This window comes from Phyllobates terribilis, unplaced genomic scaffold, assembly GCF_046119375.1.
Source record: "Phyllobates terribilis strain yellow unplaced genomic scaffold, ASM4611937v1 Scaffold_4__5_contigs__length_816908805, whole genome shotgun sequence".
In the NCBI taxonomy this organism is placed as follows: domain Eukaryota; kingdom Metazoa; phylum Chordata; class Amphibia; order Anura; family Dendrobatidae; genus Phyllobates; species Phyllobates terribilis.
In genome coordinates this window covers 545,128,845-546,275,092 of record NW_027362764.1, presented here as the reverse complement: position 1 = coordinate 546,275,092, position 1,146,248 = coordinate 545,128,845, and the positions used below count along the sequence as shown (strand labels likewise).

At 42.4% G+C, this 1,146,248-nt stretch overlaps 1 protein-coding gene across 1 annotated transcript; it reads left to right on the top strand.

The window, feature by feature from the left end:
• Nucleotides 1-292,437: 292,437 nt before the first annotated feature.
• Nucleotides 292,438-1,038,567, top strand: DOK6 (docking protein 6). The gene is given in 9 exon segments (XM_073676947.1): nt 292,438-292,763; nt 507,415-507,522; nt 556,041-556,155; nt 672,870-672,989; nt 701,084-701,273; nt 787,210-787,348; nt 944,711-944,828; nt 1,038,375-1,038,508; nt 1,038,511-1,038,567. Coding segments are annotated over 9 exon segments (1,047 nt in total). The 5' UTR covers nt 292,438-292,697.
• The last annotated feature ends 107,681 nt before the right edge of the window (nt 1,038,568-1,146,248 follow it).

The window sequence follows — 1,146,248 nt, the reverse complement described above, 5'->3', positions numbered from 1 at the left end:
GATCACTCTATTTGTAATGACTCTATATAATATGAGTTTCACTTTTTGTATTGAAGAACTGAAATAAATTAACTTTTTGATGATATTCTAATTTAGTGAGATGCACCTGTTATGATCTGCTACAGGGACTAAGGAAAGACAGGAGAACTGTCCCTACAATAGAACTAAACTAGATCCCTACGATGTAACGGGGAACCTGATCCTGCGATCAGACCCGCTAAAGATCTCGGCTAGTCTGAACGAAGACCTATAGATGTGAGGGAGGGATCCCTACAAGAACTAGGGACTGAGATAAGTTGGACACCTCCTAGCAGAAATAGTAGCAGTCAAAGACAAACACACAACAAAAAGCATAGAGGTCAGAAGACCTAGCAAAACTAACAGAGAACGGCAACAGAGCACCAAGCTAGCTCAAGAGTAGTAAATACAATGAAGTCCAGCAAGACCAGGAGGGCGGAGCCGGATTAAATAGGCAAAAATGGTCATGTGACCAGCAAACTAAAAAAAAACTAACAGGAGAGTTCTAACAGCACCTGTATGTATACCCCCCCACGGGTAAATGTTTTTCAGCCCATGCACTTAGTGCATGGGCATTACCAGTCTATGAGACCCACTCCTTAATAATGGAAAATATTTTTTTTTACAGAAGCCCTTCACTACATCTCTTCAAATTGTTATTTGACTGCGTCCTAATTTTTGGCAGCCCTTGAACTTGCTGCATACACAATAACAGTATAGGAGAACCACTCCTAAATAATGGGAAGGCCAATTCAAATCGATTCTATATTCTACAATATTAACTCTTCTATATTCTACAATATTAACTCTTATCTGAACTTTGTGTACGGGTGAGCTATCGCACTATGGATAGCATATTACACGCATCCAGACAGGGATTATTGCTTTACACTCTTGCTGCTGCAAACAAAAAAAAACAAAAAATCTATTCCCTATTGATACTGCTGTTAGCTGCTTTTAGAATAGGGACATGTGCTAGGTATCATCAGCTGTAAATGAGTTCATATTTTGGTTGCATACATATCTTTCACAGTGCATAACTTGATTGATTTTTTTCCATGCACTCGTTGAGTGATTCATATTTTTTAATGGTGATCTGCAATTAGAAATTGATGAAAGCAGGCAGGGTTGCTTTCGTTCCTTCACAATTTGGTGGTGCAACGTACCAAAAAAACCTCTTTGGAGCCGGTTAAATTCTATTTTTTATTGTACCATATTACCTCTCTTATCTGAGATTCGTGTACGGGTGACCTATAGCAGTTGGGATAGCGTCTTACAGGCATCTAGTCAGGAATTATTGTATTATATTCCCTATTGATAACGCTGTTAGCTGCTTTTAGAATAGGGACAGGTGCTAGATGGTGCCATCAACTGGAAAGGAGTGTTCATTCTGGTCACATACATATCTTCCACAGTGCATAACTTGATTGATGTTTTCTATGCACTTATTGACCAGTTCATAATTTTTACGGTGATCTGTACTCCGAAATTAATCAAAGTTGACAGAAATTCATCGACGTTGGCTGAAATTTTCCAAATTTGACAAAAATTAATCAAACTTAAAAAAAAATTACTGATTTAATGTGTCCATTTGCAGTTTCTCTGTAACTTTGGTATGTAAGAGGTAGTGGTGGGAGACTTGATGCTACTGGAGCTGGAATTGCCACTTCAGAACTCTCCAGTGCTTTGTTTCCATCCATTTCTGGGTGCTTCTTGAATTATGTTTGGGGGTCATTGTCCTACTGGAAGAACTATGACCTAGTATGCAAAGCCAGCTTTATGACACTGGACCCTATATTATGAACCAAAATCCTTAGGGAATCTTCATATTTCATGATGCCTTCCACACAATCAAGGCACTCTGTGCAGAGTCCGCAAAACAACCCCTAAATATCTTTGAACCTCCACCATATTTGAGTAGAAGTACTGTGTTCTTTTATTTGTAAGCCACATTCCATTTACAGTAAACAGTTGAATCATGTGCATTACCAAAAAGCTCTATCTTGGTCTCATCTGTCCCCAAGATACCTGCTGGCCCTGTAAAAATAGTGGAGGCTGCCTGTTGGCACTCTATAATTTGTGAGGGCCGCTTGCTGGACATCCAAATTTCAAACTTTACAGAATATATACGAACAGGAAAATTTGGCCACCTCAGATGGATACGTTATATTGCAGTAGCAATGTACGAATATGCAAAGCATGCTTAGGCTGATGGCCCTCTAACAATACTAAGGGCCGTCTGATGGCCCTGTAAAAATAGGCTTTGTGACTGTCAGAGTTCCTCTTTCATAAATAAAACAGGATGTATCTTATCATGTCTCACACACCACATGGCCAGATAAGGTAGTAAAATGTTAAAATTACATTTACTGATGAATGTATTTTTCACCGATAAAAGCAAAGCAAAAGTGCAAAAACGCATCAAAAGCACTACGTGTGAACATAGCCCAAGGTGTGGAGGAGCATTTTTGTTTTTGGTTATTTATTTTGCCTTATATACAAGTAATTACCTTGGAAAGAATATTTCCTAGCATTTTTTCTACGAATTCCATTTTAGCTTCATTTTTGTATGTTATTGTCAGTCCGTAAAAGTGACGTAATACTTTGACAACGTTGTTTACTGCAGTGACCTGGGATTCAGTGATGCTTTCAGGGGTCTCCTCATGCTGTTCTTATGTCATTTCAGCACTGCTTCCATCGATGTCACCAATTTTTACGCTCCCTCCAGACCTCAAGGGGGACCTCCGGAAAAATGCTCAGGTTTCCCATTGACTTACAACGGGCTCGTTACTCGAGTCGAGCACCCGAGCATTACGATTTACTCGACCCAAGCATTTTAGTGCTCGTTCATCACTAATGATGACCCATGTGGAAATTGTTCATGTTTACTTGCAGATAGGTTGTTATTGGTCAGTGTGCTATCTATGGTCCGTGTGGTAAATCGCTTGTGTGCATATAGATTGTTATTGAACAGTGTGCTGTCTTTTGTGTATGTAAGCTGCACAATGACTGAAAATACGCTGGTCTGAATGAGCCCTAAAGAGTGTCAAAACATATAATAGACGCACATAAGAAATTTGGGGCACGTCATTCATATAATTTTTTTGCACAATTTGCAATAAAATTGTGAAACTTTTTGGTTATTCTCCTAGATTTAAGCTAGGGCTGCATAACAACATGTGACACTGAGATCACGGTGTCACATTAAGACATCGCATCTCATGAGTCCTGTAGTGTCGCATTGCGACCTGCAACGTATTGCAAGTGAGACAAAGTCTGAAATGTTTCCCGATGGGCTAGAATGTCTGATGCAAGAGACTTATAATTACGGCTTGCATGCAATATAGGTTTGTTGTTTTTTGTTTTTTTTTATACAGTAAAATCCCAGCTCTAAAGTAGTCGTACAAGTGCAAGTTGTATGTTCTCCCCGTGTTTTTGTGGGTTTCCTCCCACATTCCAAAGACATACTGATGGAGAATTTAGATTGTGAGCCCCAGTGGTGACAGCAATGGTAATGTATGTTTAGCGCTGCGGCATATGATGGCGCTGTATAAGTAGGCATAATAAATAACTAAGTTGCAAATACTGTAAGTTGAACAATTCTTTTGAGAATTGCTGCTGTGCAACACAACGCCCCTTTTTTTTCTTTTTGACACACAACTTTCAATGAATAGGTACGTTCAGGTGCTGAAAATCACTGCAGTCCCCAATACTGGGTGTTTGGTAAAATTGCATAAGGTGCAGGCACTGGCATGTACTCCAGACTGATAGTGATTTTACTGAAACAGATATGTATGCTGAAATTGAAAACTTGCCAGACTAGTTTCTCACTAGGGAGGATTCATAATACAGTTTCATTGCTCTCATTTATATACAGTAATTACAGATAATCCAAGATAATTATTGTAAGATCGTACAGCTGAATATTAAAGAAGCCCTCCCATGAACTTTTTTCCCTCTAAACGTGTGTACATTTAGAGTGGTTTGCAAAAGTATTCACCCCCTTGGCATTTTTCATGTTTTGCTACCTCACCACCCGGAATTTCACAGTTTTTTTTTGAGGGTTTGCATCAATTCATGTAAAGAACATGCCTACAACTGTGAACGTTTGGTTTTCTTTTTTTTTGTAAAGCAAACACCAAATAGGACAAAATAACTGAAAACTTCAGTGTGCATAACTATTCACCTCCCTAAAATCAGTATTTTGTAGAGCCTCCTTTTGCTGCAATAACAGCTGCAAGTCCATTTAATGATAATGGATTTGATGGTGCTCCGGGGGATCATTAGAGATTGGGATATTTTTTTATAACCCAACCCTGACTTGTACTTCTCAACAACTTTGTCCCTGACTTGTTTGGAGCTCTCCTTGGTCTTCATGGTGTTGTTTGGTTAGTGGTGTCTCTTGCTTAACCCCTTAAAACCGCCGATACGCATTAAAACGTCAGTTGTTAAGGGCCCGTATTCCCTCATCGTCGTACCTGTCGCACCGACCCGATAGCTTATTCTGTATGGTGACCTGCGCAAAAATAAAAATAAGAACTATTCTTGTATTGCTGTCTATTTGTTCATTTTGTCTCCCAAAAATCTGAATAAGGCTCGGCACACATTTATCCTGCTTTCACCGCTGAGCGCTTACACCGGGGTTTCCATGTAAATTCTCCGAAACTGCGATTTAGACAAAACCCCGGAACCACTCACATATGAGGCAGATGAAGTCACTTTGGAGTGGTCTGTGTTCCCGCGGTGTCCCATTATTTTTGATGTCTTTTTAGAGCACAGGTGTTGGCTGTAACGGGTCTGGGAGGCGGAACCTCTGAGCAACTATACAAGGGGGCGGTTCCTTGTAAGGAAGCGGGTGGCTCCCAGGGAAGACGGGCAGGTAATCACGGCAAGTGACAGGGACAGTCTCTGGGTAGAAGGGCAGGTAGTCACGGCAAGTGACAGGGACAGTCTCTGGGTAGAAGGGCAGGTAGTCACGGCAAGTGACAGGGACAGTCTCTGGGTAGAAGGGCAGGTAGTCACAGCAAGTGACAGGGACAGTCTCTGGGTAGAAGGACGGGTACTCACGGCAAGTGACAGGGACAGTCTCTGGACAGGCAGGTGGTCACGGCTAGTGATGGCAGAGCCTCCAGGTAGGCTAGCAGGCAGGTAGCAGGTGAGCGCTCCTAGGTGAGCAGGCGAGAGTCTCTGGACAGGCAGGTGGTCACTGCAAGTGACGGCGGAGCCTCCAGGTAGGCTAGCAGGCAGGTAGCAGATGAGCGCTCCCAGGTGAGCAGACAAGAGTCTCTGGACAGGCAGGTGGTCACGGCAAGTGACGACGGAGCCTCCAGGTAGGCTAGCAGGCAGGTAGCAGACGAGCGCTCCCAGGTGAGCGGGCAGGCTGGTCCATAGACAGACTGACAGGTGTCGGAAGGCAGACCGTCGGACCGCAGGCTTGCAAGCAGGTAAACGGATATCTGGCAGGTATCAAGCAGGAATCTGGCAGGTGACTGGCAGGTAACAGGCAGGAATCTGGCAGGTGACTGGCAGGTAACTGGAAACAGGACCTGAGGGCTGAAGCAGAGTGAAGGCTTTGCAACAACATTGCTCGGGCACCTCCATTTTGGAGGAGGTGCCTTATATATGGTGAAGTCCTCCGGCCATTGGCCGGGGACTCCTTAGGACGGCGCGCGCGGCCCCTTTAAGAGAGGGGGACGGCGCGCGCGCCCTAAGCACCGTGGCCGGGAAGCAGCGTGCGCTGCCAGCAGAGCGGGAGGAAGACGCCGGGCACAGAGCGGAGAGGTGAGGGAAACAGCGTCCCTGCCTAGCAGGAGGCAGGGACACCGACGCTACATTGGCAACCTCAGTTCTGTGCACGCCTAAAAAGATGGATATGACTCACCCCCTGGGCCAGTGCTGTAGTGCGGCGCGCGTGCGCGCGGGGGATACCCGGAGCCGGATCCGATGGGGGTAGTAGTCTTCGTGTGGCGGTGACCCGGTCCGCGCCCAGGGTGGTCAAACTAAGTGGCAGTTATTGGTATGATGGTATTAGTGTCCGACTACGCCACCCGTTGAATGCGGTTATGAAACCGCCGCTGCAGGGCAGACCGCTGAGGCCGGTGGTATAGGTGTGCAGCAATGTTGATATAACCCCCAACGGGAGAGGTATGGCCTCAGGGCAGCGGATGTGGGTGATGTTGGGAGTGATGGTGTGGATGTCCCAGCACTAACGGTGCAACAAGGAAGCACGGAGACGCGATGGTACAGTTCAGGGCCTTTACTGATGGTACAAGGCAAATTCTCCCGGGAGTACTGGCTAGTAGTTGGGGCCTGGTTAGTCTGCGAGTAAGCCGGAGTTCCCCTGGCCAGGTGGAGTTGTAGGCCTTCCCGTTAGTCTGTACCCTTCCTGGCTACCCTGCTTTCAGCGGTTACAAGTAGCCCACGTCCCTGGATATACCGTGTGGTGCTCACCCGTATGGCTGGTGACCTGGGGCCTCCTGTTAGCCTCCGCTCCGGGATGGCGGTGCTGGTCCCTTCGTTGTGACTGAGCCTCCGGGCTTTTATGGCCAGAGGATCTGGAATCCCCTGCCGGATGGATTCTGCTGCTGGGTATATCTTAGTCCCCACAGCCTCGGACTCCTGTGTCCGGTTTTAGTACCTTCTCCCAGGGCAAGCTCTGCACAGCTCCAGCCCCTGGCGCTTCTCCTTGGCTCCTACAGAGCTCCTGATGTCTATCTGTCCCTGTTTCTGCGTGTCCAGACCAGACTCCGTCTCTGTCTGGAACTCCTCTCTCTAACCCTGCCTCAGCCCCAGTTTTTGTAGGGGAAGTTCTTCCCCTCCCAGGACTGGGCAGGAGGTGTGGCATGCTTAGGATTCCTGCCCAGGAGACCTCCCACCTGCTCACAGACGTAATACTGCTATTACTGTGGAAACCAGACACCTGGGGTGCCACAGATACCAACGGAGCAGACGCCAAATGGACTCCAAAGTAAATTCGACTGCCTCATTATGGTGAGTGGTTCCGTTGGGGGTTTTTGTCTGAACCGCATTTTTGTGGAATTTACACAGAGACACCGACGTAAGTGCTCAGCGCAGAACACAAGAATGTGATCCCAGCCTTATACTGAAAGCGATCAAAAAATGTTATATACTCCAAAATGTTACTAAAAATAAGCCTAATTTATCTTGCACAAAACCAGCCCCCACTCAGGTCCGTCATCTGTCGCTAGAACTATAAGGGGTTCATGATAGAACAAAAACTCTAGAAAAGCAACAGCCCCCCCTCAAATAAAATCCAGTGAGTTCCCAAATACCCCACTGTGCCTAAACCGCTTTAAGCGGCCACATGTTTGGCATTATTGTAGTGAATAGAGAGTATTTAACAATTTACAGGGTGTGTGTCGTCAAAAGCACAAGCCTGGCACAATGTATTGGGGCTCTACAATATATGGGGGTTCTATACTGTATGGGAGCACAATGTATGGGCACTAAATTGGCATATTTGCAATTCTCCAGAAAAAAAGCCTGGCATGGATGTTACAAAATAGTCACTGCAGCCGTAGATTAATTAAGAGGTGCAATTTCTATAATAAGGTCATTTTTTTTCTGTTGTTCGGGGCTTTGCAAATGTCGCCAACAAACTATTCTACCAAAATCTGTGCTCCAAAAGCCAAATAACGCTCCTTCCTTCTCAGCCCTGATGTGTGGCCTAACACTAATTTCTGACGACATATGGGGCATCACTGTGTTCGTGAGAAATTGAGCAATAAATTATGCTGTCCAGTTTCACATATTAGGCCTTGTGTGCCTGACAAATTTTCAGCAAATACAAAAATTAAATTTTTTACCACTAAAATGTCATATTTCCACTTTTCAATGTTATAAAATTCTGTGAGGCACCTATGCATTCAAAATACTCGCTACATCCCTAGATGAATTCCTTAGTCAGTGAAGTTTCCAATGTAGGGTCACCTTGGGGGGTTCTGCTGTTCTGGTACCTCAAGGGCTCAGCCAATGGAACCCACAATCTATTCAAACAAAATCTTCGTTCTAAAAGCCAAGTAGTACTCAAGCAGTAGTGTACAACCACATATGGGGTACTGCCACATTCGGGAGAAATTGCATGAAAAATTATAGCGTTCATTCTTTCCCATTACCCCTAGTGTAAATTATAAAAACAGTATTTTAGTGGAAAAAAATATTTTTTGTTCTCACATCTAAATGTTATAAAGTTTTGTGATTTATCTGTAGGTTAAAAATGCTCAGTATACCCCTAGATGAATTAATTTAGTGGTCTAGTTTCCAAAATGGGGTCATTTGTGGGGAGTTTCCACAGTTTAAGCACATCAGGGGCTCTCCAAACACGACATGATGCCCGCAGACCATTCCATCAAAGTATGTGTTCCAAAACGGCACTTCTTCCTTTCCGAGCCCTGCCGTGCACCCAAACAGTAGTTTCCCCCCACATATGGGGTATTGGCACACTCAGGAGAAATTTCACAACAAATTTTGGGTTCCATTTTCTCCTATTAGACTTGTGAAAATAAAATATTTGGGGCTAAAAGTAAATTTTTGTGACAAAAATTTGATATTTTATTTTCACGTCTATAGAAAAGGGCCTATATGACAAAACTGCACCCCTCAGAGTCCACAAAGCCACATTCAAAAAGTTTATTAATCCTTCAAGTGCTTCACAGGAACTAAAGCAATGTGGAATAAAAAAAATTAGCATTTTACTTTTTTTTCTCAAAAAAACAGCCCCAATTTCTTTATTTTCAAAAGGGTAACAGGAGAAAATGTACTCCAAAATTTGTTGTGCTATTTCTCCTGGGTGCACCAATACCCCATATATGGGGGAAAACTACTTTTGGGCGCATGGCTTGGAAGGGAAGGAGCACAGTTTGACTTTTTGAATGCAAAAATTGCTGGAATCAAGAGACCTTGATGTGCCTAAACAGTGAAAAACCCCTCACAAGTGACCTCATTTTGAAAACTAGACCACTCAAGGAATTTATCTAGATGTGTGATGAGCACTTTGAACTCCCACGGGCTTCACAGAAGTATATAACGTAGAGCCGAAAAATAATCGCATCTTTTTCCCACAAAAATGTATTTTCAGACCCAAATTTTTTATTTTCGCAAGGGGTTGATGATAAAATGTACCATAAAATTTGTTGTGCAATTACTCCTGAGTACGCAGATACCCCATATGTTTGGTAATACTGCTGTTTGGGCTCTTGGAAAGAAAGGAACACCATCTGACTTTTTGAAAGCAAAAATGGCTGGAATGGAGAGCGGATGTCATGTCGTGTTTGCAGAGCCCCTGAGGTGCCTAAACAGTGGAAACCCCCCACAAGTGATCACATTTTGGAAGCTACATTCCTCAAGTAATTTATCTAGATGTGTGGTGAGCACCTTCAAGCTGCAGGTGCTTCACAGAATTTTATAATGTTAAGCAGTGAAAATGAAAAGACATTTTTTCCCTCACAAAAAATGTTACTTTAGCGCCAATATTTTCATTTTCACAGTTGTAACAGGAGAAAATGAACCCAAAAATTTCTTGTTCAATTATTCCTTAGTACGCTGATACCCCATATGTGGTGAAAAACTACTGTTTGGGCACATGGCAGGGCTCGGAAGGAAGGAGCACCATTTGAATTTTGGAACACAAAATTAGCTGGAATCCATAGCAGATGCCATGTTGTGTTTGCAGAGCCCTGATGTGCCTAAACAGTAGAAACCCCCTGCAAGTGACCCCACTTTGGAAACTACACCCCTCAAGGAACTTCTCTAGATGTGTGGTGAGCACCCTGAACCCCCAGATGTTTCACAGAAGTTTATAACGTAGCGCCATGAAAATAAAAAAATCTAACTTTTTGCACAAAAATGATCTTTTAGCCCCAAATTTTTTATTTTCACAAGGGTAAGAGGAGAAAATGGATGCCAAAAACTGTTGTGCAATTTCACCCTGAGTAGGCCGATACCCCATATGTGGGGAAAATACACTGTTTGGTCATATGGCAGGGTTCAGAAGGGAAGGAGCACTATATGACTTTTTGAACGCAAAATTGGATGGAATCGAGAGCGGAGGCCATGTTGCGTTTGGGGAGCCCATGATGCACCTAAATAGTGGAAACTCCCCACAAGTGACCCCATTTTGGAAACTAGACCCCCTCAAGGATTTTATCAAGGGGTATAGTGAACATTTTGAACCCAGAGGTATGACACACAATTTGATAACATTAGGTCATATTGAATACGTTTTCATTAGTCTTGAGCACAAGTGCTTGCTACTTGAGTTTGCATCAGGTACTCGGGTATGCATCATGTATCGCGAGTGCTCAAGTGACATTCTCGAGTCCCTGCCCCTCATGTTTCACGGTTGTTAGACACCCAAAAAAACATGCGGGGATCGCTTGTGCATGGCAGGCAATCCCTGCAAGATTTTTTTGTCTCTATAACAGCCGTGAAACATATGGTGCGGAGACTCGAGCATGTCACTTGAGCACCCGCGATACTCGGTGCATACCCGAGCACCCGATGCAAACTCAAGTAGCGAGCACTTGCGCTCAACACTAGTCACCACATCGTCATATTTTTTTTCTTTTTTCTTTTTGAAAAAATAACCCCAACAGAACCCTAACCCTAACCATAATACAACCCAAACCCTAATACAACCCCAACCCTAATACAACCCCAACTCTAGCACAACCCCAACCCTAGCACAACCCTAACCCTAGCACAACCCTAACACAACCCAAACCGTAGAGTTTATTTTTTACGCCATTCCTCGTGCGGTATAAGTGATTAGACGACTTTATTCTTCGGGTTGGTGCAATTACAGCGATACCAAATTCATATCGGGTTTATATGTTTGGCAGCTGTCACACACTAAAAGACCCTTTTTTTTTGCAAAGACTAGTTTTTGCAACAATTTTTCCATATTTTAGCTGACAGAGTCATGTGAGGGCTTGTTTCTTGCGGGACAAGTTGACGTTTTTATTGGTACCATTTTCGGGCAAATTACATTTTTTGATCGCTTTCTATTCCAATTTTTGGGAGGCAGAATAAACAAAAAACAACAATTCAGGAATTGTTGTTTTTTTTTTTTTTTATGCCATTCTGCATATGGTAAAATTGATAAGGCAGCATTATTCTTTGGGTCAGTACGTTTACACCAATACTACATTTATATCGTTTTTTATGTTTTGGCGCTTTTACACAATAAAAACTATTTTATAGAAAAATATTTCATTTTGTATCGCTTTATTCTGAGAGCTATAACTTTTTCATTTTTCGGCTGACGGAGCTGTATGGCGGCTTGTTTTTTGTGTGACAAGATGACGTTTTCAGCTGTACCATTTTTATTTACATTTGTCTTTTTGATCGCGTTTTATTCCATTTTTTGCTTTGTGGTATGATGATAAAGCATCGTTTTTTTGCTTTGTTTTTTATTTATTTTTTTACCGTGTTCACTAAAGGGGTTAAGTAGTGGGACATTTGTATAGGTCAGGTTGTTCCGGACCCGGCGATACCAAATTTGCGTACTTTTATTGTTTTTTTTTTTTCATAATAATATTTATTTATGGCTACAGTATATTTTGTTTCTTTGTGGATTATTTTTTCATTTTTTTTTTTCACTTTCTGACACTTTCTTTACTTTTACACTTTGTCTCACTATGGGACTTTCATTTTTTGCAAGCTGATCTCTTGCATAGCATAGAGATTTTGCAGCATCTCTATGCTATGCTGCCTTTCAGCCCTGTACAGGCACAAGTTACTTTGATCGTGCACTGCGCATGATCAAAGTAACTACCTGATGCCTGGTGATCCAGACGTCGTCATGATGTCACCATGGCAATGACCAGGACCCAGTAGACACAGCACAGGACCCCGGAAACAAAGTAAGAGGCACCAGCTTACTTCCCCTTGCTCCTGGAATGCTGCGATCGGCTTCTATCACAGCATTTCAGGGGTTAATGTGCCAGGAGTGGTGCGTGACCGTTCCTGGCACATAGCACCGGGTGTCAGCTGTGAGAATCAGCTGACACCCGGCGGCGATCGCCCCGCACAGCTTCTGTGCGGGCTCGATGGCATTATGCGTAATAGTATGTACCTGGTCCAATAGGCCCAGGGCACAGGGATGTACTATTGCTGAAAATGTCATAAAGGGGTTAACAAGCTAATATCTTTGCAACATAGATGTGAAAGTAAAAAATAAAAGTGTGCGTATCACCGGAAGTGCAGAAGACGTCTCGTATACAGTGCATCCTCTGCACTTTTGGAATTTAGCAATAAATACACAAATGCTGGTGGGTTGGAGGGCACGGGGGACCTGTCAGCTTCCCTTTGAAGGGCTGTGTACATGTGTAGTATCAGCGTCTCTGCCCCCTGACAGGCAGAGACGCCGTCCCACTTACCGCCGCGCTCCCTGCCCGGCGTCCTCCGGCGCTCCTGCCTCTGTTGCTGCTGGCTCCCTCCCTCTTAAAGGGGCCGCGCACGCTGTCCTAAGGAGTCCCCGGCCAATGGCCGGAGGACCTCTCATATAAAAGGCACCTCCTCCAAAATGGAGGTGCCCGTGCAAGGTTGTAGCTTTGTGTGCAACTCTGCTTCAGCCCTCTGGTCCAGTCCGCCAGCCTGACTACCAGTCCTGTCCGCCAGCCTGACTACCAGTCCTGTCCGCCAGCCTGATTACCAGTCCAGCCTGACTACCAGTCCAGTCCGCCAGCCTGACTACCAGTCCAGTCCGCCAGCCTGACTACCAGTCCAGTCCGCCAGCCTGACTACCAGTCCAGTCTGCCAGCCTGACTACCAGTCCTGTCCGCCAGCCTGACTACCAGTCCAGCCTGCCAGCCTGGCTACCAGTCCTGTCCGCCAGCTTCTCTGCTCTCCAGCTCGACGGTCTGTCTACAGTCCAGTCCGCCAGTCTGTCTAGGGGTCCTACCCGCCTGCTTACCTGGAAGCACATGCCTGTTACCTGCGCTGCCTACCAGCCAGTATACCTGGAGGCTCCTGCTTGTTACCTGCCGTGCCGACCTGTCAGCCTACCTGGAGGCTCCTGCTTGTTACCTGCTGTGTCTGCCAGTCTGTCTACCCGGATCACCCGTCTGCCTGCCCGCTCATCTGCTGTACCCGTCAGTCCCTGCCTTCTGTCCCGTGGGAGTCACCTGCTCTCATGCAAGGTTGGTCCCCAGAGTAGCACCTGGTCACTCTGCTCGGTCCTTCCCTGGTCACGGAGTCGATTGAGCCGCCGTACGACCTTGGTCGGTCCGAGATGATACCTAGTTACGCCCCTCTGATCCCTCCTTGCACCGCAGCATAGAGGTTCCACCATCCGGATCCGTAACAGTCTGCACGGGCCATGGAACCCGGTGGCCCCCAGGCCCCTTCGCTTGCTGACCTGTACCAGGAGGTTTCTCGTCAGAAATCCCAACAGGAAACCATCCTGACCTACCTGCGGTCTGTCAACTCTCGCCTGGACACGCTGTCTGTCCCACCTGTGTCCGCCTCAAGTCGAGCGACACCCTCTCCGGCAGAGCCGCTGCCTACCAATACCATGGCATCCAGCCTAGGACCCAGGCTCTCTGCGCCTCCTCGTTTTGGAGGTGACCCGTCCTATGTCGGGGCTTTCTGAACCAGTGCACACTGCACTTTGAACTTCTGCCACATCAGTTTCCCTCCGACCGGGCCAAGGTGGCATTCGTCATGTCTCACCTCACCGGTGAAGCATTGGAATGGCTAAACCCTCTATGGGAGAGAGGGGATTCCCTGGTGTCCGATCTTCTGGCTTTCCTCACTGCCTTCCAGAAGGTCTTCGATGAACTGGGACGAAGAATTTCTACTGCCTCCTCATTGCTCCATCTCCGCCAAGGGAGTCTCACCGTGGCGCCGTACCCTCGCTTCTGAGCTTAACTGGGACAACGAGGACCTGGTGTCCACCTTCTGGGTAGGCCTTTCCGGTCGGATTAAGGACGAGTTAGCCGGCCGGGACATTCCTACCACCCTGGATGACCTGGTGTCACTAGCAACCCGGATTGACATCCGTTTCCTAGAACGTGCTAAGGAGACTACCCGGTTAGAGAAGATTTCCTCGTCTTGCTCCTGTTTTCCAGAAACCGGCTTCCCAATCAGCAACTCCCCGGGCACTCTCGCCCGAACCTATGCAGATCGACCAGACCAAGATGGTCAAGTCTCGCCAAGAAACACGCCGAGCCGAGGGGAGCTGCTTCTACTGTGGTAGTAGGGAGCACCTGATCCGTTCCTGCCCGGTGAAGCCGGGAAACTCCAGTGTCTAAGACCGCTCGGAGAGATCGTCCTAGGCAAGAGTAAATCCTCTCCGTTCTTGACTTTGTCCGTCTCTATCTCCTGTGGAGAGAACCGCTTCTTTGAGACCGCCCATGTGGACTCCTGAGCCGCTTGGATTCTCATTTCCCAGTACCTTGTACAGAAATTTCATATTCCTGCCAAATCTCTGGCTGAACCATTGGCAGTCGCTTCCGTGGATGGAAGACTCCTTCCGGTGACCATCTTGCTCGTCACAGAGCCCTTAACCCTGCAGGTGGGAATGCTGCACTCAGAAAGGATCTCCTTCCATGTGCTTTCCGGATTCTCTAACCCTCTTTTGCTAGGTCTACCCTGGCTACAGAGACATACACCCATTCTGAGCTGGCAATCCGGTGAGGTGCTCCATTGGGGGCAGGATTGCCATAAGACCTGTCTGGTTCCGGTTTGCCCTTCTCGACTTCCATCTACTTTGACTAATTTACCCGGACTACCGGCACCTTACTGGTCCTATGCTGATGTCTTCGACAAGAAGGAGGCAGAGACACTGCCACCTCATAGGCCATATGACTGCCCTATCGACCTGATACCCGGTGCCACCCCACCCCGTGGGCGTATTTACCCGTTGTCGTTGGCCGAAACCCGGGCCATGTCAGAGTACACCGAAGAAAAGCTGGCTAGGGGATTCATCCGGAAATCTTCCTTCCCGGCTGGAGCCGGATTTTTCGTCGTAAAAAAGAAAGGCGGTTCACTACGCCCATGTATCGATTATAGAGGTCTCAACCAAATCACTATCAAAAACAAATACCCCCTGCCACTCTTCTCTGAGCTGTTCGACCGCCTTAAAGGCGCGAAGATCTTCACCAAGCTCGATCTTCGTGGGGCGTATAACTTGGTCCGGATCCGCCAAGGAGACGAGTGGAAGACGGCATTCAATACCCGGGACGGTCACTATGAATACCGTGTGATGCCCTTTGGCCTCTGTAATGCTCCCGCCATCTTCCAAGAATTAGTTAACAACATCTTCCGTGACCTCTTATATTCTTGCGTGGTGGTGTACCTGGACGACATCTTGGACTTCTCTCCGGATCTTCCCACACATCGGAGGGATGTTTGTCAGGTCCTGCTTAGGCTCAGGCAGAATCACCTTTATGCAAAATTTGAGAAGTGCCTCTTCGAGCAGACCTCCCTTCCGTTCCTGGGCTATATTATCTCTAAGACTGGTCTACGGATGGACCCCGAGAAGGTCTCTGACGTCTTAAAGTGGCCCCACCCGGAGGGGTTGAAGGCGATTCAGCAATTCCTGGGCTTAGCCAATTATTACCGTCTCTTCATTCCACATTTCTCTTCCCGGACTGCTCACATCTCTGCACTCACCCAAAAGGGAGCAAATCCTAAGGAATGGCCGTCCAAAGCGGAGGAGGCCTTCCTTTCCTTAAAACAAGCCTTCTCTTCCGCCCCTGTGCTGCACCATCCAGATAGCAACAAACAGTTCTTTCTGGAGGTTGATGCTTCCTCTTCCGGAGCCCGAGCAGTGCTCACCCAGAAATCTCCATCCGGGAGAATGGTAACCTGCGGCTTCTTCTCCAAACTCTTCTCCTCGTCTGAGCGCAACTACTCCATAGGAGACTGAGAACTGCTAGCCATCAAATTGGCGCTGGAGGAGTGGCGTTACCTGCTCAAGGGGACTCTGCACCCAGTGGTCATCTATACTGACCACAAAAACATCCGCGTCAGGCCCGGTGGTCTTTGTTCTTCGCCCACTTCAATTTGACCCTACATTACCGCCCGGCGGACAAGAACGTTAAAGTCGACGCCTTGTCCCGATCCTTCCTGTCGTCCGATCAAGAGGAGTAGCCTATGCATATTATCGATCCCTCCAAAGTGATGAATGTGGCCCCCTTGGACCTTTCTCGTCTCCCACCCGGTAAGACGTTTGAAGCGGTTCCGGATCGTAAGAAGGTTCTTCACTGGGGTCATTCATCCAAACTAGCCGGCCATGCTGGCCAGAAGAAGACCTTCCTGCTCATTACTAGTGTTGAGCCACCCCCGTAGTGTTCGAGTTCGGTTCGGTTCGTCGAACACCCGTGTGTTCGCCGAACTGTTCGTCGAACTGTTCGTCGAACACCTTCGAACACCGTTAAAACCAATGGCAGGCAAACAAAAACACATAGAAACACATAGAAAACACATTCAAAGGTGTCCAAAAGCTGACAAACTGCTCAGAAGACACAACTAACACATGGAAAAGTGACAAGTACATATAGTCATGCGAAAAGAAAAGAGGTGGAGGAGTAAAAGGAGGGGGAGACACAGATATAGGCATGTCATACCCTTCTAAAATCCAAAAAGTGAGAAGCCGACACGGCCAGTCCGTTCCTGCCTGTGCCACCTCTGTGTCGCCGGGTTTGTGCCAGAGCCGCGGTGGACCCTGACGGCCAGCCCCCCTATCCCAATACTGGTGCCTGTCCGCCGGTGGGTCGAGGCCCCCCACGGTGGGGGGGGGAGTAACATCTGCAGAAGAAAGACCATCATCCAGCCAAACTAAGATGTCGACTTCTTTTCGTGGACAATGTGATACGATCCCATTCTTACGGACACGCCCATCGCTACAAATTCTAGATGAGGCACAAAAACAGCAGGTGCTTCAACGGATATCAAGTGCTCCTTCAAGTGGGCTCTCCATCACCTCAATTTCAACATCACAAATACTCCAGTCCTCAGAGGTGTCACCCCAATCGCACTTGCTTCCTCACAGCTCCCAAGTCTCCAGCTGCCTGTCTGAGTATGGGGTAACACAGATGGCTGAGTCTGCCCAGCTGTTTACTCATACTATAGCCTGGGAAACGGAGGTCTGCTCCAGAGCTTCTGTTAATCCAGATGAGGAAATGATCTGATCCGATGCCCAAAATCTTTATAAGTTGGATCCAGGACCAGATGAAGAAGGTTCTGAGCATAATGTAGACCCTTGTTCCCAAACTGTAACTCCTGTTGGTGGAGACAATGATGAAGACGATGATGAGACTCAAATACCTGATTGGAGCGACAACTTGACTTTTCGGTCAGGGCAGGAAGAGGTTGGCTCTGAGGGCGACGGGTGTGATAACACACAGGGTGATGATGACGAGGTTGGAGATCCCACTTACTGTCAACCCACAGTCAGACAGTCGATGAGGTCAGCAGAGGAGGTGGAGGAGGATGTGACTAGCCCTGGGGATGGGGATGACTCGGTACCCGGGCATTTGCCTGGCCTTGGGGATGTCGCGGTGGTCGGCTCCCTGGCCCGTACCCTGGGGTCTCTCTTTAAAAGGGTGGATAATTGTTAATTTTATAAGAGTTCATGACGCCACCTGTGGTATCTGGTGACAAGCACCAGCGCTGCAGCAGTCCACTGAGGCCGGTGATAAGGCAGCTCGATGGTATAGCTCCCCACAGGTGGAGCTAGGTCTCAGGGCAGCGTATGCAGGGGGAATGCAGGACAGGCGAGACCCAGCTGGGTCAGAGCAAGAACGGGAACGGACACGGTAGTCACTTCAGTACCTTTTACTGGTGGAAATTCAGGCACATCCGGGAGCACTGTAGGGTGAAGGGTGCATATCAGGATCCTCCCCAATGAGCGGGTGTAAGGCCTCCTGTTTCTTGCCTCCGCGTAGTAAGTTTCTGACCTGCCTGGAGCTAGGCCTAACTTTGTCTCTGTCCTGCGCTGGCTGACCTTGTGGTAGGGCCTTCTCTTGGAGTTCACGCTCCCAGTATGCGGGGCCTAAGCGTCTCCTGGCTTTGTTACATATCAGCACCTTAGCGATCCTGGGACTTGTAGTTCTCCAGGAATTCCGGTTATGCCTTACTGGGTCATAGAGATACCGGTAAGCTCGGATCCTGTGTCCGGTAAATGCTTCGGGGTGAGCTGGTTAAGCTCCTCTGCCCCTTATGTACTAACTCGCCACTCGCCTTCGGCCTACTCGGGCCCTCACTAGGCTATACACACTAACCGCAGCTTGCCGCGCTTCACTGATCTTACGGCACCGGCACACCTTAAGCTCTATCTGGGCTCCCTGAATCTAGCAAGCAGGAGCCTCGTGCTCCACTGCTGAACTATTAACTGCGTTCTCTAGACTAGACTGAGCTCCACTGCAGACTGACCTCTCTTAGGCTTCTCTACTGCAGGAACTCTTCAGAGGAACTGAACTGCCTAGCTCCACCTTCCCTATTTATATCCCTAACGGGCTCCCTCTGCTGGTCTGAGGTGGAAGGTGGAGATGTGTGAATGTTTATGGGGGCCTCTTGTGGAGGATTCCATCAATGCACTCTTGTAGGATCTGTGATACCAAGCGCAGCGGGGCATCACAGATGCTATTGACGACGAGGTTAGGTTGCGCCTTCCTGAACAGAGACGGAGTACTGGAAGCACGTCAACAACTGCATCCTCAACCACAACTCTGCCTCTGACCACAAGTCGTAGTGGCTCTTCAGGTCACATGGGCTCTAAGCCTTGCATAGCCTGGGCATTTATTCAGATCGATAAGGATGACCCAACTCGTGTTATCTGTAATATTTGTCAGCAAAAGCTAAGTAGAGGCCAAAAAATACATAGTTTGAGTACTTCATGCATGTACCGTCACATGGATATGAAGCATAAGTTGCAGTGGGAAGCTCACTGTGCTACAATGCGGCCTAGCCGGCTGGGCCAACCACCGTCTGCCCCATCTTGTGCATCCGCAGCCTCTTCATCCTCTGTGACTGGGGGGACAGCAGTCACACATGTTTTTGGACGCAGACCTGCCACCTCTTTACACGCAACAGCCAGTGTGATTGGCAGGTCGTCAGTTCATTGGGAAGTGGAAACACTTGCTAGTGTTGAGCGCTCTCCGACATCGAGAGCACCACCTTTGGATCAAGGCAACCTAACATGTCCGCCTGCATCTTCCTCACAGACCGGCAGTTGCCGGGGACACCCTACTCAACACCGTCTAAGCACAACAGCCAGCCCTCGGTCCCTCAGATGTGGAAAAGTAAAAGACCATTTCCTCCTAGCCATGAGAAAGCTAAGAGGTTGAATTTCACCATCTGCAAGCTGTTGGCTACAGAAATGCTGCCTTTCCACCTGGAGGACACAGAGGATTTTCAAGACCTTATGTCCGTCACAGTGCCCCAGTACCAGATGCCCAGTCGGCACTACTTCTCAAAGAAAGGTGTGCCTGCGCTCCACTAGCATGTCGCACACAACATCACCGCTTCTTTGAGAAACTCTGTGTGTGACAGGGTGCACTTCACCACAGACACTTGGACGAGAAGGCATGGACAGGGGCGTTACATGTCGCTGACTGGGCACTGGGTAACTATGGTGACAGCAGGACAAGGGGCTGCTGTCCAAGTCTTACCGTCCCCACGAGTTGTGTGTTAATCCTCTTTATCTCGAACTTCCTCCACTGCTTCTGCCTCCTCAACCTCCTCTCGGTCCTCCACCTGCACCCAAAGCCTGTCTGGTAATGCCACTTGCTTTCTAACTGCGCAGAAGGAATCCTGCACACCTCCTTACTATGCTGGCAGCAGGGCTCAACGCATCAGTGTTTACTTTGAAATGTCTGGGAAATGTGAGTCACACAGCTGAGGAGTTTTGGTCAGCTCTGGAGACCCAGTTTCATGAAAGGTTGTCTCCACTGGACCTGCAACCAGGGAAGGCCATGTGCGACAATGCTGCAAACCTGGGTGCGGCACTTCGCCGGGGCAATGTTACACACGTGCCTTGTATGGCTCACGTGTTGAACCTGGTTGTCCAGCAATTTTTAGCCCACTATCCCGGACTAGATGGCCTTCTGCAGAGTGCACGGTCGCTGTGTGCTCACTTCCGCCGTTCGCATCCCGCAGTTCAACGACTTACATCTCTACAGAAGTCCAATATTTTTTCAGAGCTAGATGCAGACAAAAAATTATTTTGAATTTGCAACCTGAAGGAGGTCAGTATAGATGGACTAATAGAGAAAGTCCCACACACTGCTAGAAGCCCAATATTTTTTCAGAGGTAGATGCAGAAAAAAATATATTCAGTTTGCAACCTGATGGAGGTCTGTATAGATGGATTAATAGAACAAGTCCCACACACAGCTAGAAGCCCAATATTTTTTCAGAGGTAGATGCAGAAAAAAATATATTCAGTTTGCAACCTGATGGAGGTCTGTATAGATGGATTAATAGAACAAGTCCCACACACAGCTAGAAGCCCAATATTTTTTCAGAGGTAGATGCAGAAAAAAATATATTCAGTTTGCAACCTGATGGAGGTCAGTATAGATGGACTAATACAACAAGTCCCACACACAGCTAGAAGCCCAATATTTTTTCAGAGGTAGATGCAGAAAAAAATATATTCAGTTTGCAACCTGATGGAGGTCTGTATAGAGGGATTAATAGAACAAGTCCCACACACAGCTAGAAGCCCAAATATTTTTTCAGAGGTAGATGCAGATAAAAATTATTTTTAATTTGCAACCTGATGGAGGTCAGTATAGATGGACTAATAGAGAAAGTCCCACACACTGCTAGAAGGCCAAATATTTTTTCAGAGCTAGATGCAGATAAAAATTATATTCAATTTGCAACCTGATGGAGGTCAGTATAGATGGACTAATAGAACAAGTCCCACACACAGCTAGAAGCCCAAATATTTTTTCAGAGGTACTGTAGATGCAGATAAAAATTATTTTTAATTTGCAACCTGATGGAGGTCAGTATAGATGGACTAATACAACAAGTCCCACACACAGCTAGAAGCCCAATATTTTTTCAGAGTTAGATGCAGACAAAAAAATATTTTGAATTTGCAACCTGATGGAGGTCAGTATAGATGGACTAATAGAGAAAGTCCCACACACTGCTAGAAGGCCAAATATTTTTTCAGAGCTAGATGCAGAAAAAAATTATATTCAGTTTGCAACCTGATGGAGGTCAGTATAGATGGACTAATAGAGAAAGTCCCACACACTGCTAGAAGGCCACATATTTTTTCAGAGGTAGATGCAGAAAAAAATGTATTCAGTTTGCAACCTGATGGAGGTCTTTATAGATGGATTAATAGAACAAGTCCCACACACAGCTAGAAGCCCAATATTTTTTCAGAGGTAGATGCAGAAAAAAATATATTCAGTTTGCAACCTGATGGAGGTCAGTATAGATGGACTAATACAACAAGTCCCACACACAGCTAGAAGCCCAATATTTTTTCAGAGGTAGATGCAGAAAAAAATATATTCAGTTTGCAACCTGATGGAGGTCTGTATAGATGGATTAATAGAACAAGTCCCACACACAGCTAGAAGCCCAAATATTTTTTCAGAGGTACTGTAGATGCAGATAAAAATTATTTTTAATTTGCAACCTGATGGAGGTCAGTATAGATGGACTAATAGAGAAAGTCCCACACACTGCTAGAAGGCCAAATATTTTTTCAGAGCTAGATGCAGAAAAAAATTATATTCAGTTTGCAACCTGATGGAGGTCAGTATAGATGGACTAATAGAGAAAGTCCCACACACTGCTAGAAGGCCACATATTTTTTCAGAGGTAGATGCAGAAAAAAATGTATTCAGTTTGCAACCTGATGGAGGTCTTTATAGATGGATTAATAGAACAAGTCCCACACACAGCTAGAAGCCCAATATTTTTTCAGAGGTAGATGCAGAAAAAAATATATTCAGTTTGCAACCTGATGGAGGTCAGTATAGATGGACTAATACAACAAGTCCCACACACAGCTAGAAGCCCAATATTTTTTCAGAGGTAGATGCAGAAAAAAATATATTCAGTTTGCAACCTGATGGAGGTCTGTATAGATGGATTAATAGAACAAGTCCCACACACAGCTAGAAGCCCAAATATTTTTTCAGAGGTACTGTAGATGCAGATAAAAATTATTTTTAATTTGCAACCTGATGGAGGTCAGTATAGATGGACTAATAGAGAAAGTCCCACACACTGCTAGAAGGCCAAATATTTTTTCAGAGCTAGATGCAGATAAAAATTATATTCAATTTGCAACCTGATGGAGGTCAGTATAGATGGACTAATAGAACAAGTCCCACACACAGCTAGAAGCCCAAATATTTTTTCAGAGGTACTGTAGATGCAGATAAAAATTATTTTTAATTTGCAACCTGATGGAGGTCAGTATAGATGGACTAATACAACAAGTCCCACACACAGCTAGAAGCCCAATATTTTTTCAGAGGTAGATGCAGAAAAAAATATATTCAGTTTGCAACCTGATGGAGGTCTGTATAGATGGATTAATAGAACAAGTCCCACACACAGCTAGAAGCCCAATATTTTTTCAGAGGTAGATGCAGAAAAAAATATATTCAGTTTGCAACCTGATGGAGGTCAGTATAGATGGACTAATACAACAAGTCCCACACACAGCTAGAAGCCCAATATTTTTTCAGAGCTAGATGCAGAAAAAAATTATATTCAATTTGCAACCTGATGGAGGTCAGTATAGATGGACTAATAGAATGATGCTATGCCCAAAAGATTTTACTTCACTAGGTGCAGTAAAAAAATTGGTATTCTATACACAGGTGGTATATCTTGCAACACAGATAGGCTACTCCACTGACTAACACACTCTACAATAGGCCAAAAAGGATTAGCTTTGCTAGATTCAGCCAAATGCTGTGAAAAAAAACTTGCACAGCACTGGCACAGACCTGCCTGGCAAAAACTGATAGGAACTGATGTAACCTAGTCCTGAAAAGGACTCCAATTACAATTAGTCTTTACTCCCACAACCTATCTATTTAAGAGCACAGACCTGCCTGATAAAAGTCATAGGAAATGCTGTAACCTAGTCCTTAAAAGGACTGCAATCACAACTATTCCCTACTCCCAAGCTATCTGTAGATTTGTGCGAAAATTGGCTTGGTATAGCGCACACAGCAACAGCGGTGCCGTCTAACACGCAGCTGCAGCAGTGAGAAAATGGTGGCGACGGGGAAAATGGCTTGGTCTTATAGGGCAAGGACATGTGACATACACTGCCAATGACACATGCCCTTGCTTGTGTGAAAAAAAGCACTTCACTCCGTGTGTGCGCTGCTGATAGGCTGACAGATTGCACCTCCCCACTGTAAATGCGGGAAAGAGAAAAAAAAATGGAGATCTTCATTGTTCCTGCAGAGATCCATCCCCTGCCCCTCCCCCCACCCCGCTGTACACTCAAACTGCGTATTAACATTAATTTTCATCATTACTGAGAAAAAATCCAGTTATGATTTTGGTGCACGAACAGTTATCGAACATAACCTCGAACAGCCGAATTTTTCTCAAATTGTTTGTGTTCGCCGAACGGCTCCAACACCGCCCAAAACAGCTCGAATTTGAGATTGGCGAACAGTTCGAGTAGAACAACGCTCATCTCTACTCATTACCCGGCATTACTGGTGGCCTACCCTGTGCCAGGATGTGGTAGACTTCGTCACGGCCTGTTCGTCCTGTGCTCGCAATAAAGTTCCCAGCCATCTTCCAGCCGGCCGTCTCCTGCCTCTTCCCGTACCTGCTGCCCCATGGAAACACATTGCTATGGACTTTATTACTGATCTCCCTGTTTCTGCCAGTTGTACGGTCATTTGGGTGGTCCCTGAGAGCTTTTCTAAAATGGCCCACTTCATCCCTCTGCCTGATCTCCCGTCTGCATCTGTGCTGGCTAAGGATTTCATCCATCACATTTTCGTCTCCACGCCCTACCCTTCCACATAGTGTCTGATCGAGGGGTCCAGTTCACTTCGCGCTTCTGGAGAGCTACGTGTAAACTGCTGGATGTCACCCTGAATTTTTCCTCTGCTTACCATCCGCAGTACAATGGCCAAGTGGAACGTATCAACCAGATCCTTACCAGCTACCTCCGGCACTTCGTCAACGCTCACCATACCGATTGGGTGGAGCTCCTACCATGAGCCGAGTTCTCCTACAACAACCATGAGAACGAATCTTCTTCCAAGTCCCCGTTCTTTGTGATCTACGGTCAACATCCCCGGATTCCGTTTCCCGTTTCCGCTGCTGTGGACAACCCTACCGCGGAATCTCTGGTCAGCGAATTTTCTACCATTTGGGAGGACACTATGTCTGCACTTCTTCAATCCTCTGAGCGGATGAAGAAACATGCTGATAAGAGATGTCTGGATCTGCCTCACTTCCGTCTGGGAGACAAGGTTTGGCTCTCCTCCAAACATGTTTGTCTCAAAATACCCTCCTATAAGTTGGGTCCATGGTTCATTGGCCCATTTGAAGTCCTCCAGCGAATCAACCCAGTAGCTTACAAGTTAAAACTCCCGGCCACCTTACGGATTCCCAACTCCTTTCACGTATCTCTCCTCAAATCAGTTGTGCTTAATTCTTTTTCCGACAATCCAGGTACCTCCCCAGCTCTGGTCTCCGCTGAGGATGTCTATGAGGTAGAGAACATTCTGGCCACCAAGAGGATAAGAGGAAATACCTTATTTCTGGTGGATTGGAAGGGGTTTGGCCCAGAGGAGAGAACTTGGGAACCCAGGGAGAACATCCACGCCCCGCTTCTCCTTAAAAAATTTCTTTCAGGCCTAAAAAAGAGGGGGCGTAAAGGGGGGGTACTGTAGTATCGGCGTCTCTGCCACCTGAAAGGCAGAGACGCCATCCCACTTACTGCCGCGCTCCCTGCCCAGCGTCCTCCATTGCTGCCGGCGTGCGCAGCATCCTGGGCACTGTGCTTAGGGCGCGCACGTGCTCCCTCCCTCTTAAAGGGGCCGCGCGCGCCATCCTAAGGAGTCCCCAGCCAATGGAATGGCCGGAGGACCTCTCATATAAAAGACACCTCCTCCAAAATGGAGGTGCCCGTGCAAGGTTGTAGCTTTGTGTGTAACTCTGCTTCAGCCCTCAGGTCCAGTCCGCCAGCCTAACTACCAGTCCTGTCCGCCAGCCTGACTACCAGTCCAGTCCGCCAGCCTGACTACCAGTCCAGTCCGCCAGCCTGACTACCAATCCTGTCCACCAGCTTCTCTGCTCTCTATCCCGACGGTCTGTCTACAGTCCAGTCCGCCAGTCTGTCTAGGGGTCCTACCCTCCTGCTTACCTGGAAGCACCTGCCTGTTACCTGCGCTGCCTACCAGCCAGCCTACCTGGAGGCTCCTGCTTGTTACCTGCCGTGCCGACCTGTCAGCCTACCTGGAGGCTCCTGCTTGTTACCTGCTGTGTCTGCCAGTCTGTCTACCCGGATCACCCGTCTGCCTGCCTGCCGTGCTCATCTGCTGTACCGGTCAGTCCCTGCCTTCTGTCCCATGGGAGTCACCTGCTCTCATACAAGGTCGGTCCCCAGAGTAGCACCTGGTCCGTCTGCTCGGTCCTTCCCTGGTCACAGAGTCTATTGAGCCGCCGTACGACCTTGGTCGGTCCGAGTTGATACCTAGTTACGCCCCTCTGGTCCCTCCTTGCACTGCAGCACAGAGGTTCCACCACCCGGATCCGTAACAGCTTTTTGCTCCAGGTACATTATAGGGGTTTTCTATCCGGGGCTAAACTTTCGGCAAACAGCTTGATGAACACCATTTAATAATCAAACTGTTAGGCTGTGTGCATTTTTTTTTGTCCAACTGTTTTTGGTGCATTTTCGTTGCATTTTTTCCACACGGAATTGGGCCAAAATGCTAGAGAATACTTCTGCCAGCTAATAAAATGAGAATCCTGAAGTGCTGTACACATGATCAGGAATTTTCCTTTGAGTATTTGCAGTGCATTTAAATCTACAGCATGTCAATTCTTTGTGCGTTTTTGCAGCTTTTTTCACCCATTGACTTCAATTGAGTCAAAAACGCAGGGAAAAACATATTTGCGGACTTTTGCTGCATATATGACTGGCTCAGTTGAAGTCAATGGGTCAAAAACATGGTAAAAACGCACAAAGAATTGACCGTGGGTCACAGGCCTTGTCTGATGAGAAACTACTCCTCCCATCAACCTTCGGCTGCTGCCGCTGATAAGAGTGAGAGCAGGCACTGCTGATGGGAGATGTCATCAATCGGCGCCTTTGTTCACATTGAAAAAAAATATACTCACCTCTCCGCCGTAATCATGAGTGTCTCACGGTGATCCGATTACCCGATTGCACTCTGTACACTGACAGGACCACGATAGCTCCCGGCAGTGTATAGCGCTGAGCTGCCGGGAGAGAGGTCGCTTGAGTTCATCAGCTGATGAGCTCCTGTGACCTCACTTGTTGCAGTGCCACTGCATGAAAAAATTCTCACGCAGTGATGGTGCCATAAGTGAGGTCGCCGAGGCTCATCAGCTTATTGAACTCCGGTGACCTCTCTCCCTGCAGCTCAGCACTATACACTGACACAGGAGTGATTACACTCCTGTCAGTGTATAGCCTGCTGTCCTCTAGAACAGTTACATCAGTGATTGCTGATGTGACTGCTCTAGAACTGACCCAGATCTTTGAGGGACACTCTGGATTATTTCTTCACATTGAACAAGTGAGGGATATGGTTGTTTTTTATATTTGCATATTTATTGCTTTTTACAGGTGACAATAGCTTCAAATGGAATGAGCGTGAGGTGAGTATTTTTGTTTATTATTTTCTGGGGTTTTTTGCGGGGACATTGGCTTCAGGGGATTAGGCATTAGGTGAGTGTACTGTGTTTTTTATTTTAAATAAATTATTAAATCCGTGTGGACTTTTATTTCAAATACAGGAATTTTTTCAGGTCGTATGTTTATTTCATAATCTTTACTACGGGGGTAGTAATAGGGGTGTCTTACAGACTTCCTCCATTGCTAATCTGGGCTTCATGTCATCTGCCAATACAAGGCTGACATGAACCCCAACCCTATTACCCCACTTGCCACCGCAACAGGACATGTGGAAAGAGCAAGGCTAAGCGTCAGATTTGGCGCATCTTATGGGGACGCTGATGGCTGATAGTATTAGCCTCGAAGGGGGCTGTCTGTTTAGCCTTAGCTGGTTAGATTTTATAGGGGGGGCCTACATCAATTTTTTTTCAGTGGTCCCCCTGTAATCTAGCCTGAAAACTCTAAGCAAACAGTTGTGGGCTGTTATTAATAGCCAGGGAATATCTTTGGCTATTGGCCTCTTTCCCTGTCTAGTAATATCAGCCCCCAGTGGTTGGATTTCCCTCTGCTGGTTATGAAAATGACGCAGGAGCCCATGTCATTTTTTTATTTAATCCTTCATTTTATTTCATTTTTTAGAAATCCCATGCCCATTTTGCTTGTTTTTGAAGCTGCATAAACTCACCCGCAGCATGTCAATTTCTGTAGCAGAGGCGCTAGTCTCCGCTGCAGATTTTGATTGATTGAGATGTCATTACAGGCGGTGGATCCGCATGTACTGGCAAAATAAGTGCAACGTTAGAATGCAGCATTTTCCATGCAGTGAAAATACTCTGCATCCAAAACGCTGCGAGCTGTTATTAATAGCCAGAGAACATGTTGGCCTAATGGCCCCTTCCTAGGCTTAAAATAAAATTCCTCAGCTGCCCCACAAATGGCAATTCATATTTGAATGGGATTAGGGGTAATGGGATAAGGTCTTGCTGTCACCAAGCCTTAGCTTTAGTAATGAAGAAGTATCAGCCAGACACCCTCATTACTAAACCTATAAGTAAGGTGTTAAATAAACGCACACACCGAGAATAAAACACTTTTTTTAAATAAAACAGACACATTATTTAATCATTTAAATTAACTAATATACACAATCCAGATCTGATGATAATCCAAGGGTTAAAGTGATGTCCCACATTTCTTTTTTCAAATATCTTTATTTAGCTCCAAAAAAGATTCATTGCTGTACAAAAGCGCATGGAAAAATGTGGCAAAAATGCATGTTTTTTCTGCAGCATTTTCGCTACCAAGAGATGCAGAAACCTTGCAGAAATTTCTGCAATCAAATACTCAACGTACACACACATAGTCTTAAGGTTAAGGTATCCAAGCCAGTTTGAACATTAGTCATTTGAGCACAGCTATGCAATTTTAATACTTATAATAATAATAATCTTTAATTTTATATAGCGCCAACATATTCTGCAGCTCTTTACATGCATTATCATTGCTATCCCCATTGGGGCTCACAATCTAAATTCCCTATCAGTATGTCTTTGGATACTTGTGGTTATATGCCAGATAGAATATCAACTGCTGTCAATAGAACATTGACAGAAGCAGATAAAAAACTGCATGTGACCTCAAGTATATAAATATACAAATACATACTTGCAATCTTGTAATGACCACCGAACTGGCTAGTAGAGACAAATCATAAAAGTGCGTATATTACAGCGTTAGTACTCGGCAAGGTGCACTGGTTGCCTAAAGTTCGCCCTATGTGGAAAAACCCTTTAAATAGAACCTGCCATGTAAAAAATGCTATTAATCTGCACATATGGGGCTAATCTGCAAGTTAATTGTGTTCTGAAGCTGCCCATTTTTTACATGATATGTTTCTTTTAAATAAAGGTGTTGTCAAAAGCCTTATTCCAGGCCTGCACAGCAAAGGATTTGCAGTGGCCTGCAGAGCTGTCTGGGAGATGCCCCTCCCTCCTGTATTCAAATGTATTCACTTCTGAAAGACGCAAATACATTTGATCAATTGAGCTCTGGGACTGGGGCAGAGGAGCACTCGTCAACACCCACCTTGACATGCATTGGTGTAATGAGGTTAGCACGCTGCTGATGTCATCACACTGCTGCTGGCACCACAGAGGCATCATCAGAGATGTTGGGCCCAGTAAGAGCTCCATGGAGGAGCTGAAGATGAAACGTATGATCATTTTAGATGACGGGGCCAAAGGATTGTGGTTACGCCAGGGCACTTTATTGGATGAAGGGGTTTGTGAAAGGGGGCAAATTATAGCGATGGGGAAGTGGGTGGGGGCCTTTATGCAGAGGGGCAATATAAGGGGAATATTATAGAAAGGGGTAGTTTAGGGGGATATTTTGGAGAGGGTCAATGTGTGTGTGAGGTGATATTATGGAGAGGAGCAGTGTGTGTGGGGGACAGTATGGAGAGGGGCAGTGTGTGTGTGTGTCGGGTGATATTATGGAGAGGTTTATATTATGGAGGGGGGCAGTATGGGGGCATATCATGGAGAGGAGCAGTGTGAAGGGGGATATTTTGTGCAAGAAACACAGTGAGGGACAATTATGTATTCAGGGCCACAGCATGGGAGATATTTTTATTTATCGGGCAGTATAATACTTTTATTTTGAAGACAGAGAGGTCTGGAGAGATAAGCTTGAAACCGCATCATGGTGTCTGTACTACATGGAGACAAAAGGGATGGGAACAACTCCAATCAGATATCACCTATAACTTACCTGGATGTAAATATTTATATGTGATCCTTCCTACATCTCATCAGCGCTGTGGTTCCTGTCCTGTATGGTCCACAGCCAGATGTTGGCTGTTAACAACAACTTCTAGCATCTCTCTACTATTGTTAAAGATATACTGAGAGTTATAGGTTCAAGCAATGCACTTATATATATGGGGCTGACCTGATGTTACATTTGAACTCTGTACTATGCTTGGTGCTGTATACATGTAATAAAGGTGGTTCTTGTACTGTATTCACATACTGACAGTGGTGCTGGCCCTACATTCAGGTACTGACAGTGTTTCTGGCACTGCATTCAGGTACTGATGGTGGTTCTTGCGCTGCATTCATATACTGACGGTGGTCCTGGCCTTACATTCAGGTACTGATGGTGTTTCTGGAACTGCATTCAGGTACCGATGGTGGTTCTGGCTCTGCATTCATGTACTGATGATGGTTCTGACACTGCATTCATGGACTGACGATGGTCTTGGTGCTGCATTCATGTACTGATGATGGTTCTGGCACTGCACTCATGTACTGCTGTAGTTCTGGTGCTGCATTTATGTACTGGTGATGGACCTGAGGCTGCATTCATTTACTGACCGTGGTTCTGGTGCTGCATTCCTGTACTGATGATGGCTCTGGTGCCGCACTTATGTCCTGACAGTAGTTCTGATCTTCTACACATGTAGCAATCCATAAAGTGCTTCATGGCTGTGTTACAACTTAATCTCAAATCTCTACATTTTTAATAATTTTATGAAGTGGATTTGGTGAAATTTAAGTTAGTGTGTATTGACACAGAATTTTTTTGGGAGCTAAAACTTAGCAGAAACTCTCCAAATCCTCCTCAAATGCTTGAAACTAGGTGCTGGTGATGTATTAATATACTGATTGTGGTTCTTTTTTTGTGACCCTTGGGATTGGTTCAGCATGGTAATGTGGGACATGGACCAAAAAATGTTTTGCACCCTTTCCTTATTCAGAAGCCAGTATTTGGCATTCTTGTGCTGTCAGTTTTTATCACTGGCAGCACACTGACACATATTGTGCAATACAGTTCACATGTCACTTCCCTCTGTCGCTTCTTTTTTTCTAGCTGTATTTCCATTTATTTCTATGGGACGCTAAAAACGGGAGAAAAAAAATAAGTTACAAAATGTTACAAAATGAAAAATGGTACTAAAAAAAAAAATCACGGACGCCTTACATTTTTTTTTACAAACAGGGAAAAAAGTGCTTTTTTTTTACAGACTGTCCTGGAATTTATTGGCAGCCCTGCTGCTATATTTCCAAGTATGGCTTAAAATTTGGTGCAAATGCAGTTCAACACAGGAAAAAAGCAAATTTTTTACTTTGCACCGAATTCATTCATTGTGTGCGTCATTTTGATGAATTTGGTGCCTTAAATGGCAATATATGCCACAAGACATAAAAGGAAAGTGAATTAAAAACTCACAAATGATTAATCGGGGCATTTGTTTTGTCACATATTATTTTGTGAATAAGATGCTAAACTGGGAGAGCCATAATCAAACCTTGTGCTACAGTGACCTCATGTGGAAAGATCTGAGAAGACATAGTAAAGATTTATTAATGCATAATATAACATGCAAGTTACTAAAGCATTATTACCAAGTTTAACCCCGCAAGGACAAAACTTTTTTTTATGTTTCAGACACATTGTCTAATTTTAAACCATTGGCGTATCATCTGCCATAAGTTAATGATTGGTTGGAGTCTAATTTCCCAGATTCATTTTGATCCTGAGGATTGTGAGACTGCATCACTATTTCAGGCATGGATACTCTTCCTAGTTTTCTCCATACAGGTGCTCCTGGCCACATTGCAAGAAACTGCAGCTAACTGCCGTCAATGGAACTGGACCATATTACAATTCCCTGCACAGTAAAATGGACCGGCGTCTATTACATTGCATAAGTATGCTCTAATGAGTACACACATAAGGTAGATCTGCGGATCTTTGTTTAGGTCATATCAAAGGAGATGTCAGCCCCAGTGATAATACTGATGGGACTGCCATTAATTCCACAGCGCTTTACAGACATCACCATCATAGTCCCCATTGAGGCTCACAATCTAGATTCCCTATCAGTATGTCTTTGGAGTGTGGAAGGAAACCGGACAATCTGGAGAAAACCCACGCAAACATGGGGAGAACATACAAACTCCTTGCAGATGTTGTCCTCGGTGGGATTTGAACCCACGACCTCAGAGTTGTAAGGCTAAAGTGATAACCACTGAGCCACCATATTTGACTGCTTTCCATGATGTACATTTTCATCATTGGTTTAGAACCAGTTAATATTTTTTTTGTTACTGTAGATCACACTTCAACTCCCTTCAACTATCCGCTTTTTCAACAGATGTGTTGGGACATGATTTGGTGGCACTTACGAATATGTAAGTATGACAGGTTCTCCTTTGTGAAATGCTGAAGAATTGTTAGTGCAGCCTTCCTCAGTCTAAGGCCACGGCCCCACTATCAGTATTTGGTCAGTATTTTTTCTCAGGGGTGGGAGCCAAAAGCAGGTGAGGAACAATCAGAGAGAAAATATAATAGAAACAAGTCACCAATTCTGCATTTATCACCCACTCCTGGTTTTGGCTCCCACTCCTGAGAAAAAATATTGACCAAATACTGATAGTGGGGCCACGGCCTAATACAACTCTCCAGTTGCCAGAGGAAGGGGAGACTGGTAAAAAGAAATCATACTGAGGTAGATACCATGGAGAGGGAGGAGATATAAATTTAAAAAAAGAAAGTCAAATGAATATAAGCACAAATCCAGAAATTAAGAAAATATAATAAAAACGTCTGTCCAAAAGTCATTTGAAAAGTTATAGGTAGGTGTTACCGTGTTATGGAGAGATCTGTGTTGTGCTGATTTCTTTTTACCTGACTCCCCTTCCTCTGGCTTTTCCTATATTTTACCCAACATAGAACAATAGAATACATAAATAGAAAGACATAAAAAGCAAGGAAAAAATAAACAATACACTCTCCCTCGTTCACCAATTTATTCCCAAAAACATTGCAACGCAGCTCCGATATAGTCCAGTGTTCCTTGAATCCGGTGCCGGTGACTGTGAATAGCAAGAACGATACTGCTATTCACATGCGCCGGGTACTAACGTCACCGCTATTCAGAGTTGCTGGCTCCCGCTGCTCTCCGCGAAACGCTGTGGCCTTGAACAGCGGTGACGTCAGTAACTACACCACTCATCAGAGTTGCTGCATCTCATAGATGGCAGTGTGAATCGGCGACTCCTATGAGCGGTGTAGTTACTGACGCCACTGCTGTTCAGAGCCGCAGAGTCTCGCGGAGCACAGCGGGTGCCAGCAACTCTTATTAGCAGTGACGTCAGTACCACGTGCCTGTGAATAGCAGTATCATTCCTTCTATTCTCAGTCGTTAGCATCGGATTCACCGCGGGTCACAAGGGTCAGCTGATGAGACTACTCCCATCAGCCGACGCCTGCTTTCACTGTAAACAGCGAGCACAGGTGCTGCTGATGGGAGCAGTAGCCTCATCAGCTGACGCCTGTGACCCGCGGTAAGATTTTTACCGCGGGTCACAGCCATAGCTGCGGAATCACTGGGCACACATGAATTGGCCAATTTATGCACCTCGTTTTTTGTAAGTACAGCTTACTGAGTAATAATACAGTTTGCATCCAATGTTTTCATTGTTTTTATGTATTTAGGCCCTTACAGAGTGCTGCTGCTCTTTTTTTATATACAGTGAGGGAAATAATTATTTGATCCCTTGCTGTTTTTGTAAATTTTCCCACTGACAAAGACATGAACAGTCTATAATTTTAAGAGTAGGTTAATTTTAACATTGAGAAATAGAATATCAAAAAAAAAATCAAGAAAATCACATTGTATAAATTAGATAAATTTATTTGCATTTTACAGTGAGAAATAAGTATTTGATTCCTCTGGCAAACAACACTTAATACTTGGTGGCAAAATCCTTGTTGGCAAGCACAGCAGTCAGATATTTTTTGTAGTTGATGATGAGGGTTGCGCACATGTCAGGGGGAATTTTGGTCCACTCCTCTTTGCAGATCATCTCTAAATCATTAACATATTGAGGCTGTCGCTTGGCAACTCGGAGCTTCAACTCCCTCCATAAGTTTTTTATGGGATTAAGGTCTGGAGACTGGCTGGGCCACTCCATGACCTTAATGTGTGTAGCATCGGCGTCTCTGCCCCCTGACAGGCAGAGACACTGTCCCCCTTAACGCCGCGCTCCTGGCCCGGTGTCTTCCGGTTCTCCTGCTGCTGCCGGTGCGTGCAGCTTCCCGGGCACTGTGCTTAGGGCGCACGCGCTCCCTCCCTCTTAAAGGGGCCTTGCGCGCCGTCCTAAGGAGTCCTCGGCCAATTGCCGCAGGACTTCTCATATAAAATGCACCTCCTCCAAAATGGAGGTGCCCGTGCAAGGTTGTAGCTCTGTGTTCTAACTCTGCTTCAGCCCTCAGGTCCCGCTGCTAGTCTGACTACCAGTCCAGTCCACCAGCTTGACTACCAGTCCAGTCTGCCACCTGACTACCAGTCCAGTCCGCCAGCCTGACTACCAGTCCAGTCCGCCAGCCTGACTACCAGTCCGCCAGCCTGACCACCAGTCCAGTCCGCCAGCCTGACTACCAGTCCTGCCCGACAGTCTGCTCACGGTCCAAACCCGCCAGTCTGTCTATGGGCCAGGCTTGCCTGCCCGGAGAACGTACCAGTTACCTGCCGTGCCTACCAGCCAGCCTACCTAGAGGCTCCTGCCAGTTACCCGTAGTGTCTGCCTGTCCGTCTACCCGGATCACCCGTCAGCCTGCCTGCCGTGCTCATCTGCTGTACCGGTCAGTCCCTGCCTTCTGACCCGTGGGAGTCACCTGCTCTCATACAAGGACTGGTTAAGAGTAGCACCTGGTCCCTCTGCTCCGTCCTTCCCTGGTTCACGGAGTTGATTGAGCCGCCGTGCGACCTTGGTCAGTCCGAGTTGATACCTAGTTATGCCCCTCTGGTCCCTCCTTGCACCTCAGCACAGAGGTTCCACCACCCGGATATGTAACAGTTTGCACGGGCCATGGAACCCGGTGGCCCCCAGGCTACTTTGCTTGCTGACCTGTACCAGGAGGTTTCTCGTCAGAGATCCCAACAGGAAACCATCCTGACCTACCTGCGGTCTGTCAACTCTCGCCTGGACACGCTGTCCGTCCCACCTGTGTCCGCCTCGAGCCGAGCGGCACCCGCTCTGGCGGCGCCTCTGCCTACCAGTGCCACGGCATCCAGCTCTGGACCCCGGCTCTCTGCGCCTCCTCGTTTTGGGGGTGACCCCGTTTTATGTCGGCGTTTTCTGAACCAGTGCACGCTGCACTTTGAACTACTGGCACATCAGTTTCCCTCCGACCGGGCCAAGGTGGCGTTCATCATGTCTCACCTCACCGGGGAAGCATTGGCATGGCTAAACCCTCTATGGGAGAGAGGGGATCCCCTGGTGTCTGATCTTCCGGCTTTCCTCACTGCCTTCCGGAGGGTCTTCGATGAGCCCAGACGAAGGACTTCTACTGCCTCCTCATTGCTCCGTCTCCGCCAAGGGAGTCTCACCGTGGGTCAGTATGCCATACAGTTCCATACCCTCGCATCTGAGCTTGTCTGGAACAACGAGGTCCTGGTGTCCACCTTCTGGGAGGGTCTTTCCGGACGGATCAAGGATGAGCTAGCCGACCGGGACATTCCTACCACCCTGGATGACCTGGCGTCACTAGCTACCCGGATTGACATCCGTTTCCTGGAACAAGCTAAGGAGACTACCCAGGAGAGAAGATTTCCTCGTCTTGCTCCTGTTTTCCAGAAACCTGCCTCCCAACCTGCAACTCCCCAGCACGCTCACCCGAACCCATGCAGATCAACCAGACCAAGATGGTCAAGTCTCGCCAAGATTCACGCCGAGCCGAGGGGAGCTGTTTCTACTGTGGTAGTAAGGAGCATCTGATCTGTTCCTGTCCGGTGAAGCCGGGAAACTCCAGTGTCTAGGACCACTCGGAGAGGTTGTCCTAGGCAAGAGTAAATCGTCTCCATCCTTGACTCTATTCATTTCTATTTCCTGTGGAGAGACCCACTTTTTTGAAACCGCCCACCTGGATTCTGGAGCCACTGGGAATCTCATTTCTCAGTCCCTTGTAGAGAAGTATCAGATTCCCAGCAAACCTCTGGCTGAACCATTGGCAGTCGCTTCCGTGGATGGAAGACTCCTTCCGGTGACCATCTTGCTCGTCACAGAGCCTGGAACCCTTCAGGTGGGAATGCTGCACTCGGAGAGGATCTCCTTCCATGTGCTATCCGGACTCTCTCACTTCCTTTTGCTAGGTCTACTCTGGCTACAGAGACATAAACCCGTTCTGAATTGGCGGTCCGGTGAGGTGCTCCATTGGGGGCAGGATTGCCATGAGATCTGCCTGGTTCCGGTTCGCCCAGCTTGACCTCCGCCTACTCCGGCTAATTTACCTGGTCTACCGGCACCTTACTGGTCCTATGCAGATGTCTTCGACCAGAAGGAAGCAGAGACACTGCCACCTCATAGGCCATATGATTGCCCTATCGACCTGGCACCCGGTGCCTCCCCACCCCGTGGGCGTATCTATCCCTTGTCGCTATCCGAAACCCTGGCCATGTCTGAGTATATCGAAGAAAATCTGGCTAGGGGATTCATCCAGAAATCTCTTTCCCCTGCCAGAGCAGGATTCTTCTTCGTAAAAAAGAAAGACGGTTCACTACGCCCCTGTATCGATTATAGGGGACTCAACCAGATTACTATCAAAAACAAATACCCCCAGCCATTCATCTCAGAGCTGTTCGACCGCTGTAAAGGCGCGAAGATCTTCACCAAGCTCAATTTTCGTGTGGCGTATAACTTGGTCCGGATCCGCCAAGGAGACGAGTGGAAGACGGCATTCAATACCCGGGACGGCCACTATGAATACCGTGTGATGCCCCTCGGTTTCTGTAATGCTCCAGCCATCTTCCAAGAACTAGTTAACAACATCTTCCGTGACCTCCTATATTCATGCGTGGTGGTGTACCTGGACGACATCTTGGTCTTCTCTCCGGATCTACCCACACACCGGAGGGATGTTCGTCAGGTCCAGCTTAGGCTCAGGCAGAACCACCTATACGCAAAATTTGAGAAATGCCTCTTCGAGCAGACCTCTCTTCCGTTCCTGGGCTATATTGTCTCTAAGACTGGTCTACGGATGGACCCATCGAATGTCTCTGCCGTCTTAAAGTGGCCCCGACCGGAGGGGTTGAAGGCGATTCAGCGATTCCTGGGCTTCACTAACTATTACCGCCTGTTCATCCCACATTTCTCTTCCCGGACTGCACCCTTCTCTGCGCTCACCCATAAGGGAGCAAATCCTAAGGAATGGACGTCCAAAGCGGAGGAGGCCTTCCTCTCCTTAAAACAAGCCTTCTCTTTTGCCCGGTGCTGCACCGTCCGGATTGCAACAAACAGTTCTTTCTGGAGGTTGATGCTTCCTCTTCTAGAGCCGGAGCAGTGCTCACCCAGAAATCTCCGTCCAGGAGCATGGGAACCTCGGCTTCTTCTCCAAGCTCTTCGCCTCGTCCGAGCGCAACTACTCCATAGGAGACCGAGAACTGCTAGCCATCAAATTGGCGCTGGAGGAGTGGCGTTACCTGCTAGAGGGGGCTCTGCACCCAGTGGTCATCTACACTGACCACAAAAATCTGGCATATCTACAAAATGCCCAAAGACTTAATCCGTGTCAGGCCCGGTGGTCTTTGTTCTTCGCCCTCTTCAACTTTATCCTACATTACTGGCCTGTGGAAAAGAACGTTAAAGCCGACGCTTTGTCCCGATCCTTCCTGTCTTCCGATCAAGAGGAGTAGCCTATGCATATTATCAATCCCTCCAAAGTGATGAATGTGGCTCCCTTGGACCTGTCTCGTCTCCCACCCGGTAAGACATTTGTAGTGGTTCCGGGGTTCGTAAGGAGGTTCTTCACTGGGGTCATTCATCTATATTAGCCGGCCATGCTGGTCAGAGGAAGACCTTCCTGTTCATTACCCGGCATTACTGGTGGCCTCCCTGCGCAAGGATGTTGTAGACTTCGTCATGGCCTGTTCATCCTGTGCCCGCAACAAGGTTCCCAGACATCTTCCAGCCAACCGTCTCCTGCCTCTTCCCGTACCTGCTGCCCCGTGGAAACACATTGCTATGGACTTTATTACTGATCTCCCTGTTTCTGCCGGTTGTACTGTCATTTGGGTGGTCGCTGACCGCTTTTCTAAAATGGCCCACTTTATCCCTCTGCCTGGTCTCCCGTCTACATCTGTGCTGGCTAAGGATTTCATCCATCACATCTTTCGTCTCCACTGCCTACCCCTCCACATTGTGTCTGATCAAGGGGTCCAGTTCACTTTGCGCTTCTGGAGAGCTACGTGTAAACTGCTGGATGTCTCCCTGGATTTCTCCTCTGCTTATCATCCTCAGTCCTATGACCAAGTGGAATATATCAATCAGATCCTTACCAGCTTCCTCCGGCATTTCGTCAACGCTCACCATACCGATTGGGTAGAGCTCCTACCATGGACCGAGTTCTCCTATAACAACCATGAGAGCGAATCTTCTTCCAAGTCCCCGTTCTTTGTGGTCTCCGGTCAACACCCCCGGATTCCGTTTCCCGTCTCCGCTTCAGTGGACAATCCTGCCGCGGAGTCTCTGGTCAGCGAATTTTCCACTATTTGGGAGGACACTTGGTCCGCACTTCTTCAATCCTCCTAGCGGATGAAGAGACATGCCGACAAGAGACGTCTGGACCCACCTTAATTCCGTCCAGGAGACAAGGTTTGGCTCTCCTCCAAACATGTTCGTCTCAAAATACCCTCCTACAAGCTGGGTCCACGGTTCATCGGTCCATTTGAAGTCCCCAAGCAAATCAATCCAGTGGCCTACAAGTTAAAACTCCCGGCCACCTTACGGATTCCCAACTCCTTCCACGTATCTCTCCTCAAACCAGTTGTTCTTAATTCTTTTTCCAGTCTCCGCTGAGGACGTCTATGAGGTAGAGAACATTCTGGCCACCAAGAGGGTAAGAGGAGAAACCTTTTTTTCTGGTGGATTGGAAGGGATTTGGCCCAGAGGAGAGAACTTGGGAACCTAGGGAGAACATCCATGCCCCGCTTCTTCTTAAAAAATTTCTTTCAGGCCTGAAAAAGAGGGGGCGTAAAGGGGGGTGGTACTGTAGCATCGGTGTCTCTGCCCCCTGACAGGCAGAGACGCCGTCCCCCTTACCGCCGCACTCCTGGCCCGGCGTCTTCCGGCTCTCCTGCTGCTGCTGCCGGCGCGTGCAGCTTCCCGGGCACTGTGCTTAGGGCACGCGCGCGCTCCCTCCCTCTTAAAGGGACGGTGCACCCCATCCTAAGTAGTCCTCGGCCAATGGCCAGAGGACTTCTCATATAAAAGGCATCTCCTCCAAAATGGAGGTGCCCATGCAAGGTTGTAGCCCTGTGTTCTAACTCTGCTGCAGCCCTCAGGTCCCGCTGCTTGTCAGACTACCAGTCCAGTCCACCAGCTTGACTACCACTCCAGTCCGCCAACCTGACTACCAGTCCAGTCCGCCAGCCTGACTACCAGTCCAGTCCGCCAGCCTGACTACCAGTCCAGTCTGCCAGCCTGACTACTAGTCCAGTCCGCCAGCCTGACTACTAGTACAGTCCGCCAGCCTGACTACTAGTCCAGTCTGCCAGCCTGACTACCAGTCCTGTCCGCCAGCCTGACTACCAGTCCTGCTCGACAGTCTGCTCACTGTCCAAACCCGCCAGTCTGTCTATGGGCCAGGCTTGCCTGCCCAGAGAACGTACCAGTTACCTGCCGTGTCTACCAGCCAGCCTACCTGGAGGCTCCTGCTTGTTACCTGCCGTGCCTACCGAACAGCCTACCTGGAGGCTACTGCCACTTACCCGTGGTGTCTGCTAGTCCGTCTACCCGGATCACCCGTCAGCCTTGCTGCTGTGCTCATCTGCTTTACTGGTCAGTCCCTGCCTTCTGACCCGTGGGAGTCACCTGCTCTCATACAAGGACTGGTCCAGAGTAGCACCTGGTCCCTCTGCTCGGTCCTTCCCTGGTTCACGGAGTCGATTAAGCCGCCGTGCGACCTTGGTCAGTCCGAGTTGATACCTAGTTACGCCCCTCTGGTCCCTCCTTGTACCTCAGCACAGAGGTTCCACCACCCGGATCCGTAACAATGTGCTTCTTTTTGAGCCACTCCTTTGTTGCCTTGGGTGTATGTCTTGGGTCATTGTTTTGCTGGAAGACCCAGCCACGACCCATTTTTAATGTCCTGGTTGAGGGACTCAGGATTTTACAGTACATGGCTCCATCCATTCTCCCATTGATGCAGTGATGTAGTCCTGTGCCCTTAGCAGAGAAACATCCTCAAAACATAATGTTTCCACCTCCATGCTTGACTGTGGGGATGGTGTTCTTTGGGTCATAGGCAGCATTTCTCTTCCTTCAAACACGGCGAGTTGAGTTAATGCCAAAGAGCTAAATTTTTATCTCATCTGACCACAGCATCTTCTCCCAATAACTCATAGAATCTTCCAAGTGTTCATTGGCAGACTTCAGACGGGCCTGCACGTGTCTTCTTGAGCAGTGGGACCTTGCAGGCACTGCAGGATTTTAAACCTTTAAGGCGTAATGTGTTACCAATAGTTTTCTTGGTGACTGTGGTCTCAGCTGCCTTGAGATCATTAACAAGTTTGCCCCGTGTAGTTTTAGGCTGATCTCTCACCTCTCACCTTCTTCATGATCAAGGATACCCCACGAGGTGAGATATTGCACCAACACTTGTCTCCTTCTCACCCAGCGTCGCAATTATGGTTTTGTAGCCCATTCCAGCTTTGTCCAGGTCTATAATCTTGCCCCTGACATCCTTAGAAAGCTCTTTGGTCTTGGCCATGTTGCCAAGGTTAGAGTCTGACTGATTAATTGAGTCTGTGGACTGGAGTCTTTTATACAGGTGACTACATAAGACTGCTGTCTTTACTGCAGGTAACTAGTTGATTAGGAGCGTCTAACTGGTCTGTAGGAGCCTGAACTCAAAATGGTTTGTAGGGGATCAAATACTTATTTCTTACTGCAAAATGCAAATAAATGTATCTAATTTATACAATGTGATTTTCTTGATTTTTTTGGGATATTCTATATCTCAATGTTAAAATTAACCAACCCTTAAAATTATAGACTATTCATGTTTTTGTCAATGGACAAACTTACAAAAACAGCAAGGGATCAAAAACTTTTTTTCCTTCACTGTATATTGTGCAGTTTCTGCAGCTGTCACCTGTTCGCACTTAGGATGTGCTGGTCAGATTTTTTAATATATATTACTATAGGAGCTTGTAACTGCCTCCTGTCTGACCTTGCACTCCTTCCATTAACCAGCAGGTGATGTATAACCAGATCTACCAGCCCATTTAAATTGTAAGCGTTTTACCCAGAAGTGACATGTTTTTTCCAAAGTTGTAGGCTTGTAGCCCAAGAGAGGCATGTAGCGTAGAGCAGGACCCATCAGACAGGAGGTCACCTTGCTGCGGTTGATGGGCACACATGAATTGGCTAATTTATGCGCTAAGAACCTTCGTTTTTTGTAAGTACAGCTTACTGAGTAATAATACTGTTTGGATCCAATGTTTTCATTGTTTTTATGTATATTGGCCCTTACAGAGTGCTGCTGCGCTTTATTTATATATATTGTGCAGTTTCTGCAGTTGGCACCTGTTCACACTTAGGAGGTGCGGGTCAGGTTTTTTACTATAGATAGGTATATGGATAGATAGATAGATGGAAAGTGGATAGATAGATGGATAGATAGATTTATGGATAGATATACAGATAAACAGAAACATGTGAGTGTGATATATAATCTGTGTTTTGTGTTTGTAGCTTACTGTACATGTAATTTATTAATAAATGATTACATTTCATAAAACAATGGCGTAGGATCCCCTAAATTTTATTAACCTGCAGAGGGAAAGTGGACAGCTAGGGCTGATGTTTATAATCTGGGAAGAGAGTAATACCCATGGGGCTTCCCAGGCTATTAATATCAGCTCACAGCTGTATACTTAACCTTTATTGGTTATTAAAATGCGGGACCGTGCCAAAAAATTGATGTGGGCCCCCCTATTAATAACCAGCAAAGGCTAGGCAGACAGCTGCTGGCTGATATTAATAGCCTAGAAAGGGGCCATGGATATTGGCCTCCTCCGAGTCTAAAAACATCAGCTCTCAGCCGTCCCAGAAATGGCGCATCCATAAGATGCAGAGTTTACCTGTGCTGCCTGACAGGCTGAACGCTAGCATCATGCCAGCGTTCAAACACAAATGGATTATTATTACTGCGTCTCTCTTTGTAAGTCTTTTCCTTCTACCATTACCCGTGTGAGTGTGCGAACACATTCATAACATTATAGCCAGCCCATTTAGTGTGCTGGAGCGTCAACATGGATCTGGTTAACACCTTGGCCGCTCAACTACGGGCTTTGTCCCTGGAGGTGACGTGTATCAGGAACCAACAGCAGCAAGCACATTTTACCGCTATAAAGGTCTCAGGTCATCAGAATGATGTAATAGAACCCAAAGTAAAATTGCCAGATTGTTTCAATGGCAACAGAAGTAAGTTTTCTATCTTTTCTGCCTCATGTAAATTATACTTTTGCATATGTTTAGTATCCTTTGGGTCTGAGAGTCAACAAATAGCCATTATTTTGTCTTTACTTTGTGGAGATCCTCAGGCTCGGCTATTTTCTTTGGCTGAGGATTCCCCTGTCTTGTCCTCTTTTGAGGCATTTTTCTCGGCTCTTGGTCTCATTTTTGATGACTGACAAAGTCACTGTGGCTGAATCCAAGATCTGTAAGTTGGTTTTGGAAGGTCGCAGAACTGAGGACTACTGCTCTGAGTTTAGCCGCTGGGCAGTGGAGACCTCCTGGAACGACCCACTTTTCGGAGTCAGTTTTGTCAGGGACTTTCGGATCAGATTAAGAACATGATGGCTTACAGTCTCTGTCCGCAGTCTTTGGAGGAAGCTATGACTCTCACTGTTCGTTTAGATAGACATCGGAGAGATAAACACACATTGAAAGGTGTTTCAGTGGCGTCTCCTCTGTTAGTTGAAGCTGGTGAACTTATGCAAATTGGTGCTTGCAGAGATCAGAGAGGGTACAGAACTCGGAGCATTAGCTCGTTTTTGTTTATATTATATTTTGGTCAGTCTGGTCATATCATGGTTCAATGTTTCAAATATAATAATGAATTTCTAAAGAAAAAAGAAAAGGAGACTCTGATGTGTAATAATGCTGATTCCAAGAGTCTGAGATTGTCTCTTGTACAAGCATTTGTTTTTTTCTTACAGGTGTACCTGAAGACTAAATTTGATTTTATTTTTATACCTGCATTTGTGGATTAAGGTTCTGACCTGAATCTTATTGCTCATGACTTCACTATAAAATGTGGTTATGATGTCTATACTCTCAGCTTTCCCATCCATGTTTCGGTGAAGCCATGTTATTTTGAAAGTCGAGAATGTATATATGAAGGTAGAAGTGTTACACACTGAATCCATTTCATTTATGTTTTTTCCTTCCTTACCTGCAAAATTAGTGTTATGCTTGCCATGGTTAATTAAGCACTACCCTACTATCAATCGCCTGGTGAGAGTACCATTAACAACGTCAAATGCTGGTGACTTCTGGTGGCATGGTGGCCCCTCATAGAAGGAGGTACTGTCATGGCTCAGTTTCGGGACTCTATCAGATGATGTTTTGCTATCTGTTTTTTTTCCCTCTTTGATGAGCCACAGACGGATTCGTCTTTGTCCAAATACTGATAGTTCTTTCATCCTTGCTTTCCTTTTCTTGGTTTGCTTCACTTCAGTTATTTTCCATTTTCTCTTTTGGTTCTGTCCTATCACATTTTCAGATGGGAGTTATATAATCACCTCTCACTGACTTTCTTTGCTGGCTATACTATGTAGATGTTGCTAGGAGTTCCAGCTCCTCAACTAGGGATTATCTTGCTTGATTAACCCCAGTTACTTTTATTGTAGCCTGTGTTACATGACTGTTGTTTGATGTCCCGGGACTAGGGGCTCCTTCCCTATCCCTAAATTTAGGGGCACCCTAGCTATCCCTGCTCCCAAGATTACTTCTAATGGTGAAAATGCCGGACCACGTACCTTGCTGAGCTCCTGAATCAGCCATTATCTGTCCCCTCTACTACCCAGAGAAGTGGGGAGTAGTTGTATATACAGTACAGACCAAAAGTTTGGACACACCTTCTCATTTAAAGATTTTTCTGTATTTTCATGCCTATGAAAATTGTACATTCACACTGAAGGCATCAAAACTATGAATTAACACATGTGGAATTATATAGTTAACAAAAAGTGTGAAACAACTGAAAATATGTCTTATATTCTAGGTTCTTCAAAGTAGCCACCTTTTGCTTTGATGACTGCTTTGCACACTCTTGGCATTCTCTTGATGAGCTTCAAGAGGTAGTCACCGGAAATGGTTTTCACTTCACAGGTGTGCCCTGTCAGGTTTAATAAGTGGGATTTCTTGCCTTATAAATGGGGTTGGGGCCATCAGTTGTGTTGTACAGAAGTCTGGTGGATACACAGCTGATAGTCCCACTGAATAGACTGTTAGAATTTGTATTATGGCAAGAAAAAGCAGATAAGTAAAGAAAAACGAGTGGCCATCATTACTTTAAGAAATGAAGGTCAGTCAGTCTGAAAAATTGGGAAAATTTTGAAAGTGTCCCCAAGTGCAGTTGCAAAAACCATCAAGCGCTACAAAGAAATTGTCTCACATGAGGACCGCCCCAGGAAAGGAAGACCAAGAGTCACCTCTGCTTCTGAGGATAAGTTTATCCGAGTCACCAGCCTCAGAAATCGCAGGTTAACAGCAGCTCAGATTAGAGACCAGGTCAATGCCACACAGAGTTCTAGCAGCAGACACATCTCTTCAACAACTGTTAAGAGAAGACTTTGTGCAGCAGGCCTTCATGGTAAAATAGCCGCTAGGAAACCACTGCTAAGGACAGGCAACAAGCAGAAGAGACTTGTTTGGGCTAAAGAACACAAGGATTGGACATTAGACCAGTGGAAATCTGTGCTTTGGTCTGATGAGTCCAAATTTGAGATCTTTGGTTCCAACCACCGTGTCTTTGTGCGACGCAGAAAAGGTGAACGGATGGACTCTACATGCCTGGTTCCCACCGTGAAGCATGGAGGAGGAGTTATGATGGTGTGGGGGTGATTTGCTGGTGACACTGTTGGGGATTTATTCAAAATTGAAGGCATACTGAACCAGCATGGCTACCACAGCATCTTGCAGCGGCATGCTATTCCATCCGATTTGCGTTTAGTTGGACCATCATTTATTTTTCAACAGGACAATGACCTCAAACACACCTCCAGGCTGTGTAAGGGCTATTTGACCAATAAGGGAAGTGATGGGGTGCTACACCAGATGACCTGGCCTCCACAGTCACCAGACCTGATCCCAATTGAGATGGTTTGGGGTTAGCTGGAACGCAGAGTGAAGGCAAAAGGGCCAAAAAGTGCTAAGTATCTCTGGGAACTCCTTCAAGATTGTTGGAAGACCATTTCTGGTGACTACCTCTTGAAGCTCATCAAGAGAATGCCAAGAGTGTGCACAGCAGTCATCAAAGCAAAAGGTGGCTACTTTGAAGAACCTAGAATATAAGACATATTTTCAGTTGTTTCACAGTTTTTTGTTAAGTATATAATTCTACATGTGTTAATTCATAGTTTTGATGCCTTCAGTGTGAATGTACAATTTTCATAGTCAGCACCCTCTCATCCCGACGCGCGTTTCGCCTCACTTTTTCCAGGGGCGTGTCAGGGTGAGGGGCCGCTGCCTAGATATGCACCACTGTGTCCAATAGGGGGATCACTTTCCTCCTTACGTCATGACGTGTCAGCGCATGACGCGTCCACCAAGCCTCACTGTGAAAAGGAGCTTCCCAGATGTGCGCCATGACCAGCATGTGTGGGACGCCTGCGGTCAGGGTGGGCGCACCCCAGGAAGCACTTCATATAAAGAGGAGACCCTAACATTGTAATATAACATGATTGTGACTGAAATCAAATATATGAGAAGCCTAAATATGCTGATAATCAAGGACTATGCTGCCAATATTAAATACAATGTCATCAGCCAATTCATGCATAGATGCAAGTGTGATAAAGTGTGATTAGTTCCTATTATCAAGAAAATATGCTGCTCATATATATCCATCCAGTGCTATATGTAAAAAGGTGCTAGTAGTGCCTACAAGCAATATATAAGATTTTAATCTAAATATGCAAATATGTATAAGTGATTAACAATAATCAATACCAAAAAATACTATTGAAAAATCTCTAAAATGCTATGTGTCAAAATAACCTGTAGTGCTTAAGTAAGTATTGTAAGGCGGCGGTGTTCACACCGTGCAGTAACGGAGGCAGTGACCCAAGCAAGTCCATCATTAACAGAAAGTCCTCCGGTTCGCAGCTCGGTTAACAGAAGTCCATACACAATGGTTGCCGGGGGCAACGCCCGTGCCGGGCCGCTCAGAGCCTGACGGATGCAGAGCCTTCCCAGGCATGGGTTCAGCTATAAAGAGTCCCGCTGCTATGCTCCAAGCAGGTTCTAACACAGAACACCACTTATAGTGCAGGGCTTTTAAAGGACCTGTGGCAAGAGCCACTGGAAAACCCGGGTTGGAGGAAGGAGGCCGCCCCACTGCCTTCCTGTAGCCTCCTTCAAGAAATGAAGGCCCTGCCGGGTTTTACTTAATCTGCCTTGGCCTGATAGCCTGACCAGGTCAATGCTCACCTTCATTCCTGCATTGCAGTCGCAGGTGAGTTTGTGACTGCAATGCACTCCAATGGATTTATTAGGTCTCTGTACACATTCTGGGGGATATATAACTTCCCTTGTATACGATCCCCATCACTGCCTCACATATCCCCCCCTTCTGTTCAAACTTGTGGGGTTGAACATTTGACACCATACAGGGTGCCCGGTACAGGGCATCCGCGTTTGCCTGCGACTTCCCAGGGCGATGTTCTACAGAGAAACTGAAATTTTGCAGTGACAGGAACCACCTGGTGACTCGCGCATTCCTCTCCTTGGCAATTCTCATCCATACCAAGGGTGAGTGGTCCATCGCCAAGCGGAACTGACGCCCGAGAAAATAATAACGTAGCGATTCCAAGGCCCATTTAATAGCCAAACACTCCTTCTCTACCACGCTATAGTTTTTCTCTGCCGGGACAAGTTTTCTACTCAAGTAGCTGACCGGGTGCTCTTCGCCACTCACTTTTTGTGACAATACCGCCCCTAGGCCTACTTCCGAGGCATCTATCTGTACAATGAAGGTTTCCTTGAAGTTGGGGCTGATGAGGACCAGCTGTCCACACAGGGCCAACTTCATGGACTGAAAGGCTTCTTCTGCCTGAGGGTTCCACCGAACCATTACCGATTTTTTCCCTTTCAAGAGATTGGTCAGGGCCGCCATTCTCCCAGCTAAATTAGGTATAAACCGGCGGCAATACTCAAGGATGCCAAGGAACGCCCTCACCTGCTTTGTCCTTGACGGTTTAGGCCAATTTTTTATGGCCTCAACTTTATTGATTTGGGGCTTGATAACTCCTCAGCGAATCACATACCCCAAATATTGGGCTTCCTCTAGCCCTATCGCACATTTTTTGGGGTTTGCCATTAACCCCGCGGCTCTAATAGAATCCAGCACTGCTTGAACCTGGGATAGATGCGTATGCCAGTCGGTGCTAAAGATGATAATATCATCTAGATACGCGGACGCGTACTCCTGAAGAGGCTTGAGCACTATGTCCATCAACCTCTGGAGTGTAGTCGGGACCCCATGTAACCCAAAAGGTAAGACCACATAGTGATATAGACCCTCCGGATTTATGAAGGCGGTCTTTTCCTTCGCCGATTTCGTGAGAGGTACCTTCCAGTAACCCTTGGTGAGTTCGAGCATGGTAAAGTACTGGGCCTGCCCCAGTCTCTCAATCAGCTCATCCACTCTGGGCATTGGATAAAGGTCAAACTTCGCCACTTCATTTAGTTTTCGGAAATCCGTCTGGTTTCGGAATCAGTATGATGGGGCTAGCCCACTCACTTCATGATTCCTCGATGACGCCTAACTGGAGCATCTGTTTTACCTCAGCCGTGATGGCTTGCCTCCAGGCTTCGGGTACGGACTCAAGCGCACCCTTACCCCAGGTTCGGTGAAAATGTCATGTTGGAGAACTGTAGTCCTACCCGGTAGCTCTGAGAATACGTCGGTATTCTGCTGCACCAATGAGCGAGCCTCCCGTCGCTGCTGTTTAGTGAGAGCCTCACTTATCCTGACCTCTCCCCCGGATGCATCCCTGGCTGAAGGTAAAGAACTCTCTGATGATATGTTCGGAGTGACATCTGTAACAAAACACTCTCGATCTTTCCAAGGTTTTAACTGGCTTACATGATAAAACTGCTCAGGTTTCCTCCTTCTGGGCTGATACACCCGGTAATTTACCTCCCCCACCTTTTCTCGAACCTCATATGGCCCTTGCCACTTGGCAAGCCGCGATCCGATCCTGCATACTAGCCACGTGTTCAATTATACTCCTATGTGGAGTCTGCTCTTGTTCCCACGTCTCTTTGGCTACGTCCAACAGACCCCTAGGGAGTCTGCCGTACAATAACTCAAAGGGAGAGAACCCTGTGGAAGCCTTGACAGCATTCACGGACGGCGAACATCAAATAGGGTAGCAACATGTCCCAATCCTTTTCCGTCCTTAGAAACCACCTTTTTTAACATGGACTTGGGGGTTTTATTGAACCGTTCTACTAGCTTGTCAGTTTGAGGGTGGTACACCGAGGTGCGCAACTGTTTAATTTTTAGCAGTTTGCACAGTTCCCTTGTCACTTTGGACATAAAAGGGGTCCCCTGATCCGTCAGGATCTCTTTAGGTAGTCCAAAGTGACAGAACATGGCAATCAGCTCCCGTGCAATCAGTTTTGCCGAGGTGTGGCGTAGCGGTATAGCCTCCGGGTACCAGGTGGCATAGTCGATGACCACCAGTATATGTTGGTGGCCACTAGAGATGAGCGGTGTTCGACTCGAACTGTTCGCCAATCTCAAATTCGAGCTGTTTTGGGCGGTATTCGAGTCGTTCGACGAACTCGAACGATTTGCAAAAAATTCGGCTGTTCTAGGTTATGTTCAATAACTGTTTGTGCACCAAAAGCGTAACTGGATTTTTTCACAGTAATACTGTTAATCAATGTTAATAGACAGTTTCAGTGTAGAGTAGGTGGGGGGAGGGGCAGGGGATGGATCTCTGCAGAAATAATGCCGATCTCCATTTTTTTTTCTTTCCCGCATTTACAGTGGGGCGGTGCAGTCTGTCAGCCTATCATCAGCGCACACATGCAACGAAGTGCTTTTTTTTCACACAAGCAAGGGCATGTGTCATTGGCTGTGTATGTCACATGTCCTTGCCCTATAAGACCCAGCCATTTTCCCTGTCGCCACCATTTTCTCACTGCTGCAGCTGAGTGTTAGATGGCACCGCTGCTGCTGTGGGCGCTATACAGTATAACTGTGTGAATTGCGAGCGAATTTCCAGTTACATAGAGAGATAGGTTTAGGGAGTAGGGACTAGTTCTAATTGCAGCCCTTTTGAGGGCTAGGTTACAGCAGTTCATAGCACTTTTTGCCAGGCAGGTCTGTGCCAGTGCTGTGCAAGTGTTTTTCACAGCATTTGGCGAAATGTAGCTCAGCCAATCCTTTTGGGCCTGTAGCAGTGTCTGTTAGTCATTGGAGTAGCCTATCTGTGTTGCAAGTTACACCACCTGTGTATCTAATACCAATTTTTTACTGCATCTAAGCCAGCCAATCCTTTTGGGCCTGTAGCAGTGTCTGGTAGTCATTGGAGTAGCCTATCTGTGTTGCAAGTTACACCACCTGTGTATCTAATAACAATTTTTTACTGCATCTAACCCAGAAAATCGTTTTGGGCCTTGTAGCAGTGTCTCGTAATCAGCGGAGTAGCCCACCTGTGAAGGAAGCTACACCGCCTGTGTATCTAATTCTAATTTTTTACTGCATCTAACCCAGGAAATCTTTTTGGGCCTAGTAGCAGTGTCTGGTAGTCAGTGGAGTAGCCCACCTGTGAAGGAAGCTACACCGCCTGTGTATCTAATTCTATTTTTTTACTGCATCTAACCCAGGAAATCCTTTTGGACCTAGTAGCTGTGTCTGGTAGTCAGTGGAGTAGCCCTTCTGAAGCAAGCTACACCACCTGTGTATCTAATAACAATTTTTTACAGCATCTAACCCAGTAAATCCTTTTGGGCATAGTGGCAGTGTCTCGTAGTCAGCAGAGTAGCCCAGCTGTGAAGGAAGCTACACTGCCTGTGTATCTAATTCTAAATTTTTACTGCATCAAACCCAGGAAATCCTTTTGGGCCTAGTAGCAGTGTCTGGTAGTCAGTGGAGTAGCCCATCTGAAGCAAGCTACACCACCTGTGTATCTAATAACAATTTTTACTGCATCTAACCCAGTAAATCCTTTTGGGCATAGTAGCAGTGTCTCATAGTCAGCGGAGTAGTCCACCTGTGAAGGAAGCTACACCGCTGTAACATACCTGGCGGCATTCTTGCATAGGGCACCATCTCCCACTATGCAAGATTGCAAACTTGTTCATCAGTCCAGTCTGCTAGCCTGGCTTCTTTCCATGCTGTCTGTTTGTCTCTGTTCTGACTGCTTAGGGCGGCGGCCCGGTCACTTCCTGTTTCTTGTAGCTGCTGTGGGCACACCCCTAATGCGTCCTCAGCCTATTGCTGTCAGTCACTGGATATTTAAACCAGCTTCACTTGGTAGCTGATGCCTGAGCAACGCTTTCATTCAGTGTGCCTCTTGACTCTGAATGTGCCAGGTCCTGTTCTGTTCTTGTCTGTTTCCACCACTCTGGGGACTGTATTCCCAGACTGGCTCCTGTATCTCCTTCAGTAGCAGTTCCTGTCTGAACTGTATCCTAGTCTGTTCGTCCCGCCTTCTAGGGCCCGCATACCTAGACCTGTTGTCTGTGTTTTCTTGCCTGTCTGTCCGCCTTCCTGAAGGCTGTATTTCCAGGCCAGTCTGAACACGCTCCTAGCCTGTTCGTTCTGCCTTTTCTGGGGGCCGCATACCCAGACTCTCTCCTGTATCTCGCTGCAGTGTCAGTTTCTGTCTGAACACTCAGTTCCTGTCTGAACACTCTCCTAGCCTGTTTCCTGTTTCTCTCTATGTCCGTACCTTCCCTTTTTCTGCAGAGTCTGAACCTGCACCTAACTCCTACTCTTTGTCGCTGTACTTCCGTTTGTGAGTTTAGAGTCCACTCGCTACTTCATTGCAAGTATCTTGTGTGTATCTGGTTCTGCCTTTCCCTTCCAGTCTGTTCCGTGTGAACAGAGCCCTGTCCCCTCTGCTCTGCCTTTGCTCACCCCTCCAGCGGTTCTTGCCTGCTCTGCCTTGCTCACCGCTCCGGCGGTTCTTGCCTGCTCTGCCTTGCTCACCGCTCCGGCGGTTCTTGCCTGTTCTGCCTTGCTCACCGCTCCGGCGGTTCTTGCCTGCTATGCCTTGCTCACCGCTCCGGCGGTTCTTGCCTGCTCTGCCTTGCACACCGCTCCGGCGGTTCTTGCCTGCTCTGCCTTGCTCACCGCTCCGGCAGTTCTTGCCTGCTCTGCCTTTGCTCACTGCTCCAGGCGGTCTCGCTCTGCTCTGCCTTTGCTCACCGCTCCAGGCGGTCTCGCTCTGCTCTGCCTTTGCTCACCACTCCAGGCGGTCTCGCTCTGCTCTGCCTTTGCTCTCCGCTCCAGGCGGTCTCGCTCTGCTCTGCCTTTGCTCACCACTCCAGGCGGTCTTGATCGGCTCTGCCTTTGCTCTCCGCTCCGGGCGGTCTCGCTCGGCTCTGCCTTTGCTCTCCGCTCCAGGCGGTCTCGCTCTTCTCTGCCTTTGCTCACCGCTCCAGGCGGTCTCGCTCTGCTCTTGCCTTTGCTCACCGCTCCAGGCAGTCTCGCTCTGCTCTGCCTTTGCTCACCGCTCCAGGCTGTCTCGCTCTGCTCTGCCTTTGCTCACCGCTCCAGGCGGTCTCGCTCTGCTCTGCCTTTGCTTACCGCTCCGGCGGTCTCGCTCTGCTCTGCTTGTCTACCGCATCTGCGGTTCTGTTTCTGAGTCCCAGTCTGTACTGGACCTTATCCAGCCTGTGCTCCAACCTGCTAGTGCCTCCCTGTCGGCACTCCAGCCATGCTTGCCAGTACTCCCTGCCTGCATACCAGTCGTGGTTACCAGTGCCCGCCTGTTTGCATACCTGCCGTGCCTACCTATACCCACCAGTCAGTGTGCCAGCCTAACCTGCCTGTTCCTGTATTCTCCGGTGTGGGTCAACAGCCGTGTCCGGGGTCTGTCCTGGAGTAGCACCTGGTCCCTCTGCTCGGTTCCTCCCTGGTGCACTGGCGTCGTTAGCCGTCGTGCGACCTTGGTCGGATCGGGTAGATACTTAGTTACGCCCCTCCAGGCACTCTCCAGTACATGGTCCAGTGGGATCACTAAACACGCACACGCCAGTCAGTCCGGGCGTGTGCATAACAACCGCCTGTGTATCTAATTCTAATTTTTTACTGCATCTAAACAAGGAAATCTTTTTGGGCCTAGTAGCAGTGTTTGGTAGTCAGCGGAGTAGCCCACCTGTGAAGGAAGCTACACCGCCTGTGTATCTAATTCTAATTTTTTACTGCATCTAACCCAGGAAATCCTTTTGGACCAAGTAGAAGTGTCTGGTAGTCAGTGGAGTAGCCCATCTGAAGCAAGCTACACTACCTGTGTATCTAATTCTAATTTTTTACTGCATCTAACCCAGTAAATCCTTTTGGGCATAGTAGCAGTGTCTGGTAGTCAGCGGAGTAGCCCACCTGTGAAGGAAGCTACACCGCCTGTGTATCTAATTCAAATTTTTTACTGCATCTAACCCAGGAAATCTTTTTGGGCCTAGTAGCAGTGTCTGGTAGTCAGCCGAGTAGCCCACCTGTGAAGGAAGCTACACCGCCTGTGTATCTAATTCAAATTTTTTACTGCATCTAACCCAGGAAATCCTTTTGGGCCTAGTAGCAGTGTCTCGTATTCATTGGAGTAGCCCAGCTGTGAAGCAAGCTACACCGCCTGTATCATGGATATGGTGTCATGATATGAAATTCCCTGTTTAATTCCTGCTCTGTCTTTCCTGGTTCTGTGTATATGTAACTTCTATGCGTGCACCGTTGCCCTGGGACGTGGTGCGCATGCGCCGGCCTCCCCGCTGTTGGGCGCGCCTCCGGCTGTCTGTATGACGTCCGCGCACGGTCGGGCACCTCCGCTCTTTGAGCGGCGTGCCCGCGCGTGCGCAATGGTGTCTTGACGGCCTGGGGGCGTGGTCTGGCGCGGGTTACGGCGGGCGCATGCGCCTGCTTCGCGTCGCTAGGGCACCAGTGCACGCCCCCATCACACATGTGACCGGTCACGTGATCGCTCACGTGACCGGCGCTAATGATTCAAAAAGAGCGCCTGCTTCCCATTATTTTCACTGCCCCTTGAGAAAGCGGCCGTAGTCGCCGCGAAACGCGCGTCGGGGACGCACTTGGTTTGTCCCAAAGCCCACTGACTGCCCACCACCACCCCTGGTAAGAACAACATCTCCCCCACTGCCAATTTGAGTGACATGCCCGTTCTGGCTCTTTATGTTAATATGCCTAAGAGGTCACTCTCCCCTCCTTTCATTTTGTAGGAGTGGGAGATTGGGGGAAGGGAGGGAATATGTGGAGATGCTTTTCTATCTGTCCAACTCTATAGTTTATATTAACATGCACGCTGCACCTTAATTGATGAGTCTGTCTTTGATGCTTGTTCTCTTTTTTCAGTATACTATAGTGCGTCACTAGGTGTTCAGTTTAACGACAGCTCTTCAATTTTGATATTCCATTGAGATAAATTATTGGCCTATTATTTATGCAATTTTCACTGTATTGGTTGAAAATCTTAGGTGCAGCGGTCTTTCTACTCTTATGGAAAAATCCTTTTTTCCAGTCATAAGAGTTGTGTCTATTTTTGATTAAGCATCTAATATTGAGGCAGGTCTATTTGGGCTTATGTGGATATTTCATTGTCCACCTTGCTTTTCACTTGCTCTTTATTAATTTCCTTTTGTTTTTTGATTACAACACTTGTCTTAACTGATTGTTAATAAAATATGTGTCTTTTTTTAAAAAAACATGATGACTCTGTTTTTCTCCTAGTAAAAAAAACCGCCTGTGTATCTAATAAAATTGTTTTACCGCATCTAAGTCAGCCAATCCTTTTGGGCTAGTACCACAGTTTGGCCACTCAGCTCTGCTCGGTTTCCATCCATCGTTTTTTGTGCAAACAGCTACAGAGTTGCCAATTAGTTAACCACCAAAATGAGTGGCAAAAGGCCTGCTGCTGGTGGAAAGGGGAATAGGTGTGTTGGAAAGGGAAAAAAAGGTTGTGACTGTGGGGTAGGTGGTAAAGCTACAGTAACATCAGCAGAAGAAAGACCATCTTCCAGCCAAACTAAGATGTCTACTTCTTTTCGTGGACAATGTGATATGATCCCTTTCTTACGGACACGCCCATCGCTACAAATTGCAGATGAGGCACAACAGCAGCAGGTGCTTCAACGGATATCAAGTGCTCCTTCAAGTGGGCTCTCCTCTAACTCAACTTCAACATCACAAATACTCCAGTCCTCAGAGGTGTCACCCCAATCGCACTTGCTTCCTCACAGCTCCCAAGTCTCCAGCTCCCCGTCTGAGTATGGTGTAACACAGATGGTTGAGTCTGCAGAGCTGTTTACTCATACAATAGCCTGGGAATCAGAGGTCTGCTCCAGAGCTTCTGTGAATCCAGATGAGCAAATGATCTGCACTGATGCCCAGAATATTTATGAGTCAGATCCAGGCCCAGATGAAGAAGGTTCTGAGCATAATATAGACCCTCGTTCCCAAACTGTAACTCCTGTTGGTGGAGACAATGAGGAAGACGATGATGAGACTCAGATACCTGATTGGAGCGACAACTTGACTTTTCGGTCAGCGCAGGAAGAGGTTGGCTCTGAGGACGACGGGTGTGATAACACACAGGGTGATGATGATGAGGTTGGAGATCCCACTTACTGTCAACCCACAGTCAGCCAGTCGATGAGGTCAGCAGAGGAGGTGGAGGAGGATGCTAGTGACGACGAGGTTAGGTTGCGCCTTCCTGGACAGAGACGGAGTACTGGAAGCACGTCAACAACTGCATCCTCAACCACAACTTTGCCTCTGACCACAAGTCGTGGTGGCTCTTCAGGTCGCATGGGCTCTAAGCCTTGCATAGCCTGGGAATTTTTTGAGATCGCAAAGGATGACCCAACTCATGTTATCTGTAACATTTGTCACCAAAAGCTAAGTAGAGGCCAAAAAATCCATAGTTTGAGTACTTCATGCATGGATATGAAGCATAAGTTGCAGTGGGAAGCTCACTGTGCTACAATGCGGCCTAGCGGGCCAGGCCAACCACCGTCTGCCCCATCTTGTGCATCCACGGCCTCTTCATCCTCTGTGACTGGGGGGACAGCAGTCACACATGTTTTTGGACGCAGACCTGCCACCTCTTTACCCGCATCAGCCAGTGTGATTGGCAGGTCATCAGTTCATTTGGAAGTGAAAACACCTGCTGGTGTTGAGCGCTCTCCGACATCGATAGCACCACCTTTGGATCAAGGCAACATAACATGTCTGCCTGCATCTTCAACACAGACGGGCAGTTTGCCGTGGACACCCTACTCAACCCCGTCTAAGCACAACAGCCAGCCCTCGGTCCCTCAGATGTGGACAAGTAAAAGACCATTTCCTCCTAGCCATGACAAAGCTAAGAGGTTGAATTTCACCATCTGCTGCCCTTCTGCCTGGTGGACACAGAGGATTTTCGAGACCTTATGTCCATCGCAGTGCCCCAGTACCAGATGCCCAGTCGACACTACTTCTCAAAGAAAGCTGTGCCTGTGCTACACCAGCATGTCGCACACAACATCACCGCTTCCTTGAGAAACTCTGTGTGTGACAGGGTGCATTTCACCACAGACACTTGGACGAATAGGCATGGACAGGGGCGTTACATGTCGCTGACTGGGCACTGGGTAACTATGGTGACAGCAGGACAAGGGGCTGCTGTCCAAGTCTTGCCGTCCCCACGAGTTGTGCGTCAATCCTCTTTATCTAGAAGTTCCTCCGCTGCTTCTGCCTCCTCAACCTCCTCTCGGTCCTCCACCTGCACTCAAAGCCTGTCTTGTAATGCCATCCTCGTTCTAACTGCGCAGAAGGAATCCTGCACACCTCCTTACTATGCTGGCAGTAGGGCTCAATGGCATCAGGCGGTGTTTACTTTGAAATGTCTGGGAAATGTGAGTCACACAGCTGAGGAGTTGTGGTCAGCTCTGGAGACCGAGTTTCATGAATAGTTGTCTCCACTGAACCTGCAGCCAGGGAAGGCCGTGTGCGACAATGCTGCAAACCTGGGTGCGGCCCTTCGCCGGGGCAATGTCACACACGTGCCTTGTATGGCTCACGTGTTGAACCTGGTTGTCCAGCAATTTTTAGCCTACTATCCCAGACTAGATGGCCTTCTGCAGAGGGCACGGTCGCTGTGTGCTCACTTCCACCGTTCGCATCCCGCAGCTCAATGACTTACATCTTTACAGAAGTCGTTGGGCCTGCCAGTTCACCGGCTGAAATGCGATGTGCCGACACGATGGAATTCAACTCTGCACATGTTGCAGCACCGACGAGCCCTGGTGCAATACGTTATGACGTATAGCCTGGACCAACGAGATCCAGAGGTGGGGCAAATCATGCTGCAGGAGTGGTCTCAGATCAGGGACCTATGCACCCTTCTGCACAGTTTTGAAATGGCGACAAAGATGTTTAGTGCTGACGATGCCATTATCAACATGACTATTCCGGTCATTTACATGCTGGAGCACACTTTAAACAGTATTCGGAGTCAGGTGGTGGGACAAGAGGAGGGGGAGGAAGTACAGGAGGAGTTGTATGCGAAAGGGATAACATCTCAAAGGTCCAGACGGTCAGCAGCACCAAGGCGGCAGGCATGTGAGGGTGGGGGAGAGGGATTAACGAGGGCGCATGTAGCAGCCAAACTGTTGAGGAAGGTGCAGGAGCCGAGGAAGAAGTGGAGGACGAACTGGCGATGGGCATGGAAGACTCATCAGATGAGGGAGACCTTGATTACATTTCTGTTGTGCGACTTTGGGGGGAGAGGGCAGAGAAAGGAAGCATGATTCTTATCTCGCCGCCAACACAACAAGGACTTGGTCCTCCTGGATGCGCAAGACACATGAGTGCCTTCTTGCTGAACTACCTGCAACATGACCCTCGGATTGTCAGAATTCAAAGTAATCCTGACTACTGGGTTGCCACACTCTTAGATTCCCGGTACAAAAGTAAATTTGCCTAAATAATTCCTGCCATAGAAAGGGATTCACGCATGCAGGAGTATCAGCAGATGCTGTTATAGAATCTTACATCTGCTTTTCCACAAAACACCAGTGGTGCACGTAGTGAATCTCACAGTTCTAACTTGCCAACCGTGGGACTGTCGAGTCTTCATCACTCAAACCGTAACAGTAACACCGTATCTGCTGGTAACAGGAATTTTGTGGAATCATTTCACCAATTTTTTAGACCATCCTTTGCAAGGCCACAGGAGACAAGAAGTCTGACACATAGTCAACGCCTAGAGAGAATGATACAGGAGTATCTCCAAGTGAACATCGAAGCCATGACTGTGTCACTGGACCCTTGCTCATTTTGGGCTTCCAATCTGGAAAAATTTCCTGAGCTCGCCACTCACGCCTTGGAGATCTTGTCGTGCCCAGCAGCCAGCGTTCTCTCTGAATGAGTGTTCAGCGCTGCTGGTGGTGTGCTGACAGATAAGCGCACGCGGCTGTCCACTGAGAATGTAGACAGACTCACGTTCATAAAGATGAACAAATCATGGATCCACAAGGACTTTTCTGCCCCTGTGTCATCCTGGGGAGACTAAATAAAAGCTTGAGGATTTTGGAAAATCAACTCACCAACCATTTTAAGCAACTCTGGGGCAATTGATGCCACTTAAGTGGTGTCTGTGCCACAATTTTTGGAAAAAATGGAGACTCTTTTTGGAGTCCCCTTGCGGTGTTTTACATGATGTTGGCATCATCAATTCCAGGTGGGTCGGGTTGCCCCCCCCCCTTTAACTGTAAGAAACTACATACACTATGGCTTGGGGTAACACAGATGGTTGAGTCTGCAGAGCTGTTTACTCATACTATAGCCTGGGAATCAGAGGTCTGCTCCAACACTTCAGTGTCTGCTAGTCAGCGTAGTAGCCCAGCTGTGAAGCAAGCTACACCGCCTGTGTATCTATTAACAATTTTTTACTGCATCTAACCCAGCCAATCATTTTGGGCTAGTAGCAGTGTCTCATAATCAGCGGAGTAGCCCATCTGAAGCAATCTACACCACCGGTGTATCTAATAACAATTTTTTACTGCATCTAACCCAGGAAATCCTTTTGGGCTAGTAGCAGCGTCTCGTAGTCAGCGAAGTAGCCCATCTGAAGCAAGATACACCACCTTTGTATCTAATAACAATTTTTAACTGCATCTAGTCCAGGCAATACTTTGGGCCTAGTAGCAGTGTCTGCTAGTCAGCGGAGTAGCCCAGCTGTTAAGCAAGCTACACAGCCTGTGGATCTAATTACAAATTTTTAACTGCATCTAGCCCAGGCAATACTTTGGGCCTAGTAGCAGTGTCTGCTAGTCAACGGAGTTGCCCAGCTGTTAAGCAAGCTACGCCGCCTGTAGATCTAATTACAAATTTTTAACTGCATCTAGCCCAGGCAATACTTTGGGCCTAGTAGCAGTGTCTGCTAGTCAGCAGAGTAGCCCAGCTGTTAAGCAAGCTACACCACCTGTGCTTTGGACACTTCATTTTTTCGAAGGAAACGCTTCGGGACACTCAGTCAAGAGCATCGGGGAGGCGCCCCAAGGCAAAGGGGCTGGGACTGGCGGTAGCACGCCTTGCGGCAGACTGCCAAGCTCAATCCTTTTAAAAGCTTTTTAACTGCAGCAGCTTTAGTGAACGCTATTGGAGCTGGAATTACCGCGGCTGCTGACACCAGACTTGCCCTCCAATAGATCCTTGTAAAAGGATTTAAAGTGTACTCATTCAAATTACAGAGCCAATTGAAATTACAGAGCTTAGACCTGCCTCCACCACGGGGGATCTCGACCCACCAGCGGACAGGCACCAGTATTGGGAGAGGGGGGCTGGCCGTCAGGGTCCACCGCGGCTCTGGCACAAACCCGGCGACACGGAGGTCGCACGGGCAGGAACAGCCTGGCCGTGTCGGCTTCGCACTCCAGCGTAGTCCCTCTGTCTGCTATCGCCCGTAACCTCAATGGGATGCCCAAGCGGCTTTTCTTCCCAGGGCTGTTCCCTGCCCAGCAGGAACGTGGGGGGAGCTCAGGTCAGCCTTCCACCGTACTCCCTTACCTCCCTCGCCCTCTTTCCTTCTTCCATTCTCCATCTAACCCCTCGGCTCTGTGGTGTCCACTCTCCCTCCAGCTCTCTCCTTCTCGCAGGTGGACTACCACGTGTATTCACACTGTGGTGAATCTTTTGGGCCCAGGCATAAGAAGTCGTCGAGGTAATGGATATTATGTGCCCCCTTAGGAAGCAATTAAACGCCTCAGATAGTGAGCAGGATATGGAGCATCTCATGGGCAAACAGCGATCTATATAGTATGCTCCTTCCCAGAAGCAGCCCAATAGGCGGACACTATTCGGAGGCACAGGTAGTAAGTAACCAGAAAGCCCCCTCAATGTCTGTTTTGGCCATTAGGGTGTCTTGTCAAAGGAGGTACAGTATATACTACTGTACTTGGTTCCACGTCAATGTTGTCGTTTACTGACCTGCCCCTTGGATATGACAAATTGTGGGTTAGTCCGAATGTATTGGGTTCCATTTTTGGCACAACTCCCAATGGGGATACCACTACGTCTTGTAAGGAAAGTGTTCTGAATGGAACCGCCATTCTACCTAAAGATATTTATTTTTTTAATTTTCTTTTCACGACGTCTGGGTGTTGGTAGGCTGATTTTAGATTTTTACTCCAGCCTTTCTTGATTTTAGAAGGGCATGACATGCCTATATCTGTGTCTCCTCCTCCTTTTACTCCTCCACCTGTCTTCTTTTCGCATGACTATATGTACTTGTCACTTTTCCATGTGATAGTTGTGTCTTCTGAGCAGTTTGTCAGCTTTTTGACACCTTTGAAGGTGTTTTATATGTGTTTTCTATGTGTTTCTATGTGTATTTGTTTGCCTGCCATTGGTTTTAACGGTGTTCGACGGTGTTTGATGGTGTTCGACGAACCATTCGGCGAACATGCCAGTGTTCGACAAACCGAACCCGAACACTGCGGGGTTGGCTCAACACTAGTGGCCACGAGCGGATTTTAAAATGGGCCCTACCAAGTCCTTTGCAATCCGTTCAAAAGGTACCTCTATCACTGGCAGGGGTACCAATGGGCTACGGAAACTTGCGGTGGGTGTGGTCAACTGACACTCGGGGCAGGATTCGCAGTACTTTTAGACCTCCGCGTAAATCCCCGGCCAAAAGAACCGCTGCAAGATTCGCTCTTGCGTCTTTTAACCCCTAAGTGTCTTCCCAGCAGGTGTGTGTGTGCCAACTCCAGAACCGCCCAACGGTACGACTGAGGTACCACTAACTGTTCCACGACCTCGTCCCTGATTTTGTCTACCCTGTAGAGCAACTCACCGTTGACTACCATGCGTGGAAATACAGTATCTACACCGGCCTGTTAAGCTACGCCATTTACCTCTAACACCCTTTCCCGTGCCCGAGTCAGAGTGGGATCTTGTAGCTGAGCTGTCCCTAACGTTTCCCGGGACACTTCCAGCTCGGGGATCGATGGGGTCTCCTCGACCTCTCCTGCCAGCACCTCTAGGGGAAACCTATCGGGGTCACACTCTGTCCCTAGGTTGGACACTCCTGCGACAGGTACCCCTGACTCGGGTTCGTCAAGTACAGTGCCTGTAATACATTTTACTGGGGGAGAGTGGGGGAGAGTGGATTTTGTTTTTCCACAGAGTCCAGAACAGGGGCAAGTCTCTCCCCAACACAGTCCCATAGGGAAGAGTTTTTACTACCCCCACCACATGTTTTATGTCTCCACATGGCGTGGACAAACTACCTCCGCAGTTGGGTACTCTCGGAGGTCCCCATGGATACACACAACCTCGACTGTCCGTCCACTGGGGTTGTCTCCTGCCACCAGCGACCCATGTACCAAAGTCACTAGTCTCCCCGAGTCTAAGAGGGCCTCTGTTGGGTACCCTTTAACCAGTACCTGGCACAGTTGAGGTTCACTGTCCGAGGGGTCAGCACTTGCAGACGGTCTGGGCGTACATTGAGACCCAGCGGTTATACCCGCAGTCCATGCATTCTGTAGTCAGGGGGCAGTTAGCAACCACATGTCCCGGCCCCTGACACCACCAGCACCTAATGGTTCAGGTACTGTTAGGTCTTATGACTGTTTGGGAGGGAACCGGTCTCCTGCCCCTCTCATTCTGGGGTACCCCTTCAGCACGGGTACAGTGCTGACTGTCCTCAGCAGAGGGACGCGACCCCTTTCCATGTTCCTGGGCTGGCAGGGTCGGCGTGACAGCCGCGAGGGGGCAGAGTTCCGGATAAAGTCCTGAGTGGCTGAGTGGCGCTCGATCAGGCTGACCACCTGGTCGAGTGTGCCGGGGTCCCCTTGCCCCACCCAATGTTGGATAGCTGCTGGCAGATTCCTCACCAGCCGGTCAACCACTACCCTCTCCACCATCTTGGCTGGAGACAAAGTCTCAGGCTGGAGCCACCTCTTTACCACCTCTTTACCATAAGCGTGAGACCGGGCAGGTCGGGTCTCCACATAGGCCGATGAAAATACACGCTGAGCCCTCACGTATGTATTGACCCCTAGTCGGGCAAGTATCTCACCTTTGAGCCTCTGGTAGTCCTGGGCGTCCTCCCGACTGAGATCGAAGTAGGCCTTTTGGGCATCGCCGACCAGAAACGGAGCCTCCACTTCTGCCCACTGGCCGGCCGGTAGGTTTTCCCTCTCTGCTGTGCGCTCATAAATGGTCAGGAAGGCTTCCACGTCGTCCTCCGGTCCCATCTTCCTCAATGCTGAGCGAACCTTGTCCCGGGCCTCTCGACGTTCCGGGGCTGGTGCCGTCGGCGTCTCCTGCAGGGCTGTGAGTTGCTGCACGATCAGCTCATTGGTGTGCTGCTGCTGCTTGAGCTGCTCCTGCTTGAACTTCTCCTGCTGCTGCCGCTGCGTGAGGACCAATTGCCTTAACAGCTCCTCCATTTTGTCCGCGAGGTTAGGCTGAAAGGTGGCCGGCTGGATTGTGGTCATGCAGCTGCCGGTGGGGTATGCCTCAGTAACTTTGCCCACATTCTCCACCAAGCTGTAAAGCAGCGGTGATCACACCGTGCAGTAACTGAGGCAGTGACCCAAGCAAGTCCAACATTAGCAACTTTTATTTCAGCAACTCACGGGTTAACAGAAAGTCCTCCAGTTCGCAGCCTCGTTAACAGAAGTCCATACACAATGGTTGCCGGGGGCAACCGCCGTGCCGGACCACTCAGAGCCTGGCGGGTGCAGAGCCTTCCCAGGCATGGGTTCAGCTATACAGAGTCCCGCTGAGCTTTCCTGCTATGCTCCTAGCAGGTTCCAACACAGAACACCACTAATCCTTAGTGCAGGGTTTTTAAAGGACCTGTGGCAAGAGCCACTGGAAAACCCGGGTTGGAGGAAGGAGGCCGCCCCACTGCCTTCCTGTAGTCTCCTTCAAGAAATAAAGGCCCTGCCAGGTTTTGCTTAATCTGCCTTAGCCAGATAGACTAACCAGGTCAATGCTCACCTTCGTTCCTGCATTGCAGCCGCAGGTGAGTTTGTGACTGCAATGCACTCCAATGGATTTAATAAGTCTCTGTACACATTCTGGGGGATATATAACGTCACTCGTATACGATCCCGGTCACTACCTCACAGTATACATATCCATGCATCCAGTGCTATACATAAAAACGTGCTAGTAGTGCATGCAAGCAATATATGTATGTTGATCTTAATATGCAAATATGTACAAGTGATTAAAAATAATCAATACCAATAAATACTATTCAAAAATCTCTAAAGTGCCATGTGTCAAAATAGCCTAAAGTGCTTAAATAAGTATACATATTCATATAACACTGCATGCATACGTATATGTACCAAAACCCCGAAGGGATAGGAAAAAAAGGGAAGAGTCAATCCCAATAAACATCCCCAACTAGAAACTAAGTCAATGACATGAATATTATTCAATACTTAAATATCTATGTGTGAAGACCCATTGGATGCAAACCATGGGAGAACGCTAACCAATGTAATCTACAATTACCAAACTAATCACTAAAGAGGGAACTTCCCTTAAAGACATATCATAAATCTCCGAATAATAGATCCGTTACAATACAAGATTTCTCATTCTGTAACGTCCATCCAGCATTGCCAAAGGAGAATAGGACCCAAACTGCAAATAAACAAAAAATACAATTACTAAAAGCATTAAAATATTATACAACCAGCGACTAATACCCCACTTAATAAAAAATGCTTGTCATACCCATTAATTTCACAAATTCTTACAAAAATGCTCCAAATCCCAAGTTTTCGTTCAATCCCTGTGGATTGAGTGTACCTAATCGGAAAATCCACTTACTCTCGAGTTGGGCTAAACATTTGCCCACGTCACCACCCCTCGTGCCCAGGTTCATCTGATCTATGGCTTTGGTCCTAAACCCTGATAGATTACAGTCATGATTGAATTTGAATTGCTTCAGTATCGTCTTCAATGTTGAAAGATCCTGTACATCTTTTGCCTTCTCAATATCGCTCACATGCTCTCTGACCCTGACTTTAATTTCTCTTGTAGTGAGACCGATGTAGACTTTAGAGAAAGGACATGTAGCATGGTAGACGACTCTCTTAGAAGCACAATTTAACAATTTCCTGATGTCAAATGTTTTTGAACCATCAAAGTTTCCAAAAGTTTTAGTTTAAACCAGGAACTGACCTATGTGGATTCCTCTGATGGTGGCTCTAGTATGAGATGAATCAGCTCGAAGCAGGGAGTTAGTGGCAGTGGGATTTTAGAAGACCTTGGTATGCATATTCCCATCTTCTGACATATGGATCTTGATGTCTAGGAAGTCAAGTGCTCTGCCAGATTTAAAGGTAAGTTTAATGTTCAAATTTATTTTGATTTAATTTATCCAATCAACCATTGCAATTCACCTTCTGAACCTTCCCAGACAAACCGTAAGTCGTCAATATACAGCATCCAGTGATGCACTTTCTCCATCTCCCCTATATCTTCTTCTTGAAATATTTTTCACTCCCATGCACCCAAAAACAGGTTGGCATATGAAGGGGCACATGATGCTCCCATTGCCGTACCTTGCTTTTGCAAATAAATATTTTTATGAAAGGTAAACACATTATGGTATAGAATAAATTTCAAAAGAGTGAGAATAAGATCTGCCAATTGGGGGTCTGTATTGCTGGTTTTCAAAAACCAACTCACTGCTCTGAGACCATCTTCATGTCTGATAGAGGTGTATAGTGACTCCACATCCATGGTCACCATCACCATATGATCAGTCAGATGTAGTTGATCCAGCCATTGTAAAGCGGCTGTTGTATTCTTAAAATAATAAGGATGGTAAGGTACAGAACAGTGGTTTCAGGAAATGGTCGACTACATCTGAAATAATGTCACAGAGACTCCCATTGCCTGCCACAATCGGCTGTCCCGGAGGGTGAAAGGTATCCTTATGCAATTTAGGGATCAAGTAAAAAGTGGGTAAATGTGGACGAAACTTGACGATCTTATCCAGCATTTTTTCGGAGATAATTCCGTCCTGGGGAGCTTTCTCCAGGATGTCAATTAACTCCCACTGATAAGATGGTAAGGGGTTGCATGAGAGTTTTTTGTAACATTTGGTATAGTTTAACAATTCAGGCTGCGTGCCCACTGTGCTTTTTTCAAGCATTTTTGCCGCGGAATTTCCGCAGCGAAAACACTTAAAAAATGCTTGGTAATACGTGTCCCATGGTCCCCAATGATAATACACATGTGCTGTGCACATGCTGCGGAAATTTCCGCTGCGGATTATCATTGCGGAAAAATCCGCAGCATGTCCATTATTTTTGCGGAAACGCAGCGTAATTGCCATCATTGACTTGCATTGAATCACTTAATATCCACATGACTACATGTGCACATGTGGATATTAAGCGTTTCAATGTGCGGATGGTACCTGCGTCTGGAGAAGAGGAGACTCTCATCCAGACCCGGGTACCATAGTACCTGTTAAAAAAATGAATTTAAAATAAAAAATATATATTATGCTCACCTTCTGATGGCCCCCGATCTCCTGTACGGTGTGTCCTGGCTCCCCGGCGGCCCTTGATGGTGTAAAAGGACCTTCCATGACATCATTTAGTCATGTGACAGGTCACACGACCACTGACTTCGGCGCTCGCGTGACCTGTCACATGACTAAATGATGTCATGGAAGGTCCTTTTACACCACCACGAGCCGCCCTAGACACCGGACGCACCAGAGGGAAGACCGGGGGCCATCAGAAGGTGAGTATAATGTTTTTTTTTTATTTTTTACTATTTTTATTCTTTTTTTAGCTATTAACTTGGTCACACTATATAAATCCTTACCGGTTGCATTGATATATATAGTGTGACCAAGTTGTCAAGCACTTTTCCAAGTGATACTAAAATTGCTTGGAAAAGCGCTTGATAACCCGCATGCAAAAATGCATGCAAAAACACTTGACAAACGCTTATACCTGGCAGGAAAAATGCATATAAAATCCGCATGCGTTTTTCCTGCCAGGGAGATGCAGAAAAAATCCGGAGCATTTCTGCTTCGTGGGCACTAGGCCTCATAGGCTTTTTTCTCATATTTCTCTATGGGCCATACCACTAGATTACTTCCCTTATCTGCCAGTTTAAATACAACATCATTCAACTATTTGAGTTCCTGTAGAGCCATTCTTTCCTTATGATTGAAATTGGATGGACCTGACTATTCCTTTGCTAATGTCTCTATTTTAGCTGTGACGAGTTTTGTAAAAACTTCTACTGCTGGACATAGACTAATTGCAGGAAATTTATTAGACTTGGAAAATAAATGCATTGGGATGCCACTGACCTCCATAGGTTTACTTTCATCCTCAAGTGATTGTAGGATTTCCAAGGCCTTCATCCCTTCCATAGAAAGAGGATCTACATCAGTTTTTTGGTTTGAAGTGCAATCTCTTCAGAATTTATTTTCTCGCAAAGAGATGAGCGTCCTTCACCGACGTGAATGCATCTATGCCACATGATGGAGAAAAGGTTAAACCCCGTTCATGAAACTCTAATTGTGTGTCTGATATGGTGTGAGATGATAAATTCACTACCTTGTATGGGTCTTTGCTTCTTTTATTCCTTTGGGTTTTTGAAAACATCTCCGGAAATTTCTTCTTATTTCCGTTTCCACTTCTCAAATGAAAGTCCCTAGTACCGTCTATATCTCTAACCGATGTACTACTCTCGGCTCTGGATGTCCCTGAGGTTTCTGCAGAATTCCTCGATCTCGGCTGTTGCACTGTAGATTTCCTATTTTGATTTTGCCACTGATAAATTTTGTTATAATCCAAAACATCTCTCAGATATTTCTTCAATTTCATTTGACTTACATCATTTTCCCATTTGTCCAAGTCCTTTTCAATATCCTTTAATCATTTTTCCTTCTGATCCCCAATAGCCTCCTTATTCAATGATTTTTGTAGACAATCAGTCTCCTTTAAAGATATAGTGTTTTTCTCAATTATTACCTGCAAAACTTCAAGGGAGCAGGTGGTGGTGGCCGCCATCCATCTTTTAAGGAGGTCATCCTGATCCAGGTCGAAGGTGGGAAACAGCTGGATCCTCAATCTCCTGGGGATAATTTTTTGACTGAACTAATTTTCCAAAGACATTCTATTCCACCACAGTCTAGTTTCTTCTGAGCGCGCTGATATCCCACATGTGGTGAGAAACCTCTGTTTGAACAAATGGTACCGCTCAGAAGGGAAGGAGCACCATTTGAATTTTGGAACACAAATTTGATTGAAATAGATTGCAGGCACCATGTTGCATTTGCACGGCACCTAAGGTGCCTAAACTTCAGGAACCCCCACAAGTGACCCAATTTTTGGTATTACACCCTTCAAGGATTTTATCCAGGGGTATAGCAAGCATTTTGAACTCACGGGTATTACAGAGAATTTGATAACATTAGGTGGTCATATTGCAAATTTTCTTTTTTTTTTCACAAAAATGTTGCTTTACCCCTAAATTTTTCATTTTTGCAAGAGGTAACATGAAAACGTGTCAGCAAAATTTGTTACCCACTTTTTTCTGAGTGTGACCATACACCACTTGTAGTCAAAAAGTTATTTTTGGACACATGAAAGGGTTCGGAAGGGAAGAATCGACGTTTAGTATTTGGAATGTACAGTAAATTTGGCTGGAATAGATTGCAAACAACATGTCTCATTTGCAGAGCTCCTGAGGTACCAAAACAGCAGAAACCCCTAAAAGTGACCCCATTTTGGAAACTAGCCCATCAAGAAATTCATCTAGGGGTGTTTGAGCTATTTGAGCTTGTAGGTGCTTCCCAGAACTTTTAAAATGTGGATGTGAAATTTATCATTTTCACAATGGATAAAAGGAAAAAACGGACCCCATAATTTGTTACAGAATTTCTCCCAAACACGAAGATACCCCATTTGTGGTTAAAAATTGTTGTTTGGGCACATGGCAGGGCTCTGAAAGTAAAGAGCACTATTTGATTTTTGGAGCATAGATTTATCTGGAATAGATTGTGAATGCCATGTCAAATTTGCAGAGCCCGTGACATACCAAAACAACAGAAACTCCCCACAATTGACCCCTCAAGGAATTAAACTAGGGGTCTACTAAGCATTTTTAACCTACGGGTGATTCACAAAACTTTAAAACATTTAGATGGGAAAACAAAAAATTCCATTTTCCTGTTTTAGCACTAAATTTATAATTTCCACGAGGGGTAATAGAAGAAAATGTACCCTATAATTTGTTATGTAATTTTTACTGAATGTGATAGTACCCTATGTGTGGTTGTACACTACTGTTTGAGCACACGGCAGGAATTGGAAAGGAAGGGGCGCTAATTGGCTTTTAGAATGCAGATTTCATTCGAACAGATTGTGGGCTCCATTAGCCGAGCCCCTGAGGTGCCAAAACAGCAGAAACCCTCCACAAGTGACCCTCTTTTGGAAACTAGGAACAAGGAAACTAGGAACAAGGAATTCATCAATGGGTGTTCTGAGCATTTTTAACCTACAGGTGATTCACAAAACTTTATAACATTTAGATGTGAAAACCAAAAATTACATTTTTTCCACTAAAATACTGTTTTAGCACCAAATTTATAATTTCCACGAGAGGTAATAGGAGAAAATGGAACCTATAATTTGTTATGCAATGTCTACTGAATGTTTTACCATATGTGACGGAACAATACTGTTTGAGCACACAGCAGGAATTGGATGAGAAGGAGGGCTACTTGGATTTCCGAAATCAGATTCTGTTTGAATAGATTTTGGGCTCCATTAGCCGAGCCGATGAAGTGTCAGATCAGTAGAAATCCCCATAAGTGAAACTTCACTACTTAAGGAATTCATCTAGCGGTTTAGTGAGCATTTTTAACCCACAGGTGCCTCACAGAATTTTAGAACATTGGGACGTGGAAATATAACATTTTATTGGTAAAAATATAATTTTTTCACTTGTTGCTAATTTGTCACTTACACCAGGGTTTATAGATGAAACTGGACCCCACAATTTTTTGCGCAATTTCTTCTGAGGTGATGCCCCATTTGTCATCAGAAACTATTGTTTAGCTACACCGCTGAGAAGGAAGGAGTGTCATTTGGCTTTGGTAGCTCTAAAATAGTTTGCGGGCCAAATTTGTAGAGCCCCTATGGTGCCAGAACAGCAGGAAAAAAAGTGACCCCATTGTATAAAGTGCACCGCTCAATGAATTCATCTACTGCTGCAGTGACTATTTTCTAACGCTATGCTTTTTTTCTGGAGAATTGACAAATATGCCAGTTTAGTGCCCATACATTGTGCCCCCATACAGTGTGGTGCCCCCATACATTGTAGTGCCCCCAAACATTGTGCCCAGGTGGGCTTCTGGAGCACACACCCTGTAAATTGTTAAGTACAATCTCTCCACTACAATAATGCCAAACATGTGACAGCTACTGCGGTTTAGGCACAGTGTGGCTCAGAAGGAGGGGGCATTTGGATTTCGGAGCACAGATTTCACTAGATTTTATTTGAAGGGGTGCGAGCTGTGTCTCTTTTCAAGAGTCTTTGTTCAACCAATTACACAGGAACTTCCTATATTCTCAGAGACAGATTATGCACCTGAGTGGGGACAGGTTTTGTGCAGGATAAGTTAGGGTTTTTATTGGTAACATTTTGAAGTACATAACATATTTGGGTTGCTTCCAGAATAAGTCCTGGATCAAATTCTCATTTTCCACATTGAGCACTTACATTTGGGTTTTTGTATAAATCCCTCAAAAATGCGATTCAAATGACACCCCCGATGGAACCACCCACCATAATGAGGATGGAGAGGCTTTGGACTCAGTTTGCCATCTGTTCTGATGGTGTCCATCTTTTTAGACATTCACAGAATGGTAGTCAACTATACTTGTGCTCTTAAAAGACACCTAAATTGATGTTACACTACCGGAACAGAGACCAAATGGAGTTAAAATTGACTCCATCAGCCTCATTATAGAGAGTGCTTCTGTCGGGTTTTGTATGATTCGCGGTTTTTGGGATTTACACGGAAACCGCGGCATAAGCACTCAGCGGAGAGCACAGGATAAATGCGAGTCCAGACCTATTCTGATTTTTGGGAGGCAGAATTAACAAATAGACAAAAGTACAAGAATAGCACTTTTTTTTGCGTGGCTCACTATGTGATATAAGTTATTGTATGACTTTATTTTTCGGGTCTGTACGATTACAGCGATACCAGATTTATATAGTTTTTTTATGTTTTGCTAATATCACACACCAAAAATGCTTTTTTGCCGCCATATTCTGAGAGCTTTAACTTTTTTTTTTCACTTTGAATTATGTGCAGTCTCCTGAGGGATATGTGCAGCAGAAAAAGCACATCCTATGTGATGTATTTACACCTTCCTCAGTGTATACTATATGATGCATACAGCAGCCTCAATTTTTCCTATGTGATGTATGTATATAATCCTCAGTGTCTCCTATGTGATGTACACACCAGCCTCAGTGTCTCTTCTGTGATATATATACAGCAGTCTCAGTGTTTCCTATGTGATATATCTACAGCAACCTAAGTATCTACAATGTGATCTATACACCAGTCTGTGTCTATTTGATGTATTTCACACTGTCTATGTCTCCTATGTGTTTATATATAGCAGCCTCAGTGTCTCCTATGTGATGTATGTATATAAGTCTCTGTGACTCCTATGTGATGTATACACCAGTCTTAATGTCTCCTATGGGATGTATAAAGTAGTCTCAGTGTCTCCTATGTGATTTATATAAAGCAGCCTCAGTGTTCCCTATGTCATGCATATATACAGCAGTCTCAGTGTCTGCTATCTGATGTATACACCAGTCTGTGTCTTCTATGCAATGTATACCGGTGTTGGTGTCTCCTATGTGATGTATATACAGCAGTCTCTGTGTCTCCTATCTGATGTATAAATATCAGTCTCAGTGTCTCCTGTGTGATGTATATACAACAGCCTCAGTATTTCCTATGTGCTATATATACAGCAACCTCTGTGTCTAGTATATACCAGTCACAGTGTCTCCAATGTGATGCATATACAGCAGTGTTGGTGTCTCCTATGTGTTGCATATACAGCAGTCTCAGTATCCTATGTGATGTATATACAGTAGTTTCAATATCTCCCATGTGTCTTCTATGCGATGTATTCCAATTATTTGTAATATATATACAGTACAGACCAAAAGTTTGGACACACCTTCTCATTTAAAGATTTTTCTGTATTTTCATAACTATGAAAATTGTACATTCACACTGAAGGCATCAAAACTATGAATTAACACATGTAGAATTATATACTTAACAAAAAAGTGTGAAACAACTGAAAATATGTCTTATATTCTAGGTTCTTCAAAGTAGTCACCTTTTGCTTTGATGACTGCTTTGCACACTCTTGGCATTCTCTTGATGAGCTTCAAGACGTAGTCACCGGAAATGGTCTTCCAACAATCCTGAAGGAGTTCCCAGAGATGCTTAGCACTTGTTAGCCCTTTTGCCTTCACTCTGCGGTCCAGCTCACCCCAAACCATCTCGATTGGGTTCAGGTCTGTGGAGGCCAGGTCATCTGGCGTAGCACCCCATCACTCTCCCTCTTGATCAAATAGTCCTTACACAGCCTGGAGGTGTGTTTGGGGGTCATTGTCATGTTGAAAAATAAATGATGGTCCAACTAAACGCAAACCGGATGGAATAACATGCCGCTGCAAGATGCTGTGGTAGCCATGCTGGTTCAGTATGCCTTCAATTTTGAATAAATCCCCAACAGTGTCACCAGCAAAGCACCCCCACACCATCACACCTCCCTCTCCATGCTTCACGGTGGGAACCAGGCATGTAGAGTCCATCCGTTCACCTTTTCTGCATCGCACAGAGACACGGTGGTTGGAACCAAAGATCTCAAATTTGGACTCATCAGACCAAAGCACAGATTTCCACTGGTCTAATGTCCATTCCTTGTGTTCTTTAGCCCAAACAAGTCTCTTCTGCTTGTTGCCTGTCCATAGCAGTGGTTTCCTAGCAGCTATTTTACCATGAAGGCCTGCTGCACAAAGTCTCCTCCTAACAGTTGTTGCAGAGATGTGTCTGCTGCTAGAACTCTGTGTGGTATTGACCTGGTCTCTAATCTGAGCCGCTGTTAACCTGCGATTTCTGAGGCTGGTGACTAGTGTTGAGCCACCCCCGTAGTGTTCGAGTTCGGTTCGGTTCGTCGAACACCCGTGTGTTCGCTGAACTGTTCGTCGAACTGTTCGTCGAACACCTTCGAACACCATTAAAACCAATGGCAGGCAAACAAAAACACATAGAAACACATAGAAAACACCTTCAAAGGTGTCCAAAAGCTGACAAACTGCTCAGAAGACATAACTAACACATGGAAAAGTGACAAGTACATATAGTCATGCGAAAATAAAAGAGGTGGAGGAGTAAAAGGAGGGGGAGACACAGATATAGGCATGTCATGCCCTTCTAAAATCCAAAAAGTGAGAAGCCGACACGGCCAGTCCGCTCCTGCCCGTGCCACCTCCGTGTCGCCGGGTTTGTGCCAGAGCCACGGTGAACCCTGACGGCCAGCCCCCCTCTCCCAATACTGGTGTCTGTCCGCTGGTGGGTCGAGCGAGCCCCCCTGTGGTGGAGGCAGCTCTAAGCTTTTTAATTTAAATTGTCTCTCTAATTTGAATGAATACACTTTAAATCCATTTACAAGGATCTATTGGAGGGCAAGTCTCATGCCAGCAGCCGCGTAATTCCAGCTCCAGTAGCGTCCACTAAAGCTGCTGCAGTTAAAAAGCTTTTATAAGGATCGAGCTCGGCTGTCCACCGCAAGGCATCCTAGTGCCAGTCCCAGCCCCTATGCCTTGGGGTGCCTCCTGATGCTCTTCACTAAGTATCCCGTGGTCCCGAAGCATTTCCTTTGAAAAAATTAAGTGTCCAAACTACAGGTGGTGTAGCTTGCTTAACAGCCGAGATAATCCGCTGACTAGCAGACACTGCTACTAGGCACAAAGTATTTCCTGGGCTAGATGCAGTTAAAAATTTGTAAGTAGATACTCTTGTTGGATGCTGAGAAAGCATTCCATAGAGTCTCCTGGCACGCCATATATGATTCTCTTAAAAAGCTTGGGGTAGGGGTCTAGGGGACCCTTTTATAGCCAAAATCACGGCCCTGTATCGCAATACGTCACCTAGGCTGAAGATAAATGGAACTGTAGCACCCTGAGGGCTCGGTTGCTACAGACGTATTGCACCTCACCCAGAGGTGTGATATCTCACTCTAAGGTAAGGATGGAGTGTGGATCAGGACCCGACACCTGCATGCATTACACCACATTGCCATGGGGCAGGGCGACCAATATGCCCCTGAGATGGGCACGACAGTCCCTGTCCCTGGCTGGAGTGGGGGGAGGGAACACTGAGGAAGGGGAACCCTGTAGTGCAGGAGCAGGGAGGAAGCAGTTCCTGGGTGCATTGAGAAGGGAGTATAAAAGGTGGGCACCAACTTAGTTCAGTGCAGAGAAGTCTGAGCAGAAGTGGCAGGGAGCAGGGGCTCTGCATGAGCTCTGCTCCAGAGGCGGGCCTAGTAACAGAGGCCCAGGCCTGGAAGAGGGAGAAGGAAGGAAGAGGAGCGGAGAAGGCTCCAGGAACGAGGAATGAAGGGATCCCAGGGGTGCGGACGGGCGAGTCGCCACCGTACGCCCGAATCCACCTGCGTGGAGGGGTCAGGCCAAAGGGGGAGACCGGTCCCCGAACTAGTGGAGGCAGGAAACGACCCTCAGCTAGAAACCGGAGGCTCTGACATTTTATGTGGCGCAGCCCCTCGCTACACCCGCTAGGAAGGCACCACATAGGGTCAGGGAAACTGGCGCCAAGTTTACCAAGAGGAGGCCCGAGGCAGCCGGACAGAAGTGTTGGTAAGAAAGGCCAGACAAAGGACACACAAAGGGGGTCCTGTGAAGTGCTCCAAAGTTATCTGGGAGTTGTCTGAGCCCCTCACCTGGTGAGCACAGTACGACGTGGGCAGCCGTTACCTGCAGACGTGGTCTGGATAATAAGAACTGTGAGTAAAGGCCCTGGACTGCATCACTGACTCCGTGTCGTTACTGCTGCTGCCCTGCACCATCACACCCCATCCTCCGCATACACTGCCCTGAGGCTATACTCCTCCCGTGGGGAGTTATGCTACGCTCTGCTGCACCCACAACACCAGCCTCAGCGGTTCACTCTGACCGCAATCCACGGGTGGCGTAGTCGGACATTTAAACATCAAAACCACATAAATAGTTCCGCCACTGGTTTGACCGCCCTGAGCCACGGAACCGGGTCGCCGCCACGAAGACTACAACCACCAGCATCCACCAAAAAGGGTCCGGCTCCGGGTGTCCCAAGGCCCAGGGGGTGCGTCAGAACATTTTCATCACCTTTCACAATCACCAATGGGACAAGGCAGTGATGTCCTCTGTCCCCTCTCTTATACATCCTAGTGACGGAGCACCTGCTCTCATCAATTCGCCATAACCCCAATATTAGGTGGATTGAGGTGGGAGGCACCGAGTACAAGTGCTCTCTATTTGCTGATGATGTCCTAGTATATATCACTCAATCACATATATCCATCCATGCTGTTATGGCTGAAATAGATCACTTTGTTACATGGTAAAATTTTAAAATCAATGCAGCGAAGTCTGAGGCCCTCGATGTCTCCCTCCCCAAATCCATATAGGATTCCATCCAGTCCAACTTTCCCTTTGCCTGGCCCTCACAGGGTATCAAATACTTAGGAATTCCTATTCATAGAGACCTCTCCCATCTATGTTATCTTAATTTTGGGCCCTTTATTGAACAACTCCATACAGACCATGGTTGGCAAGTTAGAACTGTAAGATTCACTACGTGAACCACTGGTGTTTTGTGGAAAAGCACATGTACACTGCGTTCCAAATTATTATGCAAAAAGTGTTTAGGAGTGATAAGGGAAGAATTTGTTTGTTTGTCAGTTAAACTCATTGATGGTGATGTGTGTCAGGGCTCTTTATATCACTGTAAGCAATTGCAGACACCTGTGCTAATTAGTTTGGCAGGTGTGTCCAATGAAAGGCAAGACTACTTAAGAAGGCTCTCTCACATTATTAAGCAGCCTACATTTTCTGCCAAAATGGGAAAGAAAAAGGATGTGTCGGCTGCTGAGAAGCAACAAATTGTGGAGTGTTTAGGTCAAGGCATGACTACAATCAACATTGTGCGATGATCAGGATGAAGTGTCTTGGCAATCAAGAAGTATGTAGCTGATTCACAGTACACACGTGTGCGTGCTGATAAGGGCAAATTGAGGACTCTTTCCTACAGGCAATTACGTCAGGTTGAAAGAGCAGCGGCAAAAAAGCCTTGTCATAGCAGCATACAAGTTTTTGAAGCTGCTTGTGCCTCCAACGTCCCCCGAACAACAAGATGCAGGGTCCTTCAGAGGTTTGCAGCTGTGCATGCGCCATCCTGTCGACCTCCTCTATCCACTTCACACAAGCAGAAACGGCTCCAGTGGGCCAAACATTACATGAAGACTGATTTCAAAACTGTTTTGTTCACGGATGAGTGCCGTGCAGCACTCGATGGTCCAGATGGATGGAGTGGAGCATGGCTGGTTGATGGACACCCCACGCAAACACGGCTACAGCGCCAAGAAGGAGGAGGTGGAGTAATGTTTTGGGCTGGAATCATGGGGAGAGAGATTGTCGGCCCCTTTAGGATCCCTGAAGGCGCTAAAGATGAACTCCATAATGTATGTGGATTTTCTCAAACAGCACTTCCTGCCATGGTTCAAGAAGAAGAACCGTGTATTTCACAGCAAGATCATTTTTCTGCATGATAATGCACCATCTCATGCTGCACATAAAACATCTGCATCTCTGGCTGATATGGGCATAAAAGGGGACAAACTTATGGTGTGACCCCCATGCTCCCCTGACCTCTACCCCATTCAGAACCTTTGGAGCATCATTAAAAGGAGTGTCTATGATGGCGGGAGGCAGTTCACATCTAAGCAACAGCTCTGGGAGGGTATTCTGTCCTCATGCAAAACAATTGAAGCAGAAACCATCCAAAACCTGACAAATTCAATGGACGAGAGAGTTCAGAAGCTCCTTTCGAACAAGGGGTCCTATGTGAAAATGTAACATCACCTAGAATAAAGTTTTGAGTTGAAAACTGTTTGATTTCAGTTTCTAACAACCTGCTAATGCTTATAATTTCAAAAATGACCATTTTTTTGGTCTTTATTAAAATGAAAAGGTTGATCGAAAAGTTTGGGGGATCTAAGAGTGTGGCAACCCAGTAGTCATGATTAGTGTTGAGCCACCCCCGTAGTGTTCGAGTTCGGTTCGGTTCGTCGAACACCCGTGTGTTCGCCGAACTGTTCGTCGAACTGTTCGTCGAACACCTTCGAACACCGTTAAAACCAATGGCAGGCAAACAAAAACACATAGAAACACATAGAAAACACCTTCAAAGGTGTCCAAAAGCTGACAAACTGCTCAGAAGACACAACTAACACATGGAAAAGTGACAAGTACATATAGTCATGCGAAAAGAAAAGAGGTGGAGGAGTAAAAGGAGGGGGAGACACAGATATAGGCATGTCATGCCCTTCTAAAATCCAAAAAGTGAGAAGCCGAGACGGCCAGTCCGCTCCTGCCCGTGCCACCTCCGTGTCGCCGGGTTTGTGCCAGAGCCGCGGTGAACCCTGACGGCCAGCCCCCCTCTCCCAATACTGGTGCCTGTCCGCTGGTGGGTCGAGAGAGCCCCCCTGTGGTGGAGGCAGCTCTAAGCTTTTTAATTTAAATTGTCCCTCTAATTTGAATGAATACACTTTAAATCCATTTACAAGGATCTATTGGAGGGCAAGTCTCATGCCAGCAGCCGCGTAATTCCAGCTCCAGTAGCGTCCACTAAAGCTGCTGCAGTTAAAAAGCTTTTATAAGGATCGAGCTCGGCTGTCCACCGCAAGGCATCCTAGTGCCAGTCCCAGCCCCTATGCCTTGGGGTGCCTCCTGATGCTCTTCACTAAGTATCCCGTGGTCCCGAAGCATTTCCTTTGAAAAAATTAAGTGTCCAAACTACAGGTGGTATAGCTTGCTTAACAGCCGGGATAATCCGCTGACTAGCAGACACTGCTACTAGGCACAAAGTATTTCCTGGGCTAGATGCAGTTAAAAATTTGTAAGTAGATACTCTCATTGGATGCTGAGAAAGCATTCCATAGAGTCTCCTGGCACGCCATATATGATTCTCTTAAAAAGCTTGGGGTAGGGGTCTAGGGGACCCTTTTATAGCCAAAATCACGGCCCTGTATCACAATACGTCACCTAGGCTGAAGATAAATGGAACTGTAGCACCGAGGGCTCGGTTGCTACAGACGTATTGCACCTCACCCAGAGGTGTGATATCTCACTCTCAGATAAGGATGGAGTGTGGATCAGGACCCGACACCTGCATGCATTACACCACATTGCCGTGGGGCAGGGCGACCAATATGCCCCTGAGATGGGCACGACAGTCCCTGTCCCTGGCTGGAGTGGGGGGAGGGAACACTGAGGAAGGGGAACCCTGCAGTGCAGGAGCAGGGAGGAAGCAGTTCCTGGGTGCATTGAGAAGGGAGTATAAAAGGTGGGCACCATCTTAGTTCAGTGCAGAGAAGTCTGAGCAGAAGTGGCAGGGAGCAGGGGCTCTGCATGAGCTCTGCTCCGGAGGCGGGCCTAGTAACAGAGGCCCAGGCCTGCAAGAGGGAGAAGGAAGGAAGAGGAGCGGAGAAGGCTCCAGGAACGAGGAATGAAGGGATCCCAGGGGTGCGGACGGGCGAGTCGCCACCGCACGCCCGAATCCACCTGCGTGGAGGGGTCAGGCCAAAGGGGGAGACCGGTCCCCGAACTAGTGGAGGCAGGAAACGACCCTCAGCTAGAAACCGGAGGCTCTGACATTTTATGTGGCGCAGCCCCTTGCTCCACCCGCTAGGAAGGCACCACATAGGGTCAGGGAAACTGGCGCCAAGTTTACCAAGAGGAGGCCCGAGGCAGCCGGACAGAAGTGTTGGTAAGAAAGGCCAGACAAAGGACACACAAAGGGGGTCCTGTGAAGCGCTCCAAAGTTATCTGGGAGTTGTCTGAGGCCCTCACCTGGTGAGCACAGTACGACGTGGGCAGCCGTTACCTGCAGACGTGGTCTGGATAATAAGAACTGTGAGTAAAGGCCCTGAACTGCATCACTGACTCCGTGTCGTTACTGCTGCTGCCCTGCACCATCACCCCCATCCTCCGCATACACTGCCCTGAGGCTATACTCCTCCCGTGGGGAGTTATGCTACGCTCTGCTGCACCCACAACACCAGCCTTAGCGGTCTGCCCTGTAGCGGCGGTTCACTCTGACCGCAATCCACGGGTGGCGTAGTCGGACATTTAAACATCAAAACCACATAAATAGTTCCGCCACTGGTTTGACCGCCCTGAGCCACGGAACCGGATCGCCGCCACGAAGACTACAACCACCAGCATCCACCAAAAAGGGTCCGGCTCCGGGTGTCCCAAGGCCCAGGGGGTGCGTCAGAACATTTTCATCACCTTTCACAATCACCAATGGGACAAGGCAGGGATGTCCTCTGTCCCCTCTCTTATACATCCTAGTGACGGAGCACCTGCTCTCATCAATTCGCCATAACCCCAATATTAGGTGGATTGAGGTGGGAGGCACCGAGTACAAGTGCTCTCTATTTGCTGATGATGTCCTAGTATATATCACTCAATCACATATATCCATCCCTGCTGTTATGGCTGAAATAGATCACTTTGTTACATGGTAAAATTTTAAAATCAATGCAGCGAAGTCTGAGGCCCTCGATGTCTCCCTCCCTAAATCCATATAGGATTCCATCCAGTCCAACTTTCCCTTTGCCTGGCCCTCACAGGGTATCAAATACTTAGGAATTCCTATTCATAGAGACCTCTCCCATCTATGTTATCTTAATTTTGGGCCCTTTATTGAACAATTCCATACAGACCACGGTTGGCAAGTTAGAACTGTAAGATTCACTACGTGAACCACTGGTGTTTTGTGGAAAAGCACATGTACACCGCGTTCCAAATTATTATGCAAAAAGTGTTTAGGAGTGATAAGGGAAGAATTTGTTTGTTTGTCAGTTAAACTCATTGATGGTGATGTGTGTCAGGGCTCTTTATATCACTGTAAGCAATTGCAGACACCTGTGCTAATTAGTTTGGCAGGTGTGTCCAATGAAAGGCAAGACTACTTAAGAAGGCTCTCTCACATTATTAAGCAGCCTACATTTTCTGCCAAAATGGGAAAGAAAAAGGATGTGTCGGCTGCTGAGAAGCAACAAATTGTGGAGTGTTTAGGTCAAGGCATGACTACAATCAACATTGTGCGATGATCAGGATGAAGTGTCTTGGCAATCAAGAAGTATGTAGCTGATTCACAGTACACACGTGTGCGTGCTGATAAGGGCAAATTGAGGACTCTTTCCTACAGGCAATTACGTCAGTTTGAAAGAGCAGCGGCAAAAAAGCCTTGTCATAGCAGCAGACAAGTTTTTGAAGCTGCTTGTGCCTCCAACGTCCCCCGAACAACAAGATGCAGGGTCCTTCAGAGGTTTGCAGCTGTGCATACGCCATCCTGTCGACCTCCTCTATCCACTTCACACAAGCAGAAATGGCTCCAGTGGGCCAAACATTACATGAAGACTGATTTCAAAACTGTTTTGTTCACGGATGAGTGCCGTGCAGCGCTCGATGGTCCAGATGAATGGAGTGGAGGATGGCTGGTTGATGGACACCCCACGCAAACACGGCTACAGCGCCAACAAGGAGGAGGTGGAGTAATGTTTTGGGCTGGAATCATGGGGAGAGAGATTGTCGGCCCCTTTAGGATCCCTGAAGGCGCTAAAGATGAACTCCATAATGTATGTGGATTTTCTCAAACAGCACTTCCTGCCATGGTTCAAGAAGAAGAACCGTGTATTTCACAGCAAGATCATTTTTCTGCATGATAATGCACCATCTCATGCTGCACATAAAACATCTGCATCTCTGGCTGATATGGGCATAAAAGGGGACAAACTTATGGTGTGACCCCCATGCTCCCCTGACCTCTACCCCATTCAGAACCTTTGGAGCATCATTAAAAGGAGTGTCTATGATGGCGGGAGGCAGTTCACATCTAAGCAACAGCTCTGGGAGGGTATTCTGTCCTCATGCAAAACAATTGAAGCAGAAACCATCCAAAACCTGACAAATTCAATGGACGAGAGAGTTCAGAAGCTCCTTTCGAACAAGGGGTCCTATGTGAAAATGTAACATCACCTAGAATAAAGTTTTGAGTTGAAAACTGTTTGATTTCAGTTTCTAACAACCTGCTAATGCTTATAATTTCAAAAATGACCATTTTTTTGGTCTTTATTAAAATGAAAAGGTTGATCGAAAAGTTTGGGGGATCTAAGAGTGTGGCAACCCAGTAGTCATGATTACTTCGAATTCTGACAATATGAGGGTCATGCTGCAGGTAGTGCAGCAAGAAGGCACTTATGTGTCTTGCGCATCTCGGAGCCCCAAAATTATTTTCCGGGCTAGATGCAGCTAAAAGTTATTTTTAATTTTAAATCTGGTGAAGCTTATTATAGATGGCCTAATAGGATCAGTGCTGCACACTGCTACAAAGCCCAAATTATTTTCCAGTCAAGATACAGATAAACATGATTAGTAATTTGAAAGCTTAAAACGGTTGGTAGGGTGATTTTAACCAATCATCAAGCTTTTACTCTCCCCAGGATGACACAGGGGTAGAAAAGTCGTTTCGGATCCATGATTTGTTCATCTTTATGAACGTGAGTCTGTCTACATTATCAGTGGAGAGCCGCGTGCGCTTATCTGTCAGCACAGCACCAGCAGCGCTGAACACACGTTCAGACAGAACGCTGGCTGCGGGGCATGACAAGATCTCCAAGGCGTAAGTGGCTAGCTCCGGCCATTTATCCAGATTGGAAGCCCAAAAAGAGCAAGGGTCCAGTGACACAGTCGTGGCTTCAATGTTTACTTGGAGATACTCCTGTACCATCGTCTCTAGGCGTTGACTATGTGTCAGACTTCTTGTCTCCTGTGGCCTTGCAAAGGATGGGCTAAAAAAGTGGTGAAATGATTCCGCAAAATTGATGTTACCAGCAGATACTGTGGTTCTGTTACGGTTTGAGTGCTCAACACTTGACGGTCCCACGGTTGGCAAGTTGGAACTGTGAGATTCACTACGTGCACCACTGGTATTTTGTGGAAAAGCACATGTAAGATTCTGCAACAGTCTCTGCTGATACTCCTGCATGCGTGCATCCCTTTCTATGGCAGGAATAATTTCTGCAAATTTACTTTTGTACCGGGGATCTAACAGTGTGGCAACCCAGTAGTCAGGATTATTTCTAATTCTCACAATTCGAGGGTCATGTTGCAGGTAGTGCAGCAAGAAGGCACTCATGTGTGTTGCGCATCCAGGAGCACCAAGTCCCTGTTGTGTTGGTGGCGAGGTAACAATCATGCTTCCTTCCTCTGTCCTCTCCCCCCAACCTCGCACAACAGAAATGTGATCAAGGTCTCCCTCATCTGATGAGTCTTCCATCAGTTCGTCCTCCACTTCTTCCTGGGCTCCTGCACCTTCCTCACTAGTTTGGCTGCTACCATGCGCCCTGGTTAAACCATCTCCCCCACCCTCACATGCCTGCCGCCTTGGTGCTGCCGACCGTCTGGACCTTGCAGATGTTAGCCCTTCCGCATACAACTCCTCCTCCTCTACTTCCTCCACCTCCTCTTGTGCCACCACCTGACTCCGAATTCTGTTTAACATGTGCTCCAGCATGTAAATCACCGGAATAGTCATGCTGATAATGGCATCGTCAGCACTAAACATCTTCGTCGCCATTTCAAAACTGTGCAGAAGGGTGCATAGGTCCCTGATCTGAGACCACTCCTCCAGCGTGATTTGCCCCACCTCTGAATCTCGTTGGCCCAGGCTATACGTCAGAACGTATTGCACCAGGGCTTGTCGGTGCTGCCACAGTCGCTGCAACATGTGCAGAGTTGAATTCCACCGGGTAGGCACATCGCATTTTAGCCGGTGAAGTGGCAGGCCCAACGACTTCTGTAGAGATGTAAGTCGCTGAGCTGCGGGATGCGAACGGCGGAAGTGAGCACACAGCGACCGTGCCCTCTGCAGAAGGCCATCTAGTCTGGGATAGTGGGCTAAAAATTGCTGGACAACCAGGTTCAACACGTGAGCCATACAAGGCACGTGTGTGACATTGCCCCGGCGAAGGGCCGCACCCAGGTTTGCAGCATTGTCGCACACGGCCTTCCCTGGTTTCAGGTCCAGTGGAGACAACCATTCATGAAATTGGTTCTCCAGAGCTGACCACAACTCCTCAGCTGTGTGACTCACATTTCCCAGACATTTCAATGTAAAAACCGCCTGATGACGTTGAGCCCTACTGCCAGCATAGTAAGGAGGTGTGCAGGATCCCTTCTGCGCAGTTAGAAAGCTTGTGGCATGACCAGACAGGCTTTGGGTGCAGGTGGAAGACCGAGAGGAGGTTGAGGAGGCAGAAGAAGTGGAGGAATTTTGACATAAAGAGGAATGACGCACAACTCGTGGGGACGGCAAGACTTGGACAGCAGCCCCTTGTCCTGCTGTCACCATAGTTACCCAGTGCCCAGTCAGCGACATGTAACACCCCTGTCCATGCCTACTCGTCCAAGTGTCTGTGGTGAAATGCACCCTGTCACACACAGAGTTTCTCAAAGAAGCGGTGATGTTGTGTGCGACATGCTGGTGGAGCGCAGGCACACCTTTCTTTGAGAAGTAGTGCCGACTGGGCATCTGGTACTGGGGCACTGCGACGGACATAAGGTCTCGAAAATCCTCTGTGTCCACCAGGCGGAAAGGCAGCATCACTAGCATCTTCCTCCACCTCCTCTGCTGACCTCATCTCTTGGCTGACTGTGGGTTGACAGTAAGTGGGATCTCCGACCTCATCATCATCACCCTGTGCGTTATCACACCCGTCGTCCTCAGAGCCAACCTGTTCCTGCCCTGACAAAAAACTAAAGTTGTCGCTCCAATCAGGTATTTGAGTCTTATCATCGTCTTCCTCATTGTCTCCACCAACAGGAGTTACAGTTTGGGAATGAGGGTCTACATTATGGTCAGAACCTTCTGCGTCTGGTCCTGGATCCGACTCATAAAGATTCTGGGCATCAGTGCAGATCATTTCCTCGTCTGGATTCACAGAAGCGCTGGAGTCGACCTCTGATTCCCAGGCTATAGTATGAGTAAACAGCTCTGCAGACTCAACCATCTGTTCTACCTCATACTCAGATGGGCAGCTGGAGATTTGGGAGCTGTGAGGAAGCAAGTGCGATTTGGGTGACACCTTTGAGGACTGGAGTATTTGTGATGTTGAAGTTGATGTGGAGGAGAGCCCACTTAAAGGAGCACTTGATATCCGTTGAAGCACCTGCTGTTTTTGTGCCTCATCTGGAATTTGTAGCGATTGGCGTGGCCGTAAGAAAGGGATCTTATCACATTGTCCGCTAAAAGAAGTAGACATTTTAGTTTGGCTGGAAGATGGTCTTTCTTCTGCAGATGTTACTGTTGCTTTAACACCTACCCCACGGACACAACCTTTTTTCCCCTTCCCAACACGCCTATTCCCCTTTCCACCAGCAGCAGGCCTTTTTCCACTCATTTTGGTGGTTAACTAATTCACAACTCTGGAGTTGTTTGCACAAAAAAACAATGGATGGTAACCGAGCAGAGCTGAGTGGCCAAACTGTGGTATTAGGCCAAAACTATTGGCTGGGTTAGATGCAGAAAAAAATTATTTTGAATTTGCAACCTGATGGAGGTCAGTATAGATGGATTAATAGAACAAGACCCACACACAGCTAGAAGCCCAATATTTTTTCAGAGGTAGATGCAGGAAAAAAATATATTCAGTTTGCAACCTGATGGCGGTCAGTATAGATGGACTAATACAACAAGTCCCACACACAGCTAGAAGCCCAAATATTTTTTCAGAGGTACTGTAGATGCAGATAAAAATTAGTTTTAATTTGCAACCTGATGGAGGTCAGTATAGATGGACTAATAGAGAAAGTCCGACACACTACTAGAAGGCCAAATATTTTTTCAGAGGTAGATGCAGAAAAAAATATATTCAGTTTGCAACCTGATGGAGGTCAGTATAGATGGACTAATAGAGAAAGTCTGACACACTACTAGAAGGCCAAATATTTTTTCAGAGCTAGATGCAGAAAAAAATTATATTCAGTTTGCAACCTGATGGAGGTCAGTATAGATGGATTAATAGAACAAGACCCACACACAGCTAGAAGCCCAATATTTTTTCAGAGGTAGATGCAGAAAAAAATATATTCAGTTTGCAACCTGATGGAGGTCAGTATAGATGGACTAATACAACAAGTCCCACACACAGCTAGAAGCCCAATATTTTTTCAGAGGTAGATGCAGAAAAAAATATATTCAGTTTGCAACCTGATGGAGGTCAGTATAGATGGACTAATACAACAAGTCCCACACACAGCTAGAAGCCCAAATATTTTTTCAGAGGTACTGTAGATGCAGATAATAATTAGTTTTAATTTACAACCTGATGCAGGTCAGTATAGATGGACTAATAGAGAAAGTCCGACACACTACTAGAAGGCCAAATATTTTTTCAGAGCTAGATGCAGAAAAAAATTATATTCAGTTTGCAACCTGATGGAGGTCAGTATAGATGGACTAATAGAGAAAGTCCGACACACTACTAGAAGGCCAAATATTTTTTCAGAGCTAGATGCAGAAAAAAATTATATTCAGTTTGCAACCTGATGGAGGTCAGTATAAATGGATTAATAGAACAAGACCGACACACAGCTAGAAGCCCAATATTTTTTCAGAGGTAGATGCAGAAAAAAATATATTCAGTTTGCAACCTGATGGAGGTCAGTATAGATGGACTAATAGAGAAAGTCCGACACACTACTAGAAGGCCAAATATTTTTTCAGAGATAGATGCAGAAAAAAATTATATTCAGTTTGCAACCTGATGGAGGTCAGTATAGATGGATTAATAGAACAAGACCCACACACAGTTAGAAGCCCAATATTTTTTCAGAGGTAGATGCAGAAAAAAATATATTCAGTTTGCAACCTGATGGAGGTCAGTATAGATGGACTAATACAACAAGTCCCACACACAGCTAGAAGCCCAATATTTTTTCAGAGGTAGATGCAGAAAAAAATATATTCAGTTTGCAACCTGATGGAGGTCAGTATAGATGGACTAATACAACAAGTCCCACACACAGCTAGAAGCCCAAATATTTTTTCAGAGGTACTGTAGATGCAGATAAATATTAGTTTTAATTTGCAACCTGATGGAGGTCAGTATAGATGGACTAATAGAGAAAGTCCGACACACTACTAGAAGGCCAAATATTTTTTCAGAGCTAGATGCAGAAAAAAATTATATTCAGTTTGCAACCTGATGGAGGTCAGTATAGATGGACTAATAGAGAAAGTCCGACACACTACTAGAAGGCCAAATATTTTTTCAGAGCTAGATGCAGAAAAAAATTATATTCAGTTTGCAACCTGATGGAGGTCAGTATAGATGGATTAATAGAACAAGACCCACACACAGCTAGAAGCCCAATATTTTTTCAGAGGTAGATGCAGAAAAAAATATATTCAGTTTGCAACCTGATGGAGGTCAGTATAGATGGACTAATAGAGAAAGTCCGACACACTACTAGAAGGCCAAATATTTTTTCAGAGCTAGATGCAGAAAAAAATTATATTCAGTTTGCAACCTGATGGAGGTCAGTATAGATGGATTAATAGAACAAGACCCACACACAGCTAGAAGCCCAAATATTTTTTCAGAGGTACTGTAGATGCAGATAAAAATTAGTTTTAATTTGCAACCTGATGGAGGTCAGTATAGATGGACTAATAGAGAAAGTCCGACACACTACTAGAAGGCCAAATATTTTTTCAGAGCTAGATGCAGAAAAAAATTATATTCAGTTTGCAACCTGATGGAGGTCAGTATAGATGGACTAATAGAGAAAGTCCGACACACTACTAGAAGGCCAAATATTTTTTCAGAGCTAGATGCAGAAAAAAATTATATTCAGTTTGCAACCTGATGGAGGTCAGTATAGATGGATTAATAGAACAAGACCCACACACAGCTAGAAGCCCAATATTTTTTCAGAGGTAGATGCAGAAAAAAATATATTCAGTTTGCAACCTGATGGAGGTCAGTATAGATGGACTAATACAACAAGTCTCACACACAGCTAGAAGCCCAATATTTTTTCAGAGGTAGATGCAGAAAAAAATATATTCAGTTTGCAACCTGATGGAGGTCAGTATAGATGGACTAATACAACAAGTCCCACACACAGCTAGAAGCCCAAATATTTTTTCAGAGGTACTGTAGATGCAGATAAAAATTAGTTTTAATTTGCAACCTGATGGAGGTCAGTATAGATGGACTAATAGAGAAAGTCCGACACACTACTAGAAGGCCAAATATTTTTTCAGAGCTAGATGCAGAAAAAAATTATATTCAGTTTGCAACCTGATGGAGGTCAGTATAGATGGATTAATAGAACAAGACCCACACACAGCTAGAAGCCCAATATTTTTTCAGAGGTAGATGCAGAAAAAAATATATTCAGTTTGCAACCTGATGGAGGTCAGTATAGATGGACTAAAACAACAAGTCCCACACACAGCTAGAAGCCCAATATTTTTTCAGAGGTAGATGCAGAAAAAAATATATTCAGTTTGCAACCTGATGGAGGTCAGTATAGATGGACTAATACAACAAGTCCCACACACAGCTAGAAGCCCAAATATTTTTTCAGAGGTACTGTAGATGCAGATAAAAATTAGTTTTAATTTGCAACCTGATGGAGGTCAGTATAGATGGACTAATAGAGAAAGTCCGACACACTACTAGAAGGCCAAATATTTTTTCAGAGCTAGATGCAGAAAAAAATTATATTCAGTTTGCAACCTGATGGAGGTCAGTATAGATGGATTAATAGAACAAGACCCACACACAGCTAGAAGCCCAATATTTTTTCAGAGGTAGATGCAGAAAAAAATATATTCAGTTTGCAACTTGATGGAGGTCAGTATAGATGGACTAATACAACAAGTCCCACACACAGCTAGAACCCCAATATTTTTTCAGAGGTAGATGCAGAAAAAAATATATTCAGTTTGCAACCTGATGGAGGTCAGTATAGATGGACTAATACAACAAGTCCCACACACAGCTAGAAGCCCAAATATTTTTTCAGAGGTACTGTAGATGCAGATAAAAATTAGTTTTAATTTGCAACCTGATGGAGGTCAGTATAGATGGACTAATAGAGAAAGTCCGACACACTACTAGAAGGCCAAATATTTTTTCAGAGCTAGATGCAGAAAAAAATTATATTCAGTTTGCAACCTGATGGAGGTCAGTATAGATGGACTAATAGAGAAAGTCCGACACACTACTAGAAGGCCAAATATTTTTTCAGAGCTAGATGCAGAAAAAAATTATATTCAGTTTGCAACCTGATGGAGGTTAGTATAGATGGATTAATAGAACAAGACCCACACACAGCTAGAAGCCCAATATTTTTTCAGAGGTAGATGCAGGAAAAAAATATATTCAGTTTGCAACCTGATGGAGGTCAGTATAGATGGACTAATACAACAAGTCCCACACACAGGTAGAAGCCCAAATATTTTTTCAGAGGTACTGTAGATGCAGATAAAAATTAGTTTTAATTTGCAACCTGATGGAGGTCAGTATAGATGGACTAATAGAATGATGCTATGCCCAAAAGATTTTACTTCACTAGGTGCAGTAAAAAAATTGGTATTCTATACACAGGTGGTATATCTTGCAACACAGATAGGCTACTCCACTGACTAACACACTCTGCAATAGGCCAAAAAGGATTAGCTTTGCTAGATTCAGCCAAATGCTGTGAAAAAAACTTGCACAGCACTGGCACAGACCTGCCTGGCAAAAACTGATAGGAACTAATGTAACCTAGTCCTGAAAAGGACTCCAATTACAATTAGTCTTTACTCCCACAACCTATCTATTTAAGAGCACAGACCTCCCTGATAAAAGTCGTAGGAAATGCTGTAAACTAGTCCTTAAAAGGACTGCAATCACAACTATTCCCTACTCCCAAGCTATCTGTATATTTGTGCGAAAATTGGCTTGAAATTAACAAGGTATAGCGCACACAGCAACAGCGGTGCCGTCTAACACGCAGCTGCAGCAGTGAGAAAATGGTGGCGACGGGGAAAATGGCTTGGTCTTATAGGGCAAGGACATGTGACATACACTGCCAATGACACATGCCCTTGCTTGTGTGAAAAAAAGCACTTCGCTCCGTGTGTGCGCTGCTGATAGGCTGACAGATTGCACCTCCCCACTGCAAATGCGGGAAAGAGAAAAAAAAATGGAGATCTTCATTGTTCCTGCAGAGATCCATCCCCTGCCCCTCCCCCCACCCCGCTGTACACTCAAACTGCGTATTAACATTAATTTTCATCATTACTGAGAAAAAATCCAGTTATGATTTTGGTGCACGAACAGTTATCGAACATAACCTCGAACAGCCGAAGTTTTCTCAAATTGTTCGTGTTCGCCGAACGGCTCGAACACCGCCCAAAACAGCTCGAATTTGAGATTGGCGAACAGTTCGAGTAGAACAACGCTCATCTCTACTGGTGACTCGAATAAACTTATCCTCAGAAGCAGAGGTGACTCTTGGTCTTCCTTTCCTGGGGCGGTCCTCATGTGAGCAAGTTTCTTTGTAGTGCTTGATGGTTTTTGAAACTGCACTTGGGGACACTTTCAAAGTTTTCCCAATTTTTTGGACTGACTGACCTTCATTTCTTAAAGTAATGATGGCCACTCGTTTTTCTTTACTTAGCTGCTTTTTTCTTGCCATAATACAAATTCTAACAGTCTATTCAGTAGGACTATCAGCTGTGTACCCACCTGACTTCTGCACCACACAACTGATGGTCCCAACCCCATTTATAAGGCAAGAAATCCCACTTATTAAACCTGACAGGGTACACCTGTGAAGTGAAAACCATTTCCGGTGACTACCTCTTGAAGCTCATCAAGAGAATGCCAAGAGTGTGCAAAGCAGTCATCAAAGCAAAAGGTGGCTACTTTGAAGAACCAAGAATATAAGACATATTTTCAGTTGTTTCACACTTTTTTGTTAAGTATATAATTCCACATGTGTTAATTCATAGTTTTGAATCCTTCAGTGTGAATGTACAATTTTCAAAGTTATGAAAATACAGAAAAATCTTTAAATGAGAAGGTGTGTCCAAACTTTTGGTCTGTACTGTATAAACAGCAATCTCAGTGTCTCCTGTGTGATGTATATACAGCAGTATTAGTGTCTCCTATGTGATGTATATGTAACAGTTTCCGTGTTTCCTGTGTGATATATATACAGCAACCTAAGTGTCTACAATATGATGTATATACCAATCTGTGTCCTCTATGTGATGTATTCCACAGTCTCAGTGTCTCCTATGTGTTTATATACAGTAACCTCAGTGTATCCCATGTAATGTATGTATATGATCCTTAGGATCTCATATGTGTTGTATGTTCTGTGTCTCTTAAGTGATGTATATAATAGTATCAGTATCTCCTATGTGATGTATACAGTAGTCTCAGTGTCTCCTATGTGGTTTATCTACAGCAGCCACATTGTATCCTATGTGATGTATATGCAGCAGTGTCAGTGTTTCCTATGTGATATATATATACAATAATATAAGTGTTTACAATGTGATGTATACACCAGTTTGTGTCTTTCCTGCGATGTATTCCACAGTCTCAGTGTCTCCTATGTGACATAAATGCAGCAGTCTCAGAGTATCCTGTGTGATGTAGAACCAGAGAACAACAGGAGATATATCCAAAATAATATAATTATAATACTTTTTTAAATGCCGTGCCACAAGAAGTAGTAATGGCATAAACTATAACAGCTTTTAAAAAAGGTCTGGATGATTTCCTTAGTACAAATAATATTGTAGGTTATTGTTAAATTAGAGACAAAATGTATAATTGGTAGAGAAAGGTTGAACTTGATGGACCTAGGTCTTTTTTCAACCTATTTAACTATGTAAATATTGTGATACAAATAGTGATGAGCGACACTAAAATGCTTGGGTACTCGTTGCTTGGGTCGAGCAAATTGGAATGCTCGAGTGCTCGGTCCGAGTAACGAGCCCAATGTAAGTCTATGGGAAACTTGAGCATTTTTCCGGCGCCCCCCCCCCGGTGGTCTGTAGAGGGCCTAAAAATTGCCCAAATCGATAGGAACAGTGCTCAAATGACATGGGAACAGCATGGGGAAGACCTTTTTTGATGCTTTTTTGCACTTTTGCATTGCTTTCAACGGTGAAAAATACATTCACTGGTAAATGTCATTTTAACATTTTACTACCTTATCTTGCCATGTGGTGTGTGAGACATGATCAGGCACATCCTTTTTCATTTCTGAAGGAGAGACTCTGAAAGTCACAAACACTATTTTTATAGGGCCATCAGGCGGCCCTTAGTATTCTTAAATCACCAGCAGTCGGCTATGCTTTGTTGTTCCGATTATTAAAGAGAGGGTCTCCTATACTGTTATTGGGTATGCAGTGACGGCAAGGGCTGCCAAAAATTTGGACGCACCCCAATACCCCTTGAAGAGACATAGATGAGGGCATCAGTAAAAAAAAATGTTCCCATTATAAAGGAGTGGGTCTCCTATAGTGGTAATTCCCATACAGTGACTGCAAGGGCTGGGAACATTTGGGAAAAACCTCAATAACAATTTAAAGACACATAGAGGTGGGTCACAGTAACATCATGTTCCCATTAGAAAGGAGTGGGTCTGCTATACAGTTATAGGGTATGCAGTTAGTCTAACAGCTGCCAAAATTTAGGAAAAACCCCAATACCAATTTAAAGACACATAGAGCTGGGCCACAGTAATGACATGTTCCCATTAGAAAGGAGCGGGTTTGCTATACAGTTATAGGTTATGTAGTGAGTCCAACGGCTGCCAAAAATTTAGGAAAAACACCTATTCCAATTTGAAGACACATAGAGCTGGGCCATAGAAATGACATGTTCCCATTAGAAAGGAGTGGGTCTCCCATACTTTTATTGCATATGCAGTGACTGCAACGGCTTCAAAAAATTTGGAGGAACTCCAATGCCCCTTGCAAGAGACGTAGAGGTCAGCGAGCCTCCTGAAAACAATGTTCCCATTATTAGGAAGTGTGTCTCCCATACTGTTTGCCTATGCAGTGAATGCAACAGCTGCCAAAAATTTGGAGGAACTCCAATGCCCCTTGCAAGAGACGTAGAGGTTGAAGAGCCTCATGAAAACAATGTTTCCATTATTAGGAAGTGGGTCTCCCATACGGTTTGCCTATGCAGTGAATGCAACGGCTGCCAAAAATTTGGAGGAACTCCAATACCCCTTGCAAGATACATAGATATGATGATATGGTAAATATTGTGGTGATATGGTGGTGGAGGAGGAGGAGAAGATCAAGAGCAAATAAACAAAATCAGGAAGCGTAAACCCATGTCTGGGTGTGAAGACAGAGGTGCATGGGAATAGAGTTAGACCTCCCCCCAAAAAATACACTATATTTGAATTTATGTTACGCTGCTATCATTCGGTGGTGTTGAGAAGTCTGGCCCAATCCGACCCTTGTTCATTTTTATGAGTCAGCCTGTCTGCATTTTCAGTTGACAGGCGAATACACCTATTGGTTATAATTCCACCAGAGGCACTAAAAACCCGCTCTGACAAAACGCTAGTGGCAGGGCAGGCCAGTACCTTCAAAGCGTAGGAAGCCAGTTGATGTCACATGTCCAGCTTGGATACCCAATAATTATAAGGCACAGAGGAATCATGGAGGATGTTGGTACAGTCAGCAAGGTACTCCCTCAGCATCTTCCAAAACTTTTCCCTCCTTGGGAGAGTACCCCATGCCTCAGGGCCTGTGCGATGGGAGGGTCTGAGAAAACTGTCCCAGAACTTTAACAGTGTTCCCCTGCCTCTGCTGGATTGCATTTGTGTCTCTCTCGCCTGTACTCCTTGGCTGTCCAACGAACTTTGACCTCTGCCGCCAGCGTTTTCAGATGGGATTTTTTTTAATAATTCCGCAACAAGGTCATTCTGGTACTGCCCCATTTTATTGGGTCTGTCCGGCGTGGGAATAAGACACAGAAAGTTCTCATTGTAGCGTGGAAAACGCCTCCCGAAGAAGCTAGGCGAAACGTGCGCGTCAGGGCAGGAAGCAGGAGCCTCCATGGTGGTGCGTGCTACATAATACAGGTGGATATTTATTACTAATTGGGCTCCCTCCTTTTATTTTACCTCCACACAATACTCTAACAACTTAGTGAGCACAAACTTTGTGGACGGTTGTGGTTATATGTTGCCTTTGTGATCCATGCTGAGGTTAATAATCGTCATAGCAACTTTTGGATACCTATACTAAATGCTGTCAGCCTTATACTCTATTAGAGCTATTAGACTTGGAACTGTCATATTCTCTTTATTCTAGTTATTATGATGAAATGTTAGGTTGAATTATGTATGTGCCTTTATTGCACTCAAGCACCTTATTCATCTTTAATACTATATTGTATGCTGTCAGTTGCATTCAATTGTGATATAAGATGACATCCCAGCATTGGATTCTTTTGGCTGATAATTGAAAGATATTTTTTATGACCCTATGTAATAATTTTGCTATATTCACCATCACGCTTTGTGTATATGAAAAAAGGCTTTGTTTTTGTCTTTCCTTATTCTGGTATCCTTTTCCTTTTAACTGTTTTTATTATGTTTAAAATAAAGGATTAATTTTAACATACCTTCTTTAGTTACTTCTCTTTTTTACTTGGTGACTACTGTTCACCGTGTAAAGTTTTGTGTATAATTGTAATTGGAAGTACAATCAAATTTTGAGATATACTGTATATATGGACCTTTTTTGTTAAATTTGTAAAATAAACTCAGCCATGAGTGCCAGACTGCTAATAGGCAAGACTTCCGTGTCCTCATCAAGAGGATGACTGACCATGCTCTCATCCTCATCCTCCTCCTCCTCACTGTCCTCAGGCCATCCACGCTGAACAGATAGTATGACAGTTGTGCAGGTAGTACCGTTTATAGCGTAGGAAACTAGCTTCTGTTCTTCCTCCTCCTCCTCCTCTTCCTCATTGTCACCCAATCCACTTTGGGATGAGATGAGGCTGGGCTGTGTGTAATCACCCTGTATGGTTCCTTGCTCCATCTCATCATGCTCTGCCTGTAATGCATCCTCTTTAATTGTGAGCAGAGAGCGTTTCAAAAGACAGAGAAGCTGCATGGGAACGCTAATTATGGCATCATTGCCACTCACCATCTTGGTGGAGTCCTCAAAGTTTTGGAGGATGGTACAGATGTCTGACATCCATGTCCACTCCTGAAGTCTTATGTGTGGAGTCTGACCTGAATACCAATGGCCTTGTTGATGCTGGTAGTAACCAAATGCCCTCTTCTGCTCACAAATCCTTCCCAACATCTGCAATGTAGAGTTTCAACGTGTGGGGACATCGCACACCAGTCGATGAGCTGGAAGCATGCAAACGCTGCTGAAGCATGGCAAGGGCAATGGAAGCTGTTGCTGACTTTCTAACATAGGCACACACGTGGCGTACTTTGACAAGCAGATCCGGCAGCTCCGGGTAGGTTTTGAGAAACCGCTGAACCACGAGGTTAAGCACTTGGTCCAGGCATAGTATGTGAGTGAGCTTGCCTCGCCTCAGAGCCGCCACCAGGTTCCGGTCATTGTCACATATGACCATGCCTGGCTGTAGGGTCAGCGGTGTCAGCCACAGATCTGATTGCTCTTTCAGAGCTATCCACAACTCTTCAGCTTTGTGCGGTTTGTCACCTAAGTATATTAGCTTAAGCACAGCCTGTTGCTGCTTGTCAGAGGCAGTACTGCAGTGATTCCAGCCTCTGACTGATGTGGTCATTTCGGAGATGTAGGCTGAAGAGGAGGAGGAGAAGGTGTAGGAGCTGTAGAACGTGGGGGCAACTCTGATTCACCCAGGGCCCGCATCCTCGGCGTCGGGAGGACGTGTTATGTCCCAAGGTCCGACAGGGTCCTGGCTTCCACTATATTAACCCAGTGTGCCGTCAGCGATATGTACCGTTCCTGCCCACAAGCACTTGTCCACGTGTCCGTGGTTAGGTGGACTTTCCCAGTAACTGCATTGTTTAGGGCACGGCTAATGTTGTGGGACACATGCTCGTGTAATGCGGGGACGGTACAGCAGGAAAAATAGTGGAGGCTGGGGACCGAGTACCGAGGGACAGCCACCACCATCAGAAAGCTTCCGTCTCCACGAATCTAAAATGCAACATTTTGAGCGTAAGTATTCGCAAAATGTGTGAATTTAGTAGTATGGCCTGTGGGGCTTTGGCTGCATATTTTCACTTGCATTCCAAGGGACATCTGAACGCTACGCTAGGACAAGGTTGTGGACGTGCTTGCTGATGGTGCTAGATGAGAGTGCGCAATGACACGTTAAGGGCGGGAGGCATATTTGCATGCACCATTGACAGGGGATTGGCGTGCACTCAAAACAGCAGAAGAAGCAGTGGTGTCACCCGCAGACACTGTTTCTGGACCCTGGGTTCGGCCCACTTAGTCGGATTCTTTGCTGCCATGTGCCTGATCATGCTGGTGGTGGTCAGGCTGCTAGTTTTTCTACCCCTGCTGATGCTGGCCTGGCAGGTGGTGCAAATGGCCTTTTTGGGGTTATATGCAGAGTCTTTAAAAAACAACCAGTCTCAGGAAGACCTAACAGTTTTACATGCAACTTCCGTCATGTTGGTATTACGGGAAACGCTTTCCTGCCTTGTGTCTGTGGCCACCACACTGCTTCTTCTTGCCTGCTTTGGTGCTATGCCTCCCCCCCCCTGTGTGCTACTGTCCTCGGTCTGCATGTCCCCCATCCAGGTTGGGTCAGTTACTATATCATCCACCACCTCGTTTTCCACTTCCGCACCCTGGTCCTCCTCCTGACTTTCTGTAAATTGTGTCTCCTCATCATCATCCACCTCTTGCGACAGTAATTTCACTTTCCCACCGTTGCCTTCATGTGACCGTGGCTGCTCAAATATTTGGGCATCGCTACGCGCGCCGTTCTCTTCTTGACTCGCTTGAAGCTGGCCCGGCGAGAGGCCCAAATCTACAAATGGAAAAGTGAACAGTCCAAGTGTGGGATCAGTTGTCTATGGGGCACTCAGCATGGTGGGAGGAAGGAGGATTAGGGTGAGGAATATGCGGTCCAGACTCACTGCTACTGAAACTTGACCGTATGGAAGACAGGGTGGTGGTAGTGGTGGCAAAGTGACAGGAAGCATTATCTGCTATCCAACCAACAACCTTTTGACACTGCTCTGTGTTCAATAGTGGTGTGCTGCAGTCCCCAATAATTGGGACAGGAAGGTCGAGCGACAAGATGTGGGTGTTTGTTGTGACACAATTTCAGCTTGACCACGGCCACGTCCTCGGCCTCTACATGCACCATCATGTCCACTTCCCAGTCCCTTGCCACGCACCTTGCCCATTTTAAATTGAGGACAATATTTTCCACGTTCAGTAGAAATGGCTGATTTTGGAACGCTGTTATATGTGATACGTCTCACAGAGAACTACGGTTTTAAATAGCGGGCCTGTAGTTTACTAATACTATTCTTCACAGAGACCTAGTGTGAATAGCTTGACCAACATACTGCAATGAAATGGAAGGCAGAAATGGCTGATTTTGGAACTCTGTTATATGTGATACGTGTGACAGAGAACCCCGGTTTTAAATAGCAGGCCTGTAGTTTACTAATACTATTATTTACAGAGACCTGGTGTGAATAACTTGACCGACACACGGCAACAAAATGGAAAAGGAGGCCAATATTTTCCACGTTCAGTTCAAATTTCTGGATTTATCGCTGTAATATGGAATAGATCTGGCTGTATTCTGCAGTGCTAACAAACAAATGGAGCAGGAAAATTGTGTGCTCTGGATTGCTTTTTAAGGAAATAACCAGGATTACGATAAAAAAAAAATTGCCCTGGTCCCTGATACCTGGGGCTATGTCTACAAATATTTGTAAGAACAGCAGCAGCAGGAACGTGCTATGGACCCTCTTCCACTATATGCACTGCAGTCTGCCACATACACTGCCTGCCTGCCTAACTCCTGCTATCACCACTGAATATATACAGCTGGATTAGTCCTCAGAAGGACTGTTAGTTCAGATACACACACACATATATATATATATATATATATATATGTCGTGGAATACTTATACTAACTATAAACAAGCAAATCTCTCCCTGACTCAGCAGTAGCTCTCCCTACTCTGCCTGTTTACTATGTAGACTGTGACGAGCATAGTGGCACCAGGTCTTATATAGACCTGATGACGCTGTGCGGCCAGTCAATCACTGTAATGCCCACAACAAACATGGCTATGGCATTACAGTGCATGGCAAGAAGTCCCTGAATGTTCATTGGCTCTCTAAGCAACATGCAGAACATGCAGGACGGGGACCCAAGCTCCCGCCCCAGCAACCTGGAAATACTCGCTGAGCACCGTGATGCTCGGGCGAGTACCGAGCAGTGGCGACCACGTTCGCTCATCACTAGATACAAACTATGTAAATATGGTGATACAAAAAGTTGTATATAATGACAAAATCTAAATAAAAAACAAAATAGACACTCACAGGAGATAGGGGATACTGTAAAAGAAAATTTTGTTATGGTAATCCAAAGGACATATAGAAAGTGCTGGTGCCTCATATTATCACTCAATTAGAGTTGACAAATGTATAAGTATAATATTAAATGTTAAGTACATATATTGTGACGGAAGGTGTAAATAACAATACTGCTGGCTTCCAATATACCAGTTTAAAACAAACAATGAAAAGTGGTCTAAAAGTGCAATACTTATTGCTATAATAGCATTAGTTCATAAATAGCAACGTCTCCAAAAGCTCATAATAGCTGCTAGCAAAAGAATTCCATATGAAATGTAGAGGCAAAAGAAGTTCAAAGTATAAGACCTGTGATCTTACGCTTCACAGTTTTATATAATATAGGTGTGCTCCAAAATAGCTACAAAGTGTTTCACAGTCAATTCCAATTGGAGTAATATATATAAAAAATAACTTTTATTCAATATTTCTAAAATTTTTCAAAATCCGTAACAAATTTCCTAAATTTATCCTAAAAATTGGACTATTGTATATAGTTTTAATTTTTCACTGGCTTCCCATTAGTATGTATTATCTTATTTGGAGGCCTAGGATCAGCTAGAATATAAATTCAAGGGAGTCTCTTTTTATGTGTATATGTAAAGCTCCCTTTTTTTAAATTTACCTACTAGCTATTGCATGTTATGCCATCTCATTTTGCCTCGTAATAAGTCTGAAGTCTAATTGTGGCATTAGTATTCGATTTGCTATATCTTATGCTATTGTCTTCAGAATGGCTTTGTAGCCCTGCGGACATGCACAGGTGCAGTGCTAGTGTCTCCTAGTCTAGGAGTTTTGTGCTGAGATAGCCTAACTGGTGGTTTCTTATAGTCCTATATGCTGTCGAAATTCATACTCAGCCCATCATTTTTGTATGAGACTGTTATGATCATCAGGGGCTCACAGTCTATGATATTGCTTAGTGTGATAGTGCGATGATTTTATAATAAACCTATCGGCAGGGTTGCCAGCCGTGTCTGGCGGCTAAACCGGCGAGTCTTTATAGGAGAGTTAGTACCACCTCTTGCGTGCCTCCTCCTTCTGTTATCCAATCAGATGGCTAAGGTGTGCTGGAGGCGTATCATGTTGTAATCATATGACTATACGAAGGCTCGTCTCATTTATCCAATAGAATCTCTTTCTTCTCACAGGGCTGTCTTGACTGCACTGCGATCTCGCAGTATTGATAACATCCTTTATACATAGGAGAGAGACTGGTGTATCAAATTGTTTCTTCTAGAGTGGTCTCTGTAGGTTTATTACAATGTAAACTGGTAGTTGTTATTATTTTATCGTGGTTTGTCGTTTATTTTATTTATAGACAGATATGCCTGTTTCATGTGTTACCTCATCCCACTTAAACCCAGATGGGTATAATCTTCTTCTTGATACAATAAATTTTATTTGGTTGTGTCAATGTGTCCACATTGGTGAACATTTTTTCATGATTAGTTTTGTTTGGTTATGTCGATGTTTCCATATTGGTAAGCATTAGGATGACTTCCACTCTGGTTGTAACACTGTATCTAGTTATATGATATTAATGTATATATGTTAATGAGCCTTTGAGTAGATGCTTTATAATGTAAAGCAAAGGAAGAAATTCTAGTGGGACTTACCCTGTTATTATCAAGATTCAATGTATTCAAAAGATCATTTAGTTACTTTAAAGCATAATAACTTTGATAGTAATTATGGTACTAGAGGACGCTGGTTTAATAGTTATATGGATCGATATCCATTATGAAGAACATGAACTGGATTCTAATTATTATGTTATCAAAATTTTTTTTAGGTACACAGAGGGTAGAGAGGTTTCATACTGGGTGGAGATTTCATTCTGTGTCAATGAAACATGAGAAGGACAATGTTTCATTAATACCATGGGTTATAAGATTTAATCCTATGGATCCATCTACTTTCTTTCTGAAGCAGAAGTTGGTCCCAATTACCTCCTCTCGGGGGGGGGCATACTACTTTGATGGCTTGAAAGTGAAGGGAGAATATTTTCGAGGTATGTTTCTCAAGCATGTCTCGACAGAGTTGTGTCCTCCTTACGTCTAACATAGCCAATGTGGTCCAGTATCTGTCTCCTGAACTCTCTTTTTGTTTTGCCGATGTAGTTCATCGGGCATTGGCAAGTTGCCATGTAGACTACTCCTTGTGTCTTACAGTTTGCGAATTCGCGATTTTTAAATTCTTGTTTGGTTATGGCGCTAACAAATTTCTTACTTTTGCAGATATATTTACAGGCTTTGCAGCCACCACGTTTGTAGGTACCCTTGGTGTTGCTGCTTAGCCACGTTTTTTAGCCGTATTGTCCTCCACAAAGTGGCTACGCACAAGGTGGTCTCTTAGGTTCCTACCCCTTCTGTATGTTACTCTGGGTCTCTCAGGGATCACATCTTGTAGATCTTTGTCTGATCTCAAAATAGCCCAAAGATCATGGAGTATGTTCATCACTCCTTGGTTTCGATTATCGTAGGTTCCTATTAGGTGGATCTCGTTATTTTGCTGTTCTCTTGCTTTAGGGTTCAGTAGAGAATTTCTGTCTCTTGTAAGAGTGTGAAAAGCCTCGCCTAGTACCTTTTTTGGGTATCCCTTTTGTAGGAAGCATTGTTGTAATTCTCTCGATTTGACCATGTATTCATTTATCGTTGAGCAATTTCTCCTTAAGCGTATATATTGGCTTTTTGGAATTCCTCTAGGTAGAGGAGCCGGATGATAACTCTGCCAGGATAGTAGTCCATTTGTGGCTGTCGGTTTCCGAAACAATGTTGTGGTCAGTTGACCTTGGTTGGTAGTAGTGTTGAGCGAGCATGCTCGACACTGCTCGGTACTCGCCCGAGCATCACGCTACTCGGGATGTTCGGCGAGCACCGAGCATTTCCCGGTTACTCGGGTGGGAGCTCGGGTTTCCGCCCTGCATGTTTGGCGCTCTTTACAGAGCCAATGAACATGCAGGGATTGCCAGCCAGTCACTGTAATGCCGCAGCCATGTTGTTTGTGGGCATTACAGTGATTGGCTGGCCGCACAGCGTCACCTCGAGTATTTAAAACCGGGCGCCGACATCTTGGACACAGTTGCTCTGGATTAGACAGTGTAGGGACAGCGCTGCAGAGCTAGGGAGAGATTTATCCTGTGAAATAGTTAGTGTAGGGTCTGTAAAGGCTGCCAGATCAAACAAACAGTCCTTCTCAGGTCTAATATCCATCCCAGATATCAGGCAGACAGGCAGGCTGTATAGGAGACGCAGTGGGGTTATACCAGCAAACGCTGCATTACAGTCCTGTGTGCTCCTGTTTCTGAAATTGCTGGACTTAGCTCCAGGTCTCGGGGGCCAGGAAAAATCCTTTTTTTTCATCTAAATCCTCTTTTTTTTTTCCTCCTTCACACTGTACAAATACCCGTCTTATTAACCTATTGGTGTCCCCCCCCAAAAAAAAAAGTGTGTCTCTGATTTTTCAAACACAAATATATCTGTTGAAAAGAGTCTGGAATAGGCCACAGAAACAGAAGTGTGGTTTTGCAGTTCCAAAGGTGAAATCTCTGTATTATCGAGTTTTGTGCCTTTTGTATCTAAAAAAAACTGTTTGAATGTGTCGCTCACTGTTCAGCCACAAATATATATATATATTTTAAAAAGTCTGGTATACACCAGTAAATTATAACTGTGGTTTTGCTGTTCCATGGTAAAAAATCTCTATTATCCTGCTTTTGGCATTTTTTGCCGTTAAAAACAAATAATAGTGTCTCCTGATTGTTCAGACACAAATATATCTGTTGAAAATAGTCTGGTGTAGGCCTGGGAAATACAAGTGTGGTTTTGCAGTTCCACGGGTCAAATCTCTGTATTATCCTGCTTTTCGCAATTTTGGGCCGTGCCGTAAAAAATAAATAATAGTGTCTCCTGATTGTTCAGACACAAATATGTCTGTTGAAAATAGTCTGGTATACACCAGTAAATTATAACTGTGGTTTTGCTGTTCCACGGTAAAAAATCTCTATTATCCTGCTTTTGGCATTTTTTGCCTTAAAAAAATAAATAATAGTGTCTCCTGATTGTTCAGACACAAATATATCTGTTGAAAATAGTCTGGTATACACCAGTAAATTATAACTGTGGTTTTGCTGTTCCACGGTAAAAAATCTCTATTATCCTGCTTTTGGCATTTTTTGCCGTAAAAAATAAATAATAGTGTCTCCTGATTGTTCAGACACAAATATATCTGTTGAAAATAGTCTGGTGTAGGCCCGAGAAATACAAGTGTGGTTTTGCAGTTCCACAGTTCAAACCTCTGTATTATTCACTTTTGGACCATTTGTATCTAAAAAAACAGTTTGAGTGTGTCGCTCACTGTTCAGCCGCAAATATATATATTTAAAAAAGTCTGGTATACATACACCAGTAAATTATAACTGTGGTTTTGCTGTTCCACGGTAAAAAATCTCTATTATTCAGCTTTTGGTATTTTTTCCGTAAAGAAAACAGTAATATTTTCTCCCTGATTGTTCAGATTGTTTAAAAGAGTCGGGTGTAGGCCAGAGAAATAGAACTGTGGTTTTCCTCTTCCACAGTTCTAATCTACTTTTTATTACCCTTTTTCCATTGATAGTGCGAGTGTAAGCTATTTTACTTCCTTTACAATGGGCAAGGCGCGTGGCAAGGGACGTGGAAGTGGACGTTCTGGTGATGGTGCGTGCAGAGGACGGGGCCGTGGCCAAGGTGAAAATGTGCCACAACCAACAGCCACATCTTCTCGCTCCCACTTCTTGACCGAATTACTAGGGAAGCACAGAACAACACCAGTATTGCGAACTGATCAGTGTGAACAGGTTATTAATTGGATAGCAGATAATACTTCCAGTTACCTGGGCACCACCACCTCCGGCCTGTCTTCCACACGGTCGACTCTTAGTAGCCGTGAGTCTCGACCGCATACTCCTCCTCACCCTGATGCTCCTTCCTCCCACCATGCCGAGTGTCGTCAGACAGCAACTCATCCCACACTTGGACACTCTGAAGAGCTGTTCACTGGTCCATTTCCAGATTTGTGCCCCTCGCCTGCTCCGCTTGAAGTGGTGGAAGAGGAGATCCCATGTAGCGATGCACATATATTTGAACAGCCACAGCCACAGGAAGTCGACGCTGGCAATTTGTCACAAGAGGTGGACGATGACGAGACACAATTGCCAGGAAGTGAGGAGGAGGATCGTGGTGCGCAAGTGGAAAAGGAGGAGGTGGTGGATGATCTAGTAACTGACCCAACATGAAAGGAGGACATGCAGAGTGAGGCCAGCAGCACACAGGGGGAGGGAAGCAGAGTACCCCAACAGGCAGGAAGAAGCAGTGTGGTGGCCGCAGACAGAAGGCGGGCAAACATTCCCCGTAACACCAACACGAGGGATGTTGCCAGTACAAGCGGTAGGTCTTCCAGAGTCTGGAATTTTTTTAAAGACTCTGCTGATAACCGAAAAAAGGCCATTTGTACTACCTGCCATGCCAGCATCAGCAGGGGTGACAAAACTACCAGCCTGACCACCACCAGCATGATCAGGCACATGGTAGCAAAGCACCAGACTTTGTGGGGCGAACCCCATGGTCCATGACCAGTGTCAGCGGGTGTCACCACTGCTTCTTCCGCTGTTGTGCGTGCAATAGAACCCCCTGTTGTGTGTGCAAGGCAATCCCCTGTCCATACTGCATGCAAAGATGCCCCCTCCTCTCAGTCTTCACTTGTTATGGCAGTTTCTCAAGAAACAGCATCAACGTCCACGTTCCACCGCAGCGTTCAATTGTCCATATCCCAGACCTTTGAACAAAAGCGGAAAATTGCAGCTAACGCCCCACAGGCCGCAGTCCTAAATTCGCACATTTCACGACTGCTTGCGTTGGAAATGCTGCCTTTTAGGCTGGTGGAGACGGAATCCTTCCGCAACCTTATGGGGGTGGCCGTCCCTCGGTACTCGGTCCCCAGCCGACACTATTTTGTCCAGTTTGCCATCCCCACACTACACAAGCACGTGTGCCAAAACATCAGCCGTGCCCTCAACAACGCAGTTACTGGGAGAGTCCACCTGACAACGGACACGTGGAAAAGTGCTTGTGGCCAGGGACGTTACATCTCCCTTACTGCACACTGGGTAAAGATAGTGGAAGCCGGGACCCAGTCGGACCTTGGGACGGAACACATCCTCCCTACACCGAGGATTGCGGGCCCTATGTCAGTCAGAGTTGCCCCCACAGTGTACAGCTCCAGCGTGTCATCCTCCTCCTCCTCCTCATGTTCAGCCTCCATCTCAGATATCACCACATCAGTTACAAGCTGGAAGCACTGCAGTACGGCCTCCGCCAAGTGGCAACATTTTGTGCTGAAACTCATAAGCTTAGTTGAGAAACCTCACACTGCTTGTGAGTTGTGGACAGCTGTGAAAGAGCAGGCAGAACTGTGGCTGAGACCGCTGAACCTACATCCAGGCATGGTCGTGTGTGACAATGGCCGTAACCTGGTGGTGGCTCTGAGGTGAGGCGAGATCACACACGTACCATACCTGGCTCATGTGCTTAACCTCTTGGTTCAACGGTTTCTTAAATTGTACTCCGAGTTGCCAGATCTGCTTGTCAAAGCACGCCGCCTGTCAGCTCATTTTCGCAAGTCGGCTACAGCTTCCGCCACCCTTGCTGTGTTGCAGCAGCGTTTGCAGCTTCCGTCACACCGACTGGTGTGTGATGTCCCCACACGTTGGAACTCTACCCTCCACATGTTGCAAAGGATTTGTGAGCTGAAGAGAGCAGTTGTGGAGTACCAGCTGCAACAAGGTCGTCGACATTCAGGTCAGACTCCACACATAAGACCTCAGCAGTGAACCTGGATGTCTGACATCTGTACCATCTTGACAAACTTTGAGGAGTCCACCCAGATGGTGAGTGGCGATGATGCCATCATTAGCGTCAGCATTCCACTTGTCTGTCTTTTGCAACGCTCTCTGCAGAGAATTAAAGAGGAGGCATTGCAGCCAGAGTATGATGAGATGGATCAAGAAGCCGTAGCGGTCGATTAAACACAGCCCAGCCTCATCTCATCCCAACGTGCATTGGTGGACAATGAGGGAGAGGAGGAGGAGGAGGAGGAAGAAGAACAGGAGCTTGTGTCATGCGCTGTAGACGGTAGTACCTGTACAACTGTCATACCGTCGGTTCAGCTTGTGTGGCCTGAGGACAGGGGGGAGGAGGAGGAGGAGGAGGAGAGCATGGTCAGTCGTCATCTTGGTGAGGACACGGAAGTCTTGCCCGTTACTAGTCTGGCACGCATGGCTGACTTTATGTTACGCTGCCTTAACCGTGACCCTCGCGTTGTCAAAATGTTGGGTGACAGTCATTACTGGTTGGTGACACTTTTAGACCCCCACTACAAGGAGAACTTTCACTCTCTTATTCCTGAGGTGGAGAGTTCTACAAAAATGGGGCAGTACCAGAAAGTTCCCATCTGAACACGCTAGCGGCAGAGGTCACAGTTCGTTGACCAACCAAGGAGTACAAGCGAGAGAGAGGCAACTCCAATCCAGCAGAGGCAGGGGAACACTGTCAATGTTCTGGGACAGTTTTCTGAGACCCGCCCAGCTTACAGGCCCTGAGGCGCGGGGTACTCTCACAAGGAGTGGAAAGTTTCAAAAGATGGTGAGGGAGTACCTTGCCGACCGTACCAGCATCCTCCGTGATTCCTCTGTGCCTTTTAATTATTGGGTATCCAAGCTGGACACTTGGAATGAACTCGCTTGGTACACCTTGGAGGTCCTGGCCTGCCCTGCCGCTAGCGTGTTATCGGAGCGTGTTTTTAGTGCCGCTGGGGGAATTATAACTGATAAGCGCACTTGCCTGTCAACTGACAATGCTGACAAGCTGACCCTTATCAAAATGAACAAGGGCTGGATTGGGCCAGACTTCTCATCACCACCAAATGACAGCAGAGTAACATAAAGTCAAATCCACTGTGTTTTTTCGGGAGGTGTATTCACATGTGCCGCTTCACACCCACACATGGATATACGCTTCCTAATTTCGGCTGTTTTATGTTCTTCTCTTTATCCTCAGCCTCCACCACCACTATACCACCAGGGTGACCGTGGTCCGTGTTGCCATTATTGAGAGTTCCTCCGTCCTTATTTTTGTCAGCTTTTGCTTGGAAGGCATAAGCAAAGACTGTGGGAGACCCACTTCCCAATAATGGGAATAATGTTTGGAATATGCTGTACTGTATGGCTCTTGTAAGGGGCATTAAAACTGTCTTATTAAGCTACTGCAACCTCCACGTCTCTTCTGAGGAGCATTAAAAGCATCTTGTTAAGCTACTGGGACCTCCACGTCTCTTCTGAGGGGCATTAAAAGCGTCTTGTTATACCACTCTGACCTCCACGTCTCCTCTGAGGGCCATTAAAAGCATCTTGTTATACCACTCTGACCTCCATGTCTCTTCTGAGGGGCATTAAAACGGTCTTGTTAAGCTACTGGGACCTCCACGACTCTTCGAACGGGCATTGCATTTCCTCATAATTTTTGGCTGCTTTTTCAAGGGGCATTAAAACCGTCTTGTTAAGCTTCTGTGACCTCCACGTCTCTTCCGAGGGGCATTGAAATGTTGTTTTTAATTACCTCTAACATCCACGACTCTTCCAACGGGCATTGCATTTCCTCCTAATTTTAGTCAGCTTTTGCTTTTCAATGCAAAGGCGAAAACTAACGGAGACCCACTCCCCAATAATGGGTAGAAGGTTTTTAGTACGCTGTAATCCACGTCTGTTTCAAGGGGCTTTGCAGTTCCTCATAATTTTTGGAAAGCCTTCCATTCACTGCTTAGGCCAACAGTGTACAGGAGACCCAGTTGCTATAAATGGAAAAAATGGTTTAGTTAAGGCCCTCTGACCTCCATGTCACTTCCAAGGGGCATTGGAGTGCCTCGAAATGTTTGGTAGGCATTGCACTCACTGTATGCCCTATAACTGTGTAGCAGAACCGCTCCTTTTGTTACAGAAACATATCCTACAAGACATGTGTGGTTGACTGGCCTGATATTGAAGTGAATGGTCCCTGTTCCTCCTGCTCTTTCTCCTTTGCCACCACCTCATCCATCATTTATCACCTGAAGCTTTGTTTTAATAGGAGTCATAGAACTGGGATAGTAGCAGCAAAAAAACATCCAGCAAACCTCATAGGAGGTAGGATATGCGCCAAAACGCAGACCACCTAAGGCCTAGTCGCTACTACATACATGTGCTTGCATTCCAAGAAAACAAAGCAGATGCTAACTTCTATCATCATCATGCTCCTCACCTTGGCACTCTCAACTCCCCTGATGGAGAAGCCAGGGCACACAGGAGGAGTCTGGTTCTCTGGTGGGCTCGTCCAATGCTGCGCTAACGCAGGCCAGTCTAAGAAAAGTGTGTGGGTCAGTAACAGGAGAAATCGGGGCGGCTGGGGACCGTTTTGGACACCCGGCCGCCCCCAGGTGGCTGGGGACCGTGTGTGGACACCCGGCTGTGTGGCGGCTGGGAACCGAGTGTGGACACCCGGCCGCCCCCTGGCGGATGGGGACCGAGCGTAGACACCTGGCCGCCGGGCGGCTGGAGACTGAGTATGGATACCTCGCTGCCGAAGCAGCCATGAGGTAGTGGCCAGCTTCGGCCTCCTCAAAAGTAAAAGGCCCCACTTCAAGTGCAAGCTACTAGTATGGTATTGCAGCCTGCGGGTGGGTGGGTGGTTGGCTGCATATTTGCGCTTGCATTGCAAGGAATGGGGGAGGTACAATTGAACACTGCCCTGGGACAAGGACTTGCACGGGGATAGTTGCAAGTCTGCATCTTCTGATGCGGCAAGGATCACTTCTGATGGGCACACTTTTAGGCAGTGACCTGGGAGTCAGAGATGCTTCCAGGGGTCTTCCCCATGCTGTCCCCATGTCTTTTCAGCACTGTATGCATGTGTCACACAGCACATGGCCTGATAAGGTTGTAAAATGTTAAAATGACATTTCCCGGTGAATGCATTTGTCACAGTTGAAAGCAATACAAAAGTGCAAAAACGCATAAAAAATGCTACTTGTGAACATAGCCCAAGGAGTGGAGGAGTTTTTTTGTTTTTGGTTATTTATTTTACCTTGTACACAAGTCTTTACCCTGGAAAAGAAATTCCTTAACATATTTCACAGGAAAAAAGTTTCATTTTCGTTTTTGAACGTTTTATTATGAGCCTGTAAAAGTGGCTTAATACCTCTGACCACGTTGTTGATAACAGTGACCTGGGGGTCAGAAATGCTTCCTGGGGCGATCCCCATGCTGTCCCCATGTCATTTGAGCACAGTCACTATCGTTTTGGGCACTTGTTAGGCTTTTAAAAGACTGCCGGGGGTGCCGCCGCAAAAATGCTCGGATCTCCCATAGAATAACATTGGGCTCGTTGCTCGGGTCGAGCACCCGAGTATCACGGCAAGCTCCGCCCAAGCTTCGAGCACCCGAGCATTTTAGTGCTCGCTCAACACTAGTTGGTAGCTGTTATTGTGATGTCAAGAAAGTTCAGGCTGTGTTTTTGGATCTCACTGGTAAAATACAAGCCTAACTGGTTCTGATTGAGGCAATTAATAAATTCCTTGAACCTAATTTCTGTGTCTGTCCATAGGATAAAGATGTCATCAATATACCTCGCCCATAATAATATGGGCGAGGTATATTGGTCCATCTGTTCTGAGAACACTATTTGGTTTTCCCACCAACCTAGATAGAGGTTTGCGAAACTAGACGCACAGGGACTGCTCATGGCAGTCCCAAGTTGCTGGTGGTAAAAGTGGCCTCCTAAGGTAAAGATATTTTTGGTCAGGATGAATTTGAGTAATTTGATAATAAGGATGTTGTGTTCATGATATTGTATACCTCTTGTATTCAAGAAAGATTTGACTGTTTTGCATCCTAAATCATGGGGGATAGAGCTGTAAAGCTGTTCTACATCGAGGCTTGCCAATAAGGTCCCTGATGGAATTTCTAGGTCTTCCAGTTTTTTAAGATGTCCATTGTATCTTTTACGTGAGAAGGTAAACTGGTTACAAAATTTTTTAAGATTTTTTCTACATAAATGCTGATGTTTTGGGTTATACTCCTTATTCCTTGAACTATTGGACGTCCTTTTAAATTTTGTAATTCTTTATTTACTTTAGGAACTCCATAGAACATCGGTGTCTATTGATGTTCAATTATTAGGAATTCATGTTCCTTTCTGTCTATGAGGCCCTTTATTCTTGCCTCGGCTAGGATGTTTTTCAGTTCTTCCTGGTGTACATGTATTTAATTATGATCAATTTTACGATAACATTTTTTCTCTTTAAGGATGTTGAGACGCATTGTTTTATATGTCTAGGTGTCCATGATAACCAGGTTGCCTCCTTTGTTGGCCTGTTTTATTGTAATTTGCTTATCTGATGTTAGTGATTGAAGGGCTTTAAGGGTGTCGGGGCTCAGATTTTTCTCTAGTCCATATTCATATTTTTGTTGGTCTAGATGTTCTAATCTCTGTGTGGCTAATTCAACAAAGAGATCTATGTATGTGGTTTCAACATGTGGTGGGTTCTTCGAACTTTTCTTTTTAAGGTTTGTGAAGGGACCTTTTCCTTCTTCTTTTTGTCCTTCCTTTGATAATTGTACAAGTGTATCAAATATATCTCGGTCTTCCTCCTCAATATTGAGGGCCATACATTGCTGTCTATTGTAATTTTTATAGAATTTTTTCCATTTAAATTTACATGCATAGAGGTTCACATCTTTGATCCAATCAAAAGCATTGTATCATCTGGTTGGTACAAATGATAGACCTTGGGATAGTAGGAGTTCTTCCTCTTTTGTTAGTTGATGGGATGACAAGTTAATCATGTTATTCGGATTCTCCATATCCTGATTTATCTCTTGGTATATCTGGTTTGAATTTTGTAGTCTAATCGTATTGGGTGTTCTTGATCTAAAAAACCCCTGTTTGTTCCCTGGGTATTTCTTGCTCTCTGATATCTACCTCGATTAGACGTTTATATGAGACTCTATAACAGGGGGGATTGGGTCTCTGGTATTGGTACACTTGTCCTGATGTCTCACCTTCTGATGATGAAATCTCTGATTGGCTTTCTTTACTTTGGTTATAGTTAAAATTATAAGCGGTTTTATCTATAAATTGGGCTAGGTCACGCTTAAACTGGTTATGTTTTCTTTCTTTTATTGAGATTTGTTGTTTCTCTATTCACTCTAAAATTAGTGAAACAGTCAAAAAGGAGTGTAAAAGATAAAGTAGTTAAAAAAATTAGAAATTAAGTCGTGTAAGGGAGAGTGTAGTGAATGTATCCAATGTGAGAAAAGTAAAGTAACTGTGAACATGAAAAAAAAGAATGTGAAAAATTATAAGTGATTGATATGCGAGCCAATTTGAATGGGCATATGTATGTTGCAAAGAAAACCTATATATACAATAGAGACCAAAAGTTTGGACACACCTTCTCATTTAAAGATTTTTCTGTATTTTCATGACTATGAAAATTGTACATTCACACTGAAGGCATCAAAACTATGAATTAACACATGTGGAATTATATACTTAACAAAAAAGTGTGAAACAACTGAAAATATGTCTTATATTCTAGGTTCTTCAAAGTAGCCACCTTTTGCTTTGATGACTGCTTTGCACACTCTTGGGATTCTCTTGATGAGCTTCAAGAGGTAGTCACCGGAAATGGTCTTCCAACAATCTTGAAGGAGTTCCCAGAGATGCTTAGCACTTGATGGCCCTTTTACCTTCACTCTGTGGTCCTGCTCATCGAAAACCATCTCGATTGGGTTCCGGTCTGGTGACTGTGGAGGCCAGGTCATCTGGCGTAGCACCCCATCACTCTCCTTCTTGGTCAAATAGCCCTTACACAGCCTGGAGGTGTGTTTGGGGTCATTGTACTGTTGAAAAATAAATGATGGTCCAATTAAACGCAAACCGGATGGAATAGCATGCCGCTGCAAGATGCTGTGGTAGCCTTGCTGGTTCAGTATGCCTTCAATTTTGAATAAATCCCCAACAGTGTCACCAGCAAAGCACCCGCACACCATCACACCTCCTCTTCCATGCTTCACGGTGGGAACCAGGCATGTAGAGTCCATCCGTTCACCTTTTCTGCGTCGCACAAAGACACGGTGGTTGGAACCAAAGATCTCAAATTTGGACTCATCAGACCAAAGCACAGATTTCCACTGGTCTAATGTCCATTCCTTGTGTTCTTTAGCCCAAACAAGTCTCTTCTGCTTGTTGCCTGTCCTTAGCAGTGGTTTCCAAGCAGCTATTTTAACATGAAGGCATGCTGCACAAAGTCTCCTCTTAACAGTTGTTGTAGAAATGTGTCTGCTGCTAGAACTCTGTGTGGCATTGACCTGGTCTCTAATTTGAGCTGCTGCGATTTCTGAGGCTGGTGACTCGGATAAACTTATCCTCAGAAGCAGAGGTGACTCTTGGTCTTCCTTTCCTGGGGCGGTCCTCATGTGAGCCAGTTTCTTTGTAGCGCTTGATGATTTCTGCAACTGCACTTGGGGACACTTTCAAAGTTTGCCCAATTTTTCAGACTGACTGACCTTCATTTCTTAAAGTAATGATGGCCACTCGTTTTTCTTTACTTAGCTGCTTTTTTCTTGCCATAATACAAATTCTAACAGTCTATTCAGTAGGACTATCAGCTGTGTACCAACCAGACTTCTGCATAACACAACTGATGGTCCCAACCCCATTTATAAGGCAAGAAATCCCACTTATTAAACCTGACAGGGCACACCTGTGAAGTGAAAACCATTTCCGGTGACTACCTCTTGAATCTCATCAAGAGAATGCCAAGAGTGTGCAAAGCAGTCATCAATGCAAAAGGTGGCTACTTTGAAGAACCTAGAATATAAGACATCTTTTCAGTTGTTTCACACTTTTTTGTTAAGTATATAATTCCACATGTGTTAATTCATAGTTTTAATGCCTTCAGTGAATGTACAATTTTCATAGTCATGAAAATACAGAAAAATCTTTAAATGTGAAGGTGTGTCCAAACTTTTGGTCTGTACTGTGCATATGATAACCACAAAAGTAATATGAATACATAAATAAAATGTAGAGCACCGCAATGCAATATGAGGAAGCGTATACTGATCAAATCATAATATATTAGTTATAAAACAATATGGGTTTTCAAAAATCAAATAAAAATACAAAAAGAAATAGATATGATCATCATACAAAGTTAGCATGTGTTCAAAAGAAAATTTCTTTGAGGACTATCAATAATTCCAGAAAGCTAAAATTGGAAAGAAGGATGGAATGAAATACATGAAATAAAATTATGTTTCTATAAATATACATATTAAAATTCACTCTGATTTGTTTATGAAGTTGAAGAGCAAACTCAGAGAACTCATCAGTCTATGAGTGGTTTATACAGTAGCTGATAGATGCATTCAGGCCAGTAGGTGACAGTTTTAAGAAGAACTATCCATTTCATCTCCCTCTTGAGGAGAGCTTTCTTGACATCACCACCATGTAAAGTATACTGTATGACTTTATTGATTCCACGTATATGAAATCCTTTTGGATTACAGCGGTGGGATTCATAGAAATGTCTCAGCATGGGGTGTAATTTACTGAAGTCTTTTTCTTTTGATGCAGCAGTATATGTTTCTTTATATTGTATTGTGGTACTCTACATTCTATTTCTATATTCATATTACTTTTGTGGCTATAATACAGTGGGGAAAAAAAGTATTTAGTCAGCCACCAACTGTACAAGTTCTCCCGCTTAAAAAGATATGAGAGGCCTGTAATTGACATCATAGGTAGACCTCAACTATGAGAGACAAAATGAGAAAACAAATCCTGAAAATCACATTGTCTGATTTGGAAAGAAATTTTTTTCAAATTTTGGTGGAAAATAAATATTTGGTCAGTTACAAACAAGCAAAATTTCTGGCTCTCACAGACCTGTAACTTCTTCTTTAAGAGGCTCCTTTGTCCTCCACTCATTACCTGTAGTACTGGCACCTCTTTTGAACTTGTTGTCAGTATAAAAGACACCTGTCTGCAACCTCAAAGAGTCGGCGCTCATAGCTCAGGAGCATTTCTGCTACACATAGGTGATCTGCTCATCACCTCTATGTAGCAGAGGCGATCAGAAAAGTGCTGCTTCTTGTCTCCTATGGAGACTATAGAAGCATGCAAAAAGTGAAAAAAAAATGTTATTAAAAATATTAAAAAAAAATTAAAAAAATTAAAAAGTTTAAATCACCCACCTTTTGCCCCATTCAAAATAAAATAATAAAACAAAAACCCACTTACACATATTTGGTATTGCCACGTTCAGAATCGCCCAATCTATCAATATAAAAAAATAATTAATCCGATTGGTAAATGGTGTAACGAGAAAAAAATTCTAAATGCAAGAATTACGATTTTTGGTTGCCGCAACATTGCAATAAAATGCAATAACGGGCGATAAAAACATCAGATCTATGCCAAAATGGTATCAGTAAAAACTTCAGCTCAGCGTGCAAAAAATAAGTTCTCACCCGGCCCCAGATCCCGATAAATGGAGACGCTACGGGACTTGGAAAATGGCGCTTTTTTTTTTTTTAAGCAAACTTTGGAATTTTTTTTCACCACTTAAATAGAAAAAGAACCTATACAGGTTTGGTATCTACAAACTCGTAATGACCTGGAGAATAAGAATGGCAGGTCAGTTTGAGCATTCAGTGAACGTGGTAAACCAAATTTTTAAAAAAACATCTGTGGTATTGCACTTTTTTTGCAATTTTGCCGCTCTTGGAATTTTTTTCCTGTTTTCCTGTACATGATATGGTAAAACCAGTAATGTAATTCAAAAGTACAACTCATCCCGCAAAAAATAAGCCCTCACACGGCCATATTGACCAAAAAATAAAAACGCTGTGGCTCTGGTAACAAGGGGAGCAAAAAACGAAAATGCAAAAACGGAAGATCCCAGGGTCCTTAAGGGGTTACGTTTTTTTTGCTCCGTGAACATGATTTGCGACTGTTTGACAGCTTTAATACATGTGAGGAATACCTGTTTTTCCAGCATTCCTACATGTATTAAAGCTGTCAAACAGTTGCAAATCATGTTCACGGAGCGACGAAAACTTAACCCCCGAGCACGCTGAAGATAATAGGTGCTCACCCAAGCATACTCGTAAATCTCAAGCAAAGAGCATGCTCGATCATCACTAGTGGCTGGGCCTTTCAGCATGACAATGATCTCAAGCACACTGCCAGGGCCACGAAGGAGTGGCTTCGTAAGAAGCATTTCAAGGTCCTGGAGTGGCCTTGCCTGTCTCCAGATCTAAACCCTATAGAAAACCTTTGGAGGGAGTTGAAAGTCCGTGTTGCCCAGTGACAGCCCCAAAACATCACTTCTCTAGAGGATATCTGCATGGAGGAATGGACCATCATACCAGCAACAGTGTGTGCCAACGTTGTGAAGACTTACAGAAAACGTTTGACCTCTGTCATTGCCAACAAAGGATATATAACAAAGTATTGAGTTGAACTTTTGTAATTGACCAAATACTCATTTTCCACCAAAATTTGAAAAAAAATTATTTCCAAATCAGACAATGTGATTTTCAGGATTTGTTTTCTCATTTTGTCTCTCATAGTTGAGGTCTACTTATGATGTCAATTACAGGCCTCTCTCATCTTTTTAAGTGGGAGAACTTGCACAATTGGTTGTTGACTAAATACTTTTTTTCCCCACTGTATGTATATATAGGTATTCTTTGCAATATGTACATATCAACTCATTGAGTGATAGATAACATTAGTCACTAGCACTTTCTATATGTCCTTTAACATCGTAACAAACTTTTACCGTAACAAAAAAATGTTTTACTGTGTCCACCATCAGGTCCGGCTCCAGGTTTTTCTGGGCCCCGGGCGAAAGAGTCTCAGTGGACCCTTTTAACACATACACGATTCATGATGCACAGATACGGCGGATAAATATATATATATAGTACACAGGGCCCAGCCTGCCACCTCATCCTTCACATATGCAGACACGCGCACGCACACACGGTACGCAGACACATGCACGCACACACGGTACGCAGACATGCACACAGGGTACGCAGACACACGCACGCACGGTACGCAGACACACGCACACACACGGTACGCAGACACACGCACACACACGGTACGCAGACACACGCACACACACGGTACGCAGACACACGCACACACACGGTACGCAGACACACGCACACACACGGTACGCAGACATGCACACACACGGTACGCAGATATGCACAAAAGGTACGCAGACACACGCACGCACACACGGTACACAGATACAGTCATATGAAAAAGTTTGGGCACCCCTATTAATCTTAAGCTTAATGTTTTATAAAAATTGGTGTTTTTGCAACAGCTATTTCAGTTTGATATATGTAATAACTGTTGGATACAGTAATGTTTCTGCCTTGAAATGAGGTTTATTGTACTAACAGAAAATGTGCAATCTGCATTCAAACAAAATTTGACAGGTGCATAAGTATGGGCACCTCACCAGAAAAGTGACATTAATATTTAGTAGATCCTCCTTTTGCAAAAATAACAGCCTCTAGTCGCTTCCTGTAGCTTTTAATGAGTTCCTGGATCCTGGATGAAGGTATTTTTGACCATTCCTCTTTACAAAACAATTCCAGTTCAGTTAAGTTTGATGGTCGCCGAGCATGGACAGCCTCTTCAAATGATCCCACAGATGTTCAATGATATTCAGGTCTGGGGACTGGGATGGCCATTCCAGAACATTGTAATTGTTCCTCTGCATGAATGCCTGAGTAGATTTGGAGCGGTGTTTTGGATCATTGTCTTGCTGAAAGATCCATCCACTGCGTAACTTCAACTTTATCACTGATTCTTGAACACTATTGCCAAGAATCTGCTGATACTGAGTGGAATCCATGCGTCCCTCAACTTTAACAAGATTCCCAGTGCCGGCATTGACCACACAGCCCCAAAGCATGATGGAACCTCCACCAAATTTTACTGTGGGTAGCAAGTGTTTTTCGTGGAATGCTGTGTTTTTTTGCCACCATGCATAACGCCTTTTTGTATGACCAAACAACTCAATCTTGGTTTCATCAGTCCACAGGACCTTCTTCCAAAATGAAATAGGCTTCTTCAAATGTGCTTTTGCATACCTCAGCCGACTCTGTTTGTGCGTACTTGCAGAAACGGCTTCTTTCGCATCACTCTCCCATACAGCTTCTCCTTGTGCAAAGTGCGTTGTATAGTTGACCGATGCACAGTGACACCATCTGCAGCAAGTTGATGCTGCAGCTCTCTGGAGGTGGTCTGAGGATTGTCCTTGACTGATCTCACCATTCTTCTTCTCTGCCTTTCTGATGTTTTTCTTGTCCTGACACTTCTGGCCTTAACAAGAACTGTCCCTATGTTCTTCCATTTCCTTACTATGTTCCTCACAGTGGAAACTGACAGGTTAAATCTCTGAGACAGCTTTTTGTATCCTTCCCCTGAACAACTATGTTGAATAATCTTTGTTTTCAGATCATTTGACAGTTGTTTTGAGGAGCCCATGATGCCACTCTTCAGAGGAGATTCAAACAGGAGAACAACTTGCAAGAGGCCACTTTAAGTAGCTTTTCTCATGATTGCATACACCTGGCTATAAAGTTCAAAGCTCAATGAGGTTACAAAACCAAAAAAGTGCTTTAGTAAGTCAGTAAAAAGTAGGCAGGAGTATTTAAAACAAGAAAATGATAAGGGTGCCCATACTTATGCACCGGTCAAATTTTGTTTGAATGCAGATTGCACATTTTCTGTTAGCACAATAAACCTCATTTCAAGGCAGAAACATTACTGTGTCCAACAGTTATTACATATATCAAACTGAAATAGCTGTTGCAAAAACACCAATTTTTATAAAACATTAAGCTTAAGATTAATAGGGGTGCCCAAACTTTTTCATATGACTGTATGTACACATACAGACAAACACATATTTTTACACAAATTCTTAAAGACATATATAAAACAGACAAATATATATACACAGTCATACACACTGACATTCACATACATGCACTCACACAGACCCATTACAAGTATTTTTAATATGGAGATTGGGGAAGCCCCACTCACCTGTCCCCGGTCCAGCAGCTCCTCAGGTATGGGGCAGTGCAGGGCCCCCGGCGTGTCACAGACTTCATGGCCCTGGACCATCAGAGGGGCCCACTTGCGGTCGGGTCCGGGCCGCTCCCCCCCCATCTGTGCAGAACCTCCGCTCCGACGGTGTTTGATGGCACTCCCCCAGACATGGCTGCGCGCTGTGCGACTGTGTCTGCTAGTAATGACGCGGCAGGGGCGACACACAAGCAAAATTAAAGGTGCAGTGCCGTCGACCCTGCCATGTCATTACTAGCAGACACAGCCTGACAGCGCGCGGCCATTTCTGGGACTGGGGGAGTGCCGGCAATCAAGCAGCGCCTGCATCACTGAACAGGTGCCGAAGATGCGGCCATGGCCCCGACAGTGAGTGGGCGGGTGGGTGTGTGGGCCCGGCCCCGACAGTGAGTGGGCGGGCGGGTGTGTGAGCCCGGCCCCGACAGTGAGTGGGCAGGTGGGTGTGTGGGCCCGGCCCCGACAGTGAGTGGGCGGGCGGGTGTGTGAGCCCGGCCCCGACAGTGAGTGGGCGGGTGGGTGTGTGGGCCCGGCCCCGACAGTGAGTGAGTGGGCGGGCGGGCGGGTGTTTGGGCCGGGCCCCGACAGTGAGTGGGCGGCTGGGCCCCTCTGATTTTCCAGGGCCCCGGCACTTGCCCGGGTACGCCGGGTGCTGACGCCGGCCCTGTCCACCATCTCCTGTGAGTGTCTCTTTTGTTTTTTTATTTTTTATATATACTTTGTCATTATTCTCATTATCAACTTTTTGTATCACCATATTTAATAAAGTATTATAATTATTATATTATTATGGCAATATCTCCTGTTGTTCTCTGGTAGGGCAATAGGGTATTTTTTTGGTATCTGATGTATATAAAGCAGTCTAAGTGTCTCCTATGTATTGTATATACAACAATCTCATTATCTCCTATGTGAGGTACACAGCAGTCTTGGTGTTTTCTATATGATGTATATACAGAAATCTCAGTGCCTCCTATGTAATGTATAAACAGCAGCTTCCGTGTCTCCTATGTGATGTATATACAACAGCTTCTGTGTCTACAATGTGGCGCGTTAAACCCACAAACTTAAATGTTTTGTAACAAGTATTTGTGAAGTGTAAACAAAATAATACATGGCTTTCTAAAAATTTTAATGATATAAATCTGAAAATTATGACATTCATTTGTATTTACTCCCCTGGAGTCAATACTTTGCAGGACCACCTTTTGCTGCAATTACTGCTGCAAATCTTTTGGGATTTTCCTCTACCATCTTTGCACTTTGTCACAATTCCACCACTCAGTGTCCTAAGGATGCTGCGAGTGACAGTTCAGTCACCCTATAGGATCAAGGCCATGCAGGGCTGTCAGTCTTCTGAGTGACAGCCCAGTCATCCAATCTGAGGCAGGGGCATGCTGGGCTGTCAGTATTGTGAATGAAAGCCCAGCTGTCCAATCTGGCCAAGCTTGTGGGTTTCCTCCAGGTGTCACCCATTCAGGATGATATACTTGGCTATTTAGCTGGCTGGCAATGAACATAACAATGCTAGTTGTAGCCTTGCTCTGTGGCGTGTTTGCTCTTTGCTCTGTGTTATGAATTTCTGATCTTTGTTGCTGGACCTTGGTTTTGCCTTTTGACTATTCGATATGCCTTTACTTAGTAACGTAGGTTGAATAAAGACCTAGGTCCATCAAGTTCAACCTTTCTCACCCAATTGTACTCCCTACACTAACACTACACTAACTTACTGGGACTAGGCCTCACAAATGTATTATTACCATTTTTATTAATACTGCACTATTACAATTACAAATGAACCATTTTATAGTTTTTTTATTAGTTTTATTTTTGTATTACTCTTATGATTCTAATAATGGTATTAGTAAAATCTCTATACCTAAATCTGTTCATCCAGACTACCCTTTTTCCTTTGACAAACTCTGACCATAGGTACCTGACCCTGGACTTTGCCTCTGACTATCTGCTTGTGTTATCACTTTGTCTTTGACGTAACCTCCTGGCTTTTGACCTCGGACTCTGTGACTTCCTCGCTTCGCAGCTTGTCCGTCAGAAGTGACTCAGCATCACATGCACTTCTAGAGGGTGAAATGTTTGCCCGTTTTTCTTTGCAAATTAACTGTAGCCCAGTGATATTGGATGGAGAGCATCTGTGAACAGCAATTTTCAAGTCTTGCCACAGATTTTCAATGGAATTTAAGTCTGAACTTTGACTTGGCCATTCAAACACATGGATATGCTTTGATATAAACCATTCCATTGTAGCTCTCTCAGTATGTTTAGGGTCGTTGTCCAGCTGGAAGATGAATCTATGCCTCAGTCTCAAGTCTTTTGCAGCATTTAGCACCATCCACCTTATCATGAACTCTGACCAGCTTCCCTGTCCCTGAATAAAAGCATTCCCACAGTATGATGTCACCACCTTCATGTTTGACGGTGGGGGTGGGGTTTTCAGGCTGATGTGCAGTGCTAGTTTTCCACCACTTATAGCATTTGCGCTTAACCCAAAAAGTTTTACTTTGGTCTTATCTTACCAAAACACCTTCTTCCACATACTAGTTGTGTCCACTACATGGCTTTTAGCAAATTGCAAACAGAACTGCTTATGGCTTGCTTTCAAAAATGTTTTTCTTTCCGTGACATTTCCATGAAGTCCAGATTTGTGGAGTATTTGACTAATAGCTGTTCTATGGACAAATTTTCCCACCAAAGCTGGTGATCTCTGCAGCCCTTCTAGAGTGACCATGGGCCTCTTGGCTGCATTTTTAATCATTCCTCTGCTTGCCAATTTAGGTGGACAGCCATGTCTTGGTAGGTTTGCAGTTGTGCCATTTTTCGACGATGGCTTGAACAGTGCTATGTGAGATGTTCAGAGCTTGGGCTATATGTTATCACATAACCCTACTTTACTCTCCTCCACAACTTTATCTCTGACCTTTCTGGTGTGTTCCTTGGTTTTCATGATGCTAATTGATCTCTAATGTACTCAAACCTCTGAGGCCTTCACTGAGAATAAATTACACACATTTGGACGTACATATGCACATCACAATTTTCAGATATATATATTTAAAATAAATAGAAAATTATCTATCATTTCCTTTATACTTCATAAATGCTTGCTACTTTGTGTTTGGTATATCTCTCAAAAACGTCAATAAAAAACATTTAAAGAGTAACTGTCATTTTAATTTGTATTTCATAAACCAATAGTACACTTAAAAATATTCAACTTTGTAATATATCTTATCAGATAAATCTGCTTCTTTCTCTGCCAGAATTGATCAGTCATTATCAAAATTCTCAATTCTGAGGTTAAATCTGTATCAAGTGAAGACAGACTTTACCATTACTGAGATAGGAGATAAGAGCTGCAACTGATAAGATTTTATCTAGTGCTCGCCAGGTCCGGACCTAAGCGTGAATGAGTTTGTGTGGGGTTGTCTACCAGGAATATAAGATTGTGGGTTTCGGCATCGAAGGTGGACGCCCCTAGGCTGGTTCATTCTTTCCATGCCTCACATCCAGAGAAACCTGGTCCTGAGTGTCCAGAAACCACTCGTAGAAGGGGGGGTATAGTCACGGGTGTATCATGTTTGACAGACAGTCATTCTGGATCCGGCTGCGGAAGGTCGCTGCGCTTAGCTTTGCAGACACCTTCTTGATCTTTTTATCATCCTTCTCTCACTAGGACCCAGCGGTGATCTCCACCTTCTGCTGCTAATTAACACACCCTTGCTTGGTCTTTAATAAAAAAACCCTCAGTGTCTCCAGAGAGTTGCTGGTGATAAAAGCATATTCCTCTGTTCAAGCCTGGAGTTCTAGCCGTTGGCTAGTTTCTTCTTGGATTTCCTTGGTGGATTGTAGTCTTGATCTCTCTGGTGTCTTCTCAAAGCTAAGTGTTTCCCCTTGCCTGTTTGCCTTGTTTGTCTTTAGTTGCAGTGGGGCTGACTCCCTCCCTACCTAGGGCCTACCTAGGGCCTTGCTCTAGGGTCAGCCAGGGATTAGGTATCCTGCTCGGCGATAGGTGCGGAACCTATTTAGGGATGGTAGGGGAGTCAGGGTGTTGTAAGATCTGCCTAGGGGTCTCCACTCTCCCTTTCCCTAGTTGTTGGGCTTCCCATCATCGTACACTGGGTCCTTCCCATGCCTAGCATGACAACAGCAGTCTCAGTGTATCCTATGTGAAGTATGTACATCAGTCTCGGTGTTCTATGTCATGTGCTGTATATACAGCAGGCTCAGTGTATCCAATGAGATGTGTATATATACAGCAGTATGAATGTCTCCTATGTGATGTATAAACAGCAGTCTCGGTTTCTTCCCTGTGATGTATACTGCCACCCACTTCTTGAGTTCTATAAACGTTAAGTTGGTGATGAATTTCCCACTTTAAAAGGAACCTATGAGGTCCCCCATGCCCTCTAGCCAAGCAGCATTTACCTATGTATGAGTAAATTACCTACCTAACCAGCCCTGTATAACGTTATTGAGCGAAAACTAGGTATAAAAAAAGCATTTATAATGTCCCTGTTTTCTATGCTAACTAGGGCTTTGACTAGTTGATGGGGCTTTAGTTGCCCCAGACTAGTCAGCCCTCTTTCCCCTGTGGGCATGATAACATAATTTGAACGAGCGGCGTCATCGCTGCTCATGCACTGCGCATGACCAGAAGCCATATCTGTACTCCTGGATATGTGCAGTGCGCCTCTGAAGCTGGGAAGTGTACACCTTGCTTCAGAGATGCAGTGACGCTGCCGGAATGAGCAGTGTGCATGCGCAACATTTGCATATATGAAATATGCATCTGTGTTCGGAACAACTTACTGCTGTGAGCAATTATTTGCAAAACTTACCATTGCAAAGAGTTGACTATGCTCAAGACTAACCGATGCAAATGTGGAAAAGCAGTTGCAAGTAGCATCCTAAATACCACCTAACATTGCACGCCTTACAAAAAAAAGAAGTTCCAATCATCACATCAGGTGTGAATTATTTAAGTGTTTGACCAAATAAAGTAAGATCATTTTTAAGCTGATCATTTTGTTTGGCCCGCAAATGATATTATAAATATCCAAATGGCCCTTGGTAGAAAAAAGGCTCCCCGCCCCTGGTTTAAATACATGTATTTATTATTCACTCCTTTGTTGTGGTAGTCTATATTCAGTTTGTATGTACAGTACAGTGGTATTTGAAAATTTGTGAACTCTTCAGAATTTTTCATATTTCTTTCTAAATTTGACCTAAAGCTACAAAAGATTTTAACAAGTCCTAAAAGTAGATAAAGAGAATCAAATTATACATATGAGTCAAAAATATTAGACTTTGTCATTTTCTTATTTTGGAAAATGATCCACTATTACATGTCTCTGAATGGCAAAAGTGTGTGAACCTTTAGGATTAGAGGATAATTTAAAAGTGAAATTAGAGTTTAGTGCTTTTAAATTATCTTATTTACATACATTTGCCACTCACAAACGTGATAATGGATCATTTTCCTCAATAAGGAACTGCCAAAGTTAAATATTTTTTAGTCATTTGTGGGATTTGGTTCTCTTTTTCGACTTTTTTGGACTTGTATGAAATTCTGATGTAGTTTTTAGGCAAATTTATGCAGAAATATGAAAAATGTTGAAGGGTCATTAAATTTCAAGCACCACTGTATATGTAAATATTGTATTCATGCAGTCTTCATCCACAGGCTAGCTAAAAGTCTGTATGCATTAATTGAACTGGAGAAAGCTTGATGAAATATCTCTTAATAATAACATTAAGTATATATTTTTTAAAATTCTAGAGGGTCATGTCTTTTTGGAGGACACCTTAATGTAACCGTTCCTAAGTGTAGTACTGTACGTTGATGCTAATAACAATAAATTGAGATGCCTTGAAATATTTTCCTGTCGAAAAATCCACAGAGTTAAAATTCTTCAACGGAAGAAAGTAAAGAAAATGTTTAGGAGAGGAAAAGCATCAGGCTCAGCTGCATCTAGTGCTTTCTGCTCTGCTTGCCCATCTGCTGTCCGGCATATTCTGCTGTACTGGTCTTCGCTGATCTATGTGCTGTCAACTTCAGTTCTTCTTCATCATCACCTCTGGTCTGTGCTTCTCACCCTCACTTAGCAACTGACCTCTTTGTGAAACCCACAGACCACTTTTACATTATTCTAGTTGTCACCCTAGACATGTCAAGAAATCTCTCCCTAAATCACAACAGGCAAGGGTAAATCGGATTGTCTCAGATGTGACTCTAAAAACGGTTTGTCTGAAAGAAATGGGGGATAAATTTATTGCCAGGGGTTACCCACCTTTGATAGCTTCACCCACCGATATTCAGACGATTCGCAGCTCTAAGACTGAGAGGATGGTATTTGTCAATACATTTCATCCATATCAAACATTAATTCATAACATCATTAGAGGGCACTGACCATTATTGGGATGTTCTTACCCCAAGAACAAAGAATTTCAGCAACCCATTTTGCTTTGTCATAAAATACCATCCAACCTACGCAATAAATTGGTATGGGCCGACATTGGTGGCCTTACAAGGGACATATGTCAGACTACACTGGCGACACCATGCATGGGCAATTTCCCATGCCTTGGTTGTCGCCAATGCTCTAATATGATTAAAGGCAATTTTTTTACCCATCCGATGTCCGGTAAAAAAAATCCTATTAAAAGTTTTTTCACATGTGAGTCTACATATGTTATATATCTTATCAAGTGTCCGTGCGGTCACGGATATGTGGGTGAGACCACCCGGCATATCCGGGAGCGCATCAGCAAACATAAATCTACGATCCGCTGAAAGTACACTTTATTACCAATTCCTTACCATTTTATTTCTCATCAACATACTATTGCCCAGTTGAGATATCAGGTCATTGATGATGTGCCTGTCGATAGAAAGGGAGGTGATAGGATTGGTAAATTAAAGGAACGTGAGACGTTCTGGATTTACACACTTAAAACACTAGAACCTCATGGACTTAATCGGGAATATGAGGTTCACATATGAATACTTGTGTTCGGAAATCCAGGAAACCATCCTATGAGCCTCTTTTTCTGAACATAAACCATTATTTGCAATATGATATTATATAATATCTATAATGTATTATTCCAATGCTTGATCTTTCATTTATTATTTATCATTCATTCAGTATTTAATAGTTTCCATCCTGTTCATTATTATATATATTAATCATGTAATCAATATTTATTTTTATATTTACCTTCCTCTTCCCTCTTTTACTTACCCTAGATATTCTTAAACTCACCTTCCTATCACTAATTTGTTCTTTTCTTTTTCAGACATTACAAAGTTAGATCAACATTGTCCCTATTATATTCACAGTCTTGCTGTTTAATCATGTATCCTGGTCATTTGAATTATGGGTGCTGCTAATATAGTAGTTCACTAGTGATGAGCAAGCATGCTCGCTACTGCTCGGCGCTCGCCGAGTATTTCCGGGTTGCTCGGGCGGGAGCTCGGGTCCCCTCCCTGCATGTTTGGCGCTCTTTAGAGAGCCAATGAACATGCAGGGATTGCCTACCATGCAATGTAATGCCGTAGCCATGTTGGTTGTGGGCATTACAGTGATAGGCTGGCCGCACAGCGTCATCAGGTCTATATCAGACCTGGCGCCGCCATGCTCGTCACAGTCATTCCGGATCAGACAGTGTAGGGAGAGCTGCTGCTGCATTAGGGAGAGATTTGATTGTGTATTAGGTAGTGTAGGGAGAAGTACCATACATTACACATATCCATCTTAACAAACAGTCCTTCTGAGGACTAATCCATCTGCAGAGATATCAGGCAGGCAGGGTGTATAGGCAGCCAGTGTATATAGCAGACTGCAGTGCATATAGCACAAGAGGCTCCATTCCTATTCTGCCTTCTGCTGCTGTTAGATATTTCTATACAAAGGCCCAGGTCTCAGGGGCCAGGAATACATTTCTTTGGATCTTAATCCTCATTATTTGCTTAAAAAGCAATCCAGAGAACACCTTTTTTCTGCGCCATTCGATTGTTGGCACTGCAGAATACAGCCAGGTCCTTTCCATATTAGAGCTCTAGAAATCCAGCTATTAAAAACTGTGTTTTCTCTGTCGCACGGATCACATATACGTTGTCAGAAAATACTGCCATTTCTGGCCTCCATTAAAAAATTCCTTTAGTGTGTCAGTGAAGCAATTCACCGCAGTTTGCTGTTCAAACTACTTACCTACAGGCCAGGTATTTAAAACTGTGTTTTCTCCATCGCACGGATCACATATACGCTGTCAGAAAATACTGCCATTTCTGGCCTCCATTAAAAATTTCCTTTAGTGTGTCAGTGAAGCAATTCACCGCAGTTTGCTGTTCAAACTACTTACCTACAGGCCAGGTATTTAAAACTCTGTTTTCTCCATCACACGGATCACATATACGTTGTCAGAAAATACTGCCATTTCTGACCTCCATTAAAAATTTCCTTTAGTGTGTCAGTGAAGCAATTCACTGCATTTTGCTGCTCAAACTACTTACCTACAGGCCAGGTATTTAAAACTCTGTTTTCTACATCACACGGATCACATATACGTTGTCAGAAAATGCTGCCATTTCTGGCCTCCATTAAAAATTTCATTTAGTGTGTCAGTGAAGCAATTCACCGCAGTTTCCTGGTCAAACTACTTACCTACAGGCCAGGTATTTAAAACTCTGTTTTCTCCATCACATGGATCACATATAAGTTTGCTCCAAACTCAGTCATTTGTAGTGAGCGTGGAAGATACTATCCTCCATTTAAAATGGGCAAGGCACCTGGCAAGGGACGGGGAACTGGACGTGATGGTAATGGTGCATGCAGAGGCCTCCTGAAAACAATGTTCCCATTATTAGGAAGTGGGTCTCCCATAGTGTTGGCCTATGCAGTGAATGCAAGGGCTGCCAAAAATTGTGAGGCATTCCAATGCTCCTTGGAAAAAACACGGAGGAGGGCCTCATGAAAAAATTTTCCCATTAGAGAGGAGCGGATCTCCTATACTTGTAATGCCCATGCACTAAGTGTATGGGCTGACAAACATTTACCCCTGGGGGGTATACATGAACATACTGCATAAAAAATTTTTTTTTATGGGCATCATAAACACTCTTTAAAAAAATTATGTGGGTGTTACATCACCGACCACACTCACCCTGGTGATATGGTGGTGGATGATTATGAAGAGAAGGTGGAGGACAAGAGCAAATAGCCAAAATCAGGAAGCGTATACCCATGTGTGGGTGTGGAAAGGTGCATGGGAATACACCTCCCAAAAAAAGACACTGGATTTGAGTTTGTTACGCTGCTATCATTCGGTGGTGTTGAGAGGTCTGGCCCAATCCAGTCCTTGTTCATTTTTATAAGAGTCAGCCTGTCAGCATTTTCAGTTGACAGGCGGATACGCTTATCAGTTATAATTCCACCAGCGGCACTAAAAACCCGCTCTGATAAAACGTTAGCGGCAGGGCACGTCAGGACCTCCAAGGGTTAGAGATCCAGTCCATTCCATGTGTTCAGCTTGGATACTCAATAATTATAAGGCACAGAGGAATCATGGAGGACGTTGGTACGTTCGGCAAGATACTCCCTCAGCATCTTCCCAAACTTTGCACTCCTTGTGAGTGTACCCCGTGCCTCAGGGCCTGTGCGATGGGAGCGGCTGAGAAAACTCTCCCATAACTTTGACAGTGTTCCCCTGCCTCAGCTGGATTGGAGTTGTGTCTCTCTTGCCTGTACTCCTTGGTTGTCCAACGAACTGTGACCTCTGCCACCAGCGTTTTCAGATAGGAATTTTTTTAATAGTTCCGCACCAAGGGCCTTCTGGTACTGCCCCATTTTTGAAGACCTGTCTGCTTCAGCAATAAGAAATAGAAAGTTCTCCTTGTAGCGTGGGTCTAGAAGTGTCACCAATCAGTAATGACTGTCACCCAAAATTTTGAGAATGCAAGGGTCACGGGAAAGGCAGAGTAACATAAACTCAGCCATGCATGCCAGACTGCTAATAGGCAAGACTTATGTGTCCTCACCAAGAGGACGACTGACCATTCTCTCCTCCTCCTCCCTGTCCTCAGGCCATTCACGCTGAACAGACGGTATGACAGTTGTGCAGGTAGTACCGTCTATAGCGCATGAAACTAGCTCCTGTTCTTCCTCCTCTTCTTCCTCATTGTCACCCAGTCCACGTTGGGATGAGATGAGGCTTGGCTGTGTGCAATCACCCTGTATTGTTCCTTGCTCCATCTCATCGTGCTCCTCCTGCAATGCATCCTCTTTGATTGTGAGCAAAGAGCGATTCAGATGACAGAGAAGCGGGATGGTGACACTAATTATGGCATCGTCGCTCACCATCTTGGTGGAGTCTTCAAAGTTTTGGAGGATGGTACATATGTCTGACATCCATGTCCACTCCTGAGGTCTTAGGTGTGGAGTCTGAACTGAATACTAACAGCCTTGTTGATGCTGGTAGTCAACAACTGCCCTCTTCTGCTCACAAATCCTTCCCAAAAACTGTAGTGTAGAGTTCCAGTGTGTGGGGACATCACATACCAGTCTGTGAGCTGGAAGCTGCAAACGCTGCTGAAGCACGGCATGGGCAGCTGTTGCTGTAGCTGACTTCCTAAAATGGGCACACAGGTGGCGTACTTTAACAAGCAGATCCCGCAGCTCCGGGTAGGTTTAGAGAAACCTCTGAACCACGAGGTTAAGCACATGGGCCTGGCATGGTAAATGTGTGATGAAGTCATTAAATTTTACTGAATAATCAAAAAACACCCAAAAACCACAAATCATTATACACAACATATACATATGTATACATAAACACAGAACAGTTTAAAAAGCAACAAGGTGTATGCAGCATAAGATATAAATAGTATGCAGGACACAGGTGAGGAGCATCAGGTCAGTAATCTTAATCAAAAGTACATATCACTGAGCCACTTCAATAGAAAAAAAGCACAGCAGTAAAATTATGTCATTATAAAGTGCTAATGCAAATTTAGAAAAAAAATTATATTTAGAAGTGACTCAATGCCTTACATGTCACTATAAAGTGCAAATGCAAATTCAGGATATAAATAATTTCAAGTGACTCAGTGCTTAAACAAATATTAGGTCACTGGCCAAACAAAATGCAAATAATGCAAATATGAATTTGTTCAGGTCAGAGTGTCTTTAGTGTTTAGGCAAATATTGATTCTATGGCCAGACAACAAAATAGATGAATAATCTTATCAAAGTGGCATGGTGTTAGTGTCCGCTTAACAGGTAATTAAATCTCAATAGAGCTATACATGGTCACAGCAAGAATTCCTCTATACATATAAAGTGCAATGCACATAAAGTAACAAAGTAGAACAATAGCTCATAACCATGGATATTGCATCACAAGCATCACATGAAATACCTGGATTCATGCTGCAAACACCAGGTGTATTGAAAATACACAGTCCAACGCACGTTTCACAAGTATGCTTCCTCAGGGAGTGATGTTAGGTTCTGGTGTGTGTAGTCCCTTATATACCTTGTAAGGATCATGTGACCTTTGGCCACAGATGCATCCTATCGGGCGCATGATTACATCCTGCCGCAATGGCCGCGCATCCATCACGGGTCCAGCTGCGACGTCACAGAAAGGCGCAATCGCGCCGCCCATGACGCCACGTGCCGGGCGCGCGACAGTACGCGCGTGCACGGCGGAAGGAGGACATGCGCACGCATCCTGGAGCCATATTGCTGAAGGGCAAATAAGAGGGCAAGCCCACATAACAGTAGAACAGGACATATACGTATTCAGAAAAAAAAAAAACCTTTTTTATTTTGCTATTTTTCTCCCCTTTTCTTTCTCACTCTCAATTGACAACCAGTAGCCCAAATTCAAGGCCCATTGTTAATGCATACATAAACAATAAAAATACAAATATCACCAAAATGTCCCATCCAAGGATATGTGCACAATACAACACATCCACAATAATGATATAGAGCCCGTCAAGCAAGGCATAGCCAGGGTTATCCCAGTGTTCATGGAGGCAATGGATATCCAATAGGTGGTATTTTCAATGTACTATCATCAAATAACAATCCATAATACAAGGATATAGATACAGTTGGAAAGCCATTAAAAAGATATGGCCACAAGTCCAAACCACACTGCTGGAGAAAAGAGATATGCATTAGACACACACACTAACAATTATAAATAAACCAGTTAAAATACATATGTATATTGAAATACTAAGGACAATACAAGAATATATATTTAAACAAACACACATATGTATATACACATAAAATTACCTATATAAATGCAACATATATATTAAAAATTATTATATATAAAAAATAATCTATATAAAAAAAGGGGTTCAGAGAGGCAGCAGCACAGGGACTAACCAATCCATTATAAATAGCTAGAAAAGACCCATTGATCATTAAGGCCATGTGGCTTCATAGTTCTGAGTGTCGTTATCCAACGACACTCCCTTTGTGCCAACTTGTTCATAAGATTTCCACCACGGACACCCATATGGACGACATCAATGCCTCGGACCCGCATTTCTATAGTCCCCAGTGGGTGATGGCTACGATAATGGGCAGGTATTGTTTTGAATTTAGTGATATCCTCCCTATGGGTGCCATCCTGGCCCAGTAGTCTCGCAGATTTAATATCCCTTATGTGTTCCTGTATCCGGACACGTAATTGTCTAGAGGTGAGTCCAATATAGACTAGGACATATGAGGTGGTAAATAACGGCTGTAGTTTTGCAATTTATAGAGTGAACAATCTTGAATGTTCGGGTACCAACAGAATTTGAAAATTCATCAGTTTTGACCATAAAACCTTTTGTTCAAACGTGCCAAGTTGTGGTGGAATAGTAGAACCTTGGAACAATATGTCCAGTGCAAGCTCATACCGCGGGGTCTCCGCGGGCAAATTTTCTCCTCATTCCCTGTTGAAGACTGTGGCTTTATACAGAAATGGGAGGAGACTTGTTACACTTGTTCCCAAACCTTTTTACAATTACTTTTTGCCTGTGATCATAAGAATTTGGAGCTGATAGAGGGACAGATATGGCCACTGCAGGAGAAACTGAAGGAAAATTTATCCTCAGTGGAATTGATGTCTTTTGAGGAGGACCTTAATAGTAATTTCACCAAATGGGAACAGGACCTCCAGAAAATTAAATTGAATAAATTTCAGCGTGATCAGGCGGATTACCAAACCCAAAGAGTGTATAAATGGAATATACGTCGTAATCAATCATGCTCTAACTCTGTGAGCTCCACATCAAGCAATTCCTCACAAAAATCTACTGATACTCCGGTTGTATCTAGGGATTTATCATTCAATCCTAAACGCTACAATACCCGCCAGATGACTTTTGGACAGAGATTTAACAGCAGGGATCAGGATTTTAAGCAGAATGATGATCTTAAGGTAATTAATTTATCTGATATAAAATTATCCCCTGATCAGATGTTTGTTTTATCCTTGGGACTATCTTTTTGCCCCACGGTAGCCTTCGATACCTTTTCCGCCATTAAGGATGTATTCTTGTTTGCACGTAAACTTCTTTTAAAGAAATTTCATAACAAAAAAATTTATGGATACTCCTTTTTCAACAGAGACAGAACTGGAAGAGCTCCGGATATTAGAGGAATTGCTACTTGAGCAAGTTGAACCATCGGGAAGTAAGTTTCCTGACTTTATTAAAAAAAAGTCGACAAGCTTTCCTCCCCTGACACTTAACTCCTCATTGGAGATTTTTGTCAGAATGGTGGTAAATGAATTATATCAGCTTTCTATTAAAAAATACATTTAATAATCTCACAGGCCCTCAATGACGAGCCTTATTCGAATTATCTAAGATGAAGCAAGTGGTGATTAAACCCGCTGATAAAGGCGGTAACGTCGTTGTGTGGCCTGTGGAAGACTATGAGAAGGAAGTTTTAAGCAGTTAAATGATATGGCATGTTATCAGAGGTTAGACTCTGACCCTACCACCACTTTTCAAAAGCAACTTTTCTCACTATTGGATGTGGCCCTGGATCGGGGTTGTATTACAAAAACTATATGGGAGGGTTTGCCTACACTACATCCTGAATCATAGAATGGTAGAGTTGGAGGGGACCTCCTGGGTCATCTGGTCCAATCTCCTGCTCAAAGCAGGATTCACTAAATCATCTCAGACAGATATCTGTCCTGCCTCTGTTTGAAGACGTTCATTGAAGGGGAACTCACCACCTCTCGTGGCAGCCTGTTCCACTCATTGATCACCCTAACTGTCAAAAAGTTACTTCTAATATCTAATCTGTGTCTCCTCCCATTCAGTTTCATCCCATTGCTTCTAGTCTTTCCTTGTGCAAATGAGAATAAAGATGATCCTTCTACAATGTGACAGCCCTTGAGATATTTGTAGACAGCTATTAAGTCTCCTCTCAGTCTTCTTTTTTGCAAGCTAAACATTCCCAAATCCTGTAACCATTCCTCATAGGACATGGTTTGCAGACCGGTCACCATTCTGGTCGCTCTTCTCTGAACTTGCTCCAGTTTGTCTATGTCTTTTTTAAAATGTGGTGCCCAAAATTGGACGCAGTATTCCAGATGAGGTCTGACCAAAGAGGAGTAAAGTCCGATAATGACTTCACGTGATCTAGACTGTATGCTTCTGTTAATACATCCCAGAATTGTATTTGCCTTTTTTGCTGCAGCATCACACTGTTGACTCATGTTCAGTCTATGATCTATTAGTATACCTAAGTCTTTTTCACATGTACTGTTGCTTAGCTCTATTCCTCCCATTTTGTATATGCTTTTTTCATTTTTATTGCCCAGATGTAGTACCTGTTGTTGTTTTTATTGCCTGTTGTTGTTTTGATTGCCCAGATGTTGTGCCAATGATATATTTTTTGCCCACGATTCATAAGAATCTATACAATCCGCTCGGGAGGCCCATAGTTTCTGGTTGTGGTGGCTTATGTGAGGCAACCTGCAGATTTCTGGATTTTTACTTAAAACCATGTGTCTTTGAATTGCCATCATATATTAAAGACTCAGGGGATGTCCTACAGCGATTACAGGGAATTACATTTGAACAGGACATGTACTTGGTCAGTGGAGATGTTGAATCTCTTTACACCTGTATAAATCATCATCATGGTCTGGCGGCAGTTAAATTCTTTTTAACTAACAAAGGTAAGGATGCCGGACTCCAAGAACTAATCTTGGAATTACTGGAATTCGTGTTGACTCGGAACTACTTTACCTTTAAGGATCGTTATTATCTTCAGCGTCGAGGTGTGGCAATGGGGGCGACTTGTTCCCCCTCATATGCCAATCTCTTTATGGGCTTGTGGGAACGGAACCATATGTTGCCCTATCTTTCTAAAATATCTGGCCCATCTGTCATCAGTTGGATGCACTTTATAGATGACGTCCTCTTTATTTTGCAGGGTGAGAGGACTGAGTTGGATCAGTTTCTTAAACATCTTAACCCCAATGATTGGAATGTTAAGCTTGCCTTTAATATCACTAGGGATAGGATTGATTTTTTGGATCTACTAATTACTATTGACCAATGTGGAACTATCCACAGTAGCATTCATTGGAAGGACACGAGTACTAATTCAATATTGCATGCTAGTTCGGCACATCCTTTGCATACTATTAGAGCTATCCCCAAGGGACAATTTCTAAGAGCCCGCCGCATTTGTGACTCAGATGGTGAATTTGAAGTTCAAGCCAGAATTTTAACTTCTAGATTTTTACGTCGGGGCTATGATATGGGTGTTATTGATCGTGGGTACCAACAGGTTAAGGGTATGAATCGGAATGCTCTTATCGATAGAAAGCCCACACGTAAGGAGGACTCTAAATTGAGGATCATAACCAACTATCATAGTAGGTGGAGGGACATGACGGCTATACTCAATCATTTTTGGCCTATTTTAAAACAGGATCCTGAGCTCTCAAATTTGATTGAGGATAGATCTCTGATTACAGCGAGAAGGAGTAAAACAATTGGCCAGACCATAACACACAGCCATTACATAGCCCCAGTATCTAAATTTATTTTTGGGTCCGAGGGACCTAGGTTGGGCTCTCAACCATGTGGGGCTTGTAGTATTTGTGGTTTTATGGTCAAAACTGATGAATTTTCAAATTCTGTTGGTACCCGAACATTCAAGATTGTTCACTCTATAAATTGCAAAACTACAGCCGTTATTTACCACCTCACATGTCCCTGTGGCCTAGTCTATATTGGACTCATCTCTAGACAATTACGTGTCCGGATGCAGGAACACACAAGGGATATTAAATCTGCGAGACTATTGGGCCAGGATGGCACCCATAGGGAGGATATCACTAAATTGAAAACAATACCTGCCCATTATCGTAGCCATCACCCACTGGGGACTATAGAAATGCAGGTCCGGGGCATTGATGTCATCCATATGGGTGTCCATGGTGGACATCTTAAGAACAAGTAGGCACAGAGGGAGTGTCGTTGGATAACGACACTCAGAACTATGAAGCCACATGGGCTTAATGATCAATGGGGCTTGTCTAGCTATTTATAATGGATTGGTTGGTCCCTGTGCTGCTGCCTCTCTGAACCTCTTTTTTTATATATAATATTTTTTATATATAATAATTTTTAGATGACATCAATGCCCCGGACCTGCATTTCTATAGTCCCCAGTGGGTGATGGCTACGATAATGGGCAAGTATTGTTTTCACTTTAGTGATATCCTCCCTATGGGTGCCATCCTGGCTCCAGGATGCGTGCGCATGTCCTCCTTCTGCCGTGCTCGTGCGTACTGTCGCGCCTTTTTGTGACGTCACGGCTGGACCCGTGATGGATACGCGGCCATTGCGGCAGGATGTAATCATGCACCCGATAGGAAGCATCTGTGGCAAAGGGTCACATGATCCTTACAAGGTATATAAGGGACTACACACACCAGAACCTAACATCACTCCCTGAGGAAACATACTTGTGAAACGTGCGTTGGAGTGTGGATTTTCATTACTCCTGGTGTTTGCAGCATGAATCCAGGTATTTCATGTGATGCTTGTGATGCAATATCCATGGTTATGAGCTATTGTTCTACTTTGTTACTTTATGTGCATTGCACTTTATATGTATAGAGGAATTCATGCTGTGACCATGTATAGCTCTATTGAGATTTAATTACCTGTTAAGCGGACACTAACACCATGCCACTTTGATATGATTATTCATCTATTTTGTTGTCTGGCCATAGAATCAATATTTGCCTAAACACTAAAGACACTCTGACCTGAACAAATTCGTATTTGCATTATTTGCATTTTGTTTGGCCAGTGACGTAATATTTGTTTAAGCACTGAGTCACTTGAAATTATTTAGATCCTGAATTTGCATTTGCACTTTATAGTGACATGTAAGGCATTGAGTCACTTCTAACTATAATTTTTTTTTCTAAATTTGCATTTGCACTTTAGAATGCCATAATTTTACTGCTGTGCTTTTTTTCTATTGAAGTGGCTCAGTGCTATGTACTTTTGATTAAGATCACTGACCTGATGTTCCTCACCTGTGTCCTGCATACTATTTATATCTTATGCTGCATACACCTTGTTGCTTTTTAAACTGTTCTGTGTTTATGTATACATATGTATATGTCGTGTATTATGATTTATGTTTTTTGGGTGTTTTTTGATTATTCAATTAAATATAATGACTTCTTTGCACGATATAAACTTATCTTGTCTGAGCAATTTTTAGATTTAGAATTCGTTGCATCTTTGCTTGGATTTTTGCCCTTGATGACAGTATAAAAAATATGAGATGATTTGGGTTTGCAATCCTGCTATGTTTGGTAATAATGGTAAATGTGTGAGCTCGCTTCACCTCAGAGCCGCCACCAGGTTCCGGCCATTGTCACACATGTCCATACCTAGCTGTAGGTTCAGCTGTGTCAGCTACAGATCTGCCTGCTCTTTCAAAGCTGTCCACAACTCTTCAGCATTGTGCGTTATGTCATCTAAGCATATTAGCTTCAGCATAGCCTGTTGCCGCTTGGAAGAGGCAGTGCTGCACTGCTTCCAGCTTGTCACTGATGTGGTCATTTCAGAGATGGTGGCTGAAGAGGAGGAGGCTGAGGAGGATGAGGTGCAGGATCTGTAGACTGTGGGGGCAACCCTGATTGACCTAGGACCCAAAATCCTCAGCATCGGGAGGATGTGTTCCGTCCCAAGGTCTGACTGGGTCCCGGCTTCCACTATGTTAACCCAGTGTGCCGTCAGCGAGATGTACCGTCCCAGCCCACAAGCATTTGTTCATGTGTCCGTGGTTAGGTGGATTTTCCCAGTACCTGCATTGTTGAGGGCATGGCAAATATTATGAAACACGTGTTTGTGTAATGCGGAGACGACACACCGGGAGAAATAGTGGCGGCTGGGGACTGAGTACCGAGGGACAGCTGCCGCCATCAGCTGGCAGAAAGCTTCCATCTCCACGAGCCTAAAAGGCAACATTTCGAGCACAAGCAGTCGCGAAATGTGGGAATTTAGTAGTGTGGTCTGTGGGACATTGGCTGCATATTTGCGTTTGCGTTCCAAGGACTGGGGTATGGACAATTGAATGCTGTGCTGGGACAAGGACATGCTTGCTGATGGTGCTAGTTGAGAGTGTGCAATGAGAGGTGCAGGGCAGGAGGCATCTTTGCATGCACTGGGGTTTGGCTTGCAATCACAACAGCGGAAGAAGCAGTGGTTTCACCCACAGTCACTGTTCCTGGACCCTGGGGTTTGGGTGCTTTGCTGACATGTGCCTGATCATGCTGGTGGTGGTCAGGCTGGTAGTTTTTCTACCCCTGCTCATGCTGGCCTGGCAGGTGGTGCAAATGGCCTTTTTGGGGTTATTGGCAGAGTCTTTGAAAAACAACCAGACTCGGGAAGACCTAACAGTTGTACTGGCAACTTCCGTCGCGTTGGTGTTATGGGGAACGGTTGCCCGCCTTCTGTGTGCGGCCACCACAATGCTTCTTCCTGCCTGTTGGGGTGCTCTACCTCCCTCCCCCTGTGTGCTGCTGTCCTTGCTCTGCATGTCCTCCTGCCACGTTGGGTCAGTTACTATATCATCAACCACTTTGTCTTCCACTTCCGCACTCTGGTCCGCCTCCTGACTTTCTGGCAATTGTGTCTCATCATCGCCCATCTCTTGTGACAATTTCCATTCGTCGCCTTTGTATGACCGTGGCTGCTCAAATATTTGGGCATCGCTACATGCTATCTCCACTTGCCCCGCTTCAAGTGGACCAGGCGAGAGGCCCGAATCTATAAATGGAAAAGTGAACAGCTCTTCGGAGTGTCCAAGTGTGGGATCAGTTGTCTCTGGGCACTCGGCATGGTGGGAGAAAGGATGGTCAGGGTGAGGAATAGGCAGTCCAGACTCACAGCGACTGAGACTTGACTGTGTGGAAGAAAGGGTGGTGGTGGTTGCTAAGTGACTGGAAACATTATCTGCTTTCCAACCATTAACCTTTTCACACTGCTCTATGTTCAATAGTGGTGTTCTGCGGTCCTCTATTAATTGTGACAGGAAGGTCGAGCGACAAGATGTGGGTGTTTGTTGTGGCACAATTTTAGCTTGCCCATGGCCTCGGCCTCTGCATGCACCATCACCATCATGTCCAGTTCCCCATCCCTTGCCACGCACCTTGCCCATTTTAAATGGAGGACAATATCTTCCACGCTCACTACAAATGGCTGAATTTGAAGTGAACTTATATGTGATCCGTGTGACGGACAAACCACAGTTTTAAATACCTGGCCTGTAGGTAACTATTTTGAACAGCAAACTGGTGTCAATAAGTTCGCTGACACAACTGCAACAAAATTTCAATGGAGGCCAGAAATGGCAATATTTTCAGCGCAATTATATGTGATCCGTGTGACGGACAAACCACAGTTTTAAGTAGCTGGCCTGTAGGTAACTATTTTTAACAGCGCCGACCTCATGTCAATATGTTCACTGACACAATGAAACAAAATTTCAATGGAGGCCAGAAAGGGAAATATTTTCAGCGCAATTATATGTGATCCATGTGACGGACAAGCCACAGTATTAAATAGCGGGCCTGTAGGTAACTATTTTTAACAGTGTCGACCTCGTGTCAATAATTTCACTGACACACTGCAACAAAATTTCAATGGAGGCCAGAAAAGGTAATATTTTCAGCGCAATTATATGTGATCCGTGTGAGGGACAAACCACAGTTTTGAATAGCTGGCCTGTAGGTAACTCTTTTTAACAGCGCCAACCTTGTGTCAATAAGTTCGCTGACACACTGCAGCAAAATTTAAATGGAGGACAGAAAAGACAATATTTTCATGCCAATTATATGTGATCCGTGTGACGGACAAACCACATTTTTAATTAGCTGGCCTGTAGGTAACTATTTTTAACAGCGCCGACCTCATGTCAATAAGTTTGCCAACACAATGCAACAAAATTTCAATGGAGGCCAGAAAAGTCAATATTTTCAGATTATATGTGATCCGTGTGACGGACAAACCACAGTTTTAAATACTTGGCCTGTAGGTAACTATTTTTAACAGCGCCGACCTTGTGTCAATAAGTTCACTGACACACTGCCTCAAAATTTCATGGACCCTATTGCTATGTGCACTGCAGTCTGCTATATACCATACCTGCCTAGCACTGATACCTCTGCAGCTGGATTAGTCCTCAGAAGGACAGTTAGTTGAGATGGATATGTAGAGAATCTTGTACAATACCTAAACTAACTAATAAACAACCAAATCTCTCCCTAGCTCAGCAGCACCTCTTCCTACACTGCCTGATTCCGGAGTAGACTGAGACAAGCATGGTGGCGCCAGGTCTGATATAGACCTGATGATGCTGTGCGGCCAGCCAATCACTGTAATGCGACAACCAACATGGCTGCGGCATTACAGTGTATGGCAGACAATCCCTGCATGTTGATTGGCGCTCTAAAGAGCGCCAAACATGCAGGGAGGGGATCCGAGCTTCCGCCGAGCAACCCCGGAAATACTCTGCGAGCGCCAAGCATCTCGAGCAGTGAGTTGCTTGGACGAGCACAAAGCAGTAGCGAGCATGCTCGCTCATGACTAACAGTGACCTGCCAGTGGATTCTTGACGATTATTATTAATGACAAATTCTGCCAGTGGTAGGTAGGATGCCCAATTCTCCTGATTTTCGGAAACAAAACACCTCAGGTAGGTCTCCAAATTCTGATTGACACTCTCGGTCTGTCCATTCAACTGAGGGTGGAAGGCAGAGGAAAAGGACAGCTGTACCCCCAGTCGAGAACAGAATGCCTTCCAGAACTTGGAAACAAACTTGGTCACTCCAATCTGACACCACATCGGAGGGAATCCTGTGAAGCTTCACAATCTCATTTATAAACACCTGAGCAAGTGTCTTGGCATTTGGAAGTGCAGGCAATGTGACAAAATTATCTATTTTACTGAACCTATCTACTGCCACCAAAACCACCATTGTGCCTGCAGAAACTGGTAGTTCAGTAATAAAATGCATGAACAAGTGTGTCCATGGCCTACTAGGGATAGGTAGTGGAAGTAAAAGACGAGACGGACAGGTATGCAAAACCTTAGAATGCGCACAAATACTGCAAGCAGCTACGTGTTCAATTACATCCCGATGCAACCCCAGCCACCAAAAACGATGAGAGAGGAGGTCCGCGGTTGCCTTACCACCTGGATGCCCAGCAAGCACAAAGTTATGATGTTCCTTAATAACTTTGCGCCGCAAATTTGATAGTACAAATAACTTTCCTGAAGGGCAGGAGGCAGTGGCGTCCCCCTGTGCCTCCAACACCTCACCCTCCAGTTCAGGATAAAGTGCCGAAATGACTACCCCTTTCTGTTTTATCAGAGCAGGGTTCTCATGGTCACCACCACCAGGGAAGCTCCGGGACAAAGCATCAGCCTTGACTATTTTGACCCATGGACGAAAAGTAACAACAAAATTGAACATAGTAAAAAACAGGGACCAACTGGCTTGCCTAGAGTTGAGACATTCCATTTGTAATCTGTTGCCCATCTACGGAATTCCGAACTGTACGTTTCCACTGACCGATTCCCCAGCTGAAGATGACGTAGCCTAGACTGAGCCAAGGCGACTTGGTCAGGGTCATCATAGATGAGGGCCAGAGTACCGAAAAACCCCTCCACAGACTGGAGACAAACCGAGTCCTGCAGTAACAAAAAAACGTCCATGACTGAGGATCTCCCTGTAATAGAGAGATCACAATACCAACCACTTGCTCCTCATTTCTGGAGGAATAGGGATGAAGTTTAAAGTACTGTACAGTTTTCAGGCCTCCTTGAATACAAAAAACTTGTCCCTACCTCCAGAAGACCTGTCCGGGAGGGCAACTTTGAGTTCAGGCTGGACAGGCCTAACTTGGCGACCTGTAACTGCTGAAGTTGCTGCTGTACCTCTCCGCGGAGGTCATTCACCTCCAGAGACAGCCTGTGCAGCCACTCTGCAAGCTCTACAACTAAACCCATACAAAGGGAGAAAGGAAAAAAAGGTCCACGTCCAAAAACACACAGAGAGAAAAAAAACAAAATGTCAGTTTTTTTTTTCTTTTTCCTTTTCAAAACGTGCTCGGCCAGCGATAATGTCACACAGGCTCTTTACCAATATTGGCTCTTTATCAATCGCCGCACGCATGCCCCGCCCTGACTTTCCCTGTCGTATGGCTAAGGCTAGGGAAGGGATCAGATGAGCACTAGTCGATCTCTACAAAACTCTATAGACAACAAGGGTTGACAAACAGGGGGGATTGCTTAGCTTTAGATGACTCCAGCCAAATGTGCACACAGCCTCAAGCCGTAGTAGTAATAAATATCGCCGGCACCTTCCTCTCAGACACACCAGGTATTTATACACTCGGGCCAGGGAGCTAATTAGCCAGAGGGAGGTAGCCACTGGGTCCTAGAGATAGCCAGCATCTAAGAAGATGTCTGTAATGCCAAACGTAGAGATCTCCTGCAACCAACTGCAGGGCGACTGTCTGTCACCTCTGACACACCCAAGACACCCTGTTTCTAAAATTGAATGTTTCCAAAACTGAACTCCTTGTGTTTTCTTCCTCTACCTACCTAAACCCGATATTGCCCTTACTGCGTGTGACTTAACCATAATTCCCAAGCAGCACGTTCTCTGCCTTAGGGTTATATATGACTCAGATATTTTTTACTCCCTATATTCGATCACTCACTCGTTTATGTCACCTGCACCTCAAAAACATTGCAAGAATTCAACCTTTTCTTACCGTTAACTCTGCAAAAACTTTTCCTGTCATTCTTATTCATTCTCATCTGGACCATTGCAACTGTCTATTAAATTGGTCTCCCTCTTACAAAAACCTTGCCTCTCAATCTATCCTGAGTGCAGCATCCACGGTCATATTTCTGTCCATCTGCTACATCGATGCCTCCACCCTGTGCCAGTCATTCCACTGGTTATCTATCCGCAACAGAGTACTGTACAACATAAAGTTATCACTCTAATCCACAAAGCTCCCCACAGTGCTGCTCCATCCTACATCTCCTCACTCATCTTTGTCTACCACCCTGTGCTCCTTTCCACTATTGACCTAAGACCACGGTCCCACTATCAGTATTCGGTCAGTATTTTTTCTCAGGAGTGGGTGATAAATGCATAATTGGTGACTTGTTTCTATTATACCTTTTCTCTGATTGTTCCTCACCTGGTTTTGGCTCCCACTCCTGAGAAAAATTACTGACCGAATACTGATCAAATACTGATAGTGGGGCCGTGATGTAAGATTGGCATCCTTTCTAATTTAAACCTCCCATCCCCATCTCCAAGACTTCTCTCTCTCACCAGTTCACAATATCAACTAACCAGACCATCCAGTTAACTATCAGTATCCACAGTTTTAAGTGTGCTCTAAAAACACATTTCCTTACACTGACCTATCAGATGCCCTCCCTAATCTAACTATTGCCTGTTCAACTTTTCTTACTTCTCTTCAGAATCTGGTTCCTCCTATCATCTGTTATCACACCCTCCATGCACTCAGTTGCACTTTTTATCTGTACTTGTGCAGATACTGACTGTTAACTAATTCGTAAAGCTTTATTTGAATTCCCTTATTTAATATATTGTTGGATGGACCCTACACTACACATACTTTTTTACCTTTTGTGTCGACTCCTATTTCCTAATGGATTGTGAGCTTGTAAGCATGATCCTCACTTTTAATATTTGTTTAATTATGTATTATTCTGTAATGTCTTATTTTGTTTGTACATATCCCCTCTGAATTGTAAAGTACTATGGATAGAAATAAAAATTCTTCTTCTTCTTCATCTTATTATTATTATGTAGTAATATTATTTATTATGTATTTACAAAATAATCCACCAGGTGGTGCTCATGAGCTACTAAGCATGCAGAGAATGCTTCCATGCATTTAATAATCATATATTTTTTTCCACTTTGCTGCATAAATGCTATTGGAGATTACAATTTTTAAACACAACTAAGCTGCTGAAAAAACGATGATCTACTTCCATTTTGTCCTTTTGTTCAGTCAATAAAAAAATACAGATTTCCATCAGTTTCTGAGAAACTAATTCAAATATCTCAACAAATATGACCACATTTTCTGTAGTCACTTTTTGCAACTATAGCCCCAGCAAAAAAACAAGAAAAATTCCAATGTTTGTTTAGTAAGTAAATATAATTACAAAATCTGGTATGTTGCTGTAAACTATGACTGTAAACAATTGTGATTTATTTCTTCTTGGTTTTATACTGTGGTCAAATATGTTACTGTGGACACCTGTATAAGTCCCATCAGTACATTTCTGAGAGTTGTCTTTTACATTAAAGCGCACCTGTCAGCAGGATTGTGCTTAGTAAACTACATACACTGTCAGGTGGGCGCCGTTACACTGAGTAAAATGATACCTTTGATGATGAAATCCGTCCAGTGGTTCTTTCAGAATCTTCATTTTAATTTCTGCCATAATGATATGCTCGTGCTCTGGTACTCTCATTATGTATTTATGTATTCCTATCTGTGGCTTGTGACAGGTCACTGTGCTTTCAGTGACCTGCCTACTATTTTACATACTGACTTTGTAATTTCTGTGTCACATTGAACATAGCCTATCATAGTTTTACTGGGAATCCTTCCATAAAGGTCTTATTTAGACGCTAGTGATTTGTCTCACATGAAAAGAAATGGTCTGATTTTTTTCTGTTTTTGTCTGCGGTGTTTCATCACTGATTTTCTCTTTTGAAAAAAAAAAAAATTTTTAAAGCTTCTATACATTGCAATGTTAATCACAGACTGCAAATGAACTGCACACGAATGACAATGTGTGCTGTCCAAGATTTTTCCCATGGATTGTATGGGTAATTTTGATATGTGAACACAAGGGCCACAAATATGCAAAAACTTGTGAACAGCTCCATAGATTATATTGGGTATACACTGTGTTCCAAATTATTATGCAAATAATATTTTCTCAGATTTTCCCAAATGACCTATATGAATTGCAGTCATTGTAATTTTCCAGTCAAATAACAATTAGAGTACAATTGAAAGGTTTTTGTACAAACTGCCTATGATAACAGTATATTTTTTAAAAAATAAAAAGCTCAAACTGCTCTCAAAATGCATGTTCCAAATTATTATGCACAGCAGAGTTTTCAACCTTTTCATTTTAATAAAGAACAAAAAAATGGTCATTTTTGAAATTATAAGCATTAGCAGGTTATTACAAACTGAAATCAAACAGTTTTCAACTCAAAACTTTATTCTAGGTGATGTTACATTTTCACATAGGACCCCTTGTTCGAAAGGAGCTTCTGAACTCTCTCGTCCATTGAATTTGTCAGGTTTTGGATGGTTTCTACTTCAATTGTTTTGCATGAGGACAGAATACCCTCCCAGAGCTGTTGCTTAGATGTGAACTGCCTCCCGCCATCATAGACTCTCCTTTTGATGATGCTCCAGAGGTTCTCAATGGGGTTGAGGTCAGGGGAGCATGGGTGCCACACCATAAGTTTGTCCCCTTTTATGCCCATAGCAGCCAGAGATGCAGATGTGTTATGTGCAGCATGAGATGCTTATAATTTCAAAAATGACCATTTTTTTGTTCTTTATTAAAATGAAAAGGTTGAAAACTCTGCTGTGCATAATAATTTGGAACATGCATTTTGAGTGCAGTTTGAGTTTTTTTAAAATATACTGTTATCATAGGCAGTTTGTACAAAAACCTTTCAATTGTACTCTAATAGTTATTTGACTGGAAAATTACAATGACTGCAATTCATATAGGTAATTTGGGAAAATCTGAGAAAATATTATTTGCATAATAATTTGGAACACAGTGTATTCTCTATCTGTGAAAAATTCCCCTTTAGATAGCCTGTCAGTAGCCTCTCGCCTAGCCAAATCAGACTTCCTGCAATGCACTGATGATGGGCAAACACCCTGAAACACAGCCATGTGCTAAGGATTATTAACCCCTTTTTGACGTGAGGCATAATAATACGTCTCTGTGACCTGGACCTTAATGACCAGGTACGTATTATTATGCCTCACAGATCGAGCCCGCACAGCTTCTGTGCGGGCGTGATCGCCGCTGGGTGTCAGCTGATTTTGACAGCTGACACCCAGTACTCTGTGCCCAGAGCAGTCCTGCACCGCTCCCGGCTCATTAATCCCCGAAATGCTGCTATCGAAGCCGATCAAAGCATTTCCGGGGCAGGCACGGTTAATGAAAGTCCCATAGTAAGGCAAAATGTAAAAGTGAAAGAAAGTGAAAATATATATATTTTTTAAATATTTGAAAAGAATGAAAAAATAATCCCCAAAAAATAAAAGCATACTGTACCCATAAATAAATAATATTATGAAAAAAAAAAAAACAATAAAAGTACACATATTTGGTATTGCCACGTCCAGAATGACCTGACCTATAAAACTGTAACTGTGTGTAAAAGGTGTGTAAAAGCGCCAAACATAAAAAAAGATATAACTAGTATTGCTGTAAATGCTGTAAACGCTGCCAATGGCCGGCGTTCATAGGAGATCATGATTTCTACTACTCCCCGCTATGTGTAGGAGAGGATGATTGCAGCTTCAAGTCTCCTAAGGGGACTATTGAAGCCAGTAAAAAGTTAAAAAAATATTTTTAAAAATATGAAAAAAATAAAAAACACAAAAGTTTAAATCACCCACTTTTTGCCCCATTCAAAATAAAATAATTAAAAGAATAATAAAAAATACACATATTTGCTATCGCTGCGTTCAGAAATGTCCAAAACATTAAGTAAATTAATTCAATCTGTAAATGGCGTAACGAAAAAAAAAATTGAAATGCTAGAATTAAGTTTTTTTGGCCGCCGTAACAGTGCCATAAAAAGCAATAACAGGTGATCGAAACATCGTATCTACCCCAAAATGGAATCAATAAAAACATCAGCAAAGTAAGCCATCTCTCAGCTCCAGATCTGCTTTTTTTCTTACAAACTTTGGATTTGTTTTTACCACTTAAATAAAAAATAATCTATACATGTATGGTATCTGTCGTGTATTACACAAATATGCAGTGGGTATGTAATAGTGCTAAAAAGGAGGTGCATATCAACAATTAAATTAATCAGATTACACTGAGAAACAAACAAGGCCAGTGTATGTATGGTATTGTAAAAAATTGCTTCACACAAAATCCAACATAAGTAAGGCTTGTGACATTTAAGGATCTATAAGTATGTGACAAGAGTCCTACACAATAGTAAGAACTAGAAAGGGTTGTAGAAAATCATAAGGAAAAAAGTATCTCAATAAACCAGAAGTGATAAACTATGGGTGTGTATAAATATATGTTTAGATGTATGGGATACAAATATGTATCGATGATGTAGTCACATTAGTAAAGTGCATGTGCAAAGAAGTTCATAATGATTGTTGGAAAGAATTTAACTAAGGAAGAGCAAACCTGAACTGTAAAGTTCGGGGTTCACTGAGATCCGAAAACAGACTTTTTACTGGAAGTCCGGTTTACTGTTTAGGTTCGGTGCTGAATAAAGTTTGTTGAAAGGCTGCAGCTCACAGGCAACACTGGAGCGTGACTGGGGGGATAAAGAGTACCCAGACCATTCACCTTCCACCGAAAACAGCTTGTCATTGCCTCTGGGAAGCCTGGCACACATGAGCTAATACATGCTTCTGTGCCTGCGCAATGACCGTCTAGTTACCCAGATTGTTACCACTGCTGATTACAGGGTGGCCACCATGCTAGATTCCCTCTACAAGGACAACGTGCCATCATTATTTCTGTCTCTGATGTGGGATTTCAAAATGTGTGAATACAAGCGAACGCTGGTAGAGGCACTACTGATGGCATTGCCTACTGACAGCAGTTGCTCAGTGGAAAAACAAGGAAGCGGAGGAAGTCGCCAACCCAGCTGAGGCACCACCACCACCTCGGAAAGCAGGGTCAAAATGTGAAAAAATCTTTTCTCAGCATGCTACAACATTCAGCACCACCATCTGATACAGTCCATACTCCGGATTCTCAACTTAGGCAACCTCCTCCTCCTCTTGAACCTCCACCTCCTGGTTCTAGATTTTTTTTTTCTATAAGTTAGGTCTCTCTAAAAAAACAACAACACAAAAACAGTACAACCAAAAAGAAGTATTGTATATTTGATTGTAAATTCCTTAATATGCATGTAAAATATCTCCAAAACAACACAGAAAGGGATTTAGCCATATAAATATACTTTAATGAAAAAATATTATTCACAAGAGATACTCAAATATAAATAATGGGGGTGAGGACAGGGTATGGTTGGTAAACCCTGCAAAGAGACTTGCATCCCCTATATGGCACTCAATGAGTAATGAGTGTCAGCATAATCTGCCAGCCAAATAATATGGAAAAAGTAAAAAAGGACAGGTATTTGTGTATATATATATCTCATGACCTGTTGTACAAATATCCAGACACAGACCCAACCATAGGACTCTAAGTCAATAGACCATAGAAAAATACTCCATGTAAAAAATTCTCCATGGGAAAGATGAATAACCTAGTAATAGGGGTATAATTATACTACAATAGACTGTTGTCTGAATAGATAAACCAGGGAAGCTAATCAGTTAGACTATGGACTGTGAGTGCAGTGGGAACACATACACACCGCACCATCAGTTCAATGTTGATGATATTAAGTCTCCATTACCTTGAGTCATGCTGGAAAGATATATGGCGGCGTGGGAAGAGATTCTGGGGATGTGCAGCAGCCTCGATGTGCGTTTCGCTGGGAACGGCTTCGTCAAGAGGCGTGGCTATCTTGAGGGGGGGAACACCTTATATATGTGAGTGTGCCAATCAGAACCTCCATAGCGCTCCACCCCGGCGATGACGCAGGCCCACACGTGCCGCACGTGACAGGAAGGAGAAGCATGTTATTCATTCCTTCACCGAGGCATCGCAGTGAGTCCAGGACGCCGCCGGAGTAAGAGCACGCATGCGCGGGTGCGTGTCTAGATAAGTAGAAAGTCACTCTAAAAAGTTTAAATGAAGGTGACAGAGTGCTGCGAAATAGATTGTGCTGTGCAGGCACATGGAATGGCCACTTCACTGTGCTGCAGCAGTCCGCATACTCACATACACTGTAGAGGCAGCATGAAAATATTATAGATGGAGGAATTAAGTATGCTGCCATTTATTCCACATGTGATGGCAGCATATAAGATATTCTTACAGAAAATTATAAACATTGCAATATAGATAGGTACCATCATTGCTAAATAATTAAATAAGGTATATCAAAGACAGCAGGATTTATAATTCGCAGTGAGGGCCATTTGAAGTGACCTACAGCCAACAGGGATAAGTATCCAAATATGTCTCTTAATGAATTATGGTTGCTTGCTGGCCAATAGTAGTCCAAAGTGCCAGCTCTGTACATTGGTCCTTCCGGAGACATTATAGTAATCTTCGAGGTCATCACCCGGGAGGTGTTTCTTCTGTCATAATAATCTTTAAAGACGTCATTAGGGAGATGTTTCTTCTATCATTGTAGTCCCTGAGGTCATCATCCAGGGGATATTACTACTGTTTTTGTACTCTCTGAGATCATCAATGGACCAGACAAGTGATCTGGTAGATAACTGCTTCAGTATCACAGGTAATATGATGGACAATCCGAAAGGATTTCTCTCCGTTGGAGTTACAAAAGTGGGACGCTCTTGGGAAATATTTGCACACCGAACATTTACCACATGAGTAACTACCCCAGGGGGGACCTCTGCTCCCAAATAAATATGAACTTTTTGGTGGAATATAGTGACTATTTGTTAACATGTCACTTAATGTATTCGATTTCCGCCAAGTCATGGCTGGTCGTTTGGGAAGCTGACATCTAAGATCTTTATCGGTCATTAGAACTGGCCAATGTCTGGTCAAGATTTTTTCAATGTCTATCCTGTTACTATTGAATGTTGTTATAAATCTGGGGCTTGAGTTTTCTGATGACTCCCCTCTTCTGGATCTCAGATTATTAGCAAGAAGACTTTATCTATTCGTGTTTTTGGCCCGAACAAATGCTCTGTTGATGTCACGAATATTATAGCCTCTATTAAGAAATCTCTTAGAGAAGTCTTTTGCTTGCTTTTTAAATCTATCATTACTCGAGCATATGTGGCGGGCTCTGAGGTACTGGCCAATGGGAATTGAACTTTTCAGTTTTGGAGGGTGAGACGAGGTGAAATGTAATAGGGAGTTGGTGGAAGTCTCCTTACGAAAAATATCCATGTCAATCCTTCCATCTTCCAGTCTGGAGATGAGTAGGTCAAGGAAATCAATTTGGGACTTACTGTATTTATACGTCAGTTTGATGTTTAATTTGTTATAGTTAAGATGGTATAGGAACTTGTCTAGGTGCGACGTGGAGCCCTGCCAGATAAACAGCACGTCATCAATATAACGTGACCAGGAGATGACCAATTCGTGACCGGGTGTCTCAAGGACCGTATCCCTTTCCCACAGCCCCAGGAAAAGAGTAGCGTATGACGGCGCACAAGATGCTCCCATCGCTGTCCCCTGGAGCTGTAGGAAGGGCAGGTTCTTGAATACGGAAAAATGATGTGTTAGAATGAATTCAAGAAGTTTCAAAATAAAATCAATAAGTATTGGTTCCAAATTGGTCATCTCCAAGAAGTATCTGGCTGCTGTAATGCCGTGACTGTGCTGTATTGATAAGTAAAGGGACTCCAAGTCGCAAGTGACAAGCCACATGTCCGCTTCTAAGACAATGCCATCAAGCTTCCTAAGGACATCTGTCGTATGCTTTACGAACAACGGAAGTGTTTCTATGCATTGTTTCAGAAAGAAGTCCACAAATTGACTGACTTTTTGGATGATGGAGTTGAATCATCTGCCATTACCCCTAAAATGAAGGAGGCCCTCTTACCTAAATTTCCTGCGATTCCCACTTTCTATCTACTCCCCAAGGTTCACGAGGACCCCCTCTGCCCACCTGGTAGACCCATTGTCTCCGGCATAGGGGGTCTTTGTGAACCTGCATGTCAATTTATGGACTGAAACAATGTGTAGAAACTCTTCCGTCGTTCGTAAAGGATACTTACCTAGACACGCTCTCTCGCATGCGCGCTCTTACTCCGGCAGCGTCCTTGACTCACTGTGGATTATGCTGACACTCATTACTCATTGAGTGCCATATAGGGGATGCAAGTCTCTTTGCAGGGTTTACCAACCATACGCTGCCCTCACCCCCATTATTTATATTTGAGTATTTCTTGTGAATAATATTCATACAATAAAGTATATTTATATGGCTAAATCCCTTTCTGTGTTGCTTTGGAGATATTTTACATGCATAGTAAGGAATTTACAATCAAATATATAGAGGTTCTCTCTTTGATTTATAACTTTTCTCTCCAATACTTCTTTTTGGTTTTGTTGTCTTTATAGGGATTACAGACCATATATTGCATGGTCGGTTTATAGGTTTTTAACATAAAAACAGTGTTGGATACCTTCTCACCTGCCTCTTTCACCTACACTGCCACGTCCAACTCTATCTCCTCCTCCATTTGGACCTCCACCTCTGGATTCTAGATTATTATTATTTTTAATTTTACGTTCCTTTAACCACTTCGCACCAGAGTCTATTTTTGCCTTCGTGACCGGGCCAATTTTTTCAATTCTGACCACTGTCACTTTATGAAGTAATTACTCTGGAACACTTCAACGGATCCCCCTGATTCTGAGAATGTTTTTTCATGACATATTGTACTTCATGATAGTAGTAAAATTTCTTTGATATCACTTGTGAAAAAATTGGAAATTTGGCGAAAATTTTGAAAATTTTGCAATTTTCAAACTTTGAATTTTCATGCCCTTAAATCAGAGAGATATGTCACACAAAATAGTTAATAAATAACATTTCCCACATGTCTACTTTACATCAGCACAATTTTGAAACCAAAATTTTTTTTTGTTAGGGAGCTATAAGGGTTAAAAGTTGACCAGCGATTTCTCATTTTTCCAACAAAATTTACAAAAACCTTTTTTTAGGGACCACATCATATTTGAAGTCACTTTGAGGGGTCTTTATGAAAGAAAATACCCAAAAGTGACACCATTCTAAAAACGGCACCCCTCAAGGTGCTCAAAACCACATTCAAGAAGTTTATTAACCTTTCAGGTGCTTCACAGGAATTTTTGGAATGTGGAAGAAAAAAATTAACATTTAACTTTTTTCACAAAAATGTTAATTTAGACCCAATTTTTTTTATTTTCACGGGGGTAACAGGGAAAAATGGACCCCAACATTTTTTGAGCAATTTCTCTTGAGCGCGCTGATTCCCCATTTGTGAGGGAAAACCACTGTTTGGGTGCACTGCAGGGTTCGGAAGGGAAGGAGCGCCATTAGACTTTTTGAATGTAAAATTTGTTTGAATAATTAGCAGACGCCATGTTGCGTTTGGAGAGCTCCTGATGTTCCTAAACAGTGGAAACCCCCCACAAGTGACACCATTTTGGAAACTAGACTCCTTAGGGAACTTATCTAGATGTGTGATGAGCACCTTGAACCCCAAGGTGCTTCACATAAGTTTATAATATTGAGCTGTAAAAATAAAATTTTCACATTTTTCCCACAAAAACGTTTTTCATCCCTTAATTTTGAATTATCATAAGGGTAATAGGATAAATTGCACCATTAAATTTGTTGTTCAATTTCTTCTGAACACGCTGATACCCCATATGTGGAGGCAAACCACTGTTTGGGCGCACGGCAGGGTTTGAAAGGGAAGGAGTGCCATTTCACTTTTTGAATGTAAAATTTGTTTGAATAATTAGCTGACGCCATGTTGCATTTGGGGAGCCCCTGATGTGCCTAAACAGTGGAAACCCCCCACAAGTGACACCATTTTGGAAACTAGACCCCTTAGGGAACTTATCTAGATGTGTGGTGAGCACCTTGAACCCCAAGGTGCTTCACAGAAGTTTATAATAATGAGCTGTAAAAATAAAATTTTCACATTTTTCCCACAAAAACGTTTTTTATCCCTTAATTTTGCATTATCATAAGGATAACAGGAGAAATTGTACCATCAAATTTGTTGTGCAATTTCTCCTGAACACGCCGATACCCCATATGTGGAGGCAAACCACTGTTTGGGCGCACGGCAGGGTTTGAAAGGGAAGGAGCGCCATTTGACTTTTTGAATGTAAAATTTGTTTGAATAATTAGCGGACACCATGTTGCATTTGGGGAACCCCTGATGTGCCTAAACAGTGGAAACCCCCCACAAGTGACACCATTTTGGAAACTAGACCCCTTAGGGAACTTATCTAGATGTGTGCTGAGCACCTTGAACCCCAAGGTGCTTCACAGAAGTTTATAATATTGAGCTGTAAAAATAAAATTTTCACATTTTTCCCACAAAAACGTTTTTCATCCCTTAATTTTGCATTATCATAAGGGTAATAGGATAAATTGCATGATGAAATTTGTTGTGCAAATTCTTCTGAACACGCTGATACCCCATATGTGGAGGCAAACCACTGTTTGGGCGCACGGCAGGGTTTGAAAGGGAAGGAGCGCCATTTGACTTTTTGAATGTAAAATTTGTTTGAATAATTAGCTGATGCCATGTTGCATTTGGGGAGCCCCTGATGTGCCTAAACAGTGGAAACCCCCCACAAGTGACACCATTTTGGAAACTAGACCCCTTAGGGAACTTATCTAGATGTGTGGTGAGCACCTTGAACCCCAAGGTGCTTCACAGAAGTTTATAATAATGAGCTGTAAAAATAAAATTTTCACATTTTTCCCACAAAAATGTTTTTCATCCCTTAATTTTGCATTATCATAAGGGTAATAGGATAAATTGCACCATGAAATTTGTTGTGCAATTTCTCCTGAACACGCCGATACCCCATATGTGGAGGCAAACCACTGTTTGGGGGCACGGCAGGGTTTGAAAGGGAAGGAGCACCATTTGACTTTTTGAATGTAAAATTTGTTTGACTAATTAGCAGGCGCCATGTCGCATTTGGGGAACCCCTGATGTGCCTAAACAGTGGAAACCCTCCACAAATGACACCGTTTTGGAAACTAGACCCCTTAGGGAACTTATCTAGATGTGTGGTGAGCACCTTGAACCCCAAGGTGCTTCACAGAAGTTTATAATAATGAGCTGTAAAAATAAAATTTTCACATTTTCCCACAAAAACGTTTTTCATCCCTTAATTTTGCATTATCATAAGGATAACAGGAGAAATTGCACCATCAAATTTGTTGTGCAATTTCTCCTGAACACGCCGATACCCCATATGTGGAGGCAAACCACTGTTTGGGCGCACGGCAGGGTTTGAAAGGGAAGGAGCGCCATTTGACTTTTTGAATGTAAAATTTGTTTGAATAATTAGCGGACACCATGTTGCATTTGGGGAACCCCTGATGTGCCTAAACAGTGGAAACCCCCTACAAGTGACACCATTTTGGAAACTAGACCCCTTAGGGAACTTATCTAGATGTGTGCTGAGCACCTTGAACCCCAAGGTGCTTCACAGAAGTTTATAATATTGAGCTGTAAAAATAAAATTTTCAGATTTTTCCCACAAAAACGTTTTTCATCCCTTAAATTTGCATTATCATAAGGGTAATAGGATAAATTGCACCATGAAATTTGTTGTGCAATTTCTTCTGAACACGCTGATACCCCATATGTGGAGGCAAACCACTGTTTGGGCGCACGGCAGGGTTTGAAAGGGAAGGAGCGCCATTTGACTTTTTGAATGTAAAATTTGTTTGAATAATTAGCTGATGCCATGTTGCATTTGGGGAGCCGCTGATGTGCCTAAACAGTGGAAACCCCCCACAAGTGACACCATTTTGGAAACTAGACCCCTTAGGGAACTTATCTAGATGTGTGATGAGCACCTTGAACCCCAAGGTGCTTCACAGAAGTTTATAATAATGAGCTGTAAAAATAAAATTTTCATATTTTTCCCACAAAAACGTTTTTCATCCCTTAATTTTGCATTATCATAAGGATAACAGGAGAAATTGCACCATCAAATTTGTTGTGCAATTTCTCCTGAACACGCTGATACCCCATATGTGGAGGCAAACCACTGTTTGGGCGCACGGCAGGGTTTGAAAGGGAAGGAGCGCCATTTGACTTTTTGAATGTAAAATTTGTTTGAATAATTAGCGGACACCATGTTGCATTTGGGGAACCCCTGATGTGCCTAAACAGTGGAAACCCCCCACAAGTGACACCATTTTGGAAACTAGACCCCTTAGGGAACTTATCTAGATGTGTGGTGAGCACCTTGCACCCCCAGCTGCTTCACAGAAGTTTATAATATTGAGCCGTAAAAATAAAATTTTCACATTTTTCCCACAAAAAATGTTTTTCATTCCCTAATTTTGCATTATCATAAGGGTAACAGGAGAAATTGCACCGTGAAATTTGTTGTGCAATTTGTTCTGAACACACAGATAACCCATATGTGGAGGCAAACCACTGTTTGGGCGCACGGCAGGGTTTGAATGGGAAGGAGCGCCATTTGACTTTTTGAATGTAAAATTTGTTTGAATAATTAACGGACGCCATGATGCATTTGGGGAGCCCCTGATGTGCCTAAACAATGTAAACCCCCCACAAGTGACACCATTTTGGAATCTAGACCCCTTAGGTAACTTATCTAGATGTGTGGTGAGCACCTTGAACCCCAAGGTGCTTCACAGAAGTTTATAATAATGAGCTGTAAAAATAAAATTTTCACATTTTTCCCACAAAAACGTTTTTCATCCCTTAATTTTGCATTATCATATGGGTAATAAGATAAATTGCAGCATGAAATTTGTTGTGCAATTTCTCCTGAACACGCCGATACCCCATATGTGGAGGTCAACCACTGTTTGGGCGCACGGCAGGGTTTGAAAGGGAAGGAGCGCCATTTGACTTTTTGAATGTAAAATTTGTTTGAATAATTAGCGGATGCATTGTTGCATTTGGGGTGCCCCTGATGTGCCTAAACAGTGGAAACCCCCCACAAGTGACAACATTTTGGAAACTAGACCCCTTAGGGAACTTATCTAGATGTGTGCTGAGCACCTTGAACCCCAAGGTGCTTCACAGAAGTTTATAATATTGAGCTGTAAAAATAAAATTTTCACATTTTTCCCACAAAAACGTTTTTCATCCCTTAATTTTGCATTATCATAAGGGTAATAGGATAAATTGCACCATTACATTTGTTGTGCAATTTCTTCTGAACACGCTGATACCCCATATGTGGAGGCAAACCACTGTTTGTGCACACGGCAGGGTTTGAAAGGGAAGGAGCGCCATTTGACTTTTTGAATGTAAAATTTGTTTGAATAATTAGCGGACACCATGTTGCATTTGGGGAACCCCTGATGTGCCTAAACAGTGGAAACCCCCCACAAGTGACACCATTTTGGAAACTAGACCCCTTAGGGAACTTATCTAGATGTGTGCTGAGCACCTTGAACCCCAAGGTGCTTCACAGAAGTTTATAATATTGAGCTGTAAAAATAAAATTTTCAGATTTTTCCCACAAAAACGTTTTTCATCCCTTAATTTTGCATTATCATAAGGGTAATAGGATAAATTGCACCATGAAATTTGTTGTGCAATTTCTTCTGAACACGCTGATACCCCATATGTGGAGGCAAACCACTGTTTGGGCGCACGGCAGGGTTTGAAAGGGAAGGAGCGCCATTTGACTTTTTGAATGTAAAATTTGTTTGAATAATTAGCTGATGCCATGTTGCATTTGGGGAGCCCCTGATGTGCCTAAACAGTGGAAACCCCCCACAAGTGACACCATTTTGGAAACTAGACCCCTTAGGGAACTTATCTAGATGTGTGGTGAGCACCTTGAACCCCAAGGTGCTTCACAGAAGTTTATAATAATGAGCTGTAAAAATAAAATTTTCATATTTTTCCCACAAAAACGTTTTTCATCCCTTAATTTTGCATTATCATAAGGATAACAGGAGAAATTGCACCATCAAATTTGTTGTGCAATTTCTCCTGAACACGCTGATACCCCATATGTGGAGGCAAACCACTGTTTGGGCGCACGGCAGGGTTTGAAAGGGAAGGTGCGCCATTTGACTTTTTGAATGTAAAATTTGTTTGAATAATTAGCGGACACCATGTTGCATTTGGGGAACCCCTGATGTGCCTAAACAGTGGAAACCCCCCACAAGTGACACCATTTTGGAAACTAGACCCCTTAGGGAACTTATCTAGATGTGTGGTGAGCACCTTGCACCCCCAGCTGCTTCACAGAAGTTTATAATATTGAGCCGTAAAAATAAAATTTTCACATTTTTCCCACAAAAAATGTTTTTCATTCCCTAATTTTGCATTATCATAAGGGTAACAGGGGAAATTGCACCGTGAAATTTGTTGTGCAATTTGTTCTGAACACACTGATACCCCATATGTGGAGGCAAACCACTGTTTGGGCGCACGGCAGGGTTTGAATGGGAAGGAGCGCCATTTGACTTTTTGAATGTAAAATTTGTTTGAATAATTAACGGACGCCATGATGCATTTGGGGAGCCCCTGATGTGCCTAAACAATGGAAACCCCCCACAAGTGACATCATTTTGGAATCTAGACCCCTTAGGTAACTTATCTAGATGTGTGGTGAGCACCTTGAACCCCAAGGTGCTTCACATAAGTTTATAATAATGAGCTGTAAAAATAAAATTTTCACATTTTTCCCACAAAAATGTTTTTCATCCCTTAATTTTGCATTATCATATGGGTAATAAGATAAATTGCAGCATGAAATTTGTTGTGCAATTTCTCTTGAACACGCCGATACCCCATATGTGGAGGTCAACCACTGTTTGGGCGCACGGCAGGGTTTGAAAGGGAAGGAGTGCCATTTGACTTTTTGAATGTAAAATTTGTTTGAATAATTAGCAGATGCATTGTTGCATTTGGGGTGCCCCTGATGTGCCTAAACAGTGGAAACCCCCCACAAGTGACAACATTTTGGAAACTAGACCCCTTAGGGAACTTATCTAGATGTGTGCTGAGCACCTTGAACCCCAAGGTGCTTCACAGAAGTTTATAATATTGAGCTGTAAAAATAAAATTTTCACATTTTTCCCACAAAAACGTTTTTCATCCCTTAATTTTGCATTATCATAAGGGTAATAGGATAAATTGCACCATTAAGTTTGTTGTGCAATTTCTTCTGAACACGCTGATACCCCATATGTGGAGGCAAACCACTGTTTGTGCGCACGGCAGGGTTTGAAAGGGAAGGAGCGCCATTTGACTTTTTGAATGTAAAATTTGTTTGAATAATTAGCTGACGCCATGTTGCATTTGGGGAGCCCCTGATGTGCCTAAACAGTGGAAACCCCCCACAAGTGACACCATTTTGGAAACTAGACCCCTTAGGGATCTTATCTAGATGTGTGGTGAGCACATTGAACCCCAAGGTGCTTCACAGAAGTTTATAATAATGAGCTGTAAAAATAAAATTTTCACATTTTTCCCACAAAAACGTTTTTCATCCCTTAATTTTGCATTATCATAAGGATAACAGGAGAAATTGCACCATCAAATTTGTTGTGCAATTTCTCCTGAACACGCTGATACCCCATATGTGGAGGCAAACCACTGTTTGGGCGCACAGCAGGGTTTGAAAGGGAAGGAGCGCCATTTGACTTTTTGAATGTAAAATTTGTTTGAATAATTAACGGACACCATGTTGCATTTGGGGAACCCCTGATGTGCCTAAACAGTGGAAACCCCCCACAAGTGACACCATTTTGGAAACTAGACCCCTTAGGGAACTTATCTAGATGTGTGCCGAGCACCTTGAACCCCAAGGTGCTTCACAGTAGTTTATAATATTGAGCTGTAAAAATAAAATTTTCACATTTTTCCCATAAAAACGTTTTTCATCCCTTAATTTTGCATTATCATAAGGGTAATAGGATAAATTGCACCATCAAATTTGTTGTGCAATTTCTCCTGAACACGCAGATACCCCATATGTGGAGGCAAACCACTGTTTGGGCGCACGGCAGGGTTTGAAAGGGATGGAGCGCCATTTGACTTTTTGAATGTAAAATTTGTTTGACTAATTAGCAGACGGCATGTCGCATTTGGGGAGCCCCTAATGTGCCTAAACAGTGGAAACCTCCCACAAGTGCCACCATTTTGGAAACTAGACCCCTTTGGGAACTTATCTAGATGTGTGGTGAGCACCTTGCACCCCCAGCTGCTTCACAGAAGTTTATAATATTGAGCCATAAAAATAAAATTTTCACATTTTTCCCACAAAAAATGTTTTTCATTCCCTAATTTTGCATTATCATAAGGGTAACAGGAGAAATTGCACCATGAAATTTGTTGTGCAATTTGTTCTGAACACACAGATAACCCATATGTGGAGGCAAACCACTGTTTGGGCGCACGGCAGGGTTTGAATGGGAAGGAGCGCCATTTGACTTTTTGAATGTAAAATTTGTTTGAATAATTAGCGGACGCCATGATGCATTTGGGGAGCCCCTGATGTGCCTAAACAATGGAAACCCCCCAAAAGTGACACCATTTTGGAATCTAGACCCCTTAGGTAACTTATCTAGATGTGTGGTGAGCACCTTGAACCCCAAGGTGCTTCACAGAAGTTTATAATAATGAGCTGTAAAAATAAAATTTTCACATTTTTCCCACAAAAATGTTTTTCATCCCTTAATTTTGCATTATCATAAGGGTAATAAGATAAATTGCAGCATGAAATTTGTTGCGCAATTTCTCTTGAACACGCCGATACCCCATATGTGAAGGTCAACCACTGTTTGGGCGCACGGCAGGGTTTGAAAGGGAAGGAGCGCCATTTGACTTTTTGAATGTAAAATTTGTTTGAATAATTAGCGGATGCATTGTTGCATTTGGGGTGCCCCTGATGTGCCTAAACAGTGGAAACCCCCCACAAGTGACACCATTTTTGAAACTAGACCCCTTAGGGAACTTATCTAGATGTGTGGTGAGCACCTTGAACCCCAAGGTGCTTCACAGAAGTTTATAATATTGAGCTGTAAAAATAAAATTTTCACATTTTTCCCACAAAAACGTTTTTCATCCCTTAATTTTGCATTATCATAAGGGTAATAGGATAAATTGCACCATGAAGTTTGTTGTGCCATTTCTTCTGAACACGCCGATACCCCATATGTGGAGGCAAACCACTGTTTGGGCGCACGGCAGGGTTTGAAAGGGAAGGAGCGCCATTTGACTTTTTGAATGTAAAATTTGTTTGACTAATTAGCAGACGCCATGTCGCATTTGGGGAGCCCCTAATGTGCCTAAATAGTGGAAACCCCCCACAAGTCACACCATTTTGGAAACTAGACCCCTTAGGGAACTTATCTAGATGTGTGTTGAGCACCTTGCACCCCCAGCTGCTTCACAGAAGTTTATAATATTGAGCCATAAAAATAAAATTTTCACATTTTTCCCACAAAAAATGTTTTTCATTCCCTAATTTTGAATTATCATAAGGGTAACAGGAGAATTTGCACCATGAAATTTGTTGTGCAATTTCTCCTGAGTACGCCGATACCCCATTTGTGGGGGAAAACCACTGCTTTGGTGTACGGCAGGGTTCGGAAGAGAAAGGAGCGCTATGTTGTCTGGGATAGGTTGCAGACACCATGTCACATTTGAAGAGTCGCTGACATGCCGAAACAGCAGAAACCCCCACAAGTGACCCCATTTTGTAAATTACACCTCTCAAGGAATTCATCTAGGGAAGTAGTGAGTATTTTTTAATTTTTAAATTTATACCATTGAGCAGTGAATAAAGCATAATTATATTTTTACCACAAAAAAATGTTTTACCCTCAGATTTTACATTTTCACACAGGGCAATGGGTAAAAATGGTGCCGAAATGTGTCACGCAATTTCTTCTAAAAGTGGCAATACCCCATATGTGGCTGTATCGTACCGCTCAGCCATACGGCGAGATCTGGGGGGGACCGAGTGCTATTTGACAATTGGAGAACAAATTATTGTAGAATAGGTATTTGGATTTGGGAGCACAACATTTTCTGAATTTCTTTTGGGGGGCAAGGGCCATTTCGCTTTTCCAGAGCCTTTCTGCTACCAGTAACATGGAAGTCCCTTATATTTTTAACAGATGACAGACCTGAGTGGGGACTAGCTTTTTTTGAGGACTGAGTTGAAGCTTTTATTGGGAACATTTTACGTAACATTTATCCGGCGCTCTAGGCTGAGCACTTACATCGGGGTTTCCATCTAAATTTCCAAGTGATGTAATTCAGATGAAACCCCTGCGGGATCCATTCACTATAATGAGGCAGCAGAGTTACTCTGGACTCCGTCTGGCCTCTGTTTAGCGGTGTCCTTTTTTTCAGAAGTGCACAAAACTGTGGCCAACTGCACTTTTATGCATGCCTAAAAAAACTGACACCGTGGGATCACAGACCAGACGGCATCTACAGTGGCCTATATCTGCCTCATTACAGGGAATCTTCCGTCATGGGTTCCGTCTGAATCACGTATTTCAGAGATTTACACGGAAACTCTGATGTAAGCGCTTAGCGCAGAGCACAGGATAAATGTGGGCAGAGCCTTACTGCGATCTTTGGGAGACATAATAAACAAATCAGTAGCAGGTGAAGAATTGGTTTTATTTATTTTTTACGCCGTTCCTCGTGTGATATAACTGATTAGATTACTTTATTCTTCGGGTCGGTGCGATTACAGAGATACCAGATTTATATCAGGTTTTTATGACTGACAGCTGTCACACACTAAGAGACGCTTTTATTTGCAAAATCTAGTTTGAGAGCTATAATTTTTCCATATTTTGGCCGACAGAGTCATGTGATGGCTTTTTTTTTGCGGGACAAGTTGAAATTTTTATTGGTACCATTTTTGGGTACACAACATTTTTTGATCGCTTTCTATTCCGTTTTTTGGGAGGTAAAATTAACAAAAACCAACAATTCAGGAATTGTTTTTTGAGGGTTTTTTTTATGCCGTTCTGCGTGTGGTAAAAGTGATCAGGCAGCGTTATTCTTCGGGTCAGTACGTTTACAGCGATTCTACACTTACTGTATATTTTTTTTATGTTTTGGCGCTTTTACACAATAAAACAATTTTATAGAAAAAATATTTTTTTTGCATTTCTTTATTCTGAGCGCTATAACTTTTTTATTTTTCGGCTGATGGAGCTGTATGGCGGCTTTTTTTTTTTGCGGAACAAGATGACATTTTCAGTGGTACCATTTTTATTTCCATTTTGCTTTTTGATCGCATTTTTTTCCCCTTTTTGTTTGGCGATATGATGAAAAATCATATTTTTTTGCTCCGTTTTTTATTTATTTTTATTACGGTGTGCACAGAAGGAGTTAATTAGTGTGACAGTTTTATAGATCGGATTGTTTCGGACGCGGCGATACCAAATATGTTTACTTTTTTTGGTTTTGCATAAATATACGGATTTATTGGTTTAATATTTTATTTATTTATTTTTATTTATTTTGTGATTTTTTTTAACAGTTTAGAAACATTTTTTTTTACTTTTTTTTTACATTTTTACTTAGTCCCTGTATGGGACATTAATTTTTATTTTTCTGATCACTGATCTCATGTAATGTAATAGACATGTATTACATTACATGAGATCTTTGATGATTGTTTCACAGTCAGTGTGTCCTGCCAGGCTTCAGCTGCAGGCTGAGCCAAGCAGGACACCATATATGGCAGATCTGGAGGTGGTCATGTGACCTCCAGCTGCCATAGCAACATCAGGTCCTTGAAGGTATCAGGGGTCATCGGAGAGGTAAGTATACGACCCCCTCTACTCTCACTATATTCTATATGCCGCGATCACTATAGATCGCGGCATATAGAACATAGCAAAGGGTTAACATCATTGGGACCTGATCCAATCAGGTCCCGATCATGTCCCCTATCAGAACTAACGCTCTGCACCGGAATCGCAGCGCTTGCAGGACCCTGGGGGTCCTGAGCGCTGCGGGACCACCCACCATTTTTAAATGTCGGCGCTGCAGAGCCCAGACAGCGTGGACGTTTATCTACAGTGGGCTGTCGGGAACCGGTTAAGTCAGTTCCCTAAAAAAAAAAGACAACCCCCCTCACAAAATCAGTGTTGGAGACCTTCCCCCCATGCCTCTTCTGCCTACTCCGCCACGTCCATCTCCACCTACTCCACCTCCTCCACTTCAACCTCCGCCTCCTGGTTCAAGATTATTATTTAATTTTTTTAGTCTTTGTTATTTTAAGTAATTTCTTTATTCATATTTGTTTGCAGGGCAATTATCCCCATTTGCCTTCCTTTTGCAGCCACTTAGCCCTTATTATGACCATTTTACAGTGATTTTAAAGCACCAAAGCTCGGGTCCTCATTGACTTTTATTGGGTTCGGATTCAAATTTGGATGCTGAACCGAAATGTGAACTATAGTCAGCTGAACCCAATAAACCCATACATCCACGGGTCCGCTCATTCCTAAAAATAACCCATAATAAAGTGCATGTGTAAGATGTTCACCTAAATCATAGTTGATGAAACAGAGTAATAACACAGCTGTAGTTAGAACCACAGTAAAATAAACTATTGTTTACGTAATGAGTGGATGGTCCAGCGTGCAATGACATGTGCCCAACCCTACGTGCATTTTCAGCATACCTCATCAGGGGGTATGCTGAAAGGGCACACTTTCTAAGCGATTGTGTTCTCATTTCTGTTGCACTCCACAGCGTAATCCATACTCTAAGTCCCAGCAACTTTGTGCATGCTAGAAAAAAGTCATATTGAATAAAATCCCCCAACAATTTTTGCACATTACTGGACTGTACATAATAAATCAAGATTTTCTTTGACATTAGAGTGCTGTATTGTTTCTACAAGCCATTTCAGCTGTGTCAGCACTGGTCCTCCCGAGGTTTGCATGAGTTTATGTCATGCGATATCTGCAGTCACTCAGTAGCCACTTCACTGACCCCTCCTTCGGATGTAATTGACATCTGGAAGGTATGAGAGAGCAGTGTAGCTCTGACTTCCTCTAGCTGTCAGAAGGTGGTGTCATTGCAGTGGCCACTGATTGGCTGAAGGGATTGCATGACGTAATGTCATGTGAGCCTCAGGAGAACCAGTTCCATCACCACTGGAACTGCACCGTCACCGGAGGTATTTTTACATTGTAATTGAGAAGTGGTTGTCTGAGTAGTGGACAACCCCTTTAAGAAAAGAAAAAACACATGGCGCAATTGCAGCGATTTTATTGCATAAAATATGTAGAAAATTACAGAGCCAGCAAAATCAATGAGATTTCTGAAATCTCATGTTCACACTGCTTTATTTCCATGCTTATTTGGAGCCCTTCTGTTTATTTGCCAAAACGAAGTATATCGACTGTTTTGGTGTTTTTGCAGCATTTTGCACACATTCAAATGTCTAAAAAAGGCAAGAAAACACAACTAAAACCCATCAAATAACAATGAAAAATGCATGTAATATACACAATGAATTTCCTGCCAAAACCTGCATTTTTCATGCAGAAAAAAAAACGCTGCAAAAAACGCCCTGTGAACAAACTTTTATGGGTATCTCACATACTTATAGATATGACGATAGTTATTCATTTACTTTTGCTTAAATGGAAATAAATATTTTATGGGTTTACTTCCTGTACATGGTTGTCCTTATTAATGTGCTGAATGAAAGTCACAGATTCTTTACTGACTGAATTATAAGAATTTAGAATATCAAAGATTATTGCAACAAAATGAGAGATCTTGGTCTCTGACAAATATGGCTTATATAATCTAACAAGAAGAATGCAGCCATACAGAGCAAGATGAAATTTTTCAGCTATGTAATAGAAGAGAATTTTCATCCCAGTCGGAATCATTTCCCTAATGTATTGTCATTCTCCATATGTTGTAATAGAAAAAAGGGATATTGCGAACATTTCTTGGGAAATTATTCATTCTGACATTTTCTGAATAGGGAAGGTAATGAAAACACATTACTATACTTTGTGATAGCAATATAGCGCAATAAATACACTATACGATGCCCCATAATTTTGAAATTCACTGCATAAAACCAAATAACTAAAACTCTATTGGTGAACTGGTATCTTTGATTAATTAAGTGGTGTCATGGAAGAAAATTAAGTGATAAAAAGCATTTCAACATACTCTACCCTTCAAGTCTTTAAAGTTGAGAAAGCTCAAGGGCAGAAGCCTCAACAGAATTAAGATTCAATTAATGTAATAATTACTCAAATCACTTGTCTGAAACACTTTTTGTCATCTCTAGAAGTTTTTGAACCGTTTTCTGTGATTTATTAATGCTGCTAGACATTTATTTTCAACTAAGCTAGTACAAAAAGAATGCAAAAGTATGTTAATGTTCAGGAATATATACACTGTAATTAGGAGATTTTCAGACATTTTATAAAATATTAAATTGTGTTCAAGTGCCACCTATAACGCAGCTGGCTAAGAGTGACGTGGAGATATGGTCTCTTGTTCTCATTCAAAGAGAAATCCATTATCTGTCTAAAATATGGAACCTGATTCATTTTTAAGTCACTATTTTTGTTTTGTGTTACCCATTAATGTTTTCAATTCTTCAAATTCGCAGACATGGTTCATGAATTTTGCGAAAAATAAAAAATGCTAGCTATTTTTGTCTTTAACTGTTTTGGATCCGCTAAAATATTGCAACATTTACTGAAAAAATAATTCACACATACTGTATGCCAAAAGTATTGGCAACCTTGAAGTTGTTCCAGAAAATGAAGTATTTCTCCCATGAAATTATTGCAATTACCCATGTTTTGTTATACACATGTTATTTTCTTTAGTGTATTTGCAAAAAATCAAAGAAAAAAAGGCAAATTGGACATAATTTCGCACAAAACACCAAAAATGGGCCGGACAAAATTTTTGGCACCTTTCGAAAATTGTTGGTAAACAACTTTGTTTCAAGCATGTGATGCTCGTTCAAACTCACCTGTGGCAAGTAACAGGTGTGTGCAACATGAAAATCACACCTGAAACCAGATAAAAGGGGGAGAACTTGACTCAATCTTTGCATTGTGTGTCTGTGTGTGACACTAAGCTTGGACAACAAAAACAAAAGAGAACTGTCTACAGACTTGAGAACCAAAATTGTTGAAAAATATAAATAATCTCAAGGTTACAAGTCCATCTCCAAAGATATTGATGTTCCTTTTTCTACAGTGCACACCATAATCAAGAAGCTTATAACTTATAGCACTGTAGCTAATCTCCCTGGACATGGACGGCAGGTGAAAAATTGATGAAAGGTTGTAATGCAGGATAGTCCGGATGGTGGATAGCAGCCCCAATCAAGTTCTAAAGAAACTCAAGCTGTCCTGCAGGCTCAGGGTGCATCAGTGTCAGCACGATCTATCCATTGGCATTTGAACAAAATGAAACACTATAGCAGAAGACCCAGGAGGACCCCCCCCACTGATGATACAGACACATAAAAAAGCTGCCATTTGCCGAAATGTACGTGAATAAGCCAAAGTTCTTCTGGGAAAATGTCTTGCGGACAGATGAAACCAAGATAGAGCTCTTTTATAAAGCACGTCATTCTACTGTTTACCAAAAATGGAACGAGGCCTACAAAGAAGAGAACACAGTACCTACAGTCAAATTTGGTGGAGGTTCAAAGATGTTTTGGGGTTGTTTTGCTGTCTCTGGCACTGGCTTTTTTTCATTTCATAACTGTCATTATCCAAATTCTGATACACTGGCCTTTCCCTGGGTGTTCCTTAATTCTTTCCTTATTTATTTTAGATTTCGGTCTAATATTTCTTGGGCATTTTTTTCCCTTTTTCCTTTTCGATTTTCAATTGGAGCTCATGCATTTGGGTCCTAAGATTGCCATACGTTATGGCTGTGATAATATTGATTTTCTCATTGGTTATTACAGGCACATTTTGCGCTTGAATATGACCACTAATGCTTGAATAAAGTGATTTTCCACTTGGCAACTATATACATGAGCTTAATGTATGTTAAAATATATGTATATTATTTACAGTTTGATTATTTTTTCCATGGCCACTATTAAATACAGTCTATATTCTTTGTTAAACAAATAACCTTGATACAGACGATTATCCGAATCGAAACGTTCCCTTGGTTGCTATCAATACATGGTCATTTATTTGGAATAAAACTTGATATTTGCATCATACTTAGTCATTCTTCAACTTATTAGTGCCGAAGGTTTTTTTCTGATATCATTTGACTGTGTGGACCTGGAGCAGTTTGCAAAAGAAAAGTGGTCCAAATTTCCAGTTGAGAAGTGTAAGAAGCTTGTTATTGGTTATAGGAAGCAATTGATTGCAGTTATTTATTCCAAAAGGTATGTAACCTAATACTAAGCTGAGAGTGCCTGTAATTTTGTCAGCCCATTTTTGGGGTTTTGTGTGAAATTATGTCCAATTTGCCTTTTTTCTCTTTTTTTTTGTGTTGTTCCTATACACACAAAGGAAATAAACATGTGTATAACAAAACATGTGTCACTGCAGTAATTTTCTGGAAGCCAACACTTTTGGTCATGACTGTATATAAAATAACACCAGGGGAGGACTTCTAGTACATTTGTGCAAAAATGTTGTGACATTTTAAAAAAGTATCAATTGATGAATTAGCCAAGAACATTTGGAAATTCCAATACCCACAATGACTAATATTTACCCCTTTACCCCCGAAGGTGGTTTGCACGTTAATGACCAGGCCAATTTTTACAATTCTGGCCACTGTCACTTTATGAGGTAACAACTGTGGAACGCTTCAACGTATTCCCCTGATTCGGAGATTGTTTTTTGTGACATATTGTACTTCATGATAGTGGTAAAATGTATTCAATATCACTAGCGTTTATTTGTGAAAAAAACTGAAATTTGGCAAAAATTTTGAAAATTTCACAATTTTGAAAATTTTAATTTTCATGTCCATAAATCAGAGAGATATGTCATACAAAATAGTTAATAAATAACATTTCCCACATGTCTACTTTATATCAGCACAATTTTGGAACCAAATTTTTTTTGGTTAGGAAGTTATAAGGGTTAAAAGTCGATCAGAGATATCTAATTTTTCCAACAAAATATAGAAAACCATTTTTTAGGGACTACATCACATTTGAAGTGACTTTGAGGGACCTTTATGACAGAAAATACCCAAAAGTGACACCATTCTAAAAACTGCACCCCTCACGGTGCTCAAAATCACATTCAAGAAGTTTATTAACCCTTCAGGTGCTTCACAGGAATTGTTGGAATGTGGAAGAAAAAAATGAACATTTAACTTTTTTCACAAAAATGTTATTTTAGACCCACATTTTTTTATTTTCGCAACGGTAACAGGAAAAAATGGACTCCATAATTTGTTGTGCAATTTATCTTGAGCACGCCAATACCCCAAATGTGGGGGAAAACCACTGTTTGGGCACACGGCAGGGTTCGGAAGGGAAGGAGTGCCATTTGACTTTTTGAATGTAAAATTTGCTTGAATAATAAGCGGACATCATGTTGTGTTTTGGGAGCCCCTGATGTGCCTAAACAGTGGAAACTGCCCACAACTGACCCCATTTTGGAAACTAAACCCCTCAAGGAACTTATCTAGACATGTGGTGAGCACCCTGAACCCCCAAGTGCTTCACAGAAGCTTATAACACAGAGCCGTGAAAATAAAAAAATCAAACTTTTTCCACAAAAATGATCTTTTAGCCCCAAATTTTTTATTTTCACGAGGGTAAGAGGAGAAAATGGACCCCAAGAATGTTGTACAATTTCTCCTGAGAATGCAGATACCCCATATGTGGGGAAAAATCACTGTTTGGTGCATGGCAGGGTCCAGTAGGGAAGGATCACAGTGTGACTTTTTGAACGCAAAATTGTCTGGAATCGAGAGCGTATGCCGCGTCACATTTGGAGTGCCCCTGATGCACCTAAACAGTGGAAACTGCCCACAAGTGACAACATTTTGGAAACTAGACCCCTCAAGGATTTTATCAAGAGGTATAGAACCCAGAGGTATGACACAGAATTTGATAACATTAGGTCATCATATTGAATAAGTTGTCATTAGTCTTGAGCGCAAGTGCTCGCTATTTGAGTTTGCATCGGGTACTTGGGTATGCACCATGTATCGCGGGTGCTCTAGTGGCATGCTTTAGTCCCTGCCCCGCATGTTTCACGGTTATTAAACACCCCAAAAAAATGCTTGGAATGGCATTCCCGTGTGTTTTTTTGGCTGTATAACAGATACGAAAAATATGGTGCGGAGACTCGAGCATTTCACTCGAGCGCCCACGATACTCGGTGCATACCCAAGCACCCGATGCTAACTCAAGTAGCGAGCACTTACGCTCAACACTAGTCGCCATATAGTCATCATTTTTTTTGTTTACTTTTGAAAAAACCCCAACCCCAACACAACCCTAACACAACCCAACACTAACCCTAATCCTAACCCTAATCCTGACCCTAGCACAACCCTAACCCTAGCACAACACTAACCCTAACCCTATAGTTTATTTTTTACATCGTACCTCATGCAATATAAGTGATTAGATGACTTTATTCTTATAGTCAGTGCGATTACAGCAATACCAGATTCATATGGGGTTTTTGTGTTTGGCAGCTGTCACACACTAAAATACTCTTTTTTTGCAAATATGAGTTTTTGCGATCATTTTTCCATATTTCGGCTGACACATGTAAGGGCTTGTATTTTGCGGGACAATTTGAAATTTTTATTGGTACCATTTTCGGGCACGTGACATTTTTTGATCGCTTTCTAGTCTGATTTTTGGGGAGGCAGAATAAAAAAAAAACAATTCAGGAAATATTTTTTTTTTTATTCCGTTCCGCATGTGGTAAAATTGATATGGTAGCTTTATTTTTTGGGTCAGTATGTTTACAGCGATACTACATTTATATTTTTTTATGTTTTGGCTCTTTTACACAATAAAAACTATTTTATAGAAAAATGAATTTTTTGCATCGCTTTATTCTGAGAGCTATTACTTTTTTATTTTTCTGCTGATGGAGCTGCATGGCAGCTTGTTTTTTGCGAGACAAGATGACGTTTTCAGCGTTACCATTTTTATCTACATTTGTCTCTTTGATCGCGTTTTATTCCATTTTTTGCTTGGCGGTATGATGAGAAAGCATAGTTTTTTGCTTTGTTTTTTATTTTTACCGTGTTCACTAAAGGGGTTAACTAGTGGGACTGGTCGTTCCGGACGCGATACCAAATATGTGTACTTTTATTTTTTATTTTTTTCATAATAATATTTATTTATGGGCACAGTATATTTTTATTTTTTTGGGATTATTTTTTTTTTTTTTTAAATATATTTACAATTTTTTTTTCTTTTTTTTTTCACTTTCTGACACTTTTTTTTTCCCTTTTATGCTTTTTCCCACTATGGGATTTTCATTTTTTGCAGGCTGATTGCCTGCATAGCATAGAGATGCAGCAGCATCCCTATACTATGCAGGCTGTTAGCTCTGCACTGGCACACGTTAGATAGATTGTGCACTGCGGATGATCTATCTAACTTCCTGATGCCTGCTGACCCGGATGTCGTCATGACGACATCGTGTCACCATGGCAACGATCGGGACCCTGCGCATACAGCGTGGTGTCTCCAATCCAAGGTAAGAGGGGCGCTCTTACCTCTACTTGCCCCGAAAATGCTGCAATCAACTTCGCAGCACTCCGGGGGTTAATGTGCCAGGGCGTAATAATACGTACCTGGTCAATAAGGCCCAGAGCGCAGGTATGTATTATTATGCCCCATGTCAGAATGGGGTTAAAAAACCAACAATAAACCAGAAAATACATATTAAAAAATGGTGAAAAAAATGACAAAAGCTAAACAGGATAGGCCCAAGTGCAATAGTAAATCATTCCCTTTGTTTTACAACACCAAGACCTTATTGCTTCCTCCTGAATTATTACCAGAGATCCTGGATTCATTGCTTAGTTCGTGCCATGCGGAGCTAAAAGCATAACCTTTGTTTTATTTAGAAGCGAAACAGTGTAATGATATACCCTATTAGAGAAATCTGCTTTTCTTCTTTGCCAAATTGCTGGCAAAAAAGCTTTGAAAAGTCACAAAAAATATGATTTCTGTCGTGCTCACTCCATTCTTGCCCCATAATGGGTAGAGCTGGGGTAGGACTGGGATGGGACAAGGCGTCAAATTCATGACAAGCATTGTCATCCACTATGCCACAAATCTTACTGCAGCAGAAACTGGAGTAAGATTTATGGTGAGGCGCACGTAGAGGTGCAGGCCACTACATGCCTCATCTGATGCACCTCTTAATGAATCACAATTGTCCACTCTAACACCTCCCCTCAGCCAGACTGGCGAAAGAATCCCCGGTCTTGATTAATAGAGACCCGTGTGTAGTAAATCTTTCAGAGATTAATCTCCATAAACATAGAAGAGTAACAACAAACACATTGTCATGTTGCAAAGCCAAAAGTCATAACAATCTTTCAAATCAAACTTTACAAATGAAGAATTTACTATTTAAGATTTTCCAACCTGTCATCTGATACTGTCATTTATTTAACAGATTTCAAACATAAATCTCAGTAAATGGTAGAATGTTCCAAGTATTGCATAATAGATTAAAAAGCAAATATCAACACTTTTATTTTCCCTGACAGTACAGGTGATTTTAGTGTTTCTAACGTTCACTCCCATTAATATAATCCCTCTAAGCTCTTTACTTGAAGATTTAAAGCCATAAAGAAGAAAGAATCCTAGGGGATATACTGCACAGACCAAGGATTCTTTAGCCGGATGGTTTTAATGAAATATCCAAAATTATTTTACAATTACTCATTTATATTATCTATTAAACATCACCCTCTACCTCAACCCCTCCCTCCTTTATAAATTTTCTTATGATTTTTTCTTTCATCTGCTTGCTTTTTCATATATTCGAGTTAGATTCTGAAATACTCAGTGGTCAGTGGTCATCTTTCCTGGTTCAACATGTATTGCTCTATGGTATAGATCATCTGCTATGGCTCCACTAAACCACAGGTCTGGATGAACAGCAAGGACCTGCGTTGGTGAAGTTAGATATATAGGAGAAAGATAATCTGAACCACACATGATAGAACACAGCTGGATATGCACCTGGAATGGCATGGAGCAGTGGAGCTGGATATGCTAGATGTCTTGTGGAACACTGCAGAACAGTAGAGCTGGATATGCTAGATGTCATGTGGAACAGTAGAACTGGAAATGCTAGATGTCACGTGGAACAGTGTGGAACAGTAGAGCTGGATATGCTAGATGTCATATGGAACAGTGTGGAACAGTAGAGTTGGATATGCTAGACGTTATGTGGAACAGTGTGGAACAGTAGAACTGGATATGCTAGATGTCATGTGGAACAGTAGAACTGGATATGCTAGACGTCACGTGGAACAGTGTGGAACAGTAGAGCTGGATATGCTAGATGTCATATGGAACAGTGTGGAACAGTAGAGTTGGATATGCTAGACGTTATGTGGAACAGTGTGGAACAGTAGAACTGGATATGCTAGATGTCATGTGGAACAGTAGAACTGGATATGCTAGACGTCACGTGGAACAGTGTGGAACTGTAGAGCTGGATATGCTAGATGTCACGTGGAACAGTGTGGAACAGTAGAGCTGGATATGCTAGATGTCATATGGAACAGTGTGGAACAGTAGAGTTGGATATGCTAGACGTTATGTGGAACAGTGTGGAACAGTAGAACTGGATATGCTAGATGTCATGTGGAACAGTAGAACTGGATATGCTAGACGTCACGTGGAACAGTGTGGAACTGTAGAGCTGGATATGCTAGATGTCACATGGAACAGGGTGGAACAGTAGAGTTGGATATGCTAGACGTCAAGTGGAACAGTGTGGAACAGAAAACCTGGATATGCTAGACGTAACGTGGAACAGTGTGGAACAGTAGAGCTGGATATGCTAGACGTCACGTGGAACTGTGTGGAACAGTAGAGCTGGATATGCATGACACTGTGTACAATAGTTTAGCTTGACCCTTGTCTTCTTCTGTAGGAATCAAAGTTTGCTATTCCTGGTCATGAGAATATGATATCAACTAGTCAGGCCAGTCATTGCTCCAAGTTTCCCAATGCACAAGCTAACATTGGGTTATGTTATCACATTCTAAATGACCTCTACGTAATTTGATATGTCCTGCACATAAAACAGTAATTATACTGTTACCTTTTTATGTATTTTTATGCAGCTTCCACAGGATTGTCTTTTATATTATATAATGATTGTATTTTAGCCTTGGTGGCTATAGTAGGAAACACCGTTTGATAGATTTTTGTACATTTATCAAAATGTAGAATTTTTATTTTGTATTTTTTATTTATAATCATTGTCAGAATCCTATTAGTTATTGATGTATAAATTGTCATGAAGTCTGAATGCTGTAGTTTGTTGAATCCATCTCATGTGTCCTTGACGACTTTGCTCTGAAACTCCATTTGCAGCATTTTATTGTTTGAATTTCACACGTCTTATTGTCTCATGGAAATTAAACCCTGTAGGTAGTTCTAACCCCTGGCAGACAACAGATATTGTCAGGAGAAGTGGCGTGCATCACTAATTAAAAAAAAAAAGTTAACTGTGACAACATTTCATACAACCGGCACAATAGAGAAATGTGAGAAAACTGAATAAGGGAAAAATTGCATTCATTGCTCATAGCGACCAATCACAACACATTTTTCATTTTTGAGAGCAGTGAATGCAAGCTTTACTAATTAAATACTGATTACTAGGTATAATCAACAAACAGTTTTCTTGTTAATTATAATAAATATTCTCCTTTGTTATCTCTCTCCTATTAATGCATTACAACTTTGACAACCTTACTAACCTCTTCATGACCAAGCGATTTTCCATTTTTTACACTTTCATTTTATTTTTCCCTTTCTTCCAAGAGCTATCATTTTTTATTTTTCTGTTAATATAGCTATTTAAGGGCTTATTCTTTGTGTCATGACTTGTAGTTACGAATGATTTCATTCATTTTATCATATAATGAACTGACAAACAGGAAAAAAATCCACAATTCTAGTATTTTTGGGGGGGTTTGTTTGTACAGCATTTGTTGGATGGTAAAACTAACCTGGAAATATGATTCTCAACGTCAGTATAATTGTGGCAATACCAAATTTCTAATAGTTTATTTTATACTTCTATGGTTAGAAAAAGAAATTGAACTTTGTAAAAAAAAGAGTTTGGTTTGTTTTGCCATTTTCTGAAACCTTTGCCTTTTTATTTTAATTTTTTTACGAACCTGTAGGCTGAATTAATGTTATTATTGATCCCATTAGGAAGTTTTGACAATTTTTTTTTTCTAGTTTTTTGGGGGAAGTGCGCCGAATTGTATTGGTAATTTTGTTGCGTCCATTTTGTGGGTTTTTGACATTTAGCATTTAAAGAAGCACTCCCATCAAAGTTCCCATCCTCTTAATATATTGCAATCATCATATTATTAAGCACTGTGTACTTGCAATTGCTAATTTTGCCTTTCTACTCAGCTACTTCTTCTCTTTTATCTGCTCTTTGTAGAAACTGGAAGTCTCTTTTCCCTGCAAAAAGCATTCCCCTCTTCAACTCCTGACCCAGCTGCTCACTCATCCCTCCCTGTCAGGGACTTTTGTAGCAACTCATGAGTCATGCAGGGAAAATGTATCTCCTGTTACTACATAGAGCTTAGAAGGATTCAGCTAGTCAATTTTTAATCATGTGATTTCATAGACCTAATGGAAAAGAGAAGAATTAGCTGGGTCGAAGGGCAAAATGAGCAATTGAAAGTATTCAGTGCTATATAATATGATGATTTAATGTATTAAGAGTATAAACATTTTAAAGGGAGTGCTTCTTTAACAAAATACACGTATAACAATTTAAATAATTTGATAGATCTATTTTTAATGCATTAATTCAAAACATGTTCATTTACTTATTTTTTTAATTCTTTCTTCTGAGGCAGGTTTTATTAAACCTTTATACATTTTTAATATTCATTGAAATTTTTTAAAACTGTTTAGTTTATTTTTTAGTCCCCCAAAATGTAAAATATAGTATAATTGATGCCAACTGAGCTTTAAAGGAGGAACGGGACCTCAGCTTTTGTGACAACTCACTGGAACCTGTTGCTAGAGTGGAAGGGTGGCTGGAGGGCCCTGGAGATTTAAAGCAGCATCTAATTGGTTAAACAGCATCAATCAGATGCTGCTTTTAGGGGAAGATTTTGGTTTTATGACACAGTTGGCATCTGCCCAGTCGGAAGCATGCTCAGCTCTTGAGCTCGCTACATATGCATGCACACTGACTGTAATATACAGTTACGTCAGAGTGCACAAAGAGGTTAAACCTTTGCAAAATTGTTTCTTTTATAAGCTTTAATGGTAACAACATTCTTCTTATTCCAGCCAAGAAAAATATTTTGTTTGGTTGTTTTCTTAAATTTAGGAATTGACTATATGTTTGAACTTAATAAGATGCCTGTCATCGTGATGCTGAAAGGCATTATACACTGTAATACTAAAGTACTGCAGTGTTTCATAAGAGTGATCAAGCTGATAAATGTTAAAGCCCACAGGTAGGACTAAATAAAAAATAGAAATAATAAAAGAAAGAATGCTTTATTATGTCAAACATGAAAAACACTGCATATATTTTAGAATGCTGGTTTTCGTAGAAACCTCACCTAAATAAATATTGTGCTGTTTAACCAACACAGTGAAAACAGTAAGAAAAATCAATGGCAAAATAATAGTTTTTTTGTAACATGGTAAAATGGAATTGGCTGTAGAATAAGGTTATTGCTACACAGTGATACTAATCATGTAAGCAAAAATATTTGTGCAGGTTTCAGTCACTTTAATACGGCTATAAAAAACTATCAAGTTTCAATCAACTTGTTTTAAAGTCAGAACATAGCAACACAAATTTTTTTTTATGCAAAAGTAGTAAAACATTCAATTTGTTATCATTGTAATCATACTGTACAATAAAAGTATCATATCATTTGTAGTACATGATGAACGTCATAAAAACTAACACCAAAAATCAAAACTCAATTGATTGGAGAATTGTTTTTTATATATACCTTAAAATGTTTTAACTTTTTACAGCCAGATGTTTTATTAAATGCTATAGGAAAACAATGCTTTTCAGTGGCAAAGATAACAAAGTATGATAAGGCACCAAATATGCACTATGTCAACAAACATTTTCTTCAGGAACATTGTATCTTCAGGAGCTTTTATGATATCCCATTCTAAATCATAGATATTAATATGGAGTTAGTTCCCCTTTACAGGTAAAACAGCTACCACTCTTCTAGTTAGGCTTTCAACAAGATTTTGAAGTTTGTCTTAGGATATTTATGCAAGTAGTGGGAGGAGATGAGTGGTAGTCTGTGCTGCTAATGCAATTCATGAAATCCCGAAGATGCTGTACAGTATTGACCATGTAGTTTATTTTCAACTTGTTTCGAAATTGAACCAACTTCATCAGGAGTACCACAATATTATACAGTTTATTCTGAGAGCATTTCGAAGTTGGATCAACTTATTCATCAGGAGGACCAGAATTTTCTATAGTAATATTCTGGTTTCCTGATGAAGAAGTTGATCCAACTTCGAAATGCTTTGAGAATAAACCGCATGGTCAATCCTGTACGTCTTCTGGATTTCTTGAATTACATCAGCAACTCAGACTACCATTCCTATTCTGCCACTACTTGATTTATATGGCAGGATCTACTGACCTGAGGGTACTGTAGGAGCTGTCACTCCATGATTCCTTAGTTGTGGGTTGAATGACCCCAAAAGGTGAGCAGTTATTTACCCCTCACCTATACAAATTTTTCCATCAAATAAGACCCCATTGCTATGGTGTTCCCCTCTTTCTTTGAGAATATGTATGCTCATTCGTCCATAAGAACATTTGTAAAGTAAGACACCAATGTTTTTGTTCATCCCAAAGATGTTCAATCGGGTGAGTGCAAGGTTATGTGTAGGCCAATCTGGCTCTTCTACACCAAACTCACCCAACCATTTCTTTATGGATCTTGCTTCATACATTGGGGTAAAATCACAAAAGAATAGAAAAAGACGTTCCCCAAACTGTTCCCACAAACTTGGAAGAATACAATTGTCTTAAAAGGAATCTGTTAGCAGGTTTTTGCTATGTAATCGGAGGACAGCAAGAAGTAGATTTTAAAACACAGATTGCAACAATGTGTTACATGTCAGGATGTGTGCTGTTGTATACTTACATTGAAGGTTTTATCAGCTTGGGATTATCATTGTATTGACTACATCAGCTACAGCAGTGCATACTTGCTAGTACGAATCCACTCCCCCTATGATAAGCACCTCACTGTCTATAGACAATGTAAATACAGAACCTGGTAGGCGGGGTTATCTTTCTCAGCTCTGATGCATTTCTAAATCTAAGAACTCTGATTGTGTCAGAACTGCTGCACCCATAAACTAAGTAATACATCATTGGATTTAGGGTCTCTTTGCCTGCATCATGCTGCTCTCAGATGAGGTAAGACAAACCTGGTCACAGATTCCCTTTAAATGTCTTGGTATGCTGACCGACTAAAATTATATTTTTATTTCACTGGAACTAAGGGGCTTCTACCAACCCCTGGCAAAAAAAATCCCATAGCATTATTCCTTTTCAACTAAACTTCACAATTAGCACAATGCAGTCAGGCAGGTAAGGTTCTACTGACATTCACCAAGCCCAAACTCATCCATCAGACCATCAGATAGAGAAGCGAAATTTGTCACTCTACACAACACATTCCCATTGCTTAAGGGTCAAGGACCGGCATGTTTTACACCACTCCATCTGACGCCTCTCATTTTGTTTTGTGATGTAAGGCTTGCATGCAGCTGCTTGACCTTGGAAACCATACTATTTAGCTCCTAGTGCCCATTTTTTTCATTTTTTTTTAATAATAGAGAAGGTTTGTAACTCTGAAGTTATTCAGTCATCAGGGTGTTAGTGACTTTTATGTACTATGCGCCTCAGCACTTGGTGACCCCGCTGTTTATGTTAGAACCCTCCTGTTTGTTTTTTCCATCTTGTGTTTTGCTGTCACGTGACCATCTGCCTATTTATTCCAGCTCTGCCCTTTTGGCTCTGCTGGACTTCAGTGCTGTTTGACTGTTTTGCTAGCCAGGTGCTTCTGTGCCTATCTTTGTCAGTTTGCTTGGTCCTTCTGGGACCTCTAGTACCTTTTTGTCAGTTTATCTTTTTGTGTTCTGCAACAACCTTCTCTGTTCAGGAGGTGTCCCATTTTTGTTCCAGTCCTTAGTTCTTTTAGGGACCCCTTCCTTTATGCTATAGGTCTTCGTTCAGAATAGCCAAGGACTAAGGCGGGTCTGTTCGCAAGGAACAGGCAGCCCGCTACATCATAGGGACTCAGCTTAGTCTTACTGTAGGGATAGCTTTACTCTTTCTTTCCTTAGTACTTGTTGCAGATCATAACAGTAAGTCCAGCCCCCCCCCAAAAAAAAACTAAAAGGAAAGAAATTCAGGGATCAGTATGGCTTCCATCCAGGATTTGGCTCGATGCTTGCAGGGGTTGACTCTGGAGGTGGCCGAGCTCCAGCAACACGTGAGTAGCTGTTCCGGAGCGCATTTTGTAGAACCCAAGGTAGGACTGCCTGATGTTTTTTGTGGTAAACAGCAAGATTTTTTTTCCTTTAAAAATGCTTGTTTGTTATTTTTTTGATTGAGACCAAGGTCCTCTGGGAATGAATAACAGCGCATTGGTTTTATTATGTCACTTTTGAGCAATGAACCACAAGGGTGGGCCTTTTATCTCCAACCTAATGATCCATGCTTAAGGTCGGTAGAAGAATTTTTTTCTGCTATGGGTCTATTATATGATAATCCTGATCGAATTTCATCTGCTGAGGCAGAACTCAGGCGTTTGAATCAGGGGTCAGGTGATGTTGAAAATTATTGCACACACTTTAGAAGATGGGCTTCAGAAGTCAAATGGAATGATCCTGCTCTGAAATGTCTATTTCTTGCTGGTCTGAGTGAAAGGGTTAAGAATTTGCTAATTGCATTCCCCACACCTGAGACTCTGCAGGATGCCATGCAATTAGCTGTTTGTGTGGATAAGAGGCTGAGATCTAGGCAGAATGAGGTAAAGACTCCTGTAATGCCAGATCCTAGTCCCCAGAATATCTGCTCAGAAGGCGGAGAACCGATGGAGGTTGGGGCGATGTCGCTCCGCTCTCAGGAAAGAGACCGGAGGTTCACCGAGGGATTGTGTCTTTATTGTGGTAAAGCTGACCATTTGATTAACTATTTTAAGCTTCATTTAAGTAAAGAAAAAAAAAAGGTCAGGTATGCTCATATAGCTCGTTTACGCTCTGCAGGAGTATTTCTTTTAGGAAGTACTACTTTGCAGGATATTTGATTGAATTTCAGGTATTTGTGGATTGTGGTTCAACACTTAATGTGATTGATAAAGGGTTTTTGGAAAAACTTACATTGAAATCCAAACCTTTGTCATCACCTATTTCTGTGATTTCAACTGATAACACTCCCTTGAAATGTATTACTCACAAGGTTGCTGCATTTCCCCTCGCTATCAATGGACTTCACTAAGAAATTTTGGACTTGGTTGTATTAAATAATTTACCCTCTCCGGTCATTCTAGGATTGCCTTGGTTAAAACTGCACAATCCTTTGCTGGACTGGTCTACTAATATGATTAAGTCTTGGAGTCCGAAGTGCTATGATAAATGTTGTAATGGTCGCATTGCGGCTGTGGAAAAAGGTGAATTACCTGTACCTATTCAAGATTTTTGGAGGGTTTTTTCGGAGGAGGAGTTGCAAGTTTTGCCTCCTCATAGGCATTATGATTGCGCCATTGAGTTTGTTTCGGGAGCTACTCTTCCCAAGAGTTGCTTGTTTAATCTGACTATCCCTAAAAGAAAGGCCTTGGAGGTCACATTAGACCTTCTAAGTCGCCTGTGGCAGTTGAATTTTTCTTTGTTAAAAAAAAGGACGGAGGTTTATGTCCATGTCTGGATTTTCGTGAAATTAATAAGATTACTATAGGCAATTCCTACCCATTGCCGTTAATTCCTGACTTGTTTAACCAGTTAGTGGGGGCTAAGTGGTTCTCTAAGATTGATCTCCAGGGGGCATACAATTTGTTACAAGTGAAGGAGGATGATGAATGGAAAACTGCTTTTAACACTCCGGTAGGTCATTTTGAGAATCTGGTGATGCCTTTTGGTCTTACCAATGCACCTGCATTTTTTCAGAACCTTATTAATGACATCCTGAGACCTTTTATTGGTAAGAATGTGGTTGTGTATTTAGATGACATTTTGATTTATTCGCCAGATCTGGAGTCCCATTGGCAGAGTGTGCGTTAAGTTTTGCAGTTATTGAGTGATAATTCACTCATTGCTAAGCTGGAGAAATGTGAGTTTTATGTGCAGAAAATTAGGTTTTTGGGCTACATTGTCTCCAGCGAGGGCTTTGAGATGGACCCTGTGAAGGTTCAGGCTGTGCAGGAATGGCCTAGGCCTATTGGTTTGAAATCTATACAGAGATTTTTGGATTTTGCCATTTATTACAGGAAATTCATTAAGAATTTTTCTGTAATTGTTAAGCCTCTAACCGATCTCACCAGGAAAGGTTTGAATATGGTCCAGTGGCCTACTGAGGCCATTAAAGCATTTAAGTATCTCAAAGAGAGGTACAGTTCTGCCCCTATCCTTATGCAGCCTGATGAGACCAAGCCTTATGTGGTCGAGGTCGATGCTTCATCGGTGGGGGATGGAGCAGTTTTTCCTCAGGAGAACAGGGATGGCTTCCTTGTGCCTTCTTTTCGAAAAAAAATTCGGAAACGGAACTGAATTATGATGTTGGAAATCTTGAGTTCCTGGCTATTAAACTCGCGTTTGAACATTGGCGTCATTTTTTTGAAGGCGCTAGATTTCCTATTCTGGTTTTCACAGATCATAAGAATTTGATCTATCTGGATGCTGCCAAGCGCTTGAATGCATGTCAAGCTAGGTGGGCACTTTTTTTTCTCGGTTTCATTTTTCTGTTACCTGTATCCCTGGTACTAAGAATGTTAAAGCCGATGCTTTATCTCGCAGCTTCTCTCCTACGGTCGGTGCCGAGGAGGAGGCGAGCATTTTACAGAAAGGAGTTGTGGTGGTGGCATTGGACTCCGTTTTGCAGAATGGGATTCTGAAAGCTCAAGATGATGCTCCATCTAACACTCCCCATGGGAGGTTGTTCGTGCCTAGAACCTTTATGAGAGATTTGTTTGTGTCATGAGTCTCGGTTGGCAGGTCATCCAGGAATTTCTGAGACTAAGAGACTTATTAGTCGCAGTTTTTGGTGGCCTGGATGGCAGAAAGAAGTCATCAAGTGGGTGCATTAATGTACTGTGTGTGCTAGGTCAAAGGCTTCACATACTCCTGCTGCGGGGTTGCTTTGCCCTCTGGAGGTTCCTAGTGCACCTTGGACACATCTCACAATGGATTTTATTACTGATCTGCCTGTGTCCGAGGGTTTCACTGTCATCTGGGTGGTCGTGGACTGTTTTAGTAAGATGTGTCATTTGGTTCCATTCATTAAGTTTCCCTGCGCCAAGACACTCGCTAAGGCGTTTGTTAAGGAGATTGTCAAGCTTCATGGTGTTCCCACGGATATTCTATCTGATAGAGGACCTCAGTTTGTGGCTCGCTTTTGGCGTGCTTTTTGTGACAGGTTGGGAGTCCATTTGTCATTTTCATCTGGGTATCATCCTGAGTCTAATTGACAGACTGAAAGAAAGAATCAGGATGTAGAACAGTTTTTGCGTTGTTTTGTGGCGGACAATCAAGAGGTGTGGTCTGAGTTTCTGCCTCTCGCAGAATTTGCTCTTAACAATCATACATCCTCCTCAGCTGGGTATTCTCCTTTTTTTTGTTGTACTGGGAGACATCCGTCTTTTGGTTCGTTCTCCAAATTGGGGTCGGCGGTGCCGGAGGAGGAGAATTTTTCCGGTGATTTGTAGAGAGTTTGGACTAATGTATGTTGCAACCTTCAAGAAATCCAAGAAGTATTTTGACAGGAAATGTAAAGAGGTTTTGTTTACTGTGGGTGACATGGTTTGGGTGTCCTCAAGGAACTTGCGGTTGAGGATTCCCTCTAAAAAACTGGGTCCTAACTTTGTGGGTCCATTTAAAGTGCTTCAGGTTGTTAACCCGTCTGCGGTTAGGTTGGATGTCCTTACTTCTTGGAAGATTAATCCTGTGTTTCATGTTTCTTTGTTGAAAAAGGCGGATGTATCAGATAGGGATGCCACTGTCACAGTTCCTCCTGTGGTGGAAGATGGCGAATATGAAATTTCTCGTATCTTGAATTCTAGATGGCATAGAGTACAGTATATCATCTCCTGGAAGGGTTTTGGTCCCGAAGATAATTCCTGGGTAAGGGCGGATGATGTCTCTGCTCCTAGGCTTGTTAGAGCTTTCCACAAGAGGTTTCCGGATAGGCCTGGGCCTGGAGGATCCGGAGGATCCTCATAAAAGAGGGGGTACTGTTAGAACCCTGCTTTTTGATTTTTCCATCTTGTGTTTTGCGGTCACGTGACCATCTGCCTATTTATTCCAGCTCCTCCCTTTTGGCTGTGCTGGACTTCAGTGTTGTTTGACTGTTTTGCTAGCCAGGTGCTTCTGTGCCTATCTTTGTCAGTTTGCTTGGTCCTTCTGGGACCTCTTGTACCTTTTTGTCAGTTTATCTTTTTGTGTTCTGCAACAACCTTCTCTGTTCAGGAGGTGTTCCATTTTTGTTCCAGTCCTTAGTTCTTTTAGGGATCCCTTCCTTTATGCTATAGGTCTTCGTTCAGACTAGCTGAGGACTAAGGAACAGGCAAGGAACAGGCAGCCCGCTACATCGTAGGGATTCAGCTTAGTCTTACTGTAGGGATAGCTTTCCTCTTTCTTTCCTTAGTACTTGTTGCAGATCATAACAGTTTAATTGTACTAGGCTTAACTTTACCATACTTGAATTCAGTGAGCTCTTTAGAGCCCATTCTTTCAAAAATGTCTGTAAAGGCAGTCGGTAGTTATCTATGACTATAAAACTGAATGAACAACCTGAATTCAATGATTAAGAGGTCTTTCTTAATACTTTTGTTATTTATTTTATTTGCTTATATAGCGCTAATATTTCCTCAGTGCTTTAAAGACATTTTTCATCACTGTCCCCATGGTGACTCACAATTAGTGTTGAGCCACCCCCATAGTGTTCGGGTTCGGTTCGGTTCGTCGAACACCGGGATGTTCGAGGAACTGTTCGTCGAACTGTTCGTCGAACACCTTAGAACACCGTCGAACACCGTTAAAACCAATGGCAGGCAAACAAAAACACATAGAAAACACCTTCAAAGGTGTCCAAAAGCTGACAAACTGCTCAGAAGACACTCTCTTTAAAAAAGCCGGCCGGCAATTCAGCAGCGGCATACACCGGTACCCGACAATTTAGACAAGAAGGAATAGAGCATCACACATAGATTAGATAGATAGAAACATATCAGTCACACATATAAGAAGCACAGTGACAGTGTTGGTTACTGCACTTGTCATTTAGTGTAAAGGATTTATTAAAAAAAATATTAGTGTTTTCATGCACCGTCTCTTTAAAAAAGCCGGCCGGCAATTCAGCATCTGTACCCGACAATTTAGAACAGAAAGAATAGAGCTTCACACATAGATTAGATAGATAGAAACATGTCAGTCACATATATAATAAGTACAGTGACAGTGTTGGTTACTGTACTTGTCATTTAGTGTTAAAATAAAGGATTTATTAAAAAAAAAATTAGCGTGGGGTTCCCCGTAATTTTAGTCTCTAGCGGAGGTTAAGCAGACGGCTGGGGCAGATGTTTGAAGCCTGGGAAGGGGGTAATACCCACGGAGCTTCCCAGGCTACTAATATCAGCCCCCAGCTGAATACCTAGCCTTTACTAGCTATTAAAATGGGGGACCCCCCAAAAAAATGACGTGGGGTCCCCCCTAATTTAATAGCTAGCAAAGGCTAGGCAGACAGCTGGGGGCTGATATTAATAGCCCAGGAAGGGTGCCATGAATATTGGCCCCCTCCCAGGCTAGAAACACCAGCCGTCAGCCGCCCCAGAAATGGCGCATCCATAGGATGCGCCAATTCTGGCACTTAGCCTCGCTCTTCCCACTGCCCTGTAGCGGTGGCAGTGGGGTAATAGGGTTGGGGTTGATGTCAGCTTATAATGCCAGCTGACATCAAGCCCAGGTTAGTAATGGAGAGGCGTCTATAAGACACCCCCATTACTAACCCCATAGTGAAAGTTAAAAGAAAACACAACACCCAGAATAAAGTCCTTTAATTGAAATAAACACACAATTCTTTATTGTTCTAAATTAAACCATACTTACCATCACGCCCATTCCAGCTGAAGCCAACGATCTCCTGCAATAAAAGAAAAATAATAAAGCAACCTCATCCTTACCTTTCGATGGTTCCCAGGACAGCTCCAGCTCTGCTACATCGAGATGACAGGCTGGACCGCAGCAGAACGCTGCCATCCAGCCTGTCAACCCGCAGACACTGAGAAGAACAGGCTTACTTCGCTCCTCAGTGTCTCGCTGTGACGGCATCCAGATGAGCCGAGGTCATGTCCAATGAACTCGGCTCACCTCATGCACGTCACTGACAGCGTGGAAAAATTCTCCTGCACTCAGCGCTTCAGCGTGGGAGAATTCTCACGCTGAAGCGCTGAGTGCAGGAGAATTTTCCCACGCTGTCAGTGACGTGCATGAGGTGAGCTGAGATCATTGGACATGAACTCACCTCATGCACGTCACTGACAGCGTGGGAAAGTTCTCACGCTGAAGCCCTGAGTGCAGGAGAATTCTCCCACGCTGTCAGTGACGTGCATGAGGTGAGCTCATGTCCAATGAACTCAGCTCACCTCATGCATGTCACTGACAGCGTGGGAAAATTCTCCTCCACTCAGCGCTTCAGCGTGAGAATTTTCCCACGCTGTCAGTGACGTGCATGAGGTGAGTTCATGTCCAATGATCTCAGCTCACCTCATGCACGTCACTTACAGCGTGGGAGAATTCTCACGCTGAAGCGCTGAGTGCAGGAGAATTTTCCCACGCTGTCAGTGACGTGCATGAGGTGAGCTGAGTTCATTGGACATGAGCTCACCTCATGCACGTCACTGACAGCGTGGGAGAATTCTCCTGCACTCAGCGCTTCAGCGTGAGAATTTTCCCACGCTGTCAGTGACGTGCATGAGGTGAGCCGAGCTCATTGGACATGACCTCGGCTCATCTGGATGCCGTCACAGCGAGAAACTGAGGAGCGCAAGCATGCCAGCGCTTCTCAGTGCCTGCGGGATGACAGGCTGGATGGCAGCGTTCTGCTGCGGTCTAGCCAGTCATCTCGATGTAGCAGAGCTGAAGCTGTCGTGGGAACCATGGAAAGGTAAGGATGATGTTGGTTTATTATTTTTCTTTTATTTCAGGAGATCGTTGGCTTCAGCTGGAATAGGCGTGATGGTAAGTATGGTTTAATTTAGAACAATAAAGAATTGTGTGTTTATTTCAATTAAAGGACTTTATTCTGGGTGTTGTGTTTTTTTTTAACTTTGACTACGGGGTTAGTAATGGGGGTGTCTTATAGACGCCTCTCCATTACTAACCTGGGCTTGATGTCAGCTGGCATTATAAGCTGACATCAACCCCAGCCCTATTACCCCACTGCCACCGCTACAGGGCAGTGGGAAGAGCGAGGCTAAGTGCCAGAATTGGCGCATCCTATGGATGCGCCATTTCTGGGGCGGCTGACGGCTGGTGTTTCTAGCCTGGGAGGGGGCCAATATTCATGGCACCCTTCCTGGGCTATTAATATCAGCCCCCAGCTGTCTGCCTAGCCTTTGCTAGCTATTAAAATAGGGGGGACCCCACGTCATTTTTTTGGGGGGTCCCCCATTTTAATAGCTAGTAAAGGCTAGGTATTCAGCTGGGGGCTGATATTAGTAGCCTGGGAAGCTCCGTGGGTATTACCCCCTTCCCAGGCTTCAAACATCTGCCCCAGCCGTCTGCTTAACCTCCGCTAGAGCCTAAAATTAAGGGGAACCCCACGCCAATTTTTTTTAAAATAAATCCTTTATTTTAACACTAAATGACAAGTACAGTAATCAACACTATCACTGTACTTATTATATATGTGACTGACATGTTTCTATCTATCTAATCTATGTGTGATGCTCTATTCCTTCCATTCTAAATTGTCGGGTACCGCTGCTGAATTGCCGGCCGGCTTTTTAAAAGAGACGGTGCATGAAAACACTATTATTTTTTTAAATAAATCCTTTACACTAAATGACAAGTACAGTAAGCAACACTGTCACTGTACTTCATATATATGTGACTGACATGTTTCTATCTATCTAATCTATGTGTGAAGCTCTATTCTTTCGGTTCTAAATTGTCGGGTACCGGTGTACACCGCTGCTGAATTGCCGGCTTTTCATGTTTCACTGTGATCACAGTTCCCATCGATTTGGGCAATCACTCTAATGCCACAACCACCATGGCTGTGGCATTACAGTGAGTGGCAGACAATCCCTGCATGATTGGTGCTCTAAATAGCGCCAGACATGCAGGACATGCTTTTGGTGCACGAACAGTTATCGAACATAACCTCGAACAGCCGAATTTTTTGCAAATCGTTCGGGTTCATTGAACAACTCGAACACCGCCCAAAACAGCTCGAATTTGAGATTGGCGAACAGTTCTAGTCGAACACCGCTCATCTCTACTCACAATCTAAATTCCCTTTGAGACATACATAAGACATGTATTCCTGTCAATGACTTGAGTATATTTATTTTATATGCTTATATTAAGATCCACAACTGTTATGATCTGCTACAGGGACTAAGGAAAGACAAGAGAACTGTCCCTACAATAGAACTAAACTAGATCCCTACGATGTAACGGGGAACCTGATCCTGCGATCAGACCCGCTAAAGTCCTCGGCTAGTCTGAACGAAGACCTATAGATGTGAGGGAGGGATCCCTACAAGAACTAGGGACTGGGATAAGTTGGACACCTCCTAGCAGAAATAGTAGCAGTCAAAGACAAACACACAACAAAAAGCATAGAGGTCAGAAGACCTAGCAAAACTAACAGAGAACGGCAACAGAGCACCAAGCTAGCTCAAGAGTAGTAAATACAATGAAGTCCAGCAAGACCAGGAGGGCGGAGTCGGATTAAATAGGCAAAAATGGTCATGTGACCAGCAAACCCTTCCAAGCGACGAGATACTGCAAACTCCCTCTATACCGTCTGGAATTTATGATGCGGGAAATTTCATATTCCCCGTCCTCCACCACCGGAGGAACAGTGGCAGAGGCGTCACCATCAGACACATCAGCTTTTTTCAACAGAGAAACATGAAACACTGGGTTAATCTTCCAGGACGTAGGAACCTCCAACCTAACAGCAGATTGGTTAACTATCTGAAGCACCTTAAAGGGCCCTACGAACTTGGGACCCAATTTTTTAGAAGGAATCCTCAATCGCAGATTCTTAGAGGACAACCAAACCATGTCACCGACCCCCACCGAAGAAGCATCAACCTCAACCAAAAACGGCTTAGTCACATCAGGCTGCATAAGGATGGGAGCAGAGGTGAGCCTCTCCTTTAGAAACACAAAAGCTTCAATGGCCTCAGAAGTCCACTGAACCGCATTAGCACCTTTCCTGGTGAGATCGGTCAGCGGTTTGACAATAATAGAAATTTTTTTTATGAATTTTCTGTAATAATTGGCGAAACCCAAAAACCTCTGTATCGATTTCAAACCAATAGGCCTAGGCCATTCCTGCACAGCTTGAACTTTAACCGGGTCCATCTCAAAACCTTCACTGGAGATAATGTAGCCCAAAAAACTAATTCTCTGTACAGCGAACTCACATTTCTCCAGCTTAGCAAAAAGCGAATTGTCCATTAATAACTGTAATACCTCACGTACGCTCCGCCAATGAGACTCCAGATCAGGCGAATAAATCAGAATGTCATCCAAATACACAACCACATTTTTGCCGATTAAAGGTCTCAGGATGTCATTAATAAGATTCTGAAAAAATGCTGGAGCATTTGTAAGACCAAAAGGCATAACCAGATTCTCAAAATGACCCACAGGAGTGTTAAAAGCAGTCTTCCATTCATCACCCTCCTTCATGCGCAACAAATTGTATGCCCCCCGGAGATCAATTTTAGAGAACCACTTGGCCCCCACTAACTGGTTAAATAAATCAGGAATCAATGGCAGTGGGTAAGGATTGCGTACAGTAATTTTATTAAACTCACGAAAGTCCAGACAAGGACGTAAACCGCCATCTTTTTTTTTTACAAAAAAAAAATCCAACAGCCACAGGAGACTTGGAAGGCCTAATGTGACCGGCGGCCAAGCTTGTCTGTATGTATTCCTCCAAAGCCTTTCTCTCAGGAATAGTAAGATTAAATAAACGACTTTTAGGAAGAGTCGCTCCAGGGACAAATTCAATGGTACAATCATAGTCTCTATGGGGAGGCAAAATTTGTGACTCCTCCTCAGAAAAAACTCTCCAAAAATACTGAATAGGTACAGGCAATTCCCCTTTATCCACAGCAGCAATATGTCCGTTACAACACTTGTCATAACACTTGGGGCTCCAGGACTTAATTTCATTGGTAGACCAATCCAGTACAGGATTGTGCAATTTTAACCAGGGTAACCCCAATATTACTGGAGAAGGCAAATTATCCAATACCACCAAATCCAAATTTTCTTGGTGAATACCATTAATAGTGAGGGGAAATTCACAGACCTTATGAGTAACACTCTTCAAGGGAGAGCCATCAACAGAAACCACAGCAATAGGGGATGACAAAGTTTTAGGTTCTAATCTAAGTTTTTCCAAGAATCCCCCATCAATCACATTCAGAGTAGAACCACAATCCACAAATACCCGAAATTCAATTAATTCATCCTGAGCAGCAGTAGTGGCAGATAGGAATACTCCCTTAGAATTTAAACAGGCAATACGGGCATAACTGACCATTTTTTTTTCTTTCTTCATACGAAGCACACATTTCTTAATAAAATGACCAGAATTTCCGCAATAGAAGCACAAGCCTTCAGAAAGCCTGCGATCTTTTTTCTGAGAGCGGGGTGCCATCGCCCCAATCTCCATCGGCTCTCCATTGTCAGCACAGACCCTCTCAAGACTCGGAGCTGACATAGCAGAGGATTTGCTCTCATTAACCCTTGCACGCAGTCTCCTGTCCACCCGTATAGCTAATTGCATAGCCTCCTGCAAGTTTCCAGGTGTGGGATAAGCAATCAGTAAATCCTTAACCCTTTCACCTAGCCCTGCAAGAAACAAGCTTTTCAAAGCTGAATCGTTCCACCCCACCTGGGCAGACCACCGACGGAAGTGAGAACAATATTTTTCCACATTACCTGATCCCTGCCTCAAACGTCTCAATTCAGACTCAGCAGATGAGACACGATCAGGATCATCATACAACAAACCCAAAGCAGAAAAAAAACTATCCACTGATCTAAAGCACGGATCACTAGGTTGGAGAGAGAAGGCCCATCCCTGAGGATCTTTGCGCAAAAGTGACATTATGAACCCTATGCACTGTGATTCATCACCAGAGGATCCGGGTCTCAAACGAAAATACAATAAACAAGCATTTTTAAAAGAAAAAAAATCTTGTTGTTCGGCAAAAAATAAATCAGGAAGACGTACCTTTGGTTCCACAAAATGTGCTCCAGAACAGCTACTCACGTGTTTCTGGAGCTTGGCCACCTCCAGAGAGAGTCGCTGCAAGCGTTGAGCCAAATCTTGAACCGAGACCATGATGGAAAACTGGAGGTCTTTCCTTAGAAAAAATTTTTTTTTTTTTTTTTTTTCCTTTTAGGGCTGGACTTACTGTTATGATCTGCTACAGGGACTAAGGAAAGACAGGAGAACTGTCCCTACAATAGAACTAAACTAGATCCCTACGATGTAACGGGGAACCTGATCCTGCGATCAGACCCGCTAAAGTCCTCGGCTAGTCTGAATGAAGACCTATAGATGTGAGGGAGGGATCCCTACAAGAACTAGGGACTGGGATAAGTTGGACACCTCCTAGCAGAAATAGTAACAGTCAAAGACAAACACACAACAAAAAGCATAGAGGTCAGAAGACCTAGCAAAACTAACAGAGAACGGCAACAGAGCACCAAGCTAGCTCAAGAGTAGTAAATACAATGAAGTCCAGCAAGACCAGGAGGGCGGAGTCGGATTAAATAGGCAAAAATGGTCATGTGACCAGCAAACTAAAAAAAACCTAACAGGAGAGTTCTAACAGTACCCCCTCTTCTAAGAGGATCCTCCGGATCCCCTAGGCCCAGGCTTACCAGGAAACCTCCTGTGAAACACTCTGACAAGTCTGGAAGCAGAATCATCATCCGCCCTCACCCATGAGTTATCCTCTGGTCCGAAACCCTTCCAAGTGACGAGATACTGCAAACTCCCTCTATACCGTCTAGAATTTAGGATGCGGGAAATTTCATATTCCCCGTCCTCCACCACCGGAGGAACAGTGGCAGAGGCGTCACCATCAGACACATCAGCTTTTTTCAACAGAGAAACATGAAACACTGGGTTAATCTTCCAGGACGTAGGAACCTCCAACCTAACAGCAGATTGGTTAACTATCTGAAGCACCTTAAAGGGCCCTACGAACTTGGGACCCAATTTTTTAGAAGGAATCCTCAATCGCAGATTCTTAGAGGACAACCAAACCATGTCACCGACCCCCACCGAAGAAGCATCAACCTCAACCAAAAACGGCTTAGTCACATCAGGCTGCATAAGGATGGGAGCAGAGGTGAACCTCTCCTTTAGAAACACAAAAGCTTCAATGGCCTCAGAAGTCCACTGAACCACATTAGCACCTTTCCTGGTGAGATCGGTCAGCGGTTTGACAATAATAGAAATTTTTTTTATGAATTTTCTGTAATAATTGGCGAAACCCAAAAACCTCTATATCGATTTCAAACCAATAGGCCTAGGCCATTCCTGCACAGCTTGAACTTTAACCGGGTCCATCTCAAAACCTTCACTGGAGATAATGTAGCCCAAAAAACTAATTCTCTGTACAGCGAACTCACATTTCTCCAGCTTAGCAAAAAGCGAATTGTCCATTAATAACTGTAATACCTCACGTACGCTCCGCCAATGAGACTCCAGATCAGGCGAATAAATCAGAATGTCATCCAAATACACAACCACATTTTTGCCGATTAAAGGTCTCAGGATGTCATTAATAAGATTCTGAAAAAATGCTGGAGCATTTGTAAGACCAAAAGGCATAACCAGATTCTCAAAATGACCCACAGGAGTGTTAAAAGCAGTCTTCCATTCATCACCCTCTTTCATGCGCAACAAATTGTATGCCCCCTGGAGATCAATTTTAGAGAACCACTTGGCCCCCACTAACTGGTTAAATAAATCAGGAATCAATGGCAGTGGGTAAGGATTGCGTACAGTAATTTTATTAATCTCACGAAAGTCCAGACAAGGACGTAAACTGCCATCTTTTTTTTTTACAAAAAAAAAATCCAACAGCCACAGGAGACTTGGAAGGCCTAATGTGACCAGCGGCCAAGCTTGTCTGTATGTATTCCTCCAAAGCCTTTCTCTCAGGAATAGTAAGATTAAATAAACGACTTTTAGGAAGAGTCGCTCCAGGGACAAATTCAATGGTACATTCATAGTCTGTATGGGGAGGCAAAATTTGTGACTCCTCCTCAGAAAAAACTCTCCAAAAATCCTGAATAGGTACAGGCAATTCCCCTTTATCCACAGCAGCAATACGTCCGTTACAACACTTGTCATAACACTTAGGGCTCCAGGACTTAATTTCATTGGTAGACCAATCCAGTACAGGATTGTGCAATTTTAACCAGGGTAACCCCAATATTACTGGAGAAGACAAATTATCCAATACCACCAAATCCAAATTTTCTTGGTGAATACCATTAATAGTGAGGGGAAATTCACAGACCTTATGAGTAACACTCTTCAAGGGAGAGCCATCAACAGAAACCACAGCAATAGGGGATGACAAAGTTTTAGGTTCTAATCTAAGTTTTTCCAAGAATCCCCCATCAATCACATTCAGAGTAGAACCACAATCCACAAATACCCGAAATTCAATTAATTCATCCTGAGCAGCAGTAGTGGCAGATAGGAATACTCCCTTAGAATTTAAACAGGCAATACGGGCATAACTGACCATTTTTTTTTCTTTCTTCATACGAAGCACACAATTCTTAATAAAATGACCAGAATTTCCGCAATAGAAGCACAAGCCTTCAGAAAGCCTGCGATCTTTTTCCTGAGAGCGGGGTGCCATCGCCCCAATCTCCATCGGCTCTCCATTGTCAGCACAGACCCTCTCAAGACTCGGAGCTGACATAGCAGAGGATTTGCTCTCATTAACCCTTGCACGCAGTCTCCTGTCCACCCGTATAGCTAATTGCATAGCCTCCTGCAAGTTTCCAGGTGTGGGATAAGCAATCAGTAAATCCTTAACCCTTTCACCTAGCCCTGCAAGAAACAAGCTTTTCAAAGCTGAATCGTTCCACCCCACCTGGGCAGACCACCGACGGAAGTGAGAACAATATTTTTCCACATTACCTGATCCCTGCCTCAAACGTCTCAATTCAGACTCAGCAGATGAGACACGATCAGGATCATCATACAACAAACCCAAAGCAGAAAAAAAACTATCCACTGATCTAAAGCACGGATCACTAGGTTGGAGAGAGAAGGCCCATCCCTGAGGATCTTTGCGCAAAAGTGACATTATGAACCCTATGCGCTGTGATTCATCACCAGAGGATCCGGGTCTCAAACGAAAATACAATAAACAAGCATTTTTAAAAGAAAAAAAATCTTGTTGTTCGGCAAAAAATAAATCAGGAAGACGTACCTTTGGTTCCACAAAATGTGCTCCAGAACAGCTACTCACGTGTTGTTGGAGCTTGGCCACCTCCAGAGAGAGTCCCTGCAAGCGTTGAGCCAAATCTTGAACCGAGACCATGATGGAAAACTGGAGGTCTTTCCTTTGAAAAAATTTTTTTTTTTTTTTTTTTTTTCCTTTTAGGGCTGGACTTACTGTTATGATCTGCTACAGGGACTAAGGAAAGACAGGAGAACTGTCCCTACAATAGAACTAAACTAGATCCCTACGATGTAACGGGGAACCTGATCCTGCGATCAGACCCACTAAAGTCCTCGGCTAGTCTGAACGAAGACCTATAGATGTGAGGGAGGGATCCCTACAAGAACTAGGGACTGGGATAAGTTGGACACCTCCTAGCAGAAATAGTAGCAGTCAAAGACAAACACACAACAAAAAGCATAGAGGTCAGAAGACCTAGCAAAACTAACAGAGAACGGCAACAGAGCACCAAGCTAGCTCAAGAGTAGTAAATACAATGAAGTCCAGCAAGACCAGGAGGGCGGAGTCAGATTAAATAGGCAAAAATGTTCATGTGACCAGCAAACTAAAAAAAACCTAACAGGAGAGTTCTAACAACAACGCTCTGCAGACATTATCATCACTGTTCTCATTGGAATGCACAATCTAAGTTTCTTATCAGTATGTGTTTGGATTATGGGAAGAAACTGGTGAATCCAGAGGAAACCGAGGCAAACACAAGGGAGAACATTTAAACTCCTTGCAGATGTTGTCCTTGGTGGGAATTGAACCCAGGACCCCAGCGTTGCAAAGCAACAATGTTAACCACTGAGCCACCATCCTGCCACACGTGTTATCAGACACTATGATAAGTGCTGGACACTGATGACACTTTTTACAAATGTTTAAAACCACTAATAAATAGTCTGAGCGAAGGAGTTTTTCTATGACAGTGATATTTTGATAATTGCTGAATTTTGCAGCTCACATTACTAAAATTTGATCTCGAAGGGACTACTGATTTAGACATGTGCCTGACATATTCCAAATTGACTATTCAAGCCCTGAAGGTATGTGGAAGTATTAACTTGTGCGCTGGGAGCTTATACGTTTAGGTAAGTTCACAGGCTCCGTATGTCCAAGTTCTCTTATCTGCAGCATAGAAATACAGACTGAGTTTGGTATAGAAATTAGATTTTTTTTGGTACAGAAATGATTTGTGTTTTATCCCTTACCCTTCTTTTATTCAAAATCTGTCCTATAGTAATGATCCGCTTCAAAGAGGTTAACAAGCTTCAGATAAAACTAATATTTTATTTATATCTAATTGTTATATTCTTAGTGCATACATGTTTTTGCTAGGCATAAACTAAATAGACAAGGATAATTTAGGATTTGGCAGATTTGAATTGTCAATCATTTAATGAAATTAGTAATAATGCCATGTGGACATATGCCAGGTAACAGGTTTATGTGAACCACTCACAACTGATGAAACAATTGATATTATAAAACAAAATATCTCTATCTTTTCTCTCAGGATGATCCTGAATTCTTACAGATTACTACTGTCAGGCAATAGAATAAAGAGAGAATAATTGAAACAAGAAATTGTTAGGTTTTGTAAATTTCTAAAAATCTAAAGAGTTAATAATATAGAATCAATAATACATCTCACCTACAGTATGTACTCTGGACATTTTAAGATTTATACTTATAGGAAATCTGTCAGAATTATTTTAGTCCAAACACCACAACCACTAGTTTTACTCTTGAACTTTAATAAAATATCCTTATTAGCCAAACAATAAACTGTTTTTTTAAGAAAATCTCAGCATGATCCATATACTAGTTCCTTTTTTTTTGCAGTCAAGGAAGTGGAGATATTCAGGAGAGCAGTCAGGCTACCTGTGCCCTTATCCTGCCTATTCTGGCTTGATTGATGTCCATTAGTACAGGGTGGGTCATCCCAAGCCATCTGAACACCTTGTATTCAAGAAAATTTATCATGCCAGACTGTAATGGGTTACTATGTGAGAGTATTTGCATTTTTAAAGAGTAACTGTCGTAATAATTTTTAGCGCATAATTCAAAAGTGGATATGAAAAAAAGCAATTTTGCAATACATCTAATCTGAGAATATTGCTTCTTTCTACTCCTTGACTGGCCGTTCACTCATAATTCATGGGTAAAATCAGTGAAGTCAGACTTTCCCATTACTGAGATAAGAGATGACAGTTGATGCTTTAAAATTCCATGGCGAGAGGGGAGCTAGAGGCCGACACTGACATTCTGCTGTAAGTTCTCCTGAAAAGACCGTTATAGTTCTCCATGGACGCTAATGAGCATCAACTATAATCTCCTATCTCAGTAATGGGAAAATCTGTTTTCACTGAAAACAGGTTTTACCCATGAATTGAGAATTTTGAGAATGAATGACCAGTCTATGGGGATAAATAAACAGATTTCTGTAATAATATACTGTATACAGTACAGACCAAAAGTTTGGACACACCTTCTCATTTAAAGATTTTTCTGTATTTTCATGACTTTGAAAATTGTACATTCACATTGAAGGCATCGAAACTATGAATTAACACATGTGGAATTATATACTTAACAAAAAAGTGTGAAACAACTGAAAATATGTCTTATATTCTAGGTTCTTCAAAGTAGCCACCTTTTGCTTTGATGACTGCTTTGCACACTCTTGGCATTCTCTTGATGAGCTTCAAGAGGTAGTCACCGGAAATGGTCTTCCAACAATCTTGAAGGAGTTCCCAGAGATGCTTAGCACTTGTTGGCCCTTTTGCCTTCACTCTGCCTGAGGTCCAGCTCACCCCAATCCATCTCGATTGGGTTCAGGTCTGGTGACTGTGGAGGCCAGGTCATCTGGCGTAGCACCCCATCACTCTCCTTCTTGGTCAAATAGCCCTTACACAGCCTGGAGGTGTGTTTGGGGTCCTTGTCCTGTTGAAAAATAAATGATGGTCCAACTAAACGCAAACCGAATGGAATAGCATGCCACTGCAAGATGCTGTGGTAGCCATGCTGGTTCAGTATGCCTTCAATTTTTAATAAATCCCCAACAGTGTCACCAGCAAAGCACCCACCTCACCCTTACACCTCCTCCTCCATGCTTCACGGTGGGAACCCGGCATGTAGAGTCCATCTGTTCACCTTTTCTGCGTCGCCCAAAGACATTGTGGTTGGAACCAAAGATCTCAAATTTGGACTCATCAGACCAAAGCACAGATTTCCACTGTTCTAATGTCCATTCCTTGTGCTCTTTAGCCCAAACAAGTCTCTTCTGCTTGTTGCCTGTCCTTAGCAGTGGTTTCCTAGCAGCTATTTTACCATGAAGGTCTGCTGCACAAAGTCTCCTCTTAACAGTTGTTGTAGAGATGTGTCTGCTGCTAGAACTCTGTGTGGCATTGACCTGGTCTCTAATCTGAGCTGCTGTTAACCTGCGATTTCTGAGGCTGGTGACTCGGATAAACTTATCCTCAGAAGCAGAGGTGACTCTTGGTCTTCCTTTCCAGGGGCGGTCCTCATGTGAGCCAGTTTCTTTGTAGCGCTTGATGGTTTTTGCAACTGCACTTGGGGACACATTCAATGTTTGCCCAATTTTTCGGACTGACTGACCTTAATTTCTTAAAGTGATGATGGCCACTCGTTTTTCTTTACTTAGCTGCTTTTTTTTTGCCATAATACAAATTCTAACAGTCTATTCAGTAGGACTATCAGCTGTGTATCCACCTGACTTCTACACAACACAACTGATGGTCCCAACCCCATTTATAAGGCAAGAAATCCCACTTATTAAACCTGACAGGGCCCACCTGTGAAGTGAAAAACATTTCCGGTAACTACCTCTTGAAGCTCATCAAGAGAATGCCAAGAGTGTGCAAAGCAGACATCAAAGCAAAAGATGGCTACTTTGAAGAACCTAGAATATAAGACATATTTTCAGTTGTTTCACACTTTTTTGTTAAGTATATAATTCCACATGTATTAATTCATAGTTTTGATGCCTTCAGTGTGAATGTACAATTTTCATAGTCATGAAATACAGAAAAATCTTTAAATGAGGTGTGTCCAAACTTTTGGTCTCTACTGTATATTGTACAGTTTGATATTTACATGTTTTGGCACTCTCAACAATTAGAAACATCCCCCCTTAAACTCTATCTCAGATGCCTCTCACCTCGCCAAACCAGATCTCCTGCTTTACACTGATGAGGAGCAAACACCCACATTCCCTGTTCACAGCTGAGACAGCCACAGAATATGAGATCGGGTGGGACTACAACCACAGACACCTATGGCTAGGGGCTGCTATATTTGCATTATGAAAGTGTCATACTCAGACAGTGTCATGCTTAAACAGTACATTTTCTTTCATTTAAAAAAAAGATTATGTAAGTCATAATTATTAAAACAAAAATAAATAGCATGACACATTCCCTTTACGGAAAGGGATATTAGATCTGTGTGTTTGCACCACTTTTCCTCTCCTGTATGCTAAGTGTAAAGTCAGGGCCAAAAGTGTTGAGACTAACACAACTATCTATCTCTGATTGTGTGTCGAGGAAACAGGTGTGCTCTTTTAGTCATCCACTGGTTTGTCAATTAAACTCTCACCTGGTCAAGTTGCTGGGGGTGTTTTTGCTGCCATCGAGGGCCGACGTCAGCACCCAGCGCACCCGGGCAACTTCCGTGGTCCTGAGCAAGCGGGTGTCACGCAAGGTGTGGGAAAAACTTAGTGCAACACAAAGGGAAGAGGGAAAGGGAGCCCAGACTCTAGGGAAAGGGGGGAAAGTGGAGACCACCTAGGTTGATCTAGCGTCATCCTGTCTTCCCTAATGTCCTTGTATTGGCTCTTCACCAATCGCCGCATGTGTGCCTCGCCCTAATTTTCCCTGGCATATGGCTATGGTTAGGGAAGGGAGGAGATGAGCACTAGTCGATCTCCACTAAACACTATAGACAACAGGGGTGGACAAACAGGGGGAAATTTATTAGCTTTAGATGAACTCCAGACAAATGCGCACACGTCCTCAAGTTCTCGAGAGGACGAAGTACTGCTCTTGCTAAAGCTTTCACAAATAGTAATGAATATCGCCAGTACCTCCCTCTGAAACATAGCAGATATTTATACACCCAGGCAGGGTGTTAAGTAGCCATAGGGAGGTAGCCGCTGGGTCCTAGAGACAGCCTCTAAGAAGATGTCTGTAATGCCAAATGTAGATATCTCCTGCAACCAACTGCAGGGCGACTGTCTGTCACCTCTGTTACTCCCTTGACAGCAGGGGGTGGCCCATTTGCCATCGGGGACCCCAGCATGCTATGGGGCCCATGAGTCGGGGGAGCCCAGTGCCAGCGCCCGTGTGTGGGCCCCCCCATTTGCTCAGGGCCCCAGTACTTGCAATACTTACCTCTCCCTGTTCCTCCGCAACTTTGGCGTCTTCTGACACTCTGACGTCTCAGGTCAGAGGGCCCGATAACATCACTACAGTGCGCCATCTGCTCTGAGCGTCACAGTGCAGAGAGCCAGAAGACTGCGATGCTGGGGAGTCTGCAGCAGAGCAGCGGCCAGTGAGGAGAGGTCAGTATTTGATTTTTTACATTTTTTAGGAATGTAGCAATATATGGGTCCCCCACGGCATGGAGCATTTTATGGGACCTATACTGCATGAAGCATTATATGGGACCCATACTGCATGGAGCCTTATATGGGACCCATACTGCATGGAGCATTATATGGGGCCCATACTGCATGGAGCATTATATTGGACCCAGGCTGCATGGAGCATTATATGGGGCTCATACTGCATGGAGCATTATATGGGGTCCAGTATTCTGTATGAAACATTATATGGGGCCCATTATCCTGTATTTAGCATTATATGTGGCCCATTATTCTGTATGGCGCATTATATGGGGTCCATATTTCTGTGTGGAGCCGTTTATGGTGCCCATTCTGTATGGAGCATTATATGGGGTCCATTATTTTGTATGGAGCATTATATGGGGTCCATTTTTCTGTATGAAGCATTATATGGGGCTCATTATACTGTATGGAGCATTATATGGGGTTCATTATTCTGTATGAAGCATTATATGGGGCTCATTATACTGTATGGAGCTTTATATGGGATCCATTATTCTGTATGGAGCAATATATGGGGACCATAATACTGTATGGAGGACTATGTGGTGCCCATAATACTGTATGGAGGACTATGTAGTGCCCATAATACTGTATGGATAACTATACTGTCCAGTCTAAAATGAAAAGTTTTGAATCCCCCCAGGGCACACACTGCGCGCTGCGAGGATTCACCGGTTTCTGAGCTATTGTAGGATTTACAATAGATATCACTCATGTAATGGAAAAAGTAAGTGAAATCTTTGGCATTGTACTATACCTATGTTTCTCTTCATCATGAATCTTGGTATGTGTTAAAGGGGCCCACTGAGACTCTTTCGCCCAGGGCCCATTAAAACCTGGAGCCGGCCCTGCCAGACACCATTACTTTTCATAGAAAGTGGTGTCCATTCTTTGCTCTCACATGCAGAACACAGGCTGCTCTCTCGATTTTCTTTTAGATCTCCAAAGTGCATTGCACATTGAACGCGTGGAGCAGCAACTATGCACAATGACAATGCATGAGTTTATTGGCCCACTAGGTGAATGTTTAGAGCTGCAGGGAAGCACCACTACAACTGGGACTGGTGGTGAAGCCTTTGTGACTGGGAATGCCAAGATGTAGTTATCTGTATCCTTCTACACTTTTTCTGGATCCCCAACAGGCACAGGGCACAACACTGATTTTACCCACTGCCCAAATTCGCACTAAACGTGCTTCCATGGCCTACAGCGTCTCCAGACTCATCTCCCATAGAGCACATCTGGGATGTCGTTGGTTGGTAATTGCAGCAGGATCTGCCAGAACAAGATCTGGGTGATTTGTGTGCCCAAGTGCATTCAGTGTGGCAGAACAATCCTCAGACAACCATCAATAACCATATTGATAGCATGTCATAGCGTATTAGTGCGTATATTTCTGCATTTCTTCATACTTGATACTGAATAAATCGAGATGTTTTGAAAATGTTTTCATTTTTAAGAATTGCATATCATTATAATCTCTATCAATTCTGCGATTTTCAGTTTCCAAATGAGTTATTGTTTTTTAATTGAAATTTAAAAATTACTTTCAATTTCTGATATGTGTGAAATGCTGTATCCTGAATAAAATATGGCTATAGGAGATTTCCAAATGATTGCATTCTTGTTTACTTTACATTTTACACAGCATCCCAAATGTTTTGGAATTGAGTTTGTGGAACATTTTTATTGTATTTTTATTTTTAGAACGACTTCTAATTGTAATTTCTTCAATATTGCAATGTTACAAGAAATTGTTAGAGGGGTTGTCCACTTCTAGGACAACCCCTTCTTGATCTGAATGTTTTGACCCGGTAAAATAAAAACACCTATACTCACCTCAGGTGTCAGCGCTATTCCAGCGGTGTCGGCACTCGCTTTCCTGGGGCTCATGTGAGGTTTTTACGTTACGTGAGCCCGGCGCCCAATCAGCGCTGGCGTCGCTGTCCCGCTTTCGGACATATAAGTAATCAAGAGGAAGTTGGAGGTGCTGCTGGCACCTATACGGTGAGTATAGGTGTTTTTATTGTAAAAGGGCCAAACATTCAGATCGAGAAGCGGTTATCCTAGTAGTGGACAACCCCTTTCATTTAAATATATTATTGTAATAATTGGTTTAATACCACTGTGTGTATATATACAGTAGTACTACTAACCAAAGCTCACTGCATAGAATGTGTGAAATGTATGAGAATACATACATATATTATTGCCCCCTAATTTGACAGTGATCATATATTGCCAGTACTTTGTCCTTTACGATAGTTATTTATTTAAGTCATTACCTATGTTCTCCTTACGAATTGTCATTTTGATTACTTTGTCCTACACAACAGTTCATACAATAAATATTTTAGAAGAAATGGATTCTTTGGAGCTGTAACTTGTTAAGTATTCATGTATGCTTTGTAAAGTTCAATAATCAATTTGTATTTGCCTCACATCTATTAGAAGCCCAGGAAAGCTTATATTGTTGTAAAGAGAACTCAGGATGTCTAGCATGACAGCACAAGACATATTACGGTTCAGCAGAGCATCAACTGGTAAACGCTGTTATTCTGTGAATTATAACTTAGGGAATTCAACTATATGTGGATAGACGTTTCTTCTCAAGTTCACTTCAATTTGTTGACTGTTAGGTTCAGTAAAGTGATTCTCGGATAAAAATCCTGTCTTAGAAGCTGAAAAAGAAGTAAAAATAACTTCTGATAAAACAGTGAATAATTTGCAAAGACCCCCATTGACAATATGATAATGCCCAGAGCTACAGATGTAATCAAATGTATGGATTATGATGATAAAAAAGAAACTGTTTATTAAATGTGATATTTTTGCAGAAGTCTTTTATATGAAATAAACCAAAGTAGAAAAAAATCCTTGAATTTTCAATGCCATAATCTTCTCCAACTTTAAAGGAACTGCCATTGCAGTCTGAAATTCAGAAAAGCAAGTTGTTTAGACTTGATCTCCTCCTTCTGAAAGTTGTTATTGATCTTTGATCACTAGAGATGAGTAAATCGCTTCGAGGAAGATTTAACTTCATCAAAAATTTGTATTTCTTAGAAATATTAATACTCACCTCTCTCTGGCCCTCATCTTATCTTGCTTCATCATTTGAGTCCGCTTTTATTCACAGACTTCAGGTCTTCTACACACTCAAGAACTGACTAGTTCTCAGGTGAGGCCTTTGGGTGCTTGAGGCACTGAGGACACGATGGAACCCTTGGTGAGAAGAAGATGGCATCCAGTATTCAATTTTTTACTATACTCTGGGTTCAGAGAGACCCCAGAGCATAGTAAGACACATTCAATTCACATCAAATAAATTCAAAGCAAATCAAAGTTTCTGTCCAAATTCAAACGATCTTCCAAATTTTAATTTACATAGTAGCATAGTAACCTAGTTTTTAAGGTTGAAGAAAGACTAAGTCCATCTAGTTCAACCCATAGCCTAACATGTTGATCCAGAGGAAGGCAAAAAAAAACCCTTATGGCAAACACTAAGCTCCACATTGGGGAAAAAAATTCCTTCCTGATTCCATACAGCAATCAGACTAGTTCCCTGGATAAATGCCCTTTCAAGGAATCTAGTATTTATAACCTGTAATATTATACTTTTCAAGAAAGGCATCCAGGCCCTTCTTAAATTTTAGTACTGAATCACTCATTACAACATCACGCGGCAGAGAGTTCCATAGTCTCACTGCTCTTACAGTAAAGAATCCCCGTCTGTGATCATTGAAGATGCCCCCTTGTCCCCGTCTCAGGCCTCAGAGTAAAAATATCAGTAGAAAGGTCTTTGTACTGTCCCCTCTTATATTTGTACATAGTAATAAGATCAACCCTAAGCCTTCGTTTTTCCAAACTAAATAACCCCAAGTGTAATTGACACGGCCCCTGGGCCGTGGAGTACTCGGTAGCCGGGCCGGTCGATGCTGGGGATGTCACAGTGGCAGTGAACAGGTCCGTGACCCAGGGCAATCAATTAAAAGGGAAAAGTAAAAGGGGAATAAAGTTTTTAGTGATAATGTTCGTGAAGTCACCTGTGGTATGTGGCTGTATGGGGCTGCCGCTGCGGTGCAGATCCTCTGGAGCTGATGGTGACGCAGCACAATTGGTTCAGCTCTCCACAGGCAGAGCTTAGCTCCAGGGCGGGATATAGTGATGCTATGAGGTAGATGTTGCTGGTGCGGTGTAGTGCAGATGATGGCGCAGATAATGACCAGTCCACAGCTTAATGGCGGTTTCCTCTTATCTTTACTTGCGGTTTGTTAAGCAGACCGGGGCATGGGTACTAGCTGGCTGGTAGTATAGGTCCGGGCGGCCTGGAAGCAAGTTGGGAATCCACCTCGCCAGGTGAAGTTGTAGGCCTTCCCTCTGCGCTAATCTCTTTGGCCCTGCTGCTTGTAGCTATGCTGTGACCCTCACCCCTGAGTAAAACATCTTTTTCCTCACCCGTATGGCAGGCAGCTCGGGCCTTCCTTAAGTGGCGGTGCTGGGCCCTATGGTGCTGCTGTGTCGCTGGGCATCTGATGGGGCCAGGAGACCTGCAGTCTCCTGCCCTCCGGATTCTGCTACTGGCCTTCAGTGCCCCACAACCTCAGACTCTGGTGTCCGGTTCTTCTGCGCTTCTCTCCTCTGGGGTGAGTTTGTACACAGCTCCCTTCCTCAGGTCCTTCCTCGTCGCTCTCCTGTCTTCAACTCCTCTCAACTCACTCTTACTAACCCCGCCTCCAGATTCCAGTTGCTAAGGGGAGGAGCTCTCCTTTCTGGTCTGGAGCCAGGAAAGTGTTGTATGCTGGTAAACCTCATTAGGGAACCCCTCCTTGCTTCCAGGCATGGCATCACCCCTTGTGAGGGAGGCAATGCCACTGTGGCAACCGGACCCCTGGGGTGTCACATTCCCCCCTAGTTAAATTCAGTACTCCCGGACTGAGGACACCTTTTTGAATTAACAATTAACAACAATAATTATTCTCATTACTAAAAATTTACAAAGTCTCAAAAAGCAAAAATCACAAAAACCCAACAAAAATTTGTAGCAGTCATTGCAGCGCTTAGTCTTTACACCACTATCCGGGAATTGTCTTTTTTCTGGATACCTGGAGATTGGTTGGTGGGAACCGCCTCAACCCACTTTGTGTATCGTCCCTGGGCGTGGCTTCTGGGTACTCTGTTGGTGGGCCTGGTTTTCGGCCACGTCTGCAGTTTATTTTCAAGGTCAACACTTAACTTTATTCAACATTGTCCCGACCACACCTAGTCCTGTGGTCCATTTGTCCATAAATTTAATAACCACATATATTCAGGATTACTTAACGGTTGCAACTATATAACATAAACTATTATTTTACTACTTCTTAGTCCCTATAACGGGCAGGGAGCTGACCTATGGTACTATGAGTTGATCTACACAGTACATTTGTTGTCAATGACCCACTTGGGTCTCTAGTGTCTACCGCTGGTGTGGTGGGCTCAGTGTGGACTACACTACGGTTAGTCTGAGGTAACACTGGTAGGCTTGGTAGTCTTCTACGAACTCTTTGACTCACCATGGGTATGACAGATTCTCCGCTAGCAGGGGGTAGATTCACTTGTTCCACTGCTGATGAAGCATCTCTTTCGGGGGCCGACTGGTCTCTCTGCTGTTCTAGAGTCTCTGTGGCTCCTGGTAAGGCTACTTGTGGAAAGGTCAGGACAGGTACCTTGATTGCTTTGTTCACCTGCATCCAAGTCCGTGGAAATTCTCCAAGGATGGTTTGAACCGTTTCTTCCACCTTTTCTGTGTGCTGGGGGCTGTTTTGGTCTTCTTCTTTGTGTCTCAACTGATCAGGGCATATCTTCAGGTGGTCTCTTGAGACTGCCGCTGAAGTTTCTCCTCCATCTTTACTGATGAGGCATACATTGGTGTTGTCAAAATTTGAAGGTAAGACGGTGTATGGCTCAACCTCCCACTGATCATCTAATTTGTGAACTCGTCTTTTCTTTTTGAGTACCTGTTCTCCAGGTGACAATGGAACTGCAGGTGCTTGCTGATTATAAGTAATTTCCTGCCTCTGTCTCGCCTGGGACAAACTTCTCTCCACACATTCTTGCACCTTGCGGTATTGTTGCTGCCGCTCCGTATCCCAGTCTGCATCTGGTGATGTCGTCTCAGGTGTTAAAACTCCCATGTCTAAGTCAATGGGTAACTTGCCAGGTCTTGCTCTCATCAGGTAAGCGGGTGTACAGTTGGTGGAGTTCACCAGGATATGGTTATATAGGTCCACCAAATTTGGTAACTTCTCTGGCCACAGGCTACGTTCTTCAAGGGGCAATGTCTTCAGCAGGTCTATTATCACCAGGTTCATTTTCTCGCACAACCCGTTGGTCTGGGGATGTTACAGCTTGCCCTCGTCCTTCCACAACTGTTGGGTCTCCTGTGGAGCATCTGGATCAGGGTGCGAGTCAGCTTGTGCCAGCAACTTCTTTACTAGGTGGACAGCTGGGTCCCTATCCTGCGTCTCTGCCCATCCATGGTGGGGCCATGGTTTAAACGTGGCCTCTCTGTTGGCGGAGCGCTTGTCCCTCACACAGTGGGAGCACTGGGTCACCCCGTGACGATGGGAAGCCGGTAGGTCTATCTCCTCCAGCTCTTCCGGGTCTTCTCCCCCATCTGGCAAGTTGGGCATCCTGGACAGGGCATCAGCATTAGTGTTTTTATGCCCCGCCCGATACTTGATGGTAACTTGAAAGGTAATGCGCCCCCCATGGTAAATGGGGGTGCAATACCTTTTAGCCTTTTGCACTCCGGGCCGGGCCAGACTTCCCCTGACTAATGGGTAAGGTCACTCACTCATGAGTGCGCAATACCTTCTAGCCTTTTGCACTCCGGGCCGGGCCAGACTTCCCCTGACTAATGGGTAAGGTCACTCACTCATGAACTCTTTAGGATTATTTGGGGCACAATTATTATAACGAGACAAAAGATGTTCTACAAAAATGTATTATATAAATCTCTGTTCATGTTTGCCCCATATCCTAGATTTGCTGGTAATGTGATGACCAAACTTTTGGTCATTTAGATCTGTACCCGGAATGTTAATTTCATTACCACTTTTGTCCATCATGTTTATTTCTTTGTGATTTTTAATCAATTTTTTCAATAAAAACGTGTATACTTTTAAAAAAAAGAGATACTCCTTTATTTCTCCTGTTTGATATATTGATGGTAAACTCGTAGTTGGACAGTCGAGCCATCCTTCATTGTTCTAGGGCACCAAGCTTCGCAGCCTCCAGGTGCATCAGCGGGTTGTTGTCTGTGAAGAATGTAAATCTGGAGGAGGCGAGGTAGTGTTTGAAGTGCTCTGTTACAGCCCAGACTATGGCTAAAAAGTCCAACTTAAAGGAACTATAGTTTTCAGGGTTCCTTTCCGTGGGCCGGAGCTTCCTGCTGGCATAGGCAATCACTCTCTCTCTGCCCTGCTGTACCTGGGACAGCACCGCTCCCAATCCCACATTGCTGGCATTCGTATGGAGTATAAAGGGTTAGCCATAGTCGGGGTAGACCAGGACTTCGTATCCCGTAAGAGCCACTTTCAGTCGAGTGAAGGATTCTTCTTCTGTTTTACTCCACTTGAACGGAGGAATCGAGTTCTTGGCCTTCTTGGACTGGCCCACTAAGAGGTCCTGCATGGGTGCCGCTATATTGGAGAAACCCTTGATGAATCTCCTGTAGTAGCCTACCAGCCTGAGAAACTGCCGAACTTCCTTGATAGTGGAGGGTCTTGGCCAGTCCTTGATCACGGTGACTTTTTCAGGGTCTGGTGCTACACCTTCGGGACTTACCACATAACCTAGGTACTTCCTGCCTCTGCCACGGGAACCTGCTAATACCCACTGGTGAGATCCAAAGTGGAGAAATAGTTAGCGGATCTTAGTGCAATTCTGGGTAATTGGTAGGCGTCCTTATGTGTAATGCGGTTAATCTGCCTATATTCAACACACATCCTCATTGTACCATCTTTCTTTCTAACGAGGACTAATGGAGCTGCCCAGGGGCTACAACTATCTCTAATCACCCCAGCCTCCTTCATCTCCCGTAACATTCCTTTGGCACATTGATAGTGAGCTGGAGGTACAGGCCGGTACTAGTGTTGAGCGAGTATGTTCTATTAACCCTTTCGCCGAGTATGCTAGGGCCGAGCTCCGAGTAGTTACAGCTGCTCGGTGATATGTTTGAATCGTTCCTGTGTGCATGATTTGCGACTATATTACAGTTTTATTACATGTGAGGAATGTCTATTTCTTACACATTCCTCACATGTAATAAAGCTGTCAAACAGTTGCAAATCATGCACATGGGAGCGATTCAACCATATCACCGAGCAGCTGTAAATACTCGGAGCTCGGCCCGAGCATACTCGGACAGAACATCCTCGCTCAACCCTAGCCAGTACCTCTCTTTAATGGGCGGATGGTCTTCTGTGGGGATATGATGTTGGACCCCTTTTACCTGCCCAAAGTCTAGTGGGCGTTTGCTTAAGACTCGCTCATATTCTTGGACCACCCAGTACACCCCATGCTTTTGGTGCAAAGGGGTGGAGTCAGTGCCTACTTGTAGCTTTTGACACCAATCCTCCATCTGCCCCTTGGAGTCGGTTTGGACGGAGGCAAGGGTACCACTGCATTTATTGCATTATTACTGACAGTGAACAGCTTAGCAAGGGTGGCATACCAGGGTAAATAGACCTCTTTCTCCCCACAATTCAGGATGCATATCGGTACTCTCCCCTTGCGGACATCAAACACCCCACTGACCATCAAGATGGTGGGCCTACTATCAGAGTACATGTGTTCTACCAGGGCCTGATAATCTTGACCCCTGAGACCGATTGCTGCCAGATACCATATTAACATTTCACTCCTAGGGGGCATTGCAATGGGGAATGGATCACTCATTCTGACACCGCCGACTTCTCCTCCAGACAGCTCTACCTGTTGTCTTTGCATCAGGGCTTTGATCTCCTTCTGCAGAACTCGCTGCTGACTGGAACTGGCAGTCTCTGCGACCTGTTGCAACAAAACAATAATTTCCCCAAGACAATTCTCTATCACATTGGTGCCTATAGTTATCATAGGTTGGCTTTCTCGGCGAAAAAATATCAACAATAATCATCCCTTGTGATAGCAATTCTACTTTGCCAACCTTTATGGTCTCCTCTTTATACCCCACCTGAGGCAAGGGCTGACCATTGCTGGCAAAGATGTTAATAGGTTCATCTGGACTTTGGGTAATATCTGAATCAGTCCAGTATCATTTGAAAAGGATATATGGCATCGTTGTCACCTGGGAACCAGTGTCCAGCAATGCGTTCATCGGGATGCCATCAAGCATGACAAGTAGGACCGGTCGTCCTCCCATGTACTTGTCTCGCCAGCTTTGTGGGCCTGGTCGTCTTACTCCTGGGGGTTGGCCCTCTGCCCCAGGGGTTGCTCTTTTTAAAATGCAGAATCTTGCGAGGTGCCCCTCCTTTTGACAGCGGCGACAGATGGGTTGTCTGTTCTAGTCGTAGTGATCGCTGTTTCTCCCTCTGGTCGGTGGAATTCTTCTCTGCCATCGCCACGGGACGTCATCTGGACTGGAAGCCCGCTTGATCCTTTCGTTTGGAGACACTTGGATGGCCTGCACAGGTTTGGTCAATGTAGCCACACATTTGGTCAGTTCCTGGACCTGAAGGCGTAGGTTTGCAGATGGGTCATTATCTAGGGTCTGCCCGTCAGCCTCCCCAGGTGCCGAGGAAAAGGACACCACCTCCTGTGGTATGTGATAGCTTGGCGCCGGAGGGGTGCAGTGCCACTTGGGATTGATTCTCGCAGCACCCGGATGGCCTGGTCTTTAAATTGCACAAAGTCCAGATCAGGGTTTTGCAGAGCCATAATGCGCAGCTGTGTCCGGTGAGCGTTAGACAGGAGCCCCTCAATAAATTGTTCGGTTAGCAATCTGTCCTCATCTCGCACACTGTTGGGGTCTACCTGTTTAATGGCCCGCCGCGCCTCCTGCAGGTTTAGAGCATAGTCCCGTACACTGTCCTGCACCCTTTGTTTGCACCCGTAGAACTTCATTTTAATCTCTGCTGCAGTGCGGGTGTCAAAGGTATCCTTTAGCCTGGCCAGAATTTGCTTAGCAGTGCTTTTGTCCCTGCCCGGCCAGGACTTCACCTCCCTTTGGGCTGCACTGATTTGGCTGGCCTATAAAGATGCTAACTTTCTGCTTCTCAGACAGGGGGTACACGCGGAACAAACTGCGCAGTCTCTCCTCAAAGTCGCTCAGGGTGTGCGACTCTCCTGAGTACGGGGGCAACCACGCCGCCCCTGGTATATATGGCATTGATAACGGCATTACAGTGGCAGCGGCCGCCTCCGCGGCTGAATCTTCTCTCAGGTTAGGCATCTTCCTCCCCCCTAGTGAACCCCAGCCAGGTCCTGGGTCTCGGCTGACGTACCAGTATGCTGCTCTGCCGGTGAGAGGGATCTCTTACCCGGCGGTTCCGGATCGGGGCCTCCTGCTTCCCCTCGGCTGATGGCAAATGACGTGATAATACAGTTCAGCAAAGTCTATGGCACACAGTACCCGGTTATACCTGGCTTCATTTATCCTGTTTGTGACGCCAAGTTTGATGCGTCCCCTGGGCCGTGAGGTACTCGGTAGCCGGGGCAGTCGGTGCTGGGGATGTCACAGTGGCAGTGACCCGGTCCGTGACCCAGTGCAGTCAATTAAAGGGGAAAAGTAAAGGGGGAATAAAGTTTTTAGAGATAATGTTCGTGACGCCACCTGTGGTATGTGGCTATATGGGGCCGCCGCTGCGGTGCAGATCCTCTGGAGCTGATGGTGACGCAGCAGAGTTGGTTCAGCTCTCCACAGGCGGAGCTTAGCTCCAGGGCAGGATATAGTGATGCTATGAGGTAGATGTTGTTGGTGCGGTGTAGTGCAGGTGATGGTGCAGATAATGACCAGTCCACAGCTTAATGTCGGTTTCCTCTTATCTTTACTTGCGGTTTGTTAAGCAGACCAGGACATGGGTACTAGCTGATAGTAGAGGTCCTGGCGGCCTGGAAGCAAGTTGGGAATCCACCTCGCCAGGTGAAGTTGTAGGCCTTCCCTCTGCGCTAATCTCTTTGGCCCTGCTGCTTGTAGCTATGCTGCGACCCTCGTCCCTGAGTAAAACGTCTTTTTCCTCACCCGTATGGCAGGCAGCTCGGGCCTTCCTTAAGTGTCGCTCCCACGTGGCGATGCTGGGCCTTATGGTGCTGCTGTGCCGCTGGGCGTCTGATGGGGCCAGGAGACCTGCAGTCTCCTGCCCTCCAGATTCTGCTGCTGGGCCTTCCAGTATCCGGTTCTTCTGCGCTTCTCTCCTCTGGGGTGAGCTTGTACAAAGCTCCCTTCCCCAGGTCCTTCCTCCTCGCTCTCCTGTCTTCAACTCCTCTCAACTCACTCTTACTAACCCCGGCTCCAGATTCCAGTTGCTAAGGGGAGGAGCTCCACTTTCTGGTCTGGAGCCAGGAAAGTGTTGTGTGCTGGTAAACCTCATTAGGGACCCCTCCTTGCTTCCAGGCATGGTATCACCCCTTGTGAGGGAGGCAATGCCACTATGACAACCGGACCCCTGGAGTGCCACATAATAACCTGTGTTGGTATTGCAGACCCCCTAGTCCTCTAATAACCTTGGTCTCCCTTCTATGCACCCACTCTAGTTCAGCTATGTCTTTCTCATACACCGGAGACCAGAACTGTACTCAGTATTCTAAGTGTGGTCGCTCTAGTGACTTGTATAGAGGTAAAATTATGTTCTCCTCATGAGCATTTATGCCTCTTTTAATGCATCCCATTATTTTATTTGCCTTTGCAGCAGTTGCCTGACACTGGCCACCAAATGTCAGCATGTCGTCCACCAATACACCCAGGTCTTTTTCAGTGACAGTTAGGCAGATTTACTCATGATTAGTGATTACCGAATTGCATTTAATTATTAGTTGCAAACTACAAAACCTTATTGTCTAACAATCAGAGGAAAAGTATAATAGAAACACGTCACCACTTGTGCATTTTTCACCTACTCGTGATTTTGACTTACAAATACTGATGTAAAATTCTGACCAAATACTGAACATGTGAATGTGGCCTAAGGCTAATGTCACACCAGCGTATTTTCTCTCATCCGAGAGAATAAGCCCAATTATTCTAATCAGACTGAGTGTGGTCACAGTGTGATCCGATTTTCTCGAATGAGGAGATGATGGAAAAACAAATTCTCCGTCTTCTCCATTCTTTCAATCGGTGCAAATATTTTCTGTCCGAGTGCGATCCGACAAAACACTGGATCGCACTCGGACCAATGTTATACTACGGGGCCATGCATAGCTTTGGAAAAAATTGCAGCATGACCTAGTGGATCCGATTATCGTATCACACTAGGACATGCAAGTCAATGAATCCATGTAAAATATCGGACTCAAATCGGATGACATATAAGTGTCGTCCGATTTTCAAGCACTGACACAATGGAGAAGATGGAGACTTTTTTTATACATCTCATCTGAGAAAGTAATATCACATCAGAGTTTGATAAGAGTGTGATTAGTATAATCGTCTTGATTCTCTCAGATGAGAGAAAATAAGCTGGTGTGCCTTACATGCACATTTGCTACATTGTTAAAGCCCGTGTGGGATCCTATCTTTCAATGCAGACACATGATGAAGAACCACCTTCTTCCCTACGCTGATCACTGACAGGTTAACGATCCCTAAGTGCATTGCGCAAGAAGCTGACATACTCTAATAGTATCTAGAGAATATCAGAAGCTATGAAATTTCATGCAGCACTCATAAATAGTTCAGAAAAGGGGAATACAAGAAATGACAAAGTCACTCCTCTTCTCAGCCTCATTGCATTAAGCTATGGTTTCTCAGTCCTGGGCAACTCCTTTAAAATGTATGGATGCCATAGAGGTGGGATGAAACAAATGACAATGTTGGTGAGTTAGCATTACATGTGCAAATGAATTGATGGAGTGCTTCTTTAATATTCCCCATATTATCTGAGCTATCAGCCACAATGAGAACATAATAATTCTCTGCCATAGAGCGGATTTTGCTTACCTACATAGAAATGTATTATAGGAACAATGTATATTGTATAAACACCGTGTAAAGGAAAATGGTGTCTTATTATCCCTGATAAACATGTTATGTAGCCTTGATATGCACGATTATTTTTGTGCTGATAATATGAAATGGCAGCTCACCCAAATTGCTTTTTCTTAAGCAAATGCATAATTGAAGATGCTACAAATATAAAACAGTCATTATCACTGTCATCAGCGAACTCTTATATACGCAAAAGATATTCTTGCTTATTTCATCAAATGTTAATATTAGATTTGTGAAGATTCCCGCTCTGTGTTCAGCATGGCTTATCTGGGCTTTCCTATTCTGACATTTAATGTTACATTCCTCTCATTTAAAAATGTAAAATGGAAAGTTACCAAGTGCGGCAACTATTTGCAAAAATGATTCTATTTACATACATTTCAACGGAAATGCAGACCTTGCTTGTAAGTTTGCAAATCTTAAGAAATATGTACTTGTATATAGTCTTAATTTTTTGTTTTAGTACTTTTGTTGAATAAAAATGTTTTATTGAAAAAAAATGTTTTATTAAAAAAAAAAGTTTATGCTCAAAATCATTAAAGAGCTTGTTTTTTTTGTGGAATGAGTTGTAGTTTTCTTTTTGTCATTTTGGAGTATATATAATTTATTGTTTCACTTGATAATATTTTATAAGAAGAATGGCAAAAATAGCAAATCCTCTTTTTTATTGCTTAGTTTTACACCATCTTATTTCTCTACAGGATTATGTACAGGACAGGCCCTAGTATTTAGGGATAACTAGGATGTGTTAGGACCAGCCTTGTGCAATATAGGGTGCCAACCTCTGCTGCTAGGCAGGGTCAGAATTAGGGTCCAATAGTGGTTTTAGGGTCTGATGGGGCCTCCTTAGCACTAATTTTCGATATCATACCCCAATTCATTTCTAGAATTGTTCTCTTTTTACAAGGAAATTTGTGGCAATTGATTTTATACTAGGTGTTTTCTAGTATTTTTATCTTCTATTCTCAAATGATAGAGTCCCCTGTTTGATAACTGTTATGCATCTTGTTATGCACATTGTCCTTATTATCGTAACTGTTTTTTTAGTGCATATCTAATAAAATTTTGTGTTTAAAAGGAACCTGTCAGGTAATTTTTTTTAGTACGATACTAATAGTATCCTGAAATAGGGCTTGGGCAGCCCTTTCAGAATATATAACATTTATTGATGTAGCTTCTCCTGTTTTCTTGCTGTAAGCTCCAGACAATTCACAGTTGTGCGCTGGCTAGTCCGGGATATGTAAGTCAAAAGAAAATATGCACCCCTACCCATGCCCATAATCCCTCCCATCCCTCTGCGCCAACGTCAGTGATAGTAAAAATCTTGCGCATGCAAAATGCCTCCCTGGTTCTGGGCATGCGGGGTTTCATTAATTCCTATATTGTCATTTACTATCACTGACGCCGCTGCAGAGGCATGGGAGGGATTATGGGCATGGGTAGGGTGCATATTTACTTTTGATTTACATACGCTTGACTAGCCGACACGCAACTGTGAATTGTCCTGAGCATACAACAAGAAAACAGCAGACGGTACAGCAATAAATGTTAAATGTTACATATTCTGAAAGGGCTCCCCAAATGCTATTTCAGGATACTATTAGTATCCTATGAAATAATCACCTGACAGATTCCCTTTAATCAGTATATATTAGTGAACTTATTTCTCTACGGGTCTAGGAGACTTGTTAGGGCCTTTGCAGTAATGGAAAGTTGTTGTCACCCCCGATCACATTGTGGGAGCTTTATGGGCTAACAGATGGAGTCCCCTCTCAATTTTGAATTCCTTAGATGTAGGAGTTGTATTGATCGTGTCACTCAAGTGGTTTAAAAGTTGTTTGTTGAGGGGAGCTATTGGCTGAATATAAAGCCAGCACCTGCTCCACATGGCATGGCCATAGCTTTAATATCTGTGCTGCCCACTGTCCTATTGAGGTAAGCAATTAGAACATAATAGTCATTCATGTCCCTCATTTTCACATTTTAATGTGGATTCATACTGATCTGATCCATGAACAACTTGACCACTTCATTTTAAGCTACACCCTGGGCTCACATTTCTAAATTTCTGTGCAAAGAGGCTCCATTTATTAAATGGCTATTAAGTGTATTTGACCAAAACAATCCCATAGGCCCCTAATGTGTTAAAATATTCCAAAATAGCGTAGACTGCCCTATTAAAAATCTGATGTAAGGAGCTGTTAACCTCCATATCCAACTACTCTAGGTAGTACTGCCTCCCTGTCTCTTTGTGCCAAGCCATGTTGCAGTCTCTCTCATTTATTTACATAGCATTAAGCCATAAAACAGTCTGGTGGCTAAGGTTATAAATTGGAAAAAATAATATTTCAAGTAAAGTGGATTTTACAATAGATTGGATATCTATATTCAGCTATTTTGAGAATAAACCAGGGTTGTGGCTGGATGGCTCATAGATAAACATGATACATAATAAATAACCAGTTAAAATACAGGACAGCACAGTGAGAAGAGGTATCTTTAGTATGTTTTCGAGTTGTTAGTATCCTTTCTGATGGGTTCATATGGATAATGTATATTAAATTGTAACTCAATCCATTAACCATCTAATTGCTTTCTATGTTTTCTGCCCAAACTCTACCTTTGTGCTGTGTTTATTTTCAGCCTCATACACTACCTGACTTCCAGTAATTTTTTTGGACATCAATATGAAAAATTAATAATGCAAAAATGATGTAAGCATACTTATCAAATGTTTTTGATTTGTTCCTTTTTAACCATTTTCACCGCTTTTGGATTTTCTGATTGTATATGTTATCAAGCATTTTTTTCAATCAATGCAAAAATGTCTCTTTTTGATGAACAGATATAAATACGGTTTGGTCGAAAGTACATTTGTAATCAAAATGTGTGAAGTTAATGTTTCCTCGTGTCTGCAGTTACCTTTATCTAATATCTGCATTTCACAGCATGAAGGTCACAATCTACAAAATTGAAAATCTCTGCAAGCCTTGCAGGGGGAACTAGTACTCATCTGTCCTGGAGGCAAAAGTTGTTCCCAAGTAAAAAGAAAAAGGAATAAATGAACAATAACCACAAAATGAATTATCATTAAATAAAGCCTGATTCCTTGACTATTACATGTCCAATATTAATATTTTACAAAGATTCTGCCTGTGGATTATAAGCAACTATAAGATATGCATGTCTATAATAATATAGTTAATTATAATTATAATAATTATATCCCTTTAAAAATGTACCTTTATTATGAAATATTTAAAATATACCAATGATGCTGTGTCTTGTATCTGATGCCACATCTTCTTAGAGCCTCTTGAGGAACCATATGACAGAGGGGAAACGCTTAGAGGCAATACACAGCAAGAGATCCAGATGAGTAGTTTTATATAATAGGATTGCTTGCTATATTTCATATATGCCCTTTTTTAGATTATGTAGTTATACCTGAGATTATTCCTATTGACTACTGAAATAACCTTATTAATTATTTGCCTACACTGAGCCCTTGGGCTACTATACTATCTTGAGAATTATTTAGTATGTAGTAGGACCAGACAGGGTCAGCCATCGCTGAGTGGGGCACCATTGACCATATCATTAGGGTTCCAACCTCCGCAGTTAGGTAGGGCTGTAATCTAGAGCCTTGTAGGGAAAGATACAGGTTTACCTGTGGGCATATTTTACAAATCTTTATCATCTGTGGTTATATCCATATGTTTATATTACATCACATATGCAAGGTATATCTAATTATCAATTTTTTTGTTGGTTTGGTATATTTTAAATAATTCATAATAAAGATTAATTTTTAAAGGGTTATAGTTCTTTGTAAGCTGACTTGCCTGACATGCCGGTATAAGGAGACTTATACAGTAGGCCATGTAATGCTCCTCTGGAAAGTTAAATATGCAAATTGCCTCTTCAGAGAGGAAGAGGACTAGAACTCCTGCTACTTCCAATAGGTGGCGCTAGAGTTCTAGTCCTCTTCCTCTCTAAAGAGGCAATTTGGATAGTTACTAATTAAAACCCACCAAAATAATTGCCAAGCTTACTAATTGTTTTTTCTTTCTAATCTGTTTGAAACAGCATAATAATATTGTGTAATAGACTGATACCTACTGCTAAGAGTTGACCAATTTTGAAAAAAAAGTGATGTAAAATAGTTTTATTGTAACTTATTTTATCTCAGTTTGGAAAAATTGGACCTATGTATCAAAACTACATGGTTTTAGTGTTAAGTAGAAAATCAAATATATGTAGTAGAAAAATAGATATTAATGATAAGCGAATTTGCAGTCTGCTTGCATTTGGACAAGAAATTCAATTTGTTGAATTTATTCTATGTAAATCAAATGTTCCTTATTATTATTCCATAAATGTGCCTTATTATTTTGCTCTGGAGTCTCTGAATACCCTAGAACATAATAAATGAAGAGTGAAAAATACACAATACTCACCTCACCACCCACTTATCTCACTACCACAGCTTCCACTTTCTGTCTGGTCCTCTATGCAGCTCCCTTTGTCCTTTTTTTTTACTTCTTCACTTCTTTATGGAACTTCTGGCACTGAAGGCTCAAAGAAAGCTGTGAGGAAGATTGGACAGGGGCTGTGGAAGGAAAACAGATACATTTTTTTTTCATGCCGGTCCAAGCCCTCTATAAATCAGCAAATGGTAGCTGGTCAGTTGACGTCTTGTTGAATTAACTTGAAACCAATCAGAAAAATTCAGGATTCTAGAGGATCTAAATTTTTGGTAAAATACAAGGCAAATTCAATTGTTTTCTAAATGATCTAGTCGATATAAGTTGTCCTACAGTGCCATATTTCAGTGAGACAACTTGGATACGTAAGGTCTGCTATAGCTGTAAGTAAATGCTCATACACAAGGGTTTGTGGTCCAAAAGTACTGAGCCGTAATAGGATGGTAATAGCAGTGCATGCACCTCTATCTGTACCACTGTAAGCCTCCCTTCTTAGATGGGGTTTATTGCTGATGAAATGTGTACGAATCTCACAATCATGGCCTACACCATCTGACGCTATATACAAAGATATTGTCCACTGCTTCTATGAAGGAATAATTTCATACATACCATCCATATGGTCTCCATGCACTACCATACAAATCTAAGGAATCAGCGTAGCTCAGAAGCAATGAGGTTTCTAGAGTTTGAACCCCCACATATCATTATGTAATGACATAACAAAGCAATCACTTTATGAGATGGGAGTACGCCTTTCAGGGTATTTCTTAGTAAACATGGTTGTAAAATTTGCAGAACTGTATTTTGTACTTGAATAAATTGACAATTATTTCTCTATACCCATGATCATAAAAACCAAAGTGGTCTTGAATATTATTTGACCTCACAGTTTGTACAAGTAATAATTTATCACTTTATCTATTTATCCAAGAAAATATAAGGTAAACTGCCTTAGAAATACACAATTCACTTTCACTGACAAGGGCTAAAATTGAAATTTTATTTATACAAAATCAAGAACCATTTCAAATCAATGAACAATGTAATTGTGATTTATGGAAAACCAATTGTCCATCCAGCAGTGTAAGCATCATATGCGCCATCTCAGCATTCTGAGAGGGAATGGAAAAAACGTCACCCACCACACATATTTTACAATATAGTTGGTAAATTGATAGGAACATAATGACTATGTGCCCCACTAAAGAGCAGTATTATGACAGCTATTATTATATTCTTGACTGCAGAGTGTATTCAACTTTGTTCTCAATTCACTGACTCATCCAAGATTAATAATATAAAAATGTGCATCCACGTTAGCAAGTGTGAGAAGATAACTTTATTATTTCAGCTATTTGATATTGTTCTTTCTTCTTTAGTGAGTAAATCATATTTCATGTACTTTGTTATAAATTTCTTGTAGTGACGTGATTCACAATGCTCTATTAATACGTCTTATACTTTATGTACCGGAACTGTCTCAGAATAGATGTGTCCTTAGTGCTCATAGCAACAAGAGTTTTTCAGTTCAATTTAGGAAAGAAAAGCTGAACTCTGGTTGATAAAAGCAATAAGACCCCTTTTTGCAGTTAGACAAGTTTTGTTAATCTGACCATGTAATGGAAAAGTCAACACTACGGACTTTAATATAAGTTGATACAAGTATAGTTGAGGTAGTGCAATATAAAAAATACTAAGTGACTAAGTTGTATTTTGGCCAGCCTTGCACACTATAAAAGCTGATTTAGTACTGCAGCTATTGGTATAACTATTGAGCGCCTCTCCCGTTTCAGGGTGTCAGGTTGCTAGATTAACTAACTCACCATGTTTAGCTCCAGTGATGGCTCCATCTGGCATCCATGTTGGGCTGGTTCCCGTTGCTGGCTGCTTTGGGTTACCATTGCAATTGGCATTCATTGATGTTACTGGTCCTGGTGGCCTCTGGTCATTGAGCATCAACTTGCTGATTTAAAGAGAACCTTTCACTTTAGATAATGCTATTAATCTGCAGATATAGGGTTAATCTGCAGGTTAATAGCATTATGAACTTGGCCAGCCAACAGTAAAGCTGGCATGGCTACTGTTACAGCTGACAGCACTGTGAGCAGTAGCTGTAAGCACTCCCTGGCACTTTGACTGACAGCCTGCTCTGCAGTGCAACAGTGCAAAACTGTCTGTCAGTCAAAGTGACTGGATAGACTTACATCTGTTGCCACTGTGCACTTACTGAGTAATTATTGTACTTGCCCTGGGCACACCTGTACAACAGAAAGCTGGCGGATCCCAGGAGGAATAAAGTTAATTTTCACCCACAAGCAGCAGTTTGAGTATGCTGGTCAGGCACCTTTCTAACGCTATTAACCCACAGATTACATACAGATTAATAGCATTATCTAACATGACTAGTTTGCTTTACTTACATTCCCATGTTGATATTTTTCTGTTTCTACAGCTAATTGTGACCATGACTTTTTCACTGGATTTCTCTTCTTTCTTATTGCCGCGTATCACCTGTTGTCATAATTCAGGTTTTGACCCCTGGTAGTCCTCCAGCTACAAAGTAGCATGCATGTGTTCTACACACATAGAAGAATCAGCACGCCACCTCTGAAGACGTGTAGGCACTTGACTTGGTGCAAGAAGATATATACGCTGGGATGGTCACCAGGGACTATGAAGAGTAGGAAAAATACATGAAAATCTCCAGTATCTGATGAGTTCAGAAACAGTTCAACTTTATTTCAATATTAGACATGCTGTGTACATATCCAAACCTTTAATCATGCATTTCTGATGGTTCTTAGTCATAGCTAATTAGTCTCACAGACACAAAACTGATTGAAAGCAGAAGTTAAATAAACATCAGGAGATTGAAATTAAATCCTCAACATATAAATAATATGACCTGAATTCATTATATGGGCAAAATACAAAAGAAGTCAGTTTTTAGGCTCAAGCCTTGTGGTGACCTGGCATATCATGTGAGGATCCAAAGGTTTCATAGGTAAGTAAAATGTCACATAAAATGCCACATGTCAGATTTGAAAAATAGGGCTGCATGCTAAGGTCCCAAATAGGCTGCATCATTAATGGAGTAAAAAAATAAAAACTCATTAAGTTTGCATACTTAGCAGATGATATTAAGTAAAGGGAGTGTGTTTATACAAGAGTATCATGTATTTTTATATGATAAAATGTGAAACTAGATAAGATAGTGTACTCTATGTACAGGTAGGTGCATCTCACTAAATTAGAATATCATCAAAAAATTAATTTATTTAAGTTCGTCAATAGAAAAAGTGAAACTCATATTATATAGAGTCATTACAAACAGAGCGATCTATTTCATGTGTTTATTTCTGTTAATGTTGATGATTATGGCTTACAGCCAATGAAAACACAAGAGTCATTATCTCAGTAAATTAAAATAATTAACAAAAACCACCTACAAAAGCTTCCTGAGCATTTATAAAGGTCCCTTAGTCTGTTTCAGTAGGCTCCACAATCATGGGTAAGACTGCCGACTTGACAGATGTCCAGAAGGCAAACATTGACACATTCCACAAGGTCCCAGAGTTCCAAGACCAAAGTCAGCGCAGCCGTCTACCAGGAAATTTTAGACCACTTCATGCTTCCCTCTGCCGACAAGCTTTTTGGAGATGGAAATTTCATTCTCTAGCAGGACTTGGCATCTGTCCACACTGCCAAAAGTACCAATTCCTGGTTTAAAAGCAACAGTATCACTGTGCTTGATTGGCCAGCAAACTTGCCTAACCTTAACCCCATTGAGGATCTATAGGGTATTGTCAAGAGGAAGATGAGACACCAGACCCAACAATGCAGACGAGCTGAAGGCTGCTATCAAAACAACCTGGGCTTCCATAACACCTCAACAGTGCCACAGGCTGATCACTTCCATGCCACGCCATAATGATGCAGTAATTGATGCAAAAGGACCCCCGACCAAGTATTGAGTGCATTTACTGAACATACATTTCAGTAGGCCAACATTTCGAATTTTAAAAACATTTTTCAAGCTGTTGTTATAAAGTATTCTAATTTACTGAGATTATGACTTTTGTGTTTTCATTGGCTGTGAGCCATAATCATCAACATTAACAGAAATAAACACTTGAAATGGATCACTCTGTTTGTAATGACTCTATATAATTTACGAGTTTCACTTTTTGTATTGAAGAACTGAAATAAACTTTTTAATTTAGTGAGATGCACCTGTACATATAGCAACAATGCATAGGTTGGTATAATGCAACCAAGTGCCTGCAAGTACCTCCACCAGAAAAAGGTAACAATATAAAATAAATGAAGCTCAGGGATCAATTTCTAGAAGACATCCACTGATTAGCCATAGGGAAACATGCTTTAAGTACAATCTCCCTGATAAATTATAGCAAAGTAAGTTCCAGTGACTAATGTAAGTGAGGTACCAACTGATATAGTTGACACGTTTCAAAGGAGATGCAGTCCTTCTTCAGGGCACACCCTGAAGAAGAAGGACTGTGTTTCCTTCAAAGTATGTCAGTTTTGTGGCTGCACCAAGGTCCCATAGCCCTTTTGGCAGTGACGTCACACTTCACACTCCCCCCCTTCCCGCTCGTGCTGCAGCTCAGCAACAACGCTTCTGGCCGAAGCGTGCCACCATCTTAAACATCTCCTAACAGGCACAGGAGAGGGGCATACATGGGAGGATGCTCCCGCAATGAACCTACCTTTGAACAAGACCTTGCTCCATTCACAATGCTAAATTGGAAGCTGTACGACTAATACCAGAAAGTACCTCACATCAGTCACTGGAACTTACTTTGCTATACTTTATCAGGAAGATCGTACTGAAAACATTTCTCCCTGTGGCTAACCAGGGGAAATCTTCTGGAAATTGACCCCCTGAGCTTCATTTATTTTGGGAACACGTTACCTTTTTCTGGAGGAGGTACTATTAGCCACTTGGTTGAACTATACAAACATATGCATTGTTGCTATATATACATACAGTACACTTGTATCTCATTTGGTTTCACATTTTATTGTGCATAATTGTCTTTCATAGTGCAGTAGTGAATAGTGATGAGCGAATTTGTTCGAAATCCGATCTTACAACTTAAATTCGACACCTATATGGCACATTCGGATTCGTGATTGGAAAGGCGAGCAAATTTCGTTCGGCGAATAAATGCGGGAACGTGATTAGGGGGCAACTACAGCGCTTTGAACAGTTTGGCTAGCATAGTGCCTGTTTATGATGAGCGAGGGGACATGTTAGATGAGTGGAGGGTCAGGGGAAAGCTCAGAACAGGTCAGATCAGCGGCGTGCTTGTAATTTTTTTTTTCCTGTAGGCTGTAACTTTAAGTCAGGAAAGTGCAGCTAGCCAATCAGAGCACAGGAAGCATCCACACTGTCCAGACACAAGGGCTTCTGCCATTGGCTGCTGAAATCACATGTCCTCTCTATATAGACAGCGGACATGGTCCCTTAGCGCCATTTAATGCATGTCTCTGCAGTCAGGCAGTTCTGCTCAGTGTGCCCCCGTGTAATGAGAGATTTTAACTAGATAGATGGGCACTTTTGTGGAAGTCAAATAGTGGAGATTAGTCCTGTGCTTTGTACCTGTCAAATCGATGTTGCAGCACATTTTTTTTTCTTATGCAATTACTAAGATTCTGACAGAAAGAGCAGGGCCCATGCCATAGAAGTGTGTTGTGCACCGGTTGTATTGTGCTCCATGCACAAGTATGCGTTAAATCTATTTGTTCAAATGCTAATGTGATAAACCAAGCAAGCCCTTGAAGCCCACCTTTTTATTTTGTGGGGTTGAAATTGAGCTGCATGCAGACTCTGCAGAGCTTCTCAGTGCAGAGCAGTGCAGAGTACAAAAACCTTTTATTTTTTCATTGGCTAATGTGAAAAGTGCAAGCTATAGTAACCCACTTTGTCATTTTTTGGTAGTTGAAATTAAGTTGTATGCACAGTAAAAAAATGTTTTTTCTCTTGCTAGCCACAGTCCAGCAAAGATTGTTTTATGTCGCAAACGTGATACACTGTGCTAAAAGCCACCTACTATTTTAGTGGCGTTAAAGTTCACCTGATTTCAGAGTTAAAAAAATGATTTTATATTCCAAAGAATATTTTTTTCTGTGGCAAACATGATACACTCGGCTATAAGTCAGCTGCTACGTTAGTGGCAGTGAACTTCAGCTGTTTTCAGAGTAAAAAACATTTTTTTCTGTAGCTAGCCACAGTCAACCAAAGATTGTTTTGTGTCACAAACGTGATACACTCTGCTAAAAGCCGCCTACTATTTTAGTGGTGTTGAAGTTCAGTGGTTTTTCAGAGTAAAAAAATAGATTTTTTTTCTGTGGCAAATGTGTTAGTGGTGGTGAACTTCAGCTGTTTTCAGAGCTATAGCAACCCACTTTGTCATTTTTTGGTAGGTGAAATTCAGTTGTATGCACAGTAAAAAAAAAATATTTTTTTCTCTTGCTAGCCACAGTCCAGCAAAGATTGTTTTGTGTCGCAAACGTGTTACACTCTGCTAAAAGCCATCTACTATATTTGTGGCATTGAAGTTCAGCTGTTTTCAGAGTAAAAAAAAATGTTTTTTTCACCTGCTAGGCAGAGTCCAAAAAATATTTTTTTCTGTGGCAAACTTGATACACTCTGCTATAAGTCAGCTACTACATTAGTGACAGTGAACTTCAGCTGTTTTCAGAGTAAAAAATATATTTTTTCTCTTGCTAGCCACAGTCCACCAAAGATTGTTTTGAGTCGCAAACGTGATATAGTCTGCTAAAAGCCACCTACTATTTTAGTGGTGTTGAAGTTCAGCTGTTTTCAGAGTAAAAAAATAGATTTTTTCTCTTGCTAGGCAGAGTCCAAAGAATAATTTTTTCTGTCGCAAACGTGTTACACTCTGCTATAAGCCACCTAGTCCTTTAGTGGCAGTGAAATTCAGCTGTATGCAGAGCTTATGCAGAATAAAAAAATCTATTTTTTGCTGTTCCTAATGTGATACAGCAGGCTAGCTCTGAGTTTAAAATACTTTGGAGAATATCTCATGTTATACAGGCTTCATCCACACTAAAAAAATACTTTGTTCGGTTCCTAACGTTATACAGCTGGGGACATCTCAGTTTGAAATTGTTCATAGCATATCTCCTATGTTAGACAGGTCTCATCCACACTAAAAAAATACTTTCTTCTGTTTCTAATATGATACAGTAGGGGACATCTCAGTTTGAAATTGTTCATAGCATATCTCCTATGTTATACAGGCCTCATCCACACTAAAAAGAATACTCTCTTCTGTTACTAACATCATACACTAGGGGACATCTCAGGGTGCCAAGGGAGGGTGGTTCACTGCGATTGAGGGGGGTTGATGATACCAGAAAAAACGTTAGTGAAGGTGCAAGAGGCGAGGAACAAATGGAAGAGGAAGAGGTGATGGGCGAGCAACAGTCAGAAGATGAAGAGGATAATCATCCCCTCTCTGTTGTCTGTGTTTGGCAGAAAGAGACAGAGGAAACAATCATCAGAGTTACCCAGCCACCAACACAGCATGGGCTTGAACCTCATGGAAGAGCCCGACATATGAGTGCCTTCTTGCTGCACTATCTGCAACATGATCCCCGTTTACTTATGATTCGAAATAGTGCTGACTACTTAGTTGCCACTCTATTACATCCACATTACAAGAGTAAATTTTTCCAGATGCTTCCCACCCTGGAAAGGGACCCACGAATGCTGGAGTATCAAAACACGCTTTTACACAACCTTAAGATAGGTTTTCCCCAAGACAGCAGTGAGACACGCAGAGTGCATCACAGCTCTACACTTCCAACCTCCGGCACGTCAATTGGTCAATGCCAAAATATTAGCAGTAGCGTAAGTGGCAGAAGCAATTTCTATGAGTCCTTTCACATATTTTAGACCACCAGCACAACAGAGTACAAGTTTGACATGTGGTGAATGACTGGAGAGGATGGTGCACTCCTGATTGAGTCTCCATCTACTGGGTTTGCTATAGGGGAAGAGGTTTTGGTCTCCATTAAACTACTTCTACTCTGGTGAAATTGATGCCACTTTGGTGGTGTTAGGCCCTAATTTAGGGAAATGTGAACTGTCTCCATCTACTGAGTGGTCAGTATTGGAAGAGGTGGCGTTTCTATTTATACAATTTCTACTGTACTGAAATTGATGCCACTTTGCTGGTGTCTGCCACAAATTTTTGGAAATGTGGGGAATCCTGATTGGGTCTCAATCTATTGGGTTGGCTGTAGTGGAAGTGGTGTCGGGCCCCATTATACTACTTATACTTTAGTTAAATTGATGCCACTTTGGTGGTTTTAGGCCCTAATTTATTAAAATGTGAACACTCCTGATTGGGCCTCCATTTATTGGGTTGGCTGTAGTGGAAGAGGTGTCATTCCTAATTCTACAATTTGCACTGTACTGAAATTGATGCCATTATGCTGGTGTCTGCCACTAAATTTTGGAAATGTGGGAATCCTGATAGAGTCTCCATCTACTGGGTTGGCTCTAGGGGAAGAGGTGTCATTCCTAATTCTACAATTTCTACTGTACTGAAATTGATGCCACTTTGCAGGGGTCTGCCACAAAATTTTGTAAATTTGTGGAATCCTGTTTATCCCGTTTGCCACAGAAAAAAATATTTTTTGGTCTCGGCCTAGCAAGAGAAAAAATCTATTGTTTTACATCTACTGGGTTGGCTGTAGGGGAAGAGGTGTCGTTTCTAATTCTACAGTTTCTACTGTACTGAAATTGATGCCACTTTGCTGGTGTCTGCCACTAATTTTTGGAAATGTGGGGAATTCTGATTGGACCTCAATCCATTGGGTTGGGTCTGGAAGAGGTATTGGTCTCAATAGTTATACTTTAGTGAAATTATTTTTTTGGTGCAGATAATGTTCTCCACACAGGGGTACCCAGAAATGATAAACTGATTTTTTTTTTCTTACTACTGGTATATAAAGGAGGCTTAAAATTCTTTGTTGCAAATATTGTTCTCAATACAGGGGAAAAAAATAGGGTCCACGCAGCTTCTTGATGTTTGTCAGCAGACATTAAGTAAACCCCCGGGGGGGATGATCCTGAGAAGGGCAAGAAGAGGAGGAGGGTGACTCTCAGGTCAAGGAATGGGATAACACATTGGATGATGATGAGGTTGTAGATCCCACTTGGTGTGAACCCAGAGGCATGCAGCTGAGTAGAGGAGGTGAAGGAGGAGAAAAACAAGGAGGTGATGCAACCGCGACGAGCACTACATCCTTTGCCACAACCGTGGCAGTGACCAGCACCAGTCGCGGGTCTGCAGCTCGCAGGGGTAGCAAGGGTTGTCTAGCCTGGGCCTTTTTTGACACTGCAAAGGATGAGTCAACTCACCTTATCTGGCAACTTTTCAAGAAAAAACTCAGTAGAGGGAAAAAGGGCATAATTTGACTACCACATGCATGAACCTTCACATGCACAATCAACATGCATTACTCTGGCAATCTCACTGCAATAAAATGCGGACCTCAACAACCATCATCCGCCCCATCAACCGCATCTGCTGCTTATTCCTTCTCCTCTGTTACCATGCCAAGTATTGTCACACAGGTCTCCCATCGCAGAACCTCCGGTTCTTTATCCGCTCCAGTCAGGCTGAGTGAGAGCCCGCAAGCTGTAATGGAAGTGGACATGCCTGCTGTTTTTGACCAATCTCAGAAAACGAGAGCACCACAACTTTATCAATCCATCGTAACATCTCACTCACAGTCCAGCAGCTTGTCCGTTTCACCGTACTCCACCCTTTCTCAGCAGAGCAGCCAGCCCTCTGTCCCGTAGTTGTGGTCAGAGAGCAGTTGTTGAGTACCAGCTTTAACACACCTGTCGAAATTCAGGTCAGCCTCTGCACATAAGAGCTTATGAGTGGGCATGGATGTTTGAAATCAGTGATGTCCTCCAAAACTTTGAGGACTCCACCAAGATGGTGAGTGGCAATGACACCATTTTTAGCATAACCATCCTGCACCTCTGTCTTCTGAAATACTCGCTGCTCACAGCTAAAGAGGAAGCATTGCAGGCAGAATAAGGAACTATACAGGGTGATACTACACAGCCCAACCTCATCTCATCCCAATGTGGATTGGGTGATAATGGGGAGGAGGAGGAGGAGAACATGGACAGTCGTCTTTTTGGTGAGGACAGGGAAGTCTTGGCTGTCTTTGAAGTCTTGATACCCCTCTTTCAGTGTGTGGAAAAGCTGTATGAGTTTTGCTTAATTATTACCTTGAGGGCCTAAACCATGGCTTTGCTTATGCAAGTTATTTCTCAAAACACATTGCAGATCAGGACATTGCCCAAATCTGTAGTCATGAAATTCAAGGCGCAAAAAAAGATCTTTGTGTGTCAAAGCACCACCGAGAAGTGTGACTTGATGTTGGATGGACTATCATTGCTTATGGAACAAGCTCCATTAGAGGACTAGAAATGACAGCCGGAGTGGATACGGTTTCCCTTTATTACAGTCCTTTCACTGAGCTAAAGAATATGGCTGAGGTCAAATACAACTGTCACTGAGAAGCAGTGTAAGACTGAAGAACATTGAGTTCACGAGAGGATTTGATTCAGAGGGCCCACCTTTCTCCCCCGCTCAAGATCCCCTTAGCAGCTGCAAGGTTTGTGCTATGAACTCTCCAGAAGGAGAAACCAGGGCCCACCAGAGGAGTCTCCGGTTCTCTGGTGGGCCCGTTCAACCCTGCCGAGAAGCAGCCCTGGCTAAGAAAAGTCTGTGTGAAAGCTCCCGGACACTCTATGGCTGCTTTTTTACTGTGGACTGGCTCCAGCAATCTATAAGATTGAAACCTATAAGTTCCCTTCACTGGCTCCCAATTGGCCAGTGTATCCAGTTCAAAGTACTAACACAGATGTACACAGCCATCCATAACCTTTCTTCTCTGTACATCTCTGAACTAATCTCCCGATATAGTCCCTTACGTAATCGTCGGTCCACCCAAGACCTCCTTCTCTCCTCCACACTTATTTGTTCCGCACCCAATCGCCTCTTCTACAAAATATCTCCCATTGTCTGGAATTCTGTGCCTCAACACGTCCGATTAGCCACCACATTCGGGTCCTTCACATGGAACCTTAAAACTCATCTCTTCAAGACAGCCTACAGCCCGCCATTGCCTCGCTGCCACCTCAACACCACCAGACCTAAAACAACTCCACAACCTACTATTTCTTGTGTCTTCAGCTCCTTTGTGAGAAACTAATGTTTGGACAGCCAGTGTACCAAATAAAATTCCTGAGGTATGGAAATTGTGGACGGCTTTGCTTCAGGTACTGGGTGCTAATACTAAACCATGGCATGCCATTCACTGGATTTCCTGGCTGGTTGGAGACAAGCTCATTCCCACAGAAAAGTACCAGCAAGCTAAGGAGATGGTGGCCTCTATCATCATGAAGGAGTTTGCTCATTATCTAGTAGTCTGGCTTTTATACTAAAGATCCTGCTCATTTTTATAGTTTTAAGTGAGCACATAGAGACCATGGTTTCTGCAGTAGCACATCCAGGCCAGGATAGTGGCGGGGAAATTGCTGTACCATCATGTTGAGGATGCGATCCATGCAAGGCACGTGTCTGAGGTTGCCCCGGCATAGGGCCACCACCAGGTTTGCACGTTATCGCACACGGCCTTCCCTTGCTCCAGGTTCAGTGGTGACAGCCATTGCTGAAACTATATATATATATTGACTATGTGATATTTCAGTTTTTCTTTTTTAATAAATTTGCAGAAATTTCTACATTTCTGTTTTTTCTTCAGTCAAGATGGGGTGCAGAGTGTACTTTAATGAGAAAAAAAATTTACTTTTTAGAATTTACCAAATGGCTGCAATGAAACAAAGAATGAAAAATTTAAAGGGGTCTGAATACTTTCCGTACCCACTGTATTAATTTTAACATTGCCTGATTGCAGTGAGCCCTGGCTGCGCAGTACGGAGGTGTGGGGGATTCTCTATGTACTGTTGGAACGTGTGTCTCATTAAGGCAGCGGTTGAGGGTGCAGGTGGAGGCCCTAGAGGAGGTGGAGGAGGCAGAAGCACTGGAGGAAGTGTTATATACAGAGGTTTGCCCTGCAAACCTTGGGGATTCCAACACTTGCTGTCGAGTGACACCTTGGTGTCTAGTAGTTTAGTTCTCCATCCCCTGGTGTGTAGTAGTTTAGTTCTCCAACCATAACTGTTTAGTAGGCTAGTTTTCCAACCCCTGTTATCTTATTAGTTTAGTTTTCCAATCTATGTTTTCTATTAGTTTAGTTCTCCATGTTCTGGTGTGTTTCATTCTCCAACCTTAGCTGTTTAGTCGTTTAGTTCTCCAACACCTGTTGCCTATTAGTTTGGTTCTCCATCTTCTGGTGTGTAGTAGTTTAGTTCTCGAACCCTAGCTGTTAACTAGTTTCGTTTTTCAACCCCTGTTGTATATTAGTTTAGTTCTCCACTTTCCGGTATGTATTTATTTCGTTCTCCAACCCATCCATGCCCACCACCAGGAGTTAACGTCTGGTGATGAGGGTTTGGATTCTTCTCAAACCCTACTTCGTTCGGGCCCACAACAACTGAAAAAAATTTTGGCCATTGCTATACATGCTTTCCCCCTCTTGATACTGTGAAGCTTTGGATCAGACGTCTGATGCCCCTGAATAAAATGTGTGAACAGCTCTGCAGACTCGCCTATCTGTGTTTCCCCACAGTCAGTTGGGCGGTTGGAGAGTTGTGACATGGGTGAAAACAAGGGTAATTGTGGTGCCACCTCTGAGGACTGTAGTGTGTGTGATGTTAAGGTGGAGGAAGAGGAGCAGAGTCCACTAGATGTAGTGCTTGTCATTTACTGGAACACATGTTCTTCCTGCCCCTCATCTACAAGGCATACCGCTGTGCGACTGCCAAAGAAAGGGAGTGGAGTCCAGTAACAGAAGTTTTCAAAATGCTGCACAATAGCTCACTGCAGCAAAACAAACCTACTTCTCATCGCTCATATCATACATGTCTCACAACCCTAACCAGCTATTCAGTACTTTCAATCTGGCTTCCGACTGCACCATTCCACTGAAACGGCCTGACTAAAGTCACCAACGACCTACTAACTACAAAATCCAAGCAACACTACTCTGTCCTCCTCCTCCTCCTAGACCTGTAATCTTCCTTCAACACAGTAGACCATTCCCTCTTACTACACACTCATCTCTCGGCATCACAGACTTGGCCCTGTCTTGGATCTTTTCAAACCTAACTGACAGGACATTCAGTGTCTCCCGCTCACACATCACCTCCTCATCTCATCCCCTATGTGTCGGTGTCCCCCAAAATTCAGTTCTAGGACCGCTGCTCTTCTCCATCTACACCTTTGGCCTGGGACAGCTCATAGTCTCACTGCTTTCAGTATCACCTCTATGCTGATGACACACAGATCTACCTCTCTGGACCTGATATCACCTACTTAATAGCCAGAATCCATCCCACAATGTGTATCCTCTATTTCATCTTTCTTCTGTGCTAGATTTGTAAAAATTAACATGGATTAAACCAAATGCATCATCTTTTCACCATCTCATTCACCCCCCCAACTGACCTATCCATCAAAGTGAATGGCTGTCCACTCTCCCCAGTCCCGCAAGCTTGCCTCTGATCTGTCCTTCAAACGTCAGATTCAAGCCCTTTCCACCTGCTGCTGACTCCAACGCCAAAGTATCTCTGGGATCCACACATTTCTCAACCATCAATCTAAAAAAAAAAACAGTGCACGCCCTCATAATCTCCTGCCTTGACTACTACAAGCTCCTGCTCTGTGGTCTCCCTTCTACCACTCTCGCACCCTTCCAATCTATCATAAACTGTGCTGGACGATTAATCCACCTGTCACCCCACTATTCCCAGGTTTCTCCCCTCTGTCAATCATTCCCTGTGCTGGCTCCATGTTGCCCATAGACTCCAGTTGAAAAGCCTAACTTTGGCATACCAAACCATTGAAAACCTGTCTCCTGCATACATGTGTGACCTAGTCTCCCTGTACTAGATACCTGCATGCAACCTCACATCCTTCCAAGATCTCCTTCTCTACTTCCCTCTTATATCTTCTTGTCACAATCGCATATAAGATTTGTCCCGTGCGTCTCACCTACTGTGTAACGCTGTACCCCAACACATCAGACTGTTGCCTACCATGAAAACTTTGAAAAGGAAGCTGAAGACCCACTTCTTGTGACAAGTGTACAATCTGAGGTAAGCCTCGCTCCAGCATACCAGTGCACGACTAGCTGTACCCTGACCTACTGTATCCTCACCCATCCCTTGTAGATTGTTTGTGCGCCCTCATGGGCAGAGTCCTCTCTTCTCTTGTACCAGTTGGTGACCCCTTTTCACATGTAAAGTGCCACGGAATAAATGTCGCTGTAAGAGTAATAATAATTATAGTACTTTGTACTCTGGGTCAATTGATGGCACTTTCCAGGTGTCTACCCCTAAATGTATGTGTTTTGGCAGCTTATGGGCCCATTTGAAGGTGTTGTATATGCATTTTTGTTGTCCCCCCATTGAATCCTATGGCGTTTTGAAATGTTCGATGAACATTCAACGAATAAATTCGGCAAATGTCTAAATATTTGGCAAACATTTCCGAACCGAACATTGAAATGTTCACTCATCTCTAGTAGTGAATTCTGTTATCACTTCTTATTCACCTTGTTGCTAGATTAGCACACAGAACCTGCTTCACTACTAGCAGCTTTGTTACCCCAGCACTTAGTTAATGTGTTACATATTATATAAAAATAAAATAAATTACAGTACAGACCAAAAGTTTGGACACACCTTCTCATTTAAAGATTTTTCTGTATTTTCAAGACTATGAAAATTGTACATTCACACTGAAGGCATCAAAGCTATGAATTAACACATGTGGAATTATATACTTATCAAAAAAGTGTGAAACAACTGAAAATATGTCTTATATTCTAGGTTCTTCAAAGTAGCCACCTTTTGCTTTGATGACTGCTTTGCACACTCTTGGCATTCTCTTGATGAGCTTCAAGAGATAGTCACTGGAAATGGTCTTCCAACAATCTTGAAGGAGTTCCCAGAGATGCTTAGCACTTGTTGGCCCTTATGCCTTCACTCTGAGGTCCAGCTCACCCCAAACCATCTCGATTGGGTTCAGGTCTGGTGACTGTGGAGGCCAGGTCATCTGGCGTAGCACCCCATCACTCTCCTTCTTGGTCAAATAGCCCTTACACAGCCTGGAGGTGTGTTTGGGGTCATTGTTCTGTTGAAAAATAAATGATGGTCCAACTAAACGCAAACCGGATGGAATAGCATGCCGCTGCAAGATGCTGTGGTAGCCATGCTGGTTCAGTATGCCTTCAATTTTGAATAAATCGCCAACAATGTCACCAGCAAAGCACCCCCACACCATCACACTTACTCCTCCATGCTTCACGGTGGGAACCAGACATGTAGAGTCCATCCGTTCACCTTTTCTGCGTCGCACAAAGACACGGTGGTTGGAACCAAAGATCTCAAATTTGGACTCATCAGACCAAAGCACAGATTTACACTGGTCTAATGTCCATTCCTTGTGTTCTTTCACCCAAACAAGCCTTTTCTGCTTGTTGCCTGTCCTTAGCAGTGGTTTCCTAGCAGCTATTTTACCATGAAGGCCTGCTGCACAAAGTCTCCTCTTAACAGTTGTTGTAGAGATGTGTCTGCTGCTAGAACTCTGTGTGGCATTGACCTGGTCTCTAATCTGAGCTGCTGTTAACCTGTGATTTCTGAGGCTGGTGACTCGGATAAACTTATCCTCAGAAGCAGAGGTGGCTATTGGTATTCCTTTCTTGGGGCGGTCCTCATGTGAGCCAGTTTCTTTGTAGCGCTTGATGATTTTTGCAACTGCACTTGGGGACACTTTCAAAGTTTGCCCAATTTTTTTGGACTGACTGACCTTCATTTCTTAAAGTAATGATGGCCACTCGTTTTTCTTTACTTAGCTGCTTTTTTCATGCCATAATACAAATTCTAATAGTTTATTCAGTAGGACTATCAGCTCTGTATCCACCAGACTTCTGCACAACACAACTGATGGTCCCAACCCCATTTATAAAGCAAGAAATCCCACTTATTAAACCTGACAGGGCACACCTGTGAAGTGAAAACCATTTTCAGTGACTACCTCTTGAAGATCATCAAGAGAATGCCAAGAGTGTGCAAAGCAGTCATCAAAGCAAAAGGTGGATACTTTGAAGAACCTAGAATATAAGACATATTTTCAGTTGTTTCACACTTTTTTGTTAAGTATATAATTCCACATGTGTTAATTCATAGTTTTGATGCCTTCAGTGTGAATGTACAATTTTCAAAGTCATGAAAATACAGAAGAATCTTTAAATGAGAAGGTGTGTCCAAACTTTTGGTCTGTAATGTATATACACTGCTCAAAAAAAGTAATGAAACACTTAAACAGCAGAATATAACTCCAAGTAAACCAAACTTCTGTGAAATCAAACAGTCCACTTAGGAAGCAACACTGATTGACAATCAATATCACAAGCTATTGTGCAAATGGAATAGACCATAGATGGAAATTATTGGCAATTATCAAGACACACTCAATAAAGGAGTGGTTCTGCAGGTGGGGACCACAGACCACATCTCTGTACCAATGCTTTCTGGCTGATGTTTTGGTCACTTTTGAATGTTGGTTGTGCTTTCACACTCGTGGTAGCATGAGACAGACTCTACAACCCACAGAAGTTGCTCAGGTAGTGCAGCTCATCCAGGATGGCACATCAATGCAAGCTGTGGCAAGAATGTTTGCTGTGTCTGTTAGCGTAGTGTCCAGAGGCTGGAGGCACTACCAGGAGACAGGCCAGTACACCAGGAGATGTGGATGGGGCCATAGGAGGGCAACAACCCAGCAGCAGGACCGCTACCTCTGCCTTTGTGCACAGAGGAACAGGAGGAGCACTGCCAGAGCCCTGCAAAATGTCCTCCAGCAGGCCACAAATGTGCATGTGTCTGTTAGAACCCTCCTGTTAGTTTTTGCCATCTTGTGTTTTGCGGTCACGTGACCATCTGCCTATATATTCCAGCTCCGCCCTTCTGGCTTTGCTGGACTTCTGTGTTTTTTGCCTGTCTCTCTAGCCAGGTGCTTCGGTGCCTATCTCTGTCTAGTTCGCTTGGTCCTCTTGGACCTCTAGTACTTTTTGTCTGTTTGTCTTTTGCTCTGCAACAACTTCTCTTAGGAGGTGTCCCTTTTTTGTCCCAGTCCTTAGTTCTTTTAGGGACCCCTCCCTTTATTCTATAGGTCTCCGTTCAGACTAGCCGAGGACGAAGGCAGGTCTGTTCACAAGGAACAGACTGCCCGCTACATCGTAGGGATTCAGCTTAGTCTTACTGTAGGGACAGCCTTCCCCTTTCTTTCCTTAGTTTATGTTGCAGATCATAACAGTAAGTCCAGCCCAAAAAAAACTAAAAGGAAAGAAATTCGGGGATCAGTATGGTTTCCATCCAGGATTTAGCTCAACACCTGCAGGGATTGTCTCTGGAGGTGGCCGAGCTTCAGCAACATGTGAGTAGCTGTCCTGGAGCGCATTTTGTCGAACAAAAGGTAGGACTGCCTGATGTTTTTTATGGTAAACAGCAAGACTTTTTTTCCTTTAAAAATGCTTGTTTGTTATATTTTCGTTTGAGACCAAGGTCCTCTGGGAATGAATCACAGCGCATTGGTTTTATTATGTCACTTTTGCGCAATGAACCACAGGGGTGGGCCTTTTCTCTCCAACCTAATGATCCGTGTTTAAGTTCTGTTTAAGAATTTTTTTCTGCTATGGGGCTATTATATGACGATCCTGATCGAATCTCATCTGCTGAATCAGAACTTAGACGTTTGAATCAGGGGTCAGATGATGTTGAAATTTATTGCACACACTTCAGGAGATGGGCCTCAGACGTTAAATGGAATGATTCGGCGCTGAAATGTTTATTTCTTGCTGGTCTGAGTGAAAGGGTTAAGGATTTGATAATTGCATTCCCTGCACCTGAGACTCTGCAGGAAGCTATGCAGTTAGCTGTTCGTGTGGACAGGAGAATAAGGTCCAGGGTCAATGATGTAAAAACTCCTGTAACTTCAGGTCCTAGTTTCCAGAAAATCTGCTCTGACAGCGGAGAACCAATGGAGGTTGGGGCGATGTCACTCCGCTCTCAAGAAAGAGATCGGAGATTCGCCGAAGGTTTGTGTCTTTATTGTGGTAAAGCTGATCATTTGATTAAGTATTGTGAGCGTCGTTTAACTTAAGAAAAAAAAAAGGTCAGTTACGCCCGTATAGCTTGTTTACGCTCTGCAGGAGTGTTCCTTTCTGGGAGTACAGCTCTGCAGGGAGATTTGATTGAATTTCAGGTATTTGTGGATTGTAGTTCAACACTTAATGTGATTGATAAAGGGTTTTTGGAAAAACTTAAATTGAAATCCAAACTTTTGTCATCTCCTATTTCTGTGGTTGCAATTGATAACACTCCTTTGAAATGTATAACTCACAAAACTGCTGAATTTCCTCTCACTATCAATGGTGTTCACCAAGAAATTTTGGACTTGGTTGTTTTGGATAATTTGCCCTCTCCAGTTGTTCTAGGATTGCCTTGGTTAAAACTGCACAATCTTTTATTGGAGTGGTCTACTAATGTGATTAAGTCTTGGAGTCCGAAGTGCTATGATAAATGTTGTAATGGTTGCATTGGGGCTGTGGAAAAAGGGGAATTACCAGTACCTATTCAAGATTTTTGGAGGGTTTTTTCGGAGGAGGAGTCGCAAGTTTTACCTCCTCATAGGGATTATGATTGCGTCATTGAGTTTGTTCCAGGTGCTACTCTTCCCAAAAGTCGCTTGTTTAATCTGACTATCCCTGAAAGAAAGGCCTTGGAGGAGTACATAGAGACTACCCTGGCTGCTGGTCACATTAGACCTTCTAAGTCGCCTGTGGCAGTCGGATTCTTCTTTTTTAAAAAAAAGGACGGCGGTTTGCGTCCATGTCTGGATTTTCGTGAAATTAATAAGATTACTGTACGCAATTCCTACCCATTGCCCTTAATTCCTGACTTGTTTAACCAGTTAGTGGGAGCCAAGTGGTTCTCAAAAATTGATCTCCGATGGGCATACAATTTGTTACGTGTGAAGGAGGGTGATGAATGGAAAACTGCTTTTAACTCTCCGGTAGGTCATTTTGAGAATCTGGTGATGCCTTTCGTTCTTACCAATGCACCTGCATTTTTTCAGAACCTTATTAATGACATCCTGAGACCTTTGATTGGTAAGAATGTGGTTGTGTATTTGGATGACATTTTGATTTTTTCACCAGATCTAGAGTCCCATTGGCAGAGTGTACGTGAAGTTTTGCAGTTATTGAATGATAATTCACTGTTTGCTAAGCTGGAGAAATGTGAGTTCGCTGTGCAGAAAATTTGTTTTTTGGGCTACATTGTCTCCAGCGAGGGCTTTGAGATGGACCCTGTGAAGGTTCAGGCTGTGCAGGAATGGCCTGGGCCTGTTGGTTTGAAATCTATACAGAGATTTTTGGGTTTTGCCAATTATTATAGGAAATTCATTAAGAATTTTTCTGTAATTGTTAAACTTCTAACCGATCTCACCAGGAAAGGTGCGAATACGGCCCAGTGGACTACTGAGGCCATTGAAGAGTTTGAGTATCTCAAAGAGAGGTTCAGTTCTGCCCCTATCCTTATGCAGCCTGGTGAGACCAAGCCTTTTTTGGTCGAGGTCGATGCTTCATCAGTGGGGGTCGGAGCAGTTTTGTCTCAAGAGAACGAGGGTGGAGTACATCCTTGTGCCTTCTTTTCGAAAAAATTTTCGGAAACCGAACTGAATTATGATGTTGGAAATCGGGAGCTGCTGCCTATTAAACTTACTTTTGAACACTCGCGTCATTTTTAGGAAGGCGCAAGATTTCCTATTCAGGTTTTCACAGATCACAAGAATTTGATCTATCTGGATGCTGCCAAGCGCTTGAATGCCCGTCAAGCTAGGTGGGCACTTTTTTTTTCTCGGTTTCATTTTTCTGTTACCTATATCCCTGGTACTAAGAATGTTAAAGCCAATGTTTTATCTCGCAGCTTCTCTCCTACGGTCGGTGCCGAGGAGAAGGAGAGCATTTTGCAGAAAGGAGTTGTGGTGGCGGCATTGGACTCTGATTTGGAGAATGGGATTCTGAATGCTCAAGATGATGCTCCATCTAACACTCCCCATGGGAGGTTGTTCATGCCTAGAGCCTTTAGGAGAGATTTGTTTGTGGAGTGTCATGAGTCTCGGTTGGCAGGTCATCCAGGAGTTTTGGAGACTAAGAGACTTATCAGTCGCAGTTTTTGGTGGCCTGGATGGCAGAAGGAAGTCATCAAGTGGGTGCGTCAGTGTACTGTGTGTGCTAGGTCAAAGACTTCACATACTCCTGCTCCTGGGTTGCTTTGCCCTCTGGAGGTTCCTCATAGAAGAGGGGGTACTGTTAGAACCCTCCTGTTAGTTTTTGCTATCTTGTGTTTTGCGGTCACGTGACCAGCTGCCTATATATTCCAGCTCCGCCCTACTGGCTTTGCTGGACTTCAGTGTTTTTTGCCTGTCTCTCTAGCCAGGTGCTTTGGTGCCTATCTCTGTCTAGTTCGCTTGTTCCTCTGGGACCTCTAGTACTTTTTGTCTGTTAGGAGGTGTCCCTTTTTTGTCCCAGTCCTTAGTTCTTTTAGGGACACCTCCCTTTATTCTAAAGGTCTCCATTCAGACTAGCCGAGGACAAAGGTGGGTCTGTTCACAAGGAACAGGCTGCCTACTACATCGTAGGGATTCAGCTTAGTTTTACTGTAGGGACAGCCTTCCCCTTTCTTTCCTTAGTTTATGTTGCCGATCATAACAGTGTCTGCACCAACGGTTAGAAACCGACTCCATGAGGGTGGTATGAGGGCCCGACGTCCACAGATGGGGGTTCTGCTCACAGCCCAACACCACTTGGCATTTGCGACAGAACACCAGGATTGGCAAAGTCGCCACTGGCGCCCTGTGCTCTTCACAGATGAAAGCAGGTTCACACTGAGCACATGTGACAGACATGACAGAGTGTGGAGACGCCGTGGAGAGCGAACTGCTGCCCGCAACATCCTTCATCATGACTGGTTTGGCAGTGGGTTAGTGGGTTAGTGGGTTAGTAATGGTGTGGGGTGGCATTTCTTTGGAGGGCCGCACAGCCCTCCTTGTGCTCGCCAGAGGTAGCCTGACTGCTATTAGGTACCGAGATGAGATCCTCAGACCCCTTGTGAGACCATATGCTGGTGCGGTTGGCCCTGGGTTCCTCCTAATGCTGGACAATGCCAGACCTCATGTGGCTGGAGTGTGTCAGCAGTTCCTGCAAGATGAAGGCATTGAAGCTATGGACTGGCCTGCCCATTCCTCAGACCTGAATCCAAATGAGCACATCTGGGACATCATGTCTCAGTCCATCCACCAATGTCACGTTGCACCACAGACTGTCCAGGAGTTGGCGGATGCTTTAGTCCAGGTCTGGAAGGAAATCCCACAGGGACCATCCGCAACCTCATCAGGAGCATGTCCAGGCATTGTAGGGAGGTCATATAGGCACAAGGAGGCCACACACAATGCAGAGCCTCATTTTGACTTGTTTTAAGGACATTACATCAAAGTTGGATCAGCCTGTAGTGTGTTTTTCCACATTAATTTTGGGGGTGACTCCAAATCCATGCCTCCATTGGTTAATAAATTTAATTTTCATTGATGATTTTTGTGTGATTTTGTTGTCAGCACATTGAGCTTTGTACAGAACAAAGTATTCAAAGAGAATATTTAGTTCATTCAGATCTAGGATGTGTTATTTGAGTGTTCCCTTTATTTTTTTGAGCAGTGTATATGTTTGTGTGTGTATAAATAATCTTGCAATTTTCACACTTTCCATGAGGCTTAATATCAGATTTATACTTCTTGTTCTGTACATTTGACTTTTTGGCAATCTTATCATCAGAGACAGGGATTGCAATGAAAGATAACACATCTGTACAGTAAATAACAGAAGATCCACCATTCATAATGTGATGGTCACAGCCCACCTCATCCTCCATCCTTCTCGATTACATTTTCCCAGATTAGTGGTCACAGCTCACCTCATCCTCCATCCTTCTCATTTACCTTTTCCCAGGTTAGTGGTCACAGCTCACCTCACCCTCCATCCTTCACACTGACCTTTTCCCAGATTAGAGCATGCTCTGAAAACACTTCTATACAAACAAATGAGGTCTGATTCAGTATATAGCTTTAAATCCCCATTTGAAGAACAGGAAGCAGAAGTTTAATATACCTAGTGACCAGGATGAAAAATGAAAAACTTTTTTTTTTACAATGTTATGAAAATTGAAAAAAAAGATCACATTATTTGTAAAAAGGCATTTAACCTAAAAGAATAAGTTATTGTCTATTGAAATATTCTTTTTCAGATGTTGCTCTTTTGTGTACACAGCGTTAACCTTTTTTGGAGGACGTAAATTTATTTACTTTGTTTAAGTGGTCCCTAAAGTTCAATCATTACATCTGTTGCCAATCAATGATTATTCTGGGTGTGTTTTCTAAGAATCCAACTGGGAAAGTCCATACCGCCTAGCAGGAGTTAAAAGAGAAGACTGGGGAAATTCCTTAAACTCCACCATCCCAGTCCACCCAGTGCTAAACCCATTGCAGCTTAAAGAAGCACTCCCATCAAAGTTGAAAACCTCATATTATATAGCACTGTCTACTTACAATTGCTTATTTTGCCTTTCTACCCAGTTAATTCTTCTGTTTTCCATTATGCTTGTGATATCACGTGATTAAAAACTGACTAACTGAACCCTTTGAAGCGCTATATAGAAATATGAGGTCAATTTTCCTTGTAGGAGTCATGAGTGACTGCAAAAGTCCTTGACGGGGAGAGGAGGGAGGAGGGAGCAGCTGGGTCAGGAGTTGAAAAGGGGAATGATTTGTTCAGGGAAAAGAGACTTTATGTTTCTACATAGAGCAGAGAAAAGAGAAGAATTAACTGGGTAGAAAGGAAAAATGAGAAATTGTAAGTACACAGAGCCATGTAATATGATCATTACAGTATACTAAGAGGATAAAAACTTTGATGGGCGTGATTATTTAATGGATCATCTGATCTAACGTATTAATAAATGTAATAATATCATAAAGAAAAATATATCATAAAGCATACAATATACAAAGTTTGCATAGCTTGAAAAATCACAGTGATATCATGTCTATTACCTAAACTTCATAATAATAGTAGTCTCTTTAGTAATATTATTTCAAATACAATTGAAAATATACAGTATGTAAGTGGTTCATTTTCTGCTGGATGGAAAATACTGTTCATTATTATTGATTATTACAATATAAAAAGATACCTATTGTAGAATCCAAAGTGTCAACAGTCAATCTCTACATGTGTCACAGCTGTCGAACAGCCGTGACACTTGCAGCCGCGGCGACAGTGAAACAAATGCCGAGCACGCCAAAATATTCGGCGCGCACCCAAGCATGCTCGCCGAAAGGGTTAATGAAACATATTCGATCATCAGTACTAGGGATCATTACAAAGGTTTTAGATAGCTAGCTGATCGGGGTTCAACTTTAGTTTGCCCCATTAAGTGGCTAAATGAAGGCATCCATACCATTCACTTTAAAGGGGTAGTCTGGTCACAAGTCTGCAGTCACTCTATGTAGTGCCGGCCCCTGGATTGGCGGTTATGTGAACTCTAGAATGCGATATGCTTACTCCCGGTCACATTCTGACTAGACTATAGTATTTCCAGCCTTGCTCAATATACTTGCTTTGAATGAGGCTGGAAACAGTCCAGTCAGAATGTGACCGGGAGTATGCATATGGCATACTTGCAGTCACATAACCACTGATCCCGACACCGAAGAACCATCACAGCACGTAGTGCACACATTGTGAGGATTCACATGTCTATAATCACACAGAGTGACTGCAGACTTGTAGTTTGACATCGGAAAACCTCTTTAAAGGGACTGAGTAAACAGAACAGGTCACTTCTTGCTGTAGAGTCTAAGGTTAAGTGCACACGATGTGTTTTTGATGTGTTTTCACGTTTTTTTGAGGCGGAAATGCTGCAAAAACGCTTGTTAATAGGTCTGCCAGCTATAGCAATGCTAATCCTGATGTGCTGTGCACATGATGCGGAAATTTCTGCTCAGGATTAGCATTGCTGAAAAAAACACACCATGACCATTATGCCAAGCGTTTCCGGAGCATTTCCCGCCCATTGATTTTAATTGAGACGCAGCAAATCAGCAAGTATAATATCTCTACTTGCGGATTTGCTGCTTTTCAATTAAAGCCAATGAGCGGGAAACACTCTGGAAATGTGGTGTGGGTGGTACCCGGGTCGGGAAAGGAGGACTACTGCTCCTCTCATCCGACCACCACTCCCGCTGATAACAGCGAGAGCGGTGCTGCTGAGGAGAACAGTAGTTCTCAGCAGAGACGGGAACCACCCGCAGTTAAAAATAGAAAAAAAAAAGTAAAAAATAAAATAAAAAACCTTCAAACTCACCTGTCCGGCGGCCCCCGGTGTCCTCCTGGTCCCCGTTGGTGGTGTTCTCCTCCCTGCGGCCAACGGTATACTGCTGGGAGCGCGCTTGCTCCCAGCAGTCTGCTGCGCAGCCTGGATCTGCGGTGACGTCAGCGATCAGCTGATTGGTCACGTGGTTGATCAGCTGATGCTCGCATGACCTCACCCTGGGAACATTCCCAAGAATGTTCCCAGGGTGGTAAGCTCACCGGGGCTGATCAGCTAATCTTCAGCAGATCAACCCCAGTGACCTCACTCCTGCACAGCAATGTGCACTGACAGGAGTGATTTTACACTCATTGTCAGTATACATTGCTGTCTTCTACAGCAGTGACATCAGTGATTGCTGATGTCACTGCTGTAGAAGTGACCCGGATCGTCGTGGGATAATCGTTGGTGGTATGTGGACTGCATCATTGATGGTGGACAGGTGATTAATATGGTTGTTTGTTTTTTACTTTTTTTCCAGAAGATCGAGGGCTTCGCGGATCCAGTACAATAAAAAATTTTTAAAAAACCGTGTGTTTTTTATTTCATTAAAATACTTTATTCTGGCTGGGTCTTTTATTGAAAAAGCGGCGACAACTTTACTACGTGGTTAGTAATGGGGGCGTCTTATAGACGCCCTCCATTACTAACCTGGGCTTCACGTCAGCCACCAATACAAGGCTAACGTGAACCACAACCCCATTACCCCTCTCGCCACCGCTACAGGGCAGTGGGAAAAGCAGAGGCTAAGCACCAGATTTGGCGCATCTTATGGATGCGTCATTTCTGGAACTGCTGAGGGGTGTTATTATTAGCCACGGAGGGGGCTAGTATCCATGGCCCCTTCCCTGGCTATTAATATCTGCCCACAGCTATCTAGTTTAGCCTTGGCTGGTTAGATTTTATATGGTTACCCCACGTCAATTATTTTCTGTAATCTAGCCAGTACAGGCTAAACAAACAGCTGTGGGCTGATATTAATAGCCAGGGAATATTTTTGGCTAGTGGCTAGTGGCCCCTTCCTCGGCTACTAATATCAGCCCCCACAGTTGGCTGTCCCTCTGCTGGTTATAAAAATGATGCGGGAGCCCACGCCACTTTTTTTTAATTTTAGGCTCTGTGCCCACGATCCGGATGTAGCTGCGCTTTGGACGCATATTTTTTGCTGAGTCCAAAACATTCTATTGAACACAGGTAAATCCACATGTGTTCACTGAACCATGCGGATTTATTGCATTCAATACATTCTAGTGGTTACATTTCTGTTGCAGAGACTATGACTCCCCAAGAGAGTTTGACATAATGCGGTCTTGAAAGACGCGCCGCATGTCAGTGTCCACGGGTGATCCGCAGCCTCATATGCATGCATAGCAGACATGGGATTTCTAGGGATCCCATCCACTATACTGTAACATCTGGATGCTGCAGATTTAACGCTGTATAAACACGCAGCGTTAAACCTGCAGTGGCTCCTGATCGTGGCCACGTACCCAAACTCACCCGCAGCATGTCAATTTCTGTAGTGGACACGCTAGTCTCCGCTGCAGATTTTGACTGATTGAAGTGTGATTACACCACGTGCAGAATTATTAGGCAAATGCTTTTTTTGATCACTTTGATACTTTTTATACATGTTGTCCTACTCCAAGCTGCATAGGCTTGAGAGCCAACTACCAATTAAGTAAATCTGGTGATGTGCATCTCTGTAATGAGGAGGGGTGTTAACTAATGACATCAACACCCTATATAAGGTGTGCTTAATTATTAGGCAACTTCCTTTCCTTTGGCAAAATGGGTCAGAAGAGAGATTTGACGGGCTCTGAAAAGTCCAAAATTGTGAGATGTCTTGCAGAGGGATGCAGCAGTCTTGAAATTTCTAAACTTTTGAAGCATGATCACTGAACAATCAAGCTTTTCATGGCAAATAGCCAACAGGGTCGCAAGAAGCGTGTTGGCCAGAAAAGGCGCAAAATAACTGCTCATGAATTGAGGAAAATCAAGCGTGAAGCTGCCATGATGCCATTCGCCACCAGTTTTGCCATATTTCAGAGCTGCAACGTTACTGGAGTATCAAAAAGCACAAGGTGTGCGATACTCAGGGACATGGCCAAGGTAAAGAAGGCTGAAAAACAACCACCTTTGAACAAGAAACATAGGATAAAACATCAAGAATGGGCCAAGAAATATCTTAAGACTGATTTTTCAAAGGTTTTATGGACTGATGAAATGAGAGTGACTCTTGATGGGCCAGATGGATGGGCCAGAGTCTGGATCAGTAAAGGGCAGAGAGCTCCACTCCGACTCAGACGCCAGCAAGGTGGAGGTGGGGTACTGGTATGGGCTGGTATCATCAAAGATGAACTTGTGGGACCTTTTCGGGTTGAGGATGGAGTGAAGCTCAACTCCCAGACCTACTGCCAGTTTCTGGAAGACAACTTCTTCAAGCAGTGGTACAGGAAGAAGTTGGTATCATTCAAGAAAAACATGATTTTCATGCAGGACAATGCTCCATCACATGCATCCAACTACTCCACAGCGTGGCTGGCCAGTAAAGGTCTAAAAGAAGAAAAAATAATGACTTGGCCCCCTTGTTCACCTGATCTGAACCCCATAGAGAACCTGTGGTCCATCATAAAATGTGAGATTTACAGGGAGGGAAAACAGTACACCTCTCGGAGCAGTGTCTGGGAGGCTGTGGTGGCTGCTGCACGCAATGTCGATCGAAAACAGATCAAGCAACTGACAGAATCTATGGATGGAAGGCTGCTGAGTGTCATCCTAAAGAAAGGTGGCTTTATTGATGACTAATTTTTTTGTTTTTTGTGTTTGCATGTCAGAAATGTTTATTTTTAAATTTTGTGCACTGATATTAGTTTACCTGGTGAAAATAAACAAGTGAGATGGGATTATATTTGGTTTTTATTAAGTTGCCTAATAATTCTGCACAGTAACAGTTACATGCACAAACAGATATTCTCCTAAGATAGCCAAATCTAAAAAAAAAAACACTCCAACTTCCACAAATATTAAGCTTGGATATTAATGAGTCTTTTGGGTTGATTGAGAACATAGTTGTTGATCAATAATAAAAATATTCCTCTAAAATACAACTTGCCTAATAATTCTGCACACAGTGTATATGTGGTCGATTCACATATACCTATAACAAAAGTGCGACATTAGAACACCGCGTTTTGGACTGAAAAAAAATGAGCTGCGTCCTAAGCGCTGCTTGTTGCTGATCGGGGGGACATAGCTTCTAACGAACCAGCTGTGAGCTGTTAATAATGGCCAGGGACCGTGTTTGCATAGTGGCACCTTCCTAGACTAAAAATACCAGCTCACAGCTGCTGCATAAATTACATGAATAGAAGTGCTAATGAAGATTGGGTGTATGGGACTAGCTGACACCTAGCTCTTTTGTTTGGTGATGACAAGGTGTCAATCAGACCTTTTCATGACCAAAACTAATTAAAGTAAAGTAAAGAGTTAAACACACAGACACAGAGCAAACACTTTATTTGAAATACGACAGACACATTCTTTAACCCTAGAAGGCATGACCATAAAAATCTACAACTTCACATACCTGGGGCCTTTTAGGCCTGTGTGCAAATAACATGGAATAACTCAAACAAATATGACAAACAACTATATACCTGAGGAATACCTAGAGTTTCAAAATTCTAACTAAAGTAATCTTGCAGAAAATAGAAAGCAATTAACAGGGCGGGCCTGCGAGGCCCCAGGTATGCGTTCTAGGGTTAATCATTTAGATTAAACAATATACTCACCCCAGTTCTAATGGTAATCCAAGGCTTTAAGCAATGTCCCACCAAATACCTTCATTTAGATCCAAAAAGCATTCATTGATGTACAAAAACGCTTCAAAAACCGCATGCAAAAAACGCATCAAAAACGCCCAATGTTTTTCCTGCCAAGTTGATGCCGAAACGCTCAGGAAACTTCTAAAAAAAATCAAAAATCAAAAATCGTGCGCACATAGCCTCAGAGCCCAATCCACTTTGATGGCTAATGCAAAGGTCTGGAAAAAACTCCTTCACCTTTTAAACCACCCTAGAGAACCAGGAATATATTTATAAACCCCTAAACATCCTATACTACCAGGAAACTTATTTACTATTGCTAGCTTGCAAGATACAGAGGTGTCAATTCACCCTTCAGTCCATCTACAGTAGATTGAAGTGCAATGATTCACTACAATCCTATTAACTTGGCATTCATTGGAACCTAGGAATGACAGTTCAAGACCAGCAGGATTGAATTATCAATTGATGGGAGCAGAAGGATCGTGTACATTTTTTGTTATTTCCATTTGTGGATGTTATTAGTTTGTTACAGATATTATTTGATTGGTTACTTATGCCACTTTTTATAAATATGGAAAATTGCCTTTTTTTGTTTTCTATTTGTTAGTTGTGCAACTACTTTTCAAGTAAATATATTTGCTCACTAGTTTTTGCCAGATTTTGGCTGTTGACATTGTTTTCATTTAGAAATATATTTATGGACTTTGCTTTATAGAATTTATTTTAAACTTGGGAATAGAGACGGCAAAGTAAACCATAGCAACCAATCATTTGATAACTGACATTTTTCTTTGCAGTTTTCTGTGTTTTAGCTTCATAAATGTCTCCAATTTCAGTTGTTTTGCTTGATGTGCTTGTTGCCTCAGTATTTATATTTATGCGTTTATGATGTGAATGCAGTACCAAATATTTCTGTGTTTCCAGGGCATGCCTGAAATTATATTAATCTTATAAAATTTGTTTCCAGAAAAAAAAAAACATTCTGATGTATAAGTAAATAAACAATCTGATAGAAGGCTTCATACTTAAGACTAGATTTATTAAAAAATGTTTACACTGAAAAGCTGAACAACAAAATAATTTGGAATAAGGGAATAACTTTAATAATAACCCCTACCATAACATTATGAAAGCTACCTTTAGCAGTTGGAACCATACGATAAAACAGGAGTGCAGCTGGGGTAATAAAAATCTCTATAGCTTTTCTTCCTATTATCAGTCAATGGAATATTTTATAGCAGCTTTCAGTCTTTGTCCCATTGTAAAGCAGTAGTCTGTAGTCCACTGATTGATTTCTTGGAGAAAAGCTCGTATAGACCACTTATTTGCTGTGGGACCAATTGTATTGTTTATGTGAACCAGTTCTGAGTTTATTCTTCTGAATCACAGCACCACTCCAGAATCCTCAAATATTTAGCAAATAAATGAGGGTGAACAGTGTTCATCTATTAAAGGTTTTGTCTATGGACTGTTCCTGGTTTTGTACCAAAACTATGTTTCATTTAATAGATGTGCATTGCAGTACTTCACATAATGCCAGTGGCAAGAGTGGCGCTTTTTTTTTAAAAAAAGCAGGTCATTTTTTCTAATGCTGGACACCTCTTTTTACAATTAACACAGAGGAATGTGGCAGAGCTAATTGCTTTTCCAATATACAGTACAGACCAAAAGTTTGGACACACCTTCTAATTTAAAGATTTTTCTGTATTTTCATGACTATGAAAATTGTACATTCACACTGAAGGCATCAAAACTATGAATTAACACATGTCGAATTATATACTTAACGAAAAAGTGTGAAACAACTGAAAATATGTCTTATATTCTAGGTTCTTCAAAGTAGCCACCTTTTGCTTTGATGACTGCTTTGCACACTTTTGGCATTCTCTTGATGAGCTTCAAGAGGTAGTCACCGGAAATGGTTTTCACTTCACAGGTGTGCCTTGTCAGGTTTAATAAGTGGGATTTCTTGCCTTATAAATGGGGTTGGGACCATCAGTTGTGTTGTGCAGAAGTCAGGTGTATACACAGCTGATTGTCCTACTGAATAGACTGTTAGCTGCTTTTTTCTTGTCATAATACAAATTCTAAGTAAAGAAAAATGAGTGGCCATCATTACTTTAAGAAATTAAGGTCAGTCAGTGGGAAAAATTGGGAAAACTTTGAAAGTGTCCCCAAGTTCAGTTGCAAAAGCCATCAAGTGCTACAAAGAAACTGGCTCACATGAGTACCACCCCAGGAAAGGAAGACCAAGAGTCACCTCTGCTTCTGAGGATAAGTTTATCCGAGTCACCAGCCTCAGAAATCGCAGGTTAACAGCAGCTCAGATTAGAGACCAGGTCAATGCCACACAGAGTTCTAGCAGCAGACACATCTCTACAGCAACTGTTAAGAGGAGACTTTGTGCAGCAGGCTTTCATGGTAAAATAGCTGCTAGGAAACCACTGCTAAGGACAGGCAACAAGCAGAAGAGACTTGTTTCGGTTAAAGAACACAAGGAGTGGACATTGGACCAGTGGAAGTATGTTCTTTGTCTGATGAGTCCAAATTTGAGATCTTTGGTCCCAACCACCGTGTCTTTGTGCGACGCAGAAAAGGTGAACGGATGGACTCTACATGCCTGGTTCCCACCGTGAAGCATGGAGGAGGAGGTGTGATGGTGTGGGGTGCTTTTCTGGTGACACTGTTGGGGATTTATTCAAAATTGAAGGCATACTGAACCAGCATGGCTACCACAGCATCTTGCAGCAGCATGCTATTCCATCCGGTTTGCGTTTAGTTGGACCATTATTTATTTTTCAACAGGACAATTACCCCAAACACACCTCCAGGCTGTGTAAGGGCTCTTTGACCAAGAAGGAGAATGATATGGTGCTACGCCAGATGACCTGGCCTCCACAGTCACCAGACCTGAACCCAATCGAGATGGTTTGGGGGTGAGCTGGACCGCAGAGTGAAGGCAAAAGGGCCAACAAGTGCTAAGCATATCTGGGAACTCCAAGATTGTTGGAAGACCATTTCTGGTGAAAACCTCTTGAAGCTCATCAAGAGAATGGCAAGAGTGTGCAAAGCAGTCATCAAAGCAAAAGGTGGCTACTTTGAAGAACCTAGAATATAAGACATATTTTCAGTTGTTTCACACTTTTTTATTAAGTATATAATTCCACATGTGTTAATTCATAGTTTTGATGCCTTCAGTGTGAATGTACAATTCTCATAGTCATGAAAATACAGAAAAATCTTTAAATGAGAAGGTGTGTCCAAACTTTTGGTCTGTACTGTACTTTAGTTAAAAAGCCCCTGTTGTTCCCTCTCTACTCTCTATAACAGATTTTTTTTTTTACTTTCTTCCGGTTTGATGACATTTCTTTTAAGAGTCCCCAGTACAGGCTGGCATACTCAAATGAGATGTCATCAAGGGCAGAGGCTGCAATCACTGACGCAGCCTCTGCCCCCACTCTGAAATGAAGTGTCATCAGCAACATCCATTTCATGAGCTGAGTTAGAGCTCTTTCATACGTCCGTGTTTCCAGTACATGTGGTGGCAGTTTCCACTCGTACTTGAGACACTGACACACATTAACTCATTAAAATGAATGGGTCTGTTTACATGTCAGTGTGTTTCCACAGACCGTGTGTCTGTGTGCTCCACACGCTGACATTTCAGTTTTTTTGCGGATGCACGGTCCTCAAAACATCCCACACGAATGACATCTGTGTGTCATCCGTGTTACATGTACCGGCGCCTGGGAATCAGTGCTACAGTTAGCGCTGTTCCCAAGCATGGGGTGCTGAACACTGCCCTCATCATGGTTCCCTGCCGGTGTTGCGATCAGCACCAGCAGGGAAAATGATGAGGGTAGTAGTAGTCTGCTTCCGCAGTGTCCCTGTGTAAAAATAAGAATAAAATAATAAAATCCTTATACTCACCTCTCTGAAAATGTCCCCCGCTGTAATCATCTGACCGCTGATGCCGAGGAGACGGGGAGAATATGCGGCTCCGGAGCTGCGATCACTGAGTGACAGCGAGAGCAGACTACTACTACCCTCATCATTGTCCCTGCTGGTGCTGATTGCAGCGCCAGCAGGGAACTATGATGAGGGCAGCGTTCAGCACCCCACGCTTGGAACAGCGCTAACTGTAGTGCTGATTCCCAGGTGCCGGTCCATGTGATCCTGATGTGGCACACAGGCGGCACAAGATTGCCACATGTGGGACACGGATATCTCTGGTACCGCTTTTTCGGGTCCTGAAAATATATGGAAGTGTGAAATCAGCCTTAGTCTCAGCTCTACTGAGCATGTGACAGTTGTCAATTAGAATATATGCTTAGTGTGAGTTCACTGTACGACATTCCTTTTCAATGCACAGTGACAGTGCACTCCCTCGCAGTCTCTGATGAGAAGTTACAAGCCAGCAAGAGCAAGTACTGTCAGTGCGCATTGTAAGGTGAGACCTGCTGTATATTGTTCTTTTTGTATACCTCTCGACCATGCAAAGAAAATAATCAGCTATTTTATCATACTATGGTGGTGAATGCCAATTTACTTCTTGATATGTTACAGTTGCACTCTCTTAAATATTGTGCACCACACGTGTGATTTCCACCCCATGTATTTATCCTTTTTATAGAAATAGTGCCGACCTTTTTTTTCTATCATATGAACTTGCTGTGAATACAGCTCTGGGGTGAGATAAAACACCTACTGGAAAACTGCAACTCGATCTGTTTGTTTCTGTTCATCTGTTCCTCTATACACCTTTCCTTTCCCCTCTCCATAGATTTCAAGAGACAGCTGTAATCTGATAGTTCAATAAGCTGGTAGTCCATATTGTTTTAAAATAGACAAATTTTAGTAAGTAAACTTTTAGTTAGTAAACCTTGTAACTTTGGTGACTTGATACCAGATATTTGGATACTGTCTTATCTAGGGTAGTTTTTCTCTGCATATTCTAATATACCCCCTCCAAAGTAATGTAGACCTCTGTCATTAATTTATAAGGAATTCATTTTTTGGATCATTTACAAACCATCTTCAAGAGCCCAACCCATTACTTAAGGTTCATTTGAAGGCATGTTGACCTCTAACAAAGCATGTTTCCCTCCAACTCCAGCCACGGGCAAAATAATTTGTAACTTTCAGGAACAAGATCTGTCTATGCTGAACTCTTAGAAGCCAATTCACCAAACAGTTTTTTGCCACAAATCTTGCATGAAACTATTTGAAACATGAGAATATTTTTATTCAACTCATAGTTGCTAAAAAAATGTTGCAACTTTTTCTGTCTTTACACAAGCCTTGCCCGCTTTTTCAAAAGTGGGTAGGGCTTAGTGGGAAAGGGATGTGGCCAAGCAAGTCCAACAAATTTAACATAACTTACACCACAAAAGCTTGGTGTAAATTATAAAGAAAGGGACTCTAGAATTGTGTCTATGTTTAGCAGTGTATCTTAATGCTGGGGTGCTGGGATCTAACCCGGACAAGTACAACATCTTTAAATAGGGATGGGGAGACCCATGGATGCTCGGGTCTGTAGGGTTCGGCTGAACGTTATAAAAAAGTGTTTAGCAGTGCAGACTAATGCAGGGGTTCTGGGATATAACTCAGGCAAGGACAACATCTGTAAATAGGGATGGGTGGACCCATGGATGTTATAAAAAAAGTTTGGTTCGGTACCAGAATTGTACCCGAACTCGATCCCGAACCTGGACCCCATTCAAATGAATCATGCTATCATCTTGGTGACAGCACGGAAAACACCATCTCTGATCAGCGGTAACCATATTGATGTTACCGCCGGTCACAGTGTTGTGAGCCAGCAGCTGGTCAGGCATCGGCTGATGAGTACTACTCTCATCAGCGTATGCATGGTCTCGCTGATAGCAGAGAGAGCAGGCAATGCTGATGAGAGTATTCACCAGCTGGCACCTGTGCATAGTAATAAAGATGTCAGTGTGATATGTAATTAGTGCAGTGCACGTGTTGCTTACCGTACATGCATTTAGCTAATAAATAAATAAAAGAAAAAAATGGCGTGAGGTCCCCCTTATTTTTAATACCCAGCTGAGGGAAAGCAGACAGCTGGAGGCTGGTGTTATGATTTTGGGAATGGGGCAATAAACATGTAGCTTCCCAGGCTATTAATATCAGCTCCCAGCTGTCTGTATAGCCTTTACTGGTTATTAAAAAGGGGAACCCCCCAAAAAATGATGTGGAGTCCCCCCTATTTTTAATAACCAGCAAAGGCTAATCAGACAGCTGCAGGCTGATATTAATAGGCTGGGAATGGATATTGGTCCCCTCCCAGACTAATAACAATAGCCCTCAGTTGTCCCAAAAATGGCGCATCCATTAGATGCGCCAATTCTGGTACTTAACCTCGGCTCTTCTCGCTTGCCCAGGTGCACCTCTCCATTACTTACCTCTGGGCTTGATATCAGCTGACATTGCAAAGCTGACATCAACCCCAAAATATTACCCCACTTGCCAATGCACCAGACCAAGCAGAAAGAGCTGGACAAAGCACCAGAATTGGTGCATCTAAAGGATGCGCCATTTCTAAGGAGGCTGAGGGCTGATGTTATTAGTCTGGAAGGGGACCAATATCCATGGCCCCTTCCCAGCCTATTAATATCAGCCCGCAGCTGTCTGCTTTAGCTTGTCTGATTATCAAAAATGGGGGGACCAAATGCCTTTTTTTTATTATTTATTTAAACAATTTAAAAAACCGGCATGGGGACCCCTCTATTTTTGATAACCAGCAAAGATAAAGCAGACAGCTGAGGGCTGCAGCCCATAGCTGTCGGCTTTACCTGTGCTTGTTATCATAAACAATGGAGACCCCAACCAAATCTTTTTTTTTACACAGTTCTCTGGCCAATCATTGCCATGCCACTACTTGACATGGCTGTCATGGGGCTGGAAGTGCCCACACAGGAAAAGCTTGTTGATTGGCTGCACTGCAGCCCTTCAACAAGTTTTGTTCCGACTGCTGAACCCAATCTGCAACACGGACTTCCGGGAGAAGTCCATGTTCAGGGTCCGTGCACGGGCACTAAGTTTCTGGTATGGATCTGAACTTTACCGTTCAGATTCGCCCATCACTATCTGTAAATAGTTTGTATTTTCTCTCTGTGTTTGTGTGGGTTTCCTCTGGGATCTCTGGTTTCCTTCCACACTCCGAACGACATACTGATAGGAAATTTAAATTGTGAGCTCCAATGGGTACAATGCTGCTAATGTCTGTAAAGTACTGTGGATCTCAGTAGTACTATATAAGCAAGTAAAATAAATAAACTCTAGTCCTTGACCGGAATGCATTTCTTATGCTGGTGCACAGCCTCTTAATGAATTTGCCAAAACTTACTAAAGTCAACTTTTCATCAAAACTGGCATACAAAAAGCCAGTTTTGATGAATTGGCCCCAAAGTATAGTTATGATCTGGCATTGTTCCTATTATCATATAGATTTGTTAATTCAGGAACCTTTCTTAGGCCTCATTTAATTGTCAGTTTTTATGACGTACGAGAAAAACGAACCAAGTATCATCAGTGATTTTCATCAGAGTTTCATCTAGTTTTCATCTAAGTGGCATTAGAGTTTAGTCAGAGTTTCTTCAGTGTTTTTCCACTGATGAGAACAAATAAAAGGTTCTCTGCCTTCTCCTATCTCAATCAATGAAAAACAGACAGCACACGGATGGCATCCAAGTGCTGTCTGATTTTTTCACGGATTCATAGACTTTCATAGCTGAGTTTGATCCGACCACTCGGTCTGCAAAAAATCACTGCCATGTTAACAGCCGCATAGGCTATAATAGACTATAACAGGTGTGGTTTAAAAAAAGCAGGTGTTAAATAAAACACAATATGCTTTTAACTTTCCAGGTTCTGTATTCATCAGAGTGTCCTTCGAGTTTTTTCCAAGTTTGGTCAAAGTTTCCATCAGTTTTTCTTGGCTGAGAAAATAAAAGTTTTTCTACCTAAAAGATGTTCCTCTCCCTATAGACAGTATATGGATGGCTTCTGAATGCCCTTATTTTTTACACAGACCTATAGACTTGCATTGCAGATTTAGAGAAGACACTAAGCCCGCAGAAAAAAAAAACAGACATGTGAAAAGCCTCATACACCATACTAGATATGAGCTCTGGACATTTGAATGAAACTTTAGGCTAATATTATGCCATTTTGTTCATAAGGACTGTTTGAAACAATGTGCTATATGTATGCCCCAAATGTATACATCTCTATATTTTTTATGTAGTATTGAAAAGATAGTAGTGAAACGAGTAGTATTGAAAAGATATTTAATATAGTTGAAGCAAAGTTAAACAAATACATACCATAAAGCTTCATTTACACTTGTGTAGTTAGATCATAATTAGTGATGAGCGAGCATGCTCGCTATTGCTCGGTGCTCGCCCGAGCATCTCACTGCTCGAGATGCTCGGCGCTCACCGAGTATTTCCGTGGTTGCTCGGCGGGAGCTCGGGTCTCCTCCCTGCATGTTTGGCGCTCTATACAGACCCAATGAACATGCAGGGATTGCGTGCCACTCACTGTAATGCCGTAGCCATGTTGGTTGTGGCATTACAGTGATTGGCTGGCCGCACAGCGTCATCAGGTCTATATCAGACCTGGTGCCGCCATGCTCGTCACAGTCACTCTGGAATCAGACAGTGTACGGAGAGTTGCTGCTGAGCTAGGGAGAGATTTGCTTGTTTCTAGTTAGTGTAGGTGTACCAAACTATATTAGAGACACATATCGATCTCAACAAACAGTCATTTGCTTATTGGCACTGCAGAATACAGCCAGGCCCTTTCCATGTTGCAGTGCTAAAAATCCAGCTATATAAAACTCTGGTTTGTCCGTCTCATGGATCACATATAATTGCGCTGAAAATACTGCCATTTCTGGCCTCCATTAAAAATTTGTTTCAGTGTGTCAGTGAAGCAATTGACACCAGTTTGCTGTTCAAAATAGCTACCTACAGGCCAGCTATTTAAAACTGTGTTTTCTCTTTCACACAAATCACATATGTTTTCAGAAAATACGGCCATTTCTTACCTCCACTAATAATTTGTTTCAGTGTGTCAGTGAAGCAATTGACACCAGTTTGCTGTTCAAAATAATTACCTACAGGCCAGGTATATAAAACTGTGGTTTGTCCGTCACACGGATCACATATACGTTTTCAGAAAATATTGCCATTTCTGACCTCCATTAAAAATTTGTTTCAGTGTGCCAGTGAAGCAATTGACACCAGTTTGCTGTTCAAAATAGTTACCTACAGGAAAGGCATTTAAAACTGTGTTTTCTCCTTCACACGGATCACATATCTGTTTTCAGAAAATATTGCCATTTCTGACCTCCATTAATAATTAGTTTCAGTGTGTCAGTGAAGCAATTGACACCAGTTTGCAGTTCAAAATAATTACCTACAGGCCAGGTATTTAAAACTGTGGTTTGTCCGTCACACGGATCACATATACGTTTTCAGAAAATATGGCCATTTCTCACCTCCATTAAAAATTTATTTCAGTGTGTCAGTAAAGCAATTGACACCAGTTTGTTGTTCAAAATAGTTACCTACAGGCCAGGTATTTAAAACTGTGGTTTGTCCATCACACAGATCACATATAAGTTTGCTCCAAATTCAGTCATTTGTAGTGAGCATGGAAGATATTGTCCTCCATTTAAAATGGGTAAGGCACTTGGCAAGGGACAGGGAATTGGGCGTGATGGTGATGCTGCATGCAGATGCTGAGGCCGTGGGTAATCTGAAATTGTGCCACAACAAACACCCACATCTTCTCACTCGACCTTCCTGTCCCAATTAATAGGGGAATGCAGAACACCACTATTGAACACAGAGCAGTGTGAAAAGGTTATTGGTTGGATAGCAGATAATGCTTCCAGTCACTTAGCCACCACCACCACCACCACCTTGTCTTCCACACAGTTAAGTCTTAGTAGCTGTGAGTCTGGACCGCATATTCCTCACCCTGAACCTCCTTCCTCCCACCATGCAGAGTGTCCAGAGACAATTGATCCCACACTTGGACACTCTGAAGAGTTGTTAACTTTTCCATTTATAGATTCGGGCCTCTCGCCCGGTCCACTTGAAGTGGGTCAAGAGGTGATTGCATGTAGCGATGCCCAAATATTTGAGCAGCCACGGTCACACAAAGGCGACGGTGGGAAAGTGTCACAAGAGGTGGACGATGATGAGACACAATTGCCAGAAAGTCAGGAGGAGGACCAGAGCGCGGAAGTGGAAGACAAGGTGGTGGATGATATAGTAACTGATCCAACCTGGCAGTAGGACATGCAGAGCGAGGAGAGCAGCACACAGGGGGAGGGAGGCAGCGCACCCCAACAGGCAGGAAGAAGCAGTATGGTGGCCGCAGAAAGAAGGCAGGCAACCATTCCCCGTAACACCAACATGAATGAAGTTGCCAGTACAACTGTTAGGTCTTCCCGAGTCTTGTTGTTTTTTAAAGACTGCCGATAACCCCAAAAAGGCCATTTGCACCACCTGCCAGGCCAGCATCAGCAGGGGTGGCAAAACGACCAACCTGACCACCACCAGCATGATCAGGCACATGGCAGCAAAGTACCCGACTTAGTGGGCCGAACCCCAGGGTACAGGAACAGAGTCTGCGGGTGGCACCACTGCTTCTTCCGCTGTTCTGCATGCAAGCCAATCCCCTGTCCATGGTGCATGCAAAGATGTCTCCTGAACCTGTCATTGCACACTCTCAAGTAGCAGCATCAGGAAGCACGTCCATGTCCTTTTCCCAGCGCAGCACTCAGTTGTCTATACCCCAGTCCTTGGAACACAAGCGCAAATACGCAGCCTACGCCCCACAGGCCACACTACTAAATTCCCACATTTCGTGACTGCTTGCGCTAGAAATGTTGCCTTTTAGGCTCGTGGAGACGGAAGCATTCCGCAACCTTATGGCGGTGTCCGTTCCTCGATACTCAGTCCCCAGCCGCCACTATTTCTCCCGGTATGCCGTCCACGCATTACACAAGCATGTGTCCCAAAACATTAGCCATGCCCTCAACAACGCAGTTACTGGGAAAGTCCACCTAACCACGGATACGTGGACAAGTGCTTGTGGGCAGGGACGGTACATCTCGCTGATGGCACACTGGGTTAACATAGTGGAAGACGGGACCCAATCGGACCTTGGGGCGGAACACATCCTCCCAATGACAAGGATCGCGGGCCCTAGGTCAATCAGGTTTGCCCCCACAGTCTACAGCTCCTGCACCTCATCCTCCTCAGCCTCCTCCTCCTCTTCAGCCTCCATCTCCGAAATGACCACATCAGTCACAAGCTGGAAGCACTGCAGCACTGCCTTGGCCAAGCGGCATCAGGCTGTATTGAAGCTAATATGCTTAGGTGACAAACCGCACAATGCTGAAGAGTTGTGAACAGCTCTGAGAGAGCAGGCAGATCTGTGGCTCACACCGCTGAACCTACAGCAATGCATGGTCATGTGTGACAATGGCCGGAACCTGGTGGCGGCTCTGAGGTGAGGCGAGCTCACACACATACCATGCCTGGCCCATGTGCTTAACCTCGTGGTTCAGCGATTTCTCAAATCCTACCCAGAGCTGCTGGATCTGTTTGTCAAGATACGCCGCCTGTGTGCCCATTTTAAAAAGTCAGCTACAGCTTCAGCCGCCCTTGTCGTGCTTCAGCAGCGTCTGCTGTTTCCGGCTCACAGACTGGTGTGTGATGTCCCCACGTGTTGGAACTCTACACTGCAGATGTTTGGGTGGATTTGTGAGCTGAAGAGGGCAGTTGTTGAGTACCAGCATCAACAAGGTATTCAGTTCAGACTCCACACGTAAGACCTCAGGAATGGACATGGATGTCAGACATATGTACCATCCTCCTAAACTTTGAGGACTCCACCAAGATGGTGTGCGGCGATGACAACATAATTAGCATCACCACCCCGCTTCTCTGTCTTCTGAAAAGCTCTCTGCTCACAATCAAAGAGGATGCATTGCAGAAGGAGCACGATGAGATGGAGCAAGGAACCATACAGGGTGATTCCACACAGCCCAGCCTCATCTCATCCCAACGTGGATTGGGTGACAATGAGGAAGAGGAGGAGGAGGAGGAAGAACAGGAGCTAGTTTCATGCGCTATAGACGGTACTACCTGCACAACTGTCATAAAGTCTGTTCAGCGTGGATGGCCTGTGGACAGAGAGGAGGGGGAGAGCATGGTCACTCGTCCTCTTGGTGAGGACACAGAAGTCTTGCCTGTTAGCAGTCTGGCATGCATGATTGAGTTTATGTTACGCTGCCTTTCCCATGACCTTCGCGTTCTCAAAATTTTGGGCGACAGTCATTACTGGTTGGTGACACTTCTAGACCCATGCTACAAGGAGAACTTTATATCTCTTATTCCTGAGGCGGACAGGTCTACAAAAATGGGGCGGTACCAGAAGGCCCTTGTTGTGGAACTACTAAAAAATTCCCATTTGAAAACGCTGGCAGCAGAGGTCACAGTTCGTTGGACAACCAAGGAGTACAGGCGAGAGAAACACAACTCCAATATAGCAGAGGCAGGGGAACACTGTCAAAGTTCTGGGAGAATTTTCTCAGCCCCTCCCATCGCACAAACCCTGAGGCGCGGGGTACTTTCACAAGGAGTGCAAAGTTTGGGAAGATGCTGAGGGAGTACCTTGCCAACCGTACCAACATCCTCCGTGATTCCTCTGTGCCTTATAATTATTGGGTATCCTAGGTGGATACGTGGAATGAACTGGCTCTCTGCGCCTTGGAGGTCCTGGCCTGTCGCTAATGTTTATCAGAGTGGGTTTTTAGTGCCGCTGGTGGAATTATAACTAATAAGCGCATCCGCCTGTCAACTGAAAATGCTGACAGGCTGACTCTTACAAAAATGAACAAGGGATGGATTGGGCCAGACTTCTCAACACCACCGAATGATAGCAGCGTAACATAAACTCAAATACAGTGTCTTTTTTTGGAAGGTGTATTCCCATGCACCTTTTCACACCCACACATGGGTATACGCTTCCTGATCTTCGCTATTTGCTCTTGTCCTCCTCCTTCTCCTCATCCTCATCCTCCATCACCATATCACCAGGATGACCGTGGTCTGTGATGCAACACCCACCTAATTTTTTAAAGGGCGTTTATGATGCCCGTAAAAAAATTTTTTATACAGTATGTTCATGTATATCCCCAAGGGGTAAATGTTTTTCAGCCCACACACTTAGTACATGGGCATTACAAGTATAGGAGACCCGCTCCTTTCTAATGGGAACATTTTTTATTAGTCCCAATAAGTCTCTTCCAAGGGGCATTGGAGTGTCTCCCAATTTTTGGCAGCCCTTGCATTCATTGCATAGGCCAACACTATGGGAGACCCACTTCCTAATAATGGGAACATTTTTTCATGAGACCCTCTCCTTTCTAATGGGAATTTGTCATTACTGTGGCCCTGCTCTATGTGTCTTTAAATTGCTAGTGGGGTTTTTCCTAAATTTGGTCAGCCATTGGACTCACTAAATACCCTATAACTGTATAGCAGACCCTCTCCTTTCTAATGAGAACATATCATACTCATTACTGTGGCCCTGCTCTATGTGTCTTTAAATTGTTAGAGGGGTTTTTCCTAAATTTGGTCAGCCGTTGGACTCACTGCATACCCTGTAACTGTATAGCAGACTCTCTCCTTTCCAATGGGAACATGTCGTACTCCTTACTGTGGCCCTGCTCTATGTGTCTTTAAATTGTTAGTGGGGTTTTTCCTAAATTTGGTCAGCCGTTGGACTCACTGCATACTCTATAACTGTATATCAGACCCTCTCCTTTCTAATGGGAATATGTCGTACTCGTTACTGTTGCCATGCTCTATGTTTCTTTAAATTCTTAGTGTGGTTTTTCCTAAATTTGGTCAGCCATTGGACTCACTGCATACCCTATAACTGTATAGCAGACTCTATCCTTTCTATTAGGAACATGTTGTACTCGTTACTGTGGTCCTGCTCTATGTGTCTTTAAATTCTTAGTTGAGTTTTTCCTAAATTTGGTCAGCCGTTGGACTCACTGCATACCCTATTACTATATAGCAGACCCTCTCCTTTCTAATGGGAACATGTCGTACTCGTTACTGTGGCCCTGCTATATGTGACTTTAAATTCTTAGTGGGGTTTTTCCTAAATTTGGTCAGACGTTGGACTCACTGCGTACCCTATAACTGTATATCAGACTCTCTCCTTTCCAATGGGAACATGTCGTACTCGTTACTATGGCCCTGCTCTATGTGTCTTTAAATTTTCAGTGGGGTTTTTCCTAAATTTGATCACCCATTGGACTCACTGCATATCCTATAACTGTATAGCAGACCCTCTTCTTTCCTCCTTTCTAATGGGAACATGTCGTACTCGTTACTGTGGCCTTGCTCTATGTGTCTTTAAATTCTTAGTGGAGTTTTTCCTAAATTGTGTCACATGGCCAGATAAGGTTGTAAAATGTTAAAATGACATTTCCCAGTGAATACATTTGTCTTGGTTGAAAGCAATGCAAAAGGTTATTTATTTTTCCGTATATACAAGTCATTACCCTGGGAAGGATGTTCTATAAGGATGTTCTTTAACGTGTTTCCCAGGAAAATCCATTTTGGTTTTATTTTTGTATGTTTTATTGTGAGTCCATAAAAGTGGCATAATACCTCTGACAACGTTGTTGATAACAGTGACTTGGAAGTCAGAAATGCTTCCAGGGGTCTTCCCCATGCTGTTCTCATGTCATTTGAGCACTGTTCCCTTCGATTTGGGCAATTTTTAGGCCCTCTGCAGACCGCTAAGGGGAGCCGCCTGAAAAATACTCGAGTTTCCCATAGACTTACAGTACAGACCAAAAGTTTGGACACACCTTCTCATTTAAAGATTTTTCTGTATTTTCATGACTTTGAAAATTGTACATTCACACTGAAGGCATCAAAACTATGAATTAACACATGTGGAATTATATACTTAACAAAAAAGTGTGAAACAACTGAAAATATGTCTTATATTCTTGGTTCTTCAAAGTAGCCATCTTTTGCTTTGATGACTGCTTTGCACACTCTTGGCATTCTCTTTATGAGCTTCAAGAGGTAGTCACTGGAAATGGTTTTCACTTCATAGGTGTGCCCTGTCAGGTTTAATAAGTGGGATTTCTTGCCTTATAAATGGGGTTGGGACCATCAGTTGTGTTGTGCAGAAGTCTGGTGGATACACAGCTGATAGTCCTACTAAATAGACTGTTAGAATTTGTATTATGGCAAGAAAAAAGCAGCTAAGTAAGGAAAAACGAGTGGCCATCATTACTTTAAGAAATGAAGGTCAGTCAGTCCGGGCAAACTTTGAAAGTGTCCCCAAGTGCAGTTGCAAAAACCATCAAGCGCTACAAAAAAACTGGCTCACATGAGGACCGCCCCAGGAAAGGAAGACCAAGAGTCACCTCTGCTTCTGAGGATAAGTTTATCTGAATCACCAGCCTCAGAAATCAGGTTAACAGCAGCTCAGATTAGAGATCAGGTCAATGCCACACAGAGTTCTAGCAGCAGACACATCTCTACAACAACTGTTAAGAGGAGACTTTGTGCAGCAGGCCTTCATGGTAAAATAGCTGCTAGGAAACCACTGCTAAGGACAGGCAACAAGCAGAAGAGACTTGTTTGGGCTAAAGAACACAAGGAATGAACATTAGACCAGTGGAAATCTGTGCTTTGGTCTGATGAGTCCAAGTTTGAGATCTATGGTTCCAACCACTGTGTCTTCGTGCGACGCAGAAAAGGTGAACGGATGGACTCTACATGCCTGGTTCCCACCATGAAGCATGGAGGAGGAGGTGTGATGGTGTGGGGGTGCTTTGCTCGTGACACTGTTGGGGATTTATTCAAAATTGAAGGCATACTGAACCAGCATGGCTACCACAGCATCTTGCAGCGGCATGCTATTCCATCCGGTTTGCGTTTAGTTGGACCATCATTTATTTTTCAACAGGACAATGACCCCAAACACACCTCCAGGCTGTGTAAGGGCTATTTGACCAAGAAAGAGAGTGATGGGGTGCTACACCAGATGACCTGGCCTCCACAGTCACCAGACCTGAACCCAATCGAGATGGTTTGGGGTGCGCTGGACCGCAGAGTGAAGGCAAAAGGGCCAACAAGTGCTAAGCATCTCTGGGAACTCCTTCAAGATTGTTGGAAGACCATTTCCGGTGACTACCTCTTGAAGCTCATCAAGAGAATGCCAAGAGTGTGCAAAGCAGTCATCAAAGCAAAAGGTGGCTACTTTGAAGAACCTAGAATATAAGACATATTTTCAGTTGTTTCACACTTTTTTGTTAAGTATATAATTCCACATGTGTTACTTCATCGTTTTGATGCCTTCAGTGTGAATGTTCAATTTTCATAGTCATGAAAATACAGAAAAATCTTTAAATGAGAAGGTGTGTCCAAACTTTTGGTCTGTACTGTACATTGGGCTCGTTGCTCAGGTCAAGCACCCGAGTATTCCAATTTGCTCGATCCGAGCATTGAGCACTCGAGCATTTTTGTGCTCGCCCATCACTAGTCAGAATTTGATTCAGTATTGGCAAGAAATAAAATATAATGATTGAAAACTAATTTGAAATGTTTACCCATTAGACTGTGTTCAGGCTACACTTTAAAAATCATTGGCATTGAACAGGGCTGGACTGGGACTAAAATTCAGCCCTGGAATTTGAACGTACACAGGCCCACTTGTCGAATGGTGAATGTGTAATATCTTTGTGCACCTGTATGTGAAGTGACGTGAGTGTAACACGACTATATAACATGGTCATGGCTGCGTCCAGTGTTACAGCTCAGTCCTATTTATTGCTCTTAGTTGCAGGACCTGGCAAAACTGAGCTCTCCATAGTGCTGCTGCCTCTTCATATAACTAATGGGCAGCGATGCCAAGAGTCAGATACCCACTGAGCTAATATTTATTTATTTATTTATTTTACTCACTTATATAGCGCCATTAATTCCACAGCTCTTTACAGACATTATCGGCACTGTCCTCTTTGGGGCTCACAATCTACTTTTTCCTATCAGTCTTTGGAGTGTGGGAGGAAACCGGAGAACCCAGAGGAAACCCACAGGGAGAACATACAAACTCCTTGCAGATGTTGTCCTTGGTGGGGTTTCAACCCACCACCCTAGCACTGCAAAGCAACAGTGCTAACCCCTGAGCCACCAAAAATCTCTACAAAGACCAAGATCTATATTACTGCCATAGGGTGACCATATAGTGGTAGATATCAGTCCTACAGAAATAATAAGAGATTACAGCACTGTTACAGATGATGACTAATAGGTGACTTTCTTTCTGATGGAGTTGTTCACCTTTCCCATCTTTTCCTTTTGGCCCTTTCTGACATGACAACTTCTCCAGCCAGGACCCAGCTGCATAGATTACAACAAAGACACATTTGACTTTTCAAATTTCCAGCACTATCCACATCTATTCCCAAACTGCACAAACTCCTTATCCTACTGATACCCCAATGCTAAGCGGCTGCCGCCAACCTCTATTACTGCACCTGCTGTGTGGTATAATAACGTTTGCTCTTACTGCCCCACATAATAATGCCCATCACTATGCCCCTTACATAGTAAAAATGCCTCCTTTGTGTCCTCTAGATGGTAAAATTTCCCCCTAGAATATATTAAAGAAGTTGTCCACTACTTTTTCATTGATGCCCTATCCACAGGATAGGGCATCAATGTATGATCTGCCCCGCCTTTGGCACCACTGCCAATCAGCTGCTATCGGTGCCGGAGGCGGGATTGGGATTGGGATTTTTTCAGAAGTAAAGAAAAAAGATCCTTAAGATAGGGCATCAATGTATGATCGGCCGGGGTCATGCACGTGGCACCCCCCCCGATCAGCTGTTATCAGTGCCGGCGGCCGCCGGCCGGAAGTGCTCACCTGCCTCCTATTCAATTGAATGGGAGGCAGATCTGCAATACACCGTGGCGGCCACTACCACTTGACGGTGGAGCCCCGCAGGTGAGCACTTCCGGCCGGCGGCTGCCGGCACTGATAACAGCTGATCGGGGGGGGGGGGTGCCGCATGCATGACCCCGGCCGATCATAAATTGATGCCCTATCTTAAGGATTTTTTTCTTTACTTCTGAAAAAATCCCAACTCAACCCTATTACAACCCCAACCCTACCCTTAGCCAAACCCTAACTCTAGCCCAACTCTTGCCCAACTCTAACCCTAGCCTAACCCTAACCCTAGCCTAACCCTAACCTAACCCTAGCTTAACCCTAACCCTAGCACAACCCTAACCCTAGCACAGCCCTTACCCTAGCACAACCCTAACCCTAGCCCAACCCTACCCATAGCCCAACCCTACCCATAGCCCAACCCTACCCCAACCCTACCCCAACCCTAAACCTAGCTCAACCTAACCCTAGCCCAACCCTAACCCTAGCCCAACCCTAACTCTAGGCCAACCCTAACTCTAGCCCAACCCTAACCCTAGCACAACCCTAACCCTAACCCTAGCACAACCCTAACCCTAAAGTTTATTTTTTACAAATTTATTCTTCAGGTCGGTGCAATTACAGCGATGTCAGATTCATATCGGGTTTTTATGATTGACAGCTGTCACACACTAAAAAACCCTTTTTTTTGCAAAGACTAGTTTTTGCATCGCCATATTTTGGAGCTATAATTTTTCCATATTTCGGCTGACAGAGTCATGTGATGGCTTGTTTTTTGCTGGACAAGTTGATGTTTTTATTGGTACCATTTTTGGACACGTGACTTTTTTGATCGCTTTCTATTCCGATTTTTGGATGGCAGAATAAACAAAAACCAACAATTCAGGAATTGTTTTTTTTTTGTTTTTTTTTATGTCGTTCTGTGTGTGGTAAAATTGATAAGGCAGCTTTATTCTTCGGGTCAATAAGTTTACAGCGGAACCACATTTATATTTTTTTATGTTTTGGCGCTTTTACACAATAAAAACTATTTTATAGAAAAAAGAATTGTTTTTGCATCACTATTCTGAGAGCTATAATTTTTTTATTTTTCGGCCGTTGGAGCTTTATGGTGGCTTGTTTTCTGAGGGACAAGATGACATTTTCAGCGGTTCCATTTTTATTTTCATTCGTCTGTTTGAGCGTGTTTTATTCCATTTTTTGTTTGGTGGTATGATGATAAAGCATCGTTTTATATTTCGTTTTTTCTTTTTTTTTTTACTGTGTTCACTAAAGTGGTTAACTAGTGGGACAGTTGTATAGGTCAGATCATTCCGGATGCAGCGATACCAAATATGTGTACTTTTATTGGTTTATTTATTTATTTTCATAACATTATTTATTTATGGGTACAGTATGTATATATATATATATTTTTTTTTTTTTTCATTTTTTAAAATATTTTTAAATTTTTTTTTATTTTTTTTTCACTTTCTGACATTTTTATTACTTTTACACTTTGTCCCTATATGGGACTTTCACTTTTTGCAGCCTGATCGGCTGTATAGCACAGGAATACAGAACCATGCCTTTGCTATGCAGCCTGTCAGCGCTGCACAGGGAGAAGTTACTTTGGTCGCGCATTGCGCATGACCAAAGCAAGTTCCTGCCTCCTGATGACCCGTATGTTGTCATCATGACATCGGGTCACCATGGCAACATCCAGGACCGGACTCAAACGCCATGGGACACCGGCAGAGAAGGTAAGCATCACGCTTACCTCATCTTGCCACTGGAATGCTGCGATATTTTGGGGGTTATTGTGCATGGAGCGGTGCGGGACCGCTCCCTGCACATAGCACCGGGTGTCAGCTGTGACAATCAGCTGACACCCAGCGGCAATCTCGCCCACACCGCCTGTGTGCGGTCGAAATCGCCAAGGCGTACTAATACGTATCAGGCCCATAAGGCCCAGAAATGGGTTAAAGAGAAGGATAGCAGAATATTTATCTAGCATCAGCACCAAAAATAGCATCTACTCTGGGGCATCTAAGCACTTTGTGTGTGTTCACAATTGTGACCTTACACATTTTGCATTTTTTGGGTTAGAAAAAAATGGAAAATCCAAAATGTGGTGGCAATTGGCAAAAATATCTTCCGATTAGGGAGGCATGTTAGATATTACGTCTCGATACAAAATGCCCTGCAGGTATGAACTTTAGAAACGATTTTATATATATTGATTTGCATATATTGTAAGTCCCCTTTTCTGTTGGTCTCTGTCTGCACAGCTGCTACATGCCTAATGAGATTTTTTCTTGTATTTGATTGGTTCAACTTCTTTATATATACTCACCTTTATTGTCTATCCAACATGCTATGACTAAGTGCGCAACAATCGTGCCAGAAACGCGTTAGATGTTTTTAATTCTTGTTTTAATGTGACCTAATAAACTTTTGCATTTTACCTGGGTGGAGTGTCGACTTCAATACCTCTTCCTCCTCTCCTACGTTTCTGTGCTCACCAAGTGGGACCGTCACCCTCCAGTGATTTACTTCTACCTCAGCTCGAATGAAGATCCTCCTCAGCTCCCTGATCCTCTCTTCTGCCAACTACTAGTTTGGTAAAACACTGTTCTAAACAGAGTACACACTGAAATGTTACATACATATTAGCAAATCAACATTTCTAATGGAAATGTAAGCGCTCTGGTTTAAACAAAAGTAGGTATAAAAAAAAACCTCACAATGGTAGATAATAGTAGAGAGGTCAAGGAGAGAAGGATTGGCTTTTACTAATCAGGTTTGGAATGTATCCACTCTTCTTGATAATCACTGTATTTATTGTCTACGCTATGTGGGAGTCTGATTGAATCATTGCAAATAAAAGTAGAGACTGTGAAGATCAGATATTCATAATCAGGCAAAGCATTTAAGTTGTTTGGAACTGAACGGAGAAACAAGGTCAGACAGCAAAAAAAAAAAAAAAAAAAAAAGGAAAGGAAAACAAAAGAAATGCAGCAACAAGACTTTAACCGCGTTTACATTGAAAGATAATTGTGTGTTCTTATGTAGGAATACTTTTTTCACAATTATCTTGCTGTGTAAACGAGAAAAACTCTTGTCATCGGATGAAATGATCTGTTGCGCAGCATAAAAGATCAATGTTCTCAGCATTGAATGATTATGTAAGCAAGACTCACACTGCAGAGAACAGTTGCAACTTATATGCACTGAACGATCTACTACAGATCGCTAGGTGTGCATGGTTTACTGTGGTATGCCTGTGTAAACTGGCTACTAAGCGAGTACCGATCAGAAAATATTTACCAATCGGTAGTCATTAAGTGCCACTGGTCGGTACCTGTATACGGACCCCGATTCTAGAAATAACTCTAGTTTTGTGAGTTCTAGTAAATCTGTGCAAGATAAAATGCCAGGCATGCAAAAACAATATTTAAGCCCAGTTCATTAGCAAAAATTTCCATGTAGGCTGGTTAGACACTTTTTAGACTAAGAAACTCATGTTCAGTTTTGTAAATTTTTGCTGAGCCGAAATAGATCAATGTATACGTTTTGTATGGGTGGTCCATATCTTTTTCTACAGCTATAGTATTTTGCATGGTCTTTCCCCTCCTTTTTTGTTTTACTTGGTACCAGCACTCCTCCTATTTGGCCCAGGTGTTTTAATTATTAGGAGACTGCAAGAGGGGTTCTGTATATTTTGGTTGTCAGCTTTTAGTGTGAGACCTTGTAGAAGTTGAGTTTTTTAGATCTGTTCACTTTGTGCTGATGCTGTGTTGGTGGACATTGTTGCTGTGTTGATGGGCCTCTGGGGTAATGTGACCTTAACCCATGGGGGCTTTGTCTTGCAGCATGGGTGCGGTGGGGCATCAGGTTGCTTCTCCTGATAGTGTACCATTATTTCAGCGGAGGTCGGCGCATAGTGTCACACCTTCAAGGTCATGGACCTACTGATAGGTTTGCCATGGCGTGGCAGTGGGATTCAAACAGTCTCATTAGATTGCAAAACTAAGAACCTTGTGTTCAGTTTTGTAAAATTTTGCCTAGCTGTAATAGATATGGTATACTTTATAGCCATTCCACAGCCAAGATGAGCTGGTGATGTGCTGTCTAGTCTACCTTAGTGATGTGTGTATCCGTGTGCTCCTACGCCTTCATCATGTGCGTCTGTGTCAGTAGAGGTATTTGGGTTTTAAATAGCTCGCTGCAATTACCACCAGACCGGAAGTGTGTCATTAGGCACTCCCCTGGAAGTTGCATCATCGTAGGGTGACGTGGCAGGGTGGAATAGGTTTGAGGTGCACTGTGGGACGTAGGGCTGCATTGTAAAGCGCCGCAAGGATCAGTTGGCCCTAGTAAGCTCCTGTCAAGTGTATCCATAGGTAAACATAGGTAAACAATGCTATGTACTTTGACAAAAGGCCTGCGCATGTGTCACAATTAGTGTTGAGCCACCCCCATAGTGTTCGGGTTCGGTTCGGTTCGTCGAACACCGGGATGTTCGTGGAACTGTTCGTCGAACACCTTAGAACACTGTCAAACACCGTCGAACACCGTTAAAACCAATGGCAGGCAAATAAAAACACATAGAAAACACCATCAAAGGTGTCCAAAAGCTGACAAACTGCTCAGAAGACATCTCTTTAAAAAAGCCGGCCGGCAATTCAGCATCGGTACCCGACAATTTTGAACAGAAAGAATAGAGCATCACACATAGATTAGATAGATAGAAACATGTCAGTCACATATATAAGAAGTACAGTGACAATGTTGGTTACTGTACTTGTCATTTAGTGTTAAAGGATTTATTAAAAAAAATAATAGTGTTTTCATGCACCGTCTCTTTAAAAAAGCCGGCCGGCAATTCAGCATCTGTACCCGACAATTTAGAACAGAAAGAATAGAGCATCACACATAAATTAGATAGATAGAAACATGTCAGACACATATATAATAAGTACAGTGATAGTGAAGATTACTGTACTTGTCATTTAGTGTTAAAATAAAGGATTTATTTTTAAAAAAATTGTAGTCTCTAGCGGAGGTTAAGCAGACGGCTGGGGAAGATGTTTGAAGCCTTGGAAGAGGGTAATACCCACGGAGCTTCCCAGGCTACTAATATCAGCCCTCAGCTGAATACCTAGCCTTTACTAGCTATTAAAATGGGGGACCCCCAAAAAAGTGATGTGGGGTCCCCCCTATTTTAATAGCTAGCAAAGGCAGACAGCTGGGGGGCTGATATTAATAGCCCAGGAAGGGTGCCATGAATATTGGCCCCCTCCCAGGCTAGAAACACCAGCCGTCAGTCGCCCCAGAAATGTCGCATCCATAGGATGCGCCAATTCTGGCACTTAGCCTCACTCTTCCCACTGCTCTGTAGCGGTGGCAGTGGGGTAATAGGGCTGGGGTTGATGTCAGCTTATAATGCCAGCTGACATCAAGCCCAGGTTAGTAATGGAGAGGCATCTATAAGACACCCCCATTACTAACCCCATAGTCAAAGTTAAAAAAATCCACAAACACCCAGAATAAAGTCCTTTAATTGAAATAAACACACAATTCTTTAATGTTCTAAATTAAACCATACTTACCATCACGCCCATTCCAGCTGAAGCCAATGTCTTCAGCAATAAAAGTAAAATAATAAACCAACATCATCCTTACCTTTCCATGGTTCCCAGGACGGCTCCAGCTCTGCTACATCGAGATGACAGGCTGGATCGCAGCCGAAAGCTGCCATCCAGCTTGCCATGCCGCAGACACTGAGAAGCGCAGGCATGCTTACGCTCCTCAGTGTCTGGCTGTGACGGCATCCAGATGAGCCGAGTGCATGTTCAATGAACTCAGCTCACCTCATGCACGTCACTGACAGCGTGGGAGAATTCTCCTGCACATGCGGTGAGCGTGAGAGAATTCTCCTGCGCTCGCGGCAAGCGCAAGCGCAGGAGAATATTTTTTTTAATAAATCATTTAACACTATATGACAAGTACAGTAACCAACACTGTCACTGTACTTCTTATATATGTGACTGACATGTTTTTATCTATCTAATCGATGTGTGATGCTCTAATCTTTCTGTTCTAAATTGTCGGGTACCGGTGTATGCCGCTGATGAATTGCCGGCTTTTCATGTTTCACTGTGAGCACTGTTCCCATCAATTTGGGCATGGCTGTGGCATTACAGTGAGTGGCAGACAATCCCTGCATGATGTGAAAAAATCCAGTTACGCTTTTGGTGCACGAACAGTTATCGAACATAACCTCGAACAGCCAAATTTTTTCAAATCGTTCACGTACGTCGAGCGACTAGAACACCGACCAAAACAGCTCGAATTTGAGATTGGCGAACAGTTCGAGTCGAACACCGCTCATCTCTAGTCACAATCTGCTACTGTCAGTAAACAGTATATATGGGAGATGTCAGCAGGTAAACTAGGGGGGAGGTTGTTAGGTAAACATGGATAAACAATACTAAGTATATTGCAAACAGGCCTGTGCATGTGTCACATTCTGTTACTGTGGTAAATATATATGGGAGATGTCAGTGGGTAACTAGTAACTACTAGTAACCATCCTCCATGACTGCCTTTGGCTCCATGGATGGAGCTTCCCTACCTTGCTCTTATTTGAAATTATGATTTTAATTGTTTGAAGGACAGTTTGAGCTTGTAGGACACTCTTTGGAATAGAATAGAATAAAACAAGGATCCCCAACCTGTGGCTCGGAAGCCACATACAGCTTGCAGGACCATGATGTGTGGCTCGTGGCTGTCTGCCAGCTTGATGCATTAGCACCAGGTCTAGCAAACAGCTATGTAGAGAAAGTCTTCAGATAGTGACTTTTGTGAGTAGCCCCATACAGTAGAGCAGATCTGAGGTGCTTTAACCCCTTAGTGACCGGGCCAATTTTTTTAAATCTGACCAGTGTCACTTTATGTAGCAATAAGTCTGAAATACTTCAACAAATCCCAGTGACTTTGAGACTGTTTTTTCGTGGCACATTATACTTTATAATAATGGTAAATTTAGGTTGATATGTTTTGCGTTTATTCATAAGAGTATCAGAAATTTGACAAAAAAAAAAAAAATTGCAATTTTCAAACTTTGAATGATTATCCCTTTAATCCCAGTAGTCATACCACACGAAAACATTAATAAATAACATTTCCCTCATGTCTGCTTTACATCAGCACCATTTGTAAAGTGTTGTTTTATTTTGTTAGCATTTTAGAAGGTTTAAAAACGTAGAAGTAATTTTTTATTTTTTAAAGTAAATGTACAAAACTTATATTCATAGGGAACTATTCAGTTTTTAAGTGATTTTGAGGGTCCTATATATTGGAAACCACCAAAAAGTGATACTATTTTAAAAACCGCAACCCTCAATGTATTCAAAATTGCTTTCAGGTAGTTGATTAACCCTTCAAGTGTTTTTCAGGAATTAATTATTTATGGGGCCGTGCACGTCAGATTTTTTCCTCAGACTGAGCTGGTCCGAGGAAAGAATGGCAGCATGCCCGAGGTTCATCTGATATTCAGATCATACTTGGCCATGCAAGTCAATGAGTTTGTAGAAAAAAAAATAAGACTTCACTTGGATGACATCTGACTGTGGTCCGGTTTTCACAGACTTATAGAATAGAGAATATGGAGAATTTTATTTTTCCATCTTCTCCATTTATGAGAAAATCAGATCACAGACTGATCAAAGTTTGATCAGAGTAAGATTAGCATCCAATTTTCTCGGATGAGAGAAAATATGGTTGTGTGCCTAGCCTTAGCATCTTGTGTTGTGGTCTTCTCGTACTCTATACTGTGAAGTATAGAGAGAATGTGACTTTTTTAACTGCTTCAGTATTCAGAAACCCTAAAGCATTTAAAAGTAGTTACATTACTTTGACATTGCTGTGCATTTTGTTAATTTTATGGGGTACTTTAGCATTTTTTCAGGGTCCTTCGGGCCTATGTGCAAATAGAAAATAGCTTCACTACTTGCAAAAAAAAATTACTAACCAGCAGAGACACACTATATGGTTTCTGATTATCTTTTAATTGGGCTGTGTTCACACAATGCAGCAGAATTGCGTTAAAATAAACCCCCGCAACGAATGAACTTAGCTTTAGGTCTCATTCAGGAGTCTAAAAGTCATGTAAGTTTTCTGTGTTTTTCACAGATAGAATACTTGCTATAATCTATGGGGCTGTTCACATATCTGTGTTTTTTTTTCAGAATGAGTAGTCCACACAAAATCATGGCAATGTGTCCTTTTTTTAACCGAGTCACAGATCAAAGTTGCTCAAACAGGTCTATGAATCCTTGAACGTCACTGACAGCACATGCATGCCATCAGAGTGTCATCCATGATTAAAGCACCACTCAAGCATTTTTTTATTTTACCGCTGGAGAGGTGTCACTAATGTAAGTTCCTTGCCCCCTGTTTTATACTTAACAGTCATCTGTTCTCGGCACCACCCTGGTTGGTCTCCAGCAGTTTATGACCTGCCGGTCCGCTGCAGTGTTTGCTGGGTGATTCGGAAGTCACTACTCAATGTAAGTCTATGAGAGCCAGTACGAGGCCAGAACAAGGCTCTCATAGACTTACAATGGGAGCTTGTGGCTGTTACCTCTGACTTCTGGTCAGTCAGAAGCTGAAATCTCAATATGGTGGACCGAGACCAAGACACCATGCTTGCCAATGAAAGTGCAGCTGGAGAGGCTGTGTCAGAGGGGGTGAGCCAGGTTTTGGTGATGCCAAGGAAGGAAGGTTTGTTATTAATGAAAAGATCATGGATGTATGAAAGTTTGTTGCAGACAGAGCGAGCATTCCATTGAGCTCCTGTTAATGGTGTTTGGGAAGAGGGAACTGGGCAGATGGGTATAAGGTTAGAAGGGTTATGTAAATTTGTGGTAGATCGTGGATAGGTGGTAGAAATGACTGTAGGGATGTGGTGAGGAGGACCAGAATTTGGGGAGTTATCGCCAGCAGTGAGGAGGAGCAGAGAAAGTATTAGCAGCTGGGAGCAGGAGAGGGCATGAGGTGGCTGTCTGTGTTTGGAGACACTGGATTGTATGTTGGGGAACAGATCTGAGGAGCAGGTGAGATGATGCTAAGGATGGAGGGAGAGATAACAAGTTCCTTACTAGGTGTAGGGATTAGGGGAGTTTCTAAAAAGTGAAGTATTATGGGGGTGAGAGTGATAACAAACAGAAACAGTGTTTACAGTGACTATGTATCCAGTTACCTTCAGTTACCTTCTGGTTCAATTTTGGTATAATTCATATTTGTACACTTAAGCAATAAGACACTTAAGACCATGGACGCAGACTAAAGTCTATGCAGACAAGTAACTCACAATATATTTGCTACAAAATGAATTCAGGTGTGAATAGAGGGGAGTGGTCTGTGTTCATCTTGATCAGCTGATTAAGGCTGAGCCAGATGCAGGATATTTAAGGCGGAATAAACAAGGAGGTCATAAATAAAAGTGGTAAGTGGGGGTAGAGCAGGGGGTAGTTGAAAAACATGCACAAGTGATTGCAAGGAGGAGAGGTAGGGAAAATCAGGGTGGAAAAGCTGAGTGACATACTAAGTGAATGCAAGGAGCAGAGGTAGGGGAAATCAGGATGGAAAAGCTGAGTGACGTACTTGTAGGAAGAATAGATAAATAGATATGCTGATTACAGTGTGATGGTGGCAGATGACAAGGTACAGTCTGTATACATCATATTAAATTCTGGCATAATTCATATTTAAAATGTGCATGGCCCATGTGTTTGTATTCAATTAATTTTGTTTCTTGCTTTTGCAAGATCGGGGAGGTCTCCACCCCTCCCTTGTGGGCCATGCACATAAAATGCCGTCCTCTGCAGCGTGTCCACATGGACATTAGCTGTTAGATCTTCTCATATAGGTACCATACATATGATCAGTTTTTAAATACATCAGATAGGGACTGCTCTGATCTGGGTTACCTTGACGTTGGTAGAGCGGCTTAGTATATATTTTTTGCAAAAAACGTGTCAACTAAATACCCTGTTTTTTATCACCTTTTTACTAGCACTTGCTGTTTACTGTTACTTCTTTTACAACAGAGTATTTTTATATGTTTGTTTTACTGTGTCTTTGTGTGTTTCAGTCTTTTGGTGGTGTGAACACTGTCCTACAGACTTGTTCACTGTGTGCATGGCCCATGTGTTTGTATTCAATTTTCATTTTGTTTCTTGCGTTTGCAAGATCAGGGAGGTCTTTAAAATAGTAGGCAGGTCACTGAATGCACAGTAACCTGTCAGAAGGCAGATATATGAATACATAAGCAGAGCACCAGTTAAAGCCCCTCCCCAAAGACCCGTCCCGAAGCACGAGCATCTCATTATGGCAGAACTGAAAATAAAGATTATAAAAGAACCACTGGATGGATTTCATCAACAAAGGTATCATTTTACTCATTGTAACGGCGCCCACCTGACAGTGTATGTAGTTTACTAAGTACAATCCGGCTGACAGGTGCGCTTTACGTGATGAGACACTTAAGGCGACGGACGCAGACTGTGTAACCTATTAATATGGGCATACAGGTTATAGAATGGTTAAAATAGTCATACCTGTATGCCCATATCTGCGGTGTTGTTGGGGAGAAATCCCCTTTTCTTCCTTCGTGGCAATGAGTTCTTCCAGACACCACACGCCCCAGAGCCTGGAAGAAAATTCGGCCTCTGTTCTTCATTAGCGTACCAGCCTCCTTCCATCACCTTCCAATTCTGGAACTTGACGTGACATCACCAGATATCATAGGCAGCTGCAGTCGGGGGTCATGTGATGGGGATAAGTGGACAGCGATAGCGCCACTCACAGGCACATTTGGAAGCACAAGGTATTTGAAGAAAGCCTTGTTTCCAAAGTTTAAATCGATCTGCCCACTACACATTGTAGTGGACAACCTCTTTAACTTAGGGTAGGCTGGGGCGCAATTTACCTAATCTGCCTAAGGCACCAAAATACATTCCCTTTAAAGTGGTTTTCCCATTAACAAAAGTTAATTTGAATTAATGGCTGTGTCTGACCTTGTACGAAACATGGTCTAAGCATACCACAGCTCCTGGGCAGGGGAATAAGGAAAAGAGTATACAGACATTACAGTAAGGGATCGCAGAGGATTCATTTTGTGACGTAAAATATTGTTTAAAAACAGTCAGTGACATTTTTTACCTCACAAAATGAATCCTCTGCGATCTCCTGCTGTAATGTCTGTATTGTCTTTTGCTTCCTCCCCTGCCGAGGAGCTGTGGTATGTTCCGTACACGGTCAGACACAGACAATTATTAAAATGAACTTTTGTTCATGGAAAAACCCCTTTAAGTTTTGTTAGCTCTTTAAAATGATCCATTTTTTTTGCAAATGTTTGTAAAGGCAGATTGCAAGGATTGGTGCTTGATTTTAACTACCCATGTCAAGGCGTCTGAATGAAAAAACTGAATTTTATCATTAAAATGTATGTCCCCATACTTTCAACTATATGGGGTATGTTGAAGAAGCTAGTCTTTACACATGGCTTTACAATATAGTTCTAGTAAGTATTGTCTTAGCAGTACAACTTTATATAACAAAATCCAGATAAGATTTCTACATATTCCTTTATGTTCCTGGGGAGGGAGGGGATTGGTTTTATTGATAGATTCAAAAGATTGTCCAAATTTTTTTTTTCCGCAGACTTGTAGATGTTAAAAATAACAAACTCAACTCTACAAATCTTTCCCACTCCACTGCCGGCGTTGGCAACTTGATTTTTTATTTTTTTACAACTTTTCAATAAATCATGGAAACTCAACTTTTTTATGGACACATATGATTGTAATAAATTGTGATACATGTCTCCATGCCGTAATTCTGATAATTCTGAAATGAAGACAAATAGCTGCATTCACTGTGAACTGTAAAAGGGTGATAAATACAATAAAAAAAATCTGTACAAGTCTCTCCAGCTTCAAGAAAATCATGGACGCACCAATTTTTTTTCATGGACAGGGGGAAAAAAAGTGTCCTATATTTCCGGACTGTCCTGGAACTTATGGATGGTTAGCAACCCTGTCCACTGCTCCAGTCTTTATTGATAGACTGCCATTGAGACATCATGACTACAAGCAAAGAAAGTGCTAAAGCCAATCACTGGGCTCAGCAACTTGTGCTGTCTACATCACCAGAGTCACTGAAGTCAGTGATTGTCTGCAGCGGTCATGTGGACTGCAGTGCTGTCGGCAGCAGGGGAAACATAGTATAGTTGAGTTTTTTTTATTTATAACAGCTAGAGCCCTATAGCAATATAATAGATCCTGGGCAACTTCTTGTAAATAATAATACTAATAATAATAATAACAATAATAATAATACATTTCCATAAGACAACATGTAAACTTATCATGATGAAAAAAATATATGATTCCTCTCTGCTGCATCTGTGTATCTGCTGTTAAAGATTCTCACTTGGCATTCAAAGTCCTGAGTCATTGATGGAATCCAATTTAAGATAAACTGAGTTCTGGTATGTGATTTTAGCTCCTCTTCATTATCCATGTTTTTAGACTCTGCTTCAACATTCTTTATCACTGAGATATAATTGAAGGAAGGCATTTATTTGAAAAGTCATATATTGTGCAAATGCAATCTAAAAAGAAATGTTAATAATAACGTGTGCCAGAAAAATATCAAAGTAAATGACTATGTTTATCTAAACAAATGATCTAAAACATGCAGCATGAAGGCACAGTATGCATACAATACAATACAGTAAAGCTATTTTACGTACAAATGTTACTTCATGGAAATATTATAGAATTCTCTGCCAAGTCATACTTTGAAATTGTTGAAATACATATAAATGTAGTTTGGGTAATCTTTCAACCTTTTCTTGCCTCTCCAGGAGCTCTTCATCCATAATCATCAAGTCCTGCTGCAAAGTTTGCCAGATGTGCAGGCTTTAATATCCTCACTAGGTTCTTGCATTTGCTTTGGGCTGTCATGACAAAGTTCTGTGCTGTATAATTTACTTTATTCTTATCTTTTAAATGTTATTCCCAAAATCACAATGTGGTCTTATAATAATGTGCACATATATTTATTTATTTGTTAATATAATTGCTTTTAAAATCTTCCCCATTTTGCACATACTGTATCACCTGTAAGGATGACCCTCTGTTTGCCCTCCAGTTGCAATTAGCAGTAGCATAGCTACTGGGGGGCAGAGGGTGCCATCGCCCCGGGCCCCACGCTCATAGGCGCCCACCCTGAGCTACTCTACCCTTAGCTGTATCGGCACACGCAGCTCACTGATACAGTTAAGCCCCATACAGTGGCGAACCTCCTCTATCATTCTTCCTCAACATCTGACGTCTCAGCGCAGTGAGCGCGATTACGTCATTACATGGCGCCTGCTGAGCTAAGATGTACGGCGCTTCAGAACACTCACTGCAGAGACCGGAGCAGCAAGGGAACGAGGAGGAGAAGTATTGTAATTTTTTTTTAAAATTGTGGTGGCCTTAACACTGTAAGAAGGACAATGTGGAGTGCATTATACTGTACGGGGCACTATGGGTAGTGTATTATACTGTATGGAGGACTATGGGGAGTGCATTATACTGTATGGGGGACTATGGGGAGTGCATTATACTGTATGAGGGACTATGGGGAATGCATTATACTGTATGGAGGACTATGGGGAGTGCATTATACTGTATCGGGACTATGGGGAGTGCATTATACTCTATGGAGAACTATGGGGAGTGCAGTATACTGTATAGAGGACTTTGGGGAGTGCATTATACTGTATGAGAGACTATGGGGAATGCATTATACGGTATGGAGGACTATGGGCAGTGCAGTATACTGTATGGAGGACTATGGAGAGAGTATTATACTGTATTGGGGACTATGCAGAGTGCAGTATACTGTATGGGGGACTATGGGGAGCACAGTATACTGTAAAGATGACTATGGGGAGAGCAGTATATTGCATGGAGGACTAAGGGGAATGCAGTATACTATATGGAGGACTATGAGGAGTGCTGTATCCTATATGGAGGACTATGGGGAGTGCAATATACTGTATGGAGGACTATGGGAAGTGTATTTTACTGTATGGAGCACTATTGAAGGCAATGTGGTGCCCAATGTACTATATGGAGGGCTATGTCAGGTCCATTATACTATATGGAAGATTATGTGGGGGCTATTATAATATTTGAAGGGCTATGTGGAAGCCTTTATACTTTATGGAGGGCTATGTGGGGGGCAATTATACTGTATGCAGGCAGTTATACAGTGTGAGTGTTCGTATAGGGTCCATCATATTTGTTGAGGGTTGTGTGGGGGCAATTATACTGTTTGGAGGGATAGTGTGGGCCATTATACAGTGTGGACCCATTATACTGCATAGAGGCCAATTATACTGCATGGAGGACTGTGTGGTGGTCACAGTTGGGGGATCATACTGTGTTGGGGAATATACAGCATGAGACGGGGCATTATCATGCATGAAAATGATCTTGCTGCGGAATGCACGGTTCTTCTTCTTGAACCATAGCAGGAAGTGCTGTTTGAGAAACTCAACATACATTATGGAGTTCATCTTTACCCCTTCAGGGATCCTAAAAAGGCTGACAATCTCTCTCCCCATTATTCCAGCCCAAAACATTACTCCACCTCCTCCTTGTTGGCGCCGTAGCCGTGTTTGCATGGGGTGTCCATCAACCAGCCATCCTCCACTCCATCCATCTGGACCATCGAGATCATTTCATGCATGATAATGCCCCGTCTCATGCTGCACATAACACATCTGCATCTCTGGCTGCTGTGGGCATAAAAGGGGGCAAACTTATGGTGTGGCCCCCATGCTCCCCTGACCTCAACCCCATTGAGAACCTCTGGAGCATCATCAAAAGGAGTGTCTATGATGGCGGGAGGCAGTTCACATCTAAGCAACAGCTCTGGGAGGGTATTCTGTCCTCATGCAAAATAATTGAAGCAGAAACCATCCAAAACCTGACAAATTCAATGAATGAGAGTGTTCAGAAGCTCCTTTCGAACACGGGGTCCTATGTGCAAATGTTACATCACCTAGAATAAAGTTTTGAGTTGAAAACTGTTTGATTTCAGTTTGTAATAACCTGCTAATGCTTATAATTTCAAAAATGACCATTTTTTTGTTCTTTATTAAAATGAAAAGGTTAAAAACTCTGCTGTGCATAATAATTTGGAACATGCATTTTGAGTGCAGTTTGAGTGTTTTATTTTTTTTTAAATATACTGTTATCATAGGTAGTTTGTACAAAAACCTTTCAATTGTACTCTAATAGTTATTTGACTGGAAAATTACAATGACTGCAATTCATATAGGTTATTTGGGAAAAAATGAGAAAATATTATTTGCATAATAATTTGGAACACAGTGTATGTAAACTGATTAAGAGGAGCTAACATCTTTACAAATTTCAACTGAAGGGGTACCTTCCAACGTTTCATAAATTAGAGGTTTCCTGACTTTGTAAACCATAGTCTTTTTTTGTAACGGATTGACCTTGTTCTTGTCTACAGAGATCTTTCTTCTCATGGATAGCTTGTATGCACTGTCTTACAGTGCCTCCAGGAGATTTTGCTCTACATAAGCCTAGAGAAATTCTGTTTTGAAATCAAATCGCTATTTATACAAATTATACCAATCTTATTACAAAAGTGGAACCCCTGAAAAAGGTTTCCACAGTTGCAGAATCCTTAAGGCTGTGTGCCCACTATGCGTTTTTTAAGCGTTTCAGCAGCGGCAATTCTGCCGCAGAAACGCTTAAAAAACTCTTGGTAGAAAGTTTGCAATGTTCCCCAATGATAATCCGCATGTGCTGTGCACATACTGCGGAAATTTTCACTGCAGATTATCATTGCGGAAAAATCCGCAGCACTACCAATTATTTTGCGTAATCGTGGCGTTTTTGCCGCCATTGACTTGCATTGAATCGCTTAATATCCGCATAACTACATGTGCACATGCGGATATTAAGCAATTCAATGTGCGGATGGTACCCAGATCTGGAGAAGAGGAGACTCTCCTCCAGACCCGGATACCATAAGTACCTGTAAAAAAAAAAGAATTTAAAATAAAAAAATACATTATACTCACCTTCTGATGGCCCCCGGTCTTCTTAGTGATGCGTCCTGGCTCCCCGGCGGCTCGCGATGATCTAAAAGGACCTTCCATGACGTCATTTAGTCATGTGACGGGTCACGCGACCACTGATGTCGGCGGTCGTGTGACCTGTCACATGACTAAATGATGTCATGGAATGTCCTTTTACACCACCGCAAGACACCAGGGAGACTGGACGCATTGGATAAGGAGACCGGGGGCCATTGAAAGGTGAGTATAATGTTTTTTTTTTATTTTTTACCATTTTTATTCTTTTTTTTAACTAACTTGATCACACTATATAAAATTCATGCCGGTTGCATGGATTTATATAGTGTGACCAAGTTGTCAAGCACTTTTCCCAGTGATGCTAAACATGTGCAAAATGCGTGACAAACGCTTGTCCCTGGCTGAAAAAACGCATGTAAAATCCGCATGCGTTTTTTCTGCCAAGGAGATGCAGAAACGCTCAGGAAAAATCCGGAGCATTTGTGCATCGTGAGCACATAGCCTAATTCTAATTCTGCCTCAATGAAGCTTGATGTAGGCATGAGCAAACCATTTTCTAATTCTTGACCAATGCTTTATTTTGGCTTATATACTGTATGTTTATCTTTTTGTAATGTATCAGTAAGCCTTCCAGAATCAACTTACCTTCCATTTTGTAAAAGTGACAGGTCTTCTTGCTGTTCTGTTCTGCAGAACCATGATTATGGCTTAAGAAACCTCTCGGAACCCTAGTTAGGAAACACTGCTCTATACAGATTCTAAGAATGTAGGGCTTCAACAAGCTTATATTTAGGTTGAAAAAATTGGTTGATGCATCGCTCAGTTCTTTTGATGAATCCAAATACTTCTTGGAAGATCCCAAACACATCATGTAACCCTAGTGTATACTAGCCCAGTTGGGAATTTCTTCTTTTCATCCACCTGAGTGATCTTTATGTCATCTCCCCTGTAAACTAGGGTTCCTTGCTGGACCCATTCTTTTTAGTTATAAGGGCATAGCTATAGACTATACACCCTATATTTTTTTGAACGATACTACTGAGAGCCTTTTTGGAGAGAAGATATGATGGACTTTGGATCGGTCTGTTCCGCTATTCAAGTTTAATGTACGTTTCTAATATATTACACTAATCTAATACTAACCAAATACTAAGGCTGAGTTCACACGATGCGTTTTTAATGCGTTTCCGCGGCGTTTTTGCAGTTGCGTAAACACCGCGGAAACGCATGAAAAACGCATGGTAGAAGGGCAGCAATGTTCCCCAATTGAAATCCGCATGTGCTGTGCCCATGATGCGGATTTTTCCGCAGCGTAAACGCTGTGCTCAAAAATCCGCAGCATGTCAATTAATTTTTCGGAAACGCTGCTTTTTTGGCGCCATTGACTTGCATTAGACCGCATGGAATCCGCATCACTGTATATGTTGATGCGCTTTTCATGCGGTCTAATGTGCGGATGGTACCCGGGTGTGGATGAGAGGATTCTCATCCAGACCCAGGTACCATTAAAAAAAAAAGAATAAAATAAAAAATATATATATATACTTACCTTCTGACGGCCCGCGCAGCGCTCCTGCTTGGTTCCCCGCACATCGCGGTTGAATGAAGAAAGACCTTCGCTGACGTCAGAGTCATGTGACGGGTCACGTGACGCTGACGTCGGCAGGTCCTTCAGTCTTCACTGCCGGTAGCCGGGACCGAGCGAAGCAGGACACCAGGGGCCATCAGAGGGTAAAGTATATATTTATTTTTTTATTTTTTGACATTCACACACTATATAAATCCATGCCGGCTGCATGGATTTATATAGTCTGAAGTTGACAAGCACTTTCCAAGTGATGCTAAAATCGCTTGGGAAGCGCTTGTCAACCCGCATGCGGAAATGAAAGTGAAGACCGCTTCATTTCCGCATGTCCCTGGCAGGAAACCGCATGTACAATCCGCATGCGTTTTTTCCTGCCAGGGAGATGCAGAAATGCTCAGGAAAAAATCCTGAGCATTTCTGCATCGTGTGCACATACCCTAACTCGACAACCTACTATATACTATTATAAAACAGCATTTCAAGGATTCTGCCACAATACAATTTTACCAATACTTGGAACATAAAAATTAGGGGAGCAAACAAAAATTCTGCAGTATACATAGTAGAATTGCTTTTTTTATCAAACCCTACTGCAGTAATATTTCATCAATGGTAACTTAAAGGGAATCTGTCTCCAGATGTTTGCTACCCCATCTGAGAGCAGCATGATATAGGGCCAGAGATCCTGATTCCAGCAATGTATCACTTACTGGGCTGCTTGCTGCAGTTTTGATAAAATCACTGTTTTAACCTCTGTAGATCTAATAGCACTCTCAATGCTGATCTCTGTATAATCCCGCCCATACCGAATGTTGAGCTCTGTATATCCAAGCACACACTGAATTTTGAGCTCTGTATGATCCCGCCCACACTGAATGCTGAGCTCTGTATAACCAAAGGTTAAGAAAGACAGCACACATAGGGCTTTATCTGTATAAAAGTAAATACCAGGTCCCACAATCAGTCTGACTCACCTTCTGAGGTTGTGTGAGTCACAACCAACTGTGAAGCACCTGTCAGATGGCCGCTGCAGGAGACCCTGCTGATCAGTAAACAAATGAGAGGAGATAAGAAGCCGGGCTGATCCTCCGCGCTGGTCTAGAGACACACAAGGATTAATGGTGAACCAAAACTTTCTTTATTCCATGGCCTACTCGTTTCGTGGCTACACTGCCACTTCCTCAGGGCTCTGAGGAAGTGGCAGTGTAGCCACGAAATGCGTAGGCCATGGAATAAAGAAAGCTTTGGTTCATCATTAATCCTTGTGTGTCTCTGGACCAGTGCGGAGGATCAGCCCGGCTTCTTATCTCCTCTCATTTGTTCTCTGTATAACCAAGCACGCACTGAATATTGAGCCCTGTATAATCCTGCCCACACTGAATGCTGAGCTCTGTATAACCAAGCACATACTGAATATTGAGCATTGTATCACCCCAATCCAAACACAAAATGCTGAGCTCTGTGTAACCAAGCAAACAATGAATGCTGAGCTCTTTATAACCAAGCACACACTGAATGTTGAGCTCTGTATAATCCCACCCAAACTGAATGCTGAGCTCTGCATAACCAAGTACACACTGAATGTTGAGCTCTGCATAATCCCACCCAAACTAAATGCTGAGCTCTGTATAACCAAGTACACACTGAATGTTGAGCTCTGCATAATCCCACCCAAACTAAATGCTGAGCTCTGTATAACCAAATACACACTGAATATTGAGCTCTGTCTAACCCCGCCTTCACTGAACGCTAAGCTCTGTGTTAACAGCTTTTTCTATATGTGTCACCCAGGGGGATATAGGGGACTCGGTACCCGGGCCTTTTTACCTTGCTTAGAATGTCACGGCAGTCGGCTCTCGGGCCCGTACTCTGGGGTCTCTCTTGAAAAAGGGGTTTTTAGTGTACAGTTTGTTTCGTGACGCCACCTGTGGTTTCCTGTAACGGTTACCGGCGCTGCTGCAGACCTCCGGGGGTGATGAGATGGCAGCTGGGATGTTTCTGCTCCCCACAGGCGGAGCAGACCTCCGGGGCAGGGTTGATGGAAGGGATGCAGGTGAGAGATGGCCAGGTCAGGGGGAATGATGGACACGCACACAGGGGATTCGCTTCAGTACCTTTACTGGTGTAATGGTAGGTATGGTCCAGGGTACTTGCTAGGAAGGGTGCACTTCAGGACTTCTACCCAGTGAGCGGGTATAAGGCCTCCTGATCCATGTCTCCCTCTCTCTAAGCTTCTAGCCAGCCTGGAACTTGGCCTAGCTTCTGTGGTGTGTTGCTCTCTCACCTGACCGCTTGGTAGTAGGACCTTTCTTTGGCAACCACTATCCCTGGACGCCGGGGCCTTCGTGGTTAATAGTCCTGTTATTGCTGGTAGCTTCAGGATGACCAGGGGTCTGGAAGCCTCCTGGTATGCCAGTAGTCCCTACTAGGTATAGTGGACCCTGTAGGAGTGGACCCGGTGTCCGGTTTGTGTCTTGGGGTGAGCCTATAATGATCCTCTGCCCCCAATTCCTCTCTCCTCTCCTCTTTGCCTCCGGCCACAGTTGGGGCCCTCAATACGGCAGCAGACATGCTGCATCTTCACTGCTCTCAGTGGCAGAACACTCTCCTCAGACTCAACTCTCTGACTGAACTGCCTGGCTCCACCCTCCCTATATATATCCCTAACAGGGCTCCCTCTGGTGGTCTGAGGTGGAAGGGTGGAGGTGTTTGTTTGTAATGAGGGCCTCTTGTGGAGAAGTCCGTCCATGCACCCTTTTGTGTCCTGTGGTACCTGTGAACAGCAGGGTGCCACATATACACTGTACATAGGCCGAAAGCTGTCAACCAATGATTTTATCAAAACTGCAACAAGCAGACCATCGCTGGAATCTACATTATGCTGCTCTCGGAGTAGGTCTTAAAAACCTGGTGACAGATTGCCTTTAACAGACTATAATATTATCACATAGTGGGTGTTACATTGCTATATGGACACAACGTCACTGTGTCCTACAGCCATTGGAGGATGCAGTCATGTGACATATTACTCTGAGAGCAACATCAATGTGTTCTAATTAGAGATGAGCGTTGTTCTACTCGAACTGTTCGCCAATCTCAAATTCGAGCTGTTTTGGGCGGTGTTCGAGCCGTTCGGCGAACACGAACAATTTGAGAAAAATTCGGCTGTTCGAGGTTATGTTCGATAACTGTTCGTGCACCAAAATCATAACTGGATTTTTTCTCAGTAATGATGAAAATTAATGTTAATACGCAGTTTGAGTGTACAGCGGGGTGGGGGGAGGGGCAGGGGATGGATCTCTGCAGGAACAATGAAGATCTCCATTTTTTTTTCTCTTTCCCGCATTTACAGTGGGGAGGTGCAATCTGTCAGCCTATCAGCAGCGCACACACGGAGCGAAGTGCTTTTTTTCACACAAGCAAGGGCATGTGTCATTGGCAGTGTATGTCACATGTCCTTGCCCTATAAGACCAAGCCATTTTCCCCGTCGCCACCATTTTCTCACTGCTGCAGCTGCGTGTTAGACGGCACCGCTGTTGCTGTGTGCACTATACCTTGTTAATTTCAAGCCAATTTTCGCACAAATATACAGATAGCTTGGGAGTAGGGAATAGTTGTGATTGCAGTCCTTTTAAGGACTAGGTTACAGCATTTCCTACGACTTTTATCAGGCAGGTCTGTGCTCTTAAATAGATAGGTTGTGGGAGTAAAGACTAATTGTAATTGGAGTCCTTTTCAGGACTAGGTTACATCAGTTCCTATCAGTTTTTGCCAGGCAGGTCTGTGCCAGTGCTGTGCAAGTTTTTTTCACAGCATTTGGCTGAATCTAGCAAAGCTAATCCTTTTTGGCCTATTGCAGAGTGTGTTAGTCAGTGGAGTAGCCTATCTGTGTTGCAAGATATACCACCTGTGTATAGAATACCAATTTTTTTACTGCACCTAGTGAAGTAAAATCTTTTGGGCATAGCATCATTCTATTAGTCCATCTATACTGACCTCCATCAGGTTGCAAACTGAATCTAATTTTTTTCTGCATCTAGCTCTGAAAAAATATTTGGCCTTCTAGCAGTGTGTCGGACTTTCTCTATTAGTCCATCTATACTGACCTCCATCAGGTTGCAAATTCAAAATAATTTTTATCTGCATCTACAGTACCTCTGAAAAAATATTTGGCCTTCTAGCTGTGTGTGGGACTTGTTGTATTAGTCCATCTATACTGACCTCCATCAGGTTGCAAACTGAATATATTTTTTTCTGCATCTACCTCTGAAAAAATATTGGGCTTCTAGCTGTGTGTGGGTCTTGTTCTATTAATCCATCTATACAGACCTCCATCAGGTTGCAAACTGAATATAATTTTTTTCTGCATCTAGCTCTGAAAAAATATTTGGCCTTCTAGCAGTGTGTCGGACTTTCTCTATTAGTCCATCTATACTGACCTCCATCAGGTTGCAAATTCAAAATAATTTTTATCTGCATCTACAGTACCTCTGAAAAAATATTTGGCCTTCTAGCTGTGTGTGGGACTTGTTGTATTAGTCCATCTATACTGACCTCCATCAGGTTGCAAACTGAATATATTTTTTTCTGCATCTACCTCTGAAAAAATATTGGGCTTCTAGCTGTGTGTGGGTCTTGTTCTATTAATCTATCTATACAGACCTCCATCAGGTTGCAAACTGAATATAATTTTTTTCTGCATCTAGCTCTGAAAAAATATTTGGCCTTCTAGCAGTGTGTCGGACTTTCTCTATTAGTCCATCTATACTGACCTCCATCAGGTTGCAAATTCAAAATAATTTTTATCTGCATCTACAGTACCTCTGAAAAAATATTTGGGCTTCTAGCTGTGTGTGGGACTTGTTTTATTAGTCCATCTATACTGACCTCCATCAGGTTGCAAACTGAATATATTTTTTTCTGCATCTACCTCTGAAAAAATATTGGGCTTCTAGCTGTGTGTGGGACTTGTTGTATTAGTCCATCTATACTGACCTCCATCAGGTTGCAAACTGAATATATTTTTTTCTGCATCTACCTCTGAAAAAATATTGGGCTTCTAGCTGTGTGTGGGACTTGTTGTATTAGTCCATCTATACTGACCTCCATCAGGTTGCAAACTGAATATAATTTTTTTCTGCATCTAGCTCTGAAAAAATATTTGGCCTTCTAGTAGTGTGTTGGACTTTCTCTATTAGTCCATCTATACTGACCTCCATCAGGTTGCAAATTAAAAATAATTTTTATCTGCATCTACAGTACCTATGAAAAAATATTTGGCCTTCTAGCAGTGTGTCGGACTTTCTCAATTAGTCCATCTATACTGACCTCCATCAGGTTGCAAATTCAAAATAATTTTTATCTGCATCTACAGTACCTCTGAAAAAATATTTGGGCTTCTAGCTGTGTGTGGGACTTGTTGTATTAGTCCATCTATACTGACCTCCATCAGGTTGCAAACTGAATATATTTTTTTCTGCATCTACCTCTGAAAAAATATTGGGCTTCTAGCTGTGTGTGGGACTTGTTGTATTAGTCCATCTATACTGACCTCCATCAGGTTGCAAACTGAATATATTTTTTCTGCATCTACCTCTGAAAAAATATTGGGCTTCTAGCTGTGTGTGGGACTTGTTGTATTAGTCCATCTATACTGACCTTCATCAGGTTGCAAACTGAATATATTTTTTTCTGCATCTACCTCTGAAAAAATATTGGGCTTCTAGCTGTGTGTGGGACTTGTTGTATTAGTCCATCTATACTGACCTCCATCAGGTTGCAAATTGAATATAATTTTTTTCTGCATCTAACCCAGCCAATAGTTTTGGCCTAATACCACAGTTTGGCCACTCAGCTCTGCTCGGTTACCATCCATTGTTTTTTTGTGCAAACAACTCCAGAGTTGTGAATTAGTTAACCACCAAAATGAGTGGAAAAAGGCCTGCTGCTGGTGGAAAGGGGAATAGGCGTGTTGGGAAGGGGAAAAAAGGTTGTGTCCGTGGGGTAGGTGTTAAAGCAACAGTAACATCTGCAGAAGAAAGACCATCTTCCAGCCAAACTAAAATGTCTACTTCTTTTAGCGGACAATGTGATAAGATCCCTTTCTTACGGCCACGCCAATCGCTACAAATTCCAGATGAGGCACAAAAACAGCAGGTGCTTCAACGGATATCAAGTGCTCCTTTAAGTGGGCTCTCCTCCACATCAACTTCAACATCACAAATACTCCAGTCCTCAAAGGTGTCACCCAAATCGCACTTGCTTCCTCACAGCTCCCAAATCTCCAGCTGCCCGTCTGAGTATGAGGTAGAACAGATGGTTGAGTCTGCAGAGCTGTTTACTCATACTATAGCCTGGGAATCAGAGGTCGACTCCAGCGCTTCTGTGAATCCAGACGAGGAAATGATCTGCACTGATGCCCAGAATCTTTATGAGTCGGATCCAGGACCAGACGCAGAAGGTTCTGACCATAATGTAGACCCTCATTCCCAAACTGTAACTCCCGTTGGTGGAGACAATGAGGAAGACGATGATAAGACTCAAATACCTGATTGGAGCGACAACTTTAGTTTTTTGTCAGGGCAGGAACAGGTTGGCTCTGAGGACGACGGGTGTGATAACACACAGGGTGATGATGATGAGGTTGGAGATCCCACTTACTGTCAACCCACAGTCAGCCAAGAGATGAGGTCAGCAGAGGAGGTGGAGGAAGATGCTAGTGACGACGAGGTCAGGTTGCGCCTTCCTGGACAGAGACGTAGTACTGGAAGCACGTCAACAACTGCATCCTCAAACACAACTCTGCCTCTCACCACAAGTCGTGGTGGCTCTTCAGGTCGCATGGGTGCTAAGCCTTGCATAGCCTGGGCATTTTTTCAGATCGATAAAGATGACCCAACTCGTGTTATCTGTAACATTTGTCAGCAAAAGCAAAGTAGAGGCCAAAAAATACATAGTTTGAGTACTTCATGCATGAACCGGCACATGGACATGAAGCATAAGTTGCAGTGGGAAGCTCAGTATGCTACAATGCGGCCTAGCCGGCCGGGCCAACCACCGTCTGCCATATCTTGTGCATCCGCGGCCTCTTCATCCTCTGTGACTGGGGGGACAGCAGTCACACCTGTTTTGGGGCGCAGACCTGCCACCTCTTTACCCGCAACAGCCAGCGTGATTGGCAGGTCATCATTTTCTTTGGAGGTGGTAACAGCAGCTGGTGTTGAGTGCTGTCCGACATCGATAGCACCACCTTTGGATCAAGGCAACCTAACATGTCTGCCTGCATCTTCCTCACAGACCGGCAGTTTGCCGGGGACACCCTTATCAACCCCGTCTAAGCACAATAGCCAGCCCTCGGTCCCTCAGATGTGGACAAGTAAAAGACCATTTCCTCCTAGCCATGAGAAAGCTAAGAGGTTGAATTTCACCATCTGCAAGCTCTTGGCTACAGAAATGCTGCCTTTCCGCCTGGTGGACACAGAGGATTTTCGAGACCTTATGTCCGTCGCAGTGCCCCAGTACCAGATGCCCAGTCGGCACTACTTCTCAAAGAAAGGTGTGCCTGCGCTCCACCAGCATGTCGCACACAACATCACCGCTTCTTTGAGAAACTCTGTGTGTGACAGGGTGCATTTCACCACAGACACTTGGACGAGTAGGCATGGACAGGGGCGTTACATGTCGCTGACTGGGCACTGGGTAACTATGGTGACAGCAGGACAAGGGGCTGCTGTCCAAGTCTTGCCGTCCCCACGAGTTGTGCGTCAATCCTCTTTATGTCAAAGTTCCTCCACTGCTTCTGCCTCCTCAACCTCCTCTCGGTCTTCCACCTGCACCCAAAGCCTGTCTGGTCATGCCACAAGCTTTCTAACTGCGCAGAAGGGATCCTGCACACCTCCTTACTATGCTGGCAGTAGGGCTCAACGTCATCAGGCGGTTTTTACTTTGAAATGTCTGGGAAATGTGAGTCACACAGCTGAGGAGTTGTGGTCAGCTCTGGAGAACCAATTTCATGAATGGTTGTCTCCACTGGACCTGAAACCAGGGAAGGCCGTGTGCGACAATGCTGCAAACCTGGGTGCGGCCCTTCGCCGGGGCAATGTCACACACGTGCCTTGTATGGCTCACGTGTTGAACCTGGTTGTCCAGCAATTTTTAGCCCACTATCCCAGACTAGATGGCCTTCTGCAGAGGGCACGGTCGCTGTGTGCTCACTTCCGCCGTTCGCATCCCACAGCTCAGCGACTTACATCTCTACAGAAGTCGTTGGGCCTGCCACTTCACCGGCTAAAATGCGATGTGCCTACCCGGTGGAATTCAACTCTGCACATGTTGCAGCGACTGTGGCAGCACCGACAAGCCCTGGTGCAATACGTTCTGACGTATAGCCTGGGCCAACGAGATTCAGAGGTGGGACAAATCACGCTGGAGGAGTGGTCTCAGATCAGGGACCTATGCACCCTTCTGCACAGTTTTGAAATGGCGACGAAGATGTTTAGTGCTGACGATGCCATTATCAGCATGACTATTCCGGTGATTTACATGCTGGAGCACATGTTAAACAGAATTCGGAGTCAGGTGGTGGCACAAGAGGAGGTGGAGGAAGTAGAGGAGGAGGAGTTGTATGCGGAAGGGCTAACATCTGCAAGGTCCAGACGGTCGGCAGCACCAAGGCGGCAGGCATGTGAGGGTGGGGGAGATGGTTTTACCAGGGCGCATGGTAGCAGCCAAACTAGTGAGGAAGGTGCAGGAGCCCAGGAAGAAGTGGAGGACGAACTGATGGAAGACTCATCAGATGAGGGAGACCTTGATCACATTTCTGTTGTGCGAGGTTGGGGGGAGAGGACAGAGGAAGGAAGCATGATTGTTACCTCGCCACCAACACAACAGGGACTTGGTGCTCCTGGATGCGCAACACACATGAGTGCCTTCTTGCTGCACTACCTGCAACATGACCCTCGAATTGTGAGAATTAGAAATAATCCTGACTACTGGGTTGCCACACTGTTAGATCCCCGGTACAAAAGTAAATTTGCAGAAATTATTCCTGCCATAGAAAGGGATGCACGCATGCAGGAGTATCAGCAGAGACTGTTGCAGAATCTTACATGTGCTTTTCCACAAAATACCAGTGGTGCACGTAGTGAATCTCACAGTTCCAACTTGCCAACCGTGGGACCGTCAAGTGTTCAGCACTCAAACCGTAACAGAACCACAGTATCTGCTGGTAACATCAATTTTGCGGAATCATTTCACCACTTTTTTAGCCCATCCTTTGCAAGGCCACAGGAGACAAGAAGTCTGACACATAGTCAACGCCTAGAGACGATGGTACAGGAGTATCTCCAAGTAAACATTGAAGCCACAACTGTGTCACTGGACCCTTGCTCTTTTTGGGCTTCCAATCTGGATAAATGGCCGGAGCTAGCCACTTACGCCTTGGAGATCTTGTCATGCCCCGCAGCCAGCGTTCTGTCTGAACGTGTGTTCAGCGCTGCTGGTGGTGTGCTGACAGATAAGCGCACGCGGCTCTCCACTGATAATGTAGACAGACTCACGTTCATAAAGATGAACAAATCATGGATCCGAAACGACTTTTCTACCCCTGTGTCATCCTGGGGAGAGTAAAAGCTTGATGATTGGTTAAAATCACCCTACCAACCGTTTTAAGCTTTCAAATTACTAATCATGTTTATCTGTATCTTGACTGGAAAATAATTTGGGCTTTGTAGCAGTGTGCAGCACTGATCCTATTAGGCCATCTATAATAAGCTCCACCAGATTTAAAATTAAAAATAATTTTTAGCTGCATCTAGCCCGGAAAATAATTTTGGGGCTCCGAGATGCGCAAGACACATAAGTGCCTTCTTGCTGCACTACCTGCAGCATGACCCTCATATTGTCAGAATTCGAAGTAATCATGACTACTGGGTTGCCACACTCTTAGATCCCCCAAACTTTTCGATCAACCTTTTCATTTTAATAAAGACCAAAAAAATGGTCATTTTTGAAATTATAAGCATTAGCAGGTTGTTAGAAACTGAAATCAAACAGTTTTCAACTCAAAACTTTATTGTAGGTGATGTTACATTTTCACATAGGACCCCTTGTTCGAAAGGAGCTTCTGAACTCTCTCATCCATTGAATTTGTCAGGTTTTGGATGGTTTCTGCTTCAATTGTTTTGCATGAGGACAGAATACCCTCCCAGAGCTGTTGCTTAGATGTCAACTGCCTCCCGCCATCATAGACACTCCTTTTAATGATGCTCCAAAGGTTCTGAATGGGGTAGAGGTCAGGGGAGCATGGGGGTCACACCATAAGTTTGTCCCCTTTTATGCCCATATCAGCCAGAGATGCAGATGTTTTATGTGCAGCATGAGATGGTGCATTATCATGCAGAAAAATGATCTTGCTGTGAAATACACGGTTCTTCTTCTTGAACCATGGCAGGAAATCCACATACATTATGGAGTTCATCTTTAGTGCCTTCAGGGATCCTAAAGGGGCCGACAATCTCTCTCCCCATGATTCCAGCCCAAAACATTACTCCACCTCCTCCTTGTTGGCGCTGTAGCCGTGTTTGCGTGGGGTGTCCATCAACCAGCCATCCTCCACTCCATCCATCTGGACCATCGAGCGCTGCACGGCACTCATCCGTGAACAAAACAGTTTTGAAATCAGTCTTCATGTAATGTTTGGCCCACTGGAGCCGTTTCTGCTTGTGTGAAGTGGATAGAGGAGGTCGACAGGATGGCGTATGCACAGCTGCAAACCTCTGAAGGACCCTGCATCTTGTTGTTCGGGGGACGTTGGAGGCACCAGCAGCTTCAAAAACTTGTCTGCTGCTATGACAAGGCTTTCTTGCCGCTGCTCTTTTAACCTGACGTAATTGCCTGTAGGAAAGAGTCCTCAATTTGCCCTAATCAGCACGCACACGTGTGTACTGTGAATCAGCTACATACTTCTTGATTGCCAAGACACTTCATCCTGATCATCGCACAATGTTGATTGTAGTCATGCCTTGACCTAAACACTCCACAATTTGTTGCTTCTCAGCAGCCGACACATCCTTTTTCTTTCCCATTTTGGCAGAAAATGTAGGCTGCTTAATAATGTGAGAGAGCCTTCTTAAGTAGTCTTGCCTTTCATTGGACACACCTGCCAAACTAATTAGCACAGGTGTCTGCAATTGCTTACAGTGATATAAAGAGCCCTGACACACATCACCATCAATGAGTTTAACTGACAAACAAACAAATTCTTCCCTTATCACTCCTCAACACTTTTTGCATAATAATTTGGAACGCAGTGTACATGTGCTTTTCCACAAAACACCAGTGGTTCACGTAGTGAATCTTACAGTTCTAACTTGCCAACCGTGGTCTGTATGGAATTGTTCAATAAAGGGCCCAAAATTAAGATAACATAGATGGGAGAGGTCTCTATGAATAGGAATTCGTAAGTATTTGATACCCTGTGAGGGCCAGGCAAAGGGAAAGTTGGACTGGATGGAATCCTATATGGATTTGGGGAGGGAGACATCGAGGGCCTCAGACTTCGCTGCATTGATTTTAAAATTTTACCATGTAACAAAGTGATCTATTTCAGCCATAACAGCAGGGATGGATATATGTGATTGAGTGATATATACTAGGACATCATCAGCAAATAGAGAGCACTTGTACTCGGTGCCTCCCACCTCAATCCACCTAATATTGGGGTTATGGCGAATTGATGAGAGCAGGTGCTCCGTCACTAGGATGTATAAGAGAGGGGACAGAGGACATCCCTGCCTTGTCCCATTGGTGATTGTGAAAGGTGATGAAAATGTTCTGATGCACCCCCTGGGCCTTGGGACACCCGGAGCCGGACCCATTTTGGTGGATGCTGGTGGTTGTAGTCTTCGTGGCGGCGACCCGGTTCCGTGGCTCAGGGCGGTCAAACCAGTGGCGGAACTATTTATGTGGTTTTGATGTTTAAATGTCCGACTACGCCACCCGTGGATTGCGGTCAGAGTGAACCGCCGCTACAGGGCAGACCGCTGAGGCTGGTGTTGTAGGTGCAGCAGAGCGTAGCATAACTCCCCACGGGAGGAGTATAGCCTCAGGGCAGTGTATGCGGAGGATGGGGGTGATGGTGCAGGGCAGCAGCAGTAATGACACGGAGTCAGTGATGCAGTCCAGGGCCTTTACTCACAGTTCTTATTATCCAGACCACGTCTGCAGGTAACGGCTGCCCACGTCGTACTGTGCTCACCAGGTGAGGGGCTCAGACAACTCCCAGATAACTTTGGAGCACTTCACAGGACCCCCTTTGTGTGTCCTTTGTCTGGCCTTTCTTACCAACACTTCTGTCCGGCTGCCTCGGGCCTCCTCTTGGTAAACTTGGCGCCAGTTTCCCTGACCCTATGTGGTGCCTTCCTAGCGGGTGTAGCGAGGGGCTGCGCCACATAAAATGTCAGAGCCTCCGGTTTCTAGCTGAGGGTCGTTTCCTGCCTCCACTAGTTCGGGGACCGGTCTCCTCCTTTGGCCTGACCCCTCCACGCAGGTGGATTCGGGCGTGCGGTGGCGACTCGCCCGTCCGCACCCCTGGGATCCCTTCATTCCTCGTTCCTGGAGCCTTCTCCGCTCCTCTTCCTTCCTTCTCCCTCTTCCAGGCCTGGGCCTCTGTTACTAGGCCCGCCTCCGGAGCAGAGCTCATGCAGAGCCCCTGCTCCCTGCCACTTCTGCTCAGACTTCTCTGCACTGAGCTAAGATGGTGCCCACCTTTTATACTCCCTTCTCAATGCACCCAGGAACTGCTTCCTCCCTGCTCCTGCACTACAGGGTTCCCCTTCCTCAGTGTTCCCTCCCCCCACTCCAGCCAGGGACAGGGACTGTCGTGCCCATCTCAGGGGCATATTGGTCGCCCTGCCCCACGGCAATGTGGTGTAATGCATGCAGGTGTCGGGTCCTGATCCACACTCCATCCTTACCTGAGAGTGAGATATCACACCTCTGGGTGAGGTGCAATACGTCTGTAGCAACCGATCCCTCAGGGTGCTACAGTTCCATTTATCTTCAGCCTAGGTGACGTATTGCGATACAGGGCCGTGATTTTGGCTATAAAAGGGTCCCCTAGACCCCTACCCCAAGCTTTTTAAAAGAATCATATATGGCGTGCCAGGAGACTCTATGGAATGCTTTCTCAGCATCCAACGAGAGTATCTAATTACAAATTTTTAACTGCATCTAGCCCAGGAAATACTTTGTGCCTAGTAGCAGTGTCTGCTAGTCAGCGGATTATCCCGGCTGTTAAGCAAGCTACACCACCTGTAGTTTAGACACTTAATTTTTTCAAAGGAAATGCTTCGGAACCATGGGATACTTAGTGAAGAGCATCAGGAGGCACCCCAAGGCATAGGGGCTGGGACTGGCAGTAGGATGCCTTGCGGTGGACAGCCGAGCTCGATCCTTATAAAAGCTTTTTAACTGCAGCAGCTTTAGTGGACGCTACTGGAGCTGGAATTACCGCGGCTGCTGGCATGAGACTTGCCCTCCAATAGATCCTTGTAAATGGATTTAAAGTGTATTCATTCAAATTAGAGAGACAATTTAAATTAAAAAGCTTAGAGCTGCCTCCACCACAGGGGGGCTCGCTCGACCCACCAGCGGACAGGCACCAGTATTGGGAGAGGGGGGCTGGCCGTCAGGGTTCACCGCGGCTCTGGCACAAACCCGGCGACACGGAGGTGGCACGGGCAGGAGCGGACTGGCCGTGTCGGCTTCTCACTTTTTGGATTTTAGAAGGGCATGACATGCCTATATCTGTGTTTCCCCTTCCTTTTACTCCTCCACCTCTTTTATTTTCGCATGACTATATGTACTTGTCACTTTTCCATGTGTTAGTTATGTCTTCTGAGCAGTTTGTCAGCTTTTGGACACCTTTGAAGGTGTTTTCTATGTGTTTCTATGTGTTTTTGTTTGCCTGCCATTGGTTTTAACGGTGTTCGAAGGTGTTCGACGAACAGTTCGGCGAACACACGGGTGTTCGACGAACCGAACCGAACTCGAACACTATGGGGGTGGCTCAACACTAGTTCTAATGACCACAGTAGACAAAGGGAGAAAAATGGAAGGAAACCGAAGATTAATTAGAATAGTAATTAGATTACATATTTTTTTATTTTTCTACTTTGTAAATGTTGCTGGATTTTCTGAAAAATAAAGAATATCTTTAAATAAACTGAAACCTTGATTAAATCATTGGAATCAAGTACGAGTCTGTAATAACAAAAGTCCCATTTTATAATGTCAATTAATAACAGTCACGATTAGTGTTACAAACTTATCAACATATTTGAGTGATAACTATTCCAGATATTCCCATTTATTCTTTTTTTTACTCTGCTTCTCTGTATTAAATGAGTGATATGATGAGCTGCATGCGTGTAATTGTGGAAGCAGTCACAGGATAATATGGGCTACGTTATTATATAGCAGATTATACTGTGTTACAAAGAATTGCCATCCCTGCAACAATGAAAGCAAAGAATATATAATGGAAGTTGTTATGAAAATATCTTATTCACATTCAATTAAGAAATGCGCCTTGCATTGCTCACAATAGGCTTTTCTTGCCTTTTCTAGATAATCACCTATTTTACATTGCCTTGTTTTTTGCAATTTGGATATTCAGTAAAGCATGCTTGGGGGAGAGGAGGGGGCTGAGCGCTGACACTGAGTGGCTGCCTTTGCAGAGAGCTCCTGCTGTTGGGCACATAGACACAGAGACAGCTCAGCTAGTCTAAGGCTGGACTCCTTACCACAGCCATCCTGTCATCTATTGCTGCTGCTACTGCTGCTGTTGTTGCCGCCTTGTCAAACACTTGCAGAAGCTTGGGGAGGGTGTATGACACAATCTGTAATCCAGCTAAAGAGACTGAGCAAGCAGGAGTACTTAGGGGAAGCAAACACTATTCACTATGGCATCCAACTTCAATGATATTGTAAAGCAAGGCTATGTAAAAATCAGAAGCAAAAAGCTTGGGGTAAGTGACAATTCCACACTATATGCTTTTTTTTTTGCTGCTTTTTTTGCTGGATTGTGCTGTATAGTTTTGTGTGACAAGCAGCTACTGTACTATCTTTAGCTATTTCAGTGTATACTGTATATTCCTCAGGGAGGAATGAGAAGGAGTGGATGATTTGTGTACAGCAGTATTGAGATCATCTGCATTTATCCAGCAATTGCTCTGATATCCATGGGGGGCAGAAAAGAAGACGTTCCCCGCTTGTTGTGAATGTAGATCTGGCTTCACTTGCTATGTATGGAGCGCTGTAACATTGCCCCTAAGTCTCAGATTGCATCCTAATGTCAAGCACAACCAACTGATTATCTGGTTTGGATTCAGAGGAATAACCTTGCCAGACACTTCTGTAGCTTTGCACTGTGTTGCTGTGGACATCAGTTCCTGAGTGGATTAAGCACAGTCTGAGGAATGTACCCACATGGGAGTTCTGTACAGTGGATAACAGAGTGCGATTTGTTACCTTGCATTGTGAGGATTAACTGATGAAAAGAGTGGATTAACATTGGAAAAAGTAGAAAGGATGCAGAATATTAAAATTGATTTGAAGATTTATATGATTGATCATTGAGTTGAATGTTGTAACGTGTTCGCCATCACCCCCAACTGCTTCCCCCAACCCACTTCATATTTGTCTGATCCTCAAAGTAATACACATCACTGATTATGTATGGGAATGATGCTATGAAGAAAGAAGGAAAGGATATATATATATGTATATATTTATATATTTATGTATAAGTGTGTGTATGTTATATATATACATATATATATATATATATATATATATATATATATATATATAAACCATAAACACACACACTTATACACACATAGCCTTTCAGTTGTTGTTTATTGTGATAGGTTATGAATAAAGTAGGAGAGAATATATATGTGTAGATATATATGTATGTATATATATAGTTATATATATATATATATATATATATATATATTTATATATACACACACATAACACATATACTTTTACACCCATGTTGTTTCTTAGTTGTGGTTTATTGTGATATGCCATGAATAAAGTAGGAGAGAATATATATGTGTAGATATATATATATATATATACATATATATATATATGTACACACATATGCTTATACACACATATATTGTTTTTGTACTCCTTGATTATTCTGATAATCTAATGACCAAGTATTGTGTACAACCTGTCTGCTTCTGTTATAGTCATTGACTTAGCCCATAAACAATGGATGAGGGATGAACATGTTTTTCTGAAGTGAAAAGGTAGACACTAATGCTTTGATGGTTATCTTATCTTGGGCACATGGCTGAATGATTTAACATCAGAGTTGGACTGTATGATGCCAACAGACAGGCAACAGCAGGCTGGAGGCATAGTCTAGCACCTGCGTTATCTAGAGAACTCCTGTCAAATAATGAATCGAGTCCCCAAACTGTGTCAGATAAGCCAGAGTCACTCAGAATATGAAAATTCCTCAAGTAGCTTGGATCTTAACGGGATCTCTTATCACTAAAATGAATGATTTTAGCAGTGACTTGGGGACTTGTCATACTGTACAAACTGCCCATCTATGGGGTTTTTTTTGTGTTCTTTTGGGTTTGGTTTGTTGCCTGAGCTGCTCATGTTGTCTATGCTCACTGATTTATACTTTTATTAAGAACTCCTTTCTAAGATTGATGCTAGACTTTGGGTTTAATATAACAATTGGAAACCAGTATACTATCCACAAATATTTATTTTGATCATTAATCACAGTTAATCATCTTTAATTATGTGGTTCTACTTAGAATACAAATATTAAATCCTCAGCATGAAAAATAAATGTAATAAATGCAAACAGACAGTTGAAGAAAGATTTATGAATGTGAGCGTTGAGGTAGCTTGGAAGATGTGTCAGCTACAGCCAATGCAGTATGTTCATGATCATAGACCTTGATTCTAACAATGCCTTTTTTCTTTGCTTTTGGACACGTTCAAGTGAGATATGTGCTTGATTTATTGCTGAGTTTACTCATTAACTTTTGACTGTTTTGCTTCGTTTTGCTCTATATTTTGGGACTTGTTCAATAAACTCTAAAAATGTTTTCAATTTTTGACCTTTATCTATAACGTCATAGGTGAACCATATTTTCTGCAGCAATTAGAGCAAGGTCCTTGTTCTTTGTGTCTTTTCATTGTGTATCATAAGGAAAAATAAAAGCATTGCATAAGAATGGAAAACATATAGAAAGTGCAGTTGATACTGTGTACTGGCTGAGAAGAGTTTCTTCTACTTTCATACTTAACATTGTGTGCTTCTCATAAAATACTGTTCCTAATCTCCATTTCCTTCAGTGAAGAATTATATGTTTAATTAATGATAATCTGCGAATAAACGAAACCAATGGTGTAATAAAATTGTGTTAATGTGGAAACCTGATTAAATGTTTTTAACTGTTATTATGTAGAATCAATAATGTCCTAATCTGAAATAATGAACCCATGAGTGGCTCTGATGAATTGCTCATCCGTTCAGTTTCCATTGGTGGCCAACTTTTGGTCCACTATGCACTGTTTCATCACTGTAGAAGAATAAGATTTATCACTGATAATACAGAAAACTATTCTACCAATATGCAAAGTACCTGAGCGCAATTTTTCTATGTGTTCCTATTGATTTTTGCAAATATTTCCAAAAGAGGAAAGCCAACTGAAGAAAGAGATATTGCTCACTGTGAAAAACTAGCAAAATGTAATTAGGCAACTCAATTCTTGCACAGTAAAATATTAATAGTACTATTTTTTTTCCGTAACTAGTACAAATAATGCCATGATAATGTGATGTGTCTTAAATTTTTATTATTCAAGAGATTAATTTTTAAGACAAGCTAATCTAAGCAGAAGATTTTATGCTATGTCATACCAAGGAATGTAGGTGGCTAATGACATTTTAAATGTCAACGGGGCAATAAAAAGTCCTATAAGCTGAAGGCTTTTAATTAGCCCCAGACAGATATTCCTCCATTGAGACAGATGTGCTTTTTCTTACCATGTGCCTGTGAGCAATGCAGGCTGGAGATATACTGACCTATTGTAACACGTTAGATGGAAACTACATTACTGGATTCAGTGCTGTAAAATCAACTGTGGAGTACACTCAGGGAGGAGCTGATGACAGAATGAAGTGCATTATTTCATCTCCTGTGAAAATCAGTGACTCACAGGCTTTATTGTTATAGGGATGAAGCCTTTTTTTTCTTTATGTCTTCCTTAATAGAAAAGATCACCCAGGTTACAAAAAATGGATTTAGCATCAGGACTCTACAGTGCTCAGCGTGTAGGCTTAATGATGCCTTCTGTGTAACTTTTGAAGCTGTTTTGTCCATTTCAAATTATGTGGGATTTCCCATCTACGATTTGGAGTCAAGTAAAAAAACTTACAAAAAAAAAGCCACATAGACTTTACTTTTTCATCCTAAATAGGTGTTTCCGTGAGAACATTAGGGCTTATGACTGTTAAAGAAGGATATCCCCACGTTATGAGCCAGGGGGAAAATCTACTAACACGCAGAGGCTCGCTTTCTGGTATACGTGAGCCACTCTCTATATGTATGTACTACTGTACATTCCCTTACATAAGGCCTCGGGGATGGATGCATGGAAGTAGACCACTACTATGACCATGGCATTCGGATTACTTGCCTTCTAATATATCCTTTGGCCAAAGCTCTGAACACCATGGTATTGTGTCTGTTGAATCTTAAGTTTACAGAAAATCTTCCAGTTGAAGTCAATGAAACTGCTAGTACATGTGTGTTATAGTCTGACTAACTTCAATTGGAAATCCTGATTTTGCATCCAGATAAAAATAATTCCAAGCTTAAAATAAAAGGGCAAGATGCCCAATGGGACCATTCTGTCTTAAGAGAGGGGGAAAAACATTTAAAGAAGGTATCTCACACACAATGTAAATAGGGAGAAAAACACATAATCCTTCTTGAGATGTGAAAATTACTCCAGGAATGAAGCAGTGCCAGTGCAGGAGAGCTGGTGAAGACAGCAGTATCCTAGACACACAGGCCTCAAATTCATCATGCATTACTGGGAAGGGCTCATCCACAAAGGGCCAAACTAGGCTGTAAACAGCATTACAGTCCTGCTCATCGTTATTGGCACCCATGAAGTTTATGAACATAATGTGGAATATCTCTTGAAAACAATGAATAAAGTGAGACAGTTTTTTTTGTATAGAGCACTCGTGTTAAATACAAAAGAGCAATTGATAAACAATAATTTTAAACAAAAACAATGGAAGCAAAAATAGAAAAACCTAAAGCCTGCTGTTTCATTGGTATTGGTACCCTTTACATTAATTTAGTATGGAAACACATTTTGACTCACCTGTGGTAAATCACAAAACAGATTCACCTGTGATTGTCGGTGCCCATGTGACATGAATTATCCAATGACCTCAGTGTTTTAAAAAGCCACATGGTAGGCTCTGTTCCTTTGTCACAATGATGAAGAAAAAGTAGCTGTCTGAGGACATCACAAGTTGTATTATTAGCAAACACCAGACTTCCAAAGGTTATAAGGCCATCGCTAAAGACCTTGGTATACCAGTTTCAGCAGTGCGCAATGTTATTAAGAACTTTGCCAAGCATGGAACTGTCAAGAACCTCTCTGGGCGTGGGGGATAGAGGAAAATTGACAAGAGATGTCTTCGAAGGTTGGTGCGAATGGTGGAAAAGACACTGCATCAAACATTCAAAGACCTGAAGGCCAACCTGGAACAGTCTAAGGTCATGGTTTCAACAAGTACCATACGACGCACACTAATCCAAGCAGAGCTTTATGGGCAAAGGCCAAGGAAGAAACCATTGCTGAAGAAAACACATGAAAAAGAACAACTGATCTTTGCCAAAAAGTACCTTGACAAATCACAATCCTTCTGGGAAAATGTTCTGTGGACAGATGAAACAAAAATAAAGCTTTTTTGCAAAGCAACAGTTTATTTACAGACTGGGCAATGATGCTTGATGCTTTTAAGGAAAATAGCACCTTACCAACAGTTAAACATGGTGGAGGATCCATAATGCTCTGTGGGTTGCTTTGCTGCTTCTGGTACTAGCGGCCTTGACCTTATCACAACAAATCATGAAATCAGAGGATTATCAAGAGAGTTTAGAGTGAAATGTCATACCCAGCGTAAGAAAACTTGGTTTCTGAAAATTTTGTACAGTCTATGAAAAAACTGAAGGGGTGCCAATAATGGTGAGCAGCACTGTATGGGGTCAGAAAACAAATTAAAGAATGGCGATAACAGACTGAAATGTAGTGAAACTGTTTTTTTTTTAACTAAAGGTAGCAACTAATATTTTTCCCATGTCAAAGGTGTCCATTGTTCTTCATGATGGTCTTTTGGCATCATTATCTTATTAAATAAATCTTTCTTATTGGAAATCTTTTTTATCAAAACTCCAATAATTTATTTATTCAAGTATTTATCATGTCTGTATTACTGTGTTCAAAAGGTTTTACAAATCTAGCATCAGTCAATGTAGTTATATAGGCAGACATATTGTTTCTTATATTTAATATAGGGTTAATAATGAAAACGTGTCCAACCTTTCGATTTACATTTTCTTACATATTTACATTCACATCAACATTTATACTTTGAAAATTAGAGAAAATATATCTGCAATACAGTGGAAAAACATAACTCTGACATAGAGCTTACAAAAATCAATATGAAAATAATACAAGCACAATATGAACACAAATAAAGACATACAGTACAGACCAAAAGTTTGGACACACCTTCTCATTTAAAGATTTTTCTGTATTTTCATGACTATGAAAATTGTACATTCACACTGAAGGCATCAAAACTATGCATCAAGAGAATGCCAAGAGTGTGCAAAGCAGTTATCAAAGCAAAAGGTGGCTACTTTGAAAAACCTAGAATATAAGACATATTTTCAGTTGTTTCACACTTTTTTGGTAAGTATATAATTCCACATGTGTTAATTCATAGTTTTGATGCCTTCAGTGTGAATGTACAATTTTCATAGTTGTGAAAATACAGAAAAATCTTTAAATGAGAAGGTGTGTCCAAACTTTTCGTCTGTACTGTAGATGCTGACAATACAATCTACTGTATAATACTGCAGGTCTGCAATTAACACAATATTTCACAGTAGTCTAATTGAAATAATGTAAATGAAGCCATCATTAAAGAGCAACTCTTAGGCTCCATGTACATACAAGGGCCCTTAATTCTGTTTTTCCATCCGGTGTTTTCTATGCAATTGTTTTCTTAACTGGTACTCTAAACAAGTTCAGGCAGAAGTCCAAGGAAGCTTTGTTTGATGCAACATTTTTTCGATTCAGCTCTTGGACAGGACTTTGGAAAACATTAGGCTGCCATATTGGTGTTGTATGGTGTCAGGTTGTCATGTTTGGGGTGTATTTAAAAAAAATCTTGAAAACTTTCAGTTTCACACTCATCATTAAGCCTATTTTTAGAATGAAACTTCCTGTTCTATAAAAATCACTTTTCACTAGTGTCATTATCAGCAAAGGCAAGATTTTCATGACAACATCTACACATAGAAGACACAAGATCCACTATTCACAATAAGTGAAGTTTATGGCTCATCTCCTCCCCCTCTCTCTGCACAGTGACCTCTGCACAGATCACAGACCATGCCTAGAAAACTCCCCCATAGATGCCAGTGAACATATTGAGCTTTCTTTATTCCTATGGTCGATGTGGCGAATGTAAAGCATATAACAGAGTGCAAGAGCTCAGGCAAGATGGTCAACATTTTTCTCAAATTTAACCACAAGGGATATGTCACTCTTGACATTACATGCATCACACAACACCCACTACACATATAGGTAGAGGGAAAATAGAGTATAGACAATTAAGGGCTACGGGGACACTACTCTCTCCTGTAAGTTAATCACCAGTTTGAGAAAGACTGAATTGTAACCTCCCTCTTGATAGTAATTTTTGCCACGGCTAGAACCACACATTTATACATTATACTTTGAGATATGTGAATCGTTCAGTCTGTGTCACAATGGATAGTGGGATATCATCAGCTTATATACGGCTTTGTAACCATTATAGCTGCTAGCACTAGACACCTTTTGTCTGTTGTTTTACATTTTTGTAAGGTCCGTTTCAGCAGATGGCACTGGACACTTTATCAATAGCTGCACTTTATGAGAAAGGAACTTTGATTTTGTGATTGATTAAATATATGCTCTAAACTCAGCAATAATATAAATTTACTGGTGTTGACTGATCCTATAGGATTGAGACCTGTACATAAACCCTGGTGCTGAACATTTTCCTCCTGCTTAATTTTAAATATATTTCTTTTTTAATGGATTAAATAAAGGAAAAAAATGTTTTAAAAATATGAATTGTCTATACTCTATTTTCCCTCTACCTATATGTGTAGAAGATGGTCAACATTACAGATCTGCTTTTACAGATTATAGAATAAGAAATTTTCAATCAGAAAAAAAAGCTATATTTATTATTATTATTATTATTTATTATTATAGCGCCATTTATTCAATGGTGCTTTACATGTGAAAAGGGGTATACATAGCAAAAATAATTACAATAATAATGAACAAAAACGAGTCATGACTGGTACAGGAGGAGAGAGGACCCTGCCCACGAGGGCTTACAGTCTATTTTTTTTTATTCATGTTAAAAAATGTGGGTGGTACACTCCATTTTTAGAAGTAGTAACACTTTTTAAATACCATATTAAGGAGTAACAAAAAAATGGTCGTTATTCAGATATTTATTCTCACTCTGGTGAACAGGCAGCCGATTGATTTCATTGACCACATTGTAATGCTCTAGATGACCTGTGAATGCATTACAAGGGGATTACATACTTACTGCTGTGTTTTATTACAAATTAAAGATGATCAATGAGGGTCCTAACAATGGGACAAAGTTATTTTGTTTGTAATGGTTCACCACAGGTTAGAATTTTTTCTGCTTTACGGTTACCAGCTTTATATTGTAATAAATTATCAGAACTTTTATCATGATTTTATAATGTACTCTACTTCATGGGCAAATTGCATGGGTAAAAATAATGTCTCTTAATAAGCAATGTGAAACAACATCCCTTAAAAAAAAGATATAGCAAACCATTTAATACATTTTTTCAAGTAAAAATCAAATCAAGATTTTCAATGTAAACTAGATATTGGCCATCAGTACATTAGATTTCTATATATGTTCAATGCATTTATGGATGAAGAGCTATCGAATAGATGGAATTTATAGGATGTGTTTGTCAGTGTAAAAGATTTTAAAATTAATCTATTGCAGTGTTTTCCAATCCTAGCTTTTTGTACATGTAAATATATTTTCAATTTCAATTTTACGTCTTGTAAATAAGTTATTAAACATTATTGTAGATTTATTCAGACACAGGCATCATAAGCCTAAGTATTTAAATATTAATGGCATGCATAATGTAAAGTCACATTAACACCTTATCACACAAAACTCAAAAAATAACGGTTTGGCATGCGGTTTATCTGAAGCGTTTTAAATATTTAATTTATACAAATCTAGTGAAATTATTATGTGTATAAGTACATATGTTCCAAACTTCATTTTCTGACTTCAGAACTTGAAATAATCTTTTTATTTTGAATTTACACATTGCTGTTTTCATTGTTCATCTAAGGTCATTTTCACATGTCACTGCCTTCAATAAATAACTTAAAACCTTCTCTTCAAGTAAAAATATCACAGTCAATATATACAAGATTAAAACTTAGTTTTAATAACTAATGATAAAGATCTGTCCATACCAAAAAAGATCTGCAATATGTGATATTAATTGCCACTAGAGATTAGTAAGCCAGTTCAATGTGAATTGAATTCAAATTGAATTTTATGAAAATTGCAGGTATCAGTGAATTTGAATAATCTGCAATTTAAGTTGCATGAATTGTCAGATGTTGCTAAAGACTGCATCAGCCACAGAAGACTCACATGACCTTGGGTGTGCCGCGTGGGGCTTCCACTTGTAGCTATTGTTATGCACACGCCCGGACTGACTGGCGTGTGCGTAAGAAGTGGTTCCACTGGACCATGAACCGGAGAGTGCCTGGAGGGGCATGACTAAGTATCTGGCCGATCCGACCAAGATGGCACGACGGCATACGACGCCAGTGCATCAGGGAGTAACCGGGCAGAGGGACCAGGTGCTACTCCAGGTCAAACTCCGGACACGGGGGTTGACCCACACAGGGATTACTGGAACAGGCAGGTTAGGCTGGCACAGACTGGTGGATATAAGCGAACACGGCAGGTATGCAGATGGGTGGATACAGGCGAATATGCAGGCAGGGAGGTACTGGCCGAAAGGACGGGCTGGAGCACAGAGAGGACAAGAAGACCCAGTACAGACTGGGTCACAGAAACAGAACCGCAGATGCGGTAGCCAAACACAGCAGAGAGGGAACGCCCGAAGCGGTGGGCAAGAGCAGAGCAGGACGGGACTGCTGGAGCAGCGAGCACAAGCAGAGCAGGACAGGACTGCCGGAGCAGCGAGCAGATGCAGAGCAAGACGGGGCTGCCGGAGCAGCGAGCAGAAGCAGAGCAGGACAGGACTGTTGGAGCGGCAAGCAAGGCAAGAGCAGAGTGGAAACCGCAAGAGCGGTAAACAAGGCAGGAGCAGAGCGGAAACCGCAGAGCGGCTTAGAAGGCCGCAGCAGAGCGGAAACCGCAGAGCGGCAAACAAGGCAGGAGCAGAGCGGAAACCGCAGAGCGGTAAACAAGGCAGGAGCAGAGCGGAAACCGCAGAGCGGCTAAGAAGGCCGCAGCAGAGCGGAAACCGCAGAGCGGCAAACAAGGCAGGAGCAGAGCGGAAACCGCAGAGCGGTAAACAAGGCAGGAGCAGAGTGGAAACCGCAGAGCGGTAAACAAGGCAGGAGCAGAGCGGAAACCGCAGAGCGGTAAACAAGGCAGGAGCAGAGCGGAAACCGCAGAGCGGTAAACAAGGCAGGAGCAGAGCGGAAACCGCAGGAGCGGCAAGCTAAGCAGGAGCAGAGCGGAAACCGCAGAGCGGCTAAGAAGGCAGGAGCAGAGCGGAAACCGCAGAGCGGCAAACAAGGCAGGAGCAGAGCGGAAACCGCAGAGCGGCGAACAAGGCAGGAGCAGAGCGGAAACCGCAGAGCAGCAGACAAGGCAGGAGCAGAGCGGAAACCGCAGAGCGGCAGACAAGGCAGGGGGATAGGACTCTGTTCACAAAGAACAGACGGAGAAGGAAAGGCAGAACCAGAAGCACACACAGTACTTACAAAGAAGTAGCGAGCGTACACTAAATTCACAACAGAGGTACAGAGACGACGAGAAGGAATTTAGGAGCAAGTTCAGACTCTGCAGAAAGACGCAGAAAACAGACAAAGAGGGAAAAGGGAGAAAAGGCAAAAGTAGAAACGAGGCACAGACAACTAGGAACCGAGGAACGGGAACAAATACAGCAAGGCTGGGACACAAACAGGACTTTGTTCAGACGGGAACAGATACCGCAAGGCACAGACAACTGGAAACAGAGAAACGGGAACAAATACAGCAAGGCTGGGACACAAACAGGACTCTGTTCAGACGGGAACAGATACCGCAAGGCACAGACAGGCAGATCTAGGAATACAGCCCCTAGAAGGCGAAAGAACAGGCAAGAAGCGTGTTCACAAGAACAGACCACAGTTCAGACACAGAACTGGAGAACAGGCAGGAAAACAGGATAGGACCTGGCACGTCAGAGACAAAAAGCCGACTGACAGGACACAATGCTCAGGCGCCATCTTGAGGAAGAAGGTGGTATAAATACCCAAAGATGGACAGTAATAGGCTGAAGGTGCAACAGAGGCGTGTCCGCAGCAGGTACAAGAAACAGGAAGTTCAGCGGGCGTCGCCCTATACAGCCAAAACAGACAAACAGACAGCAAGGAGGGAAGCCAGAGAGACATTCTGGACTGGAGATCAAGTGCGCGCTCTTGCACAGTGGGAGATGGACCACCATGCAAGGACGCCGCCAGGTATGTTACAGCTATCACATCATATGGTCTGGCACAACCAGTCAAAAGGGAGTATTATCGCCTGTATAAAAGCCGAGTTGGAGAATTCAGCAGCCATTTTAGAGTGATTTAGGATAGTAAGAGTATTTTAGAGATCACAGCTCAGCAATAGAGATAGGAAGAGAAAGACTACACAGGATAGCATCATGTTTGGAAAGGGGGTTGAATTTTGTAAAAAAAAATTGGAAAAAATGTTTAAAAGCTGTAGACATTTAACTGTGTTAAATGTCTATTTCTGCACACCTGTTTTACTAGTATAATTTGACAACCGTACATACAACACCTATTCTGCATCTTGCTGTCCCATTTTGCTTTCTGTATGTCTATCTATCTACCCACCTAGCATTTTTTGTTATGTTATTTTTAGTAAGGCTTGACTAATTAGAGTTGAAGAGATTGTCAAAATGTAATTATAGTGTTGTATGAAAGGTAAAAAAAAGAATATCTTGGATAAGAATGCGGAAGCCGCTAGCAGCAGTAGAAGCACAATCAGTGGCACCAACCATCCAGACAGTAGTACTACCAAACGCAGGTCATGGTTAGCATGATTTGACTCTGTCAAGTGTATTAGTGGGGAGGAAGTGGAGAGCTTTATAGAGTACATAGTACATCACTCACTTCAGTCACAGCAAGATGTGACCTCTGACAGTGTCACCGTCAGTTTGAGTCAATGTTCTGTAAAAAAGTTGAGTAAAATGTTCTGTCTTCATGATTACAAATGACTAAGAGGTATCATTTTTTAGCCATATGTTAATTTTAAAAAACATGGAATGTCTGTCAATGGGCTGATATTTTTATGATTGTTGGTTACTACAGGCTTACTATCTATCTATGGAGAGGTCACTTTGAGATTACTAAGACTTTGTTTGGGTTTAAGAGCTTGAAAAAAGTTGGATGCAGTACTAGAAGACCTCAGAATGTTATGCACATCTTTTCTGGGCAATTGGAGTGTTGCGATTTGTAGCAAATTAATTTACTACTAAAGATGTGCCGATTGATCAGCATAAAATTAAGTTAGAGTCGAATTTCCTGAAGCTCACAGTTAAATACAAATTTAAATGCTTTGTGATTTGATTTGCGGATTGCAAAAAAAAATTAAAAAACTTGACCGGCACCATTTTCCCCACTGCTGAAGCATCAGAGAGCAGGCAAATGTATTTTTGTGTGGCCGCATCGGCCTCTCCATATTGCCCCACAGCTATAACATTTTACAATTATTATACCTTGTATAGTGGTGTCATTACCTGGGTGTTGGCAGCGGATCATTTAGGATACTCTCAAAGTGTGTTGACAACAGAACAAAGCTTTAATTAGCTATAAACAGGTATAGATATGATAGGCTGTGTGGAATCAGGAATATACATATCTTAAGTGTCTCTGTGAGGCATCAGCAGGCTGCTTCTCCTCTCATGCACAGACACAGGAAACTGAACACAGTCACATGTTTTTTTCTGTGGGTGAGCCTCGGGGATTTTTTTTTTTTAACTTTATAGACAATACGCAAACCTAGCAATAGAACATTTACATACACAGGAATGGAGTTGTTGCACTAAACATATTCCAACACCCCCACTCAACAACTACTTATCCTGTTAGTCCCAATGTGGTTCTGAAGTCCTCAAACTTGGCTCTTGGCAATGGTTTTGTCATACCATCAGCTAACATCTTGTCAGACTCGCAATAAACAATCTGTAGTACACCACGTTCTACTAAGTCACGTAAGTTGTTATGTTTAACGTTGATGTGTTTAGTCCGTGCACTAATCTTCTCACTGCTGGCAAGTTTAATACATCCTTGGTTGGCCTCATAGATAACTGTTGGCTGAGCTAGTGGCTTTCCGAAATCTTCCAAAAGTTGTTTCAACCAAATAACTTCTTGACTTGCATAAGCAGCTGACACATATTCTGCTTCTGTAGAAGACAATGCGACTGACACTTGTTTTCTGCTGGACCAAGAAATTGAATTTTCTCCTAACTTGAACAAGTAACCACTTGTTGAATTCTGATCACTTGTATCTCCAACCATGACTGTGGCTGTGGCTCAGGAAGTGTTCTGACCATATAATAAAGGCATCGAGCTGGGATACCTTTGTTTGGTCTTTCTGATCTCCTGACTGGAGGTTGACTTGGTTCTTCCGTTTCTTTCTTGCTGGCTTCAGAGCTTATCCAGACTTCAGTGTTTTCTTTTTCAGTGTCTGCGTTTGGTGATTGAGATTCTTGTTCTTGTTTCTTGGCTTGAATGACTGGTGTAACTTCATGGAATTTGAGCGAAACTGAGTTCTCATCAATCACTACATCTCTGCTGATTGTTACTGTGTTGGTCTCTGGGTGCAAGATTCTGTATCCCTTTTGAGTTTCGCTATGGCCCACCAGGACTCCTTGCTTTGCATGGGATTCCCACGTGTAACGTTTTTCTTTGGGAACATACACAAACGTTTTTCTTCCAAATATCCTTAGGTGCTTCAAGTTAGGCTTCTCACAGTTCCATAGCTCATATGGAGTTTTATTTGTGGCTTTACCTGGCAGTCTGTTTTGAAGATAGCAAGTCGTCGTGATGGCTTCTCCCCAATACGTTGTAGGTAGATTCGCATCAAACAACTTACTTCTTCCACTTTCACAGAGAGTGCGGTGCTTTCTCTCTGCAATGCCATTCTGTTCTGGGTTGTATGCGATGGTAGTCTGGAACACGATTCCATTCTTTTTCAAAATGGTTTGCACCTTACCACTTGTATATTCAGTCCCATTATCTGCATGCAGGGCTTTTGGCATTCTTCCAAATTTGTTAAATACTATGGCAAGATATTCTTCAAGTTTCTGTGGAACTTCATCCTTACTGTGAAGCAGGTAGGCGACTGTATATCTGGAGTAGTCATCAATAAATGTGAGAAAATATCTCTTCTTGCTTGGAGTTTGAACACTCATTGGACCACAAACATCTGTGTGTATCAAATCCAGTGGCTGTGCAGATCTATTTTTATTACTATTTATTATTATAGCACCATTTATTCCATGGCACTTTACATGTGAAGAAGGGGTATACATACAAGAACAATTACAATAATCTTGAACACAATGTGACGGCGACTGGTACAGGAGGAGCGAGGACCCTGCCCGTGAGGGCTCACAGTCTACAAGGGATGGGCGAGGATACAGTAGGTGAGGGTAGAGCTGGTCGTGCAGCGGTATTGGTGGAGTGGTGGTTACTGCAGGTTGTAGGCTTGTCGGAAGAGGTGGGTCTTCAGGCTCTTTTTGAAGGTTTCCATGGTTGACAAGAGTCTGATGTGTTGGGGTAGAGAGTTCCAGAGTAGGGGGGAAGCATGGGAGAAATCTTGTATGCGATTGTGGGAGGAGGAGATTAGAGGGGAGTAGAGAATGAGATCTTGTGAGGATTGGAGGTTGCGTGCGGGTATGTAGTGGGAGACTAGGTCAGAGATATATGGAGGAGACAGGTTGTGAATGGCTTTGTATGTCATGGTTAGGGTTTTGAACTGGAGTCTCTGGGCAATGGGGAGCCAGTGAAGAGATTGACAGAGAGGAGAGGCCAGGGAATAGCGAGGGGACAGGTGGATTAGGCGGGCAGCAGAGTTTAGGATGGATTGGAGGGGTGCGAGAGTGTTGGAAGGGAGGCCACAGAGCAGGAGGTGGCAGTAGTCAAGGCAGGAGATGATGAGGGCGTGCACTAGTGTTTTTACAGATTCATGGTTGAGGAATGTGCGGATCCGGGAGATATTTTTGAGTTGGAGTCGGCAGGAAGTGGAAAGGGCTTGGATATGTGGTTTGAAGGAGAGTTCAGAGTCCAGGGTTACCCCAAGGCAGCGAGCCTGAGGTACTGGGGAGAGTGGGCAGCCATTGACTATGATGGATAGGTCAGTTGGGGGGGTTGAATGAGATGGCAGAAAGATGACGAATTCTGTTTTGTTCATGTTAAGTTTTAGAAATCTAGCAGAGAAGAAGGATGAAATAGCAGATAGACATTGTGGGATTTTGGTTAGTAAGGAGGTGATATCGGGTCCAGAGAGGTAGATCTGTGTGTCATCAGCATAGAGGTGATAATGAAAGCCATGAGACTCTATGAGCTGTCCCAGGCCTAAGGTGTAGATGGAGAAGATCAGGGGTCCTAGAATTGAACCTTGGGGGACACCGACAGATAGGGGGCGAGATGAAGAGGTGGTCTGTGAGTGAGAGACACTGAATGTCCTGTCTGTTAGGCATGGAGAGATCCAGGATAGGACCAAGTCTGTGATGCCAAGAGATGAGAGAGTTTGTAGTAAGAGGGAATGGTCCACTGTGTCGAAGGCAGATGACAGGTCTAGGAGGAGGAGGACAGAGTAGCGTCGCTTAGATTTGGCGGTTAGTAGGTCGTTGGTGACTTTAGTCAGTGCAGTTTCAGTAGAATGGTGCAGTCGGAAACCAGATTGTAGGCGGTCGAAGAGGGAGCAGGAGGAGAGGTGGGAAGACAGCTCAGAATGGACGTGTTGTTCCAGTAGTTTTAAGGCATAGGGGAGAAGTGATATGGGGAGATAGCTAGACAGAGAGGATGGGTCAAGGGAGGGCTTTTTGAGGATTGATGTGATTGAGGCATGTTTGAAGCATGAGGGGAAGACACCAGTTATTAGTAACAGGTTGAAGAGGTGGGCTAGGGGTGGGATGAAGATAGTGGTAAGGTTTGGGATGAGGTGGGACAGGTTTGGGTCAAGTTTACAGGTGGTGAGGTGTGATTTGGAGAGTAAAGAGGAAAGTTGATCTTCCGTAATGGTGGAGAATCTGGTTTTGGAGGAGGAGGGTTGAGTAGGTGTGGGGAGGGGCTGTGGGGGCTTTAGGCAAAAGATTTGTCTGATGTCAATCTTCTGCTTAAAGAATGAGTCAAAGTCTTCGGATGAAATAAGAGGAGAGGGAGGAGGCACTGGGGGACGGAGGAGAGAATTGAAGGTGCTGCATAGATGTTTGGGGTTGTGAGACAGGGAGGATATGAGAGATGAGAAGAATGTTTTTTTTGCTGCAGTGAGTGTGGACTTGAAGGTAGTGAGGGACTGTTTGAATGCGATGAAGTGCTCATTGGAGTGGGACCTTTTCCATCTACGCTCAGCAACCCTGGAGGCCTGTCGCAGTTCTTTAGTTAGGCTGGTGTGCCAGGGTTGTCTGTTGATTGTGCGAGCTTTGGTATGTGTGAGGGGGGCGACTGAATCGAGAGCTGCAGCTGTTGTGGTGTTGTATAAAGTGGCAGCAACATCTGCATCATGTAAGGAACTAATGTCTGTAAGTGGGAGAAGGGATTCAGAGAGTGAGTGTAGGTCAAGGTGTTTGAGATTTCTGCGAGGGTATGCAAGTTTGTGGAGTGGGGATTGTTGCCCTGGAGAGGAGAGGGTAGAGAATGTAAGTAGGTTGTGGTCAGAGAGAGGGAGAGGTTAGTTAGAGAGGTTAGATAGGGAACAGAGGCGGGTGAAGATGAGGTCCAGCGTGTGGCCGTCTTTGTGGGTGGGTGTGGAAGACCACTGGGTAAGACCGAAGGAGGAAGTGAGGGATAGAAGCTTAGAGGCAGCTGAGAGGGAAGTGTCAATGGGGATGTTGAAGTCGCCCATGAGGATAGTGGGGATGTCAATGGAGAGGAAATGAAGTAGCCAAGTGGTGAAGTGATCAAAGAAAGTGGTGGCTGATCCTGGGGGGGCGGTAGATGACAGCCAGTTGGAGATTGGAGGGGGAGTAGATGCGCACGCTGTGCACTTCAAAAGAGGGGAGAGTAATTGAGGGTGGCAGTGGGATATGGGTGAAGGAGCAGTTATCTGAGAGGAGGAAACCTATTCCTCCACCATGCTTGCTGGTGGGGCGGGGGGTATGGGAGAGGTGGAATCCCACGTACGAAAGTGCAGCAGGAGAGGCCGTGTTGGAGGGGGTGAGCCAGGTTTCAGTGATGCCGAGGAAGGAAAGCTTTTTACTGATGAAAAGATTGTGAATATAGGAAAGTTTGTTGCAGACAGAGCGAGCGTTCCATAGAGCTCCTGTTAGGGGGACTGGGGAAACGGGGGCTGGGCGGATGGGTATAAGGTTAGAAGGGTTACGAGAGTTTGGGATCGATCATGGGTAGGAGGTGGAAGTGACTGTGGGGATGTGGTGAGGAGGGCCGGGATGTTGAGAGATGTTGCCGGCAGTGAGGAGGAGCAGAGAAATCGTTAGTAGGTGGGAGCAGGAGAGGGCATGAGGTGGCTGTCTGTGTTTGGAGGCAAAGGATTGTATGTTGAGGAATAGCTCTGAGGAGGAGGTGAGATGCATGGGGAGAATGGAGGGAGAGATGAAGAATTCGTTACCAGGTGTAGGGATTAGGGGTGGTTGGAAAATGTGAAGGATTAAGGGGGTGATAGTGAAAACAAAGACAAACATTGTTTACTGTGACTTAGTATCCAGTTACCTTCAGTTCACTTCAGTTCCAATTCAGGATTAATTCATGTTTCTCACACTTCAGCTAATGGTAACACTTAACCCTGCTGTTCTGTTCGCATTTACTATACACTTGTAGTGTTCCGGGTCACTATGACCCGGCTTATTAAACCTTGATTTTAGACACTAACTCAATTTTTTTATACTTTTTGATTACTAGACTGTTTGTGAACATGTTTGGTAGTAAAAAAAAAGAAAAATGAAATAGAAATCTTTTTTTTTTTTTTTTATTCAGAAAAAACAGAGCAATGAGCAAAACGAAAATAGAAAACTACACATATTTTGTAAAAAAAAAAAAAAAAAAAAACAATCAAATCAAACATTTTGTGAAAAAAAATTAAGGATAATAATCATTACAATGTGAATATATTTACATGATCATATAAATTTACGGATTCTTGCATGAAAAACAATACACATGTTTTTTGCATAGAAATGTTTTACAGCCAGAACATGTTATACTCGTCTTGCTGTCACAAGTAGAAGGGCAATAGCTGCATCTTTTTCTTTTGATGCCGGAAGAGGCCATGGGGGTAGAAGCGCTTGTGGAGGACATGGCTTCACTGTCCTGGGCATGTTGATGGATGCTTTGTACCAGGCCTGCTGCTGCTTCTGTTCTTGGTGTAACTTTTCTGTTCTCAATATAAGGTCTAACCAGTGACTTCCCCAGTTCTTCTATAAATAGTCTTCTTTTATGGAGTTTGTTGGGGTTCCAATTGGGATTGATTTCCCTCCACAACACAAAAGAATTATAGGCTGACAAATCCAGAATGTTGTAAAAGAGAATCATTGGCCACCGATTTGATTTTCTTTTGCAGGAATATGTACCAATGAGTTGGTCTAATGTGTCTACACCACCTTTGGTTGCATTGTAGTCCAAGATCATATTTGGTTTTCTATCTTCCCGTGTACTTACTTCATTATCATGGTGGTTAGTACTCATTAGTATGACGTTTTTATTTTTTTTTGGCACATAAACAACAACTGTTGTATTTGGAGTAAAGTAAAACATAGAGCTATGTAAACTTCTTTTCCCCAAAATACCTTGTGGTAGTTCAGGCTTGTTTCTTCTGATCGTACCCAACATGGTAAGTTGTCGCTTTAGTAACATTTGCCCTAGTTGGTATGAAGTAAAAAAATTATCACAAGTTACATTTTGACCTTTGAGACCATTCGTCAAATCAAGGACAACTCTCATCCCCTGATTTTTTTCAACTCTTTGTCCTGGTGTTTTGCCAGAATACACCTGTGCATTATAAAGGTAAGAGCTTGTGCTGTCACATAATGCCCATATTTTTATCCCGTACTTGCCGAGTTGCTTGGTATATACTGACGAAATGGGCACCTACCACAAAATGAAACTAGTTGCTCATCAACGGTTACTGCTTCCCCAACATTGTACAAATGTCTGTGCTAGCATATGTGTACTGATAAGAGCAGAAGATAAGAACCCATCTGAAAACAAGCAGATAAGCCAGGAAGACAGACTTACTAAGCAAAAAAAAAATTATTTGCAAGACTTTACAGCTCAGCTTTACAAAAAAAAACGTCTTAGACAGCGCGTTCTGAGCAGTCCGTTCTGCACATAATATACACGTGTAGTGCACACCTAGTGATCTCTCCGGATGCACTCTACATTTTAGAATAGACTGTGCACCAAAAATAATCAATATAAAGCCATTTTTATGGTGCGCAGATCTCAATGCATACCCCCGGTAGAGCACGTGTACGACCCCATTGAAATAATTTAGGAAAAAAATCAATTGATATACAATAGTAGATGCAATAAATAGACCCAACTGAGGTTATAACTCCTTTATTTCACGGAAAATATGGCCTCACAGCTGTAAAAAACGATGTTGGGTCACTATGACCCGAACACAACAAGTGTAACTTTTTGAGTGTAGCAAAAAGTAAACGAAAAAAAAAAAAAAAATACTCATAGGTAGGTCCCCCCAAATGAGGAAAAGTCAAGGAGTCTCAATTTTTAGAGACTTACAGAAAAAAATCTACAGGGCCGCAAAAAGTCTGTTCGGGTCACTATGACCCGAACAGAACAGCAGGGTTAAGGTAATGGACACAGACTAAAGTCTGACACAGACTCCTGGCCCACAATATATTTGTAACAGAATGCATTCAGCTGTGAACTAGAGGGGAGTGGTCTGTGCTCATCTTGATCAGCTGATTAAGGCTGAACCAGATGCTGGATAGTCAAAGGCTAAGTAAACAAGGTCATTAATGAAAGTGGGGGGTAGCTGGTGTAACTTGAAGAACGTACCATTAGTAAATAGGAGCAGAGAGGTATAGAGAAGTCGGCATGGTAATCAGGATGGGAAAGTTGGGTCATGTACCTTGGGTAAATAGGAGCAGAGTGGTATAGAGAAGTCGGCATGGAAATCAGATGGGAAAGTTGTGTCACGTACCATTAGTAAATAGGAGCAGAAAGGTATAGAGGAGTCGGCATGGAAATCAGGATCGGAAAGTTGGGTCACGTACCATTAGTAAATAGGAGCAGAGAGGTATAGAGAAGTCGGCATGGAAATCAGGATGGGAAAGTTGGGTCACGTACCATTAGTAAATAGGAGCAGAGAGGTATAGAGAAGTCGGCATGGAAATCAGGATGGGAAAGTTGGGTCACGTACCTGTAAGAGGAATGGATAAACAGAGATGCTGATTAGAGTGCGGTGGTGGCAGGTAAGGTACAGTCTGCATGCATCATATTATTCAGGATTAATTCATGTTTCTCACACTTCAGCTAATGGCCACACTTAAGGTAATGGACACAGACTAAAGTCTGACACAGACTCCTGGCCCACAATATATTTGTAACAGAATGCATTCAGCTGGTGCTTACTTTAGGAAAGGATTTTCTGGACATTTTCCCTTTAAGACAGCTAGTGCACTTCATCATTTGACTACATTGCTTGATTTTCACACCATTTGCAAGGTGACCTAGCTTCCTTATTACTTCTGGGTCTCTGTGCCCAAGACGTCTGTGCCATATATGGATACTTTTCTTATGCAGATCTTGTCTAGCACTGTACACTCTTTCTTTGCATTTTAGCTGATAACGTTCATTTTGGATTTTTCCTTCTGCAAGAGTGTGACCCTTCTTTGATATAATGCAGCTGATGTCTTTAAAAGTAACTACATTCCCTTTTTGCGTAAGCTTCTTTACTGAAAGAAGATTGCTTTCAAGACTGGGAGCATAAAGAACATCCTTTACTGGGATCTTTCTGCTTTGTGCTGAGGAAACTGGACAGTGGAGGTAGCCGTCTCCTACTCCTTCTGAAGTCATATATTGACCATTAGCTAAGATGACCTTTTATGACTTGCTTTCATCAAGGTCAGTGAAGAAATCCTTGTTATTCGTCATATGGCTGCTAGCACAAGAGTCTATACACCACATATGCTTTGCAGATGAGCCTGTACTGGTATTAAATGCAGTTTCAACACATGCAGACTTTTCCTCTACAGCTGTTTTCACATTTTGATCACTGTTCTGCTTTTTAAGCTGACTCATTCTTGCTTTCCAAATTCTTCAGTCTGCTTTAAGGTGGCTGAGCATTCTACAGACAAAACGTACACGAGTTTCCCTTAGATTGCTCTTATTTTTAGGAAAGTCCTGCGTCTTTAATGCTGTTTCTGCTCTAGATTCATTACTGCTGCTTACATTGTGTGTTTTTCGCTTGAATTCATCTACAAGCTTGCCTTTAACATATTCTAGTGTGAGCTCATCATTTGGCCATGCATCTAGTGCAGTGACAAGTGTGGCATAACTTTCTGGAGACCACTTAATAGTAGTGCAGCAGCATGAAAGTCTTTAATTTCTTTCCCAATGCCCTTGAGATGCTTCAAAATCTCTAGGGTGTTTCTTATATAGTCCTGCATATTCTGCCCATCACTTAGCTTAGACTGATACAGTTTTCTCATGAGATAAAGCTGATTGCTGAGATTTGATCTTTCATGCACTTTCTGTAATTCATCCCACATCTCTTTTGCAGTTGCACATTTGCATATATGCACGATCTGATCATCATCTACACTGAGGGAGATAGTGCTTTGTGCTTTCTGATCCTTCTCTAGCCAATCATCTGTTAATGGATGCGGCACTTGTTCCTTCGTATATTTCCTCGTACCTTCTCTTATGAGCAGCATTTTCACCTTAAATTTCGAAGATTGATAATTCTGATTAGTGAGACTTTGCACTGAGAACTTGCAGTGATCCCTGCTTGTGGACATCTTCTCTGTTGCTCTGTGCTGCTTTTGCATTGCACTTCTGTTGCTGTATTACTCTTCTGTGTCACTCCTGGGGTTCTGTGTCATGCTGGAGTTCTGTGTCACGCTGGAGTTCTGTGTCACGCTGGGCCCATAAACTGTTGGCAGCGGATCTTTCAGGATACTCTCAAAGCGTGTTGACAACAGAACAAATCTTTAATTAGCTATAAACAGGTACAGATATGATAGGCTTTGTGGAACCAGGAATATCTTAAGTGTCTCTGTGCAGCATCAGCAGGCTGCTTCTCCTCTCATGCACAGACACAGGAAACTGAACACAGTCACATGGTCTTTTCTGTGTGTAAGCCTCTGGGAGTTTTTTTTTAACTTTATAGACAATACACAAACCTAGCAATAGAACATTAACATACGCAGGAATTGAGTTGTTGCACTAAACATATTCCAACGCTGGGCCTCACAGATCAGCAGTTCCCAGTGCATCACAGTTTGTACAGTAGAGTTGTTTTCCATCTCCAGAGGCTCTCTGTAAGTCTCTCTTTTGTAGATTGTAACCTCTTATGGTCAGCGGGGTACTTTCCTTATCTATTTTTCCTGTAGAGTGTCTATGCTCTTTTGTGGGTTTCTCTCTCCTCTCCCCCACGTGTATTTTCTGCGAAATTACAAGCTCTTCAGTATTGAGATTTCCACAAATTTATTCGCTGCAAATCGAGTTTTTGGGGAAAATTTGTCAAAGTCAGTAACTTCGAATTTCAAAAGATCCACTCATCTCTATTCACTATGGATCAAATTTTTGGGGAATTTGTTGCAACTGGTAAATTCGAACTTCAAATGAGTTGATCTTCCCTAATCACCACCGAAACAAAAATGACACTGTTACAACTTCTAAGGAAATTTAAAAAATATGTAGTAAATATTTTATAGGGTTAGATACCAGAACGTACAGTAGCATATCACATTATCTATGATGCTCTGTACCCTCTTATTTATTTAAAACGAACTGGAAGATGGCTCCAGATGCTATTTATAGAGATGAGCGGTGTTCGACTCAAACTGTTCGCCAATCTCAAATTCAAGCTGTTTTGGGCGGTGTTCGAGCCGTTCGGTGAACACGAACAATTTGAAAAAAATTCGGCTATTCGAGGTTATGTTCGATAACTGTTCGTGCACCAAAATCATAACTGGATTTTTTCTCAGTAATGCTGAAAATTAATGTTAATACGCAGTTTGAATGTACAGCGGGGCGGGGGGAGGGGCAGGGGATGGATCTCTGCATAAATAATGAAGATCTCCATTTTTTTTTCTCTTTCCCGCATTTACAGTGGGGAGGTGCAATCTGTCAGCCTATCAGCAGCGCACACACGGAGCGAACTGCTTTTTTCCACACAAGCAAGGGCATGTGTCTTTGGCAGTGTATGTCACATGTCCTTGCCCTATAAGACCCAGCCATTTTCCCCGTCGCCACCATTTTCTCACTGCTGCAGCTGCGTGTTACACGGCACCGCTGTTGCTGTGTGCGCTATACTTTGTTAATTTCAAGCCAATTTTCACACAAATCTACAGATAGCTTGGGAGTAGGGAATAGTTGTGATTGCAGTCCTTTTAAGGACTAGGTTTCATCATTTCCTATGACTTTTATCAGACAGGTCTGTGCTCTTAAATAGATAGGTTGGGAGTAAAGACTAATTGTAATTGCAGTCCTTTTCAGGGCTAGATTACATCAGTTCCTATCACTTTTATCAGGCAGGTCTGTGCTCTTAAATAGATAGGTTGGGAGTAAAGACTAATTGTGATTGCAGTCCTTTTGAGGGCTAGGTTACATCAGTTCCTATCACTTTTTGCCAGGCAGGTCTGTTTTAGTGCTGTGCAAGTTTTTTTCACAGCATTTGGCTAAATCTAGCAAAGCAAATCCTTTTTGGCCTCTTGCAGTGTGTGTTAGTCAGTGGAGTAGCCTATCTGTGTTGCAAGCTACACCACCTGTGTATAGAATACCAATTTTTTTACTGCACCTAGTGAAGTAAAACTTTTTGGGCATAGCATCATTCTATTAGTCCATCTATACTAACCTCCACCAGGTTGCAAATTCAAAATAATTTTTATCTGCATCTAGCTCTGAAAAAATTATTTCGGCTTGTAGCAGTGTGTGGGACTTGTTCTATTAGTCCATCTATACTAACCTCCACCAGGTTGCAAATTCAAAATAATTTTTATCTGCATCTAGCTCTGAAAAAATATTTGGGTTTCGGCTTGTAGCAGTGTGTGTGTTACTTGTTCTATTAGTCCATCTATACTAACCTCCACCAGGTTGCAAATTCAAAATAATTTTTATCTGCTTGTAGCTCTGAAAAAATATTTGTGCTTCGGCATGTAGCATTGTGTGGGACTTGTTCTATTAGTCCATCCATACTAACCTCCACCAGGTTGCAAATTCAAAATAATTTTTATCTGCATCTAGCTATGAAAAAATATTTGGGCTTCAGCTTGTAGCAGTGTGTGGGACTTGTTCTATTAGCCCATCTATACTAACCTCCACCAGGTTGCAAATTCAAAATAATTTTTATCTTCATCTAGCTCTGAAAAAATATTTGGGCTTCGGCTTGTAGCAGTGTGTGGGACTTCTTCTATTAGTCCATCTATACTAACCTTCACCAGGTTGCAAATTCAAAATAATTTTTATCTGCATCTAGCTCTGAAAAAATATTTGGGCTTTGGCTTGTAGCAGTGTGTGGGACTTGTTCTATTATTCCATCTATACTAACCTCCACCAGGTTGCAAATTCAAAATAATTTTTATCTGCATCTAGCTCTGAAAAAATATTTGGGCTTCAGCTTGTAGCAGTGTGTGGGACTTGTTCTATTAGTTCATCTATACTAACCTCCACCAGGTTGCAAATTTAAAATAATTTTTAGCTGCATCTTGCCTGTAAACTAATTTTGGGCCTATTAGCTGTGTGTGGTACTCATTCTATTAGGCCATCTATACTAAGCTCCACCAGCTTTCAAATTACTAATAATTTTTAGCTGCATCTTGCTTGGAAATTTTTTTTGGGCATAATAGCAGTGTGTGGTACTCATTGTATTAGGCCATCTATACCAAGCTCCACCAACTTTGAAATTAATAATAATTTTTAGCTGCATCTAGCCCGGAAAATTTTTTTTCTTCTCAATAGTGGTAGCAATAGAAATATGGGGCGCACTCCTGGCTAACAAAAATATATGCTTCATAACAAAAAACACCAGCATAGCGCACTGCATTAATAAGATGGCATCATCGTTTCTCCCATCTACGCCGGCTAGAATTCCTGTGCCTAAAACACAATGCATGGGTCCGCGATAGCCACGATGCTGAGGGGTCTAAAGCTGCTGCTAACGCTTTATCACAATTCAATTGGCAGATTTTCACAGAGCTCCTCCCCAACGCCCACCCATTTGGCAACAGTTGCCCACCCTCCCTATGGGATCTAGTGGCGAATAGTTGATGCCATTAATCAGAGCGTCAGTTGCCCCGTCAACGTGGCAAGCATACGGTAAGGCATGGGAAGAGTAGACACGACTAGTAGCAGACAGACGGGTTGACCAATGTGAACAAGCCAGATTACAAGTAACCATAGAATTTCTCCACCAGCTAATGATGAGGGGCATATCAGGGGCATCAGCGCAGCGGTGTCTGACCGGAGTAGCATTTCACTTCCAGCTACTGAATTGGGGAGATGTGACAAAGAAATTCAACATCAGACAATCCATAAAAGGGTGGAAAAGGGGTCAGCCAAGTCAAGAGTGTAGACGTCCCATCCCGTGTCACTAAAACTGATTTCTCACATCATATCCCTAACACCATTAACATGACACTCACGATTTGAAGCAACACTACTGTCTACTCCATTTCGCCTTCTTCGGGGCGCTATGCATAAGCGAATTAGTACCTCAATCCAAAATTACCACCAGTGTAGGCTTATTACACCAGGACGTAGTCATAGCCAATAATGCAATACGTCTACGCATACGCCAATCGAAAACGGTTCCAGCGGGCAGGGGCACTTGGGTACTTCTACAACCCACAAACGGTACACTGAGTTGGGTAACAATAGTAAAAACATATATAACCATCAGATCACAAAGTAATTTCTTCCTATCACACATTGATGGAACGCCATTATCAAGATACCAGTTCCAAGCTATATTTAATAAATGCATAACATCGGCAGGGAACCACCCCAAAGATTACGGGACACACTCATAGGCGCGGCCACGGAAGCAGCAAGAGCAGGTCTGTCAGAAACGGAAGTTCAGAAGATAGGGAGATGGGGATCCACGTGTTTGGCGAGATACATAAGACCGGACTTGTTATCCTAACGTGGTTTGTTTCTTTTACAGGTGACGCTAAGCCAATAGTGTGGGTGATAGGCCACTCGCATATACATTGTGCAGAAAAAAGGGCGAAAGTCCGCCCAGGTGGGAGGAAATTAGAGTTTCATAACACATATTTCAACTGGAGAGGTATTAGAGTCCTGCTATGGCCACAGGTACTAATGGAGGTAATCAAGGTAGGGAGAGAGGCAAGAAGTCCAGTCATCTTAGTTATACAGGCCCGGGGAAACGACCTAGGTCATCACAAGAGCGCATAACTAATGGCAATAATGAAACTAGACACTGAGCGCTTCAGAGAATTTTTCACAAAACTAACTATAGTATGGTCAGAGATTGTGCCGATAGCAGTATGGCAAGGTGCACGAGACATCACGGTCATCGAACGGACAAGGCGGGTAATAAATATTCGGATGGCAAAATTTAGAAGAGACAGAGGCGGTGTAGTGATACAACACCGACAACTGGAAGGAGATAAAGCAGGCCTCATACGGCCCGACGGTGTTCACTTAATGGATATTGGACAGAACATATTCCTGTCAGGACTCCAGGATGGAGTGGAACAAGCGTTAAGAGTGATGGATGGGGGTCAGAGTCCTGCATACGAGTACGCAGGATCCTCCGTGGCCTGGAAATAGAAAGGACATGTTGGAGAGTTACACTTGTTGGCCAACTTGCCGGTGTGGAGACCCAGGGCATGCTGCAACAAGCTGAATTATTTTAGAAATAAAATGCCTTTCTAATGGAATGAGTATAAAGAGTTAATAAAGCTGTGACCGATCCTCACCCATCCAGTTGTAAGAGTTACATTATTGTATTGTCAAGGAAAGGGGGGCAGTAGGGGGGCTGAGCGTCAGGGTTTGGTTGGGGGTCCCCACAGTCTGCCTAGGCTAGATGCATTTAAAAATTCTTATTAGATACACAGGCGGTGCAGCTTGCGTCGCAGCTGGGCTACTACGCCAAAAGTATTGCCTAGGCTAGATGCTACGCTGACTAGCAGACACTGAAGCTTTGGAGCAGACCTCTGAGTAAACAGCTCTTCAGACTCAACCATCTGTGTTACCCCAAGCCATAGTGTATGTAGTTTCTTACAGTTAAAAGGGGGGGGAGCGACCCAACCCACCTGGAATTGACGATGCCAACGTCACGTAAAACACAGCAAGGAGACTCCAAAAAGAGTCTCCATTTTTTCCAAAAATTGTGGCACAGACACCACTTAAGTGGCATCAATTGCCCCAGAGTTGCTTAAAACGGTTGGTGAGGTGATTTTACCAAATCCTCAAGCTTTTAGTCTCCCCAGGATGACACAGGGGTAGAAAAGTCCTTGCGGATCCATGATTTGTTCATCTTTATGAACGTGAGTCTGTCTACATTCTCAGTGGACAGCCGCGTGCGCTTTTCTGTCAGCACACCACCAGCAGCGCTGATCACACGTTCAGAGAGAACGCTGGCTGCAGGGCATGACAAGATCTCCAAGGCGTGAGTGGCGAGCTCCTGCCATTTTTCCAGATTGGAAGCCCAAAATGAGCAAGGGTCCAGTGACACAGTCATAGCTTTGATGTTTACTTGGAGATACTCCTGTACCATCCTCTCTAGGCGTTGACTATGTGTCAGACTTCTTGTCTCCTGTGGCCTTGCAAAGGATGGTCTAAAAAAGTGGTGAAATGATTCCACAAAATTGCTGTTACCAGCAGATACTGTGTTACTGTTATGGTTTGAGTGATGAAGATTGGACAGTCCCACGGTTTGCAAGTTAGAATTGTGAGATTCACTACGTGCACCACTGGTGTTTTGTGGAAAAGCACATGTAAGATTCTGCAACAGCCTCTGCAGATACTCCTGCATGCATGAATCCCTTTCTGTGGCAGGAATTATTTCGGCAAATTTACTTTTGTACCGGGGATCTAAGTGTGGCAACCCAGTAGTCGGGATTACTTCGAATTCTGACAATCCGAGGGTCATGTTGCAGGTAGTGCAGCAAGAAGGCACTCATGTGTCTTGCGCATCCAGGAGGACCAAGTCCTTTTTGTGTTGGTAGCGAGGTAAGAATCATGCTTCCTTCCTCTGCCCTCTCCCCCCAACCTCGCACAACAGAAATATGATCAAGGTCTCCCTCATCTGATGAGTCTTACATGCCCATCGCCAGTTCATCCTCCACTTCTTCCTCGGCTCCGGCACCTTCCTCAACAGTTTGGCTGCTACCATGCACCCTGGTTAATCCCTCTCCCCCACCCTCCCATGCCTGCCGCCTTGGTGCTGCCGACCGTCTGGACCTTGGAGATGTTATCCCTTCCGCATACGACTCCTCCTCCTCTACTTCCTCCACCTCCTCTTGTCCCACCACCTGACTGTGAATTCTGTTTAACATGTGCTTCAGCATGTAAATCACAAGAATAGTCATGCTGATAATGGCATCGTCGTCAGCACTAAACATCTTCGTCGCCATTTCAAAACTGTGCAGACCGGTGTGTGGCGCCCCTGAGAGTTCAGTCGCCACAGAGGTACTGCATCTCACCCAGAGGTGTGGTATCTCACCCTCAGGTAAGGAAGGTGTATGGCTTGGGACCCTAACACCTGCATCCAACACATACCCGCAGTGGGGGTAGGGCGAGATTGCTCCTAAGGGAGAGCACAGTCCCAGGTCCCTAGCTGGTGGCAGGGTCCTATGTAGTGGGTGTGGGTGGAGAAAGCAGCTTAGGGGAGCACATGACAGGGAGAGTATAAATAGGAAGCCATCTTAGAAAGAGCAAGCCAGTCAGAGGAGGAGAAGTGACAGGAGCAGAGGCTCTGCATGAGCTCTGCTCCGGAGGTGGGCCTAGCCTGGAAGGCCCAGGACTGAAGGAGAGAAGAGAGGAGTGGGAGCAGGAAGGCTCCAGGAACCGAAGGGACCCTAGGGGTACGGGCCGTGCAGAAGGCCACCCGTACGCCCGCTGATACCAGGAGGTAGAGGGGTCAGGCCAGATAAGGGGAACCGGTCCCTCAACTAGCAGAGAAACAGCAAGGCTCAACTAGAAACCAGAGGCTGCAGCATTTCATGTACTGCAGGCCAAAGTCCACACCAGTCTCACTAAGAAGGTAGCCACATAGAACCCAGGGGATGGAACATACGTCGCCCGCCAAGGCCCGAGGATACCGGATAGAAGTGTCACTGGGTGTGAGGTGCAGGGAGAAGGCCAGAGAAAGGACACACAGAAGGGGGTCCTGTTAAGTACTCCGGAGCTATCTGGGGGTGGACTGAGCCCCTCACTGAGTACGCACAGCACGACGGAGGAGAGGTTGCCGTCACAGTGACTACAACCCCCAGCGTCTACCGGCCCGGCTCCGGGTACCCCACGGCCCAGGGGCGCGTCAACTTCATAGGTCGCTGATCTGAGACCACTCCTGCAGCGTGATTTGCCCCACCTCTGGATCTCGTTGGCCCAGGCTATGCAACATGTGCAGAGTTGAATTCCACCATGTCGGCACATCGCAATTCAGCCGGAGAACAGGCAGGCCCAACGACTTCTGTAGAGATGTAAGTCGTTGATCTGCGGGATTCGAACGGCGGAAGTGAGCATACAGCGACCGTGCCCATTGCAGAAGGCCATATAGTCCGGGATAGTGGGCTAAAAATTGCTGGACAACCAGGTTCAACACGTGAGCCATACAAGGCACGTGTGTGACATTGCCCCGTCGAAGGGCCGCACCCAGGTTTGCAGCATTGTCGCACACGGCCTTCCCTGGTTTCAGGTCCAGTGGAGACAACCATTCATGAAACTGGGTCTCCCGAGCTGACCACAACTTCTCAGCTGTGACATTTCAAACTAAAGACCGCCTGATGCCATTGAGCCCTGCTGCCAGCATAGTAAGGAGGTGTGCAGGATTCCTTCTGCGCAGTTAGAAAGCGGGTGGCATTACCAAACAGACTTTGGGCGCAGGTGGAGGACCGAGAGGAGATTGAGGAGGCAGAAGCTGTGGAGGAACTTCTAGATAAAGAGGATTGATGTACAACTCGTGGGGACGGCAAGACTTGGACAGCAGCCCCCTGTCCTGCTGTCACCATAGTTACCCAGTGCTCAGTCAGCGACATGTAACACCCCTGTCCATGCTTACTCGCCCAAGTGTCTGTGGTGAAATGCACCCTGTCACACACAGAGTTTCTCAAAGAAGCGGTGATGTTGTGTGCGACATGCTGGTGGAGCGCAGGCACACCTTTCTTTGAGAAGTAGTGCCGACTGGGCATCTGGTACTGGGACATAAGGTTTCGAAAATCCTCTGTGTCCACCAGGCGGAAAGGCAGCATTTCTGTAGCCAACAGCTTGCAGGTGGTGAAATTCAACCTCTTAGCTTTGTCATGGCTAGGAGTAAATGGTCTTTTACTTGTCCACATCTTAGGGACCGAGGGCTGGCTGTTGTGCTTAGACGGGGTTGAGTAGGGTGTCCCCGGCAAACTTGCCGGTCTGTGAGGAAGATGCAAGCGGAAAAGTTAGGTTGCCTTGATCCAAAGCTGGTGCTCTCGATGTCGGAGAGCGCTCAACACCGGCTGGTGTTTCCACTTCCAAATGAAATGATGACCTGCCAATCACACTGGCTGTTGCGGGTAAAGAGGTGGCAGGTATGCATCCAAAAACATGTGTGACTGCTGTCCCCCCAGTCACAGAGGATGAAGAGGCCGCGGATGCACAAGATGGGGCAGACGGTGGTTGGCACGGCCCGCTAGGCCGCATTGTAGCACAGTCAGCTTCCCACTGCAACTTATGCTTCATATCCATGTGACGGTTCATGCATGAAGTACTCAAACTATGGATTTTTTGGCCTCTACTTAGCTTTTGGTGACAAATATTACAGATAACACGAGTTGGGTCATCCTTATCGATCTGAAAAAATACCTAGGCTATGCAAGGCTTAGAGCCCATGCGACCTGAAGAGCCACTACGACTTGAGGTCAGAGGCAGAGTTTTGGTTGAGGATGCAGTTGTTGACGTGCTTCCAGTACTCCGTCTCTGTCCAGGAAGGCGCAACCTAACCTCATCGTCAATAGCATGTGTGACGCCCAGCTGCACTTGGTATCACAGATCCTAGAAGAGTACATTGATGGAATCCTCCACAAGAGGCCCCCATAAACATTCACACATGTCCACCTTCCACCTCAGACCAGCAGATGGAGCCCGTTAGGGATATAAATAGGGAAGGTGGAGCTAGGCAGTTCAGTTCCTCTGAAGAGTTCCTGCAGTAGAGAAGCCTAAGAGAGGTCAGTCTGCAGTGGAGCTCAGTCTAGTCTAGAGAACTCAGTTAATAGTTCAGCAGTGGAGCACGAGGCTCCTGTTATCTAGATTCAGGGAGTCCAGTTAGAGCTTAAGATGTGCCGGCGCCATAACATCGGTGAAGCACGGCAAGTTGCCGTTAGTGTGTATAGCCTAGTGAGGGCCCGAGTAGGCCGAAGGCGAGTGGAGAGTTAGTACAAAGGGGGCAGAGGAGCTTAACCAGCTCACCCCGAAGCATTTACTGGTCACCGGATCCGAGCTTACCGGGATCTCTATGACCCAGTAAGGCATAACCAGAATCCCTGGAGAACTACAAGTCCCAGTATCGCTAAGGTGCTGATACGTAACAGAGCCAGGAGACGCTTACGCCCCTCATACTGGGAGCGTGAACTCCAAGACAAGGCCCTACCACAAGGTCAGCCAGCGCAGGACAGAGACAAAGTTAGGCCTAGCTCCAGGCAGGTCAGAAACTTACTACGCAGAGGCAAGAAACAGGAGGCCCTACACCCGCTCATTGGGGAGGATCCTGATATGCACCCTTCACCCTACAGTGCTCCGGGATGTGCCTGAATTTCCACCAGTAAAAGGTACTGAAGTAACTACCGTGTCCGTTCCCGTACTTGCTCTGACCCAGCTGGGTCTCGCCTGTCCTGCATTCCCCCTGCATACGCCTTTCTGAGGCCTAGCTCCACCTGTGGGGAGCTATACCATCGAGCTGCCTTATCACGGGCCTCAGTGGACTACTGCAGCGCTGGTGCTTCTCACCAGATACCACAGGTGGCGTCTCGAACTCTTATAAAATTAACAATTATCCACCCTTTTAAAGACTGACCCCAGGGTACGGGCCCGGGAGCCGACCACCGCGACATCCCAAAGGCCAGGCAAAGGCCTGGGTACCGAGTCATCCCCATCCCCTGGGCTAGTCACATCCTCCTCCACCTCCTCTGCTGACCTCATCGACTGGCTGACTGTGGGTTGACAGTAAGTGGGATCTCCAACCTCGTCATCATCACCCTGTGTGTTCTCACACCTGTCGTCCTCAGAGCCAACCTCTTCCTGCCCTGACCGAAAAGTCAAGTTGTCGCTCCAATCAGGTATTTGAGTCTCATCATCGTCTTCATCATTGTCTCCACCAACAGGAGTTACAGTTTGGGAACGAGGGTCTACATTATGCTCAGAACCTTCTTCATCTGGTCCTGGATCCGACTCATAAAGATTCTGGGCATCAGTGCAGATCATTTCCTCGTCTGGATTCACAGAAGCTCTGGAGCAGACCTCCATTTCCCAGGCTATAGTGCAGACTCAACCATCTGTGTTACCCCATGCTCAGACGGGCAGCTGGAGACTTGGGAGCTGTGAGAAAGCAAGTGCGATTGGGGTGACATCTCTGAGGACTGGAGTATTTGTGATGTTGAAGTTGAGGTGGAGGAGAGCCCACTTGAAGGAGCACTTGATATACATTGAAGCACCTGCTGTTTTTGTGCCTCATCTAGAATTTGTAGCGATGGGCGTGTCCGTAAGAAAGGGATCGTATCACATTGTCCACGAAAAGAAGTAGACATCTTAGTTTGGCTGGAAGATGGTCTTTCTTCTGCAGATGTTACTCCTCCCACCACGGGGGGGCTTGACCCACCAGCTGAGAGGCACCAGTATTGAGAGAGGGGGGCTGGCCGTCAGGGTCCACCACAGCTTTGGCACAAACCCGGCGACACGGAGGTCGGACGGGCAGGAACGGACTGGCCTTGTCGGATTCGCACTTTTTTGGTTTTAGGAGGGCATGACATGCCTATATCTGTATCTCCCCCTCCTTTTACTCCTCCACCTCTTTTCTTTTCGCATGACTATATGTACTTGTCACTTTTCCATGTGTTAGTTGTGTCTTCTGAGCAGTTTGTCTGCTTTTGGACACCTTTGAAGGTGTTTTCTATGTGTTTCTATGTGTTTTTGTTTGCCTGCCATTGGTTTTAATGTTGTTCTACGGTGTTCGACGAACAGTTCGGCGAACATACGGGTGTTCGATGAACCGAACCGAACTCGAACACTATGGGGGTGTGTCACCACTAGCTGTTTACTATTGTAGTTCTATCATTTTTTTTTCTGATTTTCCATTTTGCTGTCTGCATTCCATATCTGAAGTGCTTGGAAGAGCATGTGACAGACGTTTTCTTCTCATAACTAGCAATGTAAGCACTGTAAGCACTTGGCAGCTGGTGCTATGGGTGGAGCATGCTTGTCTTGTGTAATTGAAAAAGGGAGACCGCGTATGTGCAATCATATTGCACAGAGTGCATGCATTGCTATAGAATCATAACTATATTCTACTGAGAATGCTCCATCTGGGAATAATAGTACTGCTGAGGGATATCTCCAATAGCATGGTGAACTTTTGATTTGCATAAAGTATTTTAAGTGGTTATAGTAGATAAATGGGTTCTGTTATATGTTGAACTAAATAGATATGTTTAGTTTCAACGTTAAACCTTCAAAGCTTTGAAATAATTAGATTTGCACACATAATGTCACAAATAGAATACATCAAGTCAAGTCTATGAACCCGGAATTACCCCTTTATTGAAACAGATGCTAATTCTACATATCAATTCAGCATATTATTTTTTGGTGTTTACATATTCCTCAACTAACATACTGAAAAAGCAAGCTTATTGTATGAAAAAATATCTCTGGCCCCATTGAGATGTTCCTGTATCGCGATCTGAGTATGAACCACGATGCACGGTTTAGCCGCAGGTCTCCTGACCCAAAATTGACAACCTCATTGGTATATATGAGGCTTTCAAGTTTGGATCAGAAGAGCCATGGCAGGTTCATGCATCGCTTTCCAGACTCAAACCATGTTTCACAGCAATCTAAATGAGGCCTAGAAGCAACCTGGTAGCCCCTAATTACAAATTGAAGCTCACGATTTAGAACCTAACTCGTTTGGCTAGTGACCAGCAAGCCACAAATCTGTTTGTGACTATTTGTGGAGTTAATTTTAAGTGTTTTTAGGATCTTCCTTTCTGAGTATATTATAATAGAACTTTTGAATTATCCATAGTCTGTCGAGACTGTACTATCCTTGTTCACAATTCAGCAGGGAGTTGTTTTGAAGACCTTGGATTAGAGATGATCCTGTGTTTCGTACCACCCCGTTATAGCACACAGAAACAGCTGGTATGAACAGTGAGGAGGTTTGCACTAAAGCAGACTTATTGATCTTTCTCCATTTGGTTTATACCCCCAGTAAAAGGTGGTGAGTGAAATATCTCCAAAAAAATGATATGGACTCGCTTTCCAGAGAAGTGTAGCGCGGGGATTTATTAATGTGTTTGTATGTTTGAATATTTGTGACCGCTTTATATTTTAACCAAAAGATCTTTGTTTGGATTCCGTGTAAATTGTACCAAAAGTTACTTTTTAATTCTGTTTTTTATATTTGAAAAATTATTTAATGCCTCATTCCAACATTTATGTATCACGATCTGAGTATGAACGGTGATGCAGAGACTAACTGCAGGTCTCCTAACCCAAAATTGACAACCTCATAGGCATATATGAGGTACTCAAGTTTGTTTCAGTAGTCCCGCAGCCGGTTCGTGCATCGCAGTTCATACCCAAAGCATGTTTAACAAATTTCTAAATGAGGCTTAAAAGCAAGAATAACCTTGTAGCCCCTAACTACCAATCAAACTTTAGGAATTACTACTTAACCAGTTCGGAAAACATGATTATTTAAATTTATTAAAATGGAAATGTTTATTGAAAATTTTAATGATTCTCTCAAAGCTTAGTAAACACATTTATGCAATTCTGCTGTTATAGTCCTTAATATCCAATTTCTGAAATGTGTAATTTACTTAATGGAAGATTTTGAAAGTTTGTTACACATCAAAACCATTGTGACCTTGAAAAGATAGTAATTGAGCATATTCCACTAACCAGCAGTGGTGGCAATCAAGAAGAATACATTTTACAGACACGATGAATAGTTAAAACTTATTGTTTAGTATGTAATAATTGCAATCATTATTCATGATTTTCAATTGCTTCATTCTGTCAAAAGTTTTAGATATGCTTTGTAATTTATTTTTCCATTTTTGTTTTCCTCTATATTTGACCTAAAGGACTTCCAGGGTTAAAATCAAAACTTATTTAAAGGTGTATATGGCATAACTTACGCCATATATAACATTATAACATTATTATATTATTTGTAACATAGCATAAAAAGTCCTACTATTCTCCAGCAAAGCTGATCCACTTGGTAACAAATTGTACATTACTGCCACTCTTGCAACTGTATACAATTTTTCATTAAACTTCAACAATCTTTGTATAAACCAATAGTACAACAGAATATAATAAACGTAATGTATCTCAAAAGAGAATTTGCTTCTTTCTTCACTTATGAGGCATGCTTCCTGATTCATCATTTACTCTAAAAAACCAGCTCAAATGAGTGTTGCTCAAGACAAGATAGACTTCTAGCACAATGTAATATCGGATTACACATCATGTTCAAGTATGTAAAAGATGGAGAAAGAATAGAGCAAGAGGCAAAGAAACAGATCATGCAGATTCTAGCTAGTTTATCCCAATGTTGGATTCACAGCTATACTGCTCAGTACTGCTGTATAATTTCCTCCATGTCTTTGTTGCTCCTGTCTGTGTGCTACTAAAGGGAAAAGAGCAATGATCCCTCTTTCTGTGGGTTTAATCTATGGAAGAAAGCATAGCAACTAGTCTCCTCCCACTGGCTCAGAGAAATTTCAAACAGATATCGAGCCTGCTGAGGGGAAAACTGGTGAAAAATGTCGATTACGAGTCATATAATGACCAGCAATAGTGTTATTCCTCAGGTAGACACACAAAAACTTATTCTGAAAAATTACTTGAAAGTATAGTTCACTTTAAAACGCACCTGTCAGCAGTATTGTGCTCAGTAAACTACATACACTGTCAGGTGGGCGACATTACACTGATTAAAATGATACCTTCGTTGATGAAATCCGTCCTGTGGTTCTTGTGTAATCTTTACTTTCTGTTTAGAGATAATGATATGCTCGTGCTTCGGGGAGGAACTGTGGGGTGTCGCCCACCTGACAGTGTATGTAATTTACTGAGCACAATCCTGCTGACAGGTGCGCTTTAAGTTATGCCACATGCAGCTTAAAATTATTTAGACTGCTTAATTTGAAATCTGTAAGGTGACTAAAGGAAATGAACTAACCATTTTTCAGGTGGCGTCCACTTGGAAGCTGTTACTATTTTATAATTAAAATTAAAAAAATGACACAAGTAGGAAAAAGTTGCCGCAAAAATGACTACAAAGACGGCAAAGGACACACTTCGGGAAGCCCGCCTCCCACAACATCGGTTTCCTGAAGCGTCCTCTGCTTCAAAAACTATGCGGGTGCGCCATCATATGTAACACTTTGTGTACACATTCCCTAACAATGCAGGTCAAATATTTATTTTGTATTTTGGTGTCTTTCAGTTTCTATTTATTTGTGATAATTTTACGCTTTTCTGCAAAAAAAATTGTTTTAACCCATGCCTACAATATATTCCAAATTAATTTTTTTAAGTATAGTTTTGATGCAGGGAATCTGTTTTGTCAAACTGCTATATTTCAGTTGTGTGCTTGTTCTGAGTCATCATAGAATTATAGAATTAGCCATAATAAGTACCGTTGTTCCAAATTTCATATGAAGCAGGCATATGAAGGTCTCTACTTTTTGATCCATGTGGAATCAGACAGAAAAGTGCTATGTCTGATTAGATGCCGCAATATTTAGAAATTTGTGCTTCCAATGTAGAATACCTTCATAACTTCCTGTCGCGATACTGTAGCAACTCACTCGTGAAAACTGCAACTGACCTTGCCAGTTCCTGTGCAGACTAGAGACCTGACCCCACAGTCCCTAGTAGTTCCTACGTGAGCTGAGATAGCCCTAACCACAGACTAGTCGATGGCAGCTTGGACCTATGCTGCCTGAAAGGATTTTGAGCACTTCACTTTCCTCCTAAAGAATGTGAGGCCAAAGCAGAGAGTAAATTACCTACAGAAGGGAAAGTGTGCTGAAATAGAAAGAGATCCTAGAGTGAGTAAAACAAACCACAAAATACAAAATAAAGGATTAAATATGTACTGTTAGAAAATAGGCCACCTACTTCCTAAAAAGAAACAGAAGATAGGTGCAGGGTAAAGAACATAAACAGCAAAGATGTAAACCGTAGCTGTTTTTTCACTAATTGGCTTAAAATAAAGCAGTATGGCTGGACATCTAAATGAGACTATCACCAGCAGGAAATACCAGCAGAGGGAACAAGTATATAAAGCCGCACCCAAAAGGAGATAGGGAAGACAAATGAGTAAATGAAAACACCTGTTATCCTAAAAATACTGAAGCAAGAGTAACAAGCTAAACACTGGGAGAAAAGGTGTATCTGCTGAGGCTCAGCAGAGAAGCCGACCACAAAGCACAGACTCAAGGGTTCAAACCCAGACACATGACACTTCCTTCTTGGAGGCTTAGATCTCCCCATCATGGAACCATAAGAATTCTGCATGCTATTATATATGGTGATTGTTAGATGTCCTGTTATGTGCATGAAGGCTAAAACTGGCCATCTTAGTTAATTATTGACATGTAATGATGTGTTGTATATTTACTATGTGATTGATAAATTACAAAAGGTGCGAATACAATGTCCCTATTTCTGCAATCAATCCAGTGTATTAGGATTTTTTTCTTTGGTAACATGCTGATAGCTGAATCTAGGCAGCAGATTCAATTGTCAGGTACCTGTTATTTGTTTCCTTATTAAGGTGTAATGGATACTCGAGCGTCTTCTCATTATTACTAGAAACACATCTATCAAAGAAGATGGTACATGTTTAGAATTCAGAAACTGACACCGTGGATATTGCTTTGGTTTCTCTAAGGTGAAAAGAAATGGAAAATGTTTAATGGTTTTAAAATTTTATAGTTTACTTTGCTACATGAAATGGAGGAATTTATGCCATGTGGAGAGTAAATTCTTTTGAGATTCATAAGATTTTATCAGTATTTCCTAGATATTGATTGGTTATTTTTTTCTGCTATCAATTAGTATTAGAGTTTTGTAATTTAGTAATTTGATTTGAAATAGTAATATGGTTTATATGCACTGAATTTTTAGATATTCACTAAATACAGTGAATTTGAACAATTTGCATTTCGCTTCACATGAAATACCAAAAATGTGTCACATGACCGGGTGCGGCTGGGCTTCCCTTTAATGCCTTTCTGTTTTCACATCGCATAGTTCCTGGCAGTGCTATACTAACATGACCTGTATAAAAGCAGAAGCAGGAAATGTAATAACCATTTGAACTTAGCCATATAAATAGGGAAATAAAACCATAAAACTCTGAAGAGACTGTGCAGATATTGTATTTTACAGCCCAGGATTAAAGAACTTTTACCATGCGTTAAATCATAATAGTATACGTTGAGGTCATTTTGATATTACTAAAGCCGTGTTTGTGTTAAAGAGCTTGAAAGGGGTTGACTACAGTCCTAAAAGACTTTAGCCTGTCATACATGCCTTTTAAAGACAGATGGAATCTTTTCAATTTTGGGAAAAATTTAGCAAAGCTCTTAAATTCAAATTTCAAAAGTTTCACTCATCTTCAATATTTATTCATGTACAGATTCTCTCAGTTTCATGCGTAAAAAAGAACAGCCACATGTACTATCAAAAAATAGGGCTAGCTCCATCAGGTAAGATACAGAATATGGTATATATCGCTTTCCAGTGAAGCTTTAACATCCAGCCTGCTAACTGAATTTCTGGACTTTTCACACTATGAATTGTAACACTTTTGTAATTATTTTAAACTTATTTATTAGAGGGATTGTCTATTACTTAACAACCCATTTTGTTAAGTAATGGACAATCCCTTTTGAATGTCCTCAACGTGATGGAAAAATAAAAATATAGATACTAGACTCCCGGATTGGTGCTGTTTCCCATCGGTCTACTGGTATCAGTTTATATTATTCTGATTGGCTGCAGCCTTTACATTTGATCCGAGCCGAATAAGCACTGTAACACTGTTATGTATAGTTAAGGAGAAACATGTTTTTAATTGATCTTATCTAATTAATTGATTTAAACAATTTGTGTCTATTAATTTGTAGAACAAAGCACAGAGGGAAAGAGAATGGTATTTCTTAATCCCCAAAAGACACAAAACTACCTCACTGCTATTGACCAATAGAAGCAAAAATTTGAGTTTCTAAAGATTATTATTAGTAAATGTTAAAAGATAACCAATTTATTAAAAATATGTCATCCATCCAAAAGATGACTAAACAAAACACACATATAAGCAGAAAAATATGAACTCCCTGTTTGGGAGAACAAAGGGCTGACAATGCTCAGTCCAGAAAAAATGGTCCCTAGGTATGGTGGACCTGATAATGATCAGCCTGCAATCAGTGATCTGTGAAAAATAAGACTCACTCGAGAGATATAACTAGTCACAAGCAAACATAATAGCCATAAAATGGGAAAATAAAGTAACAATCTCTCTCATTCTATTATTCAGCTGGAGTTGTCATATAGCGGTCCACATTCAAATGGCTCCTGTTGCCAACCTCAAAACGGTCGTGGTGTCAACACTATGGGTCCCTAGTCACATACACTGACCCTGGTCAGCCCTGGAGACTCCTGCCCTGGCAAGGGCAGTCCACAACTGACCCTTATGTCCTGAGTGGTCCTGGACACCCTCTACGTGCCTCCTGACGTGTATCCTCATTTAAGATCCATCAGCTGAGAAAGCACTCATCAGCTCATCAAAAATACCAAGGCTACCACTCTCTCCTGGGAATGTGTATAGAAAGTGGCCACTCAGGACTCTATGGCCACTCAAGAACGAACAGAAGTAGCAGATGCAAACATGTGCTAATTTAAAGGATGTGGTATGCATATACTATATGCTTACATGGCTAAAAATTGGGGGAATTTATTAATATTGGCTTACTTTACTGAGGTCATAATAAAAAGCATGCTGAGGTAAGATGCTCATACTTTACTGATTTATTAAGAGGCATATGCCATAGTAGAGTTGCAACATAATTTCTGCCATAAATTATAGTAAATCTGTCTTTGCACATGGCCCCATCCATTTTGCTAAGCTTTATCTACTTTTTATCTACTTTTTTTATTTCTTTCAGAAAGTGCGGAGAGGAATGAAAAAAAAAGAAATAATAAATTATTGTGTAAACATGGTGTTCTCCATTATTTGTAACTTTTCACGCTAGATATCTGGCATAACCTTAATAATAAAGCCTCCTGAGTGTTTTCCATAGTGTTTATGGTGACTGACTGACTGTAGTTTCAATCTTTAGTGACAGTAAATAAAGAAAATCTGAAATACCGTGCAAACTAAAAGACCCAATGCACATGAGATGAAACCCATTGACTTTCAAGGACAAGCCAAATATCTAATGAGTACAGGGATTTTCCGACTCATCCCCATTGGCAGATTTGGCGGTAAAAAGGGTCGAGGAACATGCCCATTCCATGTAATTTCCTAAGAGATAATAGGTGACTGGAAACTTTTTACTCCCCTTCCCCCTGTTGATAAAACATGCATGCTCTACCTTGATAGGTATATATATGTATAGGGGATTAAGAGGAATAGCTGACAGCCAAATGAGAGCTTGGCCAGTAGTTATCCAATGCATATGACTAGACTTTTAGAATGTGACTACTCATGAAGAGAAGTAAAGACCCATGAGGAGAGGTTGCCAATCAGGCAAAAAACAGGCAAAACATTTGCTTGTTGGATAGTGATAATTTTTAAGCAAGCTTAAAAATGATCATTCTCAGCAGCACATCGCCCTGTGTAAGCAGGATATGTGCTGCCGAGAACAATGATATTCTATGCGCACAGAACCATAGTATTAAGAATTATTCTGATATCATAGATATGTGGTCAGCCTGTCTAAACAGACCACTTAATGACCCTCGATCAGCTTGCATGTAGCTGATCAGCAGTCACTAAACGTCCGCTATTAACTTGTCTAAACGCGCTCTTAGAGTTATCATCTATGTCGTAGGCATTTTCTAAAATGAATTACTTCTTGTTCTTGTTCTTTTTATTGCATGCTTTATATAACACAAAGGAGGTGATAATTATTCTAAATAAATGCTTAAACCACTATAAATACAGAATAAAAGTGGATGAAGAGCAGAATTATGTAGATTATATACCTGAAATAAATTAAAATCTATTCTTCATTTTGCCTGCATCTAATGAAACATCTCATGGTCCTTTTTTATAATATATTGCTATTCACTGGTAATGCCATTATTGTGTTAATTATAAGGAAATGCAAATATAGCCGCCCAGTTTAAGGTTATTCTTCTTAAAGTAATGTATTTAGTAAAGATCTTGTCTGTGGGGATTTTCAAGATAATGGCCTTGTTTCAAGCTAGAATTTTCCTGTGCATTAGTCCAGTGTGATTAAGAGTATAATGAGGCAACGTTTGGCTGGTGAGCACATTATCCCCGGAGGATTATTACAGCACCAATGTCTTACTGCAGTCTTTTTAACTATGCAACATGCTCGCCACAACTATACAAGGTGAAAAGAACAAGCAGAATGAAACCTTGTTTTCTGGGCATAACTAGTCATTTACTAACGTTTTTAAGTAATAATAACTTAGACTTGAAGATTACTTTCAAGATACGAGCATTTACATGTTCAGATCAATCCTGATGACAAAATAGATATCCTAAAGCAGGCATTAAATATAGAGATGTGATGAGAAAATATACTGTTAAATTGGATTTAAAGGTTATAAATCCATTGCAGAATTGGTCTGAAGAAATGAAAGGAAATGCTTTGTTTATCAGGTCATATTCTTGCTAACCTAGATGACCATTAACATTTGTTTTGTGGAAGCATAATCTTGTTATTTTGTATATATGTTATGTAATATCTAATAATTTGATCTCAGTGTCCATGACCCATTTGAAATGGAATTATCTTGCAAGGGAACAAAGGATCGAGCATTATGAAATGTAATGCACGAGCTAATGATAATACGATAAGCATGCGATAATCAACTGATTGGTCAGAATCGGCTGGTGTAGCCGACTTTTATCTACTGTGTTCAGCAAGCTTTAACTACGTGGATAATTTTTGAAAATGATTTATGCTGTTAATGAACATTGAGTTGCACTTGTGCTACACTGCGCCAAAGACTGAACATATTTATATACAGTTTCATAGCGAACTGGGATTTCTGGGAAACTGCAGCAGAAATCCAGTTTTGTAATGTTGTAGTAGTGCCCACAATTGCAGGTTAGTTCACTGCTGCAAAAATTGCTTGAAATTTCACCTTTTGTATTGCCAATTATCAATGATGTATCCACACCTTACATTGACATGCTGTAGATCAAAAATGTAGTAAAGCAAGGATAATCCAGCCTATTGTACTTGCAATTTTCTTTAGTAAAGAAAAAAACCAAAGGTAAAAACATAAGCAAATACCATGCAATAAATGAATAAGCAGCAATAGTGCATGAAAATAATATAGGGTACTTAGTTAACATAATTTTGATCAGAAGAATGCAAAAGCCATCCCACCTCGTCATGGTGACCCTATTCGGGACGGTCCTAACTCTAATATTTAAAACCCTGACATGCATGTGGATAAGGGCTGAGAAGGACTGAGCCCGGCTAGTAAACACACCGACATGGGGAACCACATGAATATAATGTCCAGTTCAAAGAAAAGGCAGGTCATACCTTTATATGCACATGGTGCAAACATAACCATAAAACATAAGGAAATGAACTGGGATAAGTAAATATTTTACATTGGATGACTGTGCATGATAAAAGGGGCTGCAGCACCTGAAACGCGTAGATGCCAGGTGCTTTGTCGTGCTTTGTAAAATAAATGAGTAAAGAAGATTGCAAGTCTGTTGGGATGGATTATCTTTCCTTTACTACAGTCTTCTCGTGCCTAGGCTGAGCCACCATCTGTGCTCCAGACTGCATGGGAACACCTTCACAGTGAGCTGGAAAACCCCCTTTTTTTAGATGACAAATTTGCAGTGCCAGTTCATTTCCACTGCAGATTCTCTTCAAAACTATGTAGATGAGATTTTGTAAGATCACTGACACAATACTGCCCCTTTAATATGTAGCCCATTTTTCTTATTTTACACATGTCATATACCTTAAAACTCCCAGAATTGATCAACTGTCTTTGAAATTGGCGTGGGACATGCTAGCTTAGTGATTCACCATATCTCATACAGCCTGTTTTCTCTTTTTAGCTCATACATATGAAATATGATTGCCAGATGTTGTTCTGTCTGAAAAATAGATAACTGTATTGTGGATTATGTTTCTGTGTATGAGATGTCATTGCTTTGATTATTTTCTGCTACTCATCCAAGTGTAGTAAAAAGAAAGGTATTTCTACAGTATGTAACAAGCATTATTCAAAGAATTAGGAGAATTAGACCATTTTAATATAGCCACATGCATGAGGCTTATGACTAAGTGAGAGATAACCATGTATTTATGCCAACCACAGGAGTATGGGACTCTGGAAACAGATGTACTCGGATGACTCTGTGATAGTTGGAGGTATTGGGAAGGACCAGGATGAAGAGGAATATAGAAGGGTGGTTGCGGACTTTGTAGTATGGTGCCAGGCTAACCATATAGAACTAAATGTTAAGAAAACCAGGGAGTTGGTGATGAGCTATGGAAGGTGCAAGAAGGTATGCCTACCTGTTACCATTGACGGTCAGGATGTGGAGATGGTGGACAGTTTCAAATATTTGGGGGTTTACCTGGATAGCAAGCTAGACTGGATGTGCCACATGGAGAAGGTCTACAAGAAGGGGATGAGTAGATTGTACTTCCTAAGGAAGTTAAGGTCTTTTAATGTGTGTGGCAAAATGCTTGAGGTGTTCTACCAATCCATTGTGGCTAGTGCCACCTTTGCGGCAATAATTTGCTGGGGTAACAGTGTGCGTGTTGCTGACGCCAACAAGCTCAACAAACTTATAAAGAAGGCTAGCGCGACAGTGGGCCTACAGCTTGGTACTTTTGAAGAGGTGGTAGAGGATAGGATTAAGAAGAAGTGCAGAGCTATAATGGGCAACAACACACACCCGCTTTATGAACTGTTTGCGAAACAGAAGAGCACATTCAGCAATCGCCTAATACAACTAAGGTGTAAAAAGGAAAAATACAGGAGATCGTTTGTTCCAGCAGCTATGGGGGTGTTTAACAAATTTCTGAAAAGCAATGTCTAAAGCATTCCAAATGTTATGTTATCATATGTGTCATGTTCGAGATCTGTGTTCTGCTGCTGTGATACCGCAATTTCCTCCGGGATAAGGCTGTGTGCCCACGTAGCATTTTTCAAGCGTATATGCTGCGGAATTTCCGCAGCGTAAACGCTTGAAAAACGCATGTATATCCGCACCCCATGGTCCCCAATGGGATTCCGCAAGTTCTATGCACATGCTGCGGATTTTTCCGCAGCATTTATGCCGCGTTCAAAAATCCGCAGCATGTCATTTAATTTTGCGTTTCCGCAAGCGGAATTGCCTTTGTCCAATGCATAAAAAACGCAAGGCAATTCCGCATGTGGAAAACGCGTGATAAACGCGCGAAAAATGCGCGATAAACGCGTGCGGAATTCCGCATGCGTTTTTCCGGGAGAGGACTTGCATTTATGCAGCAGAAATTTTCTGCTTCATAAATGCAACGTGGGCACATAGCCTTAATAAAGTATATCTTATCTTATCTTATCTTATGAGCTAGCTGCTAAATGCTGTTCCTATAACTCCAACAGAAGGAATTATGGAAACATTGTGGCACAGCCCCCTTGGTTGTTTTCAGAGTCATAGTCACTTGTTACATAAACACAGTAATTCTTGTCCCAACCATAAAAGGTTGAGGTGAGATAACTTTTCTTTTGGTGCAACTATTTAGTGATATAATCTAAACTAATTTCGAACATTCTTGGATTTAAAATTCCCTAACGTTCTCAAACAATACTATCTAGCTTTTCTACTTTTTTCACCTACTTGTTGATGACGCTTTGTTTGAGAATTCAAGTATGTGCTGGGATACTGAAACGAAGCATCATCAGGGGCCAGAAAGGCTGCAATCACTGCTGCAGCCTCTGCCCCTTCCCTGAAACTAAACGTTATCAGTGACACTTATTTCAGGGGTGGGACTAGTCTATCTCTGTGTGCTGTGCACTGTGTGATGTACACAATGACAGCACACATTCTGTTGCGGGCTCAGATCAGCAGAGTGGTGTCAGAATACCCAGCGTGCAGGAACCAGTGACATCACCTGCATGGGCAGCGCAGGTCTCTGCACACCAGGTATTGTGACACCGCTCTGTTGCCTGTTCATCACTGCTGATTTGAGAAGGCAAAATAGTGTGCGCTGTGATTGTGCACATCGCAAAATGCACAGTATGTAGGAACAGAGGAGAGACAGCTCTGCCCTTGAAACGAGCATCACTGGTGACACCTCATTTCAGGGAGGGGGCAGAGGCTGCGGCAGTGAGTGCAGCCTCTGTCCCCTGATGACGCTTTGTTTGAGTATCCCAGCATGCACTGGGATTCTCAAATGAAGCGTCATCAGAAAGGAAGTAGGAGAAAAAAAAAGTAGAAAAGCAGTTGGATAGTGTAATTAGGGAACAATAAGGAATTTTTAATGCAAGAACAGTATATTAGAAATTAGTTTAGATTATTGCACTAAATAAATAGGGATTTAGAATGAAATTTACTTTGACTTCAGACTGCCTCTTTAAGGAATCCAGACCTACTATTAAGCCTAGGGACAAAAGAACACTTAAGTAATAAGGTACGAGTACCCAATTATTATTCAAAATATTACTTATGACAAGCACTTACTTTCATTGCAGTTCAGTGTCCAATAATTCTTTAACTAAAAGAATATATGACTGATAACATTTTTTTAGTACAAGACTAATTTCTAATATACAGTAAATACATGCACCATTTTACTTCTACTGTTGTAAATATGCAAAAAATCTATCATCATGTGTTAGTGAGTGTTAGTATGTGCTATGAGGATTTTAGGAAAGCTAAGTGGTTACTTGATTTGTAGTTTATATACAATGTGAGTTATTACTTCTGGACTGCCCAGCATCTTAAAATGATAGGCTAATCTGCAAAGACATATTAGAAGATCATTGCATAATTAGCAGCTTCACAGAAATTGTGCAGCTGCAGAAGAGGGGAATTGATTTTTAGAGATGACTGTACTCCCTATAGAGAAGGCAGAAATGGTTTACCACCATTTCTACCTTCTAGATTGCTGTATACACAGCACAGAATGAGCCCAGTGTATACAGTTTAAGAAATACCAAAAGCACTCGTTCTTCCCATCTTAGTGATCATGTGATTGCCGGCTGTAGCAGAGGCAAATCCAGGAAACCAGAATCAGCGCTACAGTGTAGACAGGAGGCGGAACTTCGAAATCACCAATGTAAAAAAATGTACAAAAAAATGATGGCTCTCCGAAGAATAGAAGGAATAAACGAAAACATAGGACTGAAAATTGGCTGCAGCTGGAAGGGGTTAAAGCTCTTTTAAAGAGCACTATATATCTATTAATATACTTACCTTGTAATGTCTCCACATCCTGTTCCGTCCAGATGTGTCCGGATCCCAGAATTCCAAGTGGCGGAAGTTCATTGACCGCCATATTGGGACACCCAAGTGATGGGTGTCTCAATATGGAAACCGCTGGTGGTACCAGCCTCTTGCTCGGTACCACCAGCGGAACACCGTTGCACCACACACACACACACACACTGTATATGCCGTACGCACCACACACACAAACACACTGTATACACCGTACACACCATACACACACACTGTATATGCCGTATGCACCACACACACACAAACACACACTGTATACGCCATACGCATGACACACACACTGTATATGCCGTACGCACCATACACACACACTCACACATTGTATACACACCACAGACACACTGTATACGCCGTATGCATCACACACATCGGGAGTTTGCCAACACACTACGTACGGCATGCACTCGGTGGATAGAAGGACTGAGGGCTCGGGAAGCAGAACATGTAATGGATATAATCATGCTGGAACAATTTATGTCAAAGCTCCCAGGTAATTTAAAAGAATGGGTGGCAGAGAGAAAACCACTCAGCCTGGATGAGGCTGCAAGATTCGCTGATGATTGGTCTGCTAATCGACCAGGGCAACGTGGAACTACAGCCCCAGTGAGTCGGGAACAGGAGCTTACAGGGAGGCCATTGAAACCCATGGACGGGCCAGAGGAGGAATGGCAGGGAGTTCGGACTTCACAAAGAAGGGGAGGTTGCCCAAGCCCCCAAGTACGGCCCGTGTTGTGGCGAGGAAGGCTTAACTGCCATAACTATGGACGCATGGGGCATTTTGCCAGGGAATGCTGGGAGCGTTCTAGCCCACATCACAACCTAGGATGAGGATTGGTGTGCCACTGGGCAAATGTCATAACCCAAAGCCAAAGACCAGTTCTTAATGCTTCAGCCGAGAGGGAGCGGCACTATCTGCAGACTAACCACCCACCTGTGGTGAGTAATACACAAAATACAATAACTGCTACCATGAAGGAATGTGACCTGGGGGAGGGAAATGACATCAGGGAGGAGGGCCAGGGACTTTGGGACCCTGGTTCTACCATCACTCTGGTCAGCCCAGGTATTGTCCCCCCAGAACACTATTTATCTGGCCGCCAAGTGACCATCCCCCTAACTGGGTGTGAGCACTCTGGGGTTGGTCGCAATGGATACAAGTTTGGTTCTCATTGGGCACTTGTGGAGTTTCCCAGAACAAACTGGGGATCGGGGGGGGGCGGGATATGGAGGACCCCGCGGAAAGGACAGACCCCTGATCCAGTGAAATAAATACAGAGTCCTTGTCTCTGGGCTTCCCCCATCGGGAAGTTGGCAGGATCTGAAAGACCATATGAGAGAAGCTGGAGATGTCTATTACACTGAGGTATACCAGGGTGTAATGGGGACTGTGGAGTATATTCGCAAGGATGGCATGGAATATGCTTTGAGGAAACTGGATGATACAAAGTTTCGTTCTCATAAAGGCGAGACCTCTTACATTCTTGTGCGTGCTGAAAAAGTGGGGGAGGTATGTGAGGAGCAGCCCTCTTTCTAAAGACTATGATACTTTTCCAGCAACGGACCACCATTTTTGTTAATATTAGTATTGTGTTTTATTAGTGATTTACTTGTTATGTTTTATATAGTTCTGCTAACTTGTCAGTATGTGCACTAGATTCACTTGTAAAATGTCCAGCATTCCACTAATCTGTATCTCAGGAGTATCTAACCATTGTTCCAATAGCCAATAATCTCGTTATGTGTGTGTAGATTGTAGACACAGTGGAGCCGTCACCACAGGGGGTCTTACATGCAGTCTCAGATGAAGGCTTCTAGAATATTCTTCCTTGTTTAGCGAACAGTGAATGTTTAAGGGGCAGGGTGTGATCATTTCTGACCTGGGAGGGGACTGGGCCCAGTGGAAGAAAGAACAGACATGTTTTAGGAGAGTTGGGTGGAAGGATTGAAGGAAGAGGATCATGGACTGGGGCTACAGACTGTACTGGCTGGAGATATACAAAATCTGTGGGCCAACCAAAAGTTGGGAGACAGTGAGTATGGTCTTATGCAAAGCCAGTGGAACTACTGAACTCAGATTGGGAATTTGAGTACTGAGAGAACTGTTTTTGACCATTTACCTGGAATTGCTTATTACCATGGCTGTGATCAATAAAATATTGTTGCATCGTTAATCTGCCTAGGTGATTACTTACAACCCACAACCTCGGATCTTTACAGTATGCATGACACACACACACACTGTATACGCCGTACGCATGATACACACACACACTGTATACACCGTACGCACTACACACACACACTGTATACGCCATATGCACGACACACACACACACTGTATACGCCGTACGCAAGACACACACACACTGTATACGCCGTATGCACCACACACACTGTATACGCCGTATGCACCACACACACTGTATACGCCGTACACACCACACACACACTGTATACTCTATACGCACCACACACACACGCACACACACTGTATAGGCCCTACGCACGACACGCACACACACACTGTATATGCCATACGCACCACACACACACTGTATACGCTGTACACACCAAAACCACACACACTGTATACGCCATACGCACCACACACACACACTGTATACGCCGTACGCACCACACACACACACTGTACACACTGTATGCACAACACACACACACTGTATACGCCGTACGCACGACACACACACACTGTATACGCCGTACGCACCACACATACACACTGTATACGCCGCACACACCAAAAACACACACACTGAATACGCCGTACACACCACACACACACACTGTATACGCCGTACGCACCACACACACACTGTATACGCTGTACAAACCACACACACACACTGTATAGGCCATACGCACCACACACACATGCACACACACTGTATACGACGTACGCACCACAAACACACACACTGAATACGCCGTACGCACCACACACACACACTATATACACCGTACACACCACACACACACGCACTGTATACGCCGTGTGTCGGGGTATGGGCAGAGCAAGAAGAGACCACCGGATTAAGAACGATCCAATGGGGTTTATTAAGGCGGGCAGCATACCAAATAAAAATCCATGTTATTCCTAGGGTCCATAATAAGTCCACAATCACCAACGGGCGTGAGGTCTTGCCGCAGCTAAGAGCCCCCACTCTTCTTCCTCCAGAGATCTCCCAACACAACACTGGTCACGCATAAGTCCATTGTCTTGGGCTACCGGGAACAGCCCAAGGGTAGGGGAGGAGAGGTTTCCCCCCTCCTAGTCGATGGTTTAGTCCATGGCATGGCTCCGATGTGTCTATAAAAATGTGTACTGTGAGTTCTCCCCCTGCTTAAGAGAACAATGTGGAGTCCTCTAGCGGTGTTGACACAAGCCCAAGTTAAATTATGGTTGAGGAACAAAGATCTGGGAAAGGCCATGGGTACTTACATCACATCATGACATTTTATACAGAAATGCAGGACAGGGAAAACTATGTACCATGACAATTCCTTCCCCTCCAATTTTGTGTACGTACGAGGGACCTCTACAGGTCGCTTGTTAAGTACACACAGGCAGGCCTGACCGGACTCAGGGCTCCTCCTGCCTGGACAGTCAATCTGCATTTTGGTGTTGGCTGCCTCTTCTATACTGTACTGTAAAGTTATAGGGCTGCAGAGCCAGGCTCCATCGTAGTAAGCATCCATTGTCCCCAGAGGCTCTGTTCAGCCAAGTGAGGGGATTGTGATCAGTAACCACAGTGAATTCTCATCCATACAGATACGGCTTTAGTTTCCGGAGGGCCCACACTATAGCCAGACATTCTTTTTCCACAGTTGCATAGGCCACTTCTCGGTCCAGCAGTTTCCTGCTGAGGTAGGCGACGGGGTGTTCGTCCCCCACTGCATTCACCTGGCTGAGTACAGCTCCCAATCCATAAGCAGAGGCGTCCGTCTGCACAATGAATCGCCTCTTGTAGTCCGAAGCAGCCAGAACAGGGTCACAGACCAGGGCGTCCTTCAGCCGGTTAAAAGCCTCCTCACAGGCTGGAGTCCAGATTACCAGCCTGGGCATCGTTTTCTTGGTCAGGTCGGTAAGAGGCTTGGCCACAGTGCTAAAATGAGAAACAAATTTTCGGTAGTAGCTAGCAGTGCCCAAAAAGCCATAACTTGTTTCTTAGTTTGGGGTACAGGCCAGTCTCTAATAGCCTGGATTTTTGCAGGTTCTGGACGGAGCTTCCCTCCCCCTACTCTATGCCCTATGTACTGGACTTCACCCATCCCCAATTGACATTTATCGGGTCGAATGGTTAGGCCAGCTGCAAGAATCAGGTCAAGAATAACGGCTACTTGATTCAGATGTTCCTCCCACGTCTGGCTGAAGACGGCGATATCATCTAAGTAGGCACAAGCAAAGTCCCCACATCCCCGGAGGATCTGATCTACCATTCTCTGGAAGGTTGCCAGGGCATTTTTCATTCCAAAAGGCATGCTTAGAAATTCATACAGACCAAAGGGGGTCATAAAAGCGGACCGTCCTCTCCCTTCCTCTGTCAGAGGAATTTGCCAGTAGCCCTTACTGAGATCTAAGGTAGTGACATATCGAGATCCAGCCATTCGGTCTAGAAGTTCGTCAATACGGGGCATTGGGTAAGGATCACTGACAGTATGGTCATTAAGACGTCTGTAGTCCACACAAAATCGAGTACTCCCATCCTTCTTTGGTACTAACACCACAGGAGAGGCCCAAGGGCTATGAGTGGACTGGATTACCCCCAGCTGTAACATCTCCTCTAGTTCGTGCTGCATGGTGTTTCGAACTGATTCAGGTACCCGGTAAGGAGGCTGTTCTATGGGACTGACACCCTGAGTGTCTACATGATGTTGGGTGATGGTGGTTCGACCTGGTTGAGATGAGAAAGCAGCCCGTCTCTGTTGAAGCAATCCCAGCATCTGGTCTTTCTGTAAGGGGTCCAGGTGATCTCCCAGAGGAACCTGTTCCACAGTGGACGGGGCTCTCGTGGCTTCCACGAGATCCGGTAGGGAGTCCTCTTCCTCGGGACCATCTTCTGAAGCTAGCAGACAGCTTGCTATCATTGGAAGGTTTCGGTCGTGGTATTCCTTAATCATATTCACATGGACAGTCTTTTGTCTTAGTCCCTGATCATCTAGAGCAAGAAGGTAATTGGTGTCATTTAGTTTCTTGAGAACCCGGAAGGGACCCTCCCACGTGGTCTGCAGTTTATTTTGTGGATGGAGAATAATTATTAAGACCTGTTGTCCTTCTGCAAACTCCCGATAGCGTGCTTTACGGTCATACTAGGTCTTCTGTCGGGTTTGAGCCATATGCACATGACTCTGGGCAAAACTACCAAGTTGAGCCACGGTTTCTCGCAGCTTTAGGACATAAGGGACAACAGGGGCTTCTGTATCTTCAACTTGTCCCGCCCAGTATTCATTGAGTAGAGTTAAGGGTCCTCGGACATTTCTTCAATATAGGAGTTCAAAGTGGGAAAACCTGGTGGACTCCTGAGGAACTTCCCGATAGGCAAACAAGAGATGGGGCAGGTACTTCTCCCAGTCTGAATCTCTGTCCGTGAAGGCCCTCAGAATATTCTTCAGAGTGCCGTTAAATCGTTCACAAAGTCCATTTGTTTGTGGATGATACGGTGTCGTTCGAATCGCTCGTACTCCACAGGTGCGCCACAGACACTGGACTAGTTCTGACATGAACTGGGAGCCTTGGTCCGACAAGATCTCACTGGGAAATCCTACTCTGGTGAAAATGGTAACCAGGGCCTCGGCCACCTTGGCTGCAGAAATACTGGACAAGGCCACAGCTTCCGGATATCGGGTGGCGTAGTCCACAACAGTGAGAATGTACTGCTTTCCTGATCTACTTGGCTTAGCTAGAGGCCCAATGACAGCTACTCTTTGAAATGGCTCTTCTATGATAGGGAGTGGTTGCAGAGGGGCCTTTGTGTGATCTCCGGGTCGCCCTCTACGCTGACATATATCGCATGTTCGGCAGAAATACGCCACTGCCTGAGAAATCCCTGGCCAATAGAAGGTTTGAGTCAATCGTCTCTCGGTGCGGGTTTTGCCTTGATGGCAAGCAGTAGGGATTTCATGAGCAAGGTGTAGTAGGGGAATCCTGTATTTCTGAGGAACAATCATCTGTTTGTTACAAGTCCAGGGCTTATCTGGGGAGGCAGCATTGGTAACCCTATACAAAAGTCCATTTTCTCGGATAATCCTTTCCCTGTTCTCCCCTAACTGCCCTGTCTCAGCTCGTGCTCTAAAACTAGCTAGGGTGGGGTCAGTATCGACCTCTTGTCGAAACTGAACTCTATCCCAGGTATCACTCACATTGTCCCCACAAGAAGAATCACTCACCGGCGGTGTCGGCGGTTCTGGTGGCCTCATTTCCATGGATGAGTTGTATGCGTCCCCATCTGCTGCTCTCTTGGCTTGACTTCTGGTTACCGCACCGACGAAGTGGCAATGCAGATGTCCCACATCATTTCCTAAAAGAACGTCTGCGGGGAGGCCGCTCATCACACCGACCACGCATCGTTTTGCCCCAAAGCCATAATCCAGGGTCACCCTCGCTTTTGGAATATATCTCTGGGTGCCTCCAGCCAATTCAATGGCAATTCCTGGTCCCTTTTGAATTGCTTCTGGCTGAAGTACGCCGGGATCGGCTATTGTGAGAAAAGCCCCAGTGTCATGGAAGCCGACAACCTTTTGGCCATCCAGCACGACCTCCTGTAGATATTTGTGCTGACGGTCAGAAGAACAGGTGGCTGGGGCTCGCACCCCATAGACTCCTGGTATGGGAGCCAGGGTGTCAGAGTCACTTGGCAAGTTGTCAGGGACTGAATCCAGCTCTTCTCCTGGTGAGGGTGTCTGTAGATAATGAACCGGCAAAGGCGGTCTGTAGCTGTCCTGCCTCCGAACACCTGGACATTGGAATTGCAGATGCCCAGGCTGCCCACATCTAAAACATCTGCGCTCTGGGACTCTTCCTCCACGTCGTAGTCCCGAAGGGGGAGCAGGATTAATGCGAGGCACTGTCACACGACGGTCACCATGAGTGGATGGTCTATTGGGATGGTGAGTATGGGAGGCCGAAGGACCAGGGGCCGCCATCGTCGAGGGGCTGGTAGTTCTTTTCTCACTGAGTAGTAGTTTTTCTATTGAGGCTTGATGGTGAGAGCCTCATCCGCTAGAGCTGCAGCTTCCTCCACCGTGGCTGGTCTCCTTTCACGCACCCATTCTCGGATCTCAGCGGGACACTTGAAGTAAAACTGCTCTTTCAAGATGACCTGGAGGAAGGCCCCCCAAGTTAAGGATCATATAAGTGTCTGGGGTCACAGCGTATTGTTCCAGAATAGTCCGTTTAATGTCTGCATACTCACAGTCCCCCCGAGGGTCCATAGCTCTATAGGCTGCGGCAGCTCCACCCTCTAAGAGCCCCACCAGATGTCGGACTCGCTCCCTTTCTGGGACTTCCATTAATCGACACTGATGCTCAAAGTCCTGGAAGAAGCCCTCAATGTCACCTGCAGCCTCCTGGAATGGCTTGAAATCTTTGCGGGACACTCTGGGGAGTTCCCTCATGGTGGGTGCTGGGGTTACAGTCTGTCTGGCTCTTCTAGCTGCTTCCAAAGCTATCTGCCTCTCCAGCAATGCCATCTCCTTAGCTCCTCGCATGACCTCCATCTTATAGTCTATGGAGACCTCCTCTCCCATCATTGCCATCTCCTCCTCGTACCACACAGCCCACTGTCTTTTTTGGGTATTTACCTCTGCCTGTCACCTTTCCTCCATTGGCCGTGGAGGTGCTTCCTCAGCGTCCTCTTGCAGGTGAACTCCTTCCAAAGCCTCAGTTAGCTGCTCCTTTGAGAGTCCCTTGTAGCTGACCCCAGTTCATGGGCCTTTGTTTGTAAGCTCATCACAGTCCAGTTCTTGAACTCTGAGGCTCTGGTTCCAGCAGTTGATGGGCCGTTGTCCTCCATTCCTTCTGCTCTGATCCCACCGCTGCCAACCAGTTTGTGACGGGGTATGCGGCAGAGCAAGAAGAGACCACCGGACTAGGAATGATCCAACGTGGTTTATTAAGGCGGGCAGCATACCAAATCACAAATCCATGTTATTCCTAAGGTCCATAATAAGTCCACAATCACCAACGGGCGTGAGGTCTTGCCGCAGCTTAGAGCCTCCACTCTTCTTCCTCCAGAGATCTCCCAACACAACACTGGTCACGCATAAGTCCATTGTCTTGGGCTACCGGGAACGGCCCAAGGGTAGGGGAGGAGAGGTTTCCCCCCTCCTAGTCGATGGTTTAGTCCATGGCATGGCTCCGATGTGTCTATAAAGATGTGTACTGTGAGTTCTCCCCCTGCTTAAGAGAACAATGGGGAGTCCTCTAGCGGTGTTGACACAAACCCAAGTTAAATTATGGTTGAGGAACAAAGATCTGGGAAAGGCCATGGGTACTTACATCACATCATGACATTTTATACAGAAATGCAGGACAGGGAAAACTATGTACCATGACGCGCCGTACAAACCACACACACACACTGTATAGGCCGTACGCACCACACACACATGCACACACACTGTTTGCGCCATACGCTCCACAAACACACACACTGTATACGCTGTACGCACCACACACACTCACTGTATAAGCCATACGCACCACACACACACACTGTAAACACCGTACGCAACACACATGCACACTGTACACGCCATACGGACCACACACACATTGTATACGCCGTACACACCACACACACACACACTGTATATGTCGTACGCATGACACACACACACTGTATACGCTGTGCCCATCACACACACACACACATACACACATTGTATATGCCATACGCACCACACACACACACACACAATGTATATGCCATACGCACCACACACACACACTGTATACGCCTTACGTACCACACACACAAACACTGCATACACCATACGCACCACACACACACTGTATACGCCGTATGCACCACACACATTGTATACGCCGTACGCACCACACACTGTGTACGCCGTACGCACCACACACAAACTGTATACGCCGTATGCACGGCACACACACACTGTATACGCAGTACGCACCACATACACACACATTGTATACGCCATACACACCACACACACACTGTATACGCCTTATGCACGACACACACACTGTATATGCCGAATGCACCACACACACACTGTATACGCCGTACGCACCACACACTGACACACACACACACTGTATACGCCATATGCGAGACACATACACACACTGTATACGTCATACGCACGACACACACTGTATACGCCGTACGCACCACACACACACGCACACACACTGTATACGCCGTACGCACGACACAAACACACACACTGTATACGCCGTAAGCACCACACACACTGTATACGCCGTACACAACAAAAACACACACACTGTATACGCCGTACGCACCACACACACACTGTATACGCCGCACGCACCACACACACACACTGTACACGCCGTATGCACGACACACACACACACTGTATATGCCGTACGCACGACACACACACACTGTATATGCCGTACGCACCACACACACACTGTATACGCAATTGTCATGGTACATAGTTTTCCCTGTCCTGCATTTCTGTATAAATTGTCATGATGTGATGTAAGTACCCATGCCCTTTCCCAGATCTTTTTTCTCAACCATAATTTAACTTGGGTTTGTGTCAACACCGCTAGAGGACTCCCCATTGTTCTCTTAAGCGGGGGGGGAGAACTCACAGTACACATCTTTATAGACACATCGGAGCCATGCCATGGACTAAACCATCGACTAGGAGGGGGGAAACATCTCCTCCTCTACCCTTGGGCTGTTCCCGGTAGCCCAAGACAATGGACTTATGCGTGACCAGTGTTGTGTTGGGAGATCTCTGGAGGAAGAAGAGTGGGGGCTCTTAGCTGCGGCAAGACCTCACGCCCGTCGGTGATTGTGGACTTATTATGGACCTTAGGAATAACATGGATTTGTGATTTGGTATGCTGCCTGCCTTAATAAACCCCGTTGGATCGTTCTTAGACCGGTGGTCTCTTCTTGCTCTGCCGCATACCCCGTCACAAACTGGTTGGCAGCGGTGGGATCAGAGCAGAAGGAATGGAGGACAATGGCCCATCAACTGCTGGAACCAGAGCCTCAGAGTAGAAGAACTGGACTGTGGTGAGCTTACAAACAAAGGCCCGTGAACTGGGGTCAGCTACAAGGGACTCTCAAAGGAGCAGCTAGCATTCTTTGGAAGGAGTTCGCCTGCAAGAGGACGCTGAGGAAGCACCTCCACTGCCAATGGAGGAAAGGCGACAGGCAGAGGTAAATACCCCAAAAAGTCAGTGGGCTGTGTGGTACGAGGAGGAGTTGGCAATGATGGGAGAGGAGGTCTCCATAGACTATAAGATGGAGGTCATGCGAGGAGCTAAGGAGATGGCATTGCTGGAGAGGCAGATAGCTTTGGAAGCAGCTAGAAGTGCCAGACAGACTGTAACCCCAGCACCCACCATGAGGGAACTCCCAAGAGTGTCCCGCAAAGATTTCAAGCCATTCCAGGAGGCTGCAGGTGACATTGAGGGCTTCTTCCAGGACTTTGAGCATCAGTGTCGATTAATGGAAGTCCCAGAAAGGGAGCGAGTCCGACACCTGGTGGGGCTCTTAGAGGGTGGAGCTGCCGCAGCCTATAGAGCTATGGACCCTCGGGGGGACTGTGAGTATGCAGACATTAAACGGACTATTCTGGAACACTACGCTGTGACCCCAGACACATATAGGACCCAGTTTTGTACTTTGGCCTGTGATGAGTAGGTGTCCTTCAAGATGTATGCCCACAGACTCAAACAAATATGTCATCGCTGGCTGGAGGGAGAGTAGGCCTTAACTTGGGGGGCCTTCCTCCAGGTCATCTTGAAAGAGCAGTTTTACTTCAAGTGTCCCGCTGAGATCCGAGAATGGGTGCGTGAAAGGAGACCAGCCACGGTGGAGGAAGCTGCAGCTCTAGCGGATGAGGCTCTCACCATCAAGCCTCAATGGAAAAAACTACTACTCAGTGAGAAAAGAACTACCAGCCCCCCGACGATGGCGGTCCCTGGTCCTTTGGCCTTCCATACTCACCATCCCAGTAGACCATCCACTCATGGTGACCTTCGTGTGACTGTGCCTCGCATTACTCATGCTCCGCCTTCGGGACTACGACTTGAAGGAAGAGTCCCAGAGCGCAGATGTTATAGATGTGGGCAGCCTGGGCATCTGCAATTCCAATGTCCAGGTGTTCGGAGGCAGGACAGCTACAGACCGCCTTTGCCGGTTCATTATCTACAGACACCCTCACCAGGAGAAGAGCTGGATTCAGTCCCTGACGACTTGCCAAGTGACTCCGATACCCTGGCTCCCATACTAGGAGTCTATGGGGTGCGAGCCCCAGCCACCTGTTCTTCTGACCATCAGCACAAACATCTACAGGAGGTCGTGCTGGATGGCCAAAAGGTTGTCGGCTTCCGTGACACTGGGGCTTTTCTCACCATAGCCGATCCCCGCGTACTTCAGCCAGAAGCAATTCAAAATTGACCAGGAATTGCCATTGAATTGGCTGGAGGCACCCAGAGATAAATTCCAAGAGCGAGGGTGACCCTGGATTATGGCTTTGGGGCAAAACAATGCGTGGTCGGTGTGATGAGCGGCCTCCCCGCAGACGTTCTTTTAGGAAATGATGTGGGACATCTGCATTGCCACTTCGTCGGTGCGGTAACCAGAAGTCAAGCCAAGAGAGCAGCAGATGGGGACTCATACAACTAATCCATGGAAATGAGGCCACCAGAACCGCCGACACCGCCGGTGAGTGATTCTTCTTGTGGGGACAATGTGAATGATACCTGGGATAGAGTTCAGTTTCGACAAGAGGTTGATACTGACCCCACCCTAGCTAGTTTTAGAGCACGAGCTGAGACAGGGCAGTTAGGGGAGAACAGGGAAAGGATTATCCGAGAAAATGGACTTTTGTATAGGGTTACCAATGCTGCCTCCCCAGATAAGCCCTGGACTTGTAACAAACAGATGATTGTTCCTCAGAAATACAGGATTCCCCTACTACACCTTGCTCATGAAATCCCTACTGCTTGCCATCAAGGCAAAACCCGCACCGAGAGACGATTGACTCAAACCTTCTATTGGCCAGGGATTTCTCAGGCAGTGGCGCATTTCTGCCAAACTTGCGATATATGTCAGCGTAGAGGGCGAACCGGAGATCACCCAAAGGCCCCTCTGCAACCACTCCCTATCATAGAAGAGCCATTTCAAAGAGTAGCTGTCGATATCATTGGGCCTTTAGCTAAGCCAAGTAGATCAGGAAAGCAGTACATTCTCACTGTTGTGGACTACGCCACCCGATATCCGGAAGCTGTGGTCTTGTCCAGTATTTCTGCAGCCAAGGTGGCCGAGGCCCTGGTTACCATTTTCACCAGAGTAGGATTTCCCAGTGAGATCTTGTCGGACCAAGGCTCCCAGTTCATGTCAGAACTAGTCCAGTGTCTGTGGCACACCTGTGGAGTACGAGCGATTCAAACGACACCGTATCATCCACAAACAAATGAACTTTGCGAACTATTTAACGGCACTCTGAAGAATATGCTGAGGGCCTTCACAGACAGAGATTCAGACTGGGAGAAGTACCTGCCCCATCTCTTGTTTGCCTATCGGAAAGTTCCTCAGGAGTCCACCGGGTTTTCCCCCTTTGAACTCCTCTATGGAAGAAAGGTTCGAGGACCCTTAACTCTGCTCAATGAATACTGGGCGGGGCAAGTTGAAGATACAGGAGCCCCTGTTGTCCCTTATGTCCTAAAGCTGTGAGAAACCCTGGCTCAACTTGCTAATTTCGCCCAGAGTCATGTGCATATGGCTCAAACCCGACAGAAGACCTGGTATGACCTTAAAGCACGCTATCGGGAGTTTGTAGAAGGACAACCGGTCTTAATGATTATTCCCCATCCACAAAAAAAACTGCAGACCACGTGGGAGGGTCCCTTCCGGGTTCTCAAGAAACTAAATGACACCAATTACCTTCTTGCTGTAGATGATCAGGGACTAAGACAAAAGACTGTCCATGTGAATATGATTAAGGAATACCACGACCGGAACCTTCCAATGATAGCAAGCTGTCGGCTAGCTTCAGAAGACGGTCCCGAGGAAGAGGACTCCCTACCGGATCTCGTGGAAGCCACGAGAGCCCCGTCCACTGTGGAACAGGTTCCTCTGGGAGATCACCTGGACCCCTTACAGAAAGACCAGATGCTGGGAGTGCATCAACAGAGACGGGCTGCTTTCTCATCTCAACCAGGTCGAACCACCGTCACCCAACATCATGTAGACACTCAGGGTATCCGTCCCATACAACAGGCTCCTTACCGGGTACCTGAATCAGTTTGAAACACCATGCAGCACGAACTAGAGGAGATGTTACAGCTGGGGGTAATCCAGGCCTCTCATAGCCCTTGGGCCTCTCCTGTGGTGTTAGTACCAAAGAAGGATTGGAGTACTCGATTTTGTGTGGACTACAGACGACTTAATGACCATACTGTCAGTGATCCTTACCCAATGCCTCGTATTGACGAACTTCTAGACCGAATGGCTGGATCCCGATATGTCACTACCTTAGATCTCAGTAAGGGCTACTGGCAAATTCCTCTGACGGAGGAAGGGAGAGGACGGTCCGCTTTTATAACCCCCTTTTGTCTGTATGAATTTCTAAGCATGCCTTTTGGAATGAAAAAGGCCGTCTTCAGCCAGACGTGGGAGGAACATCTGAATCAAGTAGCCGTTATTCTTGACCTGATTCTTGCAGCCGGCCTAACCATTCGACCTGATAAATGTCAATTGGGGATGGGGGAAGTCCAGTACATAGGGCTTAGAGTAGGGGGAGGGAAACTCCGTCCAGAACCTGCAAAAATCCAGGCTATTAGAGACTGGCCTGTACCCCAAACTAAGAAACAAGTTATGGCTTTTTTGGGCACTGCTAGCTACTACCGAAAATTTGTTTCTCATTTTAGCACTGTGGCCAAGCCTCTTACCGACCTGACCAAGAAAATGATGCCCAGGCTGGTAATCTGGACTCCAGCCTGTGAGGAGGCTTTTAACCGGCTGAAGGACGCCCTGGTCTGTGACCCTGTTCTGGCTGCTCCGGACTACAAGAGGTGATTCATTGTGCAGACGGACGCCTCTGCTTATGGATTGGGAGCTGTACTCAGCCAGGTGAATGCAGCGGGGGACGAGCACCCCGTCGCCTACCTCAGCAGGAAACTGCTGGACCGAGAAGTGGCCTATGCAACTGTGGAAAAAGAATGTCTGGCTATAGTGTGGGTCCTCCGGAAACTAAAGCCGTATCTGTATGGACGAGAATTCACTGTGGTTACTGATCACAATCCCCTCACTTGGCTGAACAGAGCCTCTGGGGACAATGGACGCTTACTACGATGGAGCCTGGCTCTGCAGCCCTATAACTTTACAGTACAGTATAGAAGAGGCAGCCAACACCAAAATGCAGATTGACTGTCCAGGCAGGAGGAGCCCTGAGTCCGGTCAGCCCTGCCTGTGTGTACTTAACAAGCGACCTGTAGAGGTCCCTCGTACGTACACAAAATTGGACCGGAAGGAATTGTCATGGTACATAGTTTTCCCTGTCTTGCATTTCTGTATAAATTGTCATGATGTGATGTAAGTACCCATGCCCTTTCCCAGATCTTTGTTCCTCAACCATCTTTTAACTTGGGCTTGTGTCAACAGCGCTAGAGGACTCCCCATTGTTCTCTTAAGCAGGGGGAGAACTCACAGTACACATCTTTATAGACACATCGGAGCCATGCCATGGACTAAACCATCGACTAGGAGGGGGGAAACCTCTCCTCCCCTACCCTTGGGCTGTTCCCAGTAGCCTAAGACAATGGACTTATGCGTGACCAGTGTTGTGTTGGGAGATCTCTGGAGGAAGAAGAGTGGGGGCTCTTAGCTGCGGCAAGACCTCACGCCCGTTGGTGATTGTGGACTTATTATGGACCTTAGGAATAACATGTATTTGTGATTTGGTATGCTGCCTGCCTTAATAAACCCCGTTGGATCGTTCTTAGTCCGGTGGTCTCTTCTTGCTCTGCCGCATACCCCGTCACAGCCGTACACACCACACACACACTGTATACGCCGTACGCACCACACACACACATGCACACACACTGTATATGCCGTATGCACCACACACACACACACATACTGTATTCGCTGTACACATCACAAACACACACACTGCATACGCCGTACACACCTCACACACACACACACACTGTAATCGCCGTATCTACCACACACACACTGTAAACGCCACACGCATGACACACACATCCTGTATATGCCGTGCACACCACACACACAAATACACTGTATACGCCATGCGCATCACACACACACAGTATACGCCGTATGCACCACACACACTGTATACGCCATACGCACCACACACACACTGTATATGCGGTACACACACTGTATGCGCCATACGCACCACACACACACTGTATACGCCATGCGCACCACACACACACACACACACACACTGTATACGCTGTACGCATCACACACACACATACACACACTGCATACAACGGATGCACCAAACACACACACACTGTATATGTCGTACGCACCACACACACACACACACACACTGTATATGCCATACGCACCAAAACACACACACTGTATACGCCACACGCACCACCCTCACACTGTATACGCCGTACGCACCACACACACTGTATACGCTGTATGCACGACACATACACACTGTATACGCCGTACGCAGCACACACACACTGTATATGCCGTACGCACCACACACACACACACTGTAGACGCCGGACGCACCACACACACACACTGTATACGCCATACGCACCACACACACACACTGTAGACGCCGTATGCACCACACACACACACTGTATACACCGTACGCATGACACACACATACACTGTATACGCCGTACGCACCACACATACACACTGTATACGCCGTACACACCACACACACACACTGTATATGCCATACGCACCACACACATACTGTAGACGCTGTATGCACCACACACACACACTGCATACGCTGTACGCACCACACACACACACACACACACTGTATACGCCATACACACACTGTATGCGCCATATGCACCACACACACACAGTATGCACCACACACACACACTGTATACGCCATACGCACCACACACACTGTATACGCCGTATGCACCACACGCACACACACACTGTATACCCCTTATGCATGACACACACACACTGTAAACGCCATATGCAGCACATACACACTGTTTATGCTGTACACACCACACACACACACTGTATATGCCATACACTCCACAGACACACACACTGTAGACGCCGTATGCACCACACACACTGCATACGCTGTACGCACCACACACACACTGTATATGCCATACACACACTGTATACGCCAAACGCAGCACACACACACTGTATACGCAGTACGCACCACACACACACACACACTGTATACGCCGTACGCACCACACACACTGTATACGCCGTATGCACCACACACACTGTATACGCCATATGCACCACACACACACTGCATACGCCGTATGCACCACACACACTGTATACGCCGTACACACTGTATACACCATACGCACCACGCACACACTGTATACGCCGCACGCACCACACACACACTGTATACGCCGTACGCACCACACACACACACTGTAGACGTCATAGACACCACACACACTGTATACGCCGTACGCACCACACACATTGTATACGCCGTATGCATGACATACACATACACACTGTAAACTCCGTACGCACAACACACACACACTGTATACACCGTATGCACGACACACACACACTGTATATGCCGTACACACCACACACACACACACTGTATATGTCGTATGCGCCACACATACACAGACACTGTATACGCCATACGCGCCACACACACACTCTGTATACGCCATACGCACCACACACACACAGACTGTATACGCCATACGCACCACACACGCACTGTATACCCCGTACGCACCACCACGCACACACTGTGTATACGCCGTACGCGCCACACACACTCTGTATACGCCATACGCACCACCACACACACACTGTATTCGCCATACGCACCACACACACACACTCTGTGTACGCCGTACTCACCACACACACGCTGTATATGCTGTACGCACCACCACACACACACTGTATACGCCATACGCACCACACACACACACACACTCTGTATACGCCATACATGCGTTTTGTCCTTATGTGGATACAATGTAAATGAAAGCACCTTTGTCATAAATTTTTCCATGTTAATAAAATGTTACCGTTACCTACTTTGCTTTCATTTTAACACAGGGGGAGGGGTGAGTGCACATAGGGGGACACACATTGGGGAGACACTCAAACAAGAGAACACATGGAGGAAGAAGACAGCACAGTGGTGGAGAGAGAGAGCAGACAAGGGGGAGATCACATGGGGTACACAGGTCAAAGAAGAGAGTACAGACGGGAGAAGTCAGCACATGGGGGAAAGAGAGCGTGGATAGGTGGGTGAACTGAGCACATGGAGGGGAGAGATTCTCAACGCTGCAAAGCCTGCCCCTATCGTGACATTACCGCCCTCCCAATGCGATAGCATCGGGCCTCCATCTAGTATATATATATTTATATATATACAGTGGTTGCCAAAAGTATTGGCACCCCTGCAATTCTGTCAGATAATACTCAGTTTCTTCCTGAAAATGATTGCAATCACAAATTCTTTGGTATTATTATCTTCATTTAATTTGCTTGCAAGGAAAAAACACAAAAGAGAATGAAGCAAAAATCAAATCATTGATCATTTCACACAAAACTCCAAAAATGGGCCAGACCAAAGTATTGGCACCCTCAGCCTAATACTTGGTTGCACAACCTTTAGCCCAAAAAACTGCGAACAACCGCTTCCGGTAACAATCAATGAGTTTATTACAATGCTCTGCTGGAATTGTAGACCATTCTTCTTTGGCAAACTGCTCCAGGTCCCTGATATTTGAAGGGTGCCTTCTCCAAACTGCCATTTTGAGATCTCTCCACAGGTGTTCTATGGGATTCAGGTCTGGACTCATTGCTGGCCACCTTAGAAGTCTCCAGTGCTTTCTCTCAAACCATTTTATAGTGCTTTGGAAGTGTGTTTTGGGTCATTGTCCTGCTGGAAGACCCATGACCTCTGAGGGAGACCCAGCTTTCTCACACTGGGCCCTACATTATGCTGCAAAATTTGTTGGTAGTCTTCAGACTCCATAATGCCATGCACACGGTCAAGCAGTCCAGTGCCAGAGGCAGCAAAGCAACCCCAAAACATCAGGGAACCTCCGCCATGTTTGACTGTAGGGACCGTGTTCTTTTCTTTGAATGCCTCTTTTTTTTCCTGTACACTCTATGTTGATGCTTTTTCCCAAAAAGCTCTACTTTTGTCTCATCTGACCAGAGAACATTCTTCCAAAACGTTTTAGGCTTTCTCAGGTAAGTTTTAGCAAACTCCAGCCTGGCTTTTTTATGTCTCGGGGTAAGAAGTGGAGTCTTCCTGGGTATCCTACCATACATTCCCTTTTCATTCAGACACCGACGGATAGTACAGGTTGACACTGCTGTACCCTCGGACTGCAGGGCAGCTTGAACGTGTTTGGATGTTAGTCGAGGTTCTTTATCCACCATCCGCACAATCTTGCGTTGAAATCTCTCGTCAATTTTTCTTTTCCGCCCACATCTAGGGCGGTTCGCCACAGTGCCATGGGCTTTAAACTTCTTGATGACACTGCGCACGGAAGACACAGGAACATTCAGGTCTTTGGAGATGGACTTGTAGCCTTGAGATTGCTCATGCTTCCTCACAATTTGGTTTCTCAAGTCCTCAGACAGTTCTTTGGTCTTTCTTTTCTCCATGCTCAATGTGGTACACACAAGGACACAGGACAGAGGTTGAGTCAACTTTAATCCATGTTAACTGGCTGCAAGTGTGATTTAGTTATTGCCAACACCTGTTAGGTGCCACAGGTAAGTTACAGGTGCTGTTAGTTACACGAATTAGAGAAGCATCACATGATTTTTCAAACAGTGCCAATATTTTGTCCACCCCCTTTTTTAGGTTTGGTGTGGAATTATATCCAATTTGGCTTTAGGACAATTCTTTTTGTGTTTTTTCATTGAAGACAAATTAAATGAAGATAGTAATACCAAAGAATTTGTGATTGCAATCATTTTCAGGAAGAAAGAGTATTTTCTGACAGAATTGCAGGGGTGCCAATACTTTTGGCCACCACTGTATATAAATATCTTTGGTTTCTCTAAAAGTTGACCATACTTGAGGACCCTTTAAGGGAGGTATTAAGACGATGTGGGGCTAAAAGATTATCTGCCATTACTCATGGTGTGGCTTCAGTAATTCTGATAAAGGAACCATTGTATTGTCATTTAGCGGTGTGACATTACAGGATTCCTTTGTTATTTTGCATTCTTTGTTCAGTGATTCTTGACTGAAAATCTGATTCAATTATAATTTATGTTGTTTATTAGCAAATTACACTCCTCAACATTGAAATTGTAATACCAAGAAGGAAAAGTAATGGAATAAATGTAAATTGTAGGATTGATAGACATGTTATTGAAATGCAAATGATGAAACAGAGGAAACAACTTTTTAAAAACTTCTTAATTTATTCAGTATCAAGAATGTTCACCACATTCAAACATGCCGTACACACAAACACACACACACATCTTGGCTGCTATCAATGAGGTTATTAATGATTGTCTGAGGAATGTTTGCCACATTGAATGCTCTTGTTCACGTAAATCATCAAGATCCGCTTCTTGCAGCTCCTTATGCAACTGCCGACCAAAGATGTTGTAGATGTGCTCAATAGGAAACAAGTCTGGAGACACTGCAGGTCAAGGTAGTATGTTTAGTCCACGTAGGCTGCTTACAGTAGCACAAGCAACATGCAGACTGGTGTTATCGTGTTGAAAAATGGTTCCTTGGACACTTTGTAAAACAGCCATATTGCGATTGGGACAGAGAGTCTCAACAATCTCCAAATAAGTTGGATTTTCTGTTACTGGTCTCATGTCACATGCGACTCACTTGCCTACAACTACAACTTGCATACGCTACTCTGTGATTTAGTGTTTGATTTACAGCAAACTCATAGCTCTAAAGTAGTCACAGACAAGTTGTGCAAAGTTTTTAATCACAGGATGTATCTGAGAACACACATTAGTCATGTAGGCCTTACTGTGCTAATTGTCTCTGCAGAACTGATAACTTCACAATATATTCTAATGAATGTGCTTCGGTAATGAAATTTAGTTGGTAAGCATCAACACTCCCGGCTGTCACGGATTTGCTGATAGATTAGACCACTCCTGTATAGTAGACCACATCTTAAATCATGTATGTCCTTCGAAATATTTGCCTGATTCTCTAAAAAAAGCAAACAGAGATTTCTTTGTGTACAATATATACATACAGTAAGTTCCCAATCTATGATCCTGAGATTACACAGTTCGAAGGACTTGTTTAAACGCTGTGTTTTTGCCGCTTTTTTCCACTTGTTTTTCAAGGTTAAAAAAAACGCTTCACTTCAAAGTACCAGGAAAGCAAATGAGATTTCCGAAATCTCATGCACACGGTGCGTATTTATTTGTGGGTTTGAATCAAAGTACTTTTTTTTCAAATCTACAGCATGTCGATTTTTTCAGCGTTTTTCACCCATTGAATGGGAAAATACACAAGTAAAAACGCGTCAAAAATGCAAATTATTTTATGCAGCATTTTTTGCTGCCAACACTCTGGTTTTTGGTGCAGAAAAATCTGCTGCAAATACTCAACATGTGCACATACCCTAATATTCTCATCCCAACTATATATGTATCAGGCACTGGCTGCATAATTTCAGCCATATACGTATGTTTAACTCTAAAGTGCTATGCAGTTTCAAAGAAAAAAATAGTTTAAAAGCCATCTGCTACCAAGCCGCATAAGCGACGAGTCGGACAGCTGGGTCTCTGGCAGCTTCTCCCTGCCCCCTGGCAGTGACTGACAGGTCTCTTCCTGCATGTACATGTATCGAGAAGCCTGTCGCTACAGAGCAGCGAGTTTGGAGAAGCAACTTGGGACCTGCTTGCCCGACTAGGCTCTCATGTGGTCCACATGCATCAACTATCAGAGTTCTCTTTAAGTCATGATATGTGTATGTGACTAATATGGCCTCATAAACTATGCTAGGTCCATACCTATATTTTTCTGGCAAACAATTATTGAAGATATCAGAAAAATTGGTATAAAGCTTTATAAAGATAATGCTGATGCTTAACTCCATTCTTCTTTTCCATGGAATCATAACGGAAAATTGGAGAAAATTTTCTGCACCTGGTGCCTCCCTGGGTGTCATTCATTTCTGCAGTTCTCTTACATGAAATAAACAAATGATTAAGACAATTCTTATAACAATACATAAGTGTTTCCATTGAATTATTAAATAATCAATGCTACATGCCCAAATCTAGAGAACACTTTCAAAAGCAATAGTCACACGAAGTACTGTAAATAGTTATATTTCTTTGCTAAAGGGAGCTAGGTTGTCAGACAACGTACTATATACCTTGCCATAACAGTAATGTTCTTTTGCAACGGTTAAAAATTCTCAGTGAATGGGAATATGATAGCTACAGGGAAAGTTATTACAGTGTGTAAACATTTGTTAGTACCTGTTTTATAGTAGAGCTATCATTTACATATGGTATTTCAGCAAGGCTGTGTGCTGAAAGGCGAAAATGCATCATAGATGTAGTGAATACATGTAAATGTAATTGACTAGATCCCTCGTTATCATTTTTAATTAAGCTAATGTGTAGGACAAGACAAGATACTTTTTCCTTCTAGATGTTACATTGCACCAGACTGTAAAATGATTAACTGTAAGTCTCTTACTAAGATAAAATAAATATTACCGAGACTAATTAAGAAAAAATTCTGAACCCACGAAACATGGTAATTACATAATGAAAAATGCCAAATCGTGTTGAATGAGAAATAATTACAGAGCATGGGCCTCTATTTAAAGGAAATGATGCATCATAAAGCTTTTGTTATGAGATGCGCTTTTCATTTTCAACAAGAAAACAAGTGACATAACTGTTAAAGTACATTTTCTATAATGTGTAGAGGAAACTGATACATACCTAAGTTTTATCCACAAGATTATGGAAATATGGAGGATACTGTGGAGGTTTTTGGAGACTTTTTCGGATTTGTTTTATATTCACACATGGTGAATTAGTTGCACAAATTTATGTGACTAAAAAATCTATTCTAGCCATCTAAATGCTATTGCAGGTGGTAGCTCGTGGATTTCTGCAAGCCCCATTCCAATGAATGAGAAAGTAACAGAAATTTCTGCAGCAAAATTGCTCCACATGAATGTGAATATATCTTTGTTAGTGTTATAGTCATAATAAAATAATGAATAGGCACAGGGAAACTGAACAGAACAGATACACCGAACAATACATAGTACACAGCTGTAATCCTATCAAGCTTTATGTTTTTAAGGGAGTCTGTCAGCAGAAATTGACTGTTCTGACTAGCCATACGTGCACGGTGCATCCATCATGTAGCCAAGTAATTCAGTGCAATCCAAACTAGTTCCTTTCCATCTATATCCATCTTTCTCTGGATCCTGTAAATTAAAGGCTACAAATTAAGAAAGATGTGTCAGAGATAGGTGGAAAACAAGGGCATGGGATGGTGTACTAAACTGCTTAGCCACACCAAGGGTGCACCAAGCACCTGTTCTTGCTTTGAAGAGTCAGTTTGTGTTGACAGACTCTCTTTAATTCATCCATTATAAAGACAAAACATTTGGCTGCAAAAGACTCACCAGTGATAACCCTGACAGACCACCAGCTAGAGATAATACAATAATTAGTTTTTTTTTTCATGTGCTGCCAAAACTGTTGAGTATTCTAATATGCACAGAATATTCTATAAGTAAAACCCGTTCAAATAGCTGATTGGCGATCAAGTGAACAGTTGGACCACTACTACTTGAATATTGATGGCTTTTCCTAAGGACAGGATTTCAATATTGTGCTCCAGAAAAACCCTTTAAAGAAATATAAAAAGAAAAATCTATGCACTGAGGGAGACTTTGGCAAAACATTGTCATAAAAGACTTGCACCACATGTAATATATGTTTTATTCATTTGTCTGACATACTCAATAATGGAGCATGACTTCACAGAATATGGAATTTTGGAAAGTAGAGCATGGGAAAAATTGTGCCATAATTTGGGAAAAGTTTCTTGCACAAAGTAAGACAACTAATAGCTGGTGTAAACTTATAGCATACAGGGTAAAAATGCACCAAATGCAGTAGTGGCCGCTGTGGCCCGTAAGTATGGAAGGAGAGGGTCCGGCAATGGGCCCTACCCTGCCCAGCATCACAACTCTCACTTTCACCCAGGATGCAAATACTATAGAATACAGATGATGGAACAGGGGGCCATCAGTTCCCTGTTCAACTATTCACTCTGATATCTGAGACTCAGATAGATGGGATGATGTCAATATATCATGACTGCTGTGTAGAGCTATAGACCACATGCTATAGTGCCCAGAGCAGGAAATGGGATGTTATTTGAATAGCTTTCTTTTTCTTTTTAGTGAGTACTTGAATAGGGATGTAATTCTGTGTTTAGTGGTATACTTTGGGGGCCATCATACTCTCTGGATGTGGGGGGCATCATAAAGTGTGGGAAGCATTGGTGGTCATCAAATGTGTGAGGGGGACTATGGAGAGGGATTGATTAGTTTAAGATTAGTTTATGATTACAATAAGTAAATCTGCCCCAATGTGCTAGGGCTTGCATGCATGGCACAAGGCTTATAATTTTGGTTGGATCTCTGTATTATGCAGTGCCTCATAAGACACTGCACTAGGCAAAGTACAGTGTTCCTTTAAATGAAACCATCACATTCTTAAAATGCATGTATATGTACAACGTTGACCAAGATTTTACAGGTAATATAGATAATAATACCAAAAGACAGATGACATATAACAACAATGTATAGAAGATTCACATAGCAAGTTTATTAGCAAAAATGAATAAGGGTAGGAACAGGCAAGAGGAATACCCAACAGAAGGTGGTTCCCAAGGTAAGTATATTAGGTAAATTATGAATAATATAACAGTACATCAATACATAATACTCAACTACTGCACTATTGCATCACAGGTGACATGGAGAAGACATGAGGACATAAAGTCTAGCTGAAAAATACAGATTTCAACAATAAAGTGCAAAGTGCTAAAAATTTAGTCTAGCAGAACCATTTTTAACATCCTAAAATATATCAGCAATAGGTACCATATCCACAGAGTCATATGTATAACAAAGTGCAGTAGAAAGGTAGTTAATAGTGTTGAGCCACCCCCGTAGTGTTCGAGTTCGGTTCGGTTCGTCGAACACCCGTGTGTTCGTCGAACTGTTCGTCGAACACCTTCGAACACCGTTAAAACCAATGGCAGGCAAACAAAAACACATAGAAACACATAGAAAACACCTTCAAAGGTGTCCAAAAGCTGACAAACTGCTCAGAAGACATAACTAACACATGGAAAAGTGACAAGTACATATAGTCATGCGAAAATAAAAGAGGTGGAGGAGTAAAAGGAGGGGGAGACACAGATATAGGCATGTCATGCCCTTCTAAAATCCAAAAAGTGAGAAGCCGACACGGCCAGTCCGCTCCTGCCCGTGCCACCTCCGTGTCGCCGGGTTTGTGCCAGAGCCGCGGTGAACCCTGACGGCCAGCCCCCCTCTCCCAATACTGGTGCCTGTCCGCTGGTGGGTCGAGCGAGCCCCCCTGTGGTGGAGGCAGCTCTAAGCTTTTTAATTTAAATTGTCTCTCTAATTTGAATGAATACACTTTAAATCCATTTACAAGGATCTATTGGAGGGCAAGTCTCATGCCAGCAGCCGCGGTAATTCCAGCTCCAGTAGCGTTCACTAAAGCTGCTGCAGTTAAAAAGCTTTTATAAGGATCGAGCTCGGCTGTCCACCGCAAGGCATCCTACTGCCAGTCCCAGCCCCTATGCCTTGGGGTGCCTCCTGATGCTCTTCACTAAGTATCCCATGGTCCCGAAGCATTTCCTTTGAAAAAATTAAGTGTCTAAACTACAGGTGGTGCAGCTTGCTTAACAGCCGGGATAATCCGCTTACTAGCAGACACTGCTACTAGGCACAAAGTATTTCCTGGGCTAGATGCAGTTAAAAATTTGTAATTATATACTCTCGTTGGATGCTGAGAAAGCATTCCATAGAGTCTCCTGGCACGCCATATATGATTCTCTTAAAAAGCTTGGGGTAGGGGTCTAGGGCAGGGTTCCCCAACTCCAGTCCTCAAGGCCCACCAACAGGTCATGTTTTCAGGATTTCCTTAGTATTGCACAGGTGATGGAATTATTGCCTGTGCAGCTGATACAATTATCACCTTGGCCATACTGAGGAAATCCTGAAAACATGGCCTGTTGGTGGGCCTTGAGGACTGGAGTTGGGGAACCCTGGTCTAGGGGACCCTTTTATAGCCAAAATCACGGCCCTGTATCGCAATACGTCACCTAGGCTGAAGATAAATGGAACTGTAGCACCCTGAGGGCTCGGTTGCTAAAGACGTATTGCACCTCACCCAGAGGTGTGATATCTCACTCTCAGGTAAGGATGGAGTGTGGATCAGGACCCGACACCTGCATGCATTACACCACATTGCCGTGGGGCAGGGCGACCAATATGCCCCTGAGATGGGCACGACAGTCCCTGTCCCTGGCTGGAGTGGGGGGAGGGAACACTGAGGAAGGGGAACCCTGTAGTGCAGGAGCAGGGAGGAAGCAGTTCCTGGGTGCATTGAGAAGGGAGTATAAAAGGTGGGCACCATCTTAGTTCAGTGCAGAGAAGTCTGAGCAGAAGTGGCAGGGAGCAGGGGCTCTGCATGAGCTCTGCTCCGGAGGCGGGCCTAGTAACAGAGGCCCAGGCCTGGAAGAGGGAGAAGGAAGGAAGAGGAGCGGAGAAGGCTCCAGGAACGAGGAATGAAGGGATCCCAGGGGTGCGGACGGGCGAGTCGCCACCGCACGCCCGAATCCACCTGCGTGGAGGGGTCAGGCCAAAGGGGGAGACCGGTCCCCGAACTAGTGGAGGCAGGAAACGACCCTCAGCTAGAAACCGGAGGCTCTGACATTTTATGTGGCGCAGCCCCTCGCTACACCCGCTAGGAAGGCACCACATAGGGTCAGGGAAACTGGCGCCAAGTTTACCAAGAGGAGGCCCGAGGCAGCCGGACAGAAGTGTTGGTAAGAAAGGCCAGACAAAGGACACACAAAGGGGGTCCTGTGAAGTGCTCCAAAGTTATCTGGGAGTTGTCTGAGCCCCTCACCTGGTGAGCACAGTACGACGTGGGCAGCCGTTACCTGCAGACGTGGTCTGGATAATAAGAACTGTGAGTAAAGGCCCTGAACTGCATCACTGACTCCGTGTCGTTACTGCTGCTGCCCTGCACCATCACCCCCATCCTCCACATACACTGCCCTGAGGCTATACTCCTCCCGTGGGGAGTTATGCTACGCTCTGCTGCACCCACAACACCAGCCTCAGTGGTCTGCCCTGTAGCGGCGGTTCACTCTGACCGCAATCCACGGGTGGCGTAGTCGGACATTTAAACATGAAAACCACATAAATAGTTCCGCCACTGGTTTGACCGCCCTGAGCCACGGAACTGGGTCGCCGCCACGAAGACTACAACCACCAGCATCCACCAGCATCCACCAAAAAGGGTCCGGCTCCGGGTGTCCCAAGGCCCAGGGGGTGCGTCAGAACATTTTCATCACCTTTCACAATCACCAATGGGACAAGGCAGTGATGTCCTCTGTCCCCTCTCTTATACATCCTAGTGACGGAGCACCTGCTCTCATCAATTCGCCATAACCCCAATATTAGGTGGATTGAGGTGGGAGGCACCGAGTACAAGTGCTCTCTATTTGCTGATGATGTCCTAGTATATATCACTCAATCACATATATCCATCCATGCTGTTATGGCTGAAATAGATCACTTTGTTACATGGTAAAATTTTAAAATCAATGCAGCGAAGTCTGAGGCCCTCGATGTCTCCCTCCCCAAATCCATATAGGATTCCATCCAGTCCAACTTTCCCTTTGCCTGGCCCTCACAGGGTATCAAATACTTAGGAATTCCTATTCATAGAGACCTCTCCCATCTATGTTATCTTAATTTTGGGCCCTTTATTGAACAACTCCATACAGACCACGGTTGGCAAGTTAGAACTGTAAGATTCACTACGTGAACCACTGGTGTTTTGTGGAAAAGCACATGTACACTGCGTTCCAAATTATTATACAAAAAGTGTTTAGGAGTGATAAGGGAAGAATTTGTTTGTTTGTCAGTTAAACTCATTGATGGTGATGTATGTCAGGGCTCTTTATATCACTGTAAGCAATTGCAGACACCTGTGCTAATTAGTTTGGCAGGTGTGTCCAATGAAAGGCAAGACTACTTAAGAAGGCTCTCTCACATTATTAAGCAGCCTACATTTTCTGCCAAAATGGGAAAGAAAAAGGATGTGTCGGCTGCTGAGAAGCAACAAATTGTGGAGTGTTTAGGTCAAGGCATGACTACAATCAACATTGTGCGATGATCAGGATGAAGTGTCTTGGCAATCAAGAAGTATGTAGCTGATTCACAGTACACACGTGTGCGTGCTGATAAGGGCAAATTGAGGACTCTTTCCTACAGGCAATTACGTCAGGTTGAAAGAGCAGCGGCAAAAAAGCCTTGTCATAGCAGCAGACAAGTTTTTGAAGCTGCTTGTGCCTCCAACGTCCCCCGAACAACAAGATGCAGGGTCCTTCAGAGGTTTGCAGCTGTGCATGCGCCATCCTGTCGACCTCCTCTATCCACTTCACACAAGCAGAAACGGCTCCAGTGGGCCAAACATTACATGAAGACTGATTTCAAAACTGTTTTGTTCACGGATGAGTGCCGTGCAGCGCTCGATGGTCCAGATGGATGGAGTGGAGGATGGCTGGTTGATGGACACCCCACGCAAACACGGCTACAGCGCCAACAAGGAGGAGGTGGAGTAATGTTTTGGGCTGGAATCATGGGGAGAGAGATTGTCGGCCCCTTTAGGATCCCTGAAGGCGCTAAAGATGAATTCCATAATGTATGTGGATTTTCTCAAACAGCACTTCCTGCCATGGTTCAAGAAGAAGAACCGTGTATTTCACAGCAAGATCAGTTTTCTGCATGATAATGCACCATCTCATGCTGCACATAAAACATCTGCATCTCTGGCTGATATGGGCATAAAAGGGGACAAACTTATGGTGTGACCCCCATGCTCCCCTGACCTCTACCCCATTCAGAACCTTTGGAGCATCATTAAAAGGAGTGTCTATGATGGTGGGAGGCAGTTCACATCTAAGCAACAGCTCTGGGAGGGTATTCTGTCCTCATGCAAAACAATTGAAGCAGAAACCATCCAAAACCTGACAAATTCAATGGACGAGAGAGTTCAGAAGCTCCTTTCGAACAAGGGGTCCTATGTGAAAATGTAACATCACCTAGAATAAAGTTTTGAGTTGAAAACTGTTTGATTTCAGTTTCTAACAACCTGCTAATGCTTATAATTTCAAAAATGACCATTTTTTTGGTCTTTATTAAAATGAAAAGGTTGATCGAAAAGTTTGGGGGATCTAAGAGTGTGGCAACCCAGTAGTCATGATTACTTCGAATTCTGACAATATGAGGGTCATGCTGCAGGTAGTGCAGCAAGAAGGCACTTATGTGCCTTGCGCATCTCGGAGCCCCAAAATTATTTTCCGGGCTAGATGCAGCTAAAAATTATTTTTAATTTTAAATCTGGTGAAGCTTTAGTATAGATGGCCTAATAGGATCAGTGCTGCACACTGCTACAAAGCCCAAATTATTTTCCAGTCAAGATACAGATAAACATGATTAGTAATTTGAAAGCTTAAAACGGTTGGTAGGGTGATTTTAACCAATCATCAAGCTTTTACTCTCCCCAGGATGACACAGGGGTAGAAAAGTCGTTTCGGATCCATGATTTGTTCATCTTTATGAACGTGAGTCTGTCTACATTATCAGTGGAGAGCCGCGTGCGCTTATCTGTCAGCACACCACCAGCAGCGCTGAACACACGTTCAGACAGAACGCTGGCTGCGGGGCATGACAAGATCTCCAAGGCGTAAGTGGCTAGCTCCGGCCATTTATCCAGATTGGAAGCCTAAAAAGAGCAAGGGTCCAGTGACACAGTCGTGGCTTCAATGTTTACTTGGAGATACTCCTGTACCATCGTCTCTAGGCGTTGACTATGTGTCAGACTTCTTGTCTCCTGTGGCCTTGCAAAGGATGGGCTAAAAAAGTGGTGAAATGATTCCGCAAAATTGATGTTACCAGCAGATACTGTGGTTCTGTCACGGTTTGAGTGCTGAACACTTGACGGTCCCACGGTTGGCAAGTTGGAACTGTGAGATTCACTACGTGCACCACTGGTATTTTGTGGAAAAGCACATGTAAGATTCTGCAACAGTCTCTGCTGATACTCCTGCATGCGTGCATCCCTTTCTATGGCAGGAATAATTTCTGCAAATTTACTTTTGTACCGGGGATCTAACAGTGTGGCAACCCAGTAGTCAGGATTATTTCTAATTCTCACAATTCGAGGGTCATGTTGCAGGTAGTGCAGCAAGAAGGCACTCATGTGTGTTGCGCATCCAGGAGCACCAAGTCCCTGTTGTGTTGGTGGCGAGGTAACAATCATGCTTCCTTCCTCTGTCCTCTCCCCCCAACCTCGCACAACAGAAATGTGATCAAGGTCTCCCTCATCTGATGAGTCTTCCATCAGTTCGTCCTCCACTTCTTCCTGGGCTCCTGCACCTTCCTCACTAGTTTGGCTGCTACCATGCGCCCTGGTAAAACCATCTCCCCCACCCTCACATGCCTGCCGCCTTGGTGCTGCCGACCGTCTGGACCTTGCAGATGTTAGCCCTTCCGCATACAACTCCTCCTCCTCTACTTCCTCCACCTCCTCTTGTGCCACCACCTGACTCCGAATTCTGTTTAACATGTGCTCCAGCATGTAAATCACCGGAATAGTCATGCTGATAATGGCATCGTCAGCACTAAACATCTTCGTCGCCATTTCAAAACTGTGCAGAAGGGTGCATAGGTCCCTGATCTGAGACCACTCCTCCAGCGTGATTTGCCCCACCTCTGAATCTCGTTGGCCCAGGCTATACGTCAGAACGTATTGCACCAGGGCTTGTCGGTGCTGCCACAGTCGCTGCAACATGTGCAGAGTTGAATTCCACCGGGTAGGCACATCGCATTTTAGCCGGTGAAGTGGCAGGCCCAACGACTTCTGTAGAGATGTAAGTCGCTGAGCTGCGGGATGCGAACGGCGGAAGTGAGCACACAGCGACCGTGCCCTCTGCAGAAGGCCATCTAGTCTGGGATAGTGGGCTAAAAATTGCTGGACAACCAGGTTCAACACGTGAGCCATACAAGGCACGTGTGTGACATTGCCCCGGCGAAGGGCCGCACCCAGGTTTGCAGCATTGTCGCACACGGCCTTCCCTGGTTTCAGGTCCAGTGGAGACAACCATTCATGAAATTGGTTCTCCAGAGCTGACCACAACTCCTCAGCTGTGTGACTCACATTTCCCAGACATTTCAATGTAAAAACCGCCTGATGACGTTGAGCCCTACTGCCAGCATAGTAAGGAGGTGTGCAGGATCCCTTCTGCGCAGTTAGAAAGCTTGTGGCATGACCAGACAGGCTTTGGGTGCAGGTGGAAGACCGAGAGGAGGTTGAGGAGGCAGAAGCAGTGGTGGAACTTTGACATAAAGAGGATTGACGCACAACTCGTGGGGACGGCAAGACTTGGACAGCAGCCCCTTGTCCTGCTGTCACCATAGTTACCCAGTGCCCAGTCAGCGACATGTAATGCCCCTGTCCATGCCTACTCGTCCAAGTGTCTGTGGTGAAATGCACCCTGTCACACACAGAGTTTCTCAAAGAAGCGGTGATGTTGTGTGCGACATGCTGGTGGAGCGCAGGCACACCTTTCTTTGAGAAGTAGTGCCGACTGGGCATCTGGTACTGGGGCACTGCGACGGACATAAGGTCTCGAAAATCCTCTGTGTCCACCAGGCGGAAAGGCAGCATTTCTGTAGCCAAGAGCTTGCAGATGGTGAAATTCAACCTCTTAGCTTTCTCATGGCTAGGAGGAAATGGTCTTTTACTTGTCCACATCTGGCTATTGTGCTTAGACGGGGTTGATAAGGGTGTCCCCGGCAAACTGCCGGTCTGTGAGGAAGATGCAGGCGGACATGTTAGGTTGCCTTGATCCAAAGGTGGTGCTATCGATGTCGGACAGCGCTCAAGACCAGCTGGTGTTACCACCTCCAAAGAAAATGATGACCTGCCAATCACGCTGGCTGTTGCGGGTAAAGAGGTGGCAGGTCTGCGCCCCAAAACAGGTGTGACTGCTGTCCCCCCAGTCACAGAGGATGAAGAGGCCGCGGATGCACAAGATATGGCAGACGGTGGTTGGCCCGGCCGGCTAGACCGCATTGTAGCACACTGAGCTTCCCACTGCAACTTATGCTTCATGTCCATGTGCCGGTTCATGCATGAAGTACTCAAACTATGTATTTTTTGGCCTCTACTTAGCTTTTGCTGACAAATGTTACAGATAACACGAGTTGGGTCATCTTTATCGATCTGAAAAAATGCCCAGGCTATGCAAGGCTTAGCACCCATGCGACCTGAAGAGCCACCACGACTTGTGGTGAGAGGCAGAGTTGTGTTTGAGGATGCAGTTGTTGACGTGCTTCCAGTACTACGTCTCTGTCCAGGAAGGCGCAACCTGACCTCGTCGTCACTAGCATCTTCCTCCACCTCCTCTGCTGACCTCATCTCTTGGCTGACTGTGGGTTGACAGTAAGTGGGATCTCCGACCTCATCATCATCACCCTGTGCGTTATCACACCCGTCGTCCTCAGAGCCAACCTGTTCCTGCCCTGACAAAAAACTAAAGTTGTCGCTCCAATCAGGTATTTGAGTCTTATCATCGTCTTCCTCATTGTCTCCACCAACAGGAGTTACAGTTTGGGAATGAGGGTCTACATTATGGTCAGAACCTTCTGCGTCTGGTCCTGGATCCGACTCATAAAGATTCTGGGCATCAGTGCAGATCATTTCCTCGTCTGGATTCACAGAAGCGCTGGAGTCGACCTCTGATTCCCAGGCTATAGTATGAGTAAACAGCTCTGCAGACTCAACCATCTGTTCTACCTCATACTCAGACGGGCAGCTGGAGATTTGGGAGCTGTGAGGAAGCAAGTGCGATTTGGGTGACACCTTTGAGGACTGGAGTATTTGTGATGTTGAAGTTGATGTGGAGGAGAGCCCACTTAAAGGAGCACTTGATATCCGTTGAAGCACCTGCTGTTTTTGTGCCACATCTGGAATTTGTAGCGATTGACGTGGCCGTAAGAAAGGGATCTTATCACATTGTCCGCTAAAAGAAGTAGACATTTTAGTTTGGCTGGAAGATGGTCTTTCTTCTGCACCTACCCCACGGACACAACTTTTTTCCCCTTCCCAACACGCCTATTCCCCTTTCCACCAGCAGCAGGCCTTTTTCCACTCATTTTGGTGGTTAACTAATTCACAACTCTGGAGTTGTTTGCACAAAAAAACAATGGATGGTAACCGAGCAGAGCTGAGTGGCCAAACTGTGGTATTAGGCCAAAACTATTGGCTGGGTTAGATGCAGAAAAAAATTATTTTTAATTTGCAACCTGATGGAGGTCAGTATAGATGGACTAATAGACCAAGTCCCACACACCGCTAGAAGCCCAAATATTTTTTCAGAGCTAGATGCAGAAATTTTTTTTATTCAATTTGCAACCTGATGGAGGTCAGTATAGATGGACTAATAGACCAAGTCCCACACACTGCTAGAAGCCCAAATATTTTTTCAGAGCTAGATGCAGAAAAAAATTATTTTTAATTTGCAACCTGATGGAGGTCAGTATAGATGGACTAATAGACCAAGTCCCACACACTGCTAGAAGCCCAAATATTTTTTCAGAGCTAGATGCAGAAAAAAATTATTTTTAATTTGCAACCTGATGGAGGTCAGTATAGATGGACTAATAGAACAAGTCCCACACGCTGCTAGAAGCCCAAATATTTTTTCAGAGATAAATGAAGAAAAAAATTATTTTTAATTTGCAACCTGATGGAGGTCAGTATAGATGGACTAATAGACCAAGTCCCACACACTGCTAGAAGCCCAAATATTTTTTCAGAGCTAGATGCAGAAAAAAATTATTTTTAATTTGCAACCTGATGGAGGTCAGTATAGATGGACTAATAGACCAAGTCCCACACACTGCTAGAAGCCCAAATATTTTTTCAGAGCTAGATGCAGAAAAAAATTATTTTTAATTTGCAACCTGATGGAGGTCAGTATAGATGGACTAACAGACCAAGTCCCACACGCTGCTAGAAGCCCAAATATTTTTTCAGAGATAAATGAAGAAAAAAATTATTTTTAATTTGCAACCTGATGGAGGTCAGTATAGATGGACTAATAGACCAAGTCCCACACACTGCTAGAAGCCCAAATATTTTTTCAGAGCTAGATGCAGAAAAAAATTATTTTTAATTTGCAACCTGATGGAGGTCAGTATAGATGGACTAATAGACCAAGTCCCACACACCGCTAGAAGCCCAAATATTTTTTCAGAGCTAGATGCAGAAAAAAATTATATTCAATTTGCAACCTGCTGGAGGTCAGTATAGAAGGACTAATAGAACAAGTCCCACACACTGCTAGAAGCCCAAATATTTTTTCAGAGCTAAATGAAGAAAAAAATTATTTTTAATTTGCAACCTGATGGAGGTCAGTATAGATGGACTAATAGACCAAGTCCCACACACTGCTAGAAGCCCAAATATTTTTTCAGAGCTAGATGCAGAAAAAAATTATATTCAGTTTGCAACCTGATGGAGGTCAGTATAGATGGACTAATAGAATGATGCTATGCCCAAAAGATTTTACTTCACTAGGTGCAGTAAAAAAATTGGTATTCTATACACAGGTGGTATATCTTGCAACACAGATAGGCTACTCCACTGACTAACACACTCTGCAATAGGCCAAAAAGGATTAGCTTTGCTAGATTCAGCCAAATGCTGTGAAAAAAACTTGCACAGCACTGGCACAGACCTGCCTGGCAAAAACTGATAGGAACTCATGTAACCTAGTCCTGAAAAGGACTCCAATTACAATTAGTCTTTACTCCCACAATCTATCTATTTAAGAGCACAGACCTGCCTGATAAAAGTCGTAGGAAATGCTGTAACCTAGTCCTTAAAAGGACTGCAATCACAACTATTCCCTACTCCCAAGCTATCTGTATATTTGTGCGAAAATTGGCTTGAAATTAACAAGGTATAGCACACACAGCAACAGCGGTGCCGTCTAACACGCAGCTGCAGCAGTGAGAAAATGGTGGCGATGGGGAAAATGGCTTGGTCTTATAGGGCAAGGACATGTGACATACACTGCCAATCACACATGCCCTTGCTTGTGTGAAAAAAAGCACTTCGCTCCGTGTGTGCGCTGCTGATAGGCTGACAGATTGCACCTCCCCACTGCAAATGCGGGAAAGAGAAAAAAAAATGGAGATCTTCATTGTTCCTGCAGAGATCCATCCCCTGCCCCTCCCCCCACCCCGCTGTACACTCAAACTGCGTATTAACATTAATTTTCATCATTACTGAGAAAAAATCCAGTTATGATTTTGGTGCACGAACAGTTATCGAACATAACCTCGAACAGCCGAATTTTTCTCAAATTGTTCGTGTTCGCCGACCGGCTCGAACACCGCCCAAAACAGCTCGAATTTGAGATTGGCGAACAGTTCGAGTAGAACAACGCTCATCTCTAGTAGTTAACCAGTCAAGAAATGAAAAACAATACTAACCCCAATGAGCCACCGCTCATCCAATGCGCGTTTCGCAGTATGCTTTGACGAGGATTTTACAGTGTTCCTTTAAATGATACCATCACATGCTTAAAAATGCATATATATATACAGTGCCTACAAGTAGTATTCAACCCCCTGCAGATTTAGCTGGTTTGATAAGATGCAAATAAGTTAGAGCCTTCAAACTGCAAACGAGAGTAGGTTTTATGAACAGAAGCATAAATCTTACAAACCAAAAAGTTATGTTGCTCAGTTGAATTTTATTAAATTTTAAACATAAAAGTGTGGGTCAATTATTATTCAACCCCTATGTTTAATATTTTGTGGAATAACCCTTGTTTGCAATTGCAGCTAATAATCGTCTTTTATAAGACCTGATCAGGCCGGCACAGGTCTGTGGAGTTATCTTGGCCCACTCCTCCATGCAGATCTTCTACAGGTTATCTAGGTTCTTTGAGTGTCTTATGTGGACTGTAGTCTTGAGCTCCTTCCACAAGTTTTCAATTGGGTTAAGGTCAGGAGACTGACTAGGCCACTCCAACACCTTGACTTTTTCCCTCTTGAACCAGGCCTTGGTTTTCTTGGCTGTGTGCTTTGGGTCGTTGTCTTGTTGGAAGATGAAATTACGACCCATCTTAAGATCCTTGATGGAGGAGCGGAGGTTCTTGGCCAAAATCTTCAGGTAGGCCGTGCTATCCATCTTCCCATGGATGCGGACCAGATGGCCAGGCCCCTTGGCAGAGAAACAGCCCCACAGCATGATGCTGCCACCACCATGCTTGACTGTAGGGATGGTATTCTTGGGGTCGTATGCAGTGCCATCCAGTCTCCAAACGTCACGTGTGTGGTTGGCACCAAAGATCTCGATCTTGGTCTCATCAGACCATAGAACCTTGAACCAGTCTGTCTCAGAGTCCTCCAAGTGATCATGAGCAAACTGTAGACGAGCCTTGACATGACGCTTTGAAAGTAAAGGTACCTTACGGGCTCGTCTGGAACGGAGACCATTGCGGTGGAGTACGTTACTTATGGTATTGACTGAAACCAATGTCCCCACTGCCATGAGATCTTCCCGGAGCTCCTTCCTTGTTGTCCTTGGGTTAGCCTTGACTCTTCGGACAAGCCTGGCCTCGGCACGGGAGGACACTTTCAAAGGCTGTCCTGGCCGTGGAAGGCTAACAGTAGTTCCATAAGCCTTCCACTTACGGATGATGCTCCCAACAGTAGAGACAGGTAGGCCCAACTCCTTGGAAAGGGTTTTGTACCCCTTGCAAGCCTTGTGACCCTCCACGATCTTGTCTCTGATGGCCTTGGAATGCTCCTTTGTCTTTCCCATGTTGACCATGTCTGAGTGCTGTTCACAAGTTTGGGGAGGGTCTTAAATAGTCAGAAAAGGCTGGCAAAAGAGATCTTTAATCCACACATGTGAAGCTCATTATTCTTGGTGCCTGAACTACTTCTTAATACTTTAGGGGGACCAAACAGAATTCTTGTGGTTTGAGGGGTTGAATAATAAATGACACTCTGAATTAACTTTTAACGTTTTAAAAAAAAAAAAAAAAAAAAAATTTGCTGCAGTGCATTTCCCACTTCCAGGCTGATCTACAGTACAAATGTCACAATGCCAAGTTAATTCCGCATGTGTCAACCAGCTAAATCTGCAGGGGGTTGAATACTACTTGTAGGCACTGTATATACACATCGTTGACCAAGATTTTACAGGTAATATAGATATTATAGCATGGTAAGTAACCTTGTAACTACATTATAATACTTATTAATCTGAATTACAGCTTTAATTACAGCCCAGAGCTGTATTCCCAGTTCTGCTGGATGTTATTGGAATTGATTAGCCGGCTTATGAACTAACCCTGTAGTTTAGTTGAGAGTTTGTAATAGAGTGGGAGAGTTAATTTCTAGTATATTAAATTATGTCACAGAAACGAGTTTGTAATGACTATCTAGAGTGCAAATTACCAGACAAAGAATAAGCTAAGGATCATGTAAGATTTCAGCTCTGTAGCATAAAGAAAAAGATAAATCGAACAATGTAATATTTCTTTTTAAACTTATAATTTATATGTACAAAATATGTAGATATATTTCAAAGATAAAGAAAGGATTCTTACCGGAACTAGTTAAGCCAAAAAAACAATAAACTACACAAATAGACTCTACTAAATGTAATTAATTTTAAGTAAGATCTTATGTCATGTACTTCTAATGTTCTTATTAAAATATAATATTATATTAAAGGACACACGATATACATCACTCTGTGTAAGCAGATTCTCAGATAGGATACCACTCCATAAATATAATATAAACAAAGGGAATCTGGCACTCCAGATAAATAATGAGAGGATATAAATACTGTATTTGTAATACCATCCAAAAAGTAACGTTTCGGTCTTGAATTTCAGACCTTCATCAGACAGATTGAATAATTGTATGGAGAAAGCAATGTAAGGCGCGGTATTACTGTATTAGTAATGGGAGAATGCCCCCAAATGATTGATATCAAGAGGGAAGGACAGTATAGCATAAGTGACAGTCCTAGGAGAGGAGGAGAGCTGATAGAAGGGTTTGTAATGTGACACAGCTAAACGCAGCTGTGCTGCCCCTTCTCTCACAGGGACATTATCTGAAAATCATTAGTGATCTGTGATTTCTAATCATGCACAGGTTACACCAGGAGATCAGAGTTATCTGCCATATATCCCACAGACTGAGAAACCTGTTTTAAGCTATTGTGGGGTGCTTTCTTCTTTCCTTTCAGTGTTGCTGCCTGCTTATGGTCAACATCAAAGAAGTACACTCCCCCAGTGAAAACTATCTGATAACACCACTTGGACTTAAAAAAAGTTAACTCATTAGGATCCAAATACTTTATCTGCCAACGATTCCACAATGTAGAGGCGAAATTATATAAAAAACATATTTTATGCCACTAAGCTAACACTATTACATTGAGTGTTCAGTTCAACATGTAAAAATTAGTGAAAGGTCCTCTTTAAGTAGTGACTGAATGAAATCTATATGGCCTATTCATCTTCATAGATACAGTAATAAAAAAAAACACCCATGTAATAAAGAAATAATAGATGCTACAAACCCTTATAGTAAACAAAGCTACTATAACAACTCACAAAGAAAAAAAGTTAGCTATAAAAAGTCGGTCATGCATACTGAATAACAAATAATATAGTTTATTAGCTGAATCAGTACAAATAATCTGAGGAATTTACATTTGTGGTGATACGCATGGGTTTACCAGATACCCCTTCATTCTCCTTTAGCTTTTTTGTAGCATTCACTTTGATAATATTAATATATTTTTTTTATATTCATTTATTATTATATTCATATATTTTATTTGGTTTATATATTATTTTGGACCTTCATATATTCCACAGATTTTCTTTACACTTGGCACATTTCACAGTATGTTATATGCTGTATTTTCTATGCTAACATGGTGCCATGTTACATAATGAGAGAGGGGGGTCATTTTTACTTCAACACTTATCATGTTTTGCTAAGTCTTGTGTTTAGTTTTATGCTACTATGCAGTTTTTAACATTTTTATACAATTTTTGCCACATAACGTAATTGCATTCATTAACCTATTAAACTGTATTGTTATTAATTTATTCATGCAACGGCCCACTTTATATAGCTTTTTTCTTTTGTTTGTGTTTTTTCATAGCTAGAGTTACAGTCTTGATTTATATCAGAATTATAAGTTTGAATCACATTGTTAACTGTTTCCAAATTAGTTGGACATGTCAATAGCTTAAGTTTGGATATAAGAAGAAACCAAGAATAGTGGGCACAGCAATAATATATGAGAACGGTGCCACTGATCTGTGCCGAAAAAACTATTTATAAGGATAGAAAAGCTGCACAGATAAAAAAATAGTGCACAACCATATAAGGACAATAATTAAAAAATGTTTTCTTAATAACAAATCGACATAGGCAAACAATTAAACATATAAAAATATATACAAGTAAAATAGGGGTCCTTCTTTTAAGATGCCCTATCTATGAGCCAGAATGCAGAGGACTCTGAACTCTTGGAGAAATAGTCTCTGATTTGTTATGTGTAACGAGGCATGATGGGAATTATATTTTGCAATATTTTGCAATATCTACATTTTATATTTTCATGTGACTTAAAGAGTCACCGATGTTGAATTTTTTATTACATAAATCAATAGTACACATGTAAAATAAGAAACTTTGTAATATATCTTATCAGAAAAATTGCTTCTTTCTCCACCAGGACTGTTCATTCATTCTCCAAATTCTCAATTCACAAGTAAAATCTGTATGCAATGAAGACTGATTTTTACATTTTTGAGACAGAAGATGGCAGTTGCTGTTCAGAAAATTCAGGAGAGGAGGGAGGAGGAAGAGGAGGGAGGAGCTCAAGGAAGAATTCCTCCCTCCTACCACCTTTTTGCAAACATAGAAACTAGAACCTTATCATTAGTAATTGTCAGCTCAGTAATGGGAAAGTCTGACTTCACTGTATACAGATTTTTCCCTTGAATTGAGAATTTTGAGAATGACTGATCAGTCCAGAAGGAGAATGAATGATCAGTACTGGTGGCGAAAGAAGCAGATTTCTCTGATAAGATATTTTACAAAGTTGTTTATTTTCACATGTACTATTGATTTATGAAATAAAATGTAAAACAACGGTTAATCTTTATTGCTGATACTATTTTGATGAAACTGGCAGAAGTGTGACTACAGCAGATATATCATTTATAGTGTCAGGTAGATGCTTTCATCAGGATATTATTTTAACTTTAACACTAAGTATTTAATTAATTAAAATGAAATTACATATAGATATGCCAAGTTTTGCAAAACTGTATGCAAATATTCCATGATTTTGGACTTTCTCCTTATCAGTTTTCTTCAATTGCTTCATAGCATCTATTAAGTGGTGCATTGATTTCCTGTAGAGTGTGAGTCATGCTGAACTGTTCAGTTCATCTACAAGGCACTTGTTACTGAGTCATTACATATACTAAATGTCAACTGTAATTGTGTTGCTTTTTTATCACCAAAATATTTAATTAAATGATTTGCAGCTTTATCAAATAAGGTCCTACACAAATTATTAATGCTCATTGTATGCAAGCAACCTATTAATTGCAATGCATTCAGCTATAGTTAAATTGGTCTTCTAAAAAATTAGTTGTGTACTGGATAATGGTAATATTGCTGTTGATAATCAAATCACGTCCTATTTAATTGTAATTATTAAATTGTAACTATAATTATTTAAAAAAATGTGTATATTTTTTTTAAGAAGCAAAACATAAATAAATATATATAAATTTGGTATCGTCATAACCTTACTTGCTCACAGATCAAATTTAAGAGGTGCTTTTTACTTCACAGAAGGCAAAGTAAAAAAAATGAAAAGAAGACTATGACTTTCTATTGGACCTGTATTCTACACGGTCTCAGGCAATAGCTGTGCTCCTACCATTTAAGCTGCACTCTTAACCCCTTCAGGCCATAGCTATTTTCCATTTTTTCATTTTTTGTTTTCCCTCCCCCTCTTCCAGAAGCCATAACTTTTTTTTATCCTATTAATATAGCCATATGAGAACTTGTTTTTTGTGGGACAAGTTGTATTTTTCAATTACATCATTCATTTTATCATGTGATAAACTAGAAAGTGAGGAAAAAAATCCAAGTGGGTTAAAATTGCAAAATAAGTGCAATTTCAAAATCGATTTTTGTTTTTTTTATTTATCATGATCACTACATGGTAAAACTGACCTGGCAATATGATTCTCCAGATCTGTACGAGTACGCAGATACTAAACAAGCATAGTTTTTTGTTATCAAAGTGTTGAAAACATTTTTGGAAATTCGGAAAAAAAATTACTTGTGTTGCCATTTTCTGAGACTGGTAACGTTTTCATTTTTCGGGATATGAGGCTTTGTGAGGGCTTATATTTGGCTCACTGAGCAGATGTTTTTAAGGTTACAATTTTGGGTTAGTTGCGATGTGTTGATCGCCTCTTATAGCATTTTATTGCAATGTTGCGGTGGCCAAAAAAACATAATTCTGGCATTTTGTTTTTTTTTCTCATTACACCATTCACTGATTGGATTAATTTATTTTATATTTTGATAGATCGGACTTTTACAAATGCAGCAACAAGAATTATGTATCTATTTTTAATTTTTTTTTATTTTTAATGGGCAAAACTGGGGGTGATTTGACCTTTTTTCTGCAGATTTTTAAAAACATTTTTTTACTATTCACTGTATTTAATAGTCCCCTTAAAGGAACCAAAGCTGTGATCATCTGATCACTTGTGCTGTACTTAACAGTAAAATCACGATCTCCTATGAACGCTGGCCTTGGGCTGGCATTCACAGGAGGATAATATTGACCGGTACGGGGATCATGACAGCCCATCAGGGCGCCCTTGATATGGAATATGGAGGTGGAATGACGTGCCCCTATGCCAGCACATGCTAAATACTGCTGTCAAAGATTGACAAGGGGATTTAACAGGTTAACAGCCGCTGGCAGAGGTCCACTATACCCGCGGCTGATAAAGCCTCATGATGCCTGATTAAATCAGCCGTCATGTGCAGAGAAAGATGAGCGCTCGGCTTGCGAGCCCTTATCAAAGTCAAGGAATCGGCATATGATGTACCGGTACGTCATGTGTCGGTTAGGCGTTAAAAGAAGTCTTTGAGTGGTCAATGGAGGTTTCAGCCCCTGATCCTCCACCGAACGGCACAGAATTTAGGAGCCTATAACATAAAATTATTCAAAAGTTTAACTTTGTGACGCTGAGTCACTACTCACGGACAAGCTGTGAAGTGCAGAAGTCAAGGAGTTCAAGGTCAAAAGCCAGGATGGTACGTCAAAGAGAAAGGGATAAGACAAACTTATAGTCAATGGCGAAGTCCGGGGTCAGGTAAATAAAGTTAAGCGAGTAGTCAAAAGAAAAATCCAAGGTCTGGCAACAAAGAACAGAAAATCAAAACACAGAGCAAACACACCATAGACATGGCTACAACTTGCCAGCCAGCTAAATAGCCAGATAATCACCCTGAATGAGTGATACCTAGAGAAAACCTCTCAGGCTCAGCCAGATTTGACCGCTGAACTGTCATTTGCAATACTGTCAGCCCAGCACGCCCCTGGACGACTGGGCAGTCACTCATATTACTGACAGCCCAGCTTGCTCTTGATCCTGTAAGGCAGCTGAGCTGTCTTTTGACAGCGTCCTTAGGGCACTGTGAGTGGTGGAATCGTGACACTTTAAAAATTTCAGTCTTATCGGAGGGCCAGTTTCAAGCACTGTGATGCAGGAACAGATAATTATGAAAATACATACTGAATTATATAATGAAAGTGCAGAATAAAACACACTCTTGGAGTTTGATAGCTGTCACCTGAAAAAAATACTTAAGTCATTGCCATACAGCCAAATAATGAGAGATTGGAGGATTGTTGATCTTAATAACAGGATGAATATGTCTATGAATGTGATGATTCTGAATTTTATAGAATGGTTAACTCCAAAATCTCTGTAGTGCCAGCGTCTCTGCCTTCTGCCTGACAGAGACACCGATCCCCTTCTGCCGCGGCCCCGGTCCTGCATCCACCGTTCCTCCTTCTGTCTCCCACGCTGTGTCTGCCCGTGGTGCACGCACCGTGTGCAGATCCCTGGGCACTGTGCTTAGGGCACGCATGCTCCCTGATTCATAAAGGGCCCGGTCGCACTGTCCTAAAATGTCCTTGGCCAATGGCCAGAGGACGTCCTCTATTTAAGGCACCTCCCCCAAAATGGAGGTGCCTGTGCAATGTTGAAGTTTGTTTGTTAAACGCTCTTTCCAGCCCTCAGGTCTCAGTGCTGTCCACCAGCCTGTCTAATAACCATGCCCGCCAGCCTGTCTATCAGCCGTGCCCGCCAACCTGTCTATAAGCCATGCCCCCCAGCCTGTCTATCAGCCATACCCGCCAGCCTGTCTATCAGCCATGCCTGCCAGCCTGTCTATCAGCCGTGCCTGCCTGCCTGTCCATCAAGCCGTACTCACCAGCCTGCCTGCCAGTCGAGTCTGCCTACCTGCTTACCAGCCGTGCCCTGCTGTGCTTGACAGCATCAGTCCCAGAGTAGCACCTGGCCCTCCTTCCCGGTCCCTCCTTGGTTCATGGAGTCGACTAATCCACCGTATAGCCAAGGTTGGTCCGAGTAGGTCCCTAGTTACACCCCTCTGGCCCCTCCTTGTATCACGGCATAGCGGTTTCACCACCCGGCATCATAACAGTTTGCAAAGGCCATGGAATCCAGTGGCTCCCAGGCTTCTTTGGTCTTGGACTTTTACCAAGAGGTCTCTCGCCAGAGATTGTAACAGGATACAATCCTGTCCTTCCTGCGGACTGTACACTCCCATCTGGATGCACTGTCCACCCCAGCTGTGCCCGCCTCTACCCAAGCAGTACCTGCTACGGCGACATCTCAATTCAGTGGCAGTGTTGTACCCGGCTTCGAATCCCGACTGTCCGCTTCTCCGTGTTTTGGCGGTGATCCTGCTCTATGTTGGGCCTTTGTAAATCAGTGCACGCTACACTTTGAGATCCTGGCTCATCAGTTTGCTTCTGATTGGGCTAAAGTGGCTTTCATTATGTCTCATCTCACAGGAGAGGCATTGGCGTGGCTCAATCCCCTGTGGGAAAGGGGGACCCCCTGGTGCCTGATCTCCAGGCTTTCCTTGCGGCCTTCATGAGGGTTTTCAATGAGCCCAAACCGACGTCCCAACTGCCTCCTCTCTCCGTCTGTGCCAGGGGAACCTCACAGTGGGCCAGTACGCTGTACGTTTCCCCACCCTCTCGTCTGAACTCGCCTGCAATAACAAGGCTCTGGTGGCTACCTTTTGGGAAGGCCTTTCTGGGCGGATCAAAGATGAACTGGCCGGTCGTGACATACCCACCTCTCTGAATGACCTGGTGTCTTTGGCCACGCGGATTGACATCAGGTTCCAGGAGCGTTCCAAGGAGGTGGCCCGTGAGAGAAGACCTGTACACTTAGAACCTACTTTTCAAAGACCGGTCTCGCAATAAGCCTCTGCCTCGGCATCCACACCTGAAGCTATGCAAGTTGACCAGGTGACGATGGTCAAAACTCGCCAGGAGATCTGCCGCACTGAAGGAAGATGCTTTAATTGTGGCAGTTCAGAGCATGTAATCCGTTCCTGTCCTGAGAGGCCGGGAAACTTCAGAACCAAGGATCACTTGGAGAGGTCATCCTGGGCAAGAATCTTTCCCCTCCATCCTTGACGCTGTCAGTAGCCATATCCTGCGGCAACTTCCATTTTGTCAAAACTGCCTATATGGATTCCGGTGCTGTTGGGGACCTCATCCAACAAGCCATTGTACAGCGGTACCAGATCCCTATCCAGCATCTCCTGGATCTGTTGCTGGTTTCTTCGGTGGATGGAAGACCACTTGCCGAGTCCATTCTGTTCATCACCTAGCCGGTGGTTCTTCAGATAGGAATGCTGCACTCAGAGAAAATCTTCTTCTATGTGCTGTCCAGTCTCTCCTATCCCCTATTGTTAGGTCTGCCATGGTTATAGAGACACGAGCCGGTCTTGAATTGGAGTTCGGGAGAAGTGCTCCACTGGGGTCAGGAGTGTCACAAAACCTGCCTTGTTTTCTGTTCGTCCTGTTCGAACTACTTCCACTCCATCTAATCTACCTGGCTTGCCGGCACCCTAGTGGTCTTACGTGGATGTCTTTGACGAGAAGAAGACTGAGACACTACCTCCTCAGTGGAGGTCAGGGAAAAACTGTAAATGTGTCAAGGCTCATAGCCCAATGCTATGCAAATATATTCTGATCGTTTGTTTAGACAATGCATTTCAAACTCTGGCCTGTGGGCCAAATCTGGTCTGCAATTTGGTCTGCAGTATAAGTGTATTTTGCCAAAGACACCGGGCGGGCCCCCATCCTGGATGCCAATACAGTTAAAAGCAATGATGAAAGAGAGAGCCATCAGCTGACGCTCCCTCCGCCATCATTCTCCCTCTCCATCTGACATCTCATTGCAGCAGGCGCGATGATGTCACCATGATACGTCCACTCTGTCGAGCAGTTCAGAGGTTCAGAGCACTCTCTGCCGAGATCGGCGCAATGGAGGACTGGGAAAAGTTGAGTATTTATTTATTTGTTTAATGTGGGTCCATTATACAGTATGGAAGACTATGTGGGGGCTCTCATACTGTATGGAAGGCAATGCAGGGCCCATTATACTGTATGGAGGACTATATGGGGCCCATTATATTGTATAGAGGACTATGTGGAGCCCATTATACTATGTGGAGGACTATTTGGGGCCATTACACTATATGAATGGCAATGCAGGGGTCTTTATACTGTATGTAAGGGAATGCAGGGCTCACTGTATTGTATGGAGGACTATGTGAGCCTATTATTCTGTATGTAAGGCAATGCAGGGCCCATTATACTGTATGGAGCACTATGTGGTGCCATTATACAGTATGGAAGGCAATGCCTGGTCCATTATACTGTGTGAAGGAGTATGTGGGACCCATTATTCTGTATGGAAGACAATGCAGGGTCCATTATACTGTATGAAGGACTATGTGGGGCTCTGATACTGTATGGAAGGCAATGCATGGCCCATTATACTGTATGGAGGACTAAATGGGGCCCATTATACTTTATGGAGGACTATGTTTGTCCATTATACTGTGTGGAAGGCAATGCAGGGTCCAAAATATACTGTATGAAGGACTATGTGGGGCCATTATACTGTATGGAAGGCAATGCCGGGCCTATTATACTGTGTGGAGGAATATGTGGGGTAATTTTACTGTATGAAGGACTATGTGGGGCCATTATACTGTATGTAAGGCAATGCAGGGCCCATTATACTGTGTGGAGGACTATGTGGGGCCATTTTACTGTGTGGAGGACTATGCGGGACCCATTTTACTGTGTTGATGGGTACAGTAGTGTCTTCATACCGTGCATGTTGTGGAATTCACTATGGAGGTATCTTACTGTGTTTGGCGGGCACTTTCATTGGCATCTTACTTTATTATCTGTGCTATGTGAACCAGGCAGAGAAAAAATACCCAATAAAATTTAACTTTTAATAATTACCATTAAAAGTATACATAAGAGTCCAAATGGGACAAAACATAACTAAACATATCAATAAAAACATCATATGGGGGAGGGATAGTAAGGGTAACAAAATGTACAATCAGGCTTACCCTATATAGCCCTTATGGGATGGATTACCCTACCTAACAGCGGAGTGTTTTCACCCTAACTATATGGATTGGTGTCCCCACTCCATGGAGGCTGTCCCTCACCTGTCCCTAAATCTCCCTAAGCAGACACACAGATAGAAAGCATCATGCGTATTGACCAAAATCAAAATACAATCATGTCAAAATTGACATGCTGAATATCACACAGCATTTATGTTAGTAGGGGAAGAAATGCAAAAACAAAGGGAAATATATCCCATAATTATTGTCAATGGGATAAAAGCTAGCCCCCGGACTCTAATATATATATAAGTGGGAGCCACACAAAAATCACTCACAAGATCCTAAATAATTAAAAAAAAAAACAAACATTGGTTAAAGACAAAAAGTAATATACTTATCTGGTCTCTAGTCCGTCTAAAGGTCCCAGCAGATGCCTTGGATGATAATTCTTTAGGCCCCTCAATAAGTTGCTGTATAGTCCCACACAAAAATATAGATTCACAATTGTGGACTTCACAAAGAATTTTCAGTCAAAACGGGCACCCACTTTCTTGATCCCTCAAAATGGTATAAACCTATCAACGAATAGTGAAACGAGCATATCCTACTTTAAATAATAGACCTGGTACGACGACAGATATTTCCTCTTCAGATCTGGAGTCCTCTGATACTGAGCGTGCTCCAAAAGAAATTTTTAGATCATTCAATAGATCAAGGGGATGAGGAACAAGGGGCTCCAATAGAAGATGGCAAAACAGGGAATATTGGGTCAGGGACCATCCTATTCCTCATCTCCGTCTATGGGTTTACCTTCTACTTCAACTCCCTCTTTTTTAGAGAACAGGGATGCTCGCTACCATCTGCGAGAAAGAACTGTGAATTACAATCGATAGGGAAAGAGAGAATACCACTTAGGCCCAGTACCAGTCCTGATAGTAGTGTTATAAATTTGTCCTCACATACCCTCACAGGGATTGAAAGAAGAGTTCTAGGGACAGGTTTGTCTGGTTCCTTCAGACGGACTAGAGACCAGATAAGTATATTACTTTTTGTCTTTGACCAATGTTTGTTTATTTTGTTTAATTATTTGAGTTCTTGTGAGTGATTTTTGTGTGGCTCCCATTTATATATATACTAGAGTCGGGGGGCTAGCTTTGATCCCATTGACAATAATTATGAGATATACTTCCCTTTGTTTTTGAATTTCTTCCCCTACTAACATAAATGCTGTGTGATATTCAGCATGTCAATTTTGACATGATTGTATTTTGATTTTGGTCAATACGTATGATGCTATCTATCTGTGTGTCTGCTTAGGGAGATTTAGGGACAGGTGAGGGACAGCCTCCATGGAGCGGGGACACCAATCCATATAGTTAGGGTGAAAACACTCCGCTGTTAGGTAGGGTAATCCATCCCATAAGGGCTATATAGGGTAAGCCTGATTGTACATTTTGTTACCCTTACTATCCCTCCCCCATATGATGTTTTTGTTGATATGTTTAGTTATGTTTTGTCCCATTTGGACTATTAAGCATACTTTTAATGGTAATTATTAAAAGTTCAATTTTATTGGGTATTTTTTCTCTGCCTTGTTCACATAATTTGTATACCCACCTTTTTGCCAACTTGGTTTGGCTTGGTTTTTCTTGGTTTTTCTACTTTTATTATCTGTGCTACCCAAGGTTTTTATTTTTTGCTATTACATATTCAAATTAGGTCATATGCTTTTACTGCTGTTACATTACATATTTTATTATTCCAGTATGCCCAATTTGTCATTAGGTGTTTATTTTTTTCCAAGATCTATTACCGTATTTTGCGGATTATATGACACACCAGTTTATAAGATGCACTCTCTCTCCACCACGTGTATTTTCCAAGCAATTACAAGCTTTCCAGAATTGAAATTTGTGCAAATTTATTAGCCGCAAATCAATTTTTGGGGGAATATTTGGCAATGTTGGCAAATTCAAATTTCAAAAGATGTGTTCTTCTTTAGTGACAGTCATACGATAGTGGCTATGTTTGTCTAGCTCTGGTTTTGCCTATGTACCAGGTGAGTCATCTATCGATTATACATATATATAGAAATATATAAATATATATATATCTATATATCACAATAATGAATGAAAGATTGATTAGATAAATAGATAGATAGTTAGATAGATAGATCTCATGTAGGACTTGATTTTAATTTCTCTATTGACAGCATGCAGGTGATACCATCAAGTTTCATTTTTGTATTGTAGGGGACTATAACATACATGTACCTTTTCATCATGAGTTACAATTTTTGTTAATAAATACGCCCCAGACAGAATAATTTTAAATAAAAAAAAGAAAACCGGAGTCTAAATGGTTACACATCTGCTATGCTACCCAATTTAAGTCTATGGAACTGATGGCAAAACTGAGTACAGTACTCATATATTGCTATAAGTCCCATAGACAATAGCAAATAAAATGGTGGGCCATGTGTGACCACTGCTACATTTATACACCTTTTGAATGGCGCATAGAAACCCCCATTTTAGTCATCTCTGGAGGTCATAGCCATGGGGCTCCAAGCTTTCATACATATATCAAGCATTCTGTGGATAAATGATATTTCTTTTGTGGGATAACGTTTTAAAAGCATTTGTCATGTTAGGTTTTAGTATGGGTCCTGTGTAAGTTTATATTCATAGACCTGAGCAGCCGAAATGAATAATGGTGAAATCTTCTCTATTAGTTTTAAACTGAGATTCACCTTCTTTACACAGTGTTTGCTAATATAATTTCTCTGGGATAACACATTTACCATAGTTAAAATAATGGCCTGGTAGCATTCATTTCATGCCTTCAAGAAAGCCTTTATACTTTGAGCTAAGTTAAATGTATCCAAAAGAAATATGATATAGCTAAACTAGATTATCATGCTTCCTGCCTGGTATGAGTTTCTATAAAAATGGTTCACTTGTTTCCACCAATCCTATCAAGCAAGTGATAATTACATTATTTTATAGTAATAAATGATTCTGCCTGCGGAAAACCTGTGTACTGTGTATTTTGTATAAAGAAAAAATGAACATTTTGCTTGTAGTTTGCTACATTTTTCTGGACTAAGTGTCCTATTATTAAAATCCAAATTTGTGATATTCACATATACAGAATGTAAAATTGTAAGCAGTAAATAAATAGCACAATTGTAGCAGCTAAAATAAAAATAGAAAAGTAGAGCAGTCATTCCTTCTTAAATTGCAACACTTTTCTGCCTTTAAAAAAAAATAGAAATAATTACATGACAGCCAAAAAAAAAAGATAGGCTCAAATGCACATATTATAAGCCCCCTATATTTGATATATAAGATTTAACCTGAAAAGTAGGACCAAAGCAGGACTTTGCTCAATTTGTAGCAATCAGTGTGAATCAGTGATTAGTTTGAATTAAATTATGCAGAATCACAAAATCAGATATATGAAAATAGAGACCTACAAGTAAAAGACTGCCAAATTTTACTATGCATGTATCTCATTTTTCACACCGTCTCCAACTAGAGTCCATGTACTTTGAACTTAGATTGTAACATATAAGATATCAGTGCATTAAACATCTTATATGTCATTTCTCTGTGGTAGTTGCCATTAGACACTTTGCCCTTACAGGTCATAGCTCAGTGTTAATTTGTGACCAACACTTCCAAACCCAAGTTTTATTTCTCAATAGAAAATAAATTGTGTTTGGTGGTTAGACAAGGTTATATCATTTGGTTAGACAATACGATATAGTCACTGAATATTTAATCATTCAGTAGGTTAAAGTGAATAATTAAAAGGAAAGAGCTGAGTAGAAAGGGAAGGTAACGTCCATCTCTGCAAGTGAAAACAATCCCGTTGGGAATCTATAAAATTCCGTATGAAGATGGTGACATTTCATAATAAACCCTTCACTAGGCATTAACTTCATTTTCTTAATGCCACAAATTTCTCATCAGCACAGGTCAATATCCAGTGCACTGAACTATGACTCTTAACTAAAGATGGGAAAATTGATTCACAGGAGCCTGGTCCATCTGCCAAGTCAGTAATTTGTGACCACTGGACAGGAGACACGCAAATCTCTTTACCTCCTCATGTTTCCTGCTCTTTTTTGGATTAGCTGGCGCAATGTCATTACTGCAGTTTGACACACATGGCATCATACCCACCCAGCTAATCAAAAGAAGAGTCGGAAATACTGGGATGTATGGAGATTAGCATGTGTCTGCCATCCAGCGATCACAAAGTACTGACCTGGCCAATAGACTGGTGTCCTGAAAATCAATTTCCCCATGCTTAATTTTAAGCCCTTCCTGGTTAGGCAATGTAAATTAATGAGCTAATACTCTTTTATCAAAGATCCATTAAAGGGGTTGCCCACTACTGTGACAAACCTGTCTCATTAAGCACGTTTGCCCCCAGTAAAATAGCATCACTCATACTCATCTCCGGTGCCTGTGTCATATCAGTGGTGTCGGCACTCGCTCTCCTGGTGTTCACGTCACACTGTTATATCTCGCGATCCTTGTGCCCTTTCAGCTGCTGACTTTTCATTTTCTCATGATGTTTGATTTGTCTGAAGGCAGAAAAGGTGAAGCCAGTGCTGATTGAGCGCAGGTATCTTGTGACATACCAATGTGACGCAATCCTCGTGAGAGCAAGTGCCGACACCGCTGTAACGGCACTGGCACCGGAGGTGAGTAAAAGTGTTGTTATTTTTACTGGGGGCAAACATATTGATTGAGACGGGGTTGTCCTAGCAGTGGACAATCTCTTTAATATTCATGCTGGGATTGATAATACTTCACACAGTAATTTTTGCTACATTGGGTTCTTACATTGAAAACCTGGTCCTCTAGAGTGAAATGGAACTAAAATAATCAGTTAAATGGATTGCTGTCATTAGCAAAGAAGACATACAGCCTTTGTTTATTGCTTTTGCCTGAGACCACATTGTAAAATAAAATAGTGAATAAATAAATATTAGAGATAATCACATTTTTTGAAAATCAAATTTGCCAGTTTCGACAATTCTTTCCCAAAAAATTGATTTGCAGGAAATCATTTTGCTACAAATTGAGATACTGCAAAACCTCCAATTGCCTTGTGTAGCACCCTGAGCTTTCCTTAGACTGCATCCAACTCCATTCAATCTTTTTAAGACAAACACAGCCTTATTAATGTCAAAGTGAACTTACCATTGAAACAGATGGTAAATCGGTAGAAACAATAGATGACTGAAAATTTGTGGCTTCATGTGAATTCAAACATTTTGAGATTAGATTTGCGGTTCACAAAAAAATAGCTTGCCTGACACCATTTCTCACATTTCTGAAGTATTAGAGAGCAGGCTAATGTCATTTTGTGTTGTTGTGCAGGCCTCCCCATAAGATTCTGCTGCTATGACATCTTATGGATTTTATTACTTTATACAGTGGTTGTCAGTACTTGGGCCATCAAAAATCAGTGGTTCCCAGTGGAGCACATCTACAGAGTCAACAGATAAGTCTCTCTATCTTATAGAGTGTAAACTTTTATGGTCAGCAGTGTTCTCTTTGTCTGCTGTATAGTGTAATCTCTTAATATCAGCAGGGTTCTCTCTCTATTTTATGTTTTGTATTTTTTTTATTCTTTTTATCTATTTTATTTTTGTAGAGTGTAAACTATTATGGTTAGCAGGGTACACTCCCACCTGTAGTGTATTAGCTCTTATGATCGACTGGGTTCTCTCTTTCTCTCATGTAGAGTGTAAGCTCTTATGGTCAACAGGGTCCTCTCTCTCTCCTCTTCCCCATGTGTATTTTCCAAGTTATTTTAAACTTTCAAGTATTGAGATCAGCCCAGATTTATTTGTTGCAAATCAAATTTTGGTGGAAAATTCAGTGAAATTTGAATTTCAAAAGATCTGTTTATCACTAGTAGTAACTAGTGATGAGCGAGCATGCTCGTTACTCAAGATTTACGAGCATGCTCGGGTGTTTTCCGATTATCTTTAGCGTGCATGCTCTCCGAAAGGGTTAACATAACATGCTCGCTCGTCAGTAGTAATAACCAATACCCATTTAATAAGACAGTGCACTGGCAGACTTTTCATGTTTTTAAAATTAAAAATGTTCCAGAAATGTGCAGAACACTGACTCAATTTACAGTGTCGCAGTCACAGGTAACATTATCCTACTGTAACTGAGATAAATGATGTTTGTTATATTCCATGTCACCCTTTGCTTACTGCCCACTTATACAGTTCCCGAAGGAATAAGAGGCAAATTTCAACTACACTTAGTTAAGCTTTGCCAAAAGGTATGTAACAAAAAATGCTAGGTAAGTAGGTAGGGGAACATAAAACTAAATGTGTCAGGAGGTCACAATAGATGTGGTGTATACATTTATCAAATTAGACTAGTAGAATAGACATACTCTGTTAAATATCTAATTTTTTTTACCATTATTTTAATTTTTTAAAACAAAACTTCACCCCGTTCCCAAAATGAAATAATAGGAAATGCCAGGTAGGTACATGTGGAAAAAGTCAGCACCTGCAACAGGACACTGGATTTGTGTTGCATGTATAGATGTCAAATTTGATTGGTAAAATGGATGTGCAAAAAGCAATTGTGTGCAACATGCAAATTCTGTGAAGTACACAGTTACAGTTACATTTCAGGATTTTGGGAAACATTTTTTTGTATTAAAAAACCTTGTACAGTTGCTTGCAATTACACTGTATCTGCCTGACGCTGATTTCAGATTTTTTTTCCACAAAAAATATTGAGCTGTCTTACTGCCACTTTCTATTGCCTTAAAAATAAAGAAAAAAGTATAATTATAGTTCAAATGCAGTAGGCTCTAAGTTTGGCCCTACTGCTGGCTCCAGGATTTTGCTATTTAATCTGAGAACAGCATAATATAAGGGCAGATAACCTAATTACAGGGATCTGTCACTATTGTGTGTGGCTATTTTTTGTAGTGTCAATACAAAAGTATTTTATCAGCAGGAGATTATCACTGTCTGACTAGGTATCACGTGCAGACCAGTCAGGTTAATCTGTGTAACCCTGCCCCCACCATTGATTGGCGGCTTGCTGACAATATACAGTATGCACAGGAAGCTGCCAGTCAGGTATGCCAGGTAAGTCTTAGCTTTGCTATATCTACGTCAAACAAAATAGGGATTTTATCAAAACTACACCAAGATGTGCAGTAAGTGATACATACATGGAATCAGGCTCTCTGATTATGTGGCTATCAAATTCCTTAGCAATAACCTGCTGACACATTCCCTTTATTAACTATATCTCTTTTCCTGACAATTCAATCTCCATATGAATATGTCTGTGGCTCAAAAACATAGGAGGGGGAGGGGAGGAAGCAAAAAAGTATGCAGACATTACAGCATGGGATCACAGCTAATTCTTTCTTTGAGGTAAAACATTTTTCAAAACAGACAGTGAAATGTTTTATCTCACAAAAAGAATTGGCTGTTATCCACCGCTGTACTGTCTGTATACTTTTTTTTGTCCTACCCTGCCCGGGAACTGTAGTATGATCAGACCATGTTCCTGTATGGTCAGACACAGCCATTACACAGTACACAGCAGGGGCACATTTATAAGATTATCTCACCACAGGGACATTTTTTTAAACATATCCAATTGTGGAACTTATTATTCTATTGAGTAAAATCAACTTTAAAATTAACTTTGTTCATGGGAAAACCCCTTTAAAGTTAGTATGTAAGTGTATTATCCCACCCTAGTTAAATTCTACTGTTTACAATGATTGCAAGGCAGAATAGCACACTTCTTATGAATAAGCTAGACTCATGTTAGATTTTGGAGAAACCCTTTAAACCTGGACCTTAACTAGGACATAATAATAAGCTGACAGTTTGGCTTCAAGGCAATACATTTTCAGATTTCACTGTAAACTTAGAGTCTATAGTAAGATAGCCTTATATTGGCTTGAATATACAGTATAACATATATCAACCATACAATACCTAACCTACATTGACCAAACAAATCATTAGAAGACTCAAAGGAAGGTTGTCAAATGGATGATTCTGTTAAACAGGATAGCCGTAAACATTTTATTCATAGACTGTTTTTCATACATATACAGTAAAGTGTAATATATAAGAATATATTATTTTAACCCCTTTCCAACATGGTGCGCAAAAGTACGCACCATGTCTGCATTCCCTGTTCAGCACGGGCTCCGGCGCTGAGCCCTCACTGAACTGGGCACATGTCAGCTTATTTATACAGCTGACATGTGAACGCAACAGCCGCGGGTGGAATCGCGATCCACCTGCAGCTGTTAACTAGTTAAATGCCACTGTCAATCTCTGACAGCGGCATTTAACAGCGCTGTGCCGGAAGTGCAATACTTACCCTGCCCATCGTTGACCTTGATCGTGGATCGGCATGACAACCAGGGGTCTGCAGCAGACCCCTGTGGTTGTCATGTCCATATTTCAATGAGCGCCGCCCAGTGGTCGGCACTCATAGCAAGCGAGTAGATCTGTTACATACAGGTGGTCTGCTCATCGCCTGTATGTAGCAGAGCCGATCAGGCAACTTCAGCTTATTGTCTCCTATGGAGACTATTGAAGCATGCAAAAAGTAAAAAAAGAATGTTTTTAAAAAAAGAAAAAAATATGTATAAAAGTTTCAATCTTTTGCCCCATTTAAAATAAAAAAAACATACACATATTTGGTATCACCGTGTTCAGAATTGCAAATCTATCAATATAAAAAAATAATTAATCCGATAGGTAAACGGCATAACGAGAAAAAAATTCTAAACGCCAGACTTATGCTTTTTTGTTCGCTGAAACATTGCAATAAAATCCAATAACGGGCGATCAAAACATCGGATCTACCACAAAATGGTATCAATAAAAATGTCATCTCGGTGCGCAAAAAATAAGCCCAAACCCAGGACCAGATCTCAAAAAATGCAGACGCTATGGGTCTCGGAAAATGGCGCCTTTTTTTTTTTTTTTTTTTTTAGCAAACGTTGGATTTTTTTTTTACCACTTAAATAAATAATAACCTGTACATGTTTGGTATCTACGAACTCGTGATGACCTGGAGAATAAGAATGGCAGGTCAGTTGTAGCATTCAGTGAATGTGGTAAAAAAAAAAAAACAACAACTGTGGTATTACACTTTTTTCGCAATTTCACCGCACTTGGAATTTTTTCCCGTTTTCCAGTACGCAATATGGTAAAATCAGTGATTTTGTTCAAAAGTAAACTAGTCCCGCAAACAATAAGATCTCACACTGCCATGTTAACAGAAAAATAAAAAAGTTCTGGCTCTGGGAACAATGGGAGCAAAAAACAAAAAAGCAAGAACGGAAAATACTCCTGTCATGAAGGGGTTAAAAACTGAATTTAATTATTTTTCTTTCATATTTTTTGTTGTGCATTTTGTTATATATGCACTATGTTTTCTTTGTATTCTATAATTATGTATTCTATAATTATAATTCTGGCGTGCATTTGGAATGAAAAATAAATAAATTTATGCCGCTGAATACCAAAATATTTTTAAATAAATTGTACAAATTGTACCACAGATGGCAAATGTATTAATTAACTTGACAGAAAAATGAAGAACTACAGTGTTGCAGGAATAAATGCACAATCTATGGTCAACATGCACAAGCAAGCACCATAATTATCACTTAGAAGCCCCGTGAAGCTGTTGAACATAAAACATGAAAATGACTGACAAAAGATTGCTCTTATTTTTATGTATTTTGGGGCATAATTATTTGCATAGGTGACATCAAAGCATTTTAAATTTAAATGATTGTACCCTTGATAATATCCTTCGTTACATATAAATACCTGCAGTATGATGATCGTCCATGAAATAACTTCCTTTCGAAAACATGTATGGAGCCATAATATATCACTCATAAATATCTGTAAGGTCCAGTGGTACTTCTGTTTGCTTTTGATTTGATAAAGGAATCCTGTATGAATCCAATGCTAGAGATGAGCGAATCGTTCTAAATTCAAGATTGCCGAATTCTCCCCAAAAATTCAATGCTCGGTAACTTAATTTGAGTGGATTTCAATACTGGAAAGCTTGTAATTGCCCAAAAAATACACGTAGGAGAGATAGAAAAAACTTTGCTGACCATAAGTGCTTACCCTTTTCAGGGAAGAAAGACAGGACCCCACTGACCATTAAGAGTTTACACTCTACGGAAGACAGAGCCTTACCCAGTGACTCTGGCAATAGAAAATGATTTTGTTGTATAAACTGTGCCCCACTGTGATCCACTGATTTCTGTTGTCCCAGGTACAAGTTATGATAATCCATAAGCTGTCATACCTGCATGGGATTAAGGGAAAGCCTGTCTAACAATGCAAAATTATGTTTGCCTGCTCTCTGATGCTTCAACAGTGTGGAAAATAATTCCAGGCAAGTTTTTTAAAAAAATTTACCAATAAGGAATTGAATCTCAAAGCATTCTAATTCCCATGTAACCAAAAACTTGATTCTCCGTGGATTGATCTGCTTATCTCTATCCAATAGAAAAAAAAATGTTATTAAGCTGTATAACAAAGCTTTTCTTCACTAGATGCTTTCCATTTAAGCAATAATACTTCCATAATATTTCCATAATACAGTACTGTAGCTACTGTAGTTATGATATGTCATCACAGAGTCTTCTGCCTCCATAGTAGAGAGGTAGAAAACAAAACTTGGCACTCTAGAGATCATGTGATATGCATTTTATTTGTACCAATCACCGACAGCATCATTTAACATGGCCGGGCTGGAAGAGCATCACTAATCCCACCCATTCGCGCCCATGTCACATGACCTTGGGTTTCCCATGGGTTGGCATGACAACCCGGGGTCTGCAGGAGAGCCCTGCGGTTGTCATTGCCAGGAAGCTATGAGCACCGCCCAGCAGTCAGCGATCTTAACAAGTTAGCCCTGGTGTGTGTAGCACAGGCAATCAGATGATTGCAGCTTCTAGTCTCCCATGTAGACTATTGCATAATGTGAACAGCAGATTCATCAATGACTTGCTGTTAATATGAAAGGGTGATGTTTCTGCTGTACTGCAGTGACATAACTAGGTTAGCCAAGAAAGGGGAATATTTTGCACTCATTAGCACTCCTAGTATTTGCAGGTAATATTTCTGATCAAATTAAAAAATATATATATGCTGAATTAAGAACAAAACAACTTGTTAAATGTATTGTTTGATATCTGAAGAATAATTGCTGTACAGGTTCATATGAAATTCAACTGCTCTGAGGGCTATATCCAGGTGAATAGATGTATAAAGGGAAATATGTCGCCACTGAGTCAACTAAACGATTGTTCTCATTTGATTTTAATGAAATCCCTAAAAACAGTAAATGTGGTAACCTGGTACTCTACTAAACAAAGGTTGCAACATAAAATCTAACCAACTTCTTAATTTTTCACAGAATGAACCTATTCCAGAAACTATGGATCTCATTTGTAAAGAATGGACCCCCTTATGTATTTTGGGTAAAGTGTGTAAGATGGGGGTGACAGGGTGAACAACAGTGATAAATTATTTTTCTTTTCTGGTGAAAATACCCAGAGGAAACCCATCATCCACCAATGAAACCAAATCACTCTAGAATTTAAAACCAGGATTTCAGGGTAGAGACAGATAAGTTTACATAACGGAAAGCATCAATTTAATGTGTGAATAGTAAATTTGACTGTCAAGAACCGCTACTGGTCTTCCTTTTTCCGCCTTTTTAATTATAATGTCCTGACCATTCATCAATTTCCACAAAGCTTTTCTTTGCTTGTAGGCTAAATTTAAATGATAATGGTCTTCAATGGATTCTTCCAATATAAGTTTCTCAATTGGTGCATATTAGAGATAATATGTATATTGCTCAATGGCTAGCACCTACTGGTGGAAATCTAGGTTAAGTCGTTCGACATAGATAAATACTTGAAGAGAGAAAAAATACGACCATATCAACCCAAGGCAAATATAAAAATTAACTTTTATTCATAAATAGTATAAAAAGTTACTTCATAATCAATATAAGGCACAGTACAGAAATGCAGAAAAACACATATCATGTAGGATTACCATCTCACTAAAGGGACGATCCGGTCCACATAAGGGACACTAGTAATAACCACTATGGTACAATTATAGTCAAAGTATGACGGCTAGGAAAATTCAATTAAATAGATTTATGTTGACAGAGTCTATACCAGACAAGTATAAAGGTAGTTAAGTACAGGTAAGTAAGAAGCAAGTGCTGCATTATATAAGGGAGAATTACCTGGGCCACAAGCTGTGATGTCAGGGTACCCTCACGTGGACCGCTCGCCCACCCCAACGCACGTTTCGGCGTTTGCCTTCAGGGGGCAAACGCCGAAACGTGCGTTGGGGTGGGCGAGCGGTTCACGTGAGGGTACCCTGACATCACAGCTTGTGGCCCAGGTAATTCTCCCTTATATAATGCAGCACTTGCTTCTTACTTACCTGTACTTAACTACCTTTATACTTGTCTGGTATAGACTCTGTCAACATAAATCTATTTAATTGAATTTTCCTAGCCGTCATACTTTGACTATAATTGTACCATAGTGGCTATTACTAGTGTCCCTTATGTGGCATTCGGTATGATGAATGTATATCTTAGCTGCTGGTATATGGCATCCTGACAGTATAGATTATGAGTCTCCTATGAGGTATTTCCAAGTATTTGATACTACTTGTGGTATGCACTACTATATGAACATTACCATGGGTATTGTACCTTGGCCATTTGATAGTCCTCTTTATTGGTATGTCATATGAAGGACTACATATATGCTTTTTTGCTGTGGTGTCTCGGCCCCCTTTCACTTGTGGACCGGATCGTCCCTTTAGTGAGATGGTCATCCTACATGATATGTGTTTTTCTGCATTTCTGTACTGTGCCTTATATTGATTATGAAGTAACTTTTTATACTATTTATGAATAAAAGTTAATTTTTATATTTGCCTTGGGTTGATATGGTCGTATTTTTTCTCTCTTCAAGTATTTTTCAATGGATTCTTGTAGTATTTTTAACTCATCTTCGATTAATTTCTGAAAAATATCCATAGAATCAGTTCTGGACACAATGGGATGAAGAGATAGATGAGAGGTTTTGAAATTTGATGGTTCTCTGACAGTTTCAAACAAGGACTCCTCCTCATTGGACAGTTGAATAAGAGTGGTTAATGAGACTTGTTCCTGAAAACTTTGTTCCACAAATGAATAAGGTGTTATGCCTGTGTGCTTGTTGTCCTTGTTTGAGGAAGGGTCATCAGTCCCAATAACATGTCTTTTTAATGTGAGCCCTTTGACAAATTTATTAATATCAAATAAAGTAGAGAAATCAAAATCTTTCGGCAATGAGAAACCCAATCCCAAAGATAATAATTAATTTTGTTTCAGCGTAATTGTTACATAGTTACATAGTTACATAGTTTATAAGGCCGAAAAAAGACAAGCGTCCATCCAGTTCAGCCTATTTCTTGTGCACTGCAGCTATTCCGCTATTCCTATACCATGCGGTATAGGCCAATTTACATCATTGAGGAAAAATTCACTTCCCGACACCAATCTGGCAGTCAGATTAAATCCCTGGATTAATTAACTAAGCATAAAATGTAATTTTATTGTTCTCAAGAAAGGCGTCCAGGCCTCTCTTGAACTCTTTAAGTGAGTTGGACATCACCACTTCCTCTCCCAGAGAGTTCCAGAGTCTCACGGCTCTGACCGTAAAGAATCCCCTTCTATGCTGGTGCAGGAACCTCCTTTCCTCCAGACGCATAGTGTGCCCCCTCGTCTTTGTCACCATCCTTGGTATAAACAGGTAATGGGAGAGATCTCTGTACTGCCCCCTGATGTATTTATACATGTTTATGAGGTCTCCCCTAAGCCTTCTCTTTTCCAACATAAATAGGCCTAATTTTGACAACCTCTCTGGGTATTCTAGTCCCTCCATTCCCTTTATTACCTTAGTCGCCCTCCTTTGTACCCTCTCTAGCTCCAATATGTCTTTCCTGAGAACCGGAGCCCAGAACTGTGCACAATATTCTAAGTGCGGCCTTACCAGCGCTTTATACAGAGGAAGAACAATGTTCTCATCATATGCCCCTATTCCTCTTCTGATGCATGCCATGACTCTATTTGCCCTCGCAGCTGCTGCCTGACACTGGGCACTCCAATTTAATTTGCTATTAACCAAGACGCCCAGGTCCTTCTCCATGTCAGATTTCCCCAACGGTTTCCCATTTAATATGTATGGGTGACTGCTGTTTTTCTTTCCCATGTGCATGACCTTACATTTATCGACATTGAACCCCATTTGCCATTTTTTGGCCCAACTCCCCAATTTATCTAAATCCTCCTGTAGCTGTGCCCTATCCTCATCTGTATTAACTACTTTACAAAGTTTAGTATCATCTGCAAATATTGCTATTCTACTATGCAACCCTTCCACTAGATGATTAATAAATATATTAAATAATATAGGGCCCAAGACAGACCCTTGAGGCACCCCGCTAGTAACCCTGACACACCCTGAGCTTACTCCATTGATAACCACCCTCTGCTTTCTATCACTCAGCCAGCTATTTACCCACTTGCACACATTATACCCCAGACCAAGCATTCTCATTTTATATACCAACCTTTTGTGTGGCACGGTATCAAACGCTTTGGAGAAGTCAAGGTATACAACATCCACTGACTCTCCCCGGTCCAGCTGTGAGCTCACCTCCTCGTAGAAGGCGATCAGGTTTGTTTGGCAGGATCGATCCCTCATGAATCCATGTTGATATGGAGTTAGACAGTTATTATCATTAAGATATTCTACAATAGCATCTCTAAGAAATCCTTCAAACAATTTACCCACAACAGACGTTAAGCTGACTGGTCTATAGTTCCCAGGGTCACTTTTAGACCCCTTTTTGAATATTGGTACCACATTTGCTTGGCGCCAGTCTAGTGGGACAGTCCCTGTCCATAAAGAGTGCTTGAATATAAGATACAGCGGTCTGTCTATCACATTACTTAATTCTCTTAGTACCCGGGGGTGTATGTCATCTGGGCCTGGTGACTTGTCTATTTTGATATTATTTAGGTGTTTCTGAACTTCCTCCTGGGTTAGGTGGGTGATATTTAGCGGAGGGTTTACTTTATCAAATTGCAGTTGAAGATAAATTTTCAACATCTAAATATGACTACTATGTGTGCAGTTTTTCTCCTCCTAAAGCACTTTTTGACAGTTTAGATTTATAACTTTTGCTCTTGTTGAAAGATTGGTGCATTTCTGAGTTATCAGTATCACTAGTAATGCCTGATATCTCATTCTGAGGAATAAAAAGTGACATGTTGTAAACCCTTATGGGGTTCACGAGTGTTCCCGGTCTTCAAAATAGATTTAGAACTGTGAAAGCTTTGTTTGTACTTGTGCCAAGTGTAAACAGTGTTATTGGCGTAATCTTGGCTTTCTTTTTGGAACTTTGACTTTTTAGTAGATATAATATGTTTTCCCATTGCGTACACTATCTCTCATTCTTTTGGATCAAAAGATCATAATTGTCCAAATTTTTATATTCTTGCAGAAAGTTTGTTGAATATCATCTTGCATTTGTTTAATCTTGATGCCCTCATATTTAAACAGAAGTTGCATGAGTTTTGAGGACGCGTCTTATAATATGGAATTCCATACATCCATAAACTCATCGGAATAAATGTTGGTGGGTGTGTTTTGCAACCTTAGTCCGCTTGGGATCATAGACTTGTCAACATAATGTTTTAAGGTTGTCATGTCCAAACAAATTTTTGTTTCCAAGATTAAAAATTTCTCCAAATATTGAATTTTGTCATTTAAATCTGTATTGCCACGACTATGTGTTGCATCCATGTTGAAAATTTGCGCTATAGGATCTTGTCTTGAATTGGTGATCAAGAAATCCATCGTGACAAAATGAGAAAAAATATATAGTATATAAAACTCAATACTGTATGGGAATAGTCATCTTACAAAACCTTCTGAGGTGTGCACGAAACAGGTAGGAAAATTACAATAAAACATAAAATGTGATCCAGCTCAACTATCCAGGAAGGAATTGCTCACTTAGAATGAGAATGTAAGCAAACAGTAGCATGCAATGGGTTGGAGCTGCTTTTTGTATGATAAATGCTGCTAAAAATCAAGTCACTAATAGAGACAGAAAAACAACATATTAAAACAATCTAAAAATATGCTGGTCAGTTTAACTACACTTTTCAGCCTAGAATTTTATCACATAAAAGACATTATTTTACATTATATTCCCATTTTACAACATTGATAAAATTCTGGATGCTATTATTAAAATATTTTATAAAATCAATTAAAAAAAAAGCATATAGTTTGGGGCACATGTTATCTTTAAGTTATTTTGAAAGTGAAAGAAAGAACACCTGGTTATATGAGATTTTATTTTAAATGTGGACATAGAATTTGCATTGTTTGCACTTTTTCAGATGTAGAAAATATGTTTAGATCCACCGCTAGCAATACAAAGTATAAAATGAAGTCCAATATCAATTGTAACTCAACTTATGTTATTTAATCACCTGTGTTAGCTGTGTGATTCAATATATAGGGTGTACTGCATGTCCTCTAAAAGTGAGAATTAGGAGACATGTTTCAGGCAGAAATAATACTAATTCTAGCTTACAGTTTGAAAACAGTTTTTTATAAGCATAATCGAGAAAAATCAAGTTTTCATTTTATGAGTATCGAAAGGGTTAAAGTCTCCAGCAGAGGAGGAGAAACATATGCGGTAAAGGCCTCATTCACACGTTCATGTATTAAAACGTAAGTGAAAAAATGGTACGGTACTGGTGTCATCAGGGTTTTGGATCAGTGTGTCATCAGTATGTTATTCATGTGTCTATTTTTACCATCAGTGTGTCATCAGTGTTTTTCACGGTTGGATAAATCACAAAGCTTCGCCTATCCTTTGCAATGTTAAATATGAACAGCATACAGATGAAACTTGGATGCCGTCCATAAGTTACACTTGTTTTTCACGGACACATAGATTTGCATTGACACTTTTCACCCTTGATATAAGAGAAAAATGAACATGTGAATAGCACCATAAATTACAATGGCCACAAGTTCTATCCATGAAAAAAGTGGATTGAACACGTACGTGCAACATGGATGTCTGAATGAGGTCTAAAACGGGAAGCTTTTTGAATTTTCTTCCTGTGTCCCAGTAGATTTGAATCAGAAACCTCATAGGGTTTATCATCATTATTATATGGATCTACAATATTGTTCTTGCACGGGGATGATGTCAGATGGCTATTCTCCAGCTTTATTTCACCTCTTGTCAACAAAGCAGCACCTTCTCTTCCATTCTGCTCTGTCGAGGGGACATCACTGCAAACATCATGCTGATTGACAGCCAGCTCCCCATAATAAGGCAATGGGGAGCGATCTAAGTCTGCATGCTATTGACAGAGACATCCCATCAACAAATCAGAATGGAGAAGACGCTGCTCTGTTGATGTGACGTCAGAGGCAGCTGCAGAATCCTCAGTAGGAGCGATCTGTGACTGCTCTGAGCTGGCAAAGATCAGTGTATATAGGGCTAAAAACCACCTACCTGTGTTTCTTAGCCCAATATGCTAAATAATATAAGTCCCAGATAACCCCTTTAACTTTTGTTGTGCATATCTTTTTTGTACAAATATCTGAAGTGTTAATGCTTTTAATTAGTGTGTTGATTTTAATTATTGCTCCTGCCCCAAATGGTGGCTGGATCAATTTTCTTGTATATATAAGGATGTTGTTTTTGTACATAATTTTGCCTTGATTAATACCTTACTGTCGAAACATGTTGTTGGTTTATCTACTGAATAGACGCTGTTGGTAATGTTCATGCTCTGTTAATAAATGTTGCATTTTGTTTCAAGTCTACACAATAAGTGCTGAAGAGTGTTTTTGTTATAGCAGAATAGGTGCAAACAAAGTCATCTTGTTTTTTGTAACTTTAATTTAATTTACAATTAACTGTATAATCTGTCAAAATTGTATTCACTGTACATTGTCTGTGAAATATTGTCAAGTATTAAAAACATAACGAGCGACTGAAATGAGGCCAAGCAGATGATGTATTTTGGTTTGAAACTTCAATATACATTTTCTGTATTTTCATCAAGCTTGGCATTGTATCGATGTGGACTTTTTTCAAATATGCATTTCCAGCTTAGGTACATTCTGCGTAATCTTTTTGATGAGGGATTGTATAAACCTCGAAGCTAAGAATAGCAAATCCAGAATAAAAGCTTTTCATCCCCTTAAATAACAGATCTCTTGAGAGCTCAAACAAATTTCAGATCAGAGTCAAACAAATGGTAACACTAAAAGACAATTTTCTAAGATTTGTACACATTATAGATTTCTCCATCTGTGACATCTTCATCATGGATGAGTGTTCCAATTTTGAAGCTATTGTAACCCTGCAGAATTTAATTTATTACATAGGAATAGTTGTGGAATTATGAAAATCACAGGATCAATAAATATGTTAATAATATGCAAATGATGAAGAAGTCGAAACAATTTTTTTAAAATTCTCAATTTATTCCTTGTCAAGTATAAGAGCTACACACAGAAAAACATACACTTATACGCCTTGGCTGCTATCAATGACATTATTAATGGTTGTCTGTAGAATATTCTGCCTTGCTAAATGCACTTGGGCATGCAAATGGACATCTTGAATGTGTTTGATGTGAGACATAACAGGCAATATATCACATTTAGGCCACACAAGCTTTTCATAGTAGCACAAGTAACATGCAGCCTGGTGTCATTTTGAAAAATGGTCTCTGGGACTCTTTGGAAAAATGGCAGTACATCAGTTTCCACGAACAAATCAATGTAATGCCAAGGGGTAGTGAATCTGAATTGAAGATTAGAGGAGTCCAGCTACCATCACATTATGTCATCCCAAGCTATAATCCCAGGAGTTGGACTGGTGTGACTTTTTCAATATAGACATCTTCATAATATTACCCAAGTACTTTCAGATTTGAATAATGGCTCATAGTGATCCATTCTGTAGTGCAAGGGATATTAGATGTCACATGGCAAGCCTAAGGCTTCAAATAATATCTTACCATCCATTGGTGCTCTTTTGGTCAGAATGTGTGCTCATGATTTTATTGCTTTTTGACTGCTGACTTTTTTGACCTGTGATGATTTTCAGCCATTGACTGCCTGGGGACAATGTAGCATTGTTTAGACAGCGCTGCATGTGGTATGTAGCCGGAGCTGGTTCCTAGATATGCATGTTTGCATGGACACGCCTCCTGGCTGGAGTGAGGACGGTTACCGCACGATAGTTTTGCCGGGTCCCCACACCTTCCCATCGTGTGGGCAGTACCTACCCCACATGATGCGGTCACTCCTTCTTTATGCATCATCTGGTTTGCGCGCGCCTTGTGACGCGTGCACTGGATGTATCGCTTGCGTGTCACGGCCGGCACTTGCGTTCCACATACCAGATGTGAGGTAGCCGGAACCGGAAGTGATGCGTCCGCGTGATTAGGGAGCGTGGGCAGATATAAAAAGGATGACAGGATCATCTGGAAAGTGCGCCGCCTGTGTGATCGGCCTGGCAACAGACACCAAGGATCGTATAGATGACACCCCTTTCTCCCCTGACGAGCTACTGAGGTGATGAAACGCTTTGGGAGTGGTGTTCCATATGTGGATGGTGGCCGAAGAGGTGCCGATGCCCCACTATAGTGAGCTGTCCTGCTAAGGAAGCGTGAACCAACACCGTGTATGGTGAGGCTGTTCCAATATTATATTAAGTTTGAACCCTCACAACAAATGACTGGTCGTCAGATATGTTGCACGCTTATTGAGATGTGTTATTGACAGCTCTACTATTTTTCTTGCCACTGTCTTGTTAAGTATACAGGTGGGATACATTTGGTTTTTACGCCATATAAATTCCTGTTTATAACTAGTACATATTTATGATAGGTAGTTTTGCTTTACTACCACTGACAGGCATTGACTGGATTTTAGGTCCTAGTGACGTTTTATATCTTTTTTACCTATATATTCATTAAAGGTTATGTTTTAACCTCTCTCACTACTTTACTTGCTTCATAATATCTACACAAACCATAATTTGCCCGACACTGGGAAATGAGCCAGACAGGTGTTCCATTGACCTCATGCCACTTCATTGAAAGGCTATCATGGTGCAGAGCAAGACGGCAATGGAGGTTTGTCCTCTTCAGTAATGATTCCTGGTTTTGTCTTGGATGTAATAATAGGCTGAGATTAGTCTGGAGACCATGTTGGCAATGCTAGACAGAGGCCTTTTTGAGGGAACATGAAAGTTTACCATGACCCATTTTCATCATGGCAACACTAGGCTGCATGTTTCTTGTGATATTCTGAACATCCTGCATGACCTAAATGTGCTACCAAGGCCTGCAGTGTCTTTTTTCCCATCGAGCACGTGTCTGATGTCATTGTCAGCAGTTGGAAGGGAGGTGCCAGCAGTGGATTTTCAAAATTCCACAACTTTTCATTCTTGTCTGCAATTTCGTTTTTGAGTATTGATCCATAGATACTATACTTTTAAATAGTGTATATTACAAAATGTTCACTATATAGTAGACAAAAGTATTGGCACAGAATTGTTAATCGCTGAATGTAGGCTTTTCAATCAATCCCATAGCCAGAGTAAATAAAATCAACCACCTAGCCATGGATAACCCTTTAGAAACATTTGTGAAAGAATGGGTTGTTGGAAAGAGCTCACTGACTTCTAGTGTGTACTGTAATAGAATGCCACAGTTGTATCAAGTCAGTTAGTGAAATGTCATACTTTCGAAATGTTCCATCATCCAAAGTCATTAACAACTAATTCTTGAAGTTATAGACCACATAAAGTTACACAATGAGGTCACTGAGTGCACTTTGCCCCTGAGGAAGCCAAATTTCTGGTGAAGATAAGTGGGTCCTTTCCACACTATCTTATCATTACTTAATATGCAGGTCCTCTACAACATGCCTTGGCTTTTACTAATGGTACATACATTAGGATTAGCTATTAGGTTGAGCTGGCAGTATATTATGTTTGTTCATTGTTTATATTTATTTATTATTTATTGTAATGCCAGGTTGTTTCCTACTATTATATACTATACCATCACTATTTGAATATTAGGGCATGTTCTCATCTTTCTTTATGTTTGATATATTGATTATCATTATCCTGTTTTGATTAGATAGGGTGGGCTAAAATTCTATTATGTGCTTGTCCGGTCAGTATTTCATAGCTATTGAGCTATTTTCTTTTCTTTAATGTTTTGGCTTGCCTAAGTGCTCAATAAAAAAAAATTAATATTTATAGATGATCCCTGTTTTGGCATAATTCTTTTTCTTGCTGTTTGTCACTGAGTGCTCAGGCACTTAGTGCTGAAAAGTCACTAACGCTCTGCTGACTCAATAACTGCAGTTCTACCAAACCTCCTCTAGCATTAAGATCAGCTTAGAAATTGTTCACAAAGAACTTCATGGTATAGTTTTCCATGACCAATCAGCTGCATCACCAAGCACTATGCCATGTGTTTGATGTAGTAAGCTATGCAGGTGGAAACATATTTTGTGGAGTGATGAATCACGCTTCTGTATCTGGCAGTCTGACTGCACAGTGGGGTTGTTTTTCAGAGGTTGGCATAGACCCTTAGCTCCACTGAAGAAAATTTCCTTCTTATGGAACTGAACAGTTGTATGATCTTGGACAATGGTATGCTTCCAACTTTGTGGGAACAGGTTTGGGTTGTCCCTTTTTTGCTCAAGCACTGCTGTGTCCTAGTGGCACAAAATAAAGTCGATGAAGTCATGCTTGGATAAGTTTGGTGTGGAATTACGTGACTGGCCACATGGAACCCTGACCTCAACCCCATGAAACACGTTGAGATTGCAAATTCAAGCCCTGAAGTCCAGCATCAGTGTTTCACCTCATGAATACTCTTCTGAAAAAAATTCCTACAGATACACTTCTAAATCTTGTAGAAAGCCTTCCTAGCAGAGTTAAAGCTGTTATAACTAGAAAGGGTGAATCAACTCTATACTATTGCCTATGAATTTGGAATGGAATGTCCTAAGAGCTCATATAGGAGAGCTTTTGTCCACAATGTACTGGTTTTTACAGTCCATATTATAAATTGTGATTTTACTCAGCATTCCGTATGGCATGAATTATTTTTAGCCTTTATATTAATATACGTATGGATTTCAATTTAAACTTTATGTGAGCTTAGAGCTGATAATCAATGAACTATCGCTTTCTAAATTCTCTGGAGTTTCTTTTTCATTTACCATTTCATTTTATATTGCCATTGTCAAGCAAGGCTTGGTAGAAAAAAAAAAGAAATAATAAAGCATCTGGCCCGACTGATATCCATTAATGTATGCTAAAGAAATGGAGGTCTATAATTGATTCATTCTCAGCCAGATATGCTCTCTAGTGCTGAAGTATGGCTGATGTTATACTATATTTAAGAACGGTAAAAAGCTGTGAAATATTATTTGGTGTTGTGAAATAGTATTTGTCACTTAGTATAGATTCTTTTTTAATCTTTAAATACAGTGTCATTTTCAACCAAGGAAGACCAAGTAACAGATTTTGAATGTTTGCTGTATGAACTTAGATTCATCTAATTAATTAAAGCCATTTTGAACCATTAGTATACAATGAATTTTAAGATTAAAATGAAGCCATCACTACACAATTTCTGCATTAAACAGATTTTCTAATCAGGAGTTAGATATCTTGTCCTTCCTAGCATCTGAAAATTTATGGAGACACAAGATCATTTTTTTATTTAGAAGGGGCCAAGAGGCAATATATAAGACATGCATGGCTAACCTCAAGCCCAGTATGGCCATGTTGTCCCAATTATAGTTTAACCCTAGAACGCATACCTGGGGCCTCGCAGGCCCGCCCTGTTAATTGTTTTCTATTTTCTGAAACATTACTTTAGTTCGAATTTTGAAACTCTAGGTATTCCTCAGGTATATAGTTGTTTGTCATTTTTGTTTGAGTTATTCCATGTTATTTGCACACGGGCCTAAAAGGCCCCAGGTATGTGAAAAAGTCGATTTTTATGGTCATGCGTTCTAGGGTTAATGTTTTAATAGAAGCAAAGCTTTATTCAGCTTCCAGTACCTTGGAAATCTCTTATATGTTGTATGTCTGCTCGTATGTTGCATGTTAGTAGATTAATGAGCCAGGATAAAGGAAGAGATGTGGTGCAGAGAACACACAATGGGTCACTTTTATTGCTGAGACTAACTGATGATATTTCTAACTTATGACACATTTGTTATATTTTTGCTAACAAAAAAAAAACCTGTGACTTCCTACTCTATTACTACGTTTCATTTTCTGGAATATAAACCTTTTTATGGCAAGTTATGAAAGGTACCACATTTATGAAAGGTACATTTGTGCTGCAAGAATATAAAAATTGTCTAAAGGAAGGTCATCTTTATCTGACCCTAACTCTTTAAGGTTATGTGGTATTATTTGTTGTTGTTAATTTCCATTCACATTGATTGTGTATATTTTCTATACTTATCTTAGTGCAATTTGTTAACATCAAAGAATGGAGTGAAATAGATTAAATCTGTGCTGTTGGTGAACGATTAAGGAAAAGGAGTCAGAAATTCAGGAATGTGGTTTATTAGTCAATGCGTTTTGAAGTGTCGTACTTTTTCATCAGGACAAAATCATTTAAAAATGTGAAGGCTAGGTATTAGTTGGATTGTCTGGGGAAGTGCATTCCAAAAAACTGGCGCAACACAAGAGAAGTCTAGGAGATGGAGGTGGGAGGTTTCCATTATGGAAGATGTTAGTCTTAGATCAGTTGCGGAGCAGAGAACACAGGTATGGTGATAGTCAGAGATGAGGGAGGAGATATAGGAGTTTGAACCATTCAAGGCAATTGCAATATCAGGTATAAAAATAGCGAGAACACTGAGTCCAAGCTACTTAATAAAAATATAATTTTATTACATACTCAATTAAAAAACACATATAAGGCAAGTCATAGAAGTACTAGTGAAGAAAAAGAATCCCAGTATTAGGGCTTGGAGTTCCATGAATTAACAAGAAACAAATTGGGAAAATAATAGTTTCATAATGGATTCCATGCTCTGTTATTATGTAATGAACAAAAAAGGTCTAAAAGTAGATAAGCACTGTTTATATGCTTGCTTAAGGGAAGATGAAACCATGAAGAAGATCGATAATATCAATAGTTAAACGTGCTTACTGTACCATGAGATTAGTGTCACATTCCAGTACCACACCAATACCAATGTATAGTAGAGTATTTTCTTATTTGATAGAGTTGCTACAGAATTGGGCATAAGTAGTAATATTAGAGTTTATAAATGATGATGTTCAACTAGAACTTTTTCTATATAATATCAGGTATGAGTTGGTTACTAGAGGGAGGACACATGAGAAGTTCAGTTTTGGAGAGATTTCGTTTCTGATAGAGTGAAGACATGATGTTAGAGACAGTGGACAGACAATCCCTGGTATTTTGTATTAAGGTAGGGGTAATGTCAGGAGAAGAGGTATATAATTGGGTATCATCAGCATAGAGATGTTACTGGAAACCAAATCTGCCGATGATTTATCCAATAGAGGCAGTATATAGGGAGAAAAAGAGGGGGTCTAGGACTGAGCTTTGAGGAACCCCAATGTTGAGGGGAAGATTAGAAGAGTAAGAGCCGGCAAAAGATACAATGAAGGAGCGATCAGATAGGTAGGAGGAGAATCAAGAGAGAATAGTGTCCTTGAGGCTGGTAGAGGGGAGCATCGTAAGAAGGAGCTGGTGGTCCACTGTGTCAAATACTGCAGAGAGATCCAGGAGAATCAGCAGGGAGTAGTGGCCATTAGAGTTCGCTGTTAGTAGGTCTTTAAAGACTTTAGTAAGGGTAGTTTCAATGGAGTGTAAAGAGCAGAAACCAGATTGTAAAGGGTCAAAAAAGGAGTGATCTTAAAGAAAGTGGATTAGTCGAGAGTGGATTAAGCGTTCCAGGAATCTAGAAATTAAATGGAGATTAGAGACAGTTCTGTAGTTAGCAGGGTCGTTTGTAATATAGGACATGATTCCTTGATATTCTGGTGGCTCTTGCAATCTGGTTTTCAATTGTTTCCACAGTACGCAAATCTTTTCATGGTCAAGCTTGAAAGTTACTTTTAGTCCTTATGTCCCATCAGGCCTCTGGCCAACTACCATTACATTAACAATAATTTAATCATCTGGACGGAGTCTGAGCAACAGCTTAAGACGTTCCATCAACACTTTAATCAATTTCATCCCACAATCAAGTTAACACTCCACTACTCCTATACTGAAATTAACTTTTTTTACAGCATCATTAAGCTACAGAACAATGAATTAGAGACATCCCTGTATCAGAAGCCAATTGACCATCCAACATACCTTAAATGGGACAGTTTCCATCCAAAATACTTAAATAACTCTATTTTCTACAGCCAAGCCATCAGATACAATCGAATAAGTTCCAACCTATGGACAAATACCTTGGTGGCCTCAGAAAGACCTTTTTGAACCAGAGCTACCATCCAAGAACAATTGAAAACCAGATTGCAAGAGCCACCAGAATATCAAGGAATCATCTCCTACATTACAAAACTAAACAAGAAAGCAACCGGGTGCCTCAGGTAGTCACCTACAATCCAAATCTGGAGGTGCTAAGGGGAGCTGCATGGAAACTACAACCTTTATTACAAAAAGATGCCCAATTACAATCTATATTTCCAGATGCCCCAATTCGTTGTTTTAGGCAGTCCCCAAATCTCTGAAGCATCATTGTCAGAAGCTCCCTGGCCTCTCTAACAGCTACATGAACCTTCCCCTGCAACCATGTAAAACATGTCCATTTATAATAACCACTGACAAGATAAATATCCCCAACTTACATCAGGACCACAAGATCCCAGGTACTTTCAGCTACATCACATCTAATGTAGTGTACTTAATTATATGTGCCAACTGTCCAATTGGGGGTCTGTATGTAGGGGAAGCAGGGCAAAACTTAGAAGAATATTGAATTCTCATCATCACAGAATTAAATAAAAAAGAATAGATCTACCTGTGGCCAAACATTTTTGTATCCCTGATCACAGCATCATGGACATGAAATCACTTGCATTAAAAGGTAACTTCAAATTTCAGAGACAGAAAAATTTGGGAGTACAAACTTATGACAACCTTTGACACACACTCAATGCAGGAATGAATGTATCACATGGATTTTTGTCTTTCTGCGAGGGTCAGTCAATTAGTAATGCCTCCTATTTATTTTCTCCTTAAATAAGGTAGTTATGTTAAATATTCGAATTTGGCACAATTCCTCAAACCTTCTTCTCCAATCCACAGCAATTGCAACTTCCTGCACCAACAGGTGGCAGGACTGTATCCGTTTGCAAAATGGCTGATATCGATGTTCGTATTAGACAATGTTCTGTGATTGAATTCTTGCATGCAGAAGGTGAAACGCCCATTCGAATTCATGAGAGGCTGAAAAATGTGTATGGTGATGCAACAGTGGATGTCAGTACTGTTAGACGATGGGTTCGTCGCTGTAACACAGCTGAAGGGCCATCACCGTTGGCTGACAAAATGCGGAGTGGCAGGCCAGTAACCGCAGTGACTCCAAGCAACATTCAGCGAGTCGATGACATCATTCGTGGTGACCGCCGGGTGACTGCAGATGAATTGTGTGGCATTATCTGCCTCAGTAAAGGCAGTGTGATGAAAATTATTGGAAAAATGGAATACAGAAAAGTTTGTGCACAGTGGGTCCCAAGAATGCTTTTTACCATGCTGGAATACATGCCCTTGTTAAACGGTGGACCAAGACTATGTAAATGGATGCAGATTATATTGAAAAGTGACAAATTAATTGTTAATGTTGTGGTTTTCAACCTATGTAATTGCATTTGAATTTCTTGCCAATTAAAGGAGAAAAAAAATAGGAGGCATTACTTATTGACTGACCCTCGTACATCAGCTTCTTAGACCATTTGGGGGCATCACAATCATGAACCAGACTTCAACCACAGGACAATAAAACTTTAACATTCCTTATCTATGAATGACTGTTCCAATATTTACAGCCACAAATGCTTCTCCCTCTCCCATACTGATAGTTCTGTTTCATGTCACTTGTCTTATCTATTGCATCATTCCTGTGTCCTGTTGTGTATAAATATGGGACTCTTCAGATTTTGTGTTATTCTATTCCTGACGAAGAAACCTGAGTAGTCTCGAAAGCTTGCAATTTGTTACCATCTTCTCAGTTAGCCACTAACAGGTATCAACCACTGGAGATTCTCAAATTTTAATGTTTTTCTATCTACTGGCTAACACGGAAAAAAGATATATATTTTTTCTGTATCATAATGATAATAAGAAATACATTTTTCAAAACATTCAGTTTGTCACTGAACAATATAACCTTGTTGTCAATTGACATTTAACCCTAGAACGCGCAACCATAGAAATCTACACTTTCACATACCTGGGGCCTTTTAGGCCTGTGTGCAAATAACATGGAGTAACTCAAATAGAAATACTTTTCAAAGTTTATTTGAGATGTGAATATTTCAAAACATTATAATTATGTGCATAAAACCAAAAAAAGTAATTACACCGGCTTAAAACGCCCAATATATGCATTCTATATAATTCTTCATATATATATAACGATTTTTTTGTCTAAAAGTTTTTTACATAAAAGTTGTAGCAAACATGGTGCAAGAATATTTCTTTTCTAAAACTTTCCTTTTCAACTTTACTGATTACCCCAACAATTTTCACATATAATTTTTTCGGAAGAATGTTCCTTGCAGACATTTTGTCCACAAGTAGTACAGAAACGCTCAGATTTCCTTTCCTTCGTTGCTGGACATATATAACAGCACTTTCTTTTTTTTCTCTTGGCTCTGGATGTTCCTGAAAATGTATACCACATCGGATCATAACTTCCGTAATTTCCCTTGGCAAGCATTTCGTGTTGCTTCGCTCCATCATGGTAGGCATCAAAAGTTCATAGCAAAGTTCCATCAAGAATAGATGTCTCTTGTCCTTCCTGTTGGCATGGAATTCTGGATGAGTTTCACTATAAACAATATAGCAATTGAGGGCTGACACATCAAGGATATTATAAAAAATGACTACAGGCCAACGTTTTGTCTGCCTCTTGCACAAATACTCTCCAATCATTTCATCCATCTTGTCCACACCTCCTTTTGTTGTATTATAATGCAGTATGATTTAAGGTTTCTGTTTCCTGTCATCGGTGTCAATACTTCCATCATGATGCATTGTACTCAGTAATATCACGGATTTTTCTTTCTTTGCTTTATAAGATACCATTGTCGCTTGATTGCAGAAACCAAAGACACTCTCATAAAGTGGTCGCTTGGGATTGTGCTTCATGATTAGAGGAATTTTGCAGCGGTTTGGCCTCATAGTACCAACAAAAAATTTGCCCAGTTCCAGATTGGTAAAGTAGTTGTCCATTGTTATATTTTTTCCAGAATTGAAAATTGGTACTGCAAGTTTTTTTACTATGTCAGAACATAGGTCTTTCTGGACAGGAGCATCAGCTTCTTTGCCACAGTAAATCAGACCATTCATGCCATAATAGCTTGTAGAATCACACATCCAGAAAATTTTTATGCCATACTTGGCAGGTTTACGGGGCATATACTGAATGAATTTGCAACATCCCCTAAAGGCAAGAAGTTGCTCATCCACTGTCACATTGTCATTAGAATGGTAAAGCTTTGTACAGTTTTTGATGAAAAGATTCCAGATGTAGCTACAGTAATAGGGGCTAATTTATCTGTTTCCAACCTCACAGGACGAGTTCTCTAATCTTCAAAATGAAGGCTTCTCCGAATATTCTCAAATCTATTGACTGACATTGTAGCTTTGTAGTATGGCTCTGAAAAAGGGTTCAGAAATAATTCTCTGATTGGAACATCGTACGATTTTGTACACCCTACCAGAAGAGTAACGGCAATACAACCATATAGTTCCTCTTTTGGTATATTTTTCCATGTTTTTTTTCTTCCTGAAGTAATATGTTTTCCTTCTAAGTAACAGTACAGACAAAAAGACTAAGGATCACATGTAAACCAAGTACAGGCCTAAAAGGCCCCAGTTATGTGAATATGGGGTAGTCCCAAAAAAGAGTTGTTTTACCGAAATGCCTATGACATAAAAATATATGAACAACTGGAACTTACTAACAACTATATACCTGAGGAATAGCTAGAGTTTCAAAATTCTAACTAAAGTAATCTTTCAGAAAATAGAAAACAAGTAACCTAGCAGGCCTGCGAGGCCCCTGGTTTGCGTTCTAGGGTTAAAGAAATTCAGAATAAAGAGAACCAACAAGCAGAGACTTTATATGTTAAGGATACTTCACAATAAGACTAGTTAAGCTGTAGGGTACACTAGCTCTAAAGACAATAACAAAAAAAAATATTTTGAAGAAATACTTAAATGGAATCTATCAGTAAGATCAACCCTCCGAACTCAGCTATATGGGAATTTTAAATAAATCCTGGAGACAGATTGTCAAGAAGATCTATGTCTGACCCATAGATCTCAACAGAAAATGTACATATTAAGAAACATATGGATTACTCTGGAATAAAACATCGGATCACAGATATCAAGGTGCTAGGAATCATGGTTCTATGCTCTTATCTTGGAATGGAGCAGATCCGGTACTATATTACTCTGGTCCCAGACAACGCCATTGTCCTGACACTGGAGGCGGAGCTACTACACATGCAGGGACACTGTCCCAATCTTATGGAGCATCTCATGCTTGTGTTGTAGGATGGGAGAAGATGTGGGATACTGTGTCTTTCATTGATTTTCCTGGTAGCCAGGCAACACAGGACACTGCTGTGTCTGGTACTAGGCAGTGGTGGGATTTTTTCCATTCTGCTGTGTTAGCTAGCAGGGAGAGACTGTCTGAGGAAGATTGGGAGGTATTCAACACCTGATAATTAGGCGGGCTATTTAATCCTGTACCCTGCTCAGTCCATTGCTGTTTATTGCAGTTCATATGTGTTGTGATGGTGAGTGGTGCTAGCATTAGTGTTGCTATCTTTTCAGGGGTTTTCTCATTTTCTCTTCTGGTTACACTTCCTGCGTCTCTTGCAGAGGTACTCACTTGGTCCTTGACTAGGCACCAGACGCCAGGTGTCCGGCAACAGTAGGCCTGGGAAGAGCTCTGCCAAAGTGCCCCTTCCATTTACTGGGAGCTGGGTGAAGAGGATTCCTTGCCCTCAAGGGCTTGCCTAGCTGGACAGCTTGCGCCAAGTGCATCTGTGGATGTGCCTTTGCTGGTTTGGTTCCAGTCTTGCTCGATCTCTCTGCGTAGCGCATAACACAATGTATCATTTATTCATTTTTCTATGGCCTACATGCTCGTATAGCTTGCTTAAGAGGTTTATTCCTACTGCCAGATTCCCTTTAATGCAGAATATTATGTTTAATAGGTTTGACAGTTATAATTTATTGGAAAAAAGTATGGAGTGGCAATGTGTTTCATTGCAGTGTAAGCTATAGTAAACTCATTCTAATGACAGTAGCATCACCCTTAATGCACTAAATGCACTTGGCTAAAGGTAAAGATACAATACTTCCAACCAGAATGCAGCAATAAAGGCTCTTCTTCTGTGCCAGACACATTGCTATCTATGACACTATAGATCCAAGTTATAAACTCACTGTACCGTAATGTACAGGAAGTGACTTATTAGTAGGAAGTCAGTGATTACTCATATGCATCTACCTTTTACTGTGCCAAATTACTGCACAAATGCTAAGTATCTTAAAAGTGTGTAGCAAATGGTGCAAGCAAGAAACACAGATTTAGACATTATGTTTTCTCCTCATTTTAAACATTTGCCCTAATGTAATTGTTACCTTAATTTTTTTAGTTATATCACAAATCCACTATAGGTTTTTTTGGGCAATTAAACCTTCATTTTCCATAAATTGTTGAAAGCTTTAGTTTTTAGATATAGTTTTTATTACTTTCAAATGATCAAAGACAACTAGTCTCAGCTTTTAAATAAAGCTATTAGAAATATACTAAATTTGGTCTTTCTGCTATAGTTGAGATATGCTATGTACTTAGTCCATTTTCTATGATTGAGTTTTAACAGTAAATTATTGAAATTTACATGCTTTGTTATTCTTTCTCCAAAGACTGATTATTATAAAATGACAAGAGTTGTAGAGAATTAATGTAAGCTAAAGGAAAATGATAAAACTGGCCCCTACTGTACTGAAAAATTGACAACCACAGACAAATAACTATAAAGTTGCTTGCACGTGATGTGCCTAGAATGCTTACAAATTTTTAGTCATGCATATAACTATTATTTAGAATAATTAATTGGCTCCTTTTTTTCTGCAATGTTTTTATGTTTCTACCATTGGGGTCTACTATGTGAAATTATGACTTTTCTACAATATATTTCACATTTTTTGACTTGTGAAGAAAGAGTGGATAATTTAGAAATGTTATTTTCTTGAATGTGTTTTGGACACCAAGTTTATATCCAGTTACTAAGCAACTACTGTGGGAGAATGTCCTAATGAGCTCCAACCACTCTATTTAAGATTGTAAGTCACTTGAATTCCATAAACAGTATATTAGTGTTTTCATTATTTATTAAAACTTCATATGTACATAGCAAGCAATGAGTTTTTCTACATTCCATATGTCAATCCATGTGAAATGTAGCGAACTGTGAAATTGAATGGTTTCTGCTTCTTCAAGTAAATGCTGTAAAGCTCTACTATGTCTAGAAGAACATGAACATTTTTTTTAATTATTTGTCTTGAAATTACATGAAGGAATCATGAAATATATGTATATAGATTAGAAATCTTTAATAGACTGGAGTATGCTGAAAGATGCTTTGTGTAGTAACCAATGGAATACAAACATTGTGAACTTTGAGATTGTAAAAGAGTCTGTTCTCTTTGTGTGTGTGTGTTATTTTGATACATTAAGCTGGATGGTTACACAAAAGAATAAGGGCTCACAGTTTGTTGGCTACACTTAAAAGCTGGAGCATAGAACTTGGTGTTCACCAGCAGCAGGAACAGTATTGTGACAAAGTTTACAATGTATCTTTCAACTGGTAAATAGTAAGTTGGCTCAGTCACTGTCTCAGGTCAAAATAAGTCAGAGCATGGCACTTCCGGTAGGTTGGTGCTCAAGTAGAATCCTATACCATTAGTCAGTACTCAAAAACGTGGCACTCGCTTGTGATTCCAAAGGATGATATTTTATTTGTGAAAACAATCCAGAATACAAGAGATATTTCAGTCTGTAATGTTGACCTTTGTCAGTCTTCGGATTCCTTCAGAATTACTGTGCTCTCTCCACATAGCGGTGGACACCGCACTACTCTCCAAGTGTTGCGTAAGCAGTAATTCTGAAACAATCTTCAGACTGATGACGGTCGACATTACAGACCGAAAAATCTCTTATTTTCTGGATTGTTTTCACAAATAAAATATCATCCTTTTGAATCACAAGCGAGTGCAAAGTTTTTGAGTATTGTCTCAGATCAGACTCCTAAAGTAGGGTATCTCAGCTTGTACTGGCCCATGATACAGACAATAGGAGGGAAATGGTTTGAAACAAACCACTTGTGATCACTGCACCGTGCCCACTAGTAACAGCAGTCCAGTGCAGGTTGGCAACATGGTTGGTGATCTAAAATTGTCCCATATGAATCTCAGGATATTTACTACTCTTAGCAGTCCCAACTCCAAACCCAAATTCCTCTTATTGCTACTTACTTAGTCTGTGAAATACTTTGCATAATATACTTACTCGTTGATTATCTGGCTGCATTACTATGATGTGCACTAATATGACTTCTTGTATATTATAGATTTACCTAGAGCAGAGTCTGAGCAGCAAATCGCTTCTGACATAGTCATATTGTGTTCCCATCACATGACTACATTCACACATCCGTGTGAGTGTTATCATCAAGAGAAATGGAACAATTTTTTTCTGAGGTGTCATCCTAATTGCATCCAAGTTGCTTCTGTCTTTTTCTCCACTCCTTATTTTCACTGAAGTTGTGTGATTGCTTCCAATCCAATAAAAGACCCCTAGAAGGCCAAATGTTATAATCAAGTCATTATCATAAAGTAAAGTCAACAGCATAGGTGGTCTGAAAGAGGGTGGTGCACGCCTCTAAGGACTTGATCCAACAGTCACCAAAAGTCAAAAACTATGGAGAGTGAGGTAACACATCCAGTGAATTGAACCTTTTGTCACTTTTTTTCACCCATGAGACAATTCAGCTCCAAATCTTTATCATATTTATGAGCAACAGATCCATGAGATGCTAATGTAAAACAGAAGTAAATCGGAAGTAATGTGCTTGCACAGCCTATCTCTATGAATTCTTCAAAATGTCAGCAACAAGTGTATAATTTTGATAGGCCCAGAAAAAAAATCAAGTAAAAATGTAAGTATTGGGGCAAAATAAAAATAAAGATGGTGTGCAAGAGATAATTTTATTACATTTTTATGCAAACATGTTTGATCATTTTTGTGTTTATGAATTCATAACACCACAATTAAAATAAAGAAATACAAATATTAATATCAAAACAACAACAAAACTCTACAAAGTGAGCAACATGTATAATAATTATTAAACTGTATTGGTACAATTAATTTCCAAGTAATGGTGACATTTTTTGTTCAGTGTAAATTAGTAATGATGAATTTGATTTGATGTGAATCAAATTTGAGTAGAATTTTATGACGTTCACAGGTCCCAGCGATTTCAAACAATTTGCAATTTGATTTATGCAAATTGTAAAAAAAAGCCTACAGAATTTTTACTTTTTACAAAAGATTGCATCAGTCACAGAAGGCTGACACGACCTCAGGCATGACCAATCAAGAGGGACTATCATAGCTTGTATAAAAACCTAGCCAGGGTATACTGCAGCTATATTAGAGTGATTTTTGGATAGTGAGAAAATGTGGGAGCTCATAGCTCAGCGATAAAGGCGGGAGGATAGATAGCAGCTTACACAGAGAGAAAAAGTACATACTGAAAACTATTAAAATAAAACCCACTTGGACTTAAAGTGTCCCCAGTGCATTGTTAGTGATGCAATGTTATTTTCATTAAAAACGGCACTGTAATGATTTTGAAAAAGCGCTTCATATAGATTGATTGTACCTGCTCATTTAGTCATAGGGGTGTGCTTCATTTTCAGTTCAGTCTCCGGGCGTCACCACCCACTCAATTTGATTGATTTCCCTGGTTGCGCCGACGTCACTGGAATCCTCTGTAAAATCCGTGAAGACGCAATTGCGCAATGTCGAGTGGTGAGCTGCGCTTGCACAGTGTGTAGCGTGGAGCCAGCTGCGCTTACGCAGTGTTGAGCGGAGAGCCAAGCTTACACTAAGTCAATTGGGGAGCCGGCTCTGGTGTTAAATACAACCCAGTAAGTTATTCATCTATGAAATTAGGGTCTTTTCCATTATATCATGGTACTTTCAGATCACATAGCAAAAACCTTCAGACAGATTCCTTTTAGGACTGTTTCTGACTAGACTTCTCCGAACAATAGATTGGTGTTGCTCGGTCACACTGATTGCTGCTCTTTCTGAGCTGATGTGATGGCACTGCTGGACATATTCTGATTCTGAATTGAAATAAGCATCTGCTGCTCTAGGTTTCCTTGGCCAATCACTACGGCCCTCAACATTGCCCATTTCTTGGTGTCCTCAATGCTGAGAAATACAACTGTATACTTATCCAACATGCAATACTATCAAGGAGGCATTTAAATTCATTCTGAAGTAAAACAATGAATCTGAGCATATAGCCAATGTAAATAAAAACTATCTTCAGCACAGAGAAGAACAAGGGATTCTGGAATGATGATATGGACCCTAAAAAACACTTTCTATCTAGGATTACATCAAGAGACAGGAGGATTTGTGCAAGCCTACATCCACAGACAATCTATGGTTAGTTCTCCAAGATGTTTGGAACAACTTCCCTGCCGAGTTCCTTTAAAAAATACGTGCAAGTTTATCTAGAAGATTTTGATGCGTTGATGCATTTTTAAATGCAAAGGGTGGTCACACCAACTATTGATTTGATTTAGATTTCTCTTTTTTTCATTCATGTTCCATTTTGCAAATTGATAAAAATAATCTATTAGCATTTCTATTTTTTAAATAATTCTTACTTTGTAGCATTTTTTCCATACTTGGCCAAAGATATTGCTTAGTACTCTATACAATAATAAAAGGTATAAATAGTTGACATAAGTCCATTTGGCATACCCAAATATTATCACAATTGATGGCGATATAAATACATGTAAATATCGACAGCAACATGTATAATATATAAGCTTGCCTGGCACATAGCTCTCAAGAGAGTCGTTCATGATGATACTCTTTATTGGTTTGAGGAAACTCCTCTCCAATGATTTTTCTGATCAATTGTTTATTAGTGAGATGAAAAATTGTTCAGTGTAAACATGTCATTACTAATCTAAAATTTCTAAAACTGAATTGCGGCTTATGTGATTAGTGCACAGTGCTCGGCTCTGTATGGGATGATCAAGGTTATACGAGACTACATACTGCTCTTGCTTGACCTCTATGAAATCTGATTCTGTAAAAGTGTAAAACTATAGTACACGTAGCTACATGTCCAAGTGAATACAGCTTCTAATTCTGTAAATAACTTTGTGAATTAATTCCATGATTATTTTTAAAATTGTTTCTCATTGTGAGTAAATTTAAACACTCCTGTAATACACAAGATAACAAATATAGTAATATAATTAAAAGTTGCACAACGTTCATTTTTACAATGAGTAAGGTTTATAAGAACAAATCAAAAATCTTCTAAAGTCCCTAAACAATAGGGTTTGGCCTAATGCAGATCAGTCTTATCATGGATCTAAAAAGAAACCAGGACAAACAAGATAACTAAAATCTGAAGTATCCAACAACTTTTTAAATCCAGTGTTAAATTATTATATTTTGAGGATTTTTTTGTATTTTAAAGGCAATTTGTCAGGATTTTATGTTAAATATATTTTGATGTTTTTTTAGTTTTTACCATATCACTCTTGATAGTAAATATAAGAAATCTTGCAATTTTCACACTTCTGGTTTCTTTAAACAGCCATATGGACTTAAGCAGCAGTAGACTGACTCTTGCAGAGGTGCTTTTAATGAGTATGCCCAGGGCAAAGAACATTGTGACTGTCAATAATTATGAATGGTGAATTCTGTATGATCTAATGTATATAGAAGTGTTAGCTGTCAATGTAATCTTGCCTGTGACAATAATTGGACAGCTGAACAGCCTTCTGCAAAGAACAAGAAGTGAGTGTAGTATTAGGCTTAGTGGCCAGTGTGAATATTGCATGATTTTTGTATTTTTTTATATAGATTGTGGTAAGGACAATAATCAAAATTAAAATACATTTAAGAAAAAATCCTGATGTCAAGACTTCATAATGTTATGATGGCACATTCCTTTTAAGTCCTTGACACTCTCAGACCCAACTCGACTGCTTATCTTATTCTAATTTCCAGCTTTCGTTTTGCAGCTGAGCAGAATGGAGGACTATCCATTTTAGTAGACTTTAGATTCTCAGCGAGTTGACAAACTCAATGTGCAGGTAATGATCATTGTATTGACTGACACAGAAACAACCACTGAATTTATTTACAGTGAAATTGTTAATATTATAATGTAAAGTTTTTTTAGGTAGCTACAATTTAAAGAAAAGTAAATAAGGTTTTTTTTTTAACAATTGTGGGTGATAACAAATATAATGTATATACTCGATTATAAGCCGACCTGAGTATAAGCCGAGGCACCTAATTTTACCAGAAAAAAAAGGGAAAACTTATTGACTCGAGTATAAGCCTAGGGTGGGAAATGCAGCAGCTACTGGTAAATTTCCCCATCCAGGTACGCATTGCCCCCTCATCACAAATCCTGGTATGCTGCGCCCCCTCATCCCAAAGCCTAGTATCTATTGCCCCCTCATCCCCAATCCTGGTATGCATGGCGCCATCATCCCCAATCTTAGTATGCTTGGCCCCCAATCCCAAATCCTGGTATGCATGGTCCCCTCATCCCCAATCCTGGTATGCATGGTGCCCTCATCCCCAATCCTGGTATGCATGGTCCCCTCATCCCAAATCCTGATATGCATGGTCCCCTCATCCCCAATCTTGGTATGCATCATCCCCTCATCCCTAATCCTGGTATGCATGGCCCCCTCATCACCAATCCTAGTTTGCATGGCCCCCTCATCCCCAATCCTGGTATGCATGCTCCCCATCCTGGTGAGAATTGCCCCGATCCTTGTATGCATGGCCCCCTCACCCTCAATCCTAGTATGCATGGCCCCTCATCCCCAATCCTGATATGTATGGCTCCCTTATCCTGGTCTACATGGCCCCCCATCACTGCACACATGAAAAAACAATAAACACTTCTGCTCACCTTCATTCATCCCCTCTACTCCAGCGCTGTGTCCTGTCTGCCAGCAGCTCATGTCAGCATCTGAGCAGCGCATGATGTCACAGCCATGCGCCCTCAGATGCTGAGGTGAGCCACTAGGATATTCACTCCTCTCTACGCCGGGACTATGGGCATGAAAATGCATTTTCTTTAATAGTGTGTACTGTCAATCGCAGCCGCGGCTCGGCGATCCTCTGTGCCCGCTATTAAAAAAATGAATATTCACTCCCATGGGCATGGAGAAGGGTGAATATTCATTCATCTTTAGCAGCAGGCACATGTACTAGCTGCAGCAGTGGCTACTGCGTGTACCCCACACCGCTGCAGCCGCAACCTCCCCCATCACTATCCACCACCGGAATGTATATACGTAAGTATACAACCGAGTACAAGCAGAAGGGAGCTTTTCAGCACAAAAAATGTGCTGAAAAAGTAGGCTTATACCCGAGTATATACGGTAATTAAAGTCACCTTATAGAGTTTGTTTACTTTTGGCAATCCCTTATTGTTGGAAGTGTCCTTTGCCAAACAGCTCAATGATCAACTGCAATCTGTATTGAAATCAGGCAATGTCTAATTTCTCTGCAGAACCACATAGGGAATTTTAAGCAGTATAACCATGCAGAAAAAATGACATGTTTGTCATATTTGTGTGTTTAATGCTGATCATCACCAATCCTATTGATCAAGAGATTTGTGACCACTCTCTACTCCTGCCAATAGATTAGGCTCCTAAGCAAAAGATCTTCACCTTTATTAATTAATATTTTTTAATAGAGTATGTTAAAATATGTTACTAAGCTAACAAACTAGACGGCAACATCATAATAAAAATTGACATTTTTTACTTAATTGTTAGTAGTGGCTTTATCAAATCCAAGTTTTTTCAGATTATGTCAAATTTAGTTGTTATATATTTATAGAATTCAATAAATACTTCCTAAATATTAACTATTTATTTTTAGAAGTGTTTGATATTTTGTTATGCTTAAGGCTGGGTGCATATGACAGTTTATTCTATTTTCATCCAGAAAAAATGGACAATTTTTATCCAAATTGTCATCCCTATTCTAACCATATCAAATACATTTCTCAGCTTTCGATTTTTTACATCCATGTGACATTTGTATGGCAAATTTCCAGGATAAATATGTATGCAGTTTTCAATATTAATAATTTCAATGTATGCATAAAAATTGGATGCACTACTGATAATTCTTATGGGATTCTTTTTTTTGCATCCTTAGACTTAAATGGGCGAGTCTTTCAATAACATTCGTCTGTGCGCTGACCATGTGCTATCTAATTTTAATACAGACAGTACATATACAGTGGTGTGAAAAGTGTTTGCCCCTTCCTGATTTCTTATTCTTTTACATGTTTGTCACACTTAAATGTTTCAGATCACAAAACAAATTTAACCCCTTAGTGATGGAGCCAATTATGTCCTTAATGACCAGCCCAAATTTTACAATTCTTACCACTATCATTTTATAAGGTAATAACTCAGGAATGCTCCAACAGATCCCACTGAATTTGAGAATGTTATATCATGATATATTGTACTTCATGATACTAGTAAAATTTCTTTGATATAACTTGCGTTTATTTGTGAAAAAAATGGAAATTTTGGGAAAATTTAAAAAATGTTGCTATTTTCAAACTTTGAATTCTTATGCCCTTAAATCAGTGAGTTATGTCATACAAAATAGTTAATAAATAGCATTTCCCACATGTATACTTTACATCAGAACAATTTTTTAAATTTTTTTTTTTTATTTAGGAAGTTATAAGGGTTAAAAGTTGACCAGCGATTTCTCATTTTCCAAACAAAATTTACAAAACCATCTTTTTAGGGACCACATCACATTTGAAGTGACTTTGAGAGGTCTATATGACAGAAAATACCCAAAAGTGACACCATTCTAAAAACTGCACCTCTCAAGGTGCTCAAAACTACATTGAATAAGTTTATTAATCCTTCACATGCTTCACAGGAATTGAAGCAAAGTGGAAGGAAAAAATGAACATTTAACTTTTTTTCACAAAAATTTTACTTCAGACCCAATGTTTTTATTTTCACAAGTGTCACAAGGGAAAATAGACAACAGAATTTGTTGATAAATTTCTCCTGAGTATGCTGATACCCAATATGTGGGGGAAAACCACTGTTTTGGCGCACGGCAGGGCTTAGAACGGAAGGAGAACCATTTGACTTTTTGAACGCAAAATTGGCTGGAATCGAGTGCGGGTGCCATGTTGTGTTTTCAGAGCCCCTGATGTGCCTAAACAGTGGAATCCCCCACAAGAAACCTCATTTTGGAAACTACACCCCTCAAGGATTTTATCCAGGGGTATTGTGAGCATTTTGAACTCACAGGTATGACACAGAATTTGATAACATTAGGTCATCATATTGAAAAAAGGTCATTTTTTCACAAAAATCTTGCTTTAGCCCCAAATTTTTCACTTTTTCCAGATGTAACACAAAAAAGTGGACCCCACAATTTGTTACCCACTTTCTTACGAGCATGGCAATACCCCATATGTAGTCAAAAATTCCTTTTTGGACAAAAGACAGAGCTCAGAGCAGATGGAGTAATATTTGAATTTTGGAACACAAATTTGGCTGAAAGTGACGGCGGGCACCATGACCCATTTGCCAGGTCCCTAAGGTGCCTAAATAGCAGAAACCCCCACAACTGACCCCATTTTGGAAACTACACCCCTCAAGGATTTTATAATGAGGATTTAGAACCCAAAGGTACTACACATTTGATAACACTAGGTCGTCATATTGAATATGTTGTCATTAGTGTTGACCGCAAGTGCTTGCTGTTCAAGTTTGCATCGGGTGTACGATAATGCACTGAATATCGTGGGTACTCAAGTGAGATGCTCGCGTCTCCACCCCACATGTTTTGCGGCTGTTAGCCAAAAAAATAACATGTTGGGATTGCCTGCCATACCCTAATCCTAATACAACCCTAACCTTAATACAACCCTAACACAACCCTAACCCTAATACAACCCTAATCCAAACACAACCCTAACCCTAACACAACCCTAACCCTAACACAACCCTAATCCAAATACAACCCTAACCCTACCACAACCCTAATCCTAACACAACCCTAACACTAACACAACCCTAGCACAACCCTAAACCCAACCATAACTGCCGAAAATGAAAACATTTTTTTTGATCACTGTGATATCACAGATCAATGTGATATCACAGTGATCAACAGGAACCAATAGAAAAAAACGATCTGCCGTTGCCGGGTACTGGCTGGCAGATCTTGCCGGGTGCACTGCGCATGCGCCCACCATTTTTTTTTACAGGAAGATGAAACGAGATCTGGGGGATGGAGGAGGAGAGCCTGGGGATGGCAGAGGTACCAGAGGGACTCAGAGGGGCATAGTTTCTCTCTCCTCTGACATGATATACAACCGCAGCATTTTTTTTTCTTCTACTTGTTTGGCGATCACGTGATCAGGGATGGAGGAGGGCCCTGGGATGGCGGAGGTATGATGATGTATATCATGTCAGAAGAAAGAAATGATTGTAACCGGCAATTTTTTTGTTTTTTACTTGATCGCTGCTACTCATTGAATAGCGGCGATCATGTGATTGGGGGCCAGAAAAACTGCCATGATCTTGTTCTCCAGGGTCTCAGCTACAGCCTTATTCCTCAGCGCCGTGAAAGAGCGGTGCTGAGGCATAAGTACCCTTAACTGCTGATGTGAAAATGCATTACAGCAGTTGTTAAGGGTTAAATATTAGACAAAGATAGCCCAAGTAAACACAAAATGCAGTTCTTAAATGAAGGTATTTATTATTAAGGGGAAAAGAAATCTAAACTTACAGGGCCCTGTGTGAAAAAGTGATTGCCCCCCCACCCCCCAAAAGAAACAAAAGTTAACTGTGGTTTATTACATCTTTGGGAAGCTGAGTTCAATTTCCCTAGCCACACGTAAACCTGATTATTGCCGCACCTGTTCTCAATCAATAAATCACTTAAATAGGACCTGCCTGACAAAGTAAAGTAGACTGAAAGATCCTCAAAAGCTAGACATCATGCTGCGATCCAAAGAAATTCAGGAACAAATGAGAAACAAAGTAATTGAGATCTATCAGTCTGGAAAAGGTTATAAAGCCATTTCTAAAGCAAGCTTTGGGACTCTCGCAAACCACAGTGAGAGTCATTACTTATAAACGGTGAAAATATGGAACAGTGGCAAACCTTACCAGGTGTGGCCGGCCTACCAAAATTACCCCAAGAGCGCAGCAACTACTCATTCAAGAAGTCACAAAAGACCCCACAACAACATCCAAAGAACTGCAGGCCTCACTTGCCTCAGTTAAGATCAGGGTTCATGGCTACCCCATAAGAAAGAGACTGGGAAAAAATAGCATGCATGGCAGAGTTCCAAGATGAAAACCAATACTGAGCAAAAATAACATAAAGGCTTGTCTCAGTTTTGCTAGAAAACATCTTGATGATCGCCTAGACTTTTGGGAGAATACTCTGTGGACTAACGAGGCAAAAGTTGAACTTTTTGGAAGGTGTATGTCCCATTACATGTGGCATACAAGTAACACAGCATTTCAGAAAAGGAACATCATACCAACAGTAAAATATGTTGGTGGTAGTGTGATGGTCTGGGGCAGTTTTGCTGCTTCAGGACCTGGAAGACTTGCTGTGGTAAATGGAACCATAAATTATGCTGTCTACCAAAAAATCCTGAAGGAGAATGTCAGGCCATCTTTTCGTGACCTCAAGCTGAAGCGCACTTGGGTTATGCAGCAGGACAATGATTCAAAAGTTTACAGTATATAATGTCAGAATCCCCTAATTTTCTAAGTTACAGTGGCATGTAAAAATTTGGGCACTCCTGGTCAAAATTACTGTTATTGTGAACAGTAAAGCAAGTTGAAGATGAAATGATCCCTAAAAGACCTAAAGTTAAAGATGACACATGTCCTTTGTATTTTAAGCAAAAAATATATATTTGTCATTTTTTTACATTTTAAAAATTGCAAAAAGAAAATGAGGATTCTTGGAGATTTGTGTGCTCAGATAACTTTGACCAATGTTTCAGACCTTAATTAGCCTGTTAGGGTTATGGCTTGTTCACTATCATTGTTAGGAAACGCCAGGTGATGCAAATTTTCCAGCTTTCTAAAAACCCAGCCTCCTCTAACCTTGTTCCTAAAAACAGAAGCAATGGGTTTTTCTAAGCATCCTAGCACTCTGAAAATGAAAATGGTAAAGGCCCACAAAGCAGGATAAGGTTATAAGAAGATAGAAGATAAGTTGCCCTTTCCTCAGTTCGAAATGTAATTAAGAAATGGCAGTTAACAGGAACAGTAGAGGTTAACATAAGGTCTGGAAGGCCAAGCAAAATTTCAGTGAGAGTTGCTCGTAGGATTGCTGGAGAGGCAAATCAGAATCCTCCGCTTGACTGCAAAAGACCTTCAGAAAGATTTAGCGGAGTCTAAACTTGTGGTATTTTGTTCTACTGTTCAAAGACTCTTGCACAAATATATCCTTCATGGAAAAGTCATCAGAAGAAAACCTGCCCTGCGTCCTGACCATAAAACTCAGCGTCAGAAGTATGCAAAAGAACATCTAAACAAACTTATGCATTTTGCAAAGAAGTCCTGTGGAATGATAAGGCTGCAGTATAATTTTTTGGCCACAATGATCAAAGATATGTGTGGAGGAAAAGGGGTACAGAATTTCAGTTAAATAACATCTCTCCAACCATTAAGCATGGGGGTGGATCGATTGTACTTTGGGGTTGCATTGCAGCCAATGGCACGGGGAACATTTCATGTGTAGAGGAAAGAATGAATTCAATGAAATTTCAAAAAATTCTCGATGCAAACATAACACCATCTGTAAAAAAAAGCTGAAGTTGAAAAGAGGATGCCTTCAATAGACTAGCTCAAAAGGAGCAAGCTGAAGGTTTTACAGTGGCCTCACAGTTCCCTGATCTGAACATCATTGAAAATCTATGGCTAAACCTCAAAATAGCTGTGCATGCAAGACGACCCAAGAATCTCACAGAACTGGAAGAATTTACCAAGCAATAATGAAAGACTCTTGGCTGGCCACAAAAAGTGTTTACAAGTTGTGATACTTTCAAAAGATGGTGCTACTAGGTATTAACCATGCTGGGTGCCCAAACTTTTGCATCAGCCCATTTTCCTTTTTGTAATTTTTAAAATGTAAAAGATGAAAATATATATTTTTCTTTTTGCCTAAAACTCAAAGAAAATAGGTCATCTTTAACTTTAGGCCTTTAAGAGATCATTTTATCTTCAACTTGCTTAACTGTTGACAATAACAGCAATTTTGACCATGGGTGCCCAAACTTTCACATGCCACTGTATCCACGTTATAAAACTGATCTCTGAAAACAAGGTCATTAATCATATAATAGATTTTACTGTAAATTATAAGTTACAGACTTGATGTCAAAATTATACACTAATTATACTACTCATTGCTCTGTTTATTACCATTTCTGTAAATGTCAGCTTATTACTGAAGTGTCATGAACCTTTTGTGTTATAAAATTACAGAGTTTTATAAAATCACCATTGACTTCTCATTGCACAGTTATTGATATCTTATTAAACCTCCAGTATTTTATTTTTCTTAATAAATTACTTGTATGTAGCCAGAGGACTCACAACAAAAGGCAAATACTATGGTTTTCACTTTCCATGACCTGACTTGTCATAAATAATATTTAATAAATACAATGTACAATAAGTTATGTTGCATTTGTTGTGAAACGCCCTTAATTTTTACTAAATTAGCAAATCCACTGAATTCTATTTAGAACCTTATTAGTAACTGAAATAGGGCAATCACTAACCATAGCCTAATTATTAGTGCCCTATGGTTCTTATCATACTTCATTTTCTCTATTTCAGGAACCTGCAGGAGCATCAAGTCAATCAAGTAGGAGGTAAGATTGGTTACCGTTTGAGGTGCCATTCTGATCATGATGTTGTTCTGCCTCCAACAATGGAAATTATTCTTGAGAATGAATAAATAGTCAAAAAGTTTAAATAGAATATATAAATATATAACTAGCCAAAATAATTTAGGTGTACGAGGACATGAATAGAGTTTCATGCTGGCAAAATAATAATTTTTAAATCATACGTGGCTCCTTTCCTTAGATAAAAATATCTAAAAAGTCACTAAATCCCAAGCCAAAGCAAAATTCAAAATGGAAAACGGCATAGCGATGCATGTTAGGTAACATTTGAATCTCTCTGTATTAAGAATAAAATGGTTTTGGGGAAAAAACAATTACCTTGATGCCTTATATCTGATACACTTTATGGCATAAATTCCAGTATTGCAAATCCCCATGTCAAGACATTTAACTTTTCAGAAATGCCTACTTTTGGGTGGTGTTTGCATAAATTCTGTCCCTTTTGTGGTCTAGTCATCTGGATTTTCCAAACAAAGTTAGATATGTTGATCTAAGGTTGTATTGTCATGAAGCAAGGCTAGATATACGTATCATATTTCTTGCAGATTTTCAATGCAGACCAGACAAAGAAATTTACAACAAAGTACAATACAATATATAAGTATATGAATTGTGGTTTAAAAATCAAATCCATATGTGACAAAAAAATCAAGTGCATTTTAGGGCTAATATTTAATACATTTGTTTCAAAATTTTCAGCAACAGATTTACTGTATCAATTTGCATTTCGTTATAATACCTACAGATGTTACAGTGATTTTACAACCAAATCTCAGCACAAAAACTCAGCTGCATCTGAATCCAGCCTCATAGCTGAACATTAAATTAATCCTGTGATTCAATTATGAAAGACCACATATTTATGAAACCACAAAGCAGAGACAATAAGATAAATGTTACAGAATTCTTTCAATTATATTCATAATCAAAATTAATTTATCTTGTCATTGTGTGAAAATAAAACGTCAGTACGTATTTAGTAAAATATTCATAATAACATACTGTATTCTAAATTAAAAAAAATGTTTTCAGTAGAAATTAGAAATTCATTTAAGAGAAAACTATTGAAGCTAAATAGAACAGTAACCTGAATATTAACTCCTTAGTGACAAAGACAATTTTGACCTTAATTACCAAGCCCAATTTTTAAAATCTGATCACTTTATGTGGTAATAACTCTGGAATGCTTCAAATAGCCAGTGATTCTGAGATTGCTTTTTCATGGCACATTGTTCTTTATAAAATTCTAAATGGATTCGCACGGACTAAATGCTGTGCTCAGAATGAAAGGATATCATATGTAAAATATATACCTTCGGCACAATGAAAGAATACCTTGACAAGCAGGTATGCACTAACTATTCCACATGATCTGTGAGCACCGAGTACTTGCCAAGATAACCTTGATAAAGGCAATAGCCAAAATGTTGGATTTTCTTGTTTCTTTGGGTCGCTCTGAATAAACATTTTTTGACATCAAATAAATTCTCTTTCATTGTGCCGAAGGTATATATTTTACATTGTACTTTATGTTATTGGTAAATTTAGATCGATATGTTTAGCATTTATTTGAGAAAATATTGGAATTTTGGCAAAAGGAATTGAGAAATTATCAGTTTTCAAACTTTCAATCTTTATATCTTTAAACCAGTTAGTCATGCTGCACAAAATAATTAATAAATACCATCTTCCATATCTCTACTTTACATCTGCATCATTTTTTAAACGTCATTTTATTTTGTTAGGATGTTAGAAGGGTTAAAATTTAGCAGCATTTTCTCAAGAAATTTACAAAACCTGTCTCTTTAGGGACCTATTTAAATTCAAATGAACTTTGAGCAGTCTATAAATTGGAAACTCACCAAAAGTGACACCATTTTAAAACCGCACCCTTCAAATACTTGAAAACTGCTGTTAAGACATTTTGTTGATCCTTCAGGTGCTACACAGGAATTAATGCAAAGTCAAATAAAAAAAAATTGTAATAGTTTCTCTAAAATGTTGCTTTAGCCCCAAACTTTTCACTTTTAAAAGAGAAAGTATGAGAAAATGGACCCCTCAATTTGCTAGCCAGTTAATTCTGAGCACGTTGATACCCACCATGTGGTCAGAAACCTCTGTTTGGGCAAATGGCAGGGCTCAAAAAGGATGAAGAGACATTTGGTTCTTGGAGTGTAAATTTGGCTGGAATGAATTTCAGACATTATTTACAGAACTAGTGAGGTACCAAAATAGCAAAAAACCCACAAGTGACCCCATTTTGGAAACTAGACCCATGAAGAAAATCATCTAGGGATGTGTTGAGTATTTTTAACCCACATGTGCTTCACAGAACCTTTTAAAATATGTATGTCAAAACAAAAATCATGTTTTTTTGGCTAAAATGTTGCTTTAGCCTGAAATTTGTAATTTTCACAAAGGATAATAGGAGAAAATGGACCCCATAATTTGTTACGCAATTTCTCCCTAGCGAGATGATACCTCATCTAAAACTGCTGTTTGGGCACATGGCCCAAACATGCCAAAACAGTAGAAGCCCCCAAATCTGACCCCGTTTGGGAAATTGAACCCCTCAAGGAATACATCTAGTGGTGTACTGAGCATTTTTAAGCTACAGGTGATTCACAAAACTTTATAACATTTAGATGTAAAAACAAGAAAAATTTAATTCCCCAATAAAATACTGTTTTAGCACCAAATTTATCATTTGCATGAGGGGTAATAGAAGAAAATGGACCCTATAACTTGTTATGCAATTTCTCCTAAACACAGTGATACCCTATATGCGGTGAAAAATAAATGTTTGTGCACATGGCAAAACTCATAAAGCAAAGAGCACTATTTAATTTTTGAAACGCAAATTTGGACACCATGTTGTAATGGCAAAGCTCCTGAGGTGCTAAAAAAGCAAAAAGCAGAAACACCCACAAGTGACCCCATTTGGCAAACTAAACCCCATAAGGAATTCATCTATTGGTATGGTGACCATTTTTAACATTGGGCCATCAAAACAACTTTACCAAGGGGTAAAAGGAGAAAATTGCAGAATAATTTGTTAAGCAATTGTTATCGAATGTGGCAGTAGCCCATACAGTATGTGGTTGTACACTTCTGTTAGAGCACATGGCAGGGATTGGATGGGAAGAAGCGCTACTTGGCTTTTAGAATGCAGATTCTGTTTAATTAAATTGCGGGCTTCATTAGCCGAGCCCCTGAGGTGCCAAATCAGCAGAAAACTTAAGGAATTCATGTAGGGGTGTAGTGAGCATTTTGAACCCACAGATGCCTCACAGAATTTTATAACATTGGAATTCGAAAATATAACATTTTAGCGGTAAAAATGTATTTTTTTTTAGCTGCAGATTTGTCAGTTACATAAGGATTAATAGGTGAAACTGGACCCCACAATTTATTTTGTAATTTCTTTCAAACACGGTGATGCCTTTTATGTTTTCAGAAGCTACTGTTTGGCCATACGACAAGACTGAGAAAGAAGGAGCGCTATTTGGCTTTTGGAGCACAGATTTTGCTAGAATAGTTTGCAGGCAATATTCGCAGAGCCCTGAGGTGCCAGGACAGCAGACAAACCTTAAATGTGACCCCATTGCAGAAATTGCACCTCTCAATGAATTCATCTACAGCTGCAGTGACTATATTGTAACATCCATGCCGTGCTATTTTTCTGGAGAATTGCAAATATGTCAGTTTAGTTCCCATACATTATATCCAGCTTGTGGTTCTAGCAACATGTGACCTGTAAATTTTAAATTAAGCTCTCCCCACTACAATAATGTCAAATACATGACCGCTTACTTCGGTGTAGGCACAGTGGGGCTCAAAGGATAAGGGGCATTTGGATTTGGGAGCACAGATTTCATTGGAATTTATTTGAGGTGTTGGGAGCCATGTCATTTTTCCAGAGTCTTTGTTCTACCAGTAACATAGTAGCCTCCACCAGTTCCACCAGTCAGTAGCCTCTAAACTGCTGTCACTTGCTTCATCTTTTGGACTTACTCAGTGGTTCTCGGCAGCCACCCACACTGACGGACATACATTAGACCTTATCTTCACCCTTCTCTGCTCCCTATCTAACTTCACAACCTCCCCTCTCCCACTATCTGACCACCATCTACTCACTTTCTCATCCCTGTCCTCTTTTCCTGTCACCCATGTCCAGCAACAAGCACACCACCGCAAACCTTGCACTTCTAGACACTCACACACTCTGACTCTATTTTACCACTAACATCCACATCTTCACTCCATGACACAGACAGCACCACTTTCTTCTACATTGCCACTCTTGCATCTGCTATTGATGCAGTCACCCCTCTCATGCATGGCAGAGCGCGACGAGTCAATTGACCACCCTGGCTCAATAACCTCACTAAAAAGCTTTGGCAAGTGTCCAGAATTGCGGAGCGGTGTTGGAAGAAACCACATTCACATGATGACTTCACTGTATTCAAACAAGCAAGACTCACTTTCAAATCAGCCCTCACCTCTGCTAAACAAGCCTACTTCACAACTCTTGTATCTTCCTTATCCTACAATCCCAAACAGTTATTCAACACTTTTAACTCCCTCCTCCGCCCTCCACTGCCCCCTCTGATCCCCCTCATCTCTACTGAGGACTTTGCCACACACTTCATAAATAAGATCGACCAAACAAGGCAAATATTTATTGTTCAACCACCACAATCCCTTTGTATTCCAGACCAATACCCTTCCCCTATAACCGCCCTCTCCAACATCACTGAAGGAAAGCTTACTCGCCTCCTCCCCAAATCACACCTCACCACTTGTGCACTCGACCCCATCCCATCCCACCTCCTCCCCAACCTCGCTACCACACTTATCCCGGCCCTAACCCACCACTTCAACCTATCACTAACCTCTGGTACCTTCCCTTCTGCTTTCAAACATGCCAAAATCATGCCTATCCTCAAAAGCCATCCCTCGACCCGACCGCTATGTCAAGCTATCGCCCCATATCGCTTCTCCCATTTGCTTCCAAACTCTTTGAGCAGTATGTTCATGCTAATCTTTCCTCCCATCTCTCATCTAACTCTCTCTTTGACAATCTACAATCTGGTTTACGTGCCCATCATTCCACTGAAACTCCCCTGACCAAAATTACTAATGACCTACTTACAGCCAAAGCTAACAGACAATTTTGTATACTCCTCCTTCTAGACCTGTCCTCTGCCTTTGACACAATTGACCACTGCCTCCTACTACAGATACTCTCTTCCTTTGGCGTCAAAGACTTTGCCCTATCCTGGATTTCCTCATATCTTTCCAACCACACATTTAGCGTCTCCCACTCCCACACTACCTCCTCATCCCACCCTCTCTCTGTTGGAGTCCCTCAAGACTCTGCCCTAGGACCCCTACTCTTCTCCATCTATAACCTTGGCCTGGGACAGCTCCTAAATTCCCATGGCTTCCAGTACCACCTATACGCTGATGACACTCAGATTTACCTCTATGGCCCAGACGTCACCTCTCTGCTGTCCAGAATCCCAGCGTGCCTATCAGCCATATCCTCCTTCTTCTCCTCTCGCTTCCTCAAGCTCAATGTAGACAAAACTGAACTCATCATTTTTCCTCCATCTCGTGTACCTTCCCCACCTGATCTTTCTATCACAATAAATGACATCACTCTTTCCCCTATACCGGAAATCCGCTACCTTGGAGTAACCCTTGACTCTGCCCTGTCCTTCAAACCCCACATCCAAGCTCTTGCCACATCCTGTCGCCTCCAGCTCAAAATTATTTCCAGAATCCATCCTTTCCTCAACCCTCAATCTACTAAACTGCTTGTGCATGCCCTCATCATCTCCCGCCTCGACTACTGCAACACCCTCCTCTGTGGCCTACTTGCTAACACTCTTGCACCCATGAGTTAAGTCCATCCTTAACTCTGCTGTGTGACTAGTTCATCTCTTGTCTCGCTACTCCTCTGCTACCCCCCTTTGCAAATTCCTTCACTGGCTCCCATTTGCCCAGCGTATCCAGTTCAAACTACTAACACCTACAAAGCCATCCATAACCTTTCTCCTCCGTACATCTCGGAACTAATCTCCTGATATATTCCCTCACGTAATCTCTGGTCCTCTCAAGACCTCCTTCTCTCTTCTACACTTATTTGTTCCTCACCAAATCACCTCCAAGACTTCTCCCGAGTATCCCCTATCCTCTGGAATTCTGTGCCCCAACACGTCCGACTATCCACCACACTCGGATCCTTCAGACGGAAGATGAAAACCCATCTCTTCAAGAAATTCTACAGCCTGCCATGACCCCGCTGCCTCCTCAACACCACTGGAGCTGCTGCCTTACCAACACCAGACCTGGAGCTGCTGCAACCCCCCACCTACTGTCTCCTTCCCCATCATCCTGTAGAATGTAAGCCCGCAAGGGCAGGGTCCTCTTCCCTCTGTACAAGTCTATCATTGTTTATTTGTTACTGTAAGTGATATCTTTATTTTGTATGTAACCCCTTCTCATGTACAGCACCATGGAATCAATCGCGCTATATAAATAAATAATAATAATAACAACGTGGGAACACCCTATATTCCAAAGACAGACGACGAGTCTGAGTGAGGACCAGTTTTGTGCTGGATAAGTTAGGGTTTTTATTGGTAACATTTTGGGATACATAACATTTTTTAAGCACTTTCAAGACTGAGATCACATTCTTGTGTTCTACGTGGAGCATTTACGATGGGGTTTCCATGAAATCCTACAAAAATGCAATTCAGGTAAAACCCCCAATGTAACCACTCACTTTAATAATGCAGATAAAGACTGGCACTCCGTTTGGCATCTGTTCCGGTGGTGTCCATTTTTTTAAGCATGCACAGAACTGTGGTCGATAGCACTTGTGCTCTAAAAAGATGCCTAAAATGATGTGACACTGCCCGAACCGAGACCACATGGAGTCCAAAGTGAGTCCATTTGCCTCATTATAGGAAATGTTTTTGTCAGGGTTTTTGTCTGAATCACGGCTTTGATTTTAGTTATTAAAAGCATGCAGGGTTCTCTTTTAATTCCATACATTTTAAAGCGATGATACTTCACATATGCAACCTGCTTGCACCTTGTAAGCAGGTAACACAATAAAGGAAATCCTCTCATTATTAAAATTAGGCTTTTAATTCATCCAGTTAAAAAACAACTATATTTACCACAATATATAACAAAAATATGCACTTAATAAATGCTACTTGTAGGGATTCATGAAATCAAACACTCAAGCTATTAACTAAATAGTAATAAAAATAATATTTTAATACTATGTGAAATTAGTGATAGGATTAGGTTAAAGGATCTGGGAATGTTTAGCTTGCAAAAAATATGACTAAGAGGAGACTTAATTGCTGTCTACAAATATCTGAAGGGCTGTCACAGTGTAGATGTATCATCCTTATTCTTATTTGCACATGGAAACACGAGAAGCAATGGAATGAAACTGAATGGGAGAAGATACAGATTAGATATTAGAAAAAACTTTTTAACAGTGAGGGTGATCAATGAGTGGAACCGGCTGCCACGAGAGGTGGTGAGTTCTCCTTCAATGGAAGTCTTCAAACAGAGGCTGGACAGACATCTGTCTGAGATGGTTCAGTGAATCCAGCATTGAGCAGGGGGTTGGACACGATCACCCTGGAGGTCCCTTCCAACTCTAACATTCTAGAATTCTATGATTATTTTCCTATGGTAGTTTGCTTATTTGATTAGTTTGTCAAAATGCATGCATATAATACAGCTACGATTTCAAATTATTATTCTATTTTATTTTCTATAGTAGTCTTCTGTAAAAAAAATATGTAAAAATCAGATGACACTCATAAGCAACATCTTACTATTAGTCTCCCATTATACAGTTATCATGAATAATAGTAAGCAAAAGAAAATCCATTAAGAAAATGTAATAATAACAATAAAAGAAATTCTATACAGTATTAGAGTAACTTTTTATTATGTTTTATTCATGAAATGATCTATTCATGGACTGTTTTTTATTCTTTAACTTTTTATTTTTTTATGTATTCTTGTAAGAATCAATAACATTGTTACTTAAAAAGATTAGTTCTAAGGATCTAATAGATATTTCTATCATTATAATAATATCTTGCTTTGATGAATTTTTCTACCAACCTGATTGAGAGCATTGTTGTTGACGTTCTCTCAGAAATATCTATTATAGATAATTATGGTTACAATTGTACAAATAAAAGCAAAATGTGATGATAATTGTGAAAATTGCACATTTAATTATATCAACATGAATGTTGAAGTATCGAATACTAAGTAAAATATAAATTTTTTTTGCTAAATGACTTCTTCTAATTTTATTCCCATTATATATCAGAATAAATTGTTTTACTAATTTACTAACAATAAAGCTCTCATAATACTACTAGAATATTACGATGGAAAAACTGGATCTGATAAGGATTGAATAGTTTCCTATTTCACTATCATTATGGTTCATTCATTTTTACTGGAAAATTTAAGGAAAATATATAATGCATAGATGAAGTAGAAGGAATGGCAAGTAAGAACAAACCCAGCAATTTGAGACATATCTAAAATGAGAAAGAGAAAAAACTGCACTCACCATCCCTTAAAATTAGTCTTTTAATGCTTCAATTAGAAGATATAAAAACTGGTAGCAGGGCAATGCAGGTAGAGTGTGGACTATGGCTGTTTTCACAAAACTCCTTCAGGACCAGTAGAAGTGTTGGAATAACGCTACCTGCATTCCCATGCTACCAATTTTTATGTCTTCTAAGTGAACCAATAAAGGACTCATTTTAAGTGATGGTGAGTGCTGCTTTTTCTCTTTCTCATTTTGGATATGTGACTAACTTCATAGAGCAGAGCACCACAATATCCCTCTTGACCAAGTAGTGTGCTCTAGATATATTTCTACACAGTACCTCATTGTGGTAGTGCCACATAACTCCTTTTTGTATCAAACAATTTGTGATACAATTCATGTGAATCACCGAAACAATGGTCTCATCCATTTTAGAATTGAACAAAATTACATCATATTTTATAAATAAAAATCTGAAATCAGTACATTTCAGAGACAATGTGTTTGCTTATCACAAGTGAATGTACAGAGTTTTTGCATTTCTGGTGCACTCCTTTTTATGAAGAGGGATATTTGTTTTTTTTAAACTACAAAAAAAAGTCCATATATTTAATAGCTATCAACTTTACAAAGTGTGTGTGTTTTCTTTTTAGAGATCTGTTTATCTAGTCAAATTTTATATATGTACACACCACATCAATACTGTGATGTGTTGAAGGTGCTGGGTTTTTGGATGTGTACTTACCTAGCATTTTGTATTATGTCATTTTTGGGAAGGGTGTTTAATATTGTAAAAAGAATAAAAAATAGAGACATTTAACTGTGCATATGTTTTTGCGCATCTGTTTTACTTATTTGTCCTTTGACAGTGACATCATCAGTCTGAGTCAGTGTTTTGCAAAGAACATTCTGCCTGATCACAAGTGACTAAGAGGAATAATTTTTGGACCAATGTTTATTTAAAAAACATGAAGAGTCTGTCAGTGCACTGTGTTAGTGGATGGGCAGTTAGTTACTATTGGGTTACCATCTGTTTCTATGGTGAAGTCACTTTGACATTATTAAGGCTGTGTTTGGTTAAAAAGCTTGAATGGGTTTGGATACAGTCCTAAGAGACATCAAAGTGTTACATCTTTTCAATTGGAGACTTTGCAGCATTATCTTCAGAGGAAATAGATTTGCTGTCAATCATTTTTTTAAAATCATCGAACCTGATAAATTCAAATTATAAAACATTTAATCACCTCTCGTGCCAGCCAAAATGTTTTGCATTGTATGATACATTTTCTGACATCCTTTAGAAATTCTTTTCTTATAGTCTTGGTCAAGGTTTGAATATTTCACCTGGCTTAAAGATTTCTATTTTTTGCCATTTTATAGGTTATTCTAATGGATTATTAAAAAGGTATGCATTAATCTTCTTCTCTACTATATGATGACAAATTATTAAATAGGTGTACTGCTCTACTATCTGATCCTTCTTCCTATACTATAGTTTTTTTTACATTTATTACATAATTTGTAGTGGTCATCATCTTTAGATATATTTACTAATGCCATTGTATTTTGATAAAATCATAAAATACTAAAATTCATCAAAAATATATACTGCAAATATGAACATTGAAAAGTTAGTTCCAATATTCCGGAATTTTTTATAATATTGCTTTATAAGTGTGTCTCCTACAAGAAATGTAAAGGTCACAACACTTAAATCAGCAGCAGATGGACAGCATTGTAGCAAAGGCAAGCAAACAGTGTTGGAGACCTTTGCCTAGTATCAGGGGAATATATTCTGATGGCTATGGCCTGTGCACACGTTGCAGATTAGTCATAGATTTGTCACATTTTTTTGATGCCAGCAAAGTGAATGAGAAACCAGAATTCTCATGCACAAATTGCTTATTTTTGACTTGCAGATTTGGAACAGGTGTAAATCTGCAGTACATCAATTCTATCAGCATTTTTGCTGCAGATTCGCTTATTGGTGAAAACTGCACCAAAAACTCATGCAAAAAAAGCATCAAAAATGCGCCTATATAACACAGTGTTTTTCCTGCTAAGTGGTGCAGAAATTTTTGCACCAATACTTAATGGGTGCACATACCCTATGTTTCTCATCAAATGATGTAAGTTATTGGTGGAAGACGTGGCTAGATCAACTTTGGAGTGCTTTAATGAAACTTCTTTGCCTGACTATGCATTGATTAAAGTACCATATATATGGAAACTATTAAAAAAATGTATGCAACATTTGCGTAAAATAGTAATAAATAATAAAATATTGTAAGATTTTAAAATATACAACAGTTTCTATGTAAAAAAAATTATATTCATAAACCACGTGATATCAATAAAAGGGTTAATGACTAATCAAGCTTGAGTAAAACATATCGATATAAGTTTTTTTAATTTTTATTTATATACTTGATAGATTGTAGTAAACCTAGAATCTGATACATATTTAGTTCATGTAACTGAATGAACCAAAATGCCTTCTCAAAATACTTTTTACATTCAAATGTAATGCTACATTTTATTCTTCTGATCATATTAATTTATTCACATGAATGTTCAGATTATTCCCTTCCTTTGAGATCAAAACTCTCATCTCATCTCCATAAATGATCTGAGGCATAATTATTTCCTCACAGCGCCATCTGATATGATTGGTTTTATGTTTCTGTTCCTACTCATTTCCAAGCTAAAAAAAACAAATAGATGTAAATGAAATATAGTCAGAAAATATGTGATATGATGCTTGTTATATATGTATCATAATACCCAATAAAAATATACTTACCTTTATTTGTAAAAGTAATAAAAAATGATTATAGTTAGATAACTTAATCCATGGGTATACATCTTATCTTTTAGTTTTCTTTTTTCAATGAATCCTTTTTGTATCGAGTTCAATAAGAGTGTGAGTTTACTATGACAAGAAAAGCCTAAAAGTGAAAATGTTGTAATTTATTTTTTCATTTCTTGAGTGTACATACAGTATAGATGATATCTATATGGTTACATTTTCTTTCTTTATAATATATTAAATGGACATTTATTATATATGTCTTTGTTAACAATTATGATGTACAAGTTCTTAAGCTCAATATTTACAAAAGCATTATCCATCTTATCTAAAGAATAATCACTTAAGCCTACCTCATCCTTAACGAAGAATGTAAATGTTATATGTCAACTTAGATACAAAACATGGATAGATATGTAACTTTTTAGCAAGAAATAATATGGAACAAAGTTCTAAAAACTTATCAGAGAAGTGTGCTAAATGCAAGAATACCATATATAATATCTGGAGGTTTACAAAACAATCTCAGGTGAATCAGCCGTAAAAACTGTACAAGATGGTGATTATATCTTAAGTAAAAACCCTTCAGCACTCCTCAACTGGAGCATTATTCTGTTAACAACCGAATAGAGCTCTAATAGGTTTTATAAAAGGGCTCATTGATTCCTTTAAAAGACTTTTGCCAATGGTCATTAACTATAAAATAGAGGCAACATACCTTCTCCAGAATTTCCAGAATCACAGGCAATAGTATTATACTTTTTAAAAAAAATTTAATTTCTTCTTTTTATAAAAAAAAATACTTTTACTCATCAGCATTATGAAGTAAGAATTCTGTTTAAAAAAGCCATTGCAAAAACAGTAATCTAAAGTATCTATCTCGTTTTCTTTGCCTTACAAGAATTTTTTTTCTATAGTGTATTATAAATTTTGTATTATTTTCAGTTATTCTTTTGGTTATCAGTGGGAAAAATAAAATCCCAACCTTCAACACAGTATATATAACAGCAAACGGCGTGAATCACAGCAGTGGTAAAGCCATTAGGAACCTTTTGCACAGGTGTTAACATAAGTGATAATGACATAGTATCACACCAGCTTGCCTGTAATCTACAGCTTTTGCTCATATTGATTTTTCTGTATTGATTTTCTTAGCCCTCTTTCCACCACACTCTTTTTTTTATTTACTTGTTTCCTATTGTGTTCCATTTATGTAGTGATAATTGATATCAGAAATTGGAACAGATTGTTGTATTAACCAGTTTGGTACATTGTTTCTTACCTGTGATAGGAAAATACTTATCCTTGTAACACTATACAATTAATATTTAATTGCTTAGGTTTTTATCATTTTAGAATATCTGTTAGTATGTTCTTATTCAATTCCTGTTTTTCAATAAACAAGTAGGTTTTGCCTCTTGTTTCCATAATAATCAGTGCATATATCCATAAATACCAGTGGGTAAGATTGACAGATGTTGCTAATGACATATTCTAGAAGCATGACAGCTTCAGGCAAAGTCTTCTCCAGAGCGTATTGCAAATATTCTTACGTTTTAATAGCTTTTCAACACTGATGGTCAAATAGAAACAGTATGTGTATGAGAAAGTGTTTTAGGTTGAAGACGTTATATAAGCTAGTGAAAATACCTACAACGGTTCCTTAAAAAAAATCTTTATCTATTGTTTTGCCTTATCTATTATTTCATTTTGACATATCCACTTGTCACTTGGCCATGACATACTGCAAATGATGGCTTCACTTGTTTCTCAAATCAGCATTGACATTACATCCCACTGACCTTCAAACATGCAGCTTCTTCGGCAGTCAATTCTCTGCATGAGTTCCCATTGAAAAGAAATGAATGAAACATGGTTTAGTAATGCTACCTCTTTCCTAATGTGTAGGTAATCTGAAATGTCAATCATGACCTTTCTATAATCAGTAGTATCCAGGAACAGATAAAAAAAATATAGTTGTGACTTGTTGTAACAAAAAAATAAATAAATAGGAAGAGATAAAAATACAATCATAGTAACTTTTTGTAAAAAAAATAACTATTATTTAATGTGTTCTATAAAAAATAAAATTCATTATATGTGGATGGAAATACTGTATTTAATTATTAAATTAGTGTTTCATATTAAGTTAGTGTTTAGTAAATTTAGAGGGTTGGTCCGGTACCTAAAATCTCCTTTCAAAATGTCCAGTGTCATCACAGTGTCTTTAACAGTTCGAAGCAATGGTGGCAGAGATAGAAACCCCAGCTTACTGTGATGTCCCATTTGAGACTCTTCTCAAAACATCAAGGGAAGTGAAGTAAAAAAAACACATTTAAGGATTAGCTAGATAGGGAGAAGTGTTGAGTATTGCATAATAAAGCTAATTACAAAAGTGGTTAGGGTGTAAGGACAGATATTTAGAAAGGTCATTTTAGGTACTGGACCACCCCTTTAAGGAGGCTGGCCATTTATAGGTAAACTTCCATAAAATCAGTTTAATTAATATTCCTATTGTTATTAGTTATTATTCCCTTTTTATAGATTCAAAACAGTGAAGCCTAAATATTAAATTGAATAACCTTTGTGTATGGTCTAAAAGTACTTAAAAAGTACTAAAAACAAGTTAAAATGTCATTAAGTTCAGGAGATGACCAATAGTAGATTTACAGTGAGGTCACAAAAGTTTAACTGGTCACTTACTTCCAATGATCCATACCAGTGCCACTTTGATTCTAAGCATATAAGGCTATAGTTCTACTGTAAAACTAATGCCAGGCTAATATGCCTACATGTCATCATAAAAAGTGTATATATTCACACGTTCTACTAATAGGATCTGTTATGTTTCAGTTGTATTGAATTTTCTTGAAAACCTTAAACTAAAGTCTCCTACTTTTCTAATGTGTATTAGTTTAAAATATTTAAAATCAGATACTGATCCATATTCTTTTTATACCTATTAATTTGTTTTTTTGATTGTAGATTTTTATTATTTTAATAACAGTACATGATTATGGCGGTGATCATCTTATCTAAGCTTCCATTAAATGTTACAACTGTACTATATAAGAATCCATAGTCTGGAGGTGACTCTATGGCTTCTATGGGAGACTGTACCCTTTGATCTACGTAGAGATCATTGTGCAGAGAGGGGAAGGCAGTGACCAGTCACCATTACCTATTATAAATAGTGCGATATCTAAGTGTTGTCTTTTATTGAACTTCTGCCTGTATTGTTAATTAGATTACTCACTGTTTAAAAGGGATCTTTACAGATCAGGAAATAGCTGAATATTAGGCTTAAAGGCCAAAGTGAAAATTGCAAGGTTTTACATTTACTTTTAATATAGTGATATGAAAAATAAAAGAAATCACAAAAATTGTGAACAAAAATTGAAAACATTAATTGAAACAATAAGTCATTTTCTGATTACATATTTCCTTCAAGAGAAAACTGTGTCCTTTCACTTTCAGAATGGGTTGACACTTGAGTATGAAGTATAAAGATAACAAGGTCTTTGTCCAGCAATTCCAGAAGGTTAAAAATGAAATCATTGTTTTAAAAAAGTTTAAAATCCAGTAGAAGAAGGGAAAAATAGGAGAAAAGTATTAAAAATGCATAGACAGGTGACTCGTTTCGAACCACGTGTGTTCTTAATCATAGCCTGTTTCAATGATATGAGTTAAATCACCGGACTGGATTTTAAAAAAATGTTGAGATGCTCCTTACAGGGATCGTTTTGAAGCTTTATTGTGTGGCTGGACACCATAGATATATTCTGACATGTGTATTTTCTTAGTTTTCTATTAGTGCTACCAATATATTTTTAAGTAGCTTTTATATGCCTGGCAATTTATGGCATAAAAAACAGACAGCATAGCCAGAACAATAGACAGAATTTTTAGAAAATAGCAAAAGGCAATGGTACTCACCAGCCAAGGTTTCAAGAAAAACTGCACACCAGGACACGGCCGGCCCCCTTTTGTTAGAAGGAGGTAACACAGGTGCAGAATGCTGATGAACAATCGCCCTCACCCACTCTCACTGGAGGGGCGATTGCCCAGCACCAAAACTGCACATAGATGAAACTTGCAGGAGGGTGCAATTCACACACTCGCGGCACCGTGCCTAGCCACCATCCTATTACACGCCCCTACTATTCGACTAGGCGGGATGCCCGGCACCCTATCCGTGCATCGCAGAGTTGTGAAGCCCCAACTCACAAGGTCACCATTACAATTTATGGCATAAACAACATGCGCTGTATTGCAATTTATAAAGGAATTAATGTTATGGGTTTTATTAGTTGCATAGTATTTTATTTGCTTATATTTTTTTATATGCTTACTTATAGCACAAAGTGATAGGACTTTAAACATGCATGGTTTACAGCCAAGTGATCTTCCTCATGACTTGTATCATGATGTGCCACTTGAATAATCAAATAAAATACTATACAACTAATAAAACTTATTACATCAATTGCTTTATAAATTGCAACACAACACATGTCGTTTATGCCATTAATAACCATGCACATAACAAACATTATATAGATAGAACTACTTGAAAATTAAAAAAGTAACACATCAGAACACTTATTTCTAAATATTTGACTAACTTCAATAAAATTAACTTTATGGTATACAATTTTTTACAATATATCTATAAAATGTAATTGTGTACATTTTATGAAATAGTACATATTTAACCAAAACTGTTAGCACAATTAATATTTCTAAATATAATATTACACTTCTAAGCTTCAAGTAAGCAATTACATTCATCAGTGTGGTACAATACAAAAATAACAACTTTATTAGCATAATTGCATACATGAGAAATAAATGCCTGCATTTTTCAGCTAGTATACTTGTGAACTAATTCAAGTGGAACAGATAACATCTATTTTACCTAATTTTCTTTTCTATTAACTCATGCTATTCAATTATGTCTCCAATTAGAATTTGTGTTCAATAATTAGTTGAAGGATCTTAATATACAAAAATTGTATATAGTATGAATGGCTGTTTGAATGGTCTTACTAGGAATCATCATAACACAACCTATAAATGTCCAAACACCGGCAGGAGAAATAGCCAATGGCTGCCATATTTGACTCAGGACTATTAAACTAAACCAAAGTTAATTTTGGAAAAGCAAAGTATATAGTAATTGATCTAACCTTTTTTTGTATATTGTACTAACAATCAAATAATTCCAGGTTCAATTTTCTGATAGGAGTAAGAAATGTAAAATAAAACTGAAAAAATGTCAAGGGTTGAAAAAAATATGATATACAAAACTTTAAATTACCCACTTTTATGATATGTTAAATAAAAATTAATAAATGAAATAAACTAATTTGATATTGTCACATATTTAACTGTTGTAATTATTACTGCCAGGGTTGGAAAAATGTATTCAAATGGTATTGAATTCCACAAAAATCTGTATTTTCTGTTTGCTGGATTTGAAACGGGTTCAGAGCCATCAGGGGATTCTGTGGTCTGCCATTCTGGGCCAGCCAGGACTGATGCTGCTCAGCATTTTCATCTGTCCCAACACCTAGCTGGTGCACAAGATGGATGAGTTGTTTCCTGGGTCTTTATCCCTAGCAACATGAAGTGTAGGTTGAGGAGGGAAACAGGGCTGCTACAGCCTAAGTCCAGGATTCTCTGCACTGAGCATGCCCGTGACATGGCAGACCGTGATTGGTGGTTTGGGAGTCACCTGATCCGGTGACCTGGCGCCGCCTGATTGGCCGCGGTTGACGTCACCAATGGTGCGATGGTGGGCAGGGCTTAGTCTTTAAAAAGCCAGCCTACAAACATGGCAGCGCGCTCTGATCATTGAGCAGTGATGCTGTTGTGTGGACGCTTGGTCGTTTGAGCTCCACGAGTGCTATAGTTGAAATAGGCAGGTTTAGTGGAAATAGGCAGGTTAGTGGAAATAGGCAGGTAGTTTGGTCTGACAGTCTGGCTCTTTCAAGGGGGTCGCCATACACCCCAAGCAGTCTGCAGACGGCGTATTCCCGGTACCGCCTGTGAGCCACGTGGAGCGGTTCTCCTCAGTCCGGTAGCACGCCGGCTGAGAGCACGTATACCCGGCGTGTATCACACATGCATCCTAGTGCCAACAGCGTAGTCCCTGTGTAGTTAACAGGGCTACAGCTACATCCCGGTTGCACATCTCCCGTGCAGTTAACGGAGATTGAGCAAACCGCTATACCCGTTCCCGCAGTCCCTGTTTACTTAACAGGGCTACGGCTACTTCCCCGGTCGCACATCTTCCGTGCAGTTAATGGAGATTGAGCAAACCACTATACCCGTTCCCATGTGCAGTAACACGGAAGGGTTTATCATTTAAGTTGGTTGTCTTCCTTCTCACTCGGAAGGTGTTCGGCAGCGGTCCACAAGGCTGCATTGCGGACCCCGGGGTCGGTTGCGTTCCATTATAATAAAGTTGTTTGCAACCGTCCCCTTAACACTCTGGAATGCAGATTATTTGTCATTTGTCCAATGCTAAATTTAGCAAGATGGTAGCCGCAGACTGCCATTTTTCTAAACGATAGAGTGCCTGCAGAAGGTTAAAAAATATTAACAAATGAATATCTCACCTTTCTGCCACTTCCACTGCACGCTCTCCCACGTACGGCCTCATCAATTCTGCTTACCTCCACTGCACACTGATACCCAGGACCTCTTCATACTAGGCCGGGAATGCTGACCATAACCAGGCGTGAGACATCTGCGCATGCGCTTCTTAATGTTACGGTGATGACATGCCACAATTTTACATTGGGCACTCTAGGCTATGATTTTAACTGCTTTTAGGCCTGGGACATCTTTGTGCTTGCACATCATAAGGTCATAATGACATTGTGATGCTAGGACGTGGATCACGATGGGCACTTTAGGCCAGGATTTCTGACTTGATTATGCCGGAAAGTCTCAGCCAAGTGTAAAGATGTCCAGGGTTTCAGCACATAAGAAGTGGCACTGAGGAACGACGGTGGACAGCGAGCAGTGGAGGTAAGCTGTAAGGTGAGTATTAGTTTTTTTTTTCTGCATCTTATGTTTATTATGCTCTAGACCCCAGACCATAATATGGGTCATTCATTATTTGGAGAATAACTTTACTGCTAATTGAATTTACTGGTAAAATCTGGCAGATTTGGCAAAATCAAATCTCATCAGACCGTCTCATCTCTGATTACTTCATTAATTATACTGAATGAATAATGCAATAATTTCTTTTCCTGAACACCTTATGAATTAAATGGTACCAAGAAAAACTTTAATAAAGATCTGGGGTTGTCCAGCTCGATTCAAATGAGTTAAAATTAGTGTTTTATTTCAAACATTTAAAATACATAGAGTGGTGAAAGGGTACTGATCATCAACGCATTTCAAACACTATATGCATTCTTAATCATGATATCACTTTATGTATTTCATCATGGTAAAGAGCACACATAGCGTTTGAAATGCATTGATGATCAGTATCCATCTACACTCTTCTAAACATTTTGAATGTTTGAAATAAAGTGCTAATTTTAACCCTTTTGAATTAAGCTGGACAGCCCTCCTCTTTTTTCAATCGATCACAGCCTTGTGTCAACCTCTGCTCCAGGTTGGAAACATAGGTGAGCTGGTGATTTCCTTTTTCACCTATGAAATCTACATTTTACCCTACAAAAAACAAGCAACTAGTTCCATTGATGGAAATGCAAAAGAATGTCCCCAAATATGGCGACTCAAATATTATTCTTAGAAATTTTTTATTCTTTACATTAGTAAAACATTTAAAAAAGTTATAGATTTTGTATAACTCCAATCATAATAACCCACATAAATTTGTCAATTTTTGATGCTCACGGAATGCCGACAAAACAAATACCAAAATACAATGGAAGCATTGCTGGTTTTTTTTCCATTCCAGAAAACAAAGAATACCATTAAAAAATAAAGCTTATTCCAGAAGCTCTCATATGGCTAGATTGAAGGGGAAAAAAATGGTCAAGGCGCCAAGGGGCTTTAAGAATTTGCACTCTTACTAATCTTCTTTTTATTCCAAAATGGAAATAAATTCTAGAAAAGGGAACAAATTAAACCATTGCAAAGAAAAGTGTTTATAATAGTACGAAGAAGAAAGCCTAAAAAAGTCTATAGAGTACAACTATAAGAATTTTCCATTGTTTCTTAAAAAAAAAAAGTTGGTAAAAATAAATAAAATCTTTCTAAAATCTTTCCTGCATGTTGAGCTTTCACTGGCCCCATAACCCATACAACTGTGGATATTTTTTTTTTTGGGTTGTATTACAGATCAAACATTTTTGATATGTAGTCACAGATAATTTTAAATCATCCCATCCAAAGATAATCAAACACTTAAACTTCCAGACTGTTTTGTAGTTTCTCTGTCAATAAGATGTGAACGTAATAGTTTCTAGAAAATGTGTCTCCTCCTATTACAGGACACTTCATTTCACAGTTCAGATTAAGCAGCTATTAAGCATATTGCTGCACACTGTTCACCTTAACACAAAGCAATATGACATATCATGTAATAGTAAAAGATGGATCCTCCTATCCCTATTAACATGCATTCCAATTATAGTACAAAGGATCTGACTCCAGTCATTATATATTAGTTGTAAAATAGGAAGCGCAATAAAGAATTCTAATATCTTCTTTTTCACTGCGAAAATGAGAAATTGTGACAAACATATACAATGAAAAAGCATGTATACTCAAAATTTAGTTAAAGTGATGCTGATGATGAACAGAAGTATTTTTGGAATAGATAAATATGGATATATGGGTATGTGCTCAGCTCCCTATAGATACCATTGTGATTTACACAATATGGCATTTTATATAATAATATGTTTGTATATAACTTGTATACTAAATTTGGACTTAGAAGTAATTATGAAGGAATACTAAGTTTTCTTTATCTCTTTGCTTTTTTTTTCATCCAACAGTTGTATTTGCTTTTAAGTGGTGCCGCTTAGCTGATTGTTACTGTGTTCCCAAGTCATTCTATGATTTGTTATTTCTAAAGTCAATATAATGTGTACTGTATGGAATGAATCAATGCTATTGTTGCACATACAGGTATTTAAAACTACATTTATTAACAATAAAAGTATAACAATCTGCTATTTAAGTTACTACCATGCCAGCTTATTGGAAGCTTTCTGTGATTTACATCAATCATACATGTCTTCAAGTATTTTACATAATGTTTTGTATATTAAAGGGAAACTATCATTAGATTCATGCTTCCTGAACCACCAGCAGCCTTGTTGCACAATTATAAACCTATAAACGACTTGGAAGATTAGCGCCAGTATAATAAAACATGGAGTTTTTATTGACATATATTTAAAATACAACATAAAATACATAAAAAGTGGGAAGGAAACTAGAACAGAAAAGAACTACACAAGCCAGTTATATCATGATATTTCCACCATATCATGATATAACTGGCTTGTGTAGTTCTTTTCTGTTCTAGTTTTCTTCCCACTTTTTACGTATTTTATGTTGTATTTTAAATATTTGTCAATAAAAACTCCATGTTTTATTATACTGGCGCTAATCTTCCAAGTCGTTTATAGGTTTATATTGCTTAATATGGAAGTGCTCTTGAAATGTTTGGGCTAAAAATTTTTTTGGGATTATTGTTGCACAATTGTAGCCAGGTATGTTTTGCACAATGTGGTATGTTAGAGAAAAAATAGTTGAAAATCTGACCAGGAATGATAGGGAGAGACCAGATTAGTCCAATGATGTTCCAGACCGGCTTCTCACCATCCCACTCAAGGTTATTGACTAGTCTTTCCCTATGTACACACTTGGAAGAAATATGTCAGGTTCTCTTTACCCTGACAGCCTGACAGATGATACATGCTGCCCGAACCACAGACAGCATATATCAGGTCTTAGCTGCATGATTTCAGCCAGGTACATTTCACTCTGAAACACTTTGGCGTTTCAGACAAAAACATAATTTTAAAGCCGCTGGGGACCAAGTCACATGGAAAACTTGTCAGGGAGGTGGATCCTAAGTGGCTTCTTACTGCCTACATCCCCAGTGTCTCTCCTATAAATGCATGTAGAAAGAAACCTTATCTCCTATGCAGCTCTGTCACCGGCGGCTTTAAAGTATGTTTTTCACTGACATGTCATAACATTTCAGAGTCAAAAATACCTGGCTAAAATCATGCAGCCAGTGCCTGACACATACACCCTGTGGTTCGGGCAGCATGCATCAGCTGTCAGGTTCCCTTAAAGCAAAGAGGATACTTCTTTTTATGCTGTTCATGAAATTGTTAGTAAAAATATTGAAAGAACTGGGCATAAGACACATTGTTAGCTAGGATGTTTAGACTTACCATTATTACAAATGTTCCCCGGATAAACTATGGCATTAGGTCTTATTATCGGAGACTGGAACAGTTGCCTTGTTTGACATGTACGTATGGCGTTTACAAAATGTGATGTCTTGCTCTTCTTATGTAACAGGCATGTAATGTCACCTTTACCCACAGTTACAAAGTAAGTAGCAGAAGTAGATGATTCAGGTATGACCCAGCTGGTAGTCCCATAAGACTCAATTATTATATAACCCTAACTGTACCAGTACTGGTAGTCAGTATTCTTTAGTCGAGACAGTTGTTTGCAATGTCAGACAATACATGTGATTGTTGGAAGGTTTAAATATATTTTTTTTGCTTATTGAATATAAAATCTATTTAAAAGAGTTTATGATATTCAAAGGTCTCTGTAACTTCAAAGCTAAGCTTTATCTAAGAGTACTAAGTACTTGTCATATTTTTCAAAATACAAATGAATGAGTATGTACTGTGGCAATAATTCCTGTCCATTTTTACAAAGCACTCAAACAAATTATATCAGTGTTGAAAATGTTATATATAAGATAGTTACATAGTTTTGATTATAAAACTGGTTAAATAGACATAGATAGATAGATAGATAGAGAGATACAATAGATAGATAGATAATGATGCTGATTATAATAAACATATTTGATACATATTAAAGAAGCACTCCCATAAACGTTTTTATCCTGTTAATATATTGCAGTCATCATATTACATATCACTGTGGTCTTACAATTGTTCATTTTGCCCTTCTACCCAGTTAATTCTTTTCTTTTTCATTAGGTCTGTGACATCACATAATTAAAAAGCTCTGGAGAGGGACAGAAACGCACATAAAATCGGGCAATAGTGTCTGATAAGGGATAGGTATAATCGATGGTTGCACTTACCTAAGGGTGTTGTGCGCAGGCACAACACCTATAAAAGGCTTGGGAAGCTGCTGCTGTTGTTCCGTGGCTGGAGGAAAGGTTCTTCCAGAGGTATAATGACTGAAATGGAAACTGACACATTTAGGTGGGCTGCGCTGCAGGAATGAAGAGTCTTGGGATTCAAAATGGTTTTTAATTAATACCAATGCATTTCTGTTCCAGAAGAGCACCTTTCTCAAGGTATAAAAACCCAGTGAAAGTGTTGGTATTAATAAAAACCCTTTTAGAATCCCAAGGCTCTTCATTCCCACAGCTCAGCCCGCCTAAAAGTGCCACCTTCCATTTTTGACATCACATGATTAAAAACAGACTAACTGATTCCTTCTAAGCTCTTTGAAGAAATAAGAAGTCTCTTTTTCCTGCATGAGTCAGCACTCTCTTCAACTCCAACTCAGCTGCTCCTCCCCCTGCCAGGGACTTTGCAGTGAGGACTCATGTAGGGAAAAGAGACTTCCTCCTTCTACAAAGAGCTTAAAAGGATCCAGCTAGTCAGTTTTTAATCATGTGATGTCATAGACCTAATGGAAAAGAGAACAATTAACTCAGTGGAAGGGTAAAATGAGCAATTTTAAGTACACAGTGCTATATAATATGATGACTGCAATATATTAAGAAGATAACAATTTTGATGACAGTGCTTCTTTAAATTTTGAATAATTAAAATATTTGTGAAAAGATCGTGCTTAACAAATGAAATCAAATAGTCGAAGGTAGTATGTCAGAACAAACCAACTGTTCAAACCAAGCACAGCACTTTGCATATGACATAGTCCTAATAAAAATTGCATCTTTAGTGATCAAATCTGTTTTTTGCATTTGCCAGAAATTTTTCATTATACAAATATGCCAATAAGCTGCTCAGTACTGCCTTGATATGGCATTGCTCCCTTGGTTTCCATCTATCTCCTCCCTCCTCTAGATCTTGCAAAGTGAGAGCTGTCAACCAAAGAAGAGATGCAGAAATAGATGCAAAACAAATAGCTTTGAAGGTGCACTGAACTGCTCAGACAATTTCTACCTTATTAACAAATCTGAATAAAAACCTATTTGGACAATATGGACCCTAACATTTTACTAGGCATACATACCCTAAAAGGCATTAAGCTTAGTTTGAACAGTACTTTTCTGGCTTACATACTCCCTTTAAAATATTTTTTGGAAAAACAACATTGATGAATAATTAAAAAAAGAGGTCAGCAATAAAAAGTGCTGGTCCACAACATCTCCAAACCCTCTATAAATTCTAAGGTGTGATTGTAGAAGGATTACGTTACTTGAACCTTTCTGTGGCAGTATCCGCATCTATTATTCATGGCTAGCCGCAATTGGATTATTGAATTACGTGTCACCTTACTTAGCACTGGAGACAAGAAAGGAAATGTTTTTCTTTAACTGCACATTATAATGCTCAAGGGTGAGCATTCAAAATAAAGAGCAAATTTAAGTTTCTTTTTCATCACAGTTTTAGCATTTAACTTTTGGCTGAGCGACACAAAACAGTCTAAGTAGCGAGAATATCCATGTGATTTGACTGTGCCAAGGAGACCAAACTCATCCAGGATGCAATGCAAATACTCAATTTAACACTGACACACTTTGCAGAAGGTTAAATGAACTAAAATTGTCATGACCCATCAATAATTTTATGTATAACAGTTGGCCCTGGATTTTCATTTGAGCCACTTATGAACACGTAGTAAAAAGAAAGGATCTAATTATGACCATGACATTTGAGAAAGCTGCGGATGCTGAAACACATTCAGCATTTATTCTACATGCAGCCATTGTTGAAAAATAATAGGTTTAAAAATGATTTTTTTTTTCTCTCAAAGGGTTTAGTAACCGCAGCTCAAAGTCTCATTTGAAACCGTAAATACTGTTTAGAAGTACATTCATTTATTATAATGTTGACATCAAACTGCATTGTGTCTTGACAGACTACAATAGCTTACAATATACAGTGATTTCTTTACATATTACATACATTCTAGTAGTGTATTTATCACATAGCCGATAATGTCTGCTAAATGCATTTATGTGTATAACTCGTAAAGAGAACATGTCAGCAAGTTCATGGTGCCCTAACAACAGGCAATATGAAATATATGCAGGCACTTTCATTACAAAGAACTAAGTTTTTGCTTTCAAATTATGAGACATTTCAGGCAAAATATAGACCCACCAGAATTCTGATGTAAGTTGCATTTAGTCAATTTAGATGTATTCCTAAAAAAGGACAGATGTGGGCACCTTATGAGACATTTTGGCAAAGTGTCTAGAAATGGAGAGAAGGCTATTAAGAGCCTACAAATGCTTTAGAAATATGTACCAGTTTTGGGGAACAAATTAGTGACCTGAATTAAAGTAAGAAAAAGTAACTTAACAGAAAGTGGACGTATGCTTGCCTCTCTTCATCCACCTCTATAACTCAGAGCTCCTATAGCAGTGAACTGAGAGAAAAAGACAAATGCGGCCACCTCCTCTATCAGTGCAGCTGGGGCACCAGTCAGAATTGAGGAGAAGATAGGCACAAGTAGCAGTAGTAGTTCAAAGCAAAATTATGACAAAATGTATTTATTTAGTGAACTAAATACCTCTAACTTGTGGAATTTCAAACACATGTATAAGTAACTTAATTTAACATGTTAAGGACTCAATCTACTTTGGTACTGAACTACTTGTGGGCTGCCCATTGATTATAACTGTCTGGGCTGTCCACACTTTACTCTGCAGTGATGTTCTTCCTGATTGCTGTGTACTCAGAACTGAAAAAGCATTTTGTAAGCAAATTAGGAAGCACTTACAGTGCACCATCCTCTGGACTCAGAGTGTAAGGAGACTGCAGAAGCTTCCAGGTCCCAGGGTCTACTCTGTCAACTCTGCTGTGTAGGCTGGAGGTGAAATTTCTCCTGCAACTAGGACTCTTACACAGATATCACTGATCGAGGACCTAAAGACTCAAAAAACTCCACTAATCAAACAAAAATTTCACTGACTGCGGTGGAATCCCCAATAACAATTAAACTTTTATTTATAATGGTTAAAATTCCCAATATCCACTGTACCCAACTTGCAGTCTATCTGCTCTACACCATTACGTGTCTGAAACAGATACTGATATGAAGCTTACACTTCACATATGAATTGTCTACATGATTATTATTTGCATAGGGTCACGATATTAACAGGCCATAGCCTTTCATATACTATTATACAAGGGACACCTTCCTGCTATATAGCTTATTACTGATATATCTCGTAAAATGTTGTAACAAATTACTAACGCAAAAAATACCATTTGTGGTTCTCAAAATTGCACTCTGCCCTAATTTATTTACAGAAACTATCACTGCCACATATTACAGATAGTTATAATTATATCCCTATATAACTCTAGACAGCCAGTTATAGGTGCAAAGTCTCCTGCTATTGCAACTTGCCCATAATTAAAATAAGCTACTTACTTCATAATGCCTAATCCCATACACTTTCAATCAATCCCCAATCAAGTATATTTTCTGGGACTTGATCAGATATCACCCTAAACAATTCAAATAATAAACTGCTTTAAGGCCTTCATTTATTAACCCCTTAACAGCATTAGACGTACTAATATGCATCTGTGCCCTGGGACTTAAGAGCTAGACCCGTATTAGTACGTCATCGCGATCGCGCGTGCACACAGGCTGTGCGGGCGCGATCGCCCCCGGGTGTCAGCTGATTGTCACAGCTGACACCCAGGGCCATGTGCAGGGAGCGGTCCCGCACCGCTCCTGGCACATTAACCCTAGCAATGCTGCGATCGAAGTCGATCGCAGTCGATCGCAGCACTGCGGTGGCAAGGGGAGGTGATCGCAGATACTCACCTCCTCTTCCTGCCTCCAGCTCTGTCTGCCGTGGCTTCCAGGATGTTGCCATGATGACCCGATGTCGTCATGACAACATACCGGTCACCAGACAGCAGGAAGATTTTTTGGACATGCGCAGTGCATCTCCAAAATATCTTCTCCCTGTCCAGCGCTGACAGCCTGCATGGCACAGGGATGGTGCTGCATTCCTGTGCCATGCAGGCGATCAGAGAAAAAAAAGTGAAAGTCCCATAGTGGGACAAAGTAAAAAAGTATAAAAACTGTCAGAAAGTGAAAAAAAAAATAAAAAAAAATTGTAAAAATATAAAAAAAAAAAGAAAAAAAAGAATCCACCAAAAATAAAAATATAATGTACCCATCAATAAATATTATTATAAAGAAAAACAAAAAAAACAATAAAAGTACACATATTTGGTATTGCCACGTCCGGAACGACCAGACCTATAAAACTGTCCCACTAGTTAACCCCTTCAGTGAACACGGTAAAAAATAAAAAATAAAAAACGAAGCAATAAACAATGCTTTATCTCCATACTGCCAAACAAAAAATAACACGTGATCAAAAAGACGAATATAAATAAATATGGTACCGCTGAAAACATCATCTCGTCCCGCAAAAAACAAGCCACCATACAGCTCCATCAGCCAAAAAATAAAAAAGTTATAGCTCTCAGAATCAAGTTATGCTAAAAAATATTTTTTTCTATAAAATTGCTTTTATTATGTAAAAGTGCAAAACATAGAAAAACTATATAAATGTGGTACCACTGTAAACGTACTGACCCGAAGAATAAAGCAGCCTTATCAATTTTACCACACGCGGAACAGAATAAAAAAAAACAAAAAAAAACAATTCCTGAATTGTTGGTTTTTGTTTATTCTGCCTCCCAAAAATCGGAATAGAAAGCGATCAAAAAATGTCACGTGCCTGAAAATGGCACCAATAACAACGTCAACTCATCTTGCAAAAAACAAGCCATCACAAGACTGTCTGCCAAAATCTGGAAAAATTATACCTCTCAAAATATGGTGATAAAAAAACTAGATTTTACAAAAAATGCGTCTTTTAGTGTGTGACAGCTGTCAGTCATAAAAACCCCATATGATTCTGGTATCGCTGTAGTCTCACCGACCCGAAGAATAAGGTCGTCTAATCACTTATACCGCAAGAGGAACGGCGTAAAAAATAAACTCTCGGGTTAGGGTTGGGCTAGGGTTAGGGCTGGGTTTGGTGTTAGGGTTGTGATGGGGTTGGGATTTTTTTCAAAAGTAAGAAAAAAAGATGACGATATGGCGACTAGTGTTGAGCGCAAGTGCTCGCTACTTAAGTTTGCATTGGGTGCTCTGGTATGCATTGAGTATCGTGGGTATTTGAGTGACAAGCTCGAGTCTCCGCCCCATATGCTTCACGGCCAAAAAAACATTGCGGGGATTGCCTGCCATGCACGAGTGATCCCCGCATGGTTTTTTTTGGGTGTCTAATAACCGTGAAATATGCAGGGCAGGGACTCGAGCATGTCACTCGAGCACATGCAGTACATGGTGCATACCTGAGTACCCGATGCAAACTCAAGTAGCGAGCACTTGCGCTCAAGACTAATGACAACTTATTCAGTATGATGACCTAATGTTATCAAATTCTGTGTCGTATCTCTGGGTTCAAAATGTTCACTATACCCCTTAATAAAATCCTTGAGGGGTCTAGTTTCCAAAATGGGGTCACTTGTGGGGGAGCTCCACTGTTTAGGCACAGCAGGGGCTCTCCAAACGCGACATGGTGTCCGCTAACAAATTGGAACCATGTCACGTTTGGAGAGCCCCTGTGTGCCTAAACATTGGAGCTCCCCCACAAGTGACCCCATTTTGGAAACTAGACCCCTCAAGGCACCTATCTAGATGCATAGTGAGCACTTGGAACCCCCAGGTGCTTCACAAATTGATTCGTAAAAATGAAAAAGTGGAAAAAAAATACTTTTTCATTTTTACGAATCAATTTGTGAAGCACCTGGGGGTTCCAAGTACTCACTATGCATCTAGATAGGTGCCTTGGGGGGTCTAGTTTCCAAAATGGGGTCACTTGTGGGGGAGCTCCAATGTTTAGGCACATCAGGGGCTCTCCAAACGCAACATGGCGTCCGCTAATTATTCAAGCAAATTTTACAATCAAAAAGTCAAATGGCGCTCCTTCCCTTCCGAGCCCTGCCGTGCACCCAAACAGTTTTTTTTCCCCACATATGGGGTATTTGCGTGCCCAGGGGAAATTGCACAACAAATTTTGGGGTCCATTTTTTCTTATTACCCCTGTGAAAATAAAAAAAATTGGGTCAAAGTAACATTTTTGTGAAAAAAGTTAAATGTTCATTTTTTCTTCCACATTCAAAAAATTCCTGTGAAGCACCTGAAGGGTTAATAAAGTTCTTGAATGTGGTTTTGAGTACCTTGAGGGGTGCAGTTTTTAGAATGGTGTCAATTTTGGGTATTTTCTGTCATAAAGACCTCTCAAATTGACTTCAAATGTGATGTGGTCCCTAAAAAATGGTTTTGTAAATTTTGTTGGAAAAATGAGAAATCGCTGGTCAACTTTTAACCCTTATTGTTCCCTAACAAAAAAAAATTTTGGTTCCAAAAGTGTGCTGATGTAAAGTACACATGTGGGAAATGTTATTTATTAAGTATTTTGGGGGCATAAAAGGGCATAAAAATTCAAATTTTGAAAATTAGAAAATTTTCAAAATTTTTGCCAAATTTCTGTTTTTTCACAAATATATGCAAGTGATATCAAAGAAATTTTTACCAAAATCATGAAGTACAATATGTCACGAAAAAACAATCTCAGAATCAGGGGGATCCGTTGAAGCGTTCCAGAGTAATTACCTCATAAAGTGACAGTGGTCAGAATTGTAAAAATTGACCTGGTCATTAACGTGCAAACCACCCTCGGGGGTTAAGGGGTTAAAAATACTCCTTATCTCTCAGCATTTCTATATGATCACATTTGTAGCTATTGTTGAGCTGTTAATGAGACACTATTTCAACCCACATCTTAGACACACTAGATCTACAGGCTTAGGAATGTCAGTTGTTCACACTCCCTCATATCCTCTATTTAACCTTCATTTAACCCTCGATGCATTTCACTCATGTATTCTCACAGGCACATCAGGAGGTTTGTATATGATCAAGTTACAGTGATTTGTGCTGTAACAATAGTGACACATGCTCTGGAACTCATTACTCCTGGCCTGCATGGGAGGACTATTACACAGCCATAATTACAGGAAAATTAAGTAATACATATAAAACATTAATTTGCTCAAATGCCCCTCAAAGGTCTGTGGCGATACAATGTGTAAAACAAACTAAAAAAAATAAATAAATAAAAAAGCAAGAATAAAAATGAAACATAACAAAACTAAACTAAAAGAACAAAAAAAGAAACACCTCCAGTCCGAATCATTGTTTATGGCACTGACACTATTGAAAAAAAATATGTTGAATATACAAAAATAATTTCCATGGAAGGAAGATTTTTTTTCAGCAGTCCTTTTTGGTCATACAAAAAAAAATAAGATAAATTGAAAAACAGACATATATTTCTTATTTTTATTTATATTTTCCACCAAATATTAGAAAAAAAATCTAGAAATATAATATAAATTAAGCACCTCATATGCTAAAAAGGAGATGAAAAGATAATTAGAATATCCAAATTCAAAAACTTTTTGAAACTATTAACAGTGCATAAAACGTGAAAATGTGCTTGGTCAAGAATAGAGGAAAATGTCCTGAACTAGTTAAAAAGGTTGCCTGGGCAAAAAGAGAACATTTCCAGGGGCTTGGAGTTATAGATTAATAACAAGCTAAGTGATTCTCATCTACTGACACCCATCTTGATCCAGCTCAGGCCCCTCTGTGGTCTGTACTAATAAAGGAAGAGGAGCCGTCACCGCTCCTCTGTGGCATGTGAATGGCTGCAGCAATCCGGTGACTTGAGTAGCACGTCATCATTAAAATATGCTGTGACGAGCATCAGGAGAGCTGGCTCCACATCGGTTTCTATTTTATCCCACTTAATTTTGCTTATTTATTTTTTAAGAGTTCACTATTATGCATAAATAATGTGTATTTTGTTGTCTTTATTTTTGTAATGGGAAAATTGAATATCATTTCTAAGATACATATTAGAATTAGGAGGAGAGTGAAATAGCTGGTGAAAAGGTACTGGTTTCTAATTGCAGCAAATAAACTCAAGGGCTCAAGGCTCAAGGCCCTACTAATGAACCAGCCTTTCTCTAACAAACTAATAAAACCACACCTTTACTGATATGCATTAAAATACATTGAACTCAACTGATCTACTAATACAATAAATTAAAATCAAGCTTGTGCCATGTGTATGTATTATATTGTGCACACTTTTTAACTCTAATTTCCCTTTTTGTTCCATTTTTGTGGGACGAGTTATACTTTTGAATAACACCATTCATATTACCACATAATATACTGGAGAGCAGGAATAAAAATTACAAGTGCACACTGAAACTGTGAAAAAATGCAATTCTGCCATTGTTCTTTAGGAATTGTTTTTATGGCGTACATTGTGTGGTAAAGCGACCTAGCAATATGATTCTGCTCATCGGTTCGATTGCTGCAATATCAAAGAAGTTCAAGTTTTTTATTTTAGTGGTGAAAAAAAATCAGAAGTTTGAAAAATAACATTTTTTGGGTTGTGTCACCATTTTCTGAGACCTATACCGTTTTTATTTTTTGGTCGATGGAGCTATGTGACAGCTTTTTTTTTGCAGGGTTAGATTGCATTTTTTATACCATATTGGGATAGATGCAACACTCTAATTGCTTGTTAGAGCAATTAGATACAGCAGAGACAAAGAAAACCTCGTATACCACATGTGTGTATTTTAATTTTTTTTATTATCTTTATTTTTAACTGTGGTAAAGATGGTTGATTTGAACTCTTATGTTTTTTTATTTTTTTCATCTTTTTTAAATTTTTTTTTACTTTTCACTGTACATGTTAGTCCCCTTAGGGGACTAGAACCTGCCATCGTCTGATCGCTTAAACTATATAAAGAAATACCACAGAATTGCTGCATATAGTAAAAAATCAGGCAGGATTTCAAAGGAGCTCTGTAATGACAAGCACGGAGATTTTCAACAGATTCCTGGCTATTATAGCAAGCTATAGTAAACCCGCGATCATGCCAGAGTTTCACTGCGGCGTTTAACAGGTTAACAATCATGGGCAGTGCTTTGCTCTAAACAAAGTTGTTCCAGGCTGGTCCTGGCTGAGTATGTGGCAAGTTCACCCCATGAGCCCACTCCTTACACCCCCTATGACTTGCACCGTACATGTACGGCAAATATTGGTAAGGGGTTAAATAGTACTTCTGCACATATAAAAGAAACATCTTCAGTAGTCAGATGTCTGGTTCATCTGCTGCTATAACCGATATACATATAGCACTTCCCTTAAACAAGTTTAATTCCGCACAACTTGTTTCACTGCCTAATTAGCAGCATTAGAAGAATGTGACAAATCACAATTTTTCCTATTTCCCTTAATGAATTACCTATATTTCAACTTTTACCCTTGTCAAATGCCTTTGATTGTTGTCTCAGAAATTGGTGTAGAGACTAGTGACTGCAGCATTATTTACAATACCCTAGCAAGAATAAGAGCTATTCACATTACAACCTAGAACATTATATATCACGTTATTGTTCCTTTTTAATTTCAGTTAAAATCTTACCTAGTCAAATACCTTTCCCCTCTGTCTCATTAGTTGCTTGTTTTTTTTTACATTCTACTTGCTTATTATTGTTACTATTATTATTAATGTATAATTGTTGCATTAGTTTAGTCAACAGTGGTTATTAAAAGCAGAATGTTGTGTTTTCACGTTGCAGATTTGGTGCAGATTTGCCACGCAAACTTGCTAGCAAACTCTGAAGCAAAACCTGATGCCAGCGAAATGAATGAGAAACCTGTAGTGTCATGCACACATTGAGTATTTTAGACTTGCAGATTTGGTGCAGAAAATAATCTGTAACATGTCAATTCTGTGCATTTTTGCCTGTATTTTTCACCCAGTGAATGCACCGAAAAAACGCAGGCAAAAATCGTGGAAAAACGTTGCAAAAAACGCAATGTTTTTAACCCCTTAATAACATCTGACGTACTAATACGCGTCTGTGCCCTGGGACTTAAGAGCCAGACCCGTATTAGTACGTCATGGCGATCGCGCGCGCACACAGGCTGTGCGGGCACGATCGCCGCCGGGTGTCAGCTGATTGTCACAGCTGACACCCGGTACTATGTGCAGGGAGCGGTCCTGCACCGCTCCCAGCACATTAACCCCTGCGATGCTGCGATCGAAGTCGATCGCGGCATTGCGGGGGCAAGGGGAGGTGATCGGCGATACTCACCTCCTCTTCCGGCTTCCAGCGCAGTCTGCAAAGGCTTCCCGGGTGTTGCCATGACGACCCGATGTCGTCATGACAACATCCGGGTCACCAGAGAGCAGGAAGATTGCTTGGGCATACGCAGTGCATCTCCAAGCAATCTTCACACTGTGCACTTCTGACAGCCTTCATGGCATAGGGATGGTGCTTCATTCCTGTGCCATGCAGGCGATCAGAAAAAAAAAGTGAAAGTCCCAGAGTGGGACAAGGTAATAAAGTGTATAAACTGTGTGAAAGTGGAAAAAAAAAAAAAAAAAAAAGTGCAAAAATATTATAAAAAAATAAAAAAAATAATACACCAAAAATAAAAATATAATGTACCCATCAATAAATATTATTATAAAAAAAAAAAAAAAAAAACAATAAAAGTACACATATTTGGTATCGCCGCGTCCGGAACAGCCTGACCTATAAAACTGTCCCACTAGTTAACCCCTTCAGTGAACACGGTAAAAAAAAAAAAAAAAAAACGAAGCAAAAAACAATGCTTTATCACCATACCGCCAAACAAAAAGTGGAATAACACGCGATCAAAAAGACGAATATAAATAAAAATGATACCGCTGAAAACGACATCAAGTCCCGCAAAAAACAAGCTGCAATACAGCTCCATCAGCCGAAAAATAAAAAAGTTATAGCTCTCAGAATAAAGCTATGCTAAAAAAATATTTTTTTCTATAAAATAGCTTTTATTGTGTATAAGCGCCAAAACATAGAAAAATGATACAAATGTGGTGCCGCTGTAAACGTACTGACCCGAAGAATAAAGCTACCTCATCAATTTTACCACACGCGGAACAGAATAAAAAAAAAAAAAAAAAAACAATTCCTAAATTGTTGGTTTTTGTTTATTCTGCCTCCCAAAAATCGGAATAGAAAGCGATCAAAAAATGTCACGTGCCTGAAAATGGCACCAATAACAACGTCAAGTCATCCCGCAAAAAACGAGCCGTCACATGACTGTCTGCCAAAATCTGGAAAATTTATAGCTTTCAAAATATGGCGATGCAAAACCTAGATTTTACAAAAAATGCGTCTTTTAGTGTGTGACAGCTGTCAGTCATAAAAACCCCATATGATTCTGGCATTGCTGTAATCACACCGACCCGAAGAATAAAGTCGTCTAATCACTTATACCGCACAAGGAACAGCGTCAAAAATAAACTCTTGGGTTAGGATTGGGCTAGGGTTAGGGCTGGGTTTGGGGCTAGGGTTGTGCTGGGGCTAGGGTTGTGCTTGGGCTAGGGTTGTGCTGGGGCTAGGGTTGTGCTGGGGCTAGGGTTGTGCTAGGGCTAGGGTTGTGCTAGGGTTAGGGCTGGGGTTGGGATTTTTTTCAAAAGTAAGAAAAAAAGATGACGATATGGCGACTAGTGTTGAGAGCAAGTGCTCGCTACTTGAGTTTGCATCGGGTGCTCTGGTATGCATTGAGTATCGTGGGTATTTGAGTGACATGCTCGAGTCTCTGCCCCATATGCTTCGCGGCCAAAAAACTTTACGGGGATTGCCTGCCTTGCACGAGCGATCCCCGCATTTTTTTTTTGGGTGTCTAATAACCGTGAAACATGCGGAGCAGGGACTCAAGCATGTCACTCGACCACACGCTGTACATGGTGCATACCTGAGTACCCGATGCAAACTCAAGTAGCGAGCACTTGCGCTCAAGAATAATGACAACTTATTCAATATGATGACCTAATGTAAACAAATTCTGTGCCGTACCTCTGGGTTCAAAATGTTCACTATACACCTTAATAAAATCCTTGAGGGGTATAGTTTCCAAAATGGGGACACTTGTGGGGGAGCTACACTGTTTAGGCACATCACGGGCTCTCCAAACGCGACATGGTGTCCGCTAACAAATTGAATGGAAAATCGGCTCAAATTGTTAGCGGACGCCATGTTGCATTTGGAGAGCCCCTGTGTGCCCAAACATTGGAGCTCCCCCACAAGTGACCCCATTTTGGAAACTAGACCCCCCAAGGCACCTATCTAGATGCATAGTGAGCACTTGGAACCCCCAGGTGCTTCACAAATTGATTCGTAAAAATGAAAAAGTGAAAAAAAAAACACTTTTTCATTTTTACGAATCAATTTGTGAAGCACCTGGGGGTTCCAAGTGCTCACTATGCATCTAGAAAGGTGCCTTGGGGGGTCTGGTTTCCAAATGGGGTCACTTGTGGGGGAGCTCCAATGTTTGGGCACACAGGGACTCTCAAAATGCAACATGATATCCGCTAACAAATTGTCGGCTCAATTTGTTAGCGGATATCATGTTGCATTTGGAGAGTCCCTGTGTGCCCAAACATTGGAGCTCCCCCACAAGTGACCCCATTTTGGAAACTAGACCCCCCAAGGCACCTATCTAGATGCATAGTGAGCACTTGGAACCCCAGGTGTTTCACAAATTGATTCATAAAAATGAAAAAGTGTTTTTTTTTTCACTTTTTCATTTTTACGAATCAATTTGTGAAGCACCTGGGGTTACAAGTGCTCACTATGCACCTAGAAAGATGCCTTGGGGGGTCTAGTTTCCAAAATGGGGTCACTTGTGGGGGAGCTCCAAAGTTTGGGCACAGAGGGGCTCTCCAAACGCAATGTGGTGTCCGCTAACAATTTGAGCCGATTTTCCATTCAATTTGTTAGCGGATACCATGTTGTATTTAGAGAGTCCCTGTGTGTCCAAACATTGGAGCTCCCCCATAAGTGACCCCATTTTGGAAACTAGACCCCCCAATGCACCTATCTAGATGCATAGTGAACACTTAGAACCCCTAGGTGCTTCACAAATTGATTCGTAAAAATGAAAAAGTGTTTTTTTTTTCACTTTTTCATTTTTACGAATCAATTTGTGAAGCACCTGGGGGTTCCAAGTGCTCACTATGCATCTATAAAGGTGCCTTGGGGGGTCTAGTTTCCAAAATGGGGTCACTTGTGGGGGAGCTCCAAAGTTTGGGCACACAGGGGCTCTCCAAACACAACATGGCATCCGCTAATTATTCAAGCAAATTTTACAATCAAAAAGTCAAATGGCGCTCTTTCCCTCCCGAGCCCTGCCGTGCGCCCAAACAGTGTTTTTTCCCAAAATGTTGGGTATCTACGTGCCCAGGGGAAATTGCACAACAAATTTTGGGGTCCATTTTTTCTTGTTACCCCTGTGAAAATAAAAAAAATTGGGTCTAAAGTAACATTTTTGTGAAAAAAGTTAAATGTTCATTTTTTTCTTCCACATTCAAAAAATTCATGTGAAGCACCTGAAGGGTTAATCAAGTTCTTGAATGTGGTTTTGTGCACCTTGAGGGGTGCAGTTTTTAGAATGGTGTCACTTTTGGGTATTTTCTTTCAAAAAGACCTTTCCAAGTGACTTCAAATGTGATGTGGTCCCTAAAAAAATGGTTTTGTAAATTTTGTTGGAAAAATGAGAAATCGCTGGTCAACTTTTAACCCTTATAGCTCCCTAACAAAAAAAAATTTTGGTTCCAAAATTGTGCTGATGTAAAGTAGACATGTGGGAAATGTTATTTATTAACTCTTTTGTGTGACATATCGCTCTGATTTCAGGGCTTAAAAATTCAAATTTAGAAAATTGCAAAATTTTCAAAATTTTCGCCAAATTTCTGTTTTTTTCACAAATAAACGCAAGTGATATCGAAGAAATTTTTCCAAAATCATGAAGTACAATATGTCACGAAAAAACAATCTCAGAATCAGGGGGATCCGTTGAAGCGTTCCAGAGTAATTACCTCATAAATTGACAGTGGTCAGAATTGTAAAAATTGGCCCGGTCATTAACGTGCAAACCACCCGCGGGGCTTAAGGGGTTAAGGTTGCGTTTTGCTGCCAAGAGAGGCAGAAATGGTGCGCACAAAATACTCAACATGTGCACTTACCTTGGTCCATTTTTCATGTGTATACAGATGATGCCTCTGGAATATTTATTATTAAATTATTTTTTTACAAACCTGTTTTTCTGTGCTTGGAACCGTCATAATTGAGAAAGCTCATAACACTGTTCCCACCAGTGTCCGATCAAGCAAGAAACTTGTGCTTCTTCGGTGTTTACTTGATGTAAATGCAAAAGTAATGTCAGATGCCAAGACGTATTTTTCACTTTCAATAGATGGTTTCCTTTTGTGGTAGTCATTTTTCGAAAGTTTAGAGGTGAATCTATTTCTCAGGAATCTTGCTATTTCACTGCTCTCTGTAATACATCTGTTGTGAAGTTTTATAATCAAGTTATAATGTGTTTTTCTCAGAGCTAGTAACGGAAGACATTATGGCGGTAGAATATTCCTTCACTGCTGAGCCATGCCTTCAGCTCATTACAGCAGTTCAATGCTGTGGAACCTGGTGTGTTTGTTGTACAGCATATTTCTTGCTGAAAAGTCTGCAGTATTGCTTGGCCTATGTAAAGAGAAGCTAAACAATCTGCCTTTTGAATATAAGTTATAACTGTGTAAGGTTAATACACACCGAGCAAAGAAACGAACTGTAACAATTAAAATCCACCAAATAGATGCATGTGACCGTATTACTGTAAAAATGAGACATGAATCACATTTTATTTCTTGGTCTAATGCATTTATTCAATAAGCCTAGTGTAACTGCCCATTCATCATTCTGCCTGAGAACACTATTACAATTTCAACGAGGAGGCTAAAAATCTCCACTCGTCAATTAGATTAAACAGCAAAACAATCTTAATTTGAAACTTTTTTTTCCATTTACTCATTATGTTTGTTTAGTTTATTGATAATGTTGACTTGGCTTGAAGTCTCAATCTTACAGACTTTATGATGGAAAGTAGACTTTGAAATTGAACATTATTAATTTATTTAATGCACAATGAAAAATGTATCAAGTATTAGAATGTACGACTGGTGTCAATTCACTTTTTGAATTTGTAAATTATAAATGGAAAATTAGGATGTAAATGAGAAAGAACTTTAAATGAAGCTCACAAGGAATGAAAATCTAATCCACATTCAGTAAAGCTGTATATGCAGACCCTGTGCATGATTAAAGACTAGTTCACAGTCTGAAACACGTAGGAAATTCACATATTATTGTTGGATGTATTTGAAGATGTCAATTTCCTTTTTAATCATATTGGAATAAAGTTCTATATTTTACCTGGGCATATGGCTGGAGGAGTTTAACTTTGGGCCTGACCCTCTATGCCAGCATACTCTGTCCTTGACTTTTAAGTACTCTTTGTGCTGCCGCATGGTGGCCCGAATAGAACCATTGCTTACCTTCAACATGACACAATATTTTCATAATTAATTCTATATAAATCTATGAAAAAATAATGAGTATGCTTTCCTGTGTAGTCCGAGATGTGTTGATGTACAATATGGGCCCATTGAAAGCTACAGTCAACATAAGAGCGGACATAGACAGAATAAGGCCCTTGTGCAAGAATTATATATGGGCCCTTTGAAGTTCAATTGCTCATCATAATTTACAATCCCTGCTTTGAAAGTGGGAGTGGGCCCCCTTTCTTCTTGGGGCCACGTGCAACTGCTCAGGTTGCACCAATGGTATGTCCACCCATGGGTCAACATATTACAGAACCATATAACAGATATCCATAATATGGCCATTTGCAGGAGCCTTGACATCAAAGATAATTAAAGCCATGTTCAGAGTATTCAAATCCTATGTAGCGTGAGTGATATTACAGCAGGAGTTGTGTTTTAACTTGTACCATCATATTGTCACTTCATTTGTAAATGTTAACCTAACTAAAAATAGAAGAGACAATGAACATTCATTTACAAAAGGTTTAATCAATCAATTCCCTTTTGAATGCGTCCAATGCATTAATCTCACATAATAAAATGAATATACATTATATATTTAGCCTTTATATTTCTTTTTAAACTATATCTATTGTTTACTTAAAAATGATTATCATGGAACAAAGATTATTTTCTATACAGAATGTTCTGTGCTTGGTGACACATACAGGAGCAGTAAGCAATTGTCATGTGAAAGCAATTTCCCCTTGAATGACCCTTGTTCTTTTGATATTTATCATCAGAATTAATTTAATTTGATGAATTTTAGGTTTGGTAAATTATATATCTACATTAGACTAGGTAATCCTAGAGAGCCACATACATATGGACCCCCCTGATCTGTAACTAATTAGTTCACAATATGAGTGACTTTACAGATAACTAAGGTGAATACAGTCAATACGATAACTTAAGTCAAACTATTTACAAAATGCTAAGATTTTTTATGAACACACTGTAGTGTGTTTGTATCCCAATATCCCAACTTAACGGGAACCTCTCACCAGGTTTATCCCATATGAGATAAGACCAGTACCTTTAAGCCCTGATATACAGCATTATAATATGCTGACTGTATGTAAGCCCTCAATCTGGTCTACAAGACAAGAAAATGACCTTTAATTATAGTCACCTATGGGGCAGTTGGGTCTGATTGGCATCACTGATCTAGGTCCGGTGCCTCCCTTCTTCTTGCGATGCCATTCTCCTTCTTGCCTCATGTGGATGACGCATCCTACATCATCCATAAAGTGTCCGCAGCATCTCGCTCCTGTGCAGGCGTACCTCTTTGTTCTGACCAGGGCAGACTAAAGTACTGCAGTGCGCATGCGTCGGGGCTCTTTGACCTGCACACTGCAGTACTTTTCTCTGACTTCAACAGAGCTGAGAGAAGTATTCCTGTGCAGGAGCGTGATGCCAGGGACACTGGGACTCACATAGGTGAGTATTATAAAAGGTCTTTTTCTTGCCTTGCAGGCTGGATTGGGGGCATATATACAGCATATTAGAATGCCATATATCAGGGCTGAAAGGTACTGGTCTAATCTCACATGGGACAAACCTGGTGACAGGTTCTCTTTAAGCACCCCCGATTGGTCATGATTTGAGGGTATCTTCTAGGTAACACCTGTGCAATCCTAAATAAATCCAAATAACATGACCTATTTGGTGTATATGAGGACTGGCGTTGAGAAACTGCACTATTTAGCTGTTAGCCAAACTCTCATTCAGTTAACGCTATTGCATGTGGACCTTCACCCACTATACATACACACTTGGCTTAGGTTTAGATGATCATTCATGTGTTTTCAATTGGGAGAGAGGCTGAGTGTCTGTTGCCTGACACTTCCAGTAGCAACTTCTCTTTCGTTGAGAATATAAGAATCAGACACATTGAAATCCAACATGCCCAAAATTTTAACACAAAAATAAGGTTTAAAGGGAATCTGTCAGCAGGATTTCAAACCTCAAACTATTTGTATACGCAAGTAGTTCTTCAAAGACAAGTCCAGCAATACCATTGTATGGCCAGTCTATACCCCCACTAATGAGGAATCAGTATTTGAATTCATATGAAAATTAGGCTGTAGATCTGATGCCTCTGTCATTCCAACTTTATTCCCTGCCAAAAGCGGCCTCCCTTTGCTTGACTGACAGCTCATTTGCTTGAAATCATACAATATTGAGGCTGTTAGTCAAGCAGGAAGAGGTGGTTCTGGGCAGGGATTAGAGCTGGAGTGACAGAGGCTTCTGAAATACAGCTTCATTTGCAAATCAATTCAAAAGCTGTTTTCTCAGTAACAGAGGAAGGGACTGGCAATTTAAAAGTATTGCTGGACTTCACTTTGAAAGAGCTACTTATGTATATAAATAGGTTGAGGTGTGAAACCCTGCTTACAGTTTCCCTTTAAACAATAGGTCATTTTCTGATGGTTCATTCACTTTAATACATGGCCAGTTAAGTTAAAACTTGCTGGATAGTTACTGATATTTTTTTCTATCCTTCAACTACTAATTCTCACCTTCCGTGGTTACATACTTTATTTATCTTTTACTGTGTAGTATTTATCCTGTGCACCACTGTCTTGTTGAGGTGTACCAAGAAAATATAATTCTTAGCAAATATTTGTGAAGTTTAAAGTAAATGATACATGAGTCAATACTTTGTAAGACGTTAGGACCACCTTTCAGTGCAATTACTGCTGCAAGTCTTTTGGAGTATGTTTTTACCAGCTTTGTACATCTAGTGCCTGAAACTTTTGCCCATTCTTCTTTGCAAACTAGCTCTTTCTCAGTGGGATTGGATGGAGAGCATCTGTGAAGAGCAATTTTCAAGTCTTGCCACAAATTCTCAATGGGATATTGGTTTGGACTTTGACTGAGAAATTCAAACACATGAATATGTTTTGATCTAAACCATTCCATTGTAGATCCGGCCGTATGCTTAGGGTTGTTGTCCTGCTGGAAGGTGAACCTACATCCCAGTTTCAAGTCTTTTGCAGCCTGTAAGAGTTTTTCCTCCAGGATTGCCCTGTATTTATCTCCACCCATCTTCCCATCAACTCTGACCAGCTTCCCTGTCCTTGCTGCAGAAAAACTTTCCCACAACACGATGCTGCCACCACCAAGTCTGATGGTGGGGATGGTGTTTTCAGGGAAATGTGCAGTGTTAGTTTTCTGCCACACAAAGCATTTTGCATTTAGCCCAAGAAGTTCTACTTTGGTCTCATCTGACTAGAGAAGCATCGTGCAAATGCTAGCTGTGTCCTTTACATGGCTTTTTGCAAACTGCAGACTGGACTTCTTATGGCATGCATTCAAAAATGGCTTTCTTCTTGCCACTCTACCATGATGGCCAGACTTGTAGAGTATATGACTAATACAGTCATATGAAAAAGTTTGGGCACCCCTATTAATCTTAAGCTTAATGTTTTATAAAAATTGGTGTTTTTGCAACAGCTATTTCAGTTTGATATATGTAATAACTGTTGGACACCGTAATGTTTCTGCCTTGAAATGAGGTTTATTGTACTGACAGAAAATGTGCAATCTGCATTCAAACAAAATTTGACAGGTGCATAAGTATGGGCACCTCACCAGAAAGGTGACATTAATATTTAGTAGATCCTCCTTTTGCAAAAATAACAGCCTCTAGTCGCTTCCTGTAGCTTTTAATGAGTTCCTGGATCCTGGATGAAGGTATTTTTGACCATTCCTCTTTACAAAACAATTCCAGTTCAGTTAAGTTTGATGGTCGCTGAGCATGGAGAGCCCTCTTCAAATGATCCCACAAATGTTCAATGATATTTAAGTCTGGGGACTGGGATGGCCATTCCAGAACATTGTAATTGTTCCTCTGTATGAATGCCTGAGTAGATTTGGAGCGGTGTTTTGGATCATTGTCTTGCTGAAAGATCCATCCCCTGCGTAACTTCAACTTTATCACTGATTCTTGAACATTATTGTCAACAATCTGCTGATACTGAGTGGAATCCATGCGTCCCTCAACTTTAACAAGATTCCCGGTGCCGGCATTGGCCACAGAGCCCCAAAGCATGATGAAACCTCCACCAAATTTTACTGTGGATAGCAAGTGTTTTTCTTGGAATGCTGTGTTTTTTTGCCGCCATGCATAACGCCTTTTGTATGACCAAACAACTCAATCTTGGTTTCATCAGTCCACAGGACCTTCTTCCAAAAAGAAATTGGCTTCTCCAAATGTGATTTTGCATACCTCAGCCGACTCTGTTTGTGGGGTGCTTGCAGAAACGGCTTCTTTCGCATCACTCTCCCATACAGCTTCTCCTTGTGCAAAGTACGTTGTATAGTTGACCGATGCACAGTGACACCATCTGCAGCAAGTTGATGCTGCAGCTCTCTGGAGGTGGTCTGAGGATTGTCCTTGACTGATCTCACCATTCTTCTTCTCTGCCTTTCTGATGTTTTTCTTGGCCTGCCACTTCTGGCCTTAACAAGAACTGTCCCTGTGTTCTTCCATTTCCTTACTATGTTCCTCACAGTGGAAACTGACAGGTTAAATCTCTGAGACAGCTTTTTGTATCCTTCCCCTGAACAACTATGTTGAATAATCTTTGTTTTCAGATCATGTGACAGTTGTTTTGAGGAGCCCATGATGCCACTCTTCAGAGGAGATTCAAACAGGAGAACAACTTGCAAGTGGCCACTTTAAGTAGCTTTTCTCATGATTGCATACACCTGGCTATGAAGTTCAAAGCCCAATGAGGTTACAAAACCAAAAAAAAGTGCTTTAGTAAGTCAGTAAAAAGTAGGTAGGAGTATTTAAAACAAGAAAATGATAAGGGTGCCCATACTTATGCACCTGTCAAATTTTGTTTGAATGCAGATTGCACATTTTCTGTTAGTACAATAAACCTCATTTCAAGGCAGAAACATTACTGTGTCCAACAGTTATTACATATATCAAACTGAAATAGCTGTTGCAAAAACACCAATTTTTATAAAACATTAAGCTTAAGATTAATAAGGGTGCCCAAACTTTTTCATATAACTGTAGTTGTCCTGTGGACAAATTCTCACACCTGAACTGTGGATCTAAGCAGCTTCTCCAGAGTGACCATGGGTCTGCTTCTCTAATTAGTGCTTGTCTTGCTTGGGATGTCAGTTTAGGTGGACATCCATGTCTTGGTAGGTTTGCAGTTGTGCCATACTCTTTCTATTATTTGATGATGGGTTGAACAGTGCTGTGTGAGATGTTCAGCGCTTGGGCTATTTTTTTAAGAACCAAACCCTGCTTTACTCATCTCCATAACTTTATCCCTGACTTGTGTGGGGTGTTCCTTGGTTTTCATGATACTATTTGATCCCTAATATTCTCAAACAAACATCTGAGGTTTTCACGGAATAGCTGTAGTTATACTGAGAATAAATTACATACAGATGGACTCAATTGTATAATTATATGACTTCTGGAGGCAGTTGGTTACTCAGGATTTTATTTAGGGGTATCAGACTACATGGGGCTAAATACAAATGCATGTCAAAATTTTCAAATTTATATTTTTAAAACAATTTATCATTTCCTTTACACTTCACAAATATTTGCTACTTTGTGTTGGTATATCTCATAAAATTCCAATAAAATATAGTTGAGATTCTGGGTGTAACATGAAAAAATATGGTGAGGTTCACAGGGTATGAATAGTTCTTCAAGGCACTGTAAATGTCTAATTAACCCATTCACACCTAAGCCATTTTTTGGAACTCATTGTGCTTTATGATAACATACATTTTTATCGATATGATTTGCATTTAATTATGAAAATATCAAAAATTCATAGAAATTTTCAATTTTTATGCCCTTTAAACAGATCACCATACCACTCAAAATAATTAATAAATAACATTTACCACATGTCTAATTTACATCAGCATCATTTTTTAAAATAGTTTTTTTTGCTGGGATGTTAAAAGGTTTAAGAGTTTTGCAGCAATTTCTCATTTTTCAGTAAATTTACCAAATCTATATTCTTAGGGACCACTTCAAGTTTCAAGTGACTTTGAAGGACTTATATGCTAGAAAACCCACAAACAAAGCCCTATTTTAAAAACTGCACCCATCAAAGTATTTATAACTGCATTCAAAAAGTTTGCTCACCCTCCAGGTACTTCACAAGATTTAATGCGATCTAGACAAAAAAAATGGCATTATTTTTTATGAAAATGTTGCTTTAGTCACAAATTTTATTTTCACAAGGTTAAAAGGAGAAAATGGATCAGGTGAAGACACCTTATAAATTGTTAGGCCACAGCCTCACTATCAGTATTTGGTCGGTATTCGGTAAGTATTTTTTCTCAGCAGTGGGAGCCAAAACCAGGTGAGGAACAATCAGAGAAAAGGTATAATAGAAACAAGTGCACCAATTCTGCATTTATCACCCAATCCTGGTTTTGGCTCCCACTCCTGAGAAAAAATACTGACCAAATAATGATAGTGGGGCCATGGCCTTTAGTGGACTTTCCTCGCTACATTAATGCCAAACATGTGGATGCTAACTGCTGTTTAGTCACACTGTTGGCTTTGAAGGAGGGGGCATTTGGATTTAGAAGATGTCACTGAATTTCTTTTAGGGGAGTGACATGTCGCTTTTCCAGACCCTTTTGCTACCACCCTTTTGCTACCAGTAATGTGGAGACCCCCTATATTTATGTTAACAGATAACGGACTTGAGTGGGAACCTGTTTTTTGTTGGTGGGGTTGAAATATTGGTATCATTTTCTGATACATAACATTTTGGATTGGTTCACATAATCCTGTGCGCTACACTGAGCACTTACATGAGGGTTTCCATATAAATCTCCAAAATAAGTGATTTAGACAGAACCCCCATCTGATCCATTCACTGTAATGAGGCAGACAAAGTTACTTTGTATTCTGACCATTTTTTCAGACTTGCGCAAAACTGTGGTTGACTGTGCTTTTATGCACATCTAAAATGACAGATACTACCATAGAAATAGGCCAAAGTGGCTCCATTTGTTTTACTACAGTGAATCTTCTATCGGGGGTTTTATCAGAATCACGTCCTTTGGAAATTTTGATGGAAATCCTGATTTAAGTGCTGAGTGTAGAGCGCAAAATAATATGATTTGAGAATTATTGTGATCTTAAGCAGACAGAATGAACAAATCAACAGCAGCTCAAGAATTGATTTTATTTATTTTTTATGCTTTTCACTGTGCAGTATCAGTGATAATACAATCTTATTATTTTGGTCAGAATGACTACAGCGATAGCAGATTTATATGTTTTTTGGGGGAGGTTTGCTACTTTTATACTCTAAAAACACTTTTTTACAAAAAAAAAATATTTTTGCATGACCACATATTTTTCGGGGTGAGTTTTTATTGATACTATTTTGGGTTAGAGAACATGTTTTGATTGCTTTCTTTGCCAATTTTTTGGAGGCAGAATGATTAAAAATCAGCAATTCAGAATTTTTTTTTATGCGATTCACTATGTAGGCATCTTTATTCATCGGGGTTATCTTTATTCAAGGGGTTATCCAAACAAGCTCGGGTGCTAACTGAGTATCTTTGGCGTACTCGCAAAATAGGTTAGATTTGCTGCAGCTGCATGTTGCGTGTCTGTTCGACAGCCGCAACACATGCATGGATTGCCTGTTTGTCAGAAGTGCACAAGACTGTGACCGACAGCACTTTTATGCACGCCTAAAAAGACAGTCATCGTCGGATCATAGGCCAGATGTAGCTATATTGTGGCTTGTTTTTTGTGGGACAAGATGACGTTTTCAGCTATATCATTTTTTTTTAAGGTGTTCACTGAAGGGTTTAACTAGTGAGACAGTTTTAGAGGTCGAGTTGTTTTGGACATGGCAATACCAAATATGTGTATCTTTTTTTTATTTATTTGTTTTTTCATAAAAATATTTATTTATGGGTACAATGTATATATATATATATATACAGTGCAGACCAAAAGTTTGGACACACCTTCTCATTTAAAGATTTTTCTGTAATTTCATGATTATAAAAATTGTACATTCACACTGAAGGCATCAAAACTATGAATTAACACATGTGGAATTATATACTTAACAAAAAAGTGTGAAACAACTGAAAATATGCCTTATATTCTAGGTTCTTAAAAGTAGCCACCTTTTGCTTTGATGACTGCTTTGCACACTCTTGGCATTCTCTTGATGAGCTTCAAGAGGTAGTCACAGGAAATGGTTTTCACTTCACAGGTGTGCCCTGTCACGTTTAATAAGTGGGATTTCTTGCCTTATAAATGGGGTTGGGACCATCAGTTGTGTTGTGCAGAAGTCTGGTGGATACACAGCTGATAGTCCCACTGAATAGACTGTTAGAATTTGTATTATGGCAAGAAAAAGGCAGCTAAGTAAAGAAAAAAAAGTGGCCATCATTACTTTAAGAAATGAAGGTCAGTCAGTGTGAAAAATTGGGAAAACTCTGAAAGTGTCCCCAAGTGCAGTTGCAAAAACCATCAAGCGCTACAAAGAAACTGGCTCACATGAGGACCGCCCCAGGAAAGGAAGACCAAGAGTCACCTCTGCTTCTGAGGATAAGTTTATCCGAGTCACCAGCCTCAGAAATCGCAGGTTAACAGCAGCTCAGATTAGAGACTAGGTCAATGCCACACAGAGTTCTAGCAGTTGACACATCTCTACAACAACTGTTAAGAGGAGACTTTGTGCAGCAGGCCTTCATGGTAAAATAGCTGCTAGAAAACCACTGCTAAGGACAGGCAACAAGCAGAAGAGACTTGTTTGGGCTAAAGAACACAAGGAATGGACATTAGACCAGTGAAAAGCTGTGCTTTGGTCTGATGAGTCCAAATTTGAGATCTTTGGTTCCAACCACTGTGTCTTTGTGCGACGCAGAAAAGGTGAACGGATGGACTCTACATGCCTGGTTCCCACCGTGAAGCATGGAGGAGGAGGTGTGATGGTGTGTGGGTGCTTTGCTGGTGACACTGTTGGGGATTTATTCAAAATTGATGGCATACTGAATCAGCATGGCTACCACAGCATCTTGCAGCGTCATGCTATTCCATCCGGTTTGCGTTTAGTTGGACCATCATTTATTTTTCAACAGGACAATGACTCCAAACACACCTCCAGGCTGTGTAAGGGCTATTTGGCCAAGAAGGAGAGTGATAGGGTGCTATGCCAAATGACCTGGCCTCCACAGTCACCAGACCAGAACCCAATCGAGATGGTTTGGGGTGAGCTGGACCGCAGAGTGAAGGCAAAAGGGCCAACAAGTGCTAAGCATCTCTGGGAACTCCTTCAAGATTGTTGGAAGACCATTTCCGGTGACTACCTCTTGAAGCTCATCAAGAGAATGCCAAGAGTGTGCAAAGCAGTCATCAAAGCAAAAGGTGGCTTCTTTGAAGAACCTAGAATATAAGACATATTTTCAGTTGTTTCACACTTTTTTGTTAAGTATATAATTCCATATGTGTTAATTCATAGTTTTGATGCCTTTAGTGTGAATGTACAATTTTCATAGCCATGAAAATTCAGAAAAATCTTTAAATGAGAAGGTGTGTCTAAACTTTTGGTCTGTACTGTATATGTTTTGGTATTATTTTGTGATTTTTTTAACTACTTTTACAATTTTTTTACTTTTTTAAACTTTTCTACTTTTTGCAGTCCGATTGCAGTTATAAAGCATAGCAATCCAGGAGCATTGCTATGCTTTATAACTGTCAGTGCTGCACTGACTCAAGTTAATTACATCATGCACTGCACATGATCTAACTAACTTGATAGAGCCTTGTGTCATCATAATGACATCGGGTCACCATGGCAATGATCAGTTCCTTGCAATGTTGTCATGGCAAAGTTCCCTCCCTCTGCCTGCCTTCTACATGCTGCAATTGATATCGATTGCTGCATTTATAGGGCTAAACTTGCGGGAGTGATGATGCGGGCACCGCTCAAATATGTGAGTGCTGGGTGTCAGCTGTCATGTCAGCTTAAAACCTGGTGGCGATCGCGCTCACAAAGCTCCTGTATGCACAAAATCGCTTGAATGTATCTATACGTCCAAGGTCGGTAAGTACCTACCAACCTGGATGTACGGATATGTCCAAGGTCATGAAGGGGTTAAAAAGAATGTGACCTACTGTATTAGGGTGAAACAAATTTAAGTGCACAATTAGTTTTGACCACAAAAAATGGTCTTAATCTGTGTTGGGTTTGCCTTTAAGTAAATGTGTTCTCTAATGTGGATGACTGCTTAAAGCCAGTTGTGGGCACACACATCAGAGACCTAATAGAAGTAGCAATCCTAAAAGTCAATATCGATCCTTTAATGAGTCTTTCCATATGACTTAGTATAAAAGCCAAGCTAGAATCTCAATTTGCAGTCACAGTGTTTCGGGGTGTTGCCCTTCGTCAATGCAAAGTATGAGATCTGATTTGGCTAGGTGGGAGGCTTAAGACTGAGATGTAAAGGTTAACGCTTCTTCTTGTGGAGAGTGACAAGCCAGTCTTGGCATGTCAGAGTGAGGAGACTTGTATTATTAATATTGGCAATATTATGCTGTACTAGCATAGAAAGGAGGAAATGGACGCAACAGTTTGTAATGCAAATTTTCTTAATACCCCCTATGAAATTTAAAAATGTGAGGCTAAAGCAACATTAGTGGAAAAAAAAATACTTTTTCAGTTTCACATCCCAAAGATAGAAAATGTTTTGTACAGCACCCATTGATTCAAAATATTACTCCTAGATCATTTCCTTGAGGGATGTACTATTCAAAATGGGGTCATTGGTGGGGGTTTTCAATCACTGACTGTGGCATTAACAGCATCGGCACGGGGGTGCATCATTCTGTGGCCGCCCCATGTCAATTGGTGGCTAAGATAGCTGGAGTCTGTTGAAAACCCTCATGTCAGTCATCACAGAGCTCTGTTGAAGTATCAAAGGAGACTGTGATTTTTACAATATATAGCAATATTGTGGTATTGCTGTAAATAACACATCGGATGATTGTAGGTTCCAATTCCCTAAAGGGACTAAACAAGTACGGGAAAAACAAAAAAAGTGTTAAAAAAATATGAAAAAAATAAATAAAAACGCATAATAATCCAAGTACCACTCCCTTTTCCCCATTAGAAATGGATATTATCTTTCTTTCTTTTTTTAAATACACAAATGTGGTATCATTGCATACATAAAACTCCAATCCATAAAATCATAAAATTAATTAACATCATCAGTAACCACTGTAAACAGAAAAAAATTAATTGATACAACAAAATTCTATTTTTTGTTTGTTGCCGCAATGCTACACAAAATGCAATAATAAACAATCAAAATGTCATATCTATCCCAAATGGTATCAATAAAAATATCAGTTCTCCACGCAAAAATGTAACCCCACACAGCTACATTGATTGAAAAATGAAAATGTTATGGTTCTTGGAATATGGCGACACAATAAAAAAATGTTTTTTAAATTTTTTTTTACCACTAAGATAATAAAAAACTGGACAAGATTGGTATCGTCTTAATTATACCTTTGTCGTCAAAGTTACAGATTTTTTCTCGCAATTTCACTGCTCTTGGAATTTTGTTTCACATTTTCCAGTACACTTTGTTATAAAATAAATAGGGTGATTCAAAAGTACAACTTATCCTGGAAAAAATAAGCCCAAATATGTCTAAAAGTGAAAAATGAAATGTTATGGCTTTTCATAGAAGGGGAAGAAAAAACAAAAACAGAAACTGGACGAGTTAGAAAGGGTTTAGTTCATATAAAACACTTTATGGATTAACAAAATTCCTGAATGCAGTTTGAATACCTTAACGGGTGCAGTTTTTAAAATGGGGTCTTATGTGTGGGTTCCCTAACATAGAGGCCTCTCAAAGTCATTGGAAAAGTGAAGTAGATCCTAAAAAATAGACTTTGTAAATTTCATAAAAAAAAGAAATAATGCTGTTACATTTTTAAACCTTATAACATCCTAACAAAAGAAAATAAAAAAAAATAATGCTAATGTAAAGTAGACATAAGGTAATTGCTGTTTATTAACTATTTTGTGTGGTATGACTATCTCTTTTAGGGTACGTTCCCACAATCAGGAATAGCAGCATTTTGGACATAGCATATTTTTGCTGCGTCTAAAATGCTGCATCCTAATCATGTAGTTAAATCTGCATGTGTTTAGGGAACTTTGTGGATTTACTGCATATAATGACTGGCAATTGAGGGAAACTATGCAGCGTCTTTGCCACTGAAATTGACATGCTGAGACTTGTAACCCCACACTGCGAGTGAGTTTACGCAGCTTTAATTAGAAGCACAGTGGGCACAGGATTTATTTAAATTCTATCCACTGTGCTTGCAATGTAGAATGCAGCGTTTTGGACACAGCAAAAATACACTACGTTCAAAATGCTGCTATTGTTGATTGTGGGCACATACCCTTAAGGGCATAAAAAAACAAAGCTAAAATTTGCAATAGAAAGCTTTCCCTAGGGATAGTGGAATAAACAGGTGCGCTATTTAAGCGTAGTATTTTGATTGATTTACATCAGGTGAGAAATAATATGAATATGCTCATCTGATGAGACTGTGCTGAGTAGTGCACATCAAACCCTTTAAAAACACATATTTATTTAGAACATGATAAAAAATACACCTAATAAACCCCTGTGCACAGTGAAAAATAAATAGCTGAGCCACAACTTTAGAATAAGACCCAATGTATGATCTTGAATGTGGATTGCAGCTGACCTGGTAGTATGGGGAAAATCCCCCGATGCAGTTCCAATGACGCTAAGCAATAGAGATGATCCAGGAAAATTGATGCTTTCACCATAGAATTGATAATAATTAATATGAAAGAAGCCCATTGTAGAGCTGTGTGCGTCAAAAAATTAAACTTTTTAATCAAAACTATGACATTAAAAATACAACATGTTTCGACTATAAACAGCCTTCATCACCTGTCATACAGTTTCTCCTCACGGCAGTTTTTATTAAGAAGTTCAGTTTTTTGGAGAATACAGCTCTACCAGGGGCTTCTTACTTATTAATTAGTATCTATTCTATGGTGGAAGCGCCAACTTTCCTGGATCATCTCTATTGCCAAGTTAAAATTTGCAAAATTTTCATAAATTTACAGATATTTTCATAGATAAATGCATATAACAAGCCATAGCTACTACCTCATAAAGTGATGCTGGTCAAAATTGGAAAATGGGGCCTCGTTAGGCAGGTAAAAACTTGGAATACTTTATTGTGTAAATTGCTATGCTTTTGGTAATTCAATATATATGTTTTGTTTTATTGCTTTTAGAAACAAAAACACTTTTTATAATTTTTATTGAAAAAAATTATATTTTTTTAATTTATATATTTTTATAAATAAACATTATTTAATTATTTTTCAGCTCCACTAGATCACTTCACAATGTGGTCAATGAATTGCATCTAAAAAACTGTGGAATTCCAAGTAATCACTTAAAAAAAAGTAAAATAGAAATAAAAATTAGTGAAAAAATTCTTCTTATCTTTATTGAATATAATAATTGATAAACAATATTACCATAGTATTGTGTGGTGAATTAACACATGATGCATTGCATAAGAGTGATATACATATCCTTCATCTGCAGCCTGTTTTCAGCTTCCTGACAGGCCAATTTTTTCAATTCTGACCAGTGTCACTTTATGAGGTAATAACTCTGGAATGCTTCAACTATCCCCGTGATTCTGATTTTGCAGTTTTCAAACTTTTAATTTTTATGCCCTTAAATCAGATAGCTATACCACACAAAATAAAAAATAATTAATTTTTACCCCATGTCTACTTTACATCAGCATCATTTTTGAAACATATTTTTTTAGTAAGTCAGAAGGGTTAAAAGTTTATCATCAATTTCTCATTTTTCTAACTAAATTTACAAAACCAATTTTTTTAGTGACCACAACCCATTTAAAGTGACTTTGAGGGGCCCATGTGACAGAAAATACCCAAAAGTGAAACTATTTTAAAAACTACACCCCTCAAAGTGCTTAAAACCCCATTCAAGGAGTTTATTAACCTTTTAAGGGCTTCACAGGAATTAAAGCAATGTGAATGTACAAAAATGAAAATTTTACTTTTTCCCACAAAAATATTGCTTTAGCTCCAAATTTTCAAAAGGGTAGCAGGAGAAAATGGACCATACAGCTTGTTGTGCAGTTTTTCCTGAGTACACAGATATCCCTTATGTGGTGAAAACCTACTGTTTAGGTGCACCATTCAACTTTTGGAGAGCAAAATATCCTGGAATAGATAGCAGATGCCATGTCATGTTTGCAGAGCCCCTGTTGTGCCTGAACAGTAGAAACCCCACACAAGTGACCTCATTTTGGATACTACAACCCCTCAAGTAACTTATGTAGAGGTGTGGTGAGCACCTTGAACTCACTGGTGTTTCACAGAATTTATAATGTTGAGCGGTAAAAATGAAAAAATAAATTTTACCAGCAAAAATGTTGCTTTAGCCCCAAATTTTGCCCAAGGGTAACAGTAGAAACTGCACCACAAATTTTGAGGTCCATTTTCTCTTGAATATGCTGATACCCCACTTCTGGTGGAAAACTACTGTTTGGGCAGATGGGTAAAAGCTCGGAAGGGAATGGCAGGGCTCGGAAGGGAATTCAGGAGCACAATTTTGGATGCTATGTCACATTTGAAGAGCCCTTGGCATGCCAAAACAGCAGAAACCCCAACAATTAACCCCATTTTAGAAAATGTACCTATTAAGGAATTCATGTAGGGGTGTAGTGACCATTTTTAACTCTCAGGTCTAACATTGGGCTAAGTCAATGGGAAATTACAATTTTTTTCCACTAAAATGTTTCTTTGGCCCCAAGATTTCAATTTTCAAAAGTAATAATAGAAGAAAATTAATGGTACCACTGTTAGCAATTTCTCTGGAGTATGCCAATACCAAATATGTTGTCAAAAACTACTTTTGAAGCACAGTGCAAAGCTCAGAAGGGAAGGAGCGGCATATTGGGGTTCAGATTTTGCTGGAATGACTTTAGAGTGCCATGTCACATTGGCAGAGACCCTGACTTGCCAGAACAGCAGTACCCCTCCATAAGTTTTACAAACAAAACCTTTCATTGAATTCATCTATTGGTTCAGTGAGCATGTTGACACCACATGTACCTTACAGAATTTTATATCAATGGGCAGTGAAGAAAGAATAACTTTTACCACTAAAATGTTGTTTTAGCCCCACAATGTTAGGTTTTACAAGGGCTAATAGGAAAAATTGACCTAGTTTGTTGTGCAATTTCTCCTGAGTGCTCCAATACCCTAAATGTAACCTGGAACTACTTTTCAGCCATACTGGAAAGCTCAGAAGGGAAGGAGTGCCATATAGTATTGCAGATTTTTTGTTGGAATAGCAGAACCCCCCTATAGTAACCCCATTTTACAAACTACACCTCTCAATAAACTCATCTAAGGGTGCAGTAATCATATTGACACCTCATGTGCATTTCAAAATTTTATACTATTGGATAGTGAAGAAAAAAATAATTACATTTTTACCACAAAAATGTGGTTTTAGCCCCAGATTTTACATTTTCACCCATGGAAATGGGTAAAAATGGCACAAAAATTTGTCACTATTTCTGATGAACGTGGCAATACCCCATTTGTGGCTGTACAATAATGCTTAGTCACTTAATGAGATTCAGGAGGGAAGTGCTATTTGACTCTTGGAAAACAAATTATCATAGAAAAGTTTGCAGACTCCATATACAGAGCTCCTAAGTGCCAGAAGAGCAGAATCCCCTCTCAAGTGACTCAATTTTGGAAATTACACCCCTCTAAGAATTTTCAACAGATGTAGAGATTATTTTCACTTCATGGGTGCTTTCCAAAAGCAAGGAGCAGTGGATGTTGCTAAGTGAAAATTGCAAATCTGCCATTGTAGTGCCCGTACATTGTAGTGCCCATACATTGTGCCCAGCTTGTGCTTCCGGATACATGGACCCCGTAAATTAAGCTGGCTCTCATGGCTACAGAAATTCTAAACATTTGGTTGCTAAATGTTGTTTAGGCACACTGTGGGGCTCAGAAGGGAGGGGGGCATTTAGATTTGGGAGTGCAGAATTTGCTGGATTTTTTGGGGGGGCGAGGAGCCATAGCGCTTTTCCAAAGACTTTGTGCTATCAATAATGTGGAAGCTCTCTATATTTCCATTGACAGATGATGGTCCTGAGTGGGGACAAGCCTTTTTTGTGGATTAATTTGAAGCTTTTATTGGTAACATTTTACATAACATATTGGATCACATTTATCGTATGTTCTACACAGAGCATTTACATCGTGCTTTCTTTCTAAATCTCTGAATAATGTGTGTTATGCATGCACCATTGTAGTGCCCATGCATTGTGCCCAGCTTGTGCTTCCGGATACATTGACCCCATAAATTAAGCTGGCTCTCATTGCTACAGAAATTCTAAACATTTGGATGCTAAATGTTGTTTAGGCACACTGTGGGGCTCAGAAGGGAGGGGGGCATTTGGATTTGAAAGTGCAGAATTGGCTGGATTTTTTTCTGGGAACGAGAAGCCATAGAGCTTATCCAGAGACTTTTTACATAACATTTTGGATCACATTTATCCTAGGTTCTACGCTGAGCATTTACATTGTGCTTTATTTCTAAATCTCTGAATAAGGTGTGTAATGCATGCACCACACTCACACATGGGTAGAGGGAGTAAGGAATACTAACTATAGAGAGAAGCCGCACCTACACCCAACTGGTTCCTGTACAGACTAGTCAATCCCTAGCTGCTCAACAAAAAACACCACCTCGGACCTGACTCTTTAAAAAGGTAGTCGAGGGGTTTCTCACGCCTCCTGAGGAGCCAGAGGGGAGGATGCAACATATTGCCAGCATAGGGAGAGGAAGGTGTGCAGATGAATACAAAGATGCAGGGTGAGAAACTTAAAGCATGTTCATGAAAGGCAGAGAGGAAATTGTTAGGAGAACCAAAAAATAAATGAAACTAGAATAATCCCCCAGAAACTTAGCAGTAGTAAAAGGAAAAGGTGCTGGGAAGGTAGACAGACACACAGCAAAAATATAATATGTGTAAGTCTAAAAGGGAAAATCCATTAGCTAACGTTCTATAACTCCTCTTTACACAACCACCTTGAAGTATAACCAGCAAGGAAGTGCAGTGAAGGGATATTATATAAAGCACCACTTAGAATGTGATAGGGCAAACCAAATTGGAAAAATGGAAAATACCTGGAAAGGAGAAAACCAAGAAGGGAGAATAAAGACAATAGGAACAATCAGCATTTGGACAGGGAAGGAAAAGAGCAATAGCTCAATAGACAGAAGAACAGACCACAAAGCAACAGGTTGCCTGATCTATTCCTCAAACCAAGCCATGATAACATGTTTCAGATGAAACCGCTGTGAGATCTATTCACTATAATGAGGCAGCATCATTACTCTGAACCCCATCTTTCCTCTGTTCAGAGGTTTCTTCTTTCCATAGGTGATCAAAACTGTGGCCAACCAAACTTCTATGCACACTTAAAAAGACATACACCGCTGGATGGTAGGCCAGAAGATGTTCACAGTGTCTCCATCTGCCTTTTCATAGGAAACGTTCTGCTGGCGATTCCTTCTGAAGTTTCATGTATTTCAGAGATTTATACTGAAACCCTGGTGAAAGCTCTCAGCGTAGAGAGCAGGATAAATATGTGCTGAGCCTTACTGTAAGCTTTGTGAGGCAGAATGAACAAATCAACAGCAGGTCAAGAATTTGATCTATTTATTTTTTATGCTGTGACTTGTGATTAGACGACTAACTAACCTGAGCTCCAAACCCTTTGTATAGTGCTGTTGCTTTTAGGGGTTTGGTTATTTTAGTGTGTGGTGATTTTACCATTCTCTTATATTGATACTGTACCTAAGTTGTGTCCCACGTTAACTTACCTTTGTTGTGTCTTGTAGTACTGCCTATATCCTTTGCACCATAAATATCATTTCCAGCGATGTGCTGCCTCAGGAGAGATACCTTTTGGGAATGACTCCATTTGAATAACTGGAAAAGATTTTAAGGAGGAGGATTTAGGACTCGTATGAAGAATATCCTCATTGTGTGGACTGATACATTCACATTTCCCATTGGTCTATATATCCTTGCGTAAAGCTAGTAACATGAGTTTTATGCTCCAATTAATCTGATGTTATTCCTTTTATGGGAACTATGAATGCATTATAAATGACCCTAGGATGTGTCATGAACTATGATAGTATTAGCCTTTACACAATTTATGGCATATGTAGCACAAAGGGTTGAATATACAGTACAGACCAAAACTTTGGACACACCTTTTCATTTAAAGATTTTTCTGTATTTTCTTGACTATGAAAATTGTACATTCACACTGAAGGCATCAAAACTATGAATTAACACATGTGGAATTATATACTTAACAAAAAAGTGTGAAACAACTGAAAATATATCTTATATTCTAGGTTCTTCAAAGTAGCCACCTTTTGCTTTGATGACTACTTTGCACATTCTTGGCATTCTCTTGATGAGCTTCAAGAGGTAGATGGATTAGCTCTGGGACCATGTGAGAATATCGATCCCATGTATATTGTCGCTTCAAATGGCACCTTTGGCAGGGATCTTTTTTTTTTTTTTACAAACTAGACTATTTGTAAACTTCATGTTTTCTTGGAACAATAAAGAAATTTTCCAAATATGCAAATTTGTGACCCATGCAAGGTGCAAGTATGCTGCACAACAGTTTTTTAAGTGTAACGGGGAGTGAAAAATAAAAAAAAAATAAATAGAAAAGATAAACATTCAAGCCTTAGTAAGAAATACTCGACATCAGTTATTCTGTAGCTTCCTTTTTAGAGGTTATAACAAGTTACACTGTGAGGCCATTATGAGTGATACTTACAAAAGGATCATTCGCCGATTGAACCCTTGACCTATGTTAATTCCTACTTTATGTGACATGTAAGCTTGATTTGTAATGTACCTAATATACCTACAAAGGTTTCTACACTAGGTCTCTTTCCTCTCATTCTAAATGGTAATTGTAATCATTTCAGGAGGTCATTGTTGACACGAAGCAATAAAAATCTGTTATTACTCTGGGCTGCTTGTAAAGATGTTGTTCTAGCATGCTAACTGAACAGTGGTGAATTATTATGTTCAAATAGCTACAGTACATACTTTTATGTAATTTGCATAATTATTCATATGCTTCAGGGAAGCACAATACAAGTATGCAGTGTTGTGTCACAACCCCATGCTAGCAAGGCTGAATTGCAAAAAAAAAATGTTATTATTACAAACTAAAATATAATTATTGTTTCATTGTGGATTAACACTTTCATTGAAAGTATGTAATTATCTCAATGCATAATAAACATTTGCTGTTAACACTTTTGCCAGGAAAATGCTGCAGAAACAATATATGCAAGATGGAAAAAAATATTTTGTGTAGCGTGTGATTCTCTGTTACTTTAATAACTGTTTGTTCAAAAACATGTAGAATATGGTATTAAGTATGTACACTACTGATATATTGTATATATATATATATATATGTATATATATCTATAAAGAAAATTAAAATACTCATACAGGTCTGTTCTTATATACACTGTATATATTTTATATATAGATATATATACATATAAATATATATATTTATAAATATATAAATATGTGTATAGAACTCCCCATTTTGCTTTTTCATTAGTATTCTCTCCTGATTAGGCTATGTCTACACACATCAAACTTTGTCCACAACAAAATGTACATGTACTTCAGATGTGCCATGGATTTCACCCTGTGCATTGAAAGGGCACTGTTGGCATTGACAATCTACTGCTTGTTTTGCTTCATAATGTGCATACTTCAGATTTTATGAATCTATAGTATTTTCATATTTCTATGTGTAAGTGTTCCATTATTTACTGTGTATATGGGGTCTTGAAAACCTCATTTAAACTAGCAAACCAGCAACAATTCTGCAAGTAAGGATAGGCTCCCATGAGCGTATAAAAAATCGCTCAGAGTTGCATCCAGAAAAGTGGGACAATTTTTTCCTCACTTGTCATCCATGTGCAGTCCGTATACAATGCAATTTTTTTTTTTACAGCAACAGCTATTAATCATTTACAAGACCATTTACAGTTTCCTATATTACTGAATTGGAATGTATCCGTAAAAATTGCATCCTAGACAGTGGCTCCATACAGAATCTGATTTTTTTCATGAACACATTGACTTCAATGGGTGAATCTCATCCGATTTACAGAAGAAACTAGTGAGTGCTGACATTTTTTTTACATGTTGATTCAGTCAGTGAAAAAATCATTCATCTACCCTACCTCATTGAATAATATGGATCCGAGTGATGTCTATATTTTTTCATGGATAGCACTTGGACCAAAAATATGGTTGTGTGAACGAAGCCTATATGGAACAATTTGTTTTTAATTTTTATATTTTTAAGTTAAGGTATATGTAGAAAATAGGTCATGGTAATAGGACCATAGGAACTCAGGAATATGTGTTGGAAAGATTTTCAGGACAAGTACCTTAGGACTTGTTCACATTCAGTCCTATTGCCTTCCGTGGGAAAAACGGATGACACTCTGACCAATGTTATTCAATTAGCCCCATGTTCACTTGAGATTTTTTTTATTCATGGACCGAATCTACATGTGAATAAAAATTGCAGCATATACTAGTTTCTTCTGTATAGTGAAACATACAAATGTGATACATGACCTAGAAATGCTCAAAGGCAATATCAAATAAATTATATAAAGTTTATCCAATGCAAATTATATAAAATTCAACTAGGGGAAAATACCACAGTAACACAGAAACATACATACAACATGCTTAAAGGATAATGGTTACTCAGACAACGTTACTTACTGAGTAACCATTGTCCTTTAACCATATGTATGTATGTTTGTAAACCTTACTGTGGTATTTTCCCCTAGTCGAATTTTATATAATTTGTATTGGATAAACTTTATTTATTTTATTTGCTATTGCCTTTGAACATTTCTGGGTCATGTCTCATTTGTAGGTTTCACTATAATGGTTGGACACTTGAAAATACAATAGTATTAAATTGTGTATACTAATTTTAGTTTCTTCTGTATGTCAGATGAGATTCGCTCATTCAAGTCTATGGGCACAAAAAAAATCGGATTCCAAACACAGCTGATATAGGAAACTGTACTTAGTCTTTTAAATATTTAATTACTAATGATATATAAAAACAGAGGCCATATGGATTGCATATGGATGACAAATGAGAAAATGAGTTATACCACTACCACTAAAATTAGGGTGACAACCTCAACTAAGCAGGATATTAATTATAGGGCAAATTAGGGTTAGGTTAGGATTGTCATCGCTATGTATCCTTTTAACTCTTTCAAACATTATATTGATTCTTGGTTTGTATGCCTACTGGACCAATTTACACACTTTGGACCAATTTAAAGCCTAATTGATATATCTTTATCCAGCCTCGGTGCCACTAAATTAGCTAAGATTAAAATATGATGGGTCTTTTGTCTAATTCCCATCATAATCCCACTCCAAAGACATACTGATAATAGATTAAGAGCCCCAAAGGGGACAGCGATGATAATAACTGTAATCGCTGTGGAATTAATGGTTCTATATACGAGAGTAAAATAAATAAATAATTATCACCATATGTTTTATTCATGTTGAAATATACCTTAAGTATATTTTTTAAGTGAATTAAAATAAAGTTAGATTTGCGTTAAATTTTGGGGTTTTATAGTCTTCAGGTAGCTCATTGTATCAGAACCCCAGCTGTCAGTTACCATCAAGCTCCCAAAATCTCACATTTTTTGCGAGGATTCATTTGAAATATGTCTGATCTGACCATTGAAACCATTTTGTGCTGGGGGTTTACATATGGACAATTAGTTTTGTAGGTAGGATTTTTTGTTTATCAGAGAAAAATCTAATTTTTTGTCAGGCTTTAGCATGATTATTCTTTGTTTCTCTGTTTTTCTTTGCTTTTTTAACTAATAAGGCATGATCAGGGCCGAATCATTAAGCAGTACTGTTACGGATACGGGTGGTGGAACCTCTGTGCTGCGGTGCAAGGAGGGACCCAGAGGGGCGTAACTAAGTATCAACTCGGACCGACCTAGGTTGTACAGCGGCTAACGACTCCGTGACCAGGGAGGGACTAAGCGGAGGGACCAGTTGCTACTTCGGGGATGACCTTGTAAGAGAGCAGGTGACTCCCACCGGTCAGATGGCTGAGACTGACTGATACTGCAGATGGGCACAGCAGGCAGGCTGACGAGAGATCCGGGTAGATGAACAGGCAGAGACATCAGGCGACAGGCGGGAGCCTCTAGATAGGCTGTCAGGTGGTCACGGCAAGTGACGGGAAGGAGCCTTCAGGTAGGCTGACAGGTGGTCACAGCTAGTGACAGGCAGGAGCCCATAGACAGACTGGCGGACTGGACGGAAGACAGACTGTCAGGCTGGAGAGTAGTCAGGCTGGCGGACTGGACTGATAGCCAGGCTGGCGGGCAATTACTAGTAGTCAGGCTAGCAGCGGGACCAGAGGGCTGAAGCAGAGGTAAATACACTGTGCATCAACTATTGCTCGGGCACCTCCATTTTGGAGGAGGTACCTTATATATGGGAGGACCTCCGGCAATTGGCCGGGGACTCCTTAGGGTGGCGTGCGTGGCCCCTTTAAGAGGGAGGGAACACGTGTGCAATTGCCCTAAGCACAGTGCCCGGGAAGCTGCGCGCGCCGGCCTCAGAGGCAGGAAGAGGAGCGCTGGAGGACGCCGGGCAGGGAGCACGGCGGTGAACGGGACGGCGTCTCTGCCTGGCAGAGGGCAGAGACGCCGATGCTACAGTACCCCCCCTTTACGCCCCCTCTTTTTTAGGCCAGAAAGACATTTTTTAAGAAGAAGCGGGGCATGAATGTTCTCCCTGGGTTCCCAAGTTCTCTCCTCTGGGCCAAACCCCTTCCAGTCCACTTGAAAAAAGGTTTTTCCTCTTACCCTCTTGGTGGCCAGAATGTTCTCTACCTCAAAAATGTCCTCAGCGGAAACCGGAGCAGGGGGAGTACCTGGATTGTTGGAAAAAGAAGTAAACACAACTGGTTTGAGGAGAGATACCTGGAAGGAGTTGGGAATCCGTAAGGTGGCCGGGAGTTTTAACTTGTAGGCCACTGGGTTGATTTGTTTGAGGACTTCAAATGGACCGATGAACCGAGGACCCAACTTGTAGGAGGGTATTTTGAGCCGAACATGTTTGGAGGAGAGCCAAACCTTGTCTCCCGGACGGAATTGAGGCGGATCCAGACGTCTCTTGTCAGCATATCTCTTCATCCGCTCAGAGGACTGAAGAAGTGTGGACCTAGTATTCTCCCAAATGGTGGAAAATTCGCTGACCAGAGACTCCGCGGCAGGGTTGTCCACAGAAGCAGAGATGGGAAACGGAATCCGGGGATGTTGACCATAGACTACAAAGAATGGGGACTTGGAAGTCAATTCGCTCATGGTTGTTGTAGTAGAATTCGGCCCATGGTAGGAGGTCCACTCAATCGGTATGGTGAGCATTAACAAAGTGCCAGAGGTAGCTGGTGAGGATCTGGTTGATACGCTTCACTTGGCCATTGGACTGTGGATGTTAAGCGGAGGAGAAATCCAGGGTGACATCCTGAAGCTTACACGTAGCTCTCCAGAAGCGTGAGGTGAACTGAACTCCTCGATTCGACACAATGTGGAGGGGTAGGCCATGGAGATGGAAGATGTGAAGGACGAAGTCCTTAGCCAGCTCCGATGCAGACGGGAGACCAGGCAGGGGGATGAAGTGGGCCATTTTAGAAAAGCGGTCGGCGACCACCCAAATGACTGTACAACCGGCAGAAACAGGGAGATCTGTAATAAAGTCCATGGCAATGTGCTGCCACGGGGCAGCAGGTGCGGGAAGGGGCAAGAGGTGGCTAGCTGTAAGATGTCTGGGAACTTTGTTGCGGGCACAAGACGAACAGGCCGAGACGAAGTCTACCACATCCTTGCGCAGGATAGGCCACCAGTAATGCCAGGTAATGAGCAGGAAAGTGTTCTTCTGATCGGCATGGCCAGCTAGTTTAGATGAATGACCCCAGTGAAGAATCTTCTCCCGATCTGGAACTGCTACAAACCTCTTACCGGGTGGGAGACGAGTCAGATCTAAGGGGGCCATACTCATTACTTTGGAGGGGTCGATGATGTGCATAGGCTCCTCCTCTAGATCGGAGGACAGGAAGGATCAGGACAAGGCGTCAGCTTTAACATTCTTGTCCGCCGGACGGAAATGTAGGATAAAGTCAAAGCGAGCGAAGAACAAAGACCACCGGGCCTGACGCGGATTGAGTCTTTGGGCATTCTGGAGATATGCAAGGTTTTTGTGATCAGTATAGATGATCACTGGGTATAGAGCCCCTTCAAGCAGGTAACGCCACTCCTCCAGCGCCAATTTGATGGCTAGCAGTTCTCAGTCTCCTATGGAGTAGTTGCGTTCCGATGAGGAGAAGAGTTTGGAGAAGAAGCCGCAGGTTACCATTCTCCTGGATGAAGATTTTTGGGTGAGCACCGCTCCGGCTCCGGAGGAGGAAGCATCAACCTCCAGGAAAAACTGTTTGTTGCAGCACTGGGGCAGAGGAGAAGGCTTGCTTTAAGGAAAGGAAGGCCTCCTCAGCTTTGGGAGGCCATACCTTGGTTATTTGCTCCCTTACGGGTGAGCGCAGAGATGGGAGCAGTCCGGGAAGAGAAGTGTGGGATGAAGAGATGGTAGTAGTTGGCGAAGCCCAGGAATCGCTGAATCGCCTTCAACCCCTCAGGACGGGGCCATTTTAAGACGGCAGAGAGCTTCTCGGGGTCCATTCATAGACCTGTCTGGAGATAATATAGCCCAGGAACGGAAGGGAGGTCTGTTCGAAGAGGCACTTCTCAAATTTGGCATAGAGATGATTCTGCCTGAGCCTAAGCAGAACTTGACGAACATCCCTCCGGTGTGTGGGAAGGTCCGGAGAGAAGACCAAGATGTCGTCCAGGTACACCACCACGCAGGAATATAGAAGATCACGGAAGATGTCATTGACTAATTCTTGGAAGACGACGGGAGCATTACAGAGACTGAAGGGCATTACACGGTATTCATAGTGACCGTCCCGGGTATTGAATGCCGTCTTCCAGTCGTCTCCTTGACAGATCCGGACCAGGTTATACACCCCACGTAGATCCAACTTGAAAAAGATCCTAGCGCCCTTAAGGCGGTCAAACAACTCAGAGATGAGTGGCAGGGGGTATTTGTTTTTGACCGTGATTTGGTTGAGTCCTCGATAGTCAATACAGGGATGTAGTGAACCATCCTTCTTCTTGACGAAGAAGAATCTGGCTCCAGCCGGGGAGGTAGATTTCTGGATGAATCCCCTAGCCAGATTCTCCTTAATGTATTCCGACATGACCCGGGTTTCGGCCGACGACAACGGGTAAATACGCCCACGGGGTGGAGTGGCATCGGGTACCAGGTTGATCGGGCAATCATAAGGCCTATGAGGTGGCAGTGTCTCTGCTTCCTTTTTGTCGAAGACATCTGCGTAGGACCAGTAAGGTGCCGGTAAACCGGGTAGATTAGCCGGGGTGAGGGGCGGACGAACCGAGCGGACGGGGACCAGGCAGGTCTTATTGCAATCCTGCCCCCAATGGAGATCTTCACCGGATTGCCAGTTCAGCACGGGTTCATGTCTCTGAAGCCAGGGTAGACCTAGCAATAGGGAGTGAGAGAGACCGGAAAGCACATGGAAGGAGATCCTCTCAGAGTGCAGCATTCCCACCTGCAGGGTTATAGGTTCTGTAACGAGCAGGATGGTCACTGGAAGGAGCCTTCCATCCACGGAGGTGACTGCCAATGGTTCAGCCAGAGGTTTGGTGGGAATGTGATATTTCTCTACCAGGGACTGGGAAATGAGGTTCCCAGCAGCTCCGGAATCCAGGTGAGCAATTTCAAAGTAGTGGTTCTCCCCCTAGGAGATAGAGACGAATAAAGTCAAGGACGGAGAGGATTTACTTTTGCCTAGGACGACCTCTCCGAGCGGTCCTAGACTCTGGAGTTTCCCGGCTTCACCAGGCAGGAACGGATGTGGTGCTCCTTACTACCACAGTAGAAACAGCTCCCCTCGGTTCGGCGAGTTTCTAGGCGAGACTTGACCATCTTGGCCTGGTCAATCTGCATAGGTTTGGGCGAGCGTGCCCGGGGAATTGCTGGTTGTGAAACCAGTTTCTGAAAAACAGGAGCAAGACGAGGAAATCTTCTCTCCCGGGCAACCTCCTTGGTACGTTCTTGGAAACGGATGTCAATCCGGCTAGCTAGTGAAACCAGGTCATCCAGGGTGGTAGGAATGTCCCGACCGGCTAACCCGTCCTTAATCCGACCGGAAAGACCCTCCTAGAAGACAGACACCAGAGCCTCATTGTCCCAGGAAAGCTCAGAAGCGAGGGTACGGAACCGTATGGCATATTGGCCCACGGTGAGACTCCCTTGGTGGATACGTAGCAGAGAGGAGGCAGTAGAGGATTTTCGTCCTGGTTCATTGAAGACTTTCCAGAAAGCAACGAGGAAAGACAATAGATTGGACACCAGGGGGATCCCCTCTCTCCCACAGGGGATTAAGCCATGCCAGTGCTTCTCCAGTGAGGTGAGACATGATGAATGCCACCTTGGCCCGGTCGGAGGGAAACTGATGTGCCAAAAGTTCAAAGTGCAGGGTGCACTGGTTTATGAAACCCCGAGCTAGAGCGGGGTCGTCTCCAAAATGAGGAGGTGCAGAAAGCCAGGGACCTGGGTTGGATGCCGTGGTATTGGTGGGCAGCGGCGCTGCCGGAGCGGGAGTCGCACAACTCGAGGCGGACACAGGTGGAACAGTCAGTGTGTCCAGGTGGGAGTTGACACTCCGCAGGAAGTTCAGGATGGTTTCCTGTTGGGATCTCTGACGAGAAACCTCCTGGTACAGGTCAGAGAGCGAGGGGGCTTGGGGGCCACCGGGTTCCATGGCCCGAGCAAACTGTTACGGATCCCGGTGTTGGAACCTTTGTGCTGCGGTGCAAGGAGGGACCCAGAGGGGCGTAACTAAATATTAACTCGGACCGACCTAGGTCGTACGGCGGCTAACGACTCCGTGACCAGGGAGGGACCGAGCAGAGGGACCAGGTGCTACGCCGGGGACGACCTTGTAAGAGAGCAGGTGACTCCCACGGGTCAGATGGCTGAGACTGACCGATACTGCAGATGGGCACAGCAGGCAGGCTGACGAGAGATCTGGGTAGATGAACAGGCAGAGACAGCAGGCGACATGCGGGAGCCTCTAGGTAGGCTGTCAGGTGGTCACAGCAAGTGACAGAAAGGAGCCTCCAGGTAGGCTGACAGGTGGTCACGGCTAGTGACAGGCAAGAGCCTCTAGTTAGGCTGTCAGGTGGTCACGGCAAGTGACAGGCAGGAGCCTCCAGGTAGGCAGACAGGTGGTCACGGCAAGTGACAGGCGGGAGCCTCCAGGTAGGCAGACAGGTGGTCATGGCAAGTGACAGGTGGGAGCCTCCAGGTAGGCAGACAGGTGGTCATGGCAAGTGACAAGCGGGCAAAACCCATAGACAGACTGGCGGACTGGATGGAAGACAGACTGTTGGGCTGGAGAGTAGTCAGGCTGGCGGACTGGACTGATAGCCAGGCTGGCGGGCAGGACTAGTAGTCAGGCTAGCAGCGGGACCTGAGGGCTGAAGCAGAGGTAAGTACACTCTGCATCAACTATTGCTCGGGCACCTCCATTTTGGAGGAGGTGCCTTATATATGGGAGGACCTCCGGCAATTGGCCGGGGACTCCTTAGGGCGGCGCGCGTGGCCCCTTTAGGAGGGAGGGAGCGCGCGCGCACCCTAAGCACAGTGCCCGGGAAGCTGCGCATGCTGGCAGCAGAAGTAGGAAGAGGAGCGCTGGAGGGCGCCGGGCAGGGAGCACGGCGGTGAGAGGGACGGCGTCTCTGTCTGGCAGAGGGCAGAGACGCCGATGCTACAAGTACACCTTTTAAATCTGCAAGGTTGGAAACTATTCACAAATTAAAGAGTAATAAATCTTCCACTCTATGGCATTTAAACTCCGTATGTTATTTGGCTGATGGTGAAATAACAAATTTGGGTTGGTGTTGGGTTGTAGTAATGCAGTTTCACTTAGATCATTGAGGACTCATCATCAAAAATATTTCTTTAAAAATGATAATTGTTTACAGATACATGTTAAATAATTATTCTATAAAATTAAAATAGGACATCTTATAAAAAATAAAGTAGTACTTTTGTTCATAGATATAGATAAAGGGAATCTGTCAGTAGGATCAATCCTCCTAAGCCATCTATATGGGCATGTAGGTTCTAGGAAGCTGAATAAAATGATACCTTGATATCTGCGATCTGATGTCTTATTCCACAGAAATCCACTTTTTTATTATATGCAAATGAACTGTTCCAGGCTATGGGCCGGACACTGATCTGCATGAGAATCTGCCTCCAGAGATTATTTTACAAATAAAGCTGGCATCATCAGTGTGAGACAAGTAACTAAAACAGAACAGGAGAACTGAACTTTGTCTCCTTAGAAACACATTTGTTGCAGCTCTCACAGCTCTTCTGTAAAATAACAATATTGTAACCCTGTCTGCCTGTGAGATGGGAGCTGAAGCTGAGAAGAACCTGCAGATGTGTCAGGTATAATCACACACAGCTCTGCAGTGAGATCAGGAGAGGAGAGAGCGGCCATCACATATCACACTGGTAGCTTCCCTTCATGTAAAATAATCTCTGGAGGCAGATTCTCATGCAGATCAGTGCCTGGCCCATAGCCCTGAACAGTTCATTTACATATAAGAAAAATTTCTCCAGAATAAGACATCAGATGTTAAGGTATCATTTTATTCAGCTTCCTATGACCTGAGTGCCCATATAGACGGTTTAGGAGGGTTGATCCTACTGACAGATTTACTTTAAAGGGTTTGCAATGGCAGCGAACAAACCCAGGACCTGATATTTATAACAAAGGTCCCATACTGCATGAGAAGTCACTTGTATTTGCACATAGTACTTGTGGGTCAGTGCTATAGATTTTTCACTGGAGCCCTGAAAGTTTGAAACATCAAGTTACACAAGTTTATATTGAAAAATCACAGCTGATCTTCTTTTCTTTCTGTTGTTTTGGAATTTTTGCATCACTCATTTGAGTCATCTTTTAGCTCTTGTAGGTTGTTTGCATCAGTAACTAACAGGTATCTTGGGCACTAATTTTTAGACAGCTTCATGCAGCATCATAAAGTCTTCATATTATGCCGTGATGTCCTAATGGTCTTGGTCTTCACCATGCCTCTGAATTACCAAATACTATAGCTTAGTTGGTGCTGTAGCCTTAGAATTAGTGTCTATGTATATCAATATCTGGGACTAGACCTCACAAAGATCTATTAAAAATATATTATAAGTAAATGATAGTTTTTAAAAAAATTATGTATCAGGGACTCATGGTTGGAAACCTAATTTATGACTGTACTCTCAGAAGTCAACAAAAGTCTATAATTTCTGTCCACAACACTCAAGCAGTTTCAAGCAGCACTCAAGTTTCTGTTTCTAAATTGCGACATTTTCATTCTTAATAAATAATGACAATATTTCTCTTTTTCTCCAGATAAATATCATTTGTATTTAACTAAGTATTTATTATACTTTTATCCGCCCATATTTTTGCTTGTACAATATCCATAGTTAAGTGCTAAGTAAAAGCAATAATATCCTTTGTCTAAATGTTTGGAAATATGTATTTTGTGCTTATGTAAGTTGATGGGCTTTTCAATATTTGCAGCTAATTAGGTTCATGCATTATGCTATTTAGCTGATATTTTCTGTATGTGTTCCTAAATTTTGATTTCTTACATTGTTAAAGTCCTAATAAAAACAAAACTTTTAAAAAAATCCAATTTAATCAGTCTGTTTCAGTTGAAAATCTTGTACTTTTGCCTTTCTTGCCTTCAATAAAAAATGATTTGGCAAAAAAAAATGTAAAAAGTGTAAAATATTAAACCTATATATGGAAGCACCTGGATGTCTATGTGCATTTACCTTCTTTGTCCTTCATTATAAAGGATATTATTTCCTGCTCCAAACCCCAGCTGTGAGGCTTTCTCTTATTATTTTCATTGTGTAGAGCGTGAATAGCATGCAAACAATTTTACATCTTATTGTGATGTAAATAAAAATGATTCTTTGTTACAGATCATTTGTACATGTTTGCTAATTCACACCTGTAATCCCTAAATTTTTTTAAGAACTTTAAGAACTGTGGACCAGTAACAACCATACATAGAGGCTATCAGTTTTAGATAGAAGGGAGTCAACTCCCATTTCTGCCAATAAGCTATTTGAAGGGGCCACACATTCGTGCAAGCTCTGCTGTCTCCTCAATGTTTAAATTAGACAACCTGCTGTTCACACTTGCCTATGCCAAATTTTTAGTAGTAGAATACAAGATATTATAGCATTGTCTCATAGAAAGGAATAAAATAACACTTGCCTTACAAAAAAAGCACAGGCAAGAACAAAACCAGCCTAAAGCCCTGTAAAATATTGAAAAGGCTGTAGCACTTCCAACAGCGCCTCGACCCCTCAAAGCGCTGATGAAAGGGGTTACTGTGAGTTGGACTCTCACTGATTTACTACAGGTGGTCTGTACTAAAGATTGGCCATGTATTTAATTGGCCAGATAAGTCTTTTAATCATAATTTATATCCTTCTCTATTTTTTGTCAAATCTTCCATCATGCTTTACTGATTATTGAAGATATGACTTAAAGGGGTATTTCCATCTTCAAGATCCTATCCCAATGTGTAGTAGGTATAATAATAATATTAGCAAATTCCTCCAATTAGAAATGTACTATAGTTCTTCTGATGTCGCTTACCTCACGTGCAGGGAATTGCAGTAGCTCAGGTATCCATGGCTATGGCCACTAACAACTAACTAACTGTCACTATATGACTGATCGTAACCATGGATACCTAAGCTACTTAAATGCCCTGCCCTGCACATGGGGTAAGCAGCAAAGCTAATCAGAACAACATTTCTAATTGGAGACATTTTCTAATATCATTATTATTACACCTACTACATATTGTCATAGGATCTTGGAGATAGGAATTCCCTTTTTTAACAACATGTTTACTGCCTTATGTTGCTAAATCTTAGATTTAGACTTAGCCTTTAAAACCTCATTCCACATCTCAGATGGTGATTTTGCATGTTCTAATGCAAACTGTAAAAGTTTCATGTCTAGTTCTTTTAGCTGCATAACTTTTAGACATAGCACTAAGCTTTTGTTTCACAGTTGAAAGATGATCATAAAAACTTGGAGGTCTGAAAGAAGAGTGCAGTTGAATGTTCTCCAACTTTGTTGTTTTGAAGTGGTTGTTCAGGAATAGGAGAAATCCTGAACTTTTACTCATCTGAAAATACCTTTCTTTGTAATATTATTATATTTGAACTTCTTGATAGACCCTCACCTCCTGTCTTTTCCATTCCTTAGCTTTCTTCCTAAAGGGAATCTCTTAGATTTTTTGACCTGACAATACTGCGGGCAGTGCTAAGTCAAATATCAGTTTAAGTATACCTTCATGAATAGTTTTAGTATCAGCATGACTGTGAAAGAGAATCTTTAATCTATCATGTCACTCTTGCAAATTTGGTGAAGGAGGTCACCAATGTTAAAGCACCACTCCAACATTTTTTTATTTTTATTTAACCGCTGGAGTTGTGAAACTAATCTGAGTTCCCTGACCTTCGTACTATACTTACCAGGTGTTGTCGTCATCTGCTATCACCGTCGCTGCAGTCTTGCGACACCATTTTGTGACAGCAACTTCTGACTGACCGGAAACCAGAGGTAATGGTTACAAGCTTTTGATGTAAGTCTACGAGAGCTTAGTTCTGGGCTCTTTCTGGCTCCTAGAGACTTAAATTGAACTGTGACTTCCAGATCACCCAACAAACACTGGAGGGATCCGGCAGGTCATAACTTGCAGAAGCCCAACCAGAATGGCGCCAATAAAAGATGAAGACGATGGCTAGTAAATATTATGCTGGAGGCAAGGGACTTAGATTAGTAGCACCGCTCCAATAAAGAAAAAAACGCTGGAGTGGTGCAGAAAGTGGTTCACAACCCTTCCTTTCAGCTCATGGATGTACTATTCTCCTAGACTGATGCCACGTCTGTCACTCAAGAGCAGAGACAGAGGTTTAAGGAGTGCTTACTACAGATACCACAGAGTCCATCAGCATTTGGAACTGTCTTCAGAGCAATCGCGAGAAAACACCCGCTGTATTAAAATTACTACTTTAGAGCAATATTCATAATAGCATCATAGCATCATACACAAAAAGTATGTGCAAATTGTGTTCTAGGCCTGATACTTAGTGCAGTCAGTGGTTTTGCAAGGTCAAAAATGTTGACAAAGCCCCTTTCAGCTATACCACTTTAGCTTCTTACCATCACATGATCAGAAATGATGTTTATGTTTATCAATAGGAAGTAAATGCTAAAATTTTCCAGTTGAATTACTGCAAGCATGAGTAATTCATAGAAAAAAAGTATTTTGGGAGATTTGTATAACTTTTTATTGCACAATAATAATACCCGTTTAGGTTTCTAACAATATGTTTGTTTTTGTTGCTCTCCAAGGTCCTGAAATTTTGTTACTAAATTTGAATTTGCAGTATGCATTTTTATTTCTCCTGTTATATTGTATAAGTTTCAAAATAAATATTTAGTGTCCCAGTAGTAAATGATTTCACGAAAACCACTTTAAAATATAATGTAATTTTAGGATACACATTCAGATGTGTTCTTCCTCACCTTTTCACTTGGCTCAACATATCTCAATTGTGTAGCGTGAGATAACTAATTCTTAGAAAAAAATATGATTGATAGTTGTGAAGACACATGGGTCTCCTGTGGGCAGAATACTACTCAGACAACAGAAGGTGAGGGTAAAACAGTGTGGCAATATTGAACCACTGAACAGACAATAAACAGATGACCGGAGAGTCATAATCCTGGCTTTCCCAAACATCTCCATGGGACCAGGCGACCAGATGGTCCCAACCTGGCTTCTACTAACATATCCATGGGGCCAGGTGCCTGAAGGGTAATAATCCTGGCTTCCCCAAACGTATCCATGGGTTCTAGTGATGGTCAATGGAGCAGATCTGTGTTCTTCCAGCTGAGCTGTCATCCTGTAGAGTCAAATCTGTGTCCCTCTTGATGGAGCCATGTGTCCTGGTTGCTGTTCTGAAGAGTATTTCTTGGTTGTGATTTTGTAAAGTCTCTCTTATCATCCAAAGGTCAGGAAGGAAGGTGGTAGGGGCTCATCTCTCATTGTTTGAGCATTTAATTAATTTTCATAGCTTTCCTCCACTGCTCTGCAGGTCAACAAGCCACAAGGACTTATACAATGGTAATCAACATATTAGCAAACATCATCGTTCAATGACCCTGCGTCCCTGTCTTGCAAAGTTAGCAGACAATAAGTTGCAGTAAATATCAACTCAAGTGTCAATATACAGGCTTATACAAATAATAGTCTGTTTCTTGACCAACCAAAGAAAAACACATAAATTCGAAAGTCAACATAAAGATAATAGGGTATGTCTCCTTGCCTACTGAATTTACATCTGGATAATTAAGATTAAGTTCTATTTCGTCACAATAGTATTTCATGACATGTCTACGCTATAGGTGTCTATGTGTGGCCGCTCACTTCTTGTGATGTGAATTGTAGTCTGTCAAGCGTTTTTCAATCAATTCTCTCCAGTGTGTGCATATTAGTTTATTCATCTGCACTGTTCAGTATTTGATTTTCTGTACATTTTTTTTACAGTATTCCCTTTTTATTGAATTGTGCACATCACACACATGTTTAGAATCTGATGAAAATATTCTTCATGAACTTCTGTTATTTGTTAGGCATTTGCTTTTTACTTGACTCACAATTAGCGATCCGCAGCTAGTTGCATTCAGACTTACTAATGAATCAGTGTAGAAGACATCACCAAAACTAAACCTTTACTTCCATGGAAGTTTCTCTAATTTTTCATTCTTTAGATTTAATTACTGTATGTCGGTAATCAAAATGGATTTTTTCTTCCATTTTGAAAACCCATCTTGTTCTCCTCCGGGTGCATAGCTTGTGAAAGATCTAAGCCCTGTTCTCAGTTGTTTCTTGTCTATAAGACTTTGAAGAGCCCATGAAACGCAGACATTGCAAGCCAGCTATGTTTTTTTCTACAAGGGGGATTTGCTCAGTTAAATTTATATTCAACAGTGTTGAAAAGGAAATAATGGGAACAATGAAAAAATAGAACTGTTGCTCTTAACTGTGTGGAGTGGACTAAATACTGATAGCTAAAACTCATAATTTGGCAAATCGTCAGAATATTTATGGTATAAGAATTTTTAGCAATATTATAATTTAATCAAATAATAATTGGATTTTTTGAAACACAACAAAAGTGCCAAGCTTAATAAAAAAGCTTTGTGTTACATAAAATAACCTGCAGGTATAAGAAAAATATATATTATCATTATTATATTATATGTCACAAAAACAACTGCACCATTATTTATTGAGTGCTTTACATTATTGCCAAAGTACAGTATGGATTAAAGGAGGCAAGTCCTGCTCTTAACTATGTTCAGCTGTGAAGAAAACGATGATAAAATCTAGTGGTGGAAAGGGAGTATGCTTAAAACAATGCTTAAAACAATGCTAGCTTACATAAATGTAGAGATGATCAATACGTTTGAAATTCATATTTGTCAGTTTTGACAATTTTTAAGAAAATAAATAAATAATAATTTGTGGAACATGAATTTTCCAAGAATTCCATATAGTCCAGTTAACCTGAAAATGTGTAAATATGTGTCTAACTCTCTGAAACCCCTAGGGCTGTGTCCAAGCCCTTTCAATACCTTTAATTTTAAATGCAGCCTTTGTAATGTCTAAGTGACCCAGACAATAATAGCCAACAGCTCATTTAATAACACAGTGTACTGACAGACTTTTCATGTTTTTTTTAATTTAAAACAGTCCAAAAATTTTCCCTCTTTGTCATTTGTGATCAGGCAGAACGTTTTGTGCAGAACACTTACTCAGCCAGTCTCCAGATCTAAACCCTATAGAAAGCTTTTGGAGGGAGTTGAAAGTCTGTGTTGCCCAGTGACATCCCCATTGCCAACAAAGGATATATAACAAAGTATTGAGATGAACTTTTGTAATTGACCAAATACTTATTTTCCACCAAAATTTGAAAAAAAAATTCTTTCCAAATCAGACAATGTGATTTTCAGGATTTGTTTTCTCATTTTGTCTCTCATAGTTGAGGTCTACCTATGATGTCAATTACAGGCCTCTCTCATCTTTTTAAGTGGGAGAACTTGCACAATTGGTGGCTGACTAAATACTTTTTTTCCTCACTGTACATGTGAAGAAAACAAATGTGACATCAGGCTGCAGTATAGATGTGGCATGTATGGATATTACATTGGACTAGTAAAACAGGTGTGTGAAATCAGACACACAGATAATTGTCTACATTTTTTCCATTAATTCAACAAAATTCAATTCCCTTCTGGAAAATAACAAATAAGGAAATGCTGGATAGGTACATTACCAAAAATCCAGCACAAGCAAGAGGGTGCTGTATTTGTGTGTCGTGGCAGATGTAAAAATTTATTAGTAAAACAGGTATGTAAAAAAAATGTTTGCAACACATGTACACTTTATGAATTAAGCCAGTTGCAGTTAAATGTCTGGTTTTTAGGGAATTTTTTGTATTAAAAAAAAAAAAAAACTATTTTCCCCCCTTTACAAAAACAATTGCACAAGAATTGCAAAAACTCAGCATATTCACTTGTAACAAGCAAGAACACCATTTAACACTGATTTCAGATTATTTTTCTGTAAAAACTATTGTGTTATTGTGCTTCTGCTTTCTAGTGCATTAAAAATGAAGAAAATACAAATGTGTAATTGTAATTCAAATGCAGCAGGACAGATGTCAGCTATACCAAATTACTAATCAATCACGCTTCATATGGCACTACTGCTATCACTTCTATCTTTCACTTCCTCAATAGAATCTCTGTATTATTTATTTATTTTATTCATTTAGGACCCCTTCACACGTCTGTATAAAACCAGTACCGAATAAAACAGTACTGGTGTCATCAGTGTTTTGAATCAGTGTGCCATTAATATTTTTCCAGTATGAATAAAGAAAGAATGAAATTACAAAGCTTCTCCTATACTTTGCCACGTTAAACACATACAGCTCACGGATGCCACATGGAGGCACACGGAGGGAACTCATATGTCATCCATGTGATGTACATGTTTTTCACAGACTCTTAGACTTGTATTGGCCCTTGTCATCTGGGCTTCCAGAAAGAACACACATGTCACCGTGTGGTTTGCATGGACACGCAGTTCCATGTAAAAACACAGACATGTGCGTAGCAGCATATGTTATAATGGGTATGTGTCGTAGTCGTGAAAAAAAAGGATACCATATGTGCCGGAAACATGTACATGTGAAGGGGGCCTTATATAGTGCCATTAATTCCATAGCTCTTTACAGTCGTCAGCATCCCTGTCCCCACTGGGGCTCACTATCTACATTTCCTATCTGTATGTCTTTGGAATGTGGGAGGAAACCTGAGAACGTGGAGGAAACCCACGTAAACACAGGGAGAACATACAAATTCCTTGCAGGTGTTGTTGTTGGTGGGATTTGGACCCAGGAACTCAGTGCTGCAAGGCAACAGTGCTAACCACCTTGCTTCCCAATACTTTTATTTTCTTCAGTGCTGCTGTTATGCAACACATTATTGTCTAGAATATTTGTCCATTGTTTTAGAGCTTTCTTTTCTGAGCTGTGACTTCTTCTCATTATCCAAAATACTAACCCTAAAAGGGCTGCTGCATTCCATACCTTGGCATTTGTTCCAGCTGTGATAGTGGCTCTTGATTGGCTTCACTATGCAAAGTGATATGATTGCTGCAAGGCATTATGGGAAAGCCCACACAGTCACACCTGAGATCATGTAAGCCTTCTATGTCTGACACAATCTCTGCAATGTGTAACATAGCAAATTGAAATCACCATGACCTACGAATTTCATAAAATTCAACTTGAGTTCAATTCACATCCAATTATTTATCTCTTTATGAATGTCATCATGGAAGGGTCACAGTTCAATGAGTAAAATAAGTGCTATCGTTACAAATAGCATTATAATAAAGCAGACGTTTTATTTATCCTATTGAAGTGTCCATATGTTCTGCTAATCTGGTTTTACAGTATTATATTTTCCTTTATGTTAAGTAAGAACTTATTGATTTTATACTTTTATTCGCAGATTTATAGGCGCTGCTGGCTAGTGTTTAAGAAGGCTTCAAGTAAAGGACCGAGGAGGCTAGAAAAATTTCCAGATGAAAAAGCTGCCTATTTTAGAACATTTCATAAAGTAAGTTTCTATTAAAGTAAAGGTTCATGTTTTTTGTGCATAATATATTCTGTGTGATGAGCATCTTGTAATCAGCAGGAAGGCTATGCTCTAAATTCCACTTTAATTTACCAAAAATAGATTTAATTTACATTAATATTTTTATATTACAATTTGGTTCATCTTTATCATTTCAGTCTTTTAAAGTAGGGTTCCAGTAAAAGAACGTGATTCCAGAGATAAAGTGATTCTGACTTAGTCTTTTACCTACATATGTTCTTATATGTCTAAGGTTGAAGATAAAGTCCTACTTTCAACCACAATGTTTTATGTTGCAAAATTTTGTTACAAATGTTTAAAAATAACAAAACCTTCAAATCTTAAATTAAATTTACAACTGCTTTGATGGTTTGCTTTTTAATCTTGGTACTATTCACAACTAGAATTGTCGCTTTTAAGGCAACCTACCACAAGAATTTTCTAAGAGGCCCTTTTATACATAATAAACATGTTCAACCAAAGTTCAGTATCTTAATATTTATTGAACTTACAGAGCCAAAGTCTGATGCTCTACTACTGAGAGACTCCAGTAACATCTCCTTGTTTCATTTTTCACATGCACAGTCCAGACATAGAGAACGTACATTGATTCATTTCAATCTACCCAGTGCAATTTCATACATTTACCCACATAAATACAAATAATGTTGCTGCATGTATAACAACACTGAATCTGATCAAAAAGTGTTCATGTTGCCATCATAATTTCTTCGTAGTATAGCTCCAGGGAAGACTTTGGGTCTGTGACTTTAAGCAATCAGTTTTCAATTAGTTTGGAAGATTTCATTCAACATTGTATTGTAAATTCATTGTATTGTGCATGATAGAAATGGCAAATTGTTAAAAGGTTTATCTTGAATCAGATTGGCAAATAATTTGTAAGTTTATCCTGGATCTAATTATTTTAAAGATGTATTCCCATCTCCAAGATCTTATCCCAATATGTAGTAGGTGTAATAATAATAATATTAGCAAATTCCTCCATTTAGAAATGTAGTATAGTTCTTTTGATTCGCTATGTTGCTTACCCCATGTGCAGGGCATTGCAGTAGCTTAGGCATTCATGGTTACGACCACTAACAACTAACTGTCACTATATGAGTGGTCGTAACCATGGAAACCCAACCTACTGAAATGCCCTGCACAAGCTTATCAGAAGAACTCTACTACATTTCTAATTGGCGGTATTTGCTAATAATATTATTACACCTACTACATAAGGATCTTGTTGATGGGAATACCCCTTTAAACTAAAGATCAGTTTACTTATTTCTGTTGCAAAAGTATAATGGTCAACTCTATTTATGATCTAAAGCAGTTTTTGTAGTTGACTACCTGTGCGCTGTATACTTATAAGTGCTATGTAGCTTATGGGACTGGGTTTTTACTTTGGGAAATGTGTCAGAGCACCATTCCAGACTATTCAACCAGTATGGAGAGGTTTTATGCTTTTTTGTTGCTTTGCCATTTCTGGTAAACATTTTGCATGGCTGGAAATGTATGTAGTAGTTTTATCCAAATGCTAAATGGGTGATTGATTGGTTGTCCATCTGTTGGCAAGTGAAATCTCATGCCCATCACTGTCCTAACATGGCTTAACAAAAAAAAACTTATTTTATAGCTTAAAGTTTTGAATCTTGATGACTAAGTGTTGCATGATTTTAATTGATGCCTTATTAGTTAAGTAATATACAGATGTATTATGTGTTAACTGAACAGTTGTGTTATGATTACTTGAATGGCTAATGGGTGACCGGTCAGTTGCCCATCTATTGCCAGTAGAGATGTTATCTATGATAAACTTAATATAGCCCAACATTATAGCATTGTACAGACCTATATTCATGGTTTATCCATACATCTAGTAAATCAGTATGAGCAAATGTTGTATATTCAGAAAAGATATCTAGATTACTTTTTGTACAGCAATAGCAGAAATCAAATGGACGCGATTCATTAAAACCATAGTTTTGTAGGCCAGTCTTAATGATGTGCGTGCTGGAGTAAGATGAGCCTAATTCATTGAGAGACACATCTCATCTCACAACTGGCCTGTGCTTCTCTAGAAATGTTACTCCAGTCAGGGGCTAAAATACATTTCTGGTGTAGGTTACTCCACTAAAGTCGACGACCTTTTGACAAATTAATCGGGAGGGCTTCGCAACATCTCATCCAGCTCAAGCTTTTCCCATTTTGGCAGAGCTGGCTGGGGCAAATGGCAAAAGCATTTTGTGCAAAAATTCTAGCGAAAACACTTTGACGAATCAAGACCCCAAATGTGTTTAAGTGGTTTATATTATAGAATGCATATTTTGGAGGTGTATACTCTCTTTAATCTGGCATAGAGGGGTCGTCTGTTTTGTGTTTTTTTGTGCTGTGTTCAGCTGTATAGAGTTATTTCTGTGCGTAGTTGAAAATGTATGTAGTAGTAGCCACATGCTAATTGGGTAACTGATCGGTTGTCCATCTGTTGACAAATTTCATGTCGTAACATAGTCTATAAAAAAAAATAAAGATGAGCGAGTTTATCTTAGTGCATTTGAACTCTACTTGAATTTTACTAAACATTGTATTCTCCAGAATACGCTTTTTTTTTCAATTTGTTCAGTGCAAATTCAAGAAAATAGTAGCTGTAAAGGCCTGGCAAAAAAAGATGAAAAAATAAAAAATCACTTACCTCACTGCTTACCTGTCCCATCACCCCACTGCCAGCCATCAGGTCCTTCGCTCCTCTTTTTTTGCCTTCCCTCATTCCCTCTTCAGCTTGCTTTGCTATGGGCCATGGCTTCCAGCATGAGTAGGCCTCTGACGTCCCTGCACACCATTCCATCACGCACATGCTAAGATGTCACAACGTGCATCCCTTGATATACTGACTAGACCTTGAGTGAAGAATGTCTCAATGTCATAACATCATGAGGGTTTGGTGTGCAGGCATTTTAGAAGCCTACTTGTGCTGGAAGCCACAGCACAAAGTGAAACAAACCAAAGAACCCGTCTAAGGCTAAAAGAAAAACCCGATGGTAGAGGTGACGGGACAGGTGAGCACTGAAGTGAGTGGTGAGATGAATATTAATTTTTTTTTCTACATCCTATGTATAGAGACTCTAAAGCATAATAAGGAACATTCAATTCTCATCAATTAACTTTGATTCAAATTGAATTTCCTTGATAAATTGCAGTGATTTGCCAAATTTAAATATTCATTTTAGGTGAAGCATACTCACGTGCTGATTCCTGATGCTTATCCATAGCTCTGCCAAAAGCCCCTTATAGTCATTGGTGGGAACCGTCACTAACCCATCACTGCTAGAAGGGTAAGCTTGGTATTTTTGGACCCAGTATGAAAAGAATAGTGTGAGCAACCCTTTAATTTTTTTTTCATTGTAATATGCCTTAGAAACTTGTGGCAGCTTGAGACAGTATGTAATATTTATCTTGGTTCCCATATTGTATATTTTTTGATAAATAGCTGTCATGAAACTTGTATGTAAATGTTTATACAGATTTATTACAGTTTTTTTACTATTACCCACTGTTTAAATGGGATTCAAACATTTAACTTTTTCACTTACAAATAAAAATCACATTCTAAAATATGATTTCTTATTATTCTATTCTTTATAGAAACTTTACTGTAAATGCAGATTTGATGATGCTTTAATGGCACTGATAAATAGAAAATAAATAACTGAAGTAAAAATTAATTCTTACTTTATTCTTTACAATTACTGACAATTATTCAGCTTTTTTCCTAGAGGAACTTTCGTCAGTAATTTTTCAAGTCTAATCAAATTTACTAATTTGGATTGAGGTTCTTTAATATCTCAGAAGATAATGCATTATTAATTTTAGGGTCTCCTTCCTAATCCTAGACCTTGTTGAACCTTTTGGCCTCTTGCAGTGGAATATTGTATATTTCTTTTTTGGTATATAACATTTTCTTAATATTCATTCACAGTTGCCATTAGTCTGTTCCTGGAATTACAACAATATACATTTTTAATTCAGTTATTTGTTCCAGTGACCTGTCATTGCAGGGTTGAATACTGATATTTCCATTTAAACCTGCTCTTACAAAGTACATTATAAAACTGATTATATGTTTTGAAAAGCTATGCAAAACCCATATTCCATTTCTCAGTGATGCACACAACTTTCTCCTAGGATTTTTTTACAGGGCCAGATTTCTTATTTGAAACAAATGCTAACTTACGATATTACATGTTAATTGATTCTCATTTTTCTGCATTTATCTGGAGCAATCATCAACACTATATGTGACAGATGAATCATTAGTGTGATTGTTTGCTTAGAGTTTCATCATTGTAAGTACAATACATTGCTGTTTACACAGGCGGCATTCTACTTATAAATATTGATGTTATTTGCTTAAAGAATGGGATTTATCGGTATCTAGCCATGTTTACATTGTTGATTTGGAATTGTTGTCCATGTGATCATTAGCCTTAGTAAAAGGGTCTTTACTCACTGAACTGGCTAGCTGAAGGCACCCGTACACATTAAACTTTCAGCCAAACTTTCAATATCAGGGGGTTCGGCTGATAGTCTGATGTGTATGCATGCCCTGGACAACTGATGCGGAGATGTTGATCGGATGTGTCCGATTTTGGACTGTCGATAGTTTTGGTTTCTGAAAGATAAGCCATTGTCAGGTATGTTTCATAAAGTCTTTCTCATAAGTGCTTAGCAGCATTAGTGCTCCTGTGTATGAGAGAGTCGGCCTAGATGAGTGTCGACCAAAGCACTGTTCGGCTGACTATCATCTATTGTTTAGGGCCTGCTTAACCATTGTTGTTTACAAGTATCTCTGTCTCTCAATTAACCTATCAACAGTCATGTCAAATGTTTAAAGGGTTTTGGTTGGAACAAAAATTAAAAAAGTATGATTCATTTTCAAGACAGTTGACTGTTCACTGGCTGCAATTCAACAAGTGAGTGTAAAAGCTGTAGGAGTCCATATAGTAGGACAAATTATTGACCATCTATTAGAAAATAAATGAGTTAATATTACACAGATCCATAATTACAGACCTTCCTACTCAATAAGCCAGTTTATTACATTTTCTCAGCAGCATAGGTTGGGTTCACATAGCATTTTACATTTTTTGCCCTGTCGGGGCTTCCGTCTGAGACCCCCTTTCCGACAAAATAGGAGTCTGGTGTACCCACTAGCTAATGGGGCCATTGACTAAAATAATGTAGATGCAGCCACAGTGTGCCCTTTCATGTATCACTTTCGGCAGTATATGCCTTGTTGAGGATGGCACCAATAGGTGTATCCGGCTAAAAATGATGCACAACAGAGTACAGAAACCCAGACAAATGCACTGATCGTAGGAAAATACTTTATGTGAACCCAGCCTGACATAGGTTTGTTTTGAATACTTTCTTCTATTTGTTTGCCACACAACAGTAGAGATAAAAATGTATTTTGTTAGTACAAGTTTTACATAACTTGATAATGTCTATTATCTAAATAAGGGGATAAAGCATGTAATTTTATAAACCTTACATGACATACATTTTGAACATTTATTAAAACATTTCAGAAAAAAATCTAAAACCAATCAATAAGGAAACTATTTTCAATTCATAGCATCAGTTAAATGTCTTTGCTGTATATTCTTTTAATAAATTTACATTTTTTTTCAGTATTATTTTTTTACTACAAAAATGATTCATTTAACCTAACATCTCAATAATAATTCATACTGATCTTCTGTTGGTTTAGTGTTGTGGGATCAACAAGAACAAATTGTTACTAAAATGTTCATCAGATTTTAAAATATATGTGACCCTAGAGTCACTGTAAGAATTCATTCCTCATGTGGGTGCTTCATACGATAGATATAAATCACATTCATTTGACATGTTTCTAGCGTTATCAAATAATCATAACACTCCTTGACCCGCATTATACCTCATAAGATAAGATATAAAAAAGTGTAATTCAACCTATACCATAGCATAGTTACAGGTATGAAAATAACTAAATAATACCTATTTGAATTCCATAGTTTTTCGTATTAGGACTTAATAAAAAAACATCTGGTCCTTAGAAATCAAGATAAGTGGATTAATCAACAGAGGATCGAGTCTGATTTAAATTTCATGCAGTTTGTTATTTCTTGTGAATTCAAACATTCTGCAATTCGATTCATGAGAATAGGCGAAAAATACTTTCCCATGATGCCCTACAGCAATCAGTTCATATGGTATAGCTCAGCCAATCAGGGGATGATATCATAGCTGGCATAAAAGATAGGGGTCGGTCAAGGAACACCATTTTATGCCTGAATTGTGCAGAGATAAGATCTTAGAGCACATAGTAAAGGAGCAGAAAAAGGTTTATGTGATTGTGGTGTACTACTAAAGTGCTGATGTTCCACATTAAACATGGATGTGATAATATCAGTTTGTGAATTTCAAATTAAAGATTCAAGTGATTCAAGCCGTATAGTCATTCAGTGTGATTGTGAACTGATTCATCTGTGATATATTGCAGCTACAGCACCTTAATAGCTACATTTATTTTTCATATAGTACAAGCAAGAAGGGTATGTATTAAATCCCCCATTGCTAATTGTGCAAATAAAACCAAATTACCAAATTCTGAATTCAAAGCTTGCATGTCACTGAAACTATGATTCTTTATTTTGAGACATGGGAGCAATTTTTTTTATTTTAAAACAGAAATCTCCATAATCTTGAAACTTAAACACAATTTTTTACCTATCAAAATGTATGTATTGGTAAGCATATTTTTGCAACCCACTTCATTGCACTAATAGTCTAATATTAGATGCATTCCAATGTACACAGTGGTCAGTTGCAGGTGTTTGCTTTTCGGATATGATTTTATCTAGATTTTTGGGTCCCACACAATTGAGTAAAGGCACATGACTGTATTTTTCTTTCACCATTCATTTAAAAGGTTTTATTTTTTTCATTCCTGTTCCAATTAGCTACTTGTCTACTTTAGATATCGTACACCCGTGACCATGCTGCCCACTATTGCAGCATATTTATCTCCAGTCATGAACCTTTGTGTAGCAACTTCGCGGGGCTAGCATTTTTGTTTTCCTTCAGTTACATTTCAGTTTGGTTCCACAAAAAAGAGAGAACGGTAGACAGAGAGCGCACCAATCTAAGTGTAGTATACAGTGCACTGTGAAAGTACTTGGCCCCCTTGAACTTTTCTACCTTTTGCCACATTTCTGGCTTCAAACATAAAGATATAAAATTCTATTTTTTGGGGGAAGAATCAACAACAAGTGGGACACAATCATGAAGTGGAATGAAATTTATTGGATATTTTAAACTTTTTTAACAAATTAAAACAGAAAAGTGGGGCATGCAATATTATTCAGCCCCCTTGAGTTAATACTTTGTAGTGCCATCTTTTGCTGCGATTACAGCTGCAAGTCGCTTGGGGTATGTCTCTATCAGTTTTGCACATCGAGAGGCTGAAATTCTTGCCCATTCTTCCTTGCAAAACAGCTCGAGCTCATTGAGGTTGGATGGAGGGCGTTTGTGAACAGCAGTTTTCAGCTCTTTCCACAGATTCTCGATTGGGTTCAGGTCTGGACTTTGACTTGGCCATTCTAACACCTGGATACATTTATTTTTGAACCAATCCATTGTAGATTTTGCTTTATGTTTGGGATCATTGTCTTGTTGGAAGATAAATCTCCGCCCCAGTCTCAGGTCTTTTGCAGACTCTAGGTTGTCTTCCAGAATGGTCCTATATTTGGCTCCGTCCATCTTCCCATCAATTTTAACCATCTTCCCTGTCCCTGCTGAAGAAAAGCAGGCCCAAGCCATGATGCTGCCACCACCATGTTTGACAGTGGGGATGGTGTTTTGAGGGTGATGAGCTGTGTTGCTTTTGCGCCAAACATATCGTTTTACATTGTGGCCAAAAAGTTTGATTTTGGTTTCATCTGACCAGAGCACCTTATTCCACATGTTTGGGGTGTCTCCCATGTGGCATGTGCAAACTTCAAATGAGACTTTTTTTGGATATCTCTGAGAAATGGCTTTCTTCTTGGCACTCTTCCATAAAGGCCAGATTTGTGCAGTGTACGACTGATTGTTGTCCTATGGACAGACTCTCCCACCTCGGCTGTAGATCTCTGCAGTTCATCCAGAGTGATCATGGGCCTTTTGACTGCATCTCTGATCAGTCTTCTCCTTGTTTGAGATGAAAGTTTAGGGGGACGGCCGGGTCTTGGTAGATTTGCAGTGGTCTGATACTACTTCCATTTCAATATGATCACTTGCACATTCCTCCTTGAGATGTTTAAAACTTGAAAATCTTTTTGTATCTAAACCCGGCTTTAAACTTTGCCACAACAGTATCTCGGACCTGCCTGGTGTGTTCCTTGGTCTTCATGATGCTCTCTGCACTTAAAACAGTACCCTGAGACTATCACAGAGCAGGTGCCTTTATATGGAGACTTGATTACACACTGGTGGATTCTATTTATCATTACCAGTCATTTAGGACAACATTGGATCATTCAGAGATCTTCACTGAACTTCTGGAGTGAGTTTTCTGCACTGAAAGTAAAGGGGCCGAATAATATTGCACGCCTCACTTTTCAGTTTTTAATTTGTTAAAAAAGTTTAAAATATCCAATAAATTTTGTTCCACTTCACGATTGTGTCCCACTTGTTGATTCTTCCCCAAAAAATTAGAATTTTTTATCTTTATGTTTGAAGCCAGAAATGTGGCAAAAGGTAGAAAAGTTCAAGGGGGCCAAATACTTTCACAATGCACTGTATAGCGGTAATATGAATATTTATAATGGTCTTTTGTACTCACCTTTATTTGGTCTTTCAGTTAAGCTTACTGATCTCTAAGGATCACAAAGAAAGGGATTTTCTCCTTTCAGTTGGTTTGCTGCATACACCTGGTGGCTATTCGATAACCCTGCTCGGGTTACCATAGGAAAGAGATTTTGACTATAATGTTCCTCCAGGCCAAATGTGCTCCCAAGAAGCCAGTGAATACTGTGGGTATATATTTTCCAAACGATCTTTATCTGTCATGTAAATATAACGCGTTTCGACAAAATTATGTCTTCCTCAGGTATATTCTCAGCTATATTGCTGAGAATATACCTGAGGATAGCCACGATATAAGATTATATAAGACAGCCATGATGATGGTGTATAAAATGATGGTAGTCTTACGTTCAAAGCAGAAGTGGATGAAACCTGAAAGTCAAAAGTTCAAAACATTGTTACCCTTTTGCTCGTCACTGTATTCAATGTTTAAATATTATAGCATTTCGGAGCTCAGCTTTAATTTGTTAGACGCATTTTACAATCGTAGGTGCCATAACTATACAGCTGGCTGTTGCTCCAAATTACTTTCCGCATGTATACCTACATAGCAACCACTGTATTTAAGGATAAGGATTTTTTGCCCCACCCCCACAAAAATGTGAATAAGAAAATGAAAACATTTTTACTTTTTACCTGTTTCAATATTCTATTTTGGTATATAACCATATTGTGCTGCATTTTTAGGCAGTGTTCCTATCTCCTTTCATTTGAGAAACAATAACTGGAGGGAGAAGCCCACAATAGGGTAAAACCCTAATATAGGAGATAGATTATACAATAGATTTAGCTCACATGGGGTGGTGGTGCATAGACACAACCATTGTAAAGGTTCACATAACCATCTGCAGCTGCCTCGCGGCTTGCTGGAAAAGAAGTCTCTTGCTACGATATTGCATGCATGTTCTTTTTTTTGAGAAAGATGCCGGTATGGCATTGCAACTAGTGATGAGTGAGCATGCTCTCTACTGCTTGGTGCTTGCCCTAGCATTTCACTGCTCGAGATGCTCGGAGCTCGCCGAGTATTTCCCGGGCTGCTAGTCGGGAGCTCGGGTCTCCTCCCTGCATGTTTGGCGCTCTTTACAGAGTCAATGACATGCAGGGATTGCCTGCCACTCACTGTTATGCCATAGCTATGTTGGTTGTGACATTACAGTGATTGGCTGGCCGCACAGCATCATCAGGTCTATATCAGACCTGGCGCCGCCATGCTCGTCACAGTCACTCTGGAATCAGACAGTGTAGGGAGAGGTGTTGCTGAGCTAAGGAGAGATTTGCTTGTTTCTAGTTAGTATAGGTGTACCAAACTATATTAGAGACATATATCCATCTCAACAAACAGTCCTTCTGAGGACTAATCCATCTGCAGAGATATCAGGCAGGCAGTGTATATCGGCAGGCAGAGTATATAGCAGACTTCAGTGCACATAGCACAAAAAGCTCCATTCCAGTTTTGTCTGCTGCTGCTGTTAGATATTTCTAGAAATAGGCCCAGGTCTCAGGGGCTAGCAATAATTTTTTTTGGGATCTTAATTCTCATTATTTGCTTAAAAAGCAATCTAGAGAACACTGTTGTTCTGCACCATTTGCTTGTTGGCACTGCAGAACACAGCCAGGTCCTTTCCATATTATAGCACTAAAAATCCAGCTATTTAAAACTGTGGTTTGTCCGTCACACGGATCACATATAATTGCGCTGAAAATCCTGCCATTTCTGGCCTCCATTACATTTTTTTTCAGTGTGTTAGTGAAGCAATTGACACCAGTTTGCTGTTCAAAATAGTTACCTAAAGGCCAAGAATTTAAAATTGTGGTTTGACCGTCACATGAATTACATATACATTTTCTGAAAATACTGCCATTTCTGACCTCCATTAAAAATTTGTTTCAGTGTGTCAGTGAAGCAATTGACATCAGTTTGCTGTTCAAACTACTTACCTACAGGCCAGGTATTTAAAACTGTGGTTTGTCCGTCACATGGATCACATATACGTTTTCAGAAAATACTACCATTTCTGACCTCCATTAAAAATTTGTTTCAGTGTGTCAGTGAAGCAATTGACACCAGTTTGCTGTTCAAAATAGTTACCTACAGGCTAGCTATTTAAAGCTGTGTTTTCTCCGTCACACGGATCACATATACGTTTTCAGAAAATACTGCCATTTCTGGCCTCCATTAAAAATTTGTTTCAGTGTGTGAGTGAAACAATTGACACCAGTTTGCTGTTCAAAATAGATACCTACAGGCCAGCTATTTAAAACTGTGGTTTGTAGGTCGCACGGATCACATATAAGTTCGCTCCAAGTTCAGTCATTTGTAGTGAGCGTGGAAGATATTGTCCTCCATTTAAAAAGGGCAAGGCACGTGGCAAGGGACAGGGAACTGGACGTGATAGTGATGGTGCATGCAGAGGCCGAGGCCGTGGGCAAGCTGAAATTGTGCCACAACAAACACCCACATCTTCTCGTTTGACCTTCCTGTCCCAGTTAATAGGGGACCGCAGAACACCACTATCGAACACAGAGCAGTGTGAAAAGGTTATTGATTGGATAGCAGGTAATGCTTCCAGTCACTTAGCCACCAATACCATCACCTTGTCTTCCACACAGTCAAGTCTCAGTAGCTGTGAGTCTGGACCACATATTTCTCACCCTGAACCTCCTTCCTCCCACCATGCCGAGTGCCCGGAGGCAGCTGATCCCACACTTGGACACTCCGAAGAGCTGTTCACTTTTCCATTTATAGATTCGGGCCTCTCGCCCGGTCCACTTGAATCAAGGCAAGAGGAGATCGCATGTAGCGATGCCCAAATATTTGAGCATCCACGGTCACATGAAGGCGACGGTGGGAAAGTGTCACAAAAGGTGGACGATGATGAGACTCAATTGCCAGAAAGTCAAGAGGAGGACCAGTGTGCGGAAGTGGAAGACGAGGTGGTGGATAATATACTAACTGACCCAACCTGGCAGGAGGATATGCAGAGCGAGGAAAGCAGCACATAGGGGGAGGGAGGCAGAGCACCCCAACAGGCAGGAAGAAGCAGTGTGGTGGCCGCAGAAAGAAGACAGGCAACCAATCCCCGTAACACCAACACGAAGGAAGTTGCCAGTACAACTGTTAGGTCTTCCCGAGTCTGTTTGTTGTTGTTTTTAAAGACGCTGCCGATAGCCCAAAAAAGGCCATTTGCACCACCTGCCAGGCCAGCATCAGCAGGGGTGGCAAAACAACCAGCCTGACCACCACCAGCATGATCAGGCACATGGCAGCAAAGTACCCAACTTTGTGGGCCGAACCCCAGGGTCCAGGAACAGTGTCAGCGGGTGGCACCACTGCTTCTTCCGCTGTTGTGCATGCAAGCCAATCCCCTGTCCATGGTGCATGCGAAGATGCCTTCTGCCCTGCACCTATCATTGCACACTCTCAAGTAGCAGAACCAGGAAGCACATCCACGCCCTTGTCCCAGCGCAGTGTTCAGTTGTCCATACCCCAGTCCTTGGAACGCAAGCGCAAATATGCAGCCAACCCAACGCCCCACAGGCCACACTACTAAATTCCCACATTTCATGACTGCTTGCACTAGAAATTTTGTCTTTTAGGCTCGTAGAGATGGAAACATTCGCAACCTGATTCCACGGTACTCAGTCCCCAGCCACCATTATTTCTCCCGGTGTGCAGCACGTGTCCCAAAACATTAGCCGTGCCCTCAACAACGCAGTAACCGGGAAATTCCACCTAACCACGGACATGTGGACAAGTGCTTGTGGGCAGGGACGGTACATATAGCTGACGGCACACTGGGTTAACATAGTGGAAGCCGGGACCCAGTCGGATCTTGGGACAGAACACGTCCTCCTGACGCCAAGGATTGCAGGCACTAGGTGAATCATGGTTTCCCCCACAGTCTACAGCTCTTGCATCTCATCCTCCTCAGACTCCTCCTCCTCTTCAGCCTCCATCTCTAAAATTACCACATCAGTCACAAGCTGGAAGCACTGCAGCACTGTCTCGGCCAAGTGGCAACAGGCTGTGTTGAAGCTAATATGCTTACGTGACAAACCGCACAATGCTGAAGAGTTGTGGACAGCTCTGAAAGAGCAAACAGATCTGTGGCTCACACCGCTGAACCTACAGCCAGATATGGTCGTGTGTGACAATGGCCGGAACCTGGTGGCGGCTCTGAGGCTAGGCCCATGTGCTTAACCTCGTGGTTCAGCGATTTTTCAAATCCTACCTGGAACTGCCAGATCTTCTTGTCAAAGTACGCCACCTGTGTGCCCATTTTAGAAAGTCACCTACAGCTTACGCTGCTGTGCTTCAGCAGCGCTTGCAACTTCCGGCTCACAGACTGGTGTGTGATGTCCCCACGCATTGGAACTATACACTGCAGATGTTGGAAAGGATTTGTGAGCAGAAGAGGGCAGTTGTTGAGTACCAGCATCAAGGCCATCGGTATTCAGTTCAGACTCCACACATAAGACCTCAAGAGTGGACATGGATGTCAGACATATGTACCATCCTCCAAAACTTTGAGGACTACACCAAGATGGTGAGTGGCGATGATGCCATAATTAGCGTCAACATCCTACTTCTCTGTCTTCTGAAACGCTCTCTGCTCACGATCAAAAAGGATGCATTACAGGCAGAGCACGATGAGATGGAGCAAGGAGCCATACAGGATGATTACACACAGCCCAGCCTCATCTCATCCCAACATGGATTGGGTGACAATGAGGAAGAGGAGGAGGAGGAAGAACAGGAGCTAGTTTCATGCGCTATTGACGATACTACCTGCACAACTGTCATACCGTCTGTTTAGCATGCATGGCCTGAGGACAGAGAAGAGGAGTAGGAGGAGAGAATGGTCACTCGTCCTCTTGGTGAGGACATTGAAGTCTTGCCTGTTAGCAGTCTGGCACGCATGGCTGAGTTTATGTTATGCTGCCTTTCCCATGACCCTCGCGCACTCAAAATTTTGGATGACAGTCATTACTGGTTGGTGACACTTCTAGACCCATGCTGCAAGGAGAACTTTATTTCTCTTATTCCTGAGGCAGACTAGTCTAGAAAAATGGGGCAGTACCAGAAGGCCCTTGTTGCGGAACTATTAAAAAAATTCCCATCTGAAAACACTGGCGGCAGAGGTCACAGTTCCTTGGACAACCAAGGACTACAGGTGAGAGAGACACAGCTCCAATCAAGCAGAGGCAGGGGAACCCTGTCAAAGTTCTGGGAGATTTTTCTCAGCCCCTCCCATCGCACAAGCCCTGAGGCGTGGGGTACTCTCACAAAGAGTGCAAAGTTTGGGAAGATGTTGAAGGAGTACCTTGCCGACCATACCAACATCCTCCGTGATTCCTCTGTGCCTTATAATTATTGGGTATCCAAGCTGGATACGTGGAATGAATTGGTTCTCTATGCCTTGAAGGTCGTGGCCTGCCCTGCCACCAGCCTTTTATTAGAGCCGGTTTTTAGTGCCGCTGGTGGAATTATAACTGAGAAGTGCATCCACCTGTAAACTGAAAATGCTGACAGGCTGACTCTTATAAAAATGAACAAGGGCTGGATTGGGCCAGACTTCTCAACACCACTGAATGATAGCAGCGTAATATAAACTCAAATCCAGTGTCTTTTTTTGGGAGGTGTATTCCCATGCACCTTTCACACCCACTCAGAGGTATACACTTCCTGATTTTTCCTATGTGCTCTTGTCCTCCTCCTTCTCCTCATTCTCATCCTCCACCACCATATCACCAGGGTGACCCTGGTGTGTGATGCAACACCCACATAAGTTTTTTAAAGGGTGTTTATGATGCCCGTTATAAAAAAAATTTTGTTCATGTATACCCCCAGGGGTAAATGTTTGTTAGCCCATACACTTAGTGCATGGGCATTACAAGTATAGGAGACCTACTCCTTTGGAATGGAAACATGTTTTTATGAGGCCCTCTAAGTCTCTTCCAAGAGACATTGGAGTGCCTCCCAATTTTTGGCAGCGCTTGCATTCACTGCATGGACCAACACTATGGGAGACCTTCTCCTTTCTAGTGGGAATTTGTCGTTACTGCGGCCCTGCTCTATGTATCTTTAAATTCTTAATGGGATTTTTCCTAAATTTAGTCAGCCGTTGGACTCACTGCATACCCTATCACTGTATAGCAGACTCTCTCCTTTCTAATGGGAACATGTCGTACTCGTTAATGTGGTCCTCCTCTATGTGTCTTTAAATTCTTAGTGGGGTTTTTCCTAAATTTGGTCAGCCGCTGGACTCACTGCATACCCTATAACTGTATAGCAGACTCTCTCCTTTCTAATGGGAATTTGTCATTATTGTGGTCCTACTCTATGTGTCTTTAAATTCTTAGTGGGGTTTTTCCTAAATTTGGTCAGCCGTTGGACTCACTGCATACCCTATAACTGTATAGCCGACTCTCTCCTTTCTAATGGGAATTTGTCATTTTTGTGGCCCTGCTCTATGTGTCTTTAAATTCTTAGTGGGGTTATTCCTAAATTTGGTCAGCCGTTGAACTCACTGCATACCCTATAACTATATAGCAGACTCTCTCCTTTCTAATGGGAATTTGTCGTTACTGTGGTCCTGCTCTATGTGTCTTTAAATTCTTAGTGGTGTTTTTCCTAAATTTGATCAGCCGTTGGACTCACTGCATACCCTATAACTGTATAGCGGACTCTCTCCTTTCTAATGGGAATTTGTTGTTACTACGGCCCTGCTCTATGTGTCTTTAAATTATTAGTGGGGTTCTTCCTAAATTTAGTCGGCCGTTGGACTCACTGCATACCCTATAACTGTATAGCAGACTCTCACCTTTCTAATGGGAATTTGTCTTTACAGTGGCCCTGCTCTATGTGTCTTTAAATTCTTAGTGGGGTTTTTCCTAACTTTGGTCAGTCGTTGGACTCACTGCATCCTCTATAACCGTATAGTAGACCCTCTCCTTTCTAATGGGAACATGTCGTACACATTACTGTGGCCCTGCACTATGTGTCTTTAAATTCTTAGTGGGGTTTTTCCTAAATTTGGTCAGCCGTTGGACTCACTGCATACCCTATAACTGTATAGCAGACTCTCACCTTTCTAATGGGAATTTGTCTTTACAGTGGCCCTGCTCTATGTGTCTTTAAATTCTTAGTGGGGTTTTTCCTAACTTTGGTCAGTCGTTGGACTCACTGCATCCTCTATAACCGTATAGTAGACCCTCTCCTTTCTAATGGGAACATGTCGCACTTGTTAATGTGGCCCTGCTCTATGTGTCTTTAAATCCTTAGTGGGGTTTTTCCTAAATTTGGTCAGCCATTGGATTCACAGCATACCCTATAACTGTATAGCAGACTCTCTCCTTTCTAATGGGAATTTGTCATTATTGTGGCCCTGCTCTATGTGTCTTTAAATTCTTAGTGGGGTTTTTCCTTAACTTGGTCAGTCGTTGGACTCACTGCATACTCTATAACTGCATAGCAGACCCTCTCCTTTCTAATGGGAACATGTCATATTAGTTACTGTGGCCCTGCTCTATGTGTCTTTAAATTCTTAGTGGGGTTTTTCCTGAATTTGATCAGCCGTTGGACTCACTTGCATACTCTATAACTGTATACCAGACTCTCTATTTTCTAATGGGAACATGTCATACTCGTTACTGTGGCCCTGCTCTATGTGTCTTTAAATTCTTATTAGGGTTTTTCCCAAATTTTTTCAGCCCTTGAATTCACAGCATGGGCATTACCACTTTAGGAGACCCGCTCCTTTATAATGGGAACATTTTTTTTACTGAGACCCTCCTCTTTGTCTCTTCAAAGGGGTATTGGGTTGCGTCCGAATTTTTGGCAGCCCTTGCAGTCACTGGATACGCAATAACAGTATAGGTGACCCACTCGTTAATAATGGGAACAACAAAGCATAGCTGGCTGATGGCTCTCTAACAATAGCGAGGGCTGACTGCTGGCCTTTTAAGAATAGTAAGGGCTGCCTGATGGCCCTATAAAAATAGGCTTTGTGACCTTCAGAGTCCCTCCATCATAAATGAAACAGGATGTGTGTGATGATGTGTCACACACCACATTGCTAGATAAGGTTGTAAAATGTTAAAATGACATTTCCCGGTGAATGTATTTGTCTTAAAAAGTAAGGTAATAAAAAACAGTAGGATCTTTCTTTAGTATAAAAAACAGAGTCTACAATGTAACCTCAACGTAATCACATTGATCAGCTCCTGCACCTCCTCCTCCATCTCCGAAATGACCACAACAGTCACAAGCTGAAAGCACTGCAGCACAACCTTGGCTAAGCGGCAACAGGCTGTGCTGAACATAACTGAAGATAACATGCTTAATGTTTAGGTAACAAACCGCCAAGTGCTGCAGAGTTGTTGAAAGCTGTAACATAGCAGCCTGATCTGTGGCTCTCACCGCTGAACATACAGCCAGGCATGGTCGTGTGTGACAATGGACGGAAACTGGTGAGGGAGCAATGTCAGCTGGAGTAGTTACGGTTTCTCTCTATGTCAGTCCTTTCACCGAGCAAAGGAATATGGCTGTGGTGAAATACAACTCCCACTGAGAAGCTGTTTCAGATTGAAAAACATTGGGCTCACCAGAGGATTTGATTCTGAGGGCTCACCTTTCTCCCCCACTCAAGAGCCCCATAGCAGCTGCAAAGTTGGTGCTATCATGAACTCTCCTGATGTAGAAGCCAGGGCACACCAGAGGACTCTCTGGTGGGACCGTCCAACCCTGCCAAGAAGCAGTCCTGGCTAAGAAAAGAGTGTGTAAAGGTTCCCGGACACTCTATGACTGCTTTTTTTACTGAGGTGGAAACCCACGCAGACACGGGGAGAACATACAAAATCCTTGCAGATGTCCTTGCTGGGATTTGAACCCAGGATCCCAGCGCTGCAAGGCTTCAGTGCTAACCACTGATCCAATGTGCTGCCGTTCACCCCCTGATATCTAACAGGCTGGAGAAACTTTCACCTACTGCCACTCTGTCTTCAGCTCCATTGTTAGAAACTAATGTATTTGGGCAGCCACTCAGTCTACCAAATAAAATTCCTGAGAAGGAAATTGGGAATGGCTTCACTACTGGTACTGGGGGCAGTGCTAATACCATGGCGTCGTACCATAGCTTACTGGAAATATTCCAGGCTGGTAGGAGGCAAGAAGATTCCCACAGAAAAGTACCGGCAGTAATGTTCAGTTACCCGCACTTGTAGAAGGTGGAGACAACACCGGGAGAAATAGTGGCGGCTGGGGACCGAGTATGGACTCGAGGCATGAGGTTGTGAAAAGCTTCCGCCTCAACGAGCCTAAAAGGCCACATTTCAAGTGATAACAGCTTTAGAGGACTTCCTGGGAGAAATGACAGCTGGAGTAGGTATGGTTTCCCAAGTCCTTTCACCAAGCTAAAGAATATAGCTGTGATGAAATACAACTCAGCAAAAAAAGCTGTGGACTGGCTCCGTACGAACCCTGACCACATTCACTTGACCATGTGTTTGTGGTTAGGCGGTCCTTTCCAGTAAGTTCACTGGGGAGGGCACGGGTAATGTTGTGGGACCCGTGCTTACGGAAGGCAGAGAAGATATCGGGAGAAATAGCGGCGGCTGGGGACCGAGTATGGACACCCGGCCGCTGCTGGCATGAGGTTATGAAAAGCTTCCGCCTCCACGAGCCTACAAGGCCATATTTCAAGTGCAAGCAGCTGCCCAGAAATCAGGCAGTTTAGTATTGCTGCCTGTGGGTGGGTGGCTGGCTGCATTCTTGCACTTGCATTCCAAGTAATAGAAAACTAAGGAGATGGTGGCCTCAATCATCATCATGGCCTCACCTCGGCACTATGAACTCTCCTGAAGGAGAAGCCAGGGCCCACCGGAGGAGTCTCCGGTTTTCTGATGGGCCCATCGAACCCTGCCGAGAAGCATCCCTGGCTAAGAAAAGTGTAGGGGAAGGTTCCCGGACACTCTATGGCTGCTTTTTTAATGTGGATCGGATGTGCTTATTCATGTTATTTCTCAAACTACATTGCAGATCAGGCCATTGCCCAACTCTGTAGTCATGAAATTAAATGCGCAAAGAAAGATGTTTGTGTGTCAAAGCACCACCGACAAGTGCGAGCTGATGTTGGCCATTGCTTCTGCAACAAGCTGCATTAGAGGACTTCCTGGGAGAAATGACACCCAGAGTAGATACGGTTTCCCTTTATACCAGCCAGTCCTTTCACCAAGCTAAAGAATATGTCTGTGGTGAAATACAACAATTTGCAGCAGGGGGGGGGGCAGAAAGCTTGGTGCCTTCCTGCGCTGCGGATTCCAGCCCCCAGCTGCTTAGTTGTAACTGGCTGGACACAAAAATAGGGCGAAGCCCCACGTCAATTTTTTTTAAATTATTTCATGAAATTCATGAAATAATTGAAAAAAGGGCTTCCCTTTATTTTTGTTTCCAGCCAGGTACAAATAGGCATCTGGGGGTTGGGGGCAGCCCATTCCTGCCTGCTGTTCCTGGCTGGACACAAAAATATGGCAAAGGCCACGTCAAATTTTTGGTGAAAAATTCATTAAATTTAAAAAAAAAAAAACACATTTAGGGACTGCATCTTTATTAACCCCTCCACTTGAGGGGTTAATAAAGATGCAGTCCCTACATTATTATATTTTTTTATTATTTTTTAATTAATTTTTCCCAAAAATGTTGACGTGGGCTTCACCATATTTTTGTATTCTAGCCAGGTACAGCATCCAGGAACGGGATGCCCCCAACCACCAGCTGCCTATTTGTACCTGGCCGGACACAACAATATAGCCCTTTTTTTTTATTATTTCATGAATTTCATGACATAATTCAAAAAAAAAATGTGGGGCTTCGGCCTATTTTTGTATTTAACCAGGTACAACTAGGCAACTGGGGGCTGGAATCTGCAGCGCAGGAAGGCCCAAGCCTTCTGCCCCCCCTCCCTGCTGGAAATTGCAGTCCGCAGCCATCCCAGAAAATGGCGCGTTCATAGAAGCGCCATCTTCTGGCGCTGTACCCAACTTATCCAGGGCCCTGGTGCGGTGGCTCACTAGGTAATAAAGGGGTTAGGGCCAGCTTGGTACTATCAGATGGCCCTAAGCCCGAAATTCATGGGGTCACGCCAATATTAGACATGACCGCGATGAATTTCTAGTAAAGTATTTAAAAAAAACACAACATCCAGAATAAAGTCCTTTAATTTAAATAAACACACATTCCTTTAATGTTCTAAATTAAACCATACTTACTGTCATGCCCATTCCAGCTGAAGCCAATGTCTTCTGCAGTAAAAGTAAAATAATAAACCAACCTCATCCTTACCTTTCCATGGTTCCCAGGACAGCTTAAGTATGTAAGTTTGGTTTAATTTAGAACATTAAAGAATTGTGTGTTTATTTCAATTAAAGGACTTTATTTTGAGTGTTTGTGTTTTTTTTAGCTTAGACTATGGGGTTAGTAATGGGGGTGTCTTATAGGCACCTCTCCATTACTAACCTGGGCTTGATGTCAGCTGGCATTATCAGCTGACATCAACCCCAGCCCTATTACCCCACTGCCACCACTACAGGGCAGTGGGAAGAGCAAGGCTAAGTGCCAGAATTGGCGCATCCTATGGATGCGCCATTTCTGGGGCGGCTGACGGCTGGTGTTTCTAGCCTGGGAGGGGGCCAATATTCATGGCACCCTTCCTGGGCTATTAATATCAGCCTCCAGCTGTCTGCCTACCCTTTGCTAGCTATTAAAATAGGGGGGACCCCATGTCATTTTTTTTTGGGGTCCCCCATTTTAATAGCTAGTAAAGGCTAGGTATTCATCTGGGGGCTGATATTAGTAGCCTTGGAAGCTCCGTGGGTATTACCCCCTTCCCAGGCTTCAAACATCTGCCCCAGCCATCTGCTTATCTTCCGCTACAGACTAAAATTACGGGGAACCCCACGCCAATTATTTTTTTAATAAATTCTTTATTTTAACACTAAATGACAAGTACAGTAACCAACACTGTCACTGTACTTCTTATATATGTGACTGACATGTTTCTATCTATCTAATCTATGTGTGATGTTCTATTTTTTATGTTCTAAATTGTCGGGTACCGGTGTATGCCGCTGCTGAATTGCCGGCTTTTCATGCTTCACTGTGAGCACTGTTCCCATCGATTTGGGCAACCACTGTAATGCCACAACCACCATGGCTGTGGCATTATAGTGAGTGGCAGACAATCCCTGCATGATGTGAAAAAATCCAGTTACGCTTTTGGTGCACGAACAGTTATCGAACATAACCTCGAACAGCCGAATTTTTTGCAAATCATTCGCGTTCCTCGAACGACTCGAACACCGCCCAAAACAGCTCGAATTTGAGATTGGCGAACAGTTCTAGTCGAACACCGCTCATCTCTAAACATTATTATAGTAAATCAAGGAATTTAACTAAGCAGGTCTGCTTTGTCAAGTAGTTGGAGACACATACACACCTCATCTGATATTCCGAGCGGGCTACTGTTGAATTATCCTTTTTGTCTATCACTATCAACTCTGCCAGTGCCTAGCATTTCTGTTTGATGTTTTATTTTTCAGAGGTTGACTATATTTGTCAACACAGTTTAGAAAAGAATAAAGTTAATTTCCTCCTGCCAGCGGTGCTTTGAGTGCATGTACTGGGCAGGTTCAGAACACTATTAGGCTAAGTGCCCATGATGCAGAAATGCTCCGGATTTTTCTGAGTGTTTCTGCATCTCCCTGGCAGAAAAAAACACATGCGGATTTTACATGCGTTTTTTCTGCAAGGGACAAGCGTAATTGAAGCGTTTTGCACATGCGATTTCGCATGCGGGTTGTCAAGTGCTTTCCAAGCGATTTTAGCATCACTTGGAAAGTGCTTGACAACTTGGTCACACTATATAAATCCATGCAACCGGCATGGATTTTTATAGTGTGACCGTAAAAGAATGGTAAAAAATAAAAAATAAATATTATACTTACCTTCTGATGGCCCCCAGTGTCCTTATCTGATGCGTCCGGTCTCCCCGGTTTCTCGCGGTTGTGTTAAAGGACCTGCCATGACGTCATTTAGTCATGTGGCGGGTCACATGACTAAATGATGTCATGGCAGGTCCTTTTAGACCATCGCTAGCTACCCGGAAGCCAGGACGGATCTCTGAGGAGATCGGGGACCATCAGAAGGTAAGTATAATATTTATTTTTTATTTTAATTCTTTTTTAAAATCTTTCTCCTCTTCTCCAAACCCGGGTACCATCTGCACATTGATCGCTTAATATCCGCATGTGCACATGTAGTGATGCGGATATTATGCGATTACGCAAAATAATTGGTAGTGCTGTGAATTTTTCCGCAATGATAATCCGCAGTGGAAATTTCCGCAGCATGTGCACAGCACATCCGGATTATCATTGGGGAACATGGCAGGCCTTCTACCAAGCATTTTTTAAGCATTTCTGCAGCGCAATTGCCGCTGCGGAAATGCTTAAAAAATGCATAGTGGGCACACAGCCTTAATCTTCAGATTAACCCCATATCTCCAGGTTAATAGTGTTTTTCACATGACAGGTTCCCTTTAAATAGAGTCCACAAAAAAGAAATTTCTATTTTAATGCAAGACTTTAATTTGACATTGCTGATATCTAACAAAATATGAATTTAATTCGACATTACAATTGTTTGCGCCAAAAATGAAGGAAAAAGGCTAGGGAGCAGAAAAAAGTGCAATAAGGTCTTATCTAGTTTGACAATAAAGATAAAATAAAGGTTAAGCTAACCTGATGAGATTGTATTAACACGACAATATTAAGGCATAAAATCACAGCTGCTGCAGGTCCACGGGTCTTCAGACCCGAAATTCTGCATGGGTTTGTGGAAATTCAACGCTGCTGTTGGTTATTTTGGTGAATCCATATGCACCTAAATGGATTTGCAGCTTTTTATTTGTCTGCGCATTTTGAAGTATACAAACTTCTTCTTCAGGACAAAACCAATGGTTAAAAAATGCTTAAACAGTTAAAAAAAGACAGTTTTGCTTGGTAAAAAAAATAATAATAATTAATTTTCATTATACTCTATGTAAGTTAGATTTGGTTTGTTTATAGCTTTATTAGCAAAATCTATTTTTATTTAATAGTCTTAAAGCTCTGGAAATATTTCACCATTTTAGGAAAATCAAGAAACTCAACATTACTATGTTGTTTATCACAGACATCCAAGAAATAGCCTTGGTGTGACATGATGCCATTGGCTTACAACTCTGCTAATTGTCATCATCTTATTAGTAATTTGTGTTTGCTTTGTTTTCTAATAATAGCAAAATGTTATTTTTTAAACTTATGCTAATTGTACATTTATCTAATTTCTGTTTATTATATCGTAATTCTTTATGACCCAGTTTATTACATATAATGGGCATCTAAGAGTGCCCATATTGTCATGTGTTCAGACATTGTAAATAGGTATAGATTGGATTATAGGAATTTAAATTGTTTCATTAAAACTACATTACTATAAATTCTTACTTTCAGTTGCGATATTTCTTAGCATGAAAACCACGTAATGCAATATCTACCTTGTAAATAAAACTATGAAATAAAAAAAAATCTTTTCTTTGTCAAAATCTCTACTTTTTCTGTATTTAACCTCTAAATGATAATTTACCCATGCAGAAGCAATTTTAAGCTTTTTTAATGGATGGGAATTCTTATCTGGATATAATAATAATGATATTTAGAAAGATAACGAGTTACCAAATTTCAAAGTTATGTTAAGGCTAAAATGTGTGTAGACTTACTTTACAGACATTTTTGAAATTGCCAATTACAGCAACTTTCAGGAGCTTTCAAGCATGGAAAATAATTTATGATGTTGACATTTTGTTGTTTTCCTGCACATAGCACACATTTTTCTATATTTACATACTATCAGAACTTTTAGTTCTTTAAAAATGTGAATGTATATACTGATTCTAAAAATCTAAACCTGACTGTAAATGCAACTACCCTTAATACTAATTTCATAAATTAATTATATTTACAGTATTATGGTTTTGAAAAAGTACCGATGCTTAATGTTTGGTTATGGGAATCTGTCAGTAGGATAAACCTTTTTAAGCTGTCTATACGGTTATTCAGGTCATGGAAAGTTGAATAAGATGGTATTTTGATATCTTCAATCTGGTGACTTATTCCGGAGAAATCCATGTTTTCTAATATGCAAATGGACTGTTAAGATTTATGGGCCGGACACTGATCTGCATGAGAACCTGCCTCCTGAGCTTATTTTAAATAACAAGGGTCTTACGAGTGTAAACCAAGTAATATCTGATACTTCGCTCTCATAATCCCACATAGCTCTGCAGTGAGATCAGAGCTAGCACAGTACAGCAGAAGTAATCTTTCTCATTACACATATATACAGCACCCCTTGTCCTCTCAAGGTGCTGGCATCCCTGATTACAGTAGCTATCACAGTACAGCAGAGTTAAACCTTGCCTCATTGCAAACACATTTGCAGTGCTGTCAGCCCTTCTTTACAGACCCCCCAATGACTGCTTGTTAGGTGGAAGCTTAAGCACCATGAGAGGACACCTACAATGTAATATGTTAGTACAACAGAAGTGAATTTTGTCTCATTACAGTGTTAGCTTTGCTGTGTTTGTTCAGATCTCATTGTAAAGGTGTCAGCATGAGAGCAAAGTGTTATTGCATATCACATGAGTAATGCCTTTTTTCATTTAAAATAAGCTCTGGAGGCAAATTCTTAGGAAGATCTGTGTCCAGCTCATAGATCTTAACAGCTTATTTGCATATGGGAAAAATGTGGATTTCTCTGGAATAAGAGATCAGATCGCAGATATCAAGATGTGATTTTATTCAACTCTTTATGATCTGCAAGCCCATATAGATGGCATAGGAGGGCTGATCCTATTGACAGATTCCCTTTAAGTAAATTATTTATATAGACGAAAACTGCCAGACAAAATTTAACCTTTGAAGTCTATCTTTTATCAAATAGTTCAAACTTTTAAAAGTTTCACAAATTTGTGCTAAAAGTAATTGCATTTTTTATACTAATATGTCTTTTCATTTTATTATTACAAATGCTTATTTAAAGTAAAAATTCTCACATTTCACATGCAGTTCATTAGTGTATGTTATTCATTATAATCATTTCCATGGCCAACTTCTAGGGAGCTAATTATATTATTAGTATATGTTTACAGTATGTGAGAAAACCAAGGTTTTAGAAAAAATCCTTGATTACATTTTAACACAGAGCACAGTGCTATTGCATTATTGAATTATCAAGAATTTTCATTTGTTAAGTTACAATTATTGTACCTTCTTTCATAGGCTTCATTATGCGACATGCGACCCTCATCAATTAACAATGGTGAATTTTAAAATGACATGAAGATCGGATGCCGGACATTGACTCTGCTCTTTTATGCAACTCCACCACACTCCCCCTCTAATGACATTACCTCCTCATCATTCTGATCTTTTTTAGCACCCTAGGTTCTTAAGGAACTAAGGGTTGAGTGGATAGAGGTGTCATTGAAGGTGACAATTTGTCACAAACAACACTATGATATTCCAATCATCAGGACAATTATGCAATTGACTGATGATTGATGGATGAGGCAATGGCCACTTTCGCTACTAAGTCGGTTATTGTGCGCTTCCCAGTGAACGTATAGTATATCCACATCTGATCCAAACACATGGATATATATATACTTCGGTATGGTCACCGCCAAGCACCGCAATAACCAAAGGAAAAAATAACTGCCACAAGCAATTGTTTATACAGGCCAATTGGACACTTGTTTCTGGTAATGTATGGCCTCACAAGGCTTCAAAGATGCGATTTATAAAGCAAGAGGAACAAAGCTATTAAATTTTGTCTGAAGAGTAGGCAGTGTTTATAAAAATATACAAAATATGCTACAAAAGGGGACAAAACAATACAGTACATACAATTACATAAAATAAAATGGATAAACAAAAGAAAATTACTAAACCTGCGGTTGCATGAATGGCACAGATCTTTATGGAAGGAAGCTCTCTGTTTTGAAATGGTACAATTCTATAGCAAGCTGTATCTCCCAGCACTGAACAATGACAATAACTCAGAATCTGCTTTTAACAGGTACAAGACACTTCCTTTAGTGATCTCAGATAGGGGCTGGTATATGGGATGTGTCTCGGGTACTAAAAATTTGCGTTCCAATCTTAAGGATATCTGCCCCCCTGGAAGTCCAATGTGGGAGATATTAATGCCATATTTCCTATCATGATTTTAGGTTTCAATAAATAAAAGATATGGCATATCCAACTTTGTCAATCTTGCTGATATTATTTTGGGGCTGATAAGCAGGCCACACCACAATGCAACTATATGCATTGCATTCGTCCTGGGGCCATGATGCCGAAAATGTCTCACATAACTATAGGACCAAAGCCTGTCAAGAAAAAAACAATATTTATAACTAGTATCTGATGCCAGAGTGTCTGATATCATTGCCCTGTGTTGCTTTTGAAGACAGGAAGAGTTATCCACACAGTGGAGAAACGGCTCACCTCCCAGCCTCTTGCACAGACTTTATGTCTGCTCGCCATCAGAAAACCCACTTCTATTACCTGTGCATAGCGGGGGTGGGGGGTGGGAACATATAATAAAAAGGGAATCATAGCTCTTTTTTTCCATATACAATTAGTGTCAGCTGTTTTTTGCATTTCCAATATATAATGCTATAATTATGCTCAATAAGAGGGTTTCATGTGCCATTTCAAGAGGTGGTTTTAGAGATTGGCATATTTTACTATTACATTTATGATGGACTTAATTAAAAGTCTGCTATGAAAAAGAGAAGGTGTTTTAACTGGTGGTGTGGGTCTTTACAGAACACTAACTAAAACTAATACTATCACTGTGAGAGGTAACATCATCCTGCAGTGACTGACAAGTAATGGGACATATATTCAATTACACCTTTCACTTTCTTACCAGTAATTTTCTTGCAAGAGGCAAAGGAGGCCAGAAGCAAAGGAGGATAAGGACGGCAATTATGATCTTGTTTGGTACTACTACTGCTGGGATGGCTGGTTCCAGCAGTATTGTTGCTGCTTGTGGCCCCCACATTTTTTGTTGAGGTATTTTTGTTTTTCCTCTCACAATACTGTGTTAATTGCCAGTGACACTTTTTTGTTTATCAGACATTTTGGACAATGTTGCAAACATCCAACATGCACATTAAATTTCAAAAACATAAAAAACATAAAAACTAAACACATAAATGAATTGTGACTGCATAATTGAAAATGTAATCTTAGTTAGGCATTACATATTGCAAATACCCAACATTCACATTAAATTGCAAAAATCTAAAAAACATAAAAACTAAACGCATACATTATTTTCTTATTACACACAACTCCTAAAATTAATAATGTAACGATGTTATTTAATTTTCAGATAATTCCACTTTATTCCTTGGCTCCCAAATTATAGTTAGCAGATTTATTAATAGAAAATTAATGGACCTCTATTGAAGATTAAGGAAGACAAAAATTAGAATTTAGAATTACGAAATGACACCCTAAGTCAATGTGACCCCTGTATTTGGCAAGCACATAAATCTGCCTCATTGAATTAGGATGTTGGAAAAAATGAGAGAGAAAAAAATATTAATGATATATATTGAAAAACGGGACCTTAGAATCTATCTTAAAACTTCTTCTACCATATAAACTTGAGAAAGACTTAACACAGTTAGGCCACGGGCCCACTATCAGTATTTGGTCAGTATTTTTTCTCAGGAGTGGGAGCCAAAACCAGGCGAGCAACAATCATAGAAAAGGTATAATGGAAACAAGTCACCAATTCTGCATTTATCACCCACTCCTGGTTTTGGCTCGCTCTCCTGAGAAAAAATACTGATTGAATACTGACCACATACTGATAGTGGGGCCATGGCCTTAAGGCGAGAGTTAAAAAAATTCTAGAAATGAAAGAACAGTAAAAATGTTTCATATGTCCACATTTAACATTTATATTTTAGCCAGGAAATGAAGTGAACATTTAGCCCACCTAATTAAAAAGCAGAGAAATGTGACATACATTCTCACAATTAGAGATCACAATAACCAAACAAAAGGTAAGAAAGAAAACCAGAGAATGCTTCAGATTATTTTTTATTAAGAGTTACAACCTGAAGACAGAGGATGTTAAGAAACAAATAATGGTGTGATTATGAGAGAGAAGTTTCACAAATATCAAATTCTCAGATTTTTCAAATTTCCAGCAAATTCATTTTCCTATCAAGAAAATAAAGGTGAAAGGTAACCATTATTAACACATACCAAATGGAAAAGTCCCATAACTGATGGGGTTTTCATGATATGCTATGCATGCAAAGTATTGGGAAATCTGCACGTTACACTTAAAGAAACTATCTTTGCATCCCAAGATGTCATATCCAAGATTTCCCTTCACTGTAACTAAGGGGCTTAGGCCAACCCATCATAAACAGCCCCATATCCTTATTCTTCCTACACCAAAATGCTCAGTTGGCACATTACAGCCAAGCTGGTAATGTTTTCCTGGCATTGACCAAACCAAGACTCTTCCATCAGATTTCTAAATAGAGAAGCGTGATTTGTCATTCCACAGAAGATGTTTCCATCTCTTCGGAATTCCATGGCCAACTCTTAGCATTGTGCTTAGTGATGTAAAGTTTTCATGTGTCTAAATGGCTTTAGAAACTCATACTGGGAAGCTCCCAGAGCACAGTCTCAGAGTAAATTGTAACCAGAGGAGGTTTCAAAATCTGCAATTACCTTTGCAGCAAAGTGTTGGTGATTTTTATGCACTGGGTGCCTCAGCACTTGGCTATGCCCGATCTGTACCTATATGTTCTCTGACATATCATTGCTAAGTTAGTGTAGTTTCAGTTGATCCTACAATATCTAGGAGGGGATAAATGTCATTAAGGGACTTGTTACAGTGGTGGCATCCTTAAATTCAGTGAGATCAATATTATGGTACATTCTTTCACAAATGTCAGTAAAGGCAGACTGTATGGCTAGGTAGAAGGTAGAAGATTTTATATACCTGTGACAATGTGTTTGAGGAGGTTCAACGATGGCTCCCCACCACTGCTTGGGTCCCATTGTTTTGGCTGCAACAGTGACATCATTTCGACAGTGTGCATCACCCCAACGGCATATGAATGAGTTCAGTGACATGTTCTGTCTACCTCGGTAAGAAAACAGCTAGCAAGCAAGCACTCCTTGCCCAGGAAACTAGCGACCTCTGATAGACTGCAGAGGGGGAAGGTAACATAGGCAATAGTGTTGAGCCACCCCCGTAGTGTTCGAGTTCGGTTCGGTTCGTCGAACACCCGTGTGTTCGCCGAACTGTTCGTCGAACTGTTCGTCGAACACCTTCGAACACTGTTAAAACCAATGGCAGGCAAACAAAAACACATAGAAACACATAGAAAACACCTTCAAAGGTGTCCAAAAGCTGACAAACTGCTCTGAAGACACAACTAACACATGGAAAAGTGACAAGTACATATAGTCATGCGAAAAGAAAAGAGGTGGAGGAGTAAAAGGAGGGGGAGACACAGATATAGGCATGTCATGCCCTTCTAAAATCTAAAAAGTGAGAAGCCGACACGTTCAGTCCGCTCCTGCCCGTGCCACCTCCGTGTCGCCGGGTTTGTGCCAGAGCCGCGGTGAACCCTGACGGCCAGCCCCCCTCTCCCAATACTGGTGCCTGTCCGCTGGTGGGTCGAGCGAGCCCCCCTGTGGTGGAGGCAGCTCTAAGCTTTTTAATTTAAATTGTCTCTCTAATTTGAATGAATACACTTTAAATCCATTTACAAGGATCTATTGGAGGGCAAGTCTCATGCCAGCAGCCGCGTAATTCCAGCTCCAGTAGCGTCCACTAAAGCTGCTGCAGTTAAAAAGCTTTTATAAGGATCGAGCTCGGCTGTCCACCGCAAGGCATCCTACTGCCAGTCCCAGCCCCTATGCCTTGGGGTGCCTCCTGATGCTCTTCACTGAGTATCCCGTGGTCTCGAAGCATTTCCTTTGAAAAAATTAAGTGTCAAAAGTACAGGTGGTGTAGCTTGCATAACAGCCGGGATAATCCGCTGACTAGCAGACACTGCTACTAGGCACAAAGTATTTCCTGGGCTAGATGCAGTTAAAAATTTGTAATTAGATACTCTCGTTGGATGCTGAGAAAGCATTCCATAGAGTCTCCTGGCACGCCATATATGATTCTCTTAAAAAGCTTGCGGTAGGGGTCTAGGGGACCCTTTTATAGCCAAAATCACGGCCCTGTATCGCAATACGTCACCTAGGCTGAAGATAAATGGAACTGTATTACCCTGAGGGCTCGGTTGCTACAGAGGTATTGCACCTCACCCAGAGGTGTGATATCTCACTCTCAGGTAAGGATGGAGTGTGGATCAGGACCCGACACCTGCATGCATTACACCACATTGCCGTGGGGCAGGGCGACCAATATGCCCCTGAGAGGGGCACAACAGTCCCTGTCCCTGGCTGGAGTGGGGGGAGGGAACACTGAGGAAGGGGAACCCTGTAGTGCAGGAGCAGGGAGGAAGCAGTTCCTGGGTGCATTGAGAAGGGAGTATAAAAGGTGGGCACCATCTTAGTTCAGTGCAGAGAAGTCTGAGCAGAAGTGGCAGGGAGCAGGGGCTCTGCATGAGCTCTGCTCCGGAGGCGGGCATAGTAACAGAGGCCCAGGCCTGGAAGAGGGAGAAGGAAGGAAGAGGAGCGGAGAAGGCTCCAGGAACGAGGAATGAAGGGATCCCAGGGGTGCAGACGGGCGAGTCGCCACCGCACGCCCGAATCCACCTGCGTGGAGGGGTCAGGCCAAAGGGGGAGACCGGTCCCCGAAACTAGTGGAGGCAGGAAATGACCCTCAGCTAGAAACCGGAGGCTGTGACATTTTATGTGGCGCAGCCCCTCGCTACACCCGCTAGGAAGGCACCACATAGGGTCAGGGAAACTGGCGCCAAGTTTACCAAGAGGAGGCCCGAGGCAGCCGGATATAAGGGTTGGTAAGAAAGGCCAGACAAAGGACACACAAAGGGGGTCCTGTGAAGCGCTCCAAAGTTATCTGGGAGTTGTCTGAGCCCCTCACCTGGTGATCACAGTACGACGTGGGCAGCTGTTACCTGCAGACGTGGTCTGGATAATAAGAACTGTGAGTAAAGGCCCTGGACTGCATCACTGACTCCGTGTCTTTACTGCTGCTGCCCTGCACCATCACCCCCATCCTCCGCATACACTGCCCTGAGGCTATACTCCTCCCGTGGGGAGTTATGCTACGCTCTGTTGCACCCACAACACCAGCCTCAGCGGTCTGCCCTGGAGCGGCGGTTCACTCTGACCGCAATCCACGGGTGGCGTAGTCGGACATTTAAACATCAAAACCACATAAATAGTTCCGCCACTGGTTTGACAGCCCTGAGCCACGGAACCGGGTCGCCGCCACGAAGACTACAACCACCAGCATCCACCAAAAAGGGTCCGGCTCCGGGTGTCCCAAGGCCCAGGGGGCGCGTCAGAACATTTTCATCACCTTTCACAATCACCAATGGGACAAGGCAGGGATGTTCTCTGTCCCCTCTCTTATACATCCTAGTGATGGAGTACCTGCTCTCATCAATTCGCCATAACCCCAATATTAGGTGGATTGAGGTGGGAGGCACCGAGTACAAGTGCTCTCTATTTGCTGATGATGTCCTAGTATACATCACTCAATCACATATATCCATCCATGCTGTTATGGCTGAAATAGATCACTTTGTTACATGGTCAAATTTTAAAATCAATGCAGCGAAGTCTGAGGCCCTCGATGTCTCCCTCCCCAAATCCATATAGGATTCCATCCAGTCCAACTTTCCCTTTGCCTGGCCCTCACAGGGTATCAAATACTTAGGAATTCCTATTCATAGAGACCTCTCCCATCTATGTTATCTTAATTTTGGGCCCTTTATTGAACAACTCCATACAGACCACGGTTGGCAAGTTAGAACTGTAAGATTCACTACGTGAACCACTGGTGTTTTGTGGAAAAGCACATGTACACTGTGTTCCAAATTATTATGCAAAAAGTGTTTAGGAGTGATAAGGGAAGAATTTGTTTGTTTGTCAGTTAAACTCATTGATGGTGATGTGTGTCAGGGCTCTTTATATCACTGTAAGCAATTGCAGACACCTGTGCTAATTAGTTTGGCAGGTGTGTCCAATGAAAGGCAAGACTACTTAAGAAGGCTGTCTCACATTATTAAGCAGCCTACATTTTCTGCCAAAATGGGAAAGAAAAAGGATGTTTTGGCTGCTGAGAAGCAACAAATTGTGGAGTGTTTAGGTCAAGGCATGACTACAATCAACATTGTGCGATGATCAGGATGAAGTGTCTTGGCAATCAAGAAGTATGTAGCTGATTCACAGTACACACGTGTGCGTGCTGATAAGGGCAAATTGAGGACTCTTTCCTACAAGCAATTACGTCAGGTTAAAAGAGCAGCGGCAAAAAAGCCTTGTCATAGCAGCAGACAAGTTTTTGAAGCTGCTGGTGCCTCCAACGTCCCCCGAACAACAAGATGCAGGGTCCTTCAGAGGTTTGCAGCTGTGCATACGCCATCCTGTCCACCTCCTCTATCCACTTCACACAAGCAGAAACGGCTCCAGTGGGCCAAACATTACATGAAGACTGATTTCAAAACTGTTTTGTTCACGGATGAGTGCCGTGCAGCGCTCGATGGTCCAGATGGATGGAGTGGAGGATGGCTGGTTGATGGACACCCCACGCAAACACGGCTACAGCGCCAACAAGGAGGAGGTGGAGTAATGTTTTGGGCTGGAATCATGGGGAGAGAGATTGTCGGCCCCTTTAGGATCCCAGAAGGCGCTAAAGATGAACTCCATAATGTATGTGGATTTTCTCAAACAGCACTTCCTGCCATGGTTCAAGAAGAAGAACCGTGTATTTCACAGCAAGATCATTTTTTTGCATGATAATGCACCATCTCATGCTGCACATAAAACATCTGCATCTCTGGCTGATATGGGCATAAAAGGGGACAAACTTATGGTGTGACCCCCATGCTCCCCTGACCTCTACCCCATTCAGAACCTCTGGAGCATCATCAAAAGGAGTGTCTATGATGGCGGGATGCAGTTCACATCTAAGCAACAGCTCTGGGAGGGTATTCTGTCCTCATGCAAAACAATTGAAGCAGAAACCATCCAAAAGCTGACAAATTCAATGGACGAGAGAGTTCAGAAGCTCCTTTCGAACAAGGGGTCCTATGTGAAAATGTAACATCACCTAGAATAAAGTTTTGAGTTGAAAACTGTTTGATTTCAGTTTCTAATAACCTGCTAATGCTTATAATTTCAAAAATGACCATTTTTTTGGTCTTTATTAAAATGAAAAGGTTGATCGAAAAGTTTGGCGGATCTAAGAGTGTGGCAACCCAGTAGTCATGATTACTTCGAATTCTGACAATATGAGGGTCATGTTGCAGGTAGTGCAGCAAGAAGGCACTTATGTGTCTTGCGCATCTCGGAGCCCCAAAATTATTTTCCGGGCTAGATGCAGCTAAAAATTATTATTAATTTTAAATCTGGTGGAGCTTAGTATAGATGGCCTAATAGGATCAGTGCTGCACACTGCTACAAAGCCCAAATTATTTTCCAGCCAAGATACAGATAAACATGATTAGTAATTTTAAATCTGGTGGAGCTTATTATAGATGGCCTAATAGAATCAGTGCTGCACACTGCTACAAAGCCCAAATTATTTTCCAGCCAAGATACAGATAAACATGATTAGTAATTTGAAAGCTTAAAACGGTTGGTAGGGTGATTTTAACCAATCATCCATCTTTTACTCTCCCCAGGATGACACAGGGGTAGAAAAGTCATTTCGGATCCATGATTTGTTCATCTTTATGAACGTGAGTCTGTCTACATTATCAGTGGAGAGCCGCATGCGCTTATCTGTCAGCACACCACCAGCAGCGCTGAACACACGTTCAGACAGAACACTGGCTGCGGGGCCATTTATCCAGATTGGAAGCCCAAAAAGAGCAAGGGTCCAGTGACACAGTCATGGCTTCAATGTTTACTTGGAGATACTCCTGCACCATCGTCTCTAGGCGTTGACTATGTGTCAGACTTCTTGTCTCCTGTGGCCTTGCAAAGGATGGGCTAAAAAAGTGGTGAAATGATTGCGCAAAATTGATGTTACCAGCAGATACTGTGGTTCTGTTATGGTTTGAGTGCTGAACACTTGACGGTCCCACGGTTGGCAAGTTGGAACTGTGAGATTCACTACGTGCACCACTGGTGTTTTGTGGAAAAGCACATCTAAGATTCTGCAACAGTCTCTGCTGATACTCCTGCATGCGTGCATCCCTTTCTATGGCAGGAATAATTTCTGCAAATTTACTTTTGTACCGGGGATCTAACAGTGTGGCAACCCAGTAGTCAGGATTATTTCTAATTCTCCCAATTCGAGGGTCATGTTGCAGGTAGTGCAACAAGAAAGCACTCATGTGTGTTGCGCATCCAGGAGCACCAAGTCCCTGTTGTGTTGGTGGTGAGGTAACAATCATGCTTCCTTCCTCTGTCCTCTCCCCCCAACCTCGCACAACAGAAATGTGATCAAGGTCTCCCTCATCTGATGAGTCTTCCATCAGTTCGTCCTCCACTTCTTCCTGGGCTCCTGCACCTTCCTCACTAGTTTGGCTGCTACCATGCACCCTAGTAAAACCATCTCCCCCACCCTCACATGCCTGCCGCCTTGGTGCTGCCGACCGTCTGGACCTTGCAGATGTTAGCCCTTCCGCATACAACTCCTCCTCCTCTACTTCCTCCACCTCCTCTTGTGCCACCACCTGACTCCGAATTCTGTTTAACATGTGCTCCAGCATGTAAATCACCGGAATAGTCATGCTGATAATGGCATCGTCAGCACTAAACATCTTCGTCGCCATTTCAAAACTGTGCAGAAGGGTGCATAGGTCCCTGATCTGAGACCACTCCTCCAGCGTGATTTGCCCCACGTCTGGATCTCGTTGGCCCAGGCTATACGTCAGAACGTATTGCACCAGGGCTTGTCGGTGCTGCCACAGTCGCTGCAACATGTGCAGAGTTGAATTCCACCGGGTAGGCACATCGCATTTTAGCCGGTGAAGTGGCAGGCCCAACGACTTCTGTAGAGATGTAAGTCGCTGAGCTGCGGGATGCGAACGGCGGAAGTGAGCACACAGCGACCGTGCCCTCTGCAGAAGGCCATCTAGTCTGGGATAGTGGGCTAAAAATTGCTGGACAACCAGGTTCAACACGTGAGCCATACAAGGCACGTGTGTGACATTGCCCCGGCGAAGGGCCGCACCCAGGTTTGCAGCATTGTCGCACACGGCCTTCCCTGGTTTCAGGTCCAGTGGAGACAACCATTCATGAAATTGGTTCTCCAGAGCTGACCACAACTCCTCAGCTGTGTGACTCACATTTCCCAGACATTTCAAAGTAAAAACCGCCTGATGACGTTGAGCCCTACTGCCAGCATAGTAAGGAGGTGTGCAGGATCCCTTCTGCGCAGTTAGAAAGCTTGTGGCATGACCAGACAGGCTTTGGGTGCAGGTGGAAGACCGAGAGGAGGTTGAGGAGGCAGAAGCAGTGGAGGAACTTTGACATAAAGAGGATTGACGCACAACTCGTGGGGACGGCAAGACTTGGACAGCAGTCCCTTGTCCTGCTGTCACCATAGTTACCCAGTGCCCAGTCAGCGACATGTAACGCCCCTGTCCATGCCTACTCGTCCAAGTGTCTGTGGTGAAATGCACCCTGTCACACACAGAGTTTCTCAAAGAAGCGGTGATATTGTGTGCGACATGCTGGTGGAGCGCAGGCACACCTTTCTTTGAAAAGTAGTGCCGACTGGGCATCTGGTACAGGGGCACTGCGACGGACATAAGGTCTCGAAAATCCTCTGTGTCCACAAGGCGGAAAGGCAGCATTTCTGTAGCCAAGAGCTTGCAGATGGTGAAATTCAACCTCTTAGCTTTCTCATGGCTAGGAGGAAATGGTCTTTTACTTGTCCACATCTGAGGGACCGAGGGCTGGCTATTGTGCTTAGACGGGGTTGATAAGGGTGTCCCCGGCAAACTGCCGGTCTGTGAGGAAGATGCAGGCGGACATGTTAGGTTGCCTTGATCCAAAGGTGGTGCTATCGATGTCGGACAGCGCTCAACACCAGCTGGTGTTACCACCTCCAAAGAAAATGATGACCTGCCAATCACGCTGGCTGTTGCGGGTAAAGAGGTGGCAGGTCTGCGCCCCAAAACAGGTGTGACTGCTGTCCCCCCAGTCACAGAGGATGAAGAGGCCGCGGATGCACAAGATATGGCAGACTGTGGTTGGCCCGGCCGGCTAGGCCGCATTGTAGCACACTGAGCTTCCCACTGCAACTTATGCTTCATGTCCATGTGCCGGTTCATGCATGAAGTACTCAAACTATGTATTTTTTGGCCTCTACTTAGCTTTTGCTGACAAATGTTACAGATAACACGAGTTGGATCAACTTTATCGATCTGAAAAAATGCCCAGACTATGCAAGGCTTAGCACCCATGCGACCTGAAGAGCCACCACGACTTGTGGTGAGAGGCAGAGTTGTGTTTGAGGATGCAGTTGTTGACGTGCTTCCAGTACTACGTCTCTGTCCAGGAAGGCGCAACCTGACCTCGTCGTCACTAGCATATTTCTCCACCTCCTCTGCTGACCTCATCTCTTGGCTGACTGTGGGTTGACAGCAAGTGGGATCTCCAACCTCATCATCATCACCCTGTGCGTTATCACACCCGTCATCCTCAGAGCCAACCTGTTCCTGCCCTGACAAAAAACTAAAGTTGTCACTCCAATCAGGTATTTGAGTCTCATCATCGTCTTCCTCATTGTCTCCACCAACAGGAGTTACAGTTTGGGAATGAGGGTCTACATTATGGTCAGAACCTTCTGCGTCTGGTCCTGGATCCGACTCATAAAGATTCTGGGCATCAGTGCAGATCATTTCCTCGTCTGGATTCAGAGAAGCGCTGGAGTCGACCTCTGATTCCCAGGCTATAGTATGAGTAAACAGCTCTGCAGACTCAACCATCTGTTCTACCTCATACTCAGACGGGCAGCTGGAGATTTGGGAGCTGTGAGGAAGCAAGTGCGATTGGGGTGACACCTTTGAGGACTGGAGTATTTGTGATGTTGAAGTTGATGTGGAGGAGAGCCCACTTAAAGGAGCACTTGATATCCGTTGAAGCACCTGCTGTTTTTGTGCCTTATCTGGAATTTGTAGCGATTGGCGTGGCCGTAAGAAAGGGATCTTATCACATTGTCCGCTAAAAGAAGTAGACATTTTAGTTTGGCTGGAAGATGGTCTTTCTTCTGCAGATGTTACTGTTGCTTTAACACCTACCCCACGGACACAACCTTTTTTCCCCTTCCCAACATGCCTATTCCCCTTTCCACCAGCAGCAGGCCTTTTTCCACTCATTTTGGTGGTTAACTAATTCACAACTCTGGAGTTGTTTGCACAAAAAAACAATGGATGGTAACCGAGCAGAGCTGAGTGGCCAAACTGTGGTATTAGGCCAAAACTATTGGCTGGGTTAGATGCAGAAAAAAATTATATTCAATTTGCAACCTGATGGAGGTCAGTATAGATGGACTAATAGAACAAGTCCCACACACAGCTAGAAGCCCAAATATTTTTTCAGAGGTAGATGCAGAAAAAAAAATATTCAGTTTGCAACCTGATGGAGGTCAGTATAGATGGACTAATAGAGAAAGTCCCACACACTGCTAGAAGGCCAAATATTTTTTCAGAGCTAGATGCAGAAAACAATTATATTCAGTTTGCAACCTGATGGAGGTCTGTATAGATAGATTAATAGAACAAGTCCCACACACAGCTAGAAGCCCAATATTTTTTCAGAGGTAGATGCAGAAAAAAATATATTCAGTTTGCAACCTGATGGAGGTCAGTATAGATGGACTAATACAACAAGTCCCACACACAGCTAGAAGCCCAATATTTTTTCAGAGCTAGATGCAGAAAAAAATTATATTCAATTTGCAACCTGATGGAGGTCAGTATAGATGGAGTAATAGAACAAGTCCCACACACAGCTAGAAGGCCAAATATTTTTTCAGAGCTAGATGCAGATAAAAATTATTTTTAATTTGCAACCTGATGGAGGTCAGTATAGATGGACTAATAGAGAAAGTCCCACACTTCTAGAAGGCCAAATATTTTTTCAGAGCTAGATGCAGAAAAAAATTATATTCAGTTTGCAACCTGATGGAGGTCAGTATAGATGGACTAATAGAGAAAGTCCCACACACTGCTAGAAGGCCAAATATTTTTTCAGAGCTAGATGCAGAAAAAAATTATATTCAGTTTGCAACCTGATGGAGGTCAGTATAGATGGACTAATAGAGAAAGTCCCACACACTGCTAGAAGGCCAAATATTTTTTCAGAGCTAGATGCAGAAAAAAATTATATTCAGTTTGCAACCTGATGGAGGTCTGTATAGATGGATTAATAGAACAAGTCCCACACACAGCTAGAAGCCCAATATTTTTTCAGAGCTAGATGCAGAAAAAAATTATATTCAACTTGCAACCTGATGGAGGTCAGTATAGATGGAGTAATAGAACAAGTCCCACACACAGCTAGAAGCCCAAATATTTTTTCAGAGCTAGATGCAGATAAAAATTATTTTTAATTTGCAACCTGATGGAGGTCAGTATAGATGGACTAATAGAGAAAGTCCCACACACTGCTAGAAGGCCAAATATTTTTTCAGAGCTAGATGCAGAAAAAAATTATATTCAGTTTGCAACCTGATGGAGGTCAGTATAGATGGACTAATAGAGAAAGTCCCACACACTGCTAGAAGGCCAAATATTTTTTCAGAGCTAGATGCAGAAAAAAATTATATTCAGTTTGCAACCTGATGGAGGTCAGTATAGATGGACTAATAGAGAAAGTCCCACACACTGCTAGAAGGCCAAATATTTTTTCAGAGCTAGATGTAGAAAAAAATTATATTCAGTTTGCAACCTGATGGAGGTCTGTATAGATGGATTAATAGAACAAGTCCCACACACAGCTAGAAGCCCAATATTTTTTCAGAGGTAGATGCAGAAAAAAATATATTCAGTTTGCAACCTGATGGAGGTCAGTATAGATGGACTAATACAACAAGTCCCACACACAGCTAGAAGCCCAATATTTTTTCAGAGCTAGATGTAGAAAAAAATTATATTCAATTTGCAACCTGATGGAGGTCAGTATAGATGGAGTAATAGAACAAGTCCCACACACAGCTAGAAGCCCAAATATTTTTTCAGAGGTAGATGCAGATAAAAATTATTTTTAATTTGCAACCTGATGGAGGTCAGTATAGATGGACTAATAGAGAAAGTCCCACACACTGCTAGAAGGCCAAATATTTTTTCAGAGCTAGATGCAGAAAAAAATTATATTCAGTTTGCAACCTGATGGAGGTCTGTATAGATGGATTAATAGAACAAGTCCCACACACAGCTAGAAGCCCAATATTTTTTCAGAGGTAGATGCAGAAAAAAATATATTCAGTTTGCAACCTGATGGAGGTCAGTATAGATGAACTAATACAACAAGTCCCACACACAGCTAGAAGGCCAAATATTTTTTCAGAGCTAGATGCAGAAAAAAATTATATTCAATTTGCAACCTGATGGAGGTCAGTATAGATGGACTAATAGAATGATGCTATGCCCAAAAGATTTTACTTCACTAGGTGCAGTAAAAAAATTGGTATTCTATACACAGGTGGTATATCTTGCAACACAGATAGGCTACTCCACTGACTAACACGCAGCTGCAGCAGTGAGAAAATGGTGGCGACGGGGAAAATGGCTTGGTCTTATAGGGCAAGGACATGTGACATACACTGCCAATGACACATGCCCTTGCTTGTGTGAAAAAAAGCACTTCGCTCCGTGTGTGCGCTGCTGATAGGCTGACAGATTGCACCTCCCCACTGTAAATGCGCGAAAGAGAAAAAAAAATGGAGATCTTCATTATTCCTGCAGAGATCCATCCCCTGCCCCTCCCCCCACCCCGCTGTACACTCAAACTGCGTATTAACATTAATTTTCATCATTACTGAGAAAAAATCCAGTTATGATTTTCGTGCACGAACAGTTATCGAACATAACCTCGAACAGCCGAATTTTTCTCAAATCGTTCTTGTTCGCCGAACGGCTCGAACACCGCCCAAAACAGCTCGAATTTGAGATTGGCGAACAGTTCGAGTAGAACAACGCTCATCTCTAATAGGCAATGAGCAATAAATACTAAAAAAAAAATACTATTCTATAATTGTTTTTAGCATTTTGTTTTTACAGAATTCATTATCTAAAAAAAAAACTAGCATTATGATTCTCCAAGAAAGTACAATTATAGTGTTTCCAAGTTTTTTTGTTTGTTTTTATTTAAGTAGTGAAAAAAATTGATATTCATTCAAATAAATTTAGTTTGTATAGCCCTTTTTCAGATACCCATAACATTTTCAGTTGATGGAGCTATTTGAGGAGCTTGAACTTGCATGGTGAGCTCATGTTTTTATTGACACAATTTAGGGGGAGATACAAGATTTTGAACACTTGTTGCATTTTTGCAGTGTTGTGGCTCCTGGAAACCTGCAAAAACATACACATTATTTTTACCAGATCTTTTCAAAACATCATATGTTTATCTATTGTGGTAGATCGGCTCATTTGGTTACACATAGAGGTAGACACAGGAACATTGTCTATGGTTTATTAAGAGCACTATATAATCCACGGCAATGTTAGGAAAACAAACACGGCCTCCGTAATCTAACAGGAAAAACAAAACATAACGTATGGAACGCTCCTTGATGCTGTGGGTAACTGCCCGCTTCAGGAACAAACAACCCAAGGTTTAGCTTTCCTTCACATGACAAAACAGCTCCAGAGCTTTCACCTTCAGACCTACCCCACACCAAATGCTCTAAAATGCTAGGAATTTATCCTCTGACCTCCTCCCTCTGTACTGGTGTAAATCACCCTAGCTCTAATCATGGCTGATTAACCCCTCATCACTTCATGTGCTGGAACATCTTTCCTATGTGTATATTGCTGGAGCTAACAATCTCAGTGCTACATGTCTCCCCTCCAGTACTTTGCCAGTGACATTGTCACACTATATTAGAATGCCTTAAAATGTAGCCTTCTCTGTGTATGGGCACCCTTAAACTTAAAAACATAACTGCTACTGTTTCAGTCACTTCATGGCTATTAATATGACTAGGGATGGCCAAATCTGAATGGTAAAGTTTGGGGTTCGTACTGGACACCGAGTGTCTGGTACTGAACCCCAAACACAGACTTTTAAAGGAAGTCCATATTACTGTTCAGGTTCGCCAGCCAAATAAAGCTTGTTGAAAGGCTGCAGCGCAACCAATCAAAAAGACTTAAGGCTGTGGGCATCACAGCCATGCAAAATTTTGGAATGCCTGTGATTGGCTGGTGCATCACATGACCCAGCCTGTATAACTGTGTTAAAGAAATAAATAAATAATGGAAAAAAATGAACTTGTGGTTCCTCCTATTTTTTATAACCAGCCAAGGGAAAGCTGACAGCTTGAGCTGGTCTTATTATGCTGGAAAGGGGTCAATATCCATGGACCTTCCCAGCCTATTAATATCAGCAGTCTGCGTAGCCTTTACTGGTTATTAAAAATGGGGGAACCCCCAAAAAATGACATGTAGTCTCCCCTATTTTTGATAACCAGCAAAGGCAAAGCAGACTTCTGCGGGCTGACATTATTAGGCTGTGAAGGTCCATGGATATTGGCCCCTTTCCAGTTTAATAAGAATAGCCCTCAGTCACCCCAGAAATGGCTCATCCATTAGATGCGCCAATTCTGGCACTTAGTCTTGGCTCTTCCCAATTCCCTGGTGCGTTGGCAATCGGGGTGATGGCGTTTGGGTTGATGACAGCAGCAGGTGCTGACATCAAACCCAGGAGTTATTATTGGAGAGTTGTCTGTCAGACACATCCATTAATAACCCAGTAGTAAAAAAAAATAAACACACAAACAAAAGTCCTTTATTTGAAAAAAAACGCCCTAAAAATTTCCCTCTTTCACCCATTTATCAAAAAAAAACCGCTGGTCTGCCGTATTTTTTGAGGAAGAAGAACAGGTAAATTTTATAGAACCTAGCAACGCCCATGGTACTCATGTATCCATGCTGGTTGTCTTGTAAAAGTGTATCCTTGTATGACTTAATAATCAGGAGAAAAGAGGATTATGATGCATTTTTTAATTGCAATTAAATTATTGTAAATTTTGATTTCCTCCAATGTCAGTCAATTTATTTCTAGTATAGCCCTCTGTGAAACCCTTAGAAAGCTAAAATCTTCTCTATCCTTACAATCTAAATAACAAAAACTAAAAAATCATTAGACTTTGTATAACAATTTGCTCCAAGCTGTAAAAAAATATGTTTAGAAATGCTACAGTATTGAGGTAAATGATCTCTCATCATGCACAACCTCAATACTGTTCAAACCCTACTCAATAACCTCAAAAATACCTTCATAATAGGCCTAAACAAATTGAAAAAGTCGTATTCTTCTTTAATCAGTATTTGAATTCAGGAACCTAGTTTTATAAAATGTAGGTACAAAATCCCAGATCTTTTGAGCAAGATTTATCCCATCAAATCCATGTTATGCCAGAGTTTTGAAAAAGAAATGGAAAATGTATCAAAAGTAAGAGTAAATAGTTTTTGGGAAAGTAATGGGGAAATAATTGGCAGCATTTTCTCTACCCTTATAAATGTATTCTCTAAGCTGAAAAGCTTTCAATTACTTCACAAAATTAATTCTGACTTACTGGAAGAAAGAAATTGTCCCTTCACTAAAAGAATGGTTTAGGAAAGCTTGTATAATAATTAACTATGAAACAACCTGCTGAACCAAAGTTAGGATTTACAGCATACTTGGCTAGAGTTTCAAAATGCACAGGTGGTCAAAATTGTTGGTACCCCTTGTTTAATGAAAGAAAAACCCACAATGGTCACAAAAGTAACTTGAATCTGACAAAAGTAATAATAAATTAAAAATCTATGAAAGTGAACAAATGAAATTCAGACATTGCTTTTCAACCCTGCTTCCACAGAATTTGAAAAAAAAATTAAACTCATGAAATATGCATGGACAGAAATGATGGTACCCCTGAAAATAATGTGACAAAAGGGACATGTTAAATCAAGTTGTGTCCACTAATTAGCATCACAGGTGTCTACAATCTTGTAAATAGTGAGAGGGCCTGTATATTGGGCTACAGATACTCACTGTGCTGTTTGGTGACATCGTGTGTACCACACTCAACATGGACCAGAGGAAGAAAAGGAAAGAGTTGTCTCAGGAGATTAGAAAGAAAATTATAGACAAGCATGTTAAAGGTAAAGGTTATAAGACCATCTCCAAGCAGATTGATGTTCCTGTGACTACAGTTGCACACATTATTCAGAAATTTAAGATCCATGGGTCTGTAGCCAACCTCCCTGGATGTGTCCGCAGAAGGAAGATTGATGAGAAATCAAAGAGATGGATAATACAAATGGTAACAAAAGAGCCCAGGAAAACTTCTAAAGAGATTAAAGGTGAACTTCAAGCTCAAGGAACATCAGTGTCAGATCACATCATCCGTCATTGTTTGATCCAAAGTGGACTTCATGGGAGACAACCAAGGAGAACACCATTGTTGAAAAAAAATCATAAAAAAGCCAGACTGGAATTTGCCAAACTACATGTTGACAAGCCATAAAGCTTCTGGAAGAATGTCCTATGGACAGATAAGACAAAAATGAAAGTTTTTGGCAAGGCACATCAGCTCTATGTTCACAGACAGAAAAATGAAGCATATCAAGAAAAGAACAGTCCCTACTGTGAAACATGGTGGAGGCTCTGTTATGTTCTGGGGCTGCTTCGCTGCATCGGGCACAGGGTGTCTTGAATCTGTGCAGGGTACAATTAAATCTCAAGACTATCAAGGGAATCTAGAGAGAAATGTGCTGCCCTGTGTCAGAAAGCTTGGTCTCAGTTGCAGGTCATGGGTCTTGCAACAGGATAATGACCCAAAATACACAGCTAAAAACACCCCAGAATGGCTAAAAGGAAAACATTGGACTATTTTGAAGTGGCCTTCTTTGAGCCCTGACCTAAATCCTATTGAGCATCATTGGAAAGAGCTGAAAAGACATCCTTCAAACACGAGACAACTGGAGCAGTTTGTTCATGAGGAGTGGGCCAAAATACCTGTCGAGAGGTGTAGAAGTCTCATTGACAGTTAAAGGAATCGTATGATTGCAGTGATTGCCTCAAAAGGTTGTTCAACAAAATATTAAGTTAAGAGTAGCATCCATTCTTTCCAGGCCTATTTCATGAGTTTCATTTTTTTTTTAAATTCTGTGGAAGCAGGGTTGAAAAGCAATGTCTGACTTTCATTTATTAATTTTCAAAGATTTTTAATTTATTATTACTTTTGTCACATTCCAGTTATTTCTGTGACCATTGTGGGTTTTTCTTTCATTAAACGAGGGGTACCAACAATTTTGACCACGTTTGTAATAATCAGGAGAAAAGAGGATTATGATGAATTTTTGAATTGCAATTAAATTACTGTAAATTTTGATTTCCTCCAATGTCAGTCTGATATACAGTACAGACCAAAAGTTTGGACACACCCTCTCATTTAAAGATTTTTCTGTATTTTCATGACTATGAAAATTGTACATTTACACTGAAGGCGTCAAAACTATGAATTAACACATGTGGAATTATATACTTAACAAAAAAAGTGTGAAACAACTGAAAATATGTCTTATATTCTAGGTTCTTCAAAGTAGCCACCTTTAGCTTTGATGACTGCTTTGCACACTCTTGGCATTCTCTTGATGAGCTTCAAGAGGTAGTCACCGGAAATGGTTTTCACTTCACAGGTGTGCCCTGTCAGGTTTAATAAGTGGGATTTCTTGCCTTATAAATGGGGTGGGACCATCAGTTGTGTTGTGCAGAAGTCTGGTGGATACACAGCTGATAGTCCTACTGAATAGACTGTTAGAATTTGTATTATGGCAAGAAAAAAGCAGCTAAGTAAAGAAAAACGAGTGGCCATCATTACTTTAAGAAATGAAGGTCAGTCAGTGCGAAAAAATGGGAAAACTTTGAAAGTGTCCCCAAGTGCAGTTGCAAAAACCATCAAGCGCTACAAAGAAATTGTCTCACATGAGGACCGCCCCAGGAAAGGAAGACCAAGAGTCACCTCTGCTTCTGAGGATAAGTTTATCCGAGTCACCAGCTTCAGAAATCGCAGGTTAACAGCAGCTCAGATTAGAGACCAGGTCAATTCCACACAAAGTTCTAGCAGCAGACACATCTCTTCAACAACTGTTAAGAGGAGACTTTGTGCAGCAGGCTTTGATAGTAAAATGGCTGCTAGGAAACCACTGCTAAGGGCAGACAACAAGCAAAAGAGACTTGTTTGGGCTAAAGAACACAAGGAATGGACATTAGACCAGTGGAAATCTGTGCTTTGGTCTGATGAGTCCAAATTTGAGATCTTTGGTTCCAACCACCGTGTCTTTGTGCGACTCAGAAAAGGTGAACGGATGGACTTTACATGCCTGGTTCCCACCGTGAAGCATGGGGGAGGAGGTGTCATGGTGTGGGGGGTGCTTTGCTTGTGACAGTGTTGGGGATTTATTCAAAATTGAAGGCATACTGAACCAGCATGGCTACCATAGCATCTTGCAGCAGCATGGTATTCCATCCGGTTTGCGTTTAGTTGGACCATCATTTATTTTTCAACAGGACAATGACTCCAAACACACCTCCAGGCTGTGTAAGGGCTATTTGACCAAGAAGGAGAGTGATGGGGTGCTACGCCAGATAACCTGGCCTCCACAGTCATCAGACCTGAACCCAATCGAGATGGTTTGGGGTGAGCTGGACCGCAGAGTGAAGGCAAAAGGGCCAACAAGTGCTACGCATCTCTGGGAACTCCTTCAAGATTGTTGGAAGACCATTTCCGGTGACTACCTCTTGATTTTTAAAGATAATGCCAAGAGCATGCAAAGCAGTCATCAAAGCAAAAGGTAGCTACTTTGAAGAACCTAGAATATAAGACATATTTTCAGTTGTTTCACACTTTTCTTGTTAAGTATATAATTCAACATGTGTTAATTCATAGTTTTGATGCCTTCAGTGTGAATGTACAATTTTCATAGTCATGGAAATACATAAAAATCTTTAAATGAGAAGGTGTGTCCAAACTTTTGGTCTGTACTGTATATTAGCAATATAGACCTCCATCTTAGGAAATGGGCTTGGCCCTATGTGCTTTCAAATGGCAGAGCAGAAATTTATTTCCAGTCTAGCCCTCTGTGAAACCCTTAGAAAGCCCAAATCTTCTCTATCCTTACAATCTAAATAACAAAGACTAAAAAATCATTAGACTTTGTATAACAATTTGATCCAAGCTGTAAAAAAATATGTTTAGAAATGCTACAGTATTGAGGTATATGATCTCTCATCATGCACAACCTCAATACTGTTCAAACCCTACTCAATATCCTCAAAAATACCTTCATAGTAGGCCTAAACAAATTGAAAAAGTCGTATTCTTCCTTAATCAGTATTAGAATTCAGGAACCTAGTTTCATAAAATGTAGGTACAAAATCCCAGATCTTTTGAACAAGATTTATCCCATCAAATCCACATTATGCCAGAGTTTTGAAAAACAAATGGAAAATGTATCAAAAGTAAGAGTAAATAGTTTTTTGGGAAAGTAATGGGGAAATAATTGGCAGCATTTTCTCTACCCTTATAAATATATTCTCTAAGCTGAAAAGCCTTCAATTACTTCACAAAACTAATTCTGACTTACTGGAAGAAAGAAATTGTCCCTTCACTAAAAGAATGGGTTAGGAAAGCTTGTATAATAATTAACTATGAAGCAACCTGCTGAACCAGAGTTAGGATTTACAGCATACTTGGCTAGAGTTTCAAAATGCTGATAAATAAATTGAGTTTTCTAGGAAAACAGCCAATGGGTGTTACTTTAAAAAAAAAAAAAATAATAATACAAGGTATATGCTCTTGATTACTGAGATGGGTTATTGATCCAAAGAATTTTTCTGTCATATTTTGAGCCGGGAAGGAGTTTACTTGTAATTTTAGACAATTGGCAGCTTCCGCACATGGGTTCTCTATGTTTACCTCGATCGATATTGATGGATAATAGGCTGAACTTGATGGACTGGTATCTTTTATCAACATCACTAATTATATTACTTGGTTATTTTGTTACTCTTCATTCCAACTATTTTTCACAGTACAGTAATATGTATGTCTTGTACCAAGTATAGTAATAATTACAGAACATCGCTAGTGTTTAGTATTTAGTATTTTAGTGTTTTATCACTACAATAATACATGGTAAGCTTTGACAAAACTACACACATAGTAAGTGTGAAATTATGAAAGGATTTTTAATCATTAAATATTACTTTATTATGAAATTTAAGATGAATAATCATTATACTTACAAAACTAAAATGACTTAAGCTGATGCCTGTCTGTTCAATTGGTTTCAATATTTATGAGCCATTCTTCAAACTGAAAAACTGTTTAAAAAAAACCTTCTTATCATTCTTATATTTGAGATATATTACAGAGTATCAGAATAGTCATTAAATTTTGATTAGAATAATATATGCGAAATACATATTAAACATTAACATGAGTAGCAATAAGATAAAAAGATAAAAAGTCAGACAAACCCATCTTTTTTTCATTGTCAGGAACTATACGCTTTAGGCCAAATTCACATGTCAGATTTTTCCTCCTATGCAAAAACATCAGTGTGCTAGATTTGATTTTTCTTCTTTTACTATATTTGTGGCATTCATTCATCTGACATGAATAAAAGCTGTTTGAAGTTTCCCAAGTTTCTCCTAGCAGTCAATGAAAATCCAAAAGGACATGGATACATTTTTGGATCCATTCACTTGAGTGGGAGAATTTTTCCTGAAAATCAGAACAAAGAAGGACATACCTCTGTTTTATTTTTAATGAGGATTGTTAATCAGGAATATTATGGGATGCGAATAGCCCGATAGGATAGTTGAAAACACTCTCATCACAAATACGACAGAAACAGACGTGTGAATGACTCCTTATTGTTTCTGTTAATGATCTTTCCATTGAAAGTAAAGGTTTAATTAGCAATGAAATGGTAAGAAATGGCTATTAAATCAGCATGCAATAAGATAACAACCAAATGTAATACATTATATTATTATAATATTGTATTTATCAAAAGACATTAGCACAGAAGTGTTTATACTTTCTGAGAAACAAACATAAGTCTTTCTTGTTCAAGGTAACAGAACTGCACAACATCAAAACTATAACACGATTGCCTCGAGAGACCAAGAAACATGCGGTAGCAATTATCTTTCATGATGAGACTTCAAAGACATTTGCCTGTGAGTCAGGTAAGCAATTACTACTATATTTGCTGTACAAGGAACCACAGTCTGTTTCAAAACAATAGTCTAAAACATGATGAATTATTTTATTTACACTGTGGAACCATGCAAAATTTTGACATTTTTTATAAAACCATGTATCATCCAATTTAAGAGCATCAATCTATGAATTACAATCTATGTTATATTCATAAGACTATATATCACTGAGATATCATAGCAAAAGATAGATATTGTAACTCACCGGAATTTTACAATTTAGTGGTAAAACATTTAGACAAAAACATTTTAGAGAAACTTTAAAATAATTTAGTACTTTATTGCCATGAATAAAAAGGAAATTGTATATCTGGTTCATTTGCGCTGGCGTGCACAACTATCAAAAAATGAAACTATAAAGGAATCTATGCTGGATATATTAGAATTTGTATACATTTTTTTTTTGAATAATGGTTTTGTGTAGAGTTCAGCAAAAAGATTTGTAGAATCATTGTCCAGCATCCATTTTTGTACTCCATGACAGCCAGCGAAAGGCACTACGAGTTTCCTTGGCTGGCACTCCAATGCTGGCATTTTAAGTGTCTCTTGTGATTACCCGGTGACATTTTGATATTGTATGACATAAGCAAGGGAGGTAACCAGCTCACCTGTCCAAACAAGTGCACGGAAACCAAAATCCAAAACAAAGATAATCCAAAAGGGAACAGATCCAGCACTTTAAAAAAAGCATTACCTTTAACAGTCTTTAATAAAATCACATTATAGGATGTCATGATTCAAAAGAGAGGAAAGTCCCATTGAAGAACAAGTTAAATCTGGTTAGCTTGTTTCAAAGAAAAGTACTTCTTACTCCTAAAAATTTTTAAACCAAAAAATAAAATGCCAAACAGCAAAAGGGGTATAATGTTAGACAACCACTTAGTAAAATAGATCAAAGCAAATATTGTGGTTAGAGGGTTAAAACGTAACCTTTAATTACATATACGGATAAAAACATAGATATACAGATAAGATTATACTAAAAGGTCACACAGACCAAAAGTCACAAAAATTCCTGCCAATAATGGCAACAATTTGCCACAAATAATCTATTCTCACTCCAAACAGGAAAAAAAAGGCGAAGTACCTCAGTGCTGCCCACCTGCCCACCTGAGAAAGAAAAAGTGGCAGAGAATTACAGAACCATCCCTGCCAAGGTCATCATGCATGAAACCTAACAGACAATCAATGGTTAACAATGAGGGTCCACTTTTTACAATAATAATGGAATGACCTCACCCGCAACTGAAAGTTCCCTGAGGTTCATGAAACTGTTATTAGATGAAGAAAAAATTACATTGGCCACTCTGAATGAATCATTAAAAACACAACTAGATACAAAAAAAATGTTTTCTCTTGAACCAGAGTTTGCAACTAAAGAAACCTTGCTTCAGAATACATTGGAAAGGTTCCAATACCATCTGAAGGAACGTAAGCATAAATTCTTTGTAAGGGATCTACAGGAATTTAAAGATAATAAGGCCTATATGCTCCAAACTAATAGGGGCCCTAGGCACCTAGATACTGACCTCTCATCTACTGATACTGACCAGGCCTAAACCACAAGGCAGACAAAGGGGGAGAGGGGGTAGGAGGCGAAATAACAACAGGAGATCGCCTCAGAGAACTCATTTTTTAGAGGGCTATCCCCTGCGCAGCCATCTCAATCTGAACCCTCCAGTAATACAATAAATCCCCAGATTATCAATCTGTCCTCGAGGAGCCTTACAGCAGCAGAGATGGCAGTGTTGGATAGGGGCCTGTCCTTTGTACCAACCACCGACTATGATTCCTTTGACACAATTAAAGACATTAATTTGTTTATCCAAAAATTGAAGTGGCATAAGCATTTTATAAGGAACGATAAACAAACCTGTGCTGAGTTAGGAGTGCGGGATGAACTACTAACCGACATTAGGACCCTGTTCCATTTGAATGACCCCGACCCAAAACAGGATGGAAGAGGCCCATTCACTGATCTTAAATCTAAAAGCACCAAAATGCCCCCTCCACAAAATAATCTTAGCCCGATTGATGTCTTTTTGAGCCCTGAGGGACCTGGGGAGACAACCAGGATGGGCCAAATATAATTTCTCTCACCAGGAAATGCAAGCCCTCATGGCCCTCGAAAGAGATCATTCTATCACCATTAAGCCTTCTGATAAAGGCGGCAATGTGGTGATCATGAACACTAGTGACTACTATCTTATGTGTACCAAATTTCTTAATGTTAAGGATTGCTACCACACATTGGACACCAATCCCACTAAGGTATTTTCCCTGGAATTGAATCAACTGGCTGGGGATGCTCCGCGTGATGGTATTCTGAGCAAGCAGGAGTGGGAATTCATTTGTCCTAACCATCCAGTGATGGCAACCTTCTATAGTCTACCAAAAGTACACAAGGGACTAAGACCACTCAAGGGTCATCTGATCGTGTCGGGCATAAACAATCTGACTCAAAATCTGGGGGTCTATTTGGATAAGGTGCTCAGAACGTTTGTGACTGGCCTGAATTCGTTTATTGGTGATACGAATGATCTCCTTAGAAGATTGGAAAATATGGTGGAGGACCCGGACGTCTTACTAGCCAGCATTGATGTTTAATCACTGTATTCATCAATACCGCATGAGAGGGGCTTAGAGGCAGTTCATTTCTTCCTAAGTGGGAGGGGTAGACAGTATAATAGACACAACATATTTATTCTGGAAGCCCTTCGATTCTGTTTGACAAAAAATGTCTTTTTGTTTGGTGGGAAGTACTTCCACCAGCTCAGGGGTATGTCGATGGGGAGTCCCTGTGCCCCATCATATGCCAATCTGTACCTGGGCTGGTGGGAGGAAACCATTGTTTTTGGGGATGTACCAGTGGAGGGGAGCGACAGAGTGATATTGTGGATTCGTTATATTGAGGATGTCCTGGTACTGTGGAAGGGAGGTAAAAGTCAGTTCGAAGACTTCATCAAGAGACTGAACCATATTAACTTGAACCTCCATTTCACCTCTTAATTGGACACGGAGAAATTACCGTTCCTGGATATTTTAATCCAGAAGATGGTTGATGGATGTATTGAGACTGAGACCTACAGAAAAACGACTGCATCTAATTCCCTTCTGAGGTGGGAAAGTAACCATCCGGTCCCCTTTATGAAGGGAATTCCCAAGGGACAATTTATGAGCGTTCGCAGAAATTATTCGGAGGTTGCCACTTTTAAAAATCAGGCGAATGACCTTTGTCGGAGGTTCCAAGAGAGGGGATACCCCAGGAGTGTTGTTTCTGAGACATACGGGGAGACATTGGCAAGGGACCGCACTGCTCTGTTGAATCCGTCCCCCAGACTAAATGAGGATAGTAGCACGTGTAGGTTCATCACTACATTCTCTAATAGGTCACACATGGTTCGCAAGATACTGCAGAAACATTGGCCAATTCTCCAGATGGATTAGGATATAAGCACAATGGTTGGCTTGAGACCCCTTATTACCTTTAGAAGGGGTAGATCCCTCAGGGACCGGCTGGTTCACAGCCACTACGTCGGATATCAGGCTGACAGTTGGCTACACAGTCCCACTAGGGGCAGTTTTAAATGCAGTGGCTACGTATGTTGTAAAGTAATGATGCAAAGTATGAACTTCACAAGCAATGTTACTGGCGAGACCTTTGCCATCAGACATTTCATAAAATGTAGATCTAAAGGGATTGTCTACAAGGCTACATGTGTATGCGGAATTGAGTATGTGGGGAAAACTAAGAGAGAGCTTAGAAGAAGGGTGAGCGAACACCAACGTGACATTGCCCTTAAAAGGGACAGCCCCCTGGCAAGGCACATGAACGCTGCACACCCGGATTGTGTGGATGTGGTGCGATTCATGGGGATTGACAAAGTTACTGTCCCACTTAGGGGGGGCCATTGGTACAGGCTGATCCTTCAAAGAGAGACAAAATGGATATACAAACGACAATGTCTCCATCTGGCCTGAATGAACAACTGTCCTTTAGGTCTTTCCTTTAAGTGTAGGGACTAGTAGGGTCAGGAGAGTAGGGAAAGCCATCGCGGAGTGGGGGCGCTAACTGCGCAGGTCCTAGGGTGCCAACCTCCACTGTTAGGTAGGGGCCAGTTTGCTAGCATTTACTAGGGACTGACAGGCTTTTCTTTATACTCGCTGTTTTTTCCCCTTCTTATTTAATACATTTTGCGGTCCCTTGCCACCTTCTCTCTTTTCTAGTCCCCTTATGCAAGAACCCCCCTGCCCCTCTCTCTCCGCTCCCTGCCTTCTCTCTTCCTCCCACCTTGTGGGATTGCTTCTATCTGGGTGGTACATGTTTTTGAGTTCACTAAAGCCTCGTACCTGCTGTTTTTATTTATGCTGTGCGATTTCCCTTTGCCATATATCATCTGGTGACTATGTGGCACTGTGTATGTATACTGGGCCGCATGTGTTACATAGCCGGAGCCGTTTTCGGGGTTTTCCCCAGACTGGGATTGCCCCTGGCTGGAAGTGATGAGGGGCCCCCTCTGTATGCGTTGAGGCCCCCTCTCTGTGGCACCATGTGGGCAATGTGTACCCCACGTGATGCGATCATTTCCATTGCATGCGTCGCACCGAATTTATTAGCGCTTTGGTATGTGACGTTTGCGTGTCACGACCGGCGCTTGCGTTCCACGGGCCGGAAGTGGAATGACCGGAGCCGGAAGTGACGTGCCCGCGTTTCAGGAATGCGGGCAGATACAAATAGGATGATAGGACTGACACACAAGTTGCACCCCCTGTGTGTTTTGGGCTGGCGATGGACACCCATTACTACAGGGCACAAATGACACCCATATCTCCCCTGATGAATTACTGAGATGAGGAAATGCATTGGGAGTGGTGTTCCATGCGAGGCTGGTGGCTGACGAAGTCTTGACGCCTCGGTTCAATTGAACTATCCCGAATAGGAGCATGAACTGACATTGTGGCTGGTGAGGTCATTCCATTATTATTGTAAAAAGTGGACCCTCATTGTTAACCATTGATTGTTAGGTTTCATGCATGATGACCTTGGCAGGGATGGTTCTATAATTCTCTGCCACTTTTTCTTTCTCAGGTGGGCAGGTGGGCAGCACTGAGGTACTTTGCCTTTTATTCCCTGTTTGGAGTGAGAATAGATTATTTGTGGCAAATTGTTGCCATTATTGGCAGGAATTTTTGTGACTTTTGGTCTGTGTGACCTTTTAGTATTATCTTATCTGTATATCTATGTTTTTATCCATATATGTAATTAAAGGTTACATTTTAACCCTCTAACCACAATATTTGCTATGCTCTAAAAATAAAATGGCCAAAGAATAATTTAAAAACTCCACCGAGGGGACACACCTTTCCACGCATGTGATAATATTACACATATTATTCCCATGAGAAAAATAGAAACAAACTGAGGAATTGAATAATAATATCAGATAAACATTTATATTCTGAGAGTGGAATATTAAATCCTTACATTTGCTAAAGCCCCGTGGATAAGATGTATCCAACTTGAATATCCAATAGGCTTCTCGGTTTAGAAGGGCTCATCTACTGTCACCACCCCTAGGTAAGGGATTGACCCTTTCCAGACCAAATAATTCAAAGGTTTTCAAAGTGCCTCCATGTTCATTAAGAAAATGTTTAGACACATTGGATGGATTTATAACATACTTATTATTTCTGAGTAACTAGACGGGGTGACAAAAATCTCAATAAAGTAGTGGATTTTTTAGTAGAAAAAGGGAAAGATTTTGCATAATTTCTTTGAGATGACAATCACTGTATAGCATAAGTAGATTTTTTTTTTACAATATTTTTGATTTGTCCAAATTCCTTACTAAATGTGGTTACAAAAACAGTTTTTTTAGTAATTGACACATTTTCTTTATTATTTCTTATATAGTTATTAATATATTTATTTTTATTATTATTTTTATGTATTAAATCATTTTCTGATCTCTTTATCACTATCCTATTGACTCTATCTAACATTCACTTTGGATAACCACGTTCACTTAGTCTATTACTAATAATATCCCCCTCTTTATTAAATTATTCCTCATCTGTACAATTCCATTTTGCTCAAATCATTTCTCATATTGGAATACCAACTTTCGTATCTCTAGTATGACACAAATCAGTTCTTAAAACTGTATTACCAGATATTTCTTTACTATAGGTATGTGTTTTTAGAGTTTTTTTGCCTTTCTTCCACTCGCAAAACTAAATTCAAAAATGACACTTCACTCTAATTCCAAGAAAATGTAAAAAATAAATTGTATGGGTTTTGATTGAAATACTCAATAAGGTGTGGTATGGCAGACATATCAGAAGACGAGATAATGATGATGTTGTCCATGTATCTGCCATACGACGCAAGAAATTCAAAGAATGGCTTATCTTCATCAAAAATGTATTTTTTTTTATCATTGTTTAACATTTGCGGATTTAATTGCATATAGAATTCTTTATTCATCCAAACTACGGAACCCCTTTTATCAGCTCTCTTGATTATCAAATCATCTTTATCTCTAATGATTTTTATCTCTTTCTTTTATCCAATATATAAATTACGATCTCTTCTTTTATCAATACAAGAGTAAAGGTTTTTTTAATTCTATTTTGGACCAAATCTTGGAATCTGTCGAAAATGGGGGCCCTAGAATGGATGGGATAAAAGTATGGATACCGAGTCACCAAACCAGTAGCACAATATATACTGGATTAATGTTGACCAGACTCCACAGAAAGGAGCTGTACTTTTTTAGTTTGATTTGTTAATCAAAATGTACAACCAGATCTGAGAGCTAAGGCTCAGGGGGAAGAGAAGCATGTATTTTGTATATGGTGTCCTATTAAATTATTTCAAAATAGGCCTGGGTATATTATTAGGTTTTTCTTTTTTCTGCTAAACATAAACTGCATTTGATTGATAATCCCGCAGATTGCATATATTTGGTTTTCTTTGTTTGCCTAATGATAGATACCAATTTACAAATATTGTCCTTCAATTTATTATCCATTTCTTTAAATTCCTGTTTAGAGCTATGTTGTAGAAGATGTTACTGCATTTGTTTTATTTTATTTTTCACTTCGTCCAGTGTTTTTCTTCTTACAAAATAATTAAAGATAATGAAACTGAGCTCTTTGCGAAGACAAGATAGAAACAGAGATGGATACAATGTATGTAATGTATACAGTAATGTAAGGCTAATCTGAGCTACAGTCTAAGAATATTAAATTGATTCATTATTTGGTAGAAATTTTGAGCCAAGTGGAAAATAAATTCACATTGATGCTGATGATTGTTGTGTTAGCTGTAGTTTTCATTGTATGAGTGAAATTTGTTTATAATAAAATAAGATTGTCATGCTAAAATCACATAACAAAAAAAAATCATATAGTTAATTCAGTCGACTCAGTACCACGATTTGAATTTTATACATCCTGAAAATGTTTCTTAAATCCTTCATGACATATGATGTATATTTACGTCATATGTCGTGACCCTGTCTTTGATGAAGGCTCACATGTTGAGTCCCCATCTTTCCCAACATAAGACGTCTTATTTAATCAGCCATCATGTGCCTTTGCAGGTGCACCTGTGACATGATCGTGGGGTACTGATGGGTTAACATGACAGCCGAGTGTCTGCTGATAACCCCTGTGTCTGTACGATACTCCTGTGAATGTCGGCTCGTGACCGGCGTTCATAGGAGATCATGAGTTCTGCTATACATAGCAGTGCTGAAACACTGCTATGTATAGCACTAGCGATCAGATGTTCACAGCTTCAAGTCTCCCAAGGGGACTGTTAAATAAAGTAAAGAGTTAAAAATGTATTTAACCCCTTAAGCCCCGAATGTGGTTTGCACGTTAATGACCAGGCCAATTTTTACAATTCTGACCACTGTCACTTTATGAGGTAATTACTCTGGAACGCTTCAACGGATCCCCCTGATTCTGAGATTGTTTTTTCGTGACATATTGTACTTCATGATTGTGGAAAAATTTCTTCGATATAACTTGCGTTTATTTGTGAAAAAAATGGAAATTTGGCGAAAATTTTGAAAATTTTGCAATTTTCAAAATTTGAAATTTTAAGCCCTGAAATCAGAGAGATATGTCACACAAAAGAGTTAATAAATAACATTTCCCACATGTCTACTTTACGTCAGCACAATTTTGGAACCAAAATTTTTTTTTGTTAGGGAGCTATAAGGGTTAAAAGTTGACCAGCGATTTCTCATTTTTCCAACAAAATTTACAAAACCATTTTTTTAAGGACCACATCACATTTGAAGTCACTTTGAGAGGTCTTTATGACAGAAAATACCCAAAAGTGACACCATTCTAAAAACTGCACTCCTCAAGGTGCTCAAAACCACATTCAAGAACTTTATTAACCCTTCAGGTGCTTCACAGAAAAAAATGAACATTTAACTTTTTCACAAAAATGTTACTTTAGACCCAATTTTTTTTATTTTCACAGGGGTAACAAGAAAAAATGGACCCCAAAATTTGTTGTGCAATTTCCCCTGGGCACGCAGATACCCAATATTTGGGGAAAAAACACTGTTTGGGCGCACGGCAGGGCTCGGAAGGGAAGGAGCGCCATTTGCCTTTTTGATTGTAAAATTTGCTTGAATAATTAGCGGACGCCATGTTGTGTTTGGAGAGCCCCTGTGTGCCCAAACTTTGGAGCTCCCCCACAAATGACCCCATTTTGGAAACTAGACCCCCCAAGGCACCTTTCTAGATGCATAGTGAGTACTTGGAACCCCCAGGTGCTTCACAAATTGATTCGTAAAAATGAAAAAGTGAAAAAAACAAACACTTTTTCATTTTTACGAATCAATTTGTGAAGCACCTGGGGGTTCCAAGTGCTCACTATGCATCTAGATAGGTGCCTTGTGGGGTCTAGTTTCCAAAATAGTGTCACTTGTGGGGGAGCTCCAATGTTTGGGCACACAGGGACTCTCCAAATGCAACATGGTATTCGCTAACAAACTGAATGGAAAATCGGCTCAAATTGTTAGCGGACACCACGTTGTGTTTGGAGAGCCCCTCTGTGCCCAAACTTTGGAGCTCCCCCACAAGTGACCCCATTTTGGAAACTAGACCCCCCAAGGCACCTTTTTAGATGCATAGTGAGCACTTGGAACCGCAGGTGCTTCACAAATTGATTCGTAAAAATGAAAAAGTGAAAAAAAACAACACTTTTTCATTTTTATGAATCAATTTGTGAAGCACCTGGGGTTCCAAGTGCTCACTATGCATCTAGATAGGTGCCTTGGGGAGTCTAGTTTCCAAAATGGGGTCACTTGTGGGGGAGCTCCAAAGTTTGGGCACACCGGGGCTCTCCAAACGCAACATGGTGTCCGCTAACAATTTGAGCCGACAATTTGTTAGCGGATATCATGTTGCATTTGGAGAGTCCCTGTGTGCCCAAACATTGGAGTTCCCCCACAAGTGACCCCATTTGGGAAACTAGACCCCCAAAGGCACCTATCTAGATTCATAGTGAGCACTTGGAACCCCAGGTGCTTCACAAATTGATTCATAAAAATGAAAAAGTGTTTTTTTTTTCACTTTTTCATTTTTACGAATCAATTTGTGAAGCACCTGGGGGTTCCAAGTGCTCACTATGCATCTAGATAGGTGCCTTGCGGGGTCTAGTTTCCAAAATGGGGTCACTTGTGGGGGAGCTCCAATGTTTGGGCACACAGGGGCTCTCCAAACGCAACATGGCGTCCGCTAACAATTTGAGCCGATTTTCCATTCAATTCGTTAGCGGACACCATGTCGCGTTTGGAGAGCCCGTGATGTGCCTAAACAGTGGAGCTCCCCCACAAGTGTCCCCATTTTGGAAACTATACCCCTCAAGGATTTTATTAAGGTGTATAGTGAACATTTTGAACCCAGAGGTACGGCACAGAATTTGTTTACATTAGGTCATCATATTGAATAAGTTGTCATTATTCTTGAGCGCAAGTGCTCGCTACTTGAGTTTGCATCGGGTACTCAGGTATGCACCATGTACAGCGTGTGCTCGAGTGACATGCTCGAGTCCCTGCTCCGCATGTTTCACGGTTATTAGACACCCAAAAAAAAACATGCGGGGATCGCTCGTGCATGGCAGGCAATCCCCGTAAAGTTTTTTTGGCCGCGAAGCATATGGGGCAGAGACTCGAGCATGTCACTCAAATACCCACGATACTCAATGCATACCAGAGCACCCGATGCAAACTCAAGTAGCGAGCACTTGCGCTCAACACTAGTCGCCATATCGTCATCTTTTTTTCTTACTTTTGAAAAAAATCCCAACCCCAGCCCTAACCCTAGCACAACCCTAACCATAGCACAACCCTAGCCCTAGCACGACCCTAGCCCCAGCACAACCCTAGCCCCAAACCCAGCCCTAACCCTAGCCCAATCCTAACCCAAGAGTTTATTTTTGACGCCGTTCCTTGTGCGGTATAAGTGATTAGACGACTTTATTCTTCAGGTCGGTGTGATTACAGCAATGCCAGAATCATATGGGGTTTTTATGACTGACAGCTGTCACACACTAAAAGACGCATTTTTTGTAAAATCTAGTTTTTGCATCGCCATATTTTGAGAGCTATAATTTTTCCAGATTTTGGCAGACAGTCATGTGACGGCTCGTTTTTTGCGGGATGACTTGACGTTGTTATTGGTGCCATTTTCAGGCATGTGACATTTTTTGATCGCTTTCTATTCCGATTTTTGGGAGGCAGAATAAACAAAAACCAACAATTCAGGAATTGTTTTTTTTTTTTTTTTATTCTGTTCCGCGTGTGGTAAAATTGATGAGGTAGCTTTATTCTTCGGGTCAGTACGTTTACAGCGGTACCATATTTGTATCATTTTTCTATGTTTTGGCGTTATACACAATAAAAGCTATTTTATAGAAAAAAATATTTTTTAGCATCGCTTTATTCTGAGAGCTATAACTTTTTTATTTTTTGGCTGATGGAACTGTATAGTGGCTTGTTTTTTGCGGGACGAGATGACATTTTCAGCGGTACCATTTTTATTTATATGCGTCTTTTTTATCGCGTGTTATTCCACTTTTTATTTGGCGGTATGGTGATAAAGCATTGTTTTTTGCTTCGTTTTTTTTTTTTTTTTTTTTACCGTGTTCACTGAAGGGGTTAACTCGTGGGACAGTTTTATAGGTCAGGTTGTTCTGGACGCGGCGATACCAAATATGTGTACTTTTATTGTTTTTTTTTTGTTTTTTTTTATAATAATATTTATTGATGGGTACATTATATTTTTATTTTTGGTGGATTATTTTTTTAATTTTTTTTTTTATATTTTTGCAATTTTTTTTTTTTTTTTTTCTTTCAGACAGTGTATACACTTTATTACTTTGTCCCACTCTGGGACTTTCACTTTTTTTCTCTGATCGCCTGCATGGCACAGGAATGCAGCACCATCCCTATGCTATGCAGGCTATCAGCGGTGCACAGTGTGAAGATTGTTTGGAGATGCACTGCGCATGTCCAAACAATCTTCCTGCTGTCTGGTGACCCGGATGTTGTCATGACGACATCGGGTCGTCATGGCAACACCCGGGAAGCCTTTGCAGACTGCGCTGGAAGCCGGAAGAGGAGGTGAGTATCGGCGATCACCTCCCCTTGCCCCCGCAATGCCGCGATCGACTTCGATCGACTTCGATCGCAGCATCGCAGGGGTTAATGTGCTGGGAGCGGTGCAGGACCGCTCCCTGCACATAGTACCGGGTGTCAGCTGTGACAATCAGCTGACACCCGGCGGCGATCGCGCCCGCACAGCCTGTGTGCGCGCGCGATCGCGATGACGTACTAATACGGGTCTGGCTCTTAAGTCCCAGGGCACAGACGCGTATTAGTACGTCAGATGTTGTTAAGGGGTTAAAGATATGAAAAAAATAAAAACAAAATACAAAAGTTTAAATCATCCCCCTTTTTGCCCCATTGAAAATAAAACAATTAAAAAAAAAAAAATACACATATTTGGTATCGCTGTGTTCAGAAATGTCTGAGCTATCAAAATATGAAATAATTTAATCTGATCGGTAAATTGACTAATGAGAATAAAAATAGAAATGCCAGAATTATGATTTTTTGGGCTACTGCAACATTGCAATAAAATGCAATAAGAGGCGAACAAAACATTGTATATTCCCCAAAATGATATCGAAAAAATGTCAGCTCAGGGTGCAAAAAATAAGCCGTCACATAGATCAGATCCCAAAAAATGAAAATACTATGAGCCTTGGAAAATTGCAACAGCAACAAAATTTTCATACAAATGTATTAATTTTTTTTCATCACTTAAATAAAAAAAAATATACATGTTTGTATCTGAGTACTTGTACTGACCTGGAGAATCATATTGCTCAGTCAGTTTTACCATATAGTGAACATAATAAATGAAAAAAAAAACTGTTATCAAATTGTACTGTTTTGCAATTGCACTGGACTTTGACTTTTTCCCATTTTCCAGTACACTATATGGTAAAATGAATGTTACAATTAAAAATAAAACTCATCCCGCAAAAAACAAGCCCTCATATGGCTATATTGATGAAAATATAAAAAAGTTATGGCTCTTGGAAAAAGGAGAGGAAAAACTGAGAACGAAAAAAATGGAAAATGGCCCAGGGCTGAAGGGGTTAAGTATTTCAATGTCATTAGTTTGGGGATACATCAATAAGATCATAGGTTACAAGACACACTGCGTTCCAGGATTCCTTTACTTCAAAGGAAAATTAAGAGGATATATTTCCTTGCCTGCATATTTTGATGGATAGGAAAAATTTATTAAATAAAGAGTATAACATAGTTAGATTGGCTGTTTAAAAAGGAGGATATTTGGAAAAATTCCATAGTGATATCTGAGATTTACAGCAGATATTCCACATTTGTGCCTGCCAGCAGATGAATGTGTGCTTTGTGTTTAAGTATGAGCAGTAAATGAACCAAAATATAATAATTCATTCAATCCAAATCCATGTCACGTTCATTGTGTCTATAATGTATTCTAAACAATATACTCCCCTAGCAGCCACTGTCTTTGAGATTGGTACCATATTCTTAAATGATAAAGTTTTAGCATGTGTATTACTTCACACTAAATTAAAAAAAAAATTAAAAATCTGTGTGGAGCAAATTAGCCTTATAAAACGACATCAGGGGTAACTAAGAATAGCTTTTGTATGGGTGGTTTTCATACTTTGTGTACTTTTTGACATCTACTCCTGATCACTTTTCCTTAAATCTGCTGCCATGCAGGATAGATGGTTACTTGTGGATTAGGGCTCTCAGTGGTCAGACACACACCAATTACAAAAATGGGGGCCAGCTCTTCACCAATCCATTCCTCCTCTATGGGACTACCAAATTCAGTGCTCTATTTTTTTCTGATAGTCCCAAAGACAAAGACAAAGTCCATGTACGGCCACCGCTCTCCACCCTAATAGGCATTTCAGGTCCTGTTTTTAGAATGCCAACTCTTATTTTTATAAAAATGAAGTGGCAATATGATGCTTTGGGTCAATAAGGCTAATGTGATACCAAACTTGTAATTTTTTTTTAATTTTATTGTGTGAAAAATTCAGAGCTTTAAAAAATAAATTGATGTGTGTTTCAATTTTGCAAGATCCTTAACTCTTTAATTTTTCCATCAATGGTGCTGTGTGATTAATAGTACCATAATACAGTCATGGCCAAAAGTATTGAGAATGAGACAAATAGTAATTTTTCCAAAGTTTACTGCTTCATTTTTTGTAATGGCAATTTGCATATACTCCTGAATGTCAAAGAGTGATCAGCTTAACAGCAAGTACTGTACTTGCAAAGTCAATATTTGCCCAGAAAATGAACTTTAACCCCCAAAACACATTTCAACATCATTGCAGTCCTGCCTTAAAAGGAGCAGCTAACATCGTTTTAGTGATTGATCCATTAACACAGGTGTGGGTGTTGATGAGGACAGGGCTGGCGATCAATCAGTCATGATTAAGTAAGAATGACATCACTGGACACTTTAAAAGGAGGCTGGTTCTTGGTATCATTGTTTCTCTTCAGTTAACCATGGTTATCTCTAAAGAAACGCGTGCAGCCATCATTGCACTGCACAAAAATGGCCTAACAGGGAAGAGTATCGCAGCTACAAAGATTGCACCTCAATCAACAATCTATCGCATCATCAAGAACTTCAAGGAGAGAGCTTCCATTGTTGTCAAAAAGGCTCCAGGGCGCCCAAGAAAGACCAGCAAGTGCCAGGACCGTATCTTAAAACTGTTTCAGCTGCGGGATCGGACTACCAGCAGTGCCGAGCTTGCTCAGGAATGGCAGCAGGCTGGTGTGAGTGCTTCTCCACGCACTGTGAGGCGGAGACTCTTTGAGCAAGGGCTGGTTTCAAGGAGGGCAGCAAAGAAGCCACTTCTCTCCAGAAAAAGCATCAGGGACCGACTGATATTCTGCAAAAGGTACAGGGAGTGGACTGCTGAGGACTGGGGCAAAGTCATTTTCTCTGATGAATCCCCTTTTCGATTGTTGGGACATGTGGAAAACAGCTTATTCGGAGAAGAAGAGGTGAGCGCTACCACCAGTCTTGTCTCATGCCAACTGTAAAGCATCCTGAAACCATTCATGTGTGGGGTTGCTTCTCAGCCAAGGGAATCGGCTCACTCACAGTCTTGGATAAAAACACAGCCATGAATAAAGAATGGTACCAGAATGTCCTCCAAGAGCAACTTCTCCTAACCGTCCAAGAGCAGTTTGGAGCCCAACAATGCCTTTTCCAGCATGATGGAGCACCTTGCCATAAAGCAAAGGTGATAACTAAATGGCTCATGGAACAAAACATAGAGATTTTGGGTCCATGGCCTGGAAACTCCCCAGATCTTAATCCCATTGAGAACTTGTGGTCAATCATCAAGAGACGGGTGGACAAACCAAAACCAACAAATTCTGGCAAAATGCAAGCATTGATTAAGCAAGAATGGACTGCTATCAGTCAGGATTTGGTCCAAAAGTTGATTGAGAGCATGCCTTGGAGAATTACAGAGGTCTTGAAGAAGAAGGGGCAACACTGCAAATATTGACTTGCTGCATTAACTCATTCTAACTGTCAATATAAGCTATTGGTACTCATAATATTATTGCAATTATATTTCTGTATGTGATATAAACATCAGACAAACACTAATAAAAACCAGAGGCCAGCAGATCATGTGAAAATATAATTTTGGTGTCATTCTCAAAACTTTTGGCCATGACTGTACATTGTTTATGATCTCTTTTCCTTTCTTTAAGGTTGTAATGCACACGCCCGGGCTGAGTGGCGTGTGTGTGTGTATGTAGTGATTCCACTGTGCCATGAACCGGAGAGTGCCTGGAGGGGCGTAACTAAGTATCTGCCCGATCCGACCAAGGTCGCATGACGGCATATGACGCCAGTGCACCAGGGAGGAACCGAGCAGAGGGACCAGGTCTACTCCAGGTCAGACTCCGGACACGGCTGTTGACCCACACCGGGGAATACAGGAACAGGCAGACTAGAGCGCAGGCTGGGTAGGTTCCAGTACAGACTGGGAGACAAATTTGAAACCGCAGACGCGGTGGACAGGTCAGAGCAAAGCGAAACCGCAGACGCGGTGGACAGGGCAGAGCAAAGGAAAACCGCAGACGCGGTGGACAGGGCTGAGCAAAGCGAAACCGCAGACGCGGTGGACAGGGCTGAGCAAAGCGAAACCGCAGAGGCGGTGGACAGGGCTGAGCAAAGCGAAACCGCAGACGCGGTGAACAGGGCTGAGCAAAGCGAAACCGCAGACGCGGTGGACAGGGCTGAGCAAAGCGAAACTGCAGACGCGGTGGACAGGGCTGAGCAAAGCGAAACCGCAGACGCGGTGGACAGGGCTGAGCATAGCGAAACCGCAGATGCGGAGGACAGAGCTGAGCAAAGCGAAACCGCAGACGCGGTGGACAGGGCTGAGCAAAGCGAAGCCGCAGACGCGGTGGACAGGGCTGAGCAAAGCGAAACTGCAGACGCGGTGTACAGGGCTGAGCAAAGCGAAACCGCAGACGCGGTGGACAGGGCTGAGCAAAGTGAAACCGCAGACGCGGTGGACAGGGCTGAGCAAAGCGAAACCACAGACGCGGTGGGCAGGGCTGAGCAAAGTGAAACCGCAGACACGGAGGAGACAGGGCTCTGTTCACACGGAACAGACTGGAAGGGAAAGGCAGAACCAGGTACACACAGGATACTTGCAATGAAGTAGCGAGTGGACTCCAAACTCACAAACGGGAGTACAGAGACAACGAGTAGGAGATAGGTACAGGATCAGATTCTGCAAGAAAAGGGAAGGTACGGACATAGAGAAAAACAGATAACAGGCTAGAAATGTTTACAAACAAGAGCAGGCAAGATACAGGAACGGGTCTAGGTATGCGGCCCCTAGAAGGCGGAAAGAACAGGCTAGGAGCGTGTTCACACTGGCCTGGAAATACAGCCTCCAGGATAGGCAGAAGACAACAGGCTAGAGAGCGTATACAGACTGCAGGTTAGAGTACACAGGTAGGACACAGTACAGACACGGGAACAAATACTGCAAGACAGGTAACATACACAGGACCTGGCATGTCAGAGACAAAAAGCCAACTAACAGGGCAAGATGCTCAGGCATGGGTTAATTGGAGCAGCTGGTTTAAATACCAGGTGACAGACAGCAATTGGCTGAGGACGCACAAGGGGTGTGCCTGCAGCAGGTACAAAAAGCAGGAAGTGATCGGGCGCCGCCCTTAAGCAGCAGAAACAGAGACAAACAAACGGCATGGAGGGAAACGAAAGAGACATTCTGAATTGGAGATCAAGTGCGCTCTCTTGCACAGTGGGAGATGGACCACTATGCAAGGACGCCGCCAGGTATGTTACAGTACCCCCCCTTACGCCCCCTCTTCTTCAGGCCTGCCAGAATCTTCCTCAGGGAATTCGAGGGCCAATCCTTCACTTCAAGAAGATCACTTCCACTGTCCACAGGAAAAACTGGTCTCATCTGGGTAGCTAGGATGCTACCTCCTATCCAGCCATCCTCAGCAACAGACGAAACGGGTGGAGTACCAGGAACAGCACACAAGGAAGTCTCTCTCCACATATTTTCAGGTGGCACCCCAGAGGGTACAGAAGACAACTGGAAGTCCTCCGCCGGGTTGAAGGGGGGCAGAGACTCGGGGGTAACCTCCGCTTCAGAGTACACTTGTTCAGACTCACTGGATGAAGCAGGCGAGGTATCAGGTACCGAGTATAGGAGAGTCTCTGTCCATTCGCTATCAAGTAGCACCCCGAAGGGTTCAGGAGACACCTGGAGGTCCTCTGCTGGGTCAGAGGAGTGCAGAGACTCGGGGATAACCTCTGCTTCAGAGAACACTAGGTCGGACTCACTGGAAGAAGCAGGCGAGGTATCGGGTGCAGAGTATAGGAAAGTCTCTGTCCATTCACCACCAGGTGGCACCCCGAAGGGTTCTGGAGACAATTGGAGGTCCTCCGCCTGGTCGGAGGGGTGTAGAGACTCGGGAATAACCTCTGCTTCGGAGTACACTAGGTTAGACTCACTAGGCGAAGCGAGCGAGGTATCAGATCCAGGATATAGGAAAGTCTCTGTCCATTCACCTCCAGGTTGCACTCGGAAGGGTTCTGGAGACAACTGGAGGTACTCCGCCTGGTCGGAGGGGTGTAGAGACTCGGGAGTAACCTCTGCTTCGGAGTACACTAGGTTGGACTCACTGGACGAAGTGAGCGAGGTATCAGGTACAGAGTAGAGGAGAGTCTCTATACTTTCGCTACCACGTAGCACCCCGAAGGGCTCAGGAGACAACTGGAGGTCCTCCGCCAGGTCGGAGGGGTTAAGAGTCTCATGGGTAACCTCTGCTTCGGAGTACACTAGGTCGGACTCACTGGAAGAAGCAGCCGAGGTATCTGGTACCGAGTATAGGAAAGTCTCTGTCCATTCGCTACCAGGTAGCACCCCGAAGGGTTCAGGAGACAACTGGAGATCCTCTGCCTGATCGGAGGGGTGTAGAGACTCGGGGGTAACCTCTGCTTCGGAGAACACTAAGTCGGACTCACTGGACGAAGCGGGTGAGGTATCAGGTGCAGAGTATAGGGAAGGCTCTGTCCATTCGCTACCAGGTAGCACCCCGAAGGGTTCTGGAGAAAACTGGAGGTCCTCCGCCTGGTCGGAGGGGAGTAGAGACTCGGGGTTAACTACCGTTTTGAGGTACCCACTGTCAGGCTCACAGGATGGAGCGGACGAAGTATCGGATACCGGGTGTAGGGAAGTCTCTCTCCATTTGTCATCAGATGGTATCCCGGAGGATTCAGGAGGCAACAGTGGGTCCTCCGCCAGGTAGTAGAGATGCACAGACTCGGAGGTAATCACTGCTTCAGAGTACCCTTGGACAGGCTCACCGGTTAAAGTGGGTGAAGCATCAGATACCGGGTGCAGGAAGTCCTCCAGTGTGGATTCTGGGTAGGCAGTAGTCTCTTCGGGCAGGAGAACTGGTGCGCTAGCCACGCACATTACCCGTCGAGGCTGCTCCAGGATACCGGGAAATGAAGCTTCAGCAGGAACCTCAAAGTTGGAATCAGGAGGTCTTTGGGAGAACAGACCTTGGCGTGACGGCTTGCCTCTACGCCTAGCACGTCTGGACTGCCTCTTGAGGTTGTGAGAAGTATTCCGGAGAGCGTAGTCATCCTGTTTGGATTCTGGGTGGGCAGTAGTCTCTTCGGGCAGGAGGACTAGTGCGCTACCCACACACATTACCGGTCGAGGCTGCTCCGGGATATTGGGAAGTTAAGCTTCAGCAGGGGCTTCAGGGTTAGGGTCCTCAAAGACCATACGAAAGGCCACCAGGAAGGCCTGCAGGTCAAGGACGACAGGATCCCATGCTTCCCATAGGGGGGTGACCCATTTCAAGGCATTACCCGCTAGGTAGTCAATCATAAAGGCCACTTTAGCCCAATCGGAAGGAAAATAGAGAGAGTAGGCCTTAAAGTGTAGCATGCATTGCTCAACAAATGCACGACTCTGTCTTGGATCCCCATAGTACCGTGGCGGATCCGCAGGAACGAGTGCAGAAAGATCCATCTGGACGGGTGCGTAATTCGCCTGGAACTCAGCTAAAGAAAAAAAAGTATATATATATATTTTTTATTTATTTTTAATGCACGGATTCGCTGGAAAACGTCTCAGAGAGCGAAGGCCGTGGGGCTCAACGGGAACCATGGCCTGAGCATGCTGTAATGCACACGCCCGGGCTGAGTGGCGTGTGCGTGTGTATGTAGTGTTTCCACTGTGCCATGAACCGGAGAGTGTCTGGAGGGGCGTAGCTAAGTATCTGCCCGATCCGAAGAAAGGTCGCACGACGGCATACGACGCCAGTGCACCAGGCAGGAACAGAGCAGAGGGACCAGGGTCTACTCCAGGTCAGACTCCGGACACGGCTGTTGACCCAAACCGGGGAATACAGGAACAGGCAGACTAGAGCGCAAGCTGGGTAGGGTCCAGTACAGACTGGGAGACAAATTCGAAACCGCAGATGCGGTGGACAGGGCAGAGCAAAGCGAAACCGCAGACGCGGTGGACAGGGGTGAGCAAAGGGAAACCGCAGACGCGGTGGACAGGGCTGAGCAAAGCGAAACCGCAGACGCGGTGGACAGGGCTGAGCAAAGCGAAACCGCAGAGGCGGTGGACAGGGCTGAGCAAAGCGAAACCGCAGACGCGGTGGACAGGGCTGAGCAAAGCGAAACCGCAGACGCGGTGGACAGGGCTGAGCAAAGCGAAACCGCAGACGCGGTGGACAGGGTTGAGCAAAGCGAAACCGCAGACACGGTGGACAGGGCTGAGCAAAGCGAAACCGCAGACGCGGTGGACAGGGCTGAGCAAAGCGAAACCGCAGACGCGGTGGACAGGGCTGAGCAAAGCGAAACCGCAGACGCGGTGGACAGGGCTGATCAAAGCGAAACCGCAGACGCGGTGGATAGGGCTGAGCAAAGCGAAACCGCAGACGCAGTGGACAGGGCTGAGCAAAGCAAAACCGCAGACGCGGTGGACAGGGCTGAGCAAAGCGAAATCGCAGACGCGGTGTACAGGGCTGAGCAAAGCGAAACCGCAGACTCGGTGGACAGGGCTGATCAAAGCGAAACCGCAGACGCGGAGGAGACAGGGCTCTGTTCACACTTAACAGACTGGAAGGGAAAGGCAGAACCAGGTACACACAGGATACTTGCAATGAAGTAGCGAGTGGACTCCAATCTCACAAACGGGAGTACAGAGACAACGAGTAGGAGATAGGTACGGGATCAGATTCTGCAAGAAAAGGGAAGGTACGGACATAGAGAAAAACACATAACAGTCTAGAAAAGTATACAAACAAGAGCAGGCAAGATACAGGAACCGGTCTAGGTATGCGGCCCCTAGAAGGCGGAAAGAACAGGCTAGGAGCGTGTTCACACTGGCCTGGAAATACAGCCTCCAGGATAGGCAGAAAACAACAGGCTAGAGAGCGTGTACAGACTGCAGGTTTGAGTACATAGGTAGGACACAGTACAGACACGGGAACAAATACTGCAAGACTGGTAACATACACAGGACCTGGCATGTCAGAGACAAAAAGCCAACTGACAGGGCAAGATGCTCAGGCATGGGTTAATTGGAGCAGCAGGTTTAAATACCAGGTGACAGACAGCAATAGGCTGAGGGCGCACAAGGGGTGTGCCTGCAGCAGGTACAAAAAGCAGGAAGTGATCGGGCGCCGCCCTTAAGCAGCAGAAACAGAGACAAACAAACAGCATGGAGGGAAACCAAAGAGACATTCTGAATTGGAGATCAAGTGCGCTCTCTTGCACAGTGGGAGATGGACCACTATGCAAGGACGCCGCCAGGTATGTTACAGTACCCCCCCCTTACGCCCCCTCTTCTTCAGGCCTGCCAGAATCTTCCGCAGGGAATTCGAGGGCCAATCCTTCACTTCAAGAAGATCACTTCCACTGTCCACAGGAAAAACTGGTCTCATCTTGGTAGCTAGGATGCTACCTCCTATCCAGCCATCCTCAGCAACAGACGAAACGGGTGGAGTACCAGGAACAGCACACAAGGAAGTCTCTCTCCACATATTTTCAGGTGGCACCCCAGAGGGTACAGAAGACAACTGGAAGTCCTCCGCCGGGTTGAAGGGGGGCAGAGACTCGGGGGTAACCTCCGCTTCGGAGTACACTTGTTCAGACTCACTGGATGAAGCAGGCGAGGTATCAGGTACCGAGTATAGGAGAGTCTCTGTCCATTCGCTATCAAGTAGCACCCCGAAGGGTTCAGGAGACACCTGGAGGTCCTCTGCCGGGTCAGAGGAGTGCAGAGACTCGGGGGTAACCTCTGCTTCAGAGAACACTAGGTCGGACTCACTGGAAGAAGCAGGCGAGGTATCGGGTGCCGAGTATAGGAAAGTCTCTGTCCATTCACCACCAGGTGGCACCCCGAAGGGTTCTGGAGACAATTGGAGGTCCTCTGCCTGGTCGGAGGGGTGTAGACACTCGGGAATAACCTCTGCTTCGGAGTACACTAGGTTAGACTCACTAGGCGAAGCGAGCGAGGTATCAGATCCAGGATATAGGAAAGTCTCTGTCCATTCACCTCCAGTTGGCACCCCGAAGGGTTCTGGAGACAACTGGAGGTACTCCGCTTTGTGGGAGGGGTGTAGAGACTCGGGAGTAACCTCTGCTTCGGAGTTCACTAGGTTGGACTCACTGGACGAAGTGAGCGAGGTATCAGGTACAGAGTATAGGAGAGTCTCTGTCCTTTCGCTACCAGGTAGCACCCCGAAGGGCTCAGGAGACAACTGGAGGTCCTCCGCCACGTCGGAGGGGTGAAGAGACTCATGGGTAACCTCTGCTTTGGAGTACACTAGGTCGGACTCACTGGAAGAAGCAGCCGAGGTATCAGGTACCGAGTATAGGAAAGTCTCTGTCCATTCGCTACCAGGTAGCACCCCGAAGGGCTCAGGAGACAACTGGAGATCCTCCGCCTGATCGGAGGGGTGTAGAGACTCGGGTGTAACCTCTGCTTCGGAGAACACTAAGTCGGACTCACTGGACGAAGCGGGTGAGGTATCAGGTGCAGAGTATAGGGAAGGCTCTGTCCATTCGCTACCAGGTAGCACCCCGAAGGGTTCTGGAGACAACTGGAGGTCCTCAGCCTGGTCGGAGGGGAGTAGAGACTCAGGGTTAACTACCGCTTTGAGGTACCCACTGTCAGGCTCACAGGACGGAGTGGACGAAGTATCGGATACTGGGTGTAGGGAAGTCTCTCTCCATTTGTCATCAGATAGTATCCCGGAGGATTCAGGAGGCAACAGGGGGTCCTCCGCCAGGTAGTAGAGATGCACAGACTCGGAGGTAATCACTGCTTCAGAGTACCCATGGACAGGCTCACCGGTTAAAGTGGGTGAAGCATCAGATACCGGGTGCAGGAAGTCCTCCAGTGTGGATTCTGGGTAGGCAGTAGTCTCTTCGGGCAGGAGAACTGGTGCGCTACCCACGCACATTACCCGTCGAGGCTGCTCCAGGATACCGGGAAATGAAGCTTCAGCAGGAACCTCAAGGTTGGAATCAGGAGGTCTTTGGGAGAACAGACCTTGGCGTGACGGCTTGCCTCTACGCCAAGCACGTCTGGACTGCCTCTTGAGGTTGTGAGAAGTATTCCGGAGAGTGTAGTCATCCTGTGTGGATTCTGGGTGGGCAGTAGTCTCTTCGGGCAGGAGGACTAGTGCGCTACCCACACACATTACCGGTCAGGGCTGCTCCGGGATATTGGGAAGTGAAGCTTCAGCAGGGGCTTCAGGGTTAGGATCCTCAAAGACCATACGAAAGGCCACCAGGAAGGCCTGCAGGTCAAGGACGACAGGATCCCATGCTTCCCATAGGGGGGTGACCCATTTCAAGGCATCACCCGCTAGGTAGTCAATCATAAAGGCCACTTTAGCCCAATCGGAAGGAAAATAGAGAGGGTAGGCCTTAAAGTGTAGCATGCATTGCTCAACAAATGCACGACTCTGTCTTGGATCCCCATAGTACCGTGGCGGATCCGCAGGAACGAGTGCAGAAAGATCCATCTGGACGGGTGCGTAATTCGCCTGGAACTCAGCTAAAGAAAAAAAAAAAATATATATATATATTTTTTATTTATTTTTAATGCACGTATTCGCTGGAAAACGTCTCAGAGAGCGAAGGCCGTGGGGCTCAACGGGAACCATGGCCTGAGCATGCTGTAATGCACACGCCCGGGCTGAGTGGCGTGTGCGTGTGTATGTAGTGATTCCACTGTGCCATGAACCGGAGAGTGTCTGGAGGGGCGTAGCTAAGTATCTGCCCGAACCGACCAAGGTCGCACGACGGCATATGACGCCAGGGCACCAGGGAGGAACCGAGCAGAGTGACCAGGGTCTACTCCAGGTCAGACTCCGGACACGGCTGTTGACCCAAACCGGGGAATACAGGAACAGGCAGACTAGAGCGCAGACTGGGTAGGGTCCAGTACAGACTGGGAGACAAATTCGAAACCGCAGACGGGGTGGACAGGGCAGAGCAAAGCGAAACCGCAGACGCAGTGGACAGGGCAGAGCAAAGCGAAACCGCAGACGCGGTGGACAGGGGTGAGCAAAGTGAAACCGCAGACGCGGTGGACAGGGCTGAGCAAAGCGAAACCGCAGACGCGGTGGACAGGGCTGAGGAAAGCGAAACCGCAGACGCGGTGGACAGGGCTGAGCAAAGCGAAACCGCAGACGCGGTGGACAGGGCTGAGCAAAGCGAAACCGCAGACGCGGTGGACAGGGCTGAGCAAAGCAAAACCGCAGACGCGGTGGACAGGGCTGAGCAAAGCGAAACTGCAGACGCGGTGGACAGGGCTGAGCAAAGCGAAACCGCACATGTGGTGGACAGGACTGAGCAAAGCAAAACCGCAGACGCGGTGGACAGGGCTGAGCAAAGCGAAACCGCAGACACAGTGGACAGGGCTGAGCAAAGCGAAACCGCAGACGCGGTGGACAGGGCTGAGAAAAGCGAAACCGCAGACGCGGTGGACAGGGCTGAGCAAAGCGAAACCGCAGACGCGGTGGACAGGGCTGAGCAAAGCGAAACCGCAGACACGGTGGACAGAGCTGAGCAAAGCGAAACCGCAGACGCGGTGGACAGGGCTGAGCAAAGCGAAACCGCAGACGCGGAGAAGACAGTGCTCTGTTCACACGGAACAGACTGGAAGGGAAAGGCAGAACCAGGTACACACAGGATACTTGCAATGAAGTAGCGAGTGGACTCCAAACTCACAAACGGGGGTACAGAGACAACGAGTAGGAGATAGGTACGGGATCAGATTCTGCAAGAAAAGGGAAGGTACGGACATAGAGAAAAACAGATAACAGGCTAGAAAAGTATACAAACAAGAGCAGGCAAGATACAGGAACGGGTCTAGGTATGCGGCCCCTAGAAGGCGGAAAGAACAGGCTAGGAGCGTGTTCACACTGGCCTGGAAATACAGCCTCCAGGATAGGCAGAAGACAACAGGCTAGAGAGCGTGTACAGACTGCAGGTTAGAGTACACAGGTAGGACACAGTACAGACACGGGAACAAATACTGCAAGACAGGTAACATACACAGGACCTGGCATGTCAGAGACAAAAAGCCAACTGACAGGGCAAGATGCTCAGGCATGGGTTAATTGGAGCAGCTGGTTTAAATACCAGGTGACAGACAGCAATAGGCTGAGGACGCACAAGGGGTGTGCCTGCAGCAGGTACAAAAAGTTGGAAGTGATCGGGCGCCGCCCTTAAGCAGCAGAAACAGAGACAAACAAACAGCATGGAGGGAAACCAAAGAGACATTCTGAATTGGAGATCAAGTGCGCTCTCTTGCACAGTGGGAGATGGACCACTATGCAAGGACGCCGCCAGGTATGTTACAGCACCCCCCTCTTACGCCCCCTCTTCTTCAGGCCTGCCAGAATCTTCCGCAGGGAATTCGAGGGCCAATCCTTCACTTCAAGAAGATCACTTCCACTGTCCACAGGAAAAACTGGTCTCATCTGGGTAGCTAGGATGCTACCTCCTATCCAGCCATCCTCAGCAACAGACGAAACGGGTGGAGTACCAGGAACAGCACACAAGGAAGTCTCTCTCCACATATTTTCAGGTGGCACCCCAGAGGGTACAGAAGACAACTGGAAGTCCTCCGCCGGGTTGAAGGGGGGCAGAGACTCGGGGGTAACCTCCGCTTCGGAGTACACTTGTTCAGACTCACTGGATGAAGCAGGCGAGGTATCAGGTACCGAGTATAGGAGAGTCTCTGTCCATTCGCTATCAAGTAGCACTCCGAAGGGTTCAGGAGACACCTGGAGGTCCTCTGCCGGGTCAGAGGAGTGCAGAGACTCGGGGGTAACCTCTGCTTCAGAGAACACTAGGTCGGACTCACTGGACGAAGCAGGCGAGGTATCGGGTGCCGAGTATAGGAAAGTCTCTGTCCATTCACCACCAGGTAGCACCCCGAAGGGTTCTGGAGACAATTGGAGGTACTCCGCCTGGTCCGAGGGGTGTAGAGACTCGGGAATAAACTCTGCTTCGGAGTACACTAGGTTAGACTCACTAGGCGAAGCGAGCGAGGTATCAGATCCAGGATATAGGAAAGTCTCTGTCCATTCACCTCCAGGTGGCACCCCGAAGGGTTCTGGAGACAACTGGAGGTACTCCGCCTGGTCGGAGGGGTGTAGAGACTCGGGAGTAACCTCTGCTTTGGAGTACACTAGGTTGGACTCACTGGACGAAGTGAGCGAGGTATCACGTACAGAGTATAGGAGAGTCTCTGTCCTTTCGCTACCAGGTAGCACCCCGAAGGGCTCAGGAGACAACTGGAGGTCCTCCGCCAGGTCGGATGGGTGAAGAGACTCATGGGTAACCTCTGCTTCGCAGAACACTAAGTCGGACTCACTGGACGAAGCGGGTGAGGTATCAGGTGCAGAGTATAGGGAAGGCTCTGTCCATTCGCTACCAGGTAGCACCCCGAAGGGTTCTGGAGACGACTGGAGGTCCTCCGCCTGGTCGGAGGGGAGTAGAGACTCGGGGTTAACTACCGCTTTGAGGTACCCACTGTCAGGCTCACAGGACCGAGCGGACGAAGTATCGGATACCGGGTGTAGGGAAGTCTCTCTCCATTTATCATCAGTAGGTATCCCGGAGGATTCAGGAGGCAACAGGGGGTCCTCCGCCAGGTAGTTGAGATGCACAGACTCGGAGGTAATCACTGCTTCAGAGTACCCTTGGACAGGCTCACCGGTTAAAGTGGGTGAAGCATCAGATACCGGGTGCAGGAAGTCCTCCAGTGTGGATTCTGGGTATTCAGTAGTCTCTTCGGGCAGGAGAACTGGTGCGCTACCCACGCACATTACCCGTCGAGGCTGCTCCAGGATACCGGGAAATAAAGCTTCAGCAGGAACCTCAAGGTTGGAATCAGGAGGTCTTTGGGAGAACAGACCTTGGCGTGACGGCTTGCCTCTACGCCTAGCACGTCTGGACTGCCTCTTGAGGTCGTGAGAAGTATTCCGGAGAGCGTAGTCATCCTGTGTGGATTCTGGGTGGGCAGTAGTCTCTTCGGGCAGGAGGACTAGTGCGCTACCCACACACATTACCGGTCGGGGTTGCTCCGGGATATTGGGAAGTGAAGCTTCAGCAGGGGCTTCAGGGTTAGGGTCCTCAAAGACCATACAAAAAGGCCACCAGGAAGGCCTGCAGGTCAAGGACGACAGGATCCCATGCTTCCCATAGGGGGGTGACCCATTTCAAGGCATCACCCGCTAGGTAGTCAATCATAAAGGCCACTTTAGCCCAATCGGAAGGAAAATAGAGAGGGTAGGCCTTAAAGTGTAGCATGCATTGCTCAACAAATGCACGTCTCTGTCTTGGATCCCCATAGTACCGTGGCGGATCCGCAGGAACGAGTGCAGAAAGATCCATCTGGACGGGTGCGTAATTCGCCTGGAACTCAGCTAAAGAAAAAAAATATATATATATATATATTTTTTATTTATTTTTAATGCACGTATTCGCTGGAAAACGTCTCAGAGAGCGAAGGCCGTGGGGCTCAACGGGAACCATGGCCTGAGCATGCTGTAATGCACACGCCCGGGCTGAGTGGCGTGTGCGTGTGTATGTACTGATTCCACTGTGCCATGAACCGGAGAGTGTCTGGAGGGGCGTAGCTAAGTATCTGCCCAATCCGACCAAGGTCGCACGACGGCATACGACGCCAGGGCACCAGGGAAGAACCGAGCAGAGGGACCAGGGTCTACTCCAGGTTAGACTCCGGACACGGCTGTTGACCCAAACCGGGGAATACAGGAACAGGCAGACTAGAGCGCAGGCTGGGTAGGGTCCAGTACAGACTGGGAGACAAATTCAAAACCGCAGACGTGGTGGACAGGGCAGAGCAAAGCGAAACCACAGTAGCGGTGGACAGGGCAGAGGAAAGCGAAACCGCAGACGCGGTGGACAGGGGTGAGCAAAGCGAAACCGCAGACGCGGTGGACAGGGCTGAGCAAAGCGAAACCGCAGACGCGGTGAACAGGGCTGAGCAAAGCGAAACCGCAGACGCGGTGGACAGGGCTGAGCAAAGCGAAACCGCAGACGCGGTGGACAGGGCTGAGCAAAGCGAAACCGCAGACGCGGTGGACAGGGCTGAACAAAGCGAAACATCAGACGCGGTGGACAGGGCTGAGCAAAGCGAAACCGCAGACGCGGTGGACAGGGCTGAGCAAAGCGAAACCGCAGACGCGGTGGACAGGGCTGAGCAAAGCGAAACCGCAGACGCGGTGGACAGGGCTGAGCAAAGCGAAACCGCAGACGCGGTGGACAGGGCTGAGCAAAGAGAAACCGCAGACGCGGTGGACAGGGCTGAGCAAAGCGAAACCGCAGACGCGGTGGACAGGGCTGAGCAAAGCGAAACCGCAGACGCGGTGGACAGGGCTGAGCAAAGCGAAACCGCAGACGCGGAGGAGACAGGGCTCTTTTCACACGGAACAGACTGGAAGGGAAAGGCAGAACCAGGTACACACAGGATACTTGCAATGAAGTAGCGAGTGGACTCCAAACTCACAAACGGGAGTACAGAGACAACGAGTAGGAGATAGGTACGGGGTCAGATTCTGCAAGAAAAGGGAAGGTACGGACATAGAGAAAAACAGATAACAGGCTAGAAAATTATACAAACAAGAGCAGGCAAGATACAGGAATGGGTCTAGGTATGCGGCCCCTAGAAGGCGGAAAGAACAGGCTAGGAGCGTGTTCACTCTGGCCTGGAAATACAGCCTCCAGGATAGGCAGAAGACAACAGGCTAGAGAGCGTGTACAGACTGCAGGTTAGAGTACACAGGTAGGACACAGTACAGACACGGGAACAAATACTGCAAGACAGGTAACATACACAGGACCTGGCATGTCAGAGACAAAAAGCCAACTGACAGGGCAAGATGCTCAGGCATGGGTTAATTGGAGCAGTTGGTTTAAATACCAGGTGACAGACAGCAATAGGCTGAGGACGCACAAGGGGTGTGCCTGCAGCAGGTACAAAAAGCAGGAAGTGATCAGGCGCCGCCCTTAAGCAGCAGAAACAGAGACAAACAAACAGCATGGAGGGAAGCCTGAGAGACATTCTGAATTGGAGATCAAGTGCGCTCTCTTGCACAGTGGGAGATGGACCACTATGCAAGGATGCCGCCAGGTATGTTACAACGGTGTTTCTCTCATGGGTTAATTAATTTTATTTTCTCATAGATTATACTTTTATGATCATATCAAATATGTTAGACTTTATTACTATTATTATTATTTTTTATTTATTTTTGAATTGGTGAGGGGGAGTTCAACATTTTATGTTTTTTTTTTACATTTTTAAAACTGTTTTTTAAATACTTTTCAATTGTTCATTCACTTTAGTTGCATTATATAGTAAAAATTACAATTTCCCATGAAGCCCAACCACAGGCTGGGCTTAGGGAAAATACAAAGGTGGCAGCTATTGAGGCTTTCAGCATCCCTGATTGCCATAAATACCCATCTGCACGCCACGACTATGTTGCATGCAGATGGTCAGCATTGGAATAGACGTCCCACTGGCAGCCCACAACTTTAATGCTGCTGTCCGACATTGACAGTGAGTAATCAGTACCTGCCATGTATGGATTGGGCTCAGCTGTAAATAATGGACATAAGTTGCCCAAAATTAGTTAGCAGTGCTGCATATTTTATGAGACTGAGCAGGTGTGCTGTTTTAGATGTATAGTCCTCTACACTTCATCTCTGCAGTTATCCCATTGATGAGTGCAAGGAGGAAAACATATAGGTGAGCCATTTTTGTTTAGTCTCCTATTACAGCCATGATAAGGTTGTAGAGATGAAAGTGAACACTGGACTCTAGATATGCAGCATTAACCCATCCACTGTCCTTTACCAAGAATCCGAAAATTAACCATTTGCCTGCACCAAAACTCCTCTAGAATTAACCCCTCCCCCTTTCTTTCCTACACTACCAGATATGCTGACATTAGCCTTTGCCCTGCCCCAGATCATCAGGGATATTGACATTAAAGCAGATCTGTCGCCGGATTTAACAAAACAAAATGAATATTTTATTAAATAGAGCTCTTAGACCTTGTGAGGTTGATAGAGTTACTTTGAAATCTCATATGAGAATGGCTGTATATTCCTTTGATTCATGAGCTCCTTCACTCTTTAGCTGTACTAAATACTCATTTAAATTTCATTATTATATAGATATTCTGATGCTGTGCTTATTGGTGCAGCAATAAGTCTGTACAGAAAAGGCTAGCATTTTGGTCCACAAACCTTGCTCGCAGCTTACAAAATACATATAAATCAATGTAACTAAATAATATAATGCAGAACTGCATAATAAATATATATATACAGCAAGCATTGCCTCTTGAGAAAGCCGGTCTCCTAGCGGCGAAACAGGCGTCGAGGCACTATCCTGCACTTTAAACATATACTTTCTCCTCCCTAACCTGGCTGTACCCGATTTTTAACTGGCGGTAAGGAAGCCTTATTTATACAATATCTATTTATTACTGCTATGCTTGACATTGTACTAAATGACCATTTATTTAGGGCTTGCCTGCCAAACCACTTGTATTTATACACGTGTGTGGATACTTCACTATGTGTACATTCTTAGGGAGGTTTGTAATACGTTATTGCCACTCATTATTTGTCTGTCCATTCATGTTCGAGTTATGATATATACCACTTCCCCCTTTTTGTATTGTATGAATTAATAAAAATCTACCTGTTTTATACCTTTAAAAAGACTTTGTATTCCTCTTTGTTTTTTGATATACAGCAAGCAACCTGACATTAACATCTTCACTTCTTAGGATCATCAGGAACATTAACATTAACCCTTTCACTGTCCTTGCTGTCAGTGAAGTGTTTGAGCTGTTCCTTTGCACCCACAGAATGGATAGTAACAGGAAATTTCCCTCTTTGCCTGCAGTGGCTTTATTTCTCCTACACTGAGTGCTGACCACATTTAATAAAAGTGTGGACACATTGTTCAAAGGGAAAAAGGAATAAAGAAAGTTACTAGAGACCTGATCAAATAAAATTGCAGCTTGGAATTTATTTCAGCAGTAAAAAAATAACATTTTTTATAGTGGAATATTCATACTTCTCACACCAGCATCTCAAACTTTTGAAAATGTAGTTTTTTTGTGTTCTTTTATTTTCATTATGACAATGTAGAATATCAAGACAATATTGTAGAATGCAAGTAGAAGTCGGATGTATTGCTGTTTCCTTAGAAACCCTGTTCTACAGCCAAATTGGTTCAAAGACGAAATCAATTGAACTTAACTAATTTTGTGGTGCTGAAAATGAATATGATGCTTAAATTTGCTGATTGGCCATATTTTCTGGGCTTTGTATTAGAATTATTTTTGTTATTATCCACTGGGTTGCAATCTGACTGATTTATTATCTTTGGTTTTGAGGTTGTTTCACATAATTACATAATTCCCTAGTTGTTAAACCTTGTAGATTGGGGGATTACCGTACTGCTATTATTGAAGTATCTCATCTATATTTAAATATCAATTTCTTCATACCTTGTTTGTACTTTTACCGATGCTTTCAGCGTGTCCTATATGACATTCTGCTTTTTTACTGTTGTGTTTTTTATACATTTGTTTCAATAAATTATTTTTTAATTCTGATGGATCTCTTCATCACTCAGCAGAAAGTACATTTTTGTCTGTGTTATTCTTTGTTGCATCTTATGTGAAGTGCCATTCTGTAATAATAGTGGGCTTTAATGTTTAATAATGTTAGTAGCTAGTCTAACATTACATCTTCTATTTAGTCTATCAAACAGAGGCTGGACAGATATCTGTCTGAGATGATTTAGTGAATCCTGCTTTGAGCAGGGAGTTGGACCAGATGACCCAGGAGGTCCCCTCCAACTCTATGATTCTATGATTCTATTGAGCCTTTAGTATTCTATCATCTTAGGGTGACTAATCAAAAAATGCCAACTAAGCTCCGATGACGTAATCCTAATTAAAGTTGCTTCACCTACTTTTATAAATGCTCTCTGTGTAAGGTATACAGTTTTAGGATTACTTAGCTTAGTTTCTTAGCATATTGGCATGTTTCTATATGTTTATTTCAGATATCCGTCGTTCTTACGTTAACAAAGCAGATAGGTTTTGCTATATATGTGGAGAAGTCACTTTTGCGTCACAAAGGCGAAACTTGAATACCATGATAAGGAAAACCTACAACCTGTATTTTAGCTGCAGAATAGGAGATCATTACAATAGTTTGGTTCCACACATATGCTGCAATAGATGTGCATCACATCTTACCCAGTGGTTGTATGGGAAGAGACAATCTATGCCTTTTACAGTTCCAATGATCTAGAGAGAGTCAACTGATCACACTACCAATTGTTATTTCTGTGTGGTGCCCCCATTAGCAAATGAGTTTCAAGGAAGAATAAGTGGACTTTACAGTATGCAAACATTCCATCTGTAATACACCCTGTACCACATACACAAGAACTGCCTGTTCCAAAAGCACCAGAAACATTTTCAGTTGAGTAAAGTGAGAAAGAAGAGGGCGCTTGGTGTCATAAAGCATCTTCCTCTCATGACCCAGACTATCTGTCAGCAACTTCAACTGAAACACACCTTATACAAAGTGAACTGATCTTGTTAGAGATTTGGATCTGCCCTAGAGTAAGGCTGAGCTCTTAGGTTCCAGGCTATAGCAGTGGAATCTCTTAGCGAATGATGTTCAGCCATGATAAAGATTTTGTCCAATAATTCTTCATGAAGGAAGATATTGTGGCATGCAACAATATCAACAGTTTAATGGAAGCTCTGAAGAGAAGTCATAATCCAGAGGAATGGAGGCTCTTCATCGATTCATCCAACACAAGCCTAAAAGCCGTCTTGCTGCATAATAGCAATGTACTACCTTTAATTCCAGTTGGTTATGCAGTTCACATGAAAGAAACCTATGACAAAATGAAACAGCTGTTGCGGTGCCTGAACTGTGACAAACATTTGTGGCTTCTCTGTGGTAACTTAAAGATGGTTGCCCTCTTACTTGGTCTCCAGGATGAATACACAAAGTACTGCTGTTTTCTGTGTTAGTGGGATAGTCGTGCAAGAGAATATCACTACAATAAAACAGATTTGCCTCTCCGACCAGGAAGTAAAATGTCCTCCATCCAGCATTTGTTGACTCAAATAAGATTTTGTCTCCACCATTGCATATCAAGTTGGGCCTAATGAAGTACTTTGTAAAGCAATGGATAAAAATGCAAAGTCATTGAAGTATCTCATTGATAAATTTCCAAGGTTGAGTGAAGCAAAAATAAAGGAGGAATCTTTATTGGACCTCAGATTCGTAAGCTTCTTCAAGTGGAGGAGTTTCTCTATTTGTTGCACGGCAAGGAAAAGGCTACATGGGTAGTATTCGTATTTGTAGTAACTAATTTTTTTGGAAACTCAAGAGCAGATAACTTTGAAGATGTTTGTGGAAAATGTCCTCAAAATATATATGGATTTTGGCTGTTACATGTCCTTATAGATTCATTGTTTACATTCGCATCAAGACATTTTTCCACCAAACTGCGGAGCAGTGAACGACGAACACGATGAAAGATTTCACCAAGATATTGCGGCTATGGAGAAAATATATAAAGGAAAATGGAATCCATCAATGCTTGCAGATTACTGTTTTACAATAGTAAGAGATGATCCGATGCAGAAGTACAAGAGACAAGCAAAAAAGAGTTAACACTGAATGAGGACCAAATTTTGTAGTGCAATTTCTGTAATTGTTTATAATTTGCAATAGTGTTTAGACATTTATCAGAAAATTGGCATAACAAAATATTCTACATCTTTCTATTTGCAAAAATAACATTTCAAAGTACTGACACTTTTATGCATTAAATAATATAGTAATAAATGGAAAACTCTTTGCTATCATAGAAACAAGAGCCAACTAAAAATTTTCATTGTCAGATTTGAATTCTGGAGGTCAAAATCATTAAGAAATGGCTCATTTCCTAACTAAACTTGACAACTTTTGAAAATATGTAGAACAGTGTAATCTAGCGCTTGTGAGAATCACTTTTCTCTTTGTTTCTTTGATTGTTCGGTCCATTTTATCATTAATATAACTAATTAAAATACTTTTCATTTAGGAACATGACTTAAGCAGGGCTTCTGAATTTTCCCATAAGGACTGTCAAATATACAGTGAGTAGAGATGAGCGTTGTTCTACTCGAACTGTTCGCCAATATCAAATTCGAGCTGTTTTGGGCGGTGTTCGAGCCGTTCGGCGAACACGAACAATTTGAGAAAAATTCGGCTGTTCGAGGTTATGTTCGATAACTGTTTGTGCACCAAAATCATAACTGGATTTTTTCTCAGTAATGATGAAAATTAATGTTAATACGCAGTTTGAGTGTACAGCGGGGTGGGGGGAGGGGCAGGGGATGGATCTCTGCAGGAACAATGAAGATCTCCATTTTTTTTTTCTCTTTCCCGCATTTACAGTGGGGAGGTGCAATCTGTCAGCCTATCAGCAGCGCACACACGGAGCGAAGTGCTTTTTTTCACACAAGCAAGGGCATGTGTCATTGGCAGTGTATGTCACATGTCCTTGCCCTATAAGACCAAGCCATTTTCCCCGTCGCCACCATTTTCTCACTGCTACAGCTGCGTGTTAAACGGCACCGCTGTTGCTATGTGCGCTATACCTTGTTAATTTCAAGCCAATTTTCGCACAAATCTACAGATAGCGTGGGAGTAGGGAATAGTTGTGATTGCAGTCCTTTTAAGGACTAGGTTACAGCATTTCCTACGACTTTTATCAGGTAGGTCTATGCTCTTAAATAGATAGATTGTGGGAGTAAAGACTAATTGTAATTGGAGTCCTTTTCACCACTAGGTTACATCAGTTCCTATCAGTTTTTGCCAGGCAGGTCTGTGCCAGTGCTGTGCAAGTTTTTTTCACAGCATTTGGCTGAATCTAGCAAAGCTAATCCTTTTTGGCCTATTGCAGAGTGTGTTAGTCAGTGGAGTAGCCTATCTGTGTTGCAAGATATACCACCTGTGTATAGAATACCAATTTTTTTACTGCACCTAGTGAAGTATAATCTTTTGGGCATACCATCATTCTATTAGTCCATCTATACTGACCTCCATCAGGTTGCAAATTGAATATAATTTTTTTCTGCATCTAGCTCTGAAAAAATATTGGGCTTCTAGCTGTGTGTGGGACTTGTTGTATTAGTCCATCTATACTGACCTCCATCAGGTTGCAAACTGAATATATTTTTTTCTGCATCTACCTCTGAAAAAATATTGGGCTTCTAGCTGTGTGTGGGACTTGTTGTATTAGTCCATCTATACTGACCTCCATCAGGTTGCAAACTGAATATATTTTTTCTGCATCTACCTCTGAAAAAATATTGGGCTTCTAGCTGTGTGTGGGACATGTTCTATTAATCCATCTATACAGATCTCCATCAGGTTGCAAACTGAATATATTTTTTTCTGCATCTACCTCTGAAAAAATATTGGCCTTCTAGCAGTGTGTGGGACTTTCTCTATTAGTCCATCTATACTGACCTCCATCAGGTTGCAAACTGAATATAATTTTTTTCTGCATCTAGCTCTGAAAAAATATTTGGCCTTCTAGCAGTGTGTCGGACGTTCTCTATTAGTCCATCTATACTGACCTCCATCAGGTTGCAAATTAAAAATATTTTTTATCTGCATCTACAGTACCTCTGAAAAAATATTTGGGCTTCTAGCTGTGTGTGGGACTTGTTCTATTACTCCATCTATACTGACCTCCATCAGGTTGCAAACTGAATATATTTTTTTCTGCATCTACCTCTGAAAAAATATTGGGCTTCTAGCTGTGTGTGGGACTTGTTGTATTAGTCCATCTATACTGACCTCCATCAGGTTGCAAATTAAAAATAATTTTTATCTGCATCTACAGTACCTCTGAAAAAATATTTGGGCTTCTAGCTGTGTGTGAGACTTGTTCTATTAGTCAATCTATACTGACCTCCATCAGGTTGCAAATTGAATATAATTTTTATCTGCATCTAGCTCTGAAAAAATATTTGGCCTTCTAGCAGTGTGTGGGACTTTCTCTATTAGTCCATCTATACTGACCTCCATCAGGTTGCAAATTAAAAATAATTTTTATCTGCATCTAGCTCTGAAAAAATATTTGGGCTTCTAGCAGTGTGTGGGACTTGTTCTATTAGTCCACCTATACTGACCTCCATCAGGTTGCAAATTCAAAATAATTTTTATCTGCATCTAGCTCTGAATAAATATTTGGCCTTCTAGCAGTGTGTGGGACTTTCTCTATTAGTCCATCTATACTGACCTCCATCAGGTTGCAAACTGAATATATTTTTTTTCTGCATCTACCTCTGAAAAAATATTGGGCTTGTAGCTGTGTGTGGGACTTGTTCTATTAATCCATCTATACAGACCTCCATCAGGTTGCAAACTGAATAAAAAGTTTTTCTGCATCTACCTCTGAAAAAATATTTGGGCTTCTAGCTGTGTGTGGGACTTGTTCTATTAGTCCATCTATACTGACCTCCATCAGGTTGCAAATTGAATATAATTTTTTTCTGCATCTAACCCAGCCAATAGTTTTGGCCTAATACCACAGTTTGGCCACTCAGCTCTGCTCGGTTCCCATCCATTGTTTTTTTGTGCAAACAACTCCAGAGTTGTGAATTAGTTAACCACCAAAATGAGTGGAAAAAGGCCTGCTGCTGGTGGAAAGGGGAATAGGCGTGTTGGGAAGGGGAAAAAAGGTTGTGTCCGTGGGGTAGGTGTTAAAGCAACAGTAACATCTGCAGAAGAAAGACCATCTTCCAGCCAAACTAAAATGTCTACTTCTTTTAGCGGACAATGTGATAAGATCCCTTTCTTACGGCCACGCCAATCGCTACAAATTCCAGATGAGGCACAAAAACAGCAGGTGCTTCAACGGATATCAAGTGCTCCTTTAAGTGGGCTCTCCTCCACATCAACTTCAACATCACAAATACTCCAGTCCTCAAAGGTGTCACCCCAATCGCACTTGCTTCCTCACAGCTCCCAAATCTCCAGCTGCCCGTCTGAGTATGAGGTAGAACAGATGGTTGAGTCTGCAGAGCTGTTTACTCATACTATAGCCTGGGAATCAGAGGTCGACTCCAGCGCTTCTGTGAATCCAGACGAGGAAATGATCTGCACTGATGCCCAGAATCTTTATGAGTCGGATCCAGGACCAGACGCAGAAGGTTCTGACCATAATGTAGACCCTCATTCCCAAACTGTAACTCCTGTTGGTGGAGACAATGAGGAAGACGATGATAAGACTCAAATACCTGATTGGAGCGACAACTTTAGTTTTTTGTCAGGGCAGGAACAGGTTGGCTCTGAGGACGACGGGTGTGATAACGCACAGAGTGATGATGATGAGGTTGGAGATCCCACTTACTGTCAACCCACAGTCAGCCAAGAGATGAGGTCAGCAGAGGAGGTGGAGGAAGATGCTAGTGACGACGAGGTCAGGTTGCGTCTTCCTGGACAGAGACGTAGTACTGGAAGCACGTCAACAACTGCATCCTCAAACACAACTCTGCCTCTCACCACAAGTCGTGGTGGCTCTTCAGGTCGCATGTGTGCTAAGCCTTGCATAGCCTGGGCATTTTTTCAGATTGATAAAGATGACCCAACTCGTGTTATCTGTAACATTTGTCAGCAAAAGCTAAGTAGAGGCCAAAAAATACATAGTTTGAGTACTTCATGCATGAACCGACACATGGACATGAAGCATAAGTTGCAGTGGGAAGCTCAGTGTGCTACAATGCGGCCTAGCCGGCCGGGCCAACCACCGTCTGCCATATCTTGTGCATCCGCGGCCTCTTCATCCTCTGTGACTGGGGGGACAGCAGTCACACCTGTTTTGGGGCGCAGACCTGCCACCTCTTTACCCGCAACAGCCAGCGTGATTGGCAGGTCATCATTTTCTTTGGAGGTGGTAACACCAGCTGGTGTTGAGCGCTGTCCGACATCGATAGCACCACCTTTGGATCAAGGCAACCTAACATGTCCGCCTGCATCTTCCTCACAGACCGTCAGTTTGCCGGGGACACCCTTATCAACCCCGTCTAAGCACAATAGCCAGCCCTCGGTCCCTCAGATGTGGACAAGTAAAAGACCATTTCCTCCTAGCCATGAGAAAGCTAAGAGGTTGAATTTCACCATCTGCAAGCTCTTGGCTACAGAAATGCTGCCTTTCTGCCTGGTGGACACAGAGGATTTTCGAGACCTTATGTCCGTCGCAGTGCCCCAGTACCAGATTCCCAGTCGGCACTACTTCTCAAAGAAAGGTGTGCCTGCACTCCACCAGCATGTCGCACACAACATCACCGCTTCTTTGAGAAACTCTGTGTGTGACAGGGTGCATTTCACCACAGACACTTGGACGAGTAGGCATGGACAGGGGCGTTACATGTCACTGACTGGGCACTGGGTAACTATGGTGACAGCAGGACAAGGGGCTGCTGTCCAAGTCTTGCCGTCCCCACGAGTTGTGCGTCAATCCTCTTTATGTCAAAGTTTCTCCACTGCTTCTACCTCCTCAACCTCCTCTCGGTCTTCCACCTGCACCCAAAGCCTGTCTGGTCATGCCACAAGCTTTCTAACTGCGCAGAAGGGATCCTGCACACCTCCTTACTATGCTGGCAGTAGGGTTCAACGTCATCAGGCGGTTTTTACATTGAAATGTCTGGGAAATGTGAGTCACACAGCTGAGGAGTTGTGGTCAGCTCTGGAGAACCAATTTCATGAATGGTTGTCTCCACTGGACCTGAAATCAGGGAAGGCCGTGTGCGACAATGCTGCAAACCTGGGTGCGGCCCTTCACCGGGGCAATCTCACACACGTGCCTTGTATGGCTCACGTGTTGAACCTGGTTGTCCAGCAATTTTTAGCCCACTATCCCAGACTAGATGGCCTTCTGCAGAGGGCACGGTCGCTGTGTGCTCACTTCCGCCGTTCGCATCCCGCAGCTCAGCGACTTACATCTCTACAGAAGTCGTTGGGCCTGCCACTTCACCGGCTAAAATGCGATGTGCCTACCCGGTGGAATTCAACTCTGCACATGTTGCAGCGACTGTGGCAGCACCGACAAGCCCTGGTGCAATACGTTCTGACGTATAGCCTGGGCCAACGAGATCCAGAGGTGGGGCAAATCACGCTGGAGGAGTGGTCTCAGATCAGGGACCTATGCACCCTTCTGCACAGTTTTGAAATGGCGACGAAGCTGTTTAGTGCTGACGATGCCATTATCAGCATGACTATTCCGGTGATTTACATGCTGGAGCACATGTTAAACAGAATTCGGAGTCAGGTGGTGGCACAAGAGGAGGTGGAGGAAGTAGAGGAGGAGGAGTTGTATGCGGAAGGGCTAACATCTGCAAGGTCCAGACGATCGGCAGATAAGCGCACGCGGCTCTCCACTGATAATGTAGACAGACTCACGTTCATAAAGATGAACAAATCATGGATCCGAAACGACTTTTCTACCCCTGTGTCATTCTGGGGAGAGTAAAAGCTTGATGATTGGTTAAAATCACCCCACCAACCGTTTTAAGCTTTCAAATTACTAATCATGTTTATCTGTATCTTGGCTGGAAAATTATTTGGGCTTTGTAGCGGTGTGCAGCACTGATTCTATTAGGCCATCTATAATAAGCTCCACCAGATTTAAAATTACTAATCATGTTTATCTGTATCTTGACTGGAAAATAATTTGGGCTTTGTAGCAGTGTGCAGCACTGATCCTATTAGGCCATCTATACTAAAACTTCACCAGATTTAAAATTAATAATAATTTTTAGCTGCATCTAGCCCGGAAAATAATTTTGGGGCTCCGAGTTGCGCAAGACACATAAGTGCCTTCTTGCTGCACTACCTGCAGCATGACCCTCATATTGTCAGAATTCGAAGTAATCATGACTACTGGGTTGCCACACTCTTAGATCCCCCAAACTTTTCGATCAACCTTTTCATTTTAATAAAGACCAAAAAAATGGTCATTTTTGAAATTATAAGCATTAGCAGGTTGTTAGAAACTGAAATCAAACAGTTTTCAACTCAAAACTTTATTCTAGGTGATGTTACATTTTCACATAGGACCCCTTGTTCGAAAGGAGCTTCTGAACTCTCTCGTCCATTGAATTTGTCAGGTTTTGGATGGTTTCTGCTTCAATTGTTTTGCATGAGGACAGAAAACCCTCCCAGAGCTGTTGCTTAGATGTGAACTTCCTCCCGCCATCATAGACACTCCTTTTAATGATGCTCCAAAGGTTCTGAATGGGGTAGAGGTCAGGGGAGCATGGGGGTCACACCATAAGTTTGTCCCCTTTTATGCCCATATCAGCCAGAGATGCAGATGTTTTATGTGCAGCATGAGATGGTGCATTATCATGCAAAAAAATGATCTTGCTGTGAAATACACGGTTCTTCTTCTTGAACCATGGCATGAAGTGCTGTTTGAGAAAATCCACATACATTATGGAATTCATCTTTAGCGCCTTCAGGGATCCTAAAGGGGCCGACAATCTCTCTCCCCATGATTCCAGCCCAAAACATTACTCCACCTCCTCCTTGTTGGCGCTGTAGCCGTGTTTGCGTGGGGTGTCCATCAACCAGCCATCCTCCACTCCATCCATCTGGACCATCGAGCACTGCACGGCACTCATCCGTGAACAAAACAGTTTTGAAATCAGTCTTCATGTAATGTTTGGCCCACTGGAGCCGTTTCTGCTTGTGTGAAGTGGATAGAGGAGGTCGACAGGATGGCGTATGCACAGCTGCAAACCTCTGAAGGACCCTGCATCTTGTTGTTCGGGGGACGTTGGAGGCACCAGCAGCTTCAAAAACTTGTCTGCTGCTATGACAAGGCTTTTTTGCCGCTGCTCTTTCAACCTGACGTAATTGCCTGTAGGAAAGAGTCCTCAATTTGCCCTTATCAGCACGCACACGTGTGTACTGTGAATCAGCTACATACTTCTTGATTGCCAAGACACTTCATCCTGATCATCGCACAATGTTGATTGTAGTCATGCCTTGACCTAAACACTCCACAATTTGTTGCTTCTCAGCAGCCGACACATCCTTTTTCTTTCCCATTTTGGCAGAAAATGTAGGCTGCTTAATAATGTGAGACAGCCTTCTTAAGTAGTCTTGCCTTTCATTGGACACACCTGCCAAACTAATTAGCACAGGTGTCTGCAATTGCTTACAGTGATATAAAGAGCCCTGACACACATCACCATCAATGAGTTTAACTGACAAACAAACAAATTCTTCCCTTATCACTCCTAAACACTTTTTGCATAATAATTTGGAACACAGTGTACATGTGCTTTTCCACAAAACACCAGTGGTTCACGTAGTGAATCTTACAATTCTAACTTGCCAACCGTGGTCTGTATGGAGTTGTTCAATAAAGGGCCCAAAATTAAGATAACATAGATGGGAGAGGTCTCTATGAATAGGAATTCCTAAGTATTTGATACCCTGTGAGGGCCAGGCAAAGGGAAAGTTGGACTGGATGGAATCCTATATGGATTTGGGGAGGGAGACATCGAGGGCCTCAGACTTCGCTGCATTGATTTTAAAATTTGACCATGTAACAAAGTGATCTATTTCAGCCATAACAGCATGGATGGATATATGTGATTGAGTGATATATACTAGGACATCATCAGCAAATAGAGAGCACTTGTACTCGGTGCCTCCCACCTCAATCCACCTAATATTGGGGTTATGGCGAATTGATGAGAGCAGGTGCTCCGTCACTAGGATGTATAAGAGAGGGGACAGAGAACATCCCTGCCTTGTCCCATTGGTGATTGTGAAAGGTGATGAAAATGTTCTGACGCGCCCCCTGGGCCTTGGGACACCCGGAGCCGGACCCTTTTTGGTGGATGCTGGTGGTTGTAGTCTCCGTGGCGGCGACCCGGTTCCGTGGCTCAGGGCGGTCAAACCAGTGGCGGAACTATTTATGTGGTTTTGATGTTTAAATGTCCGACTACGCCACCCGTGGATTGCGGTCAGAGTGAACCGCCGCTCCAGGGCAGACCGCTGAGGCTGGTGTTGTGGGTGCAGCAGAGCGTAGCATAACTCCCCACGGGTGGAGTATTGCCTCAGAGCAGTGTATGCGGAGGATGGGGGTGATGGTGCAGGGCATCAGCAGTAATGACACGGAGTCAGTGATGCAGTCCAGGGCCTTTACTCACAGTTCTTATTATCCAGACCACGTCTGCAGGTAACGGCTGCCCACGTCGTACTGTGCTCACCAGGTGAGGGGCTTAGACAACTCCCAGATAACTTTGGAGCGCTTCACAGGACCCCCTTTGTGTGTCCTTTGTCTGGCCTTTCTTACCAACCCTTCTGTCCGGCTGCCTCGGGCCTCCTCTTGGTAAACTTGGCGCCAGTTTCCCTGACCCTATGTGGTGCCTTCCTAGCGGGTGTAGCGAGGGGCTGCGCCACATAAAATGTCACAGCCTCCTGTTTCTAGCTGAGGGTCGTTTCCTGCCTCCACTAATTTCGGGGACCGGTCTCCCCCTTTGGCCTGACCCCTCCACGCAGGTGGATTCGGGCGTGCAGTGGTGACTCGCCCGTCCGCACCCCTGGGATCCCTTCATTCCTCGTTCCTGGAGCCTTCTCTGCTCCTCTTCCTTCCTTCTCCCTCTTCCAGGCCTGGGCCTCTGTTACTAGGCCCGCCTCCGGAGCAGAGCTCATGCAGAGCCCCTGCTCCCTGCCACTTCTGCTCAGACTTCTCTGCACTGAACTAAGATGGTGCCCACCTTTTATACTCCCTTCTCAATGCACCCAGGAACTGCTTCCTCCCTGCTCCTGCACTACAGGGTTCCCCTTCCTCAGTGTTCCCTCCCCCCACTCCAGCCAGGGACAGGGACTGTCGTGCCCATCTCAGGGGCATATTGGTCGCCCTGCCCCACGGCAATGTGGTGTAATGCATGCAGGTGTCGGGTCCTGATCCACACTACATCCTTACCTGAGAGTGAGATATCACACCTCTGGGTGAGGTGCAATACCTCTGTAGCAACCGAGCCCTCAGGGTGCTACAGTTCCATTTATCTTCAGCCTAGGTGACGTATTGCGATACAGGGCCGCGATTTTGGCTATAAAAGGGTCCCCTAGACCCCTACCCCAAGCTTTTTAAGAGAATCATATATGGCGTGCCAGGAGACTCTATGGAATGCTTTCTCAGCATCCAACGAGAGTATCTAATTACAAATTTTTAACTGCATCTAGCCCAGGAAATACTTTGTGCCTAGTAGCAGTGTCTGCTAGTCAACGGATTATCCCGGCTGTTAAGCAAGCTACACCACCTGTAGTTTGGACACTTAATTTTTTCAAAGGAAATGCTTCGGGACCACGGGATACTCAGTGAAGAGCATCAGGAGGCACCCCAAGGCATAGGGGCTGGGACTGGCACTAGGATGCCTTGCGGTGGACAGCCGAGCTCGATCCTTATAAAAGCTTTTTAACTGCAGCAGCTTTAGTGGACGCTACTGGAGCTGGAATTACGCGGCTGCTGGCATGAGACTTGCCCTCCAATAGATCCTTATAAATGGATTTAAAGTGTATTCATTCAAATTAGAGAGACAATTTAAATTAAAAAGCTTAGAGCTGCCTCCACCACAGGGGGGCTCGCTCGACCCACCAGCGGACAGGCACCAGTATTGGGAGAGGGGGGCTGGCCGTCAGGGTTCACCGCGGCTCTGGCACAAACCCGGCGACGCGGAGGTGGCACGGGCAGGAGCGGACTGAACGTGTCGGCTTCTCACTTTTTGGATTTTAGAAGGGCATGACATGCCTATATCTGTGTCTCCCCCTCCTTTTACTCCTCCACCTCTTTTCTTTTCGCATGACTATATGTACTTGTCACTTTTCCATGTGTTAGTTGTGTCTTCTGAGCAGTTTGTCAGCTTTTGGACACCTTTGAAGGTGTTTTCTATGTGTTTCTATGTGTTTTTGTTTGCCTGCCATTGGTTTTAATGGTGTTCGAAGGTGTTCGACGAACAGTTCGACGAACAGTTCGGCGAACACACGGGTGTTCGACGAACCGAACCGAACTCGAACACTACGGGGGTGGCTCAATACTAACAGTGAGTACGGAAAGTATTCAGACCCCTTTAAATTTTTCACTCTAAATTCTAAAAAGTTCATTTTTATCTCATTAAAGTGCACTCTGCACTCCATCTCGACTGAACAAAACATAAATGTAGAATTTTTTGCAAATTTATTAAAAAAGAAAAACTGAAATATCACATTGTCAAAAGTATTCAGACCCTTTGCTCAGACACTCATGTTTAAGTCACATGCTGTCCATTTCCTTGTGATCCTCCTTGAGATGGTTCTACTCCTTCATTGGCGTCCAGCTGTGTTTAATTAACCTGATAGGACTTGATTTGGAAAGGCACACACCTGTCTATATAAGACCTCACAGCTTACAGTGCATGTCAGACCAAATGAGAATCATGAGCTCAAAGGAACTGCCCAAGGAGCTCAGAGACAGAATTGTGGCAAGGCACAGATCTGGCCAAGGTTACAAAAGAATTTTTGCATTACTCAAGGTTCCAGAGCACAGTGGCCTCCATTATCCTTAAATGGAAGAACTTTGGGACCACCAGAAGTCTTCCTAGACCTGGCCGTCCAGCCAAACTGAGCAATTGTGGGAGAAGAGCCTTGGTGAGAGAGGTAAAGAAGAACCCCAAGATCACTGTGGCTGAGCTCTAGAGATGCAGTAGGGAGATGGGAGAAAGTTCCACAAAGTCAACTATCACTGCAGCCTTCCACTAGTCAGGCCTTTATGGCAGAGTGGCCCAATGGAAGCCTCTCCTCAGTGCAAGACATATGAAAGCCCGCATAGAGTTTGCTCAAAAACACATGAAGGACTCTCAGACTATGAGAAATAACATTCTCTGGTCTGATGAGGCGAAGGTAGAACTTTTTGGTGATAATTCTAAGCTGTATATGTGGAGAAAACCAGGCACTGCTCATCATCTGCCCAATACAATCCCAACAGTGGAACATGGTGGTGGCAGCATCATGCTATTGGGGGTGTTTTTCAGCTGCAGGGACAGGATGACTCATTGCAATTGAAGGAAACATGAATGTGGCCAAGTACAGAGATATCCTGGATGAAAACCTCTTCCAGAGTGCTCTGGACCTCAGACTTGGCCGAAGGTTCACCTTCCAAGACAATGACCCTAAGCACACAGCTAAAATAACAAAGGAGTGGCTTCAGAACAACTTTGTGACCATTCTTGACTGGCCTAGCCAGAACCCTGACCTAAACCCAATTGTTAATCTCTGCAGAGACCTGAAAATGGCTGTCCATCAACGTTCACCATCCAACCTGACAGAACTGGAGAGGATCTGCAAGGAAGAATGACAGAGGATCCACAAATCCAGGCGTGAAAAACTTGTATCATTCCCAAGAAGACTCATGGCTGTACTAGCTCAAAAGGGTGCTTCTACTCAATACTGAGCAAAGGGTCTGAATACTTATGACCATGTGATATTTCAGTTTTTCTTTTTTAATAAATTTGCAAAAAGAGTGTACTTTAATGAGAAAAAAATGAACATTTTAGAATTTACCAAATGGCTGCAATGAAATAAAGAGTGAAAAATTAAAGGGGTCTGAATACTTTCCGTACCCACTGCATGGTATTAACATGGTATTAACAGCCATAAGGACTGGTACTTAAAATAAATGATTTTGCAAATATTCACAATACAAACTATAGGAAGGTTTACTCTAGACCTCTGTTTTCCAATTCAAAGTCTGAAGTACACCCCAACATGTCATGAAAGAGAAAATTATGCTTTAAAAAAATATATATATATTATACATATTATAGTCAATTCCCAATGCACTGACAATGGATAATGTTACAAATATTTTGGAAACATAGCCTATTTCCAGCCTTGAGTTAAAAAATGGAGTTGAGTAACACTTTGCTTTGATACAGGACAGAGCTTCAGTGATCCAAAAACATCACAGAATAATAGTCCATACTTAAAGAGAACCTGTCACCAAATTTTTCATGATGAGCTGGATACAAGATGTAATATTGACTACAGAGTGGAATAAAACTTTTATTTTTGTTTTATTTCACCTTTCCATTGTGGAAATATTAGCAGTAAAAGTATTTTGCACCAATGAGCTAATTTTCGTTAAGTACACTTGGGTGTCAGCAGATAGTTTTCAATGGGGGAGTTTACTTCTCCCCCCTGTATGATGCTGACCAATCATAAGCAGGCAGCAATACACATCAGAAATAGAGTTCGCCTCACAATATCTTAGGTTTCTCAGTAAGTGAGATGTAATGATACAGCTCTGATGTCCTGGTGTAACCTAGTGCATAATAGGAAATACTGGGAGCAGAGTACAGATGACTCACACCTTCCAGGTAAAGTCCCAGCAGCATTGGCAGCCTATGCACTCTAAGCAATCTATTACAGATCATTGAGTGCTCATCTGAAGCATGACCGCTGATCAGCAACAAAGTAGCGGATAAGCGACCTGCCAGCATAAAATAACCCTTACCAAAATCTAGTCACAATATCAATATACTACTACTTTTATCCAATTTGCATCCATTGAATTTATATGGTGCTCATAATAGAAAAGTATCCATCTGCTACCATTTTTCATCTCTATTTCAAAGGGAATATATTGTGTAAATGAATTACCCTTTTAAGCTACATTCATATGACCATATTTTTAATTCGAGTGCTGTCCGTGACTAAACTGACAGCACTTGGACCAATGTTATTTAAATTGCAGCATGCACTAGTCTTCTCCTTATTTTGGATAACACTTGCCTATTCAAGTCTATGGGTGGTTAAAAAAATCAGATCCCATATGGATCAACAGTATAGCATCCTATTTTTATGGATGCATTTCAGTTCTTTAACATAGGAAACGGAATTTGGTCTTTTAACTTTAATTACTGCTGATGTGTAAAAAGAGATGTCATATGGATGTCGTACAGATTGCATACAGATGACATTACAGATTAAAAAATGTTTTTTCAAGTTTTTTATACACTCATGTGAACGCAATTTTAAAGACATAGACTCTCAATATTACAGCTCCTTAAAATGGATGTTATCCTTCTGAGATCCTTCTGAAATACTGATACAATATGATTCACTAGGTTTTGTTTGCACAATAGATTTAAACATGACATGCATTTTCCAAAGGAGAGGTTAGATGATAACCCTCAGGTTTCTGATGTGGTTGTGCAGTAGATTTGCTGTTTGTACTGTTGCAGATCTGTCTACATTTTTGTGGGCAACAGTAATTCATTCATTCATATGCACAAAGTTTACATAGATATTAATGCTGCATACAGGCGAAAATCCACATAAAAAATTAATTTAGATAATATAATAAATTATTAAAACTATATTACTATTATTATATTTTTATGATTTAACTCCCTGAGCTCCCCTGATTCTGCTGCTCTTTTCCGTTTTGTGCTGCATCACTCCATTGCAGAGATATTCAAGTTTGTTGCTTTCGGAGAGCAGTATTTGAAATCTCTGCTTGTAGTTCAACTGGGTGTTTTTAAAAGTCTTCTCTAGGGGCATGCTCTTTCACCCTCCTTTCCCCTCCCTTCTAGTAGCGACCAATTACAGCTTGGGAGCTGAAGCAGGCCCTGAGCTGTGACTAGCGTCATCTGAAGGTGAAGGGTTAAAGTACACACCTTTGGAGAAAACTCTGAAGAAATGCCCAGGTGAACTATAAACAGAGATTTCACATATAGTGCTCAAAAAATGACAAATATGAACATCTGTGCAATGGAGTGATGCAGCGCATAACAGAAAAAAAGTAGCACAATCAGGGGAACTCAGGGAGTTTTACAAGGTATTTAACTCAATATTTTTGAGCAAGTGACAGATCCTCTTTAAGGCAATTATATTATAATTGTATATAATGAAAGCAAAATATTAGCAAAATGCTTAAAAAAAATTACTTTTTGTATCTTCTTTTTACTTACATAAACATGTGTATATTCATAAAATTAAACAAAACAGCAGATTTTTCATATAGCAAACATCTGTTGTCAGTTAATTTAGATGAAAGTATGAAGGTAAAAAAATAATAGAATTTCAAAGAGTAATGTCTATTGTGTACATTGTACCACCTGAGGAAGATAGTTTACTATCAAAACGCGTTGTGGAAAGGGCTCATTACATTTATTTTTTAGTCCTAAAAAAATTTTCACCTCTAGTGTTCATTCTTTTAGCGCCCTATAGACCGCTTTTTTATTTTATTCAATTTGGGCCATTTTCAGCCCCCCTTTGGGGGTTAGCGGCAGGAGCAGCTTCTAGTTAATCATTCTCAAATCCCCCCACTATAAAATTCCCCTTTGGCTGCTCAACTCAGGACCTGCGGTTGGGGGCCGCACTCTCCTAACTTACAGGACGTGTGGTGATGCACATCTGATCCTGAGTCACGTGATCCGTGGACGGACACGTTGCATGCAATTTTGGAACCTGGAAGCGGCGAGCACGAGCGGCGGTCTGCAGCACACGGCATGTGGTGTGCCAAGCTACCTATACCTTGCGGTGAGACGTGCCTGCTCCTTCCATCCTCACACTAACACCGGAATTGTGGAGGGGTGCACAACTCCAATAGGTGAGTGGCCTTTTGGCTGTTTCCGTCACATCTACCTATGAGGTCCTTCACATAGCGACCTTTTTCTCCCTTTCTCTTTTATTGTGTACATTATGTATGACTGCTGCATTTTACATAATCTGCAACACAATTCCTAGAAAGAGAAAATCAGACTTTAATACAAAAATTTGTCTGACCAACTATTCAGTGTGTAATGATAATACTTTATTGCAGGTAATAGACAAAATGAAACAGATTGAGCCAATGAGAGGCAATGACAGATGTCAAAGAGTTTTTTATGAATAAAATGTATAATCTAATTACGCTATGTAACCTTTTAATTCCCTTTTGTTTAGCCTTTTCTAACAATTTATTACTTTCAAGATTCCTGATTTCAATTAGAGATTGGAAACATTCATTTTTACATTTAGAATATGTTAAATTGACACATGTGATGTCTACACCCTCATGTCAAAATCACTAAAAGTGACTGCATTTCTTACATCAAAAATGTTACTCCAGCCCCTCTTAATTAATTTGGCGCATCTTATTCCTTCATGCCCCTCATTAAGACTAGCGCACAAAATGCCAATCTTAATGAATTAATCCTCTGGATAACAGATGTGATTGTATGGCAACCATCACAGTTTATATTTGATGTATATATCATAAGCTTTTCTGAGTATATGCAGTAAATGGAATAATAAAACATGATTCTAATAGGGCAACAATGAGTCCTGCATCCAGGTCTATTTTATAAATTTGAGAAAGTCTTTCCAGACTCAGAGATTTTATGAAGATTAATGTTGTGTAAGGATTTATTAGTAAATCTTAGGTTTGGGAGATAAAGGTTCATGTCTTTTTTTAGCTTAAGAGGGTGCTATTTTGCGATTTTTTTTGTGTGGAAAAGTATAAGAATTTTTGGGATAGTTTTTTACAATATATTTATACATGTATGAAATATGCTTACAAAAATGTTTATATCATGAAAAGAGTAAAAATAAATATTGTAAAAATGCAGTGAGGTGGGCAAGGAAAACAAATCGGTGGTGAACGGTGGCAATGATCCTAGCTGTGTTACTTGTCTGAAACAAAAAAAACAAGGAGATTCTAAATTACTATGATTGTCACTATCCCTAGTAGCAGAATTTAAAAAAACATGAAAATTAAAAAAAAATAACGTCATGCTGAAAATTGAGTATCGATTTTAGGCCGTTTTTGGCAGTTTTTGGCATAATTAGAGACCTGTCAAAGTTGGAAGAAAAAAAAGATTTTGACTTCATTCTGGTAGAGGAGATAGGCACTTATATAATGAAAATGTTTGCACAAGCCCGATTCAATTGACCAATTGGTTCTGGAGATGAAAAAAGTGGTTTTAAGAAAAATGCGTTTTTTCGTACTGATAACACTTGGACACGTTTACTTACGATCAATCAGCTATTCCAGGACCATAAAGTAATCTTTCCTCATGCTTATAAAATTCCTGCAAAGTTGCTCTCTCTTTTCAAGCTATTGCTTGAAATAAATATTCATCATTATATTACAATATAACGGCTGATAAAGTGTATTATATAGTACACTGCTCAAAAAAATTAAGGGAACACTCAAATAACACATCCTAGATCTGAATGAATGAAATATTCTCATTGAATACTTTGTTCTGTGCAAAGTTGAATGTGCTGACAACAAAATCACACAAAAATCATCATTGGAAATCAAATTTATTAACCAATGGAGGCCAGAATTTGGAGTCACCCCCAAAATTAAAGTGGAAAAACACAATACAGGCTGATCCAACTTTGATGTAATGTTCTTAAAACAAGTCAAAATGAGGCTCAGTATTGTGTGTGGCCTCCGCGTGCCTGTATGACCTGCCTACAATGACTGGGCATGCTCCTGATGAGGTTGCGGATGGTCTCCTGTGGGATCTCCTCCCAGACCTGGACTAAAGCATCCACCAACTCCTGGACAGTCTGAAGTGCAACGTGACATTGGTGGATGGAGCGAGACATGATGTCCCAGATGTGCTCAATTGGATTCCGGTCTGGGGAATGGGCGGGCCAATCCATATCTTCAATGCCTTCATCTTGCAGGAACTACTGACACACTCCAGCCACATGAGGTCTGACATTGTCCTGCATTAGGAGGAACCCAGGGCCAACCGCACCAGCATATGGTCTCACAAGGGGTCTGAGGATCTCATCTCGGAACCTAATGACAGTCAGGCTACCTCTGGCAAGCACATGAAGGGCTGTGCGGCAATCCAAAGAAATGCTAAACCTGTCATGCTGAAGGATGTTGCAGGCAGCAGATCGCTCTCCACGGCGTCTCCAGACTCTGTCACGTCTGTCACATGTGCTCAGCGTGAACGTGCTTTCATCTGTGAAGAGCACAGGGCGCCAGTGGCGACTTTGCCAATCATGGTGTTCTGTGGCAAATGCCAAGCGTCCTGCACGGTGTTGGGCTGTGAGCACAACCCATATCTGTGGATGTCAGGCCTCATACCACCCTCATGGAGTCGGTTTCTAACCGTTTGTGCAGACACATGCACATTTGTGGCCTGCAGGAGGTCATTTTGCAGGGCTCTGGCAGTGCTCCTCCTGTTCCTGTTTGCACAAAAGCGGAGGTAGCGGTCCTGTTGCTGGGTTGTTGTCCTCCTACTGCCCCCCCGCGTTTCCTGGTGTACTGGCCTGCCTCCTGGTAGCGCCTCCAGCCTCTGGACACTATGCTGACAGACACAGCAAACCTTCTTGCCACAGCTCGCATTGATGTGCCATCCTGGATGATCTGCACTACCTGTGCAACTTCTCTGGGTTGTAGTGTCCATCTCATGCTACCACGAGTGTGAAAGCACAACCAACATTCAAAAGTGACCAAAACATCAGCCAGAAATCATTGGTACTGAGATGTGGTCTGTGGTCCCCACCTGCAGAACCACTCCTTTATTGAGGGTGTCTTTATAATTGCCAATAATTTCCATCTATTGTCTATTCCATTTGCACAACAGCATGTGAAATTGATTGTCAATCAGTGTTGTTTCCTAAGTGGACAGTTTGATTTCACAGAAGTTTGAATTACTTGGAGTTATATTCTGTTGTTTAACCCTAGAACGCATGACAATAAAAATCAACACTTTCACATACCTGGGGCCTTTTAGGCCCGTGTGCAAATAACATGGAATAACTCAAACAAAAAGGACAAACAACTATATACATGAAGAATACCTAAAGTTTCAAAATTCTAACTAAAGTAATCTTGCAGAAAATAGAAAACAATTAACAGGGAGGGCCTGCGAGGCCCCAGGAATGCGTTCTAGGGTTAAGTGTTCCCTTTTTTTTTGAGCAGTGTATATAATACATGTGTTTGGGACTAAATTAGTCTTCTGTAGTTATATAAGTCTCTTAAGCATGAATACATACAATTGCAAGGAGTTTTAGCTTCTTTTTAGAGGATTGCTCCTTAAAAATAAAGAAAAGCATTAAAGTTTCATTCTCAAAAAAAACCAAGTGATTCCGAGATCATTGTTCTTGAACTCCAGGAACGGGGTTATGCAGCCCTGTCAAGAATCAAACGGAAGTGTCTATGCTCAGACATCACTCTATTCATTGTCTAAGGAACTGGAACTACCAAGTTCAGCCCTTGGCAGACTCAAAATCAGTGAATGAAGTGGAGATAGAGCACGCTCACCCTCACCAAATTCAAGATAGTGCTGGAGAGCCTCAATCAATTGCTGGGAGTCTCTGTATTCAGACCCAATGTCCAACAAGATATCCTTTTTTGGGAACAATCTATTAAATCATTCATTTGGCATTCTTAGAATAGTACATTGAGAGGAAATAAATATGGTTTCCAGAAATTTTATTGTGAGCGGCAGTGATCTTAAGATACAGTGAGGACCAGACGGTGAAGGTCAGGAGCGGAAGGGCCAGACATTTAAACAGTATGGTGAGTATAAGGATTTTTAATTTTTTTTTTAGATCTTACACTTTGTAATCCTGGTTGATGTGGACACACTGTGCTACATGCCGGACTTACCCTGGAGGGGCATGACTAAGTTACTATCGGGAATTCACTACAGCTTCTGATAGTGAGGATAGGCTTGGCCACCGGTTTTCACCAGGTACCACTCCAGGGCAGTCTCCAAGTCTATATCAGCTGACCGGAAGGTAAGAGACACAGGTACGATATACAGGAGGGCAAAGGCTAAGATATAGTTGGCCAATTCAAGGTCAGGGTAGGCAGCACAGGTTTGATACACATAGCCGATGTCAGGAGTGGAGAGGGCAGACAGGAAAGGTAAACAAACAGGGTTGATAATGGGAGTAACAATACAAACAAGCTCAGGACACTAGCAGACAAAATAACTAGGAACCAGGAACCAATGTTCAGGCAAGGAGTGGTGGGAGGAGCTGACTCAAATATACGCTGCTCGCCTGGGATAGGCCAGGACACCTAATCTCTGCAGTACACAGCAGGGTTAAATTTCTGCAGAGACTGGCTGCGTCCCCCTATGGCCGGTTTTAAACAGCAGGAAGATGCAGCAGTGCAAAGGAGTGCTCTAAGAGGCAAACTCAGCGAGATAGTCTGAGACAAGAAGAAGCAATGCAATGACCATGGTGAGTAGGGTGGCGCTGAGGAGGCGTGCGGGTTATCGCCATGACAGTACCCACCTCATGGCCCCCCTTTCTAGGCAATACTGATGGAGAAACCATTCCAAGATGACAGGGGCACAGATGTTCTCCACAGGTTTCCAGGATCTCTCCTAAGGCCAAAGCCCTTCCAGTCCACCAAATAGAAGGTCCTCCCCCGAACTACTTATAATTGCTCATTTTGCCTTTCTACCCAGTTAGTTCTTCTGTTTTCTCTGCTCTATGTAGTAACAGTAAGTATCTTGTCCCTGCAGAAATCATTCTTCTCTTCAACTCCTGACCCAGTTGCTCCGCCCCTCCCCCCTGCCATTGACTTTTGCAGTGACTGGTGAGTAATACAGGCAAAATTGACTTCCTATTTCTGCATAGAGCTTAGATGGATTCAGCTAGTTAGTTTTTAATGTGGTAGGCTTTATGGAAAACAGAATAATTAGCTGCTAAGAAGGGCAAAATGAGCAATTGTAAGTACACAGTGCTATATACTGTAATATGATGACTGCAATATATTAAGAGAAGAAAAAGTTTGATAGGAGTGCTTTATTAATATATTATGTATTTGTTAGTCACCTTAGGGGACTTGAACCTGCGATCGTCTGATTGTTTCTACCATATATTGCAATGCTATAATATTGCTGTATATTGTAAAAATCACAGTATCGTTTACAGTATACTTCATACACCCTCTCCCAAATTGCGCTATACAGTACATGTACGGCCGGTGTTGGCAAGGGGTTCAAAAAATAATATAGGTGATACATTTCCTTTCATTAATAGTTTGAAGGTATTCTGTAAATTAAGATTAAGCTGCAATATCATGCTATTCAGGTGTTACTGATAGGAAGCAGCCATGTTCTATTCCTTAAAAGCATTTGTGGTAGAAACACACCAGATGGTCTTTCAGTAATTAGTACAACCATCATAGTTCAGTTTTGAATAATTGAGATTGCCAGGGAAATGGAAGTAATCTGTGCTTGCTGGAAGAATGATATCCACAATTGGATAAAGTCTGATGGTTTCTTGTCAACGCATTTCAGACTCACACCGACTTCTTCCTCGGGACAACCATACAACACTTATATATGATTGTCCTGAGAAAAGAGTCAGTATGACTCTGAAATGCATCAACAATAAACCATCAGACTATGGAGCACGAAGAAAGTCTATAACTTCTACTTCATCCGCACTGTGCTGTATGTATGCTTTCCTGTCTCCTGAGCTCCACACTTCTAAAAGCTCTTTGGAGCAATTGGTGGGGATCTCATCACCAGGTCCCCTGCTGATCTGCTCAGAATTAAAGGGTCTTAAACATATTAAAAAAATTGCTCCTCAATTTTTAGTTACAGGAAAAAGAAATGTGGTCTTCCAGCGGATCTTCGATAAAATTAAGCTTTTATTAGGAACATATAAAAGCAGCCATGTCACAAGGACAATACCCGGGATACAAGGACACAAGACATGATAGTCCCAACGCGTTTCAGCTAAGTATTAGCCTTAATCTTGGGATAGAGTCACTGTGAGACATAATGGTATATATAGCTATGTATACAAACATGGCTCCACCTAAACACATATGGTAAATAATTAATTAATTACTAGGTAGGAGTTGAATTAAAAGTGACAGGCCACTAAAACAAAATACAAAATAAAACCACTATATTTCACTGACACTACAAAAGAAAAACAGTTATACAGAGTATATATGTAAAAATCATGAAACAGTACAATCTGAAAAAAGTACGAGAGTTACCTTAAATGAATAGAATTATTTAAGAAATCTGGTATTGATTTTCTACTACAACATTATCGATTCTGATTGAGAATTAGTATGAATAACATCTCTTTGAAAATAAATATTTCATAAATTTAGCTATAAGCATATAAATTTCTTTGTTATAATAGGGTCTCATCTTCATATTAAATTCTCCCCCAGAGATATTTGGAATTGCAGGAAAAAAAAAAAAAAAATTAAAAATTTTTTTTTTTCCTTTTTTCCTTTCCTCTCCTTTCCAATTTATGTATATTGTAATATTAAGTCTTGTCTGATGTTCAGTCCTTGCGGTATTCTAGTAGCTAATCTAAAGATCCAAAAGGATTTTCTATTGAGAATTTTTCTCTTATATTCTCCTCCTCTAAAAGGTTTATAAACTTTTTCTATGGCTCTAAATTTAAAACCAGACACATCTCCTCCATGTATGTGCTGAAAATGTCTTGATAAAGACGAACAATTAAAGATTTTTGGGTCGCTATCATCAGATAGATGCCTCCTAATGTGTTTTTTCAATGGCCCTGTGGTGCAACCAACATACTGTAATTTGCAAAGAAAACATTCTGCAAGGTAGATAACATTATCAGTATTACAATTCATGAAAGAATTAATATTATAGGTCTGATTAGTAATGTAAGATTGAAAAGATATGCTTTTCTGGGCATAGCCACAAGAAATGCAACGTGTGTGACCACAGCCATAGAAACCTTTTAGTGTTAGCCAAGTATCGGAGAGAGGATTTTTTTCTGACAAAAAAAGACTGGGAGACAAAATAGTACCTAAAGTGGCTGCTTTTGGAGATACAAATTGAATATTCGAAGTCTCCAAGATTTTACAGAGTGTCTGATCTTGATTTAAGACTGGCAGATATTTTCTCACAATATTAATAATATCCTGATATTGCGGGCTGTATTGGGTGCAGAAAACGATTTTATTATTTGAAGTCTGATTTTTTGCCCTAGTTTTTCTAGTGGGATTTTTCAAAAGATCTAATCTATTAATATCTGCTACAATATTGTCCGCTCTGGATAAGAATTTATTGGGGTAACCTCTCCTTAAAAGTCGTCTTTTGGTAGATTGAGCTGCAGTTGTATAAATCTCTTGATTAGAGGAATGTCTCTTCATCCTGATAAATTCTCCCACTGGGATGTTTTTTATTATGTGTTTATGGTGACAAGATGAAGCTTGCAAAATAGTATTTCCAGCTGTTGCTTTTCTAAAAGGAAGTATTGTGATTTTTTTGGTATTATCATCACCAGATAAAACAATATCTAGGTAATTAATAGTATGTTTTTGAAGGCAAAAAGTAAATTTCAAATTGTAGTCATTACCATTGAGATAATCCACAAACGATGGAACTTTGGAAATGGGCCCCTTCCAGATAAGTAGTAAATCATCTATGTACCTAGCATACCATTCTATATCGTTTATAAAGGGATTATACTCAGAGAAAATATAACTTTCTTCCCATACCGACATGACAATATTTGCCAGAGAAGGGGAGAATTTTCCTCCCATACTAACTCCCTGTTTCTGAAAATAAAAATCCCTATCAAAAGAAAAAAAAAATATTTTTTAATAAAAATTCTGTGGAGAGTAGTATAAAATCTTGAATACAAGTCGTATATCCACTATATTTATGCAAAAAATATTTAAGACACTTCAGCGCTATTTCATGATGTATGGCAGGATACAGACCGACAACATCACATGATAGCCATTTATATGAGGGAAGCCAAGTGTACGTATCAAAGGTATAGACCACAGTGCTAGTATCCCTTATATAACCTGGGATATTAGGGATGAGTGGCTGGAGGTAATGATCCACCCATGCTCCAAGTTTTTCACCTAAGGAGCCTATGCCAGCAATAATCGGTCTAAGGGGAGGTGGAAAAACATTTTTATGCACTTTCGGTAATGAGTGGAAAATAGGTACTACTGGGTGCTCTATATATAAATGTTCAAATATTTTTTTAGTAATAGCACCCGTATGTAAACCTTCATTCAAAAGGGACAACAAATCTTTTTGTACCTGAGATGTGGGATTATATGCTACTTTTCTGTATATATCCTGATTGTTTAACATCTCAATATTTCGTTTTTTATAAAGACCAGCATTCATAATAACTATATTGCCGCCTTTATCGGCTTGACGTACTAAAAGATCTTTATTTCTATCTAATTCCTGAAGATCCTCTCTTTCCTCAAAAGTTATATTAGAGGTTCGTATATTAGGTGCTCGATCTAGTTTAGCCAGGTTTTTTTCAGTTAGATCTTGGAATAAATCTAATACCTGTGGTCTAGATTGTATAGGATAGAAGAAAGGATTTTTTAGATGAATAGTAGAGTTCAGAGAAATATCAGGAAAAACAGATTCACTCTCCAGATCCCAGAGAATGATAGAATGTTGCAATTCTTTGAGAGGTAAGACATTATAACACTCAGTAAATAAATCGCATTCATTGTTAGTACCTATATTGTTAAATAAAGATGAGCAATTGGTGGGGATCTCATCACCAGGTCCCCTGCTGATCTGCTCAGAATTAAAGGGTCTTAAATATATTAAAAAAATTGCTCCTCAATTTTTAGTTACTCTTCAAGGTTCATTTACACTGACTGATAACTGAGAACAGAATATTAGACCCTCTAAACAGGCTGTCAATCAACTGATGCAACAGCAAAATGTTCATTCGCTAAGGGAAGTTCATTTTAAGATTGCTTAAACCCTTAACCCCCGAGGGTGGTTTGCACGTTAATGACCAGGCCAATTTTTACAATTCTGACCACTGTCAATTTATGAGGTAATTATTCTGGAACGCTTCAACGGATCCCCCTGATTTTCAGATCGTTTTTTCATGACATATTGTACTTCATGATTTTGGTAAAATTTCTTCGATATCACTTGCGGTTATTTGTGAAAAAAATGGAAATTTGGCGAAAATTTAGAAAATTTTGCAATTTTCAAAATTTGAATTTTTATGCCCTTTAATCAGAGAGATATGTCACACAAAATACTTAACAAATAACATTTCCCACATGTGTACTTTACATCAGCACAATTTTGGAACCAAAATTTTTTTTTGTTAGGGAGCTATAAGGGTTAAAAGTTGACCAGCGATTTCTCATTTTTCCAACAAAATTTACAAAACCATTTTTTAGGGACCACATCACATTTGAAGTCACTTTGAGAGGTCTTTATGACAGAAAATACCCAAAAGTGACACCATTCTAAAAACTGCACCCCTCAATGTGCTCAAAACCACATTCAAGAACTTTATTAACCCTTCAGGTGCTTTACAGGAATTTTTTGAATGTGGAAGAAAAAAATGAACATTTAACTTTTTTCACAAAAATGTTACTTTAGACCCAATTTTTCTTATTTTCACAGGGGTAACAAGAAAAAATGGACCGGAAAATTTGTTGTGCAATTTCCCCTGGGCACGCAGATACCCCATATGTGGGGAAAAGCACTGTTTGAGCGCACGGCAGGGCTCGGAAGGGAAGGAGCGCCATTTGACTTTTTGATTGTAAAATTTGCTTGAATAATTAGCGGACGCCATGTTGCGTTTGGAGAGCCCCTGATGTGCCTAAACATTGGAGCTCCCCCACAAGTGACCTCATTTTGGAAACTAAACCCCCCAAGGAACCTATCTAGTTGCATAGTGAGCACTTGGAACCCCCAGGTGCTTCACAAATTGATTCGTAAAAATGAAAAAGTATTTTTTTTCCTCTTTTTCATTTTTACGAATCAATTTGTGAAGCACCTGGGGGTTCTAAGTGCTCACTATGCATCTAGATAGGTGCCTTGGGGGGTCTAGTTTCCAAAATTGGGGTCACTTGTGGGGGAGCTCCAATGTTTAGGCACACAGGGACTCTCCAAATGCAACATGGTGTCCGCTAACAAATTGAATGGAAAATCGGCTCAAATTGTTAGCGGACACTATGTTGCGTTTGGAGAGCCCCTGTGTGTCTAAACATTGGAGCTCCCCCACAAGTGACCCCATTTTGGAAGCTAGACCCCCCAAGGCACAAATCTAGATGCATAGTGAGCACTTGGAACCCCCAGGTGCTTCACAAATTGATTTGTAAAAATGAAAAAGTGTTTTTTTTTTTCACTTTTTCATTTTTACGAATGTTGTAATGTCTGTATAGTCTCTTTTCCTTCCTCCCCTGCCCAGGAGATGTGGTATGATGAGACCATGTTCCTGCATGGTCAGACACAGCCATTACACAGTACACAGCAGGGGCACATTTATAAGATTATCTCAGCACAGGAACATTTTATTTAAATACATCCAATTGTGGAACTTATCCACAATACTATAGTTGGCTTACTCTTTCATATGCATTGATTTCAAATGGGGAGACAATTTTGCACACGCTTCACTGCTACTCTATTCAAATTCTGCAGAGCTATAATGAGGAACGGGGATCTTAGGGCTTCCATTCCAGCAATCAGTGAGGATCATAAGGGTGGTGGTATTCATCACCTATGCTGTGGATTTAATTATAAGATTAATAATCTGCATTTTAGTACAGCCACATTTTTGAGGAGTTTTAACTGCTGCAAGGCATATCTCACATTTCTAGACCTTCTCAGGCTAAGATCATTTTCCTGCTATATAACCAAATACCACACTGCCACTGGCAATATCCTGAGTCTGAAACATTAAAATCTTTATAAATGTAATAATAAAGCTTCTAAATTCCAGTATCAATGCATTTTTCTGCTGCTTGTAGCTGCATTTAGACACTTCTTTTTAGCTTATATCATCATATGTCAGAATTCACATGTCAGTCTTTGCTGATTTCTCAATGTACCTCTAGGCAAATTAAAATGAAAACAGTTGGGTTATTGGGACAAGAAGCAATATTGATATATATGACAAGAAATTATATGCTTGCACATTTATACTGTAGACATGTTCTGCATATATATTTCGAGCATTTCCCAGAATAAGCTCTGGCTGCATTTGTACATAGATACAGTATGTGTCCACCTTTACTTCTGCTTGAATTTGGTTAACGACTCCAATTTCTCAGAAAACAAATGTAATACAATATTGCAAACATGTAGCATGGCATGTACATCCCAAATTCTTGGTGGCCCCACCTCAACTCATGTAGAAAGGCATCTTGCGATAGAGTGTCACTGTATAATGTTTTTTTTAAAGTTAGCAATTGCCAGAATATGTCAAGCCAAGAAAAAAGATATATGTGGCTCCAGCGTTAACTGTATTGTATGGATTGTTATGAGTTGGTAATGACAAACATGATTTTGCATTTGTTTTATTAGTTTTAATAATTAGCCTGTAGTCTTGCGGCACTGAAATCTGGAATTTGCATGAGATCTAATCCAACTTCTGCATGGAGCTTGTATTTTCACCCCTGTTTGTGTTGGCTTTCCTTGGGTAATATAGTTTCCTCATATTGTGAGCCTCTTAATAGACAGGTCTTGATGTTGATGATGATAATTTCAGTACAACACTATGGAATATACAGATGTAGCATTTTTAACATAACACACAACTTATACTCACCTGTCTGAAGCCACCGCTGCTCACTGCCTGTTATCTGGTCTTCAAACCACTTGTTTCTCCTGTTTCAAGCTGCATCTCCTGGCCTCTTGAGCCATGACCAGGCCTCCGAAGTTATTGCACATTGTAACATTACGCACATGTCATGTACAGTGACCTGAGGCCTGGTTGCATCTAAAAGTCCAAGACTACAGTAAACAGGTTGGAGCTATGATGGCAGAAAGGAATTGGACAGTCCTCAGGGCCTCTTTTTTCTGTGGTCACATACTCCACCTGTCTAGGTTGAGACTTCCGGTATTGACTAGACCTTGTAGGTGACTAAGCATTGCAGGTCTGAGATATCACAACGTGTCATATGCAATAATCTGTGGTGAAGTGTGGTCGCAGCCTGAAATTCCAGGCTAGAGTGAACAGTGTGGGAGATGTAGTTCACAATGGGGGAAAGAAGAGGTGGCTTTGAGGACCTGATGGTGGATAGTGAGCAGAGGAGTGCCTAACAGATGAGCAATGAAGTAGGTATAATTTTTTTGTTTGCTTTTTAAACTTTTGCCAGCCATCTGTGATTCAGTAAAATGGCAGCCAGGCGACCACTATTTTGCTGAATCCAGGCAAAGCAAATTTGCAAAATTCCTTATTCTCAAAAATGACGATTTTTTTTGTATTTTAGAGTACAATTTAAAGGGATATTGACTTGATTGTAGGCTGCTAAAAAAGTCCTACCTGTATGTCTCATATCAGATGCCTTGTTGTTGAGAAATCATCTTTTATCACTTTATACAGTATAAATGAGCTGTTCCAGGCTATGGAGCGGATGCTGCCTGGAAGATAACTCTGAGTCCAGAGCTTATTTTACATGTCTTTAATGTGGTGACAGATTCCCTTTAATTCCACTCAAATAATTGTAATAAATTTGCTCATATCTAGTGTTAACTATATCATGATGCAGAAAAATATCATGATGGACATTTAACACAGTATGAGTCATTAAACATATCCAGTTAGAAGTTGTTATATTTGTGTGTATCAAGATACCTTGCTGCATTGTGACATGTCTGTCTAGTTAGAAACTAATACATCTGTACTGGCATTATAAAAGTAAATTCTAAGGGTCTTATAATTTTGAGTTATAACTTGAAAAGCAAAATAGTATCTATTTGTGAAAGCTGATAGGCTTATTTAACGTATACCTTAAGGCCTCATTCCTACATCCATGTTTAATCACGTACGTGAAAAATGGTATTGGTGTCAATCAGTGTTTGATGGTAAAAACGGACACACTGATGCCAGTGTGTCATCAGTGATGAATGAATAAATAAATGACAAATCTTCTCCTATGCTTTGCAGTGTTAAACATGGATTGTACACTGATGCTATCCATGTGCTTTACGTGTTTTTTCACCAACCTATAAACTTTTATTGGCTCTTGTCATCATGCTGCCGTAAAAAAACTGTCGATGAAAAAACACAGACATGTGAGTAGCACCATATATTATAATGGATACGTACTGTATTCGTAAAAAAAATGGATACAATATGTACATGAAACACCGATGTATGAATGAGGCTTAGGAAGCATAATTTTAAAAATAATCCTAAAGATGAACAACGTGATCCCACTCTTTGTTTTTATACTCTTTTCTGGTTAAAGGAGAGAGATGAGTGGTTGCACTGATCCTGAGAATTGCTGTACAATCGCAGTGGCTACATTTGACCTAGTCCTTCCACAGATTGCACAGTGGAATTGAATTCTACTAAAATTTTGCAAAAGTCTGCATTTGCCCAAAAACTTTTGGAATTTGCTTCTCTGTGGATGTAGCAGAATGGCTGGCAGTGGCTGCCATTTTTCAGAACCATGAAGTGTCACCAAAAGGATTTAAAAAAATGTTATTCCTAAATCATCGCTTACTTCTTCTGTCCCTCCACTAATCTTTGCCACCCATCCGGTCCTTGAAGCATCTTTGGATCCCCTGCCACTCTCTATGGAATCTTCGAGCCACTTGCACAAAGCCGGACTAATGAGTATTATGGCGCCCAGGAGGGTTCTGCATAGGCATTCAAGGTCATGGTGTACGTTATGACATCATGACGACGTTGACCCCAGAGCATCGACTTTTCTGGGAAAGACCCGTCCGAACAGGCAAATTCAAATTTTGCGTTATCCTCTTCTCTAATCACTGTGCCATACTATGCCAAGTTCTGCTTACTGTGCTGGACATGTACAGGGAAGAAAGATTCAGAATCTAGAATAAGAAAAACAAATCATGGAAGGAAGAAATGTAAGCACATATATTTATACATTGTAAACAGTTTGCAATGGTTTTGTTCATGTCATGTATCTCTATTGATGCCGTAACATAAAAAAGCAAATCTACAGAGTGGTGTGTAGAAATTTTGTTCATTAAATCATAACTGAATGATGAATTTCCCCAGTCATTAAAATAATGCTGAACTGGGTATTACTTAGTGTTAAAGCACATCGGATGAGAGATAATATGTCCTTTTAATGAATCCTTCTTAATATGCTTCCAGACAGCACTGTAGAAACGTATTGCATTGTAGACAGTCCGTTGCTTTACTCCAGCAGAGACAAATGTATAATTAAAGGAATAGAAAGATAAATGTTTTTAATTATGTAAAATGATGGTAAGTCACTGCTGAGCTGTTGTGTTTAATTTGTATTATGAAGTATTACTCGAAACTGAATTTATAGTGGAGATCACACAGCACAAATGAAATTTATACTCCGTTGTTGTCCACACAGGAAAAATACAATCATGAATTTAGTGATGTATGAGTTTAGATTGATTTTCTACTAAATATTAATAATACAAAAATTTTAAATGATCTTCAGTCATTGTAATATGTTATCATCCTGCAAGCAGGAAATAAGCTCACTTCCATTATATCAGTTAAACGCCATTTATTCATATTTATTTAGTCTTAAATATTGCTCAGGTTAATTATTAGTAATAGTCTTTCCTCAGTTGTATTCCCCTTTTCCCGACCTTTATATAATATTACTAAAAATGAACCATAGCAAGCAATATGTCAGAAAAGTGTTTATGCTATAAAATTCTTCCCTATCAAAAGTTGTATTTGTTCCGGTCACCGGCAGAACTTTGTCAGTTTTGGTAGGCTACGCTCCCACAATGAGCTTTTGGTGAGTTTTTGATGTTACTGATTTTGTGCACTTATTAAGTAAAATAGGTTACTTGTATTTTTTCAAAATTACGCAGTGTAAAAAAACTCAGCAAAATCTCATCTTGGGAATGTACCCTTAGGCTGAGTTCACACGATGCGTTTTTAATGCGTTTCCGCTGCGTTTTTGCAGCTGCGTAAACGCTGCGTAAACGCATTAAAAACGCATGGTAGAAGGGCAGCAATGTTCCCCAATTGAAATCCGCATGTGCTGTTCCCATGATGCGTAGACGTGGCGTTTTTGACACCATTGACTTGCATTAGAACGCGCCAATTCCGCAAGACTGCATTTGTACTTGCGTTATTGGCGCGTTCTAATATGCGGATGGTACCCGGGTGTGGAGGAGAGGAGACTCTCCTCCGGACCCAGGTACCATTAAAAAATCTGTAAAAAAAGAATAAAATAAAAAATAATTGTATACTTACCTTCTGTCGGCCCGCGCACCGCTCCTGCTTGGTTCCCGGCACTTTACAGTGAGTTGAAGGACCTGCGCTGACGTCAGAATCATGTGATGGGTCACGTGACGCTGACATCGGCAGGTCTTTCAATTCAATGTTGCCGGCAAGGGAGAACGAAGTGTAAAGCAGGACACCGGGGGCCATCAGAGGGTAAAGTATACATTTATTTTTTATTTTTACCATTCTCTCGGGTCACACTATATAAATCCATGCCGGTTGCATAGATTTATATAGTGTGACCAAGTTGTCAAGCACCTTCCAAGTGATGCTAAAATCGCCTGGAAAGTGCTTGTCAATCCGCATGCGGAAACGCATGTGGAAACGCATGTGAATCCGCATGTATTCCGCAGAAAAAACGCATGTACAATCCGCATGCGTTTTTTCTGCCAGGGAGAAGCAGAAATGATGCAGAAATTTTCTGCTTCATTTCTGCATCGTGTGCACATACCCTTAGTCTGAATCCCCACCTACCAATTTTTAAGAGTATGTTGTCCAAGAAATGTATCTAATGTTGCATGAAGCTTGCTAAATTTGTTTAATTTTTAATTGATGAAAGTGGGGAGTTTTTGGTTTAAATAGTAACACTTTTTGCTTCATATATTAACAGTACAAGTGAAGATAAACGCATTGATTTTGATCTAGTAAGAGAAAAATGTCCTTTGGACTACTTATCAGTCATTAATTCTCTCCTTGCACAGATCATTCACTCTCAAAAACAGGTCAAATCTGTCTACATATCTGTCTTCAGTAAAGGATCAAATTACTCCAGCTACCTTGAAACGTTTATGGAAAGGTCAGAGGAGAGGAGACAAAAACCGAGAAACACAAAAATAAATTGCTGAGGTTTCTAATTCAAAAGAAAAAACAGCTCAATATGTAGGATACAAATCACACATGATAACTTTTTTGAAAAGTCACCTGAATGTGCAGTTCACTTTAGATGTAAGGCTTACTGTATATATCAAAGCTAGTGTACTTGAAGGGTCCAGACCTAAATTTATTTTTTTTAAATGTTGTAGTGCACAAATCCATATAAAACCCAAATCCATCCATATCCACGCCCCTTGATTGAAGACAAAATATACAGTATGTGTAAGACCAGTTTTAGTTAAGCACAATAGAGCCAAATTTTTACACATGTTCCAGATGTAAGTCCTGAGTAGAGATGAGCGTTGTTCGACTCGAACTGTTCGCCAATCTCAAATTCGAGCTGTTTTGGGCGGTGTTCGAGCCGTTCGGCGAACACGAACGATTTGAGAAAAATTCGGCTGTTCGAGGTTATGTTCGATAACTGTTCGTGCACCAAAATCATAACTGGATTTTTTCTCAGTAATGATGAAAATTAATGTTAATACGCAGTTTGAGTGTACAGCGGGGCGGGGGGAGGGGCAGGGGATGGATCTCTGCAGGAATAATGAAGATCTCCATTTTTTTTTCTCTTTCCCGCATTTACAGTGGGGAGGTGCAATCTGTCAGCCTATCAGCTGCGCACACATTGAGCGAAGTGCTTTTTTTCACACAAGCAATGGCATGCGTCATTGGCAGTGTATGTCACATGTCCTTGCCCTATAAGACCCAGCCATTTTCCCCGTCGCCACCATTTTCTCACTGCTGCAGCTGCGTGTTAGATGGCACCGCTGTTGCTGTGTGCGCTATACCTTGTTAATTTCAAGCCAATTTTCGCACGAATCTACAGATGGCTTGGGAGTAGGGAATAGTTGTGATTGCAGTCCTTTTAAGGACTAGGTTACAGCATTTCCTACGACTTTTATCAGGCTGGTCAGTGCTCTTAAATAGATAGGTTGTGGGAGTAAAGACTAATTGTAATTGCAGTCCTTTTCAGGACTAAGTTACATCAGTTCCTATCAGTTTTTGCCACGCAGGTCTGTGCCAGTGCTGTGCAAGTTTTTTTCACAGCATTTGGCTGGATCTAGCAAAGCTAATCCTTTTTGGCCTATTGCAGAGTGTGTTAGTCAGTGGAGTAGCCAATCTGTGTTGCAAGATATACCACCTGTGTATAGAATACCAATTTTTTTACTGCACCTAGTGAAGTAAAACCTTTTGGGCATAGCATCATTCTATTAGTCCATCTATACTGACCTCCATAAGGTTGCAAATTGAATATAATTTTTTTCTGCATCTAGCTCTGAAAAAATATTTGTTTTTCTAGCAGTGTGTGAGACTTTTTCTACTAGTCCATCTATACTGACTTCCATCAGGTTGCAAATTCAAAATAATTTTTTGTCTGCATCTAGCTCTGAAAAAATATTTGGGCTTCTAGCAATGTGTGGGACTTGTTCTATTAGTCCATCTATACTGACCTCCATCAGGTTGCAAATTAAAAATATTTCTTTGTCTGCATCTAGCTCTGAAAAAATATTTGGCCTTCTAGCAGTGTGTGGGACTTGGTCTATTAGTCCATCTATACTGACCTCTATCAGGTTGCAAATTAAAAATATTTTTTTGTCTGCATCTAGCTCTGAAAAAATATTTGGCCTTCTAGCAGTGTGTGGGACTTGTTCTATTAGTCCATCTATACTGACCTCCATCAGGTTGCAAATTAAAAATAATTTTTATCTGCATCTAGCTCTGAAAAAATATTTGGCCGTCCAGCAGTGTGTGGGACTTGTTCTATTAGTCCATCTATACTGACCTCCATCAGGTTGCAAATTGAATATAATTTTTTTCTCCATCTAGCTCTGAAAAAATATTTGTCCTTCTAGCAGTGTGTGGGACTTGTTCTACTAGTCCATCAATATTGACCTCCATCAGGTTGCAAATTCAAAATAATTTTTTTTCTGCATCTAGCTCTGAAAAAATATTTGTCCTTCTAGCAGTGTGTGGGACTTGTTCTACTAGTCCATCTATACTGACCTCCATCAGGTTGCTAAATAAAAATAATTTTTATCTGTATCTAGCTCTGAAAAAATATTTGTCCTTCTAGCAGTGTGTGGGACTTGTTCTACTAGTCCAACTATACTGACCTCCATCAGGTTGCAAACTGAATATAATTTTTTTCTGCATCTACCTCTGAAAAAATATTTGGGCTTCTAGCAGTGTGTGGGACTTGTGTATTAGTCCATCTATACTGACCTCCATCAGGTTGCAAATTAAAAATAATTTGTATCTGCATCTAGCTCTGAAAAAATATTTGGCCTTCTAGCAGTGTGTGGGACTTGTTCTATTAGTCCATCTATAATGACCTCCATCAGGTTGCAAACTGAATCTAATTTTTTTCTGCATCTACCTCTGAAAAAATATTTGGGCTTCTAGCAGTGTGTGGGACTTGTTCTATTAGTCCATCTATACTGACCTCCATCAGGTTGCAAATTAAAAATATTTTTTTGTCTGCATCTAGCTCTGAAAAAATATTTGGCCTTCTATCAGTGTGTGTGACTTGGTCTATTAGTCCATCTATACTGACCTCCATCAGGTTGCAAATTGAATATAATTTTTTTCTGTATCTAGCACTGAAAAAATATTTGTCATTCTAGCAGTGTGTGGGACTTGTTCTACTAGTCCATCTATACTGACCTCCATCAGGTTGCAAATTCAAAATAATTTTTTGTCTGCATCTAGCTCTGAAAGAATATTTGGCCTTCTAGCAGTGTGTGGGACTTGTTCTATTAGTCCATCTATACTGACCTCCATCAGGTTGCAAACTGAATATAATTTTTTTCTGCATCTACCTCTGAAAAAATATTTGGGCTTCTAGCTGTGTGTGGGACTTGTTCTATTAGTCCATCTATACTGACCTCCATCAGCTTGCAAATTGAATATAATTTTTTTCTGCATCTAGCTCTGAAAAAATATTTGGGCTTCTAGCAGTGTGTGGGACTTGGTCTATTAGTCCATCTATACTGACCTCAATCAGGTTGCAAATTGAATATAATATTTTTCTGCATCTAGCTCTGAAAAAATATTTGGCCTTCTAGCAGTGTATGGGACTTGTTCTATTAGTCCATCTATACTGACCTCCATCAGGTTGCAAACTGAATATAATTTTTTTCTGCATCTAACTCAGCCAATAGTTTTGGCCTAATACCACAGTTTGGCCATTCAGCTCTGCTCGGTTCCCATCCATTATTTTTTTGTGCAAACAACTCCAGAGTTGTGAATTAGTTAACCACCAAAATGAGTGGAAAAAGGCCTGCTGCTGGTGGAAAGGGGAATAGGCGTGTTGGGAAGGGAAAAAAAGGTTGTGTCCATGGGGTAGGTGTTAAAGCAACAGTAACATCTGCAGAAGAAAGACCATCTTCCAGCAAAACTAAGATGTCTACTTCTTTTAGCGGACAATGTGATAAGATCCCTTTCTTACGGCCACGTCAATCGCTACAAATTCCAGATGAGGCACAAAAACAGCAGGTGCTTCAACGGATATCAAGTGTTCCTTTAAGTGAGCTCTCCTCCACATCAACTTCAACATCACAAATACTCCAGTCCTCAAAGGTGTCACCCCAATCGCACTTGCTTCCTCACAGCTCCCAAATCTCCAGCTGCCCGTCTGAGTATGAGGTAGAACAGATGGTTGAGTCTGCAGAGCTGTTTACTCATACTATAGCCTGGGAATCAGAGGTCGGCTCCAGCGCTTCTGTGAATCCAGACGAGGAAATGATCTGCACTGATGCCCAGAATCTTTATGAGTCGGATCCAGGACCAGACGCTGAAGGTTCTGACCATAATGGAGACCCTCATTCCCAAACTGTAACTCCTGTTGGTGGAGACAATGAGGAAGACTATGATGAGATTCAAATACCTGATTGGAGCGACAACTTTAGTTTTTTGTCAGGGCAGGAACAGATTGGCTCTGAGGACGACGGGTGTGATAACGCACAGGGTGATGATGATGAGGTTGGAGATCCCACTTACTGTCAACCCACAGTCAGCCAAGAGATGAGGTCAGCAGAGGAGGTGGAGGAGAATGCTAGTGACGACGAGGTCAGGTTGCACCTTCCTGGACAGAGACGTAGTACTGGAAGCACGTCAACAACTGCATCCTCAAACACAACTCTGCCTCTCTCTACAAGTCGTGGTGGCTCTTCAGGTCGCATGGGTGCTAAGCCTTGCATAACCTGGGCATTTTTTCAGATCGATAAAGATGACCCAACTCGTGTTATCTGTAACATTTGTCAGCAAAAGCTAAGTAGAGGCCAAAAAATACATAGTTTGAGTACTTCATGCATGAACCGGCACATGGACATGAAGCATAAGTTGCAGTGGGAAGCTCACTGTGCTACAATGCGGCCTAGCCGGCCGGGCCAACCGCCGTCTGCCATATATTGTGCATCTGCAGCCTCTTCATCCTCTGTGACTGGGGGGACAGCAGTCACAAATGTTTTGGGGCGCAGACCTGCCACCTCTTTACCCGCAACAGCCAGCGTGATTGGCAGGTCATCATTTTCTTTGGAGGTGGTAACACCAGCTGGTGTTGAGCGCTGTCCGACATCGATAGCACCACCTTTGGATCAAGGCAACCTAACATGTCCGCCTGCATCTTCCTCACAGACCGGCAGTTTGCCGGGGACACCCTTATCAACCCCGTCTAAGCACAATAGCCAGCCCTCGGTCCCTCAGATGTGGACAAGTAAAAGACCATTTCCTCCTAGCCTTGAGAAAGCTAAGAGGTTGAATTTCACCATCTGCAAGCTCTTGGCTACAGAAATGCTGCCTTTCCACCTGGTGGACACAGAGGATTTTCGAGACCTTATGTCCGTCGCAGTGCCCCAGTACCAGATGCCAAGTCGGCACTACTTCTCAAAGAAAGGTGTGCCTGCGCTCCACCAGCATGTCGCACACAACATCACCGCTTCTTTGAGAAACTCTGTGTGTGACAGGGTGCATTTCACCACAGACACTTGGACGAGTAGGCATGGACAGGGGCGTTACATGTCGCTGACTGGGCACTGGGTAACTATGGTGACAGCAGGACAAGGGGCTGCTGTCCAAGTCTTGCCGTCCCCACGAGTTGTGCGTCAATCCTCTTTATCTCAAAGTTCCTCCACTGCTTCTGCCTCCTCAACCTCCTCTCGGTCCTCCACCTGACCCAAAGCCTGTCTGGTCATGCAACAAGCTTTCTAACTGCGCAGAAGGGATCCTGCACACCTCCTTACTATGCTGGCAGTAGGGCTCAACATCATCAGGCGGTTTTTACTTTGAAATGTCTGGGAAATGTGAGTCACACAGCTGAGGAGTTGTGGTCAGCTCTGGAGAACCAATTTCATGAATGGTTGTCTCCACTGGACCTGAAACCAGCGAAGGCCGTGTGCGACAATGCTGCAAACATGGGTGCGGCCCTTCGCCGGGGCAATGTCACACACGTGCCTTGTATGGCTCACGTGTTGAACCTGGTTGTCCAGCAATTTTTAGCCCACTATCCCGGAATAGATGGCCTTCTGCAGAGGGCACGGTCGCTGTGTGCTCACTTCCGCTGTTCGCATCCCGCAGCTCAGCGACTTACATCTCTACAGAAGTCGTTGGGCCTGCCACTTCACTGGCTAAAATGCGATGTGCCTACCCGGTGGAATTCAACTCTGCACATGTTGCAGCGACTTTGGCAGCACCGACAAGCCCTGGTGCAATACGTTCTGACGTATAGCCTGGGCCAACGAGATCCAGAGGTGGGGCAAATCACGCTGGAGGAGTGGTCTCAGATCAGGGACCTATGCACCCTTCTGCACAGTTTTGAAATGGCGACGAAGATGTTTAGTGCTGACGATGCCGTTATCAGCATGACTATTCCGGTGATTTACATGCTGGAGCACATGTTAAACAGAATTCGGAGTCAGGTTGTGGCACAAGAGGAGGTGGAGGAAGTAGAGGCAGAGGAGTTGTATGCGGAAGGGCTAACATCTGCAAGGTCCAGACGGTCGGCAGCACCAAGGCGGCAGGCATGTGAGATTGGGGGAGATGGTTTTACCAGGGCGCATGGTAGCAGCCAAACTAGTGAGGAAGGTGCAGGAGCCCAGGAAGAAGTGGAGGACGAACTGATGGAAGACTCATCAGATGAGGGAGACCTTGATCACATTTCTGTTGTGCGAGGTTGGGGGGAGAGGACTAGAGATGAGCGTTGTTCTACTCGAACTGTTCGCCAATCTCAAATTCGAGCTGTTTTGGGCGGTGTTCGAGCCGGTCGGCGAACACGAACAATTTGAGAAAAATTCGGCTGTTCGAGGTTATGTTCGATAACTGTTCGTGCACCAAAATCATAACTGGATTTTTTCTCAGTAATGATGAAAATTAATGTTAATACGCAGTTTGAGTGTACAGCGGGGCGGGGGGAGGGGCAGGGGATGGATCTCTGCAGGAACAATGAAGATCTCCATTTTTTTTTCTCTTTCCCGCATTTGCAGTGGGGAGGTGCAATCTGTCAGCCTATCAGCAGCGCACACACGGAGCGAAGTGCTTTTTTTCACACAAGCAAGGGCATGTGTGATTGGCAGTGTATGTCACATGTCCTTGCCCTATAAGACCAAGCCATTTTCCCCGTCGCCACCATTTTCTCACTGCTGGAGCTGCGTGTTAGACGGCACCGCTGTTGCTGTGTGTGCTATACCTTGTTAATTTCAAGCCAATTTTCTCTGAAATCTACAGATAGCTTGGGAGTAGGGAATAGTTGTGATTGCAGTCCTTTTAAGGACTAGGTTACAGCATTTCCTACGACTTTTATCAGGGAGGTCTGTGCTCTTAAATAGATAGGTTGTGGGAGTAAAGACTAATTGTAATTGGAGTCCTTTTCAGGACTAGGTTACATGAGTTCCTATCAGTTTTTGCCAGGCAGGTCTGTGCCAGTGCTGTGCAAGTTTTTTTCACAGCATTTGGCTGAATCTAGCAAAGCTAATCCTTTTTGGCCTATTGCAGAGTGTGTTAATCAGTGGAGTAGCCTATCTGTGTTGCAAGATATAACACCTGTGTATAGAATACCAATTTTTTTACTGCACCTAGTGAAGTAAAATCTTTTGGGCATAGCATCATTCTATTAGTCCATCTATACTGACCTCCATCAGGTTGCAAACTGAATATAATTTTTTTCTGCATCTAGCTCTGAAAAAATATTTGGGCTTCTAGCGGTGTGTGGGACTTGGTCTATTAGTCCATCTATACTGACCTCCATCAGGTTGCAAATTAAAAATAATTTTTTTCTTCATTTAGCTCTGAAAAAATATTTGGGCTTCTAGCAGTGTGTGGGACTTGTTCTATTAGTCCTTCTATACTGACCTCCAGCAGGTTGCAAATTGAATATAATTTTTTTCTGCATCTAGCTCTGAAAAAATATTTGGGCTTCTAGCGGTGTGTGGGACTTGGTCTATTAGTCCATCTATACTGACCTCCATCAGGTTGCAAATTAAAAAAAATTTTTTTCTGCATCTAGCTCTGAAAAAATATTTGGGCTTCTAGCGGTGTGTGGGACTTGGTCTATTAGTCCATCTATACTGACCTCCATCAGGTTGCAAATTAAAAATAATTTTTTTCTTCATTTAGCTCTGAAAAAATATTTGGGCTTCTAGCAGTGTGTGGGACTTGTTCTATTAGTCCTTCTATACTGACCTCCAGCTGTTAGAACCTTGCTGTTAGGTTTTTTTTCCTTTGCTGGTCACATGACCTTGTTGGCCTATTTAGTCCTGCTCCGCCCTTCTGGCTTTGCTGGACTTCATTGTATATCTACTTTCTAGCTAGCCTGTGCTCTGTATCTAACTCTGTTAGTTTGCTTGGTCTACGGACCTCTATGTTCTATCTATTTTGTTTGTTCGTGTGTCTGCTACTATTTCTGTTAGGAGGTGTCCCATATTCCTCCCAGTCCTTAGTACTTGTAGGGATTCCCTCCCCACATCTATAGGTCTCCGTACAGACTAGATTAGGACTTTAGCAGGTCTGATCGCAGGATCAGGTTCCCTGTTACATCGTAGGGATTCAGCTGAGTCCTATAGTAGGGACAGATCTCCTCTCTTTCCTTAGCTTTGGTAGCAGAACATAACAGTAAGTCCAGCCTGCAAATTCTCTAAGGAAAGATTTTTCTGTTCCATCATGGTGTCGGTTCAGGATTTGGCTCATCGCCTGCAGGGACTCTCTCTGGAGGTGGCCGAGCTCCGTCAGCACGTGAGTAACTGTCCTGGAGCACATTTCTTGGAGCCTAAGGTATGTTTGCCGGATTTATTTTTTGGTGAACATCGAGAATTTTTTTCATTTAAAAATGCTTGCTTATTGTATTTTCGTTTGAGACCTAAGTCCTCTGGGGTTGAATCCCAGCGCGTAGGGTTCATAATGTCACTTTTGCGCAAAGAGCCTCAGGAGTGGGCCTTTTCTTTGCAACCTAGTGATTCATGCTTCAGATCAGTGGATAGTTTTTTTTCTGCTTTGGGACTATTATATGATGATCCTGACCGTGTCGCATCAGCTGAGACTGAGTTGAGACGTTTAAAACAAGGATCGGGTAATGTGGAAAAATATTGTACACATTTTCGTCGTTGGTCCACTCAAACAGGGTGGAACGATTCTGCTCTGAAAAGTCTATTTCTTGCTGGGCTCAGTGAAAGGGTTAAAGACCTGCTAATTGCTTATCCTACACCTGAGGATTTGCAACAGGCTATGCAGTTAGCTATACGGGTGGATAGAAGACTGCGTGCTAGGGTTAATGAGAGCAAATCCTCTGCTATGTCAGTTTCTGGTTATGATAATGTGTGTATTAACAGTGGTGAACCGATGGAGATTGGATCGGTGGCACCTCGCTCTCAAGAAAAAGACCGTCGTTTTTCGGAAGGCTTGTGTTTCTATTGCGGAAAATCTGGTCATTTGATTAAAGGCTGTGAGCTTCGTATGAAGAAAGAAAAAAAAATGGTCAGTCACGCCCGTATTGCCTGTTTAAATTCCAAGGGTGTATTTTTAGCTGCTTCCACGATTGCTCAGAAAAAATTGATGGAATTTCGGGTGTTTGTTGATTGCGGGTCTACACTGAATGTAATTGATGGGGGATTCGTGGAAAAACTCAATTTAAAACCTGAACCTTTATCATCCCCCATTGCTGTGGTTTCTGTGGATGGCTCCCCTTTGAAGAATATTACTCTCAAGGTCAGTGAATTTCCTCTCACTATTAATGGTGTTCACCATGAGAAATTGGATTTGGTAGTGTTGAATAACTTGCCTTCTCCAGTAATATTGGGTTTGCCCTGGTTAAAATTTCACAATCCTGTACTGGATTGGTCTACCAGTGAAATTAAATCCTGGAGCCATAAATGTTATGACAAGTGTTGTAACGGGCGTATTGCAGCTTTGGATAGGGGAGAATTGCCTGTTCCTATTCAGGATTTTTGGAGAGTTTTTTCTGAGAAAGAATCGCAGGTTTTGCCTCCCCATAGAGACTATGATTGTTCTATTGAATTTGTCCCTGGAGCGACTCTTCCTAAGAGTCGTTTATTTAACCTTACTATTCCTGAGAGGAAGGCTTTGGAGGAATACATACAGACAAGCTTGGCCACCGGTCACATTAGGCCCTCTAAGTCTCCTGTGGCGGTTGGATTTTTTTTTGTAAAAAAAAAGGACGGCGGTTTACGTCCTTGTCTGGATTTTCGTGAGATTAACAAAATTACGGTACGCAATCCTTACCCACTGCCATTGATTCCTGATATGTTTAACCAGTTATTGGGGGCCAAGTGGTTCTCTAAAATTGACCTTAAGGGGGCATACAATCTGTTGCGCATGAAGGAGGGTGATGAATGGAAGACTGCTTTTAACACTCCTGTGGGTCATTTTGAGAATCTGGTTATGCCTTTTGGTCTTACTAATGCTCCTGCATTTTTTCAGAATCTGATTAATGACATCCTTAGACCTTTGATCGGTAAAAATGTGGTTGTGTATTTGGATGACATTTTGATTTATTCGCCAGATCTGGAGTCTCATTGGCGGAGCGTGCGTGAGGTATTACAGTTATTAATGGACAATTCGCTTTTTGCTAAGCTGGAGAAATGTGAGTTCGCTGTACAGAGAATTAGTTTTTTGGGCTACATTATCTCCAGCAAAGGTTTTGAGATGGATCCGGTTAAGGTTCAGGCTGTGCAGGAATGGCCTAGGCCTATTGGTTTGAAATCGATACAGAGGTTTTTTGGGTTTCGCCAATTACTATAGAAAGTTCATAAAAAAAATTTCTAGTATTGTCAAACCTCTGACTGATCTCACCAGGAAAGGTGCTGATGTGGTTCAGTGGTCTTCTGAGGCCATTGAAGCTTTTGTGTATCTCAAGGAGAGGTTCACCTCTGCTCCCATCCTTATGCAGCCTGATGTTACTAGGCCGTTTTTGGTTGAGGTTGATGCTTCCTCTGTGGGGGTTGGCGCAGTATTGTCTCAGGATAACGGGGATGGATTACATCCCTGTGCCTTTTTTTCAAAAAAATTTTCGGAGACTGAATTGAATTACGATATTGGTAATCGGGAATTATTGGCTATTAAACTCGCATTTGAACACTGGCGCCACTTCTTGGAAGGTGCGGAATTTCCCGTTCAGGTTCTTACGGATCATAAAAATCTGATATATCTTGATGCTGCCAAGCGCCTGAATGCCCGTCAGGCTAGGTGGGCACTGTTTTTCTCACGGTTTAATTTCTCCGTTACTTACATCCCTGGTACTAAGAATGTTAAGGCGGATGCCTTGTCTCGCAGTTTTTCTCCCATAGTCGGTGCTGAGAAAGAGGAAAACATTTTACAAGAAGGTGTTGTGATAGCTGCTTTAGACTCCGTTTTGGAAGATGAGATTCTTAAAGCTCAGGAGAATGCCCCATCTAACACTCCTCATGGGAGGTTGTTTGTGCCTGGGACCTTTAGGAGAGATTTGTTTGTTGAGTGTCACGAATCTCGGTTGGCAGGTCATCCCGGAATCTCTGAGACCAAGAGACTGGTGGGTCGCAGTTTTTGGTGGCCTGGATGGCAGAAGGAAGTCATTAAGTGGGTGCGCCAATGTACTATATGTGCTAGATCTAAGTCCTCACATACTCCTGCTGCGGGGTTGCTTTGTCCTTTGGAGGTCCCCAGTGCTCCTTGGACACATTTGGCTATGGACTTTATAACTGACCTTCCCCCCTCTGAGGGTTTTACTGTCATCTGGGTGGTCGTGGACCGTTTTAGCAAGATGTGTCACTTGGTTCCCTTCGTCAAACTGCCCTGCGCTAAAACTCTCGCTAAGGCCTTTGTCAAGGAAATTGTCAGACTTCATGGCGTTCCTACTGACATTGTTTCTGATAGGGGTCCTCAGTTCGTGGCTCGTTTTTGGCGTGCCTTTTGTGACAGGTTGGGAATTCATTTGTCGTTTTCGTCCGGATATCATCCTGAATCTAATGGCCAGACAGAAAGGAAAAACCAGGATGTTGAGCAGTTCTTGCGTTGTTTTGTGGCAGACAATCAAGAGGGGTGGTCTGAGTTTCTGCCACTTGCCGAATTTGCTCTGAACAATCATACATCTTCTTCTGCTGGTTGTTCGCCTTTTTTTTGTTGTTCTGGGAGACATCCGTCGTTTGGGTCGTTCTCCAAGTTGGGATCTGCCGTGCCTGAGGAGGAGAATTTTTCCGGTGATTTGGAAAGAGTTTGGACGGATGTGGGTGGTAATCTTCAGGAGGCCAACAGAAAATCTAAAGACTACTTTGATAGGAAACGACAGGAGGTTTTGTTTGCTGTTGGTGACATGGTTTGGTTGTCCTCTAGGAATCTGCGGTTGAGGATTCCTTCTAAGAAATTGGGTCCCAAGTTTGTAGGGCCCTTTAAGGTGCTTCAGGTTGTCAACCAATCTGCTGTTAGGTTGGAGGTTCCTACCTCCTGGAGAATTAATCCGGTCTTTCATGTCTCTCTGTTAAAAAAAGCTGTTGTGTCGGATGGTGACGCCTCTGCCTCTGTTCCTCCGGTGGTGGAGGACGGGGAATATGAAATTTCTCGCATCCTTGACTCTAGACGGTATAGAGGTAGTTTGCAGTATCTTGTGGCCTGGAAAGGTTTCGGACCCGAGGATAACTCTTGGGTGAGGTCAGATGATGTTTCCGCGTCCAGACTTATCAGAGCGTTTCACAGGAGATTTCCTGATAAGCCTGGTCCTAGGGGATCCGGAGGATCCTCTTAGAAGGGGGGGTACTGTTAGAACCTTGCTGTTAGGTTTTTTTTCCTTTGCTGGTCACATGACCTTGTTGGCCTATTTAGTCCTGCTCCGCCCTTCTGGCTTTGCTGGACTTCATTGTATATCTACTTTCTAGGTAGCCTGTGCTCTGTATCTAACTCTGTTAGTTTGCTTGGTCTACGGACCTCTATGTTCTATCTATTTTGTTTGTTCGTGTGTCTGCTACTATTTCTGTTAGGAGGTGTCCCATATTCCTCCCAGTCCTTAGTACTTGTAGGGATTCCCTCCCCACATCTATAGGTCTCCGTACAGACTAGATTAGGACTTTAGCAGGTCTGATCGCAGGATCAGGTTCCCTGTTACATCGTAGGGATTCAGCTGAGTCCTATAGTAGGGACAGATCTCCTCTCTTTCCTTAGCTTTGGTAGCAGAACATAACACCAGCAGGTTGCAAATTGAATATAATTTTTTTCTGCATCTAGCTCTGAAAAAATATTTGGGCTTCTAGCGGTGTGTGGGACTTGGTCTATTAGTCCATCTATACTGACCTCCATCAGGTTGCAAATTAAAAATAATTTTTTTCTTCATTTAGCTCTGAAAAAATATTTGGGCTTCTAGCAGTGTGTGGGACTTGTTCTATTAGTCCTTCTATACTGACCTCCAGCAGGTTGCAAATTGAATATAATTTTTTTCTGCATCTAGCTCTGAAAAAATATTGGGGCTTCTAGCGGTGTGTGGGACTTGGTCTATTAGTCCATCTATACTGACCTCCATCAGGTTGCAAATTAAAAATAATTTTTTTCTGCATCTAGCTCTGAAAAAATATTTGGGCTTCTAGCGGTGTGTGGGACTTGGTCTATTAGTCCATCTATACTGACCTCCATCAGGTTGCAAATTAAAAATAATTTTTTTCTTCATTTATCTCTGAAAAAATATTTGGGCTTCTAGCAGCGTGTGGGACTTGTTCTATTAGTCCATCTATACTGACCTCCATCAGGTTGCAAATTAAAAATAATTTTTTTCTGCATCTAGCTCTGAAAAAATATTTGGGCTTCTAGCAGTGTGTGGGACTTGGTCTATTAGTCCATCTATACTGACCTCCATCAGGTTGCAAATTAAAAATAATTTTTTTCTGCATCTAGCTCTGAAAAAATATTTGGGCTTCTAGCAGTGTGTGGGACTTGGTCTATTAGTCCATCTATACTGACCTCCATCAGGTTGCAAATTGAATAAAAAAAATTTCTGCATCTAGCACTGAAAAAATATTTGGGCTTCTAGCGGTGTGTGGGACTTGGTCTATTAGTCCATCTATACTGACCTCCATCAGGTTGCAAATTAAAAATAATTTTTTTCTTCATTTAGCTCTGAAAAAATATTTGGGCTTCTAGCAGTGTGTGGGACTTGTTCTATTAGTCCTTCTATACTGACCTCCAGCTGGTTGCAAATTGAATATAATTTTTTTCTGCATCTAGCTCTGAAAAAATATTTGGGCTTCTAGCGGTGTGTGGGACTTTGTCTATTAGTCCATCTATACTGACCTCCATCAGGTTGCAAATTAAAAATAATTTTTTTCTGCATCTAGCTCTGAAAAAATATTTGGGCTCCTAGCGGTGTGTGGGACTTGGTCTATTAGTCCATCTATACTGACCTCCATCAGGTTGCAAATTAAAAATAATTTTTTTCTGCATCTAACCCAGCCAATAGTTTTGACCTAATACCACAGTTTGGCCACTCAGCTCTGCTCGGTTACCATCCATTGTTTTTTTGTGCAAACAACTCCAGAGTTGTGAATTAGTTAACCACCAAAATGAGTGGAAAAAGGCCTGCTGCTGGTGGAAAGGGGAATAGGCGTGTTGGGAAGGGGATAAAAGGTTGTGTCCGTGGGGTAGGTGCAGAAGAAAGACCATCTTCCAGCCAAACTAAAATGTCTACTTCTTTTAGCGGACAATGTGATAAGATCCCTTTCTTACGGCCACGCCAATCGCTACAAATTCCAGATGAGGCACAAAAACAGCAGGTGCTTCAACGGATATCAAGTGCTCCTTTAAGTGGGCTCTCCTCCACATCAACTTCAACATCACAAATACTCCAGTCCTCAAAGGTGTCACCCAAATCGCACTTGCTTCCTCACAGCTCCCAAATCTCCAGCTGCCCGTCTGAGTATGAGGTAGAACAGATGGTTGAGTCTGCAGTGCTGTTTACTCATACTATAGCCTGGGAATCAGAGGTCGACTCCAGCGCTTCTGTGAATCCAGACGAGGAAATGATCTCCACTGATGCCCAGAATCTTTATGAGTCGGATCCAGGACCAGACGCAGAAGGTTCTGACCATAATGTAGACCCTCATTCCCAAACTGTAACTCCTGTTGGTGGAGACAATGAGGAAGACGATGATAAGACTCAAATACCTGATTGGAGCGACAACTTTAGTATTTTGTCAGGGCAGGAACAGGTTGGCTCTGAGGACGACGGGTGTGATAACGCACAGGGTGATGATGATGAGGTCGGAGATCCCACTTACTGTCAACCCACAGTCAGCCAAGAGATGAGGTCAGCAGAGGAGGTGGAGGAAGATGCTAGTGACGACGAGGTCAGGTTGCGCCTTCCTGGACAGAGACGTAGTACTGGAAGCACGTCAACAACTGCATCCTCAAACACAACTCTGCCTCTCACCACAAGTCGTGGTGGCTCTTCAGGTCGCATGGGTGCTAAGCCTTGCATAGCCTGGGCATTTTTTCAGATCGATAAAGATGACCCAACTCGTGTTATCTGTAACATTTGTCAGCAAAAGCTAAGTAGAGGCCAAAAAATACATAGTTTGAGTACTTCATGCATGAACCGGCACATGGACATGAAGCATAAGTTCCAGTGGGAAGCTCAGTGTGCTACAATGCGGTCTAGCCGGCCGGGCCAACCACCGTCTGCCATATCTTGTGCATCCGCGGCCTCTTCATCCTCTGTGACTGGGGGGACAGCAGTCACACCTGTTTTGGGGCGCAGACCTGCCACCTCTTTACCCGCAACAGCCAGCGTGATTGGCAGGTCATCATTTTCTTTGGAGGTGGTAACACCAGCTGGTCTTGAGCGCTGTCCGACATCGATAGCACCACCTTTGGATCAAGGCAACCTAACATGTCCGCCTGCATCTTCCTCACAGACCGGCAGTTTGCCGGGGACACCCTTATCAACCCCGTCCAAGCACAATAGCCAGCCCTCGGTCCCTCAGATGTGGACAAGTAAAAGACGATTTCCTCCTAGCCATGAGAAAGCTAAGAGGTTGAATTTCACCATCTGCAAGCTCTTGGCTACAGAAATGCTGCCTTTCTGCCTGGTGGACACAGAGGATTTTCGAGACCTTATGTCCGTCGCAGTGCCCCAGTACCAGATGCCCAGTCGGCACTACTTCTCAAAGAAAGGTGTGCCTGCGCTCCACCAGCATGTCGCACACAACATCACCGCTTCTTTGAGAAACTCTGTGTGTGACAGGGTGCATTTCACCACAGACACTTGGACGAGTAGGCATGGACAGGGGCGTTACATGTCGCTGACTGGGCACTGGGTAACTATGGTGACAGCAGGACAAGGGGCTGCTGTCCAAGTCTTGCCGTCCCCACGAGTTGTGCGTCAATCCTCTTTATGTCATTTTTCCACCACTGCTTCTGCCTCCTCAACCTCCTCTCGGTCTTCCACCTGCACCCAAAGCCTGTCTGGTCATGCCACAAGCTTTCTAACTGCGCAGAAGGGATCCTGCACACCTCCTTACTATGCTGGCAGTAGGGCTCAACGTCATCAGGCGGTTTTTACATTGAAATGTCTGGGAAATGTGAGTCACACAGCTGAGGAGTTGTGGTCAGCTCTGGAGAACCAATTTCATGAATGGTTGTTTCCACTGGACCTGAAACCAGGGAAGGCCGTGTGCGACAATGCTGCAAACCTGGGTGCGGCCCTTCGCCGGGGCAATGTCACACACGTGCCTTGTATGGCTCACGTGTTGAACCTGGTTGTCCAGCAATTTTTAGCCCACTATCCCAGACTAGATGGCCTTCTGCAGAGGGCACGGTCGCTGTGTGCTCACTTCCGCCGTTCGCATCCCGCAGCTCAGCGACTTACATCTCTACAGAAGTCGTTGGGCCTGCCACTTCACCGGCTAAAATGCGATGTGCCTACCCGGTGGAATTCAACTCTGCACATGTTGCAGCGACTGTGGCAGCACCGACAAGCCCTGGTGCAATACGTTCTGACGTATAGCCTGGGCCAACGAGATTCAGAGGTGGGGCAAATCACGCTGGAGGAGTGGTCTCAGATCAGGGACCTATGCACCCTTCTGCACAGTTTTGAAATGGCGACGAAGATGTTTAGTGCTGACGATGCCATTATCAGCATGACTATTCCGGTGATTTACATGCTGGAGCACATGTTAAACAGAATTCGGAGTCAGGTGGTGGCACAAGAGTAGGTGGAGGAAGTAGAGGAGGAGAAGTTGTATGCGGAAGGGCTAACATCTGCAAGGTCCAGACGGTCGGCAGCACCAAGGCGGCAGGCATTTGAGGGTGGGGGAGATGGTTTTACCAGGGCGCATGGTAGCAGCCAAACTAGTGAGGAAGGTGCAGGAGCCCAGGAAGAAGTGGAGGACGAACTGATGGAAGACTCATCAGATGAGGGAGACCTTGATCACATTTCTGTTGTGCGAGGTTGGGGGGAGAGGACAGAGGAAGGAAGCATGATTGTTACCTCGCCACCAACACAACAGGGACTTGGTGCTCCTGGATGCGCAACACACATGAGTTCCTTCTTGCTGCACTACCTGCAACATGACCCTCGAATTGTGAGAATTAGAAATAATCCTGACTACTGGGTTGCCACACTGTTAGATCCCCGGTACAAAAGTAAATTTGCAGAAATTATTCCTGCCATAGAAAGGGATGCACGCATGCAGGAGTATCAGCAGAGACTGTTGCAGAATCTTACATGTGCTTTTCCACAAAATACCAGTGGTGCACGTAGTGAATCTCACAGTTCCAACTTGCCAACCGTGGGACCGTCAAGTGTTCAGCACTCAAACCGTGACAGAACCCCAGTATCTGCTGGTAACATCAATTTTGCGGAATCATTTCACCACTTTTTTAGCCCATCCTTTGCAAGGCCACAGGAGACAAGAAGTCTGACACATAGTCAACGCCTAGAGACGATGGTGCAGGAGTATCTCCAAGTAAACATTGAAGCCACGACTGTGTCACTGGACCCTTGCTCTTTTTGGGCTTCCAATCTGGATAAATGGCCGGAGCTAGCCACTTACGCCTTGGAGATCTTGTCATGCCCCGCAGCCAGCGTTCTGTCTGAACGTGTGTTCAGCGCTGCTGGTGGTGTGCTGACAGATAAGCGCACGCGGCTCTCCACTGATAATGTAGTCAGACTCACGTTCATAAAGATGAACAAATCATGGATCCGAAACGACTTTTCTACCCCTGTGTCATCCTGGGGAGAGTAAAAGCTTGATGATTGGTTAAAATCACCCTACCAACCGTTTTAAGCTTTCAAATTACTAATCATGTTTATCTGTATCTTGACTTGAAAATAATTTGGGCTTTGTAGCAGTGTGCAGCACTGATCCTATTAGGCCATCTATACTAAAGCTTCACCAGATTTAAAATTAAAAATAATTTTTAGCTGCATCTAGCCCGGAAAATAATTTTGGGGCTCCGAGATTCGCAAGGCACATAAGTGCCTTCTTGCTGCACTACCTGCAGCATGACCCTCATATTGTCAGAATTCGAAGTAATCATGACTACTGGGTTGCCACACTCTTAGATCCCCCAAACTTTTCGATCAACCTTTTCATTTTAATAAAGACCAAAAAAATGGTCATTTTTGAAATTATAAGCATTAGCAGGTTGTTAGAAACTGAAATCAAACAGTTTTCAACTCAAACTTTATTCTAGGTGATGTTACATTTTCACATAGGACCCCTTGTTCGAAAGGAGCTTCTGAACGCTCTCGTCCATTGAATTTGTCAGGTTTTGGATGGTTTCTGCTTCAATTGTTTTGCATGAGGACAGAATACCCTCCCAGAGCTGTTGCTTAGATGTGAACTGCCTCCCGCCATCATAGACACTCCTTTTAATGATGCTCCAAAGGTTCTGAATGGGGTAGAGGTCAGGGGAGCATGGGGGTCACACCATAAGTTTGTCCCCTTTTATGCCCATATCAGCCAGAGATGCAGATGTTTTATGTGCAGCATGAGATGGTGCATTATCATGCAGAAAAATGATCTTGCTGTGAAATACACGGTTCTTCTTCTTGAACCATGGCAGGAAGTGCTGTTTGAGAAAATCCACATACATTATGGAGTTCATCTTTAGCGCCTTCAGGGATCCTAAAGGGGCCGACAATCTCTCTCCCCATGATTCCAGCCCAAAACATTACTCCACCTCCTCCTTGTTGGCGCTGTAGCCGTGTTTGCGTGGGGTGTCCATCAACCAGCCATCCTCCACTCCATCCATCTGGACCATCGAGCGCTGCACGGCACTCATCCGTGAACAAAACAGTTTTGAAATCAGTCTTCATGTAATGTTTGGCCCACTGGAGCCGTTTCTGCTTGTGTGAAGTGGATAGAGGAGGTCGACAGGATGGCGCATGCACAGCTGCAAACCTCTGAAGGACCCTGCATCTTGTTGTTCGGGGGACGTTGGAGGCACAAGCAGCTTCAAAAACTTGTCTGCTGCTATGACAAGGCTTTTTTGCCGCTGCTCTTTCAACCTGACGTAATTGCCTGTAGGAAAGAGTCCTCAATTTGCCCTTATCAGCACGCACACGTGTGTACTGTGAATCAGCTACATACTTCTTGATTGCCAAGACACTTCATCCTGATCATCGCACAATGTTGATTGTAGTCATGCCTTGACCTAAACTCTCCACAATTTGTTGCTTCTCAGCAGCTGACACATCCTTTTTCTTTCCCATTTTGGCAGAAAATGTAGGCTGCTTAATAATGTGGGACAGCCTTCTTAAGTAGTCTTGCATTTCATTGGACACACCTGCCAAACTAATTAGCACAGGTGTCTGCAATTGCTTACAGTGATATAAAGAGCCCTGACACACATCACCATCAATGAGTTTAACTGACAAACAAACAAATTCTTCCCTTATCACTCCTAAACACTTTTTGTATAATAATTTGGAACGCAGTGTACACGTGCTTTTCCACAAAACACCAGTGGTTCACGTAGTGAATCTTACAGTTCTAACTTGCCAACCGTGGTCTGTATGGAGTTGTTCAATAAAGGGCCCAAAATTAAGATAACATAGATGGGAGAGGTCTCTATGAATAGGAATTCCTAAGTATTTGATACCCTGTGAGGGCCAGTCAAAGGGAAAGTTGGACTGGATGGAATCCTGTATGGATTTGGGGAGGAAGACATCGAGGGCCTCAGACTTCCCTGCATTGATTTTAAAATTTGACCATGTAACAAAGTGATCTATTTCAGCCATAACAGCAGGGATGGATATATGTGATTGAGTGATATATACTAGGACATCATCAGCAAATAGAGAGCACTTGTACTCGGTGCCTCCCACCTCAATCCACCTAATATTGGGGTTATGGCGAATTGATGAGAGCAGGTGCTCCGTCACTAGGATGTATAAGAGAGGGGACAGAGGACATCACTGCCTTGTCCCATTGGTGATTGTGAAAGGTGATGAAAATGTTCTGACGCACCCCCTGGGCCTTGGGACACCCGGAGCCGGACCCTTTTTGGTGGATGCTGGTGGTTGTAGTCTTCGTGGCGGCGACCCAGTTCCGTGGCTCAGGGCGGTCAAACCAGTGGCGGAACTATTTATGTGGTTTTGATGTTTAAATGTCCGACTACGCCACCCGTGGATTGCGGTCAGAGTGAACCGCCGCTACAGGGCAGACCACTGAGGCTGGTGTTGTGGGTGCAGCAGAGCGTAGCATAACTCCCCACGGGAGGAGTATAGCCTCAGGGCAGTGTATGCGGAGGATGGGGGTGATGGTGCAGGGCAGCAGCAGTAACGACACGGAGTCAGTGATGCAGTTCAGGGCCTTTACTCACAGTTCTTATTATCCAGACCACGTCTACAGGTAACGGCTGCCCACGTCGTACTGTGCTCACCAGGTGAGGGGCTCAGACAACTCCCAGATAACTTTGGAGCACTTCACAGGACCCCCTTTGTGTGTCCTTTGTCTGGCCTTTCTTACCAACACTTCTGTCCGGCTGCCTCGGGCCTCCTCTTGGTAAACTTGGCGCCAGTTTCCCTGACCCTATGTGGTGCCTTCCTAGCGGGTGTAGCGAGGGGCTGCGCCACATAAAATGTCAGAGCCTCCGGTTTCTAGCTGAGGGTCGTTTCCTGCCTCCACTAGTTTGGGGACCGGTCTCCCCCTTTGGCCTGACCCCTCCACGCAGGTGGATTCGGGCGTGCGGTGGCGACTCGCCCGTCCGCACCCCTGGGATCCCTTCATTCCTCGTTCCTGGAGCCTTCTCCGCTCCTCTTCCTTCCTTCTCCCTCTTCCAGGCCTGGGCCTCTGTTACTATACCCGCCTCCGGAGCAGAGCTCATGCAGAGCCCCTGCTCCCTGCCACTTCTGCTCAGACTTCTCTGCACTGAACTAAGATGGTGCCCACGTTTTATACTCCCTTCTCAATGCACCCAGGAACTGCTTCCTCCCTGCTCCTGCACTACAGGGTTCCCCTTCCTCAGTGTTCCCTCCCCCCACTCCAGCCAGGGACAGGGACTGTCGTGCCCATCTCAGGGGCATATTGGTCGCCCTGCCCCACGGCAATGTGGTGTAATGCATGCAGGTGTCGGGTCCTGATCCACACTCCATCCTTACCTGAGAGTGAGATATCACACCTCTGGGTGAGGTGCAATACGTCTTTAGCAACCGAGCCCTCAGGGTGCTACAGTTCCATTTATCTTCAGCCTAGGTGACGTATTGCGATACAGGGCCGTGATTTTGGCTATAAAAGGGTCCCCTAGACCCCTACCCCAAGCTTTTTAAGAGAATCATATATGGCGTGCCAGGAGACTCTATGGAATGCTTTCTCAGCATCCAACGAGAGTATCTAATTACAAATTTTTAACTGCATCTAGCCCAGGAAATACTTTGTGCCTAGTAGCAGTGTCTGCTAGTAAGCGGATTATCCCGGCTGTTAAGCAAGCTGCACCACCTGTAGTTTAGACACTTAATTTTTTCAAAGGAAATGCTTCGGGACCATGGGATACTTAGTGAAGAGCATCAGGAGGCACCCCAAGGCATAGGGGCTGGGACTGGCAGTAGGATGCCTTGCGGTGGACAGCCGAGCTCGATCCTTATAAAAGCTTTTTAACTGCAGCAGCTTTAGTGGACGCTACTGGAGCTGGAATTACCGCGGCTGCTGGCATGAGACTTGCCCTCCAATAGATCCTTGTAAATGGATTTAAAGTGTATTCATTCAAATTAGAGAGACAATTTAAATTAAAAAGCTTAGAGCTGCCTCCACCACAAGGGGGCTCGCTCGACCCACCAGCGGACAGGCACCAGTATTGGGAGAGGGGGGCTGGCCGTCAGGGTTCACCGCGGCTCTGGCACAAACCCGGCGACACGGAGGTGGCACGGGCAGGAGCGGACTGGCCGTGTCGGCTTCTCACTTTTTGGATTTTAGAAGGGCATGACATGCCTATATCTGTGTCTCCCCCTCCTTTTACTCCTCCACCTCTTTTATTTTCGCATGACTATATGTACTTGTCACTTTTCCATGTGTTAGTTATGTCTTCTGAGCAGTTTGTCAGCTTTTGGACACCTTTGAAGGTGTTTTCTATGTGTTTCTATGTGTTTTTGTTTGCCTGCCATTGGTTTTAACGGTGTTCGAAGGTGTTCGACGAACAGTTCGACGAACAGTTCGGCGAACACACGGGTGTTCGACGAACCGAACCGAACTCGAACACTACGGGGGTGGCTCAACACTAGAGAGGACAGAGGAAGGAAGCATGATTGTTACCTCGCCACCAACACAACAGGGACTTGGTGCTCCTGGATGCGCAACACACATCTTGCTGCACTACCGGCAACATGACCCTCGAATTGTGAGAATTAGAAATAATCCTGACTACTGGATTGCCACACTGTTAGATCCCCGGTACAAAAGTAAATTTGCAGAAATTATTCCTGCCATAGAAAGGGATGCACGCATGCAGGAGTATCAGCAGAGACTGTTGCAGAATCTTACATGTGCTTTTCCACAAAACACCAGTGGTGCACGTAGTGAATCTCACAGTTCCAACTTGCCAACCGTGGGACCGTCGAGTGTTCAGCACTCAAACCGTAACAGAAACACAGTATCTGCGGGTAACATCAATTTTGCGGAATCATTTCACCACTTTTTTAGCCCATCCTTTGCAAGGCCACAGGAGACAAGATGTCTGACACATAGTCAACGCCTAGAGACGATGGTACAGGAGTATCTCCAAGTAAACATTGAAGCCATGACTGTGTCACTGGAGCCTTGCTCTTTTTGGGCTTCCAATCTGGATAAATGGCCGGAGCTAGCCACTTACGCCTTGGAGATCTTGTCATGCCCCGCAGCCAGCGTTCTGTCTGAACGTGTGTTCAGCGCTGCTGGTGGTGTGCTGACAAATAAGCACACGCAGCTCTCCACTGATAATGTAGACTGACTCACGTTTATAAAGATGAACAAATCATGGATCCGAAATGACTTTTCTACCCCTGTGTCATCCTGGGGAGAGTAAAAGCTTGATGATTGGTTAAAATCACCTCACCAACCATTTTAAGCTTTCAAATTACTAATCATGTTTATCTGTATCTTGGCTGGAAAATTATTGGGGCTTTGTAGCAGTGTGCAGTATTGATTCTATTAGGCCATCTATACTAAGCTCCACCAGATTTAAAATTACTAATCATTTTTATCTGTATCTTGGCTGGAAAATAATTTGGGCTTTGTAGCAGTGTGCAGTACTGATTCTATTAGGCCATCTATACTAAGCTCCACCAGATTTAAAATTAATAATAATTTTTAGCTGCATCTAGCCCGGAAAATAATTTTGGGGCTCCGAGATGCGCAAGACACATAAGTGCCTTCTTGCTGCACTACCTGCAACATGACCCTCAGATTGTCAGAATTCGAAGTAATCATGACTACTTGGTTGCCACACTCTTAGATCCCCCACACTCTTCGATCTACCTTTTCATTTTAATAAAGACCAAAAAAATGGTCATTTTTGAAATTATAAGCATTAGCAGGTTATTAGAAACTGAAGTCAAACAGTTTTCAACTCAAAACTTTATTCTAGGTGATGTTACATTTGCACATAGGACCCCTTGTTCGAAAGGAGCTTCTGAACTCTCTCGTCCATTGAATTTGTCAGGTTTTGGATGGTTTCTGCTTCAATTGTTTTGCATGAAGACAAATACCCTCCCAGAGCTGTTGCTTAGATGTGAACTGCCTCCCGCCATCATAGACACTCCTTTTGATGATGCTCCAGAGGTTCTGAATGGGGTAGAGGTCAGGGGAGCATGGGGGTCACACCATAAGTTTGTCCCCTTTTATGCCCATATCAGCCAGAGATGCAGATGTGTTATGTGCAGCATGAGACGGTGTATTATCATGCATAAAAATGATCTTGCTGTGGAATGCACAGTTCTTCTTCTTGAACCATGGCAGGAAGTGCTGTTTGAGAAACTCCACATACATTATGGAGTTCATCTTCACCCCTTCAGGGATCCTAAAGGGGCCGACAATCTCTCTCCCCATGATTCCAGCCCAAAACATTACTCCACCTCCTCCTTGTTGGCGCTGTAGCCGTGTTTGCGTGGGGTGTCCATCAACCAGCCATCCTCCACTCCATCCATCTGGACCATCGAGCGTTGCAAGGCACTCATCCGTGAACAAAACAGTTTTGAAATCAGTCTTCATGTAATGTTTGGCCCACTGGAGCCTTTTCTGCTTGTGTGAAGTGGATAGAGGAGGTCGACAGGATGGCATATGCACAGCTGCAAACCTCTGAAGGACCCTGCATCTTGTTGTTCGGGGGACGTTGGAGGCACCAGCAGCTTCAAAAACTTGTCTGCTGCTATGACAAGGCTTTTTTGCCGCTGCTCTTTTAACCTGATGTAATTGCCTGTAGGAAAGAGTCCTCAATTTGCCCTTATCAGCACGCACACGTGTGTACTGTGAATCAGCTACATACTTCTTGATTGCCAAGACACTTCATCCTGATCATCGCACAATGTTGATTGTAGTCATGCCTTGACCTAAACACTCCACAATTTGTTGCTTCTCAGCAGCCAACACATCCTTTTTCTTTCCCATTTTGGCAGAAAATGTAGGCTGCTTAATAATGTGGGACAGCCTTCTTAAGTAGTCTTGCATTTCATTGGACACACCTGCCAAACTAATTAGCACAGGTGTCTGCAATTGCTTACAGTGATATAAAGAGCCCTGACACACATCACCATCAATGAGTTTAACTGACAAACAAACAAATTCTTCTCTTATCACTCCTAAACAGTTTTTACATAATAATTTGGAACACAGTGTACACGTGCTTTTCCACAAAACTCCAGTGGTTCACGTAGTGAATCTTACAGTTCTAACTTGCCAACTGTGGTCTGTATGGAGTTGTTCAATAAAGGGCCCAAAATTAAGATAACATAGATGGGAGAGGTCTCTATGAATAGGAATTCCTAAGTATTTGATACCCTGTGAGGGCCAGTCAAAGGGAAAGTTGGACTGGATGGAATCCTGTATGGATTTGGGGAGGAAGACATCGAGGGCCTCAGACTTCCCTGCATTGATTTTAAAATTTGACCATGTAACAAAGTGATCTATTTCAGCCATAACAGCAGGGATGGATATATGTGATTGAGTGATATATACTAGGACATCATCAGCAAATAGAGAGCACTTGTACTCGGTGCCTCCCACCTCAATCCACCTAATATTGGGGTTATGGCGAATTGATGAGAGCAGGTGCTCCATCACTAGGATGTATAAGAGAGGGGACAGAGGACATCCCTTCCTTGTCCCATTGGTGATTATGAAAGGTGATGAAAATGTTCTGACGCGCCCCCTGGGCCTTGGGACACCCGGAGCCGGACCCTTTTTGGTGGATGCTGGTGGTTGTAGTCTCCGTGGCGGTGACCCGGTTCCGTGGCTCGGGGCGGTCAAACCAGTGGCAGAACTATTTATGTGGTTTTGATGTTTAAATGTCCAACTACGCCACCCGTGGATTGCAGTCAGAGTGAACCGCCGCTGCAGGGCAGACCGCTGAGGCTGGTGTTGTGGGTGCAGCAGAGCGTAGCATAACTCCCCATGGGAGGAGTATAGCCTCAGGGCAGTGTATGCGGAGGATGGGGGTGATGGTGCAGGGCAGCAGCAGTAACGACACGGAGTCAGTGATGCAGTCCAGGGCCTTTACTCACAGTTCTTATTATCCAGACCACGTCGTACTGTGCTCACCAGGTGAGGGGCTCAGACAACTCCCAGATAACTTTGGAGCGCTTCACAGGACCCCCTTTGTGTGTCCTTTGTCTGGCCTTTCTTACCAACCCTTCTGTCCGGCTGCCTCGGGCCTCCTCTTGTTAAACTTGGCGCCAGTTTCCCTGACCCTATGTGGTGGCTTCCTAGCGGGTGTAGCGAGGGGCTGCGCCACATAAAATGTCACAGCCTCCGGTTTCTAGCTGAGGGTCATTTCCCGCCTCCACTAGTTTCGGGGACCGGTCTCCTCCTTTGGCCTGACCCCTCCACGCAGGTGGATTCGGGCGTGCGGTGGCCCGTCCGCACCCCCGAGATCCCTTCTTTCCTCATTCCTGGAGCCTTCTCTGCTCCTCTTCCTCCTTCTCCCTCTTCCAGGCCTGGGCCTCTGTTACTAGGCCCGCCTCCCGAGCAGAGCTCATGCAGAGCCCATGCTCCCTGTCACTTCTGCTCTGACTTCTCTGCACTGAACTAAGATGGTGCCCACCTTTTATACTCCCTTCTCAATGCACCCAGGAACTGCTTCCTCCCTGCTCCTGCACTACAGGGTTCCCCTTCCTCAGTGTTCCCTCCCCCCACTCCAGCCAGGGACAGGGACTGTCGTGCCCATCTCAGGGGCATATTGGTCGCCCTGCCCCACGGCAATGTGGTGTAATGCATGCAGGTGTCGGGTCCTGATCCACACTCCATCCTTACCTGAGAGTGAGATATCACACCTCTGGGTGAGGTGCAATACCTCTGTAGCAACCGAGCCCTCAGGGTGCTACAGTTCCATTTATCTTCAGCCTAGGTGACGTATTGCGATACAGGGCCGTGATTTTGGCTATAAAAGGGTCCCCTAGACACCTACCCCAAACTTTTTAAGAGAATAATATATGGCGTGCCAGGAGACTCTATGGAATGCTTTCCCAGCATCCAACGAGAGTATCTAATTACAAATTTTTAACTGCATCTAGCCCAGGAAATACTTTGTGCCTTGTTGCAGTGTCTGCTAGTCAGTGGATTATCCCGGCTGTTAAGCAAGCTACACCACCTGTAGTTTGAACACTTATTCTTTTCTATGGAAATGCTTCGGGACCACGGGATTCTCAGTGAAGAGCATCAGGAGGCACCCCAAGGCATAGGGGCTGGGACTGGCAGTAGGATGCCTTGCGGTGGACAGCCGAGCTCGATCCTTATAAAAGCTTTTTAACTGCAGCAGCTTTAGTGGACGCTACTGGAGCTGGAATTACGCGGCTGCTGGCATGAGACTTGCCCTCCAATAGATCCTTGTAAATGGATTTAAAGTGTATTCATTCAAATTAGAAAGACAATTTAAATTAAAAAGCTTAGAGCTGCCTCCACCACAGGGGGGCTCGCTCGACCCACCAGTGGACAGGCACCAGTATTGGGAGAGGTGGGCTGGCCGTCAGGGTTCACCGCGGCTCTGGCACAAACCCGGCGACACGGAGGTGGCACGGGCAGGAGCGGACTGGCCGTGTCGGCTTCTCACTTTTTGGATTTTAGAAGGGCATGACATGCCTATATCTGTGTCTCCCCCTCCTTTTACTCCTCCACCTCTTTTCTTTTCGCATGACTATATGTACTTGTCACTTTTCCATGTGTTAGTTATGTCTTCTGAGCAGTTTGTCAGCTTTTGGACACCTTTGAAGGTGTTTTCTATGTGTTTCTATGTGTTTTTGTTTGCCTGCCATTGGTTTTAACGGTGTTCAAAGGTGTTCGATGAACAGTTCGACGAACAGTTCGGCGAACACACGGGTGTTCGACGAACCGAACCGAACTCGAACACTACGGGGGTGGCTCAACACTAGTCCTGAGAGGGAATCTAATGACCTGAAGTAGCAGCCTTATTGGAAACTATCATACTGTTAGTTTGGGCCATTAGATACCCAATTCCACCTGTATTTATTTAGTAATGTGGTAAAAAAAATTGCCCCTAAATTATGCTAACTTAAAAATGACCTAATAAATATGGCACAGCCAAAATATGTCACTTTTAAGCTTAAAAATTCGTAACAAAATGGAAGTTCATACATGTATGTCACAAAGTTTCCTTCAAGAAAAATAAATGTGGGCGAACATACAATATCCATGGTAAAATCAAGTTTTCATAGACAGAGCTGTTCTTATCAAAAGAAACATCGTTTCTTTTTATTGAGATACCAAAATAATTTTTTGTGCAAGTTTTCTTACAGCTCATTGGGCGTTTCAATATATTTTTAAAGAAATATTGTTTTTTTCTCTTTTAGTTCTGTTGCAGAATTGGAATTGAACAGTATAAGAAGTAAAAAGAATGATGGTTGAAAAAGCCACCAATGCCACACATTAGCCACTAGCAGAGCTGATTTGGTTCCATTCGATCCCTGTGCTAAAAGAGGAAACAACATTGCTACTGTTTCTCTGAATTACATAAAAGGAGTAAAAATAGCCGAGCACAAGTAAAAAATCTTAAGTGGTCGTCCGAAACCAAATTTAAATTTCATCCTATTTGTTTATCTACTTAATTGAGTATTCTAATCACTTTTCTAATATATTTCAATTTGAAATTCCTTACCATTCCCTCTTTATCTTCCGGCTTTTTTTTGTTATTCCATTTTGTTGACATTTTGTTTGAGAATCCCAGTGCATGCTGAGATATTTAAAACTGCTGTCCTCATGAAATGAAGCATCATCAGTGACGTCTATTTCAGGGGCTTGGATAGCCCTGCTGTACTAAAAATGCGTCGGTTGTCAATTCTAAAGTATGCTCAGTATACACTCCCCGCTCCCAATGCTATTTTCCTTTGAATGTTTGAATGCACAGTGACAGTGAGCTCCCATGCTGGGTCTAAAGAGAAGTGATGAGCCAGCAATTGAAAGCACTGCCAATGCGCATTAAACAGGAGAAAGAACGCAGCAAGCAGGGAGAGTAGAGACTGAGCCCTCGAAACAGACGTCACCATGCTGAAACAGAACTTCATCAGTGACATCTGTTTCGGATACTAAATTGGTTTCTGCTCTCCCTGCTTGCTGTATTCTCTCCATTTCAGTGTGCTCTTATAGAACACATTCTTGCTGGATAATCACTTATCTCTAGAGCCGGTTAGCGATTGCACTGTCAATACAAATATAGCACAATGAGCAGGGAGTGCATATCGAGCATGCATTGGGATTGACAACCAATGCATGCTCAACTGAGCAGCAACTAGCCCAGTCCCTGAAATGACCACTGCCCTGACCCCCTGGTAACATCCTGTTTGAGTATCCCAACATGCACTGAAGATTCTCAAATGAAACATCATAAAAATGAAAGTAAAAAAAAGTAGGAAAATAGGGTAGAGAGAGAATTGTGGGGAATATATCAGAAAAGTGATTAAATTAGTAAAAGAGATAGGCATTTAGGATGAAATTCAAATTTAGTTTTGGACCATCCTTTTAATATAAGACCACAGTATCCCTATAAAGTAAATGTACGAGTGTAGCCTTGGAGCAACATAACAATTAAAAAACCTTGACTAAAAATATTCTAATAGGAAAATCATTGTTCCACACATCCACAATAAATCCCTTTCATACAAACATATTGTAATATCACTGCATTAGGTGTATGCAACCCAGCTCTTAGCCATGCTGGCTACCTTTAAAGACATTTGTGAAAGAATGGGTCATTTGAATGAGCTCACAAAATTCAAGTGTGGCACTGTAATATGATTAAATCAGTGTAACAAGTCAATTCATGAAATGTCTTCCCTCCTAAATATTATACAATTAACAATGAGTAGACAAATACTGAAACGGAGATGCGTTTAGGGACCACCGCAATTGTGCCATGCAGTGACAAATCACGTGAAGTTAAAAGCATAGCACTGTTGCCACAAGTCAATTTGTGAACTTTCTGCCCTTCTCAATATTCCATGATCAATTGTGAGTAGTTTAATTGAAAAGTGGAAGCTTTTATAAACCACAGCAGTGGACTTTAGAGCAGTGGAAATGTGTTCTGTGCAGTGATGAAACACATTTCTCTATCTCATGGTCTGATTGAAAAAACTGTGTTTGGCAAATGCCAGAATGATACCTGCCTGACTGCATTGTACCAACTGTAGAGTGTAGTGGAAGAAGGATAAATACTACGGGGTGTTTGTCAGAGGTTGGCATATGCCCTTTAATTCCTGTAAAGGTAAATCTTAATGCTTCAGTATTATGGAAAACTGTATGCTTTTTTTCCTGAGGGCAGTTTACTGAAGAGCCTTTTCTGTTTCAGCACAACTGTGCCCCAGAGCATAAAGGAAGGTCCATAAAGGCATGGTTGGGGAAGCTAGATACAGAAGAACTTGACTTGACTACACAGGACCATGACCACAAATCCATCAAATTGAACCTAAAGATTTGTAATAGGATATGTAAATTACAGTATCAAGTTGTTAAAAGAGTCAAATCATCCTTCCATTATGCCTCCTATTTCCACCAGAGAATGTTCAGAAACTGTAGGTCATAGGAAGCTGAATAAAATGATACATTGATATCTGAAATGTGATGTCTTATTCCAGAGAAATCCACATGTTTCTTATATTTAAATGAGCTGTTCCATACTGTGTGCCAGAAAGTGATATGCATGATATGACTGCAGAGCTGTGTATGATTATAACTGACACGTCTGCAGGTGACTTCGCAGTATGTCAGCTTCCATCTCACAGGCAGACAGGGCTGCAATATCGATGCAATACAGCAGAGCTGTGTGAGCTGCAGAAAATGTGTTTGTAAGGAGACAAAGTTCAGTTCTACTGTCCTGTTTTAGCTACTTGTCTCACACTGGTAACTCTCCCTTTCATTTAAAATAAGTTCTGGAGGCAGATTCTCATGCAGATCAGTGTTCTACCCATAGCCTGAAATGGCTCATTTACATATAAGAAAAACATGGATTTTCCTGGAATAAGACATAGGATCATAGATGTCAAAGTATAATTTTATTCAGCTTCCTATGACCTACATGCTCATATAAATGGCTTTGGAGGGTTGATCTTACTGACAGATTTCCTTTAACATCAAACACACTCGCTCACCCCTACTACAAGTTGCAGGTGACAGATCATGAGAAAAACACACAGGCTGCTCTCATTTTAATGTGTCTTGAACTCATAGGCTGCTCACTTGTTTTGGTGCAGAAGCTTTAAACTTGCATCACGTGCAGTTGCAAATGTGAAGATTTACAATCTAGGAACATGCACCCCACTTATGATTGTTTTCATAAGATAGATAGATAGATAGATAGATCATATATACATGGTGGATATCCTAAATATGCTATCAAAAACATTTTCAAACTTACAATTCATTGTTAATATCTTTAAAAATATGTGAAATAAAAAAAAAATGTTTTGTTAAATATTCAGCCTCTTTGCTGTGGAAGATTCAAGTATATACAGTACACTGCTAAAAACAATAAAGGGAACACTCAAATAACACATCCTAAATCTGAATGAGTGAAATATTCTCGTTGAATACTTTGTTCTGTACAAAGTTGAATGTGCTGACAACAAAATCACACAAAAATCATCAATGGAAATCAAATTTATTAACCAATGGAGGCCTGGATTCGGAGTCACCCCCAAAACTTAAGTGGAAAAACAAATTACAGACTGATTCAACTTTGATGTAATGTCCTTAAAACAAGTCAAAATGAGGCTCAGTAGTGTGTGTGGCCTTCACGTGCCTGTATGACCTCCCTACAATGCCTGGGCATGCTCCTGATGACATTGCAGATGGTCTCCTGTGGGATCTCCTCCCAGACTTAGACTAAAGCATCCGCCAACTCCTGGACAGTCTGTGGTGCAATGTGTGGTGGATGGAGCGAGACATGATGTCCCAGATGTGCTCAGTCAGATTCAGGTCTGGGGAACGGGTGGGCTAGTCCATAGCTTCAATGCCTTCATCTTGCAAGAACTGCTGACACACTCCAGCCACATGAGGTCTGGCATTGTCCTGCATTAGGAGGAACCCAGGGCCCACTGCACCAGCATATGGTCTCACAAGGGGTCTGAGGATCTCATCTCGGTACCTAATGGCAGTCAGGCTACCTCTGACGAGCACAAGGAGGGCTTTGCGGCCCTCCAAAGAAATGCCACCCCACACCATTACTGACCCACTGCCAAACCAGTCATGCTGAAGGATATTGCAGGCAGCAGATTGCTCTCCATGGCGTCTCCAGACTCTGTCACGTCTGTCACATGTGCTCAGTGTGAACCTGCTTTCATCTGTGAAGAGCACAGGACACCAGTGGCGACTTTGCCAATCCTGGTGTTCTGTGGCAAATGCCAAGCGTCCTGCATGATGTTGGGCTGTGAGCACAACCCCCATCTGTAGATGTCAGGCCCTCATACCACCCTCATGGAGTCGGTTTCTAACCGTTTGTGCAAACACGTGCACATTTGTGGTCTGCTGGAGGTCATTTGGCAGTGCTCCTCTTGTTCCTCCTTGCACAAAGGCGGAGGTAGCGGTCCTGCAGCTGGGTTATTGCCCACCTATGGCCCCCTCCACATTTCTTGGTGTACTGGCCTGTCTCCTGGTAGTGCCTCCAGCCTCTGGACAATACGCTGACAGACACCACAAACCTTCTTGCCACAGCTCGCATTGATGTGCCATCCTGGATGAGCGGCACTACCTGAGCAACTTCTGTGGGCTGTAGAGTCCGTCTCATACTACCACGAGTGTGAAAATACAACCAACATTCAAAAGTGACCAAAACATCAGCCAGAAAGCATTGGTACTGAGATGTGGTGTGTGGTCCCCACCTGCAGAACCACTCCTTTATTGAGGGTGTCTTGATAATTGCCAATAATTTCCATCTATTGTCTATTCCATTTGCACAACAGCATGTGAAATTGATTGTCAATCAGTGTTACTTCCTAAGTCAATCAGTTTTATTTCACAGAAGTTTGATTTACTTGGAGTTATATTCTGTTGATTAAGTGTTCCCTTTATTTTTTTGAGCAGTGTATTTTGTCCTTTCAATTGACTTACACTTCACTTATAACTGAGAATAACGTCAAATTTTACTGTTAATAAACCAACTCAGCTTATAAGCATCATTGGTCAGATTATAAAGCTGAAGGAAACCTGTGAAAAATGACTTCCACACAATCATCCCTTGGAAATTAAATTTCAAATATAAATGTTTAAGATAACTAAATAAGCAGTATAGAAAATGTGTCAGAAAATAATATTCAAGTATTGATTTTAAGTGAACTCTTTTACAAGGTTAACCTTCCCATGACCAACAATACAAAAGGACTGTCATACCAAGGTCAACCCTCAAAACTGACTATCACAGTAAAGAAACTTGTAAGGGAAGCCACAAAGGCAGTGATAATTTGAAGAAGCAACAGAATTGAGAGGCTATGACTGGAGTAGAGATTGTCTAGTTAACTATAGTAAAACTCTGTATATGACTAGTCTGTATAGAACAGATTAGAAAAAAAATCATTACTAAAAACAAAACAAATCAAAGCCCATCTGAAGTTTGCATACACACCATAACACACAAAATAAAAAGGAGATTAGATGAATCTTTTCTGTCATGAAATACTTTATTTGCAATTCATTCATTCAAGGTTGTAATCATAGAAAGATAATTAAGGGTTTGGTATGCAATATTTTATGCTAATTCAAATACAAAAGTTCAGTATATTAACAGAGGTCCCTCTTCCTAATACAGAAGTCAACATGGTTTATAATAAGAATAGGCTTAATTTGGTAAGCTTAAATTGTCACTGTGTTTCAACAAACTTTGCATAATACAGATGGTTCTACTCCTTCATTGGAGTCCAGCTGTGTTTAATTAAACTGATAGGACTTGATTTGGAAAGGCACACACCTGTCTATATAAGACCTCACAGTGCATGTCATACCAAATGAGAACCATGAGCTCAAATGAACTGCCCAAGGAGCTCAGAGACAGAATAGTGGCAAGGCACTGATCTGGCCAAGGTTACAAAATAATTTTTGCTTTACTTAAGGTTCCTAAGAGCACAGTGGCCTCCATAATCCTTAAATGGAAGAAGTTTAGGACCACCAGAAGTCTTCCTAGACCTGGTTATCCAGCCAAACTGAGCAATCGTAGGAGAAGAGCATTGGTGAGAGAGGTAAAGAAGTACCCCAGAATCACTGTGGCTGAGCTCCAGAGATGCAGTAGGGAGATGGGAGAAAGTTCCACAAAGTCAACTATCACTGCAGCCCTCCACCAGTCGGGCCTTTATGGCAGAGTGGCCCAATGGAAGCCTCTCCTCAGTGCAAGACATATCAAAGCCTGCATAGAGTTTGCTGAAGGACTCCCAGACCATGAGAAATTAGATTCTCTGGTCTGATGAGACAAACTTTTAGGTGATAATTATAAGCGGTATGTGTGGAGAAAACCAGGCACTGCTCATCACCTGCCCAATACAATTCCAACAGTGAAACATGATGGTGGCAGCACCATGCTATGGGGTGTTTTTCAGCTGCAGGGACAGGACGGCTGGTTGTAATTGAAGGAAACATGAATGCGGCCAAGTACAGAGATATCCTGGATGAAAACCTCTTCCAGAGTGCTCTGGACTTCATACTTGGACAAAGGTTCACCTTCCAACAAGACAATGACCCTAAGCACACAGCTAAAATAACAAAGGAGTGGCTTCAGAACAACTCCACCAATGTTCACCATCCAACCTGACAGAACTGGAGAGGATCTGCAAGGAAGAATGGCAGAGGATCCCCAAATCCAGGTGTGAAAAACTTGTTGCATCATTCCCAAAAAAGACTCATGGCTGTACTAGCTCAAAAGGGTGCTTCTACTCAATACTGAGCAAAGGGTCTGAATACTTATGACCATGTGATATTTCAGTTTTTCTTTTTTAATAAATTTGTAAAAATGTCTACATTTCTGTTTTTTTTCAGTCAAGATGGGGTGCAGAGTGTACTTTAATGAGAAAAAAATGAACTTTTTAGAATATAACAAATGTCTTTAATGAAACAAAGAATGAAAAATTTAAAGGGGTCTGAATACTTTCCATACCCACTGTACATAGAAAAAAAGTAGGAAACCATCCTCTGTGTGCAGTGCATTTGAGGAATCATTACAGCTACTCTCCACACAGTAGCTCAGAGGGAGCTAAAAATTAGAAATAGAGCTTTCAGAATGGGAACTGAAGGAAACGCAGGATCTAACTCAAATAATAGTCAGAAAAAGATTTTTTTCTAATGATTACACATATGACAGACAATTCCAAAAGTAACCTGAAACAAAGGATATGTTTTTCGTATGATTTGAGGAAGTTGAATATATTTATTGTTACTAGAAACGAGCGATTCCATTCTATGCAAATTTCATAGAATCATAGAATGGTAGAGTTGGAAGGGACCTCCTGGGTCATCTGGTCCAACCCCCTGCTCAAAGCAGGATTCACTAGATCATCTCAGACAGATGTCTGTCCAGCCTCTGTTTGAAGACGTCCATTGAAAGGGAACTCACCACCTCTCGTGGCAGCCTGTTCCACTCATTAATCACCCTAACTGTCAAAAAGTTTTTTCTAATATCTAATCTGTGTCTCCTCCCATTTAGCTTCATCCCATTGCTTCTAGTCTTTCCTTGTGCAAATGAGAATAAAGATGATCCTTCTACAATGTGACAGCCCTTGACATATTTGTAGACAGCTATTAAGTCTCCTCTCAGTCTTCTTTTTTGCAAGCTAAACATTCCCAAATCCTGCAACCGTTCCTCATAGGACATGGTTTGCAGACCAATCACCATTCTGGTCGCTCTTCTCTGAACTTGCTCCAGTTTGTCTATGTCTTTTTTAAAATGTGGTTCCCAAAACTGTACACAGTATTCCAGATGAGGTCTGACCAAAGAGGAGTAAAGACCGATAATGACTTCACGTGATCTAGACTGTATGCTTCTGTTAATACATCCCAGAATTGTATTTGCCTTTTTTGCTGCTGCATCACACTGTTGACTCATGTTCAGTCTATGATCTATTAGTATACCTAAGTCTTTTTCACATGTACTGTTGCTTAGCTCTATTCCTCCCATTCTGTATATGCTTTTTTCATTTTTATTGCCCAGATGTAGTACTTTGCATTTTTCCCTGTTAAAAACCATTCTGTTGGTTGCTGCCCACTGCTCCAGTTTATTTAGGTCTTTTTGAATCCTCTCTCTCTCTTCTCTAGTATTAGCTATCCCTCCTAGCTTTGTGTCATCAGCAAATTTAATCAGTTTACCCTCAATTCCTTCATCTAAATCATTGATAAAGATGTTGAACAATGCAGGTCCCAGGATGGAGCCCTGTGGTACCCCACTTGAGACATTCATCCAGCTGGATGTGAAGCCATTTACAACCACCCTTTGAGTCCGATCACTAAGCCAGTTATGAATCCACCTAACAGTTGCCTGGTCCATTGCATACTTGGTCATTTTTTCAATAAGGATGGTGTGAGATACTTTGTCAAATGCTTTGCTGAAGTCAAGATATACTATATCTACAGCATTTCCCTGATCCACCCAGTCAGTGATTCTGTCATAGAAGGAAATTAAGTTAGTCTGACATGACTTGTTAGTTACAAACCCATGCTGACTCTGGTTAATCACTTCATTCTTGTCCATGTACTTACATACATGTTGTTTAATAATTTGTTCAAAGATCTTTCCTGGTATAGAAGTCAGACTCACCGGCCTATAGTTCCCTGGGTCCACCTTCTTCCCCTTTTTGAAGATAGGAACAACATTTGCTCTTCTCCAGTCTTCTGGGACTTCTCCTGTTCTCCAAGAATTTTCAAAGATTATGGAGAGTGGTTCTAAAATTTCTTCTACGATCTCCTTCAGTACTCTGGGGTGTAATTCATCTGGACCTGGAGACTTGAACTCATTTATGTTAGCTAAATATTCCCTCACAATCTTTCTGTTTACAGATAACTTGGATTCCTCTATTCCTTTAAAAGGACAGTGAAGATCAGTTGATGTTACATTTTCTTTCTGAGAGAAAACAGATGCAAAATAGGAATTAAAAAGTTCGGCCTTCTCAACATCCTCTCTTACCATTTCTCCATTTTCATCCTGTAAAAATCCTGTAGCATCTTTGACTTTTCTTTTACTTTTGACATACCCCCAAAATCCTTTTTTATTGCTTTTGACATCTCTTGCAAGCCTTAATTCATTGTCAGCTTTAGCTAACCTGATACGTGCCCTGCAGGATCTGCAGACTGCATTATAATCTTCTTTAGATATGCCTCCCTCTTTCCATTTAATAAACATTTCTTTCTTTCTTTTTAGCATGTGTTTAAGTTCTGTGTTCATCCATCCTGGTTTCCTTAAATGCTTCCCATTCTTCCTACTTTTCGGGATTGTTAACGATTGTGCTTTAAGAATCTCATTTTTAAAAATTTCCCATCCTTCCTGGACATTTTTGTCCTTAAGGACATCCAGCCATTGGATCCCTCCTATTTTCTTTCTGAGTCTCTTAAAATCTGCCTTTCTAAAATCTAACCTTGAAGTTTGAGTCTTCGCATGTCTTCCTCCTCTAGTTATCCAAAATTCTATAATAGCATGATCGCTGCCTCCTAGGGTCCCAGCCACCTTTACCTCCTCAACCATTTCCTCCCTGTTTATAAGGATTAGATCCAAAGTAGCAGATCCCCTTGTTCTCTCCCCTACCTTTTGGAAGATAAAGTTGTCAGCAAGAGAGGATAAGAATTTGCTTGACCTGTTAGTTTTACTTGAGAGAGATTCCCAACAAATGTCTGGATAGTTGAAATCTCCCATGACCACTACGTCATATTTTTTGGAGAACTTGGTCATTTGATACATAAAGAGTTCATCCATATCTTCAGCTTGCCCAGGTGGCCTGTAGTAAATGCCTACAATGGTGTCCTTTCCGTTGTTCTCTCCTTGTATTCTTACCTAAACAGTTTCCACAGAACTCCCAGTCTCTGAAGCTTCAATCTCTGTGCAGATATACGCTTTTCTAACATACAATGCAACACCTCCTCCTCGTTTATCAAGTCTGTTTCTTGCAAATAAGTTGTATCCTTTTAGCCTTTTATTCCAATCATGTGTATCGTCCCACCAAGTTTCAGTGATTCCAATGACATCATATTCCTTTTCCTGCATTAGTAGTTCCAATTCTCCTTGTTTGTTGCCCATGCTTTGTGCATTTGTATAAAAACATTTTAGTTTGTGATTGGTTTCTCTTCCTCCCATATTTTTATTATTTAAATTGTTTTGTCTTTGTTCTTCCTTTCCACTTCTAGTAGCAGAGATCTCAATAGTATTTGTCAGCTGTATGGCTTTTTCTGGCCTTTTGCTTCCCTTCCCACATTGTTCTAGTTTAAAGCTCTTCTGATGAGTGTAGCAAGGCGACTTCCAAATACATGTTTTCCAGTCTTCGTTAGGTGCACCCCATCTCTAGCAAGTAGTCCATCGTATAGGTAATTCATTCCGTGATCCAGAAATCCAAATCCTTGTTGACGGCACCATCGACGTAGCCAGTTGTTCACCTGTAGAATCTTATTCCACCTCATTGTTCCATGGCCATCCACTGGGAGGATGGATGAGAAGACCACCTGCGCTCCCAATTCTTTCACTTTCTTGCCTAAGTCTTCAAAGTCACTGCAGATGGTTTCCAGGTCCTTTCTTGCGGTGTCATTTGTCCCCACATGTATTAGCAGGAATGGGTAGTGATCTGTAGGTCTGAAGAGTCTTGATATCCTGTCAGACACATCTTTAATTTTTGCTCCTGGAAGACAGCACATTTCTCTTGAGGTTATGTCTGGTCTGCAGATAGCGGCCTCTGTTCCTCTTAACAGGGAATCCCCCATGACCACTACTCTCCGTTTTTCTTCACAACATTCTTCTTTCTCCATCCAGGAGGATTCTGAGGGCTTACAAGGTTATTCATTGCTGGCAAAGTCTTATTTTGCTGTATTTCTTCATGGTTCTCCTGCGTGAGAGCCTGGTACTGGTTCCTGAGCAGTATGGGTGCTGACTGCCTCTCGATCCTCCTGCTTCTGTGGGTCACATGCTTCCATTCCTCTGTTTCGTCGGGTGCAGTTCGAATTTCTTCTCTTTCTGAATCATGAAGAGATAATTCTGCTCTGTCTAAGAACTCTTCACCTTCCTTAATGATTTTCAAGGTAGTTAACCTCTCTTCTAGATTTCGCAACTTTTCCTCCAACAGGGACACCAGCTTGCATTTCTGGCATGTGAAGTTTGGCTTTTCCACTGGCAAGTCTGTGAACATGTAGCAGGATATGCAGCTCACCAAATGGCTCCTGGACTCTTCCATATTCTTATTGTTAATGTTCTGAAAAAAGCTTAAAAAAAAAGCTTCAAAATGCGCGCGCCAATAGGCGCGCGGTTTACCGATGTCCTCTTTTCAGCTCCAACAGCCAAAATCCAGTGTTCTTTGAGCTCGCGGAGACTCTTCACTTACCCCAAAATGCAGTGGGAATATGCAAATTATCTCCTCAGGACTCCTCCCCTGTTTAACCGATGTCCTCTTTTCAGCTCCAACAGCCAAAATCCAGTGTTCTTTGAGCTCGCGGAGACTCTTCACTTACCCCAAAATGCAGTGGGAATATGCAAATTATCTCCTCAGGACTCCTCCCCTGGTTTACCGATGTCCTCTTTTCAGCTCCAACAGCCAAAATCCAGTGTTCTTTGAGCTCGCAGAGACTCTTCACTTACCCCAAAATGCAGTGGGAATATGCAAATTATCTCCTCAGGACTCCTCCCCTGGTTTACCGATGTCCTCTTTTCAGCTCCAACAGCCAAAATCCAGTATTCTTTGAGCTCGCGGAGACTCTTCACTTACCCCAAAATGCAGTGGGAATATGCAAATTATCTCCTCAGGACTCCTCCCCTGGTTTACCGATGTCCTCTTTTCAGCTCCAACAGCCAAAATCCGGTGTTCTTTGAGCTCGCGGAGACTCTTCACTTACCCCAAAATGCAGTGGGAATATGCAAATTATCTCCTCAGGACTCCTCCCCTGAGGAGATAATTTACTTTAAAAAGATAATTTACTTTAAATTGAATTTTTATGAAAATTGCATGTCCCGACAAATTCAAATGATATTTGATTTGATTCACTTGAATCACTGAAATAATGCCCACCAACTTTTTACACATTACAGAATGTTGTATCAGCCATAGAAGGCTGACATGACCTCAGGCGCGACGGAGGTTTCACCTTAATGCCTTGCAACATTATCACATTGTTTTATGCAGCCAGTTTTATGGTGCCATAGCCTGGATATTAGCCTAGACAGGAAATTCAGCAGTCATTTTAGAGTAATTTAGAATAGTGAGAGTACATCAGAGCTCACAGCTCAGCAAGAGAGAAAGAGGGAGAACGCCCTAAAGCATTAGACAAATACTTCAGATCATTATGCGTTGTATAACTGCAGCAGTAAAAAAAATGAGTGTAGCAGTCTGTGAATATTTCAGGGATTCAATTGATAGGGTGATAGGGAACTGAGAGATAGAAGAGATGCCAGCAGCAGTGCCAGACTCAATGTGATTGATCAGTGTTATGATGTACTTTGCATCTTTCCTATTGCATTTGAATTACAATCACAAATTTTTTTCTTCACTCGTAATACATTAGAAAGCAGCAGCAAGTTAGCACAATTTTTACTAGTTTACTAATCCAATTTGGAAATTTTACGTTCATCACCCATAGAGCTACCACATTTTGCTTTCTGTACATGTAGCAGGTATAAAATGCCCACATGAGACATTGGACCTCAGACACCTGATATATCCGAAACGCGTTGTGTTTTTCATACCATTTTAATAAAAAAAAATTTGATTGCTTGAGCATTATGGCTCTACAACCATTGTTTAAACAATTTTATTATTTCACCAAATTTGGTCTAAAGGAAGAATCTTAGCATTCAATAAGATTGCCCTATACTGAGGATCTTTTATCATCGCGGTGGGAGCGCAGTAACCTGGTTTCATCATTCCTCAATCTTCTCTAGTTGTTAAGTTTCTAAAATGTCCAACAAATTTAAGCCAATCTTGATCTAAAATACTTATTCCATAAATAACATTTGATGTGTATCCACAGTTTGCTCACTGGAGATCTGGTCTCTGGAACATCCCTCTTGTGTCCCCTGTGTCAATACAATGGTAATGTGCATGCATTACCACCACTTCATAGAATCATAGAATGGTAGAGTTGGAGGCGACCGCCTGGGTCATCTGGTCCAACCCCCCTGATCAAAGCAGGATTCACTAAATCATCTCAGACAGATGTCTGTCCAGCCTCTGTTTGAAGACGTCCATTGAAGGGGAACTCACCACCTCTCTTGGCAGCCTGTTCCACTCATTGATCACCCTAACTGTCAAAAAAGTTTTTTCTAATATCTAATCTGTGTCTCCTCCCATTCAGTTTCACCCCATTGCTTCTAGTCTTTCCTTGTGCAAATGAGAATAAAGATGATCCTTCTACAATGTGACAGCCCTTGAGATATTTGTAGACAGCTATTAAGTCTCCTCTCTGTCTTCTTTTTTGCAAGCTAAACATTCCCAAATCCTCTAGCCGTTCCTCATAGGACATGGTTTGCCGACCGGTCACCATTCTGGTCGCTCTTCTCTGAACTTGCTCTAGTTTGTCGATGTCTTTTTTAAAATGTGGTGCCCAAAACTGGATGCAGTATTCCAGATGAGGTCTGACCAAAGAGCAGTAAAGTCCGATAATGACTTCACATGATCTAGACTGTATGCTTCTGTTAATACATCCCAGAATTGTATTTGCCCTTTTTGCTGCTGCATCACACTGTTGACTCATGTTCAGTCTATGATCTATTAGTATACGTAAGTCTTTTTCACATGTACTGTTGCTTAGCTCTATTCCTCCCTTTTGCATATGCTTTTTTCATTTTTATTGCCCAGATGTAGTACTTTGCATTTTTCCCTGTTAAAAACCATTCTGTTAGTTACTGCCCACTGCTCCAGTTTATTTAGGTCTTTTTGAATGCTCTCTCTCTCTTCTCTAGTATTAGCTATCCCTCCTAGCTTTGTGTCATCAGCAAATTTAATCAGTTTACCCTCAATTCCCTCATCTAAATCATTGATAAAGATGTTGAACAATACAGGTCCCTGGACAGAGCCCTGTGGCACCCCACTTGAGACATTCATCCAACTGGATGTGAAGCCATTTACGACCACTCTTTGAGTCCAATCACTAAGCCAGTTATGAATCCACCTAACAGTTGCCTTTTCCATTCCATACTTGGCAATTTTTTCAATAAGGATGGTGTGAAATACTTTGTCAAATGCTTTGCTGAAGTCAAGATATACTATATCTACAGCATTTCTCTGATCCACCCAGTCAGTGACTTCATTCACTGTCTATAAGAGTGGTAGTCAATCATGTGCTTACCGCTCCCATAAACTCATAGAAGTGATGTAGTAGACATCAAGCATGTGCTCTACCCATTCATGCACATGAAAAGGCACAGGCCCTGCTTCTATTGATCAATCGGATTTCAAGCAGTTGGACCTCAGAATTGTGACATCACCTTTTAAATGGTTTGTACCAAATTGGTAAGTTAACTTACTGATCACTGGAGGTCCAACTGCGAAGACCTTCACTAATCTCGAAATCTTGAGAGGGGTGCTGTAGAGACCTTAGTATGAATAGCGCAGAGGTCAAGTATGCACACCACTGCTCCATTCATATATCCTATGGATGGGTGATAATGAACCAACTTGGTACAAACACTATATATTACCCTTATTTGTGTTAGTCTATCTGTTTTGATTATCCAATTTTGGAAGCACAAATCTTGTGAATTTTTCCTTCGCTATCAAAATATTGCAGACAATACCTACCTATTTTATTTCTGCTCTCTATCTATGTAGTCTTTCTTTATATCTGAACAAAAAGAGCTAGAAATACATGTTTATAATCTGTAAATTCCTTGTAGTTTAGGCTAGGGAAACTTTTTGTGCTGCAGGTACTTAGTGGCATTCATACAGTATTTGCATCTGTAAATGATGTAATTAATCACATTAGACAGCTCTGGCTTTATATTAAAATGGAAATGGCTGCAGTCTCAAAATACATCTGTTTACAAGAGCAGATTAATTTTATTTTGTTCAAAAATTGAGCAGAATGTTATGCTTCCTAGTCACAAACAAGTCTTTCAATTAAAGAAGCTGTCACAAACCTGTACCTGAGGGCCATATATTCTCAAAGCCACATCAGAACCAGTCCATTAATTTACTGAAATGTTTAATTTGGGTTTGTGTATTTTATGCTTCAGTTGTGTGCAGTTTTTTTTGGCTTACTGTCAATGTTAGAGAAGAATAATTTAGTGTCATTAGCTAATCAATCACAGTTTGAAAGCTGTAAGCTTATCAGAATTTTACACTCCATATAGTAAAATAAATAAAAACATGTACATAAACAAAAATAAAATGTAGACATTTTGGGGCTTGAATGTATATGATGAGAAGAATTGAAGCAAATGTATAATGATATTTTTTAACTACATCGGAATTAAACTCTGTTATGTTCAAAGCCTTTTTTTTATTTTTATTAGAAAAGTAGTGCTAGGTGCATTGCTATTTATTCCTGCAAAATCTGAAGCACCAGTAGAAACTCAACGGCCATCATTATAAGTTAATGAGCCCCATCAGTAACTCTTAGTGTCCGTTACATGACAGACCTGGCAGAACATTGTGGCTTTTTTTTATAAATGGAATAAGAAATGCAGTTGTGAACAAAACCTTATCCTAGTTTTCGGTCAACCATTGAAATCCATAGTTTAGTAACATACATACTCAAACAATAATTTAGTTGCATCTTCCTTTATTGATATTTATATTTGCAATATTGGGCCGCCAAACCAGATGTTCTTCCCCTAAGCTGTATAGTATGATAATTCTGGAAATCAGATTCCATGCATTAACTTCTCATTTTCAGGGTGGGCTTTTGCTTATACATAGTAGCCAGTCTCAACCAACAGAGCTGCAGTGTAAGGAATAGGACAGGACCAGAATACCTTTTGATAATTCTTAGAATTCAGTTGTGATAATGGATTTTTTTCCTATAGTCATTTAGATATAAGCCGATCTGGCAAAATTCGAATTTGCTTATTCGCAAAGATTTTCCTGGGAAATTCAATTCACAGAGAAGTTATTCTCCACAAATAGAATATCCGTTATTATACTCTGGGGTCTCTTTAGGCATAACATAACATAATAAAAATCTGTATACTCACCTCTCTGTTCACTTCTTCGGCCCCTCCGCTCCTCACCATTACTCATCTATCACCCATCTGGTCCTTGCTGCATCTTCTGATCGTCACTGCTCAAATCGCCAGTTCTGATAGTGTCTGTGAGAATTCTGTGCAAGCTTGGGAAAGGTCATGCCATCATGAAGTTGATGTTGTATTTGGGTATGCACAGAACAGGCCTAGTGTGCGAGACCCAGGAATTTCCATGTTTGTGACGGCAATCAGAAGATATGACAAGAACAGTAAGGAGCGGAGGATCTGGAGAAGTGAGCGGTAAGGTGAGTTTTTTTTTTTATTTTGATGGCCGTTCATGGTTCATAAAGATGGCTGCCGGCGGCCTCCATTTAGCTGAATCCACGTGAAATTGAATTCTAAAAAAAAATCTGCATTTGGGCAAATGCAAATTTTTGTAAAATTTTAGTAGAATTCAAATCCACTTGAAAATATTTGCTAATTTCTAGTCATTTGGATTTGTTAACATTAACCCCTTATAAGGAATGTGTCATCAAAAATATTTAAATCAGTTTTTAGTCTTACATGTCTTTAAAAAAAAATTGACAATGCTGTTTTTTCACATCTTGATGTTTGTTAAAATAAAATTAGGCCTATACTTCCTGTCTTTTCGAGAAGAGTTTACAATAGTTTTCCAAATTAGTAATCAATATTTTATTTCTAACTGACACATAGTACTAAAGATGCAGAATTCTCCATTAGCATCCATTGTATGTTTTAAACTTTCTTCATGAAAGAATAAAGAAAATAAATGAGACTTATTGAAATTGCCCTGAAATAGTATTTTACCTTGAGCTTCTATATACTGGAGAAAGGCCTATATGACATCTATTAAAGTTAGATTACACTTTACTTTACTCTCACATCAAGGAGCAAAATAGTAGCTAATTGTCTCTTTTTGACACTGCAAGTCTATACTTGAAAAGGTCCACAAAAGGTGAATTAACACGAGTTAATTAAGTATTTCCTGCAACTTTGACAATGCATATTTGTCATGTATAAATAATGACCAATGATTCTGTATAGTCTTCCCTATTGGAAAATAAGATGCTAAAATCTTGTAAATCCTGTAACCTGACAGAAACAAGGGGCCGAGATTCAGAACACATTCCTTTGATGATTTAAGATGAATAAACACTGTATAAGCTAAGTTAGTGGTTTACCCACACTAGCCCATCAAATTTGAAAAAATAAACATTTTCCTACATAGTCCAATAGATTATAATCCAAGCCCAGACTTCACCACAAGACAATTACTGAATATGGGAATACCTTATTAATATCATTTGATTACTGTTTCATTATTATGATCAAAGTAAGACATTGCTAAGATCTCACTTAAGTGTCCATTCAACACATACACCAGGACATTGAATGGATGCCTCTAACTGATGCTTTACAGCAGCATGCGCCACCATAGGATCATTGTAGAAAAAGTTTATGTTTGATACTTACTTTTTTGAATTGATACCATTTTTAAGAATGGTAAAGAGGTAAATAGACCAGTAGCCTGTATAAATGTATAGTAGATTGTATAAATGTATCATTTTTTTATGAGATTTTTAAGAGATAAATAAATACCACTATATGGTATTCGTTGGAGGCACCACTTACTCTGTGCATGTTAGAATATATGTTATAATACTCCTAAAAGCAATATGAAAATAGCTTTAACATACTAAAAAACAAGCTAAATAAAAAATTGAGCTGAGTTTTTACAAATACCATTAGACAATTATTGTTTAACAATATCCAACTTAAAAAAAAATCTAAAATATATGTACATATGTTTGGCAATTTCATGCAATATCATGATTTTTTTAATCGTCTATCTGCATTACTTTCATTTTTCCATTCCCATTGTGTAGAAGTAAATCAAAAGAGACCCACAAATTTATTGTCACATTACCTATAAAATTCTATTACTGTAGAATTTTTTTTGTATCTTCATGGCTGGTAAAATTCATTGAATCATAGAATCATAGAATGTTAGAGTTGGAAGGATTGGTCTAACCCCCTGCTCAATGCAGGATTCACTAATCATCTCAGATAGATGTCTGTCCAGCCTGTGTTTGAAGACTTCCATTGAAGGAGAACTCACCACCTCTTGTGGCAGCCTGTTCCACTCATTTATCACCCTCACTGTCAAAAAGTTTTTTCTAATATCTAATCTGTATCTTCTCCCTTTCAGTTTCATCCCATTGCTTCTAGTTTTACTTTGTGAAAATAAAAATCAAGCTGATCCCTCTGCAGTGTGGCAGTCCTTGAGATATTTGTAGACAGCTATTAAATCTCCTTTCAGTCTTTTCTTTTGCAAGCTAAACATCCCAAGCTGAACATCCCAAATCCTCTAACCATTCCTCATAGGACTTTGCATTTCTCCCTGTTAAAAAAACATTCTGTTAATTGCTGCCCGCAGTTCCATTTTGTTAAGATGTTTTTGAATCCTTTCTCTAGTATTAGCAATCCCTCCTAGCTTTATGTCATCAGCAAATTGAATCAGTTTACCCTCAATTCCTTCATCTAAATCATTTCTAAAGATGTTGAACAACACAGGGCTCAAGGCAGAGCCTTGTGTACCCCACTTGAGACATTCTTCCAACTGGATGTGCAACCATTTATGACTACTCTTTGGGTATGATCACTAAGCCAGTTAAAAATCCACATTACAGTGTCTTTGTCCATTCCATAGTCGGTCATTTTTTCAATAAGGATGGTATGAAATACTTTGTCAAATGCTTTGTGGAAGTCAAAATATACTATATCTACCGCATTTCCCTGATCCACCCAGTCAGTGATTCTGTCATAAAAGGAAATTAAGTTAGTCTGACATGACTTATTAGTTACAAACCCATGCTAGCTCTGGTTAATCATTTAATTCTCATTAAGGTACTTACATACAAGTTGTTTAATAATTTATTCAAATATCTCTCCTGGTATAGAAGTAAGGCTCACAGGCCTATAGTTCCCTGGGCCATCTTCTTCCCCTTTTTGAAGATAGGGAAAACTTTTGCTCTTCTCCAATATTCCGGGACTTCTCCTGTTCTCCAAGAATTTTTAGATTATGGAGAGTGGTTCAATAATTTCCTCTACTATCTCCTTCAGTACTCGAGGATGTAATTAATCTGGACCTTGAGAATTTAATTCATATATGTTAGCTAAGTATTCCCTCACTATCTCTCAGTTTATAAATATTGTGGATTCTTCTATTTCTTCAATAGTACAGTGAAGATCAGTCGATGTTACATTTACTTTTTGAGAGAAAACAGATGTAAAATAGGAATTTAAAAGGGTTGGTCTCCTCAGCATCATTTTTTATCACTTTACCATTTTCATCCTGTAAAATTCCTGCAGCATCTTTGACTTTTTTTTACTTTTGACATACCCCTACAATCCGTTATTATTGCTTTTGGCATCTCTTGCAAGCCTTAATTCATTATCAGCTTTAGCAAGTCTGATACGTGTCCTACAGGTTCTGCAGACAGCATTATGTTCTTCTTTAGATATGCCTTCTCTTTCCATTTGATAAACATTTCTTTCTTCCTTTTTAGCATGTGTTCAAGTTCTGTGTTCATCCATCCTGGTTTCCTCAAATGCTTCCTATTCGTCCCTCTTTTAGAGATTGTTAACGATTGTGCTTTGAGAATCTAATTTTTCAAAATTTCCCAGCCTTCCTGGACATTTCTGCTCTTAACGACATCCAGCCATTGGATCCCTCCTATCCTCTTTCTGAGTCCCTTAAATTCTGACTTTCTGAAGTCCAACCTTAAAGTCTGACTCTTCACAGGTCTTCCTCCTCTAGTTATCCAAAATTCTATGGTAGCATGATCGCTGCCTCCTAGGTTCCCAGCCACCCTTACCTACTCAACCATTTCCTCCCTTTATATGAGGATTAGATCCAAGGTAGCAGATCACCTTTTTCTATCTGCTAGCTTTTGGAAGATAAAGTCAGCAAGAGAGGATAAGAATTTGCTGGACCTATCACTTTTGCCTGAGAGAGATTCTCAACAAATGTCTGGATAGTTGATCTCCCATGATCAATATGTCATTTTTTTTTGATAACTTGGCCATCTGATGCATAAAGAGTTCTTCCATATCTTCAGCTTGCCCTGGTGGCCTAAAGTAAACACCTACAATTGTGTCCTTTTCGTTGTTCGCTCCTTGTATTCTTACCCAGTTTCCACAGAACTCCCAGTCTCTGAAGCTTCAATCTCTGTGGAGATATACACTTTTCTAAAATACAATGCAACACCTCCTCCCCATTTATTAAGTCTGTTTCTTGCAAATAAGTTGTATCCTTCTAGCCTTGTATTTCAATCATGTCTATGGTCCAACCAAGTTTCAGTGATGCCAATGACATCATATTTCTTTTCCTGTGTTAGTACCTCCAATTCTCCATGTTTGTTGCCCATGCTCTATGTATTTGTATAGAAACATCTTAATTTCTCTTTCTCCAATATTGTTATTAATCTGATTTTTTGTCTTTGTTCTTCCTTTCCACTTCTAATAGCAGAGCTCTCAATAGCACTGAATCCGTCGCTGAGAGGTGGGTGGGACTATGGGTGTGTGGAGCAGTTTATATTCATTTGCTTTGATAGCGAGCAACTGGCTCCTGCAGCAGCTGGGCAATCACATGTGCCCGCTATTAAAGAGAATGAATATTCACTACTCCCCACACCCATAATCCCTCCCACCTCTATGCATGGAAACTGGCACCGGGAGGTGGATGGGACTATGGGAGTGGAGAGAAGTGAATATTTATTCTCTTTAATAGCGAGCAAAGGTAATCGCCCAGCCGCTGCAGGAGATGGCGGCTGCGACTAACAGTGTACCCGCTAATAAAGATTTTAAGGCTGTGAAAATTTGAAACTAAAATTTGGTTAGGTTCATTAAGAAAGTTTAGAAGCATATTAAACATTATACTGTTGTCTAAATATATGCTAAACCCCAAAACAACAGAGACAGTGTGCTAGAAAAAAAAACTATTATCACTGATAAGATTGTGGTTTCCTCTTGCTATAGTTTATATTTTGGAAGGCATGAACAGTCAGCCTTTGTTCTCAGAAAAAATGTTGCTGGAGGAGATGGACAACATGATTCTAATACAAATCTGTGTTGCTTGTTAGGGACACTATCCATGGTAGTAGCACTCTGCAAACCTCTGGGTGAAAATCAGGCATGGGGGGGCAAAGAGCACTGGCTATTTCACACAAAACCTGTGAACCATAAAGGGGTGACAAGAAGTTGAGGTCATAATTAAAAGAGGTTGTTGGCATTGGCGACTCACCGTGCAGGCAGTGCATGAGAATTCATGATGCATGAGGCTTCATTTTAATGTCACTGTCATATTCTCTTTTTTGGATCCCTCATATGGAACAATATCAGTGGGGGAAAAAGTGTCTGTGTTTCATTTTTTTTATTTTAGAACCACAAATAAAATAAATTTAAAAATTGTAAAAAATTTGCTCCCCATATTTTAAGAAATATTTTTGTATGCTGGACTCATTGATTTAGATTAACAGTGACATTTTTAATTATTATTTTTCTTTTTTACCTGATATTTTTTGTTTATGTATTTATTTATTTTACTCACATATATAGCACCATTAATTCCACAGCGCTTCACAGACAATATCGGCACTGTCCCCATTTAAGCTCACAATCTAAATTCCCTATCAGTATGTCTGTGGGAGGAAACCGGAGAACCCGGAAGAAATCCATGCAAACACGGGGAGAACATACAACTACTTGCAGATGTCATCCTTGGTGGGATTCAAACCCAGGACCCTGGCGCTGCAAGGCTGCAGTGCTAACCACTGAGCCACCATGCTGCCCATGTATTCATTTATTTTTCATTTATTTTACACATTGTGCCACCTCATAAGGGCATGAAAGACCTTTGGGAGAGCATTTTAATATTTCAGTAGTTTTATTTTCATCTTATTTCCCTTGTAACTGGGTCTAGTATTTTGTGTCCAGTTACAGGGGAAATTTAGACTGCTGATTGCATAGCAGAGCTGTTTGGATCTCCTATGATCAAATGACCACTGTTTATTTAGTAGAAATCTATGCTTTCTAGTGCATAATACACAGCACTTGTTTAGCTCTGTGTATATAGTAATAGTAAAAGCACAGATGATAATAAACCATCTGTGCCTTCTATAAGGGGACTGTAGTTGTCATTGACAGCCTGATTACTGCTCTTACAACTGCTTGATAGTTACTATGCAGTGACATTTTAAAACGTTGCTGCAGAGCAGCAGTCGGACCACCTGGACATTTAAAGTCTATGTGAATCCAATCTTGGGGACCATCAAAAGATCTATCTGAAAATGTAAAGCAATAATCCTTTAATAGATTAAAAATGTAATAAAATGCTATTAAAAGTTAATTTAAAAAAGTCTCCAAAACATAATTACTTACTATAAAATAATTTTTGTGCATTTTATTATAGCTATTCCCAGAACTGCATTTACCTAAATAATTAATGTAAGAGATAATTCAGTTCAAAATAGAAACTGTATTAAAATGGTGAAAATTGCTTTTGTCAATAATTTGCACCTCAAAAATGTGATATTAATTGCAAATTATTTTATTAATATCCACACTGTGACAGAGTGTTAACATTTATCCCAGCTCAGATAGGGGTCCTTAAGGACATGTGCACACAATGTGGTTTAGATTTCGGTGTGCATGCTGAATTTTTGAAGCAGAAGACTTTTATATATTTTCCAGTTATTTTGATGCATTTTAGTACTGCAATTCATAGCAAATATTCGCTGTGAATAAAATTTTGGGGGGAAAATTTGTCACAGCTGGTGAAATCAAAGTTCAAATGATCTGTCCAACTCTAGACAAAAAGACGAGTCCAGGAGGAAAGCCCCTGCCCACTCAGCAGTACCGACTGATCTATTTCTATAAAATTACATAGGGAGGCACCTTTGAATGTAGTTGAGTCTCAGGAAGTAACCAAGGACTTGCTTTTTGAATTAGTCCCTTTATATTTGGCCTAGCTTTAAACTATGTTTTTCTCTGAAAAAAAAAACAGTATTTCAAAATAAAACATGCATGTTTGTAGTGCAGGAGCCGGTTAGTGCTGCATGGCAGGTTCCCTTTAAACTGCTTTCCAGATCACTGATAAAGTATTGTCAGCAGTTTTGTAGGGTCAAAACTGCTGACAGACTCCCTTTAAGGCCCAAACTGGCTAGCTTATTAAGGGAATAATGCCGATGCAGGCAAAGCATTAATGGTACTTAGAGCTACCAGGCATTTCTTTGAAAATCCAGAGTTTTGTTCATGCCCTTTTAACAATCATAACTCAAAGCTTGATAATAGTTAAACTCCTTTATGCAAACTGTGTTCTTCTTTGAAAAGGGCAATGTGTTTGCCATTTGACATTTACATTTATTTTTATGCTTTTTAATGTTGTGCATCGAAATTATACTTAGTATAAGTTATAATACCATCATCTCTGAATTGTTTACTTTGGTATTTATATTTCTTTTAAAAACCATTGTCAGGAACATTTACCACCAATCGAATTAGCATTCCAATGTGCTATAAAAGCTGAAAAAAATAATGCAAAGTTATAAAGCCAATAATTTGTCTTGCTTTTTTAACATTGCAATGTTAACATCAGGCTGTGTTGGTACATGAAATTAAACTGGCCATTTCCAATCACTGTTGTTAAATACTTAATAGTAATATGCACCTGTGGTTCCTGTAAAAATCTGCCCTACTGTTCATACTAAGCATATACCGAACCTTATGAACCATGCATTATGTAAAATTTTATACATATTCCCTTTAACATTTCTCTTTAGAACTGGAAGCAGAGGAATGGTGCAAGTCTCTATGTATGGAGTGTTTAGGAACAAGACTTAATGATATAAGCCTCGGTGAACCAGACCTATTAGCTGCTGGGGTGCAAAGGGAACAAAATGGTGAGTATCATTGCTTTATATCATGATATAATACAGGAGCGTAACACTCCTAAACTTTGCAACCATAAAGACCTTAATTTTGTAAAAATATGGATTCATTGTAGAAAATATAGGTGAAAAATCTCACCTATTATAAGAATGAATGAGTGCTTTAACATGACTATTTACACCTACATTTTTTGCCAGTTGTTGATACAGAGTCATCTACTGGGTCAGACATCACACTGATTGGGTTGAAACAGCTTGTGTTACCCTCTTACAAAAAATAAAGATGTTTGCCACCAGAATTTTACTATGTTCTGTCAAAAGCTGTTATACATTTTTGTCTTTAGCCTTGGGTGATCCTGATGAATTAGAGAATTTTTCGGTTACCCAAGTTGATTTTATATCATGCAAGTGCCTTCATTATGTTGATTTCTACCTGATCCACTTCTAGGTATGAAAGAATAATAATTATTTTCTACAGTTAGAAATGCTTGTAATGTCTAATGTGCATAAAAATATGCTTTGATAATGCAATTTTCTGACCCATCAGGCATGGTGCTGCAACTGAATTTTGATAGATATGTGGCAATTTAGGAATGCCGCACAGATAATTGATTTAGTGGAAACAACACTCAACTCCCAGTCAGTTGGGCTCAACAGAATGACACTGATAGAGATGCCACTCATTAGCATCAAGATTTGTTATGTGTCCTTGGAAGAGTTACTTATGACTCAGCTGGGTCAAGGAGCAGTGTAGCTCTGGCATTACTATGCACACCTACACTCATAGTAACGTAAGTTCATAAAAAAATACTATTTCCTGCCAATAGAGGTTAGACACTCACGGACAGCCTAATAGAAGTAGAAAGTGCCTGCATCATAGATATCTATGAATAGGATTATTACCATTCAACATTTATGGTGTGCTACCCCAAAGTGGAGCAAAGCAAGAAGCTCCAGCCCATACTGGCATCTCATAGACTGTCTAGGTGAAGGAGACCAATCTACCAGCAAGAGAGAATACTGCTCTTACTGAGAGAATGTGAGGACTTCTTTCACAGTTGGAAGCTTTGAAGCTTATTCCTGTAAGTGAAGGGTGCTTTTTCCAAATAGGCAAAGATTTGAAGCCACAAGGAGAAATTTAGGCACAGTAAAGGGAAACAAATAGGGTTATTCCTTAATTGGAGAATAGCAATACACCAGATGTAGTCTGTATGCTGGTTGCTGTTTCAAACAGTGAGGGTAAAAGAGTGCTGGGCTAGAATAAAAGTGACACTGAGCAAGAGCCAGAGGAGCTGCTTAAAGAAGTTGTCCACTACTTTATATGAACCCCCAATGTATCCCCCCGGGGCCCAGAAGTGTTTTTGTAAATACCTTGCGGTACCTTTTCTGCCTCTGAGCGGTGCTATCGCTGGCAGCTGAGAGGCATCACGTGACTCGCCACTGATGTCACGTTAAGTGTGGCGTGACATCAGTGACGCACTCCCCGCTGTGGATGCTGGGCTGTGGGCGGGGTTACCCCGTGCGTCACACCCAGCATCCACTGGGCATTTTCCCATTGAATGAGGAGAGGGAGAGTGCGCAGTGGATGCCGGGTGTGATGCGTGGGGTATCCACTCCCACAATTGTACTTCATGTTAGTGGTAACATTTGTTTGATATGACTTGCATTTATTTGTGAAAAAAAATTGAAATTTAGCAAAAATTAGAAAATTTCACATTTTTCAAACTTTTAATTTATATGCCCTTAACCCTAGAACGCATACCTGGGGCCTCGCAGGCCTGCTAGGTTACTTGTTTTCTATTTTATGCAAGATTACTTTAGTTAGAATTTTGAAACTCTAAGTATTCCTCAGGTATATAGTTGTTAGTAATTTCCAGTTGTTCATATATTTTTATGTTATAGGCATTTCGGTAAAACAACTCTTTTTGGGACTACCCCATATCCACATACCTGGGGCCTTTTAGGTCTGTACTTGGTTTACATGTGATCTTCAGTCTTTTTGTCTGTACTGTTACTTAGAAGGAAAACATATCGCTTCAGGAAGAAAAAAAACATGGAAAAATATAATAAAAGAGGAACTCTATGGTTATATTGCCCTTACTCTTCTGGCAGGGTGTACAAAATTGTACGATGTTCCAATCAGAGAATTATTTCTGAACCCTTTTTCAGATCCACACTACAAAGCTACAATGTCAGTCAATAGATTTGAGAATATTCGGAGAAGCCTTCGTTTTGATGATAAGAGAACTCGTCCTGTGAGGTTGGAAACAGATAAATTAGCCCCTATTAGCTAAATCTGGAATCTTTTCATCAAAAACTGTACAAAGCTTTACCATCCTAATGACAATGTGACAGTGGATGAGCAACTTCTTGCCTTTAGGGGACGTTGCAAATTCATTCAGTACATGCCCAGTAAACCTGCCAAGTATGGCAAAAAATTTTTCGGGATGTGTGATTCTGCAAGCTATTATCGCATGAATGGTCTGATTTACTGTGGCAAAGAAGCTGATGCTCCAGTCCAGAAAGTCCTATGTTCTGACATAGTAAAAAAACTTGCAGTACTAATTTTCAATTCTGGAAAAAATATAACAATGGACAACTACTTTACCAATCTGGAACTGGGCAAATTTTTGCTTCAGAAAAAAACTCACACTTGTTGGTACTATGGGGCCAAACCGCCGCGAAATTCCTCCAATCATGAAGCACAATCCCAAGCGACCACTTTATGAGAGTGTCTTTGGTTTCTGCAATCAAGAGACAATGGTATCTTATAAAGCAAAGAAATAAAAATCCGTGATATTACTGAGTACAATGCATCATGATGGAAGTATTGACACCGATGACAGGAAACAGAAACCTGAAATCATACTGCATTATAATAAAACAAAAGGAGGTGTGGACGAGATGGATGAAATGATTAGAGAGTATTCGTGGAAGAGGCAGACAAAATGTTGGCCTGTAGTCATTTTTTATAATATCCTTGATGTGTCAGCCCTCAATAGCTATATTGTTTATAGTGAAACTCATCCAGAATTCCATGCCAACAGGAAGGACAAGAGACGTCTATTCTTGATGGAACTTTGCTATGAACTTTTGATGCCTACCATGATGGAGCGAAGCAACACGAAATGCTTGCCAAGGCAAATTACGAAAGCTATGATCCGATGTGGTATACATTTTAAGGAACATCCAGAGCCAAGAGGAAAAAAAAAGAATGTGCTGTTATATTTGTCCAGCAAAGAAGGAAAGGAAATCTGAGCGATTCTGTACTACTTGTGGACAAAATGTCTGCAAGGAACATTCTTCCGAAAAAGTATGTGAAAATTGTTGAGGTAATCATTAACTTTGAAAAGGAAAGTTTTTGAAAAAGAAATATTCCTGCACCATGTTTACTACAACTTTTATATAAAAAACTTTTAGACAAAAAAATCGTTATATATATATATAATTATATAGAATGCATATATTGGGCGTTTTAAGCCGGTGTAATTACTTTTTTTTGTTTTATGCACATAATTATAATGTTTTGAAATATTCACATCTCAAATAAACTTTGAAAAGTATTTCTATTTGAGTTACTCCATGTTATTTGCACACAGGCCTAAAAGGCCCCAGGTATGGGAAAGTGTAGATTTCTATGGTTGCGCGTTCTAGGGTTAAACCAGAGATAGAGATAGATCACACAAAGTAGTTCATAAATAACATTTCCCACATGCCTACTTTACATCTACTTTACAGTTGACCAGCGATTTCTCATATTTCCAGCAAAATTTACAAAACCATTTTTTTTAGGGACCACATCACATTTGAAGTGACTTTGGGAGGGCCTATATGACAGAAAATACACAAAAGTGACACCATTCTAAAAATTGCACCCTTCAAGGTGCTCAAAACTACATTCAAGAAATGTATTAACCCTTCGGGTGCTTCAGAGGAACTGAGGCAATGTGGAAGGAAAAAATTAACATTTAACTTTTTTTCATAAAAATTTAACTTGAGACTCAATTTTTTTTATTTTCACAAGGTTAACAAGAGAATATGGACCACAAAATTTGTTGTGCAATTTCTCCTGAGCATGCCTATGCCCCATATGTGGGGAAAACTACTGTTTTAGCACATGGCAGGGCTCTGAAGGGAAAGAGCACTGTTTGACTTTTTGAGCGCAAAATGGGAATCGAGAGCGGACGCCATGTTGGGTTTGGAGAGCATCTGATGTACCTAAACAGTGGAAAACACCATTTTGGAAACTACACTCCTCAAGGATTTTATCCAGGGGTATAGTGAGCATTTTGAATCCACATGTACGACAGAGAATTTGATAACATTAGATCGTCATATTGAATACGTTGTAATTAGTATTGAGCGCAAGTGCTCGCTACTTTAGTTTGCATTGGGTGCTCAGGTATGCACTAAGTATTGCGAGTGCTTGAGTGACATGCTCAAGTCCCCGTCCTGCATGTTTCGCGGCTGTTAGACACCCAAAAAAAAACAAACGGGGATTGCCCATGTATTGCAGGCAATCCCTGCATATTTTTTTGACCGTCTAACAGCCACAAAACAAGTTGGTCGGGAACTCTAACATGTCACTTGAGGACCCGCGATACTCGATGCATACCTGAGTACCTGATGTGAACTCGAGTAGTGAGCACATGTGCTCAACTCTAGTCATCATATCTAGAGATGAGTGAGTTTTTTAATGTTCCGGTTCATCGACTAAACCTGAACATCAAAAAAATGTTCATGTTCGGGCACACAATCCCAAACACAAACCCGAAGGGGGCCCCGAAAATCCTTGGTTTTTCACTCTTTCATCTGCGTGACAGCATGGGATACAGGGGCTGTGATCAGAGGTAAGATTGCTACCACCGATCACAGCACTGCGGGATCATGCTGTCAGGTGTCAGCATGATCCCACAGCTATGACAGTGACCCGTGGAAAAAGCTTAAAGCGGGTCATAGGCGCTGGCTGATGGACTACTACCCCCATCATCTGGTGCCTTCTGTCACTGTACACAAGCAGTGCACCACTGCAAGCACCACTGATGGGAGGAGTAATCTTTCATCAGCGGCGCTTGCACAGTGAAAGTAAAAAAAAAGTTAAAATATATAAATAATTATTTAAATTGAAATAATAAGTGCATTATAGTCACCTACACCTTGTCCCCAAAGCCCTCGTCCCCTGTAAAAAAATTAAATAAAAAAACACCATATACTCACATTAACACCTAATCCCCGAAGCTAATGTCACCTGTAATAAAAAAAAAAAAATAAACCACCATAATCCTCACCTGTCCACCGCAGTCCATATAATATCGAGTGCCCCACGTCGATGTCATTGATAGTACAGCCACATCCGAAATGTGACCTTGCTATCCGGCAGCTGGTGATACACTGACTGGAGCGCGATCGCTCCCACAGTGTATTGCGATGAGCTGCCAGCACTGAGGTCACTGGAGTTCATCAGCTGAAGATCAGCTGAGAGCTCCGGTGCCCTCACTTACGGCACCGGTGCTGCATGAGAATTTTCCCACGCAACACTAATGCCGTAAGTGAGATCACCGGAGCTCTCAGTTGATCTTCAGCTGTTTGAACTCCAGTGACCTCACTCCTGCAACACAGCACTATACACTGACAGGAGTGATTACAGTCCTGTCAGTGTCTACAGTGCTGTCCTCTACAGCAGTCACATCAGTGATTGCTGATGGGGCTGCTGTAGAAGTGATCCGGATCACCTTGGGACACTGTGGATTACATCATGAGGGTGGACAGGTGAGGGATATGGTTGCTTTTTATTTTTGGTTTCTTACAAGAGACAAAGGCTTCGGGCATTGGACGTTAGGTGAGTATACATTGTTTTTTATTCTTAAATAAATTGTTAAAACTGTGTGGAATTTTATTTAAACATTGACTGTGGTACGTGTGAGATAGAACAATACCAGTGGCTCATAGAGGAGTGAAATAGAACAGTGCCTGTGCAACTGAATGGCAGACCATAGTGTGAAAGTAAATATTGTCAGTGTCATACAAAATCAATGAACTGCCAGTGTCTAGAAAAACTATTCCTGAACAATTTTCCTCCCCCACTGTTACATTTGAAATTCTGGTTAATCTGGTTTCACATATGTCTTGCATTGGGGTCCTGTGTTCATGCTTCTGTGGTGTAAACAAAGCTGAACTTTGGGATCCTGAAAAAACGCACCAAAAAATGCACCAAAAAATGTACCAAAACCCGCCAAGAGATCAGGTTTTGATGCAGAAAATATGCTAAAAAAATGCAATGTGTGAACATAGCCTTTATGTACATGCAAGGACAGTGAAAAAAAACGCCACAAAAAACGCTGAAAAAATGCATAAAAAAAGAAAGAAAAATCTCACGCAACACCGGTGCCATAAGTGATCTTCAGCTGATGAACTCCAGTGACCTCAGTATCGGCAGCTCATCGCGATACACTGTAGCTGTGCTATCAGTGACATTGATGTGGGATACTTGATGTTATATGAACTATGGTGGACAGGTGAGAATTAAGGTGGTTTATTATTTTTTCTTTATTACAGGTGACATGCGCTTCGGGGTTTAGATGTTAATGTGAGTATATGGTGGTTTTTTTTACTATTTTTTACAGGGGACGAGGGCATCGGGGACGAGGTGTAGGTGAGTACAATGTGTTTATTTTTTCATTTTAAATATTTTTTTATTTATTTTAACTTTTCTTACTTTCACAAAGTATCTATCACATCACAGCCTGCGAGTAGCTGAGACCCCAGAGATTTTCCAACTCTGGGGGGCGCTATATCCTTATTCCTGATCGCCATATTAAAATGGCAATGAGGGAATAAGGCCCCTTAACGGCCGCCGTTTTAATGCGTATTGGTGGTCATTAAGGGGTTAAAGTCAACAATGCTCCCCATACCTACTAAGTTTCTATAAAAAAAATTAACAGGAAGATTGTCCAGCATCCATAAATAAAAACCAGTTCACTTTCTTTTGATTCTTTAAAATCCAAAATCCAAAGCATGATCTGTCTGAGATGATTTAGTGAATCCTGTATTGAGCAAGGGGTTGGACCAGATGACCCTGGAAGTCCCTTCCAACTCTACCTTTGTAAGTTTTCTAAGTTTTATAATAACATAGCAACATAGTAATATAGTTTTTAAGGTTGAAGGAAGACTAAGTCCATCTAGTTCAACCCATAGCCTAACATGCTGATCCAGAGGAAGGCAAAAAAACACATGTGGCAAACACTAAGCTCCACATTGGGGAAAAAATTTCCTTCCTGACTTCTTACGACAATCAGACTAGTTCCCTGGATCAACGCCCTCTCAAGGAATCTAGTATATATAACCTGTAATATTATACTTTTCAAGAAAGGCATCCATGCCCTTCTTAAATTTTAGTTGTGAATCACTCATTACAACATCATGCAGCAAAGAGTTCCATAGTCTCACTGCTCTTACAGTAAAGAATCCACGTCTGTGATTATGGTTAAACCTTCTTTCCTCCTGATGTAGAAGATGCCCCCTTGTCCTCGTCTCAGGCCTCAGAGTAAAAAGATCAGTAGAAAGGTCTTTTTACTGTCCCCTCATATACTTGTACATAGTAATAAGATCATGTTGGCATATACAACAGATTAGGACTTATTATAAGGGAAAGGAGGACTTTATACTAACCAGGCAGCAGATGGCGATAGTGTGTATAGTTATATGCTTGCTGTAAGGTGGGGGAGGAAAGCTCTCAATTGTTGGTTGTTTTTACTTCCTGCGTTTTCTTTCTTTCCTGAATGTGTTATGTCAGCAGCACACGGACTGTGTGACACTGAATTGTATCTCATGTTTAACCAGTATGAAGTAAATACTGTTTACTCAAGATATCTTGCTGATTGAAGCTCTCGTAAGTACAGTGGTGACTGTAAGAAGATGCACTCTGTGACAGATCACCCCTAAGCCTTCGTTTTTCCCAAGTAAATAACCCCAAGTGTAATAACCTGTCTTGATATTGCAGATCCCCCAGTCCTCTAATAACCTTGGGCGCTCTTCTCTGCACCAGCTCTAGTTCAGTTATGTCTTTTTTATACACCGGAGACCAGAACTGTACACAGTATTCTAAGTGTGGTCACACTAGTGACTTGTATAGAGGTAAAATTATGTTCTCCTCATGAGCATCTATGCCTCTTTTAATGCATCCCATTATTTTATTTGCTTTTGCAGCAGCTGCCTGACACTGCCCACCAAACGTGAGCTTATCGTCCACCAATACACCTAAGTCTTTTTCAGTTACAGTTTTGCCTAGTGTTTTACAATTAAGCATATAATTATACATTTTATTTCCTCTGCCCAAGTGCATTACCTTACATTTATCCCCATTAAAGCTCATTTGCCATTTATCAGCCCAAGCTTCTAGTTTACATAGATCCTCCTGTAATATAAAATTGTCCTCCACTATATTGATTACCCTGCAGAGTTCATTGTCATCTGTAAATATTGAAATATTACTCTGTATGCCCCCTACAAGGTCATTAATAAATATTTTAAAAAGAAGCGGGCCCAATACTGACCCCTGTGGTACCCCACTATTAACTGAGACCCAGTCTGAGTGTATTCCATTAATAGCCACCCTTTGTTTCCTATCACTGAGCCAGTTCTTAACCCACATACATATATTTCCCCTATCCCCATTGTTCTCATTTTATGTATCAACCTATTGTGTAGAACCATATCAGAAGCTTTTGAAAAGTCCATATACACAACATCCACTGCATTTCTTTGGACCAGTCCGGAACTTGCCTCCTCATAAAAGCTGATCAGATTAGTTTGACAGGAATGGTCCCTCGTAAACCCATATTGATATTGGGTCATGAAGTTATTCTCCTTCAGATACTTTAGTATAGCATCTCTTAGGAAACCCTCCAGGATTTTACCCACAGTAAAGGTTAAGCTTACTGGCCTATAATTTCCAAGTTCAGTTTTTGTCCCCTTTTTGAATATTGGCACCACATTTGCTATACGCCAGTACTGTGGTACAGACCCTGTTATTGTGGAATCTTTAAAGATTAAAAATAATGGTCTATCTATGACGTTACTTAATGCCTGCAGTATTCGCAGGTGTATCCCATCCGGGCCCGGGGATTTGTCAACTTTAGTGATTTTTAGACGCCGCCGTCTAAAATCCATAAATCCAAAATCAATAATCCATGGTAAAATCCATTTACGTCAGTGGCATAGCTGGGATTTCAACACAGGGAGGGACACAACACTGGTGGGGGGTCAAAACACATCTTATTTTGCCCCTAACCAGATAACCATCTTTACAACTATCATGAAGGGCGGCCAACTTTACTTTTTATTTTTTCTGGACAACTTATCAAAAATTCACATACATAGTTTACAATTATTTTAAACTTTAAAATTATGATAATTACAGTCCTAATATTCTGTATACATTTCTTCAAAATGGTAAAATGTGGGTACTTTTTAATAGAGCAAACAGCATTAATGCAGAGGGCATTAATATTTTAGAAAGTAATAATGCTTCCTGTATGCAAGTTTGATGGTCACAATACTCTAAATGCTCATTGTAGCAATGACAGGCAGGCTAGGGTTAAATCCTAGCTTTGCAGGCTTTGATTAGTGTACCTAGCTAGTTCTGCATATAAACAGGCTAGGTGTTCATCTAAGTCAGTCAGCTTAGGGAAGCTGACCAGACTGGATGTGTCTTGGAGACGAAGAGAGAGTGATAGGCCAGAATATCTCTCTAAGAAGAGTCTGCACAGGGCAATAGCTGTTTTGTCTCACCGAGCTGGGACTAGCTCAACCATGTGTGAGTAGCTATGGCCTGTTTAGTTAGCACCTGGAAAAAACTAGGGATTTATGTTTATGAGTTTGTTTTGGAGCTGTGCAACTTGTGGAAAGCAATAAAAACTGCATATGTTTGGACCAATACTACAGTGCTGGTGTGAATGCTACCTAAGGCCTTATGCCTAATACCTAGCAGATAGACTGAATCCCTACACTGTATAATGCTTTTTTTGCCCACCTAACATTATATAATCTCCCCTGGGTCCTCCACCACTTAGAGTTTAATGTCTCCTGAGTCCCACGACATATGGTAATATCTCCTGAATCCCCTCCACGTACAATAATAATGTCCTCTGAGTCCCTCAATATACTGCATTAATGTTCCCTGATTCCTCCCTTGTGCAGGTCTACTATACAGCTATGAAGCCCCCAGAGTACTCCCCCCAAAATATGATGTCCTCACTGCTTCTCTATACACAGTATAATGTCCCCACAGCACCATATATACAGAATGATGGCCCCAACTACTCTCATATACACAGTCGGATGTTCCCACAGCTCCCTTACACACAGTATATTAGCCTTCAGAGCCCCCTATACATAACATAATGCTCCAACAATGTATGATGGCCTCAACAGTGGTAATCCTACAGTAAAGGGCTCCCAAACCCCCTATACATAATATAATACCCCAAAACCCCTACACACAGTTTAATACTCAAAAAACCCTATATACAGTATATTGCCATGATAATAGGCCTCACATAGTATAATGCCCCCAAAGTTTGCCTATATACAGTATAATTCCCCAACAGTAGAATTCATACACTCATACACTATTTGATGGCCCCCACAGTAATTTCCACATTGTATGATGCCCCATCAGTCCTCGTACAAATACTATTAAAAACACTTTAAATTAACTTAATCCTGGATTCTGGCAAGTCCACAGGCAGAGAATGTCAAGATTTGGGCAGACTAATGCAGTGAAACACTGGGGTCATCAGAGTCCCATTGCAAGGACATCATTCCATGACTTTACCCAGGACTCATCAAGTGTGTCACTGCTGTTCTGTAGGCCACTGGCCAAAAGCACCATGCTTTTTACAGAATGAAGAGTGGTATTGCAGGAAGACCATGCACTTCGATACAGTTAAAAAGGGTGGTCACTATGTGGGGGGGGCACTCAGAGTGAGTGGCCTGGGGTGACCTCCCCCTCTATCCCTTGGTAGCTATGCTACTGACTTATGTGTTTCAGTTTGCTCCCTTAGTCATAGCATCTGACTTGTATTTCTATGGAATCATAGTGAGATTATTTTTTTATGGATATTTCTTTACAGCTTGTATTGTTTTGTTCTAAAGTAATATTATTTATTTGATAATGCATCAGAAAAAATGTATTTTCCTGAGACAGATTTTATTAAAAGCATGGCTCCAGATTATACAGTACTTTTGGACATGTGTGAACTCAAGGTGCCCACTGAATAATTGAGTATGGGTTAAATTTATCATTGCCATACAATGACTTTTGGGAATTAAAAGTAGTTCAATAATTTCCACTTGTACTTCCATGACCCAAAGCAATAAATCATCCTAGATTAAAGAATACAGGCCATGTACTTTTGTTTTACCTTCTAGTGTCACACCAATTAATCTCCGCAATATGGCTATGTAGAGCCTTGGTTCTACAAATATAAGAGGAATTATTATTTTGTCTACCACTGGCTTCTCATAATAAAAATATATTACAACCAGGAAAATGATTACAAATGCCAGTGCTTTCACGTTGCTTTAATACATGTCTTTTGAAAAAGGCTAAAACTTTATACAAGACATATTTTGGGCTTCTAAAAATAAAGTTTGTGTATTATTTCTTTGTATAGGTTTAATAGTTATACGTATTCTTTTATTAATTTACTAAATCATGTATGAATAGAGATGAGCAAATATATTAGAGAGGAATTGGATTCTACTTGATTTTTAAAAAATTCGAATTCGCCAAAATGTGAATTTTTTGTACTTCACTTCCGTGTGAATTCAGCAAAATGGTGGCCTGGGACCACTTTTTTATTCAACAATAAAGAGCCATCAGAGCTGTGATAAGAAGATGCTATAAGGACCGGACAGGTGACGGTGAGGAGCAGGGCTGAAGGGGTGTGCGGTAAATTGACTATCATTTTTTTTACATGATAAGCTTAATATGCTCAAGGGTCTGAGACCTCAGAGCATTAAAAGGGGCATTCCATTTGAGAAGAATAATTTCTGGGAAAATCCACACAAACCAGTAAATTTGAAGTGTGCTTGGTCCACTCATCTCTTTGTGCATGTTTTTCAAAACATATAGGACTTTAAATCTTTACATTTATATACAAATAGTCCTATGCTAAAATAGTAATTATGTGAAAGGGAGCCTATCACACACAAATGCAAATCAAACTTCTAGACATTCATATAACGGACTTTGCCGCAATAAGAACCATTCTTTTAACTTTAGAATTTAGTAGTTGCGCTTGAATGTAAATGAGGGGGCTTTGAAGCACTTTCAGTGAGGCCATGGGCTCAACACACACAAGCTCCCTCAATTATATATCTAATAAAACTGTTTTTATATAAAACAAAAATGACTCAACTCTACATTAAGTGTATGTTCATACGTTGCCTATTTGCTGCATTTTTTCCATGCTTTTTCCGTGTGTTTTGCCATGAAAAATGCAGCATTTAACTGTTCAAGTGAAGTTAATGAGATTTCCGAAATCTCATGCACATGGTGCTTATATTTTTCTTGCTCATTTGAAGCAATTTCAAATCTGCAGCAGGTCAATTCTTTCAGAGTTTTTACCGCTTTTTTAACCAATTTAAATGAATAGTAAAAAACACTTAGAAAAGTATAAAAAATGCATTAATAACTCAAAAATGCACCAAAAATGCACCACAAATGCATGTATTTTAAGCAGCATTTCTCCTGCCAAGATGCATCTTTTTGATGCAGAAATATCTACAGGAAATACTTAATGTGTACACCTACCCTGAAAGTATAATTTTTATTGTGGATACCTTCCGCACATTAATGTCTAATAGTTCAATTTGGGTTTTTGGGGGTGACAGACTCTCTTAACCTTGTTGTGATTAAAATCTCCTGTATTATTTTAATCGCATAGTTAAAGCACCATTCCAGCATTTTTTTATTTTAGTTCTAGAGTGGTGGCAATAATCTAAGTTCCCTGTCTTTAGTATTATACTGACCATCTGCTGTCTTCAGCCCTTCCTGGCACAGTTCCAGTCCCAATCCGCCATCTTGTGATTGAAGTTCTGACTGATCGGAAGTCAGACATGACGGTCACAAGCTCTCAATGCAAGTCTATGAACGCCTCGTTCAGGCCTACTTCTGGCTCTCACAGACTTCCATTGAGTTGTGACTTCTGTCTCACTGAGCAAACACTAGATCGACCTGCAGAAGATGACAGTAGCGGTACCGGTAACAGAAGACAGCAGCAGGTAAGTATATTACTAAGGGCAGGGAACTTAGATTAGTGGCACCATTCCAGCAGTAAACTTTAAAAAAAATTTGGAATGATGCTTTAATCTTTGTCTGATCTCATCACACTGGCTTCCTAATGATTCCTGTCAATCCTGTGACAGACCCCAAAAAAGTTATGTCTGTAGGACGCTTAGTTGAACTAAACCATTGACAAGGCAAAACTATGATACAGGAATCTCTCTGATGTACAAGTCATAAAAGGAACAAGAGGCAGCATACAGATAGATGTAGAATAATCCAAAAGTCTTTTTCTTTCAGCACCAAAAACATGCAACTAGAAATGAGTGAATCAATTTGATGCAAATCGAACTAACATTGTATTTTTAGGAATTCACTGCACCCAGCAAATTGAGATTTGATTTGCACAAATCATCTAAAATGGTCACCACTACTTTACACATTGCAGAAGATTGCATCAGAGAATGCTCACATTACCTTGGATGTGACCAGGAGGTTTTCCCATAATACATTGCAGCCATCATATCACATGGTATTGCGTGCCAATTAGAAAGAGCTATAGTAGCCTATATTAAAGCAATGGCAGAGAATTAACTAATCATTTTTGAATGAATATGGAGGATATCACCTCTTACAGCTCAGCAATAAAACATTGAATAAACATTACAGATAGTGTATGGCAATTTTTGAACTCAGGCATGGACTTTTTTACAACATGGTCATATAGTCAGTCATGTGATTACTGTGACACAAATTATGATCAAGGTGGCAAATTGACAGATTTTTGCCATCTTTTTTTAGGATCTCTCACTAGCAGCCACTTTTGTGCATGTTCCTTCATAAATGACACAATCTATTACTGATCAATGAAAAGCTTTCATTGGAGATAAAGTGATTCACCTTCTATTTTTACAGTAGATTTGTGACATTCAAAATAATTAGTTCAGAGACATACATACTGAATGATGTGTAGATGTTATAAGACACTGTAGTCCAAAAGCTGTTAAAATGTAATTAAGTCTAATTATAAGGCTGCATTCACACGTAGTCATGGTGCGTTTTAATCTATAAAATGGTATCTTTTAAAAATGTAAATTTGCCCAAAACAAAAAAGTGGCTTATGGTTATTGAGAATTTAAGACTAGAATAAAACCATTATTATTGCCTATATATACATACAGTGTTGCTGATCAATGGCCTGGTTTGTAAAAAGGTGCTACTTACCGGCTAAATAATAATAATAATAATAATAATAATAATAATAATAATGTCATTAACCCCTTCATGACCAGAGCATTTTCCGTTTTTGCATTTTCGCTTTTTGCTCCCTTTGTTCCCAGAGCCATAGCGTTTTTATTTGTTGGGCAATATGGCCATGTGAGGGCTTATTTTTTTGCGGGACGAGTTGTACTTTTTGAAGCCATCACTAGTTTTACCATATCATGTCCTGGAAAACGGGAAAAAAATTCCAAGTGCAGTAAAATTGCAAAAAAAATGCAATACCACAGATGTTTTTTTCTTTTTTTTTTACCACGTTCACTCAATGCTAAAACTGACCTGCCATTCTTATTCTCCAGATCATCATGAGTTCGTAGATACCAAACATGTGTAGGTTCTTTCTTATTTAAGTGGTGAAAAAAAAATCCAAAGTTTGCTAAAAAAAAAAAAAAAGTGCAATTTTCCGAGACCCATAGCGTCTCCATTTTTCTGGATCTGGGGCCGGGTGAGGACTTATTTTTTGTGTGCCGAGCTGACGTTTTTATTGATACCATTTTGGGGTGGATATGATGTTTTGATCGCCCGTTATTGCATTTTATTGCAATGTTGCAGCAACCAAAAAAACGTAATTTTGGCATTTGGAATTTTTTTTTCATTTCGCCGTTCACCGATTGGATTAATTCTTTTTTTATATTGATAGATCTGGCGATTCTGAATGTGGCGATACCAAATATGTGTATGTGGGATTTATTTTTTATCATTTTATTTTGAATGGGGAAAAAGGGCGGTGATTTAAACTTTAATATTTTTTTAATATTTTTAAAAACATTTTTTTTTAACTTTTTGCATGCTTCAATAGTCTCCATAGGAGACTAGAAGCAGCTGTCCGATCGCCTCTGCTACATACAGATGATCAGCAGACCACCTGAATGTAGCAAAAATGCTCCTGTACTATGAGCGCCGACCACTAGGTAGCGCTCATAGCAATCTTTTTATGACAACCACTGGGGTCTGCTGCAGACCCCGGGTTGTCATTCTGACCCATCAGTGACCCGCGATCACGTGACGGGGTCACCGATGGGTGGGGTAAGTAACGCGCTTTCGGCGAGGCGCTGTTAAATGCCGCTGTCAGAGATTGACAGCGGCATTTAACTAGTTTACAGCCACGGGTGGATCGCTATTCCACCCGCAGTTGTTGCGGGCACATGTCAGCTGTAATAATCAGCTGACATGTGCCCGGTTCAGTGCGGGCTCACCGCCGGAGCCCCCGCTGAACCGGTGTCATGACACATGACATATTAATATGTCATGTGTCATTAATACAAATTGGACCAATGAAAAATGTAAAAGTTCAGAATAGCTGTTTATTTTCATCATTTCTACCCCTAACCATGTAAAAAAAACTAAACAATGTATTGTACCGCTATTAACTTTACCCATGTAAAATAGTTATTTGTTATTATTTTTTAAATCTTTAAAGCTGGGTTTTCCGCTTTAAAGATGTTATACTAGTTTTTTAGTGTCTTATACTTTACTGTCTAAGGCCAATGCACGCATTCAATATTTGGTCAGATTTTACATCAGTAGCAATAGAAAATATCCAGCAATCCCCCGAAAAAAAGTGTAGAATATTAAACTTCACATTTAATGAAAATTAATTAAAAACATATTAAAGGGGAATTAGATAAAGGGGGGCATAAAAAATTAGAGAAAGGATGACACGTTTCGAGCCAGCATGGTTCTTACTCCTATCCTACTAAGTTGTGAGTTATCAAGGTCTAAATATAGGAAAGTGAAATACAGAGGAGTGGCATCAATTAACATAATTAGTATGTCTGATGTAGTCATCACAGGTGAGTGACAAACATCAGTTTAAGCAGTCAAAAAAAAACATGAGCACACATAAAGGGAAAATATTTTCGGCCAATACTCCCAAACTGTTAGTCACAAAGAACATGCTAACATACATACAAGAGCATGCATTATTATATAAAATAATAATTCACAAGATCTAAAGAAATATATGCTGTATACTCTAATGAAGATAGTTCTATAGTTAAAACCTGCATGCACTCAAGTGTTATCAGATCTTAAACCCAAGGTGCTTAACACATGAGCAGCTTGTGTTTCCAGTCCCTGCTGTGGACAGGTCTGTTAACTCTAGCTGTGCCTGTAAATTTTACATCAGTATTTGTAAGCCAAAATCAGGAGTCAAACAGTTAGAGGATAAGTATAATATAAACACGTCACCACTTCTGCATTTCTCATCCATTCCTGATTTTGTCTTACAAATACTGATGTAAGTTATTGACCAAATACTGAATGTGTGAATGTGGCCTTTTACTTTGAAAATAAACCAGTCAGGTAGTTGAGTAGCAGGGAATTGCTACTTCAGATGTTTGTTATTCACTCCAGATGTTCCTGATGACCCCCTTGTCAACCACCTCTAATGCTTAGATATGGTATAATAGTGCAGAGTGTCCACAAGCTGATGGCTCTCTCTCTGCTCCTGAGAAAGCTTCTTTGAGAAAAGCAATTGTTTGGCTAGGAGAGAACTGTGCCTTGGAGTGTCTGTAGAGCCTGTCTGGTCCAGAAGACATGGATCCCGTGAACTAATTCCTTAATCCTGGCTCAGTACCCTAAAATGGTGCAATTTAAAAATGCAACCAATAACATTAGAAACAAGTTTGGGTTTTCTTTTACAGATTTAACTTAAGAGAAACTCCTGTTTGGTCACTCAAAAAATAAAAGTTTACCCAACAATGATTTCCTCAATGTATTCTAGAAATCAGATGTAAATTGACTGGAAGCCTAGCAACATGAGCTATTGCTCTACAGCATCACTATGTGAGAGATTCCACACTTCTTGACTAAATGGAGAATCCATGTAATGCATGAATATGTTGAGTTCTCCAGTCAAAGAGATATTTTGTGTAGCTGTTTTGCGCTGTTGCTGAGATGTGAGGGCCCAGGGCAAATCTTTTAATCAGAGTTGTAGTTAGACATTCCATCTCCTGTGGCAAAAAAATCAGTTTACTGACCTATTCCTACATTTGAAACCTCTGGTCATCGCAAAGTGACTTATTGGTGCTGCCAGGCAAGCAGCACCCAAAGCAAATGCCCAAGTCGCCCCTATTTTATCTCAAAGTGCCTATGTAAAGTGTATAAAAATAGGGTTTCAAAACCAGACAACCCATTCATGACTGCCGATATTAATTTTTTTTATTTGCCTACTTTTTCTAGAAGATACAAAACTTATATCTTGAATATAATCAATTATTTATTATTTTGACACCAAACATATACTGTACAATATTTACCATATAGTAAGGCATTTGAAACATTATCACCTTATTCTATTCCGCACTGAATGCACATTTTATTCTGTACCGAGATATATTTTTTTTGTTGAAAATGTTTGAGGTTTTGTATTTTTTTTGCTTTTATATTTGGCTATTCAGCTCCCTCTACGCTCTAGACTTATATGGAAACTTGTTGAATATTTAATGTGATCGTGTTTGTAGGTTTTGCAGCAGTTGGAACAGACTTGTCAGCTGAATGAATGATATAACCAATGACAAGACTAAAGCAATTTAACAGTCACATTTTTCATGTGCTTCTATTGATTACGCTAATAATTCTTAAAAGCCATTTCCTTTGGTGTCTGTTTCATTATCATTATATTACAGCTTTGAAACATAATTAACCATTACCGTTAAGAAATATTACTCATCTGCTACTTGTGGGTATGCAGTATTATACAGTATTATAATTCTTCATTACCAATACCGATATAGAATATTAGCTAAAAGTTATTTCTGATTTCATAAAATTAGACAATAACATTTCCTACTGATTTATATACATTTTACTACCTAAAAATATATTTTAACAAAAGAGTGTATACTTGTATATATAATTGTTTGATATTACTTAATTATTATTGTATTAGCCTTTTTTTAGATACATAATTTGTAAATATAAAATATGTTGCAGAAAACACAATTTCCAATATTATTGTCCTGAAAAAGGATTGATCCTGATACTAAATATATTAAGAACATTAATAAGCAATTTACAAATATACACAAACATAGGTTTACTAGATTTGAGCCACATCAATAAGGTAGACATTATTGCAAAAGGAGGTGAATTTAATTGGCTGGGAAGACTTAAGTCCCTTATGACTCTGTATATCATAGTATCCAACTAAAATTCTAAACGAGCCACAGACATCCAAAAATACAAAAATATAACTTTTTGGATGTTTGTATAAGAATAGTAGTTGAAAATCAAGAATCATCATCAACAACTGGTATAGGGTAGACACTGTAGCAATTGTATATATGATTGACCATGAGGACTATGACTGATGACTGACTGTGAGGAGTCCCTTGCTTTTTGTAGTAAACATTTAAAATAATTTCTATCAAGTAATTTAAAGAGATTAAAAAATAATTTTCAAGCATTTCATTTCTGTGAATGTTTTTTTCATTGAGCAATATATGTTGTTGTCCTCTTCTGGTAATAAGTAATGTTCCAAGAGAAAAGATGAGAAATAACTGTTTTTAGAGGGAAATCTATAATACAGCATGAGAGTGTTGTCAATATAGGTATTCACAATGTGCCTGAGAAAATTAAAATATTTGTGAAAAGGAGTTGTCCAGCCTTAGACTACAAGTCTGCAGTCACTGAGTGCTGCAAGTATTCTCCGGTGCTGGCGCCGTGATCAGGTGGTCATGTGACCACAAGTATGCTATTTGCATACTCCCAGCCACATTTCAACTAGACTGTGTCCAGCTACACTGAAAACACTTGCATTGAGCTAGGCCTCATCTAACTAGTCGGCACGTGACCGCATGTATGTAATCACATATTTGCAGTCACGAACACTCAGCACCCATTGGTGTTCAATGTGCACAATAAGAGAATTCACAATTCTACAGTCACATATGCTGCAAGTCTCCAGTCAATCTAAGGCCAGACAACCTTTTTAAAGTTAATCTGCCAGTAGCATCAACCTTGCTAAACTGCCCATATGAGAATATAGGTTATATAAAGTTCAATAAAATGACACCTGGATACAGTTATATGAAAAAGTTTGGGCACCCCTATTAATCTTAAGCTTAATGTTTTATAAAAATTGGTGTTTTTGCAACAGCTATTTCAGTTTGATATATGTAAAAACTGTTGGACATAGTAATGTTTCTGCCTTGAAATGAGGTTTATTGTACTAACAGAAAATGTGCAATCTGCATTCAAACAAAATTTGACAGATGCATAAGTATGGGCACCCTTATCATTTTCTTGTTTTAAATACTCCTACCTACTTTTTACTGACTTACTAAAGCACTTTTTTTGGTTTTGTAACCTCATTGAGCTTTGAACTTCATAGCCAGGTGTATGCAATCATGAGAAAATCTACTTAAAGTGGCCACTTGCAAGTTTTTCTCCTGTTTGAATCTCCTCTGAAGAGTGGCATCATGGGCTCCTCAAAACAACTGTCAAATGATCTGAAAACAAAGATTATTCACATAGTTGTTCAAGGGAAGGATACAAAAAGCTGTCTCAGAGATTTAACCTGTCAGTTTCCACTGTGAGGAACATAGTAAGGAAATGGAAGAACACAGGGACAGTTCTTGTTAAGGCCAGAAGTGGCAGGCCAAGAAAAACATCAGAAAGGCAGAGAAGAAGAATGGTGAGATCAGTCAAGGAAAATCCTCAGACCACCTCCAGAGAGCTGCAGCATCAACTTGCTGCAGATTGTGTCACTGTGCATCGGTCAACTATACAGCGCACTTTGCACAAGGAGAAGCTGTATGGGAGAGTGATGCGAAAGAAGCCGTTTCTGCAAGCACGCCACAAACAGAGTCGGCTGAGGTATGCAAAAGCACATTTGGAGAAGCCAGTTTCTTTTTGGAAGAAGGTCCTGTGGACTGATGAAACCAAGATTGAGTTGTTTGGTCATACAAAAAGGCGTTATGCATGGCGGCAAAAAAACACAGCATTCCAAGAAAAACACTTGCTACCCACAGTAAAATTTGGTGGGGGTTCCATCATGCTTTGGGGCTGTGTGGCCAATGCTGGCACCGGGAATCTTGTTAAAGTTGAGGGACGCATGGATTCCACTCAGTATCAGCAGATTCTTGACAAAAATGTTCAAGAATCAGTGACAAAGTTGAAGTTACGCAGGGGATGGATCTTTCAGCAAGACAATGATCCAAAACACCGCTCCAAATCTACTCAGGCATTCATGCAGGGGAACAATTACAATGTTCCGGAATGGCCATCCCAGTCCCCAGACCTGAATATCATTGAACATCTGTGGGATCATTTGAAGAGGGCTGTCCATGCTCGGCGACAATCAAACTTAACTGAACTGGAATTGTTTTGTAAAGAAGAATGGTCAAAAATACCTTCATCCAGGATCCAGGAAATCATTAAAAGCTAAAGGAAGCGACTAGAGGCTGTTATTTTTGCAAAAGGAGGATCTACTAAATATTAATGTCACTTTTCTGGTGAGGTGCCCATACTTATGCACCTGTCAAATTTTGTTTGAATGCAGATTGCACATTTTCTGTTAGTACAATAAACCTCATTTCAAGGCAGAAACATTACTGTGTCCAACAGTTATTACATACATCAAACTGAAATAGCTGTTGCAAAAACGCCAATTTTTATAAAACATTAAGCTTAAGATTAATAGGGGTGACCAAACTTTTTCATATAACTGTATCTGTGATCCAATATTTTATTCCAGAGAATTCCACATTTTCCTTAATATGCAAAGGAGCTGTTAAGATCTATGGGCCAAACACAGATTTCCCTGAGAATCTGCCTCCAGTGCTTATTTTAAATGAAAGTGGGAGTTACCAGTGTTAGACATGTAATGACTGACTGCTCTCCTGATCTCACTGCAAAACTGTCTGTGATTATAACTAACAGAGTGTAGCAGAGATAAGATTAGTCTCATTACAAACACAATTGCATTTGTCCTCTCTGCTGCAGAGCTGTGCCTGACTACAACTAAACCTTTTTCAGCTTCCATCACACAGGCAGCCAGTGTGGGGGAGGAGGGTTAGTACAGCATAGCTGAGCTTTATCTTATTACAAACACTTCTGTAGCTGAGATGCAGTAGTCCTCTCATATTGCTGTAAGCTTTACTGCAGTGCTGTGTCTCATTATAACTAACGCAGTACAGCAGAGTTTAATTTTGACTCTTTGCAAACACATTTGTAATTCCAAGTCTCTTCTCAGAGTGCTGTCAGCTCTTCTGTATTGCACTATCCCCCACACTAGCTGCCTGTGAGAAGAAAGATGAAGCACTATGAGAGGACAACTGCAGCTACAAATGTGTTTGTAATTAGACAAAGGTCTGCTCAACTGTACTGTATTAGCTGTAATCACACACAGCTCTGCAGTATGTGGTAACACATCCTTTCATTTAAAATAATTTCTGGAAGCAGATTCTCAGGGAAATCTGTGTCTGGCCCTTAACGAATCATTTACATATTAAGAAAAATGTGGATTTCTCTGGACTAAACATCGGAACACAGATATCAAGGAATAATTTTATTCAGTTTTAAATGACTGGCATGTCCATGTATACAGCTTATGAGGGTTTATCCTACTGACAGATTCCCTTTAAGAGCTTTGTTTAAAAGACTATGTTTAAATTCCGATTGTATATAAATTAATTTTATATGTTTAATAAAACCACAATTAACCCCTTCATGACCGGAGCATTTTCCATTTTTGCGTTTTCGTTTTTTGCTCCCCTTCTTCCATGAGCCATAACTTATTTATTTTTCAGTAAATATGGCCATGTGAGGGCTTATTTTTTGCTGGACGAGTTGTACGTTTGACCAACATCACTGGTTTTACCATATAGTGTACTTGAAAACTGGAAAAAAAATCCAAGTGCGGTGACATTGCAAAAAAAGTGTAATTCCACAGTTGTTTTTTTTTATTTTTTTACCATGTTCACTGAATGCAAAAACTGACCTGCCATTATTATTCTCCAGGCCATTACGAGTTCATTGACACCAAACATCTACAGTGCCTACAAGTAGTATTCAACCCCCTGCAGATTTAGCTGGTTGACACATGCGGAATTAACTTGGCATTGTGACATTTGTACTGTAGATCAGCCTGGAAGTGGGAAATGCACTGCAGCAAATTTTTTTTTTTTTTTTTTAAAACGTAAAAAGTTAATTCAGAGTGTCATTTATTGTTCAACCCCTCAAACCACAAGAATTCTGTTTAGTCCCCCTAAAGTATTAAGAAGTAGTTCAGGCACCAAGAATAATGAGCTTCACATGTGTGGATTAAAGATCTCTTTTGCCAGCCTTTTCTGACTATTTAAGACCCTCCCCAAACTTGTGAACAGCACTCAGACATGGTCAACATGGGAAAGACAAAGGAGCATTCCAAGGCCATCAGAGACAAGATCGTGGAGGGTCACAAGGCTGGCAAGGGGTACAAACCCTTTCCAAGGAGTTGGGCCTACCTGTCTCCACTGTTGGGAGCATCATCCGTAAGTGGAAGGCTTATGGAACTACTGTTAGCCTTCCACGGCCAGGACAGCCTTTGAAAGTGTCCTCCCGTGCCGTGGCCAGGCTTGTCCGAAGAGTCAAGGCTAACCCAAGGACAACAAGGAAGGAGCTCCGGGAAGATCTCATGGCAGTGGGGACATTGGTTTCAGTCAATACCATAAGTAACGTACTCCACCGCAATGGTCTCCGTTCCAGACGAGCCCGTAAGGTACCTTTACTTTCAAAGCGTCATGTCAAGGCTCGTCTACAGTTTGCTCATGATCACTTGGAGGACTCTGAGACAGACTGGTTCAAGGTTCTATGGTCTGATGAGACCAAGATCGAGATCTTTGGTGCCAACCACACACGTGATGTTTGGAGACTGGATGGCACTGCATACGACCCCAAGAATACCATCCCTACAGTCAAACATGGCGGTGGCAGCATCATGCTGTGGGGCTGTTTCTCTGCCAAGGGGCCTGGCCATCTGGTCCGCATCCATGGGAAGATGGATAGCACGGCCTACCTGGAGATTTTGGCCAAGAACCTCCGCTCCTCCATCAAGGATCTTAAGATGGGTCGTAATTTCATCTTCCAACAAGACAACGACCAAAAGCACACAGCCAAGAAAACCAAGGCCTGGTTCAATAGGGAAAAAGTCAAGGTGTTGGAGTGGCCTAGTCAGTCTCCTGACCTTAACCCAATTGAAAACTTGTGGAAGGAGCTCAAGAATAAAGTCCACATGAGACACCCAAAGAACCTAGATAACTTGGAGAAGATCTGCATGGAGGAGTGGGCCAAGATAACTCCACAGACCTGTGCCGGCCTGATCAGGTCTTATAAAAGACGATTATTAGCTGTAATTGCAAACAAGGGTTATTCCACAAAATATTAAACATAGGGGTTGAATAATAATTGACCCACACTTTTATGTTTAAAATTTAATAAAATTCAACTGAGCAACATAACTTTTTGGTTTGTAAGATTTATGCTTCTGTTCATAAAACCTACTCTAGTTTGCAGTTTGAAGGCTCTAACTTATTTGCATCTTATCAAACCAGCTAAATCTGCAGGGGGTTGAATACTACTTGTAGGCACTGTATATGTTCTTTTTTATTTAAGCAGTGAAAAAGAATCCAAAGTTTGCTAAAAAAAAAATGGTGTCATTTTCCGAGACCCGTAGCATCTCCATTTTTCATTATCTATAGCTGGGTGAGGGCTTATTTTTTGCACGTCGAGCTGACCTTTTTACTGATAACACTGTGGGGTAGTTCTGATGTTTTGATCACCCGTTATTGCATTTTATTTCAATGTTGCGGCGAGCAAAAAAAAACGTAATTCTTGCGTTTAGAATTTTTTTCTCGATACGCCATTTACCGATCTGATTAATTATTCTTTTATACTGATAGATCGGGTGATTCTGAATGTGGTGATACCAAATATGTGTATGTGGGTTTTTTATTGTTTTATTTTAAATAGGTCGAAAGCGGGGTGATTTAAACTTTTTTTTATTTTTTTTATTGTTTTAATATTTTTAAAAACATTTTTTTTTTACTTTTTGCATGCTTCAATAGTCTCCATGGGAGACTAGAAGCAGCAATTACCTGATCGGCTCTGTTAAATACAGGCAATGATCAGATCACCTCTATGTAGCAGATTTGATCACTTGCTATGAGCGCCGACCACTGGGCGGCGCTCATAGCAATCTGGCCATGACAGCCATAGGGGTCTGCTGCAGACCCCGAGTTGTCATGCCAACCCATCGGTGACCCGCGATCATGTGAGAGGTCACAGATGGGCGAGTTAAGTAACGCACATCCGGTTTGCGCAAATTAAATGTCACTGTCAGAGATTGACAGCGGCATTTAACTAGTTATCAGCCGCGGGTGGATCGCAATTCCACCCGCGGCTGTTGCGGGCACATATCAACTGCATAGATCCAATGGTGAGCCCACGCTAAACAGGGGGTTATGACATGGTGCGTACTATTATATACCACGTCATAAAGGGGTTAAAACCACCCAATAGAGTGGTGTTTATGTTGTTATTTAATAATGCATTAAATTCCAAGAAAGTGCCATTGATTAATTATTTAAATGGGACCATAAAAAAGTTGTATGGATCTCAGAAACACCTGATTAAATATTAAAATGGCTGTACATGTAAAGAAAAAGATCTAACCAGTGAAGAAATCATGAATTTTGAGTACTGTAAAAACTGGGGCACAATGGATTAATAATGTCTACCATAAATCACCATGAGTCTCTCAACCTACAGGTGCATCTCACAAAATTAGAATATCATCAAAAAGTTAATTTGTTTCAGTTCTTCAATACAAGAAGTGAAACTCATATATTATATAGAGTCATTACAAATAGAGTGATTTATTTCAAGTGTTTATTTCTGTTAATGTTGATGACTATGGCTTACAGCCAATGAAAACACAAAAGTCATTATCTCAGTAAATTAGAATACTTTATAACAACAGCTTGAAAAATGTTTTTAAAATCTGAAATGTTGGCCTACTGAAATGTACGTTCAGTAAATTCACTCAATACTTGGTCGGGGCTCCTTTTGCATCAATTACTGCATCAATGCGGCATAGTGGCATGGAGGCGATCAGCCTGTGACACTGCTGAGGTGTTATGGAAGCCGGTGCTGAGCCCGCACCTTTTCAGGCACATGACAGCTGATTTCATCAGATGACATGTGCCCCTAACAGCTGTGGTCCACCCGCGGCTGTTAACATGTTAATGTGATTGCTCCAGAAGGGCATAATTAGCGCCGTCCATCAGTGCCCCTGTCACATGATTGCGAGGCGCAGATGGGTTGGCATTACAACCCGGGGTCTGCAGGAGACCCCTGTGGTTGTCATTGCTGAACTGCTATGAGTTGCTCGGTGCTAATAGCAGATGAGCACTTTTGTTACACATAACAGGGCTGAAGCCTGTATCTAAATACAGATTTTGCCTCAGAACTGAGAATTTTGATAATGACTGATCAGTCCTGGAGGAAGAAGAAGCAGATGTCTCTGATACAATATAATACAAAGTTTCTTATTTTCATGGGTACTATTGATTTATGAAATAAAAATTAAAACAAAGGTTACTCTTTAAGTGTTCCCTTAATTTTTTTAAGCAGTGTATATAAAAGAAAGAAAATACTTTTGTGTTATGATAAAAATAATTTTTATTACTTGAACTCACATTTTGTCTATCTGTGGCTTCTTCCAAGGCATGATTAGCACGTCAAACCATTTTAAATAAATAGTCAACAATTCTACAAACGTGGTACAATAAATTGATCTAATTTTCCATAAAAATATGAGAATGTATGAATATATTATACCAAGAATTACAAAGCGATTAGCTATTATTCTATACACTAACTGGCCTAGATGTAGTATTGTATGGCCAATAGGCGCTTAGCATCAGATTAGCCATAACAGCTAATGTATGCACACTGCTCACCTAACCAAAGTGGGTGCAAAATAACTACCTAATTGGGGCTCATTATATCACTGCAAAGAAATGTTTTTGTCTCATAACTTACTAATAACATGATCTTACTCCATTCATTAAATTGTTTGCTGTCACAAGACAATTTTTTTCAAATATCACACATTTTCATATTCAGAATAATTATTCATAATTTGACTAAAAGCCATTAACCCTGCTGTTCTGTTCGGGTCTACTATACACTTATAATTTTCCGGACATTTTTGACCGGACCTATTAAAGTCTTGACTTTTAGCTAATTTAAGTGTTTTATTTGAATACCTGTTGCATTATTATACTCTGTGTGAACATGGTTGTTCATAAAATAATTAAAAATGAAATAAAAAACTTAATTTTTATTTTTTTTTGTATCAAAAATGTTTACATGGCCTTATTGCAATATTCATGCATATTGCACATTGGCACATAAAAAAATATTTTTATATAACTGTAAACTATAACTAATAACATCAAACTGTATCTAAATATATTTAGAAAAAATAAATTAATTAAAAAAAAAAGTTCAGTTTCTTCTAGATAAAATGGTAAATAAGGTTCAGGTGTTAAATTTACTGTTGGCATTTGTCACAATTATAATTTACATGTCTTTTGCTTTAGTACTTTGCACAACTGCAACATATCACATTTGTTTTGTGATTACTCAATGTTGGACAGAAGGCGCATCGTTTCCATTTTAGGCTGGTTGCGTTGCTGGTGGAGGCCGTGGGTATGGTAGCAGTGCCACTGAAAGCCGTTGGTTCACTTTCTTTAGCATGCTGTTGGATCCTGTGGACAATGGCTGCCGCTCCATCATCTCTGGGTGTTACTTTTCTTTCTTCGATATATGGGCTAACCAGTGATTTTCCCAACACAGTAATAGAACCAGCTAACACAAGGAAAATAAGAAAATCTTTTAATTTACAATGTGAAATGTTGACAACTGAATTGAACTATTTCTATATGAACAGCAGGGTAAATACGATACAGCGAAAAAAATTTGCACATAACTCTACTGGAAGCGAATCCATCTGCTGTATCGCAATTTGAAAATGTATGTATGTGTAAATCTGCATGGACCAAAAGGACCTAGATAAATTGATAAATAGTAGTAGATGCAATATATAGTCCAAAATGAGATTATGACTTCTTTATTTTACTCAAAAAATAGCTGGAGATTAGTATAAAAGGCTATTAGTCATTTTTGACCGAACAGTACAAGTGTAAAAAAACCATGGAGCAAAGAGTAAACAAAAAAAAAACTACCCATAGTAAGAACCCCTCAAATGAGGAAAAGTCAATTAATCACAAGTTTCAGAACTGCATAATGAAAATTTTATAAAATATCAAATTTCAAATTCTGTCATTTTTGACCGAACAGAACAGCAGGGTTAATAAAAGCGTGAAGTCATGTGAATTATTTTCTATTTGAAGATGTACATTTCGATATATGTAAGATGCTAAGAGCGTATTGGCCATGCAGAATTTTGGGATTTGTAAAGGATATTATCATATTATAATACTGAAATGAATTACATTCTCCTTTTTTTTTTCTCTTTATATTTATCTAGAGAGGTTCAATGTGTATCTTATGCCAACACCAAATTTAGACATCTATGGGGAATGCACAATGCAGATCACACATGAAAACATCTACCTATGGGATGTACACAATGCAAAAGTGAAGTTGGTTATGTGGCCTCTAAGCTCTTTAAGAAGATATGGAAGGGACTCAACATGGTTTACCTTTGAATCAGGAAGGTAAGTGAATGGTTGTTTATTTCTATCTGTCATCTGCAAATAATCTTCTTATATTCAAGGGCAATACATGTTACTTGATCTTTTAGATTTAATGTATTATTCCACTATATGGAAAAAGAAAAAACTAACTTTTAGTAAACTGAATAGGTCACAAAATTTTGCTACCCCATCTGAGAGCGGCATGATTGATAGGCAAAGACCCTGATTCCAGTTATGTAACACTTACTGGGCTGCTTGCTGCTGTTTTGATGAAATCACTGTTGCAGATCTACCAGTTTTGTTCTGTATAACCTGACCCACATTGAAGATTGACAGCTTTCTGTGTACACTGTGTGTAGGCAAAAAACTGCCAATCAGTGGTGGAGATAGGGTTATACAGAGCTCATGAATATGGAGGATTATAATAATCTCCTGCTCATAAAACCGTGACTATCAAAACTACAGCAAATAGCTCAGTAAGTGACACATCGCTGGAATCAGGGTCTCTATCTCTACATTTCGCTGCTCCCAGATTAGGTGGCAAAAACATGGCGACGGATTCCCTTTAAATATTTTAACTAAATAAACCTTTTTTTTTTTACTTTTCACTTGCGTATACTCTTGATAAGTATTTGCGTTATCAGTCAAATTTAATGAACAAATATTTTCTTTATGAGAATCTATTGTTCAGAAGTAACATTTTAAATCTTTCATCTAAAAGCATCACAGACTAATTTGTTTGATTATCAATAATGTTCAGCAGAACTGCTTCCACAACTCTCAGATTGTCATATCAAGTGTTAGAAACGTATAAATAATAGCGGCCCTAGACTTGTGCTGAATCTGATCTTTATTTGTTTTCTCCAGCTAGAATGAATATCAGATATTACATTTTTATTCAGAAGATTCAGTATATAACTCCTAGCTGAGACTAGAACTGTGTTCATCTATTCCACCCTACACATTCTACTTGACTTTTTATAATCATAAGATGGACATCAAAGCATGATAGAATATAGACCTTCATTGTTTTCTTCTAGAAGATGAAAATCTGCTCTACAAATCCAGTACAGTTATCAGAACTTTGTCTAGCACAGACATATTAAATGCAGTGTATTGACCAAAAGATGTATCTTAGAGAATAACCTCTAATAACATTGTTTTCCTCTTACCAAATTTACTAGGACTACTACTGATATCAAAGACTTTATATGATTTTCCCAAAGGGTTGCACAGTGTCCACAGCCAAGTATTCAGTTTCTAAAATTTCTGTTAGCATTTTTGGCGCTTCAGAACAATTTCACTGCAATTCCTACCATTGAAGAGTCAATATAAATTGTCACACAAAATGTGTTCTAGAGCAGTGATGGTCTTTTAAAATAGGTGATCTTTTGGAGAGGTTTCATGAAAATACTCGTATATCATGGTTTTGGTATGTTTATTTCCAAAGCAAATGCTTTAAATCATGTTTTCTACTCTTCAGTCTATACAATTTCTTTATTTCTTTATTTGTCAAAATATATAATAAACAATACTCCTCCATTTTTTACTTTGTAACAGGTGTTTGACAATACCCAAGACACATGCCTAATGGGTAAATTAAGGTCTATAGTTGGGCAAAAGTGTTCTAGTGAAATTGAATTCTACAAAAATCCAGATCTTCCAGAATACACACATTCAGCAAAATGGTGGTCATCTATAAAACCTCTAATACTCACCTCACTGCTCACTTCTCTGGCCAACTGCACTGCTCACTCTACCTTATACAGTCTTCGTCGCTTCTTCTTACTACATTTTCACACTGAAACCAGGGCATCTTCATGCTAGGCCAGGATTCCTGTCTGTGACTAAGCCCAGGCCTATGCAGAAAATTAATTAATCGCACACTCATAGGATAATTTTCAGTGGGTATTTATTTAACAGGCATAAAATTAATAGATCAAACCATAGGTGTGCAAGCGACAATTTGTGAAGGCGACAGTAGACGTTTCGGCCACAACATAGGCCTTATTCATTGAGTCGCTACTGGAAAGAGAGACAACAGTGTCAGAATATAACAATAAAAGCAGTAAAAATATACATAGCTCCAGTGGAGGCAATTAGTCAATCATAGACAGGACTATGGAAGATGGGGGGGTCACAGTTTTGGCCACGTCCCCCTACGATGACGCACTTATCAAGGACTAGAGGCCACCTCGAATCTCTTACTACAGTCTAACCTGTCACCTTCATCGGTTCAATTCTGCTTGACACTACTCTCTCTCTTGTTCTTCATGAGAATTATTTTCTGTTCAGGGACGACTTTTACATACAGACGTGTGGGACAGCAATGGGCTCGCCGGTAGTTCCGGCGTACACTAATGCATAAGTTCGAAGAGGACTTTGTGTATACTAATAACCTTTTCAAGGTACACTGCAATACCTACCATCGATATATCGATGACATTTTCCTCATTTGGTCGGGACCATTTGAATCACTAACTACCTTCTTCTCACATCTCAACTCCATTAGGCCCGAGCTCCAATTCACACTTAACTATGACAAAAGCCAGATAGCCTTCTTAGACACATTAGTGATCCATAATGACAATGGGAGCTTCACCTGTTAAATAAATACCCACTGAAATTATTCTATGAGTGTGCGATGAATTAATTTTCTGCATGATCCAGGCATTACAGGCCTGTTCCATCAGCACCTCTCTGCTCTAACTGAGTACACACTAATTATCTATGTACGGACTAAGCCCAGGCCTAGTTATGTCCAGAAATCCATACCTTGAGTGTGCATTGTAAGGTTGTGGTGCATAGTGTGACATTACAACATGCACCATGACTAGAGATGAGCGGTGTTCGACTAGAACTGTTCGCCAATCTCAAATTCGAGCTGTTTTGGGCGGTGTTCGAGTTGTTCGACGAACCCGAACGATTTGCAAAAAATTCGGCTGTTCGAGGTTATGTTCGATAACTGTTCGTGCACCAAAAGCGTGTCCTGCATGTCTGGCGCTATTTAGAGCACCAATCATGCAGGGATTGTCTGCCACTCACTGTAATGCCACAGCCATGGTGGATGTGGCATTACAGTGATTGCCCAAATCGATGGGAACAGTGCTCACAGTGAAACATGAAAAGCCGGCAATTCAGCAGCGGCATACACCGGTACCCCACAATTTAGAACCGAAAGAATAGAGCTTCACACATAGATCAGATAGATAGAAACATGTCAGCCACATATATATGAAGTACAGTGACAGTGTTGCTTACTGTACTTGTCATTTAGTGTAAAGGATTTATCAAAAACAATAATAGTGTTTTCATGCACCGTCTCTTTAAAAAAGCCGGCCGGCAATTCAGCAGCGGTACCCGACAATTTGGAATAGTAAGAATAGAGAATCACACATAGATTAGATAGATAGAAACATGTCAGTCACATATATATGAAGTACAGTGACAGTGTTGCTTACTGTGCTTGTCATTTAGTGTAAAGGATTTATTAAAAAAAATAATAGTGTTTTCATGCACTGTCTCTTTAAAAAAGCCGGCCGGCAATTCAGCATCTGTACCCGACAATTTAGAATAGAAGGAATAGAGCATCACACATAGATTAGATAGATAGAAACATGTCAGTCACATATATAAGAAGTACAGTGATAGTGTTGATTACTGTACTTGTCATTTAGTGTTAAAATAAAGGATTTATTTAAAAAAAAATTGGCGTGGGGTTCCCCGTAATTTTAGGCTCTAGCGGAGGTTAAGCAGATGGCTGGGGCAGATGTTTGAAGCCTGGGAAGGGGGTAATACCCACGGAGCTTCCCAGGCTACTAATATCAGCCCCCAGCGGAATACTTAGCCTTTACTAGCTATTAAAATGGGGGACCCCCCCCCCAAAAAAAATGACGTGGGGTCCCCCCTATTTTAATAGCTAGCAAAGGCTAGGCAGACAGCTGGGGGCTGATATTAATAGCCCAGGAAGGGTGCCATGAATATTGGCCCCCTCCCAGTCTAGAAACACCAGCCGTCAGCCGCCCCAGAAATGGCGCATCCATAGGATGCGCCAATTCTGGCACTTAGCCTCGCTCTTCCCACTGCCCTGTAGCGGTGGCAGTGGGGTAATAGGGCTGGGATTGATGTCAGCTTATAATGCCACCTGACATCAAGCCCAGGTTAGTAATGGAGAGGCGTCTATAAGACACCCCCATTACTAACCCCATAGTCAAAGTTAAAAGAAAACACAAACACACAGAATAAAGTCCTTTAATTGAAATAAAGACACAATCCTTTATTGTTCTAAATTAAACCATACTTACCACCACGCCCATTCCAGCTGAAGCCAACGATCTCCTGCAATAAAAGTAAAATAATAAAGCAACCTCATCCTTACCTTTCCATGGTTCCCAGGACAGCTTCAGCTCTGCTACATCGAGATGACAGGCTGGACCGCAGCAGAACGCTGCCATCCAGCCTGTCATCCCGCAGACACTGAGAAGCGCAGGCATGCTTGCGCTCCTCAGTGTCTCGCTGTGACGGCATCCAGATGAGCCAACAATGAACTCGGCTCACCTCATGCACGTCACTGACAGCGTGGGAGAATTCTCCTGCACTCAGCGCTTCAGCGTGAGAATTTTCCCACGCTGTCAGTGACGTGCATGAGGTGAGCCGAGTTCATTGAACATGAATGAGCTCACCTCATGCACGTCACTGAAAGCGTGGGAAAATTCTCACGCTGAAGCGCTGAGTGCAGGAAAATTTTCCCACGCTGTCAGTGACGTGCATGAGGTGAGCTCATTCATATACATTGAACTCAGCTGACCTCATGTACGTCACTGACAGCGTGGGAGAATTCTCACGCTGAAGCGCTGAGTGCAGGAGAATTCTTCCACGCTGTCAGTGACGTACATGAGGTGAGCTGAGTTCATTGGACATGACCTCGGCTCATCTGGATGCCGTCACAGCCAGACTCTGAGGAGCGCAAGCAAGCCTGCGCTTCTCAGTGTCTGCGGGATGACAGGCTAGATGGCAGTATCCTGCTGCGGTCCAGCCTGTCATCTCGATGTAGCAGAGCTGAAGCTGTCGTGGGAACCATGGAAAGGTAAGGATGAGGTTGCTTTATTATTTTACTTTTATTGCAGGAGATCGTTGGCTTCAGCTGGAATGGGCGTGACGGTAAGTATGGTTTAATTTAGAACAATAAAGAATTGTGTGTTTATTTCAATTAAAGGACTTTTTTCTGGGTGTTGTGTTTTTTTTAAATACTTTACTAGAAATTCATAGTGGTCATGTCTAATATTGGCGTGACCCCATGAATTTCGGGCTTAGGGCCAGCTGATAATGCCAAGCTGGCCCCAACCCCTTTATTACCCAGTGAGCCACCGCACCAGGGCCCTGGATGAGTTGGGTACAGCGCCAGATGATGGCGCTTCTATGAATGCGCCATTTTCCGGGGTGGCTGCGGACTGCAATTTGCAGCTGTGGGGACCCAGAAAGCTTGGGCCTCCCTGCGCTGCAGATTCCAGCCCCCTAGTACCTGGCTGGACACAAAAATAGGGCGAAGCCCCACGTATTTTTTTATTAAATTATTTCATGAAATTCATGAAATAATTAAGAAAAAAAGGGCTTCCCTATATTGTTGTGTCCGGCCAGGTACAAATAGGCAGCTGGAGGTTGGGGGCAGCCCGTTCCTGCCTGCTGTACCTGGCTGGACACAAATATAGTGCGAAGCCCCACGTCAATTTTTTTTTAAATTATTTCATGAACCTAGATGGTGGCCCGATTCTAACGCATCGGGTATTCTAGAATATGTATGCGGCAGACCCGGCGCAATCAGCAGAGCGGTGTTTAAATTTGGCGCCAAAATCGCTGACAGGTCGCGGCCAGCAACCGCGACCAATCAGCAAAGCGGTGTTGAAATTTGGCAACTATATCACTGATTGGTCACGGCCGGCGGTCGCGACTAATCAGCAGAGCAGGGTTTAAATTTTGCACCAATAATGCTGATAGGTTGTGGTCGCGACCAATCAGCAAAGCGGTGTTTAAATTTGGCGCCAATAATGGTGATTGGTCACGACCTCGACCATTCAGCAGAGCGGTGTTTAAATTTGGCGGCAACAATGTTGATTAGTCGCGGCCGGCATCGCGACCAATCAGCAGAGCGGGGTTTAAATTTGGCGCCAATAATGCTGATTGGTCGCAATCGCCGGCCGCGACCAATCAGCAGAGCGGTGTTTAAATTTTGCATCAAAATCGCTGATTGGTCGCGGAAGGCAACTGTGACCAATCAGCAGAGCGGGGTTTAAATTTGGCGCCAATACTGCTGATTGGTCGCGGCCGGCAACCGTGACCAATCAGCCGAGCAGGGTTTAAATTTGGCGCCAATACTACTGATTGGTCGCGGACGGCGACCGCGATCAATCAGCAGAGCGGGGTTTAAATTTGGCGCCAATCTCGCTGATTGGTCGCGGCTGGCGTCCGCGTCCAATCAGCAGAGCGTTGTTTAAATTTGGCGCCCAGCTCGCTGATTGGTCGCGGCCGCTATTTAAATGTGGCGCCCAAATCGGTGATTGGTCGCGGGCAGCGTCCGCGACCAATCAGCAGAGCGGTGTTTAACTTTAGCACCAAGATCACTGATTGGTCGCGTGCGGAGAGCGCGACCAATCAGTTAATCGTATTGGTGAGGACCGGGGAGCGCCGCTGCCTGGTCGGATACTTCCGTTGCGAGAAGCCGGGAGATGAGCGACTGCTCGCAGCAGAAGTATCTCGACCTGCAGCGCCGCTCCCCGGTCCTCCCTTGACACCCTAGCCGCTGATGTCCCCACAGTATCCGCATGGTGTTACAAAGATCTGGACATTTGTGTTAAAAATCGCTGATTGGTCGCTGGCGCTGCCCGCGACCAATCACCGATTTGGGCACCAAATTTAAATATCGGCCGCAACCAATCACCAATCTTGGCTCCACATTTAAACACCGCTGTGCTGTGCCACATTTAAATAGCGTCCGCGACCAATCAGTACAGCGGTGTTTAAATGTGGAGCCAAGATGGGTGATTGGTCGCGGAGGATATTTAAATTTGGCGCCCAAATCGGTGATTGGTCGCGGGCAGCGCCAGCGACCAATCAGTGATTTTTAACACAAATGTCCGGACCTTTGTAACACCATGTGGATACTGTGGGGACATCAGCGGCTAGGATGTGAAGGGAGGACCGGGGAGCGGCGCTGACATCCAATTGGTCGCGGCCGCTATTTAAATGTGCCGCACAAATCGGTGATTGGTCGCCGTCTTGACCGCGACCAATCACTGATCTTGCCGCCAAAGTTAAACACTACTGTGCTGATTGGTCACGGACGCTGCCCGCGACCAATCACAGATTTGTGCGCCAAATTTAAATATAGGCCGCGACCAATCACCGATCTTGGATCCACATTTAAACAACGCTGTGCTGATTGGTCGCGGCCGATATTTAAATGTGGCGCCCAAATCGGTGATTGGTCGCGGTCTTGGCGCACGACCAATCACTGATCTTGCCACCAAAGTTAAACACTACCGTGCTGATTGGTCGCGGACGCTGCCCGCGACCAATCACCGATTTGTGCGCCAAATTTAAATATCAGCCTCCTGCACGTCACTGACAGCGTGGGAAAATTCTCCTGCGCTCAGCGCTTCAGCGTGAGAATTCTCCCACGCTGTCAGTGACGTACATGAGGTGAGCTGAGTTCATTGGACATGAGCACACCTCATGCACGTCACTGACAGCGTGGGAGAATTCTCACGCTGAAGCGCTGAGTGCAGGAGAATTTTCCCACGCTGTCAGTGACGTGCATGAGGTGAGCTGAGTTCATTGGACATGACCTCGGCTCATCTTTATGCCGTCACAGAGAGACACTGAGGAGCGCAAGCATGCCTGCGCTTCTCAGTGTCTGCGGGATGACAGGCTGGATGGCAGCTTTCTGCTGCGGTCCAGCCTGTCATCTCGATGTAGCAGAGCTGGAGCCATCGTGGGAACCATGGGAAGGTAAGGATGAGGTTGCTTTATTATTTTTCTTTTATTGCAGGAGATCGTTGGCTTTAGCTGGAATGGGCGTGATGGTAAGTATGGTTTAATTTAGAACAATAAAGAATTGTGTCTTTATTTCAATTAAAGGACTTTATTCTGGGTGTTTGTGTTTTTTTTTTTAACTTTGACTATGTGGTTAGTAATGGGGGTGTCTTATAGACGCCTCTCCATTACTAACCTGGGCTTGATGTCAGCTGGCATTATAAGCTGACATCAACCCCAGCCCTATTACCCCCTGCCACCGCATCAGGGCAGCGTGGAAGAGCGAGACTAAGTGCCAGAATTGGCGCATCCTATGGATGCACCATTTCTGGGGCGGCTGACGGCTGGTGTTTCTAGCCTGGGAGGGGGCCAATATTCATGGTACCCTTCCTGGGCTATTAATATCAGCCCCCAGCTGTCTGCCTAGCCTTTGCTAGCTATTAAAAAAGGGGGGACCCCACGTCATTTTTTTGGGGGGTCCCCCATTTATATAGCTAGTAAAGGCTAGGTATTCAGCTGTGGGCTGATATTAGTAGCCTGGGAAGCTCCATGGGTATTACCCCCTTCCCAGGCTTCAAACATCTGCCCCAGCCGTCTGCTTAACCTCAGCTAGAGACTAAAATTAGGGGGAACCCCACGCCAATTTTTTTTTTAATAAATCCTTTATTTTAACACTAAATGACAAGTACAGTAAGCAACACTGTCACTGTACTTCTTATATATGTGACTGACATGTTTCTATCTATCTAATCTATGTGTGAAGCTCTATTCTTTCTGTTCTAAATTGTCGGGTACCGCTGCTGAATTGCCGGCCGGATTTCTTAAAGAGACGGTGCATGAAAACACTATTATTTTTTTAAATAAATGCTTTACACTAAATGACAAGTACAGTAAGCAACACTGTCACTGTGCTTCTTATATGTGTGACTGACATGTTTCTATCTATCTAATCTATGTGTGATGCTCTATTCCTTCTTGTCTAAATTGTCGGGTACCTGTGTATGCCGCTGATGAATTGCCGGCCGGCTTTTTTAAAGAGAGCGTCTTCTGAGCAGTTTGTCAGCTTTTGGACACCTTTGAAGGTGTTTTCTATGTGTTTCTATGTGTTTTTGTTTGCCTGCCATTGGTTTTAACGGTGTTCGACGGTGTTCTAAGGTGTTCGACGAACAGTTCGACGAACAGTTCCTCGAACATCCCGGTGTTCGACGAACCGAACCGAACCCGAACACTACGGGGGTGGCTCAACACTAACCATGACCTTATGATGCGCTCTCTAGGCCGGAACTTCCATGTACAATTGGGCCATGGACGTCACTGCCTATGCATAGAGATGTACTGGGCCTAGTCACAGCCAGAAGTCCTGGCCTATCTTGAAGATGCCCCAGGTTTCAGCACACAGTGAGGTGAGTATTAATTTTACATTTTCTAAAACTTTTGTTTATTATGCTCTAATGTCTTTCTAACCCCAATATATAATAAGGAACATTCAATTCACAGGGAATAATTCACAGCATATTACATTTCCTTTCAAAAACTGCGCGATTTGGCAAATTTAAATCTTGCCAGAACCGCTCATACTTTACCTATAGGAGTAGACACTAAGGTTTGTAATTGGATTAAAAGCAGGCTCAAGGACTTCACCCAGAGAGTTGTGGTGAATGACTGCTACTCTAAATGGTCTCTGGTTATAAGTGGTGAACTCCAGTGCTGGATCCACTATTTTTCAACCTTTTAATTAATGATGGAAGAAGGTGGGATGAATATTGTGGTTTTTATGTTTGCAGGTGACACCAAACTATGTTGTATAGTGCAGTCTAAGAAATATGTTAATAAGTTACATGCTGACTTGGACAAACTGAGTGTCTAGGCATCCACTTGGCAGATGATGATCATTGTGGACAAATGTAAAGTTATGTACCTAGTCACCAATAGTATGTGAGCATAATATGTTCTAGGGGTTAAAAACTATGAGGGCCACTTGTAGAGAAGAATCTGGATGTATTTTAGATCGCAGTCTAAAAAGTAGCATATAATGTCAATTAGTAGCTTCTAAGGCCTACAGTATATTGTCATGGAGTAAAAGATGCATGGACTCATGTGACAGGGACATAATTCTACTACTTTACTGCTTTACAAAACGCTAGTGTGACCTCATCTGTATAATGTAGTTCAGTTCTGTATATCATTTCATAGAAAGGATGTTCTAGAGTTAGAAAAGGTTGAAAGAAGATCCACAAAACTAAGGGCATGGAGGATCTTACTTATGAGGAAAGATTCTGACATTTAAGGGAGGACATGATTATCTTGTACAAGTACATACTGTAAATGACCCATACAAAAATTATGGTCAAAAGATATTTCAATACTCCTTGAAAGACAGGGGGTTACTCTTTCCATCTGGAGAAAAAAAGGTTCAATCTCCATAGGAGACAAGCCTTCTTTACCTTAAGAACTACTAATCTGCGGAATAGTCTACCTCATGGGTTGGTTACAGCAGGAACCGTTGATGGTTTAAAAGGTTTTGGGTGTTTTTTTTTTTTTTAGAAAAAAAAAGCATGAGGACGGAAAGATTAGCTCTGTTGGGGTGGATTTCATCATGCATTGTGGTTAATCATTTGTCCTTTCTTGTGTGCTTTCCCAACCCTCGGTGAAGCTTGATGGACATTTGTCTTTTTTCAACCGTTTTAACTATGTAACTTGTTACTTTGTACTAAGCATAATTAACAATAAGAAAAAAACAATAATGTTGAGTTAAAATTCTTTTTGCTTGGCCACTGAAGAAACAGAATATATAATGACTTTTGTATTATAAGAGCATTATCTATGCATAAATGTCTAGCTATATATGTTCAATTATATATGAAGCATAATTTGTCAGAACTGATGGCACGTCACAGGACTCTTCAGGCAATCTGTGTGTCTTGGTTAATTTAGGCCACTGCTTTCACCGAAGACAGGGATGCTGGATAATGAAATGCAAATGAGCCAATGAGTACGCGTTTCCATGTCATTACTCAAAATCCCTGGCTATTGCACAAGATCTGTAACCAGCACTATGTGATTACATGGTAAAACAGGAGACATGATTTAGAGGATAAGTGTTCTTTCCTGAAATGTGTGCATAAATTGAAAGCGTCTTTTTTAATCATATTTAACTTTTGAATGACAAATGGCAGGTTTGTTGCACTTTTCTAATGATTGGTAGGCAGGCTAATTTTTTCCTGCCATACTTAATATCCTATGATTCACTATATTTTATGCATGTGCACTGGATGTTCATCTTGAATATGTGGTGATAATAAAATTAAATGAGCATATTTTACTATAAATGCATTTTGTAACACGGTTTTGATTCCAGACAAAGCATTAGTTAAAATATCTTGGTGGATGAAAATAAAATCTGAAGATAAAACATGCTAGTTCTTAAGTCCTTAAGGACATATAAGATCTACTACATATCTTTCTACCAAAATTCATATCAAATATATGCAACCTCTTGCCCATGTTCTCACCTTCCTATGTATCCCCATGGATGATGGACAGTCTAAATGCATAATGTTTGTAACCTTTTCCTAATGTTTGTCCATTTCTCAGACAACCTCTTTTCAATGCTTATGTTTCAATCTATACTCACCTCCAGTGCCTGCGCCATTCCAGCGGTGTTGGCACTGGCATTCCTGGGGATCACTTGACATTGTTATGTCACGCAATTCCTGTGGCCAATCAGTGCTTGGTCCACTTTCCTCACCTTAGGACAAATAACATACATCCAATGGAAGTGAGAGAGCAGCAGTGGGGAGACTGAAATCAGCAGTGTTGATTGGTTGCAGGGAACACATAACATGTCACGCAATACCTGGGATAGTAAGTGTGAGCATAAGTGTTATTATTTTACAAAAGGGAAAGATAGGGATTGAAAAGAGGCTGTCTGAGTAGTGGACAACAACCCCTTTAAATTCCTTGCTGTTCCACTGTTGCCCTTTCTTGTGCTTTTTGCAGGCATTTTTTTCTTAGCTGCAGCAATGATGCCCCATATACTTATAAATGACACAGCTGCAGCGTATCAGTGCACTGTGGCACTAGAATTGTGGGAACTATTATTTTGGCATATTTTGCCAATTTATTACTGAACTTGGAAAACTGCTTTAAATGTAGGTATACCGCTATATTAGGATTCATAGCCATTCAAAAACATGGACACCTACGAATTGGCTTCAAATACCTGATTGACTATGAATTGTGCCACTTAAGAAGAATTCAGTCTATTACTGATTGAGGTTTCAATGCAAAATGCCATATACATTGAGAGAATAAAAAGGAATGCCAAGTGGTCTCATTTATAAGGTAGAGCCACTATAAAAATTATACTTATGGGACTTGAGAATATGAATGAAAATTTTAACTTTAGTAGAATGGCTTAGGATAAATACTTTTTGGAGGAGTTTTAATTTAATATTCACATTTTACATTTAGTCAGTAATGTTCTGGGGAGAAATATACTCAATATGTGACCTAATGGACCACACTGTGATGGTCAGTTACCTATTTTGTGCACTAAGAAGAAACTCATAACATTCACTTTAAAGGGAACCTATCAGCCACACTAGCCCCCCTAAGCAGCCACTATGTCTCTACTCAACATTATTTCTGCATTTTAGCCACTACCTTTTTGTGTCTTTTAAGCACACCCCTCTGTGGGTTATTGTCACGATTTGGAAGAGCGGCATCACTGTCGGCTCCTTGCAAATCTCAGACATTGATGCGCAGTGCACCGATGAAGTTTGGGAGCTTACACTCGGCTTCATTGCACATTTCGAGGGAAGCAGAACACCAAGGGCATGCATGAGATTTGCAAACAGTCAATGGTGATGTCGCTCTTTTAAATCATGTCAATCACACAGAGGGGTGTACTTACAAGATGCAAGGGAGGGCTTGTCCGTAGGAACCAAAGTCCTGCCAGACTAGTCCCGAGACATTTCTCATACTGTGAGTGTATAATTAAGCTTGATTTTAAACGCACATAGAAATCGGAAAACCACAAGAAGGGGGTTGTTATAATGCAGAAATAGCATGAAGTAGAGACATGGTGGTGGTTTAGATGGCTAGGGCAGCCATCCAAGTGGGCTATGACAAGGACTACAAAAAATGAGGGCCGACCAAGCATTTCTATTTTAGGTGTTTGAAACCTACAAGGAATAAAATTAGCATAATCCCTGCTGTAATTAAATAAGTAACAAGCAAAAGTGCATTTAAATAACATTGGGTTCTTAGTAACACTGTTCATAATCAAAAATAGCATAAAAGCCATTTCAACCCATCAAGGTGACCCTATTAGGGATGGTCCTACACTGTCTAATATTAAAACTTTACCACGTGTCTCAAGTGACCTGTTTGAATAAGGGCAGACAAAGGACTGGGTCCCGAACTCTGGACACCTCAGTCTTGGGAAGCTTTTTAAATATAATGTCCTGCTCAAAGAGGGGAGTCCACACCCTAACTTGCACAAAATGCAAAAAATCCAAGAAAAAACACACAATTGAGCTGGAGTTTGAGTTGGTATACAGGCTTTTATAGCAAAGAGATAGGAAGTCTAAGTGCACAACTCATTCCATATAGGTATATAAAATGGCCTAATCTGATTGTGGCGTACTATTGCAGGGCTGAAAATGGTAGTTGTTTTCTCAGTCTGTGAGTAATGATATAATGATTCAAGTTTTATATGGAGATTTTACCTGTATAATCTCTCAGTCTGACTGTCAATTGATCTGTGATATACTGCGGTAACAGACCTTTAATAACAGAATTTTTTTTAATCTTCACAAACTTATCTGACAGACCCAATTTTGGTACTAAAGCAAAATCCTGAATCCAACGCTTGTGTGTCACTTCCTGAATTGCGAAATGAGCAAGCCATATATATATATATATATATATATATATATATATATATATATATATATATACAGCTCTGGCAAAAATTAAGAGACCACTGAACAGTTTTCAATTGGAAAGCATGGAAAGACTGGTGGAAAGCATGCCAAGACGCATGAAAGCTGTGATTAAAAATCATGGTTAGTCCACCAAATATTGATTTCTAAACTGTTCCTGAGTTAAAACATGAGTAATTTGAGGTCTAAAGGAATGTTTCTTTTTTAGTATTTTGACACTTTATCATTTGCTGCAAATAAATACAAAATTTTTAGCTTTGAATTTCGGAGACATGTTGTCAGTAGTTTATAGACTAAAAAAACAATGTACATTTTACTCAAAAATATACATAGTTACATAGTTAAAGAGTTTATAAGGCCGAAAAAAGACAAGCGTCCATCCAGTTCAGCCTATTTCTTGTGCACTGCAGCTATTCCGCAGCGTTGATCCAGGGGAAGGCAAAAAAAACAAAACATGCAGTATAGGCCAATTTACATCATTGAGGAAAAATTCACTTCCCGACACCAATCTGGCAGTCAGATTAAATCCCTGGATTAATTAACTATCACTAAGCATAAGATGTAATTTTATTGTTCTCAAGAAAGGCGTCCAGGCCTCTCTTGAACTCATTAAGTGAGTTGGACATCACCACTTCCTCTCCCAGAGAGTTCCAGAGTCTCACGGCTCTGACCGTAAAGAATCCCCTTCTATGCTGGTGCAGGAACCTCCTTTCCTCCAGACGCATAGTGTGCCCCCTCGTCTTTGTCACCATCCTTGGTATAAACAGGTCATGGGAGAGATCTCTGTACTGCCCCCTGATGTATTTATACATGTTTATGAGGTCTCCCCTAAGCCTTCTCTTTTCCAATGTAAATAGGCCTAATTTTGACAACCTCTCTGGGTATTCTAGTCCCTCCATTCCCTTTATTACCTTAGTCGCCCTCCTTTGTACCCTCTCTAGCTCCAATATGTCTTTCCTGAGCACCGGAGCCCAGAACTGTGCACAATATTCTAAGTGCGGCCTTACCAGCGCTTTATACAGAGGAAGAACAATGTTCTCATCATATGCCCCTATTCCTCTTCTGATGCATGCCATGACTCTATTTGCCTTCGCAGCTGCTGCCTGACACTGGGCGCTCCAATTTAATTTGCTATTAACCAAGACGCCCAGGTCCTTCTCCATGTCAGATTTCCCCAACGGTTTCCCATTTAATATGTATGGGTGACTGCTGTTTTTCTTTCCCATGTGCATGACCTTACATTTATCGGATTTGAACCCCATTTGCCATTTTTTGGCCCAACTCCCCAATTTATCTAAATCCTCCTGTAGCTGTGCCCTATCCTCATCTGTATTAACTACTTTACAAAGTTTAGTATCATCTGCAAATATTGCTATTTTACTATGCAACCCTTCCACTAGATCATTAATAAATATATTAAATAATATAGGGCCCAAGACAGACCCTTGAGGCACCCCGCTAGTAACCCTGACACACCCTGAGCTTACTCCATTGATAACCACCCTCTGCTTTCTATCACTCAGCCAGCTATTTACCCACTTGCACACATTATCCCCCAGACCAAGCATTCTCATTTTATATACCAGCCTTTTGTGTGGCACGGTATCAAACGCTTTGGAGAAGTCAAGGTATACAACATCCACTGACTCTCCCCGGTCCAGCTGTGAGCTCACCTCCTCGTAGAAGGCGATCAGGTTTGTTTGGCAGGAGCGATCCCTCATGAATCCATGTTGATATGGAGTTAGACAGTTATTAACATTAAGATATTGTACAATAGCATCTCTAAGAAATCCTTCAAACAATTTACCCACAACAGACGTTAAGCTGACTGGTCTATCGTTCCCAGGGTCACTTTTAGACCCCTTTTTGAATATTGGTACCACATTTGCTTGGCCCCAGTCTAGTGGGACAGTCCCTGTCCATAAAGAGTGCTTGAATATAAGATACAGCGGTCTGTCTATCACATTACTTAATTCTTTTAGTACCCGGGGGTGTATGCCATCTGGGCCTGGTGATTTGTCTATTTTGATATTATTTAGGCGTTTCTGAACTTCCTCCTGGGTTAGGTGGGTGATATTTAGCGGAGGGTTTACTTTATCACTCTGTATTTCCGCCGATAAATTGTTTTCTTTTGTGAAAACAGTGGAGAAGAAGCTATTGAGTAGGTTTGCTTTACCCTCATCGCCCTCTATGATTTTACCCAGGTTATTTTTCAATGGGCCAACTTCATCAGTTTTAATCCTTTTACTGTTTATATAGTTAAAGAACAGTTTTGGGATTTGTTTTACTTTCCTTGGCAATTAGTCTCTCTGTCTCCTCTTTTGCTATTCTTATTTGTTTCTTACAGATTTTGTTTTTTTCCCTATAAGATATTAGCGCTTCCTCGCTGCCTTCTTGTTTAAGTTTACCGAAAGCCCTTTTTTTGTTTTTCATTGCCCTCTTGACTTCCCTATTTAGCCACATTGGCTTCCTCCTATTCCTAGCCCTTTTATTCCCATAAGGTATGTACCTTCTACAGTGACTATGTAGGACTGTTTTGAAAATTTCCCATTTTCTATCCGTGCTCCTATTACTAAAGATACACCTATAGATATACCTATAAAGAGAAAAATCAGAGAAACTGAAAATTTTGTAGTGGCCTCTTAATTTTTGCCAGAGCTGTATATGTTTTCTTCCTTTTTTTAAAAATTAAAGTGGCAAAATCCATAGATTTAAACAAAACTGGCTATCTGTGTTGTAAAAAAATATTTTTTGTACACTTCTTTGTTGTAGTATCCAATATTAGACCCTTACACGCCAACTGAATGTTGCTGTTGGTTACCACCGGTTGCTATTTGTTTTCCCCTCGGCAAATAGGTTAAGGTCACTTGCATATTCATAAGGTTATATTTACGTTAAAGAGCTAAAAATGTATTCAATATATATCTTGAAGACTTCAGAGTGTTTTACGTGTATTTTTCAAATAATTAGAGGCATTTTAGTATTGCGAGTGAATTTCATTTTTTGCGAAAAATCTGGCAAAGGTGATAAATTAGAATTTCAAACAATCGATTTATTTCTGTTAGTCCCTTAGTAACTATCATTTTAATTGATATTTTCCATGAATCAATAATACAGAACACATGAGGATAAGAATCGATGTGATATATCTTATCAGAGAAATCGGCTTCTTTCTCCTCTTAGACTGATCACTCGCTCTTAATTCATGGGTAAAATCTGTACTCAATTACATTTACAGATTTTCGCATTGCTGAAGCATGAGATGACAGTTGGTGCTCATAAAATTGTATGGAAACTGGAGGTGAGAGGAGGAGGGATGAGCTAGAGGGGGACACAGATGCTGCTGCAGGATCCCTTGAAATGACAGTTACATTTTCAGAGCTTTCTTCTCTGATATGCATGCTTTAGTAAATACTTATGTTCTCACTAGATAACAGTTTTAAATCATATGTTTAGAGAACATTGTATTGTGCTGTTCCTTTTGTTATTTCTACTAGAAATTGATATCACTAAACAATGTGACACTATTCTGTCAACGCACACAGCGTAGGACCTGCTCCCCCCCAGATTGTGAAGAGACTGTCAATAGAAATGGTAACATCCAGATCTTAATATAGTCATATATTTCTAGCAGGAATAACAGAAGAATGGCACAACACAGAGTACTAAGAAAAACAGGACCCGACATTGTAATTTCATAAAGAATACAAATGGTAATTAAAACAGACATGTCAGGAGTAGGGTTGAGCGAGTATGTTCTGTCCGAGTATGCTCAGGCCGAGCTCCGAGTAATTACAGCTGCTCAGTGATATGTTTGAATCGCTCCCGTGTGCATGATTTGTGACTGTTTGACAGCTTTATTACATGTGAGGAATGTGTAAGAAATAGACATTCCTCACAGGTAGTAAAACTGTCAAACAGTCGCAAATCATGCACATGGGAGCGATATAACCTTATCACCGAGCAGCTATAAATACTCAGAGCTCGGCCCGAGCATACTCAGCGAAAGGGTTAATAGAACATACTCGCTCAACACTAGTCAGGAGTAATGACAGTTCCTCCCCTGTAAGGTCAGTCTCTCACACTCACTGGACTCAATCACACAAATGTATTTTCGGTCCCAGTGCTATCCGTTACAAAAACTGATCGGACCAATGTTATTCAATGGGGGAATGTAGATTAATGATATTTTCCAATGATCGAATCGGCGTTTGAAAAAATTGTAGCATGCATGATTTTCCTCCATAAATCGGTTGAGACTCATCCATTCAAATCTATAGCTGCTAGAAAAAAAATTGCTTGTCACATTATAGCATCCAATTTTTACGGGTACATTACAATTATGTAACATGGGAGCCTGAAAATGATCTTGTGCATGATTAATAGCTGCCGCTGTAAAAAATGGACTGCGTACAGACTGCGTACGGACTGCGTACGGACTGCATACGGACTGCCTACGAATGACAAGTGAGAAAAATATTGTCCTACTTTTCTGAGTGCAACTCTGAATGATTTTTTTTATACGGTCGTGTGAACTGACTCTATCAGTAAGAAATACACAGTGGAGCAAGAGTAACTGCAGATTGGTCAACAGATGTAGCAAACGTTACCTTAACACAATGCATTCTGATAACATGATGCAACAAACATTAATATAACTTTTTCTTTGATTTTTGCTCTGTTACTTGTCAAGATACATGGGGTGTCTTGTTTTAAAGAAAATTTGAACAGGAGCATAAACTGCATGAAAAAAAAATATCAGCCTTACTTACCTACTAACTAGAGATGAGCGTTGTTCTACTCGAACTGTTCGCCAATCTCAAATTCGAGCTGTTTTGGGCGGTGTTCAAGCCGTTCGGCGAACACGAACAATTTGAGAAAAATTAGGCTGTTCGAGGTTATGTTCGATAACTGTTCGTGCACCAAAATCATAACTGGATTTTTTCTCAGTAATGATGAAAATTAATGTTAATACGCAGTTTGAGTGTACAGCGGGGTGGGGGGAGGGGCAGGGGATGGATCTCTGCAGGAACAATTAAGATCTCCATTTTTTTTTTTTCTTTCCTGCATTTACAGTGGGGAGGTGCAATCTGTCAGCCTATCAGCAGCGCACACACGGATCGAAGTGCTTTTTTTCACACAAGCAAGGGCATGTGCCATTGGCAGTGTATGTCACATGTCCTTGCCCTATAAGACCAAGCCATTTTCCCCGTCGCCACCATTTTCTCACTGCTGCAGCTGCGTGTTAGACGGCACCGCTGTTGCTGTGTGTGCTATACCTTGTTAATTTCAAGCCAATTTTCGCACAAATCTACAGATAGCTTGGGAGTAGGGAATAGTTGTGATTGCAGTCCTTTTAAGGACTAGGTTACAGCATTTCCTATGACTTTTATCAGGCAGGTCTGTGCTCTTAAATAGCTAGATTGTGGGAGTAAAGACTAATTGTAATTGGAGTCCTTTTCAGGACTAGGTTACATCAGTTCTTATCAGTTTTTGCCAGGCAGGTCTGTGCCAGTGCTGTGCAAGTTTTTTTCACAGCATTTGGCTGAATCTAGCAAAGCTAATCCTTTTTGGCCTATTGCAGAGTGTGTTAGTCAGTGGAGTAGCCTATCTGTGTTGCAAGATATACCACCTGTGTATAGAATACCAATTTTTTTACTGCACCTAGTGAAATAAAATCTTTTGGGCATAGCATCATTCTATTAGTCCATCTATACTGACCTCCATCAGGTTGCAAATTGAATAAAAAATTTTCTGCATCTAGCTCTGAAAAAATATTGGGCTTCTAGCTGTGTGTGGGACTTATTCTATGAATCCATTTATACAGACCTCCATCAGGTTGCAAACTGAATATATTTTTTTCTGCATCTACCTCTGAAAAAATATTGGGTTTCTAGCTGTGTGTGGGACTTGTTCTATTAATCCATCTATACAGACCTCCATCAGGTTGCAAACTGAATATATTTTTTTCTGCATCTACCTCTGAAAAAATATTGGGCTTCTAGCTGTGTGTGGGACTTGTTCTATTAATCCATCTATACAGACCTCCATCAGGTTGCAAACTGAATATATTTTTTTCTGCATCTACCTCTGAAAAAATATTGGGCTTCTAGCTGTGTGTGGGACTTGTTCTATTAATCCATCTATACAGACCTCCATCAGGTTGCAAACTGAATATAATGTTTTTCTGCATCTACCTCTGAAAAAATATTTGGGCTTCTAGCTGTGTGTGGGACTTGTTCTATTAGTCCATCTATACTGACCTCCATAAGGTTGCAAACTGAATATAATTTTTTTCTGCATCTACCTCTGAAAAAATATTTGGCCTTCTAGCTGTGTGTGGGACTTGTTCTATTAGTCCATCTATACTGACCTCCATCAGGTTGCAAATTGAATATAATACTTTTCTGCATCTAGTTCTGAAAAAATGTTTGGCCTTCTAGCAGTGTGTGGGACTTGTTCTATTAGTCAATCTATACTGACCTCCATCAGGTTGCAAACTGAATATAATTTTTTTCTGCATCTACCTCTGAAAAAATATTTGGGCTTCTAGCTGTGTGTGGGACTTGTTCTATTAGTCCATCTATACTGACCTCCATAAGGTTGCAAAATGAATATAATTTTTTTCTGCATCTACCTCTGAAAAAATATTTGGCCTTCTAGCTGTGTGTGGGACTTGTTCTATTAGTCCATCTATACTGACCTCCATCAGGTTGCAAATTGAATATAATATTTTTCTGCATCTAGCTCTGAAAAAATGTTTGGCCTTCTAGCAGTGTGTGGGACTTGTTCTATTAGTCCATCTATACTGACCTCCATCAGGTTGAAAACTGAATATATTTTTTTCTGCATCTACCTCTGAAAAAATATTGGGCTTCTAGCTGTGTGTGGGACTTGTTCTATTAATCCATCTATACAGACCTCCATCAGGTTGAAAACTGAATATATTTTTTTCTGCATCTACCTCTGAAAAAATATTGGGCTTCTAGCTGTGTGTGGGACTTGTTCTATTAATCCATCTATACAGACCTCCATCAGGTTGCAAACTGAATATAATTTTTTCTGCATCTACCTCTGAAAAAATATTTGGGCTTCTAGCTGTGTGTGGGATTTGTTCTATTAGTCCATCTATACTGACCTCCATAAGGTTGCAAACTGAATATAATTTTTTTCTGCATCTACCTCTGAAAAAATATTTGTCCTTCTAGCTGTGTGTGGGACTTGTTCTATTAGTCCATCTATACTGACCTCCATCAGGTTGTAAATTGAATATAATATTTTTCTGCATCTAGCTCTGAAAAAATGTTTGGCCTTCTAGCAGTGTGTGGGACTTGTTCTATTAGTCCATCTATACTGACCTCCATCAGGTTGCAAACTGAATATATTTTTTTCTGCATCTACCTCTGAAAAAATATTGGGCTTCTAGCTGTGTGTGGGATTTGTTCTATTAATCCATCTATACAGACCTCCATCAGGTTGCAAACTGAATATATTTTTTTCTGCATCTACCTCTGAAAAAATATTGGGCTTCTAGCTGTGTGTGGGACTTGTTCTATTAATCCATCTATACAGACCTCCATCAGGTTGCAAACTGAATATAATTTTTTTCTGCATCTACCTCTGAAAAAATATTTGGGCTTCTAGCTGTGTGTGGGATTTGTTCTATTAGTCCATCTATACTGACCTCCATAAGGTTGCAAACTGAATATAATTTTTTTCTGCATCTACCTCTGAAAAAATATTTGGCCTTCTAGCTGTGTGTGGGACTTGTTCTATTAGTCGATCTATACAGACCTCCATCAGGTTGCAAACTGAATATATTTTTTTCTGCATCTACCTCTGAAAAAATATTGGGCTTCTAGCTGTGTGTGGGACTTGTTCTATTAATCCATCTATACAGACCTCCATCAGGTTGCAAACTGAATATAATTTTTTTCTGCATCTACCTCTGAAAAAATATTTGGGCTTCTAGCTGTGTGTGGGACTTGTTCTATTAGTCCATCTATACTGACCTCCATAAGGTTGCAAACTGAATATAATTTTTTTCTGCATCTAGCACTGAAAAAATATTTGGCCTTCTAGCAGTGTGTGGGACTTGTTCTATTAATCCATCTATACAGACCTCCATCAGGTTGCAAATTCAAAATAAATTTTTGTCTGCATCTACATCTGAAAAAATATTTGGCCTTCTAGCAGTGTATGGGACTTGTTCTATTAGTCCATCTATACTGACCTCCATCAGGTTACAAACTGAATATAATTTTTTTCTGCATCTAACTCTGAAAAAATATTTGGCCTTCTAGCAGTGTGTGGGTCTCATTGTATTAGGCCATCTATACCAAGCTCCACCAGCTTTTCAATTAATAATAATTTTTCGCTGCATCTAGCCCTGAAAATAATTTTTCTTCCCAATAGTGGTAGCAATAGAAATATGGGGCGCGCTCCTGGCTTACAAAAATATACGCTTCATAACAAAAAACACCAGCTTAGCGCACTGCATTAATAAGATGGCATCATCGTCTCTCCCAGTGCTAGGCCTACTACCCAGGCTAGCATTCCTGTGCCTAAAACACAATGTATGGGTCCGCGCTAGCCACTATGCTGAGGGGTCTAAAGCTGCTGCTAACGCTTTATAACAATTCAATTGGCAGATTTTCACAGAGCTCTTCCACAATGCCCACCCATCGGGACAACAGTTGCCCACCTTCCCTATGGGATCTAGTGGCGAATAGTTGATGCCATTAATCAGAGCGTCAGTTGCCCCGTCGACGTGGCAAGCATACGGTAAGGCATGGGAAGAGTGGACACGACTAGTAGCAGGCAGACGGGTTGACCAATGTGAACAAGCCAGATCACAAGTCACCATAGAATTTCTCCACCAGCTAATGATGAGGGGCATATCAGGGGCATCAGCGCAGCGGTGTCTGACCGGAGTAGCATTTCACTTCCAACTACTGAATTGGGGAGATGTGACAAAGATTCATCATCAGACAATCCATAAAAGGGTGGAAAAGGGGTCAGCCAAGTCAGGAGTGTAGACGTCCCGTCCCGTGTCACTAAAACTGATTTCTCACATCATATCCCTAACACCATTAACATGACACTCACAATTTGAAGCAACACTACTGTCTACTGCATTTGTGATCGCCTTCTTCGGGGCGCTATGCATAAGCGAATTAGTCCCTCAATCCAAAATTAGCACCAGTGGAGGCTTATTACACCAGGACGTAGTCATAGGCAATAATGCAATACGTCTACGCATACACAAATCGAAAATGGTTCCAGCGGGCAGGGGCACTTGGGTACTTCTACAACCCACAAACGGTACACTGAGTCGGGTAACAATAGTAAAACCATATCTAACCATCAGATCACAAAGTAATTTGTTCCTATCACACATTGATGGGACGCCATTATCAAGATACCAGTTCCAAGCTATATTTAATAAATGCATAACATCGGCAGGGAACCACCCCAAAGATTACGGGACACACTCATTCCGCATAGGCGCGGCCACAGAAGCAGCAAGAGCAGGACTGTCAGAAACGGAAGTTCAGAGGATAGAGAGATGGTGATCCACGTGTTTGGCAAGATACATAAGACCGGACTTGTTATCCCAGCGTGGTTTGTTTCTTTTACAGGTGACGCTAAGCCAACAGTGTGGGTGATAGGCCACTCGTATATATATTGGGCAGATTAAAGGGCGAAAGTCCGCCCAGGCGGGAGGAAATTAGAGTTTCATAACACATATTTCAACTGGAGAGGTATTAGAGGCCTGCTATGGCCACAGGTACTAATGGAGGTAATCAAGGTAGGGAGAGAGGCAAGATGTCTGGTCATCTTAGTTATACAGGCCGGGGGAAACAACCTAGGTCATCACAAGAGCGCATAACTAATGGCAATTATGAAATTAGACACTGAGCGCTTCAGAGAATTTTTCACAAAACTAGCTATAGTATGGTCAGAGATTGTGCCGATAGCGGTATGGCAAGGTGCGCGAGACATCACGGCCATCGAACGGACAAGGCGGGTAATAAATATTCGGATGGCAAAATTTAGAAGAGACAGAGGCGGTGTAGTGGTACGACACCGACAACTGGAAGGAGATAAAGCAGGCCTCATACGGCCCGACGGTGTTCACTTAATGGATATTGGACTGGACATATTCCTGTCAGGACTCCAGGACGGAGTGGAACAAGCGTTAAGAGTGATGGGTGGGGGTCAGAGTCCTGCATACGAGTACGCAGGATCCTCCGTGGCCTGGAAATAGAAAGGACATGTTGGAGAGTTACACTTGTTGGCCAAGTTGCCGGAGTGGAGACCCAGGGCATGCTGCAACAAGCTGAATTATTTTAGAAATAAAATGTCTTTCTAATGGAATGAGTATGAAGAGTTAATAAAGCTGTGACCGATCCTCACCCATCCAGTTGTAAGAGTTACATTATTGTATTGTCAAGGAAAGGGGGGCGGTAGGGGGGCTGAGCGTCTGGGTTTGGTTGGGGGTCCCCACAGTCTGCCTAGGCTAGATGCATTTAAAAATTCTTATTAGATACACAGGCGGTGCAGCTTGCTTCGCAGCTGGGCTACTACGCCCAAAGTATTGCCTAGGCTAGATGCAGTTAAAAATTCTACGCTGACTAGCAGACACTGAAGATTTGGAGCAGACCTCTGAGTAAACAGCTCTTCAGACTCAATCATCTGTGTTACCCCAAGCCATAGTGTATGTAGTTTCTTACAGTTAAAAGGGGGGGGGGGGAGCGACCCAACCCACCTGGAATTGACGATGCCAACGTCACGTAAGACACAGCAAGGGAACTCCAAAAAGAGTTTCCATTTTTTCCCAAAATTGTGGCACAGACACCACTTAACCCTAGAACGCATACCTGGGGCCTCGCAGTCCCGCCCTGTTAATTGTTTTCTATTTTCTGCAAGATTACTTTAGTTAGAATTTTGAAACTCTAGGTATTCTTCATGTATATAGTTGTTTGTCATTTGAGTTTGAGTTATTCAATGTTATTTGCACACAGGCCTAAAAGGCCCCAGGTATATGAAAGTGTAGATTTTTATGGTCATGCGTTCTAGGGTTAAGTGGCATCAATTGCCCCACAGTTGCTTAAAACGGTTGGTGAGGTGATATTACCAAATCCTCAAGCTTTTAGCCTCCCAAGGATAACACAGGATTAGAAAAGTCCTTGCGAATCCATGATTTGTTCATCTTTATGAGCGTGAGTCTGTCTACATTCTCAGTGGACAGCCGCGTGCGCTTATCTGTCAGCACACCATCAGCAGCGCTGAACACAAGTTCAGAGAGAACACTGGCTGCAGGGCATGACAAGATCTCCAAGGCGTGAGTGGCGAGCTCCGGCCATTTTTCCAGATTGGAATACCAAAATGAGCAAGGGTCCAGTGACACAGTCATGGCTTCGATGTTCACTTGGAGATACTCCTGCACCATCCTCTCTAGGCATTGACTATGTGTCAAACTTCTTGTCTCCTGTGGCCTTGCAAAGGATGGTCTAAAAAAGTGGTGAAACGATTTCACAAAATTGCTGTTACCAGCAGATACTGTGTTACTGTTACGGTTTGAGTGATGAAGACTCGACAGTCCCGCGGTTGGCAAGTTAGAACTGTGAGATTCACTTCGTGCACCACTGGTGTTTTGTGGAAAAGCACATGTAAGATTCTGCAACAGCGTCTGCAGATACTCCTGCATGCGTCAATCCCTTTTTATGGCAGGAATTATTTCGGCAAATTTACTTTTGTACCGGGGATCTAAGAGTGTGGCAACCCAGTAGTCGAGATTACTTCGAATTCTGCAATCTGAGGGTCATGTTGCAGGTAGTGCAGCAAGAAGGCACTCATGTGTCTTGAGCATCCAGGAGGATCAAGTCCTTGTTGTGTTGGTAGCGAGGTAAGAATCATGCTTTTTTCCTCTGCCCTCTCCCCCCAACCTTGCACAACAGAAATGTGATCAAGGTCTCCCTCATCTGATGAGTCTTCCATGCCCATCGCCAGTTCATCCTCCACTTCTTCCTCGGCTCCTGCACCTTCCTCAACAGTTTGGCTGCTACCATGCGCCCTGTTTAATCCCTCTCCCCCACCCTCCCATGCCTGCCTCCTTGGTGCTGCCAACCGTCTGGACCTTGGAGATGTTATCCCTTCCGCATACGACTCCTCCTCTACTTCCTCCACCTCCTCTTGTCCGACCACCTGACTCTGAATTCTGTTTATTGTGTGCTCCAGCATGTAAATCACCGGAATAGTTATGCTGATAATGGCATCGTCGTCAGCACTAAACATCTTCGTCGCCATTTCAAAACTGTGCAGAAAGGTGTGTGGCGCCCCTGAGGGTGCAGTCACCACAGAGTTACTGCATCTCACCCAGAGGTGTGGTATCTCACCCTCAGGTAAGGAAGGCGTATGGCTCGGGACCCTAACACCTGCATCCAACACATACCCGCAGTGGGGTTAGGGCGAGATTGCTCCAAAGGGAGAGCACAGTCCCAGGTCCCTAGCTGGTGGGAGGATCCTATGTAGTGGGTGCTTAGGGGAGCAGCTTAGGGGAGCACATGACAGGGAGAGTATAAATAGGAAGCCATCTTAGAAAGAGCAAGCCAGTCAGAGGAGGAAAAGTGACAGGAGCAGAGGCTCGGCATGAGCTCTGCTCCGGAGGCGGGCCTAGCCTGGGAGGCCCAGGACTGAAGGAGAGAAGAGAGGAGTGGGAGCAGGAAGGCTCCAGGAACCGAAGGGACCCTAGGGCTACGGGCCGTGCAGAAGGCCACCTGTACTCCCGCTGCTACCAGGAGGTAGAGGGGTCAGGCCAGATAAGGGGAACCGGTCCCTCAACTAGAGGAGAAACAGCAAGGCTCAACTAGAAACCGGAGGCTGCAGCATTTCATGTACTGCAGGCAAAAGTCCACACCAGTCTCACTAAGAAGGTAGCCACATAGGACCCAGGGGACAGAACACAAGTCGCCCGCCAAGGCCCGAGGATACCGGATAGAAGTGTCACTGGGTGTGAGGTGCAGGGAGAAGGCCAGAGAAAGGACACACAGAAGGGGGTCCTGCTAAGTACTCCGGAGCTATCTGGGGGTGGACTGAGCCCCTCACTGAGTACGCACAGCATGACGGGTGAGATAGCTCTGGTACCTGTAATCTGGACTGCAACAACTGTGAGTAAAGATCTTGGGACTGCATCACATGGACTCTGTGTTCATTACTGACTCCCTGCACTACAACCACCATCATCCACCCACACTGCCCTGAAGCTACACTCTTCCTGTGGTGAGTAATAATACCATTGCAGCAAAACCACCAGCTTCAGAGGACTGTTCCGCAGCGGCGGCCCCTTTGGCCGCACTCCAGAGGTGGCGTAGTCGGACATTATAAAATCCATATATACAAATTACCGTTGGATTGACCGCCCTGGGTCACGGACCGGGTCACCGCCACAGTGAATACAACCCCCAGCGTCTACCGGCCCGGCTCCGGGTACCCCACGGCCCAGGGGGCGCGTCAACTTCATAGGTCCCTGATCTGAGACCACTCCTGCTGTGTGATTTGCCCCACCTCTGGATCTCGTTGGCCCAGGCTATACGTCAGAAACTATTGCACCAGGGCTTGTCGGTGCTGCCACAGTCGCTGCAACATGTGCAGAGTTGAATTCCACCGTGTCGGCACATCGCATTTCAGCCGGTGAACTGGCAGGCCCAACGACTTCTGTAGAGATGTAAGTCGTTGAGCTGCGGGATGCGAACGGCGGAAGTGAGCACACAGCGACCGTGCCCTCTGCAGAAGGCCATCTAGTCCGGGATAGTGGGCTAAAAATTTATGGACAACCAGGTTCAACACGTGAGCCATACAAGGCACGTGTGTAACATTGCCCTGGCGAAGGGCCGCACCCAGGTTTGCAGCATTGTCGCACACGGCCTTCCCTGGTTGCAGGTCCAGTGGAGACAACCATTCATGAAACTGGGTCTCCAGAGCTGACCACAAGTCCTCAGCTGTGTGACTCACATTTCCCAGACATTTCAAAGTAAACACTGATGCCGTTGAGCCCTGCTGCCAGCATAGTAAGGAGGTGCGCAGTTAGAAAGCAGGTGGCATTACCAGACAGGCTTTGGGTGCAGGTGGAGGACCGAGAGGAGGTTGAGGAGGCAGAAGCAGTGGAGGAACTTCTAGATAAAGAGGATTGACGTACAACTCGTGGGGACGGCAAGACTTGGACAGCAACCCCTTGTCCTGCTGTCACCATAGTTACACAGTGCCCTGTCAGCGACATGTAACGCCCCTGTCCATGCCTACTCGTCCAAGTGTCTGTGGTGAAATGCACCCTGTCACACACAGAGTTTCTCAAAGAAGCGGTGATGTTGTGTGCGACATGCTGGTGGAGCGCAGGCACACCTTTCTATGAGAAGTAGTGCCGACTGGGCATCTGGTACTGGGGCACTGCGACGGACATAAGGTCTCAAAAATCCACTGTGTCCTCCAGGCGGAAAGGCAGCATTTCTGTAGCCAACAGCTTGCAGATGGTGAAATTCAACCTCTTAGCTTTCTCATGGCTAGGAGGAAATGGTCTTTTACTTGTCCACATCTGAGGGACCGAGGGCTGGCTGTTGTGCTTTGACGGAGTTGAGTAGGGTGTCCCTGGCAAACTGCCGGTCTGTGAGGAAGATGCAGGCGGACATGTTAGGTTGCCTTGATCCAAAGGTGGTGCTCTCGATGTCAGAGAGCTCTCAACACCAGCAGGTGTTTCCACTTCCCAATGAACTGACGACCTGCCAATCACACTGGCTGTTGCAGGTAAAGAGGTGGCAGGTCTGCATCCAAAAACATGTGTGACTGCTGTCCCCCCAGTCACAGAGGATGAAGAGGCCGCGGATGCACAAGATGGGGCAGACGGTGGTTGGCCCAGCCTGCTAGGCCGCATTGTAGCACAGTGAGCTTCCCACTGCAACTTATGCTTCATATCCATGTGACGGTACATGCATGAAGTACTCAAACTATGTATTTTTTGGCCTCTACTTAGCTTTTGCTGACAAATATTACAGATAACACGAGTTGGGTCATCCTTATCGATCTGAATAAATGCCCAGGCTATGCAAGGCTTAGAGCCCATGCGACCTGAAGAGCCACTACGACTTGTGGTCAGAGGCGGAGTTGTGGTTGAGGATGCAGTTGTTGACGTGCTTCCAGTACTCCGTCTCTGTCCAGGAAGGCGCAACCTAACCTCGTCGTCAATAGCATCTGTGACGTCCCGCTGCGCTTGGTATCACAGATCCTAGAAGAGTGTATTGATGGAGTCCTCCACAAGAGGCCCCCATAAACATTCACACATCTCCACCTTCCACCTCAGACCAGCAGAGGGAGCCCGTTAGGGATATAAATAGGGAAGGTGGAGCTAGGCAGTTCTGTTCCTCTGAAGAGTTCCTGCAGTAGAGAAGCCTAAGAGAGGTCAGTCTGCAGTGGAGCTCAGTCTAGTCTAGAGAACTCAGTTAATAGTTCAGCAGTGGAGCACGAGGCTCCTGCTAGCTAGATTCAGGGAGCCCAGATAGAGCTTAAGGTGTGCCGGCGTCATAAGATCGGTGAAGCGCGGCAAGCTGCCGTTAGTGTGTATAGCCTATTGAGGGCCCGAGTAGGCCGAAGGCGAGTGGCGAGTTAGTACATAAGGGGCAGAGGAGCTTAACCAGCTCACCCCGAAGCATTTACCGGACACCGGATCCGAGCTTACCGGGATCTCTATGACCCAGTAAGGCATAACCGGAATCCCTGGAGAACTACAAGTCCCAGGATCGCTAAGGTGCTGATACGTAACAGAGCCAGGAGACGCTTAGGCCCCGCATACTGGGAGCGTGAACTTCAAGAGAAGGCCCTACCACAAGGTCAGCCAGCGCAGGACAGAGACAAAGTTAGGCCTAGCTCCAGGCAGGTCAGAAACTTACTGCGCAGAGGCAAGAAACAGGAAGCCCTACACCCGCTCATTGGGGAGGATCCTGATATGCACCCTTCACCCTACAGTGCTCCAGGATGTGCCTGAATTTCCTCCAGTAAAAGGTACTGAAGTGACTACCGTGTCCGTTTCCGTTCTTGCTCTGACCCAGCTGGGTCTCGCCTGTCCTGCATTCCCCCTGCATACGCTGCCCTGAGACCTAGCTCCACCTGTGGGGAGCTATACCATCGAGCTGCCTTATCACTGGCCTCAGTGGACTGCTGCAGCGCTGGTGCTTCTCACCAGATACCACAGGTGGTGTCACAAACTCTTATAAAATTAACAAATATCCACCCTTTTAAAGAGTGACCCCAGGGTATGGGCCAGGGAGCCGACCACCGCGACATCCCAAAGGCCAGGCAAAGGCCCGGGTGACCTCATCGACTGGCTGACTGTGGGTTGACAGTAAGTGGGATCTCCAACCTTGTCATCATCACCCTGTGTGTTATCACACCCGTCGTCCTCAGAGCCAACTTCTTCCTGCCCTGACTGAAAAGTCAAGTTGTGGCTCCAATCAGGTATTTGAGTCTCATCATCATCTTCATCATTGTCTCCACCAACAGGAGTTACAGTTTGGGAACGAGGGTCTACATTATGCTCAGAACCTTCTTCATCTGGTCCTGGATCCGACTTATAAAGATTCTGGGCATCAGTGCAGATCATTTCCTCGTCTGGATTAACAGAAGCTCTGGAGCAGACCTCCGTTTCCCAGGCTATAGTATGAGTAAACAGCTGTGCAGACTCAACCATCTGTGTTACCCCATACTCAGACGGGCAGCTGGAGACTTGGGAGCTGTGAGGAAGCAAGTGCGATTGGGGTGACAGCTCTGAGGACTGGAGTATTTGTGATGTTGAAGTTGAGGTGGAGGAGAGCCCACTTGAAGGAGCACTTGATATCCGCTGAAGCACCTGCTGTTTTTGTGCCTCATCTGGAATTTGTAGCGATGGGCGTGTCCGTAACAAAGGGATCGTATCACATTGTCCACGAAAAGAAGTCGACATGTTAGTTTGGCTGGAAGATGGTCTTTCTTCTGCAGATGTTACTCCCCCCCCACCGCGGGGGGCTCGACCCACCAGCGGACATGCACCAGTATTAGGAGAGGGGGGCTGGCCGTCAGGGTCCACCGCGGCTCTGGCACAAACCCGGCGACACGGAGGTGGCACGGGCAGGAACGGACTGGCCGTGTCGGCTTCTCACTTTTTGGATTTTAGAAGGGCATGACATGCCTATATCTGTGTCTCCCCCTCCTTTTACTCCTCCACCTCTTTTATTTTCGCATGACTATATGTACTTGTCACTTTTCCATGTGTTAGTTATGTCTTCTGAGCAGTTTGTCAGCTTTTGGACACCTTTGAAGGTGTTTTCTATGTGTTTCTATGTGTTTTTGTTTGCCTGCCATTGGTTTTAACGGTGTTCGAAGGTGTTCGACGAACAGTTCGACGAACAGTTCGGCGAACACACGGGTGTTCGACGAACCGAACTCGAACACTACGGGGGTGGCTCAACACTACTACTAACATTCCAGCACCGCCTCTTTGCTGTCCTCCACCAGTCATTGACATAGCTTCAGTGTTGACCTCCCGACCAGATTTCACAGCAGTTGGTGTCAATTATTGTGATCAGCAATTTCATGCCTTGGCATGACTGCGATGCACAGTGACTATCTGCAGCGGTCACATACTGCAGACGAGAGGTGAATGCTGAAGCCTTGTCAACAAAGACTAGTAAAGACGGTGTTGGTGCAGTAGTAAGTAATCCCAATATTCCTATTTTCATGCAGATCATACCTTTGGGCGAACATATTGCAAAACTGGACAACTGTTTTTAAGGGTTAATGCATCATGGCGTGTAACACTTTAAGTGTCAAGTGTGGATGTAGTTTTAGCTTCTTTTTCATAAAATCTAGCGGTTTTGGGGTTTAGCTCACAAGATCACCGTCTCCTGTCTTCAAGTACAGTTCACACCAGCCATGTTTGATTCAACTTGAAACCATCCAGTTTTATTGGCTCCGAATATAAGTCAACAAAACACAAAACATGCAAAACAAAATCCAAGGCCAGTTGGCTGCTAACTGCACACATAAATTCTGAGTCAAGAGAGCTGGGCTTAGTGCACAGCTGTCACGGGTGTGTCGCCACGAAGATCGTCACGAGTACACAGCCTGACTTCTCGCAGCTGACTTGTTGGTGCTTTGTGTTTTTCGGCAGTGAGGGAGTTAATTCTCTCTCTCTCTGTGCTAGACGAGGTCCAGCCTCGCCCAGCTGCAATCAATACTGCTGTAGTGAGACTCCTTCAAATGCCTGCTGGTCTGTTTGGGAAGTGTCGGTGAAAGCATTTCATTCAGACTAACAGAGCGGATCGTGGTGTTTGGAGTTTCTGAGATAAGTGTATTTGGAGTGTTTTTTCCCTTCCTCGCTTTATCATTTATCTCCTTTCCCGTTGGTGTTCCCTCTGTTGTAGTTGTGTAGTTGTTGTATGCAAGGTGGTTTTGGTTTTTCCCTTGTACTGTCTCGTTCGTCTAAGTACTGTGTGTGGGCATATTATTACTTGTCCCCTTTTGTTGTGATCGGGGTCCTTCTCAGGACTAGATTACTTAGGTGCAGGGATCCTCAGGAGGTAGGGGTTACGCTGGCGGCCTGGACCTCTGTACCTTTAACAGTACCTCCAGGTTGAGGGACTAGTCAGGGCCCTAGCTTAGGGTCAGCTTAGGCCCCCTACCTCCAGTATACAGAGACAGCGTGACAACAGCAGCCTAACCAAACAGTCAAGCCAAACAATAGAAAGGGAGGAACTCAGATAAAATCACAGCCTTTCAGAGTATTTGGTGTGGGGAGGGCCTGGAGGCACAAGCTCTGGAGCTGTGGTGTTCATGTTAATGAAAGCTAAACCTTGGGTTGTTTTGCAGCCAAAAGGCTCATGATCACTCTGGATGAACTGCAGAGATCTACTGCTGAGGTGGGAGAGTCTGCCTATAGGACAACAATCAGTCGTACACTGCACAAATCTGGCCTTTATGGAAGAGTGGCAAGAAGAAAGCCATTTCTCAAAGATATCCATAAAAAGTCTCATTTGAAGTTTGCCACAAGCCACCTGGGAGACACACCAAACCTGTGGAATAAGGTGCTCTGGTCAGATGAAACCAAAATTGAACTTTTTGGTCACAATGCAAAACGATATGTTTGGCGTAAAAGCAACACAGCTCATCACCCTCAAAACACCATCCCCACTGTCAAACATGGTGGTGGTAGCATCATGGTTTGGGCCTGCTTTTCTTCAGCAGGGACAGGGAAGATGGTTAAAATTGATGGGAAGATGGACAGAGCCAAATACAGGAGCATTCTGGAAGAAAACCTGTTGGAGTCTGCAAAAGACCTGAGACTGGGACGGAGATTTATTTTCCAACAAGACAATGATCCCAAACATAAAGCAAAATCTACAATGGAATGGTTTAAAATCGAGAATCTGTGGAAAGAGCTGAAAACTGCTGTTCACAAACGCCCTCCATCCAACCTCAATGAGCTCGATCTGTTTTGCAAGGAAGAATGGGCAATAATTTCAGCCTCTCAATGTGCAAAACTGATAGAGACATACCCCAAGCGACTTGCAGCTGTAATCACAGCAAAAGGTGGCGCTACAAAGTATTAACTCAAGGGGGCCGAATAATATTGCATGCCCCACTTTTCAGTTTTTAATTTGTTAAAAAAGTTTAACATATCCAATAAATTTCGTTCAACTTCACGATCGTGTCCCATTTGTTGTTGATTCTTCCTCCAAAAATTAGAATTTTATATCTTTATGTTTGAAGCCAGAAATGTGGCAAAAGGTAGAAAAGTTCAAGGGGGCCAAATAATTTCACAATGCACTGTAGATAGATATATAGATACATACAGTGGGGAAAATAAGTATTTGTAACACTGCCGATTTTGCAAGTTATCCCATCTACTAAGAAGGGAGAGGTCAGTAATTTCTATCGTAGGTACACTTCAACTGTGAGAGACAGAATCTTAAAAAGAAAAATCGAGAAAATCACATTGTATGATTTTTAGCTAATTAATTAGCATTTTATTGCATGAAATAAGTATTTGATCACCTACCAACTAGCAAGAATTCTGGCTCTCACAGACCTGTTAGTTTTTCTTTAAGAAGCCCTCCTACTCTGCACTCATTACCTGTATTAATTGCACCTGTTTGAACTCGATAGCTCTATAAAAGACATCTGTCCACACACTCAATCACACTCCAACCTCTCCACAATGACCAAGACCAAAGAGCGGTCTAAGTACACCAGGGAAAAAATTTAAGTCCTGCACAAGCCTGGGAATGGGCTACAGGACAACATACAAGCAGCTTGGTGAGAAGGCAACAACGGTTGGCACAATTATTAGAAAATGGAAGAAACACAAGGTGACTGTCAGTCTTCCTCGGTCTGGGGCTCCATGCGAGATCTCGCCTTGTGGGATAAGGATGATTCTGAGAAAGGTCAGGAATCAGCTCAGAACTACACGGTAGGACCAGGTCAATGACCCTATGAAAGCTGGGACCATAGTCTCAAACATTACCATTAGTAACACATTACGCCGTCATGGATTAAAATCGTGCAGAGCACGCAAGGCTCCCCTGCTCACATCAGCACATGTCCAGGCCCTTTTGAAGTTTGCTAATGGCCATCTGGATAATCCAGAGGAGGCATGGGAGAAAGTCATGTGGTCACATGAGACCAAAATAGAACTTTTTAATATCAACTCCACTCACCATGTTTGGAGAAAGAAGGATGAGTACAGTCCCAAGCACACGTTCCCAACCGTGAAGCATGGTGGGGTAAACATCATAGTTTGGGGTGCTTTTCTGAAAAGGTGACATGACGACTAGTGTTGAGCCACCCCCGTAGTGTTCGAGTTCGGTTCGGTTCGTCGAACACCCGTGTGTTCGCCGAACTGTTCGTCGAACACCTTCGAACACCGTTAAAACCAATGGCAGGCAAACAAAAACACATAGAAACACATAGAAAACACCTTCAAAGGTGTCCAAAAGCTGACAAACTGCTCTGAAGACACAACTAACACATGGAAAAGTGACAAGTACATATAGTCATGCGAAAAGAAAAGAGGTGGAGGAGTAAAAGGAGGGGGAGACACAGATATAGGCATGTCATGCCCTTCTAAAATCCAAAAAGTGAGAAGCCGACACGTTCAGTCCGCTCCTGCCCGTGCCACCTCCGTGTCGCCGGGTTTGTGCCAGAGCCGCGGTGAACCCTGACGGCCAGCCCCCCTCTCCCAATACTGGTGCCTGTCTGCTGGTGGGTCGAGCGAGCCCCCCTGTGGTGGAGGCAGCTCTAAGCTTTTTAATTTAAATTGTCTCTCTAATTTGAATGAATACACTTTAAATCCATTTACAAGGATCTATTGGAGGGCAAGTCTCATGCCAGCAGCCGCGTAATTCCAGCTCCAGTAGCGTCCACTAAAGCTGCTGCAGTTAAAAAGCTTTTATAAGGATCGAGCTCGGCTGTCCACCGCAAGGCATCCTACTGCCAGTCCCAGCCCCTATGCCTTGGGGTGCCTCCTGATGCTCTTCACTGAGTATCCCGTGGTCCCGAAGCATTTCCTTTGAAAAAATTAAGTGTCCAAACTACAGGTGGTGTAGCTTGCTTAACAGCCGGGATAATCCGCTGACTAGCAGACACTGCTACTAGGCACAAAGTATTTCCTGGGCTAGATGCAGTTAAAAATTTGTAATTAGATACTCTCGTTGGATGCTGAGAAAGCATTCCATAGAGTCTCCTGGCACGCCATATATGATTCTCTTAAAAAGCTTGGGGTAGGGGTCTAGGGGACCCTTTTATAGCCAAAATCATGGCCCTGTATCGCAATACGTCACCTATGCTGAAGATAAATGGAACTGTATTACCTTGAGGGCTCGGTTGCTACAGAGGTATTGCACCTCACCCAGAGGTGTGATATCTCACTCTCAGGTAAGGATGGAGTGTGAATCAGGACCCGACACCTGCATGCATTACACCACATTGCCGTGGGGCAGGGCGACCAATATGCCCCTGAGATGGGCACGACAGTCCCTGTCCCTGGCTGGAGTGGGGGGAGGGAACACTGAGGAAGGGGAACCCTGTAGTGCAGGAGCAGGGAGGAAGCAGTTCCTGGGTGCATTGAGAAGGGAGTATAAAAGGTGGGCACCATCTTAGTTCAGTGCAGAGAAGTCTGAGCAGAAGTGGCAGGGAGCAGGGGCTCTGCATGAGCTCTGCTCCGGAGGCGGGCCTAGTAACAGAGGCCCAGGCCTGGAAGAGGGAGAAGGAAGGAAGAGGAGCGGAGAAGGCTCCAGGAACGAGGAATGAAGGGATCCCAGGGGTGCGGACGGGCGAGTCGTCACCGCACGCCCGAATCCACCTGCGTGGAGTGGTCAGGCCAAAGGGGGAGACCGGTACCCGAAACTAGTGGAGGCAGGAAACGACCCTCAGCTAGAAACCGGAGGCTGTGACATTTTATGTGGCGCAGCCCCTCGCTACACCCGCTAGGAAGGCACCACATAGGGTCAGGGAAACTGGCGCCAAGTTTACCAAGAGGAGGCCCGAGGCAGCCGGACAGAAGGGTTGGTAAGAAAGGCCAGACAAAGGACACACAAAGGGGGTCCTGTGAAGCGCTCCAAAGTTATCTGGGAGTTGTCTGAGCCCCTCACCTGGTGAGCACAGTACGACGTGGGCAGCCGTTACCTGCAGACGTGGTCTGGATAATAAGAACTGTGAGTAAAGGCCCTGGACTGCATCACTGACTCCGTGTCGTTACTGCTGCTGCCCTGCACCATCACCCCCATCCTCCGCATACACTGCCCTGAGGCTATACTCCTCCCGTGGGAAGTTATGCTACGCTCTGCTGCACCCACAACACCAGCCTCAGCGGTCTGCCCTGGAGCGGCGGTTCACTCTGACCGCAATCCACGGGTGGCGTAGTCGGACATTTAAACATCAAAACCACATAAATAGTTCCGCCACTGGTTTGACCGCCCTGAGCCACGGAACCGGGTCGCCGCCACGGAGACTACAACCACCAGCATCCACCAAAAAGGGTCCGGCTCCGGGTGTCCCAAGGCCCAGGGGGCGCGTCAGAACATTTTCATCACCTTTCACAATCACCAATGGGACAAGGCAGGGATGTTCTCTGTCCCCTCTCTTATACATCCTAGTGACGGAGCACCTGCTCTCATCAATTCGCCATAACCCCAATATTAGGTGGATTGAGGTGGGAGGCACCGAGTACAAGTGCTCTCTATTTGCTGATGATGTCCTAGTATATATCACTCAATCACATATATCCATCCATGCTGTTATGGCTGAAATAGATCACTTTGTTACATGGTCAAATTTTAAAATCAATGCAGCGAAGTCTGAGGCCCTCGATGTCTCCCTCCCCAAATCCATATAGGATTCCATCCAGTCAAACTTTCCCTTTGCCTGGCCCTCACAGGGTATCAAATACTTAGGAATTCCTATTCATAGAGACCTCTCCCATCTATGTTATGTTAATTTTGGGCCCTTTATTGAACAACTCCATACAGACCACGGTTGGCAAGTTAGAACTGTAAGATTCACTACGTGAACCACTGGTGTTTTGTGGAAAAGCACATGTACACTGTGTTCCAAATTATTATGCAAAAAGTGTTTAGGAGTGATAAGGGAAGAATTTGTTTGTTTGTCAGTTAAACTCATTGATGGTGATGTGTGTCAGAGCTCTTTATATCACTGTAAGCAATTGCAGACACCTGTGCTAATTGGTTTGGCAGGTGTGTCCAATGAAAGGCAAGACTACTTAAGAAGGCTGTCTCACATTATTAAGCAGCCTACATTTTCTGCCAAAATGGGAAAGAAAAAGGATGTGTCGGCTGCTGAGAAGCAACAATTTGTGGAGTGTTTAGGTCAAGGCATGACTACAATCAACATTGTGCGATGATCAGGATGAAGTGTCTTGGCAATCAAGAAGTATGTAGCTGATTCACAGTACACACGTGTGCGTGCTGATAAGGGCAAATTGAGGACTCTTTCCTACAAGCAATTACGTCAGGTTAAAAGAGCAGCGGCAAAAAAGCCTTGTCATAGCAGCAGACAAGTTTTTGAAGCTGCTGGTGCCTCCAACGTCCCCCGAACAACAAGATGCAGGGTCCTTCAGAGGTTTGCAGCTGTGCATACGCCATCCTGTCGACCTCCTCTATCCACTTCACACAAGCAGAAACGGCTCCAGTGGGCCAAACATTACATGAAGACTGATTTCAAAACTGTTTTGTTCACGGATGAGTGCCGTGCAGCGCTCGATGGTCCAGATGGATGGAGTGGAGGATGGCTGGTTGATGGACACCCCACGCAAACACGGCTACAGCGCTAACAAGGAGGAGGTGGAGTAATGTTTTGGGCTGGAATCATGGGGAGAGATATTGTCGGCCCCTTTAGGATCCCTGAAGGCGCTAAAGATGAACTCCATAATGTATGTGGATTTTCTCAAACAGCACTTCCTGCCATGGTTCAAGAAGAAGAACCGTGTATTTCACAGCAAGATCATTTTTTTGCATGATAATGCACCATCTCATGCTGCACATAAAACATCTGCATCTCTGGCTGATATGGGCATAAAAGGGGACAAACTTATGGTGTGACCCCCATGCTCCCCTGACCTCTACCCCATTCAGAACCTCTGGAGCATCATCAAAAGGAGTGTCTATGATGGCGGGAGGCAGTTCACATCTAAGCAACAGCTCTGGGAGGGTATTCTGTCCTCATGCAAAACAATTGAAGCAGAAACCATCCAAAACCTGACCAATTCAATGGACGAGAGAGTTCAGAAGCTCCTTTCGAACAAGGGGTCCTATGTGAAAATGTATCATCACCTAGAATAAAGTTTTGAGTTGAAAACTGTTTGATTTCAGTTTCTAATAACCTGCTAATGCTTATAATTTCAAAAATGACCATTTTTTTTGGTCTTTATTAAAATGAAAAGGTTGATCGAAAAGTTTGGCGGATCTAAGAGTGTGGCAACCCAGTAGTCATGATTACTTCGAATTCTGACAATATGAGGGTCATGTTGCAGGTAGTGCAGCAAGTAGGCACTTATGTGTCTTGCGCATCTCGGAGCCCCAAAATTATTTTCCGGGCTAGATGCAGCTAAAAATTATTATTAATTTTAAATCTGGTGGAGCTTAGTATAGATGGCCTAATAGGATCAGTGCTGCACACTGCTACAAAGCCCAAATTATTTTCCAGCCAAGATACAGATAAACATGATTAGTAATTTTAAATCTGGTGGAGCTTATTATAGATGGCCTAATAGAATCAGTGCTGCACACTGCTACAAAGCCCAAATTATTTTCCAGCCAAGATACAGATAAACATGATTAGTAATTTGAAAGCTTAAAACGGTTGGTAGGGTGATTTTAACCAATCATCAAGCTTTTACTCTCCCCAGGATGACACAGGGGTAGAAAAGTCGTTTCGGATCCATGATTTGTTCATCTTTATGAACGTGAGTCTGTCTACATTATCAGTGGAGAGCCGCGTGCGCTTATCTGTCAGCACACCACCAGCAGCGCTGAACACACGTTCAGACAGAACGCTGGCTGCGGGGCATGACAAGATCTCCAAGGCGTAAGTGGCTAGCTCCGGCCATTTATCCAGATTGGAAGCCCAAAAAGAGCAAGGGTCCAGTGACACAGTCATGGCCTCAATGTTTACTTGGAGATACTCCTGTACCATCGTCTCTAGGCGTTGACTATGTGTCAGACTTCTTGTCTCCTGTGGCCTTGCAAAGGATGGGCTAAAAAAGTGGTGAAATGATTGCGCAAAATTGATGTTACCAGCAGATACTGTGGTTCTGTTATGGTTTGAGTGCTGAACACTTGACGGTCCCACGGTTGGCAAGTTGGAACTGTGAGATTCACTACGTGCACCACTGGTGTTTTGTGGAAAAGCACATGTAAGATTCTGCAACAGTCTCTGCTGATACTCCTGCATGCGTGCATCCCTTTCTATGGCAGGAATAATTTCTGCAAATTTACTTTTGTACCGGGGATCTAACAGTGTGGCAACCCAGTAGTCAGGATTATTTCTAATTCTCACAATTCGAGGGTCATGTTGCAGGTAGTGCAGCAAGAAGGCACTCATGTGTGTTGCGCATCCAGGAGCACCAAGTCCCTGTTGTGTTGGTGGCGAGGTAACAATCATGCTTCCTTCCTCTGTCCTCTCCCCCCAACCTCGCACAACAGAAATGTGATCAAGGTCTCCCTCATCTGATGAGTCTTCCATCAGTTCGTCCTCCACTTCTTCCTGGGCTCCTGCACCTTCCTCACTAGTTTGGCTGCTACCATGCGCCCTGGTAAAACCATCTCCCCCACCCTCACATGCCTGCCGCCTTGGTGCTGCCGACCGTCTGGACCTTGCAGATGTTAGCCCTTCCGCATACAACTCCTCCTCCTCTACTTCCTCCACCTCCTCTTGTGCCACCACCTGACTCCGAATTCTGTTTAACATGTGCTCCAGCATGTAAATCACCGGAATAGTCATGCTGATAATGGCATCGTCAGCACTAAACATCTTCGTCGCCATTTCAAAACTGTGCAGAAGGGTGCATAGGTCCCTGATCTGAGTCCACTCCTCCAGCGTGATTTGCCCCACGTCTGGATCTCGTTGGTCCAGGCTATACTTCAGAACGTATTGCAGCAGGGCTTGTCGGTGCTGCCACAGTCGCTGCAACATGTGCAGAGTTGAATTCCACCGGGTAGGCACATCGCATTTTAGTCGGTGAAGTGGCAGGCCCTACGACTTCTGTAGAGATGTAAGTCGCTGAGCTGCGGGATGCGAACGGCGGAAGTGAGCACACAACGACCGTGCCCTCTGCAGAAGGCCATCTAGTCTAGGATAGTGGGCAAAAAATTGCTGGACAACCAGGTTCAACACGTGAGCCATACAAGGCACGTGTGTGACATTGCCCCGGCGAAGGGCCGCACCCAGGTTTGCAGCATTGTCGCACACGGCCTTCCCTGGTTTCAGGTCCAGTGGAGACAACCATTCATGAAATTGGTTCTCCAGAGCTGACCACAACTCCTCAGCTGTGTGACTCACATTTCCCAGACATTTCAAAGTAAAAACTGCCTGATGACGTTGAGCCCTACTGCCAGCATAGTAAGGAGGTGTGCAGGATCCCTTCTGCGCAGTTAGAAAGCTTGTGGCATGACCAGACAGGCTTTGGGTGCAGGTGGAAGACCGAGAGGAGGTTGAGGAGGCAGAAGCAGTGGAGGAACTTTGACATAAAGAGGTTTGACGCACAACTCGTGGGGACGGCAAGACTTGGACAGAAGCCCCTTGTCCTGCTGTCACCATAGTTACCCAGTGCCCAGTCAGCGACATGTAACGCCCCTGTCCATGCCTACTCGTCCAAGTGTCTGTGGTGAAATGCACCCTGTCACACACAGAGTTTCTCAAAGAAGCGGTGATGTTGTGTGCGACATGCTGGTGGAGCGCAGGCACACCTTTCTTTGAGAAGTAGTGCCGACTGGGCATCTGGTACTGGGGCACTGCGACGGACATAAGGTCTCGAAAATCCTCTGTGTCCACCAGGCGGAAAGGCAGCATTTCTGTAGCCAAGAGCTTGCAGATGGTGAAATTCAACCTCTTAGCTTTCTCATGGCTAGGAGGAAATGGTCTTTTACTTGTCCACATCTGAGGGACCGAGGGCTGGCTATTGTGCTTAGACGGGGTTGATAAGGGTGTCCCCGGCAAACTGCCGATCTGTGAGGAAGATGCAGGCGGACATGTTAGGTTGCCTTGATCCAAAGGTGGTGCTATCGATGTCGGACAGCGCTCAACACCAGCTGGTGTTACCACCTCCAAAGAAAATGATGACCTGCCAATCACACTGGCTGTTGCGGGTAAAGAGGTGGCAGGTCTGCGCCCCAAAACAGGTGTGACTGCTGTCCCCCCAGTCACAGAGGATGAAGAGGCCGCGGATGCACAAGATATGGCAGACGGTGGTTGGCCCGGCCGGCTAGGCCGCATTGTAGCACACTGAGCTTCCCACTGCAACTTATGCTTCATGTCCATGTGCCGATTCATGCATGAAGTACTCAAACTATGTATTTTTTGGCCTCTACTTAGCTTTTGCTGACAAATGTTACAGATAACACGAGTTGGGTCATCTTTATCGATCTGAAAAAATGCCCAGGCTATGCAAGGCTTAGCACCCATGCGACCTGAAGAGCCACCACGACTTGTGGTGAGAGGCAGAGTTGTGTTTGAGGATGCAGTTGTTGACGTGCTTCCAGTACTACGTCTCTGTCCAGGAAGGCGCAACCTGACCTCGTCGTCACTAGCATCTTCCTCCACCTCCTCTGCTGACCTCATCTCTTGGCTGACTGTGGGTTGACAGTAAGTGGGATCTCCAACCTCATCACCCTGTGCGTTATCACACCCATCGTCCTCAGAGCCAACATGTTCCTGCCCTGACAAAAAACTAAAGTTGTCGCTCCAATCAGGTATTTGAGTCTCATCATCGTCTTCCTCATTGTCTCCACCAACAGGAGTTACAGTTTGGGAATGAGGGTCTACATTATGGTCAGAACCTTCTGCGTCTGGTCCTGGATCCGACTCATAAAGATTCTGGGCATCAGTGCAGATCATTTCCTCGTCTGGATTCACAGAAGCGCTGGAGTCGACCTCTGATTCCCAGGCTATAGTATGAGTAAACAGCTCTGCAGACTCAACCATCTGTTCTACCTCATACTCAGACGGGCAGCTGGAGATTTGGGAGCTGTGAGGAAGCAAGTGCGATTGGGGTGACACCTTTGAGGACTGGAGTATTTGTGATGTTGAAGTTGATGTGGAGGAGCGCCCACTTAAAGGAGCACTTGATATCCGTTGAAGCACCTGCTGTTTTTGTGCCTCATCTGGAATTTGTAGCGATTGGCGTGGCCGTAAGAAAGGGATCTTATCACATTGTCCGCTAAAAGAAGTAGACATTTTAGTTTGGCTGGAAGATGGTCTTTCTTCTGCAGATGTTACTGTTGCTTTAACACCTACCCCACGGACACAACCTTTTTTCCCCTTCCCAACACGCCTATTCCCCTTTCCACCAGCAGCAGGCCTTTTTCCACTCATTTTGGTGGTTAACTAATTCACAACTCTGGAGTTGTTTGCACAAAAAAACAATGGATGGGAACCGAGCAGAGCTGAGTGGCCAAACTGTGGTATTAGGCCTAAACTATTGGCTGGGTTAGATCCAGAAAAAAATTATATTCAATTTGCAACCTGATGGAGGTCAGTATAGATGGACTAATAGGGAAAGTCCCACACACAGCTAGAAGCCCAAATATTTTTTCAGAGGTAGATGCAGAAAAAAAAATATTCAGTTTGCAACCTGATGGAGGTCAGTATAGATGGACTAATAGAGAAAGTCCCACACACTGCTAGAAGGCCAAATATTTTTTAAGAGCTAGATGCAGAAAAAAATTATATTCAGTTTGCAACCTGATGGAGGTCAGTATAGATGGACTAATAGAGAAAGTCCCACACACAGCTAGAAGCCCAATATTTTTTCAGAGCTAGATGCAGAAAAAAATTATATTCAATTTGCAACCTGATGGAGGTCAGTATAGATGGAGAAATAGAACAAGTCCCACACACAGCTAGAAGCCCAAATATTTTTTCAGAGCTAGATGCAGATAAAAATTATTTTTAATTTGCAACCTGATGGGGGTCAGTATAGATGGACTAATAGAGAAAGTCCCACACACTGCTAGAAGGCCAAATATTTTTTCAGAACTAGATGCAGAAAAAAATTATATTCAGTTTGCAACCTGATGGAGGTCAGTATAGATGGACTAATAGAGAAAGTCCCACACACTGCTAGAAGGTCAAATATTTTTTCAGAGCTAGATGCAGAAAAAAATTATATTCAGTTTGCAACCTGATGGAGGTCAGTATAGATGGACTAATAGAGAAAGTCCCACACACTGCTAGAAGGCCAAATATTTTTTCAGAGCTAGATGCAGAAAAAAATTATATTCAGTTTGCAACCTGATGGAGGTCAGTATAGATGGACTAATAGAGAAAGTCCCACACACTGCTAGAAGGCCAAATATTTTTTCAGAGCTAGATGCAGAAAAAAATTATATTCAGTTTGCAACCTGATGGAGGTCAGTATAGATGGACTAATAGAGAAACTCCCACACACTGCTAGAAGGCCAAATATTTTTTCAGAGCTAGATGCAGAAAAAAATTATATTCAATTTGCAACCTGATGGAGGTCTGTATAGATGGATTAATAGAACAAGTCCCACACACAGCTAGAAGCCCAATATTTTTTCAGAGGTAGATGCAGAAAAAAATATATTCAGTTTGCAACCTGATGGAGGTCAGTATAGATGGACTAATACAACAAGTCCCACACACAGCTAGAAGCCCAATATTTTTTCAGAGCTAGATGCAGAAAAAAATTATATTCAATTTGCAACCTGATGGAGGTCAGTATAGATGGAGTAAAAGAACAAGTCCCACACACAGCTAGAAGCCCAAATATTTTTTTCAGAGCTAGATGCAGATAAAAATTATTTTTAATTTGCAACCTGATGGAGGTCAGTATAGATGGACTAATAGAGAAAGTCCCACACACTGCTAGAAGGCCAAATATTTTTTCAGAGCTAGATGCAGAAAAAAATTATATTCAGTTTGCAACCTGATGGAGGTCAGTATAGATGGACTAATAGAGAAAGTCCCACACACTGCTAGAAGGCCAAATATTTTTTCAGAGCTAGATGCAGAAAAAAATTATATTCAGTTTTCAACCTGATGGAGGTCTGTATAGATGGATTAATAGAACAAGTCCCACACACAGCTAGAAGCCCAATATTTTTTCAGAGGTAGATGCAGAGAAAAATATATTCAGTTTGCAACCTGATGGAGGTCAGTATAGATGGACTAATACAACAAGGCCCACACACAGCTAGAAGCCCAATATTTTTTCAGAGGTAGATGCAGAAAAAAATTATATTCAATTTGCAACCTGATGGAGGTCAGTATAGATGGAGTAATAGACCAAGTCCCACACACAGCTAGAAGCCCAAATATTTTTTCAGAGCTAGATGCAGATAAAAATTATTTTTAATTTGCAACCTGATGGAGGTCAGTATAGATGGACTAATAGAGAAAGTCCCACACACTGCTAGAAGGCCAAATATTTTTTCAGAGCTAGATGCAGAAAAAAATTATATTCAGTTTGCAACCTGATGGAGGTCAGTATAGATAGACTAATAGAGAAAGTCCCACACACTGCTAGAAGGCCAAATATTTTTTCAGAGCTAGATGCAGAAAAAAATTATATTCAGTTTGCAACCTGATGGAGGTCAGTATAGATGGACTAATAGAGAAAGTCCCACACACTGCTAGAAGGCCAAATATTTTTTCAGAGCTAGATGCAGAAAAAAATTATATTCAGTTTGCAACCTGATGGAGGTCTGTATAGATGGATTAATAGAACAAGTCCCACACACAGCTAGAAGCCCAATATTTTTTCAGAGGTAGATGCAGAAAAAAATTATATTCAGTTTGCAACCTGATGGAGGTCAGTATAGATGGACTAATAGAGAAAGTCCCACACACTGCTAGAAGGCCAAATATTTTTTCAGAGCTAGATGCAGAAAAAAATTATATTCAGTTTGCAACCTGATGGAGGTCTGTATAGATTGATTAATAGAACAAGTCCCACACACAGCTAGAAGCCCAATATTTTTTCAGAGCTAGATGAAGAAAAAAATATATTCAGTTTGAAAACCTGATGGAGGTCAGTATAGATGGACTAATACAACAAGTCCCACACAGCTAGATGCCCAATATTTTTTCAGAGCTAGATGCAGAAAAAAATTATATTCAGTTTGCAACCTGATGGAGGTCAGTATAGATGGACTAATAGAGAAAGTCCCACACACTGCTAGAAGGCCAAATATTTTTTCAGAGCTAGATGCAGAAAAAAATTATATTCAGTTTGCAACCTGATGGAGGTCTGTATAGATGGATTAATGGAACAAGTCCCACACACAGCTGGAAGCCCAATATTTTTTCAGAGGTAGATGCAGAAAAAAATATATTCAGTTTGCAACCTGATGGAGGTCAGTATAGATGGACTAATACAACAAGTCCCACACACAGTTAGAAGCCCAATATTTTTTCAGAGCTAGATGCAGAAAAAAATTATATTCAATTTGCAACCTGATGGAGGTCAGTATAGATGGAGTAATAGAACAAGTCCCACACACAGCTAGAAGCCCAAATATTTTTTCAGAGCTAGATGCAGATAAAAATTATTTTTAATTTGCAACCTGATGGAGGTCAGTATAGATGGACTAATAGAGAAAGTCCCACACACTGCTAGAAGGCCAAATATTTTTTCAGAGCTAGATGCAGAAAAAAATTATATTCAGTTTGCAACCTGATGGAGGTCAGTATAGATGGACTAATAGAGAAAGTCCCACTCACTGCTCGAAGGCCAAATATTTTTTCAGAGCTAGATGCAGAAAAAAATTATATTCAGTTTGCAAAATGATGATTGTCTGTATAGATGGATTAATAGAACAAGTCCCACACACAGCTAGAAACCCAATATTTTTTCAGAGGTAGATGCAGAAAAAAATATATTCAGTTTGCAACCTGATGGAGGTCAGTATAGATGGACTAATACAACAAGTCCCACACACAGCTAGAAGCCCAATATTTTTTCAGAGCTAGATGCAGAAAAAAATTATATTCAATTTGCAACCTGATGGAGGTCAGTATAGATGGAGTAATAGAACAAGTCCCACACACAGCTAGAAGCCCAAATATTTTTTCAGAGCTAGATGCAGATAAAAATTATTTTTAATTTGCAACCTGATGGAGGTCAGTATAGATGGACTAATAGAGAAAGTCCCACACACTGCTAGAAGGCCAAATATTTTTTCAGAGCTAGATGCAGAAAAAAATTATATTCAGTTTGCAACCTGATGGAGGTCAGTATAGATGGACTAATAGAGAAAGTCCCACACACTGCTAGAAGGCCAAATATTTTTTCAGAGCTAGATGCAGAAAAAAATTATATTCAGTTTGCAACCTGATGGAGGTCAGTATAGATGGACTAATAGAGAAAGTCCCACACACTGCTAGAAGGCCAAATATTTTTTCAGAGCTAGATGCAGAAAAAAATTATATTCAGTTTGCAACCTGATGGAGGTCAGTATAGATGGACTAATAGAGAAACTCCCACACACTGCTAGAAGGCCAAATATTTTTTCAGAGCTAGATGCAGAAAAAAATTATATTCAATTTGCAACCTGATGGAGGTCTGTATAGATGGATTAATAGAACAAGTCCCACACACAGCTAGAAGCCCAATATTTTTTCAGAGGTAGATGCAGAAAAAAATATATTCAGTTTGCAACCTGATGGAGGTCAGTATAGATGGACTAATACAACAAGTCCCACACACAGCTAGAAGCCCAATATTTTTTCAGAGCTAGATGCAGAAAAAAATTATATTCAATTTGCAACCTGATGGAGGTCAGTATAGATGGAGTAAAAGAACAAGTCCCACACACAGCTAGAAGCCCAAATATTTTTTTCAGAGCTAGATGCAGATAAAAATTATTTTTAATTTGCAACCTGATGGAGGTCAGTATAGATGGACTAATAGAGAAAGTCCCACACACTGCTAGAAGGCCAAATATTTTTTCAGAGCTAGATGCAGAAAAAAATTATATTCAGTTTGCAACCTGATGGAGGTCAGTATAGATGGACTAATAGAGAAAGTCCCACACACTGCTAGAAGGCCAAATATTTTTTCAGAGCTAGATGCAGAAAAAAATTATATTCAGTTTTCAACCTGATGGAGGTCTGTATAGATGGATTAATAGAACAAGTCCCACACACAGCTAGAAGCCCAATATTTTTTCAGAGGTAGATGCAGAGAAAAATATATTCAGTTTGCAACCTGATGGAGGTCAGTATAGATGGACTAATACAACAAGGCCCACACACAGCTAGAAGCCCAATATTTTTTCAGAGGTAGATGCAGAAAAAAATTATATTCAATTTGCAACCTGATGGAGGTCAGTATAGATGGAGTAATAGACCAAGTCCCACACACAGCTAGAAGCCCAAATATTTTTTCAGAGCTAGATGCAGATAAAAATTATTTTTAATTTGCAACCTGATGGAGGTCAGTATAGATGGACTAATAGAGAAAGTCCCACACACTGCTAGAAGGCCAAATATTTTTTCAGAGCTAGATGCAGAAAAAAATTATATTCAGTTTGCAACCTGATGGAGGTCAGTATAGATAGACTAATAGAGAAAGTCCCACACACTGCTAGAAGGCCAAATATTTTTTCAGAGCTAGATGCAGAAAAAAATTATATTCAGTTTGCAACCTGATGGAGGTCAGTATAGATGGACTAATAGAGAAAGTCCCACACACTGCTAGAAGGCCAAATATTTTTTCAGAGCTAGATGCAGAAAAAAATTATATTCAGTTTGCAACCTGATGGAGGTCTGTATAGATGGATTAATAGAACAAGTCCCACACACAGCTAGAAGCCCAATATTTTTTCAGAGGTAGATGCAGAAAAAAATTATATTCAGTTTGCAACCTGATGGAGGTCAGTATAGATGGACTAATAGAGAAAGTCCCACACACTGCTAGAAGGCCAAATATTTTTTCAGAGCTAGATGCAGAAAAAAATTATATTCAGTTTGCAACCTGATGGAGGTCTGTATAGATTGATTAATAGAACAAGTCCCACACACAGCTAGAAGCCCAATATTTTTTCAGAGCTAGATGAAGAAAAAAATATATTCAGTTTGAAAACCTGATGGAGGTCAGTATAGATGGACTAATACAACAAGTCCCACACAGCTAGATGCCCAATATTTTTTCAGAGCTAGATGCAGAAAAAAATTATATTCAGTTTGCAACCTGATGGAGGTCAGTATAGATGGACTAATAGAGAAAGTCCCACACACTGCTAGAAGGCCAAATATTTTTTCAGAGCTAGATGCAGAAAAAAATTATATTCAGTTTGCAACCTGATGGAGGTCTGTATAGATGGATTAATGGAACAAGTCCCACACACAGCTGGAAGCCCAATATTTTTTCAGAGGTAGATGCAGAAAAAAATATATTCAGTTTGCAACCTGATGGAGGTCAGTATAGATGGACTAATACAACAAGTCCCACACACAGTTAGAAGCCCAATATTTTTTCAGAGCTAGATGCAGAAAAAAATTATATTCAATTTGCAACCTGATGGAGGTCAGTATAGATGGAGTAATAGAACAAGTCCCACACACAGCTAGAAGCCCAAATATTTTTTCAGAGCTAGATGCAGATAAAAATTATTTTTAATTTGCAACCTGATGGAGGTCAGTATAGATGGACTAATAGAGAAAGTCCCACACACTGCTAGAAGGCCAAATATTTTTTCAGAGCTAGATGCAGAAAAAAATTATATTCAGTTTGCAACCTGATGGAGGTCAGTATAGATGGACTAATAGAGAAAGTCCCACTCACTGCTCGAAGGCCAAATATTTTTTCAGAGCTAGATGCAGAAAAAAATTATATTCAGTTTGCAAAATGATGATTGTCTGTATAGATGGATTAATAGAACAAGTCCCACACACAGCTAGAAACCCAATATTTTTTCAGAGGTAGATGCAGAAAAAAATATATTCAGTTTGCAACCTGATGGAGGTCAGTATAGATGGACTAATACAACAAGTCCCACACACAGCTAGAAGCCCAATATTTTTTCAGAGCTAGATGCAGAAAAAAATTATATTCAATTTGCAACCTGATGGAGGTCAGTATAGATGGAGTAATAGAACAAGTCCCACACACAGCTAGAAGCCCAAATATTTTTTCAGAGCTAGATGCAGATAAAAATTATTTTTAATTTGCAACCTGATGGAGGTCAGTATAGATGGACTAATAGAGAAAGTCCCACACACTGCTAGAAGGCCAAATATTTTTTCAGAGCTAGATGCAGAAAAAAATTATATTCAGTTTGCAACCTGATGGAGGTCTGTATAGATGGATTAATAGAACAAGTCCCACACACAGCTAGAAGCCCAATATTTTTTCAGAGGTAAATGCAGAAAAAAATATATTCAATTTGCAACCTGATGGAGGTCAGTATAGATGGACTAATACAACAAGTCCCACACACAGCTAGAAGCCCAATATTTTTTCAGAGCTAGATGCAGAAAAAAATTATATTCAATTTGCAACCTGATGGAGGTCAGTATAGATGGAGTAATAGAACAAGTCCCACACACAGCTAGAAGCCCAAATATTTTTTCAGAGGTAGATGCAGAAAAAAATTATTTTCAGTTTGCAACCTGATGGAGGTCTGTATAGATGGATTAATAGAACAAGTCCCACACACAGCTACAAGCCCAATATTTTTTCAGAGGTAGATGCAGAAAAAAATATATTCAGTTTGCAACCTGATGGAGGTCAGTATAGATGGACTAATAGAGAAAGTCCCACACACTGCTAGAAGGCCAGATATTTTTTCAGAGCTAGATGCAGAAAAAAATTATATTCAATTTGCAACCTGATGGAGGTCAGTATAGATGGACTAATAGAATGATGCTATGCCCAAAAGATTTTACTTCACTAGGTGCAGTAAAAAAATTGGTATTCTGTACACAGGTGGTATATCTTGCAACACAGATAGGCTACTCCTCTGACTAACACACTCTGCAATAGGCCAAAAAGGATTAGCTTTGCTAGATTCAGCCAAATGCTGTGAAAAAACTTGCACAGCACTGGCACAGACCTGCCTGGCAAAAACTGATAGGAACTGATGTAACTTAGTCCTGAAAAGGACTCCAATTACAATTAGTCTTTACTCCCACAACCTATCTATTTAAGAGCACAGACCTGCCTGATAAAAGTCGTAGGAAATGCTGTAACCTAGTCCTTAAAAGGACTGCAATCACAACTATTCCCTACTCCCAAGCTATCTGTAGATTTGTGCGAAAATTGGCTTGAAATTAACAAGGTATAGCGCACACAGCAACAGCGGTGCCGTCTAACACGCAGCTGCAGCAGTGAGAAAATGGTGGCGACGGGGAAAATGGCTTGGTCTTATAGGGCAAGGACATGTGACATACACTGCCAATGACACATGCCCTTGCTTGTGTGAAAAAAAGCACTTTGCTCTGTGTGTGCATTGCTGATAGGCTGACAGATTGCACCTCCCCACTGTAAATGCGGGAAAGAGAAAAAAAAATGGAGATCTTCATTATTCCTGCAGAGATCCATCCCCTGCCCCTCCCCCCACCCCGCTGTACACTCAAACTGCGTATTAACATTAATTTTCAGCATTACTGAGAAAAAATCCAGTTATGATTTTGGTGCACGAACAGTTATCGAGCATAACCTCGAACAGCCGAATTTTTCTCAAATCGTTCGTGTTCGCGGAACGGCTCGAACACCGCCCAAAACAGCTCGAATTTGAGATTGGCGAACAGTTCGAGTAGAACAACGCTCATCTCCAATGACGACTGCAACATATTGAAGGGAGTAAGAGCATTGAAGATGGGTCATGGCTGGGTCATGGCTGGGTCTTCCAGCATAACAATGACCCAAAACACGCAGCCAAGGTAACTAAGGAGTGGCTCCGTAAGAAGCATTTCAAGGTCCTGGAGTGGCCTAGCCATTCTCCAGACCTGAACCTAATAGTAAATCTTTGGAGGGAACTGAAACTCAATGTTGCCCGGCGACAGCACCTAAACCTGAAAGATTTTGAGAAGATCTCTATGGAGGAGTGGGCCAAAATCCCTGCTGTAGTGTGTGCAAACTTGGTCAAGAACTAAAAGAAATGTCTGACCTTTGTAATTGCAAACAAAAATTTCTGTACCAAATATTAAGTTCTTTTTTTCTATTGTATGAAAAACCTATTTCATGCAATAAAATGTAAATTAATTATGTAAAAATGATACAATGTGATTTTCTGTTTTTATTTTTAGATTTTGTCTCTCACAGGTGAAGTGTATCAAAGATAAAAATTACAGATCTCTCCATTTCTTTGAGTGGGAAAACTTGCAAAATCGGCATTGTATCAAATACTTATTTTCCCCACTGTATATATATGTATATATACATATATGTATACATATATATATAAAATATGCAATGAACAACAAGAATTTGGTGTAACAAAAGTAAGTAAATTCCCTTATAGATACATGAGGTGGGGTAGAGACAAGACTACTTTTATATGAATATTTATCAGCTGTATGATTTACATTTTATGTATGGAAACGCAGGAAGAACTCAATATTTTACGTCCATTGAGACTTTATTTTAGTAGTCTAGTCATGGAGCCAATTTCCTCACACACATTTCAACTTTGGGCTCTGACAGATGTTGCTCTTTGAAGGATGTGCGCATTATATCAAAGTATATACATTCCACAGAGGCATCGAGGCCATTATAACAAACAAATAATCAGAAGAAGCCTTCCTACTTTTTCTTTTCTTCTTCTGGAAAACTATAATTAAACATGTCATTGTAAACTGCTTTCTCTACCTAGAATCCATTTTGTATGGATGAGAACGCATTACCCGTGCTGTTTATTGAACCATGAAGATTGCTGACTTTGGAATAAATACTGAGGCACAGTTCTTTGAAAATTCTCTCCTTTTATGTGACCCAAGGTTGATATATTAATTTTCTCAATAGAAGATACACAGATGCCAGGGTTATTTGAAGCTGAAAGTGCAACCTTTGCTGCAGGCAGTACATCTGACAAATATCTTTCATTTGTCTGCCATTCTTCTGCAGGCCAGCTTGGTGGTGGTGAGAGATGTCGCAGTCAATTAACCTATATAGTGGAAAAATAAACTATTTCCTTTGGTTCATCCTTCTAATGCATGAGTCATTTGAATGTCACTAGCAGAGAACTCTATGCGTGATTTTTTCTATACCAGCACAAACATGTTTCTTATGGCGCTGTATGTCATATGGTGATCCATATGTTTTGTATTCCATTGAGCCAATTACTTAATGGGCCTTGTTAATGCATAATGCCTGTTATTGAACCAAGGAATAAAATTCCCTCAGTAAGCACATACATTGCTATTGGCAGCAGTGTGCTTCTTTGTGTTGCATAGCAGATGGAACATACTTAAAGATTTGTTTGTTAAATTAAAAATGAACTATGAAAAACTACCCATTATTATTTACTATGCATTATTTTATTTATTTCTCTCTTCTTTTGTACAGTTCTGATTTGTTTTAAGAATTCTTTGTAAAGATGTAAATAATTGCAAAAAAAAACATATTTTGTTGTAGTCACATTCCATTCATTAAAATGTTACATATAATCAGTTTTACTTAAACAAATATTAGAGAAAACACTTGCAGAAATACTAAGATATATAAATAGTATGCAAAATAGTATACATTTAAAGGGATGGGACCCATATAGGCAGCAATTAATAAAAAGCTCTACACCTAATTATAAGAAATCGTATGTGACTAAATTAAAAAGAAAAAAGTATATATATATTACATACACATAATACACATAGTATACATACATATATATGTATTTTTATTTATATCTGTTTATTATTTTGGAATCTGGTATTGTGAATGCAGGCACTATAAGCACAGAATGTACCTATTCTGGTTGACGTTGCTATGTGCGGGGAGTTGTATAGACATGTGAACTTTTATTATGGGTTAAATACAGAAAAAATATAACTTACCCATCATCGTAATTAATTTTCAAACTACTCACGGCTTGTCCATAAGAAGTGTCTAGCTTCACAGTACATAAGTAGATGTTTAAATTTTGTTGATTACTAAAAATGTTATATTATCATTTAGCTAAAATATTGTACCTTAAGTTCCTAAATAAGGTAAAAATGAATATTTAATATACCGTATAATGTTTATATGTTGTTTATCTTTCAATATGAAAACTGGGGACACACATGACTGATAGTGTAAGTATTTTGGCGTGACGTAATGAAGTTTGGTGCCCTGTTTTTGCCCCCTATTCACATGGCCTGACAGAAACCTGCTGATAGAAAAAGTTTAATAAATGTTAAAGATATGAAGGCATTATTGGAGCACCAACAAAGACCTGAGAACGAGAACCTTCAGCAACTCCTGTGATGGAGAAGCTACACAAAATGGAAGAGAATGGATCATTGTACAGTATAGTTTCTAAAAACATCCCAGAAAAAAAGCAGCTATTTTTACCAATACCAAGGTACAATATTAATGCACCGCATGAAGCAACAGACCCCGTGATAAAGGCATAGGCAGCAGATGTGCAAAATACTAATGAAACAACCACTCACACACTGACCACTCATGGAGAGTTGTTTGCCTTTTTTTTTAAATGCACATGGATAAGGCTTCTATAGGGTGCCAGGTACACAGATAAGTGTAGTGCACAGGGTCTGGCTTACAGCCAATTAGTGACACCCATATTGTTAGATCAGGTTGGCTGCCCAGCGCTATATAAGTGCACCCATAAGAACAAACACCCCAATTCTCCAAACCAACATTAAAAGGCCTGACTGCAGCCTTCAAAAGATGAAAAATGTGCAACAAAAAAGGTTTAAAAGAACATATAAAATACATGAGGTATTGGTCGATGTTTTGGCCTAAAAACACAAGCTCACAACTAACGCCTCATTGTCTTGCAAGTACCTCTGCTAATAGTCTAAGTAACTCAGCAAAAAGGACATAAAATTTAAAAAATATCACAGAAAAAAGGCAGCTATATTTACCAACAAGGCTAAGGCTCAATATTAATTCACTGCAAGATGCAGCAGGCCCCCATGATAAAGTCAGAGGCAACACATGTGCAAAATGCTGATGAAACAGTATTTTGTACCTATGCTGCTTCTGCCTTTACCATTGGGGCTGGTGCATCATGCAGTGAATTAATATTGTGACCTGGTGTTGATAAATACAACTGCCTTTTTTCTGTGATATTTTTTATTTTATGCCCTTTTTGGTGAGTTACTGTATAGTTTCTCTATTTTCCTATGTACCGTAGAAAAACTGTTAAGAACTTTAATTCTTATCAGAGAGCAACAATGGGTTCTCCCTTCTCTTGCAGGCTTTAATATCTGTCTTATCTTTCTAGTGTCTGTCTTGCATTATAAAAAATAGAAAAAATCAAATATTTTATTAGCTATCTCAATTTAAGTGCATTTATACTAGCTTGAAAAACAGTTATCACCAAAATAACAATGATGACTTGTTACTCATATAGTAGCAATCTGTCTAGTTAATACTTATAAAATATCAAAAGTACAAATTTGTGAAATGTCCTTATATTAATGCCACAACCCTGCAGTGTTCACATATTGTGTCAGCAAACAATATAGTTTGTAATGGAGCACAACAAACTGAAATATTTAAGGGGTAATGTACTCTATTTCATATATAGTGACATGCATATTCATGCCTATGCATTGAAGAAGCAATGTAACAGTAGTGACAAAACTCCAACTTGGAACTACTTTGCCATCACTCTAGGGTCCAACTAATCCCAAATCATCTCAGTTGGGTTGAGGTTGGGTGATTGTGGAGACTATGTCATCTGACACAGCATTCCATCCCTCTCCTTCTTGGTCACATAGCCCTTACATAGGCTTGAGGTATCTTTTGGGTGATTATCCTGCTTCAATGCAAATGGTCATCCAACTAAAGGCAAACTAACTGGGATAGCATGTCATTGAAGAATATTGTTGTAGCCATGCAGAGTGGCACCACCAAAGCAGCTTCACACCATTACACTTCATCCTCCATTTTTCATGGTTGACATCACACATGTAGAAACCATCTGTTCAACTTGTCTGCATCTGCAAAGACATTGCGATTGGTAACAAAAATATCCAATTTTTACCATTGTACAGATTTCCACTGATCTAATATCCAGTGTTTGTGCTATTTGTCCCAAGCAGGTCTCTTCTTGTTTATGGCCCTCAGTAGTGGCTTTCTTTGCAGAAATAAAGGCATGTATCTTACAGTCTCTACTGGACAGCTGATGTTGAGATGTGTATGCTACTTGACATCTGTGCATCATTTACAATTGCTACTATCTGAGGAGCTGTCAATTTGTGATTTCTGAGGCTGGTAACTCTGATGAACTTATCCTCTGCAGCAAGGGTCATTTTTGATCTTTCTTATCTTAGTCGATTCTAAAATTCCAGTTTGACTTCCTTTCATGTCTTGAAATAATAATTGTCATATTTCTGGTAATTCTTCCTATATTATACTGTAGATTAGTGCATTATAGAAAACGGCTTTGCACAGAATGGAACTGTGAACAAACACTGCCTCCGCAAAACACACCAGAGGGTCACAAACAATTTCTGAAGGTTGGTGATTCCACGAGTAAACTGTTGGTAAAACATACTTGTTCATTGGAAACCATTCCAAGTGACTACCTGATGATGTTGCTTATGAGAATGCTAATAGGAGGTAAAACTGTCATCACAGTAAAAGGTGGCTACTTTGAGGAATCTGAGGTTTAACCTACGTCCTAGCTTGTTTAACATGTGTTTTTTTTACTCCTTGTTTCCATATGTGTTCCTTTGTGATTTTTCTGCCTTCAATCTGAATCTGAATCTACAATGTACATGTTCCAATAATAATATAATATTATACAGTGTACCTTGTCATTTTGGAGAATGAGTCTCTAATCCCCACCTCTAACTGGCCTACTAACCTTCACTGTTCAGTTCAAACAAAAGCTAGATATGTACAGAGTATGCTAAAAAAAGTGCTTTCATGATACACTAGATGGATTTGAATTTGCTAATTACTAATGTCTCAAATGTGTTTCCCACATGCTCCTTTATTTTGTTTAAGCTACATCCTAAATGAGCTATGTTACACAATGTAATTAGTATGTGAGGAAAAACTACATATTTAGCAAAGTTTAGTAAATACAGAATGTATTATATTACATACAATGTACATCCTAGAGTACATATAAAATGAAAAATTAAGCAACTTTTAAAATTGTCTTATTTAAAATTCCCCATTTTTTATTCCACAGTTTCTATACCTTTGTCACATTGCAACCTGGATCTGCTCCAGCGACTTCTGCTTCTGTCAGCAGACACTGATATACAGTGGCCTGTTAAAGCTTGGGCACCCCTGGTCAAAATTACTGTTATTGTAAACAGTTAAGCAAGTTAAAGATGAAATGATCTCTAAATGGCATAAAGTTAAATATGACGTATTTCCTTTGTATTTTAGGCAAAAAATATATTTTTTTTTTCATATTTTACATTTTAAAAATTGCAAAAAAGAAAATGGGCTAATGCAAAAGTTTTGGCACCCTGCATGGTAAGTGCCTAATAGCACCCCTTTTTGAAAGTATCGCAGCTTGTAAAAACTTTTTGTAACCAGACAAGGATCTTTAAATTCTTGTTTGAGGGATTTTCATCCATTCTTCCTTGGAAAACTCTTCCAGTTCTGTGAGATTCCTGGGTTGTCTTGCATGTACTACTATTTTGAGGTCTAGCCACAGATTTTCAATGATGTTCAGATCAGGGGACTGTGAGGGCCATTGTAAAACCTTCAGCTTGTGCCTTTTTAGGTAGCCTATTGTGGATTTTGAATTGTGTTTAAGAATAATATCCATTTGTAGAAGCCATCCTCTTTTAAACTTCAGCTTATTAACAGATGGTGTTATGTTTGTATAGAAAAAAATTAGCTGAAATTTCATTGAAGCCATTCTTCCCTCAACCCTTAAAATGCTCCCCGTGCCATTGGCTACAACACAACTCCAAATGATGATTGATCCACCCCCATGCTTAATTGTTGGAGAGATGTTCTTTTCCTGAAATTCTACCACAACTCCAGAGTCTGCTAAATCTTTCTGAAGGTCTTTTGCAGTAAAGTGGGATTTCTGATTTGGCTCTCTAGCAATCCTACGAGCAGCTCTCACTGAAATTTTGCTTGGTCTTCCAGACCTTATCTTGACCTCCACTGTTCCTATTAACTACCATTTCTTAATTACACTTCAAACTGAGCAAAGGGCAACTTGAAACCACTTTGCTGTTTTCTGATAACCTTCTCCTGCTTTGTGGGCCTCCACCATTTTCATTTTCAGAATGCTAGGCAGCTGCTTAGAAGAACCCATGGTTGTTGGTTTTTGGCACAAGGTTAGAGGATGCTGGGTTTTTATAAAGCTGGGAAATTTGCATCACCTGGCCTTTCCTAACGATGATAGTGAACAAGCCATAACCCTAACAGGCTAATTAAGTTCTGAAACCTTGGTTAAAGTTATCTGAGCACACAAATCTCCAAGGGTGCCCAAACTTTTGCATCTGCCCATTTTCCTTTTTGTAATTTTTAAAATTTAAAAAAGAATATATATTTTTTTCTGCCAAAAATACAAAGGAAATGTGTAATCTTTAACTTTAGGCCTTTTAGAGATCATTTCATCTTCAACTTGCTTAACTTTAACAATAACAGCAATTTTGACCAGGCATGCCCAAACTTGTACATGCCACTTTAGGAAACTGTAAATGGTCTTGTAAATGATTAAAATCTCTTGCAATAAAAAAATGGGTTACACATGGACTGCACACAGATTGCACATGGATGACAAATGAAAAAAAAATTGTCCCGCTTTTCTCAATAGAACTCTGTCAATTTTTTTATAAGGTTTTGCAAACCTACACTTACAGCATGTATCCAGTTCAAGACTAAATAAACAAAATTGGTGAAAGATCCTCTTTACAGAAGACCTACAGGATTATAGAGCCATCAAAAAGTATTCATTAATACAAAACAGAATCCTCAGCATAATGCAATAGATGTACTGAAAGGTCTTCTTCCTAGTTTTCTCTTCTCATCCACTAACAATAAATAAATAAAAAATAAATAAGTAAAATAGACCTGACTTTAACTAAATGATTAACTTTCATAATCTAAAAATGATCCATATAAATCCAAAAAATCCAAATAAAGAATATTTAGTAGAAATATAGAATGTTTTAATTGCACAGTGAATATGTGAATTACAGGTATTATATAACACAGGTAGTATGTACTCATGGGGAACACAATGAATATTTATCATGGTTGGTAAATAAATAACTGGTAAGATAGTACATTTAAAGTAAATTAATATGTGCAATTTGTATTATGAAAAATATACAGCACATCTACTATAATAAATGTATACATAAACCTAATATATAGTTGCAATCAAAATAATTCAACACCAATAGCAATTTATATTTATTATTAAAATTTACAAGGTTTCTGCTGTGTGCACTAAACCAATAAACAGGAACAATTTAAATAGCTACACATGACTAATATAACTAGAGGTTTCTTTAAGTTCAATGGAAAATGCCACTTTGTGTGGGGCTTGTGAATTCCTCAACCTCTTTATAACAAGTGTCTGGTTATGTAGGTGCCAGAACTAGCAGCCACCGTCAGCAGCAGTAAGGTATATATAGAATGGATAGGCAAGAGGTGCTGGACTGAGTGGGGTCATCATCATTGACAGCAGCAGAACTGTATAGAACACAATTGACAGGCAGGCAGATGCTATGGTTGATGTAATTATTGGCATCACCTGTGGGTGAAAGAAAATCACTGTACCTTGTTCATTTTGATAAATGTAAGGTACTGAATACCTTCTCTGACGGTACGCTGGTGTCTGGACAAGACAAGACTGGCCCATGGCAAACTGGTCTAGTTCTTGCCACTGGTCCAGTTTACTAACCCAGAAATCCATGTGGCTGAAGCTCATGGTATCTGGTATGTAGCAGAGGTGCAACACCTCCCTTCCCTGCACCGCCTTTCCCTGATCCTGCATGCCGCTCATATGTCCTATAAGCAACAATAAAGGACGATCTTATCTTCTGGATTTGGTGAGTGCTGCCTTTCTTCTTTCCTTATTCGTTGATGTAGCAGAGGTGCAACTGAACCTGGTCTATCAGGCAGTGTGTCTGTTTTCTGATGTGTGTGTTTGCCACAGTGACTGATAAAACATTTAATCTATTATGTTAAATATACACTGTGTTCCAAATTATTATGCAAATAATATTTTCTCAGATTTTCCCAAATTACCTATATGAATTGCAGTCATTGTAATTTTCCAGTCAAATAACTATTAGAGTACAATTGAAAGGTTTTTGTACAAACTGCCTATGATAACAGTATATTTTTAAAAAATAAAACACTCAAACTGCACTCAAAATGCATGTTCCAAATTATTATGCACAGCAGAGTTTTCAACCTTTTCATTTTAATAAAGAACAAAAAAATGGTCATTTTTGAAATTATAAGCATTAGCAGGTTATTACAAACTGAAATCAAACAGTTTTCAACTCAAAACTTTATTCTAGGTAATGTAACATTTGCACATAGGAACCCTTGTTCGAAAGGAGCTTCTGAACTCTCTCATTCATTGAATTTGTCAGGTTTTGGATGGTTTCTGCTTCAATTGTTTTGCATGAGGACAGAATACCCTCCCAGAGCTGTTGATTAGATGTGAACTGCCTCCTGCCATCATAGACACTCCTTTTGATGATGATCCAGAGGTTCTCAATGGGGTTGAGGTCAGGGGAGCATGGGGGCCACACCATAAGTTTGTCCCCTTTTATGCCCACAGCAGCCAGAGATGCAGATGTGTTATGTGCAGTATGAGACGGGGCACATAACACATTATTATTTTTTCTCATTGTATTTTTTAAACAATTATTCCCCTTTTCCAAAAAAGTTTGAAGAAGAAATGCTAGTTGTGAGATGAGCAAATCTTTAGAAATTTGATTGATTAAAATATATCAATTAAGTTTGATGCCATGTGCTAATATCTATACTACAAAAAGATAAACAATAGACATTTCAAATTTAAATACTATTCCTTGTACTATCCCAAAACAATATATATATAATGCTTCCTGGCCATGAACATTCTGGATTTGAGTGATTCCTGCACAGTAAAATTACAAAGCCATTTTTTGCTCTAAAGTTTGTTTAATTGGTGGATAAATAATTAATGACATCAATTTTAAAAGCTCAGCAAATAGACTCAAACTCAGGGGACCAGTTATTATGAATTGATCATGAAACATAATAGGGCAGTACTTTAGAGGGGGCTGAAATAACAGTCGCACAATGGTCCTAGTGGCTTAGCTGGCACAAATGCCCTTCTGACTCGTAAAAACATCATTATTGACATATATTGGCATATATGGGCTGATGAGCTGGAAGTTATGCTTCTGAGAAGTAGCAAAACCTTATGAAGCCAAGCTGAATTTCAATTGGCTAATGTATTTTTTTCTTTCGTATGTGACACTGCAAAATTGCAAAATAAAGTTAGAGACTATTTCTAAAGTAAACATGTTGGATCTAAGCTGATCTGTCACTCAAAAGGTTAAGATATTTGTGAGTTACGCTATTTTATTTGCGTGTTTTCAATTTTTCAGTATCATTTTGCTTTCCTTCAGAACATAGAAAATGCCTTCAGGCAAAAACATGCAGTATTTCTGCAGTAAACATAACGGATATTGTACAGCTGTTCTAAACTTACAATTCAGGCTGTGTTCTAACCAGGGTTAACCACAGTAGTACATACGTATATTGAATAAATAAATGCTTGCAACATTTAGAGTAGTACATACTGTATATTACCTACAATTTAGAGTATATATACGAATATGTTCTAGCAGCATATATATAATAAATACTAAAGATGAACAGATCAATTCTATGTAAATATAATTTGTGTCAAATTTTGGGGACTTCAAACAATTTGTAATTCGCTTTGCACACAACATAAATGACTGCATCATCCAGAGAAGCACACATGACCTTAATGCGTCTGGGATTCCCTATAGTACTTAACAGCTATCACATTGCATGATACAGCACAGTCAATCAGAAGGGACTATCGTAGCCTGTATAAAAGCCAAGGCAGGAAATATAGCAGCCTTTTTGGGGTGAATCTGGATCATGAGAGGATGTCTCAGCTCACAGCTTAACAATGGTGATAGGGTGAGAAAGCCAATAAGCAGTAGACACAATCTACAAATAGTGTGTAGTACAACAGCTGTAGTGAAGAAGTTTTTTTTGCTTTCTGTAAAAAAAGAAAATAATAAAGATTTCATTCATAGTTCAGAGAGTGATAAAGAGAGAGATTGAAGAGCTAGCAGCATTATTTGATCGCCACACAAATATAATGCAGTTTGCAGTCGTTGCTGCATTTGAATTAAACATTTTTTATTTTCATTTTTCATGCAATAGCAAATCAACAAATCTTTATGAAAGAAAAGAAATCTTAAATCAGCATCTGCCAGAAAATGTGTGCGTGTCACTAACAGCTGTACAGAATTTTTGCACAGCTATTATATTAGTCTAATTTGAGATTTGTGACTGTCTACTTACATGTTACAAACCAATGGGGTTTTTTTGCACACATGTTTAATTACTCAAATTTAACATCCTTATATGCCACATTAATATTGCGGCCTGTTGCCACTGTAGTCTTTTAGACAAATACATGCACGAGAAAAACTTGGCACTCATATGACTCAAGTAATATTTTCTTAATATTTAATGAGAAAAGTACCAAAAAAACAAAACAGACGTTTTGATCACTGCTGACCTTCATCGGTGTACTACAAAAATAATAGCAAAGAACAATTAAATAAGTATAGTAATACATTAAAATACAGGTCATGTAAAGAAGTCATATATTACAGGCATAATTGCCGTATTTTTCGGACTATAAGACGCACCCCAAATTTTGGGGTGGAAAATAGGAAAAAAACATTTTTTATAAGATGGGGTCCGTCTTATAGTCTGATTAGGCATCTTACTTGGGGGTGCTGGAGCAGGAGTCAGGGTTCTTCAGGAAACCGGCCCGGCGGAAGTGGAGGAATGCTACGGACCCTGGATACATGAAGCCGGTGCTCCAGCAGCTGTGAGTTGCAGTGATGGTGGAGCAGGATCACAGGTCCCTCCGTTCCCAGGAAAACGGCCGCCGGAGCTCCCGGTTGGCGCATGCTCCGGATCAGGCGGCCATTTTCCCGTGGATCATGGCCTCAGGAAGATGAGTTTATAGCTCAGTGGTTAGTGTACTGACTTTGGGACACAGAATTTTGGGTTCAAGTCCCATCAGCGAACAGTTACTTTTTTTATTATTATTATTATTACAGTTGTAAAAGTCACTTGTCAAAGTCACTTGTCAGAATCACTTGTCAAAATCACTTGTCAGGATCACTTGTCAGAATCACTTATCAAAATAACTTATCAAAATCAGTTCTCAGGCAGGGTATTTAGCCTCAAATTGACATCATTCTGATGTTTGATTTTGATATCTGATCATGTCCTAAAATGGACACTGTACCCTGGATCAATGTCTCCTAACAGAATCTACTACCCATTGCCTGTAATATGTTTTTCAAGAAACTAATCCAGGCCCTCCTTGAACTTTTTTAGCAAATCAACCATTATAATATTATGTGCAAGCCATATCATAATCTCACTGCTTGCATTGCAAACAGTCATCATCTGTGATAAATGATGATTAAAAGGGATAATCTGGAGAGATAAAAATGTATCACTATCAATATAATGTCATAAACTTTAAAGGCACACATCCATTATGCAGTTTTCAATAGTCACAAACCAATTTTTCAGAGCTATTCACTGTGATGTAGATGCTGCTGATGAGTGCTCCCCTTCCTAACTGTGCCATTACATCACAGATCAATGGGCAAGGTCTGCTCCTAACTTCTAAGCACTGCTATCCCTCCCTTTATAGTCCTCCTGTATCACACGTGCCTACCTAGCCTAAGAATAGTGCACTCTAGGGGGAATGCTAGGATTATATGTCTGATAGTAGCTTGTGAGCCCTCGTGGGCAGGGTATTCTCTCCTCCTGTACCAGTCAGTGACATCTATTGTCTAAGATTATTGTACTTGTTTTTATTATTTATACCCCTTTTCACATGTAAAGCGCCATTGAATAATGGAATAAATGGCACTATAATAATAAATAATATTAATAATAGTCTGTGTCAGTGATAGATGCTGCAGCAGACACCATCATATTGTTCTTATGTTGTGTAGGTATGTGTGATTTAGGAGGACTACTGGGGGAGGAATAACCATTATGGGTGGACAGAGGCTTCCTTTGCACCGCCTCATCATAACAGGAGCTTGGAGGGAAGATCTGACTTCACAGCTGTGAATGAGCAGTAGGCAAATATCACTCAGCTGGGGTAGGCAGAGCTCAGAATCCTATAGCACATCAGGCTTGCTCAGTGGGCTTGCATTACAATAAACCATGCCTCTTACAATGTGACTGCATAAATAAGCTGTTATCAGGGGTCTGACTTCTGTTATAAGCCAGGACCAGACCATGCCGCCCCATAGGGGGAGCACTCAGCAGCAGTGTCTCTATTACAGTGATGATTTCTGAATACCAGATATTATGACAATTGAAAACACCACTACGAATGTATAGCTTTTATACATTATATATGTATTTATGAAGTTATAGCAATAGAAATACATTTTTATCTTCTACACTAGAGTCCAAAATTGTACACAATATATTAAATGTGGCCTGACTAGTGACTAGTGTATAGAGGCTAAACTAATTTCTTGTCATGACCATCTCTGTCTCTTTTAAATCAACCAATTGTATTATTTGCCTTGGCAGGAGCCTGGCATTTCTCATTAAATTTGAGTCTGCTGTCCATGCATACACACAACTCTTTTTCAGCAAGAGTTTTACACCGTGTTTTACTATTTAGTACATACCTGTATATTTAATTTCCTCGTCCTAAGTGCTTAACCTTCCCTTTATATTTATTAAACTTCAATTTCCATTTCTACATCCATATGTTAATTATTTTGCACAGTTTAATTTTATGCGCAAATATTGACATTTTACTCTGTGTACCATCTAGCAGGTCATTAATTAATATATTTATAAAGTAAAGGGCCCAATACTGACCCCTGCGGAACTTTACTGTTATCTGTGACAAAAATTAGGGTATATTTTATTAATAACCACTCTTTACTTCCTGTCTCTCTGCCAGTAATGAACACAATTACACTTATTTTGAAATAGTCCCTTTATTCTCATTTTATGTATCAACCTTTTATGTCGAGCTGTAGCAAAAGCCTTGGAAATGTTGAGGTAGACAACATCCACAACCTTACCCTGGTGTCATCTTTGATCCATTCCTGAAGCCTTGATCCTTAATTCCTTAGAAAACTTTCAAAGATCCTACCTAATGTAGAGAGTAACCTTTCAGGCCTATAATTTACAGATTCACTTTTTGATCACTTTTTGATTATTGGCACCACATAAGATATGCACCAGTACTGGGAAACAGACCCTGATATTATGGAAGCCTTGAAATTAATAATAACGGTATGTCACAGTACTTAATTCCTACAGCACTTGAGGGTGTGTGCCATTCTGGCTCAGTGATTTCTCTATGTCAGTGTTTTTGGGGTGGTGTGGTACTTCCTGCTAGGTTAAGCAGGTGACAAATAGTGAAGAATTTATGGTGATCATGTCGTCTGTCATGACATTTCTTCTGTGAGAGCAGGATTTATACTTTATCTATCCTGACTCAATTTTGATTTTTGTACCTGTATCTTCTGCTTACCAGAATGGAGTTTGAGCCAGCATGTGTGTGTGAGATAAGGAGTCTTTGGAATGTCTTAGAGAAAACATATGGAAGAAAACGAATCTAGAAAGTGAGAGTTTCCTGAAATCCAAAAGCTGGATGTAGACAGAATTACCTTTAGCCAATGAGATGTATGTATGCTAATGCCAGCACATATGTAGAGATAAGCTGAGCCAGTTATATTGTTACCATGTATTACTATTAACAAGCTATAAAAACCTTAACCGATGATGTAATAAAAACAGATCTGCCCTGATGCTCAAATGTATAAGATGTGGTTCTTCGTGCACGTATTTGAATTTTACAATTTAATTTGGAACAGGCACAATGTCTCAGAAAGTCTCCCATTATGTGGCGACAGCAAAACCTGCCGCCTGAACAGGGATCCTCTAATGCAAAAGACTGCTGACCCAACCAGTTTGCTGGACCCCAGACTGATGGAAAACTCAGGACAGCTGCAGCAATTAGTAAGAAGCTTTATTCTTACAATACCTGAATTTGTCCCTCTGTTTGATGGTTTTCAGTTTGCGTTGGGTGAGTATTCGCAGATCATTCAATCTTTTCATAGTAAGTGGGTCCATTATTGTTAGACAAATAACCCTGATGAGACCTTGTGTACTGTGTTGAACTTCTGTGTTGCATGTTATATGGGGAGTGTGGATTTGGCATTTCACTGGTCATCTGTACGTGGAGTTGGATTGTAGTGATTAGTTGGTTATACCCGGTGGAGCAGACATTGGTGATTGTTACAGCAGCCTCTTGTATTGCTAAGGAAACCCATATGGTTCTGGCTCCTAGACGTAGGGGCTGATGGTTTTCGTCTGATTATAAGTCAGGCATGGAGAGACAAAGTGGAAAGTGAATGTGTGTGGTAAGATTCCCAGCTGGTTTTTCTCTCTAGTCCTGTATTCCTGTTTTTTATTTTAAGAAACAGAAGAAGGGTAGTAATCTGTTCAATAAGGGGCAGATTGAGCATTGTAGAGGTGATGTATAGAATATACAATCCACAGTGCATGTGGTATGAGTCCCCACTGGTTTGTGTCTCTAGTCCTGTATACCTGTTTTTAAAGAAAAGGAAGGAAAGAAATTTGTGCAGAAAATGCATAGGTATTGTTCAGTGTCTGGTTGTCCACCAGGTGGCAGATTTGATGAAGTTTTATGGAAAGTATTAAAGGAACAGCAAGGTTGTTTAAATGATGCTGGTTTACTAGACCAGGCTGAAATATGGTGGAAAAACTCTTAATCTGTAACTAGAGGCGAGTTGGAGGAAGAAAAACATGGTGATAAGTTTTTATATGTTAAAGTATGTAACAAAGATGAAGTTCATTCCCCTGCCGCTCCCAGTTTGACTCCATCCCCTTACATTGTCCCTAAAGGATGGACCTGCTGTGCATGTGGTGTCCCCTGTTGGCACATAGGAACCATTAAACCTCCTACTCTTAAAACAGGATTGTAACTTTATGTTAACGCCCCACAATCCATTTCCATAATGAGGCCCCCTCTTGGCTAGTGTCCCAAGTTCTATGTCCCTATAAGTCTCGGCCAGGCTCCTAATGAATATTATTCCTGCACTGGATTGGACCATTGCCCCTTCAGACCCTGGCCTGCCCTCCAGCACCTCCCCTGACTCAACCAAAATGGATGCAGAAGTTATGTCAGCCTTTTGCTGCCATGAAAGATTCACTAGCACAATTACTCAGTCAGGGTGGGCAGCTCACCTTAACCCCCCTGCTGCTCGTCTTCAGCTCTCGCCCAGACTGCTATCACCAGCCCTCACACCCCAGTCTATAGCTCCGGGCGGGTGTGTGGCGTCCCTGGAATCCTATTGAAATGCTGGCCATAATGAGTAGAATGCTAGACCCTGAAATGTTTCCCATACCATTTGTTAGAGAAAGTAGATAAAATTAGAAAAACTTTCTCCTGTTAGTAGAAAAATACTATACCCGGCTCTGGTAGAGATGGCAGGACTTAGTATATGAGAACATGTCTAAAGTTCACACCCGTTTGCTGTCTCGTGCCTCTGTTGAAGATTTAAAAGCCCATGATTAAAAGCCACTAATAGCGTCTCACCTAGTACCTGGCTGTTATACAAAGTAGCCAAGGGTGTGAAAGCAATAAATGCCCTGAATAACAAGGCAAAGAGAAAAAAAACCTGGTCCAGAGCCCCTCTTTTGTATGACCAGTCCCAGCAAGGACAAAAATTTCACATGTTATAATTGTGAAAAGCTGGACATTCAGAAACTGCAGCCATGCTAGACTAATGATAACCCCCTCCTTCTCCCTTCTCCAGTAGGGAGGGGAGATTCAGTGTCTCACTAAGTCTATTGGAATTTCTTTAACTTTCTCTCAATGTTTACCTCTCTGATGCTGTTACTGCCATTCTGTCTTAGTACTGCTTGACATCTCAGACTTTAATGTGCCCTCCTCATGCCTGATAACATCACCATTCACCGTTGCACTGCTCTGATTCCAGCCACCTTGTTGCCTCTGGAGGGGGGAGAGGGGTAGTAGTGATAATGTGGGTGATCTGCTAGTTAAGCCACAAGAGGAACATGACTGTATACAAATAATGTCCCACGGGGGGTTTGAGTCATGTTACCGATGTCCCACTATATAACCCAGACCATGAGCTCTTTGTGGATGGATTGCGGTATGGCGTGGATGGCCAGTTCTACACTGGATGTGCTGCTGTTTCCCTTCATGAAGCCATAAAAGCAGAGCAGCTGCCCCCACACACGTCCACCCAGGAAGCTAAACTTGATTTATACAGACAGCCGCTATGCTTTCATGACTATGGACCTATATGGAGAGCTTGATCTTTCTTTGCAGCAGCAAGACCATCAAGAATGATAAATCCATCCAATGCCTGATGGATGACCTACCTTTACCCGAGTAAGTTGCCATGGTGAAAGTCAAAAGCCATGCAAAGGACGACTCAACTACAGCTACAGGCAGCCACCTGCCCGACCAGACTGCAAACTGTGCAGCTTACCAACCAAGAGACAACCCTGCCAGGATAGCAGCTGCACAGGTGGCCTCTGCCGTGGACCCACCGGTGACCTACGACCTTCTCCAGAAGCTGCAACAACAGGCTTGTTGTTACCAGATGACAAGAGAAGGGAGCTGTGCAGTCACTAGAGGGACTGTGACATATGGGGGGACAAAGTTTGCCTTTCCCGATTTCTATATCCCATGATGGCTCAAGCTACCCATGGCAATCCCTATCAGCCAAACACTGCCATGACAGGTCTCGTCCACCTCCATTGGTATGCCCCTGGGTTCAGTGTCATTGCAGTCAAACACGTTCAAGCCTGTCTGACCTGTGCACTCAACAATGTGAGATGCATCACCAAGACACCTATAAAACACACAGTGAGGCCCCTGTACCCGTTCCAGCATCTTCAGAAGGACTACATTCAACTTCCCAAGATGCAAACCTACAAGTATGTACTTGTGTGTGTTGACCGCTTCTCAGGATGTACAGAAGCGTACCCCATTTGTAAAGCCACTGCCAAGGCTACAGCAAAGAGACTAATTTCAGAAGTCGTCTGCAGATACGGGGTGCCTGAGATCATGAAGAGTGACAGATGCACCCACTCTACCGGAGAAGCCAAGCAGGAAATAATTCCCATCCAGGGAGTGAAAAAGGCCTTCATACAGTGTACCATCCACAAAGTAGTGGTAGAATAGAGAGATTGAATGGGACCCTGAAACTGAAAATCCAGAAAGCCATAGCCGAAACGGGCAGACCATGGACAGAATGCTTGCCCATTGCACTCTTCTCAGTCAGGTATACTCCCAACAAAAAGACATGCCTCAGTCCATATGAGGTGTTACTATACTCAGGTATTGCTGTATATAGTACAAAACCAAAGAAATGAGTAGAACACACGTTGATAAAAGTGCAATGTGTAGATGCACATTCAGACTGTGGTCAATAACAGACAGAACCTAAGACAGAAACAAAATGAGCAAATACCCAGCAGTAAGTAATTAAATAGTAATAGGAGATGTATATAAAATAGGGTATTTAGTTGACACTATTTTGAACAAAAGAGTGTAAAAGCCATCCCACCGCGATAATGTGTACCCAATCGTGACAGTACCTAACTCTTGTAGTGTACCTTATTACATACAAACAGACCTCAAAATAGAGATGGGCAGAGCAGGACCCAGACCTGACTGTTTCAACATCTGCCCGTGGAAAGCTATACAGACAAAATGCATAGCCCAAAAAGGAGGAGATACACCCCTACATATACAAAATGTACTATATGTACAGCTTTTGATCAAAATAATGTTAACTAATATAAATATGTGAAGAACCTTTATGTCATACAGGATGGTAAATGAGTTAAAAAAATTCTGTTATTTAGTTTGCTTTTGGGAATTACATTGCTTTACTTTGCTTATGCATCTTTGATATTTTTCCATGGTAATTATATTGTGATTTTTAATTACATGCTACACTGTTGCCAATGATCTCATGCAGTGCTGTGATGTTAATAACATGAAACTTAATTTCTCAGTATTTGTACAAAAATGACAAGTAAATATTCTATATTAGGGTCATGACTACTCTAAATATGTATATTATACAGTATTATGCCAATTAAATACAACCCTAATTCCAAAAAAAGTTGGTAGTCAGTATAAAATGTAAAGAACATAAGAATGCAGTGATTTGCAAATCTCTTATAGCCATATTTTATTCACAACAGAACATAGAGCACATATCAGATGTTGAAAGTTAGATACTTTTACATTTTATTTGAAAAAAATTAACTCTTAGAAAATGATGGCAGGAAAACATATTTAAAAAAAGTTGGATCACGTCCAAATCTACCATTGTATAGCATCCTACAACACTCTGTAAACATCTGGAAAGTGAGGAGACCAATTACTGGAGTTTTGGGAGAGGAGCATTGCTGCATTCTTGTCTGATGTAGGATTCTAGCTGCTCAACAGTCCTGGGTCTTCTTAGCTGGATTATTAATTTGATCATGCCCTAAGGGTTTTCTATTGGGTAAAAGTCTGTACTACAAACAGGCAGTTCATCACCGTAACTTTTCTTCAGTGAATCCATTGTGGTGTGATAAATGCAGTATGTGGTTTAACGTTGCTTTACTGAAAAATAGAAAGCATTGCCTGAAATAGATGTTATCTGAACGAGAGCATAAGCTGTTCTAAAACAGCTATATTCAAAGTCTTTGCAATTTTATGTTGAGGAACATTTCTCTGAAATTGTTCCACAATGTTTAGACGTAGTTGCTCACAGATTGGTGAACCTCTGATCATCTTTGCTTCTGAGAGACTCTGCCTCTCTAGCATGGTATTTGTATACAGAATCATATGACTTAGTTGAAATTTGAACCTCCAATTGTCTTTAATTAGTACTAGTGATGAGCGAGCACTAAAATGCTCGGGTACTCGTTGCTCTGGTCGAGCACATTGGAATACTCGGGTGCTCGACCTGAGCAACGAGCCCAATGTAAGTCTATGGGAAACGCGAGCATTTTTCAGGCGGCTCCCCCCGGCGGTCTGCAGAGGGCCTAAAATTTGCCCAAATCGATGAGAACAGTGCTAAAATGACATGGGAAAAGCATGGGGAAGACCCCTGGAAGCATCTCTGACTCCCAGATCACAGCTATCAACAACGTTGTCAGAGTATTAAGCCACTTTTACGGACTCACAATAAAACATACAAAAATGAAAACAAAATGGATTTTCCTGGGAAATATGTTAAGGAACATCCTTTCCAGGGTAATGACTTGTATATAAGGCAAAATAAATAGCCAAAAACAAAAATACTCCTCCACACCTTCGGCTATGTTCACACATAGCGTTTTTGAAGCGTTTTTGCACTTTTGCATTGCTTTCAACCAAGACAAATGCATTAACCAGGAAATGTCATTTTAACATTTTACAACCTTATCTGGCCATGTGGTGTGTGACACATCATCAGACACATGCATACAGTGCTGAAAAGACATGGGAACAGCATGGGGAAAACCTCAGGAAGCATCTCTGACTCCCAGGTCACTGCCTAAAAGTGTGCCCATCATAAGTGATCCTTGGCGCACGCAAGGATGCCTCCCGCCATACACCTGTCGTTGCAGACTTGCAACAACCACCGTCCACATCCTAGTCCCAGTGCAGCGTTCAGTTGTCCCTACCCCATTCCTTGGAATGCAAGCGCAAGTATGCAGCCAGCCACCCACCAACCCACAGGCTGCAATACTATACTGCCAAAGTTTTGACAGCTGCTTGCACTTGAAATGAGGCCTTTTAGGCTCGTGGAGTTGGAAGCTTTTCATAACCTCATGACGGCGGCGGCCGGGTGTCCATACTCGGTACCCAGCCGCCACTGTTTCTCCCGGTGTCGTCTCCGCTTTCCACAAGCACGGGTCCAACAACATTACCCGTGCACTCCCCAGTGCACTTACTGGGAAGGACCGCCTAACCACAAACACGTGGACAGGTGAATGTGGCCAGGGACGGTACGGAGCCAGTCCACAGATTTTTTTGCTGAGTTGTATTTCACCACAGCCATATTCTTTACCTTGGTGAAAGGACTTGGGAAACCATATCTACTTAGCTGTCATTTCTCCCAGGAAGTCCTCTAAGGCTGCTTTCACTTGAAATGTGGCCTTTTAGGCTCATGGAGGCAGAAACTGGTCATAACCTCGTGCCGGCAGTGGCCGGGTGTCCATATTGGGTCCCCAGCCGCCACTGTTTCTCCCGGTGTTGTCTCCGCCTTCCACAAGCACGGGTCCCACAACATTACCCGTGCACTCCCCAGTGCACTTACTGGGAAGGACCGCCTAACCACAAACACGTGGACAGGTGAATGTGGCCAGGGACGGTACGGAGCCAGTCCACAGCTTTTTTTGCTGAGTTGTATTTCACCACAGCCATATTCTTTAGCTTGGTGAAAGGACTTGGGAAACCATATCTACCCACCTGTAATTTCTCCCAGGAAGTCCTCTAAAGCTGTTTTCACTTGGTATGTGGCCTTTTAGGCTCATGGAGGAGGAAGCTTTTCATAAATTCATGCCATCGGCGGTCAGCTGTCCATACTCGGTCCCCAGCCACCACTTTTTCTCCCGGTGTTGTCTCCACCTTCCACAAGCACGAGTCCCACAACATTACCCGTGACCTCCCCAGTGCACTTACTGGGAAGGAACGCCGAACCACAAACACGTGGACTGGTGAATGTGGCCAGGGACGGTACGGAGCCAGTCCACAGCTTTTTTTGCTGAGTTGTATTTCACCACAGCCATATTCTTTAGCTTGGTGAAAGGACTTGGGAAACCATATCTACCCACCTGTAATTTCTCCTAGGAAGTCCTCTAAAGCTGTTTTCACTTGATATGTGGCCTATTAGGCTCACGGAGGCGGAAGCTTTTCATAACCTCATGCCAGCGGCGGCCGGTTGTCCATACTTGGTCCCCAGCTGCCACTGATTCTCCCGGTGTCGTCTCCGCCTTCCACAAGCACGGGTCCCACAACATTACCCGTGCCCTCCCCAATGCACTTACTGGGAAGGTCCGCCTAACCACAAACACGTGGACATGTGAATTTGGCCAGGGACGGTACGGAGCCAGTCCACGGCTTTTTAGCTGAGTTGTATTTCACCACAGTCATATTCTTTAGCTTGGTGAAAGGACTTGGGAAACTTTATCTACCCAGCTGTCATTTCTCCCAGGAAGTCCTCTAAGGCTGCTTTCACCTGAAATGTAGCCTTTTAGGCTCGTGGAGGCGGAAGTTTTTCACAACCTCATGCCTCGTGTCCATACTCGGTCCCCAGCCGCCACTATTTCTCCCGGTGTTGTCTCTGCCGTCTACAAGCGCGGGTCCCTGAACATTACTGCTGGTACCTTTCTGTGGGAATCTGCTTGCCTTCTACCAGCCTGGAATATTTCCAGTAAACTATGGTACGACGCAATGGTATTAGCACTGCCCCCAGTACCAGTAGCGAAGCCTTCCCCAAATTCCTTCTCAGGAATTTTATTTGGTAGACTGAGTGGCTGCCCAAATACATTAGTTTCTCACAAAGGAGCTGAAGATAGAGTGGCAGTAGGTGCAAGTTTCTTCTGCCTGTTAGATATCAGAAGGTGAATGGCAGCACATTGGATCAGTGGTTAGCACTGAAACCTTGCAGCGCTGGGATCCTGGGTTCAAATCCCAGCAAGGACAACATCTGCAAGGATTTTGTATGTTCTCCCCATGTTTGTGTGGGTTTCCATCTCAGTAAAAAAGCAGCCATAGAGTGTCCGGGAACCTTCCCACACACTTTTCTTAGCCAGGACTGCTTCTCGGCAGGGTTGGACGGTCCCACCAGAGAATCCTCTGGTGTGCCCTGGCTTCTACATCAGGAGAGTTCATGATAGCGCTAACTTTGCAGCTGCAATGGGGCTCTTGAGCGGGGGAGAAAGGGGATCCCTCAGAATCAAATCCTCTGGTGGGTGCAATGTTTTTCAATCTGAAACAGCTTCTCAGTGGGAGTTGTATTTCACCACAGCCATATTCTTTAGCTCGGTGAAAGGACTGGCATATAGGGAAGCCGTATCTACTCCGGCTCTCATTTCTCCATCACCAGGATCCGCCCATTGTCACACACGACCATGCCTGGCTGTATCTTGAGTGGAGAGAGCCACAGAACAAGCTGCTGTGTTACAGCTTTCAACAACTCTGAGGCGCTGGGCGGTTTGTCACCTAAGCATAAGCATGTTATCTTCAGCACAGCCTGTTGCCGCTTGGTCAAGTCAGTGCTACAGTGCTTTCAGCTTCTGACTGATGTGGTCATTTCGGAGACAGAGGAGGAGGTGCAGGAGCTGAACAATGTGATTACATTGAGGTTACATTGGCGACTCTGTTTTTATACTAAAGAAAGATCCTACTGTTTGTTTTTTTTTACATTATTTTTTAAGGCAAATGCATTCACCGGGAAATGTCATTTTAACACTTTACAACCTTATCTGGCAATGTGGTGTGTGACACATCATCAGACACATCCTGTTTCATTGATGATGGAGGGACTCTGAAAGACACATAGAGCAGGGCCACACTAACGAGTACAACATCTTCCGATTAGAAAGGAGTGAGTCTGCTATACAGTTATAGGGTATGCAGTGAGTCCAACGGCTGACCAAATTTAGGAAAAACCCCACTAAGAAATAAAAGACACAAAGAGCAGGGCCACAGTAATGACAAATTCCCATTACAAAGGAGAGAGTCTGCTATAAAGTTATAGGGTATGCAGTGAGTCCAACGGCTGACCAAATTTAGGAAAAACTCCACTAAGAAATTAAAGACACATAGAGTAGGGCCACAGTAACGACAAATTCCCATTACAAAGGAGAAAGTCTGCTATACAGTTATAGGGTATGCAGTGAGTCCAACGGCTGACAATTTTAGGAAAAACCCCACTAAGAGTTTAAAGACACATGGAGCAGGACCACAGTAACAAGTACGACATGTTCCCATTAGAAAGGAGAGAGTCTGCTATACAGTTATAGGGTATGCAGTGAGTCCAATGGCTGACAATTTTAGGAAAAACCCCACTTAGAATTTAAAGACACACAGAGCAGGGCCACAGTATCAAGGTACGACATGTTGCCATTAGAAAGGAGAGGGTCTGCTATACAGTTATAGGGTATGCAGTGAGTCCAATGGCTGACCAATTTTTGGAAAAACCCCACTAAGAAATTAAAGACACAAAGAGCAGGGCCACAGTAACGACAAATTCCCATTACAAAGGAGAGAGTCTGCTATAAAGTTATAGGGTATGCAGTGAGTCCAACGGCTGACCAAATTTTGGAAAAACTCCACTAAGAAATTAAAGACACATAGAGTAGGGCCACAGTAACGACAAATTCCCATTACAAAGGAGAGAGTCTGCTATACAGTTATAGGGTATGCAGTGAGTCCAACGGCTGACAATTTTAGGAAAAACCCCACTAGGAGTTTAAAGACACATGGAGCAGGACCACGGTAACAAGTACGACATGTTCCCATTAGAAAGGAGAGAGTCTGCTATACAGTTATAGGGTATGCAGTGAGTCCAATGGCTGACAATTTTAGGAAAAACCCCACTTAGAATTTAAAGACACACAGAGCAGGGCCACAGTATCAAAGTACGACATGTTGCCATTAGAAAGGAGAGGGTCTGCTATACAGTTATAGGGTATGCAGTGAGTCCAACGGCTAACCAATTTTTGGAAAAACCCCACTAAGAATTTAAAGACACACAGAGCAGGGCCACAGTAACGACAAATTCCCATTAGCAAGAGAGTCTCCCATAGTGTTGGCCAATGCAGTGAATGCAAGGGCTGCCAAAAATTTGGAGGCACTTCAGTGCCACTTGGAAGAGACGTGGAGGAGGGCCTCATAAAAAAATGTTCCCATTAGAAAGGAGCGGGTCTCCTACACTTGTAATGCCCATGCACTAAGTGTATGAGCTGACAAACATTTACCCCTGGGGGGTATACATGAACATACTGTATAAAAAATTTTTTACGGGCATCATATACACCCTTTAAAAAAATTTGTGGGTGTTGCATCACGGACCACAGTCACCCTGGTGAAATGGTGGTGGAGGATGAGGAGAAGGAGGAGGACAAGAGCAAAAAGCCACAATCAGGAAGCGTATACCCAAGTGTGGGTGTGAAAAGGTGCATGGGAGTACACCTCCCAAGAAAAGACACTGGATTTGAGTTTATGTTAAGCTGCAATCATTCGGTGGTTTCGAGAAGTCTGGCTCAAACCAGCCCTTGTTCATCTTTATAAGAGACAGCCTATCAGCATTTTCAGTGGACAGGCGGATGAGCTTATCAGTTATAATTCCACCAGCGGCACTAAAAACCGGCTCTAATAAAACGCTGGGGGCAGGGCAGGCCAGGACCTCCAAGGCATAGAGAGCCAGTTCATTCCACGTATACAGCTTGGATACCCAATAATTGTAAGGCACAGAGGAATCACGGACGACGTTGGTATGGTCGCCAATGTACTCCCTCAGCATCTTCTCAAATTTTGCACTCCTTGTGAGAGTATCCCACTCCTCAGGGCCTTTCCGATTGGAGGGTCTGAGAAAACTCTCCCAGAACTTTGACAGTGTTCCCCTGCCTCTGCTGGATTGAAGTTGTGTCTCTCTCGCCTGTACTCCTTGGTTGTCCAACGAAGTGTGCCCTCTGCCGCCAGCGTTTTCAGATGGGAATTTTTTTAATAGTTCCGCAACTAGGGCCTTCTGGTACAGCCCCATTTTTGTAGACCTGTCCGCCTCAGGAATAAGAGATAAAAAGTTCTCCTTGTAGCGTGGGTCTAGAAGATCACCAACCAGTAATGACTCTCACCTATCATTTTGACAACACGAGGGTCATTGGAAAGGCAGTGTAACATAAACTCAGCCATGTGTGCCAGACTACTAACAGGCAAGACTTCCGTATCCTCACCAAGAGGATGACTGACCATGCTCTCCTCCTCCTCCTCTCTGTCCTCTGGCCATCCACGCTGAACCGACGGTATGTCAGCTGTGCAGGTAGTACCGTCTATAGTGCATGAAACTAGCTCCTGTCCTTCCTCCTCCTCTTCCTCATTGTCACCCAATCCACGTTGGGATGAGATGAGGCTGGGCTGGGTGTAATCACCCTGTATGGTTCCCTGCTCCATCTCATCATGCTCCGCCTGCAATGCATCTTCTTTGATTGTGAGCAGAGAGAATTTCAGAAGACAGAGAAGCGGGATGGTGACGCTAATTATGGCGTCATCGCCGCTCACCATCTTGGTGGAGTCTTCAAAGTTTTGGAGGATGGTACATATGTCTGACATCCATGTCCACTTCTGAGGTCTTATGTGTGGAGTCTGAACTGAATACCGATGGCCTTGTTGATGCTGGTACTCAAAAACTACCCTCTTCTGCTCACAAATGCTTCCCAACATCTGCAGTGTAGAGTTACAACGCGTGGGGACATCACACACCAGTCTGTGAGCCGGAAGCTGCAAACGCTACTGAAACACGGCAATGACGACGGAAGCTGTAGCTGACTTTCTAAAATGGGCACACAGGCGGCGCACTTTAACAAGCAGATCCGGCAGCTCAGGGCAGGATTTGAGAAGGATGAGGTTCAGGAGTTGTAGACTATGGGGGCAACCCTGATTGACCTAGGGACCGCAATCCTTGGCATCGGGAGTACGTGTTCCGTCCCAAGGTCCGACTGGGTCCCGGCTTCCACTATGTTAACCCAGTGTGCCGTCAGCGAGATGTATCGTCCCTGCCCAAAAGCACTTGTCCACGTGTCCGTGGTTAGGTGGACTTTCCTGGTAACTGCGTTGTTAAGGGCACTGCTAATGTTTTTGGACGTGTGCTTGTGTAATGCGGGGACAGCACATCGGGAGTAATAGTGGCGGCTGGGGACCGAGTACCGAGAAATGGCCACCGCCATCAGGTTGTGGAATGCTTCCGACTCCACAAGCCTAAAAGGCAACATTTCGAGCACAAGCAGTCGTGAAATGTGAGAATTTAGTAGTGTGGCCTGTGGGGCTTTGGCTGCATATCTGCGCTTGCATTCCAAGGGCTGGGGTATGGACAGCTGAATACTGCGCTGGGACAAGGACATGGACGTGCTTCCTGATGCTGCTACTTAAGAGTGCGCAATGATAGGTGTAGGGTAGGAGGCATCTTTGCAAGCACCATGGACAGGGGATTGGCTTGCATGCACAACAGCGGAAGAAGCAATGGGGCCACCTGCAGACACTGTTCCTGGACCCTGGGGCTCGGCCCACAAAGTCGGGTGCTTTGCTGCCATGTGCCTTATCATGCTAGTGGTGGTCAGGCTGCTAGTTTTGCCACCCCTGCTGATGCTGGCCTGGCAGGTGGTGCAAATTGTCTTTTTGGGGTTATCGGCAGAGTCTTCAAAAACAACCAGACTCGGGAAGACCTAACAGTTGTACTGGCAACTTCCTTCGTGTTGTTGTTACAGGGAACTGTTGCCTGCCTTCTGTCTGCGGCCACCACACTGCTTCTTCCTGCATGTTGGGGTGATCTCCCTCCCTCCCCCCTGTGTGCTGCTGTCCTCACTCTGCGTGTCCTCCTGCAGGTTGGGTCAGTTACTATATCATCCTCCACTTCGTCTTCCACTTCCGCACCCTGGTCCTCCTCCTGACTTTCTGGCAATTGTGTCTCATCATCGTCCACCTCTTGTGACACTTTCCCACTGTCACCTTCGTGTGACCGTGGCTGCTCAAATATTTGGGCATCGCTACACACGATCACTTCTTGCCCCGCTTCAAGTGGAATGGGCGAGAGGCCCGAATCTATGAATGGAAAAGTGAATAGCTTTTCAGAGTGTCCAAGTGTGGGAACAGTTGTCTCTGGACACTCAGCATGGTGGGAGGAAGGAGGATCAAGGTGAGGAATATGCGGTCCAGACTCACGGCTACTGAGACTTGACCGTGTGGAAGACAGGGTGGTGGTGGTGGTGGTGGCTAAGTGACTGGAAGCATTATCCGCTATCCAACCAACAACCTTTTGACACTGCTCTTGGTTCAATAGTGGTGTGCTATGGTTCCCTAGGAATTGGGACAGGAAGGTCGGGCAAGAAGATGTGAGAGTTTGTTGTGGCACAATTTCAGCTTGCCCACGGCCTTGTCCTCGGCCTCTGTATGCGCCATCACCATCATGTCCAGTTCCCCGTCCCTTGCCACGTGCCTTGCCCATTTTAAATGGAGGACAGTATCTTCCACGCTCACTACAAATGACTGAGTTTAGAGTGAACTTATATGTGATCCGTGTGATGTAGAAAACAGAGTTTTGAATACCTGTCCTGTAGGTAACTAGTTTGAACAGCAAACTGGTGTGAATTGCTTCACTAACACACTGAAAGAAATTTTTAATGGAGGCCAGAAATGGCAGTATTTTCTGACAACGTATATGTGATCCGTGTGAAGGAGAAAACAGAGTTTTTAATACCTGGCCTGTAGGTAAGTAGTTTGAGCAGCAAACTGGTGTGAATTGCTTCACTGACACACTGAAGGAAATTTTTAATGGAGGCCAGAAATGGCAGTATTTTCTAACAACGTATTTGTGATCCCTGTGACGGAGAAAACAGAGTTGTAAATACCTGGCCTGTAGGTAAGTAGTTTGAACAGCAAACTGGTGTGAATTGCTTCACTGACACACTGAAAGAAATTTTTAATGGAGGCCTGAAATGGCAGTATTTTCTGACAACGTATATGTGGTCCGTGTGATGGAGAAAACAGAGTTTTAAATACCTGGCCTGTAGGCAACTAGTTTGAACAGAAATCTGGTGTGAATTGGTTCACTGACACACTAAAGAAAATTTTTAATGGAGGCCGGAAATGGTAGTATTTTCTGACAACGTTTATGTGATCCGTGTGACAGAGAAAACAGAGTTTTAAATCCCTGGCCTGTAGGTAAGTAGTTTGAACAGCAAACCGGTGTCAAAAATGTCGCTGACACAGTGAAACAAAATTGGAATGGAGGCCAAAAATGGCAGTATTTTCTGGAAACGTATATGTGATCCGTGTGACGGGAAAAACACAGTTTTAAATAGCTGGATTTCTAGCTCTGTAATATAGAAATAACCTGACTGTATTCTGCAGTGCCAACAAGCAAATGGCGCAGAAAAACGGTGTTCTTTGGATTGCTTTTTAAGCAAATAATGAGGATTAAGATCCAAAAAAGTATTCCTGGCCCCTGAATCCTTGGCCTTTGTATAGAAATATCTAACAGCAGCAGAAGGCAGAATTGGAATGGAGCCTCTTGTGCTATATGCACTGAAGTCTGCTATATACCCTTCCTGCCTGCCTATATACACTGCCTGCCTGATATCTCTGCAGATGGATTAGTTAGTCCTCAAAAGGACTATTTGTTAAGATGGATATGTGTAATGTATGTTTTTCTCCCTACACTACCTAATACACAAGAAAATCTCTCCCTGACGCAGCAGTACCTCTCCCTACTCTGCCTGATTCCAGAGTGACTGTGACGAGCACAGCAGTGCCAGGTCTGATATAGACCTGATGACACTGTGCGGCCAGCCAATCACTGTAATGCCAAAACCACCATGGCTGGAGCATTACAATATGTGACAGGCAATCCCTGCATGTTGATTGGCGCTTTAAAGAGCGCCAAACATGCAGGGAGGGGACCTTTTTGTGCTATGTGCACTGAAGTCTGCTATATACCCTGCCTGCCTATATACACTGTCTGCCTGATATCTCTGCAGATGGATTAGTCCTCAGAAGGACTGTTTGTGGGGATGAATATGTGTCTCTAATATAGTTTGGTACACCTATACTAACTAGAAACAAATGAATCTCTCCCTAGCTCTGCAACACCTCTCCCTACACTGTCTGATTCCGAAGTGACTGTGATGAGCATGGCGGCGCCAGGTCTGATATAGACCTGATGACGCTGTGTGGCCAGCCAATCACTGTAATGCCACAACCACCATGGCTGGGGCATTACAATGTGTAGCAGGCAATCCCTGCATGTTGATTGGCACTTTAAAGAAAGCCAAACATGCAGAGGGGACCCGAGCTCCCACCAAGCAACCCTGGAAATACTCAGCGAGCGCCGAGCATCTCGAGCAGTGAGATGCTCGGGCAAGCACCGAGCAGTAGCGAGCATGCTCGCTCATCACTAATTAGTACCACTTACTTTTCCAGCCTTTTTTTTAAATGTGTCCCAATTTTTTGTGGTGTGTTGCTGCCATCAATTTCTAAATGAGTTAATTATGAAATGGAAGAATGTCTATCTTTCGCCTTCTGATATGCCTTCTACATTCTGAATAAAATATGGCTGAGGGATTTCCAAATCATTGACTTCTTGTTTTCTTTACATTTTACACTGCGTCCCAACTTTTTTGGAAATGGGGTTTTCATTTGATAATGCAGTAAAGTTTGGATTTATCTTCCAAGAGCCTATAGACACAATTCTACTTATCCTTAGCACATCTCAACCAGTTTGCATTCAGCCTTAGAGTTTTAAATATTGTCTAGGTTTTTTTAAAGAAAATAGTTAGAGATTACCCTGTGAGGGGTTTCTACTCACGTGGGTGTGGCGTGAGGCAAACAGAAAGCATTTTCATTTAAATGTCCATGTCGGTTTATTACCTTAGAAACCGTGCATAAACAAAAAGGAAAACAAACAGCCTTTAGTGCAGGCAAAATAAAGCAAACAGTCTTTCAGGCAAAGTCTCTGGTTAGCCAGTCCTGTGGGCACACAGGCTGGGTAGCATCCAGTACACTGGCTCAGTCTGGAGACAACAACACACAGGAGACCTTCTCCCTCCATACACAGACCATGTGTCAAACAAAGGACTCCATTTTAACCTCTTAACCACACCCAGAGATGAGGTATGTGGGCAGCCAGACCCTCTCATCTCTCATGGCTGCCCATAACCTGGTCCCGAATGCACCAAACAATCCTCTTAGTGCTATGTGCGCTAGAGCAACACTCCAGGATTACATCACAGATGACAACCATCTCTGTGACACATACCTCCCATTAACTATATATCCGGTAGCTGCCTTACACCTGGCTTAGGGTAAGTGTAAGTGGGATCTTATCCTAATGTGTACTGTAACATTGCCATATCCCTCATTTGACCAGTTGGTCAAAAATGTGTTCTTTCAGCCCCTGACATCGTCATCTGCATACTGGTGGTTTTCATGTGTAGGAAAATGCAGCACACTTAGCTTTCCTATGCAAATGGCCATTGCAAAGAAATTTATACCATGTGGTGTACGTTTTTTACAGTGGGTATCTATGGTGGACGGATGAATAGGTATCCATCCTGACTGTGGCCAATGTCAAGCGCACACATCTTGCACTTGACATTTGGCACAGACATAGTGTGTATTAAGCCTAAGTTTGTTAATCTAATTTTTTTCTCACAATAAAGACTAAGGGATAGATTAGAGAAATGAAATGCATCAAAAGAATGTGGACCCTTATTTATGAAAAAATATTTTATTTTTTTTTCTGTGAAATAAATAAACCATTTTTGATGAATAAACACATGAAGAAGGCATAGCCAAGCAACTTGCAATGGTTGCACCAAATTTAGAATCCTAAGTGCGAATGATAGCAGAATCTAACTAGTTTATCTTTTTGATATTTGTTATTCTTTTACATACTCGCTACAAAAATAAGGTTAAAAATTGAATATTTTTAACAGAGAAATATTCACCTTCTTTAATGAGCTTCCCTAATAATACCTGAAATTATGAAACTTTCAGCTAATCCATTCACTGACTCTTGTTATATGAATATTAGCACAATGTAGTACATTCTATCTTTTGCAGTCAATTGATCTCTGTAAGGAATATCTGATAACCTATATGGTACCACTATCTTTTAATCCCAAAGGTTAGCAGTAAAATATATCTTATTGCTTTAATGTATACCAGGTTGTCAAAAATGACTTGGCTACATAAATAAGAAGCAGACTTTCCATTCATACGGTGCCTTTACTTATGATTTAAATGATATATAGTTAAGGATGATATCTGAAAGTTATTTTCATTCAAGGAAAGATGGAAATCTGTAAATTTTGTAATAGCTCCAAATAAAATTGTTTTGTACCAATTGAAATGTTCAATGTTAGTTCAAGCTCAGCTATTCATAAACATTATTTTATCTAGTAGATTGAGTCAGAACATTTTGCAAAAACAAAAAAGTATAGAAAATAGTAATTTAAATTTCAAACTACTATTCAAAGGTAACATATTAAAATTCTTATATGTTTATCCCTGTCTCAAACTCATTTTTCCCACCACTCTAGTGATATAATCAGATGGACAAAAGTTGTAGAAGAAGGATCAAAGGTTAAACTGTTTTGTCCTAGATCAAGGGTGGGGAAGATTTTTTCTACCAGGGGCCATTTAGATATTTCTAAGATCATTTGAGGGCCATACAAAATGATCAACTTTAAAATGATCCTGCTATATTTAGTCAATCAATTAACTCACCCCTAATGTGGTGGCTGGAACTGCTTCTCTTTGAATGCTTTTCCAGTTTTGCGTCGGTCTGGAGTTGCATAACTTTTCAAGAATGTGATGGGCAGTAGTAGCCACTCCTCAGCCTGCCCATGTGCCACCCACAGTACGCCTATATTGATGTAGCTGGCTGGTGTAGCTGGATGGTGTTCAAATCCCAAATATCATACGAGAGAAAGTCAGCTCACCATAATTGATGCACCTGGATATGACATAGTCAACGCATGGAGTTGCCATGGTGCGGGTCAGCATAAATTGCAGGAATTAAAGAAAAAATCTCCAGTATTTAAAAGTCAGCTCACCATAATTAATGCACCTAAATATGACACAGTCAACGCACAGAGCCGCCATGGTGCGGGTTAGCGTAAATTGCAGGAAAAATGGAAAAAATCTCCAGCATTGAAACCCAGATGAATGGAAGTAAAATTTAGCTTTTATTACTTCAGTTAAAAGGCATGAAAGCTTCTACACCACAGAGAACTGGTCAATCCGACACATTGCCACTAAGCCTTAATCATGGTTAAGGCTTAACCACTGAAATGCATCGGTTTGACCAGTTCTCTCTGGTGTACAAGCTATCTTGCTTTTTAATTGAAGAAATAAAGGCAAAGTTTTTTACATTCATCTTGTTTTTAACGCTGGGTATTTTTTCTTTTTCTTTCTGCAAAACCCAAATGTTGAAATGCATTGGCACAACTTCTAACTTTTAAAAATATTGTGACTTGCTAAGGTGTTTTATGCCAGAATTGTGGCATAAACATCTTAATAATTTTTTTCAAAGTGGCCAACTCATGTAAGCTGTGGAGTCCAAGAATAGTCGGCACTACATTCATAAACTGGTGCACGTGGGGAATCAACTTGAACAAAATAGAAAGAACCAGCCCCAGCACTCACGTGTTGAATAAATGCTTCTTTAATGGCAATCCACACAAAGCAAGACGTTTCATCCTCTCCCAAGCTTTTGTCAATTGACAAAAGCCTGGGAGTGGACAAAACCTTGGGAGGGGATGAAACGTCTTGCTTTGTGTAAATTGCCATTAAAGAAGCATTTATTCAACACGTGAGTGCTGGGGCTGGTTCTTTCTATTTTGTTCAACCCATGTAAGATGGCATCTTACTTATGCCTAATTTCAAAAAGACTATTTTGAAATGAAAGGCATATTTCATATAGATAAATTATTATTTTTTGTGTTTTCTTTATAATTTTTGGAGAGTACATTAGAGAAGAGCAAATTGATTTGCTGCAAATTAAATTAAAGTTGCATTTTAGGAAATTAGCTGGAACTGATAAATTCAAACAATTGATAATTGATTCACGCAAACCACCAAAAATGCTCACCAATATTTTACGCAATGCAGAAGATTGCATCAGTCAGAGAAGGCTTACATAACCTCGGGCTCCCCAATAAAGCCTTGCAGCTATCACATCACATAGTATAGCACAGCCATCACACAGCAAAGTACATCACATAGTATAGCACAGCCTATCATAGCCTGTATAAAAGCTGAGGCAGGAAACACAGCACAGCAACCATTTAAAGGTGAATTTCTTTAGTGAAAAGATGTCACAAACCACACCTCTGAATAAACTGTACAGCTAGTGTGTGTGACAAAATACCAGTGAATGATTAACATTTGTTCACATATGTGGAGGTCATTTGACATTACTAAGGCTGTATTTGTAGTAAAGAGATAGAAAGAGTTTGTCCCTGAGGACCTCAGAATATTATATCTGTCTTTTCAGGGCAATTTAAATACTTACGATTCCCAGCAAATTTAAACACCAGAAATCAAATTTTTTTTGAAAATTTTCAAAAGTTGGCAAATTTGAATTTCAAAGGATTTGATCATCTCTAATATACATCTTTTATTGGATAGTCTGAGATGACATCTGTGTGGACACTTCAAGACCATATGTTATATACATTTTTTTCATTGTTGTGCTAATGTGAAACATTTGCACAATGTTTAAGAGACGGCTCCTAATTACAATTACATATAAGCATCTGGACAAGCGTTAATAATTCTGCACAGTATGTATTAAATTGATCATGAAACCAAGGAAATAATCACAAATTACTTTGTCTAGAAGCACGACTTAAAAAAGTAAACCAATGATAAAAATAAAAAGTAAACTTAGTAACACAGTGATTTTACTTGCTTATTTCAATTGTAGGTATTGAATGCCTTTTAGAATTTACTGAACTACAATTGGATAATGTCTTTTTCTCTTCTTTATAGAATGTGTGACACGGGTGAAGGGCTATTTACATTTCAAACTAGAGAAGGAGAGATGATCTATCAGAAAGTCCATTCTGCAACCCTGGCGATAGCGGAGCAACATGAAAGGCTTATGCTAGAACTTGAGAAAAAAGCAAGAGTAAGTATATTACAATACTATACCAGTGTACAATAAATATTAAAAATAATTTTGGATTTTTAATGTAAAACTTTTAATTGCATTCTTGTTTTAAAGCTCCAAACTGTAGCTGCATTATAAATATTATGTAGGTACTTAGTGAAACTGGAAAAGACACAAGCTTAACCCATGTTTGCAATTGTGATCCAGAGAAACATAATAAAATGGTATTCATTATGTTTTTAATAATGTAAGAGATGAAAAAAATGCTGAATTCAAAGGTGTCACTTATAACTATAATTACAGCTATATCCCGTATCTCTCATGCAGTGCAATAATACTGTGTCTTATTCAGACCTCTACTCAATGCAAAAGAAACAACATATGTACAGTGCTACAAGTAGAAGACATTGATTAAAAAGATCTTATTGGTATATAACAAATGCATAAAATAACATAACAAATTTCTCTTCAACTCCTGTCAGAAACCTGAACTTGACTTCATACAGAATATTAGTATTTATTTGCCATGTTATAAAATTCATACACAGAAATGTCTCAGCAATATACCTTAAAAATGCCTAAAAAGCCACAGCAGAAAACATAAACATAATGTATGTCTTCTAAAATTCTAAAATAATCGTAGCAATGAAAGAGTATTGTGAAGCCTAAGGAAATTAGTACTAAAAATCACAGATTTCTCAAATCATGAATTGAGGTAGAACAGATAAAGAGGAAAATTTCCTGCTCTAAGCTTCACTCAGTGCTGCTTTCTCTTCTGCAGCATGCCGCCTACAGTTGTGAAGTATTGCATAAAACCATAATCTTATAAACAAAGGATTTATTATACTCACAAAACAGCAATTAAAACTGCATTTAAAAATCATAGTCATGGCTCACTGTCATGTAGTTATCTGGCAAAGAGTTTCGCTAGATTGCTTCTTCTGGGGTGTGTCTCCTAACTCTTAGTTTATATATCCATAAAAGTAAAACATACTCTACTAGGTTTACAGACATTTGAAAAAATTACCATATAAAATCTAGAGCCCTTCTACTTTAATAACTTTGTCCACATCATCATGAATTTTAAATAAAAACTGTAAAATTTTATTTAAGCAATTTTAAACTTTGATTAAATGTAAAGGACCTTTCAGTCATGAATGAAATAGGTGCAGTAAAAGGACCTTTTATTCATAATTCCCTAATCAGAGGGAGAGTTTTACCAAACTGGTTGCCTGAGTCTCATAAAATATTAAGGAAATTCAAAATGTGGATCACCACTTTCTTGGCTGTAACCTGCAAATGGCAAATTAAGAAGGAGCATTGTCAAAATTAATGACAACACCAAGAAGAAAAATGGATATAATTAAAATGAAATGTAAGCTCATTAAAAACAGTCAATAACTATCTCCAAGATACTTAAAAAGGCATTAATTTAACAACCTCCAATCTTAATATGACCATACTCCTTTACAAAGGTGTTTATGGAGAAACAGCAAAATTTCACATAAAGAAAACCTGATCAAAACTGCATATTTTGTTAAGCATAAAAACTGATAGTCTAAACACATAACTACTTTAACTGGAGAAAATTTGAGTCAGGAAGTGAGCCATAAGGGTAATTTTTAGGTGCAGATTTTAATAGATCTTTTGTTAATATAATGAATATTTTGCATGCAAAATCCTAGTTTTATGCAAAACTTCACTGCTGTGGGCCACTTAGTGTTTTCTTTTCTTCCTTTTATTAGAAGTAAGAGTGTACTTGAGAAATTTGGCAGTGGTTGAAGATTAAACAAGGAAAGTTTTCTATGTATCAGTTCTATTAAAAATATCTCAATGACTTTGAAAACTCTGGGACTATTAGTAATATTTCCCTAAGCCTGTGCAATACTTGCTACATGTAATAAGAAACCCCCATGAATTACAGTATTCAGCTAATAATGTAAGATACAACTACTTCTAAAGAGTTAATCTGAAAGAGTAGCTGCTTGTAATTGGTTAATTTTCTAGAGGAGGACATACCTGCTTCTAAAAGGTTAACATGAGTCTTTAACTACATACACACAGACTGACAACCACAGCAATTACCCACACTAAGTAGAAGTTGTGACAGGATTTAAATTTGTTGTTGCAGCTTCTAGTCTCCTCCAACTCTTCATGATTTTCTATAATAGATATAAATCCATGCTTCATCTCTTCTTACATAAATACATGCAGCTTAAAGCAAAGCTCATTTGTGATCACTTGCTGCACACTCTCAAGTCACTCAGCTCAGAATCAGGAAGTCTCACACAGCTGTCAAAATAGAGACACATTGGAGAGCTGACAAAAGCCAACTTTAGGCTTCTTTTCATAAAGAAAAAACTTCCATCACTAAATTTGATTTTTTTAGCTTTCCTAAATATACATATTTAAGAAAAGTTTTGTATTTTGGTGTTAACTTTATGAAATTTTCTAGAAAATAATAAGTCCTTTTCAAGTATTTTGTATGCTTCATCTTTGTCTTTATAAGAACATGTACATAAAAACATGGATCTGAAAATATAGCAGATTTCAATAAATGAGAACTAATGTCGATGTATATTGATGCTTTATGTTCCTTCATCTGATTAGATGGCAAGTACCATGTGACCACTGACATGGCAACTTTATATTAAACACTTATTGCCTTAGGCATCAGTCACACAATGTGTTTGGTGTGTATTATAAAATGCATACAAAAAAGTCCAAAGGTTTAACTCGTTTTTAAGGTGTTTTTATGTGTTTTAATGTCATTTTTATTGTGTTTTACTTTGTAAAGATAATCATTCCAGACATTTTATACAATTTATTACAAAGCCTCTGAAGTAAAAAAAAAATAGAAAATTGCTATACTGACAGCATGCTGTGTTAAAATATATGAAACAACAAAAAACAAAACATAATAGAGCAGATTTGGGAAAATGTTTTTAATGACCATAGCAAGTTCAAGCAATCAGTACTCCTTTCATTTTACCAAAGCAGATAAAGAAAATAAAACTGAGCTGTGATTTGTTGTTATGGCCAAAAATATACTTTTTCCTTAGGACAGTTTCGATAGAGGTGTATTGTATCTAGACATTTTTATGTTTTGCTATAAACGTAATAATCATTATTTTTTTTATAGAGCGTCAACATGTTCTGCAGCACTTTACTTTTCAGAGAATACATGTGACTCACCCCCTGGGCCGTGGGGTACCCGAGACCGGGCCTTCTAGTGTACGGTGCTGATGGGGGTAGTAGTGGCAACCCGATCCCGTGGCTCAGGGTGGTCAGACCAAATGGCGGCAGTCTATTTATCAGTGTTTTGAATGTCCGACTACGCCACCCGTGGATTGCAGTCAGAGATAACCGCCGCTGCAAGGCAGACCGCTGAGGCTGGTGTTGGTGTGCAGCACAGGGTAGGATAACTCCCCACGGGAAGAATGTAGCCTCAGGGCAGTGTAGGTGGATGCTGGGGGTGATGGTGCAGGCACAGCAGAAATCACGCAGAGTCCAATGATGCAGTCCAGGGTTTTTACTCACAGTTGTTATCTATGTCACTTCTGTCAGCAATGACTGCCCAAGCCATGCTGCGTCCACCAGGTGAGGGGCTCGGTCAACCCCCAGGCGATTCAGGAGTATGGCACAGGACTCCCTTCTGTCCTTTCTCTGGCCTCTCGTGCCCCACCAGTGACCAAACTTCTGTCCAGCTACAGCGGACCTTTGCGGGCAAACGTTGGCCTCCGCTTCCCGCTATCCTATATGGTGCCTTCCTAGCAGGTTTGGCGGGGGGTCACACCAATAGATGATCATGACCTCCGGTTCTTGGCTGAGGGATGATTTACCTCCACCAACTTGGGAATCCGGTACCCTTCTATAGCCTGACCCTTCACCCGAAATAACGCGGGTTTGCAACGGTTGCTGTCCGTTCTGCTCTCTCTTAGGGTCCCTTCTGCCTTCTTGTTTCTGGAGCCTTTCTACTCCTCTGTCTCTTCTCTATCCTTCCTTCTCCTTCTTCACTTCTCCTCTCTGGCCTCGGCCTCTTCTCTAGGCCTGCCTCGTGGAGCTGAGCTCAGGCTGAGCCTCAGCTCCCTGTCAGCTCTCTCTGACTGACTACTTCTTCTAACCTAAGATGGCTCCCACCTTTTATCTGCTTCTCTGTGTCCTGAGCTCTGGTGACCTGCACCCAATGAGCTCCTTACTATGCTCCAGAAACCGTCCCGTTCTGCTCCTACATCACTGGGTTCTCTTCCCCCTCCCCACTCCAGCCAGAGACATGGTCAGTTGTGCCTGCATATAAATGGGAGCATAATAGAGCTGTCCCCCGGAAATGGGGTGAGTGTGTGTATGCAGATACTGAGCCCTGGTCCATGCTCCATCCTTACCTGGGAGTGGAATATCACACCTCTGGTTGAGGTGCAATACCCCGGTAGCAACCGAACCCTCGGGGCGCTACACATGTATAGACCATATCAGACATTGAATAGTAACACACAATTCAAAAATTATACAAGGGCCTTGTATGCAAGATTATAATCTATAAAGAGATAATGGGACACAAAATATAAAAAGTGATTGTGTAATGCACACGCCCGGGCTGAGCGGCGTGTGCGTGTGATTCCACTGGACCGTGCCGGAGAGTGAATGCCTGGAGGGGCGTAACTAGGTATTCACCCGATCCGACCAGGGTCGCACGATGGCATACGACGCCAGTGCACCAAGGAGGAACCGAGCAGAGGGACCAGGTGCTACTCCAGGACAGACCCCGGACACGGCTGTTGACCCACGCAGGGGAATACAGGAACAGACTGGTTAGGCTGGCACACAGACTGGTGCGAATAGGCAGGCACGACTGGTATGCAGGCAGGTGGGTATGCAGGCAGGGGGGTACAGGCAAGCACGGCTAGAGTGCAGACAGGGAGGCACTAGCAGGTAGGAACACAGGCGGGATAGGACCCAGTACACACTGGGACTCAGGAACAGAACCACAGATGTGGCGGACAAACACAGCAGAGTGAGGCCGCCCAGAGAGGTGAGCGAGAGCAGGGTAGGACAAGACCGCCTGGAGCGGTGAGCAAGAGTAGAGCAGGAAGAAACACAATGCTCAGGCAGGGATTGATTGGAGCAGCTGGGTTAAATACCAGGTGACAGACAGCAATAGGCTGAGGACGCACAAGGGGTGTGCCTGCAGCAGGTACAAAAAGCAGGAAGTGATCGGGCGCTGCCCTTAAGCAGCAGAAACAGACACAAACAGACAGCATGGAGGGAAGCCAGAGAGACATTCTGGACTGGAGATCAAGTGCGCGCTCTTGCACAGTGGGAGATGGACCACTATGCAAGGACGCCGCCAGGTATGTTACAGTACCCCCCCTTACACCCCCTCTTCTTCAAGCCTGCCAGAATGTTCCGCAGGGAATTCGAGGGCCAATCCTTCACTTCAAGGAGATCACTTCCACTGTCCACCAGAAAAACTGGTCTCCTCTGGGTAGCTAGGATGCTACCTCCTATCCAGCCATCCTCAGCAACAGACGAAATGGGTGGAGTACCAGGAACAGCAAACAAGGAAGTCTCTCTCCATATATTTTCAGGTGGCACCCCAGAGGGTACAGGAGACAACTGGAAGTCCTCCACCGGGTTGGAGGGGAGCAGAGACTTGGGGGTAATCTCTGCTTCGAGGTACATCTTGTCAAACTCACAGGAAGAAATAGACGGGTTATCAGGTACAGGGTGAGGAAAAGTCACTGTCTCTTTGTTATCTGGTGGTACCCCGGAGGATTCAGGAAACAACTGGAGGTCCTCCGCCGGGTCAGAAGAGTGAAGAGGTTCGGGGAAAACATCTGCTTCAGAGTACACTAGGTCGGACTCACTGGACGAAGCAGGCGAGGTATCGGGTGCCGAGTATAGGAAAGTCTCTGTCCATTCACCACCAGGTGGCGCCCCGAAGGGTTCTGGAGACAACTGGAGGTCCTCCGCCTGGTCGGAGGGGTGTAGAGACTCGGGAGTAACCTCTGCTTCGGAGTACGCTAGGTTGGACTCACTGGACGAAGCGAGAGAGGTATCAGGTACAGAGTATAGGAGAGTCTATGTCCATTCACCACCAGGTGGCACCCCGAAGGGTTCTGGAGACAACTGGAGGTCCTCCGCCTGGTCGGAGGGGTGTAGAGACTCATGGGTAACCTCTGCTTCAGAGTACACTAGGTCGGACTCACTGGATGAAGCAGCCGAGGTATCAGGTACCGAGTATAGGAAAGTCTCTGTCCATTCGCTACCAGGTAGCACCCCGAAGGGTTCAGGAGACAACTGGAGATCCTCCGCCTGATCGGAGGGGTGTAGAGACTCGGGGGTAACCTCTGCTTCAGGGAACACTAGGTCGGACTCACTGGACAAAGCAGGCAAGGTATCAGGTGCAGAGTATAGGGAAGTCTCTCTCCAATTGTCATCAAGTGGTATCCCGGGGGATTCAGGAGGCAAGAGGGGGTCCTCCGGTGTGGATTCTGGGTGGGCAGCAGTCTCTTCGGGCAGGAGAACTGGTGCACTACCCACGTACATTACCCGTTGGGGCTTCTCCGGGATACAGGGAGATGAAGCTTCAGTAGGGACTTCAAGGTTGGGGTCAGGAGGTCTCAGGGAGTACAGACCCTGGCGTGACGGCTTGCCTCTACGTCTAGCACGTCTGGACTGCGTCTTGAGGTTGGGAGAAGTATTCCGGAGAGCGTAGTCACCCTGTGAGGATTCTGGGTGGGCAGTAGTCTCATTGGGCTGGAGGACTATTGCGCTACCCACACACATTACCCATCGGGGCTGCTCCGGGATATTGGGAAGTGAAGCTTCAGCAGGGGTCTCCGGGTTAGGATCATCGAAGACCATTAGAAAGGCCACCAGGAAGGCCATTATGTCCAGGACGATAGGATCCTGTGCGTCCCATAGGGGGGTGATCCAATTCAAGGCATCACCCGCTAGGTAAGACATCATGAATCCCACCTTAGCCCGATCTGTGGGAAAACATAGAGGGTAGAACTTGAAGTGTAGCATGCATTGCTCCACAAATGCACGACTCTGTCTTGGATCCCCATAGTAATGTGGCGGATCCGCAGAAACGAGAGCTGATAGATCCATCAGGACGGGTGCGTAATTCGCCTGGAACTCAGCTAAGGAAAAAAAAAATTATTTATTTATTTTTAATGCATGTATTCGCTGGAAAACGTCTCAGAGAGCGAAGGCTGTGGGGCTCAACGGGAACCATGGCCTGAGCATGCTGTAATGCACAGGCCCGGGCTGAGCGGCGTGTGCGTGTGATTCCACTGGACCGTGCCAGAGAGTGAATGCCTGGAGGGGCGTAACTAGGTATTCACCCGATCCGACCAGGGTCGCACGACGGCATATGATGCCAGTGCACCAAGGAGGAACCGAGCAGAGGGACCAGGTGCTACTCCAGGACAGACCCCGACACGGCTGTTGACCCACGCAGGGGAATACAGGAACAAACTGGTTAGGCTGGCACACAGACTGGTGGGAATAGGCAGGCACGACTGGTATGCAGGCAGGCGGGTATGCAGGCAGGGGGGTACAGGCAAGCACGGCTAGAGTGCAGACAGGGAGGCACTAGCAGGTAGGAACACAGGCGGGATAGGACCCAGTACACACTGGGACTCAGGAACAGAACCACAGATGTGGCGGACAAACACAGCAGAGTGAGGCCGCCCAGAGAGGTGAGCGAGAGCAGGGCAGGACAAGACCGCCTGGAGCGGTGAGCAAGAGTAGAGCAGGACGAGGCCGCCTGGAGCAGTGAGCAAGAGTAGAGCAGGACAAGGCCGCCTGGAGCGGTGAGCAAAGGGTCAGAGCTGAGCGAGACTGCCGGAGCAGTGAGCAAGGAGTCAGAGCAGAGCGAGACTGCCAGGGCAGTGAGCAAAGGAGTCAGAGCAGAGCGAGACTGCCGGAGCAGTGAGCAAAGGCAGAGCAGGCTAAAACCGCCGGAGCGGTGAGCAAAGGCAGAGCAGGCTAGAACCGCCGGAGCGGTGAGCAAAGGCAGAGCAGGCTAGAACCGCCGGAGCCGTGAGCAAAGGCAGAGCAGGCTAGAACCGCCGGAGCGGTGAGCAAAGGCAGAGCAGGCTAGAACCGCCGGAGCGGTGAGCAAAGGCAGAGCAGGCTAGCACCGTCGGAGCGGTGAGCAAAGGCAGAGCAGGCTAGAACCGCCGGAGCGGTGAGAAAAGGCAGAGCAGGTTAGAACCGCCGGAGCGGTGAGCAAAGGCAGAGCAGGCTAGAACCGCCGGAGCGGTGAGCAAAGGCAGAGCAGGCTAGAACCGCCGGAGCGGTGAGCAAAGGCAGAGCAGGCTAGAACCGCCGGAGCGGAGAGCAAAGGCAGAGCAGGCTAGAACCGCCGGAGCGGTGAGCAAAGGCAGAGCAGGCTAGAACCGCCGGAGCGGTGAGCTAAGGCAGAGCAGGGGGGACAGGGCTCTGTTCACACGGAACAGACAGGAAGGGAAAGGCAGAACCAGATACCCACAGGGTACTTGCAGTGAAGTAGCGAGTGGACCACAAACTCACAAACGGGAGTACAGTGACAACGGGCAGGAGTTAGGTACGAGTTCAGACTCTGCAGAAAAAGGAAAGGTACGGACATAGAGAAACACGGGAAACAGGCTAGAAGAGTATACAGACAAGAACAGACACAGTAGCAAGATACAGGAGCGGGTCTAGGTAGCGGCCCCTAGAAGGCGGGAGGAACAGGCTAGGAGCGTGTTCAGACAGGACAGACAAGATACAGTAGCGGGTCTAGGAATGCAGCCCCTAGAGGGTGGGAGGAACAGGCTAGGAGCGTGTACAGACTGGCCTGGAAATACAGCCTCCAGGATAGGCAGACAAGAGAACACAGAAGGGACCTGGCACATTCAGAGTACAAGAGCACGCTAAATGAAACACAATGCTCAGGCAGGGATTGATTGGAGCAGCTGGGTTAAATACCAGGTGACAGACAGCAATAGGCTGAGGACGCACAAGGGGTGTGCCTGCAGCAGGTACAAAAAGCAGGAAGTTATCGGGCGCCGCCCTTAAGCAGCAGAAACAGACACAAACAGACAGCATGGAGGGAAGCCAGAGAGACATTCTGGACTGGAGATCAAGTGCGCGCTCTTGCACAGTGGGAGATGGACCACTATGCAAGGACGCCGCCAGGTATCTTACAGATTGTCTTGTATGGTCCAGCAATTTTTTAATAAATAGTGATCTTCAAGAAAACCTGCATAAATCAGTCATGTGTATAAGTACAGATACAAAGTGATATTGAGTGCATTGAGTGTGAGGAAACAAATGATAGAAAGGAACAGATTATGAGGAAAATTTAGTAAGTGAAAACAGAGAAAAGTTAGATTAGTGAAGTGAGGTGATAGGCCTTCCTAAAAAAATATGTTTTAAGGGCATCCTTAATACGGTGGATACTAGAAATTTAAAGGATTGTCTAGGGTAGTGTATTCCAGAGAACTGGAACAGCACAAAATTTGTTTTGGAGACATGAGTGGGAGGTTCGGATTATAGAGGATGTAAGTCTCAGTTCATTAGCAGAACAGAGATCTCAGTTTGGGTTGTAGAAAAAGATGAGGAATGAGTTGTAGAGCAGTGCAGCACTGTGGAGGGCTTTGTGGATGAGTGTGATTAGTTTATGATGTATTTTCTAGCTAATGTGCCATGAGCAGAAATGGAGTTAAATTTTAGCAGTACAATGTGGTCCAAGGTTAGGAGAGATGTCTCCTGTAGCTTTGAAAAGGAGAATAGAGAGAGCAAATAGTTCAGTAATTTGTGATGATAATGTCTCCTGTGTTTTATGGTGGGATTGGATAGTTTTGAGCATTTCAAGAATGTGAGAAGAGCATGTGAGTGCTAAGGAGAGTGGAACTGAAGTGGATGGAGTGTACTGAAGGGTTGAAAGGGCAGTCAATTTGAAAGTAAATAGCATCTAAAACCTAGATGGAGGAAGTAAACTTGGAAACACCATTTAGCAGCATGAATGAACTTAAAGCAAGTTTTTTTTATTATCTTTCATAGTATACTTGTCTCCTGCCCTGTTTAATTGCCATGGCACTGTCATTATACTTTGACAAATATGGCTCTTTGACAAAAATTTACTTGTGCACCTTGCATTGATGCTTCCTCTGTTTAGATCTAAATTTATAGGGAAGTAAAATGTACAGTGGGTGCGGAAAGTATTCAGACCCATTTAAATTTTTCACTCTTTGTTTCATTGCAGCCACATTTGGTAAATTCTAAAAAGTTCATTTTTTTTCTCATTAAAGTACACTCTGCACTAGTGTTGAGCCACTCCCGTAGTGTTCGAGTTCGGTTCGGTTCGTCGAACACCCGTGTGTTCGCCGAACTGTTCGTCGAACTGTTCGTCGAACACCTTCGAACACCGTTAAAACCAATGGCAGGCAAACAAAAACACATAGAAACACATAGAAAACACCTTCAAAGGTGTCCAAAAGCTGACAAACTGCTCAGAAGACATAACTAACACATGGAAAAGTGACAAGTACATATAGTCATGCGAAAATAAAAGAGGTGGAGGAGTAAAAGGAGGGGGAGACACAGATATAGGCATGTCATGCCCTTCTAAAATCCAAAAAGTGAGAAGCCGACACGGCCAGTCCGCTCCTGCCCGTGCCACCTCCGTGTCGCCGGGTTTGTGCCAGAGCCGCGGTGAACCCTGATGGCCAGCCCCCCTCTCCCAATACTGGTGCCTGTCCGCTGGTGGGTCGAGCGAGCCCCCCTGTGGTGGAGGCAGCTCTAAGCTTTTTAATTTAAATTGTCTCTCTAATTTGAATGAATACACTTTAAATCCATTTACAAGGATCTATTGGAGGGCAAGTCTCATGCCAGCAGCCACGTAATTCCAGCTCCAGTAGCGTCCATTAAAGCTGCTGCAGTTAAAAAGCTTTTATAAGGATCGAGCTCGGCTGTCCACCGCAAGGCATCCTACTGCCAGTCCCAGCCCCTATGCCTTGGGGTGCCTCCTGATGCTCTTCACTGAGTATCCCATGGTCCCGAAGCATTTCCTTTGAAAAAATTAAGTGTCTAAACTACAGGTGGTGTAGCTTGCTTAACAGCCGAGATAATCCGCTGACTAGCAGACACTGCTACTAGGTACAAAGTGTTTCCTGGGCTAGATGCAGTTAAAAATTTGTAATTAGATACTCTCGTTGGATGCTGAGAAAGCATTCCATAGAGTCTCCTGGCACGCCATATATGATTCTCTTAAAAAGCTTGGGGTAGGGGTCTAGGGGACCCTTTTATAGCCAAAATCACGGCCCTGTATCACAATACGTCACCTAGGCTGAAGATAAATGGAACTGTAGCACCCTGAGGGCTCGGTTGCTACAGAGGTATTGCACCTCACCCAGAGGTGTGATATCTCACTCTCAGGTAAGGATGGAGTGTGGATCAGGACCCGACACCTGCATGCATTACACCACATTGCCGTGGGGCAGGGCGACCAATATGCCTCTGAGATGGGCACGACAGTCCCTGTCCCTGGCTGGAGTGGGGGGAGGGAACACTGAGGAAGGGGAACCCTGTAGTGCAGGAGCAGGGAGGAAGCAGTTCCTGGGTGCAGTGAGAAGGGAGTATAAAAGGTGGGCACCATCTTAGTTCAGTGCAGAGAAGTCTGAGCAGAAGTGGCAGGGAGCAGGGGCTCTGCATGAGCTCTGCTCCGGAGGCGGGCCTAGTAACAGAGACCCAGGCCTGGAAGAGGGAGAAGGAAGGAAGAGGAGTGGAGAAGGCTCCAGGAATGAGGAATGAAGGGATCCCAGGGGTGCGGACGGGCGAGTCGCCACCGCACGCCCGAATCCACCTGCGTGGAGGGGTCAGGCCAAAGGGGGAGACCGGTCCCCGAAACTAGTGGAGGCAGGAAACGACCCTCAGCTAGAAACCGGAGGCTGTGACATTTTATGTGGCGCAGCCCCTCGCTACACCCGCTAGGAAGGCACCACATAGGGTCAGGGAAACTAGCGCCAAGTTTACCAAGAGGAGGCCCGATGCACCCGGACAGAAGGGTTGGTAAGAAAGGCCAGACAAAGGACACACAAAGGGAGTCCTGTGAAGCGCTCCAAAGCTATCTGGGAGTTGTCTGAACCCCTCACGTGGTGAGCACAGTACGACGTGGGCAGCCGTTACCTGCAGACGTGGTCTGGATAATAAGAACTGTGAGTAAAGGCCCTGGACTGCATCACTGACTCCGTGTTGTTACTGCTGCTGCCCTGCACCATCACCCCCATCCTCCGCATACACTGCCCTGAGGTTATACTCCTCCCGTGGGGAGTTATGCTACGCTCTGCTGCACCCACAACACCAGCCTCAGCGGTCTGCCCTGCAGCGGCGGTTCACTCTGACCGCAATCCACGGGTGGCGTAGTCGGACATTTAAACATCAAAACCACATAAATAGTTCCGCCACTGGTTTGACCACCCTGAGCCACGGAACCGGGTCGCCGCCACGAAGACTACAACCACCAGCATCCACCAAAAAGGGTCCGGCTCCGGGTGTCCCAAGGCCCAGGGGGTGCATCAGAACATTTTCATCACCTTTCACAATCACCAATGGGACAAGGCAGGGATGTCCTCTGTCCCCTCTCTTATACATCCTAGTGACGGAGCACCTGCTCTCATCAATTCGCCATAACCCCAATATTAGGTGGATTGAGGTGGGAGGCACCGAGTACAAGTGCTCTCTATTTGCTGATGATGTCCTAGTATATATCACTCAATCACATATATCCATCCATGCTGTTATGGCTGAAATAGATCACTTTGTTACATGGTCAAATTTTAAAATCAATGCAGCGAAGTCTGAGGCCCTCGATGTCTCCCTCCCCAAATCCATATAGGATTCCATCCAGTCCAACTTTCCCTTTGCCTGGCCCTCACAGGGTATCAAATACTTAGGAATTCCTATTCATAGAGACCTCTCCCATCTATGTTATCTTAATTTTGGGCCCTTTATTGAACAACTCCATACAGACCACGGTTGGCAAGTTAGAACTGTAAGATTCACTACGTGAACCACTGGTGTTTTGTGGAAAAGCACATGTACACTGCGTTCCAAATTATTATGCAAAAAGTGTTTAGGAGTGATAAGGGAAGAAATTGTTTGTTTGTCAGTTAAACTCATTGATGGTGATGTGTGTCAGGGCTCTTTATATCACTGTAAGCAATTGCAGACACCTGTGCTAATTAGTTTGGCAGGTGTGTCCAATGAAAGGCAAGACTACTTAAGAAGGCTGTCTCACATTATTAAGCAGCCTACATTTTCTGCCAAAATGGGAAAGAAAAAGGATGTGTCGGCTGCTGAGAAGCAACAAATTGTGGAGTGTTTAGGTCAAGGCATGACTACAATCAACATTGTGCTATGATCAGGATGAAGTGTCTTGGCAATCAAGAAGTATGTAGCTGATTCACAGTACACACGTGTGCGTGCTGATAAGGGCAAATTGAGGACTCTTTCCTACAGGCAATTACGTCAGGTTGAAAGAGCAGCGGCAAAAAAGCCTTGTCATAGCAGCAGACAAGTTTTTGAAGCTGCTTGTGCCTCCAACGTCCCCCGAATAACAAGATGCAGGGTCCTTCAGAGGTTTGCAGCTGTGCATACGCCATCCTGTCGACCTCCTCTATCCACTTCACACAAGCAGAAACGGCTCCAGTGGGCCAAACATTACATGAAGACTGATTTCAAAACTGTTTTGTTCACGGATGAGTGCCGTGCAGCGCTCGATGGTCCAGATGTAAGGAGTGGAGGATGGCTGGTTGATGGACACCACACGCAAACACGGCTACAGCGCCAACAAGGAGGAGGTGGAGTAATGTTTTGGGCTGGAATCATGGGGAGAGAGATTGTCGGCCCCTTTAGGATCCCTGAAGGCGCTAAAGATGAACTCCATAATGTATGTGGATTTTCTCAAACAGCACTTCCTGCCATGGTTCAAGAGGAAGAACCGTGTATTTCACAGCAAGATCATTTTTCTGCATGATAATGCACCATCTCATGCTGCACATAAAACATCTGCATCTCTGGCTGATATGGGCATAAAAGGGGACAAACTTATGGTGTGACCCCCATGCTCCCCTGACCTGTACCCCATTCAGAACCTTTGGAGCATCATTAAAAGGAGTGTCTATGATGGCGGGAGGCAGTTCACATCTAAGCAACATCTCTGGGAGGGTATTCTGTCCTCATGCAAAACAATTGAAGCAGAAACCATCCAAAACCTGACAAATTCAATGGACGAGAGAGTTCAGAAGCTCCTTTCGAACAAGGGGTCCTATGTGAAAATGTAACATCACCTAGAATAAAGTTTTGAGTTGAAAACTGTTTGATTTCAGTTTCTAACAACCTGCTAATGCTTATAATTTCAAAAATGACCATTTTTTTGGTCTTTATTAAAATGAAAAGGTTGATCGAAAAGTTTGGGGGATCTAAGAGTGTGGCAACCCAGTAGTCATGATTACTTCGAATTCTGACAATATGAGGGTCATGCTGCAGGTAGTGCAGCAAGAAGGCACTTATGTGTCCTGCGCATCTCGGAGCCCCAAAATTATTTTCCGGGCTAGATGCAGCTAAAAATTATTATTAATTTTAAATCTGGTGAAGCTTTAGTATAGATGGCCTAATAGGATCAGTGCTGCACACTGCTACAAAGCCCAAATTATTTTCCAGCCAAGATACAGATAAACATGATTAGTAATTTGAAAGCTTAAAACGGTTGGTAGGGTGATTTTAACCAATCATCAAGCTTTTACTCTCCCCAGGATGACACAGGGGTAGAAAAGTCGTTTCGGATCCATGATTTGTTCATCTTTATGAACGTGAGTCTGTCTACATTATCAGTGGAGAGCCGCGTGAGCTTATCTGTCAGCACACCACCAGCAGCGCTGAACACACGTTCAGACAGAACGCTGGCTGCGGGGCATGACAAGATCTCCAAGGCGTAAGTGGCTAGCTCCTGTTATGTTCTGCTACCAAAGCTAAGGAAAGAGAGGAGATCTGTCCCTACTATAGGACTCAGCTGAATCCCTACGATGTAACAGGGAACCTGATCCTGCGATCAGACCTGCTAAAGTCCTAATCTAGTCTGTACGGAGACCTATAGATGTGGGGAGGGAATCCCTACAAGTACTAAGGACTGGGAGGAATATGGGACACCTCCTAACAGAAATAGTAGCAGACAGACGAACAAACAAAATAGATAGAACATAGAGGTCAGTAGACCAAGCAAACTAACAGAGTTAGATACAGAGCACAGGCTAGCTAGAAAGTAGATATACAATGAAGTCCAGCAAAGCCAGAAGGGCGGAGCAGGACTAAATAGGCCAACAAGGTCATGTGACCAGCAAAGGAAAAAAACCTAACAGCAAGGTTCTAACAGTACCCCCCCTTCTAAGAGGATCCTCCGGATCCCCTAGGACCAGGCTTATCAGGAAATCTCCTGTGAAACGCTCTGATAAGTCTGGACGCGGAAACATCATCTGACCTCACCCAAGAGTTATCCTCGGGTCCGAAACCTTTCCAGGCCACAAGATACTGCAAACTACCTCTATACCGTCTAGAGTCAAGGATGCGAGAAATTTCATATTCCCCGTCCTCCACCACCGGAGGAACAGAGGCAGAGGCGTCACCATCCGACACAACAGCTTTTTTTAACAGAGAGACATGAAAGACCGGATTAATTCTCCAGGAGGTAGGAACCTCCAACCTAACAGCAGATTGGTTGACAACCTGAAGCACCTTAAAGGGCCCTACAAACTTGGGACCCAATTTCTTAGAAGGAATCCTCAACCGCAGATTCCTAGAGGACAACCAAACCATGTCACCAACAGCGAACAAAACCTCCTGTCGTTTCCTATCAAAGTAGTCTTTAGATTTTCTGTTGGCCTCCTGAAGATTACCACGCACATCCGTCCAAACTCTTTCCAAATCACCGGAAAAATTCTCCTCCTCAGGCATGGCAGATCCCAACTTGGAGAACGACCCAAACGACGGATGTCTCCCAGAACAACAAAAAAAAGGCGAACAACCAGCAGAAGAAGATGTATGATTGTTCAGAGCAAATTCAGCAAGTGGCAGAAACTCAGACCACCCCTCTTGATTGTCTGCCACAAAACAACGCAAGAACTGCTCAACATCCTGGTTTTTCCTTTCTGTCTGGCCATTAGATTCAGGATGATATCCGGACGAAAACGACAAATGAATTCCCAACCTGTCACAAAAGGCACGCCAAAAACGAGCCACGAACTGAGGACCCCTATCAGAAACAATGTCAGTAGGAACGCCATGAAGTCTGACAATTTCCTTGACAAAGGCCTTAGCGAGAGTTTTAGCGCAGGGCAGTTTGACGAAGGGAACCAAGGTACACATCTTGCTAAAACGGTCCACGACCACCCAGATGACAGTAAAACCCTCAGAGGGGGGAAGGTCAGTTATAAAGTCCATAGCCAAATGTGTCCAAGGAGCACTGGGGACCTCCAAAGGACAAAGCAACCCCGCAGCAGGAGTATGTGAGGACTTAGATCTAGCACATATAGTACATTGGCGCACCCACTTAATGACTTCCTTCTGCCATCCAGGCCACCAAAAACTGCGACCCACCAGTCTCTTGGTCTCAGAGATTCCGGGATGACCTGCCAACCGAGATTCGTGACACTCAACAAGCAAATCTCTCCTAAAGGTCCCAGGCACAAACAACCTCCCATGAGGAGTGTTAGATGGGGCATTCTCCTGAGCTTTAAGAATCTCATCTTCCAAAACGGAGTCTAAAGCAGCTATCACAACACCTTCTTGTAAAATGTTTTCCTCTTTCTCAGCACCGACTATGAGAGAAAAACTGCGAGACAAGGCATCCGCCTTAACATTCTTAGTACCAGGGATGTAAGTAACGGAGAAATTAAACCGCGAGAAAAACAGTGCCCACCTAGCCTGACGGGCATTCAGGCGCTTGGCAGCATCAAGATATATCAGATTTTTATGATCCGTAAGAACCTGAACGGGAAATTCCGCACCTTCCAAGAAGTGGCGCCAGTGTTCAAATGCGAGTTTAATAGCCAATAATTCCCGATTACCAATATTGTAATTCAATTCAGTCTCCGAAAATTTTTTTGAAAAAAAGACACAGGGATGTAATCCATCCCCGTTATCCTGAGACAATACTGCGCCAACCCCCACAGAGGAAGCATCAACCTCAACCAAAAACGGCCTAGTAACATCAGGCTGCATAAGGATGGGAGCAGAGGTGAACCTCTCCTTGAGATACACAAAAGCTTCAATGGCCTCAGAAGACCACTGAACCGCATCAGCACCTTTCCTGGTGAGATCAGTCAGAGGTTTGACAATACTAGAAAAATTTTTTATGAACTTTCTATAGTAATTGGCGAAACCCAAAAACCTCTGTATCGATTTCAAACCAATAGGCCTAGGCCATTCCTGCACAGCCTGAACCTTAACCGGATCCATCTCAAAACCTTTGCTGGAGATAATGTAGCCCAAAAAACTAATTCTCTGTACAGCGAACTCACATTTCTCCAGCTTAGCAAAAAGCGAATTGTCCATTAATAACTGTAATACCTCACGCACGCTCTGCCAATGAGACTCCAGATCTGGCGAATAAATCAAAATGTCATCCAAATACACAACCACATTTTTACCGATCAAAGGTCTAAGGATGTCATTAATCAGATTCTGAAAAAATGCAGGAGCATTAGTAAGACCAAAAGGCATAACCAGATTCTCAAAATGACCCACAGGAGTGTTAAAAGCAGTCTTCCATTCATCACCCTCCTTCATGCGCAACAGATTGTATGCCCCCTTAAGGTCAATTTTAGAGAACCACTTGGCCCCCAATAACTGGTTAAACAGATCAGGAATCAATGGCAGTGGGTAAGGATTGCGTACCGTAATTTTGTTAATCTCACGAAAATCCAGACAAGGACGTAAACCGCCGTCCTTTTTTTTTACAAAAAAAAATCCAACCGCCACAGGAGACTTAGAGGGCCTAATGTGACCGGCGGCCAAGCTTGTCTGTATGTATTCCTCCAAAGCCTTCCTCTCAGGAATAGTAAGGTTAAATAAAAGACTCTTAGGAAGAGTCGCTCCAGGGACAAATTCAATAGAACAATCATAGTCTCTATGGGGAGGCAAAACCTGCGATTCTTTCTCAGAAAAAACTCTCTAAAAATCCTGAATAGGAACAGGCAATTCTCCCCTATCCAAAGCTGCAATACGCCCGTTACAACACTTGTCATAACATTTATGGCTCCAGGATTTAATTTCACTGGTAGACCAATCCAGTACAGGATTGTGAAATTTTAACCAGGGCAAACCCAATATTACTGGAGAAGGCAAGTTATTCAACACTACCAAATCCAATTTCTCATGGTGAACACCATTAATAGTGAGAGGAAATTCACTGACCTTGAGAGTAATATTCTTCAAAGGGGAGCCATCCACAGAAACCACAGCAATGGGGGATGATAAAGGTTCAGGTTTTAAATTGAGTTTTTCCACGAATCCCCCATCAATTACATTCAGTGTTGACCCGCAATCAACAAACACCCGAAATTCCATCAATTTTTTCTGAGCAATCGTGGAAGCAGCTAAAAATACACCCTTGGAATTTAAACAGGCAATACGGGCGTGACTGACCATTTTTTTTTCTTTCTTCATACGAAGCTCACAGCCTTTAATCAAATGACCAGATTTTCCGCAATAGAAACACAAGCCTTCCGAAAAACGACGGTCTTTTTCTTGAGAGCGAGGTGCCACCGATCCAATCTCCATCGGTTCACCACTGTTAATACACACATTATCATAACCAGAAACTGACATAGCAGAGGATTTGCTCTCATTAACCCTAGCACGCAGTCTTCTATCCACCCGTATAGCTAATTGCATAGCCTGTTGCAAATCCTCAGGTGTAGGATAAGCAATTAGCAGGTCTTTAACCCTTTCACTGAGCCCAGCAAGAAATAGACTTTTCAGAGCAGAATCGTTCCACCCTGTTTGAGTGGACCAACGACGAAAATGTGTACAATATTTTTCCACATTACCCGATCCTTGTTTTAAACGTCTCAACTCAGTCTCAGCTGATGCGACACGGTCAGGATCATCATATAATAGTCCCAAAGCAGAAAAAAAACTATCCACTGATCTGAAGCATGAATCACTAGGTTGCAAAGAAAAGGCCCACTCCTGAGGCTCTTTGCGCAAAAGTGACATTATGAACCCTACGCGCTGGGATTCATCCCCAGAGGACTTAGGTCTCAAACGAAAATACAATAATCAAGCATTTTTAAATGAAAAAAATTCTCGGTGTTCACCAAAAAATAAATCCGGCAAACATACCTTAGGCTCCAAGAAATGTGCTCCAGGACAGTTACTCACGTGCTGACGGAGCTCGGCCACCTCCAGAGAGAGTCCCTGCAGGCGATGAGCCAAATCCTGAACCGACACCATGATGGAACAGAAAAATCTTTCCTTAGAGAATTTGCTGGCTGGACTTACTGTTATGTTCTGCTACCAAAGCTAAGGAAAGAGAGGAGATCTGTCCCTACTATAGGACTCAGCTGAATCCCTACGATGTAACAGGGAACCTGATCCTGCGATCAGACCTGCTAAAGTCCTAATCTAGTCTGTACGGAGACCTATAGATGTGGGGAGGGAATCCCTACAAGTACTAAGGACTGGGAGGAATATGGGACACCTCCTAACAGAAATAGTAGCAGACAGACGAACAAACAAAATAGATAGAACATAGAGGTCAGTAGACCAAGCAAACTAACAGAGTTAGATACAGAGCACAGGCTAGCTAGAAAGTAGATATACAATGAAGTCCAGCAAAGCCAGAAGGGCGGAGCAGGACTAAATAGGCCAACAAGGTCATGTGACCAGCAAAGGAAAAAAAACCTAACAGCAAGGTTCTAACAGCTCCGGCCATTTATCCAGATTGGAAGCCCAAAAAGAGCAAGGGTCCAGTGACACAGTCGTGGCTTCAATGTTTACTTGGAGATACTCCTGTACAATCGTCTCTAGGCGTTGACTATGTGTCAGACTTCTTGTCTCCTGTGGCCTTGCAAAGGATGGGCTAAAAAAGTGGTGAAATGATTCCGCAAAATTGATGTTACCAGCAGATACTGTGGTTCTGTTACGGTTTGAGTGCTGAACACTTGACGGTCCCACGGTTGGCAAGTTGGAACTGTTAGATTCACTACGTGCACCACTGGTATTTTGTGGAAAAGCACATGTAAGATTCTGCAACAGTCTCTGCTGATACTCCTGCATGCGTGCATCCCTTTCTATGGCAGGAATAATTTCTGCAAATTTACTTTTGTACTGGGGATCTAACAGTGTGGCAACCCAGTAGTCAGGATTATTTCTAATTCTCACAATTCGAGGGTCATGTTGCAGGTAGTGCAGCAAGAAGGCACTCATGTGTGTTGCGCATCCAGGAGAACCAAGTCCCTGTTGTGTTGGTGGCGAGGTAACAATCATGCTTCCTTCCTCTGTCCTCTCCCCCCAACCTCGCACAACAGAAATGTGATCAAGGTCTCCCTCATCTGATGAGTCTTCCATCAGTTCGTCCTCCACTTCTTCCTGGGCTCCTGCACCTTCCTCACTAGTTTGGCTGCTACCATGCGCCCTGGTAAAACCATCTCCCCCACCCTCACATGCCTGCCGCCTTGGTGCTGCCGACCGTCTGGACCTTGCAGATGTTAGCCCTTCCGCATACAACTCCTCCTCCTCTACTTCCTCCACCTCCTCTTGTGCCACCACCTGACTCCGAATTCTGTTTAACATGTGCTCCAGCTTGTAAATCACCGGAATAGTCATGCTGATAATGGCATCGTCAGCACTAAACATCTTCGTCGCCATTTCAAAACTGTGCAGAAGGGTGCATAGGTCCCTGATCTGAGACCACTCCTCCAGCGTGATTTGCCCCACCTCTGAATCTCATTGGCCCAGGCTATACGTCAGAACGTATTGCACCAGGGCTTGTCGGTGCTGCCACAGTCGCTGCAACATGTGCAGAGTTGAATTCCACCGGGTAGGCACATCGCATTTTAGCCGGTGAAGTGGCAGGCCCAACGACTTCTGTAGAGATGAAAGTCGCTGAGCTGCGGGATGCGAACGGCGGAAGTGAGCACACAGCGACCGTGCCCTCTGCAGAAGGCCATCTAGTCTGGGATAGTGGGCTAAAAATTGCTGGACAACCAGGTTCAACACGTGAGCCATACAAGGCACGTGTGTGACATTGCCCCGGCGAAGGGCCGCACCCAGGTTTGCAGCATTGTCGCACACGGCCTTCCCTGGTTTCAGGTCCAGTGGAGACAACTATTCATGAAATTGGTTCTCCAGAGCTGACCACAACTCCTCAGCTGTGTGACTCACATTTCCCAGACATTTCAATGTAAAAACCGCCTGATGACGTTGAGCCCTACTGCCAGCATAGTAAGGAGGTGTGCAGGATCCCTTCTGCGCAGTTAGAAAGCTTGTGGCATGACCAGACAGGCTTTGGGTGCAGGTGGAAGACCGAGAGGAGGTTGAGGAGGCAGAAGCAGTGGAGGAACTTTGACATAAAGAGGATTGACGCTCAACTCGTGGGGACTGCAAGACTTGGACAGCAGCCCCTTGTCCTGCTGTCACCATAGTTACCCAGTGCCCAGTCAGCGACATGTAACGCCCCTGTCCATGCCTACTCGTCCAAGTGTCTGTGGTGAAATGCACCCTGTCACACACAGAGTTTCTCAAAGAAGCGGTGATGTTGTGTGCGACATGCTGGTGGAGCGCAGGCACACCTTTCTTTGAGAAGTAGTGCCGACTGGGCATCTGGTACTGGGGCACTGCGACGGACATAAGGTCTCGAAAATCCTCTGTGTCCACCAGGCGGAAAGGCAGCATTTCTGTAGCCAAGAGCTTGCAGATGGTGAAATTCAACCTCTTAGCTTTCTCATGGCTAGGAGGAAATGGTCTTTTACTTGTCCACATCTGAGGGACCGAGGGCTGGCTATTGTGCTTAGACGGGGTTGATAAGGGTGTCCCCGGCAAACTGCCGGTCTGTGAGGAAGATGCAGGCGGACATGTTAGGTTGCCTTGATCCAAAGGTGGTGCTATCGATGTCGGACAGCGCTCAACACCAGCTGGTGTTACCACCTCCAAAGAAAATGATGACCTGCCAATCACGCTGGCTGTTGCGGGTAAAGAGGTGGCAGGTCTGCGCCCCAAAACAGGTGTGACTGCTGTCCCCCCAGTCACAGAGGATGAAGAGGCCGCGGATGCACAAGATATGGCAGACGGTGGTTGGCCCGGCCGGCTAGGCCGCATTGTAGCACACTGAGCTTCCCACTGCAACTTATGCTTCATGTCCATGTGCCGGTTCATGCATGAAGTACTCAAACTATGTATTTTTTGGCCTCTACTTAGCTTTTGCTGACAAATGTTACAGATAACACGAGTTGGGTCATCTTTATTGATCTGAAAAAATGCCCAGGCTATGCAAGGCTTAGCACCCATGCGACCTGAAGAGCCACCACGACTTGTGGTGAGAGGCAGAGTTGTTTTTGAGGATGCAGTTGTTGACGTGATTCCAGTACTACGTCACTGTCCAGGAAGGCGCAACCTGACCTCGTCGTCACTAGCATCTTCCTCCACCTCCTCTGCTGACCTCATCTCTTGGCTGACTGTGGGTTGACAGTAAGTGGGATCTCCAACCTTATCATCATCACCCTGTGCGTTATCACACCCGTCGTCCTCAGAGCCAACCTGTTCCTGCCCTGACAAAAAACTAAAGTTGTCGCTCCAATCAGGTATTTGAGTCTTATCATCGTCTTCCTCATTGTCTCCACCAACAGGAGTTACAGTTTGGGAATGAGGGTCTACATTATGGCCAGAACCTTCTGCGTCTGGTCCTGGATCCGACTCATAAAGATTCTGGGCATCAGTGCAGATCATTTCCTCGTCTGGATTCACAGAAGCGCTGGAGTCGACCTCTGATTCCCAGGCTATAGTATGAGTAAACAGCTCTGCAGACTCAACCATCTGTTCTACCTCATACTCAGACGGGCAGCTGGAGATTTGGGAGCTGTGAGGAAGCAAGTGCGATTGGGGTGACACCTTTGAGGACTGGAGTATTTGTGATGTTGAAGTTGATGTGGAGGAGAGCCCACTTAAAGCAGCACTTGATATCCGTTGAAGCACCTGCTGTTTTTGTGCCTCATCTGGAATTTGTAGCTATTGGCGTGGCCGTAAGAAAGGGATCTTATCACATTGTCCGCTAAAAGAAGTAGACATTTTAGTTTGTCTGGAAGATGGTCTTTCTTCTGCAGATGTTACTGTTGCTTTAACACCTACCCCACGGACACAACCTTTTTTCCCCTCCCCAACACGCCTATTCCCCTTTCCACCAGCAGCAGGCCTTTTTCCACTCATTTTGGTGGTTAACTAATTCACAACTCTGGAGTTGTTTGCACAAAAAAACAATGGATGGGAACCGAGCAGAGCTGAGTGGCCAAACTGTGGTATTAGGCCAAAACTATTGGCTGGGTTAGATGCAGAAAAAAATTATATTCAATTTGCAAGCTGATGGAGGTCTGTATAGATGGATTAATAGAACAAGTCCCACACACAGCTAGAAGCCCAATATTTTTTCAGAGGTAGATGCAGAAAAAAATATATTCAGTTTGCAACCTGATGGAGGTCAGTATAGATGGACTAATACAACAAGTCCCACACACAGCTAGAAGCCCAATATTTTTTCAGAGGTAGATGCAGAAAAAAATATATTCAGTTTGCAACCTGATGGAGGTCTGTATAGATGGATTAATAGAACAAGTCCCACACACAGCTAGAAGCCCAATATTTTTTCAGAGGTAGATGCAGAAAAAAATATATTCAGTTTGCAACCTGATGAAGGTCTGTATAGATGGATTAATAGAACAAGTCCCACACACAGCTAGAAGCCCAATATTTTTTCAGAGGTAGATGCAGAAAAAAATATATTCAGTTTGCAACCTGATGGAGGTCTGTATAGATGGATTAATAGAACAAGTCCCACACACAGCTAGAAGCCCAATATTTTTTCAGAGGTAGATGCAGAAAAAAATATATTCAGTTTGCAACCTGATGGAGGTCTGTATAGATGGATTAATAGAACAAGTCCCACACACAGCTAGAAGCCCAATATTTTTTCAGAGGTAGATGCAGAAAAAAATATATTCAGTTTGCAACCTGATGGAGGTCAGTATAGATGGACTAATACAACAAGTCCCACACACAGCTAGAAGCCCAATATTTTTTCAGAGCTAGATGCAGAAAAAAATATATTCAGTTTGCAACCTGATGGAGGTCTGTATAGATGGATTAATAGAACAAGTCCCACACACAGCTAGAAGCCCAATATTTTTTCAGAGCTAGATGCAGAAAAAAATATATTCAGTTTTCAACCTGATGGAGGTCTGTATAAATGGATTAATAGAACAAGTCCCACACACAGCTAGAAGCCCAATATTTTTTCAGAGGGAGATGCAGAAAAAAATATATTCAGTTTGCAACCTGATGGAGGTCAGTATAGATGGACTAATACAACAAGTCCCATACACAGCTAGAAGCCCAATATTTTTTCAGAGGTAGATGCAGAAAAAAATATATTCAGTTTGCAACCTGATGGAGGTCAGTATAGATGGACTAATACAACAAGTCCCACACACAGCTAGAAGCCCAATATTTTTTCAGAGGTAGATGCAGAAAAAAATATATTCAGTTTGCAACCTGATGGAGGTCTGTATAGATGGATTAATAGAACAAGTCCCACACACAGCTAGAAGCCCAATATTTTTTCAGAGGTAGATGCAGAAAAAAATATATTCAGTTTGCAACCTGATGGAGGTCTGTATAGATGGATTAATAGAACAAGTCCCACACACAGCTAGAAGCCCAATATTTTTTCAGAGGTAGATGCAGAAAAAAATATATTCAGTTTGCAACCTGATGGAGGTCTGTATAGATGGATTAATAGAACAAGTCCCACACACAGCTAGAAGCCCAATATTTTTTCAGAGGTAGATGCAGAAAAAAATATATTCAGTTTGCAACCTGATGGAGGTCTGTATAGATGGATTAATAGAACAAGTCCCACACACAGCTACAAGCCCAATATTTTTTCAGAGGTAGATGCAGAAAAAAATATATTCAGTTTGCAACCTGATGGAGGTCTGTATAGATGGATTAATAGAGCAAGTCCCACACACAGCTAGAAGCCCAATATTTTTTCAGAGCTAGATGCAGAAAAAAATTATATTCAATTTGCAACCTGATGGAGGTCAGTATAGATGGACTAATAGAATGATGCTATGCCCAAAAGATTTTACTTCACTAGGTGCAGTAAAAAAATTGGTATTCTATACACAGGTGGTATATCTTGCAACACAGATAGGCTACTCCACTGACTAACACACTCTGCAATAGGCCAAAAAGGATTAGCTTTGCTAGATTCAGCCAAATGCTGTGAAAAAAACTTGCACAGCACTGGCACAGACCTGCCTGGCAAAAACTGATAGGAACTGATGTAACCTAGTCCTGAAAAGGACTGCAATTACAATTAGTCTTTACTCCCACAATCTATCTATTTAAGAGCACAGACCTGCCTGATAAAAGTCGTAGGAAATGCTGTAACCTAGTCCTTAAAAGGACTGCAATCACAACTATTCCCTACTCCCAAGCTATCTGTAGATTTGTGCGAAAATTGGCTTGAAATTAACAAGGTATAGCGCACACAGCAACAGCGGTGCCGTCTAACACGCAGCTGCAGCAGTGAGAAAATGGTGGCGACGGGGAAAATGGCTTGGTCTTATAGGGCAAGGACATGTGACATACACTGCCAATGACACATGCCCTTGCTTGTGTGAAAAAAAGCACTTCGCTCCGTGTGTGCGCTGCTGATAGGCTGACAGATTGCACCTCCCCACTGCAAATGCGGGAAAGAGAAAAAAAAATGGAGATCTTCATTGTTCCTGCAGAGATCCATCCCCTGCCCCTCCCCCCACCCCGCTGTACACTCAAACTGCGTATTAACATTAATTTTCATCATTACTGAGAAAAAATCCAGTTATGATTTTGGTGCACGAACAGTTATCGAACATAACCTCGAACAGCTGGATTTTTCTCAAATTGTTCGTGTTCGCCGAACGGCTCGAACACCGCCCAAAACAGCTCGAATTTGAGATTGGCGAACAGTTCGAGTAGAACAACGCTCATCTCTACTCTGCACCCCATCTTGACTGAAAAAAAACAGAAATGTAGAAATTTTTGCAAATTTATTAAAAAAGAAAAACTGAAATATCACATGGTCATAAGTATTCAGACCCTTTGCTCAGACACTCATATTTAAGTCACATGCTGTCCATTTCCTTGTGATCCTCCTTGAAATGGTTCTACTCCTTCATTGGAGTCCAGTTGTGTTTAATTAAACTGATAGGACTTGATTTGGAAAGGCACATACCTGTCTATATAAGACCTTACAGCTCACAGTGCATGTCACACCAAATGAGAATCATGAGCTCAAATGAACTGCCCAAGGAGCTCAGAGACAGAATTGTGGCAAGGCACAGTTCTGGCCAAGGTTATAAAAGAATTTCTGCATTACTCAAGGTTCCTAAGAGCACAGTGGCATCCATAATCCTTAAAGGGAAAAAGTTTGGGACCACCAGAAGTATTCATAGACATGGCCATCCAGCCAAACTGAGCAATCATGGGAGAAGAGCCTTGGTGAGAGAGGTAAAGAAGAACCCCAAGATCACTGTGGCTGAGCTCCAGAGATGGGAGAAAGTTCCACAAAGTCAACTATCACTGCAGTCCTCCACCAGTCGGGCCTTTATGGCAGAGTGGCCCGACGGAAGCCTCTCCTCAGTGCAAGACATATGAAAGCCCGCATAGAGTTTGCTCAAAAACACATGAGGGACTCACAGACTATGAGAAATAAGATTCTCTGGGGGTGTTTTTCAGCTGCAGGGACAGGACAACTGGCTGCAATTGAAGGAAACATGAATGAGGCCAAGTACAGAGATATCCTGGATGAAAACCTCTTCCAGAGTGCTCTGGACCTCAGACTTGGCCAAAGGTTCACCTTCCAACAAGACAATGACCCTAATCACACAGCTAAAATAACAAAGGAGTGGCTTCAGAACAACTCTGTTACCATTCTTGACTGGCCCAGCCAGAGACCTGACCTAAACCCAACTGAGCATCTCTGGAGAGACCTGAAAATGGCTGTCCACCAACGTTCACCATCCAACCTGATGGAACTAGAGAGGATCTGCAAGGAAAAATGGCAGAAGATCCCCAAATCCAGGTGTGAAAAACTTGTTGCATCATTCCCAAGAAGACTCATCGCTGTACCAGCTCAAAAGGGTGCTTCTATTCAATATTGAGCAAAGGGTCTGAATACGTATGACCATGTGATATTTCAGTTTTTCTTTTTTAATTAATTTTCAAAAATTTCTACATTTCTGTTTTTTTTTCAGTCAAGATGGGGTGCAGAGTGTACTTTAATGAGGAAAAAAATGAACTTTTTAGAATTTACCAAATGGTTGCAATGAAACAAAGAGTGAAAAAATTTAAAGGGGTCTGAATACTTTCCGTACCCACTGTAAGTGCTTACATCTATGTCTAGTTTAACTCATTCAATAATTAATCAAAAGATTCAATACCATGGAGGCAATAGTATGCAGAGATAAACAAGAAAAGTTACAGACCAGTATAGATCATAAAACAAATGAGGTGAATCAGAAAACCTTAGAGCAATTGGGAACACAGGAATCCACTACGGTGCACCACAAAAAAAATAAATTAAAATCCTGTGTTCCCTCGCATCCTACTCCATAGTGTGTACTTCAAAGCAGCTGCTATGGTCGCTACAGCTGTGAAATTGTGCATACAGGAAACAGTGCTACACTATACATATTGCATTGGTGCCATTAGTTCTTGATTATAATGTAAATCTTCAAAGTCCTATATGTGAATTAAGCTTTATTTTTTATCTAAAATACTTATTTGATTCACTTTCTTAAAACTTAAAGTAGATATAGTTGTGTAGAGCTGTGAAGTCATGGTGAACTGAAACTCATGGTGTCTTACCTGATACAGGTATCATTACGTAAACCTGACACAGTTATGTTATACAATAGTAGACTGTTTTCTTCTGTCATGCTTAGGCCACATTGGGGATTTCCTTCTTTGCTGCTGCTCTATCAAGTCACTTTTGCAAGAAAAAAATGCATTTACAAAATTAACTACTAGGACATTTCTGTCTAACCCCTTAATGAGTAAGTGGGTATAAATCACGAGGTGGTTAATAGACATGTGTCAATTGAGAATCTACAAATACGGATCACAAAAGATTATCATGAATCTGAGTGCAATTAAGTAAGCATCTATATACAGGAGCCCTAATTATAGAAAAAATAACATCCAGCTCTGCCATATTGTTGGGTCCAATTGAAACATCACGTATATGAATATAAAGTATGGATATTTGCTGAGCAGCAGATGAAAGGAGCCTCTAAAGGAGCATAAACTGGGCATTTAAAAAGCTCTGCAACATAGTGTTTGGGAGAGAAGAGAGCAAAATTAAGTAATTAAGTATATTAAAAAAAATTATAGCTTTGCAATGCTTACAGGATATAGCAACTAATATGGCATGTAAACTAACAAATATAATTGGATAAAGGAACAATCAGAAATACTGTAACAGTTAATAAGATTTATATTACTTTTATTAACAAACTTGACATTTTTCATTGCTAAAATGGCCTAGTATCTTTAATTAGGAGTGGGCACATTATATAGCCAATAAAATTCTGATTTGTTTTGCTCTAGTTATATTACATTATCCATATTTTTGCCATGCTTTCAATATTTTAAAAAGGCCTTGGGAAGACTTTTGTTTAAACTTGAACACCTGAAATGACATGTAGATAAGAATATGTAACCATATATGTTTCCACATTGTTTCTCTGCAGTAGTAGCACTCACTGTGGATAACACAGTAGGGGTCCTCCCAAGTTTCCCAGTTTTTTTCTGAGATGGTAGTTTTAGCTTCCTTTGTTCTTATTGTATGTTATAGGAAACCTATTCATAAGAAATGTTTTATAGATGCTAAAATTTTAGAGTAAATCATTGATATATTTTGTAAAAGGTCAAGCAGATGTTAGAGATGATTGAATCTACTGAGATTAATTTTTTGCCAATCACTCGAATTTGACAAACGCAGGATGCATAAAATAAAATAAAAATAATACTCACCTCACGACTGACCTGTCCTTCTGCCCAATTTCTGGTCCTCCATGCCTCTTGTTTACGCCTTCCCCTGTCACACACATCCTCTTCAGGCTGTTACACTGACAAGACCTCAGACGTCACTATGTGCTGTACCACACTGTGATATCATGATGTTACAATGTGCATTATCCATAATCAGCACCACGGGATATGCACACTGTGACATCATATCGTGCATTGCGATAGAATGATTCATAGAGAGTGATGTTAGATGCCTACCGGGTGCCAAAAGTATTGCCACAGAGAAAAGCAGGCTGAAGAGGGTACATGGATGGTGGAAGGGAAAAGAAGAGGCATAGAGGAGGTTGAAGGGGCAGTGGGACATGTGAGTGTTCATTTTTTTTTACTCTTTTGCTGACCCTCTACGGTTCAGCAAAATGATGGCTAGCTGAAATTAAAAGGTCTAATAGCTGAAAAAGTTTCTCCTTTTAGAGCACTGTGTATATGCATGTGATGTAGTGTCAGGGTAATAATATTCTAACCTACTGCTGCTTTCTCCAGTGTCCAGCTCCATTTTCTCTTCTCTATTGTCAGAACTAGGCTCCATAGGCTCTCATTGTAATAGAGACATCCGGCTCACATATAGAGTATAGAGTGAGTCGAAGATCCAGAAGAACGGTCCTGGATCCCAGAGAAAGCAGCGGTAGATGGGTATATTATTTATTAATATACTTACACTACATTACATGCATATTCATAAACATTTAATTAATAAAAACTAGTGGCAGTGCTTTGTTAAACCCTAAATTAATTTTGACCTTAAAGACAAGGCCAAATTTTACAATTCTGACCAGTGTCATTTTATGTGGTAATAACTCTGGAATGCTTCAACAGATCCCAGTGATTCTGAGAATATTTTTTCATGACATATTGTATTTCATGTTAGTGATAAAATTTGGTTAATATGATTTGCTTTTGTGTATGAAAATATCAAAAATTTGACAAAAAAATGTGAAAATTTTGCAATTTTCAAACTTTTCATTGTTTTATGCCCTTAAACCAGATAGTTATATAAAACAAAATAGTTAATAAATAACATTTCCCAGATGCCTATTTTAAATCATCACAATTTTTGAATCATACTTTTTTTTGTTAGGAAGTTAGAAGGTTCAAACTTGACCAGCATTTTCTAATTTTTCCAACAAAATGTATAGAACCATTTTTTTAGGGACTACATCCCATTTGAAGTGACTTTGAGGGGTCTATATGACAGAAAATACCCAAAAGTGACTTGCTTCTATAAACTGCACCGCTCAAGGTGCTCAAAAGCACATTCAAGAAGTTTATTAACCCTTCAGGTACTTCACAGGAATTAATGGACTGTGTAAAGAAAAAATGAACAATTAACTTTTTTTAACAAAAATTTTACTTTAGCCCCACATTTTTTATTTTTGCAATGGTAACAGGAGAAAATTGACCGCAAAATTTGTTGTGAAATTTCTCCTGAGTATGCCAATACCACATATGTGTGAGAAAACTACTGTTTTGGTGCACAGCAGGGCTCAGAAGAAGACTTTTTGAATGCAAAAATAGCAGTAATCTTGAGAGGTCACCATGTAGTGTTTAGAGAGCCCCTGATGTGCCTAAACAGTGGAAACACCCCACAATTGACCCCATTTTGGAAACCATACCCCTCAAGGATTTTATCCAGGGGTATAGTGAGCATTTTTAACCTATAGGTACAGCACAGAATTTGAAAACATTAGGCCATCATATTTAAAAAGTTCTTTTTTTTCGCAAAAATCTTGCTTTAGCACTAAATTTCTCACGTTTGCAAGAGGTAACACCAAAAAGTGGACTCCACAGCTTGTTAGCCACATTCTTATGAGCACTGCAATACTCCACATGTAGTCAAAAAGTTCTGTTTGGACAAACCACAGGGCTCAGAGCGGAAAGAGCAATATTTGAATTTTGGAACACAAATTGGCTGAACTAGGTTTCAGGTGACATGTCACATTTACAGGGCCCCTAAGGTGCCCAAACAGTAGAAGCCCTCCACAATTAACCCTATTTTGGAAACTACACCCCTCAAGGATTTTATCCAGGGGTTTAGTGAGGATTTTGAACCCACAGGTATTGCACAAAATTTGATAACATTAGGTTGTCATATTGAATATGTTGTCATTAGTGTTAAGTGCTAGTGCTTGCTGCTCGAGTTTGCATCGGGTGCTCGGGTATGCACCGGGTATCGCGAGTGCTCGAGTGAGATGCTCGAGTCCCCGCCCACATGTTTTGTGGCTGTTAGACGCCCCAAAAAAATATGTGGGGATGGACTATGTATGGCAGGCAATTCCCGCATGTTTTTTGGTTGTCTAACAGCCATAAAACATTCGGGGCAGAGACTCGAGCATGTCACTTGAGCACCCGCATTACTAAGCGCATACCCGAGCATCCGAATCGAACTCGAGTAGCAAGCACTTGTGCTCAACACTAGTCATCAAATTGTCCAGGCTACGGTGGAGGTACCGGGTGGATCAGAGGACATGATTTTTCTCTCCTCTGACATGTATATCATGTCAGAAGAGAGGGAAATGTTTTTAACAGCCGGCACCGGTTTTTTTTTGTGATCATGGACCAGAAAATCCAGGCCTGATCATGTTCACCAGGGTCTCAGCTACCGCCGGCATCTGAGACCCCAGAGATTTTCAGACTCTAGGGGGCGCTAAAGCCTTATTCCTGATAGCCGTTTTAAAAAGGCAATGAGTGAATTAAGCCCCTAACGGCGGCCGTTTTAATTCGTATTGGCGGTCGTTAAGGGGTTAATAATGACTTGTAGCATCTACGAAAAAAACAAAGTTTATACTCATCTACTGTACACGTTTTAATTTTTATATACCTGTTTGCTAGTCCAGTTTGACAGCCAAATAGCCCCCAACTACTACTGTGGGCTGTTGCGGCATTTGAAAGCTGTGTACATACCTGCAATATGTTATTACCTTATCTTCACCCTTGATGTTACCGAGCCTTCTTCTGCAAAAAGAGTGTACCCATGCAGGCAGTATTATACATGGTTGTTATTGTGTCACCTGCACCAGAATGCTGATGCCTTGAAAGCTATAGGTCTTCAGAATTATGTGGCCTATTAAGCAGTGAGTGCTAGGACATGGAGCTTAAGGCTCTCTGCACTACCACTGAATCAAACTTCATCGGCATCTTGTTGACTCAATACAGTTTACTGTGCCATCACTGTAGATCTGGGGCTCCAAGCCAACAGGTTGGGGCGCGGGCCCCGGTATTTTTTGCTAATGATGCCACCGGCCAGTGCTTACTGAGCTAACAAATAGCTGAGAGCCACAGATCTGGAGCCTGTGAACCACATGTGGCTAATAAGCCACGGATTGTGGACACTTGTTTAAGAGCACAGTGCTCTCAAGATGGACACAGCACACTACAAACTATCATGTCCTCAGGTGTAGTACTTGAAGCTGGAGAAGCACTCAATAAAGAGTTGAGCCATGCTGAGATCTGTCAATCTTAATTCTGCCAAGCTGAGAGAGATAAGAATGGGAGAGCATCATTACATCCTCTGACACATTCCCAAAGAATAAATGTCCTGCCGCAAATAACCGCTTAGCCTCTTCACAAAGCCTTGCCGATGAAACACAAACACTACACATTGCAGAAAGTTTTGCATCCCGGTTTTACTAGCCCAATTTAACAATCATACATGCCACAACAGTACTGCAGGCCACTGCTGCATTTTCCTTTCTGTGCATGCCAGACTGTAGCAACTTGGTTGTAGTTTTTTTGTCAGGAAAAAAAGAGAATAATGATTAAGATTAAAACATATATATATATATATATATATATATATATATATATATATATATATATATATATATATATATATAAAAATGCTGATATTTAGATTTCTGCATACCAGTTTTAGTTTAGTTTGGAAACCATATTCCCTGCAACAATACTTTGGATTGTTGTCGCAGTTTCCTTTCCATGTGTGTACCTACCTAGTAGCAAAGTAGCATTCTTGATAACGACTTTTCATCAGAGGGGGGAAAATAGTATTTAAAAATTTAAAAAAAAACTGCAAAAAAAAATTATAGACGTATGTTAATTTTTGTATACCTGTTTTTCTTGTCAAGTTTGACAGCCCTGTACCCGTCAACTACTGCTATGGGTTGTTACCACATTTAAAAGCTGTATACCAACTGGAATTTGCTGTTGCATCATGCTTTTTGACCGGAGGGGTTTAATTTGCTTAGCACCAAATCTAAAGCTAAATTGCCTAAAATTAGACATTTAAAGGGAACATATTTTTACTATGTAATCCGAGAGCAGTATGATGCTTGAACAGAGACCCTGACTTCAGCGATGTGTCACTTACTAAGCTGTGTTTTGCTGCTTCATTAAAATAATTGTTTTATCAGCAGGATATTATCACAACAGAATAACAAGTCATTTACCTCCTAGTCAACTTGTTTTGTGTAACCCAGTAACCCACCATTGATTAGAAGCTTTTTGTCAATATACAGTGTACTATGAGAGCTGCCAATCAGTGGCGTGGGCAGGGCTATATACAGCTTAGCATTGCGAGCACTACTAGACTACAGTAGAGAAAACTGATTCTTTCTCAACTGCTGCATCCAGTAAACTAAATGATAGATAACTGGAATCAGGGTCTCTGTCAATACATCATGCTGGTGTTAGATTACATAGTAAAAACCTCTTCACAGATTTCCTTTGAATGTGCAGGTCTGTTTTGGCTTACCTGTTTAAGTTTGCCACTTGGTGGCACATACATGCCACACTGATACTACAGATGTTCAATTATAGTATTAGACTTTTTGGCAATCATGTGGCCATCATGTGAACCCTACTCAACATTTCTGTTTATTCAATACTTTTCCATGTTTGTAAAAGAATGGTTAAACATTTTTGTAAACTATATATTTGTGCCCAATATGTATAAACACAAAAGTGTCACTGGCAATGGATGTGATAGTGTGACTGAAAAAAAAAACATTCCGTGGCTAAAAATGTGAAAGCGGCTAGCACCAGCACCATAAGCACTGCTGGTGTCAGCCATTCCGGCAGTAGTAGTACCAAGTGTAGGTCACCACTGGTACCCTTTTCCTCTAGCAAGAGTATTAGTGAGGAGGAAGCAGTGTGCAGAATGGAATATATATGATATCACTTGTCTTCATCACAAAAGGATGATGTTACCTCTGACAGCGACACTGTCAGCTTGACTCAGTGTTCTGCTCAGTCCACCTCATCCGCAAACATAGCTTCTTCCAATTCACTTATTGTAAGAGATGAACATTCAGTCTTTGTACTTGGATCACAAAGGGTCAAAGGAGATTCTGGCTCTGCAAACCATAGTGGTGGGGGCACTAGCTGTGATAACAGAACTCTGAGCCAGGACACATCTGGAAGTGGGAATCGAGCAAATGGGGGGGGGCAAGGAGCTAAGAACATTTTTTACACAGAGGCTACTGTCAGCTGAGTAAGGAATTCTGTGGATGTCAAGACCCGGGAATAATATAGGGGTGTCCAATAGGTGATGTCGCAGGGATGCTGATAGGTGGCGAGAACAGTGCTCCCCCTGCTGTAATTATCACTGTCACAGATCGACAGGGGCATTTAATAGGTTAACAGTTGCAGGTGCAGCTCTCCTCCACCCATAGCTATTAGAGGCAGATGATGGCTGCATAACACAGTTATCATCTGCCAGCAAAGAAGCAGGTTCAGATACTGAGCCTGCATTAAAGATAGAGACCTGACATATCGCATATCTGACAAACAGTAATTGGTGATATGTTACTAAGAGATTAATATTTTTTCACATTTTATCAAAAAGCTGTTTTGCTGTACTTCTCTACTGTCAGTTTCAAGCTAATAATGGCATACTCAACTGATAGCTAAAGTATTTAAATTATACAGACATGTGGTATTATATTTTGTCATGCCAGTATACAGTTATGTTCATTGATGCTCATTGGAAGTAGTTAAGCTATCTCTACTTCCATTGAGCATCAATAATTATCTCTGCCTACTGACATGACAAAACATTTGAAGTGGTTAAGCTATCAGTGACTCAGGCATTGAAACGATAAAGCAGAACTTCTCCCTTCATTTGAAGTACATGCACAATGTTTCTTCAGTGGTTTACAGTATATACAATATATTTTGCCAAGCTAATAGACATAACTACCGTTCAATTTTTGTGTAAGGTTTTTTATTGCTGTACAAATAATACAATTTATAGTTTTATTCTATGATTTCCCCTTTGAAAGACTAGGAGTGTCTATTTTTTTTTCTAGAATTGTATTGTGCCAATGTATTATAGAATGCTATTGGTGATTATTGTAGGAATTGAATTTATAATGTCACAGTTTTTAAGAATCCAAGACTGAAGTATAAAAAATACGGCACCATCCATAGTTTGCGTTCTTTAGTTTTGTGTGGTTGGCAGCACAACTGACCTTATTGAGCTGTTTATCGTTCAATGATTCACTTTCTTTTTTTCCAGCGTTATTCCACGCATTGATGAAAATGGCTTTTTCTGATCCTTCATAAAGCCTATAATGAAAATGAATACACTATTATTTTCCATGAAGTATCTTCATTTTTCTGTGACTGCATTTGAGTTTTTCTTGCTAGTGTTCTCAGTATTTTATTATATGGTTCTGTTTTGTATTGATTCTTTTTCTGGAAAAGGGAAAGTTGTGTAGACTATAATTCCACTACTAATTGTATACATGAATAATTTTTCAGCTTATTAACAGGCTGATCATTATCTATGGATTTGTTTAATTATAAATATTTTAGGGAATTACCATGTCTGAATATTTTTTATATACACTCCTCAACATTGAAATTGCTGCACTAAATAAAAGTCATGGACTTTTTAAAATCACAGGATCAATAGAAATGTTAATGATATTCAAATGCTGAATAAATAGAAACAAAATGTTCAAATCGTTTTGATTTATTTAATATCGAGTATGAGCACCACACTTGGGAAATACAAGCACTTTCATGCCTTGGCATACTATTAATGATGATGCAAATGGGCATGGAAATCATCAAGATCCATTACTGGCAGCTTCTTTTGCAATTGCCGACCAATAACATTCCCGATGTGCTCGATGAGAGACAAGCTCAGAGACAATACATGCTAGCATGATTCGGTCACGCAGACTGCTCACAGTAGCACAAGCAATATGTGACCTTGCATTGTCATGTTCAAAAACGGTGCCTGAGACATTTTTGAGAAATGGCTGTTCCACTGGATCCATCACCAAATCAAAGTAACGGTGAGTTGTTAGTGTACTTAAGATAAAGACTAGAGGGATCTGGCTACCATATATTATGCCACCTAACAACATAATCCGGGGAATATGATCAGTGTGGCCTTACCTCGTGATGGTCTCTTCATGGCGTTGCTCACGTGGTTTTTGACCAATGTCTGGCATTGTCCACATGATATGCAGACTAATCTCCAGCTATCATTGTGTCCAAGACAAAAGCATGACTCATCGCTGAAAAGGATAGACCTCCATTTCAGCGATGAGCCCTTCACAAGAGAATTTCACAATGGTCCTCTTCCTGCAATGATGTAAGGTGGCATAATGTACTATAGCTGGACCCCTGTAGTCTTAATTTCTAGTACAGTAAAATCTCAGTGTTAGATTGCTTTGGTGGTGGAACCAGTGGTAAAGTCATTTTTCAAAATTGTCGACGGAGCTATTCAACACAACAATGCCAGGCCGCATTTTGTCCTTGCTACCGTTAGCAGCCTGTGTCGCCTAATATGCAACCAAAAAGAGTTTTCGTAGTATCAAAAGTAAGAAATGGTCAGTTTGTGGAGATGTTTTTGACGTATATGTGAGATGAGCAAGTGAATGGTTGGAGATAGGGAGTGAAGAAAAGGTCTGAGTGAAATATAACCCCAAGACAGCAAAGACCATTTTGCAGTGAATGCTAAGCAAGTTTGTTTGACTATAATGCATAGCATATCTGTCTACAGTCCTGTCTAACTGCCATTTTTAACTGCCAAGTCACTTTGACAATTTAGACAAATATGCACTAGTGGCCTATCTAAATTTGGTTTTCCCAGGAACAAAAGTTAATTTTAATCAACATTTGAATCAATAGATCTTGGAATAATAATAGGTTTTACAGTTAGATGTGTTAAAAAAATGTTCCTGTCCTGAGATAATCTTATAAATGTGCCCCTGCTGTGTACTGTGTAATGGATGAGTCTGACCATGCAGGAACACGGTCTGATCATACCACATCTCCTGGGCAGGGGAGGAAGCAAAAGAGTATACAGACATTACAGCACGGGATCACAGCTGATTCTTTCTTTGAGGTAAAGCATTGCTTAAAAACAGGCAGTGAAATGTTTTACCTCACAAAAAGAATCGTTTGTAATCCCATGCTGTAATGTCTGTATTAGTTTTCCTTCCTCCTCTGCCCAGGAGATGTGGTATGTGCAGACCATGTTCCTGCACGGTCAGACACAGCCCTTACACAGTACACAGCAGGGGAACATTTATAAGATTATCTCAGCACAGAAACATTTTTTTAAACACATCCAATTGTGAAACTTATTTTTATTCCAAGATCTATCGATTAAAATGTACTTTGTTTGTGGGAAAATCTTTTTAAGTATGTGCTTGGTTCTCGGATTAGAAATGTTTAATAATATATAATAATTGAAGATACTTGTGCAAACTATACTATGGATTGCTCAGCTAGATAAAAAAAAAATCTTTTAGATGAGTTGATATTTGAAATAAATTTACTAATATACTTTCATTACCGCGATCTTAATGTCCCACAGTCAGTGGCAATCTCTGCATTTCTGAAGTTACATGATATAGAGCTTCTTGCCTTTCCCTTCTCCGTTTTATGTCACAACATATGTAGATATACAGAAAGGGGAAAGCACAGCTATTAAGGATGAAGGCAGTCAGCCCTCTTCATATATGTCACTTCCTGCTGTGTTGAAACATATGTAAGTAGAGCTGCCAAGACCGCGGGACCAGCACTCCCAAAAGTACATCAAGTTTTAAGATTTTTGCTCCATCTAAAGCATTTTTTCTCTTGCAGAAAATCAGTTTAAAACTTCATGCATATGACAGAACAGTGTCCCTAATGTATTATACTACACCGTCCCAGGTACTCCAAATATTGTTTCTATACAGTAATGTATTGCATACTGTAGATTTTCCCTTAAACTTTTGACACAAATCTCTTTCACAAAGTAAGCTAATATATGATGGAAACTTGCATTAGACAGTCTAAAGATGCACAAAATATATCAAACAGTAGAGATCTGCCAATCTTTTGAAATTCGAATTCGCTAATTTTGCTGAATTTTCTCCCAAGAATTTGACTTGAGGTGAGTAAATTTGCATGAATTTCAATACTGGAAAGCTTGTAATTCCTCATAAAATACATGTGGGGGAGAGAACCTTGATGACCATAAGAGCTTACTTTTGTTGAGAAAAACAATATTGTGCTGTTTATAATAAGGTGATTTAAGCAACACATTATCTTCACACAATACATCCCTGTATCCTTGCCGATCATAAGAGCTTACACTTTACAGGCAAGGAAGAGTGAACCATGAAATTCGTCTTTAACTAGATCCTCCACGAATTGATCTGCTCATTTGTATCAAACAGCGTAAACCACTAATTAAATACTACAACTATTAGCAATAAATTGATAAATTTAGCACATCCTAAGACCCTGTAATCTAATTTTGCAATTTCTAAATATAGAGTATTGATAAATTTACCCCAGTATCTACATATTTATGTATTTGTTGAAATATCGCACAGCTTTATTAAATAAAGAGAAAAACGTAGTCTTCATATGACTACATATAAAATCTGAGACTTTACACCTTACAATACAGAATCATAGAAATGAGACTATTATACTGCTTTTGAAACTTCAAAGGAATCACCTTATAGAACTATTTAAAAAACAGAATCTATGAGATGCTCTACAAAATGACTGCTATTCCGACACTTATCAGGGCCTTGATTGGCATGAAGGTATGCTGTTTACATCTAATGGTTAAGGGACGCCGAGTGGCCATGGTTGGGGCTTGTTTTAACATACAAATGCCATGACTTCATCCATGTGATGTCTATTGGTTGATTAGAGATATCATAATTAGCTTGCAAGCAATCTGTGGAGGATCATGTTTGAGTCGAATTTCCTGAAATTCACGGTTATGTGTGATTTTGAATACTTTTAAATTTCATTTGCAGTTTGCAAAAACAACTTGCCCAGCGCCATTTGCCACACTGTTGAAACGTCATTTCGCGTTGCCACACAAGCCTTCCCATAATGCACTGCAGCTATGACATCTTACGAATTATCATACCTTGTATAATAGTGGTTAGTACCTGGTTCATCACAGATCAGCGGTTCCCAGTAGACCATAGTTTGTACGACAGGGTGGTTTTTCACCTCCAGAGTCAGTGTTTAAGTCTTTCTTTCTCTCCTGTAGAGTGTATGATTTTATGATCAGCAGACTCCTCTCTCTCTCTCACCTGGAGAGTGTAAACTCTTATGATCAGAAATGCCCATTCTATCTCCCTCTTTCTATCTCCTGTAGACTGTAAGCTCTTATGCTCAGCAGGGTCCTCCCTCTCCTGTAGAAAGTAAGCTCATATGGTCAGTGAGGTCCTCTCTCCTATAACTGTAAGCTCTTATGGTCAGCAAGGATCCCTCGCTGTCTGTCCTCTCCCCCTTGTGTGTTTTCAAGCACCTACAAGCTTCTCAATATTGAGAGTCACACAAATTTATTTGTCTTGAAATAAGAAAATTTTGGGGGAAAAAAATCTTCAAAGTTGGCAAATTCGAACTTTCTAAGAACTGCTTATCACTATTTCCAACCCAAGCTTTTGAACAGAAAGATATTGATGCAGCTTTTGCAGTTGCAATATCAGCTGCGGCATGATTCTTCTAGAGTCCCTAAAGTTTCATACGTTATAGTAAGCAAATATATGCATGTCATTTGTGTGAGCTTGAAATACATTTGGAATGACTGACTAATAATCTATTTTTTCATCGGTATAAGAGAGCAATATGTATTTTTTTGGAATTGATTTTACTCTTTTGATTTATTGCAAGCAACAAACAATAGTAACTACTATTTGAAGCCCAAAATAAGATGTACTCTAGTCGATGATTGGCAGAATATATTCTTTATTTTGTGCTCTTAGAGATTGAAATCTACATTTAATCAGAAACTAGGGAGAAACTCTTAGAAAGGTAGATACTCAAGTGGTGGAGAAAAAAAATCTTGGTTGCAAGGTAATGACATGTTTTCCTTGTACGATATTCCAGATCTCTTGATGCCTGTTATATGCATTGGTTCATGGAGATTGCACTTGTTTACTGGAATACTGCTCACCTCAGGAGCTAAGAAAAGAATTGAGATGAAATAACACCGACAATTTATATCCAGAAATTGGTTCTCTTGACAATTTACGTGCATATTAAAGCATGGTAGATGGCTGATAGATGCACACACAAAGGTCAACCAGAAGGTTACAGAATTCAGTGCTGGTAGTATACACATCACATGGTATGGTTATTGGTATATCTATTTCTCCTGAGCCATTATCTGATAATGAGCAAAAATGTAAATTTATTATTATTATTATTATTATTATTACTATAATACCTTTTTTTAAATTGTTTGCATTTGTTTTCACCATATTTTTGCTTAAGAAATGCTTTTTGGATGCATAAATGGTACTAAACTGTATTTGATTGGTTACAAAAATAAACGTCTCAATTGTTTATTTGTATTATTGTTCAAGAGTTTCTAAAAAAAAAATCATTATTCACCTATTCAAATCTTCTTGACTCTAGTGCTGCCTTTTTGATTGTCACCACTAATCATGTTAATAGTGCTAATGTCATAATCAAGCCAGTGATCAACTGCAGTGGTTACGTGACTGATGGACCTTTAGCATTCTGCTATGGATATAACATTTAAAAAATGGAATAAAAGAAAGTGGTATGTGGAAAAGAAAGCTTGATACAATGCTACTGACTGAAAAAATAAAAATGTTATTTCTCTTAGTCGGGAAGGAGGAAAAATCGGTAGTAAAGATGGGCCCACTGGGACTTTGTCCCTCACAGGCCTGCATGACCCTAAAACTGGCCTTGATGGACACTCTTGGTTGTTAGATTTACCAGCAATTGCTCTGCCTCTGGTAGTTTAACCTTTAATAGTGATTTTGACTTCCTACTGATCTGTTCCAAAATTTTCCAACAGACAATCAGCTTAGCCAAAAAGGTAGCTTTAGCTTTCATGGTCTTCTATTGCACTCACAACTGTGGGAGGAGAATATTTCTGCAGCCAATTTCATAGAGGCTCGGCCTGGCAGCTTCAGTTACTGCTCAATACATAGTCGGCAATGGCTGTAACCAAGCCCTGGAACTGACTGATAGCCAACCGAGCCTCTATGACTGAAAGCATGAGGCTGCCGGGAGGAATAAAGCTCATTTCCTCCCGGTAGCTGAATTTTCAGTGCAGTGGCTGGGAAGCTTTGGAACAGTATTAATCTACACATTAACCCCATATATGCAGGTTAATAGCATTTTAGGACATGGCAGGTGTAGATATCGGTACCACATTAGCCACAATCTTGCTGCACCTACCCAGTTTCCTTATGACAAGACACTGGTACATAGTAGTGGTCAGGCTGTTCTTATACAACTCATTATGAAAAATATTGTATAATAAATAATAATAATTTTATTTCTAGAATGCCAATATATTCCGCAGCCCTTTGCAATTTGGTGGTGTTATGTACACTATAAGACATTATAGGGTGGTACATAACTCTACAATTTAAATAATAGGGCCCTTCTTTATAGTAGATAAGGGAATTCATGTAAAGCCTTAGGAACCAATCAATTTTATTTTATTTATTTTATTCACTTATATAGTGCCATTAATTCCACAGCGCTTTACAGACATTATTGGCACTGTCCCCATTGGGGCTCACAATCTAAGTTCCATATCAGTATGTCTTTGGAATATGGGAGGAAACCAGAGAACCCGGAGGACACCCACGCAAACATGGGGAGAACATACAAACTCCTTGCAGATGTTGTCCTTGGTGGGATTTGAACCCAGGACCCCAACACTGCAAATCAATAGTGCTAACCACTGAGCCACCATGCTGCCCAAATCATGAGCCAGTATCTGTTTGTGTATAGATTGTGTATAATACTACTGAGTTAATCAAAAGTGCAGTAAACATGATAGAAAGAACTCTATTCTGAGAAGAATTTAAGAATAGAGAAAAAGAACAATTAGATTAGTGAAATGAGGTAATAGAACTGTATATAGAGATGTTTTTTTAGAGCACACTTAAAACGGTAAACACTGGTAATTGTCTAGCGTAGTGTATTCCAGAGAACTGGTGCAGCATTAGAGAAGTCTTGAATGCAGGAGTGGGAGGTCCGAATTATGTAAGATGTTAATATTAGATTGTTGGAAAAAATGGAAGCTGACATGTTTAGACGGGCTACACTGCAATAATGAAGAGCCTTGGGATTCTAAAATGTTTTTTGCTAATATCAACATATTTCTGCCCTATACCGGTACCTTTCTCCAGCCACTTGGTTTCTATACCTTGAGAAAAGTGTCGGTCTGGCTCAGAAACACATTGGTATTAAAAAAAAATGCTTTGGAATCCCAAGGCTCTTCATTCCTTCAGTGCTGCCCACCTAAATGTGTCAACTTCCATTTTTGCCATTAAACTTCGGGAAGAACCTTTCCTCCAGCCATGGGCCAGCAGTAGCGGCTTTTCACGCTTTTATAGGTGTTCTGCCTGTCCATAACAGCTTTAGGTGAGTGCTACCATCGATTATACCTATCCCTTACCAAGAGGTATTGCCCAATGTTGTGTGCGCTATATATATATGATCAAAAGGCTAAAACAGATATGTTTTGGAGTTTTTTTATTTACATATTTTTAGTGTTTATTTGATATATACCTAGAATAAACATTTAGTATGTTTGTCACATCTACAGTACAGACCAAAAGTTTGGACACACCTTCTCATTTAAAGATTTTTCTGTATTTTCATGACTTTGAAAATTGTACATTCACACTGAAGGCATCAAAACTATGAATTAACACATATGGAATTATATACTTAACAAAAAAAGTATGAAACAACTGAAAATGTCTTATATTCTAGGTTCTTCAAAGTAGCCACCTTTTGCTTTGATGACTGCTTTGCACACTCTTGGCATTTTCTTGATGAGCTTCAAGAGGTAGTCACCAGAAATGGTCTTTCAACAATCTTGAAGGAGTTCCCAGAGATGCTTAGCACTTGTTGGCCCTTTTGCCGTCACTCTGCGGTCCAGCTCACCCCAAACCATCTCGATTGGGTTCAGGTCTGGTGACTGTGGAGGCCAGGTCATCTGGCGTAGCATCCCATCACTCTCCTTCTTTGTCAAATAGCTCTTACACAGCCTGGAGGTGTGTTTGGGGTCATTCTCCTGTTGAAAAATAAATGATGGTCCAACTAAACGAAACCGGATGGAATGGCATGCCGCTTCAAGATGCTGTGGTAGCCATGATGGTTCAAAATGCCTTCAATTTTGAATAAATCCCCAAAAGTTTTACCAGCAAAGCACCCCCACACCATCACACCGCCTCCTCCATGCTTCACGGTGGGAACCAGGCATGTAGAGTCCATCCGTTCACCTTTTCTGCGTCGCACAAAGACACGGTAGTTGGAACCAAAGATCTCAAATTTGGACTCATCAGACCAAAGCACAGATTTCCACTGGTCTAATGTCCATTCCTTGAGTTCTTTAGCCCAAACTTGTCTCTTCTGCTTGTTGCTTGTCCTTACAAGTGGTTTCCTAGCAGCTATTTTACCATGAAGGCCTGCTGCACAAAGTCTCCTCTTAACAGTTGTTGAAGAGATGTGTCTGCTGCTAGAACTCTGTGTGGCATTGACCTGGTCTCTAATCTGAGCTGCTGTTAACATGGGATTTCTGAGGCTGGTGACTCGGATAAACTTATCCTCAGAAGCAGAGGTGACTCTTGGTCTTCCTTTCCTGGGGCGGTCCTCATGTGAGACAGTTTCTTTGTAGCGCTTGATGGTTTTTGCAACTGCACTTGGGGACACTTTCAAAGTTTTCCCAATTTTTCGGACTGAGTGACCTTCATTTCATAAAGGAATGATGGCCACTCGTTTTTCTTTACTTAGCTGCTTCTTTCTTGCCATAATACAATTACTAACACTCTATTCAGTAGGACTATCAGCTGTGTATCCACCTGACTTCTGCACAACACAACTGATGGTCCCAACCCCATTTATAAGGCAAGAAATCCCACTTATTAAACCTGACAGGGCACACCTGTGAAGTGAAAACCATTTCCAGTGACTACCTCTTGAAGCTCATCAAGAGAATGCCAAGAGTGTGCAAAGCAGTCATCAAAGCAAAAGGTGGCAACTTTGAAGAACCTAGAATATAAGACATATTTTCAGTTGTTTCACACTTTTTTGTTAAGTATATAATTCCACATGTGTTAATTCATAGTTTTGATGCCTTCAGTGTGAATGTACAATTTTCATAGTCATGAAAATACAGAAAAATCTTTAAATGAGAAGGTGTGTCCAAACTTTTGGTCTGTACTGTAAGTCATTTGAGTCTTAATAACATCAATAAATGTGATTACAGTCACAGCATCAGTTCTCCTCGCCTATGTTTTATTATTTTGTAAATTATTGGATTTTTTTGAATAAGATAATGACTTTGTGTTACTGTTCCCAAAGTCAAAAAGGTGTGCCCCTGCACAGACAGCACTGTTTGGACAGTATGGGACTGTGCAGGGAAATATCTCCAACTCAAATCACCCAGTGGTCAATTCATTTATTAATTTTCAGGAAGAATAACAGAGGAATGGTACAATACAGAGTTATAATAAAAGTTTCTCCAAAATTGTTATTTTCTGGGGAATGCAAATATTTATTAGAACAAAGATGTGAGGAGAGCTGACTGTTCTGTTTAAGTTCATTATGCTCTAAAAAGTTTTAAACAATATAAACACCAAAGTTTTATTTTAATGGCATCAAACTGTTATTTAACTTTTATTTTAAATTCCAGTTTTTAATTTAAGTAAACTTAATCCAAATATATGTATTTCCAAGTGTCAAAAACACCAATAGTGTGAAATCCCTTAACCTGTAGAAAAGTAAAGACTTCTAACAAAACTCCTGTAACTGCAAACAAAAGAAAATCCTATAAATATGTCTGAAATATTTTCTAACTATGAATCATGATGTTAATTAATTGGAAAGATTTATCCATGATTCTCCAGTTGATTATTCATGAGTGCCCTATTATTTATTAAACAGAATCCAATTGGATTACAGTTAATCCTTACTGGAATTAAATACTAAGCATGTTTTCTACTATTGAAATAATTGAAAATCTATTGCTTTATATCATAAATAAATGTTAATTACTAAGATTTTCAGTATGAATAGGTAAATATACTGTACAACAAATAATTTTTTTCTAAACTCTTTAAGCAAATCTTGTTCCATAAGCAATACTCACTAACATATACTGTCAAATATATACCATATATGTAACATCTAACATAAAAAAGGGTTCACAGCCTATGAACCTATACATTTAGGCTTTAACAGGACCCACTGTTTTTACATAACCTCAACCAATTGCATTTTGTATTTGTGGACTCATATTAAAAAAGTAAAGGTGTTGTCTGTGGAGATGAGCAAATCATTTAAAATTTGATTAAAGCTAATCAAAAGTACTCCAAAGCCTCCACTTGCCCTGAAAAGACATGTCTTAAACTCTGAGGTCTACTAAACTGAATTCAACCTATTTCAGGCTCTTTAAAATAAACACAGCTTTAGTATTGTGAGAGTGAGTGGCCTCTATATATAGCTTTTGGTAATCAGTCTGCAGGTGGCAACAAACAGCATTTTTAATAACCTATGGCATTGAGATGTGTTTTAAAATGAAAAAATGTTGCAAAAATTATAATTTTTTTGTGATTAAGAAGACACACTGCCACTGAGTCAAAATATACACAACTGTTACATGTAGCTTAGCTTCTTTCTGCTTGGTCCGCTGCCCTCTGTTGTGCTCCACGTCAGGTTTCGCAAGTTGCCCGGTGTGAATGAATGACATCATCTCCTTAGACCTATTTAATAACTTGGCAAAAATAAGAAAAAAGCATTGTGGTCGGCGCTGTTATGATAAAGACAATGATGTGAAGGTGTAGATGAACAGCGACACATTACTTTATTTTAATAAATGTTTGTTGTTTTTCTACACCGTCTCATCATTGTCTTCATCGTAACAGCGCCCACCATCCCTGATGTGTACCTCTTTATACATCCCACTACTCCTGAGATTCCAGAGTGTGCCTCCCTCCAAGTCCTCCCTTTCTACATGCCTTACTGCCTGCTGAGCCAAAGCCTGAGGTCCATGTGCCCACCTGGACTTAAGGCGTAGGGGATCCATCTCACTAGGTGATTCTAATACCAAGAAAATGGCAGAAATTTCCTGCACTAGAACCTATCAGCAGAGTTAATCAGCCTTAGCATTTGGTCCAGGCTAAACCTGGTTGTAATATGAATTCTATAAGTGATGGTTTATTGGTGGCAGCTATCCATTCTTGTGTCACTCTTGTGCCTGTGAAATATGTATGTTGCATCCTGTGACAACCATGGTCACCAGAGCATGTCCTACATAGAATCAGGGTTAACACTTCCCAATCCCATGTAGGAAACTACTGGTAAAACTCACAAAGGTTCATTAAAAATCCTAAATTATGTAAAACATTTGTATGATTTTAAATTGTAATAATGGAAGCCACAATATTTTTTAAAATATTGAATGGACGGTTCCAATTTTGCACAAGGGCTTACTGGTGAAATTCACAGTAGTTAAAACAAAGTGCACAGACTTATGCAGAAAATATTAATAATTATGGAAGCCATGAATTTACGCCCGCCCCCCCCCCCCAAAAAAAGAAAGCCTTTTGTGCTGAGTCTTACATAAGGGCCTTATTCTGTGCTGGGGACTGTGGAGTCAAGGTACAAAACTCCAAATATTCATCAAAAATAAGGATGGTAAAAAAAATAGTAATTAAGGAAGACACTGTGAGGTTGTTTTTTTCATTTTTTATGTCCAGCCTTGTGCAAAAAACTCATTTTTACAAATAAATTATAGAAATGGTAAATATGTAATCATCAATGCCACAGCTTAGATTTTAAAGTGTTTGTCCACGTATAAAGCTCATTTTAATCAATAGATCTTGGAAAAAATAGGTTTCCTAACTGGATGTGTTAAAATTAGTGATGAGCGAGCACTAAAATGCTCGGGTACTCGTTGCTCGGGTCGAGCACATTGGAATACCCGGGTGCTCGACCCGAGCAACGAGCTCAATGTAAGTCTATGGGAAACTCGAGCATTTTTCAGGCGGCTCCCCCCGGCGGTCTGCAGAGGGCCTAAAAATTGCCCAAATCGATGGGAACAGTGCTCAAATGACAAGGGAACAGCATGGGGAAGACCACTGGAAGCATCTCTGACTCCCAGATCACTGCTATCAACAACGTTGTCAGAGTATTATGAAACTTTTACGGACTCACAATAAAACATACAAAAACGAAACCAAAATGGATTTTCCTGGGAAATATGTTAAGGAACATCCTTTCCAGGGTAATGACTTGTATATAAGGCAAAACCAAAAACAAAAATACTCCTCCACACCTTGGGCTATGTTCACATGTACTGTTTTTGATGCGTTTTTGCACTTTTGCATTGCTTTCAACCAAGACAAATGCATTCACCAGGAAATGTAATTTTAACATTTTACAACCTTATCTGGCCATGTGGTGTGTGACACATCATCACACACATGCATACAGTGCTGAAAAGACATGGGGAAGATGTCTGGAAGCATCTCTGACTCCCAGGTCACGGCCTAAAAGTGTGCCCATCATAAGTGATCCTTGACGCATGCAAAGATGCCTCCCGCCATGTACCTGTCATTGCAGACTTGCAACAACCACCGTCTATGCCCTTGTCCCAGTGCAGCGTTCAGTTTTCCCTACCCAATTCCTTGGAATGCAAGCGCAAGTATGCAGCCAGCCACCCACCAACCCACAGGCTGCAATACTATACTGCCAAATTTTTGACAGCTGCTTTCACTTGGAATGTGGCCTTTTAAACTCATAGAGACTGAAGCTATTCATAACCTCATGCCAGCGGCGGCCGGGTGTCCATACTCGGTCCTCAGCCGCCACTGTTTCTCTTCCACAAGCACGGGTCCCACAACATTTCCCGTGCCTTCCACAATGCACTTACTGGGAAGGACCACCTAACCACAAACACGTGGACAGGTGAATGTGGCCAGGGACTGTATGGAGCCAGTCCACAGCTTTTTTTGCTGAGTTGTGTTTCACCACAGCCATATTCTTTAGCTTGGTGAAAGGACTTGGGAAACCATATCTACCTAGCTGTCATTTCTCCCAGTAAGTCCTCTAAAGCTGCTTTCACTTGAAATGTGGCCTTTTAGGCTCGTGGAGGTGGAAGCTTTTCATAACCTCATGCCGGCGGCGGTCGGGTGTCCATACTCGGTCCCCAGCCACCGCTGTTTCTCCCAGTGTCGTCTCCGCCTTCTACAAGCACGGGTCCCACAACATTACCCGTGCCCTCCCAAGTGCACTTACTGGGAAGGACCGCCTAACCACAAACACGTGGACAGGTGAATGTGGCCAGGGACGGTACGGAGCCAGTCCACAGCTTTTTTTGCTGAGTTGTGTTTCACCACAGCCATATTCTTTAGCTTGGTGAAAGAACTTGGGAAACCATATCTACCCAGCTGTCATTTCTCCCAGGAAGTCCTCTAAAGCTGCATTCACTTGAAATGTGGCCTTTAAGGCTCGTGAAGGCGGAAGCTTTTCATAACCTCATGCCGGCAGCAGCCGGATGTCCATACTCGGTCCCCAGCCGCCACTTTTTCTCCCGGTGCCGTCTCCGCCTTACAAAAGCATGGGTCCCACAGCATTACCCGTGCCTTCCCCAATGCACTTACTGGGAAGGACCACCTAACAACAAACACGTGGACATGTGAATGTGGCCAGGGACTGTACGGAGCCAGTCCACAGATTTTTTTTGCTGAGTTGTATTTAGGTCGGTGAAAGGACTGGCATAGAGGGAAACCGTATCTACTCTGGGTGTAATTTCTCCCAGGAAGTCCTCTAATGCAGCTTGTTGCAGAAGCAATGGCAGCCCGTCCAACATCAACTCGCACTTGTCAGTGGTTCTTTGACACACAAACATCTTTCTTTGCGCATTTAATTTCATGACTACAGAGATGGGCAATGGCCTGATCTGCAATCCGGTTTGAGAAATAACATGCATAAGCACGTCCGATCCACATTAAAAAAACGGCCATAGAGTGTCCGGGAACCTTCCCCCCACAGTTTTCTTAGCCAGGGCTTCTTATCGGCAGGCTTGGACGGACCCACCAGAAAACCGGAGACTCCTCCAGTGGGCCCTGCCTTCTCCTTCAGGAGAGTTCATAGTGCCGAGGTGAGGCCATGATGATTATAGAGGCCACCATCTGCTTAGTTTTCTGTTACTTGGAATGCAAGCGCAAGTATGCAGCCAGCCACCCACCCACTGGTTGCAATACAAAACTGCCAGATTTCTGGGCAGCTGCTTGCCGTTGAAATGTGTCCTTTTAGGCTCGTTGAGGCAGAAGCTTTTCACATGCCTCATGCCTCGTGTCCATACTTGGTCCCCAGCCGTCACTATTTCTCCCGGTGTTGTCTCCGTCTTCTAAAAGTGCGGGTCCCTGAACATTACTGCTGGTACTTTTTTGTGGGAATTTGCTTGCCTCCTACCAGCCTGGAATATTTCCAATCAACTATGGTACGACGCCATGGTATTAGAACTGCCCCCAGTAACAATAGAGAAGCCACCCCCAATTTCCTTCTCAGGAATTTTATTTGGCAGACTAAGTGGCTGCCCAAATACATTAGTTTCTCACAAAGGAGCGGAAGATAGAGTGGCAGTAGGTGCAAGTTTCTCCAGCCTGTTAGATATAAGAGGGTGAACGGCAGCACATTGGATCAGTGGTTAGCACTGAAGCCTTGCAGCGCTGGGATCCTGGGTTCAAATCCCAGCAAGGACAACATCTGCAAGGATTTTGCATGTTTTCCCCATGTTTGCGTGGGTTTCCACCTCAGTAAAAAAGCAGCCATAGAGTGTCCGGGAACCTTCCCACACACTTTTCTTAGCCAGGACTGCTTCTCAGCAGGGTTGGATGGTCCCACCAGAGAATCCTCTGGTGTGCCCTGGCTTCTACATCAGGAGAGTTCAGGATAGCGCTAACTTTGCAGCTGCTATGGGGCTCTTGAGCGCGGGAGAAAGTTGAGCCCTCAGAATCAAATCCTCTGGTGGGCACAATGTTTTCAATCTGAAACAGCTTCTCAGTGGGAGTTGGATTTCACTACATCTATATTCCTTAGCTTGGTGAAAGGACTGACATAGAGAGAAACCGTATCTACTCCAGCTGTTATTTCTCCGTCACCAGGCTCCACCCATTGTCACACACGACCATGCCTGGCTGTATGTTCAGCAGTGAGAGCCACAGATCAAGCTGCTGTGTTACAGCTTTCAAAAACTCTGCAGCGCTGGGCGGTTTGTCACCTAAGCATTAAGCATGTTATCTTCAGCACAGTCTGTTGCCGCTTGGCCAAGGCAGTGCTGCAGTGCTTTCAGCCTGTGACTGATGTGTTCATTTCGGAAGTTGGAGGAGGAGGTGCAGGAGCTGAACAATGTGATTATATTGAGGATACATTGACGACTCTATTTTTATACTAAAGAAAGATCCTACTGCTTTGGGGTTTTTTTACGTTATTTTTTAAGGCAAATGCATTCACCAGGAAATGTCATTTTAACATTTTACAACCTTGTCTGGCAATATGGTGTGTGACACATCATCAGACACATCCTGTTTCATTGTTTCATTGATGATTGAGGGACTCTGAAAGACACAAAGAGCAGGGCCACAGTAACGAGTACAACATGTTCCCATTAGATAGGAGAGTCTGCTATACAGTTATAGGGTATGCAGTGAATCCAACGGCTGACAACATTTAGGAAAAACCCAACTAAGAAATTAAAGACACATAAAGCAGGGCCACGGTAATGACAAATTCCCATAGAAAGGAGAGAGTCTGCTATACATTTATAGGGTATGCAGTGAGTCCAATGTCTGACCAAATTTAGGAAAATCCCCACTAAGAAATTAAAGAAACATAGAGCAGGGCCACAGTAATGACAAATTCCTATTAGAAAAGAGAGAGTCTCCCATAGTGTTGGCCTATGTAGTGAATGCAAGGGCTGCCAAAAATTTGGAGGCACTTCAATGCCCCTAGGAAGACACGTGGAGGAGGGCCTCATAAAAAAATATTCCCATTGGAAAGGAGCGGGCCTCCTATACTTGTAATGCCTATGCACTAAGTGTATTAAATTTACCCCTGGGGGGTAAATTTACCCCTGGGGGGTATACATGAACATATTGTATAAAAATTTTTTTACGGGTATCATATACACCCTTTAAAAAAATTATGTGGGTGTTGCCTCACGGACCACGGTCACCCTGGTGATATGGTGGTGGAGGATGAGGAGAAGGAGGAGGACAAGAGCAAATAGCCCTAATCAGGAAGCGCATACCCATGTGTGGGTATGAAAAGGTGCATGGGAATACACCTCCCAAGAAAAGACACTGGATTTGAGTTTATGTTACGCTGCTATCATTCGGTGGTGTTGAGAAATCTGGCGCAATCAAGCCCTTGTTCATTTTAATAAGAGTCAGCCTGTTAGCATTTTCAGTTGACAAGCGGATGCGCTTATCAGTTATAATTCCACCAGCGGCACTAAAAACCCGCTCTGATAAAAAGCTGGTGGCAGGGCAGGCCAAGACCTCCAAGGCATAGAGAGCCAGTTCGTTCCACATATCCAGCTTGGATACCCAATAATTATAAGGCACAGAGGAATCATGGAGGACGTTTGTGCGGTCGGCAAGGTACTCCCTTAGATCCTTCCAAAACTTTGCACTCCTTGTGAGAGTACCCCGCGCCTCAGGGCCTGTACGATGGGAGGGTCTGTAAAAACTCTCCCAGAACTTTGACAGTGTTCTCCTGCCTCTGCTAGATTGAAGTTGTGTCTCTCTCACCTGTACTCCTTGGTTGTCCAACGAAGTGTGCCCTGTGCCGCCAGTGTTTTCAGATGGGAATTTTTTTAATAGTTCTGATTGCCTTCTGGTACAGCCCCATTTTTGTAGACCTGTCTGCCTCAGGAATAAGAGATATAAATTTCTCCTTGTAGTGTGGGTCTAGAAGTGTCATCAACCAGTAATGACTGTCACCCAAAATTTTGAGAAAGCGAGGGTCATGGGAAAGGCAGTGTAACATAAACTCAGCCATGTGTGCCAGACTACTAACAGGCAAGATTTTCATGTCCTCACCAAGAGGATGACTGACCATGCTCTCCTCCCCCTCCTCCTCTCTGTCCTCTGGCCATCCACGCTGAACAGATGGTATGACAGCTGTGCAGGTAGTACCATCTATAGTGCATGAAACTAGCTTCTGTTCTTCCTCCTCCTCCTCTTTCTCATTGTCACCCAATCCACGTTGGGATGAGATGAGCCTTGGCTGTGTGTAATCACACTCTATGGTTCCTTGCTCCATCTCATCGTGCTCCGCCTGCAATGCATCCTCTTTGATTGTGAGCAGAGAGCGTTTCAGAAGACAGAGAAGTGGGATGGTGACGCTGATTATGGCGTCATCGCCGCTCACCATCTTGGTGGAGTCCTCAAAGTTTTGGAGAATGGTACATATGTCTGACATCCATGTCCACTCCTGAGGTCTTATGTGTGGAGTCTGAACTGAATACCGACGGCCTTGTTGATGCTGGTACTCAACAACTGCCCTCTTCTGCTCAAAAATCCTTCCCAACATCTGCAGTGTAGAGTTACAATGCGTGGGGACATCACATACCAGTCTGTGAGCCGGAAGCTGCAAACGCTGCTGTAACACGGCAAGGGTGGCGGAAGCTGTAGCTGACTTTCTAAAATGGGCACAGAGGAAGCGTACTTTAACAAGCAGATCCGGCAGCTCCGGATAGGATTTGAGAAACCGCTGAACCATGAGGTTAAGCACATGGGCCAGGCATGGTACGTGTGTGAGCTCGCCTCACCTCAGAGCCACCACCAGGTTCCGGCCATTGTCACACACGACCATGCCTGGCTGTAGGTTCAGCGGTGTGAGCCACAGATCTACCTGATCTTTCAGAGCTGTCTACAACTCTTCAGCATTGTGCGGTTTGTCACCTAAGCATATTAGCTTCAGCACAGCCTGTTGCCGCTTGGCCGAGGCAGTTCTGCAGTGCTTCCAGCTTGTCACTGATGTGGTCATTTCGGAGATGGAGGCTGAAGAGGAGGCTGAGGTGCAGGAACTGTAGACCGTGGGGGCAACCTTGATTGACCTAGGGCCCGCAATCCTCAGCGTTGGGAGGACGTGTTCCATCCCAAGGTCCGACTGGGTCCCGACTTCGTTAACCCAGTGTGCCGTCAGTGAGATATACCATCCCTGCCCACAAGCACTTGTCCACGTGTCCATGGTTAGGTGGACTTTCCCAGCAACTGCGTTGATGAGGGGACGGCTAATGTTTTGGGACACATGCTTGTGTAATGCGGGGACGGCACACCGGGAGAAATAGTGGCGGCTGGGGACCGAGTACCGAGGGATGGCTGCCACCATCAGGTTGTGGAATGCTTCGGTCTCTACGAGCCTAAAAGGCAACATTTCGATCGCAAGCAGTCGTGAAATGTGAGAATTTAGTAGTGTGGCCTGTAGGACGTTGGCTGCATATTTGCGCTTGCGTTCCAAGGACTGGGGTATGGACAACTGAATGCTGAGCTGGGACAAGGATGTGGACGTGCTTCCTGATGCTGCTACTTGAGAGTGCGCAATGACAGGTGCAGGGCAGGAGGCATCTTCGCATGCATCATGGACAGGGGATTGGCTTGCATGCACATTAGTGGAAGAAGCAATGGTGCCACCTGCAGACACTGTTCCTGGACCCTAGGGTTCGGCCCACAAAGTCGGGTGCTTTGCTACCATGTGCCTGATCATGCTGGTAGTGGTCAGGCTGGTCGTTTTGCCACCCCTGCTGATGCTGGCCTGGCAGGTGGTGCAAATTGCCTTTTTGGGGTTATTGGCAGAGTCTTTAAAAAGCAACCAGACTTGGGAAGACCTAACAGTTGTACTGGCAACTTCCTTCGTGTTGGTGTTACGGGGAACGGTTGGCTGCCTTCTGTCTGCGGCCACCACACTGCTTCTTCCTGCATGTTGGGGTGCTCTGCCTCCCTCCCCCTGTGTGCTGCTGTTCTTGCTCTGCACGTCCTCCTGCCAGGTTGGGTCAGTTACTATATCATCCACCACCTCGTCTTCCACTTCCGCACCCTGGTCCTCCTCCTGACTTTCTGGCAATTGTGTCTCATCATCGACACTTTCCCACCGTCACCTTCGTGTGTCCGTGGCTGCTCAAATATTTGGCCATCGCTACACGCGATCTCCTCTTGCCCCGCTTCAAGTGGACCGGGCAAGAGGCCCGAATCTATAAATGGAAAAGTGAACAGCTCTTCAGAGTGTCCAAGTGTGGGATCAGTTGTCTCCAGGCACTTGGCATGGTGAGAGGAAGGAGGATCAGGGTGAGGAATATACGGTCCAGACTCACAGCTACTGAGACTTGACCGTGTGAAAGACAGGGTGGTGGTAGGTTAGTGACTTGAAGCATTATCCGCTATCCAATCAACAACCTTTTGACACTCCTCTGGGTTCAATAATGGTGTGCTGCGGTCCCCTTGGAATTAGGACAGGAAGGTCTGGCGAGAAGATGTGTTGTTGTGGCACAATTTCAGCTTGCCCATGGTCTTGTCCTCGGCCTCTGCATGGACCATCACGTCCAGTTCCCCCTCCCTTCCCACGTGCCTTGCCTATTTTACATGGAGGATAGTATCTTCCATGCTCACTACAAATGACTGAGTTTGGAGCGAACTTATATGTGATCCGTGTGACAGAGAAAACAGAGTTTTAAATACCTGGCCTGTAGGTAAGTGGTTGGAACAGCAAACTGGTGTGAATTGCTTCACTGACACACTAAAGGAAATTTTTAATGGAGGCCAGAAATGGCAGTATTTTCTGACAACATATATGTGATCCGTGTGACGAAGAAAACAGTTTTAAATACCTGGCCTGTAGGTAAGTAGTTTGAACAGCAAACTGGTGTGAATTGCTTCACTGACATATTGAAATAAATTTTTAATGGAGGCCAGAAATGGCAGTATTTTCTGATAATGTATATGTGATCCATGTGACGGAGAAAACAGAGTTTTAAATACCTGGCCTGTAGGGAAGTAGTTTGAACAGCAAACCGGTGTCAAAAATGTCGCTGACACAGTGAAAAAAAATTGGAATGGAGGCCAAAAATGGCATTATTTTCTGAAAACGTAAATGTTATCCGTGTGACAGAGAAAACACAATTTTAAATAGCTGGATTTCTTGCGCTGTAATATGGAAAGGGCCTGGCTGTATTCTGCAGTGGCAAAAAGCAAATGGCGCAGAAAAACGGTGTTCTCTGGATTGCTTTTTAAGCAAATAATGAGGTTTAAGATCCAAAAAAGAGTATTCCTGGCCCCTGAGATTTGTCCCTTTGTATAGAAATATCTAAGAGCAGCAGAAGGCAGAATTGGAATGGAGCCTCTTGTGCTATATGCACTGCAGTCTGCTATATACACTGTCTGCCTGCCTATATACACTGCCTGCCTGATATCTCTGCAGATGGATTAGTTAGTCCTCAAAAGGACTGTTTGTTAAGATGGATATGTGTAATGTACGTTTTTTCTCCCTACACTACCTAATACACAAGCCAATCTCTCCCTAGCTCAGCAGTACCTCTCCCTACTCTGCCTAATTCCGGAGTGACTGTGACAAGCACAACGGCGCCAGGTCTGATATAGACCTGATGACGCTGTGCGGCCATCCAATCACTGTAATTCCACGACCACCATGGCTGCGGCATTACAATGAGTGGCAGGCAATCCCTGCATGTTAATTGGCGCTCTAAAACATGCAGGGAGGGGACCAAGGCTCCCGCCGAGCAACCTCGGAAATACTCGGCGAGCGCCGAGCATCTCGAGCAGTGAGATGCTCGCGCGAGCACCGAGCAGTAGCGAGCATGCTCGCTCATCACTGGTTAAAATAAATGTGCCTGTGCTTAGATAATCTTATGAATGTGCCATTACTATGTACTGTTACTTACTGTGTTCAACCGTGCAGAGCTGCTCCAGTTCATGGTCAGTACATACTACAGCTCCTGGCCAGGAAAAGAAGCATAAATTACTTACAAGTATACAGACGAAACAGTAGGGGCTCTCAGCTTCTACTTTCTCAGGTTGCACATTTCCCTGTCTGTTTTATCACATGAGCGAATTTTTCTGCTGTGTCTCCAACCCTTTGACTTCATCATAAATCAAGTTAGTGATGCAGAAGCTCCAGCAGCCGCTGAGCTTATGTCAATGATTTGATTTATGATGAGCTCACAGGACTTGTGACAGAAACACTCACTCCTGTGATAATACAGACAGGCAGGGAAATTTGTTCTCTCACACAAACAAACAGATGTGAGCCCTTGCTGTTTCGTCTGTATATTCACTTATCATAAGTGCTGTGGTATGCGTCAACAATCAACTGGAATTTCTCTGCATGATTGGACACAGCAAATAACAGTATATAGCAAGGGCACATTTGTAAGAATATTTCAGCATAAGAACACTTTTTAACACATTCAATTGTGGAACTTATTATTCCAAGATCTATTAATTAAAATGTACTTTGTTCATGGGACAACTCCTTTAACTTGAGGGCCTGTGACCAAAAAATTTTTTGGGCAGTGCAGTATTAAAATACCTATAAATGTTACATTTTACTACCTACCACAGCCCAAGAAAATGGCTTTAATGACTTTTATCATGCAGTATGAAATGCCATGCAATGTATGTATGGATGTAGATCCATTCACTATGACCAGGGCCATATTTACAACTAGGCACTGGTCACAGACTCACTGTTTGAGACTGTGGTCCCAGCTCTCTTCGGATAATTGACCAGGTCCTCCAGTTTAGTGCTGCGCTTATTCCTGACCTTTCTTAGAATCATCCTTACTCCACGAGGGGAGATCTTGCATGGAGCCCCAGATTGAGGAAGACTGATATTCATCTTGCGTTCCTTCCATTTTGGAAGAAGATGGTCATTGGCGATCCATTGAAGATGGTCATGGTCATCCAAATGGTCATTGGCAATCTTCACATGGGCCTGGACATGTGCTGGCGTTAGCAGGGGGACCATGTGTACCCTGCAGGATTTCAATCCATGGAGTAAGAAAATTCACCGCACACTCTTATTCCAGATTTGCAGAGTTTTATTTCGAGTGAAAAATATGCAAACATGCAAACATAAAACAGTAGTGACTGGAAGTGAGCGTCAGACTTTAGATGTTTTTCGACATAGGTGCAACAGAGTTTTGGCACGGGAGCCCCTCCGTTGCTCTTATCTGCCAGCATCCAATGTAATGGAACTATTTATGCAGACCACTACCTCAGCATAGGCCTGAACTTTTCCAAATAAGCGACAATTGTGACAAAGAAGGGTCAAAACATCTAAAGTCTGCCGCTCACCTCTTGTCATCATTGCTTTCTATTTGCATGCTTGCATATTTTTCACATGAAATAAAACCCTGCAAATCTGGAATAAGAGTGTGCGGTGAATTTCCTACTCCTGTTACCATAGGGTCTACACCCTGTTTCACCGGCACATCGTACCTTGGACCGAGTGCACGCCAATCTTCCTTTCTCGGATTTTAATCCATGATGACGTACTGTGTTACTAATGGTAATCTGTGAGACTGTGGTCCCAGCTCTCTTCAGGTCATTGAGCAGGTCCTCCTGTGTAGTTCTGGGCTTATTCCTGACCTTTCTCAGAATCATCCTTACCCCACGAGGCGAGACCTTGCATGGAGCCCCAAACTGACGAAGATTGACAGTCATCTTGTGTTTCTTTCATTTTCTAATAATTGCGCCAACAGTTGTTGCCTTCTCACCAAGCTGCTTGCCTATTGTCCTGTAGCCCATTCCAACCTTGTGCAGATCTACAATTTTTTCCCTGGTGTACTTAGCTCTTTGGTCTTGGCCATTGTCGAGAGGTTGGAGTATGATTGATTGAGTGTGTGGACAGATGTCTTATGTACAGGTAACGAATTCAAACAGGTATAATTAATACAGGTAATGAGTGCAGAGTTGAAGGACTTCTTAAAGAAAAACTAGCAGGCCTGTGAGAGTCAGAATTCTTCCCGGTTATTAGGTGATCAAATACTTATTTCATGCAATAAAATGCAATTTAATTATTTAAAAATCAAACAATGTAATTTTCTAGTTTTTATTTTTAGATTCTGTCTCTCACAGGTGACGTGTACCTATAATAAAAATGAGAGATCTCTCCGTTCTTTGTAGGTGGGAAAACTTGCAAAATCAGCAGTGTATCAAATACTTATTTTCCCCACAGTAAGTATCACTTCCTAAGGACAATATTTATTTCCATTGCCTAAAACTAGGTTTCAGTAGGGATGAGAGGCACGTATCTCACCTGACAAAATGCCCTCCAGAGGTCCACAATTTTTGAACAATTTACTTTTCTGCAACCAAAACCCTATAGTTTTCATCCAGTACATATTTACTATTTTTTCTCCTAAATTACCATTTTTCCATTTAATATGTTCTGTACTGAAATAACAATCCATGTTATACTTGGAACCTTTTAATTGTTTTTTTATTTGATTCTGTAGTTTGTTGCAAAGGGATTGTCTCAAGAAAACATGAAGTGACTGGTCCTTTTACAATGTTTCCCATTTGGGACTCTTGATAAACATGTTCAATATGTTGATGAAAGCTGTATGTGCTTGTTGGCATTGGGATTATAGCATTTTCTCTTTTTCAAGGCTTTTAAAACATCTGTGAATGTGTTAAACCAACGCAGTGAAGTCACGCCTTTTGGCACTAAGGAACAAAACAAAACCTGTCTCAAAAGATTTTTTATTTTGGTTCCATTTTCTCAAATATGTTCTATTTAGTAATGAAAATGCTGAGTTAATTTACTGAATCACAAAGACGTGTCTGGCAGTTAGTTTACAACCACACACAAAGCTATTAAGGATTCTTATATTAGAGCACCTGCAGTACTTTCAAAAGTCAGTGTGGAAATATCAGGAAAAATATAAAAGAAGCTTTTCCTTTATAAAGACAATACATGTACAATATTTAACTAATACAGATACAGTTTATTTTCTGCATTATACTTACTATTGCTGTCAGTCTTCTGGGTCCCCATAATCTTTGGATGGATAGGTACCTTGACTATCACTATTACTATCTTAACATGAAATTCCCCTTTCCCAATGGTTTCATCACAAGCTTCTCAGCCTCTAATTATCAATTATCAAATAATTAATACTTTCAAGAATGCCCATGGGAGAGCAACCCCTACCTTCTTTATGACCCTATCTATGTCTTAGTATGACACTACATATTAAGAGTTAACCAATGGGCGACTGTCCATTCATGTCCTGGAGGGAGCAGGCAAAGAGGAGATAAAAAGACAGAGTTCAGTATTAATATAGCTAAAGTAGCAAGCAGTCTAAATATCTGAATTGATTGTCAACGTTTCGAGTTGTGCTCCAAAATCGAGAAGCGTCCCAGATTTCTTCTTGTAATCCTTCTGAGCCTAGTGTTCTTGTGTCCCAGGTAAGAGAAGATTGGAGGAAGTCTTCTGCACTTTTCCATTCTAACTAACCTCCAAGTCCACCAAAAAATAACAGTACAGACAACAATGTAACGAAAATGTATATAGTGTACCTGGAAGCTAGAAAATCAAAACTATTGCCCTAATTCCTAGTCCCAATAAGTTTCCTCTGTAGTCAGCAGGGTCATCAGACTGTAAAACCTTATACTTTTGGGGTGACGGTTGTATACAACAAATATCGATAGAAAAATATTGAGGTAATATGCCAAATGCGGAAAATGATACCAGCAACGTCCCTATTTAGTAGCCAGGACAATTAACTCTATCAGGTGAGGTCTGATAATAACTGAAAAAATGCACTCCAAGAGCATTGATATGCTATAAAAAAAATTTTTACTGCATGCAATTTCTTTTAATTACAATTTCAATAGCAGTTTCAGATTTTGTATATAACCATATACAGATGAAATGTCCTTAATCCTTGTTTGGCAATTGTAAAAATTTTCTTTGCACAAAAATGCTTCCAATATAAGATCTAGACTCCAAGATATGTAGCAAACATAGGAGCAGCCAGTTCCAAATGCACTAACTTAGGCTATGTTTCTGGGAAACACGTAGTATTCTGAAGAAGGAGTCAGACTGACTCTGAAACGCGTTGACAAATAAACCACTTTATCCTGAGATCTTGATTCTTGGAGTGTACTTTCAGCAGCGCAGAGTAAATCCACCTTCCCTGGTATTTCTTTAAAAACATTCGTGGATGTTGCAGCAGCTGTTAACTTTGCATTACTAGTGGTTGTGTCACACACAACCACATCAGGTGAGCACAATTATTTTGTACCCTCGCTGTTTTACCTGGATAAGAATCTGTTGCGCTTTATGTTCTTTTATCTAGAAATTACTGGCAGAGCTGTTTTGGGTCTGTTAAGAAACAGCAACTCTGCTATCTCAGATGGACACCAAGTGACCTTCGGATCACAAGGTCCAGTACAAGGCAGTGCTTCTATTCACTACATAGCCAGCAAAAGGGAAGGCAGAAGTTGTAATAAAATGCTAAAATGCTTCTGGCTTCTCTTTGGGTTCCCTGTTTAATGTCTGGAAAATCGACCTGTTTCAGCTAAATTGCAGGAGTAAGAGTTTACATCCTTTGCAATATATTTACAATGGCGCTGGATTAAAGCCTGAGACCAAGCAGTGTAAATTTATGGTGCTGGTTGTTATCAGGTTACTGCATTTTTTAAATACCATATACAATTATCAAAGCCAATTTCTTTTATTGATTATTGACTTAACTCACCCCTGTTTCTCGCATGATTCTAGCAATAACAATAAGATATTTCTTTAAGGGTGTATCCTTTTACTTTCATACATACAGTATGTGAGTATGTGAGAATGTTCATGCAATCATTTTGTATGTAGCAATCTATCACTGATTCAAGCCAGCAATAAATCACTTGTAATTCTTGTGCGTGCACGTCATATTCTGTGTATGAACTTACTAATATGTGCAATGTTGCTAAGATAATGCAAGACTTCACTCTGAAAGAATTTGTGGTAAAAATGCAAAATAATACAGTTAATATTAACTTAGATTACTAATGAATAAGCAATATTTCAGATGTCTACAGGCCATGTTTTTTTCCTCACTGGGATCATCAGTAATATCCACTACTCAGTAATTTTCCTCCAGCAAAGATTATGTTACTATAAATTCTAAGTGAAATGTTAATAATGAGTCTATTTTGTCAAGCAATTTTGCTCTAATAACAACCTTAACAGTAGCAATGAGGTCACCATTCCTTCATCTGTAACTGAATAAAGCCAGAATTAAAAGTTCTGAAGCCAGATAATCTAATTGGGGAATGTATCTAAGTATTATCTAAACTTCATTTGGCTGTTGGAAGACATATTAAACACCATCTTAAGTGAAGCTAACCAAGCGGTTCTACCAAACTGATCATCCATAGGTCAGCCTTATCAACCATATTCAATCTGCAATAGCCAGGAGTTTCTTGAAAATCATCTGATTCTTTTTTTGTAGAACACTGTAGGGATAACAGCTATTCTATATGTTTATATACTGACCAAACTTACTCCCTGATCGCAGTCTTCACCGGATTTCAGTGCCACTTTGGTCCTCTTCTTTCTCACGTGATTTCTATTCTGACTTGCTGGATCACATTGGGTTTTTTGTGTGAGACAAAAGTCGCTTTTACAATGCATGTAAGCATATGGAGCATTAGAGGCTTCATGGGATTAACTTATAAAAAGCGACTTCTCGCTCACATATAGGTCCTAGTGTGATTCAAAAAGTTAGAATAGAAATCACATGAACCTAAAGAGGACCAGATCAGTGCTTGGAAAAGCCGACAATCAATTACCACACTTACACTATGCTTTATCATTAGAATTGGTTATCAGTATTTGATCTGGGGAGTGTGACACTTGGCACCCCAGTAGATCAGCTATTTCCAATGCGGGCAGCAGTAGGAAGTGCTTAGTTGTGGGGCTGCACAGCACAGGTCCATCAACGGTATAGATATTGATTATGTATCCTAAGTATATGCCATCAATATAAAAGTTCTGTACAACCCCCTTTAATGACTGCTTTATTTCTGAGCTCTCCTTCTTAAATGCCTCTGTCAGTGCCCACAGTAATTTTGTAGGAGATATATTGCCATAATATCTGACAAGTAACTAATTGCTTTAGAAAGTGAAGTCAAAATGTAAGTCGTAGTGAGGTCACATACTTTCTCCTCTCACCACACAAGATGACTTAAACACACAAAAAACTGTCATGGCCTGAGGTGCAGTAATGCTCAATAAAGAGATAAAATCTGCTATGAACTGTTACTCTCAATTCTCTCTAGTTGATAAAGATATAAACAAGAGAAAATCATTACATTCTCTAACACTTTCCCAAATACTAAAGGTCCTGCAGCAAGAAACATTTAGCCCCTTTTCTTACTAGCTTTTTTTAAAGTAAGGCATTTGGCCAAATTCATTGTCAGTTTTTCAAATTTACTACAAATATATTCAGATTAAAGAGAATCTGTCAGCTGATTTATGCTGCCAATATCTCCATGAATCATCAGCTGCATTATTGTAATCATGTATGGTTTACTCTGAAACGTTGCGGCATTTCAGAGAAAACATACATTGAAAAGCTGGCGATGCATCTCTGATGACTAATCCAAGGGAGATCACATTTTGTTATCTTTCAGATCACTCACACTAGAAAGGGATGCCACTCCCACCACTTTTTTGCCTACAAGATGGCAAACTAAAACATCATTGAAATCATTGGCAATCAAAAACGTAAAACTTGGACATAAGATGCCGCCATTATTCTAGCCACTAGCTATTGAACCCGTTCTACACCCGGGTGGCAAGCATTTTTATTGGTATATGGTCTCCCATGCTGGTATGTGCTGCCCCCCTCCTGGTATTTGTGCTGCCCCCATCCTGGTATTTGTGCTGCCCCCATCCTGTCCCCACCATTCTATCCTGGTATTCATGGCACCCCTCATCCCTATCCTGGTATGCATGGCACCCCTCATCCCCATCCTGGTATGCATGGCACCCCTCATCCCCAATCCTGGTATGCATGGCACCCTTCACCCCAATCCTGGAATGCATGGCACCCTTCACCCCCAATCCTGGTATGCATTGCACCCCTCACCCCCATCCTCGTATGCATGGCACTCCTCATCCCTATTCTGGTATGCATGGTACCCTATCTCACATCCCTATCCTGGTATGTATGGTACCCCTCATCCTGGTATGTGTGGTACCCTTCATCCCTCATCCTGGTATGCATGTTACCCCTCATCCCTATCCTGGTATACATGGTACCCCTCATCCCTATTCTGGTATGCATGGCCCTCCCCACATCCCTATCGTGGTATGCATGGTACCCCTCATTCCTATTCTGGTATGCATGGCACCCCATCCCTCATCCTGGTATGCATGGTACCCCTCATCCCTATCCTGGTATACATGGCATCCCCCATCTATGCGCATGCGCCAATTCCGACGCCTCACTCCTGCCCCGGTCTCTGGCGAAGAGAGGCGGCGTGGCAATGCTCCTCCCGGTCAGGTAAGTATGTAAGTTTGAAGCAGGATATCGCGGTATGCATTCAGTGTCTACGTACAGTACAGACCAAAAGTTTGGACACACCTTCTCATTTAAAGATTTTTCTATATTTTCCTGACTATGAAAATGTGCATTCACACTGAAGGCATCAAAACTATGAATTAACACATGTGGAATTATATACTTAACAAAAAAGCGTGAAACAACTGAAAATATGTCTTATATTCTAGGTTCTTCAAAGTAGCCACCTTTTGCTTTGATGACTGCTTTGACTGCTTTGCACACTCTTGGCATTCTCTTGATGAGCTTCAAGAGGTAGTCACCGGAAATGGTTTTCACTTCACAGGTGTGCCCTGTCAGGTCTGCCTTATAAATGGGGTTGGGACCATCAGTTGTGTTGTGCAGAAGTCTGGTGGATACACAGCTGATAGTCCTACTGAATAGACTGTCAGAATTTGTATTATGGAAAGAGAAAAGCAGCTAAGTAAATAAAAACGAGTGGCCATCATTTCTTTAAGAAATGAAGGGCAGTCAGTCCGAAAAATTGGGAAAACTTTGAAAGTGTCCCCAAGTGCAGTTGCAAAAACCATCAAGCGCTGCAAAGAAACTGGCTCACATGAGGACCGCCCCAGGAAAGGAAGACCAAGAGTCACCTCTGCTTCTGAGGATAAGTTTATTCGAGTCAGCAGCCTCAGAAATCGCAGGTTAACAGCAGCTCAGATTAGAGACCAGGTCAATGCCACACAGAGTTCTAGCAGCAGACACATCTCTACAATAACAGTTAATAGGAGACTTTGTGCAGCAGGTCTTCGTGGTAAAATAGCTGCTAGGAAACCACTGCTAAGGACAGGCAACAAGCAGAAGAGGCTTGTTTGGGCTAAAGAACACAAGGAATGGACATTAAACCAGTGAAAATCTGTGCTTTGGTCTGATGAGTCCAAATTTGAGATCTTTGGTTCCAACCACCGTGTCTTTGTGCGACGCAGAAAAGGTGAATGTATGGACTCTACATGCCTGGTTCCCACCGTGAAGCGTGGAGGAGGAGGTGTGATGGTGTGGTGGTGCATTGCTGGTGACACTGTTTGGGATTTATTCAAAATTGAAGGCATACTGAACCAGCATGGCTACCACAGCATGTTGCAGCGGCATGCTATTCCATCCGGTTTGCGTTTAGTTGGACCATCATTTATTTATCAACAGGACAATGACCCCAAACACACCTCCAGGCTGTGTAAGGGCTATTTGATCAAGAAGGTGAGTGATGGCATGCTACGCCAGATGACCTGGCCTCCACAGTCACCAGACGTGAACCCAATTGAGATGGTTTGGGGTGAGCTGGACCGCAGAGTGAAGGCAAAAGGGCCAACAAGTGCTAAGCATCTCTGGGAACTCCTTCAAGATTGTTGGAAGACCATTTCCGGTGACTATTCGTGTTGAGCCACCCCCGTAGTGTTCGAGTTCGGTTCGGTTCGTCGAACACCCGTGTGTTCGCCGAACTGTTCGTCGAACTGTTCGTAGAACACCTTCGAACACCGTTAAAACCAATGGCAGGCAAACAAAAACACATAGAAACACATAGAAAACACCTTCAAAGGTGTCCAAAAGCTGACAAACTGCTCAGAAGACACAACTAACACATGGAAAAGTGACAAGTACATATAGTCATGAGAAAAGAAAAGAGGTGGAGGAGTAAAAGGAGGGGGAGACACAGATATAGGCATGTCATGCCCTTCTAAAATCCAAAAAGTGAGAAGCCGACACGTTCAGTCCGCTCCTGCCCGTGCTACCTCCGTGTCGCCGGGTTTGTGCCAGAGCCGCGGTGAACCCTGACGGCCAGCCCCCCTCTCCCAATACTGGTGCCTGTCCGCTGGTGGGTCGAGCGAGCCCCCCTGTGGTGGAGGCAGCTCTAAGCTTTTTAATTTAAATTGTCTCTCTAATTTGAATGAATACACTTTAAATCCATTTACAAGGATCTATTGGAGGGCAAGTCTCATGCCAGAAGCCGCGTAATTCCAGCTCCAGTAGCGTCCACTAAAGCTGCTGCAGTTAAAAAGCTTTTATAAGGATCGAGCTCGGCTGTCCACCGCAAGGCATCCTACTGCCAGTCCCAGCCCCTATGCCTTGGGGTGCCTCCTGATGCTCTTCACTGAGTATCCCGTGGTCCCGAAGCATTTCCTTTGAAAAAATTAAGTGTCCAAACTACAGGTGGTGTAGCTTGCTTAACAGCCGGGATAATCCGCTGACTAGCAGACACTGCTACTAGGCACAAAGTATTTCCTGGGCTAGATGCAGTTAAAAATTTGTAATTAGATACTCTTGTTGGATGCTGAGAAAGCATTCCATAGAGTCTCCTGGCACGCCATATATGATTCTCTTAAAAAGCTTGGGGTAGGGGTCTAGGGGACCCTTTTATAGCCAAAATCACGGCCCTGTATCGCAATACGTCACCTAGGCTGAAGATAAATGGAACTGTAGCACCCTGAGGGCTCGGTTGCTACAGAGGTATTGCACCTCACCCAGAGGTGTGATATCTCACTCTCAGGTAAGGATGTAGTGTGGATCAGGACCCGACACCTGCATGCATTACACCACATTGCCGTGGGGCAGGGCAACCAATATGCCCCTGAGATGGGCACGACAGTCCCTGTCCCTGGCTGGAGTGGGGGGAAGGAACACTGAGGAAGGGGAACCCTGTAGTGCAGGAGCAGGGAGGAAGCAGTTCCTGGGTGCATTGAGAAGGGAGTATAAAAGGTGGGCACCATCTTAGTTCAGTGCAGAGAAGTCTGAGCAGAAGTGGCAGGGAGCAGGGGCTCTGCATGAGCTCTGCTCCGGAGGCGGGCCTAGTAACAGAGGCCCAGGCCTGGAAGAGGGAGAAGGAAGGAAGAGGAGCAGAGAAGGCTCCAGGAACGAGGAACGAAGGGATCCCAGGGGTGCGGACGGGCGAGTCGCCACCGCACGCCCGAATCCACCTGCATGGAGGGGTCAGGCCAAAGGGGGAGACCGGTCCCCGAAACTAGTGGAGGCAGGAAACGACCCTCAGCTAGAAACCGGAGGCTGTGACATTTTATGTGGCGCAGCCCCTCGCTACACCCGCTAGGAAGGCACCACATAGGGTCAGGGAAACTGGCGCCAAGTTTACCAAGAGGAGGCCCGAGGCAGCCGGACAGAAGGGTTGGTAAGAAAGGCCAGACAAAGGACACACAAAGGGGGTCCTGTGAAGCGCTCCAAAGTTATCTGGGAGTTGTCTGAGCCCCTCACCTGGTGAGCACAGTACGACGTGGGCAGCCGTTACCTGCAGACGTGGTCTGGATAATAAGAACTGTGAGTAAAGGCCCTGGACTGCATCACTGACTCCGTGTCGTTACTGCTGCTGCCCTGCACCATCACCCCCATCCTCCGCATACACTGCACTGAGGCTATACTCCTCCCGTGGGGAGTTATGCTACGCTCTGCTGCACCCACAACACCAGCCTCAGCGGTCTGCCCTGCAGCGGCGGTTCACTCTGACCGCAATCCAAGGGTGGCGTAGTCGAACATTTAAACATCAAAACCACATAAATAGTTCCGCCACTGGTTTGACCACCCTGAGCCACGGAACCGGGTCGCCGCCACGAAGACTACAACCACCAGCATCCACCAAAAAGGGTCCGGCTCCGGGTGTCCCAAGGCCCAGGGTGTGCATCAGAACATTTTCATCACCTTTCACAATCACCAATGGGACAAGGCAGGGATGTCCTCTGTCCCCTCTCTTATACATCCTAGTGACGGAGCACCTGCTCTCATCAATTCGCCATAACCCCAATATTAGGAGGATTGAGGTGGGAGACACCGAGTACAAGTGCTCTCTATTTGCTGATGATGTACTAGTATATATCACTCAATCACATATATCCATCCATGCTGTTATGGCTGAAATAGATCACTTTGTTACATGGTCAAATTTTAAAATCAATGCAGCGAAGTCTGAGGCCCTCCATGTCTCCCTCCCCAAATCCATATAGGATTCCATCCAGTCCAACTTTCCCTTTGCCTGGCCCTCACAGGGTATCAAATACTTAGGAATTCCTATTCATAGAGACCTCTCCCATCTATGTTATCTTAATTTTGGGCCCTTTATTGAACAACTCCATACAGACCACGGTTGGCAAGTTAGAACTGTAAGATTCACTACGTGAACCACTGGTGTTTTGTGGAAAAGCACATGTACACTGTGTTCCAAATTATTATGCAAAAAGTGTTTAGGAGTGATAAGGGAAGAATTTGTTTGTTTGTCAGTTAAACTCATTGATGGTGATGTGTGTCAGGGCTCTTTATATCACTGTAAGCAATTGCAGACACCTGTGCTAATTAGTTTGGCAGGTGTGTCCAATGAAAGGCAAGACTACTTAAGAAGGCTGTCTCACATTATTAAGCAGCCTACATTTTCTGCCAAAATGGGAAAGTAAAAGGATGTGTCGGCTGCTGAGAAGCAACAAATTGTGGAGTGTTTAGGTCAAGGCATGAGTACAATCAACATTGTGCGATGATCAGAATGAAGTGTCTTGGCAATCAAGAAGTATGTAGCTGATTCACAGTACACACGTGTGCGTGCTGATAAGGGCAAATTGAGGACTCTTTCCTACAGGCAATTACGTCAGGTTAAAAGAGCAGCGGCAAAAAAGCCTTGTCATAGCAGCAGACAAGTTTTTGAAGCTGCTGGTGCCTCCAACGTCCCCCGAACAACAAGATGCAGGGTCCTTCAGAGGTTTGCAGCTGTGCATATGCCATCCTGTCGACCTCCTCTATCCACTTCACACAAGCAGAAACGGCTCCAGTGGGCCAAACATTACATGAAGACTGATTTCAAAACTGTTTTGTTCACGGATGAGTGCCGTGCAGCGCTCAATGGTCCAGATGGATGGAGTGGAGGATGGCTGGTTGATGGACACCCCACGCAAACACGGCTACAGCGCCAACAAGGAGGAGGTGGAGTAATGTTTTGGGCTGGAATCATGGGGAGAGAGATTGTCGGCCCCTTTAGGATCCCTGAAGGCGCTAAAGATGAACTCCATAATGTATGTGGATTTTCTCAAACAGCACTTCCTGCCATGGTTCAAGAAGAAGAACCATGTATTTCACAGCAAGATCATTTTTTTGCATGATAATGCACCATCTCATGCTGCACATAAAACATCTGCATCTCTGGCTGATATGGGCATAAAAGGGGACAAACTTATGGTGTGACCCCCATGCTCCCCTGACCTCTACCCCATTCAGAACCTCTGGAGCATCATGAAAAGGAGTGTCTATGATGGCGGGAGGCAGTTCACATCTTAGCAACAGCTCTGGGAGGGTATTCTGTCCTCATGCAAAACAATTGAAGCAGAAACCATCCAAAACCTGACAAATTCAATGGACGAGAGAGTTCAGAAGCTCCTTTCGAACAAGGGGTCCTATGTGAAAATGTAACATCACCTAGAATAAAGTTTTGAGTTGAAAACTGTTTGATTTCAGTTTCTAATAACCTGCTAATGCTTATAATTTCAAAAATGACCATTTTTTTGGTCTTTATTAAAATGAAAAGGTTGATCGAAAAGTTTGGGGGATCTAAGAGTGTGGCAACCCAGTAGTCATGATTACTTCGAATTCTGACAATATGAGGGTCATGTTGCAGGTAGTGCAGCAAGAAGGCACTTATGTGTCTTGCGCATCTCGGAGCCCCAAAATTATTTTCCGGGCTAGATGCAGCTACAAATTATTATTAATTTTAAATCTGGTGGAGCTTTGTATGGATGGGCTAATAGGATCAGTGCTGCACACTGCTACAAAGCCCAAATTATTTTCCAGTCAAGATACAGATAAACATGATTAGTAATTTGAAAGCTTAAAACGGTTGGTAGGGTGATTTTAACCAATCATCAAGCTTTTACTCTCCCCAGGATGACACAGGGGTAGAAAAGTCGTTTCGGATCCATGATTTGTTCATCTTTATGAACGTGAGTCTGTCTACATTATCAGTGGAGAGCCGCGTGCGCTTATCTGTCAGCACACCACCAGCAGCGCTGAACACACGTTCAGACAGAACGCTGGCTGCGGGGCATGACAAGATCTCCAAGGCATAAGTGGCTAGCTCCGGCCATTTATCCAGATTGGAAGCCCAAAAAGAGCAAGGGTCCAGTGACACAGTCATGGCTTCAATGTTTACTTGGAGATACTCCTGTACCATCGTCTCTAGGCGTTGACTATGTGTCAGACTTCTTGTCTCCTGTGGCCTTGCAAAGGATGGGCTAAAAAAGTGGTGTAATTATTCTGCAAAATTGATGTTACCAGCAGATACTGTGGTTCTGTTACAGTTTGAGTGCTGAACACTTGACGGTCCCACGGTTGGCAAGTTGGAACTGTGAGATTCACTACGTGCACCACTGGTGTTTTGTGAAAAAGCACATGTAAGATTCTGCAACAGTCTCTGCTGATACTCCTGCATGAGTGCATCCCTTTCTATGGCAGGAATAATTTCTGCAAATTTACTTTTGTACCGGGGATCTAACAGTGTGGCAACCCAGTAGTCAGGATTATTTCTAATTCTCACAATTCGAGGGTCGTGTTGCAGGTAGTGCAGCAAGAAGGCACTCATGAGTGTTGCACATCCAGGAGCACCAAGTCCCTGTTGTGTTGGTGGCGAGGTAACAATCATGCTTCCTTCCTCTGTCCTCTCCCCCCAACCTCGCACAACAGAAATGTGATCAAGGTCTCCCTCATCTGATGAGTCTTCCATCAGTTCGTCCTCCACTTCTTCCTGGGCTCCTGCACCTTCCTCACTAGTTTGGCTGCTACCATGCGCCCTGGTAAAACCATCTCCCCCACCCTCACATGCCTGCAGCCTTGGTGCTGCCGACCGTCTGGACCTTGCAGATGTTAGCCCTTCCGCATACAACTCCTCCTCCTCTACTTCCTCCACCTCCTCTTGTGCCACCACCTGACTCCGAATTCTGTTTAACATGTGCTCCAGCATGTAAATCACCGGAATAGTCATGCTGATAATGGCATCGTCAGCACTAAACATCTTCGTCGCCATTTCAAAACTGTGCAGAAGGGTGCATAGGTCCCTGATCTGAGACCACTCCTCCAGCGTGATTTGCCCCACCTCCGGATCTCGTTGGCCCAGGCTATACGTCAGAACATATTGCACCAGGGCTTGTCGGTGCTGCCACAGTCGCTGCAACATGTGCAGAGTTGAATTCCACCGGGTAGGCACATCGCATTTTAGCCGGTGAAGTGGCAGGCCCAACGACTTCTATAGAGATGTAAGTCGCTGAGCTGCGGGATGCGAACAGCGGAAGTGAGCACACAGCGACCATGCCCTCTGCAGAAGGCCATCTAGTCTGGGATAGTGGGCTAAAAATTGCTGGACGTGAGCCATACAAGGCACGTGTGTGACATTGCCCCGGCGAAGGGCCGCACCCAGGTTTGCAGCATTGTCGCACACGACCTTCCCTGGTTTCAGGTCCAGTGGAGACAACCATTCATGAAATTGGTTCTCCAGAGCTGACCACAACTCCTCAGCTGTGTGACTCACATTTCCCAGACATTTCAAAGTAAAAACCGCCTGATGACGTTAAGCCCTACTGCCAGCATAGTAAGGAAGTGTGCAGGATCCCTTCTGCGCAGTTAGAAAGCTTGTGGCATGACCAGACAGGCTTTGGGTGCAGGTGGAAGACCGAGAGGAGGTTGAGGAGGCAGAAGCAGTGGAGGAACTTTGACATAAAGAGGATTGACGCACAACTCGTGGGGACGGCAAGACTTGGACAGCAGCCCCTTGTCCTGCTGTCACCATAGTTACCCAGTGCCCAGTCAGCGACATGGAACGCCCCTGTCCATGCCTACTCGTCCAAGTGTCTGTGGTGAAATGCACCCTGTCACACACAGAGTTTCTCAAAGAAGAGGTGATGTTGTGTGCGACATGCTGGTGGAGCGCAGGCACACCTTTCTTTGAGAAGTAGTGCCGACTGGGCATCTGGTACTGGGGCACTGCGACGGACATAAGGTCTCGAAAATCCTCTGTGTCCACCAGGCGGAAAGGCAGCATTTCTGTAGCCAAGAGCTTGCAGATGGTGAAATTCAACCTCTTAGCTTTCTCATGGCTAGGAGGAAATGGTCTTTTACTTGTCCACATCTGAGGGACCGAGGGCTGGCTATTGTGCTTAGACGGGGTTGATAAGGGTGTCCCCGGCAAACTGCCGGTCTGTGAGGAAGATGAAGGCGGACATGTTAGGTTGCCTTGATCCAAAGGTGGTGCTATCGATGTCGGACAGCGCTCAACACCAGCTGGTGTTACCACCTCCAAAGAAAATGATGACCTGCCAATCACGCTGGCTGTTGGGGGTAAAGAGGTGGCAGGTCTGCGCCCCAAAACAGGTGTGACTGCTGTCCCCCCAGTCACAGAGGATGAAGAGGCCGCGGATGCACAAGATATGGCAGACGGTGGTTGGCCCGGCCGGCTAGGCCGCATTGTAGCACACTGAGCTTCCCACTGCAACTTATGCTTCATGTCCATGTCTCGGTTCATGCATGAAGTACTCAAACTATGTATTTTTTGGCCTCTACTTAGCTTTTGCTGACAAATGTTACAGATAACACGAGTTGGGTCATCTTTATCGATCTGAAAAAATGCCCAGGCTATGCAAGGCTTAGCACCCATGCGACCTGAAGAGCCACCACGACTTGTGGTGAGAGGCAGAGTTGTGTTTGAGGATGCAGTTGTTCACGTGCTTCCAGTACTACGTCTCTGTCCAGGAAGGCGCAACCTGACCTCGTCGTCACTAGCATCTTCCTCCACCTCCTCTGCTGACCTCATCTCTTGGCTGACTGTGGGTTGACAGTAAGTGGGATCTCCAACCTCATCATCATCACCCTGTGCGTTATCACACCCGTCGTCCTCAGAGCCAACCTGTTCCTGCCCTGACAAAAAACTAAAGTTGTCGCTCCAATCAGGTATTTGAGTCTCATCATCGTCTTCCTCATTGTCTCCACCAACAGGAGTTACAGTTTGGGAATGAGGGTCTACATTATGGCCAGAACCTTCTGCGTCTGGTCCTGGATCCGATTCATAAAGATTCTGGGCATCAGTGCAGATCATTTCCTCGTCTGGATTCACAGAAGCGATGGAGTCGACCTCTGATTCCCAGGCTATAGTATGAGCAAACAGCTCTGCAGACTCAACCATCTGTTCTACCTCATACTCAGACGGGCAGCTGGAGATTTGGGACCTGTGAGGAAGCAAGTGCGATTGGGGTGACACCTTTGAGGACTGGAGTATTTGTGATGTTGAAGTTGATGTGGAGGAGAGCCCACATAAAGGAGCACTTGATATCCGTTGAAGCACCTGCTGTTTTTGTGCCTCATCTGGAATTTGTAGCGATTGGCGTGGCCGTAAGAAAGGGATCTTATCACATTGTCCGCTAAAAGAAGTAGACATTTTAGTTTGGCTGGAAGATGGTCTTTCTTCTGCAGATGTTACTGTTGCTTTAACACCTACCCCACGGACACAACCTTTTTTCCCCTTCCCAACACGCCTATTCCCCTTTCCACCAGCAGCAGGCCTTTTTCCACTCATTTTGGTGGTTAACTAATTCACAACTCTGGAGTTGTTTGCACAAAAAAACAATGGATGGGAACCGAGCAGAGCTGAGTGGCCAAACTGTGGTATTAGGCCAAAACTATTGGCTGGGTTAGATGCAGAAAAAAGTTATATTCAATTTGCAACCTGATGGAGGTCAGTATAGATGGACTAATAGAGAAAGTCCCACACACAGCTAGAAGCCCAAATATTTTTTCAGAGGTAGATGCAGAAAAAAAATATATTCAGCTTGCAACCTGATGGAGGTCAGTATAGATGGACTAATAGAGAAAGTCCCACACACTGCTAGAAGGCCAAATATTTTTTCAGAGCTAGATGCAGACAAAAAATTATTTTTAATTTGCAACCTGATGGAGGTCAGTATAGATGGACTAATAGAGAAAGTCCCACACACTGCTAGAAGGCCAAATATTTTTTCAGAGCTGGATGCAGATAAAAATTATTTTTAATTTGCAACCTGATGGAGGTCAGTATAGATGGACTAATAGAGAAAGTCCCACACACTGCTAGAAGGCCAAATATTTTTTCAGAGCTAGATGCAGAAAAAAATTATATTCAGTTTGCAACCTGATGGAGGTCAGTATAGATGGACTAATAGAACAAGTCCCACACACAGCTAGAAGCCCAAATATTTTTTGAGAGGTAGATGCAGATAAAAATTATTTTTAATTTGCAACCTGATGGAGGTCAGTATAGATGGACTAATAGAGAAAGTCCCACACACTGCTAGAAGGCCAAATATTTTTTCAGAGCTAGATGCAGACAAAAAATTATTTTCAGTTTGCAACCTGATGGAGGTCAGTATAGATGGACTAATAGAACAAGTCCCACACACAGCTAGAAGCCCAAATATTTTTTCAGAGGTAGATGCAGAAAAAAATTATATTCAGTTTGCAACCTGATGGAGGTCTATATAGATGGATTAATAGAGAAAGTCCCACACACTGCTAGAAGGCCAAATATTTTTTCAGAGCTAGATGCAGACAAAAAATTATTTTTAATTTGCAACCTGATGGAGGTCAGTATAGATGGACTAATAGAGAAAGTCCCACACACTGCTAGAAGGCCAAATATTTTTTCAGAGCTGGATGCAGATAAAAATTATTTTTAATTTGCAACCTGATGGAGGTCAGTATAGATGGACTAATAGAGAAAGTCCCACACACTGCTAGAAGGCCAAATATTTTTTCAGAGCTGGATGCAGATAAAAATTATTTTTAATTTGCAACCTGATGGAGGTCAGTATAGATGGACTAATAGAGAAAGTCCCACACACTGCTAGAAGGCCAAATATTTTTTCAGAGCTAGATGCAGACAAAAATTTTTTTTCAGTTTGCAACCTGATGGAGGTCAGTATAGATGGATTAATAGAACAAGTCCCACACACAGCTAGAAGCCCAAATATTTTTTCAGAGGTAGATGCAGAAAAAAATTATATTCAGTTTGCAACCTGATGGAGGTCAGTATAGATGGACTAATAGAGAAAGTCCCACACACTGCTAGAAGGCCAAATATTTTTTCAGAGCTAGATGCAGACAAAAAATTATTTTTCATTTGCAACCTGATGGAGGTCAGTATAGATGGACTAATAGAGAAAGTCCCACACACTGCTAGAAGGCCAAATATTTTTTCAGAGGTAGATGCAGATAAAAATTATTTTTAATTTGCAACCTGATGGAGGTCAGTATAGATGGACTAATAGAGAAAGTCCCACACACTGCTAGAAGGCCAAATATTTTTTCAGAGCTAGTTGCAGACAAAAAATTATTTTCAGTTTGCAACCTGATGGAGGTCAGTATAGATGGACTAATAGAACAAGTCCCACACACAGCTAGAAGCCCAAATATTTTTTCAGAGGTAGATGCAGAAAAAAATTATATTCAGTTTGCAACCTGATGGAGGTCTGTATAGATGGATTAATAGAACAAGTCCCACACACAGCTAGAAGCCCAATATTTTTTCAGAGGTAGATGCAGAAAAATAATATATTCAGTTTGCAATCTGATGGAGGTCAGTATAGATGGACTAATAGAACAAGTCCCACACACTGCTAGAAGCCCAAATATTTTTTCAGAGGTAGATGCAGAAAAAAATTATATTCAGTTTGCAACCTGATGGAGGTCTGTATAGATGGATTAATAGAACAAGTCCCACACACAGCTAGAAGCCCAATATTTTTTCAGAGGTAGATGCAGAAAAAAAATATATTCAGTTTGCAACCTGATGGAGGTCAGTATAGATGGACTAATAGAACAAGTCCCACACACTGCTAGAAGCCCAAATATTTTTTCAGAGCTAGATGCAGAAAAAAATTATATTCAATTTGCAACCTGATGGAGGTCAGTATAGATGGACTAATAGAATGATGCTATGCCCAAAAGATTTTACTTCACTAGGTGCAGTAAAAAAATTGGTATTCTATACACAGGTGGTATATCTTGCAACACAGATAGGCTACTCCACTGACTAACACACTCTGCAATAGGCCAAAAAGGATTAGCTTTGCTAGATTCAGCCAAATGCTGTGAAAAAAACTTGCACAGCACTGGCACAGACCTGCCTGGCAAAAACTGATAGGAACTGATGTAACCTAGTCCTGAAAAGGACTGCAATTACAATTAGTCTTTACTCCCACAATCTATCTATTTAAGAGCACAGACCTGCCTGAAAAAAGTCGTAGGAAATGCTGTAACCTAGTCCTTAAAAGGACTGCAATCACAACTATTCCCTACTCCCAAGCTATCTGTATATTTGTGCGAAAATTGGCTTGAAATTAACAAGGTATAGCGCACACAGCAACATCGGTGCCGTCTAACACGCAGCTGCAGCAGTGAGAAAATGGTGGCGACGGGGAAAATGGCTTGGTCTTATAGGGCAAGGACATGTGACATACACTGCCAATGACACATGCCCTTGCTTGTGTGAAAAAAGCACTTCGCTCCGTGTGTGCGCTGCTGATAGGCTGACAGATTGCACCTCCCCACTGTAAATGCGGGAAAGAGAAAAAAAAATGGAGATCTTCATTATTCCTGCAGAGATCCATCCCCTGCCCCTCCCCCCACCCCGCTGTACACTCAAACTGCGTATTAACATTAATTTTCATCATTACTGAGAAAAAATCCAGTTATGATTTTGGTGCACGAATAGTTATCGAACATAACCTCGAACAGCCGAATTTTTCTCAAATCGTTCGTGTTCGCCGAACGGCTCGAACACCGCCCAAAACAGCTCGAATTTGAGATTGGCAAACAGTTTGAGTAGAACAACGCTCATCTCTAGTGACTATCTCTTGAAGCTCATCAATAGAGATGAGCGGTGTTCGACTCGAACTGTTCGCCAATCTCAAATTCGGGCTGTTTTGGGCGGTGTTCGAGACGTTCGGCGAACACGAACAATTGGAAAAAAATTCGGCTGTTCGAGGTTATGTTCGATAACTGTTCATGCACCAAAATCATAACTGGATTTTTTCTCAGTAATGCTGAAAATTAATGTTAATACGCAGTTTGAGTGTACAGCGAGGCGGGGGGAGGGGCAGGGGATGGATCTCTGCAGAAATAATGAATATCTCCATTTTTTTTTCTCTTTCCCACATTTACAGTGGGGAGGTGCAATCTGTCAGCCTATCAGCAGTGCACACACGGAGCAAACTGCTTTTTTTCACACAAGCAAGGGCATGTGTCATTGGCAGTGTATGTCACATGTCCTTGCCCTATAAGACCCAGCCATTTTCCCCGTCGCCACCATTTTTTCACTGCTGCAGCTGCGTGTTAGACGGCACCGCTGTTGCTGTGTGCACTATACTTTGTTAATTTCAAGCCAATTTTCGCACAAATCTACAGATAGCTTGGGAGTAGGGAATAGTTGTGATTGCAGTCCTTTTGAGGACTAGGTTACATCATGTCCTATGACTTTTATCAGGCAGGTCTGTGCTCTTAAATAGATAGGTTGGGACTAAAGACTAATTGTAATTGCAGTCCTTTTCAGGGCTAGGTTACATCAGTTCCTATCACTTTTTACCAGGCAGGTCTGTGCCAGTGCTGTGCAAGTTTTTTTCACAGCATTTGGCTAAATCTAGCAAACCAAGTCCTTTTTGGCCTCTTGCAGGGAGTGTTAGTCAGTGGAGTAGCCTATCTGTGTTGCAAGCTACACCACCTGTGTATAGAATACAATTTTTTTTATTGCATCTAGTGAAGTAAAACCTTTTGGGCATAGCATCATTCTATTATTCCATCTATACTAACCTCCACCAGGTTGCAAATTCAATATAATTTTTATCTGCATCTAGCTCTGAAAAAATATTTCGGCTTGTAGCAGTGTGTGGGACTTGTTCTATTAGTCCATCTATACTAACCTCCACCTGGTTGCAAATTCAATATCATTTTTTCTGCATCTAGCTCTGAAAAAATATTTTGGCTTGTAGGAGTGTGTGGGACTTGCTCTATTAGTCCATCTATACTAACCTCCACCAGGTTGCAAATTCAATATAATTTTTTTCTGCATCTAGCTCTGAAAAAATATTTTGGCTTGTAGCACTGTGAGGGACTTGTTCTATTAGTCCATCTATACTAACCTCCACCAGGTTGCAAATTCAGTATAATTTTTATCTATATCTAGCTCTGAAAAAATATTTCGGCTTGTAGCAGTGTGTGGGACTTGTTCTTTTAGTCCATCTATACTAACCTCCACGAGGTTGCAAATTCAATATAATTTTTTTCTGCATCTAGCTCTGAAAAAATATTTCGGCTTGTAGCAGTGTGGGGGACTTGTTCTATTAGTCCATCTATACTAACCTCCACCAGGTTGCAAATTCAATATAATTTTTTTCTGCATCTATCTCTGAAAAAATATTTCGGCTTGTAGAAGTGTGTGGGACTTGTTCTATTAGTCCATCTATACTAACCTCCACCAGGTTGCAAATTCAATATAATTTTTTTCTGCATCTAGCTCTGAAAAAATATTTCGGCTTGTAGCAGTGTGTGGGACTTGTTCTATTATTCCATCTGTACTAACCTCCACCAGGATGCAAATTCAATATAATTTTTTTCTGCATCTAGCTCTGAAAAAATATTTCGGCTTGTAGCAGTGTGTGGGACTTGTTCTATTAGTCCATCTATACTAACCTCCACCAGGTTGTAAATTCAATATAATTTTTTACTACATCTAGCTCTGAAAAAATATTTCGGCTTGTAGCAGTGTGTGGGACTTTTTCTATTAGTCCATCTATACTAACCTCCACCAGGTTGCAAATTCAATATAATTTTTTTCTGCATCTAGCTCTGAAAAAATATTTCGGCTTGTAGCAGTGTGTGGGACTTGTTCTATTAGTCCATCTATACTAACCTCCACCAGGTTGCAAATTCAATATAATTTTTTTCTGCATCTAGCTCTGAAAAAATATTTCGGCTTGTAGCAGTGTGTGGGACTTGTTCTATTAGTCCATCTATACTAACCTCCACCAGGTTGCAAATTCAATATAATTTTTATCTGCATCTAACCCAGCCAATCCTTTTGGGCTAATACCGCAGTTTGGCCACTCAGCTCTGCTCAGTTCCCATCCATCGTTTTTTGTGCAAACATCTCCAGAGTTGTCAATTAGTTAACCAACAAAATTAGTGGAAAAAGGCCTGATGCTGGTGGAAAGGGGAATCGGCGTGTTGGGAAGGGAGAAAAAGGTTGCGTCCGTGGGGTAGGTGTTAAAGCAACAGTAACATCTGCAGAAGAAAGACCATCTTCCAGCCAAACTAAGATGTCTATTCTTTTAGCGGACAATGTGATACGATCCCTTACTTATGGTCACGCCAATCGCTACAAATTCCAGATGAGGCACAAAAACAGCAGGTGCTTGAACGGATATCAAGTGCTCCTTTAAGTATGCTCTCCTCCACCTCAACTTCAACATCACAAATACTCCAGTCCTCAGAGGTGTCACCCCAATCGCACTTGCTTCCTCACAGCTCCCAAGTCTCCAGCTGCCCGTCTGAGTATGGGATAGAACAGATGGTTGAGTCTGCAGAGCTGTTTGCTCATACTATAGCCTGGGAATCAGAGGTCGGCTCCAGAGCTTCTGTGAATCCAGATGAGGAAATGATCTGCACTGATGCCCAGAATCTTTATGAGTCGGATCCAGGACCAGACGCAGAAGGTTCTGACCATAATGTAGACCCTCGTTCCCAAACTGTAACTTCTGTTGGTGGAGACAATGAGGAAGACGATGACGAGACTCAAATACCTGATTGGAGCGACAACTCCAGGGCAGGAAAAGGTTGGCTCTGAGGACGACGGGTGTGATAACACACAGGGTGATGATGACGAGGTTGGAGATCCCACTTACTGTCAACCCACAGTCAGCCAGTCGATGAGGTCAGCAGAGGAGGTGGAGGAGGATGCTAGTGACGACGAGGTCAGGTTGCACCTTCCTGGACAGAGACGTAATGCTGGAAGAACGTCAACAACTGCATCCTCAAACACAACTCTGCCTCTGACCACAAGTCGTGGTGGGCATTTTTTCAGATCTATAAGGATGACCCAACTCGTGTTATCTGTAACATTTGTCAGCAAAAGCTAAGTAGAGGCCAAAAAATACATAGTTTGAGTACTTCATGCATGAACCGGCACATGGATATGAAGCATAAGTTGCAGTGGGAAGCTCACTGTGCTACAATGCGGCCCAGCCGGCCGAGCCTACCACCGTCTGCCACATCTTGTGCATCTGCGGCCTCTTCATCCTCTGAGACTGGGGGGTACAGCTGTCACACCTGTTTTGGGATGCAGACCTGCCACCTCTTTACCCGCAACAGCCAGCGTGATTGGCAGGTCATCATTTTCTTTGGAGGTGGAAACACCAGCTGGTGTTCAGCGCTGTCCGACATCGATAGCACCACCTTTGGATCAAGGCAACCTAACATGTCTGCCTGCATCTTCCACACAGACCGGCAGTTTGCCGGGGACACCCTTCTCAACCCCATCTAAGCACAACAGCCAGCCCTTGGTCCCTCAGATGTGGACAAGTAAAAGACCATTTCCTCCTAGCCATGAGAAAGCTAAGAGGTTGAATTTCACCATCTGCAAGCTCTTGGCTACAGAAATGCTGCCTTTCCGCCTGGTGGACACAGAGGATTTTCGAGACCTTATGTCCGTCGCAGTGCCCCAGTACCAGATGCCCAGTCGGCACTACTTCTCAAAGAAAGGTGTGCTTGCGCTCCACCAGCATGTCGCACACAACATCACAGCTTCTTTCAGAAACTCTGTGTGTGACAGGGTGCATTTCACCACAGACACTTGGATGAGTAGGCATGGACAGGGGCGTTACATGTCGCTGACTGGGCACTGGGTAACTATGGTGACAGAAGGAAAAGGGGCTGCTGTCCAAGTCTTGCCATCCCCACGAGTTGTGCGTCAATCCTCTTTATCTCGAAGTTCCTCCACTGCTTCTGCCTCCTCAACCTCCTCTCGGTCCTCCACCTGCACCCAAAGCCTGTTTGGTCATGCCACAAGCTTTCTAACTGCGCAGAAGGGATCCTGCACACCTCCTTACTATGCTGGCAGCAGGGCTCAACGTCATCAGGCGGTTTTTACTTTGAAATGTCTGGGAAATGTGAGTCACACAGCTGAGGAGTTGTGGTCAGCTCTGGAGAACCAGTTTCATGAATGGTTGTCTCCACTGGACCTGAAACCAAGGAAGGCCGTGTGCGACAATGCTGCAAACCAGGATGCGGCCCTTCACCGGGGCAATGTCACACATGTGCCTTGTATGGCTCACGTGTTGAACCTGGTTGTCCAACAATTTTTAGCCCACTATCCCGGACTAGATGGCCTTCTGCAGAGGGCACGGTCGCTGTGTGCTCACTTCAGCCGTTCGCATCCCGCAACTCAGCGACTTACATCTCTACAGAAGTCATTGGGCCTGCCACTCCAACGGCTAAAATGCGATGTGGCTACCCGGTGGAATTCAACTCTGCACATGTTGCAGCGACTGTGGCAGCACCGACAAGCCCTGGTGCAATACGTTCTTACGTATAGCCTGGGCCAACGAGATCCAGAGGTGGGGCAAATCATGCTGGGGGAGTGGTCTCAGATCAGGGACCTATGCACCCTTCTGCACAGTTTTGAAATGGCGACGAAGATGTTTAGTGCTGACGATGCCATTATCAGCATGACTATTCCGGTGATTTACATGCTGGAGCACATGTTTAACAGAATTCGGAGTCAGGTGGTGGCACAAGAGGAGGTGGAGGAAGTAGAGGAGGAGAAGTTGTATGCGGAAGGGCTAACAACTGCAATGTCCAGACGGTCGGCATCACCAAGGCGGCAGGCACGTGAGGGTGGGGGAGATGGTTTTACCAGGGCGCATGGTAGCAGCCAAACTAGTGAGGAAGGTGCAGGAGCCCAGGAAGAAGTGGAGGACGAACTGATGGAAGACTCATCAGATGAGGGAGACCTTGATCACATTTCTGTTGTGTGAGGTTGGGGGGAGAGGACAGAGGATGGAAGCATGATTGTTACCTCGCCACCAACACAACAGGAACTTGGTGCTCCTGGATGCGCAAGACACATGAGTGCCTTCTTGCTGCACTACCTGCAACATGACCCTCGAATTGTGAGAATTAGAAATAATCCTGACTACTGGGTTGCCACACTGTTAGATCCCCGATACAAAAGTAAATTTGCAGAAATTATTCCTGCCATAGAAAGAGATGCACGCATGCAGGAGCATCAGCAGAGACTGTTGCAAAATCTTACATGTGCTTTTCCCCAAAACATTAGTGGTGCATGTTGTGAATCTCACAGTTCCAAATTGCCAACCGTGGGACCGTCGAGTGTTCAGCACTCAAAACGTAACAGAAACACAGTATCTGCTGGTAACATCAATTTTGCGGAATCATTTCACCACTTTTTTAGCCCATCCTTTGCAAGGCCACAGGAGACAAGAAGTCTGACACATAGTCAACGCCTAGAGACGATGGTACAGGAGTATCTCCAAGTAAACATTGAAGCCATGACTGTGTCACTGGACCCTTGCTCTTTTTGGGCTTCCAATCTGGATAAATGGCCGGAGCTCGCCACTTACGCCTGGAGATCTTGCTATTCCCCGCAGCTAGCGTTCTGCTGGTGGTGTGCTGACAGATAAGCGCACGCGGCTCTCCACTGATGATGTAGACAGACTCACGTTCATAAATATGAACAAATCATGGATCCGAAATGACTTTTCTACCCCTGTGTCATCCTGGGGAGAGTAAAAGCTTGATGATTTGTTAAAATCACCTCACCAACCGTTTTAAGCTTTCAAATTACTAATCATGTTTATCTGTATCTTGGCTGGAAAATAATTTGGGCCTGGTAGCAGTGTGCAGTATTGATTCTATTAGGCCATCTATACTAAACTCCACCAGATTTAAAATTACTAATCATGTTTATCTGTATCTTGGCTGGAAAATAATTTGGGCCTTGTAGCAGTGTGCAGTACTGATTCTATTAGGCCATCTATACTAAACTCCACCAGATTTAAAATTACTAATCATGTTTATCTGTATCTTGGCTGGAAAATAATTTGGGCCTTGTAGCAGTGTGCAGTACTGATTCTATTAGGCCATCTATACTAAACTCCACCAGATTTAAAACTACTAATCATGTTTATCTGTATCTTGGCTGGAAAATAATTTGGGACTTGTAGCAGTTTGCAGTACTGATTCAATTAGGCCATCTATACTAAGCTCCACCAGCTTTCAAATTAATAATAATTTTTAGCTGCATCTAGCCCGGAAAATAATTTTGGGGCTCCTAGATGTGCAAGACACAGGAGTGCCTTCTTGCTGCACTACCTGCAACATGACCCTCAGATTGTCAGAATTCGAAATAATCCTGACTACTGGGTTGCCACACTCTTAGATCCCCCACACTCTTCGATCAACCTTTTCATTTTAATAAAGAACAAAAAAATGGTCATTTTTGAAATTATAAGCATTAGTAGGTTATTAGAAACTGAAATCAAACAGTTTTCAACTCAAAACTTTATTCTAGGTGATGTTACATTTGCACATAGGACCCCTTGTTTGAAAGGAGCTTCTGAACTCTCTCGTCCATTGAATTTGTCAGGTTTTGGATGGTTTCTGCTTCAATTGTTTTACATGAGGACAGAATACCCTCCCAGAGCTGTTGCTTAGATGTGAACTGCCTCCCGCCATCATAGACACTCCTTTTGATGATGATCCAGAGGTTCTCAATGGGGTAGAGGTCAGGGGAGCATGGGGGTCACACCATAAGTTTGTCCCCTTTTATGCCCATATCAGCCAGAGATGCAGATGTGTTATGTGCAGCATGAGATGGTGCATTATCATGCATGAAAATGATCTTGCTGTGGAATACACGGTTCTTCTTCTTGAACCATGGCAGGAAGTGCTGTTTGAGAAACTTCACATACATTATGGAGTTCATCTTTACCCCTTCAGGGATCCTAAAGGGGCCGACAATCTGTCTCCCCATGATTCCAGCCCAAAGCATTACTCCACCTCCTCCTTGTTGGCGCCGTAGCCGTGTTTGCATGGGTGTCAATCAACCAGCCATCCTCCATTCCATCCATCTGGACAATCGAGCGTTGCACGGCACTCATCGGTGAAAAAAACAGTTTTGAAGTCAGTCTTCATGTATTGTTTGGCCCACTGGAGCCGTTTCTGCTTGTGTACAGTGGATAGAGGAGGTCGACAGGATGGCTTACGCACAGCTGCAAATCTCTGAAGGACCCTGCATCTTGTTGTTCGGGGGACGTTGGAGGCACCAGCAGCTTCTTTTTTGCGGCTGCTCTTTAAACCTGACGTAATTGCCTGTAGGAAAGAGTCCTCAATTTTCCCTTATCAGCACGCACACGTGTGTACTGTGAATCAGCTACATACTTCTTGATTGTACGATGATCAGGATGAAGTGTCTTGGCAATGTTGATTGTAGTCATGCCTTGACCTAAACACTCCACAATTTGTTGCTTCTCAGCAGCCGACACATCCTTTTTCTTTCCCATTTTGGCAGAAAACGTAGACTGCTTAATAATGTGGGACAGCCTTCTTAAGTAGTCTTGCCTTTCATTGGACACACCTGCCAAGCTAATTAGCACAGGTGTCTGCAATTGCTTACAGTGATATAAAGAGCCCTGACACACATCACCATCAATGAGTTTAGCTGACAAACAAACAAATTCTTCCCTTATCACTCCTAAACACTTTTTGCATAATAATTTGGAACACAGTGTACATGTGCTTTTCCACAAAACACCAGTGATTCACGTAGTGAATCTTACAGTTCTAACTTGCCAACCCTGCTCTGTATGAAGTTGTTCAATAAAGGGCCCAAAATTAAGATAACATAGATGGGAGAGGTCTCTATGAATACGAATTCCTAAGTATTTGATACCCTGTTAGGGCCAGGCAAAGGGAAAGTTGGACTGGATGGAATCCTGTATGGATTTGGGGAGGGAGACATCGAGGGCCTCAAACTTCGCTGCATTGATTTTAAAATTTGACCATGTAACAAAGTGATCTACTTCAGCCATAACAGCAGGGATGGATATATGTGATTGAGCGATATATACTAGGACATCATCAGCAAATGTAGAGCACTTGTACTCGGTGCCTCCCACCTCAATCCACCTAATTTTGGGGTTATGGCGAATTGATGAGAGCAGGTGCTCCGTCACTAGGATGTATAAGAGAGGGGACAGAGGGCATCCCTGCCTTGTCCCATTGGTGATTATGAAAGGTGATGAAAATGTTCCATTTATCTTCAGCCTATGTGACGTATTGCGATACAGGGCCGTGATTTTGGCTATAAAAGGGTCCCCTAGACCGCTACCCCAAGCTTTTTAAGAGAATAATATATGGCGTGCCAGGAGACTCTATGGAATTCTTACTCAGCATCCAACAAGAGTATCTAATTTCAAATTTTTAACTGCATCTAGCCCAGGAAATACTTTGTGCCTAGTAGCAGTGTCTGCTAGTCAGCGGATTATCACGGCTGTTAAGCAAGCTACACCACCTGTAGTTTGGACACTTAATTTTTTCAAAGGAAATGGTTCGGGACCCCGGGACACTCAGTGAAGAGCATCGGGAGGCACCCCAATGCACAGGGGCTGGAACTGGCGGTAGGACGCCTTGCGGTGGACCACCAAGCTCGATCCTTATAAAAGCTTTTTAACTGCAGCAGCTTTAGTGGACGCTACTGGAGCTGGAATTACGCGGCTGCTGGCATGAGACTTGCCCTCCAATAGATCCTTGTAAAAGGATTTAAAGTGTACTCATTCAAATTAGAGAGACAATTTAAATTAAAAAGATTAGACCTGCCTCCACCGCAGGGGGGCTCGCTCGACCCACCAGCGGACAGGCACCTGTATTGGGAGAGGGGGGCTGGCCGTCAGGGTCCACCACGGCTCTGGCACAAACCCGGCGACACGGAGGTCGCACGGGCAGGAACGGATTGGCTGTGTCGGCTTCACACTTTTTTGGTTTTAGAAGGGCATGACATGCCTATATCTGTGTCCCCCCTCCTTTTACTCCTCCACCTATTTTCTTTTCGCATGACTATATGTACTTGTCACTTTTCCATGTGTTAGTTGTGTCTTCTGAGCAGTTTGTCAGCTTTTGGACACATTTGAAGGTGTTTTCTATGTGTTTCTATGTGTTTTTTTTTTTTCCTGCCATTGGTTTTAAAGGTGTTCGACGGTGTTCGACGAACAGTTCGACGAACAGTTCGTTGAACATACTTGTGTTCGACGAACCGAACCGAACTCAAACACTATGGGGGTGGCTCAACACTACTCATCAAGAGAATGCCAAGAGTGTGCAAAGCAGTCATCAAAGCAAAAGGTGGCTACTTTGAAGAACCTAGAATATAAGACATATTTTCAGTTGTTTCACACTTTTTTGTTAAGTATATAATTCCACAAGTGTTAATTCATAGTTTTGATGCCTTCAGTGTGAAAGTACAATTTTCATAATCATGAAAATACATAAAAATCTTTAAATGAGAAGGTGTGTCCAAACTTTTGGTCAGTACTGTATTCCGTGATCTCCGGCGCCATACACACTCCTCTTACCTGCAACTGCTCCATGCGTTCTTCTGTCTGGAGCCAGACTGATCAGGCGTGTCGCGCTTGCGCAGTCTATAAAGGCTTCAGACAGAGACACGCATCTCCCGTTATATTATAGATTGCTAAGCCTTTAACTACTTTAACCCATATACAAAATAAACTTGATTTTGAAATGACTCATACTATAAAATCAATAATTCCAGATCCCAAGTTTTAAATATTGGAATCAATAGAAATGATAAAACCTCCTTATCATTAAACCTTCTTGTTCCTTGAGAGAAAACTAAACACTGACAAGCAAAAGGGTAACACCAATGTTTTGAACTTTTTGCTTTCAGGCTCCATATCTCATCATCCACTGCTGCTTCAACCGTGAGACTACCACCATTTTATAGACAATCATCTTGCCTATCTCATACATAATTTGACTTGCAACTATTTACCCTATGATTACTAATGCAGATTCTTGTCATGTCACTGCATTGTTACTATTTTACTAATAAAAATCTACATTTTATTTTTATTATTTTGATAGTATTATGTAAATCCACCTTTGGCTTTCAACACTGACTGAATCCTTCTAGGCATGCTTTCGATCAGATTCTAGCATGTCTCGATCGAAATCTGATCACAGGTCTCTTCTACACAATCCCAAAGTTGGTACATACTGGTCGACTCACTTGGATATGTGTACAGCTTTTTCTTCAACTCTACGCACAAGTGTTGAATTGGATTGAGGTCTGGGGACCGTGGGGGCCAATCCAGCACCCCTACTTCATTGTCATTGAACCATTTATTCGCCAATCTTGACGTATTCTTTGGGTAGTTGTCCTGCTGAACACTATGTCGCTCTTTTCGTACCCATAGTACTCGAGTGTACAAAGTAACTTGTCTTGTAGGATACTGTCATATAACTCAGCATTGAGACTACCATCAATCCTGGTCAATTATCCAACGCCTTTGACTGTGAAACAACCCCATATCAGACTTCCTCCACTGAACGAGACAGTTACTTCAATTTATCGATCTGTTAGTTGCTTTTTACCTTGTTTCTTCCAGACCCATTTGCACCCATCAGAGCCTAGTCTATTGACTTTCGTCTCATTGCTCCAAATCACCCATTTCCAATCTTCTACTGTTCACTTTTCATACTTTTTTTACAAACTCGAGCCCATGCCTCTTATCACGATATTGCAGTCTAGTCTTTTTCACCTTTTTTCGAACCACCATTCCAGACTTGAATAATGTGCATCGCACGGTGCTTGCATTGACATCTATGATCTCACTACTATGAAGCACTACTATTCTAGGCATGCTCTCGATCAGATTCAAGCATGTCTTGATCGAAATCTGATCCCAGGTCTCTTCTACACAATCCCAAAGTAGGTACATACTGGTCGAGTCACTTGGATATGTGTACAGCTTTTTCTTCAACTCTACCCACAAGTGTTAAATTGGATTGAGGTCTGGGGACCATGGGGGCCAATCCAGCACCTCTACTTCATTGTCATTGAACCATTTATTCGCCAATCTTGACGTATTCTTTGGGTCGTTGTCCTGCTGAACACTATGTCACTCTTTTCGTACCCATAGTACTCGAGCGTACAAAGTAACTTGTCTTGTAGGATATTGTCATATAACTCAACATTGAGACTACCATCAATCCTGGTCAAGTATCCAATGCCTTTGACTGTGAAACAACCCCATATCAGACTTCCTCCACTGAACGAGACAGTTGCTTTAATTTATCGATCTGTTAGTCGCTTTTTACCTTGTTTCTTCCAGGCCCATTTGCACCCATCAGAGCCTAGTCTATTGATTTTCATCTCATTGCTCCAAATCACCCATTTCCAATCTTCTACTGTTCACTTTTCATACTTTTTTTGCAAACTCGAACCCACGCCTCTTATCACGATATTGCAGTCGAGTCTTTTTCACCTTTTTTCGAACCACCATTCTAGACTTGTATAATGTGCATCGCACAGTGCTTGCATTGACATCTATGATCTCACTACTATGAAGCTTATGAGTCACGTCCACTGCCGTGTTTATCGCGCCACAACTGATAGACCTTGTGATGAGCCGACTTGTTGACTCCGATATTTTGCCTTTATGTCCACCTTTTGGCTTTTGAGTGGATGGACAGACTTCATTTACAACTGTCATGGCACTCACATTATGCATTTTTGCAATTTTCCACTATCGATGAGCTGGATGATCCTGTTTCCCTTTTCTTGGGAAATATTTTTCATGGCTGCTCCTCGATACGAACCAGTGACCTTTTGCATGGGAATCAACCTAATAACACACTGAGTTATTATGTAAAGTGTGAACAGGTTGTAATTTGTAGTATACAGGAAGAAAAAGATTTTTACACCATCAAGAGCAAATCGGTAACAATGCAGTGACATGTCAATAATCTGCATAACTAATTATATGCTAAATAGTTGCAAGTCAATTTATATATGAGATAGCCAAGATGATTGTCTATAAAATTATGGTAGTCTCACATTCGAAGCAGTAGTGGATGGTGAGATATGGAGCCTGAAAGTCAAAAGTTCAAAGCATTGTTACCCTTTATCTCAGCAGTGTATAACTTACTTAGGTATAAATCTAACTAGTCTTAACTCAACAACACTAGCAAAAAAAAATTCACACCCTTGTCTACTTCTTTTGAAAGGATTTTAGAAACCTTTAATTTAATTTGCAGGTTGTGTCAATGTTATAAAAATCATCAACATCGACCTTCCCCACATATTATATCTCTTCCAAACGATCCCTGAACCCATTTCTTTAACTTTCTCATCTAATGTTCACACTATAATTACAAAAAAAATATTAATATATGATCAAAAGAACATATCAACTTTCTAACAATGTCAAAGCAGTGGAATTAATGCCCCTGATATTAAACAACATCACTACTTTATTGAATCAGGCCAAATGGTGGCAAGAAGGCTCAAATGTAGAGTTTCCATAAAAAAAACAGTTGTGGGTATTCTAACAAAATCTTTCCAAGAGATCATGCAGTTTAATGATTGACAGTTTGGAGCGGCAGCATGGCTCTACGATGCTTTTAGCAAACGTAGCTTTGCCTCTGCAGCATCAGAGAGGTGTAGGAGCTCTGAAACCAGCTTCAGAATAGCACTTGCAAGCTGTATAGCAAACAGTTTGCAAACCCTCACTCTTTGCAAACTGTCTAATTAAAAAATCCCTCTACAAGCACTTTGTAATTTTACACACTTAATAATATGAGACAAAACCCTTTTAAGCAATATCTGCCTAAATTCAATTGGATTTTTGGTCACAAAATCAGCATAGGTTAGATGCTTTTGACTTAACTGTCATAAAAATGCTGGCATTAATCATAGAGCAGACCTGGGCAATCTGCAGACCAGAGCACACATCCTTTCCCTTGGCTTCTCCTCTCCTGCAGTCAGGAGAAGCCAAAGAGATTGAAATTAAATATTGTAGGATTTCTGTGGATATACTAGGGTACAGTGTTCAAACGCTACCTTTCATTCTGTACATATGGACTGCAGACGCTCCTTTAAGTGTGCTTGTGTGTCTGCCTTTCTGATAGCTTCTCCCAAAATGATGGCTGCTCTGCACCAAATGAGCAGCACAACTAGAGAGCTAAAGCAGAACAACTAGAGAACAAAAGCAACACAACTAGAGAACTAGACAACTAAAGTAGCACAACTAGAGAACTAAAGCAGCATAACTAGAGAACTAGAGCAGCACAACTAGAGAGCTAGAGCAGCACAACTAGAGAACTAAAGCAGCACAACTAGAGAACTAGAGCAGCACAACTAGAGAGCTAGAGCAGCACAACTAGAGAACTAAAGCAGCACAACTAGAGAGCTAAAGCAGCACAACTAGAGAACTAAAGCAGCACAACTAGAGAACTTAAGCAGCACAACTAGACAGCTAGAGCAGCGCAACTAGAGAAATAAAGCAGCACAACTAGTGAACAAAAGCAACACAACTAGAGAACTAGACAACTAAAGTAGCACAACTAGAGAACTAAAGCAGCACAACTAGAGAACTAGAGCAGCACAACTAGAGAGCTAGAGCAGCACAACTAGAGAACTAAAGCAGAACAACTAGAGAGCTAAAGCAGCACAACTAGAGAACTAAAGCAACACAACTAGAGAGCTAAAGGAGCACAACTAGAGAACTAGAGTGTTACGCACATGCCCGGACTAACTGGCGTGAGCGTGGTTAGTGATCCCCACTAGACCATGAACCGAGGAGTGCCTGGAGGGGCGTGACAAAGTATCAACTCGGTCCGACCAAGGTCGCATGGCGGCTCAATCGACTCCGTGAACCAGGGAGGAACCGAGCAGAGGGACCAGGTGCTACTCCAGGTCAGACCCCGGTCATAGCTGTTGACCCACACTGGGGAATGCAGGAACAGACAGGTTAGGCTGGCATACTGACAAGTGGGTACTGGCAGGCATGGCTGGTATGCAGACAGGTGGGTACTGGCAGGCACGGCTGGTATGCAGACAGGTGGGTACTGGCAGGCACGGCTGGTATGCAGACAGTTGGGTACTGGCAGGCACGGCTGGTATGCAGACAGGTGGATACTAGCAGGCACGGCTGGTATACAGACAGGTGAGTACTGGCAGGTAGGAATGCATGCAAGATAGGGACCAGTACAGACTGGGATACAGGAACAAAGCCGCAAGTGCGGCAGACAAACAGAAAAGAGCAAAGCCCGCAGGTGCGGTAGATGAGCAGAGCAGAGCAAAACCCGCAAGTGCGGTAGACTAGCAGAGCAGAGCAAAACCCACAGGTGCGGTAGACAAGCAGAGCAGAGCAAAAACCGCAGTTGCGGTAGACAAGCAGAGAAGAGCAAAACCCGCAGATGCGGTAGACAACCAGAGCAGAGCAAAACCCACAGGTGCAGTAGACAAGCAGAGCAAAACCTGCAGGTGGAGTAGACAAGCTGAGCAGAGCAAAACCCGCAGGTGCGGTAGACAAGCAGAGCAGAACAAAACCCACAGATGCGGTAGACAAGCAGAGCAGAGCAAAACCCGCAGGTGCAGTAGACAATCAGAGCAGAGCAAAACCCGCAGGTGCGGTAGACAAGCCGAGCAGAGCAAAACCCGCAGGTGCGGTAGACAAGCAGAGCAGAGAAAAACCCGCAGGTGCGGTAGACAAGCAGAGCAGATACACCCAAGGTACTTACAATGAAGTAGCGAGTGGACACTAAACTCACAAACAGAAGAACGGAGTCAACGAGTTGGAGTTAGGTGCAGGTTCAGACACTGCAGGAAAAGGAAAGATACGAACATAGAGACAAACAAATAATGGGCTAGGACACTGTTCAGACAGGAAATGAACCAGGAACAAGATACAGGAACGAGCCTGGGAACTCAGCCCCCAGGGTGGCGGAAACAGACTAAAAGTCACAGATACATGCAACGGGCCAGGGTATACAGCCCCCAGGGTGGCGGAACAGACTAGAAGTCACAGATACAGGTAACAGGCCTGGGTACTCAGCCCCCAGGGTGATGGAAACAGACAAGATACAAAACAGGACCTGGCAACTCAGTTGCACAAAACACACTGAAAGAAAATGTTGCTCAGGGACCTCCTACTGAGTGGAGGAGGTTTAAGTATCCAATGACTCACAACAATAGGCTGGGGACGCACTAGGAGTGCGCACACAGTAACCATAAGAATCAGGCAGCAACCGTGCCGCCGCCCTAAGCAATCAGACAAGAGACATGCACACAGCAGGTACTGGAGCTAAGTGTGCAGCCTGGACTGATAGGTAAGATGGCGGACTTGCATGGTGGGAGGTAGTAAACCATGCCAGCACGCCGCCAGGGATGTTTCATAGAGCAGCACATCTAGAGTATTGAAGCAGCACAACTAGACAGGTAGAGCAGTGCAGCTAGAGAAATAAAGCAGCACAATTAGAAAACTGAAGCAGCACAACTAGACAGCTAGAGCAGCACAACTAGAGAACTAAAGCAGCACAACTAGAGAACTAAAACAGTACAATTAGAGAACTAGAGCATAACAACTACAAAACGAAAGCAGCACAACTAGAAAGCTTGAGCAGCACAATTAGAGAACTAAAGCAGCTCAACTAGAGAACTAGAGCAGCACAACTAGAGAACTAAAGCAGCACAACTAAAGAGCTAGAGCAGCACATCTAGACAACTAAAGCAGCACAACTAGAGAACTAGAGCAGCACAACTAGAGAACTAAAGCAGCAAAACTAGAGAGCTAGAGCAGCACACCTAGAGAACTAAAGCAGCACAACTAGAGAACTAGAGCAGCACAACTGGAGAACTAAAGCAGCACAACTAGAGAACTAGAGCAGCACAGCTAGAGAACTAGAGCAGCGCAACTAGAGAACTAGAGCACACCATTAGCAATGGTTGAATGGACCAGATATCTTTTCTCCTGGCCCAAACTGAGACTGTGGAACACAATGAGTCTCATTCTGTTCCAGTACCACATTGAGCTGGGTGAAAAGATATTTGGGTCTCATTCACATGTAACATATAGATCTATGCTTGTGTAATGAACACAAGGTTTATGTACATGAGGCCCAGATATTTTTTAATAGAAGTTGAAAATGCACATTATTTTTATAATCATTATGCCTAAGCCTATAATTAAATAGATTGTCCACTACTAGACACCCCCAATTAAATGTCCCCTGACAGCTGCATTAAATAAAAGAAAGTATTCGTACCTGCTGCCACAGTCTTGTCCTGCCACTCTGAGCACTGTTTACCCTGTCGTTTCTCTGACAAACATTTTTTGTGATGGCTACAGCAAATCAGCAAGCCGCTGATCTTAGTTACTGACTGAAACCATAAAATTTATATTGTTCAAATGTCTGTGTCACAGACCACATGGCCCAATATAGCCCATGTACCAATGCACATGGTTGATCTTACACACTGACCAATGTTCTGCGTGAAAGAAATCTCAGCGTACATTATTCAGAATAATGCATGCAATATAAAGGCCATTCAGGCACTTGTCCCAAATGTGGAAGAGTACATAGAGCAGTGCAAAGAGCTGATGAGACTGGCCCATTTTTCAATATGGCACCCTGATCTAGGCCCTAAATTGTAAGTGTTGTTTCAGGTAAACTTGCAGCTAAATGTGTGTGTCTGCATCCCTCCTCTCTCTCTCCCGTCTCCATAGAACTTCATGGGAGCGAGTTGCCATCTCAGTATATGTAAAGTCAATAGTCAGTGAGGGGTGATTTTGCCTGTTTATTGAGAATGAAAGAACAGAACAGGTGAAGAAAGAAAGATTTCTTTGATAAGATATATTTTAAAGTTGCTTATTTTCATATGTACTAAGGAATTTTGAACAAAAAGAAATTTAATGACGGTTACTCTTTAATTTCAGACTATCGATTTGGCTCCCCAACAACAGCCACAGTTTTTTGAGGCCCATTGTCCTCCACTGATATAGAGAACTTATTAAAGATAATAATTGAATTGAATTAGATTTTCTGCATTAGTATTGTATTTCTAACTATGATTTTTGCACAATTTTTCAGAATTCCTCAAATAATACATAAGGCCGGTTTCACACATCCTGATTCCTGATATGTCCGGTACTGTAAAAAACAGTACTGGAGATATCCCTGTCTGTGTGCACCTGTGTGGCACATGTGTGGCAATCGTGTGCCGCCCATGTGCCGTATCAGGAGCACACGTACTGGCACCTGGGAATCAGCGGTGCAGTTAGAGCTGTTCCCAAGCGTCAGGTGCTGAACGCTGCCCTCATCATTGTCCACTGCTTGCGCTGCGATCAGCATGTACAAGAGACAATGTTGAGAGTAGTATTTGTTCCCACTGTGTCCTGGTGTAAAAATTTTAATAAAATATACTCGCCTGTCCGAAGATGTCCCCCACTGTAACCCACCTGACTGCTCACTCTGAGAAGCCGGGAAGAATGATGTGCTGCAGCAAGCAGGCCCCGGAGCTGCACTCAGCGAGTGGTGTCCTGTCACTCAGTGTGCTCAGCGCAGCTCTGGGGCTCACTTGCTGCAGCACATCATTCTCCCCGGCTCCTTGACATGAGCAGTTGCATGGGGACATCTTCAGACAGGTGAGTATAAGGATTTTCTTATTTGATTTTTATTTTTACAGTTGGAGATAGCAGGAACAGAATACTACTCTCAACATTGTCCTCTGCAGGTTCTGATCGCAGCGCAAGCAGGGGACAATGATGAGGGCTGCTTTCAGCGCCTGGTGCTTGAGAACAGTCCTAACTGTACCATTGATTCCCAGGCGCCAGTACTTGTCACACAGATGACACACAGATGTCATCCGTGTGTCATCAGTGTGGGACGTTTTGCGGCCCGTGCAGCTGGTAAAAAACAGACATATCAGCATGTTTTGCCCACGGACACACGGTCTGTGGAAACACGCTGACATATGTACATGTGTCAGTCAGTAGCTCTAGTACGTGTGGAAACTGTCATACCGGAGACACTGACGTCTGAAAGAGCCCTACTACAGAAGTTACCCCTTCCCTATTTCCCAAACCTGTTTTAATCTTCTATTGATATTTCATTTCAAAAATTACTTTTTCATCTACTTTTTGTGAAAAAAAACACCTCCAATGTTCTATAGAAGCAAGACAGTCGATTCACATTGATTGGCATGTATCTCAAACTTGGGTGAAAAAAGCATATAAAGGCCCATCTCAGTGGAAGACAGTCCAAAAATATTTGTGCAATGTCATCATTTCTATCCAAAATTTACAAAACCAGAGCATACAGTAACTATATAACTATTAATAGAGGGGATGTGGACACCCATTTCCACAGATGGTGGTCAATCCAGTCCTACTGAACTTCCATTGTTGCGTGACATTTTTGGACTCTTAAGCTCTTTTTGCCAAGCATCAATAACACCTGGTACTATATTGACTTTCTGTTTCTTTAATATTTGGCTAATTGTTTTAGCTTCAAGAAAATGGAACCTCTCCTTTAAAGGGAATCTGCCAGCAGGTTTTCGTTATGTAATTTCAAAACAGCATGAAGTAGGTGCTAAAACAGATTTCAACGATAACTCTCTTATCAAGCTCCGTGGTTTTGTTTGCTTTCAATGATTGTTTTTATTATAGTAGTTTATCATTGCTGGACTACAGCAGCCCCTTCATTCTAGTCCGGAATGCCCCCTCCTGTGATGAGCACCTCACTGTCTATAGAGATAGTATATATGGAGGCTGGTGGGGGAGGGGTTAGCTTCCTCAGCTCTGCTTCATGCTAAATCTAAAAACTCTGATTGTGTCAGAATGGCTACACCCAGTAATCTAAGTGATACATGGTTGGATTCAGCTTCTCTTTGTCTACATCAGGCTGGTCTCAGATGAGGTAGCAAAAACCTGCTGACAGATTCCCTTTAATAATGGAAATAATTGGATTGTTATTGCACACTTTCACACTGAAACAAATGTATGCATCTGACAATCACTGATTTTTTGTTTTATTTTTTTACAATTAAAAGATTGCATCCCATATATTATCTACTATCCAATGTTTTCATTGTAAATATTTTTTTTTCTGCGCAAAATCTATCATGACTTATTTTCAAAATTAAACTGGTTTCAGATGTAAAAAAACAGAGATTTTTTTTATAATATTCATTACAAATGTTCCCTCCACTTTAGAGCATCCATAAGAAACCAAAAATATATATCCATCAATATAATTCTTATCAAATCTTATGAAAGAAGCCCCAAAATGTCAACTTGTGTTTTTCTATTATAATAAATCTTAGTTTCTGCAATACAATGTATATTGCTTTTTACTGCATCATTATTTTTTTAAGTACATTTAAATAGTTATTTAAAATAAAACATTTTAAAATACAAAACTGCCTATGTGTAATGCTGAAAGAAACAGTTGGATTTAAAATCCTTATTTTCCTTCTGTTTGCTTTTAAAAAGAACAGGGGTGTGGCTCCCTCTTTTTGAGCTTGGCATTTCATCTATATATCTTTCCACAGTCTGTGCAGTCAGGCCTGGGTCCTGCTCTGCCTCCATCTATATTGAGGTCAGCTGGCACAAGCAGAAGTTTTAATACTAGAAATAGGACCATCCCCATTGGGTGCACCTTGTCGCAGTGTGATGGCTTTTTGCTCTTTTTTTATCAAAATAGTGTAAATTAGGTACCTTATGTTATTTACATGAACTATTACTATTCGTTTTTTTTACTTACTTCAGGGTATTTGCTCATTTTGTTTCCATCTTAGATTTTTTCTGTTAAATGTCCACAGTGTGAACGTGCTCCTAAACATTGCAACTTATGCCAACTTATGTTCTAGCTCACTTCTTTGCTTTTTCTTGTAAAAAGGACAGCCCAATCTTAGGTGCATTACTTGAAATAATTCACCAACCTAAGTAGACACTGGTTAAAAAGTAATAAGTCTAGGGTCAATGATTGCCACTCCACTGTGTAAGCAAAGAACATATTAATTAGCAATAAGTTAATAGATTTGAGTAAATATTTTGTCTTTAACTTACTGTCCTTCAAACAATTAAGAAATTGTGTTTGCTATTTGGAAAATGCACTAACTCTTTAAATAATATAAACTGTTACTTTAATGTAATTACAAATATTACGGTTTAATCAGATGAAAAACTATAAAGGCTAATAAAATGCAACAAATGCAAACTTAAAGTAGCTATTTCTTTAATCCATAAAGACAACATTTTAACTGCTATTACTTTAGCTAAATGGGTCATGCCCTCTTCCCTTTTTAAAATCTAAGACTTTGGATAATTCTGTTACCCAATGTACTATACAGCACAGCATCAGTGATATTTTCAGCTGTCATATGACCTGCTTTTTGTCATTCCATAATATGTCTTTAGGGCTAAAATAATAAGGATGACTCAGGTTTTCCCAAATGCAATTATTGGAACTTTAGTCATCCTGTTTTAAAAAAAGCAAATGATTAGAGAGCTGATTCCAAATGTTAATGGATAATATATTGTTTCTGAACATGACAGACAGTGAAAAACAAATCTGATGTCACATTTTTTATCTACAGAGGTCAATTTAGGTACAACGTTTTTCCTAGGCTCATTCCTCTTCCCCTCACAACAGCCTAACCCTTTTGTGGCTTTAATTTAATAAGGTGATAAAAGAATAAAAGATTCTAGTTTCTGTTGACATCATATCATTGTATGATTGTGGTATATTGTGAACTGTAATCATTAAAATATAGTCAGATTTGTACTTAATAGGTTTTCCTCTTTCTTTGAAACAGCGCTGCTCTTGTCTTTGTGGTACGTCTGTTATTGTATATTAGTCCAGTTGCTTGAATGAAAATATACTGTAATACCTGATACTGCCCACAGACAAGGGTGGCGCTGTGTTTGAAAAAGAGCCGATCCTTTTGTCTAAACAACTTAAATTAATCTATGAAAATATTTCCCATACTAATTAACAACCAAAGGGCCAAACTATAAGCAGATAAAATATGCATGCAAGGATTAAAATGTGGTTTATCCGCAAGTTGAGACTTCAAACTAGCCAACAATGTTCTAATATTTAGATGACAAAATGTTTCCAGTCTGTGTCATGACTGCTCCTAGGTAAATGAAGTTTAAACCCTTAATGAGTAATACAGAAAGGGCCTTAATGACCCGCCAATTTATTTTCTTTTTTGCACATCCACTTTTCAGCAGTCGTAACTTTTTTCTTTTTTTTTCTTTTTTTCAGTGATTTAGCTGTATGATGTGTTTTGTTTTACTTTTAGTATTATATAAATTGTAATCATTTGTATTGCTGTGTTAGCAACACATAAATTACAATGGAATATATAATTTTTTTTCTCCCAAATATAAAAGAAAGTTATTTTTTTTTGTTTCATATTTTTTACTGTTCATGTTTAACACTAAATAGCTTAAATGAATATTCCAGATTGTTATGGTCGTGTGGACACCTAATATGTATAGATGCCTTGAATGTTTGTTACATGAATGTATTATAATTAGTGTTGAGTGAGTATGTTCTGTTAACCCTTTCGCCGAGTATGCTCGGGTCGAGCTCCGAGTATTTACAGCTGCTTGGTGATAAGGTTAAATCGCTCCCGTGTGCATGATTTGCAACTGTTTGGCTGAGTTCACACGATGCGTTTTTCATGCGTTTCCGCGGCGTTTTTGCAGTTGCGTAAACGCCGCGGAAACGCATGAAAAACGCATGGTAGAAGGGCAGCAATGTTCCCCAATGGAAATCCGCATGTGCTGTGCCCATGATGCCCATTTTTCCGCAGCGTAAACGCTGCGGTCAAAAATCCGCAGCATGTCAATTAATTTTGCGGAAACGCTGCTCTTTTGCCGCCATTGACTTGCATTAGACCGCATGGAATCCGCATCACTGTATATGTTGATGCGCTTTTCATGCGGTCTAATGTGCGGATGGTACCCGGGTGTGGATGAGAGGACTCTCATCCAGACCCAGGTACCATTAAAAAAAAAAGAATAAAATAAAAAATATATATATTCTCACCTTCTGACGGCCCGCGCTGCGTCCTGCCGGCTTCCCGCGCACTTCGCGGTTGAATGAAGGACCTTCGCTGACGTCAGAGTCATGTGACGGGTCACGTGACGCTGACGTCGGAAGGTCCTACAGTCTTCACTGCCGGAAGCCGGGACCGAGCGAAGCAGGACACCGGGGGCCATCAGATGGTAATGTATAGATTTATTTTTTATTTTTTGACATCACACACTATATAAATCCATGCCGGTTGCATGGATTTATATAGTGTGAAGTTGACAAGCACTTTCCAAGTGATGCTAAAATCGCTTGGGAAGCGCTTGTCAACCCGCATGCGGAAATGAAAGTGAAGACCGCTTCATTTCCGCATGTCCCTGGCAGGAAACCGCATGTACAATCCGCATGCGTTTTTTCCTGCCAGAGAGATGCAGAAACGCTCAGGAAAAAATCCTGAGCATTTCTGCATCGTGTGCACATACCCTTTGACAGTTTTATTACATGGGAGGAATGTCTATTTCTTACACATTCCTCACATGTAATAAAGCTGCCAAACAGTTGCAAATCATGCACACAGGAGGAATTCAAGCATATCACCGAGCAGCTATAAATACTCGGAGCTCGGCCTGAGCGTACTCGGACAGAACATACTCGCTCAACACTAATTATAATATATTTTATATGAAAAAAAATATATACATTTGTAGTAGGGACTTTTTAATTTTTATTAGACTTTTTCACATGTCTTATATTTGGATATCTTTTTGTTTACTTAATTTATTACCTTAGGGATCATAAGGGACCAAAGGGAAAGATTATCTTCTTTTATTGATCATTTTTTCCACTGTTACTGGGGCATTCACAGGAGCCTTTTTTACAGGGGAAATCAGCTCAGTGGAATGGCACAAGTCAATGGTAGAGCTGATCTGGGTCTCCTACCACCCAGCAACTCTGCAATGCTTACAGACACGCGCAAATCATGTGATCACCACATCCTAATGAAGCATCTTAGGTGTTGATACTTCTGTATACTACATGTATTTTTCTTCTTGCTTCAAATGAATGTCTGAACATGTAAATACATGGATGAGTCGATCACCCAGAGCAACTTAAGCATCTGGCGTATTTGGCTCATAAAGAGAGTCATGAAGCAACTCCTTCAAGCATTTTTATTATGTGTATGTGTACCTGGTAACATGGGCATTGAGTCACTGATGGCTGGACTACATTCACAGATCCTGTTAAGGTGCAGGTTGGCCCCATACAGTATATCGATTTCCTAGTATACTTGTAATAGCCAATAAGCAATGTTCCAGTAACAGAGCTATCTGACACTAATGAGCTGGCAGCTGCAGCAGTTAACAAATTCCCATGGCTGCCTATCCCTTGCCAACTACAGACTGCCGGTAACAGTTTAAAGCAGCCTGTGCAACTCTGTAAGGAAATTGCTATAAAAGCTATTTCATAATAATTAGTATTTGTGGAGTAACTTTTTCTACATGTGTTATGCTTGTGGAATATTATTTTAAGGGAAAATAAATGTGCACATAATAGCAAAAAACAGTTAGAAACTAGAAGTCAACAATTATCATATAGTATCATTATACACTGCTCAAAAAATAAAGGGAACACTTAAACAACAGAATATAACTCCAAGTAAATCAAACGTCTGTGAAATCAAACTGTCCACTTAGGAAGCAACACTGATTGACAACCAATCTCACATGCTGTTGTGCCAATGGAATAGACAATAGATGGAAATTATTGGCAATTATAAAGACACCCTCTATAAAGGAGTGGTTCTGCAGGTGGGGACCACATCTCAGTACCAATGCTTTCTGGCTGATTTTTTGGTCACTTTTGAATGCTGGTTGTGCTTTCACACTCGTGGTAGCATGAGACGGACTCTACAACCCACAGAAGTTGCTAAGGTAGTGCAACTCATACAGGATGGCACATCAATGCAAGCTGTGGCAAGAAGGTTTGCTGTGTCTGTCAGCATATTGTCCAGAGGCTGGAGGCGCTACCAGGAGACAGGCCAGTACACCAGGAGATGTGAAGGGGGCTGTAAGAGGGCAACAATCCAGCTGCAGGACCGCTACCTCCGCCTTTGTGCAAGGAGGAACAGGAGGAGCACTGCCAGAGCCCTGCAAAATGACCTCCAGTAGGCCACAAATGTGCATGTGTCTGAACAAACGATTAGAAACCGACTCCATGAGGGTGGTATGAGGGCCCAATGTCCACAAAAGGGGGTTGAGCTCACAGCCCAACACCATGCAGGACACTTGGCATTTGCCACAGAACACCAGGATTGGCAAAGTCGCCACTGGCGCCCTGTGCTCTTCACAGATGAAAACAGGTTCACACTGAGTACATGTGACAGACGTGACAGAGTCTGGAGATGCCATGGAGAGCGATCTGCTGCCTGCAACATCCTTCAGCATGACCGGTTTGGCAGTGGGTCAGTAATGGTGTGGGGTGGCATTTCTTTGGAGGGCCGCACAGCCCTCCATGTGCTCACCAGAGGTAGCATGACTGCCATTAGGTACCGAGATGAGATTCTCAGACCCCTTGTGAGACCATATGCTGGTGCGGTTGGCCCTGTGTTCCTCCTAATGCAGGACAATGCCAGACATCATGTGGCTAGAGTGTGTCAGCAGTTCCTGTAAGATGAAGGCATTGAAGCTATAGACTGGCCCGCCCATTCTCCAGACCTGAATCCGATTGAGCACATCTGGGACATCATGTCTCGCTCCATCCACCAATGTCACGTTGCACCACAGACTGACCAGGAGTTGGCGGATGCTTTAGTCCAGGTCTGGGAGGAGATCCCACAGGAGCCCATCCGCAAACTCATCAGGAGCATACCTAGGCGTTGTAGAGAGGTCATACAGGCACGTGGAGGCCACACACAGTACTGAGCTTCAGTTTGACTTGTTTTAAGGACATCAAAGTTGGATCAGCCTGTAGTGTGTTTTTCAACTTTAATTTTGGGGGTGACTCCAAATCCAGGCCTCCATTGGTTAATAAATTTGATTTCCATTCAACTTTGTACAGAGCAAAGTATTCAATGAGAATATTTCATTCATTCAGATCTAGGAAGTGTTATTTGAGTGTTCCCTTTATTTTTTTGAGCAGTGTATATAGTGGCATGTAGTTTGGGCACACCTCGGTCAAAATTACTGTTAGGCTGTGTGCCCACGATGCGTTTTTCAAAAACGCTGCAGAAATGCTTAAAAAATGCATGTTAGAAGGCCTGCCATGGTCCCCAATGATAATCCGCATGTGCTGTGCACATGCTGCGGAAATTTCCACTGCGGATTATCATTGCGGAAAAAAACGCAGCACTACCAATTATTTTGCGGAAGTACTGCGCTTTCGCCGCCATTGACTTGCATTGGAACGCATGGATTATGCATCACTGCATATGTAGATGCGCATTCCACGCGTTTCAATGTGCAGATGGTATCCGGGTGTGGAGGACAGGAGACTCTCCTCTGGACCCGGGTACCATAGAACCTGTGAAAAAAGAACAAAATAAAAAATAAATGTTATATTTACCTTCTGATGGCCCCCGCTGCGCTCGTCCTCCCATGCCAGCAGGTCGCGGTGGACTGAAGGACCTGTGCTGATGTGATAGTCATGTGACGGCAGGTCCTTCAGTGCAGTGTACCGCGATCTGCCGGCAAGGGAGAATGGAGCGAAGCAAGACTCCAGGGGCCATCGGAAGGTAAGTATAGATTTATTTTTTTATTTTTAACCATTCTTTGGGGTCACACTATATAAATCCATGCTGTTTGCATGGATTTATATAGTGTGACCAAGTTGACAAGCACTTTCCAAGTGATGTTAAAATCGCTTGGAAAGCGTTTGTCAACCTGCATGCGGAAATGCATGTGAAGAATGCTTCACATACGCATGTCCCTGGCAGGAAAAACTCATGTACAATCCATATGTGTTTTTTCTGCCAGGGAGATACAGAAACGCTCAGATAAAATCTGGAGCATTTCTGCATTGTGGGCACATAGCCTTATCATGAGCAGTTAAGCAAATTAAATATTAAATGATCTCTAAAAGGCCTAAAGTTAAAGATGACAAAAATAAATAAATATATATTTCCATCTTTTACTTTTTAAAAATTACAAAAAGGAAATTGGGCTGATGCAAAAGTTTGGACACTCTGCATGATTAATACCTAGTAGCACCCCCATTTGAATGTATCACAGCTTGTAAACTCTTTTTGTAGCCAGACAAGCCTTTCAATTCTTGTTTGAGGAATTTTCATCCACTCTTCCTTGAAAAATTCTTCCAGTTCTGTGAGATTCTTGAGTCGTCTTGCATGCACTGCTATTTTGAGGTCTAGCCACAGATTTTCAATGATGTTCAGATCAGGGGACTGTGAGGGCCATTGTAAAACCTTCAGATTGCGCCTTTTGAGGCAATCTATTGTGGATTTTGATGTGTGTTTAGGATCATTATACATTTGTGGAAGTCATCTGCTTTGAGGGCCTACACCATATTCATTTTCAGAGTGCAAGGCACCTGCTTAGAAGAACCCATGGCTGCTGTTTTTTGGCACAAGGATAGGGGAGGCGGGGTTATTATAAAACTGGGAAATTTGCATCACCTGACCTTTTCTAATGATGATAGTGAAAAAGCCATAACCCAAACAGGCTAATTAAGGTCTGAAACCTTAATTAGCACACAAATCTCCAAGGGTGCCCAAACTTTTGCATCGGCCCATTTTCCTTTTTGTAATTTTTAAAATGAAAAAAAAATGATAATATGCATATATTTTTTGCCTGAAATGCAAAGGAAATTTTTCGTCTTTAACTTTAGCCCTTTTTGAGATCATTTAATCTTCAACTTGCTTAACTGTTCACAATAACAGTAATTTTGACCAGGCATACCCAAACTTTTACATGCCACTGTAATATTTGTGGTTTCTCAAAGAGGCAGACCTCCACTGTGAGGTTAAAGAAATGGAACAGTCCAGTGCTAATCTTCTTCTCACCCAAAGGTCAATCTCCAACTTATGCTTGGATAAGGGATGTTCTGGAGCTAAGCGTTCCTCCGCTATCTGTCCAAAAATCAGCATTACTGCAAACACTGAATACCACTACACTATCAGGCTATCACTTGTTCCTAAGACAATTTGATGTCTTAAGGCCTCCATGGATATTGAATACCATCAAATGTATATGGGGCCTCCCAAATCTACCCTGACAAAAATATAGGCATATTGAATTTTAACACCCATGATGACTAATAGGCCACCACATTATATTGAACAGAAATGTATGTTCTCTAAACCTAGTATACATATGGGATCAGGAAAGAAGCTGTTTGCTTAGTCAGCAGCTAAACATGTGGCCAAAATTGTTGGTACCCCTCGTTTATTGAAAGAAAAACCAACAATGGTCACAGAAATAACTTGAATCTGACAAAAGTAATAATAAATTAAAAATCTTTGAAAATGAGCAAATGAAAGTCAGACATTGCTTTTCATCCCTGCTTCCACAGAATTTAAAAAAAAATTAAACTCATGAAATAGGCCTGGACAGAAATGATGGTACTCTTAACTTAATATTTTGTTGAACAAATTTTTGAGGCAATCACTGCAATGAAACGATTCCTGTAACTGTTAATGAAATGAGACTTCTGCACCTCTCGACAGGTATTTTGGCCCACTCCTCATGAGCAAACTGCTCCAGTTGTCTCGTGTTTGAAAGTTGCCTTTTCCAGACAGCATGTTTCAGCTCTTTCCAAAGATGCTCAATAGGATTTAGGTTAGGGCTCATAGAAGGCCACTTCAGAATAGTCCAATGTTTTCCTCTTAGTCATTCTTGGGTGTTTTTTGGATCATTATCCTGTTGCAAGACCCATGACCTGCGACTGAGACCAAGCTTTCTGACACTGGGCAGCACATTTCTCTCTAGAATCCCTTGATAGTCTTGAGATTTCATTGTACCCTGCACAGATTCAAGACACCCTGTGCCAGATGCAGCAAAGCAGCCCCAGAACATGACAGAGCCTCCTCGACGTTTCACAGTAGGGACAGTGTTCTTTTCTTGATATACTTAATTTTTCTGTCCGTGAGCATAGAGCTGATGTACCTTGACAAAAACTTCCATTTTTGTCTCATCTGTCCATAGGACATTCTCCCAGAAGCTTAGTGGCTTGTCAACATGTAGTTTGGCAAATTCTAGTCTGGCTTTTTTTTATGTTTTTTTTTTCAACAATGGTGTTCTCCTTGGTCGTCTCCCATGAAGTCCACTTTAGATCAAACAACGACGGATGGTGCAATCTGACACTGATGTTGCTTGAGCTAGAAGTTCACCTTTAATTTCTTTAGAAGCTATCCTGGGCTCTTTTGTTACCATTCGTATTATCCGTCTCTTTGATTTGTCATCAATTTTTCTCCTGCAGCCACGTCTAGGGAGGTTGGCTACAGTCCAATGGTTCTTAAATTTAGGAATAATATGTGCAACTGTAGTCACAGGAACACCAAGCTGCTTGGAGATGGTCTTATAACTTTTACCTTTAACATGCTTGTCTATAATTTTCTCCTGAGACAACTCTTTCCTTTGCTTCCTCTGGTCCATGTTGAGTGTGGAACACACCATGTCACCAAACAGCATAGTGAGTATCTGTAGCCCTATATACAGGCTGACTGATTACAAGATTGTAGACACCTGTGATGCTAATTAGTGATCACAGCTTGATTTAATATGTCCCTTATGTCACATTATTTTCAGGGGTACCATCATTTCTGTCCAGGCCTATTCATGAGTTAATTTTTTTTTAAAAATTCTGTGGAAGCAGGATTGAAAAGCAATGTCTGACTTTCATGTGTTCATTTTCATAGATTTTTAATGTATTATTACTTTTGTCAGATTCAAGTTATTTCTGTGACCATTGGGGGTTTTTCTTTCATTAAATGAGGGGTACCAACAATTTCTAAGATGTTTAGAAAGCACTTTTACCAGATAGAGGGGGCAATCATAAAGAGGGCAATGAGAGCATAATGTGTTAACTTTCATTCTATTTCTGTGAAGACTTAAGAAAACCAGAGCAAATAGGTATAGGAGGTCCTAAACAAAAGCAAGAAAAAAACCCTTAAAAATATTTTTCATTAAATACTTGTTAATACTTAGAAAATTTATCAACATGAATAAACATACAAAAATATATAAATAAATATCGAGCAGGGTAACGGGTGTTAAATTCTAAAGTCCCTAATAGGACCCTGTACTCACCCCTACCTATCTCAGAGGTTGGAACCCTAAATTATAAGAGATATGGTGCCCTCGCTCACTGTAGACTGACCCTATTGGTCCCTAGGTCACCCTATTCTTCAACTGAGCACCAACCAAATATCAAAAGCACCTTAAACATTGAATTATCCCAATAGTGCTACAACACCAGATATATACATATATACTGTACATATATGTAAGGTATAAAAATAAGGTACAGGGTCACAGAAGGACCAATAGGGTCAGTCTACGGTGAGCGAGGGCTCCATATCGCTTATAATTTAAGGTGCCAACCTCTGCGATAGGTAGAGGTCATACAGGGTCCTATTAGGGACTTTAGAATTTAACACCCCACTACCCTGCTCAATATTTATTTTTATATTTTTGTATGTTTATTTATGTTGATAAATTTTCCAAATATTATCAAGTATTTAATAAAGAATTATTTTAAGGTTTTTTTTTCTTGCTTTTGTTTACTTCTGCGGACATTTAACAAGAAAGAGCAATAAATAACCCTCAGTCTGGTGTCAGTCTTAAAGTATGCAAATATCCTATTCAGAAAGGAAGAGGACTAGATCCCTAATGCTAGCTATTGTGGGAATCAATCCTAAAAGTTAATATTGACCCTTTAACAAGCCTTGTCACATTTTTTATCCTAAGTCATGTGACAAGGCTCGTTAAAGGGTCAATATTACTTTTAGGATTGATTCCCCCAATAGGTGGCTTTTCAGTTCAAGTCCTCTTCCTCTCTGAAGATGATATTTGCAGATTTTATTTACCAGAGGAGCATTGCATGGCCTGTAAGTCTCTTTATACCAGTTTGGCATGCTCAACAAGGAGAAATGTTCCCTCTTAGAGTCTGAAAATAGTAATTAAGAGGTCCTAATTCCATATTACAATCTGCTTTGTCTTTTATAAAGCAAACAAGTCAACTAAGCAATAGTTTCCATTTACGATCATTTTCCTTAATGAGGTCTTCAGCCTTCTAAAATAAGAAAACATTACAAAAGAAGTTTTAACAACTAATTAATAAATTGGCATTATTGGAGGTGCTAAGAGATACAAGCCATGGTCTTTGTACTCACATTTTAAAGTAGCATTCCAGTTAATCTTTTTTATTTTCTGGCCCCTTGGAAATATTTATTAGCAGCACAGTGTATGTATAAATATACTTACTAATCATCGCATTCTCTTATACTTAGTGCCATTTTTAATCCTCCTCTGTACTACATGACCAGCAATGTGAACAGCAGCCGGATCACAGTGTCTCATGTGTGGAGGGACAATCTCTAGGAAAAGGCTTAAGAATTTCAATCTAGGAAGTGGTGATTTGTGATTATAATAATATATAAATCCACCATATTAAAATAATGTCACTGACCAAAGTGGACTATTATGATAAAATGTAACCTTTATAATAATATATTAAAATGTAGTATTTACAATTCCACTGTGCCTTGTGCTGGTCTATCTAGCATTATGTAGTAAATATAAAATTGCAATTCCAATGCTCAAGATATCAGCAGCGTATGTCCTCTTTGTTTCAATTGTGTATGTCCGATATTTTGATATTTTTTTTGCAATCTTCAAAAGGATAATGCTGTTAGTTTATATCCCCTACACAATCCATCGCATATGTTCTCTATATTGTACTTTGGAAGATTGCAGCAAAATATCGAACATATGCAATTGAAACAAAGAACATATGCTGCTGATATCTTGAGCATTGTCCCTTTTTGGAATCACAGTATTTTATTTATTATATAATGCTAGATAAACCAGAACAAGGCACGGTGGAATTGCAAATATTATATTTTAATATATTATGATAATGGTTACATTTTGTCATAATAGTCCACTTTGGTCAGTGATAGTACATTAAAACATGCATTTTGCACAAAATAAATATTACTAAGGAGGAAAGAAATGATGAAAAATATCACTAGAGTGCTACTTTATAGTGGATCATCTGTACTGTTTAAAACATTTTATATATTTTATATATCTTGCGTCTCTGATAATGTATTTTCATGCATTTGAATACTTTTTCTTACTCTTTTTTCACTCTTTATTTACCTATTATTTTAACTTTCTCTGGTTTCCATAAAAAGTAATTTCGCAATTTTTCTTTTTTCAGTATTGTGCACCCCTCAGCCCCTCCAAAAAAAATAGATATATCTGTATATATACATATGTATATGTATATATATATATATATATATATATATATATATATATATATATATATATATATATATATATATATATATATATATGTAATCTGAAGGATCTCTATATAAAGATCAGCTGATATTTTTTCATATCAATACTAATGCATATTCTCAGTATTTGCTATGGATGACTTATCTCACATACCATATGTTATTCTGTTAGAAAAAAAAGAATTAGAACAGTCCTCTGCAATTTATAAGATAATTAGCAATTTAATGCTTGGTTTCAGTCTGTGTTTTTGTTTCCCGAGAACTTCTTGATTGCTGAAATATTTACCTAATTAGTGCAGTGTTACAGCCTGCATTTGGAATAGTTATAACAGCTTGCTGTCCAAGCCGTACTTACACAAACCAACAGGAACTGAACATGTTACTAGAGCCCAACATGACATATCAAATGAATGTTGACATTTCTTCTCAACGTGGCAGATACTTTGTGCTTTGAAGGGAGCGCTGCATTCTATTGATCGATGGAATGGAAAGCTGGACAGCAATCTTTAAAAAAAAAAAACTCTCAAAGACTAACAGTGATGCTGAAGAGACATAATAATGCTAGACATTGCCCCTAGAAATCTTAGGTCTTTTCATGATCATGTCCTTGCATCTGGAGTTCTTCACAGATAAAAAACACAATTATTCTGCACTGATGACGCTAACCTTTACTTTGTAGTAAAGTGCACGCAATTATGGAACCTTGACATCTATCTTAATATTTAAGGCAGGTTGGTATAATTTAATTGGTACAGTTTTCAAATGCTTGTTAGAGGGGTTATCTAAAACTTAAATACTGTTGAGCTATTCTTAGGAATAGTCATCAATATCATAGTGATTGCAGTGCAACTCCTGGCAGCCTCACCAATTTACTGCAGCCCCAGTGACTACTAGATTTACAGAGCACAGAGCCGGAAACTCACAACTCCACATACTGCATAGTGGCCATTATTAGGTAATGCAGCTCAGTTTCCATTCACTTCAAAGGGAGCTGGATTCTAGCACCTTAGAATGTGAGGCACGCTCCAGAGTGCATACTGTGTAACAAAATATCTCTTTATTAGTTCTATGAAAGGAAGACTAATATTTAAAAACAACTAAAAGCCCCAGAGGAGGAAGGAATGGAGATTCTCCAGGGAACATTACTTACTTGCTATGCTGTGGGTTTAAGAGCATCACTGGTATTGCGCTATGTATGATCATTTCTTGGTTGTCGCAATGTTATGACCTAGTTTGATACTATCTATTATGAAGCACATATTCACTGCACTTTATTGTACTTTCCAGTAGAAAGATAGCATTGTACTTCTTAATCCTGCCAAGCTACACTGCAAATATTATTTTATATGTGTGACTGACTGAGGGCCGTACATTGGCATTTACACATTTATTTTATTTCTTCTATGGACTTCAGAGTAATTGTTGTTTGCACAGATTGGTCTTTTTATGTGTTTGGATCCATGTAAATAATTGGATTAAATACTTATTGTGAATTTTTCTTTGGATGTTGTGTTCCATAATGTAATGAATACCTTTGTTATTTGTGACTTCAGCCAAAGGACTTGTGTCTAATTATTTGAATACTATAATTGCTCTCACCCAGTCTATTTTACATTTGCTACACGCAAGACAATTGCAAGTTAGTCCATGCCTTATTTTAGACAAATGACCTGTCCCCCCCACCACCCTTTTGGACTTCTAGATGTTTTTAACTGATGGTCTTCCTTTTTGTGGAACTAGTAAAGAGATATTTTGCTTTATGTACTTAAAGTTCTGCTCACCATTAAGGGCACCCCTTCATTTTTTTCATAGACTGTACAATATCTTCAGAAATAAATGGAAATGTACCAAAGTTATATCCTCAGGATTTTTTAATTAGTGGTCCAAAGTAATACAACAATAAAACATTGTTTTTCAACTTTCATGTTGAAATTTCAAAGAAACAACAGAATAAACAGCATGTTCAGCAATAAAGGCACCCTTAATTAATACTTGGTTGCACACCCTTTGGCATTGCTGTCAACCTCCAAACATTTCTAGTAGCCTTCTATAAGCTTCTTGCACTTATCAGATGGCATTTTCTCCCACTCTTCCTTTGCAATTTGTTCAAGCTCTTGAATGGTTGCAGGGTTCTTTTTCCCAATGGCAGATTTCTGCTCACCCCAAAGATTTTCAATGAGATTGAGGTCTGGACTCATTGCTGGCCATTTTAAAACAGTCCATTTTTTCTTTTTCAACCATTCTTGTGTTCTTTTATATGTGTGCTTTGGGTCATTGTCTTGCTGGAGGACCCATGATCTTCGATGCAAACCAAGTTTTCTTTCACTGGGTAGGACATTTCGTTCTAAAATCTCTTGATAATTCTCTGATTTCATGATTCCTGTGATACGGTCAAGGCCTCCAGTACCAGACGCAGAAAAGCAACCCCACTGCATTATGGATCCTCGACCATGCTTAACAGTTGGTAATGTGTTCTTTTCCTTATAAGCTTCATTGTGCCGTCTGTAAACATACTGTTGTTTTGCATTGCCAAAAAGCTCTATTTTTGTTTTATCTGTCCACAGAACATTTTCCCAGAAGGATTGCGGTTTCTCAAGGTACTCTTTGGCAAAGATCCGGTGTTCTTTTTTATGTCTTTTCTTCAGCAATGGTTTCTTCCTCGGCCTTTGCCCATAAAGATCTGCTTAGTTTAGTGTGCGACGTATGGTATTTGTTGAAACCATAACTACAGACTATTCCAGGTTGGCCTTCGGGTCTTTGGATGTTTGACATGGTGTTTTTTCCAGCATCCAGCATTCGCACCAACCTTCAAAGACATCTCTTGTCAATTCTCCTATTTCCCCCATGTTCAGGGAGGTTCTTGACAGTTCAATGCTTCGCAAACTTCTTAATAACATTTTGCACTGTTGAAACTGGGATACCAAGGTCTTTAGAGCTGGCCTTTGAAAGTCTTGTGTTTACTAATGATAGCAGTTCTGATGCTCTCAGACAACCCCTTTGTCTTCACCATTGTGATAAAGGAACAGGGCCTACCATGTGGGTTTTTAAAACACTGAAGTCATCATTCATTGGCTAATTCATGTCACATGGGCAACGATAATTAATCACACGTGAATATCTTTTGTGATTTATCACAGGCGAGTCAAAATATGTTTCCATACTAAATTAATGTAAAGGGTGCCAATGCAAGTGACACAGCAAACGTTAGGTTTTTCAATTTTTCCCTCCCATTGTTTTTTGTTTTAAATTATTGTTTATCATTTGCTCTTTTGCATTTAACACGAGTGCTCTATGCAAAAATGCTCTATACAAAAAAACTGTTTCACTTGATGTCCAAACTCTGGAGATGCATTTTCAAATAATGAGATAGTAACTATCATGGGCCTTTATATATCATCTCACCTGTAACTTCACTCAATTTGAATTATTGCCTCCTGATGAACCTCTAACAGGTAAATGCGTTGCGGCAGAGGTTTTTGAAAATGCATCTCCAGAGTTTGGACATCTAATGATAAGTAGCAAAATTAAATTTTTCTGTGTCCCACCCACCCTCCTAGACAGTTGGTCCATATCTAGTATGGGTCCCCATAGTATTATCAGGAAGAGTGAGGGGCAGCCAACGTGGAGTGGGGGCACAAAAACCTCATCATTTAGGATGCCAACCACCGTTGCCAGGTAGGACAGTTAGATACTTATCTTAGGGACATTTAGGCCTAAGTTTTGTTCCTGGGTATGGTATTTGTTTCACAACCAATGCAGATTAATATGTATCTTTTCTGTCTATAATATTAATGTATATATCTATGAGAACATGTCTCATATTTGATCCTAGCACAAAGCAACATATCTATGTCGCTTTGTGCTGATAGAGGTTTTACTAGCATTGGTTATGTAACAGACTTGTGGACTACTGCAGTTGACCGTACAGCTCTAGTTCCGTTTTTGCCTACCTAATGTTGCAGTTGTGCACTTGAGGGTTTGTGGTGTTTTTTAATGTATTAGATTAAAATTTGGACTTTTAAAGGGTTGTATGTACACATGTCTCTTAATAAATCAGGCAAACTAGCATGCGTGTGTGTCTCTGTGTGTACCTAGCCATAAATTTTACTCTTTTCATTGACTGGACTAAGATTTCTGATATAGGGAGTGCCACTGCCCCTTATAATTTGACAAGAGAAAAAATGGCCACAACCCTTCACACCACCTTCCCAACCCAGCCCTGCACACTTTGTTGGAGCTGGGCAAAAAGGGCGTGAAAATGCCTAAAGTTGCAAAATTTTTGAGGAGCATCACGTTTTACTAAAATCTTGTGACTTTTCAAGGTTTTTTATGCCAATTAACTGTTGTAAAAGCTTTGGTGCATTGGGGTCTATGACCTAGTGCATCAAAGAGTTTTCACCAAAATTCTGATGAAAAAGTGTTTAAAGTTATGCAAGAGGAATTCACAACTTGCAATTGCACAAAATCTTTGCAACTATTGGTGTTTTTATTCCCTCTCTGTCACTTTTTGAAAAATGGGAAGAGATTAGCACATGGCCCTCAAATTCATCATAGTTTCCACCACAAAAGTGGCATTAATTGCAATAGAAATATACTCCAGTCAGTGTCTGGACTACATTTCATGCAGTGGTACATGACAGCTGAAAGATGTGGCAAATGCATTAAGAGGTGCCCTCACTTACTAATGAATTTGGTGCATCTTACTCCAGCGCACTCATCATACGGAATGACGTACAAAATGCCAATTTTGATTAATCAGGACAACATGTATACAGAGCAGATTAAATTCGTAGGCATAATAGGAGTTCATGCACTTCTATGGAAGCACTGTTGCAATTTGTACAAAATTGAGCCTTATTATACCATAGCTATATGGCATGTTCACACACTGCCATTAGTTGTCCAATGAATAGTAAAGGAAGTAATTTTCTGTTACTTTTTTGGGGGTCATGAATTGTGAAATAAGCTAAATTGCCCATCTTTAGTGATGATATGACCCAATTATCCTGGCTTGTGTCTTCTTACTAATCTATGTGTTTAGTGAGGCAGTATCTATCCCAGTTGTGTTAGAAATATAAAAACATTAAATGAGCAGGAACATTTCTCACTAAAAAGAAATGGTGTGAATTCAGGCCAAATATAGGGTTTAGAATGCATTCTGCTCTGTTAATGCGGCATGCCAGATGCTTCTATTTTCTTCTATAAAAGATTGTAAAGACTGTTCCATAAAAACTAACTTTCTACAAATAAAAAATGAAAACCTAAAATTAGGAAACACATTGTGTAGCAAATGCCATGATTTTATCACTTGTGTTTGCTTATGTAAATGAATCCTTTCCAGCCCTTAAAAGTATTATTCCTGCTTTTTATGTATGTTTTTATTGTCAAAAAGGATGCAGCAAAATTCATTAAGAGGAATTGCAGTATACAAACCAACAAATGAATATAATGCAACATAAACATTCCCTCAAGAACGATTGCGGTATATAGACCAATTACTGATCATGATGTGCCAGATATGGAACAAGGTTAAAGATTATACTTTGTTAAGAATCTTTTAAAACATGAAAAAAACCTTAAGTTAAACATACAAACATATGAAAATGTCATGTTTTTCTACGTTTCCTGGTTCATGAAAATATCAATTAGGTTTAGGTTAAGGAGGTTCTCTGAGTGTACAGTCCTCACCTCTAGATCTATCACCAACATCAGATTGGTGGAGGTCTGACACGGGCTCCCCCTCAGTTCAGTCGTCATTAGCTCTGGCAGTGACCAAATGCAAACATTGATCTGAGCTGAATACAACAGCTTTGTTCAATGTGTAGCAGCAAGAGAAGAGCATCTCTTGAAAATTGAAATTGCCGGCTTCGACAAATTTTCCCCAAAATTGTTTTCCCCACTGACCATGAGAGCTTACATATTGCAGAAAAGCAGAAGAGAGAGGACATTGCTGATCATAAGAGCTTACACTCTACAGGAGAGAGAGAGATAGGGGACCCTACTAACCATAAGACCTTACACTCTACAGGAGAGAGAAGAGAAGAGACCCTACTGACCATAAGAGCTTACACTCTACACGAGAGAGAGAGAAGAGACCCTACTGACCATAAGACCTTACACTCTACAGGAGAGAGAGAGAGAGAGAAGAGACCCACTGACCATAAGAGCTTACACTCTACATAGGAGAAAGAGATAGGGGACCCTACTGACCATAAGACCTTACACTCTACAGGAGAGAGATAGAAGAGACCCACTGACCATAAAAGCTTACACTCTACATGAGAGAGAGAGAAGAGTACCTACTGACCATAAGAGCTTACACTCTACAGGAGAAAAAGAGAGAAGGGACCCTACTGACCATAAGACCTTACACTCTACAGGAGAGAGAGAGAGAGGGTACTCGACTGACTATAAGAGCTTACACACTACAGAAGAGAGAGACTTACCAGTGACTCTGGAGATGGAAAATGACTCTGCCGTACAAGCTGTGCTCCACTGGGAACTGCTGATCTGTGATGGTCGAGGTACTAACCACCACTGTAAAAAGTATGATAATCCGTAAGATATCATAACTGCAGAGAATTATGGGGAAGGGCGCTCAGCAGTTCAAAATCACATTAGCCCACTCTCTGATGCCTCAAAAGTGTGGGGAATGGTGGTGGGTAGTGATGGGTGAGCACTAAAATGCTCGGGTGCTCAATGCTCGGGTCAAACAAATTGGAGTGCTCGGGTGTTCGACTCGAGCAACGAGCCCAATGTAAGTCTATGGGAAACTCAAGCATTTTTCAGGCGGCTCACCCCGGCGGTCTGCAGAGGGACTAAAAATTGCTCAAATCGATGGGAACAGTGCTCAATTGACATGGGAAAAGCATGGGGAAGACCCCTGGAAGCATTTATGACTCCCAGGTCACTGCTGTCAACAACGTTGTCAGAGGTATTACGCCACTTTTACGGACTCACAATAAAACATACAAAAATGAAACCAAAATGGATTTTCCTGGAAAATATGTTAAGGAACATCCTTTCCAAAGTAATGACTTGTATATAAGGCAAAATAAATAACCAAAAACAAAAATGCTCCTCCACACCATGGGCTATTTTCACTTGGGCAATATTCCCAGGTCACTGCTGTCAACAACGTTGTCAGAGGTATTACGCCACTTTTACGGACTCACAATAAAACATACAAAAATGAAACCAAAATGGATTTTCCTGGAAGATATGTTAAGGAACATCCTTTCCAAGGTAATGACTTGTATATAAGGCAAAATAAATATACAAAAACAAAAATGCTCCTCCTCACCTTGGGCTATGTTCACACATAGTGTTTTTGATGTGTTTTTGCACTTTTGCATTGCTTTTAACCAAGACAAATGCATTCACTGGTAAATGTCATTTTAACATTTTACAAACTTATCTGGCCATGTGGTGTGTGACATATCATCAACATATCCTGTTACATTTATGATGGAGGGACTCTGAAAGTCACAAAGCCTATTTTTATAGGGCCATGAGGTGGCCCTTACTATTCATAAAGTGCCAGCAGTCGGCCCTGACTATTGTTAGAGAGCCATAAGCCGGCTATGCTTTGTTGTTCCCATTATTAACGAGTGGGTCGCCTATACTGTTATTGCGCATGCGGTGACCGCAGGCTCCTAAAAACAATGTTTCCATTATTAGGAATTGGGTCTCCCATAGTGTTTGCCTTTTCAGTGAAGCAACGGCTGCCAAAAAGTCGGAGGAACTCCAATCCCCCTTGCAAGAGATGTAGAGGTCGGAGAGCCTCCTATAAACAATATTCCCATTATTAGGAAGTGGGTCTCCCATAGTGTTTGCCTATGCAGTGAATGAAAAAGCTGCCAAAAATTTGGAGGCACTCCAATACCCTTGCAAGAGACATGGAGGTCGGAGAGCCTCCGAAAAACAATGTTCCCATTATTAGGAATAGAGATCAGCGTTGTTCGACTCGAACTGTTCGCCAATCTCAAATTCGAGCTGTTTTGGGAGGTGTTTGAGCCATTCGGCGAACACGAACAATTTGAAAAAAATTCGGCTGTTCGAGGTTATGTTCGATAACTGTTCGTGCACCAAAATCATAACTGGATTTTTTCTCAGTAATGCTGAAAATTAATGTTAATACGCAGTTTGAGTGTTCAGTGGGGTGGGGGGAGGGGCAGGGGATGGATCTCTGCAGGAATAATGAAGATCTCCATTTTGTTTTCTCTTTCCCGCATTTACAGTGGGGAGGTGCAATCCGTCAGCCTATCAGCAGAGCACACTCGGAGCGAACTGCTTTTTTTCACACAAGCAAGGGCATGTGTCATTGGCAGTATATGTCACATGTCCTTGCCCTATAAGACCCAGCCATTTTTCCCGTCGCCACCATTTTCTCACTGCTGCAGCTACGTGTTAGACGGCACCGCTGTTGCTGTGTGCGCTATACCTTGTTAATTTCAAGCCAATTTTCGCACAAATCTACAGATAGCTTGGGAGTAGGGAAGAGTTGTGATTGCAGTCCTTTTAAGGACTAGGTTACAGCATTTCCTATGACTTTTATCAGGCAGGTCTGTGCTCTTAAATAGATAGGTTGGGAGTGAAGACTAATTGTAATTGCAGTCCTTTTCAGGACTAAGTTACATCAGTTCCTATCAGTTTTTGCCAGGCAGGTCTGTGCCAGTGCTGTGCAAGTTTTTTTCACAGCATTTGGCTAAATCTAGCAAAGCTAATCCTTTTTGGCCTATTGCAGAGTGTGTTAGTCAGTGGAGTAGCCTATCTGTGTTGCAAGCTACACCACCTGTGTATAGAATACCAATTTTTTTACTGCACCTAGTGAAGTAAAACCTTTTTGGCAAAGCATTATTCTATTAGTCCATCTATACTGACCTTCATAAGGTTGCAAATTGAATATAATTTTTTTCTGCATCTAGCTCTGAAAAAATATTTGGGCTTCTAACAGTGTGTGGGACTTGTTCTATTAGTCCATCTATACTGACCTCCATCAGGTTGCAAATTAAAAATAATTTTTATCTGCATCTAGCTCTGAAAAAATATTTGGGCTTCTAGCAGTGTGTGGGACTTGGTCTATTAGTCCATCTATACTGACCTCCATCAGGTTGCAAATTAAAAATAATTTTTATCTGCATCTAGCTCAGAAAAAATATTTGGGCTTCTAGCAGTGTGTGGGACTTGTTCTATTAGTCCATCTATACTGACCTCCATCAGGTTGCAAATTGAATATAATTTTTTTCTGCATCTAGCTCTGAAAAATATTTGGGCTTCTAGCAGTGTGTGGGACTTGGTCTATTAGTCCATCTATACTGACCTCCATCAGGTTGCAAATTGAATATAATTTTTTTCTGCATCTAGCTCTGAAAAAATATTTGGGCTTCTAGCAGTGTGTGGGACTTGGTCTATTAGTCCATCTATACTGACCTCCATCAGGTTGCAAATTAAAAATAATTTTTTTCTGCATCTAGCTCTGAAAAAATATTTGGGCTTCTAGCAGTGTGTGGGACTTGTTCTTTTAGTCCATCTATACTGACCTCCATCAGGTTGCAAATTGAATATAATTTTTTTCTGCATCTAGCTCTGAAAAAATATTTGGGCTTCTAGCAGTGTGTGGGACTTGGTCTATTAGTCCATCTATACTGACCTCCATCAGGTTGCAAATTAAAAATAATTTTTTTCTTCATCTAGCTCTGAAAAATATTTGGGCTTCTAGCAGTGTGTGGGACTTGGTCTATTAGTCGATCTATACTGACCTCCATCAGGTTGCAAATTGAATATAATTTTTTTCTGCATCTAGCTCTAAAAAAAAATTTGGGCTTCTAGCAGTGTATGGGACTTGGTCTATTAGTCCATCTATACTGACCTCCATCAGGTTGCAAATTAAAAATATTTTTTTTCTGCATCTAGCTCTGAAAAAATATTTGGGCTTCTAGCAGGGGTGGATTAAGAGTAGCAAGGGCCCCGGGCAGTTTAGACGGCATGGGCCCCCCCCCCACACACACACACTTGATGTATCACATGACTTGTCACATGATCCCCCTTTGATAGATCATGTGATAGTTCACGTGAAATTAATTCTGCACAATATTAACGTATTAATTATAATTTTTTTTTTATATTAATTGTATGACTTAATATTGAGCACAATTATGTATGCGGACATCTCCCTATGTATGTAGGGTCTCATACTGTATAATATGAGCTTTCACATAATCCTCCTACACACAGCAGGAGGCCGCACGGCGCCCCCCCAGATACAGCTGGAGGCCACACGGCGCCCCCCCAGATACAGCCGGAGGACGCCCAGTGCCCCCCCCACAAGATACAGCCGGAGGACTCACGGTGCCCCCCCCAGATACAGCTGGAGGACGCACGGTGCCCCCCCCAGATACAGCCGGACGACGCACGGTGCCCCCCCAGATACAGCCGGAGGACGCACGGTGCCCCCCCAGATACAGCCGGAGGACGCACGGTGCCCCCCCCAGATACAGCCAGAGGACGCACGGTGCCCCCCCCCAGATACAGCCGGAGGACGCACGGTGCCCCCCCCCAGACACAGCCGGAGGACGCACGGTGCCCCCCCCCAGATACAGCCGGAGGACGCACGGTGCCCCCCCCAGATACAGCCGGAGGATGCACGGTGCCCCCCCCCAGATACAGCAGGAGGCCGCACACACACAAACAAACATATACAAAGACAAATACATACACGCATAGGCTGCGTGCCCACTGTGCGTTTTTCAAGCGTTTTTGCCACGGAATTTCCGCTGCGAAAACGCTGAAAAAACGCTTGGTAATACGTGCCCCATGTTCCCCAATGATAATCCGCATGTGCTTTGCATATGCTGCGGAAATTTCCAATGCGGATTATCATTGCAGAAAAAAACGCAGCATGTCCATTAATTTTGCAGACACACAGCGTAATTGCCGCCATTGACTTGCATTGAATCGCTTAATATCCGCATGACTACATGTGCACACGCGGATATGAAGCGTTTCAATGTGTGGATGGTACCCTGTTCTGGAGAAAAGGAGGCTCTCATCCAGACCCGGGTACCATAGTACCTGTAAAAAAAAGAATTTCAAATAAAAAAAATAAAGATTATACTCACCTTCCGATGGCCCCTGGTCTCCTCAGCGATACGTCCGGTCTGTTGTATGCGTTGCGGTGGTGTGAAAGGACCTGCCATGACGTCATTTAGTCATGTGACAGGTCACACGATAGCTGATATCGGCTGTCGCATGACCTGTCACATGACTAAATGACGTCATGAAAGGTCCTTTCACACCACCGTGAGCCGCTCAACACACTGGACGCATGGCTGAGGAGACCGGGGGCCATCAGAAGGTAAGTATAATCTTTACTTTTTACCATTCTTACTCTTTTTTTAACTATTACTTGGTCACACTATATATGCCGGTTGCATGGATTTATATAGTGTGACCAAGTTGTCAAGCACTTTTCCAAGTGATGCTAAAATCGCTTGGAAAAGTGCTTGATAACCCGCATGCGGAAATGCATGCAAAAACGCTTGACAAATGCTTCTACCTGGTGGGAAAAACGCATGTAAAATCTGCATGCATTTTTCCTGCCAGGGAGAAGCGGAAAAAATATGCAGCATTTCTGCATCGTGGGCACTTAGCCATAAACACATTTGAAACACAAAAATACATATAAACAGACATATCACACAATGATATCTGCACACACTGACACATCACTCACCATCCCCCTGCTCGGCTCCAGTCGTCCAGCTCCTCTATGGTGGTAAGAAGCAGTGCAGGGCACACTGCATGACGTCACGCTAGCAGACACTGCCGCGCACAGGGCTGTGTCTTCTAGCTGTGATGTGGCTGGGCCAGCACACGTGCGCACGCACGATATGCAGATATGCGCACACATGCACACGGTACGCAGATATGCGCACAGACACATGCATACGTACATATCTTATAAACACATAAAACTGTCCTGTCCAGCAGCTCCTCATGCATGTCTCAGTGCAGGGCCGCCGGCATGTCACAGACATGGCCCTGGACCATCAGAGGGGCCCACTCGCCGTTGGGGCCTGGGCTGCTTCTACAGCATCTGTGTAGGACCTCTGGCGCTGCTTGATTGCCGGCACTTCACCTGACATGGCCGTGCGCTGTGCGGTTGTGTCTGGTAGTAATGGCGCGGCAGGGGCAATACACAAGCACAATTATAGGCGCAGTGTCGCCCCTGCCGTGTCATTAATACCAGACACAGCCGCACAGCTCACGGCCATGTCAGGTGAAGTGCCAGCAGTCCTGCACAGGGGAAGCAGCCTGGGCCACGACAGCGAGTGAGCCCCTCTTATGGTCCACAAATACATAGATATAGATACATACACACACACACACATATACATACATACACATATATACATACACACATATATACATATATATATATATATATATAAAACACACACACACACTGCACATGGACTTACCCTTTCTGTACATGATGCAGGTTCTTCCATCTTCTCTGTGGGGCAGCCTCTCCTCCTCTTGAGGCCCGACTGCAGAGCTCTGGTGTAATTGCAGGGTAGGAGGGGGAGAGCGGAGAGGTAACATTCAGTCCCGGGTAGTGGGCAGGGAGAGCAGTGGCCATGCTGTAAGCTGGCTCTGTGCTCTGCTGGAGGCCGGAGCAGGTGGGCGGAGCCTCCTATCCTGCACTTACACAGTCAGCAGATTGTGAGTCATCCTCACAGCGTCGCCGGACACAGCAGAGCAGATTCCATCTTCCGACTCCCGGGCCCTACTGTCACACATTATAATGAGGTCAATCCGGCCACAGGCCCCTGGGAGCCCCGGGCCCCATGGCAGCCTAGGGCCCCGGGCGGTAGCCCGGATTGACCTCATTATAATCCGCCTATGGCTTCTAGCAGTGTGTGGGACTTGTTCTATTAGTCCATCTATACTGACCTCCATCAGGTTGCAAATTGAATATAATTTTTTTCTGCATCTAGCTCTGAAAAAATATTTGGGCTTCTAGCAGGTGTGGGACTTGGTCTATTAGTCCATCTATACTGACCTCTATCAAGTTGCAAATTAAAAATTATTTTTTTCTGCATCTAGCGCTGAAAAAATATTTGGGCTTCTAGCAGTGTGTGGGACTTTCTCTATTAGTCCATCTATACTGACCTCCATTAGGTTGCAAATTGAATATAATTTTTTTCTGCATCTAGCTCTGAAAAAATATTTGGGCTTCTAGCAGTGTGTGGGACTTGGTCTATTAGTCAATCTATACTGACCTCCATTAGGTTGCAAATTGAATATAATTTTTTTCTGCATCTAGCTCTGAAAAAATATTTGGGCTTCTAGCAGTGTGTGGGACTTGTTCTATTAGTCAATCTATACTGACCTCCATTAGGTTGCAAATTGAATATAATTTTTTTCTGCATCTAGCTCTGAAAAAATATTTGGGCTTCTAGCAGTGTGTGGGACTTGGTCTATTAGTCCATCTATACTGACCTCCATCAGGTTGCAAATTGAATGTAATTTTTTTCTGCATCTAGCTCTGAAAAAATATTTGGGCTTCTAGCACTGTGTGGGACTTGGTCTATTAGTCCATCTATACTGACCTCCATCAGGTTGCAAATTAAAACTATTTTTTTTCTTCATCTAGCTCTGAAAAAATATTTGGGCTTCTAGGAGTGTGTGGGACTTGTTCTATTAGTCCATCTATACTGACCTCCATCAGGTTGCATATTTAATAGAATTTTTTTCTGCATCTAGCTCTGAAAAAATATTTGGGCTTCTAGCAGTGTGTGGGACTTGGTCTATTAGTCCATCTATACTGACCTCCATCAGGTTGCAAATTAAAAATATTTTTTTTCTGCATTTAGCGCTGAAAAAATATTTGGGCTTTTAGCAGTGTGTGGGAGTTGGTCGATTAGTCCATCTATGCTGACCTCCATCAGGTTGCAAATTAAAAATATTTTTTTTCTGCATCTAGCTCTGAAAAATTATTTGGGCTTCTAGCAGTGTGTGGGACTTGGTCTATTAGTCCATCTATACTGACCTCCATCAGGTTGCAAATTCAATATAATTTTTTTCTGCATCTAGCCCTGAAAAAATATTTGGGCTTCTAGCAGTGTTTGGGACTTGTTCTATTAGTCCATCTATACTGACCTCCATCAGGTTGCAAATTGAATATAATTTTTTTCTGCATCTAGCTCTGAAAAAATATTTGGGCTTCTAGCAGTGTGTGGGACTTGGCCTATTAGTCCATCTATACTGACCTCCATCAGGTTGCAAATTGAATATATTTTTTTTCTGCATCTAGCTCTGAAAAATATTTGGGCTTCTAGCAGTGTGTGGGACTTGGTCTATGAGTCCATCTATAATGACCTCCATCAGGTTGCAAATTGAATATAATTTTTTTCTTCAACTAACCCAGCCAATAGTTTTGGCTTAATATCACAGTTTGGCCACTCAGCTCTGCTCGGTTCCCATCCATTGTTTTTTTGTGCAAGCAACTCCAGAGTTGTGAATTAGTTAACCACCAAAATGAGTGGAAAAAGGCCTGCTGCTGGTGGAAAGGGGAATAGGCGTGTTGGGAAGGGGAAAAAAGGTTGTGTCCGTGGGGTATGTGTTACAGCAACAGTAACATCTGCAGAAGAAAGACCATCTTCCAGCCAAACGAAAATGTCAACTTCTTTTAGCAGAAAATGTGATAAGATCCCTTTCTTACGGCCACGCCAATCGCTACAAATTCCAGATGAGGCACAAAAACAGCAGGTGCTTCAACGGATATCAAGTGCTCCTTTAAGTGGGCTCTCCTCCACATCAACTTCAACATCACAAATACTCCAGTCCTCAAAGGTGTCACCCCAATCGCACTTGCTTCCTCACAGCTCCCAAATCTCCAGCTGCCCATCTGAGTATGAGGTAGAACAGATGGTTGAGTCTGCAGAGCTGTTTACTCATACTATAGCCTGGGAATCAGAGGTCGGCTCCAGGGCTTCTGTGAATCCAGACGAGGAAATGATCTGCACTGATGCCCAGAATCTTTATGAGTGGATCCAGGACCAGACGCTGAAGGTTCTGACCATAATGTAGACCCTCATTCCCAAACTGTAACTCACGTTGGTGGAGACAATGAGGAAGACGATGATGAGACTCAAATACCTGATTGGAGCGACAACTTTAGTTTTTTGTCAGGGCAGGAACAGGTTGGCTCTGAGGACGACGGGTGTGATAACGCACAGGGTGATGATGATGAGGTTGGAGATCCCACTTACTGTCAACCCACAGTCAGCCAAGAGTTGAGGTCAGCAGAGGAGGTAGAGTAGAATGCTTGTGACGACGAGGTCAGGTTGCGCCTTCCTGGACAGAGACGTAGTACTGGAAGCACGTCAACAACTGCATCCTCAAACATAACTCTGCCTCTCACCACAAGTCGTGGTGGCTCTTCAGGTCGCATGGGTGCTAAGCCTTGCATAGCCTGGGCATTTTTTCAGATCGATAAAGATGACCCAACTCGTGTTATCTGTAACATTTGTCAGCAAAAGCTAAGTAGAGGCCAAAAAATACATAGTTTGAGTACTTCATGCATGAACCGGCACATGGACATGAAGCATAAGTTGCAGTGGGAAGCTCACTGTGCTACAATGCGGCCTAGCCGGCCTCTTCATCCTCTGTGACTGGGGGGACAGCAGTCACACCTGTTTTGGGACGCAGACCTGCCACCTCTTTACCCGCAACAGCCAGCGTGATTGGCAGGTCATCATTTTCTTTGGAGGTGGTAACACCAGCTGGTGTTGAGCGCTGTCCGACATCGATAGCACCACCTTTGGATCAAGGCAACCTAACATGTCCGCCTGCATCTTCCTCACAGACCGGCAGTTTGCCGGGGACACCCTTATCAACCCCGTCTAAGCACAATAGCCAGCCCTCGGTCCCTCAGATGTGGACAAGTAAAAGACCATTTCCTCCTAGCCATGAGAAAGCTAAGAGGTTGAATTTCACCATCTGCAAGCTCTTGGCTACAGAAATGCTGCCTTTCCGCCTGGTCGACACAGAGGATTTTCGAGACCTTATGTCCGTCGCAATGCCCCAGTACCAGATGCCCAGTCGGCACTACTTCTCAAAGAAAGGTGTGCCTGCGCTCCACCAGCATGTCGCACACAACATCACCGCTTCTTTGAGAAACTCTGTGTGTGACAGGGTGCATTTCACCACAGACACTTGGACGAGTAGGCATGGACAGGGGCGTTACATGTCGCTGACTGGGCACTGGGTAACTATGGTGACAGCAGGACAAGGGGCTGCTGTCCAAGTCTTGCCGTCCCAACGAGTTGTGCGTCAATCCTCTTTATCTCAAAGTTCCTCCACTGCTTCTGCCTCCTCAACCTCCTCTCGGTCCTCCACCTGCACCCAAAACCTGTCTGGTCATGCCACAAGCTTTCTAACTGTGCAGAAGGGATCCTGCACACCTCCTTACTATGCTGGCAGTAGGGCTCAACGTCATCAGGCGGTTTTTACTTTGAAATGTCTGAGTCACACAGCTGAGGAGTTGTGGTCAGCTCTGGAGAACCAATTTCATGAATGGTTGTCTCCACTGGACCTGAAACCAGGGAAGGCCGTGTGCGACAATGCTGCAAACCTGGGTGCAGCCCTTCGCCGGGGCAATGTCACACACGTGCCTTGTATGGCTCACGTGTTGAACCTGGTTGTCCATCAATTTTTAGCCCACTATCCCGGACTAGATGGCCTTCTGCAGAAGGCACAGTCGCTGTGTGCTCACTTCCGCCGTTCGCATCCCGCAGCTCAGCGACTTACATCTCTACAGAAGTCGTTGGGCCTGCCACTTCACCGGCTAAAATGTGATGTGCCTACCCGGTGGAATTCAACTCTGCACATGTTGCAGCGACTGTGGCAGCACCAACAAGCCCTGGTGCAATACGTTCTGACGTATAGCCTGGGCCAACGAGATCCAGAGGTGGGGCAAATCACACTGGAGGAGTGGTCTCAGGTCTGGGACCTATGCACCCTTCTGCACAGTTTTGAAATGGCGACGAAGATGTTTAGTGCTGACGATGCCATTATCAGCATGACTATTCCGGCGATTTACATGCTGGAGCACATGTTAAACAGAATTCAGAGTCAGGTGGTGGCACAAGAGGAGGTGGAGGAAGTAGAGGAGGAGGAGTTGTATGCGGAAGGGCTAACATCTGCAAGGTCCAGACGGTCGGCAGCACCAAGGCGGCAGGCATGTGAGGGTGAGGGAGATGGTTTTACCAGGGCGCATGGTAGCAACCAAACTAGTGAGGAAGGTGCAGGAGCCCAGGAAGAAGTGGAGGACTAACTGATGGAAGTCTCATCAGATGAGGGAGACCTTGATCACATTTCTGTTGTGCGAGGTTGGGGGGAGAGGACAGTTTAAGGAAGCATGATTGTTACCTCGCCACCAACGCAACAGAGACTTGGTGCTCCTGGATGCGCAAGACACATGAGTGCCTTCTTGCTGCACTACCTGCAACATGACCCTCGAATTGTGTGAATTAGAAATAATCCTGACTACTGGGTTGCCACACTGTTAGATACCCGGTACAAAATTTGCAGAAATTATTCCTGCCATAGAAAGGGATGCACGCATGCAAGAGTATCAGCAGAGACTGTTGCAGAATCTTACATGTGCTTTTCCACAAAACACCAGTGGTGCATGTAGTGAATCTCACAGTTCCAACTTGCCAACCGTGGGACCGTCGAGTGTTCAGCACTCAAACCGTAACAGAAACACAGTATCTGCTGGTAACATCAATTTTGCGGAATCATTTCACCACTTTTTTAGCCCATCCTTTGCAAGGCCACAGGAGACAAGAAGTCTGACACATAGTCAACGCCTAGAGACGATGGTACAGGAGTATCTCCAAGTAAACATTGAAGCCATGACTGTGTCATTGGACCCTTGCTCTTTTTGGGCTTCCAATCTGGATAAATGGCCAGAGCTAGCCACTTACGCCTTGGAGATCTTGTCATGCCCCGCAGCCAGCGTTCTGTCTGAACGTGTGTTCAGCGCTGCTGGTGGTGTGCTGACAGATAAGCGCACGCGGCTCTCCACTGATAATGTAGACAGACTCACGTTCATAAAGATGAACAAATCATGGATCCGAAATGACTTTTCTACCCCTGTGTCATCTTGGGGAGAGTAAAAGCTTGATGATTGGTTAAAATCACCTCACCAACCATTTTAAGCTTTCAAATTACTAATCATGTTTATCTGTATCTTGGCTGGAAAATAATTTGGGCTTTGTAGCAGTGTGCAACACTGATTCTAATAGGCCATCTATGCTAAGCTCCACCAGATTTAAAATTACTAATCATGTTTATCTGTATCTTGGCTGGAAAATAATTTGGGCTTTGTAGCAGTGTGCAGTACTGATTCTATTAGGCCATCTATACTAAGCTCCACCAGATTTAAAATTAATAATAATTTTTAGCTGCATCTAGCCCGAAAAAGAATTTTGGGGCTCCGAGATGCGCAAGACACATAAGTGCCTTCTTACTGCACTACCTGCAACATGACCCTCAGATTGTCAGAATTCGAAATAATCCTGACTACTGGGTTGCCACACTCTTAGATCCCCCACACTCTTCGATCAACCTTTTCATTTTAATAAAGACCAAAAAAATGGTCATTTTTGAAATTATAAGCATTAGCAGGTTATTAGAAACTGAAATCAAACAGTTTTCAACTCAAAACTTTATTCTAGGTGATGTTACATTTGCACATAGGACCCCTTGTTCGAAAGGAGCTTCTGAACTCTCTCATCCATTGAATTTGTCAGGTTTTGGATGGTTTCTGCTTCAATTGTTTTGCATGTGGACAGAATACCCTCCCAGAGCTGTTGCTTAGATGTGAACTGCCTCCAGCCATCATAGACACTCCTTTTGATGATGCTCCAGAGGTTCTGAATAGGGTAGAGGTCAGGGGAGCATTGGGGTCACACCATAAGTTTGTCCCCTTTTACGCCCATATCAGCTAGAGATGTGGATGTGTTATGTGCAGCATGAGATGGTGCATTATCATGCATAAAAATGATCTTGCTGTGGAATACACGGTCCTTCTTCTTGAACCATGGCAGGAAGTGCTGTTTGAGAAACTCCACATACATTATGGAGTTCATCTTTACCCGTTCAGGGATCCTAAAGGGGCCGACAATCTCTCTCCCCATGATTCCAGCCCAAAACATTACTCCACCTCCACCTTGTTGGCGCTGTAGCCGTGTTTGCGTGGGGTGTCCATCAACCAGCCATCCTCCACTCCATCCATCTGGACCATCGAGCGTTCCACGGCACTCATCCGTGAACAAAACAGTTTTGAATCAGTCTTCATGTAATGTTTGGCCCACTGGAGCCATTTCTGCTTGTGTGAAGTGGATAGAGGAGGTCGACAGGATGGCTTACGCACAGCTGCAAACCTCTGAAGGACCCTGCATCTTGTTGTTCGGGGGACGTTGGAGGCACCAGCAGCTTCAAAAACTTGTCTGCTGCTATGACAAGGCTTTTTTGCCGCTGCTCTTTTAACCTGACGTAATTGCCTGTAGGAAAGAGTCCTCAATTTGCCCTTATCAGCACGCACACGTGTGTACTGTGAATCAGCTACATACTTCTTGATTGCCAACACACTTCATCCTGATCATCGCACAATGTTGATTGTAGTCATGCCTTGACCTAAACACTCCACAATTTGTTGCTTCTCAGCAGCCGACACATCCTTTTTCTTTCCCATTTTGGCAGAAAATGTAGGCTGCTTAATAATGTGGGACAGCCTTCTTAAGTAGTCTTGCCTTTCATTGGACACACCTGCCAAACTAATTAGCACAGGTGTCTGCAATTGCTTACAGTGATATAAAGAGCCCTGACACACATCACCATCAATGAGTTTAACTGACAAACAAACAAATTCTTCCCTTATCACTCCTAAACACTTTTTGCATAATAATTTGGAACACAGTGTACATGTGCGTTTCCACAAAACACCAGTGGTTCACGTAGTGAATCTTACAGTTGTACCTTGCCAACCGTGGTCTGTATGGAGTTGTTCAATAAAGGACCCAAAATTAAGATAGCATAGACGGGAGAGGTCTCTATGAATAGGAATTCCTAAGTATTTGATACCCTGTGAGGGCCAGGCAAATGGAAAGTTGGACTGGATGGAATCCTGTATGGATTTTGGGAGGGAGACATCGAGGGCCTCAGACTTCGCTGCATTGATTTTAAAATTTGACCATGTAACAAAGTGATCTATTTCAGCCATAACAGCAGGGATGGATATATGTGATTGAGTAATATATACTAGGACATCATCAGCAAAAAGAGAGCACTTGTACTCGGTGCCTCCCACCTCAATCCACCTAATATTGGGGTTATGGCGAATTGATGAGAGCAGGTGCTCCGTCACTAGGATGTATAAGAGAGGGGACAGAGGACATCCCTGCCTGCCTTGTCCCATTGGTGATTATGAAAGGTGATGAAAATTTTCTGACGCGCCCCCTGGGCCTTGGGACACCCGGAGCCGGACCCTTTTTGGTGGATGCTGGTGGTTGTAGTCTCCGTGGCGGCGACCTGGTTCCGTGGCTCAGGGCGGTCAAACCAGTGGCGGAACTATGTATGTGGTTTTGATGTTTAAATGTCCGACTACGCCACCCGTGGATTGCGGTCAGAGTGAACCGCCGCTGCAGGGCAGACCGCTGAGGCTGGTGTTGTGGGTGCAGCAGAGCGTAGCATAACTCCCCACGGGAGGAGTATAGCCTCAGGGCAGTGTATTCGGAGGATGGGGGTGATGGTGCAGGGCAGCAGCAGTAACGACACGGAGTCAGTGATGCAGCCCAGGGCCTTTACTCACAGTTCTTATTATCCAGACCACTTCTGCAGGTAACGGCTGCCCACGTCGTACTGTGCTTACCAGGTGTGGGGCTCAGACAACTCCCAGATAACTTTGGAGCGCTTCACAGGACCCCCTTTGTGTGTCCTTTGTCTGGCCTTTCTTACCAATGCTGCTGTCCGGCTGCCTCGGGCCTCCTCTTGGTAAACTTGGCGCCAGTTTCCCTAACCCTATGTGGTGCCTTCCTAGCGGGTGTAGCGAGGGGCTGCGCCACATAAAATGTCACAGCCTCCGGTTTCTAGCTGAGGGTCGTTTCCCGCCTCCACTAGTTTCGGGGACCGGTCTCCCCCTTTGGCCTGACCCCTCCACGCAGGTGGATTCGGGCGTGCGGTGGCGACTCGCCCGTCCGCACCCCTGGGATCCCTTCGTTCCTCATTCCTGGAGCCTTCTCCGCTCCTCTTCCTTCCTTCTCCCTCTTCCAGGCCTGGGCCTCTGTTACTAGGCCCGCCTCCGGAGCAGAGCTCATGCAGAGCCCCTGCTCCCTGTCACTTCTGCTCAGACTTCTCTGCACTGAACTAAGATGGTGCCCACCTTTTATACTTCCTTCTCAATGCACCCAGGAACTGCTTCCTCCCTGCTCCTGCACTACAGGGTTCCCCTTCCTCAGTGTTCCCTCCCCCCACTCCAGCCAGGGACAGGGACTGTCGTGCCCATCTCAGAGACATATTGGTCGCCCTGCCCCACGGCAATGTGGTGTAATGCATGCAGGTGTCGGGGTCCTGATCCACACTCTATCCTTACCTGAGAGTGAGATATCACACCTCTGGGTGAGGTGCAATACCTCTGTAGCAACCAAGCCCTCGGGGTGCTACAGTTCCATTTATCTTCAGCCTAGGTGACATATTGCGATACAGGGCTGTGATTTTGGCTATAAAAGGGTCCCCTAGACCCCTACCCCAAGCTTTTTAAGAGAATAATATATGGCGTTCCAGGAGACTCTATGGAATGCTTTCTCAGCATCCAACGAGAGTATCTAATTACAAATTTTTAACTGCATCTAGCCCAGGAAATACTTTGTGCCTAGTAGCAGTGTCTGCTAGTCAGCGGATTATCCCAGCTGTTAAGCAAGCTACACCACCTGTAGTTTGGATACTTAATTTTTTCAAAGGAAATGCTTCGGGACCCCGGGATACTCAGTGAAGAGCATCAGGAGGCACCCCAAGGCATAGGGGCTGGGACTGGCGGTAGGACACCTTGCGGTGGACCGCCGAGCTCGATCCTTATAAAAGCTTTTTAACTCCAGCAGCTTTAGTGGACGCTACTGGAGCTGGAATTACGCGGCTGCTGGCATGAGACTTGCCCTCCAATAGATCCTTGTAAAAGGATTTAAAGTGTATTCATTCAAATTAGAGAGACAATTTAAATTAAAAAGCTTAGACCTGCCTCCACCACAGGGGGCTCGCTTGACCCACCAGCGGACAGGCACCAGTATTGGGAGAGGGGGGCTGGCCGTCAGGGTCCACCGCGGCTCTGGCACAAACCCGGCGACACGGAGGTGGCACGGGCAGGAACGGACTGGCCGTGTCGGCTTCTCACTTTTTGGATTTTAGAAGGGCATGACATGCCTATATCTGTGTCTCCCCCTCCTTTTACTCCTCCACCTCTTTTCTTTTCGCATGACTATATGTACTTGTCACTTTTCCATGTGTTAGTTATGTCTTCTGAGCAGTTTGTCAGCTTTTGGACACCTTTGAAGGTGTTTTCTATGTGTTTCTATGTGTATTTGTTTGCCTGCCATTGGTTTTAACGGTGTTCGAAGGTGTTCGACGAACAGTTCGGCGAACACAAGGGTGTTCGACGAACCGAACCGAACTCGAACACTACGGGGGTGGCTCAACACTAATTAGGAAGTGGGTCTCCCATAGTGTTTACCTATGTAGTGAATGGAAAAGCTGCCAAAAATTTGGAGGCACTTCAATGTCCCTTGGAAGAGATGTAGAGGTCGGAGAGCCTCCTAAAAACAATGTTCCCATTATTAGGAAGTGGGTCTCCCATAGTGTTTCCCTATGCTGTGAATGCAAAAGCTGCCAAAAAATGGAGGCACTCCAATGCCCCGTGGAAGAGACGTAGAGGTTGGACAGCCTCCTAAAAACAATGTAACCATTATTAGGAAGTGGGTCTCCCATAGTGTTTGCCTATGCAGTGAATGAAAAAGCTGCCAAAAATTTGGAGGAACTCCAATGCCTCTTGCAAGACACGTAGAGGAGGTGATATGGTAGATATGGTGGTGAATGATATGGTGATGGAGGATGAGGAGAAGGAGGAGGACAAGAGCAAATAGACAAAATCAAGAAGCATATACCCATGTGTAGGTGTGAAGTGGTGCATGGGAATAGACCTCCCCAAAAAAGACTCTGGATTTGAGTTTATGTTACGCTGATATTCCATGGTGCTGAGAAGTCTGTCCCAATCCAGCCCATGTTCATTTTTATAAGAGTCAGCCTGTCAGCATATTCAGTTGACAGGCGCATGCGCCTATCGGTTATAATTCCACCTGCGGCATTAAAAACCCGCTCTGATAAAACGCTAGCTGCAGGGCAGGCCAGGACCTCCAAGGTGTAGAGAGCCAGTTCATTCCATGTGTCCAGCTTGGATACCCAGTAATTATAAGGCACATTTTAATCCTGGAGGACATTGGTAAGGTCAGCAATTTGCTCCCTAACCATCCTCCCAAACTTTGCACTCCTTGTGAGAGTACCCCGCGCCTCAGGGCCTGTAAGATGGGAGGGTCTGAGAAAACTGTCTGAGAACTTTGACAGTGTTCCCCTGACTCTGCTCGATTTGAGTTGTGTCTCTCTTGCCTGTACTCCATGGTTGTCCAACAAACTGTGACCTCTGCCACCAGAGTTTTCAGATGGGAATATATTTAATAATTCCGCAACAAGGGCCTTCTGATACTGCCCCATTTTAGTAGACCTGTCCACCTCAGTAATAAGAGATAGAAAGTTCTCCTTGTAGCGTTGGTCTAGAAGTGTCACCAACCAGTAATGACTGTCACCCAAATTTTGGAGAATGCGAGGGTCACGGGAAAGACTGCATAACATAAACTCAGCCATGCGTGCCAGACTGCTAACAGGCAAGACTTCCGTGTCCTCACCAAGACAATGACTGAACATGGTCTCCTCCTCCTCCTCCTCCCTGTCCTCAGGCCATCCACGCTGAACAGACGGTTTGACGGTTGTGCAGGTAGTACCGTCTATAGCACATGAAACTAGCTCCTGTTCTTCCTCCTCCTCCTCCTCTTTCTCATTGTCACCCAATACACATTGGGATTAGATGAGGCTGGGCTGTGTGTAATCACCCTGTATGGTTCCTTGCTCCATCTCATCGTTCTCCACCTGCAATGCATCCTCTTTTATTGTGAGCAGAGAGCATTTCAGAAGACAGAGAAGGGGGATGGTGACTCTAATTATGGCGTCATCGCAGCTCACCATCTTGGTGGAGTCCTCAAAGTTTTGGAGGATGGTACATATGTCTGACATCCATGTCCACTCCTGAGGTCTTATGTGTAGAGACTGAACTGAATACCGATGGCCTTGTTGATGCTGGTAGTCAACAACTGCCCTATTCTGCTCAAAAATCCTTCCCAAAATCTACAGTGTAGAGTTCCAACGCATGGGGACATCACACAACAGTCGGTGAGCAGGAAGCTGCAAACGCTGCTGAAACACGGAAGGGAAGGCAGAAGCTGTAGTTGACTTTCTAAAATGGGCACATAGGCGGCATACTTTGACAAGCTGATCCGGCAGCTCCGGGTAGGTTTTGAGAAACTGTTGAACAACAAGGTTAAGCACATGGGCCAGGCATGGTACGTATGTAAGCTTGCCTCGCCTCAGAGTCACCACCAGGTTCCGGCCATTGTCAAATATGACCATGCCCGGCTGGTCGAGGCAGTGCTTCCAGCTTGAGACTGATGTGGTCATTTCGGAGATGGATGCTCAAGAGGAGGAGGAGATGCAGGAGCTATAGAATGTGGGGGCAACCCTGATTGACCTAGGGCCCGCAATCCTCGTCGTCGGCATTCCAAGGTCCGACTGGGTCCTGGCTTCACTATGTTAACCCAGTGTGCCGTCAGCAAGATGTACTGTCCCTGACCACAAGCACTTGTCCACGTGTCCGTGGTTAGGTGGACTTTCCCAGTAACTGCGTTGTTGAGGGCACGGCTAATATTGTGGGACACGTGCTCGTGTAATGCGGAGATGGCACACCAGGAGAAATAGTGACGGCTGGAGACTGAGTACCGAGGGATGGCTGCCGCCATCAGGTTGCAGAAAGCTTCCATCTCCACGAGCCTAAAAGGCAACATTTCGAGCGCAAGCAGTCGCGAAATGTGGGAATTTAGCAGTGAGTCCTGTGGGGTGTTGGCTGTGTCTTTGCGCTTGCTTTCCAAGGACTGGGGCAGAGACGTGGACGTGCTTGCTGATGGTGTTACTTGAGAGTGTGCAACGACAGGTGCAGGGCTGGAGGCATCGTCGTATGCGACATGGACAGAGGATTGGCTTGCATGCACAACAGTGGAAGAAGCAGTGGTTCCACCCGCAGACACTGCTCCTAGACCCTGGGGTTCGGCTCACAAAGTCGGGTGCTTTGCAGCCATGTGCCTGATCATGCTGGTGGTGGTCAGGCTGGCAGGTGGTGAAAATGGCCTTTTTGGGGTTATCGACACACTCTTTAAAAACAACCAGGCTTGGGAAGACCTAACAGTTGTACTGGCACCTTCCGTCGTGTTGATGTTACGAGAAACGGTTGCTCACCTTCTGTCTGTGGCTACCACAATGCTTCTTCCTGCCTGTTGTGGTGCTATGCCTCCCTCCCCCTGTGTGCTGCTGTCCTCACTCTGTATTTCCCCCTGCCAAGTTGGGTCAGTTACTATATAATCCACCACCTCGTCTTCCACTTCCGCACCCTGGTCCTCCACTTGACTTTCTGGCAATTGTGTCTCATCATCGTCCACCTCTTGTGACAGTTTCCCACCATCGCCTTCATGTGACCGTGGCTGCTCAAATATTTGGGCATCACTACATGCGATCTCCTCTTGCCCCATGTCAAGTGGACCGGGAAAGAGGCCCGAGTCTATAAATGGAAAAGTGAACAGCTCTTCGGAGTGTCCAAGTGTGGGATCAGTTGTCTCCGGGCACTTGGCATGGTAGGAGGAAGGAAGATCAGAGTGAGGAATATGCGGTCCAAACTCACGGCTACTGAGACTTGACCATGTGGAAGACAGGGTGGTGGTGGTGGCTAAGTGATTGGAAGCATTATCTGCTATCCAACCAATAACCTTTTCACACTGCTCTGTGTTCTATAGTGGTATTCTGTGGTCCCCTATTAATTGGGACAGGAAGGTCGAGCGAGAAGATGTAAATGTTTGTTGTGGCACAATTTCAGCTAGCCCACGGCCTCGGCCTTGTCCTCTGAATGCACCATCATCACCATCATGTCCACTTCCCTGTCCCTTGCCACACGCCTTGCCCATTTTAAATGGAGGACAATATTTTCCACGTTCAGTACAAATGGCTGGATTTGAACCGCAGTGATATGTGATCCGTGTGACGGACAAAGCACAGTTTTAAATAGCTGGCCTGTAGGTAACTATTTTGAACAGCGAACTCATGTCAATAACTTCGCTGACACACTACAACAAAATTTGAATGGAGGCCAGAAATGGCAGAATTTTCAGCGCAATTATATGTGATCCGTGTGACAGAAAACCCACAGTTTTAAATAGCTGGCCTATAGGTAACTAGTTTGAACAGCGACCTCGTGTCAATATCTTTGCTGACACACTGCAACAAAATTTGAATGGAGGCCAGAAATGGCAGAATTTTCAGCGCAATTATATGTGATCTGTGTGACGGACAAACCACAGTTTTAAATAGCTAGCCTGTAGGTAACTATTTTGAACAGCGACCTCGTGTCAATAACTTTACTGACACATTAAAACAAAATTTGAATGGAGGCCAGAAATGGAAGAATTTTCAGCGCAATTATATGTGATCCGTGTGACAGACAAACCACAGTTTTAAATAGCTGGCCTGTAGGTAACTATTTAGAACAGCGACCTTGTGTCAATAACTTCGCTGACACACTGCAACAAAATTTCAATGGAGGCCAGAAATGGCAGAATTTTCAGTGCAATTATATGTGATCTATGTGACGGACAAACCACAGTTTTAAATAGATGGATTTTTAGCGCTGTAATATGGAAAGGACCTGGCTTTATCCTGCAGTGCCAACAAGCAAATGGAGCAGAAAAACAGTGTTCTCTGGATTGCTTTTTAAGCAAATAATCAGGATTAAGATCCAAAAAAAAAATTATTTCTGGCCCCTGATACCAGGGGCTATTTCTAGAAATATCTGTAAAAGCACCAGCAGCAGACAGAACTGGAATGGACCCTCTTGCTATATGCACTGCAGTCTTCCACATACACTGCTTTCCGGCCTAGAACTGATATCTATGCAGCTCGATTAGTCCTCAGAAGGACTGTTAGTTTAGATGGATATGTGTAGAATATGTTGTGGTATACCTACACTAACTAAGAAACAAGCAAATCTCTCCCTAGCTCAGCAGCACCTCTCCCTACACTGCCTGATTCCGGAGTAGACTGTGAAGAGCATGGCCGTGCCAGGTCTGATATACTGTAGACCTTATGACGCTGTGTGGCCAGCCAGTCACTGTAATGCCACAATCAACATGGCTACGGCATTACAGTGTGTGGCAGAAAATCCCTGTATGCTCATTGGCGCTCTAAAGAGTGCCAAACATGCAGGAGGGGACCAGAGCTCCTGCCGAGCAACCCCAGAAATACTGGGCGAGGGCCGAGCATCTCGAGCAGTGAGATGCTCAGGCGAGCACAGAGCAGTAGCGAGCATGCTCGCTCAGCACTAGTGGTGGGTAAGTTTTGTTTTTTTTTGTAATCTGCAAATTGAATCTCAAAGTGTTCTAATTCGTGTGAAACCATGAGTTTCAGGAATTTCGACTCGAGCTCGATCCTCCGCCGATCAATCTTCTCACATCTAGTAGCAGTCCCTGCCGAGTACTGCAGATCAGCTCCTATTTAAGAGAATAACTGATCAGTGCTGGTGCCGGTTGTCGGAGTCTCACCAATCTGATATTGATGACATGTCCTAAGAATAGATCATTCATATTATATGTAGGGACAACCCTTTTAGTCAAATTGATATATTCAAAATTATTAAATTTAAAGATAATCTGTTGTGTAAAAACACTATTTATCTGCAGGTAAATAGCATAAAAATTCTTCCTGCCCACCTTACTGAAATCATGGCTGCTGAGAGGAAATTTACTTACTACATATCCTTCTCGAAGTCGATGGTTTGCAATCACAGAGGCGTGCACAAAGTGGTTACAGTTTCCTCTCACCATACCATAAATGGTGGCTGCAATCACTCCCTGACACATAGATTGACAGCACATACAGTACAGACCAAAAGTTTGGACACACCTTCTCATTTAAAGATTTTTCTGTATTTTCATGACTATGAAAATTGGACATTCACACTGAAGGCATCAAAACTATGAATTAACACATGTGGAATTATATACTTAACAAAAAAGTGTGAAACAACTGAAAATATGTCTTATATTCTAGGTTCTTCAAAGTAGCCACCTTTTGCTTTGATGACTGCTTTGCACACTCTTGGCATTCTCTATGTTAATTCATAGTTTTGATGCCTTCAGTGTGAATGTACAATTTTCATAGTCATGAAAATACAGAAAAATCTTTAAATGGGAAGGTGTGTCCAAACTTTTGGTCTGTACACTATGTACAGAGCTAGTTGTCAATCTAAGTGGTGGGGAGTTATTAGAACTGGCGCTTCAGTATAGTGAGCGGTAGCTGTATCTACTGTGTGCATGCCCCTATGACCGCAAGTCAGAAGAATATACTGTCAGTTCATTTCCTGCAGGTAGCCATGCTTTCAGTAAGGCATTTAGGCAGCATTTTAATGCTATTTACCTGCAGATTTATCTACAGGTAAATAGCATTTCTTCACACGACAGCTTCTCTTTAAGTTCATTTAAATCTTCACTCTTTAATATAAATACAAACTTTGAGTAACACATTAAGATTAACCCCTTCACAATGCAGCCAAATGTTTTTGCATTTTCGTTTTTTCATTCTCTTCTTTCCAGAGCCATAACTTTTTTTATTTTTCTGTTCACATAGACATATGAGGACTTGTTTTTTGCAGGATGAGTTGTACTTTTGAATGACACCATTCATTTTACAATATAGTGTACTGGAAAAACAAGAAAAAAATTCCAAGTGTGGGAAATTGTGAGAAAAACATTGTTTTTATGATGCATATTTTGTAGTAAAAATGACCTAGCAATATGATTCTCCTCATCAGTATGATTACAGTGGTATCAAACATGTCCAGTTTTTTACTATTATTTTATTGATAAAAAAAATTGAAGTTTTTAAAGAAAAAAATTTGGAGTTGTGTTGCCATTGTCTGAGACCCATAACATTTTTACTTTTCAGTCAATGGAGCCATGTGAGGGCTTATTTTTTGTGGAGCTATATTTTTATTGATGCCATTTTTGGAGAAATATGATGCTTTGATTGATTGTTACAACATTTTTTGTGATTTTGCAGCGATCAAAAAATCTTAATTTTATCTTTCTTGAATTCTTTTAGCTTATGGTGTTTACTGAACAGTTTAATTATTTTTACATTTTGATATACTTTTCTGAACGCGGCTGTACTACATATGTGTTGTTTTTATTTATTTATTTATTTTCATTAGCTTTATTTTTAAAGGGGGATGATTTGAACTTTTATGTCTTTTCTATTTTTTTTTTTATTTTTCAAAAATTTTTTTTACCTTTCAGTGTTCTTATTAGTCCTTTTTGTGGATTTGAAGCTACAATTGTCTAATTTCTTGTGCTATATACAGCAATGCTGCTGCATTTCTGCATATAGTAAAAATCACAGTCTCCTTTGAAGCCCGGCCCCAGGCTGTGTTTTAAGGGAGTTCCATAATGACAGGTATGGTGGTCTTCAACAGATCCCCTGCTGTGATAGCAACCTATTGGTGACCTGCGAGCATGTCATGGGCACTCCGATGGACGCTTGGAAAATGTGCCCCCATTTCAGTGCGCTGATAATGTCACTGTCAGAGTTCACACCACCTGCAATTGTTAGAGTCAGGTCCTGGCTGTATCACAGCCATTACCTGCCATGTATGGAGTGAGCCCACTCCATACACCCGTTTCCAACTTGCGCGGTACATGTACAGCAGATGACATGAAGGGGTTAAAGGAAATGTTTGAGTAAAGTCTATGCATAATGTTCCCTAATTTACAAGAAAACTATACATAAAGGGTCAGATTCATGACTGTGTTTTTAACAGAGTTCTGGAAGAAAAATACCTGTTAATGTCATAAAAAAAGCTTTACCAAAATGGGCAAAGCATGGGAATCATGACGTGTGATTAAGTCCTTCCAACTACCGTATTTTTCTGACCATAAGACGCACCTTTTTTCCCAAAAATTTGGAAGGAAAATCGGGGGTGCGTCTTATGGTCCGAATGTTACTTTACTGGTGGTGGTGGAGCGGGGATCGCAGGGTCCTCCGGCGGCGGCAGGGGTGAGATGCGGCTGGAACCTGTACCTTTGCTGGGGTGTCTGGTATCGGGTGGTGAACCAGAGGAGCTGGGGCCTGTGCCGGGCTGTGAGTGGCATCCGGCGGTGATGCAAAGGAGCCGGGGCCTCTGCCGGGCTGTGAGCGGTGTCCGGCGGTGCGGCAGAGCAGCTTGTGTGGCTTCCGGTGGTGGCCGCTGCCATCTTCCTGAGGCCGTGATCCACGGGAAAATGGCCGCCTGAGCCGGCGCATGCGCTGACCAGGAGCCGCACATGCTGCTCTGCCACATCACCGGATGCCGCTCACAGCCCGGCAGAGGCCCCGGCTCTGGCTCCTCTGTCTGCTTCACTGCCAGACACCGCTCACAGATCCAGGGGCCCAGCCAGGTGCGCAGGCCCCAGGCAGGTGCGCAGGCCCATGCAGGCCCCAGCAGGTCCCCAGGCAGGTGCGCAGGCCCCAGGCAGACCCCAGCAGGTCCCCAGGCAGCCCCAGCAGGTCCCCAGGCAGGTGCGCAGGCCCCAGGCAGGTGCACAGGCCCCAAGCAGGCCCCAGCTGGTCCCCAGGCCCCAGGCAGGTGCACAGGCCCCCAGTAAGTCTTCAGGCCCCAGCAAGTCCACAGGCCCCAGGCCCCAGCCGGTCCACAGGCCCCAGCCAATCCACAGGCCCCAGCCAGACACCGGCATCTCACCTCTTCTGCTGCCGCCGGGTTCCTAAGGAAGGGAACGGAGCGACCTGCGATCCTGCTCCACTATCACCGCAATTCACAGCTGCTGGAGCACCGGCTTCATGTATTCAGGGTCCGCAGCATTCCTCCACTTCCGCCGGGCCGGTTTCCTGAAGGACCCTGCTTCCTGCTCCACCACCCCCCAAGGTAAGATACCTAATCAAACTATAAGACAGACCCCATCTTATAAAAAAAAAATTTTTTCCTATTTTCCACTCCAAAATTTGGGGTGCGTCTTATGGTCCGGTGCGTCTTACAGTCCGAAAAATACGGTAATTCATGAATATTTATAGTATGTCACTTTAGTGGCATTAAATTTGGCAGAAACGTACTCTTGTGAACCTAATGGCATGCACCTCTTAATGATTACCCAGCAGTCCCTTTTCATTCATTAAGGCTGGTATGTACAACCCCAGTCATAATTAATCATGTTTGTATATTTCCTTGGCAAATGAGGGTCCTTGTAGATAAATGCAAAGTTAGGCATTTGGATACTTATAATTTGCAGGCATTATGTGTTCTACGGGAAGTAAGTCTGTAATAGTCATTATAGAGAAGGAGCTGGGAGTATTGAATCTGGAATATGCAGTTCTGGGCACTAATTCATTGGATGTATGCACTGGTTTTGGAAAAAAGAAAGTGTAGAAAAAGGCAACCTAACTAATGAGGGGCAAGGGAGATCATAGTTATGCGCAAAGATAAAATGAATTAAAGGGGATCTGTTTCCAGATTTCACAACATAAACTTCATGCATTATTAAATAGATCTCTTTGGCCGGATGAGGATGGTATACTTATTTTGAAGCTCCACGTTGGCAAGACTTTATAATTATTCTTGAACGTTTTACCAAGAGATATTAAAATTTTAATATCATGCAAGAAAACTATTGTGAATCATATTGGTATTCATAATTCTTAAAGGGAACCTGTCATGTTCATAAATGCCATTAACCTGCAGATATGATGTGAATCTGAAGGTCAATAGGGTTCTAAAGTTGCCTGGCCACCGCAGTGAATGTATGGCTACTGGGAGGATGTTAACTGTTTTCCTGCTAGCAGCCTCCGGCTTTCAGTCATAGAGGCATTCCACACAACTACAGTCACTGTACATAGTGAGCAGCAGCAAGCAAATCCCTGCACATTGACTGACAACAGTCACTGCACTGATATGCTACAGAGACAGCTGTCAGTCACTATGTACTTGGTGGTGACTGCAGTAGCACTGGCTGTGACTCTATGACTGAAAGCCAGAAGCTGCCGGGAGGAATAGACTAACTTTCCTCCCCTTCGCCATTCTGTCAGTGAGGAGGCAGTGCAGCTTTAGAACTTTATTAACCTGTAGATTAACCCCATATCTGCAGACTAGTAGCATTTGGGAACATGGCAGGTTCCCATTAATGATATGAGATTACATTTATTTTAAATTATTAGATGTGTTTGCTTTGAGATGTGTATTTAGATGATTTACTGTAACTGTGGTGTATATATTTTTGTATGATGTGTTTTTTTTTCTTATAATTATTGTTATCTTGTATCATTAAAGAGGTATCTAGTCCGACACCTTAAAAGACAGCATTGTGTTTTTCCTTAGGTCTTTTTACTATACTTGACTAGTAATCATATGTTGCCAATGCATTCAGTATTGGATTTTGCTAAGTGCAGATTTGTCTCCCATTTTTTTAGACATGAATAATGTATTCAATAACGTATGCAGCTTGTACTGTGAAATCTGTTGACAGATTTGCTTTAAATGTATTTAATCTTGAGAAAAAAAGGTTATATCCTGCTAACATCACAATAAAAGCCTTCCATATTTGTAGGTGTACACTGGGTTACCTTATTATTAGGCTTCCAGAACAAGAATACATGTACAGTGGTGTGAAAAAGTATTTGCTCCCTTCCTGATTTCTTATTCTTTTGCATGTTTGTCACATTTAAATGTTTCAGATTACAAAAACATTTAAATATTAGACAAAGAAAGCACAAGTAAATACAAAATGAAGTTTTTAAATGGAGGTCTTTATTATTAGAGGAAAAAGAAATCCAAACCTACAGGGCCCTGTTGAAAAAAAGTGATTGTCCCCACCACCCTTAAAACATAAATTAACTGTGGTTTATCACAAATTTGGACAGCTGGGTTCAATTTCCCTAGCCAAGCACAGGAATCATTACTGCCTCACATGTTCTCAATCAAGAAATAACTTAAATAAGACCTTCCTGAGAAAGTGAAGTAGACCAAAAGATCCTCAAAAGCTAGACATCATGCTGCAATCCAAAGAAATTCAGGAACAAATGAGAAACAAAGTAGTTGAGATCTATCAGTCTGAAAAAAATGGTTATGAAGCCATTTCTAAAGCTTTGGGACACCAGCGAACCACAGTGAGAGCCATTATTCACAAATAGCAAAAACATGGAACAGTAGTGAACCTTCTTGGGAGTGGCCGGCCAACCAAAATTACCCCAAGAGCGCATCGATGACTCATCCAAGAGGTCACAAAAGACCCCACAACAACATCCAAAGAACTGCAGACCTCACTTGCCTCAGTGAAGGTCAGTGGTCATGACTCCACCATAAGAAAGAGAATGGGAAAAAATGGCATGCATGGCAGAGTTCCAAGATGAAAACCACTGCTGAGCAAAAAGAGCATAAAAGCTCCTCTCAGTTTTGCCAGAACACATCTTGATGATCACCAACACTTTTGGGAGAATACTTTGGACTGACGAGAAAAAAGTTTAACTTTTTGGAACGTGTCCCATTACATATGGTGTAGAAGTAACACAGCAATTCAGAAAAGGAACATCATACCAGCAGTAAAATATGATGGTGGTAGTGTGATGGTGTGGAGCTGTTTTGCTTCTTCAGTACCTGAAAGACTTGCTGTGGTAAATGGAACCATTAATTATTTTGTCTACTAAAAATCCTGAAGGAGAATGTTTGAAAAGCGTTCACCAATTTCAAATTCGGCACGAACGTTGCACATTTGGATTCGTGATCATACACCCGAGCATTTTTACTTACAATAGGCAAAATTTGGTAAAAGTCTGAAAAATTATTGCATTTCCATTACAGTATTTTCAGCACTTTAGCTAGGATAGTGATGTTGTATGATGAGTGGGGGGAACGTGTTAAATGAGGGGAGGGGGTGAGTAGAGGTCAGAGGAGCAGCATGCTTGTAATATAATTTCTTTTTCCTAACTTAATGTGTGCAAATTTCAGCCAGCCAATCAGGACGCAGGAACCATCGACAATGTCCAGACACAAGGGCTTGTGCCATCGGCTGCTGAAATCACATATCCCTCTATATAAAGAGCGGACATGTTGTTTTAGTTCTATTTTGCCTGTATAACAGATCAGAGAGGCTGCTCCTGATCTGCTCCTGGATACTCAGCGATTTTAGCTCATTGGCACCATAGACTGACATACACATGTAAGTGGTTTAGGGTATACTTATTTTGAATGAGCTTGACCTTGGGTGTTGTTTAATATAGGAGGTTTATACTAGCATTATGCACTTTATTCTATATTTATACTATATTTAATGTGTCTTATAGCTCTGGGTAGTGGGTCTATTATACACTCCTTACTATTGGTTAAGCCTATAACTATGAACATTCTTCTGGATTAAGTGTGCTGCCGTATGACGCCATTTCTTTGGTTTCACTATTGAGTACTTATTGCCATTTTTTTAATTTTGTATGTGTACTGTTTTTATATTTATTAATATTAATAAAGTAATTTTTTTTAGATGCAGTGTTCTTGGTACGTTGCTCTTTCTGTATTGAATATCCTTTATATGACGTTGAACTGTCTGTCAGGTTGTTATCCTGAGAGATACATATATATATACAGTAAAGACCAAAAGTTTGGACACACCTTCTCATTTAAAGATTTTTCTGTATTTTCATGACTATGAAAATTGTACATTCACACTAAAGGCATCAAAACTATGAATTAACACATGTGGAATTATATACTTAACAAAAAAGTGTGAAACAACTGAAAATATGTCTTATATTCTAGGTTCTTCAAAGTAGCCACCTTTTGCTTTGATGACTGCTTTGCACACTCTTGACATTCTCTTGATGAGCTTCAAGAGGTAGTCACCGGAAATGGTTTTCACTTCACAGGTGTGCCCTGTCAGGTTTAATAAGTGGGATTTCTTGCCTTAAAAATGGGGTTGGGACCATCAGTTGTGTTGTGCCGAAGTCAGGTGGATACACAGCTGATAGTCCTACTGAATAGACTGTTAGAATTTGTATTATGGCAAGAAAAAAGCAGCTAAGTAAAGAAAAACGAGTGGCCATCATTACTTTAAGAAATAAAGGTCAGTCAGTCCGAAAAATTGGGAAAACTTTGAAAGTGTCCCCAAGTGCAGTTGCAAAAACCATCAAGCGCTACAAAGAAACTGGCTCACATGAGGACCGCCCCAGGAAAGGAAGACCAAGAGTCACCTCTGCTTCTGAGGATAAGTTTATCCGAGTCACCAGCCTCAGAAATCGCAGGTTAACAGCAGCTCAGATTAGAGACAAGGTCAATGCCACACAGAGTTCTAGCAGCAGACACATCTCTTCAACAACTGTTAAGAGGAGACTTTGTGCAGCAGGCCTTCATGGTAAAATAGCTGCTAGGAAACCACTGCTAAGGACAAGCAACAAGCAGAAGAGACTTGTTTGGGCTAAAGAACACAAGGAATGGACATTAGACCCGTGGAAATATGTGCTTTGGTCTGATGAGTCCAAATTTGAGATCTTTGGTTCCAACCACCGTGTCTTTGTGCGACGCAGAAAAGGTGAATGGGTGCACTCTACATGCCTGGTTCCCACCGTGAAGCATGGAGGAGGAGGTGTGATGATGTGGGGGTGCTTTGCTGGTCACACTGTTGGGGATTTATTCAAAATTGAAGGCATACTGAACCAGCATGACTACCACAGCATCTTGCAGCGGCATGCTATTTCATCCGGTTTGCATTTAGTTGGACCATCATTTATTTTTCAACAGGACAATGACCCCAAACACACCTCCAGGCTGTGTAAGGGCTATTTGACCAAGAAGGAGAGTGATGGGGTGCTATGTCGGATGATCTGGCCTCCACAGTCACCAGACCTGAACCCAATCGAGATGGTTTGGGGTGAGCTGGACCACAGAGTGAAGGCAAAAGGGCCAACAAGTGCTAAGCATCTCTGGGAACTCCTTCAAGATTGTTGGAAGACCATTTCCGGTGACTACCACTTGAAGCTCATCAAGAGAATGCCAAGAGTGTGCAAAGTAGTCATCAAAGCAAAAGGTGGCTACTTTGAAGAACCTAGAATATAAGACATATTTTCAGTTGTTTCACACTTTTTTGCTAACTATATAATTCCACATGTGTTAATTCATAGTTTTGATGCCTTCAGTGTGAATGTACAATTTTCATAGTCAAGAAAATACAGAAAAATCTTTAAATGAGAAGGTGTGTCCAAACTTTTGGTCTGTACTGTATATGTATATATATATATATATATATATATATATATATATATATGTGTGTGTGTAGATTTGACTATGGGATTCTTCCAGGGGTCAATCTCTGCTTAGTTAGCTAGGCAGTTGCTTCTAAGTCAGATAGTTTAGATAGATAGGGTCCTGTGTGGCTGTGAAATCTACCTTCCAGCAGTTTTTTTTTGGTGCCATTAGTGAGGTACCGACAAAGACAAGACGGCACATTTCAGAATAGAACTCTGTTATGCACTGCTTCTTTTGTGCTCCATACACGAGTACACCTAAAAAAAATCTAATTTTTCCTGTTACTAATGTGATACAGCTGGCCAGATCTCAGTTTGAAATTGTTTGGAGCATATATTCTATTTAATACTGGCCTCATCCACAGTCAAAAAAAAAAAATTCTGTTACTAACTAGGGATGAGCGAGTATACTCGCAAGTACTCGGTACTCGCCCGAGCTAGGCAGTGCTAGGCAGGCAGGCAGGGTATATAGAAGACTGCAGTGTATATAGCAAGAGGGTCCATTCCAGTTCTGTCTGCTGTTGCTTTTACTGATATTATATTTGTAGAAATAGCCCCAGGTATCAGCGGCCAAGAATATATTTTTTTATCTTAATCCTCATTATTTGCTTAAAAGCAATCCAGAGAACACCATTTTTCTGCTCCATTTGCTTGTTGGCACTGCAGAATACAGCATACAGAGTACAGAATACAGGGGTTTTTCCTAAAATTGGTCAGCCGTTGGACTCACTGCATACCCTTTAACTATATTAACTATATAGCAGACCCTCTCCTTTCTAATGGGAACATGTCGTACCTTGTTACTGTAGCCCTGCTCCGTGTGTCTTTAAATTCTTCGTGGGGTTTTTCCAAAATTTTGGCAGCCCTTGCAGTCACAGTATTGGCATTACTACTATAGGAGACCCTCTTCTTTATAATGGGAACATTTTTTTTACTGAGACTCTCCTCTTTGTCTTTTCAAAGAAGTATTGGGTTGCGTCCACATTTTTGGCAGGCCTTGCAGTCACTGGATATGCAATAACAGTATAGGAGACCCACTTGTTAATAATGGGAACAACAAAGCATAGCCGGCTGATGGCTCTCTAACTATAGGTAGGGCCGACTGCTGGCCATTTAAGAATAGTAAGGGCCGTCTGATGTCCCTATAAAAATAGACTTTATGACTTTCAGAGTTCCTCCATCATAAATAAAAAAGGATGTGTCTGATGATGTGTCACACACCACATTGCCAGATAGGGATGTAAAATGTTAAAATTACAAAACAATAGGATCTTTCTTTAGTTTAAAAAACAGCATCACCAATTTAACCTCAATGTAATCCCATTGTTCAGCTCATGCACCTCCTCCTCCATCTCCGAAATGACCACATCAGTCACAAGCTGACAGCACTGCAGCACTGCGTTGGCCAAGCGACAACAGGCTGTGCTGAAGATAACATTCTTAATGCTTAATTGACAAACTACCCAGAGCTGCAGAGTTGTTGAAAGCTGTAACACAGCAGCCTGATCTGTGGCTCTCACCGCTGAACATAAAGCCAGGCATGGTTGTGTGTGACAAGGGGTGGAACCTGGTGACTGAGAAATGACAGACGGGATAGATACGGTTTCCCTCTATGCCAGTCCTTTCACCGAGCTAAAGAATATGGCTGTGGTGAAATACAACTCCCACTGAGAAGCTGTTTCAGATTGAAAAACATTGTGCCCACCAGAGGATTTGATTCTGAGGGTTAACCTTTCTCACCCACTCAAGAGCCCCATAGCAGCTGCAAAGTTAGCGCTATCATGAACTCTCCTGAGGCAGAAGCCAAGGCACACCAGAAGATTCTCTGGTGGGACCGTCCAACCCTGCCAAAAAGCAGTCCTGGCTAAGAAAAGTGTGTGGGAAGGTTCCCGGACACTCTATGGCTGCTTTTTTACTGAGGAGGAAACACACGCAAACACGGGGAGAACATACAATGTCCTTGCAGATGTTGTCCTTGCTGGGATTTGAACCCAGACTGGTAGGAGACAAGCAAATTCCCACAGAAAAGTACCAGCAGTAATGTTCAGGCCACATTTCAAGTGCAAGCAGCTTTAGAGGACTTTCTGGGAGAAATGACATGCAGGGTAGTTACGGTTTCCCTCTATGCCAATCCTTTCACCGAGCTAAATACAACTCTCAGCATAAAAGGTTGTGGACTGGCGCCGTACCATCCCTGGCCACATTCACCTGTCTACGTGTTTGTGGTAAGGCGGTCCTTCCCAGTAAGTGCACTGGGGAGGGCATGGGTAATGCTGTGGGATCCGTGCTTGTGGAAGGCGGAGGCGATACCGGGAAATATAGTGGCGACAGGGGACCGAGTATGGACACCCGGCCGCCGCCAACATGAGGTTGTGAAAAGCTTCCGCCTCCACGAACTTAAAAGGCCATATTGCAAGTGCAAAGAGCGGCCCAGAAATCTGGCAGTTTAGTGTTGCGGCCTGTGGGTGGGTGGGTGGCTGGCTGCATACTTGCACTTGCATTCTAAGTAACAGAAAACTAAGCAGATGGTGGCCTCTATCATCATCATGGCCTCACCTTAACACTATGAACTCTCCAGAAGGAGATGACAGGGCCCGCCGGAGGAATCTCCGGTTCTCTAGTGGGCCCGTCCAACCTGTCCGAAAAGCAGCCCTGGCTAAGAAAAGTGTGGGGAAAGGTTCCCGGATACTCTATGGCTGCTTTTTTAACATGGATCGGCATGTTACTTCTTAAAATGCATGACAGATCAGGCCATTGTCCAACTCTGTATTCAAGAAATTAAATGCGCAAAGAAAGATGTGTATGTGTCAAAGCACCACCAACAAGTGCGAGTTGATGTTGGATGGGCTGCCATTGCTTCTGCAACAAGCTCAATTACAGGACTTCCTGGGAGAAATGACACGCAGGGTACATACGGTTTCCCTCTATGCCAGTTCTTTCACCGAGCTTAATACAACTCTTAGCAAAAAAAGTTGTGGACTGTCTCCGTACCGTCCCTGGCCACATTCACCTGTCCACGTGTTTGTGGTAAGGTGGTCCTTCCCAGTAAGTGCACTGGGTAGGGCACAGGTAATGTTGTGGGACCTGTGCTTGTGGAAGGTGGAGGTGATACCGGGAAATATAGTGGCGACTGGGGACCGAGTATGGACACCCGGCCGCCTCCGGTATGAGGTTGCGAAAAGCTTCCGCCTCCACGAGCTTAAAAGGCCACATTTCAAGTGCAAAGAGCTGCCCAGAAATCTGGCAGTTTAGTGTTGCGGCCTGTGGGTGGATCGGTGGCTGGCTGCATACTTGCACCTGCATTCCAAGTAGCACAAAACTAAGCAGATGGTGGCCTCTGTCATCATCATGACCTCACCTCGGCACTATGAACTCTCCCGAAGGAGAAGCCAGGGCCTGCCGGAGGGGACTCCGGTACTCTGGTGGGCCCGTCCAACCCTGCCGAAAAGCAGCCCTGGCTAAGAAAAGTGTGGGGGAAGGTTCCCGGACACGCTATGACTGGTTTTTTAATGTGGATCGGCCATGCTTATGCATGTTATTTCTCAAAATGCATTACAGATCAGGCCATTGTCCAACTCTGTATTCAAGAAATTAAATGCTCAAAGAAAGATGTGTGTGTGTCAAAGCACCACCGACAAGTGCGAATTGATGTTGGATGGGCTGCCATTGCTTCTGCAACAAGCTCAATTAGAGGACTTCCTGGGAGAAATGACACGCAGGGTATATACAGTTTCCCTCTATGCCAGTCCTTTCACCAAGCTAAATACAACTCTTAGCAAAAAAAGTTGTGGACTGTCTCCGTACCGTCCCTGGCCACATTCACCTGTCCACGTGTTTGTGGTTAAGCGGTCCTTCCTAGTAAGTACACTGGGGAGGGCACAGGTAATGTTGTGGGACCCGTGCTTGTGCAAGGCGGAGGCGATACCAGGAATTATAGTGGCGGCTGGGGACTGAGTATGGACACCCGGCCACTGCCGGCACGAGGTTATGACAAGTTTCTGCCTCCATGAGCCTAAAAGGCCACATTTCAAGTGAAAGCAGCCTTAGAGGACTTCCTGGGAGAAATGACAGCTAAGTAGATATGGTTTCCCAAGTCCTTTCACCAAGGTAAAGAATATGGCTGTGGTGAAATACAACTCAGCAAAAAAAGCTGTGGACTGGCTCCGTACCGTCCCTGGCCACATTCACCTGTCCACGTGTTTGTGGTTAGGCGGTCCTTCCCAGTAAGTGCACTGGGGAGTGCACGGGTAATGTTGTGGGACCCTTGCTTGTGGAAGGCGGAGACGACACCGGGAGAAACAGTGGCGGCTGGGGACCGAGTATGGACACCCGGCCGCCGCCGGCATGAGGTTATGAAAAGCTTCCGCCTCCGCGAGCCTAAAAAGCCACATTTCAAGTGCAAGCAGCTGTCAAAAATTTGGCAGTTTAGTATTGCAGCCTGTGGGTGGGTGGGTGGCTGGCTGGCTGCCTGCATACTTGCGCTTGCATTCCAAGGAAAGGGGTAGGGACAACTGAACGCTGCAGTGAGACAAGGACGTGGACTGTGATTGTTGCAAATCTGCAACGACAGGTGCATGGCGGGAGGAATCTTCGCATGCGACAAGGATCACTTATGATGGGCACACTTTTAGGCAGTGACCTGGGAGTCAGAGATGCTTCCAGGGTTCTTTCCCATGCTGTTCCCATGTCTTTTCAGCACTGTATGCATGTGTCTGATGATGTGTCACACACCACATGGCCAGATAAGGTTGTAAAATGTTAAAATGACATTTCCTGGTGAATGCATTTGTCTTGGTTGAAAGCAATTCAAAAGTGCAAAAAAGCATCAAAAACGCTACGTGTGAACATAGCCCAAGTTGTGGAGGAGTACTTTTGTTTTTAGTTATTTATTTTGCCTTATATACAAGTCATTACCCTGGAAAGGATGTTCCTTAACATGTTTCCCAGGAAAATCCATTTGGTTTCGTTTTTGTATGTTTTATTGTGAGTCCGTAAAAGTGGCGTAATACTCTGACCATGTTGATGACAGCAGTGATCTGGGAGTCAGAGATGCTTTCAGGGGTCTTCCCCATGCTGTTCCCATGTCATTTGAGCACTGTTCCCACCGATTTGGGCAAGTTTTAAGCCCTCTGCAGACCGCCGGGGGGAGCCGCCAGAAAAATGCTCGAGTTTCCCATAGACTTACATTGGGCTCACTCTAGCATTTTAGTGCTCTCTCATCACTATTCGTGACCTAAAACTGAAGCGCACTTGGGTTATGCAGCAGTTCAATGATCTAAAAGACACCAGCAAGTCCACCTCTGAATGGCTTAAGAATAATAATATTAAGACTTTGGATTGGTCTAGTCAAAGTTCTGACCTTAATACGATTGAGATGCTGTGTCATGACCTTAAAAAGGCGGTTCATGCTTGGAAACCCACTAATGTGATTGAATTGCAACAATTTTGCAAGGGTGAGTGGGTCAAAATTCTTCCAGAGCGTTGTAAAAGACTCATTGCCAGTTATTGCAAACACTTGATTGCAGTTGTGCTGCAGTGGGTGGCTCATCCAGGTATTAGGTTTAGGGGCAATCACTTTTTCACAAAGGGTCCTGTAGGTTTCGAATTCTTTTTCCCTTAATAATAAAGACCTTCATTTAAAAACTGCATTTTGTGTTTACTTGTGTTATGTTTGTCTAATATTTAAATTTGTTTTGTGATCTGAAACATTTAAGTGTGACAAACATGCAAAAGAATAAGAAATCAGGAAGGGGCAAGCACTTTTTCACACCACTGTATACTGTGCAGTATTTGTTTTTGCTATATGCTTATGTATGTAACAATATAGTCTACTGTGCTATTCCATAACATAAAAATGGTTTTCGTACATAAACTGGGCCAAGAGACGATAGCAGGACACCGTTTCAACCTCTGCTTGGTAAATAGAGGCCTAGAGTTAAAAGATTGTTTGGCATAAATGCAAGACGTTTTCCTATTATATAGACCAGGCGTCTCAAACTCGCAGCTGTAGACCCCTTGACAATTGCGACCGACGTCAGCGCTTTATTTCAGTTGAATGTGAGTCTCCTGAGCCGACTCACAGCTACGACCACAAGAATTCTCGTCTTGACCACTTCTATTTCATACTTATCTTCTTTTAACACTTTCTCAGCTCTCCTGAGGTCCACCTTCTCATGGTATAAAGGAGTAAGTGCCACTTGTTTGCCCTTTTCCTTCTCCAAGGAGGCCTCGTTCACTGAGTGGTGCTTTGCCAGGCGACCTTTGAGCTTAACAACTTCTTCCTCTAGCTCAGCTACTCGCCTCTCAGCAGCCCATCTCTGAAGCTCTTCCTGCTTCAACTGCTCTTTTAACAGTAGAATTCTATCAGACCTCTCTGTCTCCAATGCGCCCACTCGGCTCTCAACAGCCAGTCTCTCAAAGCTTCTCTTGCTTCAAATGGGCTTGTAGCGTCTCCTTGAGCTCCTTGATCTCAGTTCTTACATCCACCGAATCATTCGAGCTCGCATTATTCGAGTAGGTATTTGTTTCATACCTCCCATCACCAGTGGCCAACTCTTGGCCCTGGTCTGTGGCTTCTCCGATAGACTCCTCCATCTTTTTCCACTCAGCTTCCATCTTGCTGATTCTTTCCTTAAGGCACGTCTCTGCCCTCTGGAGATCATCACAGAACGTCTTCAGCTCCTTCACCTGAGCTTCCAGACCTAGGGTCTTTCTGCGGAGATCATCATTTTCATTACGGGTGTCCTGCAGAGTGGTCTCAACCACTTGGCGCATGTGTTCTGCATCCGCCTTATCATCCTCTAGTTTTTCTTTAACCCTGAGGAGATCCTCATAGTCTCTCTTAATTTGTTGTAGTTCCCTATTGAACTTTTCATGCCTCTTTTCTGCCTCTTCCAGGGCGGATAGCTCCCGGTCTCGCTGGTACAGAGAGTCCACCAGCCATTCCTTCTCCTGCATTAGGGGCTTTACTTGGTCCTGGAATTGCTGGAGCTCCCTCATGAGTTCACCATGCTCCTTCTTGGATTCACACAGCTCCCGGTTGAACTGTTCGTGCAGTCGTTCTAGGTCTTGATCACGTCCAGAAACTTCATCCTGCAGCGCCTCCTTCTCAAGTTTCAACTGCAAAACCTCCTCCTTTGTTTTGCGACGGTCCTCCTTAATTCCCTGGAACATTTCCTTCCATTGGTTAACTTCCTCGTTGTTTTCTTCCAGTTCTTGCTGTAAGTTCCTCACAACCTGGTATATTTTCTGCCGTTCAGACTCCAGGTTTTCCCAAAGTTGCTGCACGTCACTCGGACACTGCTGCCTGATAGGCTCCAGCTCTTGGTCATGACTGGCCGCCTCCTCATTCAAGGCTGTCAGATCCTGATCCTTCTGTCTCAGTACTGTACCGGAGGTTGCTACTGGCAACGTCACCTCCTCTTCTGCCTCTAAAGGAGGATGCACACTTGGAACAAAGGCACACAGCATTATATTTTATTTACTTTCATTTTCAGCAAAGACTACAGGAGCAACCTTCTTGTGGCCATTGCGCCGTCGTCGACGAGAGGGGGACTCTTTCCCCTCGTCTAGCCCCTTCTGACTGACCTCTCTTTCTACTTTCATAGTGTCACCGTCAACTACGGGGTCTGTGTCACTCCCCATGGTTTTGTGGACTAACAGGTCACCTCCCACTTTGATGTCAACCCCTTCTACTAGAGCTACCCCGTTATCAACGGTCAAATCGTCATTTTTAGGCGGTACCAACCCACAACCAGTAACAAATTTTGGTTTTCTACACTCCACGCTCTTGAGAAAATCCGCCCCCTTTTGATACTCCGCCACCTTTTGGACACCCATACCTGTAGGGGGAATTTTACAAAAAAAATCAACAATAGTCTTAGAGCTCAGTTCACAACCTCTCTTACCACCTCCCCGGGCACTCTGGGACAATCCTGGCACCCCTGGAGAGTTCACAGAATTGTTCACTGCTGCCATTCTATATGGTGCCAACAGCTCCTGCTGTTCCTGCACCATGTCCTGTAGAAGTTTCTCAAACACCTGCTGCGATTCTAACCGGCCCTTTAATCGCTCAATAGTTTCAGTCTCATTTGCTGCTCCGTTCACAGCTATCGCGGTACGCTGTTCACACTAGACACTTCACACCGCACTTCCTGGAAAAATTTTCATGGCCCCGCCGAGCCACAGCAAACCAGGTTTGAGTGCGACGACAATTTTCGTAACCCCTGCCGAGTTACAGCAAGATGCTTTAATCTTCGTGACCCCGCTGAGTCACAGCAAGATGCTTTAATCTTCGTGACTCCGCCGAGTCACAGCAAGATGCTTTTATCCACACTCGTCGTCCTGTGCCGTTACCCCTAGCAACCGGGCTGCAGTTGCCCCTAGCAACCGGGCTGCAGTTGCCCCTAGCAATCGGGCTGCAGTTGCCCGCATTCTCGAACCACATGTAAGGTAGTGCTATTCATCACGCTGGGGGACACTCGCTTCATGGGGTCAATTAAAGCACACCAGCCACGTTTTCTGATAACACGACATCCAGCAGTTTATTACACTTCATAACTGCACATAACATAGTCCATCTCAGTGGCTCACTGGCATGGTTATACACATAACATCCAGGAGACCTTTCCAATGGCAGACATGCCCGCTTGGCTTTAGATACAGACTTCAGCAAGGTACAACATCAATGTCCATATAAAGAAACATTTTTACCTTTGCTGGGTCTTAGCTGCTTCTCTCAGCTCTGTTCTGCCACAGCTGTGGCTTTAAGGCTTCCCAGCCGTGGTCTCCAAGCCACGTGCCTTCCAGGGCTACTGCGTCCCAAACACAGGGATTTAGCCTCTTGCCTCACCAGGCCTCTCCAGGCCTCTCTCTTCCAGCCCCTCCAGGCTAATGGTGTCCCACACACAGGGATCAGGCCTCATGCCTTTCACACTTGTTTCAAAACTACCAGGGTTTATATATCTTTCAGTGCACATAGGACCTGAGCTGATGTCACAGTCATGTGATCAGTCACCTGAGGGGAGGTACATGGTCAGCCAGAACACCCCCCCTGGACATTTTAGCAATGCAGCAAGGCGCTGCATTACAATATATACAGCCAGTAGCCTTTATCCACTATATGATATACAGTATATGCAACCAGCAGCTGGTACCACCATTTATCCATTCCATACTGCAAATGAAATTGTTTGACGCCTTAGGCGTGTTTTGCAACATCCAGTCTCCATACAAACCATTAGAAGGTCTTTACATGACATTGGGTTACGAGGCAGACGTCCAGCTACAGGTGTTCATTGACCTTGCACCACCAATCTTAAAGGTTATAATGTTGCATACTCTTCAGCGATGAGTCCTATTTTTTTTCTTGAATGCATTGATTGCCAGAGATTGGCCTGGAGATCATGTGAACAATGCACTAAGAGACCTTCACAAGGGGACATCAATCCTACTGCTGGGATTTTGGTGTCGGGTGGCATATCTTATGGTAGCTGGACCCCTCTAGTCTTGATTCCAAGTACACTAACAGCTCAGCGTTACATTTGATTTGATTTGGTCGTAGATCCTGTATTGCAGCCATTTCTCCAAAGTGTCCTGTCCTATATACTGGGTGTAATTCTTGGTATTTGTATTATTCTGTATATACACACTGCACAGTACCACTTCTCCTGGCCTGTATACTGGGTGTAATTCTTGATATCTGTATTATTCTGTATATATAGACTGTAAAGTACCACTTCTCCTGTCCTATATAGTGGGTGCAATTCTCAGTAACTGTATTATTCTGTATATACACTGCACAGTACCACTTCTCCTGTCCTATATCCTGGGTGTAATTTTCAGTATCTGTATTATTCTGTATATATAGACTGCACAGTACCACTTCTCCTATCCTATATAGTGGGTGTAATTCTCAGTAACTGTATTATTATGTATATAAACTGCACAGTACCACTTCTCCTGTCCTATATCCTGGGTGTAATTTTCAGTATCTGTATTATTCTGCATATATGAACCCTGCTTAGTACCACTACTCTTGTCCTATATGCTGGGTGTAATTCTCAGTATCTATCTTATTCTGTATATATACACTGCGGAGTACTACTTCTCCTGTCTGGTGTACTATGTGTAACTCTCAGTACCTGTATTATTCTTTATACATACACTTCATAGTCCTACTTCTCCTGTCCTGTATATTATGTGTTATTCTCAGTACCTGTATTATTTTGTACATAAACACTTCACAGTACCCCTTCTCCTATCCTGTATACTGGGTGTAATTACCAGTATCTGTGTATGTCTTTATATACAGTATACACACAATGCACGTTTCCACTTCTCCTACCTTTTATGCTATGTGTAATTCTCAGTCTGTATTATTTTGGACATCTTAGGGGGTGTGGTTTAATTAAGGGGTGTGGTTTTGTTAAGGGCATGGTTTATCCCGTACATGGGCTGGCACATTATTTAGCCTTTAGTAAAGATACATGGCATATTTTTTTGCATTTACATCAGGAATGGAATATAATGCAAAATATTTTATTTTTATATATTGTGCATATACATTTCGCAGGATTGTTTCTTTTGTCTCTTAGGTGTTTTATAGTTTCAGTCTTATTAGGTCATATGTATATTATACATTCGGTGTCCTCCTTGATAAGTCACCATCAGAATAGTCAAACTATTTAAAGTATATTCAGATGGTAAGGCTTTTTTTCATAAGGCATAAATAGAACACTAAAAATAAATCTGAAGACAAATTAATTTCCTGTTGCTTCTTAAAACTTTTTGTAAAAGACACGACTACCACCCCTCCCTCCACTAGCACCAATTAATTATCATGTTCCCTTCCAATGTATTACATAAGCACTTACACTGCACCTGCACAGAAGGCAGGAAAAAAAATCCTAATTCAGAATGGGAACATCTACATCCACCTATAAATTCGATGAAAGGATGAAGTGGTTTTAGGGCTGTGCTGCAATTAGGTAACCTGTCAATGCTGCAAAATCCTTTAAACTTTGCAGAACAATATTTCAGATATGAATCATTGTATTAGAATAAACTGTAGGTGCGGAAACCAACGACTTCAGAATATTTTGTGTATTTTCCATACATTTCGCTCTGCATCTTGTTAACTCCTGGATTACCTCGCCATATAAGAACTGTCAGCTGATAATTATGGATTCTTCTCTTTAAAGCGGTTTAAACCATTTTTCCAAACAGAATGCTGCTATCCCTTAGATATACCCAACGTTGACTTAATGTCTCTGGATTCTGTCACTTAAAGACTTGTGACTCCAGAGAGGCGAGGGATTATATTCATTTGCATTTAAAATATGGAATAGTAATGAATGTGCGCAGAGTTTAAAGAAATCAGCCTCTCCTAAGATAGAAAAAGATGAAGAGTACGACCATTATTTAACTTGGGCTGACATCTGTTGGCTTATATGTTATGCTGATATCTCTTTGCATGGAGTGATGACCATAATTAATCAGTAAAGTATGGTTATTATTTCCTGTAATTTCATAAACATTATTTCTATTGTCTATCTCTTTTCAGCTGCAGACTAGTATGACAGAACCAATGACATTGTCCAAGTCTATATCCCTTCCTAGGAGCGCGTACTGGCATCATATCACCAGACAAAACAGCGTTGGTGAAATTTACAGCTTACAAGGCAAGTGGTTTAAAAATAAAACATCGAGGCTCTTAGTTTATTCCATGCTGAGCAAGACTCACTCAAATTGCCTTTTTCTTTGGGTTGCTTGTCTCCCTTTCTTTTCAATTTATCAGCTGTCATAAACCTCTGTGGGAACTCTGGTTCTGAAAATTGGCATTTTTGTTATCATTTTAGCAAGTGATGGCAAATCACTGAGTGTTCGGCTCAGGCAATTTAGAAGTGACTTTTTGAACTTTACAATGCAAATTGCTGTCATCAAAATATCTCTTTATATCATGCTTTTATAGTATGCCTCCTGATGAGATCTTTAGAGGTTACAAAGTAGGAGTCTCAGATTTCCATAAAGTGGACAAATGTAATTTAAAGCTTATTTGTAGGATCTTTGCTTCCAATGGCAAGCAGCAAATGTGCAAATGTTCTGTATTCCTTCATATGTGACACACAGCGACTGTCTGTTAACTTCATTCTCTATCTGAAGAATTTAATGTGCCTTATGTTATACTGAAGGATTGTGTGTAACATACTGTATATGTGATTTATACAGTATTTCTAACACATATTGATATCCACACATTAATCCCAATGTATGCTGCTAATCAACCAGTGTGTGTAAGTATAATATATACGTGTACATATATATATATATATATATATATATATTATTTTTATATGTTACATGTAGTATACTAATCTAATTTATATATATTTGTAGTACGAAGAAATAGCTCAGATATTCTTATTTCAATGGTTAGTGCTGCTGTATCGCTATTATGTAGTGCTTAATGGGAATCTGTTACCAGTTTTTTTCTGAGAGCAGCATGATATACAGTGACATGTAAAAGTTTGGGCACCCTGGTCAAAATTACTGTTATTGTGAACAGTTAAGCAAGTTGAAGATTAAATGATCTCTAAAAGGCCTAAAGTTAAAGATGACACATTTCCTTTGCATTTTAGGTAAAAAAATGTTTTTCATCTTTTACATTTTAAAAATTACAAAAAGGAAAATGGACCGATGCAAAGTTTGGGCACCCTTGGAGATTTGTGTGCTCAGATAACTTTGACCAAGGTTTCAGACCTTAATTCGCCTGTTAGGGTTATGGCTTGTTCACTATCATCGATAGGAAAGGCCAGGTGATGCAAATTTCCCAGCTTTATAAAAACCCAGCATCCTCTAACCTTGTGACTAGTGTTGAGCTAATTTTTCAGTATTTCAAATTCGGATTCGTGTTCGGGGTTCCGGCTTGTTTTCACGCCAAAAAATCGGCAGATGTTATCTGCGTGACAGAGCACACGAACCCGAATTTGAAATGCCAAACAAATTCGCTCAACACTACTTGTGACAAAAAGCAGCAGCCATGGGTTCTTCTAAGCAGCTGCCTAGAACTCTGAAAATGGTGGAGGCCTACTAAGCAAGAGAAGGTTATGAGAAGATAGCAAAGCGCTTTCAAGTAGCCCATTCCTCAATGTAATTAAGAAATGGCAGTTAACAGGAACAGTGTAGGTCCTAGCAAAATTTCAGTGAGAACTGCTCGTAGGATTGCTAGAGAGGCAAATCAGAACCCCTTCAAAAAGATTTAGCGGACTCTGAAATTGTGGTACCTTTTTCTAATATTCAGAGACACTTGCACAAATATGGCATTCATGGAAGACCTCTCCTGAGTCCTCACCATAAAACTCAGCGTCAGAAGTATGCAAAAGAACATCTAAACAAGACTGATGCATTTTGTAAACAAGTCCTGTGGACAGATGAGGTTAAAATAGAACATTTTGGCCACAATGATCAAAGATATGTGTGGAGAAAAAAGGCCACAGTATTTCAGGAAAAGAACATCTCACCAACCATTAAGCTTAGGGGTGGATCAATCATGCTTTAGGGTTGTGTTGCAGCCAATGGCACAGGGAATATTTCACGGGTAGAAGGAAGAATAGATTCAATTTAATTTCAACAAATTCTTGATGCAAACATAACACCATCTGTAAAAAACTGAAGTTGAAGAAGAGGAGGGTGTTAGGCCGGTACGCAGGAGAAGGGCTTTCTCGAGGTGTCCGGCCAGACCCTTTCCTGCTGGTCAGTAATTGTCAGCATTTGGGTTCCATTCTAGGGATTCTAAGTGTGGTTTATGCGTTTCTGCTCATGTGCCACTAAGCCACGCCCCCTTGCGGTCATGTGCCGCTGAGCCACACCCCCTGCTGTCTGGTACAGCGTGGTTGGTTGTCCTGGGGGGCTGGGGTTGTCTCTAGTGTATTTAAGGGCTCTGTGGGCTCTGCCCTGGTACCTAGTTTCTCTTTCTAACCTGGGGTGAGGTCTCTGGCAGTAAATGCAGTGTGTAAGAGTCGCTGTCAAGGCTTCCTGCTGAAAGCTACCTAGTCATCCTAGCCATCAATTAGGGCTAAGGGAATGCTGTGATCAGCATGCTCTACCGTGTTGGTTCACCGGTTAGTGTCCACGCCACGGAGGCGTCCTTGCTACCGATCCAGTATTCCAGGGTCCGCCATTGTATGTGTGGTCACACTTCCGCTTTTACACCCATGTGTTGGGTGCTGTAGAGATTCTCCTCCTCTTTAGGAACTTAGTTTCCAGGCCTTTCCTGGCCTGCAGCTATCTGCAGCTCTATTCGCCGCCACCTAGTGCTCAGGTGTTTCATTCTGGCAAATCCTTCCTGCTCTGCACAGCAGTGTCTTGCAGTGCAGAGGTTTATTAGTTTTGTTTCTGGAGTGTTGTTAACTCCCCGCATTGTATCTTGTTTTGTTACTACTAGTGTGTGTACTTAACACACTAGTTCATTTCTTTCTCTGTGCTTAGCTGAACATTTCTCTGGGACTCAGCTGCTGCAGCTCCTCTGCAGTCCGGTGGACCCCGACATGTCCCTTAAGTTTTATTTTATTTTATTAAAGGACACGCCAGCATAACATTAGACTAGGCCAGGGTCTGGCTGAGTATGTCGGCTACTGCACAGAGTCAGAACGGCTCATCCTCGATGCAACACTATATCCAGCAGCTGGAGTCTCGGTTGCAACGAGTAGAAAAATGTGCGCCGACTCTGGACATTCCAACTCTGACCGCTCAGGCTGTGGGCCAGACGGTAGCCGCCCTAATACCCTCCCCTGTCCCAACTTCTCGCCTAGTGCTTCCAAATAAGTTTTCTGAGAGCGCTCAGACCTGTCGGGGGTGTCTCAATCAATGTGCAGTGCACTTCGAGTTACAACCGCAGGTGTACCCCACTGATAGGTCTAGGGTGGGATTTATATTTTCCTTGCTCTCTGAGCGGGCGCTGGAGTGGGCTACTCCACTCTGGGAACGGTCGGATCCAGTTGTGCAGACTGTAGCCGGTTTCACAACAGCCCTCAAACAGGTCTTTTTGGGTCCTGAGGTCACCAATGACACTGCCATGCGTCTTCTCGCTATTAGTCAGACCACGTCTTCCGTAAGCGACTATGCGGTGCGTTTCCACACCCTAGCAGCTGAGTTGGATTGGCCAGACAAAGCTCTGATTCCCATTTTCTGGAGAGGTCTGGCCTCCCATGTAAAAGATGCATTGGCTACCCGAGAGGTGCCAGTAACAATTGAGACATTGATTAATCTTTTAGAATTGGCCTTTGGTTTGCCGAGAGACGACTGGAGGTGACTGCTGAGAAGATACGGGAGTATTCTGCTCCAACCTTCTCAGTGCCTCTGAGCGAGGGTTCGGGCAATTCCGACTCCTCTGTGCCCATGGAGGTGTCACGCACGGAGGGTCTTTGTCCTCCCAAACAGTCAATAAAATCCAGTCTATTGTCCCACACCCCTTGGGGGCCTGGGCGATGCGCCAGTCGCTCTCCGCATGTTAAACGGGGAATTCTAGTGTCTGTTGGAGGCGAGTCACTATAAAATGAATTAGTTTCCTCCAAAATTCTGTTGCCATCCTCAGTTATTATTGATTAGAGTTGAGCCACCCCCGTAGTGTTCGGGATCGGTTCGGTTCGTCGAACACCGGTGTGTTTGCCGAACTGTTCGTCGAACTGTTCGTCGAACACCGTTGAACACCGTTAAAACCAATGGCAGGCAAACAAAAACACATAGAAACACCTTCAAAGGTGTGCAAAAGCTGACAAACTGCTCAGAAGACACAACTAACACGTGGAAAAGTGACAAGTACATATAGTCATGCGAAAAGAAAAGAGGTGGAGGAGTAAAAGGAGGGGGAGACATAGACATAGGCATGTCATGCCCTTCTAAAATCATGAAAGGCTGGAGTAAAAATGTGAAATCAGCCTACTTTTCGTGACAAGAAAATTAAAAAAAGAAATATCTTTAGGTAGAATGGCGGTTCCATTCAGAACACTTTCCTTACAAGACGTAGTGGTATCCCCGTTGTGAGTTGTGCCAAAAATGGAACCCAATACATTCGGACTAATCCACCATTTGTCATATCCAAGGGCAGGTCAGTAAACGACAACATCGACGCGGAACCAAGTACAGTAGTATATACTGTACATCCTTTGACAAGGCAATCAGGCTGATCAAGAAGTTGGGAATGGCCAAAACAGACATTGATGTGGCGTTCCGGTTACTTACTACCTGTGCCTCCGAATAGTGTCCACCTATTGGGCTGCTTCTGGGAAGGAGCATACTATATAGATCGCTGTTTGCCCAAGGGGTGGTCCAGATCCTGCTCACTATTTGAGGCGTTTAGTTGCTTCCTCGAATGGGTTGCAATGGATGTTTCTAAGGGGGCACATATTATCCAGTACCTCGACAACTTCTTATGCCTGGGCCCAAAAGATTCGCCACAGTGTGAATACACGCGGTTGTCCACCTGTGAGAAGGAGAGAGCTGGAGGGAGAGAGGACACCACAGAGCCGAGGGGTTAGATGGAGAACGGAAGAAGGAAAGAGGGCGACGGAGGTAAGGGAGTACAGTGGAAGGCCGACCTGAGCTCCCCCACGTTCCTGCTGGGCGGGGAACAGCCCTGGGAAGAAAAGCAGCTTGCGCATCCCTTTGAGGTTACGGGCGCGAGCGGGCAGAGGGACTACACTAGAGTGCAAAGCCGACACGGCCAGTCCGTTCCTGCCCGTGCGACCTCCGTGTCGCCGGGTTTGTGCCTGAGCCGCGGTGGACCCTGATGGCCACCCCCCCTCTCCCAATACTGGTGCCTGTCCGCTGGTGGGTCGAGCCCCCCTGCGGTGGGGGGCGAGTAACATCTGCAGAAGAAAGACCATCTTCCAGCCATACTAAGCTGTCTACTTCTTTTCGTGGACAATGTGATATGATTCCTTTCTTACGGACACGCCCATCGTTACAAATTCCAGATGAGTTACAGGTGCTTCAATGGATAGCAAGTGCTCCTTCAAGTGGGCTCTCCTCCACCTCAACTTCAACATCACAAATACTTCAGTCCTCAGAGGTGTCACCCCAATCGCACTTGCTTCCTCACAGCTCCCAAGTCTCCAGCTGCCCGTCTGAGTATGGGGTAACACAGATGGTTGAGTCTGCACAGCTGTTTACTCATACTATAGCCTGGGAAACGGAGGTCTGCTCCAGAGCTTCTGTTAATCCAGACGAGGAAACGATCTGCACTGATGCCCAGAATCTTTATGAGTCAGATCCAGGACCAGATGAAGAAGGTTCTGAGCATAATGTAGACCCTTGTTCCCAAACTGTAACTCCTGTTGGTGGAGACAATGATGAAGGCGATGATGAGACTCAAATACCTGATTGGAGCGACAACTTGACTTTTCGGTCAGGGCAGGAAGAGGTTGGCTCTGAGGACGACGGGTGTGAGAAGACACAGGGTGATGATGACGAGGTTGGAGAACCCACTTAATGTCAACCCACAGTCAGCCAGTCGATGAGGTCAGCAGAGGAGGTGGAGGAGGATGCTATTGACGACGATGTTAGGTTGCGCCTTCCTGGACAGAGACGGAGTACTGGAAGCATGTCAACAACTGCATCCTCAACTACAACTCTGCCTCTGACCACAAGTCGTGGTGGCTCTTCAGGTCGCATGGGCTCTAAGCCTTGCATAGCCTGGGCATTTTTTCAGATTGATAAGGATGACCCAACTCGTGTTATCTGTAATATTTGTCACCAAAAGCTAAGCAGAGGCCAAAAAAATCCATAGTTTGAGTACTTCATGCATGAACCGTCACATGGATATGAAGCATAAGTTGCAGTGGGAAGCTCACTGTGCCTACAATGTGGCCTAGCGGGCCAGGCCAACCACCGTCTGCCCCATCTTGTGCATCCGCGGCCTCTTCATCCTCTGTGACTGGGGGGACAGCAGTCACACATGTTTTTGAATGCAGACCTGCCACCTCTTTACCCGCAACAGCCAGCGTGATTGGCAGGTCATGATTTCATTTGGAAGTGGAAACACCAGCTGGTGTTGAGCGCTCTCCGACATTGAGAGCACCACCTTTGGATCAAGGCAACCTAACTTTTCCGCCTGCATCTTCCTCACAGACCGGCAGTTTGCCGGGGACACCCTACTCAACCCCGTCTAAGCACAACAGCCAGCCCTCGGTCCCTCAGATGTGGACAAGTAAAAGACCATTTCCTCCTAGCCATGACTAATCTAAGAGGTTGAATTTCACCATCTGCAAGCTGTTGGCTACAGAAATGCTGCCTTTCCGCCTGGTGGACACAGAGGATTTTTGAGACCTTATGTCCGTCGCAGTGCCCCAGTACCAGATGCCCAGTGCCACTACTTCTCAAAGAAAGGTGTGCCTGCGCTACAACAGCATGTCGCACACAACATCACCGCTTCTTTGAGAAACTCTGTGTGTGACAGGGTGCATTTCACCACAGACACTTGGACGAGTAGGCATGGACAGGGGCGTTACATGTCACTGACTGGGCACTGGGTAACTAAGGTGACAGCAGGACAAGGGGCTGCTGTCCAAGTCTTGCCGTCCCCACGAGTTGTGCGTCAATCCTCTTTATCTAGAAGTTCCTCCACTGCTTCTGCCTCCTCAACCTCCTCTCGGTCCTCCACCTGCACCCAAAGCCTGTCTGGTAATGCCACCCGCTTTCTAACTGCGCAGAAGTAATCCTGCACACATCCTTACTATGCTGGCAGCAGGCGGTGTTTACATTGAAATGTCTGGGAAATGTGAGTCACACAGCTGAGGAGTTGTGGTCAGCTCTGGAGACCCAGTTTCATGAATGGTTGTCTCCACTGGACCTGAAACCAGGGAAGGCCGTGTGTGACAATGCTGCAAACCTTGGTGCGGCCCTTCCCCGGGGCAGTGTCACACACATGCCTTGTATGGCTCACGTGTTAAACCTGGTTGTCCAGCAATTTTTAGCCCACTATCCCGGACTAGATGGCTTTCTGCAGAGGGCACGGTCGCTGTGTGCTCACTTTCGCCATCCGCATTCCGCAGCTCAACGACTTACATCTCTACAGAAGTGGTTGGACCTGCCAGTTCACCGGATGAAATGCGATGTGCCGACTGGGTGGAATTCAACTCTGCACATGTTGCAGCGACTGTGGCAGCACCGACAAGCCCTGGTGCAATACGTTCTGACGTATAGACTGGGCCAACGAGATCCAGAGGTGGGGCAAATCACGCTGCAGGAGTGGTCTCAGATCAGGGACTTCTGCACAGTTTTGAAATGGCAACGAAGATGTTTAGTGCTGATGATGTCATTATCAGCATGACTATTCCGGTGACTTACATGCTGGAGCACACGTTAAACAGAATTCGGAGTCAGGTAGTGGGACAAGAGGAGGTGGAGGAAGTAGAGGAGGAGTCGTATGCGGAAGGGATAACATCCCCAAGGTCCAGACGGTCGGCAGCACCAAGGCGGCAGGCATGGGAGGGTGGCGGAGAGGGATTAACCAGGGCACATGGTAGCAGCCAAACTGTGGAGGAAGGTGCAGGAGCCGAGGAAGAATTGGAGGACGAACTGGCGATGGGCATGGAAGACTCATCAGATGAGGGAGACCTTGATCACATTTCTGTTGTGCGAGGTTGGGGGGAGAGGGCAGAGGAAGGAAGCATCATTCTTACCTCGCTACCAACACAACAAGGACTTGGTCCTCCTGGATGCGCAAGACACATGAGTGCCTTTTTGCTGCACTACCTGCAACATGACCCTCGGATTGTCAGAATTCGAAGTAATCCTGACTACTGGGTTGCCACACTCTTAGATCCACGGTACAAAAGTAAATTTGCCGAAATAATTCCTGCCATAGAAAGGGATTCACGCATGCAGGAGTATCAGCAGAGGCTATTGCAGAATCTTACATGTGCTTTTCCACAAAACACCAGTGGTGCACGTAGTGAATCTCACAGTTCTAACTTGCCAACCGTGGGACTGTCAACTCGGTCTTCATCACTCAAACCGTAACAGTAACACAGTATCTGCTGGTGACAGCAATTTTGTGGAATCGTTTCACCACTTTTTTATACCATCCTTTCCATGGCCACAGGAGACTAGAAGTCTGACACATAGTCAACGCCTAGAGAGGATGGTACAGGAGTATCTCCAAGTGAACATCGAAGCTATGACTGTGTCACTGGACCCTTGCTCATTTTGGGCTTCTAATCTGGAAAAATGTCCAGAGCTCGCCACTCACGCCTTGGAGATCTTGTCATGCCCTGCAGCCAGCGTTCTCTCTGAACGTGTGTTCAGCGCTGCTGATGGTGTGCTGACAGATAAGTGCACGCGGCTGTCCACTGAGAATGTAGACAGACTCACGTTCATAAAGATGAACAAATCATGGATCCGCAAGGACTTTTCTACCCCTGTGTCATCCTGGGGAGACTAAAAGCTTGAGGATTTGGTAAAATCACCTCACCAACCATTTTAAGCAACTCTGGGGCAATTGATGCCACTTAAGTGGTGTCTGTGCCACAATTTTTGGAAAAAATGGAGACTCTTTTTGGAGTCCCCTTGCTGCGTTTTACGTGACGTTGGCATCGTCAATTCCAGGTGGGTTTGGTTGCTCCCCCCCCCTTTTAACCGTAAGAAACTACATACACTATGGCTTGGGGTAACACAGATCGTTGAGTCTAAAGAGCTGTTTACTCAGAGGTCTGCTCCAAAGCTTCAGTGTCTGCTAGTCAGCGTAGTAGCCCAGCTCTGAAGCAAGCTACACCGCCTGTGTATCTAATTAGAATTTCTAACTGCATCTAGCCTAGGCAGACTGTGGGGACCCCCAACCAAACCCAGACGCTCAGCCACCCCACCGCCCCCCTTTCCTTGACAATACAATAATCGGTCACAGCTTTATTAACTCTTTATACTCATTCCATTAGAAAGGCATTTTATTTCTAAAATAATTCAGCTTGTTGCAGCATGCCCTGTGTCTCCACACCAGCAAGTTGGCCAACAAGTGTAAATCTCCAACATGTCCTTTCTATTTCCAGGCCACGGAGGATTCTGCGCACTTGTATGCAGGACTCTGACCCCCATCCATCACTTTTAACTCTTGTTCCACTCCATCCTAGAGTCCTGACAGGAATATGTCCAGTCCAATATCCATTAAGTGAACACCATCGGGCCTTATGAGGCCTGCTTTATCTCCTTCCAGTTGTCGGTGTCGTATCACTACACCGCCTCTGTCTCTTCTAAATTTTGCCATCCGAATATTTATTACCCGCCTTGTCCGTTCGATGGCCGTGATGTCTCACGCATCTTGCCATACCGCTATCGGCACAATCTCTGACCATACTATAGTTAGTTTTGTGAAAAATTCTCTGAAGCACTCAGTGTCTAGTTTCATTATTGCCATTAGTTATGCGCTCTTGTGATGACCTAGGTCATTTCCCCCGGCCTGTATAACTAAGATGACCGGACTTCTTGCCTCTCTCCCTACCTTGATTACCTCCATTAGTACCTGTGGCTATTGCAGGCCTCTAATACCTCTCCAGTTGAAATATGTGTTATGAAACTCTAATTTCCTCCCGCCTGGGCGGACTTTCACCCTTTTTTCTGCCCAATATATATACAAGTGGCCTATCACCCACACTGTTGGCTTAGCGTCACCTGTAAAAGAAACAAACCACGTTAGGATAACAAGTCCAGTCTTATGTATCTCGCCCAACACGTGGATCGTCATCTCCCTATCCTCTGAACTTCCGTTTCTGACAGTCCTGCTCTTGCTGCTTCCGTGGCCGCGCCTATGCGGAATGAGTGTATCCCGTAATCTTTGGGGTGGTTCCCTGCCGATGTTAGACATTTATTAAATATAGCTTGGAACTGGTATCTTGATAATGGCGTTCCATCAATGTGTGATAGGAAGAAATTACTTTGTGATCTGATGGTTATATATGTTTTTACTATTGTTACCCGACTCAGTGTACCGTTTGTGGATTGTAGAAGTACCCAAGTGCCCCTGCCCGCTGGAACCGTTTTCGATTTGCGTATGCGTAGACGTATTGCATTATTGGCTATGACTACATCCTGGTGTAATAAGCCTCAACTGGTGGTAATTTTGGATTGAAGGACTAATTCACTTTTGCATAGCGCCCCGAAGAAGGCGTTCGCAAATGCAGTAGACAGTAGTGTTGCTTCAAATTGTGAGTGTCATGTTAATGGTGTTAGAGATATGATGTGAGAAATCAGTTTTAGTGACACGGGACGGGACGTCTACACTCCTGACATGGCTGACCCCTTTTCCACCCTTTTATGGATTGTCTGATGATGAATCTCTTTGTCCCATCTCCCCAATTCAGTAGTTGGAAGTGAAATGCTACTCCGGTCAGATACCGCTGCGCTGACGCCCCTGATATGCCCCTCATCATTAGCTGGTTGAGAAATTCTATGGTGACTTGTAATCTGGCTTGCTCACATTGGTCAACCCGTCTGCCTGCTCCTAGTCGTGTCCACTCTTCCCATGCCTTACCGTATGCTTGCCACGTTGACGGGGCAACTGACGCTCTGATTAATGGCATCAACTATTCGCCATTAGATCCCATAGGGAGGGTGGGCAACTGTTGCTCGATGGGTGGGCGCTGGGTAGGAGCTCTGTGAAAATCTGCCAATTGAAATGTGATAAGGCGTTAGCAGCAGTGTTAGACCCCTCAGCATCATGGCTAGCGCGAACCCATACATTGTGTTTTAGGCACAGGAATGCTAGCCGGCGTAGTAGGCCTAGCACTGGGAGAGACGATGATGCCATCTTATTAATGCAGTATGCTAGGCTGGTGTTTTTTGTTATGAAGCGTATATTTTTGTTAGCCAGGCGCGCGCCCCATATTTCTATTGCTACCTCTATTGGGAAGAGTTCCAGGAGTGTCTGTTTTTTTATGAGCACTTGTTCTGCCCAATACGGAGGCCATAAGCTTGGGCACCATTATTTATTTAGTATCGCTGCATATCCGTACAGATGGGCTACTCCAATGAGTAACAGACACTGCTACAGGCCCAAAAGGTTTGACTTGGCTAGATGCAGTAAAAAATTGTTATTAAATACAAAGGTGGTGTAGCTTGGTACAGATGGGCTACTACAATGCGTAACAGACAATGCTACAGGCCCAAAAGGATTTACTGGGCTAGATGCAGTAAAAAAATGTTATTAAATACAAAGGTGGTGTAGCTTGGTACAGATGGGCTACTACAATGAGTAACAGACACTGCTACAGGCCAAAAGTATTTACTGGGCTAGATGCAGTAAAAAATTGTTATTAAATACAAAGGTGGTGTAGCTTGGTATAGATGGGCTACTCCACTGACTACCAGAAACTGCTACTATGCCCAAAAGGTTTTACTTGGCTAGATGCAGTAAAAAATTGTTATTAAATATAAAGGTGGTGTAGCTTGGTAGAGATGGGCTACTACAATGAGTAACAGATGCTGCTACAGGCCCAAAAGTATTTACTGGGCTAGATGCAGTAAAAAATTGTTATTAAATACAAAGGTGGTGTAGCTTGGTACAGGTGGGCTACTACAATGCATAACAGACACTGCTACAGGCCCAAAAGGATTTACTCGGCTAGATGCAGTAAAAAATTGTTATTAAATACAAAGGTGGTGTAGCTTGGTACAGATGGGCTACTACAATGAGTAACAGACACTGTTACAGGCCCAAAAGTATTACTGGGCTAGATACAGTAAAAAATTGTTATTAAATATAAAGGTGGTGTAGCTTTGTACAGATGGGCTACTACAATGCGTAACAGACACTGCTACTATGCCCAAAAGTATTTACTGGGCTAGATGCAGTAAAAAATTGTTATTAAATACAAAGGTGGCGTAGCTTGGTACAGATGGGCTACTACAATGAGTAACAGACACTGCTACAGGCCCAAAAGTATTTACTGGGCTAGATGCAGTAAAAAATTGTTATTAAATGCAAAGGTGGTGTAGCTTGGTACAGGTGGGCTACTCCACTGACTATCAGACACTGCTACTATGACCAAAAGGTTTTACTTGGCTAGATGCAGTAAAAGATTGTTATTAAATACAAAGGTGGTGTAGCTTGGTACAGATGGGCTACTCCAATGACTACCAGACACTGCTACTATGCCCAAAATGTTTTACTTGGCTAGATGCAGTAAAAAAATTTATTAAATACAAAGGTGGTTTAGCTTGGTACAGATGGGCTACTACAATAATTAACAGACACTGCTGCAGGCCCAAAAGTATTTACTGGGCTAGATGCAGTAAAAAAATAATTACATACAAAGGTGGTGTAGCTTGGTACAGATGGGCTACTACAATGAGTAACAGACACTGCTACAGGCCCAAAAGTATTTACTGGGCTAGATGCAGTAAAAATTTGTTATTAAATACAAAGGTGGTGTAGCTTGGTACAGATGGGCCACTCCACTGACTACCAGACACTGCTACTATGCCCAAAAGGTATTACTTGACTAGATGCAGTAAAAAACTGTTATTAAATACAAAGGTGGTGTAGCATGGTACAGATGGGCTACTACAATGAGTAACAGACACTACTACAGGGCCAAAAGTATTTACTGGGCTAGATGAAGTAAAAAATTGTTATTAAATACAAAGGTGGTGTAGCTTGGTACAGATGGGCTACTACAATGCATAACAGACACTGCTACAGGCCCAAAAGTATTTACTGGGCTAGATGCAGTAAAAAATTGTTATTAAATACAAAGGTGGTGTAGCTTGGTACAGATGGGCTACTACAATGAGTAACAGACACTGCTACAGGCCCAAAAGTATTTACTCGGCTAGATGCAGTAAAAAATTGTTATTAAATACAAAGGTGGTGTAGCTTCGTACAGATGGGCTACTCCACTGACTACCAGACAATGCTACTATGCCCAAAATGTTTTACTTGGCTAGATGCAGTAAAAGATTGTTATTAAATACAAAGGCCGTGTAGCTTGGTACAGATGGGCTACTACAATGAGTAACAGACACTGCTACAGGCCCAAAAGTATTTACTGGGCTAGATGCAGTAAAAAATTGTTATTAAATACAAAGGTGGTGTAGCTTGGTACAGATGGACTACTCCACTGACTACCAGACACTGCTACTATGCCCAAAAGGTTTTACTTGGCTAGATGCAGTAAAAAATTGTTATTAAATACAAAGGTGGTGTAGCTTGGTACAGATGAGCTACTACAATGAGTAACAGACACCGCTACAGGCCCAAAAGTATTTACTGGGCTAGATGCAGTAAAAAATTGTTATTAAATACAAAGGTGGTGTAGCTTGGTACAGATGGGCTACTGCCCTGACTACCAGACACTGCTACTATGCCCAAAAGGTTTTACTTGGCTAGATGCAGTAAAAAAAAATTATTAAATACAAAGGTGGTGTAGCTTGTTACAGATGGGCTACTACAATGAGTAACAGACACTGCTACAGGCCCAAAAGTATTTATTGAGCTAGATGCAGTAAAAAATTGTTGTTAAGTACAAAGGTGGTGTAGCTTGGTGCAAATGGGCTACTACAATGAGCAACAGACACTGCTACAGGCCCAAAAGTAATTACTGAGCTAGATGCAGTAAAAAATTGTTATTAAATACAAAGGTGGTGTAGCTTGGTACAGATGGGCTACTACAATGAGTAACAGACACTGCTACAGGCCCAAAAGTATTTACTGGGCTAGATGCAGTAAAAAATTGTTATTAAATAGAAAGGTGGTGTAGCTTGGTACAGATGGGCTACTACAATGAGTAACAGACACTGCTACAGGCCCAAAAGTATTTACTGGGCTAGATGCAGTAAAAAATTGTTATTAAATACAAGGGTGGTGTAGCTTGGTACAGATGGGCTACTACAATGAGTAACAGACACTGCTACAGGCCCAAAAGTATTTACTGGACTAGGTGTAGTAAAAATGGGTATTAGATACACAGATACACAGGTGGTGTAGCTTGCAACACAGATAGGCTACTCCACTGACTAACACACACTGCTAGAGGCCCAAAAGGATTGGCTTAGCTAGATTTAGCCAAATGCTGTGAAAAACACTTGCACAGCACTGGCACAGACCTGCATGGCAAAAAGTGCTAGGAACTGCTGTAACCTAGCCCTCAAAAGGGCTGCAATTACAGCTAGTCCCTACTCCTTAAACCTATCTGTCTATTTAAGAGCAAATTCGCTTGCAATTCACACAGTTACAAAGTATAGCGCCCACAGCAGCAGCGGTGCCGTCTAACACTCAGCTGCAGCAGTGAGAAAATAGTGGCGACGGGGAAAATGGCTGGGTCTTATAGGGCAAGGACATGTGACATACACAGCCAATGACGCATGCCCTTGCTTGTGTGAAAAAAAAGCACTTCGCTGCGTGTGTGCGCTGCTGATAGGCTGACAGACTGCACCTCCCCACTGTAAATGCGGGAAAGAATAAAAAAATGGAGATCGGCATTATTTCTGAAGAGATCCATCCCCTGCCCCTCCCCCCGCCCACTCTATACTGAAACTGTCTATTAACATTGATTAACAGTATTACTGTGAAAAAATCCAGTTACGATTTTGGTGCACGAACAGTTATCGAACATAACCTCGAACAGCCGGATTTTTTGCAAATCGTTTGGGTTTGTCGAACGGCTCGAACACCGCCCAAAACAGCTCGAATTTGAGATTGGCGAACAGTTCGAGTCGAACAACGCTCATCTCTATTCTTGATTTGAAGACTGTGAAGATAGTAGCTTGTGTGGACTCGGGGGCTGAGGCAAACTTTATGTCCGCGTCTTTCGCTCAGTGCCACTCAGTTCCATTAATTTTACTTCCTAATCCAGTTAAAATCTGAGTAGTTAACTGTTTTGTTCTGCCTAAGGAGGTTACCCATCGCACTGAGACTATACAGCTCCAGATAGGAGCTAGCCATTATGAATCTATTTCGTTCCTAGTAATGGAGGAGGGGTGGATTCAGTACTTTTGGGTCTGCCCTGGCTCCGGAGGCATTCCCCCCATCTGGACTGGTCGACTGGTCAGGTTATCCAGTGGAGCTCTTCCTGTTAGGGGAATTGTGTTCGTCCGGCGCTTCCGGTTTCTCGTCCTGAATTACCTCAGGAGCTGTCAGTGTTACCCGTTCAATACGCGGAGTATGCAGATGTTTTCTCCAAAAAAGCTGCAGAGATTCTACCACCTCAACGGTGATGATTGTGCCATAAATTTACTACCGGGTTTGGAACCCCCAAGAGGCAGGGTATATCCTTTGTCGGTCCCTGCGACGAAAGCAATGTCAGAATACATTGCAGATAATCTGGCAAGGGGGTTTATCCGTAAATCTAATCCACGGGCAGATTCTCTGTCTCACTCTTTTGACTCCCTGGGTGAAGAGTCGGAACCGCGGCTTATTGTTCCATCCGAGAGTTTACTCTCTGTAAATGACGCGCCCCCTGGGCCGTGGGGTACTTTTTGCCGGGCCGGTCATTGCTAGGGGAGATGTCACAGTGGCGGTGACCCGGTCCGTGACCCAGGGCGGTCAATCAAAGGGGAAATATTTACAGGGGATTTATAGTTTTTATATAAAGTTTGTGACGCCACCTGTGGTATGTGGCTAGAGAGAGCCACCGCTGTGGAGCAAGTCCTCTGGAGCTGATGTCAGTGCAGCAGAGTTGGTTTAGCTCTCCACAGGTAGAGCTTAGCTCCAGGGCAGTGTAGAGGTTAAAGATGTTGCTGTTGCAGTTATGGTGTAGTGTAGTACAGGGGGTGATGGCGCAGCAATAATTTCGCAGAGACAGTGGGGTGCAGTCCTCAGGGTTTACTCACAGTTGATAAGTTCCTCAGGTTACACTTTCCGGATAGCAACCTCCCACGTCGCGCTGTGTTCACCAGGCAGGGGTTCAGCAAACTCCCAGGTGTTTCAATAGTGCCTGACAGGACCCTGTTCTATATGCCCTTCTCTGCCGTCTTCCTGCACTGGCCCTCACCCTTCTTGCCCTGCGCCTCTCCAAACAATGTCCCAAGCCGGTATCCTCAGATCTTTCTGGGCAACCTGGAGTTCCCTGGATCCTACGTGGTTACTTTTTGGCGACTTGAGTGTGGATGTGGCAACTGCACCCTGAAAGTACAGAAGCCTCCGGTTTCCAGTTGAACTTTGTAATTCTCACTAGTTAGGGGCCGGTCCCCTCTGCGGCTCAATCCCTCCACCGCCTGGCAGATTCGGGCGTACAGGTGGCCTCCTGCACTGCCCGAACCCCTGGGATCCCTTTCACGTTCCTGGAGCCTTTCTCCTGCTCCTCTCCTCCTCAATCGGTCCTGGGCCTCTTTCTAGGCCCTCCTCCTGAGCAGAGCTCCTGAAGAGCTCCTGCTCCCTCCACTTCTCCTCTCAGACTCCACACACTGAACTCACTCAAGTCACAAGATGGCTTCCCTATTTATATCTTCCTAACAAGTGCTCCCCTAAACTACTTCCTCCACCCACACCCACTACATGGTTCCCCCTACTTTGGTGCCCCCCACTCCAGCCAGGGACTGGGCTCAGCAGAGAAGCGACGCATCTTGCCCCTCCTGCTGGTCTGGTGTAGTGTAGTGTTGGATGCAGGTGTTAGGGTCCCGGGCAGCACTCTATCCTTACCTGAGAGTGAGATACCACACCTCTGGGTGAGATGCAGTACCTCTGTGGCGACTGAACCCTCAGGGGCGCCACATAACCCTGTCACCTTGCAGGGATTTCTGCCTGGGAGGACTTTTGTGCCAGAGTTTCGTAGGCAAGAGGTTCTCCATTGGGGTCACTCCTCCAAGATTGGAGGGCACTTTGGGGACAAACGGACCAAAGAGCTAATTTCTTGGTCCTATTGGTGGCCCAAGATGTCTACTGATATCTCCCATTTTGTCGCCGCCTGCGTCTCTTGTGCGCGAAATAAGCCGTCTAGGGAACGGTCGGCTGGGCTTCTTATGCCTCTTCCTGCTGTACAGGATTGGGCAACGAATGCCAGGGATATCTGGGATCAGACTCAGGAGTCTTTGCGTGCTTCTAAGGAGTGTATGAGGGTCACGGCCGATAGGTATTGGCGTCCTGCTCCAAGTTATGCTCCTGGGGACTTGGTGTGGCTTTCTGCACGCAATATTCGCCTCCAGGTGGTTTCGACTAAATTTGCTCCCCGGTATTTGGGGCCATTTAAAATCTTGTCCAAAGTGAATGATGTGGCCTATCGGCTGAAATTGCCGGCCACTTGGCGAATTTCTAACACCTTCCATGTTTCTTTACTCAAGCCGGTTACTCTCAATGAATTCTCTGGTTCCTTTCCGGCTGAATCGGAATCTGCGCAGGATGACTTTGAGGTAAATGAAATCATTGCTTCTAAGGTGGTTAGGGGCAAGAAGTTTTATTTGGTGGACTGGCGAGATTATGGTCCAGAGGATAGGACTTGGGAGCCGGTAGACAATATCAACGCTCCAGATCTTATTGCAGCTTTTGAGCGTATCCATAATTCCAGGGGGTGGAGCCCTAGAGAGGGGGGTAATGTTAGGCCGGTACGCAGGAGAAGGGCTTTCTTGTGGTGTCCGGCCAGGCCCTTTCCTGCTGGTCAGTAACTGTCAGCATTTGGATTCCGTTCTAGGGATTCTAAGTGTGGTTTATGCATTTCTGCTCATGTGCCGCTAAGCCACACACCCTTGCGGTCATGTGCTGCTAAGCTGCACCCCTTGTGGGCATGTGAGGCTAAGCCACGCCCCTTACGGTCATGTGCCATTAGGCCACACCCCCTGCTGTATGGTACAGTGTGGTTGGTTGTCCTGGGGACTGGGGCTTTCTCTACTGTATTTAAGGGCTCCATCGGCTCCGCCCCGGTGCCTAGTTTCTCTTTCTAACCTGGGATGAGGTCTCTGGCAGTAAATGCAGTGTGTGAGAGTCGTTGTCAAGGGTTTCTGCTGAAAGCTCCCTAGTCATCCTAGCCATCAATTAGGGCTAGGGGAATGCTGTGAGCAGCACGCTCTACCGTGTCGGTTCACCGGTTGGTGTCCAAGCCACGGAGGCTTCCTTGCTACCGATCCAGTATTCCAGGGTCCGCCATCGTATGTGTGGTCACACTGCTGCTTTTACACCCATGTGTTGGGTGCTGCAGAGATTCTCCTCCTCTTTAGGAACTTAGGTTCCATACCTTTCCTGGCCTGCAGCTATCTGCAGCTCTATACGCCGCCATCTAGTGCTCAGGCGTTTCATGCTGCCAAATTCTTCCAGCTCTGCACAGCGGTGTCTTGCAGTGCAGAGGTTTATTAGTTTAGTTTCTGGAGTGTTGTTAACTCCCAGCATTGTACCTTGTTTAGTTACTACTAGTGTGTGCACTTAACACACTAGTTCATTTCTTTCTCTGTGCTTAGCTGAACATTCCTCTGGGATTCAGCTGCTGCAGCTCCTCTGCAGTCCGGTGGACCCCGACGTGTCCTTTAAGTATTATTTTATTTTATTAAAGGACAAGCCAGAATAACAGAGGGCTTCTACAAATGGATAATGATCCTAAACACACATCAAAATCCACAATAGACTACCTCAAAAAGTGCAAGCTGAAGGTTTCACAATGGCCCTCACAGTCCCCTTATCACAACTTCATTGAAAATCTGTGGCTAGACCTCAAAATAGCAGTGCAATACGAATCAGGAATCTATCAGAACTGGATTTTTCCAAGGAAGAATGGATGAAAATCCCTCAAACAAGAATTGAAAGACTCTTGGCTGGCTACAAAAAGTGTTTAGAAGCTGTGATATTTTCAAAAGGGAATTCTACTTGGTACTAACCATGCAGGGTGCCCAAACTTTTGCATAGGTCCATTTACCTTTTTGTAATTTTTAAAATATAAAAGATGAAAAAAAAAATATTTATATATATATATATATATATATATATATATATATATATATTTATATTGTCTAAAATACAAAAGAAATGTGTCATCTTTAACTTTAGGCTTTTTAGAGATCATCTTCAACTTGCTTAACTATTCACAATAACTTTTAAGTTATTTTGACCAGGGGTGCACAAACTTCTACATGCCACGGTAGAGACAGAGATTCTGCTTTTAGTCATGTGTCACTTATTGTGCTGCTTGCTGAAGTTTTGATAAAATCACTGTTTTATTTACTGTATTATCTTGCCCACACCATTGATAAACAGCTTTCTGTGTACACTGTGCATAGGCAGAAAGCTGTCAACCAGTGGTGGTGGTGGGATAATAAGGAGCTCATGAGAATGGAGCACTACATGCAGCAGGTTTACTAATCCTCTAGTGATAATCTCTTGCTGATAAAACAGTGACTTATCAAAACTACAGCAGACAGCCCAGTAAGTGACACATCATTAGAATGAGAGTCTCTGTCTCTGTATTATGCTGCTTTCAGATTAGGTGGCAAAAACCTAGTGACAGGTTCCCTTTAAAGGGGTTATCCCATCTCAGAAATTTATGGCATATCCACAACATGTGCTATAAATATTTAGCAGGTGCCACTTCTGGGATCCACTCTAATTTTGAAACAAGGGCTTCACATCAACTATATTGTGGTCACTGTGTATTATTAAGTGGCAATGCATTTGTGTTCAGCAATTTTTATCTGCTAGAGTCTGGGGGGCTCCGGTTCTCAAGGGTGTGGGTGCGAGTGTTGAAGCCCACAACAATCAGACATTCATGGCATATCATGTGGACATATTCTAGATGTCTGAAATGGAAAAATCTTTTGAAATAATAAACACTAGTTGCAGAGCACTAGTCCCAGAAAATGTAGCTTAAGGGCCAATTTGTTTTTATTTTTTTTAATAAAGTGTGATCTAATCTAAGACTAGGTAATCAATTCATTTAACACAACATATTAACCTATTGAATCCAACTATTAAACACTATTGAAAACATACAACTGTCATTATAGGCATTTATCCTATGCCCAAAACATGTCAAATACTGTAGGAAACAATAGAGTTGACAATACCATGTTTATACAAAAAAAAATTTATTTTTCTCTTTTCATACCAGCTCTAATATGTGAGGAAGTTACCTTATAATTTTTATTCCACTAGTAATTTTCTTAATGCAAAATGTTGTATAGTACATCAGTACTGGGGTGATTGTGTATGGAGAGGGCCAAGGAGGTGGTAGATGCTGGCTATATTACATAGCCGTCATCTGTGTCTAACAGTTACGGCCAAAGCTGAGCTCTGATCGCTGCTGTTAACCATCTAAATACCGCTGTCCATGTTTGACAGCAGCGTTTAAATGGAGAGGTTGTCGGTGTTCACACGCACTGACTCCCATTGACCCCGATCGTGGGGCACATATGGGTTACCATGGCAGCCAAGAGTTTGCAATACTGTGGCATTGCAGTCTATAGTACAGGGAGTCAGACAATGACAAGTTCTAGTCCCCATAGGGGACTAAAAAATAAGTAAAAGTAATAAAATATAGATCTTAAAAATATAAAATAAATAAAAGAATATTTAACAATTTGAATCATCCCTCCTTTCCCCAAATAAAAATAAAGAAGTTGAAAAATAAACATATTTAAGTTTACCTAGTCCATAAATTCTGGTCTATCAAAATATAAAATTAATTAACCCACATAGAAAATGTCTTAAAGAAAAAAAAATTAAAACAACAGAATTTCAGATTTTTGTTAACCACATCTCTGTAAAAAATAGTACAAAAAGCAATTAATGCATAGTATAAACCCCAAATTGGTAACAGTAAAACTCACCTCGTTATGTAAAAATCAAGCTCTCAAGCAACTCAATTGATAGAAAAATCTAAATGTTACCGTTCTCAGAAAATGGCGACAAAAAACAAAATTTAATTTTTACAGACTTCAGCAAAATAAATAAAAATCTGTGCACGTTTGGTATCACCTTCATCAAGAGTACCTGATAAATCATGCTGTCAGGTAATTTTTACCATGCAATGAATGCCATAAAAGTAAAAGCTAAAAAACAATTGCATTGTGGAAAGAGTCATTCAACACAACACATCCCACAAAAAAAAGGTTCTTGGAAGAGGCCAAAGAAAAAATGCATTTGTAAAAATGAAAATTGGCTGTGTAGGCAAGGACATAGCGTACTCTTGCTTACTACTTAATGTAAAGTGAATCTATTACGTTGGATAAGGCTATAAATCTGTCGATATGGGGTTGGTCTGCGGGTTATTAGCATTATGAAGATGCACATCCACAGTACTGAAAGTGTGGTATTCGGAAGAAAATTAGCTCTCTTTCTGCCGGGTGCCACTGGCTTTCAGTCATACAGACAAGCCGGCTAGGCTTTAGTCATTTCTCGCTAAATTTTGAGCGGTGGCTCTAAGCACTCCCCACCACTTTGTCTGCCAGATTGCGGTTCAGTGCATAAGGACAGAGCCAGCTAGCAGTCAAAGTGCTGGGACGGGCTTACACCAACTACTCACAGTGCTGTGGGCATGCCTATATGACTGAAAGCCAGCATCACCCAAGAGTAGTAAGGTTCTTTCTTTCCCTAGTGTTGCACTTTCATACAGCAGCCTGGCACCCTCTTAAAGCTAATGACTTGCATATTAATATTATATCTGCAGGTTAATAGCCTTATCTGAGGTGAAAGGTTTCCTTTAATAAGAATTCTTCTATCTTTGCTATGATACCTTCATCAACTATGTGCACTGTCATTTTGTGAGCTTTTGCTTGTACAAAGATGCCAACGTGAAATAGCAGAACTGTAGCATAAGACATTAGGGAATGAAGCAGCAGCCTGAATCTTTTTCAGGACAGAGCTTGGATATCACACCATCTCAGGAATTACCTACAGTATGCAGCTTATCTGCTGGCAATGATAATAGCTGCTCCCAAAATAGTCAGAGTGAAAGCCCAGAATGAAGAAAATAAGTATGAAATTATTTGGTACTTTTAAATGTACATCTAGGCAGTGCAGCCAGATAACATGGATTACGTGCATTACATGTATGAGTAGCAGGTGACATCTGCATATGTCCAGTGTATAAGTAAGATTTTATGTGTGTGAACAAAACAAATGACGTTATTGGAAAAAAGTAGGATGTGGTTTTTCCCTTTCCTTTATTTTATTTTTTCACCCCTTATGAACCTTTATAATATGAGATTTGTAATATGTCCACTTTTAGGGCCCCCCTAACTGGAAAGTGGAAAAAGCTAGAGAGATAGCCATGTACATCTGTGGTGCTCTCAAATGCAGGAGTTACCAAAACAGCTAATCATCTATCATTCCAATTCACCAGGAAAGATAAAACAGTTTACATGTCACCTTAAAGGTTTTTTTTTTCAGGGAAATTGTATATGCAAAACTTTTAGTGCCTAGTCTTATCATAAATTACAAGTTATAGAATTTGATTATAGGCTGAAAGGACACAGAGTGCAAGATAAGGCATTAAAAAGTCAACAGGCGTTATTGTGTTGCAGTACTTGCTCAAGTTATAAAGTTGCGAGAAGTTCAAACCATGTTTGGTTAGCTCAGAAACAAAACATCCAGCTGTTGCTACTCTGCTTGTTCGTCGATCCAAGAGTAAAAAAAACACCTAAGGAGATATGAGCAACGTTTCCCCTGTTTCTACAAATAAAGGTGAAAAATACTGAATAAAAAAAAAATGTAAATCTGAAAAAAAAAAGAAAAAATGAAAGAAAATTAGTATTCATAAAAGAAAAAGAATGAGAGGGGAAAAGGTTAATAAGAAATGTATATACATGTAGTAATAAAAAATAATTAAATAGAAAAGATTAAAGTGTTGTATTTAAATGGTAAAAAAATGAATAGAAAGTGCTATACCAGAGGAACGGGAAGGGAGATCCCCAGGGTGAGTGAAGTTCTCATGAACTCTGTGTCATTTTATGTACTTGTAGACCTCCTGATGAAGAAGTCAGTGGTACTTCGTGTAGAGATTAAGCCGCATGCCAGTCTAATTCCTTTCTGGACATTGCCTTTTATTGAGACTCCATTAGTGCAGCACAACCGCTTTCCACACCATTTGATTTCCACATTGAAGCTATAGAATTTATAGTGTAGGTTCTCAGATTTTTGCCTCCTGACAGATGATCATTTCCGTGGCATGACATTGTTTGGACTTCTTCTTGCTGAACTCATTTTTTCTCTTCCAATTCAGGCCCTGAAGTAGATTATTACTGTTTTAATTGCTTCTCAAATTGTGATGGTGTGATGGTAGCCTAACTATGGAGGGGGGGCATCAGTATTTAATGAGGCTTATCTGAGGATGACATTTTGATAAATGTGATCCTAAGATTTTTCTGGATGCAGTAACCTCTGGTTTAGGTATAGAGTTGACTCTTTGTGCACAGATGTAATAAACGTGAAGTTATATTAGTTAGCGCTAATGTAGCCATTGAGTCCTTAAATTTGCAGTTATGCATGTGGTGGTACGGTAGCAAGGCGCAGCATGAAACAAATCTAATTCATTAAACCATGGAGAGACTTGCGGTGAACAGTAACGTAGGTGTGCTGCCGCTAGGAATGGTGATGACATGGAATTAAAATAAGTATCTTTAATTGAGAAGTTTTCAAATCACAGACTGGTTTTCACCATTCCTAGTGGCATTGGCATTACTGTTCACTGCAGATGTAATAAACATTATCTGGACTGCCGGTGAGCTGTACTTTGCCACATTTGGCTGTATGCTATCTGTGTAGTGCAGCGGTTCTCAGTGGATAATTTGCCAAATACCATAGGTACACAACATCAACTGTGCAGTGAGCTGCTGTGGTTGGGTTGATCCTAACACATCTGTAGTTTATGATTATCCTAGCATAAGAAAACAAATATGAATCTGATAAAAAAATAAAAATTTAGCAATACTGTGAGGAGGTGGAGGTGTTGCCCATGTTCCCCATTGAAGACATGTGTATTGCTGTAATGCATTATGATGTTTGTGTGTTTAACAATTTTTATTGTTATGTGATGAGATTATGTTCTGCCCAGCAGCAGAGAGTTAATAGGGAGAGAAAGGGTTAACACTTGGGACTAGCCCAGAATGTGATGCAATAGGTGAAGAGGCAGTGTAGAGTTTCCTGTCAGAACATCAGATAGGGGCAAGCTTGAAGCTACAGCAGACCTCAGGTCTGACTAGTTAGCAGAACCGTATGGAGTGGGTGTCCATGTGACAAGAGGGAAACAAAAGAGCCATATAGTAAGGCCCTGTAGAAAAAAGACAACTGGAAGAAAAGTGATTAGCAGTCTGGAATTGCAACAGAAATAGTAAGAAAAAAGTATCAGGGCCTGGTGTTATGATCTGCAACATGAACTAAGGAAAGATAGGGGAAAGCTGTCCCTACAGTAAGACTAAGCTGAATCCCTACGATGTAGCGGGCTGCCTGTTCCTAGTAACCAGACCCGCCTTAGTCCTCGGCTAGTCTGAACGAAGACCTATAGGATTAAGGGAGGGGTCCTTAAAAGAACTAAGGACTGGGACAAAAATGGGACACCTCCTAAAGAAAAGTTGTTGTAGAAAACTAAAGACAAACTGACAAAAATGTACTAGAGGTCACAGAGGACCAAGCGAACTGACAGAGATAGTCACCGAAGCACCAGGCTCGCAAAACAGTCAAACAATACTGAAGTCCAGCAAAGCCAGAAGGGCGGAGCTGGAATATATAGGCAGATGGTCACGTGACCGCAAAACACAAGATAGAAAAAACTAACAGGCGGGTTCTAACAGTACCCCCTCTTTTATGAGGATCCTCCGGATCCTCCAGGCCCAGGCCTATCCGGAAACCTCCTGTGGAAAGCTGTCCCTACAGTAAGACTAAGCTGAATCCCTACGATATAGCGGGCTGCCTGTTCCTAGTGAACAGACCCGCCATAGTCCTCGGCTAGTCTGAACAAAGACCTATAGAATTAAGGGAGGGGTCTCTAAAAGAACTAAGGACTGGGACAAAAATGGGACACCTCCTAAAGAGAAGTTGTTGTAGAAAACTAAAGACAAACTTACAAAAATGTACTAGAGGTCCCAGAGGACCAAGCGAACTGACAGAGATAAGCACCGAAGCACCAGGCTAGCAAAACAGTCAAACAACACTGAAGTCCAGCAAAGCCGGAAGGGCGGAGCTGGAATATATAGGCAGATGGTCACGTGACCGCAAAACACAAGATAGAAAAAACTAACAGGAGGGTTCTAACACCTGGGGCTGGAAGCATAGTGGGATGGTACAGAGTTATCTGCCAGAAAGGTAAAGGAACAAAAAGGGAAAGTGAGGCGAGACTATGAGAAAATGTCCAGGCGTCAGTAGAAAAGGAAGCTGAGTATCCGCCATATTGGCACAGAAAATTCAACTACAGAGAAAAGGATGCGGAGACGTGGGTTAGAGTTTAGGACTCTTGCTTACTGGACTGTAGTGATGTTATTGAGAATGAGGGAAGATTCCGATGTAGTATGCTGGGCTCTGCAAAGAGTAGAGGAACTAACCGAGGAACATAGAGTGTTTCCAGGAAAGATGGAAATGTGTGGGATAATGTCGTTTGTTTTTAAAGAAACATCATTGAAGATAAGTGCCTACTATCTGCTGTATATAGTTCATACCAAGTTATTCTTCAATAAAAATACGTTTATTTATGAACTATGGTCTCCCCTCACTGAACTCTGTTAGATCTGGTCCTGGCCGGCCAAATACATCATCGCCATCACATCATCTGCAAGGGCGTATCGCCACCACAGCTAAAGTTTACACATCCAGACAGGACCCCCATTTTCATGTTGCGTGCCAGGGAGTGGAAGACGAGTACACGAGGAACATCTTGTATATGCACATGGATATTTTCATATGTTAGAATGTGGCTGATGACCAGCAAGAATTAAGTACCCAAAGCTTTGTAGTTAATTTAACTGTGAGCTCCAGTGAGAACAAAGCTAAGACATTCATTGCATTTCTATGGGAAGATCATGGCCTCTGATCCCAAATTTTAGTTTTGACATTTAACCCCTTTACTACCCAAGGTGGTTTGCATGTTAATGACCAGGCCAATTTTTACAATTCTGACCACTGTCACTTTATGAGGTAATTACTCTGGAAAGTTTCAACGGATCCCCCTGATTCTGAGAATGTTTTTTCATGACATATTGTACTTCATGCTTGTGGCAAAATTTCTTCGATATCACTTGCGTTTATTTGTGAAAAAATGGAAATTAAGCAAAAATTTGGAAAATATTGCAATTTTCAAAATTTGAATTTTTATGCCTTTAAATCAGAGAGATATGTCACACAAAATAGTTAATAAATAACATTTCCCACATGTCTACTTTACATCAGCACAATTTTGTAACCAATTTTTTTTTTTTATTTGGGAGCTATAAGGGTTAAAAGTTGACCAGCGATTTCTCATTTTTCCAACAAAATTTACAAAACCATTTTTTTAGGAACCACATCACATTTGAAGTCACTTTGAGGGGTCTTTATTACATAAAATACCCAAAAGTGACACCATTCTAAAAACTGCACCCCTCAAAGTGCTCAAAACCACATTCAAGAGCTTTATTAACCCTTCAGGTGCTTCACAGGAATTTTTGGAATGTGGAAGAAAAAATTAACATTTAAATTTTCTCCCAAAAATGTTACTTTAGACCCAATTTTTTTATTTTTGCAGGGATAACAGGAAAAAATGGACCCCAAAATTTGTTGTGAAATTTCCCTTGAGCACACAGATACTCCATATGTGGGGAAAAAACACTGTTTGGGCGCACGGCTGGGTTCGGAAGGGAAGGAGCGCCACTTGACTTTTTGATTGTAAAATTTGTTAGCATAATTAGCGGATGCCATGTTGCGTTTGGGGAGCCCCTGATGTGCCTAAACAGTGGAAACCCCCCACAAGTGACACCAATTTAGAAACTAGACCCCTCAGGGAACTTATCTAGATGTGGTGAGCACCCTGAACCCCCAAGTGCTTTACGGAAGTTAATAACATGGAACCGTGAAAATAAAAAAATCAAATTTTTTCAACAAAAATGATGTTTTAGCCCCAATTTTTTTATTTTCACAAGGGTAAGAGGAGAAAATGGACCCCAAAAACTTTTGTACAATTTATCCTGAGTACGCAATACCCCATACGTGGGGAAAATACAGTGTTTGGGCACACGGCAGGGTTCAGAAGGGAAGGAGCACTGTGTGACTTGTTGAACGCAAAATTGGCTGGAATTGAGAGCGGACATTATGTCGCGTTTGGAGAGCCCCTGATGTGCCTAAATAGTGGAAACCCCCCACAAGTGACCCCATTTTGGAAACTACACCCCTCAAGGTTTTTATCAAGGGGTATAGTGAACATTTTGAACCCAGAGGTATGACACAGAATTTGATAACATTAGGTCATCATATTGAATAGGTTGACATTAGTTTTGAGCGCAAGTGCTCGCTAGTTGAGTTTGCATCAGGTACTCAGGTATGCACCATGTATCGAGCGTGCTCGAGTAACATGCTCGAGTCCCCACCCGCATATTTCACGGTTATTAGACACCCAAAAAAAAACATGCGGGGATCGCTCGTGCATGGCAGGCAATCCCCGCAAGGTTTTTTTGCCTGCGAAGCATATGGGGTGGAGACTCGAGCATGTCACTCGAGCACCCGCGCTACTCAGTGCATACCCGAGCACCCGATGTAAACTCAAGTAGCGAGCACTTGCGCTCAACACTAGTAGCCATATTGTCATCTTTTTTTTTTTACTTTTGAAAGTACCTAGCACAACCCTAACCCTAGCACAACCGTAACCCTAGAGTTTATTTTTTACGCCGTTCCTCGTGCGGTTTAAGTGATTAGACGACTTTATTCTTCGGGTCGGGGCGATTACAGCAATACCAGAATCATATCGGGTGTTTATGATTGACAGCTGTCACACACACTAAAAGATGCTTTTTTTTGCAAAATCTAGTTTTTGCATCTCCATATTTTGAGAGCTATAATTCAGGAATCAAAGTAAAAGTAAAAAAGATAAGTAAAAAAGGAAGGATCAAGAGAGGAATTAAGTTTTTACATAACTGGAGCATGTTTAACCCCTTCACCACCTTGCAATTTTCCGTTTTCATTTTTTGCCCCCCTTTTTACCAGAGCCATAACTTTTTTATTTTTCCATCAATATAGCTGTATGAGGGCTTGTTTTTTGTGGGACGAGTTGTAGTTTTGAATGACACAATTGACTTTACCATACAGTGTTCTGTAAAACAGGAAAAAAATTCCAAGTGCTGTGAAATTGCAAAAAAAGTGCAATTCCACAATTGTTCTTTTTTTATTTACCGTGTTCAGTAAATGCTAAAATTGACTAGCCAATACGATCCTCCAAGTCAGTATGAGTTTGCAGATGCCAAACATATAATTAGCAAAATAGCCCAAATATTAGAAGTTGAGTGTGGGCGAGGGAACAAGGTCCCCCCCAACACTCTCAAATACCGACTCAAAAATAACATTATTTAACAAGAGGAAAGCAGAGTCATCGTGGTTTAAAAAGAGACACATATTTTATTGACACAATTAATTAAAACAAGTGTATAATTAAAAAAGAAAAAAATTAGATAATAAGCAAGTAAAGAGCAAGGTGGGCAATGAAATATCTGAATTAACCAACACGGACCTGCCTCAGTATTAGATGCTCAATCAAATAAACGCAACTCTATAGTTGAGAAAAGGTTTTTCCATTAAAGTAGAAAGGCACTGCATCTAAAATTCTTGACCAGTAGAGTATAAGTAATGGGCATAAAATTTGTTTAAATAGAGTGCAACATCATGTCAAGATTGATAAGCTATTGTTAAACCAAACACTGGTGGCGCACTCAATAGTGCACTGCAGAAAAAAGAAAAAGAAAAGCAGCCAAGCCAAGCTAATCAATTAAAGTGCAGCATGCATGTTTATATTTATACAGAGTTGGGTAAATAGGAGAGCCTCTCCACACATTCCCTTCCCTCCCCCTACCCCCCACTCCTACCAAAAGAGAGGAGAGGGAAGTGACCTCTTAAACATATTTAAGCAGAGTGCCAGAAGAGGTGTGTCACTATAAATGGGCATGAGGGAGATGAATATCTTACCAGGGGTGGTGGTGGGCGGTCAGTGGGTAGTTCAGAAAGATCACGTGCGTCCCCGACGCGCGTTTCGCGGCAGCTGAGGCCGCTTTCTCAAGGGGCGGTAACAGTAATGGGGAAGAGGGACCCTTTTGAACTGTTGGCGCCGGTCACGTGAGCGCTCACGTGACCAGTCACGCGTGTGATGGGGGCGTGTGAGGGTGTCCCAGCGATGTGAAAACGGCGCATGCGCCCGCCAAGACCCACGTCAGGCAACGCCCCCAAGCCGTCCAAGAAACCACCGCGCACGCGCGGGCACGCCACGATGACTCTGCTTTCCTCTTGTTAAAAGATGCCAAACATATGTAGGTTCTTTTCTTTTTTATTTAAGTGGTGAAAAAAAATCCAGTTGGTAAGAAAAAAAAAAGTCGCCATTTTCCGAAACCTATAGCGCCTCCATTTTTCATGATGTGGGGCTGGGTGAAGGCTTATTTTTTGTGCACCACGCTGACATTTTTCATTGGTACCATTTTGGAGTAGATCTGATGTTTTGATTGCCTGTTATTACATTTTATTGCAGTGTTGTAGTGACCATAAAAATGTAATTCTGACGTTTTGATTTTTTTTCTCGTTACGCCATTTACCGATCGGATTAATTTACTTTATATTTTGATAGCTCGGACATTTCTGAACCCAGCCATACCAAATATGTGTATTTTTTATCTATTGTTTGATTTTGAATGGGGCAAAAGGGGGTGATATGAACGTTTAGTTTTTTAATTTTTTTTTATATTTTTTAAAACATTTTTTTTTACTTTTTGCTTGTCCCTTTAGGAGACTTGAAGCTGAGATCATCCGATTGCTGAAGTGCTGCTATGTGTAGCATAAATCATGATATCCTATGAAGGCCGGCCACGGGCCAATGTTCATAGGAAAATTACAGTGACAGGCATGGGGTTCTTCTGCAGGCCCCCGGCTATCATGACAGCCCATCGGTGCACTGCGATGGGAGGGTTATGTGCTCCAATGGGCGTGTCTTATGACGCACTTACGCTCGGCGGGTGTTTAATGCCACTGTCATGGCTGTTAGATGCACATGACAGCTGATCATATCAGCTGTCATGTGCACGGAAAGAGGTGGGTTCAATGCCGGACCCCGCATCAAATGCAGGGACAGGACCTTAGATGTACCTTGGAAGGAAAAATGTCAAATTTCAGAGATGGCTGAGATGTCTATTAAGATTTGAACTGAGTATGCAAAAGAGTTAATTAACTAGATAAGAGGAATCAAGAAGCATGTTGCTTGATGTTAAGTGAAAAAATCTTCTAAAGGCCTCCAAATTAGAGAAAATTCAGTCATTCAGACTTGCCAACAATCTAATGTGTCTGGGAACATCGCAACTCTCCACTGATAGATGATGTACAGGGAAAGAAAATTCTGGCATGTTAAATGTGAAACTCTGATTTTTTTGCTCTGGCAATTGGTGTCTGATAGTGGCTTGCCCTGCTTTCTCCATTGAAATGTGGAGGCAGGGAAACAAGTGAGACAGCTGACTGTTGAATAAGTGTTTGGCTAACAGCAATGCAAGATGAATGGGCACCTTAATGCTTTTGTAGAAAGCCCCAAAAAGTAAAAACAACTCATACAGTGCTTTGAGACATCAAAGATAATTCACTTCATTTGTTCCTTCTTTCAATGTGGATCACAACCATATTCCTGTATCTCTTCACATTCCAATCTACATGCTGACACATTTTCATATGAAGCTAATTAATCCATGAGCATTTGGAAAAGGAATCCAAGTTCCCCAAGGAGAGCAGACAAATTGATTTCAAATATTGTCCACCTTAAATTCATGTTTATAACCCACTAAGCTAATGATCGTAACCTGAAAGTATTTGTCTAACATACAGTGCTCAGCATAAATGAGTAAACCCCCCTTTAAAAAGTAAGATTTTAATTAATATCTCAGTGAATGCAAGAACAATTTTCAAAATGTTGACAAGACTGAGTTTCATAGAACATTTTTTAAGCCTATAACATGAAAGTAAGATTAATAATATGACTTTCATTAAAAAATCTTCAGTTTTATTAATATTAGTTTATGCAAAAATAAATACTCCCTACATCAAAAACTGCTATATCTAATATTTCGTATGACCTCCATGATTTTTAATGACAGGAATGAATAAGTTGGTAACTAGTGATGAGCAAGTACCGTAATATTCGCAATCGCTATGCTCGTTCGCGAGTATAATGTAAGTCAATGGAAAATGCGAGTAATTTTCTGGTGGACCCTGCAAAGGGGTCTGGGGGCCTGAGAAAAAGGCTGAAATGCATGGGAAAGTGATTAAACAGAATGGGAAGAGCCTGGAGAATATTCCTGCATGCATTTCTGACTCACATATGGTTTCTGGGAATAAGTTTGTCGCAGTGTTACACCACTTTTACAGACACACAAGAACAACTACCAAGCCTAACCTAAATTGCATGTAACAGGTCAAAAATGCAATATCAAATATATCACTTGTGCAAGTCAAAGGACAGAGGATATATGGTGCCCCCCTCCAGGATGGGTTGGAAAAGCTTCTCCAAATGGCTCAGAGATTTTGATTGTCAATATTCCCCAGATTATATAGCAAGAGAAGACTTCTTGATACTGTACTACTTGGTCCAGTGCAGAATGTGCAGCATCGTATTTCCAAAAATTACTCCTGGGGGCTGTGACATAGGTGTGCCTCCTTTGTCAAACATTATGCACGATGGAGTACTGTAGTAGTTGTGGCCCTCAATTCAAGTTTTCAGAGGGCCATCAGTCGGTCATCAACAGTCAGTGTAAATTTCTATTGAATATGTATCCCCTATCTCAGTCACAATGTGGTACAACCTGTGACCAGGACCTCCAATGACAAATATTAGTTTGGTAGGACCAGTGTACATTTCAGATTTATCCACTGCACAATGTGCATATGACGCGCCCCCTGGGCCGTGGGGTACCCGGTGCCGGGCCGGTGGATGCTGGGGAATGTCACAGTGGCGGTGACCCGGTCCGTGACCCAGGGCGGTCAATAAAAGGGGTTATGTATAGGGGATTTATAGAGTGTTTATAGAGTTTGTGGCGCCACCTGTGGAATGCGGCTAAAGGGAGCCACCGCTGCGGAGCAGTCCTCTGAAGCTGTTGTTACTGCAGCAGGGATGGTGTGGCTCTCCACAGGAAGAGCTAGCTCCAGGGCAGTGTGGATATTGCAGGTCATGCTGGGCGTTGTAGTGCAGGGGTTGATGGCGAAGCAAGAAACACAGAGACAAGGAAGTGCAGTCCCTGGGTCTTTTCTCACAGTTATTGCAGTCCAGATTACAGACGCCAAAGTAATTTCCCTCGTCGTGCTGTGCTTACTCAGTGAGGGGTTCAGTCCACCCCAGGTAGCTCCGGAGTACTTAGCAGGGCCCCCTTCTGTGTCCTCTCCCTGGCTTTTTCCCTGCACCTCACACCTAGTATCTCCAATCCGGTACCCGCGGGCCTTGGCGAGCGACGTCTGTTCCGTCCCCTGGGTCCTATGTGGCTACCTTCTCGGTGAGACTGGTGTGGACTTGTGGCTACAGGACATAAAGTTCTGCAGCCTCCGGTTTCTAGCTGAGACTTGCAATGTTATACTAGTTGAGGGACCGGTTCCCCTTAGATGGCATGACCCCTCCATCACCTGGCAGATGCGGGCGTACGGGTGGCCTTCTGCACGGCCCGTACCCCTAGGGTCCTTTCTTCTGGTTCCTGGAGCCTTCCTGCTCCCTCTCCTCTCCTTCTTTTCAACCTCGGGCCTCACTGATTAGGCCCGCTTCTGGAGCAGAGCTCCTGCAGAGCCTCTGCTCCTCCACTTCTCCTCCTCTGACTAATCCTGACTCCACTCACCTTCTAAGATGGCTTCCCATTTTATACCTCCTTCTCCTGTGCTCCCCTGAGCTACTTCCTCCACCCACACCCACTACGTGGTTCCCCCTCTCTGGGTTCCCCCCACTCCAGCCAGGAAAGGGGCTCAGCAAGGAGCAGAGGCATCTTGCCCCTCCTGCTGGCTTGGAGTGGTGTGTGTTGGATGCAGGTGTTAGGGTCCTGAGCTGTACTCCTTCCTTACCTGAGAGTGAGATGCCACATCTCTGGCTGAGATGCAACACCTCTGTGGCGACCGAACCCTCAGGGGCGCCACACATAGGGTTTCTAAATATTAGCCCTCTGGGCTATGTCATTGTTGATGCAGGAAGCCATCATCCAAGGGCCTCCAATCACAAATAGTAGTTAGGCTGGAGTAGGAATACTGTCCTGGACTGGTGTTATGGATCCGGGTGGTGGAACCTCTGTGCTGCGGTGCAAGGAGGGACCAGAGGGGCGTAACTAGGTATCAACTCGGACTGACCAAGGTCGCACGGCAGCTCAATCAACTCCGTGAACCAGGGAAGGACCAAGCAGAGGGACCAGGTGCTACTCTGGACCAGTCCTTGTATGAAAGCAGGTGACTCCCATGAGTCAGAAGGCAGGGACTGACCGGTACAGCAGATAAACACGGCAGGCAGGCTGACGGGTGATCCGGGAAGATGGACAGCCAGACACCACGGGTAAGTGGCAGGAGCCTCCAGGTAGGCTTGCTAGTAGGGACGGCAGATAACTGGTACGTTCTCTGGGAAGGCAGGCAAACCTGGCCCATAGACAGACTGGCGGGTTAGGACCGTAGGCAGACCGTCGGGTTGGAGAGTGTACTAGGCTGGCGGACACAGGTAGGCAGGCTGGCGGACTTGACTGGTAGCCAGGCTGGCGGACTGGTAGTCAGGCTGGCGGACTGGACTGGTAGTCAGGCTGGCAGACTGGACTGGTAGTCAGGCTGGCGGACTGGACTGGTAGTCAGGCTGGCGGACTGGACTGGTAGTCAGGCTGGCGGACTGGACTGGTAGTCAGGCTAGCAGCGGGACCTGAGGGCTGAAGCAGAGTTTAGAACACAGAGCTACAACCTTGCACGGGCACCTCCATTTTGGAGGAGGTGCCTTTTATATGAGAGGTCCTCCGACCATTGGCCGGGGACTCCTTAGGACGGCAACAGCAGCAGGAGGGCCGGACGATGCCGGGCCAGGAGCACGGCGGTAAGGGGGACGGCGTCTCTGCCTGTCAGGGGGCAGAGACGCTGATGCTACAGTACCCCACCCTTTACGCCCCCTCTGTTTTAGGCCCGAAAAATTTTTTTTAAGAAGAAGCGGGGCGTGGATGTTCTCCCTGGGTTCCCAAGTTCTCTCCTCTGGGCCAAACCCCTTCCAATCCACCAGAAAAAAGGTTTTTCCTCTTACCCTCTTGGTGGCCAGAATGTTCTCTACCTCATAGACGTCCTCAGTGGATCTCAGAGCTGGGGAGGTACCTGGATCATCGGAAAAAGAATTAAGAACAACTGGTTTGAGGAGAGATTCGTGAAAGGAGTTGGGAATCCGTAAGGTTGCCGGGAGTTTTAACTTGTAGGCCACTGGATTGATTTGCTTGAGGACTTCAAATGGACTGATGAACCATGGACCCAACTAATTGGAGGGTTTTTTGAGATGAACATGTTTGAAGGAGAGCCAAACATTCTCTCCCAGACGGAATTGAGGCGGATCCAGACGTGTCTTATCAGCATGTCTCTTCATCTGCTCGGAGGATTGAAGAAGTGCGGATCTAGTGTCCTCCCAAATGGTGTAAAACTCGCTGACCAGAGATTCCGTGGCAGGATTGTCCACTGAAGCGGAGACGGGAAACGGAATCCGGGGGTGTTGACCGTAGACCACAAAGAACGTGGACTTGGAAGAAGATTCGCTCTCTTGGTTATTATAGGACAACTCGGCCCAGGGTAGGAGCTCTACCCAATCGGTATGGTGCGCATTGACGAAGTGCCGGAGGAAGCTGGTAAGGATCTGGTTGATATGTTCCACTTGGCCATTGGACTGAGGATGATAAGCAGAGGAGAAATCCAGAGAGACATCCAGCAGCTTACCCGTAGCTCTCCAAAAGCGTGACGTGAACTGGCCCCCTCGATCAGACACAATGTGGAGGGGTAGGCCGTGGAGACAAAAGATGTGATGGATGAAGTCCTTAGCCAGCACAGATGAAGAAGGGAGACCAGGCAGAGGGATAAAGTGGGCCATTTTAGAAAAGTGGTCAGCGACCACCCAAATGACAGTACAACCGGCAGAAACAGGGAGATCTGTAATAAAGTCCATAGCAATGTGTTGCCACGAGGCAGCAGGTACGGGAAGAGGCAGGAGACGGCCGGCTGGAAGACGTCTGGGAACCTTGTTGCGGGCACAGGATGAACAGGCCATGACGAAGTCTACAACATCCTTGCGCAGGGAAGGCCACCAGTAATGCCGGGTAATGAGCAGGAAGGTCCTCCGCTTGCCAGCATGGCCGGCAGGTTTAGATGAATGACTCCAGTGAAGAACCTTCTTACGATCCGGAACCGCTACAAACATCTTACCGGGTGGGAGACGGGACAGGTCCAAGGGAGCCACGTTCATCACTTTGGAGGGATCGATGACATGCATAGGCTCCTCCTCTTGATTGGAAGACAGAAAGGATCGGGACAAAGCATCGTCTTTAACGTTCTTGTCCGCAGGGCGGTAATGTAGGGTAAAGTTGAAACGGGCGAAGAACAAAGACCACCGGGCCTGACGCGGATTGAGTCTTTGGGCATTTTGTAGATATGCCAGGTTTTTCTGGTCAGGATAGATGACCACCGAGTGCAGAGCCCCCTCTAGCAGGTAACGCCACTCCTCCAGCGCCAATGTGATGGCTAGCAGTTCTCGGTTTCCTATGGAATAGTTGCGCTTGGACGAAGAGAAGAGCTTGGAGAAGAAGCCACAGGTTACTGACCGATACAGCAGATGAGCACGGCAGGCAGGCTGACGGGTGATCTGGGAAGACGGACTGGCAGACACCACCGGTAAGTGGCAGGAGCCTCCAGGTAGGCTGGCTGGTAGGCACGGCAGGTAACTCATACGTTCTCCTGGTAGGCAGGCAATCCTGGCCCATTGACAGACTGGCGGCTTAGGACCGTAGGCAGACCGTCGGGCTAGAGAGTTACTTGGCTGGCTGACACAGGTAGGAAGGCTGGCGGACTGGACTGGTAGTCAGGCTGGTGGACTGGTAGTCAGGCTGGCGGACTGGACTGGTAGTCAGGCTGGCGGACTGGACTGGTAGTCAGGCTGGCAGACTGGTTGTCAGGCTGGCGGACTGGATTGGCAGTCAGGCTGGCGGACTGGTAGTCAGGCTGGCGGACTGGACTGGTAGTCAGGCTGGCAGACTGGACTGGTAGTCAGGCTAGCGGACTGGACTGGTAGTCAGTCTAGCAGCGGGAGCTGGGGACTCCTTAGGACGGTGCGCGCGGCCCCTTTAAGAGGGAGGGAGCCCGTGCGCCATAAGCACAGTGCTCTGGAAGCTGCGCGCTCTGGCAACAGCAGCAGGAGGGCCGGAAGACGCTGGGCCAGGAACGCGGCGGTAAGGGGGGCGGCATCTTTGCCTGTCAGTGGACAGAGACGCCGATGCTAAAACTGGTTTGTCCACTGCACAATGTAGGAAGCCATCATCACAAGGGCCTCCAATCGCAAATAGTAGTTAGGCTGGAGTAGGAATACTGTTCTGGACTGGTTTGTCCACTGCACAATGTGCATAGGTTTTCTAAAAATTAGCCCTTTGGGCTGAGTCATGGTTGACGCAGGAAGCCATCATCACAAGGGCCTCCAATCACAAATAGTAGTTAGGCTGGAGTAGGAATACTGTCCTAGTTTGTCCACTGCACAATGTGCATAGGGTTTCTAAAAAGTAGCCCTCTGGGCTGAGTCATGGTTGTTGAAGGAAGGAAACGTTTTTTATGGGAATGGGGTCATGTTAACAGCAGTAGCATGAATCTGTATTTTTGGTGAATTTAAGTTGGCTTGCTGTCATCTGTAGGGATTGCAAACTGTGGAGATATCCAGTCCTTGTTGAATTTAATTAGAGTAAGTCTGTCTGCATTTTCCGTGTAGAGGCGTGTGCGCCTATCAGTGATGATTGCCCCAGCGGAACTGAAAACATGCTCAGACCCCACACTAGCAGCCGGATAGGCCAGCACCTCCAAGACATATAAAGAGAGGTCAGGCCAAGTGTTCAGCTTAGACACTCAATAATTAAAGGGAACTGAAGCATCAGAAAGGACTCACATATGGTCACTTAAGGACCCCTTCACCATGTTCTGCAACTTATCCCTCCTTGGCATTGTTACAGGCACAGATAGCCCTTGCTGTTGTTCTGGTTTAATGAAAATTGCCCAATTTGTGCACATTTTCCCCCCACCCCTGTTGGAGCTGGTGTTCGTTCCCCTCCCCATTATCCCTTGGTGTTGAAAAGAGCTGGTACCTCTGCCACCAGCATTGTCTAAGGGTGATGTTTTCAGCAACTGATTTACAATGGAATCGTTCAGGAGGACTGTTGTAGAACTCTTTGGTGACTCTAAAAGGAGAAAAGGAAATTTCTCCTTGTACCGTGGATCAAGAAAGGTGGCCAACCAGTATAGGTTGTTGGATAAAATGTGTATCACGCCAGGGTCTTGCCACAGACACTTACACATGAACTGTGTCATGTGGGCCAAGCTGCAAAAAGGCAAATGTTTTGTGTCCTCAACAGTAGAAACATTACCCATCCTCTCCTCACGCTGACTGGCCTCCTCCACCTCCTCCTCTCCAGCCCATCCAGGCTGGACAGACATGAAGCTTGGTTTGGGTGTCCCCTCTGTAGCATTTCGAGTCCCCTCGGTAGAACCAAAAAACAAGTCCTCTCCCTCCTCATCCTCCTCATCTTCCTCCTCATCACCCAATGTTACCTGAGAATTTTGGCTAGGCTGGGTAGTATAACCCATTGGGAAATCTGGCTCCATATCAACACGTTCGGCACTCAAAGCTTCCTCTTTGAGATTTTGCAGTGATTGCTTCAAGAGACACAATAGCGGTTTGGTTACGCTGATAATAGCCTGATCACCGCTCACGAGGTTGGCGCAATACTTAAAGTTCTCAAGAACCTCACAAATGTCAGCGATCCACACCCACTCAACAGTTGTTATGTGTGGGGGCTGACTTTCAGTCTGACGGGCATGCTGAAGCTGGTATTCAGCTACTGCCCTCTGCTGTAATCCTCGCCAACATATGATTGGTGGAGTTCCACCGCGTGGGCAGGTCGCAAATGAGTCGATGACTTGGCAAATTCAAGCGATTTTGCAGCGCTGTAAGAGCAGCAAAAGCGGTAGAGGAATGGCCAAAATGGGTGCTAATTCGACGCACCTTCTCAAGTAGGTACAGCAAGTCACGGTAAGTTTTCAGAAATTTCTGAACAACTAGGTTCAGCACGCGAGCCATGCATGGCACGTGTACCAGCTTGCTGACCTTTAAAGCCGCCACCAGGTTACGCCCATTATCACAGATGACCAGACAGGTTGGAGGTGCAACGGGGAGAGCCACTGATCAGTCTGTTGTTTTAATGCTTGTCACAGCTCTGCTGCAGTGTGTGCTTTCTGACCTAAACAGATCAGTTTCAGCAGAGCGTGTTGCCACTTTGCCAATGCGCTGCTGCACAGGTCCCAGCTTGGCAGTGATGGGGAGGGTAATTCAGCAGAGGATGAGGAGCAGTAGCAGGGGAGAGAGGAAGTGGATTATGATGAAGAGGCGGAAACCCTGACAGAAGTTGGGCCCGCTATTTTTGGCGTGGTAGGATGTGTGTTGTTCCCGTTTATCGCCTTTGTCCCACCCTCCACCAGGTTCACCCAGTGTGCCGTGACAGAAATGTATCATCCCAGTCCACAACAACTTTTCCAGGTGTCTGTTGTTAGGTGGACCTTCCCAGTTACAGCATTGGTGAGAGCACGGTTCGGATTGTTTAACACGTGCTTGTGTAATGCAGGGACGGCACACCGGGCAAAAGAGTGACGGCTGGGAACACTGTATTGTGGGGCAGCCACAGTCAAGAGATCACGGAAAGACTGTGTTCCCACAAGCCTAAACGGCAACATCTCCAGAGCTAGCAATATGGCAATCTGCAAGTTTAGTATTTGTGCCTGTGGGTGCGTGGCTGGGTATTTTTGCTTTCTTTCCAAGCTCTCAGGCATGGACAATTGGATGCTTTGCTGGGACGAGGACGTGGATATTTTTTAGCTTTAGTAAATGACGTTCCGCAAAGTTGGTTTCTTCTGCCCGCCGTAGGTCCTCAAATACTTGAGCATCAACGCACGCCACCTCCTCTTGTCTGTCTTCAATGCTGCACGGTGATAGGCCAGACCAAACCAAAGGATACATACCAAACAGATCCTCAGAGTGGCAAAGCTTGGGGTCATATGTCTCCTGTGACTGATAATGGCGGTAGGAAGAAGAACAAGCTTCAGAATTAGATGAGCCTGCCTTCTGTATATCCACAGTAGACTGTGTGGTCGTGGAAGATTTGTTGCTGCTTGACAAATGCGTAGAGGCCTTGTCTGCTATCCAAGACAGAATCTGCTCTCGCTCTTCTGGCTTCCACACACGTTTACGTTCCAGACCAGGAATTTTTTTCAGGAACATAGTGGATGCATCAAGCTTCTTCTGACCTGACACAGTCTGAATGCCTTCTTGCGCACCACGGACAACACCACGTCCACGTCCCTTAACAAAAGGCTTTTTTGGCATTTTGGGTTTTGTTGACAGATTTTCTGATATTAATGGCACAAGCCAAGCTAGCTGTCACAGCTAAAATAGTGGTTAAAATGGCCTGGTGCGTGCTTTGTAGCAGGCAGTAGGAAATGTTTGGACTACTACTTTGTGCAGGGCAATCAAAGATTTTTTAAGTGGACTAATACGAACAGAAGGCAGGCTGACACCCCAAAATAGTGGTCAAAATGGCCTGGTTCTTGTTTGTAGCAGGCAGTAAGAAATGTTCGGACTACTGCTTTGTGCAGGGAAATCAAAGATTTTTTACGTACACTAATATGGACAGAAGGCCGCCTCTGACCCCTAAAACAGCAAGGAAAATAGACCAATGCTAAAAAAAAGGCAGCACAAAATGCTACTTCTGTGTGCAGGAAAAATATTGCTTTGCCTCTGACAAGAGCTGTTTTAAGATGGACACTGGAAGGACACTTTATCCTCTTTATTCTGTACTCTGACTTTGTTGTGAGTCTTCAGCTCTGAAAAGAGCTATTTTTTGGTGGTATTATGGAGCTAGTGAGCGGCTCCTTTAAACACAGAACTAGTATACACTGCAGGTAGCCCTTACTAGGGCTTTTGTTTGATCAAGAGGCCTAAACACTCTCCCTAGTAGCTCAGCGATCTCTCCCTATGCTTATAGAACGCAGGCTCCAGACACAATGTGCACAAAATGGCGGTGGCAGGGCTTAAATAGACCCTATGATGCTGAGCGGCCAGCCAATCACAGTAATGCCACAACCAAGATGTCTGCGACATTACTGTGATTGGTTAAGAAGCCCAACATGTTTAGTGGCTGCAAAGGAGGCGCCAAAACTGCAGGGCGGGACATCTGAATATAGCGAGGCGAGTACACAAATACTTGCAGAATAGCGAGTAACCCGAATACCCTACTATCCGTGCGAATAGTAACGAATACACTCACTCATCACTATTAGTAACATATTACAACATCTATCTTTTTTCATTTTTCTAGAATGGCCTCTTTTACAGTCTGGATGCTGGATGGAGAGTGATTCTCAACTTGTCTCTTCAGAATACCCCATATGTGTATCAAAGGGGTTCAGATCAGGAGACATGCTTAGCCACTGAATCAGAGCAGAAGTCCTCATTTCATCTCTTTCTCATAAAAAAATAAATATTGGTGTGGTCATAGATGAGCATATCTCACTACTTTGCTGCCCTCACAAAGTGATTTTGTTCCTATTGAAGCCCTTCAGTGTTCCCGCACACTAAGATGCCTCCTCCATGCCCCCCACAAAGTATAGTGCTACAAAAGTGTCCCCCAAACACAGCATGATAACCCCACAGTGAATTCCTCCACAGTACTTTTCCTCCGCAAAGTACTATACCCCCACAGTGACCCCGAAACAGTATAATGCCCCCACAGTTACCCCAAAATGTTATGATGACCCCCCAGTCCCTCACACATGGTTTAATGGCCCCGACATAGCCCTCTATGAGCCCTCTCATTATGATTGCCCTCCATACAGTATAATGCCTCTCTAAGAGTGATGGAGGAGGGAGTTGACGGCCCTTTGTTCCATCATTGCGTTCAACTGTATCTGCATCCTGGATGAAGATACAGTTTAATTTGTCATACCAGGTGGCGGGCCAATAGCAACCGCATGGTCTGCTGCTGTTAGCTGTACTCCACTTGTGAAGGTAGCTATTTCTCTTTCAGTACAGTGCAGTAGTTCTGTGAATTCATGATACCATCAATGAAACGTAGCTATGTAGCTCCCTGGAACAAGTAGCATTCTTGCTGCCCCACATAAGGACACTGCTGACAACATGTTTCACTGTAGGCACCATGAATTTTTCCAATTGAACTTTTCTATATGCATGGCAGTATGCTTATGTTGGGCTGCATATGTGCTCATTGTGTCGGGAAGCTACATTTCATTGATATTGCTATAAATTCATAGATTTACTGCTCTATATTGATATAGAAGACTAGCTATTGAACCAGGTGGCAAGCATTTTTATTGTTATATGGTCTCCCATCCTGTTATGTGCTGCCCCCATCCTGTTATGTGCTGCCCCATCCTGTAATGTGCTGCCCCATCCTGTTATGTGCTGCCCCCATTCTGTTATGTGCTACCCCTATCCTCTTATGTGCTCCCCCATCCTGTTATGTGCTGTCCCTATCCTGTGCCCCCATCCTGTTATGTGCTGTCCTATTCTGGTATTTGTGCTGCCCCCATCCTGGTATTTGTGCTGCCCCATCCTGTTCCTCCATCCTGCTTTGTGCTGCCCCTATCCTATCCTGGTATGCATGGCACCCCTGATCCCTATCCTGGTATGTATGGTACCCCTCATCCCTTTCCTGGTATGCATGGTACCCCACATCCCTATCCTGGTATGTATGGCACCCCTCATCTTTATCCTGATATGCATGGCACCCCTCATCCCCAATTCTGGTATTCATGCCACCCCTCATCTTCAATCCTGGTATGCATGGCACCCTCATCCCAATCCTCGTATGCATGGTTCCCTCATCCCCAATCCTGGTATGTATGCCCCCCTCAGCCTTATCCTGGTATGCATGGGTCTGTCACCCCCATCCTGGTATACTTGGCACTCCTCATCCCCCAATCCTGGTATGCATGGCACCCCATCCCTCATTCTGGTAAGTATGGTACCCCTCATCCCTATGATTGTATGCATGGTATCCCATCCCTCATCCCTATCCTGGTATGTATGGTACCCCTCATCCTGTTATGCATGGTACCCTCATCCCTATCATGGTATGCATAGTACCCCTTCATCCTTATCCTGGTATGCATGGTACCCCCTCATCCTATCCTGATATGCATGGTACCCCCTCATCCCTATCCTGGTATGCATGGCCCCTCATATCAATCCTGGTATGCATGGCTCCCTCATCCCTCATCCTGGTATGCATGGCACCCCATCCCTCATCCTGGTATGTATGGTACCCATCATCTGCAAACCTGGTATGCATGGTACCTTTCATCCCTATCCTGGTATGCATGGCCCCTCGTATCAATCCTGGTATGCATGGTACCACTCATCCCCAATCCTGGTATGCATGGTACCTTTCATCCCTATCCTGGTATGCATGGCCCCTCATATCAATCCTGGTATGCATGGCTCCCTCATCCCTCATCCTGGTATGCATGGCACCCCATCACTCATCCTAGTATGTATGGTATCCATCATCTGCAATCCTGGTGTGCATGGCACCCCTCATCCCCAATCCTGGTATGCATGGCTCCCCTCACCCCCAATCCTGGTATGCATGGTACCACTCATCCCAATCCTGGTATGCATGGCACCCTTCATCCCCAATACATGGCACCTCTCATCCACAATCCTGGTATACATGGCACCCCTCATCCCCCAATCCTGGTATGCATGGCACCTCTCATCCCCAATCCTGGTATACATGGCACCCCTCATCCCCCAATCCGGGTATGCATGGCACCTCTCATCCCCCAATCATGGTATGCATAGCACCCCATACCTCATCCTGGTATGTTTGGTAACCTTCTGTTAGGCCGGTACGCAGGAGAAGGGCTTTCTCGCGGTGTCCGGCCAGGCCCTTTCCTGCTGGTCAGTAATTGTCAGCATTTAGGTTCCATTCTAGGGATTCTAATTGTGGTTTCTGCGTTTCTGCTCATGTGCCGCTAAGCCACGCCCCCTTGCGGGTATGTGTCGCTAAGCCATGCCCCCCTGTGGTCATGTGTCACTAATCCATGTCCCCTTGCAGTCATGTGTTGCTAAGCCACGCCCCCTGCTGTCTGGTACAGCATGGTTGGCTGTCCTGGGGGGCTGGGGCTGTCTCTACTGTATTTAAGGGCTCCGTGGCCTCCGCCCCGGTGCCTAGTCTATCTGTTTCTAACTTGGGGTGAGGTCTCTGGCAGTAAATGCAGTGTGTGAGAGTCGTTGTCAAGGGTTCCTGCTGAAAGTCCCTAGTCATCCTAGCCATCAATTAGGGCTAGGGGAATGCTGTGAGCAGGACCCTCTACCGTGTCGGTTCACCGGTTGGTGTCCACGTCACGGAGGCGTTCGTGCTACCGATCCAGTATTTCAGGGTCCGCCATTGTATGTGTGGTCACACTGCCGCTTTTACACCCATGTGTTGGGTGCTGCAGAGATCCTCCTCCTCTTTAGGAACTTAGGTTCCAGGCCTTTCCTGGCCGCAGCTATCTGCAGCTCTATGCGCCGCCATCTATTGCTCAGGCGTTTCATGCTGCCAAATCCTTCCTGCTCTGCACAGCAGTGTCTTGCAGTGCAGAAGTTTATTAGTTTAGTTTCTGGAGTGTTGCTAACTCCCAGCATTGTACCTTGTTCAGTTACTACACACTAGTTCATTTCTTTCTCTGTGCTTAGCTGAACATTCCTCTGGGACTCAGCTGCTGCAGCTCCTCTGCAGTCCAGTGGACCCCGACGTGTCCTTTAAGTTTTATTTTATTTTATTAAAGGACACGCCAGCGTAACACCCTCATCCCCAATCCTGGTATGTATGGCACCCCTCATCCCCAATCCTGGTATGCATGGTACCCCTCATCCCTCATCCCCAATCCTGGTATGCATGGTACACCTCATCCCTATCCTGGTATGTATGGTACCTCTCATCCCTATCCTGATATGCATGGTACCCCTCATCTCTTTCCTGGTATGTATGGTACCTCTCATCCCTATCCTAGTATGTATGATACCCCATCCCTATCCTGGTATGTATGGTACCCCATCCCTCATCCTGGTATGCATGGCACCCCTTTATCCCTATCCTGGTATGCATGGCACCCCATTCCTCATCCTGGTATGCATGGCACCCCCTCATCCCTATCCTGGTATGCATGGTGCCCCATCCTACATCCTGGTATGCATGGTACCCCATCCCTCATCCTGGTATGCATGGTACGCCCTCATCCTTAGCCTGGTATGCATGGTACCCCTCATCCCTATCAGGCTGCACACACACAAAAAAAAAAAAACACTTATACTCACCTTTCTTCACTGTGCTCCAGCGCTGTGTCCCGTTCTGCCGGAGGCCGGGGGAGGAGTGTGGTGCTGGAGTACGCGTGTGGCCATACCGCGCTGTCTGGCGCTATTTTGCTGAAGATACACTGTAAATGTGTCTTCAGTAAAATAGCACTGGAAAGCGCGCTATGTGCATGCGCCGTTTCCGACGCCGCATTCCTGCCCCGGTCTCCGGACAGAACAGAGGCGCCACGGCAACTCTCCTCCCGGTTAAGTAAGTTTGTAAGTATGGCGCGGGAGATAGTGGTATGCGTTCAGTGCCTACGCATACCGCGATCTCCGGCGCAATACACTCCTCTTACCTGTAACGGCTCGAAGCGTTCTTCTGTCTGGAGCCAGACTGCACAGACGCATCGCGCTTGCACAGTCTATAGAGGATTTGGACAGGGGGACGCTTGTAGCATTATATTATAGATGCTACTATCACTCTGTGCCCTTGGTAGTAGAGCACTCAGGGTTGCCAACTGTCCAGAAATTCTGACTGGTAGTCAGGCTAGCAGCGGGACCTGAGGGCTGAAGCAGAGTTTAGAACACAGAGCTACAACCTTGCACGGGCACCTCCATTTTGGAGGAGGTGCCTTTTATATGAGAGGTCCTCCGACCATTGGCCGGGGACTCCTTAGGACGGCAACAGCAGCAGGAGGGCCGGACGATGCCGGGCCAGGAGCACGGCGGTAAGGGGGACGGCGTCTCTGCCTGTCAGGGGGCAGAGACGCTGATGCTACAGTACCCCACCCTTTACGCCCCCTCTGTTTTAGGCCCGAAAAAATTTTTTTAAGAAGAAGCGGGGCGTGGATGTTCTCCCTGGGTTCCCAAGTTCTCTCCTCTGGGCCAAACCCCTTCCAATCCACCAGAAAAAAGGTTTTTCCTCTTACCCTCTTGGTGGCCAGAATGTTCTCTACCTCATAGACGTCCTCAGTGGATCTCGGAGCTGGGGAGGTACCTGGATCATCGGAAAAAGAATTAAGAACAACTGGTTTGAGGAGAGATTCGTGAAAGGAGTTGGGAATCCGTAAGGTTGCAGGGAGTTTTAACTTGTAGGCCACTGGATTGATTTGCTTGAGGACTTCAAATGGACTGATGAACCATGGACCCAACTAATTGGAGGGTTTTTTGAGATGAACATGTTTGAAGGAGAGCCAAACATTCTCTCCCAGACGGAATTGAGGCGGATCCAGACGTGTCTTATCAGCATGTCTCTTCATCTGCTCGGAGGATTGAAGAAGTGCGGATCTAGTGTCCTCCCAAATGGTGTAAAACTCGCTGACCAGAGATTCCGTGGCAGGATTGTCCACTGAAGCGGAGACGGGAAACGGAATCCGGGGGTGTTGACCGTAGACCACAAAGAACGTGGACTTGGAAGAAGATTCGCTCTCTTGGTTATTATAGGACAACTCGGCCCAGGGTAGGAGCTCTACCCAATCGGTATGGTGCGCATTGACGAAGTGCCGGAGGAAGCTGGTAAGGATCTGGTTGATATGTTCCACTTGGCCATTGGACTGAGGATGATAAGCAGAGGAGAAATCCAGAGAGACATCCAGCAGCTTACCCGTAGCTCTCCAAAAGCGTGACGTGAACTGGCCCCCTCGATCAGACACAATGTGGAGGGGTAGGCCGTGGAGACAAAAGATGTGATGGATGAAGTCCTTAGCCAGCACAGATGAAGAAGGGAGACCAGGCAGAGGGATAAAGTGGGCCATTTTAGAAAAGTGGTCAGCGACCACCCAAATGACAGTACAACCGGCAGAAACAGGGAGATCTGTAATAAAGTCCATAGCAATGTGTTGCCACGAGGCAGCAGGTACGGGAAGAGGCAGGAGACGGCCGGCTGGAAGACGTCTGGGAACCTTGTTGCGGGCACAGGATGAACAGGCCATGACGAAGTCTACAACATCCTTGCGCAGGGAAGGCCACCAGTAATGCCGGGTAATGAGCAGGAAGGTCCTCCGCTTGCCAGCATGGCCGGCAGGTTTAGATGAATGACTCCAGTGAAGAACCTTCTTACGATCCGGAACCGCTACAAACATCTTACCGGGTGGGAGACGGGACAGGTCCAAGGGAGCCACGTTCATCACTTTGGAGGGATCGATGACATGCATAGGCTCCTCCTCTTGATTGGAAGACAGAAAGGATCGGGACAAAGCATCGTCTTTAACGTTCTTGTCCGCAGGGCGGTAATGTAGGGTAAAGTTGAAACGGGCGAAGAACAAAGACCACCGGGCCTGACGCGGATTGAGTCTTTGGGCATTTTGTAGATATGCCAGGTTTTTCTGGTCAGGATAGATGACCACCGAGTGCAGAGCCCCCTCTAGCAGGTAACGCCACTCCTCCAGCGCCAATGTGATGGCTAGCAGTTCTCGGTTTCCTATGGAATAGTTGCGCTTGGACGAAGAGAAGAGCTTGGAGAAGAAGCCACAGGTTACTGACCGATACAGCAGATGAGCACGGCAGGCAGGCTGACGGGTGATCTGGGAAGACGGACTGGCAGACACCACCGGTAAGTGGCAGGAGCCTCCAGGTAGGCTGGCTGGTAGGCACGGCAGGTAACTCATACGTTCTCCTGGTAGGCAGGCAATCCTGGCCCATTGACAGACTGGCGGCTTAGGACCGTAGGCAGACCGTCGGGCTAGAGAGTTACTTGGCTGGCTGACACAGGTAGGAAGGCTGGCGGACTGGACTGGTAGTCAGGCTGGTGGACTGGTAGTCAGGCTGGCGGACTGGACTGGTAGTCAGGCTGGCGGACTGGACTGGTAGTCAGGCTGGCGGACTGGTTGTCAGGCTGGCGGACTGGATTGGCAGTCAGGCTGGCGGACTGGTAGTCAGGCTGGCGGACTGGACTGGTAGTCAGGCTGGCAGACTGGACTGGTAGTCAGGCTAGCGGACTGGACTGGTAGTCAGTCTAGCAGCGGGAGCTGGGGACTCCTTAGGACGGTGCGCGCGGCCCCTTTAAGAGGGAGGGAGCCCGTGCGCCATAAGCACAGTGCTCTGGAAGCTGCGCGCTCTGGCAACAGCAGCAGGAGGGCCGGAAGACGCTGGGCCAGGAACGCGGCGGTAAGGGGGGCGGCATCTTTGCCTGTCAGTGGACAGAGACGCCGATGCTAAAACTGGTTTGTCCACTGCACAATGTAGGAAGCCATCATCACAAGGGCCTCCAATCGCAAATAGTAGTTAGGCTGGAGTAGGAATACTGTTCTGGACTGGTTTGTCCACTGCACAATGTGCATAGGTTCTCTAAAAATTAGCCCTTTGGGCTGAGTCATGGTTGACGCAGGAAGCCATCATCACAAGGGCCTCCAATCACAAATAGTAGTTAGGCTGGAGTAGGAATACTGTCCTAGTTTGTCCACTGCACAATGTGCATAGGGTTTCTAAAAAGTAGCCCTCTGGGCTGAGTCATGGTTGTTGAAGGAAGGAAACGTTTTTTATGGGAATGGGGTCATGTTAACAGCAGTAGCATGAATCTGTATTTTTGGTGAATTTAAGTTGGCTTGCTGTCATCTGTAGGGATTACAAACTGTGGAGATATCCAGTCCTTGTTGAATTTAATTAGAGTAAGTCTGTCTGCATTTTCCGTGTAGAGGCGTGTGCGCCTATCAGTGATGATTGCCCCAGCGGAACTGAAAACATGCTCAGACCCCACACTAGCAGCCGGATAGGCCAGCACCTCCAAGACATATAAAGAGAGGTCAGGCCAAGTGTTCAGCTTAGACACTCAATAATTAAAGGGAACTGAAGCATCAGAAAGGACTCACATATGGTCACTTAAGGACCCCTTCACCATGTTCTGCAACTTATCCCTCCTTGGCATTGTTACAGGCACAGATAGCCCTTGCTGTTGTTCTGGTTTAATGAAAATTGCCCAATTTGTGCACATTTTCCCCCCACCCCTGTTGGAGCTGGTGTTCGTTCCCCTCCCCATTATCCCTTGGTGTTGAAAAGAGCTGGTACCTCTGCCACCAGCATTGTCTAAGGGTGATGTTTTCAGCAACTGATTTACAATGGAATCGTTCAGGAGGACTGTTGTAGAACTCTTTGGTGACTCTAAAAGGAGAAAAGGAAATTTCTCCTTGTACCGTGGATCAAGAAAGGTGGCCAACCAGTATAGGTTGTTGGATAAAATGTGTATCACGCCAGGGTCTTGCCACAGACACTTACACATGAACTGTGTCATGTGGGCCAAGCTGCAAAAAGGCAAATGTTTTGTGTCCTCAACAGTAGAAACATTACCCATCCTCTCCTCACGCTGACTGGCCTCCTCCACCTCCTCCTCTCCAGCCCATCCAGGCTGGACAGACATGAAGCTTGGTTTGGGTGTCCCCTCTGTAGCATTTCGAGTCCCCTCGGTAGAACCAAAAAACAAGTCCTCTCCCTCCTCATCCTCCTCATCTTCCTCCTCATCACCCAATGTTACCTGAGAATTTTGGCTAGGCTGGGTAGTATAACCCATTGGGAAATCTGGCTCCATATCAACACGTTCGGCACTCAAAGCTTCCTCTTTGAGATTTTGCAGTGATTGCTTCAAGAGACACAATAGCTGTTTGGTTACGCTGATAATAGCCTGATCACCGCTCACGAGGTTGGCGCAATACTTAAAGTTCTCAAGAACCTCACAAATGTCAGCGATCCACACCCACTCAACAGTTGTTATGTGTGGGGGCTGACTTTCAGTCTGACGGGCATGCTGAAGCTGGTATTCAGCTACTGCCCTCTGCTGTAATCCTCGCCAACATATGATTGGTGGAGTTCCACCGCGTGGGCAGGTCGCAAATGAGTCGATGACTTGGCAAATTCAAGCGATTTTGCAGCGCTGTAAGAGCAGCAAAAGCGGTAGAGGAATGGCCAAAATGGGTGCTAATACGACGCACCTTCTCAAGTAGGTACAGCAAGTCACGGTAAGTTTTCAGAAATTTCTGAACAACTAGGTTCAGCACGCGAGCCATGCATGGCACGTGTACCAGCTTGCTGACCTTTAAAGCCGCCACCAGGTTACGCCCATTATCACAGATGACCAGACAGGTTGGAGGTGCAACGGGGAGAGCCACTGATCAGTCTGTTGTTTTAATGCTTGTCACAGCTCTGCTGCAGTGTGTGCTTTCTGACCTAAACAGATCAGTTTCAGCAGAGCGTGTTGCCACTTTGCCAATGCGCTGCTGCACAGGTCCCAGCTTGGCAGTGATGGGGAGGGTAATTCAGCAGAGGATGTGGAGCAGTAGCAGGGGAGAGAGGAAGTGGATTATGATGAAGAGGCGGAAACCCTGACAGAAGTTGGGCCCGCTATTTTTGGCGTGGTAGGATGTGTGTTGTTCCCGTTTATCGCCTTTGTCCCACCCTCCACCAGGTTCACCCAGTGTGCCGTGACAGAAATGTATCATCCCAGTCCACAACAACTTTTCCAGGTGTCTGTTGTTAGGTGGACCTTCCCAGTTACAGCATTGGTGAGAGCACGGTTCGGATTGTTTAACACGTGCTTGTGTAATGCAGGGACGGCACACCGGGCAAAAGAGTGACGGCTGGGAACACTGTATTGTGGGGCAGCCACAGTCAAGAGATCACGGAAAGACTGTGTTCCCACAAGCCTAAACGGCAACATCTCCAGAGCTAGCAATATGGCAATCTGCAAGTTTAGTATTTGTGCCTGTGGGTGCGTGGCTGGGTATTTTTGCTTTCTTTCCAAGCTCTCAGGCATGGACAATTGGATGCTTTGCTGGGACGAGGACGTGGATATTTTTTAGCTTTAGTAAATGACGTTCCGCAAAGTTGGTTTCTTCTGCCCGCCGTAGGTCCTCAAATACTTGAGCATCAACGCACGCCACCTCCTCTTGTCTGTCTTCAATGCTGCACGGTGATAGGCCAGACCAAACCAAAGGATACATACCAAACAGATCCTCAGAGTGGCAAAGCTTGGGGTCATATGTCTCCTGTGACTGATAATGGCGGTAGGAAGAAGAACAAGCTTCAGAATTAGATGAGCCTGCCTTCTGTATATCCACAGTAGACTGTGTGGTCGTGGAAGATTTGTTGCTGCTTGACAAATGCGTAGAGGCCTTGTCTGCTATCCAAGACAGAATCTGCTCTCGCTCTTCTGGCTTCCACACACGTTTACGTTCCAGACCAGGAATTTTTTTCAGGAACATAGTGGATGCATCAAGCTTCTTCTGACCTGACACAGTCTGAATGCCTTCTTGCGCACCACGGACAACACCACGTCCACGTCCCTTAACAAAAGGCTTTTTTGGCATTTTGGGTTTTGTTGACAGATTTTCTGATATTGATGGCACAAGCCAAGCTAGCTGTCACAGCTAAAATAGTGGTTAAAATGGCCTGGTGCGTGCTTTGTAGCAGGCAGTAGGAAATGTTTGGACTACTACTTTGTGCAGGGCAATCAAAGATTTTTTAAGTGGACTAATACGAACAGAAGGCAGGCTGACACCCCAAAATAGTGGTCAAAATGGCCTGGTTCTTGTTTGTAGCAGGCAGTAAGAAATGTTCGGACTACTGCTTTGTGCAGGGAAATCAAAGATTTTTTACGTACACTAATATGGACAGAAGGCCGCCTCTGACCCCTAAAACAGCAAGGAAAATAGACCAATGCTAAAAAAAAGGCAGCACAAAATGCTACTTCTGTGTGCAGGAAAAATATTGCTTTGCCTCTGACAAGAGCTGTTTTAAGATGGACACTGGAAGGACACTTTATCCTCTTTATTCTGTACTCTGACTTTGTTGTGAGTCTTCAGCTCTGAAAAGAGCTATTTTTTGGTGGTATTATGGAGCTAGTGAGCGGCTCCTTTAAACACAGAACTAGTATACACTGCAGGTAGCCCTTACTAGGGCTTTTGTTTGATCAAGAGGCCTAAACACTCTCCCTAGTAGCTCAGCGATCTCTCCCTATGCTTATAGAACGCAGGCTCCAGACACAATGTGCACAAAATGGCGGTGGCAGGGCTTAAATAGACCCTATGATGCTGAGCGGCCAGCCAATCACAGTAATGCCACAACCAAGATGTCTGCGACATTACTGTGATTGGTTAAGAAGCCCAACATGTTTAGTGGCTGCAAAGGAGGCGCCAAAACTGCAGGGCGGGACATCTGAATATAGCGAGGCGAGTACACAAATACTTGCAGAATAGCGAGTAACCCGAATACCCTACTATCCGTGCGAATAGTAACGAATACACTCACTCATCACTATTAGTAACATATTACAACATCTATCTTTTTTCATTTTTCTAGAATGGCCTCTTTTACAGTCTGGATGCTGGATGGAGAGTGATTCTCAACTTGTCTCTTCAGAATACCCCATATGTGTATCAAAGGGGTTCAGATCAGGAGACATGCTTAGCCACTGAATCAGAGCAGAAGTCCTCATTTCATCTCTTTCTCATAAAAAAATAAATATTGGTGTGGTCATAGATGAGCATATCTCACTACTTTGCTGCCCTCACAAAGTGATTTTGTTCCTATTGAAGCCCTTCAGTGTTCCCGCACACTAAGATGCCTCCTCCATGCCCCCCACAAAGTATAGTGCTACAAAAGTGTCCCCCAAACACAGCATGATATCCCCACAGTGAATTCCTCCACAGTACTTTTCCTCCGCAAAGTACTATACCCCCACAGTGACCCCGAAACAGTATAATGCCCCCACAGTTACCCCAAAATGTTATGATGACCCCCCAGTCCCTCACACATGGTTTAATGGCCCCGACATAGCCCTCTATGAGCCCTCTCATTATGATTGCCCTCCATACAGTATAATGCCTCTCTAAGAGTGATGGAGGAGGGAGTTGACGGCCCTTTGTTCCATCATTGCGTTCAACTGTATCTGCATCCTGGATGAAGATACAGTTTAATTTGTCATACCAGGTGGCGGGCCAATAGCAACCGCATGGTCTGCTGCTGTTAGCTGTACTCCACTTGTGAAGGTAGCTATTTCTCTTTCAGTACAGTGCAGTAGTTCTGTGAATTCATGATACCATCAATGAAACGTAGCTATGTAGCTCCCTGGAACAAGTAGCATTCTTGCTGCCCCACATAAGGACACTGCTGACAACATGTTTCACTGTAGGCACCATGAATTTTTCCAATTGAACTTTTCTATATGCATGGCAGTATGCTTATGTTGGGCTGCATATGTGCTCATTGTGTCGGGAAGCTACATTTCATTGATATTGCTATAAATTCATAGATTTACTGCTCTATATTGATATAGAAGACTAGCTATTGAACCAGGTGGCAAGCATTTTTATTGTTATATGGTCTCCCATCCTGTTATGTGCTGCCCCCATCCTGTTATGTGCTGCCCCATCCTGTAATGTGCTGCCCCATCCTGTTATGTGCTGCCCCCATTCTGTTATGTGCTACCCCTATCCTCTTATGTGCTCCCCCATCCTGTTATGTGCTGTCCCTATCCTGTGCCCCCATCCTGTTATGTGCTGTCCTATTCTGGTATTTGTGCTGCCCCCATCCTGGTATTTGTGCTGCCCCATCCTGTTCCTCCATCCTGCTTTGTGCTGCCCCTATCCTATCCTGGTATGCATGGCACCCCTGATCCCTATCCTGGTATGTATGGTACCCCTCATCCCTTTCCTGGTATGCATGGTACCCCACATCCCTATCCTGGTATGTATGGCACCCCTCATCTTTATCCTGATATGCATGGCACCCCTCATCCCCAATTCTGGTATTCATGCCACCCCTCATCTTCAATCCTGGTATGCATGGCACCCTCATCCCAATCCTCGTATGCATGGTTCCCTCATCCCCAATCCTGGTATGTATGCCCCCCTCAGCCTTATCCTGGTATGCATGGGTCTGTCACCCCCATCCTGGTATACATGGCACTCCTCATCCCCCAATCCTGGTATGCATGGCACCCCATCCCTCATTCTGGTAAGTATGGTACCCCTCATCCCTATGATTGTATGCATGGTATCCCATCCCTCATCCCTATCCTGGTATGTATGGTACCCCTCATCCTGGTATGCATGGTACCCTCATCCCTATCATGGTATGCATAGTACCCCTTCATCCTTATCCTGGTATGCATGGTACCCCCTCATCCTATCCTGATATGCATGGTACCCCCTCATCCCTATCCTGGTATGCATGGCCCCTCATATCAATCCTGGTATGCATGGCTCCCTCATCCCTCATCCTGGTATGCATGGCACCCCATCCCTCATCCTGGTATGTATGGTACCCATCATCTGCAAACCTGGTATGCATGGTACCTTTCATCCCTATCCTGGTATGCATGGCCCCTCGTATCAATCCTGGTATGCATGGTACCACTCATCCCCAATCCTGGTATGCATGGTACCTTTCATCCCTATCCTGGTATGCATGGCCCCTCATATCAATCCTGGTATGCATGGCTCCCTCATCCCTCATCCTGGTATGCATGGCACCCCATCACTCATCCTAGTATGTATGGTATCCATCATCTGCAATCCTGGTGTGCATGGCACCCCTCATCCCCAATCCTGGTATGCATGGCTCCCCTCACCCCCAATCCTGGTATGCATGGTACCACTCATCCCAATCCTGGTATGCATGGCACCCTTCATCCCCAATACATGGCACCTCTCATCCACAATCCTGGTATACATGGCACCCCTCATCCCCCAATCCTGGTATGCATGGCACCTCTCATCCCCAATCCTGGTATACATGGCACCCCTCATCCCCCAATCCGGGTATGCATGGCACCTCTCATCCCCCAATCATGGTATGCATAGCACCCAATCCCTCATCCTGGTATGTTTGGTAACCTTCTGTTAGGCCGGTACGCAGGAGAAGGGCTTTCTCGCGGTGTCCGGCCAGGCCCTTTCCTGCTGGTCAGTAATTGTCAGCATTTAGGTTCCATTCTAGGGATTCTAATTGTGGTTTCTGCGTTTCTGCTCATGTGCCGCTAAGCCACGCCCCCTTGCGGGTATGTGTCGCTAAGCCATGCCCCCCTGTGGTCATGTGTCACTAATCCATGTCCCCTTGCAGTCATGTGTTGCTAAGCCACGCCCCCTGCTGTCTGGTACAGCATGGTTGGCTGTCCTGGGGGGCTGGGGCTGTCTCTACTGTATTTAAGGGCTCCGTGGCCTCCGCCCCGGTGCCTAGTCTATCTGTTTCTAACTTGGGGTGAGGTCTCTGGCAGTAAATGCAGTGTGTGAGAGTCGTTGTCAAGGGTTCCTGCTGAAAGTCCCTAGTCATCCTAGCCATCAATTAGGGCTAGGGGAATGCTGTGAGCAGGACCCTCTACCGTGTCGGTTCACCGGTTGGTGTCCACGTCACGGAGGCGTTCGTGCTACCGATCCAGTATTTCAGGGTCCGCCATTGTATGTGTGGTCACACTGCCGCTTTTACACCCATGTGTTGGGTGCTGCAGAGATCCTCCTCCTCTTTAGGAACTTAGGTTCCAGGCCTTTCCTGGCCGCAGCTATCTGCAGCTCTATGCGCCGCCATCTATTGCTCAGGCGTTTCATGCTGCCAAATCCTTCCTGCTCTGCACAGCAGTGTCTTGCAGTGCAGAAGTTTATTAGTTTAGTTTCTGGAGTGTTGCTAACTCCCAGCATTGTACCTTGTTCAGTTACTACACACTAGTTCATTTCTTTCTCTGTGCTTAGCTGAACATTCCTCTGGGACTCAGCTGCTGCAGCTCCTCTGCAGTCCAGTGGACCCCGACGTGTCCTTTAAGTTTTATTTTATTTTATTAAAGGACACGCCAGCGTAACACCCTCATCCCCAATCCTGGTATGTATGGCACCCCTCATCCCCAATCCTGGTATGCATGGTACCCCTCATCCCTCATCCCCAATCCTGGTATGCATGGTACACCTCATCCCTATCCTGGTATGTATGGTACCTCTCATCCCTATCCTGATATGCATGGTACCCCTCATCTCTTTCCTGGTATGTATGGTACCTCTCATCCCTATCCTAGTATGTATGATACCCCATCCCTATCCTGGTATGTATGGTACCCCATCCCTCATCCTGGTATGCATGGCACCCCTTTATCCCTATCCTGGTATGCATGGCACCCCATTCCTCATCCTGGTATGCATGGCACCCCCTCATCCCTATCCTGGTATGCATGGTGCCCCATCCTACATCCTGGTATGCATGGTACCCCATCCCTCATCCTGGTATGCATGGTACGCCCTCATCCTTAGCCTGGTATGCATGGTACCCCTCATCCCTATCAGGCTGCACACACACAAAAAAAAAAAAACACTTATACTCACCTTTCTTCACTGTGCTCCAGCGCTGTGTCCCGTTCTGCCGGAGGCCGGGGGAGGAGTGTGGTGCTGGAGTACGCGTGTGGCCATACCGCGCTGTCTGGCGCTATTTTGCTGAAGATACACTGTAAATGTGTCTTCAGTAAAATAGCACTGGAAAGCGCGCTATGTGCATGCGCCGTTTCCGACGCCGCATTCCTGCCCCGGTCTCCGGACAGAACAGAGGCGCCACGGCAACACTCCTCCCGGTTAAGTAAGTTTGTAAGTATGGCGCGGGAGATAGTGGTATGCGTTCAGTGCCTACGCATACCGCGATCTCCGGCGCAATACACTCCTCTTACCTGTAACGGCTCGAAGCGTTCTTCTGTCTGGAGCCAGACTGCACAGACGCATCGCGCTTGCACAGTCTATAGAGGATTTGGACAGGGGGACGCTTGTAGCATTATATTATAGATGCTACTATCACTCTGTGCCCTTGGTAGTAGAGCACTCAGGGTTGCCAACTGTCCAGAAATTCCAGGACAGTCCATAAAAATACGTCACTTTTTTGCCAAGTCCATAAAAATATATAGGGTGTCCGTGATTTTTCTAAAGCTGAAGAAATTTATACAAATTATTTTACTGTAATAATCATAATTTTACAGTGAATACAAATGATGTGTACATATCAAAATTATGGGCTGTAGACATGTGTCACTTATAATCATAATGATTTATTATGGTTTTCCAATGTGTCCGTAAAAAGTACTGTCTGACCTTGATTTTTTGATAAGCTACCCAGAAAAAATAAAAAGTCAAATTGGCAACTCTATGTACAATATGCTACCAACGTGTTTATTTCATGCCTAGAAGATTTGGTGCGGTCCTTTAAGGGGTAGTCTAAAACTAACATTGATTTAATCCCAAATCTCTATATATTTAATATAATATTCTAATCTCTTTACGAATATACTTTGATTAAAAAATTCCTTCTCTTCCCTCTCTACTCTCTCTAACCGCTTTATTTTTTTTACCAACTTCCTGTTTGATCACGTTTCATTTGACAATCCTCAGTGCATGCTGCAATACTCAAACAACGGGGCAGACTCTAATTAAAGCAGTTAGAGAGAGTAGAGAGGGAAGGGTGGGGACTTTTTAATTAAAGTATATTAGAAAAGAGATTAAATTATTGCAGTAAGTAGATATTTAGGATTAGATCTGTGTTAGTTTTGGACCACCCCTTTAAAAATTAAAAAGGTAATACAAAATACTAAATGTAGTTTATTTTTAAGGCGGGGTGCATTCATTTTTTGCATCAACTAATTTGAGTAAAACTGACGATTTTATAACGAAAGTTATATTATTAACCTTACTTTCATGTTATGGGCTAAAAAAATGTTTTATAAAACTCCGTCTTGCCAAAACTTTGGAAATTGTTCTTATGTTCAGTGAGATATTGATAAAAATCTTACTTTTCAAAGGGAGTGTACTCATTTATGCTGATCACAGATAAATATGCCTAATAAATATGCCTAATGTTCTCTCTATCTCATAAGAGAGAACAAGAGAAATATCATGGACAAATAAACACACATTTAAGTTTATATGTGGATGCAGATAGAAATTTTTAGTTTTCCTGTTCACAGCAGGAAGACTTTGTATAGAAAAACTCAAATTGAGATGTGCATTTTAAAAAATATCTGTAAAATACGTGAAGAACCAAAACTCTGCTCTGCACTTATGTTATAAGCAAAATCAAATAAAACAAGTATTGAAATGTTCTCCATTTGAAATGTTAGGTTTGGAATATAGCAGACTGAATGGACAATAGAAACATTTTCATAAAACCTTCAGAAATGCTAATTATCTCCTACTCGCTTTTTGTCTTATTGATTCTTGGAAATCTATTTTGCCAGCAAAGAAAATCAAGTTGGCTTTGCCACATTATTTTCCTGGAATCATTCATCACATTTGAAGCCACTGTTCTTGTTTTATGATTATTGATGGTTCTGTTTTTAACCTCTGTCAACCATATTTCCAAAAATGAATTATTGTTGTATCTAAATTTTAGAAAACTGTAGGTAAAGTACAGTTCATTTTTCTGATCTCATCTATTTATGACAGGGGTACTTCTCAATTCACAAAATTATTATAAGGAAATGATAGTTAAAACAAGTTGCAAGCATATTTTTTTTTCTAGCCTGTTTTTATTTTCTTATTTCAATTTATTTTTCTCAATTTTGTTCAAAAGCATGAGGGCAGCCATCTTGCCTTAGCTTGTGCTCTGAGCTGCGAATAGAAGTTGAGAGATATGCTTTACAGAAAACACATAGACAGTAGAGATGAGCGGTGTTCAACTAGAACTGTTCGCCAATCTCAAATTCGACCTGTTTTGGGCGGTGTTCGAGCCGTTCGACGAACCCGAACGATTTGCAAAAAATTCGGCTGTTCGAGGTTATGTTCGATAACTGTTCGTGCACCAAAAGCGTGTCCTGCATGTCTGGCGCTATTTAGAGCACCAATCATGCAGGGATTGTCTGCCACTCACTGTAATGCCACAGCCATGGTGGTTGTGGCATTACAGTGATTGCCCAAATCGATGGGAACAGTGCTCACAGTGAAACATGGAAAGCCGGCAATTCAGCAGCGGCATACACCGGTACCCGACAATTTAGAACAGAAAGAATAGAACTTCACACATAGATTAGATAGATAGAAACATGTCAGTCACATATATAATAAGTACAGTGACAGTGTTGGTTACTGTACTTGTCATTTAGTGTAAAGGATTTATTAAAAAAAATAATAGTGTTTTCATGCACCGTCTCTTTAAAAAAAGCCGGCTGGCAATTCAGCAGCAGTACCCGACAATTTAGAACAGAAAGATAGAGCATCACACATAGATTAGATAGATAGAAACATGTCAGTCACATATATATGAAGTACAGTGACAGTGTTGATTACTGTACTTGTCATTTAGTGTTAAAATAAAGGATTTATTTAAAAAAAAAATTGGCTTGAGGTTCCCCATAATTTTAGTCTCTAGCGGAGGTTAAACAGATGGCTGGGGCAGATGTTTGAAGCCTGGGAAGGGGGTAATACCCACGGAACTTCCCAGGCTACTAATATCAGCCCCCAGCTGAATACCTAGCCTTTACTAGCTATTAAAATGAGGGACCCTCCAAAAAATGACGTGGGGTCCCCCTATTTTAATAGCTAGCAAAGGCTAGGCAGACAGCTGGGGGCTGATATTAATAGCCCAGGAAGGGTGCCATGAATATTGGCCCCCTCCCAGGCTAGAAACACCAGCCATCAGCCGCCCCAGAAATGGCGCATCCATAGGATGCTATATTCCCCAATGATAATCTGCATGTGCTGTGCACATGCTGCGGAAATTTCTGCTGCGGATTATCATTGCGGAAAAAAATGCAGCACTACCAATTATTTTGCGGAAGCGCTGCGTTTTTGCCGCCATTGACTTGCATTGTAACGCATGGAATCCGCATCACTGGATCTGTACATGCACATTCCATGCATTTCAATGTGCGGATGGTACCCGGATCTGCAGAAGAGGAGACTCTCCTCCGGACCCGGGTACCATAGAACCTGTAAAAAAAAGAATAAAATAAAAAAGAAATATTATACTTACCTTCTGATGGCCCCCAGTGTGCTTGTCTTGGCTTGCCGGCAGATCGTGGTGGACTCAAGGACCTGCCATGACGTCATTTAGTCATGTGGCAGGTCACGCGACCGCTGATGTCGGCAGGTCCTTTCAGTGTACCGTGAGCTGCCGGCAAGCCGAGACGCATCGAATAAAGACTCCGGGGGCCATCAGAAGGTAAGTATATTTTTATTTTTTATTTTTTAACATTCTTTCGGTCACACTATATAAATCCATGCCGTTTGCATGGATTTATATAGTGTGACCAAGTTGTCAAGCACTTTCCAAGTGATGCTACAATCACTTGGAAAGCGCTTGTCAACCCGCATGCGGAAATGCATGTGAAGAACGCTTCACATCCGCTTGTCCCTGGCAGGAAAAACGCATGTACAATCCGCATGCGTTTTTTCTGCCAGGGAGATGTAGAATCGCTCAGGAAAAAATCCGGAGCATTTCTACGTCGTGGGCACATAGCCATAGACTTCTGGAGGACTTCTTCAAAATATATTATTGCCTGAAATAATGTAACTAGCAAAAGCAAAAACAACACTATATATATGCATAACAAAAACAACACTATATAGGTATGTGTATATATATACAGTGGGAAAAATAAGAATTCGATAAACTGCCGATTTTGCCAGTTTTCCCACCTACAAAGAATGGAGAGGTCTGTAATTTTTATCGTAGGTACACTTTACCTGTGAGAGCCAGAATCTAAAAAAATCAAAAAACAGAAAATCACATTGTATGATTTTTAAATAATTAATTAATTGCATGAAATAAGTATTTGATCACCTACCAAACAGGAAGAATTCTGGCTTTCACAGACCTGTTAGGTTTTCTTTAAGATGCCCTCCTACTCTGCACTCATTACCTGCATTAATTGCACCTGTTTGAACTCGTTACCTGTATAACGAATTACCTGTATAAAAGACAGCTGTCCACACACTCAATCAATCATACTCTAACCTCTCCACCATGACCAAGACCAAAGAGCCATCTAAGGACACCAGGAACAAAATTGTAGACCTGCACAAGGCTGGGATGGACTACAGGCAAGCGGCTTGGTGAGAAGGCAACAACTGTTGGCACAATTATTAGAAAATGGAAGAAACACAAGATGACTGTCAATCTTCCTCAGTCTGGGGCTCCATGCAAGATCGCACCTCATGGGGTAAGGATGATTCTGAGAAAGGTCAGGAATCAGCCCAGACCTGAAGAAAGCTGGGACCACAAGTAACACACTACGCCGCCATAGATTAATATTCTGCATGTCACACAAGGTCCCTCTGTTCATTCTAGCACATTTCCAGGCCCATTTTAAGTTCGCCAATGACTGGATGATCCAGAGAAGGCATTGGAGAAGGCTATGTGGTCAGAAGGGGTCAAAATTGTATTTTTTGTGATTAATGCCACGTGCCGTGTTTAGGGGAAGAAAAAGGATAAATGCAACCCCAAGAACACCGTCCCAACAGTGAAGCATGGTGGGGGTAACATCATACTTTGGGGATGCTTTTCTGCAAAGGGGACAGGATGACTGCATTGTATTGAAAGGAGGATGGATGGGGTCATGTATTGCGAGATTTTGGCCAACAACCTCCTTCCCTCGGTAAGAGTATTGAAGATGCGTTGTGGCTGGGTCTTCCAGAATGACAATGACCCAAAGTACACAGCGAGTGCAACTAAGGATTGGCCCCGTAAGAAGCATTTCAATTTCCTGGAGTGGTCTAGCTTGTCTCCAGACCTGAACCCAATAGAAAATATTTGCAGGGAGCTGAAACTCAATGTTGCCCAGTGACAGCCCTGAAACCTGAAAGATTTGGAGAAGATCTATATGGAGGAGTGGGCCAAAATCCCTGCCGCAGTGTGTGCAAACTTGGTCAACTACAGGGCAACTATTTAAAACCGTGGGTGTCCGTCAGACGTATCACATATAACTGCGGTTCAAATACAGGCATTTGTAGTGAACGTGGAAAATATTGTCATCCATTTATAGTTTTGCATCAGTGTGTCAGTGAAGCTATTTACACGTGATCGCTGTGAAGAATGGTAAACTACAGGGCCGCTATTTAAAACCGTGGGGGTTCCGTCAGCTGTATCACATATAACTGCAGTTCAAATCCAGGCATTTGCAGTGAACGTGGAAAATATTGTCCTCCATTGAGGGTTTTGCATCAGTGTGTCAGTGAAGCTATTCACACTTAGTCACTGTGAAGAATAGTAAACTACAGGGCTGCTATTTAAAACCGTGGGTGTCCGTCAGATATATTACATATAACTGCGGTTCAAATCCAGGCATTTGTAGTGAATGTGGAAAATATTATCCTTCATTTAAAATGGTCAAGGTGCATGGTAAGGGATGGGGAGGAGAACATGATGGTGATGGTGCATGCAGAGGCCGAGGACGTGGGCAAGCTGAAATTGTGCCACAACAAACATCCACATCTTGTCGCTCGACCTTCCTGTCCCAATGGCTAGGGGACCGCATTTATAGATTTGGGTCTCTCGCCCGGCCAGCTTCAAGTGGGGCAAGAGGAGAATGCGTGTAGCGATGGCCAAATATTTGAGCAGCCACGATCACATGAAGGTGACAGTGGGAAAGTGCAATTACTGTCGTAAGAGGTGAATTATGATGATGAGACACAATTGCCAGAAAGTCAGGAGGAGGACCAGGATGCGGAAGTGGAAGACGAGGTGGAGGACGATGAAGTCACTTACCCAACCTGGTAAGGTGACATGTAGACCGAGGGCAGCAGCACACAGGGGGGGGAGGCATAGCACTAAACAGGCAGGAAGAAGCAGTGTGGTGGCGGCAGACACAAGGTGAGCAATTGTTCCCCGGAACACCAACACGACGGAAGTTGCCAGTACAACTGTTTGGTCTTCCCGAGTCTGGTTGATTTTTAAAGACTGCAGATAACCCCAAAAAGGACATTTGCACCCTCTGCCAGGCAAGCATCAGCAGGGATAGCAAAACTAGCAGCCTGACCACCACCAGCATGATCAGGCACATTGTCACGGGGTTACCGCGACAGTGTGGAGCCAGAAGGCCACAGCGTTGGATGGCTCCCACTCCAGCTCGAGAGGAGAAGAAGCACTTCGCCGTCATTTTAAATGTGTTTATTTTCTTCTGCAGAACAGGGGTTAAACGGCAATGTTGGAAATCCCTGTGTTGACAGCTGAGCTCGGTTAGCCACTCCTTCTCCCTTTATAATCTGGGCTATGATACTAATCCTTGTCAGAGATAGCTCTTGCTGCATGGCTAACGGAGGGAGGGGAGTTGTAATAAGAAGGAGAGTTGGAGGACTAATCAGTAACTGTTGTTTGACTTGCATGCGTGATTATCCCGTAACCTTCTCTACTTTGGTTTATTCCTTTACCTTCACAAAAAGGTGCTTTCTTCTATTATATGTGAGTGAATATTTAGTGTGCCTGGAATTTTTCTGTTTACCCTTGTCTGTATTGCCCTGTTCGTCAGGTTAGTCTACTATGGTGCACAGTAGCACCCCTCTTCCTCAGGTGGAGAAGGTGAACAGATGGAGGGCTTATTCAGGAGGTAGGGCAAGGGCGGAGGCCCCTGCATCCTTACCTTCAGAGGTATCCCAGGTAATAGGGCGAGCTAGGGCACTCCCTAGCATTAGGGACAGGGTAGATGCCCCTGGTCCCAGATCTTTCGGCAGCTGTGTCGTGACACACATGACAGCAAAGCACCCAACTAGGTGGGCTGAATGCCAGGGTCCAGAAAAAGAGTCTGTGGGTGACACCACTGCTTGTTCAGCTGTTGTCCGTACACGTCAATCCCCTGTCCATGGCGCATGCGAAGATGCCTCCCACCCTGCACCTGTCGTTGCACACTCTCAACTACCACCATCAGCATTCAAAACCATGTCCTTGTCCCAGCGCAGCGTTCAGTTGTCCCTACCCCAGTCCATGGAAGGCAAGTGCAAATACTCAGCCAATGCCCCATAGGCCACACTACTAAATTCACACATTTCGTGAATGCTGGCGCTCGAAATGTTGCATTTTAGTCTCGTGGAGACCTAAACTTTCCGCAACCTGATGGTGGCAGCGATCCTTTGGTACTCAGTCCCCAGCCGCCACTATTTCTCCCGGTGTTCCGTCCCCGCATTATACAAGTACATGTTCCAGAACATTAGCCATGCCCTCAAGAACGCAATTACTGGGAAGATCCACCTAAGCACAGACACGTGGACAAGTGCTTGTGGGCAGGGCCGGTACATCTCACTGACAGCACATTGGGTTAATATATTGGAAGGCGGGATCCAGTCGGACCTTGGGATGGAACACATCGTCCCGATGCCGAGGCTTGCGGGCCCTAGGTCAATCAGGATTACCCCCACAGTCTACAGCTCCTGCACCTCATCCTCCTCAGCCTCCTCCTCCTCCTCTTCAGCCTCCAACTCTGAAATGACCACATCAGTTACAAGCTGGAAGCACTGCAGCTTTGCCTCAGCCAAGTGGCAACTGGCTGTGTTGAAGCAGTCGGACCTTGGGACGAAACACGTCCCGACGCCGAGGATTGCGGGTCCTGGGTCAATCAAGGTTGCTCACACATTCTACAGCTCCTGCACCTCTTCCTCCTCTTCAGCCTCAATCTCTGAAATGACCACATCAGTCATAAGCTGGAAGCACTGCCGCACTGACTTGGCCAAGCGGCAACAGGCTGTGCTGAAGCTAATATGCTTAGGTGACAAACCGCACACCGCTGAAGAGTTGTGAACAGCTCTGAAGATCAGGCAGATCTGTGGCTGACACCGCTGAACCTACCGCCAGGCATGGTCATGTGTGACAATGGCCAGAACCTGGTGGTGGCTCTTAAGCGAGACTAGCTCACACATGTACTATGTGTGGCTCATGTGCTTAACCTTGTGGTTCAACGGTTTCTCAAAAGCTACCCCGATCTGCCGGATCTGTTTGTCAAAGAACGCCACACGTGTGCCCATTTTAGAAAGTTAGCTACAGCTTCCACTGCCCTTGCGTTTACAGCTTCCAGCTCACTGACTGGTGTGCGATGTCCCCACGTGTTGGAACTCAACATTGCAGATGTTGGGAAGGATTTGTGAGCAGCAGAGAGCAGCAGAGGGCAGTTATTGACTACCAGCACCAACACGGTCGTCGATATTCAGGTCAGCCTCCACACATAAGGAGTGGACATGGATGTCAGACATCTGTGCCATCCTCCAAAACTTTGAGGACTCCACCAAGATGGTGAGTGGTGATGGTGCCATAATTAGGGTCACCATCCCGCTTCTCTGTCATCTGAAAAACTCGCTGCTCACAATTAAAGAGGAGGCCTTGCAGGCGGAGCACGATGAGATGGAGCAAGGAACCATACAGGGTGATTGCATACAGCCTAGCCTCATCTCATCCCAACGTGGATTGGGTGACAATGAGGAAGAGGAAGAGGAGGAAGAACAGGAGCTAGTTTCTTCAGTTTATGTTATGCTGCCTTTCCCGTGACTCTCGCGTTCTCCAAATTTTGTGTGACAGTCATTTCTGGTTGGTGACACGTCTAGACCCACGCTACAAGGAGAACTTTCTATCTCTTATTCTCATGGCAGACAGGTCTGCTAAAATGGGGCAGTACCAGAAGGCCCTTGTTGCGGAATTATTAAAAAAATTCCCATCTGAAAACGCTGGCGGTAGAGGTCACAGTTCGTTGGACAACCAAGGAGTACAGGCGAGAGAGACACAAATCCAATCCAGCAGAGGCAGGGGAACACTGTCAAAGTTCTGGTACAGTTTTCTCAGACCCTACCATGGCTCAAGCCCTGATGCGCGGGGTAGTCTCACAAGGAGGGAAGATGCTGAAGGAGTACCTTTCCAACAGTACCAATGTCCTCCGTGATTCCTCTGTGCTTCATAATTATTGGGTATCCAAGCTGGACACGTGGCATGAACTGGCTCTCTACACCTTGGAGGTCCTGGCCTGCGCTGCCGCTAGCGTTTTGTCAGAGCGGGTTTTTAGTGCCGCCGGGGGAATTATAACTATAATTATAACAATAACAGTATGGAAGATCCACTTCCTAATAATGGGAACATTTTTTCATGAGACCCTCCTCTACGTCTCTTGCAAGGGGAATTGGAGTGCGTCCACATTTTTGTCAGCCCTTGCATTCACTGCATAGGCAATAACAGTGTGGGAGACCCACTTCATAATAATGGGAACATTTTTTTCATGAGGCTCACGTCTACGTCTCTTGCAAGGGAGTGCGTCCAAATTTTTGGCAGCCGTTGCAGTCACTGCATACGCAAGAACAGCATAGGAGACCAGATCCTTTCTAATGGGAACATTTTGTTACTGAGGCCCACCTCTATTTGTCATTAAATTGGTATTGGGGTTTTTCCCAAATGTTGGCAGCGATTGTACTCACTGAATACCCTGTAACTGTTTAGCAGAACTGCTCCTTTCTATTGGGAACATGTCATTACTGAGGCCCACCTCTATGTGTCTTTAAATTGGTATTGGGGTATTTCCTAAATGTTGGCAGCCATTGTACTCTCTGCATACCCTATAACTGTATAACAGAACCGCTCCTTTCTAATGGGAACATGTCGTTACTGAGGCCCACCTCTGTGTGTCTTTAAATTGGTATTGGGGTTTTTCCCAAATTTTGGCAGGTGCTGTTCTCACTGCATACCCTATAACTGTATAGCAGACCCTCTCTTTTCTAATGGGAACATGTCGTTACTGAGGCCCACCTCTATGTGTCTTTAAATTTGTATTGGGGTATTTCCCAAATTTAGGCAGCCTTTGCAGTCACTGCATGGGCATTACCACTCTAGGAGACCCACTCCTTTATAATGGTAGCATTTTTTTTTACTGAGGCCCTCCTCTATGTCTCTTCAAAAGGAATATTGGGGTGCATGCAAATTTTTGGCAGCCCTTGCAGTCACTGCATATGCAATAACAGTATAGGAGATTAATGAGTGTTAAACAAGGTTTTTGTTTCCTGCATGAAATTGGGTGAATCTTATCGGAATTGTCATGCTGAGTTCAGAAATAACTTCAGTATTGCTCTATCACGTAAGACTTTTGAGAAAAATGCAATTATATGTATGCATTGAATAATGTCAAATTCGTAGTGACGTGATATTCCGAATGCAAAAGTCACTAACAGCGATCAAGTTTAGAAATGTTTTGCCATTGATTTTCATTTATAATCACTGTCCGATGATTCACAGACAAGATTCCAACAATAGTCACCCAGCATCGAGAGACTCCACCTCCCCTGGTACTGTTTCTTCGTCTGGGAAATGTCTTGATGAAACCTTTCACCATGTTCATCACTTACAGAGCCGAGGTTTGGTGGGAAAAAGTCAATGGGTGAATGAAGGAAATGTATTTTAAGTGACATGGTGCACTTCATTAACTTGTAAGCCTGAAGAAGACTTTCAAACTGTTCTTCGATAGGTATCAAAGAGTAGACACTGCCATTGTGTAGCAAGACAGCCTTCAAACTTAAGACCGATGAATGAATGAACAGTCGCCATTCCCTTGGGTCATGGTCAACTTCAAGGACAGAAAACAATCCAGTAACATCACACTTGGTGTGAATTCACCAAGTGTGATGAAACAAGTGTGGCATTGAATTAATCCTGAATTGAACCTGAAGGGAACTAAAGGAAACAGGATACCCAGGCAAAGTAAATGATATTCCTGTTTGCCTTCACTCTCTCCTCAATAGTCCTTCACTTTCTACTAACCCCCCTAATCCCTACACTTAGTAAGGAACTCTTCATTTCTCTCTCCATCCTCCCCACTCATCTCACCTCCTCCTCAGCACTATTCCTCAATATTCATTCCTGTGTCTCCAAATACAGACAGTCACCTCATGCCCTCTCCTGCTCCCACCTCCTAACACTTTCCCTGCTCCTTCTGACTGCCAGCGATATCTCTCCAAATCCTGGTCCTCCTCACCACATCCCCACAGTCACTTCCACCTCCTGTCACAAACTCTTGCAACCCTTCTAACCTTATTCCCAACTGCCCAGTCCTCACCTCCCCAACCCCACTAAAAGGAGCTCTATCGAACACTTGCTCTGTGTGCAACGAACTTTCCGACATCCATGATGTTTTCATTACTAACAAACTCTCCTTCCTTGGCATAACTGAAACCTGGCTCATCCCTTCTGACACGGCCTCCCCAGCTGCACTTTCATGCGGTGGATTCTATATTTCTCACACCCCTCATTCCAATGGCAAGCATAGTGAAGGAGTAGGTTTTCTCCTGTCAGGCAACTGCTCCTTCACCCATATCCCACTGCCACCCTCCATTACTCTCCCCTCCTTTGAAGTGCACTGGGTGCGCATCTACTCCCCCTCCAACCTTTAACTGGCCATCGTTTACTGCCCCCCAGGACTAGCCACCACCTTCTTTGATCACTTCATCACCTGGCTGCTTCATTTCCTTTCCGCTGACATCCTCACTACCATCATGGGTGACTTCAACATCCCCATTGACACTTCCCACTTATCTGTCTCCAAGCTTCTATCCCTCACTTCTTCCTTCGGCCTTGCTCAATGGTCTCCTGCCCCCACTCACAAAGAAGGTCACACACTGGACCTCATCCGCACCCGCCTCTGTTCACTATCTAACCTCTCTAGCTCACCTCTCACTCTATATGACCACAACCTACTCACATTCTTTACCCTCTCCTCTCCAGGTGGTCAAGGTCCACTCCACAAACTTGCACACCCTCACAGAAATCTCAAACACCTTGACCTACACTCATTCTCTGAATCTCTTCTCCCTCTCACAGGCATAAGTTCATTACACGATGCAAATTCTGCTGCCACTTTATAAAACACCACAACAGCTGCAGCTCTCAATTCGGTCGACCCCCTCACACATACCACAGTTTGCCCAGTCAATCAGCAACCCTGGCACACCAACGTGACTAATGAACTGCGAAGGGCCTCCAGGGTTGCTGAGCTGAAATGGAAAAGGTCCCACTCCAACGAGCACTTCATCGCATTCAAACAGTCCCTCATTACCTTCAAGTCCACACTCACTGCAGCAAAACAAACATACTTCTCATCTTTCATATTCTCCCTGTCTCACAACCCTAAACAGCTATTCAAAACTTTCAATTCTATCCTCCATCCCCCAGCGCCCCCTCCCTCTCCTCTCATCTCAGCCTAAGACTTTGCCACATTCTTCAAGCAGAAGATTGATAACATCAGACAAAGCTTTTGCCTAAAGTCCCCGCAGCCCGTCCTCTCACCTACTCAATCCTCCGCCTCCAAAACCAGCTTCTCCACCATTACAGAAGATCAACTCTCCTCGTTACTCTCCAAATCACACCTCACCACCTGCGAACTTGACCCAATCCCGTCGCACCTCATCCCTAACCTTAACACTATCCTCATCCCAACCCTAACCCACCTTTTCAACCTGTCACTAACAACTGGTGTCTTCCCCTCATGCTTCAAGCTTTCCTTAATCACACCCATCTTCAAAAACCCATGCCTTGACCCATCCTCTCTGTCTAGCTATCGCCCCATATCACTTCTCTCCTACGCCTCAAAACTACTGAAATAACATGTCCATTCTGAACTGTCCTCCCACCTCTCCTCCTGCTCACTCTTGACCGCCTCCAATCTGGCATCCGACCGCACCACTCCACTGAAACTGCCCTGACCAAAGTCACCAATGACCTATTTACTGCCAAATCCAAGCGACACTACTCTGTCCTCCTCTTCCTGGACCTGTCATCAGCCTTTGACACAGTCGACCATTCCCTCTTTCTACAGACTCTCTCATCTCTTGGCATCACGGACTTGGCCCTATCTTGGATCTCTTCATACCTAACTGACAGGACATTCAGTGTCCCCCACTCACACATCACCTCCTCATCTCGCCCCCTACCTGTCGGTGTCCCCCAGGGTTCAGTCCTAGGACCCTTGCTATTCTCCATCTACACCTTCGGCCTGGGACAGCTCATAGAGTCCCATGGCTTTCAGTATCACCTCTATGCTGATGACACACAGATCTACCTCTCTGAACCCGATATATCCTCCCTACTAACCAAAATCCCACAATGTCTGTCCGCTATTTCATCCTTCTCTGACAGATTTCTAAAACTTAACATGGACAAAACTGAATTCATCATCTTTGCACCGTCTCACTCAACCCCCCCAACTGACATATCCATCAAAGTCAATGGCTGCCCACTCTCCCCAGTCCCACAAGCCTGCTGCCTCTGGGTAACCCTGGACTCTAACCTCTTCTTTAAACCACATATCCAAGCCCTTTCCACTTCCTGCTGACTCCAACTCAAAAATATCTCCCGGATCCTCACATTCCTCAAACACAAATCTGCAAAAACACTAGTGCACACCCTCATAATCTCCCGCCTCGATGACTGCAACCTCTTGCTCTGTGGCCTCCCTTCTACCACTCTTGCACCCCTCCAATCTATCCTAAACTCTGCTGCCCGACTAATCCACCTGTCCTCCCGCTATTCCCCCGCCTCTCCTCTCTGTCAGTCCCTTCATTGGCTCCCCATTGCCTAGAGACTCCAGTTCAAAACCCTAACCACGGCATACAAAGCCATCCACAACCTGTCTCCCCCATATATCTGTGACCTAGTCTCCTGGTACTTACCTATTTGCAACCTCCGATCCTCACAAGATCTCCTTCTCAACTCCCCTCTTATCTCCTCTTCCCACAATTGTATACAAGATTTCTCCTGTGCATCCCCCCTACTCTGGAACTCTCTACCCCAATACATCAGACTCTCGCCTACCGTGGAAACCTTCAAAAGGAACCTGAAGACCCACCTCTTTCAATAAGCCTACAACCTGCAGTAACCCTCGCTCCACCATTTGCTGCACAACCAGCTCTACCCTCACCTACTGTATCCTCCCCCATCCCCTGTAGATTGTGAGCCTGTCAACTTGACTGAAATATTTGGTAAAATCTTCATGAAGACTGTGAAATACTGAAATTTGTGTACCCAGCTGCAACAGATTCCACCCTTGCAACCTTGATCCAAGAAGTTCTGCCTGACTCTTTGATAAACCCAAATCTCTGATCAGATCATTGAGTCTTGCTTGAGATATATTAAACGGGGAGCAGTTGATATTGATGGTTCGAAATCTGAATCAGCAGCAACTTCCATCTCTAATGAATCAACCGTCATTTCATCATCATCTTCTATTCTCCACACCGGTGGTGGTTTTGGAACTGGCAGACTTTCATCGTGCGCACTGGTCTACTTGCAGAAGCAAGGTTGGGATATTCAATAGCCCTCCTGTTCTTTGAAGAAAACCAGGATATATTCGTCATGCAGAAGTAACAACTGGTTATATGGTCTTTCTGCTCCCTCCAGATCATTGGAATGGCAAACAGCATCGATGGCCGCACACCTTTCAGCCAAGACCTCAAACTCGTAGCACAAGATGAGCAGCATATATGAGGAGCCCATGCTCTGTCTTGGTCACCAATTTTGCATCCAAAATATAACTCATAACAATTGCAGTTTTACTCCTTTTCTGGGCTTTAAGGGTATAATCTCCACATATATAACAAAAGAGGTCACTGCTATTGCGACATTGACGCAACATTCTGCAACTCGTTACTTATTAAACAGTTTTGCTCCTTATGAAATTTTCTGCAAAACAGAAGAAACACATGAAGACTACAGCATCGTTACTGCTGCTATTATATAATGCTACTTGGAAATAGATCAAAGTCTAACAGTTGTGTCTGGGCATGCCTGAGAGTGCACAACTAATTCAATGCATGATTGGACAGGGCTTAAGTAATGTATATTCTAATAAAGATAGTGCATATTATAAATTTCATTGGTTATTTCTACCAAAAATACACTTCTGAAATAAAAAGTTTAATATGACTACCAATTTATTATGCACTATGTACAGTCCTTATAATTATAATCATAAAATGAAAATATCTCGAAAATGGTACGTGCTACAGAAATTCTGATTACATTTCTGAAACCAGCGCCTCAAAATACACAAAGAAAACATACTTTAAAACAGGAAACAGAAAAAAAGTTAAAATTTGTTGACCAGTGTAATGGGAACCACAAAGCATAGCCGGCTGATAGCTCTTTAACAATAGCAAGGGCCAACTGCTGGCCCTTTAAGAATAGTAAGGGCCACCTGATGTCCCTATAAAAATAGGCTTTGTGACTTTCAGGATCCCTCCTTCATAAATGAAACAGGATGTGTCTGATCATGTCTCACACACAACATGGCCAGATAAGGTAGTGAAATTTTAAATTACATTTACTGGTAAAATGCAATGCAAAAGTGCAAAAACGCATAAAAAGCGCTACGTGTGAACATAGCCCAAGGTGTGGAGGAGCATTTTTGTTTTTGATTATTTATTTTGCCTTATATACAAGTCGTTACCTTGGAAAGGATGTTCCTTAACATTTTTCCCAGGAAAATCCATTTTGGTTTTGTTTTTGTATGTTTTATTGTGAGTCCGTAAAAGTGGTGTAATACCTCTGACAACGTTGTTGACAGCAGTGACCTGGGAGTCAGAGATGCTTCCATGGGTCTTCCCCATTCTGTTCCCATGCCATTTGAGCACTGTTCCCATCAATTTTGTAAATCTTTAGGCCCCCTGCAGACCGCCGGGGGTGGGGCGCCAGAAAAATGCTCGAGTTTCCCATAGACTTACATTGGGTTCATTGCTCGGATCGAGCACTCGAGCATTCCAAGTTGCTTGACTCGAACAACGAGTACCAAAGCATTTTAGTGCTCGCTCATTATTACTCTCTATTCTTTGTAGGTGGGATAACTTGCAAAATCGGCAGTGTATCAAAAACTTATTTCCCCCACTGTATATAATATGTGTATATATACTGTATATATATATATATTCAACAATGCTGAAATTGCAATACCAAGAAGGAAAAGTCATGGAGTTATGGAAATTACAGGATCAAAAGACATGTTAATGAAATGCAAATGATGCTTAGTATGCTATGAATGAAGTTAATAATGGTTGTTTGAAGAATGTACTTGGGCACATAAGTCATCAACATTCGCTGCTGTCACCTAATTTTGCATTTGCCGACCAATAACACCACAGATGTGTTCAATGGGAGACAAGTTCATAGATGTCGTATGTTTAAGCCACACAGGCTGCACAAAGTATCACAATGATATGAGGCTTGGCATTATGTTGAAAAACAACTCATAGGATACTTTATACAAATAGCTATATCACTGATTAAATGACCAAATCAATCTAACACTGAGCTGTTAGTGTACCTGGAATAAAGAATAGAGGGATCTGCCTACCATACATTATGTGGCTTAACACCATAATCCTGGTAGTAAGACTGTTCCCTCTTAAAGGCTACCTCTTGGCTTTGCCAACGGGGTCAGCAGACCACTGCATCCAAGACAAAAGCAAGACTCATTATTGAAGAGGATCAATCTTCATTTCAACTCTACATCATGATAGCTTTTGAGAGCGGTGGCATGAGGTCAATTGAACACTTGTAGCAGGATGTTTGGTTCATAGTCCAGTGTCATGCTTACATATTCTGATGGTTTGTGTAGACAATGTTTGACACCTTAGGCTTGGTATGTGATGTCTAATATCACTTGCAGTACAGAAAGGATCAATCGTGGAACCAGTGATAAGGTCATTTCTCCAAAGAGGAGCCATTTTCAACATGACCAATCCCAGGCTGCATGTTGTTTGTGCACTACTGTGAGAAGCATGTGTGACCTATGTTTGCTAATATGGCATGACATCTCTCTGCATTTGACTTCCACTGAGCATTGGTCAACAATTGCAAAGAATGCTTCCAAAATTGGATATTGATGATTTGCATGCCCATGTACATCCACTGTAGTAGAAATATACCTCAAATAACCAGTAATATCCTCATTGATAGCATGCTATGGCATGTACTGTAAGTGAGTGTACTTTTGATCATGGTGCTCATACCTGATACTGAATAAATTGTGACGTTTTGAATATTTTATGACTACCTGATTAATCTGCTTGAGAGAATACCAAGGTTGTGTAATGCTGTAATCGGAGTAAAAGGGGGGTTACTTTGAAAAACTTGAAGTTTAACTCATACTGTAATATATAGTGTGCATAATTATTAGGTGAATGAGTGTTTTTTACCATATCATCATTTTTAGGCATATTTCCAACTCCGAGCTGCATAAACTTGAATGCTTATTAGTTTGAAGCAAATCAGGTAGTGTGTATTTCAGTAATGAGGGAGCATGTGGCCTAATAATATCAAAACCCTTTATCAACGTGTGCAGAATTATTAACAGATCAAAAATCACTAATACTGTAGATAAAAAACAAACAATAGGGATGGAAACCTTTATTGTAAGTTTTTTATTTTGTTGTGTAACAATTCTGTGCAATAATAGTTGCCCAATAATTTTACTCACATAAGAATTCTCCTAAAAAAGACATATGCAAATTGCATCTTCAGAGAAAAAGAGGGCTTGTACTCTATAGCGCCACCTATTGGAAGCCTCTCACCTAGCCAAATCAGTTCTCATACTTTGCACTGACGAGGGCCAACAGCCCGAAACACCGTGTCTGCAAATTGAGATTCTGATTTGGCTTTTATCCTAAGTCATATTGCACGACTCGTTAAAGGGTTGATTGTGACTTGTAGGATTGCTGCTTCCAATTGGTGGCGCTATAGAGTACAAGCCCTCTTTTTCTCTGAAGAGGCAATTTGCATATTAAATTTCCCAGAGGAGCATTGCACGGCGAATAAGCCTCCTTACCTTGACGTGCCAGAGCTGGTGTGTCACTCTCCATAAGGAGAAGCGTTACCCCTTAGACCTCAGTCCAAAGCCTCTCACCTAGCCAAATCAGTTCTCATACTTTGCACTGACAAGGGCCAACAGCCCGAAACACCATGTCTGCAAATTTAGATTCGGATTTGGCTTTTATCCTAAGTCATATTGCACGACTCGTTAAAGGGTTGATTGTGACTTGTAGGAATGCTGCTTCCAATAGGTGGCGCTATAGAGTACAAGCCATCTTTTTCTTTAAAGAGGCAATTTGCATATTAAATTTCCCAGAGGAGCATTGCACGGCGAATAAGCCTCCTTACCTTGACGTGCCAGAGCTGGTGTGTCACTCTCCATAAGGAGAAACGTTACCCCTTAGACCTAAAAAAGACAAAACTTCACTTTTACTTTCTTAAATATTCCGGCTTCAGGTTTATTAACCATTTTTTATATTGACAGATAGCTCTGTAGTTGTTCAAAGATAAAATTCATCTTCAAAAATACAAATTGCCCAATAATTGTGTACACAGTGAAGCTTGTTTCACACTTGTTTGTTTGCTCTGTTTTCATAGATGTTCCTTCATGGTTTTGCTGCCCTCAGACTGAATCTACAATGTAAACATTACAATAAGAATAGAGATGAGCGGTGTTCGACTAGAACTGTTCGCCAATCTCAAATTCGAGCTGTTTTGGGCGGTGTTCGAGGCATTCGACGAACCCGAACGATTTGCAAAAAATTCGGCTGTTCGAGGTTATGTTCGATAACTGTTAGTGCACCAAAAGCGTGTCCTGCATGTCTGGCGCTATTTAGAGCACCAATCATGCAGGGATTGTCTGCCACTCACTGTAATGCCACAGCCATGGTGGTTGTGGCATTACAGTGATTGCCCAAATCGATGGGAACAGTGCTCACAGTGAAACATGGAAAGCCGGCAATTCAGCAGCGGCATACACCGGTACCCGACAATTTAGAACAGAAAGAATAGAACTTCACACATAGATTAGATAGATAGAAACATGTCAGTCACATATATAATAAGTACAGTGACAGTGTTGCTTACTGTACTTGTCATTTAGTGTAAAGGATTTATTAAAAAAAATAATAGTGTTTTCATGCACCGTCTCTTTAAAAAAGCCGGCCGGCAATTCAGCAGCAGTACCCGACAATTTACAACAGAAAGATAGAGCATCACACATAGATTAGATAGATAGAAACATGTCAGTCACATATATATGAAGTACAGTGACAGTGTTGATTACTGTACTTGTCATTTAGTGTTAAAATAAAGGATTTATTTAAAAAAAAAATTGGCGTGAGGTTCCCCATAATTTTCGTCTCTAACGGAGGTTAAGCAGACGACTGGGGCAGATGTTTGAAGCCTGGGAAGGGGGTAATACCCACGGAGCTTCCCAGGCTACTAATATCAGCCCCCAGCTGAATACCTAGCCTTTACTAGCTATTAAAATGGGGGACCCTCCAAATGACGTGGGGTCCCCCTATTTTAATAGCTAGCAAAGGCTAGGCAGACAGCTGGGGGCTGATATTAATAGCCCAAGAAGGGTGCCATGAATATTGGCCCCCTCCCAGGCTAGAAACACCAGCCATCAGCCGCCCCAGAAATGGCGCATCCATAGGATGCGCCAATTCTGGCACTTAGCCTCGCTCTTCCCACTGCCCTGTAGCGGTGGCAGTGGGGTAATAGGGCGGGGGTTGATGTCAGCTTATAATGCCAGCTGACATCAAGCCCAGGTTAGTAATGGAGAGGCGTCTATAAGACACCCCCATTACTAACCCCATAGTCAAAGTTAAAAAAAACCCACAAACACCCAGAATAAAGTCCTTTAATTGAAATAAAGACACAATTCTTTATTGTTCTAAATTATACCATACTTACCATCACACCCATTCCAGCTGAAGCCAACGATCCCCTGCAATAAAAGTAAAATAATAAAGCAACATCATCCTTACCTTTCCATGGTTCCCACGACGGATTCAGCTCTGCTACATTCACATGACAGGCTGGATCGCAGCAGAAAGCTGCCATCCAGCTTGCCATGCCGCACACACTGAGAAGCGCAGGCATGCTTGCGCTCCTCAGTGTCTCGCTGTGACGGCATAAAGATGAGCCGAGGTCATGGCCAATGAACTCGGCTCACCTCAGGCACGTCACTGACAGCGTGGGAAAATTCTCCTGCACTCAGCGCTTCAGCTTGAGAATTCTCCCACGCTGTCAGTGACGTGCATGAGGTGAGCTGAGATCATTGGACATGAGCTCACCTCATGCACGTCACTGACAGCGTGGGAAAATTCTCACGCTGAAGAGCTGAGTGCAGGAGAATTTTCCCACGCTGTCAGTGACGTGCATGAAGTGAGCTGAGTTCATTGGACATGAGCTCACCTCATGCACGTCACTGACAGCGTGGGAGAATTCTCACGCTGAAGCGCTGAGTGCAGGAGAATTTTAGGCAGCTGGTGGTTGGGGGCAGCCCGTTCCTGCCTGCTGTACCTGGCTGGACACAAATATAGTGCGAAGCCCCACGTCAATTTTTTTTTAATTATTTCATGAAATAATTAAAAAAAAAGGGCTTCCCTATATTGTTGTGTCCGGCCAGGTACAAATATGCAGCTGGTGGTTGGGGGCAGCCCGTTCCTGCCTGCTGTACCTGGCTGGACACAAATATAGTGCGAAGCCCCACGTCAATTTTTTTTTAATTATTTCATGAATTTCCTGAAATAATTTTAAAAAATTGGCGTTCTGCTGCAGTCCAGCCTGTCATCTCGATGTAGCAGAGCTGGAGCTGTCCTGGGAACCATCAAAAGGTAAGGATGATGTTGCTTTATTATTTTTCTTTTATTGCAGTAGATCGTTGGCTTCAGCTGGAATGGGCGTGATGGTAAGTATGGTTTAATTTAGAACAATAAAGAATTGTGTGTTTATTTCAATCAAAGGACTTTATTCTGGGTGTTTGTGTTTTTTTTAACTTTGACTATGGGGTTAGTAATGGGGGTGTCTTATAGACGCCTCTCCATTACTAACCTGGGCTTGATGTCAGCTGGCATTATAAGCTGACATCAACCCCAACCCCATTACCCCACTGCCACCGCTACAGGGCAGTGGGAAGAGCGAGGCTAAGTGCTAGAATTGGCGCATGCTATGGATGCGCCATTTCTGGGGCGGCTGTTGGCTGGTGTTTCTTGCCTGGGAGGGGGCCAATATTCATGGCACCCTTCCTGGGCTATTAATAACAGCCCCCAGCTGTCTGCCTAGCCTTTGCTAGCTATTAAAATAGGGGGGACCCCACATCATTTTTTGGGGGGGTCCCCCATTTTAATAGCTAGTAAAGGCTAGGTATTCAGCTGGGGGCTGATATTAGTAGCCTGGGAAGCTCCATGGGTATTACCCCATTCCCAGGCTTCAAACATCTGCCGCAGCCGTCTGCTTAACCTCCGCTAGAGCCTAAAATTACGAGGAACCCCGCGCCAATTTTTTTTTTAAATAAATCCTTTATTTTAACACTAAATGACAAGTACAGTAATCAACACTGTCACTGTACTTCTTATATATGTGACTGACATGTTTCTATCTATCTAATCTATGTGTGATGCTCTATCTTTCTGTTCTAAATTGTCGGGTACCGCTGCTGAATTGCCGGCCGGCTTTTTTAAAGAGATGGTGCATGAAAACACTAATATTTTTTTAAATAAATCCTTTACACTAAATGACAAGTACAGTAAACACTGTCACTGTACTTATTATATATGTGACTGACATGTTTCTGTCTATCTAATCTATGTGTGATGCTCTATTCCTTCTTGTCTAAATTGTCGGGTACCGGTGTATGCCGCTGCTGAATTGCCGGCCGGCTTTTTTAAAGAGAGCGTCTTCTGAGCAGTTTGTCAGCTTTTGGACACCTTTGAAGGTGTTTTCTATGTGTTTCTATGTGTTTTTGTTTTCCTGCCATTGGTTTTAACGGTGTTCGACGGTGTTCGACGAACAGTTCCTCGAACATCCCGGTGTTCGATGAACCGATCCGAACCCGAACACTGTGGGGGTGGCTCAACACTAAATAAGAACAAGAAAAAACATTGCTTGAAAAGGTGTAGCTAAATTTTATACTAGTACTGAATAAATAGACACACAGTTTTATGTAGTTGTAGAAAAATGCTGTAAAGTAAAAAAAAAAGTTCAAATATACAAATGTTAATAGTTTAATTTTGTCTATTAGCAAAATGCAAAGTAAATGAACAAAGTAGAAGTCAAAATCAAATCAATATTTGTTGTGACCACCGTTTGCCTTCAAACTAGCATAAATTCTTTTAGGAACATTTGCACATAGTCCAAAGGGAGGTTGTTCCAGACATCTTTGAAACCAGCCACACATCTTCTGTGGAGGTAGGCTTGTGCAAATCCTCCTGCCTCTTCATAAAATAAAAAACGAACTCAACAATGTTGAGACCGGGGCCATTACTTGCAGGACAGCTTGTTCTTCTTTACTCTAAAGATAGTTCTTAATGACTTTTACTGTATGTTTGGTGCCATTATCCTGAATAAATTTAGAGCCAATCATATGCCTCCCTGATAATATAGCATGTAGGATAAGTATGTCTGTATTTTTCAGCATTGAGAGCACCATAAATCCAAACCAAATGCCCAACTCTGTTTGTTGAAATGCAGTCCCGAACTTGCAAGGAACCTCAACTTGGCTTTAATGTTGCCTGGATACACACATTATTGCACTTCTCTCTATTCCTTCAGCAAACAAACTGTCTTTTGTTACAGTCAATTATTTAAAATTTTGACTGATTCATCCAGAGCACCTGCTGCTTTTTTCGGTGCCCCAGTTCTTATGTTTTCATGCATAATTGAGTCACCTGGCCTTGGTTTTATGTCAAAGGTAAGGTTTTTTTATCAAAATGCTTCCATAAAGACCACTTCTGGGCAGAACTTGCTGAATAGTAGCTAGGTCCCTCTGGTTGCTGCCAGTCCTGAGCAGATGGCACTGCTGGGCATCTTCTGATTATGAAGAGAAGTAAGCATGATGTGTCTTTCATCTGCTGAATACATTTTCTTTTGCCAATCACTGCATTTATTGTCCCCAGTCTTGCCATTGAATGGTGTTTCTCTAAAGAGCTTGATCTGCTCAATTTGAACCTCTAGTCTGCTTTGAAATCTTTGCCTAGGAGAGGCCTTGCCTACCTTACATCTACCTTATATCTTTTTGCTGAGCTCACTCTTTCCATAGTGTATGACCTGTGACATGAAACTCTTCCACAACCTCACCATTGTATCAGAATTTGGCCATTCCTCACCCAGTTTGAAGACTCCTACACTGCTGTTTCTGTTTAAGTTAATTACTGTATTTCAACCTAACTATAACAATTATGATAAATATCATGTGTTTGGTATAATTGGTTACTTTTTCACCTTACTATAATTTTACAAAATCTCTAAGTTTGTGCAAGTGTGCCTAGATTTGATTTAGATTTCTCTGTTATTAATTCACTTTCCTTTTTGTTAGCTGGTAAATAAACTAAACCAAACTAACTAAAACTTTTTGAAAGTACTGTATATACATATTATTATCATCTGAGATCATAGTTTAATTGTTTATACTCTCCACTTTTTCCAGTACAAAGGATGACATAATACAGATTATTGAGAATGACCTTAGATCACTAGAAAGACACAATAGGACATGTAGCACCTGATAACCCAGTTTGACATGTTACAGCTTATTATAAAGAAATCATTCACTGAAATCATATTACACGGAAACCTTTATGCTTCAAACTATTCAAAGTATTCTGAGTTAACAGGATGAGCGGATTATGATAAAAGTACAGTGTCCAAATCTAAGTTTTTGGAGAATGTTACAAAGTGTAAAATGGTCGTTAACTCGAACTGTTAAAAAACATAGTAATTATTATATAACTTGAATCGTATCCTGTAATTTTCTGTTAGGGTTATCAGTTGAGGATATTTATCGATTCCATTTATTTATTACCCAATCCTTATATAAAACAAGCATATTCCATGCTGTGCAAAGATTGTCACTATTTACATTAGTGTTGGCCACTAATCAGGATTGCAATCTATTGTTTCCTATTTTGCACATATATACACAAAATTAATTTCATAAGAAATAAATACAAAAAACTCTTAGTATAATTTTGGCATTTGGAAGTTAATTAGAGTAGGAAACCCAAGCAGACATAAAGAGAACATAAAAAACTCTGTACAGTTTTCGTGGTCAGATTTGAATCTAGGACCCCTGTGTTGGAAGGCAACCATACTTATCACCGTATAGCCCCTTACCTTGTAGACATTACTGGACAGAGTTTTATGCCATAAATCTTGGGCTTGCATACCACAGAAGTTGCTTTGGGGCCCTTGGATAAAGTGATCCAGTTCTTTGGCTGATCTCATCTCTTTTGCTACTGGTTGGCAAGAGCCAATACTAGAATAACTTCTTATGAGGAAGTGCATTGTTTGCATTAGTCCAAATTTAATAGAAAAACTTGGAGGTGACACCAAACACAGCGTCCTTTTGTTCTGAATGGCAGGCCCCCTTTGAGCTTTGTTATAGGTCCCTCTATCTTCTTTGAATACCATTGCCATTAGTTTTTTTCATTACATATTCAGGCCAGCTAAAAATAGGCCTTATAAATATCGTAAGTTATTTATGCGTTGTTTTCACATTTTATTTAAATTGTATGCAGCATACATTACTTTTTAATAGTATTATAATGTGAAATGAAATCTAATAATCAATCTTTTCCATTCGTTCAGTGCTGCCAGCATGTTTAATCTGTTCCTTGTAGACTGAAAAGTTAGGTTGGCAGCTTTGTTAATAGAAGTAGTACAAACTAGAGCCAATGTCAGGGGAGAAAACAAGCTGAAAAAAGGGTCCAATAAATTTTCTAATGTGCAACTTGTGACAGATGACATTAATAATATTTCCCTTTTATGTCTGATACTGTAGACTGAAGGGATCTGTCAAAGAAGTGTAAGAACAAATCCATTATGATGGTAAAAATATTCAGACTTTCAAAATTGTTATTTAATAAAATACAATGAATTTAACCCCTTCACAACATCCACAATACAAGTTTGGTGCAGCGGGCAGTTCACTCCCACAAATCACTGTGCATATACAGTATGGCTCTGCGCTACATCAGCGGCCAGAATGAAGCAATGTAGAGACAGTACAGAGCAGCACCGTACATTGCTTTGTGGCCTTAAACGTGTACTGAACTTTTTTTCCCATTAAATGTACTGCAGTACTCGTTAGCAGACACCAAGGAATGCATGGGGCTGTTCTATTCTGACCATACATTGCTTAGTTCGGACCGTTGCTGTAGCAGTTTTCAGCTAATCACGAGAGTGTCAGCCCCCTCCAATCCTATTTTGAGATGATCATCAATTGTTAGGTCCTAGAAAACCCACTTAACAATTTATGGGGCACATGTCTCCAGAAGTACAAACAGGGCAGTTTGTATTGGGCACCAAAATGGCATATTTGCTATTTTCACTCTGCCACATCCACTGTGCACTAATTAGTGGAAAACACCAGTGGGGTTAAAATAGTTATTGCACTTATAGATGATTTCTTTGACTGAAATTTGCAACATGGGTTCACTTTTTGATGATTTTGGCAGCTTCGAGGCTCTGCAAATGTTGCCCAGATATTATTCCAGGAACGTGCTCCAAAAGCCAAATTGTGTTCTCTCTTGTATGGAAGAAATAGCTTAATAGGGTACTTTTTTATTAGCCATGTTAAAGATAAAACATTTTGATTAGAATCTACATAATGTAACAAATGTCATTTTTCATTTTCACACAGACCGTAAAGAAATTGGTGAAACATCTAAGGGATAGAAATGGTCATTGCACCTGTAGATGAATTCCCTGAGGGGTGTAGATTCCAATATTACTTGGGGGTTTTCTGCTGCTCAGCAAGTGGCACCCGCAAGCTACAGTATGACTGTCAAATTTTGCTCCAAAAGACAAATAATGATTCTTCTGGCCCGAGCCCTCCCTTGTGCATAAAAAGTAATATTCAAACACATATTGAGTATTGTCATGTTTGGGAGAAATTGCTTACATTTTGGTGTCCATTTGCTCTTATTATTCTTAGAGAAAATAAAACATTTGGGGCTAAAATAACATTTTAGCGGAAAAAAAAAGAAGTTTTTCTTATTACTGACCATGCATTATAAAATTCTGCGAAGCACCTGTGGGTTCCAAATTCTAATCAATCCCTAGATTAATTTCTTGAGGAATGCCATTTCTAAAATAGGGTCACTTTGTTTTTTTCTGTTGTTTTGACACTTAAAGGCTCTGCAAATGGCCCCCGCAAACTGTTCCAGACTATTGTTCACTCCAAAAACCAAATAGCATTTCATAAGTTTCCCTTATGAACCTTGCTGTGTGTTCAACCAATAGTTTTTTACCACATATGAGCTATTGCCACATTTGAAAAGAACTTATTTTACATGTTATGGGGTCCATTTTCTCTTACTACCCCTTGTGAAAAAGAAAATTTGGGGATAAAGCATAATTTTATTGGAAAAATATATTTTTTTATTCTTGTGTCCTAATGTTATATACTTTTGAGAAGTACCTGTAGGCCCAAAAATGTAACTTATACCCCTTGAAATATTTGTTTAGTGTAGTTCCTAAATTAGTGTCACTTGTGGAAGGAGGTTTCCCATTATGTATCTTTGGGGTCACTGAAAATGCAACATTGCGCACAAAAGTTATTCTAGCCAAAATTGTGCCTCAAAAGTAAAATATCACACCTTCTTTTCAGTACCATGTCATGTGCCTAGACAGTAGCTGTGAATCACACGTGAAATTATCATCAAACTCAGAATAAATTGCTTCACAAATTGAGATGTCCAATTTCTCCCGTTACCCTTGTGAAAAGAAAAAAATTGGCACTGAAACAACATTTTCATGGAAAAAATTATTTTTTTATTTTCATGTTCTAAAACTTTCTTGAAGCAATTGTGGATGCAAAAAGATCACTACACCCCTAGTTAAATTTCTTGAGAGGCGTTATCTCCAAAATAAGTTCACTTGTGGGGAGTCTCTTCTATTTTGACACCTTAGGGGCACTGCAAATGTGACATGATATTCTCAATCTATTCCAGCCAAAGCTGCACTCCAGATAAAAACTGCACCTTCCATTCTGTGCCAGAATAGTAGATTCCGACCACATATGGGATATCAGCGTACTTTGAGAAATTGCTTTACAAATTATGTCACCAACTATATCCTGCTACTTTTGAGAAAGGGAAAAATTGGGGACTAAAGCTACATTTTCGTGGAAAAAATATAATTTTTCATTTTCATGTCACAATGTTGTAACTTTTTGTGATGCACCTGTGAGTCCAAAGTGGTCACTGCATACATGGATGCATTCCTTAAGGGGTCTAATTTTTAAAATGGTTTCAATTGTGAGGGATTCTGCTGTTTTGACACCTTAGGTGTGCAGCAAATTTAACATGGCATCCACAAACTATTCCAGGTAAAATTGCACTCCAAAAGGCAAGTATGTTGAGGGGTTCAGTTTTAACCCCTTAATGACCGGAACATTTATCGTTTTCGTTTTTTGCTCCCCTTGTTCCCAGAGCCATAACTTTTTTATTTTTTTGGTCAATATGGCCATGTGGGGGCTTATTTTTTGCAGGACAAGGTGTGCTTTTGAATGACATTACTGGTTTTAACATATTGTGTACTGGAAAATGGGGAAAAAATTCCAAGTCCGGTGAAATTACAAAAAAAATGCAAATCCGCAGTTGTTTTTTATTTTTATTTTTTACCACGTTCACTAAATGCTAAAACTGACCTGCCATTATTATTCTCCAGGTCATTACGAGTTTGGAAGACACCAAACCTGTATTGGTTCTTTTTTAAATAAGTGGTGAAAAAAAATCCAAAGTTTGCTAAAAAAAAAAATGGCGAAATTTTATGAGACTCTATTTTTTGTGATCTGGGGCCGGGTGATAGCTCATTTTTTGTGCACCAAGCTGACATTTTTATTGATACCATTTTGGGGTAGATCCAATGTTTTGATCGCCTATTATTGCATTTTATTGCAATGCTGCGGTGACCAAAAAAACGTAATTCTGACGTTTAGAATTTTTTTCTCGTTACACCGTTTACCAATCGGATTAATTATTTTTTTATATTGATAGATCGGGCGATTCTGAACGCGGCGATACCAAATATATGTATGTGGATTTTTTTTTTATTGTTTTATTTTTAATGGGGAGAAAGGGGGTGATTTAAACTTTCATTTTTTTTATTTTTTAATATTTTTAAAAACATTTTATTTTTACTTTTTGCTTGCTTCTATAGTCTCCATGGGAGACTAGAAGCAGCACTTGCCTGACCAGCAGTGGTGCATATAGGCGATGAGCAGATCACCTGTATGCAGCAGACGTGCTCACTTGCTATGAGCGCCGACCACAGGGTGTGTCGCTCATAGTAATCTGGACATGACAACCACAGGGGTCTGCTGTAGACCCTGGGTTGTCATGCCAACCCATCAGTGACCCGCGATCATGTGACGCGCTTCCGACGCGGCGATATTTAATGCCACTGTCAGGGCATTCTCGGGGTTTTCTGATAAATAAGCCCTCAAAGTCACTCGCAAAACTTAATAGGTCTGAAAAACAATTTGATTTTGTTAATTTTGTCAAAAAGCATGAACATTGCTGCTAAATTATTTCTTCTAAATTATTTACAAAATAAAACAGTGTTTCAAAAATGACGCTGATATACAGTAGACATATTGAAATGGTATGCATTACCTTTTGAGTCATATGCCTGATCAAAGTGCATAACAATTTAAATTTTTTACATTTTAAATTTTACTCAATTTTCATCAAATTTGAGATATTTTACAAATAAATGCAAATTTTATTTAACCTAAGTCATATGACAAGGCTCATCAAAGGGTCAATATTGACTTTAAGAATTGCCACTTTCAATAGGTGGTGCTAGAGTTCTAGTTATCTTCCTCTCTGAATAGGCAATTTGCATATTTAGTTTCCCAGAGCAGTATGCATGGTGTTTAAGCCTCTTTACACTGACATGTAAGACCAGGCATGTCACTTTCCACAAGGACAAACTTTATCCCTTAAATCCCAATATTATTTACCTAAATTCACCACTATCAATTAGCAAACTATGTAAAAAAAACAATCTCAGAATCACTGTGACGCGCCCCTGGGCCTGTGTCGCGCTGCGTTGCGCACGCGGAAGCTTACCCGGAGCCGGATCTCTTTAGGGTTGTAGTCTCGTGGCGGTGATCCGGTCCGTGCCCAGGGAGTCAGACTAAGTGGCGCTGTATTAGCGGTAGATGTTGGACGACTACGCCACCCGTTGAGTACAGCTAAGGAGCTGCTGCTGCAGGGCAGACCGCTGAGGCCGGTGGTAGGATTGTGCAGCGTGATAGTATAACCCCCAACGGGAGGGGTATGGCCTCAGGGCAGCCGACGTGGATGATGGGGGTAGCAGGAACCACTCGGAGACGGTACAGTGTAGTTCAGGGTCTTTACTGGTGACAAAGATAGACCCTCCCGGAGTACTGGCTAGCGATTGGGGCCTGGTCAGTCCTTGAGCAGATGGGATCTCCCCTGGCCAGGCGGAGTTGTAGGCCTCCCAAACTAACGATACTCTTCCGGCTACCTTGCTAGAGGCGGGTATAAGTAGCCCACGTCCCTGAGTGTACCGTGTGGTGCTCACCCGTATGGCCGGTGACTCGGGGCCTTCTAGTAGCTTCCGCTCCACGACGGCGGTGCTGGTCCCACGCATGTGACCGTGCCTTCGGGTTTCTGGGCCAGAGGACCTGCAATCCCCTGCCGGTCGGTTTCTGCTGCTGGATAGGAGTTAGTCCCCACAGCCTCGGACTCCGGGTCCGGTGATAACTTCTCAGTCAGGGCGAGCTCTGCAGCTGCCAGCCCCTGACTCCTTGTAGCACTGCTCCCACAGAGCTCCTGATGTTCTTTTCCTATATCTGCTTCTCTGTCTCTACTTCTTCTCTACTCACTAACCCTGCCTCAGCCCTCCTGGCTGCACTCTCCCTCTGAACTCCCTAACCCTGCCTCAGCCCCAGGTTTATATAGGGGAAGTTCTTCCCCTCCCAGGACTGGGCAGGAGGTGTGGCATGCATAGGATTCCTGACCAAGAGACCTCCCACCTGCTCTCAGACATAACATTGCTGTTACTGTGGAAACCAGACCCCTGGGGTGCCACATTCCCCCCTAGTGAAATTTAGTACTCCGGGACTAAACATATTTTTAGAAAAACATAACAAGGTATAAACAATAATAATACAATAAGAAAAACACATAAAGATGGTTACGGCGTGTCCGCAACCGGGTGCAGTCTTTGAAGAAAAGCAAGGTGTCCATTTCACCAAAACAGGGAGACGTAACCAGGTAGGGGTCTGTCCTGCCCCGAGTCCTTAACAGTCTTTAGTCCATTCCTAGGTTACGCTCCAACCATGTACAAGGATTCCCGGTAAATCCACCAAGGACTCCTATAAATAACTAGAAACACATAATTATTTACAGGATATGGCCGCTCTCAGTCCTCGGCCAGGTAGAGGGAAAGAACGACCGCTCTCAGTCCTCGGTCAGTGGGGATAAGGAATGGCTGCTCACAGTCCTCAGCCTGGTTTAAGATAGGGGCACATGGGGAACAATTCCCTAATCCCAACGGGGACCATATTTTAATTAGCAGCAGTCCTTGTACCCTTACGGGTAACTATTTACAGCTCTTTATTCACGCTACTTCCCTTCAGTAGCTATGTCCTCTTTGTGCTCCCTCCTGAGGGTAGTCCTCAGACCCGTCCGGGTCCTCTTGGCTTTCCTCGTATTGGTAGTACTGCAGCTCCTCCTCGGTTAGCTGGGTTAGTATCTCTGCGACAGTCCTCCCCCCAGGTGGCCAGGACTTTACCTCCCTTTGGGCTGTCCCGGTTAATTGGGCCACCAGGATGCTCACTTTTTGCTCCTCTGTGAGGGGGTACACCTGGAAGAGGCTATCCAGCTTTTCTCTAAAGTCATGCAGGGTATGTGACTCCCCTGAGTACTGGGGTAGCCAGGCTGCCCCCGGGATATAGGGCATGGTGAAAGACATGACCGCAACAGCGGTGGCGCTGGCGGGGGTTGAAGCGGTGAAGCTCTCCTCCGTATCCGACATCCTTCTCCCCCCTAGTGGACCGTGGCCTACCTTGCGATGATCCTTTTCCGTAGGCCGCGGCTCCGCAGTGGATCGTCAGGGTTGAGGACCTTCCGTCGCGCTCCTGTGACGTCGGCGTTTGCTGGGCTCCTTCCAGGACCTTACGCAACGTCCGGACGTGAGGCGGGGCTTCAGTTCTCGCGCGCTTTTGGAGTCCACGCCCCTCTTCTTCCCGCGCGGCGTTCTCAAGATGGCGTCCAATGGCGGGAAAACTCCACGTATGGCGGGAAGAAGGCCGAAGATGGCGCCGGATGGCGGGAAAACTCCACCGATGGCGGGAAGGAAGCGGAAGATGGCGCCGGATGGCGGGAATCTTCACCACAGGTAAGTTTGAACAGTCTTTTTCAGGCACGCAGTACCCGGTGGTTGGGGGCACGAAATCCTGCCGACTACGCCAAAAGTTGACGCGCCCCTGGGCCTGTGTCGCTCTGCGTTGCGCACGCGGAAGCTTACCCGGAGCCGGATCTCTTTAGGGTTGTAGTCTCGTGGCGGTGATCCGGTCCGTGCCCAGGGAGTCAGACTAAGTGGCGCTGTATTAGCGGTAGATGTTGGACGACTACGCCACCCGTTGAGTACAGCTAAGGAGCTGCTGCTGCAGGGCAGACCGCTGAGGCCGGTGGTAGGATTGTGCAGCGTGATAGTATAACCCCCAACGGGAGGGGTATGGCCTCAGGGCAGCCGACGTGGATGATGGGGGTAGCAGGAACCACTCGGAGACGGTACGGTGTAGTTCAGGGTCTTTACTGGTGACAAAGATAGACCCTCCCGGAGTACTGGCTAGCGATTGGGGCCTGGTCAGTCCTTGAGCAGATGGGATCTCCCCTGGCCAGGCGGAGTTGTAGGCCTCCCAAACTAACGATACTCTTCCGGCTACCTTGCTAGAGGCGGGTATAAGTAGCCCACGTCCCTGAGTGTACCGTGTGGTGCTCACCCGTATGGCCGGTGACTCGGGGCCTTCTAGTAGATTAAGCTCCACGACGGTGGTGCTGGTCCCACGCGTGTGACCGTGCCTTCGGGTTTCTGGGCCAGAGGACCTGCAATCCCCTGCCGGTCGGTTTCTGCTGCTGGATAGGAGTTAGTCCCCACAGCCTTGGACTCCGGGTCCGGTGATAACTTCTCAGTCAGGGCGAGCTCTGCAGCTGCCAACCCCTGACTCCTTGTAGCACTGCTCCCACAGAGCTCCTGATGTTCTTTTCCTATATCTGCTTCTCTGTCTCTACTTCTCTACTCACTAACCCTGCCTCGGCCCTCCTGGCTGCACTCTCCCTCTGAACTCCCTAACCCTGCCTCAGCCCCAGGTTTATATAGGGGAAGTTCTTCCCCTCCCAGGACTGGGCAGGAGGTGTGGCATGCATAGGATTCCTGACCAAGAGACCTCCCACCTGCTCTCAGACATAACATTGCTGTTACTGTGGAAACCAGACCCCTGGGGTGCCACAACTGGAATTGGAGAAAGTATTCAAAAGTTATTACCATATAAAATGACACGTCAGATTTAAAAAAAAGGGCTCTGTCAATAAGATGAAAACTGGCTTCCATAGTAAGTGGTTATGTCAACATTTTTCAAAGTGGGAAAAAATCCAACTAAAACAATAAAAGAAGCTAGTCTTTGTAAATAATCTGAATATAAAAAATGTTAAATGAGTTTTCCCACAAAGTACATTTTAATCAATGATGAGATTGCAGCTGCTACTATCTGAGATAAAATATTTCACTGCCTGCTTTCAAACAAGAAGTGAAATGTTTTACCTCACAGAAATAATCAGCTCTGATCCCTGGCTATCCTGTCTGTATACTTTCTTTTGCGTCCTCCCCTGGCCAGGAGATGTAGTATGATTAGATCATGTTCCTGCACTGTCAGACACAGACATTACACAGTACACAACAGGGGCACATTTATGAGATTATCTCAGCACAGGAACATTATTTTTAACACATCCAATTGTGAAACTTATTTTTATTCCAAGATCTATTAATTAAAATGCACTTTGTTCCTGGCAAAAACCCCTTTTAGCCCCTTAGTACCATGCCAATTCTGGCCAGAACAAATTGTCCAAGATTAAACAAAAAAGTTTTCCTCTGTATGAGAAACAGTTCCGTGAATGTCTTAGTGTTTTGCATTAAAGCTTAGTACCATTCTAGAGAATGAACACCATAAGAAAGAAAATGAAGAAAAATGTAACTACTTGTGTGAAAAAATGTTATACCAAATCATCAGAGCAGTACTGCATCCTGGCCGATATCAAAATGTCCATTATCGTTTTGATAGGTTGCTTAACAGTATGATAACATGAGAGCAAACGTTTCTGACATCCATGATCCCTTAGGGTCTGGGCTGAGAATGCCTCTGTCATGTGCAGCAAGTCAAGGTGTATACAACTTAGCCTCACCAAGCTTACTGCGCATGATCAAGATCAGGAACAGGAGTGGTGCTCTCTCAACTGGCACATGGGACAGATCTTGATCATGCTCGTGTTTTCTTGATCGTGATTTTTTTTACACAACTGGACACATTTTTATTTGATAATTATAACACAACAATTAATTACACAGCTTGGCTAGAAACAACACTATTATTATCATTCAATTGTCTGCAGGGCCTGAGGTTCAAATTAATATGCAATTAACTGATGTCAGGTTACCTTTAACTGGGGAGCTCAAGCCTGAAGTATCAGATACAAATAATCACAGTACGCAGCATTGGAATAGGGGCCTGATATATCATTTGCAACTTTTTTAAGACATTTTCCTTTTTAGTCTTGTGGTGTTTGTTGTCCATTTTTTGTGTCATATTCTTTAAAATTGTGCACGTGGTTGATGAATTTTGCGCCAAGTCAATAATGGTCTTTATTTCTGTCTTTAACCTTATCTGCAACTTTTTAGCTAACAAATTCCCAAGTTTTCCAAACTGGCGTAAAAATTGTGCCAAAATATCTGACATGAATAAATTTACTGCCTAGCAAACTGTATGTTTTCTACAAAATGTGCGACTTTTCAAAAAAATTGCAAATGATGGATCAGGCAAAAACATCTGGAAACCCTTAAAGGGGTATTCCCATCTCCAAGAGCCTATCCCAGTATGTAGTAGGTGTAGTAATAATAATCTTAGCAAATACCTCCAATTAGAAATATAATATAGTTCTTCTGATTCGCTATGCCGCTTACCTAATGCAGGGCATTGCAGTAGCTTAGGTACCTATGGTTACAACCATTAATAGTTAACTAACTTATTAACTGTCATAACCATGGATTCCTAAGCTACTGCAATGTCCCACACATAGGGTAAGTGACATAGGGAATAAGAAGAACTAGACTACATTTCTAATTGAAGGTATTTGCTAATATTATTCTTATTATTATTCCACCTGCTACATTTCGGGATAGGACCTTGGAGATGGGAATACCCATTTAACTCCAGTCCACACGCATTGGTGAACTAAGAAAAACAAAACATGTGGACACATACAAAATAGATTTAAAAAAAGGCGCAAATTGAAAGATAAATATTGTAGCAAACAAAAAATTGCAAGTATTAAAAGATCGACTAAAGACAAGCGCAAATGCAATAATGAATTGGGCCCTAAGACTTTTGTATTAGTGGCAAAAGCTCAGTAGGAGACTATTTCTAAGTAAATAGGACCGGAATTTATAACATTTTGATGGTTATCTCAATAATCTTCAAAACTGACTGCTAAATATATATTAAATATTTTCTCCAATTTAAAATATTGGTGTAATTGACAGCTATATAATGACAAATATGTCTAATATATCTATCACATGTCAGAAATGTTAGAAAAATGTGTCTAACATGTCTAGCACACAACATGTGCCATTTCTATGGATTTGGTGCAGTTTGCTCTGTTTTGACTGAATTGTACATTTATGCATTCTTTATTACCATGACTATTCTTCTCTAGTTTTGGTATCTCTTGCTCTTGTCATGATAGAAATAAGCAGAGATATGAACAATTTTTCTTGAAGTGCTGCTTTTAGCTGAATAGAAAAACAATTGATGACATTAACAACATGAATAATAATGACAAATAAAAGTTTGCATTTATTGGAAGTGCACTGGGTGAATATAAACACTAGTAGGTTGTACTTTGGGTCATTTATACTACAAAAGATCATCATATGTCTCTCACATAACACACACCAATAATAGTGAACTATAATTCAGAAAGTTTAGTGCCTTATGGTGCTTTCACAATTTTTTAGGGACATGTTCGCTGGTCCCATTGAGGCATTCTTCCAAACCCCCTGCAAAATGGGATCCGGACATGTGCGCCGATGGGGCCATAGACTGTAATGGTGCCAGCAGAGTGAACGTGTGCTCTGTCGTGCATCATTTTTGGGAGTCTACGCCTACTGGAGGCCAACACTGAGACGCAGTCTTTCCATGTCTGTGTGTCTGCCTCCAGTACGTGTCCACTCCCGAAAATGATGCACAAGAGAGCACACATTCACTCTGCCGGCACCATTACAGTCTATGGCCCAGTTTGGCGCACATGTCTGGATCCCGTTTTACAAGGGGTTCGGACGTATGCCTCGACGGGACCAGCGAACATCTACCTGAACGCAATGTGAAAGCACCCTTACATGTAACTCAACAGACAGTAGGAATCTGTTGGCTGCAAGTGATCGTCTTCCGCACTGAGGTCCCAAGTAGCTGCACGGGCTGTTCTTAAGGTACTTCTTCTCCTACTCCCTGCCCTAGTCCATCATGATCTCATAAGCACTTTTTTCCAAACTTTTCTTTTTCTGATTTAAAAGTTAATGTGTCATCAGGAAATGATCAGTTGTTTACATTATGTTTTTATGTTAATTTTTTTAAATTTTTATTAATGGTGTCTTACTTACATAGCATAATCTATATTACAATCGGAAAACCTAGCAATGTTTAAACTAGCCAATAAGGCTAACATTAAGTCACAGCTCATCTTCTCCCCCTCTCTTCACAATGACATTTCCCAAGGTAGTGAATGCCTAGCAAACTCTCCCACTGAAGTCAGATTGCTGTTTCTCGCCCATGTGGCTGCTGTAAAGTGTCTCTAAATGCTGCTAACAGAAGTTTAGGAGAGATAACAACCCCCATAATTATCTACAGAAAATAAAATGAAAAAATATATATCAGGAAAAAAACATATTAGCAAAAAATAATATGTACCACTCTCTGGTTTTAATTGTGAAAAATAATATAGTTGATACATTCCCCAGAAGAAACCATGCTCAATTAATTCCTGTGTGGATAATATATACTATTAATATAAATCAAGGATTGAGAAATATCTCTAAATTGATGTTGAAATAACAATGGCAAGTCAGTGACAATTACAATGATAAAATTTCAATAATGATCGTATTAATAAAATATTCTCAGAAATGAGTTTCTAAAATACAAAAATTCTAAAGCTATTATTGTGAAGTATGAAATAAAAGTTTCTAATTTACTTACTTTCAAAACTCCGTTAACGTAATACATAGACCCAGGCAGTACAACAATGCTTATCAAATTGATTAATACTCGTAATGTATACACAATTGCAATTTCTGAGACATTCACAAAACAATTTTATTTGCTGCCATTAGGATGTCTGATGGGAGATTCTTCAGATTTCTTGGTTTCATGGTCAAGAACTGATGACATCAAGCCAGGGATGCAGGTACCTATATATAATGGATTATTTTACTTATCTTTATATAATGGTGAATTGAACGGTGTGCATTAAGACCAAACTATTCAAATTCTAAATATATGCAGATATATAAAGAGCCTTCATAAGTTTTAACAGTGTTATCAGTATACTATATTGTGTCAATGAGTAGTCAATGGTGAATCTCTGGCAATTATTTGAACTTACATGATGCAACAATTTAGACTCCAATATAAAATTGCATACTCTGCTGATTTTTAGAGATGCGCAAATCTTTTGAATTTCATATTTGCCAGCTTTGCCATTTTTTTCAAACAATAGATTCAATGTATATCACAAGTACTGCAAAGCCTTCAAGCCTTGAGGTCTCCTAGGACTGTATCCAAACTCTTCAAGTTCTCTAGCCCAAAAGCCCACCAATTTGGTAATGTTCAAGTGACATGCAATCTTATATGGAAGATGCCATCATTTTTTGGCAAACAGTAGTCGAACAGTTATCAATATTTTGGGAGCAGCAACAGCTTTGATTCTTGGAAAATTAAGAAACAATGGCTTATATTAACAAACCATCTAATCATTTTCCCTTTTTGAGAGCAGAAACAGCTTTGCTGTTTAAAAGTGAAGATGCAATAGTTTTTTTATAAAGTTGTCCAAAAGTGATCCCTTTTTTGTGAGAGGTTTAAGTTTTACCCCAACACAGTAGGATTCCCAGCAACAGTACAGTATAGCAATAGAATACAATGGACTAGCGGGAGATGTGTGGCTGACTGACTGTCCATTGGCAGTGGCAGCACTAGGATATTACAATATAATATGCTAGGGCAGGCAAGGGGATATCTAACTGGGTAGCTCCAGCACTGGCAGCCTCAGCAGCAAAACAGTATAGATATATCACAGACAGGCATGAGATGCCAAGCTGTGTGGGGGCACCAGTATAGAGCACATCGAACAAGAAGGCAGATGCTCTGGGCAATTTAATAATCTTAATAATTGACATTAGCAGAAATTGTATGAAAATTGGCACTGATCTATGCCGGATTCATTTTGACAAATGTAAGGATTTGCACACTTATGGAGGATAATCTGGTTCACGTTGACCTGACAAAATCACTTGCCACTCTGAATACCCTTTCTGACAGTAAATTGAAGGCTGGACAACACAATACGCCCATGGCAAACTGTTCCAATTTTTGCCCCTGGTCCAATCTGCTGACCCAAAAGTTCATAGACTCGGGGCTCAGGATACCTGCAGGAGAGAGGTTACCATCCAGATACAATTAAACCTGACTGTTCAGGCAGTGCATTTTTGTTTGCTGATGTGCATCAGGTTTAATCAGAAGCAGATAAAATATCTGGTCCATCATGTCTTATATACTGCAGTTGCCGCTATAGGCTCAGCTATTTGTTGTAGTGGTAGTGCTGCCACAAGTGACGGAGTATTGGCTTTCGCAGGTAGCAGAAAGGGATCTCCTGGTCAGACATACAGACAGAAAGAGTCTGCTCAGAAAAAGCTTTGCTGATCAGTTGACATGGCTTATCCTGATAATACACTAATTTTGAATTTCTTTTGGAAGCTGGAAAAAATTACCCCAGGGCCGAGTTGCTTCGCTTTCTGCTCTCCAAGTCAACAGTTGGGTACTGTAGCCAGCAATGTTGTCATTAATTTCTTACTATCAGTCTTGTCCTCTGCTTCTCCCTAGAATAGCTCAATGTCCCCTTTCACATTTTCACATTCACCTGCTGCTCCTTTCTTTCCTCCATATCCTGCTGCAATTGACCTTGTACTTAGTTCCCCCCTCAGGCCAAGGGCAACAATATACATAAAAGAGTTGCTGTTCTTCCGCCATATCTTGTTACCATCTTGTGTGTCTTTTTTTCTAATATAAATATGAGGGGATTATGCCAAAGTTGTCCCAACTGATAAATTTAGTGACCTCTTCCAAAGGCCTCAATAGGAGGCAAGTATCCCTCATCAGCTGCCAATGGCAGATTTAAAAGTAACCCAATCTCCAGTTTTCATACTGCATGATATAATCAATCACCACTTTCTGCTACATGTACAAACGCTCCAAAATATTCAGTGTTGAATTCCTTCTCATTGCCATGTTGCAAATCAGGTAGTACCCACATAAAGCATCATATTATTATAAAGCTTGGAGGTCGTACTTCTCCAAGTAAGAATGGTTGCAATGCCAAGACACTCTCCCAGCTATGGTTAACTCCTTCTTCAAGAAAGGATATTTCATTAAACATTTGGCTTTATCAAATTTAGGACATCGGTCATGTAGGGAGCTTGAGTTATTTCTTCAAAATGTAAAGCAGCCATAATGTTCAGGGGATTGGTGCTTATGAAAAATGCCCAATTGCAGTTGCCAAGAAAAAAAGGGAATCCGGCACTCTGTTAATAGTGATTTATTCACTTCCAAGAATTGTGTACAGACTAATATGGCATTTGGGTCTCATTGACTTTCATCAGATATACACTAAATCAATATAATTCATGCAAAGTCATATAAATTAACCGGCTATATAATTTGATACAATAGCCCACCCCGTATGTAGGTGTAGGAATCCAGTGTATGATAAGCTTTAAGAGGGATCGCAATGGATGTCTACTATATGAAATTTAAAGAGCTGAAGTTAATTTATATTACTTTGAGATGCTGCGGAGGCATGAGATACTGCACAGTCCCAGAGATGTTGCGGAGTCCCGGAGATGCTGCGGAGGCAGGACGGGGTGTTCGGAGGTGGGAGGCAGTTGTGGGCCCTATGCTGTCTGTCAATTTCTGCTGGAGGTTTTCGGTGTTGTGGGGGCTCCGCAGACATTTTGTGGCAGCCGAAGCCCTGCACCTTCCATACTGTACTATGCGGTGGACTCCGGGAAAATGGTCACCAGAGACAGCGCATGCTCAGATTGAGATCTCGGCGCCAAGATCTCAGGAAACGAGATTTCGGTGCCGAGATCTCAATCTGAGCATTCGCCGCCAACTGCGGCCATTTTACTGGAGTCCACCGCATAGGAAAGTATGGAAGGTGCGGGGCTCCGGCTGCCACAAAATGTCGGCAGAGCCACGGCACCACCGAACACCTCCAGCAGAACTTGGCACACAGCATGGGGCCCGCAGCTGCCTCCCGCCTCCGAACACCCCGTCCTGCCTCCGCAGCATCTACGGGACCCCGCAGCATCTCCTGCCTTTGCAGCATCTCCAGGACCCTTCTCCACTGTAGCCAGTAAGGTGATTTTGCTTTATAAGATGCACCCCTATTTTCCCCCCAAATCTGGGGGAAAAAAGTGAGTCTTATAAAGTGCAAAATACTGTAAATTAGTTGTCCTCAGTGCACACCATCAATTAGTACCCTCTGCACCCCCTTATGTTAATTAACAACCCCTGCTTTAGAACAATGTCTGGATTGAATGCCCTACATGCACTAAAACTGCAGCAGCCTTAGGCACACACAATCTCAGTGTGTGTGTGTGCGCACTTACTTCACATGTCAGCATCATAAACAAAGTTTTAATAAATAAAAAGAATTAAAAAAAATGTAAGAATACAAATCACCCCTCTTTTCAAACATTAAAAATAAAGAAATAAAAAATGAAATTAAGAAAAAAACATATTTGGTTTAGGTGCATTTGTAAAAGTTTGATCTATTAAAATATAAAATTATGGACCCAAGTAGTAATCCATAAAGAGAAAAAATAAAAATGCCAGAATTTTGTTTTTTCAGTCGCCAAAACTACACCAAAATTTGCTATGAGAAACAATTTCTACTCCAATATCATATCAATAAAACATTAGCTTGCCACAGAAATGACAAGCCCACACACCTTCATTGACGTAAAAATGAAAACATTACAGAAGTCAGTAAATGGGGACTCAAAACAACATTTTTTTTACAAATTTCCAAATATGTTTTCACCAATTATTAAAAAGAACAACTATACAATTTTGGTATCCCTTTCACTGACTAAATGAAAAAAAATTGCGGAATTGTGTTATTTTTACAATTTTAAAGATTTTTTTTCCCCTATTTTACAATATATTGAATGGTAAAATGAATGGCGTCATTCAAAACTGAAACTCGTCCTGAATAAAAAAAGAAGCCCTCGTATAGCTATATTGAAAGAAAAATAAAAAAAAGTTATGGCACTTGGAACAAAGGGAGGAAAAAATAAAAGGGAAAAGGTAAAAATCACCTGGTCAGGAAGGAGGTTAAAGGGAATCTGTCAGCTGTTTTTTTCTAAGTAATCTGAAGACAGCAGGAGATAAAAACTGAAATGCAGAATTCAAGGATGTGTCACTTGTTAAAGTGCGTGCTGTTGTTTATTAACTGTGAAGGATTTATCACTAAGAGATTAACATTGCCAGACTAGTCTGTCAATTAAGCACCTCACTGTCTATGGACATTCTACACAGAGAGGGTGGTGTGGGCGGGGTTAGCTTTCTCACCTCTGCTTCATTCTAATTCTAAAAGCTTTGATTGTGTCAGAATGGCTGCACCCAGTAATCTAAGTGATACATCATTGGATTCAGGGTCTCTTTGCCTATATTACGCTGCTCTTTGATGAGGTAGCAAAAACCTGCTGACAGATTCCCTTTAAAGAATAATAGCACTATTATATCAGTGTTAAAAATGGCCAAATATTTACACATGTCACTTTTTTATGTTTTCTACCAGAATTAATATAAAAACAGTATTTATATGTTTGAAATGTGAAGAAATATCTAAAATTAATGCTTGTTCACTGTAGTAGTTAAGGCAACTTATTTCCTCTAAATTTAATAGAAAATTTACAGAACGTGTGATTTGATAAGGGATGGCCTGGCTTTTGCATAGAAATGTATTTGCACTGTTTATGGTAAATATATGTACATATTAGGAAAGTAAAGAGAAATGTTAAGAGTATAGATTCACAGGAAATTGTAATTTTTGGTTGGCCTTTAGTTCACACATAATGTATTGCCATAGTTTTATCCTAGACATAATACATTACAACAATGATTTAAACATAACATATACAACATATATTTTATTCATAAAGAAAGTTCTTTAATTGTAACTAAGCAGAATGTATTTTCCTAAAAGTTTCTATTAACCCTTTCACGATTCACAACCTATGATGTAATGGTACATCATAGGTCTTGTCCCTCCCTTTGACGAGGGCTCCAGCACTGAGCCCGCATCTTTCCCAGCACATGCGAGCTGATTTGGTCAGCAGTTATGTGCCCCTAACAGCCATAGATGGAATCGCGTTCCACCCGCGGCTGTTAACATGTTAAATGCCTTTATCAATCTCAGACAGTGGCATTTACCTCACGCAAACTGGATGTGCATCACAAACAACGCCCATCGTTGCCCCTATCACTTGATCGCGGGGCGCCGATGGGTTGCTATGACAGCCGGGGGTCTGCAGAAGACTTGTCATTGCAGATGACCAGAGTTCATATGACATGATGATTTCTGCTGCACAGCTAAAGCGAGACGCTTCTGGTCTCGGAAAATGGCGCCTTTTTTATTTCTTACAAACTGGCAAGCTAAGATATTAAAAATAATCATATTGGCAAGCAAAAGAGACTCTTTACCAGTTACATGGTTTCATACTTTTAAGGGTGAAAAAAGATACCAGTCCATCGAGTTCAACCTGTAATTTAGTATGTTGATCCAGGGGAAGGCAAAAGAACCATGAGCCAGATTGATTGCCATATTAGTGGAAAACATTTTTCCCCACTCCACATATAGCAATCAGACTAGTTCACTAGATCAACGTCCCATCATTGAGTTTTACCTGGCTAGGTTATATTTTTCACGAAAAGCATCCAGGCCCTCCTTGAACTTTTAGTGAATCAAGCATTACAACATCATGTGGCAGAGAGTTCCATAATCTCGCTGCTTCCACAGTAAAAAATCACCATATGTGATGACAATTAAATCTTTGCTCTTGACAAAGTTCATAAGGAAGATGTGTGCACTGTCCATTCATATACTTGTTTATTGTAATAAGATAGCCTTTAACACTAGGACTACTGGACTCGTGACCCCGCCTAGAACTACTGAAAGGAGTCATTTTGACTCCTTGCTTGTTTTCGTTTATTTTTAGAGTTTCATTTTTGGTTATTTATTAATAATTATATTTTTTGTAATGTATTATTATTGTGAGATCCAACAGTAATGCTTTTGATTGTTTTTTTTCTGCTTTTCTTATTTTTCTACAGTAAATAACAATAATTATAATAGACGTTTTTCAAACATTTTTTTTTATTCAAGTGCACACATATAAACAACAACTGAAGAACAAAAAGCAGAGAAAATGTAGGTGGAGGAGCATAAAAATGAAAATATGGCGCAGAATTCACCTTCTAAACATTTGGTGTTTCGCATTTTAGGCATTGCCTTTGATTTATGGCAGTACATTGCCCACACAAAGACTTACCACAAGTCTTACAATTTCCGACAGATCTATTTTTCTTGCACTTTTCTTTGATCTGGCAAAATTTTGTTTGAACCATCACTTCTGAGCATGTAGAAACTTGGGACGTGGAACCCTTTTCCCTATCTGTGACATAAGGACCACTCAACTCTCTCACAAGCGTTTGCAAAAATGCCTTGCGTGACATTTTTTGGTGGGTAATCTCCTTGAATATTTTCCATGCATTTATACCTGCAAAGTCTAAGGCATTTTCAAATGCATGAACAGGCCATCTCCTTGTGCATGTTCGTGTGGTATATTTTCGTGCCATCTGATCCACTACATCTACTCCATATTTTGTTTCATTGTAAAACTTTACCGTTTCTGGAGTTTTTTTAGCGGAATCAGACGCAACAACAACATCTGGATGGACGGAACTCAAAATGACAACATTTTTGTTGGGCTTTCCTTGATATACTGTAAGTGTAAAATTGTCTTCATTTCTAAACACTTTAGTGTTGTACAATTCCTCTTTCATGGATTTTATTTCTTTAGGCACTTCTCGCCTTATCTTGTTCAGTGTTCCCACGATGGTTGTTCCTTTGCTTTTTAGCTGTTTAGCTAATTTTACTGAAGTAAAATAATTATCGGTTGTAACATTGCGACATTTTTTCAAAAACAGGTCCAATAACTTCATTACCACATGGTCAGCTAAACGGTCCTCAGCACTGCGTGTGTCATCTTTGCCTAGATAAGGGAAGCCATTTGCCAGATATTTGCTCCTCTTATCAACAGCTAGCCAATATTTGTGGCCATATTTATCTGGTTTGGAAGGCATGTACTGCGTGAATGGACACCTAGTTTTGCTTGGGAAAAGTTGCTCATCCACCGTTATGTATGGGCCAGGTTTGTAACACGCAATACAATTTTCAATAAACCTGTCCCACACAGTAGAAAATAGAGCAAACTTGTCCGTTTGCAGTCTCTCCGATCGAGTAGATTTCTCATCAAATCTGAGAAACCTCATAATTTCAACAAAGCGGTCCCTAGACATTGTCGCTTTGCAAAACGGTATTCCCCAGTCATTACACCAAATACTGCTAATCGAGTGATGGTTCGTGCCAGATATTCCACGAGCATAGAATATTGCAATGAATGCATCTAGCTCCTCATCAGATAGAGTAAACTGTAAATTATTGTTCCTGCATGCTTCTGCAAGCGTACAGTTCTTTATATGTGTCAATATATATGAATCAAAAAATAAACGCCATGCGCTCAAAGGACTATCGATAATGATATTTCTTCTGGCGTATCCTGTAGGGCCAGGTGCTTCTCGAAGAATATTTTGGCTGTCACGCCTACCAGGCAAGTGTTCTCCAATTTCAACAGGTTTCCATTGAATACCATCTGCTGAAACTAGTATTCCTTCAGATTCGCCTTCTCTGGTGTTTGTTGTTGAATTACCTTCGCCGCCATCGTTATCTGTTGTTCTTTCATTTCTGGGACGTTTTGCTGATTTTTTCTGTCCACGACCAGGAGGATGGTCACGAGGCAACATAACTGCATGAGCCCGATCCCCAGTTGATGTGCTTGGAATATCTGTAAAAAAGTTGATGAATATTTAGAATTTTTGTTTTGTAAGGGTCCGTGCACACTGGCTGGATTAGCGGCGGAATATCCGACCGGATATTCTCACCACAATCCGGCCCGTACCTGCCCGCTCAGGTACAGAGCGGAGTTTCATACCTGAAGCTCCGCTCCGAACCCCGGGCTGGAGCCGCTGTCTGGGACGGAGCCGTGCTCGCGCGTAAGCAAGCGCTGCTCTGTCCCTGACAGCGGCTCCAGCCCGGGGTTCGGAGCGGAGCTTCAGGCATGAGCGGGCAGGTACGGCCTGTATTGTGGCAAGAATATCCAGATGGCTATTCAGCCAGAATTCTGCTAGTGTGCACAGGCCCTAACTCAGTGTGTGGAAGAACAAATAAATACACATAACTACTTACCATCTGGATTTGTTCCTTCTGAGTCTTCAGATTCACTTGATATGTTCTGAGGAATGAAATCTTCATCACTGTCAGAATCAAATACATGTTCCTGCAATTCGGATTCCGATTCATCCTCCGGTATGGATTGCAAAGTAGCCAGAATATCCTGAGGCTTTATCAAACGTCTTCTCTCCATATTCCTCACAAATTCCATAATTCTATATAGTTCCCTGCTGAAAAATAGAAATGAAATGAAAACTAAAAGAAATAATAACTGTTCTGCCACCTTCAAAAGTAGGTGGGCTGAATCAGTTGACAGACAGCTAAACTATTTCATAACAATTCATACCTGTATGAGTCTTCAGAGCTCGTATGTCTGCGTCTGTTCTCTTTGTCTCTTCAGCTGAACTGAAAGTAAAGTTACTATCCAGAATACTGTCTCCTGCTAGGACCTTAGAAAAACACCACCCTTCATTAGCATAAGATAAGAGCCTAGAGTAAACAAGCTATTTTGTTCAGCATTACACAGTAATACAAGCAGGTAAAACACAAGGAAAATGTGAAAAGTTGACATGTAAATTGAACTACATCTATATGAACATCAGGGTAAATAAGACAGAGTGAAAAAATTATGCACAAAACTTTATAGCAACATTTAGTGACAAAAGGACCTCAAAATATAGTAGGGAGTCAAAATGACTCCCTTCAGTAGTTCTTGGTAAATTTTGAAAAAAACGCGCAAATTTTTCACCAAAATTATTTATTCTCACAAAATCTTTTTTCACATCATATTTGAGGAAAAGTCACCGAGTTTCAAGCCGGAATTCTGAAAAATGTAGTCACAGAAGAGAAATAAAAAACTAAAGGAGTCAAAATGACTCCATCAGTAGTTCTAGTGTTAAGCCTTTGTTTTTGCAAACTGAATAACCGCAAGTTTAATAACCTGTGTTGGTATTGAGATCAATCCATTCCTTTAATAACCTTGGTCGTTCTTCTCTGCACCCGCCCTTGTTAACTATGTCCTTCTTGCATAATGGAGCTCAAAATTATATACTATATTCTAAGTGTGGCCTGACCAGTGACTTATATAGAGGTAAAATTAGGTTGTGGTCATGAGCATGTACACCTCTTTTAATGAATTCAGTTATTTTATTTACCTTGGCAGCAGCTGCATGGCTCTTTTCACTAAATTTGAGTTTGCTATCCACACATACATCCAGCCATTTTAATTGACACATTTACCCAGTGTTTTACCATTTAGAACATAATTGTACATTTTATTTAGCTAAAATGTTCTTGACCAGTTATACATTATCTATTGCTGGGGTATTTATAATCCACAATGTCATTTGTTGTGAGGAAATCTAACCTTTTGTAAATGCTGATATAGTGTCTGGCTTTACAATCTCTTGCAGTAGACAACAGATAAGTCAGCCCAACTTTACAGGAACCCAAAATCTTCCTTCTTACATCAATTCATGAGACTCTTGTTTAGCTCCCTAATCTTTCTTTACTTCTGTGGCATGGCACACGGTACAGGTAGTATTTCAGACAATACTATCTTTAAGATCCTTGCCCAAAGCTTAAGGCTTAAATACTTTAAATCATTTTAAGCACATTCCATTCTTCTCTAACTTGGTCATTGGTGAATCATGACCGCTAGGATCTCATGAATAGTGTTTAGCTAATTTGTTCGGCATTTCAAATTCAGGCTCGTGTTCGGGGTTCCTGCTTGTTCGCGCCAGAAAATCGGCTCCGCCCATGAACATCCCTGATTTGCCACACTGTCAAGCAGATGCCGAACAAATTCGCTCAACACTACTCATGAACCCTTCTTTGGTAGTCTATCAACCTGATCCTTGGTGCGTCAAACTCAAGCGCCAGGAAGATAACAAACTGTTCAATGATCTTAGTCTTTATAACAAATTGCATTGTCTGTTAGCCTAATGATTGAATATCCAACTACCAGCCTCTGTCTGGTCTGAGTTGCGCTCCTATTCACTCCCTTGCTGGAGCAAACATTTCCTTGAGTTTCAGAAGAAGTTTCTTGCTGCTACCTCTGTACTGACATCCCTCTCATTTGCTAAATTTTAAAACTTGTTGGAGTGTACCAGATAAGGACTAGCCTCCCGGACACTCTTTCCTCTACCCTTCTTTTTCATTTTTACCTAGTTAGATGCCTCATTGTCCCCACATCTGCTTGCCTCACAAGTACTTGCTTAGTAAGCAGAGATCTCTTTACCATATCGTCAATGGATCTCAGTGTTGCAAGTTACTCATTTAGATCCAGTATTTGGGTTTCCAAATGCTTAACATGCACATATGTAGAGCAGTAGTACACAACCTTAAATGGCTGTTCAAGGATTGCAAACATGCAAGATGATACAATAAAAACTGGATGGCAATGTTGATAATGAAGCACATTTTACTAATGACGATTGCACAAACACTGGAATACATACAAATAAAAGTAAACTGTGAATTAATGCAAGTTACTGCCTTCTGAAGCCCCTGAATCGAAAGTCATTGAATCTCAAGTCAAACACTTAATACAAACCACACTTTAGACTAAACACTCACAAGCTCGCTCACTCTCTTTTTCAGGAGTTTTAAAGATACTTTCTTTTCCTTAGCTGCAGTAGAGCCTGCAACACACTACAACTGTTTCCAAAAGAAGATTTGTAACTAATTATTTCTAAACGTCCCAGTTCAATAGGCCTATTTTCATACTATCACAAAGAAATAATGGTGGAAAAATGTTTAAATAGCTTGCCTACTTTGGGCAATCCATTTTTGTTTCAATGCTCCCCAAAAAATGGCTTATCAGAGAGTTTCCCATTCTTGGAACCACCAAAGAAAAGGTATAAACTATGTGAAAATCCAAGTGTTCAATTTCCCTGCAGAATAATATACATATAACTATTAGGAATTGATATAGAACAGGGCTAAAAGGAAAAAAAAAAATAAAAAGTATTTTTTTATAACAATATGGGATATTTTGTCCATTTTGTAGTAAAACTACAAATTGCTACACCACACACCTGCACTTGTCATATGAGGAGCCATGAGATATAAAATATAGTCATAATAAACTCTTTAGACTCCACCCATTTATAATATTTATGCCCTAAAATTATCTTTAAGAACTCTAACAATTGATACCTGTATATTTAAAATTTTTCTCCTTACGCTTTTCTGTTAAAGAGAAGTTAAAAAAAAAATGTCCAAAGTAGAGATGAAGATAGACAGACATAAAATTTTCCATAGGGGATCGTGCTTAAAATATTAATTCTTACCAACTTGTAGGCAGTGCTTACATAGGAACAATAAAGTCAGCAGTAAACTGTTAAGGAAGCCTCAAGATGATTTTACTTCATACAATTAAATGAACAAAAACCTCTTTAAAGCTTTCAGAAAGCCAGAAGAATTATTGATGTCAAGGGCATACCCTTAGTCATTTATAGCCATAAATATTCACACATCTTCAGCATCAATGCTAGACGCTATTATGTTTTTAAGGTAACTGACAAAGTAGATTACAGTAACACAATAATGGGGATGTCAATAGATGGCTTGGTGTACTGCAAGGTAGCAGACTCATTTCTCAATCTGCCTAGAAAAACATTAACATTAATGTCAAAACAGCAGATTTTCCTCGGCGAGCCAACTGCTTAGAAGTAAAATGAGATACCTAAAAATGGATACAACATTCATCATTAATAATTGAGCTGCCAATGATTGCACAATTTACTCTTATGATGAATAATCATATGAATAATGGCAGTGGGATATTGGTTTGTTTATAATCGGTAAAGTCACGGGGAACTGCAATATAACATCATGGTCAGCATCGGCTTTGTATTTGTTATCTCATCAGAAACACATAATAATAAGAAACTTTGTAAAAAACCGCCTATACTACTGGATGTAATCCAAGCTACGCTATCCATAGGTTACTACAAATATCCATAGGTTGTACAATATTTAAAGAGAACCTGTCAGCACGATTTTATAATGTAAAGTAAAGACATGACTGCAATGACGCTGTAATACTGATTACATTGATTAGTTGAAGAAATCTGCTTTGTTGTTCTTTTTTAATCTGCTAATTGAATTTTGGTGCACAGGGGCCGGATTATAGATTGGGTCTTCTCCTCCCTATGCCCCTCCCACTGCCTCCTCTGAAGAAGAGAAAAAAAGCAAAAGCGTGGTGACAAGAGCACTGCCAAGAACGGGAACATCCGGAGGTATAAGTAACAGTCTTTTATGAAATGAAAGGAGACACTCCTAAGTGCAGTAACCCCACCTGGAGCAGTTGTGTGAGGCACAACCGTATTTTGGATTAAACTCCGTAAGGTTGCAGATACCTCCACGGATGCCTGAGGTTGTTGATAGGAAACAATATATCAAGGAGAAAAAAATCATGGTGACAGGAGCTCTGCCAAGGATGGGAACATCCAGAGGTATAAGTAACATTTTTTTATTCATGCAACGTGTTTCAGAGTCAATAGGACTCCTTCATCAGGCATATAACATACAAAATGACTAACCTGACCTTTTATAGAAGTCAGTCCCTGATGAAGTAACAAGATTGGTATATCAAAGATTACCATAAATATAATAAATAACAAGAAAATTATCTCCAAAATTACAAAATACATATGGACATACATATGAAAAACATATAAAAAACAATTATATAAAAAAAAATATATCTATATATATTTACTTAAAAAGAGGGGGCTATTAGATTTAATATCATTATTAATATATATATATATATTTTTTTTGTATTTTCATAAATATTATTTTTATATATTCTTATTCTTATTATTAATATTATCATTATTATAGGATTTTTTTTGCTTTTTATCGTGTATTTTTGTACAATCCCTCCCCCTTTTATTTAACAGAGCACTACTTCAATCAGTATTGGCATTTGTCTGAATTCCTTTATATAAAATTATGTCATATATGTTTTTGTTTGTTTTTTTATAATTATGTTGTTTGTTGTTTTTGTTATCTTTTGTTTTTATAATTATGTTTTTTATATGTTTTTCATATCCATATGTATTTTGCAATTGTGGAGCTAATTTTCTTGTTATTTATTAAAATTATGATAATCTTTGATACACCAATTGTGTTACATCAACATGAACTGTCTTCTATAAAAGGTCAGGTTAGTCATAAAAGAATGTTACTTATACCTCTGGATGTTCCCATCCTTGGCAGCGCTCCTGTCACCACGCTTTTTTCTCCTTGATATATTGTTTCCTGTCAACATCCTCAGGAATCCGTGAAGGTACAGAAAGTATTTAGACCCCTTTAAATTTTTCACTCTTTGTTTCATTGCAGCCATTTGATAAATTCTAAAAGTTCACTTTTTTTCTCATTAATGTATACTCTGCACCCCATCTTGACTGAAAAAAAACAGAAATGTAGAAATGTTTGCAAATTTATTAAAAAAGAAAAATTGAAATATCACATGGTCATACGTATTCAGACCCTTTGCTCAGACACTCATATTTAAGTCACATGTTGTCCATTTCCTTGTGATCCTCCTTGAGATGGTTCTACTCCTTCATTGGAGTCCAGCTGTATTTAATTAAACTGATAGGACTTAATTTGGAAAGGCACACACCTGTCTATATAAGACCTCACAGCTCACAGTGCATGTCAGACCAAATGAGAATCATGAGCTCAAAGGAGCTGCCCAAGGAGCTCAGAGACAGAATTGTGGCAAGGCACAGATCTGGCCAAGGATACAAAAGAATTTCTGCATTACTCAAGGTTCCTAAAGACACAGTGGACTCCATAATCCTTAAATGGAAGAAGTTTGGGACCGCCAGAAGTATTCTTAGACCGGGGCCATCCAGCCAAACTGAGCAATTGTGGGAGAAGAGCCTTGGTGAAGGAGGTAATGAAGAACCCCAAGATCACTGTGGCTGAGCTCCAGAGATGCAGTAGGAAGATGGGAGAAAGTTCCACAAAGTCAACTATCACTGCAGCCCTCCACCAGTCAGGCTTTTATGGAAGAGTGGCCAGATGGAAGCCTCTCCTCAGTGCAAGATATATGAAAGCCTGCATAGAGTTTGCTCAAAAACACATGAAGGATTCCCAGACTATGAGAAATAAGATTCTCTGGTCTGATGAGACAAAGATAGAACTTTTTGGTGATAATTCTAAGTGGTATGTGTGGAGAAAACCAGGCACTACTCATCACCTGCCCAATACAATCCCAACAGTGAAACATGGTGGTGGCAGCATCATGCTATGGGGGTGTTTTTCAGCTGCAGGGACAGGATGACTGGTTGCAATTGAAGGAAACATGAATGCGGTCAAATACAGAGATATCCTGGATGAAAACCTCTTCCAGAGTGCTCTGGACCTCAGACTTGGCCGAAGGTTCACCTTCCAACAGGACAATGACCCTAAGCACACAGCTAAAATAACAAAGGAGTGGTTTCAGAACAATTCTGTGACCATTCTTGACTGGCCCAGCGAGAGCCCTGACCTAAACCCAATTGAGGATCTCTGGAGAGACGTGAAAATGGCTGTCCACCAACGTTCACCATCCAACCTACGGAACTGGAGAGGATCTGCAAGGAAGAATGGCAGAGGATCCCAAAATCCAGGTGTGAAAAACTTGTTGCATCATTCCCAAGAAGACTCATGGCTGTACTAGCTCAAAATGGTGCTTCTACTCAATACTGAGCAAAGGGTCTGAATACTTATGACCATGTGATATTTCAGTTTTTCTTTTTTAATAAATTTGCAAAAATTTCTACATTTCTGTGTTTTTGGGATGCAGAGTGTACTTTAATGAGAAAAAAAATTAACTTTTTAGAATTTACCAAATAGCTGCAATGAAACAAAGAGTGAAAAATGTAAAGGGGTCTGAATACTTTCCGTACCCACTGTATCTGCAATCTTGGGGAGTTTAATCCAAAATAGTGTTGTGCCTCACACAACTGCTCCAGGTGAGTTTTCTGTAATCACCTATCTCTCTACATTGCTGGGGTTAATAGACTTAGGAGCATCTCTTGGCATTTCTTCCTATGAAGAGGAGATTTCAAACAGGAAGCATATTACTGAAAAAGCAGTGACCAGTTACTGAAAAATCAGATGCAGGTGGAGGCGCTGGGAAGCATAGACAGGGAGGAGAAGACCCTGTGTACAATCCCGCCCCTGTGCACTGAAATCTAATTAGCAGAAAATTTCCAATGGTGATAAAAGAAGAACCACAAAGCTAATTTCCCCACCAAAGGTATCAATTTAATCAGCATTACAGCATAATTACAGCCATGTCTTTACTTTATATTATAAAATCGTGCTTCTTTTTCAAGAAGTTGTCTGAGCAAAGAAAAAAGATTGCTCAGGGGACAAGAACTGTAAAAAATAAAACAAACTCATTAATACCTATCTACTGCTATTTACCTGGATCGAGCACAGGCCAATCCATTGGTATGTGTTGGAAGTGGAAGTGTAGATGTCACCATTCAATCAGCTGACAGACTGATGTAGTCTGAGATTGGCTGCAGCAGTCAGGAGACTTGAGCGCTTCATCAGATGTTTTACTGATGACACGCTACTCAAAATCACCTGGCTAAAGTATAGGCCGCAGTGGGCCAGTAACTGCTTGAACGGTTATGTGTCCACTTCCTTAGACCACAGGGGGCTTCTTTGTACCCAGATGAGTGTGAGCAGGTGAGTATTAATTAGATTGTTATTTTTTACATGCCAGTCTTCTGGGCAAGCCTTAATTTTGCTGGGAGAATCCATTTAAAAAAAGTGTCTTGCATTTTTATTCTGTAACCATATGGTTTATTAGGAGGGGATTTTTGACAAAAGTAACTTTACATTTAAATACCCTGGCTGATTTCAATGGGCATCATGTAATGCTTCAATTCTCCTGTAGCATTGGCAGCTACACAAACCCTTTCAAAATTACATCTTTATGAAACCTTAACTGCATGGAATTACCCACATCATTTATTATACTGCTTAAATTCATAGCCACTATATGTACACTCTGTATCCACAACAGTACCGTTAAGATACCAGTTCATAACATTTTATTGAGTGTGAACAAATGCAGGATTTTACCTTTTAATAATTCATATAGAACTTGCTTGTCCACATTAATTTTTCATTGTTCTTGCATCAAGGTCCTTCGTTTCTCTACTAAGATCCTAAAAGTCAAAGAGACACATCTCATACATCATTTCTAAAGTGTCCCTCAGTGTGTTCCTTTACGTGAAGTTTTTACAAACCTTACATTTGGATCAAACACCAGAAACTGATAACTATAAGTTATTGTGATTGCGATCATGCTAGATAGATCTCAGGCTTCGTCAAGTCTCAGAGTACTCTACCAGTCTGGACGTTGGCTTTACAGTAAAGTATAGAGCTCTCCTGAGTAAATAAAATATCAGTGGCGCTTACTGTGACCCACTGTCAACTGTTTCTACTTGAAAGTGTGAAAGAACCATAAATATATATGTCATGTGGGTCTTTGATATTTCATTTTGGGGTTTTTTAAAAAGAAAACAGTAGTAGTAGATGATATTAAAATTGCATGTGGTCAAAAGCATTTGTCAAGGACATATGGCATTGTATAATAAGGGGCAATCTTATTACAATGTACAAATCTACAAATAATCTTTCTAATGATTTTTTTACACATAGACCTACGACAGGGGCAAGGGGGCATCCTCTATGTCTAGAGGAAAGAAGGTTTAATCATAATCACAAAATGTGATTCTTTACTGTAAGAGCAGTGAGACAATGGAAATCTCTGCTGCATGATGTTGTAATGGTTGAATCACTAATTCACCACTAAAATTCAAGAAGGGCCTGGATGCCTTTCTTGAAAAACATAATAATATGGGTTATGGGTAGTATTGATCAAGCACTGAAATGCTTGAGTGCTCAGTACTCGAATCGAGCACGTTGGATGCTCGAACGTGCTCAACTCAAATAGCGAGCATAATGGAAGTGAATAGAACACTCGAGTATTTTTCCAGAGGATGGAAAAACTCCCTCTCTCTGCACCCAGCTCAGATAATTCACTTACGGGGATCCGAGCACTCGAGCACCATGCAATACTCAGCACCCCGATGCTCGATCGAGTATCGAGCAGTGCCAAGCACAGTCGCCCATTACTAGTTCTGGGCACTAGATTCTGTGATAGGATGCTGATCCAGGGACCCCATATGAAGTAATTGGTGGGTGGTTGCTTAGATATCATAATGCCAAGCCTGATAGGTGAACTGAGGTACACTACATATGTAAATAATGGTCTAATATATTTGTTTTTGAGTAAGATTGTATTTTATGGATGTCATATTTAAAATAACCTCTGTGTTAATGTATGGATCTATGTTTTTTGTACTATATTCTAATTATCTAATCATTATTGATGTGGGGGTTGAACCTTTGTAGTGATTGGTAATCTATTGTGAACCACACTACATAAGGATGGCCCCGTTTTTTTTCACCTTTACTTGACAAAGATCCACACAGGGTCGAAACGTTGTGTGTTTTGGGATTGCCGAATAAACACCTCTTTTGCAATTGAACACCCTGGCATGGACGCTGTCTTTTACTTTTGTATGCTGATCCAGGGAACTTGTCTGATTGTCATATGTGGAGTCGGAAAGGAATTTTTCCTCTAATATGGAGCTATTAGTGTCTGCTCCATGAGGCTTTTGTCTTCCTCTGGATCAACATGTTAGGCTATAGGCTGAACTTGATGGACATAAGGCTACCTTCAACTTTAAATACTATGAAACTATGAAACAATGCCATTATTAATTTTACAATGAGAAACTAGTTTAGAAACAGCCCATTTAAGTAAAACTGCTGAACCAGAGCACCAAATACAGCCACACCTATATGCTGCTGTGATTAGAGAAATAGTCTCTTCATTGTTCTGACCAGTAGTGATTCTAGGGGTTGATTAATACATTAATTTCCTAGTGGTAACATTTTCAATTTCTAAAAGTGTATATGTCACCATTTTTTGAAGGTGTAATCACAATTTCTTTAGAAGACGTTCAGGCACACTATGGGGCCAATTTATTAAGGCAGGCATTGCATATGGTATTCTTAATGAAGGGATTCGCTGGAGTATGCGCCACCTAATTCATCAAGAGGCGCACGCCGCTTATTAAATTAGGCGCATCAGTTAACTGGTGTGTGTTGCCACAAGAAATGTACTGTAGTAAATTACGCCATTTTCATAACTTTTCATGAATGTGATGGCCGGACATAGCCACAGCCCTATTCTGCGTCCATATTGGCGCAGTTGGTCAAGACTGGCATGTAAGCGCCAATGTCACAATATTTTTGTGCAACCTCCGTGTTGTGGAAAAATATTGCAACTTATCAAGGTGTTTTACGCCATAATTCCGGTATAAACTTCTAAATGAATCTGCCCCTATATCTTTACTTTTTAAGTGTCTCTTTATGAAGTTTTTTGATTAAGGGGTCAGATTGAATATGAAGATATCTAAAGGCTTGAACTGTAGTAAGGGATCTGACCAGTCAGAGTCAGCAATGTATGTCAGGTGCCATGATCTACCAATCAACTGCTAAATCTTGTATTCTGAAAGGGTTGGACAAGGGTAGAACTCATAATGAAAATTCATAAGTTGCCACTTTGTTAAAGCTTAAAGATAAAATAATATATAATATTTATACCAAGTTTAAGAACAAGTGTTGTTCGAAACGCGTCTGGTAACCAGTACTTCATACCATGTTTCCCCTTTTCCTATACATGGATTTCTGACTCCATGGTCATTATTTTGTAATCATAAGGATGGATTTTTTAACTTATATTAATTAAACTTTGGAATCTTTTAAATATTGGACGTTTGGCGAGCTGGATTAATTTCTCCTATATAAAGATAAAATACAGGAAAGCTGTAGTGTGAATAAGATGAAGCATATCACAGTCACTGTGCAGAATATACTATGGGCAATAATATATAGTTTACGAATATGTTTTCATCCTTTGCTGAAAAAGAATATGGTTGCCATGGCAATTTAGAAATTTTAAGTACACTACGAACATTTTGATACATTAGTTCTTGGTATGTAAAACAAAATCCCTGTGACTGCTATTGCTAGGGAAAAGCCTTAGTAAATGGTGAAGTTTCTCACATGGAATCATTCACAAAGAAAAGAAATAAAATGTCACACCAATTATTTGGCAGTAGAAAGTGGGAAGAAAGCTTACTAAGATTATGGCTTGCTTCCCAGTGATTGAATTACACAGATCTCATCTTAGTTGCTTGCTTTGCTTTCTGTCATGCCAACATTCTGTAAAAAAAAGTTTTGTGAAATTAAATTTTGGTCTTGTTATATCTATAATAAAAAGCATGACAAAGCAAATTTTATTTTTTTCAGTAGTGAATAATCAGTCTTGTACATATTGCAAGCAGTATAACCCACAGTTGGTTAGAAGATGTATCATCGCTGGACTGCGAGGTGGAATGCTCATGCACAGAGAATGAATGGACCTCACTCAAATTCACTAAATGCCATTAGAATTCTGTCGATCCCATCTCACTGTAACCTGAAATAGAAGTGGTTACATTTTCTAAAGCAGTGATTTAAGAATAAATGGCAATTAGTGTTTCTTACATTGTATGTGCACATTTTAAAAAAATTGCAAACTTTTGGGGAGTGTCAGTCCTTGAATTTTAAAAAAGCCAAAGAGGTTCTGCATATTATGAATGTAATTTTTATCATTTACGGTTCACAGTTAACCCTGATAATGTTTATAAATGTACAATGAGAAATAGACAAATATTATCTATAGAGATGAGTGGGACAATCCGCTGAGTATCAAGCTCAAGTTGAATTTCCTGAAATCATGAGAATTCAAACATTTTTAGATTCAATTTATGATTTGTAAAAAGCCCAAACCTTACCTGGCACCATTTCTCACACTATTGAGAGAAGGATAATGTCATTTTGAATTGCTGCACGGGTTTCCCCATAATGCCCTGCAGCTATGACATCTCATGGATTACCTTGTACAATAGTGGTCAGTACCTGGGTCATCACAGATCAGTGGTTTACAGTGGAGCACAGTTTGTATGGCAGAGTTGTTTTCCATCTCCATAATCACTGGCTAAGTCTCTTTTCTATAGAGTGTAACTCTTATGGTCAGCCGAGTGCTCTCTTCCGTAGAGTGTAAGCTCTTATGATCAGTGAGGTTCTCTCTCTTTCCTGTAGAGTGTAAGATTTTATGGTCGCTGGGGTTCTCTCTCTCTCTTTCTTTTTTCTGTAGAGTGTAAGCTCTTATGGTCTCCCGATTTCTTTCTCTCCTGTAGAGTATAAGATTTCATGGTCAGTGGGGTTCTCTCTTTCTCTCTTCTGTAGAGTTTAAGCGCTTATGGTCAGCCAAGTTCTCTCTCTCCTGTAGAGCTCTAGAGTAGAGATGAGCGTTGTTCTACTCGAACTGTTCGCCAATCTCAAATTCGAGCTGTTTTGGGCGGTGTTCGAGCCGTTCGGCGAACACGAGCAATTTGAGAAAAATTCGGCTGTTCGAGGTTATGTTCGATAACTGTTCGTGAACCAAAATCATAACTGGATTTTTTCTCAGTAATGATGAAAATTAATGTTAATACGCAGTTTGAGTGTACAGCGGGGTGGGGGGAGGGGCAGGGGATGGATCTCTGCAGGAACAATGAAGATCTCCATTTTTTTTTCTCTTTCCCGCATTTGCAGTGGGGAGGTGCAATCTGTCAGCCTATCAGCAGCGCACACACGGAGCGAAGTGCTTTTTTTCACACAAGCAAGGGCATGTGTCATTGGCAGTGTATGTCACATGTCCTTGCCCTATAAGACCAAGCCATTTTCCCCGTCGCCACCATTTTCTCACTGCTGCAGCTGCGTGTTAGACGGCACCGCTGTTGCTGTGTGCGCTATACCTTGTTAATTTCAAGCCAATATTCGCACAAATATACAGATAACTTGGGAGTAGGGAATAGTTGTGATTGCAGTCCTTTTAAGGACTAGGTTACAGCATTTCCTACGACTTTTATCAGGGAGGTCTGTGCTCTTAAATAGATAGATTGTGGGAGTAAAGACTAGTTGTAATTGGAGTCCTTTTCAGGACTAGGTTACATCAGTTCCTGTCAGTTTTTGCCAGGCAGGTCTGTGCCAGTGCTGTGCAAGTTTTTTTCACAGCATTTGGCTGAATCTAGCAAAGCTAATCCTTTTTGGCCTATTGCAGAGTGTGTTAGTCAGTGGAGTAGCCTATCTGTGTTGCAAGATATACCACCTGTGTATAGAATACCAATTTTTTTACTGCACCTAGTGAAGTAAAATCTTTTGGGCATAGCATCATTCTATTAGTCCATCTATACTGACCTCCATCAGGTTGCAAACTGAATATAATTTTTTTCTGCATCTAGCTCTGAAAAAATAATTGGCCTTCTAGCAGTGTGTCGGACTTTCTCTATTAGTCCATCTATACTGACCTCCATCAGGTTGCAAATTAAAAATAATTTTTATCTGCATCTACAGTACCTCTGAAAAAATATTTGGGCTTCTAGCTGTGTGTGGGACTTGTTGTATTAGTCCATCTATACTGACCTCCATCAGGTTGCAAACTGAATATATTTTTTTCTGCATCTACCTCTGAAAAAATATTGGGCTTCTAGCTGTGTGTGGGACTTGTTGTATTAGTCCATCTATACTGACCTCCATCAGGTTGCAAACTGAATATATTTTTTTATGCATCTACCTCTGAAAAAATATTGGGCTTCTAGCTGTGTGTGGGTCTTGTTCTATTAATCCATCTATACAGACCTCCATCAGGTTGCAAACTGAATATAATTTTTTTCTGCATCTAGCGCTGAAAAAATATTTGGCCTTCTAGCAGTGTGTCGGACTTTCTCTATTAGTCCATCTATACTGACCTCCATCAGGTTGCAAATTAAAAATAATTTTTATCTGCATCTACAGTACCTCTGAAAAAATATTTGGGCTTCTAGCTGTGTGTGGGACTTGTTGTATTAGTCCATCTATACTGACCTCCATCAGGTTGCAAACTGAATATATTTTTTTCTGAATCTACCTCTGAAAAAATATTGGGCTTCTAGCTGTGTGTGGGACTTGTTGTATTAGTCCATCTATACTGACCTCCATCAGGTTGCAAACTGAATATATTTTTTTCTGCATCTACCTCTGAAAAAATATTGGGCTTCTAGCTGTGTGTGGGACTTGTTGTATTAGTCCATCTATACTGACCTCCATCAGGTTGCAAACTGAATATATTTTTTTCTGCATCTACCTCTGAAAAAATATTGGGCTTCTAGCTGTGTGTGTGACTTGTTGTATTAGTCCATCTATACTGACCTCCATCAGGTTGCAAACTGAAAATATTTTTTTCTGCATCTACCTCTGAAAAAATATTGGGCTTCTAGCTGTGTGTGGGACTTGTTGTATTAGTCCATCTATACTGACCTCCATCAGGTTGCAAACTGAATATATTTTTTTCTGCATCTACCTCTGAAAAAATATTGGGCTTCTAGCTGTGTGTGGGACTTGTTGTATTAGTCCTTCTATACTGACCTCCATAAGGTTGCAAACTGAATATAATTTTTTTCTGCATCTAGCTCTCAAAAAATATTTGGCCTTCTAGCAGTGTGTGGGACTTTCTCTGTTAGTCCATCTATACTGACCTCCATCAGGTTGCAAACTGAATATAATGTTTTTCTGCATCTAGCTCTGAAAAAATATTTGGCCTTCTAGCAGTGTGTCGGACTTTCTCTATTAGTCCATCTATACTGACCTCCATCAGGTTGCAAATTAAAAATAATTTTTATCTGCATCTACAGTACCTCTGAAAAAATATTTGGGCTTCTAGCTGTGTGTGGGACTTGTTGTATTAGTCCATCTATACTGACCTCCATCAGGTTGCAAACTGAATATATTTTTTTCTGCATCTACCTCTGAAAAAATATTGGGCTTCTAGCTGTGTGTGGGTCTTGTTCTATTAATCCATCTATACAGACCTCCATCAGGTTGCAAACTGAATATAATTTTTTTCTGCATCTAGCTCTGAAAAAATATTTGGCCTTCTAGCAGTGTGTCGGACTTTCTCTATTAGTCCATCTATACTGACCTCCATCAGGTTGCAAATTAAAAATAATTTTTATCTGCATCTACAGTACCTCTGAAAAAATATTTGGGCTTCTAGCTGTGTGTGGGACTTGTTGTATTAGTCCATCTATACTGACCTCCATCAGGTTGCAAACTGAATATATTTTTTTCTGCATCTACCTCTGAAAAAATATTGGGCTTCTAGCTGTGTGTGGGTCTTGTTCTATTAATCCATCTATACAGACCTCCATCAGGTTGCAAACTGAATATAATTTTTTTCTGCATCTAGCTCTGAAAAAATATTTGGCCTTCTAGCAGTGTGTCGGACTTTCTCTATTAGTCCATCTATACTGACCTCCATCAGGTTGCAAATTAAAAATAATTTTTATCTGCATCTACAGTACCTCTGAAAAAATATTTGGGCTTCTAGCTGTGTGTGGGACTTGTTGTATTAGTCCATCTATACTGACCTCCATCAGGTTGCAAACTGAATATATTTTTTTCTGCATCTACCTCTGAAAAAATATTGGGCTTCTAGCTGTGTGTGGGTCTTGTTCTATTAATCCATCTATACAGACCTCCATCAGGTTGCAAACTGAATATAATTTTTTTCTGCATCTAGCTCTGAAAAAATATTTGGCCTTCTAGCAGTGTGTCGGACTTTCTCTATTAGTCCATCTATACTGACCTCCATCAGGTTGCAAATTAAAAATAATTTTTATCTGCATCTACAGTACCTCTGAAAAAATATTTGGGCTTCTAGCTGTGTGTGGGACTTGTTGTATTAGTCCATCTATACTGACCTCCATCAGGTTGCAAACTGAATATATTTTTTTCTGCATCTACCTCTGAAAAAATATTGGGCTTCTAGCTGTGTGTGGGTCTTGTTCTATTAATCCATCTATACAGACCTACATCAGGTTGCAAACTGAATATAATTTTTTTCTGCATCTAGCTCTGAAAAAATATTTGGCCTTCTAGCAGTGTGTCGGACTTTCTCTATTAGTCCATCTATACTGACCTCCATCAGGTTGCAAATTAAAAATAATTTTTATCTGCATCTACAGTACCTCTGAAAAAATATTTGGGCTTCTAGCTGTGTGTGGGACTTGTTGTATTAGTCCATCTATACTGACCTCCATCAGGTTGCAAACTGAATATATTTTTTTCTGCATCTACCTCTGAAAAAATATTGGGCTTCTAGCTGTGTGTGGGTCTTGTTCTATTAATCCATCTATACAGACCTCCATCAGGTTGCAAACTGAATATAATTTTTTTCTGCATCTAGCTCTGAAAAAATATTTGGCCTTCTAGCAGTGTGTCGGACTTTCTCTATTAGTCCATCTATACTGACCTCCATCAGGTTGCAAATTAAAAATAATTTTTATCTGCATCTACAGTACCTCTGAAAAAATATTTGGGCTTCTAGCTGTGTGTGGGACTTGTTGTATTAGTCCATCTATACTGACCTCCATCAGGTTACAAACTGAATATATTTTTTTCTGCATCTACCTCTGAAAAAATATTGGGCTTCTAGCTGTGTGTGGGTCTTGTTCTATTAATCCATCTATACAGACCTCCATCAGGTTGCAAACTGAATATAATTTTTTTCTGCATCTACCTCTGAAAAAATATTGGGCTTCTAGCTGTGTGTGGGACTTGTTGTTTTAGTCCATCTATACTGACCTCCATCAGGTTGCAAATTGAATATAATTTTTTTCTGCATCTAACCCAGCCAATAGTTTTGGCCTAATACCACAGTTTGGCCACTCAGCTCTGCTCGGTTACCATCCATTGTTTTTTTGTGCAAACAACTCCAGAGTTGTGAATTAGTTAACCACCAAAATGAGTGGAAAAAGGCCTGCTGCTGGTGGAAAGGGGAATAGGCGTGTTGGGAAGGGGAAAAAAGGTTGTGTCCGTGGGGTAGGTGTTAAAGCAACAGTAACATCTGCAGAAGAAAGACCATCTTCCAGCCAAACTAAAATGTCTACTTCTGTTAGCGGACAATGTGATAAGATCCCTTTCTTACGGCCACGCCAATCGCTACAAATTCCAGATGAGGCACAAAAACAGCAGGTGCTTCAACGGATATCAAGTGCTCCTTTAAGTGGGCTCTCCTCCACATCAACTTCAACATCACAAATACTCCAGTCCTCAAAGGTGTCACCCCAATCGCACTTGCTTCCTCACAGCTCCCAAATCTCCAGCTGCCCGTCTGAGTATGAGGTAGAACAGATGGTTGAGTCTGCAGAGCTGTTTACTCATACTATAGCCTGGGAATCAGAGGTCGACTCCAGCGCTTCTGTGAATCCAGACGAGGAAATGATCTGCACTGATGCCCAGAATCTTTATGAGTCGGATCCAGGACCAGACGCAGAAGGTTCTGACCATAATGTAGACCCTCATTCCCAAACTGTAACTCCTGTTGGTGGAGACAATGAGGAAGACGATGATAAGACTCAAATACCTGATTGGAGCGACAACTTTAGTTTTTTGTCAGGGCAGGAACAGGTTGGCTCTGAGGACGACGGGTGTGATAACGCACAGGGTGATGATGATGAGGTTGGAGATCCCACTTACTGTCAACCCACAGTCAGCCAAGAGATGAGGTCAGCAGAGGAGGTGGAGGAAGATGCTAGTGATGACGAGGTCAGGTTGCGCCTTCCTGGACAGAGACGTAGTACTGGAAGCACGTCAACAACTGCATCCTCAAACACAACTCTGCCTCTCACCACAAGTCGTGGTGGCTCTTCAGGTCGCATGGGTGCTAAGCCTTGCATAGCCTGGGCATTTTTTCAGATCGATAAAGATGACCCAACTCGTGTTATCTGTAACATTTGACAGCAAAAGCTAAGTAGAGGCCAAAAAATACATAGTTTGAGTACTTCATGCATGAACCGGCACATGGACATGAAGCATAAGTTGCAGTGGGAAGCTCAGTGTGCTACAATGCGGCCTAGCCGGCCGGGCCAACCACCGTCTGCCATATCTTGTGCATCCGCGGCCTCTTCATCCTCTGTGACTGGGGGGACAGCAGTCACACCTGTTTTGGGGCGCAGACCTGCCACCTCTTTACCCGCAACAGCCAGCGTGATTGGCAGGTCATCATTTTCTTTGGAGGTGGGAACACCAGCTGGTGTTGAGCGCTGTCCGACATCGATAGCACCACCTTTGGATCAAGGCAACCTAACATGTCCGCCTGCATCTTCCTCACAGACCGGCAGTTTGCCGGGGACACCCTTATCAACCCCGTCTAAGCACAATAGCCAGCCCTCGGTCCCTCAGATGTGGACAAGTAAAAGACCATTTCCTCCTAGCCATGAGAAAGCTAAGAGGTTGAATTTCACCATCTGCAAGCTCTTGGCTACAGAAATGCTGCCTTTCCGCCTGGTGGACACAGAGGATTTTAGAGACCTTATGTCCGTCGCAGTGCCCCAGTACCAGATGCCCAGTCGGCACTACTTCTCAAAGAAAGGTGTGCCTGCACTCTACCAGCATGTCGCACACAACATCACCGCTTCTTTGAGAAACTCTGTGTGTGACAGGGTGCATTTCACCACAGACACTTGGACGAGTAGGCATGGACAGGGGCGTTACATGTCGCTGACTGGGCACTGGGTAACTATGGTGACAGCAGGACAAGGGGCTGCTGTCCAAGTCTTGCCGTCCCCACGAGTTGTGCGTCAATCCTCTTTATGTCAAAGTTCCTCCACTGCTTCTGCCTCCTCAACCTCCTCACGGTCTTCCACCTGCACCCAAAGCCTGTCTGGTCATGCCACAAGCTTTCTAACTGCGCAGAAGGGATCCTGCACACCTCCTTACTATGCTGGCAGTAGGGCTCAACGTCATCAGGCGGTTTTTACATTGAAATGTCTGGGAAATGTGAGTCACACAGCTGAGGAGTTATGGTCAGCTCTGGAGAAACAATTTCATGAATGGTTGTCTCCACTGGACCTGAAACCAGGGAAGGCCGTGTGCGACAATGCTGCAAACCTGGGTGTGGCCCTTCGCCGGGGCAATGTCACACACGTGCCTTGTATGGCTCACGTGTTGAACCTGGTTGTCCAGCAATTTTTAGCCCACTATCCCAGACTAGATGGCCTTCTGCAGAGGGCACGGTCGCTGTGTGCTCACTTCCGCCGTTCGCATCCCGCAGCTCAGCGACTTACATCTCTACAGAAGTCGTTGGGCCTGCCACTTCACCGGCTAAAATGCGATGTGCCTACTCGGTGGAATTCAACTCTGCACATGTTGCAGCGACTGTGGCAGCACCGACAAGCCCTGGTGCAATACGTTCTGACGTAAAGCCTGGGCCAACGAGATTCAGAGGTGGGGCAAATCACGCTGGAGGAGTGTTCTCAGATCAGGGACCTATGCACCCTTCTGCACAGTTTTGAAATGGCGACGAAGATGTTTAGTGCTGACGATGCCATTATCAGCATGACTATTCTGGTGATTTACATGCTGGAGCACATGTTAAACAGAATTCGGAGTCAGGTGGTGGCACAAGAGGAGGTGGAGGAAGTAGAGGAGGAGGAGTTGTATGCGGAAGGGCTAACATCTGCAAGGTCCAGACGGTCGGCAGCACCAAGGCGGCAGGCATGTGAGGGTGGGGGAGATGGTTTTACCAGGGTGCATGGTAGCAGCCAAACTAGTGAGGAAGGTGCAGGAGCCCAGGAAGAAGTGGAGGACGAACTGATGGAAGACTCATCAGATGAGGGAGACCTTGATCACATTTCTGTTGTGCGAGGTTGGGGGAAGAGGACAGAGGAAGGAAGCATGATTGTTACCTCGCCACCAACACAACAGGAACTTGGTGCTCCTGGATGCGCAACACACATGAGTGCCTTCTTGCTGCACTACCTGCAACATGACCCTCGAATTGTGAGAATTAGAAATAATCCTGACTACTGGGTTGCCACACTGTTAGATCCCCGGTACAAAAGTAAATTTGCAGAAATTATTCCTGCCATAGAAAGGGATGCACGCATGCAGGAGTATCAGCAGAGACTGTTGCAGAATCTTACATGTGCTTTTCCACAAAATACCAGTGGTGCACGTAGTGAATCTCACAGTTCCAACTTGCCAACCGTGGGACCGTCAAGTGTTCAGCACTCAAACCGTAGCAGAACCACAGTATCTGCTGGTAACATCAATTTTGCGGAATCATTTCACCACTTTTTTAGCCCATCCTTTGCAAGACCACAGGAGACAAGAAGTCTGACACATAGTCAACGCCTAGAGACGATGGTACAGGAGTATCTCCAAGTAAACATTGAAGCCACGACTGTGTCACTGGACCCTTGCTCTTTTTGGGCTTCCAATCTGGATAAATGGCCGGAGCTAGCCACTTACGCCTTGGAGATCTTGTCATGCCCCGCAGCCAGCGTTCTGTCTGAACGTGTGTTCAGCGCTGCTGGTGGTGTGCTGACAGATAAGCGCACGCGGCTCTCCACTGATAATGTAGACAGACTCACGTTCATAAAGATGAACAAATCATGGATCCGAAACGACTTTTCTACCCCTGTGTCATCCTGGGGAGAGTAAAAGCTTGATGATTGGTTAAAATCACCCTACCAACCGTTTTAAGCTTTCAAATTACTAATCATGTTTATCTGTATCTTGGCTGGAAAATAATTTGGGCTTTGTAGCAGTGTGCAGCACTGATCCTATTAGGCCATCTATACTAAAGCTTCACCAGATTTAAAATTAAAAATAATTTTTAGCTGCATCTAGCCCGGAAAATAATTTTGGGGCTCCGAGATGCGCAAGACACATAAGTGCCTTCTTGCTGCACTACCTGCAGCATGACCCTCATATTGTCAGAATTCGAAGTAATCATGACTACTGGGTTGCCACACTCTTAGATCCCCCAAACTTTTCGATCAACCTTTTCATTTTAATAAAGACCAAAAAAATGGTCATTTTTGAAATTATAAGCATTAGCAGGTTGTTAGAAACTGAAATCAAACAGTTTTCAACTCAAAACTTTATTGTAGGTGATGTTACATTTTCACATAGGACCCCTTGTTCGAAAGGAGCTTCTGAACTCTCTCGTCCATTGAATTTGTCAGGTTTTGGATGGTTTCTGCTTCAATTGTTTTGCATGAGGACAGAATACCCTCCCAGAGCTGTTGCTTAGATGTGAACTGCCTCCCGCCATCATAGACACTCCTTTTAATGATGCTCCAAAGGTTCTGAATGGGGTAGAGGTCAGGGGAGCATGGGGGTCACACCATAAGTTTGTCCCCTTTTATGCCCATATCAGCCAGAGATGCAGATGTTTTATGTGCAGCATGAGATGGTGCATTATCATGCAGAAAAATGATCTTGCTGTGAAATACACGGTTCTTCTTCTTGAACCATGGCAGGAAGTGCTGTTTGAGAAAATCCACATACATTATGGAGTTCATCTTTAGCGCCTTCAGGGATCCTAAAGGGGCCGACAATCTCTCTCCCCATGATTCCAGCCCAAAACATTACTCCACCTCCTCCTTGTTGGTGCTGTAGCCGTGTTTGCGTGGGGTGTCCATCAACCAGCCATCCTCCACTCCATCCATCTGGACCATCGAGCGCTGCACGGCACTCATCCGTGAACAAAACTGTTTTGAAATCAGTCTTCATGTAATGTTTGGCCCACTGGAGCCGTTTCTGCTTGTGTGAAGTGGATAGAGGAGGTCGACAGGATGGCGTATGCACAGCTGCAAGCCTCTGAAGGACCCTGCATCTTGTTGTTCGGGGGACGTTGGAGGCACAAGCAGCTTCAAAAACTTGTCTGCTGCTATGACAAGGCTTTTTTGCCGCTGCTCTTTCAACCTGACGTAATTGCCTGTAGGAAAGAGTCCTCAATTTGCCCTTATCAGCACGCACACGTGTGTACTGTGAATCAGCTACATACTTCTTGATTGCCAAGACACTTCATCCTGATCATCGCACAATGTTGATTGTAGTCATGCCTTGACCTAAACACTCCACAATTTGTTGCTTCTCAGCAGCCGACACATCCTTTTTCTTTCCCATTTTGGCAGAAAATGTAGGCTGCGTAATAATGTGAGAGAGCCTTCTTAAGTAGTCTTGCGTTTCATTGGACACACCTGCCAAACTAATTAGCACAGGTGTCTGCAATTGCTTACAGTGATATAAAGAGCCCTGACACACATCACCATCAATGAGTTTAACTGACAAACAAACAAATTCTTCCCTTATCACTCCTAAACACTTTTTGCATAATAATTTGGAACGCAGTGTACATGTGCTTTTCCACAAAACACCAGCGGTTCACGTAGTGAATCTTACAGTTCTAACTTGCCAACCGTGGTCTGTATGGAGTTGTTCAATAAAGGGCCCAAAATTAAGATAACATAGATGGGAGAGGTCTCTATGAATAGAAATTCCTAAGTATTTGATACCCTGTGAGGGCCAGGCAAAGGGAAAGTTGGACTGGATGGAATCCTATATGGATTTGAGGAGGGAGACATCGAGGGCCTCAGACTTCGCTGCATTGATTTTAAAATTTGACCATGTAAGAAAGTGATCTATTTCAGCCATAACAGCATGGATGGATATATGTGATTGAGTGATATATACTAGGACATCATCAGCAAATAGAGAGCACTTGTACTCGGTGCCTCCCACCTCAATCCACCTAATATTGGGGTTATGGCGAATTGATGAGAGCAGGTGCTCCGTCACTAGGATGTATAAGAGAGGGGACAGAGGACATCCCTGCCTTGTCCCATTGGTGATTGTGAAAGGTGATGAAAATGTTCTGACGCACCCCCTGGGCCTTGGGACACCCGGAGCCGGACCCTTTTTGGTGGATGCTGGTGGTTGTAGTCTTCGTGGCGGCGACCCGGTTCCGTGGCTCAGGGCGGTCAAACCAGTGGCGGAACTATTTATGTGGTTTTAATGTTTAAATGTACGACTACGCCACCCATGGATTGCGGTCAGAGTGAACCGCCTCTACAGGGCAGACCGCTGAGGCTGGTGTTGTGGGTGCAGCAGAGTGTAGCATAACTCCCCACGGGAGGAGTATAGCCTCAGGGCAGTGTATGCGGAGGATGGGGGTGATGGTGCAGGGCAGCAGCAGTAACGACACGGAGTCAGTGATGCAGTTCAGGGCCTTTACTCACAGTTCTTATTATCCAGACCACGTCTGCAGGTAACGGCTGCCCACGTCGTACTGTGCTCACCAGGTGAGGGGCTCAGACAACTCCCAGATAACTTTGGAGCACTTCACAGGACCCCCTTTGTGTGTCCTTTGTATGGCCTTTCTTACCAACACTTCTGTCCGGCTGCCTCGGGCCTCCTCTTGGTAAACTTGGCGCCAGTTTCCCTGACCCTATGTGGTGCCTTCCTAGCGGGTGTAGCGAGGGGCTGCGCCACATAAAATGTCAGAGCCTCCGGTTTCTAGCTGAGGGACGTTTCCTGCCTCCACTAGTTCGGGGACCGGTCTCCCCCTTTGGCCTGACCCCTCCACGCAGGTGGATTCGGGCGTGCGTTGGCGACTCGCCCGTCCGCACCCCTGTGATCCCTTCATTCCTCGTTCCTGGAGCCTTCTCCGCTCCTCTTCCTTCCTTCTTCCTCTTCCAGGCCTGGGCCTCTGTTACTAGGCCCGCCTCCGGAGCAGAACTCATGCAGAGCCCCTGCTCCCTGCCACTTCTTCTCAGACTTCTCTGCACTGAACTAAGATGGTGCCCACCTTTTATACTCCCTTCTCAATGCACCCAGGAACTGCTTCCTCCCTGCTCCTGCACTACAGGGTTCCCCTTCCTCAGTGTTCCCTCCCCCCACTCCAGCCAGGGACAGGGACTGTCGTGCTCATCTCAGGGGCATATTGGTCGCCCTGCCCCACGGCAATGTGGTGTAATGCATGCAGGTGTCGGGTCCTGATCCACACTACATCCTTACCTGAGAGTGAGATATCACACCTCTGGGTGAGGTGCAATACCTCTGTAGCAACTGAGCCCTCAGGGTGCTACAGTTCCATTTATCTTCAGCTTAGGTGACGTATTGCGATACAGGGCCGTGATTTTGGCTATAAAAGGGTCCCCTAGACCCCTACCCCAAGCTTTTTAAGAGAATCATATATGGCGTGCCAGGAGACTCTATGGAATGCTTTCTCAGCATCCAACGAGAGTATCTAATTACAAATTTTTAACTGCATCTAGCCCAGGAAATACTTTGTGCCTAGTAGCAGTGTCTGCTAGTCAGCAGTTTATCCCGGCTGTTAAGCAAGCTACACCACCTGTAGTTTGGACACTTAATTTTTTCAAAGGAAATGCTTCGGGACCACGGGATACTCAGTGAAGAGCATCAGGAGGCACCCCAAGGCATAGGGGCTCGGACTGGCAGTAGGATGCCTTGCGGTGGACAGCCGAGCTCGATCCTTATAAAAGCTTTTTAACTGCAGCAGCTTTAGTGGACGCTACTGGAGCTGGAATTACGCGGCTGCTGGCATGAGACTTGCCCTCCAATAGATCCTTGTAAATGGATTTAAAGTGTATTTATTCAAATTAGAGAGACAATTTAAATTAAAAAGCTTAGAGCTGCCTCCACCACAGGGGGGCTCGCTCGACCCACCAGCGGACAGGCACCAGTATTGGGAGAGGGGGGCTGGCCGTCAGGGTTCACCGCGGCTCTGGCACAAACCCGGCGACACGGAGGTGGCACGGGCAGGAGCGGACTGGCCGTGTCGGCTTCTCACTTTTTGGATTTTAGAAGGGCATGACATGCCTATATCTGTGTCTCCCCCTCCTTTTACTCCTCCACCTCTTTTATTTTCGCATGACTATATGTACTTGTCACTTTTCCATGTGTTAGTTATGTCTTCTGAGCAGTTTGTCAGCTTTTGGACACCTTTGAAGGTGTTTTCTATGTGTTTCTATGTGTTTTTGTTTGCCTGCCATTGGTTTTAACGGTGTTCGAAGGTGTTCGACGAACAGTTCGACGAACAGTTCGGCGAACACACGGGTGTTCGACGAACCGAACCGAACTCGAACACTACGGGGGTGGCTCAACACTACTCTAGAGCTCTTATGGTTAGTGTGGTCCTCTCATGCCTGTAAAGTGTAAGCTTTTAGCAGGGATGCAGGAATGTATTATCTGAAAATAACATGTTGCCTAAATAACCTTATTATATATAATGCAATATTGTTTTTCATAACAAACATTTTTGGCATTTTTTTCCTATTTTACTTTCTATTTTCAGAAAAGAAATCACCCTTTGTATATAAGGATGGGGAGCAGTAAACAAGGCTTTTTACATAGCTCTACCCATCTCAAACCTCCATCCATTTTTGCCCAAGGTACCTAAAACATGCCTACTTTTTGTACCACAATACCTAAAAAAGAATTGGATATTAAGAAGCCTGGAGTATAAGAATTCTGCTGAATATTTGGTTATCCAATTAATTTATTTTTATTTCTCTCATGTGAGATCTGAATATAGGGGATTGGTTTGGGTCTCTTCTGAGTTCTTAATTAATTTAGTGTTCCTATATGAAGTCAGAATTTATTTAGAGGTCTGCGCACCGCATTTAGGGGCATACCTTCCTACCAGGGACGTATATAGAAATCATGGGGCCCCATAGCAGAAGTTCTAATTGGGCCCCCCCAAAAAAAAATAATAATAATTGTCGGGGTCACAGAAGAGCATATCTCACAACTTTCCAGCATTTACATAGTAATTTTCCTCCTGCTGAAGTCCTAGATTTCTCTTTCATTGCCGCCATAAAATATGATGCCAACAAAAGTGCCCCCAAACACAGTATGATACCCCCATAGTAAATTCCTGCTGTAGCCCACATCAACTCCCAAGGCAAAGTATGGTGACCCTTACACAGTATGCTCCCCCAACTGTGACCCCCCACACAGCCCTCCATGCAGTATAATGGGCCTACATACAGTATAATGTGCCCACACTGTATAATGGCCCACACTAGCCCTCCAAACAGTATAATGGCCCCCCACACAGCCCTCCATGCAGTATAATGGACCTACATACAGTATAAGGGCCTCACACTGTATAAAGTCCTGCACTAGCCCTCCAAACAGTATAATGGCCCGCACATAGCCCTCCACACAGTATGATGGACCCCACACAAACCTTCACACTGTATAATTGCTTGCATACAGTATAATGGCCACCCACATAGCCTTCCATATAGTATAATGCACCTCCATAATCCTCCATGTACACCCGTGGTCAAAATTGTTGGTACCCCTCGTTTAATGAAAGAAAAACCTACAATGGTCACAGAAATAGCCTGAATCTGACAAAAGTAATAATACATTAAAAATCTATGAAAATAAACAAATGAAAGTCAGACATTGCTTTTCAACCCTGCTTCCTCATTAAATAGGTCTGGACAGAAATGATGGTACCCCTGAAAATAATGTGACAAAAGGGACATGTTAAATCAAGTTGTGTCTACTAATTAGCATCACAGGTGTCTACAATCTTGTAATCAGTCAGTGGGCCTGTATATAGGGCTACAGATACTCACTGTGCTGTTTGGTGACATGGTGTGTACCCCACTCAACATGGATCAGAAGCAAAGGAAACAGTTGTCTCAGGAGATTAGAAAGAAAATTATGGACAAACATGTTAAAGGTAAAGGTTATAAGACCATCTCCAAGCAGCTTGATATTTCTCTGACTACAGTTGCACATATTATTCAGAAATTTAAGATCCATGGGACTGTAGCCAACCTCCCTGGACGTGGCCGCAGGAAGAAAATTGATGACAAATCAAAGAGACGGAAAATACGAATTTTTTTTAAAAAATCATAAAAAAGCCAGACTGAAATTTGCCAAACTACATGTTGGCAAGCCAGAAAGCTTCTGGGAGAATGTCCTATGGACAGATGAGACAAAAATGGAAGTTTTGGCAAAGCACATCAGTTCTATGTTCACGGACGGAAAAATTAAGCATATCAAGAAAAGAACACTGTCCATACTCCATGTTCTGGGGCTGCTTAGCTGCATTTGGCACAGGGTGTCTTGAATCTGTGCAGGGTACAATGAAATCTCAAGACTATCAAGGGATTCTAGAGAGAAATGTGCTGCCCAGTGTCAGAAAGCTTGGTCTCAGTCACAGGTCATGGGTTTTGCAACAGGATAATGACCCAAAACACACAGCTAAAAACACCCAAGAATGGCTAAGAGGAAAACACTGGACTATTCTCAAGTGGCCTTCTATGAGCCCTGACCTAAATCCTATTGAGCATCTTTGGAAAGAGCTGAAACATGCTGTCTGGAAAATGCAACCTTCAAACACAAGACAACTGGAGCAGTTTGCTCATGAGAAGTGGGCCAAAATACCTGTCGAGAGGTGCAGAAGTCTCATTGACAGTTGCAGGAATCGTTTGATTGCCTCAAAAAGTTGTTCAACAAAATATTAAGTTAAGAGTACCATCATTTCTGTCCAGGCCTATTTCATGAGTTTACTTTTTTAAAAATTCTGTGGAAGCTGGGTTGAAAAGCAATGTCTGACTTTCATTTGTTCATTTTCATAGATTTTTAATTTATTAATACTTTTGTCAGACTCAAGTTATTTCTGTGACCATTGTGGGTTTTTCTTTCATTAAACAAGGGGTACCAACAATTTTGACCACGTGTGTAGTATAATGCACTCCCCATGGTCCTCTATGGAATATAATGCACTCCCCATGGTCCTCTATACAATATAATGCACTAGCCATGATCCTTTATATAATATAATGCACTCCCCATGGTCCACCATAGAATATAATGCATTCTCCATGGTCCTCCATAGAATATAGTTCACTCCCCATGGTCATTTATACAATATAATGCACTAGCCATGGTCCTCCATATAATATAATGCACTCACCGTGGTCATCCATATAGCATAATGCACTCGCCATGGTCCTCCAAATAATATAATGCACTTGCCATGGTACTCCATACAATATAATGCACTCGCCACGGTCCTCCATACAATATGATGCACTCTCCATGGTCCTCCATATAATTTAATGTACTCCCCATGGTCCTCCATATAAGATAATGCACTCGCCATTGTCCTCCATACAATATAATGCACTCCCCATGGTCTGCCATACAATAAAATGCACTCCCCATGGTCCGCCATACAATGTAATGCACCCCCATGTTCCTCCATACAATATAATGCACTCCCATGGTCCTCCATACAATATATTGCACCCCCATTGTCCTCTATACAATATAATGCACCATCCCATATTCCTCCATACAATATAATGCACTACCCATGGTCCTCCATACAATATAATGCACCCCCTATGTTCCTCCATACAATATAATGCACCCCCCATCGTCTTCCATACAATATAATGCACTCCCATGGTCCTCCATACTATATAATGCACTCCCCATGGTCATACATACAATATAATGCACTCCCATGGTCTTCCATACTATATAATGCACCCCCCATGGTCCTCCATACAATATAATGCACCCCCATGGTCCTTCCATACTTGACACCAGTCAATGATTTAAAAAATTAATAAACACAATACTTATCCCTCCTCGTTCCACCCAATGCTCTGGTCTCCTGAGCCAGTGGTGTGAAACGCCACACATAGCAGAACAGCGGGCGCGCTGTTCTGACAAGTCAGACGTCGAGGCAGAATGATGTGGGTGGAAGCCCCTGCTGTTCTCCCTCCTCCATCATCTTTGCTCATGCTGATGGCCGGAGGGGGGGCCTGGTGTGGGCACTGATTGGCAGGGGGGGGGCCCACAGCAGTTGCATGGTCTGCCACCATTGGCAGTGCACCACTGCTTCCTACCTGCCACTACTAAGATTCTGGCACACCGCTCTCCTTCGTGACTCTCCTTTCTCACCAAACCACAGGGGGAGTATCTAGCATTTCTGATAGGCTAGCTTAAAGTGTGTACAATATTGCTTATATTCACTTCACACCCGCATGCTAATTTTCTATTCTTCAATTCTATTACACTTTTTTTTTCTTTCTAATATACTGTACATAATAGTGTCTTTTCTCAGTGACAAATAATCTTTTGGATGCAATAAGTATACCTTATGGCAGTATATAGTATATATTTGATGATACCATTAGTATTATTTGCTATCCTCTATTTGTGATGATTGTGTCTGTATCACATTCATTTATTGATACTGATATGGAAATTTGCACTCCTAGCAAAGATCCGGTCTTCAAAGGTGTATAAATATAAATTTACATAGAATAAAAGTTACAAATAAAGAGGGATAAAGATAAGGGATTAAAAAGAAGTATGCACTCAATGCCTTAGTGATAGAGGTCTGGGTTGTCTTCACCTTCCCCCTGGGGTGCAGTATTTAAGTCAAAATTCCGGCACACATCCATGAGGCTTTAGCACCCACCCAGACCCTAATAAAATTACAAAGAGTCAGGTTTGTATACACAAAATATCAACTTTTCTCATAGTGATACCCAAGTCACTACTGCCATTCAGTTGTTGGTATGTCTGTGATCTCATTTTTATTAAAAATATTTTCACAATTGAACAGGGAAATGTATAATGTAACATACATATAGTATATACCAATAAGAACAATTATATAACCTAAATGAAGAAAATAAGCCACTAAGTAAAAAAGGAAGAAAAGTTCTACCGTGCAATGTAGCACTGTAACTGAATACAAAAACTCAATCCAATGAAATACCCATAAAGCCGTATTAAATTAATAACCACATAATTAAACAAAAAGATATATATATATTTATTACAAATACACAAAAGACAACATCATCATGTTTAAAGCAAAAATACATGAAAAACACATGAAAAAATGGAAGTGGGCATGCAGAGAAATTATGGACGTTATGAATGCAAATATACAAATGATGTTGGTGTTATTTGGGTATTTAATAATAAATTTATGTTTTTTATTCATTTATGTGGTTGATTATTTTTTTAAGGATTTACAGGTATTTTAATAGCTATTAAGCTCAGCAACACTGGCAATTTATAGATTATAATAGTTATATTGATTATTTTCTTTATCAATACTACCGTAGTTGTTTTGTTTGAGCATGTTCATTCATACATTTGATATGTCATGGTACGTGATGTGCCTTTGACCCTTTTACATGTAATATTTGGGTATTTTGTGGCAGCAAGCCTGTGTTTCCTAGATTGCAAATGCTTTTAAGTCTCTAAAGATATTATAGAGTAATAAATTGAATGCTCACATTTTAATCAATATTTGTGGTTTACACCATTTTTAGCAGATTGTCTTGTCTTTTATTACATGCGGTTTGTGTGTGTGAGCTGCATTTATCAACTCTGTGTGTTATCTATGTGGCGTTTATCCACTGTGTAAGGCCTCGTTCACATGTCCGTGTTTCCAGTACGTTGTTTTCACGGATACCACACGTACCCATTATAACCTATGGTGCTATGCACATGTCTGTTTTTTTCCAGCAGCATGGATGACAAGGGCCAATACAAGTCTATGGGTCCGTAAAAAACACGTACAGCATACGGATAGCAAATGGATGGCATCCGTGTGCCATCCGTGTGCCCTCCATGTTTAACATTTCAAAGTATAGGATAAGCTTTGTAATTTATTTGCTTTTCATCCACACCAGAAAATACTGATATACTGATGGCAAAAATGGACACACGGGTCACACACTGATGACACCTATACCAGTTTCTCTTGTATGTGTTTTATACTGACATGTGAAGGAAGCCTATGTGTGTGTGTGGGCATGTGCTCATTGTGTAAGCTTTGTGTACTCCCCCATAATACAAACCTCGCACTTCTGTCTCCAAGACTCCTCTCGTGCTGCACCTGTTCTCTGGAATGCTCTACCCCAGATGATCCGACTGATGCCTAGCCCCCACATCTTCAAGTGAGCTTTAAAAACCCATCTCTTTAAAAAGTCTACCACCTCAACTACTCAGTAAACTAACTTTCCCCTGTTCCCTCCTTTTAAATATTATTCAGAATCTGCACCCTACTATTCATCTGTCTCCACACCCTCCATGCACATGATAACTGCACTCAATACTTGATTATTACACTTGAACATACAGGCTGATGGCTGGATCATGCAGCTTTATATGAAAATCCCTACTTATTATAATTGCCAAACCTGAAATAACAAGCACTTTCCACCTATTGTGTCCCCCCATTTCCTTGTAGAATGTAAGCTTGCGAGCAGGGACCTCACTCCTAATGTAACTGTTTAAACTGTCTTACCTTGTATGGAATTTATTGTCTGTACATGTCCCCGCTTAATTGTAAAGTGCTGCGGAATATGTTGGCGCTATGTAAATAAAAATTATTATATTATTGTTATTATTATAGTCCACTGTGCAAGCTGTGTTTGGGTATGTGTCCACTGTTTAAGCTATGTGTGTGACAATTGGCCACTGTGTTAGCTGTATGTGTGACATGTGCGTAATTTAATATCTTAGCTGTGTGCTGTATGTGTACATGTGCGGAATGTCTCCATTGTGTAAGCTGTGTGTAGAATGTGTGCACTGTGTAAGTTGTGTGTGGGCATGGGTAGACTGTATATGTGGTCACATGTCCACTTTGTAAACTGTGTGTGGGCATGTGTCAACTATGTAATCTATTTGTAAGGCAACTGTGCACTGTTTTAGCTGTGTGATTGATATATGTGCAATGTGTTAGCTGTGTGCATGGCATATGTTGGCTGTGTAATCTATACATACGGAATGTGTCCACTGTGTATGTTGTGTGTGGACATGTGTAGACTTAATAAGATGTGTGTGGGCATAGGTCAACTGTTAGCTACTATATGTGTGCCGGCATGTGTACACTGTATTAGCTGTGTTCATGGCATGCTGGGTAAGTTGTATGTGTGGAATATGTTCATTGTATAAGCTGTGTGTCTACATGTGTTCACTGTGTAACCTCTATCTGTAGGCATGCGTCCACTGTGTTAAATATGTGGGGGCATTTCTGTTTTCCAGAGGCTTGGCATCCGGGGGACGCCATGCAAACCCCTCCTATCTGCTTACTATTCCCCTAAACCTCCGCCTCTGTGCTAAATGACCATATTCCTCCCCCTCCCCTGTACGTCACAGGGCCCTGTGACAGGCCCTATCACGTGCCCTGCTCTGCTCTGTTAAACAGCTGTGACACATGCAGAGATTGCCTAAAAAACAGGCAATCCCTGCATGTGTCACAGCTGTCTAACAGCAGTGACACGTGCAGCCACGGCGGCACTAACATAGATGCCGAGCAAGCCGCAAATACTCGGCGAGCACCTGAGTGAGCTCACCCAAAGGGTTAATAACACACGCTCGCTCATTACTAGTGTTGAGCCACCCCCGTAGTGTTCGGGTTTGGTTCGTCTAACATCGGCATGTTCGCCGAACGGTTCGTCGAACACCATTAAAACCAATGGCAGGCAAACAAAAACACATAGAAAACACATAGAGAACACCTTCAAAGGTGTCCAAAAGCTGACAAACTGCTCAGAAGACACAACTAACACATGGAAAAGTGACAAGTACATATAGTCATGCGAAAAGAAAAGAGGTGGAGGAGTAAAAGGAGGAGGAGACACAGATATAGGCATGTCATGCCCTTCTAAAATCAAGAAAGGCTGGAATAAAAATCTAAAATCAGCCTACCAACACCCAGACGTCGTGACAAGAAAATTAAAGAAAGAAATATCTTTAGGTAGAATGGCGGTTCCATTCAGAACACTTTCCTTACAAGACGTAGTGGTATCCCCTTTGGGAGTCATGCCAAAAAAGAACCCAATACATTCGGACTAATCCACCATTTGTCATATCCAAGGGGCAGGTCAGTAAACGACAACATCGACACGGAACCAAGTACAGTAGTATCTACTGTACCTCCTTTGACAAGGCAATCAGGCGGGTCAAGAAGTTGGGAAGGGGCACCCTAATGGCCAAAACAGACATTGAGGGGGCGTTCCGGTTACTTACTACTAGAGATGAGCTGTGCTCGACTCGAACTGTTCGCCAATCTCAAATTCGAGCTGTTTTGGGCGGTGTTTGAGTCGTTTGATGAACTCGAACGATTTGCAAAAAATTTGGCTGTTCGAGGATATGTTCGATAACTGTTCGTGCACCAAAAGCGTAACTGGATTTTTTCACAGCAATACTGTTAATTAGTGATGAGCGAGCATGCTCACCACTGCTCGGTACTCGCCCGAGCATCTCAGTACTCGAGATGCTCGGAGCTCGCCGAGTACTTTCGAGATGCTTGGGCGGGAGCTCGGGTCCCCGTCCTGCATGTCTCGCGCTATTTAGAGCACCAATCATGGAGGGATTGTCTGCCACTCACTGTAATGCCACAGCCATGGTGGTTGTGGCATTACAGTGGTTGCCCAAATCGATGGGAACAGTGCTCACAGTGAAACATGAAAAGCCGGCAATTCAGCAGCGGCATACACCGGTACCGACAATTTAGAACAGAAAGAATAGAGCATCACACATAGATTAGATAGATAGAAACATGTCAGTCACATATATAATAAGTACAGTGACAGTGTTGGTTACTGTACTTGTCATGTAGTGTTAAAATAAAGGAATTATTAAAAAAAAAATTGGCACATCCTATGGATGCGCCATTTCTGGGGCAGCTGACGGCTGGTGTTTCTAGCCTGGGAGGGGGCCAATATTCATGGTACCCTTCCTGGGCTATTAATATCAGCCCCCAGCTGTCTGCCTAGCTTTTGCTAGCTATTAAAATAGGGGGAACCCCATGTCATTTTTTTGGGGTCCCCCATTTTACTAGCTAGTAAAGGCTAGGTATTCAGCTGGGGGCTGATATTAGTAGCCTGGGAAGCTCCGTGGGTATTACCCCTTCCCAGGCTTCAAACATTTGCCCCAGCCGTCTGCTTTACCTCCGCTAGAGACTAAAATTACGGGGAACCCCACGCCAATTTTTTTTTTAATAAATCCTTTATTTTAACACTAAATGACAAGTACAGTAACCAACACTGCCACTGTACTTATTATATATGTGACTGACATGTTTCTATCTATCTAATCTATGTGTGATGCTCTATTCTTTCTGCTCTAAATTGTCGGGTACCGATGATGAATTGCCGGCCGGCTTTTTTAAAGAGACACGTGCATGAAAACACTATTATTTTTTTTTAATAAATCCTTTATTTTAACACTAAATGACAAGTACAGTAACCAACACTGCCACTGTACTTATTATATATGTGACTGACATGTTTCTATCTATCTAATCTATGTGTGATGCTCTATTCTTTCTGTTCAAAATTGTCAGTATCGGTGTATGCCGCTGCTGAATTGCCGGCTTTTCATGTTTCACTGTGAGCACTGTTCCCATCGATTTGGGCAACCACTGTAATGCCACAACCACCATGGCTGTGGCATTACAGTGAGTGGCAGACAATCCCTCCATGATTGGTGCTCTAGAAAGCGCGAGACATGCAATACGGGGACCCGAGCTCCCGCCCGAGCATCTCGAAAGTAATCAGCGAGCTCTGAGCATCTCGAGTACTGAGATGCTCGGGCGAGTACCGAGCAGTGGCGAGCATGCTCGCTCATCACTAATTAACAGTATTACTGTGAAAAAATCCAGTTACGCTTTTGGTGCATGAACAGTTATCGATCATAACCTCGAACAGCCAAATTTTTTGCAAATCGTTCGAGTTCGTCGAACGACTCGAACACCGCCCAAAACAGCTCAAATTTGAGATTGGTTAACAGTTCGAGTCGAACACCGCTCATCTCTACTCATTACTACTCACTACACACCTCTGCTGTTCACTGTTCCCCTTACGGCCTCTTCCTACTATACTATGCAATGAAACCTCAGGCACCTTCACAATAGGTTGGGAATCCTGGCCATTACTATGCCCAGGACATCCTTAGTCACAGCCAAAAGTTCCAGCCTAAAGAGCGCTTCATAAGTTAGTGGTGTTCATCTTTATGTCACAATGTTGTAGTGATCTTACAACACACATGTGCAAAGACGTCTTGAGTAGAGATGAGCAAGCAAAAACTTAAAAGTTTCGAGTTCGTACCAGACAGTTAGTGTCCAATGGTTAACGCCAAGCACGGACTTCTCCCAAAAGTCCATTGCAATGTTCGGAGTTCCGGGGGAAGGTCGTTGCAAAGAGAGAGAGATAATTTTCCAGCTCAAAAGTCCTCGTTGTTTTCAATGGGATTCAGGTTCAGGTTCTGGTTCAAGTTCGGGTAAAGTTCTGGTACCCGAACCTGAACTTCCATGGGTCTGCTCATCCCTAGCCTTGAGCCTTGTTGTGGAGATGTCTGGTAGATCAGTGTGAGCGACTGAAAGAGGAGGCGCTGACGACCACACAGGGAAGAGCGAGTAGTGGAGGTGATCATGTTCTGTGAGGTAAAAAGATATATATTTTTTATATTTTGCCAGCCCTCTACATTTGTGAAGCATATGACAAAAAAATCAGCATTCTAAAGAATATGGATTTTTGTAAAATTTAATCTGACTCAAATAAGTTTGTCCAACTCTAATCATGATGATTCATCCTGGATAGTTTAAACATGTGCACCTCTTTTTTATCTCAACCAGAATTAATTAAAAAATATTAACAAAAAGGTTACAAGAGGTTAGAAAATATTAAATGGTTGCCAAATTCATATGGTAATGCAAATGCAGAAAACACATTTTCATTAGGGCAAAATAAGCCTAATTTGAGAGAGCTAAAAGTGGATGCAACTACATTTCAATCTGTAACAAAAGAGAATTTGTTGCCGTTAGCTCCTTAGATAGAAAAACAAGATAAACAAGTTTCAGAACACAGCGTTCTGTTAAAAAAGCATAACAAATTTAATAAGTCTCACAAATAAATTCAATCAGAGAAAGTAGAGAAAGCTAATATGCAGAGAAGAACTTGTCGAGATACAAGTTCAAATTTTTATTTTAATATTCATTAAAATTAGCTTTATTGCTGTAAAATATTACTTCTCAATATGAGACTTGTACAGGAACTTTCTGTTCTAATGTGCAGGTGCCTGAAGTGAAGCTTCTTCTTTGATTTTCTATGGCTATTAAGTCAGCAAATTTATTAAACTTCATTTCAGTAATATACGAGGGTTGCGCCGATAGAAATGAATCCATTTATTGTGTTGACCTATAAAGTCTGAGCTGAATGTTGATGGTGTTAAAGTAAAGGTTTAACCTTCCTGCTAATATCCTGTTAATTTCATTTTCATCCAACAGATAGCCTCTGAGGGACATCCTACCAAAATAGTGTCTGCAGTAGATTCGCGTACAATTCACATAAATGTGTCATTGAATTCCGCCATGCCAAAAATTTGCACCCATTGACATCTATCGATAATTGCTGAAGGTTTATGGAAACGATACAGTGGATGTGAGAACAGTTAGGCGGTGGGTGGTGAAAATTGTGTGAAAGACAAGCCACTAGTGATGAGCGAGTATGTTCTGTTAACCCTTTCGGCGAGCATGCTCGGTTGCTTGCCGATTATCTTCAGCGTGCTCGGGTGATATGTTTTTGTCACTCCATGCTCATTATTTGAACCTGTTTGACAGCTTTAATACATGTGAGGAATGCCTAAAACAGGAATTCCTCACATGTATTAAAGCTATAAAACAGTCGCAAATCATGAGCATGGAGTGACTCAAACAAAACACCCAAGCATGCTTGAAAATCTCGAGTAACGAGCATGCTCGCTCATCACTATAAGCCACATTTCTGGCATCCCTTTATAGCTGTCAACGCTAAAACTCAGGGGGAGACCTGTCAATCAAGGGCAGTGGGCTGGGGAAAAGACGCTGGGAACTGACCTTTTCAACTAGTCACTTGTGCTGTTTGGTCCATTTATAAAGTATGTTTTCCTCTGAAATACTGCAATGTTTCAGAGTCAAACATATCTGGCTGAAATCATACAGCAGTGTCTGATACCGGCTGCATCACGCATAGCCTTACAGAAGTGCATGACTATAGTTACATTTAGCATAATAACAGATGTCATCTTCAGAGTTAGGATAGTTTCCAGGATGCAACAGGATAGTGATTTACTCTGTAGTGTAAAAATAACAAGTATAAGATAGTGAAACTGTAAAAAGTTCTACTGCAAATATACAATAGTTTATATTGGCAAATTATCTAATTTTATATTAGTTTGAAGTTATTTTCATGGCGTTACATGATCTCTTGTTTGAAGCATATAAAATATTTTGAGAACTATTTTGCAATTTAAAATGTGTATGCATTATATTTTTCCATGTAAATCAGTCCCTTACATAAATCCTCAGAAATATTAAAGTGGCCTACTGTGGTAATACAGTTTATAGTATAGTATAAGCGATCAAGCAATCACAGGTTAACGTCCCTGAAGAGGAATAAAAAAAATAAGGTAAAACATTTTTTTAAGGAAATAAAAAATATAAATTTCAGTTCTTTTCCCAGTTTTATAATAAAGAAATTTAAAACAATAATAATAAACATAATTGGCATCACCGGGCCTGTAAAAGTTTGGTCTATTAAATTATAAAATGATTTAAAACATACAACAAAAGCAAAAGAAAATTATCAGATTTGCATTTTTTTTAATCACCGCAGTTCCCCCTCAAAAATGCTATAAAAAGTGATTGATATTTTGTATGTACCCCATTACAGTATCAATTAAACACCTTGGCATGCAAGAAATAAGGCCTCACACAGCTCCATTGATGGAAAAAGAAAAGTTCCAGGTCTCAGAAAATGTCAACACAAACATTTTTTTTGCACAAATTTCCAAATTTTTGTTGACTACTAAAATATACAGTGGGGAAAAAAAGACTGAGATAATGACTTTTGTGTTTTCATTGGCAGTAAGCCATAATCATCAACATTAACAGAAATAAACACTTGAAATAGATCGCTCTGTTTGTAATGACTCTATATAATATATGAGTTTCACTTTTTGTATTGAAGAACTTAAATAAATTAACTTTTTGATATTCTAATTTTGTGAGAAGCACCTGTATATGTATATATATATATATATATATATATATAGATGAATAGACAGATATCTATATGCATATATCAATACAGTATATATAGTGCATGAAATCTATCCTATATCTCCCTCATGAAAGTTATAAGCAAAACAAATGTTGGGGGTTTGTTTTATATTCCACTTATGCTATTATAGGGTCACTTAATCTATACACTATATTTCTTTCTGTACAAAGTTTATTTATACTACTCTTTTACATCTATTATTGATTTTCACTGTATTTGTAATATTGAGCATGTCATATAGTGTGACATGGATCGTTTCTATTCTTGTACTATTACCCCATATTATATTTTATCACCATCTACATTATACATGCCCCCAGCACATGTATTGCTGCTCATTTGTTTTTGTCTTGTGTTTCCCTCTTATATGTGATTTTATACAATCATGTAATTGAATAAAAATCTTGTAACTCTATAAAACTATTCATATTACTATCAAACGTTAAGTTCCCATTTGTGTAATAGGTAGACTATAATTTTTCTAGATACACAACCAGTCTTACATTAAATTTTTGGATGGTTAATGTAGATAAGAACATAGAAATAACCAGTAAAATCAAGCATTTGTGTAATTAATGGAAGCAAGTCATGACGATAATTTTTACGTAGTCTCCAATCACAGAATGATAAATCTTGTTGACATGTTATCTTCCAAATTGCTGGCCCAGCTGCTCAGTATAAAACCGCAGATGAATGTAAAATGTAACTAAAAGAAGGCAACTCTAGCAACATTTATGGCGCCTTTTAAGGCTAGTAGAGATTTATTAACACCAGGTGCTACTTTGAAATATTAGTGCTAAATCACAAAATATCTGAAGATGTAACGGAATACTTCATCTGAATACATATACTGTATAGTGTGTGTATATACGGTTTATATACATATACAGTGGGTACGGAAAATATTCAGACCCCTTTCAATTTTTCACTTTTGTTTCATTGAAGCCATTTGGTAAATTCTAAAAAGTTCATTTTTTTCTCATTAAAGTACACTCTGCACCCCATCTTGTCTGAAAAAAAACAGAAATGTAGAAATTTTTGCAAATTTATTAAAAAAGAAAAACTAAAATATCACATGGTCATAAGTATTCAGACCCTTTTCTCAGACACTCATATTTAAGTCACATGCTGTCCATTTCGTTGTGATCCTCCTTGAGATGGTTCTACTCCTTCATTGGAGTCCAGCTATGTTTCATTAAACTGATAGGACTTGATTTGGAAAGGCACACACCTGTCTATATAAGACCTCACTTGTGACGTGCATTCAGCCCCCCTAAGTCAATACTTTGTAGGACCACCTTTCGGTACAATAACTGCTGAAAATCTTTTTGGGTATGTCTCTATCAGCTTTGCACATGTAGAAGCTGAATTTTTTTCCAATTCTTATTTGCAAACTAGCTTTAGCTCAGTGAGAATGGATGGAGAGTGTCTGTGAACAGCAATTTTCAAGTCTTGCCACAGACTCTCAATGAAATTTAGGTCTGGACTTTGACTGGGCCATTCAAACACATGAATATGCTTTGATCTAAACAATTCCATTGTAGCTATGGAAGCAAGGCTAGGGTCGTAGTCCTGCTGGAAGGTGAACCTACCCTCCAGTCTCAAGTCTCGCAGCCTCTAACAAGTTTTCCTCCAGAATTGCTTTGAATTTACCTTCATCCATCTTCCCATCAACTCTGACCCCGGCCCTGTTCCTGCTGAAAAAAAGCTCTCCACTTCATGATGCTGCCACCACCATGTTTGACGGTGGGGTTTTTAAGATGATATGCGGTCTTAGTTTTTCGCCACACTTCGCGCTTTGCATTTAGCCCAAAAAGTTCTCCTTTGGTCTCAGCTGACCAGAGCACCTTTGTCACGGGTGTGTCGCCACGAAGATCGTCACGAGTACACAGCCTGACTTCTCGCAGCTGACTTGTTGGTGCTTTGTGTTTTTCGGCAGTGAGGGAGTTAATTCTCTCTCTCTCTGTGCTAGACGAGGTCCAGCCTCGCCCAGCTGCAATCAATACTTCTGTAGTGAGACTCCTTCAAATGCCTGCTGGTCTGTTTGGGAAGTGTCGGTGAAAGCATTTCATTCAGACTTACAGAGCGGATCGTGGTGTTTGGAGTTTCTGAGATAAGTGTAGTTGGAGTGTCTTTTCCCTTCCTCGCTTTATCATTTATCTCCTTTCCCGTTGGTGTTCCCTCTGTTGTAGTTGTGTAGTTGTTGTATGCAAGGTGGTTTTGGTTTTTCACTTGTACTGTCTCGTTCGTCTAAGTACTGTGTGTGGGCATATTATTACTTGTCCCCTTTCGTTGTAATCGGGGTCCTTCTCAGGACTAGATTACTTAGGTGCAGGGATCCTCAGGAGGTAGGGGTTACGCTGGCGGCCTGGACCTCTGTACCTTTAACAGTACCTCCAGGTTGAGGGATTAGTCAGGGCCCCAGCTTAGGGTCAGCTTAGGCCCCCTACATCCAGTATACAGAGACAGCGTGACATTTTCACCGACCCACTTAGTTTTTCTCCAGCTACCATGGATCCAGTAGCCGGTCTAGCTCGGCAGTTGCAGAGTTTGTCCATGGAGCTGGCGGACGTTAGGTCCAAGGTTTTGCATCCTCAGGAGCAAGCCGGACCAGAACCTAAAGTAGCTCTCCCTGACAGGTTCACTGGGGGGCGGGACAAGTTTTTTGTTTTCCGGGATGCATGCAAGTTGTACTTTCGGCTGCGGCCTCGGTCATCGGGGAGGGAAGAACAAAGGGTGGGAATTGTCATCTCGCTCCTACAAGGGGACCCACAATCTTGGGCGTTCTCTCTTCCCCCGGGCTCCCTGGCTCTCCAGTCAGTGGATAGGTTTTTCGCTGCTCTGGGACTCGTATATGATGACCCAGATCGGATCTCCCTTGCTGAGTCTAAGTTACGTAGGATCCAGCAGGGAGATCGTCCGGCGGAGGAATTCTGTTCGGAGTTCCGTAGGTGGGCCACGGACACCCAGTGGAATGACCCGGCTCTTAGGAGCCAGTTTTGTCATGGTTTATCCGACAAATTACAGGATGTGTTGGCACAGTATGACTCTCCCGCGTCACTGGAAGCCGCTATGGCCCTTGCTATTCGCGTTGACAGACGGCTTCGGGAGAGGTGCGGGATAACTCTACCCCCTGTGATGACTCCACCTCCTACAAGGTCCCCTCATATGGTGGTTCCCCTGGTCAGTCCAGAGGAGCCTATGCAATTAGGAGGGACATCATTTCGGGGGAGGGGACCGGTGGTGCGCCTTAAGACAGGAAAGTGTTTCTTCTGCGGGAGAAAGGGACATTTTATTGGGGGGTGTCCATCCCGTCCCTTGCAGAGTGAAGAGTCGTCGGAAAACTGTTGATCCCAGGATGTGTGGTGGACGGCAATCTGGGAGTAGGTATTTCGTCCCTAGGTTCGTCTCAGTTTCTCGTACCGGCGGAGGTGGTGGTGGGTACGAGAACTGAGAGGATATCTGTTCTTCTGGATAGTGGGGCCGGGGCTAATCTGGTTGATGCTCGGTTTGCCCGGGTTCAAGGTATGCGATTGAGTGAGTTGGCTAAACCCATCCCCATATTCTCGATCGATGCCAGGCCTCTCGGTCAGGGAAGTTTTTTGCAAGCTGTGCATGACGTAAAACTTCAAGTGGGGGCGATACATAAAGAACTGTTGTCTTGCTACGTGTTGGAGGGTCTTCCCACTCCTATAGTGTTGGGCCTTCCTTGGTTAGCTAAGCATAACCCGGTTATTAATTGGCAAACCAGAGAGATAAGCCAATGGAGTAAGTTCTGTAATAAAAACTGCATGAACACGGTCATCGGTGCGGTTACTCCTTGGGTCTTACCTCCATTTCTGGCGGACTTTGAGGATGTATTCTCGGAGAAAGGGTGTCAGGAACTACCTCCTCATCGCGAGTATGACTGTTCTGTAAAACTGCTCCCTGAGGCCAAGTTACCTAAAGCTAGGTTGTATAACCTTTCTGGTCCTGAGAGGCAGGCCATGAAGGATTATATTTCAGAAAGTCTGGCTAAGGGGCATATTAGACCTTCATCTTCACCGGTGGCTGCGGGGTTCTTCTTTGTTAAGAAGAAAGATGGAGGCCTACGCCCTTGCCTGGATTTCCGTGAACTTAATCGGATTACGGTCCGAGATCCGTATCCGCTCCCACTTATTCCCGATCTCTTTAATCAGATCGTGGGCGCCAAATGGTTCTCTAAGTTGGATCTCAGGGGGGCGTACAATCTGATTAGGATGAAGGAGGGGGGTGAGTGGAAGACGGCGTTTAACACTCCGGAGGGGCATTATGAGAACCTTGTCATGCCATTCGGTCTGACTAATGCCCCGGCGGTGTTCCAACACTTTGTTAATGACATTTTTCGCCGCCTGGTGGGACAGTTTGTTGTCATATATCTGGATGATATCTTAATTTACTCGCCGGATCTGGTGTCTCATCAGGAGCACGTTAGGCAGGTGTTACAGATCTTGCGGGATAATAAACTGTATGCCAAATGGGAAAAGTGTGTGTTCGCCGTACAGGAACTCCAGTTTTTAGGCTTCCTGGTTTCAGCGTCCGGTTTTCGTATGGACCCTGGGAAAGTGCGGGCAGTTCTTGAGTGGGATCGGCCAGAGAATCTTAAGGCACTACAACGTTTCCTGGGGTTTGCTAATTATTACCGGAAGTTCATTCGTAATTTCTCGTCCATGGTTAAGCCTCTCACAGACATGACTAAAAAGGGGACGGATTTTTCTAGGTGGTCTGACAAGGCTTGTCAAGCATTCTCCTCCTTGAAAAAATGTTTTGCCTCGGCACCCATACTCATTCAACCTGATGCGTCACAGCCATTCATTGTAGAGGTAGACGCTTCCGAGGTAGGGGTGGGAGCAGTATTGTCACAGGGTTCGTCCCCTGGTAAGTGGCATCCGTGCGCCTTTTTCTCTAAAAAATTGTCGTCCGCTGAGAGGAATTACGATGTCGGCAATAGGGAACTTTTGGCCATTAAGTTAGCTTTTGAGGAGTGGCGCCATTTTTTGGAGGGGGCAGTCCATCCGGTCACCGTCATCACCGATCACAAGAACCTGCTATATCTGGAGTCCGCGAAACGTCTGAATCCCAGACAAGCTAGGTGGTCATTGTTTTTTACCAGGTTTAATTTTGTCGTTACATATCGTCCTGGGTCAAAAAATGTAAAGACGGATGCCTTATCTCGTAGTTTCCCTGGGGCCGGGAATACGGACGACCCGATTCCTATCCTTCAGGAGGGGGTGGTGGTTTCGGCAGTATGCTCTGAGCTGGAGGAGGAGGTATTGGAGGCTCAGGGGGACGCCCCTGTTGGACCTCCGGGGAGACTGTTTGTTCCAGATCAGTTGCGACAAAAGGTGATCGAGGCACACCATAACTCAGTTTTTGCAGGACACCCGGGGAGTAAAGCAACTGTGGATCTCCTCTCGCGTCGGTTTTGGTGGCCTAACTTACATAAGGAGGTGGTAACTTTTGTCGCGTCCTGTGGGGTTTGTGCGCGCTCTAAGACCTCACATACCCGTCCGTCTGGGGCCCTCTTACCTTTGAAGATCCCGGAGCGTCCTTGGACTCATCTGTCTATGGACTTTATTACGGACCTCCCTCCGTCTTCGGGTAAAACGGTCATACTCGTTGTAGTGGACAGGTTCAGCAAGATGGCACATTTTATCGCTCTTCCGGCTCTCCCTAATGCTAAAACTCTTGCGCAGGTGTTCATTGGGGAGATTGTGAGGCTTCTCGGGGTACCCTCCGAGGTGGTGTCTGATCGGGGGTCTCAGTTTGTGTCCAAGTTCTGGAAGGCGTTTTGTGCACGGCGGGGGATGCATTTGTCATTCTCATCGGCTTTTCATCCTCAGACCAATGGTCAGACGGAACGTATGAACCAGAGCTTGGAGACATATCTCCGGTGTTTTGTGTCAGAGAACCAGGAGGACTGGGCTTCTTTCTTACCTCTGGCAGAGTTTGCTCTTAATAATAGGCGGAGCGAGTCCACTGGTAAGTCCCCGTTTTTTGGGGCATATGGTTTTCACCCCCAGTTTTGTACTTTCAGTAGGGGGGGCTCTTCGGGGGTTCCTGAGGAGGAACGATTTTCCTCATCACTCGCTTCAGTATGGAGAGGGGTGCTGAAGAATCTGAATACTATGGGGAACCGATACAAACGTATGGCTGATAGGAGGAGAGTGTCTGGTCCGGACCTAAGTGTGAACGATCGGGTATGGTTGTCTACCAGGAATATAAAACTTAAGGTTCCCTCCTGGAAACTGGGTCCCAGGTTCATCGGGCCGTTCAGAATCAGTTCTATTATTAATCCGGTGGCATTCCGTCTTGACCTCCCCCCTACGTTTAAAATTCACAACGTGTTCCACAGATCATTGCTTAAGAGGTATGTGGCGCCGGTGGTACCGTCACCTTTACCTCCCCCTCCAGTGGTGGTCAATGGTAACTTGAAGTTCCAGGTATCGAGGGTCATCGATTCACGCTTTAATCGCCGGTCCCTTCAGTACCTGGTTCATTGGAAAGGGTATGGTCCTGAGGAGAGGATGTGGGTTCCTGCGTCGGATATTAACGCAGACCGATTAGTTCGGGCCTTCCACACGACTCACCCGGATAAACCTGGCCCTGAGGGTCCGGAGGCCCCTCGTAGAAGGGGGGGTACTGTCACGGGTGTGTCGCCACGAAGATCGTCACGAGTACACAGTCTGACTTCTCGCAGCTGACTTGTTGGTGCTTTGTGTTTTTCGGCAGTGAGGGAGTTAATTCTCTCTCTCTCTGTGCTAGACGAGGTCCAGCCTCGCCAGCTGCAATCAATACTTCTGTAGTGAGACTCCTTCAAATGCCTGCTGGTCTGTTTGGGAAGTGTCGGTGAAAGCATTTCATTCAGACTTACAGAGCGGATCGTGGTGTTTGGAGTTTCTGAGATGTGTAGTTGGAGTGTCTTTTCCCTTCCTCGCTTTATCATTTATCTCCTTTCCCGTTGGTGTTCCCTCTGTTGTAGTTGTGTAGTTGTTGTATGCAAGGTGGTTTTGGTTTTTCCCTTGTACTGTCTCGTTCGTCTAAGTACTGTGTGTGGGCATATTATTACTTGTCCCCTTTCGTTGTAATCGGGGTCCTTCTCAGGACTAGATTACTTAGGTGCAGGGATCCTCAGGAGGTAGGGGTTACGCTGGCGGCCTGGACCTCTGTACCTTTAACAGTACCTCCAGGTTGAGGGATTAGTCAGGGCCCCAGCTTAGGGTCAGCTTAGGCCCCCTACATCCAGTATACAGAGACAGCGTGACAACCTTCTTCCACATGTAATGTAGATAACATAGCTAGCCATTATTCTAGAGTGCTACAGGTGCAGTTTTTCAATATGACAACACCAGGCTACATGGCCTGCAGCATATCTTAAACGTCATTGATCGGAAATTGCCAAGGAGCTTCCAGCAGTGGATCTTGATGTTTTGTGTGCCCAAGTGCATTCAGTGTGGCAGAACATTCCTCAGTCAACCATGAATAAACTTATAGCATGCCATGTAAGTGTGTGTATATCTGTGTGTGACACTCATACTTGATACTGAATAAATCGAGATATTTTGAAAATGTTGTTTCCATTTTTTCATCATTTCATATCAATAACATGTCTATCAATCCTGTGGTTTCCTAGTTACATGAATGATCTGGGTGCTGGGATCTCAATCTGCGCAAGGGCCGCAAAAGTTTTTGGGAAAAAAAGTGTGTCTTATAGTCTGAAAAATACGGTAATTTCAAACATACCTTAAAGGTATAGGTTTAAATAATTTTAGTTTTACTTTCTAATCTTAAAATGTTTTTAAAATTTTTTAAAAAGACACAGCCTTTTTTTCTTTACATCCTCCCTGATAGCAGAAAAATATAAACTGCAACTACCAACGAGGCATAAAAATTAGGCTCCAATTATCAGGAAAGAAAGTGACAAGATTAAATTTAAAGAAAAAACTTAAAATCATATGTATGAAGATAAATTAATTAATTAATTAATAAAAAAAGAACATGTATCTGGTAATGAAGGGGTAAATTGCCTGGTCTTGAACTGGTTCAAAGCACATAAATATCAATATATGAGTAGATATAGATTGTTTTGTTTTATAATTGAATAGATTTTTGAACTGCATTTTTCAGAGCGTGTTCTCCTGGTAAATAGTAGCACCGAATAAGGTTTGCTTTCAGAGAAACTATCTATAATTATATCTGTAATTAAAGGCTTAACCCTTGTGATTTTAGACAAAAGTGTAATTTTAGACACAGAGAACACTGTTAATGGGTCGGATAGATGACCTTATACACAGTAGTCTGTCACACTACAGTTTGTTAATGCCAACTTGTAGGAGGTTTATGAGCCAAAGTCTCGAGTGGATCTAAACAGAAGGAAAGGAATAAAGGAAAGACTGATATTTATTCTTTCCTTTATATCCACTACTCTCTATTTGCCTCCAAAAATAAAGTTTTAATAACTGTATAGGAAAGGGTCATGGAACAGTCATAAAATGTGCCCAATTTATTACATATGAGCACCATTCTTTGCACCAACATGTTGCTGTAAAAAACAATAGCTATAAAGTGGCATTAGGGAAATAATTATGTCTACTTTGAAGAGTGAGTGATGTGAAATACATCCCATAGCAGAAGAAGTTAACTGGTCTCTTAAAACCTAATTTGTAATAAATGCTTCCAAAACACCTCCAAATAGATAAAATCTATCACTGTACTTTATCCCTATACAGAAAAACAACTTAAACAGATTATCTACCCTAATAAGAGTAAACCCCTTTTCTTGAAAATTTCTTGGCCCTTCTCGAGATAAATGCAGGTCCTATTGGTGAGACCAGCATCTAGTGTACATTTTTGACATAACCTATGGCTATGTCATAAATGTGTGAGATTTTATTATTATTTATTATACTTTGCCTATATAGCGCCATTTATTCTACAGCGCTTTACAGACATTATGGGCACTGTCCCCATTGGGGCTCACAATCTACATTCCCTATCAGTATGTCTTTGGAATGTGGGAGGAAATTGGAGAACCCAGAGGAAACCCATGCAAACACGGGGAGAACATACAAACTCCTTGCAGATGTTTCCTTGATAGGATTTGAACCTTGGACCCCAGTGCTGCAAAGCAACATTGCTAACCACTGAGCTACCATGCTGCCCAAATTGGAATAGGAATTCTAATTCTGATTGGAATATTTCCTTAATATAACAAGCAGGATTACAATGAAAGATAACACCTGTATATAAAAATATCACATTAACCACCATTTTCAATAAATGATGGTCATAGATCATCTCCTTTTCCTCCCTTCACAATAACCTCTGCTCTGATCATAGTGAATGCCTTGAAAGCTGTTCCATGGAAGTCAATGAATATCTCCAGTCTTTTGCTCCGTATGGTCCATATAGCAGTTGTAAATCTCTGAACTGCTGTAAACAGAAAATTCCCTCATGATAATATTCTGTATATGGTTTTGTTCAGTATAGAAAATATGCATAAATGATATATTCTCTTTTTGACATTATTCTCATATTTCCCCCAACAGAATTGCTAGGTTAATATCTAAGTCTCATTTTATTACAACATATTTCATGATTTTACTGTGAAAACTTTAAAAGTGCTAACAAGTTCTTGAAACTTTTCTTTGTGCATTTGCTTAAACCCAGAATCGCTCTTTATGTTTAGTTTAGCTGATATTTTACTACCAATTCCATGAAAAGTGCAGCCAGCCTTTATTACATTTGACTGCCTGCCTTACTGATGTACTAAAGTTCATAAACAGAGAAGCATCGCTCTTGGCATGATCATAACATTTGAATAATATTACTCTTGGTGCACTTTGATAAGATTAACATCTTGGTACAATAAATCCAACTATACTTTTTATTGCACGGGATTAGATCTAGCCGTTCTTGAAAATGAACAGATTAAAATGTTTCTTAGATTGCAGGAGACGCCCTGTTATCGATGCATTTACTTGTCACTTTACAGCCATTGAAGCTGAGTAAAGTGTAGCTAAATCAGAGGGTCCATGTTCGCTGCAATCCCATCACATGATGGCGTTATTATCCCTTTGAATTAAATGCAAAGACAGGAAGTATTTTCAGAGATTGTGCCATAAAAGGTCTTTTACATCCCATAAATAAAGCGATCCTGCCAGCTTGCAACCTGATTTCTGCTGAGTGAACTAAATTTTAAAGACTGTTGTCATTATAAAGACTATGTAATAGATATATCCAAGTAGTTATTTTCCATCTGTTGTGAACTATCTGCATTATTCCCCTTATCAGTGTATTTCCATACCATTTGTATTCTCTACAGCAGTATGATATATTGTTATGGCAGAAGATGGCATATTCATAGCTTGCATTGTTTTAGTTTTATCAACTCACATACCCAAATATCCAGTACTGCGTGTGCGCAGGACCGGCTCCAGGTTTTTGTGGGCCCTAGGCGAAAGAGTCTTAGTGGGCCATACCACGATTCATGATGCATAGATACCACAGAGAAATATATATATAGTACAATACCAAAGATTTCACTTCTTCCATTACATGAGTGATATCTATTGTAAATTCTACAAAAGCTCAGAAACCGGCGAATCCTCACAGCACACAGTGCAGACCGGACAATATAGTTCTCCATACAGTATTATGGGCACCACATAGTCTTCTATACAGTATTATGGGCCCCATATATTGCTCCATACAGAATAATGGGCCCCACGTAGTCTTCCGTACAGTATAATGGGCACCACATAGTCCTCCATACAATATTATGGGCCCCATGTAATGCCCCATGCAGGATGTCACCTCTCCCCCCATATAATGCCACATGCAGGATGTCACCTCTCCCCCCATAAAATGCCCTATGCAGGATGTCACCTCTCTGCCCCATAGAATGCCCCATGCAAGATGTCACCTCTCCCCCCCATATAATGCCCTATGCAAGATGTCACCTCTCCCCCCATATAATGCCCTATGCTGGATGTCACCTCCCCCCCCACATAATACTCCATGCAGGATGTCACTTCCCCCATATAATGCCCCATGCAAGATGTCACCCCCCCATATAATGCCCCATGCAGGATGTCACCCCACCATATAATGCCCCATGCAAGATGTCACCTCACCCCCCCCATATAATGCCCCATGCAGGATGTCACCTCTCCCCTATATAATGCCCCATGCAAGATATCACTTCTCCCCTCCATATAACGCCCCATGCAGGATGTCACCTCTCCCCTATATAATGCCCCATGCAGGATGTCACCTCTCCCCCCCATATAATGCCCCATGCAGGATGTCACTTGTTGCCCCCCCATATAATAACCCATGCAGGATGTCACTTGTTGCCCCCCCATATAATAACCCATGCAGGATGTCACTTGTTCCCCCCATATAATGCCCCATGCAGGTTGTCACTTGTTTCCCTTTCCTTTATAATGCCCCATGCAGAATGTCATCCCCCTCCCTTATAATGCCCCATACCTCCATACATATAAATAAAAATCAAATACCTCACTTCTCACCTGCTCCTGCTTCTCTAGACTTCTCAGCGTTGCCGGCGTCTTCCTGTGATGGCTCAGGAGGGAGCGCGGTGTACAGACATCACCGCGCCCTCTGACCTGAAACGTCACAGTGCAGCAGCCACGGAAGAGACAGGACCTGCTATGGAAGCACTTGGAGGGGTAAGAATTGTCCCGGCTGCTGGGGCCCTGAGCAAGCGGGGGGGTGGCGGCCGCTGGTACCGGCCCCGCGCCGCTCATGGGTCCCATAGCGTGGTGGGATGCCAGACGGTGAGTGGGCCCCCCCCACCTGCCCAGGGCCCTGGCACTTGCCCGGGTGCTGGCGCTGGGCCTGCGTTTGCGTGCATTACATCGAAATAGTCATAGTCCACACTATTATTTTCAGAACCTAAATATCCCATAGAGGTAGTCATCCTGAAGCACATGTTCTTGCTAGTTACTACTGAAGGAAATAGGAATAATCTAAGTGGTTCTAAAGTTTACACCATTTTCAAATTAATATTGATATTTTACCTTTGTAGACAAATAAACATTGGATGTAACTCCTATACAGTATACTTAAATCTTATATAGACTTAAATCAATTCAGTACATCTAAAAAAATATGTAGAAAACTATTTCTGATAGAAAAAATATACAACCAATTCATACATTGAGCTGCTATCAGCCTCCATTGTTAAAGAACAAAAATTTTGCTCTTCTTTTGCTGTATTCTCAGAGCGGTGACTGAACCAGCGCTGATGCTGCTCCCATCACTGAAACCGAATGCTGCAGGGAAGAATAAAGTTCATTTTCTCCCAGCAGCGTTCGGCCATGTGCTGGCACCGGCCAGGTTAGTAATGCTATTAACCTGCAGATTAACCCCATATCTGCAGGTTAATAGCATTTTTGCTTGTGACAGGTTCCTTTTAAGTTTGAGAACAAAATTATGATCTTCATTCTGTCCTTTATTACTTTTCCTCCCTTCTTTGGTTTTTCAGCATTCCAGTATCAGCATAGTTTTTTTTCTCTCCATAACTCAAAGGGAAGAGTATCTGCCTCATACCTTTTGACTGTTTCAACACATTGCAGATATGTAGGATAGAATAGGTGGAAAGATAGATTGGGGATATGGATTGAACCCCCACTGATTTACTTAAAAAGCAGCTAAACTTTGCGTTATTCAATTATTGTTCAGCCTTTTCTAAGTTTTGAATCTTTGTAATATCATTTTACTTCCTACTTTCTCAAACACCATGCTGAAAGTGCTGTTTTAACTTCCTAATTCATGTTCTTTTGGAAGGTACTTTGAAATATTCTCTATCAATAATCCATTATCACAAACTCTCCTTATGGGAGCTTCTCTGCTTCCCTCCCCCATACTCAGTAAGATTGTACTGTTTTAACTTGGATTCTCGCTATAGCAACAGTTCAAAGCAGCTTATAAAAGAGAATGAACTAAACAGGAATTTAAGCATGGTGTTTGAGAAAGAACAAAGCAACAAAAGGTAGCAGAGAATGTCACAAGGATAAAAATAAAATTAAAGTTTAGTTACTTTTTAATTTATTTTAGTTCTGATTCTTCATGAACTTTAACTTTAATATGGTTTTGTTTAATTAAAATGTAACACATGGTCAATCTGGCGATTTTTCTATTAACATGGTCTAATGAACAATGAATTTGGTCATAGTCTTAACAAATGATATTGATCTTTGTTGCCCAGGCACTAAAGGTCTATTAGATCTCATTTCATTTAACATAAGCATTTACTGTAACTTTTTGTGATGGACTTTAAATTCATTTGCAGTTATAGGAATTCAATACACAATTTCTGCTTCTTGGTTAATATTTCATTTTCTCTTAACCTCTCTGGATTTATAATGTTATTACTTTGCTTACTTTCAGTCCTTTAACCTTGTGATTTTAGATTGTTAAATTTTGTGCTGTAATTCATTTTCTTCACCCCCTCACATATTGCTCTACATGAGGCTAGTGCAAGATTAAAAGGTTTTTCAGAGTTTTAAAACTCAAGTAAATTGCCATATCTCTCACTGCTGTTCTATTTAAATATTCTAAAGCAAATAAATCAGATACAATAGCAGGGTTCAAATCAACTTATTATATACAAAATTCTCTAAAGTCTTTGACAGTCTTCACTCTTCAGTGATTTTTTTTTGTGAATGCACTTTTTGCATTCATTTTTAATTAATAAAGCCTATCATTCAATATCATATATAAATACTGTGTATATATATATATATATATATATATATGTATATACAGTACAGACCAAAAGTTTGGACACACCTTCTCATTTAAAGATTTTTCTGTATTTTCATGACTATGAAGATTGTACATTCACACTGAAGGCATCAAAACTATGAATTAACACATGTGGAATTATATACTTAACAAAAAAGTGTGAAACAACTGAAAATATGTCTTATATTCTAGGTTCTTCAAAGTAGCCACCTTTTGCTTTGATGACTGCTTTGCACACTCTTGGCATTCTCTTGATGAGCTTCAAGAGGTAGTCACCAGAAATGGTCTTCCAACAATCTTGAAGGAGTTCCCAGAGATGCTTAGCACTTGTTGGCCCTTTTGCCTTCACTCTGCAGTCCAGCTCACCCCACACCATCTCGATTGAGTTCAGGTCTGGTGACTGTGGAGGCCAGGTCATCTGTCATAGCACCCCATCACTCTCCTTCTTGGTCAAATAGCCCTTACACAGCCTGGAGGTGTGTTTGGGGTCATTGACCTGTTGAAAAATAAATGATGGTCTAACTAAACACAAACCGGATGGAATAGCTTGCCGCTACAAGATGCTGTGGTAGACATGCTGGTTCAGTATGCCTTCAATTTTGAATAAATCCCCAACAGTGTCACCAGCAAAGCACCCCCACACCATCACACCTCCTCCTCCAAGCTTCACGGTGGGAACCAGGCATGTAGAGTCCATCCGTTCACCTTTTCTGTGTCGCACAAAGACACGGTGGTTGGAATCAAAGATCTCAGATTTGGACTCATCAGACCAAAGCACAGATTTCCACTGGTCTAATGTCCATTCCTTGTGTTCTTTAGCCCAAACTAGTCTCTTCTGCTTGTTGCCTGTCCTTAGCAGTGGTTTCCTAGCAGCTATTTTATCATGAAGGCCTGCTGCACAAAGTCTCCTCTTAACAGTTGTTGAAGAGATGTGTCTGCTGATAGAACTCTGTGTGGCATTGACCTGGTCTCTAATCTGAGCTTCAGTTAACCTGCGATTTCTGAGGCTGGTGACTCGGATAAACTTATCCTCAGAAGCAGAGGTGACTCTTTTTCTTCCTTTCCTGGGGCGGTCCTCATGTGAGCCAGATTCTTTGTAGCGCTTGATGGTTTTTGCAAATGCACTTGGGGACACTTTCAAAGTTTTCTCAATTTTTCAGACTGACTGACCTTCATTTCTTACAGTAATGATGACCACTTGTTTTTCTTTACTTAGCTGCTTTTTTTCCTGCCATAATACAAATTCTAACAGTCTATTCAGTAGGACTATCAGCTGTGTATCCACCAGACTTCTGCACAACACAACTGATGGTCCCAACCCCATTTATAAGGCAAGAAATCCCACTTATTAACCCTGACAGGGCACACCTGAAAAGTGAAAACCATTTCCGGTGACTACCTCTTGAAGCTCATCAAGAGAATGCCAAGAGTGTGCAAAGCAGTCATCAAAGCAAAAGGTGGCTACTTTGAAGAACCTAGAATATAAGACATATTTTCAGTTGTTTCACACTTTTTTGTTAACTATATAATTCCACATGTGTTATTTCATAGTTTTGGTGCCTTCAGTGTGAATGTACAATTTTCATAGTCATGAAAATATAGAAAAATCTTTAAATGAGAAGGTGTGTCCAAACTTTTGGTCTATACTGTATGTATATATATATATATATATATGTATATACTGAATATAAATTCACATTCATTGCGAAAAGTGTTGGCACCCTTAAAACTGTTCCAGAAAATGAAGTATTTTTCCCAGAAAATATGTTTTGTTATGCACGTTTATTTCCTTTGTGTGTATTAGAACAACACGTAAAAGCAGAGATAGAAAGGCAAATTGTACATAATTTCACACAAAACCCCAAGTGGGCCAGACAAAATTGTTGGCACCTTTCCAAAATTGAGGGTAAACAACTTTGTTTCAAGCATGTGATGCTCATTCAAACTCACCTGTAGATGTGGGCAATATGTAGATGTGGGCAATATGAAAATCACACCTGAAACCAGATAAAAAGGGAAGGAGTTGACCCAATCTTTGCAATGTGTGTCTGTGTGCCACACTAAGCATGGAGAAAAGAAAGAGAAGAGAACTGTCTGAGGACTTGAGAACCAAAATTGTTGAAAAATATCAACAATCTCAATGTTACAAGTCCATCTCACAAGATCTTTGTAACATTCCTGGCGGCATGCTTGCATGGTGCACCACCTCCCACCATGCAAGACTGCAATCTTACCTGTCAGTCCATGCTGCACTCTTTGTTTCAGTTCCTGCTGTGTCCATGTCTCTTGTCTGATTTCTTAGGGCGTCGGCACGGCTTTCTGCTTGTTTCTTATAGCTACTGTGTGCATGGTCCTAATGCGTCCCCAGCCTATTGCTGTGAGTCACTGGATACTTAAACCAAGGGGCCTGAGCAACACTTCCACTCAGTTTGTCTTTTTCAACTGAGGTGCCAGGCCCTGTCCTGACTCTAGTCTGTCAGCCACCCTGGGGGCTGAGTACCCAGGGCCTTTTCCTGTACCTGTGACTTCTAGTCTGTTTCCGTCACCCTGGGGGTCGAGTACCCAGGGCCGCTACCTGTATCTCTGACTTCTAGTCTGTTTCCGCCACCCTGGGGGCTCAGTTCCCAGGCTCGTTCCTGTATGTTTTTCCCGGTTCAGTTCCTGTCTGAACAGTGTCCTAGTCCATTACCTGTTTGTCTCTATGTCTGTACTTTTCCCTTTTCCTACTGTATCTGGACCTGCACCTAACTCCAACTCATTGTCTCTGTACTTCTGTTTGTGAGTTTTGTGTCCACTTGCTACTTCATTGCAAGTACTTTGTGTGTACTCTCGTTCTGTTTCCCTGCCTCTGTATCTAACTCCTGTGTTCCAGCTATCTTCTTGTGTTCTCCAGTCTGTTCCATGTGAACAGAGCCCTGTCCTGTCTACCGCATCTGCGGGTTTTGCTCTGCTTTGCTGGTTCACCGTATCTGCGGTTTTGCTCTGCTTTGCTTGTCTACTGCATCTGCAGGTTTTGCTCTGCTTTGCTTGATCACCGCATCTGCTGGTTTTGCTCTGCTTTGCTGGTCTACCGCACCTGCGGTTTTGCTCTGCTTTGCTTGTTCACCGCATCTGCGGGTTTTGCTCTGCTTTGCTTGTTCACCGCATCTGCGAGTTTTGCTCTGCTTTGCTTGTTCACCGCATCTGCGGGTTTTGCTCTGCTTTGCTTGTTTACCGCATCTGTGGGTTTTGCTCTGCTTTGCTTGTTCACCGCATATGCGGTTTTGCTCTGCTTTGCTTGTTCACCGCATCTGCGGGTTTTGCTCTGCTTTGCTTGTTCACTGCGTCTGCGGTTTTGCTCTACTTTGCTTGTTCACCGCATCTGCTTTGCTTGTCTATGGCACCTGCAGCTCCGTTACTGTATCCCAGTCTGTACAGGCCCCTATCCTGCCTGCGTTTCTACCTGCCAGTACCAGCCTCTCTGCATATCAGCCGTGCCTGCCTGTGCCCACCTGTCTGCACGCCAGCCATGCCTGCCAGTGCCCACCTGTCTGCATACCAGCTGTGCCTGTCAATATCCACCTGTCTGCATACCAGCCGTGTTTGCCAGTACCCACCTGTCTACATGCCAGTCTAACCTGCCTGTTCCTGCATTCCCCGGTATGGGTCAACAGCTGTGACCGGGGTCTGACCTGGAGTAGCACCTGGTCCCTCTGCTCGGTTCCTCCCTGGTTCACGGAGTCGACTGAGGCGCCATGCGACCTTGGTCGGATCGGGTTGATACTTAGTTAGTCCCCTCAAGGCACTCCTCAGTTCATGGTACAGTGGGATCACTAAGCACGCTCACGCCAGTCAGTCCGGGCGCGAGCGTAACAATCTTGATGTTACTTTGTCCATGGTGCACAACATAATCAAAAAGTTTACAACCCATGGCACTGTAGCTAATCTCCCTGGACATGGATGACTGAAAAAACTTGATGAAAGGTTGCAACACAGGATAGTCCACATAATGGATCAGAGAGCATTGACTTGAATGGATATACTGTAGTTTTAGTCTCTTCTTTGTTGAGAATTGGACTAGCTTTCTATGAGGCTTTCATTTTTTATTTCTTTACATGTAAACAAAAGTGACTTATTCACTAATAGCAAATTGATTGAAAATGAAAATGGAAATGAATTGAAACACAAAGGGGCTTATTCACCATCAAAGTGTTTACACCGGTTTTCTGGCATAAATCTCTTTTAAAAGTTGCAACATTTTTGCGCAGCCCTAAGTTGCTCCAAAATTTTGCAACTTTCAGCATTTTCACAGCAGTCCTGACCAAAGTGGGTAGAGCTTGGCTGGATGGGGCATGGGGGCACCTGGGTGCCAAATTCATCATAAGTGTACGTGTATTAAGTGCCATAATTTAGGCCAGAAATGTTTCTTGTGAGGGACATCACTGAGAAGATGCTCAGAGTTAATTAAGAGTAGTGTTGAGCGAATTTGTTTGACATTTCAAATTCAAGTTCATGTTCAGGCTTCTGGCTTGTTCAGGCCAAAAAATAATAACATCTGCATGACAGCGTGGAAAATCAGGGATGTTAGTTGGCGGAGCTGATTTTTGGCATGAACAAGCTGGAACCCCGAACACGAACCCGAATTTGAAATGCCAAACAAATTCGCTCAACACTAATTAAGAGTTGATTAAGGAATTCTGCTGAAATACGTCGGTCAGTGTTTCATGGATTTCTAGTGGTGTCTACATATTTTTTTAACATCTCCTGATGGAATAATAAAATATGATTTTTTTATGATATTTTTTCGCTGGAGGATTTTTTCTCTTTTCTTGTTAGTGTTATTCTTTGGGGCAGTGCAGAGCTCCGATTATTTTCTCATGCCGATTCAGCATGAGAAAACAATTACAGCATGCTGCGAGTACATCCGATAAACAGATTGCACTCACCCATACAAGGCTATGAGTGCATGTGAAACATCGGACTTCATTCATTTTCCATCCATGTGCAGTCTGATGTACACACACAGGGACAATGGAAAAGATGGAGAAATTAAGTTCTCCATCATCTTCTCCACTTTGCTGTCATTCTTTCATGTGAGAGAGTCACATGACTCTCTGATGACACTCGGATCAAACTCTGACAGAGTTTGATCCAAGTGTCATTAGCATCGAGTCGATTCTCTCGCATGAGAGAATCGAGGGCCATGTGACGCTGTCCTTACAAGCATATACATTGGATCCTAACCTTATTCATGGTTTTCATCTTGACCAAAATTGTATTATCTAACATAATTGTCTTACCACCGAGTAGTGATGAGCGAGTATGTTCAGCTAACCCTTTCTGCGAGTATGCTCGGGCGAGTACCAAGTATCTTCAGCATGCTAGGTGATATGTTTGAATCACTCCCGTGTGCATGATTTGCGACTGTTTGACAGCTTTAATACATGTGAGGAATGCTTGTTTCTTTTGCATTCCTCACATGTATTAAAGCTGTCAGACAGTCGCAAATCAAGCACATGGGAGTAATTCAAACATATCCCAAACTATGCTGAAGATACTCGGTACTCGCCCGAGCATACTTGCCGAAAGGGTTAACCAAACATACTCGCTCAGCACTACCACCGAGAAACACCAGTAGATAATACATGAGTCAATCTGGCATAGGCCAATAAAACAGAAATTATGTTTCTATTTACAGGACTGAATCAGCAGTCAAAATAATCACTTTGTAATTATAGCAATGATATGGAACCTGAATATTAATTATATCTCTGGCTTCTGAAATTTATTTAAATTGAATAAGAGGAAATATGTGAATATTTATAATGTGGAATGAAAACACAATTACATAAAGAAATATAAACAGAATTATAGATACAGAAATATATACACAGATATTTACTACAGACATTGCACACACTAATATATATACAGTATGACAGATTTAAAAGTCTTAATACTTAAAGGTCATTTTAAGGATGACAGAAATGGAACAAATTGGGAATTCAAGCTGATAAGAATGTTCAATTTTTTGACAATAGGACTCAATTTAACACCTGGATCTATGATTCACTATATGGACACAGTTCACACCTCCACCAGACGGACTCCAGATGACCAAACTCCTAAGCAATCACTGTCATCACCTCTACATCTGTAACAAAAACTTTAATTTTATAACCTTGACTTATCTTTAGGAGGCATCACCCCATCTTTCTTATGGACAAATGTCCTGTTGTAACATTTATTCAATGTTGTGCTCTTGATTCAGTAATCATTTGTAAACCTGCCTGATGAGGGAGGCTTTGTGCTCTGAAAGCTTGGAAATATATTTTTCCGATTAGCCAATAAAGCTATTACTCCTAGAATAGTTTTTACCTTTTTTGTACATAAAAGTATTTACATACATTTTATTACATTTATTACATTTTCTTAATTTTATATATTTAATGTTTCAGGTGTATTATTCATTAATTATAACAAGTATGATGATCTCATCAAGTGTCATCATAAATTCTTTGGGACCTATTTTTCCACTGCAATTGGAATTTTGAAGATTATTTAGGTCTAAACCATTCCTTGAGGCTACAAGGCTACATCTGGAACCTTGGCAGTGGCTTTTAATGATATTAAATCTGTTACAAAGTTGCTGCACATGTCCTAAAGGACAGGAATTAGAGTTTAGAATAAATCAGACTTTGGTGAATTTAGGCTACATATCCATTATCTATTTATCTATTTATTTATCTATCCTGTTTATAGATATAATATATATATATATATATATATATATATATATGTAAAAATATAGTACAATAATATATAGTAATATATATATATAAAATAATTACAATAATAATAATACATTATATAATAATATATACTGTATATATATATATATATATATATAATGATACATATATGTATATAGTCATTGCACGCACACATACATACAGCACGGTGTCCATGTCCAAAGAAAAAACAGTAAAAATCTGACATATGACTATATTTGTGCAGTAAATGTTAAATACCAACTCTTTCTTCAATTAGTAAAATGTTTTGTACCTTTTAATCCAAACGAGCCTGTGAAAACTTGATACAAATAGTGGAGCCACATATTTTGTGCAGGATCAGAAAACTAATTTCCTCTCGTTGTTTTATTTCATGCCCCCAAGTTCATAAAAATACCTTTGTTCATTCCTGCAGTAACAATATATTTATTCACCCTGTCTGTATCATTGCAATAAGAGTTTTTCTCATACTTCCCAAAGGAAATTAAGTAAAAACCCGATGTGGCCAAAGTAAAAGTCTTCAAATACCTCTTTAAACTTTCAGAGATCTGTTCTTTGGCTTGCAATGAGTATGTTTGATGTATAATACTTAAACTCATATAACAGCAGCAATTGAGATTCAGAGAATAAAATAATGAACGGGCCCTTCGGCAGTACAGCCGTGTGAGCTAGAGTAATAAAAAGAAGGAAAAACATAGAAAGAAGAGCACTTTACCATCAGCGAGCAACAAACCCATCAACTATAAATGGTACAGCGGCATTTTATAGTTTTTAGTGTACTATATATTTACTTCTTAAGCCTGGATTGTTACATAGAGTTTCTATTAAATTAAATTTTAACTACAATGGCTATATTAGATCTATCAGAAATGTTAATGAAAAATGTATGAGAAACTACTATTTATTGTACACATTCTAAAGAGGTTTAGGTATTAATGGGGTTATCCAATGAACAGTGTACATTTAAATTAATAAATAGATCTTGAAATAATAATAAGTTACACAATTGAATGTGTTCAAAAAAGTGTTCCAGCGCGGAGTAAATCTTATAAATGTGCCCCTGCTGTGTACTGTGTACTGTAATAGCAGTGTCTCACCACGCAGAGTTGCTCCAGTTCATGCTCAGCACATACCACAGCTCCAGGCCAGGGGGAAGCATATGTCATTTATGATAAGAGAGTACACAGACAAACAGCAATGGCTCACAACTGCTGCTATCTGAGGCAACACATTTCCTTGTTTTATCACAGGAGTGAGTGTTTCTGCCTTATCACCAGTTCTGTGAGATCATCATAAATCAGTCAGTGACATATAAGCTCAGCTCCTATGTCACTTGATTAATTGTTGATTTGATTAATAATTAGCTCAGAGATATCAAGACACAGTAGAAACACTCACTGATGATAAAACAAGAAAATGTGTTACTTCAGCAAGTAACAGCTGGGAGCCAATGCGGTTTGTCTGTATACTCACTTATAATAAGTTATTTTTGCTTGTCCATTGGCAAGGAGCAGTGGTATGTGCCGACTATGAACTGGACCAGCTCTGCATGGATGAACACAGCCATTACATAGTTCATAGCAGGGGCATATTGATAAGATTATTTCATTTTTATTTACAATCAACTTTTGGCTCGCGTTTTAATTAATTTTTTTTCCCCACAGTATGATGAGAAAGTATAATTTTTTGCCACTTTTTTTTTTTACTATGTTCACTGAAGCAGTTAAATTGTGTGGCAGTTTTATAGATCAGGTCGTTCCAGGTGTGGCAATACCAAATATGTGTACTTTTTTCTTTTATTTTAGTTTTTACATAAATATACATGTTTATTGGTATAATAATTTTATCTTTTTATTTGTTCTTTATTTTGTGATTTTTTAAAAAAAAATATTTTTGCAATTTGTTTTACTTTTCTTTACTTTTTTACTTAGTTCCTGTATGGGACGTTAACTTTTATTACTCTGATCACTGGTATAATGCATTGCAATGCACCAGCACTGCAATGCATTATACTTGTCAGTGTTATACTGGCAGATTGCCTTTTAGACTATACCCCTGGGATCTTCTAAAAGGCCACACTGGCAGACACGGAGGCCATCATTTGACCTCGAGTTGCCATGTCTACCATTGGGATCCTGTGATCATACTGCGTGGTTGCCGATCAGGCAGGAGATGGAGCCCCCTCCCTCTCCTAGCTTTCTAAATGTTCTGATCGCTATTGATCGAGGCATTTAGAGGGTTAAACAGCCCGGGCCGGTGCGGGCATAACTTTAGCCAACCTCCCAGCGGCGATCGTGCGGGCACCGCTCCTCTGCCCGCATAATCGCCATGACGTACCAGCATGTCCAATGTCGGGAAGGGATAAAAAGATATGGTGGAAAGTGGTCAATGTAATATCTAGTGTCTGTGCTTCTAGGTGGTAGTCTGGGTTACATTTTGCATTATAGTGGCTAATAGAAAATTCACTATTTTAATTCTTGTTGGTTAGAGTCCATGTTGAGTAATGCCTAGCCTGAGATATCCAGCGCCTGATGGCCAGTGGAATATTCAGTATGCCTGGTAACTGGTGGTATATTTAGCATTCCACTATTTGATGGTAACTGATGGTAAAAGTCCACTTCTTGAGGGCTTATATGTACTGTCCTCTATGTTGAGCAGAGTATGTGGGCCCTGGCATCAGGTGTTAATGAAAAGAGATGAAGCATTACTAGATACCTACTGGAGGTTTTTCATGTAATGCATGGCTGGGATCTGTCCTCTATAAGGAAGTTCTCCATTATGGCTAATAGAACTGACCTCTTCTATCACAATCATATAATAAGACATATAAACAGGGATAGTACGTGACAGACAGAAATTTGCTTCTTTCTCCACTTATGAGCTACTTTTTGTCCTTTTCCCTGAACTCATCATTCACTTAGAAAAACTACTAAAATTGATCTGCCAGCTCCCTTATTCATATGATACATCTGCCTGAAGTCAATAGAGATGGGAAGAGCAGGAAAACAGAGAAGCGCAGTAAGAGAATTGGCGGAGGCAGACACAGTTTGTCTTGCTACTTCCTAGTAATTGTTATTTCCCCCCAGTGCTGCTGCTTCTGGACGTGTGCTACAAGAGACAGAAGAACTAGAATCCCTTATACAGGTAGTCTCCTTGCACGAGCTAAAAATTGTAGATGGAATCTAAAGAGGTGAAAAAGCGAAACAATGTATGGTACCAATCATATAATGGCCATAAATAGTGTCATATCTCATGCACACACATGACAGCTTATTCTAAACAGTCACCTAACACAACAGCTACATTTTAAATCTAGGGAAAATCCAAAAATTCACATTATATTTACAGTATAAACCAGCTGAAAAAAATGTTTTAAGTAATGTAATTTACACACTAAAACAACATAACATTTGTGTTTTAAACTTACTATTTTTCAGCTCATATTGCAACAAAATAGTATTTTACTCTTCCTTGTTTTATTAAAAAAGTGAAATTATATAATACATCCTGGACCCCAAACCTCAAAGTAAGCAGTCATGCTTTGTCAAGCGCCTGCTCAATGATAAATTGTGGTTACATGCTTGGCTGTAAGCCCAGAAGTGTCACAGAGCAACCTTCTTAAAGTAGAACATGAACGCTAAAAGCTTTAAGAATTGACATCAGATACTCTTAATCTCTATTATACAAAATATTGGTCAACTATTGTTTTGACAAACCAAACATCTCCTTGAACTGTGGACCGTCAGTAAGATTTTTTTAAAATATTGAAAAATCTTTTTTTTAAAGTCAATCTTTTACCACATCTTTCATGTGAGCTGGGCACACGATGTAACAGTGGCTGCAGAGTGGAATAAAATGTATTTTATTTTTTTATTTATTTTACTCACTTATATAGCGCTATTAATTCCACAGCGCTTTACAGACATTATGGGCACTGTCCCCATTGGGGCTCACAATCTAAGTTCCATATCAGTATGTCTTTGGAATATGGGAGGAAACCGGAGAACCTGGAGGAAACCCACGCAAACATGGGGAGAACATACAAACTCCTTGCAGATGTTGTCCTTGGTGAGATTTGAACCCAGGACCCCAGCGCTGCAAGGCTACCGTGCTACCCAAATGAATTGTTATTCTTTTACTTTGCTTGCATGTTGATATTAGCAATCAAAGTATTTGGCACCCAATGAGTTAACTCTAGTTAAGTCCAAGTGGGTGTTATTAGATAGTTTTCACTGGGGGCGTCTACTTCTCCCTGTATGTCTTGCTATCTGATAACACCCACTTGTATTTATTGAAAGTTAACTCATTAGATGCCAAATATTTTGCTCTTATCTCTACAACGGGAAGGCAAAATGAAAACCAAAAACGAACAAAAAAATATTTTATTCTGCTCTTTAGCCACTGTTAAATTTTGTGTCCAGTTCAATGTGAAAAATATGGGGAGAGGTCCTCTTTAATCCTAATTCTGGCTTTTTCAAAGGATATGCTGATGGAAGGACACATATCTAAAAAGCTTACTGCAGATCCGATGTACAACTTCTTATTGCTCTTCAGTTACTACACAACACCAGCTAAGCTGGGTCACACAGGGCAGACGTTGCTAGTTACCTATGGCTCTCAAGGCGATCTAAAATATTGGTGTTCCCTCTTCTACCACAATAGTCCTATAACATGGCATATGGTAAAAAATGGTTTCCAAGAGATAACCCCTTTAGATACAATTTGTTTTCATATTTTTCCCTAGATTTTCTTTGGTAATGATGTTGTTCAATTAGTTTAGGAAACTCTAAAATATCATTCATTTTATGCACATCGGGGATCCCAATGATAATAGAACTGTTCTGTGAATATAAGACGTGCAGGGATTTATATGATGAATATAAATATAAATGAATATAAGATGGTACTTTTAAATTTACTGAATTTACTGTTTGTGCTATCTTCCATTAATAAAGTTGATGAGAAATCTGAGAAAGAAATTGGAAATCTACAGAGAATTCCTGAAAATTAAACAATGCATACACACGTACGTTTATTGGATATTGTACCTCTCACAGAGTTCATATGGTTTAATGAAAATAACTATTTCAATAGAACTCTGAGTTTTGTCCCATTCATAGCAGTAAGTCTGAGTATTATTATACAGCACATCTTGGGTAAGATCTCATTTTTTGCAGAATACTTCATAGCATGGAATCAACAAGTTTCAGGACACATTTTTACAGATTCTCATTAGCGTTGACATAACAGAATCTTGCGGTTACTGTAAACTAACCCCATTTCTCTGTCCATACAACTAGTTAGACTTGATAAATGATGTTACATGATGTATAAACGTTTGTAAATGGCCATTAGACAAGGCATAGACTGTGACTACAGGGATGCTTGGTCAGGATTTATACGGTGGTAGGCAGTGACATTTAAACAATGTCTGTTCGGTATGAAAGCATCTACAATTCATTACACCAACAAAAGACATAATGGATCAGAAAATAAATGTGATTTATGTTAAACTAAGAACTGACCATCTGCATTCTGGAACAGAAACAGAGATTTATCAAACAAGGCATGGTATTTTTATCTGATAGAACTGGAACCATGTGTAGTTTTTTGCTTAGTCCAACTTAAACAAAGTTTAAAGGGAATCTGTCATCAGGTTTTTGGCACATAGTCTGAGATCAGCAATATGTACTGACAGAGATCCTGATTTCAGCTATGTCTTACTTACTGGGCTGCTTGCTGTAGTTTTAAAAAATCACAGTTTTATCAGAAATTGTCACTAGAGGACTAGTACACCTGCTGTCATGTAGTTCTCCATATTCTTGAGCTCTGTTTTTACCCTGCCCCCACCACTGATTAGTAGCTTTCTTCCTATGCACAGTGTACACAGAAAGCTGTCAATCAGTGGTGTGGATGGGGTTATACAGGGCTCAGCATTCAGAGAACTGGTAGATCTACTGAAGATAAATAAAACAGTGATAGTAACAAATAAACAGCATGCAGCCCAGTAAATGAGACATCGCTGGGACCATGGTCCCTGCCCCTACTTCATGATGTTCTCAGATGAAGTTGAAAAAAACTGGATACAAATTATTTTTAACAGGAAGATAGCAGTGAAGGAAACCATAAAGAGGTTGCTTATAGATTTAGTACATAAAGATAAAAATAAAGAGGGGGTTAAAAGCTTACCTTTAATAGGTACAACTAAACTATGATGTGTAAGTTTAGGAATGATGCTGCCTGCTGTACTGATCTTTGTGAGTTGCTGAACACACTGGAGGTTGTAGCAAGTAATAGGATGGCTTGGATTTGTGTTAGCAGTACACTAAAAAATGCAAAACATCCCAATACAAAAATCTGGAGACATCCACAGTAACATCAAGCAGAGGAATCTGATTATTTCAGATACTCTCACACAAGCAACGCGTTTCAGAGCCCCAGGGCTTTATTGACAAGCCAAAAGAGACAAGTCCAGACAATACACTTCTCAAGGTTTACGTACAATATGAATGGGCACCAAATATGCTCCCCTAATAGTGTCAGCTATACAAACACAAGAAAAAACATAAAAAACTAAAATATATAGGACATATTTTCAAAATGCTTCTTAGAGAAACACCTCTTATATACACAAATCATCCAGCTATAATATAAGGCAATGAAAACCTGGTAGTGTCATAAGTGAGCATTCAGGGTTGCCATGGTGCCAATGACTTGTCAGACTGGTTGGGACTAAGGACGCTAAAACGCCGCTCCACGTCACATGGCGCATGAGCATTAGTCACCCCATTGTGAAGGAGATAGGGAGGCAACTTGCGTTTAGAACTGGGACATGTGCCTGCAAGTCCGCTGGGTGTTCTCTCAACCATAAGGGCTCACAGCATGTGTGCAAAAAGTGCCACTGTATCAGGGCAACAGAACATCAAATGTTCCTACTTTACCCGGAAAAATTGCTGTAACTTCTAAAATAATTGATCTATCGTACTGAAATTTGGCCTGTACATACCTTGGTTCATGAGAAACTGATGTTTTAAAGTAGGTGTTAAAAATGTCCACTGTTCACATCCAAGCATGCCTGCATGCACCATTCCATATAGTTGAATGTATTTTGGGGTCATAGGATGAGTTTCTCGCTGTGTGTTCTCTTGGACTGCCTGTAATGTTCATGGCTTGTTACTGTACATCCAACCTTTCAAATGGCCCCAAAGGAAAAAATCCAGCAATGTTAAATCAGGCGATCTTGGTGGCCAAAGGCCTTTGGAGATTACTCTGCCACTTTTATGGATGAAGCGGCATCTCGTGAAGCACATGCAGGTTGTCAGCTGCCCAAATACAGGTGTTTTGTGAATTGACATAGCCATATAGGTAAAACCAGGCTTTGTCAGTGTACCACATATAGTCCAATATGTTATCTTTTTCTGCAGTGAAGGTCTGGAAACACTGACAATAACAAATTCTTTTCTCTTGATTGTGCCCTTTCAATTCCTGAATTACTCTGAACCGGTGAACCCGACCTTTCTTGGCCAACTCGCTGACATGTGGTATATGACATGCCCGTCTCCTGGGAAAGCCAGTGCAACAATTTACTTGTAGATGCCAGAAGTCGATGTTTCACATCTTGAATTATTTCCTCAGACAATTTTGGACGTCCTCCATAATGCCTATGCAATAATGATTCTGTACGTTCCAGCTTATTCACCAATGACAGAATACACAGTTTGGACAGCAGATTTCGACCACCAAACTTCTTTAGAAATTCACTTTGGCACCTCCTTAAGGACTCAATTTTGCAATATGTTTTCACAATGAATACACACTCCTCCAAACTATATCTGTATATTGTTAAAAAGGAAGAAGGAATTCAGCTGGAGAGAAATGCAAGCACCACCCATAAATTACCAACATACAGAAAAGTGTGCAGGAAGTCTATTTCATAGTGGAGATGACTGGCAGGGCGGCAAGTTGGAGAGACCACTTTAGAGCTAGGATGTTTCTTGTCGTGGTTAGTATGTGCAGTCCAAATTTTAGTACAGTCAACATTGTCTTTTAGAAGTTACAGCAATTTTCCTGGGTAAAGAAGCAAGTGAATCACCCTGTATTTAATGGATAAATATGCGGTGAACAATATAAGAAAAAGGAAATCTCCCCTAAGTTATGCATAAGATTCAATTAAATGAGTAAAATGAATTATTGTGAATTGTCTTCATGTCTTTTTTGGCTTGACAAAGAAGCCGCAACACTCCAAAACGCCTTGCTTGTGTGACAGTATTTTGAATAAACAAATATGTAATCCCATATACATTGATTGCATTTTAACGCATTCAGCAAATCCCAGTAGTTTGCATAGATATTCTTATGTACAGTTCCACACTTCTGCCAGTCACAAATAATATAGTCATCTCTTTGATACAGTCATTATCATTATGATCAGGAAGAGGGCGATTTAGGCTGGGTGTCGGTAATGACTGTGTTTTCCAATACACTGTGAATACCAGTAAAGCTACAATTACTATACTATGTATTTATCAATTTTTATTACTGCTTAACACTTTCCTGTGAACAGCAGATCAATATTTACAGCATCGTATATGTGCCGGGCTCTGGAGATAAACGGCAGAGTCATAAATATCCCATAAACGTTCTTGTCACTATGTGTCATGAAAACATTAGTCTGGTTCACCATTATGATACATGACTGCCTTTGTGGCTTGTTCCACCATTCCTGGTGCATTTATATGATTATTTATTTGTATTTATTCTCTTCGCTAATACTTTAGCACTTAGGATAAGTAACACTGGACTAAATTTAGACATTTTGCCTGAAATCAGCACTTTTATCCAGAATAAGAGCGTTTACTCATACAGTCAATATATAACCGTGCACATAGACCAATAGTAGCCATAGCTATTCATTTTCTATTTGCATTCATCATCATATCTAATGATCAACTGATTGTGATTAAAAAATGACTATTAGGTAGGAGGTTTAGGGCACTAATGTATGGTGGAGGTGACATTTCTACCGAATCTTGTAGTTTCTGACACACATAAAAAAGAAGAAAAATATAGAAATGCTACCAATAGCATGATGGATGAATTGGATTATACTTGATACATAGAACTTGTTCAGTAAAGGTCGTTTAACAGGATTACAGAGTTAATTGTTAATGAGATGAAAAGAGACACCCTACAAATTAATCTGCAGCACATAGTAGAAGTATTGTTTTGCCGAATGCAGTAAGCCGCTATGCTGGCACAAAAATCTCGTTGATGACCTGGAGAGTACCATTTGCATTTTCCATAGATGTTACTACAGCAGATGAGAGATAGGGGGGAAATAACATTCAGAGCAAGTGTGCAATCTGTTAAGTGAGAATAGAGTCTGCCAAGTCCTGGGGATCTGGACCAGGATTACTGTTAACTGCTTCATTTCTATGTGTTATACAGCGATGTGCAACCGATCACTTCTGAAGTCATTAATACAAAACTTCTGTCATATGTCTTTGCACTTTGCAGCTGCATTTCTTTTACGATGAATTTTACATCTCAATTCATTTTAAAAGTTAAAAAGTGCACTTAACATGGAAGTGAAAAATGGAATAAAAACAATTTTACACTTAACCACAGCCAATAATTAACTTTTTTTTCAATCTGTATAATGAAACGATAATCAACCATGCCATTATATGAAGGAGAGTGATTGGCAACTTGGTCTGGTGATTATAATTGGACATTACTTAATTATTAATTAGGTTTTAGAGTTAGATCTCTAGTAGAAGAATTTGAATTTAAATTTAGAAATTAAACTACAGACCTAAAATTTCAAATCCCAATCAGAACATCATTTATGACAAAGATAGGCTGTATCTTTTAGCCTTTTGTTCCTACATAGTTCCTGAACATCTCAAGATCATAGATTTATAATATTACATTTATATTATTGTATGTGTAATATAAATGTATTATAGCCAAACGCAACCAGTTTCTTTATTGCAGGGTCTTAAAATGGAAAAATATTCAGTGCTATGTGCAGATTAGCTTGGCATTATAATTCTATGCAGTATAAATGACATTCTCCACCGTGCGGGCTGCACTTGTAATCTAAATCAATAATATTGTATGGGTGCTCCTAAGGCCCTGAAGAGTACTTGAAATCAGTGAAACAAAGCAAAAAGTATCTAACTGGATATAAAATTTCCATTTTTATTAAATCTATATAAAAACAATTTATATACTTCCAACATCTTGAAAGTACTAGCTTTGTGTAGAATTACTGAAGCAGTGTTTGAGTAGAACAATGTTATTCATATTATTTTTTTACACTGCAATATGGAATGGCAGCAACTTGGAAATATATATGATGGTGATGATAGCATCATAACATGGCATGATAAATTCTAACTTATCTTATCTTCTAACTTCTATATACTTTATAAAATACTGGCAGCTATTTGAATTGTTTGTGTATTATACAGTATATCCTACAAGAACAACAGGCCTGAAATCTCAGAAAAATGCAAACATTACATGTATCATTAAAGGGAATCTGTCATTATGTTTTTGCTACCTCATCTGAGCGCAGCATAATGTAGACAAAGAGATCCTGACTCCAATGATGTATCACTTAGTTTACAGGGTGCAGAGGTTCACACACAGAGTTTTTAGATTTAGCAAAGCAGCAGAGCTAAGAAAGGTAACCCCGCCCACACCACAGCTAAACCCGCCCCCACCAGGCTCTGTATGTACATTGTCTATAGAGAGTGAGCTGCTTATCACAGTAGAGGCGGAGTCAGTTGAAAACCCACATGCCTGCTAGTCATAGCAATGATAATCCCCTGGTGATAAAACCTTAAGTTTAAGTATTCACAGCACACAGACTGACAGATGACACATCCTTGAATTCTGTGTTTTAACCTCATACTGTCTTTAGATTACATAGCAAAAACCTGCTGATGGATTCCCTTTAAAGTGCAAAATGTTCATTAATATGTGATATGTTAGATAAACAGGCAGCCATATTTACTAGTACCAGATCACAATACTAATTGTAACATACCTGGCGGCGTCCTTGCATGGTGGTCCATCTCCCACTGTGCAAGAGCGCGCACTTTATCTCCAGTCCAGAATGTCTCTCTGGCTTCCCTCCATGCTGTCTGTTTGTGTCTGTTTCTGCTGCTTAAGGGCGGCGCCCGATCACTTCCTGCTTTTTGTACCTGCTGTGGGTCACACCCCTTGTGCGTCCTCAGCCTATTGCTGTCGGTCACCTGGTATATAGCTCAGCTGCTCCCATCTATCCCTGCCTGAGCATAGTGTTGCATTCAGTGTGTGCATGCACTATGAAGGTGCCAGGTCCCGTTCTTTGTCTCCTGCTTTGCGGTATCAGTTCCTGTGTCTGAACTGAGTCCTGTCTATGTCTCCTGCCTTGCGGTATCAGTTCCCGTGTCTGAACTGAGTCCTGTCTATGTCTCCTGCCTTGCGGTATCAGTTCCCATGTCTGAACTGAGTCCTGTCTATGTCTCCTGCCTTGCGGTATCAGTTCCCGTGTCTGAACTGAGTCCTGTCTATGTCTCCTGCCTTGCGGTATCAGTTCCCATGTCTGAGCTGAGTCCTGTCTATGTCTCCTGCCTTGCAGTATCAGTTCCCGTGTCTGAGCTGAGTCCTGTCTATGTCTCCTGCCTTGCGGTATCAGTTCCCGTGTCTGAACTGAGTCCTGTCTGTGTTCTCTTGTCTGCCTATCCTGGAGGCTGTATTTCCAGTCCTGTCTGAACACGCTCCTAGCCTGTTCCTTCCGCCTTCTAGGGGCCAATTACCTAGATCCGTTCCTGTATCTTGTCTGTCCTGTCTGAACACGCTCCTAGCCTGTTCCTCCCGCCTTCTAGGGGCTGATTACCTAGACCCGCTCCTGTATCTTGTCTGTCCTGTCTGAACACGCTCCTTGCCTGTTCATCCTGCCTCTCTGGGGGCCGTATTCCCAGACCCGCTCCTGTATTCCGCTGCAGTGTCGGTCTCCTCCGTACACTCAGTTCCAGTCTGAACTCTCTCCTATCCTTTATCTGTTTTGCCTCTATGTCCGTTCCCTTCCTTTTTCTGCAGAGTCTGAACTCGTACCTAACTCCTGCTTGTTGTCTCTGTACTCCCGTTTGTGAGTTTGTGGTCCACTCGCTACTTCACTGCAAGTACCCTGTGGGTATCTGGCTCTGCCTTTCCCTTCCTGTCTGTTCCGTGTGAACAGAGCCCTGTCCCCCCTGCTCAGCCTTGCCTGCTCTGACTCCTTTGCTCACCGCTCCGGCGGTTCTAGCCTGCTCTGACTCCTTTGCTCACCGCTCCGGCGGTTCTAGCCTGCTCTGACTCCTTTGCTCACCGCTCCGGCGGTTCTAGCCTGCTCTGACTCCTTTGCTCACCGCTCCGGCGGTTCTAGCCTGCTCTGACTCCTTTGCTTACCGCTCCGGCGGTTCTAGCCTGCTCTGACTCCTTTGCTCGCTGCTCCGGCAGCCTTGCTCCGCTCTTATCGTTTTGCTCACTGCTCCGGCAGTCTTGCTCCACTCTTGCTCACCGCTCCAGGCGGTCTCATCCTGCTTTACTCTTGCTCACTGCTCCGGCAGTCTCGCTCAGCTCTGACCCTTTGCTCACCGCTCCTGGCGGCCTTGTCCTGCTCTACTCTTGCTCACCGCTCCAGGCGGCTTTGTCCTGCCCTGTTCTCGCTCACCTCTCTGGGCGGCCTCACTCTGCTGTGTTTGTCCGCCACATCTGTGGTTCTGTTCCTGAGTCCCAGTGTGTACTGGGTCCTATCCCGCCTGTGTTCCTACCTGCTAGTGCCTCCCTGTCTGCACTCTAGCTGTGCTTGCCTGTACCCCCCTGCCTGCATACCCACCTGCCTGCATACCAGTCGTGCCTGCCTATACCCACCAGTCTGTGTGCCAGCCTACCAGTCTGTTCCTGTATTCCCCTGTGTGGGTCAACAGCCGTGTCCGGGGTCTGTCCTGGAGTAGCACCTGGTCCCTCTGCTCGGTTCCTCCTTGGAGCACTGGCGTTGTATGCCGTCGTGCGACCCTGGTCGGATCGGGTGAATACCTAGTTACGCCCCTCCAGGCATTCACTCTCCGGCACGGTCCAGTGGAATCACTACAATCACACGCACACGCCGCTCAGCCCGGGCATGTGCATTACACTAATACATTGCGGGATGCAGCAGGACCCATTTTAAAGGAGGAGGCAACACAGAGGCAAAATACTGCTAAAATAACCACTCACACACCTACCATCTATTCACCAAGTATTATAAGTGCATGTGGATATGGCTTGTATAGGGTGTCGGTCACATGGATAAATATAGTGGACAGTGTTGACTTACAGCCTATTGATCATACGATTAGATCAGGTGGGTTGCCCAGCCCTGTATATGTGCACCCCACAGGGACAGACACTGCAATTCCCATCAACATTGCTATAGGGCTTGGCTGCATCCCGCAAAAGGTGAAAAAAATATATGAAGTGTTAATATTTTGGCCAAAATACACTAGTTTGCAACCTAAGTCAAGGGTCCACATTTTTTGGTGAGTCCCTACATTTAATCTAAAAGCGATTCAGTGAAAATAATTTACAGAAAAAAAGTAGCCGGGAATGCCGGTGGAAAGTAAATTCATAAGCCCCCATCCAGCGATAACAAATTACTGACCTGGACGATGGACCGGAGCCCTGTGAATCAATTTTCTCATCTCTATTGCCCTACTAAGAATTACAGGCGCTTGTCATGAAGGGGCTGAATAGTTCTGAGACTTCAGTAGTAATGAAAAGTGTAGTTTTCTCTCGATTTTGAAGAAACCACTTGTTATATTAGTTGTATTGAGCTATTTCAATTGTTATTGTCTGGTTGGTTTATTCCAGGCAGCTGAAAGTTTGCAAATTTTGCTAATTTGCAGTGAGGGTTAAATAATTTTGATTGTAACTGAATACTGTATATTCCAAGGGTACTACTACAAGTATATAATGTAGACAGAGGAAGAGCCCTAAAGTAAGAAGGTCCAGATGACCAGAGGTTTTTTTAAACAACAATATTACTTTATTAAACATATATAAAACAATTAAAACACTATAGTACTACACAGAAAGAACACTGTCTGCTCCTATCTTCCCTTAATCACAATCAGACATAATTGGGATACATGGTAGACAAGAGTTACCTCTGATCACTATTCTATACCCTATTTAAGATAAAGTGACAAGTGTATAGTGCAAAGGATTAGTCAATTCCTTATTAAATCAAAATAGTATCATACCTATCAAGACTATATAGAGAGATGTTTGAGATGTTTATATGGCTAATATGTGCCTAAATTCCTAATGAAATGGACCTAGTGGGAATATAAATAATGAGCTCACACTGGGTATCTGTCTAATTGCAACCCATATTCATATAATCTCCTAGTGGATGATTGTCCGTACTTACACTGGCAAGTGGGAGCAGTACACGTGTCCTCCCGCCCCTACGCGCGTTTTGCCCTCGCTTTGTTGGGGGCGTGCTCTAGGGTGATTTGGTATTGCCTTATATAAGGCTCATCGTCCAATGACATTTTCCAGTTTCGTAATGGTCCTGGTTTGCAGGGTAATAGACCCAGTATGATAGCAGCGCATACTAGGGCCATTTCATTAGGCATTTATGCACATATTAGCCATATAAACATCTCAAACATCTCCCTACATAGTCTTGTTAGGTATGATACCATTTTGATTTAATAAGGAATTGACTAATCCTTTGCATATGCACTTGTCACTTTATCTTAAATAGGGTATAGAATAGTGGTCAGAGGTAACCCTTGTCTACCATGTATTCCAATTATGTCTGATTGTGATTAAGGGAAGATAGGAGCAGACAGTGTCCTCTCTGTGTAGCACTATGGTGTTTTAATTGTGTTATATATGTTTAATAAAGTAATATTGTTGTTTTAAAAAAACTCTGGTCATCAGGGCCTTCTTACTTTAGGGCTCTTCCTCTGTCTTTGTTAAGTTTCTTGGAGTTTAACATGATACTTTTGGATACCTTATGAGTATGATGTTGTTAAGTATATAATGTAGTGTGATTATGGAATCACATGTAGCAAATATCTGCAAATACAAATAAATTCCATGCATCTGACTAGTTTTCTTTTTGTAGCATGAGAATAGATTTTAGAATTCACCATACAAATGAATTAGAAAGTGTAAATCCACACTAAGGCTGCTACTGGATAAAGTGAGAAATCTGCTGTATGTTCTAACAGAAACAGCTGCACATTGTGAGGGACTGTTGACTAATTTACTCACACTCTCATAGTTACTATTATATAATTATTGGCGTTCTTGGCAGGGGATTTCTTTTTATGACATTTTTAGAAATTAAATGGTACATATGTTATTCACTTTAAGAAATGAACCCAAATATTGAATATTAAGGCCTCATGAATCCAATATCTATTTTATATTGCATTGAAATTAAAAGGAATCAGTCACTAGGTTTTTGCTACACCATTAATTAGAGAGCAAAATGATGTAAGTACATATACCTTGATCACAGTAATGTATCATTTACAGAGATACTTGCTGCAGTTTTAATACAATCACTATTTTTTCTGCTGCAGATCTAGCAGTTCTCTGAATGTTGAGTTCTGTATAACCCCGCCCACATCACTGATTGGCAGCTACAGTATCTGTATACACTGTACATAGGCAGAAAGCTGCCAATCAGAGGTGGGAGCTGGGTTATACAGAGCTCATGAATAAGGAGGGCTACATGGTAGAAGTTTACTAGTCCACTAGTAATAATCTCCTGCTGATAAAACAGTGAATTTATCAAAACTTCAGCAAGCTGCCTAGTAAGTGACACATCAATGACCAATACGGGATCCAAAGACCCATAAAAAATGTTATTAATCAGAGTCCCAAATAAGAAATATAAACCGATAATTGACTCAAAGAAATGCTATGCTAAAAATAAAGCAATAGAAAAAACTATATGAATAAAAATTTTATTAGTTACAATTAATTATAAACACACAAAAATTCGAAGAAAAAACTCCTAAAAACACCCCATTAAAACCCGAAAAAGAAAAGACAGTGTGGTCAATGGTATATCAGAGCATGGCAACAAGATTAATAAATAATTAGATCAATAATAAATAGGCAAAAAAGAAGGGAGGGTTTTAAAGTGCTTGCACAAAATCAATCTTAGTAATAACCAGGGAACCATGAACATATTTGTATTGTAACTAATGTAAAAAAACACCAATTCATGCAAAGAACCTACAGCAAAACTCTGTCCAGGCTAACATAATAAGATATAAAGCAATTTATACACAAAAGGGATCCCTAACCAGAGCTTCAACGTAAAGTGCCATCTAAATTAGCACCAGTACCCACCAGCACTCGCCAACATTAAAGTACCATATGAAGGGCCACACTACCCAGTATCCAGACACGCATTTCGCATATTAGCTTTGTCAGGGTGTCAAGTAAGTGACATATCTTTGCAATCAGGGTCTCTGTCTCTACATTATGCTGCTCTCAGTTTAGGTAGCAAAAAACCTGGTGACAGATTCCATATAACAATAATCCCTTTTGGTTAATATTGAATTTATAGACATTATATTGTAGCCATCTTGTATGTTGCATTTGGTCCATGTATTGATCAGACGGGCAAAGATCACATTGGTATCCACTAATGTTCTCTACATTATATTGTAATGACCCACATAGCCATTACAGTGACTTAGATTAGGCATTGGTTTACGTGATTTATATTAGAAATATTATGGTAATTGACTTTGTGTTTAAAACCATGTTAGCTACTACATTCCATTTCTGGTAGTTCTGCCATCAACAATGAAATGTAAAATACCTATGTACTTTCTGTATTAGTCTTGTATAAACTGTGTTGTCTACTCTGCCCACTCTAGGTAACCGTTTCAGTACAACAAAGATGTCTCGTGCACAGACGTTTTCCAGCTACTCCTCTGAGCCGTGCAAGAAGTACCAGCAGCCCTTGTCGGTGTTTAGTGGCTATGACTCCATCTACTGCTCGTGCATCCTCTAGTGACATTCAGAAGGCTATAGACTACAGAGACAATGTCAACAGGAATTTAAAAGTTGGGTCATCGAGTCATCTGCACCCTGTGACCTCAAGAAAGATGAATTTTAATGAAGGCAGAGACCGGGGATTCCAAATGGAAAACTGACAAATCCCTGTAGAAGACGATGTGCATTTTCAGTTCTTTATCTACTTATTAGTTGTTTATTTATTCCACTATTTTATCTTCAGCATCTAATTATTACTGTTAATGCCAGTTTATAGGCATACTTTGGGCCAAGTGCATTGCCATGTGATTTATGAATGGCACACACTGATGTATCCTTGGAGTAAATTGTGGGTACCTCCACGTGGCGTGCAGAGTTTGTGATGTTCTTGTGACTGGCCATATCATCTAATATCTTTTCTCATGGATGATATTAACAACAACTTGAATAGTAATTTTAGCAGGTAAATTATTTTTGTGAAAAAGTGATCTAGAATAACCAGCTCACTTTTGATGAAACTACTGCAGTCCTTGGCACGGAGGAAGCCACTCCTGCCTGATGTGGCACAGCTATTTTTATCCAGATTTAGTTTACAGGATAAACAAAAACCCTTTCCTATGATAGTATTATTTTATACTGAGGTACAGGGAGCTCTTTTGGAGGCCAATCCTGATGTGATATATTGTGTACCATATATTTTACGGCAAACTTTCTGTAGACCTTGGAGCCAGAATAGGTAATAATCACATTGTTGCCATTATCCAAATTATCCAACTGATGCTGACGCTAATAAAAGTAGAGTGCTAATTCTAAGATGGAAGGATCACTACAAGATCAACAGCACTCCGCACTGAATTCATTGCAAACCCACCCAATAAGTTAAATATTGTTAAATGGGCTTATTTTACCATTCTACAGTATAAACATGTTGGAGATCAAACTCAAAAATATATGCTCATTTTTATTACAGTGCAATATACTCATGGGATTGGTTAGTTTTCATAGAATGAAATACATAATGAAACTTTAGACACTGATATTATATACAAGAATAGCTGTAACATGCTGTAACAAAAAAAAGGATGGTGTCTATTTCTGAAGGTCAAGGAAAGTGAAGAGGTTAATGCTTGTAACCCTGGTGGTCTAGGGTAGTAAAAAGGGTTATATCAGTATCTTTAGTGATCTATGGTAGTAAAGATGTTAGTGTCAGCTCTTGGTTTTGTGTGGAAGAACTTGGATGAGTGCATAGAGCTTAGCTCTGTGAAATGCCTTGACGATGAATTAGAATACTCATGCCAAGCCAGATCTTGTCCAACCTCACCACCTGACATTACATATGTTCTTTCCCCTGAATTGGTGTAAATACTCTAAAATCCAGAAATATTTTTTTTTAGAAAGCATTTCCTTAAGAGTGACAACAGTTAAAGCTACAAATGAAGTCCAACTCAAATTGAATGAGGTGTCCAACAAGCACATACAGGTTTAATGGTTAAGTGTTCACTAGAGATGATCAAATTTTTAAAATTTGAGTTCACTGGATTCAACAAATTTTCCCCAAAAAATTAATTTGCAGTGAATTGATTTACCACAAATCACAATACTGCAAAAGTGTCTAACTGCCCGGAAAAGACAAGTGTAATACTTTAATGTTTCCTTTGCATTTCAATTTCTGGAATGTTGGGAATTTTCTTTTGTCTTAAAAAAACCCAAATAAATAAAAAATATATATTTTTACAAAAAGAAATGATAAAGAAATGCAAAAAAATGTCACAAGCCAGGAATCAACCTTTCTCAGATAGTCAAGCCTTGGTTTCAGTATTTTTCTTCAGCAGGAAAATTAAAACTGAGAAGACTTTTACTGCCCTCCTTGTTTGTAATGCATCAAGAATAAAAAAAGTGATGCAATTAAAGGAATATATTGCAGTATATCATGGATTAATCAATGCACTGTCATACATAATGTATGCATCTCAAATCTATGTGTTATTATTCACAGTTTGAGACTACGACTTCTATTTTCTGTGTTGTTCAGTGCAGCTTTTCATACTTATCTGTAACGATGAGCTGTGCACTCTGACCTATCACGAGGCTGTAAAACTCTTTAATGGCCATTGCTTTCCTTGCGCTCATCTGTTATAGTGGCTGTGGTAGTCTCCACTGGTTGGCTACTCTAGATGTAATATCTGCAAGGCATTAAGGGAAAGCCTGATATCATGTGAGCCCACTCTCTGGCTGATTCACTTCAGTGGAGAGATCATGGTGCCTGGGCTGCGCTTGACAAAATGAAGAATCCTTGATGGTATAAAGTGAAGATTTTTATTAAACCTGGTGCCTTTTTCAAGGTAAAAAAAAACAAATGTAACTTTCCGGCTGATCTAATATACCGAAATGAGTGAATTGGTGCCGAGCAATTTTTTAAGCGATTTCTGCAATCAAACCGCAAATTGTTGGAACCTGCGAATGTCATGAAATTCGATTGAAAGTCAATCTGCAGAGATTCGGTTTGATAATCTCTAGTGCAATGTGTTTGTACTTTGTCTTTAATATTGCTTCTCAAAATACTCTGCATCATTTAACATTAATTTGATCTTCTCTAATGTTCATAGACTTTCAGATACTTAGAATATAACCTTTTAGATGATCACCTTTGAGTAGATATTCCTTCTAGCACAGACATTGAGCGTTCCCAAAGTTGATCAAATCAAGTCAGTATCAATGAGAAAGTCAGCTCAATATGTTAGTGATCAGACTGTGACTAAAATTAATCAAATTAAACTATCATCCAGCCAATCACAATTTCAGTAAAGATATTTAGGGATTTATTTGAAAATGGAAGCTCAATAATAAATCAATATCAAATTTTTGAAATCTGACTTACGTCTCCTAATACAGACATATTTCGTGTTCACAACATTGTTCAATTTCATTACATACAAAGGCGTTGCCCATCATTTTTGGTTAGAAGGATCTACCAAAAATATACAGATACACGTGTTTTCCTACTTCTTAAACCCCAATGATCAGTTCTAATCTGTGATGGAACCGGGCAGCAAGTGTTTGATTTCCCTGTAGCGCAATCTCAGGGTAAAATAACCATTACATAGTGTTGATTATAACAAAGAACATTCAGTGTAATATTGCATGTATATGCTGGGTCTCCTATAAAGAAGAACTAATGACTCCAATTTATGAACTCCTAATGGGGTTTTGCTTAAAAACAAGTCAATTTTTTCACTTTAAAAGTGTGTAGTCCTATGAATATTAGCTATGTGATAAAATATATCATAACACAAAAATAACAGTAAAGTATATCAACTTTCTTTTAATACATGCAAAGTATAAGATGAGCATAATTATACTGCTGTAGTGGAAATGGAAAGTAAATATTAAAAAGTTACAAAAATGAATTAGCTGGAGTTTAAAATATGGAGCATGCCCTAAAATAGGATTGGAATTCTCCAAAATTTGGTTCACTTTCATGTAATATTTGGCTGCTGCAGTAGAAATTATGCATGAGACTAAAGGCGCAGGACTAATCCGATAATTAATCTACCTTAGAGAGTGAGTACCACAACTAACTTGTTATTGAGATAAGTAGGGGTTAAGTCATGAAAAAAAGAGGGATAAAGCTTACGCTCAGTGATGGGACTAGTACCAATTGAACTAAAGAGATTGTCCATCTTAAAAAAATATATTTTTAAAGGGAACCTGTCATGTAAAAAAATGCTAATAATCTGCAGATATGGTGTTAATCTGCAGGTAATAATGTTCTGAAGCTGTGCTGCACCTGCACTGAGAGCCCCACTGCCAGGAGGAAATGGAATGTATGGCTCCAAGCAGGCTTGGGCTTTCAGTCATAGGGGTGGGCCAGCACTGGTACAGTCACCGCTCTCTGCCTAGAGAGCAGCGGCAGTAACCGCGCCCGCGGCACTGACTGACAGCCAACTAATGCTCTCAATGCAGGTGCCGGGAAGTTTCAGAACACTATTAAGCTGCAGATTAAACCCATATCTGCAGGTTAATAGTGGTTTTTTTACATGACAGGTTTTCTTTAAATATGTTTAATATAAATATATACGTCTTACTAATATACTCGTACTGGCAAGTTAGTTCCGCTCTTCAAATAACAGCGTTTGTCCCGGCAAGTCACTTCCAGTAGAGCGTTTCTTGGGTAGGCATATGTAGGCACCTATCTAGACTGTTTTGAAAAGGGTGGCTGGATGATTAGGTGACTGGCTCATTTCAATAACCAGTCTCCATCTCTGTTATGGCTAATGCAAAGGAAGCTGGCATATCAATTGAAATGCACCAGCCAGCAACCCTCACAAACAGAGGTGGTCATGTGCCAACACAGGAAACTCACTGCACAAGCCAGAAGTTGAGCAGGCACGAGATCATTGCTGATGTATGGAGATCGGGACACAATTATTAATAGAAGTATATTAGTAAGTTGTCTACATTTATATTTTAAACACTCCTAAAGATTTCTTTTACGTATGTGAAAAATGCCACAGTGGTAACCAATAGTCCTGCTAAACATTAAAGGGACCGAGATACTAGTGTTGGCGGATTCTGTGGCTCTTTAACACAAAGCAATTAATGGTTACTGATTTAGATAAGTACATATTTCCCACACAGGCATCTTTACCATTATAAATTGTTCTGGGCTTTCGTTGTTCACTTTTTTATTGACTTTAATTGTATTTATTAAGAAAACACAGGTAATATTGGTATTATTCTTATGTTCCTGAATAGTGCTCCGAATCAGTCCAGTTAAATTGATGTTCTGTTACGTTAAAACACAGCAACATAAACATACTCTATTTCTCTGAGACACAAATAGAATAAGTAAAAAAAAATAACTGCATCTGAGTCTCTGATGTAGTGTCTCCGACACAAATTGGAGCACAGTCTAAAAATACAGGCCAAGGCTTAGAATGATTCATCCCTTGATTTCCTTTAGATATGCCTTAGATCAGTAAAGCAACGTCTTTAAGAGCTAGAAGTTGGATCATGTTGCCTGCACTGAATACTTGCATGTTAGATTTCAGGACTATGATTATTGGGCTTGCCATCTTTATTTTTAAAGGCATATTCCATTTTGCAAAAAAAAACACTATTTAAAGGGTTTTCCCAGGGATTAGGTTTTTTACTTCATAGGCTCCTATTAGTTCAAAATAAGAAACAAAGCTTTATTTACTCTGGCTTACTCCAATCCCGGCTCTTCACTGATACCTCTGGTCTTGTTGACAGGCTACAGAGGAAACATCACTTCAACACCACTGTAGTCAATCACTGGGCTCATCAGGTCATGCCTTCTATGTTGGCAGAGCTACAGAGCACGGTGATAGGCTGCAAAACTGTCAACTAAGATCGGATGTTACCACTGCAGGCTGTCAACAAAGACTGGAGACAGTGGTGAACAGCCGTACGAGAACTTGGAATAGTATGTAAAGTTCTGTTCTTTTTTTTAAGCCAGTAGGAGCCAGTGAAACAAGTTCATCCCCTAAGATCCCTTTTTATTAATAACTCACAGTCATTATCTTTTTTTGCAAAATTATACAGCCATCCATGTCTGTAGATGTTTGTTTTCTTTATCTTGGAAATTTAGTGGCAGGCATGTATGAAGTTTCGGAGTCAAGCTAAAACTTCAATACCTAGTGGGCTATGTGCTCAGAATGCATTGTGTATGACCTGTTGTCAGGGGCGGACACAGACTGTAGTGGGCCCCTGTGCAAGAAATTTTTGGGGGCCCCCCCTGCCCTTCATAAGGCAACAAAGTTATGTAAACATAACCCCCCCATGTGCAGCTCTCATCCCCCCCATGTGCAGCTCTCATCCCCCCCATGTGCAGCTCTCTTCCCCCCCATGTGCAGCTCTCATCCCCCCCATGTGCAGCTCTCATCCCCCCCATGTGCAGCTCTCATCCCCCATGTGCAGCTCTCATCCCCCCATGTGCATCTCTCATCCCCCCCATGTGCATCTCTCATCCCCCCAATGTGCATCTCTCATCCCCCCCATGTGCATCTCTCATCCCCCCCAATGTGCATCTCTCATCCCTCCCATGTGCATCTCTCATCCCCCCCATGTGCATCTCTCATCCCCCCCATGTGCATCTCTCACCCCCCCATGTGCATCCCTCATCCCCCTGTGCATCTCTGATTCCCCCCTGTGCATCTCTGATTCCCCCCTGTGCATCTCTGATTCCCCCCTGTGCATCTCTGATATTTAAAAAAAATAAAACTTGTTATACTTACCCCCATGCGATCCCTGCAGAATCCTGGCGCTCGTCTACGTCGCTGCCACCAGGTTCTCCTGACGTTCGGCCATGTGACGGCGCCACATACATAGCCATCAGCTTTTGTTTTGGCCAAAAGATTTTTAAAGCCACCACCACGATAAGGTAGACTCTTCTGGCCGGGCCCTACTCTAACCTATTAAAATTTTCTTAAAATATCCAATACTCTTTTTAGATATATTTTTATTTAGTTTTCTTTAAGGGAATGTGTCATATACATTTTTTTTTTAAATGACCAATAATACCACATACAGGGAATACTGCCACACCATGACCAGACCACATATTACCACAACATAGTGACCGAATAATACCACACAGAAGGGAGAAAAACTGCCACACCATGACCAGACCACATATTACCACCACATTACTAATATTACCACCACATTACTAATATTACCATAAGTGTCATTATACACGGGAGCTCTATACATGGTATGTATAATGTAAGTGTCCAGGTAATCTATTGATCACCAGTGACATTACACACAGGAGCTCTGTATATAGTGTCAGTGTACAGGTAATACAGTGATCACCAGTGACATTATACACAGGAGCTCTGTATATAGTGTACAGGTAATACAGTGATCACCAGTGACATTATACACAGGAGCCCGGTACATAGTATATAGTGTAAGTGTACATGTAATACACTGACTCACTGGTGACGTCTCTAGGTGAAGTCCTTCAGCTACGCTTTTCTCCTTCATCCCACACAGACCGCCATCACGTCTTCCAGCCAGGACTCGTCTCTGCATAAAATAACACAGTTATCTAGAGCACATTCTCCAACTTCTACATTACGCAGCTGAATACAGACGTGCATCCACCATCAATATATGGTTAGTTATTATGCAACCTACCATTCCAAATATAAATTGTAATCCACCACGGTGCCCCCATTAACTGTAAATAGGCACTTAATATATAATTTAATTAGAACCTCTACTCTTTCCATCAATTTGTTACCAGTTACACTCCTGCATCCGCAACGCCCCCTTCTCTATACTTCCTGCTCCCCACATTCATTATTTACATGCAACCCCCTGTCCCAATTCATTATATCATGTCCGTGCTCTCCCCACCCCATCATCATTTACTCTCCCCCACCCCACATTCATTATGTGCAGCTCATTATCCCCCTACTCCCAATTCCCCCATGTGCAGCTCATTTTCTCCCAATTCCCCCATGTGCAGCTCTCATCCCCCCCATGTGCACATCTCTCATCCCCCTCCCCCACATGTGCACCTCTCTCATCCCCCTTCACCACATGTGCACCTCTCTCACCCCCTCCACCACATGTGCACCTCTTTCACCCCCCTCCACCACATGTGCACCTCTCTCACCCCCCTCCACCACATGTGCACCTCTCTCACCCCCTCCACATGTGCACCTCTCTCATCCCCCTCCACCACATGTGCACTTCTCTCATTCCCCTCCCCCACATGTGCACCTCTCTCATCCCCCTCCCCCACATGTGCACCTCTCTCATCCCCCTCCCCCACATGTGCACCTCTCTCATCCCTCTCCCCCATATGTGCACCTCTCTCATCCCCCTCCCCCACATGTGCACCTCTCTCATCCCCCTCCCCCACATGTGCACCTCTCTCATCCCCCCATGTGCATCTCTCACCACTCCCATGTGCACATCTCTCATCCCCCTCCCCCACATGTGCCCCTCTCTCATCCCCCTCCACCACATGTGCACCTCTCTCATCCCCCTCCACATGTGCACCTCTCTCACCCCCTCCACCACATGTGCACCTCTCACCCCCCCATGTGCATCTCTCACCACTCCCATGTGCACATCTCTCATCCCCCTCCCCCACATGTGCACCTCTCTCATCCCCCTTCACCACATGTGCACCTCTCTCACCCCCTCCACCACATGTGCACCTCTTTCACCCCCCTCCACCACATGTGCACCTCTCTCACCCCCCTCCACCACATGTGCACCTCTCTCACCCCCTCCACATGTGCACCTCTCTCATCCCCCTCCACCACATGTGCACTTCTCTCATTCCCCTCCCCCACATGTGCACCTCTCTCATCCCCCTCCCCCACATGTGCACCTCTCTCATCCCCCTCCCCCACATGTGCACCTCTCTCATTCCCCTCCCCCACATGTGCACCTCTCTCATCCCCCTCCACCACATATGCATCTCTCATCCCCCCCACATGTGCATCTCCCATTCCCCCCACTCCTAGTTAATTGTATTTTAAAAAAAATAAAACTTGTTATACTTACTCCCATGCGATCCCTGCAGAATCCTGGTGCTCGTCCAAATCGCTGACACCAGGTTCTCCTGACTTCCGGCCATGTGACGGCGCCGTCACATGACCGGAAGTCAGGGGAATCATGAAGGCGCTGCCGCAGAAGCGCAGCGCTGAGATGTCCCGGACTCGGCGCTTAGCATGGGGCCAGGGGCCCCATGAGGAGAGAGACGCACAGGAGGGGGGCCCCCAACGGGGCTCCGAGGGGGCCCCTACCGGCCGGGCCCCATACTGGAGTCAGGACAGTCATGCCCTGATGGCGGCCCTACTGGAGGGGCCCCCTCTCCCTCGGGGCCCCCGTTCAATGAACCGGCTGCACGGGCGGTAGTTCTGCCCCTGCCTGTTGTATCTGAATAGGGCAAGCAATCTGGTCTACACTGGACATGTGCAGATCATGCAGCTATATGCTTGGTTTATGCAATAAACAATAAATATGTAACAGGGTGGTATATAAAAGAGCAATACATGCTCCTTTATATAACGCCCTGTTACGGCATGTCATTGATGAGTTCCTATCGATAGGACATTTTCTATGGAGATTGTATCCCTTGTAATTCTTTGACGGGGTGTAATCATGGCCAGATCAAAATACAGGCTCAGGGGTCATGTGACAAAGAAAAAAGGAAAAGAGGTATATTTTTTTGCAATGTAATTAAAGAATGAAATATAATTTAGTTGACTAGGAGTTGAATTCTGGGAAACCTATTTTCAGACCTCTTAATATCTCAATTATACAATTATCTGGATGCAGAATAATGGCTTCTTCAGAATTATTTTATCCACAGCATGACTTATTAATATTACATTTTCCTCTCTGAGGTACTCTATTTTCCTTTTAATAAGGTAATTTCAATAAAATAATAACTTGTTCTGATGGGCTGATACCGTTTTTTGGTAGCTAGTTGGTTAGGATCTCTAGAACATATGATACATTTAACGTATTTTACAATTAAATCTGTTTTGGTTCCTTCCATTTAAAGGAATGGAAACCATAAGAATAGGAGCTTAACTTCTTGAGTGCATGTGTGCTACCACATGTATGTTCCTACCTCAGTGTAGGTGTGCCTTCTGCTTTTATATCGATCCATATAGGCACATAGCATGAATTTGAGAGGGACATATACAAAAAGAAGAGTGAGAAAAAAAAAGAAACTGCCTGTGTAGTGCTAGGACTACTTGGCGACATATGACCTGGAACATATACAGTGGGGGAAATAAGTATTTGATCTCTTGCTGTTTTTGTAAGTTTGCCCACTGACAAAGACACAAACAGTCTATAATTTTAAGGGTAGGTTAATTTTAACATTGAGAGATAGAATATCCCCCAAAAAAATCAAGAAAATCACATTGTATAAATTAGATACTTTTTTGCATTTTGCAGCGAGAAATAAGTATTTGACAAACCATTATCAGTTCTGGCTCCTACAGACCAGTTAGACGCTCCTAATCAACTCGTTACCTGCATTAAAGACAGCTGTCTTACATAGTCACCTGTATAAAAGACTCCTGTTCACAGACTAAATTAATCAGTCAGTTTCTAAACTCTACAACATGGGCAAGACCAAAGAGCTTTCTAAGGATGTCAGGGACCAGATCATAGACCTGCACAAAGCTGGAATGGCCTACAAAACCATAAGTAAGACACTGGGTGAGAAGGAGACAACTGTTGGTGCAATAGTAAGAAAATGGAAGAAATGCAAAATGACTGTCAATCGACATCAATCTGGGGCACCATGCAAAATCTCACCTCGTGGGGTATCCTTGATTATGAGGAAGGTGAGAGATCAGCCTAAAACTACACGGGGGGAACTTGTTAATGATCTCAAGGCAGGTGGGACCACAATCACCAAGAAAACCATCGGTAATACATTACACCTTAAAGGTTTAAAATCCTGCAGTGCCCGCAAGGTCTCCCTGCTCAAAAAGGCACATGTGCAGGCCAGTCTGAAGTTTGCCATTGAACACCTGGATGAATCTGTGAGTTATTGGGAGAAGGTGCTGTGGTTAGATGACACGAAACTGAGCTCTTTGGCATTAACTCAACTCGCCGTGTTTGGTGAAAGAAGGACGAGTACAACCCTAAGAACATCGTCCCAACCGTGAAGCATGGTGGGGGAAACATTATAGCTTGGGGGTGCTTTTCTGCAAAGGGGACATGACGACTGCACCGTACTGAAGTGAAGATGGACGGGGTCATGTATCGTAAGACTTTGGCCAACAACCTCTTTCCCTCAGTAAGAGCATTGAAGATGGGTCGTGGCTGGGTGTTCCAGCAAGACAATGACCCAAAACATACAGCCAAGGCAACAAAGGAGTGGCTCAAAAAGAAGCACAGTAAGGTCATGGAGTGGCCTAGCAAGTCTCCAGACCTTAATCCCATAGAAAACTTATGGAGGGAGTTGAAGCTCCAAGTTGCCAAGCGACAGCCTCAAAATCTTAATGATTTAGAGATGATCTGCAAAGAGGAGTGGACCAAAATTCCTCCTGACATGTGCGAAACCCTCATCTTCAACTACAAAAAATGTCTGACTGCTGTGCTTGCCATCAAGGGTTTTGCCACCAAGTATTAAGTGTTGTTTGCCAGAGGGATCAAATACTTATTTCTTACTGCAAAATGCAAAAAAATGTATCTAATTTATACAATGTGATTTTCTTGATTTTTTGGGGGGATATTCTATCTCTCAATGTTAAAATTAACCTAACCTTAAAATTATAGACTGTTCATGTCTTTGTCAGTGGGCAAACTTATAAAAACAGTAAGGGATCAAATACTTATTTCCCCCACTGTAGATTGTCGCATTGCTTCCTCGGTGACCTATGTTCCTAATCCACAGTCTCCAGGTTTAATAAAAAAGATTTTTTGGCCCAAAACTTTCACTTTTTTTTCACAGGAGGCACATAAAGATCTGCACAATAGTTTCATAAACTCAAGTGTGTGCTGTCCTGTTTCCTGTGTACTGAACTATTTCTGGATTTGATGTCAACAAAGGTCCTTAAGCAGTTTTAACCTCGGAATTAAAATGCTGGAGGCCCATAAGAGAGTGAGGGCCCTGGATAATTGACCAGTTTGGCATCCCACCCAAACGCAGGTCCTGAATGTAACTAGGGTTTATTTGTTTTCAAGCATACTTCAAAAATACCGTAAAATCATGCTAGGACTCATTTTCGAGGCAAGTCTTATTTTCAGGGAAACATGGTACTACTGTACTTTTCTACTTATGATTACTACTGCACAGTGTGTATTGGGTAGTTTAAAAAGTACTGCACGTATCTTAAAGATGGTCTACGAATCAACAGATTGGTGGATATAATAAATAAAAAAGAGGTTACAGTGTTCATTTACTATGCATTCCCCAGCTAAAGTTATATTTTTATGCAAAATTCGAGGAGTGTTTTAAGAGCATTCACAGTCCTATGATTTCAGTAGAAATGCACATAAATTGTAATTCAAGTTTAACTTTTAAATGAAAAAAAAAATGTCCAAGTAGTTGAAGGAGTTTTTACTTTTTTTGCCAATTAACTCAAAGCTCAGCCATCATAGCCACATGCCATAAAGAGTAGAGTCTGTGTTTTTTTAAGAAAGTTAGTAGTTCAATTTCATTAGATGTTATTCAGCTATGTTAATGCCCTATTACAGTTGAAAACTTCTTTCCAGATGAACTGAAATGATTTTTTAAGTCTTTATTTAAAGTCCTGGTCTGTATGCTAATATGCCTACTTTGTTGGAATAAAAGGCTTTGATTAATCCAACTTGATTTCTTTTGTTATTGACAGTCTTTTCTCTTGGTTTTTGATTCAGTTCTTTATAAAGAGTTTCTACAGGTGTATTTACAGTAGGTCACAAAATGGGAGCACATAGTTCTCTTTCTCTTTACAGCAGTAATTTAAGTTTCTCTGTTATACAATTTGTTCTACTTCTGGTTTTGCATCAAATTGTGATGGAAAACATAGATAAAAATACTACCTCTTAAATAGGATCTGTCACTGGGTCAGAAATTACAAGTTTGTGGTCTTATTTTAATTCAGATGCTCTCCTGAATATTCAGGTTTTCTGTTGAATTTTTTTTAATCCTCCATGCAATTCCAGAGGCATTTGCCTTTTTTTATATTTTTATTTAGTGGTACTTTTATGGCCTTTATCAAGGTTGCAGAGTAATAATGCAAAGCAGCCTAAGGAAACACACCAGTTGGTAAAGACCAAAAGAAAAACTATTTGGAAAAGTAGGTTTTTGCTGTCTATCAAGTGCTGCTATAAAATGCGCATTAGGAATATACCAGAAATGTACCTGAAGTGGTCAGCTACAAGTAAGTAAGTAGTAAGAGCTACAAATGTTTACTAACTGCCCCTGCCTTTCATTTTACTACTATTACTCTTACACCATGCTTGCATATGCACATACAGTCATTGTTCCACTAAACTCTCCTTTGCTATCCCCAAATCCCAGCACTTTCCAAATAATTATCTCATCTTCCTTCCCTCTTACCCTTAACTGACCTCATATACAGACCTGCTCCTAAATCTCAGATCCCACCTTCTAAAACACAAAACAATCGACACACTCGTCTTCTCCCACTTGTTTGCTCTTTCTTTGCTTTTCCTCACAGCTGGCAATATAAATATCTCACAATCCTGGACCTCTACAGTTGATACCACCCATAATTTCTTCCACCCACCCATCTGCAGGCTGCAATACCATACTGCTAGCTTTCACTTGAAATGGGACCTTTTAGTTTGGAGGAGGCCGAAGCTGGCCACTACCTCATGGCTGCTTCGGCAGCGAGGTTTCTATACTCAGTCCCCAGCCGCCCGGCGGCCGGGTGTCCGCGCTCGGTCCCCAGCCACCAGGGGGCGGCCGAGTGTCCATAAATGGTCCCCAGCCGCCCCTATTTCTCCTGTCACCTTCCCCCACAATTTTCTTAGCCTGGCCTGCTTTAGGGCAGCATTGGACGAGCCCACCAGAGAACCAGACTCCTCCGGTGGGCCCTGGCTTCTCCATCTCGGGAGTTGAGAGTGCCAAGGTGAGGAGCATGATGATGATGATAGAAGTTAGCATCTGCTTTTTTTTCTTTTAATGCAAGCGTAAGTGTGCAGCCTGCCACCCACCCACCCCAGGGCTGCAATGCCATACTGCTAGCTTGCACTTGAAATGGGTCCTTTTAGTTTGGAGGAGGCCGAAGCTGGCTACTACCTCATGGCTGCTTCGGCGGCCTGGTATCCATACTCACTCCCCAGCTGCCCGGTGGCCGGGTGTCCATAAACGGTCCCCAGCCGCCCCTATTTCTCCTGTCACCTTCCCACACACTTTTCTTAGCCTGGCCTGCTTTAGGGCAGCATTGGACGAGCCGACCTGAGAACCAGACTCCTCCAGTGGGCCTTGGCTTCTCCATCAGGGGAGTTGAGAGTGCCAAGGTGAGGAGCATGATGATGATGATAGAAGTTAGCATCTGCTTTGTTTTCTTGGAATGCAAGCACATGTATGTAGTAGCGGCTAGGCCTGAGGTGGTCAGCGTTTTGGCGCATATCCTACCTCCTCCGAGGATTGCTGGATGTTTTCCTGCTACTATCCCAGTTCTATGACTCCCGTTAAAACAAAGCTTCAGGTGATAAATGATGTATGAGGTGGTGGCAAAGGAGAAAGAGCAGGAGGAACAGAGACCATTCACATTAATATCAGGCCAGTCAGCCACACATGTCTTTTAGGATATGTTTCTGTACCAAAAGGAGCGGTTCGGCTACACAGTTATAGGGCATACAGTGAGTGCAATGCCTACCAAAAATTTAGAGGCACTCCAATGCCCCTTGGAAGTGACATGGAGGTCAGAGGGCCTTAACTAAACCATTTTTTCCATTTATAGCAACTGGGTCTCCAGTGCACTGTTGGCCTAAGCAGTGAATGGAAGGCTTTCCAAAAATTATGAGGAACTGCAATGGCCCTTGAAACAGACGTGGATTACAGCGTACTAAAAACCTTCTACCCATTATTGGGGAATGGGTCTCCCTTAGTGTTCGCCTATGCATTGAAAAGCAAAAGCTGACTAAAATTAGGAGGAAATGCAATGCCCGTTGGAAGAGTCGTGGAGGTCGCAGTAGCTCTACAAGATGGTTTTAATGCCCCTTGGAAAAGTGGTGGAGGTCACAGTAGCTAAACAAGATGGCTTGAATGCCCCTTGGAAAAGTGGTGGAGGTCACAGTAGCTTAACAAGACGGTTTTAATGCCTCTCGGAAGAGACGTGGAGGTCGCAGTAGCTTAACAAGACGGTTATAATGCCCCTTGGAAAAGTGGTGGAGGTCACAGTAGCTTAACAAGACAGTTTGAATGCCTCTTGGAAAAGTGGTGGAGGTCACAGTAGCTTAACAAGATGGTTTTAAAGCCCCTTACAAGAGCCATACAGTACAGCATCTTAAAAACATTATTCCCATTATTGGGGAGTGAGTCTCCCATAGTTTTTGCTTATGCCTTCCAAGCAAAAGCTGCCAAAAATTAGGACAGAGGAACTTGCAATGCCCCTTACAAGAGCCATTCAGTACAGCATATTACAAACATTATTCCCATTATTGGGGAGTGGGTCTCCCATAGTCTTTGCTTATGCCTTCCAAGCCAAAGCTGCCAAAAATTAGGACGGAGGAACTTGCAATGCCTCTTACAAGAGCCATGCAGTACAGCATATTACAAACATTATTCCCATTATTGGGGAGTGGGTCTCCCATAGTCTTTGTTTTAGGAGGGCGGTTGCAGACTACTTTATTATAATGGAACGCAACCGACCCCGGTGTCCGCGATGCAGCATGGTGGACTGCTGCCGAACACTTTCCGGGTGAAAAGGAAAGCAACCAACTTAAATGATAAACCCCTCTGTGTTACAGCACACTGGAACGGGTATAGGAATGCGCACTATCTCCGTTAGCAGCACGAGAGATACGCGGTAAAAAACTATCTGTAGTCCTGTTACAGCACAGGGACTACACTGGCGGCGCTAGGATGAGTGTGTGACTATGCCGACGGTTTCATGTGCCTCTAGCCGGCGTGCTACCGGACTGAAGGGTACTACTCCACGTGGCTGACAGGCGATAACCGTGGATAGGACGTCTGCAGGCTGCTCGGGGTGTTAGGCGACCCCTTTTGCAGAGCCAGACTGCTAGACGAAGCTACCTGCCTATTTCAACTAGCCTGCCTATTTCCACTACACCTGCCTATGGAAACTACGTGGAACACAGTTATCCACACATCAGCATCACTGCTCAATGATCAGAGCGCTCCGCCATGTTTGTGGGCGGGTCTTTTAAAGACTAAGCCCTGCCCACCTTCGCACTATTGGTGGCGTCACCCGCGACCAATCAGGCTGTGCCAGGTCGCCGGATCAGCTGACTCCTGATCCACCAATCACGGTCCGCCATGTCACGGGCATGCTCAGTACCGAGAATGCTGGACTTAGGCTCCAACAGCCCTGTCTCCCTCCGCAACCTATGTTTAACATTGCTAGGCACAAATACCCAAGAGACAATCTGTACATCTCATGGACCAGCTAGGCATTGGGGCTGACGACGATGTTGAGCAGCATCAGCCCTGGCTGGACTGGAATAGGAGACCACAGAAGGCTCTGGACCCATTTCAAATCCACAACAGCCCAATGCCTAACATTATCCCCCCTTCTAACATCCCCCTCTACTTGATGCTCATCTTCCTCAATGAGCAGGGGAGCATGAAAGTGGTTCATAGGGATGATCCACAGATCCATATCCCCTCCCGAGTACTGGGTATCCTTTTTTTTCCACGAACCATTTTAGTCCCAATAATAGCCTGCACCTCGAAATTATCATCCCTGGTGTTTGTAGCAGGTTGGGGTTCAGTGAGTTTTGACAGGTGAACGGGCCTAAGGAGCGACACATGAAAAATGTCCTGACTCCCCAGGTGTTGTGGTAATTGTAACCGGTACATTACAGGGTTTATTTGGGCCAAAATTTTGAAAGGACCAATAAAGCGGGGGGCAAACTTAGCAGATTCCCCGCATATTTTAGTATTGCGAGCCGTGAGCCACACTCTGTCGCCCGGATAGAATACGGGAGCAGGACGACGATGAGTGTCAGCCGACTCTCTAACTGTGGAGGCCGCCACGAGTAACGGGTGGAGAAAGCCAGCCGGACTTTGACGGGAAGATTTATCTCTCGCACAGAAGGCTCACGCAAGAACATGTTCCTTAACGTCCTGGCGCCATCGGGGCCACCAATAGGACAGTTGAAGGGACTTTGTGGTACGTTTGACCCCAAGATGGGCTCCGTTCTTAGGGGCATGAGCCCAGGAGAGCACCTCATTTTGTAGATTAGGGGGAACAAACGTCCTCCATGAAGGAACCTGGTTCTTTTTGACATAATCTGACAAGACCAAGGTCTCGGGGACAGACAGAGGATCTATGCGGGGTGCCACATCGGTAAAAGGGTCAGAGACTACCCTCCGGGTGACTGTAACCATACACTGAGACACACAATTCTCACTCCAGGAAGAAATTCTCCCCATATTCCAGTCAATGTGTGGAGTGTGACAACGTAACCATGGAAGACCCAATAACACCTCATCTAATCCACCGGGAATAATAAGAAAGGAGATAACCTCCCGGTGACCCTGAGGAAATTACATGGTGAGGGGAATCGACAGGTGGTTGATTTGCGTGTCCAGGAGTGAACCGTTGACTACCTTGATATTCATTGGTCTTGGCAGTAACTCTATAGGGATGGCATGCCTCTGGGCAAACGTAGATGACAAAAAATTGCCATCTGCGCCAGAATTCACCCACGCCTTGGCCGTAACCGCAGTAACTCCGAAGGACAAGGACACCTTATACAATAATTTGGAGGAAGAGGCCCCAGAATCTAACACACCTCCTCCAACGGTGATTAGACACACTCGTTTACCCGACTGCTTGGAACCCTTATTAATGGGGGACTCAAAGAGATGTGCAGGTCGGGAATGAGCAGAGCTAGACTCAGCTCGTGATATATCCATAGCCTCAGGCTCCGGATCGGGGGTAACGGGATTAGAGAAGGATGATGCCAACCGACACTGAGGTCTGGCGACTGTTATGTTCTGCTACCAGAGCTAAGGAAAGAGAGGAGATCTGTCCCTACGATAGAACTCAGCTTGATCCCTACGATTTAACAGGGAACCTGATCCTGCGATCAGACCTGCTAAAGTCCTCAGCTAGTCTGTATGGAGACCTATAGATGTGGGGAAGGAATCCCTACAAGTACTAGGGACTGGGAGCAAAATGGACACCTCCTAACAGAAATAGTAGCAGACGGACAAACAAACAAAATATATAGAACACAGAGGTCCGAAGACCAAGCAAACTAATAGAGTTAGATACTGAGCACAGGCTAGCTAAAGAGTAGTAATACAATGAAGTCCAGCAAAGCCAGAAGGGCGGAGCAGGACTAAATAGGCCAACAAGGTCATGTGACCAGCAATAGAAAAAACCTAAGAGCAAGGTTCTAACAGTACCCCCCCTTCTAAGAGGATCCTCCGGATACCCTAGGACCAGGCTTATCAGGAAATCTCCTGTGAAACGCTCTGATAAGTCTGGACGCGGAAACATCATCCGACCTCACCCATGAGTTATCCTCGGGTCCAAAACCTTTCCAGGCCACGAGATACTGCAAACTACCTCTATACCGTCTAGAATTAAGGATGCGAGAAATTTCATATTCCCCGTCCTCCACCACCGGAGGAACAGAGGCAGAGGCTTCACAATCCGACACAACAGCTTTTTTCAACAGAGAGACATGAAACACCGGATTAATTCTCCAGGAGGTAGGAACCTCCAACCTAACAGCAGATTGGTTGACAACCTGAAGCACCTTAAAGGGCCCTACAAACTTGGGACCCAATTTCTTAGAAGGAATCCTCAACCGCAGATTCCTAGAGGACAACCAAACTATGTCACCAACAGCGGACAAAACCTCCTGTCGTTTCCTATCAAAGTAGTCTTTAGATTTTCTGTTAGCCTCCTGAAGATTACCACGCACATCCGTCCAAACTCTCTCCAAATCGCCGGAAAAATTCTCCTCCTCAGGCACGGCAGATACCAACTTGGAGAACGACCCAAACGACGGATGTCTCCCAGAACAACAAAAAAAAGGCGAACAACCAGCAGAAGAAGATGTATGATTGTTCAGAGCAAATTCAGCAAGTGGCAGAAACTCAGACCACCCCTCTTGATTGTCTGCCACAAAACAACGCAAGAACTGCTCAACATCCTGGTTTTTCCTTTCTGTCTGGCCATTAGATTCAGGATGATATCCGGATGAGAACGACAAATGAACTCCCAACCTGTCACAAAAGGCGCGCCAAAAACGAGCCACGAACTGAGGTCCCCTATCAGAAACAATGTCAGTAGGAACGCCATGAAGTCTGACAATTTCCTTGACAAAGGCCTTAGCGAGAGTCTTAGCGCAGGGCAGTTTGACGAAGGGAACCAAGTGACACATCTTGCTAAAACGGTCCACGACCACCCAGATGACAGTAAAACCCTCAGAGGGGGGAAGGTCAGTTATAAAGTCCATAGCCAAATGTGTCCAAGGAGCACTGGGAACCTCCAGAGGGCAAAGTAACCCCGCAGAAGGAGTATGTGAGGACTTAGATCTAGCACATATAGTACATTGACGCACCCACTTAATGACTTCCTTCTGCCATCCAGGCCACCAAAAACTGCGACCCACCAGTCTCTTGGTCTCAGAGATTCCGGGATGACCTGCCAACCGAGATTCGTGACACTCAACAAACAAATCTCTCCTAAAGGTCCCAGGCACAAACAACCTCCCATGGGGAGTGTTAGATGGGGCATTCTCCTGTGCTTTAAGAATCTCATCTTCCAAAATGGAGTCCAAATCAGCAATCACAACACCTTCTTGTAAAATGTTCTCCTCTTTCTCAGCACCTACTATGGGAGAAAAACTGCGAGACAAGGCATCCGCCTTAACATTCTTAGTACCTGGGATGTAAGTAACGGAAAAATTAAACCGCGAGAAAAACAGTGCCCACCTAGCCTGACGGGCATTCAGGCGCTTGGCAGCATCAAGATATATCAGATTTTTATGATCCGTAAAAACCTGAACGGGAAATTCAGCACCTTCCAAGAGGTGGCACCAGTGTTCAAATGCGAGTTTAATAGCCAATAATTCCCGATTACCAATATCGTAATTCAGTTCAGTCTCCGAAAAATTTTTTGAAAAAAAGGCACAGGGATGTACTCCATCCCCGTTATCCTGAGACAATACTGCGCCAACCCCCACAGAGGAAGCATCAACCTCAACCAAAAACGGCTTAGTCACATCAGGCTGCATAAGGATGGGAGCAGAGGTGAACCTCTCCTTGAGATACACAAAAGCTTCAATGGCCTCAGAAGTCCACTGAACCGCATCAGCACCTTTCCTGGTGAGATCGGTCAGAGGTTTGACAATAATAGAAAAATTTTTAATGAATTTTCTATAATAATTGGCGAAACCCAAAAACCTCTGTATCGATTTCAAACCAATAGGTCTAGGCCATTCCTGCACAGCTTGAACTTTAACCGGGTCCATCTCAAAACCTTCGCTGGAGATAATGTAGCCCAAAAAACTAATTCTCTGTACAGCGAACTCACATTTCTCCAGCTTAGCAAAAAGCGAATTGTCAATTAATAACTGTAATACTTCACGTACGCTCCGCCAATGAGACTCCAGATTCGGCGAATAAATCAAAATGTCATCCAAATACACAACCACATTTTTGCCAATCAAAGGTCTAAGGATGTCATTAATAAGATTCTGAAAAAATGCAGGAGCATTAGTAAGACCAAAAGGCATAACCAGATTCTCAAAATGACCCACAGGAGTGTTAAAAGCAGTCTTCCATTCGTCACCCTCCTTCATGCGCAACAGATTGTATGCCCCCCGAAGGTCAATTTTAGAGAACCACTTGGCCCCCACTAACTGGTTAAACAGATCAGGAATCAATGGCAGTGGGTAAGGATTGCGTACAGTAATTTTGTTAATCTCACGAAAATCCAGACAAGGACGTAAACCGCCGTCCTTTATTTTTACAAAAAAAAATCCAACCGCCACAGGAGACTTAGAGGGCCTAATGTGACCGGCGGCCAAACTTGTCTGTATGTATTCCTCCAAAACCTTTCTCTCAGGAATAGTAAGGTTAAATAAACGACTTTTAGGAAGAGTCGCTCCAGGGACAAATTCAATAGTACATTCATAGTCTCTATGGGGAGGCAAAACCTGCGATTCCTTCTCAGAAAAAACTCTCCAAAAATCCTGAATAGGTACAGGTAATTCCCCCCTATCTACAGCTGCAATACGCCCGTTACAACACTTGTCATAACATTTATGGCTCCAGGACTTAATTTCATTGGTAGACCAATCCAGTACAGGATTGTGCAATTTTAACCAGGGCAATCCCAACACCACCGGAGAAGGCAAGTTATTCAAAACTACCAAATCCAATTTCTCATGGTGAACACCATTAATAGTGAGGGGAAATTCACAGACCTTGAGAGTAACATTCTTCAAAGGGGAGCCATCGACAGAAACCACAGCAATGGGGGATGACAAAGGTTCGGGTTTTAAATTGAATTTTTCCAAGAATCCCCCATCAATTACATTCAGAGTAGACCCACAATCGACAAACACCCGAAATTCCATTAATTTTTCCTGAGCAATAGTGGAAGCAGCTAAAAATACACCCTTGGAATTTAAACAGGCAATACGGGCATGACTGACCATTTTTTTTTTCTTTCTTCATACGAAGCACACAGCTTTTAATGAAATGACCAGAATTTCCGCAATAGAAACACAAACCTTCAGAAAATCTGCGGTCCTTTTCTTGACAGCGAGGTGCCATCGCTCCAATCTCCATCGGCTCTCCACTGTCAGTACACACATTCTCATGACCAGAAACTGACATAGCAGAGGATTTGCTCTCATTAACCCTTGCACGCAGTCTCCTATCCACCCGTATAGCTAATTGCATAGCCTGTTGCAAATCTTCAGGTGTGGGATAAGCAATTAGCAGGTCTTTAACCCTTTCACTAAGCCCAGCAAGAAACAGACTCTTCAGAGCAGAATCGTTCCACCCTATTTGAGTAGACCACCGACGGAAATGAGTACAATATTTTTCCACATTACCTGATCCCTGTCTCAAACGTCTCAACTCAGTCTCAGCAGATGAGACACGGTCAGGATCATCATATAATAGCCCCAAAGCAGAAAAAAAACTATCCACTGATCTAAAGCATGTATCACTAGGTTGCAAAGAAAAGGCCCACTCCTGAGGCTCTTTGCGCAAAAGTGACATTATGAACCCTATGCGCTGGGATTCATCCCCAGAGGACCTGGGTCTCAAATGAAAATACAATAAGCAAGCATTTTTAAATGAAAAAAAATCTTGGTGTTCACCAAAAAATAAATCAGGCAAACGTACCTTAGGCTCCAAGAAATGTGCTCCAGGACAGTTACTCACGTGCTGATGGAGCTCGGCCACCTCCAGAGAGAGTCCCTGCAGGCGTTTAGCCAAATCCAGAACCGACACCATGATGGAACAGAAAAATCTTTCCTTAGAGAATTTGCAGGCTGGACTTACTGTTATGTTCTGCTACCAGAGCTAAGGAAAGAGAGGAGATCTGTCCCTACGATAGAACTCAGCTTGATCCCTACGATGTAACAGGGAACCTGATCCTGCGATCAGACCTGCTAAAGTCCTCAGCTAGTCTGTACGGAGACCTATAGATGTGGGGAAGGAATCCCTACAAGTACTAGGGACTGGGAGCAAAATGGACACCTCCTAACAGAAATAGTAGCAGACGGACAAACAAACAAAATATATAGAACACAGAGGTCCGAAGACCAAGCAAACTAACAGAGTTAGATACTGAGCACAGGCTAGCTAAAGAGTAGTAATACAATGAAGTCCAGCAAAGCCAGAAGGGCAGAGCAGGACTAAATAGGCCATCAAGGTCATGTGACCAGCAATAGAAAAAACCTAAGAGCAAGGTTCTAACAGCGACCTCCAGCTCTAACTTGTGTTCTGCATGATGCAAATCTATTCAGTTAGTGAGAGATATTAACTCCTCCAGGGAGGTTGGAGTCTCTCAGGTAGATAGAGCATTTTTAATATGTCCAGCCAGACCCTTCCAGAACACCGGGATTAAAGACCGCTCAGACCAGTCCAATTCAGCAGCTAAGGTTCTGAATTGGATGGCATAGTGGCTGGCGGTAAGCAAACCCTGGACCAACACAAGAAGCTTAAGAGCCGTATCATGCATGACCTGAGGACCTATGAAAACACTCTTTAAGGCATTAAGAAAGAGACCCGCATTAGCCACAACCGGGTCATTCCGCTCCCACAGAGGAGTAGCCCACTCCAGAGCCCTGTGGGAGAGTAACGAGATGACATAACCCACTTTGGCTCTTTCGGAGGGGAACCGTGCCTCCATCATCTCCAAATGAATGGAGCATAAATTAATAAAACCCCTGCAGAATTTACTGTCCCCAGAAAATTTTTCCGGGAGAGCAAAACGGGGTAATGGAGCACTTGCAGTGGATGCAGTATTCACCGCAGCCGAGTTAATAATATTGGCTGCTAGAGAAGCCGCCTGGGTAGCTACTGCAGTGATATCAGCGACCTGGACAGCTTGTTCAAGAGACTTAAGATTGGCCTCAATTCGCTGTATATAGTGCAGCAGTTGCTGGTTGTCGGCCATGTTCGGCAAGACCCTGGCACCCTGATACTGTTAGGAGAGCGGTTGCAGACAACTTTATTATAATGGAATGCAACCAACCCCAGGGTCCGCGATGCAGCCTGGTGGACTGCTGCCGAACACTTTCCGGGTGAAAAGGAAAGCAACAAATTTAAATGATAAACCCCTCCGTGTTACAGCACACTGGAACGGGTATAGGAATGCGCACTATCTCCGTTAGTTTTTTACCGCGTATCTCTCGTGCTGCCATCTGTAGTCCTGTTACAGCACAGGGACTTCACTGACGGCGCTAGGATGCGTGTGTGACTACGCCGACGGTTACACGTGCTTCCAGCCGGCGTGCTACCGGACT